Source organism: Schistocerca piceifrons, chromosome 2, assembly GCF_021461385.2.
Source record: "Schistocerca piceifrons isolate TAMUIC-IGC-003096 chromosome 2, iqSchPice1.1, whole genome shotgun sequence".
Lineage (NCBI taxonomy): Eukaryota > Metazoa > Arthropoda > Insecta > Orthoptera > Acrididae > Schistocerca > Schistocerca piceifrons.
In genome coordinates, this window is record NC_060139.1 from 506,183,690 (window position 1) to 507,337,122 (window position 1,153,433).

Genomic DNA, 1,153,433 nt, shown 5'->3' on the forward strand with positions numbered 1-1,153,433 from the left:
TAAAACCAATCACAAGTAAATGCAACGTAAAGGGAAGAAGGTGGCTGCACAGTGGGACCCAAAATCTGATTATAGGTTCGAACTATAATACAACTAAAATGAACTTCTTATCTAAAAATTACGGAAGTGACAGATTGTATTATACATACAGAACTTTGTGTGTCCTTCAGCTGACTTAAACATCGTTAGTTAAACGATGTGCAGTTAGCCAATGAACGCTTCCAGTAAGCTGTCACCCATGAGATTACATATTGTTTGCAGGAATCTGCAGTAACTATTTGGAGATCGTTTCATCAGCTTTGTCTTCAACGTTTGTGGTTTTGAAAGCCGGAAATGCGTCTGTATTTGCTTTCTCGGAGAATTTATCACTTGGCTATTATGCGAGTACCATCATAACCAATTACATGCGTTCAGTATTTGCCAGTTTATCTGATTTGACGGACTTGTTAATTAATTACGCGTGTTTGCTACGGTAGGGTTGTTATAGATCTTAGTAGATAACAAGTGCTGACACGATGCATCACAAAATATGTATTCATAAAAATGTTCACAATATCTGATCAAGAAACAGCAGGTTCATACTCTGCTTATCTTATTAATCCTGTCTAATGTCGGTGACAAAGTACAAGGTGTCTGCCACTTTGTAAAAACATGTCATTCATATTCACTACTTCTTGATTTATGGACTTGATGGTAACAACTTTTGCCTGCCAAAACTGCTTCCGTAAAACCAAATAGGAAAAGAACTGAAGCGCTTGTGGTACCAGAGAAGGAAGAATACTGAAAATTAGGTGACCTACAGTGAAGCACGGTTTCTCTCAAATCGTCGAGCAAAGGAATATTCCAAAAAACTATAAGAAGAGACAATATGTTATGACATGTATGAAGAAAACCAGGAATAATTTTCGAGGTACTAAAGAAACAAAATCAGAGTGGAAAACAGATATTCGAAAATACACACCAAATAATTTAGGAGTTTCGTTCTAAGCGCTTTCTAAGAGGAAGAGATTGTCATAAAGGAAAAGACATGGCAGGCCGTACCAAATCAAAAGATTAATCATTCTCCTCTCCCAATTCTTCCGTTTAACAAACAAAATTGTGTAAGTCATGGACAAATACGTGGAACACAGAACAGCCAAAATGACGAAATCTTTTTTTCAGCAATATACGTATTTCATCATAGATAAGAAGTGTTCACACTGTTGATTATTCATTTGTGATGGTCACTATTTTTTTATTTTCAACTTCTCTTCGCGTTTCAGATTTCCCCATCATCAGATCTGTGGCATAAGAATACAGTGTAAGACGAAATAGAGAGATATACATAACACTGACGCAGTGAAGCTAATATACCATTAACAACGATACACAGAATCTTTCACTTATAATCATTCCATTACATGATTAGTGCCCAAACTGCCTCGAGAGTACCTAATGTGAACAACCTTTGCCATTATGCGGCGTCAGCAACAGTATGAAAATACCTATGACAACAGGCATGTGACATGTCCACGCTTATTACAAGTACATGTATTATTTAGCTTCAGTTATATAGAAAGCTATAACAGAGGCAGTAATATATAGAAGCAACTAATACATGGTGCATTAAATTACAAAAAATTAGTGCACTTAAAGGGTGATAATGGGGTTACAAGAATATTACTAGAATTACAAAGGATCTCTGTCAGCAGCCGAAAATGTTTGCTGTGTCTTAACCGTCATTACATTTACATTCCAGTTAGCGGAACGAACGCAGTACATCTTTAACCAAACTATATGCTGTGAAATATATAATTCAATCTGTATAACTTTTCTAACAAATATTTCCACCAGCTACTTGAGAATAATAGGCGCAATACTTTAACAAGCCATCAAGTTGCATAGCGCATGACATTCAATGACAAAATCTAGCTACTGTAAAATATGGGAAGGAGGGAGCAGGAGCATTTATTAGGAAAACCGGATGGGATCCTATTTCTTCATTTGAAATGGAGTGCGGTATACATGGGGAACATATGGAACTTTACATTATGTAATAGTCAATACGAGAACTTTGATCTCGGTCTCCCATTCGTATTGTTCGTTCTTGGTTCTTCTATGTACTGTACATCGAAGAGCCAAAACATTATGACTATCTATTTAACAGCGTGTTCTTCCACTTTTCAAACACAGTACAACAGAGATTCTGCTTGGCAGGGATTCTAAATGTCCTTGGCAGGATTTCAGAAGTATGTGGCACCAGATGTCTACGCACAGGTCAAGCAATTCCCGCAAATTACTTGATGGTGATTTATGGGCAGGCAGCTAGCACACGATATGTTTTCCAGCGGGTACAGATCAGGCAAATATTCTGGCCAAGACATCAACGTGAGTTCACTATAATGCCCTTCAAACCATTGATTCTGACCTCGCAACACAACGGTTGTCCTCCTGGGAGATGTCGTCGCCGTTGGGGGGGAGACTTCAAGCATGGAACGATCCAGGTGGTCCGCAATAATGTTCACGTAGTTCACTGCTGTCGTGATGCCTTCGATTACCGCCACAGATCCCATGGAAGCCCAACTCAATGTACCCCATAGGTCATGGGCCTGCATCTGTGGCGCGGTGCATGTATTGTTCAGTGAATCTGTGCCCAATGCGACCGTAACTGACGAAGTCGTTGGGTCATTACGAGAACACTCTGAGGTCGTGTGATGTGGAGCTCCATGTTCAACAATGGGCTTCGAACGGTGTGCTCCGAAACACTTGCGCCTGCACCAGTATTGTACTCTGTCGTCAGATCTGCCACAAATGGCTGCCTATCCTGGAGCACATAGTGGGGGATCTTCCGACCTATGCGTTTCGTGACGAGACGTGGTCGTCCATTACCATAAGGCATACTCGTTATTTCACCATCCTTCACCCCTTTCTCTGCTTCGACAGTAGTACGCCGACAGGCGAATAGCTTCGCCGTTTCAGAGATTCTCGTTGCCGCGCGGATTGGCCGCACGGTTTGAGGCATCATGTCACGAATTGCGCCGCCCCTCCCGCCGGAGTTTCGAGTCCTCCCTCGGGCATGGGTGTGTGTGTGTTGTTCTTAGCATAAGTTACTTTAAGTTGTGTGTAAGCCTAGGGACCGATGACGTCAGCAGTTTGGTCCCTTAGAATTCACTCACATTACAGATTCTCGTTTCCAGCCGCAGCGCCACAACACTGTGTCCTTAGTCAGAACCGCTTATATAAGTGGGTTTCCACTTTTGCAGCCCGTATCTTCGCTGTTCGTCTCTCTCCCGCTTACATTATTTTCCTACTGCGTCACGTGTCCGCAGCACCACCAGCAGACATTCAGTCTCGCTGTGGGCAGTGACCATAACGTTTTCGATCATCAATCTATTTTACCCGTCGTATAACTTACACCTACTTTCCTGAGAATTTCAAACATCTTGCACTCTTTTACATCGTCGAACGCATTGCCTAGGTCAACAAACCCTATGAGGTGTCTTGATTTTGCTTCAGTTATCAATGCGCAATGTCAGAACTACCTCTCTGATGCCTTTACCTTTTCTATAACCAAACTATACGACACTCATAGAATTTTTAGTTTTCATTCTCCCGTATATTATTCTTACCAATGACGTGGATGCATGAAATGTTCTGTTTGTGTGTCACGCCCGAAAGTCTAGTGGTACATCTCAAATATCCTATATTCTGCACACCAACTTGGACTGTCATATGGTTGCCACTTCCGCCAATGATTTTAGAAATTCCGAGTGTATTATCTACGCTTGCTGCCTTATTTGATCGCAGTTCTTACAAATTTAACACTGGATCCGCTTGAAACGAGTGTACCAGTCCATTAGACTTGTTTCACGCTGTCTCCCATGTCGATTTCCATTTCACCCCTACCGAGCGAGGTGGCACAGTGGTTAGCACACTGGCTCGCATTCTGGAGGACGACGGTTCAATCCCGCGTCCAGCCATCCTGATTTAGATTTTCCGTGATCTCCCTAAATTGCTTTCGGCAAATGCCGGAATGGCTCCTTTGAAAGGGCACGGCCGACTTCCTTCCCTACCCTTCCCTAATCCGATGACATCGATGACCTCACAGTTTGATCTCCTCCAAATCAACCCTCCCTCCCACACCCCCCCTTCCCCCCTCCATTTCATCAGACTGCTCCTCCTCCTCCTCGTAGACGCCTTCAGTGTATGTTTATCACCTAGCCGCTCTATCATCTGCATCTATTCCGCCCTCAATCTTAATGATGATGCCCTTCAAAAATGTTCAAATTTGTGTGAAATCTTATGGGACTTAACTGCTAAGGTCATCAGTCCCTGAGCTTACACACTACTTAACCTAAATTATCCTAAAGACAAACACACACACCCATGCCCGAGGGAGGACTCGAACCTCCGCCGGGATCAGCCGCGCAGTGATGCCCTTCACTATCTCTGTAGTTTGTTTTGATTTTTCCATGTCCTGAATAAGTCCTTCCGTTGACCATTTCTTATGTTTCTTTGCATTTTTCTTGCAGCCGTTTCGCTTAAGATCCTTCAACTGCCTCATTCAGTCATAAGTAACTTTTATTACTGTATTCGTGTCTTTTCCTCAACATTCTTAGTTTTTACGTTGAACGATTGAAGAATTTCGTTTGTTCCCCCCGATTTCTTAATCATTACATTCTTTGTATCAACATCTGTCTGCCCTTCTCCCTTATTACCCCCATTTTAGGGATATCCATTCCAGTTCAACTGACCTACTTGCTGCGGTATTATAGCAGCATCTATATCCTCAAAGGACTTCAAACACACCTCATCATAGTTCAGTACCTCAGTATCCCAAGTTCGTTCTTCCTGGTGATTCTTTCACCTGTAGGCTATGTTCATCTTTACTAAATTATGGTCTGGGTTTATATCTAATACTGGGTATTCTTTACCAGTCACTATCTGTGTCTCACCCAGCTGATATTTTCCCACATCTCCAGGCCTTTTCCAAGTATACGTCCTCTACTTGCGATTTTGAATTGTGTATTCACTGTTATCAGCTGAATTTGCTGCAGAACTCCATTAGCCTTTCTTCTCTCTCATTTCTACTACTGAACCTATGTTATTCCACTGTTTCGTTTTAGCCCGCAACTCGTGGTCGTGCGGTAGCGTTCTCGCTTCCCACGCCCGGGTTCCCGGGTTCGATTCCCGGCGGGATCAGGGATTTTCTCTGCCTCGTGATGGCTGGGTGTTGTGTGATGCCATTAGCTTAGTTAGGTTTAAGTAGTTCTAAGTTCTAGGGGACTGATGACCACAGATGTTAAGTCCCATAGTGCTCAGAGCCATTTGAACCATTTTTTTTGTTTCGTTTTAAATTTCTTCCCCTGTCCCACCTTTACAATCTCTCGTGGTTATTAAGCTATCATCTCCCTTTACACATCGAGTTATCTCTTTAATGCCATCAAATACTCTCCATCATATGCTTCTGACGCTGACGTATAAAGTGTGTCCCAGAAATGTTGCAACAGACTTTGAGGGGTTGTGGACTCTGTCTTAAAGAACGAATCGAGGATAGGAACCTGTAGCCGAACACGTCACCCGCTGACGCTACAAGAGCGTCGAAATTATAGGCGCCAGGGTCTGCTCCTAGTCCAGCCCTTCTGCAGCAAACGTGACCGTACGCTGACGGACGGTAAGCATAACGTTTCGCACTGTTGTTTGTTCTTCTGTGTCTCCTATGAATGCGATGCTCTGTTGTCTTCTTGGATGCCGATTTTGGACACGGGTTTCCGTCAGTAGTTTATTTTTGTCCTGTATACCGAAAGGCATCAGAGATTTTAGAAGGTTCCAGGAGAAAAATAAACTGCGTATAGAAATCTGTTTCTGAAATCGTCATCCTCCGAGGCAACAGGGCATCGCATTCATGAGGGATAAGGCGCTTATACGCAACATCTAGCTCCATCTCTTCTATTGACCATCGTGGCAGTATGTCGGGATCACTGAGGAACAACAATGCAAGACGTTCCGTTTAAAGTCCGTCAGCGAACAAAGTTACGTTTGTTGCCGAAGGGGTGGTATAGTTGCCTAAAACTACGAGGCTGTGTGTCTTCGTTAGATGTTTCTTGACACGGATTCCTACCATAGATTTGTTCCTCAAGACAATCTGTACAACCCCTCGAAGTCTGTCGTAAAATTTCTGGGACACATTGCGTAGCTGAACTATTGTTGCTGGCGTTGGTTTCCTGTCGATTCTGCCAACAATAATCGCGTCACTGAATTGTTCAAACTAACTCACTGTCTGATGTACCTTACTATTCATGACGAATCCTACTCCTGTTAGACAATTTTCGGCTGCTATTGGTGTTCTGTATATTCGTCTGACCAGACATCCTTACCCTTTTTTCATTCCACTTCACCATATCCAGACTGAGCCTTCACATTTGCATTTTCAGATTTTTCTAGCTTTCCTACCACTATCAGACATCTGACGTTCCACGCTCCGACTCGTAAATTGTGGCATCTTCATACTGGAATTTTTCTGTAAACGCAATTCAGGTACGTTATATACTCGTTGCAAAGCGTTGCACATTGCTCATTGAAATAAAGGACCACTATAGTGAAAGATAAGTAGCGCTGTTTTGTAAGCGTGACCCTATCTAGTACTGCCGCAGCGGAACCAGTTGGTGTGCTCAAGGTCTATAGCATGGCTTAGATGTCTCGTGAAGAATGGGTTATATATCCAGTTACCTTGGTGTCTATTATGTGTGGCTTAGTGGCTGATGGGTCAAGTATCCAGCTGCTTTTACACAAACTGATGATGCCCCAAAAGGATGAAACGCGTCTTGACTGTAAATAATTTCGTAACAGACTGTTTCTGTTCTGAAACATATCTTTTATTTAACCCTTTCGTGAGCCGTGGGAAACATGCTTCCCACTACAAAGAATTCGCTCCTAGTCCCGTGGGATTCACAGTTCCCACCTCTGTACGGTGCTACCACCTACTGAATAGTACAGGGTACTACTTCCAATCCGAAGTTCCCGCCGTTTTTGCTGTACCTTCGCGCAGAGGAATTGTATAGCTGAGTGTTGCTCTGTAGAGGAGCCTTTCAGTGCTGTTTGCGTGACATTTTATGATTTTTTCCCTCAAAGCTATAGTACAAGGTAAATACTTTTGATTTGCCCAAATTTATGAAGGAAAACGTAAAAATGGAACGGGGAGAATTCCAGTTTGAAACAAAAGGAGCCATTTCTGCACTAAAATGGATTTATAACCGTCCAGTCACTTTCCTGTCCTCAATTCATGACCCATGAGAAACAGCCACAGTGAAAAGGAAAAACAAGGATGGTACTACTACAGAGATTTCTTGTCCTGAAGTTGTGGCAGAATACAACAAAATAATAGGTGGTGTCGATAAGTTTGATCAATTACTAGAAAGGTATGCTATAGGAAGACGTTCTGTAAAATGGTGGCACAGAATACTTTATTTCCTGGTGGACGTTGCTGCAGTGAACAGTTTTATCCTGTGGAAAATAAGTAAAAGAGAAAGTGGACAGCATGATCAGCTCACATACAGGATCCATCTAGCCAGACAATTGATCGCTGGCTTCTCATCCCAAAAAAAGGAGTGGACAAAAACCTGTCTTTCTGGCAAAAAGGGGTAAAGTACCTGAAGATTTTCGTCATGTGGCTGTAGTGGAGCATCAACCCATTTTAGGAGAAACCTACTGGACGTGCCGTCATTGTAGTACCAATGCTGCGGAAAAGAGCACTCGTTGTGTTTGTAAATATTGTCAAATACCACTTTGCATAGACCCATGTTTCAGAAAATTTCATGACAAGTAATTATGAACAATCATTGTAACAAGAGAAGTAAATTTATCAAATAAATATGACATATATTGAAAAAGTTGTTTTGTCATTTAACTCCAAGGAAGGGCAGTGGGAAGAATACTTCCCACCTTGTTGTTTGACCTCACTTTTTCAGTTGGAGCAAATTTGATATTCTATATGATGAATATACCTATCTGTTAACTACTATCTGCTCTCCATTCATTAAAAAAACACTGCTCAAAAATTTTGCCCACGAAAGGGTTAATGAAGACTTCCACTGTCAAACCGAGAACTTTTTCTTCTTGAAATAACGTCGAAATGTAACTACGTCCGGATCATGTGTGGGTGATACAGTTGTGACTAGAAAAGAAATAGGACGGGGGCGTGTTGTCACAAAGGTAGCAATCTCTCGAATCAAGTGTTGTCAGATTAGCAGCTGCAGGTGAGGAATGCTGGTGGTACCAGCCGCCGTGCACTCGGCCGCGCCGCACCGGTCTGGCACTAACTGCCAGCACAATGGCGAGGCTGCCGTCGACGGCGCAATTAGCCCTTGGGGGTGAGGCGGGGGGAGGGGAGCGCTGTCGCTCTGCTAACGACGGGCTGCCACAGCAGCCGCCGCGCGCCGGCCAGCAGCGTCCAGGTCGCTGCGATACGAGGGCTCCGGTTGCTAATGAGGAAACAGGAATAGTCAACAGGAGGGCTCGTCCTCAAACACGACAGTGACGTCCTCTCGTAGGGTGCCCTACGAAAATGCCTTCAGTGCCTGTAATTAAATACGAGAGCAATGTTCAATCGAACAACGCGATAACTTGTACCACAGCAGTTAACGCACCGACGTCGCATTCGGTGGGGGTGACGTCCAAATCCAGCTCCAGCCACATAAATTTAACTCGTCTGTGATTCCCAGGAATCGATTACAGCGAATGCCAGCATGGAGTCTGAAACAACGTAGTCGATTTTTTCTACAACCTTCCAAGGTATGCTCTATCTCTTGAGGAACTCGCCGTCGGCGGGACGATAAGCGCAAATCTTCGATTTTACGTTTATACTTTCTTGTGAGTCCGGTTAGCCGCACGTGTTATCACACCGTTCTTTGTGTTCGGTGTGGCGCGCAGGCCCCGACTCGAATCCACCCGACAGATTAACGATGAGGGCTAAAGTGCTCCACCCCGAAACCGTTGTCGCATTTTTACATGGGATGGAAGGAAATCTGCTATACCTCTTTCAAACGTACATTCCGTGTCGTCTCCTGGAAGGTCCAATAAAAAAATTTATCACAACCTACCAACCAGTTGTGTAAATGTGAAGTCTAACAGATATATATTACAGCATAATACGCAACGTGGATGGAAGTTTTACTTTTCTATAATTTTTGGCATTATATATATATATATATATATATATATATATATATATATATATATATATATATATATATACGCTGTAATACAAACCAAGTCAATTACCAGTTCCGAGCAATATATCGGACACTTCCAAATTGTGTAATATGAAATTGAAAACTGGAATGTCATCATTCGAAAATTAGGAATGAAATAATAAGAAAAAATCTGGAACTCTGAGAATTTATCGTGAGAAATGTAATTGCACTTAATTAATTTCGCTATTATAGTATAGTAGTTTGTCTTCCTTCCTCTTGGGCTTATCTGATATCTTCATGGTGTGTGTATCTTCATCTGGAACTGGCAGCATTAATGGTAGAAAGTGATAGCGTTCCCATTTTCATTTTCACGTAGTGATAGAGGGGGACCAAATGCCCTTCCTGCCCCTTCCCCAAACCCCCCCCCCCCCCCCCCCCGTCCCCACACCCCACCGCGGTACTGATTTGTGTGCACACCATCTGCCCGCGTCTAGTGTTTGGAAATGTGTCTAAAATAAATAAACGTGCACAAAGCTGAACATAATACACGACTTTTTCATGGAGAGTTATAAAATGTTCTTGGTTACACTTGCCAAGCAACACCATAGTAATGTAGAAACATTTGTAAAAGTAACATGGAGACATCAGTATGACGTTTGTGCGTACTGTATATATATGAACATATGGAATGCAACCAAGAACATTTTATAACTCTCCATGAAAAAGTCGTGTATGTTGAGCGTTCTAAGTGGGAAGACTGACGCCTGATGTGACAGCAACCCCGACGACTTTCTGGCATGGTAGGTTGCCTGTCAACATGCAGCGAGGGGCGGAGGGCCGCGTTGAAACGTAATATTGTGCGAAAGGAGAATGAAAGGTTTAATGTGTTGTCAATGACGAGATAATTACAGACGGAACTCTTGCTAGAATTACTCAGAGGTGTGGAAGGAAATTTGCCCTACCCTTTTCCGTGTCGTCTCCTGGAAAGCCCAATAAAATTTAAACTAAATCTATACCAGACCTGTAAATCTGAAGTCTAAAAAAGCTACAAAACTAAGTGTATTTCTGTTGCTAGAAACCGTAGCTAATACGACAGATAGCTATAAAACCTGCAACGCGTCAGTATGATACTTTTGTGTTAATTTATGTATTTTAGTATGAAAGAGCAACTATACGGGGTATAGACATTCTTTGTAACCATGAACATCTTAGCTCATTGAGATTAAAAAAGACTTATTTCAAAGGACGACTGCTACTTTTGCCTGTGCTGTTGAAAAATTAAGTCGCTTAGCTGTCCTGATGCACTAAGTATATGATGTACGTATTACATTCTATAATATAAGGTAGAAAGCGAATTTCTCCTGTTCTTATGCAAAATCTCTCTCTCCCTGTGGAAATATTTTAGTGAAAAATATTATCTAAAGTGAGTTGTGTAGAAGATTGCCCGTCTGGCTTCCTTTTGTTGTAATTTCGCACAGGCAGCCATTACGTAATATTTAATTAAATATTGGGCTTCACCGTCAAGTTAACTTTATAAATACTTCGAGTACTGATAGTAATTTTCAAGTATTAATATTTGAAAGTTCATTTTATCAGAATTTTTGTGATTTTGCATAGACAGATTAAACTGCAGTACTCAACAAGGCTCATGTATGCCTTACGATGTCTTTGAGTTTTTAATTAAATTTATTTCTGTCAAGGAAATGCTCAACCTAAAACGAAGCCAATTTTCTCTCAACGAAAATTATTTACCGTGAGTAGAAATCCTTATGCTACGTCGGTGTTTATATGAAGCGCGTATTTCAATAGTGGTACAAGTCCATTTTTGTTCGTATTGACATACAGAGTCCTAAAGTTAAATGAGCGCTGAAAAATCTGCAGTTGAGATACCAGAAATATTCAAGCATATGAATTCTTGCTATAGATTAACCTTTCTTTCTGTTTGTTTGGCTCATTAATTTCAGAAGCATTATAGCCGGCCGAAGTGGCCGTGCGGTTAAAGGCGCTGCAGTCTGGAACCGCAAGACCGCTACGGTCGCAGGTTCGAATCCTGCCTCGGGCATGGATGTTTGTGATGTCCTTAGGTTGGTTACGTTTAACTAGTTCTAAGTTCTAGGGGACTAATGACCTCAGCAGTTGAGTCCCATAGTGCTCAGAGCCATTTGAACCATTTGAACCATAGAAGCATTATAGACAGAAAAGTGGAGGTAATGGACTTGTACCACTATTGAAATAAGCCCTTCATATAGTCTCTCTCTTCGCAACAATTAGTTTAACGGGTAATAACAGCAATAGTTTCATGCTACTTCTGATTATCTTCGAGTCGGCCGCAAGTTTAGATAACGTAATTAATCCATTACAAGCAAAAATGCACCCATTTTTACTAATATTTGTGTCTGAGTAGTAACCTCGATTTTCGGCGGCGTGTGTTATATGTAAGCCTCATTTACGAGCGTGCAGAATATACGCTACGCCAACAGTATATTAAATATCCTCTAATTTTTTTCCAACAATCCCGACCACATCGTACATTAAAAAATCGAAGCACTTTCATAATAAAAAGGGAAGAGAGAGAGACGATATAGTTCCAGTCAATCGCTTTACGCGATTCAGAAAATTTTAAGCCAGGAAACCTTAACTTGATAGGTGGTCACTCTTTTGAACCTCATTAGACTCGAGATGCACTACTTTCACAATACTTCTGCTGCTACTATTATCAGACGAGCTCATTCCAATAGCTACGTTTACATAAATACGACGCAAAACATTTAATTTTGTTGTTACGTGCCGTTGTCAAATATGGAGACAAGCGATCCCTCCTTGAAAATGTGTGGATTAAAAGTCCTAAGTCAAGGTCGCAAAAATGCCTTGATTGATAACTAGTTTCAGTTAATTGACGATGCCACTTCAGATCACTGTAATTATTATTTTCTTCGGTATCAGCCACCAGGCATTATACATCGTCATAATCTCTTGAGATGAGTCGCTCTTATTAAGTTTGATTGCATAGGCAAGTGCACACTTAAGTAAAAGGTTGTCATTTTTACGTCATTGACCATACATTGATCCAATGTTCAAATTCCCACACACCAAACTTGTGTGTTAATACAAAGTGATTGACATCGACAACAACCCATATGTGATTGTAAACAAGAAGTGTCACTCTCAACGCTAGCTACAGGAACAAGTAGTACCTGTACTATAGCTACTTCGGTTATCAGAGAACTGGCAGGTATGTAGCGTCATGGCTACACGAAATTTCTAACTGCCAGTTTCAGCTAAACGTGCTTATTAACAAAAAATTATCGAGTACGTGACCATTTCCCGGTAGCAGCTCTCTGAATGAAGTAATTATAGTCTTAAAAGAATTAGCAGTGTATCCTAGTTCCATTAACAATAACGGCACCAGAGTGTCAAGCGGGCGCGTGTGAAAGACTTGTCCAAAATCCCACCCCTCCAGCGGCACAGAGACTGCCTCAGGGGGTGTCGACGGTATTATGTGTGTAGCATGGGGCGCGGACACACGTCGGTTTCTGCACTTGGACTTTTATTGTGTGTGACCGAGTGAGGTGTTGCAGTGGTCGAACACAGAACTCGTATCGAGGGGACGGTGATTAAAATCTCTACCGCGTTTAGGTTTTCTGTAATTTACTGAAATAGAGCGAATGCCAGGACGGCTCCTTCGAAAGTGCTTGACTTCCTCCCATATCAGTCCTCAGGTCGAGTTTCTATTCCAATGACCTCGTCATCGACGCGACGTTGAACCCTAATCATCCTTGTTTCGTGTTCAAAATGATTTTGGCTTTGTTTATTGGCATTAATTTGAAACCACGTTACTTACAGTCGTTACATTTGCGTCATACTATGCTTCTGGACAGTGACAGCGTCGACCATGATTCCCACACTGAACATCGTTCGTGATAGTATCCTGCCTAGCTGGTAACAGGTAACGAACGAACCGCCTGCCTTGCAGTGTAACATGTCTGTTACTGCAACCAAAATACTACAAAACGGACTTTGAGAAGCCAGAAATAATACAAAAGGGAATGCTAGGAACAGACGTGCAATTAATTCAAATTTACGTTAGCCGTGATTACACTTAGACAAGTGATTTATCAACAATTCATTAATAATTCCGAATTAAGAAATCCTGATACTAAACTGATAGGTTATAGCGGAGTTAGAATTGTTAAAACTTCGGACAGGAGAACCAATGCACGTTCAGTTTCCGATAGAATGAACTTACTGTCCGAAGTAGAATAAAGATACTTTTTACCCTACGGGGCAACGATGTAGAGAAGCACACGCTGTTGGTGAAACCACTGCAGGTCTTCGTGTGAGTCCCAGCTATCAGTCCCGGCCCCCCAGCAGCTGATCGACTGTCTCCCGGCATATTTATATCCTCGCGCCCGTTGCTGACGTCAGGTGCACTGCGCGGCGCTCCCTTCTGCTGAAAGGTCTCTCTCTCTCTCTCTCTGTCTCTCTCTCTCTCTCCCTCTCTCTCTCTCTCTCTCTCTCTCTCTCTCTCTCTCTCTCTGTGTGTGTGTGTGTGTGTGTGTGTACGTGTGGCAGCCTCGAGTGCCAGCGAATACGAGATGTCAGGAGCTCTTGTTTCTTTGCTACAAATCCTGGTCCTCTTTCTAAGACGTAGGATTCTCTACCTGCTGAGTGAATTCTTTTTTGACAGGTAAGTGCGATTGCTGCCTGACCTCCATTTTATAGTGAATCGTACTGAACATCAATATTCCTGACATTTCATGAACGACGCTACATGTCTGGAAAAAAGTTTCTGGTGTATGCGAACGCGCATATTTAACATTTGCAACTCTCTTAACTATTGAGATATTGAAAAAAGTATGATTAAAACAGGAAAACTGTGTTCTTTTTTTAATGGCGTTCATTAGCTCTACGAACGAATAGTATAGCATTGTGACACTTGTTAATGTCAACAAGTAAGTATTTTCAGGAACTGTGGTAGCAAATATGGGGATGACGAAAACTGCGATATTCCAGTCCTACAACACGCCGTTTACCACCCTTTCGAATTCACAACCTTCTCGAATATAATCCGCACAGCTCCTTTACACTTGGTCTCACACTCTGCTCAGATATGGTTATTATGGCAAAATTTTTAAAATAAAATATAAAGCGTATTAATATTATCTGTGGGAAACTGTTCAAGTGTACAACCTTCCATGAAACACTTATAAATGTGTCTTTATGCCCACACATAAAAAAGTTACATGTCTTCTTGTTTAACCCTCATGGTTATTTAGCAGTATTCATTTACAATACGTGTTTAGGATATTCTAAGCTGCCTTTCTGAATAATGTTCAAATTTATAATATCTTAGTAATTTCGGGGTTACATAACTCGGTCCATGTGGACATCTGAGAATGCAGCTACATAACAATGAACCAATACAGTGTATAATTAAGCAACGTAAATACAGTTACATCTATTAGGTATACGACAAAATGTCTGCGTAATGATACACCGAAGGGAAAAATCATAGCATCCAAAAGTAAATAATGCAGAGTAATTAAATTTCGGGAATACATTTGGCTAAGTCACAATTAGGTGATTAACACTACAAGATCACAAGTTAATGTAAGCGTGAAATTACGCATTGCAAATGCGAAATGTGAGTACTTTAATAACCGGTGTAACCACCAGAATGTTGGATGCAAGCATGCAAACGTGCACACATTGTACTGTACAGGTTCCAGATGTCAGTTCGTGCGATGGAGTTCAATGCCTTTTGTACTTGGTCGGTTAATACAGGGACGGCTATTGCTGTTCGCGTGGATGACGTTGGAGTTATGGTCCGAACATGTCCCGTGTATGCTCGACTGGAGACGAATCTGGTTATTTAGCAGGCCAAGACAACGTGTCCACACTCTGTAGATAACGTTTGGTTGCAACACCGGTATGTGGGTGAGCGTTATTCTGTTCAAAAACACCCCCTGGATTGCTGTTCATGAATTTCCATTCATGAACAGAATTCCAGGTGGTGTTTGTTTAGTTATCTTTAGACTGAACATTCACTAAAGAAAATGTGTTACACCTATCAACAGTATTCCGTAAATAAACTGTGTGAATGGATGACTGGCTGAGTCATCCAAGAACAAAGCACAACAAGTCGAATCCCCAGTTAGACGTTTATTTTTGTAGTCAGAGTGCTCAGAGTGCTCCTGTTGTCATACGATATCGCCCTCTCTCCCCAGAATATAAATCCATGTGTAGGTCCAGTGTGGCTACCACGCACACAGGTGGTTTCAGGTCCTCAACTGACGTCCTTCTACCCAACACAGGGCCATCACTGGCACCTAGGCAGAAACAGCTTTCAACAGAAAACACAACAGACCTCCACCATGCCCTTTAATAAGCTCTCGCGTGACACCACTGAAGTTGCAAATGATGGTGGTTTGGGATCAGTGGAATGCTCACTACAGGATGTCCGGCTCGGAGCTGTTCTCGAAGTAGCCGATTTGTAGCAGTTCGTTGTGTCACTGTGGAGCCAATTGTTGTTCAAGTTGTTGCTGCAGTTGCAGTACGATGTGCGAGAGCCATACACTGGTCTACCATCTCAGTAGTGGCACGTGGCCGTCTGGAACCTGATGTCCTTGCAGTTATATATTCTCGTGACCGCCACTGCCAGCAATCGTGTACAATAGCTGAATTCTTGAAAAGCCTGCAATATTTCAGAAGGAATATCCAGCTTTTCGCATACCCTGTCACATGACCTCGTTCAAACTTAGTGAGGTGACGGTAACGGCGTCTTTGGCGCCATAAAGCCATTCATGACACATATCAACTCACCAAGTCTACGTCCACGACAGTTACAGCGTGTATTTAAATTGTTTTGGATCCTCATAGTGGTGTTACTAGCTCCACTCTCATGTGACTGGCGCCAGATGAGAACAGGCATCATCTTTGAGATGTAAAAGCACGTCTTCTAACTTTAGTTGATGGCGCACGACTCCTTCTTGGTGTTGTGATTTTTTTTTTTTCGTCGGTGTATTTGCCCATAACTATTTTAGAAACCTCGATGTATACAGGGCGTTTCAAAGCCATTGCATCAAATGTCTAGGCTTCATAGATCACGTCATAAGGAACAACTTTCGTTAGAGGAAAAATGTTTGCAGACGTTCTCGACGCGGATACGCGTCGTTGTATTGAATTCTCCGGTCCTGAGACGACGAGATTTAACCAAAACAACGGGATCTACCAACGAAGTGTGGTGCATCTGCAGACTACCCACCTCAAAAACTAACAGCGTTTCTCAACAAGACAACTTTAAGAATGAGTGTGTCTAATCGGAGCTGGGCCCACCTCCTTTGACGTGGAGCAGATGACTGTATTATAGGCAACACACACAACGTGCGAACACCACAGAATGCCTATGCCCAGTCTCCTCTCAGAAGTATAACCAATTATAAAATATGAATAATTTGCCTCTAATAAAAGTTGTTTCTCATGACGTTTTACAGATAAACGTTTGGTGCAAAGACGTTGAAGGATCATGTGGTTAAGCCGGCCGGTGTGGCCGTTCGGTTCTAGGCGCGTCAGTCTGGAACCGCATGACCGCTACTGTCGCAGGTTCGAATCCTGCCTCGGGCATGGATGTGTGTGATGTCTTTAGGTTAGTTAGGTTTAAGTAGTTCTAAGTTCTACGGGACTGATGACCACAGATGGTGGTCAGAGCCATTTGAACCGTTTTGATCATGTGGTTAGCGTTTCTTACGTTGTGTGTGGCATCCTGAATATGTTCCGTTATTTCGTTTACGATCGCTTTTCCGTATCATGTGCTCTCTCTTTTTCTTTTATTTTCATTTTTATTTCGTGTTTCATTTAAAATGCGAGATCTTTTCACGAAATTCCAGTCACCGAATTTCTCATCTGAATGTAAAGATATTTTACTATCTCAAACCTGCACAGGTAGAAATGATTATCATAATAAAATAAGAGGTTAGATATCGTACGAAAAATTTTAAGTGTTTAATTTTAATTGGAGACTTAAATTGCCAATGAATAGAAATATTAATCTGCATGTTTCGAGAATAAATGGCTTTGTTTCTTACTTTCATGACTGTGTCAGCCTCGAACTTCTCAAGTGCGCCAAAACTGTTCACACTAGCAAGTCGGACTACACAAATAAATAGCAGGCAAGTTCTGAATTATTACTACAATTCTTAGCGATCTCAGTAAGACAGCAGTCCGTAATGGTCGCTAAACAGACATCGTGCTAGTCTGTTATTCGTTTTCTTACAATCAGACTCACACGCACTTCCACTGTAAAACCTGCCAGTAGCACACCAAGGTTGTTAGCTGCTGAAAATAATATAACATGACAAGGTTTGAGCAAAATTGAGTATTTTCTTCACTGAACTAAACTTACATTGATACATACGTATTAATAGATCGCAGCTGGGAGGAGAAAGGTGACGAGAGAAGTAACAACCAGGCCTTACGCATTATGACTGCATGTCTTACATGCATGTGGTTTTTCTTCAAGGAATTTGTTACCACATTACTTATTCATTCATACCTCTGAGACAGCGGTAGCGATGCAAAAGTGTGTCCACCCTCAATCAAAACGGGGACCCCTTGCGCCTTAGGCAGACGTGATAACCGCTACACAGTGGGAAATGCTACACCTTCCGTTGCACCTCAGATAGAACTTGTAGGAAGAGCACTATTTTATCATAAAAAACATTGCGGAAACGCACCGAGTTTTTATTTTAGTTAACACAGATCGGTAACATTACCTGTTCTACATGAGACAGTATCTGTTTTACTACACTTTACGTGTTCATTCGTTTAATTACGTTACTTCTGGGAAGTTGATTCGTTCGTCCCTTTCGAATATTCTGTATTCTCTACCATCCCACACCTAAATACTTATTTGTGTGTTAAGTCCCATTGTGCTTAGAGCCATTTGAACTTATTTGTGCCAAGTCATTTCACTCTATTCCCTTTTAAAAACATATCCTAAAAATTACAGCTGTCGTATACCTATCCTTCCTTACCGCAACAGATCGTACCTACTGAATAACAGTAACTATCCACCAATGTATTCTAGTCACTTATGAAATAGTATTAAAATTTATTTAGTAGAACATAGGTAAAGTATCTGGGAGGTGAGGTACGACGTCATTCATTTCACAAGACAAGCACAATGACTGTTCACTTTCATTTTTGCATTAGTTCAGTCGCAATTTGAAAGGATACAGCGGCTCCTAACTGAACAAGTAATAAATATGACCCCATATAAAGCGTATTGTAGGTTCTGATCCAGTTGTTCACTTTGTACTTCAGTAATGGATGAAAGTATTTCTTGAGGTCTCTCTGCGAATACAGTCTTTAATCTTTTTGGTAACGCGATATTCCAACAGATAATTGATTTGGAATTAAATTTCCCCTACCCATTCTGGTAATCCGTTGTGTATCTAGTGTTTTATAGCATGTGTAATATGTCATACTCAGTGTAATGTGTCATAATCTGGAGGACAGTAAGCATCTGGGTTTCCGTCCGTCTTATTTTATTGATACCAGGTGGGCGGCACTCTGCATGTCGTATGTGTCGCAGCGGCTGCGTCATGGCTCGCGTCAACGAAATGACGTCTCCATCTTTATTGATACAAGGCCACGCTCTGCGTGTCGAGCAAAACGTAGCTGCCGCGTGATCTCTCGCGTCACCGAATTGACGTCTTCGTCTTGTGACGTACTGAGCTAACAAAACTTGCTGCTGCGAGAGGTGAACTTTCGAAGTCGCTTGTATTCGAGTAGAGTTTTGTCTGGCAGAATAACAGAAAAAGTTGACTCAGCCCCTGTAGCCCTAGTCGTATGGCTACATATCACTACAGTGCATAACAGAAGTACTTTCGTTGAGTACTAGACTATGATAAACATCTGATAAACTATCCGATAAACTACCTGAGCCGCCTGCGATGTGTCATTCTCAACTTGTCTTTTTAATGCTTTTAATTCATTTTCTATGTTACCTGACTGATTATTGAAGCGTGTAGGGACTTTTTCCCGTCACTTAGGCAAATTTTGTGTCAAGACTTTCTGTATGTGTACCAGTTCACTTCTAACAGCTTGTGCTAAGTGTTCTGTTCGGAATACACTTTGGTAACAATTTTTTGCACAGCTTTTTAGATTTCTAATTATAATGTTTCCTATAATTTATTCATCCTTTCCTCTAAAAATTCACGTAATTTGTTTTCGTTATCAGTGGAGAGATCTTATATTTGGATTAGTAAGTGTTGGGGGTGAATTTCAAAGTTTCTTGCTCTACTTGCAAAGTTCAAATGTTTTCACTCAGTTTCTCTACAGATTCAGGAATACCTTCGATGATGTTTCGTAAGCCCATAATCTTGCTTGTTATAATTTCTAGATCAGCTCGCAACTCGTTGATCACATGTCTAGTAACCTCAGGTTTTAAAAGCTCGGTCTGATTTTTGACCGGGTCATTAATTTGTGCTACCTGACCAGATACGCTATCTTCTTGCTGTTTCGTAGTAGCTGTTCCATGATTGACAGTACATATTTACTGTTTCATGATCGTCATGTCATTTTTTAGCTCCAGGAATGGTTTTATAATAGGATCTGTTGCACCACTAACAGGCTTAACAGTATTCTCGTATCTACCCGGCCATGTAATTTCAATCGTCGCTGCTATCGTGTTATTTAAATTTTCAGTGGCTAATTCCCCTTCTGGTGTCTGACTAGACTCAGTGTCTGTTTGTGAGGAAGCCATCATCCTAAAATGCTGACGGGCTATCACCATACTAATGTGCAATACAATTTGTCCAATCTATTGCTTATCGTAATGCAGTATGTGCATAAACAATTCAGAGATGATATTTGGACACATCGTGTCATCATAGCTAATACAGCTATCTTTGGAAAACAATTGCTAATCGCTACTACATGCTGTACGCACCTAATTGTGGTCATATATCTTGTGGTTCTTTTACAAAAACGTAATAATTACGTCAGAATTACGAATTTTGATATTAACTCAATTTCCTTTTTTGTATAGCCCAAAATAAACAGTTTTACAGATATAGAAAGCAGAATTATACAGAATGTATGAGATATTACCTTACCTCATGTTGTAGCCGTTAATGATGATGCCTATGAAGTAATTTATCAGTTTTGATTTCTTGCAGTTTTATACATGTATATCTGAGTTCACTGGATTTGAAAAAAATTAATTCTGTTCATTTATACAGACGGTTTTCAGTCTTTCAAATAATCGTAGCTTGGCTGTTAAATATTGCACGTCCGTATTGTTGGAGTACATAAAAAGAAACAGACCCTCATGAGACAGACATATTTTGAAATAAAATTATACGTATACACAGCATATTAATTATCTATTTCGTTAGTCCTATGAGTGGCCACCAGTTTATTTCTACTGGAGGGTTAAAGTGACGAATGGAAATATTAATTTGTCCGAAATATTAAGGTTTCGGGAATAACTGACTTGGTTCCTCATTTGGAAGACCACGTCATCTTTAAACGTGTCAAGTGCGCCAATATTGTGCAAATCGGAGTTAGTAAATTAAATAGCAGCCAGGTTCTGAATTGTTACTACAATTCTTAGCGATCTCAACAAGACATTGTGCAAGCTGGTTATTCGCCTTCAGACGATCAGACTCACCCGCACTTCCACTGTAAAACCTGTCAATAATGTACCAATGGCTTTAGTTATACAACATAAAATAGCATAACACAAGGTTTCAGCAAAATTGAGTGTTATTCTCGCTGAACTAAACTTACATTGAAACATACGCCTTAAAAGGTCGCAACTAGGAGAAGGAAAGGCGAAGAGAGAAGTAACAAGTGAAGTATGCCAGATAAAAGATGGATATTGGTTTACAACGATAACATTTTCTAAACTGATTACTCCAGACTTCACGCACTTTTACTGCATGTCTTATATACGTGTGTTTTTTCTTCATCTCATATAACTCATTTGTAGTCAGGCTATTAAATTTGCACTAAAATAAAAAAGTTTTACTAAAACAAGGAAAAAACGAGAAAATTTTTAATACTCCGTTATAAGTGTTCGTGGTTCGAAGAACCCCATGCCAGAAGCTTTAGTGTGAATTGCAGAGTAGTCATGTAGATGTAGGTGTAGAATGTGTTACACTGAAGGATCTTCACTGCTATTTAATATCACACATAAGAAATGCTTCAAGTCGTTGTTCTGTTTATCTCATGATTGGTGAAGGCGGACAGTATCATCGACAGAATTGCTGATAGTGGTAGGGGGTAAGCAATGTCCATTTGAAAAAAAAGAAAAAAAGAAAAGTGTGGCGCCAAGATGCGCGTGCGTCGGTTCTATTGAAGTTACGATGACTGAACGTAAAGCTTTGTCTTCGTTCCTTCCGTCAACTATCAACAGAGCTGTTAAGCCATCTCGGTGAAAGCACGCCAAGACGCAGCCCATGATGTAGGGCACGTATTTCTAGACATATTTTCATATTTCCTATCAATATTTCTTTTTTTTTTTTTTTTTTTACTGAATAAACTGGAGCAGTTTCGTTTGTCTGGTGTCTGTTATTCTAATTTCTTGTTTGGGGCAATGTTGTGCTAATTGTCATTTGAATACGTTTTAAGGTTCAATACATAACCATTTTACCATAGCGTTCAGGAAGAATGTCATTGCTGTTCCGGACGCTTACGTATTTAGTTTTTAATGTTTGACAGAGGTAAAATAGTTCCATTAACGCATAACTACCTATTAAATATGGAGATTTTAATATGCGCTAATGGCAAAAAATAAAATAAAATTCGAAACACCAAGAATAAATTGTGCGACATGAAATTATATCCGAAAGATGAGGTCTATTTAGATTTCGTGCAGGTCGCGTAAGAATAGCGCTAGCGGCATCACAATGAGGACGCAAATCAGGTTTGCCTTAAATACACGCTGTAACGGAAATAGGTGTTAATTACCTTTGAGATTGGACGTTGTGCGTTGATGTTGGTGAAGAATGCCTTTAAGGGGACAAATGCGCCACTATCAGCACCTCACTGAGTTTGAACGCGGTCGTGTCATAGGACGACGAGAAGATGAATGTTCCTTTTGCGATAGTACAGAAAGATTTGACAGGAATGTGACCACTGTACATGGCAACAGTGGTGGTCACGGGCCCGGACGGCCACTCGGCATCACCGAGAGCGAAGACAATCGTGTTCGGCGAGTGGCTCTAGCGCATCGTACTGCCTCTGCAGCAACGAGTAGCAGTTGGCACCACAGCGACACAACGAACTGTTACAAATCGGTTACTTCAAAGACAGCTCCGAGCCAGACGCCCTGTAGAGTGCGTTCCACTGATCCCAAACCACCGCTATCTGCAACTTCAGTGGTGTCTAGCGAGAGATCACTGGTGGGCAGGGTGGAGGACTGTTGTTTTTTCTGATGAAAGCGGTTCTTCCTCGGTGCCAGTGATGGCTGTGTTACACACAGTAGGCTTACGCCTTGAGTTATCGTCTGAGATGCGATTTCGTATGACAGCATTCTCGCTGTTATCCCACGCACCATGCCCGCAAAATTGTACATCAGTCTGGTGATTCGACCTGTCGTGCTGCCGTTCATGAATAGCATTCCAGGGGATGTATTCCAACAAGATAACGCTCATCCGTGCACCACTGTTGCAACCCAATATGCTCTACAGAGTGTTGACATGTTGCCTTGGTCGATCACCAGATCTCCAGATATCCAATAGAGCACTTATGGGACATCATCGGATGACATCTCTATCGTGATCGACAAACAGCATTAAACGTTCCTGTATTGAAAGGCCAAGTGCAATAGACATGGAAATTCACCCCAAACTGACATCCGGCACCTGTACAATGCATCACTTTTGCACGCTTGATTTCAACATTCTGTCGGTTATAATGTTTATTAATGTACTAGAATTTCACACTTCCAATTGACTATCTCGCGCTGCATTAAATTGTGATTTGCAATGTTGCTCACTTAACTATATTATCTAGACAAATGTATTTCCGAAATTTATTACTCTACGTTAATTATTTCTTGGTGCTGCGGTTTTCTCTGTCAGTGTATTTTGGAAAACAGCTATTCTGCAAGTAAAGGGCAGACAGACAAGAAAAATTTTAATTACAAGTACGTAACAAACGTAACACAAAAACTATTGCAGTTACAATTTTAAAACCGAATCCATATGAGTAGTTATAGCGAAAATTATCGTTACAAATATTCAGTTGTGTTCTAACACTTGCGATTTCTGTTATACATTAAAGAAAAACTCGTAACCGCACAGCCAATGCAGAGATAAAAATACATAAAGAATTCTTACCAGGATCTCTACATCTATAGATATAGGGATTTACAATTTCAATGGTCACGAATAGCCCTAATAGACAAAAATGTTGATGTCAGCACTGTAAAAAGTTAAATAGTGACAGCTGATGCAAATACTGCTGCACCTATCTAATTTAGGTCTTACGAAGTCAGAACAGATTTATCAAAATGTGATTCGATTGTCCACGTGTAACTGAACTGCCTACTCGCACATTGCACGCTCTCTACAAGCTTAGACGTACCATACATTCACAGCGCTAAATTACTCATTTCCATACCTACACGCCACAGTTACGAGAAAGAGGAAATCGAGGTAATCTGATCACTGATAGAAACTCAGCGCAGTAGTTCGTTAATCAGATTTTGGTCCCATTCGGTTCATTCCGCTATTTAATGCGGACGCCACTAGAAAACAGACTGGAGCGAGAATATAGAACGGCGGGCAAACACAATTAAAAAGTTATCTACTCGTGCGTGGCATATATAGGCTACATTTCAGAATATTTGATAAAAATAGATTCACGGTTGTACGCTGGAGGAATAATGTTGATTAAAAACTATTCGGTTGTGGGAAAATAAAGAAAAGTTCATATATTCTTCAAACAAACTAACTAGTAATTTGTCACAAACTTTTCTTTGTTGAAACAAAAAGCCAAATTTAGTTCATTTAAACGAAGTTGTGTATCAGTTACGGGAGAGGTGACAGTACGTTGTGAATCCCACGTTACTGGCAGACAGTTGAGGACAACACAACAGCATTCAGGACAGCAATATTAAGATTTCAAGTTGTTTTCCGCGAGAAAGCAAGTTCTTTGTTGCAACTTCTGGTTTCTATTGGCTTTAGATTACCAGTCGAATACAGAGATCGGGTTGTGCTGTTATTCTGGTGTGGTAAAACTGTCAAAAATCTTGCTTTCAATCACCTTAGTGAAGTAGCGATTCGGATGCGATAAGGGCAGTCTGAAAGGGCAGAACACTAAAATGAACTTCGGGGACATTGCAGCAAACAGAATTCGTATCAAAATTCGTGTTTACGGATGAGACTAAACTCCAGCCTTTGTGTTATCGGACTGGATCAGTTACTAATGACTAACATTGTGTCTCGTGCTCAAACTGAGCCTTTCATTGTGGAATGAAATGCATGCCACTTCCTGACACACGTTAAAGCTTGCAGAATACAAAGGAGCGAGGCCTTAAACCACGGACTAGCTACATGGCAAATTATTGGGATTACAGAATTGCTCACAGTCTTTGACTACGTCCGATGGGCGAATTGTTTAGAGAATATTCTGAGCAAGGAAGAGTGGTGATCGTCACACAGTGAAGAAGACTTTCTCAACCCACTCCACCTGTGGTCCATTAATATACAGTTGAAATAAGACATCTGTTGTTGTCGGAAGGAGTGTCTGTATTCCGAATCCTGAACTTCCCGGATGTGGAGGATTGCTGTTCAGATTGCCTTCAATAATCAGGAGCAGCTGCCATCAGTATAACTGTCAGCGGAGCCGAGAAACAAATCTGGTTAAGTAAAAATGTTTATTCTGTTTCTGTTAATCGTATGTTGTAGACACATCGCAAGATTCAACATTTAATGATATACGCAGAGACCTATATGTTCAAATATTGTATTAGAGCTCCGTGTAAGTATGGTGGTCACCATGGTCTACGAGTAGCTTCTCAGGCTTGCAATCTAAACGTCCTGGGTCCTTCTTTGCATCCAGGCCACTGCTTAAATTATGAATAAAGTCATCGGCAATGGCTGCCGCAGACGTCAGACATAACGAGTCAGTCTCGTTGTCTCAACGGTCTTCTCATACAGAACGGGTGTGCGGACAGAAGCTCAGGGAACACTCTTGCCCTTCGGGTGATATACAGCCCCTAGAAAGGCGGAATAATCAGTAGTTATCAACAGTATGAGGCCACAGAGGACTACTGCATTAAACATAAAAAAAGAAAAAAAGTTTATACACAGAAGACGTGACCTGTAGTAGAAAATGTGCTATCGTAATCTCTCCTACGGCAAAAGATTCGAGAATAGCCCCCATTTGAATATCGGGAAGGGGATTGCCAAGGGGGAGGTAACCGTGAGAAAAAATTGATTAACCAACGAAAGGTAAACACTCTACGAGTAGGAGACTGGAATGTCAGAAGTTCTGAATGTTGTAAGAAAGCTAGAAATTCTGCAAAAAGAAATACTAAAGCACAACCTAGATATTGCATGTGAACCGGGGGCCTATAAAAGACGGAGAGGCTCCGTCCACGCCGCAGCCGAAGTGGTCCACAACCCCACGACGACTACCGCAGTCCACTTCACCCCTCAGCCAGCCCACACCGAACCCAGAGTTATTGTGCGATTCGGCGCCCGATGGATCCCCCAGGGAACGTCTCACACCAGACGAGTGTAATCCCTATGTTTGCGTGGTAGAGTAATGGTGGTGCACGCGTACGTGGAGAAGTTTGCGCAGCAATCGCCGACATAGTGTAGCTGAGGCGGAATAAGGGGAAACAGTCCGCATTCGCTGTGGCGGATGGAAAACCGCCTAAAAACCATCCACAGACTCGCCGGCTCACCGGACCTCGACACAAGTCCGCCGGGCGGATTCGTGCCGGGGACCAGGCGCTCCTTCCCACCCGGAACTTGGCGGGCTGCAACCTAGATATAGTAAAATGAAATGGAAAGACGATAAAGATTTGTGGTCGGTGAATAAATGGTAATATCAACAGCAGCAGAAAATGGTTTAACGGGAGCAGATTTCGTTATGAATAGGAAAGTAGGACACAGGACAATTAATCTGACCAGTTCTGTGCTGAAATTATCCTCATCAGAATTGACTGCATACCAACGCCAACAACCATAATTCAGGCATACGTGCCGACCTCTCAGGCAGATGAAGAGATAGAGGGATTTCGTAGTAGCAATGAGAAAGGAGAGCGATAAAGTTCTGCAATTAATTGCAGCTCGTAATAGCGAATATACTGTTCAAAAATCACAAGAGGAGGAGGTATACTTGCAAAAGGCCTGAAGATACGGGAATATTCCACTTGGATTACATCATGGTCAGACAGAGAATCTGAAATCTGATATTGGATTGTAAGGCGTACCCAGGAGCAGATATAGACTGAGATCACAATGTAGCAATGATGAAGAATAGGCTGAAGTTTAAGGAACAAGTCAGGAAGAATCAGTACGACAAAAAGAAATCTTGTCCTTCCTGCGCTACATAATTTCTATCGGTCATTCACTTCTAACGTCGTAGGTAGCAAACATTTCTATTGAGCACGTATTGCCATATACGGGCACACCTCTTGCTTCAGCATCGTACGATTTGGTCTGCTTCCACGGCATGTTTAATCATAAATTCTTAGTAAATTTTTGCTACTACTCTGTACAGCTGACAGAGTACATGCGCCTGTGTGGCTTAAGCTTTTAGCTTATGTAACTTTCATTGCACGTTACAGTCTCTGCAATAGCAGTAATGTGTTAGACAGGTATGTCATTGCATTTAGTTGCTACGGAACCTGTGGGTACTAAACTAAATGCAATGACAACTAAATGCAATGACACACCTGTCTAATACATTACTGCTTTTGCAGAGATTGTACCGTGTAATGAAAGTTACAAAAGCACCTCTCGGCTGCTGCAAATCCATTGAACTGTTAGGCAATTCATGCCGTTTCTAAGAGCTTTATCGTGTTTAAGACTTTTCTGTGACAATTACGTTCACCTTCTAGGTAACGAACACTCTTATTACATTCTGGATGTACTCCAGTCACGATCTTTCCCTACAGCGTATACTCCGACAGCCCTCTCTAGTACCATAAATATTATTCCCTAATGTCTTAACACAGATCCTATCATCCTGTCCCTTCTTCTTGTCAGTGTTTCCAACATATTTCCTTCCTCCCAAACTCGCAGGAAATCTCATTCCTTACCTTATCTGTCCACTTAACTTTCAACATCCTTCTACAGCATCACATCTCAAACTCTTCGATTTTCTTCTTTTTCGGTTTCTACGCATTCTCAAAAATTGCTTCCTCTTATTACGACCGATGTTTTATACTAGTAGACTTCTTTTGCCCAGGAATGCCCTCTTTTCCTGCGCTAGTCAGTTTTTTATGCCCTGCTTACTTCGTCTGTATTGTTTTACTTCGCTTCAAAGGTAGTAAAATTCCTTCACTTACTCTGCTCCGTGGTCATCGATTTTGATGTTAAGCTCACGTCATTTCTGCTACTCCTCATTACTTTCGTCTATCTTCAGTTTGCCGTCAGTTCATGTTTTGTGCTCAGTAGACTTCATTCCATTCACTGTTTCCTGTAATTCTTTCTCGAGTTCACTGAAGATATCAGCATCGTTGATATTCTTTCTACCTAAATTTTAATTCCACTTCTGAACCTAACGTTTATTTCCGTGATTTCCTTTCGATGCACAGACTGAACAGTAGGTCGAAAGACTAAATCCTTGCTTTATTCATTCTTTAACCCAGCACTCCGTTCTTGATCATACATTCTTATTGTTTAAACTTGGTTCTTAAACTCGTCGTTATTATCCGTCTTTCTAAATTTTCTGAGAATTTCCAACATCTTGCACTGTTGTCCATCGTCGAGCGCTTTCTGTAGGTCAATAGATCCTGTGAAGGTGTCCTGATTTTTCGCAAGCATTGCTTCCGTTATAAGAGCAACATCAGAACTGCTCTCTTAAAGCCAAACTGTAACCATCTAACAAATCCTGCATTCTTCTGTCGGTTTCTAGTGACCTCGATGTCGACGGGACAATGAACCCCATCTTCCTTCCTTCATTCTTCTGCACATTATCCCTGTCAGCAACTCGGATGTATGAACCGTTACATTGCTTGTGGGATAACTCTCGCATTTAACTGCCCTTGCTGTCTTCGGAACAGTGTGGATGATAAATTTCCCCAAGTCTGGAGGTATGTCTCCAGAATATTACTCCTGATTCATTGATTTTACACATCAATATGAATAGCCGCTTGGTTGCCACAACCACAAATGATTTCAGAAATTCCGGAAGAATGTTGTCTACCCCGTCTGCGTTTTTTAATCGAAAGTCTTTTAAAGCTCAGTTATACTCCGACTCTAATGTTGGATCCCTAATGTCTTCCATGTCGACTCCCGTTTCTTCCTCAACCACATCACCAAACAAGTCATCCCTCTCGTAGCGGACTTCAGTTTACTCTGTCCATCTATTCAGTCTCTCCTCTATGCTTAACAGCGCTATTCCCATTGCACTCTTAATGTTAACGCTCTTGCTTTTAATAACATCTAAGTTTTATTTGACGTTTCTATTGCTGAATCAGTTTTTCCACTAATCATTTCTTTTTGGATTTCTTCACGCTCTTCTTGTCTTCTTGCCGCCATTTCGTCTTAGCTCCCATGTACTTCCTGTTTATTTTATTCCTAAGTGATTTGTATAGCTGTATTCCTGTCTTTTTATGTATTTTTTTTTATTGCCTTCTTTCGTTGGTCAATTGAAGTATTTCTTCCGTTACCCAAGGTATCTTCCGTGTACCTATCTTTATCTGTCCAACATCTGTGATGGCCCCTTTTAGAGATGTCCATTATCTTCAAATGAAATTCATACTGAATTATTCCTTATCGCAGTATCCATAGCCTCAGTGAACTTGAAGTGTATCTCTTCATTCATTAGTACAGTACAGAACTAACTAGAACTGTTCAGTAACCTCTACGTAGGAGATAGTAAATCTTCGTGACCAAATGCGTGTCAAAAGTTTACAGTGGCATCCTAAAAAGGAATCGGTACTATTTACTGTGTTTCTTCAGTTAGCTGCACATATGAGTCACTCCTTGATTACTTAAATGACTCTTGTGCTACTGCGTTTTTTCTGAAGAAATATTGTAAAACACCTGAGGGTATTTTCGTTCCGTCGTTACAACTACAAGAAAGCGCGTGTTTTCCTCAACAAATGCGTTTCGCTTTAATGAGGTAAAGCATCATCAGTAGTGGTAATGTCTGCTTGCTTTCTCGCCTACATTAAGAAATACCATCTGCTAGCACGTTTTTGTCGTCTTTCTTCATTAGACACTGATACTTTCAGTCTAATTTTTCTTTGCTCTGCAGAACTACGTCTTACACAGCACACTTTCTCGTACACCACTGTTTACTGTTTACTTTTATACTTCTTCACCTCAATAAAGCGAAAGATAACTGGTGAGAAAAATGCGCATTTTCGTTTGGTTGTAACGACGGAAAGAAAATTCCCTCAATAATTGTAAAGCAACTACGGACAACATGGTCACACAAACGAAGAATTGTGAAGGACGCTTACATACGTAGCTTCTGTTGTTTCTTAACTAACTTCTGCCATAACATTCTTGTTCTGTGTCGACGGACAAAATTCCGAATCTACGTGCTGGTCCTCAATTTTCTTATGTTGAAACGTACAAGTACGGCACTATAAGGAATACTTGCTTTCTGAGTTGTATTCTCAATTTAGTTTTTGCGATTTGTAGATGGAAACAGTCCACACAAAGGCTTTTTGTGGAGTGCTCCATTAGGCGACAAGTGAGTATTTTGGTTCCTATCATAAACTTCATAGCGCAATTTTCTGAGTTCAGTCGATAGAGCGAAATCAAATTAGTAAGGATTGATATTCAAGGTCAGAAGTGATATAAGCGAAACTGAGAAAAATTCTTTGAAGTGGTGTACACCACATGATACACTCATAGTTAGGAAGTTGGCGGGTGCCTGGCGAACGGTTTTGCATGCGCGTAATATTGGCGGGCAATGCGACGAAATGCTGTTAGACCGTTCTCCTTGGTTTGTACACGGAACATGAGCTTTGGACGTTAACCAAAAAGGACGTGGGGTATAAACACACCGGACAAAAGTCGCCTCTAGGAGACATGACACTAATGCCACGGAGTCCCACCTCAAGCCATCACAGTGGTCCCAGTTCGCAGAGGAAGAGAGTCGACGTGGTTCCTCAGGTACGACATAAGCACTTGAAGCCACTCATTTATGATTAGATTCTGTAGAGCTACCCAATTGCGGGATGTTGGTTGTTGACTTCCTCCCGTTGATCCAAATGTTGTTGTTGCGCAATCTACATCCTTCTGAATCTGTTTACCGTATTCATCTCTTTGTCTCCCTCTATAATTTTTATTCCACACGCTTCCCTCTAGTACTAATTTAGTGATACCTTGATGTGTCAGAATGTGTCCTGTCAACCGTTCCCCTGTTTTAGCCAAGTTGTGTCATAAATTTATTTTCTCCACAATTCTATTCAGTACCTCCTCATTAATTACGCGATCCACCCATCTAAACATCAGCATTCTTCTGTAACACCATATTTCAAAAGCCTCGTCAGTGTTTCACTTCAATACGCTACATAGCTACACTTCAAATACCTTCAGAAAAGACTTCCTAACACTTAAATTTGTATTTGATATTAACAAATTTCTCTTCTTTAGAAACGTTTTTCCTGCCATTATCAGTTTACATTTTATATCCTTTCTGCTGCGTCCATTATCAGTTATTTTGCTGCCCGAATAATAAAACTCCTCTGCTACTTTTAGAGTCTCATTTCCTAATATAATTCCCTCAGGATCCCATTTCCACTATCCTTCTTTTTCTTTTATTGATGTTCATCCTCTTTTCAAGACGCTGTCCGTTCCGTTCAACTGCTCTTCAAAGACCTTTGCTGTCTCTGATCCAAATAGTTCCAGATATTTTCAGTGCGTTTAACATTTGATGATTTGGGGTGCCAGTCGATGAGCGATATAATGTCTGACTGCACGAAAAACAAGAATGTATGCATGTATCCCTGTGAACATGACGAGTTGGGTCAAATCATGGTACGAAAATCATTCCCAAAACGATACATAATCCCCTCCTGCCTGAACTACGGTGCACTTCCACAAGCTGCGAATTAAGCACCTGGTTGGTCCGTCTGTGTTTCTTTCGTAAAGAGACAAAATCGTGATTAATCGAACTACACTAGAGGCGTCTACTCAGCTTCTGTCTAGCTTCCGTGTCGTTTGGCCCATTGAAGACGTGCAGCATTTCGTGCAGTTTCGAGCAATGGCCCTTCCCGAGATACTCTACTCCAAATATATATTGCATGCAGTTTCCTTCACAATGTTCACTTGGAACTTGGATGAGATGCTAACACTAATATCGGCAATTTCTGTCGGGTTTGAAACCGATTGTCATTGACGATGTGGGTTTGAAGAAGAAACGTACGATTAAATCATCCTACTGGAAGAACTGGAGCCCTACACAATTGCTGCAGCATTCACTGCCCCTTAAATACAGTTTCCTTAAATGATTGCAACAGGTGCCAAAATTTTAAAATTAATAAACAGTTATTATGCAGACAACTCATATGACCCTTCCCTGTACAGTAGTACAATTAGGAAAAAATTCTGAGAGCTGCCACAATTTTAAATTATCAATAAACAACTATTACGCAGACAGCCCCAAATCACTTCTTGGTATACCCAGTTTTAAAAAAAAATATTCTGAGAGCCGTCACAGCTTTTCTTTTTTTTTTAATAGAAAAACAATTATGAAGCACACGGCTCACATAACTTATTAGTATTCACCAATTTAAGCAAAATATTCTAACAGTTGTCGCAAATTTTCTTTAAATAGCAAAACAGTTATTAATCGGGCAGCTGAAACGCTTAGTTTCTACGTACCAGCTCATGCCACGGTTGTATTTTAGGATCGGTACTATACTTGAGGACTAACGGTTCAAACCCAAAGAAAGGAAAAATTAGAAACCAAGAAGCACGTGCAAAATTACTTAACTTAAAAGGTAAGGGTGACGTCCATTGGTTCCATAGGGGTAAATCAATTACAAATCGTCTCTGCATTCAAAACTTAGGAGAATGTACCATGCTCCTACTAACACACGCTGAGCTCCAGAACAGGCATCGTAGTCGATGCAAACCAGGCTGATGACGCTGCCCAGAAGCAGCTGATTGTGTCTGCAGAACGCCAGTATCTGAACACACTAGCTCACACTGCCGAGAGACGCCGCAAGATAATCACCTACGAAGGGAACGTTTCATCTCCATGTCAGACCACTTCGACTCACACTGCCGTTCCACCTGGCTTACCTCTTTCTGCGAGTGAGCACCTATGCTGCCACCAGAAATACTCTGCACTATCGAGGCAATGATCTCGAACCGGAGCAGAAACTGACAAGGTACAGAGCCGCCACGGCTCAACCTCCGCCACTCAAACCCAAAGATGCCCTGGCGGGGAGTCGGTACCTTGGGGAGAAGGTTAGGATGAGGCTAATTACTATAAATACAAATAGATGAAGGCATATTATGCCTTCATCTATTAGCTACTTTAGACAACGGCCTTGCCGCAGTGGTAACACCGGTTCCTGTCAGATCACAAATGTTAAGCGCTGTCGGGCTGGGCTAGCACTTGGATGGGTGACCATGTGGTCTGCCGAGCGCTGTTGGCAAGCGGGATGCACTCAGCCCTCGAGAGGCAAACGGAGGAGCTACTTGATTGAAAAGTAGCGGCTCCGGCCTCGGAAACTGACATACGGCCGGGAGAGCGGTGTGCTTACCACTTGCCCCTCCATATCCGGATCCAGTGACGCCTCCAGGCTGAGGATGACACGGCGGCCGGTCGGTACCCTTGAGCCTTCATGGCCTGTGCAGGAGGAGTTTAGTTTATTAGCTACTTCATATTTTTATTGTATAATATGAATGAATTGCTGTTAAGTATTTAGTACTGTTACTTACTGATACCTTCCTCTTTCGTTGTTTCTACATCTACATCTACATCCATACACTGAAAGCCACCTGACGGTGTGTGGCAGAGGGTACCTTGAGTACCTCTATCGGTCCTCCCTTCTATTCCAGTCTCGTATTGCTCGTGGAAAGGAAGATTGTCGGTATGCCTTTGTGTGGGCTCCAATCTCTCTGACTTTATCCTCATGATCTCTTCGCTTGATATACGTAGGAGGGAGCAATATCCTGCTTGTCTCCTCAGAGAAAGGTATGATCTCGAAACTTTAACAAAAGCCCGTACCGAGCTACTGAGCGCCTCTCTTGCAGAATCTTCCACTGGAGTTTATCTATCATCTCCGTAACGCTTTCTCGATTACTAAATGTTCCTGTAACGAAGAGCGCTGCTCTCCGTTGGACCTTCTCTATCTTTTCTATCAACCCTATGTGATGCGGATCCCACACCGGTGGGTACATAGAAATAGCAGACATATCCTTAATCTTTTAAAGCAAATGAAGCACTGCATTTCATTACTATGACACTTATTTTCAGGTTAGGGCCACGAGACAACGGATGACCGTCGACAACTCGACAACTGCGGAAAAGTCACGTATAGACCAGGTGGGAGGGGGGGGGGGGGTCAAGTACACGCGTACCTTAAGCCACGACACACGGCAACAGGGACGTTAGTGTCTCAGCAATGCTGTATCAACTCTTATGCCGTATGTTTGTTGCTCGTTTCTGTCAGTTCGTTATTAAAGTAGCACTGAGTGCTTTGCCCATATTCTATAATAGCGCAATACTTCAAACCAATGCAAATTTTGCGAATAAATATTACTCCTTTTTTTTATAGACAGTTTATTTAAAAACGAAAATTTTTAGCACTGCAACTATGTTTAGCTGACATTTCGACTTTTTTACCCAGAAGTTAGTTAAAATTAAAAACACCTGTTACAATCGAGAACAAACGAATTCCGAAAGCCGGTCGAAGTGGCCGAGCGGTTCTAGGCGCTTCACTTTGGAACCGCGAGACTGCTACGGTCGCAGGTTCGAATCGTGCCTCGGGCATGGATGTGTGTGATGTCCTTAGGTTAGTTAGGTTTAAGTAGTTCTAAGTTCTAGGGGACTGATGACCTTAGATGTAAAGTCCCATAGTGCTCAGAGCCATTTGAACCATTTTTCAGTTCCGAAAAAATCCGGTTACCAAAGTTTAAAATACCGGTATCGGTTTTAAACGGTCGGTTTTTCGCATTCATACCATTTACATCGCTCCAAAACGACTAGTGTGGTCTTTTCAAGGAGTGACTTGTCTTATCCGACGAGCTTATGTGGCTGGCGCCTTTGGAAGGTATGGGATTACCTGAAGACGTGTGACAATCTATGAATGTGTTAACTGAAAACTGCGTTACAGCCCAGAGCCCTTTGTATTGCGAACAAGCCAGACAAAATTTGCTAGTAAGTGCCTTACTTTGCTTTGGTTTCAGGGAGACGCTGCCGTTGAACACGCACCTGGCTGGGCGGCACGTTCGCTAGGGTATAAGACGTAGCTCATTTTCTTTGAGAGTCGAGCGCGTTGCTCTATTATGAATAAAGAAGAATGCAAATTGCCGGTAAGTACGTGGAGCACAATACGAGGCGCTAACGGACAAGAGCGGAGCAGCGCTGCATTGTGCCCACTGGTCCGGGGGCGGTCTCTCCAGCCATAATGGCGCCACGCCGCGATGACAACAGAAAGACAGAGACAGAAGCAGCAAACGCTGACTCCTCCTCTGCTGCGGGTGCCCGGGAAATCCGCCCTGCTGCGGCGCGTACTTCTGGTTTCCTCAAAACGCAGCACGCGTGTACAGCAACAACGTGGTCGTAATTTATGTCGGCAATAAGCTATTGTAGTTCTTTATATCGTACTGCCAATGTTCAACTATATCAGAAAACAAAAAGTAACATCAGGTATTCCTCAAGGAAGAACCTATTTCTACCTGAAGATGCTGTCGTTTCCTTCTTCTTCTTCTTCTTCTTCTTCTTCTTCTTCCTAGGCTAAAGCCTGTTTCCTTCAGTACCCCTCAGTCTACCCTGAGGTTGTCGCTCTATCTTTTACCAGCAGGGAATTTATTTCTTACGATTTTCACAATCTTCCGTTCATCAAACTTGACTAAATGTTCGTTCCATTCATGCTTTCTCTTATGAACCCACTCATTAATGGAGTGCACTTTACATCTTTTTCTGATGCTTTCACTTCTCTCTCTATTTCGCAGTGTCTTCCCTGTAATCCTTATTATTCCCGTAGTTTAAAAAAGTTTTTTGTTTGTGATGCTTCTGATCTTGTTTCAACTGTGTATGTCATATTGGCTCTCACCATTGTTTTGTATATTCTTACCTTTGTATCTTTTCCTATGTGATTGTTTTTCCAAATAGTATCATTTAAAAATGCTGCCACTTTATTTGCTTTTGCTACTTGTTCTCCAACTTCCTGTTCGGCATTTCCACTTCTTGATAGTTCAATACCAAGTAAATGTCATTATCAGTTGCATAATTTTTCCATCCACTTGGAGTTTGCATCTAACTGTTTCCACATACGTGGTCACAGATTTGGGGTTTTGAGTGGCTATAACCACATTTAGCTTTCTGGCTCCCACATTAAATATATGTAAAAGTTTCTGCAGGTTATCTTCACTTTTCGCAGATTATCTTCACTTTTTGCCAGCAGAACTGCATCGTCAGCTTAACAAATGATTTTTATTTCTTCGTACCCCACTCTATAACAACTAACAGCCAATACCTTCCTTTTCATGTCGTCCATGACTACATCGAAAAGTAGTAAGCCCAGAGAGACACCTTGTGTAATACCACTATAAACTTCTATGTGCTATGAAGCTTATTAATCTGGAAGCAATTTTCACATGGACGTCGTTTTCATTTATCTTTATTTTACACCTCTAGTTCCGCAAGATCAGACTGAGGAGCATCTTCGTCGTCATGGAACGAATCAGTACATAAAAGATGAAAATAGGTGAAATAAAACTTACACGAATCCTATGCTGACGACAAGGTGCTGAGTATATGTTAGCATATCCAACGATATAACGCAGGTATTCACTTAAGTTTTTTCCGGTAAATCTCTGACAGAATAGGAGGGAGCCATGAAGAATATGCGAGGATTACTGCTAAGATATTTTAATTCTTATGGTAATTTACTGAAAATGGATGCAGCACAATACTGCACGCCATTCGGAACAAGGGTCTAGGAGGTTCCATCCAAGTTCAGGTTGGATTTCTGCCTAGTGTTAACTGGTTGGACATTGCTAATCCTTGGGAACAAGATCACATTGTTGAAAACAAAGGAAATTAAAGAAAATATTTACTGAGAGGCTTATGTTAGAATTCCCAGGCCTCTGAACAACGGTTGACAAGGGGTTTGAGAATTTACACCCCCATATTGCTCGAACTGCCTATTTGTGAGCTAAAACTACCCTTTGTGAATGAGGAACATAACACCTTATATCATAAGCGAAGAGAAATAAGTACAGTAGACTAATTTTTGTGATGGATTATCACTTATTTTCTACAAGCCATGAACTTATGTCTCGAACTGCTCTGTTTGATACGCTGTGTTGTACTAGGCATCCTTCACTACCGAGCTAGTGTGACCAGCAAAATTAAACATTTTAGAAGACATATCATATATAGATTTATAAGGCAAAACATTATGACCACTGCCCTCCGCGACGTTGGATGCCGCCTGAACACGTTGCGGGCACGTGACGAGGCAAGAAAAGTATGTACGAAGAGCAGACAAGGACGGGGATCACCTAGCGAAGATACGGGCTGCAGACGGGAAAGTCCATTGAGATAAGCGACTTTTGTAGAGGGTAGATTGTTATTACGCAGAGCCGTTGAACGAGTATCCAGAAAATGGAGAAGCAGGTCCAATGTTCACGAGCTACTGTCGCGTCTACGGAAAGAGGTAGAAGGCCAGTGAAGCTACAACTATACACTAAATAGTTGGACGCCCACGACTCTTCCCAGAACGCGGGGTTCGGAGGATTCTCTGTCCTGCAAAGTAGGATAGATGGTGATCTGGGTGAATCACATTTTTGCTTGTTGACTCCACAAGCCGGTTTGTGTGGCCGAGCGGTTCTAGGCGCATCAGTCTGGAACCGCGCGACCGCTACAGTCGCAGGTTCGAATCCTGCCTCGGGCCTGGATGTGTGTGATGTCCTTAGGTTAGTTAGGTTTAAGTAGTTCTAAGTTCAAGGGGACTGATGACCTCAGATGTTAAGTCCCATAGTGCTCAGAGCCATTTGAACCAATTTTTGTCTCCACAAACGCCGTCATCGAGGTGAACGGCGGCTCAATACGTGCAGCGCGCCACGGACGCAGGCTGGCGGGAGCAATATTATGCTGTGGAAGACAGTCTCCTGCGCCTACAGAGGATCTATGTTAGTAATCGAAGACGCACCCATCTGTATCCCTTTACGCTGGACATCTTTCCCGCCAGCGAAGTCATTTTTCAGCAGTATAACTGTCCGTGTATGGTAGCCGGAACCGCGCTACAGTGTTTGAAGAGAGTTATAGTGAACTCACGTTAATGTCTCGACAACCAAATTCGCTGATGTAAATACTATGGGACGCATCTGGATCGCTATCGGGCTCCTGAGCCGCGTACGTAAATCAGCAGGCCGTTATTTACGCGAATTACACGAACTGTGCATAGACATCTATTGCCACATACCTCCACAAACATACCAACATTCTGTCGGATCTCTGGTACGTAGGATCTGTGACCAGCTATTAACTAGGTGATCGTAATAGTTCTTCCACAAATTTTATAAATTATAGAGTGCGGCAATCTGTCGTCCCTTTTTAGATTTTATTACGCAAATCCAGATTTTGGCTAGTAGCCAGCCATTCTGAATGCACAAAACACTGTACCCTGTAAATGTCGGATACGCGTGGCTTAACAAATGGTGCATATTATAGTATTTTCTGGCAGAATGAAACTGGTAAAAACATGGTCAGACAAGTCAGAAATAGATTGTTGAAACAAACGAACTTTCATAGTACAGAACAGATATAAAACCAATGTCAATTTCTAGATGCTAAAGATGATTCCACAGTTAAATAACTCAACATCTATTACTCATTGATACTGCAGGCAGAACGTCCGCTCAGATGTAACATATTAGGAACTAGTGACAATAGTATTGTGCGTGTTAATGACCTCTTAACCTCTAGAAAAGAACACGTTGTCCTTAGAGCACATGCTCAAAGCGACCTCTCTGGAAAACAAAACATTACGTGACCAGCTGGGCCATACAGGTGTGGACTCTTCGCAACATGGTAGCCTCCACAGATACAAGAGCAGCATGAACACGCGCTATAGTTCTTCTACATGTTTTATAAATTGTAGAGTGCAGCAATCTGTCGTTCCTTTTTAGATTTTATTACGCAAATCCAGATTTTGGTTAGTAGCCAGCCATTCTGAATGCACTATTTTCTATTCTCAATGCATGTAAGTCCCTGTTGTTCGGGCGTCAGTCACAGTTCTTTGAAATCTACATGCGTCGGCAGAACAGAATACATGTGCTCCTTCAAGTGTCCCCGCAGCAAGAAATCCAGGGACTTCACGTCAGGTGAATGCGGAGGCCATAACACAACTGGATCTCGCCGTCCGAGCCATTTCCCTGGAAATGTTCCTCTGAATACCTTCGAACATTAATTCCAAAGTGTGGAGGTGCACCTTCATGTTGGAACCGTAACCTCTGTCGAATATGATTTGGAAAATCTTCCAGTGCGTCAGACAAACAGTTTGAGAGGATTGCGTATACCTTCGCGCAGTCAACTGGTCAGGCAAACACCTGGCTCCAAGTATTCCGGACGAGGCGTCGATGCCAAAACGAGGTTGATACCCACGGTCGCGGGTGACGTGCTGGTTAACGTCACACCAATGGTGGGCGTTGTGCATATTGAAGACACCTTCACGAGTCAACGCTGCTTCATCTGTCCATTAAGTGCCGCGCGGGATTTGCCGAGCGGTCTAATGGCGCTGCAGTCATGGACTGTGCGCCTGGTCCCGGCGGAGGTTCGAGTCCTCCCTCGGTCAGGGGTGTGTGTGTTTGTCCTTAGGATAATTTAGGTTAAGTAGTGTGTAAGCTTAGGGACTGATGACCTTAGCAGTTAAGTCCCATAAGATTTCATACACATTTGAACATTTTTTTGTCCATTACAGTACTTGTGAAGTCGTCGTTGGGTTCTTGTTGTTGTCGGAACCATTCACAGAACTGCATCCGCAGGCGGCGGTCAGCAGGATGCAGGTGACGCGTTAAAGAATAACGACAGCCCATGCTCGTGCAGCATGTCAACGACCGCGCATTGCGAGACACGCAACTGATACGGTGGGGCTGTTAGTGTATGACCTCCAGATTAGCTTCCTCAGTAACTGGAGTACGGCGTGTCCGTGAACGATCTCTGTCACGTGATGGCGGAAGAAGACACATTTTTATCTGGATGACGGCGATCAAAATATCAAGCAGCTTGTTCACGAGCGGCGACAAAAACCCGGTTATCAGATGCACCAAGGACCAAGAGCATATTCCACCTATTCATCGTCTGCGTATGTTATACGTCTGCCAAACTGTCGTCCCTTTTTAGATTTTATTGCGCAAATCCAAACTGTTTTAGAATAGCACGAGATGAAAATACGACAAGTGTACGGATGTACATGGAGCCTGTCATGGGCGCGCTATTCCGTTAGCACCTAGTCCCTGTCTGTCTACAGCGCATACACTATAAACACGTAATTAGTCACAGCAGGCTGTTGCACCTAACGTGCATCACCTCTCTTGCAGCATTTGTTCTGTATGATTCATCCCGACACTGCTAATTGTGATATGTTCGTTTTCGAGTTACACTGTTTCCCCAACGGTATTGGACGTGATGTTTCCACAGTCCCATCGATTATAATAAAAGTAACGTATGGAAATACTAAACATCATGCTTTTATCAAACTCAATGCTGCAATACATAATTAGTGGTTCCATTGTGATAATACACACAAATATTAACCGAATTTGGAAATTATTTGCAAAGCACGTTGTTAGCCCTAATGGTGACGCAAAACCCCAACGAAATATAGTGAACCTGAACGTGGCAAGAATAATAGTTGGGTTGGGTTGTTCGTGGGAAGAGACCAAACTGCGAGGTCATCGGTCTCGTCGGATCAGGGAAGGACGGGGAAGGAATTCGGCGTGCCCTTTCAGAGGAACCATCCCGGCATGTGCCTGGAGCGATTTAGGGAAACCACGGAAAACCTAAATCAAGATGGCCGGACGCGGGATTGAACCGTCGTCCTCCCGAATAATAGTTGATATTAATTGATGGGACTACTGGGGAGGGTACACAGATAACAGGTTTTGAATCTAGTAGATGAAGCGGTGCGAAACAATTCCCGTCCACGATGTGTAAAACGCTTCTTTAAAATTTGACCAATGAAAACGATTGTACTTCCATTTCTATGTCCCTAATATGTAAGTTAAAATGTTCTGCAGAAGACACAATGCAATCTCTGTATGACGGTTAAGACAACAGATACCGTGCAACGCAGATTACTTTTAGCAAATAAGAACAAATACACCCCGATCCAGGATCGAACCCTCGACCTCCTGTGATAACCCAAAACCGTATCCACTGCACTGATGGCACCGCACTACTGACACGTGCTGACAGAGGGAGTCACCGTACGTGTGATTACAGTGTTGCCAAACTGAAAATCTCTCTGTCCACTCATAAAGTATGAGAGGAACCAGTTGTGAGCTGCTGCTCTTATTCCATAACGGTCCAACTTCTGCAGGAATATTTTGTGGGCAACACAATCAAACGCCTTAGTTAAATCAAAGAAGATGCCTACTATCAGCAACTTCTTGTTTAATCCGTCCAGTAGATCACAGAAAAAAGAGAATATAACATTTTCAGTTGTTAAACAAATTCTATGTCCACAGCGTACGCTTCATGTCAAATTATGTTAGCTGAAATGACCAGCAAAACTATTACAAAGGGATGATGTTGATAGTATTTCTACTAATGATATAGATGATAATCCTCCTTAAATATCATTAATGAAGCATTATGCGAATGAACAAGGGAAAATACCAGTCAGCGACATACTTTAGTGCCAGTGCCAGTGCAATGACATACTTTAAGAAGTCTATCACATCGTTAAAATACCTTCCGCGGAACAACGAAGCGATTTCAAATGGAAGTAGCAGATTAAATCAGTATTAGGGAAGTCGTGTGGCTGACTTTAATTTTCTCGAGTAGATTATGGGGAAAATGAAGTACACTTGTTATGGATGTAGTGACATGCACGCACCTCCAACCCAACTCCGAATGTCTCAGAGATTTCTAGTAAATATTTATCCTATTTCTGTAGTTAGTCTGTCTTTTCTTTTTCTGTTTTTTTAGCATTTGTATAACTTTGAGCAATGAAGGATGAAGTAACATTTGCTATATCTTTGCTGTGGTTTGCTTTCCATACACACATTTGTAATCGGCTAGTCTCTTGAGTTGTTAACAACTCGCTAACGACCAGTTACATCAGTACTTTCACATCTGACTCAGCGTCTGTTGAGTGCGGACATCTGATTATTCTTTTGATGTTCAGCTGTTCAGATGGGGCCGTATTAATAATATTGACATGTTGATATGACATTACTTGACACGTGTTATACAGGATGTTACTGAGGACGGTTTACTGAACAACATTACATCAGTATTTACGACATCTGAGAACTAATAATTATAGTTATTACAAGTCATATGTTTTTAGGTTGGGTTGTACCTCCAAATACACGTGGCGCAAGAAAGCCGTTAATATTCCTTTTCTTCTATGGCAGCATGTCCGATGTTGAAGTGTAGACGCGTGGGTGCGAAACGGGTAATCTATACTGCCCGGAGTCCTTGACTTCACGCGCCAGCTACGACCGTACAGAAAACATCAGGTCATAAACTTTAAAATGTGTTTGTGCTAAGACTATCGACGCAGACAACAAGTAACCATCACATTCATGTGTGTGTGTATTAAGGTATCACACACAAAAATATTTGCACCTATACCCTTTGTGCCATCTCTGCTCCAAACAGAGACGATTTTAGTGTGTTTTCAGTATCAATGGCTCTTCCAGTTTTTAAGAGATAAGCTGGCCACATTTACTTCATTTTTTTGTAGCGCTTTCCCTTTCAGTTTAATTCCCTTCCTCAGTTTCGTTTCGTTGTCTATTTTTATGAAGATTACATTGAGTACAGTATTCTTCAAAAAGACTGGTCCGATTTCAGGACACTATATCTTTTACATGAATGAAGACAGAAACATGGGGTGACTTACCAACTTACACATCGAAACCAACAGTTTCCCATGGTTCCATTTGTAAGCTGCCGGTTCTTGTGGCTACCGGCGGAAGTCTGCCTGATGGAGGTTAGTCTGGAAACAACCGAATGAAAACAGTCCATTCAGTCAGTTGTACTTTTACATAGAGATTGTATTATTAGGCGTTCATTTCTTTCAAGTGAAACCACTCTGTAGTATTTCTGTGATTTCTGCTGGTCAACTGGAGAGTGGTTTTGGTAGTCGAACACTGTAATGATTAACAAAATATTTTTCGCGAAAAAAACTGTTTCCCACAAGTGACAGTATACGCACAAGAAGCAAGTCATTAAGTTACCGAAAAGTTAAAAAAGTGTCCTTTTGCTTACGTTCACATTTCGGCATGTACCGAAAGACAATTATCGTTGGTGGTTGCAAATCGGCAAGGAGAGAATATCAGTCAATGCCAAACCGAACATCTGCTTGTATAAGAGCTAGAGGTGGACAAACACATTATTGACTTCCCGATACTGTAAAGCTGCTTCCTTGAATAAGTCATCCAATTTGTCTGAAACGGTTTGTTGGTAAATGTATATCTCCGTCCCATTCAGGTATGTCCGTCACTGTGCGTTTTTTTTTTCTCCTTTCTTTCTTTTTCCCCCCTTAGAGTGTACGCCAAAGTGGTAAGGCGTGTTTGTGAAATTTGACGGTTGTTTTAAATATAATAACTTTACAGTACTGTATGTAAGTTAAAATTTAGCCCTCGTTTCTGTCGTCGTTTTTGTAGAAGATACACTACTGTGTGATCGTATGAAGCATTTTGAAGCAGGAGATATAATAAATGTTATGGTTTGGATGAAGAAATGTGACAGAGAATGCAAACAATTGAATTACACTTTGAATAAGTACCTGATATGATCATTGTTGATTTTTTGTAGGCATTAGCCAAATCCAGATCTCAGTATTTCAACATAACCCAATCTTTGAACGCCCTTGTTATACACTGTAATCGACGAGCAAATCTACCAGTATCTAGTTGAAAGCGTTTCTTTAATGCACTACAAAAATAAATAATACAATAGAAGTTTATGTTTGTGAAACTGTTGTTTCGCCTTCTATTGCTAGTACATTCACTGACACCTACTTGGGAAATACTCTCACAGTAGCCATATTTTAGTATCAACAAATCCAGGTACACGACAGAAGATTGATTAAAAATGAGTTCATCAACGAAAACACTAGTTTTGGGAAAAAAAAAGCCGTAGAGTGGCAGCTGAACCTAGGGTACTATTCTGAAGATGAGTCTTTCCTGGCTCTACTCTTTTATTTTGTCTTCGTTTCTATTTCAGAAAATACTTGCACTACTTTGAAATTAATGCGACATACAAATTCCCGTAGTAATTCATATTCCATCTGTACACTAAAGTGAGCTACTAATTGATTACTAATACGTAGAAAAAAATGGTCCCCTTTCTATCGAATGAACCCTTAATACAGGAGGATTTAACGAGTCTCATTTTTCTTTAGTTTCAGATACTGCTGAATTTTCCACTAGTATTTGCATTGAAAACTACATCTTTTATTTGACTTCAAGAATCCTCCGAATCATGGTCGTCAACATCTGGTGATTTTCACGTTTACTGTCAGAATCTTTTAATATATCGATTGATACACATTTATAGCACAAGTGTTTGCCAGCTACCTTCATCTCTGGTTGACACTCCAATTTGAGTCGTTCCTTTTTCCGGTTAGAAGTACTACTAATTCTTAACTAATTGGTCAAAATTGCTCTTGGGTTTACTGTCTAACATGATTTGTAACTCCAAAAGCATTTAAATGGCGAAGAATTGGCGAAACTAACAACTTGATGCTTTAAAATTACGGTATTAGACGCAGTAAATGTGTAAACGCGTGTGACCTTGTTCATATGTTTTTTTACAAAATGCATGTCGAGTGATCATTGTATTGCGTATGATATTTACTGAAAGGGCAGTGGAAGCCGGTTTGATTCAACTTCGCCTGTTCACACCAATGTGATTCATTCTCAGAGCCAGCGCTATGTATTTTTATCGGCAGTGGGTTTTTCCTCTTTGCTAGGTATATTTTACTTCTTCATTTCACATAGATCATTCGAGAATATTTTCGTTGCGTTGCAATAGACATAAAATATACGTCAATTTAGCTTTCCATCAAACTTTACCTTGATTTTCTAAATAACTTCATACCTCAGCCATTAATAACCAGGGTGTTCTGAATTCATAATGGCTCCCCCACGTTCCTCGTGACGTAGAGGAAGATAGATGGTCTCACTGGGCATTGTCGACGGAAGTTTGTAAGATTAAAAGTGTCTCGAAAGAATTTGTATTCGTTCTTGCTGCTGATTAGAGTACAGGGCTTATTCTCTATGCGACGCCCTTATTACGCACAGATCCTTCCCTGATGGATGGCCGCAATATATGGAGAAGTTTTCCCAGTGGTAATTGTACCGCAACTTTCTCATTCCTTCTTCCTAATTCTGTTGCACGATAAGTCAGAGCGCTTCCTATGTAAAGAACTGATAAGCTGTTTCACAAATGGACAAAAAAAGGAGAATGATTCTTAACCATTGACTTGGTTAAAGTGGTGGTACACAATACCAGAAGTCGATTTTATTCTCTTTTGATAGGGAGAAAAAACGGTTAACAAAACTTGTTAAATAATTTTCTTTTCTGGACATAGATTTAGTGTGGGCTCAGCATATAACAAATTCATGAACTTATCCACAGATCTTTCTGAAAATGTATCGTGTTATTGAGGATTGTTGCCAAGTGTTGGTCTCCAATTCTTTATTCTTCCTCCGAAATGTGTCAGGACCTCAACGTGTGGAAACCGTTTCACCGAGTGGCGTGACACAAGCCGAAGAGTCTTTCAATAAAAGAAGTTGGAAAGGTCAAGTGAATTACTCTTTTGTTTTCGAAAGTTCTATTACCTAGATCTGCAATTTCATGCCCTAGCAATTTTACGTCTAATTGTGTTAAAACATGGCTCTCTTTCGTAGGGGGCACAGATATGTTTTGTGAACAGTTGACAACATTTTCTTTGTTTATTGTATTTCAGTTGCTCTACAGGCGATTTCTGCGTGTTTCTTAATGGATATATGAATGGTTAAAGCTGTGGAAAAATTTGTATTATTATAATTTTTTTTAATTAGGTACCGAAAGGTTTCTTGGTTTATCTTGAGTCAGATTTGCTGTACACAAATTCAGAAAAATTCTCGTCATAGTTGCTTTTGAAGTGAAGATTACAAAAATAAATATTATGCTAGCACGTTTAACTAATATTTGTTGGCCTAAATTCAAATTTTATAGGTTCAGTCGAACCAGATTCAAGTTCCGAGATTGTCTGCCCGTTGTTAATAGCTTTATTAAAAACGTTGCAGAGTTGATGTATCGCGCTATTTCGCCGTAGTTATGTAAGAGTTGCTTTTTAGAGTTCCGTACCTCAGTCGATAAAAAAGGAACACGTAATACAAAAGGAAATCTTAACAGGACCACCTTTTTGTCCGCCCGTCCGTCCGTCCGTCCACTAAGACCCATTTTTCTCAGAAGCTATAATTTATGGCTCAAATGGCTCTGAGCACTATGGGACTCAACTTCTGAGGTCATCAGTCCCCTAGAACTTAGAATTACTTAAAACTAACTAACCTAAGGACATCACACACATCCATGCCCGAGGCAGGATTCGAACCTGCGACTGTAGCGATCGCGCAGTTCCAGACTGTAGCGCCTAGAACCGCTCGGCCACTCCGGCCGGCTAAAATTTATGTCACTTACTAAGGTCTGTAGTACCTTGACGGTGTAGTAAATGTAAGCTTCCAAGTCAATGAACTCAATAGATACGGCTGTTTACGTTCCATATTTTAAAACTCAGAACCCCGATCATAAAAACCAACAGGGTACTCCCATTAACCTAGAATAATAAAAGTAAAGGAAGAAATTCGAAAATTGATAATTTGTAATTATATCACACAAAAATATTTCTTTTATCATTTGTTATCCGACTTCAAACTTAAAATTAAAACGTTTTCGAAAGTCTTGGAATTCGCGCGACCGATGTCTTGCCAGTATTAATCTGTAAATAAGAGAAAAATTAACGAACTGTCTAAATATTTGATTAACTTCGAACGGAACCCTCAAACTGCGAGTCCTTCTCGTATGTGGATGATTTATAAAAGTAAATTGACAATTGGGTAAAAAAGACATTAATAACATTACTTGCAAAAGCAAATATGTATTTTGCAATAAACACCATTGAACTCCACCAATATGAGCCAGCGATATACCAGTTTTTTTGTTCTTTGATACTGTTTTGGATAGATATGCATTTGTACATACACATTTAAAGCGGATGTAGCTCCACGCAATACTCGTTATTGGCGAATATGTCTCCCCTCAGGCCGGCCATTGTCGCCGAGCGGTTCTAGGCGCTTCAGTCCGGAACCCCGCGACCGCTACGGTCGCAGGTTCGAATCCTGCCTCGGGCATGGCTGTGTGTGTCCTCCTTAGGTTAGTTAGGTTTAAGTAGTTCTAAGTTCTAGGGGACTGATGACAGATGTTAAGTCCCATAGTGCACAGAGCCATTTGAACCATTTTTTTTTTTTTTTGTCTCCCCTCAGAGCCGTCTTTGGGAAAGGGAGGGAAACAAATTTAAAATACGTCGCGCTGGTAGACGAGTGACCAGACACATTGTCCCAGTGTAAGATCACTGTTCTCCACGTCAGTTATGAAAAAAAAAGAAAAAAAGAAAAATGTACGGAAGGAAGATTAAGCTTTAACTTCCTGGACAACATGATCATTAGAGGCGCACCCCAAATACAGATTGGTAATAACGGGGACGGAAACTGATCTAACCATGCCGAAATAAGGGTTTAATGAGTCTTCGGAAATCAGAGAAAACCTGAATAGCAGTGGAGCGGGACTGCGACTTTATTTTCGCTCCTTCTGAATACGGCCGGCCGGAGTGGCCGTGCGGTTCTGGGCGCTACAGTCTGGAACCGAGCGACCGCTACGATCGCAGGTTCGAGTCCTGACTCGGGCATGGATGTGTGTGATGTCCTTAGGTTTAATTAGTTCTAAGTTCTAGGCGACTGATGACCTAAGAAGTTAAGTCGCATAGTGCTCAGAGCCATTTGAACCATTTGAATACGAATTCAATATGGTAACCAATGCGCCACCTCGGAAAGAAAGTAAGTTCTAAGTCCTTTACATTATGTTTCAACTTTTCCTAAAACCATACCGACTGTTTCTGGCGTGGAGTCAACAAAATCAGCTCCCACCGCGCACAATCCGTTTACAAGAGAGCCCGAAATCGAAACAATCCTATTAATGCACGACTCCATGAAATTTGTACAAAACCTCTCAAAAAGAACTACGCAGCCGGGCCGCGAAAATCATTGCCGGTTGTAAGCTCGCGGAAAAGTTATTTTTTCACGTACCAGAGAGCTACCTAGAGCAGCACTATAACAGAGTATTGTAAATCATTCTTCAATTCTCGGAGATAGGCACTTCAAGTGTAAAGGCACCTAGCATGATTTGCTCTTTCCAACAAGACTCTAGGTTCAAATGGTTCAAATGGCTCTGAGCACTATGGGACTCAACTGCTGTGGTCATAAGTCCCCTAGAACTTAGAACTAATTAAACCTAACTAACCTAAGGACAGCACACACATCCATGCCCGAGGCAGGATTCGAACCTGCGACCGTAGCGGTCGTGCGGTTCCAGACTGTAGCGCCTTTAACCGCTCGGCCACTCCGGCCGGCAGACTCTAGGTGCCAAAGCTAAATGAAGTAGTCTGCTTAACGCATTTTATCAGCTCTCTTAAGTCCAGATTATTACCCTTAAATATACAACCTACAAGTATTCTACAGTGCAAGGACTTTCCTTTCGTCCTTATTCCCATGTCCAGTGGAATTTACTGTACTCCATCTACTCCATCACAGAACAAAGGTAGTTTTGTTGTTGCCATCGCTTATAGTGTTCATTAATAATACCAAGTCATTATTCTAAAGTGCTTTCGATTTATTTCCTCCCACAGTCTTTCATAAAAGTCGCTCGATTTCTTAGCTCTTTCCATGTGATCTTATACTTTAAGTGAAGCAAAATTTGATCTGAGAAAAAGCTGTCACATATGTCGTGCCTTTAGCGGGATTATTATTAAAAAACAAGCTTCCAACATCAGGAAAAATTCTGAACACTTTGCATGCATATTACAGCCAGTAAGGTAAATCAATTTTGGCGAGACTTCACGCTGATCCAGAGTATGTTCACCGTGACTATTATATTTCATGCTTTTCTGTGAATAGGCGTTAGGCTTACGAAGTATCTACGTCTTCACTGGACGTGATCTGCCTACAAGAAAGAGCATAAATTATTCTTAGTGGTGGAGCTGTGAGGCGGCAGGTAAATTACCAAATGGTCGTTTGATTCGTTATGTTATGAAAAGACACTTAAACTGTCTGTGCACGTTTTAAACCTACCTTCGCCATTTACAAGAACCTAAAAACTATTTTTACGGTCAGTCAGAATGCTATGGAGAACATACTGGTCATTCTTTTCAGTCTATTGATTGGCGACTCCATAGTGTCCTGTGCACTACGACCAGAAAATGGGTATACTTGGAAGGAGAGACAGCATTGGTCGTATATTTTTGTTTATTATCGCAAAATCGATTTTCGGTCACTTAGTGACCATCTTCAGTGCTGTAATTATAACTTAAATTAGCAAGCACTGGTGTCAATAAGCTTACGGCGATGGGCATCCGCTTTCCATGCATGTGCGAACGTACCGTGAAATCACCCGTCGGCCGGTGTGGCAGTGCGGTTCTAGGCGCTTCAGTCTGGAACCGCGTGACCGCTACGGTCGCAGGTTCGAATCCTGCCTCGGGCATGGAAGTGTGTGGTGTCCTTAGGTTGGTTAGGTTTAAGTAGTTCTAAGTTCTAGGGGACTGATGACCTCAGATGTTAAGTCCCATAGTGCTCAGAGCTATTTGAACCATTTGAAATTGCCAACTACGACCGAAATGGGCACGTGACCAAATGCACTGGACTTTGGTGCAGTGTAAGAGCGTTGCATGGTCTGATGAAACTTGATACCTTCTTCATCATGCCGACGGGAGGCGCGAATCCGTCGACTTCCAGGGAACAGCTCCTTGACACTTGTACTTCGGGACGGAGACAAGTTGGCGGCGGCTCCATTATGCTCTGAGGAACATTCACGTGGCCATCCATGAGTCCAGGGAGCTGCTGCAACGCACCATGCCAAAAAAATATAAGAATAACTGACCCTCCTCTCTCTCAATAAAATTACACTGAAGCGCCAAAGAAACTAGTATAGGCACGCGTATTCAAATACAGAGATATGTAAACAGGCAGACTACGGCGCTACGGTTGGCAACAAGTGTCTGGTGAAGTTCTTAGGTCTGTTGCTGCTGCTACCATGGCAGATTATCAAGATTTAAGTAAGTTTGTAAATGGTGTTATAGTCGGAGCACGAGCGATGGGACACAGCATCTTCGAGGTAGCGATGAAGTGGGGATTTTCCCGTACGACCATTTCACGAGTGTACCGTGAATATTAGGAATCCGGCAAAACATCAAATCTCCGACATCGCTGCGGCCGGAAAAAGATCCTGCAAGAATGGGACCAACGATGACTGAAGAGAATCGTTCAACCTGACAGGTGCAACCCTTTCGCAAATTCCTGCAGATTTCAATGCTGTACCATCAACAAGTGTCAGCGTGCGAACTATATGGGCTTCGGAGCCGAAGGCCCACTCGTGTACCCTTGATGACTGCACGACACAAAGCTTTACGCCTCGCCTGGGCCCGTCAACAACGACATTGGACTGTTGATGACTGGGAACATATTGCCTGACCGCACGAGTTTCGTTTCAAATTGTATTGAGCGGATGGACGTGTACGGGTATGGCTACAAACTCATGAATCCTTGAACCCGGCATGTCACAGGGAACTGTTCAAGCTAGTGGAGGCTCTGTAATGGTGTGGGGCGTGTGCAGATGGAGTGATATGGGACCCCTGATATGTCTAGATACGACTCTGACGGGTGACATGTACATAAGCATCGTGTTTGATCACCTGCATCCATTCATGTCCATTGTGGGTTCTGAAAGACTTGGGCAATTTCAGCAGGACAATACGACACCCCACACGTTCAGAATTGCTACAGAATGGCTACAGGAACACTCTTATGAGTTTAAACACTTCCGCTGGCCACCAAACTCCCCAGAAATAAACATTATTGAGCATATCTGGGATGCCTTGCAACGTGCTGTTCAGAAAAGATCTCCACCCCTCGTACTTTTACAAATTTATGGCCAGCCTTGCAGGATTCACGGTATCAATTACCTCCAGCACTACTTCAGATATTATTCGAGTCCACGCCACATCATGTTGCAGCACTTCTGCCTGCTCGCAGGGGCACTACACGATATTAGGCAGGTTTCTTTCGCTCCTCAGTGCACACCTTCCTTATTACGTAATGGTTGTACATCACCTAACCATCATATTGTATTAAAAATTACCCACTTTCTTCTAGTAGCTCAATTATTTTGTATGAAGATTTAAAATTACGTAGCCGAAAGGCAGAGAAGCGCCGATTTGATGGCTGCCAGCCCGCTCCTCAGTAGAGGGAATATGAGTGTTCGATACAGGGTGAACATTAATAAGACGGCCAAACCACAGGGACTGATTTCTGACGGGAAATGTAGGAAAAAGCCTCCTATGAACACGTGCTCGAAAATGCACTGTTTTCGCGGTAGGCGGCGCTGACGAATGAAAGTTCCTCTGATCAAGTGCTGTGTGTTCCTTGTGTGCTGGAGACTGCGTGTTTGACGCAGTCTACTTAAGCAGGGGAATGGTCTATTATGTATGTCGAGATAAATCCGACATGGTGTCTGTGTACACCCAAGCATATGGAAACGGTCGAGAGGCTGAACCCTGTCCCCCAAATCTGGTGTACGCTCAGTCCGCGGCCCCCCTCCATGTTCTTCTGTCTAAAGAAGCAAGAGTAATAGAAGGCAGATTTCAGACTACCTAACAGATCAAAACGAAAATTTCTGTTCCGACACTGACAATGTTGAGTGTTTATGGAAAAAGTTCAAGGCAATCGTAAAACGTGTTTTAGACAGGTACGTGCCGAGTAAAACTGTGAGGGACGGGAAAAAGCCACCGTGGTAAAACAACAAAGTTAGGAAACTACTGCGAAAGCAAAGAGAGCTTCACACCAAGTTTAAACGCAGCCAAAACCTCTCAGACAAACAGAAGCTAAACGATGTCAAAGTTAGCGTAAAGAGGGCTATGCGTGAAGCGTTCAGTGAATTCGAAAGTAAAATTCTATGTACCGACTTGACAGAAAATCCTAAGAAGTTCTGGTCTTACGTTAAATCAGTAAGTGGCTCGAAACAGCATATCCAGACACTCCGGGATGATGATGGCATTGAAACAGAGGATGACACGCGTAAAGCTGAAATACTAAACACCTTTTTCCAAAGCTGTTTCACAGAGGAAGACCGCACTGCAGTTCCTTCTCTAAATCCTCGCACAAACGAAAAAATGGCTGACATCGAAATAAGTGTCCAAGGAATAGAAAAGCAACTGGAATCACTCAATAGAGGAAAGTCCACTAGACCTGACGGGATACCAATTCGATTCTACACAGAGTACGCGAAAGAACTTGCCCCCCTTCTAACAGCCGTGTACCGCAAGTCTCTAGAGGAACGGAGGGTTCCAAATGATTGGAAAAGAGCACAGGTAGTCCCAGTCTTCAAGAAGGGTAGTCGAGCAGAGCACAAAACTATAGACCTATATCTCTGACGTCGATCTGTTGTAGAATTTTAGAACATGTTTTTTGCTCGAGTATCATGTCGATTTTGGAAACCCAGAATCTACTATGTAGTTATCAACATGGATTTCGGAAACAGCGATCGTGTGAGACCCAACTCGCTTTATTTGTTCATGAGACCCAGAAAATATTAGATACAGGCTCCCAGGTAGATGCTATTTTTTTTTGGCTTCCGGAAGGCGTTCGATACAGTTCCACACTGTCGCCTGATAAACAAAGTAAGAGCCTACGAAATATCAGACCAGCTGTGTGGCTGGATTGAAGAGTTTTTAGCAAACAGAACACAGCATGTTGTTATCAATGGAGAGACGTCTACAGACGTTAAAGTAACCTCTGGCATGCCACAGGGGAGTGTTATGGGACCATTGCTTTTCACAATATATATAAATGACCTAGTAGATAGTGTCGGAAGTTCCATGCGGCTTTTCGCGGATGATGCTGTAGTATACAGAGAAGTTGCAGCATTAGAAAATTGTAGCGAAATGCAGGAAGATCTGCAGCGGATAGGCACTTGGTGCAGGGAGTGGTAACTGTCCCTTAAGATAGACAAATGGAATGTATTGCGAATACATAGAAAGAAGGATCCTTTATTGTATGATTATATGATAGCGGAATAAACACTGGTAGCAGTTACTTCTGTGAAATATCTGGGAGTATGCGTGCGGAACGATTTGAAGTGGAATGATCATATAAAATTATTTGTTGGTAAGGCGGGTACCAGGTTGAGACTCATTGGGAGAGTGCTTAGAAAATGTAGTCCATCAACAAAGGAGGTGGCTTACAAAACACTCGTTCGACCTATACTTGAGTATTGCTCATCAGTGTGGGATCCGTACCAGATCGGTTTGACGAAGGAGATAGAGAAGATCCAAAGAAGAGCGGCGCGTTTCGTCACAGGGTTATTTGGTAAGCGTGATAGCGTTACGGAGATGTTTAATAAACTCAAGTGGCAGACTCTGCAAGAGAGGCGCTCTGCATCGCGGTGTAGATTGCTCGCCAGGTTTCGAGAGGGTGCGTTTCTGGATGAGGTATCGAATATATTGCTTCCCCCTACTTATACCTCCCGAGGAGATCACGAATGTAAAATTAGAGACATTAGAGCGCGCACGGAGGCTTTCAGACAGTCGTTCTTCCCGCGAACCATACGCTACTGGAACAGGAAAGGGGGGTAATGACAGTGGCACGTAAAGTGCCCTCCGCCACACACCGTTGGGTGGCTTGCGGGGTATAAATGTAGATGTAGATGTAGATGATCACAAAAACGCCAAAAAAGAGCCTGAAATGTGTAATGTGGTTGGTGTCTTTCAGGATACTTGTCCTGGTATAGCCATGCTGCCTCTGGACAGTTTCCATCTGCTTGGCAGTATACAATCACCATCTCGGCTTGTTCCCGACATGAATACCGGACAATTCTGCTGCTTATGGTACGTTGCGTCCATCGCACAGGCTGCAAAACACAAGGAACATATAGCACGTGGTCAGAGGGACTTTCATTTGTCAGCGCCATCTACCGCCGCAACGAGACATTTCCAGACATGTGTTAAACGGTCCTTTTTTTCTCCATTTCCAGTCAGGAATCTATCCCTGCAGTTTTTCGGTTCTATTAACATTCATAGAAAGGTCGCCGCAACACGGCAGAAAGTAATTTATGTTGGTACTTTACTGGATCACGTTGTACCGGATGATGTTTTAGTGGATCACGCGGCAGTGCACAAACATGAATTTTTAATTTTTGTTTTCCAATCGCTCAGGACTCTTTTTCTTCAAAGGCTCAGCGGTAAATCATGATCACGAGTGAAGCTACTAATAATTCGCTTGAAAATTCTGTACAGAACTACTTCGGTACCTGAGACATGAATGAGTTTCAGCGATTTCAGTTTCCTTTCATCATCACTGGGACTGATTACCAGGCCGCTCACCACTGCACTGGTAAGTCATTGTATGATGGCAACATACTTTGAGTTCCCTTTGTGAAAAATATTTCAAAACAGATTCAACATTTCTGCTTTCTATTCTGATGTATGCCGTGTCCTTAAGTGTCTGGACACTGCCACTGACATCCTGTTCATGTGCTCGACATCCACTAGGCTTTTGGAACTGGTTCTGCGATTCTATTTTCCTACGGAAATCAGTGATTGCTTCACATATCGCGCTTTTGAGGAGCGAAGACATCTCTGCCTTGGTTTACATGTTTTTGGAGGACGTAGTATGAAGTAAAACAAGGAAAAACTCTAGTAAATACGGGCTCTAAAATGGATACTTAAGAGCTATTGACGCTTCGCCTGTAGAAGAGGTGCGTTTCACAGTAGCGAAGATCAGTAACTGCTCATAGCTCCTAAGGTTTGCATTTTAGAGCTCATATTTCAGGACATTTTTTTTTCTTGTTGTGTTCACACAACCACCACTGAAAGTTGCTTGCTCTACAGTGTAAGCAACAATACCGGTACACTTACTCTATTATCAGAGGTATGAGAATGATTTTCGCTTGTAACTTTTAACTTTGCAGTTTCCGGACCAGGGACGCTTACCTCAAATTAATACATTTACTCTTCTCGATCCTTCCTGAAAGTTTGTAATATCATCAAGGGATTACCCTGCATATTGGATGAACAAAATTTCTAATTTCATGTGGGTTATCGTTGCTGTTACAGTGGCCCGATACTTCCCATGACATTTTCATCCTGTAACAGAAACAAGCATTGGGCAGTGAATCTGATATTTGCGGCGGGGCAACGCGAATCGTGTACCTGTGATTTGCAACCAAATTTCCCAGCACCGATATGATTGGCACGTACGCCATGTCGAAAAATGTGACAGGTTTCACCGCGAGATGTGGTTTCCAGAAGAATGCAATCAGCATAAACTGCTGTCAGAATCAGTGACATAGCTGCGTAACAAAGCCTGCCTCCTCGTGAAACGCTTCCGCGTTTGTTTAACGGCCGGTTTCGGAGCGGTGTCGGATGGCATTTATCTCGAAGGCCCATGTAATCAAATGTGATATCTAGTTGTTGATTTCTGTCTCCACGGGCATAATTTAACTTTGCCAAGCGGCTGAAACACATGAGGCTATTTGAAATTTTGCTTTGTATAATTAGATAATGTTGCACGCACCTTGAAGTTACTCTGTTGATGTGGGTCTTGATATGTAAGCAGCGATTGGAATCTCAGTAGCATAAAATTTCATCATCATTTTGGATTATCAGACGGGCAAGTGGTGGCGATCAACATTTTATAATCGATAAACTCAAAGAAACTGTTAATGTTAAATGGACTGTATAATATATAATGGATTGCAGACGACAGGAAAATAGTGTCTATGTCTTGTAGGGAAATTAAGGTAAGCCGCACCTCTCTTCGCGTCGCTCTTAACAACACAAAGACTACATCACAGGATACAATAACCCACGATACATACAGAGTAGTTATAATTAAACTTTCGCTGTTTGCTCCAGTGTAACGGAAAACTATTTACCATATGGGTACTCAACTGCATGGGAATGACGTTCATTCTATGTGTGGTAGGATTTGTGTTATTATTGATGTTATTATCATGACTTGCCGTTAGGTGCCGGTACCGGAACTAAGAACGTGCAGCGTGAATGGCATACATTACTCTGATAAGCTTCGCCAAGATGTGACCAGTACTCTACGGGAGAAGTGCTTTGGACCCAACTATTTTGAAGCACGGTGGAACTCCATCTTACATAGCTCGTGAGGTCACTGGGTTACTCCGTAACACATTTGACGAATGTCTTCGGATTTGAACCCGTGTGATTTCCGGGTGTGGAGTTAGTTGAAGGACAGGATTTATCAACGGGACACTAACACATATTAGAGGCTGAAGATGAGTATAGCGAGTGACGTAGCCTGCATCCCATCTGAAGTGTTTCGGCCGCAGTAGAGTAATCTCTACGGTGGTTCTAGGCTGTCGCAGAAGCAGGTGGTCGTCACATTGAGTAACGTTTGTAATCTGCAACGTAAAAATGGTAAGCAATCAACGAAAGTTTCCCTCTAATGTGGGAATTAAGACCTGTTTCTCTTGGCGATTTATTCGTTACTTCCCATCCGCATGTCCTTACAAATGTTTCCCCAAAATTTCATAGTCTACCATCAGTCGTTTTACATGGAGGACCTCTGAAGTAGCGAAAGTTTCGTTATAACCACCCTATACATCGTAGGATCCCAGCAAGGCTCTGTCAGAAAAATATTGTGGGATGCATCAGTTACTACACAGGGTAAAGAAATCACTGAAGAGATGAGTGGTAATTATTAGCTCTTATGTAAAAATTCTAGATCATATACAGTTACTAAAAACTTTTATGACGGGTTTCGGCACCAGTTATCATCAGATCTTTAAGCAGAGAAGCGGTTTATAGAAGCTAATGTAGAAGCAGATTAGCAGCTTATGTAAACTCAAATTGGTAATTTCAATACTCTTATGAAGTAGAATAGTTTCACCGTTGTTCCTGTCTTGGGGATCTGTTTTCGTCCGCAGGTATTCTGTGAACAATTTTGCAAGTTCCTTGTGTACTATTTCTCCCCCTGCTTTAAGCATTGCTGTTGAAACACCAGGCACCTTTCCTTCCTCAATACTTTAACTGACTTTGTACGCATTTTAAACTGATCAGTGAAACACATATATCACAATACATGATTTGTCAACATACAGTTGGTGTATTTACTTACAGCAATTATTTCATTTTGTATCACTTGAAATTAGTGGCTGTAATTAAGTAATTACTATTTTTGACAAAATATAAATTAATTTTATTCATGCACATAGTTACTCTTGCACTGAAAACGCTTTTGATGATCCTCATTAAAACTGATTTGCCTCTTCAGATTGATAATTAACAGCATTCTGTGTTTTGTCGGTCTTACGGATAAAAATTTCTATTAACTCCAATAGGTTGAAAATATTTCTATTAACAGTGTGACATAGGACTCGTTTTCAATGCAGTTCAGATTTTTCCACAACCACTTACATCACGTGAGTGGGCAAAGTGGAATGTCTTGCGATTTCTTTAGTGAAGTCTGACGATCTGGCATAGCAACGAGGATACAGTTACGAACGATACAGGGATAGCTGCAAACTTTTTCTATAACATGTACATTTATCTTTGTCCGTTATATTTTTTTCTTCGGGTTGTTCCGTAGTCTTTCCTTTGTTAACAGTCTCTTTACACAGATAATGGAAAGATGAATTTGCTCTGTTCATTAAACAAGACTAAGGTTTAGGGCAGTTTTGAGATAAGAGATAATGAAAGGCTTCCACTGGCAGTGACAAGTGCACAATGAAACAAAGCTCAAGTAGATATTCCCTTCCCGGGCGTAAGACAAACAACTGATACCCATCTGGGACGGCGAAGATAAGTAACACTTAATTAAAACTTTAAATGCGGGCTTTATCTTTCAATATGCATGTAGGTCGTCTTCTGCTGCTCCGTCTGCAGAGGTCTTAATGTTTCCAAGTTTTATAAGCAGTGTAACTAATCTTAATTCTTTTCGTACACCTCCTGACTCACTGCATTACCCCGGATTTATTTCACAGCTACAACGATTATTAACTGTGGTAGGCTGTTTTCTTTTTAATGTCGAGTTGTTATTATTAAGGACACATCACCTGTGCAAAGTACATATCAAAATTTTATGTAGTTTAGTTATTTTCTTTTGTTTCTTCCACTTAAATGTTTTTTCCAGCACGAAAATTGCGTAAGCTAGCCATGTTTCAGCAAAAACTAACCAAGCTGATTGAAACTGAGACAGTTAACATGATTTTAAAACGATATTCATTAAATACATATTTGACCGTTTAAAGGTGAAAAAATTATGGAATTATGTGTCTTATTATACAGCTACTCATTTTCCCTTCAGCAAATATAAATCATCATCCGCAGAAGCAGCAGCAGTTAGACATAGACTGTTTGTTTAGGACCCTCTGTAGAGTTTCCCATTCATTATAGTTTTGAGTTGTTTACAACCAAGAAGCTCCTGTACGTTATCCAATCTCATCCATCCAACTTCAGTATTCTCCTTGTCTAATTATTTTCTGATCTCTTGGAATACTGGCAGAGTTACGCTGGTCTGTCTACTATCCGTTTACATAGCTACATGTCCCACGCGCCACATTTCATTTGCATCATAATGTTAATTACATCTTATACTAAGGCGTGTTCCCTGAACAGTTTGTGTGTTCTTGTCTTTCGTAGTGATTTGTGAAATGCAGCTCTCCATTGCTAACTGGGAACCTTCAGTTTGTGAATAATTTTCTCTTCAAAAATTATATTGCCACTAGTGAAAACTGATTGTAAGTTATCAAGTTATCCTTTGTAATCATCACGCTAAAATAGGAGAAATCAGGGCTCGCACAGAAAAATTTAGGTGCTAGTTTTTCCCGCGTGTCGTTGAAAAGTGGAGCGGCAGAGGTGGTACATTGAACCCTCTGCCAGGCACTTTATTGTGAATAGCAGAGTAATCATGTAGATGTAGAGGTATGTAAACTCACATTTGAAGCGAACTTTTCAAAATCCTAAGCAAGTCTGTAATACACGCAGACTTTGAATCCAGATAATGTTTTACAGATTTCGTCCTAAGCTTTCTCAGTCTCTCTGAATCCCAGGTGCAGTAGCAATTAATTCCATTGCTCCTCTGTAATAATTTTGTTCAAGAATTTCAAAATTGTGTTCCAAAACCAGCTTGTTCAGTTGCATGTGGCAGCACGGTCTCCTACCCAGCGTACACTAGTACACCAGAGCACTAACAGTTTGGTGAGACACGTAGTCAATGCTAAACCTCAGCAGAGCTATGCTCAGAGCAGTCTCGGCCACTTCTGAGTGCTTCTAAGCCACAAAACCTGGGACAAACATTACCACGTCGCGTACTATACAGGTACCAGCAGAGCTCGTAATGTCTTCAGTCTGAAATTTGACATGGTTTTAATACAGGGTGTTTCAAAAAGGACTTTACAACTTTGAAAATTAATATAAATTAATTCATAGTACCTACAGAGGTGATTGTAGTGTCAATTTGTAGGGAAATACATCAAGTTTTGTCTCGCATGTTCGCTAATGCCGAATCTCACAGTAAGGACCGCTAGTGGCAGTTGCGTTAAAGATGGCTGCCTTCACAGGACCCGAGCGTGCTAGTTGTGTGTTTTGGTTTGAAGAATCGAAGTCGGCGACAACAGTTCTGCGTAATTTCCGTTCCAAGTACGCTAAAGATCCTTCTAGTATGCCTAAAATTTATGAATGGCATAAAAGTTTTGTAGAAACACGGTGCTAGGTACGGAAAATCATCAGGTCATCCAAGCACATCTGACGACATCATTAGCGAGTGAGACAACGTTTTGGTAACAGCCCTACGGAATCGACATGGCGTGCATCTCGCGAACTGCTAATCCCACATACGACTGTTTGGCGTTTGTTGAGAACTGTTTGCGTTTGAAACCGTGTGGATTGACGATCGTACAAGCAATAAAAGACAGTGATAAAATTTCTCGCAAGAACGTAAGCGCGGATATGTTAAATCGATTAAATGAGAATAAACACTACTTGAACAAAATCATCTTTTCTGACGAGTCGGCTTTTCACTTAAGTAGCAAATTTAACACATAACTGCAGGATATGGGTCAGTGGAAATCCACATCAAACATTGCAACATGCTCATTACAGCCCCAGTTTGAACTTTTTAGTGCACTGAGCACGAACAAAGTGTACGGCCCCTTTTTTCCCGTGACAGAACCACCAACAGGATGGTGTACCGGGATTTGTTACAACAACCGTTTGTACTACAGATCGATGAGGATGGCCAAGAACGAAATGTTAACTTCATTCAAGATGGTGCACCACCCCACTACCTGGATGACGTCTGGGATTTTCTCAGTGGCCGCTTTCCAGATCAATGGATCGGCCGTGATGCGCCGATTGCACGGCCTCCACATTCCCCAGAACTGACACCACTCGATTTTCTTTTTATAGGGATTCAACAAGGATATCCTGTTTGTACCTCCTGTGCCGGCTTCTCTACCTGAACTTAGTCCAAGGATTTACGTGGCCACTGAGCAAGTTACACCTGCAATGCTACAGCGAGTTTAGGAAGAAATTGACTTCCGATGGAATGTGTGCAGGATAACCACCAGAAGCCACATACAAACTTCCTTAGTTTAAAGTAAAAAAATGGCTCTGAGCACTATGGGAGTTAACTGCTAAGGTCATCAGTCCCCTAGAACTTAGAACTACTTAAACCTAACTAACCTAAGGACATCACACACATCCATGCCCGAGGCAGGATTCGAACCTGCGACCGTAGCGGCCGCGCGGTTCCAGACTGTAGCGCCTTTAACCGCTTGGCCACCACGGCCGGCAGTTTAAAGTAAAAAGACTTGATGTGCTTCCCTAAAAAATAATACTAAACCCAGCTCTGTATCTTCTCTCAATAAATTTATATGAATTTTTTAAGTTGTAAAGTCCATTTTGAAATACCCTATATGAGTACCCACTAACTAGAATCTTAAATCCACAATTCCTGTGAATACACTTACCTACGTTCTTTCAGAATAAAATTCGTCAGTTGCTCAATTATTCTTATTTCGCTTTACAGGTTTTAAGGGATTAATCTTACCTTCAGAAGCCTACAAAATTTTGGATATTACAAATCATTAGAACTTATCCAAATATGTATGTGAAGTGTAAGAAGTGTATTAGAAAAACGTACTTGGTTTAGAAGGTTCAGTACCTTCTTCACAGAGGCATAATGCCATGACATGTCCGAAAGTGTATATGTTGTATATTATAATTATAAATACAAATGGGCAGACTTAATTTAGAGTAGATGAATCTCATTTATGTACATAGTCATGTTTTTTTGCTAGCAGCAAGGAACACACATAAAAGCATACGAAAAGTATAACTAAGGTATATAAAGTAAGTTACATGCAATACATAAATACGCTTGAATCTTATTTCTCTGTCGTTTGGTACGGGTCAGGTAAAGCATTTATATAGAGTAATTGGTATCTGTTTCCTCCTCACTAAGATGAAATTAACAACTTTCCCTACGATTCATCTTCAACAGACAGTAAATGTTGATAATACAAGATTTACTTTGTCTATGATGATGAGTAACGTAGAGGCACGTAGCGTACATTTTCGGTCTGGTGATGGCGTTGAGGGATTGTAGCATGACGTTCCAGATTTGCTCTATAGAATTCCGTTCATGTTGTAAGCACCCTCACTTACGTAACATGTTCCTCAAGCCATTCTGACACAAACTGACAGAAGCTTTGGTCGTGGTGTGGGTTGCCTGTGGGATGCTGCGGGCAACATATTTGCCTGATTGCACTGTAAGTTACGGTATCATTCACTGCTGAGAGACGACGGCAAAGGTATTCAAGTCCGCATTTTGTGCTGTTAAACATATTCAAAGGGTAATATTCCTCCCATCTTCCTGAACTACGCCATGTTGGAAAGCGTGTCGCATCGTCTCAGATCTTCATCTTTATGCTCTCAAGCTGTCACCAGGTATAATCCAAGCATTCTCCGACGTGTCAATTCGGGCGACCTATTTGCATCATCCGTGATAGTGTCCTGGTGCCGAAGCTAATACGTGAGCCTAAGATCGCAGAAACATAAACGGCTGTCTTATGAACCACATATTAAGGAGATCGATGACACGGCTGCTCTTCTTAAGTTGTAAAATGTGTGTAGTGCTTCATAAGAAATGTGAGACACATGGGAAGTTTTTTGTTTTACAGCGTAGTTTTGTACACTTCATTTATTTTAGATTACTTCGATTCATCCATTAAAGATGTTCTCATTTTTTTCTTTTTCCAGTACAAAACTACAATGGGTTGTACTTGTCTAGTCTAAGATAGCCCTACTTCTGTAAAACCTGTACGCAAGTCCCGTTGTAATATAGTTTCCTGTTTTCTCGATCGAATATTCTTCTGTTAGTGTTTTATTTTACCTTGTATCTGCAAAAATAATCCCAATCATTCCACTTAATTCTAATTAAATGGTACGTTATTCACGTATAACGTGAAACGAAGATTCCATGGCGGGATATTGTGTAGCGCGACCTGTAGATTTTATAACGTCAACCTGAGGATTGTTTGTGTGCCGTAACATAGCCGCCCGTGTCTAGTTTCTCAAATAATAATGAACTACTCATGGTCTGTATAAGTCACATTAGTCGCCCTTAAATCTTGCTTGATCACTGAATAAAAGAATAATGCTATGAGTAGAACAACTCATTTAAACACACGCGTGAGCAAGTGCCGCACTATTGTGCAGGTGAAGGACTAATCTTGTGAAATTAAAATCTAAAAATTTTCTGTAAAGTAACCTAAGTAAAAAGACCGACTTTTTTTGTTCCAGTGGAATTATAGCATCGATTTACCCGGTTAGAAATTGGAAAGCACAAAATATAATCAATACACAATTTCCCGCACCATGAAACTTGCATCCACAGGACTGTTGAATGCTTCGTTGCATCAGACGGTGAAAGCCGCTGTTGATAATACTATTACTGCGTTTGTCACATATTTGAAAGCTTCGCGAGCTGTTCAAATAAAGTGTGTTACTACACTGCACTGCATAGTTAAAGGAGCATTTATTTGAAACCCTATAACTGTCTCCCATTGCGACACAGTAGCTAGACACTTGTCACAAAGGTGCCTACAACCTTCCTCTCTGACGGTACAACAGCGAGCTCTCAGTGACGTCACCCTAGTGCTGGCTGACGCTTGAAGCAGCAAGTTGTCGACACATGGTAAAAATAGGCCAGCGCTCATAAGTTCATGTGAGATGTAATGTGGATTAATGACGTCACATTGGCGACAAATTTTATTACAATTCTGCTCGACACCACCGTGAACATGTCACACGATGGGAAGGTCGCCACAATCCCCCTTACCCACATTTCACCCCTTCGTTTGATACCTCTGCGACTGAGATCAGAACCGCGACGCTTGGAGTTGAAATCACACGGGTTTGTTATGGGTGGCCGAGGAAAACATATCGAACGACACAAAAAGGCTTCAATATGTGGCATAAAGTGCGTTCTTTAAAGCACCCCTTTCCTAGAGGCTTTCGTTGTCCACACATGTCGTGCTCGGAAACAACAGTTTGCAGTGCGATGTTCAACAGGACGACGTTCTTAACACCCTACGAACGATTCAACCCTTTTCTAAGAACATCGCAGCGCAGTGCTGAAGCCCCAGTGAATGTGATCTCACACCTTTGGATTTTATTGTGACCACAAGTTATAATGCTGCCATCGAGAAAATTTGTTGAGCACTTTAAAAATATCCCGGTAGAGAATTTTTATTCATTCACCGATCCCTACCTGCGGGCGGAACAAGCAACCCGCTCCACAATAGAACCTCCTTGCCGCAGGGGGGTGTCAACGGGGTTGGCTGTCTGGCCAGCGGGTAGAAATCGGTAGATAGATGTCTCTGTACCGACACATTTCTAAAGTGTCCTAGAAAGGTGGGCAAATGGCAATGATGGTGTTACCGAACTGGGTGATCTTAGTCGGACTTTTATTCATGTGCCTTTAAATATTGCATCTCCCCTCATGAACACGACTTAGGAGGGAGCGGAAGACGAGGAATGAATAACTACGAACTGTCGTTTCCGAGCATGAAATGTGAGAGTACCAACGCCCGTAAGGAAGGGGTGTTTTCATTGAAACTCTTTGTCACGGCCGGCCGGGGTGGCCGAGCGGTTCTAGGCGCTACAGTCTGGAACCGCGCGACCGCTTCGGTCGCAGGTTCGAATCCTGCCTCGGGCATGGATGTGTGTGATGTCCTTAGGTTAGTTAGGTTTAAGTAGTTCTAAGTTCTAGGGGACTGATGACCTCAGATGTTAAGTCCCATAGTGCTCAGAGCCCAGCCTCTTTGTCATCTCCTGGGGCCCTTTGCTACGGTCCAGAGCGGCGGCGATGTGCTCAAAATCTTTTTCTCCACCACCCATAACAAACCTGCGTGATTTCAACGCTTGGTGCCGCGGTTCCAACCTCCATCGCAGAGGAGTCAAACGAAGGGGTGAAATGTGGGTAAGAGGGACTGTGACGACCTTCCCATCGTGTAGCAAGTCCCTCGTGGTGTCGGGTAGAATTGTGGTGAAATTTGATGTCAGTGTAACATCCTTAATCCACCTTACATCTCACATGAACTTCTGAACTCTGAGCTCTTCTTTGCATGTGTCGACACCTTGTTGTTTCAAGCGTCGCAGGACATGAGGATTACGTCGCAGGGAGCCACGCTTCTGCACCATTACAGAGGGAGTTTTGAGGCACCTCTGCGCCAATTTTCAAACTTCTGCGGCGCAATGAGAGAAAATTACTGAGTTTCGAAATAGCTTGAGTATTTCACTAATCACTTAACGTCCAGTCAGTATACTGAAACAACAAATCGAGCCATATATGTTTAACAAAGTTCTTTAGTTTTTGAAAAATAATATGGCGCTTATTAATGAAGACAGTGAAACATTCCGCTAAGGTAGCCAGAAAATGCGCAAAGCGCAAGGTGAGTATCATTTAGCTCAGTCCCATTCCATTTGGTTATACCGTGTCTATACAGAATTATTCAATGTAAATCTAAGTCAGTGTACATCGAGAACGAAACAAAGCCACTAATATTGACCACAGCATCCATTAAAAGAAGTATCTTCTTCAATACTTCGGCAAATGTATAAGTTACGATAACTATTGATAGCTTTTTGCGTACTATCACTTTGTTGAAAACAAGCTTTTCTAACTTTGAACGGTTCAAGCAAGAATCGAAACCAGATTATTATCAAATACGTGTTTCAGATTAAATTTTCTGATGTCATTACCCGTATAAGCCTTACATGCTTCTTCAAAAACTTTTATCACAAAACGTAGGAAACATAGAGAATGAAGACTTTCGCACGTTTTCCGGTAAAAGCTACCGTTGAGAAAGAGCATCATGTTAGGAATGTTATCCGAACAGCTGAAGGATATTTTTCAATCTCTGCACCTGTGACAGACGCCGGTATGACGCAGCTTCGAAGTTTCCCGCGCGACTGCCGATTACGTCGCACTTTGGTGGAGAAATGGCGCCATACGTCTTACTTTCGCTGATGTGCGGAATGATAACTGTTCCCAGAAGTTGAGCGTGAAATCGATTTTCAGCGGCTCCGCCTAGCACCATAAAAATGGGCGCGCAAACATCGCGCGCGGCAAAATATGCCACTGTCTCGGTGTATACATAAGCTATCGCGCCGAAGTTCCTGACATTTGAAGAGAAGCACTTGAGCCAATGACAAAACGGTCATCTAAAAATAATTGAATATTTATTTTACCGAAGGTCTTACAGCATTTCACGGCGTTAGTGGCTTGGAAAATGTAGGTCGGGGGTTCTAAATTTGTTCAGGAATGAGTATGACTTTTAAATGTGCCGTCACTGCCTTTCATCGTGTGTCAATACGGAGTTACGATTCTATACAGGGTGTTCCACAACGATCTTTAAATTTTGGTCACGTGTGCTTCAGAGGTGGGGATAGGTAGGAAAGTTTAGTTTGCGGTACAGTGTTCGCACACACCTAAAGTTTTTATTCGTTACTGATGAAAATAGCAGCAACATATTACTTTCTCGCACACATGTCTCACGAAATGACCGCAACTACGAAATCCGAGGAAAAAAGAGCTAATATGGCCGCCATGCGCGAATGGAGCGTAGTGGGGGGGGGGGGGGGGAGGGGGGACAAGAAGTAGTACTAGGAATACCATTTGCCTCACACCCTAAGGAGGCTTGCGGAATACAGATGTAGATTAAACCAGACTCAAGAAATCGAGGCCCTTGAAGGAAAAAAAAAAAGGAAGTAGAGAGAGAGAGAGAGAGAGAGAGAGAGAGAGAGAACGAGAGAGTCTCTCAGTCGACACAATTCCACTCGAATATTTGTAGAACGTTAGGATTCTGCTCGCCCCAGAGGTGCTTCATCGGCAAACAGTTTTTCGTTAGACATTTGTTTCATGCTTCTTCATTTGCAGAAGATGTTCTGGAAAATATCCCAATCTCGTGCCTTAATTTATGGCAATTCAGTGCAGTTCGGACACTATCCCTCATTTACCCGTCACCAGGTAGTCACAGATAGCTTAACTCACAGAACAGCTCTAGATATTTCTTACTTCCTCAAGATACGGCTAACATTCTGTAAATGACACGTCGGCTGATGCACGCACAATACTTACACATCTTCTGCTGAAGTCATATCTTCCCAACACGTGCTCCTGTGCCTTTCAGACGAAAAGGCGAGAGCAGCAACCCTACCTATACCCGTCGTGTTCAAGTTAACTCGCATGCGTCCTGCGAATTCATAACGAGGCTTAATTAGTGCTACGTGCTTCGCGTGTCTATTTCTCTGTCCTACGTGTAGGGGAGTAGTGTTTCCAAATTTGTATGCGGGAGAGCGACTCTGTAATGCACGCTCAACAGGACGCTACCGGAGTCAAACCACAATGTCCCTTAATGAAGTCCCATTTTTCATGAAAACCATGTTTGTGGCCGCCAGACGAAACGTTTGCCGTCGGTAAGCCGGCTGGGAGGCACACCGCGCAGCACAAAATACCGAGCGCTTTGTTTCCCACCTTTTTCTTCATGTTTTCTTTGTTTACCTCTTTTCAGAGAAGAAATAACGTAGTTATCCTATTTACTACTAATTATTGTTACAACATCTCCATCTAGAAAGTATTATTATTCATTTATTTAGTGTATGGTGCTGTACACATTTCATACATTTGTTATACGATCAGTGATAAAATACACTATAAAATAAATCAAAGAAGGATGCAGAAAAATAAGATAAAGTATAGAATACAGTAAGACAGTTACACAAAACATGGCAGCAGATAAATTGTGTTACTTTGAAACTTCACTTTCTGACGTCCAGATCGGCGATACGTTCGAAGCAGGACAGTGTGACATTTAAAAAGTCAAACATGCTACTCCGATAGGGTCTCAGTTCACAGTTTTGGGCGGTGTGATGGACAATCTAATCTGGAGCCCCACAATCACAGCCAGGGCTGGGTAGTTTTTCCCACTTGTCGAGATTCTGTGCACACATTCCGCGTCCCGTTCTGAGTCTGTTTTAGGCTTTTCCATATGTGTCATGGAAGTTCAAAGCCCTTAGGCTTTTCTATTGGATTGATAGTTTCCTGCGGGGAGAAGTGGGTCACTATCACTTGAGCTCTCGTGCCATTTAATATCCTTGCTGGGATGGAAAGTTGAAGATTATTCAGTATCTTTGCATATTACTTCGCCAAAGCTTCCTGTCTCAGCGACGGTGGGACTATGTGCCTGAGTGCTTGAAGTCAATGTAGTAGGGTAGTCTTTTTACATCTAGTTACAATCCTCATTGCAGCGCTGAGCTGGGTGTCCACCTTATTCACAGGTTTGCTTGTTAGCCACCCTAGTGCGCGGTACTCGGTTGCAGAGTACACTAAGGTGAAACGGAGGTTCGCACCGTCACTGCTGATACTGCGTTAGTGCTACAGAATCTCTGCATGAGATTGTTGTGTGAACTTAGGAAAGTAGTGTAACATTTTAAAGAACATAGGTTTTCGTGGTTCTTAAATTCCCTGCGGTGCATATCTTGTATCAGTCTCACACAGTCGAACGCCCGAATTACTTTGGCAGATCTTGGTCAGTGCGCTTAGCTATTATTTAGTGTGTTATCCGAAAAGTAATGTGTTCCACGACAATATAGGCGTTGTGCTACGAAGTAGACAAACAACATCGATAATTTTACTTACGGTAATCTCTTCATGTTTACAGACTGTATCGAATAGCATTATTAATTGTATCTCTATGATGTTATTTGAGGTAGAAGTATGTTCTCAGGAATAAGGATACAATAAATACACTGAAAATCATTAGGCATTTTCCTGCTCGATCACATAAACAACTATCCACAACTAGCTGGAGTGGTTCCAAACAATGAAAATATGCAAGAATAGGTACTTCGATGGTATATGCACATCATACTGTCACCACCTAATTCAGTCATCAGCTCAGCCCTTTACAACACTGTTGAAGATCAGGGACACCGTGGAAGGTCTAAACCACGATACATAATGCAGATTTAAGATCAAGAAGCCTAAATCAACAGGAAGCGTTAGCCTGTAAGAAATGACTGCATTGACTCGAAAAGCGGACGCCACTCCAACGAGACGGCAATAAGAATAAGAAAAGAAATACTCTGAGGGAAACAGAAAATTGTACGCTATTTATCACTGAATGCTGCCAACGTGATACTCAATTATTACCAAGCCAGCGGGATATGGTGAGTAAAATTTCATCCTCATGCTAGCTTGTTTTTCAGCATTTTCAGTATTGAGAAAGCCATTCTTACGGATAAAGAATGGTGTGTCTAGCGTTACTAGGAATTTTAAGTCGAGATCTCAATACATAACGCTCAAAAACGTGCTCGTGCACCTCAGAATCATCATTTGGACTTTGAGAAAACTCGAATCATTGACATGAAGGGTACGGAGCGTCATACCAACAGATCCCCCATCAGTTGGCTGTAGTGCAATGACTACAGAACGAGTGGAAAAGTGCAGCAAGAAGACAGGCATGGGCCCTCCCAGGTGGAATACACCACGAGAAGATCGCAAGAGTGTTCGACAGGTTCCGAGGGATAAGTAGATGACAACAACTGAAATCCTAGTCAGAGGTTACATGCGGACACCACGAACATTCGGGACCAGAGGACTGGAAGCTAGACTGGCATCTCGGTCTTCATTCTTCGTTTCCGATGACACCATGAAAAGTGTAGAGCCCTAGTTAAGTTGGACATTAAACACCTCTCTGTGGTGTTCATCGGCGAGTCTCGCTTTCTTTTGTGGTAGTCACATCGATACCAGTGTGACGACAGAGGGACCAGAGATTCTCAAGACACGTACCTCTCAAACTCCTGGAGTCATGGTGTAAAGAGCTATTATATGCGATAACAGGGCTAATTTGGTGAGACTGAATTCTAATCTCTATGTGGTAATAAGGGTAACCCCTGTTGTGGTACCCTTCATAATCAGGATGCCAAACGGCAATTTACAGCACGATAATTCAACATTTCACAGTGCAGTTCGTATCACAATCGCCTGGAGGAATGTACAAATCACTGGCTGACTTGCTCGACCTCTCATTTGTCATGCAAAAAACATAATTGGAATCTGATGCGAAAAAATATACAAAAAATATCGAAATATTTCAGAGTAGGTGTTACAGAAAAAGTTTGAAAGTTAGGTCGACTGATAAGAAATAAGGAGGTTCTCCACAGATTCGGCTAAGAAAAGAACGCACAGAAAACCCTGAAAATGAGATGGGTCAGGATTATGGGACATATGTCAATATATGAGGGGACACTTTACATGGTACTAGAGGGAGCTTTAGAGGGTACATGAAATGAAAAAAGTCAGGTGGCATTGTTGGCCAAGAGGCCCCGTCCGGGGAAGTTCGGCTGCCGGGTGCAAGTCTTACTTCAGGTGGCGCCACATTGGGAGACTTGCGCATCGGTGATGATGAGATGATGACGAGGACAACACAACACCCAGCCCCCCGGCCGGAAAAAAAATCTCTAACCCGGCCGGGAATGGAACCCAGGTCCGCTGCACGATAGGCAAGCACGTCACCACTCCGCTAAGCAGGCGGACATGCGGACGGTAAAAATTTTTGGGGAATACGTTCGACATTGAGGATGAAGGGTGCAAGAACTACTCTGAGGCGAGTGGTTAGCGCAGGAGAGGAATTCGTCCCAACAGCAGTCTTCGTCAACGGACACGGCCATAAATTCCTCAACATGATATCCGGAGTCTGTTTGCTTCGATGCTATAACGAATACAAATGTGTATTCGTGTTCATGAAGGTCACGTCACTTACTGTCATTGATGATAGTCATCGATTCCAAATGGAATGATTAATACCCATTATATGATGAACGTAACTGTAAAGTACTATTTATCCGATTATACAGCATTTGTAGACTTAGTGAAAGCTTTTGGCAATGTCGAACTGGAATACTGTGTCTGAAATTCTGAAAGAAAGCATAAGTAATATTCATTGGGTGAAAGGTGTAACTTTTCTGAATAAAACATTGTTGTTTGGGGTGAACTAAACTAGGAGTGGACTGGTTTCCTATGTTAGACTCCGTGTGTCTGTGCTGAGCTGTTCTTTGATCCTGAACAATTCAAGCAATATAATTACAGAAACGCTATCTGATCAGATGAGTAGACACAATATCTGAAACTGCATAACTGTACACCTGTATTGCAATTAGCTTCTACCAAATTAATTAGAATGCGCAAACAGACTAAACAAAATTGCAAACATTAAATGATACACACGCAGATTTAACACAATATGGCAGGAACAGAACTATCTACATATGAAATGAAATCTGAAATGAACTTTATCTACATTGGACCTGATAATTTGGAAATGCAGTGCTAACTGTAAATGATCTTGCTATATTCTGACAGTGACTCAACTGGCCCTAACACATTTTCATGGCTTTGCTGTGGCAATGGATCTCAGTACTGCTCGAAGTGATGAACATACGAAAATGGAGCGCAGCAGCGAACCAGCTAAATAAGAAAGAAAGCCCTGTGCAATGCAATGCAAGGACGAGTAACTGTGCTAAGCAGAACATGCTTCAGCCACTGTGTCCCGCAAAGTGGAATGCAGCAACACACACAATCAATTAATAAAATTCGTTAGAAGACGGTGGCATTTAATATTGAAACTTTTTCTTTGATGATACAAAGATATATTAGAAAAATTATTTCTTATTACAAAATATGACTCTGCCATGAATTTAGTTACTGAACTGGTAAATGACTTGTAAATCTATAACTTGTGACTCCAAACCATGTGAACTAACAACTTTAGTTTACCACGTCTAAGCAATGAAATGTGTGGCTAGGGCCTCCAGTCGGTTATACCGACCGCCTGGTGCAAGTATTTTTAGTTGACGCCACTTCGGCGACTTGCGCATCGATGGGGGTGCGAAGATGATGATGAAGACAACACAACACTCAGTCCCAGAGCGGAGAAAATCTCCGACCCAACCGGAAATCGAACCCGGGTCCCTTTGCATGACATTCCATCGCGCTGACCACTCAGCTATCGAGGCGGACGTCTAAGCAAAGAAAGTAACTAATCCGAATAAATAAAGAAAAATCCTACAAAAACTTTCCGTTTTCCAAACACATAATAAATTATGCGCAAGCAAGCAGTGCAGCAACAACAGTACCAGGAAATCTTCACTTATGAAATTAATTTTTAGAAAACCATATTTCCGAAATCAACATCCTCTCTGTCTTCATCTCTGTGCTCTGTAAGCTATTTCCAAACCACTCAGCTGCATGACCAACGCCTAACTCATTCACTAGCTTGTCTTACCTGCTACAGCAACGTCAATGCTACCAGCACACAAAGATCACATTTCTTGTGCTCAGAACCTCTGTGCGTAATATATCGACTATTGAAAACCTCTGTCTGAAAAATATCCGGTATACTGATATGAAGTGTGACACAAAATCACTTTTCGTGGGTACCGACGGGAGGGTAGAATAAACAGTTTTCTGTTGAGGGCAACCGCAGCAGAAGTAATCCATGTTTCTGAAATAAACTGCTTTCAGCTGTATACAAACTGTTACTGTGGCCCTGCATGACGAGGCGGTTGGAGGGTTGCTGTCCGTCGCTTACTGTGTGAAGATACCGGCTTTTAGGATGTTAGTTTCTCAACTGGTCAGTTTGAAACTACGACGCCCTGCTCGTAGCGGATAATAGTATTTTATTTTGAGAAGGTTGAATTCCTTTCCTTCCCCTATCGTGACTTAAATGATTTCCTGACATATGTGCACCTGAAGACATTATTTGAAATCACGAAACCGGTCGTATTCCTGTAAAAGTTTATATGCTGCTGAAAGCGGGTTATTCCAGAAATATGGAATAAGGTAGAAGCCTTACAAAGGCTATTTACAACTTGTACAGAAACCAGATAACAGAACCGCGCGAACGCTACGGTCGATGGTTCGAATCCTGCCTGGGGCATGGATGTGTGTGATGTCCTTAGGTTAGTTAGGTTTAAGTAGTTCTAAGTTCTAGGGGACTGATGACCTCAGATGTTAAGTCTCATAGTGCTCAGCCATTTGAACCAGATAGCAAGTGTAGGAGTTGAGGGTCAAGTGTGGTTGAGAATGGAGTGGGGCATAGTTGTAAGCTACCCCCAATGTTATTCAATTTGTACCTTGAGCAAACATTAGAGGAAACCAAAGAATAATTGGGAGTATAGGAATTAAAGCTCAAGGAGGAGAGATAAAAACTTTGAAATTTGCCGACGACGCTGAAATTCTGTCAGAGACAGAAAATAACTTGAAGGAGCAGTTGAACGGAATGGACGTGGTCTTGAAAGGAGGACATAAGATGAATATCAACAAAAGAGAAACGAGGATAACGGAATGTGGTCGAATTAAATCAGCAGATACTAAGAAAATTAAATAAGGAAACGAGGCGCTAAAACTAGTAGATGAGTTTTGCAATTCGGGCAGTAAAATGACTGATGATGGGAGCAGTAGAGAGGATATAAAATGTAGACAGGCAGTGCCAAAAGAACGTTTCTAAAGAAGAGAAATTTGTTAATATCAAATATAAATTTAATTGTTATGAAGTCTTTTTTGGGGGGTTATGGAGTGTAGCCATGTATGGAAGTGAAACATGTACGATGAACGGTTTACACAGGAAGGGAATTTAGGCTTTTGAAATGTGGAGTTACAGAAGAATACTGGAGATTAGATGGGTATATCGCGTATCTAATCAAGAGATACTGAATAGAATTTGGGAGACAAGAAATTTGTGGCATAATTTGACTAAAATGAGGGATCGGTTGATAGGACACATTCTGAGACATCAAGGGATCACAAATTTAATACTGGAAGTAAGTGTGTGTGTGTGTGTGTGTGTGTGTGTGTGTAAAAGTCGAAAAGGGACGCGAGGAGATGAATACATTGATTGCCAGACCATTATGATCACTGGCCTACTACCGATATAATCCCGTCCAGGCGATAGCAGTGCCACCTGGCGAGGAATGAATGCTAGTCAGACACACGCACGGAGCATGTGGTATCAGTGAGCTTGTTACCCGTGTGTAGTACGGGAAGGGCGCGCGATGTAACTGAGATTGACCGAGGGAACATTATGATGGCCCGGAGCCTCGACACGAACATTTCGGAAACTGCACGACTTGTCGGGTGTTCGAGGAATGCCTGGGTGAGTGTCTTCAACGCATTCCGAAACCAAGGTGAAACCAGTTGGTCGGACACCCCTTGTCACAGACTGGTAAAACAGGACAAGCGGCGAATTGTGACGGATCTAACATCAAACTTTAATGCCGGGTAGAGTACAAGTGTGTCTGGACACAAAGTGCACTGAATACTCCTAACGGTTGGTCTCTGCAGCTGACAACCTATTCATGTGCCAATATTACACCGCGACATCGGCAACTACGACCGAAATGGACACGCGACCATCAGCACTAGACATTGGTGCAGTGGCGGAGCGTTGCAAGGTCCGATAAATCCCGATATCTCATTTGTCATGCCGATGGGCTGCAGCGAATCCGTCGTCATCTAGAGGAACAGCTCCTTGACACCTGTACTGTGGGACGGAGGCATTCTGGCGGTTATTCCACTATGCTCAGGGGAACATTCACACGGGCATCCATGGGTTAAGTGGAGCTCCTGCAAGGACCATGATGGCCAAGGAGTAACTTACACTGGTTGCAAACAACGTACACTCCTTCATGGCGATCATATTTCCCGACTGTAGTGACATTTTTTGGTTCGAGGGACACTGACGACTCCCATTTGATGTACTGCCCCCCCCCCCCTCCGTCCCCAACGCTAGATCTGAATCTGATCGAACACATCTGGAATGTGACTGAACGTTGCGTCAGACCTATCGCCCCTCCCCCATAATTTACGGGAAATTAGATGACTTGTTTCTGCAGATACGGTGCCAACTCCCTCCAGCGACCTACCAAAGACTCAGTGCTTCCATGCCACCACGCGTCGTCGCTGTTATCTGTGCCAAAGGTGGACGTACGGGCTACTAGGTAAGTGGTCATAATGTTCTGGCCGATAAATGTATAAGGAACGCATTCAGAAGTGTGTGGGTTGCAGTAGTTATTGGGAGATGAAGAGCCTCGTACACGATAGAGAAACATGGAGAGCTGCATCAAACCAGTCTTCGGATTTAAAAACAAGGAACAGTGCTGTGTGGTGTAATGACACAGTAAATCGTACTCCTTACTCAACACTGGTCTCAGGAATTTCCGAAGCCGAGCGCGCGTCTTCTCTGGAGGCTGAATTGTCTGGCTATTAACGGCAATAATGTCCGAGTGCTATCGGTCACGCGCAGTTTCGTGAACCGAGTGTGGTGGTTGTGGTTAAGCACGCGGCGTTAGCGTGCAGCCGCATCGCGCGTAAATGGTGGGAACAATTTGCTGAAGAGTATGATTATGAGTTAGAAGTATTACGTCGGATCATAGGGTAACAGTATCTTGGAAATTCGGTTTATTTGCGGAAAGGAGCGCGGAGTTAAAAAGTTGTGGACGAAAAGGCATTGTGGTTGTTGGTTAGTAACTCCGTTACCGGAGCAAATTGCTTTTAAAGCAGATACGAAACAGATTCCGGTATCACTGATAAGCAGTTAAAGTAATGGAATGCAGCAATAATTACTTCAGCATGAAAAGAGATTAACTGTTAATATATGAATGGACGAGCCCAGGCACTGTTAAGGAGTGTGTTACGCGCCAAATGGGCAATAAAACGAAGCAATTTGAACAGTTATTACTTCAGAGTGAGATTTCCCATTTTTTATAACTGAGGAATTTTGACGTTTGAAAAGTGTAAGGCACACGTGATCGTATTTGGCTCATGGTCAGGTTTATATAGTAAGGAAGTATGTTCTCTCTGTAAAATTCCCTTACTCGAGCCCGTTAGCTACAGAACTAATAAACTCAAACGATGGGCTTTGCAGACAAATGCAGACTGGTGCTTTCGTCAGCGCATATCCTGCCACAAAGTCATCTTAGGGCAATTATAAGGCCTGTCAAGGTCATGAAAAATTGTCTTAATTTTGAATAAACTTCTATCTGTCTAGATCACAAGTTTATAAAACGATACGACGGGTTTAAATTGTGCTAACAATTATCTTCAGATCTAAAATAGAACAAAATATTGGTCATAAAAAGTTCAACGCCTGTCGCTGATGCACAGTTGACGAGTGCAGGGGAGCCTGTGCTACAATGCCTCCTCATCGATGTTGCAACGATGGCTCTGTGCCCTTCCGTATTTTGTAATTTAGTTGTTAAATTATTTCGAATTTACTGACGTGCGATGAACGTTTTGACGGTACAACATTCTTTTCTTGCAGCTTGCCTTTTACTTGTTAAATTAGTTCGTAGTCTACTAAGAAACACCTCCCAGTATCATTTAGCAGCCTGCTCATTAAATTGTTGTTTTACCTTCTCATATTCTCTCCTCGCATTTCATTATTTTTAGTTCTTGGACGCTTTTACTACCATCATTTAACCTGCCAATATTCTTTTGTATATGTTTCAAATTTAAATTAAAAGGAAGATCAGCGTTGGCCGTAATATTGATGTTTTATTGATAACAGAATCGATTTTTGATCACATAGTGATCATCTTCAGTGCTGTACAAATTAGACACTGGTATCAAGTTATCAATAACAAAAACTGAGAAGCGCTTCCCAGTTTTGGTTATTGATAATTTGATACCAGCGTCTGAGTTTAATTTGTACATCAGTGAAGTTGATCACTATGTGATGGAAAATCAATTCTGCTATTAATAAAACATCGTTATTACGGCCAACGCTGACCTTCCTTTTAATTTAACATATATGGTCGTTGTGCACACAGCACTCCATGGAGTCGCCAATCAGTGGTTCATATTTGTTTAAAATATTCTTTCTATTTTTTAATTGTCCATACACTGATGCCCTCTAGCAGAAGCACATTTGCTTTTATCTTAAATAGCTGCTTTATGAAACAGACAGTATTTTCAATAACTCAGTACTTAAGCGTACAGCGTGTGACGTGTTACACTCTACAACGACATTTCATGATATGCTCTTTGTCATTTCCTATCCTTTTTTATACTGTACTCCACATTTTGTAAGTAGGTAGAATTTTGTACGACAATTTTTTTTTCTATTTTAGATCTGAAGACGTTTTTTAGCACAATCGAAAATGGTCATATCGTTTTAGAAACTCGCAATCTAAAAGAATAAAAGTTATATTAGAGCATATATATGATGATATGTATTATTTCCTCAGAAATAGAATGTGACTAATGCAAAGATGACAGGTTTGTCTAGTTTAGAAGCAAACTGTTGCATCTTTATCGTTGATGATACTGATTCGTGGATTTAAATATTACTGACGAGTGTCAAAGGGAAAGTCGGTAAACTTCACACAAACTTTCAACCATATTTCCTTTATTGGATATCACTTATGTATGAAATGTCTTCTATTACATTGTCACGTCTATTAAATATCCTAACAGAGGATAGTAGTCTGTGTCAATAGGTGTTCACAGCCTGTATGTTACCTCTTCATAAAGCGCATATTGTCAATCCCAAAACGTTTCAGCGCCTGAGGAGGCTGTTGCCTTGTAAGCCAAACATAAATTTCATTGAAAGGACGACAAATGAAAGGCTTTTAAGCCTTACGCGAGTTATTGCAACCCCGTCCAGAACTCTCTAATAACTTATTTTTACTTTCGATCAGCATCAGTTTGGTCTGATTAAAGACGAGGAAAGAGGGAATGGTGGAATTATATAAGAAACTATCAGCCTCGATTGTGGTAATGAAATCAACCTTTACCTATGTTTCAGCCCAAATAATTGAGCCTTCTTCAGAGGATATAGCCGAATCTGTAATTTGTCTAAGAGGGCATGGTTTTCAAATAAAACTAAAACATCCTGAATAGGCGTAATCACATTAAGGCTGTTCTAGTTTTATTTCTAGACCATGCCCTTTTAGACAAATTATAGATTCAGGTATGTCTTCTGAAGAAGGCTCAATTATTTGGGCTGAAAAGTAGGTAAAGGTTAGTTTCATAACCACAATCGAGGCTGATAGTTTCTTATATACTTCCACCATTCCCTCTTTCCTCGTCTTTAATCAGACCGAACGATTGATGACTGTGCTTCAGTGTTGAAAGTACAAAAATAGTGGAAGTGTTTCAGTTGGGTTGGACTGAAGCGCAGTGGAACTTACGTGGGAACCGTTGGAAGAATTCAGATCCAGAGTGCCTGGTCTCACAGGGTCCGTGCAGCTATTAAAGAAAGAGCGTACTATCTGCGCAAACAACAGGGTAGGGAAGAGGCTGTGAGTACCAGTGACGTCAGGTACGGCACTCTGAGTGTTGTGCAGCAGTGAGAGTGATCTGAAAACCATAGTAGATAATGAGTAACAGTAAGGTTAGCTCCACAATTCTCTATCTGCTGCAGACCTAAGCATGATAATCCTGGTGCCAAGATGGATGCTCTTTCCCAAGATTTCCCCTGGAACCTAATGGGGATGTCGTTATGAGCAGCGTAAATTTTCAGAGCAAAGTGAGGGGGAAGCGAGGCAGGGGCGCAAATGCGCTCATTTCACGGGAAACTCGGCAATTACGCTATTAATTCCGCGTCAGGCAGACGCGGGCGCCCGGTAAAGGCTGCTGTGCTGATAATTCGGCGCCATCTTCCAACCAAATGAGATCGTCGAGAAAAACGTTCAGGTGTGATGCGCTGCTATGTTGCAATTGTTGCCCCGCCCCCTCCCCCTTCCAATTCAGACGAGAATAGTCAACATTTTGTATGCCTTTGTCAGTGTACACAGTGCAGGCAAGTCACTAAACATTCAGACAACATGACAAATTTCTACATGGGCACCACGAAGGGAACAGACTCAGAGTGAAAACATGGGCTCAAAGGAAACCAGATTTCACTGATAAATATACTGATATTTAAAGTAACGGTAGTGTTACGCATTGCCTTTGAGCGGTAAAAGTATGTGGTAATGGTACTGGTGAATGTGATAGATGATTTTTAATGATGGTAGATATAAAAGAAGGCCCGGTATAACTGCACTTCGCGCAATTACATGGCTTAGTCGACTCAGTGATATCACCATCACTCAGCAAACGTTTACTAAACAGACATCGTCTTCATATTACATTGCAGTCTATATCGTGATACTCCACTGATACAGAGGGGATGGACTCCGGCATTTTGTTTTGGATTCTCTAGCCACCTGCTACGTTAATGTGGAGCGGAGGTTGAAATGGTTCAAATTGCTCTAAGCACTATGGGACTTAAAATCTGATGTCATCAGTGCCCTAGACTTAGAACTACTTAAACCTAACTAACCTAAGGACATCACACACATCCATGCCCGAAGCAGGATTCGAACCTGCGACCGTAGCAGCAGCGCGGTTCCAGACTGAAGTGCCTAGAACCGCTCGTCCATAGCGGCTGGCCCGCGGTGATTCCAGTGTGTATCTGGACTGCAGACATGTGTCTCCAGTCAAAAAATTCCTTATGTAACTTTTCACGTTTGAAGTGATAACTAACAATATATGAATTCCCCTCATATGTTACGTAAATATACACTAATGAGCCTAAACACTATGACAACCTTTTTAATAGCGTGTTGGTTCATCTCTGAAACGTGCTACAGCGGCGATTCTTTGCAGCGTGCACTCAACATTTCATTGCTGCGTTTCAGGAGGTATAAGTCAGAAGCAAAGAGAGTATTCCTCCCCAAAAGAAGCAGTGTTGCTAACATAGCATTACATGGGAGTGAATAATCTATGGGAAACCCAGATATTAGAGTCGAAGCGTTTAAAATGCGCTATAGAAGGATCTTGAAAATTGGATGGACTGATAAGGGAAGAAATTAATGGGATCTCCCCAGAATCGGCGATCATCTGGAAAAGACCGGAAAGATGAAGGGGCAGCATCATAGGACACAGATATCAACTTCCTTGGTGCTTGAGGGTGCTACAGAGTGTGGGCAAAGACACAGATTGGAATAAATCCACCAGGTAGTCCAGGACGTTGGGTACAAGTCTTACTCCGAAATGCAGAGGATGTCACAGGAGAGGAATTAGTGGCGGCTGCGTGAAACGTGTCAGAAGACATTACCCAGGAGCAAAAGACTCCAGATGTCCAAGCACAGTTCACATAAATCTAGAAAATTAAGGGCTAGGTGTTTTTGGGTGCTGAGCGAGCGCTCAGTAGCATCCTAGATCTGCTACTTAGAGTTTATATCAGGCGAATTTGATGGCCAAGACATCAAACCAAGCTCGTCAGGCAACTGTAGCACAAGTCTGGCATTGTGAACGACAGTTACCTGCTGGATGATGACTTCGCCGTCTGGAAACACATGACGTATGTCGTGGTGCAGGTGCGTCACAATAATGTCCATGAAATCGACAGCTGCCTACACTGTTGGCCTACGGTAGCGTCTTTGATTAGTAGTCCAAACTTCCCAGCTCCCAGGTTCAAAACCAGCCACCGCTTAACTTTTGATTGATAATCAGCATTGGCGGTCGGCATAAGAAGTCACTCTCATTCGGACAACGGCCTTGTCCAAGAGGGCGGAGAAGTGGATAGAGGTTCAGAGCATAGTCTTCCTCTGGGGATGAGAAACTGCCCATAAAAGCGGAGGAATCAGCGGTGATCAACGGTATAAGGATGCAGAAGGCAATGGAAATCACTGCATGATGTGTCTCCATAGGACATGTGGCCTGTAATTGAAAAAGTGTCTTGATCATCTCTCCATTGGCAAAAGATTCCAGGATAGTCCCTCGTCGGATCTCCAGGAGAGGACTGCCAACGGGGAAGTGACATGGGAAAAAGATTGAACGTTCTACGAGTCGTGCCGTGGAATATCAGAATATTGAATGTGGTGGGGATGCTACAAAATCTGAAATGGGAAATGCAAAGGCTCAATCTAGATATAGTAGGGATCGGTGAGGCGAAATGGGAAGAAGAAATGGATTTCTGGTCAGATGGGTATAAGGTAATATCAACAGCAGCAGAGAAATGCGAGAATTATCGCACAATCAGCTTTTAATAGCTCATACATGCAAGTTTCTGGCAAGAAACTTAAAAATGTTGTAAGACAGGGATGTAGTCTTTCGCCACTAATGTTCAATCTGTAAATCGAAGAAGCAATAACGCGAGTAAAAGAAAGATTCAGGAGTGGTATTAAAAATAAAGGTGAAAGGATATCACTGATATGATTCGCTGATTACATTGCTACCCTGAGTGAAAGTGAAGAAGAATTACATGATCTGCTGAACAGAATGAACAGTCTAATGGCCGGCCGCGGTGGTCTAGCGGTTCAGGCGCTCAGTCCGGAACCGCGCGACTGCTACGGTCGCAGGTTCGAATCCTGCCTCGGGCATGGATGTGTGTGATGTCGTTAGGTTTAAGTAGTTCTAATTTCTAGGGGACTGATGACCACAGTTGTTAAGTCCCATAGTGCTCAGATCCATTTGAACCATTTGAACAGTCTAATGAGTACAGATTATGGAGTGAGAGTAAATCGAAGAACGGCGAAAGTAATCAGAAGTAGTAGAAAGGAGAACAGCGAGGATCTTAACATCAGGGCTGATGGTTACGAGTAGATGAGGTTAAGGAATTCTACCACCTAGGCAGGAAAATAACCAATGACGGACGGAACAAGGAGGACATCAAAAGCAGACTAGCACTGGCAAAACGTGTATTCCTAGCCAAGAGAGGTCTACTAGTATCAAACATAGGCTTAATTTGAGGAAGACATTTGCGAGAATGTACGTTTGGAACACAGCATTGTATGATAGTGAAACATGGGAAAACAGGAAAAGAAGAGAATCGAAGCATTTGAAATGTGGTGCTACAGAAGAATGTTGATAATTAGGTGGACTGATAAGGTAAGGCATCAGCGGGTTCTGCGCATAATCGCATAGAAAAGGAGTATGTGGAAAACACTGACAAGGGTAAGGGATAGGACGATAAGACGTTTGTTAAGACACCAGGGAATGAATTCCATGGCACTAGAGGGAGCTGTAGAGGGCAAAAACTGTAGGGGAGGACAGAGATTCGAATACATCCAACAAATAATTGAGGACGTAGATTGCAAGTTTACTCCGAGATGAAGAGCTTGGCACAGGAGGGGAATTCGTGCGGGCTGCATTAAACCAGTCAGAAGACTAAAAAAACTAAAAAGAAGTGCTCTGTTGTCAGGTCTAATGTAAGTCCTAGTGAATGTCCCCCACTGCATACTACTGTGTCCATGGGCTGAAGTACGTGGCACAGTGTATTTTGCGATCAGCCGTTCGACGGGATGGCGATGTATCCGAACACGGTTATTGACCTGGTATTATCAAAAATGTGATTCACCCGACCACACGACTCGTTTCCATTCATCCACGGTCCAACGTCGATGATCCCGTGACCACTGCGATCTTAACTGACGATGTCGTCGAGTCAGTTGATACGTCTGCTGCTCAGCCCCAGGTTCAACAATGTGCTTCTAACGATACGCTTCGAAACACTGTTGCCTACACCACTACTGTACTCCGTCGTCAAATCTGGCACAGGTCGCCGTCTATTCCTCTCTATGAGCGGGCAAGCGTTTTGAGTGGTGGGCATCCAACACGTTGTCAGTGACTCGTGGTTTCGCCGTCCTGCAACCACTTTCCATAGATGCTCATGGCAGTAGCACGCCAACAACAGACGAGCTTCACCGTCTCCGAGATGCTCCTTTCCATGCTTCTCGTCTGACAGTATACCCTTTAGCACAGTCGCTTATGTCACCGGATTTCTACATTTGCGATCTGCACCGTCGCAAAAATGATTGCCTACTCATTTCTGCTCCAGTAATGCATTTTTTTCACATGCCTACATCGCCACTAGGCGACATTCAAACTCACAGTGGGCAGCAGTTATAATAAGGGGTGGTGTAATTAAACTGACGCTTTTTGAGCCAGTGGCGATGGGAAACTACATACCATCTTTATAGGAATAACAGTCAGACTGTAGGCTGTAGGATTTGCATTTTTAATAGTCTTAATGTCACGGCACGCCGTTAGAAGGCGGTAGTGGTACGACTATGTAGGGTTGAAACACAAGCATCAGTGTACATTTGAGTTGCAGACAGTCAACGTGGATCTGTACGAGGTAAGCAGGGCTTTACTTGCAAAGCCGTTTTATCAAAATAGTGCTGCTTTTATTCAGGAGTATTAACGGGTTAAAGGAATGTCGAGAGGGCCTCTTTCCGCAACGGACTGAAGAAGATTATTCGAAAGTTAAATTAACTGGCAGTTTACGATTTCCTCCTGGAAGATGCCGACGGCCAGTTGCGCCACTGGTTGTTGAAGATGTTGTTGTTGCCATTACTGAGAAAGCCGGATACAACGGGCGATCTTCAAGGCTGTGTTCATGGTCCAGGTTCGAAAAGTGCTGTTAACAATTGTGAAAGGGTATCTCTAGTGCGGTGCCAGGCTACCGAAGATGTAAGTGGTCGTTACACTGAGCAACATTTGTAACGCGAAACGTAAACATGGTAAGCAGCTAGCAAATGTTACCCTCTCACGTGGAATATTTCATATTTCTTTGGTTTACACGTTATTTCTCTTTCGCATGTTCTTAAAAATGTTTCCATAAAGTTTGATTGTACTACGATCACTCGCTTACTATGGGCGGGCACTCTCAAGTAGTGAAAGTTTAAATTATAACCAAAATACAGTTTCGCTCATCAGTGCATACGGCATTAAACTTTAACGAGAAGTGTATCTGTTAACTGAAATCTCAATTTTTACCAATATGTACACTAGAAATAATACGGACTACGGGAAAAGTCTTTTGGCAATAAGGTAAACTGTCCGAACACAAACAGATTTGCACGGCACATACTCATCGGACATGTTACCGTATAAGGTAAGCTTCAGAGTCGTAATCGCAAAGTGATGTAGTATGTGCTACAGCATAAAAAACATAAGTAGTCGTATTCATTGCCTTCACCATCTCATAACTTAACTGTCACCCTTCAGCCTAGTCCATTTTGTGTTCACATTCCCTGTATACGCCAACTTACAGCCAAACTGTCATGTAAAAACCTATTCTAGATTTCTGGCGGAGCTATGCACCAGTTTGTCACCACAACCTCCATTTCAAAGCATAATGTACAAGCCAAATAAATTTTGACCGTGTTCTGTTCAATCTCTGTTTGCTTTACAATATCTGTTCACAGCGAGACAATAGCTTTTTTGTGCTAGCTTGTATATTCTCCAGACGAGACGCTGCAACAGCTACTAGACAGAATTGCCAACTTCCCTTCGGTCCGTACTAGTACTTAAAATTTTGTTAATTGGTGAAACTTTATAGCAGACTAGAAACATCGCTAATATTAATTAAACATATCCTTGTGAGGTACTCTACATGGAGCTAAAAATAACAAGCGAAGGACGAAAAAGAACGCAGGGAAACGGTTGTTTCCCAATTACATCTAAAAGCAATCTCATTGTCATGTTGTCCTCCCTCTGGACTTCCTATGGACTGATAAAATGTATTTATAGCATTCTTATAATAGTAGTGTCTGATCGAAACGCTCTCTCAGAGCTTCTTAAGTAGTTTCATGGATTTGCTCTGTGTGCTTTTCACTGCAACTTGCGACACCTGCCATTGTCAGAGACATTTGTAAGACGAAATGCAATGGAGCGTTGCACAGCCTGAGTTTTTAAAAATATTCTTACTGAAGAATCCGTCTGCTATTCGTAAAATCGTTTTTAATGGATCTTTGTGTATTTGAGAGTGGAAGCTGGATTCAGAAATTTCAGTTCTCCATCGTGAATGAACAATCTCGTTTTAGCACAATTTTATTGATAAATAAATGGGAATAACTTATAAACCTTATAGCTGGATAAACTATAGCAGTTAAATTTTAAATTACATTTTTCTCAATGTATTTCGTTTTTACTATTGAGCAATACGCACTTACCACCACAAAAAACTAGTGCATAAAACATTGATCATATGCGTTCTCCGCTTCCGAACATATTCATTTCAAGTAAAGCTGCTCATGTATGTGCCAGGTTCTGTAACATTAAGAGCCGACCGCTGTGGCCGAGGTGTTCTAGGCGCTACAGTCTGGAACCGCGATACCGCTACGGTTGCAGGTTCGAATCCTGCCTCGGGCATGGATGTGTGTGATGTCCTTGGGTTAGTTAGGTTTAAGTAGTTCTAAGCGTAGGGGACTTATGACCTCAGATGTTAAGTCCCATAGTGCTTAGAGCCATTTGAACCATTTTTTGTAACATTAAGACTTTAATAGTGTTACAACTTGCTTCACAATATCTATCAACTCAACATTCCTTTTCCGATTGCTTTCTACTAGACAACGATGGAGATTTCAAAATAAAACGTGTAAGCTGATGATAGCTTCAATCTGAAATATATAAAAGTTCATTAAAAACCTTTCTTCTACGAGGGTTGTCCAGAAAGTAATACACCGCATTTTTATCTTCAACAATCCTTTATTGATCAGAATGAGAATTAAACACGTGAAAGAATGGTGTTTCATCTGCACCGTATTTCTCTACGTAATCTCCGTCCCATTCTACGGCCTTCCTCCAGCACGAAACAAGGGCGTGTACGCGCTGTCGGTACCAATCCTTGTCCCGGTGATTCACTGTGTGAATCAGCTCCTCATTGTCCTCAAAATGTCTTCAATGAATGGCCTCCTTTAATGGACCAAACAAGTGTAAGTCCTGAATGGTGGGCTCCATGTGGTTCCCAAGTCGTGCAGCGACCGTAAACCATAAAATTACCAAATATGCTGCAACCAGTCGCAAAATCATGTTTTATTTATGCACTATCGATTTGCAAAAGTGAATAAATAAAACATGATTTTGAGACTGGTTGCTGCATATTTGGCAATTTTAAGTGTAAGTCCGATGGGGCTAGGTCAGGGCTGTCAGGTGTGACAGCCATGGATGGACTTCCCGACCGCTGCAAATCGTGGAGCTCCGCCGAACCGTCTTCTGATGACCTCACCCTCCGTGCCCAGCGACTAACTGTACTGCTATCGACAACAGATGCTCCATAGACTTTGCACAAGCGTTTGTGAATATTGTCCACAGTTTCTTTCTCTGCAGTGAGAAATTAAATGACAGCACTTTGCTTGTAACGGACATCACCTACAGACGCCATTTTAAAATATCCTGCAGCTACGCTATCTATCGGAAGTGACGGAAACTTGGCGCACTCACTCAGGAGACTTCAAATAATACTTACGTAATGTTCCGAATTCATAGCATTGTTTTCGGCTGAGTAAAAAAAATGCGGTGCATTATTTTCTGGGCAATCCGCATACATACCTGTAGTGTTATTAATACAATCTTCCACTTTTTTCGTCTCTTTCTCTCAATAAAACGTCACACAACTTTCTTCACACGTTTCGTAGTGTTTCCAGATCTGTGAGGGCTTTTCGTGAGTCGTGCTTGGCTAACTCACTCGATAGAGCTCTAACCTCAGGAAGCAAACGTCCCAGATTCGAACCGTGCCCCGGCATACAATTTTAAATTAACTTACCAGGAAGTTTCCTTAGCGTTCTTCGAACCACTGTCTTCGCATTACTATCGCCCAGTCCTGTAATTCACAATACACAGATCCCGCCACTGTCAGTAAGAATGATGCCAGGCGGCTGACTAGATAGTTGTCGTCCGTGTAGGGGGACGGGTTATTTAGCCATCCTCCTAGACCCTGCTGTGACGGCTACGGCTCCGTCTACGGCCGGCTTGGCCTAATTAAGGCAGCTCGCTAATTACGCTTTTGTCGCCGGCACGTCGTGTTACGTCGGACGGCGTCGTGTCTGCCCGCCGTGAACCGCTGGCGACGCCAAGGGAGTCCCCTCACACACGGCGTTGGAGGCCGGTTCCCAACGGCGTGCACCTCTTTCGGCGACCTCCGGCGTACCCGATGGCAGCAAATCTGCACCGGACCAGCGAGTGCAAAATGAGCGGATGGTCGGGACGTTTAGGTTACGTACCGTTACACCGCGGTCTTTGGAAAATCATTTCGGACGGGGAAACTGAATTGTGGGGACAGGTCATGGGGTGGAAGGGGGGGGGGGGTGGAAGGAGACTCCTGGCTTTGTACCACGCTTCGATCCTTGAAACATGTTATACGTCTAGCGCTTGATGAAACAACAGAAATTTGCTAGACAATTGGTAAACAGGAATCAACAATTTAAAAATACTTGCCTTGATTCTATTATCTGATATGGCTGAACCAGTAGTAAGATTTCTAGTTTATTTTTGGTTATCAAGGAAGGTAATGTAAGCTGCGTTTTCATTCGGTGTATCATACTCCTGTCTGTATAGTGGATATTTTTCAAACAGCTGTTTTCAATAGTCGATATGATACGCTATAGAGGTTCTGACAATAAGCAATGTGATCTTTGGTTTGGTAGTAGCATTATCGTTGTTATAGAATTGTAAGAGAAGCTACTGAGTGAGTCGGGTATTGGACACACTACAAAGTGGTTTGGGAATAGCTTTCAGAGCACAGGCATAGAGACACATAGGATGTTGAATTTTGTAAATATGATGTGGTAACGATTAATTTGATAAGTGAAGATTTCCAGGTACTGTTGTCACTGCACTGCTTGCTTGCGTGTAATTTATGATGTGGCTAGAGACGGAAAGGTTTAGAATGATTTTTCTTTATTGGTTTGGATTAGTTAGTTTCATTGTTCGGAGATGATAATGTAATCCGTTAAGATGGCTCGCATTCAGAAGTTATATAGATTTATCACGCCTTTACCATTTAAATAATTTAAAAATAATATTTGTCATAAAGAGGGTAATTTTTGTAAAGATCATTGTCATTGTTAAAAACTGAGTTTTCAGTATTTATAATATAATTTTTAAAGATTTGTTTCCTTTTCAATTATTTGGCAAGTTTTAAGGCTATCACTATCTCCTTACGAAAATCTATTTTCTGATTATGTGTTTCTTCATTTCACTGAGCGGGACGCAGTGGTTAAGACTCAAGCGTAACCAGCTTAGCATAGCTGCCTGTACTTACATTGGACTTCACAACGCTTTCCTTCTTTCCTTTAGCTGACTTCGCGCAGTACTGAGTTTTCGTTGTCACAGGTAATATCATTCATAGTTAGGTGTTACATTTCAAAATTAATGTTAGGGTCACGTTAGATAAAGTTCACTACAGATCACATTTCTTACGCTGACAGTTTTGTTCTCACGGTGCAGTGTGACATTTACGCGTGTATCATGCAGTGTTTGGAAATTTGTTCAGTCAGCTTGCGTTCGTAAAATTACAGGGCGTTTGCAGACAAATATTTTGGGTTATTTATTCCTTTGAAATTCTTTCTGTAATTTAATGTACCATTTTTACTCTGTTAGTCCTGTGTGTTGAAACTGCATGTCACGTAGCGTTACATCTTGCATTGTAGCACTGTTAAGTGTCCTCCACAATATAGAACTTCACACGACAGCCTCTGTATTAACTAAAATGCAGTTTCAGATAGTTTGGCGACTCGTCTTTATCAGATAGCGTTTCGTAATTACACCACTTCTGTTGCTTAGACGACAAAAAAGACATACGAAGATAGGAAACCAGTCCTGCTATAGTTCACAACATGCAAACATTTTAATTCAGAGAAGTTGTACAGTTTCAGAACATAACGTTCATAATCAAATGCGTCTATTGTTAGTTATTGTGCGCTAAACGTTATATTTTAGAAGATGAGACAATAAAGGCAGTGGTCTGAAAACTATTGCTTTCCACGTGTTCAAATTTATGCAGCTGCGGACTCACAATGCTCCAGTCTATGTGAGTGAACTAAATATATTCAGAAGCACCATTAGATGTGTTACCTGCCTAATTAAAGAGTTAGTTTCATTATATCTCTTAAGGGAAATGCAGAGATTATTAATTTGGAAAGGACGTGTCCTATATTTTTTCCCAACTTGGTCCCATAGACTTTTAGTACCCGTTACCAGAGATCATGACGTCGACAGGACATTACATTGTGATAGTTTTCCCTTTCACTTGAATCTGGTGCCCATTTGTATTTCTTAGGAAACCTTGACACTGATTTACTTTGATCGCCTTTTTTACATTTTTCTCTTTCCGTGATTGTTTCTAACGTTCTGGCATATTTTTCCATCCTGATTTCATAGTCTTTCCATCAGAATATGTCCTCACTTACATTAAGATTGTTTTCACAGAAAAAAAAGTTTGAAGTAAAGACTCTTTCATCAATATAAGCGGTACTAGGCGTTACACTCTATCTTTGTGTGAGTCATTACAGAACATGACAGGACACACTCTCATTAACAATTAGAGAACGCTAGGTGGACACACACTCTGGAGTTTTTGTTACTTAAATAAAGAAAAAAAGAACGTTATATGGTAAGATTATTTTACTTCCTTCTGATCTGTGATATTACCTGCAGACCTGTGCGTTGAAGCGTTTAACCGCGTTCTTTCTGATATTCATTGTGATATATCCGGCACCATGGAGACATCTACTAGGGAAACAAGTAGTCACAATGTCACAAGTTTATTTCTCGAATATCAGTGTATTATGGAAATAAAGTTCCTTTAAGCCATAAATTAAACAAAGTTCTTCCACAAGCGAAAAATAAACAGTAATTCTATAATGGCAAACAAAATTAAAGTTACTGGAACAAACCCACAACAAAGTTCCTCAACGTGTGAATATAAGTAGTTGATAAGAGAGACGACAACACTTTAAAGGTGAACAAAATCATGAAGTCTGAATAAAGCTCAACGTAAAACAAGTTCCTTAATTCTTGGCTTTGAAATTAAATAAAGTCTCCACTCTAGCTTAAGACCAAGAAGCAAACACTTTCAAAATATCTTCTAGCCGTACTTCGCAAGAGAAGTTCCGACCGTGAAACAGTATGGAAAATTTCTACGTCCGGCGAGGTTAAAAACACGAAGTAAGATCTTGGCACTACTTGTCGGTGAAGAAAAAACAGTAGAAGTTATACCAAGCGACAGCTAGCACGTCGCCGATCACATTCAGAGTCCAGACGGAGGAGGCGGCATACTATCCTGGAAGATGGTGGTGAAGTCCATAGCAAGACGTTGCTGGAGTTTTGTTATCAGTTGCTCGCTGCGATGGAACTGTCTTGCTAACTGCTCTGGTGTAAATAGCTGCCCCGCGGAAGGATACGTGCGGGCCTATTTTCGGCACGTGACACTGCGCAAGCAGGAAGAGATGCGGTACGCCAACGATCTCTTCCGTCGCCGTGCACGCTGCCTGGTGACCTGGCCAGAACGCTGTTGTCGCCACTTGCTGGTAAGACCGCAGAGATCCGGAACTCAGATTTCCCGCAGCGTCCTTTCCACAAGGGCGAAGCTCGTGGCAACCCAGACAACTTAGACGTTGTGCGTGGTGCCGTCGGCGCCTGATGTTTACGGCGCCACAGCATACTGCATAGCCAGTTTAACCAACAAACAGGATGAAATTACAAAATAGTGACGCAGTGTAAAGCACTGTCAATACGTGAACTCCCATTTGCAAGCTTAAGGTACAAATAATTATGTTAAGCCAGCAATTCATCATGATACTACTGAACAACAACGATACCAATAATTGTGCTCGATGGGGAAGGTAGTTAAAAAGGCGAGCTATACTGGCATAAGAAGGTCATAAGACAGACTGCAGACGCCTAATGACAAAACATAATGCATCACACAGTTCATAACGCCAACTCGACAACACGTCATACCATACTACGTCTCGCAGTGCTGAATTCACACACAGACCGCACTCAATCCAAACATTCTATTTTCATTACGGATGACACCATATTTGCTCATAGGTAATTTTATTTCAAATCAGCCAGTGAGTGTGTAACATTTTGTATTATGAAACACATCACACACTTCTCTCTGACGATTCTGGCAACGTTCTTTCCGAATCGAAACTTTAAATAAACATAATCGAAAAAATAAATACTGTATCACATGTCATCATAGTTTTTCTGAGAGATTCACGTTTTCTGTTACATTATTTTGTTATGATTGGATCAACGTTTCGCTTCTGTAAATGAATCTTGCTTCTATGTTTGTGGTGCTCTGATCAGCTGTAAGCATTGTTCTCACAGTTCACTTACGTAATTTTCTATTTCATCGAGTGAATCTTTTTCGTTTCCACTATGTATGAACCGGAATTACCACGTAAAAGTTTTGCTAGCATGCCGCAGTTAATTTAGCCGTTGCATTTCCCCGTATTATCCATCCTTGGCTTGTATACTATGTGTTTAGAAAGTAGTAAGTTTCTGGAAGAATGCGTTTTCTTTTAACCCCTGACGGCGCTCCTCATTCCAGGAAACATAAATCTGAATGCAGGGACTGGACAGTACGCCAGAGTAAAGGCTAAAGAAAAATGAGGACCTTAGTTTCTGGGATCGTATATCGCCTTTTTCTTGCTTTATAGCTACAAATAACTACTTAGGAATAAACAGATCTTTACACAAGCCAAGCACTGAAAACAAATAAGGACTAAATGTTACTAATTCTTTTTAGCATCTGAGCCACCTACATCAACACGAATGGGAAGTGATGGTTTCTGTAGACCAACGGTTACAAATCAAATTTTTCGTTAGGATTCTGTGGTTACCTCGAACTTTATAAGTAATATGTGAATCTGCATATGTTGCTTGGTTATGTGGTGTTACAATCAACCTCTCACTAGAACCTCATGTTAATATAGACAGGGGCAGGACGACGTGATGAATCGATCGGCAGTTTTCTAGTACGGTACCAATAATAACATACAGGAAGTGTGGCTAAGTGCATGAAGTTCAAACAACTGTTGTAAGATGACTATAACGTGTAATGAACACTACGACACACTGTACGAAGATCAATCGCAGTGGGTGTCCTGAATCTGTCGGGAAAACGTAAATAAGTCTTTGATATAACTTAAGTGCCAGTAGAGCGTGCTATTCGAATGATATTTAGAACAAAGTTTGCTCCCGACTCACTAAATTCTTCATTCAGCCGAAAAAGACAAATATGAGTGAATAACTAACAAAATATTTAAACGAATTACGTTTGTTTCATAAACGTAATTAAACAGCACACGCGGTTAACAGAACTGCAAGACTCGAGCTCACTGCATAAGCAAAGAGAAGTTTGTAGCTCAAACACGCTGCATGTTTTGCTTCAGTTCGTGTTCCTCACAAACTGAATTTTGCCGGCTGCAGACAATATTATCTTTTTCAGAGAGGTATTCGCGGTATTTGAATAAAACGAAAACAAAGCTCGCCGCTGTCACATGACACGGCCACCAGAGCTCGGCGAAAAATAAATTTCAATCACAATAGAGGCACTGCACGAATATTGCAATAACCAAAATTTAATACAGATTTATAACTCTTTCGATTATATTTATCATTGCACGTGCGGGAAAACTCTTGGGTGAATTCTATACTGGCGAAATACATAGAAACACCAGCTGAGCTATCGTTGCAAATTCTCAGGCAGCTCACATTTTCTCGGCTGAGTGCTGCGAACATTCAACGAAGATACAGACGTGTATAAAATGTTCCACTAGTGTTACGGTGTTGGCGCTAGAAATATTCACGTTAATTGTTTCATTACTATATTTAGTGCCGGCCGGAGTGGCCGTGCGGTTCTAGGCGCTACAGTCTGGAACCGAGCGACCGCTACGGTCGCAGGTTCGAATCCTGCCTCGGGCGTGGGTGTGTGTGACGTCCTTAGGTTAGTTAGGTTTAATTAGTTCTAAGTTCTAGGCGACTGATGACCTCAGAACTTAAGTCGCATAGTGCTCAGAGCCATTTGAGATACTATATTTAGTCAGAAAATGGCGATCCCGATTCTGCCAACTTCACATGCGTAGGAGCTGATAATTTGTAATGGCGTGATATCCTACAGGAGAGCAAAGTTGTGAACAGACCACCCAGGTAAAACAGCAACAAAGAAAATATTTCTTGGCTTCCAGGCTGGGTGGGAAATCCATTCATTTGAAGTTGGTATGGACGGCTTGCATGTCAATTCCACCAGCCATTTTCTCAAGGAACTCTTTCGTGGAACTTGTTGCACGCTTTCCAATGCTAGAAAAGACTATCGAGGTGACTAAGAATGGAATCCAGGGTTTTCATAGCAGTTAGTAGGAACTACACTCGGTAGGCTTTGGAGAAAGCCAGTTTCAGTAGTGCTGCGTCATGGTGGGCTAGGCATTGGGAACTAAGAGTGTGGATTGATAACGTTTGGCAGCAAAACATACTCTTCACTGTTATTACTATCACAATTTTCACTGGGTTCTGTGTTGTGGTCCAAAGATATTGGAGATTATTTTTATTTTCTCAGAAAAGAATTTCGTTCCCTGTTCTGCCCTGATCATTCAGAGGCCAGAAAATATGTACACCTGTACTCCACGATTCACCTTATGTCCAGTCGTAAAAGGTTCCTGGGAGAGCAGTTGCTCGTAAGCTTTCGTGTGAGCTGGAATATCTAGATTTCCATAATTGGTTTATCCTCGAAATATATGTAGGAAGAAACAATAAAACAATGGTTCAAATGGCTCTGAGCACTATGGGACTTAACTTCTGAGGTCATCAGTCCCCTAGAACTTAGAACTACTTAAACCTAACTAACCTAAGGACATCACACACATCCATGCCCGAGACAGGATTCGAACCTGCGACCGTAGCAGTCGCGCGGTTCCAGACTGTAGCGCCTAGAGCCGCTCTGCCGCCCCGGCCGGCAAGAAACAGTATGTTGTGGTTAAAATCATAATCATTTATTCTCCTGCGAAAGTACGCATTCCGAACAGAAAACCACATTGCGCTTTGGTGGAGTTAGCTGAGTAATTCAGTGACGTTTTTGCATTTACTAAATGATTACGGAAAGTGATGCTCTTCTTTGGATCGTCTCTATTTCTTCTATTAGTGCTGTTTAGTACGGAACCCAGACTGATGAACAGTATTAAAATTATGGTTAGAACGAGGATTTTTTAAGCTGGTTCCTTTGTGAGTGGACTACTCTTCCTGAGGATTCTTCCAATAAGTCTTTCTGAAATCTTCAGGCCATTGGTTTTACGTGGCCGTTCCAGTTTAAAATCGCTTCGCTCTTAGTTACTTCACACATCCATCTACGGATGTGACTGCTTCCACTGAGTGTTCTGTAGTTGTGTGTACAATAATAAGTCTTTCTGTCTATTCTTAGCAATTTTGTTACATTTGTTTATGTTGGTAGTCAACTGCCAGTCTCGACCCTCTGCATGTCTTCTTGCATTTCAATATAATTTTCTAGCGTTGAGACTAGCAGCATTCTCCGCGAAAAGCCTCATGGGACTTCCGAGTTTATTCATTAGATTATTTATATACCACGTGAAAAGCAATGGTCCTATAATACTCCCTTGGGGTATGCCTAAGTTACTTTTACATCTGAAGATTTCTCTTTAGAGAGAATAACACGCTGTGTTCTGTTTGCTCATACTCTTCAATCTGGCATTCCGTATGCTGTTATCTTGTCCATTAGGTGGCACTGCAGAACTATATCGAACGCCATCCGGAATTTAAAGACCACAGCATCAACGTGGGCGCTGGCATCTACTTATTTCTGGGTCCCATGAACGAGCAGAGCGAGCTGAGTTTCACACTATTGTTTTCGGAACCTATTATGATTCTTACGTGGGAGATTTTCAGGTCTTCTGAATTTCACAACATGCGAGCGGAAAATATGTTCCAAAACTGTGCAACAGACAGACGTCAGAGATATAGAAGTTACAGTTTTGTGATCTGTTCGATAACCCTTTCTGAAAACCGGAATGACCTGCGTTTTTTGACAGTCACTAGGAACGCTTCTCCCCTCCACCGACCTGTAGTACCGGGTGGTCAAAAAGTTAGTACAAATTTGAAAACTTAATAAACCACGGAATAATGTAGATAGAGAGGTAAAAATTGACACACATACTTGGAATGACATGGGGTTTTATTAGAACAAAAAAAAAAAAAACGAAGTTCACAAAATGTCCGACAGATGGCGCTGGACAGCAAAACGTCAGTGACTGCGCATGACAACCGTGTACAAAAGGAGCTGTAATAAGAGAGAGAATCAGATGCGCCAGCAGTCGCAGCATTTTGACGTTACCCGAAAAGGCGCTTTTAGTGAAGCTGTATTATCCGAATGGGGAATGTGCAAGTTCAGCGTTACAATCCTATCGCCATAGGAAAGGGATTCGAACGGGTAAAGGTCCGTTGACAAATGCAGCTGTGGCGGGAATGATTTCGAAGTTCGAAGCCACGGGTTGTTTAGACGATAGATTCCGTAGTGGCCGACCGAGCACAAGGCGTAATGCTGCTGAGACCAGGAAGAAATAGAGACTGTTCAAAATGGTTCAAATGGCTCTGAGCACTATGGGACTCAACTTCTGACGTCATCAGTCCCCTAGAACTTAGAACTACTTAAACCTAACTAACCTAGGGACATCACACACATCCATGTCCGAGACAGGATTCGAACCTGTGACAGTAGCGGTCTCGCGGCTCCAGACTGTAGCGTCTAGAACCGCACGGCTACTCCTGCCGGCAAATAGAGACTGTAGCGGGTTCTTCTATGCACGAGGAAGTCCGCGCTCGTGCAGTCGCACGTCGCACCGGCATTCCATACACTCCGATGCTTTACGTACAAAATCCATCGGAATCATGAACTGTTACCTGGCGATTTAGTGAAGCGGGGGGCATTTGCGGTGTGGGCGTTTCAAAAGATGATGGAAGATGACGATTGGTTGAGTAACATGTTGTGGACCGACGATGCTCATTTCACGCTCCGAGGGTCTGTCAACGCCAACAATTGCAGAATTTGGGCTACCGAAAATCCTAGAACTGTCGTGGAAACTCCATTGCACGACGAGAAAGTCACGGTAAGGGTTGGATTTACCACATCTACCGTTTTCGGGTCTTTTTTCTTCGAGGAAATGAGTGATTCTGGTTTTGTAACTGCTACCGTGACGGGTGAGAGATACGCCGATATGTTACAGAATCGCATCATTCCCAGCCTGGCTGATAAACCCCTGCTGGAACGTACGATGATTATGGAGGATGGCGCTCCACCCCATATTGCTATACGCGTGAAAGATCTCTTGCGCGCGTCGTTTGGTGATGATCGTGTGCTCAGCCGCCACTTTCGTCATGCTTGGCCTCCCAGATATCCCCAGACCTCAGTCCGTGCGATTATTGGCTTTGGGGTTACCTGAAGTCGCAAGTGTATCGTGATCGACCGACATCTCTAGGGATGCTGAAAGACAACATCCGACGCCAATGCCTCACCATAACTCAGGACATGCTTTACAGCCCTGTTCACAATATTATTCCTCGACTACAGCTATTGTTGAGGAATGATGGTGGACATATTGAGCATTTCCTGCAAAGAACATCATCTTTGCTTTGTCTTACTTTGTTATGCTAATTATTGCTATTCTGATCAGATGAAGGGCTATGTGTCGGGCATTTTTTGAACTTTTGCATTTCTTTGCTCTAATAAAACCCCATGTCATTCCAAGCATGTGTGTCAATTTGTACCTCTCTATGTACATTATTCCGTGATTTATTCAGTTTTCAAATTTATACTGACATTCTGATCACCCGGTACATTGCTACAAGTAGAGAAGTAACTTCTTTACCATTCTCTTTGTATAATAGCATTGGTACCACATTAGATCCAGTCGCCTTTCCTCTGCTGAGCTATTCCAGTTGCTTTTCTACCTAGCGGTCACTTATTTTAGTAGCTGTGATTTCGACGTCCGTGCGAGAGCTTAAATGAAGATCCATAGTACGATCTTCCTCAGCTTAATATGGTCTTCCCACTTTAAATCGCTGCAGATGCGTACTGCTAGATATTTTACGAATGGTTCTGTTTCCAGAGGTCGATCGTCAGTAGTGTAGTTCAACAACAGTGGATCGTCCCACTTATAGCGAACAGTATATTTTTGTATGGTGATTGTTAACCCACAGTCTTTACACCATGCGTCGACCGTCTGTCGTCTGAAAATCTTTCTGCGTTTTCTGGCGTTGCGACTTACATAATCACCCGTGAGTAGTCTCAAATACTTCCTGTGCATTTCAGAAAGTTCCGAAAGCTGAAGAAAATCACCTGGTTCTAAGTCTGAGGGATAGGAGTCTGAGGAATAGAATGTGTGGGTAGGTATTTCCGTGGATCTCGTGCATTTTTAGCGATGAAACGATCGACGTTAGAGTGCACCAATAACTGAGTATGTTGTGATCATGGTCGCCTATTCTTCAAATCATTATCCAAACGGTCGAATAGCTTTTTGTAATGGGAGCTTGTCTTTCATTACTGTCTCATTAATAGCCAACAGCACGCTGTTCATCTAAAAATCCGTCGTTCTCACTTTTACCGTTATTTTAAATATACTATAATGAATCTTACGGACTGCAACGTTTCTCATTTAGTTTGGAGTATCTAGAAAATTGTCTCGCTGACAACGTTTATAACCCGTAATTCGTCTGATAGTTCTTAAAAATTCTGTACCCATCCATATGTGCTTTGAAATAGATATGCAGTTCCATTCATTCATTCATCGTGTTCCGTAGATCTAATAAACAAAGAGAAACTTCGGAGCTGTGGTACACACATATGCGTCAGCAGCAATAAGGGAGAAGGGGGGGGGGGGCAATGGGGGCAATGGGTAGGAGAGGGCAATTTCCCGCGCTGTAATCTGGGGAACACAACTCTCACACCCACTGTACATAGGAAATCATGTGCGATGATAATTTTGGCGCTGATTTGCATTGAAGACGGATGTGAAGATTTACAGAAAATTGCGAAAATATAGTCCCCAAATTTCTTTCTTCAAACAGTCATCATCATGCTCCAGAAACGTATCATTCCAGCACGCTGGCGCCCCAATGCCTGTCATATTTCCAGCGTGAAATAAACGTGGCTGAGTACCCTGCCCAACATCGGTCCCTAATTTCAATAATGACATCCTGCCCTCCTGCTGCACCACTTAACCTCAACAATAATTTTCATTTGTCTGTGGGTTAAAAAGAACCATCACGGCTTTGTGATACCACAATGAGTTTTTTAACTGCACAGCGAATGTAGTAGTTTCAGAAGAAAACGATCTTACTGCACCAAAGATGAGTTCATCTCTATTTTATCAATGCGCCACATACATCAACAGAAAAGAGAAAATACCGCTTTCTGCGTAGTAGAGAGGAAAGAAAGGGAAAAATCGAGGTCGAAAAGATCTGCTCTTCAAGAAATGGGACACCCTTAAAGACCTTAGAGCTCAGGAGAAAATGCAGTCTCGGAATTACGTACACAGCTGTCCAGGCAGCATAGTTGCGCAATGTTTTGCCAAACTGGGGTGGATGGTGATGGGAGAGTGGTAAGGCTCATCTTGGTTCACTCCAAGGTCATTAAGCAGTCAATAATACTGGCAATATCTGATTGTTCCTAGAGGTTTTCCATGCTCATTTCGTCCGATGCTGACCCGAGTTACTCTCTACCATAAAACACAAAAAATGTAGCTCTGAAAACACATTTCGTCAAACTTTAATTATGCATGTTACCTTTAAAAAATAGGAGACATGAAAATAATACAATAAAATCATTGATATGACCAGATCCTAGTTTCTCTAACCACACAGTTTATAAGTGACATAAGTTGAATAAGATTTTTTAAAGTTTATTTCCTGTTTTCTCACTTTGTCGAGTTTTAATCCGTAGCATTTTTCGTGGCTATTTTTGTTGATAATCGATAGCAATTTCTCAAGATTTCTGATATCAAAAAAGGCAGTTCTAAAATATGGCCCCCTACTGCATAAAATTCTGCGGAAGCCCATCGTCATACATTAACGTAACACAAGCACATCGTAGAAACTTAATAGGTATGCTGTATCGATATGGCAGCACTGTATTGTTCATAAAAATTCTGCTAATAATTATTGATTACCCTGTCAGCAACAAACACTCAGCTTAGACTTTCAGTTACAAAACGATTTGAAAATATTGCCTGTGTGACTTAGTTTGTCAGGTATAACTGAAAATAGATAAGGTAAATAGCTGCAGGAAATTTTTCAGACGTGCATGCAATCTAGTCCGACGTTATCATATCTGAGTGGCACAAAAGTTCCTATGATTAACATGGCTCAGATTGTATGCGTCAGCCCGCATCTCGTGGTCGTGCGGTAGCGTTCTCGCTTCCCACGCCCGGGTTCCCGGGTTCGATTCCCGGCGGGGTCAGGGATTTTCTCTGCCTCGTGATGGCTGGGTGTTGTGTGATGTCCTTAGGTTAGTTAGGTTTAAGTAGTTCTAAGTTCTAGGGGACTGATGACCATAGATGTTAAGTCCCATAGTGCTCAGAGCCGACAAATATATATTGTATGCGTCACTTCACCGTGTGCAATGGTCCGTTTGATCGGCACGCAGCTGGAAACGGAGCGGCGAGAAACGCCCAAACTCGGGCAGTGAAACAAAGACCGGGGGCCCGAATGGCGCGCACAGATCACTGGTGTTACGCCCAGAGCAAACATTTGCCTGCAGCGGCGTTTATTCTTCCTGAAGCATCCGTCATCTGGCTGGGCGGTACAGCAGCAGCACTAGCGTTATGCATGCCCTTTGGCGCGGCGGATAACGCTCCAAACGGCATAGTATCGCCGGACAATTTCTGCTCCCGCCCGTGGCAACAAATACGTCACAGCTTTGTGCACATGCGTGTAACACTGGCCAGAGCTCTATGCTTCTGTGACGCTTCAGATAACCGTGTTTCAAATGACGACAAACGATCCCTTCGTAGATATTCAACTTTTAGGAACGACCTACTCGTCACAGTACGTAATGGAAACTGAATTTTATGATTTTCAGTTTTAATTAAATTATGCATAGGGCTCCAGATGATGCTCTAATTTCTCTATTTTTCTCGAAAAGTTACCAGAAATCGCCGCTGTAAAATACTATTCTTTTCGCATCTTCCCGTGAAAATTGTGTGCAGCGATGTAGTCAGTTAATAATTTTTCTAATAATCCGCTATTCCAAACTGCGTGATCGCTGTTTTACAGGGCGCAGAGACAATCAGAAATTACTACATAAAAAAAAGACAACAGATTCTAGTTAATAATTATTTAACTACTTTGAGTACATGTCGTTGAAAGCAAGAGAAACAAGCAATACTTCTTGGATAAGGAAAATTTCCAATAAAAGTCAAATAACACGAGGAAGTGAAATATTAAAGATAGCGTTTGGATTCAGTATACTTTTCGGTAGTAACACTCTGTAGCCGGCCAGGGTGGCCAAGCGGTTCTAGGCACTACAGTCTGGAACCGCGCGGCCGCTACGGTCGCAGGTTCGAATCCTGTCTCGGACATGGATGTGTGTGATGTCCTTAGGTTAGTTAGGTTTAAGTAGTTCTAAGTTCTAGGGGACTGATGACCTCAGAAGTTAAGTCCCATAGTTCTCAGAGCCATTCGAACCATTTGAACACTCTGTAGAATGTAGGGCTTCACGAATGATTCATGGCACTTGATTAAAAATATCTATGGTCACTGAAACATGAGTCACGAGACATCCTGCTAACTCCACGTGTTTATACACTGTCCAGTCACATTAATGTGATCAGCTGTCATAAGCCTGGACAGCTGCGTGCCATCCAAAAGAGTCAGTGAGATTCTGGAAGCTACCGACAGGGATGTGGAGCCATGGTGTCTCCAGTGACATGGCCAGTTGCGCTGAGGATCTATGGCGCGAACATTTCATTCGAGATGGCCCCACTGATTCTAGGTTGGATTTAAATCGGGGGAGTTTCGGACAAGGGAGAACGGTAAACTCATGTTGTGCTCTTAGAGCCTCGCACGTACATTGCGAGCTGTGTGACATATTGCGTTACCCTGCCGGTCGATGCCATCGCGCCAAGGGAAAGCAAATTCCATACAGGGATAAAATATGGTTCCTAAGGATAGATGAGCGGGCGACGTCATCCTGATTTAGGTTTCCCTAAGTCGCTTCAGCAAAATGCCTGGATGATTCTTTTGACAAGGTCCGCCTGCTTAGTTGAGTGGTAGCGTGCTTGCCTGCCATGCAGCGTGCCCAGGTTTGTTTCCCGGCTGGATTGGAGATTTTGTCCTCCTTTGGACTGGGTGTTGAGTGGCTCTCATCATCTTCTCATCATCATTGATGCTCAAGTCGTCCAATGTGACGTCACATGCAATAAGACTTGCGACACGGATGCCGAACTTCAACGGACGGGGCCTCCCGGACAACAATGCTGTACGATTATTTCATTTTTTTTTCTTTGACAGGGAAGGCCGATTTCCTACCCCATTCTTCCCAATCCATTGGACCGATGACTTCTCTTTGGTCCCCTCCCCCAGATCAACCACCCAACCAAGGTAGATGCATACTGGTGTTGATACAGCTCATTCTGGAAATGACTCGAAAACATTCCCAGACCATAAAGCTCCCTCTTCCGACCTGGCCCTTCCAGGTGTTTTTTTTTTTTTCAGACGTTCCATTCCGTGCGCGCCAATGGCCATCTGTCTGATGGAACATAAAATATGATTTCTGTAAAGGCTACCTGTCACCACCCAGTGGACGTTCAGGTGCGATACTGGCGTGCAGATTCCAGCCTTCGTCTCCGATGAACAGCAGTCAGCGCATGATCCAAGCGCTTGGTGCGGAGGCCCATATGCACCAACGTTCGCTGAAAGTTGTTCATCTGAGCGGTCAGACACTGAACAATTGCACCTCTGTTCGCCTGTACGCACCTCCGAAATCGCCGTTCACCCCTGTCTTTTATGGCCCGTGCTGAACTACAGCTGCCTCGGCGCCGGATTTGGATAGCGCCATTTTGCCACTCAAGGTAAGCCGGCCGCGGTGGTCTTGCGGTTCTAGGCGCTACAGTCCGGAACCGCGGGACTGCTACGGTCGCAGGTTCGAATCCTGCCGGGGGCATGGATGTGTGTGATGTCCTTAGGTTAGTTAGGTTTAAGTAGTTCTAAGTTCTAGGGGATTGATGACCTAAGATGTTAAGTCCCATAGTGCTCAGAGCCAGAGCCACTCAAGGTATACTTTGACCACGGCGGCACGCGAACAGTTTAAAAACATAGCCGCTCGGAAAATGTGTAATACACATACAAGGCTATTCATAAGTGCCTCTGGCGTTTCAGAAACACGATATACAGAAAGTATATACACATCAAAGGACACAGCCGCCTCCTTATAGTGTGATATGCAGCTACGCCACGGCACTTACGAATCCAAACTTGGAGAGATCCGATATCCATAGCTGTGGGTAATTATTTTAAGTCTTGTAGTATTCGCGCCTTCGTATTCTAAAACGCTGGAGGAACTTAGGAACAACACTGTATTTATTCACATTACTCTGAAGCGCAGTTTTGTCAAATCTTGAACAACGACCAGCAGTCATTCACATTGACCCTGATCAAATATTGCGCTCTGATGGCAATGGACGATGTGTTACTAAAGCGATTTTGGATTTTGAGCGAGTCATGGATTCGAAACCTTTCAGCAGCCCACACGTACGTACAGTTATATCTCAAGAGCTACCAAATTCCAAGAAATAAAGCTGCTTGAGGAATAATTAGTCGTGTCCGATTCATCCTGCCTTACACGAAGCGCTCTATTTTCATTTACATTGTCTTATCTCGAGACAGATAAGATTGCTCTCCACAGCCTCTGCAAAATATAATATATGTTTTCACAAGAAACTCGAACATCAGAGACTTCTCTAGAACCGTTTTGTGTGCCTGAAAAATGGATGAAACGGTTCTATCTATGGAGTTAAAATCTTCTGAACTGTTAGGCCGCGTTATATTTCTTCAAATAATTGACCTTTCAACTCCTCTACTGAGATCTTCTGCACGATCTTGTGGTGTCCACTGCAGATTGAACACTTTAAGTTATGAGTGTTGCGCTTGTGCCGGAGGAGTGGGATTATTGGGTAAAAATTTTGGGCTGCCATTGGTGAGCCATCGTCATTGGATAGTAAGAGAAGTTTTCCTGCGCTAATTCTGAAGTAGGTTATTGGCTAAAATTCCTATGACTACCATAGGTTGGCCAAGTCATTGGTTAGAAAGGGATCTTTTCCGCACTTATGATGGAAAAGAGTTACTGATTAAACTTCCTCCTGCTGCTATTGCTGGGCCCACATCATTGCTTAGAAGCGAGACGAGCAGATCATGAAAGGGGAATGTTTATCCAAAATGTTATTATCAGTAGAGGTGGCTTGCAGGGCATATTCACTTCCTTGATGACGGAGACCTATAGCTATCCTCTCTAATAAAGTTACTTGCCTTCTTAGAAATTTCAATCGTCGCTCGCAGTTTTCTTCTTTAGATGTTGGTTTCCGTAGCCAGCACAAGGAACGCTATTGAAATCTACGTCAAGGCCACATTACTCATGTTGTTCCTCTACCGCCGACTTCATACTTTGCTTCAGCCTCGTGTGGTGTTCGCGTACCTTAATTTGTTCTTCAACAGCCCTTCGCGTTTCACCTATTTACACTTTCCTGCATCCGTTTCCGTAGGAGAAAAGTCTTTTACTTTGTCGTGACTGAAGAAAGTGATCTGAGTACCAGTTTTCCCTTAGAATTTTGCTTATGCGGTCAGTGATGCCAGAGAGAAACGGTACCTTAACAGATTGAGAAGGCGGTTTCTCGTCCTTCCTATTAGCATAATTAACATTTCGCTTAAAAGCCCTTCTATGGATAAACTGTCATAGTGCTCCTTTGAAGCCTTCCCTGTTGGCTCCGCTATGTCGTTGACACATTTGTTATATGGCCGCACGACGAAGAATAGCTTCATGTGTTCCACAATTTCGTAAATGGAATTCACCGAAAATTAATTTTTCCTTGTAGGTTTAGAGTGAGGTCGGTCTCCCGTTCCTAGATGTGTTGGTTTATAGAAGATCTGGCAACACTATAGGACACAGAGTGTATGGAAAGTTTAGTAATACAAATAGGTATTTACAAGAGGAGGGGGGGGGGGGGACACGAAGTTGGGATCCCACATTAACTTATTTACTTCAAACTCTGTACACTTTTAGTAGATCATTAAAACAACATAATTTCCAAGTAGTAAACTGCACAGGTGCCGGCCGTTAGAGTTGCTGGTGGTCAAGTGGTTTGCAGCTCGGCATGTTCAGAGGGTTAGCTGCCCTCTGTAATAAAAAGAACTGAGTGAATGTATCAACGATGAACTTGAACGGATGCCGTGGAACGTCCGCCCCGAACAAAGGCAACGAACTGTAACGAAATAAATGAAATTTAAAAAAAGTGGTTAGCCTTCACGGTCACATGAAGCGAGATTTTTTGCCGTGCTGCCTCGACTGCAGGGCGCTTAGTCACCCTATAAGACACATTTAACACTGTGTAAATGGAAGAAGTTCTGGACAATGTCACTGAATAAGTATCAAAAACTTTTGGCTGTGCTTATTGTCTACAGATCGTCTATTCACGCAATAAAACAGTTTTAACACTGTACTAAGAGAAGAATTTCTAGACGGTCAGAGAATGTTTGTCATTTTATTCAATAATGATCCTTAAATCACCAGCGATCGAGCTAGAGGCTACGAACAGCTCATCTGGAACGGAAATAAGGATTATTTATCATTATAATATGCCACTTATTAACCTTTCGATAGGTGAGGTAAGAATTTTAGGTTGGGTTGTCACGTATGAGCTTAGATTCTCAGTCACATTTCAGTACAGTACAATATGAACAGCTGACATCGGTCTATTGGTGGCGTGGAGATTCTCATATAAACTTTTCGAACCAACGGGAGGCAGTCGGCTTACCAATGGGGTAAGCAAGACACGTAGTGCAGACTTTAAGGCACCAGCCTCTTATGCAAGATCAGCGGGTTCCAGCTCTGTGCTCTCTTGGTGATTTACAGTATCTCTTTTTTCCATGATAGCTTCAGAAGAGTCCTGGATGTTTCCCTCTGCAAGATCACTTCTGATTCTTTTCCTGGTGTAGCCACAACCAAAGATTTATAATTAACCTACCACTCACACGAGGAGTGAGACCTGATGTACATGCATTTTTACGAGCTAATAAAGTGAACTCGGGAAGTGTAGCTTATTCCGGCTGCTTCCATAACACAGCTCCCAATGTGGACGTTGTGCTCATTTGTCATGTCTTATGGCTCTTCGCTACTGGTATTCGAATAATCCTGGCGACGCAATCAGTAGTGAAGTTATATATGTTAATGAACTTGCAGTCCAGCTTTCGATGAATCTAGTGACTTCACGAAAGTACATTTGAAACTATTGCTCCAGCTTTTTTGCGACATCCAAAGACCACTCCCATGCCCTACGAAGTGTATATCTCCTGTCCCTGTTAAAAGTGTTCTGTTTGTTCCAATATCAGCTGCTTTCTTTATAATGGAATTCGAGTATGCTGATGCATCAGCCAAGATTCTCGTCTTTTCAAACTGTATTTTGTGTTCGTTTTCCTGGTAATACTCTGCTATGGCTGACTTGTCAAGCACCCTTTGTTTAATACAGGGTTAGCCGGTGAAACGAGAAGATTTAAATCAGTAACTAATTCTTTAAGAAAATTTATTTTTTTTAATTTAATGGTTATAAATATAAAGTACAAAGGTAACCATTTACTGCAAAATAAGTGAAAAAATTATTTTTTGAATATAACAACTGCCAAATGTCCTCCATTGGAATCTATGCACTTCTGCAGCCGCGCCTGGAAGTCTCACATGACATTTTGCAGCATATTGACAGTATTCCTTCAATTTCGTCCCGAATTCGTTGTTTTAGGGCCGGGATAGTTCTGGGTAGATCGTTCTGAAAAACTATTATTTTTAAGTAACCCCTTAGAAAAAAGTCGAAGGTTGTCAAATCTGGAGACTTAGGAGGCCAAGGGATATCCCTTTTCGAGAAATGACACCGACTGGAAACAAAGCATTCACAGCATTCATGGCAACTCTTGCAGTGTGGCTTGTTGCCCCATCTTGTTGGAACATTGTGTGTTCATTCACTGGAAAACGGGCGAGTTCTGGCGTAAGAAAGTTCTGGATCATTGCAACGTAATGCACAGAGTTAACAGTCACAGCACTTCCATTGATATCCTTGAAGAAAATGGGCCTATGATTCCTCTTGCCGACATTGCGCACCAAACCGTCACTTTTTGAGCATGAAGAGGCGTTTCATGAAGTGCGCCAGGGTTTTCCTCCTACCAGTATCTGAAATTTTGTTTGTTAACAAAACCAGAGAGGTGGAAATGCGCCTCATCGCTCATCCACAAGTGGTTTACTTGGTCGTCACTTTCTTCAAGTCTTCTGGCCATTTCCTCACAAAATTGTAATTGCTTCTGGTAGTCACTTGGTTTGAGAGATTGCACAATCCGTATTTTGTATGGGTGAAAATGTAAATCTTGACGAAGAATCCTTCACACCAAAGTGTTACTTGTTCCAAGACGTAGAGCATGTTGTTTGGCGGATCGGAGTGGAGTTCTGAGCACTGCCTGTTGAAAAGCAGCGATGTTTTGAGGGGTTCGAACGGTTTTTGCACTCCCACCTCGTTTTTAAGACTTTGATCCAGTTTGTTCAAGGTTGTATATCCACGAACGAATTGCGTTATCCGAGGGCACAGGCCTGTTGCGTGGTATGTTGAAATGGCGTCGAAAAGCACGTTTGCACCAAACTCTCACCATTCGTATAACACGCTTTAAACGCGTAGCCGCGATGTTCACCCGTCCAGCGATCCATCGCAACTTAATGGCGGGACATGCAGGTACAACGGAGCCGGCCACCGTTACCCCAACGACTCACATTCCAACTGTCAAGGCCGTCTCCAATCTGCCCGTTTCACTGGCTAACCCTGTATGTCGCTTGTGCTCGGTACAACGTTCCGCAACGATGCGAGTTATTTGACTTATATAGATGTTGCTACATCTCAAGAGACCCAATACACACCGGGAACACAAAGAGGAATGCCGTCTTTGAGCGCAGTATATTGTCTCTGCAGCACAAGTCCTAGCTCGCTGCTCGTTGCCGCACAGTATGGCATGAACGAAGCCAGCTTTGCCTCTTCCGCCGATTCACAAGGCTTCCTTCGTGGGTGGCAACTGAAAGCGTTTAGCATGTCTCTCTTGCTGTAGCCATTCTCTCTGAATACCTGTCTCAAATGCTGCAGCTCAGACGGTAGAGGTCGTCGTCAGAAATAATATTTGCTTTGTGTACTAATGAGTTGAGGAGTGCTTTCTTGTGTTCGGATAGTCAAACCTATCGGCGCGAAAGTGTTGGTCAGTGTGCGTTGGCTTCCTGTGCACTAAATGACCAACCCCGATTCCTGCCTACGGCTCAACTAAAACATGTAAGCTTGCCATCCTTCTCCATCTCGGTGGTAAATTTAATGTTGGGTAGGACACCGTTCATGTGATGACGAACTGCTCCAATGATTTTATTCAGACATGCCGCCGCGAAATACTCCGAGCACTCGTGATTCATTGTTATGCAGATGTCACCAAAGGATGTGGTTTTCACTACGAAGAAACAGATTGTGATCTGATAATAAAAAGATTAAATACAGCTGAAGCCGCTTCTTAATCTACAATCCCATTTGTGGTTGCCCTGTCTACGAGATTTCCTGCCACACCAGTTTACCACGACTGTAGATCCACCCGAAGTTATGCAAATAACTTTTTTTTTTTACAACACCTACAAAACTTAAACTGGCCATGGAGCCTACAAGCCGAAACTGCTGTTTTATTTGGGCCCCCTATTTCTCCTTCCCCCTCACCCTCTTCCTCTTCACCCTCTTGTCAGTTTGGCTTACGTATGTGTTATAGGGAACTAACAGAAAAGTTTTCGCATTAATTCACGTTATTTTCCTATATGGTAAGGTGGTATGGCAGCATACCAACGGCGATCAGCAATCCATGCGATGACGTATTTTACTGAATCGATGTAGATGTGATTCGTTTCCGAGATACGTCTGCTGATGAAACGTGTATTCCGAAATTGAACACAATTATTGCGCGAGAAATCAACATCAATAAAGTGCAGCCCAATACAATCTGTAATAAGTTGTCTTAAATATTTTCAACATTTCGCGACCCTGTCAGCAACTGTAAAAATATTAATTTTAATTTTAAAAACCAACAGCCTCAGTTGCAAAGTTTACCTAGGTTTCAGTCGGGATAACCAAGCCTTCTTCAGGATAAAAGTGACTACCGTTTGTCCATAGTGGACATCTTCAAGCTAAAACTACAAATCCATAAATTATCGTCAGACTGTAAAAACTGCCTCTGTCCCACTTCGCGACCGCGAGGCGGCAGCCACGAGTGCTGTACTGAAACTGACCGTAGCGTCATGAGACCCGCCTAGGCGGACACAATACCTTGAGCCTGCGCGTAAACTATGTGATGGGTACTTGTTGGGACAAGACGCGAGCTAACTCCTGACCTTGACTTTACTAGTGAAATAAAAGAAAGGTACAGCTGAGGAAAAGGGGGTATATGTTATCCTGTGCAGAACGTAATTAGATCGACTGTCTTAACATTTATGAAGTATTCGTTGGTCATGATATGAGGAATACATCACGTGCTTACAACGTATGGCCTGCCTAGAAACATTTTGTGCTTAAACACGAAGTTTAATCACCTAAAAAGAACTTGGGATTGGGAAGGATAATATAAGCCAAAATCGTCATTATTATGACTAGCTCTAAAAAAATTTTGAGACGCAAATGTTAAGCATTTACTTACCTATGGTTACAACGCATGAATATCCTATTGACTTAGCACACAAATGGTCATCAATGAACTTATGAACAAGTCTACATCTAATCAGAGACGTCTGGCAATACGGGCCATATAAAATAGATGGTCATAATTGAAGATTAGTATATTTGGCGTGAAACGGTCTAGAATCAAGTCAAAATACACTGCTGGCCATTAAAATTGCTACACCAAGAAGAAATGCAGATGATAAACGGGTATTCATTGGACAAATATATTATACTAGAACTGACATGTGATTACATTTTCTCGCAATTTGGGTGCATAGATCCTGAGAAATCAGTACCCAGAACAACCACCACTGGCCGTAACAATGGCCTTGATACGCCTGGGCATTGAGCCAAACAGAGCTTGAATGGCGTTTACAGGTACAGCTGCCCATGCAGCTTCAACAAGATACCACAATTCATCGAGAGTAATGACTGGCGCATTGTGACGACCCAGTTGCTCGGCCACCATTGACAACACGTTTTCAGTTGGTGAGAGACCTGGAGAATGTGCTGGCCAGGGCAGCAATCGAACATTTTCTGTACCCAGAAAGGCCCGTACAGGACCTGCAACATGCACATGGGTCGTGCATTATCCTGCTGAAATGTAGGGTTTCACAGGGATCGAATGAAGGGTACAGCCACGGGTCGTAACACATCTGAAATGTAACGTCCACTGTTCAAAGTGTCGTCAATGCGAACAAGAGGTGACAGAGACGTGTACCCAATGACACCCCATATCATCAAGCCAGGTGATACGCCAGTATGGCGATGACGAATACACGCTTCCAATGCGCGTTCACCCCGATGTCGCCAAACACGGATGCGACCATCATGATGGTGTAAACAGAACCTGGATTCATCCTAAAAAATGACGTTTTGCCATTCGTGCACCCAGGTTCGTCATTGAGTACACCATCGCAAGCGCTCCTGTCTGTCATGCAGCGTCAAGGGTAACCGTAGCCATGGCCTCTGAGTTGATAGTCGATGTTGCTGCAAACGTCGTCGAACTGTTCGTGCAGATGGTTGTCTTGCAAGCGTCCCCATCTGTTGAGTCAGGGATCGAGACGTGGCTGCACGATCCGTTGCAACCATGCGGAGAAGATGCCTTTCATCTCGACTGCTAGTGATACGAGGCCGTTGGGATCCAGCACGGCGTTCCGTATTAACCTCCTGAACCCACCGATTCCATATTCTGCTAACAGTCATTGGATCTCGTCGAACGCGAGCATCAATGTCGCGATACAATAAACCGCAATCTCGATGGGCTACAATCCTACCTTTATCAAAGTCGGCAACATGATGGTAAGCATTTCTCCTCCTTACACGAGGCATCACAACAACGTTTCACCAAGCAACGCCGGTGAACTGCTGTTTGTGTATGAGAAATCGGTTGGAAACTTTCCTCATGTCAGCACATTGTAGGCGTCGCCACCGGCGTTAAGCTTGTGTGAATGCTGTGAAAAGCTAATCATTTCTCATATCACAGCATCTTCTTCCTGTCGGTTAAATTTCGCGTCTGTAGCACGTCATTTTCGTGGTGTAGGAATTTTAATGGCCAGTAGTGTAAACTAATGCACGTGCCTGATTGAGCTTCATGACAGAAAAGACTAAAGTAGGGGATAATGTGGCGGCAATGGGGTACTCATTGTTTGTGGATCACCTCCATGAAGACAATTTGAGTACTTTGCAACTGAGGCTGTTGCTTTTCAAAATTAAAATTAATAAGTTATTTCTCTGTCCCTCGATCATGCTACCTAATCAGCACAGCTGAAAAGACACCACATTATATGTAGCTGTAGAGGTCGCTCGGACAAGTGTTGGCTTGAACAGCAGTCGAAACGTTGCTTGGTTTACTTTACAACATGGCAAAGTAGCTCACATGAAGTAATTTTACTGTCTCGAGCGCACACAGGCGCCCATAAATTTGTCGGTCGTAATACTGGTGTCGCACCGTGAACTTATTAGGTGACGTATTTTTCAGACATCACCCTCGTGCTTCCTCCGTGAAGCATACCGTAGGACACATTTCCCCGGGGTGCCGGTCGCGTTTTCGGTCCACAAAATACACAGGGATATAGAACGGACGGCGCTGCTATTCACGTGGAACGCACGCCGCGCCGCCATCCGCCCCGGTCCGATATTCTCTGCTACTTTGCAATGAATACAAAGAACCGGGAACAGCTCCTTCACGTCCGCCCGCCGTAAATGTTTTACAAGCGCAGCTGCGCTCCCTGCGGAGTTACGGGCCACGGGGCGGGCCTACAATGAGCCAGCCAGCCGCCGCCCGAGCCTGGGCGTGCTGGCTCCGCGCAGCCTCGCCTCGCTTCGCTCCGAGGACGGGGTCGAGCAGAGCGGCGCGTTTGTCGCGGGCCACGTCCGGCGGCTGCGCTTGCTTTATGACGTGCCATTGCTTCTGACGGCCGCCGCCATGCTCCAATGGAAACTGCAAGCTTTATTTCCGCTCTGGCTTCGGCGCGAAGTACTCTCGTAAAGTTTAGAAGGCCGGTTGCGGAAGAGCGGAATGCGTTTCCTAGTCGTACGCTTTGATGGGGGACGACTTTACGATCCCTGCGAGGGATTCCCGTCATTAGACGAGAATTTTGGCAAGCTGGTACGTACGCTTGTTGACGGTTGGCGAATGAATGAAATGCAACTTCGGCAGTTAAAGAGAGCATTTAAATGCGTATTTATTAACTTCGGTGTTGTGGTCTTCAGCACGAATACTGCTTCGATGCAGCTCTCAACGATTGTTCTGTGCGTTCCTCTTAGTATTTGCTTAAGTACAACAGACAGCGCCGGGCGCTGTGGCCGAGCGTTTCTAGGTGCTTCAGTCCGGAACCGCGCTGCTGCTCCAGTCGCAGGTTTGAATCCTGCCTCGGGCATGGATGTGTGTGATGTCCTTAGGGTAGTTAGGTTTAAGTAGTTCTAAGTCTAGGGGACTGATGACCTGAGCTGGTAAGTCCCATAGTGCTTACAGCAATTTGAACAGCAGACAACATCCATTTGAACCTGCTCACTGTATTCGGACCTTCGTCTCCCTCTACACTTTTTACCCCACCCCTACCACGCACTTCCTTCAATCACCGAACTCAATTTCCCTTGATGACGCAAGATATGTACTATCAACCGATTCCCTCTTTTATTCAAGTTGTGCCATAAATTTTTTCCCACATTCTCACCATTTCTTTTCTCTCCGTTCCCAATCTCTTCAAGTGCAAAATCTACCCATCAAATCTTCAGCATTCTTCTATGACACTGCAATTCAAAAGCTTCCTGGCGCTTTTTGTTAAAACTATTTATCGTCCACGTTTCAGGTACGTACAGGCCACACTCCAGACCAGCATATTCAGAGAAGATTTGGTAGCACTTAAATGTATATTCCACTCTCCTTATGGAAAACTCTTTTCCTCCGACTGTCAGTCTCCAATATTCTCTCTATTTTGGCTATCAGTTATTTAGACACCTAAATTGTATAAATGTGATTTCCACAGTACTGCCTGATTTCATTCGACTAGATTAATTAATGTTGTTCACTATTGCTGAGACACAATTAGTCACTTTAATGTGACTACCGCCTACATTCGACGGCACCGAGCAACAGCCACTTATAGACGGCAGGTGGCAGAATTAGCGTTGGAGGGTATATAAACGTGTGGGGAGGAAGTGGGAAACAGTGCAGTCGTTGTCGTAATGCGGAAACGGAGCGATTCGTCTTACATCCAAACGAGTATGATCAATGGCATTTCCGGTACGGCTATGTAGAAAAACCGTTCGCATGCCACCGTGGTTAAAGTATACCGTGCATGGAAAAGTGGAGCTATCCAAAACTGGCCTTGAGGCACCTGATGTGCACCAAGACCAATAAATGACAGGGATCAACGACGGCTGCAGAGGTGTGTACGTTTGCATATACACCTCGGCAGGAGTCGCTCTGGTTCATGCATCACCCTTGCTAACTGCTGTCCATCAGCGACGAAGGCTGGAATCTGCGCACAAATACCGCAACTGAACGTCCACCGAGTGACGACAGATGACTTTTCCAGAAAAATCACGTTTCGTACTTCACCAGAGGGGTGGCCGTTGGCGCGTACTGTAGGACTGTTGATATTTTCAAAAATATCGGGAATCCGATAAATCGATATTTTGAAAAGTATCATGGTAGCCTCTCGAAATATCGAAAACATTATCAATATATCGATGGAAAAAGTATCAACGTACTGTCAAAAAAAAAAAAAAAAAAAAAAAAAGAAAGGAAAAAAAAAAGAAAAAGAAAATTATGAGCGGCACATTGTAAATATGCCACCAGCCTTAGAGCTGTATATTTAAATATTGATTTATTATTAGATATTCTATTCATCAACAAGCCAGCAGCCTGCTTATCCCCCTTACAGCAAGAATTGAAAGGAAAGCAATGCACGTTCATGATTTGGGATAACCACTTTGCTAACAATGGTAACTGCATGTGAGTGACGCGATAAAAGATGTTCGATGGGTCTGTCGTTCGGTTTCGTCACATACTGGAGTTTTCCGGAACACTTCATGTCGATTTCCCAGTTTTTTTTTAATCTCTGAAAACGCTAGGGACCTAGCAGGTGTAGCGTCCACCCACCACAAGGACCAGTCTCGTCATTTAGCTTTTCGTTCATCATTTTCAGCAACTATTTTTGAAGAACGCCGATGCGGAGAAATAGCTTACTAGTTGCGGTAAAAATTGTCGTTACTTTATAAACAGATCTAGTGTACGGCGTGAAACGTCAGAAAGCAAACAAGGAGGTTGCATTATGGTCTGAGGAATATTTTCGTGACATTCCTTGGGTGATCTCTTTCTTGAAGGATCCACACAGGTATGCACCTATACTTGGCGATCGTGCCCAATCCTACAAGTATGCTGTTTTTCCTTTGCTCGATACCATGTACCAGGAGGACAGTGCAACGTGTCACACACCTCGCAGTGTGCGTGCGTGGTTTCCTATTCTCCCTCGGCCACCATACTCTCCAGATTTAAACCCAGTCAAAAATCTGTAGTAACACCTCGATCGTACAGTTGGTGCCATGGATAAACCTAGAGCAAATGGCCACGACACTGGAATCAGTATGGCTCCACATCCCTGTCGGCACAGTACAGAACTTCACTGCCTGCACGTCTAGCTAGGGACCTCGCTGCCAAATTTGGCTATACAGGCTTTTTACAGGTGGTCACATTAATGTGACTGGAGAGTGTATTTATTCGGTACCCTCTTTTCCAGTCTTTACCCGTTCCTTTCACTTGCCCCTCCAAGTCATTCGCTGCCTTTGCACAGTTGCAATGCTATATTCAAACCTTAAAAGTTTTTGTGTCTTTTCTTTGAACTTCAATTTCCTCTCCAAGTTTATCCTTACTTACCTCCATTGTTTGTTCAACGTAGAGATTCCCTTCTCAACAATTGCTTCAATTTCATTCCCCTCGACTCTTATAATTGCCATCCGGCTTCTGTACAAGTTGCATTGAACATTTCGCTGCCTGTATTTTACCCCTGCTAGCTTCAGAATTTCAAAGAGTGTATTGGAGTCAACATTTTCCAAAGTTCCCTCTCTGAGTCAACATTGTCAAAAGTTTTCTCTAAACCTACAAATCCTATAGGGTCAGTATTGCCTCGTGTGTTCCTACTTTTCTCCGGAACCCAAACTGATTTTACCTGAGGATAGCTTCCTCCAGTTTTCTGATCTTCTGTAAATAATCCGGGTCAGTATTTTGCAACTATAACTTACTCAGCTGATGGGCCAGTAAATCACACGTGTCACTAACTGCCTTTTTTGAAACTGGGATTATTATTTCCTTCCTGAATTCCAAGGGTATTTCAGTGGTCTCATATATACATATATACATATATAAAAGAGGGAAACATTCCACGCGGGAAAAATATATTTAAAAACAAAGATGATGTGACTTACCATACGAAAGCGCCGGCAGGTCGATAGAAACACAAACAGACACATACATACACACAAAATTCAAGCTTTCGCAACAAACTATTCTCTCATCAGGAAAGAGGGAAGGAGAGGGAAAGACGAAAGGAAGTGGGTTTTAAGGGAGAGGGTAAGGAGTCATTCCAATCCCGGGAGCGGAAAGACTTACCTTAGGGGGAAAAAAGGACGGGTATACACTCGCACACACACACACATATCCATCCACACATATACAGACACAAGCAGACATATTTAAAGACAAAGAGTTTGGGCAGAGATGTCAGTCGAGGCGGAAGTGCAGAGGCAAAGATGATGTTGAATGACAGGTGAGGTATGAGTGGCGGCAACTTGAAATTAGCGGAGATTGAGGCCTGGTGGGTAACGGGAAGAGAGGATATATTGAAGAGCAAGTTCCCATCTCCGGAGTTCGGATAGGTTGGTGTTGGTGGGAAGTATCCAGATAACCCGGACGGTGTAACACTGTGCCAAGATGTGCTGGCCGTGCACCAAGACATGTTTAGCCACAGGGTGATCCTCATTACCAACAAACACTGTCTGCTTGTGTCCATTCATGCGAATGGACAGTTTTTTGCTGGTCATTCCCACATAGAATGCATCACAGTGTAGGCAGGTCAGTTGTTAAATCACGTGGGTGCTTTCACATGTGGCTCTGCCTTTGATCGTGTACACCTTCCGGGTTACAGGACTGGAGTAGGTGGCGGTGGGAGGGTGCATGGGACAGGTTTGTGTGGATGGATATGTGTGTGTGTGCGAGTGTATGCCCGTCCTTTTTTCCCCCTAAGGTAAGTCTTTCCGCTCCCGGGATTGGAATGACTCCTTACCCTCTCCCTTAAAACCCACCTCCTTTCGTCTTTCCCTCTCCTTCCCTCTTTCCTGATGAGGCAACAGTTTGTTGCGAAAGCTTGAATTTTGTGTGTATGTATGTGTCTGTTTGTGTTTCTATCGATCTGCCGGCGCTTTCGTATGGTGAGTCACATCATCTTTGTTTTTAGATATATTGTCGTGTGTAAATCACACAAGTGTTTCTGTTTCCTCCAAATGTTTCTTAAATTCCCAAATATTTTCTTAACTTTCGACACCATTTTATTTACTTGTAAAGCATTTTGACTTGTGATAAAAAGTCAACGTCAGTACGAGTAGTTATAGAGTATTTAACTTTGAGCTGGAAGTGAAATGAACACGTACAAAGTCGATCGAATTTTTTTGGTCTGTGGTAAAATGGTTCTTAAACAGCCAACAATGGAAAACGAACATTGATATATATTTTCCTGATCAGCAACCACTCATCGGACTTGCATAGTTAGTTACTGCGATAAGTTACAATGAAAATATATTGCTATATTGAAAACGTAGACTCTTGTATAAAGCTAAGGGCTACGAGAAATAAGCAGGATTCATTTGTCTTGTGGCACCAAATATCACACAGTGCTTCAGTACATTCAAGAGGGTATGCAATGGTTAAAGAAACTTTTTTCTACTTTTTTTTTTAATTGTTCTGTGTAATATATCGCATGAGGCGCGGTTACCGCTACCACAGGCTATCCCTTTCCTTGTTACACTTGTGTAATGGTGTTCCACACTCAGCTGATATCAGAGATGGGCTTAGAGAGCGCACGACGCTCAGCAGTAAACAAAAGGAAACGCGTAAGCAAACAGCGCTACCGCGGCGTGACGCTGGAGTAGCCACGTGACACGTAGCCGCCAGCGTCTGTCGTCGGCCGTGGCAGCAGCCACTGCGACTTGGAGCCGTACAAGTGTCGATGCGCAGAATACCACTACAGCCCAGTACACTTTGCGGTAAGATACGTAATCGTCAGCTGCCGGCGATACACGTTGCCCCTTAACAATGACATCAGTGAAAATCGATCTGAACTGGAATACTGAAGGCGGCACCTAAAATATGCATAAATCACTCTGCTAGCTGTACTAACAATCATTTAACCACTATATTCTAACCCTGATCAGGATCTACACGAATGTAATAAAATAAAAACGAATGTAATAAAATCAACAGGAATGCCTCCTTCCTCGGTTATTCAGTCTAACTGCTAATTAAAATTGTCAAGAATAAAAAATTGTGAATTATTAAGAGTCATGTATGTGTGGTGAGATTTATGAAAATTGTTTATTGTAACTGAAATGTTACAATGACGGCCCAGATAAAGTGTTAAATGAAAAACACGAGATGTTGTGTTTTAGAAGTAGCTGGCGCAGTTAATTATTCTCGACCGTGAATTTCAAATATTTTATTTGTGCCATTGGTGTTTCCACTGTTGTATCGGGCATCGTGAATTTTTTTTAGAAAAAAAGAGAAAACAAGCAAGTTCTGTATAATTACTGCAAATATTATTTATCTCCATGAAATGGCCGTAATGGCACCTAAATAGATTACGTCAAGGATGGCTAATTCTAGTTGTTAAAAAGTTCACCGACACTTCCAAAGTATGAATTGTTGAAATACAAATATACCATTAATGACAGGTAAGTAAAAGCCACAACACAATGTGCCTGATCGCACTTATTATTGTTATCATCCAAAACAATAGCTCACATAATTACACGCATCCGTACATATAGTGGATTGAAGGAGAAGAAAATATTTCCAGAGCTATCAACAGTGTGAGCTTACTTATGTAATCTTAACTACATGGACCGTACCAATCCTAACTTGTTCCTTAACCGCATTCAATTCGTTTTCGATACTATCCATTTCAGAACTGAACTGAGTTTGTTCACTGTTCTTTCACCGAGACAACTCTTCCATTAGTATATTCTGTATTTATCCTAAATCACTCTTGATTGCTTGTACTGAAGTGCTTTGCTCTTCATATACATCAGTAATGTTTATGATATCACCCCTTTTAACTCTGTCTCTACTTCTCTGTAATCTGACCATATTTCTCTCTTAAAAACTCATCTACCTTCAATTCATGTTTGGCAGAAAGTTTCTATTCTTGGCTTCCCGTCAGATCTAAATTCTCAACTTATCCACACATTACTGATGTAGTACCCCTTGTCAGTTATCATCATTACTCGGGCGTTTCGCCGATAACCGTAAGAGTTAGAGGGTTGTGTGCATCCGTATTGAAGTGATCAATTGGGCATCTTCACCATAATTATATACTATTTAAAGGAACAGACACAGTTTCGATCCCGCAGCCATTATGAATCAATCAAAATCCGTTATATCGTTTTCTGCTGCTGTTGATATTGCTCTATACTCGTTTGACCAGAACTCATTTTCGTCTTTCCATTTCACATGACCTCGATTATATCTAGATCGAGCGTTTGCATTTTCATTTTCGGATTATTTAGCTTTCCTACTACGTCCAAATTACAGAAATTCAAAGATTCGACTCGTAGATCGTTACTCTTTCGTTGGTTTTCCAATCTATGTAGTCCCCTCTAAGAGATCGGAATGAGAGACTAATCCGCATTTTTTTGCCAATGGAAAGATCATCATGATACTTTGAATTACAGGCCACATGCCCTATGGAAGCAGATTACATGTCTTTAATACACTGGTTTCTATTGCCTTCTACATCCTGGTGCCGTTGATCACTGCTCATCCTTCCGCCTTTTAGGGGCACTTTCCCTCCCCAAGGGCAAGAGAGTGCCCTGAACCTTTGTCCGCTACTCCACCCTCTTTGACAAGGCCGTTGGCAGAACCAGGGTAACTTTTTATGCCGGAAGTCCTCGGCCGCCTTTGCTGTTGACTTTCAAATGGCTCTAAGCACTATGGGACTCAACTGCTGAGGTCATTAGTCCCCTAGAACTTAGAACTACTTAACCTAACTAACCTAAGGACATCACAAACATCCATGCCCGAGGCAGGATTCGAACCTGCGACCGTAGCGGTCTTGCGGTTCCAGACTGCAGCGCCTTTAACCGCACGGCCACTTCGGCCGGCGCTGCTGACTTTGATTCAGTATTTAAGCAGTGGCTAGGCTCAAACCCAGGACGTTTTGATTACGAATCAAGAACGCTACCCCAAGACCACGGTTCGAAATATTGTAGTCACCGATATCTGACGTTTCATCGTCATTTAATCATCAGTGAGCGACTTCAGCTGGAAACAGAACACCTGAAGATACTTGTGGACACTTGTTCGCCGAATGTAGTCCGTCGAACCTCGGGGCGGTGTTACAGCATAGTAGCGGGATGTATGGGGTGTTTTTTGCTTATTAAATACTGTTCCAGTCACGAAGAACGTGTTTTATGGGATATCAGTCAGTAATTATTCCAGATGGTCCAGGGCTTGTTGTCGGTATTCATCAGTATCCAGGTGGAAATATTCAGTTGCACGGCGCTACGTAAGAGTCTACGCCCCTGAACGGTCCAGATTAGATCCAGCAAACTGTTTTAGTCTGTCAGCTAGCCTGTTGCATAAAACCGTTCGGAGTAGAGTGAGATATTTTTTTCTGGTTTCTACGAAACGACCTTCGATATCTTAATGAGGTGAGCTAGATTGGCCCACTGCGACAACTCATTTTTTATAGACGTCTGCTGCACGCTGAGCGCCGTCGGACAAAGTGACTATGGAATTCGATTGCTGGGAGCTACTTACGTTTCCTTTTGGAACTTTTGAGATTGGTTATCGACCGCCGTCTTTGTAAGAGGAAGCCTGAGAAATGACTGGCTGTGGCGGCTGGGCTGCGATGGCTGATTCCGGAATGCGGGGAAGCGCAGCGGCGTAGGCCGCGCCGCGCCTTTGTGTGCAGCCGGAATAGTTCCCATCAGCCGCGACGCGCTCACCTCGTTCTGGCCACGACAACCCGCCAATTGCTGCGCCCGCTATATTCGGCTGTGAGCTCGCAGTACATTTCGCAGTGCTGGCTCGTGTATGACGGCACGAAACCTTCAGCAGGACAATTTCACATACTCCTGACATACTGTCGTACTGTCAGTCAGCATACAGTCGCATTTTCAGTCTGGCAAATCACTACCGTTTTTGGTACGAAATAAAATCAATCACCAACCCATCGCCTGGCAAGCAATTTTTTTAAAATTTTTTATTTTCTTTAGGCGCTCACGCACCTACAGCCACATCAACAGTGTAATGTCAGGTGGATTGTTTGGGGGAAGAGACCAAACAGTGAGGTCATCGGTCTCATCGGATTAGTGAAGGACGGGGAAGGAAGTCGGCCGTGCCCTTTCAAAGTAACCGTGCCGGCATTTGCCTGGAGCGATTTAGGGAAATCACGGAAAACCTAAAACAGGATGGCCGGACGCGGGATTGAACCGTCGTCCTCCCGAATGCGAGCCAGTGTGCTAACCACTGCGCCACCTCACTCGGTGTGTAATGTCAGTTATGACGGTACTAACCTAAAGACAGCACAGAGTCTCCGAGTGAAGAAATTCTCCTACCCTGTCGGGAACCGAACCCAGGCCTCTTCGATTACCGATCCTCTGCGCTGACTGCATAGCTACCAATGTGGAATGACCAGCAGCCTTCAAACTTGCTTAGACAAATAAGTACATCCGGCAATTGTCTGATGATTGTACTCCGTACTGAAACCGTTTTTTTTGTTTTTTTTGTGCGTTTTTCCCGCGGATACGTAGCGTCGGCATGGTAAATCAAATGGTTCAAACGGCTCTGAGCACTATGGGACTCAACTGCTGAGGTCATTAGTCCCCTAGAACTTAGAACTAGTTAAACCTAACTAACCTAAGGACATCACAAACATCCATGCCCGAGGCAGGATTCGAACCTGCGACCGTAGCGGTCTTGTGGTTCCAGACTGCAGCGCCTTTAACCGCACAGCCACTTCGGCCGGCCATGGTAAATCGGATGTGGCAATGTTAGTTTAGGGGGTGGCCGGATCGGATGGCCTTCCTGCCGCCACACCGTACAGGACTGCAGCCAGACGTCCTCATGGACAGCCGCCGGTGTTTCAACAACTGAAACTAGAGGTTGCTGCGCATGGCAACATAACACCTCGGTGGGCGAAGTTCCATCAACCAGGAAACAAAAGACTATGTTTGCAGAAAGGAAATAGACATTGTAAATAACTAGCGTAACACACAACTTAAGATAACCAACGCAAGACATACGGAAATATTAATTAACGGGGGTGGCGTAAGTAAGTCTAACTCTGTTCCTCTTTTGTATGATCAAGGAGATAGCAGTGTTGCAGGCAGAGTTTAATGAAAACCAGGATTTTGCGTAAATTACGTTATTATACTGATGCATGCGATGAACATGTACCCTGTCTTATCAAAAGTATATGGACACCTTCGCAGACATTAATATCAGGTGCGTCGAGGCTTCGCCTTTACGACAGTTTCAACTCTCCTAGGGACAACTTTCAATGAAGCAATTTTAAGTAAGGTTCCAGTACCCCCGCTTGCAACATTTACTGATTATTACACTCAAGTACCTGCGCATACAAAGTTTGAGACTTCAATGTCCTACGGTTCTATGGGAATTTTAGACTTAATTTTTTGTACGTGAATAAGTTCGTGAATTATTGAGATGCAACTGAAATTGCAGTTATAAAAACAAATTGCACAAAGAACTATGTTGTAATTAATTTTTATGTTTCTAAATTATGTAAGTAAGAGTGAGACTTACGTATACGTTGTCCTGATTTATATACAACATCTGGCGTGACTGCATCTGGTGATTGTTCTCATTATATTTCGCGTGAAATTCTGAAATATCGATTTCACCTCTATTAGTGCTGTTTTATACAGTGTGGCGTAATAGTTAGACGTGATATTGTAAATATTTTCTGTAATTTTTTGATAGTTCACACCATATATTATTTATACTTAGCCGGCCGGAGTAATTTAAGACTGTTGACATCACAGATTCTATACATTTACGTAAGAACAGATTATGTTCAGAGATGACGACCTCTTTAGACATCTCTGGCATTTGTATCCACTCTTTCACTCTCAACCATTGTCGATTAAGCCAATAAAGTTATATAAATAATTTTTGTGTTTGAAATCTTTGTGTTTATTAAGAATTTCCTTCGGATATTTTTGTGTGAGTATGTATCTAAAGTCCTTCCAAAACATTCATTTCTAATCCTTTTGGTATTTTGTTTAATATTGTTAGAGCGTTTCGATGTTTTGTGCTGAGTGGTTTTTGTTTTTTAAGTGAAAATAGAAACTTGATTGGTTGTTTCACTGACTCTTACGTGTTCACGGAATTGTGTGATGAAATTACGTCCTGTCTGACTGATGTGGAATTTACTGCAGCTATCGCATGTGATTTTGTAAATTCCTGGTTCTTCTTAAACAGCTGTTAGAGCAAAAAGCCAATTTATTAGGTATGTTCTTTTTGAAAAGTGCGTTAATTTTGTTGGAAATGTTAACTAAATATACTGTGGGTACATATTTAAATGTAGTGTGTGTCCTGTCTTCTTTGAGTAGGTAGATGTCTGAGTGTAGTGTGTCTTATTTTGGTTTTATTCGTTTGTTGTATAACTGGGTGACAACTTTAGGTTCAAAGTTGTTTACGTAAGCTATGTATCTTAGTATTTCAAGTTCTTTGTCGATTGCTTCTTTATTTAGAAGCAAATTTATTAATCTGTTGGTCATGGAGTAGAAATACGCAAGTTCATGTGAGGTAGGGTGACGTGATACAGTATGGTGGTGGTAGGCTTTCTGTGTATTTCAAAGTTGTGTTCAGTGTTATTTTTTCTAATAATTAGGCCCAAATAATTTAATGAACTATTCGTTTCCATTCCAATAGTAAATTTTATATTAGGCTGTTGGTTGTAAAAATGTCATAAATTTTTAGAATGTCATCGCTGGTTGCATTAGTGTGACGTCCACATACCTATAGCAGTAAATAATTTTTTTATAGAATTGGAGGTGGGTAGTTTTTCTTTGAGAGCATTTAGAAAGATGTCTGCTGGTGTTCTTGCTGTGCAGCTTTCCACAGCTACATATTTTTGACTATAGATTTTGTTATTGAATTCGAAATAGTTCTGAGATAAGATGGTTTTGAGGAGATCAATAATTTCATTTGTTTCTGTGACAATTTTTTCTGTATTTTAGGAGGTTTTTGTTTATATCTATTGCTTCCTTTGTCGGAAAGTTGGTATATTGACTTGTGATATCTAGTGAAATAAATATAGAGTTTGGTGGTGTAGTTACGTTTTCAATGTGTCAGCTAATTTCCCTGCTATTTTACGGTATATTTTTTGTTAAAGGTACATGATTTTTGTATGAAAATTTTATTTAACTTTTTGCTTATTTTATATGTTGGACAGTTTATACAATTTATTACAGGACATACAGTAATTGGAGGTTTGTGTATATTAGGCATGGCTCTTAAGATTAATAATCTGTCAATAGTACATTGCAGTTCTTGATACATTTTTTTAAAATGTGCACATCGTATTTATTTATTGGGCTTTGGGTAATATCTGTTATATTATTTTCATCAAAGAAGTTTAAGATTTTGTTTGTATAATCATTCTAGTTTATTATAACTACGCTATTGCCTTGGTCGGATTTTATAGCTATAGATTGTTTATTTAGTAGCTTTTGATTTATACTGTTAAGTGTTTTAAATTCTGTGGTTTGATTTATCATGGGTTTATTGTTTTTTAGTTGATTATCTATTATTTTGCTATTTTGAGAGTGAGTTCATTTTGTTTCCTTGTAGGTAATTCTGCACAATCAATTGTTATTTTGTGTTGGCGATGACATGTTTGATAGAACTGCTATAAATTGTTCGTTCGATGTTATGTTTGAATTCTTTTCTAGTAAATTTGTTTCAGGATTTGTGAACTGGATTTTCATTAGTTGTGAAAGAGAGATTATATACTACATTTTAATTTTTGTGCTGTTTTTGTTATGTGTGAGGTTGGTGAAGTTTATATTGTGGGTGTGTCGAACATATTTTTTGCTATAGGATACATAATACAATAATCTGGAAATTTAAAAATATTTTCAAATTTCACAGGATATACCGACTTCCTTGGATATAGATGTGCTAAGTACAATTCTTCGTTCAGCATTTCTTTATGTCGAATTTTGTCAGTTATTTCTTACTTGATCCACTTTTTGCAGCCTAGAACTTGACACGTTGCACGATATTTGATTAGTATTTATTATTATATGCATATAAGATGGAATAACGTTTTGGTGTAAGCATTTGCTGTTGTATCTTATGATTTCTGTAGAGTACATGATTTTTAATTTGAGGCATATAAAACGCAGTATATTCCTTAATGTTTCATATGACAATGATGTCGTTAGTTTTTGATGACTGGGCCTGCAATGAAATATATGTTTTGAAAGGACATTGTAAGTAAGGTTCCTGTATCACTGCTTAAAACATTTATTGATTATTACGATAGTTGTTTCGGAAGATTTACATTTTCAAGTATCTGCGTAGACAAAGTTTGAGAATTTCTATGTGCTATGTTGCTATTGCGAGACATAACTGGAATTGCAGTCATAATTTTCATTATCAAGCAATGCTGCAAGACTAAAGAACTCATCCTCATTGCGAAATGACTGATGTTAAGCTATAAAGACAGCCACTTCTTACGTAAAACAGATTAAATGTTGTATGAGGCTGTATATCGAAACTTCCCATTGTCCTGTAACGCACACAACGCTACCAAGAGTGTCGCATGTACTTCCTCGTTGGAATGTACTGCACGAATGTGACCGAGGCCGCTCGCGGGTGTGCGGCGCCCCTTACCCTCCCCTAGCTAGATCAACAGTGAATATTTCTTCGTGTTAATACCAGCTAACTGGGTTGTGCCAACGTTCGAGATGCGTTATTGACGCGGAACAGAAAGTCAGCGCTTACCTCATGCCGACCTAACACATGCAAATGTTTAAAGTAGACTACTAACTTAACCATAACTGCAAAATGTTTAGTAATGCCGATGTGGCAAGTGTCTCATTGCGTGCATTTACTTTGTCAGACATATGAATGTGTGACGGTATATGTCCATTAACTCACCGGTAGTTATCAGTAACCTCTTTATTTCATTACAAGTTACAGAAAACATCGGAGTTAATCAAGCTTCCAGAATTAATTACACTGTCTTTTTGTCTTAATAAAATAGCATTGAGAGAAATATCCGGTTTGCATCGTTCTAAAATAAAACATTTTGACGCTGTAATGAATTATTACTGTTGCATCTGTGGACTCTTTTGACTGTGTTACTGGCGACATATGGTGTTAAAAAGTATTCTCTGGACAAGAACACGCGGTGATAAGTCATAATAACAGCCACTTCTTACTTAAAACAGATTAAATGTTAACTTCTGTAAAGTTTGGAAGGCAGGAGACGAGGTACTGACAGAAGTAAAGCTCTGAGGACGGAGCGTGAGTCGTGCTTGGGTAGCTCAGGTGGTAGAGCACTTGCCCGCGAAAGTCAAAGGTCCCGAGTTAGACACTCAGTCCGGCACACAGTTTTAATCTGCCAGGAAGTTTCATATCAGCGTACACTCCGCTGAAGAGTGAAAATCTCATTCTGGAGGTTAAATGTTGTTATAAGCTAATTTAGTTAAGATCATCACTTGCTCTATTATAAAAGGCAAATAGTTCTATCAAGAAATCTGTGTTGTCGGCCGTTCGATCATTACTGGGAATGCTATGTATTTACAGTAGCAGCCAGAGACGAACCAAACAGTAACTAAAGCTAATAGCTCGTCTTTATCTATATTTCTCGACAATATTGGAGATCATCAAAGATCGCAAGACTCGTCAAGCAGCAATAATATAACGGACAGACAGGATGAAGGCACAAGCATTCAAGACAAACTGACAGAAAGAGCAATTATTTCATGGAATGCTGTGAGGATTACAATTCAAATTAGTCATATCACAGTATTACATTCACTTGACTCGTATCACTATATACAGCAGTATTCACAACGAAATAAAAAAATCGCAAATTTTTAAATTGTTATGGAAAACTCACTTGCCTGTTTTAGCTTGTAGGGAGACTATAAATCCTCAAAATACAAGTTTACTTTGAACGTAATGTACCCTTAAACACATTTTTACGTCCTTGCCTCATTTCAAGATACAAATTAACTACTAACTGCTTTTAAATTTGTCGTTGTTTATGTATTAGCTCGCAGACAAACTTCTCTTTGCCATTTCTGAATGTAAAACAATAATAATTTAAGAAGAGCACTGTGTACTCAGAGGGCAGCGTCTCTGCAGAAGCAACCTCGCACCAGTTTCTCGTGTTGACAAAGAAAGACGGCGCATTCGTTGGAAGAGAATGAGCTCCCTCTGCGGGGAAACACTGGCAGCGGCTGCGGCTTTTAGGTTATTAAAAGAGACCTGGTGGTGCTCGCAGAAGATGATTATAGGCCGGTATCGTCGCATTCTCGCTTGTGATGAAAGAGATTGTATGTCTTCCAAAATATGTCTGTTACTATGTTGTTGTTGTTGTGGTCTACAGTTCTGAGACTGGTTTGATGCAGCTCTCCATGCTACTCTATCCTGTGCAAGCTTCTCCATCTCCCAGTACCTACTGCAGCCTACATCCTTCTGAATCTGATTAGTGTATTCATCTCTCGGTCTCCCTCCACGCTGCCCTCCAGTACTAAAGTGGTGATCCCTTGATGCCTCAGGACATGTCCTACCAACCGATCCCTTCTTCTAGTCAAGTTGTGCCACAAACTCCTCTTCTCCCCAACCCTATTCAGTACCTCCTGATTAGTTATGTGATCTACCCATCTAATCTTCAGCATTCTTCTGTAGCACCACATTTCGAAAGCTTCTATTCTCTTCTTGTCCAAACTATTTATCGTCCATGTTTCACTTCCATACATGGCTACACTCCATACAAATACTTTCAGAAACGACTTCCTGACACTTAAATCTATACTCGACGTTAACAAATTTCTCTTCTTCAGAAACGCTTTCCTTGCCATTGCCAGTCTACATTTTATATCCTCTCTACTTCGACCATCATCAGATATTTGCTCCCCAAGTAGCAAAACTCCTTTACTAACTTAAAGTAGTAGTCTCATTTCCTAATCTAATTCCCTCAGCATCACCCGAATTAATTCGACTACATTCCATTATCCTCGTTTTGCTTTTGTTGATGTTCATCTTATATCCTCCTTTCAAGACACTGTCCATTCCGTTCAACTGCTCTTCCAAGTCGTTTGCTGTCCCTGACAGAATTACAATGTCATCGGCTAACCTTAAAATTTTTGTTTCTTCTCCATAAATTTTAATACCTACTCCGAATTTTTCTTTTGTTTCCTTTACTGCTTGCTCAATATACAGATTGAACAACGTTGAGGAGAGGCTACAACCCTGTCTCACTCCCTTCCCAACCACTGCTTCCCTTTCATGTCCCTCGACTCTTATAACTGCTATCTGGTTTCTGTACAAATTGTAAATAGCCTTTCGCTCCCTGTATTTTACCCCTGCCACCTACCGTATTTGAAAGAGAGTATTCCAGTCAACATTGTCAAAAGCTTTCCCTAAGTCTACGGATGCTAGAAATGTAGGTTTGCCTTTTCTTAATCTAGCTTCTAAAAGAAGTCTTAGGGGCAGTATTGCCTCACGTGTTCCCATATTTCTACGGAATCCAAATTGATCTTCTCCGAAGTCGGCTTCGACCAGTTTTTCCAATCGTCTGCAAAGGCAATCATTTAACTGACTATCGTCAACGAAGACGGTTCAATACTCATGAGAGTACAATATTCAAGAACAACACTGAAAAAGAAGCCCGAACACAGTAAAAATGTCATTTCGACAGCGCAGAGCTAACGTAATTAAAAATGTTATACATAAACAATAAATAAAATTGGCGATCAAAAGGCTTACGTTAGAAGGCCGTAAAGTCCAAAGTCGGTATGCCAATCTGGCAAAATAGTCATACGTACCGACGAACCACGTTGAGGACACCTTTTGGTAGAACACCGAGTCCTGCTGCATTAAGAAGTTCGTAACTGCATGCTGACATCGTCGTCCGACTCAAATCGTCGTCCCTTCAATGCTGTTTTTAAGTGACTGAAGGCGTGATTATCGAGTGACGAAATATCATTACTGTAGGGCGGGTGTTCCAGTGTGTCCCACTTGAGTCAGTGTAACTTCTGAGTTACGATTTGGAGACGTGCGCAATGCAGGCCGCGGTGACCGAGTGGTTCTAGGCGCTTCAGTCCGGAACTGCGCGACTGCTACGGTCGCAGTTTCGAATCCTGCCTCGGGCATGGATGTGTGTGATGACCTTAGGTTAGTTAGGTTTAAGTAGTTCTAAGTCTAGGGGACTGATGACCTCAGATGCTAAGTCCCATAGTGCTGAGAACCATCTGATTTAGACCTGCGCCATCGTGAAGTAGCAGCACCCCTTGCCCACAACGGCGGTTTTCCACAGACGTGCTGTCCGACACACGTTCTTCATGCCCCGATGAACGTCTACCGGTGTTTATCCTTCAGCGACCAAGAAAATAACATCACGTAGGACCTGTACGGACGCAGTTGATAATAAAGTCGCGATATCCATAACGTGTAGACTTTCACGGCCGCCGTCTTTATTAATTAAAACTTCCGGGCTAAGAGGCCGTGGTCTAACAGTAGAAATTCTTCCTCCCAACGTTTCGTTGCCAACTGCAAGCAACAAAACGTCAGGAGGAAGAATTTCCGCTGTTCCACCTCGGCCTCTTAGCTCGAAAGTTTTAATTAATGAAGTCGTAATAATTTCACGTTTCCGCATTTACCTCACGCGCGTCGGAAAAACGCGTGCGCCACATTAATTCCTTGTCTAAATGTCGGTGATTATATACCCGTATCGAAGTCACACTACGTTGCATATACTCTGAAACAACGCCCACAGAATGAAATTTTTTGACTGGTCCTTATAAATATAAAGGAACAAGCTATAAGTATATTAACACTAACGTCGATAGCAGCGCCTACATAAAAATTTTAAATGAAATTAACAATGACAATAAAGTAAATGTAATACGAGTCAACAGTCCTCATGAATAGTTGGAAGAGGTATTTCATATGGAAGAGATGAAAAAATAGAATAGACAATTCTATAAACAGTGTACAACATACACAATATTGTGCTCATTATTTGCTATTGTAGCAGAAGCGCTATAAAAGCGTAAGTGACAGACACTCGCGGAAACCAGATTAGAAAATTTTGAGAACCACTTTTCAGCACTGAAACTACAAATATACTGCATCCCTCCTGTAAAACTGTCAAGTTGAACTTAGATTCGTAGTAGAAAGCGCAGATGCTTACACGGCTTCCTAAAGTAGCTTAAGGATGATAGCAGATTAATGTCTACCTCTCTATTGATTGTTTATAGTACAGTAAATATAAGTAACCAATTACGTGGAACCCTTCTATTAATTGGTGAAATGAAATCTTCGGGGAGCAAACAAATCTTCATGAACTGTAGTGATGAGGTGAAAATGGTTTCGAAAGTAACTCTCTAGCTATATAAGGTGGCTTGTTCGAAGGTTATAAGTATCTTCTCTATTTTTGTAATAAGCTCTATAATAAATGGGATCTACATGTGGTAAACCATACCTCGTATATATTGCTGCTTCTAAATCTGCCTTTGGACCACTGAAAAGACCTCTGAGTGAAACATGCATCAGTGAGCTGACGAGGAGTCGTTGACCCACATAATGATATCAGAGCGCGTGTTGTTGCATCGCATTGCAACAGTTTATACGATAGCGCTCAAACACACGTGCAACGTTGCGAGAAAAAAGGTCGATACTCTTACGTACTAAGGCAAATGAGTGCTAAGTTATCGGATGTATACTTAACCTGAAGTAATGACACATGTTGGTGTTTCGCTGGCACATTCTGATTTGACACCGGTGTTTGTAGGCCAGACGAAATTTCCAGACGATTACAGGAAGGATGGTGACATTTTGTTGTTAGTTCCACAGTACCGCCGCTTAAAAAGATACTTTCAGTGCTCCGATATTGGCGCAACAAAACCGTTGTTACATGCTGCTCGAGTAAATGATCTGTCCAGTGACTGCCATACTTCTGCAGGTCGACAAAGGGACTCGATTTCCTTCGCTGCTGCTCGCATGCTGCTGACGGTATCAATGCAGTTAATTCAAAATTTCCATCAGTTGTGGCCGTGGATCTGTCTTCCTGCAGATTAGGTGGTGAATGATGTGGATGCGTATCGTTTGATGTTATGGTATTTCAAATGAAATCTTTCATGAAAGTACAGCACTTATAGTACTTTAACTGCCTCTAATTTTTTTCTAACACGATGTACTGTTTTTCATCTGAAGTTACTACAGCAAAAAGGGAAAAAAATTATTCTACAAGTTCTGAAACATTAGCCGAATTACTTATAAGATTATAAATAAGTGCTTCCCGACCCGTATCAGTATGATGCAGCGGAAGAGTTAAAGTACTTATAAAATGGTACTTAATTCGCAGGAGAAGTAACCAGCAAATAAATTTTAGGATTTTTTTGTTTACGATATGTTTCAGATTTTCTCTAAATTAATTAGAGGTAGTTTTTGTTCACTTGAACAGTCTGTGTTCGTACTTTACAAGACTGTGTACTAGCACAGATCTAAGACAAAATTGGAACCAATAAACAACTTCATTATCAACGAATAATTTGCAGCAGCAGTTACGACACGGTATGCCAAGCATGTATTTCTTGTTTCTTAATCTGTCGTTGAAGTATTGATCAGCTGCGTCGAATGGAGACAATGCACGTTGGTGCTGTTTTATTTTGCTGTGAGTGCATAGTGCCTCGTCTGGGGAGAAACTGGGAAGAACTGACAGAAATAATATTTACAATATAAACATTTCCATCTGTTTATTTTAGTGTGAACAATAACTGCTTTCAACAATAACTGGTGTCTGCACAAACCCGCAATTATTGTCTAACCAAACATTACAATAACAGAAATAGAGCAGGCACTATTTTAAAATGAATTGCTGTCTAAAAATTGTTATTGCCACATGATGAATGAAGTAGAACGCTGTAAATATACCTACTAAATAGCGATTGCCGTCACCAGAAAAAGAAATATTTTATTACCGCCAGAAGCGTCGTATATTTACAGGTTGCAGATGAGTTACATTTTCTTTCATTATTTACACAATATTTTTTTAACAGATGTCACTGACAAAATCAGAGAAAACAGTAACAAGACTTATGGAAACATATCTAGCTGCAACTGAATAACATAGAAAATTGTATTTTCTCCGGCGTTCTTGGTGTGACTTTCTGATATGTTTTCGCATTTCTAGCATAGTTGATGACTCCATTCTGCGCCAGATATAATCGATGACTGGGTTAGAAATCGGAAAACATATCATTCAGTACAGAACAAAACTGAACTAATAGAACGACTCGGGCATGAGTAAATTCAGACGATGTCTGCAAGGTCAAAGAGAGATGTGTAGTAACAACGTTATTTCAGATGTTCTTCTTAAAATGGCTGACTTTTACATATCTACACAAAAATCAAATTAAATATGGATATAACTGAAACTAACAGAAAAGTTTGTATCGTAATTTTTTTTTCAAGTAAACCAATATTTAGAGAGCTGTCCTTGTTTTTCTGCGACTCACAAGAGACAAAACAGAGTAACATAAAACTGCCATATTCAAACAATATCATAAAGACTATATGAGACGACAGATGGTTTGACTGGACGAAGCAAACTGGTCACAAAGTGCACGAATAGATTTAGCGGCCAACCAAGCTACAAATGATGGTAATTCTGAAACTTCTGTTCTTCCCCTCGATTAACTGACCGTGCCAAAAAAATCATCCTGTATAAATATTATCGGTTTTCGTGTAGTTTAGTCTTCAAACATACTATATGCTGTTACTAACATGGTAGCTAGCAGTACCATGCATATGGTTTTGCTATGTATTAAGTATTTCAAATCCTGTGGAAGAAGTGTCATAATATCACATAATGCATTTGACAATGACTAACCTAAGCCAAAACTAGTAGTATTTAAAAAATTATATTAATTAAGAATAATACATAATTCATGCCTAAGTTACCACGGGTAACACAAAAAGTTCGATATATTAATACAACCAGGGAACTCTACGAAACTTTCACACTTTTATAGTTTTAAATAATGACATTATCTGGAAAAAGCGCAGTCGTTAGGGTAAGGGTAGCTGTGGGAATGAAGAAAAAACATCATTTAAAAATGAACCGAATGACGTGAAATAACAAACGTGAATTTCTTATGCATCCTTGTGCATACATTTCCACCTAGTATTGCCTGCAGTTTCTAACTTTCAGCAGGAATATTTACATTTACCGGTCGTTGAAGAGAAGTTTAATGGTAAATACTAATATAAAATACAAAGAAGTAAACAAATGCGAAATGTATGAGTTAGAACGTTGTGTTCGCTGCATACCTGGTATATCACTAAGACCAGAATAACCTCTAACTGTATTCTGAAATTCTAATTTCATTTTGTATGTTTTGTAAGCACATTAGCCCATAGTAGCAATAGATAAATCATAATTCTAAGCGACAGTAACAAATATGTTTGTCATTTGGGAAAGTATGTTCGTTTAGAAAAATCAACTTGTACGATGGGCAGAAATAATGGACTACCACAGTGATCACATTTATTATCAATGACGGTGCTGTATACAAATTATCCAGTTAACAAGTACTTCAAAACAAATACAACCGTATTTATAATAAATTAATATGAAAAGGGGTCACTTATTCGTCATTAATAAATTAACCTATAAGTAAATGAGGATAATGAGTAGATAATTTAGTACGTAAAGGGATATGAAAATGTAATAGTCATAGGTGATTGGAATACGGTTGTAAGGGAATAAGTAAAAGAACGGGTTACAGGAAAATACAGGCTTGCATGTAGGAATGAGAGAGGAGAAAGGATAACCGAGTTGTACCATGAGTTCCAGTTAGTAATAATATTGAATACTCTGTTCGAGAATCACAAGAGGAGGAGGTATACTAGAAAAGGCCGGGATTGTATCTTGGCCATGCAGAAATGTCGATATCAGATAATGGAGTGTAAGGCGTACCCAGAAGCAGATATAGATTCAGATCAGAATTCAGTAGTGATGAAGAGCAGGTTGAAGTTTAAGAGACTAGTCAGGAAGAAAGAAGTGGGGTACGGAATTACTAAGGAATGAAGAGATGCGCTAGAAGTGGTCCGACGCTATAAATATTGCGATAAGGAGTAGCTCAGTAGGCAGTTTAGTTGTAGACGAATGTACATTGCTAACAAGGACAATCACAGAAGTTGGTAAGAAAAACATAGGTAGAAGGAAGGTAACTGCGAAGAAACCATGGGTAACAGAAGAAATACTTCAGTTGATCGATGAAAGAGGGAAGCACAAAAATGTTCAGGAAAATTCAGGAATACAGAATACAAGCCATTTAAGAATGACAGGAAGTGCAAGGAAGCTAAGGTGAAATGGTTGCGTGAATAATGTGAAAAAATCGAAAAAGGAATGATTGCCGAAGAACTGACGCAGCGTACAGAAAAGTCAAAAGAACCTTAGGTGAAATTAAAAGCAAGGCTGTTAAAATTAAGAGTGCAATGGCAATTCCACTGTTAAACGCCGAGGACAAAGCGGATAGGTGTAAAGAGTACACTGAAGTTCTCTATGAGGGGGAGGACTTGCCAGATGACGTGATAGAAGAAGAAACGGGAATCTATATAAAAGATACGGGAGATCGAGTACTGGAGGAAGTGGCAACAAAACGACTGTTCACCTTGGTGCGTAGAATGTTTGAGTCTGTCGAATTACTACCTGACTTTCGGAGAAACATCATCCACACAATTCCAAAGACTGCAAGAGCCGACAAGTGCGAGAACTGTCGTACAATCAGCTTAAACAGTTCATGCATTTAAGTTACTGACAAGATTAATATGCAGCAGATTGGAAAAGAAAGCTGAGGATGTTTTAGATGACGAAATGTAAAGGCACCAGAGAGGCAGTTCCGACGTTGCGGTGGATAATGGAATCAAAACTAAAGAAAAATCAAGACACGTTCATAGGATTTGTCGACTTGGAAAAAGCGTTCCACAGAGTCAAATGGTGCAAGATGTTCGAAATTCTGAGAATAATTGGCGTACGCTAGAGGGAAAGGCGGCCAATATACAGTATGTAGAAGAACCAAAAGGGTACAATAAGAATGGAAGACCAAGAACGAAGTACTCGGATTAAAAATGGTGTATGACAGGGATGTGGGCTCTCGCCTGTACTGTTCAATCTAAACATCGAGGGAGCAATGACGGAAATAAAGGGAAGGTTCATGGGTGGAATTAAGGTGGAAGAACATCTACGATAAGATTCGCTGATAACATTGCAATGCTCAATGAAAGTGAAGAATAATTACAGGATCTTGTGAATAAAATGAACAGCTTAATGAGTACAGAATAGGGATTGAGAGTAAATAGAAGAAACACGAAAGTAATTAAAAGTAGCAGAAATGAGACAAACAAGAAACTTAACATCAAGATTGGTGATCATGAAGTAATTGAAGTCAGAGAATCGTCCTACGTAGGCAACAGAATAACTCACGACGGACGGAGTAAGGAGGAAATAGAAAACAGACCAGCACAAGTAAAACAGACGTTGTTGGCCAAAAGAAGTCTAGTAGTATCAAATATGGACCAATTAGAGGAAGAAATTTAGAATGTACCTATGGAACGCAGTAGTGTATGGCAGTGAGATATGGACTACGGTGCTACAGAAGAATGTTGAAAATTATGTACACTAATAAGTAAGAAATGAGGAGGTCCTCCGCAGAACAGTGAGGAAAGAAATATATGTAAAACACAAGAAGAAGGGACAGGATGGTATGACATCATTTAAAACATCAGAGAATAACTTCGATGGTGCTAGAGGGAGCTGTAGAGGGTAAAAACTGAAGTGGAAGACAGAGATTGGGATACATCCAGCAAATAATTGAGGACGTAGGTTGCAAGTGCTACTCTGAGATGAAAAGGTTGGCACAGGAGAGGACTTCGTGGCGGGCCGCATGAAACCAGTCAGAAGACTGATGACTCAAAATAAAAAATTAGCTTCATAAAATACAGGTATGGAGCTCGGCATCCATGATGCATTTTGGCCTGTGATAGTTAAAAGTCCCTTTTATGATAAAATTTTTCAAGAAATTGGCTTGCGGTGTCAGAAGCTCTTAAGAAACCGATATAACGACGCCTCATTCGTCACTGTATGTTCAGTATGTGATGAGAATAAGGGATGGAGGAATAAAATATTAAGATAATTATCATAGTATGATAACGATACAGTTCTGAGAGTACAAAAATGGGCCGGCCGCGGTGGTCTAGCGGTTCTAGGCGCTCAGTCCGGAACCGCGCGACTGCTACGGTCGCAGGTTCGAATCCTGCCTCGGGCATGGATGTGTGTGATGTCCTTAGGTTAGTTAGGTTTAAGTAGTTCTAAGTTCTAGGGGACTGATGACCACAGATGTTAAGTCCCATAGTGCTCAGAGCCATTTGAACCATTTTGAACAAAAATGGCTCTGAGCACTATGGGACTTAACATCTCGAGGAGATCCGAATGGGGGACTATTTTACCTCCGGAGTATTTTACCCAAGGGGACGCCATCAACATTTAACCATACAGTAAAACTGCAAGCCCTCGGGAAGAATTACGGCTATAGTTTCCCCTTGCTTTCAGCCGTTCGCAGTACCAGCACAGCAAGGCCGTATTGGTTAATGTTACAAGGCCAGGTCAGTCAATCACCCAGACTGTTGCCCCTGCAACTACTGAAAAGGCTGCTGCCCTCTTTAGGAACCACACGTTTGTCTGGCCTCTTAACAAATACTCCTCCGTTGTGGTTGTACCAACGGTACGGCTATCTGTATCGCTGAGGCACGCAAGCCTCCCCACTATCGGGATGGACCATGGTTCATGCGAGGAGGCAAAACCGGTTATTTTGAAATAAATAAAAAGGTCGCAGCTAGATTTACCACATTTGTTTATCTATCGGGAAATTTTCGCTACTGTTACCTATCGCTTCGATGAAACGTCAGTTGAAATTACAAGTATCACTAAAACAAATTCGATGTTTCTTCTACATCTGTGCAAAGTTTCAAACAATTCCGACAGGTGGAAGAGCCATAATGAACCACTAACGAACACTTGTTACTAGGAATATGCTGCAATTTAATTGTTTGTTAAAAAAGAACCTTAGAAAACATCCATAAACGTTTGTGCGCAGCATATGATAATGGCACTGTTGACAGAGTACTGGTTGGTGATGGATAAAGAGAATTACAGCATCTGAAAGCGCAGAAACTAAGCTTCGTAATCGGCCACGTTCAGGATGCCATGTCGCGACATGGTGAATCGCCGTGGTGCTATTATTCGTGTGAATTAAGAATTCTCTACGTTGGACACACTTTGAAGATGGTGCATGAGCTTGATTCGTGTAGTGATAACGTGGCTACGAGCACTGGACAAGAGCTGTTACCAACAGAGAATACGTTCTCTTACACAGCGCTGGCGTAAGGCCACAGAACATGAGGACTGCATAGAAAAGCAGTCCATGTGAAAGGAATATCGCCAGTCTCACCAAATTCTATTCGTAACAATAGATAGGTTCTGAAAAAAAAAATTACGGGCAATATTTATTGGACGGCCCTCTCAGCAGTGAGCTATACGCAATGCTTTGCTACTTCCTTGTCCTTTCAGCAGACCCGTGGAACATTTTATGCCTCTTGGTTTCTAAATACCAGCTATGGACATGTTTAAACTCGATTATGAGCGTTGGTGCTGACAGAATGTTGATATCCCTGTGAAGATGACATGTTTTCGACAGCTAGTAATGCGAATTCTGTTTTAGGCTGCGTAGTGCTATGCTTGCTTTATAGCCGTGGCACCAAAGTTAGCAACAAAAGCGTAATGCACAGACAGAGCGTGACCGACCCATCTATCCAACTTTTCTCATTAACAGGGCGGGGTGTGACCGCACGATACCCTCGACCGTAGCGAACTCGAGCTGCTACCCATCTGCCAAGCGGTTTTGCATTTGCACGGGAAGCGATTTCATGTTACGCATCCTGGAGCAGGACAACGTGTTTTGTGGTTCGCCGGTGTCTGTGTTCTCGAATGAACGACGATGCTTCGTGTATCAGACACCACGGTTTCGAGACCTACGGCAGGCATGCACGCATGTCTTAACACGCGTCTTTACCTTCTGTATCTTCTGAATGCTTTAGGCTGCAACTCATAGAGTACAGTGGACTCAAACATAAGTTGCTAAGGAACCTAAACTGGGTGCATCATGTTTAGGAATGGGTAGTCGGCAATGAAAATTTCATGGGATTCAAGACTCTGAATAAGTAATGCGATTGTTTGTAAGCTGCACATTCTTTATTAGAAACAGATGCATGCTGCGTAGGTGGTGGTAGCGACAACTTGAAAAACAAAACTCAGCCGTACGTATTATATACAGTGAACACAAATGGGCATATGGTCGTCGACGACAGAGAATCACTTGCTACGAGAAGATCCCGACATGCGGTGTATACTGCTGCAGCAGTATCTAGTGCACGGAGATAGAAAGAACGCAGAGAATTTTTTCACAAAAGGCGTCATCGTACTTGGAGTAAATCCGTCGACATTGAATCGTTCAACTCCACAGAGGTGGCCAAGACTCTCGGCAAAGGATTTTTCGCAAAACACAACTTTACGAGACGGTGTTGGATCATGTGGGGGTAGATTCATCGATAAACACCTGTCAGCCTGCCAGTGAAAACTATTCTTCGAAGAATAGGGCGTGGAGAGAAGAGGTAAGCCGACAGTTACAGCCCTACCACAAATACGTAGTAGTCCGCAGCTCGTGGTCGTGCGGTAGCGTTCTCGCTTCCCGCGCCCGGGTTCCCGGGTTCGATTCCCGGCAGGGTCAGGGATTTTCTCTGCCTCGTGATGACTGGGTGTTGTGTGATGTCCTTAGGTTAGTTAGGTTTAAGTAGTTCTAAGTTCTAGGGGACTGATGGCCATAGACGTTAAGTCCCATAGTGCTCAGAGCCATTTGAACCAAATACGTAGTACCAGGGAAAGTTAAAAGTGAGTAATAATAATACGGCAAGAGAATGTGAACCGACAAGTAGGCTGGAAATCAGGGAGGACGTAAAAGAGCTAGAATGAAACCTGAACGATTTGTAAAACAAAATAGAAACTTTAAAGAAATTGAAAAACAAAAAATAACATTTTAAAAAACTAGACAAACGACAATAAAAAGGGTCCAAACAGATGAAGAATGACGAAAAAGATCACAAAGAATGAAAGGTACTGGACAATTCGGAATGAGAACTTATTGAAGAAGAATATCAGGAAATGATTGACTAGAGTGGACCAATAAGGCCGTAAAAGATGAAAAGGAGAGGAAGAAGATGGTACTGTAAGTCCGTCTTGATGCAAAAGACTTTTGCTTAATTTATTATTAGTTTCAGTGAAAATTTCTTCATTATGAATGAGTCTCTTTATTCTAAAACATGCGAAACCAGCCCCGTTTCGAAATATTACAAACACGATGTTACACGTGTTCTATTCCAAATAATGTACTGTGTGAATACTTTTTTATAAAAAAATCTTTTTACATTTGACTCCCTGCATGATTTTATATTTATGCCGTTTCTTTCCGGCATGTTTATTGCCGTTTTCAGGCTTACAGTATGTCATTTGCAACTGAATCGGTGGCTGTTATTAACAAGATGTATGAAAATGTGATCTTATATACGTTAGCGTTATACAAATGGGAATCCCCTCGAATCAAGGACAGCTGCCAACATGAGTAACTTAGAAGTAAACATCCTCGGAGTACTGAAGCAACTTAAATCAGTTAACAAAAAGAAGTCTTTCAGTCCGGACTGTATGCCAATTGGGTTCCATTCAGAGTATGATGATGCAATAGCTCCATACTCAACAATCACGTACAACCACTCGCTCGACGAAAGATCAGTACACAAAGACTGGATAGTTGCACAAGTCACACGCACATTCAAGAAAGGTAGTAGGAGTAATCCACTAAATTACAGACCCTTATCGTGAACGTCGGTATGCAGCAGGATTTTGGAGCATGTACGGTGTTCTAACTTTATGAATTACCTCGGAGAGAACGGTCTATTGATACATAGTCAGCATGGATTTAGAAAACATCGTTCTTGTGAAATACAACTAGCTCTTTACACACACGAAGTGTTGAGTGCTGTTGACAAGGGTTTTCAAATTGATACCGTATTTCTTGATTTCCAGAAGACTTTTGACACTGTAGCTTATGGAATATTGTCTCAGATATGTGACTGATTAGTGATTTCCTGTCACAGAGGTCACAGTTCGTGGTAACTGACGGAAAGTCATCGAGCAAAACAGAGTGATTTCTGGATATCCCCATGGTAGTGTCATAGGCCCTGTGGTGTTTCTTATCTATATAAATGATTAAGGAGACAATCTGAACAGCCGTCTTAGGTTGTTTGGAGATGATGCTGTCGTCTATCGTCTAGTAAAGCCATCAGAAGATCAAAACAAATTGCAAAAAGATTTAGAACAGATATCTGCATGGTGCGAAAATTGGCAATTTGCCCTAAATAATGAAAAGGATGACGTCATCCACCTGATTGCTAAAAGGAATTCGTTAAACTTCGGTTACACGATAAATCAGTTTAATCTAAAAGCCGTAAATTCAACTAAATACCTTAGAATTACAATTACGAAAAACTTAAACTGGAAAGAACACATACAAAATGTTGTGGGGAAGGCAAAGAAAATACTGTTTTTTATTGATAGAACACTTAAAAAATATAACAGATCTACTAAAGAAACTACCTACGCTACGGCTGTCCGTCCTCTTTTGGAGTACTGCTGCGCGGTCTGGGATTCTTACCAGACAGGATTAAGAGAGTACATCGAGAAAATTTACAGAAGACCAGCACTTTTGTATTATTTCGAAATAGAGGAGAGTGCCACTGACATGATACAGGATTTGGGGTGAACATCATTAAAACAAACGCGTTTTCCGTTGCGGCGCCATCTTCTCACAAAATTTCAATTACCAACTTTCTTCTCCGAATGCGAAAATATTTTGTTCACTCCACCCTACATAGGGAGAAACTATTATCATTGTAAAATAAGGGAAATCAGTGCTCACTCGGAAAGATATAGGTGTTCGTTTTTTCCGTGCGCTGTTCGAGATTGGAATAATATAGAATTATTCTGAAGGCAGTTCGATGAACCTTCTGCCATGCACTTGAGTGTGATTTGCGGAGTATCAATGTACATCTACATCTACATCTACATCTACATTTATACTCCGCAAGCCACGCAACGGTGTGTGGCGGAGGGCACTTCACGTGCCACTGTCATTACCTTCCTTTCCTGTTCCAGTCGCGTGTGGTTCGCGGGAAGAACGACTGTCTGAAAGCCTCCGTGCGCGCTCGAATCTCTCTGATTTTACATTCGTGATCTCCTCGGGAGGTATACGTAGGGGGAAGCAATATATTCGATACCTCATCCAGAAACGCACCCTCTCGAAACCTGGCGAGCAAGCTACACCGCGATGCAGAGCGCCTCTCTTGCAGAGTCTGCCACTTGAGTTTATTAAACATCTCCGTAACGCTATCACGGTTACCAAATAACCCTGTGACGAAACGCGCCGCTCTTCTTTGGATCTTCTCTATCTCTCAGACTGATCTGGTACGGATCCCACACTGATGAGCAATACTCAAGTACAGGTCGAACGAGTGTTTTGTAAGCCACCTCTTTTGTTGATGGACTACATTTTCTAAGCACTCTCCCAATGAATCTCAACCTGGTACCCGCCTTACCAACAATTAATTTTATATGATCATTCCACTTCAAATCGTTCCGCACGCATACTCCCAGATATTTTACAGAAGTAACTGCTACCAGTGTTTGTTCCGCTATCATATAATCATACAATAAAGGATCCTTCTTTCTATGTATTCGCAATACATTACATTTGTCTATGTTAAGGGTCAGTTGCCACTCCCTGCACCAAGTGCCTATCCGCTGCAGATCTTCCTGCATTTCGCTACAATTTTCTAATGCTGCAACTTCTCTGTATACTACAGCATCATCCGCGAAAATCCGCATGGAACTTCCGACACTATCTACTAGGTCATTTATATATATTTTGAAAAGCAATGGTCCCATAACACTCCCCTGTGGCACGCCAGAGGTTACTTTAACGTCTGTAGACGTCTCTCCATTGATAACAACATGCTGTGTTCTGTTTGCTAAAAACTCTTCAATCCAGCCACACAGCTGGTCTGATATTCCGTAGGCTCTTACTTTGTTTATCAGGCGGCAGTGCGGAACTGTATCGAACGCCTTCCGGAAGTCAAGAAAAATAGCATCTACCTGGGAGCCTGTATCTAATATTTTCTGGGTCTCATGAACAAATAAAGCGAGTTGGGTCTCACACGATCGCTGTTTCCGGAATCCATGTTGATTCCTACATAGTAGATTCTGGGTTTCCAAAAACGACATGATACTCGAGCAAAAAACATGTTCTAAAATTCTACAACAGATCGACGTCAGAGATATAGGTCTATAGTTTTCCGCATCTGCTCGACGACCCTGTAGATGTAGTGTGACAATGTAGATGTAGTGTTCTGGATAGAATTTTTCTGGGGACTAGGTTGTAACATAATTTATCATGTACTCACTTTCTTTGGTGGGCTTTTGGTGGCTTGAAAAACACAGGGGAACATGACACTGGTAGTAATTCAAAACGTTACGCTGTCTTGCTTTTCGTGTGTGTAGCGAGATCTATCACGAGAACGTTTTGACAGATGTAGCGGGAGTTCTGTGCACTTCTGTTCCTTACTTAAGTCTCTGTGGGTGATGGGGGAGTGATTGTAACGGAGTGATTTTTTGAAGACCTACAACGGAGTTGTGGAGTTGCCACAACGGCTATATCAGTCAGTCCATATCACAAAGGAAGGTAGAAAAATAAAATTAATTTGATAACTTCGGTTATAGATACCAGTTACCAACAAATTTCCGAAATCACTGGTAATAATCTGGGAATGATCGAATTATTAATAAGCAACTTATCAAACTGAATTAATCATTTTTATGTCTTTATATTAATTATATTAATTTTCTCGAGCCACTTAGTATCACCGAGGGATTTCCCACATGGAACACTCTCCAACAGAGGGGACGGAGTAATTCTCGTATTCTCCATTTGTTTAAGATAGAAAATTCTCAGAAAGGCGAATTTCCCGTACAGTTTTTGGTCGATACGTTTCAATGATAGCTGAAGCCACGCGGTGGTGTAGGATTACCATTATCTCTGGTTCGGAGAATACGCGCTCAAAGAGGTGTCCCAACCTGAGAGTCCTAGAGACCCCGGCCACCCGCCGCGGCGAAGGTGCAGATACAGTTTGTTCCCTCTTCCTGTCACAATGGCTGCGTGGACCTACTTGTTAATTTCACCCCACTTTTCGATACCCAAGTTTACAAATAGGACCGACAGCCAAGCAGCGGGGGTTTTCGGTTGCTAATCTCAGGCACTTCATATGACGGACAGTAGGATTGCGGAATTTGCCGTCATTTTGTGATACAAACACTGTCTCTTAATACTTTGTGTGCAGCATTGTATTAAGGCCGTCAGTGTAGGCTAGAATGGCACGCATTCGGAACCTTGCAGCAGTCACGTTGGTTACAACTGCGCCATTACACCGTTTGTTCCATGGGCACCCGGAAACGAGTCCTCACAAAATATAATAAGGTAAGCTTTTTCGTTCGAACTCCACACTTGTTTTCGTAATTCAGATCTCATGGCTTTCGTCTTGCCATTCTCCCGTTCAACAACTCCTCGCTCTCTCTCTCTACGACCGGACCTATTACCGTTTACCATAAGGTTTTTTTTACGTGATTCCATGTATTATTCCTTGTCCTACAGCAAGGTGGCTTCGTTCCAAATCTCTCAGATTAAAGGGTGCATGTTAGAAAATTTGTAACAGATCTACCTCCAATTCGTCTGTCTTAAAGCAAAGTATATGCCTAATTAACCTCTATACAGTCTATCATGTTTTGTAACTCCCTCACTGTGCCAATGTTGTTAAATGAAGTTTTCAATTAGGCTACGAAACACCTGCAGAGAGAAGAAGTCCGACGTCGTTACGTTCCAGGGACGGCAGATCACCTGGTGAGAGCAACTTCCTGTCTGACAAGGAAAGGTGAAAAGCAGCAAAACATCCTATCGCCACAGGCACCAGACACACTAGTCTACGCACAAACCAGATAGTTACATAATTTTGTGTGTGTGTGTGTGTGCATGTGTGTGTGTGTGTGTGTGTGTGTGTGTGTGTGTGTGTGTGTGTGTGTGTGTATATGTGTGTGTGTGTGACACCAGACACTCGTATACCCACAGACCAGATAGTTACATAATTGTGTGTGTGTGTGTGTGTGTTATTTCTATTCTGTGTCGCGAACCAGTTCTCTTAAAGCAGTAAACAGTGTGTTGTTGTAAAGACTTGTGCTTTCGTTTATTACGTTTCTGCCTTCCACTGTACCTTTTATATGTAATAATTTTGTTATCTTGTAATTTTCCGTGAAAACTGTTACTGTGTTTCACGGTATGTGCACCAATTTCAAGATATGTGGCGTGGTGGTTTGTATTTATTGACTATTCTACGAAAGCTTCAAGTTACAATGATCGTAAAAATATGTGCATTTGGAGAAACCGAAGGAAACCAGTCTTCGAACGATGTCCTCTATTTCCTGCAGAAATCTGTGTAGCCAGTTGGGAATTTCACTATTTCTCCTCAGAGAGTATGGAGAGCTCTAAACGGGCTTCACAACAACAACTCGTGGATGAAAAAGTTCGCCTTGGACGTAAATGATGACCCAAATCAGTATGACCACCTGTTTAATAGCATGTTGGTCCACGTTTGGAACGCAATAGAGCAACGATTCTGAACGGCATGGATTCGACAAGCCTTCGGTAGATTTTTGGTGACAAGTGGCAACAGTCTATGCATAGGCCATGCAGTTCCCTTAAATTACGGGGCACGATGCATTCCATGGGGTTCAGGACAGGTGTATTCGGTTGTCAAGACATCAGTGTTAGTTCAATATAGTGCACTCCAAACTACTGTAGTGCGATTTTGGCATTATGACATGGACAGCTACTCTGCTCGAAGACCCGAGGGTGTTTGTATGCAGGCTGAAGCGACGAACGAAAATCTGTACCAATGCCAAGATTCGAAACCCTGTCTTCTGCTCACTAGGTGGACGCGCTAACCACTACGCCACATTGGAACAGTGGCTTTGCACAGCAGCACAGACTACGTGGCATTCCTCCCTCCTCAATCCAGATTCCCATTTAGGGAGAATTCCAAGTGGACTGAGGCGTGAATGGGAGTTTGGATTGAGGAGGTAGTCAGTGCAGTTGTGTAAAGCCACTGTGCCAGGGAAGCGTAGTCAGAGCATCTGCCCGGGTTCGAATCCTGGCCTCAGTGAAAAACTCATTCGTAGCTTCAGTCTGCATACAAACAACACAGATGTTTGAGATCTCTGGAGCCGTGTAGTTTCTATAAACCTGAAGGTGCACCGAAATCGAGTAACACATCAAGCTTGGAAGGACGCAGCTGGTCTGCAGTAATGTTGACGTAGTTGACAGCTGTTACCGTGCCTTCGATTAGTGCCACAGTTCTGATAAAAGCCCTGGTGAATGTCCGTCATGGCATAATACTGCCACCTCCGGCCCTCGATCGCGGTGTGGTTGACGTTTTGAGCAACCGTTCTCCTTGATGGCCTTATATCTGATCACGACCACTGGCCTGCTGGAAGAAGAAACATAATTGATGAAACCAGGTGACAGGTTTCTGTTGATCCATTGTCCAATCTCTATGACCCCGTGACCACTGTAATCGTAACTAAAGGTGTCGTTCGGTAATCATGGCTACTGCAGAGTGCTAGCTTCAACAAAGTACGCTGAACAGTGTGTTCAGAAACACTTGCGCTTGTACCAGCAGTCTACTACGTCATCGAATGTGCCACGGATCGCCGCCTATCCCGCTTTACAGAGCGGGTGAGCCTCCGACCATCACGTTGCGTCGTGAGACGCATTGGTCCAACACCTTGTCGCCTACTCGTGGTTTACCGTCCTGCAACCACATTTCATAGATGTTCGTGACAGTGGCACGCAAACAGCCGACTGGCTTTTCCGTTAGCAATTCTTTCGTTTCCACGTGCCGTGCCGTAACAATGTTTCCTTCGTCAGTGGATTTCCCTATTTGCACCCCGTATCGTCGTTAGAGTGGTTCCCCCTCGCCTCTGCTCCGCTTATGTACTTTCCTTGCCGTACCAAAGTGCCTTCAACACTTCATTCGCGGCATACAGTATCTCTCTGGGCCGCAGTCGTGGTCTTTCATCAGTGTATATGAATCGACACAACTTACCATTACGACCAGCTACATCTACATGATTACTCTGCAATTCAAAATTAAGTGGCTGGCAGAGGGTCCATCGAACCACCTTCAAGCTGTTTCCCAACCGTTCTACTGTCGAAAAGCACGTGGGAAAAACAAACATTTAAATCTTACCGCCGGCCGAAGTGGCCGTGCGGTTAAAGGCGCTTCAGTCTGGAACCGCGTAACCACTACGGTCGCAGGTTCGAATCCTGCCTCGGGCATGGAAGTGTGTGATGTCCTTAGGTTGGTTAGGTTTAAGTAGTTCTAAGTTCTAGGGGACTGATGACCTCAGCAGTTGAGTCCCATATTGCTCAGAGCCATTTGAACCATTTTTTTTGAAATCTTAGCGTGCAAGCTTTGATCCCTCTTATTTTATTATTATGAGCATCCTCCTATGTAGGTGGGGGACAAAAAATTATTTTCACACTCTGAAGAGAAAGTTGTTGACTGAAATTTCTTGAGAAGGTCCTACCGCAGCGAGAAACGCCCTCTTTTTAATGACTACCACACGAATTCGTGTATCATATCCGCGCCTCTCTCTCCCCTGTTTCGCTATAATTCAAAACTAGCTGCCCTTTTTCAATGTCCTCCATCAATCGCCTCTGTCGCCGATCCTGCACGGCACAACAGTACTGCACCGAGCGAGGTGGCGCAGTGATTAGCACACTGGACTCGCAAGCAGAAGGACGACGGTCAAACCCGTCTCCGGCCATCGTGATTTAGGTTCTCCCTAACTCATTTCAGGCAAATACTGGGGTGGTTCTTTTGAAAGGGCACGGACGATTTCCTTCCTCATCTTTCTGTTATCCGAGCTTGTGCTCCGTCTCTAATGACCTCGTTGTCGACGGGACGTTAAACACTAATCTCCTCCTCCACAACAGTACTGCAGAAGAGGGCGGACAAGCCTAGTGCAAGCAGTCTCTACATTTGTAAGTGTTCTGTCAATAAATTGCAATCTTTGGGTTTCTTCCCCACAATATTATCTATGTGATCGTTCCAGGTTAGATTATTCGTAACTGTAATCCCTACGTATGTAGCTGAGTTTACAGCCTTTAGATCTGTGTGATATAGCAGTTTCCTTTCAGTACTCATGTGGATGACTTCACACTTATCATTATTTAGGGTCAATTGCCACTTTTTTCACCACAAAAATATCTTCCCTAAATCATTTTTCAACTCATTTTCATCATCTGATGACTTTACAAGACAGTAAATGACAACATCATCTGCGTACAATCCGGGAGGGCTACTCAGATTTTCTCATACATCTCTTATATAGATCAGGAACTGCAGAGGGCCTAAAACGTCTCCTTCGGGAACGCTAGATATTACTTCTACCAGAAGTAAGATCGCCTGTATAATGAAAACAACTGTCGATGTAGGTACATCCAAACGAAATGTATACAATATCTACATTCCTAGTCTCCTTTTCCTACAGATAGCAGGTAAATTTTGTAGGCACTTTGAAAGTTACAATTGGTAAGTCGAATGTCGTTACATGGTGAACTAAAAACCAGCTGAAGCTGTACTACGACTGGACTCTGATGGGTTTTACGATTTCTCCGTGTTTGCATGAGTTACTTTTTATTAATTAGCTTATTCATTTTATAAATATATTTCACATTCAACCTACTTAACAAGTGCTATTGCAGCTGCTTCCTAATCAGGCTATAAGCTAAAGGAATAGCACAATTTAAGTTACTACAAAAATCTCTTAGTGCAATCCTTTCACTACTAGACTAGGCTTATCCATTACGGAGATTTTAGGACGCATGACTGTTAACTGAATGTAAATACATAAAAATTGAACCACTCACTTTTTTGAATAGTTATTTATTATTCCATGTTCTTGTCAGAGAGCCAGACCCAGCATTATGCTATAAATAATTATGTAACATCCAGAAAACCAGCTGAAGATGAACCTGAAGAGGTTCGAAAACCGGTTCATTCATAAGTACTAATCAAAAAAGTGATGGGTTGCAAGTATTATGTATATAAATAACTATTCAAAAATGTGACTGGTTGCACTTTTATGTATTTACTTTCACTACCATTTCCTATACCCACAAACATAACTTTATCTGTGATCTACAACTGCACATCGCTACTAATGCGTTATAAGCAGTAACAGGCAAACTAGTTTCACGATGTCGTGGGTCTCCAGCTACAAGAAGTAATCACTGTTATGCTCTTTTACGGACACTCTTCCTGCATATTTCCGTTACCAAATATCGTTCATTAATTCCGGAGGAAATCAATTCGAAAAGTGTTCGTAACTTGATAGGATCTGCAGACTGTTGTATAAATTTCATAACGTCTGCTCTAAAAGTTTGTTAACGTCCAAAGCGCTGTGTGTCGTATTCCGTTGCTATTCAGTATTGAGTTCCGAGTCTTAACCAGCTTACAGGTACGAATTGCATCGAAGTTCCAAATTCTTTCAAGTGTTCTCTGAAGATTATGTACACTACTGGCCATTAAAATTGCTACGCCACAAAGATGACGCGAAATATGACCGACAGGAAGAAGACGCTGAGATATCAAATGATTAGCTTTCCAGAGCATTCACACAAGGTTGGTGCCGGTGGCGAAACCTGCAACTTGCTGCCATGAGGAAAGTTTCCAACCGATTTCTCATACACAAAGAGCAGTTGACCGGCGTTGCCTGGTGAAACGTTGTTGTGATGCCTCGTGTAAGGAGGAGAAATGCGTACCATCACTTTTCCGACTTCGATAAAGGTCGGATTGTAGCCTATCGCGATTGCGGTTTGTAGTATCGCGACATTGCTGCTCACGTTGGTCAGGATCCAATGACTCTTAGCAGAATGTGGAATAGGTGGGTTCAGGAGGGTAATACGGAACGCTGTGGTGGATCACAACGGCCTCGTATCACTAGCAGTCGAGATGACAGGCATCTTAACCGCATGGCTGTAACGGATCGTGCAGCCACGCCTCGATCCCTGAGCCAGCAGATGGGGACAAACTATCTACACGAACAGTTCGACGACGTTTGCAGGAGCATGGACTATCAGCTCGGAGACCATGGCTGCTGTTACCCTTGACGCTGCACCATAGACAGGAGAGCCTGCGATGGTGTACTCAACAACAAACCTGGGTGCACGAATGGCAAAGCGTCATTTTTTCGAATGAATCCGGGTTCTGTTTACACCATCATGATGGTCGCATCCGTGTTTGGCGACATCGCAGTGAACGTACATTGGAAGCGTGTATTCGTCATCGCCATACTGGCGTATCACCGGGCGTGATGGTATGGGGTGCCATTGGTTACACGTCTCGGTCACCTGTTGTTCGCATTGACGATACTTTGAACAGTGGACGTTACATTTCAGATGTGTTACGACCCGTGGCTCTACCCTTCATTCGATCCCTGTGAAACCCTACATTTCAGCAGGATAATGCACGACCCATGTGCATGTTGCAGGTCCTGTACGGGCCTTTCTGGGTACAGAAAATGTTCGATTGCTGCCCTGGCCAGCACATTCTCCAGGTCTCTCACCAACTGAAAACGTGTTGTCAATGGTGGCCGAGCAACTGGTTCGTCACAATACGCCAGTCACTACTCTTGATGAACTGTGGTATCGTGTTGAAGCACCACGGGCAGCTGTACCTGTACACGCCATCCAAGCTCTGTTTGACTCAAAGCCCAAGCGTGTCAAGGCCGTTATTACGGCCAGAGGTGGTTGTTCTGGGTACTGATTTCTCAGGATCTATGCACCCAAATTGCGTGAAAATGTAATCACATGTCAGTTCTAGTATAATATATTTGTTCAATGAATACCCGTTTATCATCTGCATTTGTTCTTGGTTTAACGATTTTAATGGCCACTAGTGTAGTATCTTCCATTAATAGTTGCTCGATTGCATTTTCTCTGCGATTATCAGGCTAATCAAGGTTCGGATGTGATGAATGGTTTTGTGGATTCGGAATTTTCCCAGAAGACGGTATTTGGAACTGATGAAGTCATCCGGTGCAGTCCATTCCTAGGGCAAATGTAAATAATACCTCAGGTTTGTTATTGCATTTATCACGTTGGTCCAGGTGACGTGTAAATGGATCTAGAGGGTTCATATGCCAGTTCATTTTTTTTTCTAGGTGGTCTGTCTTCTAACTGGTTTCATGTGGCCCGCCACAAACTAGTCTCGTGTATCAATCTCTACACCTCAGAGTAGCATTACCACCCAACGTCCTCCACTATTTGTGCTATATGTTCTAATCTATACACTCCCGTGCAGTTTTTGCTATCTGCAGTTCACTCTTGTACCATAAAAGTTATTCTCCGACAATTTAACACGTATCCCACCATTCTTTTCTTCCTTCTTGTCAGTGCTTTCGACGAAGTCCTTTCTTCGCTCATTCTAAGAAGGATGTCATGTCATATGTCCACTTATTTTTAGCCTTCTGTTTTAACTTCTGTTTCCTTCTTTTCCTACTTTCTCGTATTCCGTGCTTCACTTCCATTCATTTCTGTGCCCTAGACGCACATTCTCATACATTTCTTCCCCAAATTCAAGCAGATGTTTGACGCTAGTATACTTAGTTTAGCACAATATGCCTGTTTCCTTTTTACATCGTCCATGCTTCATGTGTTACGTTGCTTCTAACGTAGCAGTCCTTCAGTTTCGTCTACTTCGTGGTCTAAATTTTTATATTAGTTTTATCACTAATCTCATTTCTGTCACTCCTCATTACTTTCGCCTTTTTTCCGTTCACTCTCAGTCCATAGTATGCGCTCATCAGATTGTTCATTACGTTCAACAGGTCGCGCAGTTCTTCTTCGCTGTTCTTCTGGCACCAGCGAATCATATCACTGATATCCTTTCTTCTGGAATTTTAATCGCACTATAAGCTGCCTTTTGTGCCCATCATTTGTTTTTGGTTGTATACGTTGAATAGTAGTGTAGAAATATTGTATCCCTGCCTTACGAACTTTTTAATCCGAGTACTCCTCTCTAGAGCGTCCATTAATATTGTTCACTCTTTGTTTCTGTACGTACTGTACAGTACTCATCCTTTCAATATAGCATTCGCTAAAGCATTGTTTTTTCCTTTTTTAGGATTTCGAATGTTTTGCATCATTTTCCGTTGTCTAACGTTTGTTCTACGCTACTCTGGATCGGCAAATCCTATGAATCTTGCCTCCATTGAGCGCAACGCCAGAATTGCATCTGTTGTGCATTTGCCTTTCCCAAGGCTAAACTGTTTGTAAGTTACTCGCCGTCCGCACAAGACTTGGAGGGCCAACGGTACCGACCGATCGCCGTGTCATTCTCAGCCCACAGATGTCACCGAGCGAGGTGGCGCAGTGGTTAGACACTGGACTCGCATTCGGGAGGACGACGGTTCAATCCCGCGTCCGGCCATCCTGATTTAGGTTTTCCGTGATTTCCCTAAATCACTCCAGGCAAATGCCGGGATGGTTCCTCTGAAAGGGCACGGCCGACTTCCTTCCCCATCCTTACCTAATCCGATGAGACCGATGACCACGCTGTCTGGTCTCCTTCCCCAAACCAACCAACCACAGATGTCACTGGATGCAGATATGGAGGGGCATGTGTTCAGCACACCGCTCTCCCGGCCGTATGTCAGTTTATGAGACCGGAGCCGCTACTTTCTTAATCAAGTAACTCCTCAATTTGCCTCACAAGGGCCGAGTGCACCCCGCTTGGCAACAGCGCTCGGCATACCGGATGGTCACCCATCCAAGTGCTAGACCAGCCCAACAGCACTTAACTTCGGTGATCTGACGGGAACCGGTATTACCACTGCGAAAAGACCGTTGGTGTTTCTTAGTTAGCAGCACCTAAATTTTATTTTTCGTTCTTCTTCGTGTAGTCCAAAAGGATTCAGGTTATACCAAAGAAGTTAAGGGGAAGGAGGCTCATTTTGTATGATAATTAAATAGTTGAGAGAATGTCATTGATATGATTATCGGTTTGGTGTAGCAATCACTGCCGACGTCTATGGGACTTTTTTTTGCCTGTTTTTCTCCACACTACCACATCTCAAAATGTGAGAAGCAAAGAGCTTTAAGGTGTGCATCACAGTAGGGAAGATGACCAAGTGCTCATAGCTCTTAAGGTATTCATTTTAGACCTCATATTTAATGGAATTTTTGTTATGATGTTCCATACGGCCGCCTTTGAAAGTCCTTCGGTGGAATTCTGGTTCACCTTGTATTTTGTTGACTGTCAACTATATAGGGAGAAATGACCATCGTCATGAGCGAAACAGAGCCCTCACGGAAACATTTAAGTGCTATTCTAGAATGGAATTATAGGGAAATAGTATGACAGTGAATCTACTGTCCCTTCAGCAAACATTAAATGAGAATTGCAAAGTAGTCGTGTAGCTGTAGATGTCAGCAAGTTAAATGCACGAGTTGTTTAGCGGATTGTGCGATACTTTCCGCTTTAGCCTAATTTTTGCACAGTCTGGATATAAAGCCGAAGCGGAACTTGCAGTGCAGCGGCTGAAATGCTTGCGTCGGTCCCTGCTGCGCCACCGGCGGCGGCCTTGTGCCTGCCTGACTCGTAGGCGTGGCGTAGCCCAGCTCTGCACTTATGCAACCCGCGCGACGCACAGTGCCCACCAGCGGCCGCCGACATTTCGGCCGGCAGTCGAGCGTTTGTTGTGGAACGAGGCGGAAGAAGCGGCAGCAGCAAACACTCTCCTAGCGAGCACGCAGACGCAGCTTGGTCGACGCCCGCAGCAACATGTCGTCCGCTTACGGTAAACAACGCGCTGTGGCTGCTTCCTCTCTTAAACATCTCGAACTCATTTCTCAGTCTTGACTGTCCGTGCCTGTCAGGAAAATGTCACTTTACATTTATTGTCACAACCTGTCACATAATATGCTTCTTCATTTTGTCTTCATTTTTGCCCACTCAAGAAGCGCTTCCGAACTCTATCGTTGGCTTGATAGTTTCTGACTTCTAATCCTCCCAAAATCTCTCCAGCTTCAGTAGTTTCCTTTTTTCGTTCTTCTGACACTTTCTTCTCGTTCTTTTCAAGCCTCTCTGTGAATCCCTGCTTTACATGATGTTAAGAAGAACTGCGCTGACACCTGGTAAAATTGTTTTACTGATAACATCCGATTTCGCCGTAAAAACATCATCATCAGGTGCAACGGTTTCAATAGGTCATACGTATACGCATCGCAGCTAGTCAAGTTATATTACCCAATGGATATTGTATACATTACATTACTGTTGCATTTATCATGTCGTTATAGGCCCTTGTTTTAAAATTACCCTGCATCGGTGTGACGGCTGGGCAACACGATGTTGAGAAGAGTACAAGCGGCCCCTGGTGACTTCACTGGATTACGTCTTTGTCACCCGTCGTTTGCCAATGTGATGTATAATATATCTTGACTAGGAGCATGGGTATACCTATGACCTTTTAACGTTGCACCAGATGTGCGGCTCTAGGCCGCTAAACTGTTGTGTATCAATAAAACTACAATTTTACCACCTGTCAGCGAGATTCTTCTAAATATCAAGCGTTTCAACAGCAGTGGGAGCACAGAACATAAAGCACTTTGTATATTGTATTTCCTTCTGTGTTGTTCATATGAATCTTATAACCAGCTGAATTTATTTCAGTTAGTGATGGTGAATAGTCTTCTAGCGAGTCTATTACTGTTCGTTCCACAAACATAACCACTGAATTTCAAGCCATTCTTGAGTATTGTCTTAGTGATCTGTCTGTATGCAGAAACCTGATGTTCTCCTCTTCATCATATCACATTATTAATTCAATTTTTTATAGATTTTTTATGTGCGTATCAGAACGCATCATCTGGTGCTTTATTTTTTTACCTCAAACTGAAACATAGTTACAAGCTATATGATACAATAAAATCTATCCTAACTTGAGCTTTTATATATACCACAACAGTCGCAGATCGCAAATATTTGCTGAGGAAACTGTTGTGGTATTTGCAAAATTTCATAACACTGGATCGGTGTCACCTTTACAGTGACCTTGTCACCCTCATCTATCTTGATCTACTGAATCTGTCCGTGTGCTGTTTCTCCAGTCTTTCCTTGTTTAAATGGGTAGAGTCTACCAATGCTGCAAATATACTGTAACGACAGTGAAGTCATATTTCACAGCAAAGTATTTAAGTGTAAACAGAAACACAAAGTACTACTTGTAAGTCACGAGAAGCAGCTTCTCGTGTTGCATGTCCGCTTGTGACGTAAACAGTATACAATTATTAGAATCACTTTCTCTCACTTCATAGGTTTATACGGTAGGTACCCAATGGCATCTGAGAAGCATGGTCATGGTAAAACAAGAACTGCTTAATACATATGAGCTCTACTGGCTAATCCTACGAAAACAGCGGAAATGATGCTAACAAGTGCATGTTGTGTTACGACATGACGGCACGGTATGATAAAAAGTGCATCCATAAAACGTGAAGCGCTCGTTCCACCTGGTGTGAGGTGAATGCCGAACAGGCTGTTACTATGGATTAATATGGGACAGGTCTCGCAGTGCCATACCCAAACAAGCAATAAAAAGAAACATCTGAATTAATAGTGTTCTGTTACATGTTTGCAGTCGGTATACGTCTTCTACATGTTCATTACATTTATTCGCAAACAAATCGTCGGAACTACTGCATCTATCTTAATATCGGTTTCAGAATTAGGCTTCCAGTAACCAGCGTCATGCCAGACTGACATCGTCGTTGCCTTTGAGTCAGTTCACCAGATCTAACAGGATCTACAATGTTATTGAATACTGCTGGAATGCTGAAATGCCTCGTGGCCTCAAATAACTCGCAACCGACTGAATTTTTCTGTGTACGTCTTAGTCTGATGATGGACGTCTGCAACAAGGACTGAAACGCTGGACTGCACTACACGAAATTGTCTCACGTGTTGTAAGCAGTGCTTATTCACAACGAGATTAAATTAACCTAATGGCAAAATGTGCGAAAATAAGAAACAATCCTTCGTGCGACATTCTTGTATATTTTTATGACGAATATTTTTAAGCCTTTATTTTTTAAAATATGGTCCTTATTAGCACAGTTTTATATTTTCTTCAGAACAGCACTGAACGCAAAACGCTACAGAATATTATCACACTTACTTTTGTACAACATTTAAAATAGCTTCATCCAGTTTTGTTTATCGACCAATCTTCATCTCATCGTTCAAATTTTCTGAAGAAGTATGTATGCATTGCGTTGTAGGTATTGCAGCTTTCAGAATATGGTTTATTCTAATTAAATAACAGTGTTCGTTGGCTGTTGACTCGTTTTTGTATCACGAATATCCCATCTGGAACAACGCGTTAATTTCGGATTCAGCAGTATAAAACGCATGGAAACTAGTATGAAGAAAATTAATAGATCATTTACACCAAGAATGAACGCTGTTTTGATAATTTAGAGAGATTCGACTTCACTGATTATCTATTTGGCGTTAAGAATAGAAGCGTCGCTTGGTACTGAGGTCGTTGTGTTTCATCCTTTACCCTTGTCGGCTTGAGATGCATGTTGGAACCAGTTTGTGGCTTGCAAGCATCCGAAGCTGTTCAATGTATAAATGTGTAAAGTAGAGGTACAAAAAAAATCACCACATGTTATGGTAATAGTAGCATATATTAGGAATCATTTCATGTAGAAACTGACGCTTCAAAACGACCCATTCACAAGTAATAGCACTGACATTCTTGATACTGCGAAAGAAGTCTTATGTTTTCTGCTCACCTCGTAATAATGGAACCAGCTATGACCCTTTCACTATGAGCCAAACACTAACAATCGACTCCAGTATGCAAATTTCGTTGAAACTCAAATGCTCGGGGTGCATCTGAGAAGAATCAGCCTATCGCTGGGAAAATGTAGTTCTACACAGAGATCGTTTTGGACTACAGAGATCACTTTGGTTTGCGTAGAGGTAGGGAGAGTGTTGCTGCTTTCTTTGTGTGAGTGAAAGCGGAAGTCTTTGGAAAATAAACGATAGCCATACGTGGACTTAGGAACAGCGATTCAATTGCTAATAGCAAATGAAAATACTTTGGCTGCTTCTGAAACAGGACTGGAGTCTGCATAACAAATGGCATCACTGAAGTTCATAGAAGACAAAAACGTTAACAAATATACATTTGCGAGAAGAATGAAAGAATCTGTATTTAGGGATTGGAAATGTGTGTTATTGGTGGACTTTGTAAGGCCTGTCACATCAATAACATCTGCATTGTACGAAACTGAGACGTACCATTCAGAACAATAGACGTGGAAAACTGAGAACACTGAGAAAACTGAGAACACGCTTACATACTCCTCCACTCTGTCCAGATGACTCAGAATTTCGACACCTCTTCCTGCACCTAAAGAAACAGTGTGCTTCTCACCGTTTTGAACATTTGGTGTCCGATATTCCAAGTCCCGTGTTTTACGCCAAGACCTGAATGAAGGTTTTTCTATGGTAGTGGAAGCTCCTGGAAAATGGTGACTATGAGGCAAACTCAACGCCTGTAGATCGCACAGGAAACTTATCTCCAATGTTTTTGAACTGCTACTAGCCAAGCGGCAGAACTCTTTCAGACGTGACTCGAGCAACTAAATTAGTGACGTACTTTTGTGATTTATTCTACTCTTCTCTGTCGAAATGAGAACGGTGTTGCTCCTGTTACTTGGAGTTTACTGCTGGCCGTCTAGAGAGACAGCAGAGGAACCGGAAGTTAACGTCCAGCTACATGAGAAAGAACAGCAGCGGGCCATTTATCACGACTACATTAGCGCACTGCACCCCACTCCTTGCCACTCTGCAAGCTAAATGACTCATGCCGAGTGCCTGATGAATGGTAGAGCAGCAAGCACAGCGCTAGACTTGGTTGGCCGAGCTCGCCACGGAAACAAAATACTGACCCCTCAGTATCTGTGCCCATACACGTATACTTCTAGAACGGTATCGACAAGATTGTAGGGTAGCAAAGAATAACACATACAATGGTATTCAACATGCGCAAATGAACCAAAGCATCTTTCTAATCTAGCAGGGTTACAGTCAGTCCCAAAATAGGCAAAACTATACTGTTCTGAACTTGTAAAGCAGAATCGTGGTACTATTGTACTAATGGCTGTTACAGCGAGAGGATGCAATGTGCCAAATTGAAATGGTGTAGGATCTCTGGTGTTGTCAACACAAGTGAACGATTAATCAGTGAGCAGTACTGTTGTTCACAGGAAAATATTGTCGATGGGTAGTTATTACAAAAGTTAAATTGCTTTAGGCAGTACATTTAGTGCACAAAATATAATCTATTTTTCTATGTGGATAAGTGCTAGATGTGCCCATAAGAAGAATGAGATTCCGATAAGATATTTTAAGATTATACGTAGATATCTGAAACTTGTGTCATAGTTTACTTTCTGCTGGTAATATTTCGAAGTGGTTTCAAAGGGGAAGAGCACATGAAATCAGTAGCTGCAAAGATAAATGGAAGACGAAGCCCTAATTAAACTGAGAGGATTCTCAGAGCAGTGCATCTGTAAACGAAACCGCGTACAAGATGATAGTGCGAACAATTCTAGAGTAGCACTCCTGCGTTTGAATCTCTGTCGAGCAGACTTGGCAATAAGCATCGAAAGAATTGAGAGACGCTCAAAATTAGACTTCCAAAATCACATAATCATATCCGTAGACTAAAGGAGACTGCATCCTTACGCGTCCTTGACGTGTGCGAGTGAAGCCCACTTTTTTGAGGTGACTGATGACCTCAGAAGTTAAGTCGCATAGTGCTCAGAACCATTTTTCAACTAACTTTTTTGGCTCGAAATGAGCTCGCCGTGGGTGATAACCTACCCTTTAGGACTGAAAGAGATAACGTATTTGATGTGCTACACAAGTAAGAGCCAGTCACGCATTACGCAACTAATCACCAAGTAAAAATGGTTATTTTACAAAGCTGTTTGTAGTGGGCTCGTTATTGACTGATTCAATTAAATTGCTTCACATTAGTTTTTCCATATAAATGCGAAATAATGAAAGCTTGCAAAAATAGTACGGTGTTGGGAAACACTGAGGTCGAGAATGACAGGCGCGTAGTCATGTTTGTGACAAAATGCACACAAATCCTTGTTTCAAACTGAAGCAAATAGTAAATTTCTAAACAAAAAATATTTCTAAACTGAAATGTGTGAAACATTTTTTTTCCTACTATTACGAGTATATAGTTAAAGAAAAGAGAACTGCACGGAATCCGTAACACCACAGCTTTTTCTTACATTTGTCATACCTTAAACAAGTATAGAACTGAAAGTTTGTGCAGTTCAGTGCTATATGCTAGACTTTATAGTTCACAAGAAACGCTACGCTCTATGAAGGAAGATATCTGATAGAGGAAGCTAATGCATAGTTAGGGGTCGGCGTTCTGTAGTCAACCAAATGAAAGGTCGAACCACATGATTCTAAAAGCATGAGATAAATTAGGAGCTTATAAACAAATGGCACGACATTTCGGGAGATCACTATTGGCAGAGGACCTGAAGAGGAAGAATGGAAAGTATTACGTAATACGCTCATTAGTCAAAGCGCTGCACAATATACTGAGCAACACACACACACGAGGTTAAACGTGGCTTACGTATTAATTATGACGATTTTATCATTCAACCAAAGGCTGTCCGGTCACATTTATATTCGTATTAAGAACACTACTTAGTGTACTTTAGAGATGTTGCAAGAAATGGCAGGAATAAATTCTATTAATTTAAACATTTGTGTTTCTGTAGCGTTATAGAAATTTCGGAGCAGCTAACGACCAAAGTCTAATGGAAAAAAAAGGAGTTAGATGCTAAACCTCACATCCTATGCCACTATGGGCAAACTTTTTAAACTGTCACTAATTATTGAGAATTGTATCAGCCGAATTAGGCTAGGCAGTATGGGCGGGAAGTGTTGGGAAGCAACAAATTAAAAATAATGTTAGCAGCCATCGTTATATCCCATTTGTCTCAACGTAATGTGTTGCACTCTCTAGCAGAAGCTAGTGACATTTTTCGGGTCGCTGATTGCTGTGTCACTTGATGACTAGGGAGGCTCTGCCCTCTACATTCCATACTGATAAATCATTCATACTGATTGTCGCCATGCTTCGAAAAACAAGTGCGCCAGACGTATGAGCGTACTCGCACGACAGTTCACCATATAGTACGTCCATAGTGACCCATACTCTACGAGTAGCGTCTTGACAAGCAATGCAATAACCTTCGTCCTTGGATTGAATCTTCCCGGGTTCGATTCCCGGTGGGGTCAGGGATTTTCTCTGCCTCGTGATGGCTGGGTGTTGTGTGATGTCCTTAGGTTAGTTAGGTTTAAGTAGTTCTAAGTTCTAGGGGACTGATGACCATAGATGTTAAGTCCCATAGTGCTCAGAGCCATTTGAACCATTTTTTTGGATTGAATCCGGCCATTGCTTAAATTCTGAATAACAGTCACCAGCAATGGTGGCCTAAGATTCCTGTATAAGGAGTCACCGTCGTTGGGCTAACGACCTTTTCAAAGAGAGTGGATGAGCGACGAGGGTACAGAGCAACGTCTTGTTCTTGGGTTTGGAAACTACCCAATAACGGCGGAAGAATCAGCAATGGTCAACGTCCTGAGGATTCATGAAAGACATACAATGTATATTCGCAGGGCATGTGGCCTGTAATTGAAAAAGTGGCACGATGATCTCTCCATTGACAATAGATGCCTGATTAGTCCCTCACTTGAATCTCCGGGAGGGGACTGCCAAGGCGGAGCTAATCTTAATAAGAAATTTGGACAGCTAACGAAAGGACACCATAGTACGAGTCGAACCGCGGAATATCAGAAGTTTGAACTTCGTAGAGAAGCTGAAAAATGCAAAGAGACATGTAGAGTCTCAATCTATCTATAGGTCAATTAAATGAAATGGAAAGGATTTCTGGTCGTACGAATATAGGATAATATCAGCAGCAGCAGAAATTGGTATAACAGGAGTAGGATTCGTTATGAATTGGAAAGTTGGGCAGAGAGTGAGTTACTGCAAGCAAGTCAGATATATGGTTGTTCTCATCCCACTCAACAACAAACCAACATCACCGACAACAACGGTTCAGCTACGCATGCCGTCGTCACAAGAACGAGATGAAGAGATAGAGGAAGTATATGACGATATATAAAGTGTAATTCAGTGTGTAAAATGAGATGTAATTTAATAATCATGGGGTGCTGGAACTGGTCAGTAGTGGATAGAATAGAAGAATGAATTAAGGGCGAGTATCGGATTGGTAATAGGAATGAGAGCGGAGAAATATTAATTTCTGCAATACATTACAGCTAATAATAGCGAACGCACTGTTGAAAAATCACAAAATAAGCAAATGTACTTGGAAAAGGCCTGGAGATACAGAAAATTCCACCTGGAATACATCATGGTCAGGAAGATATTCCGAAATAAGGTACTCGACAGTAAGACATTTCGAGAAGCAGATATAGGCTGAGATCAAAATTTAGTAATGATGAAGAATGGAATGAACTTAGAGAGATTCATACGAAAACATTAATGTGGAAAAAATGGGATAAGAAGTACTGAATAATTATGGCATCGGTTTAAAGTTCTCTAAGGCTATAGAGACTACAGTGAGCAGATCACTTGAAGAGTAATGGACATCTCTGAAACGGACAACCACAGAAGTTGGACAGAAAAATATAGGAACAAGGAAGGTAACTGCAAAGAAAAATACTTCAATTGATAGGCTAAAGAAGGAAGTACAAAAATGCTAAGGGAAGTTCAAGAATACAGGAATATAAGTCACTTAGGAGAAAAATAATAGCCAAAGCGAAATGGCTGCAGGAAAAATTTGAAGAAATCGAAAACGAAAAAGCTTTAGGAAGAACTGACTTAGCAATAGAAAAGTCAGAAAAACCTTAGATTCTATTGGAAGGAAGACAGGAAACATTAAGAGTGCAATGGGAATTCTGATGTTACACGTAGAAGAGATAGCATATAGGTCGAAGGAGTACGTTGAAGACCTCAACAAGGGTGAAGAATTGTGCAGTGATGCGCCTGAGGATGAAATGGGAATCGAGACAGAGCTTAACAGAGCTTTGGAAGACTCGCGATTAAATAATGCAGATGGGATAGACAGTATCTCTTTAGAATTTCTGCACTCATTGGGGAATATCGCAACCAAACGACTGTTGCAGTTGGTGTGTAACATCTATGAGTCTGGAGACAGCGCATTAAATTATCGGAAAAGTGCGAGAATTATCGCAGAATCAGCTTGTAATCTCATGTATCCCAACTGCTGACTAGAATAATATATATGTCGAAGATTGAAAAAGGAAACTGCGGATTGTTGGATAATGACAAGGTTGGTTTTAAGAAAGGTAAATGCACCAAGGCAACGCTGTCATGTACATGATAATGGAAGTAAGACTTAGGAAAAATCAAGACACATTCATAGGATTTTCGACCTGGAAAAAGCGTTCGTTAATGTAAAATGGTGCAACATGTTCGAAATTCTTAGAAAAATAGGAGTAAGCCGTAGGGAATGACAGATAACATACAGTATGTGCCAGAACCAAGAGTAAGCTATAAAAATGGGGACCAATAACGAAGTGCAAAGATTAGGACGGGTGTGAATGGAATGAGAGGCCTGATGAGTAGAGAATATGGATTGAGAGTGAATCGAAGGAAGACGAAAGTAATTAGAAATAGTAGAAATGAGAACAGCGAGAAACTTAACGTCAAATTGGCGGTCATAAAATAGATGAAGCTAAGGAATTCTGCTCTCTAGGCTGCAAAGTAACCAATTACGGAGGGAGCAACGAGGACATAAAAAGCGGCCTAGCCCTGACAAAAAAGCGTTCCTGGCCAGGAGAAGTCTACTAGTATCGAACATAGACCTTAATTAGAGGAAGAGATTTCTGAGAAAGTACGTTCGGAGCACAGTATTGTATGGTAATAAAACATGGACTGTGGGAAAACCGGAACAGAAGAGAACTGAAGCATTTGAGATGGTGTGCTACAGACGAATGTTGAAAATCGGGTGGACTGATAAGATAAGGAATGGGGGGAGGGGGGGGGGTGTCCTTTGTAAAACTGGCGAGGAAAGGCTTCCTCTAAAACTGACAAGAGAAGGAACAGGATGGTAGGAGGTCAGTTAAGACATCATCGAATAACTTCCATGGTACTAGAGGGAGCTGTCGGGATAAAAACTGTAGAGGAAGACAGAGATTGGGCTACATCCAGAAAACAATTGGGGATGTAGGGTGCAAGTGCTACTCTAAGATGAAGAGGTTGGCATGGGAGGGGAATTCGTGACAGGCCGCATAAACCACTCAGAAGACTGATAACAAACAAAACAAACACACATTCGATAGCGTGACGTCGACGAGGGGAGTGAATTACATTTGGAGCAACTCGAACATCAAGGTGTGGACATCCGTGGCATGCACCTCTGGTGTTAATGAATGGTCCAGGACTCGTAAAGATCACTGTTCATGTAACTCTGCTGCCGCTGCCACAACGTCTGAGAGATGTGCTCTTCCGTTTTACCCAGCGCGCTCTCAAGCATTTCGTCTACTTCCATACTCACCGCCGCTACCACACTCCTCCCCAGTTATCATGTAATCGACAGTCGCATCAGGGGCGACCTGCAGGTATTGGTGTCATCGTTGCGACAACGTAGTGCCACCTACCACCTGCCTCTTCCACTGTGTGCGTATGTCTATGCCTTAAGTGTACATAAACTATGCTGGAATGTACCCCCGTCTTACATCGACACGGAAGTGGTGTGCACTGTACAGTGTGTAGAGCCGGCCGCGGTGGCCGAACGGGTCTAGGAGCTTCAGTCCGGAACCGCGCGACCACTACGGTCGCAGGTTCGAATCCTGCCTCGGGCATGGATGTGTGTGATGTCCTTAGGTTAGTTAGGTTTAAGTAGTGCTAGGGGACTGATAACCTCGGATGTTAAGTCCCATTGCGCTCAGAGCCATTTGAACAGTGTGTAGATAAAACTTGGTTCAGGAATGAATGCTCTAGGCCCCATGTTAATAACGAAACCTGAGCACACCAAAGTACACGGTACTGAAAGTAAGAGGTCCCAGCAGACGTTAGTCAACACATGGGCTAGTTCTCAAATAGCTGTGTATGATTACGAGACGTCACTGATTTCAGCAAGTAATATTGTTCTAGGTAGTATATATGTAATGAAATGTAAGCGTTCCCATGAAGTCCCCACCTACGAATAATTGGGCTAAATTTCACCAATATGCTGCGCTAGTAAAAAACAGTATTTCAACACGTTACAATTTATTGTACACTCGTACCTGTTAAAGAATGTGTTCCAAGTGTGGTTGATCCATTTGGATGCAGCGCAGCATTCGTCCCTTCACTGAGTTTTTAATTATTTCAAATACCTCCTGGAACACCTCACAAATCTAAATAGGACTACACAATTTGTTACTCCGATTCTCCAACTCTATCGACGGGAGTACTGTACGCACCACTTTTGATATGACGCCTGACAGAAGAATGCAAAAGAGTGAGATCGGGTGATACTGGAGGCCAAGGTACAGCGTCTTGAGGACTTATCCACCTTGTACCACATTGATGCTTTGGACGTCATCTCACATTAGATCTACATCTACGCTCCGCATAACACCTTAAGGTCGGTGACGGAGGGTACTTGACGTACGACTATCACTTATCCCTTTTCTGTTCCAGTCGCAAATGGTTCGCGGGAAGAACGACTTTTCGTAAAATTCTTTGTGAGGAGAAAAGTGTTCCGTTCCTACATCGTGCGTATACCGTGCAGCCCAACTATTGGCCGTAGCTGAAATCCGAGCCCAATAACATTTTGACCTAATCGAAAAGTTTACATTTAAAAGAAATCTATAGTAACTAGGAAAATGTTCTAAATTCAATGGCAGCTCTTAGCCACACGTTCGCGGTTACCTCTCAAACGGCTAGTTTACGAGTCCATGTTTACCTAAGGGTTTTGGCTCGGTTTTATACTTGCATCTGTGTCAGTTTTCGCTGTTAAGTACAGGACTGGACAAAATGTGGAAACACAGCAAGAAATGGATACTTGAAAACAAATACAGATGTTAGCAAAGCCTGCAGGTTGAGCTGTTGTATTTGACCACGAACGGCACTTACGTAACGTCTTCAATACATTTCAGGTGTGAGTCGAGGTCAGAATAGTGTTCTGTGTAGTTGTGACTGCATTATGTCGGAGGCAAGTGAAATCGAACAGGGGAAAATTGTTGGTTCTCGTATGGCGCTGAAGTGGTTACTGTTTCAAAGGGCATCGTTTCAAAGATTCATACCGAAAAGGAAAAGTGGAATAATTTCATCCGATAAGTCACAACGCGGATGAAAGTGTATATTGACTGATCGCGACAAACGGCCGCTGAAGAGGACTGTGACGAAAAATAATAGCACTGCAACTGCAAAAGCAACTCCAGAAACTGAATGTCGCACTCGCGAACTCTGTCAGCACAAAAAAAAAGAAGAAGGGACATCCATCAGCATAAAATTACAGGGTGAGCTAGAATTCCAAAGCCATACATCAGTGATGAAACTCTCCACAACAGGAAAACGTAAACTGTGGAGCAATGGACGGAAGTCATTTAGTCTGAAGAGTCTGTTATTCGCAACTTCTGGCCGGGTTCACGTGCAAAGAGAGAAACATGACGAGGATTTGGTGATGATTTGGGCAGCCATATCGTGAAAGTCCATGGCCTCAGGAGTACTCTACAATGTCGTCTTACTGCCAACTGTTATGTGACCATTTTGGCTGATCAGGTCCATCCTGTGGTACACTATTTGTTCCCCAGTAGGGTAGCTGTGTCCCAAAAGGACAGAGGCCCTGTTCACAAAGCTCGCATCGTCGAGAACTGGTTTTGTGAGCACAGGGATGCATTGACGCATTTCCACTGGCCACCAAAGTCACCAGATCTCAGTATTATTGAATATTTGTGGTCTACTTTGGAGACAAGTGTCCGAGATCGCCACCCATCTCCATCATCTCTTCTTACAATTCCCACTATTTTGCAGGAATAATGGCATAAGATTCCCTTGAAAGCCCTATTCATCCATTCGAGGACGACTGAAGCAGTATAGAACACCAATGGGTTTCGTACTTTTTATTAGGCATGGTAATGAAACTTCCGGGCAGATTAAAACTGTGTGCCGGACCGAGACTCGAACTCGGAACCTTTGCCTTTCACGGGCAAGTGCTGGCAGAATTGAAGTTGTGAGGACGGGTAGTGAGTCGTGCTTGGGTAGCTCAGATGGTAGAGCACTTTCTCGCGAAAGGCAAACATCCCGAGTTCGAGTTTCGGTCCGGCACACAGTTTTAATCCGCCAGGAAGTTTCATATCAGCGCACACTCCACTGCAGAGTGAAAATCTCATTTAGGCATGGTAATGTTTTGTGTTTTTGTTGTTTCCATATTTTTGTTCACCTCTGTATTACACACCCTTCCAATGCCATACCGTGTTTCAGTTTGTTTCGTTTTACCAGAATTTTCAAGTACTGGGCTTGTATTCTTTCATAATATGTATGAGTCGTGTGCGGCTCATGTTGGTGCCGTTGGTAGGTTGGCATCATGTAGTAGGGATAGTGGCGTCTCGTTTTCTTCTTCTGTTTACTGGTGCCACTACGTTTGCTAGCGTTGTCTGTCGGTGAGTGGCAGCAGCAGCGTTTATCGATATCTAGTACCCATAGAAGTGTTTTCCAGGTCGGGTGTGTCGGTAGTTCGATTGGGACGGAGCAGCAGAGATGTCTGGCAGTACGAGAACATGCCGGGACCGCTGGCGGCATGCAGGCATTGCCGGATCGAGGGGCTGTAGTTGCGAGGGCCACAACCTCATTGTTCACCAGACCCAGCACGTTGAGTTGAGTGAACATTAATACAGTACTGGAACGTCCATTTTTGTAATCACGCTGTTTGTTCGTGCGTTGCTGCTCGAGAGTCGCTGTGAGAGGAACAGCAGCAAGTGGAGCGTGCTGAGTTGGCAGAATCTATTAGCCATCTTCTACTGCCTGTTATTCAGCTTTGAATTCCGTGTTATTATTTGGTGAAGTGCAACCAGCAGTATTTTACTGCCTAGCGGCAGCTAACGCCCCTGTTACCTGCCCTGGAGATTAGCGTATTTTTGCGGCAGTGTACTTTCCTCGTCTTGCCGATGCTGTCCGGCATGACGTGTTGTTCGACAGCCTCCTTGATCGCGGTGTGGATTGTGATTTATTTTGTCTACCTTGGATGTGGTGGTTCCTTCTGCCCTTCGATGTTTTAAACACCGGATTCTGAAGACGCAGTGCTGTCTGTCACTTCGCCATCGCTTGAATTATCCCATCGTTGTACTGGTTATCACACGTTAGGTGGATTTGGTAAGAGGACTGAACAACGTTTAAACTGTCTCTAATTGCCATCCTGTTAAGTGAGCATAACTCCTGACTGCCTGTCTCACCGCTTACGCAGCTGTAGGGACTATTCTCAGGTCGATCCTTGGAGCACTGTCTGTGGATCACTCCATTCTTTATTTGGTCTGATTGTTTCAATTGGTTAAAAATAATATTTTGTTTAAATTATTCCTATTGCTTGTGGTCTTCAGCCGACAAATAATTTTGAATTCTTTCTTAATAAGGCCTTCAGCCGTCAATGTAGCTTGTGCTATAAATGGTTCAAATGGCTCTAAGCACTATGGAACTTAACATTTGAGGTTATCAGTGCCCTAGACTTGTTGTTTGTTGTCGTTGTGGTCTTCAGTCCTGAGACTGGTTTGATGCAGCTCTCCATGCTACTCTATCCTGTGCAAGCTTCTTCATCTCCCAGTACGTACTGCAGCCTACATCCTTCTGAATCTGCTTAGTGTATTTATCTCCTGGTCTCCCTCTACGATTTTTACCCTCCACGCTGCCCTCCAATACTAAATTGGTGATCCCTTGATGCCTCACAACATGTCCTACCAACCGATCCCTTCTTCTAGTCAAGTTGTGCCAGAAACTCGTCTTTTCCCCAATTCTATTCAGTACCTCCCCATTAGTTATGTGATCTACCCATCTAATCTTCAGCATTCTTCTGTAGCACCACATTCCGAAAGCTTCTATTCTCTTCTTGTCCAAACTATTTATCGTCCATGTTTCACTTCCATACATGGCTACACTCCATACAAATACTTTCAGAAACGACTTCCTGACACTTAAATCAAAGCTCGATGTCAACAAATTTCTCTTCTTCAGAAACGCTTTCCTTGCCATTGCCAGTCTACATTTTATATCCTCTCTACTTCGACCATCATCAGTTATTTTGCTCCCCAAATAGCAACACTCCTTTACTACTTTAAGTGTCTCATTTCCTAATCTAATTCCTTAGACTTAGAACTACTTAAACCTAACTAATCTAAGGACATAACACACATCCATGCCCGAGGCAGAATTCGAGTCTGCGACCATAGCAGCAGCGCTGTCCCGGACTGAAGCGTCTAGAACAGCTCGGCCACAGCGGCCGGCGCTTGTGTTACTGTCAATTTTGTTTAAATGACTGTTTTTAAAAAATTATTTCCTTAGATTAAGTGTACGTATTTACTGTGTAACCAATGGTAACTGATTAGGCCCCGTCCACACCTTTTCCTGCCTTCCCTAAGTCCCATGTTACAATGTCGGTCACTCGAAGAAAGATTAATAATCACGCAGCAGCATTTTCTGTGACTTTCGAAGTGTCAGTGGGAGGCCAGAAACTGAACAAGGCTGCAACGTGAAACGACTGCAAGAGGTCGAGAAGCCTGCGGGTTGGTCTTAGCACGAAGCGGGCGGCTTCAGTGCAGCGGCGCAGTTTGGAGAGCAGTGGTGGGTGGGCCGCTACGCTGCGCTGGGCACAGCGAGCCGTGACACCGGCCCGCGTCACGGCGGCTGCTGGTGGAGGTGGAGGTGGAGGTGGAGGTGGCGACACGCGAGAAGAGAGGCTAGCAGGCGGGGCGCAGGGGGCAGCGGGCAGCCGGCAGCGGCTGGGCTCACGCGAGGCCGCGCCGCGGCACGGCAGCGTGTGCAGCCGCCGCCTCTTATCGTGCCACACAAAGACGGCCGCTCGTAAATTTTCTCGTCACATCTCCAGGTACAAGTCCGTGCCACGCACCTAGCACCGCACGCGTCTCTCGGCTGCAAAGTGCTGTCCCAGTATTCTTCTTCCACCCTGGTGAACGGCCATTCAGACTGTCTGCTCGAGTTGATATACTTTCGCAGACTGACAGACGTGGGAGAGCCATTAGGCTGTCCCTGCTCACGTGTCACCGGAATGTAGGTCACGATACTTTGCCTGTAGAAGGAAGGCTCATTAAGGTTTAACGTCCTGCCAGAGACGAAGCACAGTTTCGAACTGACTGTGTAGGATTTACCGGCGTAGTAATTCTTGGTAGTCTCCTCGGGTTTACTGCCGGATTCTAAAATCAACACGACTCTATATTTCGGCTTTCCATTTGTACGCCATCTTAACGACTGTGCAGCTGCTGACTTGCAGCCTTGGCTGGAAATCGTCGTCTTACAAAGGTCCACGTACCGTAATAGCCCTGTTACATGTTGCTATTAACAGCTGCAACAACATTATCAAATGGTGTCAACTTATGCGACAGATAACTTATATTTCTAAGTACTACTTCACCTACTCATCTTTTTACTCACGTATTCATATTTCTACTAGTGTCTAACGTTTTATTCAATACTTCTTACTGTCACAACACTCCATGGATCTCATCACAATTTCCCCCATTTAAAAAAAAAAAAAAAAAAAAAAAAAAAGAATTGCGAACGATCTCAAAGATCTACCATCTTATGAACTAAGCCATGTGTTGTTTCTTACGGCACAAAGCGTGTGAAAGGAGGGAGAAGGAAGATCGGTTCCCGCATACAGATCACATCAATTGTGGGCGAGCATATTTCCAGTCATGATACAGAAGTCATGACTCGGAATGAGAGAGTCAGACACAGCCTATTGACTACAGGAATTGTAATGCACGGCAAGGCTAAAATGGAATGCTATAAATAGTAGTCAAACCTTAAAAGGACATATTGATCGCTTTTGAGCACTATACAGGGTGGTCAGAAAATGTCTGAAACGCTTGTCGTGTTGTTGTAGGGCAGATTGTACTGAGACATAAATGTTAAGAAAACAATGCGATACGTTGCGCCGTTTCGAATATAATTTAGCCAATCGGGGCGTCGCGTGCTCACATTCAAGCGGCCTGCCAGGGGCAGTGTTGCCCAACGAATGCTTTGACTCGTTAGCTGAAACTTGAATTTACGCGCGCGACGATCTGATTGGCTAACTTCAATGCTAAATAACTCGGAAACGGCGCAACGTATTGAATTTTTTTCCTAACATTTATGTCTCAGTACAACTTTCCCTACAACATCACTACAAGCGTTTCAGACATTTTCTGACCACCCTGTATACTTTTTAAGAAAATAATTCGATACATTGCGTCGTTTATGAGGCAATTAGCATTGAATTTAGCCAGTCAGGCCGTTGTGCGCGCATGTTCAAGCGACCCGCCGGAGACGGTGTCGCCAGTCGTGTTCTTCTTTTAGTTTCTTAGAACCGAACAATGAAGCGACACAGTAATTGGACGTGGGACGGAAGTAAGGATCGAATCTGAGCCAAAGGCTGAGCAGTCTCGTGTGCTATTATCTACGCCCTGAGAACAACCAACACGAGTTGTATCTGGTGGGCCCCTTGAATTTGCACGCAACTGCTTGATTAGCTAGCATCAATCCCGATTAACTCGGAAACGGCGAAACGTGTCGAATTTTTTTTTTTTCTGAACAGTTATTCTCCAGCACAGCCTGCCCTGCAACACCACCCTTACAAGCTTTTAGACTGTTTCTGAACATCCTCCACAAGCCTCTTACCACGTATGGCGCACGTGCCGCTAAGCACAGGTATTGCCCCAAGGCATCGCCCGTATACGAACATCGACGCCAAAGATCCATCGCGCGCGAGAGGTCTGCACTTGAGAAAAATGGATACTTCGGAAAGGATATTAGCCGTGATATGTTGTTTGGACCATGAAAAAATGTGCATGAAGAATAATATAGGTCTGTGAATTTTATTCGTTGCGTTTGTGGCATATCCTTTAAGAGTAGAAAATTTTTAAAGAAATTTGACGTTAAGAATGTGCTTCATCTAATTGCCTGGATTGGGACACTAGTCGACTATGTCAAGGATGATTTGCACACGCAAAATTCGTTGTGAATTTGGGAAATCTTTCAGTAGCCATTTGATTCGCACACTTGACATGTGCGTGGAACATCACCGTCACACGAAGCTGCGACAGCTGAAAAATCGACAATCTCGCAACAAAAGACAAAGGGTAAAAAAATAAGTCGTAGATAATATTTATTGAATATCCATATATCGGTTACTGACATCAATAGTCCAGTTCGGACTGTGTGCATATGTAAGTGGCTTTAATATTTTAACTTACATTTGCTGCACTGAAGATGACCATAAAGTGACCGAAATCTGGGTATGCAGTAAATATTATTTGCGGCAGATTGCTGTACCCTTTACTGCTTGATATAAATACAGTCACTGGGCACAACTGCTTCCCCATGGAATGAAACCTGATAAAAACAATGTTCTTTGGTGTGGCCGGACCCACTGTTTGAGGTTAGTGTTTAAGTGTTTAAGTGTGATACGTATTACGACACCACAAGCTCAGCCTCTGGGGCAGCATCTGATGTGAGCGGCGCATGCAGCGCGGCGGCATATACAGGATGGCGGTTTCCTGCCTTGGCATAACTTTTCAACATGACTCAGCAGCTCCAGTGTTTCTCCTGAAGATGTTCCACAAGTGTATCACCAAAAAATCGAGTTGTGTTGTTTCCAAGATCCGGCAGGATACCTGATACACTACCAACACTCTTTGGTTGGTGAAAAGATGGAGAATTATCCAGGTATTTTCTTGTCGAGATTAACAGGACCACTTAAAATCTAAACCTACATATCCCTCCAGAATATGAGTCACGCGTTTTAAAACATCGCCAAGTTACCTGATTTTGTGTCCAGATAGCAACAGATTGCAGAGTTCTGTAAGATGTACACGATTTCGAAATCGTTGGTCACCAAGGAAAAGTATCTCCTCCCTCCACCACTGCAAAGAAAAGAAAGTCATGTTTTGAAGATATACCATATGACATGAGTTTGAAAAGATGTCAATTTAATTCTATTCTTTACCCAAAATGACTCGTTTTTGAAATACCACATTCTTTCAGATAATCGGTAATAATTCATCCACTGTTTCGACTGGGTTGAAGTCTGCATGTAGTGGAGGGGCTATGTTCCATCTCTTAAGATGAAGCTGTCGAAATGCTTTAGACTTAATTAGGTAATCTTACTGGCACCAGCAACCGTTTCATGGAACTAAGCAATCTAGGGCTACTGACATTTCTGTCTTACTTGACGCTGCACAGTCCACCATCCGAAATGTCTGTGCAGTTTGACAGAGATGGGGAAGCTCCATTGAGACTCTGTTATAGCAGATAAAGGAATTTGTACCCTCTATAACAACGTACGCTTTCGCGGCCGTTAGTGAAGGTGTTAAGAGTGCACACAGTTTTCAGACGTAGACGTCACCGAAAATGTCAGAACGAAAGCTCTGAAGATTCTGCAAGAATAATGCGCTATTAATATCCGAGAACTTGTGACATCATCGATCGTATCTTATTGGAATGTGTCCATGAAGCAAGGTGTGAGCAAGAAGGCGACGGTTCATTGTGACCCTCCTGGTCACAATGGCCGCAATTTTTTTCGTAGATATAAAATTCTATTAGTGCTGCTGACTTCCATAAGAACTTCATCTGTGCTTCTTTTTTGCTTTGTTTTGAAGAGTGCACAGTTTTCACTGCCACAAATAAGAATTTGAACAGAGAGTGATATGTAATTATTAAGTATAGTTATTAAAAGCTCTAAAAACTGTACTTTAGTGCCACTAGGGTCCAAAGCAAAAACAAATTATCTAAATGACAACAATCAGTCGCACTAGTTCTGATTAGTTGGATTAAAAATTCTTTTATTTTGAAATCATCGCAGCTTCGGTTGTGCCGCCATTTTCTACACACATCAAAAAACGTTTTGCATCACCTTGGTGTCCAGAACTCCTGAAGATTGACGTTGACTGTGGATATTGTATAACGGGCACAGTCCTTTTGACTGTTTAGAGACGTCACAAAATCCACCCGAAGATGTAAACAACCATGCATGAGCAGTGCCTATTAGACGGAGGGGGTCCGACAGACGATCAGATCCAGTCATTCCAACAGGAAGGAGGTACAAGGCTCGTGTTGTCTGTAGTTCAGCCATGCCTAGACAGTCAATACCGCGATTCGATCGCGTCCGCATTGTTACTTTGTGCCAGGAAGGGCTCTCAACAGGGGAAGTGTCCAGGCGTCTCCGAATGTACCAAAGCGATATTGTTCGGACGTGGAGGAGATACAGAGACAGGAACTGTCGATGACATGCCTCGCTCAGGCCGCCCAAGGGCTACTACTCCAGTGGATGACCGCTACCAACGGATTATGGCTCGGAGGAACCCTGACAGCAATGCCACCATGTTTAATAATGCTTTTCGTGCAGCCACAGGAAGTGGTGCTACATCTACATCTACATCTACATACATACTCCGCAATCCATCATACGGTGCGTGGCGGAGGGTACCTCGCACCACAACTAGCATCTTCCCTCCCTGTTCCACTCCCAAACAGAACGAGGGAAAAATGACTGCCTATATGCCTATGTGCTAGCCCTAATCTCTCTTATCTTATCTTTGTGGTCTTTCGGCGAAATGTAAGTTGGCGGCAATAAAATTTTACTGCAGTCAGCCTCAAATGCTGGTTCTCTAAATTTCCTCAGTAGCGACTCGCGAGAAGAACGCCTCCTTTCCTCTAGAGACTCCCACCCGAAGTCCTGAAGCATTTCCGTAACACTCGCGTGATGATCAAACCTACCAGTAACAAATCTAGCAGCCCGCCTCTGAGTTGTTTCTATGTCCTCCCTCAATCCGACCTGATAGGGATCCCAAACTCTCGAGCGGTACTCAAGAATAGGTCGTATTAGTACGACAGAAACTGTGGGAAATAGGCTGCATGATGCGAAAGTTCACTCCCGACGTCCATAGTGAGGACCATCTTTGCAACCACGACACCATTCAGCGCGGTACAGATGGACCCAACAACATGTCGAAGGGACCGCTCAGGATTGGCATCACGTTCTCTTCACCGATGAGTGCTGCATATGCCTTCAACCAGACAATCGTCGGAGACGTGTTTGGAGGCAACCCGGTCAGGGTGACCCCCAATCACTCTGAGGCTCTACGGCGAATCGCAGTTGAGGAGTGGGACAATCTGGACTAACAGTACCTTGATGAACTTGTAGATAGTATGCCACCACGAACACAGGCATGCATTAATGCGAGAGGACCTGCTAGTGGGTATCAGAAGTACCGGTGTGTACAGCAATCTGGACCACTTCATCTCAATGTCTCGCTGTACGGTGGTACGACATGCAATGTGTGGTTTTCATGAGCAAAAAAGGGCGGAAACGATGTTTATGTTGATCTCTATTCCAATTTTCTGTAGAGGTTCCGGAACTCTCGGAACAAGGTGATACAAAACTTTTTGGGTGTGTGTGTTATAGACATGCAAGACTTTCTGGAAAAATTACTATAATGAAAAGTACGCTCTAAGACAAAAAAGACGCAACACGAATGAATTATTCGAATGGGACAGAAATTGACAGATGTGATATACATATACATACAGACAAATGATTACAATTTCACAAAGATTGGATGTGTTATTCAAAATAAAGAACTTTGCAAATTGAGCAAGTCAATAAAGCTTTAGTCCATCTTTGGCCTTTATGCTAGCAATTATTCGGTTTGGCATTGACTGATAGAATTGTTCGATGTCCTCCCGGTGGATATCGCGCCAAATTCTGTCCAACTCGCGCGTCAGGTCGTCAAAATCCCGAGCTGATTGGAGGGCCCTGTCCATAATGCTTCAAGCGTTCTCAGTAGGGGAGAGATCCGGTGGTCTTGACCGTCAAGTCAGAGTTTGGCAACAACGGAGAAAAGTAGTAGAAACTCTTGCCCTTTGCGAGCGGCCTTTACTTTGTTCAAAAGTAAATCCAGGATGACTTGCCTTAAAGGGCAACAAAATGCAGCGTAGAATATCGTCGACTGGCCACTGTGCTGTAAGGGTGCTGCGGGAGACCACCTGCTGCGAAAAGACATGGCATTCCAGACCATTACTCATGGTTGTCGAGACGTATCACGGGCGACAATCAGGCTAGTATTCCATCGCTGTCCGGGGCGTCTCCAGACATGTCTTCGGCCTGGAATCTCATTTATTTGGGTATAATTGTCTTCAGTGATGCGTGACGCCTCGAACTGACCCCCAATGACCAATTTTACCATCTATGGGACGAACTCCTATTGGCACCTCACTGGATGCCACAAAGGTGTCTTTGAGAAGCTGGTCATGGGTAACAAAAGATAAACAGTAGTTAAACAGGAACTTCCATTGTCTTGTATCTGTACGGAAAAATGTTTCTTTCGCTATTGAAGTGCTTGTGTTAAGAAAAACGATGCAATGTTCCTTTGGACATCCCTGTGTACCTCATTTACTGTCTATTGTAAAAGACGGGAACAGAAAAATTGTGTACATCCGAAGGCATATGCGCTGTGGCCACTACAGCCGTTATGAAATACACGAAATTCTTCGCTTTTGCAAAACGAACAACCATCAACCGCATAAGCGAAAGACGACAGTCAAAATCTGTACCGTAGCGGGACTCGAACCCGGATTTAACCCTTTACGCAAGCGGTGGCCCCCACCTGCTTCGACTAGCCATGCACGACCCACGGCCTCAATATACGATGCGGCCTTGAGAAAGAAAAATTTATTTCTGGAACTAAACGAAGAACTAACGAGTGGTGCAGTCTCCCTACGCTTTCCACACGGTGGCGGTCGTTGAGAAGGAGCGTAGACCGGCGGGCCTGAGCCGGTATGCCGCCCGAGCTGAGAGGAGTGTGCCTGCTGAGCCGCCGGCTCGGCATTTGGAGCTGCGGCGGCGTCGTTGCAGGCTGGCGGGCGACCTTGGCCCCGGGCGAGGCCGGGCGCCTCGCCGGCAGCGTCCACCACACACTCGCGCAGGCAGCGCCGGCCGTCCCCTAACAGGACCCCTTCGCTTTCGCCTGCGTGTGACAGAGTAGTTTCCAGAGAGGCACAAACCGGGCGTAGCAGAAAAAAGTTCCTATTCACTATACGCAGCGAAGTAAATCAAATATCTAAGGCCCGTCGGACGGTCATGATTTGTTTACCTGTTGACATAACGATTTTCGGATCCAGTTTACTAATGTATCGTCCTGCTGGAAAAGACGTTCTTACAGGTTATGTAAATGGTTTAGTTTAGTAAAGTTTGTTGCTTCTAACACTAAATACTTCAGCCACTGCTTATTTTTGACATATGAAAGAATTTAATTTATACTACTACATAAAGTCAAGTTGTTGCGTAACGTTACCAAAAATCTCAAAACATCTTTACCCATCTTCACACAGAGTACGCGAAAGAACTTGGCCCCCTTCTGACAGCCGTGTACCGCAAGTCTCTAGAGGAACGGAAGGTTCCAAATGATTGGAAAAGAGCACAGGTAGTTCCAGTTTTCAAGAACGGTCGTCGAGCAGATGCTCAAAACTATAGGCCTATATCTCTGACGTCGATCTGTTGCAGAATTTTAGAACTTGTTTTTTGCTCGCGTATCATGTCATTTCTGGAAACCCAGAATCTGCTCTGTAGGAATCAACATGGATTCCGGAAACAGCGATCGTGTGAGACTCAACACGCTTTATTTGTTCATGAGACCCAGAAAATATTAGATACAGGCTCCCAGGTAGATGCCATTTTCCTTGACTTCCGGAAGACGTTCGATATAGTTCCGCACTGTCGCCTGATAAACAAAGTAAGAGCCTGCGGAATATCTGACCAGCTGTGTGGCTGGATTGATGAGTTTTTAGCAAACAGAACACAGCATGTTGTTCTCAATGGAGAGACGTCTACAGACGTTAAAGTAACCTCTGGCGTCCAACAGGGGAGTGTTATGGGACCACTGCTTTTCACAATATATATAAATGACCTAGTAGATAGTGTCGGAAGTTTCATGCGGCTTTTCGCGGATGATGCTGTAGTATACAGATAAGTTGCAGATATTAGAAAGTTGCAGGGAAATGCAGGAAGATCTGCAGCGAATAGGCACTTGGTGCAGGGAGTGGCAACTGACCCTTAACATAGACAAATGTAATGTATTGCGACTACATAGAAAGAAGGATCCTTTATTGTATGATTATATGATAGCGAAACAAACACTGGTAGCAGTTACGTCAGTAAAATATCTGTGAGTATGCATACAGAACGATTTGAAATGGAATGATCATGTAAAATTAATTGCTGGTAAGGCGGGTGCCAGGTTGAGATTCATTGGGAGAGTCCTTAGAAAATGTAGTCCATCAACAAAGGAGGTGGCTTACAAAATACTTGTTCGACTTATACTTGATTATTGCTCATCAGTGTGGGATCCGTACCAGGTCGGTTTGACGGAGGAGATAGAGAAGATCCAGGGAAGAGCGACGCGTTTCGTCACAGGGTTATTTGGTAAGCGTGATAGCATTATGGAGATGTTTAGCAAACTCAAGTGGCAGACTCTGCAAGAGAGGCGCTCTGCATCGCGGTGTAGCTTGCTGTCCAGGTTTGGAGAGGGTGCGTTTCTGGATGAGGTGTCAAATATATTGCTTCCCCCTAGTTATACCTCCCGAGGAGATCACGAATGTAAAATCAGAGAGATTCGAGCGCGCACGGAGGCTTTCCGGCAGTCGTTCTTCCCGCGAACCATACGCGACTGGAACAGGAAAGGGAGGTAATGACAGTGGCACGTAAAGTGCCCTCCGCCACATACCGTTGAGTGGCTTGCGGAGTATAAATGTAGATGTAGAAACATTATGATATATAAATCTGTATTGTTCGGCTTGATTTCAGCTACACATTGCAAAACCGATAATGCAAATTTGCAAATATCTGCAGAAACACCAGAGCTAAACTTTTAGGAGAGCTACCGTATATACACTGAGGGACAAAAGTCAAGGGATAGCGATATACACGTATACAGATGGCGATAGTATCACGTACACGGTGTATAAAAGGGCAGTGCATTGGGGAAGGTGTCATTTGTACTCTGGTGAAAACATTTCCGACGTGATTAATCTCGCGTGATGGGAATTAACACACTTTAAACGCGGAATGGTAGTCGGAGCAGGATGCACGGGACATTCTATTTTGTAAATCGTTAGGGAATTCAATATTCCGAGATTCACAGTGTCAAAAGTGTACCGAGCATACCACATTTCAGGCATTATCTCTCACCACGGACAACGCAGTGGCCGACAGCCTTCACTTAACGACATAGAGCAGCTGCGTTTGCGTGGAGTTTTCGGTGCTACGAGGCAGGAACACTGCTTGTAAAAACCGCAGAAATCAATGTGGGACGTACAACGAACTTACCCGTTAGCACAGTGCGGCGAAATTTGGCGTTAATGGGCTATAGCAGCACACGACTGACGCGAGTGCCATTGTTAACAGCACGACCTCACCTGCACCGCCTTTCCTGGTCTCGTGACCGACCAGTTGAACCTACACGACTGGCAAATCGTGCTTTGGTCAGATGTGTCCAGATTTCAGTTGGCAAGAGCTGAGAGTAGGGTTCGAGTGCGGCCCAGAATGGTGCGGGCTTTTGTTCACATGGAATGGACTGGCTCCTCTGGTCCAGCAGAACCGATCACTGGCTGGAAATGGTTCTGTTCAGCTACTTGGAGACCATCTGCAGTATTCATAAGCTTTTGTTCCTAAACAACGACGGAATTTTTGTGGATAATAATGCACCTGGTCACCGGGCCATAACTGTTGGCGATTGCTCTGAAGAGCATTGTGGACATTTCAAGCGAGTGATTTGCCCATCCAGATCGCCCGTTATGTATCTCATCGAACATTTATGGCACATTATCGAGAAGTCAGTTTATTCACAAAATACTGCAATGGCAATAGTTTCGTAGTTATGAAAGGCTTATAGAGGCAGCATGGTTCTGCGAGAGCTTCTGTAAAGTTTGGAAGGTAGGAGACGAGATAGTGGCAGAAGTAGAGCTGTGAGGACCGGACGTGAGTCGTGCTTCGGTAGCAATTGACACGTGGTGTGGCGCACGGTCCACCATCCCCACCTACCTACATCAGTCAGATCAACATGGTACATCGTCGTGAACCGAAAATACCCTACGAATGATAAAAAGTACGCAATACATTTGGCGGATTCGCCCTTGTGTCAGCAATGCGGCGTGCTGGATACGGACGACCATTGGCTGTCTGGACTCTCGCAAGAAAGATAATAGCGTTCATGCGGCGCACTATCTATACAGCAGTCTCTCCTGACATACTATTTTTTCCAGAGGAAACGTATTTTCCGCGTCATAAGACGAACGCAGTGGCGTGGATCACAGGTATGACGGTCCATTACATCTACAGAGACACACGTCAGAACGTACTGGACGTCCTGGATTACTGGCAATACTTGCAAGACGGACACACAAAACTATTACAGCTACACAAGCACAAGGATTGGTATGCCAATTTCCTAGTAACGGTTTTTGCGGACCCGCCATATACTTGGGGTGTGCCGGGTGCGCAAAGATGAGCGGCGGTGCTGTCGTTGTGAAACCGACCAAGTAAAGTGATCAGCTAAGGACACTATGCGAGTGTGCGACCTAGGAAAAACTAACGCTTGCACAGTTAGCAAATGGATGTACTTAAAATTTTGTTTTCATATCTATAAATACTTTTCTTTAGCGTGCCCGAGGTGCCCCCACTTTAATTTTGTTGTTATTTCATGCTGCATGGTAGGACGACAGCGAGGTTCCTTCCAGGACAGTTATCATGTTTATTTTGTGAAAATAAAGGTTTCTGTTTCTCCTACCTTCCTTAATAAAAAAAGCGATTCTAGGCGCTTAAAAAAATTTAAAAAAATTTAAAAACTAAAAAAAAAAGATGGTAGAGCACTTGCCCGCGAAAGGCAAAGGTCCCGAGTTCGAGTCTCGGTCGGGCACACAGTTTTAATCTGCCAGGAAGTTTCTTATCAGCGCACACTCCGCTGCAGAGTGAAAATCTTATTCTGGAAGATCTGATTTGTTCCACACAAGACAACCGAACCCTTACTGACTCAGGATGCATCCCCCGCTCCGTCCATCCCGCCAGCCGATTCCTCTGCGGGCTAATACATACCCTTGCCTTTACATTAATGCTGTGGTTTCGATATTTTAGCAAGCGTTCCAACGTAATAAGCAAATAAAGGAAGGAACTGCAGGGCCCCAGATCTTGTCTCATTCATGCGACTTGCATCTTAATGATGGAAGGAAAATGTTTTCAGTACCAAATTACAAACACATACACTAACTGAAAAAAGTATATGGGCGTCCTTATGTAATGAGGAGCTGACTGCTAGATGTCACGACGAGGCGGACGATGTTGTGTTGCAGTAGAGAAACAGTAATAGCAAAATGGGTCTGTCAGCAGAGCTCAGTGATTTCGGACGTCATTAGTCATTAGATCAGATTTTTATTGTCCGTATTCGTTGATTTAATTTTTGATGTGATATGTTTCGATTCAATATCAACTATCCTGACCTGTTTGTATCGGTTACATGAGCAAAATTAATTTGCGACTTCACAGAGTCTTATTTTACAAGCAATGATTGCGGATTTTCGCCAAGGAAATTGCCACTTGAGTAAAATATCGACCGTGGATGCCCAAGTCGCCTGTTGTGGTTGTGTCGTGGAAACGCGGAGGAACAACAACAGCTAACGAAGATTAAGGCGGCCTAATGCCCTGATAGACAGGGACGGTCGAAATTGCGCTGTGTGCTTCTAAAAAGAAGAAAGAATCACTCGTGATTTTCAAAGTGCTGCCAGCAATACAGCTAACACCATATGCTTAGATAATTTTAAGAAAGATAGGAGTGCAATAGGCGAGCAGCTCGTCATATACCACTGGACAGTGGATGGCTGGAAACGAGTTATTTGGAAAGAAGTATCACGCTACAACCTGTGGCAACCCGATGGAAAGGTTTGAGTATGGTGAATACCTGGAGAACGCTACCTCCCACCTTGTGGTGCCAACAGTAAAATACAGAGGAGGCGGCGCTATGGACTCCGGGCGCTTTTCGTGGCTAGGATGCTGTCGCCTTATTGCGCCAACGTCCGCCTCGGTAGCTGCGTGGTCAGCGCGATGGAATTCTATTCTAGGGACCCCTGATTCGATTCCCGGCTCGGTCAGACTTTTCTCCACTAAGGAACTGGGTGTTGTGGTGTTGTGTTGTTTCATCATCATATCATCCCCAAGCGCTGAAACGACTTGCAGCAGGCTACTGGTCTATCCGACGGGAGGCCCTAGCCACGTGACGTTTCATTTTCATTCCGCTGAAGAAAACCCGAAACTCGAAAGGAAATGGACACATTCTGCAGCACTACATACTACGTTCAATCGACGAAGAGATCGGAAACGATGTCTGTATCAGTATGACACAGTGCCCTTACATAAAGCACATCTGTGAGGCAGTAGTTTTCGGATAATATCGTTCCTGAAATAGACTGGCCTGCCCTGAGTCCCGACTAAAGAAAACCTATGGGAGAGTTAGTATGTCGACTTAGCTTCAGACCCCGACATCACTACCTTCTTTAGATTCAGCTGTTGAGGAAGAATGGACTGCTATACTCATTCAGACACCTCATTGAGAGTGTACCGAGCTGAGTTCAAGGCGGAATGAAGACGAAGGGCGGTCACACTAATAGGATCCCAGATATTTCTGATCAGCAAGTGTGACTCTTCCAAGGAATTTTTAACATTGTGCAGCCCTGTCAGCAACTCTGATAATTGAACATGTAACACGTCAGCCTCAGTTGCAAATAGAAACCAATCTTTACCCATATGGAGAACAGATACCATCGGTGACCATGCAGCTCTCTAGAATGAAATGATAATTAAATCAAGACCCTAAGTTGTTGACAGGCGTTGATATACATCAACGTGGACAGATGAAAATGTGTGCCCCGACCGGGACTCGAACGTGGGATCTCCTGCTCTCATGGCAGACGCTCTATACATCTGGGGACACAGAGGATAGTGCGACTGTAGGGATTTATCCCTTGAACGCTCCCCGTGACAGCCACATTCGCAACTTAATATCCACACACTACATGCGTAGTGCCCCTGCCCACTGCACTCATTACTCGCGGCAGACAATCTTACCTAGTCCCGTAAGACTTCGGGCAATGTGTGTGCATCCTGCACAGAAGAAGAAGGTCAATGACCAGTTAGCCTTAACTATAGGGAGATGATTAGATTAGATTAGTTTAGATTAGTTTTTCGTTCCATAGCTCCGTACTGAGGAGATCCTCGTGGATGTGGAACATGTCCATTTTTTTATTTTTTATTTTATTTTTTTATTTTTAAGCTGAAATAACAATACTAATAGTATGAATATATACATCATTTGTTTCTATTAAAAATTCGCCAATGGAGTAGAAGGAGTTGGCCACTAGTAAGTCTTTCAGGCTGCTTTTAAACTGATCTTTATTTGTAAGTAAATATTTTATGTTTGCTGGCAAATGATTGAAGATGAGTGTTCCTGAGTAGTGGACCCCTTTTTCAACTAAAGTAAGTGCTTTTAAATCCTTGTGCAGATCATTTTTGTTTCTGGTATTGTATGTATGAACTGAGCTGTTTGCTGGAAAAAGAGATATATTATTTAGGACAAATTTCATTAAGGAGTATTTTGTGACTTGGCAAGACAGCCAAGCCACTAGGAGGTGAAGCCTAAAGGCACGCGTTTAAGCTCACGCAGGCTGGCGTGAGGTCTGGAACAGTGAAAGGATTTGAGTCTAGCAAATAAAGTACGTAGCTGTTGGAATACTTAACTTTAATCCATAATTGGTGAACATCGGTCTGACGGTACATGCATCACAAGATAAATAGCAATTGATAATGGCGCCTTGCTACGTCGTAGCAAATGACGTAGCTGAAGGCTATGCTAACTATCGTCTCGGCAAATGAGAGCGTAATTTGTCAGTGAACCATCGCTAGCAAAGTCGGCTGTACAACTGGGGCGAGTGCTAGGAAGTCTCTCTAGACCTGCCGTGTGGCGGCGCTCGGTCTGCAATCACTGACAGTGGCGACACGCGGGTCCGACGTATACTAACGGACCGCGGCCGATTTAAAGGCTACCACCTAGCAAGTGTGGTGTCTGGGGGTGACACCACAGAGTAAATACACTGAGAGGCAGTAGTTAGTATACCCAGTTCTTTGAAGAGGTTTCTCCAGGACGTCCGTGAATTTACTCCACAAATAATACGTATCAGACGCTTTTGGACTCTGAAAACTAGCTGTTCTTTCGGACATGTAGTTGTAGTACCACGATTAACGTGTAAAATCATGTTAAGTTACTACTTGTATGCTCTGCCACTTTCTAAATACCGTAAGCAATTTTTGTTAATGCTATCTTCATCACTGCTACTAATGCTATGTTAATTCAAATTCATCTACTTTTAAGTTTTTAGATGCTGTTGCCTTTATTGATGCATAGTCATACTGATGTACTATCCACAATATTACAGATCATTCCAGTAAATAGCCATTCATATGTTTATTATTTAACCAGATAATGTTTGACCTATGTATTCAAAATTGAGGAATAATTTTGCCGAGTAATAGCTAGTCTTTCTTACGGTTTCCGAATCTGTTATAGGGGTATCGTTCTTCTCAGAAGTAAATTCTCTTACATATTACGTCATTAAAGATTTTAATGGTTGTTGTTGTTGTTGTGGTCTTCAGTCCTGAGACTGGTTTGATGCAGCTCTCCATGCTACTCTATCCTGTGCAAGCTTCTTCATCTCCCAGTACGTACTGCAGCCTAAATCCTTCTGAATCTGCTTAGTGTATTCATCTCTTGGTCTCCCTCTACGATTTTTACCCTCCACGCTGCCCTCCAATACTAAATTGGTGATCCCTTGATGCCTCAGAATATGTCCTACCAACCGATCCCTTCTTCTAGTCAAGTTGTGCCACAAACTTGGTTACATTAATCCAATTCCTTATGTAAGATAGCTACTGTTATGTATATTTCCACGCTCGATGAGCGAGAAGCACCATCAGCGATGCTCAGTACACAGCTGCTCGCCGCGTTTAGTTCCGGCGCAGCTCTCGCGGCCTACCGACCTCGTCCCCGCAGTGGGGCCTGGTGTTTCTCTTCAGCCCAAGTAATGCAGATTTATGACTGATTACTACGGTGCTGCAGTTATATACTTGACATAGCCAGACTTTGGCATGCAATAGTTAGTGTCATTGGCTTCTGAAGAAGGCCAAATAATTTTGGCTGAAACGTGGGTAAAGATTGGTTTCTATTTGCAACTGAGGCTGACGTGTTACCTGTTCTCTCTTCAAAGGATTTTGTTTGGCGTAATCTTTCTAGTAAACAGAGAGTTCATCTAAAGCACTACGGGTATTGTTGTATTGTGTCTCATGTCATTCACACTGAGCTGCAAAAACTGGGTCAACAGTGCTCGCAACTGTTAATACGTAACTGAAGTGCCACTGCAGCTGTATACACTAAGAGTGCCAGTGCGTACGAGCAGGCCGCATAGTTGGCGCCCTGTGGCACTCGCATTACCAGGGCAGGCCGGAGCAGTGCGGTCAACGGGCGGCGCGTCACGACACGCATGCATGCGTGCCCCGCGGTCTGCACCGCAGCCTCCACTGATCCGTGGCAGCAACGCCGCACGCAAGGCCGACACGGCGCGCACCTACTGTACCGGCACGCCCCACACGCACATGCGGAAGCCTCGCGAAAATACTACCTTGTTCTTTTGAAGTAATTATCACGCAGATGCATCAGCTGGGCTTCTTGTTATTGGTTACCCACCAACTTTTTAAGACAGTTAGCCGAACATACACACGGTGCATATGAAGTACGTGTATAAAATTGTAGGTTGTTTGGTTCCCGGGTTCGATTCCCGCCGGGGTCAGGGATTTTCTCTGCTTCGTGATGACTCGGTGCTGTGTGATGTCCTTAGGTTAGTTAGGATTAAGTGGTTCTAAGTTCTAGGGGACTGATGACCATGGATGTTGAGTCCCAAAGTGCTCAGAGCCATTTTTTTGGTAGGTTGTTTACAGGGGACAAAAATAAACAGTTTTTTACGTGATAAAATGTCACAGATGCATCGTTTCCCCGTTAGGAGTCCATGGAGACATCGACGATTTTGATGTTCGAAGATGTTGTTCAAACTGCTGTAGGACAATTATTGCGTTAGAGATGTTGCTGAAAATGTCGTCCGTCTACATTAACGTACAACTAGCGTCTACATGCTAATGACTGTCTAACACTCTCAAACCAACAAAGTGTTTCACAAATACTGACTGCAGTTTCAGTTAAACGGATTGTGTCCCGTACACGATACGATTCACGTCCCCCATTACTAGGAAGTTTAAACATCGTCTCTGAAAATCACTAACGTCAAAAACTTCATAGACGCTTAGCGCGGAAGCGGTGCACCTGTGATATTTTTGACATATAATAAGCTTCTTTTTATCGCTTTTAATTACTCTAAAATTTTGTATACGTAGCTTTTTACAAACTATACTGCAATCTATACTGCACTACATAAAATAATTATTAACTACATAACCTATGAAATACACCCACATAAACATCATTGATTCCTCGTCTAGTTTCTTAATTGCAGTCAAGACCAAACTGTGTGACAGGAGGGCTTTTATTAGAGTTACAACGCTTCATTGTAGTGACGGACGTCCTCTAGATTTAGCACAGTTTGACTCATACACTCTCTACTATTCTTCTGTGTTTTCACTGTATAATCGATCCGCATTCGCCAATCAGAAAATTTTACAGTTCTTGCTGGAGTAAGAGGGACTGTTAACTCACATGTAAAGCACGTTTCACACGTGCTTGATGATGATGATGTTTGGTTTGTGGGGCACTCAACTGCGATGTTGTCCGCAGCTCGTGGTCTCGCGGTCGCGTTCTCGCTTCCCGAGTACGGGGTCACGGGTTCGATTCCCGGGGGGGTCAGGGATTTTCACCTGCCTCGAGATGACTGGGTGTTTGTGCTGACCTCATCATTTCATTATCATTCCTGAAAGTGGCGAGATTGGGCTGAGAAAAGGTTGGTAATTTTTACGGGCACTGATAACCGCGCAGTTGAGCGCCCCAAAAGCCAAACATCATCATCAACTGCGCTGTTATCAGCGCCCGTAAAAATTCCCAGTTGTTACACAGTACAGTCTCACCACCTTCACGAATGGTGATGAAACGATGAGGAAAACACAAGCGCCCAGTGACCGCGTGGAGAAAATCCCCAACCCGGCCGGGAACCGAACCCGGGACCACATGTACTTGATGATACTGACAATTGTCCAGTCTGCTCAAAGCTGTATTGGCTTTATCGAACTTGAGATGGAATTGAGTGCGGACAACTTATCCTCATAGGCTAAATGTACAGTGTAATCTTCGGTTTTCGGGCGTCCGCGGTCAACGAACAACTCCGTACGGCCCTGAATGCTGTCATCACGCTGAACCATCACTGAAACTTGCGCCTTGCTGGGCGACATCTCAGCCTCTTCAAGCTTATCTGCTTGTTTCTTGACACATCTGCGAAAAGCATAGATTTCAGGGCCATGTTTTCAGTTCATGTAAGGCATTATAAGCAGGTAGTTGCGTAATGTTGTCACACTAAATAACACATTTGGGCAAGACATTAATCGCAATTTCAGCTGTCGTAATTATTTCGTGCAACTGGATCGGACAGCATGGTCCCGCTGACAGGCACGTTTCGGTTCCTTCTCCAGTAGTCGTACAACTCCACAAAAAAGACACTGCATGGTGTCAATCCTCACGTGGGTGTGTAGTTTCCCTAGGAAGTTCCTTTGTTCGCGGACCTTTCCGACTGTGACGATTTCACAACGCCCGACTGGCGTACAGTGACGCACTCAGTTTTGCAGCAGCACTGCGAAAACTCCTCTCTGTTTTGCGCAAGACAATTAACCCTGTGACTTACATGGCGTTCAATTATCCCATGGAATGTGTTCGACTGAACACACACTCTGCAAGTGACAGCTGCAATCTTTGTACGTCACTAGGACACCCTGACACCCCCTATCTTTCTTCGGCTTATATGAATCTACATTAATGTGCGCAAGCCACGTGATGCTGTGTGACGGAAGACACTTCTGCTACCACTTACTGACCCCCACCCCTTCTTCTGTTTCACTCGTGAATGGCACCTGGGAAGAATGATTGTCGATAAGCCTCTGTATTACCTCCTATTTCTCACATTTTCTCGTCGTCGTCATTTTACGAGATGCATGTGGAAGGAAGTAATATGTTCTCTGACTCTTCCTAGAATGAACTCTCTCGGAATTTCAGTAGGAAAGCTCTCCGTGATGCACAACGCCTGGCTTGTAGAGTCTGCAACTGGAGAACAGTACTCAAGAAGTGGTTGAACAAGCGCCTTGTAAGCCATTCTTTTGTGGATGAGTTATATGCTGTGTTCCATACGTACATTCTCAGAAATTTCTACCTGAAATTAAGGCCAATGTTTGGCGGTAGCAGACGTCTCTTGGCCAGGAATGCCCTCCTTGCCTGTGCTAATCTACTTTTTTATGTCCTTGCTTCGTCTTTCATGTTTTAATTAGTTACCAAGATAGCAGAATTCTTTCACTTCGTTTACTGCTACTCCGAACTCCTTTAGTCTTTCTTCGGTTCACTATTAATCCACATTTTGTGTTCATTGGACACTTCATTCCATTCAGCATGTCCTGTAAGTCTTCATTCTCACTAAGGATAGTAAAGTCATCAGCAAATCATGTCAGTTACATCCTTTGACCCTGAATTTTGAAACCGCTGTTGTAGCTTTCTTTCATTATAGTCACTGCTTCTTCGCTTCAGAGACTGAACAGCAGGGGCGATAGACTACATTTCTACGTTACACCCTTTTTAATACGAGGACTTCATGCAAAACACCTAACTTGTTGAAAACGTGTTTCTTAATTACCATTCCTTTCGACTGAATCACCGATATGCATATAAGGGCGTATAGAGAACGACATTGGTTGTTGTTGTCTTTGTTGTATGGTGACGCCATTATTGACAACGCAGAGTTTAGTAAGTACTTTAAATAACGCTATAGCTTCTAAGTCACAAATTTCGGGTTTGAAAGATTTTGTTCCTTCGCAGATGGTTCGGCGTGACTGCCTTGGCTTCATTCAGTGCTTCTGTTTCTTTCCATTGCAAATGTATAATTTTTGATGTTTTCGAGCAGTTTTCGTACAACTCTAATAAAATTATTTGGAAAGCCTTCTGCATCTATGTGTCGAACGTATGAATACAATTTATCCGTTGCTACAAATAGCGGGTATGTGTCCCTGTATGAATGGCTCTGAGCACTATGGGACTTAACATCTATGGTCATCAGTCCCCCAGAACTTAGAACCACTTAAACCTAACTAACCTAAGGACACCACACAACACCCAGTCATCACGAGGCAGAGAAAATCCCTGACCCCGCCGGGAATCGAACCCGGGAACCCGCCTGTATGAATGTTAAAATCTTTGTACCATTAGACACTGCAGTTGTCAAATCTATACAATTTTGTGCCGTAACATGTGTTTCAGGTTCCTTTCATACTTTGCTATTTACAAACATAGAACATCGTCGCTTTACCCACCAGCTACAGAAGTTATTTGACGAAAATGATCTGGACACACTAACGCAAGATATCATCTAATAATTTTGGCTTCTGCAGTTTTCCGTCATAACGTTTGAAATACTTCTTCCAACGGAAAGAACGGTGTTCTTGCACATACTGTAACTCACGTTTTTTCCTGGTGTAATTTACCTGCATGACCAACTGGATCAAGATTTGAGCTGCGAGGATCTGATGTTGAACATTGCACCAGCTCTGAAGATCAGATCCAGCAGAAAAGTTTCCTTCCTGCTTGTAACCATCGATCGCAGAGTGAACTACGCTCTCGAGGAAGAGTGCTCCGTCAGAGCCAAGCGACGTCAGGACTTGATTTAGCCCGACCGTCACAGCATAACGGTGACACACATCACAGCACCGCGTGTTTCATCACGCCTTACGCTACGTCGTTTTGTGTGAAGGCGGAAGACTTGCCGCCGACAATCACTGGCCCATTTGTTTCCTCCTTGAAGGATCTCATTCGCGCACCTTTCCAGTAAGACTGCTATTGTGGGAGTCGTTAGCGCTACGTCGACAGTGTTGGCCTTGCTTTCTTTTAAGGATCGGGACAGTGGGGCAAAGAAGCGGCCGCGGTCTTTAAATAAGAAAACTGCTGAGAATCGGAATATGTTTCGGCCACCACTGCTTTTATTCGCCTTTTTTTATGACGATTTAAGATTGATATCCTTGGCATTCATTGCGTAAGCCAAGCCATTTTTTAAGCCCAAGGAGTTCTCATGTCAGAAAACACAAAATATTTCCGTAACTGTAGTGTGCATATGTGTCTAATGATGACAGCGAACTATAATATCTGCTGCGAGAATATCGAAAACAACATCTTTGATTACACGAGGTTTCGACCCCTCAGCTGGGATGTTCTTCAGAATTTCTCTAGTTTCCTTGGATGGAGTGGTGAAAGACAGTGTCGCGTTCACTTACACGAGGACGTATTGAAAAGCAATGCCTCCTATTGTTTCTGGGAAAATTACTTCAGATTTTTAAATGAAATAAACGTTATTAACATTCCACGTCTTCATTCTTCAAGTCTATATACTTGCAGCCTTCTGCCACTAGATGGCTCCGAATTGTAGCGTGTAACGTAGCGGCGTGTAAGGTAGCTGTGTCGCTGCTTGAGAAACAGTGTCCTGTACTCGAGATCCAAATTCGAAGAGTTTGTCCACACATGGGGCAGCCTCCCGTTCAGTATGACAATCACAGACCACACACGGGAGCGCTGCGACAGTTGCATCGATACGACGCCTTGGGTTCATTGTCGTCGCTCATCCTCCATACATTTTCGACTTGGCCCCATCCGATTTTCATCTGTTTCAACACTTGAAGAACAAATTAGAGGACTTCACTTTGATAGCAAATATGTTATTCAAACATTTCGAAAATAAAAATTTTGATTGAAGAAACCAAAACGTTTATTTGGAAACCTTTGAAGAACTTATTTCCTGACATTTGAATGCCTAGTGAGAAGTTCCCCCCTACAGGAACTTCCGCTATCTTGAACAGACACAAGAACTGTACCCGAGAGAAAATAATATGAAACCACGAATAACAGGTGCCATCTAGCAACGACCGCTGCACTTCACTACCTTCCCACTACAAATTATGTTATCTTATTATATTGAAAGACACTTGTAATTTACTTCTTTTCGGTAGTTTACGTTCGCCCCCGTTCCATTTCCATATTTATTACTTATTGTTCTAGCTAAGATATAAACTGAATGTAAAGAACAGTACAAAACAAATTTTAGAGTGAAACTTCCTGGCAGATTAAAACTGTGTGCTGGACCGAGATTCGAACTCGTGACCTTTGCCTTTCGCGGGTAAAAGCTCTAAAAACTGAGCTACCCAAGCGCGACTCACGCCGCGTTCTCATAGCTTTACTTCCGCCAGTATCTCGGTAGAACACTTGCCAGCAAAAGGCACAGGTCGCGAGTTCGAGTCTTGGTCCGGCACACAGTTTTAATCTGCCAGGAAGTTTCGTATCAGCGAACACTCCGCTGCAGAGTGAATTTCTCATTCTGGAAATTTTAGAATCATCACAATGAATTTAATTTTAGAATTATTTCTGAATCAGTTTTTATTTTTTGAATACTTTGTTGTGCTATGACATGTTTCAAACTGTCAGAAGACGAATACGTTTTTCATCAAGTTAAACACTTTTTTAAGAACATATTACCTTAAAAATCTACAACCGAGAATATTTTAAAGAAATGCATTCTTAAAAGAACTTCCATTTTAATTACTTGTATAATTTTCTGTCCGCCATGCCTGCATTAACGACCACTAGCATAAATGGCTCTGAGCACTATGGGACTTAACATCTATGGTCATCAGTCCCCTAGAACTTACAACTACTTAAACCTAACTAACCTAAGGACACCACACAACACCCAGTCATTACGAGGCAGAGAAAATCCCTGACCCCGCCGGGAATCGAACCCGGGAACCCCACTAGCATAGCTTTGCATCCTATGTATAACTGGTTGAAGCATGCTTGAGAGTTTTGACTCATTTTTACATGTGACTCGTTGTAGTGCAGCACAATTGGAGGTATATCGTGTTTTTGTTCTAACTTCTGTCATTTGTGTTTAATCTCTTAATGTTGTAGCTAGTAATGTACTATGGCTTCTGAAGATGGGTGCAGCATAGCTGACACCGGTAACTGTACTCAAAAAACTTTGCGATCAAAATAATCATATAAAAATTGCCATCATCTCCATTAACATTACACACATTATTGGATGTTTGTACTGATACTGTGATGTCAATAAATAAAGATTTGACATCGAGGTCACCACTATGTCCATTGCGGATACTTCCACTGATCATAGTTTTCCCAAAAAAATATTTCGAATCCTCCACAAGAAAATTCATTTTACCGACAAGATGCTCCAGTTCACCCGATAAAAGACTAGCTACTAAGTACGTTGAATAACTAATCCAGTTCTCTACAGGTCAGAGCCGACATGCTTCGCTGTGAACCTTCGGTAGACCACACGTTCTGGGCAACACAGATGAACGTGGCGTCATATTCTTACTAATAGAGTTATCCATTCTTCAGCCTGATAAGAGATTTTTTCAGTTTTGATTCGATCCTCTTGGCTTGTGTATTCAACTGTGCCTGAAACAGTAGTTGCATTTCCTTTTTTCGACCTAGGATATTGCACTGCCTGTATTATTCTGATGACGATGGACTGCGCCGACCACAGCCGTTACGAAACACATCAGACGAATTCGCAATTGCGAATAATGACCACCATCGGCTGTAGAATGGAATGACGACAACGAAAATTTGTGCCGGACCGGGACTCGAACCCGCGATAAGCTTATCGCGATAAGCGGGAAATCCGGGTTCGAGTCCCGGTCCGGTACAAATTTTCGTTGTCATCATTCCATTCTACAGCCGATGGTGGTCATTATTCCAAATGCGAATTCGTCTGATGTTTTTTTTTTTCTCTCTGGTGGCCACGATGCCCTCATTCTCATCAATAGATTTTCTTCTCCGCTGATATGTTGTTCTGCTGTGGTTTTGCTTTTCGCAGAGTTCTCAATGCATCCTGTCTTCCTTCCTCTGCCGGAACTATACAACGTAAGTGATAACAATGCATCTATCGTATTGTATGTTAACCGGGGGCCTAGAAACGACGGAGAGGCTCCGTCCCCGCCGCAGCCGCTGTGGTCCACAACCCCACGACGACTATCGCAGGCCACTTCATCCCGCCGCCGCCCCACACCGAACTCAGGGTTACTGTGCAGTTCTGGCTCCGGTGGACCCCCCACCCCTCCGGGAATGTCTCACACCAGACGAGTTTAACCCCTATGTTTGCGTGGTAGAGTAATGGTGGTGGGCGCTTACGTGGAGAACTTCTTTGCGCAGCAATCGCCGACATAGTGTAGATGAGGCGGAATAAGGGGAACCAGCCCGCATTGGCCGTGGCGTAAAACCGCCTAAAAACCATCCACAGACTGGCCGGCTCACCGGGCCTCAATACAAGTCCGCCGGACGGATTCGTGCCGGGGACCAGGCGCTCCTTCCCGCCCGGAAAGCCCTGCGTTTGATAGCACGGCTAACCGGGCAGGCCCATGCAGCTATTTGGGTATATAAATCACAACGGTGTAATTAGCACTTATTCTCCACCACGAAAACAGTTCCTTAGTAATGAGATCATATTAGTTTGTTTTCTGTCAAAAAAAAAAAAAAAATGTTAACTTGATTCAAATATTCCGCGGACAACTCTTTTCCAAACTATCTTCCACAGTATGTGTGTATGTCTGGTCATGTAATCGGAAGCTTTTACACAGGTCCTATTCATTTGAAACGGAAAACCGTGTCACATGGGATGGTCTACCATTCGCACCAAAGAACGCAAAAATATTTCTGTCAAGACCAGAGACGGTACGTGCTGCTTGGAGTAAATGAGCCCCACCATACACACAGCTCGTGCTGTTGAGCCCGACAACCGTCGTCCAATTAAGTTCCCGTCGCAGCAAACAGGCTCCCGCATCTGCACGCCCCTCCCCCCCCCCCCCCCTTTCCCTCGAGCACACTCTCCCTCAGACAGAGGAATTCCGACTCTGACTCAATTGCCGGCGCGTCCACAGAGGCGGTCGCGTAAACACGCGCGTTGGACGGGAGCAGCACGGCTGTTGACCTCATCAGCGCGCCATCCCAAACCAGCTACTGCCCGCAAAGACAAGAGGGCCGCCACTGTACCGGAGTGGAGGGCTTAGCGCCACTCCAATGTGTACTCGCCCTCCCGTCACTTCGCTGCGTGCGAGGCGGCGCCTCTGACGCGACAGGGTGAGACTGCGCTGGTGGGCTCTCGATTGCTGTGCCGTCACGCAGCGACCCTGTAGTCAGCTGTGGACAGTTCAAAACTGCTGCATGAAACAGCCGAAAACGTGTGTAATGGACCCCATACTTCGCAGTGCGCATATTTCTAGGAATGTCTGCCGTCCGTGGTGGCCGTGCGGTTCTAGGCGCTGCGGTCCGGAACCGCGGGACTGCGACGGTCGCAGGTTCGAATCCTGCCTCGGGCATGGATGTGTGTGATATCCTTAGGATAGTTAGGTTTAAGTACTTCTAAGTTCTAGGGGACTGATGACCTAAGATGTTAAGTCCCATAGTGCTCAGAGCCATTTGAACCATTTTCTAGGAATGTCTAGCTGTCGTCATTCCATACCGTCTCTGACACTAATGAGTCATTTCTCAGACTAGGCGCACTGGACAAATAATTACCACCGGGAGACATCAGGGCAATTCCGTGTAACTGTGCCTTTAGCCTCGATAACGGCCTCAATTTGGAGAGGAAGATGGTGTGCGTGAACTACCGTAAACGTAGGCCTGCAGACCGGTGAACGCAGCTGTTGTCATCTTGGAGGACCGTAGTGTCCACAGCACTGTGTTGAACTGTGTGAGAGTTCAAGTCACTGTACCAAAAACATCCCCACAACACCACACAGCCACTCATGGCGAGTACTACTCCCTCCATCCATTGCGAATTATACACGTTGTTGTACACTTGTTGCACATGAAGTGTTGCATCATTTTAAAAGAGACAAAATTACGACTCATTGGGCCAGACCACTTACCTCATGTCACCTACTGTCCATTATTTTCTTCTAATACGTATCCACAGCATCTATAAATTTTTTGAAGGATTTCATCATGCTTTCAGCTGTTAGAATTTTATTCTACCATTGCAGTTTACCGAGCGAGGTAAGTAAGAAGTTAACTGACTGGACTCGAGTCGGAAGGACGACGGCTAACCACCGCGTTCAGCCATCCTGATATAGGTTTTCCGTGATTTCCTCGAATCGCTTAAGGCAAATGCCGCGTTGGTTACTTTGAAAGGGCACGGCCGATTTCCTTCCCCATCCTTGCCTAATCCGAGCTTGTTTTCGACTTCTCGTCTCTAATGTCATCGTTATCGACAGCACGATAAACACTAATCTCCTCTCCGGCCGGTGTGGCCGATCTGTTCTAGGCGCTTCAGTCCGTAACCGCTCTGCTGCTACGGTGGGCGGGCTCGAGTCCTACCTCGGGCATGGATGTGTGTGATGTCCTTAGGTTAGTTAGGTTTAAGTAGTTCTAAGTTCTAGGGACTGATGACCTCGGATGTTAAGTCCCATATTGCTCAGAGACATTTTGATCTCACACCACAGCACAGCAGTTTTGTATTAAGACATTTTCAAGCATTTACAAAACATAATACAGCGTAGTGGGACTAACAGTAATTACAGCCATACTTAGAAGATGCTTCAAAATGGCACACCGCTGGAAGTACAATCGTAATATAAAATTCTAACAGATGAGACAAGATGAAATCCTTTGAAAGCTAATGTCCAGCTTCTCCGTTGTTCGGCCATTACATACTTGTAGTTTTATGTCCTGCCGTGAGGAATCAACTTTTGCGATATAGCCAGCTATAAAAATCTCGTTACTCGCAGCTCCGTTCCCAACGCTCTCTAGGTAACTGACATTTTTGAAAAGCAATATTGTTGATAAGGCGTGACATTCGTCTCCATTTCCTGTTAGGTAGAATCTTTCTGCAACCATTACTCTTACGTCACGTCCCATAGCTTCGAATAGTAAATTATTCGCGTTTGACAAGAAAGACGACAAAATATGGAAACAATGAATCTTGTTTTTCACTGATTTCAACTTGTGACCGAGTTCACGTCCCAAGGGTTAAACATGGCGGAATTTTGGTGATGATTTGGGGAGCCACATCACGGCGTCCCACTGTTACTTTGCAAGGTCGGATTGCTGTCAAGATCTGTGTGACCATAACGCTAATCAGGTCCTTCCCATGGTACAACCTTTGTTTGCCAGAGACGATGCCGCGTTCGAAGGCGACAGCGCCCCTGACCACACAGCTTGCACCGTCCGACTGGTTTTGTGTGCGCAAGGATGAACTGTCGCATCTCCCCCGGTCACCACAGTGACCAGATCAGAAAATTGTTTCAAGAATGAGATTTTCACTCTGCGGCGGAGTGTGCGCTGATATGAAACTTCCTGGCACATTAAAACTGTGTGCCGGACCGAGACTCGAACTCGGGACCTTTGCCTTTCGCGGGCAAGTGCTCTACCATCTGAGCTACCCAAGCACGTCTCACGACCCGTCCTCATTGGAAGGTAGGAGAAGAGGTACTAGCAGACTTGAAGCTGTGAGGACGGGTGGTGAGTCGTACTTGCGTAGTTCAGATGGGAGAGCACTTGCCCGCGAAAGGCAAAGGTCCCGAGTTCGAGTCTCGATCCGGCACACAGTTTTAATCCGCCAGGAAGTTTCAGAAAATTATTGAGCTTTTGTGGTCTACTTTGGAGAGAAGGGTGTGTGATCATTATCCAGCTCCAACATCGTTGCCTGAACTTGCCAGTATTTTGCACGAAGAATTGCATAAGATTCCTCTGAAAATCATACAAGTATTCATCCATTACGAGAAGACTGATAGCTGTTTCAAATGATAACGACTTTCCTGCACCGTAGTAGGAATGCTACTGTGTTGTGTTGGTGCTGTTTCCACATTTTTGCCCACCCGCTGCAGTCCGCACTGTTAGAACAAATCCGACAGCAGCATTCGCGATGTGGATGTGGCTCATCCGAGCACGATATCTTCCTACTGTCATCCTGACACGTCTCTTAGTCAACCCATCTTGCTGCACTGCTTCCACAGAATTGACTGACACTTACGTCTACGGTAAACGGTCACATGAGCGTCTAGTACCGGCTCTGTACAATCCACAGCGCTTTAAGACGACCTACACTCTCCGGGTCGCTGGTTTTGAACAGGTCATGCGCTTCCACAGAGTTGAAATTCTATTTTCGTGTATCTTTGCCCGACAATATACCAGCACCATCTAATAGAAAACCCGTCAGTTCTCCCCTTTATTCTCTTTCCAAGATGCAGCTTTCGGTCTATGTGAACGGACTTCCACATACACATCTGCAGCAAGCGTTCTCATGGTCTGAATTGATATTTCAATAAAGACCCTAAGCTGCCGACAGGCATTCATATACATCAACGGGGACATTTGAAAATGTGTGCCCCGACCGGGACTCCAACCCGGGATCTCCTGCTTACATGGCAGACGCGCTATCCACCTGAGCCACCGAGGGCACAGAGGATAGAGCAACTGCAGAGATTTATCCCTTGCACGCTCCCCGTGAAACCCACATTCCCAACTTAATGTCCACACACTACATTCGTAGTGTCCCTGCCCAATACACCCATTACTCGCGGCAGAAAAACTTCCGTGTCCCGTAAGAGTTCGGGCAATGCGTGTACATCCACACAGAGGAAGGAGGTCAACAGCCGGTTAGCCTTAACTATATGAAGATGGTATCTGTTTTTTCGGACATGTCCGAAAGAACAGATACCATTTTCATATTCTCATGATATTGTCCTGCAGCATGACGATTCGCAGCGTTTCGCTAACAAACCTTCCTCCTTGAGGTGGCTCCAGTATGGTCGCACACCTGTAAGATGGTTAGTCGCTCTTCCTCCCCTGTTATGTTAGAGGAAAAAGTTCTCAGAGGATTTTGTGTTCCTGGTGCAGTAACCCGTCTTACGATATGTCCACTCTGTCAGTAAAAGTTTACACCACAACATCTCTCCGATGGGAAATAGTGCTCTAACGTACACAACCGCAATGTCAGTCGCTTTCAGTACGAGGAAGCGTTCCCACAGATCACTAACAAGGACTTGGCGGCTCATTTTCTGTTTAAAGCTGATGTACCTCAGTCAAACGCTGTTTATTACACTCAGGTGTATGTTAAAAACCCCATTGAAAAGAAAATGGAAGCTAGATTAAAAAGATAACTAGCAAATCAAAGCGACACAAATTAGATACATACAACAGACGCCAAAACTACATGTCGTGTCACATAAATGCGACCGGTCAAAAGCCTGAAGAACCACATTTGCCGAATAACAACATTTGCAAGGCAGTCCGCTGTGATACGTGCAAGAAGAGAGTCATTAAGTTTTTTGAAGGTACCGATACGGATGTGGAACCATTCCAACTTTAATGCCATGACCAGCTGCTCTAGGTTTCTCGGTTGAGGATCCATGGTGCAAACAACCCGATTAACGTGGTCTCACAGATTCTCGATTTGGTTTAAATCCTGGCAGATTGTTGGCCTGGGAAGTACGGTAAACTCATCGTGGTGCTCTCCGAACCATGCACGTACCATGGGAATTGTGAGACACGTTGCATTGGGAAAGGGTAGATAGTCTCCAAGGATAGAACCATATTTTTGTTGATACATTGTGCCTTCCAGAATGACGATATCACCCACGAAATGCCATTAAAGCGCTCACCTGGCTATAACGCCGTACGCGCCAAAGCCCATCTGTCTGATGGAGCATAAAACCTGATTCATCTAAAAAGACCACCTCTCGCCACTCAGTTGCGGTACTGGCATGCAAATTCCACCCTTCGTCGCCGATGCATAGCAGTCATTATGGGTGCGTGAAACAAGCATCTGCTGCGGAGACCCATACACAGCAACATTCACTGAACGGTCGTTGAGGAGACATTGTCGGTAGCCCCTTGATTCATTTGAGCGGCCAGTTGCACGTCTTTTCGCAAATATACATACTCGCAGCCGTCGATCGCCCATATCATCTACGGGGCGTGATGCATCACAGTTGCCTCAGTGTCGTTAATGGTAGCGATAATTTGCTACGCACTGTGTACTTTAACTACGGCGGCATGCGAACAGTTTACATAGTAAGCTGTTTCGAAAATGCTTCCACCGGTGGCCCTACAGCCAATGGTCATGCCCTTTTGGTCCTCAGTAAATCGCCCCGTTTCCGCGTTGCGAGAGCCACTACATTGTTTTCCTGTTCTCCCCCTCCCGACACGCTTTATAGAGCCTCCAATACTAGTACTGCCACATACCGTCTGTGAGTGGTTAAGTACACTGACGTCGAACGTAGGAGATGGTCACGTTAACGGGCCTAACCCGAGGAAGTAATGAAAAACTTATCACCTCAGCTGAAGTAGCTTCAAATGGCTCTAAGCACTATGGGACTTAAAATATGAGGTCATCAGTCCCCTAGACTTAGAACTACTTAAACCTAACTAACCTAAGGACATCACACACATCCATGCCCGAGGCAGGATTCGAAGCTGCGACCGTAGCAGCCGCATGGTTCCAGACTGAAGCTCCTAGAACAGCTCGACCACAGCGGCCGGCAGCTGAAGTAGCGTGCGTGTTTTGCTCTAGGTGTCAATGTAATCACTCATTTGCATATTTTGGGAAAGAGGACTGCATCACCTACACGTGTGTCTCTATTTGCGCGTGGGGCAAGCACGGCCGCACGGTGACGATGCGCAAAACGCACGTGTGTCATTCCCACGAATTCACCCTGCAGATGGACACCTGCCACCCGCGCCACTGTGGCACGCTCAGTATCGGCGGCAGCGAACTGACGAGAGTGAGCACCGCGTTGCGTAACGGCGGCGCGCAGGAGACTGCCCGGCTGACACGGCAGGAAGCTAGAGGCCGCATCCGCTGCGACGTCAGCAGTGAGCGCCGCCCGCGGGCACGGTCTGGCTGTGGCAGAGCCCGGCACGCGCCTCTGCTCTGCTGTGGCCTGCGGCGGCGGCGGCGGCGCGGCTGCTCCGTGACCCACTTCTGCTGACCCGGCCGCCGGCTGCGCGCTCAGTGGCCTTCCCACGAGCTGCTGTCACATGGGGACACGTACAGTTGCTGCCGTCTCTTCATTCCGCTTTTGACCTCGGACAGCATATGGCTCTGCTTCCTCCACTGGTACTGTTGCGAATGGATTCATAAAGTTTCAGTTATCGAATTTTTCCCAACGATGTGTGACTTCGCCAGGACCTTCGCCGTGTAAGTAAACGTTTTGGCTGTGCAGGGAATGTTCGATTTCGAAAAAGACGTATCCATTCCGGAAATGCTTGCCACGCAATGTTTCCTTCATCTGAGGATAGAGGAAGGCGTCACTAGGTGCTATGTCTCGACAAAGGGGGAGGAGGCAGGGACATCTACATCTACATCCATACTCCGCAAGCCACCTGACGGTGTGTGGCGGAGGGTACTTTGAGTACCTCTATCGGTTCTCCCTTCTATTGCACTCTCGTATTGTTCGTGGAAAGAAAGATTGTCGGTATGCCTCTGTGTGGGCTCTAATCTCTCTGATTTTATCCTCATGGTCTCTTCGCGAGATATACGTAGGAGGGAGCAATATACTGCTTGACTCCTCGGTGAAGGTATGTTCTCGAAACTTCAACAAAAACCCGTACCGAGCTACTGAGCGTCTCTCCTGCAGAGTCTTCCACTGGAGTTTATCTATCATCTCCGTAACGCTTTCGCGATTACTAAATGATCCTGTAACGAAGCTCGCTGCTCTCCGTTGGATCTTCTCTATCTCTTCTATCATCCCTATCTGGTACGGATCTCACACTGGTGAGCAATATTCAAGCAGTGGGCGAACAAGTGTACTGTAACCTACTTCCTTTGTTTTCGGATTGCATTTCCTTAGGATTCTTCCAATGAGTCTCAGTCTGGCATATGCTTTACCGACGATCAACTTTATATGATCATTCCATTTTAAATCACTCCTGATGCCTACTCCCAGATAATTTATGGAATTAACTGCTTCCAGTTGCTGACCTGCTGTATTGTAGCTAAATGATAAAGGATCTTTCTTTCTATGTATTCGCAGCACATTACACTTGTCTACACTGAGATTCAATTGCCATTCCCTGCACTATGCGTGAATTCGTTGCAGATCCTCCTGCATTTCAGTACAATTTTCCATTGTTACAACCTCTCGATATACTACAGCATCATCCGCAAAAAGGCCTCAGTGAACTTCCGATGTTATCCACAAGGTCATTTATGTATATTGTGAATAGCAACGGTCCTACGACACTCCCCTGCGGCGCATCTGAAATCACTCTTACTTCGGAAGACTTCCCTCCATTGACAGTGACATGCTGCGTTCTAGTATCTAGGAACTCTTCAATCCGATCACACAATTGATCTGCTCTTACTTTGTTCGTTAAACGACTGTGGAGAACTGTATCAAACGCCTTGCGGAAGTCAACAAACACGGCATCTACCTGGGAGCCCTCTGAGTCTCGTGGACGAATAGCGCGAGGTAGGTTTCACACGATCGCCTTTTTTCGAAACCCATGCTGATTCCTACAGAGTAGATTTCTAGTCTCCAGAAAAGTCATTATCCTCGAACATAATACGTGTTCCAAAATTCCACAACTGATCGAGGTTAGAGATATAGGTCTTTAGTTCTGCACATCTGTTCGACGTCCCTTCTTGGAAACGGGGATGACCTGTGCCCTTTACCAATCCTTTGGAACGCTAAGCTCTTCTAGAGACCTACGGCACACCGCTGCAAGAAGGGCGGAAAGTTCCTTCGCATACTCCGTATAAAATCGAACTGGTATCCCATCAGATCCAGCGGCCTTTCCTCTTTTGAGCGATATTAATTGTTTTTCTATCCCTCTGTCATCTATTTCGATATCTACCATTTTGTCATCTGTGCGACAATCTAGAGAAGGAACTACAGTGCAGGAATATGACGTTTGGTACCCCAGAGAAACAACGTGTCTCACGGTGTCCAAAGCAGAAGGAGCTAGGACATTGTCGTGGAGACAAATCACACACCCGTCAACTTGCCAGCGCGTCCAGTGGTGTCATCTCCGAACTTGACGTATCCGTATAAACGAAGATTCGACTCGCCAGTCACCGTCGCTGCCAATTTAACAGAAAACTCTTCACTTGAGTCTGTTATAGGGCACAAGTGTGCTACACCAGCCTGGAAATGAGAGCTAGTACAGGAGTTCGCAGGTACAATATAGGACTCGCGACGTGGCGATTACCTGTACATACTGTAAAGTAAAGCCCATGCCACATTTTGCCACATGTCAACAACTACTGTAGCGATTTAGGTACAGTTCTCACCAACTGATAGACTGATTCACGAAGAAAATTGTGTGGGATGTCCCAGGAGGAATGGTCAATATTCAGGAATGTGACAGAAATGGCCACTCGAAGCAAAGGAGTCAGGTAAACATAGGCATGCCTTAAGAACTATTAAGCACTTGCTCAGTAAAACGTACGTGTTTCACAGTACCAAAGATGAACAACTGCTCTTAGCTCTTCAGGTATGCACGTTGAACCAAGGTTTACCGGACATTTTTTCTTGTTTTAGCCCATATTACCATATCTCCAAATATGGAAAGCAAAGAGCATCCAGTAAAAGAGATTTGTTTCACAGTTTCGAAGAAATCCTCATAGCTTCTAAGGTATGCGTTTCGTAGTCTATGTTTACTTGTCTTTTTGAACTTCGAATGATCATTTGTCACACCCCCGAACACTAACGATTCCGCCTGTGAACCGGCTGGAGTGGCCAAGCGGTTCTAGGCGCTACAGTCTGGAACCGTACGACCGCTACGGTCGCAGGTTCGAATCTTGCCTCGGGCGTGGTTGTATGATGTCCTTAGGTTAGTTAGGTTTAAGTAGTTCTAAGTTCTAGGGGACTGATGACCTCAGATGTTAAGTCCCATAGTGCTCAGAGCCATTTTTCACAGTATCGAAGATGAACAAGTGCTCATAGCTCTTGTAGGTATGCACATTTTGCACGCTTCAGTAATGGAACGAGTCGACGAGTAGGAAGCGACCACACACACCATTGTTCTCAGACTCGTCACACTCGTAGAACTGTAAAAGAGGCCAGTGTAGCACTGACATATTAGCGGCGCTTTTAGTTCTGATGTATGCAACCCTCAACACTGGACTTGTACTCGCTCTATTTATCACCCCTTAACGGCAACCAGTGATGCTTCGTCTAGCTAGCCTCCTGTAGCTTCCTCTTACAGACATAATGCCGCAACCACACTATAACAGTCCCAAATACACTCAGTGTTAATTTCGGCGAATGACCGTTTGGTCTTCGACATTTTTGACTGTGATCAATGTGAATTTTTTCACTGTTTGCTTTGCTGCTTTGTCCTGGGGTCGTAGTGATGCACCACTGCCCATGCTGATTAAGCTACTAAAGAAGTCATCTGTATTGGCCTAAGACAGCTGTAATATTTCCTGCTGCTACCTCGGTAGGGAGATGTTGAAAACTGATTGATTTGCGCTTTTCCAATATTTTCTCAATTGTGATGCATCGGTTCTAGGGCATAGGGCGTCCACTTCGCTTGCAGTTCCGAGATCTTCACAGAGAGATGGTCTGTCAGTCCGTTCTTCTTCATTCACACTTGTTTTATCCCACTGGGAACTTCTGTGTCAGATAACTGTGGTGTCATATGACGATGGATTGTTGCCATTTACATCCTCTAACTCAGCACTCGGATTCCATTTTCTGAGCGTTGTTTTCCTTCAAATGCAGATAACGAATTACAAGACGATACTCCATTTTATCAATGCACTGCGCCAATTTAGTCTCGACCCGTCTAGCGGCGTGCCACGCTACTGTGGCACAGAAACTTCAGTGGTTTCCAGGGATACAGATATGTATCTGCAAACGAAAACGAAATTAATAGATAACTGTACTTTTTCGATGTGATGATTAAAGCCCTGTGACTAACACTCGTATTAGAACGAATCGTATAGAGATTATGTACCGCACTAATCCCAACAGCTCAAACGAAAATAAAAACATGTTTCGCGTTCGTGATATCAATGATGGGGAAAGATCGAGGTACAAATTCAGTAACAAAGAAAGGCAGGAGAACTGAACTCATTGCTCTGCCGGCCTGTATAATCTGTCTCTGCTTCCTAGATAACTGTATAACATATGTGGGCTCAAACACAATGACCTGATAACGAACTTGTCCCTGCCAATCATATTTCGGAAATACCGATCTCGTGAAACGCAATATACATTCTTGTCACATGACGTACTGAAAGCCGTCAACTGAGATAATCAGACGTAGTCAGGCAAACCTAGCGTTTCCAGAACTTCGGAAAACTTTGTTCAGTACAACATTGGCTCCTGCCTAATTATATACTTTTACAAGGGATGTCTGTCCAGCTATTAAAATCGACTGAAAACTTTTTGACAGCGGAACGTTGTACGTAATCCCAGTCGGAAAGTCATCTAGACACTATATACTTTGTATGATTGAGGAAAGTGTGCTTGGCCGTTTCTTTTCTTTTGGAAAGATTTAGTTTTTTTGTAACCTTTACCATTTGTTTCAAAAAGATGTGGTTGATTATATGTGGTTAGTACCGCTTTACCTTCTAAATGTTGCATAACGTACTTTTATGATCATGTATTAACCAGCAAGAGTACTTGAAAATGAATCTGTATCTGGTTTTTGCCAATAGCAAGATGTAATCAAATCCTGTCATCAGTAACTGTACAGTCTTTGTGGATCAAACTGGCTATCACTGTTTACAATATATGCTAATAGCTTGGTGGCTAGTGTTAGTGTTATACCACCGTTTATGTTGCTGTCAATATAGTATTATTATCCGGAAAACGCTGGAACAGGCAAACAGATGTGAGGAAAAACGTTTCTCTTTCTTGAACTGGCAAAAAGCTTTTGACATACGGATAATAAAGACTGTGCACTTCGCGAAACGCGATGTTATTGACTGCGGAATTAATGATCCTTAACAGTCCCTACGTCGTATCTAGTAATGACAATATGTAAGACAACAAGCGAAACTGTTACAAGAGTGACAGGCTTCAGCTTAACGGTAAGATAATGTGGCAAAACAGTTTTTCTTCTTATGAGAGAGATTGTTGACAAAACGCTCTAGGCTTGTATTGGTGTAGTGCTCAAGCGCGCAGTTCAGCCGAGAGCATCGATCGTCTACAATGCAGATCAGCGCGAGTGATCACAGGTCTTTTTGCCTCGTAGTAGAGAATAACACAAATGCTGCAAACCTTGACTGGGCAACACTTGGAGAACGATACCTACTATATCGACGAAAGGTTATTCTTACACAAATAATTATTATTTAAATAGGTGAATAGTTGTGTATTTGTGACGACACGACTCGCAGCCGAACTATCTGAATGGACGCAACAGCAAAAAAATCGCAGAAGCAGTCCTAGATAAGAGTACATAAGATAAATAGCCGATAGTATATGATGCAACAGTCATGCTCAAACGAAGACGTTAGCTGGCAAGCGACAGAAAAAGAGAAACAGCTACAGAGTTCATGCCAGAAGAAATGAGTATTATTATGTAATAACAACTTCACTGCCACGCTAAGCCTTTATTAATGCGTAGAAGTACATTTTCAACGATGTGTAAATAGTTGAAATGTAATGGTTCTTTATATAGTAGTAGCTCAATCCCAATGAGATAACCAACTTGCAAACCGTAAGCTAATAGCAACTTCTCAAGAGCAACTAACATCAGTCACAATGTATGCGCACGACAATCACTTTATAGAACTGAGCTCTGGGTTGAAATTCATTTGGGACCGTTGCTTGCGTTCATTGTTTGCATTAGTACGTAAATAATACTGCTCCACCAGTCCTCTCAACACTGTATTCTTCGAGGTACACGATGTGATCACAAGTATCCGCACCCCAAAAAAACTCACATTTTTCATATCAGTTGCATTGTGCTGCCATCTACTGCCAGGTATTCCATATCAGCGACCTCAACAGCCAATAGACATCGTGAGAGAGCAGAATTGGGCGCTCCGTGGAACTCAAGGACTTCAACGTGGTTAGGTGATTGGGTGCCACTTGTGTCATACGTCTGTACGCGAGATTTCCACACTCCTAAATATCCCTAGGTCCACCATTACCGATGTAATATTGGAGTGGAAACGTTAGGGGATACGTATAGCACAAAAGCGTACAGGCCGACCTCGCCTTTTGACGGAGAGAGAAAGCCGACAGTTGAAGAGAGTCGCCGGCCGAAGTGGCCGTGCGGTTAAAGACCGCTACGGTCGCAGGTTCGAATCCTGCCTCGGGCATGGATGTTTGTGATGTCCTTAGGTTAGTTAGGTTTAACTAGTTCTAAGTTCTAGGGGACTAATGACCTCAGCAGTTGAGTCCCATAGTGCTCAGAGCCATTTTGAAGAGGGTCGTAACGTGTAATAGCGATACATCTACCCAGACCATCACACAGGAATTACAAACTGCATCAAGATCCACTACAAGTGTTATGACAGTTAGGCGGGAGGTGAGAAAACTTGGATTTCCTTGTCGAGCGGCTGTTTATAAGCCACACATCGCGCCGGTAAATGCCAAACGACGCCTCGCTTGGTGTAAGGAGTGTAAACATTGGACGATTAAACAGTGGGAAAACGTTGTGAGGGGTGACGAATCACGGTACACAAAGTGGTGTCCGATGGCGGGGTGTGGATATGGCGAACGCCCGGTGAACGTCACCTGCCAGCGTGTGTAGTCTCAATAGTAAAATTCGGAGGCGTGTTATGTTGTGGTCGTGTTTTGCATGTAAGAGTCTTACACCCCTTGTTGTTTTGCTTGGCACTACCAAAGTACAGGCATACATTGATGTTTTAAGCACCTTCTTGCTTCCCGCTGTTGAAGAACAATTCGGGGATGACGATTGCGTCTTTCTAAACGCTCGAGCACCTGTTCATAATGCACGACCTGTGGCGGAGTGGTTACACGACAATAACATCGCTGTAATGGACTGGCCTACACAGAATCCTGACCTGAATCCTGTAGAACACCTTTGGGATGCTTTGGAACGCCGACATCGTGCCAGGCCTCACCGACCGACATCGATAGCTCTCTTCAGTGCAGCACTCCGTGAAGAATGGGCTGCCATTCCCCAAGAAACCTTTCAGCACCTGGTTGAACGTATGCCTGCGGTAGCGGAAGCTGTCATCAAGGCTAAAGGTGGGCCAACACCATACTGAATTCCAGCATTACCGATGGAGGGCGCCACTAACTTTTAAGTCATTTTCAGCTAGATGTCCGGCTACTTTGGATCACATAGTGTATGTTCTCCACAGGCAACTTGACGAGTATTCTTTGTTCAATGTTCTCTCAAACTGAATATCACCTCTGCAAATTCGATCACGCAAACCACTTTTTAGCAAAATCTTGCTAGTTTTCTGCAAAAAAATTTTGTGCACGTGCCTATTCAAGTTGAATTTCTTCCAGTTGGGATGACACCTATCACGAAACTTTTCTATTTTCGTTCGTTCGTCTCTTCGGCCATAACATCCTGCTGCAGTATACATTAAATAGTTAAGTTATTGCAACGATTAATGCTCCGTCTTTGAAACCCAAATTGTGAACTAGGGCTGCTCTGTCCAACGATGGAGATCGATCGGTCGATCCCCATGATCTTCCTCTCTTCCAAAACCTCTGTCCTAATCCAATTTAGATGAGCAGTTTTCGTAAAACACCAGTTTGTCGACAATGAGTGTTTCCCATTATTTGAAGGCAGTAAATCTGACAACCCTGTCTCAACCTCTTTCGTCTCTATCTGCATTTCATCGCCCGCTCGAGCCAAGCAACAGTCTTTCCTTTTGCATGGTGAGGCTCGCGAACCCTAACTTGTGGCGTAGTGAGCGCGGTGGAAAGAGCGCTAGGTGTTACATAATAAAGTGTGGTGTGTTTGTGTTTGTGTGCGCGAGAGGGGAGGGCGGAGACAAGCTCCGCCTCCAGTAGGTAACACAAATCCCTCTTTTCGAGCTTCCACGAAACAACAATGTGCACCACGAATGTTCAAGATGGCTCTGAGCACTATGGGACTTAACAGCGGAGGTCATCAGTCCCCTAGAACTTAGAACTACTTAAACCTAACTAACCTAAGGACAGCACACACATCCATGCCCGATGCAGGATTCGAACCTGCGACCGTAGCGGTCGCGCGGTTCCAAGCTGAAGCGCCTAGAACTGCTCGGCCACTCCGGCCGGCGTACCACTGAGGAAATAACTCTATTTGAAAATGACATTTCCTTGAAGTCAGACTACAACAAAAATAACTTCTGGAAATTAGTGAGTGTAAAGACCTACCCTAACATTATAAAAGTGGCATCGCATATTTTTTAGCTTATTTTAAATCTTATTATCTATGTGAGATAGCGTTTTCAACGATGATCACTGTGAGATGTAAGTTTAAACATAAACTGACTAATCCTTATCTTTCAGACTGTATGGTTGACTGTGAGAAAATGTTCACCAGACTATAATAAACTTGCTATTTTTACGCAAAGTGTCTCACTACACCTTTCTCAACATTTTTGATGGTAGATATTGCATTTATTTTTTGTAATGCGTAATATCTTGAAAACTGAGTAGTAAGCCTACATTTTTTTATGGAGAGAAGATAACCTTTTATATATCTTTTGTAATTAAAATGGTTAATTTTGGCTACAGTGTTGTTTTGTGCTAAACGTTATTAACTTTTAAACCAGTAGATCCCTAAATGGACAAAATTGCACATAAGGCATCTCAAGTCCAAAAAGGTTGAGCACCCCTGCTGTAAACAGTGATTAACTCCATCGTGGAAACATCAAAGTCGACTGTATTGTTTCCCAAATTACTACCACTAAAGTCGATACAGATACACAAGCAGAAAGGTAAGCGAAAAGGTGCCTCACACTCATAACTCCTTCAACACCATCTCTTTTGGACCACTGGTTTTTTACCTCAAAGTACTCGGTTTACAGTCCTTTTCCGTCTTAATAATTTCCGTCCTAAAGGTTTGGGACGTGCTGTATATATGTTCGGAAGCCACATCTATCAGATATTGAGCTATATTTTCGTAAAAAGCGTTACTAGCATTTGTGCCACTCTGAAATATCACCGTTCCGTACATAAATGGTCAGATAAAACACGTTGCGCCCTCTACAGAGTCGAAAGAATTTCCATCCTTCTGAGTGTTAAATACGTCTCTGTAGTTAAAAAAGGGAAATATTTGTTTACTCTCTTCTTTCTTTTGCACAAACTCTGTTTCTTTTACTTGTGGAACTCGTTTGTAACCTTGTGTTTTAACATGTAGAGCATTACGCATAGTTACCTCGCTATTTCAACCTGCACATAGAAGTTGAGACTTGGCAATGAATAATAATGTGAATGGTGGTTGGCGCCTGTTACTGTTAGTTGTGGCTCAGACTAACACATGGCCGGCCGAAGTGGCCGTGCGGTTAAAGGCGCTGCAGTCTGGAACCGCAAGACCGCTACGGTCGCAGGTTCGAATCCTGCCTCTGGCATGGATGTTTGTGATGTCCTTAGGTTAGTTAGGTTTAACTAGTTCTAAGTTCTAGGGGACTAATGACCTCAGCAGTTGAGTCCTATAGTGCTCAGAGCCATTTGAACCATTTGAACTAACACATAAGAAGGAAGGAAAGCACGATTCGTCGCCTCTTTATTGAATTCCCGAACTTATTGACAATTAAAGAGTATAGCTTGAATTGGAATTGAAAGAAGTCATCGTTCAACGAAACTACCACTAGCTTAGAGGAAAACGCTGTGAACTTGTTTATTTCTTTTTTTATGAAGGAGATCTTTAAAGGACTCAGCAAAAGAAGTAACAAAGGGTAACATACAAGTCGCCGAAGTCCTCTTCCCATCCCAAGAAGCCTGTTGCACCCGTTTTACAATCTTCCTCTCCTTTCCGTCATCCACTTTTTCTTTCGTCCTGTGAAAGCTTTGTACTGGCAATTTCAGAGGGCAAGAAACTACAGTAATGTAACAAGCAGCTAAGTGATAGTGAAGAATCAAATATTTACGTTTACCGGTACAAAATATTTCAGCATCCGGGACTACACCAACTTTGGCTGCCTGTTTTACAAAGAATTCGGTCATACATTATGTTATAACTCTGAGAGAAGTCTGCAGTCTACTTTGAGAGCGACGACAACTCAAGATATTGGTCGATGAGAAAAATAATACTGTGATCAAAATAAATGTTATGTACTTAATATTGAATATTTAATAATAAACGTTATGGTATTAGTTTATGGTATCTCAGTACATCTGCTTGTTTGTAATGTAATTCTAGCGGAAATTGTGCATACCGTGGTGGAGGGGGGCGGGGGGGGGGGGGGGTCGTGGGGGGTCGTATGTGCTCTCTCTCATGGTGCAGCGAATGAGACAGGTGACAGGTGGAAGCCACAGAAAATGTCGTTGTGAGTCAAACTGATATGTCTAGAATCTGGAACGAGTTTCTAGCGATAGGATCAGTTGAGGATCGTTGCAGCACTGGCGGCGGAAGAAAAAAAAACAGGTGTGCATGACCGATATCTGCGAATAAAAGCTTGCAGAAACTCTCGACACAATGCTGGACATTTGAGGCGGCATTTCAAAACAGCTACAGTAGTGCAAGTGTCAACAAAAACGATGCGAAATAAGCTCAATGAGCAGAGATTACGTGGCAGAATACCACTCAAGGCTCCTTCCCTAAATTGATTTCAGAGAGGGGCTCGTGTCGCATGGGGATCGTGTCGCAAGGCCACGAAAGCTCTATTTCTGGACTAGGCATCAGTGGGACACAACACCCGTGTCGGTGCCCACCCTGACAATACTAATGTTGTGAGTGGACACAACGAGGACAAAGTTCTCACCCGAATGGTATCGTAGACCGCCACCCTTATCAACTGGTTTCAGCCACACTTCAGGATGGAAGAATGTATGGCCGCAGGACAGCCCCTGGTGTCAGTAGATGGGAGGATGACTGTTGCGAAGTGTCGGACGACATCCCCGCAGGCATTGTGGCTCCATTTTGTGAACATCTTGAAGAGGGATTCACGTTGATGGACGACAGTGCACGCCCCCATTGTCACAATATTGTGAACATCTCCATAGTGCAGCATAAAATTAGTTGGATGGAGTGACCTCCATATCCTCCAGCCTTCAGCTGAATTGTCAATGCATGAGCAGTTTGCAATCGTCCTGTCCCACCAGTGGTCTCACAGGGCATCATAGAGGCCTCTGTGGAGAAACGGGGCAGTATCCCACAGACTTATCTGGACAATTTGCTAAGGAGTATACCTAACCTCACTGAAAAGTGTCTCCCTTTACGAGGAGAGCCAGTTGGCTCATAAACAATGTGTTTTACGAGACTACAGTGGGAGGAAACTATAGTTTTTGCAGTGGAATCTTTTGTAAGGTTTTGTTTTTCTGTTTTTGTTTGTTTTTGTCAAGCGGAAATATGTTTATCTTCCTTATTCTTGTTTTCTCATGACAATACCTGACAGACCAATATCAATTTTGTTTTCTACCATCTCATTGACAGTAAAGAAATATGCAACATTTATTTAGACCACGGTAGATTATGTGTGAAGAAAAACAGGAAAAAGTATGACCCGTAGCGTTAGCATGCTCTTATGCTAGAACTTGGTGAACTGTAAAAAATTATGTTTCAATGTACTGATCGACTAAAGCAGCGCTCTTGCGAAACTTCCCAGCCTGCAGCCACAAAAGTTAGCGAGTTTATTGAGTTATCGACGTGATCTAACTCCCTCGGTCTGTTTATGCACGGCGTGCACGTACGCCTTGCTAACGACGGCTTGTTACGATTTAAAGCGACATCGTTGACTTTACTGCCCCAGGAGACGTTCATGAAAGTTTAAAGAGCTGCAGCAGCTAGCAGTCCCTTAATCAGGTGGCGCCGCTCCTGGAATTTGCGCCCGATTTGTCGATTATACGATTAATAACGACTGCTATAATTAAATGTTGCGCTTTACAGAGTATGAAGCGGGCCCCTGCTCCAAAGTGGATTTCCGCCAAGGTTGTAGGCATGTCATATTGATACCAAAATGTCACTCATGATAATGATGTTTAATGAGAAATCGTTAGTCTTTGCTCGAATCAGTTTGGCACCAGCATTTGGCAAAACACAAAGTCGGAAAATCCAAGAGTTTGTGGCGTGGTGTTATAGGAAAATACCGGATTGTTAAGAGACAAGGAATTTTTCCACAGAATCGATGACTGACTGCCACGTTCTGTGATGAGGCATGGACGTCCAACACCTCGTTGTCTATTAATGATTTCACCGTCCTTCAGCTTCACGATTGTAGTAAGCGAACAGCTGACCAATTTCGCAGTTTCCTAGATTCTCCCTCCCAGGCCCTGGGTCTTAACCATCTGCCATTTGCCACGGCGGTTATGTCAGTGTATCTGCGGCCAATATAGTCGCTAAAATGATTCCTCATTCGTCTCAGCTCCGCTTATTTGATTTCCTTACCGCTCCCCGTGCCCGTACAGCCTCCGATATTGCATTCCTCAGGTCTCTGGTAGTGTTGGGATAGCGATATAAACACACAAAAATGACGGTAGTATGGCTTACACAAGGTTTAAAAAGACAGTGCATTGGCGGAGCTGTCATTTGTACATGGACGACGCAATGGCCGACGACATTCACTTAACGACCGAGAGTAATGCCGTTTGGTTAGAGTTGTCAGCGCTGACAGACGAGGAACGCTGCATGAAATACACGCAGAAGTCAGTGTAGGACGTACGACGAACGCGCCCGTTTAGACAGTGCGGCAAAATTTTAGCTTTAATGGGCTTTGGCAGCAGACGACTGTCGCGAGTGTCTTTGTTAACAGCATTGCATTGCCTGCAGATTTCCTGGGCTCATGACCATATCGTTTGGACCCTAGACGACTGGAGAACCATGGCCTTGATCAGATGACTACCGATTTCAGTTGGGAAGAGCTGATTGTAGGGTGCTAGTATGGATCAGACCCCACGAATCCAAGGACCCAACAAGGCACTGTGCAAGGTGGTGGTGGCTCCGCAATCGGATGACAGTGTTTATATGGAATGAATTGGTTCATGTGGTTCAACTGAACCGATCATTGACTGGATATGGTTATGTTCGGCTAGTTGGAGATCATTTGCAGCCATTCAACGATGGAATAAATGGATGACAGTGCGCCATGTCACCGGGCCATAATTGTTTGCGATTGGTTTGAAGAACTTCTGGACAATTCGAGCGAATGATTAGGCCACCCAGATCGCCCGACATGAGCCCCGTCGGACATTTATGGGACATAATCGAGGGGTCAGTTCGTGGCTATAGAGGCAGCCTGGCACACTATTTCTGCAGGGGACTGCCAACGACTTGTTGAGTCCATGCCACGTCGAGTTGCTCCACTACGTTGGGCAAACAGAGGTCCTACACGATATTAGGAGTTCCACATGATTTTGTCACCTCAGTTTAAATCCAATTGGACAGATGTGTATCATTTCTTCTTAGTTCTGAATCCAACTTAAACCTGCTGCTTTAGCTCGCATCCAATATGAATTGATTTCAGATACGCCCTCAGCATCCATGATAATCCTGGATAATCATTTCGTTGCTCAGAAATTGGTTCAAAATATCAACATTTAAAAAATTTACGAGTGGTGAAAGGAGTTCGAAAACGGCCGTGCAGGTTATCGAACATGCCTAGCATTCCGCAAGTAGCCGCTCATCGTCAATCGATGACAACGTGGAATAAGTGAAAGAAGTGAGTGGTGGCCGAATCACAATCCGAGAAGTCACTGAAGATTTTGGCACATCTCTTGGTTGGTACCATGATATTTAGTCGGATATTTTCGATATGAAACGTGTTCCAAACCGTTGACTCGAATAGCACCACGGCAAATTAAAATGGTTCAGGAATCGATAGCTGTAGTCAGTAACGATACAGAACTACTGAAACGTGTTATAGCAGGTAATGAAACATCGGTTTACAGATAGGACGTCGTAACTTAGACTACACCGCCCCAGTGAGTGCATTCCGAGACCAATAAAGGTTCGACAAGGGCGATCAACTCTGAAGGTTATGCTCACTGTGCTGTTTTATTTTAACGACATAGTGTACCATCAGTTCCTTCAACAAGGTCGGATAATTAATGAAATGTATTACTCATAAGTTCAACGCCATTTGCGTGAAGCAATCCTGAGCACACAATGCAGATTCGCGGCGAAACAACTCATGGCTTTTGTGAGGCCACGATAGCGCGCTTCGTTGCTTCTTCGTGAATTTTATTCGCCAGACATGACCAAATGCGTGTTTATTCTACAAAGTAACACTAAGGATAACCGTATTCCCTAAAAACGGTTTTCTGGTTAGTAAGAAATTTTATGGTTTTTCGAGAGTTAGTAAAAGAATCATAACGTAAAATCAGTTCTAGAGAAGACGAGTGGAAGTTGTAGATTCATTGGAAGGATTGTAGGATAAGTACAATATATGTTTAAAGTAAACTGCATATAAGGCACCAGTATGATCACTTTTGGAACATTGCTGCAGCCAATGGAATTCGTAGAAAACGCTGTCAGGCGCCATCTTCGCATCCAGAATCCACCGGCCCACTATTTACGGGAATTATGTGACCTATGCATAGACAAATGATTCCACATATCTCTGGAAAGTTACCCAAGGACTTGCAGAATTCCGTTACGCGCATATTGGTACAGTATTTAGTTCCAATGGGGGGAGCACCCTTTTCGCACGTTTTGGCTCACCAGTGTACACAATCTTATCAAATGTAACCGGACACCTTTTAGTGGACATAAATACGGTGTTCTGATAGCTTCAACTCTCCTGCGACTGGGACAATGAGGTGGCTGAATATCTGAGAAGAAAGGCAAGCCCATTATTCCTCAAAAGCCGAAACCAGTGAAGGCACCGATACTGAACGCTGGGGTCTGGAGCGAAGTCGAAGTTCTCTCATCCCAGAGGTCTCCCATTGAGTTCAGATCGGGACTGTGGGGAGGCTACTCCATTTCAGCAACGTTACAGTCCGCAGACAGTTGCCTCACATAATCTGCTTAATGACAGAGTTCACTGTAACGTTGATACAATTAATCATTGTCTACGATCTATTCCTCGAATGTACACAGTGCACAATAATAATAATGGGTTCATATCCTACCACATTTAGCGTTTTCTTAAGCGCAATAAGGGGACCGCGCCATAATTTGAAAACCACTTCCATACCATAACAGCAACTCCTCTGTAGTTCACTGTTGACACTACACATGGTGGCAGGTAACGTTCTCCAGGCGTTCTCCAAACACAAGTCATTCCACTTTTGATTGATATGATCCGCACTGACTGTAAAATAGTTTTATTCAAAATCACGAACGGTTTCGTGTCAATTGAAAAACTGGAGATGCATCCTCAGGTGAGAGAGATCATCTTCCGTGGTGAACACTTCCCGCTTTGGAGAGCGGACAGTATTGCCTTGCCTACTGCCGCTCAACCACGTTGCTGCTCATAGCACGGCTGAGATATACCCGTCATTTTAACAGTGGTCTGCTGGTTTAGGGCGCTGTATGTTTCAGTTAGAGTTTGGAAATTTGGCTGCAGTTGACCGCAATGTAAAATAACGTGTCCAAATCATTACTCCGAAATGCCACAGGCTATAGCTTGATTCGCCACTCCAAATCGCACGTCTCCATTTATCCATCGTCCAATGGCGTCTCTCTTTACGGCACCTCAAGCGTTGCTTAGCACAGACTACAGTAAAGTATGGCTTATGAGGAGCTGCTCAGCCATTATATCCCGTTCTTTTTAAGTGTCTCCTCACACCCATTGTGCTAGATGGACTGCTTGAAGCGCTTTGGAACTCACGAGGGATTCTTTCCACTGCTTTCACGCGATTTTTCTACAATCACCCTCCGCTATGTTCGTCGTTCTCGGTCTGCCTGGTCGTGGCTTCGCTGTGGGTGTCTCCTCGTCTTTCCACTTTACTGTCACATCACCAGCTGTCGACTTGGGCAGCCTTATGTCCGATGACTAATCCACATTCAAGGTAACGAACACCCGTAATTACCCCATTCTGCCGTTACTGCTTCTTTACTCACACCATTTTCTTTTACACTGGCGGTTTCGCCTCTCCTGACATACATGGTCAATTCCGCATTACATAGAGATAGTTTCGATCAGATAATTCTGATGTGTTTGGGTGGATGATGGATAAGGAGGATGGTGAGAGAGAAAAGAGAAGAAGGAAGGAAGGAAAGACTGGGTGTTTAAAGAGAAAGGGAGGCTCTGGAAACGGGCGTCCTGCGGGCTACCCGTATCGCGACGTGACCTGGCTGCCGTATGCGGCTGATAGCCGCCCCGTGTGACCGGAAACCCCGCCCCTGCGCGTAACGAGTCGCCTTTTACGCAGACACTGGCCCGCCGGACCGGGCGGCCGCTTATCACCATGAACACAGGCCCCGGCGCTCGGCCCTGGCTTCCCGTGACGTTACGTCTCGTCTCGTCACGTCACGTTTCGTTTCGTGTCGCTGAGTTGCGCTCATTAGAGTGCCTCGCAAGCGAGCTCACTCAGGGCGCCAACGATAATCGGTGCGTAGCTTTTCTTGTTCCATGAAGCTGTCTCCCCGAATAAAGCCTTCACTTGGGCCTGAAGATTTAGTTCTCTCCTGCCTCTTTCCTAGCGATTGTCCCTGCGTATGGGGTCGCCGTTTTTGTGATTTGAATTTCTTATTTGATTTTTTAATACTACATGGCGATACGTTTGGCTTTAGGAAAGGTGAAGGCATCAAATGGCAGCTCTGACTGCGTTTAACCATCGATTTGTCGACCTAGAAAATGCGTCCAACATGCAAAATAGTACACAAGGTATTCTAAATTCTCACGAAGATGGATGTATGCTATAGGGAAAGATAGGCAATATGCAATATATACACTACTGGCCATTAAAATTGCTACACCACGAAGATGACGTGCTGCAGACGCGAAATTTAACCGACAGGAAGAAGATTCTGTGTTATGCAAATGATTAGCTTTACAGAGCATTCACACGAGGTTGGCGCCGGTGGCGACACCTACAACGTGCTGACATGAGGTAAGTTTCCAACCGATTTCTCATACATAAACATCAATTGACCAGCGTTGCATGGTGAGACGTTGTTGTGATGCCTTGTGTAAGGAGGAGAAATGCGTACCATCACGTTTCCAACTTAGATAAAGGTCGAATTGTAGCCTATCGCGATTGCGGTTCATCGTATCGCGAAATTACTGCTTGCGCTGGTTGAGATCCAATGACTGTTAGCAGAATATGGAATCGGTGGGTTAAGGGGGGTAATACAGAACGCCGTGCTGGATCCCAACGGCCTCGTATCACTAGCAGTCCAGATGACAGGCATCTTATCCGCATGGCTGTAACAGATCGTGCAGCCAAGTCTCGATCCCTGAGTCAACAGATGTGGACGATTGCAAGATAACAAGCATCTGCACGAACAGTTCGACGACGTTAGCAGCAGCATCGACTATCAACTCGGAGGCCATGGCTGCGGTTACCCTTGACTCTGCATCACAGATAGGAGCGGCTGCGATGGTGTACTCAACGACGAACCTGGGTGCACGAATGGCAAAACGTCAATTTTTCGGATGAATCCAGGTTCTGTTTACAGCGTCATGATGGTCGCATCCGTGTTTGGCGACATTGCGGTGAACGTACATTGGAAGCGAGTATTCGTCATCGCCATACTGGCGTATCACCCGGCGTGGTGGTATGGGCTGCCATTGGTTACACGTCTCGGTCACCTCTTGTTCACATTACGGCACTTTGAACAGTGGACGCTACATTTCAGATGTGTTACGATCCGTGGCTCTACCCTTAATTCGATCCCTGCGAAACTCTACATTTCAGCAGGACAATGCACGACCCATGTGCATGTTGCAGGTCCTGTACAGGGCCTTTCTGGATACAGAAAATGTTCGACTGCTATCCTGGCAGTACATTCTCCAGATCTCTCACCAATTGAAAACGTCTGGCAATGGTGGCCGAGCAACTGGTTCGTCACAATATGCCAGTCACTAGTCTTGATGGACTATGGTATCGTGTTGAAGCTGCATGGGCAGGTGTACCTGTACACGCCATCCAAGCTCTGTTTGACTCATTGCCCAGGCGTATCAAGGCCGTTATTACGGCCAGATGTGGTTGTTCTGGGTACTGATTTCTCAGGATATATGCACCCAAATTGCGTGAAAATGTAATCACATGTCACTTCTAGTATAATATATTTGTCCAATGAATACCCGTTTATCATCTGCATTTCTTCGTGGTGTAGCAATTTTAATGGCCAGCAGTGTATAAGAACCGAAAAGGAAAAATATGAATGGACGACCAGGATGACTCCGATTCGAAAGAATATACGACAGACATACAGTCGTTTTGCCCCTACTAATCAATGTATGTGCGGACAGATACATGTTCATCTGCAATCAATGAGGCACATGGCACTGATCTGGTAAACTATGCTGCAGTGCTGGATCACAAATTTTATGATTTATAAATCTGAACTAAATTACTATACACTGCAGTGACAAAGTTCATGGGCTAGCGTTACGCAAATGTATAGATGGCGGTAGTATCGCGTGTACAAGGTACAAAAGGGTAGTTCACTGGTGGAGCTATCATTTGTACTCAGGTTATTAATTTGAAAAGGCTTCTGACTTGACTACGGGCGCACGACGAGAATTAACAGACTTTGAACGGGGAATGGTAGGTGGAGCCAGACGCATGGGACATTCCATCTCAGAAACTGTTAGGCAATTCAGTATTCCGAGATCCACGGTGCCAAAAGTGTGCCGTGAGTACCAATTTCAGGCATTGCCTCTCACTACGGACAACGAAGTGGCCGACGGCCTTCAAAAAAAAAAAAAAATGGTTCAAATAGCTCTGATCACTATGGGACTCAACTGCTGAGGTCATAAGTCCCCTAGAACTTAGAACTACTTAAATCTAACTAACCTAAGGACAACACACACATCCATGCCCGAGGCAGGATTCGAACCTGCGACCGTAGCGGTCGCGCGGTTTCAGACTGTAGCACCAGAACCTCTCGGCCACCAGCGACCGGCCGACGGCCTTCACTTAACGACCGAGAGCAGTGGAGCTCGCTGGGAGTTGACAGTGCTAACAGACAAACAACACCGCAGAAATCAATGTGTGACGTACGACGAACGTATCCATTAGGACAGTGAGGTGAAATGGGGAATTAATGGGCTATGGTAGCAGGCCAACGACGCGAATGCCTTTCCTGACAGCTCGAACTCGCCTTCACCGCCTCTATCGGACCGTGGCCATATCAGTTGGATCCTAGATGACAGGAAAAACTTGGCCTGATCAGATGAGTCTCGATTTCAGTTGGTAAGAGTTGATGGCAGGGTTCGAGTGTGAAGCAGTCCCCACGAAGCCATTGACCCAAGTTGTCAACAATGCAGTGTGCAAGCTGGCGGTGTTTCCTTAACGATATAGGCTGTGTTTACATGGAATGGAGTTGTTCCTCTGGTCCATCTGAACAGAGCATTGACTGGAAATGGTTATGTTCGGCTACTTTGAGACCATCTGAAGCCGTTCGCGAACTTCATGTTTCCAAGAAACTATGGAACTTTTATAGATGACAATGCGGTGTGTCAACAGGCCGTAGTTGTTCGCGTTTGGTTCAAAGAACATTCTGGAGAATTCGAGCTAATGATTTGGCCACCCAGATCGCCCGACAAGAGTCCCATTGAACATTTATGGGACATAATCAAGAGGTCAATTCGAGTAGAAATTCCTGCACCGGCAACGCTTTCGTAATTATGAACTACTGTAGAGGCAGCAAGGATCAGTATTTCTGCAGGGGCCTTGAACGACTTGTTGAGTCCACGCCACGTAGAGTTGCTGCACTACGCCCGACACGATGTTCAGAAGTAGCTCTGACTTTTGTCACCTCGGTGCATAACAGTACACTACACTACACTACACTACATTACACTACTGCTCTTGATATCACAAAGAGGTTAGATTTCACATTTGTCTGGATGGTTAGCCCCCACTGCGCTGAGATACAATTCAGGATTCACAGGGGCTGTGCCACCCAAAGTGTAGAGATGGGGAGATGGCTGTCAAGATCTCAAGAAACGCTTCCTGGTGCTCCCCGAGGCTCTTCTACTCACAGCTTCCGGAAGGTTGTTGTAGGTGGAAGTTCTGCCGTGGTGCCTCTCTCTGTTAGGATGTATCGCTTTTTCATGGTTCTCTCAGCAATGTAGACTTGCAGTTCTTAAGCTTATATTTTAGCTGTCAGCGAGTTCAGCTTATCCTGTAGTTCTCATTCCTTATTATGTATTATCAAATGCGTTCCCGTCCTGGCCTGTAATATCTTGTCTAATAACACACTCTCAGACGATGTCGTCAGGGATGCCGATTGCTCCACATTCACAAGTACTTGTGATGTGTTGTATTTCCAGTAAGTGGCTGGGATATGGACCCCGTCCTGACAAGTGGCGTATTGCTCCCTTGGTCGGAAGAAAATATGGCATTCTTGATATTTCTTTTATGTTAGGAAGGAACTGGTAGGTTCTCCTTCCTGTTTCTGCCCTGTCCCATATTTATCGCCATTTACACTGAATACCAAAGAAACTGGTACACCTGCTTCATATCGAGTAGGGGCCCTGCGAGAACGCAGAAGGGTCACAACACGACATGGCATGGACTCGACTAATGTCTGAAGTAGTGCTGGAGAGAAATGACAACATGAATCCTGCAAGGCTGTCCATAAATGAGTTAGAATAGGAGGGGGTGGAGATTTCTTCTGAATAGCACCTTGCAAGGCATCACAGATATACTCAAGAATGTTCATGTCTAGGGAGTTTGTTGGCCAGCGGAAGTGTTTAACCTCAGAACAGTGTTCCTGGAGCTATTCTATAACAATGCTGGACGTATGGGGTATCGCATTGTCCTGATGGAATTTCCCAAGTCCGTCGGAATGCACAATGGATATGGATGGATGCAGGTGATCAGACAGTATGCTTACGTACGTGTCGACTGTCAGAGTCGTATGTAGACGTATCAGCGGTGCCATATCACCCCAACTGCACATGCCCCTAACCATTACAGAACCTCCACCAGCTTTAACAGTCCCTTGCTGACATGCAGGATCCATGGATTCATGAGGATGTCTCCGTACCGGTACACGTCCATGCGCTCGATACAATTTGAAACGAGACTCGTCGGACCAAGCAACATGTTTCCAGTCATCAACAGTCCAATGTCGGTGTTGACGTGCCCAGGCGAGGCGTAAAGTCTTGTGTCATGCAGTCAACAAGGGTACACATGTGGGCCTTCGGCTCTATGCGTTTCGTTGAATTCTTAGCACGCTGACACTTGCTGATAGCCCATCATTAAAATCTGCTGCAATTTGCGGAAGGGTTGCACTTGTGTCACGTTGAACGATTCTCTTCACTAGTCGTTGGTCCCGTTCTTGCAGGATCTTTTTCCGGCTGCAGTTATGTCGAAGATTTGATGTTTTACAAGATTCCTGATATTCACGGTACACTCGTGAAATGGTCGTACGGGAAAATCCCCACCTCATCGTTACCTCGGAGATGCTGTGTCCCATCGCTAGTGCGCCGACTATAACACAAAGTTCAAACTCACTAAAAATCTTGATAATCTGCCATAGTAGCAGCAGTAACCGATCTAACAACTGCACCAGACACTTGTTGTCTTGTACAGGTGTTGTTGACCACAGCGCCGTATTCTGCCTGTCTATACCACTTCCTTTGGCGCTTCAATGTATATCAATACATGACCTTATTTTCTTATTCGATTCGCCTCTAGCGGCCAGTACTCATTTACCTTCCTTATTCGGGCTTCTTGAGCCAATATTATGAACCTCTCTTTCGTATGACTACGTCTAGAGATAGTAAGTCCAATACAGTATCACCAGCAGTGCCTTAGTCGGCGATGTTCTATATGCATCTTTCAGGAGCAGATGTACACTTCTCTGCGCTCGCCTTAAAGCCTGTCCTGTAATTACCTTCCTGGTTCTATGAGCCCAAACGCTCGAGCCGTAGCCCACAATAGCATTAACACTGCGATGTGATATTTCCTTATTGCGATTATTAACAGCTGAAAACTTCTTTGGCTAAATATTACTACTTTGTTCAGAATTGTAATGCCTCTCTGGCAGTCTATTTCTACATGTGCATGAAAGTTTTGCTTTTCAGCAACGTCTATACCGAGGTAACTATGTACATCATTTCTTTTCACAGGTCAATCATTTTACTGTGATAGTGAAGTTTCTTGTTCCTTCTGGTGACATATAAACTGTTTGCGTGCCGATCGACCCACCCTTCTCCGTCTGTACCGGTCCCTTGTCCGTTCGAAACTCAACTATGGGTGCTTTGTTTATGCGTCTGCACGCCCATCCCTCTTACGCCGTCTCAACACTATCCACCATCATGGCATCCGTTCGTCCACGTGCGCCATTTCACCAGCCCTGGTTGAGAGTCTGTATGCTGAAGCTGCTGGGCAACCACTGTCCTACCGCTGTGACCTTCTCTTCAGCAAGTATGCATGCCGTTTGTCTGCCAAGCCTGGCCACCCCTCCTATGCTTACTTCTTTGCTGATTCCTTTGGTCGTCAGTATGGGGCTCGTCCCTCTTCTCTGTTACCTCCTGGAGTCCGCTTTCTTCACTTCCTACGGCGGCTTAACTTCACACTACTTCCAACTTTCCCAGTGGGTGTGAACCCTTCACCACCTTGGCTTCGTGAAGCGGCTCATGTTACCCTTGGCCTTCATTTGCTTCCTAAGGACACTGCTCCAGCCTCGATCTATCGCCTCCAGTTTCACGACCTTCGCATAGAACTTCGCGATAGTACCTTTGTCTACACTGATGGCTCTCTGACTGAACGTGGAGTCGGGTGTGCCTTCGTCGTTGGTACCCGTGTATTTCGATATCGGCTTCCGGCACACTCCTCAGTATTTACAGCCGAGCTCTTCGCTTTGTATCAGGCCGCGGAGTACATCCGGCGACACGGCCTTTCCAATTGTGTCCTCTGCTCAGACTCACTCAGTGCCCTCCAAAGTCTATGTACGCTGTACACTGCTCACCCCTTAGTTCATTGGGTCCAGGAAAACGGTCACTTGCTCATTCGTCGTGGAGCCAGTGTCATGTTTCTGTGGGTCCCTGGTCATGTCGGTCTGCCAAGAAACGAGGCTGCTGGCGTTGCTGCCAAGGCTGCAGTCCTCGTACCTCAGCCCGCGAGTACCCATATTCCCTCCGATGATCTCTGCGTTGCCGTCTGTCAGGGGGTGGTGCCCCTTTGGGATCGCCAATGGTCCTCCCTCCACAGGAATAAGCTTCGGCTTGTTAAGCATCTGCCGGCCGAAGTGGCCGAGCGGTTAAAGGCGCTACAGTCTGGAACCGCACGACCGCTACGGTCGCAGGTTCGAATCCTGCCTCGGGCATGGGTGTGTGTGATGTCCTTAGGTTAGTTAGGTTTAAGTAGTTCTAAGTTCTAGGGGACTTATGACCACAGCAGTTGAGTCCCATAGTGCTCAGAGCCATTTGAACCATTTGTTAAGCATCTCCCAACGCCTTGGATGACCTCCTCTCGGCCCTCCCGCCGGGAGGAGATTATTTTAACTCGGCTGCGTATTGGGCACTGCCTTTTTAGTCATCGTCATTTGCTAAGTGGCGCTACCGCACCTCTTTGTACACATTGCGACAAAATGGTAGCTGTCCTCCACTTCCTGCTAGAATGCCCTTTTTTTAACAATTTACGTTTCAGCTTGGGTCTGCCACCTGATTTATCAGCCGTTTTAGCGAATGACGCGCTGGCTGTCGATCACGTTTTACTTTTTATCCGCCGAAGCAATATGGCGAAGCCAATTTAATTTTTAGTTTTGGACCTCCATTTCTGTATGGCGTTTTTTCAGCCGTTTTTCCACGTGCTTGTTTTTAGTTGTCTTTCATTCTGTCCATTGGGACTAACATATAGTCGTTTAACTCCTCTCTGTGTTAATGTTCTCTAGTTTTGACTTGGGCGCGTATGACCCCAGTTGTTTTTTGCGCCCTAAAACAAAACAAAACAAAAACTGAAACAGAACGGATCAATATAATTACCTATCGTTGACCTTTCGCTAGTCTCATATCAGTTTGGTTAAGGTAATGTTATGCTGTGTTGTGCCTCTGAAACCCGTTTAAAAGATCTCAAATAATTTATTCATCATTAGTATTAATAATTTATTCATCATTGATATTCAGTTGAGTTACGATACAATACGTTAACTTATCATTCTGCATTTATTAGCGTACATTCGGTAACACCAGAAGAACAGATATTGCTCTTTAACTAAATTTAGTGTATCTATGATACAGGTATTATATTTGGCGATGCTTAAAAGGCCCATTCTTCTCAAATATAAGCACCGTCTCTTAACCACTGCAGCACTTCATTTTGTTTAGTCAAACAGTAACAGGATGAAAAATAAATGAGGTTGGTCTATTTCAGAGATATAGTTCGAGAATAAAGTATTGACATTCTGCCCACTGTAAGTTGTACCTCTCAACTAGCTCTGAAGTTTTCGAATTATACTCCCCGCGAGCAACGCCTCTTCTGTGTTACATTTCCTTCATAATTCTCTTTCTGTTCATATATGCTGTCGAAATGCGTGCATCGTCCGCACTGTAGAACTCCCAAGGGCGCTGCCAATTCCACTGCCGCAGGCCGCATGCCGCATGCATATTCCATGAGCTTATATTATAGCTTCTCCCATTCCATCCGTCCGTCGCAAGAAACATGATACCCCCAGCGCAACACTGGCTTGTATTTCCTTCCCTTCAGTACGTACCACGTTTGGCTTTCGGGAATTTCTTTAGTTTTGGCTCATTCTGCATTATCAGTTTTCTGTTGTGTTTATGCACGCTACAGAGTTTATTTCGTACTGCTGCGCACCTTACAATGGCAGAATGAAGTTCTCAAAACATTTAAGAGAAATATCTTAGTTTCACGTAAGAATGTCTCGCATTAAATGGAGCTAGACTGGAGACAAAAATCTTAAAATATTTTGTAGAGACAGTAAGCAGATAATCAGTTGTAAATTGGAAGACGTATTAAAACCCCTTCACCATGGTTTTAACGGTTATCAAATGTCTTCTGCAGAAGGAAATATGGACAATGGACTACATGTTGTGGCAGTTGTACGTTAAAATAAGCCAAAGGCGACAGTCAAATATAGAATTTCACCACCATGATAAATTAAAACATGCACAACACTGTTTTTGTCGTGTGGTATTTCCTCGCCAATGTACAAATGATTCAAATGGCTCTGAGCACTATGGGACCTAACTTCTGAGGTCATCAGTCCCATAGAACTTAGAACTACTTAAACCTAACTAACCTAAGGACATCACACACATCCATGCCCGAGGAAGGATTCGAACCCGCGACCGTAGTGGTCGCGCTGTTCCAGACTGAAGCGCCTAGAACCGCTCGGCCACACCGGCCGGCTCACGAATGTACAGCTAGTACAAGTTTTAATTTATTAGGGTGGTGAAATTTTATATTTGACTGACGCCCTTCAGCTTATTTTAACGTACGTCTTCCACAACATTTATTCCAGTTGCCTATATTTCCTTGTGAAGAAATCGTTTTTATAACCGTTGGAACTACGGTAAAGCGATTTTGATACAGCTTCCAGTTTGCAACTGATTGGCTGTTTATTATTATTTCTACAAGAAGATTTCATGTTACTGTTGCTGCTCCAGTTATGTACAAAATTTTAAAATCTTAAATTAAAACTTAACGATTTGAGAGAATCAGACTGGCCTAAATATTTGTCGAAAGATGCAGATAGTTACGCTTTCAACTCTTGCTTCACCAATTTGTGAACTGGGACTCTAAGAAGGGATTTGATGATTAAAACACAGGCTTTCCTCCATGGGCGGACGTATTATCGCATACATCACGAACAAGATGAAGCTTCTACCTCTTCTTCCTCTTCTTCTTCTTCTTCTTCTGATCTGTAACTGCTTGAATATAATGCATTGCTTGCACGCCTTGGGCACATATGGCTTTGTCATCTTTCAAGCACAATGTGATCATTTAACGCACAAATAATAACCAGAGAATTGCTACAATAGAACGTCCCGTCTCGGCGTACGTCATTGGCGGAAAGGGTATAAATGTAATATGGGAGGCAATGGGATGTTGTCTCGGTACAAAAAAAATCACTTCGGACGAATGCTATGGATCAGGGAAACCAAATGAAATTTGCCATTATGCCAGAAGGCGTGTTGTGCTATTGAATTTAGTCGTACTCAATCAGTGATTGCAGTTCAGCGGGCGTTTCGTATTAGATTTCGTGCTAAACCACCATCACCAAAGAACATTCGACGGTGGTGTGAACAGTTTGAAGAAACGGGGTGCCTCTGTAAAGGCAAAAGTCCTGGCCGGCCACGCGTTCCTGAGCAAACAGTGGAACAAATCCGGCGAGCATTAGAGCGGAGCCCCCGCAAGTCTACGCGTCGTGCTAGCCGAGAACTTGCGTTTCCGCGCATGACAGTGTGGCGTGTGTTACGGCGTCGTTTAGCCCTCAAACCATATCGATTACAACTGGTACAAGCTCTTAGAGATAATGACAAAGTGAAGCGAGAGGACTTTAGCAGTGCTATTCTAGAGGACATGGATGATGACACTTTTATGCCACGTTTGACATTAAGCGATGAGGCAACTTTCCATATTAGCGGTAAGGTTCACCGTCATAATGTGCGCATATGGGGATTCGAAAATCCTCATGAAACAATTGAACACGAACGTGATTCGCCAGAAGTGAATTTTTTTGTGCTGTTTCGCTAAGCAAGGTTTGAGGAATAAACCGTAACAGGACAATCATATCTTGCAATGGTACAGAACTGCTTATTCCCACAATTTGACTCTGACACTTTTGTCTATCAGCAAGATGGAGCACCACCGTACTGGCACAACAACGTGCGCAGTTTCCTCAATGCCAACGTTCCTCAACGTTGGATAGAGCGTACAGGACCGCGAGACCAGACTTTACACTCTTGGCCTCCTAGCTCCCCTGACTTAACACGAAGTGGTTTCTTCCTGTGGGGATATGTTAAACAATGTGTTTACGTTCCTCCCTTACCTCGTGACATTGATGAACTAAAAACCAGAATATCAGCTGCTGTAGCTTCAGTGATACAAGACACCTTACGCTCAGTTTCGTATAAATTCGGCTATCGACTAGATGTCGTCCGTGCAGCCAATTGAGGACATATCGAACATTTATGATAGATTTTTATAAACTAATGTTTTTTTCTGAGTAATTTAGTTTGCAATTTGTTGGTGTTAAGCCCTTCTTCCTGATAAATAATTCTATATAAAATCGGGTCATTCTTTTTGAGACGCCCTGTATAGCTGGACCGTGTAGGAATCTGTTCATGTAGACTGCGGTTCAAGTGCCTTATTCACTGTTCTAGCACTCTCAGTAGTCGATATCAGAGATAAACAATCAAGGGAGGAAAAACTTAAACCCTGATATAACTACAGCTTTCTGCTACGAAAGCGCTTCCTAACACCTGATTTCCCCCCAGTTTCCGTAGATCATCTCTTCTGCGGGCCTGAAAGTGGGTCAGGCATTTTAACAGAGGAGAGAACAAGGCACAAGGGACATAAGAGCGAGTAACAAGGATACTCCGTTTTCTCGCCAAAGTAGCGGGATTTGTCCTGAGGTAGGAAGGCTGAGCCGTAGGCTAGGATTTACCTTAAGACCTCGTCACATAAGCCTGCGCGCCGGTATCGAAGGAGGGTGCAGCACGTAATCCCAGCCTACCAGAGACAAATGACGTCCGCCCCCAGGACCCTTGTCCTAGGCTGCCGCAGGTCACGCTGCGACTTAGAGATCGCTGGCACAAAAGCCCGCCTGGAGTGAAGCTGCGTTTGATTTACTGCCGACAGCGACAGAAACTATGCAAAGAGCGTAATTTCTTGTGTGAAGTAAAGGAACGACCCATTACATCAATCACTGCACAGAGTGTTGCGCACAATGATGCAACTTTCTTCTGCTTAGTGTTGAGTAATGTTAAAAAACCGCACCAAGTAAAAAGCATAAAATAAAATTTTATAGCGCTATATCACAAACTACTGTCTACGGATTCCAAATTTACTGTGTGTTTCAGAATGGGAATTTAAAAATTTGGGGACAGATTCCTTACACCAAAACAAGAAAAAAAAGTCTAGTAAGCATGTGTTCTAAAGTGAGAGCTACGAGCACCTTTAAAATTTCGAAACATTGTGTTTTATCATGCCAGTATTAAATAATGAAGTGTTCACACTCAGGTAGAAATAATTCGAGTTGTTAGAAAGGGGTACGATTATCTTTCATGTGTAGACATTTGGAAGAAGAAAGGTTAGACTTTGTCATCCCGTCGATGACGAGTTCATTGAAGACAGTTACTGGACAGTTTGTTACGGACAGTGCAGAATGCGGCCGTCGCGCACAGCAACCATCTTCTCCTCTTTCATATAGGATTAAGAGAGGTTCTCTAAGTTGAAGCTTTTAACACATCACTTGGCCTTACCAAAGACATGTCGTACGTGCACTTATCGCGTTAAATTCGACTTGACGGGTACTACGGCAGTTACAAATGTTCCGTATTTATAGATTCACCACAGTCAGTGACAATGGCTACTAGTCAATATTTACTTCCCAACGGAAGTACGTTGAAGTGGCAGCGGGAACAGTGTACCCAAAGCAGAGCAGTAAAATAAGCGACTGACGTGGCATCAATAAGTAACAACAAGGCCTTCCGCGGTGGTCTCGCGGTTCTAGGCGCTCAGTCCGGAGCCGCGCGACTGCTACGGTCGCAGGTTCGAATCCTGCCTCGAGCATGGATGTGTGTGATGTCCTTAGGTTAGTTATGTTTAAGTACTTCTAAGTACTAGGGGACTGATGGCCTCAGATGTTAAGTCCCATTGTGCTCAGTGCCATTTGTACCATTTGAACAAGGCCTTCATCAATTAAGAATCTCACTAGAGCACAGATAGCCAACGCTCCTTAGGCAGTCGGCCGGAATGCCTGAAGAAGACACTTCGGTGAGATTTCAAGTTGTGTTGGAAGTTGAATTCGTCGTACGGCAAAGAAACCTATAATTGCAATCCTAACATCACAACAGAAAAAAGTCAGTAATCAGATTCCTGTGCTTTGCCTATTTCCCACGTAACGTGACCAGATAATCGGTAAGCTTAATACAGTATCACATGCCATTTCCTAAGGACACTGGAGAATTTAACTCTTGACTTTAAAGATTACTCTTCTGATTTAGAGTCGCAAATACATTTCGTTCCTGTTCCTTGATCGTTGTGATTAAAGGAAGACAAAAAACATATAAACTTCCGTCAATAGAACTTGAACGTGACTCATAATCAGTGCTTAAGCCGCGGAATTGGATGAACAGAGTGTTTCAGAATGACGTTCCAAAACTTTGGGGACAGGTTACTTACACCAGAAAAATAAATCAAATTCCATTAAACATGTGCTCTTAAGGGCATACCTTTAGAGCTATGAGCATTTGTTAAATGGAAGACATGTGTTCCACTTAGCTCTCAAGGTACGCACTTTAGGGATCATGTTTACTAGACATTCTTTTCTTGTTTTGGTGTAAGGCATCTGTCCCTAAATTTTTAGAACGTCGTTGGGAAACTCCGTGTATACATGGGATCTGCAGATATAGCGCTATAACAAATGGTTCAAATGGCTCTGAGCACTATGGGACTTAACATCTGAGGCCATCAGGCCCCTAGACGTAGATCTACTTAAACCTAACTAACCTAAGGACATGACACACATCCATGCCCGAGGCAGGATTCGAAACTGCGACCGTAGCAGCAGAGCGGTTCCGGACTGATAGCGCTATAACAAAAAAAACTAATTATTTGTTGTACGTATTTCAAGTTACAGAGCGCAATGGTTCACAATTTGGCTGTAAATTCCTTTCACCTTAGTATTCAGCAACTGGGTGGCTGCCATTTTATCATCGGTGCGTCGCAGCAAATCTGTTTTTCCTTTTGTTAGATGAATTCTTGACAGTGACCCTGTCGTCGCTTCCTTTACGTGACAAATTTGTCAGGACGGTATTAAAAAAACACCTCCAGTGACTAAAAATGATTTATTAATAATTTATGTGCTTTGATTGGAACATTATCTTCAGGTGAAGCGGCGTTGCGTTTTGAAATTAGCATGCAATGTGGTCTAACCTTTTCCTGCGACGCAGAGGAAAGCTGGTTGTTTCACACATTTTTACTGCCAGAGAAAATCATTTCCATATTTTCACAGCTTACCGACTCTGGCCATTACGACTCAGTTCCAGAAAATTCCACATCAAGTAGCTTGTTCGTATAAGCACGCATGATACCTTTCCTAGTGCATCGCAGACTTAGAAACATGGTACAGTACAGTGGCGTAAACATAACCGTTACAGTCGAAACCCGTTATAAGCGAGTGACAAATTATTTAAAAAATAAACTGGAGTCTTTTTAGCACTTTTCAAATTAAAACTTTTTCAATCTCATGAAAATAGCAGTTGTGCAACCAAGCTGTGTAAATCAGAATAACAGACAAAACCATTGCTGCCCCAGTGCACATAGCTGTACCATGTTGTACGAGAAGGCACTGGCGCTCGCGTTAGTCTCGGGTGATGAGAATAGGCGAGCTGCGAGGGAAGCGCAACACTGGAGCAGCGCCTCGTCCAACCGGTTTGCGGGCGTAAAAACCGCAGCCAGAATCGTCCGCGGCGAGCGTTGCGTCACCCCGGCGTGCCGGTACACGCGCAACGGGCTCTATTCTGGGTCGTGGCTTGCAGCGCGGTGAATTCCTTCGGTGGAAACCAAGCTGTCGTCTCTTTCCAAGATCCATCACACTCACCACTGACAGCAAGTAGGGGAATTCACCTACCATACTTGTACCCTTACAAGCAAGCAGTCCAACCACTATACTGTGGTAAATCGTTGAAATTCACCGTATGTCCATCCGTTCCAGGCTCCTAGAGCATAGTCTACATCTACATCCCCATACGAGTATGTACTCCGCAGACCACTGCGCCATGTAAGGTGTTCCATTGCGTACCGAGTCAGGGCAAACACACCGTCTGTATACCACTGTACTCGCCCAAATGTCATTCTCATTATCCCTATGCGTCGTATTCGTTGGTGGCAGTATAATGGTCGCACAGACTTCTTCGAATACGTGTTCTTAAAATTTACGCTACAGGGTGTCACGAAACCTACGTCGTCTTTCTTCCTAGGATCCCTATACATGTTGCCCAAGTTTTTTTCATTACACTTCCGTATGGGCTACCGAACCGTTAGGTCAACTTCCGCAACCGATTGATGAGAATGCGCCCGCATCTCGTGGTCGTGCGGTAGCGTTCTCGCTTCCCACGCCCGGGTTCCCGGGTTCGATTCCCGGCGGGGTCAGGGATTTTCCCTGCCTCGTGATGGCCGGGTGTTGTGTGCTGTCCTTAGGTTAGTTAGGTTTAAGTAGTTCTAAGTTCTAGGGGACTGATGACCATAGATGTTAAGTCCCATAGTGCTCAGAGCCATTTGAACCATTTGATGAGAATGCTACATCAACATCGATTGCACCCCTACCATGTTTCTATGCACCAGGAATTGCATGGCGACGGCTTTGAACGTCGTGTACAGTTCTGCCACTGGGCACAAGAGAAATTACGGGACGATCACAGATTTTTTGCACGCGTTCTATTTAGCGACGAAGCGTCATTCACCAACAGCGGCAACGTAAACCGGCATAATACGCACTACTGGGCAACGGAAAATCCACGATGACTGCGACATGTGGAACATCAGCGACCTTGGCGGGTTAATGTATGGCTTGGCATTATGGGAGGAAGGATAACTGGCCCCCATTTTATCGATGGCAATCTAAATGGTGCAATGTATGCTGATTTCTTACGTCATGTTCTACCTATGTTACTACAAGATGTTTCACTACATGACAGAATGGCGATGTACTTCCAACATGATGGATGTCCGGCACATAGGTCGCGACCGGTTGAAGCGCTATTGAATAGCATATTTCATGACAGGTGGATTGGTCGTCGAAGCACCATACCATGGCCCGCACGTTCACCGGATCTGACGTCCCCGGATTTCTTTCTGTGGGGAAAGTTGAAGGATATTTACTATCGTGATCCACCGAGAACGCCTGACAACATGCGTCAGCGCATTGTCAATGTATGTGCGAACATTGCGGAAGGCGAACTACTCGCTGCTGAGAGGAATGTTGTTACACGTATTGTCAAATGCATTGAGGTTGACGGACATCATTTTGAGCATTTAATGAACTAATGTGGTATTTACAGGTGGAACACACTTCGTCTGGCTCCTCTGCAGAGACTCATCCGTTTTGGGATGCCCTGCCGGTAGCTACAGTACCGCCGACATGACCCTCTGCTACCATGGAGCACGCAAACCTTTTCGCCCTCACGGACAGTGCTACTCTAAGGCGGTGTCTCCTGAGAAGTGCTTCTTAGTTACCTCAGAAAACGTATATGATGTTGCTTGCAAGATGTTCCCCACAAACTTTATAATCGAGTACTATCGGTTCTTGCTCTTCGTTATAGGCATTATCATATTACGTGCACATTACACCTTACACCTTACCTTACGTCAAGCGGAAATTTTGACCAACTATTTCCACAACTCCTTGCGATCGTCCCACGACTATACCCACCCGTACACAACAGCATCGTCGGGGAAAAATTATAAAATGCTGCTGCTCCTGTCTGTAAGAAGTTGTTATGTAGCATCCTATTACGCTTCATTGAGGCACAACCGATCTCACGCTCATTTCTGTGGAACTTTCTAAGTTCGAATATTACGACGTTTCAGGAAAGAAAAAGGTTTGTGAAATAATCAGCACGAATTTACGAGAAACCACTTGCTTCTTTTCCAACTCTCTATACCTTAAATACTAATACTAAAGTGAAAATATAGATACCGTCTTCTTAGATTTTAGAAAGGCGACCGAGATTGTACGACGTCGTCAGCAAACAAACAAATACAGTCACTGAGGTCAACTTCACAGAAATGATATTGGTTCAAAAAAATTGTACAAGAACAATCCAGCGCGTTATAGCGGACAGATACTAGTTGACGTAAGGGCAAGGAAAGGGTGACAGGACTACCATCGTACTCACTAAACAGATTTGTCAGACACGGTCAGATGCGCTATAACAGTATTCGTCCATGATGCTGCAGTCTACAGGAAAGTATTGTTTAGAGCCTGGCCGAGGCCGATGGCGAGGAAACACGGAAAAGCAGAAGGACTTCAAACAATTTTCACAATGAGTGAGCTGAACGGCGGCTCGCAATAAAAGTTAATAAAGGCAGGATAACATTTGCAACAAAGGAAAAGAATGACATAACAGTAGTAATTTTAAACATCTGAAACCCCTCACATCGTTTAAACATTCTGGGACGATGTCTGGAAATTAGCAGCACGGTAGGCTAATGAAAGGATTCGATTTGTTGGAGGGGTGGGAACTGCGTTATTTCTACAAACTCCAACACTTTTCTTCATGAAATTTATACATGCTTTATGGAATCAGTTGAGGTCAGCGACAGTATTATAAATGTATGGAATAATTTTTACTACTTCAGTCACTTTTTACTAATATTCATTAGCACGGCGCGATTGCCCATCATCAGGTGCATTACAGTTACATGTACACTAATCTGATGTGTGGTGACGATTATTTGCTAGATGCTCCAGTGAGATTATGTACCGAAATTTAACCCTGTGCAGGAAGGTCTTTTATTTCAGTATATACTTTAAGTGAATTGTATTTTTAATCATTTCATTAATGTATTTACTTACATTTTTGCTGTAAATGTGTAAGACAAATTAATTTCCAATTAAAACGTAAGTAAATGCATCAGTTAAATGGTTTAACATAAAACTCACTTAAGCTATACATTACGTTAAATGAATCTTTCCATATAACGTTAAATTCCAGTACGCCGCACAGCGTAGCCGCGCGGTTTTAGGCGCCTTGCCACGGTTCGCGCGACTCTCCCCGTTGGAGATTCAAGTCCTCCATCGGGCATGGGTGTGTGTGTTGTCCTTAGGGTAAGTTAGCTTAAGATAGATTAAGTAGTGTGTAAGCATAAGAACCGATGACTTCAGCAGTTTGGTCCCACTGGAACTTACAACAAATTTACAAATTTTTTAAATTCCGGTACAGAAGAATCTCACACCAAGTGATCCTCATCACACTTCGGATTAACGTACAATTATAAGTGTAATGTACCTAATAGGCAAAACACGTCGTGCTAATAAATATCAGCAGAAAGTGACTGAAGCAGTAAAAATTATTTCATAAATTTTTAGGCATTCTCAAGTAGGCGGAGCAGCAATCATTGAGCAATTCCACTGCCTCTATCGCACATCTCACACGAGGATCGTGACATTTACTGCGACGTCAGGGTGTCTACCGTGAATTACATTTTTCGCTCTCTCCATGACTTTACGATGGCTTGTGAAGTAAATATCTGGAACTGGATGACAATAACACACTTCTCTCTCTCCTCACTGGGAATCAAGTCCCTCCATAGTTGCAGATTTCTCCTACAAACGCATCATGGGTTGTTATTATCATTCTTCGTAAGAACAGTTACTCATAAACATTAACCGTGTCTAGACTCTGTGAATTACATGATTCAGTATCCTGTTCTCAGTTTTTTTTATGAGCACTCGCACTTTAGTGGATTTATAACAGCTGGGGACAGTTATTGGCGTCGCTTGAATGAGAATTGATTTTGCATAGCTCGCATTATTGCCCGTTTTTTTATTGTGATATCACTTCCCAAAATCAGCACGGACCTGCATTCTGTATCATCGCTGAAGAGAACAAAGGCTTCAGAAACCATCTTGCGGCGCCACCGTTTACTTTTATCCTTGTGCAAAGAACAAAGTGCTGTCTTGACGTAAACAACTAGCTTTAGTTGCCACGGTAGTCGCCAGCAATGCCCCAAGCTCAGCTCCAGCAACGTCTCAAGTGAGTCCGAAGTAGTTTTACTCGATGAAAATTCTAAGTACCAAACAACGAGGAAAATGTCTGATATCTGTTTGCGATAACCCACATTGCTGGAAATTTTCAGTTCACCAATTGTAGCTCACGTTAAATTTCACTTACCAGAGCTGAGCTTTCACTCAGAAATTAAATATAAAAGTACCACTTTGAATGAAGACTCTCGATTGTACAGACTCAGATGTTTGGCCTTTTTGTCTACCCAGAATGACGCAGATTCCTCCTCATACCACATACGACACGGGCATGTGTCTGCCGACATAAAAATCTTATTGTCGCTGCCCCTCCAATATATACGGACATGCTACCCTATCACCAGACACGTAACTTCTCCAAGCTGCATTAAATATAAATGCGCTAAAATTAGCAAACTGTTACGCTGATAAAAAACAGTGCCATGGTTCTTGTCAAACAGCTACTCTAATATACAGGGTGTCCTTTCAATGTCTCCATAGGTGCATTTTCTCTGGTGTATCCGCAGTTATTTGTAATTTCGTTTCTGCAGTATGTAGCTGGAGGCAGCCCAAACAAGTACTGCTCATAACATCTTTTAAGTAACATACAGTGTCGACGGAAAGCGTCGTTTTCTTTCCCGTTACAAACAAAATTACTTCTGAAGCCGAATTTTAGGTGGCTATTGGATAGAGCGATCCTAAATTAGTCTAGTGAGATATTTGTTTTATCGCCCTGTATTAAAAGAGGGAGAAAAATAAGCTGTACTCTCGCAGCGACAGCACTGGCCTGGCCGAGCTGACTGCTGTCGTCATACAGCGGCGCCGCTGCCCAGTCGCTGTCTGCTCGAGGTCAAATGCCAAGTAAATTAAATCGCACGGCCCCCACTGCAGCGACAGCGCAGGTGCACAGAACACTGACGACCAGAAAAACATAATTTAACCGCCAAGAGCTGCCGATAAATAATTCTTCATGCATAACTGGTTTCAATTTTCAATCAACTTCATGTGCCATAAAATCATTTAGTACAACTTACGTGGCAATGATAAAAGCGCGGCGTCTAGAAAAAGTAAATCCGTTAACGTCCACCGCTAGAATGCAACACGATTCTGCGTGGAATGTATTCGCCAAGTCCTCTGTAGGTTTCCAGGTATGTGTGGCTCCAGACATTTAGGCACAGATTACGCAATTGCCGTAAATTACGAATGGTTTGTGGGTGCGCAGGCAACGCCCGATAGCCTCCCAATCAACCTCAGCTCACTATCGTGTTCCTAAACCACTGTAGCACGATTTTGGGCTTGTGACACGGACGGGTATGTTGCTGGAAGGTGCCGTCACCGTCGGGGAAGACATCAAGCTTGAAGGGGTGCAGGTGATCTGCAGCAATGGTCACGCAGTTCACAGCTGCCGTGGTGGCTTTGATTATCACCTCAGGTCCCACTGAAAGCCCATGTGAATGTCCGTGGCGCGGTGCACGTTTCGAGGAGGTGTTCGTCTGGATGACGGCATATCCGGAGACGACCATCGACCTGATGTAACATAAGCGTGATTCATCCAGCCAGGGGACTCTTTTTCTTTGATTCACGGTCCCGCCTGGATGATCCTGTGCAGACAAAATCGACATTGTCGTTAGGTCAGCACGGTGACGCGTAAGGGTCGTCTGCTGCAGACACTTATGTTCAACTGTGTGCGCTGACTGGAGTGTTCCGAAACTCTTGTGGAAGCACCAGCAGTGTGCGCTGAATAGAGTGTTCCGAAACTCTTGTGGAAGCACCAACAGTGTGCGCTGAATGGAGTGTTCTGAAACTCTTGTTGAATCACCAGCAGTTTGCGCCGAATGGAGTGTTCCGAAACTCTTGTGGAAGCACCAACAGTGTGTGCTGAATGGAGTGTTCCGAAACTCTTGTGGAAGCACCAGCAGTGTGTGTTGAATGGAGTATTCCGAAATTCTTGTGGAAACACCAGCAGTGTGTGCTGAATGGAGTGTACCGAAACTCTTGTGGAAGCACCAACAGTGTGCACTGAATGGAGTGTTCTGAAACTCTTGTTGAATCACCAGCAGTTTGCGCCGATTGGAGTGTTCCGAAACTCTTGTGGAAGCACCAACAGTGTGTGGTGAATGGAGTATTCCGAGACTCTTGTGGAAACACCAGCAGTGTGCGCTGAATGGAGTGTTCCGAAACTCTTGTGGAAGCACCAACAGTGTGTGCTGCATGGAATATTCCGATTCTCTTGTGCAAACAGCAGCAGTGTGCGCTGAATGGAGTATTCCGAAACTCTTGTGGAAACACCAGCAGTGTGCGCTGAATGGAATGTTCCAAAACTTTTGTGGAAGCACCAACAGTATGCGCTGAATGGAGTGTTCCGAAACTCTTGTGGAACCACCAGCAGTGTGCACTGAATGGGGTGTTCTGAAACTCTTGTGGAAGCACCAGCAGTGTGCACTGAATGGAGTGTTCCGAAACTCTTGTGGAAGCACCAATAGTGTGTGCTGAATAGAGTGTTCCGAAACTCTTGTTGAAGCACCAGCAGTGTGCGCCAAATGGAGTGTTCCGAAACTCTTGGGGAAGCAGCAGCAGTGTGCGCTGAATGGAGTGTTCCGAAACTCTTGTGGAAGCACCAACAGTGTGCACTGAATGGAGTGTTCCGAAACTCCTGTGGAGCCACCAGCAGTGTGCACTGAATGGAGTGTTCCAAAACTCTTGTGGAAGCACCAACAGTGTGCGCTGAATGGAGTGTGTCGAAACACTTGTGGGAGCACCAAAAGTGTGCACAGAATGGAGTGTCCCAAAACTCTTGTGGAAGCACCAGCAGTGTGCGCTAAATGGAGTGTTCCGAAACTCTTGTGGAAGCACCAGCAGTGTGCACTGAATGGAGTGTTCTGAAACTCTTGTGGAAGCACCAGCAGTGTGCGCTGAATGGAGTGTTCCGAAACTCTTGTGGAGCCACCAGAAGTGTGCACTGAATGGAGTGTTCTGAAACTCTTGTGGAAGCACCAGCAGTGTGCGCTGAATGGAGTGTTCTGAAACTCTTGTGGAAGCACCAGCAGTGTGTGCTGAATGGAGTGTTGCGAAACTCTTGTGGAAGCACCAATAGTGTGCGCTGAATAGAGTGTTCCGAAACTCTTGTTGAAGCACCAGCAGTGTGCGCCAAATGGAGTGTTCCGAAACTCTTGGGGAAGCAGCAGCAGTGTGCGCTGAATGGAGTGTTCCGAAACTCTTGTGGAACCACCAGCACTGTATTCTGTCGTCAGATCAGCTACACAGGGTGATTAAAAGAATTGACATGGCACATCGTCTATATAACAAGGATCGGTAATCACATAGGAACCGGGGGTCGTAAACGCTACGAGAGGGCGCTACGATCACGAGACGACGTTGCTATACAAACATGGGCGTAGCGCATTGGAGACCGTCTCCATTCACGCCGTGGAAGCATTGGGAGTAACAAGGCTAGCTACACGTACCGCTAAATGGCTGAGATGCATTTGACCTATTGCGTTGACAACTGGAACGGAAGAGAAGCCATGCGTGGGTGTAGTGCGAAATACCCCGATAGAAAGGTGACGTGCCATACATTATTCGCCAACTTTCATCGCTGATTGTGCGGAACAGGCTCGTTTAATGTTTATAAGCCGGATGCTGGTCGCCGACGAACAACACGGACAGTTACGGCTAAAGAAAGCGATCTCGAAAGCGTGCAGAGGACTACGTCAACAAGTACAGATATTCCGCGCCACTGATACCCCCCAATCCTCCAAAAATGGTTCAAATGACTCTAAGCACTATACGACCTAAATCTGAGGTCATCAGTCCCCTAGACATAGAACTACTTAAACCTAACTAACCTAAGGGCATCACACAAATCCGTGCCCGAGGCAGGATTCGAACCTGCGACCGTAGCAGCTGCGCGGTTCCGGACTCAAGTGCCTAGAACCGCTCGGCCGCAGCGGCCGGCCGCAGTCCTCTATCTTGCGCATTGTACAAGACGAAGGACTGCAACCGTTTCATTTCCAACTCATCCAGGCATTGCAACCGACGGACTACAACAAGCGCATGGAATTTCCGAGGTGATTTCCGTAGGAATCCGCTGCAGACCGAAACTTCACAGCGAGTGTTCTCTTCACCGATGAGACTGCGGTCTGATTCGAGGATACGATGAATGTTCACAACTTGCATACGTGTGCAGTTGTGAACCCACATACTACCCGCATGCACGCTCGTAACAAATTTTCACTTAACACATGGGGTGCCATCGTCAGAGATTGTTTCATTGTGACGTACGCTATCCCGGACTGGCTTGATGGTCGCACATGTCCCGCATTCCTGCGAGACGTTCTGCCTGAGACTCGCTATTATGTTCCCGTGCCTATACGTAGCCGCATTCGATGTAAGCACGACGAACCCCCGCGCGCTTCAGTAGATACGTGAGGGCACATCTGCAGGAAACCTTCCCGGCCACTGGATTTGTGGTGGTGGGACAGTCGCATGCGTCGGTTGTGGCCGAGCGGTTCCAGGCGCTTCAGTACGAAACCCCGCTGCTGCTACGGTCGCAGGTTCGAATCCTGCTTCGGGCATGGATGTGTGTGCTGTCCTTAGGTGAGTTAGGTTTAAGTAGTTCTAAGTCCAGGGGACAGATGACCTCAGATGTTAACTCCTGCAGTGCTCTGAGCCATTTTGAACCAGTCGCAAGGCCACCACCATATCGATTTTTTCCTGTGGAGGTATCTGAATTGCCTTATGTATGGAACATCTATTACATCGCCGAAGGACTTAGTGGACAGGATTGTTGCGGCAGAAGGATGTCTTCCAGATAATCAGGTATCTTTGAGAGTGTGCGCCGTCCAATGCAGCGTCGAAGTCAGGCGTGTTCCGATGCATCTGGACAAAACTTTCAGCATCTCCTTCAGTGGGCGTCCATTTGTATCTTGTGACTAAAGAACTGCAACGCCACTTAGTAGCCCAGTATGGCCTTTGCGATCTCCGTTTCCTATGCGACTACTGATCCTTGTCGTATACCCGATGTGTCATGTCAGATTTCAGACTTTTTTTGAATCACTCTGTACATCGCCACTTATCTTGTTTCACAAAGCGGGCAAAACTCCTCTCTCCACGTTCTGTGATGCGTGGTGGACGTTCAACACATTGTCGCATACCCGTGGGTTCACCGTCCTTTATCCGCTTCCCATAGATGTTCACGATGGTAGCACGTGAACAGCTCACTGGCTTCCACGTTTCAGACATGCTCGTTCCCAAGCGCCGCGCCTGGTCAGAGTCGCTTACGTCAGTGGATTTTCCCATTTGCGACCTACATCGCCACTGGACTGATTTCCCATTCGAATCTGCTCGGCATATTTTCTCCTTGGGGCGTAACGTGGCCGCAAAGCTAATAGACTGACGATCAGCCTACAACTTATAGGCCCTCTCTACCGTACTTACGCCAGTGCCAGGGAAAGGCAGATGACTGAAGTATTCACGCACTGATCTTGACATACTCTCCAGCGGTGGCTGAACACCTAACTAGCATAGTTCATCAGCACAGTTCACAGAAACCATAATCATAGTGATATGTTAGAAAAGTGCTTTAATGTGTCCATAACTAGAAACAGAGAAACAGCTGGGGCTATTTATTTATGAAGTATTGCAAGCACCCGATTGCCTCATATGCGGATTATTCGTGTATAGTTTATCGACCTCTAGAAATCTAAAAAAACGAGATCTGAATAATCTGTTACAATTAGAACCAGTATTGTCGTTTGGAGTACAATATTATGCATGTGACTCATGTTTTACCGCCAGAAACTGATGCGGGCCCCAGTGCAATTTCGGACACCTCTGAAATGTTCTTCCGTTGCTTCCCAGTCCAAATTCAAGTAAATGCGGGGACTACACGTCTGAAAAGTCCGCTGACTATTATTTGTTTATATATAATATCGTAGCTCGTTCAAATGGCTCTGAGCACTGGGGGACTGCACATCTGAGGTCATCAGTGCCCTAGAACTTAGAACTACTTAACCCCAACTAACCTAAGGACATCACACAAATCCAAGCCCGAGGCAGGATTCGAACCTGCGTCCGTAGCGGTCTCTCGGTTCCAGACCGAAGCGCCTAGAATCGCTCGGTCACATCGGCTGCCTCGTAGCTCATTCCATGGGATAACTTGATAACTTCCAACCCGTACTTCTGGCGAGTAACGGTGAGTCCACAACGATATAGAGTACGATGTACTTCAAGAGACTAGTTATGAACAATCAAAAAGCAAAGAAGTGAGATACGGAAGTACTATTAAATGAACATAATCGCTTGAAGTTCTCTAAGACTGTAGATACTACGATGATGAATATCTCAGTACGCATTTCAGATGAAGAGGAATGGACATCCCTAAAACGGACGATCACACAAGTTGGAGAGAAAAGTGTAGATACAAGGAAGGTAACTGCAGAGAATCCGTGGGTAACAGAAGAAATTCTTCAGTTGATCGACGAAAGGAGGAAGTATAACTATGTTCAGTGAAATTCAGCAATTCAGAAATACGAGTCACTTAGGAATGAAATGATTAGGAAGGGCATGGAAGTGGTGAAACGGCTGCATGAAAAATGTGAAGAATTCGAAAATGAAATGATTGTCAGAAGGACTGACACAGAATATAGAAAAGTCAAAACGTCCTTCGGTGAAATTAAAACCAAGGGCGGCAACAGTAAGAGTGTAAATGAAATTCCACTGTTAAGTGCAGAGAGAGAGCGGATAGTTGGAAAGATTCCACTAAAGGCTTCTATGATGGGGAAAAATTGACTAGTGTGCTAGAAAAAGGAATTGGAATCGACAGAGATGACGTAGAGAACCGGTACTACAATTAAAATTTAAAAGAGCTTCGGAAGACTTACGATCAAATAAGGCACAAGGGCTACATAACATTTCTAAAGTCATTGGGGTAAGCGGCAACAAAACGACTATTCATGTGGGTAGGTAGAATGTATGAGACTGGCGATATACCATCTGGCTTTCGGAAAAACATCTTCCACACAATTCCGAAGACAGCAAGAGCCGACAAGTGTGAGAATTATTGCCCAGTCAGTTTAACATCTCATATATCAAAGCTGCTGCCAAAAATACTACGCAGATGAATGGAAAAGAAAACTGACAATCTGTTAGTTGACGATGAGTTTGGCTTTAGGAAAGGTAAAGGCACCAGAGAGGCAGTTCTCACGTTGCGGTTGATAATGGAACCAAGGCTGAAGAAAAATCAAGACACTTCCATACGATTTGTCGACCTGGAAAAAGCGCTCGACAATGTAAAATGGTCTATGATGTTCGAAATTCTGAGAAAAGTAGGGCTAAGCTATAGGAAAAGACGGGTAATATCAACACGTACAAGAGCCAAGAGAGAACAATAAGAATGGAAGACCAAGAACGAAACCCTCGGATTAAAAAGAGTGTAAGACAGAGATGCAGTCTCCCCCCCCCCCTCCCCACGAATTGTTCACCCTACACATCCAACAATGACAAAATTAAAGAAAGATTTAAGAGAAGAGCTGTCTAGGGCGCTAAAGTCATCGACTGTGCGGCTGGTCCCGGCGGAGGTTCGAGTCCTCCCACGTGCATGGGTGAGTGTGTGTTTGTCCATAGGATAATTTAGGTTAAGTAGTGTGTAAGTTTAGGGACTGATGACCTTAGCAGTTAAGTCCCATAAGATTTCACACAGATTTGAACATTTTTTAAGAGAAGACTTAACATTCGCTGATGATATTGCTGTCCTCAGTGAAAGTGAGGAAGAATTACAGGATGTGTTGAATGGAATGAAAAGCGTAATGAGTATATAATATGAATTCAGAGTAAAACGAAGAAAGACGAAAGTAATGAGAAGTAGCAGAAATGAGAACTTAACATAAGGATTGATGATCACGAAGAAGATGTCATGGCATTTTGCTTGCTAGGCAGCAAAATAACGCATGGTGAACGGAACAAGGAGGACTTAAAAGCAGACTAGCACAGGCAAAGAGGGTATTCCTGGCCAAGAGAAGTCTGCTAGTATCAAACATAGGCCATAAGTTGAGGAAGAAGTTTCTGAGAATGTGCGTTTCGACCACAGCATTGAGAATGTACGTTCGGAGCACAGTACTGTATGGCAGTGAGAAGCGGACTTTGGGATAACCGGAGCGGAAGAGAATCGAAGCATCTGAGATGTGTGGTGCTACAGAACAATGTTGAAAATTAGATGCACTGATAAGTGTGAGGTGGTTCTCCGCAGGAATGGCGAGGAAAAGGGTATATAGAAAGCATTGACAAGAAGCAGAGACAGGGTGGTGGGGCCGTCCGCTGTGGCCGATCGGTTCTAGGCGCTTCAGTCCAGAACCGCGCTGCTGCTACGGTTGCAGGTTCGAATCGTGCCTCGGGTATGGATGTGTGTGATGTTCTTGGGTTAGTTAGGTTTAAGTAGTTCGAAGTCTAGGGGACTGATGACCTCAGATGTTAAGTCCCGTAGTGCTTAGAGCCATTTGAACCATTTGGCTTGGCTCTGAGCACTATAGGACTTAATTTTTTTGAATCATTTGAACAGGGTGTGGAACACCTGTTAAGACATTAGGGAATAATTTCAGCGGCACCAGAGCAGGAGTTCCCAAACTTTTCCTCTTATGGTACATTGAAACTTCTGGTAACTACATGAGAAACTTGTTTACGAGGTGAATTCAAGTTCTAAGGCCTCCGATTTTTTTTCTAACTAGCTACTCACCTAAAATCGATGAAACTGGCGTTACTTCTCGACGTAATCGCCCTGCAGACGTACACATTTTTCACAACGCTGACGCCATGATTCCATGGCAGCGGCGAAGGCTTCTTTAGGAGTCTGTTTTGACCACTGGAAAATCGCTGAGGCAATAGCAGCACGGCTGGTGAATGTGTAGCCACGGAGAGTGTCTTTCATTGCCGGAAAAAGCCAAAATTCACTACGAGCCAGGTCAGGTGAGTAGGGAGCATGAGGAATCACTTCAATGTTGTTGTCATGAAGAAACTGTTGCGTAACGTTAGCTCGATGTGCGGGTGCGTTGTCTTGCTGAAACGGCACACGCGCAGCCCTTCCCGGAGGTTTTTGTTGCAGTGCAGCAAGGAATTTGTTCTTCAAAACATTTTCGTAGGATGCACCTGTTGCCGTAGTGCCCTTTGGAACGCAATGGGTAAGGATTACGCCCTCGCTGTCCCAGAACATGGACACCATCATTTTTTCAGCACTGGCGGTTACCCGAAATTTTTTTGGTGGCGGTGAATCTGTGTGCTTCAATTGAGCTGACTGGCGCTTTGTTTCTGTATTGAAAAATGGCATCCACGTCTCATCCATTGTCACAACCGACGAAAAGAAAGTCCCATTCATGCTGTCGTTGCGCGTCAACATTGCTTGGCAACATGTCACAAGGGCAGCCATGTGGTCATCAGTCAGCATTCGTGGCACCCACCTGGATGACACTTTTCGCATTTTCAGGTCGTCATGCAGGATTGTGTGCACAGAACCCACAGCAATGCCAACTCTGGAGGCGATCTGTTCAACAGTCATTCGGTGATCCCCCAAAACAATTTTCTCCACTTTCTCGATCATGTCATCAGACCGGCTTGTGCGATCCCGAGGTTGTTTCGGTTTGTTGTCACACGATGTTCTGCCTTCATTAAACTGTCGCACCCATGAACGCACTTTTGGCACATCCATAACTCCATCACCACATGTCTCCTTCAACTGTCGATGAATTTCAATTGGTTTCACACCACACAAATTCAGAAAACGAATGATTGCACGCTGTTCAAGTAAGGGAAACGTCACCATTTTAAGTATTTAAAACAGTTCTCATTCTCGCCGCTGGTGGTAAAATTCCATCTGCCGTACGTTGCTGCCATCTCTGGGATGTATTGACAATGAACGCGGCCTCATTTTAAAACAATGCGCTTGTTTCTATCTCTTTCCAGTCCGCAGAAAAAAAATCGGAGGCCTTAGAACTTGAATGCACCTCGTATTTTGAAGGATAATAATTTTTTTAAATTAGAAAAGTTTGCATTTTAAATCGTAGCTAATAGGTCAAAAATCATAATTAAATTTTAAAATATATGAAAAAATGTCGAAAAGAAGAAAAGCTACGTTATTAATAGTATTTTTTTTTTTTTTTGCTGAGCACTTACTCTACTCCTGGAACACAATTTGGGAATATGCACTAGAGGAAGCTGTTGAAGGTAAAAACTGTAGTGGAAGACAAAAACTGACGTACAACCAGCAAATAATTGAAGATGTAGGATGCATATGCTCCTCCGAGATGAAAAGGATAGCACATGGGAGGAATTTATGGAGGGCCGCATTAAACCATTCAGAAAGTCGAAGACTAATGGCGCAAATAAGTGAGTATTGCAATGTGGTTCAAATGGCTCTGAGCACTATGGGACTTAACAGCTGAGGTCATCAGTCCCCTAGACATAGAACTAACCTAAGGGCATCACACAAATCCATGCCCGAGGCAGGATTCGAACCTGCGACCGTAGCGGTCGCGTGGTTACAGACTGAAGCGCCTAGAACCGCTCGGCAACTCCGGCCGGCTTATTGGAATGTGGCATTTGGTATGTTCTGTAAATAGCACTTTCCGATATTTTGGATTACCTGTGTTATTCGATTATGCACTGAAGGAGCTTGCTGTAGATAAATCAGATGAACCACCTCTCAGGCCTTTTTTAATTCCTCATCATATTCTTCGAGTAACTTAAATACTAAACTGTGAAATTGTAACTGTTAATTCAACATCATACGAGAATCGGACTTTCAATAACCTTCTAAGGAAGGTGCTGTTATCGGAATTATTTTGCAGTAACCAATACACGCAGTCGCCATACTAGATGATTTGGTCATGCTTGTCCGTGATCATGGAACTCTACTGCCTGGTTCGTAAAACATTCGCCCGCTAAGAGAAGCGCGGTCTTTCGTTCCTCTGGAAGAGGCAGCAGAGGGGAGCAGAAAGAGAAAGAGAGAGAGAGAGCTAGAGAAAGCTCAGTGTTTGTTCCCTCCGGCAGTGCGGCCAATCACAGAGATCAATCGGTTGTCCCTCCGAGCAGAAAATCGCCGGTGAGCCTCGTCGGCATTCCAGTATCCACATCAATTAACTGGACGAGAAAAACAACATCGTTGTTCCATTTGCTTAGGTCGACCAACCCACAATTTCTTGTTTGTTTTGATCAAGAGGTCATCGGTAATAAGAAAGGAAGATGCGAAATCTACATGTGTCACTGTTACGGACAACAGCGTTATGGACATTTCGACAAGGGAAACTGACATCCATCAGTTTGAATAATTGTTTGATTATGTGGTCGCGACTTGCCTCAGGGATCAATTGACGATCTATAGAGCTAACACATTGATACCAGTCGAATACGGCTGTTATACAACGTATTATTTACAGGCTGTATCTCCGGGGCTGATCGTTTTAAGATATGGTATGTATAATTCTCATTCATAACTTCATATATTCATTCATTCCGAGTCTATTAATGCCTTCAGTAACAAACAGTATTTTGTACTAGTGAATTTAGTCACCTTACTAGAGATTTTTTCATGTAGGAAATCTACAAAAATTTTGTTTCATTTGCTACTTCCATGCGACAGTTGGTGTCCTTCTGTTGAATATGATGAAAATTAGTCAAAATGTAGCAAATATTCTGCAGCATAAATGAAACATGAAAACATAGCTTTGTAGTCTTCTTTTTCGACGGCCTCCTTGCACAAATTCTTCCAGTGCTCAAGCCACGTAGAAACTCAATATCTCGGATATTTGCACCATCGCCGTCAAAATATGCAGATGATGCAAACCGCCGAAAGGTTGAGGTTCTTCGCGAATGTAACGCCATTGGCGTAGAAATAATTTTATCCGTTAAAAATCCAGATAAAGACTTAGTTTCCTCTTGGAACACATTTAAATGTACAAGATAAATATGTTCTTTTCGCCATCGTTTTCGTACACATCACTTCGTGATGGAGATAGACAAAAGATGTATGCTGGTGCTAAAACGTTAAAAACGCTTCTCTTGAATTATTTAGTAACTTTACACTGTTCATCTTTTCCTCTATTTTGAACATATTTTCCGCGTTCGTCTTACGAAATTCATAACCTAACATCAAATCTTTTCGTGACAGGAATATGCATTTGACCTCATTCAAGAGAAAAAATAAGGCATATATTAAGACGAATTACACCTGATGATGGACCCACAGGGTCCGCAATGCTTCGTGTAGTTAATAAAACATGAAAAGTTGTGACTGAAGGCGTCTTTTAATTCATACCTCCAGTTTATTGAATACAGTCACGTTTTACGCTGCCAAATATGGATAAAATTAAACAAAATAGCCTTCCTTCCTTTCGCCTGAGGAACATGTACCGCTCTACAAGAATGCCAAATGACGCATCTCGCTGTTATATTGAAAAATCCGCCTCAGTTGCGAAAATTTTCTGGTCTTTACCCAAGTATCGGCTAGAAGAATCTAGCCTTCTACAGAAGCAAAAAATGTTTCCCGTCTAACGTACATCTAAGGTCTATATTTTAGTATACTTGACCTATGTCGGTCAATAGCACATAAACGTGATGACGGAGACGTTGTACCCTCCGCCACACTTTACTTAATATGCTTGACCTATGTCGGTCAATAGTAGTTAAGTGTGATGATAGGGGCGTTGTACGCCCAGTTACACCCTAATTAAATCATAGATAAGGATTAAGGTTTTAAATAAGTGAGACAAGTAAGGTGTTCGTTATTTCTGTGGGGATACTTTACACGATGACCATATGTGCATAAAGTCGTAAAGGTAATTCTTAAACTTTATATACCCAACCAAGCAAATTTCCTTCCATTTAATACAATTTGCGTATAGTTAATACACATAGGGACTTCATCTACATAACGCTTAATTTGCTTACAATTACGGTTATCAGCTCCCAACACGTGATATACAGACAGCCAATGATATACAGCTTGACTCTCCGTACGAGTTGCTATGTACTCAGGCAATTCTGCGTGCAACGGTCAGTGCGAACGTACTTGCCGCTACCAACCGACCGCGTGGTGAAGTGATGCCGGGGCTGGACTTGAGTTAAGTATTTTTAATTTGACATGGTACCACGGTACTATAGGTTTTAATCTTTAGTGTTGGCTGTTCCTTACTCTGGCATGTTATAGTAATTTTATGCTACTGAAGAAGGCTAGATTATTCTAGCCGAAACCTGGGTAAAGAGCAGAAAATTTTCGCAACTGAGGCTATACTAGTCTATTACAGTTGCTGACGGGGCTGCAATATGCTAAAAATTCTTGCGTCTCGCTTTGTTTATGTTACTGAATTTTATAAATATTACAGCTGACATATTCAAATGACTTCAGATGTGGTGCCTTAGAAGTCATCTTTCGATACATACACTGATTATACTGGGGATATACGGTACTGGTAATTTAATCAACACGGAAATGTACACTCTTATGGAACTTCTTTACAGATTACATTAATGATGAAAACAGACCTTTGCCTTCCGCTGACCTCTAATGCCTGGTTTCATATCTTCAGTGCACCAGTATCTCTGAAGCTATCCTGATACACCTTCTCTTAGTCACTCTGAAACACTTCGAAGAAAGGAAAATTACACTTTAATTTCCCGTCGCGAACGACGTCATTAAAGGCGAAGGCCGATGTAGGAAGGAGAAGGAAATCGGCTGTGTCAGTTTCAAAGAAACCATCCCGGTATTTACTCTAAGCAATTTAGGGAAACTACGGAAAATCTAAATCTGGATGGTCAAACGGAGATTATTATCCTGCTCCCCTGTCTCCCCTTTCGCTGTATACTACTGCAGTATCTTTCCACTAGGTATTTCGCTGCAGATATCAAGTTTACAGACAGGGAGAGTACTAACGCAGAGTTGTGAATGAGCCAGCAAATATGGACTCCTTTGTTCAAGTGTTCTGACGTAGAGCGGCGTAATTTTAGTGAACATTGCTATGCAAAGTATTATGTTAGCTTCCGTTACTCATTTTCAGCTTTTGGTAGGTGGTATAGTTAGAACAATAAAGTACGCTGGAAATCTGCTGACACCTACTTTGTGGTGTGCGACCTGTATGGTCGCGCTTTGCGGGAAAGCGCACTCACTCTCGCATGTGAGTTGCGGCGCCTGCCACGTCACATCGGCGCATCAACGTACGCCTCAGGGACGTGCTCCGGAGGGCCTTTTGCTGCTGACGGATAAAAGATTCATTCAGGTGAAAGCCAGTACTCCCAGCCAATACCTCTCGTATCAGGGTGATGCGAAAGCGTATAAAAGCATAAAACCTAGAACGTATGATTCAAAATGCAGTAGGACGCTTATAAATACCGAAATAGTAATGTTGTTTAAATGTCCCTTTATTTTGAAACGATACTATTTATGAAAACAGTTTGCGTCGTGGGGCATCGTAATTACAAAAAAGCACCTACTAATGAAACTGTAAATGTTTTTAATCTCACTGTAAAATCACATTATTACGCAGCGTAGCCCTTGCTTTTGGTCCATATGAAGTCGTGACAAGGGAGTACAAGTATTTCGTGAGATGTAATTTGAATGCTGTCCACGAATTAATTATATTCCTGCTGGAGATAAGTAAAATTTAGCGCCATACGTAGTCTGCCTGCAATGCGAAATGTGAAAACGGGAGATTTATTTCGATGAATTTCGCAGCGACAAGCATTCTGCATCATTAATCTCTGCGCAGTAAGACAGACACAAAAGATACTCACTTGTGTTTGATAGACGCAAGAGAATAACCGTGCCACTTCAAGCACGCACCACTGCCTTAACAACAAATATACATGTTGGTCGGAAACGGTACGAAAAGCTTGTAAGAGTGTTGCACGTTAGGCTGTGCTGAGAAGTACTTGTTGAGAAAAAAATTCGACACGTTGCGCCGTTTCCGCGTTTATTAGCATTGAAACTAATCAGGCCGTTGCGCGCGAATTCAAGCGATCCACCAGATAGAGTTAGTACATTAAATGTATTCGCAATTGCGAATAAAGACAACCATCGGCTGTAGAATGGACTGACAATGAAAATTTGTGCTGGACCGGGACTCGAACCCGGATTTCCTGCTTATCGCGAGCGATCGGCTTACCATTTGGCTATCCATGCACGACTCACGGCCAGACACAGATGTCGTCAACCATGCGTCTACGACCTGTACTCGTACATCCATTACGCATATTCCCGTGTAGGTCAGACGCTGTACCTGAAATTCGCTTCCCCGGTATTAACAGAGAAATACGATATTACAGTACGTGTTCTATTCTGATTACGATGCAAAGTTCCTTTGCACATGCAAGCATGTCCAAACGGACTTAGCATTGTAATCAGAATAGTACACGCACTGCAATATCGTAGATACAGTTAGTGACAGTTGTTGTCATAGTGTAGATGGTAGCACAGCAGACTGCTCAGCCACTGGCTCGGGTTCGATGCTTACTACCATTCCATGCTCCCTTGGTCGGTTTTAGGAAACCAAACGAAGCGCACATTTGGCGACATTGTCTCTGGCGGGGTCGCTTGAATTTGCACGCGCAACGGCCTTTTGGCTAACTTCGGTGTCAATTAACTCGGAAACGGCGCAAAATATCGAATTTTTTTTAAATTATTTAACAGCACAACTTGCAATTCAGCTCCCTTACAAACTTTTCTGACTGTGTCTGACCACGCTGTATATCTGCATGTGGACGACAACGAAATAATTCAAGCAAGCCATTTAGCTACGTAAGGCAGTTACCGCATGAAATAACGGAGCATAATTAGATTCATTTTCTACGTTTTTAACGCAACAATATTGAATCTTTTGTTATTTACCTGCGTTTTAATCCAAGCCTACATATAGCGACCTTTTTTCTAGCTCCTTCTCGGACGTTTTGTTAAATACTAAAAACTTCGATAATTTCTGGTGTTAATGAAAATACCGTTCAAGTGTGGCGTATAACGACCAGAGATGTGGTTGAATTTAGAGGACACCGCCGTCAACAAAAGAAAAATTTTCATTTCTTTATTTTTCCCAGTCATAACCGTCTACTCGCTTAATTTAGAGTGAGATTGTTTTTTTAATTGGTAAGCCATATCAGTTCTCGGAAACTTCCCTATGCATTTATTAGTAACTAGCCATCCGACCCGGCTTCGCACAGGTAACATTAAGTACCTGCTGTCATACTGCTTGTGGAGCGTAGCGTATATTGTTGGCGGGCCACTGCGTCGCGTTACTAGTAAATTTCAGATAACAACGTTAAGTAACATAATAGCATCATTTTCATGTAACTTAAGCGATGTAAGCAACACACGACAGTAAATTTGTCTGGATGGCATGAATGTTCTCTCTTCCATACTGAATTAATATGTCGTGCCGATGATGGGAGAACATCGTGATGTACGTAATCTGTTTACAACCGAAGTAACAATATTGTATACGAATCTTGTGTGTGTGTGTGTGTGTGTGTGTGTGTGTGTGTGTGTGTGTGTGTGTGTGTGTGAGTGAGTGAGTGAGTGATTGATTGATTCAGTATGTATCGAAGCCTGGCTGAGGTGGCACAAATAAAAGAAAATAATCAGAAAAAAATACGCATGACGTACATGTTTAGCTCTTTCTACTGCACTGATCTTGTGAAGCTGAGTATGCACGATGATGCATTGTTGAGACTCATTCCCACAATTTTTTATCGTGGACTGTTTACTGCAGACGTATTTGCCGTAGCTCGCAAAGAATTCTGTCCACTTCCAGGTTTGATTCCAGGAAGGCTGAAAGATGGAAGCTGAGTTATCCGCTGCGCTGTCGAAATGAAGTACTATATGAAACAACGCAAAATTGCAGAAGCAGCTTCTCGGAGAACGTTTCGCTAGTAGCATAAAAACAAAACACCACAAATTTTAGAATCGCATGGCTTTCGCTATGCAGTTGTTCTCAAATAATTTCATTGAAACTTATCGGTAAAAAATATTAGATTACTTCAAATTGCAAGTCTCACATGACAGCCTAGTGATGGGATGTATCTTCTCGTTATTGATCATATTTATTACGATACTTCACAGTAACTCACTGCCCAATGTTAGTAAAATTAGCCATGAATTAAGAGTGTAAATTGCGATTCCTAATGTGAGGGCTGCAGAAACTGGCAGCCTGAAATTACCGTCGTATTTCGAATGCGTAACTCCACATCATTCAGAGGTAAGTGCTAGGCTAAAGATCAGTGTGAAAAACGCGACCCAGCCATCTTTCCCTCAATTTTTTGGTTTCCAGCCACACTACCACTAGACCACCACACTAGGTGAAAATTATATGCCAGTTGCTGCGCTCTTAAGACACGGTTGCTCTTTTGATTTATGGCATCTGTTCGCTAGATGGCAATGGCATCATATTAACAATTTCAATTCATCATACACTGAAGCGCCAAAGAAACTAGTATAGGCATGCGTATTAAAATACAGAGGTACGTAAACAGGCAGAATACGGCGCTGCGGCCAGTAACGCCTATATAAGGCAACAAGTGTCTGGCGCAGTTGTTAGATCGGTTACTGCTACTACAATGCCAGATTATCAAGATTTAAGTGTGTTTAAAAGTGGTGTTATAGTTGGCGCATTAGCAGTGGGACACAGCATCTCCCAGGCAGTGTTGAAGTGGGGATTTTCCTGTTCGACCATTTCGCGAGTGTACCGTGAATATCAGGACTCCGGTGAAACATTAAATCTCCGTCATCGCTGCAACCGAAAAAAGGTCCTGCAAGAACGGGACCAACTACGACTGAAGAGAATCGTTCAACGCGACATAAGTGCAGACTGCTGCAGATTTCAATACAGGGTCATCATTGCGAACCATTCAACGAAACGTCATCGATATGAGCTTTCGGAGCCAAAGGCCCACTCGTGTAACCTTGATGACTGCGCGACACAAAGCTTTACGCTTCGACTGGACCTCTCAACACCGAGATTGGATTGTTGATGACTGGAAACATGTAGTCTGGTCGGACGAGTCTCTTTCTAAATTGTATAGAGCGGAATTTTTTGTGTGTACGGATATGGAAACAACCTCCTGAATCCATGGACCCTGCATGTCATCATGGGACTGTTCAAGCCTGTGGAGGCTCTGTAATGGTGTGGAACATGTGCATTTTGAATGATATGGAGCCCCTGATACGTCTAGTTACGACACTGACAGTCGACATGTACGTAAGCGTCCTGTCTGATCACCTGGGTCCTTTCATGTCCATTATATATTCCGACGGACTTGGGCAATTCCAGCAGCACAGTGCCACACCCCATACGTCCAGCATTGCTACAGAGTGGCTCCAGTAACACTCTTCTAACGCTAATCACTTCAGCTGCCCACCAAACTCCCCAGACATTAACATTATTGAGCAAATCTGGGGTGCCTTGCAACGTGCTGTTCAGAAGAGATCTCCACCCCCTGGTTCTCTTACGGATTTATGGACAGTCCTGCAGGATTCACGTTCTCAGCTCCCTCCAGCACTACTTCAGACATTAGTCGAGTCCATGCCACGTCGTTCTGGGACACTTGTGCGTGCTCATGGGGCCCTACACAATATTAGACAGGTGTACCGATTTCTTTGGCTCTTCAGTGTAATTCAGACACTTTGTACAAAATAGTTATATACAAAAACCTTCCTCGGGAAGCAGTGTCTCTATTAATCAAAAGAGGATCAAAATTCCTACAAAAGTTCCTGAGATTAGCCTGTATACCAGGTGTGATCAAAAGGTAACGGGAACTTTTTAATTTCATGGGCTTTATATATCCAGTTTTCAAAATTTCTTTGTTTTATCTGGTTGGTACACATTTTGCTTATGTATGTTTGCATTTTCAGCTGTTTTAAATATCAAGCTTATTGTTGACAGTCGAAAAGGCTGTACGTGTTTTCGAATGTTCGGCGAATTTTCGCTTACGAAAAAGATGAATCAAAGAGTCTGCATTATATTTTGCTTGAAATATGGAATGAAGTCCAGCACAGCATTCGAAATGTTGACTGTGGCTTTTGGCGAATCTACTAGAATTTGCGAAGGGTATAAAAGTTTCAAAAAGGGTCAAGAAGACGTTTATGACAACGATGGCCCTGGATGCCCATCAATTACTGACGACAATGTGGGAGAAATGAAGAAAATGGTTCTGAAATATCGCCGAATCACCATCAGAGAGGCTGCTGATGATATCGGCATATCCTCTGGCTCATGCCAAGCAATTTCTTCGGATGTCTTTGGCATGAAACGTGTAGCAGCAAATTTGTTTCGAAGTTGCTGAATTTCGAGCAGAAACGACGTCACGGTGACATCACTCAGGAGTCGCTGAATGAAGTCGCCAAAAATCCATAACTTCTAAAGAAGGTTATAACAGGTGACGAAATACGGGTATGACGTCAAAACCAAGGCCCAACCGTCTCCATGAAAACTACCTGAAAAGCAAAGACAGAAAAAAGTTCGACAACTTCGATCACATGTGAAGGTTCCTCTCGCTGCTTTCTTCGATTACAATGAGATAGTGCATCATGTGTTCCTGCCTTGTGGTCGTAAATAAGGAAATGCAAGTTATGTGCCGTCTGGGTGAAGGAATCCGAAGAAAAGACCAGAATTTTGGCAAAATCGCACGTGGAAATTGCAACCTGATAATTCTACCGTACATACCTCAACGCATGTTGGTGATTTTTTGGCAAAAAAACTTCATTCTATTCCCGAGGCTGCAGAGAACCATAAAGGGACGTCGTTATGACAACACTGATGAGGTAAAAACAAAATGGCTGAAGGACCGGAACACTATAACGAAAAGTGAGTTCCAGAAGTGTTTCCAAGATTGGAAAAATCGCTGGCATAAGTGTATTATATCTCATGGGGATTTCTTTGAAGGGGGAAAATTTCACGCTGATGAATAAATAAAAATACATTAAGAAAAAAATTCCGTTACCTTTTGATCATACCTCGAATAAAAACAGACGCGAGCAAGCAGCTTCAAATAGATAAATAAGTGTTCCTTGTTGTTAAATGTGGCATGACTTTTGGAAAATAAATGACTTTCGCTTCCGTAGAATACAGTCACATACAATATGTGTCGCGTAACACATTAATACCTTTTATATTGTGAAAGGTTCAAGATATCGAAGCAAGGTTTTCGGCAAATGATAGTAGGCAGAGACGCACGTATCACCCGAAAATGTGAAGCGACCACAGTTTTTTCCTCATTAATGACATTCCGAAGTTAAAAGAAGCATAAAATTTCATTTTGAAAAATGTATCTCGGCTAATAAGCGTTCGAAAAGAGTATTAACCCGCAACAAAAACCAATCTGCAAAACTGCGTTCTCCTTCGCCTACTACCATTTTCCGAAAAAACTCATTCCGTTATCTTGAACTGTTCACAAAGTACAGGGTGGTCCATTGATAGTGACCGGGCCAAATATCTCACGAAAAAACTACGAAGAACGAAACTCGTGTAGCTTGAAGGTGGAAACCAGATGGTGCTAAGGCTGGCCCGCTAGATGGCGCTGCCATAGGTCAAACGGACATCAACTGCGTTTTTTTATATATATATATATATAGGAACCCCCATTTTTTGTTACATATTCGTGTAGTACGTAAAGAAATATGAATGTTTTAGTTGGACAACTTTTTTCGATTTGTGAGAGATGGGCGCTGTAATAGTCACAAACATATCGCTCACAATTTTAGACGAACAGTTGGTAACAGGTAGGGTTTTTAAATTAAAATACAAAAAAATCATAGTGCCATCTGGTTTCCCCCTTCAAGGTAGACATGTTTCGTTCTTTGTAGTTTTTTCGTTTGGCGCTTATTTCGTGAGATATTTGGCCCGGTCACGATCAATGGTCTACCCTGTATACAGGGTCTTATCGTTTTATGTGATTTACTGGCTCTGAGCACCATAGGACTCAACTGCTGAGGTCATAAGTCCCCTAGAACTTAGAACTACTTAAACCTAACTAACCTAAGGACAACACACACATCCATGCCCGAGGCAGGATTCGAACCTGCGACCGTAGCGGTCGTGTGGTTCCAGACTGTAGCGCCAGAACCGCTCGGCCACCAGCGGCCGGCTATGTGATTTACTATGCATAGTTAACGCAACTATACATGTACAGCAAACGTTGAACACCAAAGAGTTCAGAAGTAATTCGCTTAGAATATGCATCAGCTAGTTTCTGCACAATGCAAGGTTTGGTAAGACAAAATACAAAAACCCCAGGGCTCTTTTTATTTAGTATAAAACTTCCGTGACCAGAAACAAACAAATCAGTGAGCATTAGTTAATTTAACCTTAATAACGTGTCGGCTAATCGAGAAAATGAACATTGTATTCGTATTCATACCATCGCTGAAACACGTGCAGTAGATTCATTGATAATTGTTAACTAAATGCTATTTCACTGAAGTTTATTGTGGATATTTATATGCTCTTCTGTCGACTTGTAGGCAAACAAATTTTATTATTTTACTCGTTTACTAAATAAAATAATGGTTTTTACTAACCGTTAAAGATATTTTTGCTCGCTGTGTATCACAACATCTTACTTTTTTTTCTATTGAACATACCTTGAGAACTGTAACTAGAAAAAGTCTGAGTTTTTTCACCTAGAGATTTGAAATTATGGTGTGTTAACCTTGGTCTTCGGCTCAAGTTCCGTACGGTACACACCTCGTTCTTCTGCCACCTGACATTTCTCTGGAATTTTCACTATTTTAAAGGTCCTCGTTCCCTTGCCGAAAGAGACCAGAGTCTCGAAGTCGACAACGATGCACCTCTTCATCTCTATCATAGTGGACAGGTCGTTGGACCAGTGGTGCACCGCCCGCGAGAAGGTGGTGCACTCGTAATCGTCGCCGTCGCGCCCCTTCTGCAGGCACAGCTCGTACCGGAACCGGCAGGCCGCCTCGGCGGCGCCGAAGAAGCGCACGGCCAGCGACAGGCGGCGGTCCTCCACGCTGAAGCGCTTCACGTAGGCGAACGTGTGCTCGAAGGCGAAGAAGACGTGGTCGCCGCTGCGGAAGCAGCCCGCCTGGGAGATGCCCAGCTGGACGGCGCTCAGGGGGCGCCCGGAGTCGTCGCTGTCGGGGACGGTCGTGGCGCTACGCGCGTGCGCGGCCAGCACGTGCGCGCGCAGCTGCTGCGAGGTGTTGGCGCCGCGCCAGCCGCAGCCGAGGGCGCAGGGCAGCGGCTCGTAAGGGCAGGAGGACTCGTGCGCAGCGCGCGCCGACGCTTTGAGGCGGCGCTCGGGGCAGCCCGCGAAGGCGTTGCGGCAGGGGCTGCCGGCCGCGGAGGCGGCGAGCCGCTCCAGCGCCAAGTTGCGCGCCGCCGACGCCGACAGCGCCCCGCGGCACGAGGGGCAGGCGCCGCGGCACCCCGGCAGGCACACCGAGCACACGTTGTGGCCGTTGGCGCACATGTAGATGGGCGCCTCCATGTACTCGAAGCACACGGGGCACTCCAGCACCGACAGCACCTCCTCCTCGCTGACGCGCACGTCAGCGGGCGCCGCCGCCTTCCCCTGCAGCTGCTGGCGCTCCACCTGCGGGGCGGCCAGGTGGGCGCGCTTCTGGTTGATCTTCATGCTCGCCGCCGAGATGGCCGCCAGAATGAGTTCGGATTTCTTGGAGGGCTGAGGCTGAGGATGCGGCGGCGGAGGCTGTGGGCAGTTGAGGCGGTCGGCCCGCACCGCGAGGTTGGCCCTCCGGTACCTGGGCGTCCCTGGAGCCGCAGCCTCCGCCGGGTACGCCTGCCGACTCATCGTTCCCAGTCTGTCTCGGCCTGTCGAACAGAAAGACGTCTCGATTTATCTCGAAGACACTTGCATCTATTTGGGTATTTAAAACTCCTCCTTCTCAAAAACACAAATGTATTTGTAACTCTTCAGGCTTCCCCGGCGAGATCTTGACATGTGGAATAATCTGGTCTACTGCCGGATGTTACGTGACCGAAATATTGTACCAGAGCAACACAAACATCCGGTAGTAGACCCGATTATTCCACATATCACAAACGTATTTTTTCTTTACATGTCTTTGGCATGAAACGTGTAGCAGCAAACTTTGTTTTGAAATTTCTGAATTTCGAGCAGAAACGACGTCGCGAAGACATCACTCAGGAATCGCTGGATGAAGTTGCCAAAAATCCAAAACTTCTAAAGAAGATTATAACAGGCGACGAAATGCGGGTATCACGTCGAAACCAAGGCCCAATACATTAACACTGCAACAAATTACAGAGCAACTCAAGGAATACAATAAAGAAACATAGAACGTTTTCATACGCTACACTAGGTGGGGGAGATATCACGGCAATGGACATTCGAAGCAAGATAGTATAGTGAACACCTTAATAGCTGTGAATACTTTTTAATCTTTGATACTCTGAAACAAATCTCTTCTACTGTAAGCTCTTTGCTTTCCATATTTTGCGACGAAGTAATCTGGACTAAAACAAGAAATAAAATATCAAGGAAACAGGGTTCTAAAATGTATGTTTTAAGAGTTCTGAACACATATTAAACTTCGGACTATGAAATACATCTCTTCTAGTGACCAATCGCTTATAGCTCTTAATGTAAGAAGTTTACGGCTCAGGTTCACAAGACAATTTTTTCCTGTTTTGGTCCATTCTACCTGTTCCCTTAATAAGGAAAGCAAATACACTACTGGCCATTAAAATTGCTACACCAAGAAGAAATGCAGATGACAAACGGGTATTCATAATATATAACTGACATGTAATTACATTTTCAGGCAATTTGGGTGCATAGATCCTGAGAAATCAGTACCCAGAACAACCACCGCTGGCCGTAATAACGGCCTTGATACGCCTGGGCATTGAGTCAGACAGAGCTTGGATGGCGTGTACAGGTATAGCTGCCCATACAGCCTCAACACGATATCACAGTTCATAAGGAGCAGTGACTGGCGTATTGTGACGAGCCAGTTGCTCGTCCACGATTGACCAGACGCTTACAATTGGTGAGAGATCTGGAGAATGTGCTGGCCGGGGCAGCAGTCGAACATTTTCTGTATCCAGAAAGACCCGTGCAGGACCTGCAACATGCGGTCGTGCATTATACCGCTGAAATGTAGGGTTTCGCAGGGATGAATGAAGAGTAGAGCCACGGGTCGTAACACATCTGAAATGTAACGTCCACTGTTCAAAGTGCCGTCAATGCGAACAATAGGTGACCGAGAAGTGTAACCAATGGCACCCCATACCATCACACTGGTTGATACGCCAGTACGGCGATGACGAATACATGCTTCCAATGTGCGTTCACAGCGATGTCGCCAAACACGGATGCGACCATCATAATGCTGTAAACAGAACATGGATTCCAGAATGAGATTTTCACTCTGCAGCGGAGTGTGCGCTGATATGAAACTTCCTGGCAGGTTAAAACTGTGTGCCGGGCCGAGACTCGAACCCGGGACCTTTGCCTTTCGCCGGCCAGTTCTCTAGCAACTGAGCTACCCAAGCACGACTCACGCCCCGTCCTGGAAGGTAGGAGACGAGATACTGGCAGAAGTAGAGCTGTGAGGACGGGAAGTTTCAGAGCCTGGATTCATCCGAAAAAAATGACGTTTTGCCATTTGTGCACCCAGGTTCGTCGTTGAGTTCAACATCGCAGGCGCTCCTGCCTGTGATGCAGCGACAAGAGTAACCGCAGCCATGGTCTCCGAGCTGATAGTGCATACTGCTGCAAACGTCGTCAAACTTCGTGCAGGCGGTTGTTGTCTTGCAAACGTCCCCATCTGTTGACTCAGGGATCGAGACGTGGCTGCACGATCCGTTACAGCCATGCGGATAAGATGCCTTTCATCTCGACTGATAGTGATACGAGGCCGTTGGAATCCAGCACGGCGTTCCGTATTACTCTCCTGAACCCACCGATTCCATATTCTGCTAACAGTCATTGGATCTCGACCAACGCGAGCAGCAGTGTCGCGATACGATAAACCGTAATCGCGATAGGCTACAATCCGACGTGATGGTACGCATTTCTCCCCCTTACACGAGGCATCACAACAACGTTTCATCAGGCAACGCCGGTCAGCTGCCCGGTCAGCTGCTGTTTGTGTATGAGAAATCGGTTGGAAACTTTCCTCATGTCAGCACCTTGTAGGTGGCGCCACCGGCGCCAACCTTGTGTGAATTCTCTGAAAAGCTAATCATTCGAATATCAAAGCATCTTCTTCCTTTCGGTTAAATTTCGCGTCTGTAGCACGTCATCTTCGTGGTGTAGCAATTTTAATGGCCAGTAGTGTAGCTTCCAGTACAAAAGATTTCTTTCGCAGTTTCGAAGATGAAGTGCTCGTAGCTCTCAAGGTATTCATTTTAGGGCCCATGTTTACTACACTTTTTTTGCTACGAATGATTGTTCCTGTCCTATCCGTGCATACTGTCAATTCGTCCTGCAACACCGTGTATAAAAGCCTTCTATAAAGTGAATAGACCATTATTATGGGTGGTGTAGGGAATAAGAGATAAACCAACCGATCTTATACGGGTAATTCAGAAGTGCTACGATACTGTAAAAATCCAAACAATTGCGGAAATGAGAAAATAACAGATTCCGACAAGATTCCAGCCTTTCGCCACTGCTCTTTAGCATGCACATTGAGGCAACTGTACGGCGATGGAAAATGAAACTACAGAATTACACATACGATTGTAATCAACACATTATTTAATGAAGATGCTATTTGCAGATGATCAGTTTTTAGGCTTGAACAGTGATAATGTGCCACAGAAAGCTACCTATGAACCACGCAAAATGTATCAGATTTATAACATGTCGATATCAATTGAAAAGAAAACAAAATCTGTGGTTTTCTGGGGGAAAAAGCTAGTAAGGACAAAAATAGTACTAGAAGTCAAATTAATTGACCATGTGGATACATTTAATTTTTTATCCACCATGCTAACGTACAGAGGAGACCTAGATAAAAAAATGAGTTTAATTGGCTAAATGGTACCATTAGCAGACCACTCCAAAATCAAATAACAACAGAAATTTATCTTACATTTTATTAAGTTACAACGGTACCAAAATTGCTGTAAGATAGTGAGTCGTGGATAAAACTAAAATAAGATTGAAACTTCCTGGCAGATTAAAACTGTGCCGGACCGAGACTCGAACTCTGGACCTTTGCCTATCGCAGGCAAATAATATTACAGGAGAACGAAACGAAATTCCTGAGGAATACAGCGGAATATGCAAAATTAGATTATAAAAGAAAATATTTCGTATAAACGTAAATGTCGAAGAAAATGGGCGAATATGGATACCCCATCGTGTTGAGACGGGAAGAGTGAAGATTATCACTGCATTTTTGGCTATATATTCCGCAAGGTAACAGATGCATTGGAAGACCATAAAAAAAAAAAACCTTGGCTGCAACGGGCTAAGAAGGGGCAATGCACGACAGAGGAGGAAGAAACGAGAAGAAGAAGCAGAGGAAGAAGGCCCAAACACGACTGCTGGTGCCATCAAATCAACCCCTATATAACTGCTACTAAAACCAAGCAACATTCCATCCCCTCAACTACAACGCATAAATCCTCTCACGATCGAATACAGAAATATAGTGGTTAACAGAAATCTACCATTTCACGAAGATACCGATGATGTCAATCGTAAGCGACTCCGCTGCAGACTACCACCAACGAATACAGCATGGATCGCTGTGGAAGACAAGATCCATCTTACAGACAACAGTAATATGGATAAAAACTTTTCGGTTAACTTGCCGTGTCGGATAAAAGCCCAACCTTTCGATGACTGCCTCCGCCATCGTTGTCAGGGGACTGTGTCGTGAAACTGACGAAGCTCACACTTTTAAACTCAGAAGACGACATCTGATTGGCTACATTGCACCACAGAGATCGTTCATGCTGAGGTGACGCTCCGAAGAGTGCATATGTTACGTCTCGGCTCGCCGTCTGGTGCAGCTGCAGCGCGACGACTTTAGGCCTACATCTGGCAATGAACTCTGAGAAGTCTTCCTCTGTGCTCTTTCTTAGACAAGTCCACGCCTCCATGCAACGCTAAGTACATAGTCAGTGTCCTTGTTGAAGTTGTCAGCCAGGCACAAAAGTGGGAGCACTGCCAGTTTCTCGACAGAGGGGTAGCTCCTGGCAACAACGTTGGAGGCAGTCATCGAAAACTCGGAAATTTATCAGTTTTGTTTATAAAAATTACGTAAAATTGCTACGAACTTATGTACCAATCCAATAACAAAAACAAAAGAGGTTCAAATGGATTTATCGTTAGGTTACAGGGAGAAATACCGACAAAACAACTATTGAACTGCGAAGCACATGGAAAGCGAGATCCCGGAAGACAATGGAGCAGACAGCCATAGACTGAGATCTTAAGGTTGGTTTGAACACCAAAGAGCTTTACTAGGCTTGGTTCTATTGGAGATGGAAAGGGCTATTTAGTCAGGGCAACAACAGCTGCGAATCGGCATTTTGGAAATTAGTAAATAGCTTCAGCTGCATGATTTTTTTTTTCTTTGGGTTGGATTGACAATATGAGTCCAATAAAGAGGATATTCATACAGGTGAAGCTGTTTCCTAATTTCCGAGATGCCTATTGGTGATGGTATACCCCACCATCGTCCGACTTTTTTTATATAGGAAGCTTCACTTTAAAGTGGACTCCGAACAATGGTGCAGCTAAGCATATTTCACGTTAAAGACCATCCCCCGAAGTCAAATAAGTGATCAGCGCCAGATTAAAATCTCGGGACTAACCAGGGATCGAACTTAATCCATCCATCTTCTGGAACTTTACCATCTTTTTAACCGCTATTAATTATCGACAAACGGTACTTAAAAATAACATTTTGTAACATTCGTTCCACGTTGTTCAACTAAGTTAACAATACGTTTGAGAAAGATTATACATCACCCTAGTCTTCTTTTTTTAACTTTTCCTCTCATAATTAACAACGAAAATTAATCTGTGATCACAGGCTCGTAAACACATTCTGTTTAATTGAGAATGCATTACAGTGTAATTTTAAAGCCTTTTGTGGGTGGGTCAATTATTGTTTCACAAATATTAATCGACATTGTCAAAATGGAAGCTGTTAATGTTTGACAGCAGAGAAAAAATGCCTGTGGAAAGCCTCTTCTGACTCCTACTGCCAGGGCAGGGAGCGTAAGGAGTTAAAATCAAAAACATAATTAAGGTAAATAAATTGCCTTCTGTTGAATAGCCCGCATCTCGTGGTCGTGCGGTAGCGTTCTCACTTCCCACGCCCGGGTTCCCGGGTTCGATTCCCGGCGGGGTCAGGGATTTTCTCTGCCTCGTGATGGCTGGGTGTTGTGTGATGTCCTTAGGTTAGTTAGGTTTAAGTAGTTCTAAGTTCCAGGGGACTGATGACCATAGATGTTAAGTCCCATAGTGCTCAGAGCCATTTTTTTTCTGTTGAATAATGAACAGCTGAAAACTACAAACAACTATTCGTGGTATGTCAAGATAGCGTCAAACCAAAGAGCCAACGAACCACACAAGGTGACCATAAAGAGCCTAAATCAGAGTTGTGAAATTGAGTCTGCGACGGCTGATATGAAGATGACTGGCAGGTGCCCAGTTGAAATATCGTGCGAAGTATTGAACGACGACCGGCTGCAAGCACGAAATTTGTTTGAACACTAAATCAGAGTTGTCAGCCGGCCGTTGTAGCCGAGCGATTCTAGGCACTTCAGTCTGGAACCGCGCGACCGCTACGGTCGCAGGTTCGAATCTTGCCTCGGGCGTGGATGTGTGTGATGTCCGTAGGTTAGGTAGGTTTAAGTAGTTCTATGTTCTAGGGGACTGATGACCTCTGATGTTAAGACCCATAGTGCTCAGAGCCATTTTTTCAGAGTTGTCAAACTATGATTCAAGCATAGCTATTACCGAAGACGAATATTTTATGTTACTCACTGGGCCAGACTGGTTGGACGAGCTAATGCTCCAAGTTCTGTTACACATCGCATTTCAGTGTAGTCTCTTTTCAGAATCTATAATTACAAATACTCGTTCACAACTGATCCGAAAAACCGCACCAGTTTTAGAAACTGAATCCTATCTCGTGAATTTGGAGGTTCCCGCCTGCGAGCCCCAACATGTCTTGTCGAATTAAGCCGGTATTACAAGACGCGCCTAACGGTTACTAGTCTGATGTAGACGGCCTGCCACCTAGTGGCATAACAGGTGAAGCTGGGACTTTAGCAGACGGTCTATCCGCCGGGAGAAAAAGGAACCGTTCTGTTCTGCAGTTTATCAACTCAAGCGGAGTAGGGGTCTGCGTGCCTGCGCGGGACGCAGCATTTCGAACTGACTTTCTGCTTATTATTGTTTTCACTTGAGGAATACGGGAATGCATAAGGACCCTTTTGGCCATTGCACGATTGCACGAGGTACTGTTCTATTTCAGTAATAAAACAAATGAAAATTCTCTTTTTCCTATTGCCGTTCAAAAAAGCTTCCTATTATATAAATGTAACGAAACAAAGAATCGTGCTTATTGAGACGTACAGCAAGGAAATGTGTCTATATGATCTACTAAATGCGCTGTACTATAGTAAGATATGTCTACAAATGTTTAATTATGAATTTATATCTTTTACGAAATTGTTCATATATTTTACTTTTGATATGTGTACGTATCACCATAATTGGTGAAAGTGCCGCATGTATTTGATTTGATTACATATTTTGTATTATTTCAGCATGCCAGGAAGGAAACTGTTGAGAGAATAGCTACAAGAATCAGAGCTGTTGTGTGGGCCACGACCAGTGAGGACTGTAAAAGCCGTTTTACATCTTTGAGATATCACTGGCACGAATCCTGTCATGTACTATCGAAAAGGTACACCCAGTCTGACGAAGTTCCTAAATTCGTGTGGATCTTCCGGCCCCTAATTCTTCACCTCTTCTTCCCAGCCAGGGTAGAACCCAATTCCGACTCGCGTCATTACGTTCTCGTTTCGCCCTCCTCAGAACGACTACGGGCGGACGCTACCACGACAAAAGCTGCACAGATAGTTACGTCCTCCACGTCTAAAATGCTATGAAACGTAAATACAGACGATCATTTGCTTGTACTAGTATGACATAAAACGAATACTTGAGTCCATAATTCTGTATATTCTTAATGTAAATTCATCGTAGCTGCCTAAGATAACAATAACTGCTTAATAAAAACGAAGCTAGTCCCCTCAGAAGTTTCAATATGAATAAATAACAGCTTTAGGAAAAGACCAACTTTGACACTCAACGACGTAACCCAGGTAAACAAACTTGTCGTTCAAAATAAGTTCACTTGAGGCCCCTGTGCAGACTTTCACGTTAAATGTGCCGTGTAAAAGGGGTAACGAAAGAGTTGGCAGTTCCAGGCTTGTACGGGCCTGGGCCGCTGGTGCAGACTGGTATACGACATGTGTGTCGTTTAATACCGACTTAACATACGATGAAACGTAGACTTTCACGGATGATGCTGTAGTATACAGAGAAGTTGCAGCATTAGAAAATTGCAGCGAAATGCAGGAAGATCTGCAGCTGATAGCCACTTGGTGCAGGGAGTGGCAACTGACCCTTAACATAGACAAATGTAATGTATTGCGAATACATAGAAAGAAGGATCCTTTATTGTATGATTATATGATAGCGGAACAAACACTGATAGCAGTTACTTCTGTACAATATCTGGGAGTACGCGTACGGAACGATTTGAAGTGGAATGATCATATAAAATTATTTGTTGGTAAGGCGGGTGCCACGTTGAGATTCATTGGGAGAATCCTTAGAAATTGTAGTCCATCAACAAAGGAGGTGGCTTACAGAACACTCGTTCGACCTATACTTGAGTATACATTTACACTGACTATCGCACAAATGAGAAACTTGACATAAGGTAAATGTAACATCCAGTAACCATAAATATACATGGAGAAATCAGGTTATGCCCATCATACCACAAATCAGTCACTTAGACGTGAGCCACAAGCGAAACGAAACAAAAGATATCATCTCTCCAGGAACCGCGTCAGAATCAACTTTATCCGACTGCATAAATTTTTACATGGGCCATGAAGTGAGAGGAGATACTAATCACACATGCAAGCGTGCTTATGTTTCCAACTTGGTACTGTAATAATCAATGTGACGCAAAAATTCAATAAATTGATATCCACTCGCGGCCCACGCAACCAAAAAATAAAGGTAATCTTTAAAACGACGCTAATGGAAATGAGCGTTTGGCGTTATTGGCCGGGAGGCCCCTTGTGGGGCAGGTCCGGCCGCCTTGGTGCAGGTCTTATTACATTCGACGCCACAATGGGCGACCTGCGCGCCGGATGGGGATGAAATGATGATTAAGACAACACAACTTCCAGTCCCTGCGCGGAGAAAATCTCCAACCTAGCCGGGAATCGAACCCGGACCCGTAGGACGGCAACCCATCACGCTGACCACTCAGCTATCGGCGCGGACAAAACGGCGCTAATCAAATCAAACATCGCTATGAGAACCTGAGAAACAATCGACGCCCTTCTCATACTACATCATTCCAACTTCCGCTTCAAACCAAATACCAAAGCGAAGCAGCGCTTACCGACCACCTGAGCTGCATTCAAAATGAAGCGTCCATCTCCGCAGTTCGGCCATGGAATGTCAGTATCTCTCCCCTTTTGCCGCAGAGTAGCATGCCTGCATCTCTTCCATTTGACCATAGAGCAGCGCGTCCAAATCTCTCCCCGGTATTCCGCAGAGTGCCGAAAAACTTTGACTAACCCTCCTGCTGTCGTACCCGTGGGAAAAAAAAAAAAAAACGAGGGAAATTTTCCTTCCGAAATCCCCTGTCCTCGGTTATGCTGCAGACAAATACACGCCAGCAATATCAGTACCCAATGAACCACGTTACTCGTTGTCCCCCAAACAGAGTAGAAAAAAATCACACTCCCGTTCTCCCCCTCTTAAAATTATTTCAAAATAGCTGGTCAAACGGGATGTCGGGCAGGGAGCCCATAACTAACAGACCCGGTGCAGTCATGTCACCTGTCTAGCGCCATAGGCGAGGAATGTCTGCTCAAATTTGCTCAGTCGAGAAATTCTGGAGCGTGAGAGACACAAGCGGACCTCAGTCATGTCGCATTCCTGTACGGCACCTTACATTTGCCATCTAAACAAAGTGAGCGGAGAGTTCCCCGTCGGAAGTCGCTGTTGTCCTAAAATCCTTAACGCGTAAAAAAAATCCCCACAGCGTGGGTCGAGACGGCAACTAGCCAAATAGAGGCCTTCCACACTCCAAGCACCTCCGAAATTAACCGACCAAATGCCAACCCAAACTCACCCAGCTGTATAGTGGAAGCTTTCATTGCTTAAGTAAAACTAATACTGCCGCTGCATCGCCATTTACAAAAAAAGGTGAAATGCGGCTGCTATTTGCTTATTATGTCGCAGTTATTTTTGTTACATTCTTGATCTTCCATCGAAATTACGGCAGAGTTAATCTTAAATGGTGGCCGAAACTGACTGACATGAAACGAATAGGGCAGAAAATGGCGGACGCGTTTCAAGCTGTGAAGAGCAGCAGCGTCGGCCAATTACGTTTTGAGATTGCTGAGTATAGTCTCTGTGGAGTACTGGTTGGTGTGGCAGCTTAAAATTGTAATTTATTGAAACTTTTGAAACTATGTAAAGCATTGAATTAGAAAGGTTTTGGTAGGAAATACGTTGGTGCCAATGATAGATGCAAATGCAGGTTTATCAGTTAGTGTAAAAAATATTTGGTAGTCGATCGACACCACTTCGTTGATGCTTCGACGGGTCAGACTTATCGAGCAGTACTCTCCTGGAAAAAGGTTATAATAAATCAGGGGCGGCTACAGCTTGCCAAATATACGTGAGCACGATGTGCGGGACGATGTTTTGGCTGTCTCGGCTTTGCTTGGTACATCTCGGAAGTACTCGGTGCAGTACGATATTTCATTTAGCACTACGGTGCGACGTTTTTTTTGGTCAGCACGACTTTCTTCAGTTCGGCAGAATCGTGCTTCCAGCGCTATTTACCCTTCGCTGTTTGTTCGTGATATAAAAGTAGTTCACATGCGTTCACATTTGCACAGGAAGGGGCAGTCTAGCGCGCGTCACCGCAAGCCTTTAAAAATGTCTCGAATTACAGAAAAGCAGAATAATAATACTTAATATCTATTATGAAATATACAGTCGCAAAAACGAGTGCCGAAAGTTTGGTGTGGAGTGACATTACAACGCCATGGAGAAAGAATGTTAAAGATTTAGATGACAATGAAAGAGCAAAAAATGACAACTACAACAGACAGGAGTTGCCGTTTTGTACATCAAGAAACACTTTATGCTAAATTTACCTAGTAAATTGGTGATACTGATTCCAAGTTTTCTCAATTTGCACCCATTATTCGACTGTCAGTTGCCGTTTCAACTGAAAGCACCCCTGTGCATGTTCAGACGGAACTGATTCAGGTGCAATTTAATTCCCATTTACAAGTCCTTCTTTTACGTTAAAACTGTCCAGGACGTCTATGTTGCTTTCCTCAGGTAGAGTTCCCACGTCTCCATAATGAGGGTGCAAACGTGATGAAATATTTCAATTAACAAATGTGTGTAAAAGGCTTTTTTTCGATTATTAAACTAAATAAGCCACGATAACATGACAACCTGGATGCGAAAGTGCGTGAAAATGTCTGCGTGTGTCAGTATACAGAGTTCGCACCAGATAAAAGACATAGTATGTCATCAGCACACCAAAAATAAGCATATAATACTGAAAAATTGTTTTGTTTGTGGTATATGCTTTTGAGAAACATGAAATATGAAACCAGGTCATATACAGTGCGACTGTATCGTCATCCGAATGCGGCTCGTTCGCAGTTTCCTCCTCTTACCCCAATGATTTTAGAAATTCTGATGGAATGTTATCTAGCGCTTCTGCCTTATTTGACCGTAAGCCCTCCAAAGCTCTTTTAAATTCCGAATCTAATACTGGATCCCCAATCTCTTCTAAATCGACTCCTGTTTCTTCTTCTATCACATCAGACAAATCTTCACCCTCATAGAGGCTTTCGATGTATTCTTCCCACCTATCTGCTCTCTCCTCTGCATTTAACAGTGGAATTCCCGTTGCACTCTTAATGCTACCACCGTTGCTTTTAATGTCACCAAAGGTTGTTTTGACTTTCCTGTATGCTGAGTCTGTCCTTCCGACAATCATATCTTTTTCGATGTCTTCACATTTTTCCTGCAGCCATTTCGTCTTAGCTTCCCTGCACTTCCTATTTATTTCATTCCTCAGCGACCTGTATTTCTGTATTCCTGATTTTCCCGGAACATGTTTGTACTTCCTCCTTTCATCAATCAACTGAAGTATTTCTTCTGTTACCCATTATTTCCTCGCAGCTACCTTCTTTGTACCTATGTTTTCCTTCCCAACTTCTGTGATGGCCCTTTTTAGAGATGTCCATTCCTCTTCAACTGTACTGCCTATTCCTTATTGCTGTATCTATAGCGTTAGAGAACTTCAAACGTATCTCGTCATTCCTTAGTACTTCCGTATCCCACTTCTTTGCGTATTGATTCTTCATGAGTAATGTCTTGAACTTCAGCCTACTCTTCATCACTACTATATTGTGATCTGAGTCTATATCTGCTCCTGGGTACGCCTTACAATCCAGTATCTGATTTCGGAATCACTGTCTGACCATGATGTAATCTAATTGAAATCTTCCCGTATCTCCCGGCCTTTTCCAAGTATACCTCCTCCTCTTGTGATCCTTGAACAGGGTATTCGCTATTACTAGCTGAAACTTGTTACAGAACTCAATTAGTCTTTCTCCTCTTTCATTCCTTGTCCCAAGCCCATATTCTCCTGTAACCTTTTCTTCTACTCCTTCTCCTACAACTGCATTCCAGTCGCCCATGACTATTAGATTTTCGTCCCTCTTTACATACTGCATTACCCTTTCAATATCCTCATACACTTTCTCCATCTTCAGCTTGCGACGTCGGCATGTATACCTGAACTATCGTTGTCGGTGTTGGTCTGCTGTCGATTCTGATTAGAACAACCCAGTCACTGAACTGTTCACAGTAACACACCCTCTGCCCTGCTCTCCTATTCATAACGAATCCTACACCTGTTATACCATTTTCTGCTGCTGTTGATATTATCCGATACTCATCTGACCAGAAATCCTTGTCTTCCTTCCACTTCACTTCACTGACCCCTACTATATCTAGATTGAGCCTTTGCATTACCCTTTTCAGATTTTCTAGTTTCCCTACCACGTTTAAGCTTCTGACATTCCACGCCCCGACTCGTAGAACGTTATCCTTTCGTAGATTATTCAATCTTTTTCTCATGGTAACCTCCCCCTTGGCAGTACCCTCCCGGAGATCCGAATGGGGGACTATTCTGGAATCTTTTGCCAATGGAGAGATCATCATGACACTTCTTCAATTACAGGCCACATGTCCTGTGGATACACGTTACGTGTCTTTAATGCAATGGTTTCCATTGCCTTCTGCATCCTCACGTCGTTGATCATTGCTGATTCTTCCGCCTTCAGGGGCAATTTCCCACCCCTAGGACAAGAGTGCCCTGAACCTCTATCCGCTCCCCCGCCCTCTTTGACAAGGCCGTTGGCAGAATGAGGCTGACTTCTTATGCCGGAAGTCTTCGGCCGACAATGCTGATTATTTATCAAAATTTCGGCAGTGGCGGGGATCGAACCCGGGACCGAAGACGTTTTGATTGTGAATCAAAGACGCTAGCCCTAGACCACGGGCAACTTTTTTAATGTAGCTTTTCTTGACTTAAACTACAATAGTTATCTCTGTTGAAGTTTTGACAAAAGTACATATAGATTTACAAAATTCATTACGACAGCATTTACAATAGCCGCGAGTAAGAATATATTGTGGTAGAACTATGCACAGAAATGTATTTTTTCGTTATGTGAATGAAGGCACCAACGTTCTTCTTCTTTGTAGGATTGCAGTAATATTGAAAAGGGGTGAATTAGTGAACTGGGTTTGTTCGTTCGTTAATTAACGCACATCTGTTTCTTAATTTCCAAAATTTCTAAACTGAGTGAGATTTGCATCCGGTCTCTGTAAGTGAGCGACTTTTGCGTCTTTTATGTGTTTGTGTTTTCGTTTATCAGTTGTTCGCAAAGGATATTTTGGCGAGACATACTAAAAATAATAATATTCTATTTGAAAAATTACATGTTTAACAAACCTCATTGTTTACTTCTCTGAAAACAGCGAAATAAATATTTCTTTCAATTATTATTTTGTTACTTACAGAGAGAAACATCTTATCTGAAGTGGTCTGTATATCAATAACAGGTACTGGAAGGTACGCGAAAAGCAGAAAATGAGAACTGTGTGTTGAATTATTTAATACATGTTTGTGTGTACTTTCCCCTCCAAACGAACTGGTTTTCTCCAAAAATACAGTTTGATTGCACTCTGACATCAAGTATGTGAAAGTTGTTTTTAGGTTTAAGTACTTTATACATCCACCGTGATCTCAAATCAGCTGTTTCGCCATCACAATTTTCCATGTTCGCCCACGACAGGCGTTAGAAACTTATACCATGAACTTAGACTGGGCTGCCCCCCTTTAAGTTTTACCGGAAAACCTTTCACTGTTCCCATGTACGAATCAGGTGTCGTAAAGCATTATCTGTACACATCTACGTACACTATAGCGAAAACTTCGACGCATGAGAACCGAACCTGATCAAGACTGATATGATTTTGTTTGTTCTTGGGAGCCATGAGTAGAATTAGATGTACCTGATTATCCATCCATGTAAGTGCCCTACGTGTGAAAATGCTACGATATTTGTACCATGCTCAGTCAGCCATGGTGGCATTGGCACACGTTGATGGACACTTTAAATTGCATTAATTAATCGTATCAATTAATTAAAATTTGTACTTGATATACTTGTGTGCGAAAGCAGTAATTTATACAAAACATGAATAAGTTGCGTAAGTTGGAAAGTATTGAAATTCACATACATAAGAACCTATTCTTATTGACACAGTAACTTTCATCTGTACTTCCAGAAGTCTCAAAAAGTTCTTGATCGATTTAGTTCTAATTTTTACACGATATTCTCACAAACATTCGGACTGACATTGACTATATATTTTTTGAACTACATTATATATGTTATCTGTTAAAACCGACGGCGAGAAATAAAATGCTGAGCATGCTGTAAAAATGTTATGTTTCGTTTTCTTTCTCGTAGTCTGCTTTAACTAAGATAGCAGGCCATTTAAATCATTAGAGAAATTGTTTCTCATATATAGTTGTTTCTTCTTACATATAATTGCATGCAACAATTGTATACTCAACAATGTGTTATTTCGTTTTCTTCTTTGCACTCGGTTTTAACAGGAAATCTGTAAATGACGAAAAATTTTTATCAGTGAGTTTTCGGATCAAACTCGCTGTCCAAAGGTATTAAATGCTACCTGTTTGCGGATGATAACTGTGGGAAATAAAGACATTGGCCCCCACAGATTCGGCAGTTGGAGAGTTTAAGGTCAGACATTCAAATATATTAGAAATACTTTACGATCAGAATGTTTTAACCATGGTCAGCTATGTGCCCTTTTATGACACACACACACACACACACACACACACCCCCATTGTTGTTCAATAAGGCATATAGCCTGATAGCCTCTATCATAGTATTTCAGAATACTGTGTGGTAAGTGTTAGTGAAAGGGCACATAGCTGACAATGGTAGAAACACTCCGATCGTAAAGCATTTCTAACTTATTTGAATGTTCGACCTTCATTATTATTGCAATGAAACCTTAAACATTGTGAAAATGTTTTCTTCTTTGCAGTTTTCTTAGTTTGAGTCAGTGAATATATTTGTAAACCATAACGACAGCTTCCAGTAGGCGTTCGTCTGTATGAACTGCATACATAGCACTCCCTGCGTCATTTGCATTTGCCCCAGTCAGTCGGTTGACATTGTAGGGAAGCAGCCTACTCACGCTATAGTAAATTCACATCAGTTTCCATTATGTGCAAGTCAGTCTGCTGTAACTAGCTCTGACGTCATAAATGTTGCGCAATACCTTAAAAATCAAGCAAATGAACTAAAACTTTTCTAGCATGTCAAAAATAATACTAAATTAATGTGTGTTAAATATCAGTTCGATAACTTCAGCCATTTCCGAGATTTGGACGTTTTTCTGGAAAAATCATTGGCGCAACAGAAAAGAGCTAGAGACTTCAAAATTTATATTTAGATTCATCTTTCATAATGATTTAATAAAAACAGTACTTTGGATTTCACATATTAAGATTTTAGTGGAAATTCATGATTTTCTGGTTTTCGTCTCAAAACTGAAGGAAGCAAGATAGATTAAGTAGGCTAGTAAATAAGGCTAGGATGTTTAGATTTAAATAGGTTGGAGGTCCGCTATGATTATGAAGATGTGCAAAGTTTCTTTTTAATACCTATAAAATTATAGCGATAGCGGATCTCAAAAGGGACAGTTCAGAGCTCATCTGCTGCGTGCAGTGTAATTTAATTAATTCTCTCGCTCAAAGTATTTAACTTAGCCACGTCAAAATTTTATTATCAATACTTACCTGCGTGCTGAATGCACGTTTAAATTAAGAGCTTCTTCGGCCATCAGCCAAAGAAGCTATAAATTATTATGTAACTTGAAGTGGTGCGTTACTAGCCCAGCGGCTAGTCGGGAGAGCGGAATTGATCAGGCGTTCCCTCAGCCGTCCGCACCGCGGCTTTATATATAAGAACACTGCGCGAGGAAGCAAGGCCCCAGTTCTCTCCAGACGCTGAATGACACGCCATCTGTGTCGGTAGTCGCGTCGCATCAGTGTATCTGCTACAAACAGCCTCGGGTGCCGTATTAAGTTACTAGAGATACGCGGAACCATGAAGACATTTTATGTGAAGTGTTAATTCTGGGATGATTTTCATTATCTAGCTTCAGTTTGCGTATTGTCGTATTTTCACGTGCCGTCGCGGGACAGACATTCTACCAAAAATTTAGCGTGGCGTTTGATGAAATATTTTCATCAAATTATGGCGAGCATTCTTTTTAACATTTGATTCGGACATTTATAGTTGCATCAGCGTATTAGACTCTGAACTGTTCTGTTAGTTAGGTTGTAGGGATACTTGTGGTTTTTATCAGTGAATTTCAGAATATACTCAACTATTTTGGAAAACCGTTTTTGATTAGAAATCCCGGACAATCTCCTAATTCCTCAGAGCTATAAGCTGCAGCTATAATAACATTCTCAGGTAAAGTGGGCACTAGGATATCTATTTACTGGCTCCAAGTTTTATTAAATCACTTTCTGGGTGCCACGAAGTAAATAGAGAGCCAGTGTTGAGAACGGCAAAAGACAGCATTAACAACATTCTAATAGCCAGAAACTGATTCAACATGCAATCATTTATACAGTAAAATTTTATTTTTACAAACTTTTAACCGCCGCCCCACATATGGTGCATCGGCCGGGAAATACGCTAAGTGAAAGTGATTTTAACTATTCGGATTCGCGAGTGAAATGCGACACGCAACTGAGTATTAAACAGTGAAAGTGTTACGTGTGTATGTGGACGACGCAATTGGATTAACAACGCATCTGGATTGACGGAGCTGGCACTGAGTCTAGCGGTGCTGCCGGCACCGCGAGAAGCCAGTTTCGCCTCACCGCAATCGTCCGCTGGAGCAGCCGGCGCAGAGCCTGCAATTGCGGGCCACGCAAACACACAACAGCCGTCGGAGAGCCGTCTGCAGTTCAACGTGCCACGTCGCATCAGGAATCCTGGTACGCCGCGCCGGCAACGCCATACGTCGTGCAGAAGGAACTAAGTTAAGTGAAAAGCTGTTAAAAATTTTACTAACCTGCACTAAAAGACTGTTGGCGATGGAACCGCCAAAAGAAACTGAAGTTAAACTTATATCAGAACCTATGTCTGTTGAGGGAACTGTAAATCCAGACAACGGTTCGAGTGTAAATATGCATGAAAGTAGTAATGTTAAAGTGAAATATGAAGTATTGTCTCCTGACAGTAGTGTGGGAAGGGGCAATGATTCAATAATAGAGACCCCTGTAGTAAAGCGGAAAGTAGAAATTGTAAACTTATTGGATGATAGTTTCTCTGATGAATTAAAAATGAAACAGTCATCAGAAATGGTAGAGTTTAAGAAGGAGAAGTTAGATATGACTAATCAATCAGAAGTTTCATTTAGTTTTGATGATTCTGGTGTTGGAGCTAGTTTTTCGTCACCTGAGTGTGATAAAAAGCCAGCTAGTGAGCAACCCAAAGATGCTGGGGCTGTTGATCTAAATGTTATATTACAAGCAATAGCTGCCAGTAATGCAGAAATGTCAGCCAGTAATGCTAGAATGAACGCTGAATTAAAGTCTGAAATTTTGGCCAGCCAAACAAATTTTAATAAACGATTGGAGGTAATGGACGATACCTTCAAGGCTGGTTGCAATAAGTTGAAAGAGGATCTAGACAGTTTGAATTATAAAATTGATTGCAATCATGAGGATATTAAGAAAAAGGTTGCTCAACAGTTTTCTGAAATGTATAAGACAATAAAATCCGAAGTCGCTGAGGTTCGCAAGGACTTCCAAATGGAAGATGCGAAGCTGGAGCACAAGTTAACAGAAAAGATCGAGGCGGAATCTGAACTGTGCTCAGATAGATTTAAAGATGTTAATATAAAAGTAAACATATGTCAAGCAGAAGTAGAAGCAATCAAAACTGATACTACTCATATTGTGCAAAGAGTAGATAATGTTGAAACGAAAGTAGAAAATATCAGTACTAACATTGCTAACATTGAAAGTAAAGTAGCTTCAGTAACTTCTGGTAATGGTAATGTACAACAAGTTGTAGCTGCAAACGCCGCTTTTATCGGGTGTCGGCAGTTTTTGCGGTTCGATCCAGATAAAAATATCCATCCGCTAGATTTCTGGAACGATTTTGAAGATGTGATTCCATCAACTTGGTCTGAACGAGAGAAAATCTCGTTTATTAGAAGCCATTTAGCAGGTGACGCCATGCGTTGGTCAGCTGATGTTATGTTAAAGTGTAAAACATTAGCGGAGTTTAAAACAGCTTTCATTAATGAGTATTGGTCTAGCAATAAGCAAAATGAAGTGTTGAGAGAATTTTGGAGTGGAAAACGCTTCAATGCAGGTAAGGAATCAATTAAAGAGTTTGCTAGGTCATGGATTTCACGGTTGTCACATTTGGCGGAAAAGCTGAAACCTGAAATGATTATACTAGGTCTTGAAGCCAAACTGCCATGGTATTGGCAAACTAGAATTATATCTGCCCCTAGAGACAATCTGGATCGTTTCATTGAGTATTTGGAACGTGTAGAACGTGTTGCTGCCAATGAGGAGCAAGCACGTAATAACCGAAATGCCAATAACAATAATAGTAATTTTAGGAACGAGCAAAGTGGCAATGTAAACATTAGAACAGTAGGTGTTCGCCGTCCTAAGAGAGGTAGGAATTGGGGAAATAATTATCAGAACCAACAATGGCATTCAAATGACAGTAATGTTGTGCCAAACAAAAATATGCATGTAAACCACTGTACGGAAAGCAATGCTATGCCAGTTAACTATAATGAAAATAAAGGAAACAGCAGTAGGCCGAGGCAGGAAAACTAGTTCCCGTCTATGAGGACACTGGCGCTCACCAGGCGGTTACTTTTCCTAAGCCAGTAGTTAAGGGAATTGGTAAGACAGATCAGAATACTCAAACTGAACATGTGGATGAAGAGTCGATAGCACCTAAGGATACAACAGAAATATTAGATCACTCACAGTATTTGATAGATACCGTGTTAGAAACGCTTTCTAAGTGGGAAGAGAAAGAGAAGGCGCAGCAGTGTAACAGTAGGGATGAGCTACAAAATACTGAATTGACAGGTGAAGAAGCAGAAGAAATTCATGCTTATATTTACGATGAGGATGATGTGCTCTTATCTAAAGTGCCTGTGCAGGATGTTGATAATGTACTAATAGATTTAGGACAGGAGATAAGTGAGAATGTAGAGGGTAGCCTGTTGGGGGTCGATGAACCCAGTAGCTGTGACCAGTTGTCACTTGAGAAGGAAACCGACGATAATGGTGAAAGTGGTTTAGCTGTAACTAGTATTATGCCCGGTCTGGAGGCGCAGAATCGCTCAGACTACAGTAATTTGGGTCATGTTCAGCAAACTAAATGTAATGAAGTCGTGCGGTGTTTCGATTTAAAATTAATAGACCGACTGGAAAAGGCAGCTGAAAATGTAATTCAGGAAACCCCTACACACTGTGACCTAAATGTAATGAAGACAGATGTCGATCACTTTAGTTGGAGACAAATCCAAAAGGAACTACTAGATGAATGTGAGGAACCACCTGTACAACCTAGAATAAGCCACCCTATAATAATAATAAATATGTTGGGTATCAATGTACGTTGTCTCTTAGACAGTGGAAGTGAGGTGAGTGCAATATCTCAGTCCTTCTTTGATGCATTACCTGGTAAAGACAAGCTTACAGTAATGAGGGTATCAGGACTAAGAATAATTGGTGCTACTGGCAAGGTGTCAAAAACGATAAAGCAAGAAGCTTTACTACCCTTTAACATAAATGGTAATTTAATTGATCATCCATGTTTAATTGTAAACAATCTCAGTATTGAGGTTTTAATTGGCATAGATTTCTTGTCAAAATATCAGAGTGTTGTTGACTTTGAAAGAAGCCAGTTAAAAATGGTCTTGCCAATAACCGGAGTAATTATAGTACCTTTTAGTGATAAACATGTAGTAACTGATCATGAAACTTGGGAGCTGCCTATACGAGTTCTGAAAAATAGGAGGTATTGGGACGAAGGTGTTAATCTTAATAACAATAAGCTGAATACAGAAGAAGAAGAAGAAGAAGAAGCAATTATTTTAGACAAAACAGAAACTAAATTGCAGGAAATCGATAGGATTTCAGCCAATCAAAAGGAAGAACTGAGACAGGTTCTAAAAAGGCATCATAAAGTATTTTCAGATCGACGTGGCAGATTCATAGTAAGCCAATGAATGCTGTAGGGAGGAGGTTGTTCTTTAACCTCTACACAGTGTGGCAGCTGTGCAGTCCCAGCTGTGTGAGATCTTCTTTCCATTTCAGGTCTCACTCAATCTTCATCTTTCCTATCCCCAAAAATTTCGACCTCTACTTTCCAACACAAAATTTTCCGGTATGATTATCACGTCAATAATAAGCTAATGAATGCTGTAGGGAGGAGGTTGTTCTTTAACCTCTACGCAGTGTGGCAGCTGTGCAGTCCCAGCTGTGTGAGATCGTTTTTCCCTTTCAGGTCTCACTCATTCTTCCTCTTTCCTATCTACAAAAAATTTCGACCTTTTCTTTCCAAATACTAAAATTTTCCGTTATGATTATCACGCCAGCATTAAGCTAATGAATGCTATAGGGAGGAGGTTGTTCTGTAACCTCTACACAGTGTGGCAGCTGTGCAGTCCCAGCTGTGTGAGATCTTCTTTCCCTTTCAGGTCTCACTCATTCTTCCTCTTTTCTGTCCTCAAAAACTTCGACCTCTTCTTTCCAGACATGAAAATTTTCTGTCATGGCTATGAAGCCATGAGTTATGTAACCATTCTATCTACCGATTAGTGAAGAAAAATACCTAATGTGACAAACCTAATAGCGACAAACAATAGAGAAGTATGACGTAATGAAGATACAAATGTATTTGAGTAACAATTATGTATAGTACCCTGGTAATATAGTAAGTACAAAGTGTTGTTTTATTGGAATGATCCACCAATAATATTTTAAAAATATATATGAATTCATGTACAAGCAGGATCTGAAGTGGTAGTGAAACCTAGTGTATGTATTAGAGCTGACTAATAAATAGTAAGAAAGAGATTGCTTAGTGTTATGAAAAATATGCAGATAAGTTGTAAGATTAAACTCACCTGGTGTAGCAAGGAAAGGCAGTGTAATAGAATTGAGCAGTGTTTGTGGACACGTCACTGAAGTATTTATAAGGTTGGAGCTGGCCATTATTTTAGTGTAGTGTGTGACAGGATACACCTACACATATTGAGGTTATGAGTTGGAGGCGTGAATGCGACCATAGGTACCCTTATGTTAGATGAGACAGAGCAGCTCATTGTGTCCTATAGGTTTAAGGAATTTAGCATTACGTTCGTCCATAATTATTTGATGCAGTTTAGTGGTAGGTCCGAGAGAGACTACCTGAGGTTTCAGCGTCCGATCGAGTGGAAATGGATTGCCACGTGAGCAAACTAATCAGCTGCAATACACTATGAATATGAGATAAATGTGCTTTCCTATGCTTTAAATTTAAATGGAGTGAGTATTACTTAAGTTCATACACTAGCAAAGTAAGTAAGTACGTAATTGCAGATGTGGAACTGACAACAGCAGAGGACCAATAAGTGGATTTAGTAGTCAACTAAACGTAGTGTGTTTTGAACACTCACGACTGTACTATTACCAAAAGTTACTCACATGTACATGGAAGCTGAGAAAACAACCACTAATCATACTCATACTATCTCTAAGAATAAAGTAATCAAAGATGAGTCAGTTAAGTAAATAAAATGCAGATTTGTCAGGAATGTACCGAGCATTGGTTCAGTGTTCCGGCCCAGAAATAAGAAATTCAGATTAAATATGATTTATGATTATATGCCTTAGGAGCATAAATTTTCTCTAAAGTGACTAAAGGCGTTTTGAGCCATTTGTTTAACGATTTTGTGACAGTTAAGTAACCGCGAGAGTAAAATTGAGAAAGGTTCTGTTAACTTTGTTCCAGTAACATATTGAAGGATAAAATGTATATATCCCCATTTCATTGTGACCCACCCTTAGATAATAAGTCAACAGAGTCTGAGGCACTCTTTTTGTTTGTTCTACAGGACAAACCAGATAATGGCAGCCTGGTAGCTGCGTGAAAGCGTGGAGTGACTTGGACACAACTCACAGTGACCCCTCCCCTTTCCCCCACGTAATTTAGAGAGAACGTGAAGGATGCACACCATAGCAACTTCCCCTCCTCTACCCTTGTGAATGGAAGTGTAGGACGCCAGCCAAAGCGGCTACAACCACGTGTGTAAAAAATTATTTGTGAACTTTTCTTTCAGGTTTAGAAAAGACTGCTAAGAGATATTCATCTGTTTATGTATCATGTTATTTTCTTGGAATTTGTGTATGTAAAAATTTATTTAATGGGTCTAAGATTTTCATAATTTTTCAATTTCTATGTGTTTGTTTGTCTAAGGCAATAGGTATGCCAAAATATTTCATGACTTTGTTTTAAAAATTTGAGTAATGACTTTGTTTAAAAAGGCAGTGAACATGCCTACAATTCAAATAATTAATGTAGGTAATAAGTTTTCTTTAATGTTTCTACAGGTTTATTTTTCAATTTTGATTTTTCATAGGGAGTTAAACTGTACTCTTGCTTCCCTTTTTGTAATTAAATTTTTTTTCATTCATTAACATTCATAAACAAAAAATTTAAGTAGAGGGTGATGTAGGGAAGCAGCCTACTCACGCTATAGTAAATTCACATCAGTTTCCATTATGTGCAAGTCAGTCTGCTGTAACTAGCTCTGACGTCATAAATGTTGCGCAATACCTTAAAAATCAAGCAAATGAACTAAAACTTTTCTAGCATGTCAAAAATAATACTAAATTAATGTGTGTTAAATATCAGTTCGATAACTTCAGCCATTTCCGAGATTTGGACGTTTTTCTGGAAAAATCATTGGCGCAACAGAAAAGAGCTAGAGACTTCAAAATTTATATTTAGATTCATCTTTCATAATGATTTAATAAAAACAGTACTTTGGATTTCACATATTAAGATTTTAGTGGAAATTCATGATTTTCTGGTTTTCGTCTCAAAACTGAAGGAAGCAAGATAGATTAAGTAGGCTAGTAAATAAGGCTAGGATGTTTAGATTTAAATAGGTTGGAGGTCCGCTATGATTATGAAGATGTGCAAAGTTTCTTTTTAATACCTATAAAATTATAGCGATAGCGGATCTCAAAAGGGACAGTTCAGAGCTCATCTGCTGCGTGCAGTGTAATTTAATTAATTCTCTCGCTCAAAGTATTTAACTTAGCCACGTCAAAATTTTATTATCAATACTTACCTGCGTGCTGAATGCACGTTTAAATTAAGAGCTTCTTCGGCCATCAGCCAAAGAAGCTATAAATTATTATGTAACTTGAAGTGGTGCGTTACTAGCCCAGCGGCTAGTCGGGAGAGCGGAATTGATCAGGCGTTCCCTCAGCCGTCCGCACCGCGGCTTTATATATAAGAACACTGCGCGAGGAAGCAAGGCCCCAGTTCTCTCCAGACGCTGAATGACACGCCATCTGTGTCGGTAGTCGCGTCGCATCAGTGTATCTGCTACAAACAGCCTCGGGTGCCGTATTAAGTTACTAGAGATACGCGGAACCATGAAGACATTTTATGTGAAGTGTTAATTCTGGGATGATTTTCATTATCTAGCTTCAGTTTGCGTATTGTCGTATTTTCACGTGCCGTCGCGGGACAGACATTCTACCAAAAATTTAGCGTGGCGTTTGATGAAATATTTTCATCAAATTATGGCGAGCATTCTTTTTAACATTTGATTCGGACATTTATAGTTGCATCAGCGTATTAGACTCTGAACTGTTCTGTTAGTTAGGTTGTAGGGATACTTGTGGTTTTTATCAGTGAATTTCAGAATATACTCAACTATTTTGGAAAACCGTTTTTGATTAGAAATCCCGGACAATCTCCTAATTCCTCAGAGCTATAAGCTGCAGCTATAATAACATTCTCAGGTAAAGTGGGCACTAGGATATCTATTTACTGGCTCCAAGTTTTATTAAATCACTTTCTGGGTGCCACGAAGTAAATAGAGAGCCAGTGTTGAGAACGGCAAAAGACAGCATTAACAACATTCTAATAGCCAGAAACTGATTCAACATGCAATCATTTATACAGTAAAATTTTATTTTTACAAACTTTTAACCGCCGCCCCACAACATGTCAACATTACTGTGATGTATGTGACAGAAGCAGGCACAAGTGTTGCGCACTGCTCTTGTTGATGAGTTCTCAATACAAATGATGGTTTCATCAATTCGTAGTGCGCACATTCGGGAGCGACAATATATCATAAAACTCCGTAGCTTCCGACACCTGGTCTTGCAGTTTACAGAGCCATTACTTAAAATGTCGATCAGAGTCACAAAGACCACAACATGATGTGCACCTGTCTATTCTTATTTTATATCTGTAGAACTGTCCACCCAACAGGCCCTTTCTACGACCGAGCGAGGTGGCGCAGTGGTTAGACACTGGACTCGCATTCGGGAGGACGACGGTTCAATCCCGCGTCCGGCCATCCTGATTTAGGTTTTCCGTGATTTCCCTAAATCGCTCCAGGCAAATGTCGGGATGGTTCCTTTCAAAGGGCACGGCCGACTTCCTTCCCCGTCCTTCCCTAATCCGATGAGACCGATGACCTCGCTGTCTGGTCTCCTTCCCCGAAAACAACCAACCAACCAACCAACCCTTTCTACGTATTAGTATTTCTATTTCTGAGGCTTCTACACTATTCGGCCTCTGCGTGTAACGTGTTTAGACCCCAATGTGCATTGATTATCTTTGTCATTCCTGACACTCCAAAGCTTTTGCTAGCTCGGGATTACTTCCGAGGCCATAAGTGCCTATTCCAAAGTTGTTGTATTTCAGCTCCTCTATCTGCTCTTCAATTTGTGCGCAACCTTTCGAATCATCCTGTACAGTGCTTGCTGTCGGATACGTATCATTCGCTTTGTAACATTTAAGGAACACAAAAAAATAAGGCAGAAGAGACGTGGCTGTTTGCCTGGACGTATTGGAAACTTATCGCGGCAGTTATCTTGACTGCGATAGACGTGTTCCATTTTTTTTTCTTCCACCACAGCAAAGAAGTTAAACGGCGCCTCATAAACGGAGCGACCGTTATCATTGAGCGTTATCAGTGTGGAGCCGGCGCTCCGGAACTGTGCCTCTGATAAGCCGCCGCCACAAAGCGCTGTAGGCACACAAAGTAAACTGGCGTACCTGTTACACCCACCTCTTAGTCAACACAGAAAATACAGTCCATCGGCAGCTGGTGCTAACTATCTCCCACAACACAGACATGCGTAATACTCGTCAGTGTGAAAATTAATTTTTTGGATAGAATTTGTAAGGGTCAGATAGATCGCAATATGAGAAAGTGTGAGAAGGTTGGTTCAAATGGCTCTGAGCTCTATGGGACTTAACAGCTGTGGTCATTAGTCCCCTAGAACTTAGAACTACTTAAACCTAACTAACCTAAGGACATTACACACATCCATGCCCGAGGCAGGATTCGAGCCTGCGACCGTAGCGGTCGCGCAGTTCCAGACTGAAGCGCCTAGAACCGCTCGGCCACCAGCGGCCGGCAAAGTGTGAGAAGGAAGAGTAGTCAGTGTATACGACTCTACTGATGGTGACCCTTCCTGAGGAAGTGAAAGTTAATTCGGAGATTCCTCTCTTATTGACAAGTATTCTTAACATAACAAATTCCCGAGCCTGCACATCAGTGTCCACACCCACAGATTTGCACTTGGTACGCCAAAGACAAAAATGATGCCCTACCTTAATATTACAGCATCCATGTGAATGCTTCACGACATTCACTCCAGGATTAAGGATTAGACAATATCTGCATCGCACTTCATTGCAAAGTAATAAGATCAATTATTGGAAAATGCAAGTGAACTTCAAGAGGAGTAACAGTAAGCACAGCTGGCGTACTTACTAAGGTATACAGAGTGAAGTGACGGTGAGCGTAGGGTTCTGAGATAGTATTCGGGTGTAATGAGTTCCAAACCCCCAGGTCCAGATTTGGACTTTAGTTGGATTAGCAGTTGACTTACGAGAATGCTAGATTTTACTCGCCGAGCTTGTGCTTTGTTTTTAGAAGTCTCGAGGTTCGGACTTTAAAACTGCAATCATCCTTTTCTCCGTAGTATAGTGTACTGTTTAATAAAATTTTCCTATCCTATCATCGTCATACAACAAGTACATACACAGACGCCGATAAAAATAATGCTGTACTCCTGTACATAGAGCAATGTAGTAAGCTAGTAGACAGAGAAATTAGGTAACCCAAAGGACGAACAACTTGATAAACTTTCTCACATACAGAAGAATACCCACCACTGTGTTCCTGCACCCAGTGGGTTGAACTTATGGTTCTAAAGGCTCTATGTAAATTCTACTTCTGACGCTTGCAGAATACCAATGTTGATGCAGTTGCATTTCTACGCGTGCGAAGCCAGGGCAGCAGACAAAGGATTAGGAAGCTCAATCTTTTTCATGAGACACTAAGACAGAGTATATAAGCACCACTCCATCACAAAATTGGAGATAGGACTGACAACAACAATGCTTTCCAGAAAAAAGGCTCTGAACTGGATACTCCAGTGCCTCGGAACAGATTCTGCCAGACGGTTGCGTGTTTTTCGTCCTAGGAGTACTCTCGCGCCACGCGACGGCTGGCTGGCCTGTGTGAGTGACTTACGTGCGTGCACACGGCGGCCCTGCGCGACGTGGCTCGTGTTCGTGTGGTGACACCCTCGCGGTTTCGGCCGGCACTGACCGCGCGCCGAAAGCCGTATCTTATCTCGCCTGGAGCTGCAATAACGACGTCGTAGCGCACGGAGCACGTACCGCCTTATCCAGAAAAACCCGTTAACACGCAGTAACTGCGTCATAAACGACGTGCGTCTCACTACCTAAATACATTGATGCGGATAACTTCGCAACCTTCATATATTTGAGTTTCAGAAATGATGTCGTTAACAGCTGTTTCTCATTAACTGCTAAACGTCCAAACTCAGTTTTTATGTGAGGTAGTTATAGCTCAACCTCACATCGACATAAAAGATATGGAATAACTAAGCCATTAATTGCATTTAATAGGTTCCAACGTGACCGCTTCCATAATTTTTTTAACCCCAACTACCTAGCTTACTTACTCTGGGCGATAAGGCAGGGACGACAGCGCGCTGTTGCAAGGCACGTCTTCCAAAGGATTCTGCAAGGGGTGTGAAAAAATATAGAAGCACCAAATACACTTTACCTTGCCTAATACGGTGTAACAAAACCGTTCGAATCTGAAACAGCCTCCGATCGTCTCGGAATGGATAATTAAGGTCCGGCATGGTTTGCAAGGGATTCTTATACCACTCTTCCTGAAAAATACTGACAATGGTAGGTAACGAAAGTGGAGGTAGATAGCGATTACGCACCCTTCTCCCGGAGATGACTGGGTGTTGTGTGATGTCCTTAGGTTAGTTAGGTTTAAGTAGTTCTAAGTTCTAGGGGACTGATGACCATAGATGTTAAGTCCCATAGTGCTCAGAGCCATTTTTGAACCTTCTCCCGGAAGTAGACCACAAACACTCAGTGATATTGCACTTTGCAAACTATAGTGGCCAGGGGAGATGAGACACTTCATCCTCGTGCTCAGAAAACCAGCCATGCACGATACGAGCTGTTTGAACAGGCGTCCTGTCTTCGAACACCAATGGGGACCAAACATTGTACCGTGGTGTGGACCCAAAATGGTCACATAATCCTTGGCAGTAATGCAACCCGTGAGAGTAAGCATGAGGCCCAAGAAATACGACGATATGGCTGCCAAAATAACCACCGAACGCCAAACGTGTTTCGCTCTTGGGATGGTGATCCGACCAAATGATAATCTTCCATTGCTTCAGGGTACAGGTTGTATGGCTTCAGCACCACGTTTTACGGACATTTGCATCACTGATGAGTGGTTTTGGAATTCCAGGTCACTCTGCATTTCCCTGCGTAAGGAGCTCCCTTAATGTTGTTTTGTTGCTGACATGGTTTTGGAGTGCAAAATTCGGTTCTGAAGTGCTTCTTCAATTGTATCCTCTTAGTATTAGTCACGGTACTCTTCATTGACCGTCTGTAGCAATCACTCAACACACACTTTCGTCCGAGTTGTGACTTACCGGATGATGTATTTCCGTTTCCCCTGTATAGGATATAAATCTTCGATACAGCACCACCTGAAACACCAAACATTTCGGCTTTCTTGGTTGCGGAAGCACCCACAATAAGAGCACCAACAATTTTCCCGCGTCAAAATTTACATAACTGCGAATAAGGCACTCACAATTACACAGAAAACTGTTCTGACCACGGCTGACACTTGCTGCGTGTTCAGGACACTGAACACGTGCCGCTCGTCATGAAACACAACAGCGCCCCCTGCAGACTTGGCTAGCATCTCCCATTCTCGGGATGTTTCCATATTTTTGTCCATCCTCATATTTCCTTCTTTCTAATGCCAATCGTCCTCTGCTCCTATATGCAGAAAGTTCTCATGGATTCCTCTCTCCTTTTATTTGGTCTGCCTAGCGCTCTTCTTCCGCGGGGACAAAAACGTCCATGGCCTTTGAAATCCATGGATTTATCTATCCAAGCGAAGCGACCTACTCGTAAAGCCGTTTAGCTCTAATCAAGGCCACTATAAGGATTAGTAATGTTGATAATAATACATTTTAGTCAAACATCGAAACACGCTCTTAAAAACGTTCTTTCTGACAACGTCCGTTTATGACTCTTTGTACATGGCCCTTATTACCTTTATCTAGCGTCAAAGTAGGATCCTTTCCTCCACAACGTTCGAAAAAATTTCACGGCTCCCTTTATTGCATTAGATCAAAGAAAGTAAGTTTCTCATTAATATTTTACTGGAACGATAATAATATGCTACCGTACATAAGCAGCAACCTAAATTTTGAGGAAGAAATTTAAAAAGAAAAGCGCGGAAATAACCTGCACACTGATTGAGGGGACAAAAATTAACAGAAATTTGTTTGTACTTAAAACATCATATGTAGGTATATACAGTTAACATTTGTTCTCAAATATGATAAAATATACTGGGTGTTCAAAAAGTCTCTCCGCAGTGCTGTATGATTGTTATCCCACGTGCCGTATGACTGTTCGCCTGCCTGCGTTACTTCGCTTCAAGTGGACTCTCCCAACATTCCACTGTTTCGTTTATCTCAGCCAGCGTCAGTAGTATCGTTGGTGTGTGCCGTTACGTGTTGACGTGAACTTTTAAGTTTAGTTCCTTTATTCGTTTGCTTCGTTTTTGTCACTGCTAAGATGCTAACCATGTGTGTTTTTAGTCGAACAAGTGTTCAAAGCGGGCGGTAAATACACAGTTTCAGTTCGTCAAACAATTAATTCAGTTTTCCCGAAGACAACACTCCCACATCGCGATACGGTGCGAGATTCGATTAACAAATTTCGAAGTAATGGTCAATGGTTCAAAAATGTCGTTCAACAAAATGGAAGGGATATTCTTAATGAAACGTTTTTCACTGATGGGGCGTGGTTTCATTTATCCGGGTACATGAACTAGCAAAATTCTCGTATGTGGAGAACTGCAAATCCATTGTATATTCATGAGGAACCACTTCATTCGGTGAAAATAGGAGTGTGGGTTGCAATTTCTAGACGTGGGATTGTGAGTCCTATATTTTTCAACGAAACAATAAACACACAACGATCCTGCAGTGATATTCTGTACCCATTCATAGGAAAACTTGTTTTAAGTGAAATACTGAGCGGTTATTTTCAGCAAGATGGCGCAACCGCGCATACACCTCGCGTTTCAATGTCACTGCTTGCTGATGTTTTTGTTGATGGCATAATTTCACAAGGTCTTTGACCTTCACGGTCGCCTGACCTAACACCACCTGACTTTTTCTTCTGGAGTGCAGCGAAAGCAACTGTCAATAAAAACCGTCCAAAATCCATCGATGAATTGAAAACTGCAATATGCAATTTTACTCCTTCGTTACAGAAGAAATGTTACAGCTTTTGTTTGGAAACATGATTAGACGAATTGAATTGTGTATTCAACAACAGGGGCGGGGGGGGGGGGCACTTTCAACACTTAATGTGAGACTTTGTAAGTAAAAATGAATATTCAGTAAACTAATAACTTGTATTTCACTGAGTTTCATTTCGGTATATGTCGGGCCTTCTTACCAGTATCCATCATCATCATCATCATCATCATTCGTGAGAGTGGCTTGATTGGTCTGTGTAAAACAATTGGACTGTGTAAAAATTGGAACTTTGTACGGGCGTTGATGACCGCGTAGTTGAGCGCCCCACAAACAAAACATCACAATCACCATCTTAATAGTATCCAATCTAAACTAACTTATAAGCTAATGAAACAATACTGGTGGACCTACACAATGTTCGAGCCAATAAAATACCGGTAAAAGTTTGCATTGTTACGTAATAAAATACCTTGCCGTTAGTTTCGGTTAGAGCTGCTAGCTGTGTCATTTCAAATGTGCACTTTTTTTCAGTAAGGATGTGTAAAAAGACAGGGTAGCAGATATTGGACACACCCTAACTTTTCGAGGATGCAATTTGGATAAGAAATACGGTTTATCTTGTGGCCAGTACGGTGCTTTCGACTCTTGGAGGGTAAAGTCGTTATATCTATGGGGCGGGAACACTTGCTGTACTGACGATGCGATGCTTGCACATCCCAGCAGCGGTGCCGTAGCCCAGCGCCAGTAGCAGTGGCAGTAGCAGCGGCAGCGGCAGCGGCAGCGGCCAGATAGAGCAGAGCCTGCGGCGGGCCACTTGCTGTAATTGAGTTTGGCCTGCTATTTGCCCGCTGGAAACTTCGCCAACTTCGCTTTCGTCAATAAAGCGACCACCACTTCGCTTCCTGGGCGTCACACTCGGATGGAGCTAAAATGGCCCCGATAGTCCCATTCACGCCGCACTTATTGATTTTAAGGTCGTCTTAAACTTGGGGCGCCATCCAATATTTTCTGTAACTTAGTTATGAGTTTGTTCAGGTATAGCCGGCCGGAGTGGCCGAGCGGTTCTAGGCGCTACAGTCTGGAACCGCGCGACCGCTACGGTCGCAGGTTCGAATCCTGCCTCGGGCATGGATGTGTGTGATGTCGTTAGGTTAGTTAGGTTTAAGTAGTTCTAACTTTTAGGGGACTGATGACCTCAGATGTTAAGTCCCGTAGTGCTCAGAGCCATTTCAACCATTTTGTTCAGGTATGGATCCATCTTTGCTCCGCAACTAGCACCTTACATCGACACTAGTAGATTGTTTCTTTGAATATTCTTATGGTCAGACAACTTACCATGCGAAAGGTAGTCAGAATCGTGTAATTAATGTAACTGTGTAATTAATTTTTGTTAGTTCGCACGTATATGACTGCAGCTATGGTACACCCTGAAATGCACGAACCATATTGCCGTAGCACGGCGCTAGAGAAACCAAAACAAGATCGCATAACCCATTCATAAAATGAGGCACCGAGTGGTAATTAGTTTTGTCCATTTGAATGAAGAACAATGCTTCAGTAGTCCATGCTGATTCATTGAAAGTGTACGGTAACAGTGCATCATCATGTTGCTGGTCACCATTATAGCTGTTTACTATCCCTTGCCTGGCCTCCTCAGACGTTCTGTGTATTCTTATCGGTGCGGAGCCACCGTAAGTAACTTGTGTTGAGCACCAAGTTGTCATTAATGAAGTTTGTCAACGTTAATTGTGAGTGCTTTCAGACATCGGGCTTAATCTCTGTACGTTCTTGTATTACTCTAGTTCGTTGGGGCTAGCACGTGCTACTACTGTGTTGCTGGGGGCCGCATTGCCGGTCTGCTGTGATTAGATTAGATTTACTTTCATTCCAATTGATCCGTATTGAGGGGGTCCTCCAGGATGTGGAACATGTCAGAAAAACAACAATACATGACAAATATTTACAACTAAAACAAATAAGCTAATGTACCATCCCACAGGTCCCAAGTGGAATGATCGTAATTTTTTAATGAACACTATATGAAAGTCATTTTACAAATACTAATGCACTAAATTTAAAATAAAAAAGTTTTTTTATTTATTTATAAGGTAATAAAAATGTAATACAACTACTATAATACTTATTTACAATGAACACATTACTGCACTGAAATTGTGCAGAAGTCAGATTGTATTTACACACACACACACACACACACACACACACACACACACACACACACATACACATACACATACATTTACAATGAACACATTACTGCACTGAAATTGCGCAGAAGTTATATTGTATATATATGGAAATATATTATGGAAATGGAAGAGGATGTAGATGAAGATGAAATGCGAGATATGATATTGCGTGAAGAGTTTGACAGAGCACTGAAAGACCTGAGTCGAAACAAGGCCCCCGGAGTAGACAACATTCCATTAGAACTACTGACAACCTTGAGAGAGCCAGTCCTGACAAAACTCTACCATCTGGTGAGCAAGATGTATGAGACAGGCGAAATACCCTCAGACCTCAAGAAGAATATAATAATCCCAATCCCAAAGAAAGCAGGTGTTAAAAGATGTGAAAATTACCGAACTATCAGTTTAATAAGTCACATCTGCAAAATACTAACGGGAATTCATTACAGACGAATGGAAAAACTGATAGAAGCCGACCTCGGGGAAGATCAGTTTGGATTCCGTAGAAATGTTCGAACACGTGAGGCAATACTGACCCTACAACTTATCTTAGAAGAAAGATTAAGGAAAGGCAACCATACGTTTCTAGCATTTGTGACTTAGAGAAAGCTTTTGACAATGTTGATTGGAAGACTCTCTTTCAAATTCTGAATGTGGCAGGGGTAAAATACAGAGAGCGAAAGGCTATTTACAATTTGTACAGAAAGCATATGGCAGTTATAAGAGTCGAGGGGTATGAAAGGGAAGCAGTGGTTGGGAAGAGAGTGAGACAGGGTTGTAGCCTATCCCCGATGTTATTTAATCTGTATATTGAGCAAGCAATAAACGAAACAAAAGAAAAGTTCGGAGTAGGTATTAAAATCCATGGAGAAGAAATAAAAACTTTGAGGTTCGCCGATGACATTGTAATTCTGTCAGAGACAGCAAAGGACTTGGAAGAGCAATTGAACGGAATGGACAGTGTCTTGAAAGGAGGATATAAGATGAACATCAACAAAAGCAAAACGAGGATAATGGAATGTAATCGAATTAAGTCGGGTGATGCTGAGGGAATTAGATTAGGAAATGAGACACTTAAACTAGTAAAGGAGTTTTGCTATTTGGGGAGAAAAATAACTGATGATGGTCGAAGTAGAGAGGATATAAAATGTAGACTAGCAATGGCAAGGAAAGCGTTTCTTAAGAAGAGAAATTTGTTAACATCGAGTATTGATTTAAGTGTCAGGAACTCGTTTCTCAAAGTATTTGTATGGAGTGTAGCCATGTATGGAAGTGAAACGTGGACGATAGATAGCTTAGACAAGAAGAGAACAGAAGCTTTCGAAATGTGGCGCTACAGAAGAATGCTGAAGATTAGATGGGTTGATCACATAACTAATGAGGAGGTATTGAATCGAATTGGGGAGAAGAGGAGCTTGTGGCACAACTTGACTAGAAGAAGGAATCGGTTGGTAGTACATGTTCTGAGACATCGAGGGATCACCAATTTAGTATTGGAGGGCAGCGTGGAGGGTAAAAATCGTAGAGGGAGACCAAGAGATGAATACACTAAGCAGATTCAGAAGGATGTTGGTTGCAGTAGGTACTGGGAGATGAAGAAGCTTGCACAGGATAGAGTGGCATGGAGGGCTGCATGAAACCAGTCTCAAGACTGAAGACCACAACAACAATATATGTATATCAGTTGGTTTTACTGAGAAATTCATCAATGGAGTAGAAGGAGTTGGCCACCAATAAATCCTTTAGGCTTCTCTTAAACTGAATTTCATTCGCTATTAAGCTTTTTATGGCTGTTGGCAAGTTATTGAAAATGTGTGTTCCTGAATAATGCACACCTTTTTGTACAAGACTAAGTGACTTTAAATCCTTGTGAAGATTATTCTTATTTCTAGTAACTGATTCCATGAATTGAGCTGTTGGTTTGAAAAAGTGATGTATTTTTAATGACAAATTTTATTAAGGAATAAATATATTGGGAAGCAGTAGTTAGTATCCCTAGTTCCCTAAACAGGCTTCTGCAGGATGTTCTTGAGTTCACGCCACATATAAATCTTACTGCACGTTTTTGTGCCCGGAAAACTTTAGCTTGGCTTGATGAATTACCCCAGAAAAAAATATCCCATATGTCATTATGGAATGAAAGTAAGCATAGTATGCCAGCTTTTTCATTTTCATATCCCCTATGTCTGACAAAATTCGCATTGCAAACAGAGATTTGTTAAGATGCTTCAGCAGATCTGTGGTGTGCTCCTCCCAGTTGAATTTATTATCAAGCTGTAATCCCAAGAATTTAACACTGTCCACTTCTTCTATCTTCTTGTCATCGTATGTTACCCATATACTCGTTGGACACCCCTTACAAGTTCTGAACTGCATGCAGTGTGTTTTTTTTTTTCAAAGTTTAGTGACAAAGAATTGGCTAGGAAACAGTGATTAATGTCCACAAATATTTTATTAGCTGATGTTTGTAAGACTATGCTTGATTTGCTATTTATTGCAATGTTTGGATCATCAGCAAACAAAAAAAACTTGGCATCTGGTAATGTTACTGATGAAAGGTGATTGATGTACACAAGAAAAAGTAAGCGCCCCAAAATGGAACCTTGTGGGACCACATATGTAATTAGTTCCCAGTTGGATGACGCCTGATAGCTTGATACATGTTTCTTTCCTAACAACACCCTTTGTTTCCTGCCAGAGATATAAGATTTGAACTATTTTGCAGCATTTCCTGTTACACTATAATACTCTAATTTATTTAAAAGGATATTGTGATTTACACAGTCAAATGCCTTTGACAGATCACAAAATATACCAGGTGCCTGCAATTTTTTGTCTAATGAATTAAGCACATTTTCACTGTAAGTGTAGATAGCGTTCTCAATATCAGAACCTTTTAGAAATCCAAACTGTGACTTTGACAGCATCTTATTTGAGATAAGATGGTTATAAAGCCGACTGTACACTACTTTTTCGAAAATTTTGAGAATGCTGGCAACAGTGAAATTGGACGGAAATTTGATGCTATTTCTTTATCTCCCTTCTTAAACAGTGGCTTAACTTCAGCATATTTCAGCCATTCAGGAAGTATTCCACTGATAAATGACTGGTTACACAGATAGCCTAATATGTTACTTAGCTCAGAATCTCATTCTTTAATTAACTTTGTTGATATTTCATCATACCCACTAGATGTTTTTGATTTTAAAGATTTTATGGTGGACATTATTTCTGTTGGGGTAGTGAGGGTCAAATTCATATTGTGGAAGTTGCTTGAAATTTCTGGTCTGAGGTATTCCATAGCAGCATCTACCGAACCTGACAACCCCATCTTTTCAGTAACAGTTATAAAATGTTGAATTAAAAGTTGTGCAACACTATACACATCTGTCACCAATGTATCATTTACTCTTAATGCTATTTGTTCCTCTTCATGTCTGGTTCTACCGGTTTCCTCCTTCTCTATATCCCATATTGTCTTTATTTTGTTATCTGATATGACTATCTTTTCCTTGTAATGTATTTGCTTTGACATCCGTATTACAGTCTTTAATATTTTGCAGTATTTCTTGTAATGTGCTATAGCATCAACATCGGAACTGTTTCGGATTGACAGATACAGTTTTCTTTTTGTTTTACGAGATACCCCTATTCCTCGAGTAATCCATGGCTTTTTTGTAGACTTTGCTCTTACCTTGGTAAGTTTTGGGGGAAAACAGTGTTCGAATAAGGTAAGCACTTTATTAGCAAAAGTGTTATATTTTTTCATTCATGCCATGAGCACTGTAAACATCAATCCAGTGAATGTCTCTGAGAAGTGTCCTAAAATAATCAATTTTTGGCTTATTGATTACCCTCTTGAGCTCAGATGTAACAGATTTTATATCCTGTTCAGTATTAACATTTAACAGAAGGAACTGCATGTCGTGGTCGGAGAGGCCATTGACTATTGGTTTTGTAATATAATTTTGTTCATTGGACTTTTCTATAAAGATATTATCAATAGCTGTTTGTGAGCAATTGGCTACCCTAGTGGGGAACTTTACAGTGGGAATTAAGTTAAATGATAGTGTTACTAACTCAAATAAGTTCTTATTGGGAGATTCTTTAAGGAAATCTACATTGAAATCACCAGCAACCACTATTTCTTTGTTTTTGGTTGCTAAATGGGCCAGTACAGCTTCAAGGTGGTTTACAAACAGATTTAAGTTACCTGCATGTGCTCGATATACACTTAATATTATGAAGGATTTTTTGTGAAATTCTAATTCTGTTGCACATGCTTCCATATATTGTTCTAGGCAAAATTTATGAGTGTCTATGTTCTTAAATTTATGACAGTTCCTAATGAATGTGGCAACTCCTCCTTCCTCCATTTCTGATCTACAAAAGTGAGATGCTAACCTAAACCTTGTAACACTTAAAAGTTCTATACCAGTGATCACATGATGTTCAGAGAGGCAGATTATGTCAGCTGGGTTTGAAGACTCTAATTCATCTATGCAGATAGTTAATTCATCAATTTTATTTCTCAGCCCTCGAATATTTTGATGCAATAAAGATAGCTGACATTTCACACTGACTGAGGTAAAATTTGGTAGAAGTACAATATCTGATGACTGTTGAAAATTCTTAACCAATAGCTGTTTATGCTGATGTAATAAGCTGGAATTATGTTTTTTGATTTCTTTCTCAAACTGAAGGTTTGTCTCAGTTCTAACCTCTCTCAAAATTTGCTTTCTTTCTGTCCTCCCTACCTTAAAAAAGGGTCTTTTCTGAACACTATAACCACTGGTCTTTTACCACTCATGACAGTGCCTCCCCCCTTTAACTTTCCTGCTATTTCCCCAGCCAATTTACCCTTCCCCTTCCTGTTGAGGTGAAGGCCAGGCCTAGTATAATCCCACCTACTGAGAGAATCAATAGGAACCACATCAATGTGTGACCCTGCACCCGACATAAGCAGCAAATTAACTCTCTTGACAGAAGAGTTCAAATGAGGTCGGTCATGGCACCCAAGAACAGATACAAACTCAACACTAGTATGCTTCGATGCTGACACAGTCTTCGCCAGGTCACACTCTATACTGTACCCAGGAAATCTTTGCAAAGTGATCCTAAATCCTCTGTCACCTGCTCCAGACCAGCACTAGGATTAAAAAATTGGTGACCTGGTATTCTGATCCTAGTTCATCCTGCAAGAGTTGGCCAACACCTCTTCCATGCGCACGCAAGCACTTAAATTAAGATAAGCTCGCATCAGACCTGTACTATTATTTGAATAAAGCTGAGTGAGTTCACCCGATCACTGCTTGTTCTTTTGCCAAACTGTTAGTTACTGTGCTGCAAGCGGCTATTGAAAACTGTGCTTAGAAGCTGGAATCTAGCGCTGCCACTTCATGTTAAGGTTATGTCATTTGATGAATGTTATAAATGATAATAAAGCTTAGGTTTCAGATTACTGGTTAATTCATTGGTATCTAGAGTAATGGCCGGAATTCAACTTTACACTTTTATACACCAGTCCTTAACTGGGAAATCTCTAATTTCATGGTTTTATTATACGGTAATTACAGGGGTAGGTGCCGGCAGTATGAAAAAAGGGAGTTGTTAAATATTTCCATGGTCAGGTTTTAACATAGTTTCCCTTTCAGATGAGGCTGTTGTGATATCATTTGTATTACTTGTGTCCGCATGGTTCCGACGACGTCCATACACCATTACGTTGTATGCAACTAAGATGTCCACTTGCTTTGATTGTACCGTGGCGTTGACTTGAGAAGATAAAATTAATTCAGGTTACCCATTGTATACAAAACATTAATAGTGGAGGTAAAGATTTGATTGATGGTTTAAATGAATGCTTAATTTTTTCGGGGTTCTGAATTTTTATTTAATTGCTTGGGTACTAAACAAAAGTTTTAGAAGGCCAGTCTGCACATGTTGGAACCCAATTCCGCTCCGCTCCCGTATGTGTAACAGAACGAAATTGCGGCTTTATGTTTAGGAGCAAGACACTACGAAGAAAGCACTTCAAAATTGAAGTTCAAGGATGATTATGACGGACAACGACCTACAGTTTGTATCTTTTCGAAAGATCGTTCTACTACGAGGAAGAAATTACTGTTTCGTGTGGTTCTTTCCGACTCCTTTCCAAACGAAATTTGTTAATGAAATTACATAATTTGGACATTTGATGAGAGATCCAAATATGAGGTGGTTGTTAACAAATGCATACAAAGGTGTAATGTGGCAGTGGTCAAAGACGCTCCATTGTATGATAACGAATCCCTTTTATTCGAGGCCTGAGAAAATGTTCTGATGGGATCCGAAAGGACTGATAGCTGGTGGACGCTGTGTCGATGTTCTGGGAATGTTTTAACGAAACGGAAGTACCCACTGTGTTTTCAGACAAAACATGTATATTGAGCTAATTGGTCACTTCGCTTTTGTTTACATTTTGCTGTCATCTAATCAAGGCTGATAACATTACCAACCTTGAATTCCCAAATAGCAAGCCTGATTTTCAGAAGGAAAACCTTGTGACAGCTAGGTATGACGAACATACAGAATCCGTTATACACATTGTCTGAACTGCGAAGTCAAGGGCAACCTTGCAACATAGACATGGACATTCTCGAATATTTTACTGTTCCAGACGAAAGAGGCGCTAATCATGTATCGTTGTACACCGATATAGATGTATATTTCACTGTCTTACGCCGTCCCCTTGAGTTCTTATCAGTAACTGTTTTTATCTTTAGACTGTTGGTGTTATCTTGCTATTTTCTCAATACATCAACTTTTATCTACCTCAGAGCATCAAGGAAAGTAAGTCAACTATGATCTTTAAAAGTAATAGTGACGTTAGGCTTTCCTAAAATTATATTCCTTTTACGCCATTTGCAAAGCACAGGCGGCACAAGCCCTTCAACTTATTGTAGTTGAATCATTTTGCCAGCAAATTGGTACAATAATACAGTGTGTGTGTGTCCTCTCGGTGCAACTGCAGACGAAACTCCATTTCTGAGTTTACAGAGTTTTGAACTGGACGAGACTCCAATTTAAACGGAGTTTTCTCTACATAATACGCGTTAATTCCGAGGAATGGAAGCAGACGAAACATATTCTTTAATAATAATGAAACACGAAATTACGAACGGCTCGCACACTTCCCAAAATACTTTCTCTGCATGATTGTTATTACTGTTATAAAGGTTCTTGGTAGTCTGCTTTCCTGCAGTCACACTTCATGTCGTATGCGTGTCTACTTCGTGGAAACTGTGCAGCGGAATCCCAGAGAAAGCTACCCACCTATCTACCATTGTTACCTTTCGCGAATTATTGGATAACGCCATGTGAGGAGGTATGCCACGTTACTTGGTGCTTACTTCCAGCAACACGCGAGAAATGCATGCTTGAACGTAGATGCAGATGCTAACCTAGCCTGCAGGTTGCGCTGTTGTATTTACGAACGGCACCCGTGCAACGTGATCCAGACGTTGCAAGTGTCAGCCGTAGTCAGAACACCGTTCTGTGTAGTTTTTCGTGCAGTGTGTCGGTGGTAAGTGAATTAGAACTGTCAAATTCTTGATGCTCGTATGGTGCGTGATTCCGTAACCACGGCAATCGAACTGTTTGGTGTTTCAAGACGCGCTGTGTCAAAGATTTATAACACACTCATGGAAAACGAAAAAAGTTGTCCGCTAAGACACAGCGAAGACGACAATGTGTGTTGAGTGATCGTGACAGACGGTCACTGAAGAGGATTGCAAATGTCGTGTGACTAGGGCCTCCTGACAGGTAGACCGTTCGCCGGGTGCAAGTCTTTCGGTTTGACGCCACATCGGCGACTTGCGCCTCGATGGGAATGAAATGATGATGATTAGGACAACACAACACAACACCCAGTACCTGAGCGGAGAAAATATCCGACCCAGCCGGGAATCGATCCCGGGCCCTTAGGATTGACATTCTGTTGCGCTGACCAGTCAGCTACTGGGGGCGGTCAAGAGGGTTGTGGCAGAAAAATAAGAGGACTGCAACTGCAGCAGTCACTTCAGAACTGAATGTCGCATTCGTGAACCTTATCAACACCAAAGCACTACGAAGGAAGCTCCATAAGCAAGGAATTGGAGGGCGAGTTGGAATTCCAGAGCCAACCATCAATGACGCTAATGCCCTTAACGGGAAAACATGCTGCCCAAAACCAGAACATCTCGAATGTGGAGCAACTGAAGAACGTCATTTGGTCTTGTTGCACACTGTTTCCAATTTCTGGGCGAGCTTACGTTCCGAGAGTGTAACGTGGTGGAGGTTCGCTGACAATTTCGACAGCCATATCGTGATATTCCATGGACACCGTGGTTACTGCATTACTGCGAAGAATTATTCGATCGTTTTTGCTGGCCATGTCCATTCCATGACACACTAATGGTGAAGCTATGTTCCAAAACGACAGGGCCTTTGTTCATACAGCACACATCGTCCAGGTCTGGTATTACGAGTACCAGGATGAATTGTCCCATCTTCATTGGCCGATCATCATATCTCAGTATTATTCAGCCTTTGTAGTCTGCTTTGGAGAGAAGTGTACTTAATCGCTATTCACCTCCATCATCGGTACGTGAAATTGCCACTATTTACAGTACCTGTATTTAACCATTTCGACGCGACCAGAAGCTGTTTTGAAAGCTGACGGGTTTCCTACACCATATTAGGTGTGATGATATATTGTGGTTTTGGTGTTTTCACATTTTTGTTCAGCCTCTGTTCTTTTCCCGTACTGCACATACAAGCCTACTGATAGTGAGTACACTATGAAAAGCCGTATTCTCCGACCTGCAACAGCACATCTACAGGTAATCAGCACATCCACGCTCATTGACTGTCCGTAGACACTAGTCATTTCGGAATTTAGTTCATAACACACTGCTATGGTATTCAACTTCCATCGAGACGACTGTCGTTCAGAGACTCCAGAAACTGAAATAAAGCTCTTGCGCAAACTCAGCCCTGGGTAGCGCTATTTAAATCCCAAGTCCAGCCTATCATCGTCGGCACCGTTGTGCCCCACTATGAAGTACAGCCTGTGCCAGTCGTCACAATTAATGGTGCAACTACGTTTTCCACCTCCGGGCCTGTAGCAGCGACCGCCGTCTCACTGCCTGAGTCCGGATTGCCTGCACAGCAACCCACTAACGGCCGCCGCCGGTGGCCTGAAGTTCCGTATTCATCGCCCGGGTAATCCTGCTAGGCTCACCTTGCTCTGTCCCCCGCCTAACTCATCGCTGCCCACCGTCTATGTCTGTCTGCCGCAGATACACTGTTCTACGTTCGCGTATATTTATTGACGGTTTTGGCAACGAGTGGCTGCCTACATCGTCCGCACCTCGACCCACGTCCAGCAGAGAACGCATCCTCACACTTTCTCAAAGCGACACACCGTTACAGTACGTCTGGAGCATAGCAGTTTATGATAGTGAGTGATGGACTGTCGGCAAACTGGTAAATAAGAGAGTAGAAGCTTTCGAGATGAGGTGCTATAGAAGGATGTGGAAAATTTGGTAGACATACACTACCGGTCATTAAAATTGCTACACCAAGAACAAATGCAAATGGTAAACGGGTATTAATTGGACAAATATATTATAGTAGAACTGACATGTGATAACATTTTCACGCAATTTGGGTGCATAGACTCTGAGAAATCAGTAACCAGAACAACCACCTCAGGCCGTGATAACGGCCTTGATACGCCTGGGCATTGAGTCAATCAGAGCTTGGAAGGCGTGTACAGGCACAGCTGCCCATGCAGCTTCAACATGATACCACAGTTCATCAAGAGTAGTGATTGGAGTATTGTGATGAGCCAGTCGCTCGGCCACCATAAGCCACCATTCACCAGACGTTTTCAGTTGGTGAGAGATCTGGAGAATGTGCTGGCCAGGGCAGCAGTCGAACAGTTTCTGTATCCAGAAAGGCCCGTACAGGACCTGCAACATAAAGTCGTGCATTATCCAGCTGAAACGTAGGGTTTCGCAGGGATCGAATGAAGGGTAGAGCTATGGGTCGTAACATATCTGAAATGTAACGTCCACTGTTCAAAGTGCTGTCAATGCGAACAAGAGGTGACGGAGACATGTAACCAATGGCACCCCATACCATCACGCCGGGTGATACGCCAGTATGGCGATGACGAATACACGCTTCCAATATGCGTTCACCGCGATGTCGCCGAACACGGATGCGACCATCATAATGCTGTAAACAGAACCTGAATTCTTCCGAAAAAATGACGTTTTGCCATTCATGCAACCGGGTTCGCCGTTGATTATACCGCAGGCGCTCTTGTCAGTGATGCAGAGTTAAGGGTAACTGCAGCCATGGTCTCCCAGCTGATAGTCCATGCTGCTGCAAACTTCGTCGAACTGTTCGCACAGATGGTTATTGTCTTGCAAACGTCCCCATCTGTTGACTCAGGGATCGAGACGTGGCTGCACGATCCGTTACAGCCTTCCGGATTTGATGTCTGTCATCTCGACTGCTAGTGATACGAAGCCGCTGGGATCCAGCACGGCGTTCTGTATTTCCCTCCTGAACCCACCGATTCCGTATTCTGATAACAGTCATTGGATCTCGACTAACGCGAGCAGCAATGTCACGATACGATAAACCGCAATCGCGATAGGCTACAATCCGACCTCTATCAAAGTCGGAAACGTGATGGTACGCATTTCTCCTCCTTACACGAGGCATCACAACAACGTTTCACCAGGCAACGTCGGTCAACTGCTTTTTGTGTATGAGTAATCGGTTGGAAACTTTCCTCATGTCAGCACGTTATAGGTGTCGCCACCGGCACCAATCTAGTGTGAATGCTCTGAAAAACTAATCATTAGCATATTACAGCATCTTCTTCCTGTCGGTTAAATTTCGCGTCTGTGGTGTGGTGTAGCAATTTTAATGGCCAGTGGTGTAAATTAAGGAATGGCGAATGCAGAATCGACGAGGAAAGGAAGATGTGGAAGTCACTGACAGGAAGGAGGGACAAATGGATAGAATATTAAGAAAAATGGAAAGACATCAGGTAATAGGACATAAGGAAATAACTTCCATGTTACTACAGGGAACTGTAAAGTGTAAAAACTGTAGGTTGTGGGTTGCAAGTGCTGCGCCGATACGAAGAGGTCGGCACGTAAGAATAATTGGTGGCGGGCCGCGTCAAACCTGTTGAAAGACTCGAAAAGGAAGGCGAGCACAGTGGAACGCGGCGTCGCCGCTATCGCCACCTACCTGGATTGCTATTCAGCTGCGGGCGGGTGCTGGATTGGGGCTAATGAGGCGGAATGGCGATGCAAACGCGGCCCGCGAGCCGGCATCGACGTCTGGGAGTGCGGGATATTGGGCCCCGGGCAGGGCAGGGCACGGCGCGGCGGACGGAAATTGCGGCGCGGCGTGGCGAGGCCAGACTTAGCGCGAGTTACAGCCGGCGCGCCACGCGACGCGCAATTACCGAACGCCGCCGCCGTGGGCGCCTCCAGCCGCCGTTAATTGCTTCCAGGCGGCGACGCCAGGCAGCGCCGCGCGGCGCAGCGCACGGGCCCAACCGGGATTCAGCCGCAGTGGCTGCTGCTCGCCTCGTACTTCTCCTCAAACGCGCCGGTGTATGTAAATGCTGTGTGTCTTTACTCATTCTGTCGTTACCGGATTCTCAGAGGTCAGGCTTTTCGCCTTACGCTTCCGATATGCACATACACTTATGATTCGGAACATTACAACCACTGCCCACGATTAATACACTACTGGCCATTAAAATTGCTACACCACGAAGATGACGTGCTACAGACGCTAAATTCAACCGACAGGAAGAAGATGCTGTGATATGCAAATGATTAGCTTTTCAGAGCATTCACTCAAGGTTGGTGCCGGTGGCGACACCTGCAAAGCGCTGACATGAGGAAAGTTTCCAACCGATTTCTCATGCACAAACAGCAGTTGACCGGCGTTGCCTGGTGAAACGTTAGTGTGATGCCTCGTGTAAGGAGGAGAAATGAGTATCATCACGTTTCCGACTTTGATAAAGGTCGGATTGTAACCTATCGCGATTGTGGGTTATCGTATCGCGACATTGCTGCTCGCGTTGGTCGAGATCCAATGACTGTTAGCAGAATATGGAATCGGTGGATTCAGGAGGTCAATATGGAACGCCGTGCTGGATCCCAACGGCCTCGTATCACTAGCAGTCGAGATGACAGGCATCTTATCCGCATGGCTGTAACGGATCGTGCAGCCACGTCTCGAACCCTGACTCAACACATGGGGACATTTGCAACAACCATCTCCACGAACAGTTCGACGACGTTTGCAGCAGCATGGACTACCAGCTAGGAGACCATGGCTGCGGTCACGCTTGACGCTGCATCACAGACGGGAGCGCCTGTGATGGTGTACTCAATGACGAACCTGGATGCATGATGGCAAAACGTCATTTTTTCGGATGAATCCACGTTCTGTTTACAGCATCATGACGGTCGTATACGTGTTTGGCGACATCGCGATGAATGCACATTCGAAGCGTGTATTCGTCATTGCCATACTGGCGTATCACCCGGCGTGATGGTATGGGGTGCCATTGGTTACACGTCTCGGTCACCTCTTGGTCTCATTGACGGCACTTTTAACAGTAGACGTTATATTTCAAATGTGTTACGACCCGTGGCTCTACCCTTCAAAATGGCTCTGAGCACTATGGGACTTAACATGGATGGTCATCAGTCCCCTAGAACTTAGAACTACTTAAAACTAACTAACCTAAGGACACCACACACTACCATGCCCGAGGCAGGATTCGAACCTGCGACCGTAGCAGTCGCGCGGCTCCGGACTGAGCGCCTAGAACCTCTAGACCACCGCGGCCGGCGGCTCTACCCTTCATTCGATCCCTGCGAAACCCTACATTTCAGCAGGATAATGCACGACTTTATGTTGCAGGTCCTGTACGGGCCTTTCTGGATACAGAAAATGTTCGACTGCTGCCCTGGCCAGCACATTCATCAGATCTCTCAGCAATTGATAACGTCTGGTGAATGGTGGCCAAGCAACTGGCTAGTCACAATACGCCAGTCACTACTCTTGATGAACTGTGGTATCGTGTTGAAGCTGCATGGGCAGCTGTACGTGTACACGCCATCCAAGCTCTGTTTGACTCAATGCCCAGGCGTATCTAGGCCAGAGGTGGTTGTTCTGGGTACTGATTTCTCAGGTTGCACCCAAATTGCGTGAAAATGTAATTACATGTCAGCTCTAGTATAATATATTTGTACAATGAATACCCGTTTATCATCCGCATTTCGCCTTGGTGTAGCAGTTTTAATGGCGAGAAGTGTAGCATCGTAACGCGGTGTAGAATTTTTGTAATAAAGGCTTCAAAACTGTGTGACCGTGCAGATTACCATTGCCCCATGCTGGGCGCCAAATTTAGTGAACACAGAAATCTCGTCTCTGACATGAAATAGCATGCAGATTACTTATGAAATCGCCCCGCAGAAGCCAAGAATTGACTACTGTGATTATAAACTCTGCTAAAGAGAAGGACTTGCGCCTAAACAGCCTGCAACCCAAACTACATGCCTATCTTGCAAGCAGTCAGCATCCTTACAAAAGACTGCCGCTGCACACTCGACAACTGGACGGCGACCGAAGTGCCAGCAGGGACTTCTGACTCCACGGTCCTCTTCCTTACGCCAGTCACCTAACAGGAAGCAAAACTGAGCGTATCCTGGCAGCGAGGTCTGTACGTAGGGCGGCTAGTAGACCCTGGGCGGTGAGTCCCCGCCAAGCGAGCTATCCGGGCCAGGCGCCGAATGCTTATTGCATTTCGACAATCAGGAGCTCACTCCGGGGTCACCGCCACACTGCAGTCGCCGCCCGAGCCAGCCTCCTCCCCCTGTGTTCTGCAGCGTGGCCTCTCTAGAGAGGGCGCACCCGTTACAGGAACACTGATTCTTGGTTTCATAATATTTCTGTGATTGTCTGTTCCACGGCCACGTCGTGCATAGAACATTCTTCTTTGAAACTTACACTCCAACTGTTCCCTACCGGTTGTTATTGTCAGATTTAGCATTTATATCGGACTTCGTCATTATCCTAAATGTGTTGTGAACTTTGAACAGACGTACTTGTTTCTCTAAGTGACTCAAGAACTTCATTCCGCCAATGTTTATCTGAAGTGTGGTAAGAACGTACTATCATAAATGTTTTCCTATCTTTTAGAGCCAAGGCTGGGTACAACACTTTATTTTTCTCGTTACTAGATAGCTGAACTATTTTTCTGTTCTACTCAGAAGAATACATTTTCATTTTTTTCTTTGCGGAGGTTTTTTTTTCTACTAAGGTTTGAAACACTGTGCGTAACCAAACGATTTGGTTTCATGATTCCCAAGATTTATCATTATTAAGTTAAATTTTGTTTCTTTCCATTCGAATATACTTTGTTCGTTCACTTACACTTGGTCTGTTTACTTGTGCACCGTCTACGTCAGGCACTTCAAAACCAAGCAGGAAAAGCTTATTGTCACGCGAATTTAACTGATTAATTAGACGATTAAAACGCGAAATATTTACGTTTTTTTAAGGTACGACCGTCAGGGCCCATTTGACTCGGTGTGGACACGACGTAGTTATCAAGAGCAACGCGAGGGGAATGAATCATCTCACCATTCTTCGTTGTCATTTGTTGTGCTGATGGCGACAGACTCCAGATTGGTACGGTGCGTCGCCTAGCAGCGGCGGCACCAAGTCGGCACCACCCATCGGCGAGGCCCCTGGAATGATCTCCGCCTTCACTGCTCACCGTGAATTGCCGTAGCCGAAACAGCGATATCAAGACGTCTGGGGCGGAATTAGACAAGGAAATTGTAATTCTCAGTCTAGTGCTTCATTCCCGAGCACTGCACGGTAACGATCCATCGATTTAACATGGAACAGGAGCCGAATAAGTTACAAAGTGACAATGAACATTAGCATGTGAAAAAGGATCAGTTTCAAAGGGAGCAGATTAAGTAGGCGATGGATGGAAGAGCCCCCATGTCCTCTTGCTTTCTCGTTCCTCTCGACAGTAGCTTCACTTCGCAGTACTCTCCTTACGACAAGACACAAGACTCATAGAACTTTTCTCCTCTTGGCGTAGTCACTGGCGGATTAAATTTGCGAGTGCCACCCAACAACAGGTCGCCATCCCGTGACCACGCCTCCCAGTGCAGGATGGAAATTTTATATATTGCTTGGGCTTCTGTGTGACCCGGGAACTGGCGTCTTTCTCACGTATTCACTGCCGAGGCTGTTCCCAGCGTTGGTAGCACATTGTCCCAAAGTTTTCCACATTCCTTAGTTGCTGTGAATGCAGCCACACAACGCTTTTTATGTAATGGCTCTGTGTACGTGAAGCCTACACAATCTAACGTTTGTTTTTCGTCTAAGAATCTGCTGACATTCGTGATTTATGAGCAACTTTCTTACACTCCGACAAATTTATTTTTAAACAGGCTGACTCCTCTTCCCCACTTCCATAGTTTCACATGCCTTCTGTGCGAATCCTTGGCGCTTTTGTCTCTACGATCCTTCTTAGAGTTTGCAAGGGTTCACGAATTGTCGGTATATTTCCCAGTTTTCTGCCAGGTTCTTCGCAAGGTGTCCATTCTTAGGCGAGCCGAGGGCATCCGTCAGTCTACCCCTGAGTGGTTGCAGAGTGCCCCCGTGTCTGCGTCTCTGTCGGCCGCTGTATGAGGCCCGACATTCCCCTCGTCCTGCGCCGCTGGCCATGGGAGTCGGCGAAAGGGGTCATTGGCGGAGGTATTACAGTATACACTGAGGTGACAAACTCGTGGGACAGCGATATGCAAATTTACAGATGGCGGTAGTTTTGCATACACAACATATAAAAGAGCAATGCATTGGCGGAGCTGTCATTTGTACTCAGGTGATTCTTGTGAAAAAGTTTCCGATGTAACTATGGCCGCACGATGGGAATTATCAGACTTTGAACACGGAATGGTAGTTTGAACTAGAACCATTTCGGAAATCGTTTGTGAATTCAATATTTCCGGCCGCTGTGGCCGAGCGGTTCTAGGCGCTTCAGTCCGGAACCGCGCTACTGCTACGGTCGCAGGTTCGAATCCTGCCTCGGGCATGGATGTGTGCGATATCCTTAGGTTAGTTAGGTGTAAGTAGTTCTAAGTCTAGGGAACTGACGACCTCAGATGTTAGGTCCCATAGTGCTTAGAGCCATTTTTGAATTCAGTATTCCGGGATCAACAGTGTCAAGAGTGTGCCGAGGGAACCAAATTTCAGGCATTACTTCTGACCACGGACACGGCAATGGCCAACGGCCTTCACTTAACGATCGAGCGCAGCGCCGTTCCGTAGAGCTCACAGTGCTAACAGAGAGGTAACATTGCACGAAATAATTACAGAAATCATTATGGGTCGTACGACGAACATATCCGTTTGGATACTGCGGCGAAATTTTGCGTTAATGGGTTATGGCAGCAAACGACCGATGCGACTGGCTTTTTCTAACAACACGACATAGCCTGCTGCGCCGTTCCTGGGCTTGTGATCATATCGGTTGGACCCTAGTGCGGCGCAGACTCTACGAAGCCATGGACCCAAGTTGTCAACAAGGCACTGTGCAAGCTGATGGTAGCTTCACAATGACTGGACTGTCTTTACATGGAACAGACTGGATCTTGTGGTCCAACTGAACCGATCACTGACTGGAAATAATTATGTTCGGCTACTTGATTGACTTTGTGTTCGCAAACAGCGATGACATTTTTATGGATGACAATGTGCCATGTCACTGGGCCACAATTGTTCACGACTGGTTTGAAGTATATTTTGGATAATTCGAGCGAATGATTTGGCCACCCAGATGACACCACATGAATTCCATCGAACATTTATGGGACACAATCGAAAGGTCAGTTCGTGAACAAAATGCTACTCCGGCATTACCTTTGCAGTTACGGACAACTATAGAAGGGCAGCATAATTAAATAGTTCTGCAGTGGACTTCCAGTCACTTGAGCCCATGCCACGTTAATATATTTGGAAGTATCCCATGACTTTTCACCTCAGTGTTTATCATTTGTATATAACTACATTGCGTAAAGCACCCTACCCCCCCCCCTCCTCCCTCACACACACATACACCAATAAGTTTTTGCTACATGGGAAGTGTGCACATATTACTTGTAATTAATTTCAAAATACTACGGATGATCATTTATTTAAACAGACTTTCTGTACATTTCCAATGTGCCAAAAACTATTTGGTGTGTGCGCTGCTTTACACAATGTGGTAATATACAAATCATATAAATGCTGCACATACTCTACTGCAAATCGCGAATGCAAGCCAACAATATCCCAACAAAATTATGCAAGATTCGTTTCGAAATCGGTTAAGCTGCTATTTTCTTAAATAGCGTTATCAATAACGAATGGTTGGTGACATCTTCATTATAAGAATCAACGTATATTTTGTGCACAGTCACGTTCTCAAAATATGTTTTCGACAAAATAGGACACAGTTCCATTATTTTTTACTTTAATTTAGTCTGCCGAGAGGGCAGCAGTCTACATGATTAGTGACTTGGCCTCTGTCTTAGCTGACGATGGGGAGGGTATAGTACGTACTTTATAATTATGTTACGCTTTTAAAGTGGAGATTTTAGTCTGTCATACAGTGAATATCTCACTCTTTTTGTAAGTGATCTGCAATCGGTAGTCCAAATGCTACTCCGTTAGTGTTTTTTTTTTTTTTATTCTATGTCGGTTACTTCCCTCCCTTTTAACTTGTAATACCTGACATTGTATACGAGTAGTCATTAGTATGAGTATGTATACATTGCATGAATTCCGCTGAAAAATTTTACAGCTTTTACCGTGTATGCCGGCCGGTGTGGCTGAGCGGTTCTAGGCGCTTCAGTCTGGAACCGTGCGACCACTACGGTCGGAGGTTCGAATCCTGCCTCGGACATGGATGTGTGTGATGTCCTTAGGTTAGTTAGGTTTAAGTAGTTCTAAGTTCTAGGGGACTGATGACCTCAGATGTTAAGTCCCATAGTGCTCAGAGCCATTTGAACCATTTACCGTGTATGTCAGTAATATTTGTATTTTCTGCTTAGAGTAATGATTCAAGAGAGTACTGATGATGCTACATAATACCCTGTGTCATATTCTCTGCTGTGATTTGGAAAGTGTGTATGTAGATGGAGAAAGGATCCGTAAGCGTTGACACTGCATTTTATTTTTGTCGCAGTTTTGGCCAGCCTTGGCGCTGCTCCTGTGTAAGAGCAGCCATTTATGAACTGCAGGGAGCGACTACGACTTCGAGCAGCAGGAAAATATAGGATTCTAGAAAGATCCGTAGTAGTCACCGGCTCACGTCCGCCAGCAGGGCAGAAATGGGGTACTCTGGAACACTGCTCTGTCCTTGAAGCTGTCAATTAACATCATAAATACTTATAACTAAATCAAAAATTCGAATACCAATTTGTGCGCATAATTGTTTATTTTAAAAAAACGATAGTTTACACATACTACAATATGACCATTAAAATTTTAAAAAAACTTTTCTGTATAAAACAAATTGTCCTCAACATCAATTTAAGTGCTTGCGAAAGCGTCAGCTTTCACTAAATAGTATTCTAGGAAAGCTATTCTGTTTTTCACATAGCATAATGCGTTAGTCTAATTTTCGGCACGGTCGTCGTAACAGTACTCATATCAAAAGTAAATATATACCACCAAGATTTCTGCAAAGCTAACTTCCACAGCGTAACATTTCCAAATTTATTTTGAGCTGGAGTATTGAAACGGATATGCAATTAGCAAAAGAAATTGTAGTCATATTTCGCGATGTAAATCGTGAAGAATTATGCGTGATTTCCTGAGAATCGTGTCTGAATCTTAACATAATTTCTATTGCTGCTCAGGAGCAAACTTCGTAACCGAAACAAGATAGTATCAAAGAATCTACGCGAATGAAAGTGAACTTCATTTGCCTGTAGCCTAGGCACAGACGAAAAGTTGGCGACATTGATGCAGTTCACAAGCAATTGGTGTTGATAATGAGAACAAAAACAAGAACATGATCAGATAAAATTAATAAAATAATGATTTACAAGACGAATGCCATTGTCATTGTGTTTTGAGTACATTTTGCCATCCAGAACTTCCTATTAGCCAGGTATCGCATTTTGCTCTGATAAACAAAGAGCGAAAGAACACGTGTGAACTTCTGTACAAACACCGCTCTTTCTATACCGTTAAACAAAGACATCAAAAAATGATATTTCAAATAAAAAAGGTGCTAAATTTTGTGCTTTTGAAAATACGGGCACGTTGAAGCTTTCACTAATGAAAAAGATTGCCCAATATTGTGGCTAACACTTACTCGCTAGTGTTAGTGTATTTTTCCTTCCAGTCATAATGCAGTTAAGCTGGTCAGCTCCACACTATAGTGACAATACCGATATTTTCTTTCCACTCTTTCTATTAAGAATTATTTTGAATCCGTCACTTATTATTTTCTCGTAGTTATTTTTCAGATCTGAAGGGAAATCTGTATCTATTTATGGAGTTGACTTCAGGTATTCTTTACGGGTTGTTATTCCAATACGCGCAGTCCTAAAAACGAGTCTTTTACTTAAAATCGCACTCGTACTGCTGCTTGATTATTATTGTACGCTACCAACTTTACGAGTAGGTATTCCAGATTAGCACCAATACTACATTTCTAACATTCTGACATTACTTCCCCATTTTCATCTCTCTGAAGTGCATATTGTCCCATAAGCACTGCTAATTCCAGTTGTATATATTCACTGCTTGGCAGCAAGAGCGGTGAGTTGGACGACCGTTGTGAACTTCCGTGTTGGTTTAACCAGTTAGCTATCTAATTGGGAATCTTGTACCGTTTACTACTATTTCACGTATTCATACCTACGTACACATTTCAGCACTGACAACGAATGGAAATACTGAGATGAAGTACTACAGTGTATGCAGTACTATTTGGAGTCATGATCATATATCAATAGTCTAAGAGATTAAACTCAACAAGTTTTAGCGAGCTAATAGCGAAAAGTGAAAATGGAAACGTGGGTATACTTCTAAGACACCAGGAACAGGAAGAGACATAAAACGCATGTACGTGTCAGGAACTAATCGAATACGTTACACCCTCAGGAAAATAGCTGCATGCAGACAAACTAAGACACCTCTCAGCAAATTCTGATTTAACATTTCACTGATCGGAGTTTCCCCTGTACATAATGAAAGAAAACAGAGTATAAAGGAATATACTAACTACTCAGCACCGCTTTTTTTTTTTTTAATCGTCAGTCTTACGACTGGTTTGATGCTGCCTCTTCTTGCCAACCTCGTCATCTCAGAGTAGCGCCTGCAGCCTACGCCCTCAACTATTTGCTGAATGTATTCCAGTATCTATCTTCCTCTACAGTTTTTACCCTCTACAGATCCCTCTAGTATCATGGATGCTATTCGCTGATATCTTAAAAGGTGTGCTACCACCCTGTCCCTTCTTGTTAAGGTTTCCGCATGTCCCTCTCCTCGCAGAGTCCGCGGAGAACCTCCTCATTCCTTATCTTATCAGATCACCTAATTTTCAACACCACATCCCAATGTCAAACCGACGGCCAATACGATAGCAGCCTTCGTTTCACTCAAATAATGACCTTATGAGCCGACTGTTTCATTAGCCATGGCGACAACTCAAAATGAAGCGATTCGGAAACATATTCCATACAATACTTGCATGATCCGTCATTCGGGATAATGCGCTAAATTGTGCACACCAAGAAATTTCTACTTCAGCTACAATTTCTTCTAAGTATCTTAATATAACATTGACCTACATTAGCCAAGCATCATTATCGTCATCGTAATTGGCACAACAGCTTTTTGTGAGCCTTGGCCTTCTGTGGAAGATTACCTCATGCTTCCCTGTTTACTGCCGAACTCCACCAATTTTGAATTCCAGTTTTCCTTATGGCCTCTCTTACTCCTTATTCACACTTTCACTTTGGTCTTCCAACTCTCCTGGTTCCTTCAGGCACAGAGCTGAGAATCTTCTTAATCATTTTGTCGTTTGCTTTCAGTACATGCCCTACCCATTCCCTGCATTTTAATGTAGCTAACAATGTCTGGTTAATTATACAGACTACATAATTCGTAGTTGTTATACAATTATATAATTCATAGTTGAATCTCCTCCTCCAGGCACCATTTTCCTTCGTTGGCTCAAAAATTTGTATCACGATCTATCTTTCAAATATGCCTAGCTGATTTTCATCAATTTCTGTGTTTCAGCACCATGTGCTGGCACCGGCCGTACTAGAACTTTATACGTCATAACTTCAGCTTTCCTAAAGAGCAGCTTAGATTTCAAATGTTTTCTGCGGTCATGGTAGCACTTGTTGGCGGAAAATGTTTGTATTTAGCTTTCAGAGCTGATATTGTTGTCATAGTATACTACTAATCCGAAATAAGTGAAACTACACACGTCATCGAACTTATATGGACCAATTTCTATGGACAGTATCTAATTTGGATAGTCTTTCTTAGTTTTACCTCCATTTTCTAGCAGCTCTTTCAAGATCTGTAAAGGCTTCTTTCATTGCTCTTTGCGTTCTTGCAATTATATCAATATTATCTACATATGCCAGCACCTGAACTGATTTGTTCAGGACAATCCCGCTTTTACTGATGTCCGCATCTCTTATAACCTTTTCCAAGGCTATATTAAACAGAAGGCAGTATAATGCGTCTCCCTGTCTTAATCCATTTTTTTGTGATCACAACTATTGATAACATATTCTGTATTGCAATTTGACTCTGGATGTTTCCCACAGTAGCTTTCACTACGGCAATCAGTTTATTAGGAATGCCTAATTTGTTGGACTTTCATGAAGGGTATAATTGATTTCAACAGTTTTCTGGCGTTCGCACTCTTTTCGGATTGTTTTCCAAGTTAAGGTAGGTAGGTAGTTAGTGTTTAACGTCCCGTCGACAACGAGGTCATTAGAGACGGAGCGCAAGCTCGGGTTAGGGAAGGTTTGGGAAGGAAATCGGCCGTGCCCTTTCAAAGGAACCATCCTGACATTTGCCTGAAACGATTTAGGGAAATCACGGAAAACCTAAATCAGGATGGTTGGAGACGGGATTGAACCGTCGTCCTCCCGAATGCGAGTCCAGTGTGCTAACCACTGCGCCACCTCGCTCGGTTTTCCAAGTTAAGTTTGTAGTTTAATGGCTCTGAGCACTATGCGACTTAATTTCTGAGGTCATCAGTCGCCTAGAACTTAGAACTAATTAAACCTAACTAACCTAAGGACAGCACATACATCCATGCCCGAGGCAGGATTCGAACCTGCGACCGTAGCGGTCACGCGGTTCCAGACTGAAGCGCCTAGAACCGCACGGCCACACCAGCCGGCATTTGTAGTTTACGTCACGTTAAAAATGTCAAAAATGCTTTACAGGTCAGCGTTATTTTGGGATATATACAACAAAACATGTTGGTGAACTGAAATCTGAAACGGATGGCTAACCAAAACCAACCATGTTACTGTTGGAAAAAGCTTTCAAACGACAGAGGTGTTAAACAATTTCACATTGCTATCAGACCTTCCAATGTCTGATAAGCTTAAAGAGCTTTTGAAGTTAAAGAGTAGTGTGTAGTGTTTGTGGGACTGATAATCTAAGTAGAGAGGAAGAAAAATGAAGTTTAGAAGGCTGTGACTTAGGAGATGTACAATGAAAAACTTAGGGCTTCATCCATTCCATTATGAGTACTAAGTTATCACACATTTTCGCATTTGTCAACAGGCTTGTTACTACATCATACACAATAATTCAACGGGAAAGCATATAAAGAAATATGTGCCTTTCCTAAAAGTAAAGCAAAGCATTTTTTTTCTCCCGGTGAATCAGCTGTGTGCTGTTTCCTGACGTCACTACTGTTGACGTAAAAAGCACTCTGCAGACAAAGCGGTGTCGCCTGAGACGAATAAATATTTCATGGGACGCAGGTTCCTACCTGCCTCCTCATTAAATCTGCAGAGTGAACAGAAGAGCGCCAAAAAATATTATGACGTATCTCCCACATCTTCTTTGGGCACCCCGATCGTACACTCCACTTCATCGGCAAAAAGGAAATGTGTGACATATTTTCTCTTCAGTTGTAAATCCTTCAGTGTTACAAATAAATCGGAAAAAATGTGTCACAGCTTTGTTGGAGACGTTACTTGGGATTCAGACAGAATCTCCAATTTCCAAGATTCTAGCAAATTTTAGCAGAGCAACCAACGTAACACTTATTGAAACATCAGTGTTACTTATGATTTTTGTACATACTGGTGTGTTATAATTGTTCTAAGTAGGTGCTATATATTTTTTCTTTTCTTACTGTAAAACTTCAGTATAAGCCCAATACCAGATTGGACACGTGTAACGCCTTAGCTGTACATTTGCATAACACATAATCTTTCTCCTCTTCCGTTTCAGTCATACAATTGGACAAACTACCTTCAGCCTCCGTCAAATCCAAAACCAGCCTCCATTCAAGAAGAGATGAAAGATGTGTTATCATCGAGGTAGCTTCGGTCTTGGCATATCCCATATGTTTATCGTGCAATAGGGAACCAGTATCTCTGTTACACTGTAAACTATCCATACTTTTCTCATTCCTTTCTATTTCTGTTTACTCCTTGCCTCTCAACTACTGCTCCCACCATATAATTTCTTACTGTTCTTCCCCACATTGGTTCCATCTGCACTGTTGCCTGGCGTGCAAGACGAAAGCAACTTTTGAAAGATGTGTCACTGCCAAGTAATATACGAGGGGCGTTTGAAAAGTTCGTGCAAGAATAAAAACTACTTATGTGTTTGGGGTGAACCATTTTTGCTTTTCGACATACTTTTAGACTCATACACTTCGTCAAACGCTGTTCTAATTTGTTGATCCCTTCCAAATAATAGTAATTGTCCAAGTCTGCAAAATAGCTATTAGTTGCTGCAATCACCTTCTCGTTTGAATAAAATCTTTATCCCGCCAGCCATTTCTTCAAATTGGGGAACAAACAGTAGTCCGAGAGAGTCAAGAGAATAAGGGGGATGAGAAACGAGTTGGAATCCTATTTCTATTAATTTTGCGATCACAACTGCTGAGGTGTGTGCTGGTGCATTGTCCTGATCGAAAAGAACTTTTTTGCGATCCAATCGCCTACGTTCTTCTTGCAGCTCGGTTTTCAAACGGTCCAATACCGGTGAATAATATGCACCTGTCACAGTTTTACCCTTTTCCAGACAGTCGATGAGGATTATCCCTTGCAATTCCCTAAAGACAGTCGCCATAACCTTTCCGGCCGAAAGAATGGTCTTCGCCTTTCTTTGGTGCAGATTCTTCCTTGGTAACCCATTGTTTAGATTGTTCTTTGGTCTCAGGAGTATTGTAATGTATCCATGTTTCATCCACAGTGACTAAACGACGCTTAAAGTTCTCTGGATTCTTCCTGAACAGCTGCAGACCATCCTTGCAACACTTCACACGATTCCGTTTTTGATCAAGCGTAAGCAATCGCGGAACCCATCTTGCGGATAACTTTTTCATGTCTAAATGTTTATGCGAAATATGTTGCACCCGTTCATTCGAGATACCCACAGCGCTAGCAATCTCACGCACCCTAACTCTTCTGTCATCCATCACCACATCATGGATTTTATCAATGATTTCTGCAGTCGTAACCTCCACATGGCTTCCAGAAAGTTCAGCCACTCCGAAAATTTTGAAACCAGTTATAAGCTGTTCTAATCCAAGATGTTTATCAAGCTTCTCTTTAGTCTCCTGAGGCGTCTCGCCTTTCATAAAGTAATGATTAATCACCACACGAATTTCCTTTTCGTCCATTTTTTTGACAATCACTCGACTTCCTTGATTAAAATGAATCCCAAACAGAAAGAAATAGACCAATATGGCTGAAACTTGGTGTGCGTTCTATCCAAAGATGCTACTAACTAAACATGACCTCGATACGCACCGATGGTGCCATCTCTCGGACTTCGCATGGACTTTTCAAACGCCCCTAGTAGCTCGGTGAAGGTCGGACCTTACATCGACAGAACTGCCATAGTATAGCGCAGAAGGTAAGTGAAAGAAATACGCAATGAGACGAACAGAAATGACACTTTTATTTTAGAAAATAACTACGCTAAAGTCACCGCGGTTCATGATGAATCTGTCGCAGGATATGGTTCCTAATAGGGTGCGTGGTCGACAAAAATGTCCCATAATGGCTAAAAGTTGGTAAGGAAGCCTTGGGGTTGGGCGTTCCATTCCTGCAACAGCGAGGTTGACAGCTGCTGGACGGTTGTCGGTGGATTGGAAGCGCATCAATACCTCTCCTCAACGCATCCGACACTTCCTCGATGGGATTTAAATCGAGGATCGGGGAAGCCAGCCAGTTCACCGAATATTTACTCTTTTCAAGAGCTTCTCCACTTACGCAGTTTGATGTGGTCGCTCGTTTTCATCCATAAAAACGCTGACGTTCGACAGTGTTCATGGGTGCATCACATGTACGTCCAGCGTTGTCTGACATGTTCGGTTTGGTGGCCTAGGTTTGACGCTGTGTGAGGCATAATGTTGCAAGGGAGTACTGACCTCACCGATAAATTTATGACAACGTAGCCCACTCCTTCCATTTGTGCGTCTTTTCAGGGTTTCATTCGGCCCTGACTTCGGTTTTATGGACGACACTGCGTAATGGACTGGTTTGCCCGTTCCCCCGACTTAAATCCCATCGAGCATCTGTAGGATGCGTCGGAGGGACGTATTTCAGCACGTCCGCAAGCACCAAACACCATCAAGCAGTTGTTAACCGCACTGGTTGAGGAATGAAACGCCCTTCTACAAGAACTCCTTACCAATCTTGTGGGCAGAATAGGAGTACGTTGCGGATCATGCTGTGCCGTCCTTGGTGATCAAACACACCCTGTTAAGGACCATGTCCAGCCGTTTGTAATGTCCAGGGGAACTTCATGAACAGCGGTGACTTCAGAGGAATTATTGTTTTTGAATAAAAGTGTGGTTTCTGTTCGTTTCATTGCACATATATTTCAGTTACCTACTGTACTGTACTTTACTGGACTGGACTGGACTGTACTGTACTATGACACTTCCTTCTACGTATTGTCAAAGATTCGTAAAGGTGTGTTACTTTTCAGTGACAAATCATACGAAAGTTACTTCGTCCTTAAGTTTTGCACAAAGTGCGTAATGCAAAACACCACTTAATAGACACCACCGTCGTGACTGACGTATCAGAAAGAAAAAGTAGTGTTACAATTTGTAACAACTCTGGAAGGGGAAAAGATGGTGTTCGGTTGATTCATGTTCGTTTGTGCGGGCAGAGAAGATATGCCCGCTCTGCTTTCGTAGCTGGTCACGTGAATACCGGGTACGGATGTTTTGGAAATGAGCTCCCTTCTAGACTCATTAACAATAAGATTTTTAATTTAGAAGCTGCGGTGGATGAGGTATGCGTTGTCATTTTCTGATTTGATTTACTTCATTACATTAAAGTGTTCCCTTTAAGATTGTGAAACTCATTATTTAATACTAAGGGTAGTATTCAAGTGGGCTTGTTCCAAACATGTTGGTTGGTTAGTTGGTTTGGAGAGAAATGGATTAAACTACAGTGTCATCAGTCACTTCCAAACATGTCCTTAGAGAACATTTACCATCCGTTAAACACAAATGGTTCAAATGGCTCTAAGCACTATGAGACTTAACATCTGAGGTTATCAGTCCCATAGAACTTAGAAGTACTTAAACCTAACTAACCTACGGACATCCCACACATCCATGCTCGAGGCAGGATTCGAACCTGTAAGCGTATCAGTCGCGCGGTTCCGGACTAAAACGCCTCGAGCCACTCGGCCACAGCGGCCGGCCGTTAATCACACCTTACAAAGTTAGCAAAGGTCGCTTTTAATTACCTCGTTCTCGACTTTATGATTAAAGTATTCCTTATTATTTAGTGCAATTTACTGGTTTGGTAATAACGATAGTATTCAAATAAGGTATTGTGAAAGCGTATTCTGTTACTAATATATTCAATTTGCGAGTAATTGAAGAACTTACCATTACTGTCTTGTGCTGTCTTCGTTTTTTGTTAAAATAAACAAGTCGTCAATAATTGTGTCATTTTTCAAGGTGTACTTTTCTTTATGAGCTATTCTTGGCAGTAGCGATCATGAGCAATGAATGAAAACACTTGTTTCTTTAGATCTATTCTTGTGTTGGAAACGAGGCAATGGAGAGACCTAGAGTGAAGCCTACGTAGAAGCACACTATCAACTCTACGGCTTCTTCTCCAGTATCTTTACGAACTATTATTTAAAATTAGATGTCAAAAACATTTGTATACTCTCATCAGTAAATCAGTATGTAATGTTCTTTACAATTAAAGCAATCGTCGTTTATTCCAAAATTTAGTGAAAAAAAGTCTAATGCATTTGGTCTCATCTGAGTGAGGAAGATTAAAAAACAAATTATTAATATAACGAGAAAAATATATGCCTGCTGCCAAATGTGAATAATCGGTAATGTCTTGTTTCAGCAACCAGAATCAATTACCAGTTTCATCCTCTCTGAAAGAGTCTAAAAACAGTTAAATAAATAATACGTTGCCGTTTTAAGATTTTTACTATACACCTGAAGTTGTAACGTTGCTGGTGAGAGATTTACATGGAAATTCAATTGAGACTTGAGCGTATTAATACACGTTACTAAGCACAGACAGTTTATATTTAACGCTCTAGTGGCTTCTTATAAAGGTAAGCTGCTATTTCATTTACGTTTAATAGTTGCTGTATCTGAACAGTTTCATAGAAAAAAGGTAGACTTTAGGGCGCAGCCACTCGTACTTCAAAACGGAAAACGTACCGAATAAAAGTTGAAACATGATACACGCAAATAATTACCACCATCCTCTACTATCTGTAGAATGTGCATGGTAAGTGCAAGAGTTCCACTGTTTGGACAAATCTGTACTGCAGAAGAGAAAAATGGCCACTCTCGCTGAAATTTAATCGTAATGGATCGTGCTCATGTTTTGTGATGGAACTGTAATTACTCTCATCTCTTCTTAACTCAGTTTGTAGTGACACAGATCGGTAGCTGGCACTCTGTTGGAATCGTCATAAATTATTGTTTCGCTCCTCGTTTACTTGGAGTACTGCACCGCTTGATCATAATCGGCCTCGCGATACCGAGCAACGGTTTATTGCTAATGATGTGTACTCGTCATGCAAGCAGTGCTCTTTTTAATGGAAGGCGCTCGCTTATTATTACGCTTCCACCAGATCCTGCCTTTCGTTCTCCATCGGCAAAATTGGTGTGATTTCAGTGACGACCGCAGAGAATGAGCATGAACTGCAAAGCATCAGCAATATTTATTACTAGAGCATTATTCGCGTGAAACTTCGACAAAGCACAAATAGCACAGTGTTTCCCAAATTTCTGCTGAATAGATTAACAGGTCGAGGATTAATGTATGTATACATCAGTTAATAACTGAGACAGAGATTAGTCATTATGACGGCATAATTATATGATAGTTCGATTTAGGGCATTAGGACTGATAAACGATAGCCTGAAGAGTATAGGATATGGATTGAGTGTAAGTCGACGAAACTAATAAAAGTAGCAGAAATGAGCACAGCGGGACTCTCAACATCAGAATTGGCGACCTCGAAGTGGAGGAATTCTGCTGCCTAAGCAGCAAAATAGCCCATGATGGACGGAGCACGGAGGACATAAAAAGTAGTCTAGCACTGGCAAAGAGGGCATTTCTGGCCAAGCGAAGTCAGCTAGTATCAAACTTAGGCCTTAATTTGAAGAAGAAGTTTCTGAGATTGTATGTTTGTTGCACAGCATTGTATGGTAGTCGTGTCGTGGGACTAGGGACTCCCGTCGGGTAGTCCGTTCGCCGGGTGCAAGTCCTTCGATTTGACGCCACTTCGGTGACTTGGGCGTCGATGGGGATGAAATGATGACGATTAGGACAACATAACACCCAGTCCCTGAGTGGAGAAAATCTCCGATCCAGCCGGGAATCGAACCCGGGCCTTTAGGATTGACATTCTGTCGCGCTGACCACTTTTTTTTCATTTTATTCGTTGTTGATCGTTGTGTTTGGTCGTTGCGGACGTCACATGGCATCCGTTCTAGTTCGTTGTTGATACTTTCACTCAGTTTTTTATTACAAAGGCCAACCAGCTCTCTGACCGAACACGCTGAGCTACCGTGCCGTCACCACTCAGCTACCGGGGGCGGACATTGTATTGTAGTGAAACATGGACTGTGGGGAAACGGGACCAGGTGTGCTTGCAACGGTCGTACTGATCGCTGGAGCAGTTGATGTTGTCTGTAAAAAAGCAACGACGTACGCCGCAAGTCAACAAGGATATGTATAACAAAACACTGGCGATGCACAACGTAAACAGACGGCACCAAGAGTGCATGTTCCCCATGATTGTAACGTTTTGTTCTTGTGTGCTTCCCATGGCTAATGACTTGGAGAAAATGAGCTCTAACATGGAAACAAAGCGTTTCCAGATCCATATTCATAAGCATAATTTCTTCGTCTACGTTTGAGGAATGTGTCTTGCAATTTGTGCCGTACATTGTTATACCCTGTATTGCGTCTAATTCAAATAGTCTCTTTTTATTTATTGTTATTTCATCGCTCTCGTTCCATGTGGGCGAGAGTGTGCGCCTCCAGTGGCACAACAAACCGCTCTTCAGCCAAAAGCTTTAGAGTACAAACAAAGACGAAAGAAATTTGGTTAAAAAAATTTAAATATATAAAAAGATGAATTTTGTTGATATTGACAAAAATTTAGGATGTCGATTTTCTTTATTCTTTAAGTTGTTATGGAAAGACTAAAAGTTAAAGATAAAAATACATATTTAAAACACTTTGCAGAAACAACGAAGGCCATTAAAAAGGGACACAGTTCAAATGGTTCAAATGGCTCCGAGCACTATGGGGCTTAACATCTGAGGTCATCAATCCCGTAGACTTAGAACTACTTAAACCTAACTAAACTAAGGACATCACACACATCCATGCCCGAGACAGGATTCGAACCTTCGACCGTAGCAGTCGCGCGGTTCCAGACTGAAGCGCCTAGAACCGCTCGGCCACCGCGGCCGGCAAGGGACACAGTACTTTCATTAAAATGTTTCAGTGGGGTTGGAGATGGGACGGGGGGGGGGGGGGATTTTGGGAACGGAAAAGGTGTCGTATATGGCTGAAATGTGTGTGTGTGTGTCTGTGTATAGATATAGTTGACCGTTAGGCAGCATCTACGGGGATGAAGGTACGTGTTTGGGTCGATAGTGGGAAGACAGCAAGTGAGGAGGAGTCTGGTGAGTATGCTGGTAATACTACAAACGGGAGAGGGGGTGGATGACAGAGTTCCCTGATGTGGAGTGGAATAGGTGGGAAAGAGTTAAAGTTGGTACGATGGATAAATATTAGGGCAGATTTCAATGTCTAAAGAGGGAGCCCATTGAATAGCGTTGGAATAGGATGTGAAAAGTGTCTGGGTGTAGGTACGATGGAATGTATTGGTATAGGCGCGCAACATACCGTAATTAGTGATCAGAGAAGAAACAATGGCAGTGTTACGGATTATAATACGTAGTATCTGGGTGAGAAGAGGTAGGAATTCGGTGAGATTGCAGGAGACACATGTTGGAGAAGGTATGCGGAAGAGGAAAACTGGACTGAGCCCATAGCGCTCAAGGATTTGGAGTGAGTGAAAGCACATGAGTGGAAAAGATATTCTTGTAACATTGTTGTAGGGTAGCGCATAGTGAGGCAACGTTTTGCACGTGTGGAGTAGAGTGGAGTGTTGCAATCTCAACTAATGAACTAACTTAAAGCGACTCTCGGTGTGTGCCAGTGACGTCGTGATGGGCAGTTCAGTAACGTTCGTGAATTGGAACGTAGAAGACAGCACCTATGGAAGGCCGGTGATTGGAGCGGCCTCGGGTGGCGGCTAGGCGGGTGCGACGGCTGCAGTGCGGCGCTGAATGTTTCAGCCGCGGAGCGGGCGCTGCTCATTAATTCAGCAGGACTCGCCCCAGAGGCGGGCGCATATACGCACACACGTACACGCGCGTCCCTGCCGTCTCACCCTCTACGCTGTTCTGTCCTTGTGCATTGCTTCGCCTCTATTGGAGACCATATGCTGCAGAGCCACCTGAACCCTCTGAACAAGGGGTTGGAATGGTTGCAGGTAGAGAAATCTCATTACTAAAACATGAGGCTAAAAATTTCCCACATTACAAAAATGAATAAATAACATAATAAAATAAAAAAAGCAGAACCATAATGAGACCATCAACTTGGAGAATACCAAGCAGGTTTCAAGAAAGAAAGTTTCTGTCCAGAACAAATCCTAAACCTCAGAAAACTCATGCCCTATCAAAAATAAAGAGCAAAATCAAATGTTACCACTTTCATTGACTTTAAGAGGGCATACGACTCAATAGACCGGGAATCTCTCATCTCTGTAATAAAAACATTAATCCTAGATAACAAAACCACAAATCTAATCGAAGAACCCTTACGAACATGTAGTCCAAAATCAAATTCATGGCACAACCCTCCGACCAGCTTGAGATAAAAACTAATGCGTGACAAGGAGATGGACTCTCCCCACTGCTATGTAACAGCGCCCTACAAAATGTAGACTATTTAACACGAAGATCCATAGTGAAATTCAAGTAGGAAAAAAAACAATGGCATCGAAGTCAATTGTCTATCTTCCGTAGATGATAAACCCTACCAGCCGAGAAATGGGAAGAAACCAAAGAACAGATTCTCGAACTACAAAAAGAAACTGAAAAAGTAGTCTCAAAATCTGCTTTGAAAAGAACAAGATAATGACAAAGATAAGGAAAGCCCCCCAACTAGTTTTCCAACTCACCAAAAGCACATATAACAAAGTCCCTCTAGTGGAATGCAAGAAAGAAAACGTTAAATTACAGTAATCGAACCGGAAGCTCTTTATGCAGTCCAAACATGGTTCATCACCAAACATGGTTCTGTTGAAAGGCTGGAGATCAAAGAAAGAAAGATATTAAGAAAAATCCTTGGCCCAGATTCCACAAAAGCAAACTAATTCACAACGAAAATGAAACCCTTTACCAAACTACCGAAAAACTCTGACACCATGAGGAAAAGAAGAACTGATTTTATGGAGTCATCCTCAGAATGAACCAAAATAGGTTAAGGAAAAAATTTTTTACTACTTTCGCAAAAAAAAACAACCAAATTGGTTTATTGAATCGGAGAAGGACTTAAAAGAAATAGAAAAGCACTGAGAATATGCTCATAGACAAAATTGCAAAATAAAAAAATTTAAAAAAACAAAAAAAGACGAGAGGTTCTAAGTCAAAACTAAAACCAGACGAACAATCCAAATTTTTATAGAAGAAGAGAAAGCAAGATCAGAAAAAACGAAGGAATACAGGGCTAATACACTCATGCTCATAAATTAAGGATAATACTGATACATGGTGAAACAACGCTCTGGTGGGCGGTTTGCAGGTATGACCATGAGGTGCATTTGACCTGCGGTCGTCGCACGGTGACGCTGGCAACAGCCCACATGCGCAGAGGTGTGTTCGTGCATGTCGGAGTACGGTGCAGCGAGTAAGTGTAAGACGTTTTCAGACTAGCTAATGCTGACTGTGTGTTGAAAATGGCTCAAAGAACACATACTGATGACATTATCAGGGGTAGAATACTAGGGCGACTGGAGGCTGGTCAGACACAGCAGGTCGTAGCACGAAACCTCCGTGTGCCACAAACTATGATCTCAAGATTATGGCAACGATTCCAGCAGACAGGAAACGCGTCCAGGCGCTACAGTATGGGGCGTCCACAGTGTACAACACCACAAGAAGAACGATATCTCACCATCAGTGCCCGCAAAAAAATGGTTCAAATGGCTCTGAGCACTATGGGACTCAACTGCTGAGGTCATTAGTCCCCTAGAACTTAGAACTAGTTAAACCTAACTAACCTAAGGACATCACAAACATCCATGCCCGAGGCAGGATTCGAACCTGCGACCGTAGCGGTCTTGCGGTTCCAGACTGCAGCGCCTTTAACCGCACGGCCACTTCGGCCGGCTCAGTGCCCGCAGACGGCTACGGCGTACTGCAGGTAGCCTTGCTCGGGACCTTACCGCAGCCACTGGAACAGTTGTCTCCAGACTCACAGTCTACTGACGACTGAACAGACATGGTTTATTCGACCGGAGACCTGCAAGGTGGATTCCACTGACCCCTGGTCATAGGAGAGCCCGTAAAGCCTGGTGTCAAGAACACAGTGGTCCCAGTTATGTTCACGGACGAGTCCAGGTATAGTCTGAACAGTGATTCTCGCCGAGTTTTCATCTGGCGTGAACCAGGAACCAAATACCAACCCCTTAATGTCCTTGAAATGGACCTGTATGGAGGTCGTGGTATGATGGTGTGGGGTTGGATTATGATTGGTGCATGTACACCCCTGCATGTCTTTGACAGGGGAACTGTAACATGTCAGGTGTATCGGGACGTCATTTTGCACCAGTAAGTCCGCCTTGTCAGGGGTGCGGTGGGTCCCACCTTCCTCCTGATGGTTGATAACGCACGGCCTCATCGTGCTGCCATCCTGGAGGAGTACCTTGAAGCAGAAGATAGGTGACTGGAGTGGCCTGCTTGTTCTCCAGACCTACACCCCCTCGAACACGTCTGGGATGCTCACGGTCGACGTATCGCTTCTCGTCTTCAAACCTCAAGGACACTTCAGGAGCTCAGACAGGCAATGGTGCAAGAATGGGAGGCTATACCCCAGTAGCTGCTCGACCACCTGCCCCAGAGTATGCCAACCCGTTGTGCGGCCTGTGTAAGTGTGCATGGTAATAATATCCCATGTAGATGTCGGGGTACATGCTCAGGAAACAGTGGCGTTTTGTAGCACATGTGTTTCGGGACGGTTTTCTCAACTTATCACCAATACCGTGGACTTACAGATCTGTGTCGTGTGTGTTCCCTATGTGCCTATGCTATTAGCGCCAGTTTTGTGTAGTGCCACGTTGTGTGGTACCACATTCTGCAATTATCCTTAATTTATGAGTATGAGTGTAGATAGGAACAGAACATTAAAAATCGACTGATATAACGTACCCCAAAGTAGGATGGAACGAAAGAAAATGAAAAAAAGTAGAAGCCGTGATTATTATTATCTCTCAAATATACCGGACGTTCTCTGGGACACACTGCAGCTAAGGTAGCAACTTAATACATTACTGAGAATTGTGTGAAGGTGTCGGCGTTCGGGTGGCAATTAATCTCGGATTCGCTCCTACAGCAAACAGCAGTCGAGACATCGCTGACCAATATCTGTGATAGATACCCGCACCTGTGTGTAGTTCATGTAACAAGACAGCTCCATGCGGACGTACATTATCGTCACAAATGAGAAGTCTGAATTCATAACATTTCCTGAAACTCACCAATGCAGATGCAGTACAGCTAGTACATCTGGAAAGTAGTAGTATACCTCCCATTCCCAACGATCATACAATGGTGTAAAATTTTTTACACCCTCACACCATACTAGCCACTTTCCACGATTTTCCCGTCGCTGTTCAGGCTATCCATTTCCTCCCAAATATGTGATGAGAACCACTCACAAACTGAAGTAGAGGTAATCCATGAAGAGTGGATTCCTATACACCAGTGGTTCCCAAACCTTCTGGGACCATTGCCGCTGAGCGAGATCAGGTATCAGCCTTTACTCTCAACGAAGTTGGGCACTTAAATAATCTTAAGTTTGAAGAAAAATGAACACTCAAATTTTTAAAATCACGAATGAAGGGGTAACTCTTAGTTAACAGTGAAACAAATTAAACTCAAGTGTTTTCTTAGGATTTTTCAGTGTACCGTGAAGTAATTATTGAATAAGATGGATGAATGTCTGTAATTACTGAATAAGGTGGATGAATGTCTGTATTTCCAGCAAGCCTTTTTTTACATTTTGGGTGGTGTTGCCCAACGAACATTCGCTTCGTCGGTTTTGTCTTGACTGATGCCATAGTCTAAAGTCTAAATACAAACTTGTAAGTTGTCACCAGCGGTATCCGTTTTTAGCGTTTCCCTAAAGTAGTGTACGCTACTCACTAACCTTGCACCAAAACAATTCCAACTGAATTTCATCAAAGTCTCTTTTTAGAGTGTTGTCCTTAATCAAGCCTACAATCAACATTTATTATGTCTCGGAAAGACAGCCAAAGACTGTGAAAAACACTTTTTCGGACTTACAATGCCGCTGCGTCTACGATTCGTGTCCTAATTGCTTCAAGATGTTCAGTAATTTTACGTTACAAAACAAGTTCCACATGACATTTCTGTCACATCGTGTAGTAGTCTTTACTAATAGATTACATCCTGTTAGCAAAGACAGTTCAGACACGATTTCAACTGTTCTGTAATTCACAGCTTACCATGAAATTTAATCTATAAGAAGTGGTCAAACGAAAACGAGACAGACGAAAGAAAAACAAGTATGCTGATAATTATTTTAGAAGTACTCGCCTTATCCTTTAATACATTCATTTCATTGTGAGGCAAGACGGTCAATGCCTTCACGGAAACATGACTGCGGCGGGCTAAGGAACCTTGATTGCACACAGACATGCACCTCTCCATACGAAGCAAATCGACGGCTACAAACGTCTTTCTTCAGTGCTCCAAAAATATGTAAGCCGCATGGAGAGAGATCGGAACTCTGTAGAGGACGAGTAAGAGTTTCCCAGCGAAACTTCCGCAGCACAGTCAAAAACCTTTTCAGCATGTAGGCCCACCAACAGTAGAATAAATGTATTAACCGATATAGGGATTCCTTTTGAAATAATAAACGTTTTGCTTACTTTATCTCGAACTGTCCAGTTTTCATTTGACTGCTCCTAATACGTAACTAACTGAAGAAAGTATTACCTCGTATATTGCAACACAATTCCAGTTGGTGGGGAAACATGGCAATATGTGTTACGGAAGCTTCATATCTCTCGCTTCAAGGTGAGGGTAGGAGACGTACAGATGAGACTAACGCTGTGGTGCCCGTGAACGCTCAAATAACGTCCATTATCTTCATTCACAAGGGAAGCACCCAATCGCACCCCCTCAGATTTAGTGGTAAGTTGGCTCATTGATCAGCCCATCAAAAACTGAATGCATATCAGACATGAAAACAGGAAGAAGGTATACTGATCTGTGGGAAAAAGAAGCAAAATAGAGACGGTTAACCATCCAAATTTAACATGCACAATGCCGAGGAGCGTGATTGACGGTAGCGTCGTGGATGTGTGGTCACGGTGTTGGACTGCGAAGAGGGAGATCCGGGTTCAAATCTCCCTCGTGACTCATATAGTTTCTTCACAAAATTATGAACTGTCCATCCAGTCATTAACGTGCTGGTTCGCTGTATTCATATTTGTGTAAGTGTCGTGACGTAATGTCCGCCTACAACAGCGACATGTAACGAACGGATCTCCAGACGTACGTACCTACTCTTTGTTCTACGCAGGTACCACATGCAAAACGGAACGCAAGAGGCGTAGTAAGTTTGACTCTTGAATTCCTTCGTCGTAACATAGTTCACACCTGTTTATCTGTTGCTTCCATTTCTGTGAGAGCTCTATGCCGCATCTCGCCTCCTCTAACTATTCGTCACATTTACTTGCGACGGTAATATATTCTTACCACATGACTCATATTCTGTGATGAATAGTGAGAGCAGGTGAGATGCCGCATAGACCTCTCACAGAAATAAAAACAGCAAAGTAAACGGGAGTGAGCTATGTTACGACGATGGAAATCAAGAGTCAAAACTTGCAAAACGAAGCGGAAGAGACATAACATGTGACACCTGTCTAGAAGAAATTGGAGGTACGTACGTCTGGAGGTCCCTTCGTTACATGTCGCTGTTGCAGACAGGCATTACACCACGACACATACACAATCCTGACTTCAACAACAGACACGTCGATGACCGGACGGACAGTTCGTAATTTTGTAAAAAAAAATATATGGGGCACAAAAGAGATTTCAAACCCGCGTCTGCCCCTTCACAGTTTAACACCGTGACCACAAAACCACGACGATACGGTTGATAATGTTCCTCGATATTGTACATATTACATTTGGATGGCTCGCTGTTTCTTTCTTGCTTCTTTTTCCCACTATTCAGGACACCTTCTTCCTGTTTTCATGCCTGATCTGTCTTCAGTTTTTGATGGGTTTCGCAAAGGCCCAACTTACCACTAAATCTGAGGGGGGTGCGGTGGAGAGTTTGCCTTGTCAGGATTAGGGGGAGAAATTCACGATACGAACAGACACAGCTTGCTACTAAAATGGAAATACTTTTGTTTGTAATCCACCAAATTTAACCACTTACTGCTCTAATTTTTGCGCACTCTAGTCAACTACGACTTTCGAAGGCTATAGGTGTCCACCAACTTTTGTCACCATTTCGATGTCGATATCACATTACTATTTCATCAAATTCTTTCGCCCCTAACTGAATGAATATTTTTAATAACACCATGGTGTCACTATTGAGAATCTTCTTTCTTCACTTGGTTGCGAGTTTATTTATTGAAGTCTTTGAACGGAAGGGACTACATTCTGTTGTATTAAACTGAAATGTTCTCTGCAATTTACGTCCCGGCCGTGCAGTCGCTGGCGACGGCTTAGAGTGCCAGTTCAGTAAACAACTTTTTCTTATAGCTTATATTCGTCAGCTCCTTGCTTAAATCACTACATTACACAACCTGTAGAGATTTCAGTATGGACACACCCAAATGTTGCACATCGTCACTCAAGAGAGCTAGTAAACTTTCACTCTGGTTCTATCTATCAGAGATCATCCAATAAAATATCCCGCTAGCAATTTCTCGAATTTGTTACCACGTGCCATCAGATATGGAGTTCGATCTTCCAGCTACTTTAGACAGAATGCGGATCGTCTAGGAGTTCACTGATCATGGTTGTATAAAAAAAATTGAACCTCTTTTTTTTTTTTTTTAACTACACCACTGGACAGCGCACTTTTAGACATCCAGTAACCTTACAAGAATTTCGGCCGCTGAAAATTCTGCAGTAGGTTATTTGAATAAAAGAAATTCTTACTGCGATTTGCTCCGCATTGGTATTCAACTTTTTGCGATTCATAGCAATAGGAAGGAAAGTACTTTTTTTATGTCTCCCGACTTTCAGGATTTCCTTTTTTCATTATTCCGCGGGACCGGATGAGAGAAGGTAATAAGGCAGCCCGGCGCCCGCAGCGCCGCGCCGGCCTGAATGTTAATCACGGCCCATTAATGTCGGATTCCGTCCTTCCCTACTTTTATCAGACCATCAGGCTGCGCATATTAATGACTATTGTGATCTACTAAGGTTCGTATTGAGCATGTTTCAGCGCGTAAAGTTTACGATTTTTAAATTTCGTTGTAACGCTCCTCATTGTTGAAAACAGTCTTCATGTGATTTGAACGCTACATCAGAGTAGACGGAAAAGGATGGGATCAGCAAAAAAAATTTAGTTACACAAGGAAACAAAAATAATCCTTCCAACAGTTTTTCTATAAGACATATTAGGTCATTGTCATAAACAGATCACCGTCGTCGTCATTTCACAGTTGTAGATATATTGTTGAAATAAATTATTAGACCGTGGTAAATACTGCAATGTCGGTCGAAAGTACCATATTTTCTGTAAAGTCAAATCAGAAATGTAACAAACATGGAAGACATTTTTGTTCACAATTCGTAATGTTACTGATGTATCCTTTCTGCAGGTTCTCAAGAAAATGTCCTGAGTCTTTTTACGTATGTGTCAGTCTTCCCCACCTGCGGCTGGAACAGAGAGGCCAGTTGTTTTGCCAGTGTATGTAGTGAGTTGGACAATTGTGACTGTTTATACGATGTGCTGTTGTGTTTATTTAGGGATGAACTAAAGGCAGATAGTGAAAATCATAGCCATCACACAGTCTGCGAACTTAAACCTCTCGTCAGCCGCGTAACTGGTGGAAGGTGACCGTCTCGAAATACCAAGGTGCAGCTCACATCTGAATTAATGTTTCTATCGAGTTTACCTGTAGAATATGAGGCTCATGCACGATCTTGAGTGAGCGATGACTTGTCGCAAATTTCTAAGACGGGATCATATTTCAGATTCCTTTTCAAATTAAGAGAAATCCGGACCAGTTCAGTCTGTAAATTCTAATGTTCAAGTAGTATTTGTTTGGAATTGTCGTGAAAGTACTGAATTCAAATATTTTTGTTTTGGTATACAGTAATGTTCACTTCTAACTATGGCCTTATAAAATTGGAATTAATATAGGTTAATGGATCACTTAACATATTCCGCTTTTCACACATGCTTATATTTGCGTATATGATCTAACTCTTCAGTTAGCCCTTCAAGTCTATTAGTTTTAATACTACCGCTGAACACTTAATTCCACGTGCCTCAAATTGTTCGATAAACTCGGCCACTTATCTGAAGAAATTATAAAACCGACAATGTCACCAAACTACCAATAACTGCAAGTTAGAATAGCTTCATGAACAAAGTTTTTCGCTATTTCACCCTCTAAAAAAGCAACATGACAACATATCTAATCCTGAGGTATCGTGAATTTTTCAAATTCTGGTGTTAGTCCACCGTCCCACACCGTTCAAGGAACAATGTCCCGTGGCCTACGAGCGTCAGCGCCAAATATGTCGTCACAACGCGACGCTGGAACAGAATGTCCACCAGCATTTCTGCACGGTGCCTCAAATAACCGGTCAACCTACCCACCAGTAGTTCTCATTCAAACATTTTATCAAAATTATTAAAATAGCCCACTATTCAGAATTACCGCTTCGTTAATACACGGTTTACATGCGAAAAAATAGGCATTTGAAAGCCAGCCTCGTTGAGTCCTCACACGTGCACCGCTCATCAAACGAAAAAAAGGCAACCATGAAGACAATTAGGGTGTTTATCGCATGCTGTCGTCATAATTGCTACAGCTATAACGTAATCGGGATTCTGACTTCATTTGCAAATTTGCCACACATAATAATTATTAACAGTGTTAATGGCATTTGGCTTTTATAGGTTGTAAAAGATTTCAATCTGAATTTGCACCGTATCTCCATTAACATTTGTAGCTTGAACAGTCTCAAATAGTCGCTGAAATTTCCTCCTCGAAACAAGTATGATAATGTAATCTGATTCTCTATAACTCTGTTACGTAATATGGAAATTAACTTTCTGAAGAGTTCCGCTCCAGAGGCTTTCAGATAAACAGAACTTTGGTTTTTTTCCCGCTCACGTCGTGAACAGCAAAGTTCGTTACCTCTCAGCACAGTGCGCCAGGACCACCTGTCGAAGCTCAGCCTCAGCTTCTTAGACTAGCGGTACTATGCACCGCCCATTCCTTCCACGTAAGCCTTGGAGCCGCACACTTACAAGTATGTATTTTTGCAACGAACACAGAAAGGTGTACACAATTTACGCGCCTCCCCTCCCCCTTCCGCCCCCACTACACCCTCCCAAACACAAAATGCTTCGCCGGCCGAAGTGGCCGTGCGGTTAAAGGCGCTGCAGTCTGGAACCGCAAGACCGCTACGGTTGCAGGTTCGAATCCTGCCTCGGGCATGGCTGTTTGTGATGTCCTTAGGTTAGTTAGGTTTAACTAGTTCTAAGTTCTAGGGGACTAATGACCTCAGCAGTTGAGTCCCATAGTGCTCAGAGCCATTTGAACAAAATGCTTCCCTGTTACCATTTATATGTCCATATATCGCCAACCAGCACATCCAGTCGACTCCAAACCTATAAATCCATTCCAGTCCTGAGTTCGGACTATAAAGAAAGCATAGGAACAGCGATATTTGCACGTTTCAAACATGACTGATTGTTTGTAACGGCCGTCCGTTGATTTTACGAAGGCCAAATTTGACGACGTGGGCAGTTGTTAGCATTCAGGACACGTACTCCAGATCTATTGCATCATTCATGAAGGCAGACAATTCGCGTGCTCCTTCCTTCATCTTAACTTTCTAAAACAGTAATAAAATTTTCTTATTAATTCTCTATATAGAAAAAAACCACAATTTACGATATTTTTCATTAGTTTTCAGCCTAACACTTATACTAATCAAAGGAATAACGACGTTAGCTGCTATTGGGAACTGAACTAAATCAGTGGGGAAAGTTGAAAATTTGTACCGAAACGGGGCTCGAACCTGGATTTTTCAGTTCCTCGCAAACGGTTTCCTTGACTGCCTCGGTCATCCGGACACGATCCGTGGCCGACCAAATTTACCAACTAACTCATACACTAATAATGTAGTGCCCCTGTCCATTATCCTCAATACTCGCAGATATCGCTGATTCCGTAGGAACTTGAGGTTCTTCGTCCGAAATAACAGACACCACATATGTATAATTTTGTTTGTAACGTGGTGAGACAACTTATTTACGCGACGCGTTGTATTCATTTTGGCATGTCACATCAGTACTCTAAGCACACATAGTTATAACATAAACCGAAAGCAAACGGATATTATCAACATCTATATACATACCCCGTGCCATAGGGCACCTGTACCACCAAGGTCGTTTCCTTTCCTGTTCCACACACAGAGAGAGCAAGCAAACGACTGTCTATATGCTTCCATATGAATCCTGATTTCTCGTATCTTATCGTCATGATCCTTAGACGAAATGTATATTGGCGGCAGCTTCAAATGCTGGTTCTCTAAATTTTCCGAAAAGAACATAGCCTTACCTCTAGGTATTCCCATTTGAGTCCCCAAAGCATCTCCGTGACACTTACGTGTTGTCCGAACCTACCGGTACCATACACTGGTGTCCTAATTTAAAGCAACAAACGGAAATTTGCCTTTATATTTCCACAAAACAGTATAAACAGATGACAGTAGAGTGGAAAAAATGTAAAGAATACAGAGCGTAAACAGTTGCAACATGCATAACGATAGACAATAATGCCCTTCGTAAATTTTTTTTCAACTGAAAGGATTTGCACACACATTCCGACAGCTGGTTAATGTCCTCAGTATGGGGTGAGACCACGTGTGGCAGGGTGGCACTACGTCTGGCAGCAATAAAGGCCTGACAATGACGGGGCATTCTGTGAATGTCACCAGTCTCATGTTGAGGCAATAACGCCCATTCTTCCTGCAGAGCTGCTCGCAAGTCTTGTATAGTAGTTGCTGGGCTCTGAAGTGTAGTAACTCGTCTCCCTAGTGCATCTTAGACATGCCCTATAGGATTCAAATCGGGATAGCGAGCAGCCCACGCCGTGCTTGTAATGCCTCTCGTTTCCAAGAAAACATCAACCACCCTGCTCTACGTGGTCGTGCATTATTGTCCATCAAAACAAAGTCAGGGGCCACACCATCTCGCAACAACCGCACATGAGATCCCCAGGTCTCGTCACGATACCTGACAGCCGTTACACCTTGCCACTTCACCAGTAGACAAGTGTAATATGCTGCGCATACATAGAAAGAAAGATCCCTTATCATTTAGCTACAGTATAGCAGGTCAGCAACTGGAAGCAGTTAATTCCATTAATTATCTGGGAGTACGTATTAGGAGTGATTTAAAATGGTATGATGATATAAAGTTGATCGTCGGTAAAGCAGATGCCACACTGAGATTCATTGGAAGAATCCTAAGGAAATGCAATCCGAAAACAAAGGAAGTAGGTTACAGTACGCTTGTTCGCCCACTGCTTGAATACTGCTCAGCAGTGTGGGATCCGTACCAGGTAGGGTTGATAGAAGAGAGAGAAAAGATCCAACGGAGAGCAGCGCGCTTCGTTACAGGATCATTTAGTAATCGCGAAAGAGTTACGGGGATGATAGATAAACTCCAGTGGAAGACTCTGCAGGAGAGACGCTCAGTAGCTCGGTATGGGCTTTTGTTGAAGTTTCGAGAACATACCTTCACCGAGGAGTCAAGCAGTGTATTGCTCCCTCCTACGTATATCTCACGAAGAGACCATGAGGATAAAATCAGAGAGATTAGAGCTCACACAGAGGCATACCGACAATCCTTCTTTCCACGAACAATACGAGACTGGGATAGAAGGGAGAACCGATAGAGGTACTCAAGGTACCCTCCGCCACACACCGTCAGGTGGCTTGCGGAGTATAGATGTAGATGTAGAATTTCATGTACAGGTGTTCGTGTGGTCGACATAATCCCTGCCCGCACCATTAGGGATTCTCCTCGATATCGGTCTCTTTCCAAAACGTTTGGGTCCCAAAAGTGAGTCCCACGTTCTATCCAGTTACGAATCTCGAGATGAAATCGAGATCCATCTGTGAAAAGAACATTGGCCTCTGCGCGATCGTCTAGGTGGCATATTGTCGACTCCACTCTAGACGTCCTCTTTTGTGCAGAGGCATCAGAGGTACACATGCAGCAGGTCTCCAACAATAAGTGTCATTCTGCCTAAGCATGCTGTACACCGTTCACCTCGATACAACACGTCCAGTGGATGCTGCGAGGTCAGATGCTAGCTGTCCGTGCAGTACGAAGACTGTCCCGTCGTGCCCTTACAGCCAAATGACGGCCCTCGGCTTTGGATGTCACACTTGGTCGGCACTGTCCTGGTCGTCAGGATACAGGTTTGGTCTCTATAAACCGTCACCTCATCCGAATAACAACAAAACGATTCAGATAAGTCATCCGGCCGTAACAGTTTGCGATTGTCCTGTTTCCATTTTTCCTATGGCTCCCCACCACAAAGAGTCTGGTAGGTGTCTTCTCTGTGTCATACTGCATCGTCTGTGACACTGTGTACGCAGCGATTGCGGATGTGATGTGGGACTACCCGGCAAACACTATCCCATTTGATAGGTGCTCCGATGTCGTAGTTGGCGTTGTTGTCTGTTGATCGGATTGCATTCTTCTGTGCAGAACATGATCGTACTGACATCTGTTGGCAGTCTGTATGATTATATCGTGAATTAGACACATGACGGGGCAATAGTGGTTAATTTTGGACGCCACTGTATCTGGTGGTGGTGGTGGTGGTGGTGGTGGTGGTGGTGGTGGTTAGTGTTTAACGTCCCGTCGACAACGAGGTCATTAGAGACGGAGCGCAAGCTCGGGTTAGGGAAGGATTGGGAAGGAAATCGGCCGTGCCCTTTCCAAGGAACCATCCCGGCATTTGCCTGAAACGATTTAGGGAAATCACGGAAAACCTAAATCAGGATGGCTGGAGACGGGATTGAACCGTGTCCTCCCGAATGCGAGTCCAGTGTGCTAACCACTGCGCCACACCAGTGTATCTGGCAGCCAGCCTCTGAATTGCTTCGATGTCTTCCTTCAGTGCAGCCTGGTGGGGATCTCAAACACTCAAGCAGTACCTAAGATTAGGTTGCACAAGCGTCCCACATGCAGTCCCCTTTACAGGTGATCCACACTTTCTTAAAATTCTTCCTATGAACGAAAGTCGACCATTCGCCTTCCAAGTCACAGTGCTCATATGCTCGTTCCCTTTCATATCGCTTTGTAACGTTACGCCCAGATATTTAAACGTCAAACAGACCATCGCTAATGCTGTATCCGAATATTACGGGCTTGTTTTTCCTGTCTGTCCGCATTAACTTAGGGCAATATTTTCTACAATTTTGTCCAAGTCATCTTGTGTCTTCCTGCAGTCACTCATTTTCGACACCTTCCTGTGCACCACAGCACCCTCAGCAAACAACCGCAGACTGCTGCGCATCCTTTCAGCCAGATCGTTTACGTGTATAGAAATTAACAGCGGGTCCTAGGACACTTACTTTGCTTGAGCGCCGTTCGCCAGTGCATTTTTGCTGGCGCCTCTGTGGGCCAAGGTTACGACCGACAACATCGGTATCTGCGCAGACCGCACTCTGCCGTGCGGCCATCACGTCACGGTGGCCGCAGCCGGCGGTTTGTCGTCGCTGGAGCGCGAAAAGCCGCATCGCGAGGGCGCATCGAGCCGATTTCATGCGCAGATATATGCGTCCTCTATCAAGCGCTCCGCGGCTGTCGCTCTCGATCATTCGGACGACTTTTTTTTTATCGATCACTCCTCCTCTCCACTCCAGCCCCCGTCACTCAATCACACATACGAGTACAGGTGCTGCCAAACTAGCAGCAACTGTATTGCTGCTTATACTGGCTGTAACGGAATGACGTTTTAAAAACATGTGTAATAAAATGGAATACCTACAGCCGTCCTTACGATGTTATTTTATATGGCTATCAGTTTCGGTGTTTTACTACACCTTATTCAGGCCTTCACTGAAGACTGCTGAAGCACCGGAACTGGTAGCCATATAATAAATGACATGGCAAGGACGGTTGAATGTTTTCCATTTCATTACACAAGTGAACGGCCTAAGTCGCTCAATCTCCAATCAGAAGGATGGACATAAAAATCTTTTAAAATTTTGGTTGTTTCTAGAGGATGAATCTTTCATCTACCTCTAGATGCATACTCCGCAATCCATGGTATGGTGCTTGGTGGTGGCTACCCTGAACCACTACTATTCATTCCCTTTCCTGCTCCATCGTTCATGCAGCAGAATCATACGAACATACCGTCATCTGACCATCGCACACAGTTTCGTGTGGACAACATTGTAATAAGCATCCCTGGCGTAGAGAAAGCTGAAAGAGTTGAAAGCTAATATATCGCCAGGACCTAAGGGAATCCCAATTAAGTTTTACAAACCCTACTGTACAGCATTGGCCCTTTATTTAGCTTGTATTTATCGCAACTTTCTCGCCGAGCACAAAGTCCCAAGTGACTGGAAAATACATAAGAAGGGTAAAAGAACGGACCCGCAAAATTACAGGCCAATATCCTTAACATCGGTTTACTGCAGAATGCTTGAACATATTCTCAATTCGAATATAATAAATTTCCTTGAGACGGAAAACTTGTTCTTCACATATCAGACGGATTTAGAGAACATTGTTCGTGTGAAACTCAGCTTGCACTTTTCTCATACGATATCCCACGAACTATCGATGTAGGGTTACAAGCGAATTCCATATTTCTAGATTTCAGTGAAGTTTTTCACACGATGCGACACTGCCGACTGTTAACGAAGGTACAAGTATACAGAATAGTTTGCCAGATGTCTGAGGGGCCCGACACTGAGTGTTCAGCAAAGACATCTTGTTGAGTACTGTTCGACTGTTCGGGATCCACACCATGTCGGATTTAAGTAAGACGTCAAAGCAGTTCAGAGATGTTAATTTTAAATTAACAACAGCCTCAGTTGCAATGTTTACCTAGATTTACCTAGGTTTCAGATGGGATAAACCAACCTTCGTCAGAATAAAAGGAACAAGTACGCATGACACACTATCGTGCATGCGCTCTCGAGGCTATAGCCAGTTCCAGTACAACATCCGTTGCTTCCGTGCTGAGGTCGCGAAGTGGGACCGAGGCTATTTCCCAGATAAATTATTGCAATATGACGATGTATTACTATATTATAGTTTTTAGTCTTTGACGTTGTCCATTATGGACAAATCGTAATTCCTTTTATTCTGAAGAAGGTTGGGTTATCCCAACTGAAACCTAGATAAATCTAGGTAAACGTTGCAACTGAGGCTGTCGTTAATTTAAAATTAATATTTATGCAGATGCTGACAGGGCCGAGAAATGATGAAAATACAGAATTAAAATTCAGTTCAGAGATAGGCTGCTAGATTTGTTACCGGTAGGTTTGAACAACACGCAAGTATTACGAAACTCAAATGAGTGTGACTGGAGCGAAGGCGACATTGTTTTCGCTTGTTGTTGTTGTGGTCTTCAGTCCTGAGACTGGTTTGATGCAGCTCTCCATGCTACTCTATCCTGTGCAAGCTTCTTCATCTCCCAGTACCTACTGCAACCTACATCCTTCTGAATCTCTTTAGTGTATTCATCTCTTGGTCTCCCTCTACGATTTTTACCCTCCGCGCTGCCCTCCAATACAAAATTGATGATCCCTTGATGCCTCAGAACATGTCCTACCAACCGACCGGTCCCTTCTTCTTGTCAAGTTGTGCCACAAACTCCTCTTCCCCCCAATTTCATTCAGTATCTCCTCATTAGTTATGTGATCTGCCCACCTAATCTTCAGAATTCTTGTGCAGCACCACATTTCGAAAGCTTCTATTCTCTTCTTCTCCAAACCATTTATCGTCCACGTTTCACTTCCATACAAATACTTTCAGAAACGACTTCCTGACACTTAAATCTACACTCGATGGTAACAAATTTCTCTTCTTCAGAAACGCTTTCCTTGCCATTACCAGTCTACATTTTATATCCTCTCTACTTCGACCATCATCAGTGATTTTGCTCCCCAAATAGCAAAACTCCTTTACTACTTTAAGTGTCTCACTTCCTAATCTAATTCCCTCAGCATCACCCGAATTAATTCGACTACATTCTATTATCCTCGTTATGCTTTTGTTGATGTTCATCTTATATCCTCCTTTCAAGACACTGTCCATTCCGTTCAACTGCTCTTCCAAGTCCTTTGCTGTCTCTGTCCTTTGCACTTAAATTTGGCATATCAAAGGTACCATAAATCTCCCCTTTCTCGAACAAGTCCTGACGTGTGTAACGACGTGCTCGTCTCGGCTGTGGGGCTAACGGTCTCGCGAGCGCTGGGGAACCCATTTGCCAGCGCAGCCGTGCCGCTTGGCGAGCGACAACTTACGGGTGGACGCTACCGCACAGTAGCGCACAGCGCACATGGCGGCGGTCGCGACAGTAAACCGTGCGCCTAATGGCCCCTGGCTGGCAGGCGCCCAGGGCCGCCACAGTACTAAGGAGGCGCCGGCCCTCACATGCATTCTGCAGCAGCGCGGCAATTCACTGTGCGATAAATTCGTCCATTCTCGCTGGCCTCGTAATACAGCAACACTGGACTTCGGCTGCCTCCGGAACTTCCACAGTCTACATATACTCTACCCAAGTGTGTACTGAATATTGTAATACACCATTGCTTCTAGCATGAAGTTTCTGCGAAGTAACATGGTTATAAAACCTAATGCTCGCTTAGCGTTTAAGGGCGTTTTTGAATGCGGGGAATCTCGTTAGAACATCCAGATTTATGTTTTCACAGTTTTGCTAGATGACCCAACTTTCTCAACCCTCCTCCAGTTGAACAAGTGCAGATTCTCTAATGATGATAACTTCGAACAAATATTTAAATTCTGAACTAACTACCTTCCTTATACCGGGATCGTCATACAGAAATTACAAAAAATTAAAGTTTCCTCGTATACCGTTTGTTACTTGAATAAAACCTTTTGTCATTATTGATTAAATATCGAAACTTTGGTACAACACTGAAGTGAATGAAATGCTACATACCATTTTTCCTGATTATGTTGAGAGTTACGGAAGAGGTTCAAAATGGTTCAAATGGCTCTGAGCAGTATGGGACTTAACTTCTGAGGTCATTAGTCCCCTATACTTAGAACTACTTAAACCTAACTAACCTTAGGACATCACACACATCAATACTCGAGGCAGGATTCGAACCTGCGACCGTAGCGGTCGCGCGGTTCCAGACTGTAGCGCCTAGAACCGCTCGGCCACTCCGGTCGGCTACGGAAGAGGAATTATTACCAAAATATTACTCAAAAGGGTCCTCTCTCTATCCTAAACTTACTCCACCAACATACAAAAGTTTTTCTGCAAATAAAATACTCTCTTATTAGCTATAAACACACTATGTAGCCGGCCGCTGGTGGCCGAGCGGTTCTAGGCGCTTCAGTCTGGAACCGCGTGACCGCTACGTTCGCAGGTTCGAATCCTGCCTTGGGTATGGATGTGTGTGATGTCCTTAGGTTAGTTAGGTTTAAGTAGTTCTAAGTTCTAGGGGACTGATGACCTCAGATGTTGTCCCATAGTGCCCAGAGCCATTTGAACCATTTGAGCCACACTATGTAGACCTTGTCAATGAAGTTAAGGAATTCTGCTACCTAGGCAGTAAAATAACCAGTGACAGACGGAGCAATGAGGACATCAAAAGCAGACTCGCTATGGCAAAAAAGGCATTTCTGGCCAAGAGAAGTCTACTAATATCAAATACCGGCCTTAATTTGAGGAAGAAATTTTTGAGGATGTACGTCTGAAGTACAGCATTGTATGGTAGTGAAACATGGACCGTGGAAAAACCGGAACAGAAGAGAATCGAAGCATTTGAGATGTGGTGCTATAGACGAATGTTGAAAATTAGGTGGACTGATAAGGTAAGGAATGAGGAGGTTCTACGCAGAATCGGAGAGGAAAGGAATATGTGGAAAACACTGATAAGGAGAAGGGACAGGATGATAGGACATCTGCTAAGACATGAGGGAATGACTTCCATGGTACTAGAGGGAGCTGTAGAGGGCAAAAACTGTAGAGGAAGACAGAGAGTGGAATACGTCAAGCAAATAATTGAGGACGTAGGTTGCAAGTGATACTCTGAGATGAAGAGGTTAGCACAGGAAAGGAATTCGTGGCGGGCCGCATCAAACCAGTCAGTAGACTGATGACCAAAAAAAAAGAATGTAGATCCTTAACAGGGAAATGTTTGTCGGTCATTACTGTAGCTGAATTGCGAACATGATGACTTACTACATCAATGGGCAGAAGTTCAATTCCATGTTAATTTGCTACATTTTGTTTTATTTTACTTGCTTCCCGTAAAGTATATGTAATATATGGAAATTTTCCTCTATTCCGATTTTGTGCAGTTAATTTTCCACAGTAGGTGCGACAGTTTTTAGGTTAACGAGGATTACTTGTGGTGGTATGTGTGATGAAACTGGCGTCAATGTTTGCTGTGAGCTCATTCGTGTGGGTTGGCTCTGACTCCTACAGGTAATTACAGTAACAGTTTTAAAAAGTTCTGCGACTCAAAGGCTGGCAGACTCTCTTTGTCACACTAGACGAATATGCAATAGACAGAAAAACTATGTCACTCCTGCAACGGACACTCACAGACACCACATCCAAAATAAAATTTATGGGAGAAGTCTCAGAACCATTCGAAATACATTCAGGGATCAGATAATTGATGGTCTCTCACCGCTTCAATTCTAAATGATCTCGGACAAAATTATCGGACAGTGGGAAGAAAAACTAAAAGGCAGCTCGGAAAAATATGTTCACAAACAAGACAATCATAAAATGCTTGGCATTTGCAGATGACCTGGAAATACTCAGCGACAATAGACGTGAAGCACAGAAATACTTACATAAAATCTCTGCCAATACAGATTTAGTGATATCACAGAAAAATCAATACACTGAAAGAAAGATCAACAACACACAAGTCATCCACACAAAACACGGAGAGGGTAAGAGAGTGGATAAAATTCAAGTATCTTGGCATATACGTAAAAGGCAGCCAACGTAGAACGAACACAAAAACTTCACAAAGCCTACAACCTGACATGGACACACTACAGTAAAAGAAACGTGTCAAGACAGCCTACTACCAGTAGCACTCTGCTTATCAGAAACGACTAAGGCGGAGCATCAGGCATCACAGAAACAGGAAACATTGAACGTAAAATCCTCAAAAAATTTTTTGGAGCAGTACACAGGGATGGTATATGGATGAAGAGACTAACCAAAGCGCGGTTAAAGGCGCTTCAGTCTGGAACCGCACGACCGCTACGGTCGCAGGTTCGAATCCTGCCTCGGGCATGGATGTGTGTGATGTCCTTAGGTTAGTTAGGTTTAAGTAGTTCTAAGTTCTAGGGGACTTATGACCACAGCAGTTGAGTCCCATAGTGCTCAGAGCCATTTGAACCATTTTTTGAACTAACCAAAGGTTTATACGAACGCACACACAGGCTTACAGACATGGTCAGAAAACGCCGACTAATATTCTGTGGACACACATATAGAATGAACAGCAACAGACTCACAAAGAGGATTTTTAATGCAGCAAGCAGCTCAATCAGCAAAGCCGGTTGGTTTCAAGAAATAGAAGAAGACCTAAAAGGAGCAGGAATCAGAACGGAATCGATAAATGCAAAAGAGAAATTCAGAAACATAGGTTTGCACACATAATTTGAAGTAAAAAAATGAAGCAACCAGGGAAAAGATTGGCAGAGCAAAGTAAACAGGAACAAAATCGAAGAATGATGAGCTTTTGGGTAGAGGAAAAGAGGAAGGAAACAAGAGCAAATTGAATAATCATATAACATTCGAGTTAAACACTGTCTTAAGGGCAAAAATGTGTAATAATACTAATAATAATAATGGCGATGATAAGGACAATGATGATGATGATGTGGCCGAGCGGTTCTAGGCGCTATAGTCTGGAACCGCGCGACCGTTACGGTCGCAGGTTCGAATCCTGCCTCGGGCATGGATGTGTGTGATGTCCTTAGGTTAGTTAGGTTTAATTAGTTCTAAGTTCTAGGGGACTAATGACCTGAGAAGTTAAGTCCCATAGTGCTCAGAGCCATTTGAACCATGATGATGATGATGATGATGATGATGAATGTGATACTAAAAAATTACAGTCCTGCAAAAGGGCGAAGATGATCAAATGCTGATTATTGATTCTACACAACAGCAGCAACAAGAAATTTGAGGTTCTCTTACGATTACACTACTGACTTCTGGAAAGGGTGGTGTTACACCCGATGGCCAACCTATTTTGGCACGTGTGAACACACTGATTGTTGATCGCTCAAGAGTAACTCTGTGTAAAAGTGTTCTGGTCACTAGGCTTTAGTTTTCGAGAAAGAGATAATTGTAATGCATAACGTTTTATACTGTCCTTTAGGCAGTCTCTTCCTGCATTTCATTTCGTCAATGCGTCGTGTGATACGTATCACAAAAGCATTCGAAACATCTGCTGATACGATGCGGTTGCTGCCACCTACATATTTGTGACTCTTATTGCGGTATTGTTCTAAATCAAGCTTTCAGAAGATGTTACAAAATTAGATAATTTATTAACGTAATGTATAGGGAGTATTATAAGAGTAGCACTACTTTCTGTTATGTTTTAAGTTTCTGTATTTGTTTAAATGCCCTTTGCAGCGTAAGTGCTGCAATATGCATCTAAGTACGTAGGTTTTACGTTTACTGAAGTTTAACTAGTATCCCATCTTTGTTTTCAGGTGAGTTACTGAGGAAGAGAGGTCGCCCGGTTGCAGCTGATTCGAAGAAGTCTCGTCCTTGAAACCCGTAAGACATTTTCTATTAGCGTCTATGTATTTCACATCAGCATATGGCTTTCCGTGCTCTTGCACAAGCATTCTGCACATTGCTTCAATTTTATTCCACGGCGCAGCTGTTTATAAAAAACACAAACTGTGCACCAGCATTTGTTCGAGGCAGTAGCTGTTGTATCTGAACGAAATGATATTTTCTACTGTAGATTATCTGTCTTTATTCTTTTACATGGATTCAAAATGGGATGAAGGACAAATTGTCATCCATCTGCTTATGTTAGCTACAGTTACAGTATGGAAACGCTACCATACAAGATGATGATGCCTCATGATGACCTGATACATTTGCGAATTTATAATACATCAATTACTACGCTGTTTGTTTTAGAATGAAGCCTTTTGTGCTTAGAAGTCGACCACAAACAGTCAAACGCTATAAATATAACTAGTTGGAGATTTAATCTCTGGAATAAGATATTTAACAATTGACATCCACACCTACCTCAGCACTAAGGGGGTAAAAATGCGCATTTATCGTTAATTTCATGTCTTCGTTGCGGGAACTCTACGAAGTTATGTGAAATGGACCGAAGATACTACTGCAGTAGTGTTGTTAGCAAACGGTACGCAGATTTCTTGGGGACATTGCGGGAAAGTAGTGTGCCTCTGTTAAGGACACCACATAAGAGCCTTCAGTGCTGTATTTTCTAGAGTGCGTTTCTAGTATTCCTGACACTGATCGTGTGTTGATTAAAGACGGTACAGAATCCAAAAACTCACTGTCCGTAACAAGTCGATGTAGCCTATACAAAAGTGCAACAGGTTTTGTTCAAGTAACGTAAAGAGAATCGTTGAAAGCAAGGTTATTCTCGTGACATCCTGAAGCATAAATTTAGAGGACCAGCCTTCTTGGTGTACTGTGTAAGGAAAGTTTGGTCGGATGTAAAGACATATGGTCATTATACACACCCACTATACGCGAATGAAAATAGGACCGCGTAATAATTATGCGAGGTATCGTGTTTCAAGCACTGTACAGGTGTTAGATTGATACATATGTAACAAATTTATCGTCAGGGATTTTAAACAAGCTGTTACTCTGGCACGTTGACACGTCCGGGTGCCCCTGTAGCTACATTAAAATCCATACCTCACGAGTTGCTGTAGATCACACATCTAGCAGATGGTCATCCCGGTACTGTAGCTGGCTCACAGATTCAGTGTTTCGCAAACCGTCTCCTGAGGCACACTGCTCGGTATGAGGAAGAAGTCAATAAATATAGCATACTATTACTGAAAGCGTTATGCTCAGATCTAGAGACTGACACAGGAAAGGCTGGACACCATCAAAACAGTCTGGAGAGTGACTTTTTTAGTCATTGCAAATGCTGGGTATATTGAACCCTTCGCTTTAAGCGGGTCGCAAGAGCGGAACACAGCAGCGGTTTTATAATCATCGATGCCCTGTCACGTCGCCACAACTCCTGCCCCTCTGGCCAGCCCTCACCCCTTCATCCCCCCGGACGTTCCCTCTGACATGAACACGGCCCGTGTCATGCTTCTGTCCATGTGCAGGCCAAAATTGTCTGCAAAAGGCACCACACCCCTAACAGTCACCACAGTGTGCTCTTTTACATTTGGTTTAATACTCATCTGGTCATTAGACTAAGGATTGCTAGCGTTTTCTGGAGGCGTCCATATCGAATGCAGACAATATCTTTCAAATAAAACGAATAGATTTAACCACAAGTAAATAATATCAATGCCGTTTTGGAAATATCCAGCTACATCAAAACAATATAGAGCAATTTGAATGGATTCCAAATTTAAGCGCAAAAATAGCATGGTAGTTTACTTTTAAAAAATCATCTACATTATACCTAACACAGCAAATCGAACCTATTGACGAATATCATCAAATTAATAACATTCCGAAAATGTATGGCACAGTCAACAAAATTAAAAGAGGGTTTAATTAAAAACCTAAGGTGAGAAGAGGTAAGTAGGGCAGTATGATTACTGAACTAAGCAAAATTTTATCATCAATCAAGAAATATTTTGACAGTCTATTGAATGCTTCTAATCTGGAATAGCCAATGAAAAATCCCAGCAGGAGCATTAATAACGATCAAATTCCAGAAATGATATTTTAAGAGGTGTTGGGAAGTATCAGGCATCTAAAAAGAAAAGAAAAGCAAGACAGCTGGGAGTGACGGAATTCCGACTGATGAGATACTAAAATATGAAGTTGAAGCACTGCATAAATGTTTGTTTCATGTGATAAAGGTAATCTCAGAAATGAGAAGGTACCAATAGAATGGAATCATTAACACTCCTAATGCTTAAAAAAGGAGACAGGGAAGACATCAGAAACTCTACGGAGATATACTAACAAACACAGACTAAAGATTTTTTTCTTGTTTGGTGCTAAACCGCTTGAAACCATACACAGAAAATGTAATCGGCGAGCCGGCCGGTGTGGCCGAGCGGTTCTAGGCGCTACAGTCTAAAAGCGCGCGACCACTACGGTCGCAGGTTCGAATCCTGCCTCGGGCATGGATGTGTGTGATGTCCTTAGGTTAGTTAGGTTTAAGTAGTTCTGAGTTCGGCGATTACCAAAATGGCTTTCGCAGAAAAGGATGCACTGCTGACAACATATTTGTAATCAGAGTAAGAAACGAAAAATCATGGGAATACTAACAAAAAATTCATTACTTGTTCATCGATTTTATCAAAACCCATGACTCCGTTGACATACAAAGCCTGTGGAATGTAATGACAGATTTGGAATTTCCAATTAAATTTATAGATATTTTTTGTTGATAACATAAACATGTTTTTGATAAATGGAATAAAATCTGACAATTTAAAAAATGGACTAAGATAGGGAAATGCCCTGTCCCCTCTTCTCTTTTATGCAGCCTTGGAGAGAGTTATGAGGAATCTCAGACTAATACCTACTAGGATCCTCGAAAAAATTGAAGTTAAGCTTTTAACATATGCACATGATATAGTGACCACTGGATAAAGTGAAGTAGATGTTAGTAGTTATTTGTGGAGCTCGTAGAAGAAGCATCCAAACTTGGCCTAAAAGTAAATGACCAGAAAACAAAACAGATAAAAGTTCAAAGATATAGAGATGAAAAAGACAACCAGTCATATCTAATATTCGGCAACTATAAATTTGAAGGCGTGGAACAGTCCAAATTTCTAGGCTAAAAGTAGATGAACAATATCATACAAAAGTATAAGATACGGGAAAATGCTAATAAAGCCTACTACTCTGTAAAAAAAACTTTTAGAGTCTAAACTACTGAGAAGACTGAAATGAAGTTATAAAACACAATTCTCTGACCAGTCCTAACCTATGGATCAGAATCTTGGTGTTTAACTCAAATGGAAAAACATCAGTTACAAGTATTTGAGAACAAATGTTATAAAAAATCTTAATTCTAAACTATAGTAATGAATCACAAAGCTTGGTGACAAGACACAGCACAGACTTCACATTCTGTCACAACAAGCCACAATAATGAGCGTAATGAATTTCAGCAGACTTCAAAGGGCAGGTCATCAGATAAGAATGAGCAGCATCAAGTGGTTTCCAGAATAGTCGTGGAGAAGTTATTTGGTAAGAGACCAAGCGGGAGACAAGAGAGTACACAGATAAATGGAATTGAAACATTATAAAACAGGATCAGTGTAAATAATTGGCAGGAAGTAGCACAAGATAGAAGTATTTGAAGGCTACATGTGAGTTCAACGCGGGGATTTAGAGCCCCATAGATGCCATGATGTTGTATGTAGGTAGATAGCAGAACACTACAATTTGTCGCAAACCAATAAATAATTTACGAGACATCTCGTTTCATTCTTTGGACATAAGATTTAGAAACTATAATTAATAACTCAATGCATTGTGATGGTTAGTTACGATGCTGCTCAACGATAAAGTTCAGCATTTAATGTTTAGTGGACTTTAGTCTAATTGGAGACTAAGTTCGATTTAATATATTTTCAAGGGAGCTGTTGTGGCATACGTTCGAGATGCTTTCCGGGAAACTGCGAAAAACTATATGAAAACGAAATAGTACTACTGCGAGAGTACTTGTCTTCGAAAAATCTGGAAGTTTTTATACTGTCTTTATCTAGTAAGTACAAGTACTGAAAAAATACACGCATCAAAAAAGTTTTGCATCAGCTCGGTTCCAGAACGTATACAGAATATTGGAATATAGATCAACATAATTTCCGCCCTTTTTATTGCTCATGAAAATCACACATTGCACGTCGTACCACCATACAGCGAGATCTTCAGAGACGGTGATCCACATTGCTGTGCACACTGGCACCTCTAATACCCAGTAGCATGCCCTCTTGCATTGATGCATGCCTGTATTCGTCGTGGCATACCATCCATAAGTTCGTCAAGGCACTGTTGAACCAGATTGTCCCACTCCTCAACGGCGATTCGACGTAGATCCCTCAGAGTGGTTGGTGAGTGACATCGTCCATAAACAGCCCTTTTCAATCTATCCCAGGCATGTCCGATAGGGTTCATGTCTGGAGAACTTTCTGGCCACTCTAGTCGAGCGACGTCATTATGCTGAAGGAAGTCATTCACAAGATGTGCACGATGGCGGCGCGAATTGTCGTCCATGAAGACGAATGCCTCGCCAATATGCTGCCGATATAGTTGCATTGTCGGTCGCAGGATGGCATTCAAGCATCGCACACTCATTATGGCGCCTTCCATGACCACCAGCAGCGTACGTCAGCCCCACATAATGTCACCCCAAAACAGCAGGGAACCTTCACCTTGCTGCACTCGCTGGGCAGTGTGTCTAACGGGTTCAGCCTGATCAGGTTGCCGCCAAACACGTCTCCGGCGATTGTCTGGCTGAAGGCATATGCGACATTTATCAGTGAAGAGAACGTGATGCCAATCTTGAGCGGTTCATTCGTCATGTTGTCGGTACCATCTGCACAGCGCTGCATGGTGTCGTGGTTGCAAAGATGGACCTCGCCAGGGACGTTGGGAGTGAAGTTGAGCACCATGCACAGTTTGAGTAGTAACTCGACGTTCTGTGACTGCACGAGAAGTATTATTCAACATGGTGGCATTTGTGTCAGGGTTCCTCCGAGCCATAATACATAGGTAGCGGTCATCCACTGCAGTAGTAGCCCTTAGGCGGCCTGAGAAATGAATGTCATCGACAGTTCCTGTCTCTCTGTATCTCTTCCATGTCCGAACAACATCGCTTTGGTTCATTCCGAGACGCCTGGACACTTCGCTTGTTGAGAACCCTTCCTAGCACAAAGTAATAACGCAGACGCGATCAAACCGCGGTATTGACCGTCTAGGCATGGTTGAAATACGGACAACACGAGCCTTGTACCTCCTTCCTGTTGGAATGACTGGATCTGATCGTCTGTCGGACCCCCTCCGTCTAATAGGCACTGCTCATGCATGGTTGTTTACATCTTCGGGTGGATTTTGTGACATCTCTAAACAGTCAAAAGGACTGTGCCCGTTATACAATATCCACAGTCAACGTCAATCTTCAGGAATTCTGGACACCAAGGTGATGCAAAACGTTTTTTGATGTGTGTAGAAAATGGCGGCACAACCGAAGCTGCGATGATTTCCTGCTAGAATGACTGGATCTGATCGGCTGTCGGACCCCTTCCGTCTAATAGGCGCTACTCATGCATGGTTGTTTACATCTTTGGGCGGGTTTAGTAACATCTCTGAACATTCAAAGGGACTGTGACTGTGATACAATATCCACAGTCAAGGTCTACCGTTGTGAAGCAAAACTTTTTTTGATGTGTGTGCAATATGTGATCAAAAGTATCCGGACACCTGGTTAAAAATGTCTTACAAGTAATGCTGGAATTCAGTATGCTGTTGACCCACCATTAGCCTTGATGACAGCTTCCACTCTCGCAGGCATACGTTCAGTCAGGTGCTGGAAGATTTCTTGGGGAATAGCAGCCCATTCTTCACTCAGTGCTGCACTGAGGAGAGGTATCGATGTCGCTTGGTGAGGCCTGGCAAGAAGTCGGCGTCCCTAAACATCCCAAAGGTGTTCTATAGGATTCGCGTCAGAACTCTGTGTAACCACTCCGCTACAGGCCGTGCATTATGAACAGGCGCTCGATCGTGTTGAAAGATGCAGTCGCCATCCCCGAATTGCTCGGTGGGAAGCAAGAAGGTGCTTAAAACATCAGTGTTTGCCTGTGCTGTGATAGTGCCACGCAAAATAACAAGGGGTGCAAGCCTCGTCGATGAAGAACACGACCACACCATAACACCACCGCCTCTGAAATTTACTGTTGGTTCAAATGGTTCAAATGGCTCTGAGCACTATGGGACTTAACATCTGAGGTCATCAGTCCCCTAGAACTTAGAACTACTTAAACATAACTAACCTAAGGAAATCACCCACATCCATGCCCGAGGCAGGATTCGAACCTGCGACCGTGGCCGTCGCGCGGTTCCAGACTCAAGAGCCTAGAACCGCTCGGCCACACCGGCCGGCTTTACTGTTGGTACTACACACGCTGGCAGATGACGTTCACCGGGCATTCGCCATACCCACACCCTGCCGTCGGATCGCCACATTATGTACCGTGATTCGTCACTCCACACAACGTTTCTCCACTGTTCAATCGTCCAATGTTTACGCTCCATACACCAAGAGAGGCGTCGTTTGGCATTTACCGGCGTGATGTGTGGCTTATAAGCAATCGCTCGACCATGAAATGCTCTGGCAGCAGGAGGCAGCACAATGCACTTAATATGAAAAACGTATTGGGGGTGTCCGGATACTTTTGATTACATAGTGTACTAAGAATTTGACATGTGCAGAAGCAAATACTCAATTCGTCAATTTAGAATACAGCTGCATGAAATAAGACCAGCTAGAAGTATTGGCGACGAAACAATATTTCCATCTTAGTACCGGAAGCTTGAATTAACTCTCACTGTTGAAGTGGTACAGTAGTTGTACTTTTGCACCACAGTGACACGAAACCTTTTTAACAGAGGAAACATAGGCTTTCAGGCCTGCGCGTGACTTTCGAGTGGACTGTAAAGAACGTACGTGATGAGTGCCTTGACCATGGGTTTTATACCTATAAAACATCACTTGCGAGAAGTGTTACTCTTCTGCTTTAATCTCAAGAGATCTGCCGAGGAAAGCACTCACTTGTTAGTGGAAGCGTATAAAAACGTGCTCTGTCGGAAACAACTTGCAAACGTTACTTTCGATGACGTAAGGACAACGGTTTGGAGGTGAGTGACAAAATGCGTTCTGGTCGGTGTGGTGTACCAAGAGCCGCTGCGTCTCAGATGGTGAATTCTGAACGACAGGAAGCACATTCACCGAATATGAATCTCTCTCGTAAAGATAAACGTCCGCAATATGCTTAGAAACATGACAACGCTAAACTGCTAAATATCAATGCAAAACCACATCTTGAAAATCGAGTTCGGGAAACCTAGAAGGGCCCCATCCGCCGTATTCACAAGGCAGTGCTCCTTCCGATTACCATTTGTTTCGGTAGGTACCGCATGGTCTTTCTGAACAACTCTTCATATCTCTTAACGATCTCGAAAACTGGCTCAATGAATAGATCAGCTCAAAGGAACCTGAATTTCTTTATTTTCTTTATAGAGGAACACATTTGCTGCCGGAAAGTGGGAAAAGGCTGTTGCTGCCTGAGAACCATACTTCCAATCAATTATCTTATAACATTCATCTAAAAAAATGTTGTGGCAAAACAAACAGCGAGATTTAATTCGAGAACCCAACAGTAGTCTTACGTTCGTTATTTGGTCGCATTAGGTCTCAGTGCCAACGGCCTTGCCGCAGTGGTAACACCGATTCCTGTCAGATCAAAGTTAAGCGCTTCGGGCTGGGCTAGCACTTGGATGGGTCACCATCCGGTCTGCCGAGCGCTGTTGGCAAGCGGGGTGCACTCAGCCCATGTGATGCAAACTGAGGAGCTACTTCATTGAGAAGTAGCGGCTCCGGTCTCGGAAACTGACATACGGCCAGGAGAGCGGTGTGCTGACCACATGACCCTCCATATCCGCTTCCAGTGACGCCTATGGGCTGAGGCTGACACGACGGCGGGTCGGTATCGTTGGGCCTTCATGGTCTGTTCGAGAGGAGTTTAGTATTAGTTCTCAGTGTCGTTCAACATCGCTACAAGGTGATTACAGTTCCTATTACGGGCTTCGAAGTGTTATTTCGGAGACAGTCGATAATGTTTTGATTAAAAAAATACATAGTTTGGATGTAAAAATGTAAAATAAGTTTGAACATCGGATCACTTTCAATCTCCCGCTTCACGTTACGCACACAGCTGAACTCTGACCTGTGTGTTCTACCACGAGCCCATAGCTTAGGCACTGTTTCCATTACTCGCCGTAGGATTTTCTTCTACGTGACGAAGGACGTCCTCTCCTAATTCGACAGAGCGGCGTGTTCGTGGAGCGTCACACTAAACTCTCCTAGTTGCTAACATACCACTTTCTTGCAGCCGTTATTGCAATCTGAAGAAAATGGTATGTGACACCGTAATCACAACACGGACTGACCACGCCGCCCTATTCTCAGTTTTTGTACGTACCGTGAAACGGGAGACTTAAAAGTGACCCAGATCTGCAGTCTTATTTTATATCCAAACGGTGCATTTCCAGGTCTGTTCAAAATATTCAGGAACTTCGTCATTTCACGCCAATGGTATGTTGCAGCAAAATGCGGATGGCATCCCTACACAAGCCTGTGTTTAATGTGTAACTGCCGGAAGTGGCATTGTTGTATGTCTCTTCAATGCTGTACTGAGCAGAACGTTGCGTCAAACTGTTTGCGAATTTCGAGATCGCAGAGTTAGAGGAGCAACGCGCCTGCATTAAATTTCACGTGAAACTCAGGAAAACCTTTCCAGAGACACACCAAATAATGTAGGAAGTAAGTGCTTAAGCTGTACTCGGTGTTACGAATGGAAGTTAAAGATGACCCTCGGTCAGAACACCGTTCGACGTCTACCGACGACTTAGAAGGATCAGTTCGTCATGAATTCGTGACACGGGGATAAGCTATTAACCGATTGTACTGTCTGGATGTGCTGCGACGCCTGCGAGAAAACTTGAGAAGGAAACGACCTGAAGGGTGGAGAGACAATTCATGGCCCTTTCATCACGACAACGCGCCCGCGCATTCATCCCTGTTGGTGCGTGACTACTGCACAAAAAACGAAATCACTGTGCTGCCTCAGCCTCCGTACTCTCCATTCCTGGCTCCTGTGGTCTTTTTTTATTTCCAAAGTTGAAAACCACCGTTGAAAGGAGGAAGATTTGCAATGATAGATGAGATAAAACAAAATTCGCACACTGCACTTCGCGTTATCCAGCAAGAAGAATAGCAAGACTGCTTCTGGAAGTGGAAACGGCGTTCAGAAGGCAGTATCAATTGTGGAGGAGAGTATTTAGAAGCATACCTTGCACAATAAGTAAAAGGTAAACGCAGAAAAATTTTGTGGACGAAGTTCCGGAAGTTTTTTGAACAGACTCCTTTCCAAGACTTCAGCTACTAAGTCCTCTCTACAACCCACAGAAGCCCGTAAGATAACTCATGAAACACCCTGTGTACATCAGCCAATACTTCCATGCATAAACCCCCGGTGCTAAACATAGAAACCTAGAGATACTGAATCATTTTCTCAGTGCATATTTATTCCAGTATCGCTTCTCAAAGCTATTTATGGCTGCTCTGAAACAATTGAACTGCCATAGTTAAGTTGTGATATGGTTCAAATGGCTCTGAGCACTATGCGACTTAACTTCTGAGGTCATCAGTCCACTAGAACTGAGAACTACTTAAACCTAACTAACCTAAAGATATCACACACATCCATGCCCGAGGCAGGATTCGAACTTGCGACCGTAGTGGTCGCGCGGTTCTAGACCGAAGCGCCTAGAACCGCTCGGCCACTCCGGCCGGCTGTGATATATTAACGAGATGTAACCACGTTTGCAATCTCCTTCTGGGTGACGTAGACACATAAAATGTGACTCATATTTGCGGAAGTGAATTGAGTAGTGTCCTGTTAAGTGAAACGTATGTAATAGCATACACAGAAGTGAACAAAAAGAAGGAGAAGAACCTAAACTTGTAGCTCCAACTGCTCTAAGGGCTGTGATACCTCGAACAGACGAGCTCTTTCGTCACCTCTATAAAATTTAATTAATGTTTGTCAAATACCAGTACACTGTCAGACTTGTGATTAAGTTTTGAATATATTTATATATTCCATTGACATTTTCAGCTGATGGGTATTTTAATAAAAACGGATCCAGAGGACAGAGGCAATATTATGTAACTGGAGGGCGCCGTTAGTGAGAAGTAAACTTCAGTTTCTGCAGTGTGGACTGAATGCGGATTTGAGGTGTCTATGTTAAGGGAAACACGTTGTATACTACAGAAATACAAAAGGGGTCATCCAGACATTCCGTGAGCACATTTCACACTCAGATGCCAAGGAAATTAAGAACCAAATTATGGCCGGGTGGAGTGGCCCCGCTGTTAGAGGCGCCATGTTGCGAATCGCGCTGCCCCTCCCGCCGGAGGTCAGAATCCTTCCTCGAGCGCGCGCGCGCGTGTGTGTGTGTGTGTGTGTGTGTGTGTGTGTGTGTGTGTGTGTGTGTGTGTGTGTATTGTCGTTAGTTTAAGTTAGCTTAAGTAGTGTGAAAGTCTAGGGACCGATGACCTCAGCAGTTTGGTCCCTTAGGAATTCACACACAGTTGAACTAAATTGTGTCTGTGTTGACACTTTCACATTTTAAGCCCTCACGTCGTTCCCGTCGCTTGTGGGGAACACGCAGCAGCAATTTAATCTTTTCTTAATTCATTGTTTCCTCTGACTGCACTGTACTGGTATCATTCAGCTAAAATATTTTACAATGGTTTTTAGTTTTGAACTGCCGCCGTTTATTTGGAGCTGACGGGTATTAGAGACACTTACTAACAAATTTGGTTTCCAATGAAATTTACATCGAACCACTCTCCCGTTGCTTGTATCCCAGAATAATAGCAATACCACCTCCTCAAGCGCTTAATTTTCTCACTAAGTAAGGTGCTAGTTCAGAGATTAGCTCTGATGAGTGACACATCAGACTCCATGCTGTGCCTGGAATAAAACAGCTTGTCAAAGAGCTCTGGGTGCGCCAGCTGTGTTTTGAATTACTGATGAATTTTTGAATAGTTTAAAGTTGTAATGCCCGATCATAGAGTTGAAAGAAATGGATTGGAAGAAAACCCAAAACAGTACGTTTTCTGTCTTCCTCGACAACGTGAATAGCGTCCTTGAACTTTACTTCTCCGTTTCATAAACCCATCGTCAGTAACCTTGTCGTGTGCTCTCACTTAATATGTTGCACATATGTAATTGTAATGTCGGACCATGATGTCTGTTATCTGTTTACCCACTTTTTTTTTTCAACGTGCATGTTTCCACCGTATAGTTATGGAATTTCTTCCAGCTTCTTCTTGCTGACACACAATACCACTGCAAACATTTGCCCAAGTAGCGTGCGTTAGCTGTATTGATCATTCTTACAGACAAATGATCGATCGAATACTTTTTTATGAATATGTTAGTGCCAGTTTCGTAAGGAAGTGATCTGGAATTTCCAACACCTATTTATCCAAAGGAGCAAGTAAGTGCCTGTAATTTTAGTCTTACCATTTGCTAAATATTATAGACTCAAAAAAGTAACAAGACTAATATACTCTGTTGGTGATATGAGAAGTACCCCCTTCTGCGATAAAATAATGAGGACATAGACGCAGATAAAACAAGGACATGGATGCAGAGAGCCGTTTTAGAACCTTATCAGCGCGCCAGTTACGTAAAAATAAACGTCACCATTGAAAGACTGCTAAGATAAAAAATGAAATAGGGACTGAAACAAAACTCTTCTGAGATTGTTGATAATACTAATAAATTCAAAACATAAATTTGAAAGGTGAAAAACAAAAAACTTACGTGAAACTAAAAAATAGACGGAAATCCTCGGCAGCACTGCAACAGTTGAACGCTCACCATGCAGACATGGAACACTACCAGAACTTCATGTGGAGATCTTCCACGCTCCTGCGCAGCTGGAACGATGTTACTCTGGAACACAAAGCCATGACATCAGCAAATAATAACATCTCTGAAATCGTAACCGTAGACAATTGACTTCATGCAAGGTAACTAAACTCCATCGGCCGAATTAATTGCCATTATTACAACACAAATACAGAGCTGCAATTTTCTACAGTAACTATGAGTTTTGTTGAAATCAGCAAGCTGAAGCAGTTGGAAGATACTGAACTTCCGCTCGGGAAGATCGGGTCTGAACTCCCCACCTGACCATCCAGATTAAGATTTTCCATTGTCTCTCTGAATATACTATGACCGGGAAGCTTCCTTTGAAAAAGGCCCATCCAATTTTTTCCTCGTCATCTTCGAGTTTATACCCCGATGTTGTTGTCATCGGCGAGACATCACAACTCAATCTCCGTTCTTCCAATTATTTTTCCAAACAGATAGAAAAAAATGAAGAAATGTGAAGAAATAATCAACTGTAGCTTCATTCGATTCTTCAAGAAGCTATCTTTATGCAGACAACATTATTTCAAGTATCAACTAACCTGTAGGGGGTGGACATAAAATATGGTAAACCTAAAACACATTACCAAGCGTAACACGGCGTCGAAAAACCGTTGACATTCAAAAGATCTTCTAGTCGTCTCGGAATGGATGGATATAGGCCCCGAATTGTTATCAAGGGAATCTTATACTGTTCTTCCTGCAAAGTAATTGTGCGTTGAAGTTAATAAGATGAAGATGGATAGCGATCACACGCCCTTCTCTCCAAAGTAGACCACAAAGGCTCAATCATTCTGAGATCTGGTGACTGTTGACCAAAGAAGACGAGACATTTCAGCCCTTGTGCCCATAAAACCAGTCATCGACGATGCGAACTTTGGAAACAGGGTCCAGGCATCTTGGAACATAGCATCACCCTTGGGGAACAAACACTGTACCAGGAGATGGACCTGATCAGCCAAAATTGTCATATAGTCCTGTAATTCAACCTTGCAGAAAACCCATGTGGTCCATGGAATACCACGATATCGCTGCCCAAATCATTACTGAAGCCCCGTCATGTTTCACTCTTGGAACGTAAACTCGACTAGCCGCGCGGGATTAGCCGAGCGGTCTGAGGCGCTGCAGTCATGGACTGTGCGGCTGGTCCCGGCGGAGGTTCGAGTCCTCCCCGGACATGCGTGTGTGTGTTTGTCCTTAGGATAATTTAGGTTAAGCTGTGTGTAAACTTAGGGACTGATGACCTTAGCAGTTAAGTCCCATAAGATTTCACACACATTTGAACATTTTTGAAACTCGACTAAGTTAGATCTGTGTGGAACAAGACCATTCGGTAGTCTACGGCTTCGGCACCACGCTTTCCTGTTCCAGCTCACCGCGCAAATTCCTGCTTATGGACCTCCCTTCGTTTTTTGGTGCTGACAGATTTAGTGAGTGTAACATTCGGATTCGGTTCTGCAGTGACTTTACCTGCCGTCGTCTTCTTTTTCTCCGACATAATCTTCTTCAATGACCATATGTCACGATCACTCCACACGCAATTTCACCCGCACTGTGAGTTAGTGGATGATATTTTTTCCGCTCTTCCTGTGTGCGATGCAAATCTTCGATACGGTGCCTCTCGAAACACCAAACACTTCGGCTTCCTTGGTTACGGAAGCAGCCACCATATGAGCACAATCATTTTACCCACGTTATAACTCACTTAGCTCCAACATAATGCATTCACAACCACACAGAGCACTGTTCTGGCCGTGGGAGACACTTGCAACGTATTGAACACGTTTCACAGGTGCCTTTCATGGTCAAATATAACAGCACAACTGGCACGCTTGGGTGGCATCTGCACTTACGTTCAGGCATGCATTTCTCGTGGTTTTTCCATATTTTTGTCCCCCCCCCGTATGTTACCTCGATTTTGTATGACAGTAAAGACGAGAACAACTTTTAGTTATATTAACCATTCAGCCTATTTTTCCTCGAACACGTGATTTCCGGAATTTGTATGTGGAGACCGCCAGTCTTTATTCCTACATATTTCAGGAGTGTACGTGGGACGTTATTACTTCATGAATTGACTGAGCTGTAGAGTCTTAACGTGATAATAAATAGGTATACAAAGAGGGAAGTTACCTGTGCTTCGCTTCATAACATTTTATTGCGATCCACTTTTTCCGTGAGTTCCATATCTTAGATTGTCTGTCGAAAATGGTTCAAATGGCTCTGAGCACTATGGGACTTAAAATCTGAGGTCATCTGTCCCCTAGAACTTAGAACTACTTAAACCAAACGAACCTAAGGACATCACGCATATCCATGCCCGAGGCAGGATTCGATCCTGCGACCGTAGCCACCACACGGTTCCTGACTGAAGCGCCTAGAACCACTCGGCCACCACGGCCGGCTTGTCTGTCAAGTCAGATTACAGAGACGCTTGCGCACGTAGTACATACATCGCTGTCGTCATTTTCGTTCTACTCGCTGACTGTTGGAAAATACAAAAGGCATAACCGCCATTTTAAGAATACTACTTCAGCATTAGAGCTTATTGAGTCGATCACTTAAAATATATCACGAAAAACATTTCATGTCAAAAGTTTAGTTTAACTTATGATTGTAGCTAAGCAGAATGCATTCTAAGGTAATTTCCTAGTCAATAAAAATCTTAGGTCATGTGCGATTAACCATACATTTGAATTATTAATATGCGCTTATCACTGAATTATTTAAGAAAAGGAAATAATTATAAATTCAAAAGTGATTAACTTAAAATATAATTTGCAAGTTTTCTTAACCTTATCTGAGAGGCTAGAAATGAAGAGTCAGTATTCAGACTATTTTATTTCGTTGTGCTGCACGTGTAAATTTTAAAACTTCAAACTATTCAGTTTAAAGACTACAATAAGTAGATAGTTTACCCAATACCAACAGCCACCATATAAGACGGGTGGCTACCATCGCAATGAATATTAGTACTCTAAATTAAAGTGCAATTAACACAACTGTCTAACAGTCGTGTATTTATAATAGTGCCTGGCAAACGCTATTATAGCTTGTTCATATACATATTAAGAAAAGCTGATAATGTTGTAAATATGACAGAGTAAAATCTTGAGCAACTCATAGAGAAACGCATATTTATACCAACGTGTAATATTATCCAAAGTACAGTGTGCGATATTGCAGTACCCAGGACTAAGCTGTTCTTTGACTTTCGGTTGATCAGGATGGTACCTCAAGCAATGAATAGCTATAGTACCGGACATGGAGGTAAAAATAAAGGGAGTTATAATGAGGTCAAAAAGCTAAAGCCGACGTCCGCCATCTTAGTTGCTACAAAGCATTACTTTCAAGTGTTTTTCTTCTGCCCAGAACAGGGAACACAGAATACACAGAGTTCACACACAGTCACGTAAAATTTCCGAAGCGAAGTGCCACAACGTTGGACACACTTCATCAGATGCTTTAATGAAAAGTGTTTCCTCATATACATAAAATAATGATTTGCCAGATGAAAGCAAATGAACATTGAATTAATAAAATGATAGATACCCGCGGTAGCATGCTTCATTGCTTGAAATATTAGGAAGCGGAAGATTTTGTTGTAATCTATAAAGATCGTTTACTTTTTCCGAGATTTTTTAGGGTTCAAACGTTCTGAACGTTTAACCTCGAGAAACTTGTCTGCTTTCTTCTTACGTTCTTCATTTTAAGTCGTTAGATGATGTTTCTGCTTGTTCAAAGTATGTAGCTGAGTTGAATCCGTCTCGTTGTTTATTTGTAAATCAAGTTTAGCGCAATCGGCTCTAAATTTATCACACGCTGAACGTATGTCAAAACTTACGTTGTAGTTACAAAAATGAGTTGATACTGTTTGTGCGACGCAGGATTTGGAGGACTTTTCTCTGAATATAACAGTTGTAACATACGAATATAAAGTTGTTCTGGTAAATATTTGCTATTACGAATGCTATAAAAAGAAATCGGCCTCTTAGGTGCTACAGTATATGATATGTTGACGCACTTCAGATACGATTTCCCCATTAAGATTGTTTGATGTAATGTTTCCTTCTGGCCTCAACATGTGCTTTCCCTGTAGTAGCCAATGCCTTTTTAAGACCGACAAGTCGGCTGTTGGTGATGCCTTGCAATACAAAGAACGCTGGTTGACGTACCTGAACATCCTGTATTGTCCATCTCTTTCACTATGCAACGTATAGGAAAAAAAGGGTATGCCGCTTAATCTGGACCTTTCTTTGACTTTCTTCGCTTCAGAGGATTAACGGTGGTAAGTTCAATCATTGTGTGTGTGAAATTGTTTCTATATCATTTTAAAATGATATTTTGAATTTCCCGCCATTTTAAACAGCTGTTGAGTGAGAAGTGGCATTTTTACCCCATGGAAAAACCCAGTGAACGTTTTGGATGTTTAGAAGTGGCCTTCTTGGATTCTATACTTAGCACAAGTGACCTGACGACCACGCAGCCTGGACCCATGTTCGCAGGTCCGCCGTCTTAGATTATATATATGGCACAAATGAACTGGATTTTGAGGCCTAGAATTCAGCACTGTTGATTCGCAGACATCTACAGAAATTAAGGCATCCAGCGTGCCAGTAACTGATAGCTTCGGGCAACCGAAGATGTGTTACGCACACTGAAGATCTCCACATTCACACGCTGCTTCTCCAGTAAGTACATGCACCGCTTCAGGTTCTGTCGTCGCCGTGTCATTCCGCTGTCTTCCACGTCTGATAAAGTAGTTGAAACCAGGAGCAACATCTTCCTTTAGGTTTTGAGTCATACGTGTGTCTCATCCCCCTGAAGTTCTATTCCGTGAGCGGATGGCAATCATTCAGTTGTTTCAATTGTTGGGCGAAACTCCTTTTTGACTTCAAACTGGGAAGCTGTTCTTCACTTTATAACATGAAATGTCTACGGTCATATTTCTCAATCTTCCCCTAAACTTTTGAAGCGTGCAGTATTAGGACATATTCTAGCGGCAGGTTCTTCCGCCGCCAGGACAACAAATAAGAGTCCACGACTATAGAGAGAGTTCTGCCACGTAGGCTGGTCCTGAAAGTATGGAAAGTGAAATTCCGGACGGCTCGGATACAAAACAGATGTAAAATGAGGTGACAACAGTCGCGGGATAGCAAAGTCCACATATATAGACGGCGATAATATTCAAATGGCTCTGAGCAATATGGGACTTAACATCCGTGGTCATCAGTTCTCTAGAACTTAGAACTACTTAAACCTAACTAACCTAAGGACATCACACACATCCATGCCCGGGGCAGGATTCGAACCTGCGACCGTAGCAGTCGCGCGGTTCCAGTCTGAGCGCCTAGGACCGCTAGACCACCGCGGCCGGCGGCGATAAATTAATAAAATAGCAAATTTTAGGTATTACCTCTCATCACAGACAACGCGGTGGCTTCACTTAACGACCGAGATTTTGCGAAAAGTTATAAGTGCTAAAAGCCAAGCAACAATGCGTGAAATAACCGCAGAAACCAGTGTGGAACGTAAGACGGAAGTATCCGTTTGGACAGTGCAGCGAAATTTGGGGCTATGGGCTATGACAACAGAGGACCGATGAGAGTGGCCTTGCGAAAAGCACGACATCGCCTGCAGCGCCTCTCCTGCGCTCGTGACCATATCAGTTTGACCCTAGTCGACTGATAAACCGTGGCCTAGTCGTATGAGTTCCGATTTCAGTTGGTAACAGCTGATGGTAGGATTCGAGCGTGTCGCAGAGCACACGAAGCCATGGACGCAAGTTATCAACAAGGCACTGTGCAAGCTGGTAGTGGCTCCATAATGGTGTGGGCTGTGTTTAAGTGGAATGAACTGCGTCATCTGGATATTCGTATAATTTGCAACTATTGATAGACTGCTTGTTCTCAAATAACGATGGGTTTCTTATGAATGACAACGTGCCATGTCACTGGGCCACAACTGTTCGCCAGTCTTCTGAAGAACATTCTGGACAATTAGAGCGAATGATTTGGCCACCCAGACAGCCTGACATGAATGCCATAGAACGTTCAAGGGACATAATCGAGGGATCAGTTCGTGCACAAAATCCTGCACCGGAAACAATTTCGGAATTATAGGTGGCTATAGAGCCAGAATAGCTCAATATTTCTGCGGGGGACTTTCAACGACTTGTTGAGTCCATGTTATATCCGTTGCTGCAGTACACCGGGTAGAAGGAGGTCCGACACGATATTAGGAGGCATCCAGTGACTTTTATCACCTAATTGCATTCAGATACTTATGTTTATGATCCGAAAGAGGTGCTGCACGTAAGGTATGCTACGTTAATGCATTCAAGAACATTCGAGAACGGCTGTAATAAATCATACTGGAAGACACCGCAAATGCTGCTTTAGGAAATTACCGCACCTCGAAAAGAGGCCGCAGACCAAAGCGCCCTCAGAGCTATACGGAGTCATCGTAGTGAACAGGCGAGAGCGTTTTTGAACTCATTACGGGGAGGCTGAGGATTAAAGGGGTGGCAGTAGGCACGCGCACGCGAGGAGTTGTAGTGAATTCGCCTGTACGGGCGCTGCCGCTGCCGCCGCCACTGCGCCGCGCGACCGGCTGGCTTCATTAATGATCGCTCCTCGACGGCGGGAATTGCGAGCAAGTTGTTAATGAGGCGCCGCAGCCGTTTGTTACATCCGGCGCTTTGCAGGGACCGGGCGGCCCGCGGCACAAAGCGCGGGCCAGGCGGCGGCCGGCAGCCGCTGCCCCGTCGCGCGATGTACGACCCGGTGCGGCGCGCATTAGCCACCCCTTTGTCCTTCACTCTAAACAAGACCACCTCGGACGCACACGCGTGCTGTACGAATTAAATTAGTAGCGCGTGAACTAACGTGTTTGAAATTACGCGTCATTGCAACACTTTTATTAGTGAAATTTGGTTTCGCAGGATAGAGCGGATCAGGTTATTGTTGTGGAGGAGGGCCGTAACCACTTACTGTCAGTTGCACAAAACACACAAACTTTTATTTTCCTAAGTACCACTTAATTACAAATTGCCTTAAAAGGATCAAAATACAACAATATGGCTGAAGGCCTAGTAAAGAAAACTTGAGATACCTCCTCCGCTGAAGGCCCAAAACCACACTAAAAACAAGAATCGCTGAAGGCCTGAACACAAGTTATAAAAAATTGCTTTAAAGAATGAACGCGGCTGAAGGCCTTACTTAAAAAAATATATATACCACGTAAATACTCGCCTGAAGGCCACACAAGACACTGAACAACTCAGGGCTTAAGGCCTGGATAACAAGAATTCCAGATAGAGCAATTTTAAAAAAAAAATCGTTTTAAACAAATGAATCTTCAAATTTTAATTTAAGATGGCTGAAGGCCTTATCTTAAAAATATTTCACATAAAAGCTCAGCCGAATGCCACACACTGGACACTGAACAACTCAGGGAACAAGAATTTCAAATGGAACAAACTCTCAAAATTTAGTTTTTAAACAAATTGTTGTGTACATAGTTCCACGTAGTCAGCACGTACACAACTTTCCCAATAGAGCGCTCCCCGCTAAGCCCAACAGCGCAGGCGCAGCGCTCGTCCGTCTCCGCACTACGAGATGGCGCTGTCTTAGAGACGGACCAAATTCTGCTTCCGCCGACCTGCGTATTAATATGTAACGCAGCCAGTGAGATTGCTGCTAACGTAGAACCTTTTCTCCTCGCGGATCACACTCGCGCAGTGATACCTGAACGCTCAAGGTATTATAATGAGTGTACAGACCTCCGATTAGTCAGTCTGCATTAGTCTGCACCAGTCTATAGTCAAGTTTCAGTCTGCGCCTAATAAGATTATCATATTCTTGTACATAGCCATGAAGAGAAATGTATAGACACTTTGTCAAGTATCAGAGATATGTGAGAATATGATTAACGTACCAAGACCAAAGGAACTTCAGAATGTCAATTGTAAATAGCATCCAGAACCAAGTTAAGTTATTTTTATGATTGTTATTATTTTAATAAATGTGTGTCAAAATTAATCAAGTTCTGTTTAAAGTTGGTCACCGTCAATCTGCTACTCTAAGCGTGCAAGTGGCATTTCTATCGTCTGAGCTAACAGCAGAAGATAAACACGCCACGATAAGAGCACGAGACATATTGCTGACACTCCCCTACTTCGTTACAGCGACAAGTCAAATAATCTGATGGTGTGTGTACCAAAGGTCTTACAGTACGCACACCACACAAATCAATCTTAAAATTTTAATTTAAGTCACCTGAAGGCCTTATCTTAAAATTAATAGACAGCTGAAGGCCTCCCACAGTACTTCAGACTAAAATGAAAATCACAATCTAAGACCAACAGAACAGTGGTGCTCAGAAGTGTTCCAAGGGTCGGCCTGAGGAGGCTCCTCTAATGTAAGGTGAAGTGAGACTGGCAACCAAGAGTAAGGTTAAACAATCGGATGGCAACCCGACCCAGGGACGGCTGTAGGACTGACAACAACCAAATCAATTCCCTTCTGCCTGAACAACTTCACAACAACAGAAGGTATCAGCCGAGGACGAAGATACCAACCAGCACTACGTCTTCAAAATTGGCGTCTGAAGACAGCCAAGGCATAATAACCAGTCTAAGAAAAAAGTACAAACAAACAACTAAAAGGCTGTCGAACTACACGCCATGCCGGACAGCATCCACACAGCGAGGAAAAACACACTGCTGGGAGACTAAGCTACCGACCAGGGCAGGTAACTGGCTACAAGGCAGAAAATACTTCTGATGCATTTCACTGATAAGTAACAACCAATTTAATAGTTAAAGACCATACAGGAAGACAGCTGACTTCAACACACCATCCGTTGCTTCTAGCTGGAACGGCCCAGGAAGCAACAACCGGCAATGAACGAAGAGATGTCATAGCAGTTGAGCTTTCATAACAGTTTAACTGATCACTCAACTTCAGGTTCGGTGGTCAACGAACTCTGTAGTCAACGAACTCTGTAGCTCTCGCAGCTAGCGCCTCACAATCTGACCGCGCATGCACGCTGCCATCTGTCCCGGTCTGACCTCTTGCCGTGGGGACTTCCTCGCTGCTCTGTCCCAACCAACCGACTGCCACACACACCACCACACAGAAATATAGCGGTCACATCAAAGATGGTACAGCAGTACTAGTATCGATAAGCGCTGCTGCTGCCACTGATGGAAGCAAGTCAGCAACTCGTTATGGTAGTAACTCAGGGAAAAATAAGACGCCACTCAACTGTGACAAAATGCCAAAGAACATAAGTCATCAATGCGAGCCGGCCATGGCTCAATTAGGTAGCTCTCTTTTCTGTCTGTTCGGTACAAATTTTGCAGTTGTAAGTTTCATGTGACACCGATCATTTTGCATGATATATCGTTACGATCTGGAATGAGTCATTTTACATTCATATCACAAAACAATTTGTAAACATGGCTACATGCTGAACATTTATAAGTCTTCTATTGATCTGATAGAATTACACTTTCCTTGAGACACATGAGTCTTAAGTTTATCTTCAATATTGACATAAGCTGAAGAAATAAATTAAAATTTGTACCACAGCCAGGACTTGAACCTGGATCTCCTGCTTACTGGACACATGTGCTAGACGTTACACCACCATAGCAGGGGAAGTAGGCTGAAGACGTGAATTTAAGTTTGTGTTGGGGGGGGGGGGGGGATTGGAATAAGGCATTCCATGCAGGTGAGTTAGCTATACTTCTACGGTGGTTTAATGGATAGTACATCTGCCTAGTAAACAGGAGACGTGGGTTTCAGTCTCGGCCCTGGCATAAATTTTAATTTATTTCTTCAACTTCTACAATTATCTAATTTATCTATTTTTTTCTTTACATGTACAGATCTGAATTAGCAATTGAAGACTTGAAATAATAAATGCTCTAAGTGTCGTAATGAGCAGTTCTTAGGTTTTGTGTGAAATGCGATCTACAGTCCAAGCCCAATAACATATAAAAGACTCAAACTGCCACGAATGAAAATATAGTACCAAATGCAATCAACAGATGGTATGTAGCTTAGCAGCCACTGCTGTTACCATATGAAAGGCTCTATGTTTCGCGTACTTACTGCTTACCGTTATATAAAGTGTCGGAGGCAGCAGGTGTGCCGGCCGCGGTGGTCTTGTGGTTCTAGGCGCTGCAGTCCGGACCCGCGGGACTGCTACGGTCGCAGGTTCGAATCCTGCCTCGGGCATGGATGTGTGTGATGTCCTTAGGTTAGTAAGGTTTAAGTAGTTCTAAGCTCTAGGGGACTGATGACCTAAGATGTTAAGTCCCATAGTGCTCAGAGCCATTTTTTGAGCAGCAGGTGTTTATAAGATTGTGAGTGGAATGATACGACAAAATGAAGGAGAAGGTACTGTAGCAGCAATGAGAAAAAAGCTGAAAAATTAATACATAAGTTACGGTAATAAATGTATTCCTGAAAAGGGCTGCTAACCTGCACCATAACTGGACAGAAAGTTTATTCCTAAGTTATCGAATGTATCGAGCCAGAAGAGGTATAGGGCATGATACAGCAATCAACACAAATGAAGCCCATTATCTTCAGTGACATGACTGCATGTGACTTCTTAGATTTCAGGAAAGCAACAGATTTTAACATAAACACAGCAAATCTAAACATATTGAGAGTACAGTGGCTATGGTTGGAGAAACATAAGCCTCATGTAGTTAAGACCAGGTAAGGCCAGGAGATGCGTAAGTGAAATTGAGGCCTAGAAAGGCGTCCCTACTTTGAGAAAATGTGTACGAGTATAGGACGTCAAGAAAATGCTACTGCCTGCTCAGGATGTTACAAGCCATACCTGTGAAGAAAAGAAGAATTATTTGTTTGTAATGATGCGCTGGCCGGAGTGGCCGAGTGGTTCTAGGCGCTACAGTCTGGAACCGCGCGACCGCTACGGTCGCAGGTTCTAATCCTGCCTCGGGCATGGATGTGTGTGATGTCCTTATGTTAGTTAGGTTTAAGTAGTTCTAAGTTCTAGGGGACTAATGACCACTGCAGTGCTCAGAGCCATTTGAACCATTTTTTTGTAATGATGCAGTACCCGAAAATAATGACGACATATCGTTTTACAAAAGCAGAATGAACTTTTATTGTCTTTTTGCTACCTATTGAACTCTGGCACTTAGAGCTTTTCATTGCATTTCCACTTTCAGTAAGTTTTCCATACAATCACAATACAATGTTTGTAATTTAATTTGTAAACTACATTCATACTATGCTTAGCTTTCAAATAAAACACAATAACGACCATTAAGTACCAAGTATACTTAAGTCATTTTCTTCAAATTTATGATTTTGGCACTTAGAACCCTTTTTATTTCAGGTCTTCAATACCCACCCACCACCTTTCACACATTACAGTAACAGAAATTCTTCTACGGAATAGAAGCATGTGTCAAGGAGAAACTTTTTCAGTCTGTATTCAGATTTTAGTTTCTTGCTCGTCAGACAATTCGTATCAGTATAGAAGTGGACAAAAAACTTTGTTGCAGTATTCTGCACCACTTTTTGTACTGAAGACATCAAAAACATGGAGTATAATGAATGTCTTCTGGTATTGTATTTATGTGCAACATTGTTCCTTTTGAAATGCAGTGGATTATTTGCAACAAACAGCAACCTTCAGGAAGGAATAAGTATACTCTGAAGTACTTGGCAGAATGCCCAATTTCTTAAACAGATGTCTAAAAGATGACTGGATGAGCACCATATATTGTTCTTAGCGCATGGGTTTCAGCAATGAAGACTTTCTTTCTTACCCCAGAACATTATTCCATATGGCATCACTGAATGCAAAATATGTCAACGCACTAATTTTTCCATTTCCAAGATTTGCAATTATTCTAAGCGCAAATGTAACTGAACTACATTGTTTCGGGAGCTCCAAAATGTGCTTTTTTCAGTTTAAATTCTCATCAATAAGGACACTTACGAATTTTGAAGCAGCTATTTTTGAACTAGCTTTCCGATGAGCTAGTGACTTGAAATTTTACGCATAGCTCAGACCTGGACGTCAGTACAATAGTGTGAGAGTGAGAACTACCTATGGTGCCTCCGATAGGGGATGGGATGGACTTTAAGACGAGTGACAAAGGAGCATAACGCAGAGTACCGCCTGTCCAGTTGGAGTTCCCGCACGATGGCTGTGCTTGGGATATTGTGTCACAGCCCTTACAGGCGCAAGGCGCTTAAATTGCCTGTTGCAGAAACTGTCTGTGACAACGCACTATTTATAGGTGTAACTGTACAACGACTGAAGTAACTTCTACCAGAACGGGCACACCTATCACTCGAAAACTGGGAAAAAATACTGTGGCAGTAAGAATCCGCCTCCAATCACCCCTACAGCTAACGGTGGCAGTAAAAGGGGTGAACATACTCTGTAGAGGCAAAGAAACAGATACACCTGCCTAATATCATGTAGGGCTCACGCGAGCACACCGAAGAGCCGCAACACGGCGGGGCATGACTCGACTAACGTCTGAAGTAGTGCTGGAGGGAACTGACACAATGAACCTTGCAGTCTGTCCATAAATTCGTAAGAGTACGAGGGGGTGGAGATCTCTTCTGAACAGCACTTTGGAAGGCATCCTAGATATGCCCAATAATTTCTGGGGAAGTTGGTGACCAGCGGAAGTGTTTAAACCCAGAAGAGTGTTTCTGGAGCCATTTTGTAGCAATGCTGGACGTTTGGGGTGTCGTGTTGTCCTGCTGGAATTGCCCATGTCCGTCGGAATACACAGTGGACGTGAATGGACGCAGAAGATCAGAAAGAATGTTTACGTACGTGCCACCTGTATGAGTCGTATCTAGACGTATCAGGGGTCCCATATCACTTCAACTGCACACGCCCCAAACGATTACAGAGCCTCCACCAGCTTGAACAGTCCCCTGCTGATATGCACGGTCCATGGATTCATGGGTTTGTCTCCATACCCGTACACGTCCATCTGCTCGATGCAATTTGAAACGAGACTCGTCCGACCAGGCAATATGTTTCCAGTCATCAACAGTCCAATGTCGGTGTTGACCGGGCCAGGCGAGACACAAAGCTTTGTGTTGTACAGTCATGAAGGGTACGCTGTAAGTAGACTGTTTAGGTTTTTATGTTGGTAACGCCACGTAGCGCTCTATATGAAAATCACTGGCTGTGCTGCGTGCAGTCTATGGCTGGTTTGCATTATTGGAATATTTGCGAGTGTAGTGTCGGGCTGTTGGATGTGAACAGCGCGTAGCGTTGCGCAGTTGGAGGCGAGCCGCCAGCAGTGGTGGATGTGGGGAGAGAGATGGCAGAATATTGAGAGCGGACGATCTGGACGTGTGTCCATCAGAAAGAGTAAATTTGTAATACTGGATATCATATATGATGACTTTTGAACATTATTAAGGTAAATACATTGTTTGTTCTCTATCAAAATCTTTCATTTGCTAGCTATGCCTGTCAGTAGTTAGTGCCTTCAGTAGTTAGAATCTTTTATTTAGCTGGCAGTATTGGCGCTCGCTGTATTGCAGTAGTTCGAGTAACGAAGATTTTTGTGAGGTAAGTGATTCATGAAAGGTATAGGTTATTGTTAGTCAGGACCATTCTTTTGTAGGGATTATTGAAAGTCAGATTGCGTTGCGCTAAAAATATTGTGTGGCAGTTTAGTGATGATCAGAATACGTAAAGAGAGAAATGTCTGAGTACGTTCAGTTCTGCTCAGCTGTTTGAAAATCAAATAACATAAGAGGTTTATCAGCACAGTCATTCATAAATTTTTCTAAGGGGACGCTTCAACGCGAGTCGGCCTTCTGCTCCGAAAGCCTATATCGATGATGTTTCGTTGAATAGTTCGCACGCTGACACTTGTTGATGGTCCATCATTGAAATCTGCAGCAATTTGCGAAAGAGTTGCACTTTTGTCATGTTGAACGATTCTCTTCAGTCGTCGTTGTTCCAGTTCTTGTAGAAATTTTTTCCGGTCGCAGCGATGTCCGAGATTTGATGTTTTACCGGACTCTTGATATTCACGGTTCAATGATCAAAGGGAAAATCCCCACTTCTTCTTTACCTCGGAGACGCTGTGTCCCATCGCTCGTGCGCCGACTATAACACAACGTTCAAACTCACTTAACTATTGATAACCTGCCATTGTAGTAGCAGTAACCGATCTAACAACTACGCCAAACGCTTGTAGTCTTATATAGACCTTGCAGACAGAAGCACCGTATTCTGCCTATTTACATGTCTGTGTATTATTTGAATAAACATAGGGTCTACCTATAATAGTTTCTTTGGCGCCTCATAGTTTAAGCATAATTCAAGGAGGCCTAGAGCAATGTGAACAAACTATGGCGTGGACGAGTTACTTTAATATGGTTTTATTAATTCGCTCACTTGTCTGTCTATCTATTTGTTCTATGCAAATTTTGCAGTTGATTTTAAACTAAATTCCCGATGAGCTAGAGAAAAAAATGGCTCTGAGCACTATGGGACTTAACTTCTGAGGTCATCAGACCGCTAGACTTAGAAACTACTTAAACTTAACTAACCTAAGGACACCACACACATCCATGCCCAAGGCAGGATTCAATCCTGCGACCGTTGCAGCAGCGCAGTTCCAGACTGCAGCGCCTAGAACCGCTCGGCCACACCGGTCGGCTGAGCTAGAGTCTTCAAACTTTCAATGTAGGTCAGAACAATACAATATTAACTCGCTTTTTTGTCAGATGTATAGCGGAGGGTACCTAGTGTAGCACAGCAATTTCTCATTTCTCTGTACGAGTCCAGTATGGTTCGTGGGAAGAACAGTTGCTGGTAAGCCCCTGCGTGAGCTCTAATCCCCCTGACTCAATTTGCGGGTCAGTTCGCAAGATATATGTAAAAGGAAGCAATATATTGGTTGAGTCAGGTGAAGGGAAACTGAGATAACCCTCAAATTTACCGCATGTCTCTGTTGTAATCTCATCAAAACATTTGGAATCAATTCAGAAATTTCACACACACGAGACTAAAGAGCAGGAAATAATTACTTTGAAAAAATAAATGTTTATCTGTGACATTTTCATATCAGACTAAAAAGTAGAAACAATTTCTCCTACCACCATACCGATTCCAGACCCCTACATAGATGGCTCTGAATATTTGTGATTTTGAATTTCTAATAGCTAGGAAAATACTTGTGAGATTTATGACGAAAACATGGAGCATTTGTGATACATACCTGATGCATGAATATTTAACTTCTTAAGTATTAACTGTTGCATGCGCTCTACATTTTTCATTGCAAATCTTACACTGTTTCCACAGCTATTAAAAATTCACAATCACAAAGTTTCATAACTATCTGCATGTCATTTGAAGTCTGTATGGGGTTAGGACAAATTATTTTACATTTTTTAGTCCTATATAAAAACACGGTATATCTATATCTACTTCTACATAGATACTCGGCAAATCACACCCAAGTGCAAGGCAGAGGTTTCATCGAAACATCTTCACAATAATTCTCTATTATTCCAATCTCGAACAGCGCGCAGAATAAACGAACACTGATATCTTTCCGCGCGAGCTCTGAGTATGATGATCGTTCCTCCCTATGTAGATTAGCGTCAACAAAATATTTTCGTATTCGAAAGAGAAAGTTGGTGATTGAAATTTCGTGAGAAGATGCCGCCGCAACGACAAACGACTTTTTTTTAATTATGTCCACTCCAGAGCCTGTATTATGTCAGTTACAGTTTCTCCCCTATTTCTCAATAATACAAAATTTACTGCTCTTCTTTGAACTTTCCCGATGTACTCGGTTAATCCTATCTGGCAACGATCCCACACAGCGCAGCAGTACTCCGAAAGAGGACGGACAAGAATACTGTGGGCAATTTTTTTTTTAGTAGATTTGCTGCATCTTCTAAGTGTTCTGCCAATAAAACGTAGTCTTTGGTTCACCTTCCCCATAAGATTTTCTGTGTGTTCTTTCCAATTCAAGTTGTTCGTAAATCCAATTCCTAAGTACTTAGCTGAATTTACGCCCTTTATATTTAATTGATGTATCGTGCAACCGAGGTTTAACGGATTTCTTTTAGCGCTAATGTGTATGACCTCACACTTTTCATTATTTACGGTCAAGTTTCCAATTTTCCCACCATACACATGTCTTATCTACTTCGTTTTGCAATTTATTTTCATCTTCTGATAACTTTACTAGACTATAAACGACAGCATCAGCTGCAAACAACTTAAGACGGCTGTCAGATTGTCTCCTAGATCGTTTATACAGACAAGGAAGATCAGTAGGGCTATAACACTTCATTGGGGAATGCCAGAAATCACTTCCGTTTTACTCGAAGACTTTCCATCAGTTATTACAAACTGTGACCCCTCTGATAGGAAATCACGAATCCAAAGCACACACTTCGATTACAAGCCACTTGTGAGGTACGGTGTCAGAAGCCTTATGGAAATCTAGAAATACGGAATCAATTTGACATCTCCTATCAATAGCGCTCAACACCTCGTGTGAGTAAATGGCTAGTTGTGTTTCACAATCCGTGTTGACTGTGTCAAAGGATCGTTCTCTTCGAGGTAATTCATAATGTTCGAATACAGTAAATGTCCTAAAATTCTGCTGCATATCGACATTAATGATATGAGTCTGTAGTTTTGTGGATGACTTCTATTGCCTCTCTGGAATATTAGTGTGACGTGTGCAACTTTTCTGTCTTTTGTTACGGATCTTTCCTCGAGCGAGGGGTAGTATATGGCTGTCAAGTATGGAGCTATTGCATCAGCACACTCCGAAATCCTTTCAGAATGTGCATATTTAGTATACAGTCTGGACCAGAAGACTTACTTTTATGAAGTGATTTAAGTTTATTCAATACAGCAGCTCGTTACTTCACAAAAACAGCTTTCAAAAACCTAATACAGGATTTATCTCCCACTTGTAGCGTAATTCTGTCGGGTCAGCAACATTTGTTTCTCACATCGCCTTACCCTTATTACTTAGTAGGAGGGAATAAAAAAGGCTCATGGATGGGAGATATAGCGAAGCGTCACAGATGATATTCAGGAAAGTAAGTGGTAACTGCAAAATTTTCGACCAATCTGTCCTTTATTTGTTATATTGCCCGTAATTTGTAGGAGGGAGTTGTACAGGAGCTAGTACTACACTGCGGGACATTACAATTGCAGTACCAGGACGACAGAAAATAATATTTCGCTTCTTGTGCGCATTTACTGTAGCAGGAAGAAATCTCGATTCCTTTTGTAGATATTCTGGAAATACTCAGGGTGGAAATTTAACATCCAGAGCTGCCCCCTCCTCTGTCTAGGCTCGGCAACGAGTCGAAGCAGGTAGTAAGACAGATACTGATACTTCTACGCAGCATCAGCTCTATGCCAGGGACACCAATATCAGTGGCAGGTGAATGATGGCGTGCCACTCTCTCCGCGGCCCATTACCAGATGTCTTCAGTGCTTGAGAGATCTCTAGAATGAGCTTACCGTCGCAACCCTCTGAATCAAGGTAGGTCACAACAGTACCAGCAACACACGGTCTCTCGCTATCTTGTTGAAAGACAATGTCACAAAGATCTCGAAGATAGGAGACAGCCGTCGACCTTGACATATAATCAATGTAACGACAGCTGTCTAAATTACCAGCTATGCGAGCAAGAGATGATCGTAGTTTGTGCAATGGCATACCACCATCCCAGGTCCAGGGCCCATATGACTCTTATGAGTGTAATCTGACAACGTTCATTCTCCTTAGAGAGTCCATTCGTACATCATAATGTTCGATTCAGAAACGAATGATCTTAAAAGACGATGTGGTACAACAGGTAAGGCCTGTGCTCTACATGGGAACACCATTGTCAGCGCGCCTCCTTCTGTTGATACATCAATGGACGCCCCACAAGTCTCTGTGCTGATGCTACACGGAGCTCCAGACGTCTTTTCACTCTTCGGGTAGATATCTTTCTTGCTGCAAACAAATCAGCTGCGTGACTCCAGATGTGTAACGCGGTTATAATATCCCGCAGAGCTGAGCGGACAGTATTCCTGTCCTCTCGGGCGCTACTCGCGTGAGGCCGCGGAAAACCCCCTTGACGCTGATTATGATCCTCCGTAATACACTGATCCCACATTCGCATGGTATTCTTGGCATCCCGAGTAACGCGAGCAACAATAACGCGAAAGGATAAATTGCAATCTCGACAGGCCACGTTCCTGCCGCCATTGAAATCCAGCACATGCTGGTAAGCGTTCCTCCTCCTTACTCAAAGCTGGATATAATCCTCTAACAAATACGGCTTTCAATAGTGAATGATAAACCCGCACGTAATCTTTCCTTATACATGAAATGTAGATGGAGTTACTCCTACCGACTTCGTGCAGTTGTGTTGAAATGCTTGATGCGGCGGGTGTATCGACTACTTATTCGCCTGTTTCGATAGAACCGCCGTAACAAGCGTCTCTGGTGGCGGGTAAACCGCTGGAGGCAGCGCCGGTGGGAGGGGTGAGGTAGGAACGGCCTTCGCGAGCAATGCGAAGAGACGGTGTTCACGGGTTGGAGTAGTGGGCTGAGTGTGTGACGAGTAGCTCTGCTCTGCTGGTGTAGTGTACTTGGCTGATGAGTGCTGGCGGCGGCGTCCGATGTTTGTACGGAATGGAGTTGAGGCACTTGTTCTGTTAGCATTCACAGAAGCTGTGGCCTATCTGGCTACTTACTCATTTGTGGTATTGAAAGATTCGCGAGAAGCTCGCTTTTTGAAATACGTAGTTGTCAAGCCCGTGGGCTATGCTCGCTTTACTGTTCACAAACAGCGTCGCAATAGTGAGGATTGCCTAGTGTCAGTGCGTCTGCCAGTGTGGCTGCTATTGTACCTTATTATTTACATTGCTTGCGTGTGTGTATGTTGTCAGATATTCTGAGACACACGATTTATGTGCAAGTAGTGTTCATTAACCTAGATGAGACAAATCTTATTTCTGCTGTAGCTCGTGTATAGCACCCATCATTACCGTATACAAAAAGTTTGAATTTATTTTGGTCTTGGAGGCGTTTCTTGATTATAGTTTAGTCTTGAGATATTTCGTGACGGTTTCTAACTGTCGTTATAACTCTCAGGTGACGCACTTTTAATTTTTTTTTTTCTGAAAGCATGAGGTCTGATGCTGAGACGCAGTTGCAGTGACTGTAAATTCGCACAGGACTGTGTTCTGATTTCAATGCTTCCGATTCTCAGGTGATGGTATCCCGGGTTCGATTTCCGGCTGGGTCGGGGATTTTCGCTGCCCACGGACTGGGTGTTTGTGCTGTTCTCATTATTTCATGATCATTTGTGAAAGTGGCTACACCAGGGTGTGTAAAGATTGCGACTTTGTACAGGCGATGATAACCGCGCAGTTCAGCACCCCAAAAACCAAATATAATCATCATCATCTTCATCATATGATTGTTTTGGTTCTTCGTATTTTACTTAATTACTGTAATTTTCTGTGAATTCCACTTCGTGTGGAAGCACACTTATAAGCTAATATGAGTCAGTTGAGGACAGGCGACAGTTTGTTAGTCGCTCAGTTTAAATTCGATTACCATGTGCGCCATTCTGCCTTGTGTAGCGAAGTATTGTGTCGTCACTGGTATCGACAACTACAGTATAAAATGGTGCAAATGGCTCTGAGCACTATTGGACTTAACTGCTAGGATCATCAGTCCCCTAGAACTTCGAACTACTTAAACCTAACTAACCTAAGGACATCACACACATCCACGCCCGAGGCAGGATTCGAACCTGCGACCGTAGCGGTCACATGTTTCCAGACTGTAGCGCCTAAAACCGCTCGGCCACTCCGCTCGGCAACTATAGTATAATCAAAGCGCTTGTATACCGGCTTGTTGAAGGTCGGGGTCTCTTTGGTCCAGTCAGTAACTTACTTCCTTTGAATAGCATTGTTTTCAAGTTTTAATATCTTGTCTTAAGGTAATATCCCAGCAGTAGCCCATCTTACCTCCACAGTTTTATAAACTTACGCCTTAATCAAAGCTATTACCTTTTGTTTAGTAACACCACTGACGTAACTGTCCCTATGGTTAGTACAATGGACTCGCGACGGTTCAAACGCGCCTCCGACCATCCTAATTTAGGTTTTCCTTGATTTCCCTAAATCGCTTCAGGCAAATGCCGGGATGGTTCCTTTAAAATGGCACTGCTGACTTCCTTTCCCATCGTTCCCTAATCGGATGGGGACCGATGACCTCGCTGTTTGTTCCCCGCCCCCTAATCAACCAACCAACCTGATATTAAGCTTCTTTTCCATGGCCCCTGTGTGGAGGGGTGGTAATTGCCCGTACGTTTGTCTTGCACTGTACTATTATTCTTTGTTTCATAAGTAGCCTTGACATAAATATTTCTTATCCCATTCCGTTGAGGCGGGGTCAGTGTTCATTATTTTTCACACCTGACACTGGTATAAATTGTTCAAGCAAAGGAATACTTATTTCCTTTACATGGGTCGCATCTCACGTCCAGCTTGTAAATAATTTGGGATTGTTTTAATTGAAGGTGTTGTATTTTCTAAGTTCTGAGGAGACGTACATATTGTCTAACCTATATTATATCTTGGAATTCTGTTAAAAATACTTCTGTTTTCATAAAAATTGCATATGTCACTTCTTGTCTGTATCATATCTGTGGAATCTGTTCAAGTAGATTTATGTTTTCTTAAAGGCGGCATACGTTACGTTTATGTATATTATGTCTTTTATTCAGAGTAAGAAACGTCTTGTGTTTTTCCAAGGCGACGTACGTTAAGTTTTGCTAAACTGTACCTTTGAAATGTCTTAGAGTAAATGTCCGTTTTATTTAAGTCGAGTCTGAACTTTGGAGTATTCATATATGCTAGCCTGTGATAGACTTAAAGGTCAATTGCCTGGACCTCTCGTAATTTAGTACTGCTTCCACGGATTAGAGTGATAAATGTTTTGATAAAAGAAAAAGATCTTTTTATTGTTTAATGAAGATTTGGTGGGTTCAGAAAAGGTCGATCATGCGTTTATTTTTATTTCGAGTCAAAAACATTACAACAATATTTACAATATATACAATATAACAAATCAGGTCAAATCATAAAAGAACAAACTAAACGGTATTAGCCCAAAATTGTGCAACGGCAGCAGCATTGTCTGAAACATCAACAAGCTCTTGTGTGGAACATGATACAGGACATCTAGGACAGTTAATTAAATGTTTGGTTGTCTGTTCTTCTCCGCAGTCACACAAGGTGGAAGATTCCTTCATGAAGCCCCATTTAAACAGATTGTCCTTAGTTCGTCCGACGCCACTCCTGAGCCGATTTAGAGACTTCCACACTGTCCAGACTTGATTTCCACCAGGAGGAAGGGTCTCAGAAGGAGTCATCCAATCGTTACTGTCAGATTTTGCTGTCCACTGAGATAGTCTGGCTGCTCCAGTCCGACCGGTGAGGGGTGTAGTAGTTCTCATGAAGCTCCTCCTAGATTTGAGTCTACTAATTGGTAGCTGGTATCCATGTAGCAGGTGATCGGTGTTATGATCTGCTTTATGTCTCTCAAGTTTGGCTGCGACTTCACGCCTTATGTCTGGAGGAGCAATACCTGCTAGTTTATGGAGTTTATCAATAGGTGTAGCTTTGAGGCATCCCGTTACTGTCCTGCAGGTTTCGTTCAGGGCCACATCAACCTGCTTTGCATGAGATGACTTGTACCATACAGGACATGCGTATTCAGCTGCGGAATAACACAAGGCCAAGGCTGATGTTCTTAGTAGTTTGGGATCTGCACCCCAAACGCTGCCAGTGAGCTTCCGCAGGATGTTGTTACGAGCAGCAACTTTCTGCTTGGTGTTAGTGCAGTGTTTTCTGTAGGTCAACGTTCGATCTAAGGTGACACCCAGATATTTGGGGTAGAAACAATGTTCAAGCTCTTGATCTTCCCAAAACACTGTAAGTTTTCTATAGGCCTCTCGATTGCGTAGGTGGAAAGCACAAACTTGAGTTTTAGCAGGGTTCGGTCTTAAGTTATTGACTCTGTAGTACTCAGATAGGTCCTTGAGAGCAACAGTAAGCTGGTTTTCTACTGTGTCAAAATCTCTGGCTTGTGTGACTAAGGCGTTGAACAAATCCTTAACTTGAAAAATGGTTCAAATGGCTCTGAGCACTATGGGACTTAACCGCTGAGATCATCAGTCCCCTAGAACTTAGAACTACGTAAACCTAACTAACCTAAGGACATCACAAACATCCATGCCCGAGGCAGGATTCGAACCTGCGACCGTAGCGGTCGCGCGGTTCCAGACTGTAGCGCCTAGAACCGTTCGGCCACCATGGACGGCTTAACTTGAAAAACTCAATGAAATATTTACATAGTACTTCAAACAAAAGTTACGTCATCACGTTTGTCGACTTTAAAAAAGCATATGACAGTATAGACCGAGGATCCCTTTTTGAAGTATTAGCAGAATTTGGACTAGATCAAAAGACAACAAACATCATAAAGGAAACACTCACGGAGACCAAATCCAAAGTAAAATTTATGGGAGAATTAAGCACAGAATTTGAAATAGACACAGGAGTACGACAAGGGGATGTACTGTCCCCAGTGCTCTTCAATTGTGATCTTGAAAAAGTTGTTAGAGAATGGAGAAAAACAGGTGCACCAGCACACAGACTGGGACCAAGACGTAAGTGCATAGAATTAGACTGTTTAGCATTTGCTGATGACATGGCACTGATCGCACAAGACATTACCGATGCACAGAAACAGCTAGAATTATTACAAGAGCAGGCAGCTAAAATAGGATTACAAATTTCATTTGAAAAAACAAAATGTATGACTGACATCAAAGACGCACCTTCTGATCTCAAAATTGGTAATAACTACATCTCTCAAGTAAAAGAATTTAAATATTTAGGTGAATGGACTGCAGAAAATTGTAATGAAAAGAAATCTCTCAGATCAAGAGTCCAGAAAATGGAGACGGCGTTTCAGTTAGCAAAAAACATTTCCAACAAAAAGAGTCTCTCGTGGAACTGCAAAATACGACATTATACAACAGTAATTAAACCCGAAGCTCTCTACGCATCTGAGACACTAAACCTTCAACACAGAACACTAAAAGAGGAATTAGAAGTGAAAGAACGTAAAATAATGAGGAAAATCCTAGGACCAAGAACTAAAGATGGTGTGCATTATCCAAAAGCCAATGCAGAAATATATAAAAATATCTCCAAAATAACAGACACAATGTGCATGAGAAGAATCCAATTCATGAGACACATAGAAAGAATGGACTCAAACAGGTTAACGCACAAAATCCATACATTTTTAAAGAACAAGACCGAACTGGTACAAACAGACGGAAAGAGACCTGAGAGAATTAGGGTCTCCAAATCTAAAGGAAAGAAATGAAATCAGAAAAATCACAAACACACGGGGTTTTGAGGAAGAAGAGAGAAAAACTAACCGACATCCTCTACCAAACCACGACCACGTGGACCCCATGTAGCGATGAACAGTGACCATAGAGCAGTGCGGAGGACGGTGGTAAAAAATCGCATGACATCAGCTGAAGGAATCACTCGTGAGTTCCAAAGTGCTGCCAGTAGTCCAGCTAGCATAATGATTCCGCGCAGGGAGTTAAGAAAGATGGAGTACAGTGATCTAGCAGCGCCTCTTGAGCCACACATTTCCGTAGAAAGTGCTAAGCGACGCTTGAGGTGGTCTAAAGAGCGACGCCATTGGATAGTGGGTGACTGGAACCGAGCCATCTGGAATGATGAATCACATCAAACCCTGCGGCAGTCCGATGGAACAGTTTTGGTTTGGGGTATGTCTGGAGATCGATACCTGCCGTCATGTGAAGTATGGAGGAGTTAGTGTAACGGTATGGTGGGAGTGCTCCCGTTACTTAGCTCAAGGAAATGCTAAATGCGGAAAGATATGAACGCTTTTTATAGAACGGTGTACTGTGTACAGCAGAGAAACCGGATACGATGTGTTTGCATGACAATGCACCTTGTGATAAAGCAACATCTGAGATGCAATCCTTTGTGGACAGTAACATTCCTGAAATGGACTGGCCTACCCAGGGTTCCATTCTTATATCAATGGAACACCTTTGGGATAAGTTACAACGTCGACTTCGCTGCAGATCCCGGTATCCAAAATTATTACCTTATCTGGTTTCTACTCTTGCGTAAGAGTGGGCTGCTATTCCTCCACAGACATTCATAAACCTCCATGAAAGTGTCCCAGCAGAGTTCAACCTTTCATAAAGGCTGTGTGGCTAGGGCGTCCCGTCGGGTGGACCGTTCGCCTGGTGCAAGTCTTTCGAATTGACGCCACTTCGGCGACTTGCGTGTCGATGGGGATGAAATGATGATGATAAGGACAACACAACACCCAATCTCTGAGCGGAGAAAATCTCCGATCCAGCCGGGAATCGAACCCGGGCCGTGAGGTATGACATTCCGTCGTGCTGACCACTCAGCTACCAGGGGTGGAATTCATAAAGGCGAGCCGTGGCCACACCCCATAATAAAGTCCACACCCCATAATAACTATTTATCAGGTAACGTATATAGAGAATTGACAGTACTCAGTGGTATAGGCCGTCTATCTGTTGAAGGTCATGTCTGCTCCTACGTATATTCCAGTGACTGCACCACTGATTTGAGTCATAGTCGGACTGCAGTTGTAATGAAGGCTAACTGCTAAAGATCCCCTTTTCAAGGCTTGAGTTATACTTACAGATGGCGAGAGATTCACTCAGAGTCAAAATAAGCAATTACAAAAAAATTGCCTGTTGGCACCTGTGGGCACATTAAAATCTTCAAGTGGTGGCGAAAACGAGGGATTAGTTTGGTCTTAATATCAGTGTGTGAACAGGACATGTGACGGACTCAAAGGACCACATACTGCACCAGACTGATTGGCAGGAACTGGTTATCTCCATTTTCCCCGCAACCAATAATCCACTCTATTAGAGAAGGTCTCCCCCCCCCCCTGCTAAAAAACAGTGGTTAGGCACAATTCCATTTTTTATGACTCACGCTACAGTTCCTATAATTTTTTGAGCAACAGATCGGTCGAAGAAGTCGAAGACAGCACCATTAGGTCTCAGGTGTGTGTCCCATGGGTGAAAATAAAATTGAGGACACCAGTCGAGGTTGTCATTCTTTAAGTGAGGTAGCTAAAGGACATGTAATAAAGATTGGTAACCACAGTCAGCGCATCCTGTAGTGCAACATACACTGTTATCATTGATCTGAATGGCACATAAGAATAGGAGACACTTTTCTAAACATAATGTGTAGTGGAAAATGTACTCACAGATAATTAAGACATGGTAATCTCTTACGTTGGCAACGGCCTTGCCGCAGTGGATACACCGATTCCCGTGAGATCACCGAAGTTAAGCGCTGTCGGGCGTGGCCGGCACTTGGATGCGTAACCATCCAGCCACCATGCGCTGTTGCCATTTTTCGGGGTGCACTCAGCCTCGTGATGCCACTTGAGGAGCTACTCGACCGAACAGTAGAGGCTTCGGTCAAGAATACCATCATAACGACCGGGAGAGCGGTGTGCTGACCCCATGCCCCTCCTATCCGCAACCTCCTCTGAGGATGACACGGCGGCCGGATGGTCCCAGTAGGCCACTCGTGGCCTGAAGACGGAGTGCACTGCATAATCTCTTACGTTGTCGGGTGTCCCGATATTCCTTCTGTAATTATTTCGTTCGTGTTTGCTACCTAAGTCCTTTTCGTATGGAATGGGTAGTGAACGAACAAAGCATTCTTTTATCACCAGTAACTTGTGGATTGGGAAACATTACTGTTTTTCAAATACATTTCAAATACATATAAGCGGAGGGCACCACCTGAATAAAATGTGTAACTATGTCATGTAGACGACATCGTCCTACAAGTATGTGTGTGTTCCCTGTGCCGCTACGATACCGGCCTTACTGATACAATTTTTCGACTTGCAGAATGAAGACACTACGTCCGAGTAACGTGCCATCCTACTAGCGTTCGTTAACGAACAGATTGCATCAAATACAGAAACGTGAAAGAGCCAAACAAAGAAGAAACTTCCTGGCAGAGTATAACTATGCACCGGACCGGAACTAGAACCTCAATCCTTATTAGGTTACCGGTTCAAGTAGCGATTCAGCAAAAAGTTTTAATCTGCCTCAGCAAAAAGTTTTAATCTGCCTTAGCAAAAAGTTTTAATCTGCCTGGAGGTTTCAAAATTGCATATACCAGGTGATCAAAAAGTCAGTATATATTTGAAAACTGAATAAATCACGGAATAATGTAGATAAAGAGGTACAAATTGACACACAAGCTTGGAATGACATGGGGTTTTATTAGAACCAAAAAAATACAAAAGTTCAAAAAATGTCCGACAGATGGCGCTTCATCTGATCAGAATAGCAATAATTAGCATAAGAAAGTAAGACAAAGCAAAGATGATGTTCTTTACAGAAAATGTTCAATATATCCACCATCATTCCTCAACAATACATGTAGTCGAGGAATATTGTTGTGAACAGCACTGTAAAGCATGTCCGGAGTTATGGTGAGGCATTGGCGTCGGATGTTGTCTTTCAGCATCCCTAGAGATGTCGGTCGATTACGATACGCTTGCGACTACAGGTAACTCCAAAGCCAATAATCGCACGGACTGACGTCTGGGGACCTGGGAGGCCAAGCATGACGAAAGTGGCGGCTGAGCACACGATCATCACCAAACGACGCGCGCATGAGATCTTTCACGCGTCTAGCAATATGGGGTGGTTCTAATAAAACCCCATGTCATTCCAGGCATGTGCGTCAATTTTTACCTCTCTATCTACATTATTCCGTGGTTTATAAGTTTTCAAATTTATACTGACTTTTTGATCACCCGGTACTCTGCCCTCTATGGGAACAGGTCCCGAAAGGCCCTACGCTATCGGCCGACCGCCGTGTCATCCTCAACCGACAGGTATCACTACATGCGGATATGGAGGGGGGGGGGGGGGGATGTAGTCAGCACGCCACTCTTCCAGCCGTTGTTAGTTTTCGCGACCGGAGTCACCACTTCTTAGTCAAGTAGCTCTTCAAATAATCTCACGAGGGCTGAGTGCACCCGCTTTCCAACAACGCCTGGTAAACAGGACGGTCACCCACCCAAGTGATAGCCAAGTCAGACAGAGCTTAACTTCGGTGATCTGATGGGGAACCGGCTTTACAGCTGCGGCAAGGCCATTGGAACATATTCTGCTGCGGAGTGAAAATTCGTTCTGGAATGAAAGTTTTTCGTTTGCTCCTTTGATTGGGTTCGACGTATAATTATGTGTCCTATATTCTACAGTAGAGACAGTTGCTATTTTGACAGCAGTTCATAGAGACGATTCTTAATGCGCACGTAGCTCTAAAATTAACATTTTGACGCGATCATTTTCAAGCGACGACTCAGTCATCTGCTGCGCAGCATCATATATTAATTACATACTATATGTCACTGATTACTGGGTACAAGAGGAGAAACTAAGTGTCCATAAGACAAAGATGTCTTCAGATTTTAAGCTGCTATACTGTACCACTGACATTTCTGTTACTTACTCTTAGTGACACTAGCACGAAGCAGTGGAAGCGCGAATAGGGAGGTGAATAGTATGTAAGTATCGAGACAATGTTTATCAGCAAAGGAGCAACTTATCCAGCTTCAAGAATTGCAGGTAATGGGTTTCATATCTCACCACTGGGGCTGAAACACTGCGCGAGACGGAAGGTCCTTAGATCAATGTAAACGTATATCTCACAAAATTCTTGTATAGGATAGTTGGCATATCAAAAAACATCTTCACTTAAGTACAAATTTCGACAGCTAGCTCATTTAACAAGAAAACAGGTTGTTGTTTACCGACTCTCTTGTACACATGGTTCCTTAATTCAAAAATGTGTTTCCTTTTGTTTCTTAATTACGTTCTTCATATACTTCTCTCAACAAAGATTTTTTTTTTCATTGCACCATGCTAGAAGCTCTCGCCATGAAGGGTGGCAATGGCAAAGGTGTTGCATTGGGCTCAGTGATTCCGAAGAGAATGTCCGGAAGAAAGGGAGTAAAAAAATTGTCGAAATATTGCGTCAAGACCACGTTGTTACTCGTCAGACAACATGAGACTTCATCAGAGAAATTTATCGAGAAAACTTGCAGTCTCAAGCGTAGGATATCACAGAGAAACTTCACCTGTCTTGACACACTTCGTTATTGCGATACTTCAGTAAAAAAACTGGCTTATATTATCATGCATTTACCGAAATAGCCCCAGTTATTAAATACTAATAAGATAAGTCGTATGGTACAGCCTCCCCTATACACTAGAATTTGCAATGAGAGATATTTTTATTTAAGAACGAACTTAAATATAGTTCATGCCGCAAATTACCTTGCAGTCCAAATTTTGTATGTTGACACTGCATACCGTAACAAAAGTGGATTACTGCAGAGGAAGAAACTGAAATATGTCAGCGATATTTATATGTGGCAGTACTAAGGATTTAGTTCACTTGGTATGTAGTCAGTAACTTATCAATGGTTTTCAGAAGTTACTCTGCTTACAAATCCGAGGTATGGTTCACGATACGGTATTCACGTGACCAATAACCGAAATAGCTGATGGATCTGCCAGTCATTGCGGATACGATCCAATTAACTGTCCGCTTGTTGTTATAGAGGCCTTGAATATTTCAAGGATTAATCACCGCCAGCGGATTTCAGTTCATAATTAAGACCACAACCATTTCCTTTTCGATATGAATGGAATGCAGCCCAATGATTTCGCTCTGCATTGTAACAAACGAAGAAACTCGTTGCAGGTTTTTCTTGTTTTACAGCACTGTGACTCATCGAACAACTGCATTATTTTATTGGACTATCAGTGTTGCAGTCGAACGAAGGCATTGGATTTCTTTTCGGGAATAGAGCCATTTAAGTCACTGTCACATAATCAGGAGCAGAGTTTGCGTAGTTTTGTTAAATATCTTAAAGGCAAATACAGGGATAGTTCTTTCGAAATGAATGTGGTAGATTTTCCTACCCATCCTTGTCCTGTCCAAGCGTGTGCTGCATCTGCTATGACCACGTAGTCTATAGGTAGTTAAATTATTTGAAAATTCTCTCTATGTTTGCTTCTTCCAGTTAGTGATGCATAATGATATAACCTGTGCATAGAGAAAAGTTGGAGTATTCTTAAGTCGACAGAATTGTCTTACGTACAGTAGCTTCATTTGTTCTGGTGATAACAACTCAGCACAGAATGATCGCCACTGAATAATTATCACGCCACTAACCCACAATTCTGCCACAGTCAGGATGATTCATCTGACGATCTCATAGTGAATAACGAAGCCACTAGCTCGCCCGAAGACTCCTAACGGATAGACGTGATGACGAAACGTAGGAAATTATATTTTTTTCCCCTTAATGACAAGTTTTTGGAACCCGATCCTAGATTGCTTGAGAGCTGCTGTAGTTAGATGCATGGAGACTAATGTAACATCAGCTATCTGGCTCGCCTGTAGAGAACTACGTAGCGATGAAAGATGAAAAAAATAATTTTTATGGTCATTTATTAACAAAAAAGATTGCATACAGATGTAGTTTTACGATCGGAAAGACATCCTGCCGTCGTCGTCAGATCTCATCTTTCATTTTCTAATATACATAACTCACTGTAGTTAACTACAGACAACAGTATGGTCGTAAAAATTTGTGATACACAGTTTTTTAATTACAGTTTAATTTGTCTGGAAGATATCACTATCTTCTGAGCATGTACACGAGTGGGAACAAATGGAGGATAGATGAGCAGAGTGACTTCATGCTGTCGAAAATACGACCACCACAAAAACATCGGCTACGAGCGCTCATCGTATGCAGTATTTCCTGTGATGTCCTTGCACAGTAATATAGTCATAACCTAGAATTGTAAGTGGCTTGGACAGAACAAGGATTTTCTGATTTTTTGAAAGAAATGTACAGACGATTACAGACGATTATTCCTTTATTGTAACTGACCTGCGTGCCCGTTCAGGATGAGGAGATCGTCAAATATTTCGTTAAAGATCTTTACATACCATTAAGGGACAGAGGCACACGAGAATCTCGGAACTGAGCCATCACTTGGGCTACCCAGATCTTTCATTTGGCTGTCGTTTCTCTCATTCTTTACAAAGCGAGTTAAAGGCATTTTGTTTCATTTCCATAATAAATGCAACAGATTCCGTCACTGTTTCTCATATATCCTGGTGCAGGAACACATGCAGCTCTAGAAGGCGATTTGCAACGACGGCTCTACAATAAGCTGACATCATTTAAAGCATTGCTACAGTACGCAGGAAGACTTTTACTCGATCGATGACTCGTTCAAGGAATTTCAGCTAAGCCTCTACACGTAATTCGCGTTATATACTCATATATCCAATATCTTTTGATTACACAATCAGCAACCAGGCCCCGTAAAGGGGTTTTACGTACCGTTGACCACAAACACATACTGGGATTGGGAGAGAGTGGGAAAAGAATCTGAGCGTTCCTTTTACATTTGCCTTAACTCAAAATTCTCGACGAGAATTTAAACCACTTTCCTCCGAAAAGGGGGTCCAGTGTATCTAAAAACATGAAACGGACAAGAAGTGCAAAACTGCAGAGCAAAACGAAAATACAACCCTGCAGAAGCATGCATGACTACAGCAAAGATATGTGTCGCCCATAGGAAGATTAAAGAGAGGTTTGAAGAAAAGTGTAGCACCAGTATGAATATTAAACAGTTCCGATGGCAAGCCCATACTAAGGAAAGAGGTGAAAGCTAAAAGATGGAGGAAATGAAGTCTATATAAGGCAAAAATACCTGAAGACATATAGAAAGGGAAGGAGAAGTAGATGAAGATCAGGTAGGAGACATCAGTTTGTGAGAATAACCTGAGAGAATACTAAAAGGTCTAAGTAGAATCAAGTCGGCTGGAGTAGCCTACATTCCCTCACAATTACTGAGATCCTTGGGACAGCCGGCCATGACAAGACTAATCTAGCTGGTATGCATGGTACATGGTACTGACTAAGTGCCCTCGAACTTCAAGAAGAATATAATAATACGAATACCAAAGAAAGAAGATGCTGACACATGCGAATAATACAAAACTGTCGATTTAAGAAGTCATTGTTCCGAAATATTGACAAGAATTATTTACATAAGAATGGAGAAACTGGAAAACGCCCAACTCGGGGAAGATCTGTTTGGGTTTCGGAGAAATGTAGGAGCACGTGAGGCAATACTGACCCTATGATTCATTTTAGGAAATAGACTTTTAAGAAAGGCAAACTTACATTTATGGTAATTGTAGATTTAGATAAAGATTTAGACTGGAATACAATCTTAGAAATTCTGAAGATGGCAGTGGTTAATTGTAGTGAACTAAATGTTATTGCCGGCTGTTGTGACCGAGTGGTTCTAGGCGCTTCAGTCCGGAACCGCGCGACCGCTACGGTCGCAGGTTCGAATCCTACCTGGGGCATTGATACGTGTGATGTCCTTAGATTAGTTCGGTTTAAGTAGTTCGAAGTTCTAGGGGACTGATGACCTCAGATGTTAAGTCTCATAGTGCTCAGAGACATTTGTACCATTTGAAATGTTATTTACAACTTATACAGAAACCAGGAAGCAGTCATAAGATAAAGGGTATGAAATGAATGCGATAGTTGAGAAGGACCGCGACAGGATTTTAACCTATTCACAATGTTGTTCAATTTATACACTGGGCAAGCGGTACAGGAAACTAAGGATAAATTTGGAAACTTTGAAGTTCACCGATGACAGAGACGGAAAAGGACTTCTAGGATCAACTGAATGGGATGGGTAGTGTTTTGAAAAGACATTATTAGATGAACATCAACAAAAATAAAATAAGGGTAAGGGAATGTTGTTAAATAAAAGCGAATTATGCTGGTTTGGAAGCAAAATAATGACGATGGCTGAAGCAGAGAGAGATAAAATGCAAACTGGCAACAGCAAGAAAAGAGGCTCTTAAAAACCGAAATTTGTTAACATGAAATATGAATTTAACTGTTAGGAAGCATCTTCTTAAGGTATTTGTGAGGGGTGTAGCCTTGTACGGAAATCAAGCATGGATGATAAACAGTTCTGACAAGTAAGAATAGAATGTGTTGAAATTTGGTGCTGAAGAAGACTGCTGTAGACTAGATGAGTAGATTAACTAACGAGGAGGTACTGAATTGAATTAGTCAAATGAAATTTATGGCACAGCTTCAGTAAAAGAGGGTCTTCGTGATAGGATACATTCTTAGCCACCATGGGATCGACAGTTTGGTAATGGAAGGAAATGTGAGTGGTAAAAATGTAGACGGAGACCAAGGCTAGACTATAATAGACAGGTTCAGATGGAGGTAGGCTGCAATAGTTATGCAGAGATGGAGAGGCTTCCACAGAATAGTCTAGCGCGAAGAGCTGCACAAAAACAGTCTTCGGAGGGAAGACCATATCAACAAAAATGGTTCAAATGGCTCTGAGCACTATGGGACTCAACTGCTGAGGTCATTAGTCCCCTAGAACTTAGAACTAGTTAAACCTAACTAACTTAAGGACATCACAAAGATCCATGCCCGTGGCAGGATTCGAACCCGCGACCGTAGCAGTCGCGCGGTTCCGGACTGAGCGCCTTAACCGCGAGACCACCGCGGCCGGCCATATCAACAGTATGACAAGAATATTACTGTTAGAGATGTGGTTACAAAGGGCACCAGCTTCATTTGAATTAAATTTTAGAGAGGCCCATGGTATTACATAACGTGTTACAGATCGAATGGGAACAAAATATGTAAAACGACGTACAATCTTTAAAATCCAACTCGGGATAGTGAAAATGGAAAAAGTAAACTCGTGTTGTGAAGAACTTGAGGCATGTTTTTCATCTTGTACCAAATGCTGTCTAACTTCTGTGGCGAAGAAAACTGAATAGAACTGAAAGAAAATGAAACCTGTTGAATGAAATTTCCATGGGAATATAAAACAATGGTAAAAATTGACAGAGGTGACGAATTTAACGCACAACAGAATAAATACACTCCTGGAAATGTAAAAAAGAACACATTGACACCGGTGTGTCAGACCCACCATACTTGCTCCGGACACTGCGAGAGGGCTGTACAAGCAATGATCACACGCACGGCACAGCGGACACACCAGGAACCGCGGTGTTGGCTGTCGAATGGCGCTAGCTGCGCAGCATTTGTGCACCGCCGCCGTCAGTGTCAGCCAGTTTGCCGTGGCATACGGTGCTCCATCGCAGTCTTTAACACTGGTAGCATGCCGCGACAGCGTGGACGTGAACCATATGTGCAGTTGACGGACTTTAAGCGAGGGCGTATAGTGGGCATGCGGGAGGCCGGGTGGACGTACCGCCGAATTGCTCAACACGTGGGGCGTGAGGTCTCCACAGTACATCGATGTTGCCGCCAGTGGTCGGCGGAAGGTGCACGTGCCCGTCGACCTGGGACCGGACCGCAGCGACGCACGGATGCACGCCAAGACCGTAGGATCCTACGCAGTGCCGTAGGGGACCGCACCGCCACTTCCCAGCAAATTAGGGACACTGTTGCTCCTGGGGTATCGGCGAGGACCATTCGCAACCGTCTCCATGAAGCTGGGCTACGGTCCCGCACACCGTTAGGCCGTCTTCCGCTCACGCCCCAACATCGTGCAGCCCGCCTCCAGTGGTGTCGCGACAGGCGTGAATGGAGGGACGAATGGAGACGTGTCGTCTTCAGCGATGAGAGTCGCTTCTGCCTTGGTGCCAATGATGGTCGTATGCGTGTTTGGTGCCGTGCAGGTGAGCGCCACAATCAGGACTGCATACGACCGAGGCACACAGGGCCAACACCCGGCATCATGGTGTGGGGAGCGATCTCCTACACTGGCCGTACACCACTGGTGATCGTCGAGGGGACACTGAATAGTGCACAGTACATCCAAACCGTCATCGAACCCATCTTTCTACCATTCCTAGACCGGCAAGGGAACTTGCTGTTCGAACAGGACAATGCACGTCCGCATGTATCCCGTGCCACCCAACGTGCTCTAGAAGGTGTAAGTCAACTACCCTGGCCAGCAAGATCTCCGGATCTGTCCCCCATTGAGCATGTTTGGGACTGGATGAAGCGTCGTCTCACGCGGTCTGCACGTCCAGCACGAACGCTGGTCCAACTGAGGCGCCAGGTGGAAATGGCATGGCAAGCCGTTCCACAGGACTACATCCAGCATCTCTACGATCGTCTCCATGGGAGAATAGCAGCCTGCATTGCTGCGAAAGGTGGATATACACTGTACTAGTGCCGACATTGTGCATGCTCTGTTGCCTGTGTCTATGTACCTGTGGTTCTGTCAGTGTGATCATGTGATGTATCTTTCCCCAGGAATGTGTCAATAAAGTTTCCCCTTCCTGGGACAATGAATTCACGGTGTTCTTTTTTCCATTTCCAGGAGTGTATTATCCCATTTTTCTAATAAGAGTATGTAATAACATGGCGGAAGTACAGGGAAGCATCTAAAAGCAAGGCAACTTTCTTCAAAATAAATTTTTTTTAAAAAAAACTTCTTCTAAATACTGACAACATGTTCGAATCAGTACACCTGGAGTTCAGTTTTAACTGAAATGAAATACGACCCTGAGAACAAAGACTAAGAAGAATAAATTAGACATCTGTAAGATAGTATTGTAGAAGTAAGTAAAATTTTAAGTGGAAGAAGAAAGTACGAAGAGAGAATGAACAATGACGAGAGCTTTCGAAAATACCTTATCAGAAGAAGGGCAAGTGTGTAGTATGTGGAAAAAATGGCCCAGGAGCAATTGTTTCAGCACTGAAAGGTGGAGAAGCATACATTGTAAAGACAGACAAAGATTACAATACGGAAAACAGACTGTCACGGTCGGTGGACGTATTGCTTACGCAAAATTGAAAAGATTAGAAGTGTGCACAATGGCACCTGACGTAGAACTGACGAAACCTGTAATGATGAAGGGAAAATGTACACTGCAGATTGCTTTCTAGAAGAAATCAATTGACAATGAACAGTTACCGTTCTTCCATGAGAATGACTTTCGCGTTCGCCAGCAGGAATATGTTAGCCAACTGTGATTACGGTCACTACATTAACAGAGGGATACCACTTATTAACATGTATCTTGTAACAGCTTATATCTGCTGCATTTTCTCGCCTTCCAATCATATTCACACTAGGAGTTACACGGAACGGCCAGGCCGTAATTACAATATTAATTACTCGCCATTATACATACTTACTTCAGGGGAAGTGCACAAACCTGATATTCAATTAGTACTCAGTACTAAGGCATTATTCCTGGCGATTATGCACAATCCTGTGGTGCAGAAACGGTTGCTAATTTCATTAAGGTTCTTTGCATATACAATGAGGTTACAAACATCATGGGAAACTTCCTAATATCGTGTTGGATCTTCGATCGTCCGGCGTAGTGCACCAGCTCGACGTGACATGGACTCAAGAAGTCGGTGGAAGTCGTTGGAAGTCCCCTGCAGAAATACTGAGCTATGCTGCTCCTATAGCCGTCAATAGTTGCGTAATTGTTGCAGTGCAAGACTTTTTGCACGAATTGACCTCCCGATTATGTTCCATTCATGTTTGATAGCATTCATGTTCGGCGATATGGGTGGGCAAATCATTCGCTCTAATTGTGGAGAATGTTATTCAAACCACTCGCGAACAGTTGTGGCTAGGTGACATGACATTCGTTTGCGAACATGAATTCCATGAATGACCGAAAATTGTCTCCAAGTAGCCGAACATAGCACTTTTCAGTCAATGATCTCTTCAGTTGGACCAGAGGACCCAGTCCATTCCACGTAAACACAACCCACACTATTATGGAGCCACCACCAGCTTGCACAGTGCCTTGTTGATAACTTGGGTCCATGATTTCGTGGGGTCTGCGCCACATTCAAACCCTGCCATCAGCTATTACCAACTGACATTGGGGCTCATCTAATAAGCTACAGTTTTCAGGTGTGTGGCGTCCAACCGATATGGTCACGAGCCCAAGAGAGGCGCTCCAGGCGATGTCGTGCTGTTAGCAAAAGCACTCGCGTCGGTCGTCTGCTGCCACATCTCATTAACGCCAAATTTCGCCGCACTGTCCTTACGGATACGTTCGGCGTACGTCCCATGTTATTTTCTGCAGTTATTTGACGCAGTGTTGCATGTCTGTTAGCACTGCCAACTCTACGGAAATCCCACTGCTCTCGGTCGTTAAGAGGAGGCCGTCGGTCACTGCGTTGTTCGTGATGAGAGGTAATGCCTGAAATCTGGTATTCTCGACACATTCTTGACACTGTGGATCTGGAAATATTGAATTTCCTAACGATTTCCGAAATGGAATGTCCCATGCGTATACCTCCGACTACCATTCCGCGTTGAAAGTTAGTTAATTCGAGTCGTACAGGATTAATAATGAATCACCTGTGTACAAATGACAGCTGCGCCAAAGCACTGCCCTCTAATCCTCGTATGCGTGATACTACCGCCATCTGTATACGAGCATATTGCTATCCCGCGCATTTGTCATCTCAGTGTAAGTACATGGAATCAGTTCAAGTCAAATATTAGTTGACAATGTGCATAATCTGCAGAATAACCACAAATATTGGTTCTTACAAACAAGTAATACTGAACAAACACGTGCATTTGTTGGTGTGCGCTTCTATGATTTCTGGTGACGCATAATTGCCAGTGATATTTCGTACAAAGAGAAAAAAAAGTGAAATTTATCTCTGCTACAGGTTCGTGTGGAAAAAGTCTTCCGTCACTTTTTCTGTTTGTGTAAAAAATAAAAAGTGTATGCAAAAATATCAGAGTGGCTTAGACTGTGAAGTGACACGGTAAACTGCACCCCGAAGCATACGTCTCATATCACAACAGCTGCCAGGTACAGATGCTTAGCTTCGGCAGCTGCTCCATTGATTACTAAACTCCGTTCCGTGAAACTCGGCAACTTGCAGTAAGTCTGCCGTAATGCAGACACAGAGAACGCGAGCCAGGAGAGAGTCTCGCAGAGCCGGGAGATTTAGCCGTATACAATTACCCGCAACTGAGTAGCGCGCCGCGTCGCTGTCGGACAGGAATTACCCGAGATAACGCAAACGTATGGCCCGGCCGCAGCCCCTGTGCGGGCAAACGCTGATGGCGGCAGCAGCGCCCGTTGCACCTCGCATGTCGTACGCAGCTGTGTTCAGCGTGCGAGAGTGGGAGGGGCGGACCTTCTGACACGCCGTTCGTAATCTGCTCCGCTGTTGCCACAGCAAAACCAGACACTGGAAGACTAAATGTTTCTAAGCCCCTACAGTTAGATACTGCCCAAGCACCTCGAAGTACTAACACAAGCCAGCGGCTAGGCGTAAATATTTCGACGTGATTAATTAGTCAGCAAGAGTGCGACATTCTGCTACATCTTCATCTACATTTATACTCCGAAAGCCATACAACGGTGTGTGGCGGAGAGCACTTCACGTGCTACTGTCATTACCTCCCTTTCCTGTTCCAGTCGCGTATGGTTCGCGGGATGAACGACTGCCGGAAAGCCTCCGTGCGCGCTCGAATCTCTCTAATTTTACATTCGTGATCTCCTCGGGAGGTATAAGTAGGGGGAAGCAATATATTCGATACCTCATCCAGAAACGCACCCTCTCGAAACCTGGACAGCAAGCTACACCGTGATGCAGAGCGCATCTCTTGCAGAGTCTGCCACTTGAGTTTGCTAAACATCTCCGTAACTCTATCACGCTTACTAAATAATCCTGTGACGAAACGCGCCGCTCTTCTTTGGATCTTCTCTGTCTCCTCTGTCAACCCGACCTGGTACGGATCCCACACTGATGAGCAGTACTCAAGTATAGGTCGAACGAGTGTTTTGTAAGCCACCTCCTTTGTTGGTGGACTACATTTTCTAAGGACTCTCCCAATGAATCTCAACCTGGCACCCGCCTTAATAACAATTAATTTTATATGATAATTCCACTTCAAATCGTTCCGTACGCAAACTCCCAGATATTTTACATAAGTAACTGCTACCAGTGTTTGTTCCGCTTTCATATAAGCATACAATAAAGGATCCTTCTTTCTATGTATTCGCAGTACATTACATTTGTCTATGTTAAGGGTCAGTTGTCACTTCCTGCACCGAGTGCCTATCCGCTGCAGATCTTCCTGCATTTCCCTGCAATTTTCTAATGCTGCAACTTCTCTGTATACTACAGCATCATCCGCGGAAATCCGCATGGAACTTCTGACACTATCTACTAGGTCATTTATATACATTGTGAAAAGCAATGGTCCGATAACACTCCCCTGTGGCACGCCAGAGGTTACTTTAACGTCTGTAGACGTCTCTCCATTGAGAACAACATGCTGTGTTCTGTTTGCTAAAAACTCTTCAATCCAGTCACCCAGCTGGTCTGATATTTCTGAGGCTCTTATTTTGTTTATCAGGTGACAGTGCCGGACTGTATCGAACGCCTTGAGGAAATCAAGGAAAATGGCATATTCCTGGGAGTGAGTGCGAGCGAGCTCAGCGGAAAAATGTAAGACAAGTGCAGACCAACATCCTCCGTTACTCTGACAATATTATGTACGAAGCACTAGGTAGAACTCAACAACACCTATCAGGGATTTGACGGATCAGTTATGATTTTGAAACAAACTGATTAAGATAATACATCAAAGCTTTGCTGACGACTCCTAATGAACGAAATCAATTCGGTCATTACAAATGACATCGTACAAAAAAACTACTCCTCAATGCCATAAATACTCCACCCAGCTAGCCTAGAGGCAGTCGATCAGTGGCATTAGCGGTGTTCATGTCGTTCACCCTCGATTCTCTGATTATTGTACTGTAACATCTTGTGTGAGATTGTACCAGTATTGGTCATACTCTTGGTGTATGATCTGATGACCGCTGATGTGTAACCCCAGATGCCTATGACGTAACATCCAGTTCTGAAGTCGACACTGATGAGTAGTCAACGAATCTATTAACACTGTTCCATTTCAGGGCACTAACTGCTCTGAAACTTCAGCATCAATTGGGTCAGACCACCTACGGAACTGGATCAGCATTCAGCACATCATAGCATCTGACATCACGGTCCATCCGATGGGACAACACAGGCAGTGACCAGAGAGGTACAGAATACTCTCAGGATGACGTGTGAGCCACACACACATGTGCTGCGGTCACAGTTTCATCCGTAGCATACCAGCAGACGTGTAGCGCCTTCAGAACCAATGTGCAGGCAACCCACCACACTCCGAGTCACCAGCCCATGCTCAGGGCTGAAGCAGCTACCTTCAGCAGCCCTTAGAGTGCCTTTGGATTCAGCAAATTCCACTCTGCCTTGTGAAGCCACCAGCCACCATGGAAGACATGGCCACAAGAAGAATTCTGAGGAATATAAGAAATATATTTATTGCATCTGATGGCGGCACACTAGTTCCTCAGCCTCCAACCTGACGAAATAGTAGTGGTTTCCAGCCAGGGAGTGGGCGACGCCTATAACGCAGTGGATCTAAGCACTGCTTGGAGTTATGTTGGGGGTGGAGGACTAGATTGTGGTCCGCCAGTACTACTTGTTTCACGTATAATCAACTTAAATTTTTCCTGAAATTCTCTCTCTCTCTCTCTCTCTCTTAGAATTAGCACTACGTTCTCACTCGTTGTCAATTCATACCTCGATATCTTAATGTCTGACGCTGTTATCCTTGACCACGTTGTGCCGCTAGTTGTTTATAGTGAATATTGTCTTTCTGCATATACCATGTTTGGGCTTCTGATATACATTGTTATCAACTGAGGGTTGTACTATAGTTGCCACGAACAGCGATCTCTCGTTTCATTTGTACCTTGAATATGAGGGGGTGTTCACCTTTTGAAACATCGACGGTTGTCGAGAGCCTTAATCCGGCTGCATTCCCCTAAGTTATTGGAATATTCGATACGTCACCATAAGTCAAAGTTTCACATATCCAGTTCCTTCCATAAGCAGCTGTTCTCCTGTTTATTATCTAGTACTACCTCAGTTCGTGTCAAATTTCTAAATGTTTTCCATACAGGTGCGTATATTTCAAGTGCTGGTGTTAGTTTTATTGAAATATCTTAGGATATTTGGCTGCGTTATTCTGTAATAGTAAAACAACTACTTACATAATAAAACAAACGTTTCGACCATCTTTGCAGCAGTCCTCTTCAGGTCGATGTAAAGCAAATATTGTCGAAACAAAGGATTTTCAATGGGCCTGTTGTGTCATAAATGACCCGATATAACACCAAAAACGATTTTACTCAAAATGTTGCTCATTTGTTCTAGTGCCTGGGTGTAAACTAAACACTCGCAGAAGAACTGGCTTTAATGATCTGTCTCAGGCATTGTAAAGAATGCAGATAAGTCACAAAACGACTGTAACATATTGACCATAGAATGCTATCCAGGATCTGTGTGCGCAACGTTCATTAACCATAACAAATTCTTACAATACGAACAAAGTGGAATTTAGTATCAGGAATGATCTGAAACAGTACAGAACAATACTGAAGAATTGGCTTTTTTCGATACATACTGCATATGCCGTTGAGTTAGCTTCATCTGTAGGGAAAAATATGAGGTAAAAATTAAACTAAGTATAAGTATGACGGTATGAGTGTACTACCTAATCGTGGGATAAAATGACTGAATATAGTACATTATAATAGAATTAATAGAATGCTAATGAGATCTCGTCGTGAAAAATGTTGCAAGTATTATACAATGAGGGACGTCTCGTTTTGTCTCGGCTCGATGGTGACGGTTGTCCCAGTCGAGATGACGTGGAACGGCGTCCGTCGATCACGACAACGCCAATCTGTAACTATTATAAAAACTAACTCCTCGCGCGTTTAGGCTATTTTTCACACACTGTCTCTCGAAACTGACAACGACTCGACGGAGCAACACGCCAGAGTGTGTGCTCCGCCCTAGCTTGTAATTAAAGCAATTGTGTTCGATGTCTATCGATCTTCTGCACTTATAAGTATAGCGACTGCACCACTCGACAACGCGATGACTCCCTTGATCTGAAATAATAACCAAAAGTCCTTTGGGTGTTCGCGAGGGACTTATCAGTTTACGCGAACTTGCTGACTGTAGTTCTTATGCCCGGTTTGAGAATGGGTATTCAAACGTTGAAAATATAATCACTTGAATCATAAATGCATCACCGAAACCGATGTCACATCACGATTTTTGCGAGGATATTGAGTTGTTAATTATTATTCCGTCGTCAAGGCGTCGCTACTCGCGTATTCAACAACTACACGACGTAATTCCAGAGATAACATACCCCTGAGCAATGTTCAGAATGCGTCGTATTTCGGTGTAAACTTACTGCTGTTTACAGTTAAATTGTCACTAAATCACTTTTCACTTTTATATTATCCGAAGAATCAGTTAATTCCACAAATACACTTTAAATTTCCATTAAATGATGTATGCGGCACGAAGAATTAAAGTTGAATTAAAGTTTAATGTTCTTCGTAATTATTTTTCCCTACACTGAACACACACACTGATTTGTCATTCAGGGAAAGGCGTCTGTTAGCATCAGCAATTCTGACTTTGACGACAGCTTCTGACAACACGGCGCAATTTGTAAGTTCTTCGTGATTGCGTTTATCTGATGCCTACTCAAGTCTAATAATGTCGGCGATCTGTCTCTTTCTGTGTCGTTTGATGTTCGTGACTATTAAGTATCACGAAGGCTAAGCCCCATCACAAATCAGCAATCACACGAGTTGTTTTTCTATCGCATATATCAACTATCCCGTTATCTGGCTAAACGGTAAGGATGATTTTACTTCAGCCCTTCTTCTGACTAATACTTCCAACCGTAAAACTTCTAAACTTCAGATCGGTTTTAAAACAAGAAAGAGAAGAAGAGAATCGATAGACATAAAAATGGCTGACGATCTTATGAACCGTGACACAGGGTACCAGCTAAGCAGAGCCTGGGATCCGGCTCTGGAATTGTTAAAGGAGCAACGGGGCCAGCTGCAACACTACACTAACAGAAGAACCAGAGACGTGGAGATGGAAAACGAGCCCCTGACGGACTGCCAGGCGCACCAGACCGAAGATGGAACACCCAGAAGTGGGACTGGTGGGCGCGGACTGCAGAGGGAACATCCAGAACCGCAACGGACGAAAAACGGAGCGGCAACGCTCCAACAGGTCGTGATGAGCGGGCGCGGACCGCAGGCGGAACGCTTGGTACCCCAGACCGTAGATGAAACCCCCAGGAGCGGGTCTGGTGGGCGCAGACCGCAGAGGGAACACCTAGAACCGCAGCGGACGGAAAACGGAGCAGTAACGCTCCAGCAGGTCGCAGGGAATGGGCGCGGACCACAGAGGAAGCGCCTGCAGCCGTTGGTGGAGGGGGAAGGCCATAGGCATAAATACTGGACCAGGTTCACTCGAGGAGCAGTCTCAGGTAGCACCTGATGAAGGTTACGAGCTACGTGACTGAAATATCGTGCAAGTACGACGCTGATATCCGGCAGAACACCCGACAACCCAAGATGTCACATCTGCTAATGTTTGACGGAGTTCTGGCTGGAGCTTATCATGGATATCCCGCGTTCTCATCTGTTGACTATCATGCGATGGTAACGTCATGTCATTCTTTCAACAGGATAATGCCCATTCACACATGGTGCGTGTCCCTATATTGAGATACTCTGGTTGTCAGCAAGGTCCCCGTATCTCTCATCAACAGAACATGTGTGGTTCCAGCTCGGACCTCCTTCCAAGTACCAGCATCCTGGATATAATGGGCCAGTTAACTGAGGGCGCTTTGCCTCCTCGAGGAAGGATATAATGAAGTTAGGAGAGCTTTACCTACCGAGTCAGTGCATGCATCCACACCAGAGTAGTTGCAGCGTCGTACTGACAACAGGGCTCATACTACCAAGTTCTTCGAAAATTTGATTAGATTTTGTGATCGCTGCAATAACACCACATATGCTCTCACCGGAGTGCATCACATTTTTTGTGAGACAGTGTAAATTAACAGTTACAGATGAACAATATATAATACAATGAATAGTTCCTCAAAGTTGTTGTTGTTGTGGTCTTCAGTCCTGAGACTGGTTTGATGCAGCTCTCCATGCTACTCTATCCTGTGCAAGCTTCTTCATCTCCCAGTACTTACTGCAACCTACATCCTTCTGAATCTGCTTAGTGTATTCATCTCTTGGTCTCCCTCTACGATTTTTACACTCCACGCTGCCCTCCAATGCTAAATTTGGGATCCTTTGATGCCTCAAAACATGTCCTACCAACCGGTGCCTTCTTTTTATCAAGTTGTGCCACAAACTCCTCCCCAATTCTATTCAACACCTCCTCATTAGTTATGTGATCTACCCATCTAATCTTCAGCATTCTTCTGTAGCACCACATTTCGAAAGCTTCTATTCTCTTCTTGTCCAAACTATTTATCGTCCATGTTTCACTTCCATACATGGCTACACTCCATACAAATACTTTCAGAAACGACTTCCTGACACTTAAATCTATACTCGATGTTAACAAATTTCTCTTCTTCAGAAACGCTTTCCTTGCCATTGCCAGTCTACTTTTTATATCCTCTCTACTTCGACCATCATCAGTTATTTTACTTCCTAAATAGCAAAACTCCTTGACTACTATAAATGTCTATTTTCCTAATCTAATTCCTCAGCATCACGCAATTTAATTCGACTACATTCCATTACCCTCGTTTTGCTTTTGTTGATGTTCATCTTACATCCTCCTTTCAAGACACTGTCCATTCCGTTCAACTGCTCTTCCAAGTCCTTTGCTGTCTCTGACAGAATTACAGTGTCATCGGCGAACCTCAAAGTTTTTATTTCTTCTCCATGGATTTTAATACCTACTCCGAATTTTTCTTTTGTTTCCTTTACTGCTTGCTCAATATACAGATTGAATAACACCGGGGAGAGGCTACAACCCTGTCTCACTCCCTTCGCAACCACTGCTTCCCTTTCATGCCCCTCGACTCTCATAACTGCCATCTTGTTTCTGTACAAATTGTAAATAGCCTTTCACTCCCTGTATTTTACCCCTGCCACCTTCAGAATTTGAAAGAGAGTATTTCATTTAACATTGTCAAAAGCTTTCTCTAAGTCTACAAATGCTAGAAACGTAGGTTTGCCTTTTCTTAATCAAAGAAAAGTAAACCTATTTATATTAAATCGTTATCCATCCTGCATCCAAGAAACTACCGTACGAGTTCCATTATGTTGTGAAACAAATGCGCTGAGAATTATATACCTATGTGCGATCTTATCATGAGCACCATCGGTATTGCTTGGGATCTATATCGGAATTCCATCATGGATATTTTTACACAGTTAATTTTCAAACTCTTCCTGTAAACATTGCGAAAGATACAAGAAAACACATACATGTTGATAGACCTTGTTTAACGATTTCTTGCAATATCATATTGTTAGGTGGAACGTTTATATTAGGCTGATTTCATTTTAGTTGATGCCCAATGATGCAGAGGCAGATACGCGTTCGACAGCACGTTGCTGTCTACTAATGCACCAGGGTGAGCAGCATTCGGCCCAGCAGTTGCTGTTACTGCTGCTATTATTTCGTCCTAGAACGCGATACGGTCGCACTCGAGCCGCTAAGTGGTCGTGAGTGGAGTGGAGTTACAGTACACAGTGCTGTCCAGAGGTAATGACTCTTTTACGGTGATGCGCCTCACGAACTGTGTCTGCGAAAATCAATTTCCCGTTGTCGGTCGTTCGATTACTCGTCCGCGCTCGGAGCACTCTACTACAAAATCTTTTTACATACATTGTAAAATTCTAAATTGTAATTACAATGCCTGTAATGGCCACCTCTGAAAGGTTCGCGCTTTGTATTTGTCAGTCACTATTTAGTATTAAATTAATCTGAATAAAAAAAAGTTAACTTTGGTGACTGAGAGTTTATTATGACGCGTGAAGATCAAATTGCCGTAAAGACAGGCATTACCATAAAATAACAATACCATGAGGAGTGTAAATACTTTCTCAACAAGCAGCTACCAAGTTATTATTTGCATAACGGTTTCGGAATGTTATGAGACTACCCCTACATTAATTTACTTTGGTAATGCCATGTTAGAACATTAACCGCCGTCAATGAAAACGAGTGCAGTACATGCGCCCTTGAAAACTGGCACTTATAAATCTAAACGCATACAGAATTACTGTACGGAACTGATGCTGCTAGGAACTGATGGGCAGATCCAGGTTTTTTTTTTTTAAACATTTAAAGTACTTGTGTACGACAAATGCACAGACATTCTGTCGATCAACGTTACAAACAACTGTCACGAATGACTGAAACATTGGCAACACTGTCCTATTTATGACGTCCTGCTCTCGTGTCAGCATTTTCATTTTAAGTCATTTAAAGTTACTGCAAACAAACAATGAAGTGCACTAACAAATAAGAGGCGAGACAGCAGTTATGCATAATATGTTTAATACTGGGCTAAATATTGCTAGCAGTGATACACACATCAGAATATACCCCAGCGAAGGTTATACAGCTACACTTTCAAATAAGCAGAAAAAATAAGACAGTTCTAGAAATGGTTGTTTTGCTGCGAAATCCAAGACATTTACATTTTTTGTCTCGTTACGGAGTTACACTTTAGTAGGCCTATCCAGAGGATGACGATCAGTTTGGCTTTAGGAAATGTAAAGGCACCAGAGAGGCGGTACTTAAGTTGCAACTTGATAATGGAAACCTGAAGTCTGAAGAAAAATGAAGACGCGCTCGTAGCAATCGTCGACAATGGAAAATGGTGCAAGCTGTTCGACATTCTGGGAAAAATAGGAGTAATCTAAGTGGAAAGATGGGTAATGTTCAAGAGCGAAGAGGGAACAATAAGATTGAAAAACAAAGCAAGAAGTGCTCGAATTAAAAAGACAGGGATGCAGTCTTTCGGCCCTACTGTTCAATCTATACATCGCAGAAGTAATGGCGGAAATAAAAGAAATTTTCAAAAGTAGGTTTATGATTTAGGTTGAAAGGATGTCATTGATAAGTTCCGCTGATGACATTGCTATTTTCAGTGACAGTGAAGAAGAATTACAGGCTCAGTTGAATGGAACGAACAGTCTAATGAGTACAGAATATGGGTTAAGAATAAACCGGAAAAAGAGAAACGAAGGAGATATAGCAGAAAAGAGAGTAGTATAAACTTGACATAAAAATTGGAGATCACGAAGAAGGAGAAACTGAGGAAGCAAAATAACCTATGACGGACGAAGCGAAGAGGACACAAAAATCAGACTATTACAGGCAGAGAGGGCATTTATGGTCAAAAGAAGCCTTGTGCTATTAAACATTGGCCTTAATCTGAGGAAGAAATTTATGAGAGTGTACATTTGGATCACACCATTGTATGGTAGTAAATCTTAGTTAGTAGGCAGACCGGAAGATAGTAGATTTGAAGCATTTGCGATGTGGTGCTACAGAAGAATGTTGGACTGATATGAAAAGGACTGAGGAGTTTCCCCACAGAATCTGCGAAGGTAAGGACGTATGGAAAAAACTGAAAAGAAGAAGGAACAGATCGATAGGAAACATGTTAAGGTATCACGGAATAACGTCGTGGTACTAGAGGGAGTTGTAGAGGGTGGAAACTTAATGGGAGGACAGAGATTTGAATACAAACAGTTTTGTGGCGGTGTTCGTAGCGACAAACACTTGGCTGTAGTAATGGCTTACGAAGTCACCGCCACACTTTTAATAGCGGGCCGACCGGTCCGCTGGAACAGTGAACAGCAAGATGAAACCCCAAACACTCTGATTAAATAAAAGTCGGTACTTATCTTTATTGATGAAGATACAGAAACACAATAGTGAACTCGGTGTCTACAGAAATGTCTAGTTCGAGTCGGAGCGGCTAGGTCAGCGTCGGCTGACGACAAACAACAACTCTGCCGCGATGAACACACAACTGACTAGCAAGTACACAATTCGGTGGCGAGTATACAACTGAGCGGCGAGTACAGAACTGTCCTAGCGCTCGCGACTCCAGTGCTTAAGAAGCCAGAAGCCAGCGGTGGCGCGCGCAGACTTGCGGCGATTTGCTGTCTCGCTGGCGCTGCTTATGCGGACGGCGTCCGGACTTTGATGCTGCCAACCTTTTGGCAGCGGGCTCGGTTGGCATTACTGGCTAGGACATAACACTCCTCCCCCCCAAATCGCCGCACCGTCGTGGAATAATGACGTGGCGAGCGTCGACGGCGGGGGAGGGGTCTGGCCGCAGGCGTAGCAGAAGAGACCGGGGCGGAGACTGTTGTCGGTGGCAGTCCCCGGTCCGCACCCCAGCATTGGCTGCGCGGGGCCTCGGGAAACACCGACTGAAAACCGAGCTCAGGGTGCACGCCTGTGACCACGGGCGCAGCTTCTGGTACTGGACGCGACGGGGCGTTGGGACCCACGAAGAGAGGCAGCGTCTCCTGACGCTGCGTCGACGGCTGCTGAGTGGGCGCCGGACAAGGCGCTGCGGTGTCAGACTCCTTGGGGGTGCCCAAGGAAGGCGGCTGCAGGACAGGCTGCACAGCCACCGCTTGGGAAGGCGGCCCGGCTGAGGGGTCGACGTCTATCAGCTCCGAAGGCGGTGGCGACTGAAGAGGGACCGCAGGCGCCGGAGCGACCACCTGGGGCGCTCCCGGAGGAAGCTGCGCGGGAGGCACCAACGGGACGGGCTGTCGGCGTGGTAGCGGCGACGGCTGCTGCTGCTGCCCCGGGGGCGGCAGCGAAGTCGGAAGGCGCGGCTGGAGCCCGCCGCGGACCAAATCTGTGGACAAAGAACGAGCGGCAGAATCCGGGCGGCCAGCGCGGCGCAACTGGTTCTGATGCCTCCTGTGCACCCCAGTAGCACCTTGAACAGTATAAAAACCGCGACCCTGGACACTTATCACGGTACCACGTTCCCAACGACGGCGACCGTGATAAACTCTGAAAAAAACGGCGTCGTTGCGCTGCAAACGCGTGCGATGCTCAGAAGCGGCGGGTCGATCCGGGGGTGCAACAACCGTAGTAGGGTGCGATGACGACGGCCGTGGAGAAGCTCCGCAGGCGAAGGGCCGTCGCGTGGCGTGGTCCGGTACGACGACAGGAACGTGATGAGGGCCTGCTGACGAGTGCGTAGCACGAAGGCGGTCCATATGATCCTTGAATGTGCGTACAAAACGTTCCGCTGCACCATTCGATTGAGGGTGGAACGGCGGAGTAAGAACATGGCGAATGCCATTGGCAGAACAAAAACTTTCAAATTCAGCAGAGGTAAATTGGGGACCATTGTCAGACACTGAAACTTCTGGAAGACCCTCAATACAAAAAATTGAAGTCAACGCCTGTATAGTTTGTGCAGACGTTGTAGACTGCATGGGCACAACAAACGGAAAATTACTAAATGCATCTACCACGATGAGCCAACGAGAATTCCAATACGGACCAGCGAAATCAATATGTACTCGCTGCCAGGGACCGGCAGGGCGTGCCCACTCAAAATAGCGTTGAGGCGGAGCAGCTTGGTGTTCGGCACACGTCGAACAATCTGTAGACATCTGCGTAATCTGCTTATCAATGCCGATCCATGTACAATGACGGCGGGCAAGCTGCTTGGTGCGGACCACTCCCCAATGACCTTGATGCAACAAGTCGAGGACCTTGGATTGGAGCACTTGGGGAACCACTACACGAAGCTGGTCATTCTCGATGCGTAACAGCAAAACTCCGTGCGAAACAGACAACAGATGACGTTGCGGATAATAGCGACGAACCACAGGATCCGATATGTCCTTTGCCTTGGACGGCCAACCACGTTGAACAAAACGTAATAGTAAACTCAGGTGAGGATCCGTAGCTGTCTCACGTGCCACCTGACGATAATCAATCTGAAAATCCCGGAGGGATTGATGCTCATCGGCGTCAATCTGATGGCAAGAGTCTTCAGAGGAATCGAAGACATCATCCGCAGCAATCGGCAATCTAGAAAGCGCGTCAGCGTTTGCATGCTGAGCTGTAGGGCGATACAGTATCTCATACTGGTATTGTGATAACAAAAGAGCCCAACGTTGTAGTCTCTGAGCTGTCCGCTGAGGAACTGGTTTAGACGGATGAAACAGTGACGTCAGGGGCTTGTGATCTGTTACTAAATAGAATGGTCTACCATAGAGGTAGTGATGGAATTTTGTGACACCGAACACAATAGCCAACGCTTCCTTGTCCAATTGGCTATAATTACACTGAGCTTTGTTTAGCAATTTAGATGCGAACGCAATAGGACGTTCGGTGTGACAACACAGCACCGAGGCCGAAAGAAGAGGCATCACAAGCTAACACCAGAGGCTTGTTAGGGTCATAATGGACCAGACAACGATCATTCAATAAAGCCTCTTTAAGCTGCTGAAAGGCTGATTGGCAATCAGCTGACCACACAAACGGAACATTCTTACGGCGGAGACGATGCAACGGTGCAGCAATCCGTGATGCATTAGGTATAAACCTAATATAATATGTCAATTTGCCAAGAACTGCTTGCAATTCATTCAGATTGCGAGGGGCGGGCAAATCACGAATAGCTGCTAAATGTGACTGGGAGGGATGAATGCCTTGAGCATTAATAATATGTCCCAGATACTCCATCTCCGTAAGGAAAAATGAACATTTATCGATGTTGCAACGTAGGCCTGCCTGAGACAACACTTTAAACAAACACTCCAAATTACGGAAATGTTCAGCAGGCGTCCGACCGGACACAACAATATCGTCTAAATAGTTGCAACACGATGGCACATTAGCCAGAAGTTGTGACAAAAAACGCTGAAAAACAGCTGGAGCTGACGCACAACCAAAAGGCAAACGCAGAAAACGGAACAACCCCAACGGCGTGTTTATGACAAAATACTGTTGTGATTGCTCGTCGAGGGGCAATTGCAAATATGCTTCACGGAGATCAATTTTGGAAAAGAAACGAGCTTCCCCTAACTTATCCATCAGCTCGTCCGGTCTAGGCAAAGGAAAAGAATCAATGACAGTCTGAGGATTCACTGTCGACTTAAAATCAGCACACAAACGTAACTTGCCAGACGGTTTCTTTATAATAACTAAGGGAGAAGCCCACTGGCTCGCTGAAACGGGTTGAGTAACACCGTTGTTTTACCAACGACGAAGTTCTTCTTCTACAGGTGCCCGGAGGGCAGGAGGCACTGGACGAGCACGACAAAATCGAGGCTGAGCATTATCTTTTAACGTAATGTGAGCGGCAAAGTTCGCAGCACAACCTAGTTCGTCTTTAAATATGTCACTGTATCGTTTACACAAATCGGTTATGCTGTCTTGAGGAACAACAACAGAATTAATTTGCAACACATTGTCTTGGATAGACAGGCCAAACAAGTCAAAACAGTCTAATCCGAAAATGTTTATACTGTCTGTAGCGCGGAGCACTGTGAATGAAACTGTTTTTGTATTGCCACGGAATGTGGCTGGCACGCTACATACACCTAACACAGGAATTTGTTCTCCACTATAAGTAGCCAAAGAATGTTTTGCCGCTGAAAGTTTAGGGCGGCCGATAGCCGCATACGTAGCACTATTTATGAGAGTCACAGACGCACCAGTGTCTAATTGAAAATTGAAGGTCTTATCCTGGATGCGTAGCTTCACAAATAGTTTATTACACTGTCTCTGGATCGGTGCAGTGGAGGCGGAAGACACAAAATCAGCGCGTTTAGCGCGTGTTCGCTGCTTACGACAACTCGTGGGTTGGGAGGGTGGAACAGCAACTCCCGCTTCACTTGCAGTCTGTACATTACTTTTTACAGCGTTTGAATTACGCTTGGGTCGCATAGCAGAGGGCTGGGTGGGTGGCTTATTGCGAACAAGTTTATTACCCACACGAACCGTGGAAGAGTCTTTAAACGCGACCTTCTGGGTGGGCTGGCTTTGAAGAACATGAATATCCATGGACTGGGCAGCACTAGAATTGTTCTTGCGTTTACGCAAACAAACAGTCTGGATGTGTCCTTTCCTTTGACAAAAGTGACAAACCGCGTTTCTTAACGGGCAACGTTCACGAGGATGAGCAAGAACACACTTAGTGCAAGACTTAACTCTATCATTTTGCACACGCGGCTGACGAATGTGTTTAGCATGACGCGGCCGGCTAGTGTTTACAGTCTGACTCTGCCGGTGGGGCCGCGGGCGTGACGTAACTTGCTTAGCACAGGCAATTTGAGAAATACATGGCTGATCTAACTCACACTCAGCATAGTCAAAAGTATCTTGGGCTTCAATGATGTTCATCACAGTCTCTAATGACGGGTCAGGCAACTTTAAGATAGCAGCACGAATACGAGAATCTGCAATGTTTTGAGTAATAGCGTCTCGTAACATGACATCACTGTAGGAAGCTCCACACACACAATTAAATCGGCACTGACGGGTGAGGCCCCGTAAATCTGTTAACCACTGTTTATTAGATTGATGTGGCAGTTTCTTTAATCGGAAGAACTTGAATCTGGCTGCTGCCACATGAACTCGCGACTCGAAATACTCAGCAAGCTTGTTAGCAACAACGTCATAGTCTAAAGCTTCTGGCTGGGATTCCGGGAACAACTTACAAAGTAGTCGATAGATTTCCACGCCTGCAGTGGAAATTAAATAAAGCTGCCGCTCAGTACCTGTGATTTTGTAGACTGTCATGTGCGCCTGCAACTGCGCGAAATATTCTCGCCATTCTTCTCTGGATTCATCGAAAGCCCGGAACTGTGGTACTGCCTGTGCTTGTTCCTTTTGTGTTGGAGGATTAGCCGCTTGTTTGGCGATTGCTTCCACCAGACTTTGTATTTGCTGACTCTGTAACAAGATCAACTGTTGTAATTCGGCAGACATAGTGAACACAAATTAAACCAGCCCCCAAAATTGTATCGCTATAATTAGTATAACAAGAACAAGTTGAACCAGCCCTGCACACGAGTTCGGAAGACCTCGTCGCCAGTTTTGTGGCGGTGTTCGTAGCGACAAACACTTGGCTGTAGTAATGGCTTACGAAGTCACCGCCACACTTTTAATAGCGGGCCGACCGGTCCGCTGGAACAGTGAACAGCAAGATGAAACCCCAAACACTCTGATTAAATAAAAGTCGGTACTTATCTTTATTGATGAAGATACAGAAACACAATAGTGAACTCGGTGTCTACAGAAATGTCTAGTTCGAGTCGGAGCGGCTAGGTCAGCGTCGGCTGACGACAAACAACAACTCTGCTGCGATGAACACACAACTGACTAGCAAGTACACAATTCGGTGGCGAGTATACAACTGAGCGGCGAGTACAGAACTGTCCTAGCGCTCGCGACTCCAGTGCTTAAGAAGCCAGAAGCCAGCGGTGGCGCGCGCAGACTTGCGGCGATTTGCTGTCTCGCTGGCGCTGCTTATGCGGACGGCGTCCGGACTTTGATGCTGCCAACCTTTTGGCAGCGGGCTCGGTTGGCATTACTGGCTAGGACATAACAAACAGCAAATAATTAAAGACGTAAGGTGCAAGTGCCACTTTCAGATGAAGAGGATAGCGAAGGAGAGGAATCTGGCGGGCCGCATCTAAGCTGTCAGAACACTGATTATTAAAAAATAAATGCTAAGGACGTGGTACATTCTCATTCACGCCAGTAAAAATGTGCTCACTGATAACTAATCTGTACTATAACAGGCCGGCCGGGGTGGCACTACGGTCTGGAACCGCGTGACCGCTACGGTCGCAGGTTCGAATCCTGCCTCGGGCATGGATGTGTGTGATGTCCTTAGGTTAGTTAGGTTTAAGTAGTTCTAAGTTCTAGGGGCCTGATGACTTTATAAGTTAAGTCCCATAGTGCTCAGAGCCTTTTTTTTTTGTGCTATAACACTTTCCGTCTTAAGCTCATGTGACAACCCTTCTGGTCGCAATCGGCGAAATGGAGGTATTAAGCTCTGCAGGAGAGCTTCTGTAAAGTTTGAAAGGAAGGAGACGAGTTACTGGCGGAATTAAAGCTGTGAGGACTGGTCGTGAGTCGCGTTTGTGTAGCTCAAATGGTAGAGCACTTGCCCGCGAAAGGTAAGGGTCTCGATTTCGAGTCTCGGTCCGGCACACAGTTTTAATTTGCCAGGAAGTTTCGTATTATTAGAATGTTTGTGACTACAACTCATTGTATCCACATCACCTGGCAGTCTAATCTGTTCAGATTATTCAGTCTGTTGAGACTCACTCATGGCAGTAGAGATGCGAATTTTTACTAGTCTCTCTTCTGCCAGAATCCACAAGCAGATCCCAAGTGTGCCTAAACGCATTGCTTGCAGGCGCTTGTGGGCTCAATATTCAATTTTCTGATACCCATTAGAGGTTGGCCTACCTTTTCGGGCGGTAACATGAGCATTCCGGATTAAATACCTATAAATGTGTGACATCACCGCCAGCTGGGGTCCCCTGCTGTCCCATTAACGGCTTTATTGGCGTGGCGTCTGACAATCACATGTCGTGGAGGAGTTATGACGCAGCCATATAACTCATACATACGCGAACAAGAGTACATTGTCTTCCTTTTTGCTGGAAAATGTTATCTAGGTTGTCGACAATGATTATACTAATCATACAGCGTTATACAGGGTATTTTTACTAAAATTGGGACAAACTGCAGAAAAAGATCCTTGAGAGAAAAAGGTGTTTGAAAAGCCATACAGAGATATGGTCGAAAATGCTTTCCAAGGGAAGCACACCCACTTACATTTGAACATAAAAAGTCTTTGACAATGTAGGTTTCAATGATTGGAAGCAAAGATGAGAAAACGCCAGGCAAGTAAGAATGTTTTGTCTGTACTAATGTTTCAGCCCCACACTAAAGAGCGCAGTAATGTTGTCCATGACAGTGGTGCACCCACGTATCGGTACTAGGGGACATCCGTTTCTCTTCTGTTGCCGATTCTGGGGTGGACACGTGTCATGTTGTCATGGACAACATTGCAGCCCTCTTGAGTGAGGAGCTAAAACACTAATACACACATAACATTGCCACTTGCCTAGCTTATTCTCATCTCAGCTTTCAACCATCGAAATCTACGCTGTCAAAGATCTTTCATCTTCACCCCCGCACTGCATTTTCGACCTTATATCCATATGACCTTTTATGCTCCTTATACACTCAAGGATTGTTTCATGCGATACGTCCCTGTTTTAGTAAAGTCACCCTATACAACCAAGTCTGATTAAAGCAATCATTGCCAACCAAAAAGATAACGTATTTTCTCCGTTGACCACGATGACGGGCATTCGGGAGGACGAAGGTTCAATCCTATCCTAATTTAGGATTTCCTTGATCTCCCTAAATCGCTCCAGGCAAATGCCGGGATGGTTCCTTTGAAAGAGCACGGCCGACTCCCTTCCCCGTCCTTCCCTAATCTGATGAGAACGATGGCCTCGCTGTTTGGTCTCTTCCCCCACACAACCCAACCCCTCCAAGATCACGCTGTACAGACCGTCTACGTAGTCGAGAACTCAGCGTGTGTGATTGTAACATACAGGAAACAAATTCAATTCCATGCCACTAGAGAACAGTTTTAAAAGTTTATCACGCAATGGAACGGAACGAAATGGGTTTTAGCCTCTTACGAAACAATATTTTTAACCGTGACATTCAGACAGAAGGTGCTAAATTGATGATAAAATGGAAGACCTCTTAATACTGAGCACAATGTAAATAATAGACTGTGTCCGCTAAGATCCCTTTCTGGAAAGTTCTCTTGAAAATAGCCCCAAAACGCACATACGACTTCTCATTGTCCAACAATATATGTATCCAAAACAACTGTTTTTCTATTTTTTTCTAATTTTTTTATATATCCAAAACAATTATTTTTCTATTTCGAACACATGCTACGTCTGTAATATTGTAACAAACACTACAAGCATTAGAAACGAAACCGTTTACTGTAGAAGTGGATACAAGCTTTGTTGTGCTTCCGTCCGCATAAATCCGATGTAGAGATCTTGTCTCCATTATGCGCATTCAAGAGCCGTTTCGAAGTTAAGAAAGTTGAGGGTGCATTGTGAGAGAGCGAAACTTCTCTTTCACCAAATAAAAAAGACAGCTGTGGGGATGGGAGTTGAAAGAGAAATTCAAAAAACCGTTTTGAAGTAGAAGGTAATTAAAATATCAATGATTTAGATGAGCGCCACCGATTAAAAGTTAGGCAACAGTATAATCAAGTACATTAGACGGTTTTTCAGTTAACAAGAACTATTTGCGACTTATTACATTTTGCCTCGTGAACAAGGAGCTACACGTCCGAAATGGGGAGCAATAAATACACTACTGACCATTAAAATTCCTACACCACGAAGATGACGTGCTACAGACGCGAAATTTAACCGACAGGAAGAAGATGCTGTGATATGCAAATGATTAGCTTTTCAGAGCATTCACACAAAGTTGGCACCGGTGGCGACACCTACAACGTGCTCACACGAGGAAAGTTTCCAACCGATTTCTCATACACAAACAGCAGTTGACCGGCGTTGTCTGGTGAAACGTTGTTGTGATGCCTCGTGTAAAGAGGAGAAATGCGTACCATCAAGTTTCCGACTTTGATAAAGGTCGGATTGTAGCCTATCGCAATTGCGGTTTATCGTATCGCGACACTGCTGCTCGCGTTGGTCGATATTCAATGACTGTTAGCAGAATATGGAATCGGTGTGTTCAGGAGGGTAATACGGAACGCCTTGCAGGATCCCAACGGCCTCGTATCGCTAGCAGTCGAGATGACGGGCATCTTATCCGCATGGCTGTAACGGATCGTGCAGCCACGTCTCGATCCCCGAGTCAACAGATGGGGACGTTTGCAAGACAACAACCATCTGCACGAACAGTTCGACGACGTTTGCAGCAGCATGGACTACCAGCTCGGAGACCATGGCTGCGATTATCCTTGACGCTGCAGCACAGACAGGAGCGCCTGCGATGGTGTACTCAACGACGAACCTGGGTGCACGAATGGCAAAACGTGATTTTTTCGTTTGAATCCAGGTTCTGTTTACAGCATCATGATGGTCGCATCCGTGTTTGGCGACATCGCGGTGAACGCACATTGGAAGCGCGCATTGGTCATCGCCGTACTGGCGTGTCACCTCTTGTTCGCATTGACGGCACTTTGAACAGTGGACGTTACGCTTCAGACGTGTTACGACCCGTGGCTCTACCCTTCATTCGATCCGTGCGAAACCCTACATTTCTTCAGGATAATGCGCGACCGCATGTTGCAGGTCCTGTACGGGCCTTTCTGGATACAGAAAATGTTTGACTGCTGCCCTGACCAGCACATTGTCCAGATCTCTCACCAAATGAAAACGTCTGGTCAATTGTGGCCGACCAACTGGCTCGTCACAAGTTGCCAGTCACTACTCTTGATGAACTGTGGTATCGTGTTGAAGCTGCATGGGCAGCTGTACCTGTACACGCCATCCAAGCTCTGTTTGACTCAATGTCCAGGCGTATCAAGGCCGTTATTACGGTGGGAGGTGGTTGTTCTGGGTACTGATTTCTCAGGATCTATGCACCCAAATTGCGTGAAAATGTAATCATATGTCCGTTCTAGTATAATATATCTGTCCAATGAATACTCGTTCATCATGTGCTTTTCTTCTTCTTGTAGCAATTTTAATGGCCAGTAGAGTATAATATTTTCATATTGGCAATTGCAGAAACATCCACCTTAGTGCTCTCACTATGTACTTTATTACAAATTATAACTCCAACTGCATGCAGTAAAATCGAGAGAAAAAAAACTTGCATCTTTCATCAATGGGTAATCTCAAAGTACAGTCACGAACAATTTAATAGGAAAAAATCGTAACAAGAAAGATGTAGCATGCTCGTATCACTATTTAGCGTTAGCTTCTGCTTTGAGTTCCGCGCCTCTAGAAACTTCGAAACAAACTGTACGCTTGTTAGGACTTGCCAACAGCTCTTGCTTGCAAATTATTTTCTGAAATGTGCCAGTGTGCACAACACGCAGTTTTCGGCCTGAAGTGCAACAGCACAGAAGCGTACATATTCTAGAACGCTGCTGAGGTTCCGTCACTGGCGATGGACTTTAGGATGAAGATGTGGCCATGACTGACTAAACAGTTTCTTATTAGGTCTGCTCTGCATGTTTAAGAAGCACCGCAACGCTAATGGACTTCCGACCTAGTTAATCATCAGTGACGCTGTCCAGTATTGCATCTGTCCAGTAAAATACTACCTGAGGTTAGACTCACGACGGCATGTCAGAAGACTGTGCCACCAACCGAAAAGTAAATACTTCCCGAAGAACATTAACTTTCCATCTGCTGCGCTCAGAGGTGAAGGACGTAATACCGTCAACGTGGTTATTCTTCACTTTTCGTGTTAGGCAATATATTACTTGTTACAATAGCCTTCTATGTCTGTGAGGCGCGTATTTTCACACTAACTAGATTGGTAGTCTTTCTGAATTACACTTCGTGGGTTGTTCTTTCGTTTGTTTTTGTTTTCCTGCATCTTAACTCGTACTCCGCCAGTACGACACCTGACTTACTGATTTTACCTCCTTAGGCAACTCTAAAAACGTTCTTCCCATAGCTTTGACTGTTTTCCTTGCTAACAATTACAACTCCACCTACAACAAAATTAAGACTAAACTTTAATATCGTGCTTTCGTCTTTTATATTTTGCGTCCTTATGAATAGTTCAAGCGTTTTATAACTATTCGGCTTCTTTTGTATGTTATCACAAGATATTAAATATACTTCTTCGTATTTTATTGATGGAGACAATATTTCTTCTGACATTATGATCAACGCCCACAATAAGACTGAATGCCACCTGGTGGCGTAGCGGACACGTGACTTAGTAAGGAGAGTACATAAGCGGAGCAGGATGAATGGGATATCATTCTAGCAACAGCACGGATCGGAAACAGGGCAATCAAATGACGTAAGCAACTTTGACAAAGGGCGAGTGTCATGGTCCAGCACCTGGGAACGGACATATCGGAAAGGGTGAAGCTGTTCGGCTGTTAAGAGTGCTACGGTCGTGAGAACCTAAGGAAAGTGGCTGAAGGATGGTGAAATCATGGGTGGGTCACAAGGTGTTGTACAACCACGTCACATCACAGAACGCAGAGGTCAGAGGCTTCTACACTCTGTAAAGCAGGAAAGGCTCCCGGGAATCTGTCGCAGATTGTTAGTGCAGCCTGGTCGGATGAGTCATGTTGCTTGTTACACCAGGACAATGGTCGTGTCCTGGTACACTGTTATCCGGGCAAATGGCTACACCGCGTCATAGAGTCAGGCCGTTGGGGACATGACAGCTGTGGACTACATGAACATCATTGTGGACCACGTGTATCCCTCCTCGGTTGACGCCGGCCGAAGTGGCCGAGCGGTTCTAGGCGCTTCAGTCCGGAACCGCGCGCCTGCTACGGTCACAAGTTCGAATCCTGCCTCGGGCATGGATGTATGTGATCTCCTTAGGTTAGTTAGGTTTAAGTAGTTCTAAGTCTAGGAGCCTGATGACCTCCTATGTTAAGTCCCATAGTGCTCAGAGCCATTTGAACCACTTTTCTTGGTTGACTTCCCCGATGGTGATGGCATCTTCCAGCAGGATAACTGGACCTGCCAGAGGTCCAAAATCGTGCCACTTTGGTTTGAGAAGCATGTAAGTGAATTTACGTTGACGTTTTGTCCTTCAAATTGGCCTGATCTGAAGCCAGTGGAACACACCTGGGACACTATTAGCCGATTGTTCAGCGTCCATAAACTACCGGTCCGTACTATTTGCCAGATGCGTGACCTGTGCGTAGACATCTGTCTGGTGCGGCATATTTCCAAACAACTACCAAGGACTTGTCGAATCCATTGCACAGAGAATCGCCGACGTATAGCGTTGCAAAGCTATTAAGCTGACGATCATGGTCAAGCTTTGTCTCATTAGTGTAGATTCTTCGACCAACTTGATGAGAACGAACGACACATATTACAGAGAGAGCATTAAAAAAAACAGTATGGCATGTATATCCAAGCAACTAAACCTCAAGTTTTGTCCAAAAGCGTCGCAGGGTAAGAGGTGGGAGAAGGTAGATGAGTGCTGGGATGAAGGGGCTCCAGATCATGTTAGTTTCGTTGTGAAAGGTGCAACAGTTCTGAGATTTAAAGACAAACGGCTTTGGGTACATATGGCATTGCTTTAACTTTCGACACAAGATCTCGCAGGAGGCCTACGACCATTAAACAAGCTTGCTCTTAACGCTGATCACCAAGTAACAAGAATCCACTTGTTGCAAAAAGTTTATTGACACGTTTCGGGCATGGCTTGTAACCTGAATATCAGAAACCAGTTTAATACAATGGTAACTAAGGTGTCCGCCGTAGGCTGTACACAAGTAAAACATCCAGGTAAAAACAAATGAACAAAGTTTATTTGAGTAAAGAGAAACGCAATTCAGCTTCAAAATGAGAAATCTTTGGAATATGGTTAAGCACAACCAGTCTTTGAAACCTTGGAAGGAGAAAACAAAGTTTTATACTTCTGAACAATCTTCGTAAAGAAAAAACACAAATGAATTCTTCTTAGCAGAATACAAAAATAGTCCAACTGTCTGATAATGAGGAAAACAAAGTCTTGCCTCTAAAAGGCAGGAAAAAAATTCTCTGATCGTAAATTCAGATGAAAGCTGCCGTAGTAAACTTATGAGTCAGTTAGAGAAATAATTATATCTTTCAAAGTATATAACACGTTTAGGATAATGACAAATTCCGATATAAATGCTAAATCTGACAACATATTCCGGTAGGGTACAGTTAGTCTAAGTTCCAAATAAGGCCGTACAACTGGGAATCACAGAAGTATCATGAAATCAAGAGTCTTCCTGTCGGCAGCAACTCGCTGTCCATGATCCGTGCGCCGTCCTCTGTGCCAGGATACAGTATCTTGCTTCCTATCACGTGGCTGGCTTAAAAAGAGATCCGTGGTGCCAGCGACCTCTGCTGGCGCTTTGGTCACCGTCTAATGGTCCAGCGTACCGCGGCGCCCCCGAATGTTTTCTGCCAAAAACCAGGCTGCCTGTGTAACTGGAATGTATTTTAGGTTGCAGGCTTATTAGGAGCAATGACTATGCACCACTATTAACATCAGGTATCAGTCCTAGAGTAACCACTTGACTTTATGTTATGAATTAGTTTCGTTTCTGATGATGGACGGAAACGCGCTAATAAACTCTCTAACAAATGAATTATTGTTATTTAGAAACATGAAAAAGTGTTAATGGCGTCCTCACTTAATCGTTTGCTGCTATCCGACATCCTTTACATATTGTGGGTTTTTCTATACACATATTTGATAGTCCGTCTTTTTGGCAGGTTGGTATGCGATTCCGGCTGCCGAAATATTTTCCTAGGTTCAGTTGCCCTTTCCCGCTCACTGTTGGCTACGCCCCGTTCACCTGTTCTCGTATTGGTAACGCTGCAGTGACGGAGAAGCGCACGCCTCTGTAGTTCCAGCGCAGCAGCGCCCTGTATTTCCTGTGGCGGCAGCCCTCAGTCCCCCGCCTGAGAGGGTCCTCGCTACACTCTCACCCACCCCCTCCCCCAGCACCCCCGGCGTGCAGGTTTATTTTTAAGCCCTCGCACAGCGCGCGCCGTTTCGAGCGTCCAACCAATCAATCGATCTCGAACGTGCTGCCCGCTGCGGGGGCAGCCGCCCCGCGAATCTCGCACGAGATGTCCGCTGCTACAGCGCTCCTGATGCCGGTAACCACACTTCTGGCCCACACTGTACTTTTGACACGTCCCTCAGCGTGACCAGTTCCTCCGTACTTACTTACTCCCTACTTCAGTGAGTGGCATACTGAAAAAATTTCGCCGAGGTGTACACTTAACATTACTTGAATTCATTGGTGCAGAAAACTTTTAACTTCATTGATTGTTATAAAGTGCCTGAATAGAGAAGAGTATTCATAAATACGAAACGTCGCTTAAGCTACTGTATGAGAAAAGTAAAGTATTTCAAATTACTCTCATAGGATACGACAATAATAGCTTTACAGACAAACAACTGCGTTCTATGTAGTCGCATGTAATCTCACACCTCAACAAGTGTCATTGTCTACGAGAAAAATAATTCCACACAACTCCAAAATCATAAAAAGCTTTTTAGCATCCATACCTAAAAATATCCACCAAAAGAAATGCATGTTTTTAAGTACAAACATAAAACACTACACAGTGGTATGATCGTAATGCATACATTAATGGATATGCTTCAAGTTGAACAATAGGCTGCACAGGAGCAAGGTACATGAAAGATGTTTTATTAGAAAAAATAATGGGCCCAATACAAAACTACAGATGGTTGAAGAAGAGAAGTAATGATTGGACTGCAGCTTTCTAGACCTGCGTTATTGGCTGGGGATTTGTAGGACTCCACTTGATACGTCAGGGATGAACTACACGAAGGAAGCAACTCCTCAAGTAGCAGACTACTTGTGGAGTGCGCATGAGGGTTTCTTAGGCTAGGCCGTAGTTCAGGTACTCTCATGAACACTCGCAAGTCGATATGCAGCAAGGGAAGCAAGGCTGTGTTCAGAGCGAAGAAACTTTGACTGTCAAAATTTTATCAATAAACTGTTGAAGTATTCGTAACAAAGTTCCCGAGTTTACTGTCCTCCAGGAAATTTCTCGAGCTCAAATTATTCTAGAGACCAAGAGCTGGCTGAAACATGAAGTGAAAAGCTCGCGACATTTACCGAGTCATGATACATATATCGGAAAGAGAGATTAGAAGCCATAGGAGGGGAAGTGTTCATTGCAGCTGACAAAAACAGTCTCTCTGTTGAAGTCGCAGTTTAGTGTGACAGTGAAGTTATCTTGTCGCGAATAACAGGACTAGGTAAAACCTAGTTAATTGCTGGATGTTTTTACCGGCCGCCCAATTCTGCTGTGACAGTTCTAGAGCTATTCAGAGAATTTCTATGATCAGAAGATCATGCACTACTAGTTGGAGACGATCTTAACCTACCGAGTGTAAACTGGGATGTCTATGGATTCATTGTAGGGGGCAAAGACAGATAGTCATGTGAAGTACTTTTGAACACGTTTTCTTAAAACTGTCTTGAGCAATGGAACTATCTTAGATCTTGTAACTACAAATAGGCCGGACCTTATCGACAGACTCAGTATAGAAACGGGGATTAGCGATCCTGATGTCATTATAGCAATTATGGTCATAAAAGTTAATAAATCAGTTAAGAAAGCTTAGAGACTGTTTCTGCTAGAAAGGGCAGATACGTGGTTGTTAGCATCCCACTTAGACAGTGAACTGACATCTCTTGGTTCCATTAAGATGGACAAGAGTAATCACTGGCAAAGATGAAGCAAATTATAAATGGTAGTCTGGAGAATTATGTGCCTCGTGAGTGGATTAAGGACGGAAAAGACGCACCATGATTTAATAATGAGATGTGGAAACTGCTGAGGAAGCAGAGGCTGTTGCACTGTCGTTGCAAAAGAGAACGCACAAATGACAAGATTTGTTACTGGTAGGTTCTAACAACATGCAGATATTACGGAGATGTTTCGGAAACTGAAATGGGAATTCCTGGAGGGAAGGCAACATTACTTTCGAGGACACTACTGAGAAAATTTAGAGAACCCGCATTTGAAGCTGACTGCGGAACGATTCCGTTGCCTTCACCAAACATAGAGAGTAAGGATCACGAAGATAACATACGAGAAATTACAGCTCATACTGAGGCATATAAATAGTCGTTTTCCTCGCTCTTTTTGGGAATTTATCAGGAAAGTAAATGACTAGTAGTGGTACGGGATACCCTCCTCCATGCGCCGTGAGGTGGAATACGGAGTATCGATGTAGATGTAGATGTAGATTTAGATTTAGATGTAAATGTAGATGTAGACTTACCAAAATACATAAAAATGTATCCACAGTAATGGCAAAGCGAAAGTTACCCTTCTTTGTACATGTCTACTGAATGACTGATAACAGGCTGATAAAACCAATTTTGCTGCATTTCTGGAAACAGAAGTCAACGGTAACGCTCATGAGTGAAACCACTGTTCACACATAGTCACATAGTCACGTAGAGAGCGCGTTTGGAATTACGATGTGTACTTCCTCGTTACGTCGTTTTATACATGATGGTTAGAAAACAGTCTGAAAAGTTTGTAAGAGTGTTGCAGGATGGGTTGAACTGAGAAATACTTGTTAACAAAAAATTAAAAACTTGTCACCATTTACGAAATAATTTGCATTGATGAAGCTGATCAGGTATCGTGCTAATTCAAGCGATCCCTCAGATACAATTAGTGTTAGTCGATCCCATAGCGTAGATGATAGTGCATGAGACTCCTTAGCCTTCAATTCAGGTTCGATGCTTACTACCATCCAAAGTCCAATTTTTGTATCGCTCTCTTTTCGGTTTTAGGAAACCAAACAACAAACACATTTGACGATACCTTCATTGGCGGGTAACTTGAATTTGTGCTCACAACGGTATGGCTGCCTATCTTCAATGGTAATTAATTCGCAAACGGTGCAAAGTATCGGATTTCTTTCTTAGCAATTACCTCTCAACACAATCTGCAACAGCATTACAATTTTCTCCGACTGTTTCTAACCACCTTGAATATTCTTCGTACATCCATATTTAATCTGGAAAACAATGGAATCATACCTTACATATGTCTGATTGGCAATGCATATTTTTCTTCCTGTTAGTTAAACTGTGCACAGAAAGAAGAGTTTTTAGGGTATTATTATTCGTTTTTAACACCATTTTAGTACTGTTTTATTCCTGGATTACTATCTCTAAGAGTAACTGCATGCCACCTATACTTATATATACCCCCATTTTTATTCTAATGTCTGGTATTGATCTATAACGGAAATAACCGTGTATATTTAGCATCATTTGCACTTGTTTGTACCATAAAAATTGTTAATGTCTAGGTCAATTGCACCTTAGTGAAAATGAACTAAATGTAACTACTTTTAATGAATTCATCCTACATATAACATGTTTATAATATATTTATTTTGTACACCAACTCACAGACTACTGATTCCTCACATTGTTTGTTTTATGTATGGTGTTGTTATATAGGGCCTGAAGACGGCGTTGACGCAACGGCGAAAGTACTAGCGAAGTAAATAAAAAATCTTAAATACAGTTGAAGGAATTTCATTTTTAATAAAAATAATAAAAACCCTGAATATTTGCTGAATTAAGATTTAAGTTATTTGACAATGATAATTGCTCACTAATGTAAGTACACGGAACGCACTGATAGTTCGGGACGTAAATGTCCTTGACTCTGTGACTGATTTGTTATTTGTTTCATACAATAACTAAAATGAATTTTTGTACTAATATATGTTTTTCTGTATTCAGATACTTGATAATGATCAATTAGGTCGAAACCAGTTGTGCTCCAATCAAATAAAGCAGATTTTTCCAGAATACCTTTCATTAAATTCATTAAAACTGTCAGCAACTGCTATCATTGGGTTTCTATTCGCTACTTGTTGTAGTCTCTAGCAAAAACAGTAACTCTCCAGCTTCGAAGTCTTAAAGAAATAATCCAAATGCACAACACAAAGAATCACAACAGAATACCTTGCAACTCGCTGGCTTGCGGCACTTGGAGGCGAACCAGACTCAAACAATATCAACACGTCGGATTAACTGGGCAGCAACAGTTTTGTTTAAACACTTTCTCATACTTACCTAAAAAAACATTCATTTCTGTCCCAGAAACATAGCATACAAGTAGTTAAAATACAACATATAGTATAAAGTTTCCAGGATTTATAGACCGGTGGCAGATGAGTGATTATTGCGGCAGCTAGGACGACAACAGGTGTTGGATGATGCTTCGCTCAACTTGACGGTGGCAGTTGTATTGGAGTAGTTACTTGTGATATAGCGATCGTTTCCAGCTTGTCTTATCAAGAACTATGAAAGTTACTACTGTGCGTTTTTATAGTAGTTTCGTCTCGATGATTTGAATTTTAACAGAGTAATGACGAGAGCCTTGAATTTCAAAACGCGTTGAAGTGCATTGTGAACATGAATGCCGTCAAGCTATAACGCTGTACCAGTCGTCTTAAAATGAGATAGAACTCCAACGACATGTTAGTAGTTTTTTCGTTGCCGACACATCCCTTTCAATATTTCGTTTCGGTGAAGTTGATAGAAAAATTATTTGTAAGTTTTTCACTTTAGCAGGTGAGAGTACTCATGACTACGGTCTGGACGTTCGTAGGGTTTTGTCGAATCCGTTTCGAGCGCGCGTACGGTTTCAAGTCAGCTGCGAGTGGGGGATTCGAGAACGAGAAAGTGGGCCAGCAGGTCGCGTCGCGAGGAGAGTCAGGCAAAATCTTGAGTGGAACGAAATTATACCGACTACTTTGATTATTAAAAGTGAGATAAATGTCGATGGAGGTAAGAAGTGGAAAGCCTACAAAAAGCAGAAGATTAATTAAATAATTCAGGGAAAAATATAGTAAAAAATATCATTAAGTAAGTAGCGTTTTGATTTAAGAGGCTGGCATGTTTAAGACATAACGGGCGTGTGCATGATGAGAAACAGTAATTGTCATATAAAATGTGTCACCTTAACTTAAGCAATTTCCAGATTTTTTTTTCTTTCTGCTCATCCCTTTTTGATTCCCTACTCCTGAGACGTGACCAGTCTGTTGTAGAGCAAATTTTGTCCCGTTCAGCCAAATATCCCAACAGGCAGAGAGACTCCCAATTTTAAATGTTTGAGTTCGGATTCCAGAATGATACTGTTTTAACCTTTTAAAAATCTTTTCACTCCCATCCCCGAGGGGGAATGCGCGTCGCTTGAGAGGTTCTTCTTGCTCTGTTCAGTCGTATGGCCTGTGCACATTTATTCTATTGCAGTTTCATTTTGCACTTTCAATACATATATTTCCTTTATTGCACGTTTAAAAACATAAAAGTTCTATATCTTGTTATTAAAAATGCTAGAGGTCTGTTTGTTGCTAAATTTCACTGCTTTGTGAAGTAACTGTTTTCTACATGTTCCGTATATTTATATTCTAGGGCTTTAGTTACATATTCCACTGCTTTGTGCAGTGGCTGGTTACTGTAGTGTTTATATTAATTTATCGTCTTTCATGTAGATCTAATTGGGTGTCTTCATTTTCCATCTGGAGTTTCCGTTGTCTTTTTGTTTCTTTCTTTTTTTATTTTACTTTTTTGTCTCTCTTTTCCAACTCATGAGAACAGGATGATTTATTTTTGGGAATTATAGATCATTGTCCCAGAAAAAAAAATTAAAATTCTGTGTGTGTGTTTTGTGTGACTGGTCTGTCTCGTATCCAGAATTAATTTATTTTGCGCTTTTAATATTTCATTCCTACGAGCACAGCGGGTGGTTTTACATCGGGCCCATTTTAGGCTCTCGGTATTTTTCAGCCAATGAAAAGCGAGCTGTTAGGACAGAGGGATTCGCGATTGAGACTAAGTAGAACGGGCTTACGATTTCCAACGAGAAACCTCCCATAAAACTTTGTCCGAACCGGGAGGTTGGAAATATTTTAATTTATTTCTGGGACCATATTTTCAATTGTCCCGGAAGAGAATAAAATGTATGTTAACAGCGTACGTATGTGTGTCGCTGTGCGTGCTGAGGGTGGCATCAACATGAACTGAATAGTGTTGTAAAGGAAATGACAAGTGTGAGTGCGGACTATAGTATTGCTAGCATGAAATTCTTCTCTAATAAACAGTGACCGTAACTGAAATTTACATTCGTTGCAATTATTGAGTATAAACCATATTTATCCTATCATTTACGAAGCTGTAACAGAATCAGACTGTATTGAAATCCAATCAGGAACGTGGTGTATGTACGAGGAGGCATAGGTTCACAGTTATCTGATCTCTCTTTTCAACCTGTATGCCAGTTCTTCATCCAGTCACTACTCCTAACCGAATAACACCATTACCTCTACTTTCTGACCGTTAGCAATCATCTAATTTATAGGAAGTATGGTTTCGTAGGAAATTATTATTTGCGGCAATCTATCACTCACATTTGAAGTTAATGATTCACGAAACTCATTCTGTTTTCTTCTTTCTTTAGCAACGTTGTATCTTACAATCTGTACCATGTCTTCTTTATTTCTTTATTTCGGTTCACTTATGTATCACGTCACACACACTGCCAAGTATCCATCTGTGTTGTTTCTTTCAGACATCGACAATCGGTGTTTCTTTTACTTTCTTCGCAGTCTTCCAATAGGATGCGCTGCCAATCTTCTTTCCACTTCGTGCAAACACGGAGGGTAATAAAATTTTCCAGGCACGTCGCCGCTGTATCCCTTCTCTAGGCATTCAACGAGAAGAAACAGATTCGCCGCAAACATTGGCCTCCAATGAAATACTGTAAAGCTCCAGAAAGCTTCTATAAGCAGTATAAAGTTTCAAGATGTAACGTAAAGGGCTTTTGCTGATGTTGACCTGCTATTATGTTTAACATGCGTGAGAGATATTTCTAACAATTGTAGTAATACGCTTTTGAATATTACATCCTCGTGCCAGTTTACAACAGAATGCTATACTTTCTTTTTTCATCTGCGGTTTCATAATTGCATTCGTATTATTCATTTGTGGTAATGAAGATAGTTATAGCTTCTATGATTATCTTCATTACCATAAATGAATAATACGAATGCAATTATCACAGGCAATTTTAATTCGTCGTGTGCGTGTGTCAGCATTTATCTAGATACGAGATTATGCAACATAATTGACGTCTTTCGTAACAGACAATAGTGAACGTTGATTTAATGAACAACGCTTGAAGAACAAAGGAAGCAGCTCTCGTGTCGTCCTCTAAATTCCTCTGTTCGCAAAAATGGATTCGCAATTTCATGTGCAATAAACACACAAGGACCGATTACAAGACCAACATCCAACGACGAAAAAGTATAAAAAAAGACGAAATAAAAATTACCTCTAATATTGAAAGTAACACGAAATGATTTTAACGAAGAATTAGCAAAGTATTGTAACTTTAAGAAATCCAAATCCCAATGCGGTGAAAATTGCTCGAAAGTTTGCTTCATCTCACTTAAAAATAAAAAAAGAGAGACTCGGCATGGCTTCCCTTTCGACAGTGAACTGCGTCGCTGCAAATTAACAGCAATGATTACATTATCTCCAGACTCTTCGTGAAAGTACGAATCTTCTGAAAGTAAATACTTTGTAGTCAAATCCGTAAATTAAATTTTACCCCAAGTTTCTGTATTCGTGAATACAGGTATAGAAGATATAGCGTTCCGAAATCTGAAACACTCTGCACCTTAATAATAAAGAAGATCAAAGTAATCCAACCCAGACAGAGAACTTCACTGTCTTCTATAATGATCTACATTTGCAATCATATCCTTAACTGAGTATTAGACATATATGAATGGTTTCATTGCTTACTCGTGAAGGGACGAATCAAGACAAAACCGGTCTTCTCTCAATACTCAATCAGCAGACAATTTAATGGTATAATATCTTGCGAGAAATAGTCTCGCTATTATCGCTATCAGTTCGCAGGAGGCTTACGAAGGCGAATGATAGCGCCTGCATTGTCGCCGTGAGGCAACCCGCCAAACAACTCTGCTTTGCGTACACTATCTCCGACAGGCGTTCTCCATTTCGAGTTACGCGTAACTGTCTCGATACATGCAAAAACACACAGTACCTTTAAATGAGGTCTTTCACTTTCCTGCGATGCTCTTCATGATGGTGACTGAATCCATGGCTGGAATAACACGACGCTTTACAGGTCGAATTGTTCTGGAAATATCGAGAAAACTTTAGGTGGAATTTAGCGAAATGCATTTATTTTTGCACGTTAATCATAGGTTCTCGTGACATTCGGATCACGATTAAACGCTCGGTATGATGAGAGTACAGCAGATATTTAAGTTTTACTCTTGGAAGGCAGGAATCAGCAGAGATAAAGAATTCTTACACAACTGCATGTTGGTGCACGTAATTTACTTATTTTCCTTCTTACAGTCAACATAGCAAAACGAATTTCTTGAAGCAGGAAAATGTGCCAGTGGTAGGTAATGACACAGTTACCAGAGCCGACTAAGTTAATGCCTAAGTATATAGTCTGGTACGATGATTCAAATAATCAACGTTCTTCCACATACGGAAACTTCGGTTTCCACTATGTCTGTATCATTGCATAGGTATACACTCACAACACAAATACGTCTCCCCGTGGGGGCATGTATCAGAACCACTGCAGTGTTCAAGTTGTCTCCGGGATTTGAATGGCATATGACGGCAGCACCAATCAACAAACTTCGTGAAGGAACTTCTACAACGGATATACGACTAGTTAATTATCAACAATGGCACATGTACTCATAGAATTTACAAACTCCGCTTTTGCAAATCACCTAACAAATGGCCAAATAATATACATCTAACCTCCTAAAGATGCCCAGGGAAAGTAACAGTCTATGCTGAAAACTAACATCAGAAGCAAATTTCAAAAACAATACTAAAGGAGAAGAAGGTCCTTAGTGGACACAAAATAAAAGATTATTTGCTGCAATTGACATGAAAATGCTAGGACACGAGCAGCCAGTTGGATACACTTTAATAACTGTTCTTATGTCTTGGTCACACTTTTTTATTATTTACCAAATCACCTTACGTATTTAGATATCTCGTCATTTTCAAAGGCTCTGAAACAACACAAAACTGGTATCACAAGATGTAGAAATATGTTACATCTCACCACTGATTAGAGACATAGTACAAGGAGTAGAAAATGTCTTTCTAACTTACCACTGTTATGTCAGTCATATAAAACTGTTCGTCAGATACATTGACCTCTTTAACTTTTTCAATCACGAGAGAAGTGCAAACTGCTACCAAGGGACAAACTGGAAGACAAGAGGGCTAAACCGCTAGACGGCGCTAGGTACGCGGTACACGCTGCATTTTCAGCATTACATCGCATAAAACAATTTCATCGGTGAACAGTTCATGGATATCGCTTAGCGGTATTTTATAAAAATGTATTTCCTTACAAAAAAATGTGCAACAGATTTTTTCAGTGGCCGAAAATATTACACTGGAAGAGCACGCCGACTAGCGCTACGGTACATGAAGCCAATCGTCTCATAACAAACAATTTTTTTTTACAATTTACAGCGTATAAAATGCTAGCATCAGTAAAAGTTCATAAAACCGTTTTATAAGAATTTACAATGTCTAGAAATACCAGCTGAGACACGTAGCATTCACTTATGGGGAACAGTTGGCGCCCACGCATTTCAGAAGGCACAATCTTGGAACAACATACATCATATTCATCAATACTACACTGGTGTCCAAAAATGAAGCGACGAAGGGCTATTTCCCCGCCCTGTGTCTAATTCACCATATCGTCACAAAAAATGTCAGCAGTCCGTACAATTGTGACCTACACGGAATATGGCATTCTGTTCAACGGACGACCACGCCAGCGAACACGTCAGAGCACCCATCAAAGGGGGTAGTATTTATCGGGTAGTCCCACATTCACGGTCGTGGTGTACATGGTCCTAGACGGTGCAGTATGGCACATAGAATATGCCTTCCAGACTCTCTTCAGTGGAGAGTCATACGAAGAATGGAAGCAGGACAATCGCAAACTGATGTGGCCCGATGGCTTAATGTGAATCGTCCTGTTGCTTTTCGGATTTGGCGACAATTTATAGAGATGGAAACTGTATCCCGAAGATCAGGGCAGTGCCAACCACGTGTGGCATCAGAAAGAGAGAAACCTTACTTGACTGTAAGGGCACGACGGTACCGCCCCAGTACTGCGCAACAACTGGCATCTTACCTCGGAGCACCAACTGGACATGTTGTAACGAGGCAAACGCTGTATAGGAGGCTAGAGTTGCCTTTATTGTGGGAGACCTGCTGTTTGTGTACCTTGAGCTTCTTCACACAAGGGAACGTCTAGAGTGGAGCCGTCAACATACCACCTGGGCAGTCGAACAGTGACCAATGCTCTTTTCACAGATGAGTCCCGTTTTGGTCTGGAGAGTGATTCTCGACGCACTCGCATTTCGAGGGAAAGTGGAACACAAATTGTGGCAAGAGAGAAATATCGAGGAGTATACCTAATGGTATGGGCAGGGATTATGTTGACCACTCGAATGCCTTTTCATGAAACTGTACGGGTGAATCGGCAAGGTTTAACTGCTGTCAGATATCGCGACGAGATCTTGGGACCTCAAGTGCGGTTACTGCGAGGTGGTGTGGGCCCAGACCTCGTGTTGATGGACGATAACGCTCGACCTTATAGAGCACGGATGGTTGGTGTTTTCTTGTAAACGGAATAAACTACATGCGTGGAGTGGGCTGCTCACTCTGCCGATTTGAATCCCATGGAGCATCTCTGGGATGCGCTAGGGAGATACGATGCGTAACGTCAACATAGACCGACCACCCTCCAAGACTTGCTAGCAACTCTGCAGGAAGAATGGGCGTTATTGCCTCAACATGAGACTGATGACATCACTCACAGCATGCCCCGTCTTTTTCAGGTCTGTACTGCTGCCAGAAGTGGTAACACCCCATGCTGAGCACATTAACCAGTTGTCGGAACGTATGTGCAAAACGAAGATTTTGGTCTACCATTATGAACGTTGCAGTTGTCTATGTTCTGCATCCTTTACTATCACCTGTTTGTATCTACATCTGCATGGATACTCCGCAAATCACATTTATGCGTCTGGCAGAGGGTTCATTGAACCACTTACTTCTCTATTAATCCAATCTCATAAGGCGCGCTGAAAAAACTGACACCTATATGTTTCGGTGCAATCTCTGATTTCCTTTATTTTATTGAGGTGATCGTTTCTCCCTATGTAAGTCGGCGTCAACAAAATGTTTTCACATTCTGAGGAGAAAGTTGGTGATTGAAATTTCGTCAGAAGATTCCGCCTCAACGATAAACGCCTTTGTTTTACTGATGTCCACTCCGAAACCTTGTATCATTTCTGTGACACTCTCTCCCCTATGTCGCGACAATTCAAAACGTGCTGCCCTTCTCTGAACTATCTCGATGTATTCCAGCAATCGTTTATTTTTTTTAAGGATCCCACACAGCGCAGAAATATTCTAAAAAAGGCGGACAAGCTTAGTGTTGTCAGTCTCTTTACTAGATCTGTTATATTTTGTAAGTGTCCTGCCAATAAAACACAGTCTTTGGTTAGCCTTCTCCACAACATTCTCTACGTGTTCCTTCTAATTTAAGTTATTCGTCATTGTAATTCTAAATATTTAGTTGAATTTACGGCCCTTAGATTTGACTCATTTATGGTGTAACCGAAGTTTAACGTTGTGTTCTTTTAGTACTCATGTGGATGACTTTACACTTTTCTTTATTCAGTGTCAGTTGCCAATTTTTCCACCATACAGATATCTTTTCTAAACCGTTTTGCAATTCGTTTTGATCTTCTGATGACTTTACAGTCGATAAAAGACACCGTCATCTGCAAACAACCGAAAACAGCTGCTCAGATTGTCTCCTAAATCGTTTATATACATAAATCGTTTATACACGGAACACTATAACACTACCTTGGGGAAACGCCAGAAATCACTTCTGTATTACTCGATGACTTTCCATTAGTTACTACAAACTGTAACCTCTCTGACAGGAAATCACGAATGCAGTCACATAACTGAGACGATATTCCATAAGTACGCAATTTCACTACAAACCGCTTATGTGGTACCGTGTCAAGAGCCTTCTGGAAATCTATAATTACGGAATCAATTTGAAATCCCTGGTCAATTGCACTCAACACTTCATGCTAATAAAGAGCTAGTTGTGTTTCACAAGAACGATGTTTTCTAAGCCCATGTTGACTGTGTGTCAATAGACCATTTTCTTCGAGGTAATTCATTATGTTCCAACACAATATATGTTCCAGAATCATGCTACATGTCGACGTTAGTGATATGGGCCTGTAATTTAATGGATTATTCCTACTACCTATCTTGAATATTAGTGTGCACTTTGCAACTTTCCAGTCTTTGGGTACGGATCTTTCGTCGAGCTAACGGTTGTATATGATTGTTAAGTATGGGGCTATTGTATCTGCATACTCTGAAAGGAACCTAACTGGTATACAGTCTGGACCGGAAGACTTGCTTTTGTTAAGTGATTTAAGTTGTTTCACTACTCCGAGGATATCTACTTCTACGTTATTCATGTTGGCGGCTGTTCTTGATTCGATTTCTGGAATATTTACTTCGTCTTCTATGGTAAACGAATTTCAGAAGGCTGTGTTTAATAACTCTGCTTTCGCAGCATTGTCGTCGATATTATTTCCATTGCTATCGCGCAGAGAAGGCATTTATTGTGTCTGGCCCCTGGCATACTTCACATACGACCAGAATCTCTGAATTCTCTGCTAGGTTTCGAGTCGAAGTTTCATTGTGGAAACTATTGTAAGATCTCGCACTGAAGTCCGCGCTAAATTTCGAGCTACTGTAAATGACCGTCACTCTTGAAGATTTTGCAAAATGAACGTAACCTCACACAATTTCCGCTTGTTGCTTTAATTTTAGACAGCAGCGTATGTGGCAACCATTCCAGTTTGCCTGCCTAATTGAAACTCATTAATCATCAAGCATCAGTATAACTAAATCATCATCCAAAATACAATCATATGAACACTAGTGCAGTATTACTTATAACGGTACATGGGCAATTGTGCTACCTCAAATTACTTGTTCCCTTTTACTTACGTCACGTGTCACTTTTTTTTTTTTTACTCCAGGAATGAAAGAAAACTTACTGAAATAGGTACAACTACATGACAAACTCTCGGAAAAAGAACTCTCGAAAACAGCGCTACTATGGCTGTTCCACAACGCTTTCCCGTTTTTATTTAAAGTTGTCATTTTACGAAGCATTTGCAGTCACAAGATTACAAATGGTTTTACAGGATGTCATGCTTAATCTTGTTTACCCCTTCACCGCCCCCTCCCATTCTTTAATTGCATCATGGCATTTTACATTGCTTTTTATTCGCAGAAAACAGTTTCATGGTTATAGAACCACAGAAGATCTTATGTACGTTGCTTTAAGTACGCCAGTTGGAAATCTATTCTCTTCCCACCCACTCCTGTAACAGTTTTCTTTGATTCCTGTGTATTTTAGTTTATCATATATTTGAGATCCCACTTCCGTTGCAGCAGTTCAATATTTTGGCTTTCGAACCACGCTGCAGCTTCTTTCAGCCTCGGAGAGTTTTCTGAAGGCATCGGAAAGGGTCGAAGGTTGGTGTAAGGGGGAGGGGGGGTTAGCGCCACCTGCACGTGAAGGCGATATTTACCGCCTGAGAGCGACGCTTTTCAACGTTTGCACTTCCTCGACGTGTGACAAAAATATCGCATCGCCGCTTGCTTGCAGTCGAGAGTGCTAACTGCGGCACAAAAGGACTGCCTGCCTTCAGAGGGGAGGGAAGGGGGAGGGCAGATTAACGGACCCTTTTTGTCGCCGTCAGCCGAGCCCTGGGCGGAATCTCCTTCCCCCGCCGGCGCGCCATTATGCCAAGTCGCCCGTGAGGAAACACCGGCTGCAAATTAAATCCACGTAATGACACAGAAGCTGGGGCGTAAAGAAACCTCCCTTACAAGAGGGAGGTTATAAACGTACTTCTGGCGGGGTCAACTGTAGCAGTCACGCAACACGTCCTTTGAGCAGTGGACTAGAGATTCTCCCCACCACCTCCTGTATGGCGCCACCGTAACCCATGTTCCCCCATACCATGTGTTTCACTCACTAAAACAAGTCCAATGCCCAATATCTGAAGTAGCAGGAAGCGAACCTCCTACTATAGAAAAGTAGTTGCTGTAAGATCTTGTTTGCTTGCACGATAGCAACTTGTATTAACTACATCTGCATCTACATCCATACTCCGCAAGCTACCTAACGGTGTGTGGCGGAGGGTACCTTGAGTATCTCTATCGGTTCTCCCTTCTATTCCAGTCTCGTATAGTTCGTGGAAAGAAGGATTGTCGGTATGCCTCTGTGTGGGCTCTAATCTCTCTGATTTTATCCTCATGGTCTCTTCGCGAGATATACGTAGGAGGGAGCAATATACTGCTTGACTCTTCGGTGAAGGTATGTTCTCGAAACTTCAACAAAAGGCCGTACCGAGCTACTGAGCGTCTCTCCTGCAGAGTCTTCCACTGGAGTTTATCTATCAACTCCGTAACGCTTTCGACATTACTAAATGATCCTGTAACGAAGCGCGCTGCTCTCCGTTGGATCTTCTCTATCTCTTCTATCAACCCTATCTGGTACGGATCCCACACTGCTGAGCAGTATTCAAGCAGCGGGCGAACAAGTGTACTATAACCTACTTCATTTGTTTTCGGATTGCATTTCCTTAGGATTCTTCCAATGAATCTCAGTCTGGCATCTGCTTTACCGACGATCAACTTTATATCATCATTCCATTTTAAATCACTCCTAATGCGTACTCCCACATAATTTATGGTATTAACTGCTTCCAGTTGCTGACCTGCTATATTGTAGCTAAATGATACGGCATCTTTCTTCCTATGTATTCGCAGCACATTACACTTGTCTACATTGAGATTCAATTGCCATTCCCTGCACCATGCGTCAATTCGCTGCAGATCCTCCTGCATTTTAGTACAATTTTCCATTGTTACCACCTCTCGATGTACCACAGCATCATCCGCAAAAAGCCTCCGTGAACTTCCGATGTCATCCACAAGGTCATTTATGTATATTGTGAATAGCAACGGTCCTACGACACTCCCCTGCGGCACACCTGAAATCACTCTTACTTCGAAAGACTTCTCTCCATTGAGAATTACATGCTGCGTTCTGTTATCTAGAAACTCTTCAGTCCAATCACACAATTGGTCTGATAGTCCATATGCTCTTACTTTGTTCATTAAACGACTGTGGGGAACTGTATAAAACGCCTTGCGGAAGTCAATAAACACGGCATCTACCTGGGAACCCGTGTCTATGACCCTCAGTCTCGTGGACGAATAGCGCGAACTGGGTTTCACACGACCGTCTTTTTCTAAACCCATGCTGATTCCTACAGAGTAGATTTCTAGCCTCCAGAAAAGTCATTATACTCGAACATAATACGTGTTCCAAAATTCTACAACTGATCGACGTTAGAGATATAGGTCTATAGATCTGCACATCTGTTCGACGTCCCTTCTTGAAAACGGGGATGACCTATGCCCCTTTCCAATCCTTTGGAACGCTACGCTCTTCTAGAGACCTACGGTACACCGCTGCAAGAAGGGGGCCAAGTTCCTTCGCGTACTCTGTGTAAAATCGAACTGGTATCCCATCAGGTCCAGCGGCCTTTCCTCTTTTGAGCGATTTTAATTGTTTCTCTATCCCTCTGTCGTCTATTTCGATATCTACCATTTTGTCATCTGTGCGACAATCTAGATAGGGAACTACAGTGCAGTGTTCCTCTGTGAAACAGCTAGAATACAGATAAGATGGACAACACAGTGATGAACAAGTCAATAGCGTGGCAGAAGCATTAGCAAGTTTCCGTGTATGAGCAGTGTCTATATTGCGACTGCTCAGAATTCCCACGGCTAGAGACTGCCTGGCTGTCTGCACCTTCTCTAGCTATCGCAGCGAACAATGACACTGCTGTCTACACAGCATCATCCCCACGTAAACACAAATAACGTACATTTTAAACTAAAAAGCGAACAAAGTAACTGACGTAGATCGAAGGTGCTAACCAATACCTTAACATAGGTCTGCTGGAGAGTCCTTGAGCATATTCTAAGTATGAATATAATAAATTTCCTTTGGAAAGAAAAGCTTGTGTCCACGTATCAGTACAGATTCAGAATGCATAGCTCGTGTGAAACTCAGCTTGCCCTTTTCTCACACCTGTGAATCATGGATGAAAGAAGAAAGGCAGATTCCACATTCCAAGATTTCCGGAAAGCTTTTGGCACGGTGCCCATTGCAGGCTGTTAACGAAGGTACGAGCGTACGGAATAAGTGCCGAGTTATGTTGAGTGTCTAGAAAGTTTCTTAAGTAATAGAATCCAGTACGTTGTCCACGACGACGAGTGTTAATCAGAGGTAAGGAGGTTGCCAGGAACGCCCCAGGAAGCGTGATAGGCCCGTTCGTATTCTCTATATGCATAAATGATCTGATGTGTGTGGTTAACAGCAATTTACGTCTGTTCGCCTACGGCGCTGTTGTCTACAGGACTGTATCGTCGTTGAGTGACTATAGGAGGATACAAGATGACTAAGACAAAAATTTCTAGATGGTGTGATGAATAGCAGCTCGATCTAGATGTAGGAAAATGGAAGTTCATGCAGATGAGTCGGAGAAACAGTCCTGTAATGTTTGAATACAGGACTAGTAGTCTGCTGCTTGACTCATACGTCGGTTAAAAATCTAGAAGTAACGTTGCAAAGCCATATGAAGTGGAACAAGCACGTCAGTACGGTTGTGGGGAAGGCGAATGGTCGAGCTCTGTTTTCTTTTCTTTTTTTTGGGGGGGGGGGGGGGGGAGACTTTAAGGAAACTGTGGCTCATATGTAAAAGAAACGGCGTAAAAAACATTAGCTCGACGCATTCTAGGTCCGACCAAAGGAAGGAATCGAAGAAATTCAGAGGCGTGCTGCTACATTTTTTTCCGATAAGTTAAAGCAACGTCCAAGTTTTACGGACGTGCTTCGTGACCTCAAATGTGAATTCCAGGGGATAAGGCGGCACTCTTTTAGCGAAAGATTATTGACAAAATTTAGTGAACCTACACTTAAAGTTGACTGCAGAAAGATTCCGCTGCCGCCAAAGTACATTTTACGTAAGTACCACGAAGATAATAGTGATTAGGGCTTGTATAACGGCATACAGACAGTCATTTTTCCTTCGCTCGTTACCCTGATGGAACAGGAAGGCTATCTATAATACTGATGACTTCTACCCTTCACCTCGCATTGTACATTGACTTCTGGAGTATATATGCACTGCTGGCCACCGTAAATGCAACACCCTGAAGGAAGCATCCGAATCAAGTGATATTTACACCATGGGTTTGCAGCGATGAGATATGCAACTGATTAGAATTTCAGCGCAGACGCACATCACGCGCGCCTGTGGCGCCACCTCATAGCGCCATTTAAGGCTTGGCGATTTCGACGAGTGTACGTTCGGCACGTGTGTTTACCTTGTGGTTGTTTCACAAGACGATCAGTTATGCCTCGTAGACAACAGCGAACATCTTTTGATCAAGTATCCGAGTTCGACAGAGGAAGGATAGTGGCTTACCGAGATTGTGGATTATCAAACAGAGAAATCGCTAGTCGTGTTGGACGAAACCAAACAACTGTAATGCGGATATGTGTTGGATGCAGGAGGGTACGACGGACCGACGTGGTCGATCGCATTCACCTCGGTGCACCACTGCACGTGCTGATAGGCAAATTGTGCGCATGGCAGTGACGGATCGCTCAGTGACATCCCGAACCATAGCACAGCACATTGCGTCTGTAACGCATCATCCAGTGTCTGCGCGTACCATTCGACGCCGTTTACAGCAGAGTGGTCTGTCCGCAAGACGTCCATTGCTTCGTCTACCATTGACGCAGAATCACAGACGTCTCCGTCGCCAATGGTGTGATGACAGACGGATGTGGAGGGCAGAATCGAGGCCAACGAGAAAGACAGGCCCCGGCGCGTGAACGTGACGTCACACTCGGCGTCTTGATTTGCTAGTGGAAGCAACGTGTGTGAAAGAGCATTGCTTTTTGCTGCGTTGTTTTTCGTACAACAAAAGTGGAGTTTAACTAAGTGGATCAACAGAATACGTGTGTATATGTGAATGTGTGGTGGTGATGCATCCACAATTTGTTATATTCACGGTGTTGTGTGCGAAACCTTGATAATTGTAAGCAAGGTATGTTAACCTCAAATGCGTCTTCGTTTACTACTTTAGAAGATTCTAACCGTCTGTGTGTGTTTATCCTGACGTGATTATGAGATCTTACACCTCACTGTAACTTCGAGGTAATGTATTGAAATACGGTTTCATTTTATTTCTAGATCTGGAACTCTTGAAATGCCACGTCGATGTAGTGTGTTCGGCTGTCGGTCGAATTATGATTCCGAAACAGAGAGAACGACTACATTTTCTTTGCCATCTGACGAGAGTCGACGTGCACTGTGGCTTCGAAATATCCCAACAGACTTAACCAAACTAAAACGGCCAAATATTTGTGTAAAACACCTCGATGAATCATGTGTGATTCGAGTGGACATAATTATGGACAGAGGACAACTGAAAGAATTTCCCAGAATAATCCCAAAACTCACCGAAAATGCTGTGCCAACTATTTTTCCAAACACTCCCTCATACTGTTCTAAATCAACTACAAAAGAGAGACGTCTTGCTGATGTGGAAGACGATAATCTTAAAAAGCTATTCAAGACAGTATTGAGTCAAACAACTTACACCTCCAACAAAATTCACTTTCGTGTCTCAATGATATTTCTGTATTTCTAGAAGGCCAGAAAATTTGCAGCAACAAGTGGTCTGTGATTAGAGATGATGGAAAATTGCATATCTGTCTTTTGGGATTAGACAGGGGAATACCTTGTGTTACTGCATTCATCACTGTTAATAGTGATTTGAGCTTTAGAGTAAATGTTAGTGAAGGAATTCATTTTGCAATTAATGCATCCATCAATGATGTGAAGAAATTAACTTCCATAAACGTTTTAGAAAATGTAATGTCAATGGTTGAGAAAGGGGAAATTTTGCCTAGTGTTACAGATAAAATAAACTGTGCTGTCAATTGCTTGCAGACTATCCCAAATTATGATGAAAATGCACAACTGAAATTTATTGTAGAACAACTCCATGTATCACAAATCTCAAAAAACAACAGACACTATGGCAACACCACCATGATAGTGGCATGCTGCTTGTATGTACATTCTGTCAGTGCATACAATGCCTTGAGGAAATGTGATTTAATGTTTTTAGCCCACCCACGAACCCTGCAGAAACTAATTTGTAATTACCAGCTAGTCACTTCATCAGTTCAAACGAGTCCTTATTTAGAAAACAGGGTGAAATATTTAGAAAAACATGAGTTGTTAGTGTCTCTGTTGATAGATGAGATTTATGTGCAACCACAACTTTCATTTAAATCTGGCTCAATACATAAGAGTAGCTTTTTTCATCCTGAGACGTGTGCCAAAACAGCACAGGTTTTTATGGTCTCTTCCCTTTTATCTAAATATGTTGATGTTGTAGCAATTATACCAGTAGCTAATATGACAAGCGAAGAGCTGAAATCTTTGATCAGTAATGTTCTGTGCATGGTGGAAAGAATGGGCTTCAAAGTTGTTAGTCTGATAGCAGATAACAACAGTGTAAACAGGAAGGCATATGAACTGTTCAACCCCAGTAGAATTCTCCAACCCAGTATTGAACACCCTCTAGATTCTTCCAGGAAACTTTTTTTCATGTTTGACACTGTACACATTCTGAAATGTATCAGGAACAATTGGCAGACAAAGAGAAGTGTTAATAAAGTGTTACAGTTTCCTGATATGACTGATCATTCAGTAATATTGACAGCACAGTACAAGCATTTGGAGCTGGTATATGAGAAAGAAAGAAACTCTTTAGTCAAATATGGCCACACACTATCAGCTAGAGTACTGTATCCATCATCTATTCAAAAACAAAATGTGAAATTAGCTTTGAAAATTTTCAATGATAATAACAGTAGCTTTGAAACATGCAACAAAGGATATGCCTAATGTTACTGAGCACATAAATCAGACAGTGACTTTCCTTCAGGTAATTGTGAACTGGTGGAAGATTGTGAATGTTAGAAGTGTATTTGAAGGACAAAGATCCAATGATCCTTACAGAGAAGCCATCAGGAAGACAACAGACAATCAGGTGACATTTCTAAATAATCTGTGTCATTGGCTAAAAGTTTGGAGAGTATCTGTACCAATGAGTGGTGCTTTAACATCACAGACATTCCAGTCTTTAATATTAACAACTGAATCTTTTCTGCAGATAATTCCATACTTATTTGAGAAATATGACATTGACTACATATTGCTAGGAAAATTTCAAAGTGATGATTTAGAGGGCCGCTTTGGATGCTACCGACAGTTGAGTGGGGCTAATTACTACATTAGTTACATCCAAGTTTTAGAAAATGAAAGAAAATTAAGATTAAAAAATGATGTACTGTTTGCAGCTCAAAATGATAATGTGCACTTGAAACACACAATTCCTGCCCAACAGCAGCTAGACTGTAATATTGACATTAGCATTTTTTCTGATATTATGGACATCACCTTCGGTATGGATGATGTTCCACCTAACATGTTACCAATTTTGACATACATAGGAGGTTATGCAGCTAGGAAAGCCATTCAGAAATCTAAGCGTGACAAATGTACTGAATGGTTGCAGCTGAACAAAGAAGTTGAGGTAGATTCTTCTTACAACTTCGTGAAGGAACTGGACAGGGGTAAACTGACTTTGCCTACAGAGACAGTAGTGATCACAGTTGGAATAGTGTGGCATACAGTCTCTCTACTTGTGAATGACTTTCTTCAGCAATTTATGTTGTGTGGTAAACAGCTTTCCATTTCTCAGAAGATATGCATGTCAAAAGTTGTGAAAGCAGTGGATAATGCTGAATGTATGGGTTTGCTTCACAACACATTGTTAAGCAAACTGCAATATGTATCACTCTGTGCCAACAGGATACTCATTAACAATTTTGAGAAAATGTATAATGATAAGGCAAGTAAGTCCAAAGTAGATTCAAGGAAAGTGAAGAAGCTTAGGACTGACACATAAGTTCGAAGCCCTCTACACAGATACCATTTCTTTTTTTGTACTTCCTCATGTTATCAAGTTTCACAGATATCTCACTGTTCTTATTGTACAATTTTATTTCATTATGTATCACACTATTTTTGATTTTTACTTTGTTTTTCCTGTGGAGGTGTAAATAGTGACCAGATGTGGTTCCATGCTTGTGAAAGCAACTGTTGGTTGGGTACTGGTCAATATTTTTCTTTATGTATCTCACTGTTTGAAAATTGTATTCACATGGAACTGTCAGGATATCCAAGTTTTTAAACAGCACTCTCCAGTGAGCTCTCCAGTTACTGTTTAATATAATATGTATAACCCTTTGTTTTAGTTGCAAGTGTTTCTATATTCTGCCCATTTACCTCCTAGAAGGTTCAGTTTTGTGATGAAAATTTCCATATCACTGCTAGTAGAACGATGTATATATAATATGTTTAGGCTTTGGAACATATTTGTGTCCCATATATTTATGGCTGATATTTCTATATGTTTTTCTCCACTTAATGAAATAATATCATTCTGGTCTTCATACATAATGCCTTCCTTAACAAACATGCATTACCCACCATCCCACATAAAGGTTCAGCTATACTGAAATGCTAGATTATAAGAGTTTAAGCCATTAAGACTTATTTAAGGTGTGCTACATCAATCTTCTGTGATGCAAACGAGGGAGTTGTCTGTAGTCTGTAGTTCCACTTGTAGTTGCTGGACTTTATTTCTCATGGACAGAATATTTTGATGGAGGATTAAGAAACCTTACCTTGAAGGTTTCTCTCTCTTTTTGTCCTTGACTAAAAATCCTTTGGATGAAGAGCAGGCATGATTTTCTGTTTCCACACAGTACTACAGTATGTTGTTCTATTGGCTTCTCATCCTTCAAAAGTGCTGTTGATGTTGTTACTGCTGCTGATGGTGATGCTGCAGCTTCTGATGTTGATGAGGATGATGTTTTCAGTAACTTACAGATAATGCCATGGAAACACCATGGATTGTCAGGAATTTTATTTCCTCTGTGAAGTATGTTTATTTTTTTTCTTTTGTCATACTTGCATCTCCACCTTCCCATTCAGTTCATTTCACATAGTAGGAAATAGAATGTAACAGATTCAATTCCTCCTGTTAGATTACTTGTGTCTATTCATGCTTTACTGATAATGAAAAGTGTAACAGGGCACACTAGCAGCCCACTTGATTGCTTGAGCTTTCATTTCTTTATTTTTGTTCAGACTGCAAACATTACACAGATAATCTACAAATACATAATGCTTATACATATGTTGTTTCTGTGGCTGGTTTGTTCACACTAAAATTACATTGAACACAGATGTGTCATTATAAGGTAGCATACATAGAGTGGAGCAGAAAATAAATCTTGGTACAAATGCTTCAGTGTCTCCACACTTGGCATCTATACCTCAGATTGCATGTCCGTATATATACAGCATGAGAAAGCAAATTCTACTGCAAATATTGTTTGATAAAGTAGTGATACTGCAAATATGGTTGTAAAGCATTTTCAGAGAACTTTGTGTCTAATTTCTTTTAAATAGTCAGGCATTTAGTCTGATTGAAGCATATGTTTTTGTTTTTCTTGGTGTCACATCCATGGCAGCAACAGATTTTGTGATTATTTGGCTAATTCTGTCATATTTTCTACAATGCCTGTAAAGAATTTATTAGAAGTGTAAACTGCCTCCAAATTTTTGAGAATAGTAACATTAAATGAATAATAAATTGACCTAAGGCAGTATCATATTGCCATGAAATGTATAGCACCAATAGGTTGGAACATCTTGTTTCATTAAAACATTCAAAGGGGCATATAGAGTCACTTTTATTGGAAACTTGAAAGCTCACAGTAAGATGTAAAATTATATTTACAAATTTATCACACTCCTGTACTGAGTTTAAAAGATGCCACAAATTTACCTGCCTAATGTTTATGAACTAACCTACCATCCTATTATCTTACCTCAATTAATATCAACTGTTATGAGTAATGAAAATGTGTGTTTTTAAATGCATTACAAATTTGTTTAAATAAATTATGTATGTGAAATGTTTGTTCCTGTTCATTATTGTCTTGATACCTGGTTCTGTGTGTGTTTTGTTGGGGGGGGGGGGGGGGGTTATTAGGATAGAGAGACCTTGGTATAAATTTGTGTTGTACAGAAAGCATAAAGGTAAGGAAATTTTAATGTTTATCAAGTAGTGCTTGTTGCTGATTTGTGGAAACTACATGTAGTACACTGTTTGATGATAGTTTATCTCAGGTGTTGCAGATGTCAGCCAACAAACACGTGGGTACATTCAAAAAAGTTTTAGATACTACTGTCCTGGATACAGGACCCCTTATAAATCGAAATTGTCCTTTCAATTTGGAAATTCATTTCCTTTTATTCGGTTCCTTCTCCATCAGTTCCTTCTATTTGTAAATGTAGGTGCTGCTTGACAGTTAGGGGGCCAGTAGAGAAGTAAACTGGTAATCCAAGATGGTAAATGTTCATTTTTATATTGGAACTACTTAGAATATACGGTGAGCATAAAATGGAAAAAAATACAGAACTTTGATTATGCATTTTGTAGTGTCATCTTCAGACACAAACCAATACATATATATTGACAGAATGTACTTTTTTGACTTCGTAGCCTTGTGAATGTCTATTAAAAATTACTACACAGTCAGTACTCCAAGTAGAAATTTTTCCGTTGTGGAGAACACTGAAATGATGTAGCAGTTCTTCCAAAAAACTAATAGCCCTTATTCCATGAACATAATATCTGCATCAACACTGACTTCCCCAAGAGACAGGTAAGTGACAAGTTCTTGTCAAACTACAGGTGAGATTTTTGTTTTTGGTAGAACTGACCGCCAAACAACTGCGTAAATATGTTACAAGTTACTTTATTTTGCACAACCTGTTTCGAGGAAACCTCTTCCTCGTAATCAGGTGCCTTTTTCTAATTGCAATGAATAAAATATGCAAGAAAAATACAGGTGGGAATTTGCTTCTGACAATTCGATACAGTAGGTTTGTTCATATCCAAGAACGTAATAATTCCTGTCTTAAAGTATTTAATTGAAGCAATTTCATTATGCCTCTTAGAAACAACGTGGCATTTGTGCAAAACAGGAAATAAGGTACATCTATTACGTTCAGGTGATCGCCCTACAAGTGTTGTCAAAACTGTGGCGTAATGCACAACTTCGTCGAAATCATTCTGTAGAGATGAGCATCTTTTGTAATTAAATTTTCACTCATTAAAAATGAAACACCTTGGAGAAAAATCGGCGAAATGTAAGAAGAAAAATATCGGCTGCTCACATTTTCTTTCGTGTGAGGAAAAAAACACCTACTGAAAGCAAAAGCGGTCTACCTATATCTCTCTGCGCCTTGCGTGAATGTAATCTAGAACGGACGACACGTCTATCTTTTAAGTTGTTTCGATCACTGTGATTTGAATATTTCGCTATCTGTTAGAAATGTTCATACACTTACAGATAATGGTATGAATGGAATTCTATGTGAGAGCCTGTCGAAAATTAGTTGTCTGTAACTGCATTTTAGAAAAAAATCTGTACACATTCTTTCCTTTCGTTCATGCAATTATTGTGAAGTGTAATTACTTTACCGGTTACTGGAGACAAAAATGTCTAAAACCACATACATCTAGACGTAAACTGTGCTTGGTTAGTAAGCAAACAAATTGAATAAACTCTTAATTGGGATGCATATGTTTTATTTGTCATGCCAGACCTGCTGTTTTTCAGCTATTAAATACGTATGCCTACATCTGTGTTCTTGATTGCTAGGTTTCTAAGTATATCTCGCATCGAAGTTTACCAGTATTCAGAAATCTAGTATATGTGTACCCAGCACAACTTTAATTCATATAAAACTTTCGTGGACGCATTTTAGAAAGAGGTGCTATCTGTTCTGAAGTGACAAGATGTTAGGACGCTGCCGGTCACGTGACATCCTCTGTGTGACGTACGCGGCGCGGCCTGTCTTTCTCGTTTTCTCGTTGGCCTCGGGGCAGAATGGAATGACGTTGTCTTTACTGACGAGGCACGCTTCTGTCTGCAGCACCACGATGGTCGGATTCGAGTGTGGAGACACCGTGGAGAGAGGATGCTGGACAGCTGCATTATGCACCGCCAGACTGGTCTTGCACCGGGTATTATGGTATGGGGCGGTATTGGATATTACTCTCGCACGCCTCTAGTACGCATTGCCGGTACTTTAAATAGCCGGCGCTACATATCCGAGGTGCTGGAGCCAGTTGTCCTTCCTTACCTTCAGGGCTCGGCCACAGCCATATTTCAACAGGATAATGCGCGACCACACGTGGCACGCATTGTCCAAAGGTTCTTCGTCAATAACCAGATTGAATTGCTTCCCTGGCCGGCTCGCTCTCCGGATCTTTCGCCGATAGAAAACATGTGGTCCATGGTTGCTCAACGAGTGACCCAGATTACATCCCCTGCTCCCACACCAGATGATCTTTGGCAACGTGTGGAAGCTGCTTGGGCTGCTGTACCCCAGGAACACGTCCAACATCTCTTTGACTCAATGCCGAGACGTGTGGCAGCGGTGATCTCCAACAATGGCGGCTACTCTGGCTACTGATTCTGGCAGGAACCACATGTCTTTAAACGTAATCATTTGATACTTGGTCAACATGTTATCTACAAAATAAATCTTGTTGTGCTACCTCTTGTCTTTCTTGGTGTTGCATTTACGGTGGCCAGCAGTGTATATATATATCTGTGTGTGTGTGTGTGTGTGTGTGTGTGTGTGTGTGTGTGTGTGTGTGTGTGTGTGTAGATGTAGCAGAGGTCTGCGATAAGCACACGGGTGACAGTATCGCTTCACATTGTTAATGCCGAAATGTGGACGGAAGTGAAAAATGCATGTTGTATTTTCTCAAAAACTGCTATTTATTTTCTTATTTGGGCTGAATACGTTGTACATATAGCTCATCTCTCAAGCGGTACACAAAATACTGCGTGATATTACGCATAATCTACAGGGTGATTTCGCGACGATGTTAGAAACTTTCATAGATCACGGGAAATAGTACATCTATCATTTTGAGGTGCAGACCCTGGTCCGTAAAAGACCGAGTTGAAAGTTATAAAGGAAAAACGCTTTTGATACCTCTTACAGTAGAATACATGCCCAGGTATTTTTGTTACTGAGGCTGTACGCCGGCCGGGGTGGCCGAGCGGTTATAGGCGCTACAGTCTGGAACCGCGCGACCGCTGCGGTCGCAGGTTCGAATCCTGCCACGGGCATGGATGTGTGTGATGTTCTTAGGTTAGTTAGGTTTAAGTAGTTCCAAGTTCTAGGGGACTGATGACCTCAGATGTTAAGTCCCATAGTGCTCAGAGCCATTTGAACCATTTTGAGTCTGTACAGCAGGCAAGTTTCGGACGAGCTAGTATAGACCAAACCAAGAAAAAAGAGTTTAGTAAACACGGGCTCTAAAATGCATACCTTAAGAGTTATGAGCACTTGCCGATCTTGTGAAACACATTCACCCCACTGAAAAATTGCGCATAGCCCTTAAGGTATGCATTTTAGAGCCCTTGTTAGTACACACTTTTTTGTTTTAGTCTGTACTACCGCCTCTGCAAGGGCGTATCTTCAGTTGTGGCATGTACTATCACTATGTACATGGCTCTCATACAGAATTTTCTCAACCACTAGCTCAGTACCCAATATAGCTGGTTCAAATGGCTCTGAGCACTATGGGACTCAACATCAGAGGTCATCAGTCCCCTAGAACTTAGAACTACTTAAACCTAACTAACCTAAGGGCATCACACATATCCATGCCCGAGGCAGGATTCGTACCTGCGACCGTAGCAGTCACGCGGTTCCGGACTGAAGTGCCTAGAACCGCACGGCCACCACGGCCGGCCAATATAGCTCGTGTATATATTCATTCCAATTCTATTAGTCTCCTCCTTCTCTCTCTGACAGTCACACTTCGTCTGGCTCCTCACCACAACTAAGATTTCGTATTAGCCTTCGACTTAACCAGATCTCAACTATACTCGTATTGTCACTTTTCAGCCTAACTTATGCCTCAGACTACGGTATGTTGCCAGAGCCTTCATTCCGATAACTAATGTGGATATCTATCATCAATATAGTCGCAAAATAACTGCCAATGATTTATTCTCTTGCTGTTTGCCCATGCGTCAGTCACACACCACGACATCATTATGTCAAGTGACGAAGCTGGTAGCTGACATCCGGTATCAGTAGCTTCGGTTGACCCGATACTCTACTGACAGTATGACACCGAGAGGTGTGACGCGCTTAGAACGGCGTCGGCGCAGCGGCGTTCTCCCTGGCCAGCGGCAGCAGGAGCAGGTGGCGTCCGAGCGGCGGCGGCGTAGGCGTCGTATCGACCCCCGGATGGTGGCCTGCAGGCTGGCCAGGCGGAGGCCGAGTCTGGGCCCTTAGTGCAGCCACTTAGGGCGCTGCGGGCGTCGCCGCGCGGCTGCCCTCCCTCCCTCGAGGCACTGGCCGGCTGTCTCGCCACGCATGCTGCGCCCATTAACCGTCGCAGTCGCTAACGAGCCTCCTGCTACTCCGTTTTGCAAACAACGCTGCACTGTTTATTACTCAGTGTCGTAACTGTCATTCAGTCAGGCGAATGGAATCGAAGGAAAACACTTAAATCGTAACAGCTGTAACATTGACTCCCAAACCTCACAAAAAGACCCATCAGCAAACAGATTTTTTAATTACTATCAAAAACAGTCTTGATCACAATTTATTTATTATGGTGACCGATTCCGACCACTACCACCATCTTCAGACCAATGAGTAAGGACCTCCTTCTGCTGGAGTATCACTACTAATGTTCACTCTTCTCTCCTTCGTTTTTTAAAATTATTAAGACCTTTAGGTAATATTTTATATTTACTTTGTAATTTTATTTCGCCAAATATTTTTTTTTATTTTTATTTTTTTATTTTCCAGCAGAAAGAGGTCCTTAGCCATTGGTCTGACGATGAGCACAGTAGTGGTCGAAACCGGTCACCCTAATAAATAAATTGTGATCAAGACTGTTTTAGATAGTAAAATTTGTAACATTTCGATCACTCTTTACCCCACAATGTATCCAAAAGTAATTAAACAGATTTGTGTACTATTTATATCGATGGTATGTGAAGTTCAAAGCTCAAATATCAGTCGATCAAAGCAGTTCGATGCGAATCTAAAAAATTCTCAAGAAAATCGACTTTGAAGATTTCCGGTTGTTTTTAATTCGCCGAAGTTAGATTTATTTCCTTTGCATGGGCCATGTGATCGCTGGAATGCTTATGTACTGTGTGTGTGTGTGTGTGTGTGTGTGTGTGTGTGTGTGTGTGTGCTCGTGCGCGTGTGTGTGCTCGTGCGCGTGTGCGTGAGTGTAGGAGGGGGGGGAGGGAGGGGGGGAAGAGCTCTTAAGTTCGATAGTTCGATTCTGCGATTGTAAATTTTAAACGAAGGTTCATTTTCTACGAGAATTTCTGTGAAGTAAAAAACACATAAAGATAAAAAATTTAGTTGCGGTTTTTTCTTATAAATGTTTTACAAGATATCGATAACTAAGAACATATATTTTCAAGTAAAACTGTAATTTTGTGTACCGTATTTAATTACAAATAGGACTACACGCATTTCTCATAAAAATGACTAATAGATATCTGTTAATTACCCAGTATTTGATGACTTTTAGTTTTAAATGATGTAGGTTTTCGACCCGAATGAAAAGAAAAAATAAATAAAAAATGACGGCTGTGAGACTCTTACCGGCGACACAGCAATTACCAAACTTGACCGCTAGCGACTTTTTTCTTCATCTTAATGTACAGGGCTATTACAAATGATTGAAGCGATTTCATAAATTCACTGTAGCTCCATTCATTGACATATGGTCACGACACACTACAGATACGTAGAAAAACTCATAAAGTTTTGTTCGGCTGAAGCCGCACTTCAGGTTTCTGCCGCCATAGCGCTCGAGAGCGCAGTGAGAAAAAATGGCGACAGGAGCCGAGAAAGCGTATGTCGTGCTTGAAATGCACTCACATCAGTCAGTCATAACAGTGCAACGATACTTCAGGACGAAGTTCAACAAAGATCCACCAACTGCTAACTCCATTCGGCGATGGTATGCGCAGTTTAAAGCTTCTGGATGCCTCTGTAAGGGGAAATCAACGGGTCGGCCTGCAGTGAGCGAAGAAACGGTTGAACGCGTGCGGGCAAGTTTCACGCGTAGACCGCGGAAGTCGACGAATAAAGCAAGCAGGGAGCTAAACGTACCACAGCCGACGGCTTGGAAAATCTTACGGAAAAGGCTCAAGCAGAAGCCTTACCGTTTACAATTGCTACAAGCCCTGACACCCGATGACAAAGTCAAACGCTTTGAATTTTCGGCGCGGTTGCAACAGCTCATGGAAGAGGATGCGTTCAGTGCGAAACTTGTTTTCAGTGATGAAGCAACATTTTTTCTTAATGGTGAAGTGAACAGACACAATGTGCGAATCTGGGCGGTAGAGAATCCTGACGCATTCGTGCAGCAAATTCGCAATTCACCAAAAGTTAACGTGTTTTGTGCAATCTCACGGTTTAAAGTTTACGGCCCCTTTTTCTTCTGCGAAAAAAACGTTACAGGACACTTGTATCTGGACATGCTGGAAAATTAGCTCATGCCACAACTGGAGACCGACAGCACCGACTTCATCTTTCAACAGGATGGTGCTCCACCGCACTTCCATCATGATGTTCGGCATTTCTTAAACAGGAGATTGGAAAACCGATGGATCGGTCGTGGTGGAGATCATGATCAGCAATTCATGTCATGGCCTCCACGCTCTCCCGACTTAACCCATGCGATTTCTTTCTGTGGGGTTATGTGAAAGATTCAGTGTTTAAACCTCCTCTACCAAGAAACGTGCCGGAACTGCGAGCTGGCATCAACGATGCTTTCGAACTCATTGATGGGGACATGCTGCGCCGAGTGTGGGAGGAACTTGATTATCGGCTTGATGTCTGCCGAATCACTAAAGGGGCACATATCGAACATTTGTGAATGCCTGAAAAAACTTTTTGAGTTTTTTGTATGTGTGTGCAAAGCATTGTGAAAATATCTTAAATAATAAAGTTATTGTAGAGCTGTGAAATCGCTTCAATCATTTGTAATAACCCTGTAGTTTACATTTCACAGAAATGCTGGTAACACAGGCGCCTTTGTTTAAAAATGTGCATCATCCACGAATCTAACCCAGACCGCAAACTTGGCAGCGTGTTTTCTACCATAGTTGTACCACAAAAAAATCGTTGTAGCTTTGGTGAATTAAAGACGCTCGGAATACTTCTAAGTCGATTTCCCCGAGAATTTTTGAGAGTTGCACCGTGCTCTTTAGTGGGATTAATACTTGAGCTCTGAACTTCACGTACCGTTAACATTAAAAAAATTACAGAAATCTGACTGCCGTGTGCTCTCCTTGTTAGTAATTACGAAAGAAAATACAAGCTGAGATATGACGTAAGATTGCAGTGAGGAGCAGACAAACTTGCATTTATTTATATTTATTCAAGGTTAAGTGCTTAAGATTTGGCTCACAAGTATCACTGCGATTATTACTAGTAACTTGTCACACACAGTATTCAGATTCTTTTCGTAATCCGTTTTCTGTAATAAGTTTAGCGTTAAGAAACGGAAACGAAGCACTTCACGAGCCTTCGGCTCGCACCAACACTGCTGACCCAACGAGGTGTTTCGGGCTGACTAGAGTAGTTGTCAAGGAGAAGCGTCGAATGAGTGCACACATATGGAGTGGCTATATGGCACGGTCGTTGGCGGGAGACCGGACATTTACTCAGTTTAGTTTCGAAAGCACAGTCAAGCATCGGTACGTGAGTCACGTAAAATAGCCGTGAGCATCGCAATCATCAAACTGACGCACCAGGTTGAAGACACTCGTTTGGTAAAACAGCGGGTCCTGATGCGCGAAGAAGCCTCTAGTCGCCTGCTACACAGCCTCGTCCGACAGGACTCGCCTACTCCTCAAAGACCTGAAATTACAATGAAATCCAAACCATTAGCTGCTTACAGGCGTTGATAAATATCAACGAGGACAGTTAAAAATGTGTGCCCCGACCGGGACTCGAATCCAGGATCTCCTGCTTACATGGCAGACTATCCGACTGAGCCATCGAGGACACAGAGAATAGTGCGACTGCACGGACGTATCTCTGGCACGCTCCCCGTGAGACCCACATTTCTATCTTACTGTGCACACACTACACCTGTAGTGCCCTGCCCACTATACTCAATCTACCCATGCACCTTCATACATCAAAGATCTATACTGAGCAACAGAATGCGTGATAATCGCACGGGGGGGGGAGATCAGAACTAAGGCGAGAGTGCTCGAATGTCTCCCACTTGAGTTGTCCGTAGAGGATGAGGCTGGCCTCCCAGGTCGCCCGGCGTCGTGTCGAACCACGACCAGCACGGAACTTGACGTACCGTTCCACAACGATTGTTTTCGACAGACATGCTGTCCCAGACGAATTCTCCATTTCCGATGGATATCTAGCAGTGTTTGTCCTTCGACAGCCAAGCAAAGAATAACACCACGTTGGTGCTGTTTTGTCGCATTGGTGATAACGTCGCCGTAGTTCATGTTTCCGCATTTATCGTAAGCACGTCGAGAGAGACACAGAAGCCACACTAATCCACTTTCTACATCGGAGTCTCACTACGTTGCATGTGTACTGCAGCAACCTTCTCAAACTGGAACATTTCTGTTGTCCAGTATAACTTAGTGAATCGCTTCTCTGCGAGCAATGCGCCGGCCGCTATGACCAAGCGGTTCTAGGCTCTTCAGTCTGGAACCGCGCTGCTGCTACGGTCACAGGTTCGAATCCTGCTTCGGGCATGGATGTGTGTGATGTCCTTAGGTTACTTAGGTTTAAATAGCTCTAAGTCTAGGGGACTGATGACCTCAGATGTTAAGTCCCATAGTACTTACAGCCATTTTAACCATTCTGCGAGCAATGCGAAGTGGGTTATATAAATAGGAAGTTAATTTCTTTTGTTCATGTAACTCATGTAAAGTATTTTATGCACATTTTCATTGTTGTGTAGTGGACCTGTGATACGTGTGACATTGTAGGCTTTACGTCATTATACCGCTTCTTAGCCGTCCACAACTCCATGTTCTACGTGATTCGAGTAATACAAGCTGCTCGCTTCTGACTTCTCAATTAGTAGTGTTGAGAACCACAGGAACTAACGACACGACCTCAATACAGCGTCTACGCCAGGATATCTGTGGACCACACAAGGTTGGTGGACAGTTAAAATCTCTCTATTCTGCCTTTACGTCGCGGAAGAAACTAGGCCCCTCACACCTGTTACATCCATAGCACAGGTATGGGTAGGAGATCTGCAGGAACACAGAGGAGCGAATCCACAGGACGTTAGCTACATTGAACACAGACTCTTTTCCATTCTGACGTAGTAGTTACTCAGTTTCAAAATAGTATTACCTGTCACCCCACCATAAAGTCCCGATCGGCCTGCTCTTTTTTGCTGGGTCTGTCACCCTGGTGTAATCTGCGCATTGCTCATGGTAAATCAGTAATTGTCGTGCTGGGGATGGCAATGCATAGCGTTTATTGACGAAAAACAAGAGCAATGCAGATTATTTTGGGGAAGTGGCGGACTAACCTTCAGCTGTATTGTCACTTTGTTGAACAGGCAGTTTCGTTCAGAAACGGACCATCTCGTAACAACTGAAGACAGCCTGTTTCTGACCAAAACCGGTTGTTTAATAGAACAACAATACAGCGATGTGCAATCCATTATTTCTGAAAAGAACAGTTCGCATATACAAACGAATGCAAAATTGGCGGAGCCTCACGGGCTGACACAAAACGAGTTCCGAAAAGTTTCTACTCAATCCCATAATCATAAGCCTGCACAGAGTACAGGTGTACAGTGCGATCCAGTGTCCAGTACTTATACAACGACCCGCCTTCCTAGTAATGTCCTGGTCGAAGTTACGGAAGCGACTGATCCATCCGCTGGCAGACTGACTGACTGGATGGGTGGCTGTCTGCGATACTGACAGAGCTGTCCATTACTCCCCTAGGTTTACTCCGCAGTTTCCATTGTCTTTTCTTTCGTATTTCCTCACATTCTGTTTTTTTTATTTTTTCATCTATTCCATCTTCGTGGTTACCAGTGCTGTCCAAGCTTCAAGTCCGGAGCTGACCTAGGCTATCTAGTGATGTTCAGACGCTGGAAACTGGTCCAAAGGGTATGGATGTTGGTCATTCCATGTCAAGTGGTCTAGGGCTCCCCGCTCGACCATCTTGAATTTTTCTGAAATTTTGTATATCGAGTATCACATTTCTCAAAGGAACTTTGGTTAAGTTTTAGATTCTCCAGTGGAAAACTTGTTGAGGTACAGCCGTTTGTTTGACCCCATACCCTGACCACTTACAGTACGACACTGACATTTCACCAACTTTGAGACTTAATATATCTCTTGGTATATTATTTAAAAACATGAAACTTAGCTAGCTTGTGCAACTGTCGGCGCTCTATTTAATGGTGATAATTATTATTATTTCCGTGTGCGCTATAAGTAGATAAACTATGTCAAAGTCAGCAAAAGAAATTTGCACCTAAAAAAATTAAAGTTCAGTGTTACATATCTCCTTAAATAATTAAGAAATAAATGTCAAATTTGATGCATAGTATGACTACAAGGTGTTCTTTTAAAATTCATTATTCCGTGTTGCTAGGTCTTTCTGTTACTTTACAAACTTGGCGATTTTTTAAAAAAGGCTAAAAATGGGGTATGTTAAATCCGATGTTGCACAAAAATATCTTCTACAAACGTTTTAAAACCACTCTTATTAGACGGAGAATGTTTTGTGCATCGTAGAAAATTGGATTTCATAGACTAACAAGTCGCAGAAGTTGCGCATGCGGAGTACCAGTTTTGTTTACAAATACCTGTTATTTTTGTCTCGAGTGTCCTGTGCAGTTCGTTGTTGTATTCGTTGCGTTTTGTGGTGGTGTTCTACATTGTTTTGGCAATCCATCGCGAATCAGAACATAAAAGAGTACCGTACTTGTGTAACCTAGTATAAAGATTTTCTGATTCGCATCAGTATTCTTCGCTTAGTTAGAAATGAACGTCAGTGAATCAATTGATAATGAAAAAAAAATGTTCAAATGTGTGTGAAATCTTATGGGACTTAACTGCTAAGGTCATCAGTCCCTAAGCTTACACACTACTTAACCTAAATTATCCTAAGGACAAACACACACCGATGCCCGAGTTAGGAGTCGAACCTCCGCCGGGACCAGTCGCACAGTCCATGACTGCAGCGCTATAGACCGCTCGGCTAATCCCGCGCGGCAATTGATAATGATTATCTTATATATGAATGCACTATTGGGCACAAATTGTCATCAAAATTCCACCACGGCTCATTTTATTCGAACAAAATCCCTCTCTATGTCCTCCACGCTCGCTGCTTGGAGATTCCCGCAGATCAGACGTAACAGTTCATCCGCACTGAAGAAGGTGGATTCGTTGTCCATCGAGGCGGATCAGTTGTATGAATGCGTGGTGTCTGTTCTTTCGGACACGCATTCATACATCCTGTACAATTTTGACCCTAAAGGCTTTATGGTATCCCGTTTGTCTCTAATTTGCTTCGTAAATGAGAGGCCCTCAGAACGCAGAACTGATCAGAATACTTGTTACTTGGCACGGACCGGTTTAGTCATGTGTATTCCTACTCGTTTCCACACAGAGCGTTTTTAAACAAAACCCTCAGGCTTACGATGGATGTCCAGGCTCCGACGACTGTTTTCATAGCTGTGTATGCGCTGAAACTGGGATCAACTGTGATGTAGGGCCGGGCAGACATTCGACCTCGGAGTAATGTTGCCATTACAGAGGACACGAGTTTGTTCGTAACGCCCTAGGGAGGACACCAGGGAAGCGGAAGGAGGAGCCGGCCGCGGTGCGAACTGCGCGAGGCCGCTGTGTTGTAGGCGGCACTTACCTCGAGATGACGAGCGGGAATAAAAAGATACGCGCGGTGCCGTGGCGCGCCGCGGAGCGCCGACGTATATTTTTACGGCGCCCAGGGAGGCGGCCGCGGCCACGCAGCAGTATCTCTCTCTGCGAGGCCGTGGAGGCGGCGGCAGCGGCGGTGGCTGCGGCCGCGCGGGGCTGTTACCGGCGCGAGCTGTCGCCGTAAAGCAAACTGCGCCGCCCCGAGGCCCGGGGGCTTTTCAAGCCGCACAAGGGAGGCGAGAGCGGCCACGTGTGAGCACCAGGTGTGGACCGAGGAACCGCAGGAAGCCGACGCGCAGTTCCTGCCTTCCTTTCCTCTTTCTCTGCTTCTGATTCTTCTTCTTCTACTACTACTACTACTACTACTACTACTAGCACGAAACGTATATGGATCCAGAACAAAGGACATGAGTGACTTCATTGTAGGTCCACCGTAGCATTCTTTCACATTCTACCTCGGCATGAAACAAACAAGGTTGCTGAAAATATTGAAGAACTATTTGTCGACTTATACTGTCAAGGGAACCTCCCCATCGCACCCCCCTCAGATTTAATTATAAGTTGACACACTGGATAGGCCTTGAAAAATTGAACACAGATCAATCGAGAAAACAGGAAGAAGTTGTCTGGAACTATGAAAAAATAAGCAAAATATACAAACTGAGTAGTTCTTGCGGAAGATAGGTAACATCAAGGATACTGTGAGCTCAGGAGCGCCGTGGTCCCGTCGTTAGCGTGAGCAGCTGCGGATCGAGAGGTGCTTGGTTCAAGTCTTTCCTCAAGTGAAAAGTTTACTTTCTTTATTTTCGCAAAGTTATGATCTGTCCGTTCGTTCATTGACGTCTCCGTTCACTGTAATAAGTTTAGTGTCTGTGTTTTGCGACCGCACCGCAAAACCGTGCGATTACTAGACGAAAGGACGTGCCTCTCCAATGGGAACCGAAAACATTTGATCGCAAGGTCGTAGGTCAACCGATTCCTCCACAGGAAAACACGTCTGATATATTCTATACGACACTGGTGACGACATGTGCGTCACATGACAGGGATATGTTGTCGACCCACCTAACTTGTACACTTGGCGAATGGGTAAAAAGATTCTTCTACCTTGCCTGATTTAGGTTTTCTTGTGGATGTGATAACCACTCCCAAAAAAGTGATGAAAACATAAGAGTTTGTCACATATTCTGCAAAAAATGAATGCAACAGTTTCACAGTCGCACAGTTTTCCCTGTGCTCTGTCAAAACATATGCTTTTAACGTTTTCAAATTTTTCCGTGTGCAGACCGTCAAATCCTGCATATGTTCAAGCAAATCTGAACATGTCCTAGAATTTTGGAGAGCGAAGTTGATTATGTGTGAGTGTCTGAACTTTGATAATTGTCTGAAAAAAAATTAAACTTTTCACTCGAGGGAAGACTTGAACCAAGGACCTTTCGTTCCGCAGCTGCTCACGCTAACCACGGGACCACTGCGCTCCTGAGCTCACACTCTCTTGGATGTTGCTTATCTTGCTCATGGACTACTCAGTTTGTATATTTGGTTTATTTTCTCATAGTTCCACACAGCTTCTTCCTGTTTTATCGATTGATCTGAGTTCAGTTTTTCAAGGCCTATCCACTGTGCCAACTAATAACTAAATCTGAGGGGGGTGCGATGGGGAGGGTTCCCTTGTGAGATGAAAAAAGTTATAGGGTACCTCCTGATACCGTGTCGGACCTTTTGTCTGGTGTAGTGCAGCATTTCGACATGGCACGGACTCAACAAGTCGTTGGAAGTCCCTTGCAGAAATATTCAGCCATTCTGCCTCTATAGCCGTCCACAATTGCTAAAGTGTTGCCGGTGCAGGATTCTATTCACGAGCTCACCTCTCGACTATGTACCGTAAATGTTCTATGGGATTCATGTCAGGCCATCCTGGTTGACCAAATCATTCGTTCCAATTGTCCAGAATGTTCTTCAAACCAACGAACAAATTTGGCCTGATCACATGTTTTGGGAACATGAAGTCAATGAAAGCCTACAAATGGCCTCCAAGTAGTCTAACAAACATTTCCAGTCAATTATCAGTTCAGTTGGACCATAGGACCCAGTTCACTCCATGTAATACAGTCCACACAATTATGGAGCCACCACCAGCTGGCACAGTGCCTTGTTGACAATTTGGGTCCATGGCTTCGTGGAGTTTCCGCCGCACTCGAAACCTACCATCAGCTCTCACCAACTGAAATCGGAGCTCATGTGTCCAGGCCACCGTTTTCCAGTCGTCTAGGGTCCAAACGATATGGTCACGAGCCCAGGAGAGGCTCTCCAGGTGATGTAGTGCTGTTAGCAAAGGTACTTGCTTCGGTCGTCTGCTGCCACAGTCATTTAACACCAGATTTCGCCACACTGTCCTAACGGATACGTTCCTTGTACGTCCCACATTGATTTATGCTGTTATTTCACGCGTGGTTGCTTGTCTGTTAGCATTGACAACTCTACGCAAACGCCGCTGCTCTCGACCGTTGTCCGTGTTGACAGAGAATGCCTGTAATCTGGTATCTTCGGCACACTCTTGACGTTATGGACCCCGGGATACTAAATTCCCTAACGATTTCCGAAATGAAATGTCCCATGCATCTAACTCCAACTACTACTCTGCTTTCAGAGTCTTTTAACCTTTTCACATGAATCACCTGAGTACAAATGACAGCTCCGCCAACGCACTGCTCGCTTATACTTTGTATACATGATACTACCGCCATTCTGTATGTGCATATTGCTATCCCATGACTCTTGTCACCTCAGTGTGTTAGACGAAATGCTGAATAACCACTTGTTTGAAGTTTACTCTGAACATATGGAAAACAAATTCGACAAACTGAAAAATGGCCTGCCTCTTGGTTCCACTCCTGCACTAAATTTGTTGTGTACTAACTCTTTCTTTAAACACTCTCCATATGTAAAATGGCTTAAATAAGTTAGCCGAGTTTGTATGTGCAGAGTGAATAGCCACACACCTATCGTATTATCAAAAATGGTTCAAATGGCTCTGAGCGCTATGGGACTTCATTATCTTTTAAAACCATACCATATTTATATGTTCCGAGACGACTGGAAGCTGTTTGGAATGCCAAAGCGTTTTCTACACCGTATTAGGCATAATATTGTGCCGTATTTCTATAGTTTTTTTAGTCTCTGTATGCACGTCTGCGTCTGGAATCGCTTCGCATCACTCCTTCTTTGAAACTAGCTTCTAGCCGCTCTTGATTTACCTATTTTCTTTTATCATTAGTCGTCTGACTGGTTTGACGCGGCCAGCCACGATTCCCTCACCTGTGCCAACCAAAAAAATGGTTCAAATGGCTCTGAGCACTATGGGACTCAACATCTATGGTCAGAAGTCCCCTAGAACTTAGAACTACTTAAACCTAACTAACCTAAGGACATCACACAACACCCAGTCATCACGAGGCAGAGAAAATCCCTGACCCCGCCGGGAATCGAACCCGGGATCCCGGGCGCGGGAAGCGACAACGCTACCGCACCACCACGGGCTGCGGACCCTGTGCCAACCTTTTCATCTCAGAGTAGCACTTGCAACCAACATCCTCATTTATTTGCTGGTCGTATCCCAACATCTGTCTTCCTCTGCAGTTTTTACCCTCTATAGCTCTCTCTAGTACTGTGGAACTTATTCCCTAACGTCATAACAAATGTCCTATCATCCTGTCCCTTCTTCATGTCACGGTTTTCCATGTATTTCTCTCCTCACCGATTCTACACAGCACCTCCTCATTATTTTTTTTTCAGTCCACGTAATTTTCAACGTTCTTCTGTAGTATAACATCTCAAATGCTCCCATTCTATTCTGTTCCGGTTTTCCCACAGCCCATGTCTCACTACCATACAATGCTCTTCTCAGAAATTTCTTCCTTAAATTAGGGCCTATGTTAGGTGCTAGTAGACTTCTCTAGGCGAGGTATGCCCTTTTTGCCAGTCTAGTCTGGAGTTTATCTCCTTGCTCTGTCCGTCATGGGTTATTTTGCTACTTAGGTAGCAGAATTCCTTAACTTCATGTACTTTCTGACTGCTAATAATTATGCTAAGTTTCTCTCTGTTCTCATCTCTGCTACTTCTCATTGCTTTCGTCTTTATTTGGTTTACTCTCAGTGCATATTCTGTAGTCGTTAGACTGTCCATTCCATTCAACAGATCCTGTATTTATTCTTCAATTTCACTGAGGATAGTAATGCCTTCAGTGAATCTTAACACAGATGTTCTTTCACCTTGAATCTTAATCCCACTCTTGAACCTTTTTGTTATTTCCGTCATTAGTTCTTCGACATATAAATTGAACAGTAAGGGAGAAAGACTACATGTCTGTCTTGCACCCTTATTTATTCGTGCCTATCGTGTTTGGTCTTCCATTCTTATTATTTTCCCTTGTATTGTACACATATCCCATAAGCTATTCAATTTATGTATTCAGGACGCGCCAGAAACCGTGTCTCACAAATTTATAAATGTCGAAATCGAATCACCAAATACACAAGTTTCCCAGGGGCAGAAGAAAGGTTCACTTTGTAGGGAGCACATTATGCTTATATGGGAGCGATCTAGATGCTTGTACAACAATAAACTGGTAGCCAATATCGCAGGAACTCTTTTTATTCCATGATTACCGGTTGCGACGAAACTAAATCCACCATCATCGGATCTTAGATCACATACAGGTTACAACATCAAGGCAAACAGTAGTGATATTAATAGTTGCATATACCACGCAGGCCTTACAAAAATTGTCGTAAGTAGCCTATGTGCTACTTGCGACAGTTCTGTAAGGCCTGCATGTTATAGGTAACTATTAATATCACCATTGTTTGCCTTGATGTTGTAACCCGTATGTGTCCTAAGATCCGATGATGGCGGCTTTAGTTTCAAATGGCTCTGGGCACTATGGGACTTAACATCTGTGGTCATTAGTCCCCTAGAACTTAGAACTACTTAAACCTAACTAACCTATGGACGTCACACACATCCATGCCCGAGGCAGGATTCGAACCTGCGACCGGAGCGGTCAGGCGGTTCCAGACTGAAGGGCCTAGTACGCACGGCCACACCGGCCGGCGCGGCTTTAGTTTCGCCGAAACCGTAATCATGGAATAAAAAGAATTCCTGCGATCTTGGCTACGAGTTTATTGTTTTACAGAAATGTTCACAGTGAACGTACGTGCATTAGACGAGTATTTCAAAAGGTGAAAGCTAAAACCAAGTATAATAAAATCATAATTTGCAGCTTTCGATCCTAGCAACAATAACGAAATCTACTGTTAGCGGGTATTGTTGAGAGACAATGTGAAACACCATGCAACAGAAATCCAAAGTACCCAGGTTTTAATATCCCTCGCTTCACCGTGCATCAACGAATCGAGTCAGATGTGGAACAGAGAGAACAGCTGCTACTCACTACAGCTGGGGTTGTCGGGGCTCTCCAAGATTCGACTGCAGCGAGATGGCAGAGACGCATCTTTCAGAACTGCCCATTACATGCTTTTGCCAGATCCTTGGAAGAAATATACAAAGCTGGTGCCAGAGAAATTGGGTGTTTGGAAAACCTAAATACTGTATTGCATCACTTAGCTAACCTTAGCCAAACAACATAACACATATCACTGATTGCTTTCTGCGAGCCGCGCGGGATTAGCCGAGCGGTCTCAGGCGAGGTTTGAGTCCTCCCTCGGGCATGGGTGTGTGTGTTTGTTCTTAGGATAATTTCAGTTAAGTAGTGTGTAAGCTTAGGGACTGATGACCTTAGCAGTTAAATCCTAGAAGATTTCACACGCATTTGACCATTTTTTTTCTTTTTTTCTGCGAGCAGTTTCAGGAAGTAAGCAAACAGAGACGGGATCGTCCAGCAGTAGCGACATGCACAAGGCTGAAGTAAAAATTTTGATATGATAACTAGGCTGGAAATTTAAAAAGTCTGAGGGTGCTTCAACACAAAAACTGGGCATGATATAAGGTTTTTATACACTAAAAGATGCACTTAATTGATTCACGACTAAGATAAGAATGTAAATGAAGAGTAAACACAATGAACATGTAATACATTTAATCGGTCCGTGACTGAAACTGATCTTGGAACTAACTGCTGTCTGAATTCAGTAGCGTTCTGAAATACACAGACAGACGAGCAGCACAGCTGGGAGTTACACGCTGCTCTGCATGTTAGGCCGCCGTGTATTCCACCGAAAATCTCACGGCATCCAGAACATTCTTTAGAAAGTCTCTGGTTTACGTTATGTACCTTGTCTGCAAAGCGCGGCCTCTGCGTTTGACACTTTATGTTATTTCCCGAGTTTGCGAACACAGAAGCAGCACTTCTGACGATTACAGCATTTGAAATACAGCTAAACCAAGAGTTTATTCCGGGACACTCGAAGAATGTCCACAGCCCTTTGGCGGTGCCTTGTGGGGATATTAACTCCGAATACACAGGTGATTGCTCATTGCCTACAGCTCTAGTCGGCGTCTGCACTGATGCTAATGCCTGACGTTATTAATCTTACCAGTTCATCTGCTATTTTTTCCTTTATTTAACTGCTTGTTTATGATTTTTTTGTCTGTAATATTTTTAATGAACAGAATGACCCAAAAACCCGTTAAATTTGAAAATTCAATACGTCACGGAATAATGTAGGTAGAAAGGAAAAATCTGATACAAATGCTTTGAAATGACGTGTGGTTTTATTGACACCAAAAAAGTGCACTAAATGATAATAGATGGCTTGGTTCAAATGGCTCTGAGCACTATGGGACTCAACTTCTGAGGTCATCAGTCCCCTAGAACTTAGAACTACTTAAACCTAACTAACCTAAGGACATCACACACATCCATGCCCGAGGCAGGATTCGAACCTGCGACCGTAGCGGTCTCGCGGTTCCAGACTGAAGCGCCTAGAACCGCACGGCCACTCCGGCCGGCATAATAGATGGCGCTTCATATGATACAAAAGCAAGAATCAGTATAACAATTGATTTTTAGCAAAGATATGATCTTTATAACTAATGCTCAACAAGTCGACCGACATTCATCAACCGTATCTGTAGCTGAGGGACAAAGTTGTGAACAGCACTGTACAGCATATCAGTAGGCACGATGTAAATTTGGCGTCAGATGTCCTCTTTTACCATGCATAATGAGAGCGGACAAACGCAGTAAGCTTGTGACTTCAGGTAAGCCCGCAACCAATAAACACATGGATTGAAGTCTGGAGACGTGGAAGGTCAAGATTGACGGAGGTGGCCTCTCAACATGAGATCCTCACCAAACGATGTGCGCAAGAGATCCTACCAGCAGTTGTTTATCAGTCAGTGTAGGGGTGAAGCGATTTTGTAACATATCGTCGAACCTCATCCTCATTGCGCTGACGTTTCTCATGCGGTGTCACTGACGTGTTGGTGTCCATCGCCACCTCTTGGTCGGCTTTTGCACTAGCTTTTGGGGTCAATAAAACCCCATGTCATTCCAGACATGCGTGTTCAGCTTTATCTTTCTGTCTATATTATTCCGTTAATTAGTGCATATTGAAATGTTAACGGATTTTCGGGTCATCATGTACTTGTGATTATCCAAAAGCATCAAACGCCAAATAAAAAAAAAATTAAAGATTCAGTTTCATTATAGAGGAATGCCTTTTGTGTTTGCCACACAGAAAATTTAATATTTCCGGCCCGGCCCCTCCACGCCCCCCCCCCCCCCCCCCCCTTTCACCCGGCCAAGGCGTAAGTACCTCTAAGTTGTGAACTATTGGTCTAAATAATGGTTAGTGTGGAGTCATGGTGCATTAAACCAGTCAATAACTGCCTCTTAATAAAAAAAAAAATGTCAACACGAGTAAAAGTTCCATGACTTTAGGAAAGAAGCAAATGCCTGAACTCTGTTACCTGCAAAAGACAGACGGTTGCAGTTCGCTCGCAAAGCCGCCGAGCGCCGAGGTGGTCCAGCCTTAGGCAGGCCGGCCGGCCAGCCCATTCATGCAGGAGCTCTATTGTCAAAACCAATAGCAGCAGGGAACGTCATCCTGTTAGCTCTGGAGGGGGCGGGAGTGCCGGCAGCCAGCAAAAGCGGCCGCTGTGGCGCCGGCAGAGGGGTGGGGAGGGCGAATGCTGGCACCTCATGTAAAATGGATCCCGGCTGTGGAACCGCCAGCCGCCGACAGGACAGCCCGCGAGCGGCAGTTAGCGAGTACTCGTGTTACAGTCCGTGTACTGGACGCGTTTCACGGTGGTTCCCCTAAATTAGCAACGCGATTGCAAGATTACCCACATCGAACGCCGTTTTCAGAGGACTCGCATGCTTTGTACTGAGTGCTTACAACAAAAAGTGCAGCTACTCACACAGGTCCACTGTGGGTTGTAATTATCTTATGGCGGTGAAACCTTACAGAAATGCTAATGCGTTAATGTGGAAACCGATTTACGCTGAAAAAAAGTTAGGTGTAAACATAGTGCTGTCAAAGTAAAGACATATACAGGGTGGTCCATTGATAGTGACCGGGCCAAATATCTCACGAAATAAGAATCAAATGAAAAAACTACAAAGAACGAAGCTCGTCTAGCTTGAAGGGGGGGAACTAGATGGCGCTAAGGTTGGTCCGCTAGATGGCTCTGCCATAGGTCAAACGGACATCAACTGCGTTTTTTAAAATAGGAACGTCCATTTTTTATTACATTTTCGTGTAGTACGTAAAGAAATATGAATGTTTTAGTTGGATCACTTTTTCGCTTTGTGATAGATGGCGCTGTAATAGTCACATACGTATAAGTAAGTGGTATCACGTAACATTCCGCCAGTGCGGACGGTATTTGCTTCGTGAAACATTACCAGTGTTAAAATGGACCGTTTACCAATTGCGGAAAAGGTCGATATCGTGTTGACGTATGGCTATTGTGATCAAAATGCCCAACGGGCGTGTGCTATGTATGCTGCTCGGTATACTGGACGACATCATCCAAGTGTCCGGAGCGTTCGCCGGATAGTTACGTTATTTAAGGAAACAGGAAGTGTTCAGCCACATGCGAAACGTCAACCACGACCTGCAACAAATGATGATGCTCAAGTAGGTGTTTTAACTGCTGTCGCGGCTGATCTGCACATCAGTAACAGACAAATTGCGCGAGAATCGGGAATCTCAAAAACGTCGGTGTTGAGAATGCTACATCAACATCGATTGCACCTGTACCATATTTCTATGCAACAGGAATTGGATGGCGACGACTTTGAACTTCGTGTACAGTTCTGCCACTGGGCACAAGAGAAATTACGAGACGATGACAGATTTTTTGCACGCGTTCTACTTAGCGACGAAGTGTCATTCACCAACAGCGGTAACGTAAACCGGCATAATATGCACTATTGGGCAACGGAAAATCCACGATGGCTGTGACAAGTGGAACATAAGCGACCTTGGCGGGCTAATGTATGGTGTGGCATTATGGGAGGAAAGATAATTGACCCCCATTTTATCGATGGCAATCTAAATGGTACAGTGTATCCTGATTTCTTACATAATGTTCTACAGATGTTACTACAAGATGTTTCACTGCATGACAGAATGGCGATGTACTTCCAACATGATGGATGTCCGGCACATAGCTCGTGTGCGGTTGAAGCTGTATTGAATAGCATATTTCATGACAGGTGGATTGGTCGTCGAAGAACGTTCACCGGATCTGTCGTCCCCGGATTTCTTTCTGTGGGGAAAGTTGAAGGATATTTGCTATCGTGATCCACCGACAACGGGGGCCGAACCGCACAATAACCCTGGGTTCGGTGTGGGGCGACGGAGGGGTGAGTGGACTGTTGTAGCCTGTTATGGGGTTGTGTACCACTGCGGACTACGGCGGAGGCGAAGACTCTCCGTCGTTTCTAGGCCCCCCAGTTCCATTCAATACAATACAAAGACGTCTTAGGCCCATTGTACAAATTTTGTTTACGAAACTATTTAAGCCCGTTAACGCAGCGAGTCATATATTACTCTTTTCATTGGACTATATAGCAGAAAGTTATCACCTCTACGTTTCCCATTTTGAAATCTCCTGATAATTTCATTGTTTCCGATTGTGAAACGCACTTAATGGCAACATATCAAAACCGTTTATGAAATATTGAGTACTTTAAACGGAATAAGCTTACAGAGACATACAAAACCTGTATGATTATACAGCCAGTTACTCAAATGAAGATTGAAGACATATGGATAATTGTGGCTGAAGTAAGGTATATTGTTGTCCCTAAAATACCGTGTAATTCGTGGCCAATCCTCACATATATACACTCCTGGAAATTGAAATAAGAACACCGTGAATTTATTGTCCCAGGAAGGGGAAACTTTATTGACACATTCCTGGGGTCAGATACATCACATGATCACACTGACAGAACCACAGGCACATAGACACAGGCAACAGAGCATGCACAATGTCGGCACTAGTACAGTGTATATCCACCTTTCGCAGCAATGCAGGCTGCTAATCTCCCATGGAGACGATCGTAGAGATGCTGGATGTAGTCCTGTGGAACGGCTTGCCATACCATTTCCACCTGGCGCCTCAGTTGGACCAACGTTCGTGCTGGACGTGCAGACCGCGTGAGACGACGCTTCATCCAGTCCCAAACATGCTCAATGAGGGACAGATCCGGAGATCTTGCTGGCCAGGGTAGTTGACTTACACCTTCTAGAGCACGTTGGGTGGCACGGGATACATGCGGACGTGCATTGTCCTGTTGAAACAGCAAGTTCCCTTGCCGGTCTAGGAATGGTAGAACGATGGGTTCGATGACGGTTTGGATGTACCGTGCACTATTCAGTGTCCCCTCGACGATCACCAGTGGTGTCCGGCCAGTGTAGGAGATCGCTCCCCACACCATGATGCTGGGTGTTGGCCCTGTGTGCCTCGGTCGTATGCAGTCCTGATTGTGGCGCTCACCTGTACGGCGCCAAACACGCATACGACCATCATTGGCACCAAGGCAGAAGCGACTCTCATCGCTGAAGACGACACGTCTCCATTCGTCCCTCCATTCACGCCTGTCGCGACACCACTGGAGGCGGGCTGCACGATGTTGGGGCGTGAGCGGAAGACGGCCTAACGGTGTGCGGGACCGTAGCCCAGCTTCATGGAGACGGTTGCGAATGTTCCTCGCCGATACCCCAGGAGCAACAGTGTCCCTAATTTGCTGGGAAGTAGCGGTTCGGTCCCCTACGGCACTGCGTAGGATCCTACGGTCTTGGCGTGCACCCGTGCGTCGCTGCGGTCCGGTCCCAGGTCGACGGGCACGTGCACCTTCCGCCGACCACTGGCGACAACATCGATGTACTGTGGAGACCTCACGCCCCACGTGTTGAGCAATTCGGCGGTACGTCCACCCGGCCTCCCGCATGCCCACTATACGCCCTCGCTCAAAGTCCGTCAACTGCACATACGGTTCACGTCCACGCTGTCGCGGCATGCTACCAGTGTTAAAGACTGCGATGGAGCTCCGTATGCCACGGCAAACTGGCTGACACTGACGGCGGCGGTGCACAAATGCTGCGCAGCTAGCGCCATTCGACGGCCAACACCGCGGTTCCTGGTGTGTCCACTGTGCCGTGCGTGTGATCATTGCTTGTACAGCCCTCTCGCAGTGTCCGGAGCAAGTATGGTGGGTCTGACACACCGGCGTCAATGTGTTCTTTTTTCCATTTCCAGGAGTGTATTTTACAGTACAATTCCGTTTGCTAACAGTCGTCCAAAGCATTGAGAGGGAATTTACATCGATTATGTGGCTGTCGTCTGTCTGGACAATGTTATTGATACAGACATAAAACTTAGCGAGGGGCCGCAGTCGTTAGCACACTGGACTCGCATTCGGGAGGACGACGGTTCAATCCCTCGTCCGGCCATCCTGATTTAGGTTTTCTGTGATTTCCCTAAATCGCTCCAGGCAAATGCCGGGATGGTTCGTTTGAAAGGGCACGGCTGACTTCCTTCACCGTCCTTCCCTAATCCGATGAGACCGGTGACCTCGCTGTCTGGTCTCCTCTCCCACAACAACCCCCGACAATCCCAACAGACATAATGCAGGTTGCATAAAACGACATCGGTAGGGGCAGCTGAATCACATCTTCTATACAAAGCGTGACGAATGGTGTAGTATGCTGGATTTACTCAAGCGCGGAAATGTTGTCATGTTTGCTAATAATGATTTCTGATTCTCTGTTTTATGTAATGTGTAAACACTGTGCATGGAGTTACCTCTGTATGTTTATTATTCTTAGGCCTGAAGACGGTCACCGTTGACCTAAATTAATTACCTGATTAATAAACCTTTATTATTTGTGACTGGGCTTATAATGGAACAGAGATCGAACATTTTTAAAATTTACATTTCTTAAAATTGTACCTGATTAATCACGAGTTGTGAAAGAGCAAAATCGTTTAACCCCATGGTACACTTGTGATAACGTTCCATGACTTCTAATCTTTTACTACGCTCATTACACATAATAGAGGACCATGCGTCATTAATTATGGTTAGAAAGGTGGAAGGGGGAGAGCAGAGGCGCTGACATTGTACGCTATTAAAATGTAAGAAAGATGTTGTACTAAAGATGTTGTACGATTTAAAACTAGGAAGCATTTAGATGATACAACTAACAGTGATACAGGTAACATCTTGTTGAAATTCATAAATAAATTAAAACATTGTTCGCACGCAGTTTTCACCAGAGGGCGTCTGAGATGCATTTTCTGTTGCGTACAATGAGTTCAGTGAGACTGCGGCCGACAAGCCGCTCAGCCAAGCTGCCAGAAAATGCGGCGATCTGCTAAGTCATCTTCCGCCGAGTGGTGCTGCCACAAAGCTGGATAGTTGCAGCTGACGGCGCCGTCCGAGTACGTCGTCAAAATTGTAGCGGTACACCCAACACTATAAGTCACACTGGAGATTATTTTATCTTATTCTTTCAGGGAAATATGTACGTCGTGTGACTAGGGCCTCCCGTCGGGTAGACCGTTCGCCGGGTGCAAGTCTTTCGATTTGACGCCACTTCGGCGACTTGCGCGTCGATGGGGATGAAATGATGATGAGTAGGACAACACAACATCCAGTCCCTGAGCGGAGAAAATCTCCGACCCAGCCGGGAAATGAACCCGGGCCCTTGGGATTGACATTCTCTCGCGCTGACCACTCAGCTACCGGGGGCGGACTATTCTTTCCGGTGATACCCTTTGGCTGACGGGTGAGTGTCTTAGTACAGTCGACGCCACATTGTGCGATTCGTATGCCTGCGATGAGGATGAAATGATGATGAGGACAACACACCACCCAGTCCACGAGCGGAGAAAATTTCAAACCCGGGCGCAAGCATGTAACCACTCAGCTAAGCAGGCGGACAACTAATAGATATGTTTTAACATGTTGGAAGAATTTCAGGTACATGGGTATCATATGAAAGAATATATCTGAAATTCATCCAACATGTTAAAACATATTTATTAGGCGTCCGCCTGCTTAGCTGAGTGGTTAAGTGCTTGCCTTCCTTGTAGCGGGCCCGGGTTTGAAATTTTCTCCGCTCGTGGACTGGGTGGTGTGTTGTCCTCATCATCATTTCATCCTCATCGCAGGCATACGAATCGCACAATGTGGCGTCGACTGTACTAAGACTCGTACCCGGCGGCCGAACTTCCCGGGATGGGGCCTCCCGGCCGGCAATGCCATCCGATCATTTCATTTCATATCTATTAGGACCCAAGTGTAAAATCCAAGATGTCTCTATTTCTTCTACCAGCCATATAGATTCGCTTAAATACTCTCCAAATGCTGCACGTGTGTTCTCATTAATATGACGGAAAAACGTCCTGTTTTATAAAGATTCCACTAACTTCATATTGCCAGTTTACGACTGATCTCTGTTAGTGACGAACTGATATTTTCTACTACATTGCTGTATTATTCTCCTCAACAAATATATATTAGTACTCTTCCTTATTTGAAAGCACATGCAATAAGTTACTCCGGAACATTGATTTCTTCTCATCGCTCTACTTCTTTCCTTTCAGTGCACACCCGAATCTCATTCCACACGTCTCTCCGAGAAAAGCCAGTACTTCCACTGTCTAAGCTAGTCACGTCCAGTTACGGAAAATTCGCCCGGAGCGCGAGGTCCCTGGAGGACGAAGCGGTCGGAGATAAGCTCCTAGCGCCACGAGTCGGCGTGGTGAACTTAGCCAGAGGCGCCAAAGCCGCTGACAGCGCTAGACTGCAGCAAAAGCTTCGCTACGCAGTTCAGAACAACAAGAAGAATTTCTCCTATTTCTACAGTTGCGCTGCTCTATGACGACACTTCATAATGAGCGCCTATTACGAAGCTGCACAACCGCCGTGGATTGTAATATACTTAATACCAAATCATCTGCGAACGCGAAAGTAGGTGAAATTTACGGCTATGAATGGGAGTTTTTCCATATTTTCGTATACTGCCCCCTGCCTGCACCGGGCTGCCCAATTGGCAGGAAATACGTTCTACTTCACACGCGGACCGTCATAACTGTTTTGCATTTTTCCCTGTTTTACTTTCTACCGCATATGCATGAACAGGAAAAGTAAAAGGTCAACCTACTTTGCTTGACTACGTACATCGCGTTCCGTTATTCTGTGTCGCAGTCTTATTCTCAAGCAACATCTTATGTAGCCTTTGCAGAGACAAACCATCATGTCTATCTATGATACAGATATTTTCCTAATCTCATTTAATTGTAGACTCGTTCATACTTTGGTTATCTCGAAATATGTGTTCGCATGGCTCTTGTAACATCTAAACGGACAATGGAGCGAATATGCAAGAGGAGAAGCACTGTCAGGGCTACAGAGAGAAACAAAAAAAAGAGAGATACACCAACGGACAAACATACACAACAGATAGTAGGATGGAGATTTGATTCACTTCATCCATCATACAGAAAAGTGACTCCTTTATGGTAACATCAACTTCCCCACCATCGAAAACATCGAAAAAGTACTGGAGAGACGGGGTGTGGAGAGAGAGACAGAGAGAGACAGAGACAGACAGAGACAGAGGGGCAAAGGGAGGGGGGGGGGGGTAGAGGAAGGCAGAGAGGAGAGAGGGTGGGAGGCAGCGAAACTGTTTATTGATTTTGGTGCGTAGCAGCTTTGTTGTAGAAGTTGTGTGAGTGAGCATGGCAGTAACCCTTAAGCAGATTTCAGAGAGATTTAGTCATAAATGCCTGCTATAGCCATGTAGAACCACAGGACGGGTGTTGTATACATTATAGATGGAAATTCTAATTTACGTGACCCAAGCAATCGCTAAATTATTTCTCTTGAAACTTGTTGTCGTAAGAGGCCGCATGGCCCATATCGCGACTGACCTAGTGCTCCGCCCACTTCTGATGCTCACAAGACAACTAAAATAACCCCCTCCTTTCCTTCCTTCTTATAACTATGAACTGTTAAGTGTTACACACACACTCAGGACAGACAAAAAATATGTCTACTAAGCACAAATGGAAGAACAATAATATATGCGCTACCGAGGTGTTTCGGGGACACACAAACAACGAAAAGCTCTACAGGAAGTCTACAAATAATAACCTGTCAGAAAAATCATGAAAACAATAAAAGAAAAATAAACAACCCTGAGATGGTCATTTTTCAACAATATTGATAATTTTGTGAAAAAACTGCACTCTAAGAGATTTAAAGAGGTACCATTATTCGTTAATGCAAAATATAGGTCACGTAGCTAAGGGATTTATCACAAAGTAACATCACAAGTTAAGTGAAAGCAGGTAGTGTTCATTCATTGTCCCAAATGAGAGAAGGAAAGAACTTAACGAAATCAGTAATATTCATTACTAAATTCAAATATACAACCAGAGCATACTTTCGGTATCTTCATTCGCTCGAATCCTTTAAACGACATAACTTTAATTTAATTAAATGCAGCTTAAGTACTGATGCTTTTTAAGGAGACAGTGCAAGTAATTCTTCCTTGCATATTTATTTATCTATTCTCACTTTTGCATCCACCTTCTTTGGAATAATCACGTGGAAGAAAAAGGACGGCCAATGAAAACAGCTGCAATAATTTCTACAAATGACCGTCAGAATCTCTAAGCTGGCACAGCCGCAAAAACAGAGCAGTGGTGTTCGGAAGGAGCAGGCATCGAAACCATTCTGTCTATTCGAATTTAGCTTTTACGGGACCTATAAATCACATAAGTCTATTTATATAAATAAATAAATAAATAAATATTTCACAGAAGGTTAATGATTTGTTAATCTTTTCTGTTTCTAATTAATTTAATAATTAAATAATACACATAAGAATGAAAAAGAAAAAAATGTTCAGATGTGTGTGAAATCTTATGGGACTTAATTGCTATGGTCATCAATCCCTAAGCTTACACACTACTTAACCTAAATCACCCTAACGACAAACACACACACACACCCATGCCCGAGGTAGGACTCGAAACTCCGCCGGGACCAGCCGCACAGTCCATGGCGGCAGCGCCTTAGACCGCTCGGCGAATCCCGCGCGGCATGGAAAAGAAAATAAGGGTTTTGTTAATTGCGATTTTTTTGGCTTTAGGAATGGTAGAGGCAATTCTGTCACTGTACTTCGTAACAGAGCCCTACTCAAGATAAATCTAAACACCTTCATAGAATTTGTCGAAGTAAAAAAAAAAAAAAAAAAAAAAAAAAAAAAGCATTCGATAAGTTAAAATGATACAAGATGTTTTAAATTCTCAGAAAAATTATATAAACTACAGGGTGAATAATATGCAACAGGTACAAGAACCAAGACGGACCAATAAGAATAGAAGACAAAGAACGAGGGACGTTCAACCCGTACATCGAATAAGTGAAAACGAATATAAAATATTGGTTCAGTAGAGAGATTAAAATTCAGACTGAAAGGTTATCGATGATAAGATTCATTCTGTGAAAATGAGAAAGAATTAGAAGACCTCTTGACTGAGATAAACAAACGATCGCAGAAAATAAGCTGAGATTAAACCTCATTTGAGGACCTGCAGCCAAACTATCTGCGCGCTTGTCACACTGGACCTTCTCGTGGATTTATGGTATGGAGTGGTTATCCCAACCACACTGACGGCAAAACTGTTCGTCAGTCTGGTGACTCGCCCTGCTGTGCTGTCATGCAGTAACAGCATTCCAGAGGATGTTTTCCAGCTGGATAACGCTCGCCCACGTACCGCTCTTGTAACCCAATATACTCTACAGAGTGTCGACATGTTGCCTTGGCCTGCTCGATCACCAGATCTGTCTCTAATAGAGCACATACGGGACATCATCGGAAGCCAAACAGAGTCATCCACAAACAGCATTATCCTTCCCTGTATTGTCCGACCAAGTACACAGGTACGGAACTGCATCCCACAGAGTAACGTCTGGCACCTGTAGAACAAAATGCATGCCAGTTTGCACACTTGCATTCAACATCCTAGCGGTTATACCGCTTATTAAAGTACCAGCATTTCAACTTTTGCAACAGCTTATCTTTCGCTTACGTTGCATTGTTGATCACGTAAAGATGGTGTCAAGAGAAATGTATTACCGAAATTTCATTACTCTACTTCATTATTTTTGGTGTTGGGATTGTTTTCCGCCAATGTATTTTCCGACGTCCTAGAAGAGATACTACGCCCTGCGAAGGACAGTCTCGGCCTCAGGATCCCTGGCGTTTACAATATTCCTTGTGAGTGAGGAAGCACTTACATCGGTCAGTCCACCCGCACCGTTTCCGACCGCTGTGCAGAACATCAAAGGAGATCGAGAGCTGGAGAAACATGCAGTTGTTGAACACAGCCTCATAAAAAATACAAAATACTGTTTCACGAAAAAGTTTCCTCCCAGGCTTCTACATATTGGGACACGTAACCATGGAGGCTGTAGAAATTAGATAGTGTGAGGAGATCTTCAACCATGACGGCGAATATAATCTTAGCGATGCATGTAAGGGAACTCTCGATACAGAGAAGAGACAGAGATATTCGTCGCAATATTTACGCTACAACAGGAGCGATGGCGCCACCAGCGCAGAATTTGACACCATCTGCGACAGCATTACGTAATCACCGACCAATCAGGAGCCGTCTATGGGCTATATGAGGCCACCGCAGCAACGGCTTTGACAGTTACTTGATCCTGATTAAGAAGACGGGTGTAGTCTGGTGATCTTAAAAAGATATACAACCTTCTGAAGTCGGTGTGGTTAAAAAGGTTTTGTTGGAAACGTAACAGCAAAACAAATCTTGGCTATTTAATTATGCCTGAGCATTGAAACTTGTATGTATATTTCTTTGACAAATTTCACATTTATGAGTTGGTACAATGTAGTTATTGAAGCAATTATTTTTAAAAAATTATGTCTATTTATTGACAACATGTCAGATTTAAGAAAGAAATAAGTTCTGACGAGAAGCTACAGAAAATTGTTTCCTGATCAGAGTAATTAGTGTGCAATAAAATTATCATGCAATAAAAACATCAAGCATGCCATAGTCATTAAAAAACTGGAGTCCCATGCTTCTTGACACAGCATATGGGATCGATGCGGGAGACCCGCACCACCGTACTAGGCAAGGTGGTTTGCCGTTGCCTTCCTCCGACCGTAGTGGGGATGAACGATGATGAAGACGACACAACAATACCCAGTCATCTCGGGGCAAGTGAAAATCCCTGACCTTACCGGGAATCTATCACGGGACCATGTGCTCGGGAAGCGAGGGCGCTAGCGCGAGAACATGACCTGCGGACCTATAGTGATTAAATAGAATAATTAAATATGTGCGACAACGGAGATCATACCTCTTGTTGACAAACGAATCTGTTGTAGCTGATTCGCAGTGGCCGTGGAAATACATTTAAATGTGTAGCATGAAAAATTGCGTTAAAGCTGACAAAAAAAAGAAAAAAAACTAGAAAAGTAATTACTACTACTGTCATATTCTAATACAAGAGAATAAAGGAATAATGCAGATTACAGATTTTAAAAACATGTTGTGTCATTTGTCTTCTTACTGGTTTGCTGCGGCCAGACACAGCTACCTCTCCTTTGCTAACCTCTTACACTTGGTTATATATCTTAATCTGCCTTTCCTTACCGTTTTCCCCCTTACGGCTCCCTGTAGAACAATGGAAGTTATCCGCTGATGTCATAACACATGTCCTATTATCCTGTCCCGTAGTCAGTGCTATCAATGTATTTTGTCCTTGGTCGTTTCTGCGCCGAAGCTCTTCATTTAGCACCTTACCGTCTCCACAACTTTCAGGATCTTCCCGCAACACTGCGTCTCAAACTTGTCGAGTCTCTTCTTCTACGGTTTTCCCACAGTATGTTATTCACTTCCGTACAATGTGGCAGATGTCCATTCTCAGAAGTTCTTCCCTCAGATTAAGGCCCTTACTTGATAGCAGTAAACTTCTTTTTGGCGAAGGATACCCTCTTTGCCTGATCTAGTCTGCTTCTTATATCCTCCTTGCTTCAAACTTTATGCATTATTTGTCTTCTAAAGTAGCAGAATTTCTTCGTCTAGTAAGTGATTAGGATATCGTGTTTATTATTAATTTCATTTACATTTCTCCTAACGCGCTTTGGCTTGACACCACTGAAGTCGCAGATGGCGGTGGTTTGGGCTCTGTGGAATGCACGCTACATGGCGCATGGCTCGGAGCTGATTTTGAAGTAACTGATTTGTAACAGTTCTTTGTGCCACTGTGGTGCCAGCTGCTGCTCAGATTGCTGCTGCAGATGCAGTGCGATGCAAACTCCGAACACGACAGTCCTCTCCCTCGGTAGTGCCACATGGCCGTCGGAGCCCAGTCCTCTTGCGACCCTACATTCTCGTGCCCACCTCTGTCAGCAATTATGCACGGTGGCTACATTCCTGTCAAGTCTTTCTGCAGTATCGCTGCCAGCGCCCTGTTGTGCAGCTGGTGCGAAATATGAATAGACACCATCTTTCAGATATAGAATCACGCCTAACAATTTCTGTTTAAGTCGCACAACTCCTTCTTGGTGTTACGATTTTTTTGCCGTCTGTATAGATCTGATACCTCGACTTCCCAGTACTCTAGCAATTTTGCAGGGAGTAGTGCCGCAGAAACAAATCATCCAATGAGTGGGTTATCACGTGAATGTCCAACATTTTCAGCTGTTCTTGCAGAACGATGAATTCATGTCAGGTGACGCATAGCCGGTCTTCCGGAATACAACCCCTCGGATCCACGTGGTCCTCGTCAAACAGTTTTTGCTCTGTGTAACATCGTACACAACTGGCCATTAAAATTGCTACACCACGAAGATGACGTGCTACAGACGCGAAATTTAACCGCCAGGAAGACGAAGCTGTGATTCAGAGCATTCATACAAGGTTGGCGCCGGTGGCTACACTACAACGTGCTGACATGAGGAAAGTTTCCAACCGATTTCTCATACACAAACAGCAGTTGACCGGCGTTGCCTGATGAAACGTTGTTGAGATGCCTCGTTTAAGTAGGAGAAATGCATACCATCACGTTTCCGACTTTGATAAAGGTCGGATTGTAGCCTATCACGATTGCGGTTTATCGTATCGTGACATTGCTGCTCGCGTTGGTCGAGATCCAATGACTGTTAGCAGAATATGGAATCGGTGGGTTCAGGAAGGTAATACAGAATGCTGTGCTGGATCCCAAAGGTCTCGGATCACTAGTAGTCGAGACGACAGGCATCTTATCCGCATGGCTGTAACAGATCGTGCAGCTACGTCTCGATCCCCGAGTCAACAGTTGGGGACGTTTGCAAGACAACAACCGTCTGCACGAACAGTTCGACGACGATCGAAGCAGCATGGACGATCAGCTCGGAGGCCGTGGCTGCGATTACCCTTGATGCTGCATCACAGACAGGAGCGCCTGCAATGGTGTACTCAACGACGAACCTGGGTGCATGAATGTCAAAACGTCATTTTTTCTGATGAATCCAAGTTCTGTTTACAGCATCATGATGGTCTATCCATGTTTGGCGACATCGCAGTGAACGCACATTGGAAGCGTGTATTCGTCATCACCATACCGGCGTATCACTCAGCGTGATGGTATGGGGTGCCATTTTACATCTCGGTCACCTCTTGTTCGCATTGACGGCACTTTGAACAGTGGACGTTACATTTCAGATGTGTTACGACCCGTGGCTCTACCCTTCATTTGATCCCTGCGAAACCCTACATTTCAGCAGGATAATGCATGACTACATGTTGTAGGGCCTGTACGGGCCTTTCTGGGTACAGAAAATGTTTGACTGCTGCCCTGGCCAGCACATTGTCCAGATCTCTCACCAATTGAAAACGTCTGGTCAATGGCGGCCGAGCAACTGCCTCATCACAATATTCCAGTCACTGCTCTTGATGAACTGTGGTATCATGTTGAAGCTGCATGGGCAGCTGTACCTGTACACGGCATTCAAGTTCTGTTTCACTCAATGCCCAGGCGTATCGAGGCCGTTATTACGGCCAGAGGTGATTGTTCTGGGTACTGAATTCTCAGGATCTATACACCCAAATTGCGAGAAAAAATGGTTCAAATGGCTCTGAGCACTATGGGACTCAACTGCTAAGGTCATTAGTCCCCTAGAACTTAGAACTAGTTAAACCTAACTAACCTAAGGACATCACACACATCCATGCCCGAGGCAGGATTCGAACCTGCGACCGTAGCGGTCTCGCGGGTCCAGACTGCAGCGCCAGAACCGCGCGGCCACTTCGGCTGGCTGCGAGAAAATGTAATGACATTTCAGTTCTAGTATAATATATTTGTCCAATGAATACCCGTTTATCATTTGCATTTTTTCTTGGTGTAGCAATTTTAATGGCCAGTAGTGTATTTAAAACTGCTCTCTTCTGGACTGGATGGTGAAAAATCTGGGCGTTAACATAGAAACCAGTGTGCATCGCGATGCGGTATTCTGAGTGGCCGAGACGTCCGTTGCACCAAAACATCTAGAAACTAGAGCCTTTCTTCTTTCCCTATTTCGCTAGTGAAATGAATGTTTGGGTGCATATTATCCATATGTTCGTGGAAGTGCTCAAGAGTTCCTACGTTGTGTGGCTATACCATTAACGTGTCGTCAACACAACGATAACATGATGTGGGCGAAGGGGAGCCAAATTTAATGCACGTTTCTCAAGACGTTTCATAAAAAAATGTGTGAGAAAATCTTCAACCGTGACTGCGAATATAATCTTAGCGTGCACGGAAGCAAGCTCTCGATACAGAGATATTCGTCGCAATGTTTACACTACGACGGGAGCTGTGGCGCCACCAACGCAGATGTTGGCACCATCTGCGACAGCATTACGTAATCACCGACCAATCAGAAGCCGTCTATGGGCTATATGAGGCCACCGCAGCAGCAGTTTTGACAGGCAGGTATTCCTGACGAAGACGACGGAAGTAATCGTCGAAAGCTCGAGCGTTTATAGTGAAGTCCGAGAATATTTTATTCAGCTTAACGTAAATGTCGCGTGACTAGGGCCTCCCGTCGGGTAGACAGTTCGCCAGGTGCAAGTCTTTCGATTTGACGCCACTTCGGCGACTTGCGCTTCGATGAGGATGAAATTATGATGATTAGGACAACACAACGCTCAGTTCCGGAACGGATAAAATTTCCGACCCAGCCGGGAACCGAACCCGCGCCCTTATGATCGATAGTCTGTCGCGTTGACCACTCAGCTACTGGGGGCGGACAACTTTGACGATGATTTGTACAATGTCAGAAGGTTTCAAAAGTCTGACATATGCTGAAGAAAAATCTTTTGCAGTACCACTTGATTATGTCCCAGAGGCCGAAACTGCAATAGTGAAGTAAAATAATTTTCTAAGTCAACGGCAAAGGAGATGTCTATCGAAAAGCCTATAGATGAGGAAGATTTAATGTCGCAGTATGGACTGCATGGGGACGGCCTTGAGGGGAAAGAAAAAAAACAAGACTCAGGCTCAGCGAGTCTATGAATGCCGCCGAAGGAGAAGACAAAACCTTCCCTTTCACTACATTATCTACCACCCTACGCCCTAGAAGCAGCAAAGACTGAATTTTCAGCTCATGAACTCAGATTGCCTATAAAATTAGCATTTCTCATAATTACTGATCTCCAATGTTTATTTTAGGAGCGTCTCCGCTTATTCCCTTTTCTGGTATGAAATGTGCATACAGTATCTCTCACAAGCGTCGTTGCCTTAATTGGCATACATATTCAGTACTGTAAAAGATCCCTTCCACAGATAAGCCTGTGCATGCAGGAGAAGATCCGTGGCGATAGAATTGACTCAGCAGCTGAGCCGTGCAACGCCGACGCCCTTCGGCACGTTTATATGCATCGTAAAAACGTTCTAACCTAGCATCTACTTTCCATTTTACAAGTCCTATAGCCCTCCATTATTTAAATGTAACAGGCAGATGAGGTCGTTGACATCAACAAATACTTATTACGTCCTCTTTGATGATTCTGATATGCATAATACCCTGCGAAAAGCCGCAAAACTGTCTAAGGAAATTGATTTATCTGTTATTTACTGTCTGGTAGCAACAGTGTGTGGGGGCGGCGGGTAAAAATTTATTTAAATGCCGTCTTATTCACTATTGCCAGTTGAAAGCAAGTCTTTCTATTATAACAGCACATTTAGCAGTTCAGAGGGGACCTCTACGCTACGTTCCTACCAGATTGGCTTTCACCCTGAGTAAAATTACTCAAATGAAAGTTTACAATAAATATTCAGAATAAATACTCGCCATAAAAGTGGAAATAAAGTCATCACTTGCCACGCGGAATTGTAATTTACACAGTAACCGTTACTTTGGCGAATACTAAGCGATGTACAGTCCTTGCGAGTTCTGTATCCGCTTTTACCGCAAAATACGCGCTTTGGTACCGTTCGGCTCGGACGTCATCCGAGACAGAGTGCGATCCGACGTTTAACAGACGCGGATTTTGTATTAGCTGAATGCGAAGTGAACTTCTCTACTGCCTCGCGGGCTGTATTTATATAGGTGCCGGAGCGGACGGCCGAGGGAACATCTGTTGTCTACGGCTATCTGCATATTGTAGCAGCCGCCGAACGACCGCTTTCTCGGGCACATAAACTTTAAAAATATCGTTACAAATTACTTCAGAAACCTCTTAATTTTTATTTGTATTCAGTTAAGTTGTCTGAAAGTACAGAAAAATTTTCAGCTTGCTAGAATGAAAACGTTGCCTTCCAGAATTATTATAGCGGAACTAACGGTAGATCGTTACCTCTGAAACACATCTTTACTAGAATTTTTGTCGGCAGTTATTAATACCACAACTCAAAAATTTGGTATAACACTATCACTTGGTATCTTTTATCATCCACTTTAACCAAAATTCCCTATCATTAAAATTATAGGTACTTAATCTACAACAATTAGGTACATTTTAGTTACATAATTGGTTTTTACTTAATTACTCAAAAATTATAAGAGGTAGCTTAACGTGGCCTCTCAGCTGTTATTTTTGGGGTGAACTGAAGCATAAAACAAATTTTCATGTTTCTAAGTCCATTATTTAGCGCTTTTGATTTTTCCTAAAAACGAGGACTGCGGCGTTAATTTTTGTTTTATGGTTTTGAAACCTTGTGAGTTCTAAACTGCACCTTCTAACTAAATTCTGGCTTTCTAGCTTCATTATTTATTGCCACTTATTTTTCTCTTAAAACGGCATTTTTACTTAAACTGTTAAGTCCAGAACATAAGGACTTGGTATTTGGAACATTATAACACTAACTATATTTTAACAAAGTTTTAAACATACATTTTGATTTTTAATTTCATACTTAATTGTGGTGCAATACTTGTGCGCTACGCGCAGACGCGTTATGGTAGCGTGTAGCTACTAGCTGTGAACTGGGGTAAAAGTCCCGGCACACTCGCTCGCCTCTGTATCTCACACACGATACAGCGCTAAGCTTTGCTTCAAGTGTACCTTGCTAAAGTAGCTGATAATTTTGCACATATTGGTCTGATGAAAGTACCTAATCCATACATACTATAACAATGTACACTGACAAGCTAAAACATTATGACCATTGCCTACGGCGACGTTGGATGACGCCTGGAGGCGTTGCGGCAACAAACGAAAGTAAGCGGAGCAGACACGGAAGGGGAGTCACCCTAGCGAAGAAACGGGCAGGAAATGGGGAAATCCTTTGACAAAGGCCAGATTATTATTACGCGGAGCCTGTGAACGAGTATCTCGAAAACGGTGAAACTGGTCGAATGTTACGTGCTACTGACGAGAGCCTTCAAGGAAACAGATAGAACGACAGTGAAACTACCACTAGGCACTAAATGGTTGGACGTCCACGACACTTCCCGGAACTTGGAATCCAGACACTTGTCTGCTCTGTAAATTTGGACAGATGGTGATTTATGGCATCTCTGCCGAAAGAGAACAATACTGATGCACGCACGTTTCGTAGCACGCCGTTCATCGTACACTGTTGAACTTGGAGCTCCGCAGCAGACCACCCCTGTGTGTTCACATGTCGACCTGACGACATCGTAGAACTACGATTGCAGTAGGCAAGAGACCGTCGGGATTCGACAGTCGATCAATGCAAACGTATTTGCTCTTCGGGTGAATCACATTTTTTCTGCACTAGATCGATGGTCGTCTGCAGAAACACCGTTATCGAGGTGAACGGCGGCTCGAAATGTGCAGCGCAGGCTGGTGGGAGCAGTATTATACTCCAGGAGACATTCTCCTGCGCTTTATTGGGGCCATGGGTCATTTGGAAGTATTCGAAGACACTCTGAGCTGCAGATCAATTGCATCCCTTCATGTCTGATGTCTTCCCCGACGGCAACATCATCATTGTCCGTGTGTCGGAGCCAGAACCGTGCTACAGCGGTCTGACCAGCAGTGTAGTGAACTCACGTTGGTGTCTCGGCGAACAGATTCGCCTGATGTAAATCATATAGAACCCATAAGGGTCGCTATCGGGCGCCATCGTCGCACACACACATATATATATATATATATATATATATATATATATATATATATATATATATATATATATATATTGTGTGTGTGTGTGTGTGTGTGTGTGTGTCCACGTATATTCCAAACCTCCTCCTAAACCAGAGGACCGATTTCAACCAAACTTGGTACAAACGTAAGCACTTTACTGTCAGGCAACAATCGCTGTGACTGTAAGAACTACTTACCTACGACTGGGGTGTGGTGGGGGTGAAAAAGTTTCATAGCAGGTGACGCGTGAATCCCCAGACTTTATTCACAAAGGATTTAAGACTGAGAGCGCATAGCGCCATGCAACAAACTTTAAACATAATTTCAAACGTTTACGAAATATTTTCTTGCTGACAAGCCCTGCAAAGTGATGAAAAAGCTCATCGCTTACTAATTTACCGCTGTTCATGCAGTGGAAGTACGGGATGAGGCATGATGTTATAATATATTACTGCTTTACTACTAACTGCATTAGAGATACACACATGTAGCACTGAATGTACCCTCAAAATTATACCATTGTACGACAACTGGTTCAGGATATATGACGTCATAAACAATGTGATGCGTCAAAAATTGCCGCATGATGCATGACGTTTAAGCTTACTACTTCTTTGCCACTCACTCTATTCGCAATAAGTTTCGCAGACGGTATCCACATATGGCTCTGAATGTGCCTACAATATTATATAATTGAACACAGATATTTCATAAGATATGACGTCATAAACATGAAGCACAAGGCCAAGCGCTGTGTGGTATGGGTGTGGACGCACAGCTATTAATATACATCTGGGCAAAACCGGGTTTCGCTGCTAGTGTTTCACACAACACCGAAACGTTGTTATGGACAATTAATAGTACGTACCGAAGTGAATTGTCTTTTGTCTAGGTATTACTCTGTATCTTTCACCGATCGAAATTTGGAAGAATTTAATTTATATAAATGTGTACTCCCCAAAACATTTTTTAAAATCTTTCTTTTGACCATTCATCACCTATAAGCAGCTTTGTCTGGATTTCTATTAACTTCTTAATATGTATCAGTTAGGCCCTATTCTGAGGAACAGGCTATAACATTATTGCTATAATGTTCTCCCCTGGTGTCATATGAGATACTTTTCCCAAACAAATTTATTACATAAACTTTTAAATCTTCCCTGCTACATTACTGCAATAGAAACGGTGGTATAAGACCCATGTCTTCACACCACCTACTCTTCTAGAACAGCACGCTGCCGAAGTATATAATGGACGAATCAACATCCGCCCTTTGGAAGAGTCACAGCGAAAACTTGGGTCCTGGAGTGTAATCCAGGACATCGGTGTTCAGTTCAGTGACGAAAAAATCACTGTAACACTCCTTAACTTGCCGGACAAATAACAGCGAACTATATGACGACATCTCCATTTTTGACAAGAAATAGCGATCGAGTAACGTTTTAACTTTTATAGGAAGCTATAGTCAGCAGATAAATAGACGTAATTTTTGGAATTGTATATCTTCACGCGACAACCATGAAAGCAAACGAAATGCACTATAATTTCAATATAAACTATTTTCTTCAGCACTTGCCCCGCCGTGATAAGGTTATCTAATGCTGGAAAATTGTCGCTTCACGACTTGACAATTAGTTTAATTATGTAGCTGTTGCACTTTGCATTTACGCTAAAGCAGGGAAGTTGTCTCAGTGAATCGCCTGAGATTTGATCAATGCGTAACCGTGAATACAGGATCTCCAGTTCGTCAGAATATGTCAAGTAACAAACTTCCCAGAAGGTCTCCACACGTTGACTCGCGTCCTCAGTTGACAGCTCGAGAAGAATTCTTAAATCTCATTATTTGCTTACTGTGGTTCACAGCTGGAGAGAGACTCGCAACCTAGTATTTGTCCACACGATTGTGGAAAGTGTCCATAAACCACACTTGAGCTGATCAGTGATTCCCAATCTTCTGTGCTCGAGTCCTTGAATAAAGTTCTCAATTAATTTATCGAAACAAGTTAATCTACAGATTTATAACAACGTACGCATCAAAAGCTTGAGATTTTACTCGAATGTGACGCGGCGAGTTAACCTAAAACTTTTGATCACAGACAAATGGTTGTTGATCAGATATACTTCTACCTATATGAGCAGTGCGCTTGTATAAAATGAACAATGACCGGAAGTATCAAAACTGACGTTTCTGTAATAAGTATACCGGGAAGTTAAGTAATCCCCAAAGTAGATGGTTCAAATGGCTCTGAGCACTATGGGACTTACCATCTGAGGCCATCAGTCCCCTACAACTTCGAACTACTTAAACCTAACTAACCTAAGAACATCACACACAGTCATGCCCGAGGCAGGATTCGAACCTGCGACAGTAGCGGTCGTGCAGTTCCAGACTGACGCTCGTAGAATCGCTCGGCCACACCGGCTGGCTCCCCCCCAAGGAGACATACGGAACTATATTTATAGGTGAAGCAATGGTTAGCACATTGGAATCGCATTCAGGAAGGCTGGTTGGTTGATTTGCGGGAGGGGATTTGGGGGAAGGGACCAAACAGCGAGGTCATCAGTCCCATCGGATTAGGGAAGGATATCGGCCGAGTACTTTGAAAGGAACGATTCCGGCATTTGCCTGAAACGATTTAGGGAAATCAGGGAAAACCGAAATCAGGATGGCCGGACGCGGGTTTGAACCGTCGTCCTTTCGAATGCGAGTCCAGTGTGCTAACCACTCCGCCACCTCGCTCGATCCGCACTCGGGACGACGACGGTTCAAACCCGCTTCCGACCATCCTGATTTAGATTTTCCGTGATTTCCCTAAATCGTTTCAGTCAAATACCGAGATGGTTCCTTTGATAGGGCACAGCCGCTTTCCTTTCCCATCTTTTCCTCATCCGATGGGACCGATGACGTCGCTGTTTGGTCACCTCCTCCAAATCAACCAACCAACGAGACATCATGCTAATACCATGTGACACCACGTCTTGCACTCATTTCTTCAATTATGTTGTATCCATCTCAACCAACAATTTGATAATTGCATCCCGTAGAACTACAAATTCTTCGGGGACGTTGACCGTTACGTTTCACCCGCTGATCAGATATTAGGTTGGTGGATGATTTTGTAGCGTTTTTGTTTTGCATGTTGGTATTCAGGTTGCTATGGCTCTATTTATCGACTGTCATTACTATTTGCAGTTCACTGTTGTCATTTCAGATTACATTCTGTTATTTAGACATAGCGAGTGGAGCCGTGGATGCTAGAAAATGGAGCGCCAAGTGGAGAAATCGGAACGCTTTCGGCATATTCTTCTGTTTGAGTTCTAAAGGGGGGGGGGGATGACAGCAGCGGAGACAGCCAGCGCGTGTACGCGGATAATGCCATTGGACAGAGCACGGTAAGGAAATGGTTATCTAATTGTAAAAAGGATCGTTTTCATGTTAGGGACTCTCCATATTCAGGAAGACCTTCGGTGTTTGATGCAGTTCGTTCAAACGCATCAGTCCACGAAGATCCACGTCAGTGTACTCGAGAACGGCAAATGTGATGAACTGCGGTCATTCCATTGTATTGTGCGACGTTTTAATGCAGTGGGGAAAGATCAAAAGTCGTGTGTATGGGTACAGCATGCTATGAGCCAAAATCACAAAAATCATTGGGTGTCCATATGTGCATCTCTGCTTGCTCGTCATCAATTGGCTCGTGAACAACACCGACCATTCCTGTCGTGTAGAGTTACTGGTGACGAGGAATGGTGTCTTTATGCTAAGTTAAAGAAAAGTACCAATTCCCCGTACAAAGATCTGCGCGCATCCACGAAAGATAATGTTATAGACCTACATTTGGTGGAACAGCGACGGTGTGGTGTACTACGAATTGCTTCCACTGCTGCATTGCTGACATTTAATTTCAACAGCTGAGACGTCTTGTAGATGCAATCCAACAACAACGACCAGGAAGACTGCGTGAAGTGACGCTACTCCACGACAACGCCCGCCCACATTCTGCTAGACTGACAAAAAAATACTATACAGGACTTGGGTTGGGAAATCCTTCTGCACCACCCTTATTCGAGTGATCTGGCGCCTTCAGATTTTCGCCTTTTCCGCTCTCTATTGAACAACATTGAAGGAATTCCTTTCCCGAATGAAGATGCGCTCTGGACATGGCTAGATGAGTTCTTCGCCTCAAAACCACATAATTTCTACAGTCGCGGAATCGAAAAGTTACCGCAGCGTTGGCAAACTGTTGTATATAGTGAAGGAGTATATACCATTGAGGACTAGTCTGTGTTATGTGTATCCGTCGTGTTCATTAACTTATGGAAAAACGGTACAAACGTATACTAAACTTTACTCCAGTTTATGTGCTGTTTGGCCCACTGAAGAAGACTTGCAACTTAATGTGCCGCTGTGAGTCGAAATGTCCATTGCTTGCATTTCTTTCCACAGTGTCAGGTTTGAAACCGATTGCTGTTATCAGGCGTGGCACTTGACTTCTTTACTTGTCTGTTAGAATCTTCTTGGGATCATTGCTGGTATACTCTGCCACATGGGTGCGAGTGATACACCGTATTAGTAGACAAGTGCAATAGTCATGGGTACGTCCAAGAACACCTTTCTGTGACTTCTTTAGTGTACCCATAGCACTGCGTTGATTCCATATGAGTTACTGGCACTGGTTTGATAATTCCGGTAAATTTACGTGACAGAACGGAACATTTTAGTCGCGCTTTCACGGTTGGTAATTTGATTATACCAAGGATCGTATAAAGAAGTTCAACAATGTACAGCGTATAGTTCATTGTTGGCAGCCGTCTAAATTGGTCAGGTGTCGACTGCCACTGAAAATGGAGAAAAGCGAGTTCCATGCTGTTATATTCAATTGAAGGGTTGGACTGCCGCACAAGTCAAAACGGAATTGGATGAAGTTCACGCGGGCTCTGCATCATCAGCTGAAGATCATTTACTTTTGGATTAATGAATTTAAACGTGGTCGGACAAACACTAAAGACAAAGGGCGCTCCGGTCGTCCAATTGAGGACACCACCAAGGAAACCATTGACAGAATCAATGATACAGTAATGTAAGAACGCCAAATAAAAGTTCCTTGAATTGCTTAGACTGTAGGCACCTCAACTGAGCGTGAGCGTAATAGCGTTATGGAGAATTGACTTTAAAAAAGCTGTGTGGGATGTGGGTGCCGCGACTGCTCACAGTCGACCAACAGCGCATCCGGCTCAGTATTTCAACACAAAGTGTGGCTATGCTTAGTCGCAATATTGAAGATTTATTGCGCAGATTTGTGGCTGCTGATGAATCCTGGATCGGTCATTACTCACTGGAGTCAACACTGCAATCAAAACAATAGACAGAGGCTGGTGAAAGTGCACCGAAGAATGCAAACACCATTAGTCAGCTGGTAAAGTGATGGACACCTTTTTTTTGGGAGGGGGGGGGGGGGGAGGCGGGGCGATACCAAGGAATAATACTCACAGAATACTTGGAAAAAGGAAGAACCGTAACTGGACCCTATTATGCTTCAATGTTGGATCGTTTGAAACTTGAGTTGGCTGATAAAAGAACAAGGCTGGCACGCAGAAAAGTTCTTTTTGACCAGAACAATACACCATCCCACACGTCAGCGATAACAATGAAGAGAGAGCATGAATTGAGCTTTTAATTGGTTTCTCATCCATCCTATTCACCATAGTTAGACAAAGTGATTTCTTCCTGTTGCCTAACATGAAGCAGGCGGCTGTGGCCGAGCGGTTCTAGGCGCTTCAGTCTGGAATCGCGCGACCGCTACGGTCGCAGGTTCGAATCCTGCCTCGGGCATGGATGTGTGTGATGTCCTTAGGTTAGTTAGGTTTAAGTAGTTCTAAGTTCTAGGGGACTGATGATCTCAGATGTTACGTCCCATAGTGCTCAGAGCCATTTGAACCATTTGAACCTAACTTGAAACTTACGATTGCTAGAGAGAAATTAGCATCAAATAAAGAAGCAATAGTTGCAGTCAACGAGTATTTTCCAGAATTTGACAGATATACATAAATACAATATACATAAATAACCTTGTGGATGACATCGGAAGTTCACTGAGGCTTTTTTGGGATGATGCTGTGGTATATCGAGAGGTTGTAACAATGGAAAATTGTACTGAAATGCAGGAGGATCTGCAGCGAATTGACGCATGGTGCAGGGAATGGCAATTGAATCTCAATGTAGACAAGTGTAATGTCCTGCGAATACATAGAAAGAAAGATCCCTTATCATTTAGCTACAATATAGCAGGTCAGCAACTGGAAGCAATTAATTCCATAAATTATCTGGGAGTACGCGTTAGGAGTGACTTAAAATGGAATGATCATATAAAGTTGATCGTCGGTAAAGCAGATGCCAGACTGGGATTCATTGGAGGAATCCTAAGAAAATGCAATCCGAAAACAAAGGAAGTAGGTTACAGTACGCTTGTTCGCCCACTGCTTGAATACTGCTCACGAGTGTGGGATCCTTACCAGATAGGGTCGATAGAAGGGATAGAGCAGATCCAACGGAGAGCAGCGCGCTTCGTTACAGGATCATTTAGTAATCGCGAAAGCGTTACAGAAATGTTAGATAAACTCCAGTGGAAGACTCTGTAGGAGAGACGCTCAGTAGCTCGGTACGAGTTTTGTTGAAGTTTCGAGAACATACCTTCACCGAGGAGTCAAGCAGTATATTGCCCCCTCCTACGTATATCTCGCGAAGAGACCATGAGGATAAAATCAGAGAGATTAAAGCCCACACAGAGGCATACCGACAATCCTTCTTTCCACGAAGAATACGAGACTGGAATAGAAGGGAGAACCGATAGAGGTACTCAAGGAACCCTCCGCCACACACCGTCAGGTGGCTTGCGGAGTATGGATACAGATGTAGATGTAGATAGTAGTCCGATGGGATTAAAAAGATGGAGGATCGCTGCACCAAGTTTATATCCAACAAAGTGTTTTTTTTTTTTTTTTACAACATTCCATTAGAACTACTGATGGTCTTGGGAGAGCCAGTCCTGACAAAACTCTACCATCTGGTGAGCAAGATGTATGAGACAGGCGAAATACCCACAGACTACAAGAAGAATATAATAATTCCAATCCCAAAGAAAGCAGGTGTTGACAGATGTGAAAATTACCGAACTATCAGTTTAATAAAACACAGCTGCAAAATACTAACGCGAATTCTTTACAGACGAATGGAAAAACTGGTAGAAGCGGACCTCGGGGAAGATCAGTTTGGATTCCGTAGAAATGTTGGAACACGTGAGGCAATACTAACCTTACGACTTATCTTAGAAGAAAGATTAAGAAAAGGCAAACCTACGTTTCTAGCATTTGTAGACTTAGAGAAAGCTTTTGACAACGTTAACTGGAATACTCTCTTTCAAATTCTGAAGGTGGCAGGGGTAAAATACAGGGAGCGAAAGGCTATTTACAATTTGTACAGAAACTAGATGGCAGTTATAAGAGTCGAGGGGCATGAAAGGGAAGCAGTGGTTGGGAAAGAGGGGGACAGGGTTGTAGCCTCTCCCCGATGTTATTCAATCTGTATATTGAGCAAGCAGTAAAGGAAACAAAAGAAAAATTCGGAGTAGGTATTAAAACCCATGGAGAAGAAATAAAAACTTTGAGGTCCGCCGCTGACATTGTAATTCTGTCAGAGACAGCAAAGGACTTGGAAGAGCAGTTGAACGGAATGGACAGTGTCTTGAAAGGGGGATATAAGATGAACATCAACAAAAGCAAAACGAGGATAATGGAATGTAGTCAAATTAAATCGGGTGATGCTGAGGGGATTAGATTAGGAAATGAGACACTTAAAGTAGTAGAGGAGTTTTACTATTTAGGGAGTAAAATAACTGATGATGGTCGAAGTAGAGAGGATATAAAAAGTAGACTGGCAATGGCAAGGAAATCGTTTCTGAAGAAGAGAAATTTGTTAACATCGAGTATAGATTTAAGTGTCAGGAAGTCGCTTCTGAAAGTATTTGTATGGAGTGTAGCCATGTATGGAAGTGAAACATGGACGATAACCAGTTTGGACAGGAAGAGAGTAGAAGCTTTCGAAATGTGGTGCTACACAAGAATGCTGAAGAAAAGGTGGGTAGATCACGTAACTAATGAGGAGGTATTGAATAGGATTGGGGAGAAGAGAAGTTTGTGGCACAACTTGACTAGAAGAAGGGATCGGTTGGTAGGACATGTTTTGAGGCATCAAGGGATCACAAATTTAGCATTGGAGGGCAGCGTGGAGGGTAAAAATCGTAGAGGGAGCCCAAGAGATCAATACACTAAGCAGATTCAGAAGGATGTAGGTTGCAGTAGGTACTGGGAAATGAAGAAGCTTGCACAGGATAGAGTAGCATGGAGAGCTGCATCAAACCAGTCTCAGGACTGAAGACCACAACAACAACAACATCAAACCACCTTCACATCACTTCACTGTCATGAGGTCGCCTGACCGCTTTGCACCAGTTCTATCACCTCTACAACGCTCCAAAGCTATTGATTTTATACATGCGAAGCTGCGCCTTGACGCTCAAACTGGATGGCGCGAGTACCCGTTAACGATACGTAGAACGCACCGCCGGTGATGGCGCCTCGTCGGCACAGACGGAGAAGTGCGGCGTCTGCCCCCTACCGGTCCTTGCCCAGGCAGCCCACGTCCGCCGCTGGTTATCAACCGGCGCCTGCTTTGGCATTCGCACGGCGCGCGCCGGGCTCAGACTGTCGAATTTCCGGCCCTCCGCCTCTCCAGAGGAGCTGATTGCGAACCTTTGTCGCCCAGGCCGCAGTCGGCAGCCCCAGCGCAGGCAGTGGCGGCGGTTCGTCAACGGCGCAATGGCTGCAGCTCGTTGTGGGAAAGCGGGAACTGTTGCTGGCATGTAGTAGCAGCACCGGCAGTGTCTACTTCCACACTTCCCTTGAATGCCACAAGTCCTGTGTGTCTACAAGTGACCTAATAGCGACCTTCGTTAGTACTCGGTGCGGGTCTCATTCGTACGGGTAACAGCTCACGTGTTCGTTAGCGGCAGAAATATACCAACCAGAAGCGCCTTAGGTTGCAAAATGTGAAGTATCTGTCTCTTCGAGATCTTTGCGTACACTAAGATATGAACATTCCAAATAGAATGAAATTTTCACTCTACAGTGTAGTGTGAGCTGATATGAAACATCCTGGCAGATTAAAACTGTGTGCCGGACCAAGACTGTAGGAGACGAGGTACTGGCGGAATTAAACCTGTGAGGACGGGGCGTGAGTCGTGCTTGGGTAGCTAATTTGGTAAAGCACTTGCCCGCGGAAGGCAAAGGTTCCGAGTTCGAGTCTCGGTCGGGCACTCAGTTTTAATCCGCCAGGAAGTTTCACATTCCAAATAATTGTGAGGAGGAATAATGTGAATGTCATTGCTTCTCGTTTCACTCGCTGCAGTTTAAGTTGCCCACTTAGGTTCCTGCATAGCCAGACACTCGCAAACTACCACATATTCGAAAGCAAAAGGGCAGATATTAGTTTCACCCTTCGTTCTCTAATCAGAAGAAAATGTAAATAACATCGAATATTGCAGAAAGTCCCACAACGTGTTGACAGCGCTAAGACGAAAAAAAATAGCGTTTAGCAGGATGCATACCGAATCTTTGGACTTCGTAAACCACGAAAACATCCAATACGCTAGCGCTTGGTCATGGGAGTTATATCTCCTGTGTGCCACGCCGACTGGCCGCGAGGTTTGAGGCCCCACGTCACGGATCGCGCGGCCCCTCCCACCGGAGGTTCGAGTCCTCCCTCGGGCATGGGTGTGTGTGTGTGTTGTTCTTAGCATAAGTTAGTGTAAGTAGTGTGTAAGTCTAGGGATCGATGACCTCACCAGTTTGGTCCCTTAGGAATTCATATACATTTCAACATTTTTCTCCTGTGTCGATTATCACAGCATCTCTTCATGCGTTATTAACTGACATTTCATGATAATGGTGACATGTTTGTGATAAAATTCAATGCACCATTGCCTTGAAGCGGTATACTACAAGCTGCAACGCAAAACACTTAAAAATGCCGAAGTCAATATGGCACCTTGCAACGATGTGGGTTGCTCTCTCACTACCATTTTATCAATCAGTTCACCTACCTGGATAGGTTTCAGGTTGTCTGCCCCTTCACTCTGCAATGGTAGATACTGGTTTATCCGATAAAAGCAGCGTCGACGTAAAGTCAGCTAACTACCTAACACGCAAGGGCCAAATAACTCCAGTCAATGGGCAGCGTCTGAGAGTTAGCTAAACCATCGGACGTTGGGGGATTCTTGGATGACTCGTTTGAAAAACGTCTAAAATTTCTTGTAAGCTGGTTTATCGACTTTAAAACACAGAAAATGGCTGTCAAGTCCGTATTTAATATCCCGACACTAATTATGCAATGTTACTGACTGTTTCTGTAACAAGTTCACAACCAAAAGCATCCAGAAGATATATTAAACGTCCTGAAGAATCACTGACCCAGGACTATTTGCGAGTTAACACATTCAGTTGTTCAGTAGCCTTTTTGTACAGAAGTGCTCGCCATAATGTCTCGTAATTTGCACGAAACACGTCACGCGGAGTTTGCACGACTTGAAACGTTCACACGCGAAATCTCCTAAGATAAGTCACTCACAAAGCTCAAACTTTCTCAACGTACTTAACACTGTAGTTACTTAATAATCAACTACACGAGAACCGATCAAATGCGCTTATTTCTTCATTTTGGTACAAATTTGATCAGCACGATTTAACATAGGTGTTTACGAGAAGACGGCTCCAAACGACTAACTCGACTCATAGATTTGATGCACAAAGCTCTGCTCAAATGAGCGGGAAATACTGTATTCCTACTGGCTAGTATGTTAAGCAGCCAATCAGATTTTCTCGAGCACTTCTATACTCGCGGTACTTCTAATGTCAGCCAATCAGGTTACCACACGTAATTTAGACTGGAAATATCGTAATTCCGAAAGTATATAAAATTTAATGAAAACAAAATATGATCCTTTCCACAAAATAAATTACTAATCAATTTAATACTCAACGCCCCTTCTGGCTGCCCTTTCCAAATCTAGCTCATTTGGACATACGTCACAAATTCCTCCACTACAAAACAACATTCTCACGCTTACATCTACATAGTTTTAATAAAATATCACACTCTCACTTTACGTATGTCCTCCATTCACTCTCTCTGTCTCTCGAAAGTACTCACACAACCAAAACACAATGAAATAACAATTTTCCAATGTACCGTTAATTACGTCAGAAATCTGTGGCAATGAAACTCAATAAAATTCTAGGAAATTAGATTATATGAACCACTCCTCTTGCTTGTAGTTTCAATTGATACCATAGATGAATACATTACAGTCTCTAACTCGGTTTCACATGCCAGCGCAGTTATTATATGTCAGGTAAAAATTTGGATCACCGAAAGTATTGAAATTATTGATTGAAATTTTAGCACTATAGTTTCGTTATCCATAATAATATATTTCAACCTTAAATTATTGTTATTTTGAAAAGTATCATTCTTTGTAAATGTTGTAGATAAAACAAAAGAAAAGAAAACTAAAAAGATGAAAAACGGAAATTGTAAGATGTAAGACCTGTTTTAAAAATCAGGTAACAGGTCTATAATTTGGCAATAAATAAATAGATAAATATCCATAAAATTTGGTGCACTAAATATGAAAAAGATCGATTAATGTTTAATAGTGCCTCTTCAGATTCACAGAGTATGCATAACGCACTGCGAGCAGCGTTAATCACATACACCGCTCCCCCGGCCCAGTAGCCAGCGTCAGCTCTGCGAGCTAGAGAACCAAAATCTCTCCTCCTGGCAAGCTACATTTTAATGCAAAGTGACAACTCGTAACAGTTTGCTACGTTGCAACCCTCCGCATCGATTGTCATTGTTGCATGTGACTTCAAAATGACGTCAAATTTGCAGGTCTGTGAGATGTTGCGCCATCCATCTGGACAAAGGGGCACACTTGATGAATCGAATCTACGGTTAAGCTCTTTTGCTAAATCGCAGCGGCATCGCTGATGGGGATGCCCCATCGTTCTAGAAGGGAGTGATTGGGGCCTAGAGATTTTTTGGGGTGATGGAGTGAGTTCAAATGGTTCAAATGGCTCTGAACACTATGGGACTTAACTGCTGAGGTCATCAGTCCCCTAGAACTTAGAACTAACCTAAAGACATCACAGATATCCATGCCCGAGACAGGATTCGAACCTTCGACCGTAGCGGTCGCGCGTTTCCCGACTGTAGCGCCTAGAACCGCTCGGCCACTGCGGCCGGCACGGAGAGATTCGAGCGTGAGGAAGCCTGCATGGCGGCTCAGCGGAGCTCCTGCTCCGTTCATCTCGCTTGAAAAAGATATTGGGGAATATTGTCAGTAGAAGCGGAGCATAACTGCAGAACAGATCCCGAGTGTATAAAAGTCATAATTTTGTAGTCAGCTTTAAATTTTGTACTTAGGAAATTGTTACGAAATTAAAAGCGTTGTCGTACAGTAATGAACGGCAACGGTAAACTTATACAGGCTCCCCATGAGGGAGGCGACCATGGTGAATAATTTGCGTAGTCTGAAATTTGCTGAACTGCTCACATATAAAGGAATTGTAACCCAGAGAAAACTAGAAACCACTACTCCTTCAATTATTAATCGATTTTTACGCGTTTTTCGGCGTTAGCCCCCATCAGAATCCTAGTTCAGATAAAAAGTGGAGGTTTACTTGGTTTCCTTGCAACTAACATGTCAGTCTGCTCAAGTCCGTTGCAAGTCAGTCACGTAATCCTCTAGTTTTTACCTAAACTAGGATTCTGATGATGGCTAACGCCGAAATACGCGTAAAAGTCGATTAATAAATGAGGGAGTAGTGGTTTCTAGTTAAATGCCTTCATCTGCGACCAAGTTAGCAGTCTGCAGACTGCGCAGCACATACAGGCTCTTGATAAATGAGTGACTGCAAAATTCAAACGGCTCTAAGCACTATGGGACTTAACATACGAGGTTATCAGTCCCCTAGACTTAGTACTTAAACCTAACTACCCTAAGGACATCACAAACATCGATGCCCCGGCCGGCGAATCATATAACAGTGTGGGAGAATAGACAGGGCAGGTGTCGTAGGTTCACTGTCAGAAACTTAATTATAGTCGCTTGTACCTTTGGTGTAAGTTAGTCCTCTGGCTATCTATTAATGTCTGATGTGCTAATTTGGAAATTTGTGGTAGGTTCCTATGGGACCAAATCGCTGAGGTCATCGGTCCCTAGGCGTACTCACTACTTAATCTAACTTAAACTAATTTACGCTAAGGCCAACACATAAACCCATGCCCGAGGAAGGAGCCGCGTGGAGTGGCAGCTTGGTTTGAGGTGCCATGTCACGGATTGGGTGGCCCCTCCCACCGGAGTTCCGAGTCCACCCTCGGGCATTGGTGTGTTTTGTTCTCAGCACAAATTAGTTTAAGTATTGTGTAAGTCTAGGAACCGACGACCTCAGCAGTTGGTCCCGTAGGAATTCACACACAAATTTTGCCCGAGGGAGGACTCGAATCTCCTACGGGGGGAGTCGCGTGAACCGTGGCAAGGCGCCTCAAACCTCACGGCTACCTTGCGGGACGAATGTCTGATGTCTTATGTTTCTAACCAGCCAGACACTAATAAAAGCACTACAATAGTAGGTGCGGGCTATACGCTGAGAATACGAACCTTTTCCTGACTCAGTATTGAAAGATGTCGAACAAAACTTGGGTCACAATGTTCCAATCCGAACTAATGACAAGAATGTAAAGTTCTGCGACGTAAAAACTTCTGGGCAATGAGGAACGGTTCTGTCGACAGTCAGGTTACTTCTCCTCTACTGCTCTCATTTCAGCGGTGTGCTGCCCGTGTTTTCGACATGTGTACCTCAGTAATGTAGCTACCAGAAATGTTGAATTTTACTGCGCGGGAGAGATTATTGAATGTCTCGTCCGCCTTCGTATGAGCACCTATTAATAGCAGCTCATTGATTGAATGTTATTCCGATTCAGGCCTGCATTTCGTATCGCGGCCGAGAGTTTAATCTTCTAAAAGCATCGCAGCGAGGTGGCAGGAACATCAATAATCCTTGGGGCGCTTGAAAGGGCACGGCCGGCAGCCGGTCTATGAGCTTCCAGGAGGCCCATTTATCGGCGAACGCTGTGCGCCGTGTGGGGCTGAAAGCCCCCAATACTGGGTCTGTCAACCTAACGAGGGCAACGAACACACGATGGCAGGCCTCCGGCATCGGCGAAACCGCTATCTGTAGCGGCAAGGTGAAAGCCCCCGTCCTCAGTACGTTTTCTCTGGTTAGAATACGTTCACAATGTACTTTATCGTTACATAGAATAATGTGGAATAATTGTATTCTCTGTGTTTATCAATAATTTAACAGACTGAAAAAACCCTGCTTAGACGCCCTTGACTAACTGTGAGAAAGCTTTTGATGAAGTTCAGAGAACGAAACTATGGTAAATTTTAGGAAAGACTGCCATACCCCAACATCTAATAAGTGTAATTCAAAGTATGTATATACACAACAAAATCAAAGCACAAAAACGAAACCCGTTCGCGAGGAACATCTATCAAGTAATGACACAAGTATGTCCTTTGCCTCCCACATTGCTTAATGCACGGGGTGAAGAAAAACCCTGCGCACTTGGACTTAGTATCGTGATTCCTCACGTACTAGCAGTACAAAAATGTCTGTCATAAAACTTCGCCGGCCAGAGTGGCCGAGGGGTTCTAAGCGCTTCAGTCTGGAACCGCGCTATCACTACGGTCGCAGGTTCGAATCCTGCCTCGGGCATGGATGTGTGTGATGTCCTTAGGTTAGTTAGGTTTAAGTAGCTCTACGTCTAGGGGACTGATGACCTCAGATGTTAAGTCGCATAATGCTTAGAGCCATTTGAACCGTTTTGAACAAAACTTCGTCCTACGCATATTTCCGGCAGTAAATGGACGTTAAGACTGGCAGTCTGGAAACACTGTAATTACATGTACGGTAACTACCTCCGTCAGCATATCTTACTAGTGCTGTGAAGCTGGAGCAGTGGATAGCGTTTTCGGTTAGCTTGCAGGAGGTCGAGGATTCTATTCGGGGTCGAAGCGTATTTGTTTTTATTAACTAAATGTAGTCTGCGTGTTACGGTATCTAACACCTTAATCGTCATACAGCGATTATAGTCTGCGCTTACGAACACAGAAATGGAAGTACAATCGTTTTCATTGCTCAGCTTTTAAAGGAGCTTTTTGAGCGTCGTGGATGCACCACGGAATCCAATAGATTCCAAACCTGTTTCCTGTATACCAAATATTATTCTTGCCACGTTCAGGTCCAATATATTTCGTTACGACCTTAGGTCACCGGTGGGGCTAGCAACGTGCCTTGCAAACAATATCCAAACTCGGTTACCGTTTGAATGTATTATCACCATGGAATCGCTAGTTATGCCTTTCAACATTGAGTCTGATAACCGCAAGCTCTTTAGGAAGTATTTCCATGCATTACTATTATTATTATTATTATTACTATTACTATTATCATTATTATTATCGATGGAAATTGTAAACATCGCGCCTTTACCGTTAGGGAAACGATGTAATTCGAAAACGAACGTTCCACAATTAGCAGTATCGCGATGAATCATGCAGAACAAAAGCTGATGCGTGTTAGGTGGAACAGCCCGCTTCGACTAATGACGTGTTTATATTGTATATGCTGTTTACCAGACAGGGACTAATTGCCGGCGGAGTAACGCGCCCGTGACACACTCCATGTAAATGCGTACAGATTTCGTATTTTCTTCTTGTGATATACAAAAACAGTGTGGCAGACGGATGGCATACACAAATGATGAATATGTGGATATGCTTCTGGTCCTCGGTGCATCTGAGAACAGGCCTGGTGTTGCCGCTCGTGGATATGCTTCTAGATATCCTGGTCGACGTCATCTGGATAAAAATGTGTTTTGTCGTCTGGAGCATCGCCTGCGGGAGACAGGTTCTCTGCTTCCACCATCGCGTCACAGAGGTCGTCCACCGACTCGCCGTACTCCAGCTACTGAGAAAGCTATTGCGGAGATTATACACCAAGAACCCTAGCGTAGCAAGGCAGCTGTGTGCCTCGGATCGTGCCGCACTCCAACCATTATTCTTCAACGCAAAACGTGCATCCTACAGACCGCCGTCTGCGGATGCATTTCTGTGAACGGTTCCAACAATAAGCTTCAATAACACTGTGATATGGTCGGATAAAGCAATGTGCACAATGCTCACAATTGGTGTGGGTTTAAACCCCACGTCACCCGCGACCGTGGATTCCAAGTTCGCTTTGGCATCAGCGTCTGAGCCAGAATATTGAGAGATAGGAGTTTGGGTGCCTACGTGTTTCCTGACCGGTTGACTGCACGAACGTATCATGCATTCCTCTCAAACTATTTACCTGATACCCTGGATGGTGTTCTACTTCATGATCGGCAGAGTTTATCATTCCAACATGTAGGTGTACCTCCATACTTAGAATTAATTTGCGACGGTATTTAGACGGAACATTTCCAGGGTAACGGCTCGGACGCGGAGATCTCGTTGTATGGCCTCCGCATTCACCTGAACTAAATCCCCTGGATTGCTTACTGTGGGGACACTTTAAGGAGCACGTGTATTCTACTCAGCCGACGGATGTGGAAGAACTGTTAGCACGCGTTCATGCTAGGCTTGTATCTATGGATGCAGCCATGTTGCGAAGAGTCCAGAGGTGTATGATTCAGCGGGTCGCGCAATATTTTGACACGTAGGTGGTCGCTTTGAGCATCTGCTCTGAGGACCACGTTTTCTTTTGTAAAGGTCATGCGGTCATTCACATGCACATTATTATTGTCACAGGTTGCTAATGTGATACATCTGAGCAGACGTACTGCATATAGTATAAATGAGTAATGGATACTGAGTTATTTAACTGTGCAATCATCTTTAGCATCTCGAAACTGATATTCCTTTTTGTACTTATTCTGTCTTATGACAGATTATTTGTTTGGACTTGTCTCATCAGGTTTTGTTATGGTTCAAATGGCTCTGAGCACTATGGGACTTAACATCTATGGTCATCAGTCCCCTAGAACTTAGATCTACTTGAACCTAACTAACCTAAGGACGTCACACAACACCCAGTCATCACGAGGCAGAGAAAATCCCCGACCCCGCCGGGAATCGAACCCGGGAACCCGGGCGCGGGAAGCGAGAACGCTACCGCACGACAACGAGCTGCGGACGTTTTTGTTATGTTCACCGTTACAAAACACTGTACTCTGTAAATGTCTGACACGTGTGGCTAGAAACAGTGTATACTACAGAATTATATAGCGGAATGAAATTGGCGAATAAAAACTGCGAGGTGCCGGGGCTAGCAGTGTATTTAACACTAAATTCTAGACTCTACATATGTAAATGATGCTCTAAACCCCCCCCCCCCCCTATTCTAACTCCGACTTTTGCTGTTGCACAAGGATTAAAAAATATACGCGAACTGACTGTAATCAACCCTGCAAGTGGAGTAGAAATTTAATTTGATAAATAAGTTAAATAAACAAAGGTTTCATTAACATAGTGAGGAATGATATGTTTGCTCTACCGATTAACAGAATGAAAGTTCTGTCCAAAATAACAATATGATTTATTAAGACTAAACACAAAATACTAAACCAAAACACATGAAACTTTTACAATACATCAAATTGGCTCAAATTGGATACTCAAACAAACGCTGTGAAGGTGAAGTTGTCCCTAAACTAGATTGTGAGATTTATGACGAAGTGGTATGTGGAGCCAATTCCTTGCCACTCAAATCTTAAGAGAGACACACAGCTAACCCAACATTAATTGCTGCTACTCAAGACAGAACAAAGTTAGAAAAAGACGAACAGGCGCACTCTGCTGGGCTCTGATTATCACCTAGGAAAATCCCTATCTGCCGGTGCTGCGGACATACATTACCAAACTGTCTTCTTAACTGCCAGAACACGATCTGGCGTACCGGAGGCGAGGGCTGGTTGCTTCGACGTCCTCGACCGAAAGGCGAGAGCCGACTACCTAGAGCACCCGTACAGGCCGAACACACAACATTCCCGCCCCCACGACAGTGGCCGTGGTTAAACGTTCCAATCAGCAACTCGAAAACCGGCGGAAAATTCCACTCCATTGCCGGAGCACTACCATTCCACCAATGGAGATTCTTGGCGCCAATTTCTGCACTGATTTTGCTACGTCACGGAGCTATGCCCTGAGCAAGCCAATCACAGTTACTATTTTGCAGAAAGCGCGGGAATTTTCCCGCCACAACTGCCTGGGTACACAAGTCATTCCCACGCCTCGCTGGTAGCCCGCCAGAAAGTGTTTTCGCTAAGTTTCTGCGAAGTAACGGAACCTCTAGCCCAGCCGCTACTTCAGGCCCCGGCGGGCGTGTCTCTTGACGATGTCGGCGTCTGGAAAGCATTCACTCGACTGCCTCACACACGTCGGCTTCACCCTCTCGAGATCAGTGGAGCTCGCCTGTCACCGGACCACCTGGGTGAGGAGAGACGTTGCGTGGGAAGTCCGCGTGTGAAGGAATAGCAACTTTCCACCGCATGCAATTAGAGAGGAGAATCGTAAGATAGAAATATGAGAGGAGGCTCATGCCACCTCTCAAAACAAATACGCCCCGACGCAGAATCGAACCCTTGACCTCCTGATCACCACTGCACCAACTGCATAACGTAACTTGTGTCTGCTGACAGAGGTAGTTACCGTACGTGTGATTACTGTGTTGCTAGATAGGCAAACTTGGCTGGTCTTCCAGATCAACTGACGTCTTACGTTGAACCGCGACCAGTACGGAACTTGGCGTAGCATACCACAGTGTTAGTTTTCAACAGATGTGCTCCCCCATACACATACCTCATTACCCGGTGTTTATCCTTCGGCAGCCAAGAAATGAGTAAGAGCACGTTGGTCCTATTTGGCCTCATTTGGTCATGACGTCGCCATAGTTCGTGTTTCCGCATTTACCGCACGCAATTCGGGAAGACACGAATGCCACACCAATCCCTTGGCGACACTTGGGTGGCTACATACCCGCATCGGAGTCGCACTACGTTGCATATACGCCACAGAAACGTCCTAAAATGAAAACTTTTTGATTGCCCCTTATAGACTAGCGCCATGGTTAATTCTAACCAACTCGTATTTCCAGTATTCGTTTCGTGTTGATTTCAACGGTGGAGGCCCGGTACAACAAGTATTTGCGCGAGTTTACGTTTCACATTCTGTGGAAGCATTCCGAAACTTTTTGAGAGGCAAACCGAAGTCTTCCTGCATGTGGCGACATTATTTTGTGCAGGCTAAGATGCTCATCCACAGTCACAACCAAGTTCTTGCTGTTTTTTGAAATGGTATTGGAATATCGTCGAGGAGAATGTGAGGCAACTAATCGCACATTTCTGAAGTTCTATATTTGCTGATGTATTGATAATCTGTAGCATGGTTTAGTCTTTATTGTCCTTAGTTAGTTTGTTGTTTTCGTTCTCTTTCTGTACCAAGTTTTATTCGACGTCTTAGATGATATATGTCTGTTCCTATCTTAAGAGCAGTTCACACACTCGTTTATACGCTTCATTTTCCTAGTAACTCTTAATTTAGTGGCCCTTCAAATACTCACCAGTTATTTCGCGAACAACGTTTCAGTCATACACTTCTTAATTTTCATGTCAACTATGGACGCTAGTTCGTGTCTTCAAACGAAAACAGCTGTCTTAATGTCTCCCAGTATGCCTGTAACATCTTTCTGGTAGCTTATATGCTGTTACTGCTTAGATTTCTTCACATATTGTACTTCATGTTGCATGATTTTGATATTAACCAATTCGCCAATTATATACTGCTGGTCATAAATAGCAGGATATAATGAACTGGTACTGTTTACGAGGCGGTAAGTAGTTGAAGAACAAAGCTGCATTTATTGGAGGTCTGTTGTAGTAGTACACACAAACTAGCGAAATTATGCGTAATATTATCACGTAGTTTGGAACTAGGGACCGGTTTTAAGTTATTCATTCTGCGCGAATGGGGAAGCCGACGCGGTTCCGTTTTAACGGCGGTAGCGACGTCTGCGCCCTGGGAGAGCTCGTGAGAGGCTGAGAGCGTGGTCCAGGGAGTCGTCGCTTATTTAGCGCTCCCGCTGGGCGGGCGGCCCACCGTAAGGGACCCTGCGGCGCTACAGGCGGCGGTATCTGCCCCGCGACTTTCCCCAGAGAGGCGCGGCGCTCCGGCACCGCCATTTGTTTGGGTTAGCGGCGGGAAAGAGCGCGGGGGAGGAGGCGAGACACGCGCTCTGAGCAGCAGCCGGGAGGGCGCGGCCGGCCGGCCGTTAGTATCACTTTGTACGCGAGGGTGCGGCGGACGCCCACAGCTGCCGATGGGGATCAGCTAGAATCGAGAGCTTTTTTTATATACAAAGGATGGGGCCTCCACACACTCACACCGACGTGGTGAACAAACCAGAAGTTCTTCTGTCACCTCCGTATAACATGTTAGTTTTCGAATCAGGAGTCACAGGATGCGGGCTATTGTGTTGTCCATGCGTCTGGGTAGGATTACTCATTGACATGGTCCATCAGGAGATAGAAAGTGGACGAAAGCGATCGAAGGGTAGCGGTTTGTAAGGGTAGAGGGAAAAAGTGAAAGTGTGCCAATTTCAGTGTGTTTGTTGTTTTTTGGCTCAAATGGCTCTGAGCACTGTGGGACTTACCTGCTGTGGTCATCAGTCCCCTAGAACTTGGAACTACACAAACCTAATTAACCTAAGGACATCACGCACATCCACGCCCGAGGCAGGATTCGAACCTGCGACCGTAGCGGTCACGCGGTTCCAGACTGGAGCTCCTAGAACCGCTCGGCCACTCCGGCTGGCTGTTGTTTTTTCTTCGTGCCTAATGCTCTTCCCACAAACATGTGACACAATTTACTGTCTGATGTTTTCTGCACTGTCATAACTGCACCACTAAGTGGACTACACCCGTCAGCATAGACTAACCGTTCAGTATCCATCGGCCTTCATTTCAACACCTGACCTGCTGCCAAGAGGAAAATAAGCATTAACGTCTTGCTCTTCCCACATGTACTTCGTACTACTAACCAACATAAAAACGTGTTACTCCTAATAGCTATAATTATGAGTTTACAAACGAAGTAAGTACTGATGTAATGTTGTTCAGTACACTGTCCACAGTCATCAATAAAAATATCTACACTTGTACACGTAACACTCCGTATGTTAAAATCAACCACCTTTGGTCGGTCGACATCCTACACCTTCGTAAGGGACCAACAAACGCTGCCAGCTTACTCAAATTAGGGGCTAATTCCTTACTGCAACTCACCAGTCACAGCGAGTCGCAGTGTAGTTTCAGTATGGAAGAACTTGATCCTGTATCTAGCAGCAGATAGGAGGTGCTTGCGCTGTCTTCGGGCGTCGCAGCGTGACAGGCAGCCACCTGTGAGGGATCAGTTCCAAATGTTCCAAATGTCCCTGTTCGATTGCACCACTCTGTGCAGATGATTTCATCCCTGGTTTCCCGTCTCTAGCAAGGACAATTTCTTTCCATGTGACTAGGTACTTTCCGTCCACCCTTCTCATATTTCTACATGCGCATATTATTTTCATCACATTGATTTGCACGTCCGTGTTTTTTACACGAGGTGCACTGGTCACGTGACTTCCTACATTTCTTTTCCTTGATGGCAGAAGTCCAACATGTTTAGTAGAAGTCATCGTATTTCACACATATTCTTTCTTGTATTTTCGTGTCTGATTATTAGGAGGTTCTATGTGTGATTATCTGCACATGCTCTCGAAAAGGCTTATTTTGAACGTAATTTTTTGAGATTGCATGTCGGGAAGCGAGGTGCAGCGATAAAATCCTTCCTCATTGCGGTTGCCAGTATAAAGAGGCAACATTCAAGCTTTCGGTGCAGCATCCAGCTTCAAATACCTCCAGTCTTCAATGAGATGGGTCTGTATACTCCACCCAAACTCTATAGAAGGTTGCTATAATGTGCTAGTCTCTTTCAGATCTCACAAAATACTGAAAATACGAATAACGTAGACTAATGAAATTCCTAATAAAGCGAATTACAATGATGAAAAGACACATTAGCTTTCTTCGACTTCTTCTTCTTCTTCTTCGTCATCCTTCTACCCTCTACGCCTACAAGACTACTATGCAATCTACATTTAAGTGTTTGGTGGATGGTTCACAGAGCCACTCTCACAATACTTCTCGAACGTTCCACTCTGAAATGGCACGTGAGAAAAAAGCCAACTGCTTTCAATGCGAGCTTTGATATCTCTTATTTTATTTCGACTGTCACTTCTCCGTATGTAGGTGGGGGTGGGAGGAGAAACAAATGTGAAAATATCTCTACGCACCGAAAACAGCATTTATTCGAATGATTCACAGGCCAATTCCAGAATCACATCTGTGACATACTCACTCTATATCGTAATAATACAAAACTAGCTGCCCATCTTTGAAATTTCTCAATGGCCTCGTCAGCACTATCTGTTAGTAGATTTCATATGGGCAGCAACACTCCAGAAGAGGACGAACTAGCATAGAGTACGTAGGTAGGGTCTTTAGTAGATCTGTTGCTTCTTCTCACTGTTCTGAAAATACACGCAGTCTTTGGTTTGTGACGCTGAGACGTTTCTGAGACATATAAAACGTGTGGCGAAGCCTCAAAAGTAGACCAGGCCAGTCTCTTACATAGGAAGAGACTTTAATTGTGGAGTGCTTCTGTAATACGAAAACACAATCTCAACGATAGTAATCACGGCATATTATTTTATTAATTTAAGTTGATAAAATTAATCGGTCGGTTTACGTATTAAAATTAATTTTCCGGAGCCATCGGAAATCAACGATAGCTTGCCTAAGTAGAGGAGCATCGAGTTTCGGGCGCAGATTAATTTTCGTGTTCACCGATCAATTGATTCAGAAAGCCAGAAGATGGCGAAAATCAGTAGAAGTTCTGGGCGGTTAGGTTCAGATTTCAGCTCCGGAAACGTCGTGGCATTGGGACATCAATTCCTCCTGTGTCCATTGACCTAGCGCCACAACAGAATAACCAACCTAAACACCATAAGGGCGAGACATCTCTGTGGTCAGAAGAAGCAGAAATCGTCTTCACTGCCACCCCCAGTCAGTTTGGCTACAGGAATGGTTTTCTCTAATCCGAGGCACAAAGCAGTGCTGCGTCCGAGTTTACAAATACCACATTCTGGACCACATTCGGTTGCAGTATCACATTGTCACTTGTAGCAGTGCAGGACTTGCCACTATCCTATTGTAGATGTGTTGCCTTCCATCACCCTGGAAGCAGCCTTGTGCGGAGTCAGTTTTAGTTAGTATGCTACGCCGCACGATGTTCGTGGCTACTTCCGACGTTTTTGTCGCGCAGTTACGCAGATAGTGTGATTTCATGAATGCTGAAGCGTAAGATTTGTTGTGCTGCACCTGCCTTTGTTCTCATATCCGTAACGTCTCATGGTGTGTTACCTTCTATCGTGTTGTTCTCCACCGAGACCTCGGTTAAATTTCTCCAAATATCACTCCCTAGGGACTGGGTGTGTTTTCATTTGTTCCTTACTGTTTCCCCATGTGTTTTTATTATCCTTCAGTGACGTGTCAAGTAACCCTAAATTTTGGGTTGCTTCAGTTCAGTCCATTCACCAGGACTAGCTCACATTCACTGTGTTAACGGACAACATATTACGATTTACTTAAAATTTACTGTCTGTTGGCTGTCTGTAATTTCCCCTTTGTTCTTCTGCAGGTTATTTTTTCTTGCAATTGAAGCACCTGTAGTAGAAGAAGCAGTCTGATGTCTCCACAGTCTTGTCTTTATCTACTAATAAGGGAAAAGTGAAGGCAGTGCATCCGATTTCTTTCGTTGATCAAGCATCTGCAGGCTATGTTTTGGTTGCAATGTAGTTGTTCGTAATTGTAATCCCTAGGCATTTATTCGAATCGACAATATTTACATTTATATAATTTATTGGGGAAACTAAACCAAACGGAATATTTTAGTTATCATATAAAGGACCACACACTTTATTGTTTTGGGTCAATTAACACTTTTTGCACCATGCAGATATCATGTCTAAATCATTTTGTAGTTCTTTTTGATTTTGTGATGACACCACGATTCTACCGAAGAGAGTTGTGCCGACCGTAACACACCACACCGCAGTACTAAACAAAATGTCGCACTTTACTGAGTACTTCCGAGACGTACCGAGAAAAGCAGAGACAGGTCGACCCACGGCCCAGACATCCGGTTCGTGAGCCGTTTGACATGCCGTGGCCAGTTCTGGTTCATAAGATCTTATACTCGTCTAAGATATCACCAACCGTCATTCTATTATTACAAAAATGGTTCAAATGGCTCTAAGCACTACGGGACTTAACATCTGAGGTCACCAGTCCCCTAGACTTAGAACTACTTAAACCTAACCATCCTAAGGATATCACACACATCCATGCCCGAGGCAGGTTTCGAACCTGCGACCGTAGCAGCAGCGCGGTTCCGGACTGAAGCGCCTAGAACCGCTCGGCCACACCGGCAGGCTCTACTATCATACGCAGATAACGTTCTCTCACTGTTGTTGTGTCATAATGACATTGTTGTTTTATTCTTGTCCTGACCTCTGTTTATTCTTGTATTTCAGGAATTTTTTGGGGATATTACGTATTACCAACATAGATTTTCCTAATATGTGTTACTTTAAATTGACGAAATGCTACTGAGTTCATGAATACGTTATAACAATGTCCGCGAGGTTCCAAACTGCGGATGTGCACATGAGGACAAACGCTTTACAAAAAGTGCTCCTCATTGCCACAGTTTACGTGAAGGCAGGCATCAGTACTTTTCGCTGCCCAGACTAGTTCCCAATCCACTGACAACCATACTCCTGAGTTCAGGACTGGCAGGGTTCAGGTCTGGAAATCTGGGAGCTCATATTATTGGCGAGTCGCGACCGATACATTTGTTGTTCACGCTATTTACCAGCACTTAGCTTTACAGAATAATGATAAAAATCGAACGAGGGCAATTTATCACTTTGTAATTTACACCCTCATTTGCAGCCGTTCGAAACAAATAAAGCCTTAATAATTAATAGTGTTTTAGCATTGACGTGACTGCACTTGTGCGTACGTCGTTTAAGGGAAATCATTGTTTTCTTTCTGGGTTATGTTTATTAGTTGTTTGACGTAGTTAACTCAACAAGACATACTTTTTGCAATTCATTCATTCTGTAAAGATTAAAGTAGTAAATGTCAACTATACAAACTCAAAAATATTCCAGACTAAAAGTTGCTACCGTTCTTGATACGGAAGTACTTTAACAGCGGTAAGCTCTCGTGCCCATTCAAACTACAAAGGAATGTTGTGGCCACTGCAGAGATTCGCTTAAACATTCCTCGTGGATTCTAAGGATAGTTGAGATGCCACTGTGCACCGGCGTCTCGAACGGAACTCCTGAAGCGACACTTAGCGAACTGTTGGAAGACGCGGAATGCGAAGACAGTTCTCGGTGAATTAAATTCCAAACAAACTCATGCATATATAAAAACGGTTATTGCATATGCACTGTGCACCGTTGAAGTAATAACAGCAGATCTGAACAACTGATATTCATTTGCAATGTTATTGTTTAAGTCAACAACCGTTAAGTCGGTCTGACACAGTATCCCATTCCTGTCGCTTACCACCTATCACCTTAATTTCACTGTAAAAGTTCCAATCTAAAACATCCACTATCTGCCTTACACATTTACATTTATGTGAATGATCTGCAATTCCCACTTAAGTAGAGAGAATCCTATAAAAAACACAACATAAAATTCATAATAACACTCAAATTCATTTATAAGATTAACTAATTTGTATATTTAGTGCATGCTACCTCTGATTATATAGAAAAAATCATTCTCAAATTCATTCTACTACTCTGCAGGCGCACTGTCGTTCTTTCGATGATTTTTGCTTAATTTTTCGGTATACCTGCGAATCTAGTTCTGGAGTTACACGGTGAATTCCAATATTGAGCTCTGGAGGTGATCCTGGTTTGTTGACGTACGCATGAGTTTTCAAATATCCCCACCGTATGGAAGTCACACTATGTCAAATCACAAGATAAGGGTGGCCAATTCAAGTCATTATTGCGGGGAAATCACCCAATCAGAGAAAAACTCTCGTAACAAGTCAGTTGTTGTAATCGATGTGTGACTATTTGCACTATCGAGCTGAAATCAAACCTCTTCAGCATTCACGTGATCCAGTTCAGGCCACAAAAGCCCTCTCAGCTCATTTCGGCAGCGTTCGCCACCCATGTTAATGCGTGTCCGCGTCCACCATTGACGAAGTACCGTCCAATTACGACCTCAAACCAAATACCACACCACACAGTCACTCGCAGTGGATTTAATGATTTCACCATAATTATTGGAGGGTTTTCTGTGTACAAAATCCTGTAATTTAGCTTGTTCACGAAGCCGGTGAACAGAAAGTAAGCCTCATCAATGAATATTATTTTCGTGATGAAACTGTTGTCCGCTGTCTGTTTCGCAAGTAAATATTCGGCACTTTTCGTGAACGTTTGGCTTCAGGTTTTGTGTCTGATCGATTTTATAGATGCAGATCTTTCAGAATTCGCTGATCGCTTGTTTGGATATATCACATTGTTCTGAACGTCGGCGAATATATTTCACCGGACTTACAGCTCACGATGACAATGTTTTCCAGAGAAAGGCTAACACGAGAAAGCCCTGAAGGTATACCGTCAACAACCAGCCAGTTTTCTCATATTTTACACTGTCTCACCATAGTCATTCGGTGCATTACTCAATCCACTACTAATCATAAAGAAAAAAAATTGAATTTTTTGTGCAGTAGCCTCTGGTGTCCACGTACGAGGACAGAAACGGCAGACATTTCAAAAGTTGTGTTCTTTATGGACACATTTTACTTAGCAGAGGGCTCGTGGAATTCCTTTCAGAATATTTATCGACCGTTCCACTCTCAGAGCACGTGAGAAAAATGAACACCTATTTTTTTGTTTCATCTCTGATTCCTCTTATTTTAGTACGATTGTGATTTCTCTTTACGTAGGTCGAATAAAATATATTGGTATTTGGATGAGTAAGATGATGACAAATTTAATGACAAGTTCTCACCGCAACGGAAAACGCCTTAATGTTAATGATTGCCACCCAACTCTTGCACATATCCTGACACTCTCGCCCCTATTTCGGGGAATCCAAAACGAGCTGCCCTCCTATGAACTTTTTAGATGTCTCCTGTCAATCCCATCTGGTAAGGATTCCACTCTAAATAGCAGTATGCCATAGGAGGACGGACAGGTATAGTTTAGGCAGTCTCTTTAGTGCATTTGTTGCATCTTCCAAGTATTCAGCCAATAAAACAGTCCTTGGTACGCCTTCCCTACAACATTTCCTATGTGATAGTTCCAGTTGAAGTTGTTAGTAACTAAAATCCCTAGTATTTAGTTGAATCGACAACCTTTTGATGTATGCGATTTATCGTGTAACAGAAACTTGAAGGAAGTTTTTGAGGCTCACACTTTTCCTTATTTAGGGTCAGCTGTCACTTTTCGCACTATAGAGATAACTTGTCTAAATCATCCATATGTAGGACTTCTACAATTATTCCTTTCCACACCCACTCGACTACCGTTTCCAGCAAACGGCTAGTGTGACAATATATTATGCAGCCATCCATTCAGTCTCACGGATTCGTTATATACTTTTTTTTACTCTTTTCGTGAGTTTTTCATTAAAATTGTGCTCCAGACTGCGACACGCTCCCGATGGTTGGTTGTTTCGGGTAAGGAGACCAGACAGCGAGGTCATCGGTCTCATCGGATTAGGGAAGGACGGGGAAGGAAGTCGGCCGTGCCCTTTGAAAGGAACCATCCCGCCATTTGCCTGGAGTGATTTAGGGAAATCACGGAAAACCTAAATCAGGATGGCCGGACGCGGGATTGAACCGTCGCCCTCCCGAATGCGAGTCCAGTGTCGAACCACTGCGCCACCTCGCTCGGTCCACGATCCCGAAATCTTGCCTTTAGCGGACAGTGCCCTTGACGGCTGAACCATCCAGACACGACCTTTCATCCACAGCTCATTATTTCCAGTACCTCTGTCCTATTTTGATACATTCTTATGCTGAAATCTCTTGTAAATCCGCATCTTGCAACCTTGAAAATAAAATTGATAACCAGAAAGAGCTTTTCACTCTGCAGTGGAGTGTGCGCTGATATAAAACTTCCTGGCAGAGTAAACCTGTGTGTCGGACCGAGACTCGAACTCGGGACCTTTGCCTTTCCGGGCAAGTGCTCTAACATCCGAGGTACCAAGTTCGAGTCTCGGTCCGGCACACGGTTTTAATCTGCCAAGAAGTTTCATATCAGCGCACACTCCGCTGCAAAGTGAAAATCTCATTCTGGAAACATCCCCCAGGCTGTGGCTAAGCCATGTCTCCGCAATAACCTTTCTTTCGGGAGTGCTAGTTCTGCAAGGTTCGCAGGAGAGCTTCTGTAAGATTTGGAATGTAGGAGACGAGGTACTGGCAGAAGTAAAGCTGTGAGTACGGGACGTGAGTCTAGCTCGGGTAGCTCAGATGGCAGAGCACTTCCCCGCGAAAGAAAAAGGTCCCGAGTTCGAGTCTCGGTCCGGCACACGGTTTTAATCTGCCAGGAAGTTTCATATCAGCGCACACTCCGCTGCAGAGTGAAAATCTCAGCCGGCCGGAGTGGCCGTGCAGTTCTAGGCGCTACAGTCTAAAACCGAGCGACCGCTACGGTCGCAGGTTCGAATCCTGCCTCGGGCATGGATGTGTGTGATGTCCTTAGGTTAGTTAGGTTTAATTAGTTCTAAGTTCTAGGCGACTGATGACCTCAGAATTTAAGTCGCATAGTGCTCAGAGCCAATTGAACCATTTGAAAATCTCATTCTGCAAACATCCCCCAGGCTGTGGCTAAGCCATGTCTCCGTAATATCCTTTCTTTCAGGAGTTCTAGTTCTGCAAGGTTCGTAGGAGAGCATCTGTAAGATATGGAAGGTAGGAGACGAGGTACTGGCAGAAGTAAAGCTGTGAGAACGGGACGTGAGTCGTGCTCGGGTAGCTCAGATGGCAGAGCACTTCCCCGCGAAAGGCGAAGGTCCCGAGTTCGAGTCTCGGTCCGGCACACAGTTTTAATCTGCCAGGAAGTTTCATAATTAATTACGTTTCTTTCTTCTTTTTCCTATAACAAAAACCTTTTATCACGTATTCTCTTTCCTTCCTGAATCTGTGTGCGGATTAGAGAGAGAAAACTTGACTTTCACACTGATACACAACTATAGATTCAGTGTCGTGCTTCCACCTTTTAAATTCCGCAAGAATGTGACTCCTAAATATTTAGAATTAAATCTGAATTGCCAAACTACGAAAGGATAAGGCTGAGATTTTTTTTATTTTAGATCCCAATAAACAACTCTGTTATTGTGTCTTGTACGTTACATTGCAAGCAACAGCTGATTTACTTTAATTTGAACACGCAATGTAGCCTAAATCATTAAAAATTCAAATAGCTAACATTAATATATAAAACAATGTCTGCCCGGTTAGCCGTTCGATCTAACGCACTGCTTTCCGGGAGGGAAGACATGCCACTTCCCGGAACCAATCCGCCCGGCGGATTAGTGTCGAGGTCCGGTGTGCCGGCCAGTCTGCGGATGGTTTTGAAGGAAGGCGGTTTTCCATCTGCCTTGGCGAATGCGGGCTGGTTCCCCTTATTCCGCCTCAGTTACACTATGTCTGCGATTGCTGCGCAAACAATTTCTCCACGTACCCGTACACCATGATTACTGTACCACGCAAACAGCGGTTACACTCGTCTGGTGTGAGACGTTCCTGGGGGGATCCACTGGGGGCTGAACCACACAGTAACCCTGTGTTCGGTGTGGGGCGGCGGTGGGATGAGTGGACTGCCGCAGCCTGCTGTGGGGTTGTGGACCACTGCGGGCGACGGCGGGGACGAAGCCTCTCCATCGTTTCTAGGCCCTCGGTTCCACACAATACGATACAACATATAAAACAACAAATCTTGCACCCTCTCCAGGCGTATGCTACCATCGATTACTCAGCAATAACGTCTAACCCCCCCGACTCTCGTCAAGATTAATGACCAAAAATGTTGTAAGAACGATACTGTATTACCTTTTTTTTTTTAAGTTCACAACAGTTATAAGCACAGGAGTATTGGTTTCTTACCCCCGTCCTTCGTAGTTGAGATATGCTCCAAATTAAGTCTGCCCTCCCAAAAACGGCGAACACGCACCTCTCCCCATCTCCGCATGGCGCCGATGGGGGGAATGAATTAATAACTAAACACGATGTAACAACGATTAAATGTATTTATATCTTAACGATATGTTAGAAGTCGCTAAGTGCTCTCATTCTCAAATACTGGATGGATAAAAAATGTTCAGATGTGTGTGAAATCTTATGGGACTTAATTGCTAAGGTCATAAGTCCCTAAGCTTACACACTACTTAACCTAAATTATCATAACGACAAACACACACACCCATCCCCGAGGGAGGACTCGAACCTCCGCCGGGACCAGCGGCACATACTGGATGGATAACTTCCGGGTATTTACGCCCCGTCGGTTACGATGTGACAAGGCAAACATCCTGTTTCTAACTGTAATACTTGTCTTATTATGTTAAACTTTTAAAGTAAGACGATGCCTCTTAATGAGTAGACTATGACAGCTTTGTTTTTTCTTTTATTTTTTTTTAAATTCGCTCAGAAATTACGCGGAACACTGAAAATTTTTGTTGCCCCTGGAGGCTACCCGCTACTGATAGTGGATTCAGAGTTCGATTAGTAGTATGTAAGGGCAGTAAAATGAAAAAGAGACAAATGGAAAAAGTAAGTATGTTATTTCAAAATTAATAGCCATAACTGTTAATACATTAATCTCACTGTGAGACAACACAGTCAGATAAAAATGTTTGCTGTTGCCTACGGAAACGAGATTTCACCCTGGCGTGCACACCTTTGTCCGAAGCAAATCTAAGGTCACGAATATCTTTCTTCAGGGCTTCAAACACATGGGCAGAGATCGAGAGTGAGTGGAGAATGTGTAAGGGCTTTCCAGCCAGACTTCTGCAGCGTAGTCGAAACAACCTTGGTAACACGTGGGCCCGCCCATACATTCTCCATAGGTTCCGAACTCTCCCCGTGCGATTTCCAAATTTTTGGAGCACTCAAGGAAGACATTCGTGACGTTTGGTATACTTCGGACGGAAAGGAGCACGCCTGGATACAATATCGGTTCCGTAGGGAACCGCAGACAGTTTTCCATGAAGCCATGGACCGTTGTGTCACAGTGGGATAATTTATGGCCATTACTTTTGAAATAATAAAGAATTTAATTTCATTAGACTGCACATAAATTGTATTTCGTTTAATGACCGGTTTCGGTCTTTTATCAGACCATCTTCGGACCATTTTCTACCCCTTGGTGACAGCAGGAGCCGGTGGCGTGCAGCAGGGCACTCTGGAGACCATTACATCGGCTCGTGCTGTCAGAAAGGAGTGAAAAATGGTCTGAAGACGGCCTCATAAATGACCGAAACTGGTCACCAAACGAAATATATGCAACTAACATGCTAGCTATACCGTTTTAATGAAAGAATTTTATTGGCCGTTCTTAATAAACGATTTACTTACCCTTTTTTCCCCATCTGTCTGGTTTTCGTTGGACTGCTCCTTATAGATCAAGGAAGTAACCCTGCGGCAATGAAAGCACTGGAATTTCAGGAACAGAGATGACGGTCAATGTAAAGGCCCCTTAAGGTCAGCACAGATAAGGTAGTGTATTGTTTACTCATCAGTACTGCACATTACAGGTGTTGCAAATAGCGACGACCACACCCCATATGGGCACAAAATCTTCGCAGAAATTTCTGGAGCACTCTACTATGCATACAAGTCTTCGCACGAACCTCATCAGACGCTGTAAGTATCCTGTGGAGACGCGTTTCTTTGCAGCGAACTCCGTGAAGTACACCAGGTTTTTTATTTTCCTTCAAAAAACAATTAAGAGGCATCAGATCGTGGACGCGAGGTACCTACGCAATTGCACACCCGCTTCCGATCCAGCATCTGGGACATGTGGCACTGAGTACGCCACGTACTTGCAGGTGCTCTGTTTAGTTGCATCTAGCCGTAAGCACACAGAAACAACACAGTATCATTGTCGAACTGACCTTAAGATGTGTGCCCTTGTTGTTACAGACATTCCAGTGCTTTCACTGGCTCAGGATTACTGTAACAAAGTTGTTGTATCTTGACTCCTCTATCAACTCCTTCATTTTGTGCGTGGCACTTCGAATCAAACTGTACAACATTTCACATACTCATTACACATATACAACTAATGTATTGAATAAATACCCTCCGTTTATGGAACTGCACAATTAGGCAAATAATATGCTGCCTCTTTAGTTGCATAACTATGGATAACTGCGATGAATAACAAAGCTGTCTCAAAACGGATCATCACGCTGTGATGTAAAATGCACCGTGTGTGTAAAACCTTGTTCAGATGTAAGAAAGGGCGTCAAAGTCTTCATCTTTTAAGGATAAGTAAGTACTCCAGTTTTCTTTCTCACTCGTATATCCCAGAAACGTATGTCACATCCATCATCGAAAAATTTGGGGCGGCACCATCGACGCACCAGATTAGTTTAGTGCGTAAGAGTGAGCCGATATCTCCGACAAAGGTATGAACTTTTTTGTGAATATTCATGAATTCATTATTGACTGGAGCAGGCGATTGAATTACTGGATACTAAACTGAAATACCTAATATGTAAGATTTTTTTCGTAATACCTAAATCTGTCAGATATATGACAAGTTATGCTGTCTTTTGAAAAACCGCAGGTTTGTTTGTTTAGACACTGTTTCTAAATACATTATTTTGTCCAGTACAACGCCCGGCTTCTTGTGTTGTTCAGTATATCCTTTACACTGGCTGGGAAGAATGGGTGGCGCGTGGCGAATACAATACGTATGAGAAGACGACGGTCTGGGAGCCCAGGGGAGGCACGTCTGCCTTATACATTCCCCTGGCGGATCCCTTTGTGCGGCTAACGACGTGCTCACAGCCGAGCTCCTCGGCTGCTGCTCTTCTCATTTGGGGATTTCTCCGGCTCTCTTCGGGTCGTTAAGCAGTGCGCCGAGCCGACTCCATACGTCTCCAAGTTCGTTCTGCTCGCCTCCACTGGCTAAACACCAACGAGTGGACGTGGCCGCCGTTTTCAGAATACGAAATTGCTTCTAGCATCTGTGCACGCACTACACGAGTCTGTGTCATTTCAGTTAACCGAACCGACTCCTAGTACATATATCGACTACTATGATACATTTGCTGCCACATATGCCTTACTTCCGACAACATGGGCAGGACAGAGATGCGCCACTAATTTCGAGATTTTTGATGGCTTTTTTTTCGGTATGGATTGCGTTAGGATCGGAGTGCCAAAAAGAATTTGTTTTCTGAAAGTATCTGCTATTTATTTTGCATGTGTGAGCAGATCCGGGAGATAGATTTCAACGTAGGGTAGTTGTATATGAGTATCTAAGCTTCTAGAAAACATCCTCTCATTAAGCGACTGACTTGGGGCGCTGTCTGAAAACGATCTCTCCACATCCAATTCAGTATTGCTAACAGCAAATGCTATTCATAGCAAATAGCTAGGAGAAATATGAAGAAACGTAACTTACGAGACTACTGAAGAGTTTCAGACCACGCTCTCTTTTTCCCTCTGACATAAGATAGAGTAATGGATTCTTGAAAAGGGCCCCTAGTCGTTTTCGCAAATAAAATACAACGTCACACAACGCATTTGATGTTATTTGATCCCGTAGTTTTAATATTGCCTTATAAACTGTTATACATAACTTTACGATACCTTACTATAACCTGAGGATTAATCTCATTTGAATGAAGAATTATTTATTGGCAGCCTTAGACGATTGAACTCCGACGTTTCTCTAAATAGTCACGAGCTGTGAAGCACCATATTCAGAGAAGAAATTGGCTTGTAAATTATTATGTTTCATTTTTTTTTTTTTAAATTGATACTTAGTAAAATTTATTCACTTTGACTTACTCCCAATTTCCCTGGTGCCATTTTTATCCACTCCTTTCCTATTTTTGGTCATCAGTCTGCTGACTTGTTTCGTGCGGCTCACCACGAATTCCTCTCCTGTGCTAACCTCTCCATCTCAGAGTATCACTTACAACCTACGTCCTCAATTATTTGCTGGATGTATTCCAGTCTCTGTATTTTAGTGCATAAGAGTGCGTTAATATCTACGACGAAGGTATGAACTTCTTTGTGAATATTCATGAATTCATTATTGACTGGGGCAGACGATTGAATTACTGGATACTACACTGAAATACTTAACAGTAAGATTTTTAAGTAATATCTAAGTCTGTCAGAAATATGATAAGCTATGCTGTCTTTTGAAAAACCGCAGGTTTGTTTATTTAGTCTCAGTTTTTTCCCCTCTACAGCACCCTCTAGTATCATGGAAGTCATTCCCTTATGTCTTAACAGATGTCCTACCATCCTGTCCCTTCTCCTTCCACATGTTCCTTTCCTCTCCGATTCTGCGCAGAACCGTCTCATTCCTTACTATATCAGTCCACCTAACTTTCAACATTCGAAAATGCTTCGATTCTCTTCTGTTCCGGTTTCCTCACAGTCCATGTTTCGCTACCATACAGCGCTATACTCCAGACGTATATTCTCAGAAATTTCTTCCTCAAATTAAGGCCGATATTTGATATAAATAGAATTCTCTTGGCCAGGAATGCCCTTTTTTCCATTGCTAGTCTGCTTTTGATGTCCTCCTTGCTCCGTCCGTCATTGGTTATTTTACTGCCTAGGTAGCAGAATTCCTTAACTTCATTGACTTCGTGACCATCAATCCTGATGTTAACTTTCTCGCTGTTCTCATTTCTACTACTTCTCATTACCTTCGTCTTTCTTCGATTTACTCTCAGTCCTTACTTTGCACTCATTATATTGTTCATTCCGTTCAGCAGATCATGTAATTCTTCTTCGGTTTCACTCAAGATAGCACTGTCACCACCGAATCGTATCATTGATATTCTTTCATCTTGAATTTTAATTCAATTCCTGAACCTTCCTTTTATTTCCATCATTGCTTCCTCGATGTACAGATTGAACAGTAAGGGCTAAAAGCTACATTCTTGTCTTACACCCTTTTTAATACGAGCACTTCGTTATTTTTCGACCATTCTTATTATTCCCCTTTGGCTGTTGTACATATTTATATGACTCGTCTCTCTCTGTAGCTTACCCCTACTTTTTTCAGCATTTCGAACATCTTTCACCATTTTACATTGTCGATCGCTTTTACCAGGTCGACAAATCCTATGAACGTGTTTTGATTTTTCTTTAGTCTTGCTTCTGCAACGTCAGAATTGCCTCTCTAGTACCTTTAACTTTCCTAAACCCAAACTGATCGTCATCTAGCTCATCCTCAATTTTCTTTTACATTCTTTTATATATTATACTTGTAAGAAACTTGGGTGCATGAGCTTTAAAGCTTTTTGTGCGATAATTCTCGCACTGGTCAGCTCTTGTCGTCTTCGGAATTGTATGGATGATGCTTTTCCGAAAGTCAGTGGTACGTCGCCAGACTCATGCATTCTACACACCAAAGTGAAAAGTCGTTTTGCTGCCACGTCCCCCAATGATTTTAGAAATGCTGCTGCAATGTTATATATCCCTCCTGCTTTATTTGATCGTAAGTCCTCCAAAGCCCTCTTAAATTCTGATTCTAATACTGGATCCCCCATATCTTCTAAATCGACTCCTGTTTCTTCTTCTATCACAGCAGACAAATCTTCCCCCTCATAGAGGCTTTCAGTGTATTCTTTCAACCTATTCACTCTCTCCCCTGCATCTAACAGTGGAATCCACTCCTAATTATTCTATATTTATGGAAGTAACTATCCCAGTTATGGCCGTATTTTATCTTTCATTGCTGTAATTTGACTTTTTTGGGGGGAGGGGGGGGGGGGGAACACTGCAGCCTCCACAAATTTTAAAAATGGCATCGTTTCCACCGGGCCCGAGACAATATCAGGAGTTTTCAGATGAAGCTGTCGTTTACTCTCTAGCAAAGTCATCTGAAATTCAAAATTAATTGCAAAACGATTCGCATAAAATATCCGTATGGTGTGAAAAGTTGCAGTTGAGCCTAAACAATAAAAAGTGCTCCTCCACATGAACACTGGAAGGAATCCGTTAAACTTCGGAAGTTTCGGTTACACAGTAAAACACACAAATTTAAAGATCGTCGATTTAACGAAATGCCTAGGACTTACAATTAAGTACAACTTAGACTAGAACCATCACATAGATAACGTTGTGTTAAAGACGAGGCAAAGACAGTTTTTTATTGGCAGAAAGAATATGCTGCAAATCTAGTAAACAGGCTGCCTACACTCCGCTTGTGCGTCCTCTTCTGCTACTGTTCCACGGTATGGGAACCTTACAAGATATAATTGACAGAGGACATCGAAAAATGTCAAAGAAGCGTAGTTCGTTTTGTATTTCCCCGAAAAAGGGCAGAGTGTGTCACAGATATGATACGCAAGTTTGGGTGTCTATCATTAAAACGAAGGCGTTTTCCGTTGTGGCGAGATGTTTTCGCTAGATTTTAATCACCAGCTTTCCCTTCCGAATGCTAAAATATTTTGTTCACTCCAATCCACTTAGGGAAAAACGATTATTGTAATAAGATAAGAGAAATCACAGCACGCACGGAAAGATTTAAGTGTTCGTATTCGCCACACGCTGTTCGAGAGTCGGACACAAGGTAAATAATGTGAAAACGGATCGATGAATCTTCTTTCAGCACTTAAGTGTGAATTTTGGAGTAGTCACGTACCTGCAGACGTTGAAGTACGCTGTTATTTTCAAATAGCGCTTTATTAAGCACTACTACCTATCTAGAGCTTTGGTCATCATCGAACTCGTAACAGATGTGGCTACAGCGCCCTTGTACGTTGCCGGCCGCGGTGGCCGAGCGGTTCTAGGCGCTTCAGTCCGGAACCGCGCGACTGCTACGGTCGCAGGTTCGAATCCTACCTCGGGCATGGATGTATGTGATGTCCTTAGGTTAGTTAGGTTTAAGTAGTTCTAAGTTCTAGAGGACTGATGACCTCAGATGTTAAGTCCCATAGTGCTCAGAGCCATTTGAACCATTTGAACCCTTGTACGTTGTACAGAACAATTCACGTTTGGTGGAAGTGCTAACGGCTGTCTGTATCTGTTACCTGTAGATACGTATTCCGAGACTGTATACGTTGACAGCCACGCTATGCATAACTGTAAGTTGCTTGCGATTTTTGTTTTAAATAAAGTGCGAAGATCCACACTAACTAGCAGTGCTCAGTAAAATACTATTTTCAAGTCTTGAAAGGCTCTTCGGGTTTGCTGCCGGATCCTAAAATCAACTTGACTCGATGTTTCGGCAATCCACCTGGTCGCCATCTTCAGGAAAAGGCTGCTTCTGCTGATGAGTCCCGCTGAGAACTGACGCCAGGTTGCAAATCGACGTCCTATATAGGTCACCGTTCAGTACACGACGCATGCGCCGCCCATCACCGTTTCTGCCTTCCAAAACAGGGAGGTGGCGCCGCCCTTAGTGAAACACTGCTGGCAACGATATATCGCAATCAAGGCCGCACCGAAGAACGTTCAGTTTTGATGCGAGATAATACAGGATCCCACGTCTTGCTAAGAGGAAACCCATTGTCTCTGTTGATTAAATTATCAGCCAACCTAATTTCAATCACCTCTTTATAGACACTGTTCCAAAAACCGGAAATGTTGGCAACCACAACAGTTTCCTCAAATTTCATATTGTGTCCCTCATTTAGACAGTGTTCTCCTACCGCCGATTTTTCCGGCTGTTGTAGCCTCGTATGACGGCGATGTTCCACACACCTGTCATGCACTGTGCGAATAGAACGGCCAATGTATGCTTTCCCACATTGACACGGAATTTTGTACACCCCGGGTTTCTTAAGCCCCAAATCATCCTTCACAGAACCGAGCAGAGCCCTATTACGACGGGAAAGCCTACGTAATCACTATTTTCAAGTAACAGCCATGTGGAAACGATGTCTTTCTTCACAACGCCTGTAACATCTGTCTAATGGAAATTCTACAAGACGGCAGTGGTTTCTCTTCGTGGACGCTTGCGCTTTCGCGCTGTCCCGTGAGTAGCGAGTAGCCGGTGCTGTCCTGTCCTGTCCTGTCCCATGCTGTCCCGTCTGCCGCAGACCGCCGGGCGACAAAGGCCTTTCACGGTGGACCCCGCCCCACCCGTGCCTTCGGTCACTAATTAATGAGCCGGCACGGCGCCTGACTAATGACGCGGCGCCAAGGGCAGAGAGGGGTGGCTAGCATGAGGGGGGCGGGGAAGGGTGTCGCAACACCTGTGTCACACGCACGCACCGACAGCACGCGCCGGTCCACTGTCCCTCCCGCCACTGTGGGAGCAACGTACGGTACTACATGAACACCTCGTCTCACAACAGCGCCCAACACACTGGATTGTGCCGGTACTGCACTAAAAAAGGGATACATGTATAGTCTGTTGTTAAACCGAGGAGCGAGCAGACGAGTCCCCACTCACTCTCACTGCGACACAAGGAGCACCTACAGGCTGTTTCACAAGTTTAGACCCACCCTTCAGCAGCGCTTTTTACGAATCAGAAGTGAAGCAAGGCGCACACGCTTCCGAGCACCGTTTATTTCCGATTAAATGCGTCAATACTACACGAAATATAGAAATTAGTAACTCATATACACTGCCTGACTAAGAAAGTGAAGCACCCAGAAGGGGAGAAGGAAACCAGATTAAACTTCACGAGCTGAGAAGCAAGGTAATGTTATTTCAGCGACAACAGAAGAGTCAAATTTACAAAGAACTTGGCAACATGAGCCCACTCATCAGTGCGAAGTCGGATTCTCTCTGGCCTGCTTTCAGGCACTGATTCCGTTGGGAAGGTTGTCATCAAGCCCCTGTAGCCTCTCCTGAGGCAAGCTGGACCACAACTGTTGTAACTGATCCTTGACGTCCTCGATATTAACAATGAGACAAGTTTCACGTCCCAGCTTATCCATGCATGTTCTATCAGGGACAGATCTGGGGATCTTGTGGCCACGTCAGTACCTCAGCATCACTGAGGCAGTTCACAGAAACACGTTTCATGTGTGGAAGAGCATTGTCTTATTGGAAATGGCAGCACAGTACTGTCGCATGATAAATAATAAAAAAATGGTTCAAATGGTTCTGAGCACTATGGGACTTAACATCTGTGGTCACCAGTCCCCTAGAACTTAGAACTACTTAAACCTAACTAACATAAGGACATCACACACATCCAGCCCGAGGCAGGATTCGAACCTGCGGCCGTAGCGGTCACGAGGTTCCAAACGGAAGCGCCTAGAACCGCACGGCCACACCGGCCGGCGATAAATAACAGACGAGAATGCAAAGTACTGTTGTCCCGTCAGAGTACCTTCAATCACAACCAGTCCTGACGTACATCTACATTTACGTCATTAGTCTGCTATTCACAATAAAGTGCCTGGCAGAGGGTTCAATGAATCATCTTCAAGCCGTCTCTCTACCGTTCCACTCTCGAAAGGCGCACGGAAAAACCAGCATTAAATGTTTCTGTGCGAGCACTGATTTCTTTTATTTTATCGTGATGATCATTTCTCCCTGTGTAGGTTGGTGCCAACAGAACGTTTGCTCAATTGGAGGAGAAAACTGGTGATTGAAATTTCATGAGAAGATCCCGTCGCAACGAAAAACGCTTTTGTTTTAGTGATTGCCACCCCAATTCACGTATCATGTCTGTGGCACTACCTCCCGTATTTCGCGATAATACAAAACGAGCTGCCCTTCTTTGAACTTTTTCAATGTCATCCGTCAGTCCCACCTGATGCGGATCCCAAACCGCACAGCAGTACTCCAGAATAGGACGGACAAGCGTGATGTAAGCAGTCTCTTTAGTAGACCTGTTACAGCTTCTAAGGGTCCAGCAGTGAATCGCAGTCTTTGGTTCGCTCCACCCACAACATTATCTACGTGATCGTTCCAATTTAGGTTATTTGTAATTGTAATTCCTAAGTATTTAGTTGAATTTACAGCCTTCATATTTGTATGACTTAACGCGTAATCGAAATTTACGGGATTTCTTTTAGTGCTCATGTAAATAACTTCACACTTTCCTTTATTCAGGGTCAATTACCACTTTTCGCAATATACAGATATCTTATCTAAATCATTTTGCAATTCGTTTTGGTCATCTGATGACCTTACAAGACGGTAAATGACGGTATCATCTGCAAACAATCTAATAGGGCTACTCAGATTGTCTGCTATGTCGTTAATATAGGCCAGGAACAATAGAGGGCCTTTAACACTTCCTTGGGGAACGCCGGATATTACTTTTGTTTTACTCGATGAATTTCCGTCTATTACTACGAATTGTGACCCTTCTCACAGGAAATCACGAATCCAGTCGCATGATATTCCATAGACACGCAGTTTGGTTAGATGACGCTTGTGAGGAACGGTGTCGAAAGCCTTCTGGAAATCTAAAAATATGGAATCAATTTGACATCATCTATCGATAGCAATTCATGAGTATAAAGAGCTAGTTGTGTTTCACAAGAACGATACTTTCTGAATCTGTGCTGACTATGTGTCAATAAATCGATTTCTTCGAGGTACTTCATAATGTTCGAGCCGGCCGAAGTGGCCGTGCGGTTCTAGGCGCTGCAGTCTGGAACCGCGAGACCGCTACCGCAGGTCCGAATCCTGCCTCGGGCATGGATGTGTGTGATGTCCTTAGGTTAGTTAGGTTTAACTAGTTCTAAGTTCTAGGGGACTAATGACTTCAGAAGTTGAGTCCCATAGTGCTCAGAGCCATTTGAACCATAATGTTCGAACACAGTATAATGTTCCAAAACCCTACTCCAAATCGACGTTAGTGATACGATCCTGTAATTCAGTGGATTACTCCTATTTCCCTTTTTGGGTATTGGTGTGACATGAGCAATTTTCCTGTCTTTAGGTACGCATCTTTCTGTGAGCGAGCGGTTGTATCTAATTGCTAAATATGGAGCTGTTGTACCAGCTCTGAAAGCAACGTGACTGGTATACAATCTGAACCAGAGGTCTTGCCTTTAAGCTGCTTTGCTACACCGAGGAGACGGCCGCGGTGGCCGAGCGGTTCTAGGCGCTTAAGTTTGAAAACGCGCGACTGCTACGGTGGCAGGTGTGAATCCTGCCTCGGGCATAGATGTGTGTGATGTCCTTAGGTTAGTTAGGTTTAAGTAGTTCTAAGTTCTAGGGGACTGATGACCTCAGATGTTGAGCCCCATAGTGCTCAGAGCCATTTGAACCATTTTGAGCTACACCGAGGATATCTGCATCTATTTTTCTCATCTTGGCAGTTATTCTTGATTGGAATTCGGGAATTTTTACTTCGTCTTCTTTGGTGAAGGAGTTTCGTAAAACCGTGTTCAATAACTCTGCTTTAGTGGCGCTGTCATCGGTGACTTCACCGTTGTTATCGCGCAGTGAAGGTACTGGTGTGTTTTATGTACGACCAGAATCTCTTTGGGTTTTCTGTCAGATTCCGAGACAGAGTTTCGTTGTGGAAATTATTAAAGGCATCTCACATTGAATCATGCGCTGTATTTCTAACTTCTGCAAAACCTGAACTGTTCCCAATGACTCCTCACACAATGACACCAGTAGTAATACCAGTGTGCCTTTCCAAAATATTAGAAGAGCGACTCCTCGCTGAACACGATGAGATACCATTCAGCAGCAATCCACGCTTCAGGTCACGGCGCATATCCAAACGCACCCGTTTGTGTTGTGTTAACTGCAGCCTACGCATGGGATAGCATTGCCCTGGTGCGGCGGCTGGTAGTCTCCGATGAATGGTGGAGGATGATATAGAATGTTGCAGGGAGTCCGTTACTTTTTATCGCATAGCGGGTGCAGATGTGAAGGGGTTAGGACGTACTTGGTGCACAATAGGGCGATCACCCTTGGGGTGGTCCCCCGAAACCGTGTCAACGATTCTGCCTGCCCTCGCGTTCACGTGCAGTCCGATGTCGGATGACTGACACAACGAGATGCCCCGCAAATCTGGGTATTGCACTCCCCGATCAGCCGACCAAATGGAGACGCACAATTAGGTCCCTTTTCAGACTGCTGATAATGCTGTCTCATTCGAGTACGCGGCGTCTCCGTGTCCTTCGTAGTTATCACTCGACATCTGAAGCGGCCCTTACATATCCTACCAATCCTGGTAAGAACGCTAAAGACGAAGAACACTAACGCACTGTATTGGCCGCTCCATCTGAGTATTGCAACTCCCAATGATTTACATGCTCGACGATGGTGTGTGCGTGTACGAAGTTACTCGTCATTCGAGCATGTCTTCTGGGTACTTCACAGTTGTCAAGTAGTGTAATTAAGAAAAGAAACGATCATGTAAGTAAATCACCGCAAGCTGCACTTCACTGCTAGACAAGAAATGGATTATTAGTCGCTCTGTGTGGAAGTTGTAGCGGTAGCCCCGAAAAATCCACTTCCCCTCCACCATAAGCGCCGCTCGCTCTTCAGTCTACAGACAGATTACACAAAAAATCAACCTGCGTCTATGAAACTCCTCTACATATGCCTCCTTGAATGCGACACATTTTTCCCAGCGATGGATGACGAAGACCTATATTGTAGAGGTCTGTGTTTCCGTTGTTTAAGGAACGTTCCACCACGAATAGCCACCTACGCAATAGTTTTTTTTCCAAAGAAAGAGGAAGAAGACACTGGCTGTAAATTTAGGAGGCAAAATTCGATAGCCCAAAGAAGCAGCATGTGTGATTGTATACTGTGCAAAAACACCCCATTGGACAGCTTCCCGCGATACTTCGTCTTGGCAGTCACCCGTAAACTCGTCAGGAAATTTTGATAGCATGGTTCTCATTCCATTTGTTAGCACCGCACCATGCCATTAAAAATAATAATAATAATAATTATTATTATTATAATACTGCGCAACACCTTGCTCGACCTTTCCCTTTTTAATCGGTGGTGAGTCACTGTTTACACTCCTTGGTTTTTTTCGTTTGTCTCCGGGTCATAGTGATACACCGAACACTTGTCCACAGTTATTCTGTGGCCAAGTCATTCGGATTAGCCACACACCGCTGCGATATATCTGCAACTGCCTCTGTTTGGCGGGCTTCTTCAATGGGTGCAAGCAGTCATGGAACCCAGTGGGCTTATGTACGGAATTCTACAGGTGGTGTGCCTGTCTTGCAAAAAACTTCATCACTTCTCTGAAATTCTTATGGCGTCAGTTATCACTGATACGTTTAATACCATATTGTATCACTGTTTATGTCTCTGGTTGCAGCTGTATGACGGCTTTCATGTGGAACGTCTTCAAAAGCAGTATGGGATATACTCACGCTTAATTTCAGTCAGCGATCTGTAAATGTTCAAAGAAGAGAAGACTTTTTACACCTTTTCAAAAACTTTGGAAATAATTTATTTCTTAAGGTTTATATAAGAGCCACAAATAATATTTTCATTAGTGACTAGTTTCGAATATTTTCCTTCAGTCTCAAACCATAACCTACGTTAAAAGGCACAATGTTATTAAGAAAACATGAATTACAGCGTTTTCAAACATTTTGTATGCTCAGATTACAGTAGTGGAATGGATCTTTTATAGAACACTTGCATTTATAATGTTTCGCTGTACATAATATATTTCTTTTCACATCAGATCAATATAACAAGCGTTATTTAACTGTATTGCGATTGGCCTGATAAACTCAAAATTCGATACGCGCCTTTAGTTGTTTATAAGTAAAAATGTGACAGGCGCCTTCAGCTGTTTATTACGTGTTCATAGGCCTATGTTCCGTCTCTCAGACATCACAATGTTACAATTAAATACGTAGATACTGTATTGATAAATGTCTCGCGCTATTTTGTACTTTACTGATATGTAATAAGCTAAAAGCCTTTCTGACTCATGAATATTTTTAAATAGAGCAAAACAATTACCGTATTCAAACGCGAACCGCTGATTTTAAAAATGATTCAAAAAGGTAGTTACTTTATGAAAAACTAGTAATTTAAAAAATAATGCGAGACCTTTAGCTTTACAGTACCTATGTATTTAGAGGGAACATTATGATCCCTGAGAAACAGGACATACACACACATAAAAACAACTGAAGGTATTTGTCAAATTTGTATGTATAAACAACTAACGATGCCTATCGAAATTTGAATGTATCAAGATAATTGTATTGCAGTCAAATAACAGTTATTATATTGATCTAATGTTAAAACATTACACATGTAGGTATGTCATAGAACATTCATTGCCCTGCTGTAACCTCTGAACACGAAATGTTTGACAATGTTGTACTTCATGTTTTGTTAATAACATTGTAGCTTTTAATGCTGGTAATGGCTTGAGAATGAACGAAAATGTATGAAATTAATCACTACTGAAAATATTATTTCCAAGTGTGGCGAAGACCTTAATTAATTGAATTACAGATATATTGACTTGTTGATACTGATACCAACTCATTGTTGGACTTATGTAAACTTTCGAAGTATTTCTTTTAGCGACAAATCATTTGAGAAAAATACGCACACAGCACGAGCACTTCTAATGACCGTACAGACAAATCTATTCCTTATATCAGGCTGATCGTTAAACCAACACGTCAAAGGCGTAGTTGATAATACAACCATCTCCGTGAAAAACCTGTAACTTCATTGAGCAGCAGTTTCCGAAGAAGTAAGAAAAATGAGCGAAAGGCTAGTACGCGTAATTTACGGTTTTGGTGTTCAACAGTTGATGCATTCTACAGTCTCTCTCTCTCTCTCTCTCTCTCTCTCACAACATACACAAAAGGAGAATTCCCTTCTGCCTTATACATCCGCCACCCTTCTCTTTATCACATTCATAGCTGGCTGGCAGAGATAATTTCAGGTTAGTCTTCAGTAGTAAGCAGCAGAGCAACGCATTTCAGTTGATCCTCATTTGTTAGCCATCCCATCCCTGTCGCTTTCACTTGTTTGCTTTTCTGGGCTAATATCCTGATTAACAGCGACAGCCTGCCCTTATTGTCACACAGTCTGGATTTGCGATATGTGCCGTGTGTGTGTGTGTGTGTGTGTGTGTGTGTGTGTGTGTGTGTGTGTGTGTGTTAGGAGATGAAGAGGGGTGGAGGATAGGGAGTGAGTGAGACAGATAGAAAGAGAATGAAAGCGGGGGGTTTAATGTGTGCGTCTATGCCCGCACTCGGTGGAAGGGGCTGAGGAAGCAAGTTCGGTTGGGAGGAAGGAAACTAAAATTTCAAATACTCTAAATTCAACATTTATTTTCCAATTTTTTTCTCTATAAAAGCACTTAAACAGCTATAATGAAAAAGTAAAGAAAGAGTTAAGCAATGACATACGTCTCTGAATGTTTAACTGTGTTCAGTTAAAACTAGCTTTGTCATTCTCGGTTTTTAGCAGATTATCAGTGAACGATTTCTGTGTACGTATTGCTGGTTTACAGACATAGCTTCTGCAGTCTACAGTGAAATATATAAGAACAAGGCATTTAATAAGATAAAGGAGGCTTGTGTGATGAGTCAAGTATCTTAGTGGCCAAGGATTACACGTCCAAAAGAGAGGAACATGGTTTGAAATTCAGCACAGTGTTCCTGACTGTTGCCGGCTCATCATGCAGATAACATGGTTTTCTTCAACAAACTCTGTTAAACTCTCTGAACTGCAAAGAGGTCATTGGGAAGCATTATTATACGAATTGATCGTCGGCTGCTGAAGCGTATGCGATGTATTTGTCCCCGTATAAACCTGGTAGAACTGTGTCACCCCATGCACAAATCGTTGACTATTTGACTTACGATAGAAAGTGGGTCGCCCCACTCCGGAGCCAACGAAACTTCCATTCGAACTTTGCTGGCCACGATAAGATGGGTGTAGGGGGGAGGGGTGGCGTTAACCTTTTAAGCAACGTGTATGCGTATGTCACAATGCAGACCCGCCCTATACATTTTTGTCCTCGAAAAGCCAAATCCTCCGTTAATCTCCGATTTACTATACTCCATATATCTTGCACCGATTGTCATTACAGGTTCAAAGCCGTTTAGCTTACGACCTGTCGGTAACAGTTTACTCAGATATCGTGTCTACACTTGCGACATATAGCTGAAACAAAAGCGTGTCATACACGGCACGTCTTCAAATACGAAAATGCGACAACCATTGCCGTCAGTTTTCGGCCACTCATTTCATTATTCTGATAGCAGTGACTACCTCAAAATTTCTTCGCTAGCGGAAGCGTAGTTCTTTGTGAGTTAACCAGGGTCATATAGCTTTATGATGAAAGTTTTAGTATAATATAATACTCGAGGTATGACACAACATATTAAATATCGTGATACAGGCGCAACAAATACATACAGATGGTTATAGACTCTGAATCTGGAGGACTAGAAGCAATTAGAAGAATATGATCTAGGTATTTTACTCGGTACGTTGAACTAATATGAAGCTCTCGGGTTTCGTGGAAATGACGCGACGTTTCGATGAGTGTCAGTTGTATTATTCTGGGGATGATGATGGGAGTGGCTCTCGTGAAAACGTCGTGTGATTTCCACGAACTCATCCGGCTGGAAACCCGAGAGTCCCGTTTTAGTCATAAGAACATCGATTTTGATGTAATGAACACAGTAAACATTATACAAACTGTACTAAACTCATGAACAATTGGCAGCTGCCGTGCAGGAACGAAAACGTTCCCGTTGCCGCGATCAAGAGAATGTGACAGATGACCGGTGGACCCCATATTGACCGTCGACGTGAAAGTCGTATCGAATATGGATAAGCTACTTGAAATCAGTATATTTGATTGAGACATGACATTTCGGAGGCCGTGGAGGCACTGTTCTTTCACACGCCCCTCCTATCAGTGGGTACCGTGATTCGGGCAAATACGCAACTAACAAACTGTGGTAAAGAAAGATAGTGTTGACGATTATCGCAGATTATGGTAGCTGTTAGAGGGCTGGGCGTCTTAAAATGGGACAGTAACAGCCGATAAGCATCCATATCGAACGGAACCATCACCTTGCTCCGAGTTACAGAAGCCAGCACCTCGCAAATCGTAAAATTATGAAATATGGGTGAGATATTCGTCCACCTGGGTCTGGTATTGAGGAGACATGAATCTGAAGTTAAAACCTTCTGGGTTATTAGGCCGCGTCATGTTTCTTCTAAAATGAACGACGGTTCGACCCCTCTGCTGGGATCTTCTGGTGTCCACTACTGCTCGTGTTCTAGCGGTAGTGGACACTAGAAGATCCTGAGGAAGATCCCAGCAGAGGGGTCGAAACGTCGATCATTTTAGAAGAAACATGACGCGGTCTAGTAATCCAGAAGAATTTAACTACAGTGACAACGGCCACGAAATCCAGCAGACTTAGACATGAATTTGTTGCACGGCCGAACGCTGGCAGGCCCAGGCCATAAGGCGTACCGCGACTAGTTAACCATTTCCGCCCCAGGTGGGCTCAGGTGCAGAGAGAACGAGCGCGTAGCCGGAAGCGCGTAAATCCCAGGGCTGGGAATTTCGACTGCTGATGCTCGCATTGCCTTTGTTCAGAATACGTGGAAGAGTGTCAGACAATCTTAAAGATGGCCAAGTTACATTTCTTTGAGATTCGACAGTACCTCCCATTAAATATAAATGCAAATCAAAAGACGTTGGCGATTTTAGGTAAATGAGGTGCATCCAGTGACAACAATGTCTCAATATTTTTAAAACCACAGAAATTAATATTTCACAGTGAGGAAACATTTTTACAACGAACCTCTGAATTAACAACTCTTAATCGCTTCATTCGGTTTCAACATACACCGAAGCGCGAAAGAAGCTGGTATAGGCATGCGTATTCAAATACAGAGATAAGTAAACAGGCAGAATACAGCGCTGAGGTCGGCAACGCCTATATAAAACACCAAGTGTTTGCCGCAGTTGTTAGATCGTTTACAGCTGCTACAATGCCAGGTTATCAAGATTTAAGTGAGTTTGAACGTGGTGTTATAGACGGCGCACAAGCGATGGGACACAACACCTCCGAGGGAGGTATCGATGGAGATTTTCCCGTACGACCATTTCGCGAGTGTACCGTGAATATCAGGAATCCGGTAACACATCAAATCTCTGACATCGCTGGGGCCGGAAAAAGATCCTACAAGAACGGTACCAACGACGACTGAAGAGAATCGTTCAACGTGACACAAGTGCAACCCTTCCTCACATTGTTGCATATTTCAATGCTGGGCCATCAACAAGTGTCAGCATGCAAATCATTCAATGAAACATCATCGGTATGGGGTTTCGGAGCCGAATGTCCACTCGTCTACTCTTGATGACTCCACGACACAAAGCTTTACGGACAAATGTTGATGGTGTTAGGACAGCAACCAGCCACAAATTTACTTTGAGTTCCTTTATTCAAAGAGTACCGTTACCGGTTTCGAATCGTTGTGATTCACCCTCAGACGGTTTACACGCTTTCTTTATGACATGTGGTGTGCTTTTACAGATTAATTGTCCTAAAATATAAATAATACATAATTATAAACACGCCACACACAGATGGTTGCGTTACAGATTTTCGTTGCATGTGACTTACGCGAAACGTCGGTTTGGAGTGTTTGTTTCCATAATATTCGTCCAACAGATGTAAATGCATTTACATCTGTTAGACGAATGTTATGGAAACAAACAACAAACAACAATAAGAATGCAGTGGGAATGCATTTACATCTGTTGGACAAATGTTATGGAAACAAACACTCCAAACCGACGTTTCACGTAAGTCACATGCAACGAAAATCTGTAACGCAACCATCTGTTTGTGGCGTGTTTATAATTATGTATTATTTATATTTTAGGACAATTGATCTGTAAAAACACACCACATGTCATAAAGAAAGCGTGTAAACCGTCTGAGGATGAATCACAACGATTCGAAACCGGTAACGGTACCCTTTGAATAAAGGAACTGAAAGTAAATTTGAGGCTGGTTGCTGTCCTAACACCATCAACATTTGTCTTCAAACAACAGCCACGATCTACATCATGTCATCATATGACAAAATTACACAAAGCTTTACGCCTTGCCTGGGCACGTCTACACCGAAGTTGGACTGGTGATGGCTAGAAACGTGCTCAATGGTCGGACGAGTCCTGTTTAAAATCGTTTCGAGCGGATGAACGTGTACGGCTGTGGAGACAACCTCATGAATCCATAGCCCCCCGTACGTCAGCAGGAGACTGATCAAGCTGGTGGAGGCTCTATAATAGCGTGAGGTGTGCGCAGTTCGAGCGATATGGGAGCCGTCATACGTCTCGATACGAGTCTGGCAGGTGGTACGTACGTAAACATAAAGTCTAGTCACCTGCATCCATTCGTGTCCATTGTGCATTCCGATGGACTTGGGCAGTTCCAGCAGGTCAATGTAACACCTCACACGCCCAGAATTGCTACAGAGTGGCTCCAGGAAAGCTCTTCTCAGTTTAAACACTTCCGCTGGCCACGAAACTCCGCAGACAGGAACATTATTGAGCATATCTGAGATGCCTTGCAACGCGCTGTCCAGAAGAGATCTCCACACCCTCGTACTCTTATGGATTTTTGGACAGCCCTGTAGGATTCATGGTGTCAGTTCCCTCCAGCACTACTTCAGACATTAGACCAGTCCATGCCATGTCATGCTGTACCACTTCTGCGTCTTGATTTTGCATTTAACATTTGACGTTGCCACTATGGTTGCAGTAAATTAGGACTTTGTTTTTGTAAAACAGGTATGCCTCTTCATACTTGAAGCACACAAATACATATATTTGTCAGTAGTACTTTTCATTATGGTCTATTTACTGTTTTTAAGCTGTAGACAATCTGCTAGTGTATTTATGTTTTTCCTAATTTTTGCTGCAGATCTGTTGATGGTCATTATAGACTGAAACCGACAATCTGTTAACAAAAAGTTTGTGACCATAGCCGTAAATTAAAGGAAACTTATTGTATATACGGGTCACTGTTTTATTCGCGACAATGTCGCAGCTTGTAAAAAGATTGATTTAAGCTAGCAGACTTGTAGTTGTAATGTCGAACAGGGCGAAGAAATATTACTGGGCTCGATTCTGTCGCTGTCTTACGGAAGATATCTTTCACACTCCGGTGGAAGAAAATGGGTGCTCTGGAGGGCAGGGTGAGCCTTTTATCGAGCTTTTCTGCAAAGGCAGCGAGCGGCGCTTTGTGCGCTTATTACGTCGGCGGGCTGCAGCGGAAACCCTCGGTCCGTGCGAAGCGGCTACCGGAAGAAACGCGGCGTAGCGCGCGGCTCCAATAAGCGGCCTTGGCCGGGACACGACCGCCGTTATTGCAGTCCGGGACAGATGTTGGAGGGCCACGCGCCGGCGGCGTTAAGGAGTACGCGACTGGAAAGCACGACGCGGCTCCGCGCCCGCGCGATACACTCGTGCTGCACATTTAGCCGCTAATCCTCTGCTCGAATTACAGTGTTTCGTAACGTCCACCATAATAAAGCGACAGCGACGCAACTGTTGCCTTAATGGCTTCATATACTCCATCTCAGAATCACCAGCCAGCCAACATGGACAGTGCTGGAAAATGAAATTGCAACTCAATTTGTAATTTATACCATGCGTCACTAATAAACAACACTGTGTGGCGCCAATTTCCTGAAAAAAAGTTTGGTCTGTCGATCGATAACCGTTGTACCTCTCACCTGAATGAGGGTGGATGGCATTAGTACAGGGACAAGTGATCAGCTTCCCAGTCTGATTGCCGTTAAGGTGAGTCACTGCGAGTCGAGGAAAAGATGGTGCTATGTTGCATGCGAAAAAACTGAGCAACCAAACTTGATGCAGCGGGCCAAATCGCGACTGAATACAATTTCAAACTATTTATTTTAACACCAGCAGTCTTACTAACACAATTTAAAACGATTATTTGCTGTAAATTCAACCAAACTGTCCTAAGTTAATGTGCAACTTTTACAAAAATAGTTACGAACAATTATTATCAACAGTAGTTATCAACAATGGTTATGAATAATAGTTATCAGTAATAATTAGGAATAATAACTTTCAACAGCAGTTATGAATAGAGAAATCACTTTGAATAAACTGTAAAAGCTACAAACCACGAAATTCGACCGAATTCGCGACATTATTTTCGTCATCAATAGAAAAAGGTTATGCAGGGAAGTGACACAGAATAATTAAAGCGCCCAATGTTCGCTTCTAGGAGGATTCTACTGTTTTTCTTGCACATAACTTGATTTCCTCGTCTGATAATGCTTTTTATAATCGTAAAGTTTAAACATTAGCTCCTCCTGTAACTGGCTGGGTAAGCCAAATTTCAGGTCAAAACGGTTCAGATGGCTCTGAGCACTCTGGGACTTAACAGCTGAGGTCATCAGTCCCCTAGAACTTAGAACTACTTAAACCTAACTAACCTAAGAACATCATACACATCCATGCCCGAGGCAGGATTCTAACCTGCGACTGTAGCGGTAGCGCGGTTCCAGGCTGAAGTGCCTAGTACCGTTTGGCCACTCCGGTCGGCAAATTTCAGGTCAAATAACGACAGCCATTTACAATAGGACCATGACCAGTAAACAAATTATCTAAAACTTCCGGAACAACTAATGTTTTCAGGCTATGTGCCGACTTGGATCATCATCTTTTCCTGCTGTCACCGTCATCTAATCACAAATACAAAACGTCACATTCTCTGTATGTGTAATACAGTCGCCGATTCTGAATCGTCCATACTAGTGAAGGAACCGTTGAAGTCGAACGCCCCTTCACTGAAATACCAGCAGAGTTAACGAATGTCTGGAGTTCTTTACAAAAATCGAGGAAAATCTAGATCTCGCTGTCATTGACATTTGAACACCTTTCCTCTCAGAAATTCTAGACCTTAACAGTGCATTGTCTCGTTTGTTGGTCATAATTGCGAGATAATATTTACATTTAGCGAAGGAAGACTCCAGCCGTGCGATTGGCATAAAAATTCGCTAGTTCCTTGTCTGAAGAACAAAGGATTTCCTCACCAACAGTCACACTACATTGTGTTTATAGCCACTATAGTCTTCTGGTTAATGGAACATATAAACATAGGAATAAAACTCAACAGCAAGATTACTATCATCGTACTCCCGTTACGGATGTCACCGCCTCTGACTTCCGCTCTCTTGTTTAATGCAGTCTGTTTCTTGCGATATGCGCCAACATTCTTTCAGAGACCTACTTTAGAAGTTTCGGGTGGAGGTCTTCGTTTTATTTCTCTTTTGGCAGACCTGTTTAACGCATTTTCTATAGTTTCCCAGACCACAATGGCTTCTTTGATACAAACATGTTAATTGTCGTATAATTTCTATGTTAAAGTACTTCTGGTTCCCCCAGCCCCCCTTCCCCGCTTTCTTTCACTCTCCTCAGTTCCCACCGACCGAGACAGTACAGTCATTAAGCTGAATCAAAGCAGTCAGTTACGGGAAAAGTGAGAGAGAAATTCCTGTCCAGACATTTGGATGTATGCCACCGTTTTCCTATACTGTCTCACGAGAATTCTGGGTTGATTCCTTTGAAAAAGTAACAGACCATTTCTTTCCCCAATCTTGGTGAATTAGAGATTGTGCTTCGTCTGTACTGACCTCGTCGACACGACGCTGCAGCCAAATCATCCTTTTGTTCCAGTCTTATTCAACTATATTTTGTTGAGATTTTACTACTAACATTTGAAACGTTTAGACTTTCTGGAAGACGATGCCAGTGACACTGCCAGCAAAATGTGAGTAATGGGAGGTTATGGTAAACTCTGCCAAGTACGCTAACAGAGTAAACGTCAGACGCTTTATACTTTATTAGGATCTGCAAAGCTCCTGAAAGTATTCTTACTTAACTGACAGAAATATTGATGCTCGGGTGTGTTTATCCGTAGAAATCTGGTTCAGACAGCTGTGTACGCTTGCCTTGTGGTTGCGTAGCTAGCTGTAGATCCAATTCGCAGCGTCACGAAGGCAAACATTGCCAGTGTAACACCAGATCCTATCATCACTGTTGATAGAGAATATATGGCTCTCAGTCACACCTCCGACCGAAATCTCTAACATTTGCGATCCACTTATCCTGTACTCACACGAAATTTACGTGGCGCAAGTCGCGATATATCTTCCACTCAGTTACATATTTTTGAATGGCTGCGCTAACATTGTCCTTGTTAATGCTCAGTTAATCTGCCCTGAATCTGAAAAACAGTCTCGGATTTTGTGACGTTATCTGCCGCTCTAGTATTATGCTCACTGTCTGTGTACCCGAATGTGGCGCGTTGTTGCGTATCTGAAATATCTTTAGCGACAGAAGATCTGTAACCAGCCGCGCTAGAGGCCAAGGGCACGGACTGGCTGAATAACTTGCACCCTTGTGAGAGGCAGGCATTGCCTGCAGCGCAGCTGATATTCATGTGCTCTGTAGAAGATCTTTTATGTGTTTCCTTACTTAAGCAGATAGGACATACTTCTAAGGAAATCGCCGTTAGTAATCCGACCTCAGAGTAGAAATCTCGCATAAAAGGGCGCAGTACTCCGCTACAGAAGTCTTATGAGATGAACAGTACAAATTAAGTCATTCAACCAACGATATATCGCTAGTCTTCTGTGTAGATGAATTGTTGCACTTCGCAATCCTTCACATATACAGTGCATTAAAATATAGCTCCAAACTATGCTTCGCGAAAAGAAAATACTCTGTAGGGCTTGAAGAAAACAATATCTCAAAAAGAGAAGTTATGAGAGAATTGTTAGAAATAGTTAAGGCAAAGAAACCTAGGCATGTCTACGTCACGAGCAGATATTATAAAGAACTTGGTTTTTTGTTATGCTCTGAGCTCCATACCACTGCGTCCTGAACCTAGTTGAACAGATAAGGCTCATAATCAAGTAACATACGAAGGCCCTCTGAAAAGCAATGTTTCGGCCTTTTTTATGTGAAAACTCTTAACTTTTTAGATAAAACAAACTTCATTAAAATTCTATATCTTTAGTCTTCATATCTACGTATTCATTTCTCAACATAGTCACACTGACGATGAACACATTTCTCCCAATGAGAAACCAGTTTGTTCATATCGTAACTGTAAAATGTTTGACTTGATTGACGGCGCGACAACCTCACAGCTGCTTGCACCGCTTCACCACTATCAAAGTGGAGTCCTTGAAGGCGTTCTTTAAGTTTGAAGCCGCGCGGGATTAGCCGAGCGGCCTGAGGCGCTGCGGTCATGGACTGTGAGGCTGATCCCGGCGGAGGTTCGAGTCCTCCCTCGGGCCTGGGTGTGTGTGTTTGTCCTTAGGATAATGTAGGTTAAGTAGTGTGTAAGCTTAGGGACTGATGACCTTAGCAGTTAAGACCCATAAGATTTCACATACATTTGAACATTTTTTAAGTTTGGAAACATGAAAATCGAGTTGGGCCAAGTCAGGACAGTATGGAGGATGATCGATGACAGTTAACCTGAGGCATCAGATGATTGCAGATGTCGCAGCGTTCGTGTGTGGTCTGGTATTGTCATTCTGAAGGAGAGGGTGGTCCGTGTGTGGACGAACTCTTCCAATTCGAAACTCAATTACAGCTCTCTGCTTCTCAGGCACGGACATAGTAAAGTTACACACTGCCATATGACACGCTACCATTCAGAGCTCCCTAGCGGCAAAGAGCTGCAAATATGAAGAACGAAGAAGTAGAATCTTAATAACGTTTGCTTTATTTAAAAAGTTTTAAGAGTTTTCACACAAAACATTTCGAGCCATTAATTTTCAACACGCCTCTCGTGTAGTAGGACAAAACCTCTACAAACATTTCGTAGAAAATTGACGTGCCTAACACCAAGCTACATAAAATAAGTAACTATACAAGGCTGGTGAAAAGGCGGTGCACACGTTAAAATATGTAAGATCAACATTAGTGTCGATATATTTTAATGTATTAGGAACTTGAAAGGATTGCAATAGAAACTGGAGAAGGCCATCGACGTTGTCTCATTGAGCTGATCGGAAGTTCTGCCGATACGGCAATGTAATATACCCGTTCAGATGACGAAATCACAGTTAAAGACTTAAGATTTACTATACATATTGTGATCGTCTACAGTAATCATCGGTAAGCAATATTTTTGTTCTTACGACTTACAAACATGCGAATTTACGCTAACATTTCCCAATGCCAACAATGCAGGGTGTTTCTAAGAGATCGATCTGATTTCACAATACTATAATTCCTAAACCAATGAGGACAGAAAAGTGAGTTGCGTTTTAACTTACTTATAGGACTACAAAGCTTTCATATCCAAGAGAATCTTTCATTTTATAATGACCCATTTTTTACATGTACGGACATTCAGCTTTGGGGTATTTTTTATAGTTACGTTTAAGTTCAAAGTTTTCAGTCAGCCTGCACAAAAGTACAATGCGACGTTCATTAGAGTCACAAACTTCCAGACGCTCGTCAAACTCGTCCCATGCTTTTGTGAGCATGTCTGTATAGTGCTTATTTCTGCTTCAATGCAGTGTCAAAACCCTCACAAGAAAAAATCACGTACCCTGAGAGGACGGGACCTTTGAGGCCAGTGGTGCAGTGGAAGATCCGTATGTCCCTTACGGCTGAAACAATGTTGTAATCGTGACGAAACTCACGCCGCACAGTTGTAACTGAACTGCCCCTGTTGAATCGGAGAATACAAAACGCCTTTTGTTGATGTTCACTCTACGCAGACGGGATAATGAACGAGCAGGCTAGCTGCACGAAACTGATACTTACCAACAACTCGCAACTGGAGCCAAGTTATGTGTTGAGAGCCACTGAGTTGAAATTTTCCCAGGATTTCTACCCACTCATGTAAGCACACAAAATCTGACTCATCTTTAAAAAAATACCTTGTGTTTTGAAATAGTGTGCCTGCAGCTTTCCTCCAGCAATAACTACTTCGAAACCCCCAGTGCCCTCACTACATAAACTCATCTCAGACGAGCTATGACAATAATTCCGTCTCCGTCAAGAACGCGTTTGAACCAGTTGCTGCTTCCGTTGAGCATGAATGTCGCTGCCATCTGCGTTACTGTTTTGTTTATGTTTACGCATTAGTCTATCGCCCTTTGACGAGAATCGGCACGGGCATTATGTTTCACGGGCCACACAGACCTAACTGCTTGCGCTTAGTGTGCTTGACGCCATGTGACACTTACTGAGCTCTCGCGCTGTGCCTAGTCACTCATCTAGTACAAATGTGGCAGTTTGACATTGCTCCCTTTTAGATGTGCCTCAACTTGTTGTAAGGCGTGATCGTGAATTTTCCGTTTGAGGGCGTTGCTGCGCCGTATATGCAACGTAGAGCGACTCCGATGCGGGTGTATAAGCACCGACAAGCAGGCAAGGGATTAGTGTGGCATTCGTGTCTTCCCTGAATGCGTGCGGTAATGCCGAAACATTAACTATGTCGACCTTATTACGAAATGCATCCCAACAGGATCAACGTCCTGTTTTCTTGGCTGCCGAAGGACACACACCGATAGACAGCCATTACAGAATGAAAAATGCGTGTGGGACAGCATGTATGTCGAAAACAACCGTTTTGGAGAAGGGGTGGTGCTGCTTCATGATTACCCAAGTCCCCATATCGCAAATGCTGTAACGTAGAAGTTACTCCAACTGAACTGGGAGACACTCGAGCACCCGCCCTATAATCCTGATCTGCCCCTATGCGATTATCGTGCCTTCGCTCCCTTAAAAAAGGTCTTGATGGATAAAAGATTCATGTCGGAAGACGATGTGCAGCAGGTAGGTTTGGACGCCTTCATGCAGAAGGACTCGTGTTTTACCAAACGAATTTGTTCAGCTTGGTGCGTCGGTGGGATGCTTGCCTTAATACTTAGTGCGATTTTGCCTGATTGGCACACCGATTCTGGACTCTACGGCCTTCGGACGAAAAGTTCATGATCGGCCTCCTGCACATCCCAGTACATTATACTGACCTTGCATGTTTACCAGAAACTAAAGTAACATCGAAAGAGATTTAGCACCTTCTCCGATAGCATAAATAGTTTCTCAGGTACGATAAGCAGCACTATCAGACTGTTCGCTAACGGTTCTATCGTCTTTAGACGATCATAAGTAAATGGAGAAATACGTGGACCAAATTTGCAGTTGGTGTAATGAATGGCATCTCTCTTCAAATGTGGATAAATACAAGTTAATGATTGCAACGATAAGAAGAACCCGATAGTGTTCTATTACAAGAATAGTAGTGAACATCCAGTAAGCCACACCCTGTAAGTATTTAGGGTTAACACGAACGAAACACACTACTGGCCATTAAAATGGCTACAGCACGACGATGACGTGCTACAGACGCGAAATTTAACCAACAGGCAGAAGATGCAGTGATATGCAAATGATCAGCTTTTCAGAGCATTCACACAAGGTTGGCGCCGATGGCGACACCTACAACGTGCTGACATGAGGAAAGTTTCCAACCAATTTCTCATACACAAATAGCACTTGACCGGCGTTGCCTGGTGAAACGTTGTTGTGATGCCTCGTGTAAGGAGGAGAAATGCGTACCATCACGTTTCCGACTTTGATAAAGGTCGGATTGTAGCCTATCCCGATTGCGGTTTATCGTATCGCGACATTGTTGCTCGCGTTGGTCGAGATCCAATGACTGTTAGCAGAATACAGAATCGGTGAGTTCAGGAGGGTATTACGGAACGCCGTGCTGGATCCCAACGGCCTCGTATCACTAGCAGTCGAGATGACAGGCATCTTATCCGCAGGGCTGTAACGGATCTTGCAGCCACGTCTCGATCCCTGAGTCAACAGATGGGGACGTTTGCGAGACAACAACCATCTGCACGAACAGTTCAACGATGTTTGCAGCAACATGGACTCTCAGCTCGGTTACCATGACTGCGGTTACCCTTGACGCTGCATCACAGACAGGAGCGCCTGCGATGGTGTACTCAACGACGAACCTGGGTGCACGAATGAAAAAACGTTATTTTTTCAGATGAATCCAGGTTCTGTTTACAGCATCATGATGGTCGCATCCGTGTTTTGCGAAATCACTGTAAACGCACATTGGAAGCGTTTATTCGTCATCGCCGTACTGGCGTATCACCCGGCGTGATGGTATGGGGTGCCATTGGTTACACGTCACGGTCACCTCTTGTTCGCATTGACGGCACTTTGAGTGGTGTTTACATTTCAGATGTGTTACGACCCGTGGCTCTACCCTTCATTCGATCCTTGCGAAACCCTACATTTCAGCAGGATAATGTACGACCGCATGTTGCAGGTTCTGTACGGGCCTTTATGGATACAGAAAATGTTCGACTGCTGCCCTGGCCAGCACATTCTTCAGATCTCTCACCAATTGAAAACGTCTGGTCAATGGTGACCGAGTAACTGGTTCGTCACAATACGCCAGTCACTATTCTTGATGAACTGTGGTATCGTGTTGAAGCTGCATGGGCAGCTGTGCCTGTACACGCTATCCATTCTCTGTTTGGCTCAATGCCGTTATTACGACCAGAGGTGGTTGTTCTGGGTACTGATTTCTCAGGATATATGCACCCAAATTGCGTGAAAATGTAATCACATGTCAGTTCTAGTATAATATATGTGTCCAATGAATACCCGTTTATCAGCTGCATTTCTTCTTGGTGTAGCAACTTTAATGGCCAGTAGTGTATATGAAATTTGAGGAACACTTAAAATCACTAATTGGGAAGCCGACTGGCAGACTTATATTTGTCTGAAGAGTTCTGGGTAAATTTGGTGCATCTGTAGCGGGAACTGCATACTAGACGGTGTTGCGACCAATTCTAGAGTACTGTTGTACAGTTGAGAGTCCTTATCAAGTATACAGAAATCAAATGGGTTCAGAGAGGCTCTATTAGAATTGTAACAAGTCGGTATATCCAACAGTAAAATGTAACAAAACTGTGTGCAGAACTTAACTGGAAATCCATTGAAGAAAGACGACGTAGTTGTTGAGCAGCCCTGTTGGATAACGCTAAAGAAACGGAATAAATGTGCGGACGTTCTGCTGCCACCATCGTATGTGTCAACGTCAAGTAGGGATCTTTTTAATAACATAAGGGGGATCAGGGTATTTAATTACCAGCTACAGATCTTTCAAACGTTACTAAACATACTTGTACAATCAGAGAGCAGTGAACCACAGAGTGCCAAGACACCCCTAAATACAGAGGCAGTTTTTCCCTCACACGTTATGTAGATGAAGTATGACAGAAAATCGTTACCAGTGCTTTGACGTACCCTCCACGTATTTTGTTGTTAATAGTATTCTACTGAAAACTGATGTAAACATAAATGTTGTGCCATTAAATGATTTTGGACCTAATAGTGTTTTAAATTCATTATGTAATGTTGGATTTAATATACTTTAAATAATGTTAATTATAATGTACGTTGAGTTGTGTAGTGTGTGTGTGTGTATATATATTAATAACACACATTTGCTTAAAGAAAAAGAAAGAAGCACGGAAACCACTCAACAATCGACCTGCAACTTGTGTGCTTGAGACGGCGATGCACTATGCATATAGCGAAGTCTCCTGGGTGGCGCATCTCGTCAGTAGCAGGCGGAAAAGGACTAGGGTGAAGTTGAGGTGAGGTGAGGTGAAGTGAGGTGAGGTGAGGTGGGGTTAGGTGGTGCATTAACGAGCAACCAGCCGGCAGCATACGGTATGCCGAGCTTAATTCTGCTATAGCGGCGCGCGGGTTGCAGGCCCGCCAGGGGCCAAAGCACCGCTTTGCATCTTGGTCCTTGCATGGTCGGACGGCCAGTGTTCATGCATACTAATTCCCACGCCTCACTAGGTTCTCCAAAAATAAATTTTTCACTACTTCTGCTGTATACACACAATCATGCGCTTCACGAGTGTAAGGGAATTAGGAATTTGCAATTACATTCCGAATTGTGAAGAGCGAGAGAGGGAAATAGACTGCCATTAGTTTTTCATGGGTTTTCGTAGCAAATGCTGAACTAATGTGGAACTCCTAGGCTTCTGACCTGGCCGTAAAGTATCCCCTGTGCGCCTGAGTTGGATAGATTATGATTATTGATATCCCGCATGTCATGTTTGTGCTTTCGCTCATCATACTCAAATCACGGATTAAGCTGGACTCGTTACTCCCACGATCAAAGTCTTTTTTTGGGTTGTCCTATATAATTTCTCTAGGCTGAGACTTCATTCTGTAGTTATTAACGCCTCACCTGAAATGATAATTTCTATATGTCGTTTCGGATCTTATTAATATGCCGACCGCTGTGGCCGAGCGGCTCTAGACGCTTCAGTCCGGAACCGCGCTGCTGCTACGGTCGCAGGTTCGAATCCTGCCTCGGGCATGGGTGTGTGTGATGTCCTTAGTTAGGTTTAAGTAATTATAAGTCTAGGGGACTGATGACCTCAGATGTTAAACCCCATAGTGCTTAGAGCCATTTGCACCATTTTTATTAACATAATAGTGCAACCTCCGAGGTTACTAGGTGGTAATATTTTCGTTTTATTTCTTTTGTCGTTTCAGTACTTCTCCACAGGAGAATGTTTACTTGTTGGTAATATGTACGCTTGAACATCTATATCTGAGAATTTTAAGACGGGAATTAACAGGCCTCGTTCCCGCACTATCTCCATTGTTAGATCTGCGTTCTGCTCCTCTATTCAACAGATATGACAGCCTGCTGAAATTTGAGCCGTGGATTGGCACTATTATCTGCACTATTCATTGTATTTAATCTTTGGCTGAAAGCATCTGCAGTTTGCTTACTGTTCTGTTTAGTCACGTGTGTAATCGTCTCTACTACAGTGATACGGCAAAAATCACAATCAAAGTTACAGAAGATATTAACTTAGAAGTCAATGAACTCAACATTGTTGACCAGCAGAATCTTGCAGTAGTAGAAAGACCAGTACTCTCAACCGAAAATAGATATTAGATCTAAGAAGAGTGCAGATAAAAGGATGAAAGACGAGGAAGGGTCTCAGATTTAAGAAAACGAGCAGAAGCAAATTCTTTGTGGATCCACACATCAGGTATCTTGGTACCGAATGTGTCAGTGAAAGGGGCGCTCTGTCCGTAGATAGTGAGATTCATCAGTGTGTGTTGTGGCGACAGTGATAACTAACAATGTTCTATGGTGTCCTGGATACTATTTTCTCGATTATGTCTCGCTCCATTAGTTTTCATCAAGAGAAAAATGTCCGTAGCTGAAACTTACCGACACATTAAAACTGTGTACCAAACCAGGACTCGAACCTTATTTTTCGCGGAAAGTGCCCTAAACAGCTAGGCTGTCAAGGATCGACTAACAACCATCGCTCGCTCTCTAAATTCCATCAAAGCATGCAAGCCTTCCTCGTAAAAGTTGAGGTTCTGCATCCGAGTCCAGGTCTGGTACAGAGTTTTAATCTATCAGTTTGAAAATAGCACACACTCTAACGCAGAGGGAATGATTCATTCTGGGAATTCTGAAGATTGTGAAAACATTCCCGAAGCACTTGTTGCTATCGTACAACAGCACGATAATTCTCCTTTCCATGAAACAAAAGGCCATTACAAAGCCTTTCGTAGAAAAACTGGTTGTATTTTGTACTGGGCTGTTCATATTCTTGACATGAACCGAAATGAACATGTTTGATATGAACTGGTGAGACTGTTCGGTGCCACGTCAGTTCGCTCGAAAACCCCTTGAAACTCGTGCGTGTGATATTACCACTTGTACTAGTCCTGGTCTGATCTGAGTTAGTTGATATTTGCATCACATGAACAAAAGGGTGAAACATGAAGAAAAATTTGATGTGCATAGGTTGTGGAAATGAGAACACAGCAAAGAGGCGCAAAGCACACTAATAAATAATTAAGACACTTTCGTTACAAACGCACTGCAACTGATACTGCCTGATTCATCATGGGGCCATTGGGTACAATAAAAATAGAGAAGGGTAAAAAAAAATTTATGAAGACTTCGTTTGTAAAGAACGTGAAGGAACGGTCGATAAGAAAAAAAGTTACTGCTTGTAAAACATGGCTCGTAATGTGCTCCATTCATGTTAGTTGATACTTCCAAGATAAATAGCTCTATTTGTAATTTCAGATTCTCACTAATGGTAACTTTGTTATGATGTGTACTCGTAAACAGTGGTAACTACCAGAAACTTTGGTACCGGTAGTGGTGACATATGCTGTTCCGTGCCAGGGAAACACTTTTGATATACAATTTATACAAATCCAAGGAAAAGTGGATAACTACGGGTGAGATAAAGATCTTGAAAGTGTTCCTGAATACAAACGCGCTTCATAAGCTGTTGCTAATCAGATAAATGTGAATAATTATGTAAAAAACATTTAAACAACGTTGTGTCCCTTACCATAGTTTACGTGACTTTATGTGACAGTATAATGGTAGAAATATTAAGGGTCAACCTTAACATTATTTACGTGCAGTAGTAAGGGGTAAATTGAATCTAGTCTTATATTGCGCTGAATCTTCGATTAATTTTTGAGGTTGTTATGCTTTATTATTGCACCAATTGGTACTACAAACAAACTGAAACAATTCGGAGCTTTTAAAATAGTATGTTTGGCAAGCTTCGCAGTATTGTTACGTTAACTCGCCCAGCAAGTAAACAATGATAATTCAGTGCTAAACCATGTAACGTGTCCTCAGTTTGCAAGTAAACGATATTGACTACTCGTTCAAAAATTTTTAAGAATGTTATAGAAATTACCATTTTAAAAATGTGTCGTCACTCTAGAGACACTTGAAAACAACGATTTAACTGTATTAAAAATCGCGATGGATGGACTTGAAACATCGTACTCATGAGCGTTAATTGAAACTTTACGTGTATTTCTCAAAACAACGAATTTGTCACTTTCCATTGTTTACAGTCGAGGACTTCATATCAGAGATACTCATAACAAAGCAGTAAAAGGAAGCTAGCATAATTATATTACAATAACCGAAGGTCAACTAAGGTCAAGCTTTAGATCTGAAGTACAGACAGCGTGTTCTGTACACATGACCAAGAAATAAACTACATGAAATATAAACTTTCTGGAAGTGATATGAAAATCTGAGTTTCTTGTATATTTATGGGTAAACAAAGGCAAAACGGTTTTAGGGCCAGGATGTGGTACTGCAAATATAGTCATCCTCCCCCTCTTACACGATCGACTAAACAGTTACCAACTTCGCCGCTGCGAGCAACAAGGTGGTTCGATTGAAAAAAAATGTGGGAAAAGGAAAGAAGCCATACGAAACAGTAATCCAACACGACGCAATAGTAATCATCACGATAATTGCCATTTGAGCGGAGTCTGTGATTGTGTTCCCTGATGCTGCTGGTGCCAGGGTGCAGACAAGCCGCGTGTTATACGTAGAAGCACACGAAGGAGACAAAGGCAAAAAGTTATCTTGCTACTGCGTGGTTCTGTTACTACAAAGATATTCTTATGCCAGTGATCGGTACGCCCAATCGTAGAGATAGAAAGTGCAAAACTAAAATTTATGAGTTTGAAGAGATGTCGTGAGAAGCAATCCTTTCACCCTTAAAGGCTATTCACCCTGGTTCAGGAATAGTGACAGAAAAATCCACATTTCGTGTATTGGGACGTAGTGGATAACCTCTTTTGTGATACTTGTCATTAAATACGTGTCTGGGGTCTATGACACGAACAACAATGAGCGTCCTATCTATCCTGCTTATCTGTCTAAATGCAAGAGTAATACGCTGGACGAGGTGCGCTGGAATCTAACGACCATAAATGTGCCGCATTTTCCACAAAGTGGCGAGAAGCGACCTTTCATTCTGGGAGGAAACTGCGGAGCGAAACCAGTGACCGAGTTCATTACAGCTCACATCAAAGAGCCAGTAGCACCGCGCCGCCGTGCAGCGCCCCCAGTACGGCTGAGATAGGAAGCAATAACGAGGCTCGTTTGCATAATCCTTTCATTGATCGAAGCCCTCCCTACGGAGGGCGACTTTCATTAAATGAAACGAAATTAAAACTTCCGATTGCCACAGGAATACAGTGATTTTATCCACCACCTTTTCGAATTCTACGCTGTTCTGCGTCCAATATCCTGTGGCAAACTGTAGTCGACTGCTGTAAAAAAGGAAAAAATTAGCTGTCGTGCTAAAGGGTTTTCACGTTCTGAAGACCCTTCCAAAGTCGAAGCTGGTAACATGTAGTAAATACCTAGTGACTGTGCCGGTTAATTTTCTTCCTCTGGACATGCTATGAAATCCCACAGGAAATTAACATGTGAGGTTGCTTATGTATTGGCGCAAGTAGCTTGGACAGTGTTTCAAACATCTGTAGATATCAAATAGGGTTGTGAGTAAATTGGAGTGAATATTTTCAGGTATGGATACTGGACGTGTTGAAAAGTAATGCCTCCGAATTTTTTGCGTGAGAATATTGTACGTCTTTATTCTACATGTCTACGTATTCATTTCTCAATATGTCACCTAAGGACGAACACATTGATCCCACAACGAGAGACTAGTTTGTTGGTACCGTCACTGTAGATTGTTTGACTTTGTTGACGGAGCTACGCTTGCACCGGTTCACCAGTATCAGAGTGAAGTCCCCAGATAATAATGAATAATGAGCGTATGGCATTGGTGGCCGGGAGACCCCTCGCGGGGCGGTTCGGCCGCCGCTCCACACGTTCTTTAACGCCACTACGGCGAGTGGATGAGGATGAAATATTGATGAAAGACACACAACACCCAGTGATCTCGAGACAGAGAAAATCCCTGACCCCGCCGGGAATCGAACCCCGGACCCCGTGCGCGGGAAGCGAGAAGGCTACCGCAAGACCACGAGCCGCGGACAGTGAAGCCCTCAAATGGTGTTCTTTAAGTTTCACGAACATGAAAATCGTATGGGGCCACCTCAGGACTGTACTGGGGACGATTGATGACAGTCGACGTAAGGCGTCGGATTGTTGAAGATGACGCAACGCTGGTGTATTATCTGGCATTGGCATGCTAAAGCTGAAGGTGCTTCATAAGTCGATGACCTCTTCGAACTCGACACTTGACAACAGCACGCTGTTTCTCACGCACCGATGTAGTTAGGTGACACACCGCCATGTTACACGCTACAACAGGGGGCCCTAGCAGCAGACGGCTGGAAGTATGAGAACATGAAGGATAAAGAAATAAAATGTTAATAACGTTGGTTTTATTTAAAAACATTTCTGAGGCACTAAATTACAGCAATTTTTCTTATCTGAGATTTAATTATTGAGCACCAGGGAGCAACTTATTCAGTAAACACAATACTGGTTTCCATATCTTGCACCCCTCACCTTTCCCTGAAAGTTTTATTTCAAGAAGTTGCATATAAAATCTAGCCATCACATATGTACTAGCGCCATTTAAGAAACCAAGGTTCTCTTAGTGTCGTACTAAAGTTACGAACATTTGTCTCTTTTCGTATCACCAATTGGAAAACTATTTTCGATATAGCTAGCTTGCTTTTTATTCATCAGTCTTCTGACTGGTTTGATACCGCCCGCCACGAATTCAACTCATGTGCCAACTTTTCATATTAGTGTAGCGATTGCAATGTGCGATCTCAATTATTTGCTAGATTTATTCCAGTCTTTATCTTCTTCTACAGTTTTTACCCACTACAGCTCTCCCTAATCCGTGGAAGCTATTCTCTGATGTCTAAACAGTTGTATCGTCCTGTCCCTTCTTCTTATCAGTGTGTTTTCCATACATTCGCTTCCACGCCTATTCTACGCAGAACTTCCTCATTCCTTACGTTACCAGTCTACCTAATTTTCAACATTCGTCAGGTGCATCTCGTCTCAAATGCTTCGATTCTCTTCTGTTCCGGTTTTCCACCAGTCCATGTTTCACTACTATACAATGCTGTGCTCCAAACGTATATTCTCAGAAATTTCTTTCTTAAATAAAGATCTAGGTTCGTTACTAGTTGATTTCTCTTGACGAGGAATGTCCTTTTTGCCACTTCAGTTCTGGTTTTGACGTCCTCCTTGCCCCGTCCATCATGGGTTAGTCTGCTGTCCAGCAAGCAGAATTCCTTAACTTCGCCTACATCCTGACCCCCAGTTCTGATGTTGAGTTTCTCACTGTTCTCATTTCTGTTACTGCTCATTACTTTCGCCTTTCTTCGATTTACTCTCGATCAGTACTCATTATGCTGTTTATTGCATTCAGCAAATCCTGGGATTATTCTTCACTTTCACTGAGAACACCAAAGTCATCAGCGAATCTTAAAGTTGATATCCTCTCACCTTGAATTTCAATTCCTCTTTTCAACCTTTCTTTCATTTCCGTAATTGTTGCTTCTTCGATCTACAGATTGAACGGTTGCTGGCCTTTGTGGCCGAGTGGTTCTAGGCGCTTCAGTCTGGAACCGCGCGACCCCTACGTTCGCAGGTTCGAATCCTGCCTCGGGCATGGATGTGTGTGATGTCCTTAGATTAGTTAGGTTTAAGTAGTTTTATGTTAAGTCCCATAGTGCTCAGAGCCATTTGAACCATTTAGACTGAACAGAAGGGGCGGAACGCTGCATCCTGTCTTGCACCCTTTTAATTCGAGCACTTCGTTCTTTTTTCTCAGAATTTCAAAAATCATGCACTATTTGACATTGTTGAACACTTTCCAGGTCTGCAAATCCTTTGAATGTGTTTTAATTTTTCTTTAGTATTGTTTCCATTATCAACTGCAAAGTCAGAACTGCCTATCTGGTTCCTTTACCTTTGCTAAAGCAAACTGATCGGCATATAACACATCCTCAATTTTCTTTTCCATTCTTCTGTATATTGTTCTTGTCAGAAACTTAACTGCATAAGCTGTTTAACTGTTTGTGCGATAATTCTCGCACTTCCTGGCCAAATAAAACAGTATTCCGGACCGTTAGCCAATCTCAGAACCCTGATAAACTACCAATCATAATGAGGCGCAGGTCCATTTTCCTGTTGATGCAGTGCGCCAGTGTGGTCCAAGAACGATAGATCAAGTAGGGTCTTAACCTTGTCTTCCAATATCACTTGACGTCATTATCGAGCGTGGTGCCGCAGTGGTTGGCACACCGGACTCGCATCCGGATTTCGGTTTTCCGTGATTTCTCTAAATCCCTTGAGACAAATGCCGCGATGGTTCCTTTGACAGGGAACGGCCGATTTCCTCCCCCATCCTTCTGTTGTCCAAGCTTGTGCTCCGTCTCTAATGACCTCGTTGTCGACGGGACGTTAAAAACTAATCTCCTCCTCCTCCTGACGTCATTCTTCTAGATTTTTCTGTCTGGGTTTATCTCTAAAGTAAAACACATAACGCACCTCTTGATATGGTTGAAGCTCTGGAGCAACGAACTGTACAGTGTTGTCAAGATTTACAAATGGTTCAAATGGCTCTGAGCACTATGGGACTTAACATCTGTGGTCATCAGTCCCCTAGAACTTAGAACTACTTAAACCTAACTAACCTAAGGACATCACATACACCCATGCCCGAGGCAGGATTCGAACCTGCGACCGTAGCGGTCACGCGGTTCCAGACTGTAGCGCCTAGAACCGCACGGCCACACCGGCCGGCCAAGATTTACAAGATGGTGGGGGAGTTGTTCGGAAGAATTCGTAACTTATTACAAAAGCGAGGGCGGAATTGCCGCCAAACGTGACAACAATGTGTGGAACATTTGCTTAAGAGGTACGAGTGAACAGTAAATTGTAATATTCATGCAAGTGTATTGTAGCTCTTATTAAGACGGCCGTGGCTTAAATTTGAGGGCGATACTAGATAGGAACCTAGATGAAAAGTTTACATTTCAGACACATTTGTACTAACCAGAACAACAGTTGATAGTGAACAAAGCGGCAGTTCGTTTCCACGCATTCGAAAATATTTTGCAAACGGCTCACCTGTGGACCCACGTTTACAAAAATATTTTTGCTTATGTTATCGTATGTTTTTAACAATGTCACTTTCCCCTGTTAATTATTATACAACTCATAGAAGGTGATTTATGTAGTTTCATTCTTGGTAGCATTTTTTCGGCTTGAGTAAACCCTTCGTCACTATCTATATCGACAGAATATCGAAATTAAAACCTGGATTTTCTATTACGACATGGAAAGTACCGTAACAAAAGGACAAAAACCAATGGAGGAACATAACGTCAGGTGACCCTCAAGGATCAGCATTAAGGCCACTCTATATTTTCCCTACGTGCGAATGACCTATCGTCACTCACGTTTCACTATAATTCAGCGGCTTCACACCGTTACTTTACACTGTATCCACATAACCCTAAGCGGAGCTCAGTAGAAAAAGAAAGGGCTACCTAGACTGGCGGACATCTGGTAAGTATCGGCTGGAGAGCCGGACATTTGCATCAGAGGTAGCGACAATGTGACCTACAGTGTTGGCCGGGGACATCGCCTTTGCAGTTCTCCGGAAAGCTCCGGCACATAGTCCAGTCTCCTAGCGGCCAGTTCTACCCCCGGCTCCCAGACCACTCGCCCCTTGTAAACAGGCGACCCGCCGCGCCGGCAGCGAGTGTCGCCAACTTCCCGCGCCGCGCATTCCCCGTCCCTTGCTGCTGAATAAGTTATCCCGTTGTTAGGGTGTCCCGATGAACTTTAACGCGGCGCTCCTCTCGCGGGCTACCAGCGCCACTCAGTGCTCTTGTTTCTTCCTCCCTGCTAGCTGCGCCGTGCATCCGGAGTGCTGCACAAACTCCCCGGTGGACCGTCCATCTAAAACTTGGCGGGTAGCTTCACTAACTCAACTTGTACTCTAACAGCGATTTTAGACGATTAATGGAAAGACTGTACACTCCTCTTTTACACATCTCGTTGCACATGTCACTAATTACGTATTTTTTGCACACGGAACAAGATTTTTTCTGGTATGAGCAATAACAAATAATGAAAACATTCAAACGCTACGCGAAAGAACTAGTATGAACCTTTCAGACAAAGACGGCTCTATAAAGCGGTTACGGAAAATGTATGGGACTTTTTAGTGTCCTTAATATACTCATCCGTCCGAAGAATGCTTTGATGCAGCTCTCCAAACTGTTCTGCCCCTTGCAAGCCTCTTCATCTCTGTGAAACAAGTGCTTCTTACACTGATACTGACTTTGTGACTGCAGTCAAACCTTGGGGTTCCCTTTTACAATTTTCACCTCCTCAAACCCACACTCCCCTCCCTTTCATCATAATACATACACACACACACACACACACACACACACACACACACACACGCACACTTTGCTCCATTACCAAAATGATGACCTATGGATGCCTCAGCATGTGTCCTATTACCCGATTCGCCGGCCGGAGTGGCCGAGCGGTTCTAGGCGCTACAGTCTGGAACCGCGCGACCGCTACGAGTGTACCATTTCACGAATGTATCGTGAATATCAGGAATCCGGTAAAACATCAAATCTCTAACATCACAGAGGCCGGAGAAATATCCTCCAAGAGCGGGACGAGTAACGACTGAAGAGAATCGTTCAAAGTGACAGAAGTACAACCCATCCGCAAATTGCTGCAGATTTCAGTGCTGGGCCATCAACAAGTATCAAAGTGCGAACCATACAACGCAACATCATTGATATCGGCTTTTGGAGCCGAAGGCCCACTCGTGTACCACTTGATGGGCCCGTCAACACCGACATTAGACTGATGATGACTGGAAACTTGTTGTCTGGTGGGACGAGTCTCGTTTCAAATTGTATCGAGTGGATGGACGTGTACGGGTATGGAGACAACCTCATGAACCCATGGACCCTGCATGTCAGCAGGGGACTGTTCAAGCTAGGGGAGGCTCTGCAGTGGTGTGAGGCGTATGCAGGTGGAGTGATATAGGTTCCCTGATACATCTCGATACGACTCTGACATGTGATATGTACGTAAGCATCCTGCTTGATCACCCGCATCCATTCATGTCCATTGTGCATTCCGACGGACTTGGGCAATTCCAGCAGGACAATCGATACCCCACATGTCCAGAATTGCTACAGAGTGGCTCCAGGAACATTATTTTGAGTTCAAGCCTTTCGCTGGCCACGAAACTCCCCAGAAATGAACATTATTAAACATATCTGGGATGCCTTGCAAAGTGCTACTCAGGAGAGATCTCCATCCCTTCATACTCTTACGGATTTATGGACAGCCCTGCGAGGTTCTTGGTGTCAATTGCCTCCAGCACTACTTCAGACATTAGACGAGCCCAGGCCACGTCGTGTTACAGCACTTTTGCATGCTCGCGGGGAGCCCTACACGATATTAGTCAGTTGTGCCAGTTTCTTTGGCTCTTCAGTGTTTATTGTGATGAAAACTACTTGCCATGTGGCTTTTGTCACGTGCCGATGCGACATTGCCACATTCACTGTCACCTGTGTCAGGTTAAGGCTCGGAAAACGAGAGCAGGCTGAAACAAAGGAAGTATGTGCTAGCTCCGGTGCATAAATGGGCTGCCAGCAATGTTCCATAAGGGATTACGCGTGTTTGCCAAACCACTCAAAACTTCCAAGCTAACTGCCGCTTTGGTGTGGTGCCTTGCCAACGGTGGATCGTCTAGTGTGTGACGTTGAGAGCACTGTTTAGCACAACGGAGCTCCAAGGCGAGAAGAGTCAACTAAATTTTAATCGGATTATAGTGGAACGTTGCGCCTAGACGCGAGAACTTCGGTGTCTTACGTCAGAGCGCTAATGGATCCGAACGGCAGCCATCTCTCCAGTGATAAAGTTGTCGGTACACTGTGCACAAGTTAATATAAACTGAGCGGTCGACAAATGAGCGTTTCACTTTACAAACGCGAAGCTTGTATTAGTACAATCCGAGATTGTTTAGGCACGGTATTAGAAAATAATTTTATTAAACTCGATGTCATAATCCGCATCAGGAAGGCTCGACCATCGGAGTGACTAATTATCAGCTGAACGTGATAATTCAAATGGAATGACCGAGCGATCCAGCGCTGGACTTCTGGTCCGGAGAACAGCAGTTCAAATTCCCATCCGGCCATGGAGTTCTCAGTTTTCCGTTAACTCCCTAAATTACTGAAGGCTAATGCTTGGATGGTTCCTCTGAAACCGAACGGTGATGTTCCTACTCCATTCTTACCCAACTGTGTTTTGTCTCTGATGACACAGCCGTCGACTGTTCGTTAAACGCAAGTCTTCCTTCAAGTCGTTTAGGTCGACTGTCGTCAACACAATTTGCAAGAAAAGTCTGTAACCATGCAGAATGTCAATAAGCCAAAGAAAGACGAAAATGATAAGGAGTAGTGGTCATAAGATTAGAGATCAAGTAAGTTTAAAACTGGGGACGTAGAAGCTGAAGTGGAGGAATTCTGCTGCTTCCAGGCAAAGTGACGTATGACGGACGAAGCACAGGCAAAGGGAGCACTCTTGGCAACAGGTCATATACTAGTATCAAACACTGACCTTTCTTTGAGGCATATATTTCTGAAAATGCATATCTGGAGCGCAGCATATTATGGAAATGAACCAGGAAAGGAGAGAATCGAAACGTTAGAGATGTGCTGTTACAGAAAAGCGCTGAAAATAAAATAGACTGGTAAGAAATGAAGAGGTCCAGTGCAGATCGGGTGAGGAAAGGAAGACGTGTGAAAATACCGAGAATTAATGTTTCTAGAGGAAGCCGCAGAAGACAAAACTGAGGGGAAGGAAGTGATTGGAATATATACAACAAATCATTGAGGGCGTTGTGCATCAGTGTTACTCTTAGAATAAAAGGCTGGTACAGAAGAGGGTATCATAGCAGGTCATATCAGTGAGAAGATTGTTGAAAAACGTAGTGAATAATCAGGTCATCAGGACTAAATTTCGAGGAACGTACATATGACCACATTTATCATTCGCAAAAGGAGGGAGTCCGGAAATCGCGATTGACGAGCCCACGAAATCAGCTTGTAACTCATGTTTCTTAAACAGCAAACTTCGTCATTTACCAATGATATCAGAGATGACAGGTTGGCCAGCAACGTGCAGCACAAAGTAATGCAGAATTTGGCCCACTTATTCTTACCTATAATTGCCGAATTTCTGACTAATATTCGCTCGGCGGACAACACTTCCGATTGCAGACTCTTTGCCAGCAAAAATTTTCTATTAATTACTTGAATTATTAGCCGTACATTTCAGTTTGCATATGTTGAATTTAATACTAATATTCGAAAACCTTCATGGTTGGAGCAACAACTGTGACAGTTCATAAATAAAAGAGTAAGATTAAGCGTAAACTAACCCACAATAGGAGCCATCCCAAGAAAAGAATAATTTTACGTCATTAATGATTCCCAGTTTACATCCTTTGGCCGAGGATATATGAGGAAAGCCGTCGCTTCGAAAAAAAACGGCAACTGATAGCAGTCTCATTTCAAGCCTAAGGGAAGAAAATTTTTACGAGGCCCATACTGAAAGTCGTCAGCAACACAACGATAAAATTCCAGTTGCAACGATGTAATAAAATTACTCCAGGTTCCTAATTTACTGTGTTTACGGCACATGTTGCCATGCTGTGATGTCATTTTTGTCCATCACGTGACCAGAAGCAGTACTTCCAAACTGGTCGAAACAAATGTTTCTTTTCGACAGCGTGCTGTTATTTAATTCCTTGTTGAAGAGAGAAAATGTGCAGCTGAAATTCACCGCAGACTTCATCGTATCTATGGATATGTCCAGTGCTTTTTTTCTAAAAAAAGTTTTAGGGTACTCCTACATTGGATATAATGCAGCTAAAATTACTTATAACTGAAGCATGGGATACCACCCGTCTGATTTTAGCCATGACGTCATCAACATCATCATGTAGCCCACTATTAGTGGGCGAGGGCACTACATGCTTGTTGAACTGGCTGCCAGCGATTCAGTTTTCGAGAACAGTTGCCGCAGCTTCGTAATGCTTGAAACAGTCAATGACATCGCTTTTCCCACCAAAAACTGCACTGCTATCGTTCGCATAGCATTTACAAACACGAAAAAATGAAATAACAAATTTACGTCCGTGAAATTAATCTTTGGCACTCTTCCAAGTTCTCAACATCGTAAAAATATTATTTTGTCGACGAAAAAGTTTAGGGGTACGCATCCCCCAGCGTTCCCCCAGAAAAACAGTACTGGATATGTCTGCAGGAGCGTTAGGAGATGAATGAAACACTTCAATGATGGAAACTCGAGTATCGAAGATGAGCCTCGTAGGGGCCGCACACGAACTGCCTCCAAGGAACGCAGCAAGAAAACATTCTGATCGATTTTCTTGTGAACGTAGGTAAATCATAAATCTGGCCATCGTATGGAAAGACTTTTGAAGCTCCAACGTGCACTGAGTGATAAACGCTGTGGGAAGAAGATCACCCTGCAAGAGGATAATGCGCGACCTCATATTACTCGTGTCACTGTAGAGATCAGCATATTTGGGCGGGGTACTCTTCCACGTACACTCTACAGTCCCGACTTGGCACTCCCCAACTACCATCTTTCCTGTCCTATTAAGGAACAGATGCGAAACCAAGACTACGGCCGGTCGGAGTGGCCGTGCGGTTCTAGGGACTACAGTCTGGAACCGGGCGACCGTAACGGTCGCAGGTTCGAATCCTGCCTCGGGCATGGACGTGTGTGATGTCCTTAGGTTAGTTAGGTTTAATTAGTTCTAAGTTCTAGGCGACTGATGACCTCAGCAGTTAAGTCGCATAGTGCTCAGAGCCATTTGAACCATTTTTGAACCAAGACTACGAGACGGTGGGAAACTTCAGTAAGAAGTGCGTCAGTTTTTTGGGGAAGCTCGCATTTCTGTCGGAAGGGTATTTTAAAATTTGCAGAACGATGAGGACTTGCAAAAAATGGCGACAACTTTTAAAAGTGACAAAAAATATGAGGAGAAAGATGATGGCCTTGTTTGGTCTAAAAAATAAAGATAAAATTTTTTTTAAATAGTTACTTTTAGTATGTATTTGCTACCTTGACAGCTGTAAGAACCAGACAAGTAAAATAATATACTTGTTCAAAATTAAATAATCTTTCATGGACTACACTTTTAGTTTCGTCTGGTTCGGTAGCTGCGCGGTCAGCGCCGCGGAATATCACGCGAAGGGGCGCGCGTTCGAATCCCGGTATGGTCGACGATTTTTTGCGCTCGGGGACTATGTGTTGCGGTCTCACATCCGTGTCGTCGTAACTGACATTCTACTCTTGAGATGGCTGAATAGGCACGTCCCGAAAGCCAATAAACAAAAATGAAAAAACTTTTAGTTGACGCTTTTAATGTTATGCAGAACTGTTTACTCATCTGTTTCTAAATACGTTTATATTGTCTTTAGAGAAAATTTGAACGCTTTGCTATATTTAGTCACAATGAAGAGCGGCTTGGGCTTCAGATGTGTTCAAAAATCCAATAAAATGACATTTAACTTTGCTTGCATTGTGTATATCCTTCGCAATCTTTAGTGTAATGGACATTATTGTAAACTTCATTTGCGGGCCGCACAAGCCGGCGTAGCAGGCAGGCACGTGGGCGCGTTCTCTGACAGCGTGTCAGTCGATAGCGACCTCGGCACGAGCGACGTCCCTTTTGTCCGCTGCTGTTGGCAGGCTTGGCAAACACTTATTCATTTCACGGCAGGCCGTCGTTTGCGAAGCCTGGTAAGCGCTAATGAAGGAACATAAAACGCGGACCGGCACGTGCCACCACGAGGCAGCCAACTCCTCCCCCCCCCCCATCCCCCCCATGCCCCTCCACACTTTCCTTGACTCTCAACCCTTACCGCTCCTACTGACAGCCTGCCGTACTCTGACAGGTTGTTAGGGAAGGGGGAGGAGTCACAGAGACGTTCACGCCTTCATAAATTGGTATGTACTTTCGCCATATATCAAGGTTAGTGCCATATCCGCGACCACACAAGCAGTGGCGAATTACTTTGACACCCAGAACAAAGAGGTCGCTCTTACGGCTTACGAATGCTTCCAGACATGTCCAATCGTTTCTTCTCTTTGTGTTCGTGCACTAAATTTGCCATACGAAATAGGTTTGTACTCTGCGACTATGATCTCACGTCGTTTGCGACACACAAAACTTTGTGCCAGACCGCTTATCGCGAGCGGCTGCCTTAATCACTTCGGCTATCCTAGAACACCTCCAGGACTGTTCCTCACTTCCATATGTCCCGTAGTCACAACCCTTATACTCACACAATTCATGATCCTCGCACAGGGAAATAAATATTGTTATTTCATCCCGTCAAGGCATTGATACATCATCAATGGTTAAAATGCCTGTATTTATACAGTGTCTGCATCTTTGCAATACAATGTCCTTCAGATACGCATGCATATCTGAAGGAACAGACACTGTCACCTACGATACAGCTGTGGTAAATATTACGAAACATATTCGCATTCTGCGAATACACATTGATGTCAGCTACTGGTGACACGTGAAAGATGCAGACACTGTGTAAATACAGATATTGTAACCATCAGAGAGGTATCCATGCCTTGACGGGTTAAAATGGCGATGTAATATTTGTCTTCCTGTCCGTGAATTACAAAATATGCGAGCGTAAGGGTTGTGAGTATTTGGCACACGCAAGTTCGGCTCGGTGCTGGAGGCGTGCTTGGGCAGACAAAGTGCTCAAGGCGACCGCTCGTGACAAGCGGGAAATCCGGGTTCGAATCCTGGGACGGCACAAATTTTCATGTGTCACATACAGCTGACTCCAGTGCATACTTACAGAATACGTATCTATTCCGTATTATTTACCATTGCCGTCATGTGATGGAATTACATTTTCCTGGAAACGTGTTGAATCTCAAGTTTATTTTTGATAAGGATAGAAGCACAGGTACAGTATTTCCCGATTATGTACAAAGCTGGGCTGCTATTACAATACCAGAAAGCCCTGGCAATACTGCAGATTTAAGAAGGAGAAAATCAAGATGTGAACTGGAGTTTCACATTGGAATAGGGTAGTCCGTACTGCTGTGACAGCCACCATGCCATTTTGCTGTAGTGGGTCTGCCTACTGAGCAGAAGACCTGAGTTGAAGTCCTGGACTAGGCACGAATTTTAATTCATTCCTTCAGCTTCTATCATTCTCGAAGGCAGAAGCTGCAATCTTCAGTGACAGTGTCTGTTTCTTCAGACATGCACACATGTCTCAAGGTCGTCGTCTTGTGAGAATGCAGACACTGTATGGACGCATAAATTGTAACCATTAATAAGGCACTACATTTCGAATTTTTCAAGTATAGCCCTAAATTGTCATTTCTATATTGCTAATGAATGCAATTAATTTTTTTCCAAATCTTCTACCATGATACCTGTATAACCCTCAAACTTCGTCCTGATAGGATATGTCACATTTTGAACAATATTTGGACAACTGCGATATATGCTGCCACGAATAACGTGTGTTCGCTGACTGGACTTCACATTGTTGAGTTTAAAATACCTGTATCTTTGTTATCAAACTTATTCTCTGTATCTAGTTTGGCTTCGAAACCGAGAAAAGAAGGAGATCTATCGATTGTATCACCTAATTTCAGGTATCCGTATTGACATAATTTAAGTAAATGGAGTTCATCTCTAAGAATGTAAAAATCGTGCCTAATTTTTAAGTATTAAAAGAAATTCGAAAATCTCCAAAGAAACTCGTGAAACCAACTACAATAAGCGGGAAGCACCACAAAGTACGTGCCAAGCACAGGATGTACTCGTAATCAGTTCCACTTGAACTTGAAAACATCCGATCACAATTCATTAACTCGACCTAACAAATTGCCGATGGTATGATTATGATTCTGCTGCTGTGAACCGTGAATATTACATTGCACTGAGATTCTATTAGTTAGTGTTGACATTAAAAGGAGACGGGGCATTGGTTTCATTATATTTTCCTAATCGTATTGGAAAAATCATCACCATGTTAAGTGACTGGAAAATACGCAAGTAACAGCATTAAAAATATCAATTTCCCCGTTTATATCATGCCATCCTTCTGTTACTACAAGCCAGCCGCTTCTGCATCTACATTTACATGGATGCTCTGCAAATTACATTTAAGTGACTGGCAGAGAGTTCATTGAACCACCTTCACGATTTTCTATTATTCCAATCTCGTAAAGCGCGAGGAATGAACGAACACCTAAATCTTTTCGTACGAGTTCTGAGTTCCCTTATTTTACCACGGTGATCAATTCTCCATATGCAAGTCAGTGTCAACAAAATATTCTCGCATTCGGAGGAGAAAGTTGTTGATTGGAATTTCATCAGAAGGTTGCGCCGCAACGAAAAACACCTTTGTTTTAATGATGTCCACCCCAAATCCTGTATCATTTCAGTGACATTCTCTCACCTATTTTGGGATAATACAAAACGTGCTGCCCTTCTTTGAATATTTTCGATGTACTCCGTCAATTCTATCTGCTAAGGATCCCACACCGCGCTGCAGTATTCTAAAAGATGACGGAAAAGCGTAGTGTACACAATCTCCTAACTAGATCTGTTACATTTTCTAAGTGTCGTGCCAATAAAACGCAGTCTTTGGTTGGCCTTCCCCACAGCATTTTCTGTGTGTTCCTTCCAATTTAAGTTGTTCGTAATTATAATACCTAGGTTGGTTGGTTGGTTGATTTGGGGCTAGGAGACCAAACTGCGAGGTCATCGGACTCATCAGATTAGGGAAGGATGGGGAAGGAAGTCGGCCGTGCCCTTTCAAAAGAACCATCCCGGCATATGCCTGAAGCGATTTAGGGAAATCACGGAGAACCTAAATCAGGATGGCGGGACGCGGGATTGAACCGTCGTCCTCCCGAATGCGAGTCCAGTGTAATTCCTAGGTATTTAGTTGAATTTACGGCCTTTAGATTTGACTGATTTATCGTGTAACCGAATTTTAACGAATTCCTGTTAGCGCTCATGTCGATGACCTCACACTTTTCGTTATTTAGGGTCTACTGCCAATTTTCGCACCATTCACATATCTTTTATAATCGCTGTGCAATTTGTTTTCATCTTCTGATGACTTAATTAGTCGATAAACGACAGTGTTATCTGCAAACAACCTAAGACGGCTGCTCAGATTGTCTCTCAAATCGTTAATGTAGATAAGGAACAGCAAGTGGCCTATAACACTACCTTAGGGAAGGCCAGAAATCACTTCTGTTTTACTCGAAACTTTCCGTCAATTACTGCGAACTGTAAACTCTCTGACAGGGAATCACGAATCCAGTCACATAACTAAGACGATATTCCATAAGCACGCAAATTCACTACAAGACGCTTGAGTGGTACAGTGTCAAAAGCCTTCCAGAAATCCAGAAATACGGAATCAATCTGAAATCCCTTGTCAAAGGCACTCAACATTTCATGCGAGTGAAGAGCTAGTTGTGTTTTACAAGAACGATGTTTTATAGATCCATGTTGACTGTGTGTCAATAGACCATTTCCTTCGAGGTAATTCACAATGTTCGAACACAACTTATTTCTAAAATCCTGCTGCATAGCCGGCCGGTGTGGCCGAGAGGTTCTAGGCGCTTCAGTCTGGAATCGCGCGACCGCTACGGTCGCAGGTTCGAATCCTGCCTCGGACATGGATGTGTGTGATGTCCTTAGGTTAGTTAGGTTTAAGTAGTTCTAAGTTCTAGGGGACTGATGACCTTAGCTGTTAAGTCCCATAGTGCTCAGAGCCATCCTGCTGCATATCGACGTTAATGATAAGGGCCTGTAATTTGATGGATTACTCCTACTACCTTTCTTGAATATCGGCATGACTTGTGCAACTTTCCAGACTTTGGGTACGGATGTTTCGTCGATCGAACGGTTGTGTATGATTGTTAAGTATGGACCTAATGCATCAGCGTACTCTGAAAGGAACCTAATTGGTATACAGTCTGGACCAGAAGACACGCTATTGAGTGATTTAAGCTGCTTCACTACTCCGAGGATATTTACTTCTACGTTACTCATGTTGGCAGCTGTTCTTGATTCGAATTCTGGAATATTTAGTTAGCCTTCTTTTGTTAAGGAATTTCGGAAGGCTGTGTTTACTAACGCTGCTTTGGCAGCACTGTTGTCTGTAGTGTCTCCATTGCTATCGCGCAGAGAAGGCACTGATTGTGTCTTGCCGCTAGCATACTTCACATACGATCGAAATCTCTTTGGATTTTCCGCCAGGTTTCAAGACAAAGTTTCACTGTGGAAACTATTATAAGCATCTCTCATTGAAGTCCGCGCTAAATTTCGAGCTTCTGTAAAAGATCGCCAATGTTGAGGATTTTTCGTCTGTTTAAATTTGGCATATTTGTTCGTTGTTTCTGCAACAGTGTTCTGATCCGTTTTGTGTACCAAGGAGGATCAGCTCCGTTAGTTGTTAATTTATTTGGTATAAATCTAAATACTGCCCGTACTATTTCTTTGAATTCAAGCCAGATGTGATCTACAGACAAATTAACGATATAATTTGTCTCTCAGGAAGCTCTAGCATCGCTTCACCTGTCAAATGGTTGCATTTTTTTTTTTTTTTTTTTTTTTTTTTTGGCCCTATAGAATTTCAAGACTGTTTGTCGTAGACTATGGCCGGGCGGTTCAGAGTTTAGCTGGAGTTCGACTACCGCAGACCTTAGCGTGCGTATCGTGCCATGCGCTGTGACGAGTGCTTAGCCGTTACCAGTCCGCGTGGGCTCTGTCCTTCCTGTGCTCGTCTCTACCCGGGTTCCCATACATCGACTCACACTGCGAGTTCGTTTCCCTTTCACGGGATTGGCTCCCCGGCTGTTATCGAGCCACGATTTATGCGCACCGAAGGTGTTGTCAATCGGCGTTATCACGCCTGCGCATACTAAAGAGAACTATAGTTGATTTCTTAAAAACTGCGAGAAAATATCTGTACCTTTGTAAATTTTCCGTGTTTAATCTTGTGAACTAAAACTGGAATGAGACGAACTATTATTCTTTACAGTCGTCTGTCCGTGTTGTAATCCTCAGCAATACAAGTGGTGTAATTATGGGAACACTAACAGATTAAAAAATTCGCTCAAACTTTAACTGTATAACTGTATTTTTTGAATAACATTGCAAAAATAATTTGGAAACCAAAACTGTAAACTAAATAAGCTACCCTGTAAAACTAAGTATTGCGCAGGAGTGAGCAGTGCTACAATGCGTGACGTCATAACACACGACTCGGAAATCTAACACACAAATTAACAGAATAAAAACGTTCTATAAAATTACTAATCACGTTTTGAAAGAACAACCTACCAACATGTTTCTATGAAGATACACTGTGAATTGACGTACACAATCCGACTGAAAAAAATTTCGAAAACAAAATAATGCACACGAAAATGTAACATTGCACTGTGAAAATAGAACTGTGTGCATGTGAAGTGAAATCTGAACTGCATTTGCCCACCTAAACCGATAACGAATTTCAAAAAGCAAAGCTAACTGTGTGATCTAATTGTAACATAAACGCAATGTAAAACAGGCCCTAACAATTTTTCTTGGCTTACCTGTGGCAACGGACACTCGGTACTGCTAGAATTAATGAACGTAACATATTCAGCTCAGCAGCAGGAAAGCTAAATGGGAAACAAAAGCCTTACACAGTGTAACGCAAGGACATGCAACTATTCCAAGCACCTTATGCGTCAGTCTTATTGTGTTCCGCAAAGTTCAGTGCGGAGAGACATATAACCTGCGAATACGAACATTCTTTCGTGATGAGATGGTGATGGAATCTGAATATGCTAAATGACAAAATAATTCATCATTAAAAAAATTATATTACGAAAACTGATAGTCATTCATTACGATGATCTTTATAAAAACTATCCTTTATAATAAAAATTTCTCTGAACTGATTAGTGAAAATGGTAAAGCGGCGGTCAAACTAACATCTGAACGCAAGCCATGTGAATTAAAGAGTTTAATTATTCTCATCTGCACAATGAAGCCAACTAACCCAAACCAAAAAGAGAAATTCCACTAAAACCTTCCGTTATTCACTCACTACGCCAAGCAAGCGATACAGCTGTACCTGGACATTTTCACTTCCGAAATCACTGTTTACCAAACCATAATTCAGCATTGTCTCTCTGCTCTATAAGCTATTTCAGGATCGTATTAGTGCAGCCAACACACGACTCTTTCAGAAGCTTCTCTTATAATGCTTACTGCAACGATAACACTACTGACAAGCAAGGAAAACAGTGCTTCTACTCAGAACCTTATGGCGTAACATATCGACTATAAAAAAACCTCTGGAAAATATTCAGGATATGTATGAAATATGAACCATCGCATGAAAATAGATCTTACATCATGTTTCGGGAATACCAAAAATAAGCTAGAAACCTTACACCTTTTCATAATCTCTGTAAGCACCAGTACAGTTAATTTCTGGTTAAAATAATAAGCCAAGGTTATTATACTTTCTATGGAGAGCAGAGAGTCGGATTAAATGGCAATTTACGGTGACGTCGGTTTCCGCCAGTCGCCTGTTGGTGGAGGTCTGTATGCCAATAATTAATGGCTACCCCCACTACAGTGGTGCAGTATTCGAGCTTCGCGTGTAGCCTTTGTGAAAACACTGGCTGAGGTAATTACGCTGGACTGGTTATTTGAGTCAAAAACTGTTTTGTTGGTTGCCCAGTGTAGCAAGTACATAGGGCTCTCCGGAGTAGCAGGTGTTCTCTCTCGCATCCAAATAAAATCGGCTTCATAGCGCCCAACGCTGTTCCACGCTTCCGAGTGACCATGGCGGAAGGCGTTTCTTTGACGTTACTGCCTTAAACGAGTTCTGTCTGGGGGCGAATAGCAGTCCACTGTTTAGAATCACAATGGGAATTCTACGTGATGTTTTCGCATAGGACACTAGTGTAGCGAACGAACGTAGGGCTATGTTCAGTGACAACCGATTTTAACTACTGTTTTCCAGCCTGTTACCTTGATTCAGATTTCTTTCTTCTTTTCTTCGGAAGTGAACACACCATCAAAGTTGAAGGTTTGTTTCAGATGGAAGTGGACGGGGTAGGGAACCGAAAATACCTTTGGACAAGACACCATCACGATATTCAGCTGAACACAGATAGGGGACTGCGAGGAAACTAAATCACCAAGTGTGGGAATCGTACCCAAATGTCTCAGTTACGACTCCATATCCATCTACATTTACATCTGTACTTCACAAGCCATCTAACGTTAAGCGGCTGAGCGTCCTTCTGGTACCAGAAGCTGATTTTAATTTTCATAAATCACTTCAAATTAACTATTACAACCAGGTTTCGTAACTCCACAATCAAACACACACAGAAGGAGTATTCCATGTTCTTTCCCAAATACACTAATGATCCCTTTTAGTTCCTTTTTAATAAGATATTTAAAATTGGTGACGCGTTGGCAGTCTAAATGGAGTATGTTGGAATCCCGATGTCAGACACTTTCATCTCCGTAACGTTACCGACAGTAAGTCACACGTGGTGACTGCTGAGAAGCAATTCACAGAAGTGAGCGAGTATGTGTTCTATCAGTTTCCTCTTTCGAGACAAATGCAGTAAAACCACGAAACGTAATACATGACGCCGTGCCAGTGCTCCTCCAGAGGTGCCAGGTATGTATTACTGTTTCCACTTTCCCGGTTTCCTTCATGCTTTACTTAGACCCTCACGATGGTACATTGTCATCATGCTCAACCACTGAGATTGTTCAGCACGCGGAATTGCATTATGTCGTGGAGATATTTGTTGCTCAAGAGAACTTCTGAACAATTAAGATGCTCATCTGATGAATTATTTATGTAAATACAAAAGTAAGAAATGTTATTCGATACTGCCGCAAACTACTTGTAACTCATGCTCATGCTCATGTATTGAGCAGTTCAGTATCTTAGTAAAAAGAGGGCGTCTTCTTTTTACCCCATTCTTCTCTGTGGTTCAATTGGCTCTGAGCACTATGTGACTTAACTTCGGAGGTCATCAGTCGCCTAGAACTTAGAACTAATTATCCTAACTAAACTAAGGACATCACACACATCCATGCCCGAGGCAGGATTCCAACCTGCGACCGTAGCGGTCGCTCGGTTCCAGACTGTAGCGCCTAGAACCGCCCGGCCACTCCGGCCGGCTCTTCTCTATGTTTCGAACATCTTATATGTGTAACGTTATCAGTGTCGATGCGTGAGAAACAGCGTTCTGTACTAAGGCTCCATACAGTCCAGACTTGGCCCCATCCGATTTTCATCTGTTTTCAAAACTTTGTAACCTCCCCGCAGATGTTATAAATGATAATAAATTCCCCGCAAATAATGTCAAAACAATAACCTCCCCGCAAAAAAAATGTAAAAAGACTATATTTGAATGTTAATCGGAATAGAGCCAAATGTTGTTGACCTCCCACAAAACATCGTTAAATTGAAATAAAAGCGACTGTAACTTCGCTACAAAAATATTGAAAAATAATGGTCCAATGTAAACTAGACACAAAAATTGAGAAATGAACATTAATCATTAAACCCACAATAATAGGGCAGCATCGCTGACCTTAGGCCCTGTGCAATAATTGATCTGATAAATTGATTCTGGGAGGAAAACCATAGGAAATATTGTTTCAATTGGAATGATTCTTTTTTTTTTAAAAAAAAAGCGATTGCTTTGAAAACAAAATTATTACTGGGACATTTCTTGAACAAATTAATTACAATTAACATACATTACATTATCAGATGCGCGCAATGCTGCTTTATTACCTTATTTAACAATATACCTCGTCCCGAACCTTGACCAGAGACCCATGTCGACGCCCGCCGACTCCACACACAATACTTGCGACTAAGTACAACTCGCAACTGAACTCTCGCGCAGTCAAGCGCAGACTAGCAACGATAAACAACTCTCTGCTCAGAGATTCTGTCATGCCTCGCCATCGCTGGTAATGAATACATATGAAACGTACGCGTTTCAACTTAAAGAACAAATTCGAGTACTTTAATAGTAATGAAGTGGTGCAAGCAGAGGTGAGGTTGTGGTTCCGTCAACAAAGTCAAAATTTCTACAGTGACTATCAAAAAACTGATCTCTTGTTGGGTGAAATATGTTCGTCGCCAGAGTGACTATGTTGAGAGACATCAAAAATAAGGATGTGAATGTTAATAACGTCTGTTCTATTTAAAAAGGTCGAACTGTTAGATAGCCCTCACTTACAGCTTTCTTTGGCCAACTTTATATACGTGCATGTATCCCAACCAATGTGCACCACCTGACGGCCAATTCATAACGAACACTCAAGTCTGCTATCCAAAGCGAAAAGCAACACAAAATGTATATACGCTGCCATTTCTATACATATGAAAACTCTTCTATGTAATATGCTACTGTTAATTTACTTTCAAAGTATTGTGTTGCCATTCCGTAGCGGTAATACACACATCAAAAAAGTTTTGCATCACCTCAGTTCCGAGAGTTCCGGAACCTGTACAGAAAATTGAATAGAGTTCAACATAAACATCATTTCCGCCCTTTTTATTGCTCCTGAAAACCACCATACAGTGAGAGTTGATGGTCCAGATTGCTGTACACACGGGTACCTCTAACACCGAGTAGTACGTCCTCTTGCATTGATGCATGTTCTATACATCGCGGCATACCATCCACAAGTTCATCAAGGCGATTCAGCGTAGATCCCTCAGAGTCGTTGGTGGGTCATGTCGTCCATAAATAGCCCTTTTCTATCTATCCCAGGCATGTTCGATAGGGTTCATGTATGGAGGACATGCTGGCCACTCTAGTCGAGCGATGTCGTTGTCCTGAGAGAAGTCATTCACAAGTTGTGCACCATGGGGGCGCGCATTTGTAAGATGGCCCCTTGCATTAAGTCATTAAATAACACCGAACTCACGTTGAACGAAAAGTAGGGCTCAACAAAAATGACTGACAAGGCACAATGCATCTTGTACAGGGTATAGTATGGACGTATTGGAATAATTAATGTTGGGTGATGGTTTTAAAGTAATTCAAGTGACGTGAAAACCTTGTGGAAACGCGTCGATTTACTGAAGGCTAGTTTATCGCAGGGAAGTATTCAGAGTTGACCGCAGCCAGGTGGCGGCGCGCGGCTGGGAAGTGGCGAAGGGTAGCGACAATAGGCAGCTTAGGGCGGCTCATACTCTGAGAAAGTGATAACGGGGCGCGGCATCCAGCTGCCTTAAGATGAGTGACAGTGAGGGAGTGGTTGACCCCATGCTGGTGAACCGGGAAGCACATTGAGAACTTGTACGCCTGTTGATAAATGTCCGTTGTCCCATTTTCAGTGAAACATGCAAGAAAGCAGCGCAAAGCTACGGTGGAGTGGTCAACAGAGGCCAAAATATGCGTGTTCGTAACTATAGCAACTTCACGCTGAATTCACGGTCCGCAAAGTCTGAAGTAAATCAGGTGAAGAGCGACAGAATGAAATACAGTGGTCTCCGGTGGGAACGTAGGACCAAGGATTTTGAAGTACTCTCCTGGAAGTCAGAATTTCGGAAAAATTGGTGTTTTATGCAGATGCTAACCTTGATGGGTGGCCTGGGAGGAGCTAAATAGCAGACGTTGAGAGGAAGGGAAATTTTGTGGGAATTTGTTCACTTCCCAGAGCAGGCATTGGTCGGCGCTGGGAAGCGACACATAATTAACGTGACTTGCGCTGCAATTGGCGTAAGTGATTTTGCTGGAGGGCAAACCGAGGCGAAGAGCGGACTGGCAGAAGTCTCCGTAGAGGTTTTTTCCATTCCCAGCTTGCCTACAGTGCGGACGTGGCGCTCTTTACTCAGCTTGTCTGAGAGAGAGAGAGCATCTCTGCAGTTTAGGACTTAGCAAACGGAACGATTGAGCTTGGAGATTGAAAGTTTTCGTTCAGCTATGTACTGAGCAAGATAGCTAGGAGTGAATAGACGAGCGCAGCTTTGTAGCACAATGAGGCTGGCTGACGTCCACACAACGACGACGCCCCGCCACGCTGCATTTGGTGATATTGCGCCCACTCCGGCTTGAGATAGGCCACTGATAAATATGTTGGATCACGTCGACAAAGTTTCCACGAGGGTTTCGTGGGCCGTGTATTGTAGAAATCTTCTCGAGCTTCGCATTACACCTAGGTTCAAATGGTTCAAATGGCTCTGAGCACTATGGGACTTAACATCTGTGGTCATCAGTCCCATAGAACTTAGAACAACTTAAACCTAACTAACCTAAGGACATCACACACATCCATGCCCGAGGCAGGATTCGAACCTGCGACCGTAGCAGTCGCGCGGTTCCGGACTGCAGCGCCTAGATACACCTAGGTCAGTCGATAGGAATCAACATTGATTTATCGCGCTTTACTCCACGTAAACGCAATTTATTCCCACTGCCTGTTAGGAGAGTCATGTAATGTGATGATTGAAGGTCGTGAGTTAAAATAAATTTGTGCTAATCAACTGCATCTGTTTTCAATCATGTAGTTGAAATCCCAAGTCACTTTCTTAATTAATTTTATGTTCAACATTTGCATCTGGTGTTCAATAGCTAAATATAACATCATGTGCACCCCTTTTTTAATTAAAAGGGATCAATTCTGAATCAATTAATGTCAACACTGCCACCGCAGTTCAATCAGGAGTCACAGGGCCTTATTACTTTCTTTGCGTTATCCGATATTGCGGCAGTTTTGCACGCTCTGTTGATCTGTTAGTCAATTAGCTGGGGTGAACACACGCCAAAACCAGATAACTGACGGGTGGGGTGTTACACATTGTCGTCCACGAAGACGAATGCCTCGCCAATATGATGACGATATTTTTGCATTGTTGGTCGGAGGATGGCATTCACGTATCGCACAGCCGTTACGACGCCTTCCATGATCACCAGCGGCGTACGGCGGCCCCACTTAATGCCATCACAAAACAGCAGGGTACCTCCACCATGCTGGACAGTGTGTCTAAGGCGTTCAGCACGACCGTGTTGCCTCCAAACACATCTCCGACGATTGTCTGGTTGAAGGCATATGCGACACTCATCGGTGAAGAGAACGCAATGCCATTCCTGAGTGGTCCATTCGGCATGTTGTTGGGCCATCTGTACTGCGCTGCATAGTATCGTGGTTGCAAAGGTGGACCTCGCCATGGACGTCGGGAGTGAAGTTGTGCATCACGATGCAGCCTATTGCGCACACTTTGAGTCGTAACACGACGTCCTGTGGCTGCACGAAAAGCATTATTCAACATTGTGGCGTTGCTGTAAGGATTCCTCCGAGCCATAACCGTAGGTAGCGATCATCCACCGCAGTAGTAGCCTTTGGGCGGCCTGAGCGAGGCATGTCATCGACAGTTCCTGTCTCTCTGTATCTCCTCCATGTCCAAACAACATCGCTTTGGTTCACTTCGAGACGCCTGGACACTTACCTTGTTGAGAGCCCTTCCTGGCTCAAAGTAATACGGACGCGATCGAACCGCGGTATTGACCGTCTAGGCATGGTAGAACTACAGATAACACGAGCCGTCTATCTCCTTCCTGGTGGAATGACTAGAACTGACCGGCTGTCGGACTAGATACTGCTTTAGGATGTCGAAACAGGTTGTTAAAGGAAGGAAAAATGTAAATACATAACAGTCTGAGTGAAAAATGCCGCATTATATTAATAAGTATACAGCTGCGGTACCGTCAATGAAGAAGGAGGTTATGTATTGGAGGTTAGTCTTACACACCGTGCGATTGGTATAAGTGATTCATATTGAGCTATATTACCGAACAATTAACTGGCCCTCAAGTTCAGCCTGCGATATTTCTTGTAACGCTATCCACTGTACTACTTGTACTACTTTCTCTTTCTGTACCGAACGTATACTTCGGTTAAAGTGTTTTGTTATACGGTAAAATCATTTCCTTGTTGCAGGGATGACAACTGTTGCAACAGTGTATCAACTAATACTGTGCCCTCCTTGTACTCATACGATGACACTGCTTTGTCACCTACAGAATCCCTTACACTCTTTCTTCTTGTTATTGGTGGGTCCTTCAGGTCATCTAAGAACAGCGAAAGAACGTACTGGTACTGACAACAGATAACGCACTGAAGAAGCGGAAACTCGTTTCTAGCGTGAAAGTTTCCGAGAGATTGATTTGCAAGTGGCGTATCTCATTCTGGAAGAAAGGGCGAAGTTCTTCCGGAGCGCCGTTTGGCGCCACTGCGCCGGCGTTCTTAACAGCGGCCTTTAAGAATGCAAAGAAATCTGCCCCCAGGCAGTTCTTTAAGGGATAGTTCAGCGCCTAGATTAACCTTTAGTGTTATTTTATACATTAGCCCGTCAGCGCGCAGCTCTGCAGTGCGGCCACTCGAAAACTTTCGGCCCTTGTGGGATCACCGGTCGACATTAAAGGCTGCTCGCTGCAGTAGGGACCCAAGGGCACCACGGAATCAATTTCGCTTTACAGCAGAAACAAACAGCCACTTCACTGCACGACAAAACTTTTATTGTTGTCGTGACATTATTCCGCGCTGTAAAGTTTCTCGAATGCTTAATAGCGCATTAGAGCAGTTGAATGTGCTATTACTAGAATTGTAAAACTACCGTAGGCTTCTGTAGACTACCATACATAAGCGTAGACAAAAGTAATTTTCCAAGTAGATTTCTTTAGTTAAGGTCGTACCCTGTTATCTGTACACTGAGTGTATGCATACCTATCTGGCGTTAGTTGGTAACGGTCGCTTATTTTACGTATGCGATTAGTGTCTTACTAGATCGCCCTAGAAACTGGAAGCGATGGACCCTGTAGTGGTGAACCATCCAGAAGCTCAGTGAGGATATATAAAGAGCAGGATAACCTACGGAACATTTTTGTTCTACATAGTTATCCTCTTAAATGTTACTTAAGAATAAACGGTATTTATATCAAAACTGAAATTGTCAATGTTTAACTCGTTGTTTTATACGAAAATAGTTGATTTGTAACGTAAAACAGAGGGATGTTGTAGTAAAGAAAATAATACAGATTTACGATTTAGCGCTCGCATATTCATAAACAACCTTCGTATTTATCAATAACAACAGCAAATGCTTACCTTTGATCATGATGACCATTCTACTGAGTATAAAATGTATATCTGTCTGTGTGTGTGTGTGTGTGTGTGTGTGTGTGTGTGTGTGTCTGCATGTAGACTGTACTTGCATCAGAAATAATTGCTTTGGTCACATGAAAGCGCAAAAGTTATGTGATCAATTAATTTTGTAACTTATAAAATGAAATTTATATTGTGTAAAGATGTAAAATACACAGAGTAACACTGCATGATTTGCGGTTCTAATTATAAGCAAAAGCAAACATCCAAACAAATAAAAAGACGAAGAGAAGTCGTCGGCTCCCATTCTTCCTTGTACACAGTCATTTATGTGATTCTTGAGTTTCTCGTGGCGTATTTGATAATCAAAATATCCACGGGTGTACTGCCGGTCTACAGTGTCCAACGGGCACAATATTTCGGTGATCAAACATGTCGCCATCATCAGGTGAACTGACGGACTGAGCTCCTGTGAACGTGCCGGTACGGATATCCGTACGCTATGGCTGCAGCCATGACAGCCGTAGCGTATGGATCTCCGTACCGGCACGTTCACAGGAGCTCAGTCCGTCAGTTCACCTGATGATGGCGACATGTATGATGGCCGAAATATTGTGCCCGTTGGACACTGTAGACCGGCAGTACACCCGTGGATATTTTGAATACATTCATTTATGTTTCTTTCCCTATAAATTCTACCAATACTGCCGCTAATCCTATCATCTACTACGTCATTTATGTAGTGTGCCAAAACTACCAAACCGTAGTTTTGGTAGAGTGCAGGTCTAGTTATTAGAAATTTCTTTCTTCTTTAGTGCTTTAAATGTGATCTGCCTGCTGCAACAAGGCAAGAAGTTGCTGGTAAACCTTTCGGGATGTGAGGTCGTGGTTCAAGAAACTCTTCTTTTCCTGGCCTTTCGTCCAGGACTGCGCTGGACATCTTCAGAGGCGTTCCTCCGCTGAGTCTTGCCGACTGACTGGTCCAAGAATGACATATATACTGCAAGAAACGGGGGCGTGGTCGAAGTAACACGTGATGAGCAGACATAATCATTCCCAAAGATAAAACTTAACTATCGATTGTCATTTTATCAAAGATAAAATTGCCTAGCGATTCTACAGAGCTACTGTCCATATGACGCTAAGTTTCATTGCCTCCTCTTTTCTCTTAAAATTATCCCGATGGTTATAAATTTCAATGGCTTTTCTACATAGTCGTGGATAATAATTTTAGGTTGTTGATAAAATTTCTGTTTCGGAGAACTTCAAATGGTTCAAATGGCTCTGAGCACTATGGGACTCAACATCTTAGGTCATAAGTCCCCTAGAACTTATAACTACCTAAACCTAACTAACCTAAGGACATCACACACACCCATGCCCGAGGCAGGATTCGAACCTGCGACCGTAGCAGTCCCGCGGTTCCGGACTGCAGCGCCAGAACCGCACGGCCACCGCGGCCGGCCCGGAGAACTTCCTTCGTGGTTTCCTGACTGGAGAGCATGCTCTACTACAGCTGATTTCTCTATTTTTCCTAGTCGGTAAAGACTTTTGTGCTTTTTTAGCCGAGTATTCACGCTCCTCTTGGTAGTTTCAATATAAACTTTACCAACTGTACACGGAATTTTGCATACACCACATGTCGACAGAGGAGGGCGTTTATTCTTCACAGATTGGATTACTTGACTTATTTTCTTTGTTGATCTAAAGACCAGTCTGAAATCATGTTTCTGTAAAATCTTACCTATGTGATCCTTTACATTTTTAATAAAATGTAGAGAAACTGTATTTTTCTGTCATTGTGGTTCATCCTTGTCCTTCGGACTGCTGTTCCATGGTAGCAAAGTACTCTTTCCCTCTTTCCCTGAGTAGCCATTTTTCTCGAAGGCTTGCTGCAAATGTTTTATTTCAGCGTCCAGGTGTCGCTCTCGGACGTCCAACCAGTCATTTGGGTTGGGTTGGGTTGATTTTGGAAGGAGGCCAAACTGCAAGGTCATCGGTCTCATCGGATTAGAGAAGGATGGGGAAGGGAGTCGGCCGTGCCTTTTCAAGGAACCATCCCGGCATTTCCCTGAAGCGATTTAGGGAAATCCCGGAAAACGTAAATCAGGATGGCCGGACGCGGGTTTGAATCGTCGTCCTCTCGAATGCGAGTCCAGTGTGCTAACCACTGCGCCACCACGCTCGGTCGACCAGTCAGTCGGCAAGACTCAGCGGACGAAGCTTACGAACAGAAGAGTTTCTTGAACCACGACCTCACATCCCGAAAGGTTTACCACAGCTATGTCATCCGGTCGTGAAAGCCTTCATTCTGTAAGGCAAGAAGTACCATATCATACCAGATTTCTATCCGTAAGATTGATTTAACATTCATATAGAGTTAAACCAAAAAAATGGATTAAAGATCATTACTGGCAATTTTTATCCGTTAATTCTACGTGAAATTGTCTGAATGCCTTCCAGCGAACGTACCTTGTCGTCATCATTGATAATGGTGCACTAAGTAGATTGTTACATTCTCTTCATTACAGTCTGACATTTAAGAAAAGCTGAGAGAGACGGTGAATTCTTGAAATAAGGTAGGAATTCTAGTAAAACGCAATTTCTTACAAAAACAATATGGACGACGTTTCCATTGAAAATTAACATTCGAATAATTGACAATTCTCTCACATTCGAGAGAAATTCCATCGCGAAATAATGGATCTGAAGGTTGTAGGCAAAGATGAAACGAATAACTATACATATGTATCAAACAGGGAAAAAATTAATTTCCCTTATTTTCGGCCACACGATTCAGAACAAATGATTCGAAAAGGCAAGGGATGACTGCCAAAGACGGTTTTAAAGGGGAACAGAAAATCTTTAGACAAGTATACGCCACCATTGTCGTCTATAACTTTCGAGAACGAGAAAGGCAAGTAGCCGGATATATAATGCTAAGCTCCTGAGAATGGAGATTATCAATTACGTATAAATTTTGCGTAAGATGGTCCGTAATACCCTCATACGTAAATCTGTCACAGGTGTTTTGTCTGAAACTCATCTCGAGCCAAACTACTTTACTCTGACGTATAATTTTACAGTTAAGCACTTCTTCTTTATTCTGTACACATATATTAGTTTACCAACTAATTAAAGCAGCAGAGTTATAAAAGAGAAAAGGAACGCCAGATAGCTTCCCCAGTTAGCTTCTAAACCACCAACTGCTTGTCAGAAAAACTAAATTAATACCACAGTAAGAGTATTTTTGCGCATAAGAATCTATGATTTAGCGTTTGATGAGTGCATAATATCATCCATGTCACGGAATTTTTCATTGGACAATATTGCTAAGAGTACACCCCATGTCTAACAAACATGTGATATAACTACATAGTCACATCAGAGAACTTCAGGCGTATGAACTAGGTTTTGCTGTTTGGTCACGCACACATCTCCCATCATTATCCACTCAGAAAATGCGTCAAAATAATAGAAAACAGGTAAAGGCTGCAATGTTAATATTCCGACATAACCGTAGATTTTACGCTGTGTATGTGGTTATTCGCCTCGGTGATGGCAGGGGGCCGCTATAACTTTCGCTAGGCAAGGAACCGTGAAACGTTCAGAATCACTTTCATCGCTCAGTTTCCCCAGCTAACAGAAATTGGTCGAAATCCTACTCAAGGCACGCACATTCCCATGGAAATATCCCATACGCGCTCAACAGCATCGTTTTGTAGCAACCCTTTGCTTTCCAAAATGAACATCCTAAAAGTCATTAATAAATGGTAAATCACAACTGATCGTATAATGTGACATGGAAATGTCGAAGTTATTAAGAGTTTGGGTGCATTATGTTGTCATTGAAAAGGTTTTCTCGCCTGAGAATGGTATCTATTTGGGGCTTCTTTTCATTGCATGAAGTGGCTCGGTGGTGCAGCAGCCAATGGGTTAGTAATGGCAGGTCGCTGTTAACAATGGACCACACTCGAAACAGATTAAGGACTTTGTAAGAGCGTACGGAAATCTATATTTCTCTCGTTTTTAAGTTTCAGATAAAATGCTATACTGTAGTGAGTACTTGCATAACATTTATCCCCAAATATCCCTACATGACCTCAAAATGGAACTCTTAGAAGACTGAATGACTAAAAGATTCAGGGCGAAATTCAGTATCTATCAAAGAATATGATAGTTGTTGTTGTTGTGCTCTTCAGTCCAGAGACTGGTTTGATACAGCTCTCCATATTATCCTATCCTGTGCAAACTTCTTCATCTCGAAGTACCTACTGCAACTTACATCCTTCGGAATCTGCTTAGTGTATTCATCTCTTGGTCTCCCTCTACGATTTTTACCCTCCACGCTGCCCTCCAATACTAAATTGGCGATTCCTTGATGCCTCAGAACATCCCTTCTTCTAGTCAAGTTATGCCACAAATTCCTCTTCTCCCCAATTCTATTCAGTACTATGGAATGAGAAAGTCGGTCGCAGGTTCGAATCCTGCCTCTGGGATGGATGTGTGTGATGTTCTTAGGTTAGTTAGTTTTAAGTAGTTCTGAGTTCTAGGGGACTGATGACCTCAGATGTTAAGTCCCACAGTGCTCAGAGCCATTTGAACCATTTGAATGAGAAAGTACAAAGGATTATCGACTCACTCCGATAGTACCATGGCAGCTATGAGAAAAACTTACTTAGAATGGACAACCTAAAAATCTTCAACGCTACCTGCAGAGGCGAAACGAGAGATACCAAGATCGAAAAGATGCAAAACATTCAAACTTCGGGCCCGGTGTGACAACACCAAGACCCCTCTAGAAGTAACAGCTTCTATCGAGTGCCTAATAACTGAAACGCTAAACCCTGAATTGGGAGTTAAATGAATGAAGAAATGAAAGAGATTCTTAGTGCTCAAATGAAGTACATTGCACTAAGAAGAATACGTTTAATACCTGTGGTTCCTTTCAGGCTAGAACACAAAAAACAATAAGCTAACTAGAGTAAAATTTGTAATAGGCAGTTGTGTTGCCGTGTTTAAACATGCAACTAAATGTAACTTTATCTGAACGTTCTTTACCAAGTTATAGCACCATTACATAAGAGGCTATACTGACCTCAATATGTGAAATTTTTAATGTTTTGTGCAGTACCAAGGAACGAAGTTTGCATTTGACTGAGTTCTTTAAAGTGGCTATCGTTTATTTTATATCCATCGACATTGTGATTCTATGTCTACAAGAAACGAGGCAGTGTCCACAGCATGTTATGAGACGATACACCGTGAGCACTCAGCTCGAAAACTGTACTGTTTTTAAGGAAAGCAGAAATGCGTTGTTATTTGATATATCAAACTAATATTAACAAAGTTCTCTTTGTGTAGCTCATTCAGTGCAGCACAAAATGTATGAAATTAATAAAAGAGATATTTTACAGAGAAAATGCGTCTAGAAACTTTTGTATGATTCAAACGGAAGACAGCTTTTGGGAAAAATTCGTTAAAAGAGCGTTTCACAATAACGTAACGGACGAGGTACTAAAACAATGAAAACTTCCTGACTAACACAAGAAGTAGCAAACAGAAATTGAGAAAAAGATGATTAGCAGTGTGGCACGAATGATAAATACACAATAAAGTAACTTTATTACACCCAACATTTTTCAGTGATCCACATTTAGATATTGGCTTTTCGTTTCTTATAACACGTCATTGTGATCCTTCGTAAATAGAAACGACTTTGTAAAAAATCAAATAAAACCCAAGCTTCCTCATAAAGTTCTATTATTTCTAAAATTCTGCGAAAGTAACAAGAAAAACATTTTTGTCACAGTGACTTCTGAAAGTTTATATAAATTTATCATGAACCCAGGTAAGAAGATTATGAAAAGAAATATGGTGTACTGAAAGTTAATTATTTATTAATATCATCGCTAGAGTGAGATGTAACGGAATCAGCCAAGTAAGCTAAACTGAGCTAAAATGTAAACTTTCAAATATCCAGTAATTCCTTAAATTCGCAGGGTGTGCTAACCATTAACAACTTTGCTTAGCTTCACAAAAGATTATTATGCTACTCAGGACTCAGACTGAAGACAGTTCAGTACAGTGTGATGTAAAATAAAAAGCTACGCTGAATATCTTTCTTCACTTTTATCTCTTGTAACCGAAAGAGAGAGAATATATCCACATGCTGACGAACACGACAAAACTCAACTCCCTGTGTTTCTGCCCCCGCACCATTGCGGTGTTCTGAGCTGACTCTGGCATTATTCCAGTATGTTTCTCTCGTGTGTTTCCGAGGAATTACATCCAGCTGCTGCCAAATCCGCAGAGGCGAAAGCGGCAGCAACACGCCCTCAGCCGCAGGGTGCAGCTGACGTTTCGACAACTTCTCAGCCAGGAAGCCGTGCCCCGGCAGAGCTCCAGTTCAAGCATGTGGATCTAAATGAAGTGTCCTCATGACGCTGAGCAAGATACCTACATTTACAATAAAAAACATCGCTACGACTCAATATATTTAAAGCTGACATTGTTTTATCACAGCCCGGGGCAAACCTTCAGCGATAGAGCACAGTTCTAAGAGATGATTTAAGAAGTTTTATGCCAAAACAAACAGGCGACAAGTAGCAGACGGTGGCAACGCTCACCAGGCAGCCTACAAGTGGCCAAGCAAGCCTTCCAGCGTCATATGATGGAGGATTAGTGGAATTCAGTACCACTACCCTTTTTCAAACAAATACTTAATTTTAAACCGAGCGAGGTGGCGCAGTGCTTAGCACAATGGACTCGCATTCAGGAGGACTATTTTTCTCCTGTATTTAATTTAATAATTTCTTTGGCTGTTTGAGTAATCTTACCTTATTTAATTTACATGTGTTCCTTTACCGGTTCAAACCACGTCCGGCCATCCAAAATTCAGGTTTTCCGTGATTTTCCTAAATAGCTTCAGGCAAGTGCCTGGATGGTTCCTTTGAAACTTCCTTCCCATCCTTCCCTAGCCAGATGGGAACGATGATCTCGCTGTTTGGTCTCTTCCCCCCAAATCAATAACCAACCAACTAACTTAATTTTAATATCGTAGTCTGTGTTCATATTCATTCTCTGTATAATAATGTGGAAGTAGGAAGTAGCAATAGTTTCGCATACGTTAAGAACTTAGTTATAAGAGTCGAGGGGCATGAAAGGGAAGCAGTGGTTGGGAAGGGAGTGAGACAGGGTTGTAGCCTCTCAAAAAATGGCTCTGAGCACTATGGAACTCAACATCTGAGGTCATCAGTCCCCTAGAACTTAGAACTACTTAAACCTAACTAACCAAAGGACATCACACACATCCATGCCCTAGGCAGGATTCGAACCTGCGACCGTAGCGGTCACGCGGTTCCAAACTGAAGCGCCTAGAACCGCACGGCCACAACGGCCGGCGGTTGTAGCCTCTCCCCGATGTTATTCAATCTGTATATTGAGCAAGCAGTAAAGGAAATGAAAGAAAAAATGGAGTAGGTATTAAAATCCATGGAGAAAGAAAAAAAACTTTGAGGTTCGCCGATGACATTGTAATTCTGTCAGAGACAGCAAAGGACTTGGAAGAGCAGTTGCACGGAATGGACAGTGTCTTGAAACGAGGATATAAGATGAACATCAACAAAAGAAAACCGAGGATCATGGAATGTAGTTGAATTAAGTCGGGTGATGCTGAGGGAATTAGATTAGGAAATGAGACACTGAAAGTAGTAAAGGAATTTTGCTATTTGGGGAGCAAAATAACTGATGATAGTCGAAGTAGAAAGGATATAAAATGTAGACTGTCAATGGCAAGGAAAGAGTTTCTGAAGAAGAGAAATTTGTTAACATCGAGTATAGATTTAAGTGTCAGGAAGTCGTTTCTGAAAGTATTTTTATGGAGTGTAGCCATGTATGGAAGTGAAACATGGACGATAAATAGTTTGGACAAGAAGAGAATAGAAGTTTCCGAAATGTGGTGCTATAGAAGAATGCTGAAGATTAGATGGGTAGATCACGTAACTAATGAGGAGGTTTTGAATAGAATAGGGGAGAAGAGGAGTTTGTGGCACAATTTGACAAGAAGAAGGGACCGGTTGGTAGGGCATGATCTGATGCATCAAGGAATCACCAATTTAGCATTGGAGGGCAGCGTGGAGGGTAAAAATCGTAGAGGGAGAACAAGAGATGAATACACTAAGCAGATTCAAAGAGATGTAGGTTGCAGTAGGTACTGGGAGATGAAGAAGATTGCACAGGATACAGTAGCGTGGAGAGCTGCATCAAACCAGTCTCAGGACTGAAGACCACAACAATAACAACAAGAACTTACTGGTATGGTGCAGTACAGTACCCTTAATGAAATGCAATAAAGGTCCGTTGATTATGCTCACGAAGTACCGCTACAGCGCAGAAGGGTTGTAACATATGGCTGTAAAGACCGCGCGCAGACTACGGATTCGGGTGTCTTGGTGCTCGGTTCCTATTTGAGCCAGGAACATGTGGTAAAACTTTTGGTTTGGCCTAGACCAATGATCATTTGTATAGCCACTCGAACATTTACTGTAACTATGTTGAAATATATCAAGCAAGATTTCAACGACAAGTCGGAGCTGGCGGCCAGGCAAATTGTTCGAACATATTTTAAAACTGTGTGCCGGACCGAGACTCGAACTCGGGACCTTTGCCTTTCACGGGCAAGTGCTCTACCAACTGAGCTACCCAAGCACGACTCACGCGCCGTCCTCACAGCTTTACTTCCGCCAGTACCTCGTCTCCTACCTTCCAAACTTTACAGAAGCTCTCCTGGTTCGCAGGTTGGTAGAGCATTTGCCCGCGAAAGGCAAAGGTCCCGAGTTCGAGTCTCGGTCCGGCACACAGTTTTAATCTGCCAGGAAGTTTCGTATCAGCGCACACTCCGCTGCAGAGTGAAAATCTCATTCTATATTTACTCTTTCTTGCAAAAGATTTTAATTCGGCTGAAACTAATGCTCAAATGGCTCTGAGCACTATGCGACTTAACTTCTGAGGTCACCAGTCGCCTAGAACTTGGAACTAATTAAACCTAACTAACCTAAGGACATCACACACATCCATGCCAGAGGCAGGGTTTGAACCTCCGATCGTAGCGGTCATGCGGTTCCAGACTGAAGCGCCTAGAGCCGCTCGGCCACCCCGGCCGGCAAAACTAATGCTCAGCTAATGGCAACATTTGTATGTGCACTGTTCGGATTTTAAGTGCAGAATCCGTCATCATCGTTCGGATTTTACATGAGAAAACAGTCATTTCAACAGTTTGAAAAATCTTGCTTCGGTTGGATTTTACGTGTAAAAAAACGAGTTTTTCTGGAGGCTTTTGAAGAGCGCAACTTCTATACGAAGGTACATAAATGGATAACGTCAATAAATTTGTCCGTTGTCGAGATATGATTGTTTAAAGCCCAGCAACATGTAGCACTTAGAATTCGATCTTACGTGAACTGAATGTGCGGGATTGGTTTAAAGTGATTCAAATAAATAAAAATGGCTTCTTACAATAAATTGAAGACTCCTTTCAAAAATCTAGCTTTATTCGACTTTCAAAAACACGTTTTTGTGAGTTTTTGTTTCCTTTTTTAAAAAAAATTACGGATATGAAAGAAAGATTCAAGGATGGAATCGAAGTTCAAGGTGAAAGGATATCTGCGATAAGATTCGCTGACGACATTGTTATGGTTAGTTGAAGTGGAGAAGAATCTGCTGAATGTCATGAACAGAATGTGGATCGAGAGTAAATCAAATAAAGACGAAAGTAATGAGAAGTGGCAGAAATGAGAACAGCGAGGAACTTAACATCAGGACAGGTGATCACGAAGTAGATGAAGTTGAGGAGTTCTGCTACCTAGACAGCAAAATAACCTATGACTCTCGGAGCAAGTATGACATGAAAAGTAGACTAGCGCTGGCAAAAAGGCCATTCCTGTTCAAGAGAAGTCTATTAGTATCAACACAGGCCTTCATTTGAGGAGGAAATTTTTAAGAATGTACGTTGGTGCACAGCACTGTATTTTAGTGAAACATGGACTGCGGGTAAGAAGACAATCGAAGCATTTGAGATGTGGTGTTACAGAAGGATTGTGACGTAGCAATGGGATGGTGGTGCTGGGGTTAACAGACATACAGAATGAAAATCCAATGACAAAAAATTTCATGCTTTAATTACACACAAATATTTAAACAGAAAAGTCAAGAGGTGAACCCCCATTTAGCCTTACAAAAGAACTGATAAAACAGTTTTATCATACAATTTTTAAATACAATTTTAAGATCAACGAGCAGTTAAAATTTGAATTTAAACTTTCATTCCCTTTATACGTTGAAGAAACATCTAATATTAAGACAGCAGCTAATGAACCACCATGACATTTCCTTGGAATCAACCAAAACAACTTTCAGATTATGTACTGGGCTCACCGTCCTGCATTTAGAATGAACATTAACTAACATGGCAGACGGAAATCGCACAGGGCTCACCAGCAATTAACAAGGAAGTTTTAAATTTAGGAGTTCACTGTCCAGTATTTCAGAATCAACAATACTAAAATGACCACAAGTAATCCTTACACAATAGACAAGTCCATTACTACTTTGTATTGACAGCTCACAAGTTAACGTTACCAATATGCAGCAGTCCTTCCAAAATGTGAACGACACCTTTTTTAAGAATAATCAAATAAATAACAATATACACAATACTCAACATAATTTAATAAATTTGCTTATTGGTCAAGGCAACCATGCGCATCCAAAACCGCGTGGTTCAATACAATAACCACGATGCGCACCAGTAATGTACTTCACTACAACCGAGTCACCCAGTCGTGTGAGCCATAAATGCTCTTTTACACGCTGTAACGGCCACACGAATCCACGTACGCTCGACCATCACCACTTTTTTTTTATTATGTGGCTGTTTAACGTCGCTCAGAATCCACAACTCGGTGACTGGCGGTATGTAGTAGTTCCAGCGGGCCCCTACATAAAATTCTTCATGCCCACTCGGTCCAACAACGGCTTGCAACCTCCGGTTGACCGACCATGTTCCCCGACCTGTCCAACGGATCACCAGGACAAAGACTGCAGCCGCTCTTCATCAGCCGTCTCTGTCGCAGCGAGGAGTTTTTGTCGTCCCACTCCGCACACTGCCATCAGCACGGGCGCGGCCAATTCCGGGCCGCCACTCGGCGGGAATTCAAAGAGGCGGCCGCTGGCGCCATAATCGAACCGTCACAAGGATGATGAAAATTAGGTGGACTGATAAGGTAAGGAATGAGGAGGTTCTCCGGAGAATCGGCGAGGAAAGTAATATCTGAAAAACACTGACAAGAGGAAGCGACAGAGAGGTAGAACATCAGTTAAGACATCAGGGAATAACTTCCATGGTACTGAAGGGAGCTGTAGAAGGTAAAAACTGTAGAGGAAAACATAGACTGAAATACACCCAGCAAGTAGCAATTAGCTGAGGACGTAAACAAGAAAAAAGGCACTAACTCCAAGTTTCCAGTTTCATCCTTCAGCCATTTTCAAGAGGAACTCTCATGCAGTTTGTATATAAAATACTTTTTAAGGTCAAAGGCGACAATAATATTTTTTTCAATGTTTCACGTAGTACGAACCTTACGCAGACGAAGATAATTAGCCTTGATTACATTCCAAACTCTTAAGCAGAATCTCATGCAAGCAACACAAGACGAAAGATTCGCTTTCAGTTTTCCGCTGACGATGCGTTCAATAGAACCAGAAGCCTAGCTCTGATCGAAAAGACCTTGAGCAATAGATAACTGGGCTTTTCAAAGGAAACATCCAAGCATTCGCCTTACTCGTTTAGAGAAACAAGGAGAAATATACCTAGCTTGCTGGACATAGACTCCCTTCCCGAAAACTAGCTTATCTTGCTTCCTATGTGTCTCATGCACTCAGAACAAGATCCGTACATTGGATGAAGACACAAGTACGGTGGCCATCTTGGTGCTGATAGAGAGAAGTAGCTATAAGCCACCATAATGTTTCACGTATTCTGTATCATTCCGGCCAGCTAGGTGCTGCCTTTGTTAGACAGCAGACTTGGCGAGGACAGCGGTTCAAATATGCATTCAACTATTGAAATTTAGATTTAACGTAGTTTCCCTAAATCGTCAAAGGCAAATTCCGGGAAGGTTCCTTTGAAAAGGGCACGGCCCATTCCCATCCTTCATCCGGGTTTGTGCTCTCTGAAGTCTTAGACGTCAACGGGGCGGCGGCCGGAGTGGCCGAGAGGTTCTAGGCGCTACAGGGTCTGGAACCGCGCGACCGCTGCGGTCGCAGATTCGAATCCTGCCTCGTGCATGGATGTGTGTGATGTCCTTAGGTTAGTTAGGTTTAAGTAGTTCTAAGTTCTAGGGGACTGATGACCTCAGAAGTTCAGTCCCATAGTGCTCAGAGCCATTTGAACCATTTTTGTCAACGAGACGTTAAACTCTAATCTTCCTTCCTTTCTTCGATTCCGTACTCATCAGTGGCAACGACATGGAAATGTATCGAAACACCTTTATGTCCATATTACCTATTAACTACCTGGCATAATAGTAACCGCAGACTTTTCACAAGTGATGTGGTTATCTACAGTTAAGTACTCACTGAAAAAAAATTCACAATCATCCAATCACATCTTTAAAATTATTCAAATCTGAAAAAAAATTAAACAAAAAACGTACTGCCTAGAATGCGATTTACATTGAACTATTAAAACATGATAACTAATTTCGGTTGCGTATAACAAGCATCTTCATATCTGTAAACAAGCAGAAATATAAATCGCCTCAGAAAATTCATAACAAAGCAATGCACTGTTTAAAAATGTTAAAGCCCACACAATACATATACATGGAGAGCCTACTCCATTAGTAAAACGAACATACTTTACAATGGATTTTATAGCGTTATTTAGATAATAATGTCAGACTTCACAAACTTCTTTATAAGATTGCAAAATTATGAAAAGGTTGGTAGCTTGCTTTAAATTTGTAGAAATATAAAATTTTGAATTACACAAAACGAAAAAGAGTAGTATCCTATGAACGCAGCATCAATGAAGAGATCACGTAGGTTCAGTCACAGGCAAGGTAAGTGAAATGTACAGCTACAATGCAGTCCGATTACAAAGGAGAAAGCATACATATCACTTGTGCTTCCGGCTTATAAATATTGCTCAAGTGCGTGAACCCATACCATACAGGACAAACAGGATACTGAAAGCAAAAAAAAAAAAAAAAAAAAAAAAAAAAAAAAAAAAAAAAAAAAAAAATTGCGGCACGAATGGTTACAGATTTCTCTCACGGTAGAGCGACGCAGAGAAGTTGAGAAATTTCTACTGATACTGTTTTCAAGGTGCAAATTACCACGCGAAAGTCTGCTTGCAAATTGCGTGAACCAGTATTAAGTAAAAATTTGGAGATATTCTTGAGTTCCCCACTTATCTCTCCCGTACAGATCGTGAAGTCAAGATTACACTAATTACAGCACGGACGGAAGAGTTTAAATAGTCATTATTGCAGCGTTGCATAAGCTATGTAAATGGGGAGAAACATTAACATTAGGTACCACGCTAAGTACCATCTGCCGTGCAGTCCTCAGAGGTTCGCATTGTATACAGACTAACACGTAGAATCATACACATGCGCACAGTGCACTAGCCACCCCTTCTTCTATTGTCAGACAAACTCTGACAGGAAATTTGTTCCATCATTACGATCCGAAGTACTCATCCACAGAGTGTTTATATATAAATAGAGAGTGGCCAAACATGTTGCGGCCTTTTTTTCCTTTCTTTCCTGAAACGCGGTCGTCCGTAGACTATAACAGCACATTGATTTGACGAGTGACACCAAATCATAGCTTGCAACTTGTTATTTTGTACGTAGCTAAGGCGAGTATCACTTACAGCTATACGTTTATTGTATAGCATGTGGGGCAGTCAAGTGAGAAGCAGTTCATAGGCTAGACGAACGCCAAAAATAATGAAATATTAGTCATTTTTATAGTTTTCTAGACATTAAGGAAATGACTGGAATCGACCAGATAAAGTTTCTTTTCATGTATTTCAAACATTAGGAAGCCATTTCAGTTTTTACTGCTGGAATGTTCATCCTTGTAGTCAGTAGCCTCTGAGGTTTGAATATATTTTTGTCGTCACAGCGTAATATTTTTTCAACGAGTCATTCTGCGCCTAATAGGTTTCTCTTCTAATTTTTCAGCACTGTTATGTGGCAAAATAACACAAAGAAACATTTAACAGCAGCTAATTTTTGAGAAGAAAACATTTATACTTTCTACACTAAGACAGCAACAGTAATGCTTGTAACTGGTTATCCACATTGTGCACACTAGCAAAATTCCAATCGTCTGATTTACATTCGTTGACCATGTTCCGTAACTAATAATATACCCCTTGAACGGCAAAAAGTAGCAAATAAAAAACCGTCTGCACATATATCACACGAAACAAATTAAATTGTTTGCATTAACAGATCACTACGAGAGATGAAGCAAGCCCAATTTGGGAAAAAACAGTTGATCTGACTAAGGTTTGAATTCGCATCCATAGGCTGCTAGTCGGAAACTATACCACTTAGTCACCTAACAACATTCTTCCATACTACATTAAATGTACCAGACGCAGTGCGTTACGCACTAAATTAATTTCACTTAATGTTGTGCTTCCAGGTGTTTTGGCGAGATGTTATTTCCATTTTACGCACAGTAGGTGCTGCGAGTTTGCCTGTTATGTGCATTAAACGGAAATAACAATTCGCCAGAACACCCGGAAGTACGTCATTAATCAATCATGTAGAGAAAACCTAATAAAACAATAATTTCAGTGACAGTGGCTCAAGCAATATTCCCTCGTTCACTAACAGCCTTTATCTAAAGTCAAACTTGATGATGACCCACACTATGGCGATAGGTGTAACCCCGCTATGCCTCTCCAAAACATTGGAAGAATGGGACCTCTGTCCAGGTTGCTGCCACTGTGCATTGTGTATTGTGTGTATTGAACTGAGGACTTAGAAACGACGGAGAGGCTTCGTCCCGCCGCAGCCCTCAGTGGTTCACAACCCCACAACAGGCCACAGCAGGCTACCCACCTCACCGCCGCTCCACACCGAACCCAGGGCTATTATGAGGTGGGGTGGAATGTTACAGCGTTATTGTGGGCTATTTTCAGTCATAATACTAGAGTTTGCACATCAATTAGTGGACAATGAATCAACGGTAGAAACAGTCTGAGGAAACTTGGATTATCCTGGGAATGGCGGACAGGCTGACTGGAACTGGATGCACGTTTCCCGTTGTATGGAGCTCAGCGTTCCTGTAGCGCGGTAACTACATACTACTGCTGGTTAAAAGAATGGCTTTTAATTCGTTACTGTGTAACCGACATACCAATTGTACACTGCACCTCTGAGTAGTCTTGGTACAATAGTAGACAAAATAACATGCGGTTACACGTTATTGATGGCACATCACAGAACAAATTATGTATTTCACACAGAAAGAATAATCTGTTCGTTTCCCGCAAACCAGCTTTACGATTTCCGTCTTCTGGGTGAACTTAAACTGCCGTCTGTTTGCATCATTCTTCAATTATTCGAAATACTAAAGACTTGATGGAATAGTCACTACTGTTTTTACATTTAATTGCGGAAAGATCTGGAATTATTGCAACCTGTCCTTAGAAAGTAGGTAAGATATATTAATAACATTAACTCCCCTGTCAACCAAAATTCAGTCAACAAAAATATGTATGAAAGCCTACTGCGACAATCATCGCCGCACATTCGACTTACAACATATTATTTAACAAATGTTAAATTACGTAAAATGAATCGACAGAGGAGATTCAAGAGTGCACCACTATCTGTATTTTTACCTGAAAGTAATTATACCACGATACCACGGAGTAGGTATTTGGAGCATTAAAATCGGTCTACAACAGTGGTTCCGAACCTCGGTATAATTACTCAAAAATTGCTCTGTAGCTCTGAGGTCATCACAGTTGCCTAGAACTTTTTTTTTTTTTTTTTTTTTTTTGGTCATCAGTCTACCGACTGGTTTGATGCGGCCCGCCACGAGTTCCTTTCCTGTACTAACCTCTTCATCTCAGAGTAGCACTTGCAACCTACGTCCTCAATTATTTGCTTGACGTATTCCAATCTCTGTCTTCCTCTACAGTTTTTGCCCTCTACAGCTCCCTCTAGTACCATGGAAGTCATTCCCTCATGTCTTAGCAGATGTCCTATCATCCTGTCCCTTCTCCTTATCAGTGTTTTCCACATATTCCTTTCCTCTCCGATTCTGCGTAGAACCTCCTCATTCCTTACCTTATCAGTCCACCTAATTTTCAACATTCGTCTATAGCACCACATCTCAAATGCTTCGATTCTCTTCTGTTTCACTACCATACAATTCTGTACTCTAGACGTACATCCTCGGAAATTTCTTCCTCAAATTAAGGCCGGTATTTGATATTAGTAGACTTCTCTTGGCCAGAAATGCCTTTTTTGCCATAGCGAGTCTGCTTTTGATGTCCTCCTTGCTCCGTCCGTCATTGGTTATTTTACTGCCTAGGTAGCAGAATTCCTTAACTTCAATGACTTCGTGACCATCAATCCTGATGTTAAGTTGCTCGCTGTTCTCATTTCTACTACTTCTCATTACCTTAGACTGTTCATTCCGTTCAGCAGATCATTTAATTCTTCTTCACTTTCACTCAGGATCGCAATGTCATCAGCGAATCGTATCATTGATATCCTTTCACCTTGTATTTTAATTCCACTCCTGAACCTTTCTTTTATTTCCATCATTGCTTCCTCGATGTACAGATTGAAGAGTAGGGGCGAAAGGCTACAGCCTTGTCTTACACCCTTCTTAATACGAGCACTTCGTTCTTTATCGTCCACTCTTATTATTCCCTCTTGGTTGTTGTACGTATTGTATATGACCCGTCTCTCCCTATAGCTTACCCCTACATTTTTCAGAATCTCGAACAGCCTGCACCATTTTATATTGTCGAACGCTTTTTCCAGGTCGGCAAATCCTATGAAAGTGTCTTGATTTTTCTTTAACCTTGCTTCCATTACTAGCCGTAATGTCAGAATTGCCTCTCTCGTCTCTTTACTTTTCCTAAAGCCAAACTGATCGTCACCTAGCGCATTCTCAATTTTCTTTTCCATTCTTCTGTATATTATTCTTGTAAGCAGCTTCGATGCATGAGCTGCTAAGCCGATTGTGCGATAACTCTCGCACTTGTCAGCTCTTGCCGTCTTCGGAATTGTGTGGATGATGCTTTTCCGAAAGTCAGATGGTATGTCGCCAGACTCATATATTCTACACACCAACGTGAATAGTCGTTTTGTTGCCACTTCCCCCAATGATTTTAGAAATTCTGATGGAATGTTATCTATCCCTTCTGACTTATTTAACCGTAAGTCCTCCAGAGCTCTTTTAAATTCCGATTCTAATACTGGATCCCCTATCTCTTCTAAATCGACTCCTGTTTCTTCTTCTATCACGTCCGCCAAATCTTCACCCTCATAGAGGCTTTCAATGTATTCTTTCCACCTATCTGCTCTCTCCTCTGCATTTAACAGTGGAATTCCCGTTGCACTCTTAATGTTACCACCGTTGCTTTTAATGTCACCAAAGGTTGTTTTGACTTTCCTATATGCTGAGTCTGTCCTTCCGACAATCATATCTTTTTCGATGTCTTCACATTTTTCCTGCAGGCATTTCGTCTTAGCTTCCCTGCACTTCCTATTTATTTCATTCCTCAGCAACTTGTATTTCTGTATTCCTGATTTTCCCGGAACATGTTTGTACTTCCTCCTTTCATCAATCAACTGAAGTATTTCTTCTGTTACCCATGGTTTCTTCGCAGCTACCTTCTTTGTACCTATGTTTTCCTTCCCAACTTCTGTGATGGCCCTTTTTAGAGATGTCCATTCCTCTTCAACTGTACTGCCTACTGCGCTATTCCTTATTGCTGTATCTATAGCGTTAGAGAACTTCAAACGTATCTCGTCATTCCTTAGTACTTCCGTATTCCACTTCTTTGCGTATTGATTCTTCCTGACTAATGTCTTGAACTTCAGCCTGCTCTTCTTCACTACTATATTGTGATCTGAGTCTATATCTGCTCCTGGGTACGCCTTACAATCCAGTATCTGATTTCGGAATCTCTGTCTGACCATGATGTAATCTAATTGAAATCTTCCCGTATCTCCCGGCCTTTCCAAGTATACCTCCTCCTCTTGTGATTCTTGAACAGCGTATTCGCTATTACTAGCTGAAACTTGTTACAGAACTCAATTAGTCTTTCTCCTCTTTCATTCCTTGTCCCAAGCCCATATTCTCCTGTAACCTTTTCTTCTACTCCTTCCCCTACAACTGCATTCCAGTCGCCCATGACTATTAGATTTTCGTCCCCCTTTACATACTGCATTACCCTTTCAATATCCTCATACACTTTCTCTATCTGTTCATCTTCAGCTTGCGACGTCGGCATGTATACCTGAACTACCGTTGTCGGTGTTGGTCTGCTGTCGATTCTGACTAGAACAACCCGGTCACTGAACTGTTCACAGTAACACACCCTCTGCCCTACCTTCCTATTCATAACGAATCCTACACCTGTTATACCATTTTCTGCTGCTGTTGATATTAGCCGATACTCATCTGACCAGAAATCCTTGTCTTCCTTCCACTTCACGTCACTGACCCCTACTATACCTAGATTGAGCCTTTGCATTTCCCTTTTCAGATTTTCTGGTTTCCCTACCACGTTCAAGCTTCTGACATTCCACGCCCCGACTCGTAGAACGTTATCCTTTCGTTGATTATTCAATCTTTTTCTCATGGTAACCTCCCCCTTGGCAGTCCCCTCCCGGAGATCCGAATGGGGGACTATTCCGGAATCTTTTGCCAATGGAGAGATCATCATGACACTTCAAATACAGGCCATATGTCCTGTGGATACACGTTACGTGTCTTTAATGCAGTGGTTTCCATTGCCTTCTGCATCCTCATGTCGTTGATCATTGCTGATTCTTCCGCCCTTAGGGCAATTTCCCACCCCTAGGACAAGAGAGTGCCCTGAATCTCTATCTGCTCCTCCGCCCTCTTTGACAAGGCCGTTTGCAGAATGAGGCTGACTTCTTATGCCGGAAGTCGTCGGCCGCCAGTGCTGATTATTTATCGAAATTTAGGCAGTGGCGGGGATCGAACCCGGGACCGAAGATGATTTCATTATGAATCAAAGACGCTACCCCTAGACCTAGAACTACTTAAACCTAACAAACCTAAGGACATCACACACATCCATAACCGAGGCAAGATTCGAGCCTGCGACCGTAGCGGTCGCGCGGTTCCAGACTGTAGCGCCTAGAACCGCACGGCCACCCGGCCGGCTATAATTACTCCCTGAGTGGTAAAATGAAATTTTGTGAGGGGTAAAAACTAAACGATTCGATTCTGTTTCAGTTACGATATTAAATTATTTTCAAAAGATCATTACTCTTATCACAATTCTCTACACTGTTGTTATAAGTAAGCAATAATTACTTTTTCTCAAGTTAGAGGTTCCTCGCATAGTCCACCCACTACACACATATGTAATGCTTTGTCCCGTATATTGCCAATCACGAAGTGAGGCATATACGTAAGAAATGCTAAATATCTCGAGACAGTATCTTCTCCAAGTTGTAGACAGTACCTGCAGTAGTCCAGAAATTGCTTCATTACTCGCTTGGAAACAGATAAATGAATTAACTGACAGCACGACAGATTAATTATTATTATTATCACACTACTGGCCATTAAAATTGCTACACCAAGGAGAAATGCTGATGATAAACGGGTATTCATTGGACAAATATATTATACTAGAACTGACATGTAATTAAATTTTTACGCAATTTCGGTGCATAGATCCTGAGAAATCAGTACCCAGAACAACCACCTCTGGCCGTAATAACGGCCTTGATACGCCTGGGCATTAAATCAAACAGAGCTTGGATGGCGTGTACAGGTACAGCTGCCCATGCAGCTTCAACACGATACCACAGTTCATCAAGAATAGTGACTGGCGTATTGTGACGAACCAGTTGCTCGGCCACCATTGACCAGACGTTTTCAATTGGTGAGAGATCTGGAGAATGTGCTAGCCAGGGCAGCAATCGAGCATTTTCAGTATCCCGAAAGGCCCGTACAGGATCTGCAAAATGCGGTCGTGCATTATCCTGCTGAAATGTAGGGTTTCGCAGGGATCGAATGAAGGGTAGAGCCACGGGTCTTAACACGTCTGAAATGTAACGTCCACTGTTCAAAGTGCCGTCTATGTGAACAAGATGTGACCAAGACGTGTAACCAATGGAACACCATACCATCACGCCGGGTGATACGCCAGTATGGCGATGACGAATACACGCTTCCAATGTGCGTTCACCACGATGTCGCCAAACATGGATGCGACCATCATGATGCTGTAAACAGAACCTGGATTCATCCGAAAAAATGACGTTTTGCCATTCGTGTACCCAGGTTTGTCGTTGAGTCCACCATCGCAGGTGCTCCTGTCTGTGATGCAGCGTCAAGGGTAACCGCAGCCATGGTCTCCGAGCTGATAGTCCATGCTGCTGCAAACGTCGTCGAACTGTTCGTGGAGATGGTTGTTGTCTTTCAAACGTCCCCATCTGTTGACTCAGGGATCGGGACGTGGCTGCACGATCCGTTACAGCCATGCGGATAAGATGCCTGTCATCTCGACTGCTGGTGATACGAGGCCGTTGGGATCCAGCACGGTGTTCCGTATTACCCTCCTGAACCCACCGATTCCATATTCTGCTAACAGTCATTGGATCTCGACCAACGCGAGCAGCGATGTCGCGATGCGATAAACCGCAATCGCGATAGGCTACAATCCGACCTTTATCAAAGTCGGAAAGATGATGGTACGCTTTTCTCCTCTTTACACGAGTCATCACAACAACGTTTCACCAGGCAACGCCGGTCAACTACTGTTTGTGTATGAGAAATCGGTTGGAAACTTTCCTCATGTCAGCACGTTGTAGGTGTCGCCACCGGCGCCAACCTTGTGTGAATGCTCTGAAAAGCTAATCATTTGCATATCACAGCATCTTCTTCCTGTCGGTTAAATTTCGCGTCTGTACCACGTCATCTTCGTGGTGTAGCAATTTTAATGCCCAGTAGTGTAATTTACCAACAGTGAGCATAGTGCACACATCTGAACTTGTTTGATTTCAGATGAGGTTGTAGTGTGCAAGTCTAGCAACTGCCGCAATGGAGAGGAGTAATGCAGGGAAAGCATGTTTCGTAACAAGTATATACCCTCACTGTGGATAGGTAGTTTTCCTTTCAGAGAAGAACTTATAGGTAGCACCTGCGATACACCACGAATTCATTCGTCATTCAGTCATCCATTCTAACACACACACACACACACACACACACACACACACACACATACGAACTAAATATCATCATCATTTTAAAAATAAAAATGTTCCAAGAAAAATCTTTCATTCTACAGTTTAGTTAGTTGTTTGGTGATAATGTTGGGGCGGGGAGGGGGGGCGGCGGGAGGGGGGGGCGCAACAGATGACAGGGAGGGGGGAGGACGCAGGGTACTAACTTATGTCTGATTGCACTCAGGGGTGATGATGTAAAAAAAGTTGGGAACCAGTGATCTACAACAGTGCCTTTATTCTTCAGCCACGACAAATACAAGACAGAAAAAAAATGTGGCAGCCTGAGCTCATAGCCATATCACCAATGGCCACTTTGTCTCTATATACACGGGTAGACATAAAATATGGAACAAGGAGAGAAATACCTGCTTGAACATAAATGCAGATGCTAGCCAAGCGTGCAGGTTGTACCACGAACGGCACATGTACAAAGCCTCTATACGATACGAGTGTCAGTCATTGTGAGAATAGCGCTCCGTGTAGTTGTGAATTCATTATGTCACAGCTAAGTCAATTGAACGTGGGCAGATTGTCGATGGTCGTACTAACGGTGCTTCTGTAACCAAGGTATCCGAAGTGTTTGGTGTTTCATCACGCACTGTATCTGAGATTTATACTGCGTAACTTACAGGGAACCCGGATAAACATCGTCGGCTGAGTCACAACGTCGGTAAAAGTGTGTGTCGACTGATCGTGAGAGACGGACACTGAAGACGATTCTACCGAAAACAAGACGACGAAAGCTTCAGAACTCACTGCAAAACTCAATGTCGCATTCGCGAACCCTAACACTGCCAAAACATTACGAAAGGAGCAGCATGAGCCGGGAATTGCAGGTTGAGCCCGAATCTTAAAATCGCGCATCAGTAATTCATATACCCGAAACAGAAAAACTAGGTACCGAAGCCTTAAAACCAGGATTATGGAGCAATGAAGGAATGTCATTTTGTTGGCTGAGTCTTGTTTCACGCTGTTTCCAACTTCTGGCCGAGTTTACGTCCCAAGAGTGAAACATGACGAAGTTCAGTTATGATTCGGGCATTCATGTCGTGGTATTCTTTGGGCCTCATGGTTACTCCGCAAGGTCCCATTACAGCCAAAGATCATGTGACCATTTTGGCTGATCAGATCCATCCCATAGTGATGTGTTCCAAGACGCTATGGCCTATGTTGACACAGCTTGCATCGTTGACGACCGGTTTTGTACGAGGAGGAACTGCTGCATCTCTCCTGGCACCACAGTCACTAGATATTATTGAGCCGTTGTGGTCTAACTTGGAGAGATGGCTGTGTGATAGCAATCCATTTGAACTTGGAACTATTTTTCAGGAAGAATGGTATAAGAATCCTTTGAAAACCATATAGCACGTGTGTGTATTTATCCGTCCCGCAACCACTGGAAGCTGTTCTGAATGCCAACGAGTTATCTGCAACGTATTTGGCACCATATTGTGTTGTATTTTTCATGTTTTCATATCTTGCACCCACCCCCTCCCTCCCTCTCCCGGCAGGAGCAGTGGCAAGACTCAAAAATGCAGTACGTGAGACAACTTGACTTAAAAAATTAATTCTATGAAGCTCACATTGAAACAGCATTAGGCTTCTTTTAAATTTCAAGTAAGTATTGTTGGCAGTAAATTCCATTATATTTTCCGTGTACGTTGGGCACTTCACACGTATTTTTCAGTGATATAAACTGAAATTGCCGATTTTCGACCTGTGACACTTTTCTTGTCGGGGTGCGATATATGAAGTTAAAATTGGCTCTGAGCACTATGGGACTTAACTTCTGAGGTCATCAGTCCCCTAGAACTTAGAACTACTTACACGTAACTAACCTAAGGACATCCCACACATCCAAGCCCGAGGAAGGATTCTATACTCGAACTGATCGGCTGTCGGACCCCCCCCCCCCCCCCCCCCCGCCTAATAGACGCTGCTCACGCTGCTCATGTATAGTTGTTTACAACTTTGGGCGGGTTTAGTGACATCTCAAAGGGATTGTGTCTGTGATACAGTATCCACAGTCAGCGTATGTCTTCAGGAGTTCCGGGAACCGGGGTGATGCAAAACTTTTTTTCATTTGTGTAGAACCAATGTATAATATGACAACTACCAAGACTACAGAAAGAGAAAAAAAATTTGAATGGTGGAACGGACAGTTCACAAAGTCGTAAAAAGAAATTTGTAAAAAAGTAAATGGCACGAGTGAGTTTTGGACGCGGGTCATCCGCTTGGCACTCCAATAACATGAGCACATTACCCACAACGCCGTTACTGTTGAACTGTGCTCTTTGAGGCAGTTGTTTTTGGATCGTTCACTGTTTCTATTTTGCTTCTTTTCACAGTTCAGTACACTTTTTTCCTGTTATCAAGCTTGATGGTTCAAATGCCTCTGAGCACGATGGGACTTAACATTTGAGGTCATCAGTCCACTAGACTTAGAACTACTTAAACCTAACTAACCTAAGGACATCACACACATCCATTCCCGAGGCAGGATTCGAACCTGCGACCGTAGCGGACGCGCGGTTCCAGACTGAAGCGCCTAGAACCGCTCGGCCACAGCGGCCGGCATGCTTGATGTGTGTTCAGTTTTTGACGGGCTATCCACTGGGTTATCTTACCACTAAATCTGACGAGGTGCGGTGGGTTTTCCTCTGTCAGGACCGTAATCGTCAAAGAATGGAAGTTTATAAATTTCGGACCAGTTGCCTTTCTGCGGTAAGTGACTCACATAGGCTCTCTACGTATGCGTGACGTCGCGCGATGCTCCACTCCGCTATCGCGGAACGTCGCCCACGGCGTGCAGACGCACTGTGCAACGTGTCGCGACGGTTTGCTGTAGCGAGTGCCTAGCGACGACGTGTCGGCTGGCGAGCGCTGGCAGCCCGGCGCGTGCCGCAATCTGTGCGTGTCGCACCGCAGTAATGAGTTGCCGGGGGCGGCGCGTTTGCCACTCGAGCTGCGGCCCCGCCTCGCTCCGGTCGGGCTGTCGTGTCCGCCGCCACGAGCCCTGACACCGCGCCCCGGGCTGCCCGCCTACCCGAACACGCGCAACTTCTGCCACACGCTACCGACTGCTGCGGGCCGTTTCTGCAAGTCGATAGCACTGCTGATTCACCGAGCAAACTTGTGCGTCGCTCGTAGCCGTGCGAGATCTGTTTTAGGTTTATTCGAAACGGGAGTCTTCATAAATGGGGAAATATAGATCAGCTCAATCTCTGGCAATTCATTTCAGGGGGACCTGCAGAGAGACATACGATCCAAATTTTAAGTCAGGAAATGATTTTGCATACACTAAGTCTGCCGCTCACTGGCCCCAGCAGCAATTTCTTGCGCAATTACGGCATGCGTTACGGTGGCCATTCCCCGTCCGCTGCATTTGGTCACTCTAAGGCGACGATCTATTCCGTTATCTGTGTATCATTAGAAAAGTACGGATTTTCGTAAAGTAACAAGATATCAATAAAAAAGGACCCCGTTAGTTGATGTCCTCACAGTGGAAACGGAAACTATGACTCCCCTTTCCTGTAACACTTTCACAACCAACTTCTTTTATCGCAGTGGAAGACCTTAACGCACGGTCATTTTTTATCAATGTAGTACTTACAAGAAGCAATACGAAAAAACATTTCCTATTGTTTCTTTTTTTAACGCGTGAAGGGGAGTACATACAGGGTTATTCGTAAGTACCTCCATGACTACAGAAGATAAATAAATGTCGCGTGACTAGGGCCTCCCGTCGGGTGATCGTTCGCCGGATGCAAGTCTTTCGATTTGACGCCACTTCGGCGACTTGTGCATCGATGGAGATGATTAGATTAGATTAGATTAGATTAATACTAGTTCCATGGATCATGAATACGATATTTCGTAATGATATGGAACGAGTCGAATTTTCCAATACATGACATAATTAGGTTAATTTAACAACATACTTAAGTTAATATAACAACTTTATTTTTTTGTGTTTTTTCTTTATTTTTTATTTTTATTTTTATTTTTATTTTTTTTATATTTTTGTTTTGCTTTTTTTTTTTCTTTTTTTTCTTAATTTATATCTAAAAATTCATCTCTGGAGTAGAAGGAGTTGTCATTCAGAAATTCTTTTAATTTCTTCTTAAATACTTGTTGGTTATCTGTCAGACTTTTGATACTATTTGGTAAGTGACCAAAGACTTTAGTGCCAGTATAATTCACCCCTTTCTGTGCCAAAGTTAGATTTAATCTTGAATAGTGAAGATCGTCCTTTCTCCTAGTATTGTAGTTATGCACACTGCTATTACTTTTGAATTGGGTTTGGTTGTTAATAACAAATTTCATAAGAGAGTATATATACTGAGAAGCTACTGTGAATATCCCTAGATCCTTAAATAAATGTCTGCAGGATGATCTTGGGTGGACTCCAGCTATTATTCTGATTACACGCTTTTGTGCAATAAATACTTTATTCCGCAGTGATGAATTACCCCAAAATATGATGCCATATGAAAGCAAAGAGTGAAAATAGGCGTAGTAAGCTAATTTACTAAGATGTTTATCACCAAAATTTGCAATGACCCTTATTGCATAAGTAGCTGAACTCAAACGTTTCAGCAGATCATCAATGTGTTTCTTCCAATTTAATCTCTCATCAATGGACATACCTAAAAATTTGGAATATTCTACCTTAGCTATATGCTTCTGATTAAGGTCTATATTTATTAATGGCGTCATACCATTCACTGTACGGAACTGTATGTACTGTGTCTTATCAAAATTCAGTGAGAGTCCGTTTACAATGATGATGATGATTGGAACAACACAACACCCAGTCCCTGAGTGGAGAAAATCTCCGACCCAGCCGGGAATCGAACCCGGGCGCTTAGGACTGACATTCTGTCGCGCTGACCACTCATCTACTGGGGGCGGACATTACAGAAGATGACTGCACAAAAGCCACAAGATATACAGAAAACAGACACACATCAGTGAATAGAGCATCACTCGAATTTTTTAACTCGCATTGCAGGTGCTCCGCATGGGCACCTTTGTGGCGCCGTAAATACACACTCTAGTCATCTAACATTCTGCGAGGTGTCTGTTTGTTCTAAGTCGTGTCTCCCTACCACTTTCGCGCAACGACGCTCTGAGCGTGTTTTTTAGGGAATTGTCTAGTTTGAACCTGGGACCTGTTGCTGGTAAGGAGACGCCAGACCGCACGTGACTTGTAGAGTTCAGAAGAGTTTAGTGAGACTAGCGATGATATAATCAAATACTTAATGATTTCAGCGTCAGCTCCACTGCACTCCCTGTAAAAGAACCTTAATACTAACTAAATTTAGTGGAAGGGGTTCAAGGCTTTCCTATTTTTAGTTAGCTGGTAAAATAACGTCGAAAAAGCAGTTAAGTTTACCATTGGAAATTTTATTCTACTCACAAAACTTTATTTATAAATTTCTCTATTGATAAAAGGAAATATTTTAATACAGGATGATAAAAACCAATTGCGTTCAACAAAAATGTGAACGAATATTCCATGAATGGGCTTCCAAGTTCTACAACAGCTCGAAGGATGACCTATGCCATATCACATCTACAATCTAGATTTAAGTTAAGTTCCATAAAAGATAAAACTATCAAAATGGTCTACAGTGACCCTCAATTATCTTTAATTACTTATCTAACTTGTCGTAAATTACAGTGGGGACTGCTACGGTCGCAGGTTCGAATCCTGTCTCGGGCATGGATGTGTGTGATGTCCTTAGGTTAGTTAGGTTTAAGTAGTTCTAAGTTCTAGGGGTCTGATGACCACAGAAGTTAAGTCCCATAGTGCTCAGAGCCATTTTTGAATTACAGTGGCTGATGTGGCTTCTCAATAATTATATAACAGAAAAATCATCGCGTTTCAGATTTTAACTTACGTAGCAAAAGTGAACACCATGAGATTTAATTGACGATCGACACTAGTATTACGCAAAAAGGGGGTGTAACAGATGAGACTTCTGCAGTTCTGAGTGAAGCTTTATGCGCTGTTATGCGGCATCGCGTGCGTTCATTACCTTGTCGTTGGTTAGGCAGCATCAGGGGGTGGCGGGCAGCGCAGCTCCACACATCGCCGTCTCGGAAGCAACTCCCTCCTAACTTCTCCTTACTACCATTTACCGAAGTTGGTTTAAAAAAATCTATCTGGCTGTGTTTTCAACTGACCAATCAGGGTGTCAATGTTAACCTTAAGCTCCGCCTACAAAAATTCTGTCTATCCAATGAGAAACGTTATTCTTTTCGTGGTGGGGCAATGTTTTTAACGTTTGCAACGTAACAGAGACGCGAAAAAGTCTCACGCTAAAACTTGCAGCTGGTGTGGCCCTTTTAGTGTTATCGTAAGATCTATACTGTTCTCCTGGAGGGATCTATCTTTTAACATGGGCTGCGGGGTGGTCCTGGCGGTCAGCCAGCAATGTGGGTGTCCGTCCCTTATCGTAGGGCCTTCTAGCTTAACACGGTTCTGCTCTCGGCTTCTTTTCTCGTTTCTTCCCTCGGAACTGCGTCTGTTTCACGGTGGGGAGGTATGACATGCATTTAGGCGTTCTTGTGTTAGTCTGTGGTATTCCATTTGCTCAATCGTTGATCGTATTACTTTGGTTAATTTAATGTCAGGATTTATTCGGAGCTATGTGACATACTGCCGGATTTGCTATCATGTCAGGGTTTTCATGGAAGGTGTTGGATTTGCCTGACACCTTACAGTCATATTAATGTGACTACCGCCTATGTCCACAGCTCGTGTTCTAGTGGCTAGCATTGCGGCCTCTGGATCACGGGGTCCCGGGTTCGATTCCCGGCCGGGTTGGGGATTTTCTCTGCCCTGGGACTGGGCATCATCCGTGACAGTGGCTACACTGGCTCAAGTGGCTCTGAGCACTATGAGACTTAACTTCTGAGGTCATCAGTCCCCTAGATCTTAGAACTACTTAAACCTAACTAACCTAAGAACATCACACACATCCATGCCTGAGGCAGGATTCGAACCTGCGACCGTAGCAGTCGCGCGGTTCCAGACTGAAGCGCCTAGAACCGCTCGGCCACCCTGGCCGGCTGGCTACACTGGACTGCGATAAAATTGTGCTGTGTAAAAATTGGGACTTTGTACGGGCGCTGATGTCCGCGCAGTTGACAGATGGCATGTGCCAGAAGTAGCAGAGGACGGTCGGGCGGGGGGCTTGCAGGAAACGGAAAACAGTGCAGTCGTTGTTATGCGCAATCGGAGTGACTTACCGGCGTCCAAAAGCACAGCATCATTGGCTTTCGGGCAAAGGGCAGAAGCATATCCGAAACGGCTAAGTTTTTAAACTGTTCGCGTGTCTCTTTGCTTAAAGCATACCGTACAACGAAAAATGGATCCAAAACCGGCGCTGAGGCATTTGTGGCCCACCACGGGCCGTGCCGTATATGACGCGGGTGAATGACGGCTGCGGAGATGTGTGGTGGAAGACACATGCAACTGTTGATCAGATGAACCAACAGGCTTTGAACAGTGTCTCCTTAACGACCGTAAAGTGAACGTTGCTGCGTCTGGGCCTCCGCACCAGGCGTCTGGCTCATGCACCCGTGCTGGCTGCTGTTCATCGGCGACGAAGGCTGGAATTTAAACGCCAATACCGCAACTGCACGTCCACTAAGTGGCGACAGGCGTCCTTTTCGGATGAATCGCGTTCTATGCTCCATCAGATGGCCTTGCCGTGTACTACGTGAAACGTCTGAAAGCAAACACTCTGCAACAATTGTCGGGAGAGTCCATGACAGAGGAGCGACCGTTACGGTTTTTGTGACATTCCCTGGGTGATCCCTTTACTCTGGAAGGCATACTATGCAGGCAACATTGGGGACCGCGTCCAACCCTACATGCAGTTTGTTTTTCCAGGGCACGATGGCGTCTACCAGCAGGAAAATGCAACATGCCACCACATCTATCATTGTACATGCGTGCTCCGAAGAGCAGCACCAAGAGTTTACCGCACTATCATTCCCACCAAATTCTCCTCATTTAAACCGAATTGAGAATCCGTGGGACGACCTCGATTGAGCTGTTCGCCTCATGCGTTCTCAGCCGAGAAACCTATCAGAGCTGGCCACGGCACTGGTGTCGTCATGGCTTCCTCCCTGTCGGGATCTTCCAGCTCCTCACTGACTCTTTTCCTACACGTCTCGTTACAAAAGGTGGCCATTCAGGCCTTATACAGATATTAACGTGACTGGACAGTGTATCATTAAATGAATGTAGTTCACTGAGCGAATAATTCGAGAAGGCACTACATCAACCCATTTTTCAAATCTGTTCACCGGGATGCCTTTCTGCAGAAGTGAACAAATTCGATGCTACAGTAAGGAGCGCATAATTTGTATACATAGTCAGCCTACAGTGGTGAATGAATCTTGCAGACCATTAACAGCCTTCCCTTTGCCAGTGGGACAATGACATATAGAAAAATACATGCAGCCAACTCTCCCTGGTTCTGTGATAACCTTCCGTGGGACACATACGTCCCGATGGTAGGAAAAGAGTTAACTTTTACGTATTACTACACTAGTATCATGACGTAAATTGATGCTCTTCATAATGATACGATGATCGATGTAAGCTCTTGATACTGAATATAAGTAGATTACGTTAAAGAGTATTGTACGATATGCCTTAGACTGGTTTCTGCCTAAAAATTTTTATAAAGGATATTATCATATAAAGTTGATCGTCGGTAATGCAGATGCCTGACTGAGATTCATTGGAAGAATCCTAAGGAAGTGCAATCCGAAAACAAAGCAAGTAGGTTACAGTACACTTGTTCGCCCACTGCTTGAATAGTGCTCACCAGTGTGGGATCCGTACCAGATAGGGTTGATAGAAGAGATGGAGAAGATCCAACGGAGAGCAGCGCGCTTCGTTACAGGATCATTTAGTAATCGCGAAAGCGTTTCGGAGATGATAGATTAACTCCAGTGGAAGACTCTGCAGGAGAGACGCTCAGTAGCTCGGTACGGTCTTTTGTTGAAGTTTCGAGAACATACCTTCACCGAGGAGTCAAGCAGTATATTGCTCCCTCCTACTTATATCTCGCGAAGAGACCATGAGGATAAAATCAGAGAGATTAGAGCCCACACAGAGGCATACCGACAATTCTTCTTTCCACGAACAATACGACACTGGAATAGAAGGGAGAACCGATAGAGGTACTCAAGGTACCCTCCGCCACACACCGTCAGGTGGCTTGCGGAGTATGGATGTAGATGTAGATTTAAACGTGATCAAAGCCTTGTCGACGAACAAAATGAACGTAACGAGAGCCATGCGTGAAGTTATCATCGCTTTCGAAACTAAAATCGTATCTACTAATCTGAAACAGAATAATGGAGACGAGGACGGAATACTATATTTTGTTGGAATACTTTACATTTTTCTCAAAACGAAGAAAATAAATTAACAACTGACAGAATGTTGTTTAAAGATTTTGTGTTGGTACAATGTGACTACACAACGTCATCGGAAGAAGGCCAAAGTGGGGTTTAATTGGTTATTTCTGTGAAATATTTTCCGCCTGTGCCAGAAAATAAACTGTTAAGTTAGGTTTTTGTGTCCACAGTAACGAACATGTTTTACTAACAAAGGTGTTTTCACAGACGGACTGATATTAGCAGCCTGGAGAAGAAGAACATCGAATCGTTTGAGATATAGTGCTATAAAGGATGTTGAATATTTGGTGGATTGGTAGTTTCTCCGTAGAGTCGATGGATAAAGAAGCATATGAAAACACTGACAAGAAGAATGGACGAGATGATAGACATATGTTGAGTTATCAGGGAATAACTTCCATGGTACCTGATGGAGTTGTGTCGGGTAGAAACGTCAGGGGGAGACAGAGACTGGCGTACATCTGACAAGTAATTAAGGACGTAGGATGTAAGTACTATTCTAAGATAAAGAGTATGTCACAAGAGAATTAAATATCGTGGTGTAGAATTTCGTTAGCTACCTCGACTTTGCTTACGGGATGTACATGACTGATTAATGTACTCATGTGTCATTACAATTGCGTTACATTTCTTTGTCATTCTACAAGTCACTTGAGTTTTGAGGTTTTTCTTGATGAGAATTTCCCTTCGATGGTGTTCACGATGTAGATATTGGTTATATTTCACTCACGGGTTTTGTACATTTTATTGGACGATTCCCACAAACAGTACCTCTACGCTAGGTTAGGAATGCAAAAGTTTTTGTCCTAAAGCATAGCTGTAGAAGTGCACAATTTGCCCGTAACTCGCATTACAAAGTCTAGTTGCGCACAGCCCGATGAGAACACCAGCAACAAGTGCTGCCAGTGACCCTAACACTGAGCAGTGCTCTGCACCGAGATCACGTCCGCGCTCTTGCCAGCTCTGACAAATGGAGAGTCTCCCCTGTGCAATTATTTGCTCCGCAGTCGGCACACGACTACCGGAAATCGATTTTAATCAGAGTTACAAATTCTGATGCGGGAACGTGCTTGGTTAGAATGCCGATTTCTGTGACTATAGATGAGCCCATGCGTGCAAAGGACATCGAACTCTCATTTCAACATTTTAACCGTATAAGTACATGTACCACCACAGAAATCGGGATTTTCCAACAACAAACAAAAACGTAGAAGTGAAAAAGCTGGCGATCTTTTTTGAGGAGTTACAAGAGTTGTTAGAAGGGGTATAAAAAAATTCTACAGAACAGAACTTCGGATTCAGTACCACGAGCGATAATGGAGACAGGTTAATGAAATTTGCTGAGACGACATACGTTGTCCATGAAAAATCCATGCAGCAAATTCACATGGAAAGGACGAAATGGAGTTGAAAATGACAGAGTATGCTGTTAAAATAACAAATAAATCGTGCGAGATGTGTCGGTCTTAAACCAGTTTAGGGCCTCTAGTGACTACCTACGGGCTAATAAGATGCAAAATGAAACTACACACTAAATTAGAAAGAACTGAACACATGGTATAACAAATACAGTATTATACTGGAAAGAGAGATACTCCGTGGGAGAAGAAGAACGGAAAAAATTTAGAGAACGCAAAATAGCTGATGAAGACAAGTATGAATTCAAAGTAAATGCTAACAGAAGTCAGATAGAATGAACCAAGCTGAACAAAACTCTTCTCAAGTGTTTACGAGGATTTATCAGAAATTCGATGAGAAGGTTGTACGGGAGATTACGGAGAACAATCGAAGTACAAAGAAATTAACGCTGCATACACATTATATCAAATTAGTTAGGATATAAGATGGCACTAATACGACCAATCTCGAGACAATACTAGATGTTTTAAGAATAAGGAAATACAACTAAGGTAACAAAAGCTTAGTAAACAGACTGTGAGAATAAGTGCATTCTGGAAGAACTACCACATGATCTCGAGAAAGCAATTCCCATGCATGTAAAGTGGAAAAACCCCTGGGAATGATGGGATACCACTAAAAACGATGACAATAGGGCGAGAGATGGTAAAATTTGCACCGTTATTCACAGAATGTTGGCGTAAGCAGACGGTACCAGATTTTTGGAACTGGCAATCCACAAGAAAGGAAGCTCGGAAGAACTAAAGGACGATTAGTCTTCTCTCAGTGGTAAAAAAGGTTTTTACAAAAATCGTTCGTAATCGTCTAGACATAATTTAGACCAACTTTCTCCTCCGAATGCGAAAATATTTTATTGACACCGATTTACATATGGAGAAACGATCACCACGATAAAATAAGGGAAATCAGAGCTCGTACGGAAAGACATAGGTATCAGTGAAGTTTTAGAGAGAAGCCATGAATATCGGTGACCACACTGAATGACGTTTATAGAAAATGAGAAAGCATTTGACTCTTTCACAATAAAATCTATGCCGGCAGCGTCTGAAAATCAGTGAATAGAAGCTAGCACATCAGGTTGTTGAAGAGCGTGTAGAACAAGGCGGCGTAAATTTCTTAAAGGTTGAACGAAAATGAAAAGTTAAAATGTGATGAAACAGTTAAAAGGAAACTCCATTTCATGGAAACTATTTCCTGCAGTCTTGGGTGAAGAAGGAAATCTTACCAGAATCACTTTCGATTTACTTATGACGCTTTTTTGTTTCGTTCCGATGCAGAAGAACTTCAGCAACTGATGGAGGATCTGAAAAGAGTAAATGAGACAATAGATCAGAAGATAAATAAAGTAAGACCAAAATAGTGTGCAATCAATACGCTGATAAGAAACTGGTAAATATTAATCCCGGAATTATAGTAACATTAGTTTAATTCGTATACTTAGGACAACGGAATACAACTAGCAGATAGATACATAAACATATAAACTGGAAGGTAAAACTAGCTTACAGCTCGTTTGGGTAAATGAATTCCATATTCAAATGTAAATTCGAAATGTGCCTTAAACGGGAAAAAAGTGGTTGCCAACGAGCAATTGAAAGATGAATATTTGGCTTAACAAGAGGGAACAGAAAAAGTAATAAATCGAAAAAAAGGCCAGAGTTGAGAATGTGATGTAGACTTCTACGAATAAAATGTCGAATAGGAGATGGGGTGCACATGAAGCGAGTCGAAATAACGGGAATGTACAAAGGATGTTCTGTGTTGAGTGCCCTGTGACAAGGAAAAGTATGGAAGATGAACTAATGGGAGATGGATTGACAGCATAAGGAAATAAGCAGGACAATCCAGGATGTGAAGAATGAATGTCGAAGATGCCTATACCAGAAGAGGGCGATATATGGTTGACGTTTTAGATAAGTGACAGTATAATAGCAAATAACCGTTGAAGAATGGGCTGAATAAAGTGTTCGTTGACTTCGTATGTCTCAAGGGTCAAGGAGGGAGGGGAGGAGGCGGCACATACTTGACACATCTCCCGATTATTGATCAACCGTTTCTAGAAAGTTGTTTAACTAGGGATAGGTTACGACTGGCGGAAAACAATCGCCCTCAACACCGTGTGACTACATACTGCTAAACAAATTGTTTATTTGACACGTTTTTATATGCTGTGAGTGCAAGTACAGGTTGGAATGCTTTGCTTTTCATCTACAGTGCAGTGCTCGGGATTAAAGTACGGTACTTTGCGAAAAGAGTTAGACCTTCTATTCACTCGCAGTGGACGGCCGCAGTGGCCGAGCGGTTCTAGGCGCTATAGTCTGGAACCGCGCGACCGCGTGACCGCTGCTCAGAGCCATTTGAACCATTTTGAACTCACGGTGTTAAACTCACTGCAGAAAATATCAAAGACTCCGTAAACTCATACAAGATCTGAATAAGTCTTGAACACTGCACTTCAGCTCAGAGTTAACAAAATCTAATGCATAAAACATTTCTATGTTGGTGAGCATTCGAATAAATACTACAAGCTCCTACACATGTTACAAGAAAAATTTTAAACACTTTGGGTAGCCATTGATGTATGTCCCACATCCAGAAGATTTCACTCTGTCACAGGTTCTTCTCGTTCACAACAATCTACAATGCCCACTCACATTAATGTGACCACCTGACAAAAGCCTGAACAGCCACCTTTTGCAGCACAGACCGCTGCAAGACGTGCAGGAAAAAGATCTGTGTAGCTCTGGAAGGTACCGACAGGGATGTGGAGCCATGTCGACTCTGTGCCGTGGCCAGCTGACCGAGATTTCTCGGCTGACGATCAAAGACGCGACATCTCTATCGAGGTGGTCCCACAGAGTCTGCATTGCGCTTAAATCCGGCGAAGGGAGTACGGTAAACTCACCGTGGTGCTCTTCGAACCACATGTATACAATGCGAGCTGTGTGACAGTTCACATTGTGCTACTGGTAGATGCCGTCGTGCCGAGGAGAAAAACACTGCACATACTGGGTGGACGTGGTCCCCAGCGATGGATGCGTACTTCGTCCAAAATGACGAGATCACCGGGGAATGCCACGAAAACGTTCCACAGACCACACAACACTCCCCTGGACCCTTACGACGATTGTATCAAGGTGTTTTCACGCTATACGCACCAACAGCCATCTTCCCCATGGAGCAAAAAACGTGATTTAACCGCGAAGACCGATGGTCGCCGATGAATAGCAGTCTACAGGGTGCATGAACCAGGAGTCTGACGCGAGGCCCATATGCAGCAACGTTCGCTTGACGGTCGTTGAGGAGACACTGTTGGTAGCGCCTTGACTCATCTGGGCGGCTAATTGCTCAACAGCTGCACGTCCATTCTCCCGTACATGTCTCCTCAGCCGTTGTTGCCCCCATTATCTATGAGCCCTGGTTTTGATGGCGCCATTTTGCCATCCACAGTATACCTGAACCACGGCGGCACGTGAACAGTTTACAGACTTAGCAATTTCAGAAATGCTTCCTTTGTTAGCCCAAATGCCTATGAAATATTCTTTTGGACGCAGTTAAATCGCTACGTTTCCGCCTCACGACAACGACTGCATCCCCCTGACACGCTTTAGATACGCTCCACTACTACGCTTCCACCTCCGTGATTGTTTCATGCTGCCGTCGAAGATTGACGGTGGTCACATTAACCTGATTGTACAGTGAATATTCATGTTCATAACAACCTGAAAGCTTTCGTAGCTAACGGAAAGCTACGAAATGACACATATTGGTGTGTACGATCATCCCTCCAAGTTTCGAATCATAATATGTGTCGTGATGTAGCTGCAGAGCGTACCACTAGGGGGAAGGGTACAGGGGAGGCGAGGCGTGTCAGAATATGTTAACAAATCATCCGCTCCGTACTGTCGCATCTACATCTACATCTACATTTATACTTCGCAAGCCACCCAACGGTGTGTGGCGGAGGGCACTTTACGTGCCACTGTCATTACCTCCCTTTCCTGTTCCAGTCGCGTATGGTTCGGGGGAAGAACGACTGTCTGAAAGCCTCCGTGCGCGCTCTAATCTCTCTAATTTTACATTCGTGATCTCCTCGGGAGGTATAAGTAGGGGGAAGCAATATATTCGATACCTCATCCAGAAACGGACCCTCTCGAAACCTGGACAGCAAGCTACACCGCGATGCAGAGCGCCTCTCTTGCAGAGTCTACCACTTGAGTTTATTAAACATCTCCGTAACGCTATCACGGTTACCAAATAACCCTGTGACGAAACGCGCCGCTCTTCTTTGGATCTTCTCTATCTCCTCCGTCAGACCGATCTGGTACGGATCCCACACTGATGAGCAATACTCAAGTATAGGTCGAAAGAGTGTTTTGTAAGCCACCTCCTTTGTTGATGGACTACATTTTCTAAGCACTCTCCCAATGAATCTCAACCTGGTACCCGCCTTACCAACAATTAATTTTATATGATCATGGCAGATAGGCAACCCAATGAACAAACTTCCACAGGGCACTACTCTCGTTGCACCTTCCCAGGCAGCAGAAGCAGTGAGTTAAATGAGTCGTATACACATATTGACGTTTGCCAAGTCACAAACGGTGCCCACATGGAGCACCTGTGATGCGAGTTAAGAACTTGGGGTGATGCTTTATCTACTGATGTGTGTCTGTTTTCTGTAAGTCTTGTAGCTCTTGCACAGTCGGCTTCTGAAACCCTAAAGGCACTTATGACTAACTTTGTACTGTTTTATATGTGCAATTTTATAGACAACTGATGCTCTGTGAGCAGAACTCTGCTGATGTTTTAGCACCTCTCTAACTTTTAGGACCTGGAAAGCTGGTGCACAATGAGTAATGTTGGAAACCCGACTGCCACATGCAAGTTCCTAGGGCATCAGTATTTCGGTCGAGGTGAAACAACAATATGAGTAGGAGACTCAGGGATCCTTTTCAGTGGGAATAGCCATGGTACCCCGTACCTGTCACTTCTCTTAGCTGAGTTTAGTTTAAGGCAAATTTAATTTGTTAGAAGGAAAAGGGGTATGACAACCACGTTTATATTTTACAGAAAACGTATACACGACATACAACCAAATCAAATCCACAAGATTGCCTGCTCGAACGGTGTAATGCACAGCGCTCTAGTTTGCAAAACAGAGAGGTGAATGGCTCTGAGCACCATGGGACTTAACATCTGATGTCATCAGTCCCCTAGAACTTAGAACTACTTAAACCTAACTAACCTAAGGACATCACACACATCCATGCCCGAGGCAGGATTCGAACCTGCGACCGTAGCGGTCGCGCGGTTCCAGACTGAAGCACCTAGAACCGCTCGGCCACAACAGCCGGCCAGAGAGGTGAGCCAGATCCAAATCGAATCAGCGCGGCCGATAAACGACAATGGGCTCATACATCGTCCAGTCTGAGAGTGGTTTTCAGGCCGTTCTTTGAGGCAAATGCTGGCCTAGTCCTCAAATTCCGCCCCGAAGTATACGATAGACTAGCAATCAAAATACGGTGAAACACTAACTACAAAAGTAAACTCCGTCTGAACTAGTCCCCGAAGGCCTAACGGAACCGACCAATAGCCGTTTCGTCCTCAGGCAATATGCGTCGCCAAATGCAGATATGGAGGGGCGTGTGGTCAGCACACTGCTCTCCCGGTCGTTGTCAATTTTCGTGACTGGAGTCATTACTTCTAAATCAAGTAGCTCCTCAGTTGACCTCAGAATGGGCCATGTGTCAACAAGGCTTGATAGACCTGGATGACCACCCACCCAAGCCCGACAGCACTTACCATAGTTGATCTATGGGAACAGATGTTACTATTGTGGCTTCGCCAATGGCACGATGACAAACACAACAATTACATTGACACTTACTAAAATTTACAAGATTTAAAGATGGCACACACGACTTCTTTACTCCTGGGCCAGCTTGATGATTGTACTCAGGAAAGGCATCCGGTTACAAAGACACATAATAAAATAATGTTTGCCCAGTCCTGAAAAAACGGACCCTGTACTAGTTGGGATGAACGCTAGGGGAAAAGAAAGACGTAATAGCATAATATACAGAATAAACTTCATATTATTAAAGTAACATATCATTACATACTCTGAAATAGTACCATCATATTGAACTTTTTCCTAGAAATCTAAGGAAAGTGATGTTGGCTGACACTATTAGCTCATTATAAATCAGTTTTAGGAAATTGTTCTGCGTATTAATTTCATTTCTTTATCCTTTCCTGCGAAGCTAGAAAATTGTTTACTACACGCTTTGCAATATATATCAATGTTTAGTTACAGGCTGCTTCACTTTAAGTCACTGAGACGTAAGACATCAAGATAGTTTACAGAATATTCGCTCGAAGACGTACGTTTATCCGTACCATGTCCACTAGGCTATGCAGTACTATCTAAAGCAACGCTGCACAGACTTCGGTAGCCATTAATCTGGTGGCCGTTCGTCCCTCTCTGTTCCTTTTTGTATTTTCTTTTTTACTTGTCTTTCATTACTCCCGGAAAGGGAACTTACTTCTTTTGAGCCACGCCAGTCTAGCTAACATTAGGAAGGATAACTTGTTTACGTTACTCAATTTTTTAACTGCACTCGGGCAACAATGGAGTTGCGACAATCAGAGCTGCTCGTGAGCCTTCAGTGTACGATATGTTTCTGTAAATATATCTTGTTGCAATCATATTTGTTAAATAAAATGAATATTTGTGAAACAGTTTTTGCGGCCATTTATTTGTCTCAGCGTAATGATTTGCGGTCTGCGATACTAGACAGTCTGTACACCGCTGATCTGAAGCATAACCAAGATCCTCTTTCCCTACCCCAGACCCTTCCCCGCCATTATTGCCACCTCACTGAAGTCTAATGAAATTAGTCGGCATATTAATACGAACCGTTTCAGACTAAAATTTCAAACTTTATTAATTGGCTACTTGCTAGGAACTTAGCGCAGACTGTGAAATCCAACTTTACTTCCACAACTCATCTCCTTGCTACTCTGACGAAAACCGCTACATGCAGATGTCTGACAAAACTTTAAAAGCATATAGGTCCGCACACTGTAATAATTTCCTTCGGTTATATTAATCATCTGACGATAAAACAGACTCATTCATGCAGCGCAGCTTCCAATCTTGTCTAGAAGTCTCTGCTCATTGCAATCGTGTTTTATAGAATGTAGGTACACCTTACATATCGCATTTGAAGATTTTATAGTCAAACTTTAAAGAACAATATTTCCGTGAAAAATTCACATATGCGCTTCAGAAGTAGGCATTTGGTTACCGGAAGATCTGCTGCGTATAATGACTACAGTTATTTCTCTATTAAATGTTGTGCACTTCAGGCACTAATCTTTCCATTGCAAATGATTTCATTTTTGCTTAAAGTCTAAATCGCTTATCTCATACTCTTCTATATTTATATTTGCGCGGCCCAATGGAAGAGTAGCAAACTATGGATTCAAAGACCTTCGGTTTGATCGCCGTCAGTCCTAGGACTATTATCTGACACTTACCACTTTTTTCCTCTGGCCATAATTTATATTGTCAAAAATGCTGTTACACCATGGTTCGAAGTCCACGTTAAACAACAGGTCCCCTACAACTGGCTAAGAAAATCAGTTTAAAGATCCAGTGAATGTATCGACATACCATCTCTTGTAGGACCATGGCTAGTAAAGCACGTTGTGGTGTTCAAGTCAACCTTCACATTGTTGACATCTTTACTTTTAGTATTCCTCCCATATTCAAAGACGAGACGATCCTCATTATCTCCACTATCTGATGAGCAGGATTTTGCTTAGTCTTAGAATATAATTATTGCTTAGTTAAAGTACAAAGTAGCGAGATTGCCAAACAGTATGAATGCCATCAACATCTCAGGAAGTTCCCCGCAGATTGGGGGTGTGTCTCCTTTTGGTAGTTAGACATGCGGATCGTTTAGTCAGAACAGATGTCGTGTACTCACGTATGATCGAAATTTGTGAATCGAATGAAACAACAAGTTTTTTTGCGATCTTCACTTATGAAGTTTTCTTCAGTTATCATACACTGTAGATCGTCCTCAGATCGCCCTCAGACTGACAATGTCAGGAATATATGACACCAAAGAGGATTATTGCAAAAAGGGGTACAGGGGCCCTAAGTAGGACGGGACATGACGGAAAATTTCATTCACTCTTCGATCGGTCGGCTGTGTGCCGAAGCCATTACCACACAGCGCGAGTATTCTTCCACACTGCTTGAGTTAAGACTCGCACGATCTGACTGGGGAAAGTTCATTGGTTGCCTCGAAAGCGTTTCAACATCAGCGCTGACACAGCAGCGTCAGCATTGGCAGTACGGCACGTGAATCCTCGATTCCTTGCTTCAACCCCCGTGGGAGGACCGCAAATATCGAGGCTGTTACAAAACTTAGTAATAATTAGGTACTACAGAATTAGGTCCACCCTGAAGTTGCAAGAAATAAAGAACTGTGACGACAAATCGGGAATTATCTGTTATGATCGTATTCCGATTACGAATTACAGTAAATGCCAGTGTGTGATGACGTGCATCTGTTGTGGGTCATATCCAGTGAGAAATTTAGAACGTACGTTCTCTCTCTCTCTCTCTCTCTCTCTCTCTCTCTCTCTCTCTCTCTCTCTTGTGCGCGCTCGCGCGACACACACGAACACAAACACACACACACACACACACACACCGACACACATATACACGCCGGGGTTGACGACGAATTGTTGATCTAGGATAACGGAGGCAGCCTCAAGTACCACCTCCACATTTGTCTTGTCGTATGTCCAGCAGCGAATCTCATGCTAAACATGAAGGATTAGCACATGAGAGGTTAAAAGTCGCATATGGCAGGGTGAAATTTTCTCTAAATGGCATTGGTGGGTCACTTTAAGGTGAGGAATTTAATTTTTTTCGCCTTTAACACTCTACTTTCTGCCAAATTTATTCTGGCGAATAGTTTCATCCCACAATACTGTTGAAACTTCTCCACTTGATTCAATGCCGTTTACAGCAAGAAAATTCTTTAATTGTGTAGATTAGTAAGTCAACAGTTCATACTTTAAATTCCTCATTTTTTATTATTCACAAAGCGCCTATATGTGAAGGTGCATTATCAGCACGAGAAAGCTTCTCGCGTAATTTTTGAATCAGTTGGCCTAAAGACTTGAGTACAATTCAAGAGTCTTTTTTACTCCTTCCAAAGCATTTAGTAAGGAGAATGATTTGCGTACCAAGAAATAGCTACAGTCTCTCCAACAGATGAAACAAACCTCGGCTTTCATCAGTTTCTGTTACTGCTGGTTCCTTTATGGTTGAAGGGGTGAAACCACGGCTAATAGACAGTGAATTTTACAACACAAAATATATTCCAGTGTTCTTAAAATGGTTCAAACTATGCTGCAAACTCAATTTTCGTACTTTAAATTATTCTGCTATGAACAATTGTAGCGCTTATGCCGTACAAAGCTTTCTTGTAGCTCTGATACGCCTATGGTTCCAGCTGTTTCCTGCACCTAGACTCCGATAGCCCAATTCTACATTGCCTGTTCCCTAGATTTCAATTGTGTTTACTGTTTCGTGACGTCATTTATACGTTCTTCAGAAGTAGTATGGCCACAGTTCATTCGAGTCACCCATTTCGTAACTGTTCAAAATGAAGGAGCTAGCTCCTAATAATTTTCGTCGCTGACAGATCGATCTATTTAAATAATTTTAAAAATCCCTCGTATTTTTAATTTGATCGTTTAGATGAATCACAGAAAACACTACTTGAAAATGTCGTATGTTAGAAACTATTTCTTATAGCAAGTTGGCATTTGACTTACGTCACAGAGCAATATGAACTGCGAGAATCCTGCCGTGCTGTGAGAATCCTGAAATGGCACGAATCTTCGCAGAAAGTCCGCCAGTCTTATCGGCTATATTTAGCAGTTTATAGTACTGCAAATGGTGGTTCATTTATAGGCGGGCAAAGTTACAAAATTACGTACACGAACACAAGTTTCTGCGATGAAACATCCGTTTACTGCACACTGCAAAGTCAGCTGTAATTTGAATTTTAGGAACTTCTGTCACAGTGCCCAAACTCGTATAGCCATTATGCAATAACAAATACTCAAGTCTGATTGTAGCTGTTCGCGTAGTAGCATCCGCTGAATCACGTTTAAAGCTATCGAAACAACTGCGCCCAATTTTCTGCTCATGTGGAACAAGCACCTCTCTCCACTACTCCCGGATAGGCAATGCCACCCACAACCCACCACCAGATATTTGGGCAACCCGTCCTAGCTCCATTGAAATGCCACCAGTTCCAGACGCCAAACATTTAACGGTGGCAAGTCTTAAAGGCTGTAGCGCCACAGCATCAGCATAACAAAAACGTTTTCATTGAAAAGAACCTCATTTCTGAGTCAGACCGGGAAATTCTTCCTGGTACTCTGTTAAAGTTACAGACACGAGTTAGACACCGAAATCGAGCGACATCGGACGCTTATCAGTAGGATTCAGATTCTACTTAAGCTTTACTGTGATTTAGTGTGGTGATTTCCGCACCCAACTAAAGCAACATTTTATGTATTAGGTCTACAATTTTTCTTCCGCCGTAGCGGCAAGTGGTTGTAGGTCGTAAGTATCATACAACAAGCTTAAACGCTTATAAACATATCGTCCTCAAAATATTAGCCGTTGTGTGGTTCCATTATAGAGCGATTCTCGATAGGATATACCCGCTACAGCCAGTTCTCATCATTTGCGGAAGTTTTAATTTTCTGATTTAACATGAAGAAATGTGAGGCTGAGGCTCATAAAGTGCTGGGTAAGAGCTATGGTGAGGCGCCTATTGGTGAAAGAACGTGCAGAGAATGGTACAATGCTTCAAGAACGGCGATTTTGACGTCGAAGACCGGCGTGGATGTGGAAGAGAGAAGGTTTTCTTTACTACTGAAACCGGCATAAACAGTTGCAGGAGTTCGTTATCGAAAGTCGAAAGCAATTGATGCGTTTGAGCCGAACACTGAAAGACAAACGGCCACAACACAGCGGTGGACATGAAAGGGTGGTTTTGCAGTATGACACTGTTCGACGCCATGTTGCAAAACCCGTCGAAACGTAAGTGGAAACTACAATGTGAAGTCCTGACCCACTCGTCGTATTCTCCAGACATAGCTCCCTCTGACTACTAACTTCATCAATAAATGTCAGATGACCTCGCTGACAAAGCGCTTCTGGCCATATGAACATGTGTAAAATTGGATCGGTTCATGCATCTCCTCAAATGACGCCCAGTTCTTCCGCCGCGGGGTTGGTATAATGCCACTGTAGTGTTCGGGAAAATATGGTCGTTGAGTGACTGTGGGAGAATATAGGATGACTTGGACTGAATTTGAGTTTGGTGTGATGAATAGTAGCTTGCGCTAAATTTACAAAAATGTAATTTAATGTAGATAAATAGGAAAAAATAATTCGGAAATATTCGAATACAGGATCAGTGGTGTTCTGCTTCACAGTCATATCGATTAAATGTCTAGGCATAGCGCCGCAGAGCGATATAAAAAAGGAATAAACACATAAGGTAGGTAGTAAGGAAGGCGAATGGTCGACTTAGATTTATTGCAAGAAAAGTGAAGTTCATCTATAACGCACACCATGTATAGAACGCTTGCGTGACCCATTCTTGAGTACTGCTCGAGTGTTTGGGGTATCCACAACGTCGGATTAACGGACGTCATTGCAGAAATTCAAAGATTTTCTATCGATAGCTTCGATCATCACGCGGGTATCACAAAGATACTTCGTGAATCCAAATGAGAATCCGTGGAAGGAACGCCACGTTCTTCTCGCGGAACAGTATTGAGAACGTTTAGGGGGCCGATATTTGCCACCGACTGCAGAACGATTCCGATTCCATCTATGTACATTTCGCCTAAGGACTGCAAAGAGAAGAGAAACTAGGGTTCGACGCACTTGCGAGTGAAAGAGAAAAGGGTATGACCAGCAGTGGTAAGAGATACCCTTCACTATGCCTCGTTTGATGGCTTGCAGAGTACGAATGTAGATGCAGATATAGATGAAAAATAGACAAAACCACGCAAGAAAGTCAACAGTCTAACAGGTTTCTGCAAAACCGTAACCGGTTCAATGGCCATAATGGAAGAGATAGCGAACGCAAGCTAAACGTGTGAAAGTTTCATTCTCATAGAATTTAATACTATTAATATCGACTGCCACTCATAAAAAGCCATGGGGGTAGTTCGTTATTACAGTCTATTTGTTTCGCAGCGTGAACACTGTTCAAACACACTATTTGAGGACTATGTTGAGATTGACTTTTTCGGTGTCATTTAGGCGGCGTATAACGAGCTGCCGCTGAAACAGCGCGGAAGAAATGGCGAGTCCGCATTACGACCTCGCGGGTGCCCTTGTTTATACAGTACTGCTAGGTATACCGCTAGCGCATTCGTATCTGCAGTTAGGAGCAAACGGCTGCGAAAACGCGCTACACTTCTTTTTTTCTTTTTACCGTCATACAGCCAGTCCGAGGAAGATAAACGTAACAGAATCGCCCGGGGCCCGCTCCGCAGGGAGTAGCAGGTAATTGCAAAGGGGGGTGAGGGCGGCGGCGTAGATCGTGGCGCAGCACGGGAAAGGGGCGGGGGGGGGGGGGGGGGGTTGGAAGCACCTCTGCCTCGGCTGCGATCCTTCACACAGCGCTTGGACCTGCGTCGCTCACCGCCCTCGTTACTCTCGAAGTTCTACAACCAATTCCACAAGCAGCCCTTCTGTGGCACTTCGCATACGCAATGCAAATGAGTCATTAGTGTCCCTGCACACCACCAAGAAAATTTAATTGGCTGTCACCTGGCTTATTTTATTACGTTGCACCCGCAGTAGAAGTCATCTGAGGCACTTCGCACCATTTATAGTGAATTTCTAACGGCTCAGAGACGAGGACCCTGTGATAATTCAGGTATTTTGCACTGTGCTCTTTAGACTTGATGAGAAAATTGTCGCACATCCCTCTGTCAATTTGTGGTCTCTATTTTAGTCCGGTCCAATGTAATGCGGGACTTGGATACGGCCGACCGGAGTGGTCGAGCGGTTCTAGGCGCCGGCTGGAGTGGCCGTCCGGTTCTGGGTGCTAGAGTGTGGAGCCGAGCGACCGCTACGGTCGCAGGTTCGAATCCTGCCTCGGGCATGGATGTGTGTGATGTCCTTAGGTTAGTTAGGTTTAAGTAGTTCTTAGTTCTAGGGGACTGATAACCTTAGAAGTTAAGTCCCATAGTGCTCAGAGCCATTTGAACTAGGATACGAATCATCGACGTTTAAAATCTAAATGAGAAAATGCTTCCGGTATCTAAGTATTTACTAGAATCTCTGAATGAGGGGATGGAAGTGGAACTGTTGTCATAACTTTTATATTTTATGAAGTAGGAAATATTTTTCTACTCAAGAACTAAATACTACCAAGTGGATCATCCTATGTTGGTAGAGAAAAAAATATTTATTGAACAACTATTTCCCGCTGTAGGATCATTCTGAAGCCTTCATATATTGCCAATAGGGAACGCCACGTGCCATAGTAACTTCCTGCACTGTATTATAATACAACTCCATCCTTAGTATGTACTAATAACGTTTGCTAAAAGTTATTGTTGCTTTTGTAACGAGATTTCTTCTCCACTTTTACCTTAAAGTTATAGCGCTCACTCGTTTTAGTAAATGAATGGCAACTTCTTGCAGTTGTGTTTTAACAACGTTGTTGTTGTGGTCTTCAGTCCACAGACTGGTTTGATGCAGCTCTCCATGCTACTCTAACCCGTGCAAGCTTCTTCATCTCCCAGTACCTTCTGCAACCTACATCCTTCTGAATCTGTTTAGTGTATTCAAAAAATGGTTCAAATGGCTCTGAGCACTATGGTCGCGCGGTTCCAGACTGAAGCGCCTAGAACTGCTCGGCCACACAGGCCGGCTAGTGTATTCATCTCGTGGTCCCCCTCTACGTTTTTTACCCTCCAAGCTGCCGTCAAATACTAAATTGGTGATCCCCTGATGCCTCAGAATATGTCCTACCAACCGATCCCTTCTTCTAGTCAAGTTGTGCCACAAATTTCTCTTCTGCCCAATTCTATCCAATACCTCTTCATTAGTTATGTGATCTACCCACTCAATCTTCAGCATTCTTCTGTAACACCACATTTCGAAAGCTTCTATTCTCTTATTTTCTAAACTATTTATCTTCCACGTTTCACTTCCATACATGGCTACTCTCCATACAAATACTTTCAGAAACGACTTAAATCTATACCCGATGTTAACAAATTTCTCTTCTTCAGAAACGCTTTCCTTGCTATTGCCAGTCTACATTTTATGTCCTCCCTACTTCAACCATCATCAGTTATTTTTCTCCGCAAATAACAAAACCCATTTACTACTTTAAGCGTCTCATTTCCTAATCTAATTCCCTCAGCATCACCCGATTTCATTCGACTACATTCCATTATCCTCGGTTTGCTTTTGTTGATGTTCATCTTAATGTCATCGGCGAACCTCAAAGTTTTAATTGCTTCTCCATGAATTTTAATTCCTACTCTAAATTTTTCTTTTGTTTCCTTTACTGCTTGCGCAATATGCAGAATAAATAACATCGGGGATAGACTACAACTCTGTCTCATCCCCTTCCCAACCACTGCTTTCCTTTTAACAATAAGGAACTCAAATAATGCAAATTAGATGTGTTAGAGTATTTCACACCGTCTTAAGAATTATATAGACAAGCACGACAATGTACGATATACTGAGGTTGTTTTCTATATTTGTATTTTACCTTTCACCTTGTAGCATATCATACATTAGCATATCATACATTAGCATATCATATATTAGGCGACGTACTTTTTAATTTTATTAATTATTTTTGAATGCAAGAATCTCCTTTACACCGTGTCAATGTACTGTCCTAAGACTTGCGCAAATGTGACGTGACTGACCATGCAGTTTTTTCTCCACTGCGACCTTCATATTATTTATGTTAGTCATTCTTACGACCGCTAACGAACTGCACGTTGCGGCACCAGGTATGAATTGCTTCAAGGTGTTTTAATATCATTTGTCTTACCATTGGTGATATTATTTGTAATGCTACACTTATGAAACTATTATGTTGACCCTTATTTATTCTTTTTCCCAAGTTAGATCGATAGATGACATGCTGGACAGATCGAAACCAGTAATCACTGACAAAAGGTATTGTGATCCAGGTGGTGTTTGTTCGCCCATTATAAAAACTGAGATCACGGTTCATGAGATAAGGCGCCCGTTAAGAGATAAACAGTGGCATGTATATCTGCCAAGCAATATAATTAATACCATCAGCACTACCCACCATGCCTGGAACGCATATTTATTTTCGCTCAAAGCGTGAATTCAACGTAAATGAACAAAAGTTACCTCATAACTTCAGTCTGACGTTACTTAATCAGTTCTTGAAATTACTGCAAAGAATAACGAAGAGAACCTTGTTACTGTTCTAGATTCTTGCACCGACCGGCGCCCTTACCCATTATGAATTACAATAATTGAACAAAGTGCGCTCGTCAGTTTTTTCTGACCCATTCAATTCTGATCATTATTAAATTACTACAACTCGAAGTTGCCTATGGCTTATGCTCCAATATTTTTTTTCTTCAGCTATACTCTTCAAAAAGCAGAAATTTGTTTCTGATGAATACTTTTAAATATACCACAAATCCCGGTGTGTGAGCTTTTAGCCAGGAGACTTCTGATACGTTTCTGAAGAACGGTCCTCAGAATTTTCTTTATTGGCTTGCGTGATGCCTTAAGCCTTCGTCTGCCAACTCAAGTTTTTCGACGAAAAAGATATGGGACTATATTCATTTATCTTGTTTGGTTTCAGCTTCTCCGGTACTGTGAAGTCATCCACCTCTTTCTACAACTATTTTCATATCGTTCGTGCTACTGCATCTAATTTGCCAGATTATTTGACATATTCTACTCATTGTCTGTCCCTACAAGTAAGAAGCAAAAATAGACTGCTGCTTCCAGAGAAAAATTAATAAGTACCTGAAATCTAAGCAGATCTTACACAATGCGTAGACTTTTTTTGTGGTAAGGACTATGGGACCAATCTGCTGAGGTCATCAGTCCCTAGGCTTACGCACTACTTATTCTAACTTATGCTGAGAACAACACACACACCCATGCCCGAGGGAGGACTTGAACCTCCGACGGGGGGAGCTGCGCGAACCGTGACGAGACATCCATAGACCGCACGGCTACCCCGCGCGACAATGCGTAGAACCGGCCGGTATGGACGTAAGTACAGTACTTGTGTGTTCCCTAAGATACCTTCAAGTAAGTAACTGAGGGAAAGACAGAGAAAAAGAGTCAAGGAATGACGTCTACGAACACTTTACTATAGCGAGGATTTCATTAATAGAACATGTGCTAAGACGATTCACCACTGTTAACTTGACACTGAAAAAAGATAGTATAGGGGAAAAGTTTCAGTGCTGCACAGAGTTTATAAAATGTGAAATAAGATTTGATGATAGGAATTAATGCTGTACATAATGTAAACATTGCAGAGACCAACCTCATCGAAAAAAGTCACTTCCCCCCCTAATAGCGTGTAACATTTCCAGGAGCCCGTGTAACAGCTGAGATTTTCCTTACCGAGGAGCGGATGAATTTCAGAATGTGTGAGATATGAGTGCCATCACAACACTCATATCGGCCAGACAGTGTTTGTGGTGTTACCCGATGCTCTATTCTCAGTTCTATGCGGTTCCGTTGGTTTTCAGTGTGGTGTCAATATGGTGTCTTAACGGATTAGCCCCAACTTTTGACTGCTGTCAAATGTTACGCACAACAGCAATCACTGCTTTGGTCCAGAGGACGGAACATTTGTCAATTTAGAAGAAAGAGTCGAAAGGGATGCGGTCTTCATTTAACTAACAGGTAAACAGCAAAATCTAGCACTTTACTGTAGCCATCATGATCACGGCAAATCTCACGTCAACCTTATGAGTAATATACGCTGCATTTAAACCTCATCAGGCCACTACAGCGCCAGTTAGAACTTACACCAGCCCTTCGAAGCCCCAGTAAAAGGGTTACAGTGAACACAGCATGCAGAAAAGCGATTCGTGTAGCACATAATACGTTTCGCCAACCAGCCGAGTACAGGCCGGGAATCCCTGTCTGTCATAATAACCTGAAGTACGCAGTATTGTTGCGAATTCCTTGCAGGTGTCACTGTCGATAAATCCATAGGACAGTACGGAAAAATAAAGGTTTTGATTCTGTTACTCGCTGCAGGTAAAAACATGGATTCCCAAATCAATAACATCATTTCTTTTTACCTCAGATTTCATTTGCGCCTTTTGTCATGCAGAATGCATTGTATCATTTATGTCAACACTCAAGACTGGCTTGTAGTTCCCGAGTAGTTGATTCTACCTATCCCCTTCCGCCCCATGTACAGTAGCCTGAAGTCATAATTAGCTTAATTGGCTTCGATCATAATTAGCTTGATTATCTTCGACACGGCCCGTTTCTTATACAGATGTTCATTAGTTTAATTGAGCGAACGCAGTGGTTAACATGGTGGAGTCGCGTTGATTTAAATCCCTGACCATCTACACAAGTTTCGGTTTTCCCTCATTTCCCTACATCATTTAAGGCAAACGCCAGATTTATTTCATTGGAATGGACACGCTCACATACAGTCACTAATGACTTCAATGGCGGTGGGAAGATAACCCTAATCTGCTACTCTGCATCCTTCCTTGCTTCCTCCATTCATTATTTTAATCGTTGTGTTCAAGACAGTTCTAATCTACTTTCCTTTATTTATTGGGCTGTGCCCTGTATTCAGGGTAACACTAATCTCCCGTAGTTCATTCATTCATTAGTTTTTGTCCTGTATTCGGGAAAAGCCTAATCTGTTTTCCTTCATGAACTCGTTCATTAATTTAAGCCCTGCATTCAGCTTTCTCTTCTGATGATGCTAGCACTTTTCTGGGAACTTCCCTTTCTTTCTCTGTCTTCAATGTTTCAGACCTTTAGTCTAAATTTCCCCTAGCCGGTCGTGTGATTATAAACATATTGACTGATACTTGACAATCCGCATCATAGTACACGTTCGTAGTCAACTTGTAAGGCATCTCCATATTTCTAATGGACGATCTTTTGTTTTCTTTTGCTGTGATATTTGAATTCATTGCCGAATGTAAGTTCTTCCTAAATGTGCATTTAAGAATAGTGAGCATGGTACCACCGCAGGCCAGTAATGGAACAAGGAAACTCGCACATTCACATCCACAGCTACGTTTTCATGTATACTTTGCAAACCACTGGAAAGTAGTGCAATGCGGAGTACCCTCTGTCACAGACAGGGTAGCGTTTCCTTTCATTCTAATCGCGTACGGTACTTCGGAAGGGTAACTATTTAAATGCTTCTGTGCGCACTCGAATTAGTCTTGTCTTCGCGGACCGCACGGGAGCGTTACTTAAGGGTCTAAAGCAGGGGCGCCCAACATTTTACCTTACCTGAGACACACTGGAGGTAATGAGAACTTTTGGGGCGCACATAACATACTTCATACTAGCAAAAAAACTACTGTCGGAGAACGTATACAGTTAACAGATTCGAGCCACATGAGGATTTCTAACTTCTACTGACTTATGGTGATCGGAACTACAGTGAAGAAGGTTCTTTATATATTTCAGCAGAATTAACGCAGAATTTCCTTGTATTTTTACAAATTACTTACATTATACGTCTCTAACTCTCGGTTCGCAGTTGCCACAGAAGTTGCCGTAAGACAATAGACCAGCGCGTCTAACTGATTGGCTGATTATAACGACGAGACTGTGGGGTCCATGTATAGTACGGGCAGCAATGTTAACAATGGGATGGACCATCGAGAGCATAGCATAGTGCAGCGGAGTTTCAAATTGAAGATGTTCCATACTTACTTTACATAAACAGAGTTTTAAGAACCTTTTTTCCATTTTTCTTCTGTTTTACCGATCGTTTGATAGATGCTCACTTCTTGGGGCATACTGATGCTTTGGGCCACATGCGGCCCTTGGGCCGCTGGTTGAACACCCCTGGTCTAAAGAATATCTCTAGAACCTACGGCTAATACAAGTTGTTCATTCTTTGTAAGCAGGCTTTCGCCGGCGAACTTACGTCTGTCATCAAGGGTCTGCCAATTCAGGTACTTCATAAAAACGACAATAGGTAAATAAAATCATAACAATAGGATTATCAGTTCCGTAAATGAATACTTATGTCTTTAACCAGCTGTATCTCTGTAACCAATAAAAATGGCCCACGCGTTATTTGAAATCTTTATATTCGAATTAGTTTATGCTATCACCTCGTAGTCACCTCCTAAAATATTTACTACTAGCTGTCAAACTCGGCATTCTGCGGCTATCCTCAACCAATTTTCTATTAGGAACGGAAACAAAACATGAACTGTGTTTGTAATGTGATATCGAAAAAAATTCATTTCCATGTATTCGTGAAAATACCTTTGAAATTATGAAGCAGTCATACAAAGATTATTGCATAATGTTCAAATGTATAAGTACGGTACCCTGCACAGTTTCTGTACGCTGGGCGCAGATGCTTTGTGTGCCAACAAAACGATTTTGTAAACCTCTCTATGGCAACGCCTCTTCATAGCTCTATAGACGGCTACCGTTTCCGCCTACAGCCGTTTGCACTTCGCAGATGAAAGCTGTCAAAAGCGCTGCCAGGTATGAGGGATTTCCTTAAGTTGACTCCACTGTAGGATTGAGTTAGTAGCAAGCAGCATGAAACCTTCATGGATGATGCGGCATTTTTCCACGCATCTCAACTTTTATGATATCATATCTCTTGAACTATGTGTAATACACTAATATACAGGGTATACAAAAAGAATCATCCGATTTAGCAGGTCTATATTTCTGAACCTAATGGACATACACAATGAATTTTGTTTTTTGATGAACGGGAAAAGTTTTTTTTTCATACCTTTTCATAGCTATTCAATATGCCTCCCTTGATATGCAGGGCATATGTCAATGTGGTATTCAGATTGTACCCCACACTGCACCTAGAATGTCTTGAGCTTCCACAGCTGCTGTTATGCGATTCATTGTCATTGGTAACAGAGGTACATAAACAGTCTTTTATAAACCTCCACAAGAAATGGTCACATACAGTCAGGTCCGGTGATTTTGGAGGCCAGTAATTTAAAGTTGAATCGTTTGTCCAGTGCGACCGATCTATCGTTCAATAAGCCTGCGATTTAAAAATTCCCGCATTACCAGATGCCAGTGTGGCGGTGCTCGGTCCTGGTGATAAACGAAGTCGTTTGAATCAATGTCCAACTGTGGGAAAAGGAAGTTCTCAAGCATATCGAGAAACGTGCTTCCTGTAACAGTGTTCTCGGCAAAGAAAAATGGACTACATCTTTTCCAGTGAAACTGCACAAAACACACTAAATTTTGGAGAGTCCCTCTCATGTTGTACAAATTCGCGTGGTTGTTCCGTATCCCATATTCTCACATTATGACGGTTCACCTTTCCATTTAAATGTAATGTTGCCTCGTCATTAAACACTAAGTGTGGAAGAAAACTGTTATCCTCAATCTTGCCAAGAAAGAAATTATAGAGCTCCACATGCTGTTGTTTGTCATCTTGACGAAGAACTTGTAATGACTGAATTTTGTACGGTTTCATGTGTAAACGTCGACGCAACACACACCAGGCAGACATTGGGGCCATGATGAGCTGTCGAGATGCACGGCGAACGGATTTCTGTGAACTCATTGTGAAAGTATGGCGGATGCGTTCGACGTCTTCTGTCAGACATTCGGGGACGGCCCGGTGACTAGCCTTTACGCAAACAACCTGTTTCTCGGAATTTTCAGTCCATCGTCTAATGCTCTATGCTGTAGGAGGATCCACAACGTACCTAGTGCTAAAATCACCCTGAAGAGTTATTACTGACCCGCACTGAGCAAAACGTAGAACGCGAAATGCTTTCGCCGGCCGGCGTGGCCGAGCTGTTCTAGGCGCTACAGTCTGGAACCGCGCGACCACTACGGTCGCAGTTTCGAATCCTGCTTCGGGCATGGATGTGTGTGATGTCCTTAGGTTAGTTAGGTTTAAGTAGTTCTAAGTTCCAGGCGACTGATGACCTCATAAGTTAAGTCCCATAGTACTCAGAAAAAAATGCTTTCTGTTGTCCCAACGCCATTTTTAATAGAACTGAAGTGGGCGCACCCTGCTGCTACGTAGCGGGAACCATGTAAAACTGGACAGTTTGCTCTTTCCAACAGTACTTTGTTCACGCACATATCTCAAATTCAATAGTTATGATTTTTTAAAAAATTAGATGATTCTTTTTGATACACCCTGCATTACTGAACGTACGTTCAGTGACATACGTGGTTACTGTCTGTGAAATAAGTTGTGAATATGGTTAGTAGCAAAGAAGTAATAAATTTAAAAGTCATCCATGATAGGGCATTTTTAACGAATTTCAGTGCTGTGACGGCATATAACTTGATCTGTTTTACATTTACGTACGTTTGCAAGTACACTCAGCGACATAGGTAGAAAGTGTCTCCAAAATGTGTTGCGAGTGGAGAGAAGAAGTAATAAATTTTAACGTCATGCGCAAGGCAGCAGTTTTTCACGCATATCAGTGTCTACACGTCATATCTCCTGGAGTATGATATAATTTTCCAGGTGAATTTCGCGGCATATGTGGATACTGTCTACGAAATTTATTATGAATAGTATTAGACGCACAGAAGTAATAAATTTGTATGTAATGCATGATTCAGCGTTGTTTCATGCATCTCATTGTTTTTGACGTTATAGCTACTTAACTACGATAGGTACATTACTTTTACCCCCACCCAGTAAGGGATACGTGTACCAACTTTGGTTGAAATCGGTCCAGTGGTTTAGGAGAAGAGGTGGAAATCAAACACACACATACACATTATGTATTCCTCCAGAAACACCTTATGTAATTTTGCATCATCAGCTAGAATGTGGAAGTGAATGTTAATTTCCTTGGTATATCATTATTATGATACGAATAGTATTGGTCCTACCACGATACCGTGGGGAACACCAAAAACTCATTTCGTTTCTGTTGACAACGACACATCCTTGATGATCGCCTAATAATCGTTTGATTTCCGAGGTACAACCCAGACAATTTCAGGCACTGTGTGCTTCGACCCGTATGGCTGGTTTTCAGCACGTGGGCGCAGGTGAGTGTCGGCACAGTAGGCTGCAGCGCTCGCTTGGCGGCTGAGCTGGCCCGTGCACGCCGCTTGGAGCTTGGCGCTTGGAGCATGCGTGCGGCGCCCGCTCCTCCGCCGGCCGGCCTGCCCGTGTGCCTTGTGTGGTCTTGCAGGGGCGCGCCATGGTGACGGTGTTCTGGTCGGTGTACCGCGCCATCTCCAGCGCGGCTGACGCCTGTGTGTGTGCTGTCGCAGGAATCGACCCCAACGACCCCGAGGCGCAGCGGGCGGCCACCAAGATCCAGGCAGTGTTCCGCGGCCACAAGACGCGCAAGACGATGCGCGCCGGCGACGCGCAGGACCAGAACGAGCCCACCGAGGCCGAGCTCGCTGCCGAGTTCCGCGCAGACGACAAAGGTAGGCGCGCGCCGCTCAGCGCTGTACACTGGTGTGCACAACTCAGAGACCAAAGTGACTTTCGCATGATGTGTCACTGCCAGGTAACAGCTCGATGCAACTTGGACCATGTATAAACTGAATACCCAAAGAAACAGGTACACCTCCCTAACATTGTGTAGGACCCCCGCGAGCACGCAGAAATGGCGCAACACGACGTGAATGGACTCGACTAATGTCTGACACAATTAATCCTGCAGGGCTATCCATAAATCCATAAGAACACGAGGGGTGGAGATCTCTTCTGAACAGCACGTTGCAAGGATTCCCAGATATACTCAAAACCGTTCATGTCTGGGGAGTCTGGTGGCCAGCGGAAGTGTTTAAACTCAGACGAGCGTTCCTGGAGCCACTCTGTAATAATTCTGGACGTAGGGTGTAGGCTTCCCAGATATACTCAAAACCGTTCATGTCTGGGGAGTCTGGTGGCCAGTGGAAGTGTTTAAACTCAGAAAAGCGTTCCTGGAGCCACTCTGTAATAATTCTGGACGTAGGGTGTAGCACTGTCCTGCTGGAACTGCCCAAGTCCGTCGGAATGCACAGTGGACATGAATGGATGCAGATGACCATAGACGATTCTAACGTACGTGTCACCTATCAGACTCATATCTAGACGTATAAGGTGTCCCATATCACTCCAACTACACACACACACAATGCAATTACAGAGCCTCCACCAGCTTTAACAGTCCCCTGCTGACACGCAGGATCCATGGGTTCTTGAGGTTGTCTCCATACCTGTACACGTCCACCTGCTCGATACAAGTTGAAACGAGACTTGTCCGACCAGGCAACATCTTTCTAGTCATCAACAGTCCAGTATCGCTGTTGAAGGGCCCAAGCGAGGCATAAAGCTTTTTCTCGTGCAGTCATCAAGGGTACACCAGTTGGCCTTCGGCTCCGACGGCCATATCAATGATGTTTCGTTGAATATTGGCCAGAAGGTTGGTAAGGAGTTCTTGTGGTACGGGGTTCTGTTCCTCCAGCAAAGAGGGTGACAAGTGCTGAATAGTCGTTGGTGCATGTGGTCATGCTGAAATACGTCTCACCGACGCAGTCCACAAGTGGTCGATCGGACTTAAGTCGGGAGAATGGGCAGGCCAGCTCATTCGCCGAATATCCCCTCGTTTCAAGAGCTCCGAAACCTGTGCATTTCAGTGCAGTCGCGCGTTGTCAAACGTAGAAATGAAGTCAGGGCCTAATGAACTCCCGAAAAGACGCGCACGGGGAAGGAGTGCATTGTCACAATAACGTTGACCAGTGAGTGTGTCATGTTCAAAGATTCGTCCAGCTTTGTCAAACGCGATCGTTTTGAAAGTCCAGATATTATGGTATGGGAAGGCATAGTTTTGATAGGGCTTACTGAATTTTTGAAAGCGGTACACTCAACGGCTAATTTTATCGCGATGCTGCACTCCTCCTCCCCATATGCGTCTCTACAGGGGCGTATTCCGCCCTGACTTCATTTTAAGGATGATGGTGCCGTGACCGCTTTGCACTTAGCAGCTGGACGAACTCTTGGAAAGAAAGAATATTGGCGAATCAACTGTCCTGCCCGTTCCCCCGACTTAAATCCCACCGAGAACGTACGGAATGCGTTGAGGAGACGTATAGCAGAACATCCACGTGCACCAACGACTATCCAGCAGCCAACCGCGCCGGTAGAGAACTGGAACGCCCAACCACCAGAACCCCTAATCGAGCTTGTGTCCGGCATGGGAGCACGCCACAGAGCATCCGCTGCCTCCCGTGGTGATAGCACATCCAATTAATCACAATGTCTCATCTTTTGTAATGTCTAGGGGATCATCATAAATCGCGGTGACTTAAATGTAATTATCGTCTTTGAATAAAACTGTCATTTCCGCTTGTATCATTGCATATTTCGTTCAGTTAACTTCTCTACCATACGGTATCAGTTCTTTCTATGTATGGTCCAAGTTTCGTCTAGCTGTTATACATGGCAGTGACACACCTGTCCAAAACTGCCTCAACCTAGGTTGGGACATATGCATATGATTATTAAGCAATTTCCAGAAGAGTTAGTTTTATACTTTCCGGCTCCAGTTTCTTGATAGATACTAGGAGAAGGTAAAGGCCCTCATAAAAGTGTCATTCAACACTGACCACAGTGGCTCGATACACAGTCATATCCATCGATTATATAAATTAGAGAATTTTTTTTCACTCTTGAATACCTACGGGTGAGCATATCGGCCATATTATTCCGTTTGTAACAACGATACATATACAAATTATGCATGTGCCTTTTGAACGATTACGTTCTGCCAACTTCATAATGACTTGCACTTGATTCACACACCATTTGCTCATTTGCATGATTTATAGTGGCTGACTACTCCACTAATCTCATTCCGTTTGGTGAAAACATGGGTTAAGAGTCTTGAACCTGGCATTCTGCGGTTATCGAATTCGCTACAAGCAGCAGTGGCAGCGATTCCATTACAAAACCAATACACAATGTCATATTCTGAGGTCAGAATAGTCTAGAGCATGCAAGAGCTCTGCTCCTGTTCGAGACCTCAGCTACAGATGGCAACAGCATCATGAAGGACAGTGTCAGTTGTTAAGGTTACTGATAAGATGTACTTTGGTAAATGTTGTATTTTGTACTGGAAGAGAACAGTTTGTTAATAAGTATATCAAGTGAGGATTTGCTCATCAGTGACAGTTGTAAATTATCCATAACTTCTTTCGCAAATAAATGTGTCAAAGTTAAGTAAATCTTTCACTCATTTATGTAATAAAATGACCTGTGTTCTAGTTTGATGAGTTTTCTCCCAGAGCAATCAAAGAACTCATAGTTATGACCGGATTATGATCGGACGAAAGTAGTTTCGTCTGGTCACAAATGGTTTTATGGTATGTTCTGTTCTAATTAGTCTACCTATTGTTCCTAAAATATTCACTGCTCCTCGTTTAACATCTTTTATAACGCTTTACGCTGTACCTCCATGACGTAGTGATATATCTCGGCTCTTGAAAACGTCTGAATTTATCGAAATGACTGTTTTGTTCACTCTCTGAGATGTGAAAAATCCGTCATTCGAATTGTGATTCCGAACAAAAAGCTTAATAATGAGAGTATTTCCACAAAATGACACTTCCACGCAGTGAACCTTGCGATAGATTGCGTATTGCTTCACTGTTTTGATTTTCACAATTTCATATTAACTCCAATGGTAATCGTGGAAGAAAGAAAATTCCTTCTTACGAATTTCGTTCTCGTCATTGTGAAACATGAGTGTGTGTAGAATAAACGGAAAGAACAGTGTGCAGTCTATTTGCTATTTACAGCGTAACATCTCAAGTCCGCAAAGATATTCTTCCGATGACTGACTCAGAGTGAAAGATTTATTCTCCAAACAATTCCTGCATTGTGACTGTTTTTCCGTAATACCCTTTCTGCCAGACGTACAAGCCCAACAGAGTATGCAAGAGCGCTTAGATGAATTTTGGAAAGTACGACACGGCGGTATCGAAGTTGTGAGTGTGATTCGTGATTCGTACTTGAATAACTTATTCGCGAGAGAATTCCTTGCAAAAGAACCTGATTCTGGGTTCGAGTCCACACCGTTTTACTGATGAAATTACTGTATTTATATCGTTATCTTGTATACTTTCTTTTGAACCAAATAATATTAAAAGTTATATTTTGTTATTTTGTGTTGCACATAGGCATTTATTTACCGAAACTGCTGTGTCATGCATTACAAAACGGTTTACTTGAAAACATTTTCTACGGAGGTCGCTCTTATTATTGCGAACTGCTCCTCATGGAGGTTACATCTTAACTCTCTAATTTTGGAATCTCATTAAAGTATTTGTAGGTGTACTGCCATGTCATCTTATAAATTACTTAATATGCTAAAATACTAAAAGAACTGACGTTTCGCCCCTGTTGTCTTCTTCAGGGTAAAGTCTGACACCAGACGCGGGTGCCTACGTATATGTTTGGCAGTTTCACTGGGCCTATGCAGACATTCTCTGTGTAGGTAGCTGTTTCATTACATCATTATAAACTAACAACGTGCTTGAAGTTGTTTTTATATGTTTGAAATTTTTGGTAGGTCTTTATAATCAGGACTTACGTTTTAACATATCGAAAATGTCAAGAAAATTTCAGCGTTCACGTTCGTATGCAGCGAGTTTGAGAATTAACGCAACTAGTTGCTTTCAATAACGTTAAAAATTTGCTTAATGCAGCCCGCAAAACCGCTAATATGCATAATTTTCTGTGTTCCACCAGAAATATTTTCTTTTATTGCAAATGTCACTTGTTATACTGCACAGTGTGGCTGGAAATGTAATTTGCCTTCCAATCCAGCACCACCACACACATTCGCACTGGAAGCAGATACGAAATAATACGAAACAAATTGAACAGTTCTGTAAAAGTTATCCTCCATTCTACTAAACACGTACAATTAAACGCGTTGCTGAAATCGTTATTGACGTCTACTCGTTAATTTCCAATTAAGTACAATGTCAAAATTTATTTAATAGATTCGGCACTTTCTTATTAGCAGATACAAAGTAAAAGTTTAAGTGCATTGATATTTCAAGTGATCAACCTACTGTTCTTCACTGAGACTGCAGTTGGGTAGAAAGTGTGTAACGTTTCAAAGAATATACCTTTTCAGTGTATCCTGTATGCCGTGAACAAATACTTACTGTCTTTTTGTATTTGCTATTTAAATACATCGTAACAATATTAACCAATTACCTAATGTCACCAGTACATCTTTCCTCATATTTCTACTCGTTATCCTTTATAGTTCATGTCACGAACTTCTTGGCTCAAAACCCAGTCTGGTGCAGCTGATGATATTAGATAGCCTTTTCAGATGATTCTTAATGTTTGTTACTTGTATAGCTCAACCCTCCATTAAGTCAAATCTATGCCCGTGATATAACCTTGGATGTGTGATGTCACAGTTTCGTGGCGATCTAAGTGCATGGTTTGATGCATCGTTAATAAATAAATTCCATACCTACGAGGTCATTTCGGAAAGTAGTTTCTGCTGGCATACTATAGAGGGGAGAGTACACGCCAAGACGAACTGTACTTCAAAATGCAGTTATGATCAGTATGCAACCAGCAACCTGAAAGGGAAGATTACTATTAAGCTATGACACAAAGACAGTTGTACTGCGGACGAAGAAGAAAATATCCTCAGACATCGGCGGTCAATTTATGGAGACAGTGTTACGAGCAACGCTGCTGTGACACAATTATGCAAAAATTTTCCGCTACGGATGAAGTGACGTGCTCGATCGTCTACAGGGTGGACAACTGTCTCTAGTCATCGATAAAATTTTCCAAAAAGTGAACTAAACGGAGAAAATAGTAGAATTACGGAATTATATCACTTCTGTCCTCATTCTTTGTTCCGGAAGTCGTTTGACACAGTTTCGCACGGTTACTTAGAGAAAAAAAATAAACATCGAGCATATGGATTATCAGTCCGGCTTTGGGATTAGATTAAATTCCTAGAAATTCCTAGAAAATAAAATACAGCGTGTCGTTTTTAACGGAGGAAAATCGTCAGATGTACGAACTCCAAGTGACTGTTATTGGACCTTTATTACAATACAGGGTTTCAGCCACCTCCTACAGACATTAAAATAAATCAAAGGTGAAAACTGAAAATTTGTTCCGGACCGGGACTAGAACCCGAAAGACACGCTCCTCTAGAACGGTTGGCTTCACTGCGTCGGCTATCGGGACACGCTCCCGAACTACCCGAATTCTCAACCTGTTAGCCACAAGTATACCCCCCACTTCCATTAACCCCAGCGCTCGTAGCATACGCTAAATCCCGTAGGCGTTACGAAGATCTGGTGCATCCGCACTGAAAGTGCATGTTGTTCCGAGACCTTCAGAGGTGGTGGTCCAGACTGCTGTACACATCGGTACCTCTTATACCCAACAGCACGCCCTCTTGCATTGATGCAAGCCTGTATTCGTCGTGGCATACTATCCACAAGTTCATCAAGGCACTGTTGGTCCAGATTATCCCACTCCTCAATGGCGATTCGGCGTAGATCCCTCAGAATGGCTGGTGGGTCACGTCGTCCATAAACAGCCCTTTTAAATCTATCCCAGGCATGTTCGATAGGTTTCATGTCTGGAGAACAAGCTGGCCACTCTAGTCAAGCGATGTCGTTATCCTGAAGGAAGTCATTCACAAGATGTGCACGATGGGGGCGCGAATTGTTGTCCACGAAACGAATGCCTCGCCAATATGATGCCGATATGGTTGCACTATCGATCGGAGGATAGCATTCACGTATCGTGTAGCCGTTATGGCGCCTTCCATGACCACCAGCAGCGTACGTCGGCCCCACATAATGCCACCCAAAACAGCAGGTAACCTCCACCTTGCTACACTCGCTGGACAGTGTGTCTAAGGCGTTCAGCCTGACGTGGTTGCCTCCAGACGATTGTCTGGTTGAAGGCTGAAGGCATATGCGAAACTCATCGGTGAAGAGAACGTGATTCCAATCCTGAGCGGTCCATTCTGCATGTGTTGGGCCCATCTGTACCGCGCTGCATGGTGTCGTGGTTACAAAGATGGACCTCGCCATGGACGTCAGGAGTGACGTTGCGCATCATGCTGCCTATTGCGCACAGTTGATCTCGTAACACGTTGTCTTGTGGCTGCACAAAAAGCATTATTCAGCATTGTGGCGTTGTTGCCAGGGTTCCTCCGAGCTATGATCCGTAGGTAGCAGTCATCCACTTCAGTAGTAGCCCTTGGGTGGCCTGAGCGAGGCATGTCACCGACAGTTCCTGTCTCTCTGTACCTCCTCAATGTCCGAACAACATCGCTTTGGTTCACTCCGAGACGGCTGGCTTCCCGTATTGAGAGCCCTTCCTGGCACAAAGTAACAATGCGGACGCGATCGAACCACGGCATTGACCGTCTAGGCATGGTTGAACTACTGACAACACCTCCTTCTTGGTGGAATGACTGGAACTGATCGGCTGTCGGACCCCCTCCGTCTAATAGGTGCTGCTCATGCATGGTTGTTTACATCTTTGGGCGGGTTTAGTGATACCTCTGAACAGTAAAAGGGACTGTGTCTGTGATACAATATCCGCAATCAACGTGTAACTTTAGGTGTTCTGGAAACCGGGGTGATGCAAAACGTTTTTTAATGTGTTTACGTACTGATATGTGGTGTCTTTTGTCGGACACGTCCAACAGAACAGGCACCACATATCAATACACTAGCGAGGACATGACCGACAGAACAGACCATTTCACCTGTGAAACCTGCGAAATGAGAAAGGATATTGTCTTGCTATCGTTTGGGACAAGATAGGTTTCTATTGTTCATCTCGAGGCAACTTACGAAAAACAATGCAAAACGAACATTACAAAGCTCGCCACACATTGCCGTCAAACAAAAAACTTGACGACGTCTCCTTGTGTCTAGTGCATCTTGCGCAACGTGAATAAATGACTGTCGTAAGAGTGTCGCATCTATGAGGATCTTGAAGACGCCTTAGGCCATTTCTTTCGTCGGTGGCACAGTTCTACAACGATGGTACGGCGAGCGCTCTAAGTTCGTAGAAACGATAAAAATTTTACGACTATACCTATAATATGTGTATGGAAAACAGTCGTTTCATGTTTTTCATATTCCTTACTAAATAGTGAAAGATACCTTTCGAGTAGTTCTCGTACAAATTAAAGTCCTATGGCTGCCCATATGGTACAAACCTCTTAAAATCTGAGGGGACGTCAGTCGCTTAGGTTTCAATGTCGCTGCATATTTAGTCACCTAGTTCCTCATTTGCTATCACGAAACTGAATTAACCCTGTCCCACACTTTCCTATAGCAGAAAAATCTGAGTTAACCATTGTACATCGAACACGGAACCTTAGTGTCAGAAGCCAGCGACAGTAACCGCTGGTCGTCTCACAAATAGACTATACCACAACCATTCACAATATTTGGACAAAATGACACATTTCGGCCGTTTGATAAAATTCAGGAAATACGTTTTTCTCACAACTCCGCTACCTTTGTGTGAGATAGAAACGTCACGTTCAGGTCTCCTCAGACCATTCACGAGGAGCCGAGATTCTCGCCCCTTCTGAAGGGCTCTTTAGACTCACAGATTTACTGCCACTGGCATTGACGGCAGTATTTGTCGGCTGTATTTATTGCCTCTTAGAGCCGTTAGCCACTCGGCCTTAAATCCCTGAAGCAGTGCTTCTAACTGTTGCCAAAAAAAGATTGCACAGACCACTGCACCGCAATAATGCTTCCAGACGTCTTAGCAGCCTGGCACTCGGACTGCTCTAGGACGACGCATTTTATCAATCCAGGCACACTGTTTCAGAAACAGCACTGCGACAATTGCTCTCCTATAAACTGCAGGAAACCTGCAGTAAAATGGAAAGATCTGATTGCAAAGGAAATTTCTTTTATGATTAGCTATTCAAACATCTCTTACATTTATAACAGCTAGGTAATAGTGTCTGGACAAGCCCATAAAAATTTCGCTTATTCATAAGTACAATGTCGCTCCTTGTACGGAAAGCGCATTACGTACCTTTTTTTTCTCCAACGGACACGATAGGAGAGGGGGAAACTTCATCCCATTCTAATTCCTAATTAGGAAAATAATGTATCTGAGTACCTAAAACCGCTTCCATACTCTCCAAATGATGACTCAACGACTTTGCTTGAATACATTAACCCAGGATCGTTGCTAAACTTGTCATTGTTTATAACCATCTAATGATGTACAAATACTCACAAGATTATTACCGTACGCTTCTCCAATAGGAAATAAAACATTGTATTTTTCTCGTTATAGGATTTGTTTTCCGTGATATATTTCGTCACAATAGGTAGAAACAATTTTTAAGCATAAAGTTTATTTTGTTGTATTAATTCTATTTGCTTTCCTCTTCTGTATGCTTCACAGTAAATACTGAGCCAATTTACTTACACACGAGCTCCTCTTTCTCATTACAAAGTGAACTGTGCTGAAATATACATCGTTTTAGTGTTTCTCTATAGAGGAAGTCTTGTTTTTTTACGATGCGTATCAGCGTTTATTTTTTGCGGTCCCTCTTAAACCTTCTAGACCAAACTTTTATATATCAAACGTAAAATCAAGTCATTCCTGGGTTCCGCACGTGTTTTCAACATATCTTTCATTTTCTCTCTCCATTATCTGTCTTCTTTGTGTGAAGTCCACTGTTTCTAAACTCAGGACTCATTGACGTTTTGCTACTCTCACATCCCCACCAACCCAGTGCGCAAATAGTGATGAAGTAAATGTGAAATCAATAAATAATAAGAGACTCAAATGGACACAGCATGCAGGAATTTATATAAAAACAGTTGTAGTATATTGCTCGCATACTTATCAGAAGTTCTGGTTTGATAGAAAAAGGTCGAGACAATATTTCGTGTTGCACTTACTGTGGACTTAGCGAGTGAGAAAATATGAAAATACTGCTTGTGCTTCTTGAACGCCAGGTATAACATTGCGGATTGCATAAAACGACTTCGGTAGGTGCAGCTGAATCACTCTGAATGCAGTCATGTCTCACCAGGAAAAAAATCAGAAACAACGTCCCCTTCATGCGCTGACTGCAATAGTCAATTGTAATGGTGGCATCGAGCAACAGTCTCTGAATTGGTGAGCTCAGTGAATACATGCTACTGACGTACCGGTCTGAGGTGCTAAATGGCGAAACGAGTTTTCTCGTCCTTCTTTCCAAGGCCGCTCCTAACACGTCAGAGGATGGCATTCACGTATCGTACAGCCGTTACGGCGCCTTCCATGACCACCAGCGGCGTACGTCAGCCCCACCTAATGCCACACCAAAACAGCAGGGAACCTCCACCTTGCTGCACTCACTGGACAGTGTGTCTATGGATTAAACCTATACGACACCTCTTAACACTGGCCCAGAAGTGGTTCGGAGCGCCACGTAATAACAGCAGTCTGCCTCTATCTGCCAGTGGGGGCACTGGTTCCCACGCTACGCCGCAGACACTGCTTGCGAGTAAAACTGAACCTGGAATGACTGATCGACGAGGACGAAACGTACAAAAATTACTAGGAACGTTTCAGCGACACTAGGGAGTGCTGAAAATTAATCCCTTTTTAAATAAAATAAACGTTATAACCGTTCAACATCTTTATATTTCATGTCTCCATATCTGCACACCAGTGATCTCTATACAACCTGGATGTAGAAGTCTGGTCTCTGAATATAGAACTGCAGCGTGTCTGCAAATACACGTCTTTGCATCGTCCGCTATATTGTAGTTTGGCAAACAAATTTCCATCGGTCTGCATGTGACAAAGAATTGCAGACTGATTTCTTGTTTTGAACTTTATGTCAACATATGAAGTAATAGGCTTATGAGGGAGAGGAATTGAAAAGTATTTTCTTTTGGTGTTCTAGTGACATTTCCTAGCAGCCATGTTGTAGTTTGGCAAGAAACGAAATATGAGCATCTATGGCTGCCATGATAGAATGGCTGAAGTTCAATATTCAGGTAGCATAGAGATCACTGCTGCAGACATCTGCCACCAGAGGCCGTCGAACTGTAGAGTATAACATGGGGGTGCGTAACTATTCGGTGAGAGAGGAACAGCGCCCTGTAATCAAGTTTCGAATTTGAGAAGTTCCTGCACACTTGGAACACCCTGTTCATGATCAAGACAATGCCAGATCACACACGAGCGCTGTGACATCTGCAATAACCCGACGTCTTTGGTTCACCGTCATCTATCGTCCTTCGTACAGTATCGATTTGGGCCCATCCGATTTTCGTCTGTTCCCAGAATTTGAAGAACACTTTCGAGGACTTCACTGTGATAGTGGTGAAGCGGTGCAAGCAGAGGTGAGGTTGTGGCTCTGTCAACAAAGTTAAATATTCCACAGTGACGGCATCAACAACCTGGTCTCTCGTTGGGAGAAATGTGCTCATCGCCAGAGTGACTATGTTGAGAAATAAATATGCAGGAACGTAGAATGTTAATAAAGTTTGTTCTATTTAAAAACCTTTATCAGTTTTCTCATAAAAACTCGGAGGCACTACTCCTAAAAATGCCCTTCTAATTTGTTCGTGAAGATGCTCAGCCATTCCCATTGCTACTTTCCAATAAGCACGCACAACAGAGTGTAATATATTGCGTTCTATCAGCCAAAACTGCTTCAACCAAGCAATTTATTTGCTAGTATATGAAGTGTAGTCAAAAAATTTAATTATCACCTCAATCAGATTCGCCCTTCAGTGTGACACATTTCTCCTAATAATGACTTAACGGAGAACGTTTGCACTTTGACTGTTTATGAAAGGTTCCACATCGAAAATGACCTCTACATCATCCTGGAAATGCCTGGCTTGGAGTGCTTTCTTCGTCCGAGAAAAGAGGATTAAGTCATTAGATCCCATGTCAGCAGAATGCAGGCGTAAAGCAAAATTTAATAGCACACAGAAGTAGCATGTGTGTTGTAGAATGAACTAAGATGATGTCGTGGAGCAACAGTTTACAATGACGTTTCGACTGACAGAATTCCGTACCCTCGTAAGCAAATTTCGATGACGCCAACTGTGGCAGTTTGCTGCTTGTTAGCATAATCTGTCAGCACCACACCACACCATTTCCAAAACAGACCATCACCTTGCCAATGATGGTTGGGACGTCGACTTTTTCGGTGGTGGTGAATCTGCGTGTTTCCACTGTATGCTTTGCTCCTTTGCATCGGGGACATAGTAACAGACGCGGCATTCGTCCTTGGTTACTAGGCGGCTAAATAATTCATCTGGAAAAGCGTAATGTTTCCGCTGATATCTCGGTTCGGCGGCCTTTGTCAATGGATGTGACCAATGAGCAGTCGCGGAATCCAGCAGGAGGCGATCTTTGCCGTGTTCAAAATGTCGTGGAAGATGTTGAAAACTGATCCATGATTGATTTTCGCATTTTTCCTCTGCCGATGTGCTACGATACCCTGAGACAAGAGGATTTCACTGTGTACCATGACTCCAGAAATGTACCTGCAAACAAAACAAAAATTAATTACGTAACTTTATTTTTTTGATATAATAATTGAAACTTTGACTAGCCTCTTTCAATCCATACGCCTGTTCCATATGGCATCGATCGCCTTTCGAAAATCTAGGAATATAAAAGCCATTTGTTATCCCTCGCCCAGTATTTGCGGTTTGGATATCGACAGCATTGACACTTTTTCTCTTTTACGAGAAGAACTGCGGAGTTAATGGCGTGAGGGCGTTGCCCACCAAGACCGCGATACAGAGACCTTCCCTTCTGAATAGACCCTTAAGCCTTTGGCACACGGACTTTGAGTGTGCCGAATTTAACGTTCTGCTGAACGCTCAGAAACGATGCGACTTGCGCCTTCGTTTTGTGTGCCTCAACAGGGTATACGCTTCGCAGCGCTCTACAGTGGCAGTCGTCGGCTGTATCCGGGTCGTAAAGCGAACATTTGCTCCCTTTCCCATATGCTACCCATGTTTTTCTGTGTGTAGTACACATAAATAAAAGCTTCAAATCCATGAATTTGTTATCAGGTAAAAAGGAACATACCATGTCAAGTCAATAAGGACAACGGCTTATAGAAGTCCCACTACAAAGTGTGCGATGGTAATTTACGATAATGCTGCAGATAAGAATTATTTCATCATTCTCATCTTTTAATAAAAACCCCAAGGTTATTCTTCCTATATCACTGTTGCTAATCAGTAGTAGAATGTTTACAGCGCATGAAATACAAAACTTGAAACAAAAAAGTGCGCCGGCCGCGGTGGTCTCGCGGTTCTAGGCGCGCAGTCCGGAACAGTACGACTGCTACGGTCGCAGGTTCGAATCCTGCCTCGGGCATAGATGTGTGTGATGTCGTTAAGTTAGTTAGGTTTAAGTAGTTCTAAGTTCTAGGGGACTGATAACCACAGCAGTTGAGTCCCATAGTGCTCAGAGCCATTTGAGCCAACAAAGTGCAAAATATATTACCGCGAGTTGTAGAATCTGTCTTGTTGATACAGCCAATCGAATACACTCACTCCTCAGAAAGTCCGCCCCCGGTAGCTGAGTGGTCAGCGCGACAGAATGTCAATCCTAAGGGCCCGGGTTCGATTCCCTGCTGGGACGGAGATTTTCTCCGCTTAGGGACTGAGTGTTGTGTTGCCCTAATCATCATCATTTCATCCCCATCGACGCGCAAGTCGCCGAAGTGTCGTCAAATTGAAAGACTTGCACCCGGCGAACGGTCTATGGCCCTCGTCACAAGACTCCTCAGAAAGTGAGCACATATATTCACATAACATCGAATATTATATAACATAATTTTATTACACTAATAAAAAATTATCAGAATCTATTAGAAAACACGAAAGTTAGTAAAATCATATTTGGGACTAGCGAGACACGAACCAACACCACGTCCCCGATTACCTTAGAAGTCTGCGCATTTGTTGATTACGCTACACCGACCATGAATAACTCACCATCATCCATTCCATCTTACCGTCTCTTAAAAGCCTTTCCAGCAGATATGCTACTAACTGACATTTAATTATTGGGTTGTTGCATAACGGCGACTTTATTTACCAATAATATATTCTCCTTCGCAACAGTGTGCCAACGTTGGGATAACTTTCCGATTCCGCGACTGTAGAAATCACCTGGTTTTGAGGCGGAGAAGTTGTCGAGTCATGTTCGAAGCGCATTTCCATCCGAAAGGGAAGTACCTTGGTGGTTCTTCCATGGAGAGCGGAAAAGAAAAACATCTCAGGGCACAAGGTCAGATGAACAAGGTGAGTGATGCATGATTTCTCGACTCCTGTATACTGTTTTTCGTCAGTCTAGCGGAATGTAGACTGACGTAATCGTGGAGCACCATCAGTTCAAGCAGTATTCCTGGTCATTGTTCTTGGATTGCGTCTGCAAGACGTCTCAGTTTTTAACAGTAGATGCCAGCTCCGATTGTTACACCTTGGGAAAGCAATTAGTAGCACGACACACCGTCGCTGTTCCACCAGATGCATAGCGTTATATTCTGTGGATGCGCGCAGGGCTTTAAACGCGGTGTTTGGGCTTACTGTTCCTTATGTTAGCATAAAGACACCAATTGTACACACCACTGACGATATAAGATAGGAATGGTCGGTGCTGTTCACGAGCCAATTAATGACGACAAAGCGGAGGTGCAAATATGGTCAACCATTGATTTTTCTGTGATTTTGGCTTAGAGCATGCGGTACCCATAGGCCAGAGTTTTCAACCTTCCCCGTTGCGTCTAGATGGCGCACGATGGCGGAATGATCACAGTTCATCATATTTGTCAGTTCTCGAGTACATTGACGTGGATAATTATGGATTAATAAATTTAAACGATCTAATCAAACCCAGAAAGTCTTCCTGAATGTGAAGAGTCACTAATGTCAAAAAAATCCTCCTCAAAACGAAAAAACCATTTTCTTGCCGTGCTCTGTCCAATTGTATTCTCCACATACAGGACGCAAATGTTTGTGACTGCCTCTGCTGCTGTTACCCCTCTACTGAACTCAGAGAGGAAAATATGTCGGTAATGTTCCGATTTCTCCACTTGTCACTCCATTTTCTAGCGTCCACAGCTCCGCTCATTACCTACAAGTGACAAAATGACAGTACGTAAACTAAAATAGCAACAGTGAACTACAAATAAAAAATTACAGTCGATAAATAAACATATATCAACCGGAGTACCAACAAGCAAAACAAAAATACTACGAACTTATGCATCAACTAAGAGAACAAACTGTACCAAGTACAGTGTGTTTCCGATGGATCCTCAATAGTACTATCATAATACGAAAGTTAAAATAATTATTTAACCACGAAGACGACGTTCCCATCAGTTTATTACAGTAAATAGTACAATTAACGACAGGTTTTCGAGAGATCTTCAACTCACTGCTGCTTACAAAAGGCATACGTACATGAGAGCTTCAACTGGAACCCAACATGGGCCCCCACGACTTTGTACTGAAGAGTGATGGCATCATGTGGCATAGGTGGCGTAATTCTATCTCATTGCTCCAAGTGCCAACCCACGTTTAGAATATCTGACATGCCAGATATTGCTCTGCAGGTTGCGAACGACTCCCCAACGTGCTTTGTCTACGCTACGGCGTCAGAAACTCGGCACCGAGGCCCACGAGAAAGATAGGCCATGGCGCGTGCGTCACAGCACGTGACACTGCAGGTCTTATGAGTGCCAACAGCCGTCTTCGGAGAGGAGTAAGTAACTATTTCAACAAGTTTAATAATTCTCGACTGCGCGTTTAAATGCATGAGAGGTCTCGACAGCAAACGACAAAGCTAAGACCTTTAGTTAGTATATTTTCAATTACATATTTTTTCCCGTGGGCCCTGCTCGAAGCCGAGAGTTGGCGAAGTGTGATGGACAAGCCGACTGGTGTGACGTCACAAACTCGTTGCGAGGCCCGTATCAAGCTGATGACACCGCCTTCCTGGCTCTCTAGCCTACCCTTCAACGGTCCCAACGCACCCTCCAAACCCACCTTAACCAGTTCACCACTTGGTGTAACCAGTGGTTCCTCCGTCTCAACCCCTCCAAAACCCAGGCAATCATCATAGGCCGCACCACCCGCTCCTTCCGTCTCCATGATTTCTACCTCACACATTATGGTCGTCCCATCCAACTCGTCCCCACCCTGAGAAACCTTGGCCTCACCCTCGACCGTCACCTCACCTGGATCCTTCACGTCCAGACCATTCAGCACAAAGCTCTAACATTCTGCGTGGTGTCTGTTTGTTCTATATCGTGTCTCCCTACCACTTTCGCGCAACGACGCTCTGAGCGTGTTTTTTTAAGGAATTGACTAGTTTGAACCTGGGACCTGTTGCTGGTAGGGAGACGCCAGACCACAAATGACATGTAGAGTTCAGAAGAGTTCAGTGAGACTAGCGATGATATAACCAAATACTTAATGATTTCAGCGTCAGCTCCACTGCACTCCCTGTAAATTTAGTGGAAGGGGCTCAAGGCTTTCCTATTTTTAGTTAGCTGGTAAAATAACGTCGAAAACGCAGTTAAGTTTACCATTGGAAATTTTATTCTACTCAGAAAACATTGTTTATAAATTGCATTATTGATAAAAGGAAATGTTTTTATACAGGACGCTAAAAACCAACTGCGTTCAACAAAAATGTGAACGAATATTCCCTGAATGGGTTTCCAAGTTCTACAATGGATCGAAGGATGACCTATGCCATATCACATCTCTAATCTAGGTTTAAATTAAGTTTCATAAAAGAGAAAACTATCAAAATGGTCTACAGTGACCCTCAATTATCTTTAATTACTTATCTAACTTGCCGTAAATTACAGTGGCTGATGTGACTTCTCAATAATTATATAACAGAAAAATCATCGCGTTTCAGATTTTAACTTACGTAGCAAATGTGAATACCATGAGATTTAATTGACGATCGACACTAGTATTACGCAAAACGGGGCTGTAACAGATGAGACTTCTGCGGTTCTGAGTGAAGCCTTATGCGCTCAAAAATGCGGCATCGCGTGCGTTCATTACCTTGTCAGTGTTTAGGCAGCGTCAGGGCGGCGCAGCTTCTCACATCTCGCCGTCTCCGAAGCAACTCCCTCCTAACTTCTCCTTACTACAATTTACCGAAGTTGGTTTAAAAAAACTATCTGGCTGTGTTTTCATCTGACCAATCAGGGTCTCAATGTTAACCTTAAGCTCCGCCTACAAAAATTCTGTCCATCCAATGAGAAACGCTATACTTTTCGTGGTGGGACAATGTTTTTAAAGTTTGCAACGTAACAGAGACGCGAAAAAGTCTCACGCTAAAACTTGCAGCTGGTGTGGTCCTTTTAGTGTTATCGTAAGATCTATACTGTTCTTCTGGAAGGCTCTATCTTTTAACTTGGGCGGGGGGGGGGGGGTGGGGGGGGTGGTCCTGACGTAACAGAGACGCGAAAAAGTCTCACGCTAAAACTGGCGGCCGGGGTGGCCCTTTTAGTGTTATCGTAAGATCTATACTGTTCTTCAGGAGGGCTCTAGCTTTTAACATGGGCTGGGGGGTGGTCCTAGCGGTTAGCTGGAACGTGGGTGTCCGTCCCTTATCGTAGGGCATTCTAGCTTAACACGGTTCTGCTCTTGGCTTCTGTTCCCGTTTCTCCCCTCGTTTCTCCCCTCGGAACTGCGTCTGTCTCACGGTGGGAAGGTATGACATGCATTTAGGCATTCTTGTGTTAGTCTGTGGTATTCCATTTGCTCACTCGTTACTCGATTTATTCGGAGCTATGTGACATACTACTGGATTTGCTTATCATGTCAGGGTTTTCATGGAAGGTGTTGGATTTGCCTGACACCTTACAAAGCCCATTCCCACCTCCACCTCCTGAAACTCCTGTCTGGCCAGACATGGGGATTGCATCCTTCCACCATCCTCTACACCTACAAATCCCTCATTCATCCTATCCTGTTATACCAGCATTGCCTGGATCTCCGCACCCACCCGCTTTTACAAGGCCCTCCAAATCCCTGAACGCCATGCACACCACCTTGCCTTCCATATCCGCCTTCCTTTCCCCACACGGCTCCTGTATGAACCCATCCCCTTCCCCCACCTCCCCCTGTTCCTCCAACATCTCTGCATTCTTTACATTGTCCGTAAGCTTGATCCCCCCCACCCCTTGGTTTCCTCTTTCCTCACCGCCCTCCACCCGTTGCCGTGCCTCTATCGCTGTATCCCTCGCTCTCTCCACCTCCACACCCTCCATCTCCTTCATCAGTGCAATTTCCAGCACCTCCCTCTCCCGAATAATGAACTTCGCTGTGACATATACCCTTCCTTTCAACTATAACCTGACCTTGTTCCCCACTCCCACTTTTTTCCTCTACCCTCCTTCTCCCTCGAGAGGATTTTCCTCCTCCCCCCCCCCCTGAGCCTCTGCCCCCGTCTTTGCCTCTTTCCCTCCCATGTCCCTCCCTACCTGGCCCTCTCGGGCGCGCCCCCTACCCATCCCCCCTCTCTTCCCCTGCCTCCCTTTTTCCCTTCTCCCTCATCTCCTTACGCCTGGCAGATCCTCCGTTTTGATCATCGTGCCACGTCAGTGTTGTGTTTAGTGCTGTTTCTCCTGTGCATCGAGAGGTGCGATTTTAATTGTTTGCTGGCCGTGTATTTAGTGTTACTGTCAGTGTTTATTATGTGTTTCGCCATCCATTGATACTTTTATGCTCCAGTCACACTGAGCCTTGTTTCTTTTAATTGTCTCAGTGTGTGGTTTTTTGTGTGTGTTACTTTTTTACGGATTTTATCTCCATTTTACAAAAAATGGTTCAAATGGCTCTGAGCACTATGGGACTTAACATCTACGGTCATCAGTCCCCTAGAACTTAGAACTACTCAAACCTAACTAACCTAAGGACAGCACACAACACCCAGCCATCACGAGGCAGAGAAAATCTCCATTTTACAGTCACCCCCTTTTTTGTCTATTGTCTTCCATGATGTTCCCTCTTTTTTGTATCTATGTTCACCGTGTTTTCTCCTTTGTAATTTTTTTAAATGTCTTCTATTGTTTGTTCTATGTCTTTTGGCTGAAGAGCAGCGCATATGCTGCTGCCAGCCCGCCCCGATGGGGAATTGAAATACAATAAAGGAAAAATAATCGGCACGCTCAACGCTCGAATGCTCGTTCCGTGTGCCGGCGGCTTTGAGACGGACAGCGCCGGCCCCGCCTGCGTTATCTGCTGCCGCAGGCGCAGCGCCATCAGTCTAGCACGGCAGGTCCGGGCGCTGCCTGTATGACGTCCAGCTCCGCCGCCATCAGTCTTCGTCCGCCGCCGCGCGGCGTAGCGCCTTGCGATTGCTTTCATGTCAGCCTGCCCGCTCCGGATATGGCTTTACGTGTCGCCTGATGGCCGCGCACCCAGCGGTCGGGACTAACGGCCACAACAAAAGACGACCCACCGTAGATTATACGGCAACCTAACAACTTCAGTTTACGAATATCGGGAAGTTCACTAGAAACTTGATCTTGACAGCATGTCATATCGCACCGATAATACTCCGTGACGAAAACATGATACGACTGGAAATAACAGCCAGAGAGTTGCAAATTAAAGGTCTATTAAACCCTTACCATAGTTTACACAAATATACGAGGGTTGTCCAGAAAGTAAGTTCCGATCGGTCGCAAAATGGAAACCACAATGAAGACCGGAAACGTTTTATTTGCAACAGTTAGGTAGACCTTCCACCTACTTCTCTACATAGTCCCCGCTCCAACTTCGATTGTTATAGTGTTGTATGAACTTTCCAATATCCTCCACATAGAAACAACCGGCCAGTTATCTGCACTAGTCTGTAGCTCGTTGTGTGTGGAAAAAATTTGTCTTCATAGCCAGCGGTTCTTGTGAGCAGGGATGAGACTCAGGAGGAGCCAATTACGGACTGTATTGTGGGTGATGAAACACTTCTCATCGGAAACGCTGCAGGAACGTCTTCATTACCCCTGCAGCGTACGGCCGACAATTGGCCTGAAGAAGGAAAAAATGGCTCTGAGTACTATGGGACTTAACATCTGAGGTCATCAGTTCCCTATAACTTACAACTACTTAAACCTAACTAATCTAAGGACATCACATACATCCATGCCCAACGCAGGATTCGAACCTGCGACCGTAGCGGTCTCGCGGTTCGAGACTGAAGCACCTAGAACCGCTCGGCCACTCCGGCCAGCCATGAAGAAGGAAATGCTCGACAGTTGCGTTATGTGGTTTGCACGACAGTTGAAATCTCTAACCAGGCCTTTATACTTGGCGGGAGACGCTATTCCCTACGCATCTTTACGTGCGCACTGTTCACTCAAAACCGAAAAGAGCGATGCGACACGAATGACGGGCATACTAGAGACACTGCCCAACACATCTGTGCAAAGTCTTACCGTATTTTCCGAGTGGTTTCCATTTCGAGGCCGAACGGAACTTACTTTCTGGACAACCCTCGTAAATTCATTTTCTTCATAAGGAGAATGGACGAATTGAACAAATTGTTACAAATTAGTTACGAATTTCAAGCAGTGAAGGAACCAAATTCAGTAAGTTACAATTAAAAGGATTTTTAGAAGAGTACACTCACACGTAAAATTACACACTGAAATAAACGGGACCCCTAGACTTAGAACTAGTTAAACCTATCTAACCTAAGGACATCACACACATCCATGCCCGAGGCAGGATTCGAACCAGCGACCATAGCAGCAGCGCGGTTCCGGACTGAAGCGTCTTGAACCGCTCGGCCACAGCAGCGGCTGATGCTGAAGTCATAAGGCTCTTGTCCAGTACTCGGTGCACGCCACCCACAAATATCAACAATTATAATGCGTAACTGAAAGTAGTAGCGTAATGCTGTAGGGCTGTGTTGTAAACTTTAAAATAAAACGCACGTGAAGTTGTGTCCAGCAGACATTTACTGCGACAAGCTAATGAGAGGAGCCGACTGACAAATATGTGCCAGCACTGGCGATAGGTCAAGCTTGGTAGGTGGCGCTTACTACGCGAACAATGTATGCACATAGCTGCTCTGAGCAACAGCAAATAAAACGGTTAGAAGATGAAATTAAAACAGAATGAAACTAATGAAAAAAGAGAAAATGGGGAGGGGTAGGGAAAAGGAGGGCGCTAAAGTCATATAGCATCTAAAGAACAAACATGCTCAGATAAACAATGCTAATTATTTGCATAAGCCTGCATAAAGCAGGGTGAGAAGAGCTTGTCAATAAATGTGGGAACGTGTTAAGTAACGTTATACAGGGAGTTCATTTTAACTGAAGACTATAAAGTATCTCGAAAACTGCATATCAAATCAAAAAACTTACAATTCCAATTTGTTTGTATCTTCAATGCGAACTCCCATTTTTTTATTGCAGATTACGATTCAACGGCAAAATCTACATACGTTTTGTCTGAAGCATTTCCTTCGTTTCGCGACAAATGGCGTTGTAATAGAAGGAATAGAAACGGGTACACAATCCTAACGCTGCCCACTGGCCCCAGAATATCCAATGGCACGTGGGATCCCACCTCCATGCTCGGGTAAGACAGGTCTAACGACTAGGGCAACATGCTGCATTAGTACCTGTAGTTCCTGTTCCAAAAACACTCGATATCTGCGTAGGTTCAACGTCTGTCAAAAAAAAGCGGCCCAATGAGTTTTTTACCCATGATGCCACACCACACGTTAAACGATCAAGGACGCTGATGGTCAACTTGCCGTAACCAGTGGGGATTGTCTACATTCTAGTAATGCATGTTATGCCTGTTTACGCTACCATGGCATGTGAATGTAGACTCATCGGAAAATAGTACTTCGGCAAAGAACGTGGGCTCGTTTACATTTGTTGACGTGTCCATTCACAAAACACTAAGCAGTTATGGAAATCGGCGCCATGAAGTTCTTGATCCAGTGACACATGATATGGATGATACTTATGATGATGCAGTATTGTGACAATACTACCTACTGATTTACTGGAATCGCGATGTAACTGCCGGGCGCTTATATGTCGGTTGTGGTGCAGTGCCGGTACTACAGCTATTTCATTAGCTTCTCCCGTAACACGTTTGGTTCCTTTATTTTGCTGGTCTGCACGCTGCCATCAGACAAAGGCGTTCACACCCTAGTAAAAAAACGAACGAGAGCGAGCTTTCTCTGGAAAATGCTCTGCGCACAAGGCAACAGCAGCCTCAACATTTCCCCTACAGTCTTCGTAGTTAGGATCATTTCATTTTTTTCGTCTATGGTTGCAGCATTCGTCCACTTGCACGTCTGTTCTCCAAATGACAGGTAGGTGTGCAGGCAATAAATACTGCGCAACTATTGTACTGTTTAGAGCCGCCATCTGCTCTACGTCCACATGAAGCGTCAGCTCCAGTCGAAGTATACTACCTGTTCTGATATGCCGTAGTTCGCTACACGGCCACGGTGGCGCGTCGAGTAGTCCCCTGTTCGACATGGTTCAAGTTGGTTCAAATGGCTCTAAGCACTATGGGACTTGGCATCTGAGGTCATCAGGCCCCTTAGAACTTAGAACTACTTAAACCTAACTAACCTAAGGACATCACATGCATTCATGCCCGAGGCAGGATTCGAACCTGCGACCGTACTGGCCGCGCGGTTCCAGACTGAAGCACCTAGAACCGCTCGGCGACAGCGGCCGGCCCCTGTTCGACATGTCTGAGGAATACAACATTGCGAATGGGGTGTCCAATTAGAAATTATTAAGCACTAGCCTGTCGCAGCACTGAGCTAGGGTCCGACGTGCTATTGGATAGTCAAGGACCATTGAGTAGCATGTTGTAAATTACGACTGAGTACCCGTTTCTATTCCTCCGATTACAGCGCCATCTGTAACAAAACGAAAAAACGCTTCAGACAAAATGCATGCAGATTTTGGAGTTGAATCGTAATCTGCAATAAAAAAAACGAGGGTTCCCATTGGAGGTTCCAAAGTCGCCCGCCGCTTCCTACGCATGGGGTGGGGTGACGCGTCGAGTGTGGTACCAATAGATGTCCTCCTCCGAGACATACAAATTGGAATTATAACCTTTTTTTTATCCGATGTGTTGTTTTCGGGATATTTCAATATATTCCGTTAAAATAAACATCCTATATGTAGCCAATACATTTCGTAAAAGACGTTAATGTAAAAAAGGCATAAATACGTAGAGCAGTATTAATAAGCACGTAACTAACATGAAAGAAAACATACTTCTAAGAAGGAATGCAATAGATTAAAATAATAGAAAGAAGGTGGGAGGGAGGGGGGAGTAGTAATTATAATCAATGAAGTAACGACTACTAGGAACAGTGGCCATGAATGGCAAAGCATACTATGTAAGCAAATTAAAAACGGATGCAAGTAGCAATTTGAGGAAATCCAAGCAATACATCGTTAACTGTTAGAGTAGTTAATGTATACAGAAATGCGTAGAACTGCACTGAACAATACGTACATAATCAGAAAGAAGAAGATACTTAAAAAGGTATAAGAAGATTAAAATATGAAAAAAAGGGGAGTTGGAAAGGGGGGGGGGGGGCTAAAGGGTGTATTAAATATGAAACTATTAAAAGACAAAATGTAGCTATGCTATGTAAAATTACAAAACTGAAAGTAAGTTTCATAAATGTAAATAGAAATCCGAGGAAACTATATGACCAGTTGAATTAGATACACCAAATGCGATCATACTGGCGTATGGCGTGTCGTACTGTTATTGGGGGCGTATAATCCACGACCTACTGAAACCAGCTGGCCGAAATCTGCTACGCATCCCACAGTCACTGTGGACACTCACCTATATCTTCACAACTGTGCCCTGTCGTGCGACGGACGCACTTACAACACCGCACCCAAAATGTGGAAAAACATCAGTGGGAGCTACACTCTTGGCAATTAAAATTGCTACACAGAGAAGAAATGCAGATGATAAACGGGTATTCATTGAACAGATATATTATACTAGAACTGACATGTGATTACATGTTCACGCAATTTGGATGCATAGATCCTGAAAAATCAGTACCCAGAACAACCACCTCTGGCCGTAATAACGGCCTTGACACGCCTGGGCATTGAGTCAAACAGAGCTTGGATGGCGGGTACAAGTACAGCTGCCCATGCAGACGTTTTCAATTGGTGAGAGATCTGGAGAATATGCTGGCCAGGGCAGCAGTCGAATATTTTCTGTATCCAGAAAGGCCCATACAGGACCTGCAACATGCGGTCGTGCGTTATCCTGCTGAAATGTAGGGTTTCGCAGGGATCGAATGAAGGGTAGAGCCACGGGTCGTAACACATCTGAAATGTAACGTCCACTGCTCAAAGTGCCGTCAATGCGAACAAGAGGTGACTGAGACGTGTAACCAATGGCACCCCACACCATCACGCCGGGTGATACGCCAGCATGGCGATGACGAATACACGCCTCCAATGTGCGTTCACCGCGATGTCGCCAAACACGGATGCGACCATCATGATGCTGTAAACAGAACCTGGGTTCATCCGAAAAAATGACGTTTTTCCATTCGTGTACCCAGGTTCGTCGTTGAGTACACCATCGCAGGCGCTCCTGTCTGTGATGCAGCGTCAAGGGTAGCCGCAGCCATGGTCTCCGAGCTGATAGTCCATGCTGCTGCAAACGTCGTCGAAATGTTCATGCAGATGGTTGTTGTCTTGCAAACGTCCCCATCTGTTGACTCAGGGATCGAGACGTGGCTGCACGATCCGGTTCAAATGGCTCTGAGCACTATGGGACTTAACATCTGAGGTCATCAGTCCCCTAGAACTTAGAACTACGTAAACCCAACTAACCTAAGGACAACACACACATCCATGCCGGCGGCAGGATTCGAACCTGCGACCGTAGCGGTCGCGCGGTTCCAGTGCACGATCCGTTACAGCCATGCGGATAAGATGCCTTTCATCTCTACTCCTAGTGATACAAGGCCGCTGGGATGCAGCACGGCGTTCCGTATTACCCTCCTGAACCCACCGATTCCATATTCTGCTAACAGTCATTGGGTCTCGACCAACGCGAGCAGTAATGTCGCGATACGATAAACCGCAATCGCGATAGGCTACAATCGGACCTTTATCAAAGTCGGAAACGTGATGGTACACATTTCTCCTCCTTACACGAGGCATCACAACAACGTTTCATCAGACAACGCCGACCAACTGCTGTTTGTGTATGAGAAATCGGTTGGAAACTTTCCTCATGTCAGCACGTTGTAGGTGTCACCACTGGCGCCAACCTTGTGCGAATGCTCTGAAAAGCTAATCATTTGCATATCACAGCATCTTCTTTCTGTCGGTTAAATTTCACGTCTGTAGCACGTCATCTTCGTGGTGTAGCAATTTTAATGGCCAGTATCTCAAGGCCTCTACAGGTGTCCCAACCGGAAAAAAATAGTCTTGAAACAGCTGAATAGTGCTTTTATTAAAGCTGTCCCAGCCAGCATATACTACAGAACAGCGAAACCGGTGGTTGGGGCCTCAGGTATAGAAGGCACCTCATCCTCTGTTTCTCCGTACGTCCCCCACTTGTGTTCTCTCCGTATAACTCACTCGTCAGAATTCTGAAGCCTTCTGTCCGAAGTCCCGGGCTTGTTTCGCCAAACTCGGTAAACTAAGCCACCAAACTATGCTTTCTAGCAGATCTATTCACGATGCATTGCGAGGTACTCTCTTTGAAATGACATTATTTTCGAAATTTGCGACAGCACACTGCAATAAACATTTTACAGCAGAAGCGGACAATGATTTCTTTCAAACATTATACTGTATTATGGCTGCGAAACCAGTAGTGAAGAAAATATCTGAAAATACTGTAGTGAAATAGCAGCCATAGTTATATTTTTTACCCTTTCCACATTGATGTAGTCTCATGTGATTTATTAGACGTATTACAGTAAAATGTTCTATTATTGCTCATCTGTTGAATTATAAAGCTCCTTCAGTTTTGACTGCGTGAACCTTTGAGCCTTCCTTAGCTCTGAATATCAGCTTTAACCGCGGTACAAACAGGAAGACACGGGTCATTTGTTTCCCATAATAAAAATGAACAGAAATGCCAGGACGTCGGAATACTCCCGGAAGCTTTTCTACCCCATATTGATATTTTTTGGGGAGGAGGGAGAAAGAAAAGACGATAGGAACTGGAGCGAAGACAAGTGAAAGCGCTTACGGCTACGCGCTGAAACTCGCACCTCACTTTGCAAACGTACTACACATCTGCGCAGGGAACGCATAAGCGAATGATTGGTAACGATAAAGTAACAAAACAGCTCCAGTGGCGAAATCAATAACATGCGTGTTGCCACATAAATCCTGTCGACGGTAGGTATTTGTTTGGCAATCATTGCTTCTTATCATCCTAGCTGGACGGCACCTGTCTCAACAACGTGCACTTATAGTCACAATGCCGTGCGATCCAATCACGGATCGATACGTTCTTCCACGTAGTTCTTACCTTCAATACAGTTTACGAGTGACGTAACCTGAGTTTTGTAAAAAGCAGTTAAGCTGCACAGATGACCTCAGGGAAGACGGAACCTCTTTCCCTACTGTCTTTAATACTTGCTTTAATACAGTACGTAGGACTTAAATGCAGAACTGCAGTTCGTGGCCACAGTTTCTGCCAGAAACTGGCGTTTGTTAGGCGCACAAGTCCTGCTAGACCGTTGACTCCCTCCCCACAAACAGTGTCAACCAGTGGCATCCCACCAGCCCAAATGCAGAATGCATGTCTGGCACCCATATGTTTTGCTCACATATCAATAGTCTATATAACCGTCCCTCTTTATCGCTATTTTTTTGAGTTATACACTTAATGTGTTTCGGCCACTGCGATCCTCAGAATCACATTTTAAATGCGATATAGCAGTACCTGTGTTGTTCTGATTACGAGGCCAAGTTGCTTTGGTCATGCATGCGTATCCAAAGGAACAGGCACTACGGCGGCCACAGCCGTTACGAACCACATCAAACGAATTCACTGTTGCGAATAAGGACTACCATCAGCTGTAGAATGGAATGACGGCAATGAAAATTTGTGCCAGAGCAGGACTCGAACCCGGGAAATCCGCAATGTTGACGACAGACGAAGTATGGGTCTGGCCGCGGGTCGTGCGCGGAAAGCGAAATAGTGAGGCGACTGTTCGCGATAAGCGGGAAATCCGGGCGCGAGTCCCGGTGCGACACAATTTTTCATTGTCGTCATTCCATTCTACAGCTGATGGTAGTCCTATTCGCAATTGCGAATTCATTTAATGTGTCACATTTTAAATGTCGATGTACTGGTCTTGTCAGTTCTCATGCGTTACAAGGGGTGTTCAATAAGTAACGCAGAACATATTTTTTTCTGAAAGCAGGTTGGTTTTATTCAGGATACCAGTACACCATATTATTTCACACTCTTTTCGCTGCAAAAAGATAATCTCCGTTCAATCTAGCGGCCTTAGGCCACCTTAGTGGGAGGGCCTATATGCATGCATGGTGCCCGCATCTCGTGGTCGTGCGGTAGCGTTCTCGCTTCCCACGTCCGGGTTCCCGGGTTCGATTCCCGGCGGGATGAGGGATTTTCTCTACCTCGTGATGGCTGGGTGTTGTGTGCTGTCCTTAGGTTAGTTAGGTTTAAGTAGTTCTAGGTTCTAGGGGACTTATGACCACAGCAGTTGAGTCCCATAGTGCTCAGAGCCATTTTTTTTTTGCATGCATGGTACCACTCTACACACGTCTTGACGCATCGATAATCCACCCTTCATTCACGTAGTGCTTCACACGGAGTAGATCCCTTATTAGGCCGAATAGGTAGGAGTCGGAAGGAGCGAGATCCGTGCTGTAGGTTAGATGAGGAAGAACAGTCCATTGAAGTTTTGTGAGCTCCTCTCGGCTGTGCCGAATTGTGTGGGGCCTTGCGTTAGCCTGGAGAAGGAGAAGTTCGTTTCCATTGTTTTGGCGACGAACACATTGAAGTCGTTTCTTCAGTTTCCTGAGTGTAGCATAATACATATCAGTGCCGATCGTTACACCCTGAGGGAGGCCATTAAACAGAATAACGCCTTCAGAATCCCAGAAGACGGTCACCACGAGTTTACCAATTGCAGGTGAGGGTTTGAACATTTTTACAGAAGAGTGGAGACTTCTAACATGCAAACAATTCTGCACAGATGGTCCTTCATTGCTCCTCATGTTCTTCTGTTAGGTGGCGAGGAATCCAGCGTGCACACTCATTTGAGTACCCCAAGTAGTGGACGAGTGCGTCAGCACTACTAGCACAGACGTCCGATGTGGCAGTGAGACGTTTGGTTGCGATTCTTCTATCACCTTGAATGAGAGTGTCCGCACCTTCCAACACTGCAGGTGTGTCAGTTGTGCGCGGCCGCCCGACTCTCGTGAGGTTGGCTCTGAGCACTATGGGACTCAACTGCTGAGGTCATTAGTCCCCTAGAACTTAGAACTAGTTAAACCTAACTAACCTAAGGACATCACAAACATCCATGCCCGAGGCAGGATTCGAACCTGCGACCGTAGCGGTCTGGCGGTTCCAGACTGCAGCGCCTTTAACCGCACGGCCACTTCGGCCGGCTACCGACACTCGTGAGATCGGACAGGTTTGCACGACCTTGTTGCAGTTATTACAGACGCCTCGCCGAATGACACTGCCAGGTCTCCGAAGACATTCGGCAAACTGCTATGAATATCTCCGATGCTCTGGTTTTTCGACAAAAGCAACTCAGTGAGAGCTCTCCTTGGAAAGCACACCCGTAACAGACGCCATTCTGAAGGCTACTTATAGCGCCATCTCCTATCGGAACTTCATGAAACTATAGGGGCTGAAGCGGGAATATACCACGACGTTTCACAACAAATTCTGCATTTTTTCAAACGAATCTGGGTGACAAACCGGATGTGTTGTATTACTTATTGAACTCCCCTTGTAGATGAGTATTGAACGATATAGTGTATCGAGATTTTAAATGTGATTCTGATGATGGCTGTGGCCGAAACGCACTAAGGTGCATAACTTTTAATAAAAATAGCGATTAAGACGAATAATTATACTGACTGGTGATAATGACAGCTGACTAGGATTACGATTTCACGTCATTTATAGTCACATGTCAGTGTTTGATCTATACGTTCCACCTGTGATCCAGAGTTCACAACATATTTTAGAGCAATCACGATAGCTTGTATTGAGAGTCGTGGTATTCTTAGTTTCCAGTTCTGTTCCATTACACAACCTAACAGACTACAGTATCCCAATATTACCATGTGGCGACCCCTCGTGGAACGCACTCCACGGTACACCGAAACCAATAAGGTGCTACCCTGAATAAGATTACTCAATGACGTCCACAATCCAAGCAAACTGGTCGCAACGCGCAAGTTTAACTTGATGGCAGAATCACTCTTCTGGCTGGTTTAAAGCGGCGCGGCACGATTTCTTACCCTGTGGTAATCTCTTGACATCATACTAGCACTTGCAGTCAACGCCAGTTCTTTGTCGAATATATTCCCGTGATGCTGTCGTCCACTATGCCATCCTACGGTACAGTGGTAGTTATTCACTGATACATGTCGTATCATCCTGTCCGCTCTTCCAGAGTTTTCCACATTTTCCTTTTCTCATCGGTTCAGTGGTTAATCATATTTCCTGCATTTTTATGTAACACCGTAATTCAAACGCTTCAATTTTCTTTTCCGCCAGTCCAAAATTCACTTCGACAATGACGTCCTCCAGAAATAAACTTTCAGAAATTTCTTTCCTACGGTAAGGCCTCTGATACTGACAGACAACTGTTGGACAAAAACGTTCTTTTTGAATGTGCTTAGTCTGTTTCTTAAAGCCTCTTTGGCTTGTCGGTTATACTTCATCGAACTCCCGAAATAGCACAATTCCTTGAGCTTCTCTACTACCTGATCCCCATTTTTCATGTTAAGTTTATCGCTAATCTCGTTCTTCAGTACCTCGTCTTACTACGGTTTAATCTCTGTCCATATTCTGTGCTCAGTAGACTGTCCATTCCATTCAGTAGGTCTGTAATTCTGTCATACTTTTATATAGGATAGTAATGTCGTTGACATCCTTTCTCTTTGAATTGTTATTCCATTCCTGAACAATTATTTTATTTACATGAAATGTTTTCGCAGTTGCGAATATCAACAACTGTCACCTGTATAACGGAATGACGACTGCAAAAATTTGTCCCAGACCTGGGCTTCGACCCGGATTTCCCGCTTAATGCGTGCGGCCGCCTTACCCGTTTCTTTGGCTGTCCGTTCACGACGCACAACCAGACACAAACTTCCTTATGTCGTCGTTTCTGCGCCACAACATGTACTTGTACACACGTTATGTAATTCGCATATGGGGGAGGACATTTTAATTGAAAGTCGCAGCCCGGTATCGAGAGATGAATGCAATATTACAGTCCTTGCGTCGTTAAGAAGAATGATGCAGTGTTGCTTCGGGCATGCTTTTCCTTTCCTTCGTTTATTCTACAATACAACGGTTGAGCAATGGAGAACAGAGACTGCATCCCTACGGTCCGCTCCTTAAAATCCGACCACTTCTCTTTTGATATTCGATTTTTCGTGTTCCCTTTGGTTCATGTGCCTTTTCTTCTGAAGAGTGCAATCATGTTTCTCCACATTATATTGACTAAATCTTTTTCTTTTAGGTCAACTAATCCTACAAAAGAGTATTACTTCCATTATGAAACTAAACGTCGCCGGCCGGAGTGGCCGAGCGGCTCTAGGCGCTACAGTCTGGAACCGCGCGACCGCTACGGTCGTCGAATTCTGCCTCGGGCATGGATGTGTGTGATGTCCTTAGGTTAGTTAGGTTTAAGTCGTTCTAAGTTGTAGGGGACTGATGACCTCAGATGTTAAGTCTCGTAGTGCTCAGAGCCATTTGAACCAAACTAAACGTCATAATTGTTTCTAAGGTGCATCTGCCTTTCTTAAGATAATCATTCAACTGATTTTCAGTTTTATGTTCCACTGTTTTGTGGTTTTTCCTTCTTCTTCTTCTTCTTCTTCTTCTTCTTCTGGCAAACCATACACATGAGCCATCAATGAGATTATACGACAGTTTTTACATTCAGCTAGCCTTGCTATTTTTTGGAATGTGTTGATGTTCTCCGAAAAACCGTTACTGTCTCTCCAGACACATAAACCCGAATAATCGTTTGGCTATGACTCCAACGGTTTTATAAATCCGAAGTAATAATATTTTTCCTTCCGTCATGTTTGATTATAAGTCTTCCAAAGTCAACAGCTATGTCCGCAAAAGGATTCGAAACTCATGGAAACAGTTTGTGTTACTTCCCTTTCGACTTTACGCCATCTCGGTAAATTGTTCTTTCAAAGATTTTTGGTGAGAAAACAGAACATGAAATGTATCTATTTTTACATTCAAATATGCGATGGTGTTTTTATAGACCTTATAATTATCATTTTCCCCGGGACCTTTAAGTCTCATCTTTATCTACGATAATGAAGGAAGGTGAAGAACTGAATTAAAATTTGTTCCACGGCCCGGAATCGAACCCAGGTGCGAGTCCCGACCATGGCAAAAAATTTTACTTCAATTCTTCACTTTGCATCATTATCGTAGCGATGGTGCTTATTTACAATGCAACATCGTTCTGGTACTAGAAGACCCAGCTCGTACACGTCATCGATACAGAAAAATGAATACTACATAACACAAATGGATATTTCAAATACAACAACTGTGTACACTGAGATTGCTTTTGAAAAGCCGGAATGTAAACTCACGGTGACAGCGATAGACGCTGAGCGCTATCAATACAAATTCACTCTAAAAAAAATGGCTCTGAGCACTATGGGACTTAACATCTGTGGAAATGAGTCCCCTAGAACTTAGAACTACTTAAACCTAACTAACCTAAGGGCATCACACACATCCATGCCAGAGGCAGGATTCGAACCTGCGACCGTAGCAGTCGCGCGGTTCCGGACTGAGCGCCTAGAACCGCTAGACCACCGCGGCCGGCAAATTCACTCTCGAGTGAGCCAAAACTTTCATACGAAAATGTTACTGCCTACGCCAGCTATATGTAATTACTGCGTACGCCAGCTATATGTAAGCGAAATGCACAGATTTTTCTGTTGGACTGACTTATTTGGCCAGAAGTGAGTGCCTGTTTTGATTCTATAGCAGAAATCGAAAATCAACAGATTGATTCACGATTTTGAAGGTCAATCATTTTTGGTCGTCATTGAAATCGGAATTTTCTCCACCGTGATAATGCAGCGAGTGTTACAGCAATATTTTCTGCTGTCGAAGTACCATACAAAATTAATTTTCATAGTGCTTTAATTTCCTAGGTCTCCACCAAGGGTCAGCACAAAAATTTATAAATCTCGAAACCTTTTTAGCCAGCATTTCTTTCTCTGATAAATTCTTTGTTGTCTAAACACCAGTGTAACAAAATGTTCGTTTTATATAGTTCATACCGTCTTGCGCTGCGTATCAGCTGTTCAGAAATGTAACCTAAATCACCTAGATCTCAGCTTAGAAACGAGGAGAAAGTCTGTCGTTCGTTTGTTTTACGAACCGTATTGGGTCCGCAGCTCGTGGTCGTGCGGTAGCGTTCCCGGGTTCGATTCCCGGCGGGGTCAGGGATTTTCTCTGCCTCGTGATGACTGGGTGTTGTGTGATGTCCTTAGGTTAGTTAGGTTTAAGTAGTTCTAAGTTCTAGGGGACCGTATTGGTTCCCGACTAAAGTGATTTACAAAACCTGAAAAATTTAGCAAGACCGCGGTGATTCCAGATCTACTTACACTGAATAGGTCCTAGCAGATTATCGCTGATCAAAAAATTTGCCTTACAGTATAATACACGGCTTTATATATAAAAGTTCCTAACGCACCTCTCTCTCTCCCTCTCTCTCTCTCTCTCTCTCTCTCTCTCTCTCTCTCTCTCTCTAGTTTATGTCAGATCCAGTCGTGAAGTTGGTACACTAAGGCGAGCGATTCCACTTCACAAATTGCTGAGCGTCCTGAGGGAAAATCCTAGACACTGGAATCGCTTTACTGCCTATCGACGATCTCGTCAGCCCCGCGTCTGTATCCGCAAGGCATGTAACTCGTCCCGACCAAAAAATATTCCCTTGGTGTTGATCGAATGTGCTGTAGTCATAAAAGACACAAATCCTAGCGCTTAGCCTTACCTGTAGAACATAAATTGGTGCTAGTATGTCAACAGTGTCACAAGCACAGCAAAATTTATCGAACGACCTATTTCGGAAGTCAAGCGCCCGTTTTGAACTTTCCTACAATACGATAAAAGTTATGGTTACTGACGCTGTTGTGCAAACTACACAAGAAATGCACTTATATAATCGAACTAGTAGAACGCTTACAACTAAAAGTTAAGCCACTATTTCGTCACAATGATTTTACCAAGACTTTAGAGTTTATGGCCACATTAGCATTCATCTTATTGTGGAAAATTTGAAAATGGATACTTGATATTCGAAATAAATTTTACTGTGTGTGTGATAGTTTACAAAACAATCATACCGATCACAAAATTAGCTTATCCCCCCCACCTAACATAAATCAAACTAACACCGTGGTTGGTGACGTCACTTCGGAGAGGAAGACATTCCACAAGTTTCTTCAGATATGCCCTATCAAACTGAAGTCGCGCAAGAGTATTAGAGCCCGCAGAGCCGCCAGATTTCTGGGATATTGATTGATTCGTTTCATCTACTGTTCCAAATAGTCTCAAACATTATGTATGGGATTAACATTGCGAGGTGCGATTGACTACCATACTATACGTCAAACCGAGAACGTGGAGCCGGGCGCGGTGGTCGAGCGGTTCTAAGCGCTTCAGTCCAGAACCGCTCGACTGCTACGATCGCAGATTTGAATACTGCCTCGGGCATGGACGTGTGTGATGTCCTTAGGTTAGTTAGGTTTAAGTAGTTATAAGTTCTATGGGACTGATGACATCAGATGTTAAGTCCCATAGTGCTCAGAGCCATTCGAACCATTTGAGAACGCGGCTGTTTTCATCTTCGATGGCAAGAGTATCTACAGCATGCTCATCCTGAAGAAGTACTGGAGGACAAATTCTGCACACCGAAAATTGAACGTTCTGGTTCATGTTAACGGTGGACTACGGTCATGGTACGAAAAATCCCTCTAAAACATCACGGTCTCACCTTCGGCCTGAGCTACAAACAACACATACTGTGGGTTAACCTCCCCATTGGAACGTCAACTCCCATCGACGCATTGCATCATTTGACGATAAAAATTGAAGAAATACAGTATAATATTTTCTGAAATGGTTTGTCTAAAAGTAATAAATAAAATAGATTAGAGAAACATTTGACGCGCCATTGAATGATGCTCAAAATCACGCATAGCAAATGAGGTGCCGAATTAGAATGCGCTTTGTTTTTTCCTGATTGAAAGATTCTCCATGAAGAAATTTTGCAGACTGAAAAACCTTCTGATAATGGAAATATGCCAAGGCCACATAACAGCAGACTCCACGGTCTACATAATTACACTAGACAAATATCCTCTAGCGTTCTTTAAAATTCTAAGATTATTTTAAGCAACTAAAGGAAACCTCTGCAAACACATTGAAATGCATATCAGACGTTAATTCCTATTGTCAAGGGGTCATACTAACATATAAATTTTTATCAATAAATTTGTGAACCCGAAAATACATTCACAGGAAACAGAAAAGTGCCTGTAATTATGTCTGTGGTGTTCAGATGATTGCAAGTCGTCAAGCAGACGCCACACATTCAGCGAGTACACCATTCATCACCTGCATATAAAGGAAACAGGATGTAATGAAACCCATACGGACGTTTGGGTAAGAACTTTCAGCTTTCAGTAGAAACTGACATCAGAAATTCTAACGCCTTACGACCAGAGATTATCGCCACGAAATGCATAAATAGGTTCCGAGCAAAATACAAAGTTCAGTACCTGTCATTTAAAGTATATTCATGGAAGTTCTTTTGGAAAATCTGTTCAGTTCCTGTGGTTCACTTTTTTCGGTTGGTTCCAAGGAGGCCTTATTTTCACTCTAAGACAAAAATAGATGCACCCGTCAGGGATTTTCCGAATTGGTCGTAATCAGTAGATGTGATGTACATGAACAGACAAACAAAATATTACAATTTCAGAATAATTGGATGATTCATTCAAGAGACAGTTCAAAAATTAAGCAAGTCGATAACGCGTTGGTCCACCTCTGACCCATATGCAATCATTGATTTGTCTTGGCATTGATTGACAGAGTTGTTGGATGTTCTCCTAAAGGATATCGCACCTAATCCAACCTCCCAGGTTGGCTGGAGGGCCGTGCCCATAATGCTCCAAACGTTGTCAATTGGTGAGATATCCGGCGATCTAACTGGTCAAGGAAGGGCTTGGCAAGCACGAAGCCGTCCCGTATAAGCACTAGTCATGTGCGGGTGCGCAGTATCTTGTTGAAATGTGAGACCACGATGGCTTGCCATGAAGGGCAACAAAACAGAGCGTAGGATATGCTCTGCGTACCGGTGTGCTGTAAGCGTGCCCCCGATGACAGCCAAAGGACTTCTCCTATGAAACAAATGGCACCCCAGATTATCACTCTTGGTTGTGAGGCCGTACGGTGATATCTCACACCTGTCCTGGGCATCCCCAGAAACGTCTTCGGCCTGGAATCTCATTTACTGGAGTAGAATTGTCTTCGTTGATGTGTCCTTCCTCGATTTGAGCAGCGACAACCAGCGGAGATGTGTCTGCAGACGCCCCGGACAGGAGTCAGATACCAACCTGACTGAAGTCTGCCGTACAACCCTACAACCAAGAGTGATGTTCTGGGGTGCCATACTTTTCATAGAAGGATCTTTTTGGTTGTCATCCGCGGCATCCTAACAGCACGACGATACATCGACGTACCGTTGCCCTTCAGGCAGGCCACAGTGGTCTTAAATTTCAGCTAGGTGTTGCCCACCAGCATGTGGGGAAAGTGTCTACTGCTTGTGTTCATGCTTGCTAAACCCTATATTGGCTAGGAAGATCGCCGGCTCTCTCCGCAAAACAGAACGTTTGGAGCTTTATGGGCACGGTCCTCAAACCAGCTCGGGATTTTCACGATCTAACGCGCCAACTGGACACAACTTGGCACGATATCCCTCAGGAGGACAACAATTCTATCCGTGAGTACGAAACAGAATAACGGCTTCTATAAGGGCCAGAGATCGACAAACGCGTTATTGACTCCATCAACGCGTTATTGACTTTCTCAGTTTGTGAAGCTCTTTCTCTTGAATAAATTATCCAATTTTCTGAAATTGTAAACATTTGTTTTTCTGTTCATCACATCTACCGATTCTCATGTGGTGCAGCGTTTTTTCTTGGTCTTAGTGTATGTCTCATTGACAACTATTTCACCTTTTTATTGATCTGTTTAATTGGACAGTGTTGCGAATTACGCCCTGTAGCCATTTTCAGGAGTTTCATTATTATACTGCGATGAACATTCATATTGCGTAGGATAATAATGACTCACTTCAAAACGTCACTAGAGCCTAAATCGTCATACTGCCGTAAAGGAAACAAAAGAGATGTGACGAACTTTGTTGATCACACCCGATAATCCTTATGAAAAACTTATAATATGACATAGAATAATGGGAAGACGTAAACGCATCTCGGGATATGACTCCATGTTTGAAATATAGAAAAAAGGAAGTGGCAGTTAGGTATTGAACAGCAGTGCGAGATTTTCCCGCGCAAGAATTCAGCACTTGCAGCTATGGTTGCTACTTTTAATGAGAGTGTTTATGCGCTTCCCAGAAAGCAGACACCATTCTTATAACCAGTCAGGTACAAAACAGAACACACTTCGCTGCAGAGTGAAAGATTCGTTCTGGGAATCATCCCCGAGGTTATAGTTCGTCTGTTTTTTTACAGTATCATCTCTTCCAGGAGTCCCATGCCAGCAAGGTATTATGTAGGACAAGTTCTGTTAAGTTTGTAAGTAGGAGAAAGGTACTGAGGTAAGTTAAGCTGCTAAGGCGGATATTGATAGCTTAGTAGGTAAGAACATTACCCACGAAAACCAAGGTTCCGTATTCGAGTAACGGCACGACGCTTCATTTTAAACTGCCAGAAGCTGTATCAACCTTCGAGTTTTTTCTCTGCGTGGCAGAAAACGATGTCCGAGATCATCGTAAACATTCTCAGGTGGTTTTGCACTGAAGAGAAAAAAAACTGGTACATCTGTCTAATATCGTGTAGGGACCCCGCGAGCACACAGAGGCGCCACAACACGACGTGGCGTGGATTCGCCTAATGTCTGGAGTACTTCATAAATCCGGAAGAGTATGAGGGGGTGGAGATCTCTTCTGAACAGCACGTTGCACGGAATCCCAGATACGCTCAATAATGTTCATGTCTGGAGAATTTGGTGGCCAGCGGAAGTGTTTAAACTCAGAAGAGTGCTCCTACCGCGGCTCTGTAGCTATTCTTGACGTTTGGGGTGTCGCATTGTCCTGCTGGGATTGTCCAGGTCCGTCGGAATGCACAATGGACATGAACGGATGCAGGTGTTCAGACAGGACGCTTACGTACGTGTCACGTGTCAGAGTTGTATCTACACGTATCAGGGGTCCCATAGTTCTCCAACTGCACTCGCCCCATACTGTTACAGAGCCTCCACCAGCTTGAACAGTCCCCTGCTGAAACGCAGGGTCCATGGATTTATGACGTTGTCTCCATACACATACACGTCCATCCACTCGATACAATTTGGAATGAGACTCGTCCGACAAGGCAACATGTTTCCAGTCATCAACAGTCCAGTATCGGTGTTGACAGGCCCAGGCGAGACATAAAGCTTTGCGTCGTTCAAACATCAGGGGTACACGAGTGGACCTTCGGCTCCTAAAACTCATATCGATGATATTTCGTTGAATGGTCTGAATGCTGACACTTGTTGATGGCCCACCACTGAAATCTGCAGCAATTTGCGGAACGGTTGCACTTCTGTCATGTTGAACGATTCTCTTCAGCCGTCGTTGGTCCCGTTATTGCAGGATCTTTTTCCAGCCGCAGTGATGTCGGAGATTTGATGTTTTACCGGATTCCTGATATTCACGGTACCCTCGTGAAATGCTTGTACGGGAAAATCGCCACTTCATCGTTACCTCGGAGGTGCTGTGTCCCGTTGCTCCTGCGCAGACTATAACACCACGTTTAGACACACTTAAATCTTGATAACCTGCCATTGTAGCAGTAGAAACCGATCTAACAACTGCGCCAGACTTGTTATATTATACAGGCATTGCCGACCGCAGCGCCGTATTCTGCTTGTTTGCATATCTCTGTATTCGAATATGCCTGCCTATACAAATTTCTTTGGCGCTTTAGTGTATATTGGGTGAGCTAACTGGCGACTCAAATAGCACTGTCTATTGTACGATACCGACTCAAGTATGTACAAAGAGGATATTCCCTGTATTGATCCGTGTAGTGACTTCCACATAGTGTCCTCGTGCAGCTCCATGAACTAGACGGACACTGCCACGTCAGACGAAACGGATGATGGATGACATCCGTCCTCGCGACTGCAGCCACTCTGTGTGCTGAACCAAGGCTCATCCGTCATCAGGACTGTCCTCCACAGGTCCGCAGCTGATGCGCGCACTGCATAAACCCTGTTCCGTCCCTGTCCAGTAATTGAGTGAGTGCCGCTATGGTCGGAACTCCCGATTTGCATTCGGGAGTAGCGGTCTGCTGAAAACCGTCTGGCTCTCCTCATTTAACTGTCTCGTTCGTTTTCTTCATCCTATTTGAGAAATAGATGACTGAATTCATTCCCCTTCTTCGCGAGTCTGAGCTTTGATTCCGTCTCTAATGACCTGAAGATTAAGCGTCATATCCTAACCTACACTGCTTCATTTATTTTTTCCATTCCATTACACGGATGGAGTCGCAATCGCCGTCCTTCGAGGACACAACGGCAAATATCCACCTGCGTGCTGCCTAGACCTGATCAGTCCTAGGTAGATCCAACTGGATGCCCGAAATTTTTTCCACAAACTGAGAACAGCAGAATGACAAATATTTAATCATAAATTCACCTCTGAAGTTGACCTGTCTCAAACTTCACAAAATCCCTCCATCGCGATTGGTACAGTGCATTTTGCCTCGGCAAACAGTCAAACGTGTAACTTGATACGACTGGAAAATAACAGCCAACCCGTAGCAGAATTAAAGGTCCTTTACCATGGTTTCGACAAATATAAATTTGTGTTCTTCAGAAGGAAAATGGACTAGAAGAATCACATACTGACAACAACAGATGTTGGAGCCACGAGGCTCATGGCTAATACAATATGTATGTCGACCACAATTATCATCTACATCTACGTCTACATATATACTCCGCTAGCCACCAAGCGGTGTGTGGCGGAGGGCACACTTCCAGCCAAAATCATATTTTCCCCCCTCTGTTCCACTCGCGGATCGCGCGAGGGAAGAACGACTGTCTGGACGCCTCAGTACGAGCTCTTATTTCCCTTATCTTTGAATATTGATCATTGCGCGATTTGAAACTTGGTGGTAATAACATATGCTATACATCCTCGGTGAAGATCGGATTTCGGAATTTAGTGAGCAGCCCCTTCTGCTTAACGCGCCGTCTATCTGCAAGTGCGTCCCACTTCAAACTTTCAATAGTTAGAATGCATAAAGGAGGTAACAGACAAGAGCCTTTTGGCTCTAGCATCCGTTGTTGTCAACACGTGAGTCTACTTGTCCATTTTCCTTCTGAAGAAGACAAATTTATATTTGTCGAAACCGTGGTAAAGGTTTCGTAAAACTTTAATTCTGTAACGGGTTGGCTGTTGTTATCCAATTCCACCAAGTTCCCAGGTGCATCGTTCCTGGAGCACAGCTATGTTTAAAATTTTTAAAACATTTAACTCACCTCTCGACGCTGAGAACACAGCACAGCTGGTGCAGTCGCGGCCGCGTAGTCCAGTGGATGCACTAGGAGCGGCGGTAGTTTCTCTTTATACACAGCATTTAGTTTCGTTTTTGGTCTCATGTGATTTTTTGAACCAGTGTGTATTTAACTGTGTTGACTAGTTTATGTTACCATATTCTGAGCTTTTGTGTGAGTTTTACTGCATTTGTTCCAGCTAACTTTGGAGTGTAGCATAAACCAGAAGTGGAATAGTAGCAGCAGTTAGACTGCTTTGTATCCATTATTTGTGGCTATTTGTATTATAGTAGTCATTTCATTTTAGTAATTGCTTGTATCTAATGGTAGTGTGTTTAGTCTGTGGAGCATGTATCTAAGTACTGCCTGCTTTTGAGAACTGAGATGTTGTGATGTCTCATGTATAATTGAGTCTGTTGTTGTCGGGTTTCGGTATATGGCAAATGAGTGTTGGTTGTTATGAATCTTTATGGTGACGTCCAAGAAATTTAACTGTCTATTTTGCTCTTTCTCTATTTTAAAGTGTATCTTATAAAGAACAGAATTTATGTCTGTTTGTAACTGGTCAATTTTATTGTTTGGTTCATCTATCGGCACAAGATATCATACATTTGTGATTTTGATACAAAAAGGAAATGAATACTATAATACAAATAGTCACAAACAATGGATACAAAGAGAACTTTGTAACAAAGCTGAACAATAAAGTCAAGAAACAGAAAAGAACGAACACCCAACTGTCACCAACACAAGGACAAAATCACACACAAAGAAATACACAAAACACAAGAATTTAAACAGCACAAAGTGTGAAAGAAACAGAAAGTAAATGATGGAACGCAGTGACATACAATCACAAATACACACACAGAATATCCAATATTTTCAAAAAACAAGGCATAAAAATAACACACCAAACCAACAACTCAATTCAGAAATACTTCCTTAAAACAATAGGAAAAAGTGATCCGTGTCAGTAATCAGGAATATACCGACTGAAATGCAATACATGTGATGGAAGATACATAGGTCAAACCAGGAGGACATTTGACACCGGATACAAAGAACATGCAAGAGCACGGAAGTACAGGAAAAATCACTCAACCTTTCCAAATCACTTACACCAACACCAACATAAAATTACAACCACAGACATAGACATGGAAATCATAAGGATAAACAACAACAAAAAACACATCCTCACCTTACAAGGAAACTACCACATCCAAGAAACCATAACAGATATCAAACAACTCATAAACGATCAAATAAATTTGGCAAACCACACTCTTTAAACTGATTGACCACTTAATATAACATTAAAAGTACAAATATAACCACAGGCTCCATTTACCACTACCATTTTCTCCCAGATCTATCCCATAATGACAGTTGAGGCTCCCCCCCCCCCTTTTTGGGAAAAAAACACCACCCGTCTCACTCTCTATCTACATATAAGACAATTTTGCCAACTCTCTCTCTCTCTCTCTCTCTCTCTCTCTCTCTCTCACTCACTCACTCACACACACACACACACACACACACACAATCGTTTCATAGGTTGCAACACTCATAACGTGAAAGAAAACAGATGAATAGGCATAAACACTGTAGCAGTGATGAATGAAAAACAGTTAAGAAAGACAATTATAACTAGTGCAGCGCAGGAAATGACGCAAAAACTGCAAATGTGAAATGAAGCCTGTCGACATCAACCACTGCTTGCCAGAGGGGAAGGTGCAGACTGTAAAGAAACACTCTACGGAGCTTACAGACTAACTTTATAAAGGAAACACTGTTTTTAACCTACAAGAATCAAAAAATAAGTGTCAAGCGTATGTATCCAATTTACAGAATGCCACAGAAGATTCTTTGCAAATAAAAGCGAAACGCGTCTGGTGTAATTCTTTCAATTACATTGCAGTCAGCTGAAGACAGATATAACCTATAATAACTGATATTAACAGCTGCTGCAGAAGATGGCCACACAAACAAACGTGTTTCGCGCATTGTCGCTTGTCTGTTAGCACTGACTCTACTACGCAAACTCCACTGCTCTCGGTCGTTAAGTAAAGTCCGTCGGTCACTGCGTAGTCTGTGGTAAGAGGTAATGTCTGAAATGTGGTACCTCGGTACATTTTTGACGCTGTGGGTCTGGTAATACTGAATTCCTTAACAATTTCCGAAATGGAATGCCCCATGCGTCTAGCTGCAGCTACCATTTTTACCTTCAAAGTCTGTTAATTCTCGTCGTGCAGCAGAAATAACGTCGGAAACCTTTTCATATGAATCACCTGAGTACAAATGACATCTCCGCCAATGTACTGCTTTTTCATGTCTCGTGTGATACTGCCGCCAAATATATATGTGCATCTCACTATCCCATCATTTTAGTCATCTTAGTGTATATACGCAAACCTTTCTGGTGAATCAGTCATGTACAAGTGAAAATCGTATCAAAGTTCGTACAGTAGTTAACCTTCACATACAGACAGAAAGACTCATGTGTAGATGCCAACACACAATCCTTTATTTGTCCGAGAGTGAGTGCTGCCTCACGAGCCATATATCGACCAAACAAAACATAGTGCCGCGAGCAGGCTTCGCTTGCAGCATCAGGTTCAATGCACCCGCTTTTACGAGGCTTCATTGGAGCCGTGTGGCCTGCATATTACCCACGGCTGACCTACTTGGGATCCCAGCGGCTATCTGCCCTGCTAGCAGACGCTGATACATTACCTCATCAATCAATTACGACGACGTACAAGTCTTCGGCAGAAACAGCCACTGACACCACCATTCAGTAGACCAGCAGTATGGAATAAGCAATATTTTAAAATCATTTATATTCATCGAGACTACTAACAAATACGTCACTGATAAGGAATGCCATTGAAGTTCTTAGCTTCTCATGCAACAGTAAATGATGATAAAGCTGTAACCAACGGTGCAGCTGGTTTGGACATCACAGAACTGTTCTTGGCACTGAAAGCGTCGGTTGATGAACATTTTTCCGCACAAGTCACTTATCATTTAGCGCCCTTACCTCAATTTTTCCACGTAAGCGACGTATCATTTGTCATGCAACAACCCCCCCCCCCCCTTGCTCACTGGTTCCGTCGCCACTTCCTCCCTCATACCCTCATATATTAGTTGATGTTCCTTGGACTATTGGTAAGACCTTCAGATTCACTTGCTACGTTTTCTACAACGCCACGTAGGACTGAAGCCGAAAACTAACGCTTGCCTTACAAAATCTAAACTGCATATGTGGTCACAACACTTTCTGACAGAATTCCAGATGATCTCTCATCTCCACACACAATAAAATTTCACAGCTGCTCCACAGATCCCTAAACTCTCGATACGAGAGCAGTCGTCGTAAATGGTTTAACATTCGGAGTTATAGCCAATCTGCATTGTCGTTACAGATTGACTGGCTTGCCTTGTGTCGTAAAAATGAGCGTTCCCAGTGATTCTGCCCCTGTTTTCGCTAAACACATGCCCCTAATGCCACCTCACGACAGGGCAGTTTCCATTGACTCCAGCCGGGGAAACGTACGAATACTGGCTCCTTTTCTGAGCACCTGCCTTTCAAATATCTTGGATTCATCTCTCGCAATCGGGTCAACAAACATTAGCAGCAATTTCAATAGCTAAAGAACTATATCTCAGATGTGGAAATGTTTCTAAGGCCATTAGGATCATAAACGTTCTTACCATAACAGCAGGCTGTTGTCTCTAGTGATTTGGCAATGATATTTCTATATTACTCAAAGATGTACCTGATTTCTATACGCAACAGTGTTACCATTGTAAGATTCTAAATATTTTATCTGATACTGTTAGTGAATGTAGGAGTATTTGTCCCGTCAAGACTTCAGAGATGCTCCAGAACTCGACAAAGGCTTTCGTGAACAATTTTGGTATGCGATTGAAGAGGTTTAGGAAAGTTACGGAAGCTGTACATCTGGACAGATATGAGCACATTTTCCCCAGAATACGCGTACATTCTCATAGTCGTATTGTTCGCTATCAGTCAACATGTAGTCACAATTGTATATTACCACGATTAGGTGCATCAACTTTGTGGCTCGATACAACCTCGGTATGGACTGGAGTGCAACAGAAAAGAGTCATGGCGTTCTATTATCCATCTACATCTCACTTATTTTAAAGATACTTCGAGGTGAGGAACCTTTGAGGGGATGTGGCAAATTACCTCCTGTCGGCCAGGAATAACAAACCAGTCAAGTTAGGCACATACCACGAAATAACTTACACATACATTAAGACTCTGATGGTGACAAATACTACGGAACCAAGTGAGTGTGAATGTGAGTGCGAAGTCCAGTACCCAATACAGGGAGTGATTCAGCTACCCGTACCGATGGGTTTTATGCAACCCACAACTTCTTCAAAAGCCACCTGCGAGATTTTCATATTCTGTTGCACAGTATGAGCAAGATATTAGCCCTAGAGAAAAAATTATCAGGAACTTTTTGCAGGAAATTTAGTGTATTTAAATTTTATTCCGGGATACGATTTCTGAGTTATTCATGTAAAACATGTTTGAAGCCCACTTTTGTAAGTGTGTTCTTCGTATAATTTCCTAAAATCGGACAAGAGAGCGATACAAAAATTGGACATGGGACGGTGGTAACGATCGAACCTGAGCCAAAGTTTTGCGCAATCCTGTGCTCTAACATCTACGCTCTGAGACCAAATTACACTAATGTATCTGGCGGGCCGCTTGAATTTGCGCGCGCAACGACCTGATTGGCTAACTTCAATGGTAATTAACTTGGAAACGGCGCAACACACTGTTTTTTTAACAATTATTTCTCAGGACAACGTACCCTATAACACACTTACAAGCTTTTGAGATCTTTACTGACCTCCCTGCATAAGGGCGTACCAATCACCCGTCTGCATTCATTCCACTTGACAATGGCCTGGGTTTGCTTGGTCGAAAACTCGTAGCAATTTAACCAAATGACGAGAACATTTTTTCAGTGTTATTTCCGTGAAGCTCTTCGTCTTCAGCTGAAACCAAACTGTCAGCCTCCAGGTTTTCGCCACACAGACAACGGTGCGCCAAAGCTATAAGACACAACTGCCAAGGGACCGAGTGTTGCGCACCACCAATCATAAACACTCAGACGACGCGCCATAATACTAAATGAAAGTGTCCCTCCTTCGTGCACTGTACTTGGGACCGTTGTGATCAAATTTATCCGACGTGAGACCAGCCGTCAGCCATTTGAAACCTCCCTGACAGAAAACATACTCATTTGTAAGTGAATACGCAACAGAAATGCAGCCACCATAAGTATTAGCAAAGACAATATTGTCAGACGAGTGCCAAGAGATTTACGTCAAGAACTGCAGCGACTCCACGTCGCGTTTGCGAGCGGAGCCCCTTCGGCTGCGGGCGACAGCGAGGTGGGAGGGACAGAGGACGGCGCGGATCGCAGCCTGTGAGGAGCGCCTGGGGAGACATGGCCAGCCCAGCGCTAGGGTTCCAGTGTGCTCCCCTCCCCAGCCACCAGCCAGCCGGCAAGTGCTCGTCCGGCTGAAGAGCTTTCGATCGGGAAGCGGGCGACAGTCTCCCCGGCGTCTGACGCGGCTTGGCCACAGCCTCTGAGGGCTTCATCCTGACCTCGCTGCCTCTCTTCCCTAGACGTCTCAATGCCGGCGCGGCGCCGACGCTGACGTGTGGCGTGAAGCTCAATTCACAACGAATGAGGCGAAAGTGACTTTATTTTGACGTCACACGCTGACGACGGGCGCTGAATATTGATTTTCATGATTGTTTAGCGCGATAAAAATCAAGACTGAAGAATTTGGGAAACACTGTACTGGATTTCGTCTTTTGTGGGCTAAACTGAGATTTTCTCCGTTTTATACGCACATCAAAAAAAGTCTTGCATCACCTCGATTCCGAGACTTCCGGAACACCTACAGAAAATTGGAACAGAGATGAACATAAACATCATTTCCGCCCTTTACACTGCTCATGAAAATTACACATTGCATGTTGTACCACCATACAGTGAGACCTTCAGAGGTCGTGGTCCAAATTGCTGTACATACCGGTACCTCTAATACCCAACAGCACGTCCTCTTGCATTGATGCATGCCTGTATCGTCGTCGCATACTATTCACAAGTTCATCAAGGCACTGTTGGTCCAGATTGTCCCACTCCTCAACGACGATTCGACGTAGATCCCTGAGAGAGGTTGGTCGGTCACGTCGTCCATAAACAGCCCTTTTCAATCTATCCCAGGCATGTTCGATAGGTTTCATGTCTTGAGAACATTCTGGCCACTCGAGCGATGCCGTTATCCTGAAGGAAGTCATTCACAAGATGTGCACGATGGGGGCGCGAATTGTCGTCCATGGCGACGAATGCTTCGCCAATATGCTGCCGATATGGTTGCACTATCGGTCGGAGGATGGCATTCACGTATCGTACAGCTGTTACGGCGCCTTCCATGACCACCAGCAGGGCTCCACATAATGCCACCCCAAAACAGCAGGGATCATCCACTTTGCTTCACTGCTGGACAGCGTGTCTTAGGCGTTCAGCCTGGCGGGTTGCCTCCAAACAAGTCTCCAACGAGTGTCTGGTTGAAGGCATATGCGACACTCATCGGTGACGAGAACGTAATGCCAATACTGAGCGGTCCATTCGGCATGTTGCTGGGCCCATCTGTACCGCGCTGCATGGTGTCGTGGTTGCAAAGATGGTCCCCGCCATGGACATCGGGAGTGGAGTTGCGCATCATGCAGCCTATTGCACACAGTTTGAGTCGTAACACGACGTCCTGTGGCTGCAAGAAAAGCATTATTCAACACCGTGGCGTTTCTATGAGGGTTCCTCCGAGCCATAATCCTTAGGTAACGGTCATCCATTGTGGCAGCAGCCCTTGGGGGGCCTGAGCAAGGCATTTCATCGACAGTTCCTGTCTCTCAGTATCTCCTCAATGTCCGAAAAACATCACTTTGGTTCACTCCGAGACACCTGGACACTCCATTTGTTGAGAGCCCTTCCTGGTACGAAGTAACAATGCGGACGCTTTCGAACAGCGGTATTGACCGTTTAGGCATGGTTGAACTACAGACAACACGAGCCGTGTATCTAATTCCTGGTGGAACGACTGTAAATGATCGGCTGTCGGATCTCCTCCGTCTAATAGGCGTTGCTCATGCAAGGTTGTTTACATCTTTATTCTGTGTTTAGTGACATCTCTGAACAGTCAAAGGGACTGTGTCGGTGATACAATATCCACAGTCAGCGTCTATCTTCAGGAGTTCTGGGAACCGGAATATAAGCGTTTCCAAAACACCAGCCCACTGAGGATCTTTCGAAAACGCGTAGATATGGTAGCATTTATTGTAATACAATGACGAAAAACGTCATATAGATGACTAGAGAATTCTCGTTTTTGGTTATTTTGTTATTATTACTCGTATTATGAAAGTACGCAATTTCATGGCAATGGTGCATTGAAGATTTGTTAAGCAGGCACCGTTCATGGTACGATACGGTATAATTAAATGTAATAACATATGGGAGGTTAAATCCTTTAGAAGATATAAGATATAGGACACAGTTACAAGTTGCACAAGTTTAAATTGGTGTAGTGGGTGGACGCTTCGAGTTGAGCAGTATAAAGTACCTGCCTAGGAAACACACTTCAACATCGATTTACACTGGATACAGACAGATGGGATGCACAGATTCTGTGGGAGTCGTAGTGTAAGGAAGGCTATGCCACCACCAGCTAGCACTAACATTGCCAGAACCCATATAACAATGCCGACTCTGGAAAAAACGGGAAAACGCAAAAGTAGGAGACGAAGGAGAAGATAATTCGTAACGAGCCATCAGAGAATATCCCCACAACAAAATACTAGAAAATATTTCTGAACAACCACTGAAGTCTTGGAGCGGGATCGCCCTGAATTGCGAACGCTAATCTTATTTATTGGGAGCCACAGTCTGGAACCGCGCAACCGCTACGGTCGCAGGTTCGAATCCTGCCTCGGGCATGGATGTGTGTGATGTCCTTAGGTTAGTTAGGTTTAAGTAGTTCTAAGTTCTAGGGGACTGATGACCTCAGAAGTTAAGTCCCATAGTGCTCAGAGCCATTTTTTATAGGGAGCCTGAGATGGGTCTGACAATGTATCGCTTGTAGAGGCAATGTACGAAGCAATTATTCAAATCATTTCACCGTTTTATCAAGTTTTAGAACATAGTAACTGAAACAGGGTGTCTATATATGTTATTAATATGGGTGAACTGGGTTATTTCATCGGTAAACACATTTGTACTTCTTAACATGTATCGAAAAAAATACGTATTTCACAACGTAAGAAGCTCGACTACCCCAGGGGCTTTCCTTCTTCGCCAAATAACCTGCTTGCCCACAGCTATTCAGTAGTAGCCAATGACTCTTTATGTTACATTACAGTCAAGCGGGGCATGCAGTTGCTAAACTGAAATGACGTGCCAACAGGTTCACCTTCAAGATGCAACACAGTGTACACACTATCATTGTAGCGGGCCACGGTATATTCCAGAGAGAGCCATAAAGTTCAAATTAAAGGTGACAACTCAACCCGAAACGGCAACGGTATTCAAAATATAATTTCAGTCGACATCTCCTATTCGAAGTGCAATGTTGTCGCAGTGCACTCCAAACGAAAAGCAGACTGCATTCACAATACTCTGTCTTATAAATCACTGCTGCTGAACACATAAATTTCGCCACATTGCTTAGACAACTTCCACATCGTGCTGTCCACTCTTGTGCTCCACCGCACAAAATTTTCATTAAAAAAATTGTTCAAATGGCTCTGAGCACTATGCGACTTCTAAGGTCATCAGTCCCCTAGAACTTAGAACTACTTAAACCTAACTACCCGAAGGACATCACACACATCCATGCCCGAGGCAGGATTCGAACCTGCGACCGTAGCCGTCGCGCGGTTCCAGACTGTAGCGCCTAGAACCACTCGGCAACACCGGCCGGCTTTTCATTAAAGACAGGCGGCTTTAAGCCCCTCCGTCCAGCAGCTTCGACTCGTGGCTTTCAGAAACAGCTCCTCTCTTTGAAGGCCACAACCTCACTCTCCGTGCACCCCACTGTCGAGTTCCACTCGACTGATTGTGCCCTTCGCTGCGTGCGTCGCACCAAAATCAGGGTTCATCGTACCGAATGGTGGAAGGCACGCTACGGGCTTAATTCACGCGATTGGCTGCGCGGCGGATACAAACAAATGCGGACAATGGGCACAAATTAAAAACTAGTGCGTGAACGGTTCTGTATTCAGACCGAAGATTTTTTAAGCGAAACCCGAAAGTACACGTACTTACATTGCTCGAAATAGAAACTATGTGGTACACCTATAACATGTAATTAATACTGTGTTTTTTGTATTTCTATCTCTTATTACAGTAATTTGACCTTGTAATACACTACTGACCATTAAAATTGCTACACCACAAAGATGACGTGCTACAGACGCGAAATTTAATCGTCAGGAAGTAGATGCTGTGTTATGCAAATGATTAGCTTGTCAGAGTATTCACATAAGGTTGGCGCCGGTGACGACACCTACAACGCACTGACATGAGGAAAGTTTCCAACCGATTTCTCTTACACAAACAGCAGTTGACCGGCGTTGCCTGGTGAAACGTTGTTGTGATGCGTCGTGTAAGGAGGAGAAATGCGTACCATCACGTTAAGGACTTTGATAAAGGTCGGATTGTAGCCTATCGCGATTGCGGTTTATCGTATCGCGACATTGCTGCTCGAGTTAGTCGAGATCCAATGACTTGTTAGCAGAACATGGACTCGGTGGGTTCAGGAGGGTGATACGGAACGCCATGCTTGATCCCAACGGCCTCGTATCACTAGCAGTCGAGATGACAGGCATCTTATCCGCGTGACTGTAACGGATCGTGCAGCCACGTCTCGATCCCTGAGTCAGTAGATGGGGTCCTTTGCAGGACAACAACCATCTGCACGAACAGTTCGACGACATTTGCAGTAGCGTGGACTATCAGCTCGGAGACCATGGCTGCGGTTACCCTTGACGCTGCGTCACAGACAGGAGCGCCTGCGATGGTGTACTCAGCGACGAACCTGGATCCACGAATGCAAAACGTCATTTTTTCGGATGAATCCAGGTTCTGTTTACAGCATCATGATGGTCGCATCCCTGTTTGGCGACATTGCGGTGAATGCACATTGGAAGCGTGTATTCGTAATCGCCATACTGGCGTATCACACGGCATGATGGCATTGGGTGCCATTGGTTACACGTCTCGGTCACATCTTGTTCGCACTGACGGCACTTTGAACAGTGGACGTTATATTTCAGATGTGTTACGACCCGTGGCTCTACCCTTCATTCGATCCCTGCGTAACCCTACATTTCAGCAGGATAACGCACGACCGCATGTTGCAGGTCCTGTACGGGCCTTTCTGGATACAGAAAATGTTCGACTGCTGCCCTGGCCAGCACGTTCTCCAGATCTCTCACCAAATGAGAATGTCTGGTCAGTGGTGGCCGAGCAACTGGCTCTTCACAATATGCCAGTCACTACTCTGATGAACTGTGGTATCGTGTTCAAGCTGCATGGGCAGCTGTACCTGTACACGCCATCCAAGCTCTGTTTGACTCAATGACCAGGCGTATCAAGGTCGTTATTACGGCCAGAGGTGGTTGTTCTGGGTACTGATTTCTCAGGATCTATGCACCCAAATTCCGTGAAAATGTAATCACATGTCAGTTCTAGTATAATATATTTGTCCAATGAATACCCGTTTATCATCTGCATTTATTCTTGGTGTAGCAATTTTAATGGCCAGTAGTGTACGTACATCAAAAGTCTAGAAAAATAAGTAAACAGAATTCCATTGGAAACGCCGGAGACACATAGGCAGGAGGGACGGCAAACTTTGGACGTTTGAAAGCGAATACAAGAAGACGGTAGAAGAGTCGCAGCGCGTGCCGTAATCTACTTTGCGTGCTGTGCAAGTTTAACTCGGCCAGGGGTATGCGGGGAGGGGGAGCGCGGCACGCCCCGGCGTCTTCTGTCAGACGGGCTCCCACCCCGCTCCCGTCGCGTCGCATCGCTTCCTTTGCGCCACAGCCCCGCCTGCAGGCGGATGGATTCCGACAGCGAGCCGCGCGCGTGCTGCGAGCCGAGCGCCTTGGGAAGGCAAGCAGAGTGGCTTGATGGCGATGGTTGGGGGATGTTGGGGGCGGGGGGGGGGGGGGGGGGGGAGGCAGTCGCAGGGCGGAGCGCCAGCGAGCGGGCGACGCGGCACCGCCACCAAATTGAAAGCCTCTCACTGCGTGTGTGTGTGTGTGTGTGTGTGTGTGTGTGTGTGTGTGTGTGTGAGAGAGAGAGAGAGAGAGAGAGAGAGAGAGAGTCGGCTAGTAGCTCGACGGCTGTCCTAGTGCCAGCTGACAGTGGCTGACCGCCACACGATCAGAGCGTGTTCATATGCTGTTGTTCCCGAACAGTATTGTTCTGTGAACAGGGGTTCACTCCCTGACAAAAAAGCGAAGCATATAGAAGGGAAGGAGAATACATAATGAAACTTCGCGGGTCGAGACAGTTTGTGACATCGCTAAAGAGATTAAGAAAAAAGTGAAATTTACAAGAAATTTGGCAGCATGGGCCCACATTATGACGTTCCACTCCCTTCGGTCTGGATGCATGAATTGATTGGGTTGGGAATGATGTCATAAAGCGTTGTATCCTGTCCTGGGCCAGTCTGCCTCACAAGTGATATAATTGTTCCTCAATATCGTGACTCTGCGAGGGAGCTCACCTCCGAGTTGGTCTCATAAATGTTCTGTCCGGGTGGGGATCTTGTAGTCCACAGGATAACCTCAACATCACACAGACAGTTCAAAGAGATAGTATCCTTTTGAAAAACGGCATCACAATAATGTCGCGCGAGAGGTAACACAAGAGGACGTAAGGTATCCGTAAAGTACCACGATGCTGTCAGAGTTCCCTCAATGACCACCGTCCGTGACGTAAAATCATAGCCAGTAGCTCCCCACACCGTGAGGCAAGGAATAACACCGCTACACCTCTCCAAAGCATTGAAAGAACGGTACCTGCCACGAGCTGCTGCCATACTGACTGATAATGGTCACCCATGATAGTGCAGAACGGCGAACCATCGCTACATATATACTCCGCTAGCAACCAAGTGGTGTGTGGCGGAGGATACTATTCGCGCCAAAGTCGTATTTCCCCTCTCTGTTCCACTCGCGGAACGCGCGACAGAAAAACGACTGTCTGAACGCCTCACTACGATCTCTAATTTCCCTTATCTTTGAATGGTGATCATTGCGCGATTTGAAAGTTGATGGTAATAATATATGCTCTACATCCTCGGCGAAGATCGGATTTCGGAATTTAGTGAGCAGCCTCTTCCGTTTAGCGCATCGTCTATAGGCAAGTACGTCCCACTTCAAACTTTCTGTGAGATTTGTAACGCTCTCGCGATGTCGAAATGTACCAGTCACGAATCTTGCAGCTCTTCTTTGGACCTTCTCAATCTCTGGAATCAGACCCAACTGGTAAGGGTCCCATACAGACGAACAGTACTCTAAGACTGGAGGAACTAAAGTATTGTAAGCAATTTCCTTTGCTGAAGGACTGCATAGCTTCAGGATTCTACCAATAAACTGCAATCTACAGTTCGCCTTACCCGTTACTTGTGTAATCTGGTCGTTCCATTTGAGATGATTTCGAATAGTCACACCCAGATACTTGACGGATGTAACCGCTTCCAAAGACTCGTACATTAATGGGGATTTCCGCTTTGTTATATGCAGTAGGTTACACTTACTAAAATTGAGATAACTGCCAGTCATTACACCACGCATTTATTTTATGCAAATCCTCATTGATTTGTTCACAAATTTCGTGTTATACTACTTTCCTGTAGACTACAGCATCGTCAGCAAACATTCCAATGCCTCTGTCAATACAGTCAACCAAATCGTTTATGTAAATCGTAAAAAGCAGTAGACCTATTACGCTGCCCTGGGGTGCACCTGATGATACTCTTGTTTCTGTTGAAGTCACCGCATTCAGGACGACATACTGCTCTCTGTCTGTTAGAAAACTTTTTATCCAACCGCATATGTCATCGGATAGACCGTAAGCGCGCACTTTTTGGAGAAAGTGACAATGCGGAACTGAGTCGAGCGCCTTTCGAAAGTCGAGAAATATGAAATCAACATGGGAGCCGGTATCTAGAGCCTGTTGTATATCGAGCACAAAGAGGGCCAGCTGTGTCTCGAATGACCGCTGTTGCCTAAAACCATGCTATTTTCAGCAGATGAGCTTCTCGGAGTGTAGAAAGGTCTGTCTGTGTTTATGTCCATTATTTTACAACAAATCGACGTCAGTGAAACTGGCCGATAATTAAGTGCATCCGATTTTCTACCCTTTTTATAGATTGCTATGACCTGGGCTTTCTTCCAGTCCCGTGGAACTTTCCGTTGTTCCAATGACATCTGATAGGTGATGGATAAGAATGGTGCTATAATTGTAGCATAGTCAACATAAAATCTTACGGGGATAACATCTGGACCAGATGCCTTCCTGGCGTCTAAGGATCTTTTTTACAATCCCAGATACACTAAACACTATGTCAGCCATCTTTGCGTTTGTTCGATAGTTGAAAGTGGGAATGGTGCAGCAGTCCTCTACCGTAAACGAGTGTTTGAAAGCTAGGTTTAGAATTTCGGCCTTCTGTTTACCATCATCCGTTACATTACTCGTACTGTCAGCAAGAGAAGGTATTGAACTATTTGTAGCGCTAAACACAATACGACGCCAATCATGAGCAGTCCACGCCTTCCTGTCACGATACCACTCTCAACGCAGCCATGTATATTGTAACGCTAACGACGGTAAATCGCTAGCACGGCTGCTGCTAGTCTCCGACCTTTGGTTTGGGATGACACAGAATGTTACACTACTGGGCATTAAAATTGCTACACCAAGAAGAAATGCAGATGATAAACAGGTATTCATTGGATAAATATATTGTCCTAGAACTCACATGTGATTACATTTTCACGCAATTTAGGTGCACAGATACTGAGAAATCAGTACCCAGAACAACCACCTCTGGCCGTAATAACGGCCTTGATACGCCTGGGCATTGAGTCAAACAGAGCTTGGATGGCGGGTACAAGTACAGCTGCCCATGCAGACGTTTTCAATTGGTGAGAGATCTGGAGAATATGCTGGCCAGGGCAACAGACGAATATTTTATGTATCCAGAAAGGCCCGTACAGGACCTGCAACATGCGGTCGTTCATTATCCTTCTGAAATGTAGGGTTTCGCAGGGATCGAATGAAGGGTAGAGCCACGGGTCGTAACACATCTGAAACGTAACGTCGTAACGTCCACTGTTCAAAGTGCCGTCAATGTGAACAAGAGGTGACCGAGACGTGTAACCAATGGAACCCCATAGCATCACGCCGGGTGATACGCCAGTATGGCGATGACGAATACACGCTTCCAATGTGCGTTCACCGCGATGTCGCCAAACTCGGATGTGACCGTCATGACGGTGTAAACAGAACCTGGATTCATCCGAAAAAATGACGTTTTGCCATTCGTGCACCCAGGTTCGTCGTTGAGTACACCATCGCAGGCGCTCCTGTCTGTGACGCAGCGTCAAGGGTAACCGTAGCCATGGTCTCCGAGCTGATAGTCCATGCTGCTGCAAACGTCGTCAAGCTGTTCGTGCAGATGGTTGTTGTCTTGCAAACGTCTCCATCTGTTGACTCAGGGATCGAGACGTGGCTGCTCGATCCGTTACAGTCACGCGGATAAGATGCCTGTCATCTCGACTGCTAGTGATACGAGGCCGTTGGGATCCAGCATGGCGTTCCGTATTACCTTCCTGAACCCACCAATTCCATATTCTGCTAACAGTCATTGGATCTCGACCAACGCGAGCAGCAATGTCGCGATACGATAAACCGCAATCGCGATAGGCTACAATCCGACCATTATCAAAGTCGGAAACGTGATGGTACGCATTTCTCCTCCTTACACGAGGCATCACGACAACGTTTCACCAGGCTACGCCGGTCAACTGCTGTTTGTGTATGAGAAATCGGTTGGAAACTTTCCTCATCTCAGCACGTTGTAGGTGTCGCCACCGGCGCCAACCTTGTGTGAATGCTTTGAACACCTAATCATTTGCATAACACAGCATCTTCTTCCTGTCGGTTAAATTTCGCGTCTGTAGCACGTCATCTTCGTGGTGTAGCAATTTTAATGGCCAATAGTGTACATGTACTCCATTACTTGTTCTGGTATGGCATGCGAAGATTGAAGAGTTTAGGGTGTGCTTGGTGCACAATACGGCGACCATTCCTTTAGTCATCAGAAGTCGTCATCCCGATTCTTGACGACGAGTATTTCTGCCTTCAAATTCCATGCAGCCCCACATCTTGGCGTTGTCTCATCTGAGTGCCCACAAAACTAGATATTCTACAACTTGGCCAGGCGGCCGAATCGAGACCCACAGTATAATCTTTGATAACACTGTCTTTCGCAAGTAAGCAGCTCTCGGTGTCCTTGATAGTGAACACTGAACGTCTGACGCTCTCCGTGCCTCTTATGTACCCTACTAGGTCTGGTAACATTACTAATGCACTCCAGTGGTCGTTCTACTTGTCAGAGAATTGCAAATCTGATCTTTCACGCACTCGGCGACGGTGTATAAGTGTACAAAGTTACAGTCGTATTCGATCATGTCTCCTGGGTGATTTACATTTTTTGTAGGCAGTGTACTCACACAGGCTCTGTCGCAATTAATATCAAAAACTGACATCGGTGAATGTACTTGATAATAAAAATGAGAACATTCCAGTAAACTTAAGTCCTCAAACTAACCGTTTGCGAGATAACACCCGACTGTTGAAATTTCGCCCATGCTCTACCTTAACAAGAAATACAGTACTGCCTCAGCAGGTTACATGCTACAATTTGTTGTATATTCGTACCTGTTAAAGAAGTTGTTTGACGTGTCATCCTCACATAACTGAATTCGTCTCTGTAGTTACTTATGAATTCCTTCAAACAAACCCGGATCATCTCTGTCAAGATTGTACTATTCTCTGACCCAGTTCGTCAGTCGAATAAACTAGAGTGGAACACAATTACTTCACTTATGAGATGACAACCATCGGAAAAATCCAGAGCATTGTCAGGTAGTGTGGGACACTATGATACTGACTCTACTCGACCTACTCATCTTGGACAACTTAGCTTACTCAGAGGTCGTCTTAAATGAGTAGTAAAATACATGGGTGACCGGACATGTGTGCACCATATTTCTCAGTATTGCGCAAGGAGAACTTCATCGAGAAATCCTCGAAGATAGCCCACAGAAATGGAAGATACCCTCGGTACCCTTGGAAGGATGTGTTTCCCAGTGACACACTATCAAGTCGTACCCTAACCAAGCATTCAACGGGAAACGTTGCTGATGAAGAGACTCATAAATAGTATGCGGTTTTACTTCGAATTTGAGCCCAATTTCCTGACGATTCTATCTAGCATTGCGAGGGCGGTTGTAGAAAACCTCATGAAATCATCAGAAGTAATCACTTGAGAGTTCCAGAGTGCTACCAGGAGTCCAGCTAGCACAATGGCTGTGCGTACAGAGTTAAAAGGAATGGGGCGCAATGGTCGATCAGTTCCTCGTAAGCCACACATTTGTGTAGTCAGTGTTACACGACGACTGCTGTGATGTAAAGAGCGACGCTATAGGACAGATTATGTCTGGAAACGGGTGGTGTGACGAATCAAGCTATACCGTCTGGCAATAAGATGGACGGTTTTGGGATTGACGAATGCCTGGAGAACATACCCGCTATCATGTGGAGTGCCAACAGCGAAGAACAGGGTAGGTGGTGTTACGGTAGGGAGTGTTTTTCGATGTTAGGGTTTGATCCTCTTATTGCGCTTAAGAAAACACTAAATGCGGAAGGATACGAACACATTTTACAGCGCTGTGTATTGCTTACAGTGGAGCAGTGGTAATCAACCTGATCCCTACAGTCCACCTGTGGGCGTTCCAGCTTTCATAGTGGGCGGCAGACGACATGGATTTTAAAAAGATTTTCCTTAGGTTTTCATAAAATTTTGACATTAAGTGTTTGGTAACTAATTATTATTACATGCTTTAAATTTGCTGTAACTCTACTTTATAAATTTTACAAGGTGAAGTTACTTCCCTACTTTATAAATCACCATTATTGTGGAACTGGTGGGCGGTTAGAACATTTTACTCTTATCAGATATACAAAACTAGGGGGTAGGTAGAGAAATAGTTCGGAGACGATGATTGGTTCACTATGATGATGCACCCTGTGATAATGCAGATTCTGTGAGGCAATGGTCTGAGGACACAACCATTCCTGAAATGGAGTGGTATCCACAGAGTTCCGACCTGAACCCAATGGAACACCTCTGAGATGAATTACAATGTCGACACCGCTCGAGAGCCCAGTCTTCAAAACCACACTATCTTCTCTGGTTTCGTATCTTCAGGAACAATGGGCTGTCATTGCTCCACAGACATTCAAATATGTCGTTGAAAGTGCCCTCAGCAGATTTCAAGCCGTCAAAAGAGCTAAAGGTGGACGAATCGAATATTAATGTCCACTAATACACTATATGATGAAACGTATATGGACACCCCCAAAAACATCCGTTTTTCATACTAGGTGCATTGTGCTGCCATCTACTGCCAGGTACGCCATATCAGCGACCTCAGTAGTCATTACACATCGTGAGAGAGCAGAATGGGGCTCTCCGCGGAACTCACGGACTTCGAACGTGGTTAGGTGATTGGGTGTCACTTGTGTCATACGTCTGCATGCGAGATTTCCGTACTGCTAAACATCCTTAGATCCATTGTTTCCGATGTGATAGTGAAGTGGAACCGTGAAGGAACACGAACAGCACATAAACGTACAGGCCGACCTCGTTTGTTGACTGACAGAGACCGCCGACAGTTGAAGAGGGTCGTAATGTGTAGTAGGTTGACATCACACAGGAATTCCAAAATGCATCAGGATCCACTGCAAGTACTGTGACAGTTAGGCGGGAGGTGAGCGGTTGCTCATAAGCCACACATCACACTGGTAAATGCCAAACGACGCCTCGCCTGGTGTAAGGAGCGTAAACATTGGACGATTGAACAGTGGGAAAACTTTGTGTGGAGTGACGAATCACGGTACAGAATGTGGCGATCCGAAGGCAGGGTATGAGTATGGCGAATGCACGGTGGACGTCATCTGCCAGCGTGTGTATTGCCAACATTAAAATTCGGAGGCGGTGGGGTTATGGTGTGGCCGTTTTTTTAATGGAAGGGACTTGCACCCTCGTTGTCCTGCGTGGCACTATCACAGCAGAGGCCTACATTGATGTTTTAAGCACCTTCTTGCTTCCCAATGTTGAAGAGCAATTCGGGGATGGCGATTGCATCTTTCAACACGATCGAGCACCTGTTCATAATGTACGGCCTGTGGCGGAATAGTTACACGATAATAATATCCCTGTAATGCACTGGCCTGCACAGAGTCCTGACCTGAATCCTATAGAACACCTTTGGGATGTTTTGGAACGCCGACTTGGTGCCAGGCCTCACCGACGGACATCGATACCTCTCCTTATTGCAGCACTCCGCGAAGAATGGGCTGCCGTTCCCCAAGAAACATTCCAGTACCTGACTGAACGTATGCCTGCGAGAGTGGAAGCTGTCATCAAGGTTAAGGGAGGCCCAACACCACACTGAATTTCAGCATTACCGATGGAGGGCGCCAAGAACTTGTAAAACATTTTCTGCCAGGTGTCCGGATGCTTTTGATCGCATAATGTAGGGGACTGGATACTTTTGATCAGGTAGAGTAACCTGTCCTATTCAAATTGCGTATTAAGCAATACGTACACTTGTTTTATTATCTTGAGCTCATAATCACTGTGTGAAATACACTTTAATGGCAGCAGAGTTGTCGCTCAAACTTTCTGGAATACACGTTCTCTAAATTTACACAGCAGAGTTTCGCGAGAACAATGGCGCGTTTCTTCGCAAAGATTCTCATTTCCATACGGTCTATGGATTATGATTCTTACCGCTATTTGTCATTACAGAACGCAAAAGGTATGTCTTGTTTCAACTTAATGATTGATTAAAGATTTTAGCTCTTTACATTATGTTTTAATGTAAAATAAGTCATTGTAGTAATAAATCCTCATCACCATCCCAAGCCCCAAAGATGTCTGTCTGTCGACAGCGCTCTCAAACAGATGTCCCAGCATATATAAGGGGTGTTGAAATAAAAAATGTGTGCGGGCCCTCAGGTTGCCAATGTTGTTTCGAATACGCTGCAAAAGTGCCGATGGGAAACTCCATATAGCCCCGATCTCTCACCATGCGAGTTCTGCATTTTTGGAGCCATGGAGGAAGGCATTCGAGGCCATCGATTTGATGGCATTTTTGCACCCTGGGTACAATCATGGTTCCGTACTCAACCGCAAACTGTTGTCCTTGGAGGCACTGACCGTCTTGTCTCACAGTGGCATAAATGTATTAACAGCTATGGCGTATGGCGATTACTTTTGAAATAATAAACTCTTGGCTTACTTACTTAGTTACTCTATTTGACTGCCTCTTAAAGTAAAGTCATACGCTTCCTTATGTAGCCTTTAAACAATTGCAGCACATGATCTAAAAATCTTCATAGATAGCATCACCGTATTACACGTGAGCCGAATTTGTTGCCATAGTGTTATAAAGCTTTTTCACGATTGGATAAAAAAAGGTAAATAAGAATACTAATGAAATAGATCACTCACCATTTAAATTGTGGTGTAACGTATCGAGCTCATCACACCTGTAAAACACAAATATCATTGTCATGGTACCGAATCGTATCTAATGAAAAGACGCATGCTACAACTAAAGGAAAAATACAGGAATTTACTGTATTTCAGATATGACAGTAATGGACAAATGGAAGTATAGGCGTTACTGTGCTAGTGGAGTGACCTCGGAATTCCTGGTACGCTTTTCGAACTCCGTTCATCCGTCATCTATTTCCGTAGCAGACACGCAACTGTTGAACCAAGAAAACATACAGAGAAAGTCACGATGGTGTAAATTCTTCGTATTAGACTGAGGACAGGTGATATCAGTGGGGACAGATACAGGCACCAAGCGCAGGGTAAGTCCACTCTCCTCAGATTTTGGCCGTAGAATGCGGAGAGCTCCCTTGCTGTTTTACCATCTTATTTCCACCCTTTCAAGGGAGGGTCTAGTAGCAATACAGAATTTCTGTTCTTCAGCAAATTGAATAAATATTTAATAATTACAAAACTCTGGATATGACATGAAAGATACGTGCTTTGAAACTAATAAACGATGAAATGAATGAGATATTAAGATTTAATGTGAATGAGGCAAGTTGCTTGCGATTTATGTTATAGTTGATTGGCATCTACGTTGTTTACAAATATGACGATGATACTTGGTGACATTTTCGATAAGACGAAAACGGGAGGGGAGAAGTTGCTTATCAAGGGGCATCAGTCAGTCGGGTGATCTTAGGTTGGTGCTATGCCTTTTATGTGCAGGATTCAAATGCGGGTGTAATCAAATTGAATGTACACTTACATGCAAATAATTTAAAACAACACATACTCCGTGAGGAATCAACTGTTTCACGAACTGACATCAAATTTGTTGTATATGAAGTTTATATTTATGGCCTCCAGTGTACACGCCTAAATATATTAAACGAAAACGCAGTATTGAATAAAGAAAAATAAAAGCATGCTACTTGGATGCAAGTTTGATAACAATTGTCCAAACGAAACAAAAACCTAGCCCGGATCGCCACCACGTCGATCTCGTGTTGAGGGTTAAGAAAGTAACGTCTGGTGCTGTGGTGAAACTTCGCGTCAGGTGCAAACGGTGGTCCATTAAGAAGAGCGCCGAATACTGCGACGATCAGCCGCTCTCGGAGCTCAGTGGCTAGCTCTAGCTGCCGATCTCACTTGGTTTGCTACCGTCTTCTGCTTCGTCTTCCTGCTCCACGGACCCCTGTACTTACAGGTTTCCAACAGAGAAAAATCCGTCCTGTTACTTCTCACCTAAACTCTGGGTCGCACAAGCCAGAACGACGAATGATCCAGTCATATTTCGTGCAAGTGGTGCCAAACAGTTTTTAGATAACTGTGAAAACTTCATACGAATCTGCGGATACCTGTATCGATCATGTGCTCATCCTCACGTATCATAAAATTGTTTACAGCAGCAGCTCGTACAGCAGTACTGTTACCGTAGTGTCAAATAAAATAAAAACCATACTTCAAGAGTTAAACGCAGTGTTGATTATATATTTCATTCTAATCTTGGCAGGTGCGACGAAGAATGGTTTCTATTTCATTTGATGCCACAGTAAGAACTTTTATCATACAAGCTCCTAAAATAATTTTATTATACATGAAGGTCATCAGTTGACCTGCATCGGTATTTGATATTTATTTCAACAGCAATTAGTGACAATCTTGAATTATAACCCTTTTCAACCAATCATAAATTTAGTATCTGATTTCGTCGTGTTCGTCAGCATTTCAAGCAATCAGTTTTCCAGCTCGCCTTCCCTTTCTGTGGCAGACCAGGTTTCTCCAGTGCTAAATCGCCAGTTGCGTGTGGACACGTTATGCAACTTTGTTCCCTGTCATACGCGCTAAGATGAAGACAACAGCAATGGCGAAGAATTCACATGTAGAAAAAAAAAAACACCCAACAACAGACCAGCGAAGAATTCCTATTTAGAGAAAAAGATCATCCCACAAGAGACAAAACTTGGTCTGCTATGCGATTTTTGCACAACCTCTACATCTTTGAGTATCCTCTCTATATCTTTAAGTACTCTCTCTGAATTAAATGTTGGCAGCAAGAGAAACGATTCTATATGAAGATGGGATATGGATCGTTGGCTAATAAAGTATTTGGAACATTTATATGTATTCTGTTAAAGGAGTAAAGGGAACAGATAGACACCAAAAGCAATGGTGAAACAGACATTATGTTAGAAAAGGACCGTTTTCTGCAGAAATATGGGAAAAGACTAAAATGTTTTGCATGGAGTGACCTCCTGAAACGTGGAAATTGAAGAATAAAGATAGTGAAAGGCTGGAAGCTTCTCAGATAGGGACATGGCAAAGAATAGGAAAAGGAGGGACAAAAAGAAATAAAATAGAAACACGTGGAAGGGAAGATGCGGCGAGGGAGGAAAAGATTTCAGATTCTCTGCTGGGTGGTAGCACATACATTAGAAAGCGGTGGACCGCCAGGGATCCAAAGGACCTGCTAACACACCACAAAACTGATGACGATGATGCAGATAATGATGATGATGAAGAGGAGGAGGCGGCTGCTTGAAAATGGTTGACGAAGGTTACACAAGCCAACGATGGAAAAACTATTTGCTGAAGATACTTTATTCTTATCTTTTTTAGGATGAGAAATCCAAATATAATACTTAAAAAACTGTATCACCTATCATTTCTTCACATTTTACAGTTAAATTTATTAAATTAGGCCATTTTTAGAGAATTTAACAGCTTTTATATAGTTAAAATAATTTAAAAAGGAGGTGTAATGAGTGTAGATGACGTTGGCAGCACTGCTGAAAAACATTTGCTGGCAAAAAAGGTCGATTCTATTTTTGTGTTAACAGATGGTGTTTTGTTTGCTGTCAACCTAACCTCACTTTCCCATTTTCTGTACATGTGCTCGGTACAGTATCTGATTGTGGTTGTAAAAACTCTGCTGACAGTTTTTGTTATATTTATGGTGAATTTGTGATTAAAACACACCTCTGTTTACCGTATAGCATAGGATTTTCATACTATATAATAAAAAGCATATTGCTCGAAAACTATGGGTGATACAAAAAAACTAAGGCTAGATTTGGATTCGACTCATAAAAGTCTATAAAGATCAGTTGTCTAAGTAAAAAAAAAGGTTTTCAAAAAAATTTTTCGTTGGCCTTTGTTATTGGTGTGAGTAGGATTTTAAGGACCCTTAATGGCTGGGGCACTTGAAGGAGAGAGAGAGAGAGAGAGAGAGAGAGAGAAACTATATCATTAATTTAGCAATTCTGAGAAGAGAGCACTGTGTGCTACAGGCGTGCAGTCGTCAGATTAGGCTGGATGCTGGCAACCGTAGGGAGCAGATGCCGGCTGCACTCAAATTAAATTCTTTGGACTCTGGAGCAGAGTCGCCCTCTGACAAGAGGCACGCGCTGGAAAGCAGCGCCGCTGTGAGGCGCCCTCTGCAGTGGGGCGACGCGCGCAGGCTAATCCGCCCGCTTGCTTACTCCTTAGCGACAACATCTAGGCGCCTCGCCCCTTTGTACGCCGGCTCTGCGGATACTCGTCAAAAAGCATCCGGAAATAGCCACGCACACATCAAATGGACCTTTTATCCCTTTTACTTGCCATTATTAAGAGGAGCGTGTCGCTACGAAACGCCTCTACTGTTACATTTCTTTGCCAAAGTCTCTTAAACTACCTTTCCCCGCCGTCAATCGACTATTTCTTCGAATATTTTTGGGGCTAAATGTTGGCTGCCACGGGTGGTCCAGTAATTGGCTGTATGTCCATATTGTTTCACAGCTTTTCTATAGCATTCGTGTTTCATCCGAGACTTTTTGTCATTTGTGAACAAAAAAAAAATAGCTACAGGATTCTTCTGCTTCGTGGCAGAGCTTCTCCTCGTAACGTTCCATCTCAGCTGTTCCTTCTTCAAATGACAAAACAGGAAAAAGCACGAACTAAAAAGTAGTTATCTACGCTGAAACCTGAAACTAATATACACTACTGGCCATTAAAATTTCTACACCAAGAAGAAATGCAGATGATAAACGGGTCTTCATTGGACAAATATACTATACTAGAACTGACATGTGATTACATTTTCACCCAATTTGGGTGCACAGATCCTGAGAAATCAGTACCCAGAACAACCACCTCTGGCCGTAATAACGGCATTGATACGCCTGGGCATTGAGTCAAACAGAGCTTGGATGGCGTGTACAGGTACAGCTGCCCATGCAGCTTCAACACGATACCACAGTTCATCAAGAGTAGTGACTGGCGTATTGTGACGAGCCAGTTGCTCGGCCACCATTGACCACACGTTTTCAGTTGGTGAGAGATCTGAAGAATGTGCTGGCCAGGGCAGCAGTCGAACATTTTCTGTATCCAGAACGGCCCGTACATGCGGGCGTGCATTATCCTGGTGAAATGTAGTGTTTCGCAGGGATCGAATGGAGGGTAGAGCCACGGGTCGTAACACATCTCAAATGTAACGTCCACTGTTCAAAGTGCCGTCAATGCGAACAAGAGGTGACCGAGACCCGTAACCAATGGCACCCCATACCATCACGCCGGGTGATACGCCAGTATGGCTATGACGAATACACGCTTCCAATGTGCATTCACCGCGATGTCGCCAAACACGGATGCGACCATCATGATGCTGTAAACAGAACCTGGAATCATCCGAAAAAATGACGTTTTGCCATTCGTGCATCCAGGTTCGTCGTTGAGTACACCATCGCAGGCGCTCCTGTCTGTGATGCAGCGTCAAGGGTAATCGCAGCCGTGGTCTCCGAGCTGATAGTCCATGCTGCTGCAAACGTCGTCGAACTGTTCATGCAGATGCTAGTGATACGAGGCCGCTGGGATCCAGCACGGCGTTCCGTATTGCCCTCCTGTACCAACCGATTCCATATTCTGCTAACAGTCATTGGATCTCGACCAACGCGAGCAGCAATGTCGCGATACGATGAACCACAATCGCGATAGGCTACAATCCGACCGTTATCAAAGTCGGAAACGTGATGGTACGCATTTCTCCTCCTTACACGAGGCATCACAACAACGTTTCACCAGGCAACGCCGGTCAACTGCTGTCTGTGTATGAGAAATCGGTTGGAAACTTTCCTCATGTCAGCACGTCGTAGGTGTTGCCACCGGCACCAACCTTGTGTGAATGCTCTGAAAAGTTAATCATTTGCATATCAAAGCATCTTGTTTCTGTCGGTTAAATTTCGCGTCTGTAGCACGTCATCTTCGTGGTGTAGCAATTTTAATGACCAGTAGTGTACTAGCATGCTAACGTTTGTGAAAATACCAACACTTAGGAACAACGGTGCGTGCAAACAATGTACCATCAATAAGTGATTAAGACTACAGAAATATGGCGTTAACGAAGGTCAGTCTCACTACAAGGTAACTCAGTAAAGAGCCGTCAAACGAAATGTAATTATGAAATAATGTGCGAGTAAGCCTCGCCGACGTCTACGGTCCCAAAATCATCAAGAGAGTTGCAATATGGCATAATAATCGGCCTATGAGAAACGAATTTATTCATGCAGTCACATTTCTGATCGTACACGCCATGATGATACAACAGCAAGTAGAGGATAGCTTCCGTGACACAACGCAGATAGGGGTAGTATGCATTCGTATTAATAGTGTTCGTTTTGACTTTTTCATTTTTCGATAGCCATTGTAGATCTCAGTCGCAAAACAAGCAAGCTATTGTAATTTCACCAGATCAATGACTCGTATATACACTGTATTAGGTCCGCAGGGCTCTATCTTTGTAAGATAATGGTATACTGCAGATTGGCTACCGTCGATAGTAGCTGCTGGTTTCCGCTAAAGATAACTGGCCTCAGCATTCCACAGTTCCGTAATCTGTTCGAGAGATTTATTGCGTCTTAAAGTACCTGCTGCAATATGCATCCGTTCTCACGAAAAGACTTTCTGACAAAAGCACAGATTTCAACGGAACTACCAGCTTCACAGGAGAATGCCAATTTATTTAACGAGATCAGAAGTTTATTCCTGGTACTGTACGAAAAGCACGTCAAACTTGAAAGCTAACCCAGATCAAATAAACGTTGTTTAAGTTCGTGTGGGCTGAAATGCATGTTTATTTTGAACTTATTGCAGAAAAATGGAAGAGAACAACGATAAGATTATTACTTTCTTGCTGACGTTTGAATCCTTTCTCTGAGTGATAAAAGGGTTTCATATAACCATCTTTTCTTGCGTACTGTTTCTTCTAATCTGACAGGAAATTTTTTGGCAGTGATTGCTTTAGAAACTTCTAAAAATGCACATAGTACGGCCAATAAATTCCGAGACTGACTTTATTCCTGGCGTATAAGTGATGTCAGCGCAGTAATTATGGTGGCCGCTTGAACAAACTTCTGTAAACAACAAATGTGCATTTGACCAACCAGTTGCGAGAAGGCAGTGTTAACTAGTGGACATGTGGCCGTAGCCTGTCCACATTGTTGTGTCACAAACCGCAGTGGAGCAACCTCCGGAAAAAAAGTGCTCAGGACATTCTTCACAACGTTTTGAAGAAGAAAAAAGTTTGTGCAAAGTTTGTTTCGTACTCTTTTTATTCCCGAGCAAAAACAACAACGCACGGACTCCTGCCACGACTTGACTGAAATGCCAACTGCAAGCAGTTCTTTCCTGAAAAAATTGGTCACAAGGAACGAAGCTAGGTATCATCACTGAAAATGAAATGATCGTATGGCATTGTTGGCTGTGATGTCCCAGTCGGGTTCGGTTGCCAAGTGCAAGTCTAGTTTCAGTCAGCGCCACATTGGGCGACTTGCGGCCGATGGTGAGGATGAAATTATGATGAGGAGAACACAACATCCAGTCCCCCAGCGGAGAAAAATCTCCGACACGGCCGGGAATCGAACGCGAGCCCAGTGCATGGGAGGCAAGCACGTTACCACCGAGCTAAGCAGGCGGACAGGATCATCGCTACTGACCTAACGAGAAACGAGTTTCTGCAGATATTCACCTGAAGGGTCAATGCTTTGAGGACATAATCTACATTCAAGCCAAGGCGACGAGCAAGTTGAACAACTTCCCGAAGATGGACTTTTCAGACAGTTTTACCTGGTTGTATGAACGTTCTGTGTGACGTACTCAAGTGAGGGGGAGACTATGTAAAAGACCTGAAGCATTTAAACCACCATCTTAACGATTCTCGATTTTTTTTATTAATTCAGTGTCAAATCTTCTTTGATTGGCGGGACATTTCAGCAATCCTAGAGCTTCATGATAGTAAATAACTGCTCACACTGAAAAATATGCCCAGTTGTGATAAAATTTCATTTATGAAATTGAATTTCCAAAGCTTGCAGTGAAGTGGTTATAAAAGCATATATATCAGTTTCACCGTCATGAATTGCAAGGGATTTCAGTTTCTTCCATTTTCATTGGATTAGGCACTTACTGAAGAAATTTAAAAAAAATAAATAAAATAAAGGAGGTAAAACATTCCTTCCAAAATTTTAAAATCTGTAGACCTTGTTCCACTTTTATTATCATGATGACAGTTTATTTCTGAAAATTCTTATGCCGTTTAAATCATGCAGGAAATTTTGTTGCAGCAGCCAGACTTAAATGTAGATTCTCAGCTATTAAGAACTACATATTTCGAGTCACAAACATACTTAAGAATATACGAGGGGCATTCAAAAAAGTAATGCAGCACTTTTTTCTGAAATCTGGTTGATTCTATTCAGCTTTCCGAAACACCATATTATTTCCCACTGTTTTGCCTACAAAATTCTATTTTTCAACATAATTGCCGTTCAATGTAACCACTCTACTAGTCGAAGTCGGAGGCAACGTCTTGCTGTATTAGTAATCTCCCAGTCATCGACGTACTGTTTTCCATGGAGTGCATCCCTGACCCGGGCTGTAGGTGGATGAGGAAGAACAATCTAATGAAGTGTTGTGAGCTCCTCTCAGGTGCGCAGACTTTTGTGAGGCCTTGCATTGTCATGGAGAAAAAGTTAGTTAGCATTTTCAGTTTGTTCACACGATCCGACACTAGCAGTCACAACTGTGTGCTGTCGGCCAGCACGAGGGAGATCTGACAGGTTTCCGCGACCTCGTTGTGATGATGACACACGCCTCGCCCAACGACTCACCACGTTTTCGTTTACAGACAGGTCCCCGTAGACATACTGCAAGCGCCTATGAACATCTGCGGTGCTCTGGTTTTCCGTCAAAAGAACTTCAATGGCAGCTGTCTGTTCGGAACGCATCTCCGTTACAGACGCCATTTCGAAGCCTACGTATAGCACCGCCAACTACCGGAATTTTATAAATTCATAGAAGCTGAAGCGGGAATATACCACGATGTCCCACAACAAATTCTGCATTTTTCCAACCGAAACTGGCCGTAGTATGTATAGGACAACCAGGAATACTGATTAGCGTTTTTCGTAGTTTCCGTAAACGTAGCAGTAATGTTTATTTGTTTTCAAGTAACCGAAGCCGTGATGATATTAGTAACGTGTTCGAGCCGTAGTACCCTACAACTCTCCCAGGGGACACCGAGCAATCAGTGTTGATAAACAGCACATAAACGTGGGAGCGTCAGAGTCTCTTGGGCAGAAGAATACATGTTATGCTACAAACAGATCGATGCACGTACGAGATGAGCTGCCGATTCTGCAAAACGGCCAGAGTAGAACGAACAGCTCGTTTAACAGTCTCTTCACGGTGAAATCAACTGCTCGTTAGACAAAGTTTTTGACAGAGAAGGGAGACCCATTACACCGAAAGTATTCAGCCGCCACAGAGGATGATTTTCATTCAAAATCTGGTGACTTGAGTAAATCCGGGACACGGTCTTCGGATCGTTAGTTGAAGGTATAAACCTGGATCACCGTGAACGAGACGCACTAAGAGCCACAAACGTCTCAGAGGTTGACCCTATTGCTGTAAATTGTATCTTCCCATCGCCGTACAGTTATCTCTTCTGCCAGTCTTGCTTCCGAGATTAAGGCGGAGCTCACCTTCTGCAGCATCGTCGACAGTACCGACTGTGATCCTTTGGCGCAGAGCGGAGTGGAGGATCTGAAACAGAGGCTCAGGCGGTTCTGTGACCGTGTAGCTGCAGAATCCTTCACGTGCGCCGTCGGGTGGTGGGTTTTCGGGTTCCGTTTAATAGGTCAGGAGTCCACTACACACGGGAAGCGCCTACACGGGTAGCGTGGGCCGTGTGGAAGGAACTGGGCAATTTTTTAGGTTAGAGGGTCTCAGGAAACCACAGAAATAGTGTTCGTCTAAAAGGGGGCAAGTAAAACACAAGAAGGTAGTTGTGCAAACGATCGGTATTGTCGCTGTAAATTTTGGTAGCTGTGTTGGGAAAGAAAGAGCTCCAAGCCCTAATAGAAAGCACTGTAGCTCAAATACTTATAGGTACAGAAAGCTGGCTAAAGCCGGAAATAAGTTCAGCCGAAATTTTTGCAAACGATTTAACAGTGTTCAGAAAGGACAGATTAAATACAGTTGGTGGTGGAGTATTTATTGCTGTCAGAAGTAGTTTGCCCTGTAGTGAAATTGAAGTAGACAGTTCCTGCGAAATGTACTACTGGCTATTAAAATTACTACACCACGAAGGTGAAGTTCCACAGAAGCGAAATTTAACCGACAGGAAGAAGATGCTGTGATATGCAAATGATTAGCTTTTCAGAGCATTCACACAAGGTTGGTGCCAGTGGCGAAACCTACAACGTGCTGACATGAGGAGAATTTCCAACCGATTTATCATACACAAACAGCAGTTGACCGGCGTTGGCTGGTGAAACGTTGTTGTGATGCCTCGTGTAAGGAGGAGAAATGCGTATCATCACGTTTCCGACTTTGATAAAGGTCGGATTGTAGCCTATCGCGATTGCGGTTTATTGTATCGCGACATTGCTGCTCGCGTTGGTCGAGATCCAATGACTGTTAGCAGAATATGGAATCGGTGGGTTCAGGGGGGTAATACAGAACGCCGTGCTGGATCCCAACGGCCTCGTATCACTAGCAGTCGGGATGACAGGCATCTTATCCGCATGGCTGCAACGGATCGTGCAGCCACGTCTCGATCCCTGAGTCAACAGATGGAGACGTTTGCAAGACAACAACCATCTGCACGAACAGTTCGACGACGTTTGCAGCAGCATGGACTATCAGCTCGGAGACCATGGCTACGGTTACCCTTGACGCTGCATCACAAGCAGGAGCGCCTGCGATGGTGTACTCAACGACGAACCTGGGTGCACGAATGGCAAAACGTCATTTTTTCGGATGAATCCAGCTGTACCTGTTCACGCCATCCAAGCCCTGTTTGACTCAATGCCCAGGCGTATCAACGCCGTTATTATGGCCAGAGGTAGTTGTTCTGGGTACTGATTTCTCAGGATCTATGCACCCAAATTGCGTGAGAATGTAATCACATGTCATTTCTAGTATAATATATTTGTCCAATGAATACCCGTTATCATCTGCATTTCTTCTTGGTGTAGCAGTTTTAATGGCCAGTAGTGTAGTATGGGTAGAGGTTATACTTAACAATCGGACTAAACTATTAAATGGATCGTTTTACCGACCCCCCGACTCAGAATATATAGTTGCTGAGCAGTACAGAGAAAACTTGAGTTTCATTTCAAATAGATACCCCACTCATACAATTAAGAGAGTCGGTGGCGGTTTCAATCTACCCTCGATATGCTGGAAAAATTATACGTTTAAAGCCGGCGGCAGGCATAAAACGTCATCCGAAATTGTACTGCATGCTTTCTGAGAAAATTATTTTGAACAATTAGTTCATAGCCGCGCGGGATTAGCCGAGCGGTCTACGGCGCTGCAGTCATGGACTGTTCGGCTGGTCCTGGCCAAGGTTCGAGTCCTCTCTCGGGCATGGGTGTGTGTGTTTGTCCTTAGGATAATTTAGGTTAAGTAGTGTGTAAGCTTAGGGACTGATGATCTTAGCAGTTAAGTCCCATAAGATTTCACACACATTTCAAACCCAATTAGTTCATGAGTCTACTCTAAGCGTAAATGGCTGCGAAAGCAACAAATAATCCTGGACAAACAGGGAGTATCATGACGAATACAGGGATTAGCGACCACAAGGCAGTTACTGCTAGGCTGCTATTTAAAAAAGCTGATATAAATGCTTTAACGCCTTTTAAAGAGACAGTCTCCACTCCTTCCGATCCCATCGCGTAAACATAGAAAAGATGTGGAATGATTCCAAAGAGATAGTATCGGCTGCAACTGAGAGATGTATACCACATAAATTAATAAGTGATGGTACTGATCCCCCATGGTACAATAAACGGGTCAGATCGCTGTTGCAGAAGCAACGAAAAGAGCATGCCGCATTTAAAAGAACGCAAAATCCCGAAGATTGGCAAAGTTTTGCAGAAGTTCGAAATATAGCGCGTGTTTCTATGCGAGATGCTTTTAATAATTTCCATAACGAAACTCTGTCTCGGAATCTGGCAGAAAACCCAGAGAGATTCTGGTCATATATAAAGTACACCAGTGGCAAGACGCAATCAATACCTTCACTGGGTTATTACAACGGTGAAGTCAAAACTCCTTCACCAAAGAAGACGAAGTAAATATGCTTGAATTCCAATCAAGAACAACTGCCAAGATGAGAAACATAGAAGTAGATATCCTCGGTGTAGCAAAGCAGCTTAAATCAATGTTTCCCGTCCAGATGGTATACCAGACAGGTTCCTTTCAGACCATGCAGATGCAATAGCTCCATATTTAGCAATTATATACAACCGCTCTCTCACAGAAACATCCGTACCTAAAGACTGGAAAGTTTCTCAAGTCACACTAATACCCCGAAAGGGAAATAGGAATAATCCGCTGAATTACAGGCCCGTATCACTAACGTCGATTTGAAGTAAGGTTTTGCAACATATACTGTATTCGAACGTAATGAAGTACCTCAAAGAAAACGATTTATTGACACATAGTCAGCACGGATTCAGAAATATCGTTCTTTCGGAACACAACTAGCTCTTAATACTCATGTAGTAATGAGTGCTATCGACGGGGGATGTCAAATTGACTTCATATTTTTATATTTTCAGAAGGCTTTCGACTCCATTCCTCACACGCGTCTTCTAACCAAACTGTGTGACTATGGAATATCGCCTCAGTTGTGTGACTGGATTCGTGATTTCCTGTCAGAAAGGTCACAGTTCGTAGAAATAGACGGAAAGTCATCGAGTGAAACAGAAGTAATATCCGGCGTTCCCCAAGGAAGTGTTTAGGCCCTCTATTGTTCCTGATCTATATTAACGACATAGGAGACAATCTGGGTAGCCCTCTTAGATTATTTGCAGATGATGCTGTCATTTACTGTCTTGTAAAGTCATCAGATGACCAAAATGAATTGCAAAATGATTTAGGTAAGATGTCTGTGTGGTGTGAAAAGTGGCAATTGACCCTGAATAAAGAAAAGTGTGAAGTTATTCACATGAGTACTAAAAGAAATCCGCTAAATTTCGGTTATGCGATAAGTCACACCGATCTGAATGCTGTAAATTCAACTAAATGCTTGTTGTTGTTGTTGTGGTCTTCAGTCCTGAGACTGGTTTGATGCAGCTCTCCACGCTACTCTATCCTGTGCAAGCTTCTTCATCTCACAGTACCTACTGCAACGTACATCCTTTTGAATCTGCTTAGTGTATTCATCTCTTGGTCTCCCACTACGATTTTTACCCTCCACGCTGCCATCCAATACTAAATTTGTGATCCCTTGATGCCTCAGAACATGTCCTACCAACCGATCCCTTCTTCTAGTCAAGTTGTGCCACAAACTCCTCACCTCCCCAGTCCAATTCAGTACCTCCTCATTAGTTATGCGATCTACCCATCTAATCTTCAGCATTCTTCTGTTGCACCACATTTCGAAAGCTTCTATTCTCTTCTTGTCCAAACTAGTTATCGTCCATGTTTCAGTTCCATACATGGCTACACTCCATACATATACTTTCAGAAACGACTTCCTGACAGTTAAATCTATACCCGATGTTAACAAATCTCTCTTTTTCAAAAACGCTTTCCTTGCCATTGCCAGTCTACATTTTATATCCTCTCTACTTCGGCCATCATCAGTTATTTTGCTCCCCAAACAGCAAAACTCCTTTACTGCTTTAAGTGTCTCATTTCCTAATCTAATTCCCTCAGCATCACCCGACTTAATTCGACTACATTCCATTACCCTCGTTTTGCTCACTAAATACTTAAGGATTACAATTACAAATAACCTAAATTGGAAAGATCACATTGATAATGTTGTGAGCAGAGCAAACCAAAGACTGCGATTCATTGGCAGAACACTTAGAAAGTGCAACAGATCTACTAAAGAGACTGCTTGCACTATACTTGTCTGCCCTATTCTGGAGTACTGCCGTGCGGTGTGGGATGCCTATCAGGTGGGACTGACGGATAATATTCAAAAAGTTCAAAGAAGGGCGGCTCGTTTGTATTATCGCGAAATAGGGGAGATAGTGCCACAGACATGATACGTGAATTGGAGTGACGATCATCAAAACAAAGGCGTTTTTCGTTGCGACGGGATTTTCTCATGAAATTTCAATCACCAGTTTTCTCCTACGTTCGCGAAAACATTCAGTTGGCACCCACGTACATAGGGAGAAATGATCATCACGATAAAATAAGAGAAATCAGGGCTCGCACAGAAAAATTTAAGTGCTCGTTTCTCCCCAGCGCCGTTCGAGAGTGGAACGGTAGAGAGACAGCTTGAAGCTGGTTCATTGAACCCTCTACCAGGCACTTAATAGTGAATAGCAGAGTAATCACGTAGAGAGGTAGATGTAGATAGATATCAGTCGTCTGACTGGTTCGATACAATGCGCCACAATTCCTCTCCTGTGCCATTCCCTTCACTTCAGAGCAACACCTGCAACCTACGTCATAATTTGTATGTTGTATATATTGCCATCGCTGCCTGCTCCTACAATTTTCGTCTTCTTCAGCTCTCGTCAGTATCATGGAAATATTTCCCTGGTGTCTAACACATGTCCTATCATCCTGTCTCTTCTTCTTGTCAGTGTTTTCGATCTGTTCCTTTCTTCGACGATTCTGCGGAGAATCTCCTCAATCCTTATCTTATCAGACCACCTCATTTTCAACACCATTTTATAGCACCACACCTCATATGCTTCGATTCTCTACTTTTTCCGTTGACCCAGAGTCCACGATTCACTACCACACAATGCTGTTCTCCAAACGTACATTTACAGAAATTTCTGTCTCAGATGAATGCCGATGTGTAACTAGCAGCCTTCTTTTGGCCAGGAATGGCCTCTTTGCTTCGCTACTCTGCTTTCTATGTCCTCCACGCTTCGTCCGTCGTGTGTTGTGATTCCTTAACTTCGTCCAACTCGTGCCAGCTATCCATGGAGGTCTTCAGTGGTTTCCTTACTCCTTTTAGCGGGAAGGCCGTGTTGGTTCCTTCGAAAAAGACACTACCGACTTCCTTCCCCACCCACTTCAATCTTATATTGAGTTAAATCATTTCTTCGAAATTAGTCCATCCATACCAGTCATGAAATGGAATCCAGATTTGTATCGATGCCGAGCCAGTTACAGCTTATGGGTCATTTTGGTGGCCGCACAATTCTTTGCCCCTTCACTCTTGCAAATTTATATTTCCTTAGTTTACAATCATTCATAGTCGCAATGTCAGTGTTACGCTTTCTCTTTCTCCATTTCATAGGAATTTTTGAGATAACTAACTTCATAAATATTAACACCATCTTGTACAAGTCGGTGCAATTCTCTGGTCATTCATTATACTTCATTCTCACTAACGTAATGACAGAAACCACAAACATGCAATAACGAAATAAAATCAAAATTTCGAATTTCATTAATTCCTTAAGTAAGATTTTTAACAAATATGGAACCATCAATTTTCTTCCAGTTTCGGATATTTTTCTGAATTCTATCTATAACACCTGCACCATTTGTCAGTTTTTTTATTTCTTTTTCTTTCTCCTGAAATAATCTTCCCTCTCCGCTCAGCTGCAAGAATGCGTCTGCTCTCCCTGCATTCCGTAAATTCCCAACCGTCTGCCTCCTGGAAATATTTAAGAAATCTCTGCATTCTGGAACTCGCTGTCAGATGTTCTGCGTTTGTAACTATTGACTGTTCTTATCCGTTCTTCAATAAAGCAGCGGTTTGGAACTAATATCGAGTCCACGCCCATCAAAGCGACGGAGCGCGATATCGTTTTCCAATAATCGCCATCGAAGGGTCCACGCTTTGTTTCCACTCATATTTCAGAGATTATAAAAGTGCACCTCTCACAAAACATCCGGGCAGAAGTGTGGGTTGTTAGTACGTAATTCAGTATTATCAGCATTTCATTTACCACTAGAGAGCTCCCAGAATTATTTACGTTTCAGTAACCGTTTATTTGTTTTTAATGAACGACACAAAGCGACTGTGAGCTGAACACGGGAACGAGTGAATAGCACTCAATCGCAATCCACACGCTACGACTGCAGCACATTTTTTTGTACTACTCTACAATAAAGCGTGACTACGACTGAGATATTTTTCAGATTTTTCAAAGCAAATTGCCTCTTCAAATATCCTGACACGTCAGGAGTGTAAAACCGAAGAAGTCACAACTGTTAATGAAAGCATGTATGCAGGCTGATATCATTAATCAAGCGTTAAAATTGGTCTCACTATGTAACTGACGTTTCTTAACTCTCCTCGCACTGTATGTTGGTATAAGCTTCTACATATTTATTTTCAATTAGATTTTCCGTTATATAGTGTAATCTGCGGTGGATGACATCTATTACGACTATTATTTTATTTAATACACGTTATGAAAGTTGGCCCTCGTGTAATACGTCATGTTTTGTCATAGTTTTCTCCTCATTTTGTTTTTAACTTCAACGTGGAACTCCTTTGCTGACTGATGAAACACAAGTTGGAGATTCTCGAAGTTCATCAAATGAATTACTGTCGCATACCTGCCACTCACTGTACAAACACGTAATAAATCACGTAGTAGTTCTGTGATATGTCGTCATTAACAGCCGCAACAACGCTGTCAGTTGGCTTCAGTTTGCTTGACAGATGACTGCTGTTTCTAAGTACTACTTCAGCTGCCCATCCTTTCACTCACATAGTGATATTTCTACTAATATCTAATTTTTCCGTTAATACTGCTTATTATCCCAACACTCCGTGGATCTCGTCGCAATTTCGTCGGTATAATACCTTTTACAAGGAGGATAAATGATTGTGAACAGTTTCGAAGACCTACCATGTTATCAACCAATCCATATGTTGTTTTTTTACGACAGAATGCAGCTGAAAATAAGGGAGAAACACGACCGGGATTCAGATAGCTTGGTTCCCGTTTCCAGATTACATCAACTGTACACGAGTATATTTCCAGTGAGAGCATAGAAGTCATGACTGGGAATGAGAGTCAGACACAGCTTGTTGACTACAGCAGTTTTAATGCACGGCAAAGCTAAATTAGAATTGTAAGAGCATCGGACGAAATATTAATCACATTCTTAGAAGGACGCTTAAAAGGTCGCTTTTGAGGGCTATAAATGGTTAGATTTAGGGTACCAAAAGGTCTTATTATCCACCAGTATTGTCGTAAGGCAAGACAAAAAATGGTTCAAATGGCTCTGAGCACTATAGGACTTACCTTCTGGGGTCATCAGTCCCCTAGAACTTAGAACTACTTAAACCTAACTAACCTAAGGACATCACACACTTCCATGCCCGAGGCAGGATTCGAACCTGCGACCGTAGCGATCGCGCGGTTCCAGACTGTAGCACCTAGAACCGCTCGGTCACTCCGGCCGGCTAAGGCAAGACAGTGAAGTGGACTGTATGTGCCAGTCGGTTGTATGGATCGTTTGCTTGAATGAGTTGACATGTAGATGTGAGAAACTGGCCTAAAGAAACTTTCATGTTTATTTGAGTACCAATGGCTTCTGCCTGAAACCACTATTTTTTTAAGAAGTTCCATTGCCTTTCGCGTGAAACCACCGAAACTATCGCAAGACAGAGACATCTAGTGATACAGTGCTGTACTTCTGCGAAGGTAGTGCATTCCATTAGTCACTTAGAGCCTTCAAAGTAACAGCGCGAAATAGTGCTACATGATTGTTGAAAGTTGCGACATGTGTGTATCTTATTATTACAGTAATCATATTACGGATATCATTCACAGTGAAAATAAGTATACCTGAAGTTACTGTAAGGTAAATTTGAGTTTGCACTAGTGCTGTAAGTTCGAAACGAAACCAGTGGAGCAGTAGGTAATTTTTATATAAATTTTATAAATTTTAGGCACATTTTTGGCTATTATTTAGGATTATAGGTTATTTTAAGCATTATGAGTTCATGGAAGTTTCGAGATATGGGCTTGTGTCTAGGAAAAATGCGAAATTTCTTTGAAATATATCTCGTGAAATGATGGGTTGTTGAAAATTGTATGTTCCAGTGGTTCCAAAGTGAGACCACATCTTTAAAACAATCGACTTTGTGCTCCTTGACAATTTCTTCTTGTATTCGTTGCTTACGATGATTTTAAAGGTTAATTTTATGAAAAATTTAAAATTTAATTTTTTTTACAATTGTTGATATTGCTAGGGTTAACGCGCCCATGACCACAACTGGAGTGAAGTTGCCCAACTTGTTCGTATATTAATGCGGAATGTCCAACGTGCCTACAGAGAACGGTGTAGTACCAACATTGCGTGAAAACAGCGATCTCAATCACCATCCGAGCAAACATAACGAAGCGGAACTGCACGCAGTGCAACTCACGGGTCCAGTACCTCGCAAAAGTTCATTAATCACATCAGCGTAGACAGCCGCACGTCTTCAGTTTGCCAGTCTACACACAAAGTTCACAGTAACTGAATGGATGCATGTAGTGCTGATCGACGAGCTGCGTTTATGTCTCTTTTCCAAATGGTGGAAGGTGTCTAGTGCACCGACGACCCAAAGACGCATTAACCCGTGGCATATGGTGGGTGAAGTTCAGGCCGAAGGTGGTTTTGTGATGTTTTGAGATGTTTCTCGTACCATCGCTTGGAGGTCCACTCATTCAAGATACTGCGAGCGTGAACCAAGGTGTCTGCATGCCTACGTTCCTGGTTTGACGAACACTCGCGACACCCTGCACACCTAGACTTGCCCGCTATTTTCTACGTGATTCTGCTTTACCAACGACATAATGTTACCCCGATTCTCACATATACATTCACGTAGTCAGATTTATCTTGTAATTTGCGTTCCTTGTCAATAATTTTGAAAGTCTCTGAAGATGCAGAAGTTATTAGTTCGACGTAATAAGTGTACTGATGTTGTGGATGATGCAGTCGTAGTTAAAAATACATAAGGTTCCAGAAATCGAACAATAGATCTGGATTAGAAGGTCGCGTGGTAAGAGCCTAACGGGTAGGATGATTAGTTGCTCATTCCAGTAAACATGGGCTCTAAAACGCATACGTCTAGAGCTTAAGCACTAGTACATCTTCGCTATTGTGAAACACATTTCTTCTACTACAAGTTCTTTGCTATTACGAACGATCTACAGAATGCAGTAAATAAATGAACAAATAAATAAAACACCTTATTCCGTTACCGTGAAACAGCAAAGCTGATAATGTATTCTGCTTGCTATTACATACTTGTGAGCCGTCGCTAATGTAGATGCTAAGAACGACATCCATTCATAGTAGCGCGCTTCTGTCCGACATCCTGGGGAATAGCGTACTTCCTGGAAAACTCCAGCCTGGTCACGGGTGCGCTGGTAGGCATTGATAACGCGCTCCTGTAATATATGTACATCATAAACGGCTCTCTCATACACTGAAGATTTCAAATGTTCCTACAACCAAAAATCCAAGAGATTAAGTTCGGCAGAACAAGCTGCCCAACCTACTGGACCTCTTTGACCAATTCGTTAAATCGAATTTCCGAAAAAATGGCCTGATGCTGCATCATCCATGAACCACATCTCTAGCCGTTGCTGGAAGGGTACCTCATCTAGGTGAGCAATGTGTTCTAATCTGTTTCCCGCATTCTGTAGGCCGTTCCGAATAATAGGAAAAACACATAGCTGCGACATTAAGTCACGAAGGAGGTATGCGGCTTTGTTGAAAAATATCTGCAGTCTGCAAAATGCTAAGTAGGTCACTGAGGAAAAGTTGTTGACTGGATGCAAGTTGACTGTATGTTCCAAGCTGACTTTATTGTTCCAGTGTTACGCGTTTCGGACATTGCCATCACCACATATCTGCAGAAAACAAGATAAAAATACATAACTATGCATAAAATAAAAATAAATTACGAAACTGAGATAATCGGACACATAAAAATATATTACAAGTTATTAGAAAACACATACCGTGGAACATCATGATGCTCATAGATATTAAAGTTACGTGTTGGAGTAGTAACGATCATAAGCAGATTGAGAAAATGCTCATGCTGAATAGGAAAATCTTCTGCAGGATAGACTGCTTGGTATTTTTATTTACACTGACCGGTTTCGACAGAATCTTGTTGGCATCATCAGGTCTACAAAGTACCAAAACTAAAGCATTTACAAAGTGAATTTATCATGTGTACAAATTCGTATGTTAGTGACAAGATGTGCAGTATACGCGCATTAGTTTACATACCTTCGAAAAATTCTTACTAACATGCATACATGCCACCAGTACAGAGAGAAGACTTTCCACTAACAGGAAACACACCGTTTTGGCTTATCAAGCAGAAAAAAGAACACATAAAACATCCATAGTACCAACTACGTGACCAAGACTGGAGATGAACTGGTATGATATGCTTGGGCCACGATTGCATTTTTCATCTGTTTATCTCTAATCCTTTGTGTCTTCTAATATACTGCAATATATTTTTATGTGCCCGATTATCTTGGTTTCGTAATTCATTTTTATTTTGTATATAGCTACGTATTTTTATCTTGTTTTCTGCAGTTATCTAATGACGGCAATGTCCAAAACGCGTAACATTGGAAGTATAAAGTCAGCTTGCATCCAGCCAACGACTTTTCCCTCAACGACTTATTCAGCATTTTGGAGACTGCACACAATAGCAAAGATCTTGTACTGGAAGAGATGTGTTTCACAGTATCAAAGATGAAGAAGTGCTCTTGACTCTTAAGGTATTGATTTTAGAGCCTATGTTTACTGGACATTTTATTTTCTTTTGTCTGTACTACCAAGTCTCAAAATATGTAATATTATCTTTTAACATACTGTGTACTCAAGTCATTCAGTGGAAAGAACAAGCAATATTTTGTGTACCACGAGAAGCTGCCATCGGGAATTAGAGGCTGGTGTGATATATATTCTTTTGCTGTATAACTTTTGGCTGACTTATTTAAAAGGTTTTGACTGACCGCTCCATCTGGAATTAATCGCTTAATAATAGAAACTAGTCATCATAATACATGCAACTGAGACCGTTAAAATAAAAATTTGTGAAATTTTGCACTTGTGGCTTATCTCGCGACAATGTAGCGCATTATCCAAAAAGCAGGAACAACATTTCTGTCAGTTATTACTGCTAGGGGGATTGCAGTTGCAAAAGCAACACCGTGCCCAATTATGCAGTACAGTAAACAGCAATAGAGAAGTTCTGCCGGGAATGAGATAACCGGGTGGTAATAACGGCGGCCATAAACTCTGTTGTATCGCGGCAACTGTGCAACTACTGCGATTCCAAAACAAAAACCGGCTTAAAGAAACATCTCCATCATCTTTAATGTTCGCGATTGCAGGCCGATGGCTGGCGGCGGGCTCACGAGGAGGTCGAACTTGCGGCCATTAATCATTGCTGGAAATAGCTTCCAGGACGGCCAGTAAAATAAGGCTTCCTGGTCGCGACGTCCGCGCTGCTGCCCCGCCGAGATATGCATCGCCGCAATATTCGCATACGCTGCTTCCGTATGCAGTCGCTCCGAAAACTCCACGCGCCCCAGTTAATGAAGCGCATAAGAACATATTATCTCGACTTGCCGAATTTTTCAGACCTTTGTGCGCGAGGCGGCGCTCTGAAATATTGACACATTTCATACGCCGTCTGCTCACATACAAGCCGGAGAGTTATGTGGTAAGGGAGATATATTTCTTCGACAAACTTACCTCTTGAGGTAAACTCTGCGACGCCTGTAAACCCAACCACAGGTTTCCAAGCATTACCTCACAAAACTATGAGAATTCAGGTCCGTCTGTTATGGAAACATCTATTCTTTTTCATACCCAGAGATGTACATCTACGTCTACATATATAATCCGCTAGCCACCAAGCGGTGTGTGGCGGAGGGCACAATTCACGCCAAAGTCATATTTCCCCCTCCCTCCCTGCCCCTCCCCTCTGTTCCACTGGCGGATCGCGCGAGAGAGAAACGACTGTCTGAACGCCTCAGTATGAGCTCTTATTTCCCTTATCTTTGAATGGTGATCATTGCGCGATTTGAAAGTTGGTGGTAATACATCCTCGGCGAAGATCGTATTTTCGAATTTAGTGAGCAGCCCCTTCCGTTTAGCGTGTCGTCTTTCGGCAAGTGTGTCCCATTTCAAACTTTCTACGAGATTTGTAACTCTCTCGCGATGGCTAAATGTACCAGTCACTAATCTTGTCGCTCTTCTTTGGACCTTCTCAATCTCTTGAATCAGACACAACTGCTAAGGGCCCCATACAGTAGAACAATACTCCAAGACTGGACGAACTAACGTATTGTAAGCTATTTCCTTTGTTGAAGGACTTCGTCGCTTCAGGAGTCTACAAATAAGCCGCAATCTAGAGTTCACCTTACCCGTTACTTGTGTAATCTGATCATTCCATTTGAGATCATTTCGAATAGTAACGTCACATTGTGCCATCCTAAGAGGATGCTTCTGTTCAGGTTTGTAAAATGCAAAACATGGCAAGACGCAGTCAGTGTCGCATAAAGGTACTACTAGGGGCTTCAAGAAAGTAAGGTACACATTTTTATGGCAGGTCAAGTAACTTTTAGTGAATGCTGCACTGCTCTTCAAAGTGACTTAGATACGTGACACTATTTTTCAACATAGTCACCAAGTCTCTTGTAATTCAGAGGTCGGAACGTTCTACGAGACGTTCAACTCCTCGACGGTAAAAATCCGCTCCTTGGACACGGAGTAATTCCAGAACCACTTCGTAAACGTCCTCAACACAAACTGCGATGTTCAATGCATTTTTCTTTCTGTTAACCAGTGTTGGATTCACATAGTGACAACAACTATAGACGTTAAAGGCTATGAGGTGCTGGTTAACTTCTTTATAAATTTGCATGGCGTAGCAAAGTAACAGTGGCAATTTCATGGACTTAAAGGTGCCTTGACAACCAAGATGACAATAGGAAACCACATCCAGAGCCGTAACTCAACGACGCTATAGAGCGACGAAATTTTATGGCTCAGCGCCTGCCGCTAGATCTTCCCTTCGCCAATAAATGTTTGCGTTTGAACACTGACATACAGGAAGCAGAAGTAACAATACACCCGAAAGTTTCCAGGACATGAGATACCGTTAAATCTGGCCATACCCGTCATAACTCCACTGAAGAAAAGCTGTTGTGTCCTTTAGACACCTTCCATCACACCTCGAAGTTGGCTATTACAGTTCTGTTACATCCTGTACATTGCATTTCAGGTAAAAAAAGGTATTGCAATCGACTGAAATATATTGCCTGATAAAAAATGTCAAGCACTTCAGAAGTGAAGCAGGAAACGAGATGTAACTTCACAGTGAGAGAGGGTATATGGTTCAAAATAGAGTCAAATTTACAAAAACCTTGACAGTATGCCGTTACACCCTCTCTGGCCTGGATGAATCCACTGATTTGGTTGGGAAGCGTTTATAAAGCCGTTTTATCAACTCCTACAACTGTTATAACTGGTCCTTGATATTCAAGATGCTGGCCGCTGTGGCCGAGCGGTTCTAGGCACTTCAATCCGGAACCGCGCTGCTGTTACGGTCGCAGGTTCGAATCCTGCCTCAAGCATGGATGTATGTGATGTCCTTAGGTTAATCAGGTTTACGTAGTTTTAAGTCTAGGGGACTGATGACCTCAGATATTAAGTCTCACAGTGCTTAGAGTCATTTGAACCATTTGACGTGTAGTCTGGCACCATACATGCTCTGTCTGGGACATATCTGGGCATCTTGTTGAGCACGGGGCTACTGTAGACGGTTCATCTAGGCACTTGCCACGTGTAGACGACCACTGTCTTTTTGAAGAATGGCACCAAGTGCTGTCCCATGAGAGGTAACACACGAGGACGCAGTACGTTCGTGACGTACCGTTGTGTCGTGACAGTTCCCTCAGTCACTGCCAGCCCTGAACCGAAGTCACACCCGATGGCTCCACAGACCATGAGTAACTCCGCTGTACCTCTGCAAAACGCTGGAAGATGAGACTGCTCCCCGGTCGCCACCATACTCGGTCATATGGGGTAGTGAAGAATTGCCATTCATCGCTGAACACAACGCCACGCCGTTAATCAGGAGCCTACGCATGAAACAGTAATTCCCTTGTCCTGCTGATGCTTGTTTCCGACCAATGGTGCGGAATGACACAGACTGCTGCAGGGGTTCCACGGCACTGAAAGACTCTTATAGTACGAAATACAGAACTCGAGAGCTCAAAAGCTGGTGAGTGAATTCGTGGTAAAAGGAGTAGGACGACTGCGACAAGGCTCGTAGGGCATATGCATTCTTCCCCAACATTAGTTGGCTATTGAGGATGAAACATGTCAATCCCAGCTGCGGCATGGTTCATTTCTCAGCCAGCCTTGGGCTTTGTAGCTCGTAAATCTCGAACGGGAGGCTGAATGTACCCGTGAAGAGAAAAAGAGGGACCCGAATCGTCAAGGGAAAGACAACTAACGCACTCACACGACGACATGAGAGAATAAATTAGAGACCAAACGCTGTGGAACGATCTCAATGATTGTGCAAAAAGAAAATCTAGAGGCTGCATAAAGATTATTTACAGCGATAATAGTACAGGCAACAACAAACACAAGCGAAAAATGACGTCACAGACAATACTAGTGATACAGATGACAGTAACGGTGGTAGCAAATCAGAAGACAGAGATACAGGCGAAGACAGACAAACATGGAATCCCACCAGAGTCTCACGAAAACAAGTGGTCACCAGGAAATAATATTAGACCGTACCAGAAGTGGAGAAATAGAGGACAGCACATACTGTCGTGTAGGGAAACATAAACCACATGTAGAATCACGTTATCTGAGGGCGAGAGACTCAACATATTGCTGAAGCACTCGCCCTTGGACGGCGACAAGTACTTGATCGGGAGGTTGCTGCCCAGGAGGGAGGAGCTCAATTATGTGCTCGCTCCTGGGTAGCATGGGTGGTGGCGCTCTATAAAGCTCAGCGTTTCTATCTTCCTATTTTCCTATTTTCTTAATAAATAAGTCATTAATTTTAAGCATTCCTCGTTCCTAACTAGTTCTTTTTCACACTATTTCGAGCTTCAATGCTTTTAAATTTTGTTAAAATAATAATAAATCTAATAAACTGTGTAAGTACACGTTAATATTGTAAAAACACGACCTATCTTAGTAACTATGTATGTGGCAGGTCGTTTGTAAATGGCAGTAAATAAAATAAACAATAATGATAAGTCCATAACTTGTTCTCGGATGGCGGTCGTTGATGTGATGGGGCTACAATGTGGTTTGTGCACAGTAAGAGGATCCTGCCTTCTGGTGCTCATAAGTAGTCGCCCAAAACTTCGACGAGTATGCCTCCCCTGACATTCTCATGCAGTCCACCATCGGGCCACCGACACATCTGGATGCCCCACAGGTCTGGATACTGCACGATTCGACCGGTCGACCACATGGAGATCCACAGTGAGGCCACTTTCGAATTGTCAGATGGTGGTAGCGCCGACTCACACGAGTATGCGGAATATCCGTGCCCTCAGCAGTGATCACTAAACACCCGACACAGTTCAAACCTCTTATATACCATACCAGTCCTGGTAACAACACTAACCACGAACGACGCGAATGAACTCTCGTGGTCGTTCTAGCTTTCACAGAGAACTGCAAGTCTAATCATTTACATGCCCGCAGATGATATGTGCGTGTACGAAGTTACACTGACATCCGATCATGTCTTCTGGGAGCTTCACATTTTGTCTGTAAGTGTGCACACTTCCCGAAGCTTACAATAACACGCTATCATCTTAACGTGCAAAGCAATCATTTCCTAGTCAGGGAGGTGGGCCAGACCCTGATTAATGACCATGGATCTTCTGCACAAGCTTGACAGTTTTCCAAATTTGACCCCTCCCCCCCCCCCCCCCCCAATACCTGCCACGTGATTCACAGTACATAGATAGCCAAAACAATAGCAAACACTGAACAAAATCCACACAACTTCCTGATAGATGTTGCACACAACGTCCCAGCCTTAATTTAAATGATGATGATGGTATTAGGAAGAGCAAGCAGTTGCGGTAATTCAATAAGAATAATTTCTAAAGAATATTCGCGTGACTTCTCTTAACCATCGGGTCCTATCGTGACGACAGTAATACTTAAGAAACAAACGAGGTAAAGATAGTTGTCTGAAATAACAATGGAATCCTAAAACCGTTCAGCAGGAAAACTAACTACAGTTGCTTATTGATTGTGTTTTTAATTACGCCACAACCAATTTTTGTCTCACTTCGTTCATATGTTAAATTTATTCGTGGAGACGTTTGCAAGAAAAATAACTGAAACGGATGGCCACTATAAGGAAACAGCACTGAAACTATGCTTCTGGACAGAGTAAATATGTATTTAACACCAAACTGGGAGTCAGGATTTCTGATTATCTCCATCAAACGCTTTAAATGAGTGATTTTATGACGATAATGAACATTAGATGTGGCAAATCAACGTTCCATCATACGATTTTCCTGTTTCAAACTGAAAAGAAGTCCTCACCAGTCTAATGACAACAAGTCATCTACAAATAATTTCTGATGTCCAATTCTGTCAATAACGCAATGTAACCGCTATTTGGGTCGTGTTCTTTGAAACATTTTTCAATTTTTATAGGCCGTTTTCTTTTACTTGTAAGCCGTATCCCAATGCCAAAAGATGTTTATAAAACATGAATCGAATGGAAATGAACTCCCTGCGTGCGAGTGAGACCGTCAGTCTTTTCATGGAGGCGCAAAACAGGACAGTAGTACACATTTACCATCTAAACTGTCAGATTAATGAGAACTAGGTGGTAATTGAATTGATCGTCCGTGCATCGGAACAAATATTAAATTGACAGCTTGTTGATTTTCGTGCTGAACTGGGACCTGGGCGATCGTCGAAAACCGACTAAGAAATTCATTTAAATTACACTGAATATATTGAAAATCCATACAATACGACTGGCTGCATTCCTGATGCACAAAACTCCCACAATGGAAGCTATTTTATAAAAAAGTAGAACGTGCAAATTTGCATATGCGATCAAAACCGTTTTATTGTGCTATGAGAGTCGTGGTGCAGCTCGCAGCTCTGTTCTGAATTCCGAAAAGCAACTGAAATAATGTAAACAATAATATTTGTTATGGCATTCGTTCTGTCACTAAGTTCTCAAATAACTCTCACAGTATGAGCAGTTGATTCAAAGATGGGAAAAAACAGCGAATAATTTTTTCCAAATCTCTTTAATTTGGGGATATAAAGGTAACTACAAAAAGAAACTGAAATCTAACAGCCGCGCGGGATAGCCGCGCCGTCTTGGGGCGCCTTGCCATGGTTCGCGCGGCTTCCCCCGTCGGAGGTTGGAGTCCTCCCTCGGGCATGGATGTGTGTGTTGTCCTTAGCGTAAGTTTAAGTTAGATTAAGGAGTGTGCAAGCCTAGAGACCGATGACCTCAGCAGTTTGGTCCCATAGAAAAAATTTCCTAATTTGAAATTTAGTAAATGCTCCAATTTTAGTTAACGTTTGGAAAACATTTGGAAAGGGACCGTACAGCAAATAAAAAATAACAAAGGATCTTCATAGACAGCGCGAATGAGTAATGTGCTATCTGTGTTCAGCAAAAAAAATTCACTAGATACAAAACATATCATTCCGTACGTAGTTAACGCATGATTCCTTTATGTATCTTAGATCTAGGGCAAGTATACAATATGCAATACATTTTGTTCATTTAACCCTTTCCTGCCCGACGGGACTTAAAAGTCCCGTCCACTTTCTAAAGTCATAAAACAGTGTAGAGTAGAATTCATGCACTGGCATCCAGTCAGGCTGTACCACGGATAACTCCTTGACAATAACAGTTCGGTACCCACAGAAAACGAAAAAAAGACACACTGTTGTACCGCTGTGTTCTTCATTTCGGCACAGGATTTGAGGGCCCTGCTGACGTGAAAGGACATTTTTATGAGTGTTTTGTGTTTATAACGTGGTTTCGAATTGTTTTAGTGAATGTAAACTTATATTTGTAATGCAGTAAGTAAATTACCCAATCAGTTGTGATGAATATAACCTGACGGGACTCAAAAGTTCTTCTTGCGTTTTTTACATCAGTGCAACACACATGTGTATTAAAATGCACTACCCTGTTTTTAGTTGCTTTGGTAATATTCTTCCCAAATATTAAATACTTTGGTACAGTTTTGCACGGTTTGGGCAGGAAAGTCTCAGAGGAATTTTTACATCCACCGCAAGGGTTAAAGCAAACAGTTACCAAAAATGTTCTCATATTAGAAAACTCAAATTGTCAATAAAAGTACTAAACAAAGGTAATATTATCATTACTATGTAAATCGAGACGCTCCTGCAAAACACACATTGTGTTTTACAACAGGCCGCAATGTAGCTTCAAGCGTTGTAAACTCTGTTTGTCATTTACAGTCGATACTTTATTCTTTTTAAACAGAAAACGAAAGCAAATCATTAAGTTCTCAGTTCATTTTTAAGGAGAATTTTACTAATGAGACTGTAGCTAATAGTATGTTTGTTTTGGTAACAGACGTTCACAGCTACACAACGCTGTGTAACGTCTATTCCAATAAAAAACCATCAACCATTAAAGCGAATACCTATAGCTATTGATGCATCGACGTGTACCTAGATGAACCTTCGGCGCTGATAGCGATGATGGATAATGTAAGCGGAGGAGTGGTTTAGCGAGAAAATACGAAAAATGCAAAAACGACGCTGTCGTATTTGAGAATGACAATAACTTACACATCGTTGCAACCAGACCCAACGGACCAAGCAGGACTTGCTGTTCCTCACAAGCGTCTTCTAACCGAACTGTGTGCCTACGGAATATCCCCTCAGTTGTGCGACTGGATTCGTGATTTCCTGTCAGAAAGAACACTGTTCGTAGTAATAGACGGAAAGTCATCGAGTAACAGAAGTAATATCCGGCGTTCCCCAAGGAGATGTTTAGGCCCTCCACTGTTCGTGATCTCTATTAACGACGGAGGAGACAATCTGAGTAGCCCTCTTAGATTATTTGAGATGATGCTGTCATTTACCGTCCTGTAAAGTCATCAGATGACCAAAATGAATTGCAAAACGATTTAGATATCTGTGCGGTACGAAAAGTGGCGATTGACCCTGAATAAAGGAAAGTGTGAAGTTATTCGCATGAATACTAAAAGAAATCCGCTAAATTTCGATGACGCGCTAACTCACACAGATCTGAAGGCTGTAAATTCAACTAAATACTTAGGTATTACAATTACAAATAACCTAAATTGGAACGATCGCATAGATAATGTTGTGAATAGAACAAACCGAAGACTGCGATTCATTGGCAGAACACTTACTGAGTTCAACAGATCTACTAAAGAGACAGCTTACACTACACTGATCCGCCCTATTCTGGAATATTGCTGTGCGGTGTGGGATCCGCATCAGGTGGAACTGACGGATGACGTCGAAAAAGTACAAAGAAGGGCAGCTCGTTTAGTATTTTCGCAAAATAGGGGAGATAGTGTCACAGACATGATACGTGAATTGGAGTGGCAACATTAAAACAAAGCCGTTTTCCGTTGTGACGGGATCTCCTCGTGAAATTTCAATTACCAGTTTTCTGCTCTGATTCCGAAAACATTCTGTTGGCACCCACCTACATAGGGAGAAATGATCATCACGATACAATAAGAGAAATCAGGGCTCGCAGAGGAAAAATTTAAGTGCTCATTTTTCCCGCGTGCCGTTAGAGAGTGGAACGGTAGAGAGACAGCCTGAAGATGGTTCATTGAACTCTCTGCCAAGCACTTTATTGTGAATAGCAGAGTAATCACGTAGATGTAGATGTAGAAAATGTGATTAACACTCTGGAAGGCGACTGTTGTATCAGTACCAGGAGCTGGCCCGCCAGTACAGAGTAAGCCAGACGACCGACTGAAATATTCTCCATGACAATTGTTACTACCCTTATGTCTTAGAGAGTGTGCAGGGCTTACTACTGACAGACATCCCTCATCGGGAGCAGTTTTTTCACTGGTTTCTTCACCAACGATTCTGGGATTTGTCATTCATCCTACTCACAGACGAGGCCACCTTTACGCGAAGTGGTATCTTGTACAGAGCCCTGCGTGCGAGTGAGACGGTCATTCCTTTTATGGAGGCGCAAAACAGGACAGTAGTGCACATTTACCATCTAAACCGTCAGATTTATGAGAACTCGCACGTGAAACGTGGATGATGAAAAGTTCAGGCAGGAAGAGAATGAGTCGCTTCAGAGGAACACAGTTGATGAAATGTGTAGATCAGGTAACTAATGAAGAGGAACTTAAACAGAACAGCGAATCATCTGCATCGGTGCAGAGGAATTTGTCTGCCGGTTTAATTGGCGACCGCGTCTTCTGACAGGCCGGAAGTATCGGCGTTTCTTGTGGGTGACTTTGCATCCCATTCTGGAAGAAGTGCCATTGATGATTCGAAGGGTTATGTGGCTGCTTCGTGATGGTGCTGCAGGTCACTTCGTTGTTTACGTCTGATCGCACCACTATCGCGTCTCCCCTGGTCGATGGATCGGACGAGGGGGCCCACTTGCAAGTCCTGCTCGTTCACCGGATCTCAACCTGTGCGCTTTCTGGCTATGGGGCCATCTCGAACGTATTGTGTATGTAGATAGCATTCCAGATACGGAGACACTGGAGTAGCGTTTTCATGCTGCCTTTGATACTGTTCGGATGCAGCCTGGCCAATGTGAACGTGTGAGACATAACATGCTACGGCGCGTACACGGATGCGTTGAGGCACATGGAACCCATTTTCAACACGTACTGTTACTGTGGCTGCCTGGTTCAGCGCGTATTAGACCGCAGTGTCTGTAACAATGTATGAGTGAATAAACAATCTCCAGTATCATTATTTATTGTACAAGCAATTATGTGGCATAGTGTGAACAAACCATATATCACAGTATGTGAAATATGAATGGTTTTCTTTTATTTCAATCGTTATTTTATAAGATTGGCATTACGCATGACGAAGACGTCACTTCATTTGCCTTCTTTATACTAACAATAGCTGACAAACTTGCACTGCCAGGGCGTTCATTTTGCCACCTTTCTGTTAGAAACGAAACCCAAAAATTAACGCTGTTTGTAGTCTAATATTGAAAAAATTTCATTTCCATGTATTCGTGAAAACACCTTTGAAATTATGAAACAGTCGTACAAATAAATATGCGTAATTTACAAACATATAAGTACAATGTCCAAATTAAGAAACATAGTGTGCAAAATTCAAATCCTCTGTAATGTTTATTTAACGTGAAAATTGATTATAAACAATATTTTTAGTTGTGTGTCCAGGAGTTACGATGCACGAATTTTTGGGTGAGCCCACCATTGAGCAAGCGACATAAAGTTGTCCAATAAGTGTCAAATCCACTCCGCAGTATTCAACAGAATGTCCCTGTGACTTTGGAAAATGCAGGTCTCACTGGTGACTGCAGTCTCTTAAGAGGCAAGGCGAGATCTGCCGGAGTAAGGAGTATCCATGAGATGTGCAGAATTTTATTCTCTCCCCTTCTTTTTAAAATGATACCCTCAAGTACATTACCCAACATCATCTTAGCACACAGCCTCGTGCCATTGCGAAGTTTTGGCGGATCGTGGTTTCGTAGTAGATTAAGTGGTGATCCCACTTCTAGTAAAAGGCGATGTGGTGGTTATTGTTTCCGCCTAGTGCTGTTTGCGCTTCGCAGTTGAAAGCTCTCAAAAACGCTTCTGCCTGTCAGTGGGTTTCTGAAGTTGACTCGACTGTAGGAGCGTCTTAGTAGTAAAGAATAAATGCATTAAAACGTCATATATTATGCGGCAGTTACTCATGTATCTCTTGTTTAAGACGTCATATCTCCTATACTATGACAGGTAGATGGTTCTTACCCTCACAGTGATTGTTGCCTTACAGGAAGGGATATATGTAAGGGATATGTGTACAAAGTCCAGCGTCTGGAAGGAGATGTGAAACAGACATACACACATACATAAACCTGTTTTTATAATACATATGGATTACAAGTTCATTAAGGTTACTACACATTATTTTACACTTTTTAGTACTGTACCACTTTCTCTGATGTAATTCCATTTCTACATCGCGCATGTAACATCGCATCGTTATTCTTAACAACGCAGGCACTCCAGTATCGTATTTATCCCTGTATTTATCCGCTGAACAGGGCAGTGACTTCCAGTTAAAGTGTCCTGCTCTGTAAGGGAATTACATAATGTGTGTACGTGTTGGGTGCAGGAACGACGAAATATGGAAGTTTGGGTCTGGCCGTGCGTCCTACAGGGATAGCCACTGCGGTTAAGACGCATAAAGCGGGGAATTGGTTCGAGTTCTGGTCCGACATAAATTTTCATTGTCGTCATTCACTTATGCAGTTAATGATTGTTTATATTCGAAACTGCAAATATATTTCGTGTAAAATAACTGACGATGGTCGAAGTAAACTGGCAATAAGAAAGGCTAGTCTGGAAAAGAGATATATGTTAATATCGAATATTAATTTAAGATTTAGGAAATCTTTTTTAGAAGTGTTTGTCTAAAATGTAACCTCGCACGGAAGTGAAACATGGATGATGAAAAGTTCAGACAGGAAGAGAATGAGTCGCTTCAGAGAAACACAGTAGATGAAATGTGTAGATCAGGTAACTAATGAAGAGGAACTTGAATCAGGCAGAAAATAAATTTATGTCTCCACTAAAAGAAGGAGCCGGCTGATAGACCACTTATTGAGGCATCAAGATACCGTCAGTTTCGTAATGGAGGGAAGTGTGATGGGTCAAAAATTGTAGAGGAAGATCAAGAGATGAATGGTGTAGGCAAGTTGAAATGGATATAGGTCGCGGTTACTGTGCAGAGATGATGACGTGCACGGAATAGATTAGCGAGGAGAGCTGCATCAGACCAGTCTTAGCACTTACGAACACAACAACTACACAACTTCCATTATTGCTGTATGATCTTGTGGAAGCTACTGGAAAAAATACACTATTGGCCATTAAAATTGCTGCACCAAGAAGAAATGCAGATGATAAGCGAGTATTCATTGGACAAATATATTATACTATAACTGACATGTGGTTACATTTTCACGCAATTTAGGTCCATAGATCCTCAGAAATCAGAACCCAGAACAACCACCTCTGGCCATAATAACGGCCTTGATATGCCTGGGCATTGAGTCAAACAGAGATTGGATGGCGTGTACAGGTACAGCTGCCCATGTAGCTTCAACACGATATCACAGTTCATCAAGAGTAGTGATTGGCGTATTGTGACGATCCAATTGCTCGGCCACCATTGACCAGACGTTTTCAATTGGTGAGAGATCTGGAGAATGTGCTGGCCAGGGCAGCAGTCGAACATTTTCTGTATCCAGAAAGGTCCGTACAGGACCTGCAACATGCGGTCGTGCATTATTCTGCTAAAATGTAGGGTTTCGCAGGGATCGAATGAAGGGTAGAGCCACGGGTCGTAACACATCTGAACTGTAACGTCCACTGTTCAAAGCGTCGTCAATGCGAACAAGAGGTGACCGAGACGTGTAACCAGTAGCCCCCCATAACATCACGCCGGTGACACCCCAGTATGGCGATGACGAATACACGCTTCCAATGTGCGTTCACCGCGATGTCGCCAAACACGGATGCGACCATCATGATGCTGTAATCAGAACCTAGATTCATCCGAAAAAATGACGTTTTGCCATACGTGCACCCAGTTTCGCCGTTGAGTACACCATAGCAGGCGCTTATGTCCGTGATGCAGCGTCAAGGGTAACCGCAGCCATGGTCTCCGAGCTGATAGTCCATGCTGCTGCAAACGTCGTCGAACTGTTCGTGCAGATGGTTGTTGTCTTCCAAACGTCCCCATCTGTTCACGCAGGGATCGAGACGTGGCTGCACGATGCGTTACAGCCGTGCGGATAAGATGCCTGTCTTCTCGACTGCTAGTGATACGAAGCCGTTGGGATCCAGCACGGCGTTCCGTATTACCCTCCTGAACCCACCGATTCCATATTCTGCTAACAGTCATTGGACCTCGACCAACTAGAGCAGCAATGTCGCGACACGATAAACCGCAATCGCGATGGGCTACAATCCGACCTTTATCAACGTCGGAAACGTGATGGTACGCATTTCTCCTCCTTACACGAGGCATCGCAACGTTTCACCAGGCAATGCCGGTCGACTGCTGTTTGTGTATGAGAAATAGGTTGAAAATTTTCCTCGTCAGCACGTTGTAGGTGTCACCACCGGCGCCAACCTTATGTGAATGCTCTGAAAAGCTAATCATTTGCATATCACAGCATCTTCTTCCCGTCGGTTAAATTTCGCGTCTGTAGCACGTCATCTTCGTGGTGTAGCAATTTTAATGGCCAGTATCGTACGAAGGAGGACATTATTCCTCCAACTTTTGTGCAAATTATTTTATTTGCACCTAAAACATTTCAGTAAGTAAACAATAAATTACTAAATAAAATATTTTAAACGCAGGCTGGTGAAATGGTGGCCATCTTCGAATTTACAGAGTCTGTGGGGCCTGTCCAGGAAAAAAGATACCTCGGCGGCAAAGCCAGAGATGTTCTTTCATATGTGAAATCATACAGTCAGCTGTTTCTAGTGCCATTCTATGATAATTGGGACGAGACAAGTGATACTCGTACTATATTTACCCACAATTAGGCGAACAAGTATCAAGCAGCATTTAGGTCCAATCTGATTGTCATTGCCCAGCAGCTAAGTCATTTATACTCCCACCTTAGCGGCAATGTGGTATCAACGTTCGATACCACAGTAGGGGTTGCAGTTATCGTTGGACCCGCGAGTCGCGACCAGCGCCGCTCCGCAGCTTGTATCAAGTTTCTAACGAGCTCTCGTCCACTCTTGCTCGCGACGTCAAGTAGTAAAGTAGCATAGCCTTCAGCTGATAGGAAGCAACCTCTAACAAGGCGCTTAGTAACATATGGCCTAAGTGAGGCCTCAACAGCTATCTGTTTATAATTATATATATGCAGCCAAGAAGAATCCTCTACAGCCAGTTAAGTACAATATATATAATTTTTTACAAACGACTTCTAATTATTTTAGTCGTCGCAGATTCAGACCATGCAGCCAGCACCTTATCGACGTTACTGACAAACCTTCTGTGATTTATATGTTTCTATTTAGCATTGGCCACCAGTCAACATTGGCTACGACTCGTTCGTCGTCATCGTAACAGGCAGACTCTCCCGAAATTTTTTTCTAAACTAATGAATACTGAATACCTAAATAATTAATTGACTCGTAGCATTTCATTAAGAGTACATGTATGTTCTTGACAGAATGTGGAGTGGTTCATCACTCTTGGAAGTTAACGTCATACATGCAAATTTCTGATACTGCTTCGAAGTAAATCTAGTGTGCATTTAAAATTAGTTGACTACAAGAATCGAAACGAACATCGGAAATTTCACTTTCTAAATAAATTCCGTAACCGGAATTGAAAGCCAATAAGACAGGCCCGACGGCTGCCAGTAACAGGGCAGCGTTTGTATTGTGCGTGGCGCCCTGCGCTTGGTATCTTTTCGCCGTATTTTGCTACGCGGCAGGGTCAGGATTCGGGGCGCTTTTGTTCTGCGGGGGCGCCTCGAAGCATTTGTTACGGCTATTGTCTGTACGTCCGCGCCACGATTACCGGCAAAACGTCGCCTGACAATGCGCTCCTCGCTGTTCTAGCACAAAAGCGCAAAATATTCTCGCCCTTTCCTTTTGCTGGTGTTCGTCTTCTGATCGATAGTAAGTTCGTGTTAGAGAGGAGAAAGTGCCGTGAGTGACAACGCGTATTCAGTGTGATTTCCTCTGATGAATTAATGTGAAAATGATAACCGTCAGTACTTGAGCGTGAAGTGATTGTGAGTCATTTAGTTGGCTAGAACATTATCGACAAACTGACTAAAATGTAATTTAGTTCAGCCAAGATATGTACTGACTAGAACATAACTTTCACACGTACGCTTCTGTGTGTGACTTTAAATTAAGTATTAAGATCAGACAGAAGTAACTGAGATCAGAAGCATTTCAGTAAATTGGATCACTAAAAGCATGACATGAATATGCGAGACTCATTGTCGACTCACTAATAGCTAAGAGACGAGTAGCCATCTTTACTCAATCCTGATCACCAGACACTGGACTCGCATTCGGAAGGACGACGGTTCAATCCCGCGTCCGGCCATCCTGATTTAGGTTTTCCGTGATTTCCCTAAATCACTCCAGGCAAATGCTGGGATGGTTCCTCTGAAAGGGCACGGCCAACTTCCTTCCCCATCCTTCCCTAATCCGATGAGACCGATGACCACGCTGTCTGGTCTCCTTCCCCAAACCAACCAACCAACCAACCTGATCACCAGTGTCTTCAAGTTGCCTGAAAGGGTTAACTGATAAAACTAGTACCTCACAACGAATTTGAAAAAGTACCGTCTGGCTATAAAAGTCATTTTCATTTCTCAGTGCTTTCTTCACAGCTTTAGAATACACGGTGGTTGTAGTTAAACTTTCGGTATTTGAGAGGACCTCAATGAAAATCGAGAGATCGTAAGGCAATAAAAATTCTTGGAGACATTTGTAAGGACATGCGGAAGAGAAAAATTATTGAAAGAAACATATTTTGATTTCCACCTATGGGGTAACATTTGTTAATTGCTTATTGTCTTTACATTCGAGGCTACAACTGTTGCTAATTATGACGAGTATCTGTTTACACGATAGCCTGGAACCGTACTAGAGATTGTTCGGTGCACTTTTCGAACGGTGGACAGTTCGTGCACTGCTTGAAGATCGCACATTGCGTCCAGCACTCTTAGCCATGGCAACAGTAACTTCTTCAATAATTAGTGTCGCAATTGGCCCGTCGGCGTCTCCCAGGAACAATTCCCAAAATCGCTACTTAATTCGAAATTCTTCAGCGCCGGGGCGGAAGGAGGACCTCTCGGTATTTCTTTAATGCGTCGATACTCTCGAGGAGCAGCAGCACTACTGTTGTTGTTTTGATAAAACAGCTTTACGAGTAAGGCCCTGCTTACTTTGTCCAGACCCACATTACTGTCAGCAACACTGATACCTTTGTTTCTACACTACGTCGGCGTACCAGTACAAGCCCATAATGGCAAATCATTACACTAATACTATTAACAACCGAAATCCTGCAGCGCACAATCAGAACATCATTCCTATACAGTTTGGTGCCCATACGGTAGATAGTTTTCAGTCTACACTGGATCTAGTAGCGAAAGTTTAACTATAACCCTCCTGTATATAAAATCTCTAGTATATAACTCAAACTTTTGGACAATTACTCATACTGAAAGGTAACGGTTAGCCACTGTCATACTGATTAACGAGAGGTATCGTCTGTGCATCATCCCGGCGACGCGACAGGTAGGAAGATGGGACATGTAAGTGTTTTATTACGGCTAATTTCCTGTACTCCTCACTACAGATGCGAATGCAGTTCCATGATTGTGTGGGCAGGTAGAATATAACGCATCATCGCGGCAGAGGATTGAAAAATACTGTAAAGGCGGGAACGACAATTTGGTTTCCAAATGGTAACGACAACTTCTCCCACCCCGAAACTTCACGTTACTTTGAGGGTGAAAAAAAACGCGCCTCGCGTGAGCAAGACGGCAAACTTTAATGAAAGTTTCTACCCACCCACCTGAGTTACTTTTGGGGGCGAGGGAGAGGCCTTTGGGTGAGGGAGATGACAAGACGTGGTATCGCCAAGGAGAGAATCATTGACGTGTTTGAATTCTAACGAAAATTACTCCCCACCACTCGGTAGTTGGACCAGTTTTGGACGAGAGAGAGAAAGCAGGACGGGAAAGAGACAGAAAAACACTGCCTTACACGGCTGTTGTGTTTAGTGTGTTCCAAACAGACTGGTCGCCCCATCCCTCTCTGCCTACGGTCGAGCGCTGTTCTGGAAAAGACGAGGGAGGCGAAGTGTGATAGAGGCACAGGGACGCAATGACTGGGCGTTTCCAAATTTAACTAGTTTCACGTTCTCTCATTTGACGCGGAAGTAACACTCTGTAAGTAGGCTGTTTAGGTTTTTATGTTGGTAACGTCACCTAGCGCTCTGTATGAAAATCGCTGACCGTGCGTGTGCAGTCTGTGGCTGGTTTGTATTGTTGGAATTTGCTATTGTAGTGTTGGGCAGTTGTCTGTTGCGCAGTTGGAGGTGAGTCACCAGCAATGGTGGGTGTGGGGAGAGAGATGGCGGAGTTTCGAGAGCGGATGATCTAGACGTGTGTCCATCAGAGACAGTAAATTTGTAAGACTGGATGTCATGAACTGATATATATATATATATATATATATATATATATATATATATATATATTATGACTTTTGAACACTATTAAGGTAAATACATTGTTTGTTCTCTATCAAAATCTTTCATTTGCTAACTATGCCTATCAGTAGTTAGTGCCTTCAGTAGTTAGAATCTTTTATTCAGCTGGGAGTATTGGCGCACGCTGTATTGCAGTAGTTTGAGTAACGAATATTTTTGTGAGGTAAGTGATTCATGAAAGGTATAGGTTATTGTTAGTCAGGGCCATTCTTTTTTAGGGATTTTTGAAAGTCAGATTGCGTTGCGCCAAACATATTGTGTGTCAGTTTAAGCACAGACATTTATAATTTTTCTAAGGGGACGTTTCAACTCGCAAAAGTGGGGATGGATGACGGGAGAGCTACATGTAGATTGAGACGAGGATAGAAAATTCACTTCATATGGGGAAGATTGTAATTGGCCCCTTTCATATTTGCCGAATGTCCGCTTTCCCCCCTCCCCTAAATATTGCGGTGTGAGCTGACTCGCACGAGTAGTTCTCAGGTACGTAAAGTGTGCAGCAACTACGGGACGTTGACAGGCGGCCGGCACAGAGGATACAGCACGACGGCTGGTGGCTGTGCTGAAGGTGCGTCTGCGAGTGCACCCGTGGTTCTCAGGAAGTCGGTATTTAGGACATGTTATGACGAGTTCCGTCACTTTCGAGTTATTCTCACTTGTTTCAGTCAAAGCATGGATACGATTGGCGTTATTCTTACGTCCTACTTCGTCAGTCCTAAGCTTATATTTAAGCTTGCAGGCCAGCTACATTTCTTATAATTGCTTTGTGTTAAAGATGTTAACAACGAGTGACCTCCAATATATTTTTGAAACCATAGTGAATTTTTATGGATGTTTCATACACTATACCTTGTGACTTAAACTGGACAATTATTCGTACAACCATGCAATTTCAAGTTGCTCTGCTATAAAAATCTTGGCCAGGTGTGTGTATGACTTGCGCTCTGAGGGTTTCGTACAAACTTAATTACGTACAGAGACTCTCGACGATTTTTGTCTGTTATCGACATTGTCACCGGCAAGATATGGGCCCCGGGATTCCAAAACTTTGGGGAATGTTTTATTTCCAAGTTGAAATCGGATAACAGATGACAAAGAAATAGTTTTTGTGTGATATAATTACAAATTAAGGGTTTACGATTTTTTTTTTTTCGTTTACTTGTTCTGACAGATGTCATGATGTTATGGCAACGAGAAATAGGTTTTGCCGAGGGAGTTTGCGATTGTTAAAATATGTGACATTAGAGCTGTACTTTTGTTTACACTAACTTAAAGACTTACATTTATTACACCGACAAGGAACCACAGAGCTTAGTGTGTGTAATTTTCAAACCGATACGTCTACGTGTTCGTGAGAAAAAGCTTTTTAACAGTAGGATAGACAGACGGACAACAAAGTGATGCTAAAAGGGTTCCTTTTTTACAATAAAAACTGACTGTAAGCATTAAATACAGTATTTCCTGTATTCACTGCAATTTCCCAGATGGCTAAAACTACAAACTTGCAATCAAACCCTTACTTTTGTTTAGGCGAGACATGCTGCGCAGTTGAAAAATTCGAAGTTTCTGATCAGTGCTACCACCTCTTGGCTGTTGGCACAACGACGAACAAGTGTTTTTCGGCAAGTGTGATGCCTATATATAGGCTATCACAGGCTAAGAACGATCAGCTGCGTTCACGCTCGAGCAAAAAATAAAATCTGGAGGTATCGTACATGATGATAGCACGGGACTCAAGACCTTAAATGACACTGGGTTCAACAAAATCCTCGCCGGCTGTCCATTCCCGTCGCTCCGTATCCTTTGCTAAATCTGTCGCCAGTGTTAGACAGACATAGCTGTCAGTAGCTAGCAGAGACTGGTTCTCTGGAGTGTCTGCAAGATAATCAATAAATTCAGTACTTCCGGAGATATAAATTTTACCTAAACCACACAATAATCGTGCTGGCATTGTGAAACCGAATTAGTGACCGTAATGTATTCATCTATAATATCAATTGAAACTACAACCAAGAGTATAGTTTCATATACTCTAATTTTCTGGAATTTTCTTTAGTTTCATTACTACAGATTTCTGATATAATTAAAAGTACTTTGTATAATTATTGTTTGTGTGACTGTTTCGGAGAGACTGTGGGAGTGAATGGAGGGCATATGTTGAGCGAGAACGGGGTATCTTATTAAAACTATACAGATGTATCCGTGACAAAGTTGTTGTGCAATAGGGGAACTTGTGACGTATGTCCGAGTGAGCTTTATTTTGTAAAAGGCAGCCACAAGGGGCGTCGAGTAATAAATTTATTAGTAATTTATTTTATGGAAAGGAATCGCATTTTGTTTTCATGAAATTTTATTTACTTTCGGAATTACGAGATTTCTAGTCTAAATTACTTATGATAATCTGATTGGCTGACATTAGAAATATCGCGAATATAGAAGTGCTCGAGATGATCTGGTTGGCTACTCAACATACTAGTCAGTAGGGATTCATTATTTTCCGCGCGTTTGAGTATGGCTTCGTGCCTCAGATGCATGCGTCGAGAGAGTCGCTCGTGAGCCGTCTTCTGGTGAACGCCTATGTTAAACCGCACTGATCAAAGGCTCCGCAGGTTTGAGCACTTCTCGTGTCGTTGGCGAAAAGCGACAACAGTATTGATTACTTTCTGAAAGTTTGAGCGTTGTGAGTGGTTTATTTTATGAGATGTTCGCGTGTGAACCTTTCATGTCATATATAAACTCTACATGGCGTGCTTCGTACACAATACAAGACATTATCGCCACCACTTCTCTACAAGAAGCCTACTGAATGACTGAGTGTGTTAACTCGCAAGTAGTAGTGGGTTAGTGACTGTTTAGGACGTTTAAAATTTCAGCTCGGACTAAATATCTTCTGATTGCATTTGGGTGTGAACTTGTAACAGAGACACTCAGTGGCATCCTGTAACTGATGTTGGGGTATTGAATACGGACTTGGCAGCCGTTTTCCTTGTTTTAAAGACAATAAACCAGCTTACAGGAAATTTTACACATTTTTCAAACGAGTCATGCAAGAATTCTGAAGACTCTATAGTTAACTAACTTTCAGCTGCTGCCCATGGACAAGAGTTACGTGGCCTTTGCGTGATGGGTATTTATTCGATTTTTCGTCAACGCTGCCTTTTGTCGGTTAAACCAGTATCTACTATCGCAGAGTAAAGGAGCAGACAACCGAAACCTATCCAGGCAGATGGACTGATTGTTTAACGAATAGTGAGAGAACGACGCGCCTCGCCAAAGTCTGGAGTACAGCACTGTATGCATGTGATCCATGGACTTTGAAGAATTCGAAGAAGTGCTTATGTGGGATATGGTGCTATAGACGGATGTTGAAAATTAGATGGTATGAATAACATAAGGAATGAGTAGGTTCTCTGTAGAAACGGCGAGGAAAGAATTATGTTGAAAACACTAAGAATAAGAAGAGACTGTATGACACGACATGTGCTAATACATCATGGGATAACTTCCTTCGTACTAGAGGAGTGTGCAGGGAGAAAAAACTGTAGGGGAAGGCGGAAATAGCAATATATCCAACTTACAAATGAGGACGTTGCTTGGAAGTGCCACTCGGAGATGAAGAGGTTGGCACAAGAGGTGAAGTAGTGGCGGGCCACATCAAACCAGAGGACTGTTGAGGCAAAATTACAGATAATTTGATTAAAACAAATTTTCAGTGAGTGGAATGATAGGGGCCAGGCGTTATCCAGTCATAGCTGTTTCTTGGGTATCACGTGCACGCTGTGTTGCCTGCTTTGCATGTACGCGCATAGCGTTGTCAAATAAAGCAGGCTGCAGGTAGTGGAGGGCAAAGAACTAAACGCGGAAGAAGGAAGGAAGACTAGTGTTTAACGTCCTATCGACGTAAAGGTCATTAGAGGCGGACCACAACCTCGAAGTTGGAAGAGATGGGGAAGGAGAGCGCCGTGCCCTTTCAAAGAAATCATCCCGGTAATTGCTTAGAGCGATTTAGGGAAATTATACAAAACCTCATATGGGTGGCGGGACAAGGATTTGAACCGTCGTCCTCCGGAATGCGAGTCCAGTGCGTTAACCACTGCGCTACCTCGCTCGGTAAACCAAAAACGGAGTGATCTATATGGATCGCCTGAGTGCAGTGGCTGTGTAAAAGCCATCAACACCGCCACTGTCACTGACAGCTGTCAGTCACACTGCTATTTTATTCGAGCTGTAACTGATCATTCACACAAAGCTGTTTTGTTCTAGCCACAACTGTTCAGTCACACAAACAGATGCAATTTAATTACATCGTACGTAGAGCAGTAGTCAAAGTTTTAATTATCATCTCGAAACAATCAAGCTGCGACGTTGAAACTTGACGATAGTGTGGTCTTCTACCACAGGGTTTCCCAAACTCTGCTCACCGTAATGCTGGTGTTCAGCAGGAAGAGAATAGTGCTTCGCGAAAAATTATCAAAAACCTGGCTAATTTTTTCGACCTTTTGACGGTATTAATTTTTTTTTAATTTCATTATGATACGTGTTATTAGTTACGGTTTAAAATTAAAGTAATCACTGAATAAATTAAGCTCTTCTCGTTTTAAAAAAATTTTTAACTTTCTAAATAAACAAGGTGTTCCATCAAAGTTCTAGGTTTCTCCAAGTGTTCTGTCAAAGTTCGGAAAAACCTACTCTACATATTCAGCCTTCAGTGGGACATTTTTCTAATTATGGATATCTTGCGGACACCTTGATTGTAGTAGTCTACATTTTGGCTGTTCGAGAAACGTTTCAGTCACTGAGTTGGCGTGTCAGGAGATTGCCGGGGAGGGGAGAGAGATGAGGTTATATTTGATAGTCAAAAGCAGCAGCATTGACTGTTCTCCGCAGAATGAGCTGGGGCGTTGCCGCAAAGGAAAAAACAACACTTTACGTAGCCTCCCGTGACATTGCCGTCTTGACATCCTACCCTAATCTCGTCGGGAAATTTCGGTAATTTGCTCCTGTAATATTCCGCTCGTTCCAAACGACAGAGCCTCCATTTGTACAACGATTTCCGATTCTTCACAGAGCGATGGTCTGCCACTTCGCTCTTCGTCTTTACGATTTCTGTGATTGCACTGGAATTGTCTGAGGCACCTTACCACTGCGTCGATTGGAGGTGGCATGCCGTTGCCTTCCACTGAACTTTGAAGAGATTTACTAATCCTGTTATAGTGGGACACGCAATTTAACGTAGATTCCGAACCTCGGTGCAACTCGGCAACGTTATTCCTGCTGAAATGCATAAAACGCATTACCGCTTTATCAGCGGGCTCCGCCATGTTCGTTTAGCTCTTCTAGCGGCGTGTTACGGTTTGTGGTGAGGGTGTAAGGAAGCAGGTGTATTCTTTCCAGCTACCATGTTTTTCTCTCACCCCAAAATTATTATTATTATTTCGAAATTCGTGATATTTTCAGTTATAGGGCATGTCCACAATATCAAAAAATTTCGAAGATTGAACCAGGTCTAAACCAACTTTATTTTCTGTTACCTTCTTTTGGTTATTTAGAATCCATCAGCACAGTTAGTTTGCTTAAGAACCGTGATAATTAAAAAACACCAGTAATCAGATTTTGTTGTTATTTTTCATTTTTAAACGTAGCTTGCTTAGCGCCCCCTGTTTCACTCGCGTAGACTGTACGGACTGCACAGATCTTTTGTTTTTCTTTAATCGAATATTTATGTCATTCACAAACTGCAACATCTTCCAAACTTTTCATGCTCATGGTCTTTTTCATCGTCTTCTCCGAACATACTTCTGACCAAAACGCGGGTCTAGCAGCAGGAGTCCAACGTTCTTGTTCATCATGTCTTTTGCGTTCTTGTGGAGATATCTGCATAGAAACTTTCATCCCCTAACACATATTTCTCTATATCTAACCGAGAAGTGAAATACCAATTTTCATATATTTAGCTTTAAAATAAATATTATCTTAAAAAGTACGTCCCCTATTTCATCCCCTTAGGGTTTGAATTTCCAAAAGCAAATAAACATATTTTTTCATTTCTAACAGAGAAGGGAAATACAAATTTTAGTACATTTAGCTTTAAAAGTGCATTCGTAATGAAATAATTTCGTAAACCTTTTCATCCCCTATTTGACAGTTTCCAAAAATACTGGAAGACGTACTTTTTTTAATAACTATTTATTTCCAAGAAAAATTTCAGCCACTGTTTTACCTCCCTTAGTTGTTGAATCTCCACAAATGCTGAAACAAGTATTTTTTTTAATTTCTAACTGAGAAACCAAACACCAGCTTCCGTAGATCTAGCTACAAAATTGCCTTAACAGCGAGACATTTTCAAAAAACCTTTCATCCCCCATTTAAACCGTTAAGGGTGGAATTTCGAAAAATTCCTTCTTAAACGACGCCTACAGTATAAGATCAACACCTTCTCAAAATTTCTATCTTTAATGGGTTGGACTGGGCGATGATGAATCAGTCAGGCGGGACACTGCCTTTTAGTCAGATTACTGACTCTCTGATACAGGAAATCAAAAAGATATATAAATAAGTGAAGTATCCCTACAGACAATGACGAAAATATGTTATCAACTTTTGCAACTTCTGAGTTTTAGGATAATTGATTTCCTTCATAAAAACATTGCTTCTGAAGTAGAATTCCATATTAGTCCAACTAGCCAGCGTAACTGAATAGAGATTATTATCATATCTAAAAGTACTAGTTGAAACGAATATCCGATTACTCAGTTACTCATAAATGTAAATCTTTTATTGTAATTAATGAAACGCCAGGAAACAACAGTAGCTAAATACAGTTCTAATTATACCAACTCACAAAAGAAGGTTGTCGTAAGCCGTTTTAAGTCAGTCAAATGGTTCAAATGGCTCTGAGCACTATGGGACTTAACATCTGAGGTCATCAGTCCCCTAGAACTACTTAAAACTAACTAACCTAAGGACATCACACACTTCCATGCCCGAGGCAGGATTCGAACCTACGACCGTACCGGTCGCGCGGCTCCAGACTGAAGCGCCTAGAACAGCTCGGCCACCCGGTCGGCCTTAAGTCAGTCTGCGGTCAGTTTGAAAGCAGCAAGACCAGTGTTCGCCGATAGGCGGAAATGTGCTGCAGATGATGCAGTATAAGTTATCAGTCGAAAAATGTACCGTGATTTATCTAAGTTTCATGTCCTGGAGTTCGGCCATGAGTCAGTGACTGTTGTTAATGATCGACTGTGCAATTTTAATTAATTTCTTGGACTGTGTTAATCTTCCAACAATAGCTACTGCAAACTGTGACAGCAGGATCAGTCTATGAAGTGTATTATTTCCAAATGATAATTACTGTGCACATCATTTTCGTGTTGATATGACTGCTAGACTTCAAGGTCAGTGATTTAAGAACTTCCGTCAGAAACTGTGTTAATTACTTATGTACTTATATGGATATGGTGTCCTTTCGGACATGTCCGAAAGAACAGTCACCATATCCGTATAAGTATATAGCTCTGGTAATATCGACCATGACCTTCCTCTTCTGTGCGGAAGCACACATCTTACCCGAACTCTTACGGGACTTGGTAAGAATGTCTTCCACGAGTAATGAGTGTGTTGGGTAGGGCACTACGAATGTAGTGTGTGGACATATAAGATGAGAATGGGGGTCGCGCGGGAGGCGTGCGCGAGATAGTCCCTGCAGTCGCGCTATCCTCTGTGCCCTCGGTGGTTCAGATGGATGCCGGCACGGTAGCTCAGCGTGTTCGGTCAGAGAGGCGGTAGCCCTCTGTAATAAAAAAACTGAGTAGAGAAATCAGCGATCAACTTCAACGGATGTGATGTGACGTCCGCCCCGACCAAACGCAACGAACAATGTCGAACGAAATAACGAAAAAAAAAAGGTGGATAGAGCGTCTGCCATGTAAGCAGGAGATCCCGGGCTCGAGTTCCGGTGGGGGCACACACTTTCAGCTGTCCCCGTTGATATACATCAACGCCCGTCAGCAGCTGAAGGTATTAATACATAATTCTAATTATGTTAACTACTCGTTTACAACATGTCAATTTTTTTTTATAATTACTTCACTGTTAGGTTATAGATCTTCAACTACTGTAGTATGTGGCTAGCCGACAATCTTTGCATAATTTAAGTAGATGAGACTCACTCTGGCAAAAAAAATTAGTTCATTCAGTAATAAAAGTGTTGCAACTGTAATCTTGGTGTGGTCTGTATCATTTAAAATAGCCTACTTCCAAATACCAATTTTTCAGTCAGATTCGAAGGAGGCACACCTACCGTGGACTTATTTGTACACGTAGCGGTAAGACTACAAGCTGATGACAATGTGTCTCACGAATATACCAATATGCCTGCACACAAATTTAAAATTAATAACGTAGCTTTATTTTTAAAGGCTGCCTCATCTCAATTAGCGATGCCACCTGGAAGCCGTGTCTGATAACCTTTTACGTAGAGATCAACTCCTGCAATGAAGTACGAGTGGAACTCCAAACTTCTAGGCGCTACAGTCTGGAACCCCGCGCCCGCTTCGGTCGCAGGTTCGAATCCTGCCTCGGGCAGGGATGTGTGTGTTGTCCTTAGGTTAGTTAGGTTTAAGTAGTTCTAAGTTCTAGGGGACTGATGACTTCAGCAGTTAAGTCCCATAGTGCTCAGAGCCATTTGAACCATTCCATTTGAACCATTTTTGAACTCCAAACGTAAACACCTTTATACCCAAAGTCTATTCAGAGCAAGCAGCACAGAGACATTTCCTCGTGATAAAACTGTTCTTTCCTCTTCATGAACTCAGAAGCAGCTATCTGGACGCATGGACGTATACACCATTAGGGTGCAGCGAGCGATAAACTGAAGGCGCAGCTGCTATCTCGGATTCGCGCTGGCCTGCCTCGGGCTCATCCGCTTTATCGAGTTATGGCTCGGCGAGTATTCGCCGCTGCCGGCAGCCGGCCTGCTCATCTCCACCGGCTGCCGTTGTGGCTCTCTGAGTGGTCGACACTAAGTGGATTAGGGACCCGCAGAGCAGATCTGCCCGCCTCTTGCGGCAACCCCCCTCTACCCCCCCCCCCCCACCCCTCCATCCACCAGTCTCCGTGGCGCCAGTCTAGCTTCGACAAGGAGCACTCAAGTCCTAGTCCTGGTTTTCATTATTGCTGCAGAGTTCCCCAGGGGCTATCAACTGGAAGGCTGGGAGGTTATGACTAAACGTCTCATCGACTTGGAAGTTGTTAAAGACGGAACAAGAACCCAACTTGACAAGAATGAACGAGAAAATCGACCCGTCATTAACTTTAACGAATAATCCTGACCCCCACCTGAAACCCTGCAACACGAGAGCTGGACGGGAATCTGAAGTCCGTTCTTCCCGCATGTAGGTCCATGGCCTCAACCATTAGGATCTTTCGTTGTGTAAGACATCAGAGACCATGACCGCTTCATTGCAGATAATTTTATTTTCTTTCATCCAGCAGAATTTGAAATTTTTGAAAACGTCAGCGATCTTTAAAATTAAAATTTAAAGATTAAAAACAGTCTTGAATGAGATTTTCACTCTGCAGGGGAGTGTGCGATGATATGAAACTTACTGGCAGATTAAAACTGTGTGCCGGACCGACACTCGAACTCGGGACCTTTGCCTTCAGCGGGCAAGTGCTCTAGCAACTGAGCTACCCAAGCACGACTCAGGCCCCGTCCTCACAGCTTTACTTCCGCCAGTACCTCGTCTCCCACCTTCCAAACTTCACAGAAGCTCTCCTGCGAACCTTGCAGAACTAGCACTCCCGAAAGAAAGGATATTGCGGAGACATGGCTTAGCCGCAGCCTGGGGGATGTTTCCAGAATGAGATTTTCACTCTGCAGCGGAGTGTGCGCTGATATAAAACTTCCTGGCAGATTGGGTAGCTCAGTTGGTAGAGCACTCGCCCGTGGAAGGCAAAGGTCCCGAGTTCGAGTCTCGGTCCGGCACACAGTTTTAATCTGCCAGGAAGTTACATATCAGCGCACACTCCGCTGCAGAGTGAAAATCTCATTCTGTAAACATCCCCCAGGCTGTGGCTAAGCCATGTCTCCACAATATCCTTTCTTTCAGGAGTGCTAGTTCTGCGAGGTTCGCAGGAGAGCTTCTGTAAAGTTTGGAAGGTAGGAGACGAGGTACTGGCGGAAGTAAAGCTGTGAGGACGTGGCGTGAGTCGTGCTTGGGTAGCTCAGTTGCTAGAGCACCTGCCCGCGAAAGGCAAAGGTCCCGAGTTCGAGTCTCCGTCCGGCACACAGTTTTAATCTGCCAGGAAGTTTCAAAAACCGTCTTGATCGCAACTTTTTATTTTTATTGGAGTGACCGGTTTCGACTCTATTTAAGAACCATCTTCAGACTCTGAAAACGCATATTACCAGATAGAGGGATCGTTATAATAGTAAGTATATATGACAAAAAGTAGAACTAATAAATAAATATACCCAGAACGGTGGGTGGACTCTGTGGAGCAAATTGCGCCGACACTTGACGCTGAAATAACTGTTAATCGGACAAGAAGGGAACAGTTATTAAATAGGCTTGGTCACGCCCACCGTCCTGAGTGTGACATCATTGCTAGCCAATCAGAAAGACGTCTACGATTAGGTAAGCACAAGAAGTAGATTAAAAAGTGCGTTATAGTTGAATTATATCGTAACATCATTGTAAAAGATTATTCGTCATAAAATATAAACTATAAAGGGTTACTTGGTTTAAGATCAGGTAAAAGTATGCTGCCTTCTAACGTCTATTCTGCGAAGATGCAGCAAAAGTTGCTAAATCGACAGGGAGACGCCACTCGCAAAGATACATCGAGGCTTTCCGTGGAAACGGCGTCCTGTTCCGATGTGGCAGTCTACAGTGCTGTCAATGATTACAATAGGCAAGGACCAATGGCCTCAGTCGATATAACATGTTGGAGATAACTAAAAAGTGGATTATAGTTATATTATATCGTAACATCACATAAGTCTCATTCGTCATGAGATATAAACTGTAATAGTTAAAGATTTAAGAGCAGCTAAAAGTACGCTGCCCTCTAATGTCAATTCTATAAAAGATGCACCAAAGGTTGCTATATCGATAGTGAGACGGTGCTAGCAGAGGTACATCGAGAGTTGCCGTGGAAACGGCGTCCTATTCCGATGCGGCAGTCAACAGAGCTGTCAAAGATCGCCATTGATGAAGATCAACCTCCTCTGTCGATATAACATGTTGGAAATAACTTAATGTGATGGTGGTTTTAACAGCCATTAGACAGTCAACAGCAAAATTCGATCGTCACCACCACATGGCTAAACACAGTGGTTATGTAGCCTCGCATTCGAGAGGATGGAAGTTAAAATCCATATCCAGGCATCTAGATTTAGATTTACCGTGGTTTTCATTAACCTCCCAAGACAAAGAACAATTGCTTTGCCCAATTCTCCATAGTGCAAGCTTGTGTCTCGTCGTCGACGGGCCTTAAACCACTCTCATTTCCTTCCAACGCAATCAATGTGTAATGGGCAGCGTGGCGATTCTTCTTGGAAAACGCGGAATTCTCAGAGAATTACATTTTAGACGAAAAATTCAGGGAAATCTCAGGGAATTTCAGGAATTTCATAAAATCTCATGAATTTTATCGAGTTTTATAAATTGCAAATTTTAAAACATGTACTTAATATTTCAATGTGTGTTAATTATATGAATATTATTCCATACACATTATCGATGTTTAAAAACTCCGGTTAAACTACTGCTTATGGCTGGTATACAGCTCAGCTAAGAGAAAAGAAAAGTCTTTATGTCAAAGTAATAGACACGCCTGAGAAAAAAAATTGGTCTCGCTTAGGAAGCACATTAATACAGCGTAACACTGACTCTAGGCTTGACAGTCCACAAGCTTCATCAGGTGTGCCTTACCCAGAAGATGCTACATACTGTGATTAGATCCCGTAGAGCTACTACACTGCTGAATGTTGCCTGCTACGTTTCATCCGCTGTTCCAAATAGTACCACATATTTTCTATGGGGTTAAGATTGGATGATAGTTGCGTTTAAAAGCAGGAACGTATTCGTGCAGCCCTCTGAACACTATCGTCCTCATTTTGGAAGACGAGAGTGTTCAAAAAAATGTTCAAATGTGTGTGAAATCTGATGCAACTTAACTGTTAAGGTCATCAGTCCCTAAGCTTACACACTACTTAACCTAAATTGAGATAAGGACAAACACACACACCCATGCCCGAGGGAGGACTCGAACCTCCGCCGGGACCAGCTTCACAGTTCATGACTGCAGCGCCTTAGAAGACGGGAGTGTCCAGAGCATATTCGTCATGGATATGTAGACGAAAGTGCAACACTCTGTCAGCGAGTATGTTGGAATAAACGTGCTGGTTCACCTGAATTAGTGGGCACAAGTAATGGTGCGATAAGCCGGCCGGAGTGGCCGAGCGGTTCTAGGCGCTACAGTCTGGAACCGTGCGACCGCTACGGTCGCAGGTTCGAATCCTGCCTCGGGAATGGATGTGTGTGATGTCCTTAGGTTAGTTAGGTTTAAGTAGTTCTAAGTTCTAGAGGACTGATGACCTTAGAAGTTAAGTCCCATAGTGCTCAGAGCCATTTGAACCATTCGTGGTGCGATAAGCATCCTCAAAATATCACACGCCCACCTCTGTCATCACAACACACTGCAAGTTAGTCGTCTTATTGGGCGGTCGGTGCACTTGTCGTCTTGAAGAGGTAAAATGGCGGCTCGTCGTGTGTTGTTTGGTCCACTGAGGGCTTGCACCTTTACGTATCGCTGCGAGGGACCCGACACCAAATGTCCACTGCACGGAATTTAGTTCGTACTACTCGCTCAGAAACCAATTGACATGTAATTGCTTTAATCGACATTAGCTAAGATCGATTTGAAACTGATTGTCATTGACAGTTCCTCAAGCCACCTTGCTGTGTGTGGCGGAGGGTACAGTGTGTAACGCTGTCGCTTCCCTCCCTTTTTCTATTCCAGTTGCGAACGATTCCCCGGAAGAAAAATAGTCGGTAAGCCTCCGGGTGGGCTTAAATCTCTCTAATTTTATCTTAATAGTCTTTTCATTACCTATACTTAGGAGGAAGCAATATATTTGTTGACTCTTCTAGGAACGTACGGTCTCGGAACTTTTTACAGTAAACCATGCCGTGATGCAGAACGCCTCTCTTGCAGCGTCTGCTACTGGACTACTGGAGTTGGTTGATCATTCCTGTGACGCTTTCGTGCGTATTAAATGCCTCTGTAGCGCAACGCGCTGCTCTTATTTGGATCTTCTGTATGTCTACTATGAATACTATCTGGTACGGATCTCATACTGACGAGCAATAATCAAACATTTGTCGAACGAGGATTTTGTAAGCTACCTCCTTTCTTATTGTACTACAGTTCCTGAGGATTCTTCCAATGAGTCTCTGTGTGGCGCCTGCCTGCCCTGTGATTGTTCCACTTTAGGTCGCTCATTCCGCATACTCCTAGATACTATGTGATGGCGTCCAGTGATTATTCTGCAATCGTTCCTTTTTCTTTCTTTTTTTTCATCAGTCTTCTGATTGGTTTGATGCCGTCCACCAGGAAATCCTCTCCTGTGCAAACGTTTTCATCTCAGCGTAGCACGTACTGGATGTATTTCAATCTCTGTTTTCCTCTACACTTTTTACCCTCTACAGCTCCTTCTAGTACCCCTGACGTTATTCCGTGATGTCTCAACAGACTTTAGATACATCCCTGTCATACACTCTTTTCAATCCGAGCATTTCAGTTCTTGGTCTTCCACTCTTATTGTTCCCTCTTGGCTCTTGTACATTCTGCGTGTTATTCGTCTCTCCCTGTAGCTCACCCCTATTTTTGTCACAATTTCGAACATCTTGCACTATTTTACATTGTCGAACGCTTTTTCCGTGTCGTCAAATCCTATGAACGTGTCTGATTTTTTTTCTTTAATTTTGCTTTCACTGTCAACCGCAACATCAGAACTGCCTCTCTGGTGCCTTTACCATTCCTAAAGCCAAATTGATCGTCGTCTAACAGATCCTTAAGTTTCTTTCCTATTCCTCTGTGTACTACTCTTGTCAGCAGCTTGGATGCATGAGCTTTTAAGCTGATTGTGCCGTAATTCTAGCACTTGTCGGTTTTTACAATCTTGGTGATTGTGTGTATGATGTCATCCGAAAGCCAGATGGTATATCGCCAGACTCATACATTCTACACACCAACATGAGTAGTCGTTTTGTTGCCACTTCTCTCAATGATTTTGGAAGTATTAGTGGAATGTTATCCATCCGTTCTGCCTCACTGGATCTTAATTCTTCCGAAGCTCTTTTAAATTCAGATTCAAATACTACTATTTCGTCTTTTATCACCTCATCAGACAAGTCTTCCCTCTCATGTAGATCTTCAGCATACTTTTTCCAACTACACGCTGTCTCTGCTGCATTTAACAGTGGAATTCCCGTTGCACTCTTAATGTTGCCACCCTTGCCTTTAATGTCACCGAAGGTTGTTTTGACTTTCCTGTATGCTCAGTCTGTCCTTCCAACAATCATATCTTTTTCGATGTCTTCACATTTTTTCCTGCAGCCATTTCGTCTTAGCTTCCCTGCACTTCCTATTTATTTCATTCCTCAGCGGAATGTATTCCTGTACTCCTGTATTTCCCTGGACATTTTATCACTTCATTCTTTCATCGGTGAACTGAATTTTGTCTTTTGTTACCCATGGTTTCCTCGCAGTTGCCTTCTTTGTACCTATGTTTTTCTTTCCAACTTCTGTGTCTGCCCTTTTTAGAGATGTCCATACCTCTTCAACTGAACAGCCTCCTGAGCTATTCCTTACCGCAGTATCTATAGCCTCATAGAACCTCAACCGCATCTCTTCATTTCTTATCACTTCGTATCCCACTTTTTCGTGCGTTGATTCTTCCTAACTAGGCTCTAAAGCCTCAGCCAACTCTTTATCAATAATAAACTGTGATCTGAGTCTTTATTTGCTCAAATGTTCAAATGTGTGTGAATTCCTAAGGGACCAAAATGCTGAGGACATCGATCCCTAGACTTACACACTACTTAAACTAACTTATGCTAAGAAAACACACACACCCATGCCCGAGGGAGAACTCGAACCCCCGGCGTGAGCGGCCGCGCAATCCGTGACGTGGCGCCTCAAACCACGAGGCCATTCCGAGCGGCTATTTGCTCCTGGATACGCCTTACAATCCAGTATCTGATTTCGGAATCTCTGCCTGACCATGATATAATCTAATTGAAATCTTCCTGTATCTCCCGGCCTTTTTCAAGTATACCTACTTCTCTTGTGATTCTTGAACAGAATATTCGCTATTAGTAGCCGAAATTTATTGCAATCCTATAGTCATACAATAATGGGCCTTTCTGTCTACATACAAACAACGCGTTGTGAAAAGTAATGGTCTGGAAATAGTCCCGTGGGATATGTCGGAAGTCACTTTTACGTCTGAAGACTTCTCACCACTGAGAATGACATACTGTGTTCCATATGCTGGAAACCATTCGATCCAGTCGCACGGCTGGTCTGACATTCCGCACGCTCGTACTTTGTTCATTAGACGGCAGTGCGGAACCGTTCAAATGGCTCTGAGCACTATGGGACTTAACTTCTAAGGTCATCAGTCCCCTAAAACTTAGAACTACTTAAATCTAACTAACCTAAGGACATCACACACATCCATGCCCGAGGTAGGATTCGAACCTGCGACCGTAGCGGCCACGCGGTTCCAGACTGTAGCGCCTTTAACCGCTTGGCCACTGCGGAACCGTATCGAATGCCTTACGGAAGTCAGTGAACACGGCATCTATCTTTGTGTCGGTGTCTACCGCCTTCTAGGTCTCACAGCCGAACAGAGCGCGCTGGATTTGACACGATCGTTGTTTTTCCAAATCCGTGTTAGTTCCTACAAAGGAAATTTCAGGTCTCCAGATATTTCACAACAGGCGAGCATAGTTTTGTGTGTCTATTCGACGATCCTACTCGAAAACATCAATGGCTATTTTTTTTTAATCATCAAGGACACTTCCCTGCTCCAGAGGCCCACGGTACACCGCTGCTAGAAGAGATGCGAGTTCTTTCGGATATTCTATGCAAGATCGTATAGATAACCCGTCAGGTCTAGTGGCCTTTCCTCAACTGAGCGATTTGAGTTGCTTTTCTTTCCCATTGTAATTTATTTCGATGTCAGCCATTGTCTCGTTCGTGTGACTATTTAAAGTGTGATCTACCTCAGTGAAACAGTTTAGGAAAAAGACGTTTAGTATTTTGGCCTTTTCTGTGTCGTCCTCCATTTCAATGCCATTATGATCGCAGTTTCAACGCAGCAGCTTCGATGGCTCTTCTCCGCCCTTCTCGGATGGGACTGGTTACAAACAGCTCTAACGACGTGTACATGGCTGCATCTTGTGCAATATTTCTTATGGACACGTTGAAACAGTAACAAATCGGGAAATGTCATTCATGGCATGGCCTCCAACACGCAGACCCTTTTTGCCATTCTGTCACGTCTCCACGTGGACCTCCATTACTGCGCTGACTTGTTACAACCGACTGGCAGTTGCACGCCACACCACTGCCATGTCTTACTGTGGAGGGTCACATGACAGCCATTGGTTGCAGTTGTACATCACTAGAGCGTTCCAAAACGAGCAGCTTCTTCTTTTAAAGAGACAACTAACCTTCTGTCCAGTCAGCTTATTGTATATACCATACCAATATCAACTTTAGTTTTTGACTGAAATTGTAGTGGTTTACATTTTCAAATATCTTCCAACTAACTCTAACGAAAAACAGACCTCAACACTTAGGTTTGCTCTATAATTTATATGTAGTGCAAGTCTTTGCTAATACTTTAGAGCAGTTTTTCGCTTCAGGCCATTACCTTTCCCAACATATCACCTACTGAAGGGCACGGAACGTAAGACGAGGTCGAAATCTCACGGATGGAACAACAGAGTCGGTACGTAACAGAAACAGTGGTCCTTCCACTTGCATGCAGCACTTGTCGCATGCCCATTCAGCCACTGTAACTGAGAAACTTTCCTACTTTCCCCAACCTTGCAAGCATTCTATGTGAACCTATATGTATGCTGCACGATTGCAGTGTTCTCCTATAACACATAATACAGAATATATTAATTATGTGCATCATTCTACGATTTTACCACTTGTAGCTGTCTGAGTGGATTACTAAAGTTTTTGTTAAAAAAACGAATAGCTACTCAAACAGCTAATTTGTAGGTGGCTTTACTGCCTGAATATCGGTATACCTTATGATCTATACTCTCGGAGGAATGTAGCTAATAAAATTAGCAGTACCTAAGTAAGACGATAACATGAATCTAATCCCTATAGACAACATCACTAGCAGCATAGAACTAAAGCCCCGTATAAATACTGGACAAAAGCAGTGAACATTTTGGTAATACTTTTGAAACACGCACAGCAATTACTGTGGTTCACCTTTAATACGCATTATTAGTAATCGTTAGCGAAGTAACTGAAGCTTATGCCAGTATTTAATAATATCATTTAATGTGATCATTTGCCACGTCAAACTGGAGAAAAAAATTTATTCTAATTTGGTGTGGTAAGACCAGCGAGAATTTTTTTTTACAAGAGTGTTGTCGAGAGTAACTTCGTACTCAGTACCACTTAATGATTAATACTCTCTTATTTAGTACACTGATTTTCATACTGTTTCGGAACGTTAGTCTGAACGTAATAGTACTTATGTAAAACCACAAGTGTAAAGACCGACAACTTGAAATTTACACTTCAAAAAAGCAATTCAAATTTCAGACTAAAAATATTGCTTGAGGAGTTTAATTGTATGAATAACAATATGTTATCCAACTGTTCACTACTAGCAGCGCGCGACAGAGCTTGCGTAAGCAAGAGGGGAAGCGCATTTGGACGTGGGAATAATTACATCAGGAGCGTACACTGTATTAATTCAACTCTGTTTATTTACAGGTGAGAGCAATGAGACTACTGCTGGAATGCAAACTAAAATTAGCATTTAAGACAGTTAACAGTGAAAAGTATCTCAGATAAGAGACAATGGTCACGCAAATGCAAAATAAGTTTTACTACTTAATCAGTCACTGCAGTACGCTGACTGTAACGAAATTAACCGAATAAGCCCGCATTTCCAAAATTTATCGAACTACTTATCCACTGATTATCGACGATACAGTGCGGATATTCGAGGCACAAAATTTATCAAACTTGGCGTGTTGAGAGCTAGTACACACCGAAACGTATACTGAAGTTAGCCACATTACATATTAAATTAAAAATGTGAGGATATCAGCCACAATAATGTCGAGTAAAACTGTGTGAGGTTACGTGAAACACGAAAATTTCCTGGTTATAAGCACGTTCTCACTTGACACCCTCAGGCATCTCTGATATGATTTCCTCGATGGGTATGGCGGTATCGTTTTTCTCAACTCTGGTAATATGGCTGGAAGTGTTGGGATATAAATTTGGTCCTAGTCGAAATACAATGAGAAGAAGCCACACGCTCAGACATTCGGAAAGCACGTCAGGCGTACACAAGACATGTTCTCTACGGTCGATCACGAGACCATCCTATCGACTTGGCTGAGATTTAGTACATCACAAATATTATAGTGTAGTTTGTACATATTTGTAAACTTAAAATCTCTGTATTAGAAGCCACTGTAACTTTCTTCATAGGATCCTCTTCAGTATAACGTATACTAAGCCTTGAAGCACTACAGTTCAAGAATAATTCAGGTTTGTCTTTTGATTCACTTAGTATGTAGATACTGACTATAAGTTGGAATATTTTTATCTATCTTGTGAAGGAGAAAATCGCTAGAAAATGTGATTTTACGTGGTGTTATGATTGTTGAAAGCTCATATTACATATACATTAATAGCACGAAACATACTAAGCTCACTTGATGAAAAATCAGTCACGCCTAGAGAAATCATTACAAGCATAATTTAATACAGTGTAATTGCGGTCCTGGGTTTGATAACCGCCTATATTACGTTATGAAGCGAATCTACAATGTTGTACAGCTATGTCGCACCCAGGTTAAGCCACACACTGAGGATTTGAGCAAGAAATCCACAAATTGAGGGTATGCTGATGTCTGAATTTTACCAGCTGTTTCAACATCTCCCACGGATTCTCTAAGGGGTTCACGTCAGGTGATTTTGCAGGCCAGTCGAGATGTAATAGGGTAGGGGAGTGTTAAGAAAACCAGTCACAATTCTCCCAGTCCGATAAACTTTGCTATTGACGTCTTTATGTGCATGTGTGAGGAATGGCCTCGTGCGAGGTGACAGACTCCAAACGTTCATTGAATGCAGGTGCCGTTGCAATGTTATCTCGGATAAACCTTCATTCACTGCCTGCAACAATTCCTGTCGGGGTTGGAAGCGATTTTGGTTCAAAAGCCATGAAACGCGTCTTCTGTCCCTCTTAAGTTACGTTGTGCAAGACGCGACAGTTGGCTGCGACTGCGACGCTGCCCCCTCCTCTTTCCCCACCCTGGTAGACGGCGACACGGCCGCAACACGACTGGAGTCGTCGCCGTTTCCCAAGCTCCGGTCGGCGGCGGCGGATTCAAATACATAAGAAAAATAAGAATTCCGATTTTCTTGCTGTAAAAAATACTGTATGTTAATGTAACAAAGTTACATCGGCTCCCAGAGTTAGTTTTTCGATACAGATTCTCCTTTTACTTTAAAAAATTGAAAAGTATCTCTACCGGTTTTGCGTGTTTTTTCCCCTGTATATTACTTCTCAATCAATTGCGAGGAAAGTAAAAGGCACAAAAAATTGATGTTTGCGTATCTTACAGTTTCACATCACAGCTTGATAATGAGGTGTCTATTTTTCCGATATTCGCCACAGTTATCCCGATACTTAATTTACAAGTAACCTACTGCATAAAATTTGAATTGTGTACAGTGAAAAATGTGGTCGCTGGCTACTTTACGTATGGTTCACGTTAGGTCATACATCGTTGCCGATGAAAAGAAGCTAACATATCGAAATTATTTTTTAAGTTGAGATCAGATTGATATCGATCTCCGTTTCCGAGATTTGGGCTCATATATCTCCGGGAGCGTCGCGACTAGCCGCCAGTTCTGTCGACGCGCGACGAGAATCGTGTGGTCATCACACGATAGAGAATGCATTTGTTTTGTTTCGCTGACTCATTTGGACCTAATGAAACCATTTTATGTCATATTCCTCCGGTATGAGTTACTAATATTTCTCCATATGCTCTTGACAATTTCATTTAAAATGCCACGAAACGTAGGTTTCTTAAAGCCAAGTGATCAAGCAGAACCCATTTTCTTGGTTTTGCTGAGGCATGTGAACCTGTTCCAAGCTTTCTTTCTCGTTTATTTCTCTGATACGAGTCCCGAATATTCCTCCATCTGTTTTTGCACATTTCACCTAAAATTCCAATGAAAGATAAGTTTATTGACAATAAGCGCACGCTAGCTTCATTGCATTGTTTCAAGTTCTTGACAACAAGATAGGGTTACACCTTAAACATCTCTAGAATTTTGATTCTGAACGTCTACAGTATACACTGGCAGAAATGTGGAAGAAATAATGTCCATGCTTGTTCACAAAATTTCCCCAAATTATACTTGTCAGTTTCTCCCATGCAGAAACTTTTGGAACAAGCTAAGGCAACTTTCATAGCCGACTGAATCTTTATTCCCATCGAAATGAACTTCCATATTCTTGTATTCTGACAGCATACATCGTTATGGATGACATCAACATTTAATCTTGCCAAGCTGCACTCAAAAGATGACTCCAGGATTTACAAAAGACGAATTTCAATTGTGAACTGTGTCAGACCAGAAGGGCCTTGTAAAACAGTAGTGCAATTTTGGCACAAGTTTTTTGAGCACCATCTTCTACCAATGAATTGAAGTGAATGTGACAAATAACTTATTGCAGCATACTGTTTCCTCAATCTGTTGAGAAACGCCTTCCTCAAAAACGAACATCTATTGATTACAGAAAGCTGTACAACAATCTGGTGGTGGTTTTTCACAACTAGAAGGTATCATCAAGACACCAATCTACCGTTTACTTTCAAAGTGAAGGTATTGTAAAATGTAACTTTCTCGTTGTACTTTAGATTGTTCATTTTATAATGTATTTGCCGTTTTCAATTTTTATCGTCACAAAAAAGAGTAATGCGAAAATTGACCTTCAAGTTCATTTTCATCATTCTAATTCTACATCTGCATGGATTATACTGATTTTCATAACAGGCCTGAAAAATTTGCATTAATGGGAAAATATTATATATTTCACTCACCTGTCAGTTTCAACTGTGCACCAATTTCTTCCCAAATTCTGTCTCTGAACATAGTGTCTCTATATTTAGGGTTCTTCAAATCGTAAAGGCAAGGCTGTTGCGAGACCAGCTCACAGAGCATCACATCCTGTGAGTGGCTCATTTCAGTTTTCCTTGACTGGCTCGACATCTTTCTCGCAGCCGTACGTCTTTGTGTCGTGCGACTTCCGTCGCAACACTGCTCACTGGTGCAGTGTTGCGACAGCTGCCGCAACAGTCGCGCGTCGCATCCCAAACTCGAACTGCGCATGCGCCAGCGGACAACTTCTGACGTCACGTAGCGACCCGTCGCAGTCGCTAGTGTGCGTCGCGTCTTGGACAACGTACCTTTAGTCAGGACTTTTTTTTTTTTTTTTTTAAATTCTGGAGTTGCGTTTCGTGTCCCCATGTGTTACATCACTGCTTGTACGCACGTTGAACGGTCCGCTACGAAACACCAACAAAATCAGCGACTTCGCACATCGAGTGAGCAAGGACACGGCCAACATGAATGTCACTTTTCACCACTCTGTCACGTCCTAACATTTATTCATTTTTTTGTACAATGACCGCTTGAAACATCACTGATCGCTACCGCGTTATGCTGACATAGAGACAGTGCGCGCGGTGGACCACGTGACTCGATCGCTGCGCCATCTGTAAAGGCTTAACGATTCATCTGAGCGTGCCCACAGCGATGACTAATTTATTGTCCGGTGGAGCTCATATCACAACTGAATTATCGATACAGTTCCTTGTTCTTGTGAATTATTTGAAATTGAGCTACGGGTCGATACTAGTTGTTCGAAAGAACAATGGAGGAGAAATTCAGCCGCTGTGGTTCTTTCGTTGGGCATTTTCTACATCAAAGATACAATAATTACGTTTTACAGCACAATAGTTGAGACGAGTACCCTATATTACAGTGAATAAGAAGCTACAAAAGAAAAGGATGAAAGCAACACACACGCGGCGGTAATGTTGTGGTAGCGGCAGTAACTGAACATCAATGGCGTAGAAGAAACTATTGTAGATTAGAGAAATGAATAGTGAAAGATTTACAGAGTATGATCGACGTACAGTTACCTAAAGCAATGTTTCGTTACAACCCAAGAGGCAGAACGAATGTTACCAGACCAAGTACAACCTGAAGCATATGATCATTGTGTCTACCGTTTGGTGGAAGAAGAAGAAGACAAAATTTCATCACGTCCAGGTACACCTGTTTTGTAATGGGCCAGACACAATGTACGGTGAAACCACGTTTATTTTTGGTACTCACATTCTGTCCTATACTAAGGCACTGTGTGTACCGAATTTCCCTGATTAATGAAATTTAGCTCAGTCACACTTCATGAGCCATTTCGAAAATACTCGTCTCTTAAGGGTATGACCATCAAATTTGTACCGGAAACTGCCGTTTATCTGACGTTTTCAGTCTGTAGCCTGCACAGTCATCTGCAATCGCGTCATCACTACTTTCTGCAGTAGGTAATCTCTCGAGTGCTGTAATTGTAACTGCTTTGTTACTTGATCTCCCACTGAGAGTGGCTCGATGTCGCAGTTTATACATGATGGCCAAATTTAGCGTGTAAACTATAGTGCAAATCCAACAGTGCTTTCTCGTCAACACGTATTCAAGAACATTATGAGCGGTTATGACAGATCGATAGCGCCACCATATCCAACAACGACGTTGTTTACACCTGCGGGCTCGTGTAATTAAATTTTATCATAGAAATTTCGGATACCTCTCTCCGAACCATTTTTAAGCTGATGTTTGATTATTTTTGGATACGTTATTTTTGGGCGTACACTGATAAGCCAAAACATTTTGACCTCTCCACCGCGATGTTGGTTGCCACCTGGTGGCGTTGCGGGCACTTGAAGCGGCAACGAAAGAATATAAACGGAGCAGACACGGACGAGGGATCACCCTAGCGAAGATATGGGCTGCAAACGAGAAATCCATTGAGATAAGCGACTTTCACAAAGGGCAGATTATTATTACGCATAGCCTGTGAGCGAGAATATTGAAAACGGCGAAGCTGGTCAAATGTACTCGTGCTACTGTCGTGAGCATCTACAGAAATAGGTAGCAGTGAAATTACCACTAGACGGTAAATGGTTGGACGTCCACGACTCTTCAAAGAATTTGGGGTTCGGAGGCTTGTCTACATCTACATCTACATACATACTCCGCAATCCACCATACGGTGCGTGGCGGAGGGTATCTCGTACCACAACTAGCATCTTCTCTCCCTGTGCCACTCCCAAACAGAACGAGGGAAAAATGACTGCCTATATGCCTCTGTACGAGCCCTAATCTCTCTTATCTTTGTGGTCTTCCGTGAAATGTAAGTTGGCGGCAGTAAAACTGTACTGCAGTCAGCCTCAAATGCTGGTTCTCTAAACTTCCTCAGTAGCGATTCACGAAAAGAACGCCTCCTTTCCTCTAGAAACTCCCACCCAAGATCCTGAAGCATTTCCGTAACACTCGCGTAATGATCAAACCTACCAGTAACAAATGTAGCAGCCCGCCTCTGAATTGCTTCTATGTCCTCCCTCGATCTGACCTGATAGGGATGCCAAACGCTCGAGCAGTACTCAAGAATAGGTCGTATTAGTGTTTTATAAGCGGTCTCCTTAACAGATGAACCACATCTTTCCAAGATTCTACCAATGATCCGAAGACAACCATCCGCCTTCCCACAACTGTCATTACATGCTTGTCCCACTTCATATCGTTCTGTAATGTTACGTCAAAATATTTAATCGACGTGACTGTGTCAAGCTCTTCACTACTAATGGAGTATTCAAAATATTACAGGATTCTTTTTCCTATTCGTCTGCATTAATTTACATTTATCTATATTTAGAGTTAGCTGCCATTCTTTACACCAATCACAAATCCTGTCCAAGTCATATTGTATCCTCCTACAGTCACTCAACGACGACACCTTCCCGTACACCACAGCACCATCAGCAAACAGCGGCACATTGCTATCCACCCTACCCAAAAGATCATTTATGTAGACAGAAAACAACAGCGGACCTACCAAACTTCCCTGGGGCACTCCAGATGATACCCTCACCTCCGATGAACACTCACCATCGAGGACAACGTACTGGGTTCTATTACTTAAGAAGTCTTCGAGCCACTCACATACTTGGGAATCAATCCCATATGCTCGTACCTTAGTTAGGAGTCTGCAGTGGGGCACCGAGTCAAACGCTTTCCGGAAGTCAAGGAATATGGCATCCGTCTGATACCCTTCATCCATGGTTCGCAAGATATCATGTGAAAAAAGGGCGAGTTGCGTTTCGCAGAAGCGATGCTTTCTAAAGCCGTGCTGATGCATGGACAGCAACTTCTCTGTCTCAAGGACATTCATTATATTCGAACTGAGAATATGTTCGAGAATCCAGCAACAAACCGATGTTAAGGATATTGGTACTTCTACCCTTCTCATATGCAGGCGTCACCTGCGCTTTTTTCCAATCGCCCTGGACTTTACGTTCGGCAAGAGATTCGCGATAAATGCAAGCTAAGTAAGGAGCCAATGCAGTAGAGTACTCTCTGTAAAATCGAATTGGAATCCCATCAGGACCTGGCGATTTATTTATTTTCAACCCATTCAGCTGTTTCACAACCCCGGGTAATCTGTACGAGACTCAAACGGCGGTATGTTTGTACGATCCTCCTGCGTGAAAGATTTCTCAAATGCTAAATTTAAAATTTCAGCTTACGTTTTGCTGTCTTCCGTTTCCAGGCCAGATTGATCAGTGAGTGACTGGATGGAAGCCTTCGACCCGCTTAGCGATTTTACGTAAGACAAGAATTTCCTTGGGTTTTCAACAAGATCTTTTTCTAAGGTATGACGGTGGTAGTGGTCTTCCGTAAAGTAGGATAGGTGGGATCTGTGAAATCTGTGCCGAAAGAGCACAATGCTGGAGCACACACAAGTGTTTCAAAAGACACCGTTCATTGTACATTATTGAACGTGGAGCTCCGCTGCAGACCATTCCACGTGTTCACATGTTGACCCGCTGACATCGTCAGTTACGATTGCAGTGGGCACGAGACAATCGGAATTCGACTGTCGATCAATGGAAACGTGTCGGCTCCGCGGATTAATCTTCATTTTTGGTGCACTAGGTCGATTGTCGTCTCCAAAAACGCCGTCATGGAGGTGAATGGCGGCTCGAAACCTGTAGCGCGCCACGGACGCAGGCTGCTGGGAGTAGTATTACACTATGAGAGACATTCTCCTGCGCTTGCATGGGACCTGTGGTAGTAATCGAAGACACGCTGACAGCTGAAAACCACTTGCATCCTTATATACTTGATGTCTCCCCGACGGCGATGTCATCTTGCAGCACTATAATTGTCCGTGTTGGGACCCAGAACCATGCTACAATAGTTCAAGGCACATCATAGTGAACTCACATTGATGTCCCCGCCACCAAATTCGACTGGTGTAAATCCTATGGAACCCATTTGGGTCGCTATCGGGCGCCATCACCTCGTACGCGAAACAGCGCCCGTTATTTACGCGAATTACATGACTTATGCGTAGACATCTTTTTGTGTCCCACCTGGAAGGCGGCGCGTGGGTCTGCTCCTGTAAACTGAATGGTTAGGCCCAATGTAGGAAGTGAGTAGGAGCAGATGAGGTAAGATTCTTGGTACAGCTTATAATGAATTCTACTCTGCTTTTGTAAATGATGAAAGTTTATGTGAATGCAGCTTGCCGCTAACTTTGTGTAATGTTTTGTCTGTACAGAAGTGTATCTGTCGCCTTTATCGCTCTTTCCCTCTCGCACATAAATCGGTACAATAAAGTCAGGGCTTCGTGTTTTCTAGTTAGGCTGATCCGTGAAAAGACAGAGAAACAATTATGCTAATGGAGGATTCTCTCACTCTCTCTCTCTCTCTCTCTCTCTCTCTCTCTCTCTCTCTCTCTCTCTCTCTCTCTCTCTGTCCTTTATCTGTGTACAGTTTAAATATATTATTTACGTGAAATCAGCCTAGTAGAATCTCTGGTGGAGCCCTTCGTCTTAATATTCAGCGGCTGGCTTGCTAGAAAAGATCTTTACATTTGTTATTATTATTAAGCGCTGCATTCAGTTGGGAAAATCGATCGTTTGAACAATTCGTTCAGTTTACGACAGATCTAAAATTTCAGATGTGGACGAAGCCTTTTTGGACGATTTCAAAAAACTCAGAGATTGCAGGCTCTCTTCGTCACAGCTGAAACTTCCCAATTAATTACAGGGCCCAGACAATCATCAATGGTTCAGACAGAGAACTCATTCGTCATTCACTCTAGAATAAAATGGTCACAAACCTTATTTCTGAGGAAAATTGTATATTGAATCCATTTCCGTACATGTTCCGTTTTCTGTTGGTTCCAAGTCTCATGTAATTTTCTTTTACAGGTTTTTCTTTCTCTTTATCTATCACGCTAGCGGCACAAACTTTCCTAGCTCGCTTTAGCGCGAAGAAGAGTAAATAAATCTCCTTTAGCAATCCGACAATCTTCCAACCGATACTTCCGAAGCTGTTCCTCTCTCTCTCTATAATAACCATGGAGCATACATTTCTGTACCTCTGTTGTTCCAAGGAATAAACGTACTAGAAAAATACCGTGGCGTCGACGAGCTGTCGGCGCATATATTACTAGAAAATCTGATCAGATACTTTTCAAACGTAAATACATGTGGATGATTTGGTTGACCATTATTAATTATTGCGTGGTAGAGGGTAATTTTTCGTGGGGAGATTACAATGCCCCTCGCAGCGAGTGAAGTTTGTGAGCTCAATTTTGATTCACCGAACACACTTCGCGAGCTATCTATTAGCGTGGATAACCCGGAAGTGATGATTGTCAGTCCTCCGACTGAAAAAGAATATTATATTTGATACAGACGAAGAAAAGAAATGTTGAAGACAGAAGAAATGAAGAGACCGGTACCGCGGCTGTATTGCTTTTACGTGCATCTAGGTGTTATATTTGCTGTGCACAACCAAGGAAGATGATCTTTCATGAACTGATGTCAGGGTCTACCCATTCGGGACCTTTCTTAAGCAGGGAAACCTTGGAAAACCTCTTAAGCCTAGACCCCCAGCCTACGGTACATAGAAGATAGGAAAGCCTATAGAAGAAAAAAAAATATAATTTTGAAATAGATCTCTAAAGGAAAGACAGGGATCAATTTGTATCACGATTTGGAGAAGAGTGGTTTGTGCCTCTAGCAAAAAAAACGTTTTACAATAAATAACGTGAATTCTCGTTTTACAATCTTGCTCCTGGTACAATATCTTGCGGTGCTAAACTCCCCCGGGTCTTGCATGTCCCCGACGTCCACATTTGTAGTCGGTCTTCTACGCGGCCCCCTCTGTAGTTGATCTTCTACGCGGCCCACAATGGGAAGAGTAGAAGGAACAGGGATACTCGAATTCACATGCAACATTCATTCCAAAAGAATTAGCAATGACCAAAAGGAAAACTCTTCCTGTAAGAGAACTGATTAGGTTGCACCGTCCAAGATTCTCCTTTTTGAAAGCAAAATCCTTATGGCTTCATGGATCCTTTTTGTTACGACGTACTTCAAGGAATTCAACCATTAACTAATGATGTTGCCAAAAGCATCATCCGATTTACTCCCTTTTGAATACTCCTTTTGACTTTGCCTCCCCACTTGTGCTTATAAGTCCAAAAGTTCTAACACATTTTCTATCACTGATTTGTTCTTCGTAATTTAAAGGATTCATGTAACTTACTATAGATTTTGGATTCAAATCATCGAATAATGGAAAGTGTAGTTCATTTTATACCAAGACATCATCCATATTTCCTTGATAAGTCATATAATTTAGCTATACTCAAAACTCTTTATTCTAAATACATATATTTCTTCGCTTGAGTGCTGAAATGTAAAAGTTATTAGCATTGAGGAATGCGGATTCGCTTCTTTCAATTACTCTCTGATTCATACGGTGTTCATCCATGCTCATATATGGAAATGGATTTTTCACACAAAATTCCCAAACGAACACGAACCATTAAATTACTTATAATGTTACTTTAAATCCGTCTTGATTGCAAATTTTTTTATTATTCATATGACCGGTTTCGGTTCATTCAGAACCATCTTCAGATCTGATATTTAAGTTACAGGAGTAACCCGTCCAATTCAGCAACTTTCACATGCTACGTCACGTAGCATGTGAAAGTTGCTGAATTGGACGGGTTACTCCTGTCACGTAGCATGTGAAAGTTGCTGAATTGGACGGGTTACTCCTGTAACTTAAATATCAGATCTGAAGATGGTTCTGAATGAACCGAAACCGGTCATATGAATAATAAAAAAATTTGCAATCAAGACGGATTTAAAGTAACATTATAAAATCACTGATTGCTGTTATCCCATAAGACATTATGTCTGTTTTTGCAAACATTAAATTACTACTGAATCTATGAATATTACTTTCTTTAATCATTCATTAATAAATTAAAAATTCTTAACTTCTAATTATAACACCTATTCCTTTTAGAGTTCAACATGAATCAGTTTATCCTCGCGTTTGGTGCGAGTCTCTTACAAAGCATATCTGTGTCGTCTATATCGATTTTAATTCTCGCGCCGACGTCAACTGTTTTGCGCGGGAAATTATCTTTGCGGCGTTAACCGTCACTCACGATTCACTACCACAACACATCCCTTCACACGTTTACACATGTAAGCGTTCACATGAGATTATATATGAATATTCACTCGGAACCTCTTTTGATTATTCCGCGTCATTTGCGGGAAACATTTCATTCTTCTTGAAGGTCAGTTAGATCCTTAATCATTCTTGATGACATTAGCAATGCTAAAGTTCTATGTTCACCCAAACCACAGGTGAAGCCTATCTCCACTATCTTCTTTACAACACTCGATAATAATAGTTAGTCACTATTTCTATACTCTATGTCACTGATTAACTATTTCAATTTAAAGGTTTCTATCACTACACACACAGTTTATTGTTATGTTTTTTACGAGCGTTCATTTTGCTTTTGGCACGACCAACAATGGGGAGCAGTATGGGCTCGTAGAGGGTTCGATCAAACCCCATTTCAACTTGCGATCTATTTCTTTTTGAACTTGAGCCTTTAACCTCCAGGGCACAGGATAGAAAGTTCTACAATACGTTTCGTGTGGCTTAACGTAGAGATGGCATATGTATCCCTTAATAACTCCTGGCCTTTCGTCAAACACGTTTTCATACACTAATAATAATTCTTTGAGCTGCTTCTTCTGCTCTTCAATAATGCAGTCGGATTCATTTACCTTCTCATACACTAATTGACCAAAGTCTCCTTTGACTTGGAACTCATTATTTACGTGCTGTTTAGAATTTTGTGCAGTCCTGATTACTTGCACACTGATCCCACTATTATATTTTCTGGTAAGGCTTTCCTTTTTCAACAAGTCCAACTCAATTTCTTGTTTATTTACATTTAACCAAATTTTTCCTGTTTTAAAATCTATTCTGCATCCGTATTGACGTAGGCTGTCGACTCCTATAATGCAGTCTACCACCAAATTTTTTACAACAAGGAATGTGCTTAATATTGCTACATTTCCGACTTCTACACTAAGTAGTGACTGCACTTTTACATTAGCCGATCTAGCCCCAACGGCGCCTATTATTCTGCAATTTTGAACTGGAAAAATTGGTACTCGTCTTATATTTCTGATCTTGTTGAATAGAGCCTCCGAAATAACATTCGTGGTTGCAGCTGTGTCCAAAACCGCCACTATAGGTACAGTCTCCAAAATGACTTGCACTTCGGCTACTGCCACCTGTTCCTTATCCTCATCTTGGAGTTCTAAGTCCTCGGTCAATTCATCTGCCAGTAATCGTCCATCATTATACGTTAGCATGGATACACATATCCTGTTGCCCCTCAACCAATTGTTGACCGCTCCTCCGGGGCACGAGTGGGTCCTTACAAGTTTGTTGGATTTTGATTCGCCTGGTGGTTGACATCGTCCGTCACTTCGGTAATTACCGGTTGATTCGTAGATGTCCGTCCCCACTGATGTTGGTTATTTGAATCCATTCCCCCCGGTTGATTCCACTTTCTATTACTGTTATTGTTCCAGGCTTGCGGTCTGAAATTCCTTTCGTTCCCCCATACGGGATTGTATCGTTTCCCATTCCTGTTGTTCCTTGGATAGCCCCTCGCAAGACTATTGCCGGTATTATTATTGAGATTTTGAGGGGTTTCTCCACTATTTATCGATCTCTGTGCGTTCCCTTGCCTACCATTTGGCGGAGGTTCTATCTCCCTATATTGGAATCTGTTGTTACGGGCTTTCTGGTTGCTCTCTTCTATAATGTCTATATGATCTAACGTCGTGAGGAACGACTCCAAGTCTTTATCGTTCCCGTAAATTAATTGATTCCGGATGTTAGTTGGTAATCTTGCCTTAAGTATGTTTATTATGTCTGGCAAAGGCATAGGTCTGTCCCAATATCTAGTTTTGTTTATATATTTTTCAAAATACTTCCTAAGGCTTCCTTTTGAAAAAGAGAAAGGCTCTGGGTAGAGCACCTCCTGCCTTAGGCGTTCCTGTACCCCTTCTGACCAGAATTTTGCTAAAAACGCTTTCTCAAAATCGTCATATGTCGAGCAAACAGAAGTCATGTCCGAGGCCCAGATCGCCCCCGAACCTTGTATATACCCAGTCACGAAACTGATTTTCTGCCACTCCGACCAATTTCTGGGTAGCACTCCTCTAAAACTTCGGATAAAAACAATCGGATGGACCCCCCTTTTGTCAGTGTTAAAAATCTGGAATTGCCGATGCTTTATCATTTTTTCTTCGGCATGGCAAAGGCTTTCGTAATCTCCGTCAGATAAAACTTCACGCGAACAACTAGCTCGTGGCAATTTAATATTCGAGTTACTCACACAAGTCGGTATCGTGTGCGAATGTGCAGTAACTGGCTCTACAGACGCTGCCAACTTCTGCTGCTGGCCGGTATTCATTTGTTCTGAGCGTTGTTGTGAAACGCGTATCGACTCTTCTATCGTTTGTTTCCAATGCTCGAAATCAGCACCTAACTGCTGTCGCACTTCCTCAAGTCCTTTCGCAAACAAATCCTCTTCCTGTTTGCCGCATAGACTCTGGAATGCTGCTTTAACATTTTGCTCAACGTTTTCACACATTAGCCTTTTGTTTTCTAATGTGATTTCGGATAATTTACCCGTTAATACATTAATTTGGTGGTCTATAACGTCTTGACGTTCGGTCAGATGTTCAACACTTTCCTTTAGGTTCGTCTGCGTACGTGCCAATTCAGGAAGTTGCGCAATTGCACATGACATGGCATCTTGCTTTTGTAATAATTGCGGAACCATTTCCACCTGTTCCCGTACGGTATCTATCTTAATAGCCACATACTCCTTCATTTCTACACGTACGCGTTGAGTAGATTCCTCACATTGAGCTTTAACCAATTCTATTTGTGCAGTTAATTTTCGTTCCGTCTCTTCGGCCTGATCTTTAAGTTCCTTTGTCTTCGCCTCTATCCGCTGCTCTAATTCGGAAAAACTGTCATGTAACTGCTGCTTAATCTCAGCTTTCAGATTTTCCTGCCCCTCAGTAACTGAGGCTAATTTCGCATTCAAATCATTTTGCCCCTCGGTAACTGAGGCTAACTTCGCATTAATGTCGGTTTTCATATTATTCATGCTCTCGGTTATCATTTGCATCTGTCTCATGATAATTACTAATGGATCTAATCCATATTGCATACTTGCTGTTACATCTCCAGCCGTGTCTACCGGGCGTTCTATTGCACTATCTGTAGCGATCGGTTCTACAACACTTCTTACTACATCACTATTATCCGTGCTCACAGCTGAAGGCTGTTGCGTGTTGCTCTGCTCTGCTTGACTGATCTTAAACATTGCCCTAGTTACAACCATATAAATGTTCTACAGTCAATATGTATATATCTCCCTTCACATTAGAATACTTCTGTGGCTACTTTCAAATCTACGTCTACTTCCTCAATACTAGCAAGCTTTAATAAAAAATTATAGATCTGGCCATTATTCTGCGCCCAGCGTGCTGCTTTTATTTGTAGATCCACTTAATTTGCCTGCGAGTATTTCTTCTCTTTTCCAAGTTAAGTTGTTTCGTCGTAGTTCACATGAAACAGAGAACAAAATTATTTTAACAACGTCCAAAAACGTGTCCTGTCACGGATTGGCCATTATAATGAATTCTACTCTGCTTTTGTAAATGATGAAAGTTTATGTGAATGCAGCTTGCCGCTAACTTTGTGTAATGTTTTGTCTGTACAGAAGTGTATCTGTCGCCTTTATCGCTCTTTCCCTCTCGCACATAAATCGGTACAATAAAGTCAGGGCTTCGTGTTTTCTAGTTAGGCTGATCCGTGAAAAGACAGAGAAACAATTATGCTAATGGAGGATTCTCTCTCTCTCTCTCTCTCTCTCTCTCTCTCTCTCTGTCCTTTATCTGTGTACAGTTTAAATATATTATTTACGTGAAATCAGCCTAGTAGAATCTCTGGTGGAGCCCTTCGTCTTAATATTCAGCGGCTGGCTTGCTAGAAAAGATCTTTACATTTGTTATTATTATTAAGCGCTGCATTCAGTTGGGAAAATCGATCGTTTGAACAATTCGTTCAGTTTACGACAGATCTAAAATTTCAGATGTGGACGAAGCCTTTTTGGACGATTTCAAAAAACTCAGAGATTGCAGGCTCTCTTCGTCACAGCTGAAACTTCCCAATTAATTACAGGGCCCAGACAATCATCAATGGTTCAGACAGAGAACTCATTCGTCATTCACTCTAGAATAAAATGGTCACAAACCTTATTTCTGAGGAAAATTGTATATTGAATCCATTTCCGTACATGTTCCGTTTTCTGTTGGTTCCAAGTCTCATGTAATTTTCTTTTACAGGTTTTTCTTTCTCTTTATCTATCACGCTAGCGGCACAAACTTTCCTAGCTCGCTTTAGCGCGAAGAAGAGTAAATAAATCTCCTTTAGCAATCCGACAATCTTCCAACCGATACTTCCGAAGCTGTTCCTCTCTCTCTCTATAATAACCATGGAGCATACATTTCTGTACCTCTGTTGTTCCAAGGAATAAACGTACTAGAAAAATACCTTGGCGTCGACGAGCTGTCGGCGCATATATTACTAGAAAATCTGATCAGATACTTTTCAAACGTAAATACATGTGGATGATTTGGTTGTCCATTATTAATTATCGCGTGGTAGAGGGTAATTTTCCGTGGGGAGATTACAAGCTTTTTAGGTGGAAGTACATTTAATAGAAAATTATTAGTCAACGGCATACGTAACTTTGCAATTGAAGAGCCTGTAGGTGCGAAACCGTATTCCCCGTCGTAAGTAGTACAAAATCTCAATAGCAAGCCAAAACCCTCTGAAGTTGAAGCGATGTTTCCAGGCTGTCTGCTCGTGATCAAATGGGTTGAACCTGGAGCGGAGCTCGTAGAGCTCCACAGCGCCAGCTATAGGGCGCTGTCGTCCGTGTCGTAGTGCCAACCTAAGAACTTGTACCTACGCCGTGGCATCGTGGTTATTGATGCCACACATCTAATGCCACATACCTCCACAAACCCACCAACGAACTGTCGGATCCCTGATACGCAGAATCAGGGATGTATTTCGTTCCGAACACGGACAAACAAGTCATTAAGCAAGTGGGTATAATGTTTTGGCTCATCAATGTATATTAAATGGTCCATTAATTTGAAATCACCGGGCAAACTATTAAATACACGAAAGAATGAACTACCAATTTCAGACACAAACTATATGAAAGCTCCTGATGCTAATTATACCTGCCAAAGTTTATGGGATATTAGTTATTTACACCCTAAGTAGGCTTACGATCATTGGAAACTTCACACCTAAATATTCTTACCAGCACTTAAACGTCACAGTCGTCCCTTGCGAGGTCTTATTTAAACGTAACAGCGATTGCAATGAAACCGGGTTAGCCGCATTCAAAACGGTGAGCACCTGGCGCACAGTAGTATGGAGTTGTGCCGTTACTCAGTTTTGTCGCCTTGCTGTTGGCTGGCCTGGAGGCGCTCTGCTTTACGACCGGCTCAGCTATAAGCTGGAGGGCGCTGCTGCGCCCGCCCACGTAAGCCCGGCCACACGCGCCATGGCTGCTGCGATTTATAGCCAGTCGGGCGCGACGGCGGCTTCCACCACGTACGGCAATCGGAAACACGGATTATTAAGAAACTCAGGCCCATCTGTTCCTCGGTAAATGAGAGTTGCCGGACTCTAGAATGCTCTTGCTCTTAAATTACAAATGCAAACCGATTGAGTTCCCATGAGCATTCAGACCGCGTTCTTTTTTTTTCTTTTTTTATGTTTCATACAGTTTCAACACTCACTGCTCCTCCAGATAGCTGTCCACTGTATACTCTGTTCAGTTATAGGAAGAAAACCTACTCCTGAGAATGAACCCAGGAGTGAGATTGGGTGTTGAAGAAAAAATTGGCCTCGCAACCAAGATCTTTTATCGGTGCTGATCAGCTGACCATTGCCATGAATGTTTCCGAACAGAAGTGGCAGAAGAATTTTTTGTATACGGATTGATGCACGCAGCACTTGAAGAAACAAACACTTCCCTTCATGTTTCTAAAACTCGAAACAAGCAAATGTTATCTATGGGGGCAAGTCGGAACGTATGCCCGAGTAATCGCAGTGTTTCTGATGCTTTTTTGTGTGTAACATCGCTGAAGCTCCCCACTTTCTACCCCTCCTCCCCCCCTCTCTCTCTCTCTCTCTCTCTCTCTCTCTCTCATTCTCTGTCTGTCTCATCTCTGTCCCCCTCCTTCTTCTCTTACTCTTCTCCTACTCGTCCCTCTTCTCCCACCCCCTCCCTGTCTTACCCTCCTTTCCCTTCTCCATCCCTGTCTTCCCCCCTCACCCCTCTCCCTCTTTCTCCTTTTCTCCCTGCCTCTCCTCTTTCCCTTCTCCTTCATCTAATCTATTTCTCCCTGTTCCCCTCCCTACTTCTTCTCTTCCCTTCCCTCCCATCCCCTCACTGTGTCATCCACTGTCCATCCACCCTCGCACACAGAGAATCACGATTCATTTCATATTGCGGATCAGTTCATCTAACACGGCATCCTGTAGCACCTAATACTGCACGGTAAGTGCCTTCTGCAGGATAAATACGAAAGGGTTATTGTGTACAAAATGTGTGAGTGACATAAAGAAAGTGTATGATGCCTTGAAGTTGGTTTTTATGTGAATAGGATGTGACCACACACCGAAGACGTCGTCTAAGTATTATTCTGAAATTCCGAGTAAATTAATTAAATTGCAGGCAGGAAAAGGTGGTCATAGTTTACTAATTAAATTGTTTATTTCACAACTTTATGCAGTCGGGAAGTATAATAGCAGATTGACATGCCAACAGGTTAGTGCACGAGTTAAACTTGCAAATCCTTGAAAGGTAAAGTTCTAACCACTTGTGGTGTGCCACACAAATAATCACAAGTCCATTAAATGCACTTAGAAAAGTACTGCATGTCCACGAAATCATGGAAGTATTTACTCTGTATCTACAGCAGGCTGCAGTTCAACGTTAGTCTAAAAAAAATGTTGCGAGGATTCAACTAAGCCCTGGAATACACTTAGGTATTTATACATGTGTCACATGAAAATTTTTCAAACACATTTAGAAGCGACTTAGAGGCCGCACGTGGGCAGACTTCCGCTGGCCATCACAGGTTCTGCCTTGTTGACAGACTTTCCCAGTGTAAACAAATAATCCACAGACAAATATTTATCTCTCGATTTTTTCGTGGTTTTCCCATGACCCAGTCGTCCGCCTTGTATCCTTTGTTATCCATGTGCTCTCCGATCAGTACATTCCGCTTCTGAGTTGTAATCACCATCCTGGACGAAAACTACACTACCGTCGATATCATATTAGCTGCCATTTGTTTAGAGCATCGTGGCGCACAGCTTTTCGTACTATTCACTACATCCTCAAAAACTACGACGTGCCCATGTCATGTGTTTGCGGCCGTAATATGTCCTGCAAAACCTTCCTAGCACTCGCATGCAGCGTTCTGTGGGGTTACTTGCCGGACGTTGTACCGAGATTCTGATGTGTTTGACTTCTGAACTCTGAACGAAGTTCTCTCACAACTTAGGTATGAATTGGGACCTATTATCCGACAGAAGTGCATTCAGCTTTCCAACTACCGAAAAAAGTCTCTCTCCAGTTTCCGTATTGTAAATTTGCTGGTAGCCTTCGTTGCCCCATACAGTTTCGCATACTTCGCAAAAACGCCTACCACTAGCCAAATAGCCGGCCGAAGTGGCCGCGCGGTTCTGGCGCTGCAGTCTGGAACCGCGAGACCGCTACGGTCGCAGGTTCGAATCCTGCCTCGGCCATGGATGTGTGTGATGTCCTTAGGTTAGTTAGGTTTAACTAGTTCTAAGTTCTAGGGGACTAATGACCTCAACAGTTGAGTCCCATAGTGCTCAGAGCCATTTGAACCACTAGCCAAATATATTTTTGTTGATCACTGTTGACTGCTGGTGGTCTGCAGCGTCTAATGTAAGCAAGTCACCGACTTCGCGGGGCAAGATGTTCTGCTTGGCTGGCAGTTGTGCTGTGCTCGACCCCTCTGACAGCGGACACACACACTGAATAGGACGGAACTGTGTAGGATGTGTTGTTCACTAAAGACTCTGCGCTTATCTTTCATTTTTCTTTTGTCAGAAGTCTTTGACACAGACGTTATCATTTTTCAACTTCAGCTACTGTAATAATGTAGCTACTGGTCACTGTAATGTTTCAAATACAATAGTAACAATAATGATGATTAAAACTCACCCAGGGTTTATGGTTATTGCAGGGCAGTTGGAGGGAAGACACTGTTACCTGAAGAAAAGACGCTTTTGTAGATTCCATGGACAAAAAAAAAAGAAAAATGCAGTAACCAAAACAGCGGAAAAAGAAATAGGATACTTCCGAGGAAAAAGACTAAAGGCACCATGAGTAACAACACAGATGACAAAAAAAATGAAAAAAAGGAGCAAACATAAAAACAAAGGAGACGAGAATAGTCAAACAATGTACAAAAGTCTAAATAATCAGTTGAGAAGGGAGACATAAAAAGCGAATGGCAGTGGTTAAAAGAATGCGATGATTTAGAAGACATGGACACAAAAGAGCAATATGACCTACTTTGTAAGGAGGTATGCAGAGTCACTTCGGATAAGTGAACAATGAATTGTAGGGAAAGAGAAATAGAGGATGAAAATGATAAGATACTGCACAAGAAGGGAGGAAGAAGTAACCGATTGTAAAGATATACGGATGACTTTTGGAAGATAGGTAAATCTGCTGAACTGTATGGTCTTCCTACAGAATAATTTTAGTATTGGATAAAAAAGGCGTAGCAGAAATGACAGTTTTTTTTCAGTGTGATATGAGAAAGTGGTCAAGCAAGTCATAGCTAAAAATCTCCAAAAAATCGGGTACCGAGAAAAGTACAGAAAACATAACTAAACATGTAGACTCTCACGTTGTCAAAACTTTTCTTAGGATACAAACAATGAAAGATAACGTACGAGAAGAGCAATATGGTTTCAGAAAAGGGAGAGGTACAACAGATGCTAATGGACGTATTAGAATGGTTGCTGAAAGATGTATAGAAAGAGGGAAAAGAATTAGTTCGTGCTTCATAGGTCTAGGAAAGGTCCTTGTCAGAGAAAAATGGGACAAGATGATGGACATACTAAAACTGAAGAAGATGAACTTGAAGGACAAGAGACTAATTAAAAAGATACACACAAAGAAGAATGCAGCCGTGAATCCTCTTGTCTTTCACTAACTCTATTTACCATATATATCAGAACCTTGATAGTCAAGGGGTACAGAAGGAAGGAGCAAGCATTGGACGCTGGAAGACGAACTGTATCAGATTTGCTGATAAAACAATATCTCTATAACAAAAAACCTCTCAAAACTTGAAGGACTACAAGTGTACAGATGAAAAACAACACAAAGAAAACTGAAGTAATGAGAGAACGTAACAAAGAAGTTATAAAAGTGAAAACAACGGGACGTCAAATACAACATGCTACACAGTATGCTAATAGATAACTGAACGAGTGAAAAAGAAAAACGGCCAAGAACTGCTATGGTAAAGGTAGCTTTCAAATGAAAGAAGAGAGTATGTAGTAAAGGCGGAGTTGAAGTAAAGGAGAAGATCGGTTCAATTCTTCATGTGCAATGTTTTTCTGTGCGGCTGTGAACGTTGGACATTGAAAAAGAGAGAAAGAGAACATAACAAAAGGAAGAGAAATTGTGTTATTGGATTAAAAAAAGTAACTGATCAAGTACATTTTACAGAAACATAGCATCAGACCAGTTGTAGACCAACAAAGAAAATGAGAACAAACGTCCTCCTTTGACGGCATGCAGAATATGTAAGATTTCATGTATGTGTGGAAAGGTCTACAGTGAAACTACAAGGAGAAGCGTGAACACACGTCTGAACGACTACAAAACTTTTTGCCGACAAGAGAAAGTAGAAAAATTAGCTGCAGCAGAAATTGGTCTACAGTCAGGAAACCATTAAGTGAAGTTTTCCGAAACCAAACTTTTATCTACAATCACAAACTAATGTCCAAGGATGTATAGAGAAGCCATCGAAATGCTAAACTGGGGCCAATTTTATTGGAAAAGAATAAACCACGAAACTTACTGAAAAATAGACAGTGGCGGTACAGGACCGATAAGTAACTTATCTTTGACAGATGACAGTTCGATAGTTAAGCTTTACCTTTATCGAGACTTATCTCTACCGACCACGCCACTTATGTCGCTGTTGGACTTCCGATGTCGTACGCTGCTCAGGAAGAAATGAGTTTCACTTACGGCCTTACAGGACAGGAGATGCATCAGTAACTTAGACAACCGGTCATGAACACCATCACCGTAAGATCAAAAGTGATGTTCCTCTCTGCGCTTAGTTATTAAAACTGTAAGACACTGACCAAATACAACTACCGGAAGCCCTTTCTAAATGGTAGTTTTAAACGCATTTTCTTCAACGAAAGACACACAAAACTTCTTGTGTGTCTGCACCGTCTATCATCACCAAAACAGTGATGGCTCTGCGGGTCGCATGAGAAAGATTCGCAGTTGTCGACCCCTGTCCTGAATGGAACTTCTGTTATAAAGTAAGTTAGCTACAATGATCATCCGGAATATTCAAAATTTCGGCACTGATGTACACGGTCCAGTGACATTAATGTGACCACCACCTATATTCGACATCAAAGTGCGTTAAGCACTCACAGACGGCAGATGATAGCACTAGCAGTGGAAGGTATATAAAGCATGTATGGGAACGTGGAGAACAGTGCAGTCGTCACAGTCCGAGGAAAAAGCGATGACATCCAAAAGGGCTTTCGAGCCAAGGGTGGAAGCATTTTCGAAACGGCTATGTTTGTAAACTGTTCGTGCACTGCCGTGGTTAAAGCGTACCTGGACAAGGATTTACAAGAAAACAAATTTCTTTGGAGAGCAGTGCATGGCAAAATGGCGCTTTCGAAAACCGACACCGAGGCGACTGTGGTGCACCACGGACCATTTTGACAGGGATGCACGACGACTGCAGAGACGTGTACGGGCAACTGAGCGCCCAATGGAACCAAGGGGCTTAATGACCGTTGAGGAAGGTTACTGTGTATGGGCCTCTGCGGTAGACGCCTGGTTCACGCACCCATACTGAGTGCTGCTCATCGGCGACGAAGGCAGAAACCTGCACCTACTGATTGGCGAAGGTGACCTTCTCACATGAACCACGTTTTATGCTCCATCGGACTGGTACCCGTTGGTGTGTACGGCGTGAAACGTTCCAAAGCAACCATCCTGCAAGGATGCAGGTCGGAGGACAATGCAACGTGTCACACAGTTCGCTGTGTACGTGCTTGTTTCGAAAAGCACCGCAATGAGTTTCCTTCTCCCCTGGCCATCAAAACCCCCGGATTTTAGCAGAGTCGAGAATTTGTGGGACCATTTCGATCGAGCTGTTTATGCCACGGATCCTCAGCCGAGAAACCTAGTGCAGCTGGTTGCGGCACTGGAGTCCACACCCCTATCGGCACCTTGCAAAGCCGCACTGACACAATTCCTGCACGGCCACTCTGAAAAATGTGGTTATTCAGGCTTTTGACAGGTGATAACATTAATTTGACTAGACAGTGTAGATAGGCATTGAACGAAATGGTGTACTGACTTAACTTACAAGTAGAGAAGGAACAGGTTTTAAAGCCCCGTCGGTCATTATCTTCATTTCCCTACATAACTTGTCGCAGATGGACTGCTCTTCAAAAAATGTATTTTCTTACAAGTCCTTGGTCAGTCGTGCTGCAGCGTTTTCTTTAACACCCTCGGCGTCAGTGAGACCTAAACTTTACCTTACGTTATTCACATGCCCCAATGATAAGCACTCCATGAGATTAATTAGATAAGCTTCATTATCTCGGAGAAGCTGTTAAGGAAACGTTTCTCTAAAGTTTCGAATAATATGCCGAAGTAATAATATACCGAAGTATTCCGATACTTTTCGCTTTCACTTCTTAAGGGCGTACTGTTACTCATGTTTCTTAGTTTCACTGTACCGAACAATGTGTTTATATACAAGGTGAGGCAGCTAAGTCATAACACCCCTTGTATCTTCTCAACCGTAATAGATACGATGATGACGTAATAAATCTCTGGTGCCTGATGATGGCAACGTGGTCGATTGCCGAAATATTGTGTCCTATGCACACTCATACTAGGCTGTTCAGCCGAGATTTATTTCGTCATAAAATACGCCTGGAGAAATTGAAGAATCACAGATACAAAGATGCCGTTTGGACGGTGAATTGCAGGGACAGGGGCTAATTGAATACCTCACATTTGATGTTTGTGCTATTTTTTATTACAGTGGTACGAGACCTACTTTGGTTTTTTAAATGGAACCCTATGTTAAATTTTAGAGTAACATGATGGGCTTAAAAAGACGGTTTCAAATATGTGTATATCGAAATATTTACGCGAATAGTTTTTGAGACACAGATATGTTCTCGTATCGTGTTCGTCCTTCGAAGCGGCATTGTCCAATGAGACCTTTCCTGCTGTGTAGAGTGCATGGTAAACGTCGCGAGTCCGTCCTTACACAAACACGCCCATTTACCCGACAATAGTAATACATACTGCGATATTTTGGGTAAAAAATAACTGATGATGTCGCGCAAATATTATTCAGTTATTTGACAACTGTGATACCAAAATAGAGGACAACATACAGTATTAAAATACTGCAAGATGTTAATACATTTTAAATAACAGAAATACAAATGTAAACGAGGAGGCCCTTTTTAGACACAATTGTTTCGTACGTATTTGTTTTTTATTTGAAAATATTTACTATTGATCACAATACGAAGCAAATACACACAAAGGTGTAAAATACATACAGTACGTGATACAAAACTTTACTGAAGCATGCGCTCAAAAAGCTTCCCCTCTGCTGTAATGCACATTTGTAGTCGCCGTTCGAATGATTTGTGAATGGCTGCGAGGGTGTCTCGTGAGATATCAGCGCACGATTCGATGATACGTTACTTCATATCATCTGGCATAGTTGGTATTTGAGCACAAACTTTATGTTTGATTGCTCCCAAAGGAAAAAATTCAAGAGGGGTCAAATCAGGGGATCGGGCTGGCCACTTCACTTCAGCACGTCGTCCTATCCAACAATTCGGCAACTTTTCATTGAACAGCTCTGTAGCCACACGGGAAGAGTGAGCAGAACAGCCGTCATGTCAGAACCACATGCACTGCCGCGTAGTTAGTGCTACATCTGCCAGCAAAATGTCTCGCAGGAACTGTGCATAGTTTTTGCCATTTAGTATATCCGGAATGACGTACGGCCCCACAATGACATTTCCGGTGATGCCGCCCCCACACGTTAACACTCCACGGTTGCTGATGCTGTACCTGTCGAAGCCGGTGCAATATGCGTAGAACACTTCTCTGACTTGTACCACATTCCGAGGCGATACGTTGCGACGAAACAGAAGGGTCGTTATGAAAATGGCTCTGAGCACTATGTGACTAACATCTGAGGTTATCGGTCCCCTAGAACTTAGAACTACTTAAACTTAACTAACCTAAGGACATCACACACATCCATGCCTGAGGCAGGATTCTAACCTGCGACCGTAGCGGTCGCGCGGTTCCAGACTATAGCGCCTAGAACCGCTCGGCCACTCGGGCCGGCGGTCATTATGAGCCAACACTAGAACGCCCTCTTCATGTACCTCGCCAGTTGCAGCTTTTTTGCCTTGTCTTCTGGGTATGGCGTTCCGTGATCCCGATTCAAGTAATTTCTTGTATATACGTGCAAGAAGCTGCGCGTAGGACGCTCACGATCAGGGCACAGCTCTCCATATCGCTTTATTGCTCTAACAACATTTCTTCTGCCTTCACCATACACTAGAAGCATATCTAACTTTTCTTCGTTGGTGTACATGTCTGCTCCAAGAAACTGTGACGGAAATGCGATGTCTCATTACCCAAGTATCACATTTATACGCTTCACTCCAGCTACCCCGAGCATCACCTTGCGGCGTTATCGAGAAGCAGGAAAACAAAGCCTTCCCTGTTAAGTTCCTCACTGGTCAACAAGAAACGTCGCACTGAACAACGCAGCTTCGAAGGACGAATACGATACGTGAACATATCTGTGTTTCAAAAACTATTCGCCTAAATATTATGATAGACACATATTTGAAACCGTCTTTTTCAGCCCATCATGTTACGCTAAAATTTAACATAGGGTCCCATTTAAAAAAACGAAAGGTGGCCTCATATCTCTATAATAAAAAATAGCAAAGACATGAAATGTGATCTATTCAAGCAGCCAAATGGTTCAAATGGCTCTGAGCACTATGGGACTTAACTGCTGTGGTCATCAGTCCCCTAGAACCTAACTAACCTAAAGACATCAGACACAGTCATGCCCGAGGCAGGATTCGAACCTGCGACCATAGTGGTCGCGCGGTTCCAGACTGTAGCGCCTAGAACCGCTCAGCCACTCCGGCCGGCCTATTCAAGCAGCCCCTGTCCCTGCAATGCACTGTCCAAACGGCATATTTGTATCTATTAGGGTTGGGGAGATACAAGGGGTGTTATGACTTAGCTGCCTCACCCTGTATATTTAACTAAATTGTGTAGTAGTGACCTTTAGAGTAGAGAAATATGCCTCCGGAAAGAAAGACACTGTGGTAATGACGTGATAAAAACGCACTGCACCTATCGTCCCATTGATAACAAGATTTTCGCAATAGAAATATCTACAGAATGTAACGCTGATACTTACGTGTGTCTTAATACATGCTCATAAATCATATTACCATCCTGGCAAAAGAAAGTGAATATACTGAGTGACCGGTATAAATATTTCCTCCTTGTGACGTCATCGCAACGGCGGGTAACGTAAGTATTTAAACGGCGCAGCTAGCTCACCTACAGGCAGTCGCAGAAGTGCCAGTGACATAGTGGTGTGGTGCTCCAGTCCGACGTTTGAACTCGCACATCCTACGCGGAACGTCAAACGACTGTTTGCCTCGTCGTACTTTGCCTTCCCGGGCAGGCGTATGAGCCGGCCTGCGTCCCCGGGGGCACAATCCGCACTGGCGGGCCGCCTCGCTTCGCTTCCCGTGCGCCTATTAGCACTGACGGTCTCGCAACCGGCAGCTCAGAACACACTCTTTAGCGGGGCTCCGCTGAAACAACGCGTAACTGCCGCCACGGACGCCGATGGAGAGGTCGCTGGCTCATACACTCCCCTCCGTAAGTTTGGAAGCATCACGCTGCGTATTACAAAGGAGCAAGATGGGAGTGATGTTTGAGACTTATTGGTTAAAACACAGAATACACTACCGGCCATTGAAATTGCTACACCACGAAGATGACGTGCTACAGACGCGAAAATTAACCGACAGGAAGAAGATGCTGTGATATCCAAATGATTAGCTTTTCAGAGCATTCACAGAAGGTTGGCGCCGCTGGCGACACCTACAACTTTCTGGCATGAGGAACGTTTCCAACCGATTTCTCATACACAAACAGCAGTTGACCGTCGTTGCCTGGTGAAACGTTGTTGTGATGCCTCGTGTAAGGAGGAGAAATGCATACCATCACATTTCCGACTTTGGTAAAGGTCGGATTGTAGCCTATCGCGATTGCGGTTTATCGTATCGCGACATTGCTGCTCGCGTTGGTCGAGATCCAGTGACTGTTAGCAGAACATGGAATCGGTGGGTTCAGGAGGGTAATACAGAACGCCGCGCTGGTTTCCAACGGCCTCGTATCACTAGTAATCGAGATGACAGGCATCTTACCTGCATGGCTGTAACGGATTGTGCAGCCACGTCTCGATCCCTGAGTCAACAGATGGGGACGTTTGCAAGACAACATGGGCCGGCGCCATGTATATATAGGACAATGCCCCTCCCGCTCCTCCCTCAGGCACTTCTCAGGCATAGGAAGCGCCTGAGGGAGGAGCGGGAGGGGATTGTCCTATATATATATATATATATATGGCGCCGGCCCACCGCCGGTCAGTACATCAGCGCACCTGATGATGACAACGTGGTCGATTGCCGAAATATTGTGTCCTATGCACACTCATACCAGGCTGTTCACCCGAGGTTTATTTCGTCATAAAATACACCTCCATAAATTGAAGAATCACATTATCTATTTACCAACTCTCGGTCCCGCTTCCATTATTCATTAAACTGATATTCAAATTTGCACGCTCAGTAATTATTGAAGTTTCTGAATTAATTTTTAGCCCAAAGTGCTTCATATTCTTTAATCTACGAGGGCGATCTGAAAAGTAATGGCTCCGAATTTTTTATCTGAAAACACTTAAAGCTTTTTAAATAAAACCAACTTTATCAACATTCTAGATCTTTATTCTTAATGTCTCTGTCTTTATTTCTCAACACAGTCACTCTGGCGACGAACACATCTCTGCCAACGAGAGACCACTATAGAACGATTGACTTATGGACGGAGCCACAACCTCACCTCTGCTTGCACCGCTTCGTCACTATCAAAGTGCAGTCAACGAAAATGTTCTTTAAGTTTTAGAAACAGATGAAAATCGGATGAGACGAACTCGGTAGTGCGTGGAGGATGATCGATGACGGTGAGCCCATGGCGCCGGACTGTTACAGATGTCGCAGCGTTAATGTGTGGTCTGACATTATCGTACTGAAAGAGAGGGGTGCTCTCTGTATCGATGAACTCTTCGGATTCGAAACTCGATTAAAGCACGTTGTTTCTCAACCATCGGCATAGTTACGTTACAGACCGTCATGTTAAACGCTACAACTCGGAGCCCTCTAGCGGCAGAGAGCTGCAAACATGTAAACACTAAGAAAAAAGATGTAGAATGTTGATAACTTTTGTTTTACTTGAAAAACTTCAAGAGTTTTCACATGAAAGATTCGGAGGTATTACACTACTGGCCGTTAAAATAGCTACACCACGAAGATGACGTGTTACAGACGCGAAATTTAACCGACAGGAAGAATATGCTGTGATATGCAAATGATTAGCTTTTCAGAGCATTCACACAAGGTTGGCGCCGCTGGCGACACCTACAACGTGCTGACATGAGGAAAGTTTCCCAACGATTTCTCATACTCAAACACCAATTTACCGGCGTTGAATGGTGAAACGTTGTTGTGATGCCTCGTGTAAGAAGGAGAAATGCGTACCGTCACGTTTCCGACTTTGATATAGGTCGGATTGTAGCCTATCACGATTTCTGTTTACCATATCGCGACATTGCTGTTCGCTTTGGTCGAGATCCAATGACTGTTAGCAGAGTATGGAATCTGTGGCTTCAGGAGGGCAATATGGAACGCCGGACTGGATCCCAACTGCCTCGTATCACTAGCAGTCGAGATGACAGGCATCTTATCCGCACGGCTTTAACGGATCTTGCAGCCACGTCTCGATCCCCGAGTCAACAGATCAGTACGTTTGCAAGACAACAACCATCTGCACGAACAGTTCGACGACGTTTGCAGCAGCATGGACTATCAGCTCGGAGACCATGGCTGCGATTACCCTTGACGCTGCATCACAGACAGGAGCGGCTGCGATGGTGTACTCAACGACGAACCTGGGTGGACGAATGGCATCCGTGTTTGGCGACATCGCGGTGAATGCACATTGGAAGCGTGTATTCGCCATCGCCATACTGGCGTATCACCCGGCGTGATGGTATGGGGTGCCATTGGTTACACATCTCGGTCACCTCTTGTTCGCATTGACGGCACTTTGAACAGTGGACGTTACATTTCAGTTGTGTTACGACCCGTGGCTCTACCCTTCATTCCATCCCTGCGAAACACTACATTGCAGCAGGATAATACACGACCGCATGTGCAGGTCCTGTTCGGGCCTTTCTGGATACAGAAAATGTTCGACTGCTGCCCTGGCCAGCACATTCTCCAGATCTCTCATCAATTGAAAACGTCCGGTCAATGGTGGCCGAGCAACTGGCTCCTCACAATACGCCAGCCACTACTCTTGATAAACTGTGGTATAGTGTTGAAGCTGCATGGGCAGCTGTACCTGTACACGCCATCCAAGCTCTGTTTGACTCAATGCCCAGGCGTATCAAGGTCGTTATTACGGCCAGAGGTGATTGTTCTGGGTACTGATTTCTCAGGATCTATGCATCAAAATTGCGTGAAAATGAATCACATGTCAGTTCTAGCATAATATATTTTTCCAATGAATACCCGTTTATCATCTGCATTTCTTCTTGGTGTAGCAATTTTAATGGCCAGTAGTGTAGTTTTCAGCATGCCTTCGAAAGTGGTGATAAGGTATTATCGGCGTCACTGAAGGTGCAACATCACAAGTTATTTGTCTGAAATACTGCCGGTAAACTGTATAAACCTAGATATTATTGTGCGTGCTAGTAGGTAGGTGGGCAGGCGAGTGGGTTGGCGCACGTGCATGTGCGCCCTAGTGAATGAGGGAGTATCTGAATGGTGAACGGGAGAAGGACGGGAGGGAGACAGAAACACAAAGGGAGAGAACTGAGGCGCAGCAGGTCCTCGCATTGGCAGGTACGGTGGAATGCGCCCCGGCACGTGCTTGTCCGTGCGCTGTGAATATTGATGCGCCCCACATGCCTGGGGCATCCACTATGTCACTTCTTGCGACCGTTCGGCGAAGAGGCGTATATTAAATTCCTGTTGCAAGATCCGTCTACGTTTCAAGGCCAGTCCTCTACGCCCAACGGGAGTAAAGTTCATATTTCTACTTGACGCACTTGGGCAGCAAAAAGCCAGCGCAAGAGGATTCGCTGTTATAAAAATGTTCTGGACGTATATATTTTAAGTAGCTCTCAGCAGTATGTTATTTCAGCAATGCAGCTATATGAGCTCTGAGTATTATCCTCTTGGCGACCCAGACGAACAGAGTAATTTAGTTACAAGTGCACCAAAGTGGCCTCTCATTTCTGGCTCTTTCGCAGTATTTGCACGTAGTGAGCGGGAGACGCCCTCTCTGTTCGTTTCTCAACTTAAACGTAAGGCTCTTGTTTCCTGTATCTCTTTGTATAATACTGTTTTAACGGTACGTATGAAATTAGTTTGAGTTCATATACGGGAAACGCCATTAGCTTTGTTTTTTTTTTTTTTTTGTGTTATTCGCCTACGTAAGCTGAAAGTTCCTGGAAACACAACGTGTGACAATGAAATGATTCGACTTGCCTGTTAAGAACTTTTAGTAGCTGCTGTTGTTATTTGTTGTGTGTTTTTAGATCCGTCGTATAAACTGTATGTTTTATATTAGTTTATTTACAATTATTAAATAATTACCAAATAAAAGAATCATTAAATACAGTCTTATACACTCTATTCAGAAACAGTGGAAGGAAATGAAATCGTAAGAAACAACCAATGAATCTAATATTGTAGTGGTTTCTGTAGAATCGTGAAAAGGAAAATTTCATGACAACTGACAATTATCTTCGTTTTATTGTTATTTCATTGCATTGATTTGAAGTCGGTCATAAAATGAGCCATCTCTGGCATTTTGGTGTTGAAACGGTCCTGTGCCCGTTAATGTGGATTGTCTTCTGCTTTGTGTGGTTTACCACAGAAAGAAGTAAATGTTGTACTGAACACAATGTATTGAGAATTAAAACTGATCAAAATTAGGAACAGAAAGGAAGCAATTCTGAAGTAAAATGACGTAGTGATGACTGGGGGTTAGTCATTTGAATCGGACTTCGCAAACCATCGCACGGTACATAGCTATGGATACATAACGTACCACAATCATTTCATTTCCTCGCGTCCTGTTCTGTTTATGGTGTGCAGGAAGATAATTTGTGAAATGATACTCGAATATCGCACATCCCGACTTATTGCTTTCTGATGTGTGTAGAGCGGCTGCTTATTAACGATACAACTGGTGTTGTCTAGATTTGTATCAGCAGAACCAGCAACTTCTTAAAACGTAAGTAATAACAAAGATCGTATATAATCTGTATCTGTTAATTGTTCACTCTAAGTAGACTGTCGGCGCGGTGTCTGACGGTATCAGCTGTTGCGACAGGCCTCGGAAGACCCTTTACGACTTTGGAACGATATTCGTTTTCTTCCTGTCGCTACCAACTTCGGCTGTCAATACTGCGCGCAAAGAGTATGTTTATTGATCGTATCAATAAAATTAGTTTCAAACTCAGTCAAATAAAACATTGCCGTGATCTTTAAATCCGTGTGTTGTTTAAGAGTGCGTAGTCGCACTGAACGCAGTGTTGTCTTCTAGCTAAGGTTGGCTAGATTGGCTGCGCCATGAAAGCTGTCGGTACAGACCGGGGCCATTCGACTTCAATCGAAACAGATACCACATTCAGCCACCGGGCCAAGAGTCTCCTGAAAGTGGACAGTTAGTACACTTATGGACAATTAAATTGGAGGCATTGCGCACGATGGCGTCCCAGATAAGGTCAACAGAATAAAGATCAGGTAACATGGAAAAGGGAGAAGGCCAGTCTGGCACAGTTCAGTAGTAGACTGGTGCATTGCCAGCAGCGTGATCAACGCGAACAAACGGATGCACGTAATGAGATATCAGGTTTCTATATCATTCTACTACGAGTGACTCTGGTAGACGTGTCTAGACCTCATTTCTTCGCGTTTAAATATCCACCACATGAGAACACAGTGCCCAGTGGTTTTCGAGATACTTCCACATGCTTCGGCATGCACCAATATGTATCGTGCGATTCATTCGTCCGATGTTTCGGTAGTCTAATGGCGAAACTCCTACGTTTATGCTAACCTGTGTACCCTGTGGTTTGCACTCACAAGAGGGACATCCATGGGGCTCCGCTGCTATACCCCATAACGTGAAGGTGGATCTGGATGGTTTGTTTTTATTCGTTCTTCGTTCGAACAAGCCTCAGAAAGCCCAACGGCACAGACTGACCGCCGAGTCATCCTCAGCCCTAAGGCGTCATTGGATGTGGATATGGAGGGAAGTGGGGCAGAAACACAACTCTCCGCCATCGTCAGTATTCGTGGCCGGAGCTTCTACTTCTCAGTCAGGCAGCTCTTCAGTTCGCCTTACAAGGGCTGAGGGCAAGCCGCTTGCCAACAGTGCAAGGCAGACCCGGATTGTCACCAACCCAACTGCTAGCCACTCCCGGCGGTACTTAACATCAGTGATCTGACAGAAACCGCAAGGCGGTTGGTGTGTTGTTATAGTTGTTAAATAATTAACTGAAGAAGTGATCTGCTGCCCTGTTGCCCGCCTAAACCGTTGTTGTGCACCACGGTGGCGGACTGCGAGCCCTATCATCATCCCACAGTTTGGCGCCGGCGGTATTTCTGAAATCGAGATACCCTAATTAGCCGGTGTCTAAAAAGCTTGTGTCTTCAGGGCCTCGGAAATGAAGTATCCCACGCATCGGGTGCACGTGACCTGGTCGCTATTAAATGGGCAAACACAGATTCGTCACAAGGTCGAAGGAGAAGCGAAAGTGTCACGGAAATGCTCATCCAATTCCAATGGCAGATGATACAAAAGAGGCGTTGTGCATCATGATGTGTTTTATTGTGTGCGCCCTTCGCTGGAAGAGTTAACCAATATATTGCCAACTACTATGTACACTTCGCAAAAAGACCGTGAAGGTAAAATTAGATACCTTCGATCTCTCGTTGACAACAATCGTTCCTCTGCGCACCTTTTGCGACTGGAACAAGGAAAGGCACATGTGACAGTGGTGCGCAAAGAACACTCCGACTCACACCATAAGGCGGATTAATGAGTAGCAGGTGTAGAAGACAGTGCGCCTTACCCTTCCTGCTTTCTCTCTCTCTCTCTCTCTCTCTCTCTCTCTCTCTCCCTCTCTCCCCGACAGCCTGTACGAGCTCTGATCATCTGCCAGTCACTACTATTCCATCCCCACAGGAAGACGTGCTTAGTAAAATTTTTCACCTTGTTTTTAAAGACAAGAAACATTCCCCAATAATTTAAAAGTGACAACATAATTGCTCTCCTAACAGCATATAACTCCAGAGATCTTCCACAAAGCTGTAGTCCCATTGCACTGCTTAGTGTGGTATATAAGCTTCTAGAACGAGTATCTCCTCAGACTGTTCAAAGATAACTCGCAGATGCTGTGAAGACTAGTCCCTGGCTCTTACATTACACTGAAGCGGACTTTCAGATGAAGGTGATAAATATGTGACTTTCAATGATTTATCAGCAACCTACTGAAACAACGCCTACTCTACAAACTGATGAAGATAATTCTATGCCAAATAGTTATAAATAGGATTGGTAACAGGGAATTCCAGTTCATCTTGGGAAACAAATCCAATTTCCAGAAATTCCTCCAAAATGGTTTCCTCAAGGTTCAGTATTATCCCCTCTGCTCTTTAGCCTCTATATTGCTGATGTGCCAGAAGAGTTCGTAAGAAATATGGTTATGCTGGAGATATGGCCGTAGTCACAAGGCATACTCTTTCTGAAGCAAGGTGGAAATCCTCACATCTGATGTGTCTGTTGTGGTAGAATATTTCTGAAGATGGAGCTTTAGACCTAGTGCTGCTAAAATAGAAGTAACTTGTTTCCGTCTTATAGACAGATAATTTAGTGGAACTGTGGACCTTTTCGATGACGTATGCCTTAACCAAAAAAAGGAGGGAACATACCTGGATGCCCTCTAGATAGAACTCTTGTCTTTCAACGCGCAGGTCGAAAAAACCGCCGCTAAGCTTAAAAGAAATAATCTAGTTCAAAAACTTTGTGGTATCACATGAGGATCATCAGCGACAACTCTGTGGCTTTTGGTCTGAGTTTGGTATACTCTACGATGGAGTTCTGAATCGGTTGAACAGCGCTCGTGTAAACAATATTTATGCTCAACTTAATAACACTATGTGTATATTTTAGGGAACAGTTAAGTTTACTCGCACCATCTGTCGGCCCGTCCTGAGTCACATACTACCTCCAAATCTGCAAAGAGAAGAAGCCTTGATCAAGGAATACGACAGGATACCAGAAAACCCTGGCATACCGAAGCATTCTGACATTCTGATCTCAGAATCAGCAGACTTTGTCCAAGAAATAATCCTCTTGCACTTGCAGTCTCACTGAGGTTAACATCGCCAATTCCTGGAGAATTGGTTCCAAAAAGCCAAAAAGCCCATCAACATGCGGGTTATTACCCTGTATTACTCAGACAGTGTATGGGTTTGATCACACCCTCAAGATACTGTCAATTTTCAGCCGCCTTATGAAGGGACACGGAAGGCGTGCAGATTCACTTTTTAAATCGGTAACACTGTCCTCACCAGGATACGAGTGCGGCGCATGGAAGCAGACAGTCCAGTGCATCAGGGAAGATTGCAGTGCCAAAGGACATAAACCGTGGTTTTGAGAGATTTCCGAAGGCAACCCCAGATATCATCAAATACGTTTATACAAGAAGTTTGCCTGTGATTAATTGCTAAGTAGGACAATGAATTCAGGCCGAAGCAATAAATTAAAATATGTACGAAAACCGGCTTTTGAACCCAGATCTCCTTCACACTAGGTAGCTGTATGAACAACTGCGCCACTATGGCACTGCGGTTCAGATGGTTCAAGTGGCCCTAAGGACTATGGGACTTAACATCTGAGGTCATCAGTCCGCTGGCACTGCGGCTAACACAGTTGCACGGATTACCCTAGCACGTTCAGCTCCCTAGAACAAACTTCAATTCACACCTCAGACCGTCCTGATGTTTCCTTTCTTAACTCGTATCAGTATTGTGGAGGTTTTCAAACATTAGAATAGCACCTAAGCACATCTGCCCTGTGGGCAGGAGACACAGGTTTGAATCCTGGTCTTGATACAAATTTCAATTCATTGCTTTGGCTCATATTCATTATTATAGGTAAGGTTGAGACTTATGTCCCTGGAGCATATAATTTATCTGATTAGTAAGTGTTAAGTGTTTAGAATTAATGTAATGTAATTCAGAATAAAAACGCACGTACATAAATACCATATGATGAAGAAATAAATACAGGCGTGTTCTATCTACAAAACAGTAGCTACTTGTAATTAATTTGCACTTTGGAACAATATTTATGACCATTCAACGGAAAGAAGTCTTTGAGCACATCCTTATACCTTGCATTAGTATATTAGCATGCTAGGTACAGTCTGTGATAATGCTTTTCTGTTTCTTGACCACCGCGATTTGCTACCTTACGAAAATCTCTTCATGTGCATTCATACTATGCCAAAACACCGTGAACTGCATCTCAGAGTATTGATAATAGTACCACTCAGCTTACTCAATTCTTTATCGATGAAGTTTTAATTATCACGTAGAAAAAATAAAGTTACGTAATTTTTGTTTGTTTCCAGACACACATGTGCAGTCGCGCCACAACGCCACGTCACGCTGCTAGAAAAGTCAAAACAAACTGGCGTAGCCTGCTGAAAAAGCTTAATACCGTGCGCAAATTTGTTTTCGGCACGAGTGGAAATGTTGCAGCTGTTTCGTGCCAATACAGTCAGCTAAGTAACTCAATTGGAGTGGCCTCACACGGTTGAAACATTTCCCTGCTCTCGAAAACGAATTACCTCTCGATATTCCGCTTTATCAACAGTCTTTGGCATCCTCTACCTTTTTCTTCTCTTCTCTAGAGGCGTTTTGTAGTACTGTGGCACGGGGATATCTGTATATGCCAACACTGCACACATGTGCCTGCAAACGAACAAAAATTAATTTCCTTTATTTTTTCGAGATGCTAATTAAAACTGTGTAACTGCCTCTCGTATTCCATCTCTACTTTGTTTCAAAAATTTTTATACCCTGCTGCTCTCTCAAGTACAACGGAAGTTAATCCCTGATGTCTTAATACACGTCCTACACTGTCACTATGAATTAGTCATGACTACTATCGCAGCGTCCGGTAATGACCGGTTGCTATGTGGTGTCGAATTCGTTTTCATTGCGAGCAGTGTTGGTGAAGACTACTTTTTTTTTAGTAACAGACAAAGAAATTTTGTGCAACGCCGTAATCTGCACGGCTTCCCGTCTCGTAGCACGGAGACCGTATCTCGTCGGGCCGCACATTCTGAAACCGCAGCCGGTAAATTCGTGGCTGCTCGGGCTGCGACCACGGACCAGCTGCGGGCACATCGGCGCCCGTTTGTCCGGCAGTGTTCAACCGCACAATAGCACAGTGCAGCTCGCCAATGCCCGCTTGACGCACTACCGTAATAGTATCCGAGCCATTTTCCGGCTCTGGCATTGTCTGCTTGTACTTGCGTGTGTTTGGAGGTATGCCGTGGGTATTCGTCCCTCAGGCTTTCCATACGCTAAGACGTATAAATAATTTCCCATTAACTGTAATTGATACCTGTAATTCTATTTTCTCTACCGATGATGCAATCGTAAGTGTTATAGATGCTAGTCAGTAAGGTAAATAATCTCGCACAGGCAATCAATTCTTGTTTCACAACAGCCTTGATTTTATTCATACTGGATACGACTTGGTGGTTGTAGGCGCAACTAACTTTCTTTTCTTCTGTATTGTCAATGTGGTAGAGCCTACATTTTAACATTCACTACAGACTGTCTGTCAGTGACGCAACGCAGTGAGATTCTTACATACACGACCGTGAGTCAATAAATAAATCGCACACTGGGATAGATACATCACAGCCGCGTTTACCAGCCTGAAGTTGATTTTTCTTGATAACATATTCCACTTGTAAACTTAAACACTTATCCCATAGTTCGACAAGGCGTTAAAAGTCTGCAGCATAGAATTCTTGTGGTAGCGTTCGCACCTGGGGCCGAGCGGTTCTAGGCGCTTCAGTCTGGAAAGCCGGCCGCGGTGGTCTTTCGGTTCTAGGCGCTGCAGTCCGGAACCGCGGGACTGCTACGGCCGCAGGTTCGAATCCTGCCTCGGGCATGGATGTGTGTGATGTCCTTAGGTTAGTTAGGTTTAAGTAGTTCTAAGTTCTAGGGGACTGATGACCTCGGATGTTAAGTCCCATAGTCCTCAGAGCCATTTTTTCACAACTGAGAAGTGACCTCTCGGGATATAACAAGTTTATTTAGTTCCTTACATTGCTGCAACCCACAAAACCGATATGTCCCTTGGGTAGCGAAATACCCCTAGACTGGGAAACAATGAACCATCACTGGATAACCAGGGTAGCCAGGACGCTACTTTCAAATAACTTCCGGGAATTCAGCCAGCTAACACCTTCAGCGGTCGCTGAAAGTGTTACCTGGCTGAATTCCCGCAAGTTAATTGAAAGTTGTATACGGCAGGAGAAACTCAGATCTCAGGACGCTACATGTTTGTGACTTTTCTTTGTCCTTGCTGAATTTCTGTATGCAACTGAACACAAATTTCCATGAAATGCATATATTTCTAACCATATACGGGATGAATTTCGCTGTGGACGTGCTCTGTGAGCAGTCCCTCGACTCAGGTTGATCTATTCTGCTACACACTCCTAGCACACCTGCCATCTTGGTCTGACTGCACATCATTTGTTGCTGCCACGTTCTAAATACAAATAGGCACGAAATTTAAAACTATATGTGGTATTCTGGCGTTTGCGACTTATTTATTGACACCCACGCATTCCTGTAAAGGCTTACAGTCTGCTGTTGTAGTAAACAAAAGTCAATAGTTAATTAAAATAAGTAGGGCACATTTGCTGAACATTACATCAGGGGTGTTTGGAAACAGGGCAAAAGAAAATCGTAATACCTTGAGAATATAACAAGGTACAAAAAACATGTAATTCTTAAAGTTGTGGAAGCGTAAAATTTTATTTGAAAAATCAAAGCAACAAAACAAGCAACCCTCTTCCACAGAAGAAATCTTTACGGAAAATACAGATTCCTTGTCTGGGCAACGGTCTACCTAGCTTTCTGTAACACGATTTAAGAACTCCATTCACGATAAAGAACAGTAGAGAGTGTATGAACAAGTCCTTGGTGGTGCCTCTTGCAGAGCATTTGTCTCCCGCCTTACTCCAGAGACATCATCTATGATATTCGGATTCGGGGAGTTCGCTTTGTGTAGTACACATCAGTCTCACAAGAGAAATTCGTTCACCTGGAGGACATCGACACGAACCGACGTTAAGGTCTGCAAAGAGAAAGTGTGGATCAATTTCATATATAATTGCAGTAACTCATCCCTGTACCTCCGAGCGTTCCTGGCACTGCAAACTGGTCTCTTTTCAGGATGTTTCTGCCATTTCACCGACTGATACTCAGAATTCTATCTATTTCTCCGCTCTTGTTTGAAATCAAATAACGACGTGGGCTCTCGCACTATAATTAATCCATTGCTTCAGAAGGAAGACCCTTTCTTCACTATAACCATAATTTTTGTCTAATGAAAGTAGCTTTTTATGTAATACAGCGGACACTTTTGACTATACCACATAAAACTGCCTGAAATTATCCCTCTCCTTCCACATTGATCTTTTATTTCCCTTTTTATTTTTTCAGATTTTTTCGTGTGGTTCAGGTATTTGTATTTGGAAACCCATTAATAAAACATGTCTAGTGATGCAAACATACATTGGAAGTCAGAACCATCTGTTATTCGCAGCGACATAATATGTTACGTGGGACATACCTTCCCTGCAGTAATCCCGCCAACCCTGATATGCCAGCATTGCTTAACTTACTTTCCGACAGTTTCAAAAGCTTTCTAAAGCAATTGAAGTATCACATTCGATGTACAGTGTCGAAATACATCGGTACTGGTATTTGTATAATCTAAAAGACGATACTTAAACTGCTAAAACGACGATGCAAAAGCGCCGATAAGTTACAAAATATTACCCAAGTCCAGAGTTTCAACCCTTAAATCAAATCTCGTAATAAGTTTCTGTTCAGTTCCTATTTTGATATTTTTAGCCCTTCTGTCTTATAAAGACAGTTTCATAAATACATTATAAATGAAATTTGCGAGTGCCTCTGAATTGCATATATCGAATAACCAGTACTCCAGCAGCGGCAGAGCAGCGCTGCTGCGTGGGGGTAACAGTCTGTGCGGGGAATGACGGCATGTGAGACGGGGCAAGTTCCTCGTATTTGACTATCCATATTAATACATACATTGATCAGCCAGAACATTATGACCATCTACATAATAGCCGGTAAGGCTAACAGCAGCGATGCGTCGTGGTATGGAAGCAATGAGGCCTTGGTAGATCGCTGGAGAGAGTTGGCACTACATCTGCACACCAAAGTCACCTAATTCCTGTAAATACCGAGAGGGAGGGGGGGGGGGGGCGGTGGTGGCATTAGCTCTGATGCCACGTTCAATCAAAAATGGGTCAAATGGATCTGAGCACTATGGGACTTAACACCTATGGTCATCAGTCCCCTAGAACTTAGAACTACTTAACCCTAACTAACGTAAGGACATCACACAACACCCCACGTTCAATCACATCCCAGCTTTGTACGATAGGGTTCACATCTGACGAGTTCGGGGGCCAGTACATCAACTGGAACTCGCCACTCTGCTCCTCGAGCCATTCCATCACACTCCTGGACTTGTGACATGACGCATTATTTTGTTGAAAAATGCCACTGCCTTCGGTAAACACGATCCTCACGAAGAGGTGTACGTTGTCTGCAATCAGTGTGCGATATTCCTTGGCCATCACAGTGTCTTGCACGAGCTCCACTGGACCCATGGATGCCCATGTGAATGTTCCCTACAGAGCATAATGGAGACGCCGCCAGCCTGTCTCCGTCCCGCAGTACAGGTGCAAAGCAGCTGTTCCCCAGGAAGGCGACGTATTCGCGCCCTCCCATCGGCAGGATGAAGAAGGTATCGGGATTCGTCAGACCGTGCAGTGTTCTGCCACTGCGCCAACGTTCAGTGCCAATGGTCACGTGTTCATTTTAGTCGTAGTTGCCGACGTCATAGTGTCAACATTGGCACATGCATGGGTCGTTGGTTGCGGAAGCCGATCATTAGAATGTTTGGTACACTGTGTTTTCAGACACACTTGTTCTCTATCGAGCATTAAAGTTTGATGTTAGTTCCGCCACAGTTCGCTGCCTGTCCGGTATTACCACTCTGCTCATACTACGACGTCCGACATCCCTAATGAGAGGTGGTCGCCCAAACCCCACGTCCTCTGGACGTGGTTTTACCTTGGTTTCACCACGTGTTGGAGGCACTCGCCACAGCACTCCTCGAACATCCGAAAAGTCGTACAGTTTACGAAATGCTCGTGCCGAGCCTCCGGACCACCACAATCTGCCCCCTGTCAAACTCAGATAGAATGAGCACCTTTTCCATTCTGCACACGGGCAACACTCTCACTGATACTACATGCACCGTACGTGTGTGTGTGATTAGCAGTCAGTCCTTGCCAGGTGACGCTGCTATCTCCTGGACGATTTTATATCGATAGTAGGTCGGTGGTCCCAATGTTTTGGCTGATCATTGTATATTAATAAATATTGCTAAACCGAATATCGCACTAGACAAATCTGGAACCACTCTCTCGAATGGCACATGTATTTCCACTTTAAAAATAATTTCGTTTTTAATGGGAAACAAGTCGACGTTCTCCGTTGACAGTGGATGTCGCGTGAAAGACGTAATGAGAAGTATTTGTTTGAACTGAGTCTACCTACATACTGCAGAGACTAAATGACATATAACTGCCGAAACTCCAGAGAAAATGGGCGCTAAGAGTTGTCGGCCCCATTTTTGTCTGTCAAAACAAGGAAACATAGGTAGCCCTCAAACTTTTCCTCCAGATGAGTTTGGACGAGCGCTATTCTGTAAGCTGGAAAAGCGTTTTTTAACTTCTGTCGTTACGACCTCTGTTGTACGAGGGTAGCGCATTCATTGTTTTCGTTTTCATCTTCTCCTCCCAGAACCTTTTCACCCTTTCCCTTCCTCTGCCCCGTACCTGCTGTATCCCACAGCTGCTGTATGATCTCTTGAGTGCTCCACTGGTGATTCTCTATCTTTTTCCTGCATCCTCTGTCACTGATCTCTGGAATATTGGTATACTTGTACAGTCGTGGACAAAATGAGCGAGACCCCTCGCCTTTTCGTTGTGCTGATCCGCACAGCTTTTAAGTCTGCTACACAGCATAATAGTCAAGGCGACGAAGTGCTACCAACATACTGTGCACCTGCGTGAAATTGACAAACCATCCGAACTTTGTCAGACTGTTTTCACTCATGTGTGAGACTATATTAATGCTGATTAGTGTGTTAAACACAACACGTAAATATAAAATATAAATGAAAGAAGAAACGCTAATTAGTATGAACTAATGAATTTCAGCTTATCGAGATAACACAACTATTCTAGTAAGACAAAGTAGCCCAGATCGTTACGAATTAGTAAAACATTATGCTCATTCGGCCGCGAATCGGTTTTTGTCAACGTTCAGACCACTCATAGTGAATTGCCGTTGCTGACCTACTATGAAAGCGTGCAAATTTAGCAATGCGTGAAGATTCACAACGAAATTCAGTTAAAAATCATTCAGTGCCACACGTAAGTCAATTCAATTATTGACAGAAGTGGAAAAAGGATGGCAGTAACATGCATGAAATTCTACAAGTTTCATATTGACATCCACAAGGCACCAGTACAGACTAAAGGTAGCAATAAAACGTATCGGGGGCGCGAGAATTTCTTAAAATTTCTTTACTGATAGCCTATCTGTCACCATCGAAATTAGAACCGAAAACATACCAGACCTCCCTTGCAGTAGCAAACACCTTTCACTATGCCAGCAGACAACCCAGGCAAACAGCCCTCTATTATTACCCCGGACATGAATAAGCCAGCAACATTTTCCGTTGCATAGAGCTTTCTGGACTCTGAAACATGAATTTTCTACCTTTATGTCACCGTTTATGTGATAATCATTAGGGATGTTTGTCGAAAAAACAAAATACTGTTATTAGCGAGTAAATTTAGTAGGATAATTCTGCACCACCCCAGGAAATGAACGGCTACATAGCTGCCAAACGTATTCTACAATTTTGCGAATTATCCATCAGACTCGCCACAGCCGGAAGACGTTCATTAGCCGAAGTGTTTCTTAAGCTAGCTGCCAATGGGAATGCTCGCACTTCTAAAACGCGGTGGCATTAATACTATGATCTGAATTACCACGTGTATAAGAAGATGGATTTTATTTGCATTCCTGTAACCGTGATTTGGATCGAAAGTGTAGTTACGAGTAATATGCTGTTGTATCGACTGCAACTAGAACATTTCGAATAAAGAGTAGGGAGAATTATTTGTGCGGTCCCCATCTTCAGTAACTGTCGTAGCTATTTTCGTTGTTAGGATTGCGTCACCTAAATCGGTAAAAATTGAAACCTACTAGTCTCACTTTCTACACCGTCTATCTGTCTACCCAACCCTTAAAACCTGTTTACCTCGAGCGCGGGTAGACATAATAAGCTGAAATGTATCGCACTTCCTGCGGTATATCGTCCGTTGGTGGTGTAAAAAAGTGAGCTTCTATGTCAACGCAATCTAACGATATGGCCGTTTATGTAAATAAAATTTACGCGAAAGGTAAAAAAATGGGTCTAAGAACTATGCGACCAAACTGCTTAGGTCATCAGTTCCTTAGACCTAGAACTACTGAAACCTACCTAACCTAAGGACATCACACACATCCATGCCCGGGAAAGGATTCGAACTGACGGTCCACGATATGACGCCGTTGAACGCACGGCTAACCCACGCCGGCAAGCTGTTAATATCCTCTGGTGTTGCTAAAAAGTTATTCACTTCTGGTGAATGATTTTCTGCGCAGTTCATTTAAGATAGATAACTAAAATATATTTGATATTACGGAAGAGGAAGGACGCGTAATTCATTTCCCCTTGTCTTCATTTATGATGTTAGATTCGCAATTTGAGCATAAGTACTATCCATAACCACACTTTAGCGCCAAGTCATAGTCACAGATACTAGAATACAACACATTGGCTTGTATTTGAGGTATTAAGTTTCCCAAGAAGTGGTGGCAGACGACGCTGTGGTGTCTTCGAAGCGCGAGCTTCGCCAGTGCTAGCTTTCTCAGCACATCAGCTCAGCGAACGTTTTCTTCCTGCTCCTAGTCTAAAGGACAATTGCAACACTGTAGAATACGTTTCACAACTATGTGACCATCGATTTACATTCTTGAGTGGTTCATAATTATGTTAGTAAATCCACTCGATATTTTTATGTCCTTTAAATTACGTTTGCTACGCGATTCGCACTGAAATGTATGTTATGTGGTCCAGAAAGCAGGTTCCAAGAGAAATTGCTGCTTACATTGACATTTATGTTGCGAATCAGTCGTCTTATCCGTCACATGGACACGAGGATGCTCTGTTTTAGTACAGTTGTTTCATAGCTTAGTGGTATTGTGTGTTGGTGGCGTTGCCAGTTTACACACTGCGCATGTATCACACAATAAAAGCGTTGGATGCCTACAGTGATCAGTCTACTTGAAAAACGTTTGTTGTCATCGTAATTTATGTAACTTGCTCTCCTACTTCCAATTTGACAAGTTGTGGAAAAATGTCTTACCATGCTTGTCCTAGTCTCAAACATTGTCTGACTGAGAAAAAGTAGGCATGAAGGAGTCACTGAAACCAATTATTCGCTATTATAGCAAACTTTTGAATCCACTGGACAGTTGAATTCCCTGTATTGATTCTGAGAGTTTTGTAATTCCTCTTGTTGTTTACTGTCTCAATGTCATCCGTGAGAATAAAATTAAAGGCAGCGGGATTAGGTTACTAAGCTATATTCTGCACTGCCACGTAAATTTTTAAGGTTATATTCTATAAGTAAAACAGAGTATCGGTTTCAGTCCTAGGATCGACGATAAACTTCAGAACTACAATTATAGAATAGTGGTATATCGATTATGGCTCCTCACCATCAACAATAGTTGCTATCCATACTTTCGTATTTGCTACTTCACCGTCGTCACTCTTTCGAGACAAACCTGATCTTTCCACAATGCCATTTTTGATTTGCTTCATAATACGTCCTATAACTACAGATTTGTTGAAAACATTAATTGTTAAATACGCTATTCCACAAATTAAAAACTTCCAGTTATTCTTTATGTCCTGAAACTTAGTACCGTTCACTTTCACTGAAGAGAAGATACATAATAATAAAATGAAAGGCTCTGCTAACGTTATACTACGCCTTCCACATCGATGGCAACGGGGTTCTACACAACGCTGGTGACTACTTTGAAGGACAGTAACAGGTGCAAACATGTAACTCTTTTGTATCGGTTGTGAATAAATAGTTGCCACTGTTTAAGTTCCAACCCTCGTATAGTCTTACACATGATTGAAAACAGTCTGGCAAAGTTCGGATAGTTTGTCAGTTTCACGCCTGTGCATAGTGTGTTGGTAACACTTCGTCGCCTTGCCCGTTATACTGTGTAGCGGACTTTAAAGCTGTGCGGATCAGCATAACGAAAAGGCGAGGGGTGTCGCTCGTTTTGTTCACGACTGTACGTACCCTCTACCAGGTACTTAACCGTGATTGCAAAACGCCTTTTATTCCAGGCAGCTATAGCTGTGGAAATACATCTTGGTAAGCTGTTAAATAATCCCCTAATGAAGCAACCGGTCCCGCAGCTTATGGCGGCGTCCTCAGATCTACATCTGAGTACAGAAACTTGGGGGACAAAATAAGCAATAATTGTCTACACCCCAATTTAATATAGGATATAATAAATGACTAATGAGAGTACTCAGTCAGTTCATATAAAATCCAGACCAGGTTTAAATTGGCGACCCACATTCTCAGTCAAATGAAACTAAAACTCCGTCGAATGACCGATAGTCAAGTAATAAAATCGGTGGCACTATGGAATCGACTATCCCAAGATGGCAAGGGGCTTTTATAACTTGGGTTATACTGTTTATTTTATTTTCTCCCCCTTTTTCTACTTAGGTGCAAACCTGAGGATGCGTATAAAAGCTGTGAAACCGGTTGTTTAAATAAAGGGTCATGTAACAGCTGTCACTGTCCTTCGTTTATCAAGACGTAATTGTGAATTACAGAGTAGTCATGTAGATGTAGATGTATTTCTCCAGCTTTTTTTCCGAGTAATGCTTCCTCTGGCAAACGCACTTGGCTCCTTTCTTCCCTCTCGTCATATTCGTTGTTTCCCTTGAAGCAGGCTTCATCTAAGAGGAGCTCCCTTCACCACTTTTGTATGATCCAATCTCGATGTTGCTACCGACTGAGGCAGTGTTGAAAGCACTCGACTCTCGCTCTAGAGGAGTCTGCATTAATTTCTCGTCCGGAAATGTGTAGGTTTCCTAGGTTTCCTTGGTTAAGGTGAATTCTTGGATGGTTACTTGGAAAATGACGCCGGCATGTTCGTGTACCTTTCCATCCATACGCTATTCGGACTTGCACTCAGTATCAAATTATTTTGTCATCGATGGTATGTTAAACCTTATTTTTCCGAAAAGTATCCGGATTCCCATTATTGGACATTGACATTAAACATTAATATAAGGTGTGTCCACCCTGTGCCTTTGTGACAGCCCGAACGCTGTTTGAGACACTTTCAGTGAGTTGTATGAGTGTGGAGAAATGACAGTCCATTCTATCTCAAGGGCCGAAACCAGAGAAGACACTGAAGTTGGAGTCTGGAGCAAAGTTGACATTCTATCCCAAAGGTGTCCCATTAGGTTCAGGTCGAGGCTCTCAACCGTTCAGTTCATTTCAGGAATGTGTCATAGCGATGCAAACAGTCAACGTCTCCGAACTGTTCCTTTGTTGTACGCAGTCCACAGTATGTTCATACCACACCCCAACCACAAGAAAGACACCCATATCGTAACATCACATTCTCTATACTTCACTGTTGGCACTATAAATGATGGCACATAATTTTGTCCAAGCATTCGACAAACACAAACCCTTCCGTCAGATAGCCATAGGGTACAGCGTGATTCGTCTCTCCAAATCACTCGTTTCCAGTGGCTACGCTTTTTACACCACCACGAGTGTCGCTTCGTTTAAAGTTGACTAAAGATATGTGTGTGTTACGAGCAGCTGCTCGACCATTGTACCCATGGCATCGCCTAAACACAGTCATTGTGGTACCTGGATTGCTGGCAGCACTTTGGAATTGAGAGTGTTTCCTTCCACTGTTTCAGGCGGTTTTTTACAACCATGCCTCACAATGCTCAACGGTACCTGTCCGTTATTACGTCTGCCTTGTCTCGGTTTAGCTGTGGTTGTTCCTTCGCGTGTCCACTTCGCAGTCACTTCACCAAATGTCGACTTAGGAGTGGAATATCCCTGAAGGATCTGTTACTCACGTGGCAACTAATTACTAGCCCACCTTTAAGTCACTGAGCTCTCGCGACCGACCATTGTGCTATTACTGCTATTACTGATAACACATAACTTGCTGGCTCCTTTTATACTGATGGGTATGACTCTCTTGACACCTAGTGATCAACAACGCAATACTAATGGGTGTCCAGATCATTTTCATCACATACTGCAGAACATTCAGCGCTACTGAGAACATGTCCTAGGGTTCGGCCCTGTAAAAGAGTGAAAAAGGCGTCTTTGCGGCATTACGTTGATAACAAAGATAATATATCTAGAGAATTCGTCTACATTAATTACCGCTCCCTGGAAAGCCTCTCGTGCTGCTATCCTCCTATTTCATGTAGTTCAGTTATTCTGTAGCTGCTTGGAAATCGATACGTTTCTGTTAGAGCTTGTTGCTGAATAATATAACGTGTTTTCTGTTGTGTGCTCGGCGTGTAGCTCCACGTACATGAAAAACAAAACTACGAATGTTTAACACTGCACCTCATAGTTTGTTTTTCATTTATTTCTGTTTGAAATGTGTGTTAACCACATGCCCACGGTCTAGTCAGATCACCGCATATGTTCGACATCAACGTGCAATAACCACTCACAAACAGCAGGTGGCAGCACCAAGAGTGCAGGGTATATAAAGCATGTCTGGGGCCGTAAACAACAGTGTGGTCGTTGTCGTAATGCGGAAACGAAGCGATTTATCTGATGTCCAAGTGAGGAAGATCATTGGCTTTCGTACCAACAAGTGCGGATGTTAAGTCTGTAAACTGTTCGCGTGCCACCAGGGTTATACACGCATGAAAACAAGTTTTGCATCACCCCTGTTCCCAGAAATCCTGAAGATAGACGTTGACTGTGGATATTGTATCACGGACACAGTCCCTTTGGCTGTTCAGTGATGTCACTAGACTCGCCCAAACAGATAAACAACCATGCATGAGCAGCGCCTATAAGACAGAGGGGGTCCGATAGCCGATCAGTTCCAGTTATTTCACCAGGAAGGAGGTACACGGCTCGGTGTTGTCTGTAGTTCAACCATGCCTAGACGGTCAATACCGCGGTTCGATTGCGTCCGCATTGTTACTTTCTCCCGGGAAGGCCTCTCAACAAGGGGAGTGTCCAGGAGTCTCGGAGTGAACCAAAGCAATGTTGTTCGGACATTTAGGAGATACACAGAGATAGGAACTGACGATGCCGTAACTCGCTAAGGCTGCCCAAGGGCTGCTACTGCAGTGGATGACCGCTACCAAAGGATTATGGCTCGGAGGAACCCTGACAGCAACGCCACCACCCTTCATAATGTTTTTCGTGCAGCCACAGGATGTCGTGTTACGACTCAAATTGTGCGCAATAGGCTGCATGATGCGCAACTTCACTCCCGACGTTCATGCCGAGGTCCGTCTTTGCAACCACGACACCATTCAGAGCGGTACAGATGGGCCCAACAACATGCCGAATGGACCGCTCAGGATTGGCATCACGTTCTCTTCACCGATAAGTGTCGCGTATGCCTTCAAATGGCTCTGAGCACTATCCGACTTAACTTCTGAGGTCATCAGTCGCCTAGAACTTAGAACTAATTACACCTAACTAACCTAAGGACATCACACACATCCATGCCCGAGGCAGGATTCGAACCTGCGACCGTAGCGGTAACGCGGTTCCAGACTGAAGCGCCTAGAACCGCACGGCCACACAGGCCGGCCATATGCCTTCAACCAGACAATCGTCGGAGACGTGTTTGGAGGCAACCCGGTCAGGCTGAACGCCTTAGACACACTGTCCAGCGAGTGCAGCAAGGTGGACGTTCCCTGGTGTTTTGTGGTGGCATTATGTGGGGCCGACGTACGCCGTTGGTGGTCATGGAAGGCGCGGTTACGGTTGTGCGATACGTGAATGCCATCCTCCGACCGATAGTGCAACCACATCGGCAGCATACTGGCGAGGCACTCGTCTTCATGGACGACAATTCGCGCCCCCGTCGTGCACATCCTGTGAAAGACTTCCTTCGGGATAACGACATCGCTCGACTAGAGTGGCCAGCATGTTCTCCAGTTATGAAGGGTCGGAAGGGTCCAGGTTGGGGGAGGGAGCCTTATGATCTGGGAAATGTTTTCGCGGCATTCCCTGGGTGCTTTCGACGTTCTGAAAGACACAATGGATCAAAACAAATATGCATACTGCCTTGGGCATCACGGTCGCACCTGCATGCAGTTTGATTTTCCTACACACGGTGGCACCTACCAGTACGACAATGCAACATGCGACACAGGTCGCAGTGTACGTGCGTGGTTCAAAGAGCCTGGTCATCAAGTTCCTCGGATTTATACTCAATCAAGAATATGTGGGACCACCTCGATCGGGTTTTTCACGCCATGGCTCCTCAACCCAGAAACCTAGCGCAGCTAGCCACAGAACTAGTCGCCATGGCTCCATATCCACGTCAGTACTTCCCAGAACTCATTGACTCTCTTCCTGCACTCGGTCCGCACTGCAAAAGGTGGTTAGTTAGACACAGGTGGTTACATTAATGTGACTGGACAGTCTGAATGGAAGGAAACTTTTTGTTTCTCTCTTAAGTCTGTATCGTTTTCCGAGTGTAGTAGATCATGTGTAACTCCCAAATCAGTGAGATTTTTTTATTGGGTGCTTCTTTTGTGTTGGAAATCGTATAATGCAACAAGCAAATCTGAATGTAAAAATAATTTTGCTGACTCACTCTTCTCCTTGTGAATGTCACGTAATCTGAGACTATAGAATTTATTACTGAAAGTGCTGGAAAACGAAGATCTCTGCTTTGTGCTCATTTGTCACGTTATTGGCTAAAAGCATCAGTGAGCACATTAGTTTTCACTGTAAAATTTATTTTAGTTAGTGTTCACAAAATTATTTAGTTGTTATAAATGTTTCGACTGTTTAGTCATTCTCAATGGACCATAAATATTCCTTTGGTCGATAACTGTGTCCATACTGGCAGTCAACATTTTATTTAGTGAGCCTCCTACTACTGGATTATCTCTACAGTCCCGTACAAATGCACAGAGAGGAAGGTTGTTGCAATCTGCTACTGATGACTCGTACAGATGGTCAAGCGGTCAGGACTTATCAGTTGGGCGTTCAGGGCTCACGTTAAATGATAAAACAGGAAATTAGATCAGATAAAGAGAATATATTGCAGTTTATGGGATAGACGGGGTAGGAAGTTACCAGTCTAGATGCTGAACAACTAAAAGAAGTGGAAAATGGGAGGGGAGGCGGTTCGTATTAAGATCTGTTTGTGGCCGGTCGTGGAGCCCAGAGACAGCGGCTGTCTCCCAAGAAAGACATCTATTCTACCAGAGATCTGGATCACAAGACAGAGAAGCAACTGTCTTCTACTCCGCAAAATACTCCAGAGTCTATACACACGACCTGCCTGCAAAGCACTCTGTTGGCGATGCCGATGGCGTGAATTCAATGGCAATTTCAACAGTTGGTTCAAGGCGTCTCTTGTCAGCAGCTTTAACTGGACACAACTGCCTCCATTCTGAAAGGCTGGCAGCTCATGTCATACAGGCATGGCTGAAGATACGCTAGCAGAAAACTTGTAATGATTTGATTGAGACCTTTGAAACAATTTTTTTAAACCAATTTCCTGTTCCTTGACTGGCTGCCACCTTCTACATTCCTTCCTCCTTCCGGAGGAGTGAGGACACACATTGTTTACAACGGGGCGTCATCCACTACCCAGAAAGACGGTTTGTCCTTGTAGGGCTTTTAATGCTGTTTGAGGACTCTGTTACAATATTTCATTTAGTATATGTGGCAGAAGACTTGAATCTAGTCAAGTTTATCAGATTTCATGAGATAAATAAATAGTAAAACATTAACTGTTCAAAGGATGTAATATTCTTAGTAGACCATATAGTCAGAAATGTAAATGAATGATTACAGTACAATAATGGAATGAATTTTGATGACTCAAAAAATGTCTTTCAGTAGTTTACGATTTACAGTACTAAACTCGGTGTAGTAAACGAGTAGATACTGGCCAGACTTAATCAGTTCTGATCTTTTAGAGGCTTACAGCTGCCCCTTGAAATGTGTTGTTGTTTGTGTTACCTAGCAATTGTTAATACCTTTGCTGCGTAGTGTAACAAATACCAAAATATAAAATGTGTCATAAGCATAGCAGAATACTTAATTCTCCGAAAATCAGTGTATTTGGGTGACAAACATAATAAATCAACTCAATACATAAAGTTAACACCCGACTTGTATTAGAACTGGATTATGCGCATTTGTAACAGGTAATAGTTGCCTAAAGTTCCAAAGACTACAACATATTAAGAAAATTTCTGTAAAATAAAGAAAAAATTAGTAAGTCCAAGAGTTACTGTGCGATAAGTAGCATGAAAACCTTATCAACGTTAATCCGTGTTAAAATACAGAAGTACAAAATCTTTTCTGATATTAAGCAGCATATCCTCTCTTCAGAATAACGGAAAAATTTCTAATTGCTGGCTACAAACACAGTGTCAGGAGTTTATACCCTACCACAGTAACTGTGAAATACAGTAGCAATAAAATAACAACTCATGAAATATTAGTAGATTTACCACTTGAAGAAGTAGTTCTGATTTCAAGATTAAAAAAGAGTGTGAAAAATTAATCCTAAAGTAAACACAATTCAAACTGGGAAGTTTTGCTGCTTAAGGCAGTTGAGTAAAATATAATTCATAAAAGCAGTCATTGAAATATTTAGTCTCTGTGTTGATTTCATTACTCTGGATCACTTTAAAAGATAATATGCTGACAAAATACTTGAGTTATGGATAAAGATTTGACTGAGACTTTTTAAATAAATTTTTGAAGCCAATCCTCTAAATATTTCTTGACTGGCTGCCACCTTGTACAGTCCCCAATAAAATGTTGATTCTCAGTGAATTTTGACGCAGCTATATTCCAAGGAACATTTATGGGTTTTTGGGAACAGCTTTACAGTAGAAACAAGTATAATCACTAAACAATTTTCTGAGCACTAACTTAAATAAGCTTTATAAAGAAGATGTGTTCTGTTCGTCTACTATAAATAAAAAGATTATTTCATTTCTAGGTGCACTGATAAGAAACTATCAGTTATTGTTTTGTCGTTATGCTATGAATTATCCTAGATCTACAGCAATTACTGACCTTTTTTCTGGCCGTTTACCACTTTTCCTTATTACACTTAAATTTCTTGCAATACGTTTATCCGATGATACAGGACATAAATTATTTGTGAAACTTGTACAGACAGGGAAATATAGTAAAAGACCCAGCTTCACAACCTCTTATGCAACATTTTACCTCGAACAAAAGTGTTTTCGCATGGCGTTATTTATCATCCCTAGTCGTTTCTCGTAAGGACTTAGAAATACCATTTATAGTGAAGACATCATTTGGGATATACATATAGGGAACTTTTTAATACTAGCAAGGGTAAGTCAGTTTGTGTTTACAGTGTTTTCATGTAGGATCCTGGGTTGTATATGTGTCCCATGTTGGGAAGAGTTATCGTAAAAATATAGATTTTATTAGAGAGCATGCGATCGCTGGTACGCTGCGTATCCAGTACAGAATAAGCAGATGCTACATATCTCGGGGATTTCCAGATTTTAGAATATGTTGGAACGATAGGAATGCAAAAAAATGGTTCAAATGGCTCTGAGCACTATGGGGCTTAACTTCTGTGGTCATCAGTCCCCTACAACTTAGAACTACTTAAGCCTAACTAACCTAAGGACATCACACACATCCATGCCCGAGGCAGGATTCGAACCTGCGACCGTAGCAGTCGCGCGGTTCCGGACTGAGCGCCTTAACCGCGAAACCACCGCGGCCGGCGATAGGAATGCAGACTACCTCAATTGGCACAGGGTTGTTTAATGTAATCATTGCTACGGGTTGCTGAGAAAAGTTTCCAGTTTTTGCCTGGTAAGCCTCAAGATCGAGAGCAAAGGCCAGTATGGTGGAAACAGATTAGCAAGCTTACTAGAGAGACGATTTAGATACGGGCTGTATATCTGAGTGTTACTTGTACAGTCAGTGAAATTGTGAAGGAAACGAGGGTAGCAATTTATAGCGACTAGAGAGGTACTTCACAATAATGTAGAGTCAAAAGGGAGAGAACTGAGAGGCGACATCATCAGCTAAGACACGCATACCTGTACTGTGATGCGGCTGTCGATACACGGTGCCCTTAGCAGCAGCCACGCTGGGTATGACGGTGACAGACCTAAGATGCTAGTTTTAAGGCAGATTAAACACATAGCTTAATATGTTGGTACTAAACTCACAAGCGCACTCTTCGATTAACTTCGTTGATATTATGTCATAACCACTAGAGTATTTGGATTTTTCGGATTTTATGGTGGACATCACTTCTACTGCTGTGATGAGGTTCATATCCATATTATAGATGTTATTAGTAATGACTGATCTGAAATATATTATGGCAGCAACTGTTGAACCTGACAGTAGCTGTTATGAAACGTTTGTCAAAAAGTTTTGCAACACTGCTCATACCTGTTACCAATATATCATACGCTACATGCTTCTTTTCATATCTGGTTCTACCAGTTTTCTGCTGCACTACATTCCAAACTGTTTTTATTCAATTATCTGTCTTGATTATCTTTTTCTCGTAATTAAGTTGCTTTTATGTCCGTATTACTAATTTTAATATTTTGCAGTACGTCTTGTAATCAGCTATAGCATCAACACCAGAGCTGTTTGTGACTGACAGATATAGTTCCCTTTTTGTGAGACGAGTAATTTACGGTTTCGTTGTAGACTTTTGTTTAATCTGGATTAGTTTTTGGGGAAAACAGTTTTCAAATAAGGTAAGGGCACTGTGTAATGTATATTGGGATAGGGTTATGAGTGGTAGTGGTATGAGAGAGTGGTGCACAAAATTCAAGTCTGGGCGCAGATTTGTGCATGAAGAATGTGGTCGAGGTATACAGTCAGATGTAACTGCTGAACTTACGCAACTTGGTGGTGAAACCGAATGTGAGATATGTCGATTAGTAATTTTCGAACTATGTGAAAATGTGCCTCAGATCTCACGGACAACCATCTTCAACATTGTCACAGACAGGTCACGATACCGTAATTTTTTTGTATGGTGACGAAAGAATAAGGAAGCCTATGTCACGATACGAAAGTTGTCAAAATTTGTGTGCGAATGAGTGGACAAGTAATGTCAACATGTAAGTACAGATGGTGTACAAAAATTTATTTATTTATTTTAATAGGCAGTCGAATGTATTAATTGCAGTCGCACTTAACTCTCCGTTTCATTTTTAGACGAATCTGCCAAGTACTGTTAAAAATTAAGCTGGAGAAGACAGCCAATGACATCTCGTACCAGTCCATCTGAGGGTGGCTGGACGGGAATAACTACACACGCAGCTTGATAGGTCACGTGACAGAAGGTCAGGCTGATGAGCCGGACAGCGGCAAAGGGTCACAAAGACTGGAAGCTGCTCTGCCAACCAAAGCCCTTGACACAGGAGACGCACAAGCACGCACAGAGGCAGCCACGTAACGCAAAAGTCAAAGCACGTGACATCAAAGGCAAGGGCCACACATACCTGAAACCGGCAGTGGAGTGGGAGCACTGCTGCCAGATACCTCTCTACCTTATGGAACAGTCTGGCGGGAGCTTAATCTCTGCCCAGAGAGAGACTAAATCTGGGAGTCAAGAAGTGAAAATAATACGTTCTGTCTCAAGAAAAATCGATTTGAGTCTTTCTAACGATACTGTAAACGCTTACAATGTCTAATACAAATTGTTGAAAAAGATTAATACTGTGTAATTAATTTTTATTTCACTAAGTATATGGATATGAACAATCGACGCACATACAGTTGGGAAAAGAAGATTTGAACTTTTTACAAACTTAGTTTATAAATGTAAAGTGCGTCCCCCTTCTGCTAAACGACGTACATGCAAGCAGCAGTCGTACTCGCCTCACGCATGCTGTTGGCCCTTGCTTGAGACAGTGTCTCACTGTTTGCCTCATTAGGCCACCAACTCGCCATGAAAATCGGAATTGTTGTACATGACGAGAGATATGTACCGCCTCAGTTAATTGTGCTGCGGACTACTACACTGTTTTATTACCCCTGAAGCTGAATATGATTTCGCACTAGTCGCAGTATTTCAGCAGCGTACCCGGTAGACGGCAAGGAAAAGTGGTCTGAACCAGCGACACACCGAAAAGCGCTAATACCAGCGCTTACCAGCAAAAATCTGCTACAGACAGTCTTTGCTCCACGGTCACGAGAAACTTTCAATGGTGAAACGAATCAGTTACAGAGCATTTTAAAGAGATAATTTTCTGGAATAACCACTTTCAGCTGACATCAGAACAAATTGCCAAACAGTAGTCACTTCCGTATTAAATCTCCGTAACAACATTACCGACATTACAGTTGATGTCTGTTGAAACGTACATCATCGTAATGGCAACAGTAATTTGTATTATTGCATAGCTTATTGAATCATTTGATAATGAGCTTAGGTTCGAAACTACTCTCTGCAATTTATTACGTTATTTGGTTATCATGGCTTTCCCGGAGCTGGTGTGCCTGTTGTTTCGATTACGCTGCAGAAGTTTCGCTGGGAGCCCTTACATATCCTCTGCACAGTCCCGATCTCTCCCTATGCGATCTACATATTTTTGAAGCCCTGAAGAAAGACATTCGTGGCGTCTATTTGCTTCGCACGAAGAGGTACACTCGTTAGTACAATAATCCTTGCGTAGGCAACCGTAAACGTTTTTCCATGAAGCCATTGACCGTCTTGTCTCGCAGTGGAATAAATGTATTAAAGTTATCGCGATTGCTTTTGAAATAATAAGCACTTTGGTTACTTTTTCCATCTGTCTCGTTTTCATTTGAATGCCCCTTATACATCGTTGATATTATGATGACTGATTCTGGATGAAACCGCATATTTTTGAGAGATAAATATCTCCTGATTATATTAGTAAATGAAATAACCCGTGTAAGTCGACAGCATTCATCTGGAAATCGTGTTAAGAAAGAATGGTAAGTAACCACCTTATTGACATTATGGCTGATGTCTGCTATTTCTTCCAGAAAAATATCTTTTAACTACGGTTCTAAATGAAATTTAAAAATCACGATTTTTGCTCCACTGTTTACATTTATATGTACATCGATAGTCCGCAGGCCACCTAGTAGAGTGTGGCAGCGGGCACTTTGTCTATCACTGTCGCTTCGTCCCCTCGTGTTCCAGTCGCGAATGGTTCACTTGAGGAACTATTGTTGAGGAAGCCTCGTGGGATAGAATCTCTCTAACTCGCAACAATTTTCCAGCGGTGCGACTTCTGTATGATTCGCGAACCATGTCGTGGCGATTCCAAAGCTATCTACACTCCTGGAAATTGAAATAAGAACACCGTGAATTCATTGTCCCAGGAAGGGGAAACTTTATTGACACATTCCTGGGGTCAGATACATCACATGATCACACTGACGGAACCACAGGCACATAGACACAGGCAACAGAGCATGCACAATGTCGGCACTAGTACAGTGTATATCCACCTTTCGCAGCAATGCAGGCTGCTATTCTCCCATGGAGACGATCGTAGAGATGCTGGATGTAGTCCTGTGGAACGGCTTGCCATGCCATTTCCACCTGGCGCCTCAGCTGGACCAGCGTTCGTGCTGGACGTGCAGACCGCGTGAGACGACGCTTCATCCAGTCCCAAACATGCTCAATGGGGGACAGATCCGGAGATCTTGCTGGCCAGGGTAGTTGACTTACACCTTCTAGAGCACGTTGGGTGGCACGGGATACATGCGGACGTGCATTGTCCTGTTGGAACAGCAAATTCCCTCGCCGGTCTAGGAATGGTAGAACGATGGGTTCGATGACGGTTTGGATGTACCGTGCACTATTCAGTGTCCCCTCGACGATCACCAGTGGTGTACGGCCAGTGTAGGAGATCGCTCCCCACACCATGATGCCGGGTGTTGGCCCTGTGTGCCTCGGTCGTATGCAGTCCTGATTGTGGCGCTCACCTGCACGGCGCCAAACACGCATACGACCATCATTGGCACCAAGGTAGAAGCGACTCTCATCGCTGAAGACGACACGTCTCCATTCGTCCCTCCGTTCACGCCTGTCGCGACACCACTGGAGGCGGGCTGCACGATGTTGGGGCGTGAGCGGAAGACGGCCTAACGGTGTGCGGGACCGTAGCCCAGCTTCATGGAGACGGTTGCGAATGGTCCTCGCCGATACCCCAGGAGCAACAGTGTCCCTAATTTGCTGTGAAGTGGCGGTGCGGTCCCCTACGGCACTGCGTAGGATCCTACGGTCTTGGCGTGCATCCGTGCGTCGCTGCGGTCCGGTCCCAGGTCGACGGGCACGTGCACCTTCCGCCGACCACTGGCGACAACATCGATGTACTGTGGAGACCTCACGCCCCACGTGTTGAGCAATTCGGCGGTACGTCCACCCGGCCTCCCGCATGCCCACTATACGCCCTCGCTCAAAGTCCGTCAACTGCACATACGGTTCACGTCCACGCTGTCACGGCATGCTACCAGTGTTAAAGACTGCGATGGAGCTCCGTATGCCACGGCAAACTGGCTGACACTGACGGCGGCGGTGCACAAATGCTGCGCAGCTAGCGCCATTCGACGGCCAACACCGCGGTTCCTGGTGTGTCCGCTGTGCCGTGCGTGTGATCATTGCTTGTACAGCCCTCTCGCAGTGTCCGGAGCAAGTATGGTGGGTCTGACACACCGGTGTCAATGTGTTCTGTTTTCCATTTCCAGGAGTGTAGTAGGTTATTTATATGCACAGTGAATATTAATGGACCTATAAGACTCCCTGGCAGTACGCCAGAAGAATTATTTCCGTTAAAATTATATTCTGTGTTCTGTTCGTTAGAAATTCATGAATCGAGTTACAAGGCTGATACGCTCGCGTTTCGTTCGATAGGCGACAGTGACGGAAGTCAAGGGACACAACATCAATCTGGGCGTCGATATTTAATGCCGTCTAGATTCCCTGGCCGAACAGAGAGGTCTGGATTTCACCTGACCATTGTTTGCGGAATCCCAATTGATTCCAACAAAGGAGACAGACGCCTTAATATGCGTGTATTAAATGTGCTCTAAAATTCTACAAATGACATGTCAGCGGTATAGGCCTATAGTGCTATTCGACGACCATTCTTGAAAACTTAAATGACCAGTGTATTTTTCCAGTCACACGTCATACCTCCAGTGACATATAGTAGACTGTTGCTAGAAGAGCAGCCAGTTCTTTCTATAAGTAGAATCGTTTTAGTATGCCACCAACTCTGGTCGTCCTTCCACTGTTGAATGACTCTGTCTGTTATTTTGTTAATCGTGCTCCGATTTAAAGAAGGATTTGCAGTAAGTTCTTCCCTAGCGAGACAGTTTTACAAAAAGGAATTCAGAATTTCAGCCTTCTCTCTGTCGTCTTTTGTTCCGATGCCATTACAGTGTCGACAGGTGCCACTGATCTGTTTACTAGCTTAACATCAGACCAAAGTTTGGCTGGATTTTCTGTCAGATCAGTAGCTGCGTGATTATCGCGTACGGTAACATACGTCTAACGATAGTTGAAAGACTTCTACGCCCCGTCATCCGTATCATTACGATCATGGAAGTGTAATGGGTCGGCTTAAGTTGTTCCAAATCTGATGAATTCTTCGCGGGTTATCGGCCAAGGGGTGGCGTCATTGAAACGTTGCGACAAGACGACGCCACCACTCGACTGATAACCCGAGAAGGATTCATCTGTGGAATACGCCGAGAAAGACTGAAATCGCATATGTTCGAAATCTGTCTTCTACCTCGAGAACGGGGGAAGATTTTCAAGAAGTGTAACATCACGACTGGACAAAGCTGCTGTTTCCACAGTAATTGCTATGTGGGTCATCGCCAGCAGGTCAAAAGAAACATTCGGTTACTACCGCTCAAATAGATTCCAACATTGCTTGTGTTTCAGGCATTCTCTGTCCTCCAGAACCATATCTGGATGACAACCATATCACGTCGGGTTCCATTCTCTGGAGTCCATCTTGTGCATTCTGCTGCGTCTCTCACTCCTCCATGTCATATTACTGTTGCAAATCGCTCTTAGGCCTGCGCCGGCCGCTGTGACCGAGCGGCTGCTGCTACGGTCGCAGGTTCGAATCCTGCCTCGGGAATGGATGTGTGTGATGTCCTTAAGTTAGTTAGGTTTAAGTAGTTCTAAGTCTAGGGGACTGATGACCTCAAATGTTAAGTCCCATAGTACTCAGAGCCATTTGAACCATTTTATTAGGCCTGCCGGTAGTGTGACGCGTCAGTGCAATGTAATGAGCTATTCTGGACGCTAGAGGAAGCTGAAATATGAAACATAATTTAATCATACTGAAAAGTGACAGTACACTGAACGTTGAATTTTGGTATAGGATAGTATCATAACAAACCTAAGAAGAGCACTTCAAATCTTAGCAACAGTATCACATATGTGGCAATGGTACTTGTCAAACACAAGTGTATCGACTCTTCAGTTTTTTTGTTCTGTCATGACCGCAGAATTTATTCACAGAGAGAACGCTCCTCTGAACCGCTCCTTTGTTGATACTTTGAAAAGTTGGTGCTTAAACGGAGTGGAATGAAACTGAGCAAGGCTTGAATCTCGTTCGCTTGACTTGGAAGACCTCATCCTAAGAAGACATACTGCGCAGAGGACGTCAGCACGGATCCTTCGGGACTTCAGAATAGCATGAGAGGACATATTAACACAGCTCTTGCAAAGCGGTGTACAGAGTGTTCCGAACAAATTCAGGTCATGCTTTTTGACTAGATTAGATTGGATTTACTTTCATTCCAATTGATCCGTAGTGAGGAGGTCCTCCAGGATGTAGAACATGTCAGAAAAACAATAATACATGACAAATATTTACAACTAAAACAAATAAGCTAATATACCTTCCACAGGTCCCAAGTGGAATGATCGTCGTTTTTTTAATGAACACTATATGAAAGAATCATTTTACAAACACTAATTCACTGAATTTAAAATAAAAAACAGTTTTTTTTTATTTATAAGGTAATAAACATGTAATAGAACTACTATAATACTTATTTACAGTGAACACATTACTGCACTGAAAAGGTGCGGAAGTTAGATCGTACTTACACACACACACACACACACACACACACACACACTTATTTACAATGAACACATTACTGCACTGAAATTGTGCAGAAGTTATATTGTACTTATTTATATACACACACACAAATCAGTTGGTTATACTGAGAAATTCATCAAAGGAGTAATAGGAGTTGGCCACCAATAAATCCTTTAGGCTTCTCTTAAACTGAATTTCATTGGTTGTTAAGCTTTTTATGGCTGCTGGCAAGTTATTGAAACTGTGTGTTCCTGAATAATGCACAACTGTTTGTACAAGAGTAAGTGACTTTAAATCCTTGTGAAGATTATTCTTATTTCTAGTATTGATTCCATGAATTGAGCTGTTGGTTTAAAAAAGTGATATCTTTTTAATGTCAAATTTCATTAAGGAACAACTATATTGGGAAGCAGTAGTTAGTATCCCTAGTTCCCTAAACAAGCTTCTTCAGGATGTTCTTGAGTTCACACCACATATAACTCTTACTGCACGTTTTTGTGCCCGGAAAACTTTGCTTATGGTCAGAAAATCACAGCGCATAGTCTAAACAAAATCTGTATATTTTTCAGTTTATTCTAAGAACTTTAAATGGCTCAATACCAATGTGAACAAAAACTACGCAATATATGCTCATTCTTTAGCGAGTGACGTTAAAATATGCGTTTTGGGGCATAATTGAGCCAAGAGTCAGTCCTAAGAAACTGGTCTCGTAATGTCGAATTTTGTTAGGAGTATACCAAAGATAGAGAAAAACAAAATTTGCTTGAAACTGAAGGGGAAGAAACGTATGATGGTTGGTCTCAATAGCACGCAGTCAGCGGTCGACTGATTTCATTCGGCATAAAATGATGCTACTCTTGATATTTCATTGCAGTTCATAGCATTTATTTGTGGACCAGGATAATACGGCATGTATATAGGGTACAAATACACTTTCAAATTTTTTTCTTTTCCGCCACAGCTCCCTAGCCGTCAGTTTTTAGATATCTGAAGACTCTCCCCACAGTGCCTTTGATCAAGCTTTCCATTTTTAATACATTGTTTTTTTTTATAACGAATAGTTGTGATGGAGCCATTTACAACATTATGCGCATTTATTACTACATTAGCAAAATTGCGTGGTGGGCTAGTAACTGGTAGTAGATGGTCTCGTAATAGGACCGGAAATCCACCTACGGCGTGGATATGTGACCACAGAGCTAGATAATTACGTTTAGGATAGTAATAACTATTGACAAAAGTAGATAAAATAGCAAATCATTGAAACTAGAAGAGAATCGACGTTGTCCTTTCTTGGATATTGTAATATGGAAGAAGGCTGATCGTGTATTAAGCCATGCAGTCTCTAGGAAGTTCACCCACATAGACGTGTAGGTACAGGAAATGAACTTCCAGCATCCGACGCGGAGAATTATAGTGCTATGCACCCTGGTCCGTACGGCGCGTGACAAGAAAAGCGTCCCAGCGGAGCTACTACAGATGGGTAAATATTTCGTCAAAGTGGGGTCAGTGATCCCAGGATTAGAAGCGCATTCAAGGAAGGCACAGGTGCAGGAAATCAGGAAGAAGAGGAAGGAGACAAGGGACTCGTTTTTCTTGCCTGTGAGGGGCCACTCTTGTCTTGCATTGCGGGGCTATTTGGCAGATGTGATAGCAAAATAGTATTCCCACCAAAATCAAAGGAGACAAAATGGATAAGCATGCGATAGCATGCGCTGCTAATATGTTCCAAAACGCACACATAAAAACGGATTTTTTCTGGGATTCTCACCCGGGTTCTGTTGGTGACATAAGTGTGGGGTCATGTGTTCTGCACATCGTCTCATTGTAAGAATCCTGTAGTACAGGGTCAAAGACTACTGCACACTTCCACAAGTTTAGGTAATTGGAGCAAATCTTTTTTTTTTTTTTTTCTTTATGTGTGGCATCATTCAAAGGAGCTTATGGAAGCACAGAGGTTCCTGAGAAAATAGGAAATAAGAGTTTTTCACCTTTCTTCGCCGTCAACGGCGAATATCTAAATAAATAACCACAGAAAATTGCTTAAATTTTAACGGTATATTCTCTAGGTATTAGTGTAGAAGTGATATTATCCTGTCTTCAAAAATCTGTATCCGCTATCGAAAAACACCTCAAAAACATTGTTTTTGGGTGTTAAAATCGAGCCGCGGATTCCAAGAGAACTATCGACAGCGTATGACTGAAATTTTTACGATATGTCCCTAACATCCCAATCTCTAACGACCTTTAAAATTTTCTTGATATCTTTATCCGTTTCTGACATCAGAGGTTTACAAGTAAAACATGCGCGTAAAATCCGTTGTGAGGCGGAAACCCATTTATATAAAGTGACGTAGCACGGAAAAAAATGCAGTAAAGCCTCTCGGATATCATAAGAAGGGTTCTGGGAACCACATGTTGTAGTACTGAAGTACATGCAAGACTTTTGTGCACGTAAAATCTGGTTCAAATGGTTCGAATGGCTCTGAGCACTATGGGACTCAACATCTTAGGTCATAAGTGCCCTAGAACTTAGAACTACTTAAACCTAACTAACCTAAGGACATCACACACACCCATGCCCGAGGCAGGATTCGAACCTGCGACCGTAGCAGCCTCGCGGTTCCGGATTGCAGCGCCAGAACCGCACGGCCACCGCGGCCGGCCATAAAATCTGGTCTGAGGTGTAAAATTAGTTTGGCGTTATTTCAGTTTCACACAAGAAACTATCAGCATTTGACAGTCTCATAAAGTTCTTTTCATATGAGTAGCACGCCCTGCTGTAGTGGCGAAAATAAGGGAACCAATGGAAAAATACTCCTATTGGAGCATGAAAAAGACGAATACGCTCCTGTTTAAAAGACTGAGTGGAAAGTGGGGTACCAGATACCTCATTCTACCTACTCAGCTCTTTTAAATCGTACCCAAAAATTGTGACAAGCGAACATATTCGCGCTTTTTTATGCTGAGACAGAAGAAGACAGTGGCAGAGGGAAAGAGACGGGAAAGTAATAAATACTGGAAAATAGTAGAAAGTGGATGTGGTACAGGAAGAGCGAAGGAGATAATGACAGTGTGAGGGAAAGAGAGGGACTCAGTGGCAGTTGAAAACAGGTGACAGTGACAGAACACTGTTAGAAAAAGTGTCAAGCAGACAGTGTCAGAGGATGAGGAATAAAGAGATGGAGAAAGTGGAATGATAATCAGAGACGCAGTCTATCCCAATGACAACAAGGAAGAGAAAGATAAGGGCAGTGAGAAGAGACAACAGCAATGGGAAGGAAGGAATGAATGAGATAGTAGCAGTAAAAGAGAGCAAAATGGAGGTAGCAATGAGAGGAGACAGTAGCAATAGGATACGACGAAGGAGACTGTGGCTGTGATACAAGAGACGATGTTTGTTAGAAACACAAAGAGATAATGACAATGAGTTGGGCTGAATGATTCAGAGAGAATGGGCAAGTGGGATTGAAGCGACTTGGGCGGGGCTTGTGGCAGTGAGAGATGAGCTGTGTGTTAAAAAGAGCGCGAACATATTCGCATGCAAACATGTTTAAAGGTGCTGAGGAAGGTAGAATGAGGCAGCTGGAATCCCAGTTTTCAGTCAGTCTTTTAAGCGGGAACGTATTCGCCTTTTCTGTGCTCCTATAACGAGCATTTTTCCGTAGGCGTATTCTTGGCTCTGGGAAGAACTCACTGAAATTTAGCGAACCACGGATATGAAGCACCAAGTGAGTGTGTCCGCCAATACATGGGCTAATATGTATGCACGTCTGAAACAGAGAAATCAGCAGTGGCAGAAGGCAGCTTAAATGAAGAATGTACGTTCGATTTTGAGAACATAAAGTTGCTGCGACGAAGCGAAGGCTTTTGGAAGAGCATTATAAAATAAGGATCTACGTGAATCCTATCAATAGGAATGAAAGTTAGCAACTAATATTGTAAATATTTGCAGCGATTTTTCTTCAGCTGCAACTTCAGTTATGCTTTGTCATATAGATCAGGAAAAATTCCGTTTCGTGCAACTCAATGTTTTATTTCGTGTACCAAATATGTTTCACCTACTCGTGTTAGGTATATTCAGTGGTCTATAATATAAAAGAAAATTATACATAATTTGATACGATGTACTTTAGTGATTCATGGCAGTTCATTTAATTACTTAACTACTTACAACTATATGGTCATGTACTCTGCACTTACATTCATTTTTATGTCCTTTCGTGTATCTAGATGATTTCTGTATGTATCAGATGAATATGGCACGGGTTTCTTCCGCTTAATAGCTCACATTTAAACGTTTCACTACGCATAATCTATAGACCGCTGTACCACACCATCTTGTTGCTCACATAATTCAGAGCTGGGATCGTGGGAGTTGTAGAGGATGAGAGAAGAGTGAAATGTTGGAGTGGGAATGGAGGGAGGTTGTGTAGTGAGGCACTGCATGTGTGTGTGTAATTTTTTTCTTTTTGTTTATGGTAAATTATGAGTTAGTTTGAATACTGTCTTCTGTGAAATCTCTTTTGATCACTGAACGTTCTTTTATTTTTACGTATGGCCTTCTATATCAGATATTCTTCCTGCAGTGTGAACATTCCCTCACCTTTGATGTTTTGCATTTAGCGCGTCATGGAACGTTTATCGGAAAGACAGATTAGGCGCCGTAGGACGAGGAGTGTTCATTACAGTCGACAAAAGCAGACTCTCTATTGAGGTCGAATTTGAGTCTGACTGTGAAGCTATCCGCGAGCGTGTAAAGGTCAGGGTGAAATCAAGCTAACTATTGGATGCTTTTTCCTGCCACGCGGTTCCGCCATGACAGTGTGAGAAAGTCTGCGCACAGGAGCGTGGAAATACCCAGCTCGTCCAATATTAGTTGGAAGCTAGTTACCTACCGTGTACAGACTGGGACTCTATGGATTCATTGCAGGAGGTACGGACAGGTAGCCTTCTGAAGTATTTTTGAACGTATTTTCCGAAAACTGTCATGAACAGACAGACAACCCACACGCAACGGAAATATTTTAAATCCTGTACTTACAAGCGGGCCTGACTTATCGGCGCAGTGCATTGCAAAGTTTCACTCACCTGGTGGTGAATCGCTTCTTACACGCACGCCTCCCTGAAGCTTCTGACATGCAGTTCTCTGCCGGAAAAAGCTATAAAAAAACGGCTGTACACGTCATAACCTAAAGCCGCACTAAAGTTGTTTTTTCGGTGCAACGAATAGTTAAATGAAAGTATTTATCCGCGCAGTATTTCACTCTATTACGATAAACCTGCATACACCAGTCACTACCAAGTCTTACTCTAAGCTTTATAAAGTCCGAAAAGTTCACCTGCACATCTCATTCATAACCGTAGCCAGTCTACAGTAATTATAATCTATGCTATCAGATTCACGGAACATAATTTTCAAGTTCTCAATCAAGCAACACGCCACGTGGTATTTAGTTATTTTAAACATCACCAAAAGTTGTGAATTTCACATTTATGATTGGCAGAGAAACATCACAGCTAATCGGAAAGCAGCAGCAAGCCCGCTCAATCCCGCGAATATACACAGAACCAGCCAAAATACGTCACTGAATCAGAACAGTAAATTACCATAAATAAATTCTGAAAGCCAAATATATAAAATTAATTCCCTCTTAACAAAACTACTTTCCGAAATCATAATATCATTTCCCCACTACCAAAACTGACGAAATAGTTTATAACAAATTACCCGGTATGAATAACTAACACACACGTCATTCCCGGTTGTTCCTCAAGTGGTCAATTATAGTATAAAATCTTAACATAAAACTGCATTTCACATTCACACCTTCATTCACTCTCATAACTAGACATAATAATAGTAGCAGTTAACTGAATGCAGTTCAGACAGTGTCCTTCGCTAGTGACCTCTTTCATACCGCATAGACACTACATCTACTCGAGCCAACTGGAGCCACCTATCTTGCGCGTGTCTCATAGTGCACGCCTGTTCACAAATCTCCCATCTCAAGAGGGACGATGTAGAGGCGCTATGCCTCAGGTGTCAGTAAAGAGACCAGGATTAGTGATCATGATGTCATCATAGTGACAATCAATACTAAAATTAATAAACCAATCGAGAAGGCTAGGAGAGAATTTTTGCTAGAAAGAGCAGAAAACAGTTGTCAGCATCCCACATAGATAACGATGCCACAGCATTTAGTTACACTATGATGGACGTAGAGGAATTATGGGGAAAGTTGAAACGTATTGTAAATGGTTCTCTGGTGAAGTATCTGCCGAATAAGCGGATAAAGGACGGGAAAGACCCATCATTGTTTATTAACAAAATCCGGAAAATGCCGAGGGAGCAAAGACTGTTGCACTCGGTCCAACGGGCAAAGCGCATAAGACGATAGGCAAAAGGTGCGCTTCAGTCCGGAACCGCGTGACTGCTACGGTCGCAGGTTCGAATCCTGCCTCCGGCATGGATGTGTGTGATGTCCTTAGGTTAGTTAGGTTTAAGTAGTTCTAAGTTCTAGGGGACCGATGACCTCAGATGTTAAGTCCCATAGTGCTCAGAGCCATTTTGCAAAAGGTGCAAACATTCGCGCGTCTGTAAAAAGACCGACGCACGAAGCATACAGACAACTGCCACTGTCATACCTTAGCAAAAGTTCTGCCCAAGAACCCGCGAAAATTCTGATCCTACTGAAAAGGCTTCTATCCAGTCACTCGCGCAAAAAATCGTTCACACAGGAGGATCGTAGAAACATACCATCGTTAGAGTATCGCACAGACTCCCGTATGGAGGACACAGTACTAGGCATCCCTAGCGTAGAGAAGCAACTAAAAGGGCTCAAAAAAGTAAATCGCCAGGTCCGTATGGAATGCCAATTTGGTTTTACTCCTTATTTAGGTTGTATTTATTGTGAATCTCTCATCCAGCGCAAAGTCCCAAGCGCTGGGAAAAAGCCCAAATATAATAGTTGAAATAGAGTTCAATAAATGTCCAAATATAATGAATTTCGTTGAGAAGGAAAACTTTTGTCCACAAATCAGCAAGGATTTAGAAAACATTGCTCGTGTGAAACTCAGCTTGCCCTTTTCTCACATAACATCATGCAAACCATGGATCAACGGCGACAGACATACTTCATAATCTTAGATTTTCGGAAAACGTTTGACTCTGTGCCCCACTGCAGACTGTTAACAAAGATACGAGCATACGGAGTAGATTCCCAGACATGTGAGTGACAGGAAGACTTCTTAAGAAACAAAACCCATTACATTGTCCTCGACGACAAATGTTCATCAGAGACAAGAATATCGTCAGGAAGGCTCCAAGAAAGGACCGTTCTTATCATCTATATACATAAATGATCTGACGGACAGGGTGAGAAGCAATCTGCGACTGTTGACTGATGATGGTGTAGAGTACGGAAAGGTGTCGTCTTTTAATGAGTGGAGGAGGATACAATTCAAGTTGGTGGCAGCTAGTTCTGCACGTAGAAAAAAAATAAGTTAATGCAGATGAGTAGGAAAAACAATCGGATAGTGTTTGAATAAAACATTCGTAGGCGCAACGTTGCGAAGAGATATGAAAGGGAACGAGAACGTATGGAATGTAGTAGGGAAAGCGAAAATTCGACTTCAGCTTATTGGGAGAATTTTTGGAAAATGTGGTTCATCTGCAAAGGAGACCGCGCATCGAACACTTGTGCGGCCCATTCTTGAGTACTGGTTGTGTGTTTGGTATCCTCACCACGTAGGATTAAAGGAAGGCATCGAAGCATCTCAGAGACGGGCTCCTAGATTTGTTATTTGTAGGTTCGATCAACAGCCAAATGTTACGGAGATGCTTTGAGAACTCAAATGGGAATCCCTGCACAGAAGGCGACGTTTTTCTCGAAGAGCACTGTTGAAAAAACTTAGAGGCCCGCCATTCGAAGGTGACTGCAGAACTATTCTACTGCCACCAACGAACATTTCGCGTAAGGATCACAAAAATAAGATAACAGAAACTAAACTCGTTCGGAGGCATATACATAGCCTTTTTTCCCTCGGTGTGTTTCGAAGTGGCACAGGAAAGGTAGCAACTAGGAGTGGTACAGGGTATCCGCCGCCACGCACCTTGCGGACTATGTATATAGATGTAGTTGCAGATCGCCACATCTGTTTTATCCCAGTATGGTTCAAATGTTTGAGTTGTTTCTCATCCATACAACAGTAAAACCCTCTGGAAGTCAGAACTGAGCTCTCTCACCAAGTGATTTCCTACCCTTGCTCTTCTTTTCTGTGGCTTACTGCCGTTGGTTCGTCCGTTCTACGGTACAATTTCCAGCCAAAGGAGCATGTTAATCACTTAGTTCGTTAGTTATATGTCCATAGATCATTTGAACGATTCTTTTATCGAAATGACTTGGAACGGGTCAATTTACGCGAATATATATACACAAAATTGAGCAGTAAGAATAATATGTGATGTTCGCCCATGGATATCATGTAGGTACCCTTTCGAGGAGAAGGCATTTTACCTGTGCCGTCACAATATCTATATTTGCTAATGAAGTTCGTCATTAATAATCCATCACTTAACATATTACTATCTTTAGTCCTTCTAATGCAACGACATTTTTTTTTCCTCTAGTGTTGTACGTATGCACATCACTCTTCCTCTCAAACTGTGGTGGATTATTAATGACGAAGTTCATTAGCGAATATAGATATTGTGGAGGCGCAGGTAAAATGCCTAGCTCCTCGAAGAGGTACCTACATGACAATTTTGTGCATCCAGTACTTTCTTTCTACGTGATGAGTTACCCCCCGACATTATTAAGTGGAAATATGCAAAATGTGTCAGGAGGTTGATACGTTTGTTTCCAAGATTACCAGTTATACGAAGAGCGAAAGTCGCTGAACTTAATTATTTGAGACGCTAAGTAATATGCTTCTTCCAGTTCAGGTTTTCATCAATATGTACACCCAAAAATTTGGAGCATTCTACCCTACTTACTGACTCTTGCTCGTATGCTTCATCAATAGTTGGTATGACTATTTGTTGTACAGAAGTGAATTAAGTGTGTGTGTTTTTTTTTTTTCAAAATTAAGTAGAGCCCATTTTCAGAGAACCACTTGTAATTGTTTAGAAAATATCATTTACAAACTCATCTCTAGCTTTATCTCTGAAAGGATTTGTTGTAACACTAGTATCGTCTGAAAAAAGTACGAATTTTGCTTGTTTGTTGTTAAGTGGAGGCCATTCATATACATGAGGAATAGGAGCGAGCCGAAAATTGAACCCTGTGGGATTCCCTTAGTGATTTTTTTTCCCCAGTCACTAAAATTTTCTAACTTCCCGCCACTACATTATTCAGCACAACTTTTTTCATTCTTCTTGTCAAGTATGATTCAAACCAGCTGTGCACCAAGTGATCAATTGCGCAAAACTTGAATTTTTCTTAGAGAGTATCATGATCTAAACAATCAACGCTTTGAAAAGATCACAAAAAATAACAAAGGGTAGTTTATTATTATTTAAGGCCTGTACTATTTGATGAATGAGTAAAAATAGCATTCTCAGTCGAGCAACCTTTCTGGAATCCAAATTGTGATATGCTAAATAAATTAAGTTTGTGAGTACTCTCGAGTACACTACTTTATCGAATATTTTGGAAAAACATGTCAGTAAGGAAACTGGACGATAATTGCTTAAGTCAGTCTTATCCCTTTCCTATGAAGTGATTTAATAACTGCACATTTTAACCTGCCTGTAAAAATTCCCTGTGCCTGTAATGCATTGTTTATATCATTAAGGACATTATTAAGCTGGAACGACTTTTCAGGAGTCTGTTTGCAATGCCGTCAACCCCTCAAGAGATTTCGTTTTTTAGAATTTTAGAATTTATTAATTTCATTGAAGGATGTTGGTACTACTTCTGGTTGCGTTGAGTGTTGTGGAATGATATTTTAATATATCCTCTTGCTTTTTCAACTTAACAATTTATTTCTATGTTTACTGATATATTTAAAAAGTCATTGTTAAAAGCAACTGCAACGTGTGAATTATCAGTCACAACATTGTCATTTAGTTTAATTGTTATGGAATCTTGTACACTGACTGCCTGTCCTGTCTCCCGTTTGAAGACGTCCCATATAATGTTAACTCTTGGCTTATACTAAGTCTCCTTGGTGCCAGTTTCTCTATCCGCGAAACAAATTCGCTAATAAACATTATGCAATAGTAATTTACAAGTCTAACTATGTCGTGCTTCTGGTAATGGGAGAGGTTCGCATCTACTCGCGTCTTTAGTGTAGGTGTTCCACCCTGCGCTGTCATTCTTCGGTAACTGATGTTCCCCATGCCCCAAGTTTACAGCCTAGTGTTTAAGAGCTTAAGAAGACTGCCAAGCCATTTGCCAACTAGCAGCTAATGGGGAGCTTTCAGAGAGGCCTCTTCAGGTAGAAGCGGTGTGCTTTCCTTTCTCAAAAACTGCCGGAACAAAATCGTATATGGTGCCTACACCAATCACTGGAAATGAACTCACATGCGAATAGTATCACACACGTATGAATCATTTCGTTCCTACGTTCACCAGCACACATGTGCGTAGAAGCAGCACAGATCTGCTAGAAATTAGTTATAGAAACTGATACATGAAACAAATCCCATTACATGGTGACGAAGTGGTATTTTAATATGAAAGCAAAAACAAAAAGTGCAGACGATTCGTCTCACAGAAACAATAAGTGACGGAGGTCATACATTAGTAGAAACTGTCGAGAAGAATAACATGTTTTATCTTAAATCCATTATTCCAGAAAAAATTAGAAATTTGACTTGAGGATGACCAAACAGAACAAATAAATTAAATTAATTGCAGTTTATCAAATAACAATATAATAGTACGAGATATGACAGTTCTGGACTTCTTTCGAATAACCAGTGGTCAGAGCCGTAAAAGAAGTTTTCATACCGTTAAACTGAGAAGACAAAGAAGGAACATACTTCCGCGGAACATATCAGAATCACTTCCGTTTTGTTAATGGATTTGTGTTTACCATTGATGCAGATAAGCTTCAGTAACTGCTGGAATAACGTAGAAGAAAAATTTGGAAGCTGGCCTGAAAATCACTTGCCGTAAGATTAAAATAATGTATAATTAAGTTGATCAAAAGAAAATGTGTTGCTTATAATGCCGGAATTCACAATGAATGCTGTTCATAGACAAGCATTTTGTGTGTCTTAAAGAATTTCCCTCAAGAATTTATACAACAGTACAAGAGAAAGGCCTGAGATATTACTACTAAGAATACTTTCCCAGTACGTCACTGAAAATCAAAATACTGATTATTAAGCAATTCCGTGAAGGCCGAGAGTAACGTTAAAAGACGCCAAACCTGAGCAAAAAATGTAAATAACTAAAATTAATGATTACTGTCAAAAGCTACAGATGACGTATTCGCCTAATTATCAGGTTACTGTCTATTAATATCGTGAGGAACAGTATTAATCAAGTCACTGAAGCGACTCCGAAGGTAACTGATCTACCAACCCACATCTCTTGGTCTCCCTCTACGATTTTTACCCTCCACGCTGCCCTCCAATACTAAATTGGTGATATCTTGATGCCTCAGAACATGTCCTACCAACCGATCCCTTCTTCTAGTCAAGTTGTGCCACAAACTTCTCTTCTCCCCAATCCTATTCAAAACCTCCTCATTAGTTACGTGATCTACCCACCTAATCTTCAACATTCTTCTGTAGCACCACATTTCGAAAGCTTCTATTCTCCTCTTGTCCAAACTATTTATTGTCCATGTTACACTTCCATACATGGCTACACTCCATACAAATTCTTTCAGAAATGACTTCCTGACACTTAAATCTATACTCAATGTTAACAAGTTTCTCTTCTTCAGAAACGCTTTCCTTGCCATTGCCAGTCTACATTTTTTATCCTCTTTGTTTCGAACATCATTAGTTATTTTGCTCCCCAAATAGCAAAACTCCTTTACTACTTTAAGTGTCTCATTTCCTAATCTAATTCCCTCAGCATCGCCCGACTTAATTCGACTACATTCCATTATCCTCGTTTTGCTTTTGTTGATGTTCATCTTATATCCTCCTTTCAAGACAATGTCCATTCCGTTCAACTGCTCTTCCAAGTCCTTTGCTGTCTCTGACAGAATTACAGTGTCATCAGCGAACCTCAAAGTTTTTATTTCTTCTCACTGGATTTTAATACCTACTCCGAATTTTTCTTTTGTTTCCTTTACTGCTTGCTCAATATACAGATTGAATAACATCGGGGAGAGGCTGCAACCCTGTCTCACTCCCTTCCCAACCACTGCTTCCCTTTCACTCTTATAATGTAAGTAGGCTGTTTATGGTTTCTTATTGGCAACGTTACGTAGCGCTCTGTATGAAAATCACTGGCTGTGCTGTGTGCAGTCTGTGGCTAGTTTACATTGTTGTCTGCCATTGTACTATTGGGCAGTTGGCTGTGAACAGCGCGTAGCGTTGCGCAGTTGGAGGTGAGCCGCCAGCAGTGGTGGATGTGGGGAGAGAAATGGCGGAGTTTTGAAATTTGTAAGATTGGATGTCATGAACTGCTATGTATATTATGATTTTTCAATACTATTAAGGTAAATACATTGTTTGTTCTCTATCAAAATCTTTCATTTGCTAACTATGCCTATCAGTAGTTAGTGCCTTCAGTAGTTTGAATCTTTTATTTAACTGGCAGTAGTGACGCTCGCTGTATTGCAGCAGTTCGAGTAACGAAGATTTTTGTGAGGTAAGTGATTTGTGAAAGGTTAATGTTAGTCAGGGCCATTCTTTTGTAGGGATTATTGAAAGTCAGATTGCGTTGCGCTAAAAAAATATTGTGTGTCAGTTTAAGCACAGTCATGTATAATTTTTCTAAGGGGACGTTATCTATCACAGAGACAGTCAGAGAAACAGACAATTTGGGAACCAAAATAATTATCAAGGGAGACAGAATAACTTTAGACGCAATGGTCCAGTGCGCAGTTACGATTCAGGGAGAAATTCTCCACCATGTGACCGACAAGAAAGAAACTATGGAATCTACCGACGTGACGACAGACGGTATGATCGTAACAACAGACCAGAATTTAAAAGGTGAATTTGTAGAAGTTAGACCTCCAAATCCCAGTAACGACACGCGGCAACAAAGAGACAGACAATGACTCGCACCGCAGGCAGACACGTGCGCCGGCTGGCTCCGAGAAAAATAACGTAGACGCTAACCTTGAGAAAAATTTTTGCATTCCTTACCGACGTACACCACATGATAATTGCGTTGAAGTTGAAACTCTGCGTACTAGGAAGAGCAAAGGTTTACACCACATTTCACATGTAAATCCGTTTATTGAAAGATATTCTGCTTTTTAACTTTGTCTTTGCCATATAACTTTTCACTTTACATTACTAGTATGCTTTGTCAGGCTAGAATCTGTTAACATGCAGCAATGTTTGAAGTTAAATATCCAGTCAAAAACCAAGAGAACTTATTTAAACAGAAATTACGAATGCATTGTTATTGTGAACACACGACACAGTGTTATTGTGTGTGTACATTCTTGCTTGTTAGTTGCATGATTACGTAACGACTATAAGGCTCACATACTTAGAACATATACTGCTAATGAGATTTTAATGCAACATTTTGGTTTACTTGAAAATACATTCTGGATTTAAAGTACTTTCTGTGAGATACCAGATGAGACAGTGGTTAGTTTATGTGACAGCTACACGACTATAACACGACGCTACTAATGTGTGACACAATTTACATTGTTGCTTTGCGGTGTATCTGTTTTATATCTGCACAGTTTTTCTGTATTATTCTCGAAAGTAAAACATGTTTTAGTGGTAACTTTTGTGGTATAGCTACAATGAGACTGCCTTTTCAGTAGCACAACAATACGTTACAGCAGAGTACTTTCTTCATCACGGCAATAAGCGTAATAACTAAGATATCTATACGCAAAGCTTTTCACTTTTGTTTACCATGAGGTAAGTACATTGACTTATGCAGAACTTAGCTTTCGGAGGACGATAACTACGACACTTCCACAGAGATTATCTTACAACAAGACGCACAGTTTAGCGCTACAGTACACGTATTTGAGTGATTAATTTTGTACTTAAAACATTTATTTTTAATGATATTTGAAGCACAATGATACAACGGTTTTCCGTGATACGTTTCATTCCATTGCTGTAATCTGTAACACCTGAGGGTATAATTACATTACTCCTCAGGGGGTACACGCCTACTTTATGTACCATGTAGTTGGCAAGCACAAGGAGCCATACCTAATATGGTATTTGCTTATACAACTTTACACATCGGTACCATATTTCTCTAACACATAAATTACACAGCATTTAACTAATAGACAAACATTTTTTTTACTACGTCAGTGACACATGTTTACGCAATTACAGAGTTGGATTACTTCACACTTACGAAATTGTATTTTGTGTGTACTTCGTGAACTGCTCATATTTTTTCAGAACCATTGTGATACTACGAGTGCTTTGAATGATGTATTTGGTATGGGATCATGATTTTTAAAGAACGTTTGAGGTAGATGACACTTTTGACATGAGCAAAGAATTTTTTTAGGTTTTGAAATTATTGAAGGAAGCTACGACGATTTTGAGATTTGGCTGCTGTTGCGGTATGTTTATGATCCATAAGCTGATGCTATATGAGGGATTTGATTATGCTATGTATTTATTATGATGAAATATTGAAGAAGTGTCGACGAATATGTATATGTGTAATAAGGTAAGGAATAATGAGTAGTGGTTAGGGACTCTGGTTTGTGAAAAAGGATGTTGGAAACCAAGAATCGTACTTTAAGAGTTATGAAATGTGTGTATATATGTGAATGTATCACTATACTGGCGAAATTTTTTTGGACACTGTTATACTTACAGGATTTTGTTTCTACACATTTGTAACGCAAATTCTCGACCTGTGAAATTTTTTTATGAGACTGTCACTGTAGTGCAAACTGGTGTCGTAAATATTTCGGTAAGAAAGTTAAGTGACCACCTGCACGTAATGCGTCGTGGGCACCCAGCTGCGCGACAGTCACCTGGAAAAAAAGCCATTAGTGTGTGCCTTTCAGAGGCACAGATGGAGAAAAAAAAGAGGCGGCCATTATCCTCGCTATTGACATTCCTTTGTAGAAATCATCGCAAATACGACACGCTCAAACTTGAAAACATATAATTATACTGTGGAGCTCTTAATTTATGATATTTACTAAAATGCCTAATGAAGTGATGAGAAACATTTCACAGCTATTGTCTTGCTAGTTGAGAGAAATGCCATATGGCTTGCTTTATGTATTTATTTACTCATTTTGTTTAGTATCTAGTTTCTAGCACTGCAGCATTGGTTAAAATAAAATTTAATAGATGTACTAATATAGTTATTTTATGCCTACAGATCCAGTCAATAATAACTTTATAATCTATTCCAAAAAAAATGAGGGAGCACAAAAAGACATTTTCCTTCACAGGAATTGCGTACATAATTTTTGTCAATGACTTGGTAACTTTCTTGCAGATTAAGTTTCTGTGATGCATCACTCCAGTGTTAAGATCTGACATAGGTATTAGACATGGCCATCTTTACTGTAATATTTTTTCTGCTTGAGCTTTGTCATGTTTAGATATAAGTTATTACATTTGCTGCTGCTCTTTGCCAGGCATAGTGCTACTAAATTTCACTTTACATTACTCTGTTAAGCCAGTTTTACTACTGATTTATTTTTCTTGTTTGCTGCTCATTGCCTTACATTAGTTGTAATATTGGTGCTTGCTTTGCCAGTTTGCATTTTTTTTCATTGCTGTTTGTATTAATTGTTTTGTGCTGCTGCATTGCCTCGTCCTTTAGTTTAGCATCTGAGCTCGGTAGATTTAAGTTAGCTTAAGAGGGGGTAGACTATATAAGAGAATGAGTTGCGATGAATTGGAAGAAATGCATTGAGAAGTTATACGAAAAAAGTACAGAAAGCAGGTATAGATACGACTTTTTGGGAATAATGATGAACGAAGGGAGATCTCCAAGAAAAAAAAGGTTTTGTTTGCAAAATACTGCAGTACCAAATGTTACACTGAAAACAAACCCTGTCCTTTCCTCCTGTGTTATCCCACTATGTGTTTGTGTACCCTTGTGTATTTGTTTTCTTCCTGTCTCTGTGTACAGTTTCATAGAATTTTTTTCTCTTCTAATACTAAGCTACATTCACTATGATGAGGAATACTGTTATCCTCAAATATAATTTGCATTAATAATATGTTATTTTCTTTGTAAAGATGTTTAGACATTCCAGAATGAGATTTTCACTCTGCAGCGGAGTGTGCGCTGATATGAAACTTCCTGTCAGATTAAAACAGTGTGCCCGACCGAGACTCGAACTCGGGACCTTCTGTAAAGTTTGGAAGGTGGGAGACGAGATACTGGCAGAAGTAAAGCTGTGAGACCGGGCGTGAGTCGTGCTTCGGTAGCTCAGATGGTTGAGCACATGCCCGCGAAAGGCAAAGGTCCCGAGTTCGAGTCTCGGTCGGGCACACAGTTTTAATCTGCCAGGAAGTTTCATGTTTAGACATTATTTATTCTGTTCTGTTTTAATGCCCATGTGTGAAGTTGATGTTTGTGTATGTACTCATGTCATAATTCCTGTAACACTGATGTATATGTTATTTCGATTCTTTTGTAATGCCTGTACTACAAATTTTATCTGTATTATTATGTCTTTAATGATGTATTTTGTACCTTTGTAATTGTATTCTTATGTTATAAAATTGTAATTGACACCAGTTCATCATATTATTAACATGTAAGTTCCATTTCACTGCACACGTTTATGTTGGTCATAGTATATGAACAATATGTGAGAAGTAGGGACTGTTAGTGTTTGCACATGTGTTAATAATTCAGCAAGGGACTGGATAACAGCATTGCTGGTTCTAAGGACAATTCCAGAAACTTTGTGAGTGCACAAGTGGTGGTTATGGACTTCCTATATTGTCCGCAAGACTCTTCGATGGTGATTGTGCACCAACACAGTCGCAGCAGATGGCTGCTGGCCATCTATACAAGGACTACAGTGGGTCTACACCTTTGATGATCCATCAATACCATTATTTCTACAAGGACTGCAGTGGTTCTGCACCTTTGGTGGCCCACCAATACCATATTCTCTACCAGGACCACAGTAGGTCTGCTCTGTGATGACCTACCTACCAATATTCTTCAAAACTTCGACTGACTCTGCGGTTTGTTTGCTCTGTTGTGGCCCATTACCTGTCTGCATGTCAAGAGTCAGCACTGTCTTTCCGTTGGAAGGACAACACTACTTCTTCAAGACTGCATGGAAATCCACTACTTCCGTGTGCATTGTCTTTTACTGCTCAGACTTTGAGAAAAGAAACGGCAGTTTTACTGTGATAAACGATCAGGACTGTCTTTATGGACTGCGAGAAAATTTTAGCTTTTGATCAACATTGTATCAATAAGTGTGTGCATTTGATTTCTTTGTTATTGTAATTGTGAAAAAAAAATTTAACAAATATGTATTGACCAGTGCCCAAAACAATTTGTAAAATTTTTTGTGGGGAGCATGGGGGCTATGTAAGTAGGCTGTTTATGTTTTCTTATTGGCAACGTTACGTAGCGCTCTGTATGAAAATCACTGGCTGTGCTGTGTGCAGTCTGTGGCTAGTTTGCATTGTTGTCTGCCATTGTACTGTTGGGCAGTTGGTTGTGAACAGCGCGTAGTGTTGCGCAGTTGGAGGTGAGCAGCCAGCAGTGGTGGATGTGGGGAGAGAAATGGCGGAGTTTTGAAATTTGTAAGACTGGATGTCATGAACTGCTATGTATATTATGATTTTTCAATACTATTAAGGTAAATACATTGTTTGTTCTCTATCAAAATCTTTCATTTGCTAACTATGCCTATCAGTAGTTAGTGCCTTCAGTAGTTTGAATCTTTTATTTAGCTGGCAGTAGTAGCGCTCGCTGTATTGCAGTAGTTCGAGTAACGAAGATTTTTGTGAGGTAAGTGATTGGTGAAAGGTATAGATTCATGTTAGTCAGGGCCATTCTTTTGTAGGGATTATTGAAAGTCAGATTGCGTTGCGCTAAAAAAATATTGTGTGTCAGTTTAAGCACAGTCATGTATAATTTTTATAAGGGGACGTTGCAATAACTGTCATCTGGTTTCTGTTCGCTCCCTGTATTTTACCCCTGCTACGTTTAGAATTTGAAAGAGAGTAGTCCAGTCAACATTTTCAAAAGCTTTCTCTAAGTCTACAAATGCTAGAAACGTAGGTTTGCCTACTCTACAATAGCCATTCGAAAAACGACGCCGCGGAATGGCGAGAATAATTGAAGTACAGCAAAAAATATACAGAGTTCACTTCTGTCCGGCCTGTTTAGCAAAACTCTTCCACCAAATTTTTTATGATTTTAATTACAAAACGTATTTTAAACAGAAAAACAAAAACACAAGTTTCCCACATATAACAGTACTAATATGTGTCTATCGGTATACCTTCATCTGACTCTTTAGACGGTTTTGAAGATACATGAGGGCAATGCATATATTAAGGGCTTATTTCAATAGTGGTACAAGTCCATTACCTCCACTTTTCTGTCTATAATGTTCTGAAATTAATGAGCCAAACGAACAGAAAGAAAGTTTCATATCCAGCAACAAGCCATATGCTTGAATATTTCTGGTACCTCAATTGCAGATTTTTCAGCGCTCATTTAACTTTAGGGTTCTTTATCTCAATATGAACAAAAACGGACTTTTACCACTATTGAAATAGGCCCTTCATATGTATTTGATGGCTAGCATATATAACGCTGTAATGTTCATTGTGCATAAGGCATTGAAATCGATGATAAAAATACTTTGCGATCGAGCCAGGAAATGTTTCTTTACATATTTCTAAATTGAAGTCCCCCTCCACGTTTTTCTGTATATGTGAAGACTGATCTCAGAAACTAGTGTAGGTATTTTGACGGTTTATTACCTGCACGCCAGAGAAGTAGTCCAGCCGTAGATACTAACTGCTACCCATACGAAGCCTGGGCGAATCACAAATATGAAAGTGCCAATTAACAACTAAACAGAACCAGTCGAAAAGTTTTTATGTTTGTGGAAGTTGAAAACACCAGCTGGACTGACACGAAAGGAAACGGAAGAGTAAACCTAACTTGGAAAGCTTTTCGTAAACTAATTAAAGTTTTCAAAATCAAGCTTACACTGAGTCTGAATAGGTAAGTTTACGAGTAGTGTATATTGTCAGTATTGATTTACACCGTTCGTGAGAAAAGTTTCGAATCTGATTTTAATCCTGGCGTAAAGCGACATCTACACAGTAAGTGCGGTGCCTGCTTGAATCACTGCTGTGAACAACAGGTGTGCATTCGATCAATCAATATGAGTAGGCAGTATTAAGTAGTGGACGTGCGCCCGTAGTGTGTCAACGTTGTTGTGTCCAAATCGCAATGGAGCATCATCTCTAAATCAGGCGTTCAAGACGCTGTCCAGAACGTTTTGAAGAAGAGAAAAGTGTGTACAAATATGGTCCCGCACGCTCCGGCTCTCAAAGGGAAACAACGACTCGTGACTTGACTGAAATGCAAACAGCGGACATATCTTTCCCGAAAAAAAGTATTAGGGTGAAGAGACTTGGTATTATCAATGTGAATCTACCACAAAACGACAGAGTGCAGAAAGTCACATTAAGGGTCAGTTTCACATGGTTGTATGAACGTAGTGAGGGGAAAATGTGCATAGCACCTAAAGCATAAAAACCACCATACAAACTTTTCTCTATTTTTCTATTCATCCAATCTCGAAACCTTTTGGAAAGATGGTGTACCGCAGTGTGATGTTTAATGCAAAAACTGTGTAAAAAGTGATGATTCCTTAGCGTGTCACGGAGAGATGAATGTTGGTGATTACCAGAGGAGGAGGGAAAACAAACAAATAGATGAGCGAACAGACTAAAAGTCGTAATTACGGATGCATGGAGAATAGCGTCGCCAACCAAACGAATGCTAGATGGACCGAGGACATTCTTTTCTGATTTCGGAGAATAATGAGTGAGTGAAAAGAAGCGTCTCTGTCTTCACAGTAATATGTCTTTCAGACACACATACATGCCTGGCGGAACAGGCACTGTCACTGATGATTACAGCTGTGGTAAACATTACGAAATAGGTCCGCATTCTGCGATTATGCCTTGACGTCAGTTGTTTGCGACACATGAAAATTTGTGTTTGACCGGGACTCGAACCCGGATTTCCTTCTTGCTGTGAGCGCTTGCCTTAGCCACTTCGGCTATCCGAGAACGGTCCTGGAGGCGTACTCGTACAGCCGATGTGGCTAGGGTGACTGCGGTAAACGGGAAATCCGGTTGCGGATCCCGGTCTGACACAAATTTTCATGTGTGGTCAACAGCTGACGTCAAGGCATAGTCACAGAATGCGGATCTATTTCGAAATGCAATTGCTCTGTAACGAGCAACCGGTGAGGACGTGTTCCTTGTACCAACATACTCTGTAATATCCCTGAACAACATCTGGAATTTTGTCGGTGGAATACGGTTTCACCCTGTACATAGTGGACAGCAGTGGCCCTATCACATAATACCATGAGGTATGCCAGACAGTATCTTCGCTTCACACGATGTCTCCCCGTTAAGAAGAACGACGTACTAGGTTCTACTCGCAAGAAAATCTTCAATATACTCGCATATCTGTTCGGATACTTTGTACGGATTTTTTGTTGTGCTATACGAGTAGTTTGGCTGATCTGGAGTATGTTTTGATGCCAAATATGCACATGTTTTTAAAAAAATGTGTCAAATCTTATGGGACTTAACTGCTAAGGTCATCAGTCCCTAACCTTATACACTACTTAACCTAAATTATCCTATGGACAAATACTTACACCCATGCCCGAGGGAGGACTCGAACCTCCGGCGGTTCCAGTCGCACAGTCCAGACTGCAGCGCCTCAGCTCGCTCGGCTAATCCCGCGCGGCACGTGTTTTAAAAGTTTCATGTTGTTTAGAGTATGTCGTGGCACAAATAATATTTGTGTTCTGTAATATTTGTTTATGTTAGTAGTGTGCTTCACTTTATGGCCCGCACAACAGTGTAAGGTAGTAAGAAGTCCTTGTGAGCATAAAAAAATTTCTCACTGTGAAAGCTGCGATAACGGCCGCGACTCTTGGCCCCTGTGGATGATCACCCACCCCATGATCAGAGCGCTGTCCCCGGTGACGCGCCGCCGCTGCTTACAGAACTAATGGCCAGGAAGAACCCCCCACCCGCTGTGCAGAGCGGTGGTTGTGCTTGGCCACACCCACTGCCTCCTCCGCAGCCTTCTCATGGCCCCCTGCGACGCGGCAGTACGCAGCCAGCACTCATATACCACCCTGCTGAAGGCGCTGCTCGCAGCGGTCGGCCCACTAAACTACACGCCCTGCTCAGAGTTGTTCTCTCTTGTTTCCAGAACTCTGCAATGCGGCTACCAAGATCCAGGCGCAGTTCAGAGGTCACATGGCCCGGAAGACAACTCCAAAGGAGAAAACCGCTGAGGACCTCAGCAAGGAGATGGAGAAACTAGACGCCAAGGTACGTGTTTCACCCCTATGTCCACCGCGCCAGACTAAAACACGGATCAATACGCTGCGTCTTTGTGCGTCTACTAGTCCGTAACAGGTAATTTCGTTACATATGCGAGTGCAGACTGTGAAAAAAAAAAAAAATACTTATTTCATTTCTTGGTCTGTGATACAGTTCTAAAGTAATTTTCTAATCGTTTAGTAGAGTGCCTACAGTTTTGGTTTCTTTTGGGAAACAAAGCTTGTAGAAAATCTATTTTCACTTAAACTGAAGGATGTAACAGAAATATTTGTCTATCCTTGCACTAGCTGGTTACAGGGACTTCGGCTGTCAAGTCTGAAATGGAAATTAACACCTGCAGCCGTCGCTTTTGCATTTCATTTATTTATGCTACCAGTTTCGGTGTTCCTTTACACCAGCTTCGGACCCCTTGACCACCGTAAATTGGAAGGTTCAAAATGGCTCTGAGCACTATGGGACTTAACTTCTGAGGTCATCAGTCCCCTAGAACTTAGAACTACTTAAACCTAACTAACCTAAGGACATCACACACATCCATGCCCGAGGCAGGATTCAAACCTGCGACCGTAGCGGTCGCGCAGCTCCAGACTGTAGCACCTAGAACCGCTCGGCCACTAGGGTCGACGAATTTTGAAGGAATCCAATCTCGTGTGCAATCATAACAGGAGCCAATATTAAATAATCGATGTCCGTAGATCTCTGGTTTGCAAGACACTACCCCTTCGTTTATCAACTGATGACTGTCAGGAGGACGGGCTCCTGTTACGATTGCACACGAGATTGGATTCCTCCCAGTTTACATTGGGCAAGGGCCTGAAGATGGTGTAATGAAACACTGAAACCGGTTTCGCAAATAAATTGCAGGCAAAAGGCACGACTGTAGGTGCTTTAATTTTCATTTCGAAGCGGAAAGTGTCAAACACGAGCACTCTGACTGAACACTACGGAACTGATGCTCGATATCTTGTCTACAAAGACAGCTTATTTTCAGTACAGAAAAGAGCCATTTCTACAGATGGAGAATGACGTGAGCACATCACTGGGTGAAGATCGCAACACAACTTGCCGGGAGACTGGCGCATGCAACTTACCTTTCGGACTTTCAGAAAGGTCGGTTCATATTCATAAAATACATGGGAGCATCACAATGACAGATTCGCAGACAGTTGGCCGTTGTACAATGACTGCAGAACGGGTTTTGACAAGAAGGATCCAGGACAACTGTGTGGCAAGAAAACAGGCCTATGCCACGAGAAGATCGTAGAATTTTTTGACTGGTTCTGATGAACTGATGATTTATATTCTCTAAACTCAGGGAGTGTTTACAGAGAGTCATCACGAAGCGTCGGGAAAATACTAGTGGAAGTTCGACTGATATCTTGGGCTGTGATGCGTAGTTCACCGTTGAGACTGTTAAACAGACAACAGACGTTCCCATAATATAGAGCCAGGGTCAACTGAGACATTGATTGGCATTCTATGGTATTCAGCGATAACTCTCGATTCTCTTTCTGGTGGTCGATTCGATACCAATGTGTCCGTAGACTGCCCAGTGAGAGTGAAACTTCCTGGCAGATTAAAACTGTGTGCCCGACCGAGACTCGAATTCGGGACCTTTGCCTTTCGCGGGCAAGTGCTCTACCATCTGAGCTACCGAAGCACGACTCACGCCCGGTACTCACTGCTTTACTTCTGCCAGTACCTCGTCTCCTACCTTCCAAACTTTACAGAAGCTCTCCTGCGAAACTTGCAGAACTAGCACTCCTGAAAGAAAGGATATTGCGGAGACATGGCTCAGCCACAGCCTGGGGGATGTTTCCAGAATGAGATTTTGACTCTGCAGCGGAGTGTGCGCTGATATGAAACTTCCTGGTCGGGCACACAGTTTTAATCTGCCAGGAAGTTTCATATCAGCGCACACTCCGCTGCAGAGTGAAAATCTCATTCTGCCCAGTGAAAGGTTGTGAGCAGCTCGGTCGAACCTTTCCAACTACTAGAATCATGGTGCAGATTGCTACTGGACTGGTAACTGTTGAAGGGAGGTTGACGCTCGCCATTATGTGGCTGGAATGATACAGTCCTGCTGTCATAGTACAAACTAGCATATTCCAGAAAGATAATGCAAGACTCCACAATTCTGTTCAGACGAAAATCGACTTGAGAAACGGGCGAATTCTTAAGCTGCCCCCTGTTCCTCTGATTTTTCAACCATAGATCATGACTCGGATGTAAAGGGAATACGTATATTTTAATTATTTTAATAAATACAGCAACCAGCCCTTTTCAATGTACGTTTGTTTACACCAGTAGGTATTTCGGGCTTTCACTCATCTTCATTTTGCTTAATACAAAATGGCTCTGAGCACTATGCGACTCAACTTCTGAGGTCATCAGTCGCCTAGAACTTAGAACTAATTAAACCGAACTAACCTAAGGACATCACACACATCCATGCCCGAGGCAGGATTCGAACCTGCGACCGTAGCGGTCACGCGGTTCCAGACTGAAGCGCCTTTAACCGCACGGCCACACCGGCCGGCCAGCTTAATACATTTTTGAATCTTGTGTAAGTACATCGTCAGCACTTTGAATGCTGCTGCTGGCCTGTGCAAAATTAACAATACCTTTTTTAGCAACTACAGTTCGCGAGTTGTTATTTACGATACGTTACTGGTTAGGTGAAGACATAGAAAATTACCGGCCCATTTCCCTGCTGCCACCATTTTCAAAAATAATATAAGCAACTATGAAAGACAGATTAATGAATTACCTGAATAAATACAATCTTTTCAGCGAATCACAGTTTGGTTTCCGAGGTGGCAAAAATACGGAGTCAGCCATAGTATAATTTACAAAAGTTGTACTTGATGCTTTTCACAAAGATGAGTGTGTCACAGGCATATTTTTGGGTCTTCCTAAGGCCTTTGATGCAGTCGACCACAAGATTATATTAAATAAATTAGAAGAATTAGGAATAAGAGGGGTAATTAACGACTGGTTTCGATAATACCTAGCAGACAGGGTACAAAGAGCACAGATAACACACACTTCAAATAGATCTAAACATTTAGTAAAACACTTATCAAAACCATATCAGCGCACACTCGGCTGCAGAGTGAAAATCCCTTTCTGGAAACATCCTCCAGGCTGTGGCTAAGCCATGTCTCCGCAATATACTTTCTTTCAGGAGTTCTAGTTCTGCAGGTTCGCGGGAGAGCTTCTGTAAAGTTTGGAAGGTAGGAGACGAGGCAGTGGCAGATGTAAAGCTGTGAGGACGGGGTGTGAGTCGTGCTTGGGTAGCTCAGATGGTAGAATACTTGCCCGCGAGAGGCAAAGGTCCCGACTTCGAGTCTCGGTCCGGCACACAGTTTTAATATGCCAGGAAGTTTAAGAACCAAAATACATTAATATAGGGGTCCCACAAGGCAGCATATTAGGACCAATACTGTTCCTGATATACACCAATGACTTTCCGAGTAGTGTTACTCATGGTGAAAAACTTCTCTTCGCTAATGGCAGCAATATTACAGTCACTGAGAAAACAAGAGAACTCCTTGCACAGAAAGCAAAGCAAACGAAGCTCTCAAGGAAATTTACAATTGGTCAAAAAGCAATAAAGTGACATTGATCATAAAGAAAATTACTTTGTAAATTATAGATTGCAGCGACCAGTCGTCCTTTTTTAATTTTTTTGTGCAGATCTATATTTCGGCTAGAAGCTAGCCGAAATCTAGATCTGCACAATAAAATTTAAAAAGGACGACTGATCGCTGCAATCTATAATTTACAAGTCAATATAATAGTCGCTGAGTGTAACAGCTTTCTTAATAGAAGGTAACTTGACGGAGAAAATTAATGCCATGAAGATAGAGTGCGTAACAAATGCTAAATTTCTGGGAATGAATACTGATTCTCAATTGAAGTGGTGTGAACACACAAAGGTACTTGCAAACAGAATGTCATCAGCATGTTATGCCCTTAGAGTCCTATCATCAGTGTGTAACATGCAGTGTCTTTTAGTTACGTACTATTCATATGTACACTCAGTTCTTAGCTATGGCAGTCTTTTTTGGAGAACAAATGCATCAAATATGAACACAATTTTCAAACTCCAGAAAAGAGCCACAAGAATAATAACCAAAAATAGTAGTCTAGCTCATTGTAAAGATCTGTTCAAAACACTGGGGATTTTAACTGCTCTTTGTGAATACATTTACCAGTCAGTTGTACACATCAAAAATAACATTGGTAATTACTGCACAAATAGCTCTGTCCATGACCATGGAACAAGAGCTAGACTCAACTTACATTTACCAAGAAAAAATAGACATAAAACTCAAAACAGCATTTTCTACCAAGGAATAGAACTGTACAAAAATCACAAAACGAGATTAAAGAAATTGCAAAAATAGACTTATTTAAAAAGTCAGCTAAAAGGTACCTGTTATGCAATATATTTGATACATTGAAGGATTACTTAGACAAAACAGATAAGGAGTTTGTTTAAAAAAAGTTATACAAATAAATAATAATAATGATTATAAAACCTGCAACATTCCACACAACACCTTCACACTGTGTTTCTTTCCTTCCTTTTTCATTTTCTAGACAAACTTACCCCCAAGCTACGAATAGCACAATACTAACACCTCTTCCTCTTTCTGAACTCAACATTCTATACCAGGAGTATATCTAATGATTGTCTCTAACTACAAGTCTATGTGTATACAAATTAGTTTATTTTAAATTGGTCTAGGCTTGTATATACTTTGACATGTCCTATATCCTTGTGAAAAGAGATCTGTGGATGAATAGAGCTGCTGCTGCTACTACTACTACTACTACTACTACTACTACTACTTACTCCGCCTGTTGTTATTCCAATTTTTACCTTTGTAGATGTGAAACAAACACTTTCTCATTTGTATGTTGCACGAAAACGCGCAGTATCCTCCATGTTGCCGACTGTCATCTTCGTTTGCATCGGAAAATTATATCTATGGTCAAAGCTTTATTTTACTTACATGTTAAACAATTTCAGTTTTTCACTTTTTAGTCGTACAGAAGTTTAAACTAGAATAGTACTTTCAGAGCACGTAAATGAAATATAATTTTGAGAACAGATATAATTTTCCGACGTTAACAAAGATGTTAGTCAACGACATGGCGGATACTGCGCTGTTTATGTGGAAAATACGAGTAAAAAGCTTTTTGTGACACATCTGTGACCGCGAAAATCAGAATAACAAGCAGAGTAGAAAGTGAGAACACCTAACCAATAATATCTCGTAAATATATAACTCGCGAAGAGTAGTAGCTAAACAAAATTATTAATTTTGCACAGGCCAGCTGTAGCATCCAAACTGCTCTCAATGATTTTTACTTAATGAAGATTCAAATGTGTTACGCCAACTGAATAACATCTTCGTACTTAATGCAGCTAATGCCAAAAACATTCGGCAGTTGTGAATAAATTTCACAAGTTTAGTACCGGTGCAAGATCGTCATCAACGTCTGTTTCTTCAAACACTGTTAAAAATAGGTCTCAGAATTACAAGCTTCTACGGGAAAAATGATGATCCTAATACTAACGCTGAATACGTTTGTCTCCCTGAAACCCTGTGACGGTAATCTAAGTAAAAATTGCGAGAGATAGGGTCGTAGTAAGACATGTGGAGGTTTGGGTTGGTCCTGGAAGTGTGCTCGGATGGCCGAAGTGGCCAAAGCGACCACTCGCTACAAGCGGAAAATCCGGCTTCGGATCGCGGTCCGGCACAAATTTTTCGTTTGCCACCAGTACGTAATATTTTGAAACCTACAACAGCTAGTGTAAAAAAAGTTCCGCAATTGTGGATAAAATAATAAAAAACCGACTGGTTGCTGTATTTTTCAAAATAATGTAATCCATAGTCACGGAGCTCAACAGCAAGTAAAATGGATAAATTATTGTATACTTTCATACCAACCTCCAGCCATCAATCTCCATCAATTGATACAGCATGTTTCAGTCATGACAAGAGACTGACGATGACATTTAGGGGCTGTTGGATTCCCCGCCATAAGGAATACGAGATTCTGTTCGTTACCGCAGAAGTCACATCTCATACTGATGATGATAATGGAGATCAGTTGAGACTCAAATGAAAGTTTAATCATTTAATACGCTTTAGGTGATGATGATCTCCACGACGTTTGATAAAATCGGATTAGTGCTTCACGATGTATCACTTGCGCCATCGTATTTCCAGCCATTTAACTTGTAACTTACTATCCAGAGAGTAAGATAGTTGGTGTTATCAAAATTTCGACTTTTTATTTACACATTGTTTCATAGAATGATACTTTTTGCATTTAATACATGAAACTCAATATCATTTCTATGCGTAAAATAGACATTTACGAAAAAATAGAACATTAAGACTAAGAAGTAAGATATACACTCCTGGAAATTGAAATAAGAACACCGTGAATTCATTGTCCCAGGAAGGGGAAACTTTATTGACACATTCCTGGGGTCATATACATCACATGATCACACTGACGGAACCACAGGCACATAGACACAGGCAACAGAGCATGCACAATGTCGGCACTAGTACAGTGTATATCCACCTTTCGCAGCAATGCAGGCTGCTATTCTCCCATGGAGACGATCGTAGAGATGCTGGATGTAGTCCTGTGGAACGGCTTGCCATGCCATTTCCACCTGGCGCCTCAGTTGGACCAGCGTTCGTGCTGGACGTGCAGACCGCGTGAGACGACGCTTCATCCAGTCCCAAACATGCTCAATGGGGGACAGATCCGGAGATCTTGCTGGCCAGGGTAGTTGACTTACACCTTCTAGAGCACGTTGGGTGGCACGGGATACATGCGGACGTGCATTGTCCTGTTGGAACAGCAAATTCCCTTGCCGGTCTAGGAATGGTAGAACGATGGGTTCGATGACGGTTTGGATGTACCGTGCACTATTCAGTGTCCCCTCGACGATCACCAGTGGTGTACGGCCAGTGTAGGAGATCGCTCCCCACACCATGATGCCGGGTGTTGGCCCTGTGTGCCTCGGTCGTATGCAGTCCTGATTGTGGCGCTCACATGCACGGCGCCAAACACGCATACGACCATCATTGGCACTAAGGTAGAAGCGACTCTCATCGCTGAAGACGACACGTCTCCATTCGTCCCTCCGTTCACGCCTGTCGCGACACCACTGGAGGCGGGCTGCACGATGTTGGGGCGTGAGCGGAAGACGGCCTAACGGTGTGCGGGACCGTAGCCCAGCTTCATGGAGACCGTTGCGAATGGTCCTCGCCGATACCCCAGGAGCAACAGTGTCCCTAATTTGCTGGGAAGTGGCGGTGCGGTCCCCTACGGCACTGCGTAGGATCCTACGGTCTTGGCGTGCATCCGTGCGTCGCTGCGGTCCGGTCCCAGGTCGACGGGCACGTGCACCTTCCGCCGACCACTGGCGACAACATCGATGTACTGTGGAGACCTCACGCCCCACGTGTTGAGCAATTCGGCGGTACGTCCACCCGGCCCCCCGCATGCCCACTATACGCCCTCGCTCAAAGTCCGTCAACTGCACATACGGTTCACGTCCACGCTGTCGCGGCATGCTACCAGTGTTAAAGACTGCGATGGAGCTCCGTATGCCACGGCAAACTGGCTGACACTGACGGCGGCGGTGCACAAATGCTGCGCAGCTAGCGCCATTCGACGGCCAACACCGCGATTCCTGGTGTGTCCGCTGTGCCGTGCGTGTGATCATTGCTTGTACAGCCCTCTCGCAGTGTCCGGAGCAAGTATGGTGGGTCTGACACACCGGGGTCAATGTGTTCTTTTTTCCATTTCCAGGAGTGTATGTACAGACTGAAGCGACGAATGAAAGTTTGTACCAAGTCCAGGTTTCAAAACCAGGTCTGCTGCTCACCAGGCAGATGCCCTAACCACTACGCCACCCTGGGACAGTGGCCTTTAGCGATACTTTTTAGTGTAGGCAAAAAAAGTAGCAAAATGAGTGTGGGTAGGAAAAAATTGGCTGCCCTCAGCACGTCTTTATGACTCCGCAGGTGTGCTGTGCAGATGAGTCTACTCATACGTTCCAACGTTTTAACAAGAATTATACCCATTTCTTACTCTACTTCGTACGTTATGGAAGTTTGATACTATCTAGACCGCTTCTGGTTTCAGCAAAATAATGGTTTCATCGACTTCACCAGTCAATAAGGCGATGAAATGAAATATTACGGAGAGAATTCTTGCAGTGGCGGCATCAGACAGTTGCGCCAGTCAGAGAAATGAAATGAGTTACTCACATTTGATATTTACTTAAAAATTAATTAAAGTCGCTGTCGAAGGCCTACAAGGTCTCCCAAGCTGCTGTGGCTGCAGAAGAGAGTTAATTAACAAGCCGCAAGAGGCTTACACAACCCCCTTTAGAGATGAAGCAAGAGATGAAAACGCTCAATTTTCTTGTGAGAGGAATCGCTTAATGTTGCTTAGCTGAAATCTTGGCAAGAGATGAAAGTCGGTTAAATATCCAATTGCAACTATTTAAATTAATTTGCAATAAGAAATACCTGACAGTGATTGGTTAAATTCACTGGAAAGTGACGAAATTGACACAATCTCCATGTACTGAAGTGAAAGGGTACAACATAATTAGACGAGGTAATCCACCCTTAGACACGATGACGCTGTCTACTACTGCAACATGATCAGTTCATGCGCGCTGAGATGCTGTCCTTGCCGACTCTCAAGTTTGGTCTAGTGTTGTTGTTGTTAGTGTTGTTGATGTAGTCTTGACTCCGAAGACGATGCACCCCTTCAAGATAGTCTATCCTGTTCAATCCTCCTCGTCTCTATGAAACTACTGCAACCTACTTTCCTTTAAACGTGCTTCCTGCACTAAAATATCTACCAGCCGCTCTTCTCTGCAACCTCACTATTCCTTGATGCCACGGGATATGTCCTATCACCCGATTTCTTCTTTTAGTCAAGTTGGGCCACAAATTTCTTCTTTCCTCGTTTTGATTCATCACTTCATTAATTTTTCGATCTATCTATTTAGTCTTCAATATTCTTCTGTAGTACCACATTTTAAAAGTTTATATTCCCTTCTTATCTGTACCGTTTATCGTCTATGTTCCAGAAAAGATTTCCTAACACTTAAACTTATATTCTGGGTTAACAAATTTGTCTTTTTAAGAATGGTTTTTTCGCTATTGCCAGTATGCACTTTATTTCCTCCCTACTTTTTTCATCATCAATTATTCTGCTGCCCAAGTAGCTCATCTGCTACATCCATTAAGTCGTTTCCTAATCTAATTTCCTCAGCATCACCTGATTCCATTCTACAACGTCCCATTGCCTTTTTTACTTTTTTGTTACCTTATAAACTGTTTACAAGAGGTTATCCATTCCAGTCTTACGAGCCCTTTGCTACTCTTATAGAATTACAATCTCGTCGTCAAACCTCAATGTTTTCATTTCTTCTCCGTAGGTTTTAATTCACTTCCCAAATTTCACCTTGGTTTCCGCTACTGATTGTTCAACGTAAAGGTTGAACAACATCGCAGATAGGCTATATCCCTATCTCACTTCCTTGTCAGCTGCGCGTGGTAACCGCGCCGTCTGGGGCGTCTTGTCACGGTCCGCGCGGCTACCCCCGTCGGAGGTTCGAGCCCTCCCTCGGGCATGGGTGTGTGTGTGTTGTCCACAGCGTAAGTTAGTTAAGTTAGATTAAGTAGCGTGTAAGCTGATAGACCAATGACCTCAGCAATTTGGTCCTATAAGACCTTACCACAAATTTCAAAAAATGGCTCTGAGCACTATGGGACTTAACATCTGAGGTCATCAGTCCCCTAGAACTTAGAACTACTTAAACCTAACTAACATAGGGACATCACACACATCCATGCCCGAGGCAGGATTCGAACTTGCGACCGTAGCAGTCTCGCGGTTCCGGACTGAAGCGCCTAGAATCGCACGGCCACCGCGGCCGGCACAAATTTCAAATTTCTCACTCCCTTGTCAACCACTGCTTCTCTATCACCTCCCTCGACAGTTATAACTGCAGCCTTGTTTTTCTACAAGTTGTATATAACCCTTCGTTCCCTCTATTTTATCCCTGCTACCTTCAGAATTTCGAAGTGTGTATGCCAGTCAACATTGTCGAAAACTTTATAAAAATCTACAAATGCTATAAATAGAGGTTTGCCTTTCTTCAATCTATCTCCTAAGATAAGTCGTTGTGTCAGTGCTGGCTCGCGTTTTCCTACATTTCTCCCTAACCCAAACTGATTTTCTCCGAGTTCGGCTTCTACAGGTTCTTCCAGTCTTCTGTTAATAACTGGCGTCAGTACTTTGAAACCATGTCTTACAAAACTGCTGTCACGGGAATATTCGCACCCGCGAACGCCTATCTTCTTTGGAATTACTGGTCCAGTCTATAAATCATTAAATACAGCCATAGTGCGGATCTATACCTCTGGCTGTTGTTCAAGTCTACCTTCCTTTATCAATGCAATGTTTTACTGACGGTAGACTGCCTATAAGTTTATGACAGTTATGAAATTTGTTATATTAACGACGAGCATTATAATAGTAAATATGACCTAGCCAGTCGTTTTAATGGAAATTTCGTGGTGTCCTAATTCTAACATTCTGCTATGTGCGGGATCATCGCATAGCCAGAAGTATTAATATTTCTACTACTTGTGCGAGCTCATCTATGTAGTATTGGTGCTTCAGAGGTGTTACCTGTGGCATTTTCACCGCATTATACAGATTGGTGCATGAGACTTTTCGAAGTAAAACTGTGTTCCTAAACAGTATTCAACAATTCGTCTACTACATAGGTCTATAGTTTATGGCAAAATAGTGTGTATAAAATAACACTACATTCATTTACGAATGTTTATTGGAACGACACGATTCGACGACATGCTGCCGTCATCAGTTGCATACAATTATATGTAGGAACGAACTTTGTTCAAGTCCATAAAAACTGATTTATAAATTATTTCGTAAAGAAAAAATGACTTAATAATACTGAACAGACCAATAAATACTAAATAGTCATACTGTGGAATGTATGTAACGACATAAATATGATTATATAAAAAAGTCTGTATTCTTAGTCTATACGCTACCATAGAAATTGAAATAAGTTTTAACAGATAACTATCTTTGGAATGGAAACTACTGTACGTGAAAGCATGAAGTGATGTGGTGTATGATCTTGTGCTCTGTGTCCCATACAAGGCTGTATTCGACAAAAAGACGTAAATAAAAACATCACCGACATTGAAACTTAATGACAGATTAAAACTGTGTGCCGGACCGACACTCGAACACAGGACCTTTGCGTTTCGTGGGCAAGTGCTCTACCCACTGAGCCAACCAAGCACGATTCACGAACTGTCCTCAGAGCTTCACTGCCGCCAGTACCTCATTCTAGAATCACCGACATTATTCAAACATACGAAACACATAATGGTATACACTAAAATATATAAATCTTTCTGGACAGGGACGATTTTCGGTACGTAAACTCACTGTCACATCCACGAAATCGATCTCATGACGCTCCTAATGAATGTGCAAGAAAAGCACCTTAGGAGGGCAGCGTACTGCCGAAATGCGTCTTGCTAATAAATATTACTAAATAAAAGTTATTGGGGCTGAAAATTTATAAAATAATTTTTGTAATCGACAAATTCCATACAGCATGGATGAATACAAATTTACTTCAGTATGAAAGTTTTTAAAAAAAAGTCACTTCGTTTTTCCAACACAGTAGTGACCCCTCACCTTAGGCATTGAAATTAACTTCGAAGGAGGAGTTTACGCCCTGACTACTCGTAGTCAGACTCGATCCTCGTTGTAGATCCATCGAACAGATTAGACACGAAATTACCAGTTTCGACACAGGCCACACCACGCACGCTACAATTGAGGCGTTCTGTTCTGAGGGGAAAATTAAATCCATGCGTACAACACTCGGAGAAAAAGCCTTTATTACTGTTTAAAAATGAATTTATCTCAAAATAAGATAAAATAGCCTTCTTCTTCTCCTTCTTCTCCTTCTTCTTCTTCTTCGCGGATGGATCACTTAGGACCACGCGTAATCAACATTTATTGCCCTTCCTTTTCGCCGAGTATTCCTTCATAAACAACGAATGGGCTAGCTTTCGTTGCGTAGACCACGTATGTCGGTTAGTTTTTCTCTCTTCTTCCTCAAAACCCCGTGTGTTTGTGATTTTTTTTATTTAATTTCTATCGTGTAGATTTGGAGACCCTAATTCTCTCAGGTCTTTTTCTATCTGTTTGTACCAGTTCGGTCTTGTAGTTTTCTTCTTTAAAAATGTATGGATTTTGTGCGTTAACCTGTTTGAGTCCATTCTTTCTAAATGCCCCATGAATTGGATTCTTCTCATGCGCATTGTGTCTGTTATTTTGGAGATATTTTTATATATTTATGCATTGAGCTTTGGATAATGCACACCATCTTTAGTTCTTGGTCCTAGGATTTTCCTCATTATTTTACGTTCTTTCACTTCTGATTCCTCTTTACGTCTTGGTCCCAGTCTGTGTGCTGGTGCACCTGCTTTTCTCCGTTCTCTAACAACTTTTTCAAGAGCACAACTGAAGAGCACTGGGGACAGTACATCCCCTTGTCGTACTCCTGTGTCTATTTCAAGTTCTGTGCTCACTTCTCCCATAAATTTTACTTTGAATTTGGTCTCCGTGAGTGTTTCTTTTGCGATGTTTGTTGTCTTTTAATCTAGTCCAAATTCTGCTAATACTTCAAAAAGGGATTCTCGGTCTATACTGTCATATGCTTTTTTAAAGTCGACAAACGTGATGACATAACTATTGTTTGAAGTACTATGGAAATATTTCATTGAGTTTTTCAAGTTAAGGATTTGTTCTACACATGATCGACCTTTTCTGAATCCACCTTGGTATTCGCCTAGTTTTGAATCCAGCTGATGTTCTGCTCGGTTTAGTAGGGCTTTAGACAGAATTTTGTATGTTATTGACAATAAAGAGATTCCACGATAGTTGTTGGGGTCTGTTTTACTTCCTTTTTTGTACGGAGGGTGTATGATTGCTGTCTTCCAATCTGTGGGGATTTTTTCAGTTTTCCAGATGTCATGTATAATTTCTTTGAGTTTTGCAATAAGATTTTCTCCTGCATTTTTCCATAATTCTGCGATGGTTTGGTCTTCTCCTGATGCTTTGTTATTTTTCAGTGACTGAATTATCTCTTTAATCTCTTGTAAACTTGGTGGCTTTGAGTCTGGGTTTTGCTGTGTGTGATGGAACTCAAATTTTTCTGCAGGCTTTTCACAATTCAGTAATTTAGAAAAGTATTTTGCAAGAATTTCACAGTTTTCGGTGTTGGTATGGTCAATTTCTCCATGTTTATTTTTGAATTGGAGTGATGGAGGAGAGTACTTTGTTAATTTTTGTTTGAATACTCTGTAGAAATTTCGGGAATTGTTTTTCTTGAAATCATTTTCTATGTCTTCCAGTTTTTTGTCTTCGTGTTGTTTATGGACTGTTCGTATTGCTTTTGTGACTGTTTTCCTGATATCTTTGAGATCTTCCAGGGTTTTTTGATTTTTGTTGCACAACCAACTTTGCCACGCCTGTTGTCTGAGATTTATCAGTTGGTCACACTCATCTGTCCACCATGGGTGTTTACGTGTTCTTGTTTGCGGTGCTACAGTTTCAGCTGCTTTTAAAAGTCCTGCTTGCTGTTGTTGCCAATTTTGTGGTTTTAAATTTTGTGTTTCTTTTGTAAATTGTTCATTACCATTTACCTTTTGTATATCATATTTATGGTGTAGAGATTTCTTAGAGAATTTTCTTTTTTTCTGGAATGACATCTAGGGAGAATTTTGTTGGGTAATGGTCGGAATCTAGGTCTAGTCCATTACGTACTTTAAGTTTCATGATTTCTACTGTATTTACGTGGGAGATCATTACATGGTCCAACTGATATTCACCTAGTAATGGATTAGGTGAGATCCAAGTTTTCGTTTTCGAGTCTCTTTTCTTGAAAAATGTTGATTTGAAAAATAGGTCATGGTTTTTGCATATTTCAATGAGTCGCATACCATTCCGGTTGGTCTGTGTATGCCCTGACCATTTACCTACCCAATATCGATATTTCTTTTCTTTATCGATTTGTGCATTGAAATCGCCCATAAGGATTCTGACATGGTTATTTGGGATTTTTTTGGAGAATATTGTCTAATTGGTTCCAGAATTCTTCTACTTCTTCTACTTTGTTTTTGTTAGTGATGTTAGTTGGTGCATGTCCATTGATTAGGGTGTATATCTTATTAGCTGATTTTATTGTCATCATGGAGAGCCGACCCGAGTAAGATTTTTAAAGTCGAGACTGAATCAAGTATTGATGTATCTACTACAAATCCAGTTCCAAATTGTGGACAATTTTCCATGGCTCGTTTGCCAGGTTTTCCTTTGTATATCCTGTATCCTTCTGAATCAAAAGGATTTTCATCTGTATATCGTGATTCCTGAAATACAGTAATTTTGATATTACGTTCTCTGGATTTGTCCAGGATATTTTTTAGTTTTCCCATTTTTAGGAGAGAATTTACATTAAATTTCATTAGCCAAATTCTAGATTTTGGTTTGATTTTGTTATTACGGGATTTTGAGGTACTCCGATTTACCTCCATGCACACTTCTGTGGTCTTCCCAGAATCCGAATAGACCACTTGCGGTTTTTCAACCGTGGGATTTGACCCACTGTTGTCTTTGAAGGTGCTGTATCCATGTTGATTTATTTGGACTGGGTTTGTGACTGAAATTGAGATTTCGGTCTGATTAAGCTCAGAGTTCCACTTCTGAGTTTTATAGATCAGCCGCCACTAACATGTGGAACAGACGCTGTAGGGTTACCGCCACTAACCTGTGGAACCGTCGTGCCCTTTACCTCTTTATAACGAAGATCAATGTGCAAACTTTTAAAAAATATTTCTCTGGGCCAAGTTTTATTCCACATGCAAATATTCATTCAGAACCTGCAGGTTACGTACAAGAAAAAAATTATACTCCACTATGATTTAACTACATATTTGTTGCCACAACATTAACTAATTCGTATGTAGTCACAGTGCAGCCTCATTGAAATACAAATTATGTTAATCAGCCATAAAGTGACATGTTCCTCGTCATTACAATGTACGGCACAAATGGTGCATGCGCCACTTACATTACTAAACTAAGCTAACTAAACTGAAAGTTCATCTGCATGGAACAATTCATATTGCCTCCAACTACTGCTTAATCATTGGGCTAGAAGTAATTTATCTTAGTTTGCTACTGCATCTGCTAAAAATATTGAAAAATTGTTTGCTGGTTCCTTGTCTTTCCCTTCAGATGAGCTTAAAGTTTCATCTTAGTGCTGAAACTTCATTTACATCCATAAATTAATTAAGCTTTCTTCCCTTTTTTCTTCTTCCTTACATTATGCTTCCTAGGTCCGAAGTGACTTTGTTGAGTACCTCTCCAAGTTTTCTTTTTCTTGTTCTATACATCGCAATGTTAAAAAAGTGAGAAATGTCATACTGATACGATCGTGACTTTTCTATGGTTGATAGTGCTTTTCTGGAGATTTTATGCTTTACCTATTCCAGACAATTTGTACGCACTACTTTAGTAATTACTAAAGCTTCCTCTCCGATTCCTGCTGACGTGTTTCAGATCAGTTCATTTAGGCCAGTCAAAAACTAACCGTATTTATAGGTCACCTCTTTCTTTCATCTCAACCTTATCGTCGATTACGCTGCAAGACAGCTTTCCCTCATCGAACAAGGTTTTGATGTTCTCCTGTTGTCTACCTGTTCTTCCTCCTACGTTTGAAAGAGTTTTCTCCTTTACACGCCAGAACTTTCCATTCCTTTGAGTTACATTAAAGTTTCTCACACTCATCTTCCGTCTGTCTTATGAACTTATTTTTCAGTATTTTTACACGTCCGTTTCATTTATTCTGATCTTACTTCTACCCATCGTACCTTATCATTTGCACTCTCGTATTTTCTTCTTTTACCACTGAACCGGAGTATTCCCTAACTACACCTTTATTTTTAATACTGCAGAGATTATAGTGTCTTCACACTTACAGAGTTTCTTCTTTTTTATATTCCAGTCCAATTCTGCTGAACTAGCCTCTGGGTTTAGTAAAAACTGCTTCGGGGATTTTTTCGCTTCACGTCATCTCATCTTATTTTTCCGACATCCCACTTCCTCATTTGCACATTGTTTGTACTCTTCAGTGTCTTTGGCTGTCACTCACCTCTTAGACTCGATGAAGATCCGTCCTATGATATGCTTTTCCTATTCAACATTTACACTACAGTCAAGCAAAGATTTCAGGAGCAACACTTTTAGTGATGCCCTGTGATTGTTGGTCATTTGTAATTTCGGCAGGCTGTATTCGCTAAGGCCATTTCTACAATTAGAACTCATGTAATCTGCTGAAAAGATGCCTGGGTTCCATTACGAAAAACATCGTCTTTCTTTATGACAATGGTGAAAAGAAAACTGAGTGATTTTGAGATGCGATTTGTTGGAACGTCCGTTGGATTTGGATCCCCCAGTTGACTTCCACTTATTCTCACATCTTCAGACCTCTGCGCCTGTAAAATATGTTGAGCCGAACAAAGAAGTTGTGCACCTATGGATGAATATTTAGCAGACTTTACAAGTGCACTCTGCAGGGGTGGATCACATCCCTGGAACGTTGGATCAGGCATACTCACTTGAAAAGCGATACCGTTTTTCAGCCAATAAACGTTTTTCACTGCGGACTTTTCACTTTACCCTTGTGCCAATGGCTTTGCCACGTTGAAGACATCAGTTCTCGTCACATCACCGACGTTAAGTAACTTCGGGTGTGGCCAGTACTTGGATTGGTAACGACTGGGGCTCGTCATGTGCTATTCACTGCCTTCCCTTTGCCTCTAGGGCAAAGGAGATAACGGGTAGTGACGCAAAGTCAATGATCATCAGTCTTTGAGCCGTTGTCCTCGATTAAATCCCAAACCTGTCCACAGTGTCTCATGAGCTGATGGCATCTAACACTGTTGATGATGATCCGCCCATAGGATGCATCGGATGGGAATTTTAACAAACATGCCCGAGGGAGGACTCGAACCTCCGACGGGAGGGGCAGCGCAGTCCGTGACATGACGCCTCTAACTACGCGGTCCAGCCATTAGTGCCATACGAGTTTCTTCCACTTTCGTACCTTGCTCTTGTGGAATTACTGGAATTATGGAACCTTGGGAGACATTTTTATTTTTTCTCCACCGCATGTTACTTAACTCTTTATTGTACAGCAAGTAGTATCGACAGTATGTCATTGTTGGTCAGGCTTTAGAATTTTAAAATGATGTGTGCTACATGTCCATAATTTTAAACTGTGTTATAAATCTGGTTTGTGCTATATACTGTTTTAGAACTATGAACACTTAGCGTGCACCTTTGTAAAATTCTAAAGTGCCGTACAATAATATACTGTCTATACTAGTTGCTGCACAATAAAGATTTTAGCGGCGTACGGTTGGCACATAAAAGTGTCTTTCATAACAGCTATATTTAATAGCTTGGGGAGAAATCACTTCGTATTGTCTATTCAGATTAGGGTCGCTAGTTTCATTTAACAATTTTTCTTCATATGTGTTAATGTTAATTACGTATTATTTAGAACGCATAAACTGGGAGATAGGTGAATAAAGTACGAAATATTTCTTTCAGTGCTTGGGCTCGGAACTTACTTCTTGAAAGAGAATGGTTCAAATGCTCGGTATTTTTATTAGGCAGTCTCGGAATCCTTAATCATTTCTTTTCCAAATGAGCCAACTCGCCATTTCCTGTCGACGATCCGTTAATCTGTTGAAGTGGAGGCAATAAGCTACAGTCGACAAAATCTTCATAACGTTCATGAATAAATCCTTTTGACACGTTTTAGACAGGTGAGAGGATCCACTAATTACCTGCGCGTGTAGTGCTCCTCTATTGAAAAACGCCCTCTGTTTTAGCTAGTGGAAAACGTATCGTAAGGTTTTGTGTAGCACCTGATACCAGAGGAAGCCCGCAAATAAAATCCCTGACGAGCAGATGGTGTACTAGTTTTTAAGTTGTGAAGCCAGGACGTCAACAATGCCTGGATGAATTCTGCATTATTTCAATGACACAGGCAGCTGACTGAAATATTCCCACAAACAGCAAACTACGCGAAACAGTTCTCTGCCTCTCATCAGAGGTTACTCGTTGTGATTAATAAGGCGCTATACAATGCTACTGTGTTGTGATGAATACGAAAGTTGGCAATGAACGGGACAGAAACTTGCATAGCCAATAGAACGTTTACCCAATATAAAGAAAATAGTAGGTATTTTTAGGTTCTTGTGGGCTCTGCATCCTCTTCAACCAACAGGAAAGCTCATCTTGGCCAAGAATATTACTAGTACTCACACCTTAACACCATAAATCACAGCAAAACTGAAAATACAAGGACAACTTCGAGCGTTTCAGTAGCAATCTTGCAATAATGAGCCGCAATAAAAAGTAAGGTTTGCAGTAGCGCTCAAAAGTATTTTGACAACATAAAACTCGTTATTATATCTCTTAAAATAAAAAACTATCTGGTAGTATCTTGAGTATAGTGGAGAGCATTAACAGAGATTATTTGAACGTGTCAGGTTGCGAGTTGTTTGTTTACACTTTGCGCTGCCGGACGAATGTCACTTTCAGCGAGCTGAAAAGTATTTTGATACGCAGTTTGCTCCGTGAATTCGTGGAAGTTACTTGCTTGTTAGTTTTGATTTGTACTGATATTTACTTACAGCGAGTACTTCAGTACACCGAAGCGTAAGGAATATTCCAATTACTTTAGAAACGCCGTGATAAATGCTCTAAAGCAAGGACTGAAACAAACCGAAGTTGCTCGTATTTTTAAAGTGTCTCGTCAGCTCGTTAGTACATGGAAAAAACTGTATAATAAACTAAAGACTGTCGAAAAAAAGCATTTCAAGGGACGTCCAAGAAAAAAAAACGTTTCCTAAAGTCGATTTTATCATAAAAAGTAATCAACAAGTGATGTTCGCAAGTCAGCTGTAATGATACAAAGAGAATTGAATGGAAAAGACAACGTCGACATTCACGTTTCCACTGTCAAAAGACGCTTCAAATTCTTTGGAGTACATCGACGAAAACCGACGAAAAGGCCTTTAGTATCTACGAAAAACAGGAAGTCCCGACTTCCGTTTTCAGTGCTGCACAAATAATGGTCAAGTTCAGACTAGTCTAAAATTCTGTGGAGTGAGGAGAGCAAATTTAATTTAATGTCATCTGATGGTATCAAGTATGTTCGACGTCCTGTAAATAAAAGATATGGCTTTCGGTACTAAATTCCCACGGTCAAATATGGAGGTGGCAGTCGGATGGTTTGGGGATGTCTTTCACGCTCTGGAACCGGAACGTTAGTTCGAATTGAAGGTAATATGGATCGGTTCGTTTACGAACAAGTATTGAAGACTCAAACGACGCTGAAGATTACACGCCAGCTGAATGATATTTTCAATAAGATAACGATCCCAGCACAAATCTAACTACATTAGAGGTTTTTAAAACGCAAAAAAGTCAAGGTTTTGGAGTGGCCAATTTCTGTAACATCTGTGGAAGCAGTTGGATCGCAGAATAAGAACGAAAAATTATTCGACCAAAGACGCTTTTTTGAAGCTCTCAAAAATGAGTGGGATAAAATTCCGATCGATCGATTCCAAAAGTTGATCGACACAATGCAGGCGCGGTGTGAGGCTGTCATAAAAGCCAAGGGATATTCCACTAAATATTGATTTTCTTTTTACGGTAGATGATAAATATGTGTTAAAAATGTTTTTTAAACAATGTCAAAATAATTTTACTCCACCATTGTCCTCATTAAAAAAATTACTCTCTATTATGTTGCGAAAAAGGGTTACTTGGTCACTATTCCGTAGAACATTGAATGTCCATCAATGAAATAAATTACTGATTTTCATGTTGCGTACTAGTTTGTAATTAATGCACTTAACATGTTTGTCAAAATACTTTTGAGCGCTACTGTATTTTTAGTGGAATTATTTCACATGTTGCTGTTACCTTGTTATTAACTTCTTATGTTTCTCGTCTAGAAATAAGAATGAGAAAGAAGTAAAACAATGAAACAGCTCAAAGGACGACAACGTCAACAGAAACGTAGAAAGAATAAAGGAAGTGGACCACTGCCTTCTAATATACGCTGTCTGATCGAAAGTATCCGGACACCCGTTAGTGGTCACTGGCATGGGTGCGTCCTCCCTTCGCCTTTACGATGGCTTGGAGTCTGTTCGGGACACTTTCAACGACGTGTCTCAGTATCTGTGGAGGAATGGCAGCCCGTTCTTCCTCAACCAGTGAAGGTAGTGATGTTGAACGTTTGGGGCTGGAGCGAAGTCAGCGTTCTGACTCATTCCAAAGGTGTTGAATTGTATTCAGAGCGGGACTGCTGGCGGACCACTCCATTTCAACAACGTTATTGTCCAAAAAGCAATTGCTTCACAGGTGCTGCTTTATGACGGGGTCCATTATCACGCTGATACAAACCATAATGGCGTCCAAACTGGTGTTTATTTATTTATTTTTGTTTTTGCTGTACGCAGTTCAGAATTATGTCGCACATCTCTGTGTTCTTTAATTTAACAAAGACAATATTTGATGCAATAGGTATGTGAATTCCCACTATACAGGGTGTTACGGGTATTGGTACAGATATTGTGATCATTACTACATTAATACGTACCCATTACAGTGTTTTTTTGTTTTTTGTTTTTTTTTTACTGCGTTTACTATGTTTTCTGCTGGGTCGTAACTACACCGCGATGTGGACTACGCCTGCTAGTACAGACTAACCGTTTTACGTCCATGTGACCACAGTTCAATATCTGACCTACTGCCAGGGGAAAATAAACATTAATGTCTTCCTCTTGCCATATATACTTGGAGGTACTAACCACCTAAAAACATACTACTCATAATATATATAATTATTAGTCTGCAAGTGAAGGAAATACCGATGTAATGGAGTTCAGTCATCAACAGACCTGCACTTATACTACTAAGTTGCCTGCACAGATAGTTGTAATCATGTTGCAATAACACAATACGCTAACCGTGCGGAGCTTCATTCAAAGACAAATGCCAGTGTATCCTGCTTATTCGGTTGCGACGTTATTCCATTATATACAGTATCAGAGTCTCTGAAGAGCAGTTCCTCAAACTATCTAATGCAAGCGCCTTTGATATACCACGCCAGCGATGTCGACTGGGGCACACTGCGGATTTGCGTGTGGGCTCGTGCCTCCGCTGCCAAACGACTCATGACCTGCTGAACTTCCGACAGAACTTCTTCTCCGGTCTCACAAACTCCACAAACGTTCTCCTGCATATCTTGCGGGAATAGCACTACTGGAAGAAAGAATAATGCAGAGAATCTATTAAGCCACTACCTAGGGGATTGTTTCCAGAATAAATTTTATCTATGCAGCAGAGTTTGCGCTGACTTGAGATTTGCTGGCAGATTAAAACCTACCGGACTCTGCTGCAGACTGAAAATTACTTCTCTAAACAATCTCCTAGCCTGTGGCTAAGACATTTCTCTCCAGTGTAATTTCTTCCGGGATTGCTAGTACAGCAAGGTACGCAGAATGTGCTCTGCGAAGTTCGGAAGGTGTGAAAAGAGATCCTGGCGGAAGTAAATTTTCGAGCACCCGTCACGGAAGGGAAAGGTCCCGGTTCGAGTCGCGGTGTGGAAAATATTTTAAATACCCGAGGAAGTTTCGATTAAGTTAAGTTCACACTCGTTGGCGTGTGGCTGCGTTCGACGGGATACAAAGTCTTGCTTTAATGATTTTTTTCATACTCTTCTCGATTAACCATTCGTGTTTAAATCTTTAAACAGGTTATGTACCACAGCGTAGGAGCAGCTTTCTTTTGCAAGGAGTTCGCTGACTGCGAGCTTTTTCACAGCGCACGTACAGAGTAGTGGCAACGAAAAAAGTGCAAGGAGGGGAGACGAGGCCCCGCTATTGGGGGCAGGGCAGGACTTGGACACATCTGCGTCACGAGGCTGTCAGCCGCACCACGTAGGCTCGCATTCATCCGGCAGCAGGCGTTGCGTTATTAAAACCGGCCAAATTGAAATGAGCCCGGCAAGTTTTTGTAACACCGCCGCGCCGCCCAGGTTTTAATTCCGTCCCCATGTCGCCGCCACGTCTCGCAAAGCACCAGATGGAAAGAGAATTCCGCTCAGTCTACGTGTTCGGGCCAGAGCTGCACGCAGGAATATGTCGACGGTTTCGCTCTCGGTCGTTAGTTCAAACGGCGTCCACTCTAGCGAAGAGAGCGACCAAACAAATCTGTTGTAGCGACGGCTGCCCAGCCTGCATTTCCAATGGAATCAAAGGAGAATCTAGAAGAGTCAGTACCGTAGTAGCAAGGAATGTCCAGTAGTGAGTAAAGGAATTTCATGCTACTGCATTGTCTCCTATTCTCACCCACCTTTTCTAACATTTCCTCATTTCTTAACAAAATGTTAACATAGTGATGAGTTCACCCCATTTGCATTCCTTGTTATCCTAGCTGTACCCACACAGGATGAAGATATCAAATCCAAGAAGCAGGAAGTGCACTGTAGGCTTTTAAAATTGTAACACTAGGAAAGTGTAGTAGGAACAACAAATTCTTAAATTTGTAGCTGACTTGTGATCATACATGGTGTGAAGCTTAATACATACGATTGCCATCTCTGGCGCTAACAACGTCTCCTATCCAGCTGCCCATCGACTCGAACTGAGCTTTAATGACAGGCACAGATACTTGGCGACGTATCCGTGTATGTCATACAAGCTCAGTTCAGCTCGCTGTCCCAACTCTCTACTATAGGTCAACAATCGTAGCGGTGACGTGCCCGTCTCTTGTCAACTCATGAACCCATGACCAAATGTGTACCGGCCGGTGTGGCCGACCGGTTCTAGGCGCTTCAGTCCGGAACCACGCGACCGCAACGGTCACAGGTTCGAATCCTGCCTTGGGCATGGATGTGTGTGATGTCCTTAGGTTAGTTAGGTTTAAGTAGTCCTAAGTTCTAGGGGACTGATGGCCTCAGCTGTTAAGTCCCATAGTGCTCAAAGCCATCTGAACCAGATGTGTACAGTGGGTTAAAGCTCTAGAGAATGTGCAGTGTGCTGACCAGAGCAGTAGTGGAATACTCTGTGTATAAGGGCAGAGTAGTATAACAAAGACAAAATATGGTCTACCGTTATCTTGTTGAAAGCTAGCGTTACAAATGCCTTTAAAATTGCGTACACTCACCAGCCTTTGAATCATTAAAGTAATGCCTGACGTCCAGATCACAAGTTATACGTACCAGAGGTGATCGTGTTTTGTGCCCAAAGGGAACTCATACTATTACACAACGTGCTGATAACGAATGCAATGTGTCAATTGTTAAGTTGGTTATGTTGTGCGTCAGTGGAAACGTGGTGGCATGTCGTAAGAAAATAGTGCCCGCGATCGCAGCGAAGTGATCGTGGAAGTGCGCTCCGCTGGTTACGGATTTCGCTCTTCTCGTGGCAGCTAGCAGAGACTCTGTGGATAACAAACCAGTGTGTTGTCGTTTGGAACATTTGCCATACGGACCAAGCACGGACTCTTCTTCCTTTTTTTGTTTTTGTTTCAGGCGATTTCACAGAAATATTACCATCTCGTGGCTGGACTTCCTAGGTGCAAATAGTGGCCGGCCGGGGTGGCAAGCGGTTCTATGCGCTTCAGTCTGGAACCGCGCGACCGCTACGGTCGCAGGTTCGAATCCTGCCTCGGGCATGGATGTGTGTGATGTCCTTAGGTTAGTTAGGTTTAAGTAGTTCTAAGTTCTAGGGGACTGATGACCTCAGAAGTTAAGTCCCATAGTTCTCAGAGACATTTGAACCATTTTTTTTTTTTTTTTTCAAATAGTGAAGGACTAGTTTTCTCATTATTTCCGCGTGAGAAAGGTGTGAGCATTAGGTCGTTTTAACCTCCTAAGGAGTTGGTTACTTTATTACACTTCATTTAATGTCACATAGTGTTTCACTTGGCCTTACATTACTGTCACACGACGTTACATTATTATCTTTTTACGTTACTTTGTTATATCATTGGGGTGCCTCGATGATGGCGCAGGGACTCTGATGCGATGCCACCCCAGACCCCACGTAAACAAGATATCTCATAGTGGGTCTTAGTGCTTCAATGGTAACGGCTTGTTTTGACTGGTTGATACGATTGCTTCCCTGATGGTCTTCATGTGGAGTTCCTGATGGAGATCTCTGATCCTTGCCCACCTAGGCACTCCAAGGGTTAACACAGGCATCGGTTTCGAATACCCTGCAGCAGTTTGAGATTGCTTTCACAGGTGATGCCCCAGGAGCAGCATCCATATGATTGAAGGTGGGATCGTTGTTTGGTAGAGGCTTAGTTTGGTCCTCACGTTCGAATATTGATTGTACAGCAGTGTGTATAATTGGTAAAACAGGTGCAAGGTCCTGTTAGTTTTCCCTCAACATGGTGCTTGAAGAAGAGTTTCTGGTCCAGTACCACTCCAAGGTATTTCACCTGCTTTGTCCAAGGGAGTGCAATGTTGTGCTGTGTGAGACAGTCTCTGAGTTCGGATCGATGGCGAGCAAACATAATGGCCCGCGTCATCTCTACATTCTGGGTAATGCGATTTGCTGCTGTCCATAACTCAGTAACTAGAAGCTCATGTTGGAGGTGCCGTACTGCTACATTGACAATGTGGCTGCTGGTAAGGATCTCCGTATCGTCCACGACTGTGCAAGGACGACTTGTGGAAGTAACAGTAGGCCATTCACGTACAAGACGAATTGAATTGGGGACGGAAGAGAACCTTGAAGGATGCCCTTCGGCAGTTGTTGAAACTGGGCCACTGTCCGTCCATTCGGACAAAGACGCGCCTACCTTGAGAACAGCTTTCAATAATCTTCGTGCAGTAGTCCAGGATGGCCGCGACGTCATGCAGTTTGGTGATTTCCATACCCGATCATATGCCTCCTCAGCATAGAGAAAGGCAGCCACTGTATAGTTCGCAAGGATCATATGATAATCCGGACGACCTGGAGTTCCAACTACAAGAGTGGCTGAAACGTGAACTAGTCTGAGCGTATCAAATTCCCTTCGGTGATGGTTGGACGAAGTCGTGGGAGTATGATCGTCCCAGTACTTTGGAGAGTGTTGGCAGGAGGCTGGTGGGCCGATGGTTTTGCAACTGGCGATGGTCCTTCCCTGGCTTTAGTAGTGGTACCATGCGATCAATCTTCCATTCGGACGGGAAGTACCCTACAGGGAGGCAACTGTTAAAAAAGCGGGATATCAACACCTGTGGTTTGCGCAACAACTTCGACTACTCGTACGGTCGGGGGTTTCAGTAGTTGCCGAGTCGTCGAACAATCGACCGAACCTCCGCCGGTGTCGTTTGTAGTGGTTCCGTCTGTCTTTCCATACGCCTGGCGTCGTATTCTTATCTCCTCCTTTCCGGGGCGGTCTCATATGCTAAGACATATTGCGCCGCATACGTCGTGGCAAAAAAATTCTGCCTAGCTTAATGGGTAAAGCAATGGCCCGCCGTTTCTCGAAGAACCACTTTTCGTGTTCTCGGATTTCAGAGGGTCCGGACCAGGCCCCATTCATGCTTGCTGTGTAAGGCGACAGCAGCCATCGTATCTTCCCACTTTTCTTAGGGAGTTCAACTAGGTAGAGGCTTAAGTTCTCGGCGGTCCTCGAGGTTGCGGTTCAGCTGCCAGCGTTATCGCATCCTGTTTTTAAGGTTCTTCAAGTCCTGGAGCAATGGTGGAAACTTTTCACTGTATAATGCCCGTCGCTCAGATGTGGCCGTAGCCTGACAGCAGCCACTATGGATTTTTTCAGTCAATGCGAAGATGGTTTTTTGTATGAGGACTGTTGCCGATACGTCTGTTGTGGGGCGAACATTGTTGCTAAGGAACGCCTGGTGCTGATCCCAGCTCGTGGTCTACGAGTATCTTACGGGTGGGCGCAGAAGTTCCAGCACTTCTGTGATGATGCCAACCACTGGATGGTGGTCGGACATAGTATATATCGGATATAAACAAAGGCATAGATGAATAAATATATTTATAAGCATGCTGCTACCGTTTTTTCGTGTAACTGTGGAGTACTTATGGTCTGACGCGATCGATAGTCATCGGCCACTTTCACCTCCAATAACTCATGTACTATTCAAGTTACATGCCTATAATTTATACCAATTTAGGTTTACACTAATAGCTTTCTAAAGACACGTCGATCGACAAAATCTGATGAAACGTTTAGATTTTGGAAATTCGTTGCTGGGTGTTACTTGTATAATTTACCTTCAGATACTAAACTTTAAACTAATAAAGATATTGGAAATCTGATTACACCATCAGAATCGTCGTGCAAATAATAGTAATATACATGTTTCTTTTTGAGGTATCATGATTCATCTGGCTTCTATTAATTTCTATATGAACTGTGAAATGTCTGCCATTATGGTCTCACCAAGTCCGCCATCTTTGGCTCTCTCGGCGTGTAAGTCTCTTTCATCGACACAGCGTCAGCAAGGAATTCCCAGCCACGTGCTCAATGGATCACGTGGTCCGGCCGTTGTGCGGCATCACGCGCTTGCTAACGAGCAGCGCCTTGCCGAGCGGACGGAGAGGTGGCCGCCAACTCTGAACGTAAAACATTTCCAGGGCGCCACAACTCACCCGTTACCTTACAACCACATCCGAGAAGCAACAGAACGATTCACATTAGGCCATTGGGCCACATCAGTTTGCGACTGGCTGCTTCCATTTTTCCTATGCCCACCCACCACAAAGAGTCTAGTAGGCGTCTTCTCTGTGCCGTACTGCACCGTCTGTGGCTGTGTACAGAGCGATTGTGGAAGTGGGGCTACCCGGCAAACACCAACCGGTTTGATAGGTACCCTAATGTCATCGCTAGCGTGGTTGTCCGTTGACCACAATGTTATCTTGCGTGCAGAACACGATCGTACGTACATGTGTTGAGAGTTTATATGAATATATTATGAATTAGACATAGGAGGGGGAAATAGCGGTTTCTTGCTTTAATTTTAAACACCATTGTAGGCGCTTGCTGACTTTTTCTGTCAACAGTTTATATTTCCAGTAACGCACAAAAAAGTTTTAGCTATTATAAGTTAGCTTCTGGACATTACGAGTATACTTCACGACACGTTTCAAACTGCGTGAGCGTCGCTCGTACCAACATCCAAACTATTTATAACCGTTTTTAAGTCATCAATATCAACATATTAAAATACCAAGTAGAGTAAAATGGTTGCTCCGCAGGACTACGGTAGGTTCTTTTTCAAGCAGCTAAATCTATGTCTTTTTCTATACAAGTCTGTACTTTTTAGGTCTATGACTAACTGGAAACAGTACCTATTGGGTGACATCCCAAGTGCCACAAACTGGTGGGGAGGGGGGGGGGGGGGGGGATGGAAATGGAAACTCTACGACCTCACGTTTCGTAACTCTAGAACCTCTCCATACAGTCAGTGTTGAATCAATCGGATAAGTGTATCCATGTTACTTTCGGAAGAGAACGTCATTATTTACAGATAAGGAAGATACGGCATTAGCAAACTACAATAGCATCCATGGAAATATGCCAAAGTTAGTTAAAGGTAACGATAAAGGTAACAATGCCTATTTGGTATTAGGGACAGAAAACTGGCTGAAACCGGCAGTGAATAGCAGCAAAATACCAAATTTCGATTGGAAAAATATTTTAATGATAGGCTGAAAGCCAATGGTGGTGGCATATTTACTGCAGTAAGAAACGCAATAAAGTCTAGTGATGTTATAGAAGCAGAAACTGAAAGCGAAGTAGTCTGGGTGATGGTTATCATGAAAGATTTGTCAAGTCGTCAACGTCAAGTCGTTCTTCTCACGCATCTACTCGCTAATGGAAATATGGAAGTTTGGGGGAGGGGGGGGGGGGGGGAGTGGTACTACAAGTAACTTCCGCCACGATTCGCGAGATGTGTTCCGAAATATAAACGTAGATTGTTTTTAACAATATGTAAATAAAAGTAATGTAATTTTTTATAGATGGGATTCTCTTTCCTCTTTAATAACAGGTTATGAGACTCCTGTAGTAAGCTAGGGTTTATATGAACGCTCGTATTTAAACCACCTCCTAATCAGGGGTTCTTCACTGGAGATCATTTATTTTCCGTAGCTAGGCTAGCTTCTCATTTTATAATGCATAAACATTTTCTGCATTGTAGCAACACACCTCGTCATGCTGCGAGCTTCAGAAATATTTGAAACTGCCCTCATTACTCACACCGTTAATTTGGTCCGCAATGCTTTGATTCATAATGGCACGATGTACGCGAGCAGCTCATATTTACCCGCTGTGTGGTCCTAGATTAGCGGAAGAGCGTGGATCCGCTTGCTTATTCAGTAGCACATCATCACTCACTGCCGGCATTCGGCCGGTTTGCCACCAGTCGTGACAATAACTCACGTGCGCAGCCGGTCGCGTGGCTACCGCATACGGGCCACGTGGCATGGCAGGAATCACTGTGGCCACGGCTGTCTCAAATTCACCCAATAGTGAAATCAAGCTGCGCGCAGGCTTGCTGTTTGCACTGTTAGTGACGAAATGATGCCATCTTCTGACGGTGAATAGGGAGGAGATAAGCAGGTTTTTTTTCTTTCGTTCAGTGGAAGCAATACTAATTTGGTATCAAGCTGTTAACAAACTCTGTTCACGTTTAAAGCTTCGACACCAAGCAGATTGGTATGGCCCATTACTGCAGTAACTTAACGATGCCCGTCTCACTGTTCAAAGCAGGTAACAAATTCAGTGATGCAATAGGTTCACTGTCTTAACCACACTGGTTAGTGGTTTGGAGGATCCGGTTATAGACTACTGACATCCAGAGTTGTACGTCGATTCACCAAATATCCACAATTAGTGCGCAACTTCTGAATACTTCCTTGTTTAAAAACATTACAGGATCTTATAACACTTTCTAAGTTCGAACATTTTGACATTCCTGGAGAAAAAGAAACTTTTGTCATATAGCTTTCTACATCGTGCGGCGTATCTTGCATCCTTGTTTCCACCTCCTGTAATTCTATCCTACCAGTCCTCTTGTTGCATGGCCCTGTCCTGCATCGCGTGCCCCACGTCATAGTTCCAATCTGGCCGGGATCTTCCTCTTTTTCTGTCTCGTGGAGGCTTCCATCGCCATTTTAGAAGGCCATCTTTCCTCTTGGATTCTTCTAAGATGTCCATGCCATATTAGGCGTTTATTTTCAGTTGTGTCTACAATATCTTTTTCAACTCCCATCTGGTCTCGATGCATTTCATATCTTATTTCGTCTCTCCTGTTACCTCACATCTTCGTCTCCAAAACTCCATTTCTATTGCCTTTAATGTCTTCTCATTAACCCTGGAGACTTCTCACAGTTCAGCACCACAAAGAGCAATGCTCTCAACTGTAGTTTCGTATATCTTCCTTTTCATGTATTTGACGTTTTATTGCAAGTAATGGAGCGTAACAGCTTAATTACCACCTATCCCTTTCCTGTTGTATGCATTATTTCCTCGTTGCTTCCACCTTCATCCGTAATAACTGTCCATAAATAGTTATATGGTCAACTAAACTTTAGAATACAGCCATCATCTATAGTAAGATCCCTTCGTATACCTTCGGCAACCATTTATTTAGTCTTTGTAAAGTTAATTTTAATGCCCCAGTGCTCATATTCTTCTTTAAGCGTTCTTAACGCATAACATACATCCTCTTCTTCCTCGGCGAAGATGACCTGATTGTCGGCGAAATTTAGGGAGAACAGGATGTCATCACCTACTCAAATGCCCATGTTTTTGTATCTCCTTTTCCAGTTTTTCAGTGCTTTGTTCAAAAATATTTTAAAGAGGGTAGGCGCTAAGCAGCATCATTGTCTCAGTCCTTTGTTAACCTTAAGTTTATGTGATAGCAAATTCCCAAGTTTAACACGACACGTATATTCTGGATACGGATTTCCAACATTTATAAATGTTCTGGTTTTTTCTTGCTTCCCTCATCCCAGAAAGTGTTATACTGGGATAGGCCTTCTGCAACTCTGGGAAAACCATGTATGAGTGATAAATCGACACCCTAATATACATCATTGGGGACATGTTGAAAATGTCTGCTCTAGCCGGGACTCGAAACCGGGATCTCCTGCTTACATGGCATACGCTCTATCCATCTGAGCCACAGAGGGCACAGAGGATAGTGCACCTGCAGAGACTTACCCTTGCACTCTCCCCGTGAGACCCATATTCCCAACATGTCCACACCACTACATTCGTAGTGCGCTTATAGATGTTTGCCCATCGCATTCATTACTCGTGGCAGATTAATCTACCAGTCCCGTACGAGTTGGGGCATAGTGTGCGCGTTCGCACAAGAAGGTCAGTGGCCGGGTAGCCATATTTTTTAACTATATATGAAAGTGGTGCAGCTTCTCTAGAATGAGATGATAATTAAATCGACACCCTAGTTGCAAACAGGCGTTGATATACATCATTGTAGTGGTGTGGACATGATGGGAATGTGGGTCTCACGGGAAGCGTGCAAAGGATAAGTCCCTGCAAGCGCACTATCCTCTGTGCCCTCGGTGGCTCAGATAGATAGAGCGTCTGCCATGTGAGCAGGAGATCGTGGGTTCGAGTTCTGGTCGGGGCACTCATTTTCAACATGTCCCCAATGATGTATATCAACGCCTGTTTGCAGCTAAGGTGTCGATTTAATTATGATCTCATTCTAGAGAAGCTGCACTGTCATCAATGGTATCTCTTCTTTCGGGAACAGTTACTACCTTCATATATAGTTAAAAACCATGTACGTCTCAAACAGTCTGCCTTGGTTCAGAGAAAGCTACTCGCATGAATCGCGGCATTTTTTCCTCACATATGACGTGTTGCAAACAGCAGGTGAAGGTGAACAAATTAGGTTTCAACTTCCTAGTATTCCGAAAGGCTCTCCTCACTGTACCTTAATGACGACTAATAACCAGGAACCCAACATATGGCGTATCTTCTGAATTACAATTAATCAAAGGTATCCAGACGTCGATTAGTGGACATTAATGTGGGGTGTGTTCAACTTGTTCCTTTATGATGGCTTGAACTCTGCTGGGGACACATTCAGTGAGGTAGCTGAATGTCTGTGGATGAGTGGCAGCCCATTCTTCTTCAGAACCCGAAACCAGAGAACGTAGTGCTGTTGGACGCTGAGATTTGGACTGAAGTCGACGTTGTAACTCACAGGGTTCAGGTCGGGATTCTGGGCAGGCTAATCCACTTCAGGAATGTTATTGTCCATAAACTGTAGCCGCACACGTGCTGATTTACGGTAGTTCTCACTGTCATTACAATTATTCATCGTCTCTCAGCAGTTCCTCTACTCTACTACACAATGTTGTAAAATGTTTTCGTATCCTTACGCATTTAGCGTTCCCTTAAGCACAATGAGGGGCCCATCACTCCAAATCACTCGCTTCCAGTTATCCACTGTCCAGTAGCGTCGGTCTTTACCTCACCTTAGCATCCACTAAATATACATGCGGCTTATGAGGAGCCACTCGATCATTGTACCCTGCTGTTTTTAACCCCAGTCACATAATCATTGTGCTAGCTGAACTGCTGTTAGCAATTTGGAACTAACGAGTGATTACTTCCGCTGATGTAGTGCGATGCTAGGTGGCCCCTCTCTGCCGTTACATGGGGTCCGCCTGGCCATAGTTTGGCTGTGGTTGCCCTTTGCGTTTCCATTTCACAGTCACATCAACAGTCGGCTTTGACAGCTTTAGAAGGGTTGAAATGTCCCTGGTGTATCTTTAGATCCGAAAACTAGTCCTCTTTCGAAGTCACAGAGGACTTCTAAGCGACCCACTCTACCCTACCGTTAGAGTTTCTCTGCCGGCAACACAAACACTATACTCCCCGTCTCCTTTATATTGGCAGGTCCATCTCTCGTGGCATCTAGTGGACAGTCCCACTTTTCATAGAGGTGTCCAGATTTCTTTTATCAGACAGTCTATGTGATTTGCTTGATAAAATTTTGACTATTAAGAACCAATACGTTATACTGAATAGTGAATGTACAACAGAAATTGATGAAAAACTAAAGTGGAGAAACCGTATAGTAAAACTGCTAAAGCGTTTATGTTCGGCTACTTTTAGCTAAGCAATAAATGCCAACTATGGGGTTATAGGGCCACCGGCCTTGTCGCAGTGGTAACACCGGTTCCCGTCAGTTCACCGAAGTCAAGCGCTGTCGGGCTGGGCTAGCACTTGGATGGGTGACCGTCCGGTCTGCCTAGTGCTGGTGGCAAGCGGGATGTACTCAGCCCTTGTGAGGCAAAACTGAGGAGATCCTTGACAGAGAAATAGCAGCTCCGCTTTCGGAAACTGAGATACGGCCGGGGAACGGTGTGCTGATCACATGCCCCTTCATATCCGCATCCAGTGACTCCTATTAGCTGAGGATGACACGGCGGCCGGTCGGCTCCGCTGGGCCTTTCCTGGCCTGTTCGGACAGAGTTCAGTTCATGAGGTTATAGAAGTCAGCAAGTTAAAATATTTTGCATATTTTCATTCTCTGATGTCTTATGGGATAATTTACTGAGGTAATTCCTTACTTAGGCGACAAGTATTCATTGCACAAAAGAGAGGAATTACAATTATTTGTGGGGAATTCACACACGTACATCTTGCATGCATCTCTTAAAACAGCCTCGCACTATGTTTATTCACTAATGAAATTCACCATCGACAATCCATCTGAGTTTGAGAGTAACCGAAATATTCACAAGTACAACACTAGAATGAATAATGACCTGTACGCTTCAATGAATACAAATTTGGCTCAAAAATGGGTGAAACATGCAACCATAAATCTCTTTTACAATGTACTCAAGGAAATAAAGCATGTGACAGATATTACAAGTGTTTTCAGATGTAGAACCCCTTCTATGCCATAGAGGAATCCTTTAATCGAAATAGTAAACTACTTTTCCACAAACTACCTGTAAATGTCCACCATGTAGTCACAAATATTTTTCTCATTTTTTTTAATTATATATGTTTCTTTATATTGAAACGTTCCACGCTATAACGTTTATCGTTAAGATGATCTATGGAACACGTAAACGAATGTGATATCGGGTCGGCCCAGGGAATCTCAAATGGCTATGAGCACTATGCGACTTAACTTCTGAGGTCATCAGTCGCCTAGAACTTAGAACTAATTAAACCTAACTAACCTAAGGACATCACACACATACATGCCCGAGGCAGGATTCGAACCTGCGACCGTAGCGAGGGAATCTTAACGAACCTGCTAATTTACTCAGTATACACGAATACTTATGAGACAGGGGCAGCAGAACTCTCAAATTGTATGATGGCGATCGTGTGGTCCACAGGAAAGTATCCTCGCTGGACTATGATAAAGAACTTCAGAACGACTTATACAATATTTCCACTTGGTCCATAAGATAACAGCTCCCTTTAAACGTGGCTAAACGAAAGACAATGCGCTTAACGAAGGGAGAGAACACAAAAGTTTCCTTTAGAAGATTAGTGGCGAACTCTTGGGGCCTGTTATATTGTTTAAACATTTAGACACAGTGCTATGAAGCAACCAGAAATAGAAACAACGCATAAAATCTGTAGGATGGAATGCGAATGAAAACTCAGACTTGTTAATGGGCCGTCCGTTGTGGCCGAGCGGTTCTAGGCGCTTCAGTCTGGAACCGAGCCACCGCTACGGATCCAGGTTCGAATCCTGCCTCGAGCATGGGTGCGTGTGATGTCCTTAGGTTAGTTAGGTTCAAGTAGCTCTTAAGTTCTAGGGGACTGATGACCTCAGATGTTAAGTCACATAGTGCTCAGAGCCATTTGAACCATTTGAACATGTTAGTGGGTTTAGTGCAAAGAGCATTTCATCTGTAAAGGACAGCGAACACAAGGCATTGGTATCAACAATTCTAGAATAGAGGTCAAAAGTTCGGAGAATTTAAAAACAGCTACGTTGAACTAAAACAGGGAAGAGTTCCTGTTACCTTAATATGTTGATGTATCCTTTAAGACAGTGTAACAAGGATGTTAAGGTAAATGAAACGGGAATCTTTCGGGAAAAAGGGGTCGAGACGGTGTTGGGTGAATCAGGGAGCTCGCATATCACCCAGACTGCGACGCTCTTCTGCTGTGTCGCTCGTATATGACGCGTAGAAAAGCGGTTTTTCTCCTACTTTACATGTAAATGATCAGGACCGGAAGTGCAAACACTTAACCATGTACTTTTCAGCGGACTCTCAAGTCTTGATGTTGATGTAGATAAAATTGGTGGTAACATATTTCGAAAATACACAATGAATTCTTGAGAAACGTAGTGAAAAAGTCTCATTGAAATGAATCACTTTATCGATGTTCTTTCTTTTTATTGCACCGCCTCGTAATCCAGCATCACTGATGCGTAAAAACACACATTAATTAAGTTTATACAACAAATACTGTGTGATCAAAAGTGTCCGGGTACTTATTAACGGATACCTGTATTAACATGAAGCGTGTCCATCCTTCGGCTTTATGACGGCTCTAACTCTGCTGAGGACACTTTCAGTGAGGAGTCTCAATGTCTGTGGAGGAATGACATATTTCGAAAATACACAATGAATTCTTGAGAAACGTAGTGAAAAAGTCTCATTGAAATGAATCACTTTATCGATGTTCTTTCTTTTTATTGCACCGCCTCGTAATCCAGCATCACTGATGCGTAAAAACACACATTAATTAAGTTTATACAACAAATACTGTGTGATCAAAAGTGTCCGGGTACTTATTAACGGATACCTGTATTAACATGAAGCGTGTCCATCCTTCGGCTTTATGACGGCTCTAACTCTGCTGAGGACACTTTCAGTGAGGAGTCTCAATGTCTGTGGAGGAATGACATATTTCGAAAATACACAATGAATTCTTGAGAAACGTAGTGAAAAAGTCTCATTGAAATGAATCACTTTATCGATGTTCTTTCTTTTTATTGCACCGCCTCGTAATCCAGCATCACTGATGCGTAAAAACACACATTAATTAAGTTTATACAACAAATACTGTGTGATCAAAAGTGTCCGGGTACTTATTAACGGATACCTGTATTAACATGAAGCGTGTCCATCCTTCGGCTTTATGACGGCTCTAACTCTGCTGAGGACACTTTCAGTGAGGAGTCTCAATGTCTGTGGAGGAATGACATATTTCGAAAATACACAATGAATTCTTGAGAAACGTAGTGAAAAAGTCTCATTGAAATGAATCACTTTATCGATGTTCTTTCTTTTTATTGCACCGCCTCGTAATCCAGCATCACTGATGCGTAAAAACACACATTAATTAAGTTTATACAACAAATACTGTGTGATCAAAAGTGTCCGGGTACTTATTAACGGATACCTGTATTAACATGAAGCGTGTCCATCCTTCGGCTTTATGACGGCTCTAACTCTGCTGAGGACACTTTCAGTGAGGAGTCTCAATGTCTGTGGAGGAATGACATATTTCGAAAATACACAATGAATTCTTGAGAAACGTAGTGAAAAAGTCTCATTGAAATGAATCACTTTATCGATGTTCTTTCTTTTTATTGCACCGCCTCGTAATCCAGCATCACTGATGCGTAAAAACACACATTAATTAAGTTTATACAACAAATACTGTGTGATCAAAAGTGTCCGGGTACTTATTAACGGATACCTGTATTAACATGAAGCGTGTCCATCCTTCGGCTTTATGACGGCTCTAACTCTGCTGAGGACACTTTCAGTGAGGAGTCTCAATGTCTGTGGAGGAATGACATATTTCGAAAATACACAATGAATTCTTGAGAAACGTAGTGAAAAAGTCTCATTGAAATGAATCACTTTATCGATGTTCTTTCTTTTTATTGCACCGCCTCGTAATCCAGCATCACTGATGCGTAAAAACACACATTAATTAAGTTTATACAACAAATACTGTGTGATCAAAAGTGTCCGGGTACTTATTAACGGATACCTGTATTAACATGAAGCGTGTCCATCCTTCGGCTTTATGACGGCTCTAACTCTGCTGAGGACACTTTCAGTGAGGAGTCTCAATGTCTGTGGAGGAATGACATATTTCGAAAATACACAATGAATTCTTGAGAAACGTAGTGAAAAAGTCTCATTGAAATGAATCACTTTATCGATGTTCTTTCTTTTTATTGCACCGCCTCGTAATCCAGCATCACTGATGCGTAAAAACACACATTAATTAAGTTTATACAACAAATACTGTGTGATCAAAAGTGTCCGGGTACTTATTAACGGATACCTGTATTAACATGAAGCGTGTCCATCCTTCGGCTTTATGACGGCTCTAACTCTGCTGAGGACACTTTCAGTGAGGAGTCTCAATGTCTGTGGAGGAATGACATATTTCGAAAATACACAATGAATTCTTGAGAAACGTAGTGAAAAAGTCTCATTGAAATGAATCACTTTATCGATGTTCTTTCTTTTTATTGCACCGCCTCGTAATCCAGCATCACTGATGCGTAAAAACACACATTAATTAAGTTTATACAACAAATACTGTGTGATCAAAAGTGTCCGGGTACTTATTAACGGATACCTGTATTAACATGAAGCGTGTCCATCCTTCGGCTTTATGACGGCTCTAACTCTGCTGAGGACACTTTCAGTGAGGAGTCTCAATGTCTGTGGAGGAATGACATATTTCGAAAATACACAATGAATTCTTGAGAAACGTAGTGAAAAAGTCTCATTGAAATGAATCACTTTATCGATGTTCTTTCTTTTTATTGCACCGCCTCGTAATCCAGCATCACTGATGCGTAAAAACACACATTAATTAAGTTTATACAACAAATACTGTGTGATCAAAAGTGTCCGGGTACTTATTAACGGATACCTGTATTAACATGAAGCGTGTCCATCCTTCGGCTTTATGACGGCTCTAACTCTGCTGAGGACACTTTCAGTGAGGAGTCTCAATGTCTGTGGAGGAATGACATATTTCGAAAATACACAATGAATTCTTGAGAAACGTAGTGAAAAAGTCTCATTGAAATGAATCACTTTATCGATGTTCTTTCTTTTTATTGCACCGCCTCGTAATCCAGCATCACTGATGCGTAAAAACACACATTAATTAAGTTTATACAACAAATACTGTGTGATCAAAAGTGTCCGGGTACTTATTAACGGATACCTGTATTAACATGAAGCGTGTCCATCCTTCGGCTTTATGACGGCTCTAACTCTGCTGAGGACACTTTCAGTGAGGAGTCTCAATGTCTGTGGAGGAATGACATATTTCGAAAATACACAATGAATTCTTGAGAAACGTAGTGAAAAAGTCTCATTGAAATGAATCACTTTATCGATGTTCTTTCTTTTTATTGCACCGCCTCGTAATCCAGCATCACTGATGCGTAAAAACACACATTAATTAAGTTTATACAACAAATACTGTGTGATCAAAAGTGTCCGGGTACTTATTAACGGATACCTGTATTAACATGAAGCGTGTCCATCCTTCGGCTTTATGACGGCTCTAACTCTGCTGAGGACACTTTCAGTGAGGAGTCTCAATGTCTGTGGAGGAATGACATATTTCGAAAATACACAATGAATTCTTGAGAAACGTAGTGAAAAAGTCTCATTGAAATGAATCACTTTATCGATGTTCTTTCTTTTTATTGCACCGCCTCATAATCCAGCATCACTGATGCGTAAAAACACACATTAATTAAGTTTATACAACAAATACTGTGTGATCAAAAGTGTCCGGGTACTTATTAACGGATACCTGTATTAACATGAAGCGTGTCCATCTTTCGGCTTTATGACGGCTCTAACTCTGCTGAGGACACTTTCAGTGAGGAGTCTCAATGTCTGTGGAGGAATGACATATTTCGAAAATACACAATGAATTCTTGAGAAACGTAGTGAAAAAGTCTCATTGAAATGAATCACTTTATCGATGTTCTTTCTTTTTATTGCACCGCCTCGTAATCCAGCATCACTGATGCGTAAAAACACACATTAATTAAGTTTATACAACAAATACTGTGTGATCAAAAGTGTCCGGGTACTTATTAACGGATACCTGTATTAACATGAAGCGTGTCCATCCTTCGGCTTTATGACGGCTCTAACTCTGCTGAGGACACTTTCAGTGAGGAGTCTCAATGTCTGTGGAGGAATGACATATTTCGAAAATACACAATGAATTCTTGAGAAACGTAGTGAAAAAGTCTCATTGAAATGAATCACTTTATCGATGTTCTTTCTTTTTATTGCACCGCCTCGTAATCCAGCATCACTGATGCGTAAAAACACACATTAATTAAGTTTATACAACAAATACTGTGTGATCAAAAGTGTCCGGGTACTTATTAACGGATACCTGTATTAACATGAAGCGTGTCCATCCTTCGGCTTTATGACGGCTCTAACTCTGCTGAGGACACTTTCAGTGAGGAGTCTCAATGTCTGTGGAGGAATGACAGCCCATTCTTGCTCAACAGCCGAAACCAGAGAATGTGGTAACGTTGGACGCTGGTGTCTGAACCTACCCCCAAAGGTATTCCACTGGGCTCAAGTCGGGACTCTTGGCATGCAGTTCATTTCTGGAATGTTACTGTCACGAACAATTGCCTCACAGATGCTACTTTACGATAGGGCGTACACTCATGCTGTTGCAAATAGTCATCGTCTCCGAGCTGTTCCTCTGCTGTGTGCAGTACACTTTGCTGTAAAATCTGTCCACATCATTCCGTGTTTACAGTTTTCTTAAGCGCAATAGGGGCACCACACCCATGTCGTAACACCACCTCCACTGTACTTTATTGTTGCCACTACGCCTGACGGCAGGTAACATTCTAAAGACATTCGCCAAACCAAGCCCTTCCACCGAATTGCCACGAGGTATAGCGTGATTGTTCGCTCCAGATCACTCGTTTCCATCCATCCGCCTGTCCAGTGGCGTCGCTCTTTACATCTCCTCAATCATCGCTTAGAACTGCATACAAAAGTATGTAGCTTATGAGAAGCTACTCGATCATTTATACCCCATTCTTTTTAACTTCTTAAGCACAGTCATCGTACTAGCTGGATTTCTGGTATCACTTTGAAACTTACCAGCTATTCCTTCCGCTGATTGCATGAGGTATTTTACAACCAACCTCCGTAGTGCTCGCCGGTCCCTGGTCCGCTCTGTACGTGAGATCTGACTGGCCTTGGCTAAGCTGTCGTTGTTCCTTCGCGTTGCTGCTTCACAGTCGCATAAACAACAGTCGACTTGGGAAGTTTCAGAAGCGTTGAGATGTCCCTGGTGGATCTGTTACTCAGGTGACGTCCAACGTTTAGTCTCCTGAGCGACCCATTATGTTGTTACTGTTTCTCTAACGACGGCACAATATCCCCCCCCCGGTCCGCCTTTTATACGCCAAGGATCATCTGTAGCGACATCCAGTGGTCAATTCCGTATTAAACATATGTGCCCGGATACTTCTGATCAAGCACGTATCTGTGTCATCCTGAAGCGTAATGCAGCTTTCAATAAAAGTTACTGGGCCTGCCACATTTCCTTTCTGAAGTCCTCAAGTATTTTTGCTCTTCGAAGTAAGAAAGTTTATTTGTAAGTACGTTCCGAAGTCGCACTGTTTTATAATTTTCTTTGAAAGTATACTGTTATTGCTTTAGGAGACAAGTGATGTATATTCTTTTAGAAGTACAGGGCTACATATTCGACTTGGTGAGCACAGAACAATCCTGTTTTTATGCTTTTAACGCCGGAGAGGTCAACTGCAGAAACTCTGCCTTTTTAGTCCAGTTTCATGTTTATGCCGATTCGTTGTGAATGAATTTGTTTTGAGGAACCTTCGTTTCGACATTTTGAACTTTTATCGGCGTCTAAGGTAAATTAGTTGGTATATTATTTATTGCTTTATATCATTTCCTTCTAACAAAGCTATGTAGTGCACCCTTGGGAATCTTCTTCCAAAGAATATTGTACGCAGCTTTTCGTATTTTAGTCTAGGTCGTTTTTGTGTGTTCCTGATACGTCAGTGGGCTTTACGTCTTAGTCACGTTGTAGTTGTGTTGTTTTCCTATTTCAGGCAAAAGGACTCAGTAACGAACACTAGGAAATGTTTCAGTTTGTGATTACATTTTTCAAGTAAACCGGAGTCTCAAAATCTTCGGGTTTTAGTAATTTTATCATATACGATGTCATGTGTTTCCTCAAGCCATTTAACATGTTCTTCACTAGTAAGGCTCTACATTTCACCTATCTCTTCTGGAAGGCTCTATGTGTTTAAGTTGTCCCTGAAAATTTCCTCTTTCCGTATGTACCATTCCACTCTTTCGTTAATTCGGCTGCTGACATGTTATGCTGATGGAAGTATATTAGTCAGGTAATATACTTTCTTACACACACTAACTACGTGTCTTCCAAACCACCGCTCATAAAAGTAATATAATTTTGTTAGTGCACATATCTTCAAAAACTTAACTTTTGGTATAAGTTCAAAGTTCGACACCGTCTGCAAAACATTCTTCTGACGCCAAAATTTATACCTAGGATTTTGTTGAATAAATTTACCAACGTCTAACAGGTCATATTACTTGATATCTGCTTGTCCTTCTGTTACTAGCCATCAAGCCTGAAACTGAGCCTATACATTTTTGTGACTTACGTTGCAAAATTCTTTGGTTAAGCTCATCTCCACCATTGCTGACAAAAAAATAGCTGCGATATATCCAAAGCAAAATCTTATCTAGATCCAAGGCGATTAACGTCACCGTTATTCTGCTGGCACTTATCAAACTGGCCCCACAGAATTATGATGAAAGTCGTCATCGTATAATAAGCACTGGACACAGTGAACGGCCTCTTACCTGTTAATTTCTTCTGCATCTACATGACTACTCTGTACTTTACCCTTAAGTGCTGGCAGAAAGTTCACAGAACCAACATGACACCACTACTCTAATGAATCAGGAATCACACTTGTTCTTACACCAGGTTGATGGGCGTGTCCGGATACGCCGTCATCCAGACGAACGATTGCTCGAAACAAGCACCGCGCCTGGGATGCAGCTCGATGGGGGCAGTAGTATGCTGTGGAAGACATTCAGCTGGGATTTCATGGGACCTATGGTAGTTATCGAAGACACCACTGCAGCTGTGGACTACGTGAAAGTTAACCTGTGATCCTCCATGCTTGATGTGTTTCCCGAGAGCAATGACATCTTCCAGCAGGATAACTGTCCGTGTCACCAGTACAGAATCTTGCAATGGTGCTTTGAGGAGTATGATAGTGAACTCACGTTGAGGTCTTGTCCACCAAATTTGCCTGATATGGAAGCAATGAAACACATCTGTGTCGCTATCGGGCGCCAATTCCGCTCTCACAAACTACCCATTCTTAACTTATCGGAATTGCATGACCTCTGTGGAGATCTGGTGCGTCATACCTCCGACAACCCACCAAGGACTTACCTAAGGTACGTCACACTGAACTGTTGCTGTACTGCTTTTTAAAGGTGGATCAACATGGTATTACGTAAATGGTCATGATGTTACGGCAAATTAGTGTGCTCCTACTCATCGTTAGTACCAAATATCTGCAATTCATGACCGGCTAGGTAACTGTGAATCCTTAAACCGGTAGTCATAGTATAATACACTTTTACGCTTCCTGAAGTGCATATCTTTCAATTTATCTACTTTAAGAACATGTTGTCAATGCCCGCGTCAGAGCCATATTTCGTAACGGGGTATTATTAAAATTTTTGCTGGATAGTATTTAATGATTAATATCTGTACCATCTTTGTGTATAAGATTGTAGCTAGCACCGGTACTGTCGGCTAATTACTGTATAGAACGGACAGTAACGGTCCTTTTACACTCCTACATGGCACGCGATAATTGTCAAAATGGTTCAAATGGCTCTGAGCACTATGGGACTTAACTTCTGAGATCACCAGTTCCCTAGAACTTAGAACTACTTAAACCTAACTAGCCTAAGGACATCACACACATCCATGCCCGAGGCAGGATTCGAAACTGCGACCGTAGCGGTCGCGCGGTTCCGGACTGTAGCGCCTAGAACCGCTCGGCCACTCCGGCCGGCCTATAATTGTCATTTTCACTCTAGACGCATTCCCACAGAAATGTATTTTCTTTAAAAACAGTAAGCGACTGGCGTGAATGGTATGGTTACTGTTCTATTAAAACATTAAACCGTTTTCTACAGCCGAACAGGGCTCATTAGGAATTGATAGCTGCGTGGGGTGACCATATGTTCGTTAGTATCTAAACGCAACATGACACAAGGCTTATTTGCCTCATTTTTATTTCTAAGTTCCACAGGCTGCAGTCACTGTCCGCAGTGCAACAGGTCGTAACTGAAAGTGCGAAGTACATATGTAGTAGGGCGACTTTTTGAATACCGTTCTAGAAGCTCGGAAAAACACTTCCCTATAATCTAATAATGCTTCCATGAAATTAACCAGTTGAATGTATGTTTTAAAATGATTACAGTTCCATTACGCAGTTAATTACGTTTGTAGTCCAGGCGCTCTAACTGCGAAATACTGTTTATAAATACTGGGAGTATAATGGAACTTAACACGTGTATAAATGAGAGGCACAATTCAATCTGGTATTTTAAATATCACATTATTACTGATGTTTCTCAATAATACGGTTACATGCTCTCGATAGCTATTTATGATCGCGTGCACATAATGCAGGCACTTTTCAGTTATTATTGGATACGCTAACGCATGTCCCGTGCGGCGGCTCTCGGCTCAGAGTAGCCGGTTCAAATCTTGGTAGTTTTTTCACCACCACTGTGTCGCCGGTAAAGGCAGGAGATGTATTGGAGTAAAGTCCTGGGTCAAATCCTAAATGTCTCCGCAGTGTGTCGTGAAGTCAGGACTTGTGACACTACTGACGTCAATCCATCTCTCGGATGAGAAATTTAGCGTAGGGGTCCCCAGGGCACTATTTGTGAGGAGTCGGCTGTGGCCTACACCATGTTTCACACTCTCCATTTTGTAAGAAAAAAAGCGGAAACTAGACACTACACTAGAAAAACACACACACACACAAAGTCGCGCACGCTCCTTTTGCACGCACCTACACCAACAAAACGCAGCTTACGCACATTGGAAGGTAAGTGACCACTGTGCTCAGAGAAGAAAACCATTTCTGATTATACGGCTGAACTAACCCTTAGTATCTGCCAACCACATTAGAGTTTCAACTCTCTGTGGCACCAGAGTGTGTTAGTATTGTTCGTGCGTTTTATTTTTGCCACAAGTCATATGGTACACAGGGTGTTAGGGATATAAGTCCAGATACGTCTACTGGTGACTAAGGACGGTGTACTGAAGAACATTACTTCAGCGTTTACGTCATTAGCACATTAACAAGCCGGCCGAAGTGGCCGTGCGGTTAAAGGCGCTGCAGTCTGGAACCGCAAGACCGCTACGGTCGCAGGTTTGAATCCTGCCTCGGGCATGGATGTTTGTGATGTCCTTAGGTTAGTTAGGTTTAACTAGTTCTAAGTTCTAGGGGACTAATGACCTCAGCAGTTGAGTCCCATAGTGCTCAGAGCCATTTGAACCACATTAACAATTGTAGCGTTTCCAAGTCGTATGTTTTTAAGTACATGTGACAAGAGCAAGCCATCAATCCTTATTTTTCCCTAGCCAGCACGTCAGGTGTTGAAGTGTGGACACGTGGATCAAAACGATTATTTTAAGCTGACACTTAGTGGTATAGTACGACGGTGCAGAAAACATCAGATCTTAGGGTTTGTGGGAAGACTGTTCGACACACAGATAAAACAATCAACATTTAACATTAACTGCCTACACGTGTGCTATCATTTATCAAATATGGTTTATTACGCACTGTGCCCTAACAGAACAAATAGTCCTATTACGGGAAAAGTCACGTATAACACAATACACCACACCGTTTGTGTACTGCTACTATTTTTGTAACCAATTATGGTATTTAGATGCAGTATAAAAAAAATTATGTTACCCTCTGTGAGGGTTTTTGCAGAATTAACCGTGAAATGCCTAAAGGGTTTTGCTTATCGGACATGAAATTGAAGTTACGTAAACACACTCAACGTAGCTGATCCAATTTAGAAACTGTTTTAACTAACAGTGTCTTTTGTGTTTATGAGGACGGGCATTTTTTACAATAACTGTTAGTATCTCCTTTACCACTTCTTTTCTCTATGCCTAATTAGGCATAGAGATGTGTAACATTTGTTTTAAAGAAAAAGTAAACAGTTTTAGTGGAAAAACACAGCCTATACTTCTTTCCTACGAAAGTGCAATGAACCCAATCACAAGCAAAAGAAGTGGTAAAGGAGATACTAACAGTTATTGTAAAAAATGCATGTGTTCATAAACACAAAAGACACTGTTACAGTCACCAATTGCAAATACTTTGTCAGACCTGAGTAACTTCATCAGCACAATAAACGCAAGCCAATACTAAACTCGAAATTGGGCATGGGTCTAGTCTTATTTTGTCAGACATTTTCTACACAGCACAAATTCCATTTAATTTCACTTGCATAAATATTCACACTTTTCTTTAAATGCAAAGAAGTAAATGTATTTATGGATAATGTTGTCCATAGTAACTTTGCCTTCAGTGAGAATAAAACGGTCAAGTGGGTGCTCATAAACTGATATTACACGTTTCAGCACGCAATGTGCATAAAACTCAACATAAATTTCAAGAACAGTGAGAATATTTCCTTTAATTTACGTCTATGGTCACAATCTTTTCTGTTTAACAGATTACCGGTTTCGGTCTTTAATGACCATCATCAGATCTGTCTCATAAAATCAAAGTCCTAATGCACTGCGGCCATAGTGGCATAGTCAACTGTTAAATGCGGAATCAGCACCAGCATCGTCAAACACATATAAATCACATCACTTGCACGAGTCATGTTGTCAGTAAAACTACTGTGAGTTTTAAACAGTAGTTTTACTGACAACATGACTCGTGCATGTGATGTGATTTATATGTATTTGACGATGCTGGTGCAGATTCCACATTTAACAGTTGACTATGCCACTATGGCTGCAGTGCAGTAGGACTTTGATTTTATAAGACAGATCTGATGATGGTCATTAAAGACCGAAACCGGTAATCTGTTAAACAGAAAAGATTGTGACCATAGACGTAAATTAAAGGAAACTTATTACATATAAGGGTCACTGTGTTTTTTCGCGACGACGTCGCAGCTTGTGAGTGAGAATATTCATTAATCCAGTAACTTTATGTATTTTTGACAGTTTTCAATGGGGATCCCTCAGTCTTGACCACTGTTGTAAAACAAACTAACACACTTCCATAAATAATTTAAAGAATGCCAACTTTTGGAATTCTCCTTTTGAAATATTGACTAACCTTGTATGCATTTTTATAACAGATTTTACAGTAAATACGTTCACCAGATATTGCATTTCAAACGAATCTTTAAGAACATTTCTTTAAAGCTAACCTCAAATTGGATTGTTGTCTATTAGTTATCATCATGGTTCTTTACTTTTGAAACCAGAAGCCAAGCAAGTAATTTCAAAATCCCACAAATCTTTAAAACGAATTACTTCAATCACTGGGAGGCTTTCACAAAAGCTACACTTACTTCCTCCTCAACTTTAACAAAATTCACAGTAATTTTTGACAGCCTTTTTCACTCAGTTTCAAACAAAATTAATCAAATAATTGTCTTTCTTTTTGATTATCATTTCTCACAGTCTGGACACTCGGAAATCATTGTTCAAACGGAGAGGATCCTGAGAGGTAATATGATGAGGCACAAATCAAGGAAGGTACATAAATTTTGGTATGAGTTACCTTGTATTTCCACATACTAATGTGCTGATCCATCACTTTACAAACTATGATTCCTCCTCTCTGTTACAATGATTGCGCAATACTGGTGGCGGTATATAAAGGCAGATGCACTTGCCGTTGGAATTGAAATGTTCTGTTATTTTCTTCATGGCGACGATCATCAGATTTTATAATACTTTCAGGCCACAGAACATTGTATTAAATCCATTCATCCACCCGAGGCTTTGGCGTAATAAATCCAAGCACTAAAAGCCTCACTCGGCACCTTCACAATGTACCTTCCAATCACTAGCTGCCAACTGTCCGGTAGCTAGCCTCCGACTGACTCTCAAGTCCACCTTTTCACTCGCACCAACCGCAATTTGCGAGCGCTAAATAACTTCCGTTTTAGAGGGGAATCACTCCATCTTTTACCATAACATGAACCAAGAGCATCAGCAGTTACAAAGTAGCAAGTAAACATTTATAAGCAAACATTGCATGTACCCATATTAACAAATCAATACAAAATTATTTAACCAAAATCATTCATTTCTAAATACAACCAAAGCAATTAACCAGTAAAGATAAAACATAGTACAACATATCAAAGAGCACATATTAAAGAAAATACACTTCATGCAAAGCATAATTAATCAGAAGAAAACAAAAACATAATATCTTACTATGGTGTTACGAACACACTGATGGTTTTTACACATTAAGGTACTACGTATAAAAATATCTCACTTATATCCATTACATCCAGTACAAGTGGCGTGAACAATGTCAGATTTTACGTTATTACTGTGAAGGACACAGGGACGCCGTGTACTTGTGAGACAGCGTTGTCAGCACCTTACAGAGTTTGAAAGAAACCTTATTATGGGTCTCCATTTGGGCAGCTGGTCCAATCGTCAGTATCTAGATCTGTGGGGCATCGGATGTCACAGTAGCTTGATCTTGAACTGCATGGGAACGTGAGGACAGACATATTTGTCGTCAAGATGTCGGTCGACCACATCTGACAACCACAAGAGAGGACCACCAATTATGCGCAGTACACATCGTAACCCCATCTGCGCCTGCCATTCGAAAACAAGTAATGGACACGCTGAAACATTCTGCCTTATACTGCACCATTCGCTGGAGACTAGCAACAGCTGGGCTAAGCAATTACCGTCCCACGTGTAGGCAGCCGTGAACACAGCATAAACGACTGTGTTTAGAGTGGTACCGTTGCTATAAAGCATAGTCAGCAGACGAATGGAGCTGCATTCTCTTCAGTAATGAATCGTGGTTCTGCATTACACTGGTTGACTGTCGTTGGTGGGTATGGCGGCTACCTGACGAGAGGTTCAATTCTTCCAACGTTTTGGAAAGGCACACCAGTGTTACCCGATGTCTCCCCACATTATGACTCCAGGAGTCCCATCACGGCTGGCAGTGACATCTCCATTCTGAATAACACAGGCACTGCTAATTAGTATTTATTCACCTATAACATGCATGTCCGAAGGAACATTGCATCGTACTTTTTCAGAAAACAGGGACTGCTATTTCGTATTTTTCGCCAATAGCAGGTCCTCAGCTCTCAGAAATAAGTCCTTCCTTTGCAACTGACGAGTGCAGTTTGTGACACGTGAACGACGACGTGGGGAAGTTTAGGCGTGGCCGGGATTCGTGTGCAGATAGCTGAAGCGGTTAAGGCGACCGCTCGCGTAAAGCGGGAAATCCGTGGTCGTGTCCTCGTCCGCCACAAATTTTCGTTATCCTCTTTCCAATATACAACCGATGGTGGTTCATAGTCGCAATTGCTAATACATTTCCTACATTTCTTGGCTGCTGTAGTCGCTACATTTCCTGTTCTTTTCAATATGTATGTATGTCCGACGGACCACTGTATCGTATTTCTTAATAACGCAGGAGTGCTATTTTGTATCCAAATGGCTAAAATGGTTCAAATGGCTCTGAGCACTATGGGACTCAACTGCTGAGGCCATTAGTCCCCTAGAACTTAGAACTAGTTAAACCTAACTAACCTAAGGACATCACAAACATCCATGCCCGAGGCAGGATTCGAACCTGCGACCGTAGCGGTCTTGCGGTTCCAGACTGCAGCGCCTTTAACCGCACGGCCACTTCGGCCGGCTTTGTATCCAAAAACAGTCATTAATATACTACTGGCCATTAAAATTGCTACACTGAGAAGAAATGCAGGTGATAAACGGGTATTCATTGGACAAATATATTATACTAGAACTGACATGTGAATACATTTTCACCCAATTTGGGTGCATAGATCCTGAGAAATCAGTACCCAGAACAACCACCTGTGGCCGTAATAACGGCCTTGATAGGCCTGGGCATTGATTCAAGCAGAGCTTGGATGGCGTGTACAGGTACAGCTGCCCATGCAGCTTCAACACGATACCACAGTTCATCAAGAGTAGTGACTGGCGTATTGTGACGAGCCAGTTGCTCGGCCACCATTGCCCAGACGTTTTCAGTTGGTGAAAGATCTGGAGAATGTGCTGACCAGGTGAGCAGTCGAACATTTTCTGTATCCAGAAAGGTCCGTACAGGACCTGCAACATGCGGTCGTGCATTATCCTGCTGAAATGTAGGGTTTCGTAGGGATCGAATGAAGGGTAGAGCCGCGGGTCGTAACACATCTGAAACGGAACGGCCACTGTTCAAAGTGCCGTCGATGAGAACAAGAGGTGACCGAGACGTGTAACCAATGGCACCCTATACTATCACGCCGGGTGATACGCCAGTATGGCGATGACGAATACACCCTTCCGATGTGCGTTCACCGAGATGTCGCCAGACATCATGATGCTGTAAACAGAACCTGGATTCATCAGAAAAAATGACGTTTTGCCATTCGTGCACCCAGGTTCGTCGTTGAGTACACCATCGAAGGAGCTCCTGTCTGTGATGCAGCGTCAAGCGTAACCGCAGCCATGGTCTCCGAGCTAATAGTCCATGCTGCTGAAAACGTCGTCGAACTGTTCGTGCAGATGGTTGTTGTCTTGCAAACGTCCCCATCTGTTGACTCAGGGATCGAGACGTGGCTGCACACCCATCCGTTGCAGCCATGCCGATGAGTGTCATCTCGACTGCTAGTGATACGAGGCAGTTGGGATCCAGCACGGAGTTCCGTGTTGCCCCCCTGAACCCACCGATTATATTCTGCTAACAGTCATTGGATCTCGATCAACGCGAGCAGCAATGTCGCGATACGATAAACTGCAATCGCGATAGGCTACAATCCGACCTTTATCAAAGTCGGAAACGTGATGGTACGCATTTCTCCTCCTTACGCGAGGCATCACAACAACGTTTCACCAGGCAACGTCGGTCAACTGCTGTTTGTATATGAGAATTCGGTTGGAAACTTTCCTCATGTCAGCACGTTGTAGGTGTCGCCAGCGGCGCCAACCTTGTGCGAACGCTCTGAAAAGCTAATCATTTACATATCACATCATCTCTTCCTGTCGGTTAAATTTCGCATCTGTAGCACGCTATCTTCGTGGTGTAGCAATTTTAATGGCCAGCAGTGTTTATCAATCATTACAGCAAACTTTCTTCAACTGCGTATTCCGTTTGTGGTTCGTCGTTAGAATGCCAAATATTTCCATAAAGTTTGCTTGAGGGAAGAACAGATACCATCTTAGTATATATAGTTAAGGCTCACCGGCCACTTGACCATCTTCTTCTTCTGTGCGAATGCACAAACAGTGCCCGAACTCTTACGGGGTATAATGGGTGGGGGCACTACGAATGTTGTGCGGGACAATACTTTGAGAATGTGGGTTTCGCGGGAGGCGTGCCCGAGATAAGTCCCTGCACTCGCGCTATCCTCTGTGTCCTCGGTGGCTCAGATGGATAGAGCGTCTGCCATGTAAGCAGGAGATCCCGGGTTCGTGTCCCGGTCGGGACACACATTTTCATCTGTCCCCGTTGACGTATGGCAACGCCTGTAAGCAGCTAAGGGTGTTCATGTCATTGTAATTTCATTCTAAGGAGCTGCATGCTCACCGATGGTATCTGTTCTGTTCTGTCCGAAAGAACAGATACCATCTTAGTATATATAAAGCTAAAGGACTTCAGCAACTTCCACATGATATGTCACTGCCAAATAACGTAGCTCGTTGAAACTAAGCCCATGCGTAGAAAGAACTGCTACGGTATAGCACAGAAGGTAACTGAAAGACATACACAATCAGTCGAACAGAGATGACACTTTTACTCAAAGACAATAACTACACTGAAGTTACTGTGATTTATGATGGTCTTTGGACATTCAAAAAGGCGGGACACAGTTCTTACTAGTTGGTGTGAGGACTACGAACGGCAGTGCATGCTCTGCATCGTGCCCACATGCTGCACACAAGGCTGGTAACCGGTTCTTGAGGTAGGCCGTTCCATTCCTCCACCAGCATCCTTGAAGCTGCTGTGTCATCGTTGGTGCATTTGAACGAGCTGCAGTACTTCTTCCCAATGCATTCCACACGTGGTCGATGCGATTTACGAGGGTGAGTCAAATGAAAACCTTAAATATCTTTTAATTATTATTTATTGTGCAGAAGTGGTACAAAGCTGTATCACTTTTCAACATAATCTCCCCCACGCTCAATGCAAGTCCTCCAGCGCTTACAAAGTGCATAAATTCTTCATCATCATTTAAGACTGATTATGCCTTTCAGCGTTCAGTCTGGAGCATTTTTTTTTTTTTTTTTTTTTTTTTTTTGGTCATCAGTCAACTGACTGGTTTGATGCGGCCCGCCACGAATTCCTTTCCTGTGCTAACCTCTTCATCTCAGAGTAGCACTTGCAACCTACGTCCTTAATTATTTGCTTGACGTATTCCAATCTCTGTCTTCCTCTACAGTTTTTGCCCTCTACAGCTCCCTCTAGTACCATGGAAGTCATTCCCTCATGTCTTAGCAGATGTCCTATCATCCTGTCCCTTCTCCTTATCAGTGTTTTCCACATATTCCTTTCCTCTCCGATTCTGCGTAGAACCTCCTCATTCCTTACCTTATCAGTCCACCTAATTTTCAACATTCGTCTATAGGACCACATCTCAAATGCTTCGATTCTCTTCTGTTCCGGTTTTCCCACAGTCCATGTTTCACTACCATACAATGCTGTACTCCAGACGTACATCCTCAGAAATTTCTTCCTCAAATTAAGGCCGGTATTTGATATTAGTAGACTTCTCTTGGCTAGAAATGCCTTTTTCGCCATAGCGAGTCGGCTTTTGGTGTCCTCCTTGCTCCGTCCGTCACTGGTTATTTTACTGCCTAGGTAGCAGAATTCCTTAACTTCATTGACTTCGTGACCATCAATCCTGATGTTAAGTTTCTCGCTGTTCTCAGTTCTACTACTTCTCATTACCTTCGTCTTTCTCCGATTTACTCCCAAACCATACTGTGTACTCATTAGACTGTTCATTCCGTTCAGCAGATCATTTAATTCTTCTTCACTTTCACTCAGGATAGCAATGTCATCAGCGAATCGTATCATTGATATCCTTTCACCTTGTCTTTTAATTCCACTCCTGAACCTTTCTTTTATTTCCATCATTGCTTCCTCGATGTACAGATTGAAGAGTAGGGGTGAAACGCTACAGCCTTGTCTTAGACCCTTCTTAATACGAGCACTTCGTTCTTGATCGTCCACTCTTATTATTCCCTCTTGGTTGTTGTACATATTGTATATGACCCGTCTCTCCCTATAGCTTACCCCTACTTTTTTCAGAATCTCGAACAGCTTGCACCATTTTATATTGTCGAACGCTTTTTCCAGGTCGACAGATCCTATGAAAGTGTCTTGATTTTTCTTTAGCCTTGCTTCCATTATTAGCCGTAACGTCAGAATTGCCTCTCTCGTCCCTTTACTTTTCCTAAAGCCAAACTGATCGTCACCTAGCGCATTCTCAATTTTCTTTTCCATTCTTCTGTATATTATTCTTGTAAGCAGCTTCGATGCATGAGCTGTTAAGCTCATTGTGCGATAATTCTCGCACTTGTCAGCTCTTGCCGTCTTCGGTATTGTGTGGATGATGCTTTTCCGAAAGTCAGATGGTATATCGCCAGACTCACACAGGGTGTTTCAAAAATGACCGGTATATTTGAAACGGCAATAAAAACAAACGAGCAGCGATAGAAATACACCGTTTGTTGCAATATGCTTGGGACAACAGTACATTTTCAGGCAGACAACCTTTCGAAATTACTGTAGTTACAATTTTCAACAACAGATGGCGCTGCGGTCTGGGAAACTCTATAGTACGATATTTTCCACATATCCACCATGCGTAGCAATAATATGGCGTAGTCTCTGAATGAAATTACCCGAAACCTTTGACAACGTGTCTGGCGGAATGGCTTCACATGCAGATGAGATGTACTGCTTCAGCTGTTCAGTTGTTTCTGGATTCTGGCGGTACACCTGGTCTTTCAAGTGTCCCCACAGAAAGAAGTCACAGGGGTTCATGTCTGGCGAATAGGGAGGCCAATCCACGCCGCCTCCTGTATGTTTCGGATAGCCCAAAGCAATCACACGATCATCGAAATATTCATTCAGGAAATTAAAGACGTCGGCCGTGCGATGTGGCCGGGCACCATCTTGCATAAACCACGAGGTGTTCGCAGTGTCGTCTAAGGCAGTTTGTACCGCCACAAATTCACGAAGAATGTCCAGATAGCGTGATGCAGTAATCGTTTCGGATCTGAAAAATGGGCGAATGATTCCTTTGGAAGAAATGGCGGCCCAGACCAGTACTTTTTGAGGATGCAGGGACGATGGGACTGCCAGTTCTGTTTATTGACGAAGCCGTCCAGGTAAAAATAAGCTTCGTCAGTAAACCAAATGCTGCCCACATGCATACCGCCGTCATCAATCCTGTGCACTATATCGTTAGAGAATGTCTCTCGTGCAGCAATGGTAGCGGCGCTGAGGGGTTGCCGCGTTTGAATTTTGTATGGATAGAGGTGTAAACTCTGGCGCATGAGACGATACGTGGACGTTGGCGTCATTTGGACCGCAGCTGCAACACGGCGAACGGAAACCCGAGGCCGCTGTTGGATCACCTGCTGCAGTAGCTGCGCGTTGCCCTCTGTGGTTGCCGTACGCGGTCGCCCTACCTTTCCAGCACGTTCATCCGTTACGTTCCCAGTCCGTTGAAATTTTTCAAACAGATCCTTTATTGTATCGCTTTTCGGTCCTTTGGTTACATTAAACCTCCGTTGAAAACTTCATCTTGTTGCAACAACACTGTGTTCTAGGCGGTGGAATTCCAACACCAGAAAAATCCTCTGTTCTAAGGAATAAACCATGTTGTCTACAGCACACTTGCACGTTGTGAACAGCACACGCTTACAGCAGAAAGACGACGTACAGAATGGCGCACCCACAGACTGCGTTGTCTTCTATGTCTTTCACATCACTTTCAGCGCCATCTGTTGTTGAAAATTGTAATTACTGTAATTTCGAAAGTTTGTCCCCCTGAAAATGTACTGTTGTCCCAAGCATATTGCAACAAACGGTGTATTTCTATCGCTGCTCGTTTAGTTTTTATTGCCGTTTCAAATATACCGGTCATTTTTGAAACACCCTGTATATTCTACACACCAACGTGAATAGTCGTTTTGTTGCCACTTCCCCCAATGATTTCAGAAATTCTGATGGAATGTTATCCATCCCTTCTGCCTTATTTGACCGTAAGTCCTCCAAAGCTCTTTTAAATTCTAATACTGGATCCCCTATCTCTTCTAAATCGACTTCTGTTTCTTCTTCTATCACATCAGACAAATCTTCACCCTCATAGAGGCTTTCAATGTATTCTTTCCACCTATCCGCTCTCTCCTCTGCATTTAACAGTGGAATTCCTGTTGCACTCTTAATGTTACCACCGTTGCTTTTAATGTCACCAAAGGTTGTTTTGACTTTCCTGTGTGCTGAGTCTGTCCTTCCGACAATCATATCTTTTTCGATGTCTTCACATTTTTCCTGCAGCCATTTCGTCTTAGCTTCCCTGCACTTCCTATTTATTTCATTCCTCAGCGACTTGTATTTCTGTATTCCTGATTTTCACGGAACATGTTTGTACTTCCTCCTTTCATCAATCAACTGAAGTATTTCTTCTGTTTTCCATGGCTTCTTCGCAGCTACCTTCTTTGTACCTATGTTTTCCTTCCCAACTTCTGTGATGGCCCTTTTTAGAGATGTCCATTCCTCTTCAACTGTACTGCCTACTGCGCTATTCCTTATTGCTGTATCTATAGCGTTAGAGAACTTCAAACGTATCTCGTCATTCCTTACTACTTCCGTATCCCACTTCTTTGCGTATTGATTCTTCCTGACTAATGTCTTGAACTTCAGCCTACTCTTCATCACTACTATATTGTGATCTGAGTCTATATCTGCTCTTGGGTACGCCTTACAATCCAGTATCTGATTTCGGAATCTCTGTCTGACCATGGTATAATCTAATCGAAATCTTCCCGTATCTCCCGGCCTTTTCCAAGTATACCTCCTCCTCTTGTGATTCTTGAACAGGGTATTCGCTATTACTAGCTGAAACTTGTTACAGAACTCAATTAGTCTTTCTCCTCTTTCATTCCTTGTCCCAAGCCCATATTCTCCTGTAACCTTTTCCCTACTCCTTCCCCTACAACTGCATTCCAGTCGCCCATGACTATTAGATTTTCGTCCCCCTTTACATACTGCATTACCCTTTCAATATCCTCATACACTTTCTCTATCTGTTCATCTTCAGCTTGCGACGTCGGCATGTATACCTGAACTATCGTTGTCGGTGTTGGTCTGCTGTCGATTCTGATTAGAACAACCCAGTCACTGAACTGTTCACAGTAACACACCCTCTGCCCTACCTTCCTATTCATAACGAATCCTACATCTGTTACACCATTTTCTGCTGCTGTTGACATTACCCGATACTCATCTGACCAGAAATCCTTGTCTACCTTCCACTTCACTTCACTGACCCCTACTATATCTAGATTGAGCCTTTGCATTTCCCTTTTCAGATTTTCTAGTTTCCCTACCACGTTCAAGCTTCTGACATTCCACGCCCCGACTAGTAGAACGTTATCCTTTCGTTGATTATTCAATCTCTTTCTCATGGTAACCTCCCCCTTGGCAGTCCCTCCCGGAGATCCGAATGGGGGACTATTCCGGAATCTTTTGCCAATGGAGAGATCATCATGACACTTCTTCAAATACAGGCCACATGTCCTGTGGATACACGTTACGTGTCTGTAATGCAGTGGTTTCCATTGCCTTCTGCATCCTCATGTCGTTGATCATTGCTGATTCTTCCGCCTTTAGGGGCAATTTCCCACCCCTAGGACAAGAGAGTGCCCTGAACCTCTATCCGCTCCTCCGCCCTCTTTGACAAGGCCGTTGGCAGAATGAGGCTGACTTCTTATGCCGGGAGTCTTCGGCCGCCAATGCTGATTATTTATCAAAATTTAGGCAGTGGCGGGGATCGAACCCGGGACCGAAGACGCTACCCCTAGTCCCCCTTATAAAATTCCTCCATGATCCTCTATTCAGTGCTAACATTGGTGCCTCTTCTGATGTTAAGCCTATTACTTCAAAATCGTACTTAACCGAATCCAGGTAGCTTCTCCTTTGTCTACCCTGACTCCTCCTACACTCTAGTGCTGAGCCCGTGAGTCTCTTGGGTAACCTTGCTTCTCCCATGCGTGTAACATGACCCCACCATCTAAGCCTGTTCGCCACGACTGCTACATCTATAGAGTTCATTCCCAGTTTTTCTTTGACTTCCTCATTGTGCACTCCCTCCTGCCATTGTTCCCATCTACTAGTACTTGCAATCCTCCTAGCTACTTTCATATCCATAGCCTCAACCTTATTGATAAGGTAACCTGAATCCACCCAGCTTTTGCTCCCATACAACAAAGTTGGTCGAAAGATTGAACGGTGCACAGATAACTTAGTCTTGGTACTGACTTCCTTCTTGCAGAAGAGAGTAGATCGTAGCTGAGCGCTCACTGCATTAGCTTTACTACACCTCGCTTCCAGTTCTTTCACTGTGTTGCCATCCTGTGAGAATATGCATCCTAAGTACTTGAAACCGTCCACCTGTTCTAACTTTGTTCCTCCTATTTGGCACTCAATCCGTTTATATCTCTTTCCCACTGACATTACTTTTGTTTTGGAGATGCTAATCTTCATACCATAGTCCTTACATTTCTGATCTAGCTCTGAAATATTACTTTGCAAACTTTCAATAGAATCTGCCATCACAACTAAGTCATCCGCATATGCGAGACTGCTTTCCTTTTTTCCTTTAGAAAAAAATTCTTTTGGTAGTCCGCGCAACCACTCATGCACCGCGCAGCGTACCTCTTCCTCCCATTGCGTCTTTGAGTGGTCCAAACATACGGAAATCACTTCGTGATGAGGAATGGCGCCATTCCTTGCTCGCTCTCTTCGTTTCCGGTTGGTGGAAGTGAACCCAGGTTTCGTTCCCAGTAACGATTCTTGCTAGGAAGCCATCACCTTCTCGTTCAAAGCACCGAAGAAGTTCTTCACAAGCATCAACACGTCGTTCTCTCATTTCAGGAGTCAGCTGCAGTGGCACCCATCTTGCAGGCAATTTGTGAAACTGGAGCATATCATGCACAATGTGGTGTGCTGACCCATGACTAATCTGTAAACATGCTCCAATGTGATTCGGTGTCACTCGGCGATTTCCCTTCACTATTGCTTCAACTGCTGCAATGTTCTGTGGGGTCACAACTCGTTGTGCCTGACCTGGACGAGGAGCATCTTCCACTGAAGTCACACCATTTGCGAACTTCCTACTCCATTCGTAGACTTGCTGCTGTGACAAACATGCATCACCATACTGAACCTTCATTCGTCGGTGAATTTCAATAGGTTTCACATCTTCACTACGCAAAAACTGAATAACAGAACGCTGTTCTTCTCTGGTGCAAGTCGTAAGTGGGGCGGCCATCTTTATACTGATACTGCGACGGTGTGTGTGCATCTGCACTATGCTGCCACCTACAGGCCGTTCTGCACGCTGTTTGTAGCACGCTTACCAACTTACAGGATAACGGCGCGAAATTTCGATTTGTTAATACAAATTTAAGGTTTTCATTTGACTCACCCTCGTAAGTAGACGGAACTGGCAGGCCAGTCCATTTGGCGAATATTCTCTCGTTCCAAGACCTCCTGTACCTCTGTAGTTCGATGCGGTCATGCATTTTCATTCATAAAAATGAAGTCAGAGTCACACATGTGGAAGGAGTACATCATCACAATAATCATCACAATAACGTTGACCAGTGACCGTACCGTGTTCAAAGATTTTGAGGTCAGCACGTACGTGCATGTTTATGCCTCTCAAACCATAACATCTAGACCTCCAAAAGGAAAATGTTCAACGATATTTCCGGATGCATTACGTATTCCCACTTCTCGCCATACTAGGATACGTCCAGCATTATCGACCACGATCATTCTGGAGGTCCACGTGTTGGATGTGGGGAGGCGTAATGTTGTAACGACGTACTGACCTCCAGATCATTGAACATCGCACTCTCACCAGTCAACGTTATTCTCACACTGTACTGCTTCCCCATGCGCGCCTTTTCAGGAATGTTTTTATGGATTTCCAAAATTATCGTGGTCGATACTGCTGGACGCATCCTACTATGGCGAGAGGTGGTAACACGTAATGCATCCGGAAATATTGTTGAACATTTTCCTTTTGGTGGTCTAGGTGTTGCGGTTTGGGAGGCATGAACATGCAAGTACGTACTGACCTCAAAATCTATGAACACGGTACGCTCACCGGACGACGCTATTGTGATGATGTACTCCTTCCCCATGTGCGATTATGACTTCATTTTTATGAATGGAAACGCGTGACCGCCTCGAACTACGTAAGTGGAGTTCTTGCAATGGAGGATATTCGGCGCATGAACTGGCCTGCCCGTCCCTGGACTTGAACCCCATCTATCAAGTGTGAGATCTGTTGGGGAGACGTATTGCAGCACATCTGCATGCAGTAACAACCATCCAGCTGTTGCCAACAACACTGGTGGGGGAATGGAAAGCCCTACATCAACAACTCCTCACCGGCCTTGTGTACTGCCGTCCATGGCGGTCACATACACTGTTAGGAACTGTTGCCGCCTTTTGTGATGTCCAGGTGACAATCATATATCGCGGTAACTTCGTTGTAATTATTATCTTTGAATAAAAGTGTCATTTCTGTTCGCCTCATTGCGTACTTATTTCAGCTAGCTTCTGTACTTTACTGCAGTAGTTCTTTCTATGTATAGTCCAAGTTTGGTTCAAATGGCTCTGAGCACTATGGGACTCAACTGCTGTGGTCATAAGTCCCCTAGAACTTAGAACTACTTAAACCTAACTAACCTAAGGACATCACACACATCCATGCCCGAGGCAGGATTCGAACCTGCGACCGTAGCGGTCGTGCGGTTCCAGACTGAAGCGCCTAGAACCGCTCGGCCACTCCCGCCGGCAGTCCAAGTTTCATCGAACTATATTGCCTTACAGCAGTGTTAGTCAACCTGCTTCCTAACGACCATTAGTGGACGTTCCAGCTTTAATGGTGGATGGAAGGTGGTTGGGAGTTAAAGATATTTTCATTAGGTTTTCATAAAATTTAGACAAAGTAATTGGTAAGTAATTTTTATTACATGTTTTAATATGCTGCAGATCTGCTTTATAAGTTTTATAAAGGAAAGCTACTTCCTTGTTTTCTAAATCAGCATTACTGTGGAGCTGCCGGGTGGTTAGAAAATTTTACTACTAACAGAGAGACAAAGCCGACGGTACGTAAAAAATTGACTACCCCTACTTTACAGTGACACATCATACGTACCTTACTTTCGTCCTTAAGTTCGCGCTCCACTGTATACGCTCATCTTGCAGAATTCAGTGCAATTAGTTGGCAGTCTCAGTGCTAACGGAAATACTGATAATGATGAGAGTACACTACACCTTTATTTCACATTAATTATGAAGTAGTCTAACTTGTGGAAACTTTGTTGCTTTTATAGTTCTTAAAACAACTGCGTAACAAAGGTACTTCCACTTTTTTTTTTGACACGTGCTTTCCAGATGATGTTTTACCTGTATTGCAGTTTCTTGTAAGTTATGATGAAGCGACGTGTTAATAACACAACAGTAATAATTTTTTATCATCATTCTTCTAAGTGGTTTAATGCGGCCAGCCATAAATTCCTCACCTGTCAACCACATCATCTCAGAGTAGCACTTGCACCCCACGTCTTCTATTATTTGCTGGATCTACTCAAATCTCTGTCTTCCCCTACAGTTTATAACCTTCTACAGCTCCCTCTGGTACCATGGAAGTTACTCCTTGAAATCTTAACGTGTATTCTACTTGGCTGTCTCTTCTTCTTGTAAGTGTTTTCGAGATGTTCCTCTCCTCGCCAATTCGGCTGAGAACCTGCTCATTGCTTTTCTTATCAGTCCACCTGATGTTCAACATTCCTGTACACCGTCACATCTCGAACGCTTCTCTTCATTTTGTGTTTTCCATAGTTCATGGTTCGCCTCCATACAACGCTGCGCTCCAAACGTACATTCCCAGAAATTTCTTCCTCAAATTAAGTCCTGTATTTCATACAGCAGACTTCTCTTGGTCACAAATGCCCTCTTTGCTTGTGCTAGTCTGCTTTTCATGTCCTCCTTTCTTCGTTCATCGCATGTAATTTTCCTTCCAAGGTACCGGGGTTCCTTCACTTTGTGGCCCCTTTTTTTGTGTTATGTTTTTTACTAATGTAAACGTAGGCTTCCGCGGCCGTTGTCACACTAAATAAAATTCTTCTGGGTTTGGGCCGCATTGTCAACTACAAAATTCCGACGTTTCGGCGACTGTTGCCAAGGCGCCTTCCTCAGTTGCAATTAGCAATACACCCTGAGGAAGGCGCCTTGACAACAGTCGCCAAAACGCCGGAATTTTATAACTGACAATGCGGCCTCAAACCCAGAAGAATTTTATTGAGTGTTTATTACTAATCTTATTTCTGGTACTTCTCATGAATTTCGTCTTTCTTAGGTTTATTCTTTAGTGTGTACTCTTAATCTGATTATTCCATTCAATAGATCTTGCAACACTTCCTTAATTTTGCTGAGCATTGCAGTGTCATCAGCAAATCTTATCATTGGTATCATATGACCATGTATTTTAACCCTACTATTGAACCTTCCTTTTATTTACGTCATTGCTTTTTCGATGTATATATTGAACAGTAGGGGCGAAAGATTCCATCCCCACCTTGCACCCTTTTGTATCAGAGTAATTCGTTCTTGGCCTTCCATTTTTATTTTTTCCTCTTGGTTCTTGTACTGCTCTATACTAGCGGAACTGGATATACGTCTTAATCTCCTTCGCCGGCCGTTGTGGCCGTGCGGTTCTAGGCGCTTCAGTCTGGAACCGCGGGACCGCTACGGTCGCAGGTTCGAATCCTGCCTTGGGCATGGATGTGCGTGATGTCCTTAGGTTAGTTAGGTTTAAGTAGTTCTAAGTTCTAGGGGACTGATGACCACAGATGTTAAGTCCCATAGTGCTCAGAGCCATTTGAACCTAATCTCCTTCTGTCCTCTCTCTCTGTCCATAACTTCCTCCCCCCGTCTTTCCATTTCCTCCTCCCCTTCCCTCTGGCAGTCTCCTCCTTCCCCTCTCTATGTCCATTTCCTCTCCTCCCCCCCCCCCCCCTCCCACTGTCCAACTCTTCTTCCACATTCTCTCTGACCTCAAACCTTGTTTAGTTATCTGCAAATGCAACCTCGACCTGGAAGTGAATTCGCTTAAAATGAATGGGAACATGGTTAACATCATTGTTATGCCGTATATGAGAAAGGCCTCTACAGCCGCTAGATCTGTGGGAATAGTGCTGCAATGACAGTATTTTGCGTAGTTTTAATCTGCGAACGTTTAGGATTACAAAGCTTCGGACTATTCATATTCCGTAATAGTATTATAGACATTAACCAATAAACCAAAGAAACTACTTTTATGTTTTGCATTAAAACCAGTTGTGAAGGAAAAAAACAAAACGGCACATTATTGTGTATACAATGATTATTTAAAATTCTATATAAGGAGAATGAATATGTTTGAGAGAAACTATTTGTCTAATAGTTTAAATGTCCTACTATCGCAATTAAAACTGACTGCGATAATGTTAATGAAACTGTACGCCGGTCGTTGTGGCCAAGCGGTTCTAGGCGCTACAGTCTGGAACCGCGCGACCGCTACGGTCGCAGGTTCGAATCCTGCCTCGGGCATGGATGTGTGTGATGTCCTTAGGTTAGTTAGGTTTAAGTAGTTCTAAATTCTAGGGGACTGATGACCTCAGAAGTTAAGTCCCATAGTGCTCAGAGCCATTTGAACCATTTGAAACTGTACGTTTTCACAGCACAGTATTTTCTTTTTCCCAGTTAGGTTTAACACAGAAACTGAAAATTGTCGTTAAAAACATATGTAACTTATTTTAGTATGAATATTTACTCGAGCATCGTATACGAATTCTTAGTAAATCAGTCAAGCACTTTTTTAGACTTCTGCTAACAACGTTTCCATCTTTTATATTACATACGTTTATGTATTATATATATGAAAAATGTATATAAGCAATGTCTGCCAAAATGTCTATTAGAGGATTGTGTAAATATCTGAAGAAAATCAGTCAAGAACCTTTCCAAACTCTTGTTAACAAAGTTAAACAACGATCAGTCTCTTTATATGGTGGTAAAGATTATGCGTCTTTTCTCATAGCTTACACATATTCGCTTGCGAATTTCGAACGTCCTACACCCGTTTATATTGTCGAATGGTTTTTCTAGGTCGAGTCCCTACGTCAGAACTGCCTCTCTGGTGTCTTTCCTTAAGACGAACTGATCTAGCACACTGGACTCGGATTCGGGAGGACGACGGTTCAATCCCGTCTTCAGCCATCCTGATTTAGGTTTTCCGTGATTTCCCTAAATCGTTTCAGGCAAATGCCGGGATGGTTCCTTTGAAAGGGCACGGCCGATTTCCTTCCCAATCCTTCCCTAACCCGAGCTTGCGCTCCGTCTCTAATGACCTCGTTGTCGACGGGACGTTAAACACTAACCACCACCACCGAACTGATCGTCATTTACCAAAGTCTCAATTTTCTTTTCCACACTATTCTTGTCAGCGACTAGGATGCATGAAATACACTACTGGCCATTAAAATTTCTACACGACGAAAATGACGTGCTACAGACGCGAAATTTAACCGACAGGAACAAGATGCTGTGATATGCAAATGATTAGCTTTTCAGAGCATGCACACAAGGTTGGCGCCTACAACGTGCTGACATGAGGAAAGTTTCCAACCGAATTCTCATACACAAACAGCAGTTGACCGGCATTGCCTGGTGAAACGTTGTTGTGATGCCTCGCGTAAGAAGGAGAAATGAGTACCACCACGTTTCCGACTTTGATAAAGGTCGGATTGTAGCCTATCGCGATTGCAGTTTATCGTATCGCGACATTGCTGCTCGCGTTGGTCGAGATCCAATGACTGTTAGCAGAATATGGAATCGGTGGGTTCAGGGGGGCAACACGGAACTCCGTGCTGGATCCCAACTGCCTCGTATCACTAGCAGTCGAGATGACACTCATCTTATCGGCATGGCTGCAACGGATGGGTGTGCAGCCACGTCTCCATCCCGGAGTCAACAGATGGGGACGTTTGCGAGACAACAACCATCTGCACGAACAGTTCGACGACGTTTGCAGCAGTATGGACTATCAACTCGGAGACCATGGCTGCGGTTACCCTTGACGCTGCATCACAGACAGGAGCGCCTTCGATGGTGTACTCAACGACGAACCTGGGTGCACGAATGGCAGAACGTCATTTTTTTTGGATGAATCCAGGTTCTGTTTACAGCATCATGATGGTCGCGTCCGTGTTTGGCGACATTGCGGTGAACGCACATTGGAAGCGGGTATTCACCATCGCCATACTGGCGTATCACTCGGCGTGATGGTATGGGGTGCCATTGGTTACACGTCTCGGTCACCTCTTGTTCTCACTGACGGCACTCTGAACAGTGGACGTTACATTTCAGATGTGTTACGACCCGTGGCTCTACCCCTCCTTCGATCCCTGCGAAACCCTACATTTCAGCAGGATAATGCACGACCGCATGTTGCAGGTCCTGTACGGGCCTTTCTGGATACAGAAAATGTTCGACTGCTGCCCTGGCCAGCACTTTCTCCTGATCTCTCACCAATTGAAAACGTCTGGTCAATGGTGGCCGAGCAACTGGCTCGTTACAATGTGCCAGTCACTACTCTTGATGAACTGTGGTATCGTGTTGAAGCTGCATGGGCAGCTGTACCTGTACACGCCATCCAAGCTCTGTTTGACTCAATGCCCAGGCGTATCAAGGCCGTTATTACGGCCAGAGGTGGTTGTTCTGGGTACTGATTTCACAGGATCTTTGCACCCAAATTGCGTGAAAATGTAATTACATGTCAGTTCTAGTGTAATATATTTGTCTAATGAATACCCGTTTATCATCTGCATTTCTTCTTGGTGTAGCCATTTTAATGACCAGTAGTGTATTAAGCTGATTGTGTGCTAGTTCTCGAACTTACCTGGCCTTGCTGTCTTTGGGATTGTGTGGACGATATTTTCCCGAAAGTGTGATGGTATAGCTCCAGGGCCATAGATTCTAAAAACCTAGTGGAATAGTCCTTTGTTTGACATTCACCCCAAAGGTTTTAAAAAAATTTTTTTTATTATTTTGAGCTTTTCCTCATTACAGAGGCTTATGTCCAACATAATAATTTACTTGGAAATTACAATACAAACAATAAACGTTCTTAAACTATATTCTCAAAATATCCCTCCAGGTGTTTCGATCTTGTGTGTCCTGTTCCTCTGCGCCCATTCTCCTCATTGTGTGCTGTACATTCTGGAGCCAGGTGATCATAGGCCGTCCTCTTCTTCTTCTCCCCTCCGGTTCCCACTCCAGTATCAATTTTGGTATTCTGGTTTCCTCCATTCGTCGTACATGCCCGTACCACTGTAATTTCTTCCTATCCATTACGTCATATATTCTTTCTTTTATTTCCATTCTCCTTATTACTTCGGTGTTCCTTATCTTTTCTTTCCTGGAGATTCTTGCCGATCTTCTCCAAAAGTCCATCTCTTGAGCTTGTAATTTTTTAATGTGCTTCATGTTAATTGTCCTGGTCTCCGTTCCATACAGAACCACACTCTCTAATATGGATTTGTATATTAATTTTTTAGTTCTGCTCATTACATTCCTGCTCCATAAGACTGAGTTAAGCATCCCAATGACCCTCTCCCCGCTACTAATTCTTTTATTGATTTCTGACTCCGATTTTCCCTCGATTTCTAAAATGGATCCCAAATAACAGAAAGTGTTTATCTTTTTGATTTTCTTTCCTTCAATGTATAGCTCATCTGAATCATTATTCAAGTATTCTGTTTTTTGGTAATTAATCTTCAAACCCCAAGTTTTGTATGCTACTGCTAGTTGATTGCACATATAGTTAGCATCCTCCCCATCTTGTGCTACGACTACTTGATCATCAGCAAATAATAAATGATGTAGGTAAACTCCATCTCTTATTTTTAATCCCATACTATTACATTTACGAGACCATGTTCTAAGGCTAATATCTATATAGATTTTAAATAATGATGGTGACATGGGACAGCCCTGTAAAAGGCCTTTGCTTGTTCTAAATTTCTGTGAAAGACACTCACCCCAACGGTTTTAAAAATTCCGTTGGAATATTATCTGTCCCTTCTGCTTCATTTGATTTCAAGTCATCCAGAACTCTTAAATTCTGACTAATACTGGAGGTAGTAACGCAGGTGCCGTTTTGTCGACAGGAGGAGGTGGACATCGACCTGACGGACCCGGAGCTGCACAAGGCGGCCTCCAAGATCCAGGCGTCGTTCCGCGGCCACAAGGCCCGCAAGGAGGGGGACCCCAAGGAGGGCGGCGACGACGGCAAGGCCGGCGACTCCGGCGGCGCCTCGCAGTGAGCGCGCCGCCCCCGCGCCGCCCGCCGCCCCCGCAGCTGCCGCCGCCGCCCCCACCACCGCCGCCGCGCCGGCTGGTGACCGCTTGTTACCTGTTCGCGGTCGCCGCCCGGCGCCGCCGCACCGCCTCCGCTACCTCCAGACTCCCCCACAAGTCCGCACCGAGCGCCCGGAAGCTGGCGAACGAGATGCTGCCAACTCACGTCGAGTCACTCTCAGTCACGAATCTCGAGCCTAAAGCGGGAGCATCGCAGAACCAATCTACACACGCATTCACAGCCGTCAGTAACACTGGCATATGAAGAACGCATACAGAAGCTGGGTCTTTCATAACGACCCACTCAATATGTTATCAACATTGTTTCAATTCCAACTACAGTTTGAATATAGGATCAAATATGCAATACAGGACAATATTTTTTGTGAAAGCTCTCGTTCGTCATTAAAAATATTAGAATACTGCCCAAGTTTGGTAGTGAATAGAAAACAGCAGTGACTAATATCTCTGAATGTCAAGGAATTGAAATGGAGAAGTAGTTTATTTTGTATCAGGCGCCAAATCTTTCCGACGTTTTCCTAAGTGTAAGGTCGGTAGCGGAGACGAGTATTTCGAGGCAGCAGCGGGGCCTCCTCCTTGTGTATTATTTACTAACCCATCCCAATTTCATCTAAAAGTCACTTCTTTTCGTCATGGAGCATGCTCTTCCCTCGATTGGGTGTCCACCCACAGTCGCACCCGTCATTCGAAGTAGCCCCAAAAATAAAACAGCTATCAATAACTCAAATAGTAACGCTCGTTCCTTGTTTCTTTAGTTCTCCACCATTACGGGGCTATGCTAATTGGTGGTCGAGACGCCTGCAACTCCGGCCTCCAATTCGTATTGCCCTCGCAGAAAATACTAGAGTGCCAGTAAAAATACAGAAACCCCAATGTACCTACGTGAACAGGAATACTTCATATACATTTATTTATCTAAACCACAGAACAAACACTATGCACTTGCTCAAGAAGGGAAGAGTGCGTTACACGACACAATCTACTTGTTATTTATATACAATAAACTTAAACTTCATTCATCAATATTAAAGAAAGTAAGACATTTCTCATGTACTGTAACAAATAACATAGATCTATAAATCTCTAATGACTCTGTACTATCGACTACATTTCTTTGTGCTTCTAGAGCATTTCTAAATCTTCTGGTTTGCTCCTTCGGCGCTTATAGAGGCTTGTACAGCAGTTTCTCTTTCTTCAATGGAATAAATGAACGCTATTTACACGAAAAAACAGAAATCAAGAACAAATACGAAAGGAGGCTGTTCAATACTTCTCTATCAGAAAGATGTTCATAAATTCATGGACTCGTTTGGCACCTAAGCAGCAGCAGGTAAAAAGTATAAAGATTTCGAATAGCTATAACAAGTTGGATAATAAATATTTTACTTGACTCGTTCCGTTCGTTCTTATAATGCATTATAGCTTAGGGCTACATAGAAGGCTAATGAGGCAAATGTGCAAAATAAAGAATGAGTTGTAAGAATTTTTGAAAACCGTTGAATAAACAGTGAAGTTAATAAACTTTCGAGATATCCATGATTGCTATTCATAAGATTAATTTCCTAATGTTAATATTGCAGAACTAATAATATTGTTAGTCGAATTTTAATTCTATTGAAAGTTAAAGTAACAAGTGTTGTGTCTTTCATTATGCTTTATCACATCACTGTACGATAGGGGAGAAAAGCAGGAATTAAATCATGCAACAGGCATTATACAAGGTATGAAATATTATGTCTTTGAACAATTTGGAGATTAATATTGTTCTTTGTAATACACAAATAAAGTAAATAAAAATTATTATAAATCTTAATGCATATCATTTCACGTTAAAGCTTTCTGCAGCTGTTCCTCACATTCTGGTTTCTAGCTTTCTAGCGGAAATGCAAATATTTATCTTCTTGACAACCCGATAAAATGTCTAAAATTAATCACTAGGTACTCGCAAGGTTACATTTACGATGGTAAAGTTACAATAAGTTTCACCTCTCTGAAATTTTAGCATTAGGATTTCCTAATGGCTGTCTAAGTCATTTCATTACCTACCCATGGCGACCCTCCCCCTCGGAAGTTCGAGTCCTCCCTCGGACATGGGTTTGTTTATTGTTCTTAGCATAAGTTAAAGTTAGTGTGTAAGTGTAGGGACCGATGACCTCAGCAGTTTGGTCCCTTAGAAATTCTGCAAAAACAGACTTAATTTCTGATGTCATACCGCAATCACTGGTTATACAATGATGGCAAAAATGTTTATTCACATGACCGGTTTCGGTTCGTCTAGGACCATCTTCAGATCTGCAGTTTCAGTTATAGGAGAAACCCGTCCACACACAGCAACCTTCACATGCTGCGTCACTAACGGATTATAGCTAACCTTAGAAATTCACAAACACACACACACACACACTAAGAAGAATCCCGCCAATCTGCGACCTTGTGTTCACTTTGTACTTATTTGTAAGGGTCGTTCCCTAAGGAAAATCGTCACTGTCTTCATTTCCGAAGCCACGATTACTCAAGCTGTACGCCAGATCGATGCATCAGATTTCCGAACTTTGGAAATCATTCTGTCTTCTGAAGAATGATAGCTGATGGAACTCTCAAAATTGAATGTGAACAAACGTTTGGTTTGCCTCCTGTTTCAGCGCGCTTGTTTCGTAGTTCTAAACCAATATTACTCACTGATCACACCCGCCAGCAGTTTCCATCATCCCTCAGTTAAGATCACGTATCAGTAGCTCGCCTTGATGAGCTCCCTCATACCTGCCGAAAAGCAATAATCGTTTAGTTCACGAACCATTGATAGTCAGTGACTTTGCCGCGCATTTAATTACGTCATCTGGTAGCGTGCGCCTGTATCATGAGGGATATGTTTTGTCACAGCTCCATGTGATGCAAAAGAGGGGGAGGAATGGGGGAGCTGCAACAGTAAAGAGGAAAAGAAGGAAGGAGAGAAAGAATGTCTACTGCACTATCGGTTATCGGTGTTAATATGCACAGAACAGAAATCCAATTTTCATTTGTAGTGCAACAGTTGCAGTAAGGATATTAATTCCACTGTAAACTTTCACGGTTTTTTTTTTCAGCGATATCTGCTGGGCTGATATGCCCCTCGGCTCCACACAGAGTAATTGGCTGTCGATGTGTTTGATATGTAATAAATTTCAGGATTGTGGCAGCTAGATTTCGTCATTAACAAATCAATCAATAAACTCTTTGTTACTTCCTGACGATTGTAATATCACATGTACAGAACAGGTAACAAAAGCTTTCAAAACAAACTACGAGTAATTCAAAAACCGTCAGTTATAGCACGTTCGGATTTTCTCAGTACTTTTTAACGGCCGATCTGTCACTAGTCTGCACTACGGTGAACTATCTCTTTAAAACAACCGTTCACGACGTCAACCATCTGCTCACGGCAGACAGCACAGCGACACTGTCCCAGTAGAATGAAGCAAGACTTCAGTGGCTGTGACAGTCCCAGCAGCCTAGTGTACGCTGTTGTTGGTTCCAGACTGCAGACGAGATTCTTTGTATGACCCAAAAAGAAGCTGGCCCCATGATATAGGGTGCGGCGCGGGAACTTCCTTATTTGAAACGCGCGGCACACAGCGGCTGTTACTCATTGTTGGGAAGATTCTAGTGCAATCAGAAGTGCGAGACTCAACATTTTTAAGGTTAGCTTAGCAGCGATCATGCAGTGGGCAAGAGAGTTCCGCGAGTTCGCCGTTGCGGCCTACTTTTCGAATGCACACTCGGTCATCAGAACTCAGCGTGCATTCAGGAAACAGTTCAACATCGCGCCTGCAGGTCGTGTTCCTGATGGGTAATCAATTGTTATGTGGGTAGATAACTTTGTGGATACTTGGAGTGTGCAGAAAAAGAAACCAGTACCTTCAAGAACCACCAGAACGGCTGAAAACATTGAGAGGGTAAGGATGTCGATTCTGAATTCCCACAAGCGATCTGCAAGCAAATATGCAGCTGTCCTTGCAATTTCTGAACGCACAGTGAGACGAATTCTTCATGGAGAGTTGAAATTTCATCCATATAAACTGTCAGTGGTGCACACACTTCAGCCACGTCATGTTGTTTCACGAAACAATCCGTGTGAAGCCTTGATCGATGAGCTGCCTCGCGACGCCTTAATGTTCTTCAGCAACGTGGCACATTTTCATTTGTCTGGCTGCGTAAATAAACAAAATATGCGGTATTGGAGCCGCACGAAACCCCGATAACTTCATGTGCAGCCCGTGCATACAGAACTTGTGACTGTTTGGTGTGCATTATCTGAAGTTGGCATTATTGGCCCATGGTTCTTCGAAGAGAACGATAAGGCAGTGACTGCCACCTCTGAACATTATGTTCAGATGATTGAACAGGTTTTTTTTCCAGAACTTGAAGAAATGGATGTAGGTGATTGGTTCCAACAAGATGGCGCCACAGCTCACACGGCACGAACATCGATGATCATGTTGCGCGAACACTTTCCCGATCGTCTCATCTCTTTGATAGGCGATCTCCAGCGGCAAGCACGCTCGCCAAATTTAGCGCCATGTGATTTTTTCTTATGAGGCTATCTCAAATCCTTGGTATATACCAATCGTCCGCAGACCCTGGCTGAGCTACGGAAAAATATTCGTGTTGCTGTTGCCAACATCGACAGAGACATATTGGAAACAGTGGACCGAAATTTCCAATTTCGACTCTCCAAATGCATTGAACAGAACGAAGGCCACCTTCAAGATATCATTTTCAAAACTTAATGGAAAAAAAACTTCAGATCTTACTCTTCGTAAAGAAAAAATTAAATTGATGTCTCTAATACTTCCTGATTTATGATTTTTTTTAAGTAAGGCAGTTCCCGCGCCGCACCTAATATTTAGTGACCGAGATATCAAAGTGACATCGCCACGACTAGTTAATAGTTCCACACCGCTGTAAGTTTTCGAGGTCCCTAAAATCGCGTTGTAAGTTTCTACATGCCATGTTATGTTGACAACATTTAAATTCGAGAGTGGTGTGTAGCTCAATTTCCCGCAAATATAGGACTACACGTCCAATAAATGCTGATTGGACGACGTCTTTAGCCTCTCGGGAAATATAGCCACCGAACGATTATAACGATTTTACAGATTGACCGTGGGTGCCATAAAATATTGTATTTCTTCGGGTAGTCGCCGATATCAGATTGGATGTGCATAATTAAGGGACAGTTGTGTTTCCTGAGCATTAGCCGAGTAATGACAGATTTTCTGTTATGATAAATAACAGACCAGTTGATAACAGCCTAGAGACCTGGACCAGAGACGTAAATGAACACAGTGTATTGCAACCGGAGTTGCCGTTTAATAAAACAGATACCGACAGTTGTGGATTCCCTATGTGCGAGTATTCAGGATAAAATAACAGCCAACCGAGTAGATCATACTCAATTCTAATTATGCACTACACTATTGTCTATTGATTTTGGTATACTAGTTCGGCACCGCTGGTGACGTAGAAAAATAAAAGAATTTATGCCAGTCAGTGTCGTTTCGTCTTTCGGTAATTATTGAATCATTATCATACAAGACGGCAACAACGAGTCTGAAGAAATTTCGGTAACCATAAATTCCTCACATCATGTCACTAACTAAACATTTCTGAACAACTTCTGAAAATTTGTTTGCAGGGTTCAGAATCACTTTGTATAGTGTTCAGTAGTCCGTCCCCGAAATTCAGTGAATACCCATGTCGTCTGCAAAGTACATACTAAATCTACTGAACACTCACACAAATTCGCTTACCTCTCATACAGTAACTACGTGCTTCAGAATATGGTCTCGAACAGCTATTATGATTCCTGACTACGAACAACGGTGAGACAAAAATATGAAGAGAGAAAGAAGAAAGCTGTTTACATTCCACATTCACAGTCAAAATCTTTACTGATTCGTCTGAGTAAAGATCTATTCATTTTACACTCTACTAATACGGTTCAACTTTTAATCGTGACACGAACAAATTTCCCAGTCGGAGTTACTACCACAGTCTAATAAATACAGTCACGACACTCTCTAGAGCGAAATTTGTTGCCGTTTGACAGGTGGAGCAACGCTAGCGCTTCAAGAGTCGAGAAAGCAAACGGTCACATGCTTCATAAGGATAGAGTTTGTTTTTAATTATGTTCTACTTAATTAAAGAAACAGATGTTATATTTTTGCGTTCCATGCGTTAGTAAATTACCAAGAGGCATGAATTATCGCGAAGTACTTATAAAAACAACCGAATCACAATGATTCAGTGACATAAGCTACAACTAACTCATGAAGAAATGCTTTCAAATATGTCTATATTTGCATCTTATTCCGTTGAAAGCAAGAGAATATAAACACATGCATGAGAAGCATATATTTCTGTTCTTGTCTGTTCTTATTATCATTAGCACTTTCCTTGATAATTAAAAAAAAATTATGGAGTCCATCGATTCGCCCTTTCTTACAGTTCATTGGACTTTTTAATACACGAATATTTTTGTAAATGTAATTACTTTTGCTTCAAAACAGAATGTGTGAAAGATTATTGCCGTTTGTGGCCCACATTTAGCAACAATTGTGGAATTGGTTTCTACTGTGTTGGGAAACAGCTTTATTACTTTTGACGATTTACTGTTACCTATGTGTGGTTTTCCCTTAAGCTACAGTTGTGATAGGATATTTGATAGGTTAAATAATGTAGATATTACGTTCCATGTAGGTTTTCTACGTTCCACATTCACTCATTTGATTGAAAATGTAGCGAACAAAACTCTACTTTGTGGGATAGAGATACAGCGTCTTTTCGTAAAAGGTCAGGACTTCTGGTGTTTACCAGCAATTTTTTGTTATTAAAACAAAACGACATTACTCAGGAAATGTCTGTACGTTACAAGAGAATCATGAATAAACTGTCTTTTAATTCACGGTTTCGTATCTCCCAGTACTTAAGACAGTAAATAATGTGACGTAACTTTTTAGTTATTGTCGATTTTTATGTCACTACATACACTCCCTATTGTAAGAATTATGTTTGTAAATCAACATAAAAGTTAGTATTCGCACTCATCCTATAACGTACTCAGAAACGTCGCTTACTGGCCGCTTGGGTCGCTGCTGTTGCCTGGAGTAACAAAACCTAGACGAAGTGTCGCGACTGTTATGTTAGAATGTGGTTACTACTGTCCCTGTTGCTGATACTCCCATGGACGTAAAAAAAGAAGGGAGCTGGCACTATAGACTTGATGCTCTACGTTGTTTCGAAACCAGAGTGGGTGCGGTCTGTCTCCATTTTAAGTAGCCCAAAACATTAGCAGACTACTGTTTACGATTGCTTCTTGCTCATTTTTTCTGTCGTGTGCGTGCAACACATGTTTTAAATACAAAATATTACAGTGCTTACATGAATAACGTAGTGTCAGAAAGGCAATCTCGGAAGTTTTTCTGTTCTTGAACGCGTGTTTGCTCTAGTAATACGAGACATTTTGCCTCGTTAATATAACTTATTTTTTGTTGATACATTTCGAAAAACAAAGAAGAGAAGGAAGTGGTGTGAAAAATATGCTTTCGTAATCCATTTAATTCCACTTTTACTCCATATGTGTCGGTAACAAAATAAAGATGGAACTCCGAAACCAATACTTATTTGTTCGTTACATTTTCAGCTTTCAACTCGTATGCACAACATTTTTAATATTCACGTTTGCAAGGAACGGACCTACGTGTGCTTCGTTAGCTTATAAACGTGTACAACGAGGAAAGAAGCAAGGAATGCTATTGTACCTTGTGCATGTCAAAAAAGTGAACGATCATTGAACTGTCAAACAGAACTGCATAGAGGTATACCTCCATGCAGAGTAGAGTTCTTGTTTTATTAGATTTCCAGTGCATTTGTCTCAATGCAGTTTAAACATCTTCTCACTTTGAAACCTTCCCTAAGATATGTCATTCAGTGTGTGGCACTTTAAAGGGTAAAAAAAAATTTTTTTAATATGTTCCAGCATTGTCCAGCGCTATAAAACTGATTAAGAGAATGATGTCAAACGCACAGACCCTTTAGAATGGATATTTTGCTTTAACATGTATGTGAGTCATTTTTAGTAAGAGTAGTCTGACCTATGTAACATGTATGCCTACCTTTTCAACAGTAGACCATTTGTTTTTTTCTCGGAATATTTGGCAGTTTCTCAGGAATAACGAGACATGGAATGTACGTAAGAGACATGTAATGACGTCTACTTTGATCATCTGACTGATTTTACTTTTGAATTTCATTTTGAAGTTTTCAAAGTATACAAGCCTATACGATGCTTTTTGATACACCAATAGTTAGTTATCTAGTTAGTTAGTATCATGCTCCATTTATCATTTACAAGGTAAATCTTAATGCTATGGAACGACTCATCATATAATGTGGGATGTATTTTTCCTTCTTTTCCTGCAATTGTTTGTTTTGTAAGCGGGAAGTTGTGTCCCTGGCCGATATAATATGGCAGTATTTTGCCGACCCCAATATACACCGCAAGATGAAAGTAGTATTACCTCTATCCTCTCTTCTCAGAGTAGTTTTTTGGTAGTCCGGATCCTTCCGTGCCACCACCCTGTCGATTCAATTGCGGTGAAGGTCCCTGGAATGCTTCCACAAGTTATCTCCACTACGCTACTAAATAAATAGCCACACTTCTCACAAACAGGGATCTATTTTGCCCGACGTTTTCATTATTTCTTTTCACAACACAACTAACAATTGCTGCGGTAACACCACTCCCTTGAGTACTTTCAAACGTCCGTACATGCATACTGTAAGACTTGAGAGAAAAACCAGAAAACCAACTACCACTCTTCAATTGTTCATTACACTGTTTTTGGGGCGTCGTTTACTCCATGGTTCTCGGATGCAGGCACTTGCTGCACCATGGCACAAATGACTCTCGGACGACCAGTGGTTTTAATACCATTTTTACTGGTCCCCTTCTCGCCAGCTCCACCACTGCTCCACGTCCACTGCATACAAGAAAGGAAAACACACAGTTTTCCTCTCCCACTACACTTATCCTTATCAATTTACTCACGAGCATCTCTTCTCGACGGCTTTCCAATGGTGAGTTGGTATGTTAACATATATCCCGAAACACTACAAATGTCATCAGTGTTCTTTTGTATGTATGCCTCCATGCTGATCATTTATTAGTTTTTCTCATTTTTTTATTAAAGAAAAACAGATGTTAGTCAGTAATACCTACCCATCACAATTTAACATTACAGTAATAGATAATCTTCTGCGGAATAAAAGGAGCTGTCAAACAGAGACGTTTTCAGTTTAGTTTCATATTTTACCTTAGTGCCTGTCAGGCATTTTATATCAAAGGGTAAGTGATCAAAACTTTTGATTGGGAGTTCTGAAACCCTGTTAGTGCTACAGACAATCTTAATGTGACGTCATGAATGTCATTTTTTTCTCCTGAGATTGTAATTACGTAAATCATTGTTCCTCTTGAAATGTAGTGAATTATTTACAACAAACTTCATGAGGGAATAACTATGCTGTGATAGGGATAGACTGCTATTCACATGCCGAGCAGCAGGCACGCACGACGAAAAGAATGTTCCCATAAGTTATCATCCAAAGTCTTCTTCAGAAAGGAAGCAAAGCACACATCCACATTCACACACTCATACAGAGAAAACTCATACACACATGACCGCTGTCTTCGGCTGTCCTAGCCAGAATCTTTTTTACTGAGGAGGAGATATGAACGATGAATAATTAGCGGTGGGAGGATTTTAGGGCATGACATGCTGTCCCACCTATCAGCGCGGTTACGTAGCCGTGTGTTGTGCGGGGACGAGACCGTTGATACAGTGTGGCTCGTATGTCGGAGCGTTTGCGATTTGGAAGGCAATGAAAACCACAGGGAAGAAGAGAAAGAAATAACGTTGAGTAAAGTAAGGCAAATCTAGAGTATAATGGCAGAAATAAAACCACTACAATAAAACTAAAAAGTGCAGCCACAATTCATGTATACAATAGAAAATATTGCTTGAACGGCACCATTTGTGTGATTCCTTTAAACTGCAGATTATGATCGGATCGATTAGTATACCGTGAACAATGCAAGGTGGCATTTTCGAAGAAACAACTATGACTCCACACAGTCAAAGCACCCAACAAGTTCGAAACTAGGCACGAGCACGTCCGCCGCCTACGGTAAATGCAGCCCAAAGCGCACGGTTGTGTGACGTCAGCAGCGTAGTGTTCGTGGCCAACGATAAATACTTAGCACAGCCCACTGATATATGTTTGTTTGTGTCAAAGCCCTTAGATGAATTCCTTGACAGTGTAGTAGCACGAAGGTTTTAGCAAATATCTTTAATAAAAGTGAGGGTGAGGCTTAGACCTATATTTATCACATACACTCCTGGAAATTGAAATAAGAACACCGTGAATTCATTGTCCCAGGAAGGGGAAACTTTATTGACACATTCCTGGGGTCAGATACATCACATGATCACACTGACAGAACCACAGGCACATAGACACAGGCAACAGAGCATGCACAATGTCGGCACTAGTACAGTGTATATCCACCCTTCGCAGCAATGCAGGCTGCTATTCTCCCATGGAGACGATCGTAGAGATGCTGGATGTAGTCCTGTGGAACGGCTTGCCATGCCATTTCCACCTGGCGCCTCAGTTGGACCAGCGTTCGTGCTGGACGTGCAGACCGCGTGAGACGACGCTTCATCCAGTCCCAAACATGCTCAATGGGGGACAGATCCGGAGATCTTGCTGGCCAGGGTAGTTGACTTACACCTTCTAGAGCACGTTGGGTGGCACGGGATACATGCGGACGTGCATTGTCCTGTTGGAACAGCAAGTTCCCTGGTAGAACGATGGGTTCGATGACGGTTTGGATGTACCGTGCACTATTTATTGTCCCCTCGACAATCACCAGTGGTGTACGGCCAGTGTAGGAGATCGCTCCCCACACCATGACGCCGGGTGTTGGCCCTGTGTGCCTCGGTCGTATGCAGTCCTGATTGTGGCGCTCACCTGCACGGCTCCAAACACGCATACGACCATCATTGGCACCAAGGCAGAAGCGACTCTCATCGCTGAAGACGACACGTCTCCATTCGTCCCTCCATTCACGCCTGTCGCGACACCACTGGAGGCGGGCTGCACGATGTTGGGGCGTGAGCGGAAGACGGCCTAACGGTGTGCGGGACCGTAGCCCAGCTTCATGGAGACGGTTGCGAATGGTCCTCGCCGATACCCCAGGAGCAACAGTGTCCCTAATTTGCTGGGAAGTGGCGGTGCGGTCCCCTACGGCACTGCGTAGGATCCTACGGTCTTGGCGTGCATCGGTGCGTCGCTGCGGTCCGGTCCCAGGTCGACGGGCACGTGCACCTTCCGCCGACCACTGGCGACAACATCGATGTACTGTGGTGACCTCACGCCCCACGTGTTGAGCAATTCGGCGGTACGTCCACCCGGCCTCCCGCATGCCCACTATACGCCCTCGCTCAAAGTCCGTCAACTGCACATACGGCTCACGTCCACGCTGTCGCGGCATGCTACCAGTGTTAAAGACTGCGATGGAGCTCCGTATGCCACGGCAAACTGGCTGACACTGACGGCGGCGGTGCACAAATGCTGCGCAGCTAGCGCCATTCGACGGCCAACACCGCGGTTCCTGGTGTGTCCGCTGTGCCGTGCGTGTGATCATTGCTTGTACAGCCCTCTCGCAGTGTCCGGAGCAAGTATGGTGGGTCTGACACACCGGTGTCAATGCGTTCTTTTTTCCATTTCCAGGAGTGTACCATGGACACGTCAGAGTGACGTCACAGGGATGTCTCGCTGCGATGAACCTCATGTTTTCGGCTACTTAAGGCGGCGGACGTCAGCTTCAAGTTTGTGACAAAATGACAACTCCCTTCTTTTTTTACCTCCATCGTTACTCACATGGAAGTAATAAAGGAAGGGAGGTGGCCTTAACGCTTTACGTTATTTTCAAGCCAGAGTGGGCGCTATTTTAAGTAGTCCAGAACATTAGTAGACTGGTACTTACGAGTGCTTCTTGCTCAATATTTCTGTCGTGTGCGCGCAACAACTTTGAATACTAAAAACTGTAGAACTTGCATGAATAACATAGTGTCAGGAAGGCAACTTCGAACGTTTTTCTGTTCTTGAATACATATTTTCTCTAGCAGTACGACACAGAGTGACGTCTCGGGGAAGTGTCACTGCGGTGAATTATGGGGTATGAATGTGATGAATCTAACGTTTTTGGTTAGTTAAGATGGCGGACGTCGGCTTCAAGTTTGTAGCGTAATGCCACCTCCCCTCTTTTTTACCACCATGCTTATTCCACACGGAATGGTAATGTCTACGGAGATATCATGGCGTACTACACATATCGCCAACACGGAACGATATTTGTCTTGTAGCATGCTGTTTACACTTTGATCAGAACACCGAGACTTCAATATTAAACGTATTTGTATTGTTTTTATGCGTTTACTTATTAGTACCAGTAATGGTGAATAATCACTGCTGATAAGAATGAAAATCGAAATACGTGAAAGGATATTTTTTATTTGCAAATACCCATGTAAATAAAAAAAGGGAGTTGTCATTAAGTCGCAAGCTTGAAGCCGATGTCCAGCATCTCATGTAGCCCAAAAACATTAGGTTCACTGCATTTATACATACATGGTTCACCGCGGTGATACTTCCCTGTGACGTCACTCTGATGTGTCCATGCCCAGTTTCGGCCGTTGAGAATAATTATCGAATTTCATGCTCGGATCCCGCACAACCTACAGCTACGTGACAGCTCTGATTGTTGGTGCAGCAAGCATTTCATTCTCTAAATTTCTCCCACCGATAATTATTCATTGTTCACATTTGCTCCCTTTTAAAAAAGATCCTGGCTAAACATGTGGTCACGTGTGTGTCAGTTTCGTGCGTGTGAATATGTGCGTGTGTGCGCGCTTTGTTTCCTTTCTCAAGAAAGCTTTGGTCGAAAACTCGTGCGAATACTCCTTTCGTCATGCCTGCCTGCTGCTCGGCTTCTAAGTAGCAATGTATCCCCTTCACAGTATAGTTATTTCCTCAGGACGTTTGTTGTAAATGATCCACTACAGTTCAAAAGGGACAATGATGCACATAATAACAATATCAGAAGAAAAACATGATATTTATTAAGCCACAATAATGTTGTCAGTAGCACAAACAGGGGTTCATAATGCTGCAACCAAAAGTTTTGATCATTTACCGAGTGATACAAAATACCTGACTGACAGCAAAGTAAATTTTACAACTAAGCTGTAAACGTTTCTTATGAGTTGTGATATGTTTGGTTATTCCTGAGAAACTTACAATATTACTGACGGGAAAAATTCTGGGAAAAGAAAGAAACAGATTACTGCTGGAAATGTAAGTCTAAATGTTACACAGGTTAGGTTGTCATTAATAAAAAAAAATATTTACTTACATGTTAAAGCAAAATATACACTTTACAGGGTCTAAGCGTTTGAGACCATTTCCTTCATCACATTTATAGCACTGCGCAAAGTTGGAAAAGGTTTTACAAATTATATCGGTTTTTTACCCTGTAAATTACTGGTGTTGGTTACACACTGAGTGTCACATCATAGATAAGACTTCAGAGTGAGAAGACGTGTGAACTACAGTCAGATTAATGCACTGATAAACTAATAAAACAAGAACTCTATTCTGCACGCATTTGTTTCTTTGACATTTCAATAATCGTCCACTTTGTTCACATGCCCAAGATCGATAGCACGCCTTGCTTCTGTCCTCGTTGCACAAGTTTGTGGGCTAACAAAGAACTCGTAGGTACTTTTTTTGCAAAAGTAACATTCAGAATGTTGTACAATACTAGATGAAAGCTGAAAATGTAACGAACAAGAAGCTGTACCAACAAAAACACAAGCATTGGTTTCGGAGTCCCTACTTCATTTGCTACCAACTCAAATACAGTAAAATTGAAATTACATGGAATACGAAAACATACTTTTCGCATCATAACCTTCTCTGCTTGGTTATTCGAAATATATCAAGAAACACTTCCCCCATGAACCATGGACCTTGCCGTTGGTGGGGAGGCTTGCGTGCCTCAGCGATACAGATGGCCGTACCGTAGGTGCAACCACAACGGAGGGGTATCTGTTGAGAGGCCAGACAAACATGTGGTTCCTGAAGAGGGGCAGCAGCCTTTTCAGTAGTTGCAAGGGCAACAGTCTGGATGATTGACTGATCTGGCCTTGTAACATTAACCAAAACGGCCTTGCTGTGCTGGTACTGCGAACGGCTGAAAGCAAGGGGAAACTACAGCCGTAATTTTTCCCGAGGACATGCATCTTTACTGTACAGCATGGGGAGCTGCATCAAACCAGTCTCAGGACTGAAGACCACAACAACAACAACATCAAGAAACAACACGTTACATTAACGAGGTCAAATGTGTCTTATTACTAGTGCAAATACACGTTAAAAGAAGAGAAAAACGTTCGAAATTGTCTTCCTGACACTATATTTATTCATGTAAGCACTGTTCAAATGGCTCTGAGCACTATGGGACTTAACATCTATGGTCATCAGTCCCCTAGAACTTAGAACTACTTAAACCTAACTAACCTAAGGACAGCACACAACACCCAGCCATCACGAGGTAGAGAAAATCCCTGACCCCGCCGGGAATCGAACCCGGGCGCGGGAAGCGAGAACGCTACCACACGACCACGAGCTGCGGACTGTAAGCACTGTAATTTTTGGTATTTAAAAGAGCTGTTGCGTGCTCACGATAGAAAAACGAAAAAGAAGCAGTTGTAAACAGTCGTCTACTAATGTTTTGGGCTATTTAAGATGGCAGCAAGCCGCACCCACTCTAGCTTCAAAACAACGTACAGCGTAAGTCGAGTGTGCCATCTCCCTTCTTTTTTTTACTTCTATGCGAATACCACAAAGTTACAAGACTTTAGAGTAAAGGTAAACTGGCGATAAAAATTATTTTCTGCGCATCTCAATGCTCACTCTGCAGGTTTCCTATTGTATTTTAGTCCCGGAGAATACATACTTTCTTTTGTTGAAGTAGTTAAATAAGCGAAAGATACTTACTTGTGCAGGACACATTCAGTTATATTGCAGCTGTTAATTGTGTCACTTCCATGGCGCCCGTCTAAGCAGCGATTACAAACCTCCATGGCGCCTGTAGCATAATGTTCGTATGACAATTATTACGTTTCTTAAAGGATTATTAATACGATTTTATATAAAAAAACTGTAATGTAGGAAAGAAATAAAAGAACGACTCGCACAAAACTCTTAACCTCTTGTATCAAAAAAGTGTATCTGTAACTTTGTTTGCGGAACCAAGCAAGCGAAATACTCGATTTGTGCTAATGGATCGACAATTCATGTTAGTCTATAACACACGTTACCAATCAATAACTTAACTGAAATTAAACAAGAACCATAATAATAATTGGCTATCGTAATTTTAACAATAAATATTATGTCGTGACGATTCCATTCACTCACAAGCAAAGATAAAAGATCTTTCCTGATGATAGCTTTATTTCATAAACGTTCTTCTTTGTGTTTGACATGTGTTGACACCCACCCTCCTCGAGAATGGTCACTAATTACCGACAACTACTCACAACTTAATCACTTACAAAATATTTTTTTTTTGTTTCCTCTCAGACCGAATGATGTTTTATAAAGTAGGTATACATACCAACAAATTTTCTTGAGGAAGGAAGGGACAATTTCTGAATAAATTATCCGTAGCTGGGAATGAAACTAAGAAATGTGTTCAGTGGAGCTCGGTCCATTAGTGAAGAAATGTCAGATATTTTGTATTAACAATCTGCAGTGGGGACCTTTAGTCCGTAGGCTTAAACGAGAAATGTGGAATGTAAATGAAAGTAAAAACTTTAATCTGGCCACTGTTGTAAACAGAAATTAGGCCTTCCCTGTCCGTTTCAGAAATTAAATGACAGTTACAACACTTATAGCAAATGTTTCTCTGAGATTTAAGACCACATGCTAGTAATGGTGTCACGAGCGACAGTGGAGATAGCAGTGACGACTCCTTTCAACAGGCATCATTTTTACGACACAGTCGTCATCATATGGAGGTAAGTAGACACACTGTTACTTACTGTCACAAATGTTTAACAGTAATTTTCGTGTGCAGAGATCTTGAAACTTTTCTATGCGTCGTTCAACCCATTTTATATATACAGTTTCGTTCACGCGAACTGTAAGCCCCGTACACACTGAGCCCGAAACATGTTTTCACATGTTTCTGGCTACTTGATGTGGACACCGTTTGGAGACATGTTTCGAAACACAGAGACATCTACCATGGCAGTGTCGGTACAGATCAAAGGAAACAATGTGAGGCTAGCTACCACTTGTCACCGCTGTACGGCGCTAGCATGCGTTTGTATGCGTCGTCTACTGTTAAGTGATGTGTTTATTACAGTGTCGTTTTCGCTTTATTTTTCTAAAACAACGGAGTGATCAAGGCAGCAAATTGTTGATTTAACTGCCATGTACCAGGGCGAGGATTGAGGAAGCAAGGAATATAAAACAGTGTTAAAAAAACATGGTGCACCTACAAAAATTGCAGCAGCTTTTGGCACTGACAAGGAAAGTGTAGCGAAAAAAATACGATCGTTCGTGGTTGCTTACAGGCGTGAGAAAAGAGAAACATTTTCCAGCAGACCATCTGGTAGTGGTGCAGACACTGCATATGACTCCAACTGGTTCGGCTATCGGCTGCTGCAGTTCTTGGACGATGTTCATGAGCCGAAGGAGACAACAGATACTGTGGAAAATGAGGAAAGAAAATTATGCTTGTTTGTCTTTATTTGTATTTTATAGTACACAGTCACATTCACCCATAGTTATTTTGCCACGGTACGCTTCCTTGTGGACTTAAAAATATTTAGCAAACTCGTCTCGAATTTGTTTATTCGCGGAAGCAGCTGTCCTTGGTATATTCTGTGCTGCAATGAAAACTGATGCAATGTCATCTCGTCTCCATGTTCCTGGAATCATCTCACCTGTCTGTAAATCGTAGGAATCAAAGCTTCCATGAGGGGTGTACTGGTTCCTTGCCTCAGCATTTCCCTTAAAAAACTGTGCAGACATACAGCTGTAAGTGTGACAGTTTTTGCCTTCTCTGGTTATAGCAACATAGTTTTCCTAAACACACGAAAAACTGAAACCATAATGTCGAAAGTGTTCTCAACAACCATTCTGGCCCTAGAAAGTCTGTAGTTACAAACTCTCTCTCTTTTTTGAACCTTTAACATGTTTTCCTGAGTAGGGGTCCATAATATTTTCCTGTAAGGGAAAGCATCGTCTGCTACAAAAACTTCCTGTAGGGCCTTTGTGCCACCTGGTAAGCATTCAGCTTGTGGTAAGTTAAGTTTCTTTTTGTTAATTAACTCACTTATGCTCGCGTTTTTGAACACACCACCATCTGATATTCTGCCTTGGCAGCCGATATCTGTGTACAAAATGTTATAGTTGGCATCGACGACAGCAAGCAGCACAATGCTGAATGAACCTTTATAATTATAATATTCACTTCCACTACCAACAGGACACCGTAGTACGATATGTTGCCTGTCAATTGCCCCGACATAGTGGGGGAACTGAAGAATCTGTGAGAACAAACATGCTGTTTCACGCCAGTCGTTTCCAGTCGCTGTTATCTGAAAGACAGAAATTTGATTTCAGGTTTTCGTACATTCACCAGAGGGCATAAATGAAGATGAAGAGGTTATGGCTGGACCTTCCAGTCCTCCACCACGAAAAGTCAGAAGGGTGGGCGAGAAAGAAGATATGCAGCAACCCTACAAGATAGCGTCTCAATTATTAAGTGCTGCAAAAACAAGAAGATAACAAGAACGATGAATGTAGTACATATGGGCAGTATGTGGCATCAGTGTTACGGAAATTGCCAGAGTTACAAAGATCAAAAACAATGCCTTTGCTTAATGAAGTGTTAACGAAACAGCATGTAGCTATATTTGGAAAGTCAGCAGCCGACAGTGGGTATGAATGTGGCAGGGCCATCATCATCATCAAGTAACTCCCCTGTCACATTTACGAGTTATGTAAACAGTGATAACACAACTGAAGTAGTTGTGTTTGAGAGATCTGTAATGTAATTGACAAATAATAATATTTCGAAAAGATGCTTGTTTAACGATGTTTTTCATTTACTTACCTTTACATAATCCTTCAGTACTTCCACCAGAGCTCCACATACTTCAGGTACTATTTGAGATATTGCTTACTTCGAATTGTGAAATAAATACGCAAGACTCTGAAATGAACCTCCTGATGCCAGAAAACAAAGCCTTTGGTTGACTGAAATGCGATCTGGACGACTTTCATTTTGTTTGTGTAAACCTTCTAGTACTAATTATGCAGCACCACATATCATTATTATTTACTCGACACCAGACATAACGCAGCAGCAGACGATATGAACACAACAAAACAAGGAGCACTGCAGACGGTATGAACACAAACTGTCGCCACTGTGGACGGAAACAGAGACAAGAAACAAAGTCGGAAACATTTGCGAAACATCGCAGAAAACAATGTTTCCAACAGAAACATGTTTCCAGCGGCAGTGTGTACGCGTCTTTTAACACATGTTAAATATCAGAAATGAAACTAAATATTTTACTCCACAGATATTTTGTACAAGGAAGGAACAGACTCGTCAAGATTAACAGTAAAATTATTTTAAATCAATTTTTGTCCTGTTATAAATAAATTACCGTAATTATCACACTTATTGTTTATGGCATACAACTCAAAAAATGTTTTGAAGGTGGCAATAGCTTTCCAATTGATCTTCGTGAATGTGGCAATCAATAACAAGTAACATTCCAAAATATAATATATTAATTTCCAGAAAAAACTATTTCAGAATTATAATCAGTAATCAGTAAATTCATAAAGGAGAAGATACGAGTAATTTGTGGTGTTGTAGGTATACTCGACGCTGTTACGTAAAACTGTCGCGATTTGGAGGTTCGCAGGACACATTCTCTCTTTGTTCAATAAGTACATTATCCCAAAAACTTCGGCTTGCTGATTTTGTTATGGCTGTATGACAGGATTCACAGTCTAATTTTTAATCATGAGCTGATATTTCCTAAGAATTACGGACAAACAGCCCACTAATGTAGGTACTGGGTACTGCAAATGCGCGTGTCTTCTTGTTTCTGGACATGTCAGTCATTTGTAAACAATGAAATTACTGAAAACAAAATGAAAAAAAGTTGACGTGAGTGCAAAAAAATGCATCATATCTCCTGTTAAAATTACAGTGAGTGCGGAAAATATTTCAAGGGTTAAGAAGGAGGTGTCGAACTTTCAGCAGCTACATGACATGTCACACAAACATATTAATGATGGAATTCCTTTTAGTTGATTTCCGTGAATGCACAGATATTAACTAAACCCTATAAAAACTCAATTTTGTGGCATTATAATAAAGAGGTAAAAAAAGAATGAGACTCTCCTTCTACGATAACTAGCAACTTCAAATTTTATGGTCCCCATGAACTGACTTTAAGGGTGCTTTATGGAGTTAAAGGTAAGTTAATGCAGGAATTTTCATGTATCTAAGAAATGATCTGCTGAAACTGACTCGCTGCTGAAATCCAATCTACAAAAAGCTTCATTCTTTAAATCGCCAGTTAAGTCAATGCAAAATTAATTTATCCGGTATACATCCGTTGTGCCAGCACATCTAGTGGTATATGTGGCTACTGTTTGCAAAATGTTGTGAATAGTTAATAGTACAGAAGTAACAAATTACATTGTCTTGCTTCATGTGGCAGTTTTACTGCATGAACAGCGGAAATGTAGTAAGGTAAAAAACTTTTTTCCTTTCATCATTTTGTGGGGGTTGTCAGTGATAAAACGTTTCATAAAGGTTTGATATTATTTGTGAAGCTCATTGCAAGTCACAAAATGCTCTCATTCCATAAGGTAGCTTATATGTTAATTCAGGATACGCCATGCCTGCTTGACCTGTTCATAGTTCTGTAAGATGTTTGGTTGGCGAGTTGTAAGTCACTTCTCGTCCCATCCTATCCCACAAGTGCTCAATTGGAAACAAGTCCAGAGATTGTGCCGGCCAGCGAAGTTGCTGCCCTATTTGTGGAGCACATTGAGTTTTACAGCCAGTGCATGGGTGAGCATTATCCAGTTGGAATAACACATCACCTTCCTCTTGTAAGAACACCAGATGAACAGGTCTAACAACATTCTGCTCGTACCAAGCACTTTGTAGCATCCCCTCCAGAAACACCAAAGGCGAGCGAGAGATGTAGCTTATTGAACTCCAGAGTATAAGGCCTCGTGTAGGACCAGTGTGTCGTTGATGAATTTACTTTATGAGACAGTGCTCACCAGGTCTACATCATATGCACAAATGATCATCCCAACACTTACGGGCAGGCAGAATCTGCTTTTGTTGCTGAAGACCACGGTGCACCATTCTGGCTCCCAAGTACTCCTCTGATGGCACCAGCAAACCCGTGCACATCAGTGCTGTGACATGAATGGAAGGCATGCTAGAGGTGTTCACCAGAGACAACTATATCATCAGCAGTACTCCAGGGAAGTGTAATAGGACCACTGTTGTTTTCTGCATACATAAATTATTTGGTGAACTGGGTGGGCAGCAATATGCGGTTGTTTGCCAATGACGTTGTGGTGTATGGTAAGCTGTCAAAGTTGAGTGACTGTAGAAAGATATAAGACAACTTAGACAAAATTTCCAGTTGTCGTGATGAAAGGCAGCTAGCTCTAAATGGGGAAAAATGTAAGTTAATGTGGATGAGTAGAAAGATCATACCTGTAATGTCCAGATACATTCCTGTTTGACACAGTCAAGTCATTTAAATATCTATGTGTAATGATACAAAGTGATATGAAATGGAACAAGCATGTGAGAACTATGGTAGGGAAGGCAAGTGGTCGACTAGGGTTTATTGTGAGAATTTTAGGAAAGAGTGGTTCATATGTAAAGGAGGCTGCATGTAGGATGCTGATGCAACCTATTCTTAATTGTTTGGGATCTGTACCAGGTCGGATTTTTATTTCAAAGATAATTGCTTTATGATTATAATGGTATCCTGTTGCCTTTTGAATTTTTTTATGTATTTTTTTTTCAAAAATGCCAGTCCAGAAAAGATACATTTTCTTTCCGTTGAATTAGTACCATATGGTACTATATTCTCTATAAAGGTGAGCTTCCACTTTTAAACTGGACAGGTTTTATTTTAAAACATCATTTTTTTAACTTTCAGGGGTAATGTATGTCTTCACTGAAGTTGTTTCTTACTAATTTCTTTGCCACCCATCGACTTTGACCCGTGACGTAAATCTGTTGTGGTGTGTGACGTCACGACGGCGCGAAGTTCAGTTTGCGAGTGTCGCGTGTTTGTAGATATCTTGTTGTGCTGTCGGTGATGCTCTTTGGCGGCGTGTTTGTAGGTTGTGGGTATGGTTTTGTTGTTGGTTTAGTGTGCAGTTGTGACATGTTTGTGGGTGGTATATGGTTGCGGTTCGGCGGTGCTCTCTGGTGAGGTTTGTGGGTTGTGTGTCGTGTGTCGTATTGGGTTGTTGACATTGTCAGCTGTTGTTCTGGTTAGATTAGATTAGATTAATACTAGTTCCATGGATCATGAATACGATATTTTGTAATGATGTGGAACGAGTCGAATTTTCTAATACATGACATAATTAGGTTAATTTAACAATATACTTAAGTTAATATAACAACTTTATTTTTTTGTGTTTTTTGTTTTTCTTTATTTTTTATTTTTATTTTTTTATTTTTTAAATATTTTTTATTTTTTTTCTTAATTTATATCTAAAAATTCCTCTATGGAGTAGAAGGAGTTGTCATTCAGAAATTCTTTTAATTTCTTCTTAAATACTTGTTGGTTATCTGTCAGACTTTTGATACTATTTGGTAAGTGACCAAAGACTTTAGTGCCAGTATAATTCACCCCTTTCTGTGCCAAAGTTAGATTTAATCTTGAATAGTGAAGATCATCCTTTCTCCTAGTATTGTAGTTATGCACACTGCTATTACTTTTGAATTGGGTTTGGTTGTTAATAACAAATTTCATAAGAGAGTATATATACTGAGAAGCTACTGTGAATATCCCTAGATCCTTAAATAAATGTCTGCAGGATGATCTTGGGTGGACTGCAGCTATTATTCTGATTACACGCTTTTGTGCAATAAATACTTTATTCCTCAGTGATGAATTCCCCCAAAATATGATGCCATATGAAAGCAATGAGTGAAAATAGGCGTAGTAAGCTAATTTACTAAGATGTTTATCACCAAAATTTGCAATGACCCTTATTGCATAAGTAGCTGAACACAAACGTTTCAGCAGATCATCAATGTGTTTCTTCCAATTTAATCTCTCATCAATGGACACACCTAAAAATTTGGAATATTCTACCTTAGCTATATGCTTCTGATTAAGGTCTATATTTATTAATGGCGTCATACCATTCCCTGTACGGAACTATATGTACTGTGTCTTATCAAAATTCAGTGAGAGTCCATTTACAAGGAACCACTTAGTAATTTTCTGAAAGACAGTATTGACAATTTCATCAGTTAATTCTTGTTTGTCAGGTGTGATTACTATACTTGTATCATCAGCAAAGAGAACTAACTTTGCCTCTTCATGAATATAGAATGGCAAGTCATTAATATATAATAAGAACAACAAAGGACCCAAGACTGACCCTTGTGGTACCCCATTTTTGATAGTTCCCCAGTTTGAGGAATGTGCTGATCTTTGCATGTTACAAGAACTACTTATTTCAACTTTCTGCACTCTTCCAGTTAGGTACGAATTAAACCATTTGTGCACTGTCCCACTCATGCCACAATACTTGAGCTTGTCTAGCAGAATTTCATGATTTACACAATCAAAAGCCTTTGAGAGATCACAAAAAATCCCAATGGGTGGTGTTCAGTTATTCAGATCATTCAAAATTTGACTGGTGAAAGCATATATGGCATTTTCTGTTGAAAAACCTTTCTGGAAACCAAACTGACATTTTGTTAGTACTTCATTTTTACAGATATGTGAAGCTACTCTTGAATACAATACTTTCTCAAAAATTTTGGATAAAGCTGTTAGAAGGGAGATTGGACGGTAATTGTTGACATCAGATCTATCCCCCTTTTTATGCAAAGGTATAACAATAGCATATTTCAGTCTATCAGGGAAAATGCCCTGTTCCAGAGAGCTATTACACAGGTGGCTGAGAATCTTACTTATCTGTTGAGAACAAGCTTTTAGTATTTTGCTGGAAATGCCATCAATTCCATGTGAGTTTTTGCTTTTAAGCAAGTTTATTATTTTCCTAATTTCAGAGGGAGAAGTGGGTGAGATTTCAATTGTATCAAATTGCATAGGTATGGCCTCTTCCATTAACAGCCTAGCATCTTCTAATGTACACCTGGATCCTACTATATCCACAACATTTAGAAAATGATTATTAAAAATATTTTCAACTTCTGACTTTTTGTTCGTAAAGTTTTCATTCAATTTGATGGTAATACTGTCTTCCTCTGCTCTTGGTTGACCTGTTTCTCTTTTAATAATATTCCAAATTGTTTTAATTTTATTATCAGAGTTGCTGATTTCAGACATGATACACATACTCCTGGATTTTTTAATAACTTTTCTTAATATAACACAGTAGTTTTTATAATTTTTGATAGTTTCTGGGTCACTACTCTTTCTTGCTGTCAGATACATTTCCCTTTTCTGGTTACAAGATATTTTTATACCCTTAGTAAGCCATGGTTTGTTGCAAGGTTTCTTACGAGTATATTTAACTATTTTCTTGGGGAAGCAGTTTTCAAATGTATTTACAAAAATGTCATGAAATAAATTATATTTTAAATTGGCATCAGGTTCACGGTACACCTCATCCCAGTCTAACTGCTGTAGGCTTTCCCTGAAATTTGCAATTGTTAAATCGTTGACTGAACGTACTACTTTGGAGGACTGTTTAGTGTTGCTGAATGGAGCTATGTCATATATTGTAACTAGCTGTGCACCATGATCAGAAAGACCATTCTCAACAGGCTGAGCATTTATCTGGTTAAACTTATCTTGGTCTATAAAGAAGTTATCTATCAGTGAGCTGCTATCCTTTACCACCCGAGTAGAAAAATCAATAACGGGTGTCAAATTGAAAGAACCGAGTAATACTTCAAGGTCATTTTTCCTATTACCCTCTTTCAGAGAATCTACATTGAAGTCCCCACAAATAATAATTTGCTTCCCCCTGTCTGACAGATAGCACAACAAGGAGTCCAAATTTTTCAGAAATAGATGAAAATTTCCTGATGGGGACCTATATACAGTTACAATTATAAATGTGCCTTTATTTAATTTAAGCTCACAGGCACATGCTTCTATATGTTTCTCTACACAAAACTTTTTTGTTTCTATAGTTTTTGCACAATGATAACTTTTGACATATATGGCAACTCCTCCTTTCTCCATATTTTCTCTCATTACATGTGCAGAGAGCTTATATCCACTTACATTTACCTTATCCATATCAGTAACAATGTGATGCTCAGACAGGCATAGTATATCTATTTCATTCTCAGCTTCTAAATCTTCTAAACAAACCAGAAGCTCATCTACTTTATTCTTTAAACTCCCAATATTTTGATGAAATATACTTACATTATTTTTAATTATACTTTTATGAGAACCTTTCCTTATTCTAACATTTGCAGTACTCTCCTGTCTGAGTTTCTCATTGTGCTTAGGCCTAGTTCCTATACCAGTGGTCACATGGTGTTCAGAGAGGCAGATTATGTCAGCTGGGTTGGGTGACTTTAATTCATCAATGCAATTACCAAGGACTGAGATACAACTTGGTGGAGATAAAATTTCTGGTGATTGGTGAAAATTTATAATTGATAGCTGTGATTGGTGATCAAATGTGCTAGAATTGTGCTGTTTAATTTCTTTCCTAAACTGAAGATTTGTTTCAATCCTGACCTCTCGTAGAACTTGACATCTTTCTGTCTTACCTATCCTAAAAAAGGTGCTGCTCCAACACCTGTAACCACTGGTATTTTACCATTCATGGCAGTGCCTCCCCCCCTTAAATTTCCTGCTATTACCCCAGCCAGTTTCCCCTTCCCTTTCCTATTGAGATGTAGGCCGTGCCTGGTATAGTCCCACCTACTGAGATAATCAACAGGAACCACACCAATATGAGCCCCCGCACCCGACCCAAGCAGCTGTTCCAACTCCAAATTAACTCTCCCAACAGAAGAGTTCAAATGAGGCCGGTCATGGCGTCTCAGGACAGATACAAATTCAACATTGGTGTGTCTCGATGCCGACGCAATCTTTACCAGGTCACACTATATACTGTACCCAGGATCTCTGTCGATGCTGTTCCCTGGCCCTCCCACAATAACCACGGTGTCTTCCCTGGTAAATCCTTTACAGAGTGAACCTAAATCCTCTGTCACCTGATCCAGACTAGCACTTGGTTTGAAAAAATTTGTGACCTGGTATTCTGGTCCTAATTCCTCCTGCAGACGTTAGCCTACACCTCTGGCATGAGAACTGCCTAACAACAAAACTTTCTTCCTTTTCGACAACTTTCCTACATTCTTTTTCAATTTCCTATTGAAAGTTTGTTGTGTCCTGTCTACACCTACCTCTGCTTGAGGCTCATCAGTTTCTAACTGAAGCAACAGGTCAAACTTATTTTTGACATTCACCACAAAACTGTCAGACTTAGTTCTAGGCCTGTTCCTTCTGCTACCTGTTGCCACTTCCCACCTCTCTTTGCCCTTCTCCCTCCTTAACCTGTCCAGCTCTTCCCTAGCCTGATCTAGCTCAGCCTGAAGGGCAGCAATTTTCCCCTCCTGTTCCACTATCTTCCTATCTCTGCTGCAAATCCTACATAACCACTGATGAGCCTGATCCACTTTCCCAACACCCACGCCACTGCAGTCCCCCCAGTGAAAAAAACTACTACATCCATCACACCAAACCCCGGAACTAACAATTCTACGGCAAGTCAGGCACTTCTCACTCATGGCAAAAATAATACTTTAGCTAGAATAAATCAATTAAATTACCGAAAATCAAAAAAGACGTTACAAGAATTAAGCCTATTCACAAATGTATATAAGCAAGTTTCTGATTTAAAATTCCGCTGTTTTTCTGAGATCTGTATTAAAACAATGAAGGTATGCGCTATTTATCATATATTTCACTCGATGGAATGAAAAAAAGGACAATTAAACGAGATACTTTAACTTTGATTCTCCAAAAACGTTACGAGAATTAGGCCTATAAACAAATGTATATAGGCAAGTTTCTGATATAAAGTTACGCTGTTTTTCTGAAATCTGTATTACAACAATGAAGTTATACGCTATTTACGGTAGTTTACTTATTTGTTACCGAGAAACTAGTTAAATTACCGCGAAACAAGAAACAAACACGTTTACAAAATTTAAGCCTAAGCGCGACTTCGCGAAGTTACGATCTTTTCGTGTTTTCTGAAAAAATACGCTAAGAAAAGTCAAACCTTTAATGGCAAGACTAAACGATACACTAATGCACGTATTTAATTTGTTGTCGGCGTTAAACTAAATTATATTCCTGTCTAAATCACTTAACTTTCTGGAAATGGTTTCTGGCGTCACTTACTCGGCGGCCATCTGGTGATTAGTGAACTTCAATGGCATATTTTGCAGTGAGTTGATGGTTTAGCTTTCGGTTTTTTCTACATTAATGTAGTGTTGTGTGGCGTTTTTGAATTTTTTAGATTACTTTTCCTATGTCGTTGTTAGGAATGGATATGACCGATAAAGTCAACAGTTTTCGGCTGTGGGGTATGATGGGCGACACTGCTATGTTAGATTAGATTAGATTTACTTTCATTCCAATTGATCCGTAGTGAGGAGGCCCTCCAGGATGTGGAACATGTCAGAAAAACAATACACGACAAATATTTACAACTAAAACAAATAAGCTAATGTACCATTCCACAGGTCCCAAGTGGAATGATCGTCATTTTTGGGACTAGTGTAGCAGGGGATACAACCCGTCGGCTTTGGACAATGACGTCACAAGTCGCCAAACGAGAAGCGATTCTTCTTAGTGTTGTAGCTCCTTCAGTAGCTGATAAGTGTCTTTTGGCTTTAAAAAAAAAATATCTCACGAGATAGAATAAACAGACCCACTTTATTAAGCAATCAGTAAAAAAACCAAACTGAAACATAACACCAAAAGCGAAAATGGTAAACTGCTCTCTGGCGACTTGTGACGTCATTGTCCAAAGCCGACGGGTTGTATCCCCTGCTACACTAGACCCTCATTTTTTAATGAACACTAAGAGTCATTTTACAAATACTAATGCACTGAATTTAAAATAAAAAAGTTTTTTATTTATTTATAAGGTAATAAACATGTAATACAACTACTGTAATACTTATTTACAATGAACACATTACTGCACTGAAATGGTGCAGAAGTTAGATTATACTAACACACACACACACACACACAAATTTTCAATGAACACATTACTGCACTGAAATTGTGCAGAAGTTATGTTGTACTTATATACAAATCAGTTGGTTTTACTAAGAAATTCAGCAATGGGGTAGAAGGAGTTGGCCACCTTAAACTGAATTTCATTGGTTGTTAAGCTTTTTATGGCTGCTGGCAAGTTATTGAAAATGTGTGTTCCTGAATAATGCACACCTTTTTGTACAAGACTAAGTGACTTTAAATCCTTGTGAAGATTATTCTTATTTCTAGTATTGATTCCATGAATTGAGCTGTTGGGTTGAAAAAGTGATATATGTATTTTTAATGACAAATTTCACTAAGGAATAAATATATTGGGAAGCAGTAGTTAGTACCCCTAGTTCCCTAAACAGGCTTCTGCAGGATGCTCTTGAGTTCACACCACATATAACTCTTACTGCACATTTTTGTGCCCGGAAAACTTTAGCTTGGCTTGATGAATTACTCCAAAAAATAATCCCATATGACATTATGGAATGAAAGTAAGCATAGTATGCCAGCTTTTTCATTTTTATATCCCCTATGTCTGACAAAATTCGCATTGCAAACAGAGATTTGTTAAGACGCTTCAGCAGTTTGTGGTGTGCTCCTCCCAGTCGAATTTATTATCAAGCTGTAATCCCAAGAATTTAACACTGTCCACTTCTTCTATCTTCTTGTCATCATATGTTAGACATATACTCTTGGGACACCCCTTACAAGTTCTGAACTGCATGTAGTGTGTTTTTTCAAAGTTTAGTGTCAAAGAATTGGCTAGGAACCAGTGATTAATGTCCACAAATATTTTATTGGCTGATCTTTCTAAGACTACACTTGATTTGCTATTTATTGCAATGTTTGTATCATTGGCAAACAAAACAAACTTAGCATCTGGTAATGTTACTGATGAAAGGTCATTGATATGTCACTCATATAATTCCTGCAGCTGTTTGGATTATTGGCTGAGCTGGTGAAGTGCACTGCATGTGGCGAGTATATGAAGTTAACGAAAGTCCCGGTGTCTTGGACCAGGGACGGTTATATATGGAGGTGCCGGCGTGACAACATTTAGCGCTCCACTCGCCGGGGTACCTGGTTCGAGAAGTCTAGATTGGGCATGCGTGAAATTGTGTTGATGAGTTACCATTTTTGTTATCAGTCCTGTCACAGTTTTTGCGTGCATGAGGTGGGTGTGAGTGAGCGAACTGCCCTTGATTGGTATTCTTTTTGTTGCCAAGTTTGTTCAGAATACATTAAATACAAGGGTAAGTTGTGTGGGCCTGGAGTAATGGTTGAGATTGATGAGTCGCTGTTTGGTAGGAGGAAGTATGGGAGGGGTAAGCCTATGTTTGCTCTATGGGTGTAGGGGGCTGTGGTATCGGGGTCTCGGTCTTCTGAATTTATGTTTATGGCTGTTGAAAATCATACAAAGAGGGAGTTAGTGGTGTTGATTCAGGATTATGTAGAACAGGGGAGTAATGGAGTTTCTGATGGGTTTGCTTCTTATAGTGGGTTGGGTCAGGAGGGCTACAATCATTTAGTTGTCAATCACAATGTAGAGTTCAAGGATTATGAGAGTGGGGCCTGTACAAATACTGTAGAGGGGTTTGGGGGGGGGGGGGGCTGTTAAATATGTTATAGGGAGGGGGAAGAAGCGCTCTTCCAACCTTCAGGCTCATTTAGGTGAGTCCTGTTGGTGGAAGAGTGTCCCTGAGGGGTATTGTATTTTTAGGGTTTTCTTAAGGGCTGTTAGGAAGTTGTACAGGCCCAGGTTGTGGGTTAGTGAGGTTTTTTGTGGAGGGGGGGGGGGGTTGGTGAGGAGGGGGAGAGAGAGAGAGAGAGAGAGAGAGAGAGAGAGAGAGAGAGAGAGAGACTGATCTAGTAGGCAGCACCAGCCCTTTCATGTGGTGAGTTGTCATTTTTTTCATGTTTTTATCTGGTTAGATGATTTGTGGATCATGTGTGTGGGGAGGGGGGGGGGTTGTGTTGCTGGTATTGGTGAGTTGGTTTTGTGTGTTGTTGTTGACATGTGAGGTCAAGGGAAGTGTTCGATTCCAAATTTGATGTTTTCTTGTGGTTTTTGAGGTAGTGTCAGTCCATGCTTTTTTAACACTATGCCAGAGTTGATCACTGGTAGTGACTGGTGAGTGGTGGCATGCGAGTCTCTTGGCATCCCATAGTCAGATGTTTTCAATGTGAACCAGTGGTAATAGTGTTGTGCTTATGTAATAGTACCTGTGCTGTCATGACTGGTACTGGGACCATATAATGATGATGAATGCTATCTGGCAGCACCTCCACACTCATCTGGCAAGACACAGTGTCCACTCCTGTACTCAAAGTTGTCACTAGGTGCATCACTGTTCGGGCTCCTCTCCGTGCTACATATCGAGGGAAGTGACAACTATGATTGCCATAATGACTGTCCGTGGTGCTTCAAATGTCATTGTGTTGTCTTGGTTCAAACAAGCCCATAACCCACTGCAAGGTATGTGATGTGGTGGTATGATTCTCCACAGTCAAGTAAACAATGTGTCTGAGCTCTCGGGCACTAGTCTTGTGGGGCTGTTACGATCTTTATGCACTTAATACGGCTCTTCTGAACCTATTGATTCCATACTGACCTGCCATTTGTGGGATCCTGATGAATGTGAGCTGCAGTATCACAGAATGATAAAGTGCAGTCTCAATTCTTAATATGTGACAATTGGGCTACTGTCGAATTCAGACATGTCCTGATAGGTGTTTCTCCTTCTTACACAAGCTATAGCACAATCTTCTCACAAACAAGTAACAAGGAAATGTGATAGCAGTATGGGAAACGTGCAGCATGATCTTTTGTTATGTACAGAATGTAGAAGGAATTACTCCAGCCCAAATGGGCCGTTGCACTGAAATGCCAAAAATTAATATAGGCCCTATGCAAAACATGTATGACACTTCATGCCAGTTTGAAGTTTATTGCATTCTGTCTTCTTGGTGTTGCAAGTTAATGGCCAACAGTGTATCTGTTGAGAGTTATGGTAGGGTGCTTACAGAATAGTTTATAGAGTATTGGGAAGAAATAATGATGACATGTGCCATGGTTAATCGAGGGTCTTAGCATTCTGTAAAAAGCTGAAACATTTTCATAACATTAACAAAAACCTGTACTGGTTGGATTATTTCAATGAATATTGTAAAACATAGGAAAGACATTCAACAAGACATTAACATTTGCAAAAAACTATTTGTGTGAACCTCATTTCATCATCATTCAATGAAGCCAAGAGCACCTGGAAGAAAATTAATAGAGAAGCTAGATAGTCATAACATAATAATAGTTCATGTCTAAAGGTTACAAAGTCATACTACCATGAGAAATGGTAGGGACCCAACACTTTCCAAAAAAGAAAGTCCCATATGCAGCTCCAGATCTGTTCGCCTTTTGCCTATTTGTCCAGTATCCACTATAGAATCACACTGTTGAAATAGTTCGTATACAAGACATCAGATGTCATGAAATCTCTGTAGTATTTTATGAGTACAACTGACCAGCACCTCTTATTTATGACAGTCCAAGAAGAAAATGTGCAGGTATGAAGACGTCAAGTTCAGTCGCAGACAATGAAGGTTTTTTGATTGTTAGCAGGAAGGACAGGTAGGTCACCATTGAGATGATGAATTAATGACTTCAATGCACATTCAAAGGTCATCATTCCTGTTGTGTACTGCTGTTGGCTGCACCAGTGCCCTGTGCAGGACAGCAGGAGCAGTTTTAGAGAAGAGTACATGGACCAATAGGGTCCTTTGAAATAACCACCAGAACTTTATAGAGAAACCCAGAGACTGTTATTCATGATAAAAGGGTATAAAATTCAGGCACTTAGGAAAGCAGCCAACTGCTTGGAAAGGTGACCACAAGGATGGTATGGGGTGCGGGAGAGGGCAGTGTTAACAGATCAGAGGCTGGTGGGTGGGAGAGGGAAGCCATCATGCTTCAGTTGCCAGCTGCCCACATCCATTGTGCCATTTGATTCTCCCTCACATCCTCGTTGGCCAGGGATGGTGAATGAAGTCCACCCTAAGCATCACCGATCAGCAAACCTGACCATGTGAGCAGCAGCAGCAGGTCAGCAACATATGCTGAAGTTGTGAATAGTCTTCACAGCATCTCAGCTTGAACTAAAAGACTGGAAGTTCTCAGCAAAAAATTTACTGCATGAGTGTTGGGAGAGATATGTCTCGAACATTGGGCGCCATACGTCACCTTTCCAAGTCTGGGCAAAGATCAAATGTGTTTTCGGGTACCAGACCCCACCAGGTGTTCCCAGTGTTAACATAAATGGCGTGTTATCTACCGACGCAAACGCGATTGCCGAACACTTTGCTAAGCACTATGCTCGAGCCTATGCATCAGAGAATTACCCCCCAGCCTTTTACACTCTCAAACAGTGGCTGGAAGGGAAAGTCCTCTCGTTTACTACACGCCATAGTGAATCCTATAACGCCTCATTTACAGAGTGGGAGCTCCTCGTGCCCTTGCACATTTCCCCGACACAGCTCCTGGACCAGATCGGATTCACAGTCAGATGATTAAACATCTCTCATCTGACTACAAGCGACATCTCCTCGTCATCTTCAACTCGATCTGGTGTGATGACGTCTTTCCATCGCAAAGGAAGGAGAGCACCATTATTCTGGTGTTCAAACCCGGTAAAAACCCACTTGGTGTGGCTAGCTATCGGCCCATCAGCCTCACCAATGTTCTTTGTAAGCTGCTGGAACGTATGGTGTGTCGGCGGTTGGTTTGGGTTCTGGAGTCATGTGGCCTACTGGCTCTATGTCAGGGCGGCTTCCGCCAGGGTCGCTCTACCACTGATAATCTTGTGTCCCTACAGATTGCCATCCGAACAGCCTTTTCCAGATGCCAACACCTGGTTGCTGTCTTTTTTGATTTACGAGAAGCGTATGACACGACCTAGCGACATCATATCCTTGCCACATTATACAAGTGGGGTCTCCGAGGCCCAATCCCGATTTTTATCCAGAATTTCCTGTCGTTTCGTACTTTCCATGTCCAAGGTGGTGCTTCCCATAGTTCCCCCCATTCTCCATTAATGGTCTACAAGCAGCTGTAGGGCTGTCCGTCTCACCTTCTCTGTATTCAGACAACTTCTGCATTTCATACTGCTCCACCACAACTGGTGGGGCTGAGCAGCACCTACAGAGAGCCATCCACAAGATGCAGTCATGGGCTCTAACCCACGGTTTCCAGTTTTCGGTTGCAAAGTCGTGTGTTATGCACCTCTGTCAGTGTCGTACTGTTCATCCAGAACCAGAACTTTACCTTAATGATGATCCACTCACTGTAATGGAGACATATCGATTCTTAGGACTGGTTTTCAATGCCCAGTTGACTTGGCTTCCTCACCTTCATCAGCTTAAGCGGAAGTGCTGGCAGCATCTCAATACCCTCTGCTGCCTGAGCAACACCAACTGGGATGCAGATTGCTCTAATCTGTTGAAGCTCTACAAAGCCCTTGTTCAATCCCACCTTGACTATGGGAGTCTGGTTTATAGTTCGGCGGCTCCCTCAGCATTGTGTTTACTTGACCCAGTGCACCACTGTGGCGTTCACCTAATGACAGGAGCTTTTAGGACGAGTCCGGTGACGAGCGTCCTTGTGGAAGCCAGAGTGCCTCCATTGCAGATTAGACGTGCACAACTGCTGATCAGTTATGTAGCACACGTTTGTAGTTCTCCTGCACTTCCGAATCACCGTCTCCTTTTTCCACCCATAGCGGTTCATCTCCCACATCGGCGGCCCAGGTCAGTGCTTCCAATTGCAGTTCATGCCTGATCCCTTCTTTCTGAACTGGAGTCCTTGCCTTTACCACCTATACTTGAGGCCCATTCACGTACACCTCCATGGTGTACACCTAGGCCGTAGCTTTACCTGGACGTTTCACATGGCCCTAAGGACTCAGCTAATTCTGCAGCTCTCCACTGCCACTTCCTCTCAATTCTTGACAAGTACCGAGGCCACAAAGTAATTTACACCAACAGCTCAATGGCTGATGCTCATGTTGGCTTCGCATATGTCCATGGAGGACACGTTGAACAGCATTCCTTGCCCAGTGGCTGCAATGTTTTCATTGCCAAGCTGGTGGCTATATCTTGTGCTCTTGAGCATATCCGTTTATGCCCTGGGGAAGCGTTTCTTCTGTGTACTGACTACTTGAGCAGCCTACAAGCTCTCGACCAGTGCTACTCTTGTCGTCCTTTGATAGCGACCATCCAGGGGTATATCTATGCCCTGGAATGGTTCGGTCGTTCAGTGGTGTTTGTTTGGACCCCAGGTCATATCAGAATCCCAGGCAATGAACATGCCAACAGGCTACATGGAAACCACTTATGGAGAACTGCTTCTCTGCGACTGACCTGCCTTCAGTACTGCGCCACAAGGTATTGCGGCCTTGGGAGACGAAATGGTATAACCTCAACACGCATAGCAAATTGCGTGCCATTAAGGAGACTACGAATGTGTGGCAGTCCTCCATGTAGGCCTCTCACAGGGACTCTGTGGTTCTGTGCCGGCTCCGCATTGGCCACGCTTGGGTGACACATGGCTACCTCCTGTGTCGTGATGACCCACCTCAGTGTCGGTGCAGCATCCAGCTGACAGTGGCCCATATCTTGGTGAGCTGTCCTTCTTTGGCTGCCCTGTGCCAGAATCTTCAGTTACCTGACTCATTTCCATTAATTTTAGCTGACAGTGCCTCATGAGCTAATTTGGTTTTACATTTTATATGCGATGGTGGGTTTTATCATTCTATATAAGTTTTAGCGCATGTCTTTTGTTCCTTTGTGTTCTCCACTCTAATGCTTTTAGGGTGGATGTTTTAATGTGTCACAGAGTGGCTGGCTTTTCCTTTTTATCCTCATGGTCAGCCAGCCACAGTCATCTGCTCTCTTGGTTTTACCCCTTCTACCCATTTCTTGCTTCTCTCTATGGCTCTGAGCACTATGGGACTTAACAGCTGTGGTCATCAGTCCCCTAGAACTTAGAACTACTTAAACCTAACTAACGTCACACACATCCATGCCCGAGGCAGGATTCAAACCTGCGACTGTAGCAGTCGCGTGGTTCCGGACTGCGCGCCTAGAACCGCGAGACCATCCCAGCCGGCTTCTCTCTATGGTTTTCTTTTCCTGTTTTTGTCCATAGTAGTATTGGTTGTCCTTCTGTTGTTCTTCTGGTTCTTCCTTTCTCTTGTTATTGTGCTGTACATCTCCTTTCTTTTTTTTCTTTCTGTTGTGTAATTATTTTACTGGGAACAAGGGACCAATGACCTCACAGTTTGGTCCCTTCCCTTCCTCTTTTAAACCAACCAACCAACATCGCAACTTTAGACATTAAAATATGTATACCAATATATCTAAGGACCAAGTCCAGAATATTATTACTGAAATTCTGCATACCCTTAGTAATTGTCCACTGGATGAAATTGATGAAATGCTGAAGGTGTTAGGAACTATTCTTGATTACAATTATTTCAAGTTTGGTGATTCTTTTTTTATTCAAAAATAGGGACCAGCAATGATTTCTGCATTGTCTTACTGTGGCTGGCAAATATTTTTCTGTATAAGTTTGAACGTTTGTGCAACATCACCCATCTTATGGTGTAGAAATACCTGGTTGGTTTTGCTATGTTGATGACCTCCTCTTAATACACAAAGATCCCAATTTATTTTACAGTTCCTTAGATGACCACTTGAATTTGCAACAATCCAGTATTCAATTTTCAGTAGAACACATTGTTGATAGCACACTACCCTACATTGATTTTATTTTTGATGTTTACCATGCTTCACCATTCTTCAAATCATCCCATGAAATATAAAAAAATCTGCCTCCTGTTCACTTCTCCACTGGCTCCATAAAGTCTCCATAACCCCTCACACTTTTGACTGTGAGTACCAGGTTGTACCAAGTACTGAACCTGCTAATCATTATGACATAAATTTTCTTCACGATATTAATAAAGAATTATTGAGGAGGGCAGTTTCTTCCATCAACCACATCACATTTTCTTGCACTAGTTTGGCAGGACAATAACAACAAGACTTACTACCACATTCTTTACTATGGCAAACATTTAAAAAAAGAATAACATAAATCATGTTTATCTTATCTTGGAGAATGTAGGTGCCAAATATAGACGCAGTGCACAGTCACTTAGCACACCACTTAAGAACACAGAGGTTTATTCAGTGTCCTGTAATGACTGTTCTCTGAAGTACATTGGGCCAACTGGTAGAGGCTTTAACATTTGCTTTAAGAAACATCTCAGCCCGAAAAAAAATTCAAAAACTAAACTATCAGAGCACACAGGTGAAGCTAAATACACACATGTTCAGAAAAAACAGAACAACTTGAATGACTAGAGATAAGACATTGGTATTCACAGGACATGTATATTAGTATGTTCTGCAGAAATTATTGGCATTTGAACCATATTGACCCCATCAATTTGAGGTCAACGTCAATATCAGGGTACAACACCACCTACTGGTAAAATGTGCCTGCAGCTCTCGTTTTTGCTATAAACTGAAAGTAGTGGATCAGTGTGACCTGAGCAGATGTGCAGGATGCCTTACAGACAGATACATGAACCATACTGTTAAATCAGTGAGTCTAAAACAGGGTGCATTGTTGACATGAAGGGATGTGATGCATCCATCTAGGAAATTGTTGCTCATGTGGAATAAAGTGTTCTGGCAGTGCAACAGGTGTGTGCCAAATGGTTCATGGAAGGATGTAAAACACGACAAGATGGGTCAGGTCACATTATCCAGACCACCACCAGAAGCTTGGCACCTCATCCAAGTGGCATTGCTGGACAGATCTGCATCCTCTGCAGCTCTGGTGCAACAGTGGCACAGCATAACACATTGTTCACTATCAAGGGTGGCAGTCCATCGGAATTTATTACAGCATGGGGTACATGTGGGTTGTCCACTTCTCCACCTATCTTTGATGAATGTGCATAAAACATGCTAGATGGCAATGGTGTATGGAACAATGTCACTGAGGACAGGAATGGTATCAGATAGTGTTTTTGAATGAATCCAGGTTCTGTTTGTTTGAAAATTACGGCCACATTTTGGTTTTCCCCAGACAGGGGAGTGGTTATCTGCCTTTTACCTTGGCCTGCCAGATCGCCAGACTTGTCGCTAATCAAAAATGTGTGGGATACGGTGAGATGACAAGTGCAGTGCTGTGACCCAATGCCAACCACCTCAGATAATCTTTGGAACCAGGTGAATCCAGCATGGATGGCTATACCACAGGACACTATTTGCAGTTTATATATGTCGATGTCATCACACACTGAACAAGTTATCAGGGCTCAAGGCGGACCCTGTGCCTACAAGGCAAACAGGACACATGCTGAACCGAGGTGACTGAAATGCCAATCATTTCTGACGAACATACTAATGTACGTGTGCTGTGAATTTGAATGTTCCATCTTTAGTCATTCAAGGTGTTCTGTTTTTTTCTGAACATGAGTGTCTTGGCAGATGCTGCCTGTGAGGACGTCTGAAACCAATTGCATGTAAGGTAAAAATCAACAATGTATCTCATCTTTGCCAGCATACTGAGAAAAAAAAACCTCCAATTGTGTGTCCAGCACAATGGATGTCATATTGAGCATACGGTGTAATGCCGACACTGACAAGTGCCCTTAACTTAAACAGGTCATAATTACTACACAAATAAAGATGTCTTAAAACAGATTTCACATGTGTATTCCTGAAAAAGAGGCAGTTCAAAATGATGTGCATATGACCCCCTTCCCATCTGACATCTGTAACCCAAATCCAAATGGTGGATTTCAAGATGGCCACCACCACGGATGCCGTAGTTGCACCCCCACCTACAGACACCCCATACCAGATGCCATTGTGATTCCTCACTACATTTGATTTTTATAGGGGTGTATTCAGGGTTTTGCTGTATTTTAAAAGTCTGAACATCTGTTTGCAAACACCTGTGTTACTGTGTATGAATGATCAATCAGTAGTGTATAAGTGTAAGATAGCCTATAATCAGTTACATTCATCTGCATCACCATGTACATCTATAATCCCAAATCTCCTGTACAGCACATGAAGCAGATATTTCACATGAATATTGGTGATTTTCCATTCACATAATGAGCAAAGAAGAAATGAGTATATTTCTGGATGTGCGCTCTAATCCCTCTTATGCCAATAATGTGATATGCAGGGTGAACCAAATCCATAGACAAACTTTTAGATGCTGTTCAGGTATACATTCTGAAAATTTTGCAGTAATGGACCTGCAGTCTCCAGCAACTCATTAAAGAGTAATAATGTAATTATGATTTATTCAATTTGTTAGCACGACCATCCTTGTTTTTGTGTGCAAATATCTTCACAAAATTGAAGAAGCATGAAATATGCAATTACTAAAATACACAACACAAATCACAGAGTAATGCTACAATTCCCATCCATAAAATTGCTGTGACGTCATTGCCATTGGTATGAGAACAGCTCTTCCATTACATTCAGTGAACAAAAAGATGAAGTGCATTTTGACCAACACTTCATCAATAAGCCTATCGATAGTATAGGTAAATTGAAGATGGAAGTGGGGAGAAAAGAAGGGAAAGGGAAGGGATTACTGATGTCAGCTGCATTGGGCATTACATGGAATCAGAGGCGATGAGTGAAAATGTGTACAGAACATATTTCCAGATAAAAACCTAGATCTTACTGCAGTCAACATATATGGACCTTTGTCAGAAACAAAAAGGGACTATTGTTATATTATTTTAATTGTAGATATTTTGTCAAAACTAATCAGACCACACCCATTTAAAAAAAGCAACCAGTAAACAGCTGATTAAAAATTTACCAGTGATTATTTCAAAGAAGTTGGGAAACCAAAAGCTATCCTCTCAGATAATGGGTCACAGTTCACATCTCAAACTTGGAAGGATTTCATTGACATTATCAAAATTAGACACATCTTAATGTCAGTCTATCATTTGTACAGCCATCCATCTGAAAGATACATGAGGCAAACTGAAAGGCTTTGTAGAACCTACCATAAAGAAGCCATGTAGATTGGATAAAATGTGTGAAGAATTTTGAAGATATGATGAAAAGTCTGCGACATACGTAAACTGGATTCTCGCCCTTCAAAGTCATATATGGTAGATGACCAGTTAAGTTTCTTTACAGAAAATGTAGAATATCTAGCTTGTAGAATTGTGTCACCACAGGAAAGGGAAGTCAGTGTTAGGAATACAATAAAAAACAAGGAGAAATAAGAAAAAGAAAGCATGATGCAAAAGCCAAGTTTTCAAAACTTTAACTGGGGGACTTTGTATTAGTGAAATGTTGGGAAATGTCAAAAATAATGACTGCTGAAAGAAAGAAGTTTTTTGGGATCCAGATGTCCCTTTGAGGTAACAGAAAACCCACATCCCAATGCATTTTGACAGGTGTATCCAAAATCCAGGTTATTTGGACTATGCAATGTCACTGAACGAAAGTTGTGCAAGTATGATACTGCATGGTAAAGCCCTGTCAAAATAACCATGAAACGGTACAAGAACACAGATCTATAGACTAGAAAAATGAACTAACTTCTTACCCATGAGTATTATATGCCTTAAATAGCCATTCACCAACTATTTAATATCAGATTATACCGATGTTTTTGTTATGAAAATCATCGGATATCTATTATTTGCGTACATATCTAGTTATAAAAAATTTGAATTACTTTAAGACAGTAAACATAAAATCAAAAAGAAAAAGATGAAGTTGGGGGGGGGGGGGGGGGGGGGGAGGTCAAGCAGGCATTGTTGGCTGTAACAACCTCTGGAATTTTAAATGTCTCATGCAAGCTACAAGTATATATGAAAGTTGTGTGAGGGTATGTATCAAAACAGAGGGTAGATAATAACAATTTAGCAAAAAATGTGTATAAATCTTTATTCGTGTACAGATCATTTATTTGATTATGTCAAAGATTAGAAGAGTTTAGATACTTGTCAACAGATGAAAATGTTTAAGGGAAAGTTCCTTTTAGATGCAGAAGTTGATGAGATTTTTTGAAATCTTTGTGGTGAGTGATGCTTTTGGTGTGGAATGGCACCAGGTTAGAAATTCTTTTTATGCTTTGTGTTGTGCAACAGTAAACATGCTTTGATACTAAAACAATTGAAATATTAAAAGTTGGACTTTAAACATAAACTAATAACATAACTTGCATAGCTTAAGGAAGACTACTGCAAAACATATGATTACTGATAACAATGCAAGTTTTTGCCTGAGTATGAAAGCTGCCTGACAAAATAAAAAATAAATAATAAGGAAAACAGAGGTGGAAGGGGGAGCACCAAATTATAAAGACTATTAATATTTGTTGTCTGTTTTACAGAACACAAACAAAACTATTTCTGTGCCTATGAATTTCAAACAAATGGCTCTCTCTACATAAGAAAACCTTTCACCAATTAATTGTATATGTACTTCCAACATATTCTCAGTAGTCATTTTTACTAATAACATGACATAAAACCAAACAAGATTAAACATGAATCTCAGTACTCTATTAACCATGAGTGCCATGCACTGCTTTTACTTGTTGTATAAAAAATAATTTCCTTGTTGAATAGAATGCTTTGTTATATAAATCATTTAAAAATGAGCTGTGCTCATAAAAGATTTCTATTAGAATTTTGAAAAAAAAATAAGAAATATGAATCACAAACTATACTCATGAACAATGTTCGATGAATGTGAGAAGTGTGTAACCATGAAAAATACAGGTTGTAAAATACTTCCCATTGAAAACAAGATGGTGCATTATTCAGGTATATCTGTAAATACTCAAACTAATATTTGGAACAATCGCCTGTTTTCAGTCCTGACCGTTTTTCAGCTGTTTTTAATACTATGAAAGTAATTACTAACATCACGCCTTGTAAAACATATGAATATTTAAACCTGTCATGCTTCTAAAGAACATGAGAAATAATTCTCTTAATCAATAAATATTAGCTCTTAATAACTGAATAACTTAATTAAAGTCCTTGTTAGAACACTTTCAAGCCTCAGATGAAAATTTTTGTAGCCTCATTTATGTGAAATCCCACTTTTGTCATCTGTCAGTGCACTAGTGAGGAAAAGACAAACAAACTTCCCCAGTCACAAAATATAAATAAATAAATAAATGAAAGCTGTACTTTGTATCTTAAGTGTCAATATTTTGAATGTATATAAAAACTTTTCTATAAATATAGCTCTCACTACATTATCATATGTACATATTATTCTTTCTTTAAAAGCTCAGCTTGCTCTTAATTTAAAAGAAATGGTGTTAATCAATTAAAGGTCTTGTGACCAAAGATGTACTACACTGTGCATACAACTATATGACAGAAAAATTTTATTAAGTCATGTCTGTCATATAACTGAAGAATAATACACTTGTTCTTTCTGTCAGTGAATAACTGCAGGCATGTTACATATTGTGCAGTATGCCTTTTTATCTTATATGCAAGAGTTTTCTTTGTAGCTGTAACTTATTATTTCTATAAATCTCGTTGACATAACAAAATTTTACTTAGAACAGTTACTTCTCAGAGAGGGCATATTATGTCACACAGTCTCAAGTGTCTGTCCAACATTGTGTGAGGGGATGTATAATGAAGCAAGCCCTTAGAACACCTTCTTTTACCATTAACAAACAAATTGATAGCACTCCATTTTGCTCACATTATGACTACATTTCCAAATTTAGACCAAAACGGGTGTACGAAAAAACACAAATAAACTTTGTCAGTGCAAGAAGATATAATTGCCACCAGAATTAGACCAATTTTATCACATAATAGAAAAATGCCATACCTCTGTAATATAATTGCTCTGCAAGTTCTGTATTTACATTCAGAGGGTAAGTAGAATGGGTTATAACTTTATTTAAATATTTATTGATGCATGCAAACTAATGCCATTATGTCGCAACTGTATTTGTATTTCTAACTCACAGCCATTACACAATGATTAATATATCAATTAATGACCAAATTTGACTAGCTTAATTCAAGACATAAAAATGGCAATTCTTCTTATGTTTTTAGTTATCTGCTTTGTTATAAGAACTAAATAAAACAGATGAAACAATCATATAGCTCCAAGAATCAAAGTTATTTAAACAAAACTGTTGAATAGACTAGTAAATGTGGCCTCACCCGCATGTTGGAAAGCATCTGTTTTTGTGTGCAAAGAAAGGGAAAATGCTTTGTCAGTCAGTCAGAGATGGATGTCAGTAGTGGCAACTAGTAGCTTGTTATGCTTTGTCACTTGGCAGTGTTGCATAACAAACTGTGTTTTCATAAATTGTGGTTGATATACAGCAGTAATGAGGAGATGACATGGCTTTTGGAAATAAACAAATAGAAAATATCTTGTGTTCAGTTTAATAATTAAGCGACCCACCACCTAACTTTTGAAAATAGCTGAAGAAATTGCAGGCAGATTGGTGAGTACCCAAAGTCAAATTCTTAAACTGAATGCATTTATGTTGTCAGCACATAAACAGGTGTGCTGTTGTCATTGTCAGAAGAGCTAATCAGCAATCTAATACTTTTTATGTATGAGAGGGGTTTAAAGCTCTATATTATGTTCCAAAAAACATTCATTTAAAACTTGGTGCATTGCTTAAAGAATGTCAGGATATTCACATGAGTGAGGATTTGCATTATCAACAGTTCACTTGATTCCATTCTTGCTTATTTACTTATTTACTTAATTCCCACTTTATAGTATTGATGTAGTAGAACTTGTCAAAATATAGGACCATATAACATATTACATACCCTGATGTCCAAAATTAAAGTAACAAACCGAAACTTTGCAAGGTTGCATTTATTTTGCCACGAAACAATATAATCAGGTGATAGTAAAATAGAAACAATATAAATAATACAGAATCTAAACACCTGCAACATGCATAACGTTACACAAAAATGCTCTTTGTTTTTTCCAACTTACCCGATGTACACACACATTCCGACAACTGGTTAATGTACTCAGTATTGGGTGTGACCCAACTCTGGCAGAAATACAGGCCTGACAGACAATGGGGTGTGCTGTCATCAATTTCATGTGTAGAGGCAATAATGCCCTTTCTTCCTGCAGCACTTCTCGCAAGTCTTGGAGAGTGGTTGGCAGATGCTGACGTGATGCAGCCCGTGTCCCTGGTGCATCCCAGATGTGCTCTACGGGATTCAAATTGAGAGAGTGAGCAGATTGCGTCATGCATCCAGTATCTTTCATTTCCAAGAAAATATCAACCACGCATGCTCTATGAGGTCGACCATTATCATCCAGCAATAAGTCTGGAACCACAGCACCTCCAAACAACCATACATGAGGTCCCAAGATCTCATCAAGATACCTGACACCAGTTATACCTTGCCAATTTAACCATACAGTTTCATAAAGCAGTGTTTGAGTGGTCAACATAATCCTTGTCCACACCATTAGGGATCATCCTTGATGTAAGTCTCTAGAATGGTTATGTCTTGAAATCATGTTCCACATTCCCTCCAGAAGTGAAGCCATCAAGCATCATTGTACAGACCCAACTGGAATGCATCTGTGAAAAGAACATTGGCCAACTATTCAACTGTCCAGGTGGCATGTTGACGTCTGCACTCTAGACGTTCCCTTCTGTGAAGACGTGTCAGAGGTATATGTACAGCAGGTATCTAACAATAGAGGTCCCTCTGCCAAAGCCTTCTGTACACCATTTGCCTCACTGCTACATGTCTAGTGGATGCTGTGATGTCAGATGCCTGTTGCCATGTATTGCTAAGGTAGTACAGTCGTGACCTTACAGCCAAATAACGGTTCTCTCTTTCTGATGTTACACACATTTAGTCCTGCCCTGGTCTTCAGGATACAGTGTCAACCTCTATAAATTGTTGTGACATTCAAAAAACAACAGAACAATTCACATTAAGCCATCAGACTACATCAGTTTGTGACTGTCCTGTTTCCATTCTGTGCCATACTGCACCGTCTGTGACTGTGTACACAGTGATTGTGGATGTGGAACTACCTGGCAAGCACTATAAAGTTTGATTGGTGCCCTGACATCATTTTTGTCCATTGACCAGTTCTGTGCATGATACAATCGTACAGACATATGTTGACAGTTTGCACAATTATAATTTAAGTTAGACAGAGGATGGGGAAATAGTAGTTTGGTGCTTTAATTTTCTAAACCAGTGTATTAACATTCATGTACAAAATAGAGGCACATATACGTTCAAACATTATGTCTAGGCTGATAGCTTTCTTGTCAACACATCTTGATGACTGTAGTAAATGAAGTACAAGAAAGTAAAATTTTATCTATACACACATAGACAAAATAGCTACACAGCTGAAAAATTATTGGAACATCTTGGTTGATTTTACTAAAGTATGAAAATTTTAGTTGTATATAATGAGGGGAAGGCAGTCACCTATCTGTAATGCATATATGTGGACTCAAGCAGTGAACAAAAATTTCTGCAAAGGCTGGGATTCAAACCCAGGTGTCTTGCTCACTAGGCAGATGCGCTAACCACCGTACCACCTTGGCACAGTGGCTTCACACAACAGCATGGACTACACTAGCATGCCTGCCTCCTCAGTCCTAATTCCCAGCCTCAGCCCACTTGGTATTTCACCTAAACTCGAACACCAACAGCCAAAGGTATGTACATTTTGGTGTCTGTGTGGTTGTGTGAATGAATGGGTGCACTTCTACTAGAGAAAGAGTAAGAGCTTGGAAGCTAGTATAAATGCTATTTATTATTGCATGTTTCTATGTGCGACACATTAGTCAGGTACAGGTAAGTGGTTGTATTTTCTGCATTATAATATTCTTCCATCCAGGAATTCCCTATGTCGTTAAATATTGTAATTAAATATGTGCAATAACATAAAATTTTGTACCACATGAACAGCCCAAAAAATACCTAAGCACACACATTAATTAAAATAAGTACATTAGTAAAATGTCTAGTTCTATCCTGAAATAGTTTGACAGTTTCAATTTCCATGTGGAGAGATTTGAGTCAGAATCTACAGATTTGTGCAATATCCCTAATATACCCCCACCCCCCCCTCCCCCCATGAACCATGAACCATGGACCTTGCTGGGGAGGCTTGCGTGCCTCAGCGATGCAGATAGCCGTGCCGTAGGGCAACCACAATGGAGGGGTATCTGTTGAGAGGCCAGACAAATGTGTAGTTCCTGAAGAGGAGCAGCAGCCTTTTCAGTAGTTGCAGGGGCAACAGTCTGGATGATGGACTGATCTGGCCTTGTAACACTAACCAAAACAACCTTACTGTGCTGGTACTGTGAATGGCTGAAAGCAAGGGGAAACTACAGCCGTAAATTTTACCAAGGGTATGCAGCTTTACTGTATGGTTAAATGATGATGGAGTCCTCTAGGGTAAAATATTCCAGAGGTAAAACAGTCCCCCATTTGGATGTCTGGGTGAGGACGACTCAGGAGGACGTTGTTATCAGGAGAAAGAAAACTAATGTTCTATGGATCAGAGCATGTAATGTCAGATCCCTTAATGGGGCAGGTAGGTTAGAAAATTTAACAAGGGAAATGAAAAGGTTAAAGTTATATATAGTGGGAATTAGTGAAGTTCGGTGGCAGGAGGAACAAGACTTCTGGTCAGTTGAATACAGGATTATAAATACAAAATCAAATAGGGGTAATGCTGAAGTAGGTTTAATAGCAAATAAAAAAACAGGAATGCAGGTAAGCTACTATGAACAGCATAGTGAACGCATTATTGGAGTCAAAATAGACATGAAGCCCATGCCTACCACAGTAGTGCAAGTTTATATGCCAACTACCTCCGCAGATGAAGAAGAGATTGATGAAATGTATGATGATATAAAAGTAATTATTCAGATGAATATAGAATGGAGGTAAGGAATGAAAGAGGAAGCCACCTGTTAGAATTTTGCACAGACCATAACTTAATCATTGCCAACATTTGGTTGAAGGATCATAAAAGAAGGTTGTATACATGGAAGAGGCCTGGAGACAATGGAAGGTTTCAGATAGATTATATAATGGTAAGACAGAGATTTAGGAACCAGGTTTTAAATTGTAAGAGATTTCCAGGGGCAGATGTGGATGCTGACCACAATCTATTGGTTATGAACTGTAGATTAAAACTGAAGAAACTGCAAAAAGGTGAGAATTTAAGGAGATGGGGCCTGGATAAACTGAAACAACCAGAGGTTATAGTGAGTTTCAGAGAGAGCATTAGTGAACGATTGACGAGGGGAAAGAATTACACCGAGCGAGGTGGCGCAGTGGTTAGACACTGGACTCGCATTCGGGAGGACGACGGTTCAATCCCGCGTCCGGCCATCCTGATTTAGGTTTTCCGTGATTTCCCTAAATCGCTCCAGGCAAATGCCAGGATGGTTCCTTTCAAAGGGCACGGCCAACTTCCTTCCCCGTCCTTCCCTAATCCGATGAGACCGATGACCTCGCTGTTTGGTCTCCTTCCCCAAAACCAACCAACCAAAGAATTACAGTAGAAGAAGGATGGGTAGCTTTGAGAGACGAAATAATGAAGGCAGCAGAAGTTCAAGTAGGTAAAATGGCAAGGACTAGTAGAAATCCTTGGGTAACAGAAGAAATATTGAATTTAATTGATGAAAGGAGAAAATATATTTAAAAAAAACAGTAAATGAAGCAGAGAAAAAGGAATACAAACGTTTCAAAAATGAGATTGACAGGAAGAGCAAAATGGCTAAGCAGGGATGACTAGAGGACAAATGTAAAGATGTAGGGTCACATTGGTCAATCCATATGAAGTGGTCCAATGATGGTTGCTTGACCATTTTTAAATATTTTAATCTTTTTATATGTGATTGCCCTATATTTGAGAAGTTCAAACCAGTTTTTTAAAATAATTTAGCTTGCACCTTTACTGGATGGCGGCCATTTTTATTTGTAGGTGCACGATGATTTTTCATTCTGGAGACATTAGTGAAAATTTGAATATCTATGCACTGGGTTAAGTTACAACATTACAATTGACATGGTTGATTTAAGAAAAATGTCCTCTACAACATTGTCTATTACAAAAAATAACCTAAATTAAAAAATAACCAGTAAAAATGACCTCCAATGTTTGGTATCCAAATTTTCAAAAATCCACTTTTTAGGCCCAGAAATAACAAACAAGGAGTGGTTTATGAGAGTCTATTTTTTCCTATAGTTAGATAACATACACTACTAGCTTCATATAGTGCAAGAACACTTAAAAATGTACTTTTTTGCATCTTGCAATGGTAAAAATGCATGTGATGGAGTAGGAGGTACAACAAAACATGAAGTAAAACCAGCCTACAAAGACCAACCACAGACCAAATTCTCACTGTACGAGATATGTATGTCTTATGCAAGTATAATATTAATGGCATTACCTATTTTCTGATCAAGAAAGATGCTGTGGTTCTGCATATGAAAACAACACTTCAAACCAGATTTGAAATCTGTATAGCAATAAAAGGAACAAGGCATTTTCATAAATCTCTTGGCATTGCAGAAAACTTAGTTCATTGTTATGTAACATCAGAAACCGAAAAATATGATGATCATTGTGTCAGTAAAATTACATCTCTGTCTTTAATGTTGAATGACATAGTGGCATGTGTGTATGATGGACATTGGTGGCTTGCAGAGGTTGAAAGAATAAGTTTTGAAAACAATGATGTTACCATCCTGCTGGCTCAAGAACATCATTCAAGAAATCTACTAGTGACAAAGTTTGGATACCAATGAAAAATGTTTCAGTGAAACTTTCAGTGCTTGAACTTATCACAGCAACTGGGAGGTCTTATTCTATATCATAAAAGTTGTCTGAAGAACATTCACCACCAGGTTTAGGAACAGTCACATCTCGAAGGATGTTGATTGAAAATATTTATTTTAAGTATGTCAAAATAATATGAACATTAATTTCGGTGATGTTTCCCCTTTTTGTATACAATTCAGTACCTTACTTCAATAATAATTGATTATATCCTGCCAATATCACACATGAATAGGCCAGCCATAAGATCAACTGTAGAGTAATGTGAATTATCTCCTCATTTTCAAAAATTGATATCTTTGTTCACAATCAGATATAAATGTTGAAATATTTACAGTACATTGCTATCATGTGGGTGTATGGACTGTGCAAAAATCATATTTTTATATTAAGTCCCACCCGAGATAACCAACCCCAAACTTTACAAAAAATGAAAGTTTTCAAATTTCAAAAATTCATAAAAAATTAAGCATACATTTGTAAGTGTTTGTGCTCAATATAAGGCTAGTAGTGTGTAATATCTAACTATTGGAAAAAATTAGACTCTCATAAATCACTCCTTGTTTGTTTTTTGGGGACTAAAAAGTGGATTTTTGAAAATTTGGATACCAAACTTTGGAGGTCATTTTGACTGGTTATTTTTGAATTTCGGGTATTTTGTGTAATAGACAATGTTGTAGAGGACATTTTTCTAAAAACAATCGTGTCAATTGAAATGTTGTAACTTAACTCAGTGCAGATATATTCATATTTTTGCTAATTACTCTAAACTGAAACATCGTTGCACGCTTACAAATGAAAATGGCCGCCATTCAGTACAGGTGAAAGGTAAAATTTTTTAAAAATCTGTTTTGAACTTCTCAATTATAGGGAAATCACTTGTAAAAAAATTAAAATATTTAAAAATGGTCAAGCAACCAACTTAATTTTTATTGGACCACTTCATTTGGATTGACCCATATATCACTAGGGGCCTACTGCCTATGGGAAAATTAGAGAGACCTTTGGAGAAAAGAGATCCATCTGTAAGAATATCAAGAGCTCAGATGGAAAACCAGTTCTAAGCAAACAAGAGAATGCAGAATGCTGGAAGGAGTATATAGAGGGCCTATACAAGGGCGATGTACTTCAGGACTGTGTTATGGAAATGGAAGAGGACATAGATGAAGATGAAATGGGAGATAGGATATTGCGTGAAGAGTTTGACAGCCCTGAAGGACCTAAGTCCAAACAAAGCCCTGGGAGTAGACAACATTCCATTAGAACTACTGACAGCCTTGGGAGAGCCAGTCCTGACAAAACTCTACCATCTGGTGAGCAAGATGTATGAGACAGGCGAAATACCCTCAGACTTCAAGAAGAATATAATAATTCCAATCCCAAAGAAAGCAGGTGTTCACAGATGTGAAAATTACTGAACTATCAGTTTAATAAGTCACAGCTGCAAAATACTAACATGAATTATTTACAGACGAATGGAAAAACTGGTAGAAGCCAACCTCGGGGAAGATCAATTTGGATTCCGTAGAAATGTTGGAACACGTGAGGCAATACTGACCTTACGACTTATCTTAGAAGAAAGATTAAGGAAAGGCAAACCTACGTTTCTAGCATTGGTAGACACAGAGAAAGCTTTTGAAATGTCTACTGGAATACTCTCTTTCAAATTCTGAAGGTAGCAGGGGTCAAATACAGGGAGCAAAAGGCTATTTACAATTTGTACAGAAACCAGATGGCAATTATAAGAGCCAAGGACCACGAAAGGAAAGCAGTGGTTGGGAAGGGAGTGAGACAGGGTTGTAGTCTCTCCCCGATGTTATTCAATCTGTACATTGAGCAAGCAGTAAAGGAAACAAAAGAAAAATTTGGTGTAGCTATTAAAATCCAGGGAGAAGAAATAAAAACTTTGAGGTTTGCCGATGACATTGTAATTCTGTCAGAGACAGCAAAGGACTTGGAAGAGCAGTTGAACGGAATGGACAGTGTCTTGAAAGGAGGATATAAGATGAAAATCAACAAAAGCAAAATGAGGATGATGGAATGTAATCGAATTAAATCGGGCGATGCTGAGGGAATTATATTAGGAAATGAGACACTTAAAGTGGTAGATGAGTTTTGCTATTTTGGGAGCAAAATAACTGATGATGGTCAGAGTAGAGAGGATATAAAATGTAGACTGGCAATGAAAAGGAAAGCGTTTCTGAAGAAGAGAAATTTGTTAAAATTGAGTACAGATTTAAGTATCAGGAAGTCTTTTTCTCAAAGTATTATTTATGGAGTGTAGCCATGAATGGATGTGAAATGTGGACAGTAAATAGTTTAGACGAGAAGAAAATAGAATCTTTTGAAATGTGGTGCTACTGAAGAAAGCTGAAGATTAGGTGGGTAGATCACGTAACTAATGACGAGGTACTGAATAGAACTGGGGAGAAGAGAAATTTGTGGCACGACTTGACTAGAAGATGGGATCGGTTGATAGGACATGTTCTGAGACATCAAGGGATCACCTATTTAATATTGGGAGGGCAGCGTGGAGTGTAAAAATCATAGAGGGAGACCAAGAGATGAATACACTAAGCAGATTCAGAATGAAGTAGGTTGCAGTAGGTACTTGGAGATGAAGAAGCTTGCACAGGATAGAGTGGCACGGAGAGCTGCCTCAAACCAGTCTCTGGACTGAAGACCACAACAACAACCCTAATATTCATTAATGTTGTATAAGCTGTTCATTATTAACATATATTGTAATTTTCTATTATGTGTGTTTTAGTTTGGTATTCTTTTGCTCTTATCTGGCAATGCATTGTAAAGCATATTTTGTTAGCACAGGGTGAGTCAAAAAGAACTTCACAGCTTTGGAATGATATAGAAATTTATTGAGACGACTTACAGAGTCACGTTGTAGCAAATAAACTCAAGTTTTTTTTCCATAAAATTTCGGGAGAACTGCCGGATGTGTACAACTTGCTGTGATGATGTTTTGGCTCAGAGTCTTCTCACTATCTTCAGGTGAATACTGACAGGAAAGGCACTGAGCTCACATATTTAAGACACTGCTGGCGCCTTTGTGGTGTGCCCAATTGGCACCATGGATGCACTGTTTGTCTGCAAGTCTGTACACTGCACCATATACCCTCTGTGGTGAAAGCCAGCTTCATCAATATCAGGTTGATTGTCTTTATATGGTAAGTGACACCAGTTACACAGGTAATTAAGTTTTTCTCAATATTCTGCCTATTTTGGCTGAAATATTTCCAGCGTATGGTACATAGGCAGTCATTTTGAAGGTCTCATCCTCTTGTTTGTCTTTTTGTTTGTACATCTGCAGCATCCTGTGTCCTTGCTGTAATGAATATCCGTTGTTGTGGAACATGGCTTACAGGTGGTCCAGTTCTATTTTCAGATTATTAGCGTCCAATGTGGTATGAGTTTTGTGAATTAAGTTTTTTACAATATCTGTCGTTTGTGTGGCGGCAAGTTGCAGGCATCCAGCAGTTCTCCAAAATTTTGTGGTACAATTGTATTCTTGGAAAGTTTTAGATTTCACATCAAGAAACTCTATGGGGAGGAATTGATGCAGTGTATTTGAAGATTCAATAAGTTATTTAAAAGAAGAGTGAGGTTACTGAACTAACTAATATTTTTATTAAATTCCAGAGACAAGGGCAAAGTTTGCCAGAATTCTGCATTTTATTAATAGCAATGCTGCAAATACATCAAACACAAGGCAACCACTGCACTGGTGAGGGAAAGGATTCATTTTAGTTGGCATGAATTGGATTCTGTGCACAAAGATAAGTATTTTTGCATTTAGAAGTGGCAGTAAACTTATTGTCGTTGTGTTGGTGCTGGGTTTATGGTGTGACATGGGTCAAAGCAAACTGGATCCACAACAAAGCTACAGTGAAGCAGAGTGTGAAGATTTATTAAGTTTCATCATGAGTGCTGCAGGAAGTTCCTATCCAGCCATCAATTTTCAACTTGAGGGGGAAATCTATTGACGATGTGACTGTGTCCATGTTGGAATGAGAGGGTAGTTTTTCTCCTATACCTGTTCCACCTCCACTAGTGGACTTCATCAGTTCTGTAAAAGAAGCTGTGCACCATGTACCAGGAGATGCAGCAGGGGAGATTTGAAGAGTCTTGCCTTATGTTGATGAGAGCTGTACCACCAAAGAACACCATGTCACCTATGGAGAAATCAGCCCCCCATAAATTACAAGCAGATGTGTATATGGTAGTACTCAATTTGGATAAAGGTTATGCTACTGTTCTCATGTCATGGGAGGACTGTATTAATAAGATCAATGTTTTACGTAGTGACTCAATGTATCACAAAGTCTATAAGGATCCTACCAATCGAGTAATGCAAAAAACAGCAGAACTTCTGTCTCACAGCTCTACCAAAGGAGGTCATTAAGAGACAGAGACCAAACAGTTCAGTTTCATCTAGGCTGTATGAACTGCCCAAGTCCACAAAGAAGGTGTGCCTTTACATCCTATAGTAAGCAATATTGGAGCAGACACCTGTGATTTGGCCAAATACTTGGCATCTTTACTGAAACCCATTGTAGGCAAGTGTCCACGTCACATAAGAAATTCTAGTGATTTTATCAGCAGACATCAATCACTTAAGCTTGAAAGCAATGACTCATTGGTCAGTTTTGACGGCATTTGGCTTTTTACAAGTGTGCCTCTGGTGGACTCACTGCACCACATTGGCAATAGGTTTGGGGCTGACATTACAGATTTGCTCAAAAACACTCTCTCCTTGACAAATTTTTTATTTAACAATGAGTTTTTTTAACAAACTGATAATGTTACCATGAGGAGCCCTTTCTCCCCCTTGTTGGCCCATCTTTTTATGGAAGATTTTGAGGAATAAGCACTCGTGTTACAGCTAGTTTGAAACCAACAGTACTTTGGTGATACATTGATGACATTTTTATAATGGCCTCATGGTTTGGACAGTCTCCAAGAGTTCCTTCAACATCTGAATTCCATACATGCAAATATCAAATTTACTATGGAGACGCAGAAAGATGGTTGCTTTCCATTTTTAGACATCTTGGTGCAATGTAAGGGCAATGGCACACTTTGGCATTTGGTGTTTCGAAAGGCCACTCATACAGGCCTATACCTGCAAGATACTAGTTGCCACCATCTGACGCAAATGATGAGCATTCTAAAGAACTTAATCTACCAAGCTGCAGATGTATAAACAACAAGGCAAACAAGAGGCAGAGGTCTTCAAAACGACAGCTAGCTTACCATATATTGCAAATAAGTAAGTCAAAATAGACATAATATTAAAAAGTTATAAAGTTAAAGCAGTTATTTGTCACCTGAAGATGACCATAAGACTCTGGGTCAAAATATTATCACAGAAAGTTGCAGACATCTGGTAGTTCTACCAAATTTTTGAGATTGTTTACTACAAAATAACACATCTACTAATGTGTAAGGTATCTCAATAAATTTCTATATCATTCCAAAGCTGTAAAGTCCTTTTTGACTCACTCATCACTGATGCTAGCAACATCAAAGGCCATCAATCATTAAAAAAAGGAAGTATTGTGTTGTGGCACCGATGAGGTTGACATCAGCATTGATATGCATTCGTCTTTGGACTCTGAGCATCGTCTTTGGACTCTGGGCATTGCCTTTGGGCTGTTCCGCCATGTTCAGTTCTTTGTGAGCCTTGCATGTGTTTAGGAGAATAAATGAACTACTGCTAAATCGGTGTTGTTTGGTGTAACCAACCTCAACAAACTCCTCACTGGTGACCCCGAGCTGTAACGTCTTCCGTTTTCGCCGTTTTACTGTGTCTGTGACCTCCACATCAGTTATTTTCACATGTATTACATCGACACAGCTTTCGAACAATGACTTTGGCCCAGCGCCTAACGCTGGATTTTGCCATCGACATGCATCATGTTGTGGGTGATGTACACCCACCAGGACTGCAACTCAATGCCTCTCACTCAATATTTCGCCAATTTCACCAGATGTTTTCGAGCCTGCAACAGTAGGTGAGGTTAAGAGTGCACATGACTCTGGCTATCAAACGCCTTTGTTCCCGCCACATGTGCCCTCCCTCATCGACTGTGCAGTTACCTCTTACAGATCTCCGTGCATTGTGGCACCAATGCTGATTTCTGCAAATGCTTCGCCGGACAACCTACTACCGCCAGGACAATGATCTGCCACACCAAAATCCATGCAGTACCATGTGGATACCTGCCACGTGGCCGGAACTGCTTCGTCCACAGGTCAACCTCCTCAGCATCCGACCACGCCCGCGCCTGCCTCCGTTCAGCATCAGCACATGCCTTCCTACTTCGATACCTCATCCTGCAACAGGAACAATTACTTGTTATCTGTGCCTGACCCCCACCTCCATCCCACTGCTATGCCTCAGTGTTTTGTGCCATGACATTCACCTTATCCGCACACCATTTTGAGTGGAGTGACTATGAACAGTGAACATTCACACAACCCATCCCATGTTCGACATCATTTCCCACACTATGCTTCTGGACAGCCCGCACTTCCGCAGCCTCCCTGCAACACAGGTGGCCCCAGCTCTGGTGATACGTTAAGCTTTCCACGGACTAGCGCGCGTTCTCAAACTTTGAACTTTTTCTCACCTGTTGCCCCCACACCGGCTCCAGTCGAGCTTCTGCTACCATTCTCGGCACATCTTCGTGCCTCATCCACGTCGGTCTTCTGCGACGCGTCAATCCAAACACATCTGCAACATGTTGAGCTGCCGCAATTGCAATCAACACATTACAGTGTCTCACCCGCGTCGGCCTTCCGCATCGCTTCAGATCACACTCAACCACAACGTGTGACCTTCACGCTACCATCTGAACAGCTGTCATTGCCACATCCCCTGGGGGCACACTCTCCTGGAATACTACAGCAACAATAGCTCAATTCAGGCAGTGCCATGACGAACTCAACTCAACCTGTTCTTCCAAACATTCTACAAAGCGTACCGACATTGCCACCGTTTAATCCCGACAGAGCTACAACCTGGTTTAAAATTGTGGACGAAGTGTTCAAACATTACAAACTCGACGAGTCAACCAGGTTTCTGTGCCTCATCACCCACCTGCACGACCAGGAGGACTTGATTACTGACCTGGTCGACGCCCCGGACTCATCTACCTGGTACACTCTAACCAAAAAGACAGTTCTACGTCAGCTTGCACGCTCAACTGAGGCAGCAATACGGCAAGTGCTTCACGTCAAGCAACTAGGCAATGGCAAACCTTCCCAGCTCTGGAGATGGCTACGTGCCCTGGTCAGCGCCGATCTACTCTCTGACACAGCTCTCCTTGCTATCTGGTCAGATAAACTAACTCCTCACATCCACATTGCTCTGGCTCAAATGTCTCCCGCACCTGTTGAGCAAAGACTGACAATTGCTGAGAAGCTACACGATGCATCACTGCTCCATTTCGCCAGCTACTGCCTACCTGACAAGTCTCAGGTTCAGGCTCATTGTCCTGCGGCCGAACGCAGCCGGGGCCGTACTGTGCTGACTCTTCTGGTCGCTCCGGGAAGCAGTAAACAAGCAACTGGGATGTCACCGGCTCCACCCACGGTCATGCCCCCTCCTGCAACCGAACCTGCTGCAGCCTCCGAACCTCGGCCACCGCCACTGGCAATGAACGTTCCGCAGGAAATGCAACTGCACTGCCCATACTGTTACTTCCACACACGGTTTGGTGAGGCGGCACGGAACTGCAGACCACCCTGCTACTTCCCAAACGCCAGTTGCAGGTAGGTCTGAGTGCCGCCTCCTGTGCACAACATGACAGGCACCCCCCAGTGCTCCATTCTGTCTGGGAATGACTGGGTAATTGTGGACGACTTTACATTAAAGACATTTCGTCGGGATACCTTTTCTTAGTGGACACAGGCTCCAATGTTTCGCTACTGCCTACGTCCCTAGCATCATCGAACATCCTCCCTCATCATACTTCACTGAAAGCCGTGAATTCAACTGAACTACAGTGCTCGGCTTCAACTTCCCACGTCGTCTCACTCCCCACAAACTGCAAATTCGAGTGGACTTTTTTAGTGTGCGAAATTGACGAACCTATACTAGGCATTGCGACACCACAAACTTCCACCGGTCCTAGTGCGAAACACCGTGTTTCATCATCCGTCCAAGACTCACTTCCCATGCTCCATTGAGCAAACCCACCCCGTGACACATCGGTCCAGGCTCATCTCATCCGTACATGCTCGTCTCTGTCGACGACATTACAAGAAACCACGTCGAGCTTGAACACGTCGCTCACCTACGGAAGGAAAACTTCGAGCTCTCCCTCCCGCTCCACGAAACACAGCTCCAGCTCTCCGATGCAGCAAAGGAATTACAGACACTACAGCAAGGACAAAGCAAGGTCAGTAAGTGCGCCGAATCTGCTTGCAGCCCCAGCAATCGAGCCTCCGTGTGTTTACCTCCCGCTACTCCTTGCAACTGTGCTATCAAGACGGCCATAACATTTACTAACAGTCCCACAGGGCCACACTCTCCTAACATGGCAGCATGTGACACTTGGCCGGACGCAAGTGCGCATCCACAACGAGCGTCACATGTTCTCGAACTGACAGCTCATACATCACCCCTCACGGACAGCATCTCAAACTATGCAACTTCGACTCCTGCGTGCCACCGTGCGACCACCACTGACAACACAAACGGTGCACTCGCGCCAAGCGTTTTGCCCGCGACTGTGCTGCCACAGGCCGCGCTCTCGGTCAATGCACTCACTAACGGCTCACGAGTTCTACCGAGCTCAACCGACCATGGTGCCACTGCTTCGGGCCGGCGGCCATTTTGTCGCGTTGACTCCTGGGACCCTTTGCCGCCTCGGCTCCCGTTGGATCCGCCGAGTGGCTCCGAACACCACGACCATGCCTCGCCTGCCCCGCCCACCACACATTGTAAACAAACCGCCTCCCACACCGCCGGCAACATTTCCGTCATCACCAACGGCACGGTTCACAAGCTTCACCTCACGCCAGGTACCCCGATCTCTAGTAAAACACGTCGACTTTGTCCCGAGCGCCTCTCCGACCTTAAAAATCAGATTTCTGAACTACTAAACTCTGGCGTCATTGAACCCTCTGCCAGTAGCTCATCTACGCCCATACATATGACACCCAAGAAATACGGGTCCTGGCACATATGCGGAGACTACTGTCGACTAAACATACGAACAATTATGGACACCTACCCCATACCCAAAATTGCTGACTTTACGAGTCCCTCGCAGGTGCAACCACGTTCTCTGTCATTGATTGCAAACAGGCCTACCACCAGAACCCCATGGCACCTGAAGACATCGAGAAGACAGCAATCACCACCCCGATCGGGTTATTTCAGTTTCGATTTATGCCCTTTGGTCTGAAAAACGCTTCAGATACATGGACTTCATATCTCAGTTCACCACCGATGTCAGACACATAAAGGGTGCTGACAATATAGTTGCTGATTTCCTTTCACAAGTCGACGCCGTCCATTCACTGTTAGACCTCTCTGAACTGCCTAACCCGCCGACGAGGAAACACAAAACCTGATTCCAGACTCTACTTCTTCACTACACTTCATCCACACCACCTTCCCTGGCATTTCTGGTGAGATCTGGTGTGATGACAGTACGGGCATGTTACACCCCCTCATCCCAAGTGCACTCCGTTGAGCTGTCTTCAACGCATTGAATAATTTAGCCCACCCTGGTGTTCGTGCGTCTGCCCACCTCATATCAACAAGGATTGCCAGCATTGGGCATGCTCCTGTGTCGCATGCCAACGCTGCATAGTACACAAGCACACTTCACCCCCCCCCCCCTTCGGCTCCTTTTTGATCCCTCCTGGTTGTTTCCAGCATATTCATATTGACATTGTCGGCCTTCTCTCCCCCACTAATGGCTTTCTTTATTTTTGCAGCATCCGGCACATCCATACCACAGCATATCATCCACAAAGTAACGGGCTAGTCGAGTGCTGGCACCGCACTCTCAAGGCAGCTCTTCGATGCCACGACTCTCTATGGACATAGGCCCTTCCCCTTGTGCTACTTGGCATTCGTACGATCCATAAGGAAGACCTCAAAGGCACAACAGCCAAGTTCGTATACGGCCAGAACATCGTTCTCCCTGGCTTCTCTCCCTCAGTCTGACCTACCTTCCTTCATTGACCACGTCAGACACCACTTCATCAATCTCCATATCCCTCCACCTGCCAGCCATTCCTGCCCTAAGGTTTACGTCCCAAAATCTCTGGACAATTGCGAATATGTCATGCTCCCAGATGACACTGTCCATGCTCCCCTCCAACCTCCATATACCGGCCCGTACCGAGTTCTCCATCACTCACCCAACACCTATGACATCCAGATGAAAGATTCAGCTGTTACAGTCTCTCTCTGAACAGACTTAAGCCTGCTCATGTCGAGCCTTCTCCTACCCCCCCTCAGGCCACGACCATGCCACTCACTGTCATGGCTCATGACGCTCCAACCACTCCCTCCACGTTGGACTTACATACTTGATCGAGTGACTTCCAGCTCCAATCGTCGAGCTCTCCTCTGACCTCACCCACTACTCTGGTCTCACGCACTCCGTCGAGTGACCACATGCTCCCCATGTCGAGCTTACCTATGATCACGTCCTCGCTGCTGGGCCCTTCACCAGTCCCTTCAACCTCTCCACCATCGCCTGCCTCGACCTGTCGAGGTTTCTCACGCCCCCCCATCTTGAACGTGCCCGTGCCCTCGCTCGAGGTGTTTGTGCCTGTCCCCCCCGGACATAATCCACGACATTTCAATAATACTGTGTGATGATACACTGTTCATCATGTGTTTCTCTTCATCCAGTGCTCATGACACAACCTCCGCCATTCCCTGCCACTTGGTGAAATTTGTTCCCCTCCCACCCGACGTTGACCTGAAAATGCTTCGTGTGTTCGCCATGCACACCAGAGACATCGCCGTTGTCGCTCCGTTTCACTCGCAAACCGCCGGCCTACTTGTCACTGCGTGACCAGCACGCCCAGTACGACACCTGGCTCGCTTCAACGACTTTCAGGTTCGGTAGCCGAACCTTCCTTCACGACATCTACCCACATAGCTCCCCGACGACGCTGTTGAGCTGACCGTGGTCCGTACCAATGCCTTAGTCACCCTCCCCCCCCCCCTCCCCGGCCTCTCAAGAGTACTCCGTACTGCAGGGGGGGGGGGGGGGGGGGCACTATGTGGCGCCAATGAGGTCGACACCAGCATCGATATGCATTTGTCTTTGGACTCTGAGCATCGTCTTTGGACTCTCAGCATTGTCTTTGGGCTGTTCCACCATGTTCAGTTCTTTGGGAGCCTTGTATGTGTTTAGGTGAATAAATGAACTACTGCTAAATGGGTGTTGTTTGGTGTAACCAACCTGAACAAACTCCTCAGTGTCAATGAACTGCCTTCTCTTGCTGCACTGCATCTTCTGCCGTAAGATACACACTTGTGAATCTCACTGTTCAAATTTGAAAACTCTCAGTGAGGTTAATGAAAGGGATACTTTCAAATATAAGTATAGGAGGCAGGATCACGATTTTTAAATCTTTAACAATAACTACACAAGTCTCTGTACAAAACACCTTTTATTAATGTTACAGTTTTCTTCTGAAGTTTAAAAAGACTGCTTTGCAAAGGTGGTATGTGTTTAGGTATAATAAGCACTTAGCATTGTTACAGCACTGCCAAAATCTTTGATCATTCTGAATTTGTAATGTCACTTGCTTTAGCTTTTGTTAAGCATTTCTACATGTTTTTTTTTCATCTTAGATGTTCATTCACACATAACACTAAAAATTTTATATTATTCTTTTGGTGAATTTGGCCATTCTAAAATGTAACCTTTTCATTGGTACTAGTATTATTTCATATATGTTGAAGTTCATCCATACAGTTTTATTATCATTAAGAGGTAGACATTTAACTTTAAACAATTTGCAGCTACTTCGACTGTTTTGTCAGTTTTCTGCTGCAGCTCACAAATATTCTTTTCTTTCATATAGAAGCTACTATAATATTCAGCAAATATTAGTGAAAAACTGTTATGATAGACTGTTAATAAAAAACATGAACAACTAGCACAAGAATGAGCCCTTAATTAGGCATGTCATTCCTAGTTAACCTTCTTTTATATGCAAAATGTATTCTTTACCTTCCTGAAAAATTTCCAATCTTTGTTTCCTGTAAGACAAAAATGACTCATAGGAAACACCACGGATGCCATAATTACATAATTTAAAAAGTAGCAGACCATGATTCGTGTCAAAAGCTATGAAAAGGTCCAAAAACAACCCATAAATTAGTTCATCATCTATTCAAAAACTTCCAGAATTTTGTCCACAAAATTTTTCTACACTTGATTTTTACTTATTGTGCATGGTCTCCTTCAAAATACTCTCCTGCACAATTAATGCACTGCTTCCAGCACTGTTTCCACTTCCAGAAGCAGTATTGGTATGCCTTTTGCTCGATTGCACAAAGCTGTGAATGTTCTTTCATCTCATCTATCATTGCAAATCTTCACCCTTTCAGTGGGATTTTCAACTTTGGAAATAAAAAAAAAGTTTGCAGAGACCAGGTCTGTAGAGTACAGAGGATGAGGTAGCACAGTGATTTTGTTTTTTGTGCAATAGTCATGCACCAACAGGCATGAATGAGTGGATGTGTTATCATGATTAAGAGCCATGAATTGTCTTGCCACATTTCAGGCCATTTACTTCTCACATTTTCTCACAGGAGTCACAACATGTTCTGATAGTACTTCGATTAGCAGTTTGTCCCTGTGGTTTGAATTCATGATGAACTAATCACTCAAAGTCAAAGAAAGCTATTGGCATGGCTTTGACATTTGATCTTACCTGAAGAGATTTTTTTGCTCTTGGAGAACCTTTCCCAACCCATTGTGTATATTGAACGTTTGTGGTTCAAATGGCTCTGAGCACTATGCGACTTAACTTCTGAGGTCATCAGTAGCCTAGAACTTAGAACTAGTTAAACCTAACTAACCTAAGGACATCACACACATCCATGCCTGAGTCAGGATTCGAACCTGCGACCGTAGCGGTTGCTCGGTTCCAGACTGTAGCGCCTAGAACCGCACGACCACTCCGGCCGGCGAACGTTTGTGTCAACATCATAACCATAGACCCACATTCATCACCAGGAACATCTCTTAAGGAACATCTTGTGCTCATCTGCACAGTCCAAAAGATCTTCACAGATTGTGTGGCAAAGATCTTTCTGGTCTAGACTCATGAGCCATGGGATGAACTTGGCAGCAAGTCATTCCATTCCAAGACACTGTGTCAGGATTTCATGACATCATACAACTGAAATATTACATTATTCTGCAGTCTCTCTTCTGCAGTCAGTCTTTGATTGGCATGCATAATTCCGTTGACGATGCTAACATGAGTGTCATCAAAAGACGTAGAAGGGCATCCTGAATGTGGGTCATCTTTAACTTTTGTTCGGCCATTTTTAAACCATGTAAAGCATTTGTAACACCAAGTACAACATAAGCACTCATCACTGTAGACTTCCTGCAGCATTTGGTGTCTCACTGCAAAGGTTTTCTTGAGTTTCATGCAAAATTTAATGCAGACATGTTGCTCCTTGAACTCTGCCATCTTGAAATTCGCAAACTGTGCAACACAATGTTCTACTCAATACAGCACTGAACAATAACCAACAGATACACAACAATGAAGCTTCCAGTAGTTACACATTTTAAACACAGGCATGTGCAGGGATGCCAACCACATTTTGCTCCAACACACCATTGAAGTGAAATTATAAATGTTGCAGAATTTTCCAAACAGACCTCTCATACCCTAAAAAAAAGTTTTAGGAACTGAAGAGAGCTATTTGCATTGATTTGCCTTTCCTGAAACAATTCTGTGCATTTGTAAGATCTTTGTTTCTGTTTGGGAAGTCTAGCAATCTATCATACATAATTTTTTCAAGTAGTTTGAAAATACAGATCAAAATGATAATGGTCTGAAGTTTCTGATGTCAAATTTTTGTCAAGAATACTGTCAAATCCACAGGTCATTTTACACTGTAGTTTACAGATAGGCCTTTGTACTTTTTTGAGTGTTACTGGATGTAGGTACATTGTCCTTTGACTTATTGGAATTTCTACCTTTGTGTTTGGATTTACTTGTGATTGTATTTTGAGCTATATTAATATAACAATTATTAAAAATGTTAGCTATTGAAAGTGATGATTAACCATTGGATTTCTGCATTTCATGGTGACTTTATTACTTGCTTTATCGTTGTTGCCTGTAGGAACACTGATAATTTCCCAACAATTATGACGAGGATGGTACAACCAGTTGTAGGCAAGTATAATGAAAAAACTCTTACAAACAGAAAATAAAGGAGAACACACATTCACACAAGCAGGCATACCTCATGCACATATGAGCACTATCTCCAGCCACTCTAGCCAGAACAGCCAGAGATAGAGACCATGTTTGTGGAAGGTGTGCCTGCTTGTATGACTTTTTGATTTTGATTGTTGTTTATGCATTTGATTTATTGTTAATTTTAATTCTCTTCAGAGGGAATGAAATATCATAACAGTATTTACAATTAGGCATGAATGCATTGAATTTTAAATCTACAGAACTGTTACTTTGTGTGTCCCAATTTATGTTTTTTAACATGAGGTTAAAGACTCCAGTGCTGTCAACATTAATTACTCTGCTCTCTAAATGTATGTCATTGTTACATTTATTGTGAGAGATCTTTAAAATCAGTTTATTTGCTTGAAGATCAGAGAAACCTATATCCATGACTTTTGTATTAAGCACATTTTGATTTTATTTCCATATATTCCATATATATTCAAATATGTCTGCTTGTGTCTGTATATGTGTGGATGGATATGTGTGTGTGTGTGTGTGTGCGAGTGTATACCCGTCCTTTTTTCCCCCTAAGGTAAGTCTTTCCACTCCCGGGACTGGAATGACTCCTTACCCTCTCCCTTAAAACCCACTTCCTTTCGTCTTTCCCTCTCCTTCCCTCTTTCCTGACGAAGCAACCGTTTGTTGCGAAAGCTAGAATTTTGTGTGTATATTTGTGTTTGTTTGTGTGTCTATCGACCTGCCAGCGCTTTCGTTCGGTAAGTCACATCGTCTTTGTTTTTAGATATATTTATTTCCATATAAGCTTGACAAAACAAAACAGTTCCTATAACAGATTAATTTCAACATTACTGCACATTTCTAGAATTCAACAGTGTCCTCGAACAAGGTGGTAGTTTACAATTCCAGCTCACAAGGTCTTTTTGTTCTTCAATGGAGCAGACTGGCAGAACTATCCAGCGCATTGAGGACAAATATTTCTTATAGCATCTGTGATTAAATAGTTGTAGTTCATTTTAACTGTTAAATACGTTTGCTCTTGAAGGATAAACTACAGTACTGTCTTTTATCTTCTTTTGAACATTTTTCTTTGAATTTTTTGCTTTAAGCATTGTAAAGTCAAGTGTTGGCATTTTAACATCATAGCCTTATGCTTAACACACTGCTCATTTTGCTAGTTTGTATGTCTTATTATTACCTTCAGTTTTACTTTGTACCTTTACCCACACAACAATCATAACTTACTTAGTAGTTAATAAAATTTTCTAAGGCTTCCAGCCGCATCAGGTGATTAAAATCCCATGAGCTTTTGACCAAGCTCTCCTCAGTCATTGTCAAGTGGTAAGACTGACTGCTGTGTCACCATGGCCGCATCGTTATATAGCCGCACTGCTGGCTGTGACATCACTAGTGCTCTCTACCTTGCCATATATGATAATGTTTTCATCTCATGTCCATCTCACTCGTTTTAGGCTTACGATGGCCAGGTCCCAGGCTTTGCTGAGCTGCAAACTGCCATCCTTGTTTATGGTGTTTTCTGAGGTTTTTATTTCAGTAGCTTCTTTTATGATGCTATCCCTAAATCCCTTCATCCTCATAATGACAGATCATTTGTCGAACAGAATTCGGTGTCCATTTTCTAAGGCGTGATCTGCCATGGCTGATTTTTCTGGATAGCGTAGGCATAAGCACCTCCTGTGTTCCGTCCGGTATTGCTTCACCGTGCGTACTGTTTGGCCAATGTAGTAACAGCCACACTGACTTGGTATCTTGTACACTCAAGGCATTCTAAGCCCTAGATTGTCCTTCACAGTCCTCATGAGCTGGCGAATTTTTGCTGAGGGCCTGAACACCGATGAGATGTTACATCTCTTCAGGAGCTGGCTAATCTTTCCTGACACCATACCAGAGAAAGGCAGAAACACAAGTTTCTTGCTTTCTCCTTCGGTGGTGTTCTCTGTTGGTGTGTTTCTTGCATATCACACCAGATATAGGCTATGACACCTGTCCATGGCTGTACCCATTTTCCTGGAAGACGAAGGTGGCTCAGTTCTAGTGGCAGACATTCAGCGTCTGAGATGACTTTAGCATGATGGATGAGGTTATTCAGAACACTACGTTTTTGTGCTGGATGGTGGTGGCTGAGAGCATGCAGATACTGATCTGTGTGTGTCGGTTTCCTGTAGGCACTGTGGCTGAGGTGCCCATTGGTTTTTCATTGAATGAGGACATCAAGGAAGGGCAATGCACCATCTGTCTTGACTTCCATAGTAAACTTGATGTGGGTGTGAATGCTGTTCAGGTATTCTAAGAATTCTCCCAGTTTTTCATGACCATGGGGCTAGATGATAAAAGTATCATCGACGTAACGATAAAAGCAACTTGGCTTAGCTGGAGCCATGTCCAAGGTGATGTCTTCAGATTTTTCCATAAATAGGTTGGCTATGGATGGAGCTAATGGGCTGCCCATAGCCATGCCATCCAACTGGTCAAAATACTGGCCGCCATATAGGAAATACAATGATGTCAACATGTGCTTAAAGTCCCACAATTGTGCTATCAAATAACTGGGAGAGGAGATCTAAACAGTCTTTGACCAGAATACATGTAAACAAAACTAACCATTATATCCCCTTGACTAAGATGCAGTTGTTTAATTATGTTGATAAAGTCGTTGGTGTTCTTGATGTGATGCAAACAATGACCCACAAGCAGTGCGAGAAGGCTGGCCAGGTGTTTTGCCAGTCTGTAAGTGGGTGACCCAATGGTGTTCACAATGGGACAAAGAGGAGAATCCGGCTTGTGGATTTTTGGTAGTCCATAAAGCATAGGTGGTCTCGGCACCTGAGGGAGGAGATTCTTAATAACACACTCTTCCAGTGTTGACTGTTTTAGAAGCTCTGATGTCTTCCTCATTATTCTTGACATCAGGTCCTGTGGCAGTTTCCGGTATGTATCAAGAATCAACTGAATTTTGGCATCATATTAAGCTTTATTCAAAATGACGGATGCATTGCCCTTATCAGCTGGCAGAATCACGATGAGGGGGTCATTGCGGAGTGCATGAAAACCATTGCGTTCAGCCCTAGTCAAGTTAGAACTCGGTGGTTCAGATTTTGAAATGATACGACACGTTTCACGACAAATTTCATCTGCCCTCTCACTAGGCATCTTGCGGATTGCTTGTTCAACCCTACTTATGATATGACAGATAGGGATGCTCCGAGGTGCTGGTGTGAAGTTAAGACCTTTCTTAAGCACCGAAATGGCACCCACATTGATCTCTTTCTCCGTCATGTTGATGACAGTTTGTTCTGTTGATTTTTGTTCTGCACCGTGTTGTTGTTGAGATAGCCACGTGAACTTCCCTTTCTTTTTCTCTGTGGTCTTCTTTTGCGATGACACCTGTTGTGCTGGGTGACCACGTCAATCCACTCCCAATCTACTTGCGAGAGTACCTCTGTCAATTGCAGATGGTTAGCCAGCAGCTCACGACCATTTTAATCCAGCTGCCTCAAAGTGAAGTGTAGTTCTCAGTAGCCATTGATATATACGTAATGAGGCAAGTGTTAGTAAGCTGAAAATATAAAGGCAGGTTCATTGCTCAGCATTGTGCCAAATGAACACGGTTCAAAAAATATTGATTCCTCGTTCACTCTTTTCTGAGTTGTTCCTTGTAAGCTTATTGCCTCTTAATAATCCAAAGTGTTTTGTAAATGTTTTGACTAACAGTCTATATGAACTTACATTGATATTTTTGCCTATGAATTGTTTACTGATGCTGCAAAATACATTTATCCATCTGAGCAGTGCATCAAGGGTTGTTATTATTTTTTATGCAATCCTTCAATTTTTTTCCTTGTACATTCACAGTAATGTATGTAAAACATGACTATCATAAGTTTAGTGATGTACATATGTTGAAGGGTAACACAGATGATACTCATCTCTGACATAGACTTTTATTAATTTTCATGGTCTAACAACTGTATCTCCAAGTTTAATAATCATCAATGTTACTCATTGATAAACAAACGAACACCGTCTAAATCACAACTTTTATTTACTGACAACTGGTTTCAATCCGTATTGCAAATTGTCTTGAAGTCTAGGCTGGAACAAATAACAATTTTATAGAAGTCTGGACAATAGGGGGAATGTAAAATGAGTTGGAATCCTATTCCCAGTAATTTTGCAACCACAACTTCTGAGGTGTGTGCTGGAGCATTGTCATGATGGAAAAGGACGTTTTTGCGGTCCAATTGCTGGTGTTTTTCTTGCAGGTGTGTTTTCAAATGGTCATGGTTATTAAAAAAAAAAAAAATGAACTCACACATACCTGATGCGACAAAATGCAGTTTTTCAGTGTTATGTAAAATTAACATAAAAAACATAGATGAGGGGGGGAAAATTTTCATTTAGTCATATGAAATGTGCATAAGTCATAGATGAGTACATTATTAAAACAGTGTAAAACTGGAAAAAGTCTAAATTTTTATTATTTTTTCTAATTGTATATGGAAAAATAGTTTTACACTGTTTTAATTTATTCATGCATGAGTATATAAAATTTTTCCCCCACCTTGTTCTAGTTTGTTTTTTTAATATCAGTTTCACACAACTTTGGAAAATTGCACTTTGTGGCTTCAGGTATGAATGAATTCCATGAAGTTTTGGAATTGCAGCTGTATAACATTGACTTCTTGGCATGAAATTTTGGCTGACAATCATCAGCCATCTTCAGGTGAGAGTCTTGCACTGGAGGTTGCTAATTCACATCACTGCCTTTATATCAAAAATTGGCATGAAGATGCACGTGCAAAGGCAGCTGCTACATGATTGGCCTCTATCAAGTTTTTCACCCTCTTTGAATATTGCTCCATCTATGGTGTGCAGTGCATGCATAATGTGGTACTATATAAGTGCTCTCTGTCAGTATGCACATTCATGGAGTTAATATTCAGATGCCAAAACTAATAAAACTTTGTTTCTAAATGTGTCATTGGTCATAAAATGTTTTCTTTTAGAAGAAATTAAAGAAATCACTGGGTCCCATGCCTCAATCATCATGATTAATAATATCTTGTGCTACTTATATGTTCACAACTACCTTAATAACTGAATAGCAGATGGATCTTGTGGAGGCCAAGACTTGCAAGGCAGAATACAAGGGGCATTTGAATAGGCTGTGCAAAAATAAAAACTACTTACATGTTTGGGGTAAACTTTTTTATTTTTCGACATAGTCTTCTTTTAGACTTATACACTTTGTCCAATGCTGTTCTGATTTGTTGGTCCCTTCCGAATAATAGGAATTGTCCAAGTCTGCAAAATAGCTGTTAGTTGCTGCTATCACGTCCTCTTTTGAATAAAATCTTTGTCTCGCCAGACATTTCTTCAAATTGTGGAACAAATAGTAGTCCGAGGGAGCCAAGTCTGGACAATAGGGGGGATGTAAAATGAGTTGGAATCCTATTCCCAGTAATTTTGCAACCACAACTTCTGAGGTGTGTGCTGGAGCACTGTCATGATGGAAAAGGACGTTTTTGCGGTCCAATTGCTGGTGTTTTTCTTGCAGGTGTGTTTTCAAATGGTCCAAAAACCATGAATAATATGCACCTGTAATAGTTTTACCCTTTTCCAGATAGTCAATGAGGATTACCCCTTGCGAATCCCAAAAGACAGTTGCCATAACCTTTCCGGCCGAAGGCATGGTCTTCGTTTTTCCTGGTGCAGATTCTCCCTTGGTAACCCATTGTTTAAGTTGTTGTTTGGTCTCAGGAGTATAGTAATGTATGCATGTTTCATCCACAGTGACGAAACAATGCTTAAAGTCCTGCAGATTCTTCCTGAACAACTGCAAACTATCCTTGCAACACTTCATACGATTCCGTTTTTGGTCAAGTGTGAGCAATCGCGGAACCCATCTTGCAGATAGCTTTCTTGTGTCCAAATGCTTATGCAAAATATTATGTACCCATTCATTCATGCCCACAGCACTAGCAATCTCACACACCTTAACTCTTCTGTCATCCATCACCATATCATGGATTTTATCAATGATGTCTGGAGTCATATCCTCCACAGGGTGTCCAGAAAGTTCATCATCACTTGTGCCTATATGGCTACTCTGAAAATTTTGAAACCACTTATAAACTGTTCTAATCAAAGGTGCAGAATCCCCGTAATGTTTATCAAGCTTCTCTGTAGTCTCTGAGGCGTTTTGCGTTTCATAAAGTAAAGTTTAATCACCACACAAAATTCTTTTTCGTCCATTTTTTGACAATCACTCGACTTCCTTGAGTCATACAAATGCCAAACACAAAGACATAGATCTATATGGCTGAAACTTGGTGTGCATTCTTTCCAAATATGTTACTAACTAAACATGACCTCAATACGCGCCGGAGGTGCCATCTCCCGGACTTTGCAAGGACTTTTCAAATGCTCCTCGTAATCCATGGAATATTCTGTGGGGATACAATGCTCGCCTATGGCTGACATACTGGATTGTGAGAGGTTAGTGTGGTGATAATGTTCAATGCCTCTTCCACACACTGTGCACATTGTTTGATGAATGGCTTTGCCGTGCTGATAAGATATTCTGTAGATTCTAGTCTTCCACAGTCCCACATCATTCTTTGGCAAACTGAGAAGAGCACAAGTCTTTGCATGTGGGTAGAAGATTACTTTGACATGTTGTTTCTTTAAGGTTCCACCTAATTTTGGTGAAATGTGTCTTATGTATAAGAGGAGTACCCTGGACCTGAACCATTCATTCTCCTCTTGATCTTGTGGTTTGTCATGTTTCTTCTTCCTTAAAACTACACTGATCTGATGTGGAGAATATCCATTATCTTTGAGCACTGATTGTAGGTTTTCCAGTTTCTTTGCAAGGTTATCAAATATCATAGTTATGCATGAGTTCGTAATATATTGTTGCTATTTCTTCTATTCATGAGGCAAGTGTTCATAATATCATACTTCTATAAAATAATTCTTGTTATTGCTGTTTGGTTCCAATCTAGACCTGAAGGCGATGTCCAATGCAGACTGAAACTGGTTGTTGGCAAATAAAATGTTATGGTCCAGATGCCATTTGTTTGTTTATTTATTATAACAAAAAGGTCATGATTCCTAAGACATGGCTACAAGTATGAAGTCATCAATGTCTCATGTGTTGTAAGCCTGGTGCAATTCTGTTGGAAACAATGTTTAAATTTTTTGTCAAAGGATAGCAAATGACACATTGTTGTACACTTTTTCAAGGTTTATTCATAACGAGGAGACGCTTATTGTTCCAGTGCCAAACAGTATGTTTGTTTTATTTTTATTTACTTAAACTGGTCTCATTGGGGCCTCTCCTTCACTGGACCAAGGTTTCACACATACAGTACCTCTTTAAAATCATAGTTATCCAAGAAATAACCATTTTAGTATGACAAATAGTATTAAAATGATTTGAGTGTCTATAGACACAGTGTGAGTAAATAATACAGACAATAAACTAATAAAATTAATGCTGGAGGTAACAATAATGATAGTTCCAGATATAAAAACAATTTATCTGTGTACAAAATAGATATTTTCTGATATAACAAGCTGTGGAAAAGGTGTAGGCCATATCAATTCAGGCAGGCTAGGAAAAAATCTTACCCTCATAGTCTCAGATGTTATTGAATTTAGCGTATGTTAAAATGAAGGACTAAGTAAGGAACACATATTTTTTTGTTTTCTCCAAAAAAGTTTCTGCTCCAAGATAGAGCTCTCCAAAGATGATACAGCGCATAACATTTTGAAGATGCGAATTTTGGAAAAAATTCTAAAATGCTGTATCTCTGGAACAATTCTAGATATTTTTTATTATTTGAAAGATAATTGCTTTATTATTACAAAGAAATCCTCCATTTGGACTTATCTGTCAAAGTTCTTTTACTGTAGCATTCTGAATTTTTTTATAATTTAAGGAAATAATTTTCTTTTAAATGCCAATCCATAAAATTTTGATTTTTTTTCTGTTGATTAGTACCATGTAGTTCTACATTCCCTGAAATGGAGAGCTTCCACTCTTAGGTCGAACAGGTTTTATAAACAATTGAAATTTTTGCCATATGTAAAACCTGCTTTATTATCATATAACAGGCTCGCAAAAATCAAAACCTAGCCTTATTTAACATAATTTTAGTTTTGAAAGATCAGTAAGAGAATCATTTTTCAATCATTTTAAATGGTTCCAAAATGTATGGGAAAGGTTCAAAGATTTAAAGGTTTCAATTTATACAATTCTGCGCACTCTGTTTTGTATTGAAATTAGCCAGTCAATGAACTAAAAATGTGTTCCACTGCTTCAGTATCTTCCTTTAATATAAAGTTATGCCTTCCTATTAAACCATTATGAACTGGAGCACTTACAATCTCCAAACCATTATCAACAGGCAGTGGGCACTGATGGCATTGTTACTATCCTTCCACTGGAAACCTATATCCAGCAGCTGGTCCGTGTGGTAGCATAAAGTTCACTACAATTTCATTTAACTCATATAAAGTAGTATCTATAATCTCTGCAATCCACCATTCACTGTCATACATGCACACCACAAACATCCCCCTTCTCAGGTACGTATATCTCGCGAAGAGACCATGAGGATAAAATCACAGAGATTAGAGCCCACACAGAGGCATACCGACAATCCTTCTTTCCACGAACAATACGAGACTGGAATAGAAGGGAGAACCGAGAGAGGTACTCAAGGTACCCTCCACCACACACCGTCAGGTGGCTTGCGGAGTATGGATGTAGATGTAGATGTAGATGTAGATGTAGATGAATATTATCCTGCTGTTCCTGAAGTGTTGCCCGAATGAACAAAATTTCTTCTTTCTTGCTCTTTAAAGTGCGTGTAATATGAGTTTGCCCTCAATTTGAGTCCAGAAATGTGTCTTCTGAATTCCTTTTATAGGAGTAGTTTGTTTGGACCATTCTTCTTTTTTCTGCCCACAGAATTTTTTGATTTCCTCTTTGGACAGAAGAGTGAGGGCTGTGGATGTATAAGATTTCACAACTCTCATAAAATCCTCAGCATTCTGAATCACAGCTTTATTTGGTCTGTAGAGATTATATTTTGCAGCATGGTGCTTCAGCAGGCCTACACCGTCATAAGGCTCCTTCCTGTGACCATTAACACTGTCTACCCAGACAGTTGCCACAAGCAACTTACTCAATTCAAATAGCTAGTAACAATTTTTAAAATGACTTGGAGCACCATCAGAAATAATGATAATCTTCTCTGCCCCTGTTTGCAGTTGGAGAATTTTGTGCATTGCTAGCAAAGCATGTGCTGAATCATGTCCAGTGTCACAACACTTGTGATCTTGTTTTGAAAATATGTCACACCTCTATAAATTGAAACCTGGTCATTACTCCGATGATACCCTTGTACTTCTTGTGGGAGAATTACAGGCCAGTTCTCAGCAAAATCACAGTTAAGCACTAAACATAGTACTTCAGTCTGTACACACCCTTTCACTTCTGCAGTGAGTTGTTGTAGCTTCTTTGGATGCTGGTGTGTTACTGCTTTCACTGACCATTTACCAAGTTCATCAATGAAACTGTCAAAGGCAATAGTTTTCTTAATTAGTTTATTGTCCTCCCATGTTGCATATGTAATTTCTGCAGAGTTATCTGCTATGTCTTCCAGGCCAAGTGTCTGTAAAGACAGTCCTCCCTTTGCAGGGCAATCACCACATTCTTAAAACAAACATATCTCTCGCTTTACATCACAGACTACTGATGAATTCACATACCCAGCTGAGGTGTCATATGTCATGTACTCCAGTAAGTTCTTCTTCAAAGTTACTGCACAAAGTTCAAACTTCGCAGTACACCTGTAAAGAGACATCTCTGTGTGGGTGTGGAACTACCCACTTAGGTCACAGTACATAAAATTTTGATCTTCCAATACATGAACTTGTATAGTTGCTCTTATATATTGCAAAAGTTTCTCTAATTCTGCTAGTCATGTACCTCTTCACTTTCACAACTTTTTGACCTTCAACTGTTAACAGTCATAGTGCATTTTTTGTTGGCACTCTGGAGAGAACAGTCCCATTTATCTTCCAGATAAAATGACTGCCCTAGACTCCTTTTACAGACCTCACATTTCTTGATTTGTCTACCATGTGCTTTGATGCTGATGGAATGTGGTTCAAAATTGTTTTCTTTGAAAATGTCTCTGGACTAATAGTTAAAAGTTGCACCTGTTCACTGTAGGATGCACAATATTCAACAGCTGAATTGATATTTGTGAAAAATTCCTGATTAGAGGCGCAAGAGTGCTTTGGTTCATTTTCTTCTGAAGATAGAATTTCTACTTTGAAGAGTGTGGTCAGTTTTTCTGCAGTGTATTCATCCATATCTTTAGTAATTTCTCTGCACTGTCTTTTTACATAGAGCTTATGACTAGACTTCACTGATCACGGTTTCTTAACAGGACTAATGTCTACCTCTGTAGTTGACTGATTCAGGGTATTTAATTCTTCCTCTATTGATACAAAATCTGCATCATCTACACCATGGGAGGCTTCACCTTGTTCTGAATAATTGTTGTTATTCTGTCAAAACATTTATCACAGAAAAAGTCATCACTGGAAACATCTTTTCTTTGAATCATAGTCTTCAAATGAGAACACTTATTCTCAACCTGAACGAAGTCTGTTGTTTTTTGTTTGTCATATATATCACTCTTTTATGGATATGCAAATAGTCAGCACATTTCATTCTCCTGTGGCCCCAGTCAGAAGACATTTCAAACAGTCCTTTTCACAAAACATGTTGCAACTGTATCAGCTGGCAAATTCCTCATAAAAAAAAGACTCACTCGATGGTCTCAGATTTCTTAGAAGAACTTAGAACAAATTAGCACTGAACAACTGCAATGCAGAAACGTCCAGTGAACAACCACGAGATAGAAACTGACAAGAAACTACAACGAAGTGTAAGAAATATCTGCAACAGTGAAAGTGAAAAGAAATAACTGCAACAAAGACAATAGACATAAACATTGTAACAAATAAATTACTAAGAAACAACTTTATTGAAGACATATGTTACCCTTGAAAGTTAAAAAAATACATTTTTTAAATAAAACCTTAAAAGTGGAAGCTCTCCTTTACAGAGAATAGTACTACATGGTACTAATCAACAGAAAAAAATCTAACTTTTCTGGATTGGCGTTAAAAAAAAATTTGTTAAGTTTAAATAAATACAAACGGCAACAGTAAAAGAACTTTGACAGATATGTCCAAATGGAGGATAGCATTGTAATCATAAAGCAATTATCTTTCAAATATCTACATCTTCATCCATACTCCGCAAGCCACCTGACAGTGTGTGGCAGAGGGCACCTCGAGCACCTCTATTGGTTCTCCCTTCTATTCCAGTTTCATATTGTTCGTGGAAAGAAAGACTGTTAGTATGCCTCTGTGTGGGCTCTAATCTCTCTGATCTTATCCTCAAGGTCTCTTCGCAAGATATATGTAGGAGGGAGCAATATACTGCTTGACTCCTCGGTGAAGGTATGTTCTCGAACTTCAACAAAAGCCTGTACCGAGCTGCTGAGTATCTCTTTTGCAGAGTCTTCCACTGGAGTTTATCTATTATCTCCGTAACGCTTTTTTGATTACTAAATGATCCTGTAACGAAGCATGCTGCTCTCCATTGGATCTTTTGGATCTTCTCTATCTCTTCTATCAACCCTATCTGGTACGGATCCCACACTGGTGAGCGGTATTCAAGCAGTGGACAAACAAGTGTACTGTAAACTACTTCCTTTGTTTTCAGACTGCATTTCCATAGGATTCTTCCAATGAATCTCAGTCTGGCATCTGCTTTACTGACGATTAATTTTATTTGGTCATTCCATTTTAAATCACTCCTAATGCCTAGTCCCAGATAATTTATGGAAATAACTGCTTCCATTTGTTGACCTGCTATATTGTAGATAAATGATAAAGGATCTTTCTTTCTATGTATTTGCAGCACATTACACTTGTCTACATTGAGATTCAACTGTCATTCCCTGCACCATGCGTCAATTCGTTGCAGATCCTCCTGCATTTCAGTACAATTTTCCATTGTTACAACCTCTCGATATACTACAGCATCATCTGCAAAAAGCCTCAGTGAACTTCTGATGTTATCCGCAAGGTCATTTATATATATTGTGAATAGCAACGGTCCTACAACACTCCCCTGTGGCACACCTGAAACCACTCTTACTTCGGAAGACTTCTCTCCATTGAGAATGACATGGTGTGTTCTGTTATCTAGGAACTCTTCAATCCAATCGCACAATTGGTCTGATAGTCCATATGCTCTTACTTTATTCATTAAATGACTGTAGGGAACTGCATCAAACACCTTGCGGAAGTCAAGAAACACGGTATATACCTGGGAACCCACGTCTATGGCCCTCTGTGTCTCGTGGACGAATAGCGCGAGCTGGGTTTCACACGATCGTCTTTTTCGAAACCCATGCTGATTCTTACAGAGAAGATTTATAGTCTCCAGAAAAGTCATTATACTCAAACATAGTACATGTTCCACAATTCTACAACTGATCGACATTAGAGATATAGGTCTATAGTTCAGCACATCTGTTTGACGTCCCTTCTTTAAAACAGAAATGATCTGTGCCCTTTTCCAATCTTCTGGAATGCTATGCTCTTCTAGAGACCTACGGTACACCGCTGCAAGTAGGGGAGCAAGTTTCTTAGCGTACTCGGTGTGAAATCAAACTGGTATCCCATCAGGTCCAGTGGCCTTTCCTCTTTTGAGCGATTTTAATTGTTTTTCTATCCCTCTCTCATCTATTTCAATATCTACCATTCTGTCATCTGTGCAACAATCTAGAGAAGGAACCACAGTGCAGTCTTCCTCTATGAAACAGCTTGGGGGGGGGGGGGGGGTTGGGTTATTTGAGGAAGGAGACCTGACGGTGAGGTCATCGGTCTCATCGGATTAGGGAAGGATGGGAAAGGAAGTCGGCCATGCCCTTTGAAAGGAACCATCCCAGAATTTGCCTGGAGCAATTTAGGGAAATCACAGAAAACCTAAATCAGGATGGCCGGACGCGGGATTAAACCAACATCCTCCCAAATGTGAGTCCAGTGTCTAACCAAACAGCTTTGGAAAAAGACATTTAGTATTTTGGTCTTTAGTCTGACATTCTCTGTTTCAGTACCATTTTGGTGTCAGTGTGTCTGGACTTGACATAAGACCAAAATTTCTTAGGATTTTCTGCCAAGTCAGTAGACAGAACTTTACTTTCGAATTCATTGAACACCTCTTGCATAGCCCTCCTCACACTACATTTTTCTTTGTGTAATTTTTGTTTGTCTGCAAGGCTTTGGCTATGTTTATGTTTGCTGTGAAGTTCCCTTTGCTTCTGTAGCAGTTGGTTGTTGTACCGCAGTGGCTCTTTTCCATCTCTTATGATCTTGCTTGGCACATACTCATCTAATGCATATTGTACGATGGTTTTGAACTTTGTCCACTGATCCTCAACACTATCTGTACTTGAGACAAAACTTTTGTGTTGAGCTCTCAAGTACTCTGAAATCCGCTTTTTGTCACTTTTGCCAAACAGAAAAATCTTCCTACCTTTTCTTTAATATTTCTGTTTATGGCTGAAATCACCAATGCTGTAACTGCTTTATGATCGCTGATTCCCCGTTCTGCGTTAACTGTTTCAAATAGTTCGGGCCTATTTGTCACCAGAAGGTTTAATATGTTATCGTCTAGAGCCGGTTCTCTGTTTAACTGCTCAAGGTAGTTTTCAGATAATGCACTTAAAAAAAAAAAATTCACTGAATTCTTTGTCCCTGCCACCCATTATAAACATTTGAGTCTCCCAGTCTATATCCAAAACTATAACATGGTTGGGAAATCTACTCGAAATATTTTCTAAATTTTCCTTCAGGTGTTGTGCCACAACAGCTGCTGAGCCAGGGGGCCTACAGAGACGTCCAATTACCATGTTTGAGCCTACAAAATATCTAAAACTGTTACAAAGATACAGTATTTTTTTAAAAATTCCGAAATTCACATCTTCAAAATGGTGTTCGCAGTGCCATCCTTGGAGGCCTGTATCTTGGGGCAGGACATTTTTGGAGGAAAAAAAAAAATGTATTTCTTACTTACTCCTGAATTTTAACATATACTAAATTCAATAACATCCAAGATTATGAAGGTAGCCCCCCTGCCTGAAGTAATACAGATTATGCCAAAAACAAAATTTAAGAATACTGTAGTAGCTAACAATATCGGAAAATGAGGAAGATCTGGTTGGAAAGAGGGATGTACAGGGGTACCAAGTGCATACAGGAACAATGGTTGTCAACATTGGTACTTCAATAGACATGTCATTAACTGTCTTCTGAAGCTGGAGGTGTTATTCTATTTATCCTGAGTTAGGTTCCTGCTATTGTGAAGTGGCTGAACAGTGGAGACGAACAGAAAGGATCTTGCTTTGATGAGAATGGGTGTTCTGCGATATTGTTCAGACAAGATTGTTAAGGTCAAGAAGAGATTCAAGGGATAGTGTACATTGATAAGACAGTTGTGAAGACAGAGGGGTAGGGGCACCATGCACTTGTCTGCATACACTTGTGATAGCAGTGCATATGATGGTGAAATAAGATCAAAGAGTCGAACGACATAGATGTAACAAACACAGGCATTCATAACTCCACTTTCCTGAGAAATACCTTGCAGGATACATCATTGTAATCAATAACTGGAAATATAGGTGTTTGCACAAGTTTCTTTTCTGTAGGGCATGGAGGGATGTTGATGTCTTCTTGCACATTGCGGTTACATGGTCAGTCCAATTTACATTTTCATCTGTTATTACTCCTAGACTCTTTGCTGAGGGAGAGAAGCTGATATTTGTCCCATTCAGGATTAAAGATGGTAGGGGTTTCCAATATTTCAAACTAATGAGTCTGTAATAATCAACCAGTACCACATGGGTTGTGGATGACTTGTTCACAAGTATGCTAGGATTTTCTCTGAGACTGAATTAAGATCCACAGTATGAATGAGTCACTATGCTCCACTACTTTATATTTTAATTAAGCTTGATAAGAACAGCTGTACCACTGTCTGTGGCATCCCAATCTTCAATGAACAACATAGCAATAGAAACTAATATTTTGATCAAGAAACATCAACTTCCAAACAAAACACAGTATTCAGAATAGTGCAGATTTAGTAAGTGGATCAGATAAAGTGAAAGTAGATACTAATGTTAAGTTATTTTCGTTTTATGTCCTTAGCCTCTTCCCCAGTAATCCAGTTAAGGACTGTGCTGGTATGCTGTCCCTCTATTTACATAAATAGCTCTTTAATTGAGGGCATTTTAATTCTTTCTTTGCAAGAAATGCACAATTTTGTTATCAAAAGCGTTTCATTTTACTGACATAAAACATCATCTGTGGTCTGTAATGAAAGATATTTATAGTTCATCTCACTCTTTAATCCTTCAGAACATGTAAGCAGCGTAGGTATTGTACAGCTAAATTTAAAGTAAACTCATTTTTGTTTGAAAAACATGTTTTGCCAACAAACAGAGGGATTATCAGTGGATTCTCCATTATTTTCACTGCTAAAAACAGAAACTTTCATGGACAATTTTGAAACTGTTGCTCTTAACTCTGAATCTCTAGCCAAATATGAAGTGCCCTCGTACAGTTACAGTAGGTGATGTGCTGTGTACGTGGAAAGGCACAATGAGACAACTCAAATCCTTCCTGGTGAATATTCACAAGCAACATAAGATCATACAGCTCAGTAGGGAAGCTACTAGACCCACTAACTTTCTAGATGTTAATAATTACATCAACAAAGGAAAGACACACACACTGACTTCTATTTTCCAGTGTCCCCATTGCACCCTATCCCAGTGTGTCAAATTTTGGCACGGACAACAGTAGCAATGCATTGTGACATGGAAGTAATGACGCCTTGGTAGGTCACTGGAGGAAGGTGGCCACATCTGCACACACCAAGTCACCTAAATTTCAGAGAAGAGGGCGATGAGCTCTGACGCCACGGTCAATCACATCCCACATATTTTTGATCAGGTTCAAATATAATAAGTTGGGGGCCAGCACATCAGTTGGAACTCATGACTGTGTCCATCAAACCACTCCACCACACTGCTGGGCTTGTGACATGGCACGTTGTCTTGCTGAAAAATGTCATTGCTGTCGGGAACATGATCGTCATGAAGGGGTTTATGTGGTCTGCAACCAGTGTACAATACTCCTTGGTCATCATGGTGCCTTACGTGAGCTCCACAGGACCCATGGATCCAAACGCAATTGTTCCCCAGAGCATAACTGAGCTGCTGACAGCTTGTTTCAATCCCACAGTACAGGTGCCAAGGAAATGTTCCCCTGGAAGATGACAGGGGTGGCCACCCTACCTGACACAACATCTGGACACGGTTCCACCATGTGTTGAAGACACTCATCACAGCACTACTTGAACACCCGACAAGCTAAAACACTCATGCCATTGGTCAAACTCAGGCAAATCGTGCTCCTTCCCCATTGTACACATGGACAGCACACTCATTGATACTACTTGCATCATGCCTTGTGTCTGACTAGCAGCCTTTCATCGCCAGGTGACACTGCTGTAACCTGGAATGGTTGTATTGATAGGAGATCGATGGTCAGAATGATCAGTGTATGTATAAGATAAACAAACAAGTAAATTCATTATTTTGTGTATTTACTGTTAAAAATTAATTTCTTTGGTTAGTTTAAGTTCTTCGCTGATTATATTTGTGCCATTATGCACAACAACAACAACAATATGTTTGTCAGTTATGCTAGACAGTTTCAAAAATAAACAGTTTGTCAAATAAGTGGCAGGAAAGTGTGTTTTTGGCATATTCACCCGTTTTTGTTACGTGGCTCCCCATGTTTTGATGGGATGTAGTAAATATACTTTCTGTAACAGGTACAAGTTTGTTCAAGCTGCAGTATTTTGCTTTGGTATGCAGGAGTAGGTTTAATAATGAATAAGAAAATAGGAGTGCGCGTTAGCTACTACAAACAGCATAGTGAACGCATTATTGTGGCCAAGATAGACACAAAGCCCATGCCTACTACAGTAGTACAAGTTTATATGCCAACTAGCTCTGTAGATGATGAGATGATGAAGAAATAGATGAAATGTATGACAAGATAAAAGAAATTATTCAGGTAGTGAAGGGAGACGAAAATTTAATAGTCATGGGTGACTGGAATTCGTCAGTAGGAAAAGGGAGAGAAGGAAACGTAGTAGGTGAATATGGATTGGGGGGAAGAAATGAAAGAGGAAGCCGCCTTGTAGAATTTTGCACAGAGCATGACTTAATCATAGCTAACACTTGGTTCAAGAATCATAAAAAAAGGTTGTATACCTGGAAGAATCCTGGAGATACTAAGAGGTATCAGATAGATTATTTAATGGTAAGACAGAGATTTAGGAACCAGGTTTTAAATTGTAAGACATTTCCAGGGGCAGATGTGGATTCTGACCACAATCTATTGGTTATGAACTGCAGATTGAAACTGAAGAAACTGCAAAAAGGTGGGAATTTAAGGAGATGGGACCTGGATAAACTGAAAGAACCAGAGGTTGTAGAGAATTTCAGGGAGAGCATAAGGGAACAATTGACAGGAATGGGCGAAAGAAATACAGTAGAAGAAGAATGGGTAGCTCAGACGGATGAAGTAGTGAAGGCAGCAGATGATCAAGTAGGTAAAAAGACGAGGGTTAATAGAAATCCTTGGGTAACAGAAGAAATATTGAATTTAATTGATGAAAGGAGAAAATATAAAAATGCAGTAAATGAAGCAGGCAAAAAGGAATACAAACCTCTCAAAAATGAGATCGACAGGAAGTGCAAAATGGCTAAGCAGGGATGGCTAGAGGACAAATGTAAGGATGTAGAGGCTTGTCTCACTAGGGGTAAGATAGATACTGCCTACAGGAAAATTAAAGAGACCTTTGGAGAGAAGAGAACCACTTGTATGAATATCAAGAGCTCAGATGGCAACCCAGTTCTAAGCAAAGAAGGGAAGGCAGAAAGGTGGAAGGGGTATATAGAGTGTTTATACAAGGGCGATGTGCTTGAGGACAATATTATGGAAATAGAAGAGGATGTAGATGAAGACGAAATGGGAGATAAGATACTGCGTGAAGAGTTTGACAGAGCACTGAAAGACCTGAGTTGAAACAAGGCCCCGGGAGTAGACAACATTCCATTAGATCTACTGATGGCCTTTGGAGAGCCAGTCATGATAAAACTCTACCATCTGGTGAGCAAGATGTATGAGACAGGCGAAATACCCTCAGACTTCAAGAAGAATGTAATAATTACAATCCCAAAGAAAGCAGGTGTTGACAGATGTGAAAATTACCAAACTATCAGTTTAATAAGTCACAGCTGCAAAATACTAACGCGAATTCTTTACAGACGAATGGAAAAACTGGTAGAAGCGGACCTCGGGGAAGATCAGTTTGGATTCCGTAGAAAGGTTGGAACACGTGAGGCAATACTAACCTTACGACTTATCTTAGAAGAAAGATTAAGAAAAGGCAAACCTACGTTTCTAGCATTTGTAGACTTAGAGAAAGCTTTTGACAATGTTAACTGGAATACTCTCTTTCAAATTCTGAAGGTGGCAGGGGTAAAATACAGGGAGCGAAAGGCTATTTACAATTTGTACAGAAACCAGATGGCAGTTATAAGAGTCAAGGGGCATGAAAGGGAAGCAGTGGTTGGGAAAGGAGTGGGACAGGGTTGTAGCCTCTCCCCGGTGTTATTCAATCTGTATATTGAGCAAGCAGTAAAGGAAACAAAAGAAAAATTCGGAGTAGGTATTAAAATTCATGGAGAAGAAGTAAAAACTTTGAGGTTTGCCGATGACATTGTAATTCTGTCAGAGGCAGCAAAGGACTTGGAAGAGCAGTTGAACGGAATGGACAGTGTCTTGAAAGGAGGATATAAGATGAACATCAACAAAAGCAAAACGAGGATAATGGAATGTAGTCAAATTAAATCGGGTGATGCTGAGGGAATTAGATTAGGAAATGAGACACTTAAAGTAGTAAAGGAGTTTTGCTATTTAGGGAGTAAAATAACTGATGATGGTCGAAGTAGAGAGGATATAAAATGTAGACTGGCAATGGCAAGGAAATCGTTTCTGAAGAAGAGAAATTTGTTAACGTCGAGTATAGATTTAAGTGTCAGGAAGTCGTTTCTGAAAGTATTTATATGCAGTGTAGCCATGTATGGAAGTGAAACATGGACGATAACTAGTTTGGACAAGAAGAGAATAGAAGCTTTCGAAATGTGGTGCTACAGAAGAATGCTGAAGATAAGGTGGGTAGATTACGTAACTAATGAGGAGGTATTGAATAGGATTGGGGAGAAGAGAAGTTTGTGGCATAACTTGACTAGGAGAAGGGATCGGTTGGTAGGACATGTTTTGAGGCATCAAGGGATCACAAATTTAGCATTGGAGGGCAGCGTGGAAGGTAAAAATCGGAGACCAAGAGATGAATACACTAAGCAGATTCAGAAGGATGTAGGTTGCAGTAGGTACTGGGAGATGAAGAAGCTTGCACAGGATAGAGTAGCATGGAGAGCTGCATCAAACCAGTCTCAGGACTGAAGACCACAACAACAACAACAGTAACAGTTTCAGCTGAAACTGTATTTATTCTGCAGCTCTGTGTTTTGGATGAATTTATCATGGAAAATGCCTTGGGAGCCCATTAGAAATCACAAAGATAGAATGGATACAGCTTTGGCATTATTAGATGCTTCCAAAAATTATCCTTGTTAGTACCTGGTTAGAGATCCTAAATTACAAGTGATATCACTGAGTCCTACAAATGGATTAAGATGCTGGTTACTAGACAGTCTGCACCCAAAAATTCTTTATCAGTTTGCACATGTTACTATCTTAAAATAAAATATTCTTGGTCTTCTTAGCCCTTTACTTTGCAGCGTTAGTTTGCACCTGATGTCCTATACTGCAGAGTATTTTGTCTCGCAAAGTGGAGAAAAACCTTCCTTCTCATCCTGAGTACTTCTGCTTCTTTGCTGGCAGTCTCTCCTAAAACTGTCGCTTGCACCATAGCTTCTAGCATATAACGCATGGCTACACAGGCATGTGGTTGAGCCATCACTTGGTTTTGAATTGGGGGTGGAAGGACACAGCCAAATGTAGATCTTTATTTTCAAACGAATGTTCAAACCTCTTCTACAGTACCAGATCTGCATCAAGTAGAAGTCTACACAGTGTCAGCTTAGTGGATAACTTATTAAGCTTTTGTTTCATAGCAGTCAAAGTTGAGAGAAAGAATCCTATGAAAATGTTGTATTCACCTTGTATCAAGTACGGAGCCTGTGTCAGCAGACTCATCATGTCACAATATTCTGCCAGAAAAGTAATTTCTTCAGGAGATAACCTCAAAAACGAACAAATTTTCATGCAACCATCAGTTTTTTCATTGCCACTATCCATCAATTTCCAGAGCTGTTGTGCAGCCTCATACATTGAGCTCCATCTTTTAATTACAGGTGTTAACAAATAAGACATGACAAGTAGCTTTGATATAGTCAGCAACTTGTGTAGTGATTCTGTTCATTCCAAAGCTTGGAGAACTTTGCCATGGAGTTCCTGGAAACTTTTGAATTTTATATTTTCAAGTGCTTGTTCATAATCTTTCACGGTGATCAAATTCAGTACGGCTCGCACAACAGTGGTAAGGTGGAAATAGTATCTCTTATTCAACACTTAAAGTTTCACTCACTGATTCTAATATATTGAAGGCATTTACAAATTCTGAATCATCATAATTATCATCGATTTTCTTATTGTCTTCTTGTTCATCAGTAATATTTTGCCTCTCAAGCAATCTAAAAGCCTTACAAAAGTTTGAGTCATTGTCTGTGGTGCTACATACTTTACTCTGTATGTAACATTCTAACTATGTGTTACTTACTTCCTTCACCAGAGCATCTTAGTGTGCCTTCCTTTCATATATCTACGTGACTTTTCAATGTGTATGGATCAATCCAGTGAACAGTTTTTCAATGAAGCTCCTAAAATACAATAACATAATGTGATTGAAAAATCAATCAATAGGCCTTAAAACACAAGCAAAGCTACTGGGAACTGTGGTTGACTACCACATTAAATAATAAAATACACCAAGTAAATAAATAAAATACAAAATTATATAATCAGAAAAAAAGAGAGATTTATAAGAGTACATTTTTCCTGAAGTCCATACACCGGTGGTAGCTGCCATCACATCCACCTTCTCAGTTTCACCTTGGATTTTTAATTTTCTCAAATTCCTTATTTAAAATTTTGCATACAGTTTTCCTTGAGAAAGCTGAGAGACTTTGGCAAACACAAACATAACAGATCATTAAATGATGGCCGCTCTACTATGTGAAATGGCATAGTAGTATCTGTGATAAATTTCATTACTGTTTTTATCATGTCACGAGAGGATAGAATACCTTACAGATGACAGGGGACCTTACCTCAGTCAACAAAAGAAAGTATTGTGAGCTGATTGTAGTACTCCATCAGCAGCTTGCCTCCAAGCTGAAAGTATCTCGAAGTGCAGAAATCTGTGTAAATTTCAAGGAAGCAGGATGGAAATTGGTCAGAACGGACTCATAATAATGAAACTCTACTGTAGGCACTACTCCAAGGCTATGACCTCCTTAGCTAATTTTACGTCTTAACTCAGCTTGTGCCGATATAAGCCTCCTAACTATACCTCAGAATTTATTTAGCAGTGGTGGCATGCTGAGGCTAACAACTGTTCTACGTCTGAGACTGGGTGACAAGCAATACAGGTGTAGTGTCTCCTTACTACTGCAGACCCGTTCTCCTCCACGGAATCATATTTATACTGTGCACAAATGTTGCTTTCGTGCACTCCATGCTGTGATGTCGGCAGCTTGGACATGCCTGTTCAAACAATGTCACATTGCCCTACCAGCTCCTAGTTGTGACTTAGGAACAATTTCTGAGCTCGATACTTTTTAACCTCTTGTGGGACAGAGGTTTGCACACTTCGCCAACCATATTTTAGGTTACATATTGTGAAGTTGAAGGATTGCTTCAAGAGTGGAGTGCAGTTTGTTTTGATGTTGAACTCATATTAGTACTGCTGTACTTTATTTTTGTGCCTTCTTGTTTGATTTCCTCAGTTTGTTTCAGAGAATGTGCTTATTTGCAGTAAACAAAAGTGAAAATTGAACAGATTAGCATTTCATGTTTATAGTTATTAATGTTGAGACTACACTGAGGTGACAAAAGTCATGGGATAGCAATATGCACATATACAGATGGTCATAGTATCACTTACACAAGGTAAAACAGGGCAGTGCATTAGTGGGGCTGTCATTTGTACTCAGGTGACTCACATGAAAAAAGTTTCCAATGTGATTATGATTGCACTAAGGAATTAACAAACTGTGAACATGGAATAGTACATGGAGCTAGATGCATGTGACACTGGAATTTGGAAATTGTTAGGGAATTCTATATTTGGGGATCCACATTGTCAAGAGTGTGCTGAGCATATCAAATTCCAGATGTTACTTTTTACCAAGGACAACGCAGTGGCCAACGGCCTTCACTTAACGACTACGAGCAGTGGCATTTGCTTTGAGATGTCAGTGCTAACAGACAAGCAACACTGCATGAAATAACTGAAGAAATCCATGTGGGATGTATGACGAGCTTATCCATTAGAGCAGTGAGGTGAAGTTTGCATTAATGGGATATGGCAGTGGATAACTGATGCAAGTGCTTTTGTTAACAGCACGATGTCGCCTACAATGCCTCTCCTGGTGTCGGTTGGACCCTACATAACTGGAAAACCATAGCCTGGTCAGATGAGTTCCAATTTCAGTTGGTAAGAGCTGATGATAGGGTTTGAGTGAGTGTGGTGTATACCCCGTGAAGCCATGGGCCTAAGTTGTCAACAAGGTACTGTGCAAACCGGTGGTGGCTCCATAAACATGTGTGCTGTGTTTAAATGGAATGGACTGGGTCCTCTTGTCCAGTTGAACCAATCATTGACTGGAAATTGTTGTGTTCTGATACTTGGAGACAATTTACAGCCATTCATTTTCCCAAACAAAGAGCGCCTTGTCACCATGCCACAATTGTTCACAACTGGTTTGAAAAACATTCTGGACAATTCAAGTGAATGATTTGGCCACCCTGATCACCCAACATGAATGCTATCAAACATTTATGGGACGTAATTGAGAGGTGAGTTCATGCACAAAATCCTGCAACAGTAACCCTTTTTTAATTATTGATGGCTGCAAAGGCAGCAAAGCACAGTGTTTCTACATGGGACTTCCAACAAGTTGTTGAGTCCATGCCATGTCAAGTTGCTGCACTACACCGGACAAGAGGATGTCTGATGTGATGTTAGGTGGTATCCCATGGCTTCTGTCATCTCAGTGTATTTCCTGTTTAAATAAAACAATGGTATCAATCACAATTTTATGTAAATTCCTAATGGCAACAGCAAGCAAAAACCTTAGATGTACGTGTTTTTTGGTTTACTGTGGTGCTCCAAGTGTTTTGACTTCTTTCCCACCAGTGCACAATTTGCAACCTAAGGAATAATTTTTTCTGTCCAGTTCACCAAAGCATACTTGGGTCTGCTTTCTTTTCCATGTCAGAAAGATGTGGAAATGAAAGTAACATCAGAGACTGCATGTTATTCATGTTTGAAATGTCATGTGACTACAGTGTACTCATTGTTGTCTATGTAATTTTCAAACAAAAATGTTATGAATGTATGAGCAGCAAAATTCCAGTATGGCACTAAAAATTATAATTCAGGCATTTCCTATGTACATGTTAGAACATTATTAAGCATTATCACTTATGCAGAATAGCAGGTGTATTGTTGACCAAGTGACAACAGGAACAAAAAGATGGAGAAACAAGTGCAGAAACTAAACGTAGAGAAGGAAATGTGCCATCTGCGGCCACAGTGAACTCAGTGATTTTCAGTAAGCATAACAAATGTATTATTGAAAAGATTTAATTTCAAAACAAATATTGGGTTTCTTAACACTTTTTATTAGGTCAGTTTCTTGTCTGTTTGATTGGTACAAATTTTGCAATTGATTTTGAATGAAGTTCCTGATGAGCTAGAGACATAGCTCTGAACTGGATGACAATGCAATATTAACTTGTTTTCGTGTCTGGTGTATGGTGGATAGTACTTTGTATACCATTGCAATTTCCCCTTTTTCCTGTTCCACTTGTGAATGTTTCGTGGTAAGAACAGTTGCTAGTAAGTCCCTATATGAGATCTTTACTCTACAATTTTGTACTTTTGAGGTCTTTTCATGAGAATCGTAGGAGAAAGGGATGTATTGTTTGACTTAAGTGAAGAAAAACTAAATAATCATGCAATATACCACATATCTCTGTGATTTCATCAAAAGTCTGAAAGCAAGTGAAAAATTTGACACACACAGGACTGAAAAGCAGAAAATAATTATTTAAGTAAAAAACTGTAATATAACACATTTCTAAAATGGATTAAACAGTATAAAGTACTTGCTCCTAGCCTCACACAGATTCCTAACCCCATACAGATAGTCCTGGAAATGTTGCTTGTTAATTTTTAACAGCCGCAAAAAATACTTTTAGAATTTAAAACTAAAAACATGGGGCACAGGCAACACAGTATTGATGCATGAACAGTTTACCTCCTTACTGAATTGCAGATAGGCGCAACAAAAAGACTGTCACAAAATAAAGGCCTTGTTGACTGAAAGCTTGTCAAAAATAGCTCTCTCTCTCTCTCTCTCTCTCTCTCTCTCTCTCTTCTATGTGCAACTTGCACACACATGTGACCACCAGTCTGTGGCGTCTGAAGCCACTCAGATGCCACAAACTGTGGTCACAAGTTTGTGTGTGTGTGTGTGTGTGTGTGTGTGTGTGTGTGTGTGAGAGAGAGAGAGAGAGAGAGAGAGAGAGAGAGAGAGAGAGAGAGAGAGAGAGAGGGGGGGGGGGGGAGAGAGAGATCTATTTTTGACAAAGGCCTTGTTGACGTTAGCTGTTCACAAACCAATGTAGCTGGTCCTTGACATCCTGGATACTAGCACTGTGACAGTCTTGATGTCTGAGTTGCTCCCACAGATATTCTATCAGGGAAAGATGTGGGGATCTTGCTGGCCACAGGAGTATCTCATTTTCACACACACAGTTACCAAATAGAAGTGCCACGTATGGATGAGTATCATCATCATCATCATCATTTAAGACTGATTATGCCTTTCAGCGTTCAGTCTGGAGCATAGCCCCCTTATAAAATTCCTCCATGATCCCCTATTCAGTGCTAACATTAGTGCCTCTTCTGATGTTAAGCCTATTACTTCAAAATCATTCTTAACCGAGTCCAGGTACCTTCTCCTTGGTCTACCCCGACTCCTCCTACCCTCTACTGCTGAACCCATGAGTCTCTTGGGTAACCTTGCTTCTCCCATGCGTGTAACATGACCCTACTATCTAAGCCTGTTCGCCCTGACTGCTACATCTATAGAGTTCATTCCCAGTTTTTCTTTGATTTCCTCATTGTGGACACCCTCCTGCCATTGTTCCCATCTACTAGTACCTGCAATCATCCTAGCTACTTTCATATCCGTAACCTCATCTTTACTGATAAGGTAACCTGAATCCACCCAGCTTTTGCTCCCATACAACAAAGTTGGTCGAAAGATTGAATGGTGCACAGATAACTTAGTCTTGGTGCTGACTTCCTTCTTGCAGAAGAGAGTAGATCATAACTGAGTGCTCACTGCATTAGCTTTGCTACACCTCACTTCCAATTCTTTCACTATGTTGCCATCCTGTGAGAATATGCATCCTAAGTACTTGAAACCGTCCACCTGTTCTAACTTTGTTCCTCCTATTTGGCACTCAAGCGGTTTATATTTCTTTCCCACTGACATTACTTTCGTTTTGGAGATACTAATCTTCATACCATAGTCCTTACATTTCTGATCTAGCTCTGAAATATTACTTTGCAAACTTTCAATTGAATCTGCCATCACAACTAAGTCATCCGCATATGCGAAACTGCTTATTTTGTGTTCACATATCTTAATCTCACCCAGCCAGTCTATTGTTTTCAGCATATAATCCATAAATAATATGAACAACAGTGGAGACAGGTTGCAGGCTTGCCTTACCCCTGAAACTACTCTGAACCATGAACTCAATTTACTGCAACTCTAACTGCTGCCTGACTATCCATGTAAAGACCTTTAATTGCTTGCAAAAGTTTGCCTCCTATTCCATAATCTTGTAGAACAGACAATAACTTCCTCCTAGGAACCCAGTCATATGCCTTTTCTAGATCTATAAAGCATAGATACAATTCCCTGTTCCACTCTTAACACTTTTACATTATTTGCCATAAGCTAAAGATCTTGTCCTGACAAACTCTAAGAGGCCTAAACCCACACTGATTTTCAGCCAATTTGTCCTCAACTAATACCCGCACTTTCCTTTCAACAATACCTGAGCATATTTTACCCACAACGCTGATTGAAGAGATACCTCTGTAGTTGTTACAATCTTTTCTGCTTCCATGTTTAAAGACTGATGTGATGACTGCTTTCGTCCAGTCTGATGGAACCTGTCCTGACTCCCATGCCATTTCAGTTATCCTGTATAGCCATTTAAGACATGACATTACACTGTATTTGATGAGTTCCGACTTCATTTCATCTACCCCAGCCACTTTACTGCACTGCAGTCTATTGACCATTTTCTCCGCTTCCTCAAATGTGATCGTATTTCCATCATCATTCCTATCCCATTGTACATCGAAATCTGAAACATTACTGATCGTATTTTTGCCTACATTGAGCAACTCTTCAAAATATTCCCTCCATCTGTCCAAGGCATCAACAGGATTCACCAGCAGTTTTCCTGACCTGTCCAAAATACTTGTCATTTCCTTCTTACCTCCCTTTCAAAGACTGCTAATTACACTCCAGAATGGTTTTCCAGCAGCTTGACCCATAGTCTCCAACCTGTTTCCAAAGTCTTCCCAAGATTTCTTCTTGAATGCTGCAATTATCTGTTTGCCTTTGTTTCTTTCTTCAACATAACTTTCTCTGTCTACCTGAGTTCTAGTATGTAGCCATTTTTGATATGCCTTCTTTTTCCTTTTACAGGCTGCCTTGACTGTGTCATTCCACCAGGCTGTTTGCTTCCTCCTACCTTTACACACTACTGTTCCAAGACATTCTTTAGTCACTTCTAGTACTGTGTCCCTGTACCTTGTCCATTCCTTTTCCAATGACTGTAGTTGACTACATTCAACTAACTGGTACCTTTATGAGATCACTGTTATGTACTTGTGCCCGATTTCCTTATCCTGAAGTTTCTCTACTCTTATCCTCCTACATATGGACCTGACCTCCTTCACTTTCGGCCTCACAATCCCAATTTCACTGCAGATTAAATAATGATCAGTGTCATCAAAGAATCCCCTGAATACACTTGTGTCCCTCACAGCCTTCCCGAATTCCTGATCTGTTATTATATAGTCAATGACAGATCTGGTTCACCTGCCTTCCCAAGTATACCGGTGAATGCTCTTATGTTTAAAACAGGAGTTTGTGGTTACTAAGCTCATACTGGCACAGAAATCCAAGAGTTGTTTCCCGTTCTTGTTGGCTTCCATATCCTCTCCAAATTTACCCATAACATTTTCATACCCTTCTGTTCGATTTCCAGTCCCGACATTAAAATCACCCATGAGCTGAACACTGTCCTTGTCCTTTACTCTAGCAACTACATCACTGAGTGCATCATAAAAACTATCCATCTTATCTTGATCTGTCCCTTCACAATGCGAATATACTGACACAATCCTAATTTTCTTGCTAGACATTGTCAAATCTATCCACATCAGTCATTCATTTACATACCTTATTGCAACTGTGCTGGGTTCCATTTATTTCCTGATGTAAAGCCCTACACCCCATTGAGCTATTCCTGCTTTGACTCCTGACAGGTAGACCTTGTATTCTCCCACTTCCTCTTCTTTCTCACCCCTTACCCGAATGTCACTAACAGCTAAAACGTCCAACCCCATCTTACTTGCAGCCTCTGCCAGCTCTACCTTCTTCCCAGAGTAGCCCTCATTGATATTAATAGCTCCCCATCTCGTTACCATTCGTTTGCCGAGTCGTATGTTAGGAGTCCCTGGTTTGTCAATTAGAGGTGGGACTCTGTCACCTCCAAAGGTCTGAGGCATTTTGCTCTGATTGTTGCCAGCATGATATTTAAACCAGGGAAGTGGGTTGCTAGCCTTACTTGCCCCGGGTCCCATTGAGTTTTACCCCTAACGGCTGAGGGACTAACTGGTGGATTTGGTAGTCTTTGCCGTCTGAGCACAAAGGTAACCATGACTCAGAATATGTCCGAGATGCGCAACCTTATTCCAAAGTAACTGGTATCCCGACTGACAGGACCACTTACTTGGCCTCTCATACATTGCCTGTGGCTCATAAACTAGGACATGACAACAGGAACCCAGACCCTGAACTGCGGATGAGTATTATCCCACTAAAAATGGCACCACAGTACAGTAGCATAACAGGTAACATATGAGGACATAGGATGTCTGTGAAATACAGTTGGGCCATCAGAGTTCCCTCCTTCCCTACCAGCTGTGACCTTAAATCACACCAAGTAGCTCCCCACACGATGACATCACCACCATGCCTTTCCAAAACATTGGAAGAGTTAGTCATCTCCCCAGGTTGCCGCCATATTCACTGATTAGGGTCATCCGAGACAGTACACAACCATGATTCACTGCTGAACACAATGCAGTGCCATTCATCAGCGGTCTATGCCTCCTGGTCATAGCACCAGTCCAAAAGAGCCACTTGTTAAGGTTTTAATGACAGCTTACACACACGACATTAATTACCTGGTCTAGCTGCTGCTAGTCTCCAACAAATGGTATGGGATGATGCTGACTGTTGCAGGGAGTCCATTACTTGTCAGGTTGCAGTGCAGATGTCAGGGAGTTACAATGTGTGTGGTCCACATTTTGACGATCGTCCATTGTGGTGGTAAAATGTGGTCAACGTGCACTTTGACGACAAGTGTGCCTGTCCTCTCTGGTCCATTGCGCCATTTTGACACCCAAATGCCCCATAAACCGGGATATTGCATGATTTGACCAGCCAGCCACATGGAGACCCACAATGAGGCTCCTTTCGAACTGCTACGTGCTGATAACGCTGTCCCATACGAGTACATGACATAACCATGTTCTTCAATGTGATCAATCAATATCTCTCATTGTTCACACCCCTTATACAGGGTGGTCCATTGATCATGATTGGGCCAAATATCTCACGAAATGGTCTGGCAGACCATTTTCTCATGTAGGACCTACAGAAGTAAATAAAATAAATATTGATTTAGGGTTGTAGGACTGCAATTCAATTACCCTCAAAATTTCTTCATGCTATTGAACAATTTTTTTCTCTGGAAAACTGTGTAAAGTTTGTAAATATCCTAAGCTGTGAGTCCTGGGCAGAAATGCTGTCACTAACAAATACCGATGATGCTTACAATGCCTTTTCTTCAGTTTTCATGGTATATTTTGAGATATGCTTTCCCTAGAACCTGTCAAGAATTGGATCCCATGGTAACACAAAACCAAGTTCCTAGATCATGGCTGCTGTTAAAAATTCTTGTGCAACTCTAAGCACTGATTGTATAAACATCACTACTAAAGATCAGATAGTGAACTATGTTCAGGATTCAGATCGAAGAAAAGTGTGTGAGGAAGACAGACTGCTCGAAAACTGCCGAACTACCACAGCCTGAACGACTGATCGTTGCGTCGCTGGTGGCGCAGTTGGCTGCACAACTGACGGCCTAGTGTAATAAGGCCCTTAGATAGCACACAACATGCTTGGCAACACAGTTAAAATCAGCCGTCAACATGATTATTGTGCTTCGACCGCAGATATTTATGTTACATCGTAGATATGCAGTATTTATTATCAGAGGTGCCATGCTATAACCATGGGAGCATATAAACAGAAAAAGGAGCATCAAACTTTTCTCAATACAAGAAAGATTTACTGCTGAAAATTGTGTTGGGCCAGTATAGAGATATAACTGAGCACAAAGACCTTATAAAGTAACAACATAAAGGCATGAAGAGAAGTTGCTGTTGACTTTAATTCTCTCATAAGGCCAAGCTGTTGCTATGTCTGCTTTAAACAGATCACCAACCACTATTTGAAAGGTTCCTGCAGCAGAAACTCTTCATGTTAACAGCAACATGCACAGTGCAGTCGTGGTTTCTTTCTTTTCATTGGTTTCATTAGGTAGTCTCTTATCCTTAATTCCAACTGCTCTACAGCATTTTTCTCCAAACAGAACCTTAGGTTAAATGATTTGTTCTTTAACTCCAAGTGTGGGTTCATCCTTTCATGGAACATCTGTGGAGCTCGTTGGATCTCGTTATTGTCCTCTGTAGACACATCTGAATGCTCAAATATTTGTAAAGTAAATGAAAGGAAACAATGTAATTCACACTGCGCGTAGTCCAGAAAGCTTGGAAAATGGATAATATGGTATGGTTTCAATGGTATGGAATGGCATGGTAATGTTGTTATGATTATGTTTATGGCCAACAATATTGTAAAAAAAAAAAAAAAAAAAAAAAAAAAAAAAAAAAAAAAAAAAAAAACCACACACACACACATTCAAGAATTAACTTGAACAGGCAATCCTCTGCACTGCTGTTCACATTGCAACCTCTGAGTCACTGAAATAAATGAAACAGTGTCATGTGGTTAGTGTATTTCAACATACTCGCTTATGTTCTCTTTATCAATGCACGTGGGATTGTCATAGCAGTTTACGGACATGTACAGTGGTTGAAAATTTAACATGAATTGCGTAGTTACTGCTACTCGAGCCAAAAGAGAACATATATAAGTGTTGTTGAATCGTTATTGGCTGCTGTCAAAAGTCCCATACTTAACTGTTCACTGCAAATATTTCAAATTCTCCTTTCTTACTTTGCTGCTAAGTGCCTCTTAAATGCCGCTGGACTAATCACATAAATTACGAGTTGTTTCCCAAGAGCTGTTATGAGATTGATCGTTAAGTACACATGGTAGCTGGTAAATTCCTTAAGCTAACCTTCCAGGTCAAAAAGAATTTATTTTGAGCATCAGCAACATGGTAATGGCATAGTCACAAATTTGCTTGCCATTTTTGTTAGTAACTTTTTAATTATTTCAATTGGTATCTGGTAAAAATAAGAGAGATGAATCATAGTGTCACTAAACTATAAGTCCAAAAGTCACATTTCAAGAAAAACCAGTAAGTTCAACAGCTGCTTGTAGCATGAAGGTAGATCCAATAAACAAACAAGGCAGATAAATGTGACAAAAAAGGCCTTGTTGGCCGATAGCTTATTTGTGATAGTCTTTTTGTTGTGCCTATCTGTGCCTCAGCATCTCCACTATATGGTGAGCAGCAACTTTCCTTTTCATAAGACGTAATGAATGGATAGCTGTCGTCCAATGTAAAACTTCACTGAATCATCATTGTGCATAAAAAGATTTGCTGCTTAGGGGCAATAGTGTAGACTATGACCATATAATAAAAAAGCATATATGTATATAAATTTGTATTACTATGTATGGATCACTTTGTACTATCTTGTGTGTCTTACTTTATGTATGCTTGTATATTTGTATGTACTATTTTCCTTGTACGCTTTCATGTCAAATTTACTTATACGTTTGGTCAACATCCACACAATATTTATTGTCTATGGGTGGATAAAGAAATAAGTAAAAATAAAACTTTACAACAATTAGTATAATCCACATGCATCCAGCATGTCCAATAACTGCTACTAATGATAACATAAGACAAAGTACGTCAAGTAAATAAATAAATAAATAAATAAATAAGTACTCCCTGTTTATGATTCACTGTTTGCTGCTGAAATGTATCTAAATGTGTTACCTAATGACGTAAGGAAAAGATAGAGTGCTACTTACCAGGAAGATGACATGTTAAGTTGCAGACAGACACAATTAAAAGACACTTACAGATTAGCTTCCAGCCACAGTCGTCATCAGAAAAAGAAGAGAAACGTGCACACATTCATTCACACAAACAAGTACGTCTCACGCATGTACACCCATCATCTCTAGCAGTTCAGACCGTAATACACTCTGATGAAAGCTGTGCCCAAAGTTAATGTGTAAGTGTCTTTTAATTGTGTCAGTCTGCAAGTTGTCATCTTGATGAAACATAGCAATCCACCTTTCCCCTACATTTTGATATTCCAAACTGGAGTGACCATTGTTTGTGTATTAGTTAAACATATGTCTTCCTCTTTCTGATCTGCACATTATCATCATTGGTGCAAACCTTCACCACAGTGTTTTTGTGACTTTTCAAGGCATCTGCTATTATTTTATCTATGTTTGTTAAGGCAGTATAGCTAAATTAAATTATCATCTCCCTTCTCCACAGAGCACAGATGCTTGTGTGTGTAAAATGACAGCAGATCACTTAACTTTATTCTTAGGAATCACTCTTTGGCAGGTAATTCCCCACGTTCTGTAGCGTCAAGTGGATATACCCCATAAACACAAGTAAAACAGACTGAAAATGAATGACAAGTTCTGTTACCAGCTGCAAACATTTTCTCCAGCTGACTGTGTGATAACCAGCACCACAGTAAGAGAGCAATGTGGTAACAGTGAACATGATGGGAAGAGAAGGGACAGAACCGAAGGCAAGACCAATAACAGTCTCTAATTTTTTGTTGTTACGGTATTACCCCGTAAACAACTAGTTGGCAATCACTTTATTATTATGATAAATGTATGGGATATTTGAAAATGATTAGTTACAAGAAGGAACTTAATGATAATTGGACTACATGCTTTAATTGTTCTTTGTAGGTTGTGAGGTCTGCCAGTTATGCAAAACACAGTTTTTACCAAGTCCCCGAACATGTTTCAGCAGTACTGCACCAACATCAGTGGGAACAGTCAGTATGCTGTATAGGCTGTGGCTGGGCTTTAGTATTCTTATATCTGTTTCTATTGTTGTTGGGTGGTGATTGTGGGCTATAAGATGGTCAGCAAATGTACTATGGGAGCTGTTGCTTTTTACAGCTCTGAGGTGTTCTGAATATCTGATTTAGAAGTTTCTGCATTTTTGTCCTATGTACACTGTTTTGAAATTGTTGCATGTGAGTTCATATATTCCTGATCTGTTAAATTTATCCGTGGATGTTTCTTGTGTTCTGATCTTTTTCTATGTTGTGTTCTCTGTCCTGTATCCTATTTGGAGTCTCTGTTTCTAACATATGTTGCCTATTCTGTGAACAATCTTGTTATTGTAGATGAGTATGTACCATTTCATTTTGTGTGTGTGTTGTTGCTCTGTTGTGTCTTGTGTGTGGTCATTGTTTGTGTTGTTCTGTGTTGGGTGACAATTTGTGTGTGTTCAGTATGTTCATTTTTGTACTGTTTGCATAATTTTTTATTTAACTTGTCTACCAAATAGATATCATAACCATTTTCTATTGCTATTCATTTTATTGTGCTTAGTTCTTGTGTGTCGTTCTGTTTGTTTATGGGTGTTTCGATAGGTTGTGAATGGTGGCGCTTGTGGTTGTCGGTTTCCTGAATATTGTGAAGTTGTGTGTTGTTTGTTTTATGTATGATGAGATCCAGAAAATGTAGTGTGTTGTTACTTTCTGTTTCTAATTTGAAGTTAATATTTGGGTGTAAGATGTTTATTTTATTGTGTAGCTGTTCTACGTGTGTATGTGGTTCATCAAGCGGGCATATTATGTCATTGACGTAATGGTACAAGTATATAACTTTGTAGTTTTTTGGTGTTATTGTGTGTCTGAAGATCATGTTCTCCAGGTTGTTCTTAAATACGTCAGCTATGAGCCCACTAATTGGTGATCCCATTGGCAGTCCTTCACGTTGAGAATAAAATTCTTTGTTGAACACAAAACAATTTTGTGATGTTATGGTTTTGAGTATGGTTGTTATTTCACTGAAGCGTGTATCCCGTGTGTTTCCTTGTTGTTTTAATTTTTGTGTGATGATGTTGATTGTTTCATTTATTCGAATGCAAGTGCACATTGATGTGACATCAAATGATATGAGGGTTGCTGTATCTGGTCTGTATATGTTCTTGTTTCTGTTGATTAATTCCTTTGAGTTTTCCAGGTTCCTGTTGTTATCAAAAGTGTACAATTTTTGTAGTAGTGCATGTGTGTGTGTGTGTGTCTGTCTGTTGTGGCAGGGAATTTAGGGTGGGTGCTTTCGGATTTTTCTGTGTCATTCTCTTTACCTTGCCTTTTGAGAATGTTTTTCAGTGTCTGTTGAATGTTTTTCAGTGTCTGTTGAATGTTTTTCAGTGTCTGTTGAATGTTTTTCAGTGTCTGTTGAATGTTTTTCAGTGTCTGTTGAATGTTTTTCAGTGTCTGTTGAATGTTTTTCTGGTACCTTGCTGTTGTATCACTGGTCAGTGTTGTGATGTTGTTGTCTCCGAGAAAAGCTAGTGTTTTCTCTATGTATTCTTTTTCATACATAATTACAGTAATATTCCCTCTGTCTGCTTGTCTGTTGGCTGTGATTTCCTCTGATGTTTTATGAGTAGAAATAATTGTGGATTTGTGTGTTCTGATTATCTGTGTTATTTCTGCAGCTACTAATTCTCTTGTCAAGTTCGCATTTTGATGTGCTCAGTCTTTCTTGTTCCTTTATAATGTTTTCTGATTCCGTTATGAGGTTTTCTGTTGTTTTGTGTGATATGTTTGTGTTAATGTTGTGCTTTGATCCTTTTTCTAGTAGGCTCCTTTCTTGTTTGGTAAGATCTACGTCAGTTTGGTTAGTGATTGTCATGGAATTTGTATTGTTGGTTGTGATTATTTTTAGTGTGTGTGTGTGTGTGTGTGTGTGTGTGTGTGTGTGTGTGTGTGTGTGTGTGTGTGTGTGTCGTTAATTATTCTGTTTGTTTCTCGTGTTTTTCTTTCATTACTTTCTGTATGCATGCCTTTCCTCTCTGTTATTTCCCCAAATTCAAAATTGGCACAGACCTCTGTGGTGAACAAATGTACACTGACTGGGCTGGGACACACAACAACCACAATGACACTGTGTTTTGGTAAAGTGCAAAGTGATTTTACGACCTTACTTATGAGAATACATGTTATATTTGCGTGTGCATCATGACACCTCACCATGATGCTGAGAATAAAAGGGCTACCCAAATGTAAATGTAAGTAAAAATGAATACAGGCATGAAATATCACGACAAATTAAATTACGTTTAGCTGATAGGTTAACCCCCAACAAACATTCTCATCAACATCGTTTGGTTGCAGATGACAAGCTCCCTGTAACAAATAATACACAAGTGGTCCTGAAAAATCATGCACAGCAAATGTAAAGGTATTAACAAAAAGAAACGAACTATTGTTTGAACTAAAGATCCACATAATTTTGTAATCAATTAGTAAAAATGTTCACATTACAGATTAAATAAAATGGAAACCCACTGATGATTGCACAGTGGTGCTGAAACATATTTGGGTACTCGGGAAAAACAGTGTTCTGCAAATCCAAATGATGAATTTAACTGTTCTTAAAGAGTGGGCTCTGGAAGGAACCCAGATATGACAGCCAGTACCCACCTTCAAGTAGGCAATGTTTCTGTACAGCCAAGACACAAATTTAGAACATACACTATCCTGTCTTTGGGAGTGAATAGTTCCTTCCTCGGGAAAAAGAGGGGATAGGTTGAGGAACGTTAAAAAGGAAGGGCGTGAGTGAATCTTACTTCTGATACAAGAACCTTAGATATATCATTAACCCAAAATTGTGATAAAAACAGTACACTGCAAAAAATGAGGAAATATTGGATGGCAAGTTTTTAAATCCTGGAGATGAAAAGCTTTTTACTATCATTATGGTTTAAAATCCAATCAAAGATACTACCCATAAGAAACAGCTAAGGATAATACAAAATTAAAAATATGCAAATATTTTTGATAATCCTGCAAAATCATGTAACCACGTCCATTGATGGTTCCTGTAAGTTTCTTTTAATGTTTCTTAGCACCTCAAACCTTCTTCGCCTGCTGTGGCCATCCATAATCTCTGGTTCTGGAGTGGCTGAATACGGTGACTGGAGGTTGGCATGTAAACTTGTAATAAGTGTACACAACCGAAAGATAAGCACATTGGGAGGATCAAGCAGGATGCTTCAACAGTATGACAAATTGAGACAGATGTGAGATGCAGTTCAAACTGTCATTTCTGCAGAAAACAGCAATGAAATAATTCTTAATATAAGTAAAAATTTGGAGATTAAATCATATTTCTATGTCTCTTTAACTCTGCTCCAGTTGTGCATCTTTCAGCAGGTTGGATGCCCTTTAGTGTCAAGGCTGCTGCTGTTATACCTAATCTGAAGGCCACATAATAGTAGCACTTTATTTCCTGAAGTTTCAGAGAACATATTTGTAGGCTTCCATTTAAGAAACTGAACATTCAAATGATTTTTATTTCAGTCTTTGATCACAATATGAATTCTTTAGACGATGACCGGTTTCAGTCTGTAATGACCATCCTCAGATCTATAATATACAAATATATACACCTAGTGAGTAGTGTGTCTTTCAACATGATACAGCAATACATATCACAATATACTATCATACAACCAGCGAGATATACAGAAGATACGGTAAAACATACCTTTTTGCACCATGTCCTAAAGTGATAAGGCCATAATAGCATCTTCAAAACATATAAATATAATCAGCATAGCATCGTCATATGGATCTAAAATAAGGTGTAGAATAGGCTGCCTCATCCACACAGTCATTATTGCAACTGGCTACTGAAGTACAGTAGCTACCAGAAATCTGTTTGCCTACATCATCCCTAGATGTAGCTACTGTCAGCTTAGATGTAGTCGTCATTTACGCAAAAACATAATCTGATAAAAACACATTATGTAAAATACATGTAGCAGACTTTTAAAATTGATAACTATCATAGAAACTAAATTGTGATACATTAAAAGACGAATACACCCATATAAAATTATTAAAAGGAAATATATGAATAGAATAGGACTGATCCTTTTTATGGTGAATTTACAGTCAACAATTAGTATACGTATTACATTGCCTGTAGCAACCTATAAATTGACTATGAAAGATAAAATGTCTATATGACAGCTGGAAAAGGACATATCAATGATCAGCAGCCTCTGTTAGGTCGGCCGCCAAGATGTCATTTAGGCATGCACCGATCTTAAGAACTTAACCACTAGAGGGCTTTACGTACAATGTGATATATCTCCCACAGGAAACTTTTAAACAACATATTAACAGTCAATAAATAAAATTATATTGTTTGGTTATACATTCAATGAGTAGATAGTACGTAATCAGATACAGGATTAGAGCGATTTATGTATGGAAGTAAGGCAAATGCCTACTGTTCTCGACATAAATCATCAAGTAAGGCTAAGTATAAATACGCGAGGCATTATTTAGTTATCGTAGTACGTTATCAAACAAAGCAAAGAAGGCGTTGGGCGCCTACGATAACCAAATAATCCATCGCGTATGTATACCTAGCCTTACTTGATGATTTATGCTGAGAACAGTAGGCATTTGCCTTATTTCCATACAATAATTGCACTAATCCTGTATCTGATTATGTCCTACCTACTCATTGAATGTATAACCAAACTATATAATTTTATAATATGTTGTTGAAAAGTTTCCTGTGGGAGATATGTCACGTTGTATGTAAAGCCCTCTAGTGGTTAAGTTCTTAAGATTGGTCCAAGCCTAAATAACATCCTGGCGGCCGACCCAACAGAGGCTGCTGATCATTGATATGTCCTTTTCCAGCTGTCATATAGACATTTTATCTTTTATAGGCAATTTATAGGTTGCTACAGGCAATGTAATACGTATACTAATTGTTGACCGTAAATTCACCATAAAAAGGATCAGTCCTATTCTATTCATATATTTCCTTTTAATAATTTTATATGGGTAACTGTATTCGTCTTTTAATGTATCACAATTTAGTTTCTATGATAGTTATCAATTTTAAAAGTCTGCTACATGTATTTTACATAATGTGTTTTTATCAGATTATGTTTTTGCGTAAATGACGACTACATCTAAGCTGACAGTAGCGACATCTAGGGATGATGTAGGCAAACAGATTTCTGGTAGCTGCTGTACTTCAGTAGCCAGTTGCAATAATGACTGTGTGGATGAGGCAGCCTATTCTACACCTTATTTTAGATCCATATGACGATGCTATGCTGATTATATTTATGTTTTGAAGATGCTATTATGGCCTTATCACTTTAGGACACGGTGCAAAAAGGTATGTTTTACCGTATCTTCTGTATATCTCCCTGGTTGTATGATAGTATATTGTGATATGTATTGCTGTATCATGTTGAAAGACACACTACTCACTAGGTGTACATATTTGTATATTATAGATCTGAGGATGGTCATTACGGACTGAAATCAATCATCGTCTAAAGAATTCATATTGTGATCAAAGACTGAAATAAAAAACATTTGACAGTATTGGCTCACTGTCTGTATATGCGACCATGTCGCAGTTGGTGAAACTGAACATTAATACTAAATTGTCACATATTTTAGTATGCTTCACTGGCACATTAGTATATATGTAAACACTGAGCATCAAGTTACTAATTTAAAAAGGCAGTGGAATGGGAAGATGTGTGGAAGTTTCCGGTTTGCATTACAAATGAATAAAAAAATAAAACAACTAATAATTGATTATGTATTTATTTACTTGCTACAAAAACATTCTCAAAAATGAAAAGCAGCAGTTGTGGCTGCTTTTATACAGTACCCCAATGTAATAAGCAACAGTATCTTGACAGTACATGACAAAGTAGCATTAGATGTTCAACAAATTAAAAATAATCTGAAATGGATGCAAGACATTTGTTTCACAATGGTCACATGTTAGAAAGGAAAGATAATTGTCAGTGTAGAAGATAAAGGCATTTCGTTTTTACAAAAATAATTTCAGCTATTTCAAGCCAAATTTTATAAAGTACTATCCACACACTGGCAGCTGTGAGAAACACAAAATCTGCTGCCCAGTGAAAATCGTGACACCATCTGCATTTCTTTACCACTGATTCCCCACTATACACACATTGATTCAAAAATTAAGCTGCTAGCATTTTTGTTACATCCATTCTCCTTATCCAGATGCAATGTGAGCCATCATCACTATATTTAACAATGTGAGCACATCACACAAGTGAGAAAAGTTTTATTCATTAGAAAAATGATATTAGGTGGTACATTGTACATACTTCTATGTTATATAAGAAATTACATGTTTGCATATACACTTGTTTATGACAGAATCTTTCTGATGAAAGTATATTTCACAATATTACATACATTTTCAGTTCTTATATAATAATTACAAATGGAACAATTCTCCAAAATTCATCTATGCCACAATTAGCAAGTAACAGACTTAAGCACACTTACTACATTTTTTATATGAAATATATCAGATCTATCAAAGCTCTTTTTTCAAAGTGCCTGATTTGTGCGACAATCTATTGACATGACTTTTGTATTATCAGCTAAAATAGTTTGGCAAAGTTTGATTTCTCAAAAGCTACAGCAGGGGTATGCAAATATTAATCTTCTCTATAAAAGAATAATATTTCAAGTCTTATTAAAAATACAATCCCTTCTCCCTCAGTCTCAAAACACCACAGCTCTCGTGGGCAAAAAGAAAATGGGAGGAGGGCATCTTTCAGGACAGAGGCTAAGCTCCATAACTGGCAAGCTCTGAACCACAGATAGTAAGAAAGAAAATGGATGCATAGTTTATCTATGACCCATGTTCAAATTCCTGATAACCTTCAGCACCTGTAAATATGACGTCCACCCATATACGCATTGCCTCTGGACTGGGAGCCATCAGATAATATGTTCTTTCATGAGTCTTGACAACAAATGTAAGATGTGGACTTGGAGATTTAACAGAGTTCATGTGGTCAACATAAACCTCTTCTATTGACTAAAAAATAAACAAAGTGATGATTATTACATTTTTGTACAATGAAGGGAACCAACATACACAATAACACATATGATTTATTTTAATTTGGAACTAATTTATTAGTTTATTACTTTATTATTTTGTTTTAATCTGGAGTCATAAAATTTTATCTGAAAACAGATTTATCACAATACTGATACAACACATCCCACCTCCCAAAGAAAATACAATTCTCTCTCTCTCTCTCTCTCTCTCTCTCTCTCTCTCTCTCTCTCTCTCTCATGCATATGGCACTGAGATGCAGAGGCACAAATTTTTCTTCCATTTGGGTATAACCATATTTGCTGAATCTGTAGCTACCATGGACTTCTTTCACCAAATCAATTGTAATGTAAAAATGATTTTGTCATATTAAAGGATGTTTAATCAAATATTTATTTTAATTAACATTCCCTCCCACAGATTTCACAACCAATTCTGCAATTTCAATTTCAGAAAATCTTTGCAACAAAAACTAGTCAACAAGAACCTTCGCAGCACATATACTATCTAATCAAAAGTATGTGGACACCTATCAGTAGACATCAGTACGGGGTGAACCACCCTTCACCATTATGATGGCTTGAGCACTGGTGGGGACACTTCCAATGAGGTGTCTGAATGTCTCTTGAGGAATGGCAGCCCATTCTTCTTCATGAGCCAAAACCAGAGAAGGTAGTGATATTGGACACTGGAGTTTGGAACTAAATCGATAGTCTAACTTTCCAAAAGGTGTTCCAATGAGTTCACAGGTTGGGACTCTGGTCAGTCCTGTCCATTTCAGGAACATTATTGTCCACAATCGTTGCCTCACAGATGCAGCTTTATGACACTGTCATGGTCATGCTGATACAATCAGTCATTGTCTCCAAACTGCTCCTTCATTGTATGTAGTACACAATGTGGTAAATGGTATTTGTATACTCCGCTGTTGGCACTATAAATGATAACAGTTAACATTCTCCAGGCATTCACCAAACCCAAACCTTTCCATCGGATTGCAACAGGGTATACAATAATACATCACTCCAGATCACTAATTTCCAGTTGTCCACCCCGTCCTGTGGTGTCGTTCACGACATTTCCATTTTGTACCCCAGCTTGAAATATGTGGCTAATCAGGAGCTGCTCAGCCTTTATACACCATTCTTTGTAACTGATTATAATACACTCCCCTTCCTCTTACATTTCCGCCCGCCCCCCCCCCCCCCACCCTCCATGTTACATTATTTCAAGTGGTATGGTATTGGGGGATTTAAGAGCCAGAATATGTAGCAACTGAGCCTAAAATAAATATGATACATATTAGGTAACAGGCAACAAAAAGAGATTTAATCTGGTATCTTTACTTTACTTTTAATCTTTAATTTTCATTCGAACGATCTTTTCACACTATTTTTAATCAACCATGCCATTTAACAAGTCACACAGGAAAATATCCTTAAAAAAGAGAGATAAAAATGAAATCAAATTTGCTTTCAGATGAATGTTCTGTGAGTGTGAATCACAAAGAATGATGAAAATGCAACAAAAGATAAATATTTCAAACCATTAAAAATATTAATAGCACGAAAGTAACATTTCTTACCTGAAAGTAAGTTCCCCCTCGAGGTTTCTTTTCTGATCTGTCACCATAGTACATAAGAGTCCTCTTAACTCTATCAAAAACAAACCACCGCTTGTTCCAGTGATGGAATTTGGATCCCATCTTATGTAGAGGACCACGGCAAGATGTGGCATCAAGAATAACATGTGGGCATAATTCTATCTGATGGCCTGCAGATTCAATGTGTGCCCGTAAATTTAAAGACTCACTACGAATTGGCAGGTAGCGTGTTAATGGTCTCTGCTGCTGAAAAACAAAAGACGCATGGTCACTGAACTTATGTGTAACACAGTATACTACAAAAAAGGGGATATATTCAAAGACCGCATAAAATTGGTGCAACTTTCGAGATATCACTTAACCAATTCACTCTCCTAACAGGCTAACTTTGTTCCGCATGACACTAAATATCCAAACCATTACTTACACTAATACTGCCTGTCTAATTTACTTACAACATCTAAAATTCAAAAGTGGATCATAGACTTCAGTCCAAATACTAGTTTCATGCAACTCTCCATACAAGTCTATCCTGTGTAAGTCTCTTCACATCTCTGTGTAGCTACTGCAACCTAAATCCATATGAGCCCTACTGCAACCTACATCCGTTTGCACATGGTTACTGCACTCGAGCCTTTGTCTCCCTCTATAATTTTTTACAACACACACACACACACACACACACACACTTGCCTCCATTACCAAACTGACTATTCTTTGTTTTCTCAGAATACATCATGTCAATCAATCAATCCCCTCTTTTAGTCAAATTGCGCCATAGATTTCTTACAGCACCAACTCAATTCACTGAGCAGAATAAGAAAATAGAATGGCAAGTTATTAAATCTTGGATTGGAAAGATTTCTTCTGTCACTGAAGTTTAAAATATAATTCATGGTGTTATCCTAAAGAGGTGGATAAGAAACCACAAGATTGAAACTCTTAGTAATCAACCAAACCTCTGAACAACATTTGTTGATGACTCCTGTAAGTTTAGTTTCATAGGATATTTCTTAGTAGCTCACATTCTCTGGCTAGTATAGTTATAAATCTAAGATTCTGGAGCAACATTTCATCACAACTCTTGATGTACAAAATATGTGAGAGTCTTGTATCTACAAAATTGTGGTGGCTCCCCCTCATCCCAGTGTCTGAGTGAACTGCCCCTTCTTTTTAATGTTCTTCAACCTGGCACCCTCCACCCCTTCTTAGACTATTAGTGTCAAAGGCTAGGATAGAGTACTTAAATGGATCAGTGTTTTTTAATTAAATCATGGGAGGAGGTAGGTGAATCAGTGTTTATTAATATATCCAACATGTGACTTTTATGAATAAACACTGATCAACCTGACTTCTCCCACAATTTAATTAAAAAAACACTGATCCACTTACTCAGTGTGTTTGTGCAGATCCATTGTGTTAGTCATTTCACCACCAATTGTATACATCTTCGTGTCTCGCATTTAATGCACGTGATATGCACCAATGTCAGCCCACTGTCATAATCAAAAAATATTTGTCTCTAAACTCACTAATACACCAAAAAAACAGCAAACAAAACAAATGTTTCAATTCCGGTGCTAGAAATACATTAGGCCTAACTCTCTTTTCGCTCTCATTGGGTATGATGAAGACTGGCTAAGCAAATTGCTGGCTAAGCAAAATAGACATCTCGCCAACCTACGACCAGTAGATACGCACTGCCATGCCTGCTGCTGGTCCTGATCTATACTTTAGCCTTTTGAATCTGCATATATTTCTTGAGACTCTGGTAACAGAAGTTCTACGATAATATAATGAAAATTAAGAATGGCTTTCCATTACAAGCTACATTGGTATTACTTCAGCTCCAGCTTTAACCATGTCTATTGAAACATCATTTCCAGATGTCTATCTTTACACATTCCTCATCTGTTCTATGATCACTTTATATTCTAAACTAATTGTCACATAGTATATAATTTCTTATGTGTCTGATAAAAATACTTTCACAATAAAAAGGACAGGAACTTTAAAAACAGAAAATAATTTTATAACAAACCCAGCATGCTTTGCACAGGTAACTCCTGTGAAATATCTACACAATGCTGCACCTTGCAGGTCCATAATAGAATAATGCCCACCTCAAATTCAGTTCTCTCCCATGACACATCAGCTACTCACAATTGACATAGAAACATTATGCTCACAAGCTTTTAGCCTGACACCACAGAGTTCATACAGTGCAATTTCTGTGGCTTTATGGTCACTCGGTGCACTTTTGTGCGTCAACACACAATGTCCCAGGAAAGGTCTCCCTCTAATAACACTATTTTTCATCTTTATGTACTACATGTCATAATGTGGCATGTACGGTAACGCAAATCCATACAAACACAATTATGCAATATACAATTATTCACCAAGATGTGACAGCTAAAGCAATTAAAACGATAAGCACAATATGTTATGGTTACTGATTTATAAACCAGCAGGTCAGTTACATCTTTTAAAACAACAGCATACCAACCCTTATCAAGAAGTTTCATGACTATTTCAGTAAGAAAAATTAATCTAATACTTGAAGAAAAAAAGCTTAAAATTTGTAAAGGTACCTGCAACTTCGTTGCTTTGTCCCGCATACGAACAGCCAACTGATGTTCATATGATGAGCCATCAGACAAAGGCCGTGATTCTTCAAGATCGCGTTCCAGGCCTAATTCCTTCTCCCTAACCTGAAACAAAACACAAGTCACCATAAGTCAAAAAAGCTTGTGCACAAAACTGCAAAAATTCTGTGTTTGTACCTGCTGAAAAGTATACAATAAATTACAGGATATTGGCAACACGTCATTGTAACTATACACAGAACAGATAAAACTGAACCCCTAACCAAAAAAACACTGAGGAATATAATGCAACCTCAATCAGCAGTCAAGATGGTAACTAAAATACCCAATCCAAAAGAAAACAGGAATTTCTATATGCTCTACCACAAACCCAAATCATGATTTAATAATACATTCCACCACATTCTCTGAATATAAATGAGGCAATTATGCAACGAGACATTTCTAAAGTGTCTCAGCTCTAAAGTCTATTTTTTCTCCATTTCTTGTACTATGCCGGCGCAGTGTGCACTACATGGAAATCTGTAATGTTAAGTTGTAAGTTATTTCCACTTCCTTTGGATAAACGGTGTCTACGAGCCATAATTACGGAATTATAGCACATTGTATGACATTAAGCAAACTGTACGACTTCGGTGATGATTTTTTTTAACGTCGCAAAAAATACAAGTCGAAATGAAACTAAATTATTTCCAAAACACTGCCTTGGCATGATGTCATTCAGTGCTGAAAGAACGAACAGAACAAAGGTTTTGTATGACAAATAAGTTCTTCGCTTTAACCGTGTAATCAAACTTAAAACGCTTAAACCCACTTACTGATTCCTGTCTCACTTTAAAGGTTCTAAATGATATACGACACTTTAAACTGCGATATAAGTCTGATACTTTAATCCAACCATTAATCTCGAAATGCAAATTCTAATTACTGTAAGAAAAAAAATCAAATCTATGGCAAAACTACAGGATTAGTTAACAATTACAAAGCTCACCTGGTATTTCAAGTAAAGTACGTGAGGATCACCAAACATTGTTAATTTTGTTTTCTTTTCTCAACACACAATTTAGTTGTTTCAACACACAGTTAAATTAGTTGTTAAATACAGTCAATGAAGATTATGTGAAAAAGTTTTCGTTTAAGCCGTCGGATTCTGCACATTACTGTGGCTGCTTCATTGTGTAGTCGCGTCAGCTTAATGGTTACTACGCACTTCTGTCAACAACACAACACAGCACACATAATTATGTCATAAAATCTGTTTTTGAGAAAACCACGTCTTTAAACAAGCCGCACAGTGACAAACGATAAATACCGCAGAAGGTGAAGCTCCTATTGGCTCCAAGTTCATTAGGCCTCTGTATACCGAACCGCGAAGTATAAACCGCGGTGTACAATAAACTGGCACAGAAGTCTCCCACACGGCAGTTGGGAGGCGGTGATCAGTAATATATCTAAAATTTTCTTGTTAACTGGTCCCAAAAGGAGTGACACAATTTACTTCGCAACTAGCTGTACAATTCGCAACAGTGCATTTCTTTCAAAATATCGTCCGCTGAACCCATTTAGTTTTACAGTTCATAAATTTACAACGTCCAAAGACGATGACAGGAACACAATTAATTCGCACTAAGTATGTTTTCTACACTTTCTCAACAAGACACTGTCGACACAATCGTAGCATTCTGTTGATCCCAACGCGCTTCTTTCATTGCGCCGATTGGCAACCAAGACAACACATTTACGGAGGTCGCTAGGGACAAAGTGACTACTGACTAGTACGTCGTAAGTCCGCGGGATAGCGCTGCCATCTCAGCTGCCACTGTGACGTCACAAAGCAGAAATGGCAGGAGGGAAATTTAAAGCTTCAGTCATAACAGTAACGCCGCAAGAAGCCTAACTATGTTGTGAATACATTACAGACATTGTGAAGTAGTACTTAAGGAAGCAAACTGCAAGTTTTTCTTTTAGTTAAAGTTCACTGATTTTGCACATCTATTAAACTCCTTGAAAGTACGTTAATTAATTTTATTTTTATTACTAGTTTCAAGCCTTGAATGGAAATTATTCTGGCCTACAGTGCTGCAGCAAGTAAATAAGCTCGACATTATTTGTAGAGCAAGCAGTATTCGAGGTGTGTTCTTACAAACCTTGTGTCTCCTCATACAAGGATGAAAATCAAATGGCTCGAAAGTAATAATGAAAATATACGGACATATTGAATATGCAGATACTACTCTGCTAATTTGACCTATGCACTATTAATCGAAATTTGCATTCACAACTACAACATTGTGTTCACATTCGCAGGCCTCGGCAACTCAAAACCAAACTGTCGCGCTCCAGCCTAACGCAGGCTTTGGGATACTCATTAACCCATCAACACACGCGGTGGCTGATGGGAGAGCCCGTGACTGGGAAATACGTTGCTCCAATCAGCCACCGATCCGGGACAACTTGGTCTGCGCGAACTGTAGTTTCCAAAAATTAATATTGAAGGAAATATGGGCGCTGGGGGCGAGAAGAAGAGTCAAAAATTGCTATATTTAATTAAATGATTGAGCCAAGTTTGATATGTGTCATGCTATAACAATTTAATAGATTACTCAAAAAAAATTATTATATTGCACAGAATTGGTGGTTACCCATGGTGTTTGGGAATTCTATAAGGAATAAAAACTCTGTACGGCAACCATATTCCAGTGGCGTAGGAGGGCAGGGGTGGGCGGGGTGTTGGCAAATACCACTTCTTACCCCCCAGCCCCTACCATTACGGAAGCCTATTGGAGGAAAATATTGTTCGTGTTTTGTTCAATATGTATTAGCGCGTGTATGGTATTTTGTTGACTGGTTGCATCTATTTGTGAAAGAGAATGTAAGGTATGTAGAAAAAAATAGTAATAACACGAGCTCCAACACTGGACACAGACTGATCGATAGTACGAACACACACATCTAGGTTAGCCGTTTGTATTGTTTTTGTTTTGTTTTGTCTTTTTTCCTTTCAAACGAAATATAAGGAAGTTGTGCAAATTATGATTTGAAAATTTCGACGTGTTAATTTCTCTGTGCAGTATATTTTAAATTTGACACTGCAGTATGTAAATAAAATGGAATTTATGACAAATTTTGTCTAATTACTTGATAAAGTTAGTGAAAACGGCTTATTGCTTCAGTCTGCTGTATAAAAGATCAATCTCTCTTCACAGACAGGAAACCACTTTCACACAACAAGTTTGTTATAAGGGCCACTTTTCCACAACCGTTAAATATGCGAGGGTGGTTTGATAAGTGTGGCAGGTTTCCATGAAAGAATGGAACATTTTTGTTGTTCTCACAGCTGACCAATCGCGCATCCTGCACATTTCAACTCAATGTTTGGCGATGTATAATCACACTTTTTGCGCCAATTTGTGACTTGAGGAAACCTGGATCCATGATTACACACCAGAGTCAAAATGGCATTCAAAACAATTGACAAAAGCTGGTGAAAGTGCACCGAAGAAGGAAAAGACCATTTTGTCAGCTGGTAAGCTGATTACCACTTTTTTGTGATATCCAAGGAATAATCCTCAGAGATTACTTGGAAAAGTGCAGAACCATAATTAGACCCCATTATGTTTCGTTTTGTATCGCGTCCCAACACTGTTTTGTAGCACAACAGGAACGTTGGCGACAGTCTGAGGGTTTTTGGGGTGTACACCTTTGTTGTCGGAGGTGATAGGGAGAAAGCTCTTCTAGGTAGAACTGTAGTTATTGGTTGCAGTGGTAATCTGTTAGGATTAATAGCAGGATGGGTATGCTGAAGAGTTCAGTATTTATTTAAGATATTCATTTATTATCTCTTTGATAACTTATAAAAGAGGGCCGGCGGATGTGGCCGAGCGGCTCTGGGCGCTTCAGTCTGGAACAGCGCGACCGCTACGGTCGCAGGTTCGAATCCTGCCTCGGGCATGGATGTGTGATGTCCTTAGGTTAGTTAGGTTTAAGTAGTTCTAAGTTCTAGGGGACTGATGACCTCAGATGTTAAGTCCCATAGTGCTCACAGCCATTTGAACCATATTTTATAAAAGAGGTGCCAGTTCCTAAACCCTTCTTTAATAAATATCAGACTCAATTTATTCTTATCAACAGGTCACTCGCCTAAGCTTACAAGAGACAGTTGCTATTCCGTAAATTGTTCTTGTTAATTACGAAATTACAAACGCTATCAATTCCTTGAGACAAAGACAGATCGTCTATGTTCAAAGCTATTCTCCAGAATAGATAATGATTACTTTTCTTTCAGTTGATGTGCGTGTCACCAGGTCTGATCACCGACTCCTCGCTGAGATTATTACTTCTGCATCCTTCTGCTGCTGCTGCCTGTCGTAGCTACACGGTGTCTCCTCAAAGCAGCCACTACTGCTCTCCCTCTCTGAATCCTCTCTCAGAATCTCTTGCTTATATACCGTTCTAAGTCGAAGCTGACCTATAACAGCCGTTCGGGATATTTCCATCAGCTGCTTCCTTCGACACGAAAACACTTCAGTGTTCGATTTCTCTTATAGGTTTCCATTCGATGTTACCTCTTTACGTATACAGGAAAAATTCGTTTAGCGTCAGGGCTTGTGCCTCTTGGCGCAGTCTTCTCCCATTTGATCTGACAAGTATTGCTTATTAAATTTTTTTCTTGGGACTGGACAGTTGGATCGTTTGAAGCTTGCATTGGCTGAAAAATGACCAAGTTTGGAACGCAAAAAAGTGCTCTTTCACCAGGATAATGCACCACCCTACGCAACAGCGATAACAATGGTGAAAGTGCACGGATTGGGCTTTGAATTGGTTCACCATCCGTCCTATTCGTCAGACTTAGCCCCAAGAGACTTCTTACTGTTCCATAACCTGAAAATTTGGCTTACTAAGAAGAAATTTACATCAAATGATGAAATGATAGTTGCAGTCAACGAGTATTTCACAGAGTTTGACAAAACATTTTTCCGGTGGGACGAAAAAAGTAGAGGATCAGTGGATCAGGTGTATATCCCTCAAAGGAGACTATGACAACCCTCTTACTTTGCTGAGAAGCCGAAGTTGTAGACGCGATGAATTACGCAGATTAGCATACGGAGTCTTTCACAAGTGGCGGAAAGCCATTTGCCAGTTATGCCAAAGACTAGCGCTAGCACTGGGGACTGGGATACGCTGGAAATACACACAGGCGTCACCTGACTGGCTGCCGACACACCTGCCCACACCAGCAGCCAAAAGCAAACCTCAACAGCGGCTGCTGGCGCCCTGACCTGGGGCCTCTAACACCCTCAGCGTATTGTGGGCGCCCTAAAGGTTATGAGTAACACACGTCACAAATGAAAACGTCATGTAGTAGTGGTAGTGGTAGTAGTAGTTTTATCCGCCCGCGGTCACTTTTACAAGGATATTGGACATGTCTGATGCTTAATTACGTTAAAATACTAATGTGTATCTTATTTCGTTGATTATGTTTAACTTGTTGCATTTCATTAGTTTGAATTCGTGAGAAGACAGTCCAGATATCCATAACGTCACACAAATGCATATACAAGGTGTTACAAAAAGGTACGGCCAAACTTTCAGGAAACATTCCTCACACACAAATAAAGAAAATGTTATGTGGACATGTGTCCGGAAACGCTTAATTGCCATGTTAGAGGTCATTTTAGTTTCGTCAGTATGTACTGTACTTCCTCGATTCACCGCCAGTCGGCCCAATTGAAGGAAGGTAATGTTGACTTCGGTGCTTGTGTTGAAATGCAACTCATTGCTCTACAGTACTAGCATCAAGCACATCAGTACCTAGCATCAACAGGTTAGTGTTCATCACGAACGTGGTTTTGCAGTCAGTGCAATGTTTACAAATGCGGAGTTGCCAGATGCCCAATTGATGTATGGATTAGCACGGGGCAATAGCTGTGGCGCGGTACGTTTGTATCGAGACAGATTTCCAGAACGAAGGTGTCCCGACAGGAAGACGTTCGAAGCAATTGATCGGATTCTTAGGCAGCACGGAACATTCCAGCCTATGACTCGCGACTGGGGAAGACCTAGAACGACGAGGACACCTGCAATGGACGAGGCAATTCTTCGTGCAGTTGACGATAACCCTAATGTCAGCGTCAGAGAAGTTGCTGCTGTACAAGGTAACGTTGACCACGTCACTGAATGGAGAGTGCTACGGAAGAACCAGTTGTTTCCGTACCATGTACAGCGTGTGCGGGCACTATCAGCAGCTGATTGGACTCCACGGGTACACTTCTGCGAATGGTTCATCCAACAATGTGTCAATCCTCATTTCAGTGCAAATGCTCTCTTTACGGATGAGGCTTCATTCCAACGTGATCAAATTGTAAATTTTCAAAATCAACATGTGTGGGCTAACGCGAATCCGCACGCAATTGTGCAATCACGTCATCAACACAGATTTTCTGTGAACGTTTGGGCAGGCATTGTTGGTGATGTCTTGATTGGGCCCCATGTTCTTCCACCTACGCTCAATGGAGCACCTGTGCTGCTAGAACATGTGCCTTTACAAGTACGACACAACACGTGGTTCATGCACGATGGAGCTCCTGCACATTTCAGTCGAAGTGTTCGTACGCTTCTCAACAACAGATTCGGTGACCGATGGATTGGTAGAGGAGGACCAATTCCATGGTCTCCACGCTCTCCTGACCTCAACCCTCTTGACTTTCATTATTTGAAAGTTCTTGTCTACGCAACCCCGGTAACAAATGTAGAGACTCTTCGTGTTCGTATTGTGGACGGCTGTGATACAATACGCCATTGTCCAGGGCTGCATCAGCGCATCAGGGATTCCATGCGACGGGGGGTGGATGCATGTATCCTCGCTAACGGAGGACATTTTGAACATTTCCTATAACAAAGTGTTTGAAGTCACGCTGCTACGTTCTGTTGCTGTGTGTTTCCATTCCATGATTAATGTGATTTGAAGAGAAGTAATAAAATGAGCTCTAACATGGAAAGTAAGCGTTTCCGGACACATGTCCACATAACATATTTTCTTTCTTTGTGTGTGAGGAATGTTTCCTGAAAGTTTGGCCGTACCTTTTTGTAACACCCTTTATAAGCCATCCTGACCAATTCTTGGATTAGACTAGATTCAGGTTTCGTTGCATAGACCCAAAAATGAGACGATTCTAGTGGGTGTGGAACAAGTCAAAGTATAATACAAAAAACATGAAACATTTGAATATAATACTCACTACAATGATCACTTATCAGGAGACTGTCAAAATAGATGAATACGTTGCAGTAAACTGGAGTTGCTAATATTTACAGAATTAATACACTGTTAGAGTGAAACATAGTTATGCCTTTTTAATAAATTTATCAATACACAAAATAACTAATCTTGACTGTTGTGACCAAGTGTTGTAAAAACTGAAATCTAGCAGACATTTTTACTTAAGCTGGTCGAACACACACTGTTGAGATAGTCATCTATAGAGTAGGAGTTGCCTATCAAAAAGTCTTACGAACTATGCTTCATTTGAAACCAAGTTTTTCATTGGTTACTGGCAATTTATTGAAACTGTGCGTTCTTGCATATTGGACCCCTTTCTGGATCAAGGTAAGTGGTTATAGGTCTTTATGTATATTGTTCTTATTCCTAGTATCGATACAATGTGTTGAGCTATTCTGATAGTATAGCTGTGGAACTCTGATATTTTCGGGTACTTCTTATTTGTTGCAATTCCTGTTTTGTAAGTTTACATGGATAAATCATTAAAACCTGGATGTTCGGTACTCTTTACCATCGTTATGATTTCGAGAGAGCCGACCGATCAAAACTCGTATTTGTGTGTGGACATCACATACCCCAACATCCTGTCAGCTATCCACCCACTTCCAGAAGTGGATTATCTGTTCTACCGAGTCCACACGGGGAATACAGTCAGTCTCATGAAAAACATTGTACAGATGGTGAACAAGGATAAATACGCCATCAAGTAACTGGCAAAGAAATTTCCACGAGTCAATGAGGCGACATTGTAGGAAAGAAACTTCATTGGTCCTGAAATTCATAAAATTTTTGTGGATATAAACTTTGACCTAGTCATCGGGAGTAATGAGAAACAAGCGTGGGAGACCTTTAAAAGTGTTGTGCGTGGTTTCTTGGATAACAGAACAGCTGCAAATTACGTTGAAATAATGAACAGCGTGCTGGACAAGTACCATCGCATAGGCTACAGTATGTCGTACAAAATACACTTTCTCCACTCCCATTTAGACTTTTTCCAGAAAATTGTGGTGCTGTGAGTGATATACGTCCGAATCTCCTTCTGCCCACTCTCTCTGTCCATCTTCTCAGCCCCTGTCTTTGTCCATCGCTACCTCTTTCTCCCTCTCTCTGTCCATCACCTCTCTGTGTTCACCTCCTTCTTTCCGCTTTCTATGTCCGTTTCCTTCCACCCCTCTGTCCATCGCCTCCCCCCCACCCCCTCCACCCTTCTTTATGAGCTTGAGCCCTGTTTTCTGATATTTCAAATTCATGTTCTATAGTAGTATTCTAATCATAAGCCGATAAGCCATGTACACTAACTTCCTGTTTCCTAACAACATTTCATTATATTGAGGTGACGAAAGTCGTGGGATAGGAAGGTATAAAAGGACAGTGAACTGGCGGAACTCTCCTTTGTACTCAGATTCATGTGGAAAGGTTTCCGACGTGATTATGGCCGCACGACAAGAATTAACAGGCTTTGAGCGTGGAATCATGGTTGGAGCAAGATGAATGGGGCAGTCCATTTCTCAAATCGTCAGGAAATTCAGTATTCCAAGATTCGCAGTATCGAGATAGTGACGAGAATAGCAGGTTTCAGGCATTACCTCTCACCACGGACAACGCAGTGGCCGACGGCCTTCACTAACGATTGAGAGCAGCGACGTTTGCGTCGAGTTATCAGCGCTAACAGGCAAGCAGAACCGCGTGAAATAACCGCAGAAATCAATGTGGGACGTACGACGAACGTATCCGTTAGGACAGGGCGGAGAATTTTGGCGCTAATGGGCTGTGGCAGCAGACGACAGAGGCAAGTGTCTTTGCTAACAGCGGCCGGCCAGGGTGACCGAGCGATTCTAGGCGCTACAGTCTGGAACCGCGCGACCGCTACGGTCGCAGGTTCGAATCCTGCCTCGGGCATGGATGTGTGTGATGTCCTTAGGTTAGTTAGGTTTAAGTAGTTCTAAGTTCTAGGGGACTGATGACCTCAGAAGTTAAGTCCCATAGTGCTAAGAGCCATTTGAACCATTTTTGCTAACAGCAGGATGTCGCCTGCAGAGCCTCTCCTGGGCTCGCGACCATATCGGTTGGACCCTAGACGAATGGAAAACTGCGGCCTGGCCTTATGAGTCCCGATTTCAGTTGTTAACGGCTCAGCTCATGGTAGGGTTCGAGTGGTGCGCAGACCCTACGAAGCTATGGACCCAAGATGTCAACATGGCACTGTGAAAGGCGGGGGTACTACTTAATGGCGTGGGCGGTGTTTACACGGAATGGACTGCGTCCTCTGGTCCACGTACACCGATCATTGACTGGAAGTGGCTATACTCAGCTACTTGCAGACCGCTTGCAGCCATTCATGGGCATGATGTTCACAAACAACGATGAAATTTTTATGGATGACAGTGCTCCATGTCAGCAGGTCACAGTTGTTTGCGACTGATTCAAAGAACTTGTCTCCGGTCCCCGTAGACTGATATGTTCTTACTACCACCGTTGTTCGTATGCTGCGTCACATGGCTGGGCGTCGCACACCACTCCATGTAGATACACTATGTGATCAAAAGTATCCGGACACCTCCCAGATCATACGTTTTCATATTACCTGCATTGTGCTGCCACCTACTCCCAGGTACTCCGTATCAGCGACCTCAGTCGTCATCAGACATCGTGAGAGAGCAGAATGGGACGCTCCGCGGAACTCACGGACTTCGAACGTGGTCAGGTGATTGGCTGTCAATTGTGTCATACGTCTGCACGCGAGATTTCCACGGTCCTAAACATCCCTAGGTCCACTGTTTCCGACGTGATAATAGTGAAGTGGAAACGCGAAGGGACACGTACAGCACAAAAGCGTACAGGCCGACCTCGAATGGAATGTCGACTGACAAGAGACCGTCGACAGTTGAAGAGCGTCATAATGTGTAATAGGCAGACATCTATCCATACCATCACACAGGAATTCCAGACTGCATCAGGATCCACTGCAAGTTCTTATGACAGTTAGGCGGGAGTTGAGAGCGATTTTACGCTCGAGCGGCTGCTGATGAGCCGCATATCACGCAGGTAAATGCCAAACAATGCCTTGCTTGGTGTAAAGAGCATAAAAATTGGACGATTGAACAGTGGAAAAATGTTGTGTGAAGTCACAAATCACCGTACACAATGTGGCGTTCCGGTGGCAGGCCTTGGGTATGGAGAATGTTCGGTGAACGTCACCTGCCAGCGTGTGTAGTGCAAACTGTAAAATTCGGAGGCGGTGGTGTTATGGAGGAGGCTTGCACCCCTTGTTGTTTTGCGTGGCACTATCACAGCACAGGCCTACATTGATGTTTCAAGCACCTTCTTGCTTCCCACTGTTGAAGAGCAATTCCGGGATGGCGACTGCATCTTTCAACACGATCGAGAACCTGTTCACAATGCACGGCCTGTGGCGGAATGGTTACACGACAATAACTTCCCTGTAATGGACTGGCCTGCACAGAGTCCTGACCTGAATCCTATACAACACCTTTGGGATGTTTTCGAACGCCGACTACGTGCGAGGCCCCACCGAACCACACCGATACCTCTCCTCAGTGCAGCACTCCTTGAAGAATGGGCTGCCTTTCCCCAAGAAATCTTACAGCACCTGATTGAACGTACGCCTGCGAAAGTGGAAGCTGTCATCAAGGCTAAGGGTGGGCCAGCACCATATTTAATGCCAGCATTATCGATGGACGGCGCCACGAACTTTTAAGTCATTTTAAGCCAGGTGTCCGGATACTTTTGATCACATAGTGTACGTTGGACAGTCCGCGTTGATACGCCAACAAATCGGGCAACTCCACAGACGAGATGGTCACGGGCATGTCCATATGTGAAATTCGTTTTCACCTTTCTGGCACGTCTTGCTGCACAGATTCTGTACGAACGACAGGCACATACAGATCATTTCACTGCTATTACTTATGTCACGGGTTTAGAGTCACATGACCAGTTATACACTATATACAGTGATCACCGCGCTCTTTTAAGGCGGTGACTAATATTTTGTCCGGTGATACTCAGAGGCTGGAACAACATGGTATGATGGTCCGCCCTAACAGCATTAAGCCTATTTACTTGTTTATGTGTCCATCGCAGCGCGAAGTTTATAGTAAAATGAAGAATCTGTCGCTGCAGTCAAACAGCAGAATATGTATACAATTGTTGAGGGCGTCGAGTTTAGTAGCTAGGCAGAACTGAAAAAACTGGCACAGCAACAAAGAAGTCGAAAGGCTGCTTACACTAAACACTGAACGTACATGGAAAGATTAAGTCACTTTGCTGAGGAGGAATCGTGTATGGTGCCTATGGAAGAGCTAGAACGGCTACATGTTACATTTCCGTACACAAAATTCCGAAGGCAAGACAAGAAATGGAACATAATCATCGGCAACGCTGCTGAGTTTGTTATTGCCTTGTGTTCTTCACTGATCGTAAGGGATCACCCTGAACTCTTATGGTTTCGCCCGGTTATTAACTAGTGAACCAACAGAGAACGATGTGAACCAACAGAGAACGATGTGAACCAACAGAGAACGATAAATGCGGTAATAACAAGTAGAATTCAATTTACATTAATTTTTGCTTGTGGAACAACCGCAACTGTTTTAATGGTTTTTTTCATAATGAACATTACATACATTTATTGACTGGTCCTTTAAACTACCAGATTTCAGGGACTTGACCCCATCCTCATATGTATCGATAAATAGCAGGACGAAGCGTCCATCTCAACGTTGACTTACAAGGCAACACATATGCCGTACATGGCGTCAGTTACAGTTCAAATGAGCCTTTTCCGCGAGCAAATTTGACTGTTCAAGAAATGGCTCTGAGCACTATGGGACTTAACTTCTGAGGTCATCAGTCCCCTAGAACTTAGAACTACTTAAACCTAACTAACCCAAGGCCATCACACACACCCATGCCCGAGGCAGGATTCGAACCTGTGACCGTAGCGGTCGCGCGGTTCCAGACTGTAGCGTCTAGAACCGCTCGGCCACCCCGGCCGGCTTGGCTGTTCAGTCTGATGAGCCACGTACAGCAGATGCGTTGCCTTTTAAGTCAGCTTTGACACGAACGCTTCATCCTACTATTTATGTACATACATCTGCAGATGGGACAATATCCCTGAAACCGGCTAGTTAAAAGACATTAGCCAATAAGTAAATGTACAACTATTGCGGATGTTTTCATCATAATCATTTTAGATACGTGATCACATGGCTATTTTATAATTATATATTTTAGTAATCATTCAGACCGTACGAGGGATGCCTATTGCAGGTCTCCTGTCCTGCACTTCTTGGAATTAATACTGAAACAATCTTTTAATTATATTAATTGATAATTCTTGTGATAAAAAGGTTACGTAGAGCACAACAGTACTTCGACAGGAATGTCATTGATCATACTCTGTCTTCTAAGAAAAAGCAGACACAGCCGCAGAAGCAGTTCTGGTGACGGTTTTCTGGACAGGTGTAATATCGTAAATAACCCTTTAATGAATGCTCTAATGCACGTATAAACATGCTAAACATTTTTTCGAATGCGTTCATTTCAAAGACATGGTAGGCTTTGATTCCAAAGGTGCTGCACGTAATGCTGTTAACAACTGGGAAGCGTCTGAAACGGTTTTAATTCGCGTGACCTACACCGGCGACTTTTTGGTGTTGCCGAACTTTCTGAGTTAACTTTAGCCGCCGCGCCAGCCGAAAAAGCCGCCGAGAGTTCTAAATCGCGTCGCTTTATGACACACTGTCAACTAATTCTGTCGTTTGCTCGCCAGACGCGAGCCTGGGGTACGATGCCGCCGCCAGTCCGTTGTCTGCGTATCATTTGCCGTGACGTCGCCTCCACGTGTCTGCTGCCCCCAAGCTGCGCGTTGCAACACGCGTCCGCTGTCCTGTTTGCAAACGTAATTTAGCTTTCCTAAATCTCGCGTGCACTGAGCAACGGCAGTGAAATCATTTCTGTTAAGACAGCAATTACAGTTTATCGAGTATGAACCATGAGAATGGCAATGGAAATGAGCGTTTGGCGTCATTGGCCGGGAGGCCCCTTGCGGGGCAGTTCCGGTCGCCTTGGTGCAGGCCTTATTACATTCGACGCCAGATTGGGCGACCTGCGCGCCGGATGGGGATGAAATGATGATGAAGACAACACAACACCCAGTGCCTGAGCGGAGAAAATTCCCCGACCCAGCCGGGAATCAAACCCGGGCCCGTAGGACGGCAATCCGTCACGCTAACTACTCAGCTATCGGGGCGAACCGAACCATGAAGATATATAACAACAAGCATATTCCCGTACACACGGCTAGGTAAATAAAATGGTACAAAAGGAAAACTATTTGTTTATTGCTCTTATAAACACGATCCACATTGTATGAACTGACAGACTACGCTTATGGTTAGATGTTCTCAAGTTTCATCCACGGCCCGTGGTGCATCACAGATGTCTCGGCGTCGGCTTTGGTTCGATGGCGCCATTTTGTCAGGCACGGTATACTTTAACCATGACGGCACGCGAACAGTTTACGAACTTCGCCGTTTCGGAAATGAATCCACCCTTGTCCCGAAAGCCAATGACCATGTCCTGTTGGACGTCAGCTAAATCGCTCTGTTTCCACATTACGAAAACGGCTGCACTGTTTTCAGCGTCCCCCGAAAAGCTTTATATACCCTCCACTGCTAGTGCTGCCACCGCCGCTTCTGAGTCGACATTACACTGATTTCTAAGGCAGGCGGTAGTCACATTAATGTGACTGGACGATGTGCATATGCGTGTATTTTCTATGCGACATTGTTTCAAAATCTCACTCAAAGTGTAACAAACACATTGCACCATGTCCTTAAAATCTCAAGATTCTATACTTTTCGTATTGCTAGTTAAGAATAATAAACCACAAAAGACGACCACGTGAAAGCAAATATCGCGTTCTATTCGTAACTACCGGAATTGACAAACTTTGTATTCCTCGTTTCAGCTTTTTATTGACTGATTAATAGAAGTAAAACTATAATTCTTAAATTTTGTTTGATGTGTAGTCGTAAGTGTTCAACGGTCTTTAAGAGTTTTTATGCGAGGTAATTAGATTCATTGAGCAACATGTAATATGTGCTTGGGAGTGAATTTGGTAAGAGTAAAGATGGCATAGTGTGTAACAAGCTTACGTGTTCGTTTGAAGACGGCAAAGCATCTCTCTTCAATACAATTGACTGGCGCTAAACGCCGAACTGAAATCGCGTCATCATATATCATAGATTAGCAACAAATTTAATCTGAACGTAGAAGTACTGGAGACGTACGTAAAACTTAGACGGAATATTATAATGTTTTCAGTTCTGTGTTGTAGAAATCCTACCCACAGTAATTCCACTTCCATTGTTGACTTTTTGAGATGATTCACGGTATCCTGAAGAGAAATGTTTGTTTGTATGCTACGCAAAATGGCCAACACAAACTCGAGAAAGCAGCTTATTTGTGTTTGCTCACTGTTGGTGTTGCTTATCAGCGCAGAATGACTCACGTGAGGTACCAACTCTTAACAACACCGAAGCCTCTCTCAGTACGTGGAGGAGGAAGGGAGTCCTTGCGTTTCCAAGAATCTCAAACGAATGGAGAATTTGTAATGGCTCTCGTTATTTCGCGGAAACTGTGATCGAATTTTGTTACAGAATATTGTTCTCAGAAACAAATTACCATACTCGTTAGCACGAAGACACGGGGAAGTAGCCTCGTGGCACAGAAACAGGTCCGCGCCTTCTCAACACGGAAAGAGCGGCCGCACGGGCGATCTGTTGGCACGCGTTGTCAGAATCGGCCAATTTAAGTGCTGGCACAAGGAAAATGGGCCCATGAGCTGGCCGCGGCCACCCTCCGGCAGGTGGCACATGCTATTTCGGTCGCGCCCCCATAAAACTGCGCGATACCTGTACGTACTTGTCCAGCTGGAAACCACACAACTACACGACGCGACAAAATACATGAACTCCTACAAAATTCTCCTAACGTTGATTCGACAGTGAGAGTGCATTTGTAACCTCACCTCTGTAGGCACGAATGATATGCGGCCAGATTCGCTTGTCATTCCCCCATGTGAACTACTGACTGTAATTTCTAATGTATGTAGTATATCATCATCATAGCCGGCCGCGGTGGTCTAGCGGTTCTGGCGCTGCAGTCCGGAACCGCGGGACTGCTACGGTCGCAGGTTCGAATCCTGCCTCGGGCATGGGTGTGTGTGATGTCCTTAGGTTAGTTAGGTTTAAGTAGTTCTAAGTTCTAGGGGACTTATGACCTAAGATGTTGAGTCCCATAGTGCTCAGAGCCATTTGAACCATTTTTTGTATTATCATCATATGTGCTTGTCAATGAACACAGAATTACAAGCTAAGTCAGATCAATAATATTACGTGTTAACATTTCAACTAGCCTAACGTTTTAAAACAAAATAAACGGCATATCTATATAAATGAAAATCAACTGCCGCATATATGAAAGATCACCACTTTAGATCCGCTTGACCGATTTAGCTGTTGTTTTAGTGTGTGTGTGTGTGTGTGTGTGTGTGTGTGTGTGTGTGTGTGTGTGTGTTCGTAATTGTCAGGACAAAGTTTGTATGAAAGAAAATGTGTGGAAAATCTACCGTAAAAGGCGGAAATCTGGATGGTATTTTTGTATAAGATCTCAATGAAATGAGTGTGACAGTTGGTTTGACAGTTTTGTTGTCACATGTTTTCATAAAAAAAATATGTTACTTCAGTTTGACAGTCTGCTGTCGCATGTTTTCAAATTTCAAATGGCTCAAATGACTCTTAGCACTATGGGACTTAACATCTGAGGTCATCAGTCCCCTAGAACTTAGAACCACTTAAAACTAACTAATCTAAGGACATCACACACATCCATGCCCGAGGCAGGATTCGAATCTGCCATCGGGGACCACGCACTGTGATCTATGGCTTAAAAAATCTTGGAGCCAGATGTGTGCGAGATGGGTGCCGCGATTTCTCGCAACTGACCAATCGCGCATCCTGCACATTTCAACACAATGTTTGTCGATGTTTAATCACACCTGAAGACTTTTTTGCGCCAATTTGTGACTTGATGAAACCTGGATCCATGATTACACACCGGAGTCAAAACAGCATTCAAAACAATGGACAAAAGCTGGTGAAAGTGCACCGAAGAAGGAAAAGACCATTTTGTCAGCTGGTAAGCTGATGACCACTTTTTTTGGGATATCCCAGGAATAATCGTCAGAGATTACTCGGAAAAGTGGAGAACCATAACTAGACCCGTAGCGGTCGCGCAGTTCCAGACTGAAGAGCCTAGAACCGCTCGGCCACCCCGGCCGGCGCATGTTTTCATAGCAGTAACAAATTCCGCGTTGAATGTCGAAGTTTTGCGAAACAGAATACTATCGAAGCCGATGTTTCAGTGTGTTATTGGTGATGATCATATCTTTGGTGTGTTGCAAAGGCTGAATTGATGTCAGGTCGTGGTAATTTGATGTGTTACCAACATTCTGTTCCTTTCACTTCGTGGTTTATTTCTTCGGAAACAACGAATTTCGATTTACTTCTTTTCAATAAATACATGATTTTACTGAAACTGTTCTGTTTCAGTTAACACAAATGCAACGAGAGATTCGGTTGGATGAATCCCTGCTTGACCAAATGAGTGACTGACAGACAACGCGCAGCCAAAACCATTGGAGATAAGGACATGTTACATGTTATACAATAAATACCGTATGTTAACCCGGCTGCGAGCAAGCAAATGCTAACCTGTGCTATGAAAATGTGCGCCGCGCGGGGTAGCCGCGCTGTCTAGTACGTCTTGTCACGGTCCGTGCGGCTCCCCCCGTCGGAAGTTCGGTGTGTGTGTGTGTGTGTGCGCGCGCGCGACTCGTGTCTGTGGTCCATAGCGTAAGCTAGTTTAAGTTAGATTAAGTAGTATGTAGGTTTAGGGACCGATGACCTACGCAATTTGGTCCCATAAGGTCTTACCACAAATTTAAATATTTTTTTATGAAAATGTGCTGTTTTGTTTTCCTTCAGGCAGTCATTTTTAGCAGGAAACATGCACGTTGTGTTTACGATTAACTTTATAATTATACCTAGTCATAGATTGAAACCATGTGAAATATTGTCATTTAAGCCACTATTCTTACAGATCTAGTCGCTGGTAAGGCCACTCTCCAACCCCGTACACTTACGATTCCAACCGATTTACCTATTCATTTAACCTCTATTCCCAATCCAGATTATGTGGGATAAGTGATGAAGGAGCGGAGGGAAGGTGATGCGACAGACATTTGGGGTGGGGTTGGGGGGAGGGTAAGCGGAGGAAACTACCGCGTTCGCTATGTAAATGAGAACCAGAGGTAATCGCTTGCAAGCACCTTCTCCGCTCCTGGCGTGACGACATAATCTTTATGAATAACCAGTGATCAATGTCTGAAATGCACATCAGCTCTACATTAAAAAGGTATGATAAGATACTTATTTACTTCGGTGCCTGAAGTTATCTATATTGTGCACCAAGCCAACACATAAATTACTGGATTTTGTGTTCAATGGACTGGTGATAGAACCCTCGTACGTGGTCGACCTAACTGAAAGAGGAATATTGTTCTCTTCGTCGTCAGTAAAGAATAATAGGTCTTCTTTTCACGAAGGTTTCAGTCCCTGTGAGAACTTCTGTGTCATCGAGCGCTGCCATCGAGAAACTCCATATGTTGAGTTTACATTGATGAAAATTTTTTATGTTCGTAAAGACTACGACGAGCCGAGTTTAAAATGTTATCTGCGTGCCATAGCACAATTTTTCTTTATTACAGCTTTGAAGTACTGACAAGGAATTTTAATTCGAGAAGGAACGTAATTTCTTTGAAAAAGACGTTTTATACGAGTGGTTTCATTGCAAGTAATTTCAAAGTTAATATTTATAATATGGCTTATCAGTACAATTAATAATAATCCAACTTCTAACAGCGGATAGATAAGTAGTATTTAAATGACCTCAATGCGTTCGAGACGTTTAGCACTATTACGTTCAGCGCAAGTCACCTAACGGCTTCTAATATTGCTTCTGATTACTAATACATCAGGCACATACACGAACTATGACTATGACTTGCATCGTAATACACACACCAGGCCAGGAGCTTCGCAATAAAGCACAGTCTGCACAATATTAAGTTGTTTCCTGGTGTTACAGTACTGCGTTTATTCAGTCGCAAACACATGTCGACGATTAACTTTCAATGAAGTATTAAATGCCGTATTTGACCCTTTAACCGACAGTGGTGAATATATATATACCACTAGTCTTACATGCTGTTTATTCCTTCTTTCATAAAAAGCAGTCGACTGCATTTGTATTAATATAATGACAGTAGTTTCTCTGGTAAGTTTGAATACCATTTTTACGTTACAAATGCGGTAGTCTAAGATAACGGCGAACAAGTAATTGCATGAATATTTACAGATTGCCTTTCAGGCATCATTCTTCAGAGCTGATTTCGTGTCCAGCTAGCATTTGTCACCCGTGGATTTACTCTTCTGATATAAACAACAGCAATTACAAAATCATTACGGGAGTCTTTAATAAGCATATTTACAGCTACTGTTCTTCCGTGCCGTAGATGGAAGCACACAGATCTTAGTGAGATCAGTTCCTAGTTAAATACTATTTTGCAGATTATATGCTGTGAAATGCTTTTCTATTGAAGAATAAACGTCGCAGATAATATTGTTTGACGTATTATCTCGAAAATGTTAGCCGTTCAGATAATATAAATTATTTCAGCTGACAATGCACAAGTAAGAGAAGACTGAAAGTATGGAACATGGCAAGAACAGTGTGTACATACAGTTCGAAGCCCTATCTTTTTGCGACCGTACCTTCCCGTGAAAACTGCTGCCAGCCGTCATGTACAATGGTCACATTCGTACCAAGTCTTCCTGCAATATTACGAAGAACATCCAGCCTTCCGTAGCCCTATTAACGGCCTCGTCCAAACATTGTGAGCTGCTAACAATGGTTTCTTCGTGGTCTTAAAGGCATTCTTGACTAACATCTACTCAGTACTCACAATCTCAAAAGGTAACTAACGCTGACGACTGTTACAGCGCGTATTTAAAGCAAACCTAATTTGCATCCTCATAGTGACGCTACTAGCTCCACTTTTATGCGATCGGCGCGAAATCTCAACAGACGTCATCCTTCAGATATAGAAACACGCGTACCATCTTTCGTTGTCTTGTACAACTACTTCTTGGTGTTGGGGTGTTTTTGACGTCTGTGTATATTGTTTTTTAAGTACAGCTGTCACTAGAACGTTCTGTATTTGGGTAACAAAGCAACCCTTTGCCGACATTTTCGCAGTAAGAGCCAACTAGAAACGAAACGGGTACCACTCTTTTCACAGCACTTCCCGGAAACGCGACGTCATTTTGACGTCACGCGCAATATGTACGATCCTAGGAACTGATAACGACTTTTGTGACAAGGAAGAATATGGATGTTTAGATTGACTTTGAGTAACTTAAGCTGTCCTCTTAAGTTCCTGTCTAACCACATACTCGAAAATCACCACATATTCGGAAATACAGTGATCATAAAGTTGTACTCTTAGTTCCCGCTTAACTGAACATTCGGAAATCGCCACATATTCGGAAACAAACAGCGAAATATTTGTGGCAAATAAGAGTATGAATCCAGAATGAGATTTTCACTCTGCAGCGGAGTGTGCGCTGATATGAAACTTCCTAGCAAATTAAAACTGTGTGCCGGACCGAGACTCAAACTCGAGTCCGGCACACAGTTTTATTCATTCGCTGCAATTTAAGCTGTCCTCTTAGGTTCCTGGCTAACCACACACTTGGAAACCGCTAAATGTTTATTTCAACCTCTGTTCTCTATCAGACAGAAACGCAAATAACATCAAATACTGATGAAAATATGTTCATTAGATAGTCACAAAATGTGTTAAAGCTAACATGAAAAAAGTATATATTCGTATGTGGCGAGATGAGAACCTACATATTTCGACTCCAGAAACTACGACGTTATCGATTAGCACACTGTCATGTGAAATTAGTCTCCTGTCTTGGTCAGGTATCGGGACTGATGACCATAGATGTTAAGTCCCATAGTGCTCAGAACCATTTGGTTAGGTATCATAGTATCTCCTTAAGGTTCGTATGGTTGATTCGTTATTAACTTACATTTAATTGTAATGGTGACTTGCTTCTGGTAAATTTTCAACGCTCCTTTATCTTGAAACGGCATACTGCAAATTACAATGCAAACGTGTTCCATGTTTAATTTGGCCGAGCGAGGTGGCGCAGTGGTTAGCACATTGGACTCGCATTCGGGAGGACGACGATTCAATCCCGCGTCCGGCCTTCCTGATTGAGGTTTTCCGTGATTTCTCTAAATCGCACCGGGCAAATGCCGGGATGGTTCCTTTGAAAGGACACGGCCGACTTCCTTCCCCATCCTTCACTAATCCGTTGAGACCGATGACCTCGCTGTCTGGTCTCCTCCCCCAACACACCCCAACCCAACCATAATTTGTTAATTATTGTCGCTAACAACTCACTCCTGAGAGAATATTCTTATTTGGATACTCCAAGAATGACGTTTTTTTTTTATAAATATCTGATATTCGCGCATGAAATCTTGTTAGGCGCCCGTACCGAACGCTAACGAAAGTCGATAGCAGGATACTGCGCATCATGTCAAAATGACGTCACGGATGCTGGAAGTGTTGTGAAACAAGTGTCATCCACTATGAGGAAAGAAACAAATGGAAACGAATACACATGCGAGAAACAAGAACTCTTACGAGAACAATTGTCCTCTTTTTGATTTCGGGTGCCACGGTTCGTAATTCGTCTTAATCATTCTTCAGTAATGTAGACTCAAGTGCTGTGCGAGTACATTATCTGCTATATAATGAATGACGTTTGTTTCCCAAACACTGTCCAGACACATTTGACATGGGGGCATTTGTTTTACGATACGCTTGTTTAGCTTTAGGTGTACATAAGTTCTTCTCACAGTCTCGACGAACCCCACGTTTCTATCTGTGATTTTTACCGACCGCAGAAAAAATTTACGCTCGCTTAATTTCGGCCTACTGTACAACACACAAACACTTATTCACTCTGGTGATGTAATTCTCTGGAATTTATTAATAGCAATGCCAGTGCCCACGAATTCTTCTTCACGAGCCGTCTGTTCTTCGCTTTTAATATTTGTAGATTCGCCCACGCCTGCGTGTTAGTATTTAGGTTCTGTGACGTGATTCCAGATCTAATATTAGGGTTGTCTCTCTATTTATAGTGCGCGCTAAGAACTTCTAGATTTTTTTAAAAAAACTGAAAGGCGGCGGCTCCAAGCCTGTTGATATAGCCTGAGGCTGTTCCAGAAGGGTTTCAGATGAACTACTGTTTCGAGTTATATCATGCTCACAGTAATAATTGGATATAGTTCCAATAATAAAAGTGATGACACTCGTGTACACGTTCTGACACCAATTTCAAGCAACCGTTCTGAAAAATCCGTAACAAAGTTTCAGGTCTTATCCTCAATTGACAGCTCATTGGATTGATAGAAAGATGTAGCAAGAAATAGACAAACACTTTCTAGAGTTGCTCTATGACCTTTGTTCAATGTATGGTATTTTTTGGTAGTGGGAACATTATCGTGATTCATCCGCAGTTTTTAACTAACAAGTTCACTTTCATTCACGTCTAACAATTCAATTAAGCGTCATATGCTGATGAATAGTAAGTCATTCTGGGTTTCGTCGTCTTTGCCAATGGATCAGGCGGAACTAACCGATAAACAGCGAAGATAGTAACATGCACCTTAAAATTACTTAATGGTGTGACCGTTATTTGGCTGAAAGAAAATGATTTTGCATTATCCCACAAGAGTTTTAAAAGAAACCGTACCAGACATCGAAAACGCGCCTCCCACTATCTTCACAGACATCTACTTTGCAGCGTACATGCAATTGTTGTACCACAATGTATATTTTATTCCAGGAGTCCGCAGCTTACGTCACCAAGGAACAAGTCTGTCGACTACTGACAAATTTTCTGTAAAGTTTCTAGTGGTTTATTCTTCGCACACATTACGTCTCTATTTCTACCCAACTGAAGTTACCTCTTAGGAACCAAAAAGAATTAAAGGATAGCCTCTTTCGTACCTACAACGCTCTCCATTTATTGTTTGAATTCCATAAAAACCATTAAATCTATAAACGGTTAAGTATTGTCTCGGGTGATTAACGAAGCAAAATGCATACTATTACAAATAAAACAGTAGCACCAGTTTATAGCTTAGGCTCCTCTAATAATATCAAGTAAAATGCGCACGGATGGGTAAGGATTTCAGATGATCTCACGCCACAAGAAACTGCCAAAAGTTTTGTGACATAACACAGGATTTTGGTGCATAGTCTGTCAATCACGGGCTTTAAGTCATCACTTCTGCTCTTTTGTCGACCAAATGCAGTTGAATAATGTATTTCACCGACAGCATTCGATCAGATTGTCTCCAGACCTTACGCCAACGCATCACAAAATATCGGCGACGTCGGCTACGAATACGGTAGATTTACTGATTCCATACTCTTTTTCCCTGTTAGATGAAAAACAAAATCCACTAATCTTTCACTCTGCCTTTGTGCCGTAAATGGTGAGCTTGTCACATCTCACGATTATGTAGCCTTCTCAGTAGTTGGAGCTTCAACAGAGCACATGCGAAACGCGAGACGTACAATGTTAGTGGGCTAGGACGCTGTAAACTGAAGTGACAGAAATCATGGGATAGCGATATGAACAAACACACATGGTGGTACTATTGCGTACACAAGTTATAGAAGGACAGTGCATTGGCGGAGCTGTCATTTGTACTCATGTGATTCGTGTAAAAAGGTTTCCAACGTAATTTTTGCCGCAAGACGGGATTCAACAGACTTTGTACGCAGTATAGTAGGTGGTGCTAGAAGAATGGGACATTACATTTCGGAAATCTTCAGGGAATTCAATACTCCGAGATACACAGCATGTCGAGAATATCAAATTTCAGTCATTAACCCTAACCACGGACAACGCAGTGGCCGACGGCCTTCACTGAACTACCAAGAGCAGGGGCGTTCTCGGTGATAGACAAGCAACACTGTGTGAAATAAACGTAGAAATCAATGTGTAAGTAGGCTGTTTAGGTTTTTATGTTGGTAACGTCACCTAGCGGTCTGTACGAAAATCACTGACTGCTGTGTGCAGTCTATGGCTGGTTGGCATTGTTGAAATATTCGCTGTTGTAGTGTTGGGCAGTTGGCTGTTAACAGCGCGTAGCGTTGCGCAGTTGGGAGGTGAGCCGCCAGCAGTGGTGGATGTGGGGAGTGAGATGGCGGAGTTTTGAGAGCGGATGATCTGGACATGTGTCCATCAGAGAGTAAATTTGTAAGTCTAGATGTCGTGAACATTATATATATATATAATGACTTTTGAACACTATTAAGGTAAACACATTGTTTGTTCTCTATCAAAATCTTTCATTTGCCAACTATGCCTATCAGTAGTTAGTGCCTTGAGTAGTTAGAATCTTTTATTTAGTTGGCAGTATTGGCGCTCGCTGTATTGCAGTAGTTTGGGTAACGAAAATTTTTGTGAGGTAAGTGATTTATGAAAGCAGTTATTGTCAGTCAGGGCCATTCTTTTGTAGGGATTATTGAAAATCAGATTGCGTTGCGCTAAAAATGTTGTGTGCCAATTTAGTGTTTATCAGAATAGGTAAAGAGCGAAATGTCTGAGTATGTTCAATTCTGTTCAGCTGTTTGAAAATCAAATAATATAGGAGGTTTATCGGCACGGTCATTCATAAATTTTTCTAAGGGGACGTTTCAAATGTGGAAAGTACGACGAACCTATTTGTCAGGACAGTGCGGCGAAATTTGGCGTTAATGGGCTAAGGCAGCAGACGACCGACGCGAGTGCCTTTGCTAACAGCTGGACATCGCCTGCAGTGCCTCTCCTGGCCTTGTGACCATATCCGTTGGACTTTAGACGACTGGAAAATCGTGGCCTGACCAGACGAGTACTGATTGATGTTAAGAGCTGTAGGTAGGGTTCAGTGCTGCGCAGACCTCACGAAGCTGTGGGCCAGGTTGTCAACGAGGCACTGTGCAAGGCGGTGGGTGGCTCCGTAACGGTATGCACTGTGTTTGCATGGAACGGAGTGGGGTCCTCTTGTCCAACTGAACCGATCGTTGACTGGAAATGGTTATGTTCGGCTACTTGGAGACCATTTAGACCATATGCAGCCATTCATGGCTTGATGTTCCCAAGTAACGATGGAATTTTTATAGATGACAATGCGCCATGCCCCTGGACCACAACTGTCCGCGATTGGTTTGAAGTACATTCTGGACAATTCGAGAGAATGATTTGGCCACCCAGATCGCCCGGCAACAATCCAATGGTTCAAATGGCTCTGAGCACTATGGGACTTAACTGCTGAGGTCATCAGTCCCCAAGGATCCAATCGAACATTTATTGTACCTAATTGAGAGGTCAGTTCGTGCATGAAATTCGGCACAGGCAGCTACAGCTATAGAGGCAGCATGACACACTATTTCTGCAGGGGACTTCCAACGACTTGTTGAGTCCACGCCACGTCGAGTTGCTGCCATACGCCGGGCAAACCGAGGTCCGACACCTCGGTGTGGACCGGCGCCTTGCGTGCCAGCAGCTGACACGCGCGGCCGTCACACCTCGCCAGAAATCGCGACACGATGTACAGCATCTCCGCGCCCATTCAGCCATTCGTATCACACTGCATTCGCCCCAATCCTCTTGTTTATCCAATATCTTTTTTTTTTACTAACGATTATCCCGTCGTATGAGTCTTGCTGTTTTTCATGTTTTGACAAATTTATTTTATTTTAATGGTGTGGCCGGATGTCTTCCCTGTCGCCACAGTGACAGTAAATCTGAGGGAAGAAAGTGCCAGAACTGCATTCTTAAGAAAGCACTGACACAATACGGGAAACTGAATGTTTGTTGAAATCCATGTAAGGGAGTAGGGACATTTTCAGTAACACTTTGGTTTTTATTTAGTGTAGAAACCTAGTTCACCAAAAACTCAGATAAAATACTGGTAAGGGAAACAGCTGAAAACAATACGGGTGAGTAGCCAAAGTGAAACTTTGTTGGAAAATACTATATTTCATTGTTTAAGACAGAATACTGCACAATAACCAACAAAACAGACGAATTTCTACAAGTTGAACAAATAAATCAGAAACAAAGACAGTTGATAATGAAAGTAGTTACTGGTGTAGTGTGTAAGGTAATTCGAGATACAAAGAAAGAAAATGCGTTGGAGACGATGATGTTTCAAGAGAAACGGTTAGTGTTGGAGAAAAGTAAGCTGAAGGAAAGTAAGCTGAAGGAAAGTAAGCTGAAGGAAAGTAAGCTGAAGGAAAGTAAGCTGAAGGAAAGTAAGCTGAAGGAAAGTAAGCTGAAGGAAAGTAAGCTGAAGGAAAGTAAGCTGAAGGAAAGTAAGCTGAAGGAAAGTAAGCTGAAGGAAAGTAAGCTGAAGGAAAGTAAGCTGAAGGAAAGTAAGCTGAAGGAAAGTAAGCTGAAGGAAAGTAAGCTGAAGGAAAGTAAGCTGAAGGAAAGTAAGCTGAAGGAAAGTAAGCTGAAGGAAAGTAAGCTGAAGGAAAGTAACGTGAAGGAAAGTAACGTGAAGGAAAGTAACGTGAAGGAAAGTAACGTGAAGGAAAGTAACGTGAAGGAAAGTAACGTGAAGGAAAGTAACGTGAAGGAAAGTAACGTGAAGGAAAGTAACGTGAAGGAAAGTAACGTGAAGGAAAGTAACGTGAAGGAAAGTAACGTGAAGGAAAGTAACGTGAAGGAAAGTAACGTGAAGGAAAGTAAGCTGAAGTGAAATCGCAAAATAACTTATGGAAAATTTACGAAAATAGACAATTTACAAAACAAAACTAATTCTGTAATTATTCCTCTTCGTAAGAAAGCATAAAGAAGTTGTACACCTTTCCGTAATACACGTGATATCACCAACATTGTAAAGAATTGGATTTTATACTGGTAAAAGAAGATGACTTTAAAACTTACTACAGCAATGAACAATATAATAGTCATTGAATGACATTGTAGAACAAGATAATGAATATGAAACACTAATTAGTCTGGTTTCATGGATTTTGAGAAAAGTTTGACTCAGTCTCAATGAAATATGTAATAATTCTAAACTCCGTCCAAAGAGGCCTTTAAGGTCCAACAGTACCGAGCGACCACAGTGTCATCCTCCGTCCATGGGCGTAACTGGATGCGGATATGGAGGTGCATGCTGTCAGCGCATCGCACTCCCGCCTTTTGTCAGTTTTCGTGACCGGAGCTGCTACTCTTAATCAAGTAGCTCCACAATTGGCGTCAAAAGGGCTGAGTGCCCCCCGTTTGCCAACAGCGCTCGGCAGACCGGATGGTCGCCCATCCAACTGCTGGCCCTTCGATGATCTGACAGGAACCAGTGTTCTCAATGCTGCAAGGCCGTTCGCATATGCAATAATAGCCCTTGAGAAAGGGGGAAATTTCTCTAAGGACGAAAATGTCAATTTACAGGTACCCTTAGACTTCATCAGAACAGCGATGAAATCAGAAATGAAAGAGGAATCCGGCTGAAAGACTCTCTTTATGGCCAATAATTTTTCAGAACAGTTTGACCTCGGTGAAATTGGAAAAAGAAGGCTGTATATCTGATGGCGCTGTACTGTTCAAAGAAATTTCGGGCTTGTAGTATGTCGATGTTTACTGTACTCCACGTACTTGGAGTGGGCGCCTGCCGACATACTCAGGTGAACCACTGACGACTTCTGTACATCATCTGAAAATTTTAAAATTTGTTGCATTCAACTCTTTGCCTCCTGTGCAGACGAACTCCAACATGTAACGGAGGATCCTAACAGAACAAGACTTGAACATGAATTATAATAAGCGTAAATTTATATAAACGGTGGTCAGAAGTAGTCTGAAAAACTTGGGTGAGTTTTGCAAGGCAGGTTGTGCTGAGAAATAGCAGTTAAGAAAAAAATTCTATACGTTGTGCGGTTTGGCCATTGGACCCGCAAATCCAAGCGTTCCTAAAACCAAACAAAAGAGCAACACAGACGTAGATCATGAAGCGGTAGTAAGGATCGAACCCGAGCCAAAGGACGGGCAGTCTCGTGCGCCATCATATATGCTGTGAGAACAACTTACACTAACTGTATCTGCCTGGCCGCTTGAATCTGCTCGTACAACTACGTGATTGGCTAACTTCGATGGTAATTAAATGGGAAACAGCACAACGTATAGATTTTTCCTTAACAGTTGCTTGTCAGCACAACCTACCCTGTAAAACCCATATAAGCTTTTCAGACTGCTACCGATCCCACGTATATTCATCTCAAAGAAGGTAGAAAAAATTAACAATGGTGCCCTAGAACCAGTAACGAGTCTTTGTAATTAAAATAATACAAAGCAGCGACTGGGTGTAAAGCAAGATAAGTACAAGACTGAAAAGGACCAGAAGTACTTTTCGTAAACTAAATGGAAGTTTTCAGAATTAGATGTCCATTGTGTCTGAAACGGAGTGTTTACCATCATTTGTTTAGACTTACGGCTGTGAGATATGGACTTTTAATGCGAACGAGGAAGATTGAAAAAAATAGAAAAGAAAAAAACTGGCCAGATGAGAGAAAGACCCGTGCACTGAGGGTTCCGTACAAACTTAAGTATGTATAGGGATGGCTCATTCATTCCGAGAATCGAGAATCGAGAATCTCTACGTTTTTTGCCTGTTATCGACATTGATGCTGGTAAGATATCGGTCTCAGTGATTCCAAGACTTCCGAGAATGTTTTAATTTCAAGTCTGAAGTCGCATAACAAATGACAAATCAAATATTTTTTCGTGTGATACAAGTTAAAATTTTTCTGTTTTCCTCCTTTACTTCTACTGTGCAACCTTACTGCTTGCCAAATTTTATGATTCTACGTCAACGCCAAGACCACTATTCGTTCTGTTGAATGAGTTTGCGAACATCAAAATATATGACGTAATGGCTGTATCTTTTGTCCGCGTCGGCTTGGAAGCTAACGTTTGTTACACCACCAAGGGACCTACACCTTAGCAGGTGACAAAATTCAAATTGATACCTCTGCCCCTTCCTGAGTAAAAAGGTTTTCAACAGTCGGACAGACAGAGAAACCGACAGGCGGACAACAAAGCGATTCCATAAGGGTTCCATTTTTACCAAGTAGGTATGAAATCCTGAAAAAGCAGGGTTGTTTGGTGAATACGTGAGATTCATCGTGGGAGACAGTGAGACAAACAAGGTGTCAGAGGAAAGACGTAAATGCGACGTAAGCGAAAATGGAATGTCGACAGGCAGGACATAAAGGTAAGCGAATGAATTATAAACGAACGAAGAAAGAGCTTTGCTGGATTCCAACTGAGAAATAACGACGACGAGACTTTGGAAGGTCGGTAAGCAGGAGCAACATGGATACGTATTTATCGCAATGCTTGGGAAAACAATGTAGAGAAGGCTTTCACCAGCAGTTGGGTACCAAATAGATGAGTTGCTTCCTCTACACAATTAAGTCAGAGTTTCCCTGGTAGGCGTGATTCTGATATATGCAAGAGTCCAAAAACTGACAACTGCTGCTTCATCGTTCCATCAGAGACGACTCTGCTTAGACAGAACGTGGCACACGAGTCCCACTAACAGAAAGGAGCTGTCCCTCCCTGAAGCAGAGGGAAAATCTGACATGTTTTCCTCATCGCGGCGGCAGCATTTACAGCAGCCCGGTTTTCCTGTTGCTTCCAAACAAACTCTGGCGCAGTCTCTAGTTCAAAAACTTCGATGACGGTTGAAGCAAAAAAGCTGTGGACACCGTGAACCTTCTGTTTCTTTACAGTGCCCCTACATGAGACGTTTTACAGCTTCAGTCTACCTTTTATTTAATAATTTATCCTGATATGTTTAGAACACTCAGGCCCTCTTGTATCGGACCAAGGTTTCACACACATATAGTACCTTTTTTTTTACATCATCGTCTCTGACAACCTCATAAGTACCCTAAGAAGCAACATACCTCGGAAAAACTGTACATGGGATAGTCGCTGTTCATTCTTCCTAAACGTTGGGAAGCATTGGTACACTGATCTGAACTTACCTAAAACGCCAGAATGGCCAACTACCTCCCCTAGCACTGTACGAGAGTTGGCGAATATGGAATGCAAAATAGGTAAGAATCATATATGAAATATCAAACATAAGTTGGTGAGAATCGTACAATAAGAATGGTGGTGCATTTATTAAGATGCTGAACTCACGTTTCGTTGGAGTGTGGCTCACTTGAGGCAAAAGCCGGGATGGTTCCTTTAAATAAGATCGGGGCAGATTTCCATCGCCCTGTTTATTGATTCCAAGTTGACTCTAACCTGACTTCGTTAATAAGGAAGGTTAGAGCTCAACACAGCTAGTGACAAGCAATGAAATAACAGACAAATGACCCTGCACGCAAACAAAATAATCTGCATATTCTATACCGTAAGGAACTATAGTTATGCACATAAAAAAGGACGTATACGTGGTGATTCTGTAATGATATCACAAATTTTCAGGGGTGATGGAGAAGAGTAGATTATCAATTTGAGGTCAGGGACCAAACTCCGGAAAGGACCGAGTCTGAAGTTATAAGCGAAAATCGTTCTGATACCTTTGACGGTGGACCTCTTCTACTCCAAGCTCTTGGCTTTCCATATTTTGGGAAGAGGTAGTATGGACCAAAACAAGAAATAAAAGTCCAGTGAGAGCATACCTTAAGAGCTTTGACAGTTTGCCCGTCTTTTACTACTGTGGAACACTTCTCTTCTACTGAAGACGTGCTTACAATTCTTAAGGTATGCGTTTTATAGCGCATATTTACTAGACAATAGGGAAGGTAAAGAGCATACAGTAGAAGAGATCCATTCTCAGAGGAAACGGAATGATTTTCGCTTGTAACTTTCGAATCGGTCGTTGCCAGACAGTGTCACTTACCAGAAACTGATACATTTGTTCTTCTCCATCACTCCTAAAAGTTTGTGTCATCATCACGGAATCAGCCAGCATAACAACATAGCGCTAAGTTTCTGTGCAAACAGCAACAGGTATGTGTGTGTGTGTGTGTGTGTGTGTGTGTGTGTGTGGCCAATGTTGAGGGTTGCATACATTAGAAATACTATAAATCAAGGCGCTACTTTTACATCAGCAATATACTGGCTTCCGTCCTACCCGCTAAAGTTCCGCGAATATGACTAGCTGTTGTAATGTAGTAGTTACGAAATGTGAATGTGGAATTAAGTAATAAATTGTAAACTGTACGTAATAATGACTGTCAAAGCTGAGCGAGGTGGCGCAGTGGTGAAGTACTACAGCCGGCCGCTGTGGTCTAGCGGTTCTAGGCGCTCAGTCAGGAACCGCGCGACTGCTAAGGTCGCAGGTTCGAATCCTGCCTCGGGCATGGATGTGTGTGATGTCCTTAGGTTAGTTAGGTTTAAGTAGTTCTAAGTTTTAGGGGACTTATGACCACAGCTGTTGAGTCCCATAGTGCTCAGAGCCATTTTAACCATTTTTGAAGTACTACACTTTCTTACGGGTGGAGCTCAAATTCGAGTTCACTCTCCCAGAACAGACGTTTTTTTACGATGTCACAGCCAATTCCTTTCTCCCATACCATCAGTCTGAGATACTGCTCCAGACTTTCACGTAAACTGTTAACTAAATGTACGGCCGAGGACGAGCATGTCGCAAGCGGTTTTTCACTGACTGAGCTTTCAGTCATGCCTCACGAAAGGTCCCTAATAGCCACTGCAGTAGATCCATCATGGAAATACCCCTTACGTGTGGTTTAGACATTCTTCGATCGGCATTTTTAAACAGGTCATAAGATTAAGTAGACGCTCGTTCGTTGAATTATCGCCCGCGAAAAACGAAGAGATGGGTTCGAATTACGAAATTCTACATTGTTTTAATTTATCAAAGTTTCGTAACAGCGTACAGTCCTCTATAGGGTAAAACACTGAATCTGGTAAGTTCCAGATAAATGCTCAGATTTAAGGTATATCCAAAGTAGACAGATGGAGGTATACACAAATTTGGCAGAAACTGCGCGCAAAATAGGTGTCATAGCAACAACAAATTATTTCCGCGAAAAGGAAAGTCCAGTATTGCGAATGTTAGGTTGAAAGCCATAGCTCATTACTTAGGATGATATTGGAGGTAATCTGTCCTTGTCCTCCTCCGACTTTTGAACATTGTTAGACGATCCTTTAAGGAGGTGCCGCATTTTTGTGTGAAATTGAAACTATTTTTGATCTACGTAAAAAGTTGCCAGGGATGAAAGAAGCGATAAGTGCACTAAGAAATCCTAGGTGTCTCCAGGAATCTAACTTTTTATTTTGCATTGCGATACGATGCCGTCCACGAGCCATACTAAATTAATAATAATCGACAGAAGTAATGCTACGAAAATAATTTGTGTTTATAACAAAACTGCAGTAATCTCAGACTATTATGCTTTATCTTTTAACAGTATACACAGAGTGGGACCTACGTAAGATTATATGAGGAACTGGAGAATAACTACTTCAGTTGCTAAAAACTATATATTACTCCACGGCCGAATTCGGCTCTTATATTGAAACCTTTTTTTTTTATAGAATCTGAAACTGACATCGTAAATGTAAAGAAAAGTTTTACATAATGACGTAATGAATATTTAAATAATTTGAATAATAGGAATGTGTGTGTTTCGATATCAAGAAACGGCAAGTTTACCCATGCGCAGTACAAGTACAGAAAAGAGAAAATTAGAAAGAATTTATTTTTTATTTTGCTATGGTAAACGAGAGTCACATGATTAAGAAATGAAATCGGGTACATTTAAGGATGACGTGTTCTGTAATAAGTAGGCGTGTCATCATTACCAGAAAGGTACATTTTGGTAAATGGAAAGTACTGACATCAATTCAGTACACAGATATGGGGCAGCAGCGCTCTCCAAATGTGTAGAAACTAATATAGACTTAATAAATTTTGTGTGCCCGCGAAGATACACGAAGTTCTAGCTTCCTAACAACAGAGTTGTCTAACACCACAACCGCGACTTTGTATGGGCCTCTACGTGTGCACTGCGCGAGATAAGATTTCTCAGTACCGTCGTAAAAACCGCCACAAAGCATATCTTGTCAAGGACGTCGTTTCTTAGACTGAGCTGTGTGATAAGAAGGAATGCTTTAGCTGTTGCAAAATGCTTCTCCATCAAAGAGTGTGTGCCTCTCACGGCTTCAGCTGGCTCCTCCTCTGTTTCGTGGGTCGTTGCCCCTGTTAGCAGTAAACAGCGGCTCACTAGGCCACGGTCGCGAGTCGCGGTTTGGTGAGTCGCGTAGGCGCAACGAGAGCGGCGCCAAGGCCGAAAAAGCAGGCACACCTTCTCGTCCGCTACACTAACAGCAACAGCAGCAGCAGCAGCAGCAGCAGCAAAAAAATCTTCAAATGTGTGTGAATTCTTATGGGACTTAACAGCTAAGGTCATCAGTCCCTAAACTTACAAACTACTTAACCTAAATTATCGTAAGTACAAAAACACACACACACCCATGCCCGAAAGAGGACTCGAACCTCCGCCGGGCAGCAGCAGCAGCAGCAGCAGCACAAACCGGCTGGCTGAGAATGTACGAGGGGCGTTCGATACTCAATGCAACAATTTTTTTCTGCACCAATTTCGCTTGAAAAACGCGGAATTTGTTATGGGACATCGTGGAATATTCCCGCTTCAGCCCCTATACCTTCATGAAGTTTCAATAGTTGGCGGCGCTATACGTTACCGTCAAAATGGCATCTGTGACGGAGGCGCGCTCTAAGCAGAGCGCTGTCATTGAGTTTCTTTTGGAAAAAAAACCCAGAGCATCGCAGATATTCACAGACGCTTGTATAATGTCTACGGAGACCTGGTAGTGAAAAAAAGCACAACGAGTCGTGTGTCATCGCAACAAGGTCGCGCACACCTGTCCGATCTCCCGCGTGCCAGGCCGCACACAGCTGTCACTCCGGCAATGATGGAACGTGCGGACACTCTCATAAAAGGTGATCGACGGATCACAAAAAACACCTCGCTGATCAACTGGACGTCTCTGTTGGTAGCGTCGACACACTCGTACACTATTCCTCCTCATCCACCCAACAGCCCCAAAAATGTTCAAATGTGTGTGAAATCTTGTGGGACTTAACGGCTAAGGTCATCAGTCCCTAAGCTTACAAACTACTTAACCTAAATTATCCTAAGAACAAACACACACCCATGCCCGAGAGAGGACTCGAACCTCCGCCGGAACCAGCCGCACAGTCCCTGACTGCAGCGAATTAGACCGCTCGCCTAACCCCGCGCGGCCCCAACAGCCCCGATCTCGCATCTTCCCACTTCCATCTGTGTAGCCGCGGCAAGTAGCACGTAGATGATGGGGAGTAGTTGGTGCAGCAAGACTTCAGCTGCGTCGTCGATCAGTAGAGTCTAACCACAAGGACATAGAGACCCTCCCAGTAAGGTGGCGTAAGACAGTCGCACTGAACGAAAATTATCTTGACACATAGGGTTTTGTAGCCAAAAGAGTTGGGAATAATGTAGTGCATTGGAATTCTGAAAAAAACCAACCTGCTTTCAGAAATAAGAATGTGTTGCATTGCTTACTGAACGCCTCTCGTATACCGTATTCTTTCCATAGCTTACTCGAACTCGTCCTCCCCCACAGGGAACAACTCTAACGACGCTCTGCTCCAGACATTTAACATAGTAGATTTTTTTAAAGAAAGTCCCCGCTAAAGCTCCCATTACGTTCAGAAGTACTAACTTACCTATTTTCCACAGTCTTCTTCCGACCTACATTCGCGCACCGCAAGCTCCTCTGGACCTATGTACTCTATTGATGCTTCCACTCTCCAGGATTGACCATCTGTCGAAATTCGGCGCAAAGCACAGCTTAGCTTCACTAAAAATGCCTCTATTGGAGTCAGTAATCCTTTGTTAAATATGTTCCATCCAACATCAAGAACAGGAAAAGAAGGCAGATTAAGTTTTAACGTTCCATCGAAGACGGGGTCATTAGAGCATAAGTTGGAATCAAGGAAACAGAGTAAAACACATGGGCAATGTAATCTTTAAGAGGAACTAACGAAGTATAGTAATCCATGGGACATGCAGAAATTTTGCAATATCATCTTGGGAACGTCTTGTGCTGAGGCAAACGCCCAAGTCTAAATGAAATGATGAAATACTTGTGACAAAATTTCCTCATCAGTGAATTTTAAGGTCTGTGTAACTATATGTCAGTTCAAGAATTTTTGTTCCTAAAGTTAGTGCAAGCAAAGTCTCATTTAAGCCAACATGCTCATACCATTGAAGTCCAACCTCACGATCGAGAAATCTTTTCTACTTTAACGCTATATCACAGTTAAATGCTTCGCAAGACTACACGTTATTATAATATGCACTACAAGATCTCTCAGCACGTAACTTCTGGTAGTATTTATCAGCAGTAAAAAACTGTGCATGACCCAGGAGTGAGAGACACGAGCGAATGATCGGTTAGACAGCGTGTCATCATTACAACTGACGTGCGAACTGGCAGTGCATAGTACTTAGGTACGGTTAGGGCGATCTTTCAGTCTTTCATTCGTCGTCTAACGTAGACTCAAGGCTTACAAACCATCTATCACAACTTCAGCATTAGCTACTTGGGCATCGAGTCTCTGTCGGAGAGAACAGTTGCTAACTTATTGGTTGCTATGGACTTGATGTATTGTGTGTCAGGTACTACTTACTCAAGCAGAAAAATTAGGTGATATGATTGGGAAAGGATGCACAACTGTGCCGAATCAGTTACTCGAGGTGACGTCTCTAGCAGGATCGTTGCCACCTCTGTCATCAACAGTGACAGATGCTTGCTTTCTGGAACGTGCTGCTTTGAGACCTCTACTTAAAACAGTGACAGATGGACAACGTGACAGACCCGACAGCTCCAATATATTTCTCTCTCGAGAAGAACTGAGAGCATCGACCTGGGAACTGGCCGTTTTGAAAAAGACACCACACACGCAATACGAAATTTCGCGGAAATTTACTTCTGCCTTATTGCCCCGTTCAGGAGCGACAGAAGATAAATACGTATATAAACACATACGCCACCCTGTTTCGATTAACATAGTTAAACGAAGTCTCCCGTTTTAAAAGGGCCCAAAAATTATCGGTGTTAGTTAATACTTACGTGAACCCGTGGAAAAGTGCCAGACTACTGATCTTAAAGATTCTGTTTTGATCCCAGGTCAGTTCTAGAATTTTTATGTGCCACTTAACACTTCTTTCGCTTCCAGTAATGTTTGTCAGTACCTGAAATGCCGAGATGTGCCGTGGTTAGCACAGCTCGTTAAACTGTAGGTCCCACCTGAGTACGTAAATTAAAAGGCCTAAGAAAGGCAAGGGTACTGCCAACGGCCCGTGCCCAATAGATGTGTGTGCTGTTCAATCTAGTCTTCAGGTTTATCAGTCAGGTAATACTTCTGACGGCGAGTGACATCCGAGAATGGTAGCGCCATTTGTGATCACGTTGTTTTCAGAACACAGCACAACTTGAAAACACACTGTTTTGAAGTTATGATGGGCAGTATATCCCTTTGGTCTACTGAATGGAGCCGGCCGGTGTGGCCGTGCGGTTCTAGGCGCTTCAGTCTGGAACCGCGTGACCGCTACGGTCACAGGTTCGAATCCTGCCTCGGGCATGGAAGTGTGTGGTGTCCTTAGGTTGGTTAGGTTTAAGTAGTTCTAAGTTCTAGGGGACTGATGACCTCAGATGTTAAGTCCCATAGTGCTCTGAACCATTTGAATCTACTGAATAGCATCTTGGGGTTGAAGCTCTTTTTTCCGTGTTTGGTTTAACAATACGTATGTTTTTGGATAGGGTCCGCCTTTAGCAAAACACAATTTTGTTTTTTAACCCAAACATGTTTCACTGCAGTTGCAGCATCTTCAATGGGCTTTTATTCTCCATCTGTTAAAGATAAACATTGTTCTATACTGTTTGTATAAATGTAACCATTAGTTTTTAAATCGTAATTACAGATATTTGAAAAACACAAACTATGAATTCATACCTTTTCACCACGTGGTGTGGTTTTTCACATCAGAAAAACCACACCATGTGGTAAACAGGTATGAATTCATAGTTTAGGCGTTTTTGGCGACATCGCGGTAAACGCACATTGACCGCGTGTATTCGTCATCGCCCACCTGGCTTGATGTTACGGGAGGCCATTGGTTACACGTCTCGGTCACCTCTTGTTCGCATTGACAGCGTTTGTGTGTGTGTGTGTGTGTGTGTGTGTGTGTGTGTGCGCACACACACACACACACACACACACACACACACACACTGCCTACTTATTTATTCAACCCCTACACTCTTAACAGAATAATCATTAAGTTTATAGGTCAAAAAATTAATCCAAAATTCTACGGTATCCAAATAGTGCCATAGATTACTGCAATCTCTACCCATCGGCGCGACTGATAACGATGACATAAATGATGATGATAACGAGTTGTCGACACGTTGTGTGCGCCAGCGAAAATGGTCCGACCGTTCTCCCGAGAACAGATCACAGAGTAACTGGAGAGCCTCCAGCTACTCCGACTGAGCAGGGTGCTCATCGGACACGCGCACAGGGACGGGCCAGCCAGCAAGCAGGCACAGATCCGCCTTGCGGCGGTATCGCGTTTCTGCGGGCGTCATCACGTCCGGTAAGGCAATGCGCAGCGTGACGCCACACCGCAGACGTTGCCGGCTCCGGCCGCGCTACATACTGGCCGACCCGGCACGGTTTGCAAAAGCCCGACCCCATACCTTAGGCGCGGTTTAGAAGAAAGCTATGGCATCTAGATTCCTGTGCTCTGGGCGACGCAACCCAGCAGAAGCGGCAGTAGTTTCCTCGGATGGCTACATCACGCTGCCTCACAGGAACAGTCTCTTGTGCTCTTGTTTGGACATTTTCACATTCTTCTCGTAGTGTGGCAGTTATTTGTCTTTCTTACGGTCGGAGTTCCACTGTGCCGTTTTGATGGTTTTCCTTTGTTACTCTCTCCCCCCCCCCCCCCTCATCACCCCCTCCCAAACATGCTTTTGGCGTTGACGTGTCTGTAACAATGATACACAATAACGATGCGAGATACAGTGTCTGATAAAGAATATCCAGACACCTCTTATTTAACATTAAGGGGAGGTTTACTATCTTTTCGTTCAAAAAATCGATTTTTAAAAATTGCATTTTTGGATCCATAAAAGTGTTTAGAATCCACCCCTGAAACGAGTTTTCCGAATACGGAACGGAAATGTTTGTAATTCGCGGTTGGACAAAATATTGCACCTGCCTGAAATCGGCCTTTTTCACACAACAATTTTTTTCTTTCAGAGGACGAGTTATTGTACCGGTGCTTGGGAGGAAACACACAAAATTCAATTGAAAGTTTGAACGCGTGTGTTTGGAAGTTAGCCCTCAAGCATTTGCATTCTGGTGCGAAGACTGTGAATATTGCGGCTTTCCTGGCAGCGGGGAGCTTCAACGAAGGGTATTCAGCAATTCTGAAGGCCATGACAACGACGGACGTCACCCTGGGACTCTATTCGACGCAGTTCGCCAAGCATTCGGACGACTACCGGATTCGAGCGGCCGAAAACCGCTTGTCACCGGCCGTACGAGTGGCTCTGGAGCAGCGCAGGATGGCCCAGATCGAGCACAACGCACTCCATGAGGAAGAGGAAGGACTAGTTTATGGACCCGGAATAGCAGATTGAACGTACGTTGCATAATATTGCATTTATATGTAGTCAAAATTTCACACGCGTTTTTCTCGAAACGACGTTTTTTCTATCGTGCGGTATGGTAACTTCAAATCTACTGAACCGATTGGCACGATTCTTTGTTTCCGTCGAAGCTAACTAAATTGTCTAGGAGTTTTACCACTTTTATTCCTATTCATCAACTACAAATATTTTTACTTGGCCGACGAAGTCGAAAAATCGATGAAGACGCCCTTTTTTTTCAAATGGCCGCCATTTTATCCAAATAACTTAAGCGAGGTACAACTCCTAAAGAATCTTATATACTTCGCTAACATCAACTCAATTTTGATTTCAGACGAGGCGGCTGACCTGTGACATACCACGCGTGGAGGTCTACATCGGACTTTTGTTTCGTTCCGACGGCACTTCCGCCTTTGCTTTTAGACAATTCCGGTAGAAAAAAATCCAGTTTGCAGAGGAAACATCAACAAACATTTTGGCCAAATTTCACATTGATATCTATAACACATCCCGAGAAAAAATTCTCAAAGAACATGCCTTTTTCGGTCCAAAGATAGTAAACCTACCCTTAATGTGGAATGTGTCCACCCTTCGCGCGTGTGTGAAGGAATGGTAGCCTGTTCTTCCTCAAGAGCTGAAACCAGATAAGATAGTAATGGTGACGATGCGATATAGACCGAAGTCGATGTTCTCACTTACTGTATTCAAGCTGGCAGTCTGGGCTGCTTAGTCTCCTTCAAAAAAGGGTTCCAATGGCTCTGAGCGCTATGGGACTTAACATCTATGGTCATCAGTCTCCTAGAACTTAGAACTACTTAAACCTAACCAACCTAAGGACAACACACAACACCCAGTCATCACGAGGCAGAGAAAATCCCTGACCCCGCCGGGAATCGAACCCGGGAACTCGGTCGCGGGAAGCGAGAACGCTACCGCACGACCACGAGCTGCGGACCCTAGTCTCTTTCTGAAATATTTTTGTCCACAGGTAATTCCCTCACATGCTGCTTTAATAGAGGATGCTTTCTAATGCTGATACAGGTTGTTCCATTACTGTATATAAGAGACAATGCTATAAAACCTGTTCATATTCTTCCTCATTTAATGCTCTCTTAGGTACAGCAAGGGGATCACACCCTAACCACGAAAACCCCTTCATACCGCTCCACCACCTCCTCCGCACTTCACTGTTGGCAGTGCACATGATGACAGGTAATGTTCTCCGGGCATTCGCCCAACAGAAACTCTTCCATCGGTTTGCCACAAGCTATAGCGTGATTCCTGACTCCCACACCACCTCAAGCATTGCTTAATACCGACTACAGAAGAGCGTAGCCTACGAGGAGCTGCTCGTCCATTGCACCCCATTCTTATTAACTCCCTACGCAAAGACATTGTGGTAGCTCGACTACTGGTAGTACTTGAGAACGAACGTGAGACGATTCCTACTCATTCGACGCGATTTTTTACAGTCACACTGCGCAATGCTCGACGCTCGCTGTCCTTCAGCAGGTACGTGAGGTCTGCCTGGTCTTGGTTTAGCTGTGGTTGTTCCTTCACGTTTCAACTTCACAATCACATCAACAGCAGTCGAATCGCGCAGCTTTACAAGGTCTGAAGTGTCCCTGACGGATCTGTTACTCAGGTGAAATTTAGTGACTAATCCTGACCGACTCATTCAGCTGTTTCTGTTCCTTCACTCACAACACAATAGCTCCCGCGTCCTTTTACACTAGTGGCTCCGTCTCTCATGACATCCAGTGGTCAATTCGCCATTGCGTATAAGTTTCCAGATACACTTCTGGCCATTAAAATTGCTACACCAAGAAGAAATGCAGATGATAAACGAGTATTCATTGGACAAATAAATTATACTAGAACTGACATGTGATTACATTTTCACGCAAATTGGATGCATAGATCCTGAGAAATCAGTACCCACAACAACCACCTTTGGCCGTAATAACGGCCTTGATTCGCCTGGGCATTGAGTCAAACAGAGCTTGGATGGCGTGTACAGGTACAGCTGCCCATGCAGCTTCAACACGATACCACAGTTCATCAAGAGTAGTGACTGGCATATTGTGACGAGCCAGTTGCTCGGCCACCATTGACCAGACGTTTTCAGTTGGTGAGAGATCTGCAGAATGTGCTGGCCAGGGCAGCAGTCGAACATTTTCTGTATCCAAAAAGGCACGTACAGGACCTGCAACGTGCGGTCTTGCATTATCCTGCTGAAATGTAGGGTTTCGCAGGGATCGAATTAAGGGTAGAGCCACGGGTCGTAACACATCTGAAATGTAACGTCCACTATTCAAAACGCTGTCAATGCGAACAAGAGGTGACCGAGACGTGTAACCAATGGCCTCCCGTAACATCAAGCCAGGTGGGCGATGACGAATACACGCGTTCAATGTGCGTTTACCGCGATGTCGCCAAACACGGATGCGACCATCACAATGCCGTAAACAGAACCTGGATTCATCCGAAAAAATGACATTTTGCCATTCGTGCATCCAGGTTGGTCGTTGATTACACCATCGCAGGCGCTCCTGTCTGTGGCAGCGTCAAGGGTAACCACAGCCATGGTCTCCGAGCTGATAGTCCATGCTGCTGCAAACGTCGTCGAACTGTTCGTGCAGATGGTTGTTGTCTTGCAAACGTCCCCATTTGTTGACTCAGGGATTGAGACGTGGCCGCACGATCCGTTACAGCCATGCGGGTAAGATGCCTGTCATCTCGACTGCTAGTGATACGAGGCCGTTGAGATCCAGCACGGCGTTCCGTATTACCCTCCTGAACCCACCGATTCCATATTCTACTAACATTCATTGGATCTCGAGCAACGCGAGCAGCAATGTCGCGATACGATAAACCGCAATCGCGTTAGGCTACAATCCGACCTTTATCAAAGTCGGAAACGTGATGGTACGCACTTCTCCTCCTTACACTAGGCGTCATTACAACATTTCGCAAGGGAACGCCGGTCAACTGCTGTTTGTGTATGAGAAATCGGTTGGAAACTTTCCTCATGTCAGCACGTTGTAGGTGTCGCCACCGGCGCCAACCATGTGTGAATGCTCTGATAAGCTAATCATTTGCATATCACAGCATCATCTTTCTGTCGGTTAAATTTCGCGTCTGTAGCATGTCATCTTCGTGGTATAGCAATTTTAATGGCCAGTAGTGTACTTCCAATTAGATAACATAGGTCTGTAAAAGCAACGTCTACATTTTGTTCCGTTTGTATCCAGTATTGACGAGAAACACACAGTTTACGAAGTATTCGATACTAATTATTTTCTTTTCTTTACATCATTACTGATGTAGCCGCTAAACGTAAATACTTATTTTACTAATCTATGAAATTTTGAGTGTTAACACTCTCCTGAATGCGCCATTTGCGAAGTATCTCATACCCGAACACGCTTTTCTTTTCTACGTACTCATGAACAGCAGTCATACCTGTACTGGCTGACCTTTCAGGGCTTTAGCGCACTGCCACATCACTGCCTCGCGTTGTCCATTACAGGCAGCACAGCAGTTTTGCCGCATGACGGCAGCCGGTCCCTGCAGTGGCCCCGGACGGCAGTAGTTGTAACTGGCGAATTGCCGTGGCCATGTACAAATCCCCGTTTAACGATGTGGGCTATCGAAAAGCCAGCGATCTACTGTTTGGCGAAAATCTTAACGCAGGAAAAGAGGAGGATTACGAATAGTGCCGACTCCAACCGAGTCAGACACGACTGTGTGCGGGGAAGGAAACATACGAGTAACGAAACGTTTCAGCAGTAGCAAAACGACACTTTAAATCACGTGGAACACTTGTTGCTCAGTAACTACACACAGCAGTTCTAGTACAAGCTTTTAAATATTTATAGCTAAACCATCTGAGTTTGTAGGAAAAAAACAGCTGGATTTCTCTGTGTCGATATATTGGCAAACACTCCTAAGGTGCAGTACACAAACAAATATTAAGAAATAATGTCAATGAAAAAACTTTATAGGGAAATAAATATAAAAATTCGAAATTTTATGAACAATGTGGCAGGTTTTGCTGCATATGAAATAATTTGCAAAACTAATCATTATAAAAACGAAACGCTAACCAACGATGTGTCAGGTTTCAGAGTTGTTATTCGTTCATTTTCATGCAACAGCGGCTCTATTTGGTGGAAAGCTAGTACATGTGAGGAAACAATTCGATTGGTGCGTATACACGGCATAAAACACGAACACACCAGCTACACGCTTCGAAAAACAGAACATATTATGCAAACCTCCGTCTCCATTGTTGCTGAGTTCACCACCTTCTTGGTGACTGACTCTTAAACAGCCGAAATAGCTGAGAGGGAGACGTCGTCCGCCCGGGCAGAATAATCGCCGACGCCCGGTTAATGAAACGGAACATTAATCCAGAAGTATTGGACGGCTGGGTGGAAATAACTGTGTGGAAACACTCTGGCCGAGGCGACATCTTTGTTCCGAACACAGCTGCTGACGACCAGCCAGCGGGTAACGGGCGACCGACTAATGGCCTGTCACCCCGCTCGTCACTCTCTCAAAATGAGCGCCGCCGCTCTGCCCTCGTCCAGAGAGTTGCGTGTTGTGCGGTATTAGAAATTATTGGAAAGCGTATGGTAACTAGTTTGTTGACGACTTACGACACGTATTAAGCGGATGACTATCTAATAAAATAAAGAGCCCCTGCAGAAAAAATTTTGCTCTCTCTCTTTTTTTTCGGAAAGTTTTTGAAACTTCTTCTTTTCTGGTGAAATGAACATGTTTCTGGTGAGACTGGAACTTCATGTAATACTTTCTTTCGCTACCGGTCATTTCCAAACTCGAGGTCATTATCATGAATTTGCCTACTAGAGCGAAACGGACAAACATGGATCAAACACGTAAACAGTTATTCTTTTCTGTCCTTCAGCTATTTTGAAATAATATTTCTCTTGGCGCCTCTCTTTCGGGTTACATATGTAGTGAATTTAGAGCCGAACGCTAGTTGTCGCTAGCAGAACATGAAATACCAGTAAAAAATTGCAATCTATGTAAGATAAACATATTTTATGCCTGTCTCAAGAATCCTGGCCTCTGCTTACTGAAATATTGTTTCTCCTTAGATCATCGACTGCCTTTAGCTTCTCATTTGCATCGAATACAATTCCTTTCAGACTCCGACATCTGGAATGTAAATAAAAATAGTTTATTGCCAAATAACTGAGTCTTGTAACCAAACGAGATGGCGAAATTACTGTATTAGAAGGTGTTCTGACACTTCCCTTAATCCATTTTGTCTTTCTGTTCACATTTCGAAAACAGAGTACTCATGAAACCCTACTACACGGACATAATCAGCGGCTAACGCAACGTTTCACAGGAAATACAATTTCCTTCTCTGAAGTGCCCTTCCAGTCACGAATTGAACTAAATGGTGTGACGGTTAATTCATTGGCCTTTTACCCGGAAGGAACAGATTGCCAATTTCGATACGGATATCGTGTCTTTTACTATCCGAAGGCACTACCGGCGAATGCCAAATACTGCTTTCAGCAAGGTCACAGTGGCTTCCTTCCCTATCCTCTCCAAGTCTGCAATTCGACTTTAATAAAGCCGATGTCTACGGATCTCTAAAGTTTAACTTTCCAGTTTGCAATTTCTCATCAGTTTCCTTCAAAACAGATAAGAGGTACCTGGTCGAGTGTGTGTTTGAAAAGACATACACTTATGCTAAGGGAAGAAAGAAATTCAAGTTCCATCTGGCTGTTCTGAATTATATTTTCTGTAGTTTCGCTAAATCATTACAAACTAATATTGTAACGTTTCTAGAAAAAAGCAAAGCCCATTTCCTTCCATATTCTCATCCATCCCGACCGCGTTATACGCCACTAATGTTGTCGACATGATGTTCAGTTTGGCTTTGTAGCGTGAAGTTTTCTATTTGATTTACGTTCAGTTTTGAAGATACAGTTTTTATATGGTTCAAATGGCTCTAAGCACTATGGGACTTAACATCTGCGGTCATCAGTCCCCTAGAACTTAGAACTACTTAAACCTAACTAATCTAAGGACATCACACACATCCATGCCCGAGGCAGGATTCGAACCTGCGACCGTAGCGGTCACGCGGTTCCAGACTGTAGCGCCTAGAACAGCACGGCCACACCGGGCGGCCTACAGTTTTTATAAAATGATGCATAATTTTTATTCGTTCTGAATCATGATTATGATGGTGATGATCGAGACTGCATTCGAATCTTTCATTTTAACGAAAGATCATTGAGCGCCAGCTTTTAGCTGTGGACGGGAATTTAAAAGCCAATAAAAAGCGTCGAAAACATGGACGTGTAAACTGGCATTTTATGACCCAAACAACTCTAGATATCTCTCTCTGTCGACTGGTACTCGACAGACAGCGCTCGTCAGAGTATGAAAAGCAGACTAATGGAGTTGTCCAAGAAAAAACATCGCTGTCGGATCATTCGGACACTGCAACACTCTCCGAGGAGCCAGACGGGAGCTAGTATAAACCTTTGGGACGTCTGCATACCGTTTAAACTCATTTGCGTGCCTCGGACGAGAATAAGTTGTCTGCCGTGACGGGCTCGTTTGGCAAAGCGATCGGTGGGCGGTCACGCTGGAGATCTCTCCCACCCGCCACGTCTCTTAACAGGTGCCGCCACCACTGCTGCTTTCTGTTTCAGTTGGCTAGAGTTTGCCACCCCGACCAAAGAAAATAGAACTTCGGTAAATGTAGCAGATGTGGCGCAGGCGGCCTTAGTGACGAAGCTTGCCTCTTGGTTAGCTGGAAGCAATGAAGTTCCTCATAGTTGCAGAAAATACAATCAAATCTTAAAATTTTGTCTGTAAAACGCATTGTAAGGCCCCTTCTGTAATAGTGTGGTCATCGTATCCGAATGCCCTGTGGAGGACTTGGGTTCGTTTCCCGGTAAGGCCAGGTATTCTCTCTTTTGTCGGAGGCACTCAGTCTAGCGAGGATAATCGAATTACTAGAAGAAAAAGTGACAGCTGCATTTGGAGAAGCAGGCATTAGCGCGCACGAAAGTGATGTGCTAACAACAAATCCCTTCGTACAGACAACTAGTGGCGTCTTAGTGCGCAGAGCGGTCTTATTGCGTAGTGGAATCGACAATACAAAGTGTGCTTAAGTCCAGTAAACCGGTCGAGTAACGAAGGAGAAAAAAAGAAATTGCCTGTGAAATAGGTGAAGCAGCCCCAAGACACAGTCAGATGACAATTGAACTTCGTACTCGTTCACACCATCGGCGGGTATATACGTGGGGCGTTCATTAAGTAATGCAACAATTTTTTTTCTCAACACATGTTAGTTTTATTCAGGATTCCAATACACCATATTATGCCCTACTCATATGGCCAAAAGCCCTGTTTTTAAACACGACCTCCGTTCAATGTGACGACCTTCAGCCACCTTACTGGTATGCCCGCTCCTCTCTACCTGTCCACGTAGGAGCCAGCGCCTTGGTGCATCAATAACCTCCCCGTCACTTAAGTACTGCTTCCCGTGGAGTGCATCCTTCACTGGATGAAACAGGTAGAAATCAGAAGGTGTCACTTCCGGGCTGTAGGGTGGATGAAGAACTGTGCAATGAAGTTTTGGGAGCTCCTACCGGGCGCGCAGACTTATGGAGACCTTGCATTTCATGGAGAAGAAGAACTTCGTTTACACTTTGTGGCGACGAAGAAGTTGAACTCTGTCCGCATGTTCCAACATTGCAGGAGTCACAGCTGTTTGCTGCCGTCTGGCAATCGGGTGACTGGACAGATTTCCGCGACCTTGGTGCGACGACTACAGACCCATCGCCCAACGACTCACCGTGCTTTTGTTGACTGCCATCTCTCCGTATACATTCAGAGCGCTTACGATTATCTGCGATGCTCTGGTTTTCCGCCAGAATAGACTCATTGACATCTCCCTGCTTGGAAGAACCTCCGGTACAGACGCCATTTGAAGGCTACGTATAATTCCGCCATCTACCGGAACTTCATGAAACTATACAGGCCGAAATAGGAATCTTCCATGATGTCCCACAGCGTATTCCCCATTTTTTACACCGAAAATTGCAGAGAAAAGAAGTATGGCTTTAATTATCGAACGCCCGTCGCAAATGATTAAGTGTTGCAATTATCTGTATAAGAGGCAGATCGGTCACAAGAGTGCCCTAGTGTCGTTCATGTTTAGTGTTGTTACCAGGATCGGTAGGGTATATTGGGGGCACGAACACAGTCAGATGTTAAGTGATCACAGTGAAGGACACGGGCTACCGCATACTGCTGTGAGAGCGTTTGTAAGGGGCTTCGTAGGGGCATCCATTTGGTCGGATGATCGAATGGTGCGATATCCAAATTTCTGGGGACATTCGGATGTGACAGTGGCCTTATACTAGACTGCACGGGAACGTAAGAGCAGGCATACTCGACGTCAAGATTCCGGTCGACCACGACTTACCACCATATGGGACGATCGCCGTATTGTGCACAAAGTACACTGTAACCCTGTCACATCTGCGCCTGCCATCCGAGAACAAGTAATGGGCCCCCTGTAGCATTCTTTGCCATTCCGCAACATTAGCGGGAGACTAACAGCAGCCGGACTATGGAATTACCGTCCCATGTGTAGGATGTCGTTAGCACCACAACACCAACGGCTACGTTTGGAGTGGTGTCGTGACCGGGAAACATGGACTAATGATGAATGGAATCGCATGGTGTTAAGTAATGCAACACGGTTCTTCGCTACCCCAGATAGTCATCGCAGGCGAGTATGGTGGCGACCTGAAGAGAGAACCCATTCTTCCCATGTTTTGTGGAGGCACAGCGCTGTTATTCATGGCGTCATGGTGTCGAGACCCATCGTGAATGACTTTGGGGGCACGACTGTTAATTATTGAGAGAAATCAGACGGCACAGCGGTAAGTCAAGGATATTCTGCGTCCTCATGTGTTACTTCTCATCTGAAACTATTGTGGTGACCATTTTTCAACAGGACATAGCTTGTCCACACATGGCACGTGTGTCTATGAACAGTCTGAGTGATGCTGATATACTCCCGTGGCCACGTCCCCAATCCATCCCCGATAAGAAAACACGTGCACGGGACCAGTTCGGACGTTAGTTCGCTCCCAAGGATATCGAGGACCAGTTACTGTGGGCCAGCCTGCCTCACGAGAGGCTACAACAGCTTTATCACACTCTCCCCAACAGCATCATTGCATGTATCCAGGCCAATGAGAGTGCAACTTTGTGTTGATAAATGGGATCGTACTGTAAAGTTCTTGGTAAATTTGACTCGATTTTGCAGTCACTTAAATAATATCACATAGTCTCAACTCGCAAATTTTCATTTCGTTTCATTCTCTCCTTCTGGGTGCTCCACTGTTTTTGGCAGGCAATATATTACCTAATGTGGGTTTGGTTTGTAATCACAGCCACCGAGATATAAATGCACGTTTTGTGACGTGGAATGTGTTTTCATACCTTTTACTGCATGCACATCCGCGCTGTGTAAGTTAGTGTGGAATCTTAATGCCTCATAACGGCTTTGTCTATGGGTAGCATTACAGAACATGAAGCTCCAGAAGTGATTATATCTGTTTTATCTCTTTTCTTAATCCAAAGCAAACCTATTTTTGGGTTTCTGTTTCAAGACAAAACATAATAGGGCCCCATCTGTTTTGAAACAACAGTGCTTAATGAGACTTATTTTGTAACTACCCACGTTTCATTTCGTGCTGTGTTTCAGATGTAGACTTTCAAGAATCCTCACTTAACCCATATCAATATCTCATATTAACAGAGCACAATCGTCGAAGTGCTTTCTTCCCCTGCGCCAGTCAGTCTTAGATATTTTTCACGTTTAACTGATTCTGCTTAGCCTTACCCCACACAGCAAACTCCTTTGACTCTCCTTCGACTTTACCAATGTTATTGTTCAATGAGTCTGTATGGTTTTACCCCACTGTTTATGGCCTTCCAGACAGCTCCACCCCTTCTCCGGCTGTTCTAAGGCTTCCTTTAAGGCCAATGGAGTCAGCAACTTCCTTCGCTGTTTCTTCCACATACAGTTCAGACAAGCTGCCCACTGTGGCCGAGCGGTTCTAGGCACTTCAGTTTGGAACCACGCGACCGCTACGGTCGCAGGTTCGAATCCTGCCTCGGGCATGGATGTGTGTGATGTCCTTAGGTTAGTTAGGTTTAAATAGTTCTAAGTCTAGGGGACTGATGACCTCAGATGCTAAGTCCCATGGTGCTCAGAGCCATTAGAACCATTTTTGAACAATTCAGACAACAATATATCTTAGCTTATGCCATCCTGCTTCTCAGCTTGCCTTTCTTGGACTTGATCCTTTATTGCTCTCATTTCCATTTCGCAGGAGTTTTAGGCTACACGTTGGCTGTATTACTATTCCTACCAAAACGTCGAAATACATTGTTGAAGAGGTCTCTAGTTACATAGACGCTATGAAGTTGTCCTTACTTTTCTTTACTCTTCCTTTCTTACATAGCGAAACATTGCTTACCTAATACTATTACCTGTTTTGGAAAGGATCCGCATGCAATGCTTTTCAATTTTTCATTTTATTCTTCTGTAAATCATTCTAATAAGAATTTTAAAAACGCCAGATATTAGTAGACGGGCAGTTCGATGGTTTCCTAATAAAGCTGTAACCTGTAACAATAGTATTGTTTATTATGTCCCCCAGCTGATGAATTTCGGGATTTCGACCTCTTTTATCGGTCTGAAGCATTGCTGTTGTAAGCGTTTTGTACTGGACTGACTTACAGCGAATGGATTACTTTCGCAGACAAAGCTCTTATGAGAACCATTACAGAACGTTTGAGAGATTCAGTTTACCACTATTTCCTCTTTTCCGGAAGACTTTCGCTTTTAGATCGAATATCTTGTGTATGTTAATAGTTATCATTTCTCTTCATTAAAATTATTACGTATAAAATTATTGTGAATGGCTCAATACAGCGTAAATAATAGCTACTGCATGCCAATGTGAGACACGAAGTTGTACTGTTTCCGCTTGACTCTATGCCATTATAAAACTGTAAAAAACTTTAAAATAGTATTTACACTAACCGTCTACTGCTACATTTGACACTTCAGAATTATGTTCTAGAGAGGTAAACGAGTCTGAAATTAAAACGTGTGGAATTTTAATGCAGCTACATCTGTCATTTTAATCTCTAACGCGTTGCTTAAGCAGCATATCACGATTCGTGTTGACGTGCAACATGGAGTTTCTTTGGAATACAGCCACAATATAAAATTAGTTCTGGTTTGCCTTGACTTCGAAAATAGTGACTTCTTTAAATCAGAAATGCTGCTAATTGAAATTCCCGAGCCCGAAAGATGTTAATTGAAACTTTATCTGAAATCGCTATCTTGTGACCTAAATAACATTATTGCGCCCGCAGCTGGTGCTATTGCGCTAAAAGAGGCAATGGTAAAATCCTAGCGACACTTAGCACCATCCAATTCTCGAGGTACGAGCCAATGCGGCACGCAACCGTCAACGATTTCCGGAGTTGGGCTGCTAAATTTAAATTTGTTAGGCAGCCTGAGTTGTTGATGGCGGTGTCTTAGTCATAAACGCGCCCGTTCTGGCAGGAATCTACGATCGCCGTTGAGTCACATTGGAGAACGCACCACCGCGTCGTTCGTAACATGGGAGACCGACTTCTGGCACAGCGCCTTCTGATGGGCTTCCTGGCGCGTGGCTGTGTCATATGGATTGCCTATCCCGCAGGCGACAAGTGCCAGCTTAATGTCTTGTGACCTAGCCACTGTCGTTTTGTTAGGTGTGTCACCACTACGAGGCAATAAATAAAAGATTTAAAAAGCAGCATGCAGCTGTAGTCAACAGATACGGTTTTCCTCACACTTGAGCTGCATACCTTTATACATAATAGTTATTTATAATTTCTTTTCTTAGACTATTATTCACATGAAGTCTGGCAGGCTATCGATAGTAGGTATACGTACATAAAGTATTCAGCACTAGAAAAAATAAGCGAAATATACGACCGGCAGCCATCAGTGAGCTACAGGGAAGCAGCATCAGAATTACCCGCCTTTGTGAGCCATGGCACTCTGTAGTTGTGGAAGAATGTTAGCGCGAACCGGATTGCGGAATTAAGTCACATGGCCTAGAATTTCAGTTCCTTTTGCGGATGACACTAGTACTGTAGTCAATCCAAACATACATTAGCAACAGAAGAAATGAAAAATAGTGTTTTTAAAAGTATTATTGTTTAGTTTTATGTGAATGGTCTCATTCTTAGTTTCAAATGGACGCAAAATGCTCAGTTCTGCACATATAAGGGTACTACATCAGTGCTGCGTGTAACACGTCGTGAGAAAATAATAACAAAGATGGAAACGCTAGAATTTTTAGGTCTCCATATTGATGGAATTTAAACTGGAAAAACACACTTTGCATTTGTAATTCAAATCATTCCAAATCTTGAGGAGAGGCGAATCAGTAAGTTACATATTTTTCTTACTTTGATTGAGTGAAGTCGTATACAATAATGAACTCGAGTAACTCGTCTTTAAAAAAGAAAAGCCGGCCGCGGTGGTCTAGCGGTTCTAGGCGCGCAGTCCGGAACCGCGCGACTGCTACGGCCGCAGGTTCGAATCCTGCCTCGGGCATGGATGTGTGTGATGTCCTTAGGTTAGTTAGGTTTAAGTAGTTCTAAGTTCTAGGGGACTGATGACCACAGATGTTAAGTCCCATAGTGCTCAGAGCCATTTGAACCATTTTTGAAAAAAGAAAATCTTCATTGCTCAAAAACGCGATTTAAGAATAGTATGTAGTGCTCACCCACGATCGTCTTGTAGACATCTGCTCAAGGAGTTAGGCATTTGGACGACTGTTTCACAGTATATTTACGTCCTCATGAAGTCTGTTGGAAATGCCACAGTGAAATTCGAAAGGAACAATGATGCACGCAATAACAATAGCAGAAGAAAAAAATTACATTCATTACTTCACATTAAGTTTGTCCTTAGAACAAAAAGGGATGAACAATATTGCCACCAAAACCTCTTAAGCCTTATCCAATGATATAAAATGTCTGTCAGACTGCAAAGTTATAATTGACAGCAAACTGAAAAAGTTTCTCGTTGGCTACTCCTCCTGTTCCGTAGAGGAATTTGTAATTTTGGTGTGTGTAAAAGGTGATAAGTAGGCATTATTAATTCACAACAGTACTATTTTTTTATGAACACCATGTAGCCATTGGGAAACTTCATAGTAGACGGCCATCAACAGTTTATTTCTATGCTCAATGCAACAGATTTCGATCAGTAGACCAATATGAAGCCGAAGCAATGCGTAGCCAGCTTGTCACTACAACATTTAAAGTGGACGACTTCGATGTAGGGAGGAAAACAATTCCGACCTACATCGAAGTTTTTCACATCAAATGTTATAGTGACAAGCTGGTCTACTGTACGAAACCGGTAGCATTCAGCATAGAAATAAACTGTTGATGGCCATCTATAACGAAGTTTCACTATCATTTGACAACTGTAAAACCCCTCCTCATCAAAAATCTAAGCATGTAGCCACATTTACAAATGAATGAAAAATGTGAATGTAATATGACTCGTGCCAAGTCATTACGATTAATCGTGCAAATGCTCCACGGAACACGAAACTAACAGTGCGAAACGGGTTTACTGGTACCCCGTAGCGCACAGAATAGCTTGCTTTCTTTTGCGAGTCTTGCTTTGGCGCTGGTGACAAACTACAAATAAAATACAGTAGTGATGCTAAACATCACATTTCTCAAATTATAACATTAACTATGCAAATCACTGTGAACAAAACCTTCCTGTGACGAAGGAAGAGGTATTATTATGAATCTAGAGTAACGTCGTAATCAGATAAAATTATATAACTGATACGAAAGTCAATATGTACAAATGGTTCAAATGGCTCTGAGCACTATGGGACTTAACATCTGTGGTCATCAGTCCCCTAGAACTTAGAACTACTTAAACCTAACTAACCTAAGGACATCACACACATCTATGCCCGAGGCAGCATTCGAACCTGCGACCGTAGCGGTCGCTTGGTTCCAGACAGAAACGCCTAGAACCGCTCGGCCGCACCGGCCGGCCAATATGTACAGATGGGTCGGAAATAGATTTGTTTCGACCTACATTTATGTGAAAAGTGAGTTACGCCCATTTTAACAGAGAACTGCGTTTCTTTTTTGTTCCTTTTTTAATAGACTTATCTTCTTGCAACAATCAGGCAGTGAGTAAGAAGTCTATTGTGTATTTGTAGAGCGCATTCTCTTAAACAGTGAAAGAGAAGCAATAACAAATTGTCCTGCTGGCGATTAAAATTACCGCATTAGAATGGATAGTAAATAACGGAATTTTACATATTACGTATTTATAGTGTAGTAGAAAAAATGAATGAATAAATTTTGATTCTTTTTTTTGGGGGGGAGGGGGGGGGATTGGGATGTGTTCATGCAGATTAAAAATTCAATGGACAGAGCTGCCATCTCTGGTAGCAACAGTATCTCCAGCTTGCTTGAGCTTGAAGTCGATCAGCTTGATTGACTGATTTGGGTACGTCATTACATATTGAGTCAATTCTCGGACAGTGATTGTTTTGTGAGTAAAAAACGCCTTGTCTTGCTGCACTGTATTTTATTTCTCTCAGACGCGTTTGGCATTTTTTCATTTTAAGGCATCATTTGTGGGTTCTAGAATGGTAGTTTTGTTTTGGTATATGTTACTTTTAGGCTATAAAAAAGTTCACGTCTCAATTTCACGTAAATAAATGATAACGTATAGTTCTTCAAATCAAAATTGCATCATTCTGTATCCTACTGATGATGCCTTACAGTAAAAAAGGCGAAACGCGTCTGGGAGAAATAAAATACAGAGCAGCAAGAGAATGCGTTTTTTATTTACAAGGGAAATGTGCATGCTGCTGAGGATGGCCACGCAAACAAACTTGTTCTTGGATAGTAGTTGTTTTTCAACGGTTCAGGTTGTTATACATTTAAATTTAGAAAGAACATTATGAGGCTGTCTGTAAGGGTGACGTACAAATGTAGTTAATAAACTTTTAAAAATTTAAAAACATCTGTATCAATGTTTATCAATCGTAGAGAACGGCGGGTAGCTGCTTTCCGGTCTCTCGGCAACATGTGACCAGGTGTTTTTAATTAGAGAGAGGTATGCAGAACGTCGTGACAAGGGGAATAGTCTAACAGACACTGTATTAAAGTAGATCAGGGTAGCACACGTTCATCACGTTGTCTTGTGTTATCCTGTTGGCAGATAACGTCACGGTACCTCGAAGATAGGACAATACGGCGGACCTTAACACATCAGAAATGTATCGGCTGGTGACTAAATTGCGGACTATGCGAAACAGAGGTGATTGTGTTGTGTACCTAGAGGGGTCTCATACCATGACGCCAGGTGTTGGCCCGGTATGATGAATGGTGACTGCAATTCGGCAACGTTCGTCCTCCTTGGAGACTGCACACATCTCCATCGTGATGCTTTACGCATAACTGTGGCAGGTCTGAGAGGACGACTTGTTGCCATGTTTGTGTACAGTGTTGTCGGCGGGTGCACCACTGTCTCAGCTGCCGCGTCAAGGGAAGACACAACAATGGTTGCCATGAGAACTGTCCGAGGGGCTCCAGACACACACACACACACACACTCTCTCTCTCTCTCTCTCTCTCTCTCTCTCTCTCTCTGACCATGTGGATACTCGTCTTGCTGCAAATAAGCTTATGCCCTGACTCAAGGTACGTGACGTAGTTATACGCTTATGCTTTGTCGAACAAACGTGTCTGTCCGTTCAGATGCTAGTCGCCTGGAACCGTTGAGGAACTACACGATGCTGCGTATCGCCCTCCTGAAACCGGCGATTCCATATTCACATGACAGTCGTGGAACTAACACCAACGCGAGCACCAATAGAAGTGCGTGATAAACCGCCATCTTGCTATACCACTATTCTGACGCGGTCTAATACCAACAGGAGCTGGTACCGGGTGGCTACAATTAAAGTGTAGCTCGCACAGCAGAGCAACTTGGTAGGCATTATAATGTGTTAATGCGGAACCGATTTATGACCGGAAAAAATTAGAACCAAGTGCAAATCTTGTGCTGCACCTGGAACAAAGATGTATACAAATGCTTCCATATGTGATGTGTTAGGAACGGAATGTGACCAGGAAAGGTCAGACAAGTGAGAAAGGCATAGTGAAGATATTATTAACCGCCGCTTACACAATTTGTTCAATGTGAGCACAGGATATGGCGGCGAGGTGCCTTACAGCGCCAGATTAATAGATGGCCAAAATTGGAACTAATTTTTTTTCAGCATAAAGCGGTTCCGCATCAACGCATTAGAATATCTACCAAGTTTCACTGCCGTACGATAACTGCAGCCCACACTGGATCTTTGTGAGTAACTGTGCTTTACTTAAAACCACCCGGTAGATGTTTCTCCTTCCACGATCTTCTCACCCACAAACAACATCTTCAAATCGTTCAAATGGCTCTAAACACTAAGGGACCTAACATCTGAGGTCATCAGTCCCCTAGACTCAGAACTACTTAAACCTAACTAACCTAAGGACATCCCACACATCCATGCCCGAGGCAGAATTCGAACCTGCGACCGCAGCAGCAACGCAGTTCCGGACTGAAGCGCCTAGAACCTCATACATAAAACCTCTGGCGACCGAAGCATGGTAAAACCTAGCGAGCAGAACAAAGATTCGTCTGCACAGAAAAAGCGCTGAAGGCGTTTATTAATCGCAGAGGAAGTGCAGTTGGCTTTTGCCCAATGTTGTCGGTTTTTTAACTTGAAGACAACGGCACCACCGTCGCCAAGTTTCGTAGCATAAAATATTATTGCGCCCGATAGCCCAGTTGTGTAATTCATTTTTCAGTGGCTCATTACGCAACAAAAATGTACTTCTCCGATTATTCAGTTCCATGTAAGTTATTAATTTTTATCATGAAGTCGGTTCATTGTTGTCATTCCTAAGATTAAGAATGCTACTGTTTTCGTTAGAATTATTTTTATAGCAAATTTACAACAGACTGTCTCTATAAAGAGAGAAAATCGGTGAGGTTATGAACAATAATATTCAATGGAACACGCGCCGATGTCTTCGAGAAAATGAATATTTAATCCATGAAATTATGACAGCATAAAAAAAACGGAAGGGACTGCTAATAGCCTCTATTTCACGGCACTATTTATGCTGTTACGAGTACACCGAGCAATCATGCGATGCAGTATTTCTGTATGTGTCCATACCTTTGGCTCCGTACCTTGTCGGCTTACAGGGAGTACACTCACACGCCTAAAAATGCCTGTGCTGATGCCAAGTTGACGTGAACAGAGAGATCATGTGGGGCATTTCAACAGCTAAATATCTTATCAAAGTTTTTACGCATGCGCTATTTAATATTTAATCTGAATGTCGAATCAAGGTAGCGTTCATCTAATGACTGAAAAAGTTGTAGATGTACATACAGAATACGAAAAAAGGTTACTGAAACTATATTCACGCTGGCTGGTTTATGATCTCGACCGCTCCTACATCCATAATTGGAATTAGATTTATACTGTCCGTTGGCTCCGTCATGGGATGAAATGTTTCTAGAGTTTTCCTACAGTAAACAGTCTTTTGGGAAATTTACAGAATTTGAGACGAAAGTGATTAGAGGTCCACTACTCAATCAGGTGAATGATTGAAGTACAGTAATAAACTCCGCTTAATTAAACAGCTAATTTGTTCCAAATGAATTTTTCTTGGACATCAGCAGTTCTTTCATCTTTCTTAAAAGCTGTTTTGTCTTAATACTTAGACTTGCGTCATTGTTCGGTATAGTGTTTTAATAACAACGGTTTGTAACTCACAGTAACTTCAACTCCGTCTTTGCCTCTCACATTTTCATAACCAGCTCGTGGAAATTCTGATGGGTTACACGATATACGGGCGTTCAAATACCAATGTAGAAGAACGTAATGAATGTGAAAATGAATTGTAGGAAGGGAATGAAAGGGAAAGGATGGATGGGAAATTGTGACCGCTAGCCGCTCAGGGTACTGTGGGCGAAAGTTGAAGGTTTGTGACAGACCGGGATTCTAACCCGGATTTAGCACTTCTCATGAGCGGTTACAATAACCGCTTCAGCCTTCCTGATGCAGTCCCTGACCGACTCGTATTTCCATCTTGACTGCACGCTGCAACGCAGTGTCCCTCTTCCATTAAACACACTTCTCGCAAATTCTGCTTCCCGAAAGAGTTCGGGGGATATTTGTGCATCGGCGAGGAGCAGTTACCCTTTTTTTCAGATTATATATATATATATATATATATATATATATATATATATATATATATATATATATATCTGAGTGGTGTATATTCTGTCGGAAATGTCCGACAGAACAGATCCACTCACATGCACGTAACTGACGATACTCTCACAAAATTCAACTTTCTGAATAATATTCTAAGCTGCAGTGCTCGTTGAAATCGGTCGTAACTGTTATGAGCCTAAAAATGATTGCTAAGTTAGAAATAGTTACTTAAGTTTAAATTCTTGATCTTCTTGGCCATCGTCGTGTTAAGATTAACTCTAATTGAGTGGGCGGAGGCAATTGGTAATAGAGCGAACGCAGCACCTGTGCGCTTCGACGTCGCGTAGTTTGCGTTCTACTTCACGAGACCTACAAACATGAGAAACGGGCCACCCAGCGTTTATTTCTGTTCGGAAGCAGTTTCTGCGAGACCAGATCCGCGACCGACTCGTTACACGCGTTCGAAATTTCTAATGAGCACTGCGAATAGAGGTTATATTCAAAAACTTAGTGTTTTTGATACTCACTTGCACAAATATGTAACTGGAACGTCGAATAACATCGTAGGACAACAATGACGTGATTAAGATTTTAAATTCCTCTCGACACTGAGGCGTAAATGGAACAGGACAGTGCAAAAATTTGTTACTGGAAGTAAAATGTATTCAAGTTATGACTTTTGTTGTGTCTTCATTGTGAATTGAAATAAAGTCTAAGGCACCATTTATGATCCAATCGTCTTCCGTAAATAGTATAGTAGTACATAGGAGGAAGACAAACTGTTCCCTCTCCACACGCGCTGCGTGAGAGCGCGAAGTGAATAGAACTCGATGGTAATAAACACTGAATTCAACCACACAAATCTTCACAGAAATATTTTAGCAACAAAAGGGCGCGTTCTTTGCGCATTTTACAGTTTTAAAAACTCAGTTTGTATTATTTTGACAAGCAGTATATTTTGCATTTTCAGTCCACATACGTAACAGCGCGAACTCGTTACAGCTGAAGAATTTTCCTAATCGGAATTTTTTTAATAGTCTTAAAATACTGCTAGTGATCGCAGATGATTGCATTAATATCATCTCATTTAGCTTAACCTTTACATGGTTAAAACTTATTTTGCATTTATTTTATGACTGAAAGATTAAAAACTGTTTTCCTTTGTGATAAATGCCACACTTTCGCTACCAAAACAATGTTAAGCTGACTGATATTGAAATGTGAAGGGGATCCCTGTTTTCATGTGAACCCAGGATTTTTAGAGTTAAATTTTTAATATAGAGTGATTTTATCAGGATGCCAATATTACGGAAAAAGTATGAAAGATCAGTACCAAAACAGGTTTATTCGCCTGACAATGATAAACACGAAATAACGCACACAAGTTTTCAACATAACAATTAAGAAGGCTTTGGCATATCACGCACCAATGCATTCTACATTCTATGAAAGTTTTCTGTGACATATACGCCCCACTACACACAAATTACGTACAAACTAGCACAACTACTTAGGTGCGTGGTAATGCTTTCAAACAATGTCTATAATGTACAAGAAACTACGGTCAGTTACTTCACACACTCTTGTGGAGATGGTGAACTTATCTGATTTTCGTGAAATAGACGTACTGTGCCACCTACAAACACAAGCCACCCATCTGATCGCTCATAGCCTTCTATATATCCATCCCATGGCCCGTAGCTTTTTTCTCAAAGTTCTGGAAGCACCTCGTTATATGACGACATTACACGGATATGAAATATAGACGTCCCAACGCTCATCAAACACGAAAAGGTTTAAGTCCCATGTCTGGTGCAAACCTATAAAGCCACATTAAATTTAAGTAACCGTTACAACGGAATATTAGCAGCCCGTGACTCATATGTTCAAAGACTGATAGTAGCGTTTGTAGGTCAAATCTTGATTGTGTTTGGGGTGTCAGAGTTTTGTACAAGGCGTGGGAAATGGACGATTTGTCTGCGAAGCAAATTTAGCTGAGGCTTGTTGAAACTTTCCTGGCAGATTAAAACTGTGTGCCAGACCGAGACTCGAACTCTGGACCTTTGCCTTTCGCGGGCGAGTGCTCCACCAACTGAGCTACCGAAGCACGACTGACGCCCCGTCCTCACAGCTTCAGTTCCGCCAGTACCTTGTCTCCTACGTTCCAGACTTCACAGAAGCTCTCCTGCGAACCTTGCAGAACTAGCACCCTTGGAAAGTTGAGGCTTTCTTAACGTTAGGGGTCAGTCGCCACCGGAGGCTGCAGCATATACCCATTAGACAAGATCAAATGGTTCAAATGGCTCTGACCACTATGGGACTTAACTTCTGAGGTCATCAGTCCCCTAGAACTTAAAACTACTTAAACCTAACTAACCTATGGACATTACACGCATCCATGCCCGAGGCAGGATTCGAACATGCGACCGTTGCGGACCGTTCCAGACTGTAGCGCCTAGAACCGCTCGGCCACTCCGGCCGGCGGCGAACCAGGGTGTGGGTATGGCTAATGTCTGTTGAACGTCATCTGCCAGAGTGTGTAGTGACAACAGTAAAATTCGGAGGCGGGGGTGTTATGGTGTGGTCGTGTGGTGGTTGTTTTGCGTGGAAATATCACAGCACAGGCCTACATTGATGTCCTAAGCACCTTCTTGCTTCCCACCTTTGAAGAGCAATTCGGGGATGGCGATTACATCTTTCAGCACGATCGAGCACCTGTTCATAATGCACGGCCTGTGGCGGAGTGATTACACGACAGTAACATCCCTGTAATGGACTGGCCTGCACAGAGTCCTGATCTGATTCCCATAGGACACATTTGGGATGTTTTGGAACGCCGACTTCGTGCCAGGCCTTACCGACCAACATCGAAAACTCTCCTCAGCACAGAACTCCGTGAAGAATGGGCTGCCATTCCCCAAGAAACCTTCCAGCACCTGGTTGAATGTATGCCTGCGAGAGTGGAAGCTGTCATCAAGGCCAAGGGTGAGCCAACACGATATTGAATTCCGGATTACCGATGGAAGGCGCCAAGAACTTTTAAGTCATTTTAAGCCATGTGTCCGGATACTTTTGATCACACAGTGCACCTATCCATGACTTTTTATTAATCTAAGTACCTATAAAAAGGCAAATACATTTCATCTGTAAGCAGGGCATGGCAGTGCTGTTACTCCGGTGGCTAAGAGTTTTTTTCTAGAGCAACGGCTTTGAATTTCCTTGGTGCCGTCCAGAATTAATGTAGTGAAAAAGCCGACCTGGCTTGTGCTGCGCACAATGGCGCCGCGACAGGTGCTAATCCTGGCCGTCGCACCCGACGCAGAAGGCAGCCAGGGGCTGTTGTAGTCGCTTCTCAAAACGTCAGTGCGTCCGCTCTGGAGTAGTTCTCGATGCGCAGTTTTACGGCCACGAGTCTAGAAGAGTCATCGTTTCTAAAACGGAATAACACGCATTAAGGAAAACTACACAGAAATATGGTTCCTACGTTTGCGCATTTTTAAGGTGCCACGAATTTTAATACTGATGGTTCTGTTTATAAAACATGTCGAGAAAAAGTGCCCACTTCATGCCTTTTAAAAAGAGACCAAAGCTCCATCTTGTGCTATAACGGTGGTCCATTTTTCATGCTTCCATACAGTGTGTGGTCTTTGCAAATACAAAATTTCGCATCTAACTTTACTAGGTTTTGAACTATTTTAAGCAACATCTCTAATGATTCTATCGCCAGCCGCACTTTTAAACCTTAATCTCCCTTTCTCCTTATGTCAAACGGTTTTTATAAAGACATCAGATACAGGAACAGCACACAAAAATATGAAGCACTAATGTGGTTTTGTGAGTGCGTGTCCTTCAAGTTTCCAGAATATTCTTATAGTTTTCTCATTCAGATGTAAGTATGTACGTCACAGACAATACTAAGAAGTGTCTGAGCGTCTTACTCACAAATACGAGAGAGGATCGGAAAGTAGCACACGATAATATTTTCCCCCCTTTTATTGCAGCTGGAATGGTAAAAATGAAATGTAGTGTGGCTAGGGAGTCTCATGGGGTAGATCGGTCGCCTGATGCAAGTCTTTTTAGTTGACGCCACTTCGGCGACTTGCATGTCGATGGGGATGATTTGATGATGATGAAACCAACAACACTTAGTTTCTGAGCGGAGAAAATCTCTGACCCAGCCGGAAATCGAACCCGGACCCCTTATCATGGCATTCCGTCGCGCCGACCACTCAGCTATCGAAGCGGACAGCTGCAATGCTGAAATTTCACGACGATATAATTTGAAGTTTGCGCTACAGAGGGTATTTTGCTTTCATGTGCAGCTCTAGCGAGAGAAGCCTGAACTACAAAACAAACATGGAGCGCATGTTGCTGCCGGCAATTTGTGAAGAACAGCGAAGTGTAGTTCGATATTTGTGGGCCTAAGGGCATAAGGCGAGTGAAATTCACAGCGCGTGCGTGGCGTGTATGGGGACGACCGTACGGACCGTAGCAATGTCTCCAGGTGGTGTGAATTCTTCCAAGATTGCTGTGTGGACCTTAGTTAATCGCCACTCACCGTGCGGCCGGTAACATCTGCCACCCCACAGAATGTCGGGCGATTGAGGCAGCGAATTTGAACGACCGGCGTCTGCAATTGCGAACCTTATCGCAACAGTTCACCATTCCCTATGGCGAGGTGTGTGATACTGTTGATGACACGTTGAAATTCGTAAAGTTAGTGTTCGCTGGGTGCTTCAGAACCAGACAGCCAGCCACAAGAGCCAGCAAATGACGACAAGCTTGGATCACTTAACGTGTTACGCCGCAGAAGGACATAACTTTCTGAAAGGACTCGTCGCTGATGAGTCGGGGTCTAACCACTGCACGCCCGAATCCAAGCAGGCCTCTATGAGATGGGGACATAGTGGTTCCCCAGCACGAAAAAAATTCAGTGTGACTCAGTCTGCTAGGAAAATACTTGAGACAGTGTTCTGCGATATGCACGGTGTGTTACTGGTGGACTTTGCTGCACACGGGATCACTGTCAATGCTGCAGCCTACATTAAATCGCCAAATTTCGTTGGGGAATGCTCCAGCATCCATCATGCAGATCGGATCTTCTACCGTCGGACTTTCATCTGTTTGGTCCCATGAAGAAATTTCTGGCTGGTCAACGCTTTGCAACGGATTCGGAAGTGAAATCACCAGTCCACAGATAGCTATACTCCAACCAAACGGACTTTACGAACAGGGCATACTAACTGGTACCACGACTGGAGAAGTGTGTTAAGAAAGTTGGTGACTATGTAGAAAAGTAGGTAAAAGTTTAAGTTCATTTGTGATTTTTTTGTTTTGTGCAATAAAATCATTGTACGCTACTTTACGATCTTCCCGCGTTTATGTAGTGCTAATTATTATACATGTTTCATATGTGGTGTGGAGCAATAAAATTTTTGTATTTTCAGAACTGTAGCACTGGTATATTATTTCAAAATCTTACGCGAGTGCGCACTTGCAAGGATATAAGCTCGTGAGAGCTAGAAAGTCTGTGTGTTTCCAGCGATAAACTGGGAAATGATTGTTTTCTAGTTGACAAAAGATTAATTTAACAGAGCAGTACCACACGGCCACTTTCGACCGGTGAAATGTGTATAAGCAGCTGTCTGATATCGAATAATGTTTTCCTTCCAGCCGTCAAGATGCAGCAGAGTAGCTCGTCCTCAGTATCGTAACAGACAACGCAGAATACTTCCGAACTGTACCTAAAATGTAGCAGTTGTGTGCAATCACAACAAGCTTCTGGAAATGGAAGTCTAGTTGTAGCGCGGGATTAGCCGAGCGGTCTTAGGCGCTGCAGTCATGGACTGTGCGGAGGTTCGAGTCCTCCCTCGGGCATGGGTTTGTGTGTTTGTCCTTAGGATAATTTAGGTTAAGTAGTGTGTAAGCTTAGGGACTGATGACCTTAGCAGTTAAGTCCCGTAAGATTTCACACACATTTGAACATTTGAAAGTCTAATTTCGCGGCGTAAAACCATCCTGCAAGCCAGCGTATTTGCAGCTTTTCGCTGTTGTTCTAGATTTCGTAACACCAATGCCGGGCAGGGTCTGAAATTTCATTTCAAATAGACGTTTCCCTTTGTAGGCCAATAATTTGCTAAGTTGAAATGACATTTCTAAACGATTTTACGACTTGCACAAGTTTTAATTAACTTCTGGGTGTCGCAGTTTTATTGAAATATATTTTATTTCCACTGTTACTACGCTACCGTCCGTTTCGCGTGTAACATTCACACTCCTGAAGAACCAAGGGCGAATAATCAACGGAAGCCTGATATTTAAAGTAATATTGTTACCGTACGATATTTCCCAGTACGAGCAAAGGATTGTCTTTCACTGAACTACGACTTCTCTGCGGGTCACTAATCGCAACTCGTGACACTGACTACCAGCGGTAGTCATAGGTTCAGTTAACATCGCGAAAAAATAAAATTACGTAATTAACTTTTACTTTATGTTTTCTGGCACATGTCTGCAGTCGTCATACTCCGTTCCGCAGTACCGTAGCACGCCGCTAGGGGAGGCGTGGGGGCGGGGGAGGGAGATCTAAAACAACTCATTATATATTACACTTCTTATGCTCTGCCGGGTCTCAGATATTATTTCAAATAGTCGTTTCTCCTCTGTAGATAAATAATTCGCTTGACTGAAACGGCTTAATTTTTAAACGACTGTATGACTTGCACCAGTTTTAATTATCTTCCACATGTCGCAGTTTTACTGAAATATGTTTCATTTGTTTTGGCCCCCGTAGCAGCGGAGATTTCAGTGCATATCGGGGCAGCAGCCATGTTCTTGAAAAGAACTTAATTTCTTCTACATATCGAAAACGTTTTGACTAACCCTCTTACACATGCTACCAAAGTAAGATAGCTAATGCACGGCTATCTTATGTTGGGGGACTACGTAAGTGAAGCGTATCTCCTAGAATACGACTGAGAATGATGGTGTAAAGATGTGAAGTTGGACGCTGTCAGCAAAGACAGCTCTCTCATATTCAACACCTACGCTGCAGTCGTGAGAGGTTAATTGGGGTTAACTTGACGACGCTCTCTTCACCAAAGTTAGTGCCATACGGAAGGTTTTGCAGGTCCCAGAAGCGCATACTTTAAACCGGTTGAAGACAGCACGTTGCATCTAGTATTAGATATCGTATTTTGCTTCAACAACGAATTTAACAGCTATAATTCACGATATTATTTATGAAACTGATAGCGACAGCGGAAATCCCAATTGCCCCAAAATTACGAAATGGATAGCAGGAAGAACACAAAATAGTAAGCAACAGTCCCACGTCGTTTTGTGGACAGTCTGTCCGACGGACTGCAGTGACAAATCAGTCTATTCCTGGAGCCAGCTTCACGTGAAAGACGCGTCGCCTCACAGAAGAACATGAAAACATCTGCTGGGCGGACCAGCAGCGTTCTGGTTTTCACACAATGTTTACAGGACAGCGCGCCGGTCCGCGTCTTTAAGCTCCCAACATCTTACATCCGGAACACACTCAAGAAACAAGCGAGGCGCAGCCCAGAGTCCAACTACTCTGCCATTAGGTAGTTTAATCACTTTCCAGTCTCTGAACGAGCCGTCAACACGAAGTACATTCTATATATTGACGACCCGCCGTTTCAGAAATACTGATCATCATACACTGCGTTTCCTTTGCTCGGCCACGATATTTATACATCAGATGAATATTAAAAAGTAAGGAATCGTGTCTGGCACGCAAATAAACTCTCACGTTAACAATTTCTTGATCGAAAATCGCCATTAATTTCAGTTTAATTTTAACAATAAGTGGAGCTACTGTGGTCACTAGAAGTAAAAACCAGTCTCTCAAACAGTTCTCCGGGAAAGTTCGCTGTACGCTGCGATGTCAAATGGTTCAAATGGCTCAAATGGCTCTGAGTACTATGGGACTTAACATCTGAGGTCATCAGTCCCCTAGAACTTAGAACTACCTACATCTAACTAACCTAAGGACATCACACACATCCATGCCCGAGGCAGGATTCCAACCTGCGACCGTAGCGGTCGCGCCGTTCCAGACTGAAGCGCCTAGAATCGGTCTGCCACACTGGCCGGCCGCTGCGATGTCATCAAGCCTGATACAGATTTTGAACCCTTCGGTACCGCGGCCGGCCGAAGTGGCCGTGCGGTTAAAGGCGCTGCAGTCTGGAACCGCAAGACCGCTACGGTCGCAGGTTCGAATCCTGCCTCGGGCATGGATGTTTGTGATGTCCTTAGGTTAGTTAGGTTGAACTAGTTCTAAGTTCTAGGGGACTAATGACCTCAGCAGTTGAGTCCCATAGTGCTCAGAGCCATTTGAACCATTTTTTTTGATACCGGTTATTTCACTTGAAAGTAGGAAAGTTCGTATGAAACTATATTTACTAAAATGCAACTTCAAACATCACTGTTAGTATTTTATATGTTTAGGATGACTTTGAAGTTTTAACATAAAAATATATCAATTTTCTCACTAAGTTTTGGTGAATATGTATCAATTTATCTAACCGACGTATTTGACAACGATATAAATCATTTAAACTTCTTTGCCTCAAATTTCATCTTCGTCCTTCTCGATGCTCGCACTTTGTGGGAAGTGTGTGAAGTGGTCATGTTTGAGATGCTGTAGAAGGCAAATATGTTTGGTTGGAATTTTTAGCTCATACGAGTAAATAGATGTTAAATTTCGTCAGCCTTGTATTTTAAGGGCTGACGATACAGTAAGTTAAAAATGCAAAAAAAAAAGTATTGTATTTCGCAGTTAGTGGTTCATAGAACATTTACATTACTGGAAACAGTTAACTTTCTTGGTACAGGCAAGACCTGTGTACAATGCCATACCATGAAGAGAAGGCAACGACCCCAACTTCGAGCCAATATGCTAAGCAAAAACTTATATTTTAGTAAAGTGAACGTGCCACTGTGTGACACTTTTTTCAGAAACATGACGAAAGTTCGTTTAGGGGACACGTCACTATAAGGACGTTATTGAAGTGCCGTGTTACAATACAAAAATTGACACGTAACGCTTGCCTATTTTTAAGGGAAGAAAATATATCAAAATTCTCTGCTCAGTACTTTTCTCAATGCTTCTGAGAAGTATCGCTGTTGATTGAAGTAAAGCATTAAATACAACAAATTAATTGGCGTGCGAGGTAAGGACCTTGTGTCGTTTTCCGAAACTCTTAGATCATATTAGCCCTACATAAAAACACTTATGAAAAGTTTGGATTTTCTTTTAGTTTTTAACTGTGCAGAATGCAAAGCAGTTTTTAGTAACTGCGCAGCATAACCCAAAATTTCAGTTGACGGAAAAAACATAAATAAAAATGTACTTATGGGAAGGTTCTGAGACTTAACTAAGGTTCTTATATTTTTTGCCCTCTTTTCTCACATCAGCAGCAATCACTAATAAACTGAACGTAGACATTGCTCGTAGACTATCTATCAGATATCATGAGACACTATCGGCCAACATTCTGAACATCTGGGTAATATTTAAGCCAGGTGATGCAGTCCTGGATGTCTAAAGTTACAATTCTCTCTCTCTCTCTCTCTCTCTCTCTCTCTCTCTCTCGTTCAAGACGTAGAACGTATATACACTAGTAACGCGTGTTATACTCTGGAAACATCGCAGGTACGACGAGGTCATTGAAGATGGAGCATTTGCTTCATGGAACGATCTCAGTATTCGTCTGAATTGATTCATCGATACCACGGGAAACCTAATTCAAGATTGCATGCAGGGATTTCAACCACCTTCATGCCCAAAGCATTAAGTATTGTGCCATCTCACTCGGTCCACAATTAAAGAATAGCTGTGACTCATGCAAAGACTCTATAGAAAACACCACGCCTATGGTTACTGCTAACTGAAGTGGCCGTTCAGTAATCATTTACTGCAAAGGATAATACGACAAAAATTTACAAAATGAGACATAATGCCTATGAGAAACGATTGCAAGTCATTTGCTTTCCGTCATTCAACGTAACTGGAGGAATTGGATCTGAATATGATATGGTGTACGGATCAAAATTTAAGTGAGGCGATCTGCAAAGAAACAAATGGTTCAAATGGCTCTGAGCACTATGGGACTCAACTGCTCAGGTCATCAGTCCCCTAGAACTTAGAACTACTTAAACCTAACTAACCTAAGGACATCACATACATCCAGGCCCGATGCAGGATTCGAACCTGCGACCGTAGCGGTCGCGCGGTTCCAAACTGTAGCGCCTAGAACCGCTCGGCCACTCCGGCCGGCTGCAAAGAAACAAATTTATATTACAGTTTTTAGCGCCGATATCAATATATGAGTTTTTAAAGATCAGGATGCGATTGCAACTGTTACCTGAAGGAAAACTATGAAAAATAAAGAACTCCTGCTTCAATTTGTGTCTAGTTCTACAGCCAATCAAGCATAAAAAGTAAATTCAAATCGCGGATACGCTAGTGCCGCAAATGTTACTGTATGTTGAAAGCGAAGTAAGGCTTTTTTTTTCGAAACAAATGTTCGAACTTTTTAAGCCGGCTAGGAAATACGACTGGTGATGGATAAAATTTAGCAAGTGAAGAAAGCCCCGCATAGCCCGCGCAGCTGGAGAGGCTACACGGAGAAATGTTGCCGTCAAGCCGTCACTCGCCATGGTAGCTGACCGGGAAGTCCGATCGCAGCGGGCAGCAGGTGCCTCCGAGCTTCCAGCGTGTTTCTGGGAGGGATAACTTTCACTGGGATTAAACAGCGGGGGAGAACACAGGGGTCCCGAATAGCGAGGGTTAGCTGCAATATGGACATGCCGCGCCGGCCCTCCCCAGCGAAGCCAATAGCTAACAGCTGCCTCCAAAGCCCCGCGGCCGTACAGCGTTAATTCAGCGGCGCACCGTACAGTCTCTGCATGGGAATAAATGCACATCAGCACCACACAAAACCGCTACACTCCCGATGGTGCCACGAATACGGAAGCAGAGCCATCGACAGTATCAGTCTTATCATAGGAGTGGCTACGCCCTGCCCTTTATTGTGGAAAACAAAGGGGGAAAATTTTGCTTCCTTTCGCTTTCACGATTCGAAGTTCCTGCTGTCATGAAAAAGTGGAAACCGTCCAAGAAAAGAATATCCACTGGAGAAACAGCTGTGTCTGAATGGAGGCAAGGGAACAAAATTTTTATACGTATTTTATTTTTCCCTCTCCCTGTTCGTTTTCATGTGCATTATTTGGCCCCCGCTACATGGAAGTTGTACTGTCATCAGACAGAGCTTTTTTGGTTATAATCGTTTCAATTCACTGTTTTAACAGAAATTCAATCACTGTTTCCGCAGCCTTGTAACAGGGGGTACAATACGGTGAATACCATTATTAGTGCTGTAATTAGCAAAAAAGGTCGGTAGTGAAGTAAATGGCAAGTAAGATATCGTCCCATAAGTTATCACAGTAAGACTATTATGTGTCGAAGTACCTGTTTCGTCTATACGACTTTTTATTTAACAACCAGACCGGTTCTGGATTCATAGAACATCCATGTCAAATAAAATCAAGAAGATGTTCGCGTGATTCGATCCGTATTTGACATCACCTTAAAAGACCTCATATGAGGCTCAAACTTGTCTTTCCTTTTAATAAAAATAATCTTGCAACTACAGCTGTTGTTAAGATTTCCATCCATGTACAGTTATGGAACTAGTCGCCTTCCTTACGGAGAAATTAATAACGAAAATATTACTATTAACACTGGTCAGCATATTAATATCGGAGCGGTCGAAAGATTGCTTTTTCATATTTAAACTCTGAGCTGGGAGGGTGTTGTTTAAAACTGTGTTGTCCTGCGTATTCTAATCTATTTATGATGCATTATTTTTTCTTCACTAGGGTGCCGTTAAGTACTACCTCAAGAGCTGCAAGGGTGTTATTAACTATCGTAATTATGTGGGTACAAAGAATTTTACTGCCACAAATGTGAAAGCTTACTTGGTATAGGGACTCTAACCTTACGTCTTGGCCAAATTCTGGTGTCGTTTATTTTCCAGTTTGGCGGAGTATCCGCTGTACGATTACTATTTTATTCTTCAACGTCCAGTCGGTAGAAAAATGGAAACTACAGTGAAAATCAAAAACATTTTATTTGCAACACTTAGCTACACTTTCCAGATATTTCTGCACCTAGCCGCGGCTACGACTTGATACATTTGCCTTAGCGTGGTACCAACTTACTAATACCTCGTCACAGAAAGTAGCCGCCCGTGCTCTCTACCTGTTCGTTACGCTGGTGTACAGCTCGTGTTATGTGCCAAAATGATGTCACCGCTTAAGCAGTTCATGTGAGCAAAGAGATGAAAATCAGAGGAAGCCAAGTACGGGCTGTACGGTGGGTGACTAAACATTTCCCGTCGAAAACAAACGCTGCAAGAGCGCCTTTGTTGCCCCTACAGTGTGCGGCCGAGCATTGTGATGAAGGAGGACACACATGACAGTTACGTTAAGTGCGCGGCATGAAGTCAGGCTGAAATCCTCATCATGCACTTCACACTTTCTCTAAACACCTTTACGTATTCACTGTGTGCGACGTGGCGGGATCGAAACGCTTACTAAAGACGCTGCGAGAAACATCTACGCAGAGTTTCATCGAATTTTCACTGTGGTTTTAATTTCGCAACCGATCAGACGTTGCAAAAAGAAGCTCTCGTATACAGGATGATTTATTTCATGATGATGATATAAACTTTCAGTGGTGATGGAGCAGAGTAAATGGAACAGTTTGAGGTAAGGAACCGTGCTCTGGAAACGACCGCGTCTGAAGTTATAAGCGAAAATCGTTCTGATACCTCTGACAGGCGAATACATGTACGAGCACTGTTGTGGCTAAGACTGATAGTATGGACCAAAACAAGAAAAAATATGTAGTAAACATGCGCTCCAAAATGCATGCCTTTAAGAGCTATGAGCACTCGTTCATCATCGATACTGTGAAACCCATCTCTTCTAACGAAGAAGTGTCCATAACTCTGAAGGTATGCATTTTAGACCCCATATTTATCGGACATTGCTCTTGTTTTGGCCCACACTACCACATTGAAACTTGCCTAACCCACCATCTTAGGAAGAACAGCACTGGAACAGGAAATCCACTATCACAATTATCACAACGATTTTTGCCTGCAACTTTCGACTCTGTCGTTTCCGAACCAGGGTCCCTTGCCTCATTGATCCTTATTTATCATCCCTGAAAGTTTGTAACGCATCGCCGAATCACCTTGTGTACATTTGAGTAAGTCATCAAGAAGTGACTTAAGTTTTGTGGAGGAACGTGCATTGCCAAGAGGGCTACGGGGGCAACTATATGTGCTGAACGCAGATTGTGTATTGTCTCTTTGTTGTAGGACAAAAATATTTAAATTTTTTTCCTCAAAAATTGAAGTATTTCTAATTAATAAATGTTCCACCGTAAGGTGCATGGCGAAGAGTACCACGTGTCATTGCCAGTTATGTCCTTTCCTGTTGTGCTCGTAAATAGAGCGAGGAAAGGACGACTGTCTGTGGGCGTCCGTGTGAGTCCTAATTTCACTTATCTTTGTAGTCCTTAAGGTAACGTACGTTGGCGCCATTACAATACTTATGTAGTAAGCCTTAAATGGTTCAAATGGTTCTGAGCACTACGGGACTTAACTTCTGAGGTCATCAGTCCCCTAGAACTTAGAACTACTTAAATCTAACTAACCTAAGGACATCACACACACCCACGCCCGAGGCAGGATTCTAACCTGCCATCGGGGACCACGCACTGTGATCTATGGCTTAAAAAATCTTGGAGCCAGTCACATACCTGGAAACCTGATCCGTACGCTTGGATCCTCGTCAAGAGCCTGCAGTGGGGCGTCATGTCACACGCTCCTCGGATATCTAGGAATCTGGAATCTGCCTGTTGCCCTTATCAATTGTTCGGAGTATCATGTAAGTAAAGGGCAAGTTGGCGTCACTGCTCAACGCCTATCACTCCCGTATGTTATTCAACAATCCACACACAACTTTCAAACCGAATTTCTGGAACATGCTGGAGAAGCGCATCATACGTGAACAGCATTTGTTACATCCAAGTTTGTAATACAATTTTGGGAAAGATAAGAAAATCAGTGATCCTGGTAAACCTTCCGGAGTGTAAGGTCGTATCCACGAAGCTCTTCTATTCCTAACGTTTCGTCTAAAACTGCGCTGGACGTCTTCAGAGGCGTTGCTCCTCCGTTGAGTCTTACCGATTGACGTGTCGGTCGTCTGAGAGCGACATGCATACTATAGAAAAGGAGCGTGGCCGGCCACACTCCTTTTTATACAGTAAATATGTCGCTCTCAGACGTCCGAACCGTCAGTCGGTAAGATCCAACGGAGGAGCAACGCCTCTGAAGATGTCCAGCGCAGTTCTAGACGAAACGTTAGGAATAGAAGAGCTTCGTGGCCCACGACCTTTTTGAGGAGTGTGGAGCCCGATTTTGTAATATAACTCATAAAAAAAATGACCTGAAGCGGTTGTCATATGCAGAAGAGATTGTATTTTTGACATTACTGAACCAAAGATGTTGCCTGAGTGGCAGAATCGCGGAGCGCAGAAGCAGTTGCCGTTGCACTGTGTTATAGGTAGGATTTAAGACTTAAAGCTAGTGGCTTGCTATGAGTATTTAGTTGTTGGTCTGTGGACGCAGCATAATAAAGTTTTTACAAAATGAAGTGATGAATGATATTGTTTGTGCTCACACACAAAAAAATGGTTCAAATGGCTCTGAGCACTATGGGACTTAACTTCTGTGGTCATCAGTCCCCTAGAACTTAGAACTACTTAAACCTAACTAACCTAAGGACATCACACACATCCAAGCCCGAGGCAGGATTCGAACCTGCGACCGTAGCAGTCGCGCGGTTCCGGACTGAGCGCCTTAACCGCGAGACCACCGCTGCTCACACACACACAGCCAGTAAATGTTAGGTCGTAGCTATCTCTATAAAAGTGTAAAGTGTGTATTTTTAATTTGTGAGGCTATGAGATTATCAAGAATGGAAGTGATACTGATCTTTAACAAATATTGACTATTGTCCATGGCTATTAGAGAAGCGTAATGAATTTATACTGTAACTCAAAGGGAAAGCAACGGGAATGAATTTGTAAGGTAATGAAATTTTGTATATTTAGTTTTAAGTATGCAGCAACACGATATGTGGATTTTGCTGAATTTAACAATACTGATCTTTGAAAGCAGGAACCAAGTATTTTCCATCAGATTTAATGTATAGGTTGATAAGAACACTAAATTTTTAAAGAACGTTACACCTTATACCCCGAAAGGTTCACCAGCAACGATATCATCCGGTCGTGAAAACCTTCGTTCCATTAAACAGTGATCCGTTGGTTGAATGCTTTCCTTGTCACCGAGACACACCATGTACATTGCAACTGAGGCGTTCGTTAGTAGGCCTACTAGTGGAAGCAGGAAGCAGCCCGTGGCTCTGCCGCGGCGTCCCCAAAAGCCTGCATTATTTTTACCGCTCGATCAGCCGTAGCAGTGGCCGTTGGGGGCGCGGCTGGTCGCTCGCGTAAATGTTATCACAAGCGTCTGGTCTGGGCTGGGCTGGTGCACGGCGCCTGGACCCCCGCCAGCGCGGCCTGCCCCCGTGTTTGGATTCCGCGGGGACTCGCCTCGTTTCCCGGCCAATGGCAGCCGGCGGACCCTGAGTCTTGCCGGCCAATTGCGATACAGACGCGAGTTCACGTTTGTCACGTGCGCGCCTGACCAACGTAGCGACTGACCGCACTAACATCGACTTGGGATTCTAGCACAGTCTAACGTAACAGTCGCGACACTTAGCCTAGATTTTGTTGCCTACTGCGCCAGCAGCGCGCCAAGCGGCCAGTAAGTTAAACTGTTGAGTTCGGCGCGATCGTGAAAGCGAATGGTAGTAGTTTATTTTGGTTTGTACAGTGGGTTTTACAAATTGGAGCGTAGTGCAATTATTGCAGCGCCAACAAGAAGAAGATTTTAGGTTTCCTAAGGACCCTAAGGAATATATACCATCATGTTACTAAACTACATCGTCAGGATTCGCTTGGAAATTACATGTATATTGATGATTAATGTTTCGTTTTAGGAGTAGAAGATAGGACCCTGTTCACCTTCATGATAGTGTTCAGTTCCGCTACACGTCGAACAAAACCAATTCATGAATGCAGTTGACCACATTGTTTGACATTCCAAATATGCCACATCAACTGAAGATGAAGAGGAGACAGCCACAAAGGTTCGACAATCCGTCTAAAGCTGTAATACACTCCTATGGCACAAAAGCAGCCCGTTGAACTCTCCATATATCAGTGCCAGATTTTCCTGAACCGTCAACACACACCTGTTTTGACGATGAAGTAGTAAAATAAAGTGCAGTTATTCGTGTTTAGAAGACGCGTGTGGAGTGTCATAACGTGCAGATCGCTAGACTTCGTGGAAAACTGTTATGGGACAAGGAAAGTGCCTTCATTTTAAGTACAAACAGCAACAGAAACTGTATCAGAAGAATCATTCGGAGAAGGACAAACAAATTTTGAAGACAATAGGATTCCAGTAAAAAAAAAGTGACCTTGGCTTGTTTTTAAACCAGATTAGCATGCCATCTGCAACATGGAAAGACAAAACTAAGCTGCTTGCTATAAATTTATTGAATTACAGCAGTCAGACATATAGGTTTTGTCAGAATGTTTTCTGTTTCCTTCAGTGTGTACATTGCAGAGGAATGTGCAAGGCATACAATTAAAATGTGGGATAAGTGACAATATGTTCCACCTTTTAAGGCAGAAGGTACATCATTTCTCCCATACTGATAAAGTAGTGGATATGACATTAGATGAAAAGTCTATAATGGCAAATTCAACACATGACAGCACTTCTGACAGTGTTATTGGCTTTGAGGGCTTTGGGTTTACACTCACGATGAGTTTCCTCTAGTTGGCAGTTGCTTGTCCAATTCAAAATAATATAAAGATGAAGGTCGTATTTGTGGGAACAGCCGACAATGACTAAAGCACAGTAAGCCTGTGGAACTACAAATGGGGCATCGATCCCTTTTGCATGAGTAGAGGTACATGTCTGTGCTTCTTATGTGTGAATCTGTTTGTTTATATTCCGTTGATATGCACGTGGTAAGCTGCAGTTCTATTCAACGTCACAAGTGTTTCTTCACGAACGTATTGTAATTTGCCACTGGATTTATGAGTTTTATCCCCACTTTTTTTAGAATCATTTTTACAAACATCTATGTCTTCTGATATTACATAAACTCTTGGAGGCAACAAAATAATTCAAATATTTCGTAAACCACATTGGAAAGTGATGCAAAACAAACAGTATGCTTACGACGCATCTGAAGTTCTCCTTCCTCGCAGGTTGGAGCGGTAGTGTTGCTCCATCTGTCAAACGATCAGCAACTTTTAAAACAGTGTGTCGTGACTTATGTTAGACTGTGCTTGTACTGCGAAAACGGCCTCTGTCGGCAAATTTGCTTGTCACGGGTAGAGTTGAGGCAGTAGATGAGAGTTTATCTGATATCGTTCCATGGCGAAAATGAGCAAATTCCAAGTACTAGACTCGGCAAGTTGCTACATCCCAACCGAACGAAGGGCCTGTAAGACCAACGAGGTTAACTTGACGTCGTTTATTCATGTTATCTTTGGTCGTTACTCTCGCGCAGGGTTGTTCCCCTTTCCAAGAATGGTCGTCTAACAAATACACATAATTATAGGTTTATATCTTTGAGGCCCATCAGTTGTAGAACACTTTTTATGCTCGCGCATTATAATCTTCTGGAGAAACAATCTCCTCTACAGGAATCAATATCGATTCCTCAAAATACAATCGTTTAAAACCCAGCTTGCTTCGTTCGTCCAGGAGATCCAGAGAGCAGTAGACACCGGCTCATACGTTGACGCCGTGTTCTTTGACTTCCAGAAGGCGTTAGACACAGCTGAGCATGAAATACAAGGCACACGGAATATCACGCCATCTATCTGCATGGACGAAGGATTTCATAGCAAATAGAATATTGTATGTCATCCTTAACGAAGAGAAATCGTCAGACATAAAACTAACTTCCAGAATATTCCAAGGGATTATTACTGATCGCAATATATACGAATCACCTGTTGGATAAAGCTGTAAACATGGGGCTCTTCGTGGATGACGCTGTTGTATATGGGGAAGTCTTAAGGCTAGAAATTTTTCTGCGAAATGCAGGAAAGCTTTAAAACCATCGACACATCGTGCAGGGACTAGCAGTTCATCACCAATTTAAACAAATGTAACATATTGCGCACAAACAAGCGAAAAGACAAGTTATCGCTTGGATACGTGATTTCCGATCAAAAACTGGAAGCAGCCACATCCATTAAATATCTGTGTGTAAACATACAGAGCGATTAAAAATGTAACAACAACAAAAAAGCTGATTGTAGAAAAGGGAGATGCCAGGTAAATTCATTGGAACAATCTTCAGCAAGTCTAGCCTTGTCATGAAGGAAGTAGCTTGCAAAACCCTCTTTTGGCCAATGCTTTAATACTGATCGTCAGTCTAGGATTCTTATAACGTGGGACTCGCACAAGTGGTCAAGATCCAAGGAAGAGCATCGGATTCCATGGCAGGATCGTTTAGCAAGCGCAAAAGCGTCAGACATTTTCCTCTTTCTGATGCTGCAAAAGAGACGGCGTGCATCAAAATGTGGGTTATTGTTAAAATTGTAACCGCTTATTTTCCTGGAAGAGTTAACCAATCTCTCATGCTTCCTCCTACGTACATCTCGCGAGAAAACCATTAAGGTCACATTACAGAGATTTGAGCTCATGCAGATGCTAATCAACCGTTCTTATTGCGGCCCATTCACGATTGGAGCAGGAAAGGTGAGAAGTGGCAATTGTACACAAACTACCCACCGTCGCACACCATTAGACAGCTCATGAAATATAGATGTAGATGTCATTATCATACAATTCCATTTCTGTAAAGCCGAATGCTTTGTTACGACATACCGATTACGTATTAAGCACATTAGCATATCGGGTGGAGTAGAGCAGTGTACATGTTGTATCGATCAGTATAAAGTGAAAGGAACCCAGAGGATGAAATCAGTGCGACGCACAGCATCAGAAAGATCCAAGGAGACCACTGAGTCTTCGTTGTGAGATTAAATGTCCAGCATCGAAAGTGTGTAAGGTCTGTGAAGAGATTTGAGGTTTTAGCCATCGAACGGATGCAAATCTGTTCTGCACTACGAATGGGACTGTGTAGGAATTCAATCCCGGACCTTTGGCATCCTAGTCTGACACATCGCCAATCGGCCACATGGTCGGTATTAACTGTAGCCATTGCGTAAATCAGGTTACTAGTGTGCTACATTATTACTCCTTGACTTGTGGCAGGCGTTCGATACAGATCCGCACTGCCACGTAATGAAACAAATACGAGCGTACGGAATATCAGACTAACTGTGTGATTATATTGAAGAGTTTCTAGAAAACAGAACACAGCATGTCATTCTGAATTGGGAGAAGTCTTTAGACGTAAAATTGGCTTCGGGCGTCCCCCAAGGGAGTGTTATAGGACCATTACTTTTCACACTTGTTGCAGAGAGTGGCAATTGACTCCCAACATAAACAAATGTAACGTACTGCGGAAACAATCAGACTCATTAATGCATGATGACAACTGCAGAACAATCACTGGAAGCAGTTACTATCTTAAAATATCTAGGAGCAAGCGTACGGAGCGATTTGAAGTGGAACGACCATATAAAATTAATCGCAGGTAAAGCATATGCCAGACCGAGATTCACTGGAAGAATCCTCAGGAAATTTAGGCAAGCTATAAAGAAAGTAGCTCAAAAACTCTTATTCGATCAATACTTGAACAATGCTCGTCAGTCTGGGATAGGACTGATAGAGAATGTAGAGAAAGTGGAAAGAAGAGCAGCAAGTGTCGTTACAGATTCATTTAGCAAGCGCCAAAGCGTCACGGAGATGCTCATCTAACTACAGTGGCAGACGCTGCAAGAGATGCGCTACGTACCACGTGGTCTACTGTTAAAATTCCGAGTCAGAGTTATGTTATAAGCGAAAATCGTTCTGATACCTCAGACAGTGGACTACTACTATTACTACTACTACTATTACTACTACGACTACTACTGCAAGGTCTTTCCTGTCCATGTTTTGAAAGGTGGTAGTATGGGAATAAAAGAGTCCGGATAAACGTGGGCTCTGAACTGCATAACTGAACAATTTTTTCATCTTTCTACTGTGAAAGACATGTCTTCTCCTTAACAAGTGTTGTTTGCTCTTAAGGTTTTTACTTTAGATACCACGTTTACTGGACATTTTTGTCTTGTTTTGGATCATACTACCCAAAATATGGAACGCAAAGAGCTTGGAGTATAAGAGGCTCATTGTCAGAGGTATCTGAACAATTTTCGCATTAACTTTCGACTCGGAGGTTTCCGGACGAAGTCCCTTACACCACATTGATGTATTCACCCTTCTCCGTCACCTTGAAAGTTTATATCACCACGGAATCACAATGTATATCGCGGAAAGACCATGAAGATAATTAGAGACACTCGAGGCCACACGGAGGCTTCCCGGCGACCGTTCTTCCCTCAAACCATTCGCAACTGGAACAGGAAAAGGGGGAAATGGCCACACACGCCGTAAAACAGTTTGCAGAGTATAGCTGTAGATGCAGATACACAAAAACAGTGACGAATCGCCCAGTACTTCATCTGATCCTGAAGTATATCATCACCATAGGAGATTTCTCACGACCAATACATTTCAACCGCCAAGCGAACTACAAATGAGCTGGGAGAGGGGAGGAGATGTACTGGTACTAATTTTTGTGGAAAATAAGTAGCAGAAAGGTATTTACTCTAACGCCACATAATATTCAGAGGAGTTGGAGGAAACGGTTGCTTGGCGTGAGCGGAGACAGTTGGCCTACAATACTTCAGCAGCCATAGCGTGTTGGGCGCCAATGTCGCTGTATGAAGCCAGCCATGTGAGGCAGGTTAATCAATGATACACAGTGGTTTTAATCAGTTTCAGCACCTAAACTAAACACTGCGCTTTTACTGCAGCCATGTTTTTGGACCCTATTGTCTGTGTTCGCACACGGATCGAATTTAATACGTACGTCTTGCGCGTCCAGGATCGGGAAGATGTTCAGCTGCGCTGTCAATCTGGTAACATTTTAACATTCACCTCCAGATAGGCGGACCGCCGCAAATTATCTATCCTACAGACAAGCTTCCTACCGTACAGGGAAGCTGGAGAAGAAGTAACGCAGATACGGCATTCTTGTGCCATGCCGCTATTTAAGACTGATGTTTGGTGATCTAGCAGCAGCTGTGAAGTAGTTCTCGCCAGCTGAAATTAGCACCTGCCCACGTCAACAGTCAAAAACGAAATGACGTGTCATGCGCCTAGAAAACCAACACAGCGCTTTTCATCTGTGCTCTTGTAAACACGCTAGGATACTTCATTTGACAATCCATTACGAGAGCAGTTTTGGAAATCCACCAGTCGAATGACAAAGTGCACATTCTCCGTTGATAACTCGCGTTTGTGGCGGACGTCGAGCTATTCTGACAAGCCGACAGGCGTGGCACAGTTGAGACTGCGGTATTTATTACTGGACGGGACGGTCACTAAGACCGACTGTTCTGCGTAGTATGGACTTTTGTTGCGGCCCTCTTTTACCATGGTGTTATTTAAAACTGGGGAGCCTAAGATATTCTCTATTAACAACGGGAAACCATTTCACAAGAAACATGCACGGAACTGTAGTACTTTTTATGGCTTCTATGACCTTGCTCTACTATAGGTTTCTACTATCAACAATTCAGCCCTCTTAAAAATGATAATGATGTAAGCAAATAACAAACCAATTAACTTTTTAAAGGAATGATTTTCAGTCCTCCTTCCATGCTCATGTGCTGCCATATTTGTGGCTTCTCCATTCAGCAGTCGTTGGAAAATCTATTGTGTTTCACCACCAATAGCCTACGAAATATTTTCTTGTGTAATATATGCCTACATGTACAGTAGACGAGGAGCTCATTGCAGACGGACTGAGAAGGAAATTAACCGTGATTTTTCAAAGGAACCAACCCGTCGTTTGTTTTTCAGCGAAATCGTACACAAACCAGTTATGGACCACCGGACAAAGAGTTGATCCGCAGTCTTCCCGCATTCGCCTACAAATACAAATGAGCATTCTCATAAGTAAAATTTTGTCCTAACCTCAACTTTTGCGGTGCTCACTGGTAACGGAAGTAGATGATAATCATGTAGCCACAAGAATTAGAACGTAAGAAACTAAAGATGTAACAAAAGATTAAAAAATTTTCCCAGTTGTAAAACAGAGGCATGTATAGACTGTAATACCTGTCAACAAGGAGACAGTACCAACAAATATAATAAAACTCTAGAAATATGAAATGCAAAATACAAAATTTTTGCGCATATGAAAATGGTATTATAGAAAGAGAAATACAGAAGTGAACACTGTGCTAGCATTTCGTCACACTGGGAGCCCCATAACCATTTACAAGGACCTATTAGCATTATATACCATTGTATAGTTGGTGGTGAGGTCGGTTTTTCGTATAATTGTCGTCTCAGTGGGGCATTTGCATTTAGTCCTGCGCGCACATCACTCTGCCGCCCGCGGTGGCCAGGCGGTTGTAGGCACTCAGTCCGGAACCGCGCGACTGCTACGGTCGCGGGTTCGAATCCTGCATCGGGGATGGATGTGTGTGATATCCTTAGGTTAGTTAGGTTTAAGTAGTTCTATGTTCTAGGGGACTGATGACCACAGAAGTTAAGTCCCATAGTGCTCACAGCCATTTGAACCACATCGCTCTACACGATTCATATGCGATGCGGTGCCCCGAGAAATGTGACCGATCTAATACAAACGACACTCCCGCTGAACTCTCAATAAGGTTTAGACAGTTCACTAAAACAGCCACTGAAGACTGGATAAGTACAGAGTACAGTACTGGGTGATGACGTGTTGATGTTATAAACTTTCAGGGATGATGGAGAAGGGTAAATGCATAAATTTATGGTAAAAGACCCTTCTCCGGAAACGACCGAGTCGAAAGTCGTAAGCGAAAACTATTCTGTTACCTCTGGCAGAGAACCTCTTCTACTGCAAGCTCTTTGCTTTCCATGTTTTCGGAGCAGATAGTACGGACCAAAACAAGAAAGAAAAGAAAAAAAAATCTGCATAGTAAACACAAGATATAAAATCATACCTTAAGATGCATGAGCACTAGTTCAGGAGAAAAGGTGAGATACACAGTGACAAAGATGAGCAAGTGCTCGTACCTCTTAAGTTATGCACTTTAGAGCCCATTTCTAATGGATTTTGTTTCTTGTTTTAGTCCATACTACCTCCACCCAAGATATAAAAAGCAAAGAGCTTCCAGTTAAAAGTAGTCCACTGTCAGAGGTTACACAACAATTTTGACTTGCAACTATGGACTCTGTTAATTTGAGGTAAGGGACCCAGCTTCGGAAAGGACACATTTACCCTGCTCCACCATACCTGAAATTGTGTAAAATCATCACGAAATCATCCTGCGTATCTGCTAATGTTCAAATGCGTCTGATTCCTAAGGGACCAAACTGCTGCGATCATCGGTCTCTAGACTTACACACTACTTAAACTAACTGAAACTAACGCCAAGGACAAAACACACACACACACACACACACACACACACACACACACACACACACACACACGTCCGAGGGAGGACTCTAACCTCCGGCGGGATGTATCTGCTCATCTTGTACAGATTACCGAAAGGCAGATCAAGCCTGATGTCGATGTCTATGGCAACAAAATTTTATGGGATCTTCGTAAATACACGCCGGTGAATGCTAGGACGATCTGTGTAGCTATGTGACCAAGCAGTCTTCTATCATAAGGACAAATGTACCTCCAAGAGTAACGTAGGCCATCCAAGTGTATACTATGGTGAGGTCTGTTCCTAATCAGACGTCCCACGGTAGTGCCAACGTAAGCAGGCAACGATCAGCAAAGCCAGATGTTTGGTCTCGGCGCTCAGACGTTCCTGGCGTCACTCACAGCATAAAGCGTCGCGTTCCGAAGTCAGCTGCAACTGTGCACCACAGCTGTCTCTCTCTACGCAGAAATTACTTTCGATTTACTGAAGGCAAATTTTTCAGGTCTCATGTTTCCGAAGTTCCCTTGTTTACTTCGTGACGAACAACCGTCTGTCAGTATACGCAACAAAATCTCGTTTGTTTTTCTTTAACAAGCTACTAGCAAATACTTAGTACCGAAATATAAACCAAGCAGCCTCCTGTGGGGACTGCTACCAAAACTTCGTCGCTCAAAAATTGAGCGAAAACCCAGTAACTTACAAGACGAGGTGTTTGTCGAAGTTTCTCACGGAATGCTCGTTTAAAAAGAAGGGAAAGAGTAACACAAGGTCACATTGGACAAGGCTGAGAAAGTAAATTCGACGTGTCGGTTTCAAAGGAACCACTCACAGTAAGTGATTCGATGAAAAATGGAGAACATAAATCTGGATTGCTGATGGGCATCTGAATTGGACTTCTCCTACGCCACCTAACTCAGTAATAATATTTTAAATTAATTTTCCCTCTTGCGGTTTTCACTACTGTTCTAAAGAATATTCGCTTGAGCATTCAGACGGTATAATATCCATCCAATGGTCCACTTTCGCGAGGTCCTGAAAGCTATAGATTCATTTCCAAAGGGCTTTCTGTGGGGTATTTTAGCAGATAACCTTCTCAAAAAACGACAGTGAATCCATACACACAGCGTTGACGGCGGGAAGCGTGATGAGAAACCCCCATTGTTCCCCTGGCAGTGTCACATTCGAGGAGGATAGGCATTGTCCTCTAATGACCTGTAGATGTTGTGTCAAACTTATAGCTTGCTGTGCAGAGTTATGCTGTATTTGCATTGTTGTCATATGACTGTCGAAAGGAAAAACGCGCAGCCCATTCCTATCGATACGATGAGGGTCGCCGATCTTTACGTCCTCTTTTAACGGACGAATTACCGTCAATAGCATCTAATGCTCTTTCAGGCACTGCAAAGAGATTTGGGATTTAATTCAGCTTAACGGTACAGTGTTTGATCCATGCCCAACCAAATATAGCACGCGCGGGCGGCCTGAAAGTTAACAATAGTAATTCAGCCTCAGTGGGGTTCATCATCACTCAACTGACCAATCATTTTTTTCGTACCATATATCACCGTGTATTTATGCGTATACATACGACAGCCGTTGCGAATGTGACCGCCACTGCATCGGGCAAAAACAGCGCTGTATCTTGTAACGCAGACCACAGCCTCAACGAGGGACGTACGTTCGAATTTGAGAAAACAAAAATGTTGTTCCGAGGTAGTGTTGTTTGGGAGAGTATCATCAAAGGATCAATTGATATAAGGCTCCATGACACACTTGCCACCAAGGACGAGAACTAACAGGTAAGTTAGACATGGAAACATATACCAGTAGCCCAGTACCTATACGCCCAGAACGCCCTCTGCAATTGATGCTTCGTGAGTCTGGGCAAGACTTAATGTACCGAGAGTCGAATGGTGGTCCGCATCCGGACAGACGAAGTTCATCGGTGTCACTGTAAGAGAACGTCGGTTTGCCTTCTTACACAAGTTCCATGTTATGTTCGAGCTAACGACGAGAAAATTACTTCTTTCCCCTCTTTCCTAAGAGAAGAGCCGAAATATATCTACACTATGATGAGGACTTAGACATAGAAGTATATCCGGGGTACATCAACCAAAGAGGAGGAAAGCAATGGCATTTGCAACATGCTATCCCTCAAACGGTATGACGACGTACGGAGTGAAACTGAAGGTGCAGAGCCGCAAAACACGGCGGTGTAAAACAGTGCTATTTTTGATGATGACTACGTGTTGCGGGAGCACGACGGTAAGGTTTTAATGAAAGCGCAGTTACACAAATAAAGGAGAACATGAGGAAGTACAATAAACTTAAGCACCTCTTTTGAACAGTTTCTTCTTCTTATTTATTTAGTTTCCTGTCACAGTTGCGTACATATTCATTAACAGTGACCAGTTTGTAAAGAGTCCATTTTCGAACGATTTCCTGCGTCATTATCACGTTATTGTAAACTAATTCCATTGTAATACATATTTTTTTCTGTTCTTACAGTGTACATTCAAGCTGCTTTTCCTTGGCACAACTGACTTCCCCACACTAGGTCAACTTGGCTTGTGTGGTTGAGTGCACTCGGTAGGCACTAGCAGTGTTCAAAATGTGTTCGTGAGTGCTGTCGTCATAGCACAGTGCGGTTTGAAATAAGCCTCAGACACTTAATTCTGACAAAGAACGGGGAAGAAATGAAGCATGATGAAGCGTTAAGAAATCATTCCAATTTTCATATAACTTCATTTAGTCTAATAATTGAAATCTAAACGTTAATGTCCGTTGCGGTTTGGCCCAGAATCACTGTGGATACGGAAGAGAATTTATATCCTCTCCAACTCACTGCCTGGTGGTTTTCTGTGCTTGCGTCTACGGAGAATAGCACCGTTCTGTAACAGCAGTCACAACACAAGCCACGACATTTATAGACTGAGAGATTCGTTCTCCAGAAATAATGGAACCGTATACACATGGACTGCAACTGCCAGAATAGATTCAAAAATAAACAGAGTATAAAATTTAACTCTTGATTTATTACCAAATTCCTCTTGACGGCCTCCAAAGAGTCTGTCTGCTAACTTGCCTAAACTTACTTCTTGACAGCAAATAACCAGGAAAATACGGTCTTGTCCGCTACATCAGCGTGTCGCGATAAATCAGTAGCCTCGAGATTCTCACCCCGTCTTTTGTGTGAGCTATGTGAACCATTCGAACTTAATACAACCACTAAAAAAATACGCTGTCTTTAAAGTAAATCTAGAATTTATTTCAGACATTTTACACTAGTCATTGGAGACCAGTCGTCGCTAAAAGTTCCATTTGGTAATCGGACAGAAATATATGTAGACGTAGAGAGATTTTTGCGTAATAAAGTCTTGACTATAATAATCAAAGAAACTACACGAAATCTGTCCAGTTCGAAAACGAACACAATAACTTCTCATTATTGAGTATATGATTTTATCAGTACAGAAAACACTTGTTAGAAGAGGTAGCGGATAGCTTAAGTGTCAATGTCGCCAAACAATTTTCTTCTGATGCTAAACACGCTCGCTTACATGCCCTCATTTTAAAAAATGAGACAGCACACATGCTTTGCCGGTATTTGCGGAAGTACTACCATCACCAAGGAGGAGATAGAGAAGATCCAAAGAAGAGCGGCGCGTTTCGTCACAGTGTTATTTGGTAACCGTGATAGCGTTACGGAGATGTTTAACAAACTCAAGTGGCAGACTCTGCAAGAGAGACGCTCTGCATCGCGGTGTAGCTTGCTCGCCAGGTTTCGAGAGGGTGCGTTTCTGGATGAGGTATCGAATATATTGCTTCCCCCAACTTATACCTCCCGAGGAGATCACGAATGTAAAATTAGAGAGATTAGAGCGCGCACGGAGGCTTTCAGACAGTCGTTCTTCCCGCGAACCATACGCGACTGGAACAGGAAAGGGAGGTAATGACAGTGGCACGTAAAGTGCCCTCCGCCACACACCGTTGGGTGGCTTGCGGAGTATAAATGTAAATGTAGATGTAGATGATGTTTTTGGCGAACTGCCATGAGACACAACGAGGTAAACAAAAGAACAGACGCAGTTCTCGTATTTACGACTGACTGAATCTATAATATTAGCGCACAGGGCAATAGTAAAAAAATAAGTGAAAGAGAAATAAGTGCGTATGATACACAATATATATGCGACATCAATTAACTGTACCCAACTTTACATTATTAGAAGGAAAACAATTACCACCGATTTAATTTTGTTGGATACATTACAGGTTATTCTCAACACTAAACAATTTGAATTAACGGATTACAGAAAGAATTACCACGATTTATTCGATTTGGTAACAAAATTCCTAAGTGTCTAAAGATAGGACAAGTGTTTTCGTCTGAAAAAAGGAGAGCGTATCAGTGTCATTGTAATGAAATCTCTGCAAATATTTTTCTCAAATTCTAGAGATTGAATCAGTCTTTCTGAAGCCATAAGGTCGTCAGATCCTTCTCCGAGTATTACTTGTCCCGCAGACGTGATGCTCGGCAGCACAAAATACTTCAGGAAGTGCTGCTTTAAGCAAGTTAACGTAATCTGCTGTATCTGAAGGAGTATACACTGAAAGTAAGAGCGAAACCTGTATTTCATGTTTATTAAACTACATGAAGTTACTTGATCAATAGTTTAGAGATCAAGATATGCGATGAGCACCTATTATTGTTAAGCATAGTTGCATGGAGCAACTACAGCGGACATATGGAAAGAGAAGTTGCTCGTAGTTTGTGTTTGGTTTAAGCAGACATAGACGAGGGGGGGGGGGGGGGGGGGAAATCAGATAATGAGATAACACATTCGATAGCGCAGTGAGCTGCGCCATGAGACAGCTAATTACGCGACTACGAGTAGGACAGGTCAAGACAGTCACAGTTTTCACCATAACACGTAAATCATGGAAACCAAATATCACACCTGACGGGTAACCCCTAAGCTGGGCTACCACTGCACAGTTATGGTAGTGGGATCTAAAGGAACAATCCTACATAAGTGTTACAAAATGTTTTTTATGCCAGCTGATTAAAGAGGACGGAAGAAATGAAACGACGGACGCTCTTGAAGTTCTCCACCTAATACGACGACGGCACGGATGTAGCGAAAATGCTTTTTTTTTTTTTTTTTTTTTTTTTTGAAGTATGATTGTTAAGATGGCTTGTGGTTTCGGATTTGTGTGTTTAGTTTCTTGTTTACTGCGGTAGTGTAAGAAACGACTCTTGAGCGTTTCGTGAAAGAAATTATAAAACTGAATTGGTTTTGTGATAAATTATTCATCTATAATATTAGCTCAGATCGCTTGATGTGCAATAGCTTGTTTTATGACCAGTTTCCACAGTGGCTAGCTGTCATCATCTGATCTCCCAGAATTATTATTACACATCAGCCTCGTCGACTTATTGAGAACAAGCTCCAATTATAATAAAATAGCTCCATACTGATCTATCAAATACGTAAAACTTGCTAAATAAAATACTCATTCTCGTCGACGAATCATCTTTACTGATGTACCTGTTTTTCGTCCTGTACTTCTCAATGGTGCTATGGATATTTTATTTAGCAAGTTTTATATATTTGACTAACTACTGTGACCTATCTGTTACTAAGAAAGTGTATGACGAAGACTGTTGTACGCGTTTCCAAGATGCCCAGACAGACTTTGAAGACTACTCGCGTCCGGGACGCACTTCAAACTCAAAAAAGATAGGAAAAATCGAAAAAGTAGGTATTCTGATTCGACCTGACACTCGGCTGAGTATTTCTTCGGTCGCTGAAACTGTAGAAATCGACATAGAATGTATAAGGCGAATTTTATATAACCAGTTTAAAGTGAGAAAAGTTTATGCGAAACTGGTGCCAAAAATTCTCACAATGGAACAAAAAGAAGCTCTTGAAAATGTTACTACTGAGACTCTGAATACCGTTGAAAATGATCCTAATTTCTTGGAAAGAATAACAACACGTGAAGAATCTTGGTTTTTCACTTGTGATCCGGACAGTAAGCGCCAATCATGCAATGGAAGGGCCCAACTTCACTGAGAGCGAAACAGCTTGAATGAGCGATCATGACTGAGTTTTTCGACATTCATGAAACTGTGTCTCTTCATTGGGCTCCTGAAGGTAGAAGTACTAAACAACATTACTACCTTGAGGTATGTTGCTCAACTCCTTGAGAGGTGCAGAACTGTAGAACAACAAAGAACAAGTCACGCGTTCTGCGTCAAGATAACGCACCGGCTCATACCATATTGTCTTTTAAGAAGTTTCTAGCAAAGTACAGCATCCCAGTGTTAGACCACCCAACTTAATCGTATGACCTAGCACCATGTGACTTATGTATTTCCCAAAGTGATATCCGCAATAAAAGGAACAAGATTACAGACCGTTGTGAAAGTGGAAGAAAAAGCGGCACGCGCCATCAAGGAGCTCACAGAGGATGACCTCCGACACTGTTTCCAAAAATGGAAAATTCACATGAATCATTGTAGGTAGAGAGGAGGGGAGGAGAGTACATTGATGGCGACAGTTGACGATTGTGGCCGAGCGGTTCTAGGCGCTGCTGTCTGGAACCGCGCGACCGCTACGTCACAGGTTCGAATCCAGTCTCGGGCATGGATGTGTGATGTCTTTAGGTTAGTTAGGTTTAACTAGTTCTAAGTCTAGGGGACTGATGACCTCAGATGTTAAGTCCGAAAGTGCTCAGAGCCATTTGAACCATTTTTGAGGTGACGGTTGTCAAGAGAGCGATATGCACATATTCAGAGAGCGGTAGTATCGACTACACAACGTCTAAAAGGGCAGTGCATTTGCAGAGGTAACGGACAACGTAGTGGCCGACGGCCTTCACTTAATGACCGTAGAATTGTCAGTGTTAACAGACAAGGGGGCGGAGGTTGGGAGACACAGACACTGAGTGAAATAATCACAGGAATCAGTGTCGGACGCACGACGAACGTATCCGTTACGACAGTGCGGCGAAATATGGCGTTAATGGGCTACGGCAGCAAACCACCGACGTGAGTGCCTTTGGACCTTAGACGACGAAAAATCGTCGCCTATTCAGATGAGCTCCCAATTTCAACTGATAAGAGCTGATGGACCCAGGTTGTCAACAAGGCACTTTGCAAGCTGGTTGTGGCTCCATAATGGTGTTTACATGGAATGAACGGATCATCGATGTGGAATGGTTATGTTCGGCTACTTCGAGACCATTTTCAGCCATTTATGGACTCCATGTTCCCAAACAGCAATAGAATTTTTATAGACGACAATGCGCCATGTCCCCGGACCACAATTATTAGCGATTGGTTTGAAGAACATTCTTGACAGTTCGAGTGAATTATTTGCCCATCCAGATCGCACGACGTGAATCTCATCGAACATTTATTGGACTTAATCGAAGAGTGCAGTTCGTGCACAAAATCCTGCACTGGGAACACTTTCGCAATTATGGACGGCTATAGAGGCAGCGTGGCTCAATATTTCTGCAGGGAACTGCCAACGATTTCTTGGGTCCATGCCACCTAGAGCTGCTGCACTATGCCATTCAAAAGGGTGTCCGGTGAGATATTAGGAGGTATCCTATAGCTTTTGCCACGTCACTGTAATTATGTATGTTTTGTTGAAATAAAGTGTTTTACAGCAAGAGTCCAGTTTTTTATATCCACACTTTGCATACGGAAACAATGCACAATCATATGACAGTAGGTGAGAAGCGGAGAGCCGCAGGCCCTTGCAGTGTGGTCAAACAACTGTAAATGACGAAGAACGAAGTGGCAGACGATCTCTCTGTGGAAATCCGGGACTTTGAGATTTAAATGTACTGGTTACGTGAGAAAGTGAAATGTGTCATGGCTCATTTTCAGCATCTTATATTGGAGATGCCAAAGGGTGCCGACCCCAAATGTTACATCTATGTCGGGCGAAGCCAGGTAACGTCTTTATCCTCTGAATCAACGAGAACGAGTGCTTGGTGGATGCTATAACCTCGAGACAAAGGACAAAACAAGCAATGGAAATTGGAAATTTGTGGTAAGTTCTATGGACCAGACTGCTAAGGTCATCGGTCCCTAAGCTTACACACTACTTGATATAACTTCAACTAACTTACGCTAACGACAACACACACACCCATGCCCAAGGGAGAACTCGAACCTCCGACGGGGGGAGCCGCGCGAACCGTGGCAAGATGCCTTCGACCGCACGACTACCAAGCAATGGAAACATGTGGTTTCACCACCGCCGAAAGGAGGTACCGAGTGTTTTTTCTACTTTTTTCTTTTCTTTCTTTTTTTTACTGCCATTGTATGATACTAACAGATTGCGTTAGTGAAGGGCAAACAGTCACAGGATCAGACTACTCGTATAAAAGTGCGATCTGGTCCTTGCTGCACCAGACAGAGACAAAGGGAAAAAATAAGGAGAGGCTGCGGCTTCCTGTTTGCTCAAATTAATTAATTCCAAAAGGGTGAATGTGTCGCTCATTCTTTCGTATAAAAACACGGGCGACTGGTATCATAGCAACCCTACCCGACATCACTCAGCATTTAGCTGGAGGAACAGTCTGCTGGATTTACAGCTACATGATAACACAATCAAGTGCCTGGCAGAGGTGGTTCCATCGAACCATCTTCAAGCTATTTCACAAATATTGTACTCTCAAACAGCGCGCGGGGAAAACGAGCACTTAAATCTTTCCCCGCGAACTCTGATATCTCTTATTTGATTATGGTGATCATTCCTCCCTCTGTAAGTGGGCGGCAACAAAACATTTTAGCAATCGAAGGAGAAACTTGGCGACAGGAATTTCACGAGAAGATCCTGCCACGACGAAAAAGGACTTTTGTTTTCATGACTGCTACCCCAAATCGCGTATCAAGCCCGTGACACACCCTGCCCTATTTCGTGATAGTACAAAAACGAGCTGTCCTCCTTTGGACTTTTTCAATGTCCTCTGTCAAACCTGTCTGATGCAGATACCACAATGCACAGCAAAACCCCAGAGGAAGGCGGACTAGCGTAGTGTAAGCAGTCTCTTTAGTAGAACTGTTGCATTTTCTTAGTGTTCCGCGAATAAATCGCAGTCTTTCGTTTGCTTCCCTCACAACATTATGTATGTGTTCGTTCCAATTTAAGTTATTCATAATTGTGAGCCCTTGGGTATTGGTGTGATTTGTGCTAATTTCCAATCTTTGGGTACGGATCTTTCGACGAGCGAGTGGTTTATGTGGAGCTATTTTATCAGCATACTCTGAAAGGAACCCGACTGATGTACAAGTTGGACCGCAATATTTGCGTTTATTAAGTGACTGAAGCAGCTTCGCTAGGCCAAGTATATTTATTTCTGAGATACCCATGTTGTCTGTCATTTTTGATTCGAATTCTGAAAGATTTACTTCGTCTTCTGTGGTGAAGGAATTTCGGGAAACTGTATTTAGTTACTCTGATTTAGTGACACTGTCATCAGTATTATCACCACTGCCATCGCAAAGTAAAGGTATTTGTCTTGCCGCTGGTGTACTTTACATGCGACCAGATTATCTCTAGATTTTCTGACAGATTCCGAGACATAATTTTGTTGTGGAAGCTATAAAAAGTATCTTGCATTGACGTTCACAATATATTTCGAGATTCTGTAAAATTTTCCGATCTTCGGGATTTCACGTTCTTTTAAATTTGTTCGCAGAGGCAACGAAAAAAGCATGCCAGTGTTGTAACCTGTTTTGTGTACTATAGGGGGCCAATATCGTCTTTTATTAATTTATTTGGTAAATATCTCTCAAATGCCGTCGATTTTATGTCTTTGAATCCAAACCACATCTGGTCTAACTTACACTGAGAGACTGGAAGGAGTGGAGATTGTTTCTTAGGGAAGTGCCAAGAAAATCGTTGTCTGCTTTTTTAGATAGGTATACTTTGGTTTTATTTTGGTGGGTCTGGATACTGCAGTATTCAGTCTTACAACAACAACCTTATGATCAATAATCCCTGTATCCGTCATTATGCTCCCAACTTACTCAGTATTATTTTTTGCTAATATGTCAAGTATGTTTTAGAAATCATTTACACTTCGACTGGGCTCCTGGACTAATTGTTCAAAATGATTTTCTGCGAAGGAATCCAGTTCGAGTTCGGAGGACTTTTACGCTTACTGCCTTTAAACATGCTGCCAGCGCAACTTGTCGCATCATCGTTGTCGTGGCCGCGTTGAAAATCATGAATCATTTACGAGGAGCAACAGCGTAGTGTTTATAGCAGCAGCAGCAGCAGGTTGCGGCTGGCGCCACATCCGCGCAGCTTGGCGCACCCCTGCTAATAAGGGCTGCATCCCCCGGGGCATACATCAGCAGCCCCTGCCGCGCACAGCAACACCGTAATGGATTCCGCGCAATCAGCCCACGCCGCCACGCCCAGTGCAGCCCTCTGCAGGCTGCTACGCACAGATAGAACCCCTCCCACGCAGCACTGACAAAAGGCCTTCCATCTCCACGCGAGGGTGCCAAGGTGAATCACCGTCCGTGCTTCTCCCGTGCACAGGCAACCCGCGGCAACCCCTCCAGCAGCCGCAAGAAACGGCGAGCCATGCGTACGCCAGGTGAGGAGGAATGCCCATGGAGTCCATCAGTGAACGAATCAGACAAGGAAAACACACAAAGATTTTTGTCGTAGTGAAAAATAATCTTCATATGCAGTGTCGCTTAGACGTCCTTCCACCCCAGGTCACAACTGTTTATTGTATATCGTAGTAGTTACGTATAAAAGCTATGTATTCAGCCAATCTCTATGTGCACCATCCTGTATTACACGGTGGTCTGTTTGTCATCGTGTCCTCCTTGACTTCTTAGGCAATATCTCGGGAGTTAACTACACTTACATCTATCCTCAGCAAGCCACCTGACGGTGTGTGGCAGAGGGTACCTTGAGTACCTCTATCGGTTCTCCCCTCTATTCCAGTCTCGTATTGTTCGTGGAAAGAAAGATTGTCGGTATGCCTCTGTGTGGGCTCTAATCTCTCTAATTTTATCCTCATGGTCTCTTCGCGAGATATACGTAGGAGGGAGCAACATACTGCTTGACTCCTAGGTGAAGGTATGTTCTCGAAACTTCAACAAAAGCCCGTACCGAGCTACTGAGCGTCTCTCTTGCAGAGTATTTCACAGGAGTTTATCTGTCATCTCCGTAACGCTTTCGCGATTACTAAATGACCCTGTAACGAAGCGCGCTGCTCTCCGTTAGATCTTCTCTATCTTTTATATCAACCCTCTCTGGTACGGATCCCACACCAGTGAGCAGTATTCAAGCATTCGGCGAACAAGTGTACTGTAACCTACTTCCTTTGTTTTCGGAGTGCATTTCCTTAGGATTTTTCCAATGAATCCCAGTCTGGCATCTGCTTTAGTGACGATTAATTTTATATGGCCATTCCATTTTAAATCACTCCTAATGCCTACTCCCAGATAATTTATGGAATTAACTGCTTCCAGTTGCTGACCTGTTATATTGTAGCTAAATGATAAAGGATCTTTCTTTCTATGTATTCGCAGCACATTACACTTGTCTACATTGAGATTCAATTTCCATTCCCTGCACCATGCGTCAATTCGCTGCAGATCCTCCTGCATTTCAGTACAATTTTCCATTGTTACAACCTCTCTATATACTACAGTATCATCCGCAAAAAGCCTCAGTGAACTTCCGCCGTTATCCGCAAGGTTATTTATGTATATTGTGAATAGTAACGGTCCTACGACACTCCCCTGCGGCACGCCAGAAATCACTCTTACTTCGGAAGACTTCTCTCCATTGAGAATGACATGTTGCGTTCTGTTATCTAGGAACTCTTCAATCCAATCACACAATTGGTCTGATAGTCCGTATGTTCTTGCTTTGTTCATTAAACGACTGTGGGGAATTGTATCAAGCGCCTTGCGGAAGTTAAGAAACACGGCATCCACCTGGGAACCCGTGTCTATGGTCCTCTGAGTCTCGTGGAAGAATAGCGCGAGCTGGGTTATGATTCGAAAGGCTTCCTTAACACTGTTCCGAAATAGCTCATTATTCACCATAAAGAGTTGCCTATCGTACTAAGGTCCAAGTTTCCAATGGCCATTTCAATTGGACGAAAATGTTGGTGAACATGCCCAAGCCAGCAACCTCCAAATTGGTCATCGAGGTCTTCGAGCAGAGGAACTGAACTCGTTTGCGACACGCTATCATATACCTTACGTAAGAGTTGTAAAAGGTATATTTATGACATCCCGGCCCATATAATACCACGAGTCGGATTTCTTTCCAACTCTTGTACATAATTCATATTTTCAACGTGACGAAACACTACATTCCTCGTGAGTAAACTGAGATACATGGCACATTTATTAGCAAATAACGTTATTGAGCGAGGCACATAACACGGCACAGGGTGCAACTCGGTGTTCCATGTCGTCGTCAGAAAATTCACTCACTAACATTTCATTTTCAAATCATTTTTAATGCAGTCATGCATTGTTGACTGCGTTATTTTAAACTCATCTACACCTACATACATCTTTCGCAAGCCCCCGTATGGTGCGTAGCGGAGTGTGTCTAACACCATTAGTCATTTCCTTTCCTGCTCCGTTCGCAAATGCAGCGAGATGACAACGGTAGTCTGTGTGTCTCCTTACGAGCTCTAATTTCTCCTATCTTGTCGATGTCCATACACCAAATGTACGTTGGTGGTAGTGGAAACGTTACGCAGTCACTCGCAAATCCTGGTTCTTTAAATTTTCTCAGTAGCGCTTCTCAAAAAGAGCGTCGTTTTCCCTCCAGATCCAGAGATGACGACTTGAATTCACGGAAAATATCCGTAATACTTGCATACTGATCGAACCTACCAGTAACAAATCTCGTAGCACACCTCTACACTGCTTCGATATCTTCCTTTATTCCCATCTGGTGGGGATTCGGAACACTCGAGCAGCATACAAGAATGGGTCGCACTAGTGTTTTATACGTGGTCTGCTATACAGATGAGCAACGCTATCCTAAAACTCTACCGATAATCCAAAGTCAACAACTAACCTTCATTAATATCGTCCGTTCCCGCTCGTTCCATTTCATATCGCTTGCAACGTTACGCCTAGATGTTTAATCGACGTAACTGTATCAAGCAGTATACTACTGATTCTATACTCAAACATTAGTGGATTTTTTTTCCCTACTCATCCGTATTAACTTACATTTTTCTACACTTAGAGCAAGCTGTAATTCATCATACCGAGGAGAAATTCCGTCTAAATCATCCTGCGTCCTTCTACAGTCATTCAACGGCGATACTTTCTTGTATACTACAACGTCATTGGTAAACAGTCGCAGATTGCCGCTCATCCTATCCGTCAGATTATTTGTGTGTTAGTTCAATTGCTGCTTTGTGAATGTATTTCAGTGGAGATTGCTGAACTGATTGAGTGATGGCGGCAAGTCAGGAAAGATATAGGGACTTATCGGATAAACTGTACTTGATTCCTAAGTTGTTACATTGGTTTCTTCGTGTTATACCAATCCACCACTATCCGAATAATGAATCGGCAACGGCCTACTTTCCTTAGATCTGTTTACTTGGCACTACGTCAAATATCGCGAAGACATAAAAAAAAATGGTAAGAAGACAGAGTATGTTGTTATGGCGATAGTGCTGCCCAAATTGACAGGCAAACAAAAGAAGCTGTCATCCACTTTCGTCATCTGCGGCAGCAACAGCGCCGAGGCATTAATTACTAAATGAAATGCCGTGGATATAGATTTGCAGGTGAGAAGAAAAAAAGAAATTCAGCTGGCTATAAGTTCACAGACCACAAAAAAATTGTAATAACATGTTCACCGTCCGGAAGAATGAGCTGAAGGTGATATAGGTGAACAACAGGCATAGATGACATACACTCCTGGAAATTGAAATAAGAACACCGTGAATTCATTGTCCCAGGAAGGGGAAACTTTAATTCCTGGGGTCAGATACATCACATGATCACACTGACAGAACCACAGGCACATAGACACAGGCAACAGAGCATGCACAATGTCGGCACTAGTACAGTGTATATCCACCTTTCGCAGCAATGCAGGCTGCTATTCTCCCATGGAGACGATCGTAGAGATGCTGGATGTAGTCCTGTGGAACGGCTTGCCATGCCATTTCCACCTGGCGCCTCAGTTGGACCAGCGTTCGTGCTGGACGTGCAGACCGCGTGAGACGACGCTTCATCCAGTCCCAAACATGCTCAATGGGGGACAGATCCGGAAATCTTGCTGGCCAGGGTAGTTGACTTACACCATCTAGAGCACGTTGGGTGGCACGGGATACACGCGGACGTGCATTGTCCTGTTGGAACAGCAAGTTCCCTTGCCGGTCTAGGAATGGTAGAACGATGGGTTCGATGACGGTTTGGATGTACCGTGCACTATTCAGTGTTCCCTCGACGATCACCAGTGGTGTACGGCCAGTGTAGGAGATCGCTCCCCACACCATGATGCCGGGTGTTGGCCCTGTGTGCCTCGGTCGTATGCAGTCCTGATTGTGGCGCTCACCTGCACGGCGCCAAACACGCATACGACCATCATTGGCACCAAGGCAGAAGCGACTCTCATCGCTGAAGACGACACGTCTCCATTCGTCCCTCCATTCACGCCTGTCGCGATACCACTGGAGGCGGGCTGCACGATGTTGGGGCGTGAGCGGAAGACGGCCTGACGGTGTGCGGGACCGTAGCCCAGCTTCATGGAGATGGTTGCGAATGGTCCTCGCCGATACCCCAGGAGCAACAGTGTCCCTAATTTGCTGGGAAGTGGCGGTGCGGTCCCCTACGGCACTGCGTAGGATCCTACGGTCTTAGCGTGCATCCGTGCGTCGCTGCGGTCCGGTCCCAGGTCGACGGGCACGTGCACCTTCCACCGACCACTGGCGACAACATCGATGTACTGTGGAGACCTCACGCCCCACGTGTTGAGCAATTCGGCGGTACGTCCACCCGGCCTCCCGCATGCCCACTATACGCCCTCGCTCAAAGTCCGTCAACTGCACATACGGTTCACGTCCACGCTGTCGCGGCATGCTACCAGTGTTAAAGACTGCGATGGAGCTCCGTATGCCACGGCAAACTGGCTGACACTGACGGCGGCGGTGCACAAATGCTGCGCAGCTAGCGCCATTCGACGGCCAACACCGCGGTTCCTGGTGTGTCCGCTGTGCCGTGCGTGTGATCATTGCTTGTACAGCCCTCTCGCAGTGTCCGGAGCAAGTATGGTGGGTCTGACACACCGGTGTCAATGTGTTCTTTTTTCCATTTCCAGGAGTGTATTTGCTGTCACGAGCAACTATATCATAGCTGGAATGTTGACATCCGCCTTCTGGGCACTAGAGAATTCGTGGGGATGTTCTGTGTGCAACGCGACCAGCCATGTGCCACACGATCACAGAACTTATCGAATTTCAGTAAATATGTAAACAAAGAGTCTCAATGCATTGTTGACTGAGAGACCCTGAGAGTCTACTCTGCTGTGCAACTGGTAATTTTTTATCCTTCTCTCAACTTAGCACCTTCTCTCCGATATATTTGAATGTTGTTCTTCTAAGTGTATTTGGTTAGCGTAGGTAACCATACTGTATTTGTGAACAGTATTGTGTTTGTCTTATAAACGGTGAAGGAAGAGAATGAAATCCGATGCCAGCACACAGGTTACGACTACATGGAAGCACCCAGGGATGTAACGAGCTTATCCTCGTCATAAGAAGTCATGTGGCCTCATTCCATTGGGGCAAAAGGTAGTGATAACACCGAGTTCATCACCATCGCTCTTTTCCTCGTCGGATACCCGCAGGTAGTATGCTGTAGCGATTTTAACGGGATACCTTCGTGTAGCCCAGTGACATGGTGTTCGTTAGCGATCTTAGTGTAATAAGGGCAAAAACTTTTTTTAGAGAATAAGGTTCTCATAAAAAGGGATGAAATCAATCACAAGCGTGGCAGTGACTTGGTGCCCGTGTTCCATCCTGCTCCACCATGGGGATCAGATGCAAGATCACTGCATAACAATTCCATTGTTAGAAAGCATAACAATTTATTGTGGAATATTGAAGGTTTTCGTACTCACGCATTTGCCTTTAAATTGTTTCATGAGCTATACTGAGATAAAGTTACGCACGAAGGAGAACAGAATGTTCCAAAGGAAGGGGAGGAAATATAGTCGCCAGCATTGCGTTACTTCTTGAAGATGCGTCACCGACTGATGATGATGATGATTATTATTATTATTTCTTTACTTTCTCAGACGTTAAGTCTGGTTAAAAATGGAAAGTGACGCGGACCTTGATCAAGCGTCACTTCCTTTTAACTGTATAATATGTGTTATATTGCATTTAGGAACTTTCGGGTAATTGAACATGTATCAATAATTACAGATTTCTGTAGTTATATATATAAGTTTGGATGTAGCTGTATTGCATTGATGTACTGGTGGATATTGTGTGGTATGACTCCTGTAGTTGATAGTATAATTGGTATAATGTCAACTTTATCCTGATGCAACATGTCCTTGACTTCCTCAGCCAGTCGGATGTATTTTTCAATTCTTTCTCCTGTTTTCTTTTGTATATTTGTCGTATTGGGTATGGATACTTCGATTAGTTGGGTTAATTTCTTCTTTTTATTGGTGAATATGATGTCAGGTTTGTTATGTGGTGGTGTTTTCTCTGTTATAATGGTTCTGTTCCAGTATAATTTGAATTCATCATTGTCCAGTACACTTTGTGGTGCATACTTGTATGTGGGAACGTGTTGTTTTATAAGTTTATGTTGTAAGGCAAGCTGTTGATGTATTATTTTTGCTACATTGTCATGTCTTCTGGGGTATTCTGTATTTGCTAGTATTGTACATCCGCTTGTGATGTGATCCACTGTTTCTATTTGTTGTTTGCAAATTCTGCATTTATCTGTTGTGGTATTGGGATCTTTAATAATATGCTTGCTGTAATATCTGGTGTTTATTGTTTGATCCTGTATTGCAATCATGAATCCTTCCGTCTCACTGTATATATTGCCTTTTCTTAGCCATTTGTTGGATGCGTCTTGATCGATGTGTGGCTGTGTTAGATGATACGGGTGCTTGCCATGTAGTGTTTTCTTTTTCCAATTTACTTTCTTCGTATCTGTTGATGTTATGTGATCTAAAGGGTTGCAGAAGTGGTTATGAAATTGCAGTGGTGTAGCCGATGTATTTATATGAGTGATTGCTTTGTGTATTTTGCTAGTTTTCTGCTCGTTATAGAAAGAATTTTCCTAAATTGTCTACCTGTCCATAATGTAGGTTTTTTATATCGATAAATCCCCTTCCTCCTTCCTTTCTGCTTAATGTGAATCTTTCAGTTGCTGAATGTATGTGATGTATTCTATATTTGTGGCATCATGATCGTGTAAGTGTATTGAGCGCTTCTAGGTCTGTGTTACTCCATTTCACTACTCCAAATGAGTAGGTCAATATTGGTATAGCATAAGTATTTATAGCTTTTGTCTTGTTTCTTATTCTGTTTTCAGTATTTTTGTTAGTCTTTGTCTATATTTTTCTTTTAGTTCTCCTTTAATATTTGTATTATCTATTCCTATTTTTTGTCTGTATCCTAGATATTTATAGGCATCTGTTTTTTCCATCGCTTCCATGCAGTTGCTGTGGTTATCCAATATGTAATCTTCTTGTTTAGTGTGTTTTCCCTTGACTATGCTATTTTTCTTACATTTGCCTGTTCCAAAAGCCATATTTATATCATTGCTGAATACTTCTGCTATCTTTAGTAATTGGTTGAGTTGTTGATTTGTTGCTGCCAGTAGTTTTAGATCATCCATGTATAGCAAATGTGTGATTTTGTGTGGGTATGTTCCAGTGATATTGTATCCATAATTTGTATTATTTAGCATGTTGGATAGTGGGTTCAGAGCAAGGCAGAACCAGAAAGGACTTAATGAGTCTCCTTGGTATATTCCACGCTTAATCTGTATTGGCTGTGATGTGATATTATTTGAATTTGTTTGGATATTAAGTGTGGTTATTATTACTATTATTATTATTATTATTGGGATGTGGGGTGTTCAACTGCGCGGTCATCAGCACCCGTGCAAAGTCCCAATTTCTACACAGTCCTTTTTTTTATTCAGAATCCAATCGAGTCACTGACACAAATTATGACGACGATGAAATGATGAGAACAACAAAATGGTTCAAATGGCTCTGAGCACTACGGGACTTAACATCGGAGGTCATCAGTCCCGTAGAACTTAGAACTACTTAAACCTAACTAAACTAAGGCCATCACAAACATCCATGCCCGAGGCAGGATTCAAACCTGCGACTGTAGCAGTCGCGCGGTTCCGGACCGAAGCGCCTAGAACCGCTCAGCCACCACAGTCGGCCTGACGACACCAACAGCCAGTCCCCGGGCAGAGAAAATCCCCGAACCGGCCGGAAATCGAAATCGGGACCCCGTGATCCAGAGGCAACAACGCTAGCCACTAGTCCACGAGCTGCGGACGCACCGACTGATGCAATAGGGGTAGACTCGATGTAAGCTCTACTTTCTGTGAAAACCGTAGCACCGGATGCAGTTATTGCTGTACTCTCCGCAAATCGTTACTTTACTGCACATTGTATCCGAGAGGGCACCCATTAGGTATTTAACTGAACTATCGATTTAGCCAAACAGGGGGAAGATTTGAAATAGTGTATACATTCTTTAATTCTCTAGGAGTACGCTATTCGGGCGCGCTGCCCGTGTGAAACGGTAATGGGCTTGGATGCACTTACTTAACACACTATTATTTTGTGCAGGTATGTCCCCAACGCTCGAAACTATTTTAAAAAAGTTACTTCAGAAGCGAGAAGATCTGCTGAGAAATCATATGATATTTTTCAGGAACTATAAAATTACTTACTGCAGCCTTTATGGAAACTCCTGTCAGTATTCAGATTGCTCTACACACAAATAGATGGAATATGACGACAGCGCACGGAGACAGATTAAAGGAGATTTTACTACTGTTGGAAGTGATGCAGGACGGTTTTTATTTTATTTGATGCCACAATAAAAAACATAACTTAAATATGCTGTTGTAAATTACTTTACGGTAACTGAAGATGATCGCACTCTGCAGTTAATACAGATTTATCTGTCAGCACTTCGTGGCTTGTTTCGTTCGCTAAGGACACAGTTTTACGACTATTTTTTTAGTAAAATCCATTGGAAAAGTGGTGTCAGTTGTGGCTGAGGACATGTTTCTGGAAGGGATAGACACGGATGTAATTCACAATTCGACGCAGAAGGCATGATGACAGAGCATATGGCGAACGTCTTAGTGTGTGGGGGATATTGATAAAAACATATCACTATTAACTTTAGAGAAGCTGTATTATTAGTCCAAAACGTATTTTGAGATAATAGCAGTATTGTGCAGTCATTTGTCACGTTTTTTCACGGCCAGGGCCACCAACGCGTTGTAGTTGACCACACGACAACGCATCCGATTACGTGAAGCTGTTTTCGAGCATTGATGATCGCTAAGGAACACACGAGCAAGCTGCAGATCTCAGTAAGTCTCCAATGACTAGTCATGTCTGTTGTCCAGACGACAGTTTCCGGCAGCTAATGGCCGGGCGGCCAAGATTACTATCACCAACAAGTAAGTGCTGGAATCCTTAGCTTTGTTTTGGGAGTCGTAACATGCAGTGGTTTTAGACGTATCTGCAAAGTTGCTCTGTGCGGCTAATGTGTAATTCCCGCGTGGCAGATAAGCACCTCACTGTCAGCAATGCCTTTGGTATATCCGTCATCCCAGCACGGTACATCATTTTATGCCGAGTGATGTCGATAAAAGCAGGTGTGGGAAGGTCCGTGCTTGGCATTGTTTTGGACAGTTTGGCTCTCTCTGGTTTGGTGACATGCATACGTGGATTTAGAGAAATGATCTCTTGTAATTTGTAGTATTATGAAGCCATCATGCTTCCCAATAGAGGTTCACTTTAAATGGCAGTCTAACGTCTAACGCGACGAATCCTTTCCAGATCAGTGCACTTGATATTCAACAATTATTTGTGTCAAGGCGCATTTTGCCGCTACCGACGAGCAGGTAGGTATCGCAGAGTTCCAAGGTACCTCTGCTTGCACATTATGTGGGCTACAGCCTAAGGAATGTGTCTTCCTTAGTCAGGAGGTATTTGCTTAATAGCGCTACACAAAGGCCCATGCCCAGATTTTGATTATTAATTTTTGAATAAAGGCTTCCAATGGCACAAAAATAACAAAACGTGTGCGTTTTAGGCAATAAAAAATCTTTACTTCTCAGCAAGGCGTAAATCCGCTCTTCACTTTCTTTTATTAGATTGGATTTTTAGCCCGGTAGTGGAGTGTGACGACCTGTTAATTACAGAACACACGTGGTATGGAATATCTGATTGTGATTGCGCAGCGCACTGTAATGTGCAAAGGTAAACAAGATGTGAAGCAGTCTGCAAATTCGTGGACCTCGTCCAGTGAGGGACGCTGTATCGCGTGACAGCAGGGCGCAGAAAGCTCGTCTTCACTTAGCGGCGGAGCTTTCAGCCGACCGTGAAAAAAGACCAGCGCCCGGCCAAATGCACATGTCACCAGATATTAATGCGGGCACCTCGTGCAGCCTCGAAAGCATAATGGAGACGTGCGCCGCTGTCATTTATAAATAGACCACAGGAGGGAGTCGGAGGTAAACGTCGCAAAAGCGAGTGGTGTGCTCCGTCCGCGGCTAACGGAAGGTCTCTTCATACAGGAGTGCCCGCAGCAGCTGGCGTCGCTACAGAGATCAAACGGCGCGTGCGGTCTGTTGGTGAAAAATTATTGCCTTTTTACTGTGCTCTTTTGAATTTTTGAGTAACATGAAACTCATTTTTGTCACAGCAGAGTCTGTAATGTACTTGAATGGCAGTGTTGTGTGTGTGTGTGTGTGTGTGTGTGTGTGTGTGTGTGTGTGTAGGGGAGGGGGGGTCGGACGGAGGGAGAGAGGGGGGAGGGGGGGGGGAGGAAGGATGGGAGGCAGGCTTTATCGATAGGAGGGAAGTGGCTGACAAAGTGTGGTAGAAGAGAAGCGAGGTGCAAGAAAGAGGTTGACAGAACGTTTCGAGATATACCCTATATACCGCACAAGGGCGTGTCCGAGTTGAGGTACGCAAGTTGACAAAGGCAAGGTTACAGACCAAACAGTTCGCGATATTTACGAGGGTGCGTAATAAATATTTTTCCTGCTCAATCTGGACAAAACTTGCATGAGATACTTTTAAACTCAGGGACAACATAACACCGGGGCATTCTTACTAACATTTAAAAATCCGCGAAGCGACGTAGATGACGCTGAGACAAGTAACTTAATGTAAGACACATGGGGCCGCGAACGTCGGAAAATACCCGAAAGTGGATGACAAAAGTTCACCTTGTGACGTCAACAGATGACATACGTGCAAGTACGTGCGTGCGTAAAGAGATGACTGAGCGATGCAATACTTACATTCAAGCCAACGGGGCAAATTTCGAACACCTTTTGTAAGTGTGATGTGTTGTAAACGCAGAAGTTACAAAATTATTGCTCTCGCTGTAACCAATAAAAGGCTGTTCTTATTTTGTGTTTCTTTCCTTTTGTTTCTTCTGTTTATAGATTTTATTTTGTACAGAAAACGTAGGTTATTCACCGTAACACTGTCATTCGGAAGCCTGTACTCATTTACTCCTCACGCAATAAGGTAGGCATTTGTTGTACTATACTTTGGAATAAACCAGCAGAGACCGTGACACGGGCAAATCAAATAATAGATCCTACCTCAAGATAAACACATAATTGCCTAACGCAATGATAAAAATACTGTGTCAGTTACAAGACTCGACCTCTGACCCCCACGCTCTGAAGCTGCGAATGTACGCCCGGAGTCACGCAATCGTGAAATCTTGACTGGGGTTGGGTTTGGTTGTGATGATCGGGTGCGAGAAAGCGATAAGTTCAGCCGCTGCACATGTAGGGAGGTACGTCATCTGGCGAATCACAGGTTCAGCATTTGTCATCCACTTTTGTGCTATTTCCAGACATTTGCGCCCCCCATGTTTTATTACTTATCTCAGCGTCATCTAATTCACTTCCGGGGTTCTTGAGCGTTAACAAGAAGCACCATGTATAAAAAATGAATATCAAGTATAACGAGAAACATACTAGACGTTCTGATGACTAAGAAAAGCACTATTTGCCTGACAGTTATAGGGAAGAATTAAGAAAAGCAATCTTCATAGTATGTACCGATCCAAAGACCATTTCGATAAAGTAAAGTAAATTGTAAGATATCGAATTCTGATGTGAACAGAAATAAAGACAGATTAAGTAGTTCACAATATCTTCAATAACTAGCGGCAGCGATAATACTGTCATCTAGAAACGCGATAACGTAACAAAGAGAGATAAAGGGACGGTATGGACTGAAAACAACATAAAGGCAGTCGAAATCAGTGGATTAGATTGTAAGAATTTGTAGATAACGTTGGATGCAGAAAATGAGTACTACATAAAACAAGCCAAAAAGCCACGATAAATTAAGCACGAGGTATCTTATTTATACCCTCATTTTGTAATCAAGTGTTACCCTAAACTCGTACACGATAAGAGCTGAACAAGACAATAGAGAAAGCGAAGTTATGATTTCCGCACCATTATGATTTCCAAAACCAAATTGCTTTCTTCGAAGATGATGCGCTGTAAACGCACGTATATAAATTTAAAACGTGGAAACTTGCTGCCGCAGCGTGTAAACCAGCGAAAGGAAATTAAATTGGTCTAGATGGAACGTTATCGCACTGTTACAAAACATAACGCAAGAATGTGCAGCAGCTACTAATATGGGTGTAAATTCCGTCTCAGTCAATATCCAGTTTCGTGACAGAGAAACGACAAACGATACAAAACTGACTTGCTAATTACTTCAAAATGCAGATAAAATTGCAGGTATGAAACATGTATCAATAACAGAGTTATATTTTATAGACTGCGAATTCAATGAAGTCATTTCGAATGATTCAATGAATTTTATGTAGTCCTTCATGATATTGTTTTATAACGAACATTTACACACATCTGCCTTACTACACAGACAAGTCAGCACAAATATTAATTGACTTGCATTACACGTTTTAGTTTGCTTTTCTTTTGAAAATTTAATCGCACTCATTATTCGTTCACCAATTCTCGTAATAATTAGGAACCCACTACCGAGAGCGACTCAGAAGATCGATGGAACACCTGCTGTCTGACAAATGGGCGTAGCAACTTGGCGCCGCGAGATCTCGTCCCGGCTATAAAGACAATTAGGTGTGTTTGTAGCGTGCCAGCTCTGGTCTCGGTCGCGAGGTGCGGATACTTTGTTCTCTTACGTTTTCTGGAGGCATACATTTCAATGCTGCTTACAAATAATTACGAAGTGAAAACAGTGTTTACGTTTATCTGTTTCCCGTTATATACGATGATATAATCAGCCACAAAAGCTGTACAGCTGTTATCTACAGTAGTCTGAATAATTTTGGCCACAACATTGGCAACATTAGAGAAAAACATGGAACATACATGCGTAGCTAAAATCTACTTTTAAGCAGTGTAGTTTGAAAATTTAACAGAGCATTGTGCTCGTCCCATGGCAGTTTATATGACCGAGTAAAACACAGCAAACCTTAAATTTAATGATTCCTACACACACACACACGCACGCACACACACACACACACACACACACACACACACACACACACACACACACACACACACACACACAAATCCAATGTCCACATTACATTATATAGTATACGATCCTTTCAGTATCAATACATTAAAATTATTTTCCTGGCGACGAAAGAGTCATCCATTTCTTTGTATGCTAGAACGGCATACCAGACGATAATGGTTGATAACATATAGGTACGATATTAGTAAGAAATTTGAGAGAAGTGGTGGTTATATCTACAGCATTCTCAACACTGTTTGCAATGTAAATTTATTGACGAAATTTTTCTTTTTTCGGTAATAGTTATTTCACAGAAAATACAGATTTAAAATGTGCTCGACACACCCTAGGAAAGGAACGCGAGACATTTGAACAACTAATCAAAACGTAATGAACTACATAAATTGTATTTCTACCATAAAATTCCATCATTAGCAAAGAGAACTGAATACTATAGCGGATACGAAGAGGTGTTAACGGCTGCACAGAAACAGGAGTTTGTAATACATCCACCTAGTGCATATCTGGATGTACGCCCGATGGAATGGTTCTTCTTTAGTTAGGAAGAAGTGTCAAAGGCTAGGATAATAGAACGACTGAGAATTCTGTTACTACAGAATTTGTAACTGCATTGAAACGTAACCAAAGCTAAATATCATACGTAAGGTAATGTAAATCAGAACCTGAAAGTACATTCTCGAAATGATGTAAGAGATAATGTAAATGGGCCAATCTAAATCAGACTAACATCTGTAGGTGATATAAAAACCTCAATTATTCCACTAATAGAAGCGCACAACACTGTTCGCATGAAGCGGTTAAACGTTTGTTGCTTATGCCGGTTTAAATGCATTCTTCGCTAAGTTTGACGCTCCAAATGGGCATTTCGTAGCGAATGAAACATTCCTGCAGAGTACAAAAAGGTCAATTTTACGGGTGGCTGCGGACAGTTGTAAACTCTGAATTATTTGAATGTCTTCGCTTCCGTAGCTTCGCGAGCAGGCTCCCAACTGTTTGAGAAGCGCTGCTGTCCTGTCATGGCCAATACACGATTTCAATCGTAATTGCAGAACACTGGTAACAGTGACAGGACCGAGTGGCACTATCATCACTGATCATGATTCCCGCTTTCAAAAGTAATCGCTGCATCAAGATACCTAGCAGCAAGGACTCAATATCCTTTTTAGCAGTACAGAGCAAGAGGACGAACTGATTTAGGACTTCGCTAGTATTCGGATAGGATATAGCTCAAATCAGCGACCAGCCAACTGGTCTGGATTTCTTAGTGTTTCCTTGAATTACGTCAGGCAATTGTTAGGTTGAGCCATTAACAATACCAGTCCACTGACCTCTTGCTCTTATAATTGATGCCGTTCTCGCCAACACGTAAAAATGCAACCTTCTTTCCTTTGAATCTTTGTTGATCCATCTTGGATACGGACAGTGGTACCTTGGTAGTGATGGCTCCGGTTATGCAGGTATCGATGTATCTGATTCTCTATACACGGCGTACATAGGGGCCTGAAGATGGCCTTAATGGGATGCCGAAACCGGTGGTATAAATAAAATAACAACTTATCAAAACCAACGGCTGTTTTGTCTTTTTTCATTGGTAAATTTCTTTCCTTTGCGCTTTCAATCGAATAAGGTTATGCCTCGCAAAATTCTGACCAGAATATCCAAGACTTTCCGCTCCTCCTTTTTCATGTCTTCGGAATTATAGTACCAATATTAAGTAGTAACGAACACGGCTGGAAGGATCTGGTCCATTTCTCCAGCATTAATATTTTATTGGGGAACAAGATATCTTCATGAAATATTTACTTTTTGACAGTACTGTTGCTGTATCAGCCAGAATCTTAAATGCTTAAAATCACAATGAATGCGAAGTAAAGATGACTGCTAGTCAGCTAAGTGTCGATATGATTCTCTCAACAGCAGTGGAATATTATGCAATTAGTAGATTGAAAATGAGAAGACTGACGAAAAGACTTCCTCAGCGGAAATATCACGGGGATTCAAAACAAGTGAAGCGTGTGTAAATGGAAAGGGCCTTCAAAGAAACTGCGCATCGGCGACGCCTCCCTGCAATACCGGAGGAGAATTTCTCGCGTTCCGCGCATTCCCGTCATCGACTGACGAGCTGCCGTATCTCTAGCTCTGACTGAGAACAACACACAAAAGCCATATGCACCCGACATTCAGGATTTTCACACGTGGCTGCTGTCCAAGAAAAACGCATCTTTACGCGCGTGACTGCGAGCGAAACACGAGGCTGCGTTAAATCTGCATCAGGCTATTCAATTTCGTGCAATACTTAAAGACAGGTGATATTTCCATGTCTGCCAGTAGGAAAATGCAGACGAAATTTCCAAAGTTAACAAACCACCACATCGATGTCTGACTATGAAGCACGCAAATAATCCTAATAAACATAGGTACGGAAATCAGTGGCTACCCAACACGACGTATTGCGACTGTGTACATAAAACACCCTATAACAGAGCCATCGAGGATAATACTGGACATGCGCTAGAGGACAAACACATGACAACCCGTGCTCCACATCGCCACAGTTCGTATGAAGGCAGGCTACAGGACGTCTCATCAACGATGCCTGTGAACGTTCAAAAATCCCAGGCATGTTCCCAGTGGGTTGACAACCATTTACAACGCAGTTCCGAAGTTCACTGACACTATATAAAGGACAGGAATACGCCAAAGATCTTACATATCCTAACACAAAAAATGCAACGGGTTGAAGTGATGGGAACTAGGAGACCATTTTGTTGGCTCCCCACGCCCGATATACTCTTTGCCGAAGATTCGTGCTCCGTATTTCAGAACAGCCACAAGAAAGTGTGTGCCACTGCACCATTATGCACATACGCAGCGTTTCACCGAAACTGTCGTCATTTAAAATGTTGCATTACACATCAACAGCGTTGTAACATCAGTAAGACTGCACTTGTGCATACGTCGTGTCGGGGACATCATTGGTTTTTGAATCGGATTACTTGATTGTTTCCTTGCCCTTACTAGCCCCCTTTATATATCAATTCCGTTACAAGGGGGCGAGTATGACGAAAATATATAGTAGTGGGACAGGTAGTCACTTCATATAGCTTTATATAGCTGGACTTGCAGCTAATGACTAAGACACTTCATGTCTTTCGACTACTCTAATGCGTATTTCCCGCAATATTTCCCAATTACTTCAGCTGATGTCCAGAACTGGTCCTTCTCCGAAGCCGTGGTCGATTGCTTTACACAACCTGGTGCAGCTCAGCTTTGTCTCCTACGATGTCACTGAGGAGTATATATGTAGCTACTGTTCCGTCTTTTGTTCCTTCCTTCACCATTACAAAAGATCCGGGGTAATGTGCGGTGAACATCGGTACTAGCATTTTTGAAGTAAAATTAGTCTTGCATTCACAAAGCCAACAGCATTCACAGGTGGATATGTTGCATGGCTGCCCTGTTGCGACACAAATGATGCGCTGACGATGGTATGTGTACCCCAGTAAGCGAGCGTATCGCTCGCTGTATGTTGGCTGTTCAAAACCCACTTCACCATGCGTTTATACGAACCTAACCACTTGCAAGGTCGATGAAGCATAGAATGCAACCGACACTGTTAATAAGATCAGTAGCAAGCGTCATCTCATGTACAGCATAAACGTATGAAGTCAACACTGGCAACCGTTTAGTTACAAAACATATAACATAAGTAAATGTAAGAAGAAGGTGGCAAATCAATAATATTACACCGGAAAGCACTGATGTTTCATTTTCAATACGCCCACGTTGACTTAAGTGTGCAGATATTCTGCTAAAAATAATGAAAGCCGCAAGGAGTTAGATCCCCGTAGTAGGAGCAGCATTCGTTCTACAGGAAATTAATTGTTCTTATTCGAACTGCTATCGACCGAACACAATAATTGCTATAAGCTTTTAGATCACAAACTTGTACGAGGCATAATCCAAGATTTGCAGCCGATGTATCCAGCGCTCTTCTTCATCACTCCACTTTTATTTGTCTGTTACATCTCTTTAGAATGGAAACAGAAGGAACTATCTCACGCTAAATACAACATGCACGTGACTTACTAATGAGAAGCTTTACTTGCATTCCGTAGTAGCGAAGTTTGTCTTTTACAGTGTTCTTACCGTTCCTGATTATCGGGAATTTTCTGAAACTACTCATTTCGAATGCTGGATCCGTTATGAAGGCTATCTCAAATCAGTCTTCCTAATTCGTAGGAATACTCAGACTCATTTCGGCATCTATCGGACACTGACACTTTATTGCTGTAAAGAAGTGATTCCGACTAAGCAGGACGGGCAACCAAGCCTTGCACGGCGTACTGTCACAGTTTGTCTTCTTCATCCGTTACAATGTACGAGCTAATGATACGCAATCACTAGTCTACAGCTGTGTTGTGGACCCGTCTCGAAGATTTCGGTCGAACCGCAAGATGCCTCTGGTTGTACAATGCGGTCGAAATTATGAACTGAACGCTAAGTTGAACTGTTCAATGAAAGTGGAAGCAAGTCGGCCGTCGTCTTGTTTAAGAAACCATTACGGTCCTCGTCTCAAGTGATGCACGCATACCTTGGTAAAACTAAATAGGATGGTTTGAGGGAGATTTGACATCCGAATATGAATCTGTGAGCGAAGTGGCATGGTAGGTTAAGTTACCCAAGGCATGTTCAGTCTTCAGAGCAACTTACAATAGGTTTTCATTACATTATTCGATGGACATTCCACAGATGCGATCTATGGACAAAAGTTACAAAGCAATAAATTGTGAAACGTTTTCTGCTGATACTTTCTGATTTTCGCCATTGTCTGTCTCTGAAGAACAACTGCCTATTTACTAAATTGGACTGACGTAAACGTAGTAAACGGTTTACGCCATTGATAATATACAAGATATGCAACGCTTGCGAGTCGGTATATAGTTATTGATCTAAAGGTAATTAATAACAAGTTGTTGCAGTAGGATGATGATGTGATACATCCGGCCTCTGTGACCGAGCGGTTCTAGGCGCTTCAGTCCGGAACCGCACGACCGCTACGGTCGTAGGTTCGAATCCTCCCTCGGGCATGGATGTGAGTGATGTCCTTAGGTTAGTTAGGTTTAAGTAGTTTTATGTTCTAGGGGACTGATGACCTCAGATGTTAAGTCCCATAGCGCTCAGAGCCATTTGAACCATTTTAGATGTTGCGATACGAGACAGATTCAAGTAAAAAAAAGTAACAGTCCGAGACATTAATTAAGCATTCGTTCAACTGCGGTCTATCGCACAAGGGGCAGTCAAATGCAAGCGAGACAGGTGGAACAAAGTAAGTAAACTTTTCATTATTTCAAACGTAATCGGGCTGGCCACAGGTTGCGAGGGTTGTTTCGACGACGTGCAGAGGTTTCGCTGGTAAACCCTTATACATCCTCCACAGAGTCCCGACTTCTCCCCACGCGATTTCCATATTTTTGGAGCCCTGAAGAAAGACATTTGTGGCCGTCGATTTAATTGGTAGAGTGCACACCTGGGTATAGTGCGCGCAAAATGTGGCCGCTGGGTGCGCAGTCGGCTGGGGAAGTGCGGGAGAACGCCTGTGGTGGGAGGGTGGTCTCTCAAAAGCTACCGGGGAAATGTCGTTCTAAACTGAAGTCTGTACTCCCATTTTTGGTAAATATTATGGTGACCATTCAAAAAAATCTGTCGCCTCTTCTTTGGTTAGTATCTAAAAAGAATTCCGTCGAAAATGCAGCAATTTGTTTTTGCTTGGTTTGTTAACCATTTGTAACTTTCAGTCACGTGTGGGGAATTTTAAGTAAAACCTACATTTTTCTCTTGTTGCCATGTTAAAATCTGCTTCTTTTTCCAAAACTCAGCGGAGTTTACACAGTCGCACTTGCGAGAGGATTCTGAAACAGTGGTTTATTAAGTTAAATAAGTGAGGAACTAAGAGAAGTAAGGTCAGCATTTTATTAAAAAGCACATCAACGGTACAAAATAAACGTGTAACGACTTCACTTACATTGTTCCAAAACCCATAACATTTCTCGTTTCACCAAACGTCGACGGCCCTTAAAAAATTACATTCTTTCATTGGAAAAGTCTGTAGTTAGTGCAATGAACGGTAGATAATGAAGTTTTGCATAATAACCACATGGCAAAATACTTCCTTCTTTGTGTGCTACCATTTGCCAAAATCTCATTTCGATATCTGAAATCGTTTATGAAATATGGGGAATGTTGTGGATATGTCACTCTGGCTTTATCGCTAGCGCGGTGCGATCGCAAATGAGTGCGCTACGTCAGATCAGTTTCTTTAAGACTAGTGACAAATAGAGACCTCCAACCACATCTAAAGAAAAATTGAACATGTTAGATAAATTTCATAAGCAGCAGCATACTATGTAATATACACTAGACGCAAAATCATAGCGATCCCTATTTTTAATTGCAAAACTTTTTCGAATTTCGCGCAGTGTCTTACTTCCCGTAAATATCACAATTACTGCGACCATTAACGAAATGATGGGCATATCATAATGAACCTGCCATACAAAGTTACAAGTAAAGCGAAAATGAAATTTTTGTACCTAATAGTTTCTGTAAAATTGAGAAAGATTGTAGGGCGTGCGCGTCGATTCTGACATCTGACGCTTGTCGACCTCCCCTTCTGAACAAACGAATGAACTTGCCCATCTCTTTGGACGAAAACTGGACACTGCGCATCGGCCATTTTATCCCGCACGACCTATACAATCATGGTTCCGTAGTTAACCGCAAACTTATTTCGTGAAGCACTGTCTTGTCTCACAGTGGAATAAATGTACGGGGTGTTAAAGTTTAGTGCGGAGAAACTTTAACACCCCGTACATTTATTCCACTGTGAGACAAGACAGTCAGTGCTTCACGAAATAAGTTTGCGGTTAACTACGGAACCATGATTGTATAGGTCGTGCTTAGCCGCGCGTGCCGTTTGCCACAGTAAATATATCGAAATGAAACTTAATGAAATACAAGTTATTAATTTATTGAATACCTATTTTTACTTAAAATTTTTCGCATTAAATGTTGAAAGTGTCCCTCCCCCCTGTTGTTGAATACACAATGCAATTCGTCTAATCATGTTTCCAAACACAAGCTGTAACATTTCTTCTGTAACAGAAGCAGTGACAGTGGATATTGCAGTTTCAATTCATCGATGGATTTTAGACTGTTTTTGTAGACAGTTGCTTTCGCTTCACCCCAGAAGAAAAAGTCAGGTGGTGTTAGGTTAGGCGATAGTGGAGGCCAAAGTCCCTGTGAAATTATGCGATCACCAAAAACATCCTGGTCCCGGCGGAGGTTCGAGTCCTCCCTCGGACATGGGTGTGTGTGTGTGTGTGTGTGTGTGTGTGTGTGTGTGTTTGTGTTTGTGTGTGTTTGTCCTTATGATAATTTAGGTTAAGTAGTGTGTAAGCTTAGGGACTGATGACCTTAGCAGTTAAGTCCCATAAAATTTCACACACACACACACACACACACACACACACACACACACACACACACACAAACACACATACACACACACACCAAAAACATCAGCAAGCAGTGACATTGAAACGCGAGCTGTATGCGCGGTTGCACCATCTTGTTGAAAATAACCGTTCAGTATTTCACTTAACACAAGTTCTCCTATGAATGGGTACAGAATATCAATGCAGTATCGTTGTGCGTTTATTGTTTCGTTGAAAAATATGGGACCCAGAACCCGACGTCTAGAAATTGCAATCCCAATTCCTATTTTCACCGAATGAAGTGGTTCCTCATGAATACACAGTGGATTTGCAGTACTCCACATACGAGACTTTGTGAGTTCATGCACACGGATAAATGAAATCACGCCTCATCAGTGAAAAAAGTTTCATTAAGAACATCCCTTCCATTTTGTTGAACGAAATTTTTGAACCACTGACGATAATTCAGTCTCTTGCCATGATCAGTATTTTTCAGTTCTTGCACGACTGGCAAAAGTTGTAATGTTTTCCTTACAGCTGTGTGGGCCGTTCCGACACTAACATCGATTTCCTGGGCGAGTTTTCTTACTGACTTGTTCGGACTCGTGGACATTTTATCGGAAATGTGGAGTATTTATCCTCAGACAAAACGCTAGGACGACCACTTCTCGCTGCATCTGTCACTGAACCCGTACTTCGAACATTGTTAATCAAATCTCACACAGTATCGCGATGTGGGAGTGTTGTCTCTGGGAAAACTAAGTTAAATGTTTGACGAACTGAAACTGTGTATTTAACGCCAGCTTTGAACACTTGTTCGACTAAAAACACACGTTCTTCAACGGTTAGCATTTTAACAGCGACAAAAACTAAACAAACTAACAAAGGAACTAAACTTAAACGTTCACGTCAACACGTAACGACACACACCAACGATACTACTGACGCTGGCTGAGACAAACGAAACAGTAGCATGCTGAGAGAGTCCAAGTGAAGGGAAGTAACCCAAGCAGGAGAACAATCATACGGCACGCGCGACTAACAATAATACGGCACTGCGCAGACGTTTTGAACACCCCGTATTAGTACTCATGGTGATTACTTTTGAAACAATAAACAGTTTACTTACTTTTTTACCGTCTGTCTCGTTTTCTTTTGACTGACCCTTATACAAGGAAGGAATTTTCCAAAATCAAAAGAAAAATGCAGAGGTGGGAGCCATAAATACTAAAACTTTTGAGACTAATCAGGAGAAAAGTTAACAGTATTCACATACTTCATTAGTATCACTTCAACTCACCTGTTGCCTGTCTGAAGTAGTGCAGAGTAGCTACCGTGCCCAGTAAGCGTGCTATGCGATTTTAATGAACTCTTAACTACGATCTTATGATGTACTTTTGACTGCACTCAATGTACGGCCAACGAGGCGTTATTTCAATGGACTGATACGCGTTTGAAAAGAAGTTCCGTGCACCGAAAAATTGTCCATACTTTCACAGACACCCAAGGCATCAAAACGAAACTGCTGTTTAAAAATGTGGTTCCAGTAGTTTTTGCGAGTGCTTTATTTTCTTTTATAAACTACTCGCCTTTAACATTTCAGGGACTATACTTATTAACAAAAGACATTTCTACTTTGGTTGAAGTGTGAGCACCTTAACTTCTTCACAGATTTCCGCACATCGTGGAACTGTTCAATGAGATGTAAATACAGTAGTCCACGGATGTGACTCTGAACTGTTTCATAATGATACACGACTAAAGTAATTTGAATGAAGGGATGTTAGAAGTTACGGCCCTACAGACAAAGAAGTCCTTTGAGCGGATCTATAGCTTAGCTGGATGACGATGACAAAATATACTGAAGTAGCGTAATACATAAAAGCAGTCCTGCTATAATTTAAGAAACACACGGGGAACGAACACAAAATGAATGGACGGAACTGGAGCGCTGCGTCTCCTCGATGCGAAACCAGAGCGTTAACGACTGGCACATAGTGGCTCAGTTCTTTCACCTGCTAGGTTTGACTCCATATATCGCATCTTCAGTAGAAATCAGGGAGTGCGGCAGCTTACAGTGCATAACAAAGAGGAGAGACACTGTCTACAATTGAGTCGCCTGGTAAAAAGCACTGATCCATCATCCAGAAAACAGAAGTCAAACTGGGACACTGCGTTCTAATGGACTCGCTGTACGTGGTTTGGGTTACAAACGTTGTTTTTTGTAACGTTAGAATGGTTTTCTGTCAATATCAAGTCACTGGAAGAAAACTTTAATACTTAGATTGTTGCACTAAGTCGACTTCGGCTGAAAAGTAAAATTAATGTCTTATCTTCTCTTAAAGCTCCCACTATCTGAGATACGATTACGGATATTTGCCGCTGAGAAATGGCCAGTGGTCTGGCGCCTTTCAATCTGGCATAAGAGGATAATACTATACTTACTATGTCACGATGCAAAAGCTATAAACTCAAAAATTCCAAGCGAGCAAAAAAACTAATAATTGGCCTGGTGATAATACTTATAAATTATGATTAAACTACTTGACACTTACGTCGAACAGGTATCCGCGAATGTCAGAAGAAAGGAGGAGATTTAAATTGCAACTTTCTTTCCTACTGTTTTTTCGTAGCACGGAAAACAGTTCCTCCAAAATCTTGTGAAAATTGGCAGTATTCAAATAAATAAATATCTTTTTGATATTATTTGGTTCAGTAACGCATCTTTATAAATACTGTTTAATCGTCATTAGATTGCCACTTTCTTCTTTCCATGTGTGTTTTCTCGAAATTCCAATAATACTAATGCCAGGCAGGAAATATCGTGTAAAATAACATTAACAGATCTGCAGACTCGGAAATCTGGAAATAACTTCGCCGCAAGATTTGCAGTCTGCCATTTATATTCCCTATCAACAAGATAACAGTGGCCGCTACTGGCATATTTAGGTATAGTAAACAATTAAAATATGCGAGAAAAGTAGAAAAAGAAAACTTGGAAAATAATTGGACTGGAGTAAAAAATTTGGTAGCGAATTAGAGACACTAATCTCTCTCTACTCAAACCAGCTGGAACAAAGCACGCAGCCATACTGAAGGTGCACGCTTGTGATTTATTTTCCATCACAGTAGTCTGTACTTCTTTGTACAGGAACATGTCTCCCTTGTTATAAAACAAAATTATTGTGTGAAGTTTCCATTGTAAAACATACTTCACGTTTGAGAAGCGATTCCGTCTTATGACAGTATTTTGTGTTTTGCACATAAAAGTAACAGCTATTTCCACTTCTTTGTAGAATTTTAAATATTTTTAAATACTTTTACTTAGAAAAAGATTTTTATAATGGAGCCGACAATACCGTAAATTTTGCTCAGTCTGTGTCTATACGCCGCGCCCCCTAACGCAAAGCGTGGAGTTAAAAGCTGCACTACATAAAGCCCTTACCTTTCTTTCATAACCATTATGATATAGCATGATACGTCATTGTGATCATTATTTCCTGCTTCAATATTAAAGGTATGACAAAGTAATTTACTACATATTTATTCCTCTACCGGGTAACAACGAAATCCAATGGTTTTTCAGGGACATTTTTTGTTTAGTTAGGCGTTCGTACTGAATGCAACAACAATATTTTCGTATAGGGAACTCGTCGTCTCCGGATGATCGTTACAGAACAAATACATTTCGTTTGATTTCTTATCCCCATTCGAGTTTGTACTGCACTGAAAACACCTCCTCAACAGTGCAAAAGCTAACGGTGTGCTCTTGACTTAGTGTATGGAAAGGAACGCCTCGACCCGGGGAGGTAAGCCGGTTCGAACCCAGGTTGAGGATGAAAGTTTCACTGCCAGTATTTGCCCGGCGAGAGGAGGAGAGGTGGCGACGTTAAGTTCCTGATTTTCAGAATACCGATTTTCGTCGGCGGTGTCTGGTTCACCCCATTTACGTACACCTGGCCAAATATATTTGTCTCTTCTCTCCCTTTGTTTCTGTTTTAGTTTTGATGATCGCTAGTGTACGCCGACACTGTTTAACGTTTTTAAAGGTTCTGTAATTGTGTTAAATGAAAATAAAATTTTAACAATTCGGTAAATAACAATCACCGAAAACATTACGCCATTCTTTTCATAAGCCATCCACGTTCGAATGATTCTTGAGGATTGCTTGTCTGTCTGAGACGTTCGCAAGGTAGGATTTAAAAAACGGACAACAGCACGGTTTGTGACACATTATATTAATAACCACAAGAGCATCACTGAGACGCTTGCTGCTGAAACTCCGAGGACACATCTTTGAGGAAGATGTTTGGCAACGAAATATTTTCTTCCATAGCGAAAGGACAGTGACAGTAAAAATTAGAGAAATTTGAGCCCAAGCGAAAGCCTACCGATAGCCACTATTGCCGCAGACCGTTCGTATACAGAACAGAAGAAAGGTAGACATTATAATGGTACATATCGTACCTTATGCCACACGTCTCGAGGTGGCGTGGTGAAGATTGCAGTTTAGAAAGCAATGAACATTGTCCTCATTCGCTATGGACAAAGGAATGTACAGAGATTCCAAAAAGTATTCGACCATAGTGCACAGAATAGAACAAACACAACGATCATAAAAATAAAGCTAAGAAACAAACATTTATTTTCTTACATTGATTAACGTGTACATTTAGAAATAAAACACTTTTTGGGTTCATATGCAGCTTAATTTATGAGATAATCCACGTTATTGAATATCATGCCCCTGTTAATGTCAAACGTGTACTCATCTAATGAACAAGAACACAGGTATGGCGCCATAATGACACACGGCCTCCTTCCTTTCCTTATGCAATTGTGTTTCATCCACTGTAGCGGATGGTTTCACCTCTGTTTTCAAAGCTGCCGAGTGCTACTTAAGGAATATGGTCGAAAAAAACGTAAAACTACAAAAGGAGAGACAGAAATCTGCATCAGGTTGTTTCTAAAAGGAAAATGTTTTCAAAGAATGAGAGAAACCATTGGCAGACCTATCAGTACACTGAAGACTATTATATACAGGCTTAATCAGAACAAAACGTCAGGAAGCGGTCATTCTGCACTTATATGGAGACACGACAGCTACTTACAGAGGTCGAGAAAAATTCAAAACTAAGGGCTTCAGAACTTGACACTGCAGTTCAAATGAATACAATGAGGTCTGTATTAAATCTGGTTTATGTCGCTTGGTATGGAGGCCGAAAAGCCCGGCGAAAAACATACATGAGCAAAATCAACGGAAGGAAACTAGTTGCATTTGCAAAAGAACATGAATCCGATGGATTTGCTTTCTTTGGGTAAGACTGTATTTACTGACGGGAAGAAGGCTGCATTTACCGAGGAGAGTCGATTTGATTGGTTTAAGTCAAATAGGCGAGTAACAGCGCAGAGAAAAAAAGAATTATCAACTTGAAGAGGGAAGTATAAAGGTAAAGGTCACTGTTAAACATGTAGGAGATTCAGTACTTGTCAGGGCCTGCATGAGTGCAAATGGTATGGGGGGGGGGGGGGGGGGAGGGGCGTGTGTGTGTTTTATTGCTGGAATTACGGACCAAAAGGCCTTTATCCAAGAAACACACCTGTCGAGAAATGTGAATAATGTGAGCCTTTCTGAGGATAATATTTTCACACAAGGTAATGATCCAAAAAATACAGCTCTAGATGCAAGTCTCTTGGCTGTAGTAAACACTCCCCGCTGGATGCCGATACCACCATAATCCCCAGACTATAATCCAATAAAGAATTTGTGAAATGAATTCGACAAAAATACGAGGAAACGTCAGTAATCGAATAGAAATGATCAAAAGAACGCTCTACTAGAGGAATGGCGCAAACTGCAGTGCAAATAACAAAATCGCTGGCGAAAACCATGGCAAGAGGAATGCAAGAGATTGTATAGAAAAAGGGGGAGCCTACAAGCAGTAACCGTAACATTCTATGTTCAGAGTGTCATTTACAGTACTGCATCCTGCTTGTATTGCATCCTAAACCTGAGTGACCGAAGACTACGCAGTTTGGTCCCTTTAAAAATCAAACCAACCAACCAACCAACCTAAACCGCTGGTCTTTACTTTTGAATCTTTAGCTACGTTTATGTACATAGAAATTTGTATTTGCTCACTGTATTCTACGTTTCACTGATTAATAAACAATCCATACCCCTGCTGCACTTCATCCTGACAATTTTCCACCACCTCCAAACCTTAACCATAATCTGAACTATTCGGCGAATACTTTTTGGAGTACGGTTAAGTGCGGGCAACACGCCGCGTGTAGGGTGAGTCGGGGACAAGAGGCGCTGGGCACACTGTGGCAGGAGTGCGCGGTGGCTCACTCACAGTGTCCGGCACCGGGGTGCGCGGCCTGACGTCCTGCACGCCGCAGCTGCTGGGTCGGCGGTGCTTGCGGTTGTGGTGTCCGTGCCGGCGGCACCCGGACTTGACGTAGTTCATCCACATGGCTGGGCTGGGCTGTGCGCGGCGTGCGGTCCAGACAACCACTGCGCGGCCGGCGCCCGCATCGCCGTCGACGACGGCACGCCAGGGGGCGTTGGAGGGGGAGGGGCCGCTACGGGGAGGGTCCATTCAGCGCGCCGTTGCCCCGGGAGACGGAGGTGCGCCACCGGTGCGCCGTGTTTCACGCGGCCCACGCCACGGCGGCCAAGGCGCGTCCGGAGACAACTCTCCTGGCTGGGATCGTTTTAAACGACACGCCCTGAAGGGTGGTCCACGAGCGACGTTCTGCGACGTGCACAGAAAGCTCGTAGCGCGTGGAGCGGAAATTTGGGCGGACATATGTGCGAAAACCTGGAAGTTGGAGGGTTGACCAATATTGCTCAGGTCTATGGCCACAAATCACATCTGCACAGGAAAGTCGTAGAGTGTGGGCAGCAGATCACCGCCAGTTTGGCGCGCGGAACCTGACTCACCTATCGTTCAGGCTAAAGTTTCTCGACTTCGGGTGTACACCGAACTCTTAAATCGTTGAAGGGCGTCACTGCTCTAGAGTATTCGTTTCCGAATTTATCGAGATATACAGAAGTCACAAATTACCTGCTCGTGTAGCATAGATTACTGCGTGCCAACTTGCGAGACAGTGGGAAGTGGGGGCAAACCCAAATCGAATCCGAGCGGCGGATTAATGACCACGGGTTGGTACAACACTCAGCCTGAGCGTGCATTTCACGCAGTTTTCCACGCTCGTTTATGTAAATGCTGGGCTGGTTCCCAAATTCCGCCACCGAGAATACCACACACGAACATGTAAATCACGGTAACACGCAGATCATGTCACACGCGACTGTCCTCCCTTAGTCTGCCCTCAGTACTGTGGCGTCAGGAAGGGCATCTGTTAAATAAATTGAAATTTTGCCAAATCCTAAAAAAGCAGACCCCCATAAACGCTGGAAAAAATAAACACAGGAGTCACAAATTTTCGTGTAAAGAGTAAGAAGCAAGGAATACAGCGATCGTTATAAGAAGGGAGCTAACTGTACTTCTAAAAGTCTGTAACGGTTTGCTTGTAGAGTTCAGGCAGGGGATTTGAAACCTCCACGTACTGAGGAACAAAGTAAAAGATACCCCGTAGGCCACTCCTGTAATTTATTACAATATTCATAGTTCAGAAAGACATCTAAAAACGTAAAAACATATGTAACTTGTCGATATTGGTTTACTGGTTAATTTAGTTACATTGCAAGCTAATGTACACTTCTCTGAATAAAGATTTTATGAGGGCAAATGAATTACTTTTACTAAATTATGTAATATATATAAACAGTAATAGGTTAATGCTTTTTTGTTACATTTCTAGACATATTTTAGAACTCCAAATACTGAAATGAATTTCAGCAGCGACCCGATGACGTGCCTTACTTTGTTTCCGACGACGTGGCGATTTTCAGTTCCCTGCATGAAGCCGACAAAGCAAACTGTTACAGACTGTAAAGAGCAATGCTCGCAGTCAAAAATTTAAATACTTGAAGCTACATCCTGTTAGCGGGAATCGTAGTGGCTGTGTCAACCGTTCATATTGTGGATTTTCTTTCCCTATGTAAGTATAATATTCTGTCGTCTTATGTAAGACGTCGCGAGCGTGTATAGATATTTGTACGTCTCCATGTCCATTCGCAAATAATTTCACAAGTCGTCGTGTTTACACGACAACTCATGAAGTAATTTAATAAAGAGAAACATAAAGAACCACTGTCTTGAACATTTATCTGTATATTATAGACGAAGCAGAGTAAGTTGGGTTTTACGCGATCAGTACGGGGTGGGGGGGTGGGGGGGGGGGGCACTTGCGAAAATCATATCGATTCATAATAGAGCTGTTATTCGGACTTCAGAGACATCATCATATGCGAGCACTAAATATATTTCACGGAATATTGACGGCATTGAGCATGAGCTATAGTCTGAGCGTATGTTTTAGAACGCTTCTTATAGACAGAAAGACACTGTGCCCTTTTTTTTCTTTTTTTTTGCCAGTAACTTTGCAAACTTCGTTGTTGCAGCGACCTATAGTAAACAGTAAACTGTTGCTCTAGATGAGAATATCCGATACTCGCTGACGAACCCGGCATTGCCCAAATATTTATTTATAGCCGCGTCCGTGACTTCATACACGTGGAATTTACTTTTGATTTAAAGGTTCTTTGTATTCAAGGTTTGAAGTAGTATGATTGGAGAAACGAGCAAAGAGTGTGTGTGCTTCAATAATACGTGAGAGAGCCACGTAAAGCTGCTGTGCGAAGAAGAAAAAAAAAACTGGCGCTAATTCTACGCCCCCAACATGCAGCGTCTGGCCTTATGCTTTGTTTATGGTCACTGCTTAACATAAACTCACCGGACATTGCACATGTTTAAAGCGAAATGGGAAACTAACTTAAAGCCCTGTGAGTAAAGGGTTCTGAGGAGCGAGACAATGCATGGCGCATCAGAATCACATTACACCTCACTTTCTGAATAAGTTTCGAAAGAGTGAGTCAAAGCCTGATGTTCTCGAAGCCGTAGCAAGTCTCGCTTCACGAGCTTTATTGGTCTCCCGACGCAGCGTGTTCCTCAGTCATTCTTGTGCGTTCTGTAAAACTCGACCTTTTTCTGGGTATAAGTATTTATTCGTAATCAAAACGAAATAATGTAATGATACGGCACCCAAATTCGTTTTCCTTAGCAACGAATATAAATAAAACCCACCGAAAGAATAAAAGCAATGTTGTTAAGTATTTAATACACAAAGCAAAATTAGTAAATTCTTATACAGTAGTCAAGTAAGTTCGCTGTTGGTTTGTATTCATAAAGATAAGATTATGCAGCTTATTTCTGTCACTGACGTAAACTTCCGAAAATGCACTTATCACATCTATCACCGAGTTAAGAAAAGCTAGCAGCACCATCTATTGGTTCTTCTGTGTACTACACCACGATGATTAAACATTCGAACTATTAAGCTGAGCAGACGATTTTAGATGGAACTTCGAATTACGGTATCTGTTTCTTCCGTATTTAGATTTTGATGGAATAAATCCTTTACGTTACCACAAGTTGCCTGCGTGAACCCTACGAAAATTCGTCTATTAGTCTTGGAGCTTAGCGTGTTCAAACAGGCAGACATCGCAGTTATACAGTTTGGTTACTGATATAGATACAAAAAGAATCGAATAGGCACCCCAAGTTCAGTAGCCTTAGGATCTATCGAGATACGTGAACTCATTTACAATTCCGTACTCACTTATTTCTACACTTGGCATTTTCCCATTTGTGCGATGGTCGCAAGTAGTAACTGCCTTGTGACTTCAATGAATTAGTTTATGAAGACAGAATGTAATATTCGTGTCTTCATATTATCATGATCAGTTTCTGTTCCATCATGGTCAACGAGCAACGAAGCTCGTGACTTTACTCCAGGGAGTGATTAAATACAGATATATTTTTTTCCCCCTTCAAAACGCGGTAGGTTAGATTGTAGCGAAGCAACTGTGTTTGATCGCTCATGACAGATGCAGGAGATCACCGACAGCCAGAGAGACTGACACTCCCCTCCTCCCCCCCCCCCCCCCCCCCTGCGATCTTCACCACTCGTCTCCTCAGTGGTGCCAAACGCACGGAATGCTTGTCCGTGCGTGTAGCATGACCTAGCGCAACACGAAAATCATGACGACTAGATCATGCGAAATGTAACCAGAACTGTTCAGAGATACGTAAAATTATCCAATGCTGAGTTTGCCGCTAGAACACAGAAATTTCATCAGCCTATTCTTGTAAGTTAAAAACGATGTATCAATTTTTAGGGAAATCATTGAAATGTCAAGTGGTACAGAGATGAGAAAGAGAGATGGGAGGGTGGTTTTTGAGCACAGAGGTGGGTGCACTAGCAGTCACCAATCTGATGTTCCCTTTGCCTTCTACACCGAGATAATAAAAGCTGCACCGTTACATCACTCATTATCATCAGTCTGTTGGCCCCGCTCGAAGTGTTCACTTCGAGACGGAAGCTGTGAGTTACAGCGGTGAGCATAAGCCTCCGTTGGCTACATGCAGAACAGCTATAAGCAGCGCGAGTGGAACTATTGTCCTTGATTCGCATTTAATAAATCTGAACTCTTATGGAATAACAGGATATTGTAAAAGAGTGAATAATGTTATTTGCCTCTTCCGTTTCCTATTCGCGAGACATTGTGTGACGCCCGTTTCGAAAATCTGTGTAGTGAATGGGTCGTAACGCCATTATTGATTAAATCGTCCGAAGGCTTGATTTAAACAGAAACAGCAATTAATAGAATTCTGATGGGCTTTCGAATCAGAGCTCTGCCTAATAGTGAAGAAACAGTACAGTTAGTTGAAAAATGGTTCAAATGGCTCTGAGCACTATGGGACTCAACTGCTGAGGTCATCAGTCCCCTACAACTTAGAACTACTTAAACCTTATTAACCTAAGGACATCACACACATCCATGCCCGAGGCAGGATTCGAACCTGCGACCGTAGCGGTCGCGCGGTTCCAGACTGTAGCGCCTAGAACCGCTCGGACACTCCGGCCAGCAGTTAGTTTGAGACTGACAGTTTTGTGCATGTGAACCAAAGAAACTATGAATATACAAATTTTTTTCTTGAAACTTTGGTAATATAATTTCAGCACCAATTGGCTCATTACCTGTAAGAGTTCTTCAGTTAAGTAGAAACGAAATATTAGCAAGCGGAATGCAGATTACAGGTAACTCGGAAAAACTGGAAATTTGTGATAAGTTCTATGGGACCAAACTGCTGACGTCCTCGGTCCCTAGGCTTACACACTAATTAATCTAACTTAAATTAACTTAACCCTAAGTACAACACACACAAACCCATGCCCAAGGGAGGACTCGAACCTCCGACGGTGGGGGAGCCGCGCGAACCGTGGCAAGGCGTCCAAGACCGCACGGCTACCCCGCGCGGCCAGGTAACTCGTTAGAACTGTTTTTTGGTTATATGTCTCAATAGTTTATAGACTCTGGTTGCTTCGAGGGACTAAATTTGGACTAAACTAAACCAAAAAGAGACTTCAAAACAGTTCGCCGCGCCACATGTGGTGCCGATTGGCCGGGAAACAGTTTAGTCACTGAAATAAGCTATCTAGCACAGAGACGTAGACGAAGTGGAAATAAATGATACATAATAAATAAAATAAACATACGACCAACTAGTAACAGATTGTGAGTTTGGCGAACCCAAGAGCGCATATTACCTACAACGGCCTTGAGCGCTACTAGCGGAAGGAAGGCAAAGTCTCGTTGCTGCTGTCGCCGGCGCTGAGTGCAGTGGCAACCAGAGACGTGCGTCGTTACGGTTGCTGGCTGCGTCTGCAAGAGGTCGCGCCGCGATGTCACCAGTCACCACTGTCACCGCCCCCCTCCCTACCCCCCTCCACCCCCCCACCCCCCACCCTTCACCACTGCACTACTGCGGTAAGAAATACCAGCAACATTCAATGCTGTCACTGACTTCGTCGCATCGTGTCACGATTGCTTGTATACCGTTCCGGCATGACACATTTGTTGTTTACTTCTTATCAACTGGCCAGAATGGCGTTTACAGGCGAGGGTGAACGAAACGTATAAAGATACAACAGAAAGTAGTATCAGATGGTAAAAGTGAGCAGTTTGATGATTCAGGACTATAGTCAAGTCAAACAATGCAGGAAATACTCCGTTACGATCTATTATAACGCAAGCTCTAGCTGTGGGATTACCAGACATGACCCAGTTAACAGTGCCGTGAAATTCAAGTTGCACTGACTAACTGAAATTCAACGTGGATTCTCATAATGATGAATTAAAGCCTGACATGGGTAATATGAAGTCGTAAATAAGTATTGTGAAGTCATAAATTACGAAATTATATTTTAAAAAGGAATCCAATTGTACTGAACTGAGGCAGGAAATGAGTAGTTTAAAATCTGGAGTGAGTAGCCCAAGCGTTACTTGAAGTATATCGTCTCTTTTTAAGTATAAGGTTATTTCAAAATAATTTCCTCGCGCGAATGTGCGCTTTTTCACGAAAGAAATATTTCAAATTGTCTAAGAAAAATACAATAAAACGTGTATGAACTGTAATTTCAGACCAAGCCTGTGGCTGAAACAAGTTGGAGGAACTGCTTTTTCGCAGTTTTAAGAAGAAAGAGTGGAATAAAGCTTCTCTCAGAAAATTGAAACTCACTTCTCTTGTCTCAATTGAATTAAGCTGCCGACCTTTGAGTAAGTGTCCCTGTAATAGATATCGATTTACTTTATAATTAAATACGTTAAAAAAGGGTTGTACTCTTGTTTTCAGTTACAAGTAATTGTTCACCCCGCATTTACTAAGTTGTACACGAATAATGATTTTTGTAATATTTGTTTCAGAAAAGCTAGCTGGAACCGTGAGTGCAGCAGATCTTGGCAGAGTGAAAAAATGGTTCAAATGGCTCTGAGCACTATGGGACTTCTGAGGTCATCAGTCCCCTAGAACTTAGAACTACTTAAACCTTACTAACCTAAGGACATCACACACATCCATGCCCGAGGCAGGATTCTAACCTGCGACCGTAGCGGTTGCGCGGTTCCAGACTGTAGCGCCTAGAACCGCTCGGCCACTCCGGCCGGCTTGGCAGAGTGACACAATGTGCCGAAAGCAGTCGCTTTCTTTTTGGCGTTGGTTTCATTCTGCACTATGTAAAGCGTTTCCCTATGATTATTTATGGATCATTTAACAGTAACCTGCGATTATTTTGAGCAAGTACAAATTACGTATGATTTGGCCATTGTCTCCGAACTGTAAACTGCTACTCTCGCTTCTGTCGGATACAGACCCACAGAACTGATGGTGGTGTTAAATTACTATGGCTCGTAAATGGTAAAAACTTCAAGAGCCAGTTTTATACTGAAATATCAGCTATCAGCGTTCTTTTTTAGAGGCGTATCACATGCAGTAGGAAGAAACCGCGCCATCATCAACAGCGACTGTTTCATTTCTCAATAAGAGAGAAATTAAATTCATTATACAACATCATTTTACATTTTTTGGCATTTTATTCAGATGTCGGAGAGCAAAACGTGGCAATGTAAAATCTGAAGTGAGTAGTGCAAAATCTGAAATGACTAGTTTGAGTCGAATATTGAAAGTAAAAGTTGATTCAGCTACATGCAGCATTGTTGAAATAAAAACGGAAGTAGGAGAGCTGTTTAACAGCCTTGAAAGGAATATGAAGGCCGGAATCGGTAGAGGTTATAAAGAATATAAAAGTAGCTACGGACTGTTAAAAAACGGTTAACATGAAGAATGGACCAATAGTTCGAACTTTGCTCTCAGAGGTAGAGAGAAGTGGACAGCAAAACAGTTAATAGTCAGAAATAAATTTTGAAGGTAGAAACTGATTGTACCCACAGAAGTGAATAATTAGATAAAAAGATTGCTTGTGAAGCAGAGAATAGAGTAAAACAGGCTGAAAACTAAATGTATGTGTTGGTAGAATATATAGTAAATTAGAGTCAGTAGAAAATCAGATTGCAATGTATGATCTTAAATTTTCCGGCGAATCACCCATTTTCATTGCTCTCGGGTGCCCAACTGGTTGCTGTTTGTTTACGTAACACGATATTTCGATAGCGTGCCTTGCCGTTATCTTCACGTAATGAAATGAAATGATCGTATGGCATACATCGCGCCTCCTTTATACTCTTAACGCTTCCATCCCTTTCCCTCACTATACGGTAGGTTACACTCCCATTCATATGCGGTGGCTTGCAGAGCACATCCATACAAACATACAGTATTCCCACTGGGCAACTCTGAAGCTGTTAAGTGATTACATTTCCAGGACTCGGTTGCTGAGGTAATCTAGTGTACTGTTAACTAACTACCTGTGAGCATACTTTGACTAGGAAAACTTGATAGTGAGTTATGCTGAACATAGCTCTCCGATTTTAAGTCAGACCTGCAATAATTTGTTATTAGATAAACTGGTGGCTAACCAACTCGGGTCCATTATTTTATGAAGAATTAATTCATATAATTATCGATCGCGTTTGTGTGATATGTACAGCCGAAATGCAGTACCCCGGAGTTTGCAACATTTTTCAATTTAGTTACTTGAGATATTGCTTCGACATGAACGCCTGCCAATATTTTTGATGTTTTGCAGTGCGCTAATGTCAGTATGTAAAATTCCTGTGCTCAGATAGGTCACCAGTAACGGACTTTGTATTGTACCCTACGCAGTGGAAATGATGATGTATGTTCCTCACTGTTCTCTAGCCTATCGTTCCTCTTCGAGATTACAATGAACGAAACCGAGACAAACTGTTAGACTACCAGTCATCGTGGAGGGAAAAAGGATTGCATTTTGCAAAAAGAGACAAAGGTACTGTGGTTCACAGAAGGTAAGTACCACGTCCTCTTCCCCAGAGGTATCTGGCAGAATTCAAGTTTCTCAGTTACGAATTGAGGAGGTAGGTCGTTAACCTTATTTCAACAACTCTTGAATAACAAGAAACTATTAACCAATCATAAACTACAAACATTCTGCGGATGTTTTAACTCTTGGTGTAAAATGTGTATAGAAGCGCGTGCGAAGTGGCTTGGAGCCAAGCTGTCGGCTTCATAAATTTGGATCAAAAGACACCCGAGAAATCTCTTGTGACCATCGCCTTTGATATTGTTTATAGTTTCCGCCAAAATGTTTCTCATTTTATTAAAACGGGCTCCTAAATATTGGTAGGCCTTTGCTATAACCAAGTCACTTTAGGAGGGGTTCAACGTGCCATTCACCTCAGCAAGTAAGAGCTTCGCTCTATGGCATGCAAATGTTTTGCTCTCTTCGTTCTTCTATGACTATTACTGCAAGGGGTGTATCAGCCCCCAGCCCAATTTTGATATAGCAAAGACTTATTGGTCTATAGTTCCGCTTTTAACGCTTCTGATTGACGGCGATAAAAATCTTATTATCGTTGTAAGGGCATCTCGAGAATGTTGAAGAGGCTTTCGATTCTGGAATGAGTGTCATATGGTTGAATTCTAGACGAGAAAATCTCCCATTCAACACTTAACTAAAATTTCGAGTTATGTAAAAAAGAATAAATGAATGTAAGAAGAAACTGCAAATTATATCTTCAACTGCACATCAACCAACATTAAAGTAATGCATAATCGCCAAACGACAAACTGCCAGCCCACCTCTTCAGTTGATCTAGAATTCATAGGGACACATCTGTTTTGCAGTAGCAAGTGTGTGTCTGAGGAAATGAGCAAATGGACTAGCATGTTTTTAAATATGCAGCCCTGTTGCAGGGAGAGGGGAAACACAGGATAGATTCCAGGAAGAAAGGAGATGGGAGGACACCTCAAAAACAGAAAGAATGTACAGTGACCGACTGGAAAATCGAGAAGGGGACGAAAAGCACTATCGGTACGTCAGTACCTCTAGGAGGTACAGTCCTCGTAGCCTCGTAACGACTCCTTTCTTTATTAAAGGTAGCCCTATCAGTTACTGAAAACTGTTCACAGTGGAGTAAGCTCGAGATAAATAAGAGTCATGAGCGATCAATATTAGATTTTTTAAGCTTGTGAACAAAGTGGAAAGTGAGAGGAGAAAGGTGCACTGAAACAGTTTGGATGTAGCTGGGGTCAATACAAATTTAAAGGGAAGCACGGACTAATAACAAACACGTCACGTAACAGGTTGCTAGCATGTGATGGAGTAATTATAAATAAAATTTAAGTCGCGTCAAACGTTTACAATTAGCAAAGCAGTGAACCTTTTTTCATCTCAAAAACTACAGCCATCAACAGCAGCCGTTCTTGCATACGTCTACTTATAGACGTCACAAACCGTCGATGGAGAGAAAGACAGCACGTGAAGTGAACTCTAAATCACAAAAACAATTGAGTGATATTTCATCGTTTGGGATGTAGTATCAAGAGAATGAAAGAGAGAATTGCGAGAGAATACTGACTTCGGACAAGAACTGAGTTTTTAATCCCTGTGAATATACTCTGCTAGAGAGCATTTAGTACACAAGGGTGTACTGTAATGTAGTAATGACCAGGTCGAAATTCACGACGGTAAAGGTAGAACGACACCATACTAAAATTCTGGAAGCCTGTGATCACTGGGTGAGCAGGAACGCTGAGTGTAGACACGTAAGTGAAAATTACTAAAGTAGACAATAACTGAGCTTAGTGAAACCAATAAAGGTGTAAGAACAAAAATGTATCAGAAAATGATGACTGATTATATGTCGTAGCAACGAAAGAATGATGTGTAAGAAAGGACTAAATTCAGACGAAATCCAACATTATGGTTCAAATGACTGAGCGCTATGGAACTTAACATCTGAGGTCATCAGTCCCCTATACTTAGAACTACTTAAAGCTAACTAACCTAAGGACAGCACACACATCCATGCCCGAGGCAGGATTCGAACCTGCGACTGTAGCAGCAGCGCGGTTCCGGACTGAAGCGCCTAGAACAGCTCGGCCACAACGGCCAGCCAACAATATGGATCAGTCGGGAAACGAAAAGGCATTTTGTGGTTAAAGAAAATTATTTTATGTTACAACTGGTGCACTAGGGTACCGCCTCTTATACTGTATCACACCACTCAAATACTAATACGAAGTACAGCTAAAGTTTTTATTTATATTTTTAGTTATTTGCTGTCCCTCTTGGCCGCCAGAATAAGATGACTTCTTCAGTTTGCAACCTGTTCCGGTAGTTCATGTACGAATGAACAGTTCTTGAAGGGTTGCAAAACGCAAGAATAATAAATAACGATATAGAACATGCTGACGAAAATAGGGGATGTAAGAGGCATATCTGAACGCCCTGACAATGCCCCTCAACATCAAATATTAAGGCGACAGTAAGGTATTTAAAAAAATCTGAAGTTAAAGTTGAAACAGCGGTTTAATATTTGAAGGAGTAAGGTAGTGGTAACCTCAACGAATGAGATACACCGCCCTTCTTTGCGTACAGGACATTTACGAAAAGCTGTGGACGCTAGGTAACACTCAGCAAATTTCTCGCCGCTCGGTTGTCCCACAGCGAAGGCGTTGCCAACATTATTGTGCGCCCAGTGGACCTCGCTGCGTCGCCACTTGCGGACATTAACAAACGTCAAACAACACGGGCAAGATGTGGGTGAGGAGGGGGGGGGGGGGGGAGGGGAGCAGGGCGATGTTTGGAGCGCACATCTTAAAGTCGTTTACTGCACTGGCAGCTACAACCAGTGGCAGTTCTTTGAAATACGTACGTCGCGACGCGAAGGAGAGAGGGCATGCTGAGGGGGCATGAGTCACTAACAGCATCGAGAAGATTGTTAAATGCAACATCAACAAATGTTTGAGGTAAGTACACTATAATATTAAAAGTTTCCGGAAACCGCTACGTAATGCGGAATTCACCAGTAGACGCCGTGAGTAGCGGACCGGGCAGCACGTTAGGAGTCGAAAGAACATTGTGTCTTCAGTACAGAAACAGAAACAGCTCTGTGACCTCGAACGAGTACTAGTCACTGGACGTCGCTTAATTTAAACTATTCTAAAGCTGGCCAAGTCGATTGTTGGTGTTGTGACTGTTGGACTGGAAACACAAAGGGGCAATCACAGCTGACCACGCAAACCTCTTATAATTACGGAAGTAGGCGTCGAGCATTGCAGAGGGTGGTAGGTAGAAATTTCACGAAATCAGCAGAAGGAATCACTTGCGAGTTCCAAAGCGCTGCAAGCAGTACACTAATCGAGCCGCTACTCGCGAGTCATATATAGCTGCTATCAGTGTTAAAAGAGGCTTGCGGTGGTGTTAACAGCAATACCACTGGACAGTGGATGACTCCAAACGAGTGATCTGAAGTGATGAATCACGCTGTACCATGTGGCAAACTGATGTAAGAGTTTCGATATGTGGAATGCATGGAGGACATTACTTATCATGTATACCGCCAGCAGTGAAGTTCGGAGGGGGTAATGTTATGGTATGGGGATATTTTTTGGGGTCAGGATATTGTCCCCCTATTGCGCTAAAGGAAAAATTCGTTTGGATATGAACACATTTACTGTGTTGTGTAGCCGGTCGATGTGGCGGTGCGGTTCTTGGCGCGTAAGTCTGGAACCGCGCGACCGCTGCGCTGTCAGGTTCGAACCCTGCCTCGGTCATGGATGTGTGTGATGTCCTTAGGTTAGTTAGGTTTAAGTAGTTCTAAGTTCTAGGGGACTGATGACCACAGATGTTAAGTCCCATAGTGCTCAGAGCCATTTGAACCGTTTGTGTTGTGTACCGTGTACAACAGAAGAATATTTCGGACACCATGACTGTTTGCATCAGCATAGCAATGTACCCTATCGAAAACCAGCATCTGTGAGGCAATGGTTTGTGGACAATAACATTCCTGAAATGGACTGACCCGAACCCAATGGAACACCTTTGCGCTCCAGAACCCACCGTCCGACATCACTGTCTTCTTTGGTTTCGGTTCTTGAGGAAGACTGGCTGCCACTGCTATGTACACATTCAGACACGTCACTGAAGGTGTCCCCAGCAAAGTTCAAGCTATCATAAGGGTGAAGAGTGGACACACCCCATTTTAATGTCCACTAATAGGTGTGCGGATACTTCTGATAAGATAGTGCATGTTTCCGGCTTTTCCTCCGCGAATGAGTCGACTAACAAGCATTCAGCGGTGGTCCTAAGTTATTGTCTAGATAATCATCAACAGCAACTTAGCCAAAATATTCCAAAAAAGGAAGGAAGGCAGGAAGGAAGAGTGGGTTTAACGTTCCGTCGACATCGAGGTCGTTACGGCGGAATCTTCTCTCGAAATTTCGATGACCAACTTTCTCCTCCGATTGCGAAAATATTTTGTTGATACCGATCTCCATAGGTAGGAACGATCACCATCATAAAATAAGGGAAATCGATCTCACACGGAAAGATATGGGTGTTCGTTTTATCCGCGCGCTATACTAGAATGGAATTATAGACAGTCGTGAAGGTGCTTCGATGAACCCTCTGCCAGGCACTTAAATGTGATTTGCAGAGTATCCATGTAACTGTAGATGTAGGTCGTTAGAGTCGGAGCACAAGCTCGGATTCTGTCAGGGTTGGGCAAGGAAAGCGGCCATGCCCTTTCAAAGGAACCATTCTGGCATTTGCCTTGAGTGATTTAGGAAAATCGAGGAAAACGTAAATCTGGATGGCCGGATGCGGGTGTGAACTGTCCTGTCGAATGAGAATCTAGTGTGCTACCGACTGCGTCACCTCGCTCGGTAATAGATTCTGGGCAGTCTACAGAGAAAGATGAGGGAACAGAATGAGGACACACTCACGTAGCAGTTTTAGGTGGGGGTTATTCTGAACTAAGATTTCGTAAGCGAGACCTGTATTACCTCGTTTAAGACACTGCCAACCTCAGCATGCAATTACGCGGTAGCCATTATTCTGACTGCTTTGTGGACTCCGCCGGCCGCGCGGTTACAGGCGCCATGTCACAAATCGGGCGGCCTCTCCCGCCGGAGGTTCGAGTCCTCCCTCGAGCAAGGGTGTGTGTGTGTGTGTGTGTGTGTGTGTGTGTGTGTGTGTGTGTGTGTGTGGTGTTGTCCTTAGCGTAAGTTAGTTTAAGCAGTGTGTAAGTCTAGGGACCGATGACCTCAGCAGTTTGGCCCCATAGGAATTCACACACATTTGAACATTTTTGGACTCCGCCTTGGTTTTTGTTGTACGTTGTTTTCTTCTCATATTATGAAACAAGTGAAGAGACTAAACCCCGTTCTTCAAAGGCTTCGAGTACGTCTGCCACTACACCAGAAAGGGTGCTAAGTTTTTGCGTAAGTTCTTTACAGCAACCTCTCTCTCAGCTTCTGCGATGGCAGCCAATGGGCCTGTCTTCCCCTGACTGTAAGCGTTCATGTACAGATGGACAACTGAACGAAGCTACCTGTTTAAATAATAGTGCTGTAAATTGTATATTTTTCATCCAAAGAGCAAGAAAAGACAAAATTTAATATCACACTTTTGATTTATAGAATGTTACTTTCAGAATCACAGATGCGTCGTACGAAACCGAATTGCAAGAAGCATTTGAAAATTTCTTAAACTGCTTAAAAGTCATTTTTAAATTGTCAATAACAAGATTATTTTTATAGAAGCACCAACGAACTGTGAGGGATGAAGAACAATAACATGACATGGAGAATCACTGGACCACCACGAGCGAATGATTCACATTCCTGAACGAAATAATGTTCTTTTTATATTTTCTTTCATCTATACTGATGACTGGTCGGAGTGCATTTCCGTTTTTGTAACATCTGTATTATCAATTTTTTGTCTTGTTCGGAAATTTCACAAACAACTGTACACACTTATTTTACGTGACAATCAACGCTACATATATACTGAGCTGAGAATAAGGGAATCTATTTCACTGTGCTATCCAGGCAAACGTGCGGTTATAATAACGTTTACAAAAATTACGTCAGAGGACGCAATTGGCTGTTTACGTTTGTGATCGTACGTGTTACATTGCAAAGCTGAAGAAATCTACAGTTAATCAATAAAACTAGTGACCTATCCTATGCTGATATCCGTAACATCGCAGTCCCTATTTATGAAAGCACCGCGAACTTAACACTTTTAGCTATAAATAATAATGGAAAACAATTTTTATCTATCAGAACAATACAAGGGAATTCTTTTTCTATACAAAAGAAGGAAAATATGAAACACAATGAAATATGCGCTCCACTGCAGGAAAGAAAAAAGAATGGAGCTAGCTGGTTCAGCAATGACAATAACTAAATGCTTGCATTAGCTCTTGCAGCAACATACTGAAGATAGAATTATTGCAGCGTTATTCGATAATGGCGTTTCCGACTACTTTCAACTGGGTTGTCAGACAAGTTTACAATTAATGACAGTGGTTTGAGACTCTCCTGAGAAATAAATAAATAACAATAGGCATCTGTTCACATTTGAGATCTCAGGTCAGGGACTGACTATCCTGATTTTTGCACTCTATCCACAATGTTCATCTCTTCTCCTGCAAGGTATGTCTCCAAGCCGTCGTCGTCATCAGTTTATTACATATTTGTAAGTTAATTAGAGGCATGCGCACTGAAATAATGGCCCTTCACAGAAAATGCTTACGTATATTCCTATGCGGTCAAGCACGTATTTTGAACATTATTTTTAATATTTCAGGTCATGTGTAATAATTCAGTAACGAAACAGAACCACACACTAGGCACCAATTCATTTTGTGAACACGAAATATGTTAAAAGAATCAGTAAACGGTACGTACTGGGTAAGTCACGAACGTTTCAACTTAAAACCTGACAAATAGAGAAGAGGAATTTGAATGTGTCCTTACAGTCTGTGTTTTACATTATATAAAATATTTTACAGACCATTGTGATACTTAACCCTCTACTTTTCCTTACATCCGATCATAAATTTTATCCCAGCTTCTGTCTAGTACACAGTGCGCAAATACAATTAAGTATGTGTACATTACACTAAAATACAAAAATTACATTATGTGACTCTTTTCGTTTCATGCTGTGCGACTGTTGTTTCCTTTTTCATTCTCCAAACAGGCACGTGACATAGCTTTTGCTTCATAAAAATCTAACTTTGTTTCCTGCAAATGTCAAAGCTCTGCCACTTTGTCCCCGATTACGATGGTCAGATGTTCCAACTCGTCTGGGATGTTCCTAACAAACAGGGTTTGAACAACAAGACTGAGATAACTACACCACAACATACTGTGGTGTGACACGCTTTGTTCTACGATGTTAGGTGTTAAACAGCGATCTCTGCCGAAATAACAAACGGTTTTAAGGCATATTTCGTTCATCACTGTCATTTACGTAGACAAAATTGTCCCAAAGCCACCTATTAACGGACCCAAAAACGTACGCCAATATGTTGTCAAAGGCCATTTGTATATTTCTCTTTTGTATCGTAAGAGCTTTATTCAGACCAGGTATTACGCGCATATTTCTGTTGTCAACGTTATTTCTGTGCTGGTGCAATTTCAGCCCGGTCAATGGCTACAGGTTTCTTTTTCCGACGTTGGTATTGTTTTCCTTCGAGTGGAACAATCGGAACATTGTGCAGCAGCGAACAATAGAGCACTCTTAGTTACAAAGCGATCATTCAGACCAAAAAATTTGTTTCCATTCTGTATGGTGCGGTGCTCATTTAAAACTTACATGAATAATGCTTAATATAACGTGCGTGAAATATTATCGCCAATGCGGTTCCTTCGCTGAACAGAGAGATCAAAATCTGCAAAGTCTCCTTACATCTCGGCAGTTTCAAGAATAACTGCGGTGACCCAAATTTTTGAATCAACAGTTTGGAGAATCTGAATGTGGCAGTTAACTGCCATTTGACTCGACTGTATAACTTCTATGAACTTCGTTGCATTGACACACGAGCAATCCAAAAGACTTATCACATTTAGAGAATATGTATGAAAACGTATTAAAATCTTTAAACAACCCTGGGAAGCGGAAAATTGTCATTAATTTTAATTCGTATTCCACAAACTTCAAGGTATTTTCGCTCTGATAATGTCTGTCTTCTTTATGTATATGGTGAAGATGAGGACGAAAAATTCTGTTTGTTTCTATTCTCCACAGTACCCCGCATGAAATCATGTCTCTCCACAGAAATCGAGGTGAAAGTCTAGTCGAATACCGTAAATACACAGCACCCAACATTCGTCGTCGTGATATCTGAAACCCGGTACCGAGTGGAGAAAAGAGAACAATGGTCAGGCGATTACCTAATAGCTGGCATTCTATGTGCTTTAGATAACTGAATTTGTTACTAAGCCAATCTTCAGTGACAGGGACGAGCGAAGCTGACGGATGTTCATCACTTTTCTTTCAGATGAACCTTCGAAATAGTATCATGTGATGGTATACGACGCAAAGTCCATGAACCATTGAAGCAGTTATTATGTCGGGAAAGCCTTGAAGAGCACAGAAAAGTAACAGCCCGCAATGAGTGCAAAAACCATTCTTCCGACGCTTCGTCCGTGAATGGAAACGGGGAAGAGAGTACTAAAAATAGCATAAATACATTTTAGTATACTAAAAAGTGTGTGTGGTGTGTGTGTGTGTGTGTGTGTGTGTGTGTGTGTGTGTGTGTGTGTGTGTAAAAACCATCAACCAGCCGCCCTTCTCCACTAACACCCCCCCCCCCCCCACCCCTTTACATCGCATCAACGATTACATATTTAATTTTTAAAACACAATTATTTTATAGTGATCGCCACGCTCCATCAGCAATAGTATTTGCCCGATGTGATTTAATGTTAATTTTTTACTTATTATTTGTACATCACCATACAGTTTTGCATGGCATCTACAAAGCACAATTCTTCATGCATATTCTGCTACGGTTTAATCAATAAAATTACCTCAGAGAAACAAGAAAGTGGAAGGAAAACGTCCGCGATCTATTCAAAGAAACCATAGCGGACTTTGTTTTAACTGTTTCGCTCTGATGATGTCTGTCTTCTTTGCGTGGGTGTGATGAACCATGAGTAACGGGTCTGAACCTCAGTTCTCCAGGGTCTAGTGCCTTGACCACTGAAACACACCGCTCCGTGTGCCACCGAAACCTCAAACCAATTTTTTTCCCCACCGTTCGCAATTTCGTCAATGTATCTGTCACAAATGGTGAATAAAGAGGATTCGCGTATGAGGTCAAACTAGAACATGAAATATTTTGTGTTGGACATCAGATACAGAGTTAAAAAATAGAAAACATGTTGATCTTTTCATGCCTCGGAACTACCTCGTACTCATTTGTCATTTATTTTAAAATTTTTAGACATAAAACATTGTCTTTTCTCTTGCGCAAAAAACCAAAGTAGTATTACCAAATAACAAGATTAGAATGAAAGCAAGAACTCTAACAGTTTAGTATATAAAATAAAAAGAGAGAGCTAAGAGAGAGTTAAATGGTAACTAACGCAAATATATGGAAGGGGGAGCTTGCCGCCCCCCCCCCCCCCCCCAATAGAATTCTGTTCGTGACGTTTCAATAGTCTAAGAGGAAAGACGAAATCTGTTTAATTCTGCAATGTATTCGGTAAGACGCTGGTAAACACTGGGAAAAGCAGACGATGCACCATGAGAAATTATCCGAACGGAACGGAAATCGGTATACATTGGCCGGCCGATGTGACCGAGCGGTTGTAGGCGCTACAGTCTGGAACCACGCAACCGCTACGTCGCAGGTTCGAATACTGCCTCGGGCATGGATGTGTGTGATGTCCTTAGGTTAGTTAGGTTTAAGTAGTTCTAAGTTCTAGAGGACTGATGACCTCAGATGTTGAGTCCCATAGTGCTCAGAGCCATGTGGACCATTTGAACCCGACGGTAGTGGCATTTTTCAACATGATAATGCGCCATTTCAGGAGGCCGGGAGTGTGACTGAGTGGTTTGAGGAACACAGTGGTGAGATCCAATTGCCAATTGATGTATTGCCCCCCCCCCCCCCCCCACTCACCAGCTCTGAATCAGATCGAACACATCTGGGATGAGACTGAACTTGGCGTCAGAGCTCATTGCTACCCTCCATGGAATTTACGGGAATTCCAAACGTTTTCTGCTGAGGAGAGAGCCTGCGATCTTTCTGGCTGAATTAGGGTTTGGGAAGCAGGAAGCCAAGCAAAAGAAACTCGACGTGGGCAGGCGGACATTGTCTTGCTGAAATGTAAGCTCAGGATGGATTACCATAATAGGCAACAAAACGGGGGCGTAGAATATCATCGACTTACCGTTGTGCGGTAAAGGTGACGGGAATATCATAGCGACCAAGGATGACTTGCCTGGAAAGCCCTGGACGGGGTGGGTTACCAACCTGACTGTCGCCCGCCATACGGTCCGACAACCAGGCGTGATGGCATGGGATGCCACTTCCTTTCATAGCAGGACCCTTATGGTTTGTCATCCGCGGCACCCCTTACGGCATAGCGATAGGTCGACGATACTCTACGCCCCGTTCTTTTGCCCTGCGTGGCAAGCCCTCCTGTGCTTACATTCCGCCAAGATAATGTCGGTCCCGACATGGCGAGAGTTTCTACTGCTTGTCTTTGTGCTTGCCAAACTCTACCTTGGACAACAATGTCACCGCATCTCTCCCCAACTGAGGGAGAGCATTATGGGGGGCGGCCTACAACCAGTTCGGGATTTTGACGATTTTACGCGTCAATTGGACAGAATACGACAAGAGATCACTGAGGAGGACATCCAGTGGCTCCATCAATCATTGCCAAGCCGTATAACTGCTTGCACAAGAGCGAAAGGCGCACCGCGCCTTATTGACTTTTTCAGTTTATGGAGCTCTCTCTCTTGAATAAATCATCCAATTTTTCTGAAACGTAATCATTTGTTTGCCTGTATATGTACATCACGTCTACCAATTTCTTTCCCTTTCAAATAATTCCTTCGTGGTGCCTCTTTTCTTCTTCTTCTTCTTCGAGTGTATGTGGAAGGGGGAGCTTGCCCCCTATAGCATTCTGTACATGAAGTTCTAACACTGTCTAAGAGAAACCACGATATTTGTTGACGTCTGTAGTATAGTTGGTAAAAGGCTGGTATATTTCTAGTGGACTCAGTGGGAAAGTGGACAAAACAACAGGTCGTGAAACCCCTTAATCGACTCATATTTTCTGTTTAGAAGACAGTTTAAAATCGAGCTAGGTCTTTGCACAAGAAACCTCCCATTGTCCTCATGAAGGTAATTTCCTCGCCGAATAGAATGGGGCACAGTAAAGAAATTTACCCAGGCAGAGGCAGTATCATTCATTGTCATGATCGCAGGAATCCATTTTCCGCGATCGCTCAGCACAGGGCAGAACGAGGACGTTAATTACCTAGACAAAGGATGGTCTGTTAGAGGTTCACAAACAGAGCAGCACGCTGTGAGTTTTCTCTTGAATTTACCAGAGCATCTCGTGCTGGAGTAAACAAGGAACCACGGATTACATAGGCTCCTTTGAGGTGAGTCTCAGATAGCTTACTGTACTTCATCTGATCGGAATCTAGAGCTTTGTCTGCTGTCTTCCTCAAATTCAACAGTATAAGACGTCAGAACTGTGAGTGTGTGAGATTACATATTCCTGGATGTTGACGGGAAGCCACATTATTTCGTTAACCACACTACACGCCATTTCCCAGCACTCAAAGGTGGGTCTGATAAAGGTCTTCACTCCCGCCTTTTGTGTCAGAAGCTGAAGGAAGCCGAAAGTGTCAAATCACCAGATTTTGGAAAGTAATTTAAAGACACAAATCATTTCCACTCTCCCAAATAATTATAATGTGACAAACTGAACATTTCAGGTGTATCTATGTAGTATATGTTAATTTTTAAGAGAGCTGAAAAAGATTAAAAACTATTCTACTTGAGTAGTTACTGACAAGTAGGAAATTCAGTTCTGCTATCCCAATTAGCCTTCTCCAATAGTGAACAACAGAGTACCTGATTCACTACAGAAAGGGACAAAGGTGAGCTCTGTGATAGACTGCCAAACTCTACTCGCTCACTGCTTGGTCCAGGGCACGAAGCGCATGTAGCCCGCTTTCGAGAGGGCCTTACGAACTTCCCTTCACCGATCTGATACGTATGACAGGTTTGTGTAGGGTACGACTAGGACTTCAACATGTTTAACTGGGAAAACGCAACTCTCAACCGTTTTAGATAAAATTGAGTTCGAAAACTTTAGGCGTGACTGTACAATTCGTATGGTGGCTAATACGCAAGAAGCCCGCAGCCGTGCGAGTAACCGCTTGGTTTAATAAGTGCGAGGTTTCTGGATCCAATCTCCCTGTCGGTATCAGTTCCTTCTGTGAGTTATCTGCACCAATATCCGGTGCTGCACTTCGATATGCATGGTACGCCGCGAAATTGTGTGACGACTGAGAACAGTTTCTGAATACAAACCAAGTTTATTTTACAACTGACAAATCTGCACAAACTCTGTGTTCATTACATCTGCTGTACGTAGCGGTAATTATAGTTTTCCATGTATCTACGACCAGTATCATAACTCGTGTAGTGCTGCATAGGTTACACATACTTATGAAAAAAACATTTTCTCCTCTTTTCACATTAAAGATTAAAAAAATACCAAATGAATGATTTAATATTAAAAGTTAGACCAGAAAAATAGCAAATGGATTATTAAATATTGATACTTTGCAGCATCGTAATGAATCTGTCGTTAGATGTACATGGGAATGAGAACATGAACTACGGGCAACGAGATTCGATGCAGAGATCTCGCGCTATGTAACTAAGCACTTATTCGCTCGGCTGCGGATTCCGAGAACACTAGTGCCCCTATAAAGAATACAGCATAAGCACAGCTGCAATTTTCTAACTTGATTTTCTCAAAAACTGTTGACAGTTGTGTCTTCCTGTTTACACAAGCTAAATTTCTAGTCGTGCCCTACAGAACTTGTCAATACGAATCAAATCTGTGAAGGGGAGTACGTACGGTCCTCTTGTTAGAATAGAACCTACTAAAGTCTATTTGCATGGAATAAACCAGAACAGGTATTAGTATTACAACACGTCTTTCAATTAGTATCCAGTGATCATCTGGTTACCACAGATATTCAATGAGAGTTTCCATACCTACCCAAGTACCAGTCATCTGTAAGAATTCGTGTGGGTATTTATAAAGGTATTTCAAAATGGTTCAAAGGGCTCTGAGCACTATGGGACTTAACTTCGAGGTCATCAGTCCCCTAGAACTTAGAACTACTTAAACCTAACTAACCTAAGGACATCATACACATCCATGCCCGAGGCAGGATTCGAACCTGCGACCGTAGCGGTCGCGCGGTTCCAGACTGTAGCGCCTACAACCGCTCGGCCACTCCGGCCGGCAAAGGTATTTCATACGCCAATTTAGACTGAAGTGGTTCTCCACTTAGCACACAACTTCCATTCACCTGATACTAAGCACTCGGTGTATGTGTCAAATTCTTGAGATACGTCTTTTCATATCGACAATAACTTGATCAGCCATGGTTATGTTGGCACACACGACTGCAGATCAATAATAAATCAGCTGACGAACAAATGTCTTCGCCATTTCCAAAACCAAGCGGAATATTTTCGTAAGTTACCCGACATATTTTGTACGAGCCTTACTACGTCAGCACTTTGTAAGCACGTCCACATTAATACTTTAAATGGTACTAGAAATTTACAGTATCACTTATAATTGGAAAGTGCAATACCTTATTACAATACATCCATAGAGGTAAACGGTCCATCAAACAGTTGTCCAAGAAACAAAATGTAAAATGTTTCATCACAGAAATAGCTCAGGATACACACACACACACACACACACACACACACACACACACACACACACACACACACACACACACTCTGTCTGTCCCCCTCCCTGTCCTCGCCCTACGCTAAGGAAGTTCCACCTCTTACCACGACTTAAACATTTAACTCTATAAATCATTCCGAACGGATGTACGTTGTGTTGTAACAAAACTACGTCTTCAAAGGAATTATTTATCTCTATACGGCTACTTTATCGTTTCGCTTGATCGTCTCGAATGGAGAATGGAGTGTTAAAAATTTATTGTGCGACTCGACCTGAATATAAAATAGACATGAAAATTTATAAACACGCGATTGTGAAGATGGGTTAATATGCCGAGTCTCGAATGAGCTTGGTGTCAATGGGAAATTAACACCTTGTCAACATAGAAATGATAATAATAACAACAATGATAAGACAGAGAACTTCTGAATAGTTGGAAATAGCAGTGTATTAGGGACAGTTGTTCGTATCCTAATATTTACAGTATAAAAACGGCAAGATTAAGAGTTGACAGGAAATAAGCCTACGCACGCACAAGGATACCAAGCTTTATCCACATGTACGAGTAATGGACAGATTGAACTGCTAATAATAGCTGCACAAAAATAAATATTTTCACCACGAAAGCAGACTTAGGGAGAATGGTAAATAAACATCAAGGTAGCTTCCCTCCACAGTACGTGTTCGTTGTTAATAGCAGCATTCGCGCTTAGAGCTGGGTGATTTATAAATGCTATAAACAGCAGTGCCCCATCGTTCTACCTTGTCACTGCAGTCGGCTTCTGGTCTTAACCCTGCACAGGCGCGTCCTCGAATGCAGACTGTACGTTTTATAGCTGGACATAAACGCCTGTGTTGTGTGGGCTGTTGGCGTTCCAATTTTTCGGCAGCGTCCCGTCCTGCATGTCGCGAAATAACTTACAAGCGTGGAACCAGCCGTCAGCAGTCCGCAGACGACTTGACTGCGTGGATAACCGGAGCATACATACACCACGCGCGGGTCATTATGGAGCAGCATACATTTGCCGTGTCTCACCAGCTTTTAGTGCTATTTTTCGTTCGCTTGCCAGCAGTACTGGGGAAGGCCCATAGCTCAACATACCAGAAACGTGTGCTGTCATCTTTCCCCATCTGGTGGTCCCCTAAGTCGGTTCACGGAGCGGGGATTTTTGGGAACGAATATTTCTTATACATTATAGAGTGCAGCAATCAGTCGTCCTTTTTTAGGTTTTATTACGCAAATCCAGATTTCGGCTAGTGGCTAGCCATTCTCAATGCCAAAAATACAAGAAGTACATAGTCAGGTGATATAATAAAAAGTTACAACTAACGGCCTAACTTATATGGCTTGTATATTACGTACCACTATTTTCTGTTCTCGATGCACGTAAGTCCCTGTTGTTCACGCGTCAGTTGCATTTCTTTGAATACTTCTGTATAAAGAAAGTAGGCTGTGTGGAGAACATATCAGGTGGTTGTATGGCGCCCTCTATATGAACTATGTATAGTATGTTAGTTGTAACTTTTTATTATATCACCCCACTATGTACTTCTATTTTTAGCATTGAGAATGGCTATCCACTAGCCAAAATCTAGATTTGTGTAATAAAATCTAAAAAAGGACTACTGGTTGCTGCACTCTATAATTTATAAGCCACAAAACAGTCGCTGAGTGCACTCACTTTTAACCTGACGAATAATTTTTGTTATTAATTCCAAAGCCATTATGATAAATACTTCCACACAAGTTGCCGTGTGTAGCAAGCGAGGCATCTTCGTTTGTCTGAGATCTTTATACAGTGGCGACCAAACTCCAGTGACACCAATTTTACGCTCTTTATAGACACTTAAAAGCTTGTTTCTGGGGTACTGATTCCGACGGAATTTTGCTCAATGCTCCCGTCAGTTATAGTACATATGTAACGGACAAAATGCTCCTGTCGGAACAAAGAAAAGGCTAAAATGCTCCTGACTTAAACACAGACTGAAAAGTGGGGACTAGCTGCTTCATGCTGTATTCTCAGCACCCTTAATAATTTTCCCAAAACTTTTGGCGTGCGAACGTATTTGATCTTTTTATGTTGGGAGAGAAGGAGACGGTGGCAGCGAGAAAGAGAGGGAAAAGTGATAAATATTGGAAGAGAGCAGACAGTGGTTGTTGTATACAAAGAGCGAAAGAGACAATGCCAGTGTAAGACAAAGAGAGGAGCACACTGGCAGACGAACGCAGTGACTGCAGAGAGAAGAATAAAGATAAGGAGAAAGTGGAAGTTGCTGCGAGCCAGTGACAATGAGAGACAATGACAACGAGGGGGGGAGAGGGAGGGGGGGGAGAGAGAGAGAGAGAGAGAGAGAGAGAGAGAGAGAGAGAGAGAGAGAGAGAGAGAGGGAGAGAGAGAGGGAGGGTGGAGAGGGAGGGGGGGGAGAGAGAGAGAGAGAGAGAGGAGAGAGAGGGAGGGTGGAGAGGGAGGGGGGGGGGAGAGAGAGAGAGAGAGAGAGAGAGGGAGGGTGGAGAGGGAGGGGGGGAGAGAGAGAGAGAGAGAGAGAGAGAGGGAGGGTGGAGAGGGAGGGGGGGAGAGAGAGAGAGAGAGAGAGACAGGGGGGAGAGGGAGAGGGGGGAGAGGGAGAGGGGGAGAGAGAGGGGGGAGAGAGAGGGGGAGAGAGGGCAAGAGGGGGCGAGAGGGGGGAGAGGGGGCAGAGGGGGGCAGAGGGGGGCAGAGGGGGGCAGAGGGGGGCAGAGGGGGGCAGAGGGGGGCAGAGGGGGGCAGAGGGGGGCAGAGGGGGGCAGAGGGGGGCAGAGGGGGGCAGAGGGGGGCAGAGGGGGGCAGAGGGGGGCAGAGGGGGGCAGAGGGGGGCAGAGGGGGGCAGAGGGGGGGCAGAGGGGGGGAGGAGGGAGAGGGAGAGGGAGAGGGAGAGGGAGAGGGAGAGGGAGAGGGAGAGGGAGAGGGAGAGGGAGAGGGAGAGGGAGAGGGAGAGGGAGAGGGAGAGGGAGAGGGAGAGGAGAGGGAGAGGGAGAGGGAGAGGGAGAGGGAAGAGGTAAGAGACAGCATGAGGTAGACCTTGAAGAGGGTGTAGTAGTAGCCAGTAGTAGTAGTAGTAGTAGTAGTAGTAGTAGTGGTGGTGGTGGTTGGTGGTAGTAGCAGTAGTATAGCAGTAGTTTTAGGAGGAGGAGTAGTAAGAGTAGGAGCAGCGGTGGTAGTAGTAGTAGTAGTAGTAGTAGGAGGAGGAGAAGTAGGAGGAGCAGGCCAGAACGAAGAAGACCCAGGTGTCAGACAGGAGACACTGACACAGAGATACAATGACAATGAGCTGGGCTGAATGAGTGACTAAGAATGATCAGGTATGAGTGAATGCGGACGAGCCACTTTAGCGATGGACCAATGTGTATTACCGAATTACTCTTTAGGAGTTTGTGGGAGTGAGATGTGAGTTGTGTGTTAAAATTGTGCGAACACGTTCGCATGGCAAAATTTCTCAGAAAATGTTTAAAGATGCTAGGAAGGTAGGTAGAATGTGGCAGTTGGTACCGCGCTTTTCAGGAAGCGACTTTCGAAACAGGAGCATACTAGCATTATTGTGCTCCGATAGGAGCCTTTTTCCGCTGGTTAGTTTAATGGTTATTAACTTATAAATGTGGTCTGATTACTCAATTAGTTAATTCACCACCTGTATAGTTCGAAACTACATTGTGTCCGTGTCACTGTTACGCTTCGGTTGCTTGCGAGTGTGATCAAAATTTTGTGCTTCATCCCTAAACCATTGACTCGCATACATTCACTCAATTCATAATAAGGGCGGTACCTGGAAGAAAGGATTCTACCTTTTCTAAAATTCTGCTAGCAAGTGGGCATGTTTTTATTTTTTTCTAACATTTAGCTTCGTTTTTCTTTTCGCAATAGATTTCCCAGACAGTATTGTTTGCCTCTACTTAAAACAAAATTCCGAGTCATCGGTGTATTTTCCCAAGACACAACTGATTGTTTTCTCACTTATAGCTTGACATCAGTAAAATATGCCTCTTCCTTTAATAAATAAGAGATCCAGCTTCCTATATATGTATTTTTGTTGAGATTTTTATTTGCACGTATCATAAAACTAAAGCGTTCTCCGGCCATTAAATAATTCATGTCCATTTCTGATTTATCACAATTGCACCGTTTGATTTCAGTTCATTCTTGATCAGTTTTTATAGAATTTCCGTTGCGCAGCTGTCTCCGTATGAGAAAAGTGACCATTCCACTCCCCCACTTTACAAAGAATCCTTAGGAAGTGTAGTAAGCTCACGAAGAAGATATTCACAGATCCCTCCTCCGATCGATACTTGAGTGTCCTTCGTCAGTCTGGCACCCCTACCAGGAGATTACAGGTTCATTAAGTAAGCGCGAAAGCGTGACGGGGAGACTCATCCAAGTAGAACGGCAGACGCGACAAGAGGGGCGTTATGCCTAACGGGGTGGATTTTCTGGTTAAGTTCCGAGAGCGTACGCTCCTAGATGAAGCAACCCACGTACTGCTTCTCCTTGAGTACATCTCGTGAAACGATCATTGAGGTAGAATTACACAGATTCGAGCTCGCACGGCGGCTTACTAACAATCGTTCTTTCCGCGTGCCATTCGTGACTGGAAAAGGAAAGAGAAAGTGGTACTGGTGCACAAACTACCCTCTGCCACATACCGTAGGGTGGGCTGTAGAGTATAAACGTATATTTAAGTTATTAACTACACAGGAGAATAATAAACAAAAGCAGCGCATGTACAGTAGGATTCTGCGAAAAAGCGAGAGGAGATTCCAATTATAGGGCAGGTCAGATAGTTCAGTTGCTCCATGACTGGCAAGAGCAATGCGGAAGCTCTGTCTCGCACTGCGTTTACTGCGTAGGCAGTGAAGACTGATTCAGTAACAGTTTTCGGATACTCGTCTTCATAAAAGGTGACCTGGCAGCGTGGGCAGGGGTCTATCTTGGGCTAGCTGAGCGGCCGCTACGAAATGCCGAATCGAACGCCGGCGTCACTTCCGGCGGCACGCCGCTTCTGGGAAGGACAGCAGGGCAGGCGGACCGCGGCTGAGCTCAGGGCGGCGGCACGCGGCGTCGCGACGCCGGCGCGGCGCCTCTGGTTCGCCACGGGCCGGCAGCCAGCGCCTCGCCGCCCACCTCCTCCACCGTCACGCACGGTTTACGATCGGAGCGCAGCGCACAGCATTCGTCTCCCGTCCCGTCCCGTCCCGTCCCGCCCCGCTTGAAAGGCTTCTCGGCAGCCGCGCAGTTTATTCCGCATGGGCGCCGAATTAGAAACGGATAACGCACTAACAGCTCGTACGGCGTCCCTCCCAATGTCGTAAAGCGAGACTTACCGCATAAACACGAGCTTTCTGTAGCGGCCAGTAACGTCTCGAGTCAAACAAGCGCACTCTCAACACAGGCCGCACCGATACAATGGTTTCTTTTTTTTAATCACCTTCTTTTATTTTCAACAGAAGAAAACTGTCTTGCGTGATATCCCGATGCTACACCTTGTCGAATTACCGGGTGATCAAAAAGTCAGTATAAATTTGAAAACTTAATGAACCACGGAGTAATGTAGATAGAGAGGTAAAAATTGACACACATGCTTGGAATGACATGGGGTTTTATTAGAACAAAAAAAAAAAAAAAGTATTGCTAGCCGCGTGAAAGATCTCTTGCGCGCGTCGTTCGGTGATGATCGTGTGCTCAGCCGCCACTTTCGTCATGCTTCAGTCCGTGCGATTATTGGCTTTGGGGTTACCTGAAGTCGCAAGTGTATCGTGATCGACCGACGTCTCTAGGGATGCTGAAAGACAACATCCAACGCCAAACCCTCACCAGAACTCCGGACATGCTTTACAGTGCTGTCCACAACATTATTCCTAGACTACAGCTATTGTTGAGGGATGATGGTGGACATATTGAGCATTTCCTGTAAAGAACATCATCTTTGCTTGGTCTTACTTTGTTATGTTAATTATTGCTCTTCTGATCAGATGAAGCACCATCTGTCGGACATTTTTTGAACTTTCGTATTTTTTTTTTGTTCTAATAAAACCCCATGTCATTCCAAGCACGTGTGTCAATTTGTACCTCTCTATCCGTATTATTCCGTGATTTATTCGGTTTTCAAATTTATACTGACTGTTTGATCACCCGGTACATCGGTTGGGCCAAAATATGGAAACGCCACAAGAAAATGTGCTTGAACACAAATGCAAATGCTAGGTAAGCCTGCAGATTAACCTACTGTACGAGAATTAACGAGAAAGTTAGTTCCGATCCATCGTGAAATGGAAACCACAGTGAAAATCAGAAATATTTTATTTGCAACAGTTTGCTACACCTTTCAGTTACTTGCCGCGCGGGATTAGCCGAGCGCTCTAAGGCGCTGCAGTCATGGACTGTGCGGCTGGTCTCGGCGGGGGTCTGAGTCCTCCCTCGGGCATGGGTGTGTGTGTGTGTGTGTTTGTCCTTACGATAATTTAGGTTAAGTAGTGTGTAAGCTTAGGGACTGATGACCTTAGCAGTCAAGTCCCATAAGATTTCACACACATTTGAACGTCAGCTACTTCTGTATATAGTAACCGTTTCTACTTCGACATTTGTCGTAGCTTTGTACCAACTTTCCAACACCCTCGCGTTACAGGGGCTACCGCCTGTCCTTCTCGCCAACACTCGACGCTAGTCTGCAGATCGTGTCTGTGCCAAAATGTTGTCTTCGTAGCCAGCGGTTCGTGTGGGCAGAGACGAAAATCAGATGGAACCACGTCCGGGCTGTATAGTGGGTGATCAAACACCTCCCCCCCCCCCCCATCGAGAAGCCTGTAGTTGCATCTTCATTGTCCGTGTAGTGTGCGGCCAAGAATTGTCATGAAGAAGGAAATGCATAACAAGTACGTTACGTGGGGTTGCATGAAACCAGGCGGAATCTCTCAGTAGGCACCCATACTTGGCGGGAGACATTGTTTTCTAGGCATCTTTATGTGATGACAGTGGAAATTGACGCGATCGATGGGCCTACTAGAGACACTGTCCAAAACATCTGCGAAAAACTTCATCAGATTTTTACTGCGGTTTCCATTTCACGACCGATCGGAACGTCGGAACGTACGAGGGTGAGTCAAATGAAAACCTTAAATTTCGATAACAAATCGAAATTTCGCGCCGTTATCCTGTAAGTTCGTACGCGCGCTACAAACAGCGTGCAGAATGGCCTGTAGGTGGCAGCATAGTGCAGATGCACACATACCGTCGCAGTATCAGTATAAAGATAGCCGCCCCACTTGCGACTTGCACCAGGGAAGAACAGCGTTCTGTTACACGGTTTTTGCTTAGTGAAGGTGTGAAACCTATTGAAATTCATCGACGAATGCAGGTTCAGTACGGTTATGCATGTTTGAAACAGCAGCAAGTCTACGAATGGAGTAGGAAGTTCGCAAATGGTGTGACTCCAGTGGAAGATGCTCCTCGTCCAGGTCAGGCACGACGAGTTGTGACTCCACAGAACACTGCAGCAGTTGAATCGATAGTGAAAGAAAACCGCCGAGTGACACTGAATGACATTGCAGCATGTTCACAGATTAGTCATTGGTCAGCAAACCACATTGTGCATCATGTGCTCCAGTTTCACAAAGTGTCTGCAAGATGGGTGCCATGGCAACTGACTCCTGAAATGAGAAAACGACGTGTTGATGCTTGTGAAGAACTTCTTTGGCGCTTTGAACGAGAAGGTGGTGGCTTCCTTGGAAGCATCATTCCTGGGGACGAAACCTGGGTTCACTTCCACGAACCGGAAACGAAGAGAGCGAGCAACCCAGAACTTGCCCCAAGTGATTTCCATATGATTGGACCACTCAAAGACGCAATGGGAGGAAAGAAATTCCGTTCTGATGAAGAGGTACGCCACGCGGTGCGTGAGTGGTTGCGCGGACTACGAAAAGATTTTTTTTTTCCTAAAGGAATTTATGCGCTTTGTAATCGCTGGAGGACTGGTATTGAGCGAGGGGGAGATTATGTTGAAAAGTGATACATCTTTGTACCACTTCTGCACAATAAATAATATTTAAAAAATATTTAAGGTTTTCATTTGACTCACCCTCGTAGTTTCTAGACACCATACGTATTTGACCACGAATGGAACCTGTGCAATGTCCTCAATACGTTACGAATGTCAGTTGTAATCAGAAGACTTTTCTGTGTAGTGAGTGTATTATGTCGGAGCTAAGTGAATTCGAACGTGAGCAAGTTATTGGTGCTCGTACGGTGGGCGCTTCTGTAACAAACGTAGCCTAAGTGTTCGGTGTTCCAAAAGGCAGGAAAAACATCATCCGCTTCGTCACGAGGCGGACGAAAATGGGTGTTGAGTGATGGTGACAGACAGTCATTGAAGAGTATTGTGACGAGAAATAAGAGGACGACAACTGCAAAAGTCACTGCACAAGTGAATGTCGCACTCGCGAACTCTATCAGTTCGAAAACAACGCGAAGAGAGCTCCGTAAGCAGGGAATTGCAGCAGGGAGAGCTGGAATTCCAGCCATCAGTGATGGAAATGGCCGCAGCAGAAGAATGTGGTTCTGAAGTCATAAGCCCTGGACTATGGAGCAATGGAAAGATGTCATTTGGTCGGATGAGTCCCGTTTCACACTGCTACAAACTTCTGGCAGAGTTGCGTCCCAAGAGAGAGACTTGTCGCGGGTTCGGTGGTGATATGGACAGCCATATCGTGGTATTCCACGGGCCCTATGCTTATTCTGCGAGATCTCATTGCTGCCAAGGATTGTGTGACCATTTTGGCAAATCAGATCCATCTCATGGAACAAAGTTTGTTCCGCAGTGCTGATGCTGTGTTCCAAGACGACACGGCCCCTCTTCTCACACCTCGCATCGTCCAGAACTAGTTTCGTGAGCACGGAGATGAGTTTTCGCATCTCCCCTGATCACCACAGTCACCAGATCTCGTTAATATTGAGCCTTTGTGGTATATTTCGGAGAGAAGGGTGCGAATCGCTATCCAGACCTCTACTGTCGTTGCCCGAACTCGCCTCTTCTTTGCAGGAAGAGTGATATAAGATACCCTTGAAGACAATACAGGACCTGCATCTACCCATTAAGGGAAGAATGCAAGCCTATTTGACTGCCAACGGTTTTCCTATGCAGTATTGGGCATGGTAATGTGCTGTGTTTGTGGTGTTCCTACATTTTGGGCTACCCCCTATAATTCAGCTGACGTATTATCGCCTTAGCATTGTGATACTTTGAAGAGCTGTAATTTTCTTACAACGATTAGGTCAATTGTTGGAATGTAAGCAGTGCGGTATCATTCCATAGAGGTTGTCATAAAATTTACTCTGTTCTGCTGTATGACGGAATTAACGAAATTCATTTCTCTTCATTAGGAACTGTTTACGGAGCATTAAGTTTGAAAGGAAACTTTGAGACTTTTCTTTCTGCCTATGTAGAAACATTAGAGCCTTTCTCCTTCATGAAAAATAATAAGAAATCCTATTTTTCATATTAAAGAAAGAAAGAAAGAAAGAAAGAAAGGAAGGAAGGAAGGAAAAAAATATGTGTAAGATCTCTGTTTTCCGACATATCTCACTTAAACATAAAAATCAAAATATAAATGAAGCAGAAATGATAGTATTCGTGGTAACGTCAGAGTTTTCTTCCATTAACTGTGTCCGTGCTGTCAGCTAACATGTGTTTATTTCGTAGTCATTTCTAAAATGATCTCAAATTTTTACGTATATTTGGCATCTGTCTCAATTTTCCAGTGTTTATTTTCAATGTAAGTTAAGCGGTCGTAGTACTTTGGTTCCCGGGTATTGATTGTAAACGTTACAGGATGTTGTTTTTCATTCTCGGATATCTTAGTATGACCGGTCGCTTCAGCTCTGTTACATCTATGTTTTTAGGGGTTGTTCTGTCGACCGCTGCCAGGTTTTGGTGTAGGAAGTTCCATATTCCACATTCACTGGCACAAGTAAACTGTGGATTAACGTGTTAATATTTCTACATATGATGTAGGCAACAGTCTGGCTAATGTATATTTTGCAGAGTTTTTCTTGGTCAGGAATTTGTCATTAACGGTGATATAACTTTTTTCATTTCACATTAGACGTGATGTTAACATTCCTCCAAATGATGTTCCATTTGGGTCTAGGATACAGTAGTTGTATGGGTTTGCTATCAGGGTATTGTAGTCGTCTCTGTTGGTAAATTGTGGCGGCTTGTCTACCCAGCTGTTTATATAGCTGAACTCTTGACAGTATTGTCTTATGTGCCGCTATAAAACATTAATTTCAACTCAGTTTGTCGGTGGGGAGTTACTCCCCGGCCTGTGTTTGAGTATCAGACTTTGTATTACACTCTTATTTTCTGGGTTATTCGAAGTACGATGGTAGACTGATAAACGTGCTAAATTTATATAAATAGTGAGAAATTTTTAAACCGCACTACTTGTGATATGAATAATTCTTTAGTGTTTGTTGTAAGATCCATATTTTGAAATTCCCCTCCCCCCCCCCCCCCTCCCCCCATCACCATGGGGACTTAATTCAGCTGACGTAATATCGCAATAAGAAAGTCAGTGAGACTTTGAGTATTTCCTTCGTCGACTTGATGGATCGCTAGAATTTAAGCAATACAATCACATGCCAGAGAGATAAAACGTAATTACGACAATCGTTATGTTTCCCGAACGAACAAAGACACTTCCGTTGTTCTATCCGCGTTGTATAGAGTCAAAAATAATTGCACTGGCCAAGTACGATTTATTATTAACAAATTTTGATCCAAATTAATGACTGCTAATGATATGCTGCAACTTATGTTAAATAAAGCAAACCAAGTGAGTCCATTATTTAAACGAACGGGTAAATTACTTCGACAGATTATAATTAAGCTAGCCACATAATTGATTTACAATTACTGAATTGTGTCATTGCGACGTATTTGTTATGTTCTCAGTAAAACAGGGAGAAGAGAAGGGGAGGTAACAAAATCAACAACATGGGTATACGAAATGGCCAGGGGAGAGTAGAAAATGTGAACAAAAACGAGTTTCTTATTATTATTATTATTATTATTATTATTATTATTAACAGTTTCATTTCGAATGTTCCACAGCGGTGCAGACCAAAACTGAATTAATTATTGTAGTCTTGTCTAAAATATTTCTGAGTTAATGAGTTTACATTGGCACTAAAATACATAATTTGAAGGGTACTCTGTGCACGCAGTTTAGGTCATTACACAATAAAACACTGTAAAGGCCATGATCAGACAATAAAAGATCGCAAAATGAATGCTGCGTAGCTGACACTGGCGGCATTTCAACTTAAGGCGCACACTACATTCTTAACGGAAAGTTAGATACGAAAACCTATCCTGTAACTGTATCGGGTTTGATGAATTTTAACGACAGAAGGATATAAAAGAGAATCTGAGTCAAGAATCTTGTAATATAAAGGAGAAATGTGCAGAATGTTGTGATTCATTATCACGCTCCCCATAAATCTTCGACGGAAAGTGTGAGTTGACCAAGGAAGACAACCGTTTTGTTCTTTGGTAATGTGTTGTTATATTGAAATTTCCGGAGTTTAATTAACAGACATTGCGGACACGAAGCTAACGTCGTAACTTGTCCTCAGTATGTTTCATAAGGGGATCGTTGATATGAGGAGCTGTAAGAAAAACATCCGATACTGATACAGAGTAAAGTTCCTGTCACCGAGACAATATTGCAGTCATCGCATCTGCAGTGAGAATATCAAAGGCGCAAAGATTTCAGTTCTCAAATTTCAGTCTGAAGTATCTGCTTTCGTTACGAAGTATTCTTTAAAGTTTGTAAAATTTTCTACTCAGACGCGATGAAAAAAAACTATAACGTCGCTAGACCAAATATGTATTCGTTAAAGGAGACAACGATGATAAGTTTTTTTTTAAATCCATTACTGTTTGCCAGATTTCTCGAACTGCTGCCTTTAAGAGTAAGGCGTGTGGTAAGTGTGACCGGCAAAATCATAGCAACATAGGGCTACGAAAACCTATGGTTAAGTAGAATGTTTATTACATGTATCGTATCAGTTGAGAGGAAAAGTAGTGAATCCCGATACTTTTATGATTGATAGTGTTACGACACAAGTGTCGACGTTGGAGACAACTGAAGCAATCATTTACATTCAAGGGAGTCTTTTGGTCGTAATATCGTTTTCAGTAGACCAGGACGAAGAAATTTCAATAATTATTTAAAGACCCCAGAGCCTCCAGAGACCATTTATCTCAGTTCTTAATCGCCTGCATGTACGTCCTTGCGCCAGTGTAATGTGTGATGATTGTATCCCGCATTACTTCAAAGCTCGACTGGACAGCAACAGTTCAACGCAAGTAGTAGTCATCAGCTCGATCGCTCGACCTGAATCCCGAAGAACATGCTTGCAATGCCCTCGGGATGGGTGGTGGATCTTCATAAGTCACCTGCCTGCATACGTGCCCGCACTGACAGCAGTTTCGTGAGAAGATTAGCGAGCAGTTTCCACGTGGCTTATGGGTATTATCATCAACAGCAAAACTCTTCGCTGCACACGCTGTTTTGTTGTTGTTTATTTGCGGTATAACGAACTGATGCAACCATTCTGTAGTCTTCAAATTTCTCCAAACTTTTGACATGTTTTTTTTTTTTTCTTTTGAACTTTATTTTCGTGCTTTTTCTTTCTTTGTGGCGTTCATGCATTAACTTAAAAGTAAGTAGGATCACATTCGGCCCATAACTTTAAGAGGTATCTTTAAGATTTATAGGAAACTATGGTCCTTGATCAGTTTGCCAATGATATGCCAATTTATTCCGTCCAGATTAAAGAGAGTTCACTTCATCTACATCTACATCTATATGGATACTCTGCAAATCACATTTAAGTGCCTGGCAGAGGGTTCATCGAACCACCTTCACAATTCTCTATTATTCCAATCTCGTATAGCGCGCGGAAAGAATGAAAACCTATATCTTTCCGTACGAGCTCTGATTTCCCTTATTTTATCTTGGTGATCGTTCCTCCCTATGCAAGTCGGTGTCAATAAAATATTTTCGCTTTCGGAGGAGAAATCTGGTGACTGGAATTTCGTGAGAAGATTCCGTCACAACGAAAAACGCTTTTCTTTTAATGATGTCCATCCCAAATCCTGTATCATTTCTGTGACACTCTCTCCCATACTACGCACTAGTACAAAACGTGCTGCCTTTCTTTGAACTTTTTCGATGAACTCAGTCAGTCCTATCTGGTAAGGATCCCGCACCGCGGAACAGTATTCTAAAAGAGGACGGACAAGCGTAGTGTAGGCAGTCTCCTTAGTAGATCTGTTACATTTTCTAAGTGTCCTGCCAATGAAACGCAGTCTTTGGTTAACCTTCCCCACAACATTTTCTGTGTGTTCCTTCCAATTTAAATTGATCGTAATTGTAATTCCTAGGTATTTAGTTGAATCTACGGCTTTTAGATTAGAAAATGTTCAAACGTGTGTGGAATCTTATGGGACTTAACTGCTAAGGTCATCAGTCCCTAAGCCTACACACTACGTAACCTAAATTATCTTAAGAAAAAACACACACACACCCATGCCCGATGGAGGACTCGATCCTCCGCCGGAATCAGCCGCACAGTCTATGACTGCAGCGCCTTTAGATTAGACTGATTTATGGTGTAACCGAAGTTTAACGCGTTCTTTTTAGCACTCAGGTGGATGACCTCACACTTAACGTTATTTAATGTCAACTGAAAATTTTCGCACCATTTCGATATTTCTTCTAAATCGTTTTGCAGTTTGTTTTAATCTTCTCATGACTTTATTAGTCGATAAACGACAGCGTCATCTGCAAACAACCGAAGACGGCTCCTCAGATTGTCTCCCAAATCGTTTATATAGATAAGGAACAGCAAAGGGCTTATAACACTACCTTTGGGAACGCCAGAAATCACTTCTGTTTTACTATATGACTTTACGTTAGATGCCGGCTACGGTGGCCGAGCGGTTCTAGGCGCTGCAGTCTGGAACCGCGCGACCGCTACGGTCGCAGGTTCGAATCCTGCCTCGGGCATGGATGTGTGTGATGTCCTTAGGTTAGTTAGGTTTAAGTAGTTCTAAGTTCTAGGGGACTGATGACCTTAGAAATTAAGTCCCATAGTGCTCAGAGCCATTTGAACCATTTTTTCCGTTAGTTACAACGAATTGTGACCTCTCTGACCGGAAATCACAGATCCAGTCACATAACTGAGACGATATTCCATAAGCACGCAATTTCACTACGAGCTGTTTGTGTGCCTTGATTTACCAGTACTCTGATTACGTTTCTACACCGTAACACTTCGGAACAACAAGCCCATACCTAGTGAACGGCTTCAATGTAGCTACAGCTCAAGCACTGATTCTCAAATTCTGGAGTAAACTGAAGGAACAAAAAGACCGGACCTCGCTGCCAACAAAGGCACACAGTGGCCACGGCTTAAGCGACTGCAGGCTAAATATCGCGTTCCTGCCCGACGGTGCTCCCTGTGCCAAGCGGTCCGGCGCGCTGTAAGAAAACACGGGAGACAGTGTGCGCTTTCTGGTAAGCGAGAAACGCACGGTAAAAGTGCCAAGACACAAGACCGAAGTAGCCGCGGTTGGCCAAGCGTCGCGTTTCAGAGTGGACGGGTCCCCGAGGGGACAAGCGCGCGCCCTGAGTCAGCCACGGCTTATACCTACAGCCGGCCGGGCACGCGGCAAACAGGAAGACCGCCGACCGCCGTCCGCCCAGATGGTCCTCTCCCCGCTGTGTCAACAGAGCGTAACGTTGACGCAGTGATGGCAGCAGCGGAGAGAATATTTTAAGCGCGTACTCAGTTTCGGTTTCCTTGTTCCACGAACGCTTGGCGTGTCAGACAACAGAGCGAAGTGACGCTCAAAATTTGATCGACTGCCTAAATTCCTTCACTACTCAGATAGCACGAATTCATATATAAGCTGAAGTGACGAAAGTCTTGGGATATCACACTACTGGCCATTAAAATTACTATACAAAGAAGAAATGCACATGATAAACGGTACTCATTGGAAAAATATAGGCCGGCCGCGGTGGTCTCGCGGTTCTAGGCGCGTAGTCCGGAACCGTGCGACTGCTACGGTCGCAGGTTCGAATCCTGCCTCGGGCATGGATGTGTGTGATGTCCTTAGGTTAGTTAGGTTTAAGTAGTTCTAAGTTCTAGAGGACTGATGACCTCAGATGTTGAGTCCCATAGTGCTCAGAGCCATTTTTTTGAAAAATATATTATACTAGAACTGACATGTGATTACATTAACACGTAGTTTGGGTGCATATGAGAAATCAGTTCCCAGAACAACCACCTCTGGCCGTAATAATGGCCTCGATACGCCTGGGCATTGAGTCAAACAGAGCTTGGATGGCGTGTAGAGGTACAGCTGCCCAATCAGCTTCAACATTACACCACAGTTCATCAAGAGTAGTGACTGGCGTATTGTGACGAGCCAGTTGCTCGACCACCATTGACCAGACGTTTTCAGTTGGTGAGAGATCTGGAGAATGTGCTGGACAGGGTATCAGTCGAACATTTTCTGTATCCAGAAAGGCGCGTACAGGACCTGCAACATGCGGTCGTGCATTGTCCTGCTGAAATGTAGGGTTTCGCAGGAATCGAATGAAGTGTAGAACCACGGGTCGTAACACATCTGAAATGTAACGTCCACTGTTCAAAGTGCCGTCAATGCGAACAAGAGGTGACCGAGACGTGTACCCAATGGCACCCCATACCATCACGCCGGGCGATACGCCACTCTTCCAATGTGCGTTCACCGCGATGTCGTCAAACACGGATGCGATCATCATGGTGCTGTAAACAGAACCTCGATTCATCCGAAAAAAATGACGTTTTGCCATTCGTGCACCCAGGTTTCTCGTCGAGTACACCATCGCAGGCGCTCCTGTCTGTGATGCAGCGTAAAGGGTAACCGCAGCCAAGTCTCCGAGCTGATAGTCCATGCTGCTGCAAACGTCGTCAAACTGTTCGTTCAGATGGTTGTTGTCTTGCAAAGGTCCCCATCTGTTGACTCAGGGATCGAGACGCGCCTGCACGATCCGTTACAGCCATTCGGATAAGATACCTGTCATCTCAACTGCTAGTGATACGAGGCCATTGGGATCAAGACGGCGTTCCGTATTACCCTCCTGAACCCACCGATTCCATATTCTGCTAATAGTCATTGGATCTCGACCAACGCGAGCAGCAATGTCGCGATACGATAAACCGCAATCGCGATAGGCTACAATCCGACCTTTATCAAAGTGGGAAACGTGATGGTACGCATTTGTCCTCCTTACACGAGGCAGCACAACAGCGTTTCACCAAGCAACGCCAGTCAACTGCTGTTTCTGTATGAGAAATCGGTTGGAAACTTTCTTCATGTCAGCACATTGTAGGTGTCGCCACCGGCGCCAACCTTGTGTGAATGCTCTGAAAAGCTAATCATTTGCGTATCACAGCATCTTCTTCCTGTCGATTAAATTTCGCGTCTGTAGCACGTCATCATCGTGGTGTAGCAATTTTAATGGCCAGTAGTGTAATATCGCATCGGACCTCGATTTGCACGGCGTAGTGCATGAATTCGGCGTGGTATGGACTCAACAAACAGTTGGAAGTCCCTGCAGAAATACTGACCCATGCTGCCTCAATAACCGGCCGTAACTGAGAAAATGTTCCAGAGCAGGATTTTGTGCATAAACTGAGCTACCGATTATGTCCCATAAATGTTCGCTGGGATTAATGTCGGGCCATCTTGGTGGCCAGATCGTTCACTTGAACTGTCCAGAATGTTCTTCAAACAAAATCGCAAACAATTTGGCCCCAATGACGAGGCGCATTGTCATCCTTAAATAATCCACAGTTGTTTGGGAACATGAAGTCCATGAATGGCTGCAAATGGTCTCCAAATAGTCGAACATAACCATTTCCAGCCTATTATCGGCTGAGTTTGACCAGAGCACCAAGTCCATTCCATGTAAACACACCTCACAACATTATGGAGCCACCAGCAGCTTGCACAGTGCCTTGTTGACAACTTAGTTTCATGGAATCCTGGAGTTTGCACCAGACTCGAACCCTACCATCACCGCTTACCAACTGAAATCGGGACTCATCTGACAAGGCCACCGTCTTCAAGTCGTCTGGTGTGCAAACGATATGGTCGCATGCGCAGGAGAGGCGCTGCAGCCGACGTCGTCCTGTTAGCAGAGGCACTCGCGTCCGTCGTCTGCTGCCACAGCCCATTAACGCCAGATTTCGCCTCACTTTCCTAACGAATACGTTCGTCGTACTTCCCACATTGATTTCTGCTGTTATTTCACGTAGTCTTGCTTGTTGCTGACAACTCAACGGAAACGCCGCTGCTCTCAGTCGTTAAGTGAAAGCCGTCGGCCACTATGTTATCCATAGTAAGGGGTAATGCCGGAAATTTGGTATTCTCAGCACATTCTTGACACTATGGATATCGGAATACTGAATTTCCTAACGAATGCCCTATGCGTCTAGATCCTACCACAACTCCGCGTTCAAAGTCTATGAATTTCCGTTGTGCGGCCATACTCACGTCGAACACCTTTTCATGTAAATCAACTGAGTATAAATGACAGATCCGCCAATGTACTGCGCTCTTATACTTTGTGCACGTGATGTTGCCGCCATTTGCACAGCCGGCCGGAGTGGCTGTGCGGTTCTAGGCGCTACAGTCCGGAGCCAAGCGACCGCTACGGTCGCAGGTTCGAATCCTGCATCGCGCATGGGTGTTTGTGATGTCCTTAGGTTAGTTAAGTTTAATTAGTTCTAAGTTCTAGGCTACTGATGACCTCAGAAGTTAAGTCGCATAGTGCTCAGAGCCATTTGAACCATTTTTTTCATTTGCACGTACACAGATGACTTATCACAAGACTTTGGTCACCTCAGTGTACATCCAAAGCTTAGAAACATCCCTAAAATAAAATAAAACTCAAATTTTCTAGTTCTGCATTACTGGACTGATCCGCTCTAATACAGCTAATCCGACAGGGGTCACATTGTCATTTTTTTTCTACGTATCACACCACACTCAGCTTCATTCCCTGTACTTATAATCCAGATTTCTTTCTAATGGGTAACGTTTTGAGCATTCAGAGAGGGAGATCATGCGGTTCACGTACTATTTAAATGTATGCCGGTCTGAATTCAGTCATAAAGGCTGTTCAGATGTATGCAAATTATACGCAATCATGAAATCTGACCTGCTCAATTCTATTTATTTGTTATGATGAATTGAATGAGATATATTAACACTTTCACTCCAAGGTCGCGTTTTCTGATAAACATCATTCCATCCAACAAAGAAGGCACCAATTCTCGTAGGCATTCATGCGCAGGTGGAGAGACTATGGTACAGTTGTCGTGAGCCCAGACACACAATTTATGTATCAGGCATCACTGTAGTGTCCTCGGCAGACTCGGGCTTCGGAATCAAGATAGACGACCATCGTTGGGCATCCAGAGTAGTTTGGTTTTGAGTGAGTATCGCGGGCAGAGCTGGCGTGGTAAGTTTGGAGGAAAATGTGCGCGCTTTCCTAGCCCAGGCGTGCTGTGTTACAAAAGCTTTTTTTTTTCTTCAGTTTATTGGCTTTCGGGCCGTGCCCATTCACGTCAATAGAATTGTCAGTTATGGCGACACGAAAGTAGGGGCATCACAGCACCTAGTCCTCCAGAGGAGAACACCTCCGACCCGTCCGGGAATCGAACCCGGGCATCTCTGTTTAGCAATCAGCCGCGTTGACCACGCAGCTATCGAGGTGGATCAGAAGCTTTCTTATCGCCGACGTTATTTTTCCGTATGGTTAGTAACTCCCCTGCTCTTGGTTTTTATTTTCTCTCAGTATGCTGTTGTGGCTTTGTTTGTACACTGTTGACAACTGTAGGTTTTCACGTTTTTGGTTACTCCTGATTTGTCCTTTCATATTTGTGTAAGGTTTTCACCGTCCACCACTCAGAACTTCCGGCCACTTGTCATTTCTCAAAAATCGACTCGTGGTGCTCCAACACCTGGGTTGTGCGTTACTAAAACCTCTACACACGTAACCTCGTCCATACCACCTCAGTACACACCCAGAACTAAGACTGACGGATACAAAATCTAAGACTTAGTCTGAGCAGTAGACATCTGAAGTCTAAAGCAGAAGGACCACTAGGAAACTTCAGCATACGGTGTCAGCTATCTAGGTAATTCATCTCCCACCCTTCCCGCCCTCCTATTCCACCCCTCCGTCCCCCAGACTTGTCCATCAGAACTCCTGTTTGTATTTACCCCCTAGTTTCAAAACTCACGGAAGCTCTGACACGTAACTCGCTAAACTAGCGCTCCTGTTAGGGGAAAAGCTGTAGGTCATGGGGACAAGTGTATCAGTACGCTACACTACATGGCTTCAACCGTAGGTACGCGAAATTGCAGGTTACGATTCATTGATAAGATACTAGGGAAGTGCAATTTTCTACAAAAGAAACGGCATACAAAAAAACTTTTACGGGACACACTTGAATGGTGCTCGAGTGTATGGGACGTAAATCGTTGTGGGCTACAAGGGATGTTTCACTGAACAAAGAGTGTGACTGGAATGTTGAAAAATATTAACTGGCAGATCTTCTAAGAAACACCCGATACAAATCGACAGAAACTGCTTAGGCGTCAAGAACCTTCTTTCACTGCAGATCTAGGAATTAGGAGAGCTCTACAGTGTTCAGATCGTGCAGATAAAATTTGGAAAGTAACACATTGAGAAGTTCTATTTCCCAAAACTTAAGAGCACTGTCGCTCTCACAATGGTTAGTTCCTTTGAGTATATTGCAAACATGGGGATAATACAGCGGCAGAAAAAAGTTCGGTTCTGTTTCTATTCATTTCAGTACCCTGCATGGAATCTGCTCTTCTAAGAAACAGAGGTGAAAGTTGAGTCGAATACAACAGCAGAACAGCGCCCATATTTCGTCAACGTGAAATCTGAATCCTTGGACTGGACAAAAAAACGATCAATCGATTATCTAATAGCTGCTCTTCGATGTCCCTCGGATAAGTGATTTCAAGTCTCAAGCCGCAGAATTTTGTCACTAACGACCAGTCTTGAGTGACAGTGACATACGAAACTGACTTCTTTTCCGTATCAACCTACGAAACATCATACTATCATGTTGGGGTTAGGCAGGCCGAGTAGCCGAGCGGTTCTAGGCGCTTCAGTCTGGAACCGTGCGACCGCTACGGTCGCAGATTCGAATACTGCCTCGGACATGGATGTGTGTGATGTCCGTAGGTTAGTTAGGTTTAAGTAGTTCTAAGTTCTAGGGGACTGGTGACCTCAGATGTCAAGTCCCATAGTGCTCAGAGCCATTTGAGCCATTTGTTGAGGTTAAGTGACGCATCGCCCTTCAACCTTCAAGCAGTTATGTCTGGAAAACCTCGAAGGGAACATGGAAGTAACAGCCCGCAAAGATGTAAGAAACGCTTCTCCGACTCTCCATCCGTTAAGTGGTCACACCGCTGTAGAATTTTCAAAAAAATCATTTTTATTGGCTTAAAAGAAGCACCGAACCCTCTAAAATATGTGTCAAAAAGTCTAATCCCTTAAAAAAATGTTCTATGGAATTCCGAGGTGTTTCTCTAGCGCCGCGAATGACCCGAAATGGCCTACCTGCGACAAATCGATACCCCGTGTAGCGTCTGGATATAGTTAGACAAATTTTGCTACGATAATACGTTAGCTTGACTTCAGCAAGCGTCAGTACGAGAACGAAAAAGACAATTCTGTCGCTTCTAATTTTTATTTTTGTGTGCAGTATTGATTTCTCCTAGTTTGTGATCTTATAGTATTCAGTTTTGTCTTTCAAGTAAGAATGAGTGATAAGAAAGTGAACTCGGGCATAAAAAACACGAAAACATCGTATCCAACGCGGCGTCGAAGCAGTAAAACATCAAAGCGTCCAAAGAATAGATATGAGGTTGAGAGCAGTTCAAATGGAGTCAGTGGCTCTGTTAAGAAACTAAAAGACAGTAATCAGGATTCTGATGTGAATTAGTTTGAGTTATAGGATTATAAACTTTCTTGTCGTTTTCTCTGTTATTTCTCAAGACGTGAAATGTAAAACGTGAAATGCAGGCATCAAGTTCCAACAACGAAGTCCTCGACGCTTAGGCTTCACAAGAATTATTGCTTATCCAAACTGCCCAGAAGGTGTCATAATAAGGAGTACGCTTATAGGGAACGCATTTGAAACCAACCGTCGAATCGTCCTGGCAATGCGCCTGCTTGGAGGAGGGCTACACAGAAGTGAGAAGTTTAGTGCGTTCATGGAACTGTCACGACCGATATGTCAATTGTGCTATGATGAACTAGTGGATTTGATTTCGGTTGCAACGGCAACAGGACGACATGCCAGTCCTGGGATAGCAGATTAAGAGCGAGGATTCATTCATGTGTTTAACACGTTTCAAAACTTCAAGGGCCTATTTTTGTGGCGTCCGATTTTTCAAAACGACACGCAGCGTAACTCCGACAAATGTCAGTCTTTTAATTTGAAAATTTAACCACAACTTTGAAATAATATTTCAAAATGAACCACGTAGGCAATTTTTCGTTTAGTTGATTTAAACAATATTTATTAACAAATGACTGTCCTTTTTGGTGAAAACTGAACGACTTTATTCAAATGCTCGCAGTTACACAGAAATCAAGAGTTTTAAAATCAGGTAAGTGGTTCAATAGCTACTTAGATCGCACCGATTTTTTTTCTTTTTTCCAGATTCAAATTGGACCCAGTTACAGTGCGTGTTGGAGATAGCCTTAAATTCAACATGCCTCGGGAGATATGCTGCAAAGTTTGTAATATTTGTAATATTTTTCGACTATTTTTTGTGATATATTTAATATATGCTCCATAACTACCCCACGTATTATTTCTCCATCACTTTTCCTACTGTTCAAAAAACAAGCCAAGAAAAAGGTTTTTTGGGCCGTTATAGTGGTGGTACCCCTTAATGGAAACGGGAGAAACAATATTGGATACAATAAAGTATACCCTATAGCACGAAGGTCACTGAGATAAGCAGAGAACAGGCGTAAGATATACTGTAGAACGAAGGGTATACCTAAGAAGGGATATAGTCATATACTAATATACGAAGAAGACAGCAGCACACACGCTTCAAAGGTAAAATTCCGTTCTAGAAGTAACTTCCACTGAAGCGTCAAAGAAACTGGTATAGGCAAGCGTATTCAAATACAGAGATATGTAAACAGGCAGAATACTGCACTGCGGTCGGCAACGGCTATATAAGACGCCAAGTGTGTGTCACAGTTGTTAGATCGGTCACTGTATGACAGGTTTTCAAGAGATGAGTGAGTTTGAACGTGGTGTTACAGTCGGCGCACGAGCGATGGGACACAGCATCATCGAGGTAGCGATGAAGTAGGGATTTTCCCGTACTACCCTTTCACCAATGTACCGTGAATATCAGGAGTCCGATAAAACATCAAATCTCCGACATCACTGCGGCCGGAAAAAGATCCTGCAAGAGCGGGACCACGACAACTGAAGAGTATCGTTCAACGTGACAGAAGAAGTGCAACCCTTCCGTAAATTGCTGCAGGGTCAGCGTGCGAACCATTCAATGGAACATCATCGATATGGGCTTTCGGAGCCGAAGGCCCACTCGCACACCCTCGATGACTACACAACACAAAGCTTTACGCCTCGCCTAGGCCCGTGAACACCGACATTGGACTCTTGATGACTGGAAACATGTTGCCTGGTCGGACGAGTGTCGTTTCAAATTGCATCGAGCGGATGGACCTATACAGGTATGGAGACAACCTCATGAATCCATAGACCCGGCATGTCAAGAGGAGACTGTTCAAATTGGTGGACGCTCTGTAATGGTGTAGGGCGTGTGCAGTTGGAGTAATATGTGATCCTTGATACGTCTAGATACGACTCTGACAGGTGACAAGTACATAAGCATCTTGTCTGATCACCTGCATCCATTCGTGTCCATTGTGCGCTCCGACGGACTTGAGCAATTCCAGCAGGACAATGCGACACCCCACATGTCCAGAATTGCTACAGGGTGGCTGCAGGAACACATCCGCTGGCCTCCAAACTCCCCAGACTTTAACGTTATTGAACATATCCGGGATGCCTTGCAACGTCCTGTTCAGGAGAGATCTTCACCCCCTCGTACTCTTCGGATTTATGGACAGCCTTGCAGGATTCATAGTGTCAGCTCCCCCCAGCACTACTTCAGACGTTAATCGAGTCCATGCCATGTCGTGTTGCGGCACATCTGCTTACTCACGGGGGCCCCTACACGATATTAGGCAGGTGTATCAGTTTCTTTGGCTCTTCATTGTAATTGTGCTATCGACAGCTAGTCAGTAGAAACGTTCGATCTCAATACCCGAAACATATTTTATGTTGTAAGCATTTGCAATGGTGTGCAGGTAGTACAATACAGCCAAAATGATAATTCGGGCAAGAAACGGAGCAAATTACTTTGTACCGTGCTACCGAGAGAGAGAGGAGGGGAGGGGACGACAGGCCTCTTGACATGAAAAGACTCAGCAAGCAGGTTTGTGACTCAGCGTGACCAAGTCCGTCTTTAAAGCAGTGCCGCAGCGCGTCTCGGCTGTCGCAGGAGAGCAGGGCGTGAAGGCGACAGCGTGGGTGCGCGTGCCGAGCGC

The 1,153,433-nt window shown here is 42.7% G+C and overlaps 2 protein-coding genes, 2 non-coding genes and 1 pseudogene across 7 annotated transcripts in view; 3 read left to right on the top strand and 2 right to left on the bottom strand.

Annotated features, from left to right (window-relative positions):
• The first annotated feature begins 151,394 nt into the window (after positions 1-151,394).
• LOC124774989 (neuromodulin) lies at positions 151,395-884,010 on the top strand. 2 transcript variants are annotated; one of them, XM_047249737.1, is made up of 4 exons: positions 151,395-151,523; positions 619,558-619,719; positions 816,718-816,839; positions 881,991-884,010. In XM_047249737.1, exons 1-4 carry the CDS (start codon positions 151,508-151,510, stop codon positions 882,144-882,146), a joined length of 456 nt encoding a protein of 151 aa, XP_047105693.1. In that variant the 5' UTR covers positions 151,395-151,507; the 3' UTR covers positions 882,147-884,010. The 2 variants fall into 2 exon arrangements, with proteins under 2 accessions (XP_047105693.1, XP_047105692.1); XM_047249736.1 differs by lacking the exon at positions 151,395-151,523 and adding an exon at positions 340,117-340,183 and having other exon boundaries at positions 619,476-619,719.
• On the bottom strand, positions 573,200-573,274 carry Trnas-uga. The gene has a single exon. It is a non-coding gene; the product is annotated as a tRNA-Ser (tRNA).
• On the top strand, positions 849,285-849,402 carry LOC124778724 (annotated as a pseudogene).
• On the top strand, positions 866,882-866,956 carry Trnat-ugu. Its single transcript has one exon. It is a non-coding gene; the product is annotated as a tRNA-Thr (tRNA).
• A 99,317-nt stretch (positions 884,011-983,327) lies between the features above and the next one.
• The window catches only part of LOC124777967 (pleckstrin homology-like domain family B member 1), a 1,066,194-nt gene continuing 896,088 nt past the window's right edge, over positions 983,328-1,153,433 (bottom strand). For 2 of the 3 annotated variants that reach the window (XM_047253529.1, XM_047253527.1), the window contains 3 exons: positions 988,835-988,954; positions 986,223-986,486; positions 983,328-984,613 (listed from right to left, as the gene is read on the bottom strand). In XM_047253529.1, the coding sequence (XP_047109485.1) occupies positions 984,425-984,613; positions 986,223-986,486; positions 988,835-988,954 (573 nt within the window). In that variant the 3' untranslated portion in view covers positions 983,328-984,424. The remainder of the gene's footprint in view (positions 984,614-986,222; positions 986,487-988,834; positions 988,955-1,153,433) is intronic. The other variant, XM_047253528.1, reaches the window with a different exon arrangement.

Coding starts and splice junctions, on each gene's coding strand:
- LOC124774989 (XM_047249736.1), top strand. CDS start 619,485: ATGGTGACGGTGTTCTGGTCGGTGTACCGCGCCATCTCCAGCGCGGCT. Junction 619,720..816,717: donor GTTCCGCGCAGACGACAAAG/GTAGGCGCGCGC, acceptor TCTTGTTTCCAG/AACTCTGCAATGCGGCTACC. Junction 816,840..881,990: donor TGGAGAAACTAGACGCCAAG/GTACGTGTTTCA, acceptor TTTTGTCGACAG/GAGGAGGTGGACATCGACCT.